We start from the raw sequence: 818,456 nt of genomic DNA, 5'->3' as shown, positions 1-818,456 counted from the left end.
AAGTCACCCATCTTGGATTCCCTAGGTCTCTAGTTTTCAGAAATGCACAGCTTGGTAGGTTTCCCTAGGTGCCGGCTGAGCTAGAGGCCAAAATCTACAGGTAGGTACTTTGCAAAAAACACCTCTGTTTTCTTTCAAACAATGGGATGTGTCCACGTTGCGCTTTGGGCATTTCCTGTCGCGGGCGCTAGGCCTACCCACACAAGTGAGGTATCATTTTTATCGGGAGACTTGGGGGAACGCTGGGTGGAAAGAAATTTGTGCCTCCTCTCAGATTCCAGAACTTTCTGCCACAGAAATGTGAGGAACATGTGTTTTTTTAGCCACATTTTGAGGTTTGCAAAGGATTCTGGGTAACAGAACCTGGTCAGAGCCCCACAAGTCACCCCATCTTGGATTCCCCTAGGTCTCTAGTTTTCAAAAATGCACAGGTTTGGTAGGTTTCCCTAGGTGCCCGGCTGAGCTAGAGGCCAAAATCTACAGGTAGGCACTTTGCAAAAAACAACTCTGTTTTCTTTCAAAAAAATGGGATGTGTCCACGTTGCGCTTTGGGGCATTCCTGTGCGGGCGCTAGGCCTACCCACACAAGTGAGGTATCATTTTTATCGGGAGACTTGGGGGAACGCTGGGTGGAAGGAAATTTGTGCCTCCTCTCAGATTCCAGAACTTTCTGCCACAGAAATGTGAGGAACATGTGTTTTTTTAGCCACATTTTGAGGTTTGCAAAGGATTCTGGGTAAAAGAACCTGGTCAGAGCCCCACAAGTCACCCCATCTGGATTCCCCTAGGTCTCTAGTTTTCAAAAATGTACAGGTTTGGTAGGTTTCCCTAGGTGCCGGCTGAGCTAGAGACCAAAATCTACAGATAGGCACTTTCCAAAAAAACAGCTCTGTTTTCTGTCAAAAAATGGGATGTGTCCACGTTGCGCTTTGGGGCGTTTCCTGTCGCGGGCCCTAGGCCTACCCACACAAGTGAGGTATCATTTTTATCTGGACACTTGGTGTGAACGCTGAGTGGAAGGATATTTTTGGCTCCTCTCAGATTCCAGAACTTTCTGTCACCATAATGTGAGGAAAATGTGTTTTTTAGCCAAATTTTTGAGGTTTGCAAAGGATTCTTGGTAACGGAACCTGGTCAGAGCCTCACAAGTCACCCCATCTTGGATTCCCCTAGGTCTCTAGTTTTCAGAAATGCACAGGCTTGGTAGGTTTCCCTAGGTGCCGGCTGAGCTAGAGGCCAAAATCTACAAGTAGGTTACTTTGCAAAAAAACACCTCTGTTTTCTTTCAAACAATGGGATGTGTCCACGTTGCGCTTTGGGCATTTCCTGTCGCGGGCGCTAGGCCTACCCACACAAGTGAGGTATCATTTTTATCGGGAGACTTGGGGGAACGCTGGGTGGAAAGAAATTTGTGCCTCCTCTCAGATTCCAGAACTTTCTGCCACAGAAATGTGAGGAACATGTGTTTTTTTAGCCACATTTTGAGGTTTGCAAAGGATTCTGGGTAACAGAACCTGGTCAGAGCCCCAACAAGTCACCCCATCTTGGATTCCCTAGGTCTCTAGTTTTAAAAAATGCACAGGTTTGGTAGGTTTCCCTAGGTGCCGGCTGAGCTAGAGGCCAAAATCTACAGGTAGGCACTTTGCAAAAAACAACTCTGTTTTCTTTCAAAAAATGGGATGTGTCCACGTTGCGCTTTGGGGCATTTCCTGTGCGGGCGCTAGGCCTACCCACACAAGTGAGGTATAATTTTTATCGGTAGACTTGGGGGAACACTGGGTGGAAGGAAATTTGTGGCTCCTCTCAGATTCTAGAACTTTCTGTCACCATAATGTGAGGAAAATTTGTTTTTTTAGCCAAATGTTGAGGTTTGCAAAGGATTCTGGGTAACAGAACCTGGTCAGAGCCCCACAAGTCACCCCATCATAGATTCCCCTAGGTCTCTAGTTTTCAGAAATGCACAGGTTGGTAGGTTTCCCTAGGTGCCGGCTGAGCTAGAGGCCAAAATCTACAGGTAGGCACTTTGCAAAAAACACCTCTGTTTTCTGTCAAAAAATGGGATGTGTCCACGTTGCGCTTTGGAGCATTTCCTGTCGCGGGCGCTAGGCCTACCCACACAAGTGAGGTATCATTTTTACCTGGACACTTGGGTGAACGCTGAGTGGAAGGATATTTGTGGCTCCTCTCAGATTCCAGAACTTTCTGTCACCATAATGTGAGGAAAATGTGTTTTTTTAGCCAAATCTTGAGGTTTGCAAAGGATTCTGGGTAACAGAACCTGGTCAGAACCCCACAAGTCACCCATCTTGGATTCCCTAGGTCTCTAGTTTAAAAAATGCACAGGTTTGATAGGTTTCCCTAGGTGCTGGCTGAGCTAGAGGCCAAAATCTACAGGTAGGCACTTTGCAAAAAACAGCTCTGTTTTCCTGCAAAAAATGGGATGTGTCCACGTTGCATTTTGGGGCGTTTCCTGTCGCGGGCGCTAGGCCTACCCACACAAGTGAGGTATAATTTTTATCGGGAGACTTGGGGGAACGCTGGGTGGAAGGAAATTTGTGCCTCCTCTCAGATTCCAGAACTTTCTGCCACAGAAATGTGAGGAACATGTGTTTTTTAGCCAAATTTTGAGGTTTGCAAAGGATTCTGGGTAACGGAACATGGTCAGAGCCTCACAAGTCACCCCATCTTGGATTCCCCTAGGTCTCTAGTTTTCAGAAATGCACAGGCTTGTAGGTTTTCCTAGGTGCCGGCTGAGCTAGAGGCCAAAATCTACAGGTAGGTTGCTGAGCTAGAGGCCAATATCTACAGGTAGGTACTTTGCAAAAAACACCTCTGTTTTCTTTCAAACAATGGGATGTGTCCACGTTGCGCTTTGGGGCATTTTCCTGTTGCGGGCGCTAGGCCTACCCACACAAGTGAGGTATCATTTTTATCGGGAGACTTGGGGGAACGCTGGGTGGAAGGAATTTGTGCCTCCTCTCAGATTCCAGAACTTTCTGCCACAGAAATGTGAGGAACATGTGTTTTTTTAGCCACATTTTGAGGTTTGCAAAGGATTCTGGGTAAAAGAACCTGGTCAGAGCCCCACAAGTCACCCCATCTTGGATTCCCCTAGGTCTCTAGTTTTCAAAAATGCACAGGTTTGGTAGGTTTCCCTAGGTGCCGGCTGAGCTAGTGGCCAAAATCTACAGATAGGCACTTTCCAAAAAAACAGCTCTGTTTTCTGTCAAAAAATGGGATGTGTCCACGTTGCGCTTTGGGGCATTTCCTGTGCGGGGCGCTAGGCCTACCCACACAAGTGAGGTATCATTTTTATCGGTAGACTTTGGGGAACGCTGGGTGGAAGGAAATTTGTGGCTCCTCTCAGATTCTAGAACTTTCTGTCACCATAATGTGAGGAAAATGTGTTTTTTTAGCCAAATGTTGAGGTTTGCAAAGGATTCTGGGTAACAGAACCTGGTCAGAGCCCCACAAGTCACCCCATCATAGATTCCCCTAGGTCTCTAGTTTTCAGAAATGCACAGGTTTGGTAGGTTTCCCTAGATGCCGGCTGAGCTAGAGGCCAAAATCTACAGGTAGGCACTTTGTAAAAAACACCTCTGTTTTCTGTCAAAAAATGGGATGTGTCCACGTTGCGCTTTGGGGCATTTCCTGTCGCGGGCGCTAGGCCTACCCACACAAGTGAGGGATCATTTTTATCTGGACACTTGGGTGAACGCTGAGTGAAGGATATTTTTGGCTCCTCTCAGATTCCAGAACTTTCTGTCACCATAATGTGAGGAAAATGTGTTTTTTTAGCCAAATCTTGAGGTTTGCAAAGGATTCTGGTTAACAGAACCTGGTCAGAGCCCCACAAGTCACCCCATCTTGGATTCCCCTAGGTCTCTAGTTTAAAAAATGCACAGGTTTGGTAGGTTTCCCTAGGTGCTGGCTGAGCTAGAGGCCAAAATCTACATGTAGGCACTTTGCAAAAAACAGCTCTTTTTTCTGTCAAAAAATGGGATGTGTCACGTTGCATTTTGGGGCGTTTCCTGTCGCGGGCGCTAGGCCTACCCACACAAGTGAGGTATCATTTTTATCGGAGACTTGGGGGAACGCTGGTGGAAGGAAATTTGTGCCTCCTCTCAGATTCTAGAACTTTCTGCCACAGAAATGTGAGGAACATGTGTTTTTTAGCCAAATTTTGAGGTTTGCAAAGGATTTCTGGGTAACGGAACCTGGTCAGAGCCTCACAAGTCACCCCATCTTGGATTCCCCTAGGTCTCTAGTTTTCAGAAATGCACAGGCTTGGTAGGTTTCCCTAGGTGCCGGCTGAGCTAGAGGCCAAAATCTACAGGTAGGTACTTTGCAAAAAACACCTCTGTTTTCTTTCAAACAATGGGATGTGTCCACGTTGCGCTTTGGGGCATTTCCTGTCGCGGGCGCTAGGCCTACCCACACAAGTGAGGTATCATTTTTATCGGTAGACTTGGGGGAACGCTGGTGGAAGGAAATTTGTGGCTCCTCTCAGATTCTAGAAACGTTCTGTCACCATAATGTGAGGAAAATGTGTTTTTTTAGCCAAATGTTGAGGTTTGCAAAGGATTCTGGGTAAAAGAACCTGGTCAGAGCCCCACAAGTCACCCCATCTTGGATTCCCCTAGGTCTCTAGTTTCAGAATGCACAGGTTTGGTAGGTTTCCCTAGGTGCCCGGCTGAGCTAGAGGCCAAAATCTACAGGTAGGGCACTTTGCAAAAAACACCTCTGTTTTCTGTCAAAAAATGGGATGTGTCCACGTTGCGCTTTGGGGCATTTCCTGTCGCGGGCGCTAGGTCTACCCACACAAGTGAGGTATCATTTTTATCTGGACACTTGGGTGAACGCTGAGTGGAAGGATATTTGTGCTCCTCTCAGATTCCAGAACTTTCTGTCACCATAATGTGAGAAAATGTGTTTTTTTAGCCAAATCTTGAGGTTTGCAAAGGATTCTGGGTAACAGAACCTGGTCAGAGCCCCACAAGTCACCCCTTCTTGGATTCCCCTAGGTCTCTAGTTTTAAAAAATGCACAAAATCTACAGGTAGGCACTTTGCACAAAACAGCTCTGTTTTCTGTCAAAAAATGGGATGTGTCCACGTTGCATTTTGGGGCGTTTCCTGTCGCAGGCGCTAGGCCTACCCACACAAGTGAGGTATCATTTTTATCGGGAGACTTGGGGAACGCTGGGTGGAAGGAAATTTGTGCCTCCTCTCAGATTCCAGAACTTTCTGTCACCATAATGTGAGGAAAATGTGTTTTTTTAGCCAAATGTTGAGGTTTGCAAAGGATTCTGGGTAACAGAACCTGGTCAGAGCCCCACAAGTCACCCCATCATAGATTCCCCTAGGTCTCTAGTTTTCAGAAATGCACAGGCTTGGTAGGTTTCCCTAGGTGCCGGCTGAGCTTGAGGCAAAATCTACAGGTAGGTACTTTGCAAAAAACACCTCTGTTTTCTTTCAAACAATGGGATGTGTCCACGTTGCGCTTTGGGGCATTTCCTGTCGCGGGCGCTAGGCCTACCCACACAAGTGAGGTATCATTTTTATCGGTAGACTTGGGGGAACGCTGGGTGGAAGGAAATTTGTGGCTCCTCTCAGATTCTAGAACGTTCTGTCACCATAATGTGAGGAAAATGTGTTTTTTTAGCCAAATGTTGAGGTTTGCAAAGGATTCTGGGTAAAAGAACCTGGTCAGAGCCCCACAAGTCACCCCATCTTGGATTCCCCTAGGTCTCTAGTTTTCAGAAATGCACAGGTTTGGTAGGTTTCCCTAGGTGCCGGCTGAGCTAGAGGCCAAAATCTACAGGTAGGCACTTTGCAAAAAACACCTCTGTTTTCTGTCAAAAAATGGGATGTGTCCACGTTGCGCTTTGGGGCATTTCCTGTCGCGGGCGCTAGGTCTACCCACACAAGTGAGGTATCATTTTTATCTGGACACTTGGGTGAACGCTGAGTGGAAGGATATTTGTGGCTCCTCTCAGATTCCAGAACTTTCTGTCACCATAATGTGAGGAAAATGTGTTTTTTTAGCCAAATCTTGAGGTTTGCAAAGGATTCTGGGTAACAGAACCTGGTCAGAGCCCCACAAGTCACCCCTTCTTGGATTCCCCTAGGTCTCTAGTTTTAAAAAATGCACAAAATCTACAGGTAGGCACTTTGCACAAAACAGCTCTGTTTTCTGTCAAAAAATGGGATGTGTCCACGTTGCATTTTGGGGCGTTTCCTGTCGCAGGCGCTAGGCCTACCCACACAAGTGAGGTATCATTTTTATCGGGAGACTTGGGGGAACGCTGGGTGGAAGGAAATTTGTGCCTCCTCTCAGATTCCAGAACTTTCTGTCACCATAATGTGAGGAAAATGTGTTTTTTTAGCCAAATGTTGAGGTTTGCAAAGGATTCTGGGTAACAGAACCTGGTCAGAGCCCCACAAGTCACCCCATCATAGATTCCCCTAGGTCTCTAGTTTTCAGAAATGCACAGGTTTGGTAGGTTTCCCTAGGTGCCGGCTGAGCTAGAGGCCAAAATCTACAGGTAGGCACTTTACAAAAAACACCTCTGTTTTCTGTCAAAAAATGGGATGTGTCCACGTTGCGCTTTGGGGCATTTCCTGTCGCGGGCGCTAGGCCCACCCACACAAGTGAGGTATCATTTTTATCTGGACACTTGGGTGAACGCTGAGTGGAAGGATATTTGTGGCTCCTCTCAGATTCCAGAACTTTCTGTCACCATAATGTGAGGAAAATGTGTTTTTTTAGCCAAATCTTGAGGTTTGCAAAGGATTTTGGGTAACAGAACCTGGTCAGAGCCCCACAAGTCACCCCATCTTGGATTCCCCTAGGTCTCTAGTTTTAAAAAATGCACAGGTTTGGTAGGTTTCCCTAGGTGCTGGCTGAGCTAGAGGCCAAAATCTACAGGTAGGCACTTTGCAAAAAACAGCTCTGTTTTCTGTCAAAAAATGGGATGTGTCCACGTTGCATTTTGGGGCGTTTCCTGTCGCGGGCGCTAGGCCTACCCACACAAGTGAGGTATCATTTTTATCTGGACACTTGGGTGAACGCTGAGTGGAAGGATATTTGTGGCTCCTCTCAGATTCCAGAACTTTCTGTCACCATAATGTGAGGAAAATGTGTTTTTTAGCCAAATTTTGAGGTTTGCAAAGGATTCTTGGTAACGGAACCTGGTCAGAGCCTCACAAGTCACCCCATCTTGGATTCCCCTAGGTCTCTAGTTTTCAGAAATGCACAGGCTTGGTAGGTTTCCCTAGGTGCCGGCTGAGCTAGAGGCCAAAATCTACAGGTAGGTACTTTGCAAAAAACACCTCTGTTTTCTTTCAAACAATGGGATGTGTCCACGTTGCGCTTTGGGCATTTCCTGTCGCGGGCGCTAGGCCTACCCACACAAGTGAGGTATCATTTTTATCGGGAGACTTGGGGGAACGCTGGGTGGAAAGAAATTTGTGCCTCCTCTCAGATTCCAGAACTTTCTGCCACAGAAATGTGAGGAACATGTGTTTTTTTAGCCACATTTTGAGGTTTGCAAAGGATTCTGGGTAACAGAACCTGGTCAGAGCCCCACAAGTCACCCCATCTTGGATTCCCCTAGGTCTCTAGTTTTCAAAAATGCACAGGTTTGGTAGGTTTCCCTAGGTGCCGGCTGAGCTAGAGGCCAAAATCTACAGGTAGGCACTTTGCAAAAAACAACTCTGTTTTCTTTCAAAAAATGGGATGTGTCCACGTTGCGCTTTGGGGCATTTCCTGTGCGGGCGCTAGGCCTACCCACACAAGTGAGGTATCATTTTTATCGGGAGACTTGGGGGAACGCTGGGTGGAAGGAAATTTGTGCCTCCTCTCAGATTCCAGAACTTTCTGCCACAGAAATGTGAGGAACATGTGTTTTTTTAGCCACATTTTGAGGTTTGCAAAGGATTCTGGGTAAAAGAACCTGGTCAGAGCCCCACAAGTCACCCCATCTTGGATTCCCCTAGGTCTCTAGTTTTCAAAAATGTACAGGTTTGGTAGGTTTCCCTAGGTGCCGGCTGAGCTAGAGGCCAAAATCTACAGATAGGCACTTTCCAAAAAAACAGCTCTGTTTTCTGTCAAAAAATGGGATGTGTCCACGTTGCGCTTTGGGGCGTTTCCTGTCGCGGGCGCTAGGCCTACCCACACAAGTGAGGTATCATTTTTATCTGGACACTTGGGTGAACGCTGAGTGGAAGGATATTTTTGGCTCCTCTCAGATTCCAGAACTTTCTGTCACCATAATGTGAGGAAAATGTGTTTTTTAGCCAAATTTTGAGGTTTGCAAAGGATTCTTGGTAACGGAACCTGGTCAGAGCCTCACAAGTCACCCCATCTTGGATTCCCCTAGGTCTCTAGTTTTCAGAAATGCACAGGCTTGGTAGGTTTCCCTAGGTGCCGGCTGAGCTAGAGGCCAAAATCTACAGGTAGGTACTTTGCAAAAAACACCTCTGTTTTCTTTCAAACAATGGGATGTGTCCACGTTGCGCTTTGGGCATTTCCTGTCGCGGGCGCTAGGCCTACCCACACAAGTGAGGTATCATTTTTATCGGGAGACTTGGGGGAACGCTGGGTGGAAAGAAATTTGTGCCTCCTCTCAGATTCCAGAACTTTCTGCCACAGAAATGTGAGGAACATGTGTTTTTTTAGCCACATTTTGAGGTTTGCAAAGGATTCTGGGTAACAGAACCTGGTCAGAGCCCCACAAGTCACCCCATCTTGGATTCCCCTAGGTCTCTAGTTTTCAAAAATGCACAGGTTTGGTAGGTTTCCCTAGGTGCCGGCTGAGCTAGAGGCCAAAATCTACAGGTAGGCACTTTGCAAAAAACAACTCTGTTTTCTTTCAAAAAATGGGATGTGTCCACGTTGCGCTTTGGGGCATTTCCTGTGCGGGCGCTAGGCCTACCCACACAAGTGAGGTATAATTTTTATCGGTAGACTTGGGGGAACACTGGGTGGAAGGAAATTTGTGGCTCCTCTCAGATTCTAGAACTTTCTGTCACCATAATGTGAGGAAAATTTGTTTTTTTAGCCAAATGTTGAGGTTTGCAAAGGATTCTGGGTAACAGAACCTGGTCAGAGCCCCACAAGTCACCCCATCATAGATTCCCCTAGGTCTCTAGTTTTCAGAAATGCACAGGTTTGGTAGGTTTCCCTAGGTGCCGGCTGAGCTAGAGGCCAAAATCTACAGGTAGGCACTTTGCAAAAAACACCTCTGTTTTCTGTCAAAAAATGGGATGTGTCCACGTTGCGCTTTGGAGCATTTCCTGTCGCGGGCGCTAGGCCTACCCACACAAGTGAGGTATCATTTTTACCTGGACACTTGGGTGAACGCTGAGTGGAAGGATATTTGTGGCTCCTCTCAGATTCCAGAACTTTCTGTCACCATAATGTGAGGAAAATGTGTTTTTTTAGCCAAATCTTGAGGTTTGCAAAGGATTCTGGGTAACAGAACCTGGTCAGAACCCCACAAGTCACCCCATCTTGGATTCCCCTAGGTCTCTAGTTTAAAAAAATGCACAGGTTTGATAGGTTTCCCTAGGTGCTGGCTGAGCTAGAGGCCAAAATCTACAGGTAGGCACTTTGCAAAAAACAGCTCTGTTTTCCTGCAAAAAATGGGATGTGTCCACGTTGCATTTTGGGGCGTTTCCTGTCGCGGGCGCTAGGCCTACCCACACAAGTGAGGTATAATTTTTATCGGGAGACTTGGGGGAACGCTGGGTGGAAGGAAATTTGTGCCTCCTCTCAGATTCCAGAACTTTCTGCCACAGAAATGTGAGGAACATGTGTTTTTTAGCCAAATTTTGAGGTTTGCAAAGGATTCTGGGTAACGGAACATGGTCAGAGCCTCACAAGTCACCCCATCTTGGATTCCCCTAGGTCTCTAGTTTTCAGAAATGCACAGGCTTGGTAGGTTTTCCTAGGTGCCGGCTGAGCTAGAGGCCAAAATCTACAGGTAGGTTGCTGAGCTAGAGGCCAATATCTACAGGTAGGTACTTTGCAAAAAACACCTCTGTTTTCTTTCAAACAATGGGATGTGTCCACGTTGCGCTTTGGGGCAATTCCTGTTGCGGGCGCTAGGCCTACCCACACAAGTGAGGTATCATTTTTATCGGGAGACTTGGGGGAACGCTGGGTGGAAGGAAATTTGTGCCTCCTCTCAGATTCCAGAACTTTCTGCCACAGAAATGTGAGGAACATGTGTTTTTTTAGCCACATTTTGAGGTTTGCAAAGGATTCTGGGTAAAAGAACCTGGTCAGAGCCCCACAAGTCACCCCATCTTGGATTCCCCTAGGTCTCTAGTTTTCAAAAATGCACAGGTTTGGTAGGTTTCCCTAGGTGCCGGCTGAGCTAGTGGCCAAAATCTACAGATAGGCACTTTCCAAAAAAACAGCTCTGTTTTCTGTCAAAAAATGGGATGTGTCCACGTTGCGCTTTGGGGCATTTCCTGTGCGGGCGCTAGGCCTACCCACACAAGTGAGGTATCATTTTTATCGGTAGACTTTGGGGAACGCTGGGTGGAAGGAAATTTGTGGCTCCTCTCAGATTCTAGAACTTTCTGTCACCATAATGTGAGGAAAATGTGTTTTTTTAGCCAAATGTTGAGGTTTGCAAAGGATTCTGGGTAACAGAACCTGGTCAGAGCCCCACAAGTCACCCCATCATAGATTCCCCTAGGTCTCTAGTTTTCAGAAATGCACAGGTTTGGTAGGTTTCCCTAGATGCCGGCTGAGCTAGAGGCCAAAATCTACAGGTAGGCACTTTGTAAAAAACACCTCTGTTTTCTGTCAAAAAATGGGATGTGTCCACGTTGCGCTTTGGGGCATTTCCTGTCGCGGGCGCTAGGCCTACCCACACAAGTGAGGGATCATTTTTATCTGGACACTTGGGTGAACGCTGAGTGGAAGGATATTTTTGGCTCCTCTCAGATTCCAGAACTTTCTGTCACCATAATGTGAGGAAAATGTGTTTTTTTAGCCAAATCTTGAGGTTTGCAAAGGATTCTGGTTAACAGAACCTGGTCAGAGCCCCACAAGTCACCCCATCTTGGATTCCCCTAGGTCTCTAGTTTTAAAAAATGCACAGGTTTGGTAGGTTTCCCTAGGTGCTGGCTGAGCTAGAGGCCAAAATCTATATGTAGGCACTTTGCAAAAAACAGCTCTTTTTTCTGTCAAAAAATGGGATGTGTCACGTTGCATTTTGGGGCGTTTCCTGTCGCGGGCGCTAGGCCTACCCACACAAGTGAGGTATCATTTTTATCGGGAGACTTGGGGGAACGCTGGGTGGAAGGAAATTTGTGCCTCCTCTCAGATTCTAGAACTTTCTGCCACAGAAATGTGAGGAACATGTGTTTTTTAGCCAAATTTTGAGGTTTGCAAAGGATTCTGGGTAACGGAACCTGGTCAGAGCCTCACAAGTCACCCCATCTTGGATTCCCCTAGGTCTCTAGTTTTCAGAAATGCACAGGCTTGGTAGGTTTCCCTAGGTGCCGGCTGAGCTAGAGGCCAAAATCTACAGGTAGGTACTTTGCAAAAAACACCTCTGTTTTCTTTCAAACAATGGGATGTGTCCACGTTGCGCTTTGGGGCATTTCCTGTCGCGGGCGCTAGGCCTACCCACACAAGTGAGGTATCATTTTTATCGGTAGACTTGGGGGAACGCTGGGTGGAAGGAAATTTGTGGCTCCTCTCAGATTCTAGAACGTTCTGTCACCATAATGTGAGGAAAATGTGTTTTTTTAGCCAAATGTTGAGGTTTGCAAAGGATTCTGGGTAACAGAACCTGGTCAGAGCCCCACAAGTCACCCCATCTTGGATTCCCCTAGGTCTCTAGTTTTCAGAAATGCACAGGTTTGGTAGGTTTCCCTAGGTGCCGGCTGAGCTAGAGGCCAAAATCTACAGGTAGGCACTTTGCAAAAAACACCTCTGTTTTCTGTCAAAAAATGGGATGTGTCCACGTTGCGCTTTGGGGCATTTCCTGTCGCGGGCTCTAGGTCTACCCACACAAGTGAGGTATCATTTTTATCTGGACACTTGGGTGAACGCTGAGTGGAAGGATATTTGTGGCTCCTCTCAGATTCCAGAACTTTCTGTCACCATAATGTGAGGAAAATGTGTTTTTTTAGCCAAATCTTGAGGTTTGCAAAGGATTCTGGGTAACAGAACCTGGTCAGAGCCCCACAAGTCACCCCTTCTTGGATTCCCCTAGGTCTCTAGTTTTAAAAAATGCACAAAATCTACAGGTAGGCACTTTGCACAAAACAGCTCTGTTTTCTGTCAAAAAATGGGATGTGTCCACGTTGCATTTTGGGGCGTTTCCTGTCGCAGGCGCTAGGCCTACCCACACAAGTGAGGTATCATTTTTATCGGGAGACTTGGGGGAACGCTGGGTGGAAGGAAATTTGTGCCTCCTCTCAGATTCCAGAACTTTCTGTCACCATAATGTGAGGAAAATGTGTTTTTTTAACCAAATGTTGAGGTTTGCAAAGGATTCTGGGTAACAGAACCTGGTCAGAGCCCCACAAGTCACCCCATCATAGATTCCCCTAGGTCTCTAGTTTTCAGAAATGCACAGGTTTGGTAGGTTTCCCTAGGTGCCGGCTGAGCTAGAGGCCAAAATCTACAGGTAGGCACTTTACAAAAAACACCTCTGTTTTCTGTCAAAAAATGGGATGTGTCCACGTTGCGCTTTGGGGCATTTCCTGTCGCGGGCGCTAGGCCCACCCACACAAGTGAGGTATCATTTTTATCTGGACACTTGGGTGAACGCTGAGTGGAAGGATATTTGTGGCTCCTCTCAGATTCCAGAACTTTCTGTCACCACAATGTGAGGAAAATGTGTTTTTTTAGCCAAATCTTGAGGTTTGCAAAGGATTTTGGGTAACAGAACCTGGTCAGAGCCCCACAAGTCACCCCATCTTGGATTCCCCTAGGTCTCTAGTTTTAAAAAATGCACAGGTTTGGTAGGTTTCCCTAGGTGCTGGCTGAGCTAGAGGCCAAAATCTACAGGTAGGCACTTTGCAAAAAACAGCTCTGTTTTCTGTCAAAAAATGGGATGTGTCCACGTTGCATTTTGGGGCGTTTCCTGTCGCGGGCGCTAGGCCTACCCACACAAGTGAGGTATCATTTTTATCTGGACACTTGGGTGAACGCTGAGTGGAAGGATATTTGTGGCTCCTCTCAGATTCCAGAACTTTCTGTCACCATAATGTGAGGAAAATGTGTTTTTTAGCCAAATTTTGAGGTTTGCAAAGGATTCTTGGTAACGGAACCTGGTCAGAGCCTCACAAGTCACCCCATCTTGGATTCCCCTAGGTCTTTAGTTTTCAGAAATGCACAGGCTTGGTAGGTTTCCCTAGGTGCCGGCTGAGCTAGAGGCCAAAATCTACAGGTAGGTACTTTGCAAAAAACACCTCTGTTTTCTTTCAAACAATGGGATGTGTCCACGTTGCGCTTTGGGCATTTCCTGTCGCGGGCGCTAGGCCTACCCACACAAGTGAGGTATCATTTTTATCGGGAGACTTGGGGGAACGCTGGGTGGAAAGAAATTTGTGCCTCCTCTCAGATTCCAGAACTTTCTGCCACAGAAATGTGAGGAACATGTGTTTTTTTAGCCACATTTTGAGGTTTGCAAAGGATTCTGGGTAACAGAACCTGGTCAGAGCCCCACAAGTCACCCCATCTTGGATTCCCCTAGGTCTCTAGTTTTCAAAAATGCACAGGTTTGGTAGGTTTCCCTAGGTGCCGGCTGAGCTAGAGGCCAAAATCTACAGGTAGGCACTTTGCAAAAAACAACTCTGTTTTCTTTCAAAAAATGGGATGTGTCCACGTTGCGCTTTGGGGCATTTCCTGTGCGGGCGCTAGGCCTACCCACACAAGTGAGGTATCATTTTTATCGGTAGACTTGGGGGAACACTGGGTGGAAGGATATTTGTGGCTCCTCTCAGATTCCAGAACTTTCTGTCAACATAATGTGAGGAAAATGTGTTTTTTTAGCCAAATGTTGAGGTTTGCAAAGGATTCTGGGTAACAGAACCTGGTCAGAGCCCCACAAATCACCCCATCATAGATTCCCCTAGGTCTCTAGTTTTCAGAAATGCACAGGTTTGGTAGGTTTCCCTAGGTGCCGGCTGAGCTAGAGGCCAAAATCTACAGGTAGGGACTTTGCAAAAAACACCTCTGTTTTCTGTCAAAAAATGGGATGTGTCCACGTTGCGCTTTGGGGCATTTCCTGTCGCGGGCGCTAGGCCTACCCACACAAGTGAGGTATCATTTTTACCTGGACACTTGGGTGAACGCTGAGTGGAAGGATATTTGTGGCTCCTCTCAGATTCCAGAACTTTCTGTCAACATAATGTGAGGAAAATGTGTTTTTTTAGCCAAATCTTGAGGTTTGCAAAGGATTCTGGGTAACAGAACCTGGTCAGAACCCCACAAGTCACCCCATCTTGGATTCCCCTAGGTCTCTAGTTTTAAAAAATGCACAGGTTTGATAGGTTTCCCTAGGTGCTGGCTGAGCTAGAGGCCAAAATGTACAGGTAGGCACTTTGCAAAAAACAGCTCTGTTTTCTGTCAAAAAATGGGATGTGTCCACGTTGCATTTTGGGGCGTTTCCTGTCGCGGGCGCTAGGCCTACCCACACAAGTGAGGTATAATTTTTATCGGGAGACTTGGGGGAACGCTGGGTGGAAGGAAATTTGTGCCTCCTCTCAGATTCCAGAACTTTCTGCCACAGAAATGTGAGGAACATGTGTTTTTTAGCCAAATTTTGAGGTTTGCAAAGGATTCTGGGTAACGGAACATGGTCAGAGCCTCACAAGTCACCCCATCTTGGATTCCCCTAGGTCTCTAGTTTTCAGAAATGCACAGGCTTGGTAGGTTTTCCTAGGTGCCGGCTGAGCTAGAGGCCAAAATCTACAGGTAGGTTGCTGAGCTAGAGGCCAAAATCTACAGGTAGGTACTTTGCAAAAAACACCTCTGTTTTCTTTCAAACAATGGGATGTGTCCACGTTGCGCTTTGGGGCATTTCCTGTTGCGGGCGCTAGGCCTACCCACACAAGTGAGGTATCATTTTTATCGGGAGACTTGGGGGAACGCTGGGTGGAAGGAAATATGTGCCTCCTCTCAGATTCCAGAACTTTCTGCCACAGAAATGTGAGGAACATGTGTTTTTTTCGCCACATTTTGAGGTTTGCAAAGGATTCTGGGTAAAAGAACCTGGTCAGAGCCCCACAAGTCACCCCATCTTGGATTCCCCTAGGTCTCTAGTTTTCAAAAATGCACAGGTTTGGTAGGTTTCCCTAGGTGCCGGCTGAGCTAGAGGCCAAAATCTACAGATAGGCACTTTCCAAAAAAACAGCTCTGTTTTCTGTCAAAAAATGAGATGTGTCCACGTTGCGCTTTGGGGCATTTCCTGTGCGGGCGCTAGGCCTACCCACACAAGTGAGGTATCATTTTTATCGGTAGACTTTGGGGAACGCTGGGTGGAAGGAAATTTGTGGCTCCTCTCAGATTCTAGAACTTTCTGTCACCATAATGTGAGGAAAATGTGTTTTTTTAGCCAAATGTTGAGGTTTGCAAAGGATTCTGGGTAACAGAACCTGGTCAGAGCCCCACAAGTCACCCCATCATAGATTCCCCTAGGTCTCTAGTTTTCAGAAATGCACAGGTTTGGTAGGTTTCCCTAGATGCCGGCTGAGCTAGAGGCCAAAATCTACAGGTAGGCACTTTGCAAAAAACACCTCTGTTTTCTGACAAAAAATGGGATGTGTCCACGTTGCGCTTTGGGGCATTTCCTGTCGCGGGCGCTAGGCCTACCCACACAAGTGAGGGATCATTTTTATCTGGACACTTGGGTGAACGCTGAGTGGAAGGATATTTTTGGCTCCTCTCAGATTCCAGAACTTTCTGTCACCATAATGTGAGGAAAATGTGTTTTTTTAGCCAAATCTTGAGGTTTGCAAAGGATTCTGGTTAACAGAACCTGGTCAGAGCCCCACAAGTCACCCCATCTTGGATTCCCCTAGGTCTCTAGTTTTAAAAAATGCACAGGTTTGGTAGGTTTCCCTAGGTGCTGGCTGAGCTAGAGGCCAAAATCTACATGTAGGCACTTTGCAAAAAACAGCTCTGTTTTCTGTCAAAAAATGGGATGTGTCACGTTGCATTTTGGGGCGTTTCCTGTCGCGGGCGCTAGGCCTACCCACACAAGTGAGGTATCATTTTTATCGGGAGACTTGGGGGAACGCTGGGTGGAAGGAAATTTGTGCCTCCTCTCAGATTCTAGAACTTTCTGCCACAGAAATGTGAGGAACATGTGTTTTTTAGCCAAATTTTGAGGTTTGCAAAGGATTCTGGGTAACGGAACCTGGTCAGAGCCTCACAAGTCACCCCATCTTGGATTCCCCTAGGTCTCTAGTTTTCAGAAATGCACAGGCTTGGTAGGTTTCCCTAGGTGCCGGCTGAGCTAGAGGCCAAAATCTACAGGTAGGTACTTTGCAAAAAACACCTCTGTTTTCTTTCAAACAATGGGATGTGTCCACGTTGCGCTTTGGGGCATTTCCTGTCGCGGGCGCTAGGCCTACCCACACAAGTGAGGTATCACTTTTATCGGGAGACTTGGGGGAACGCTGGGTGGAAGGAAATTTGTGGCTCCTCTCAGATTCTATAACTTTCTGTCACCATAATGTGAGGAAAATGTGTTTTTTTAGCCAAATGTTCAGGTTTCCAAAGGATTCTGGGTAACAGAACCTGGTCAGAGCCCCACAAGTCACCCCATCTTGGATTCCCCTAGGTCTTTAATTTTCAAAAATGCACAGGTTTGGTAGGTTTCCCTAGGTGCCGGCTGAGCTAGAGGCCAAAATCTACAGGTAGGCACTTTGCAAAAAACACCTGTGTTTTCTGTCAAAAAATGGGATGTGTCCACGTTGCGCTTTGGGGCATTTCCTGTGCGGGCGCTAGGCCTACCCACACAAGTGAGGTATCATTTTTATCGGTAGACTTGGGGGAACACTGGGTGGAAGGAAATTTGTGGCTCCTCTCAGATTCTAGAACTTTCTGTCACCATAATGTGAGGAAAATGTGTTTTTTTAGCCAAATGTTGAGGTTTGCAAAGGATTCTGGGTAACAGAACCTGGTCAGAGCCCCACAAGTCACCCCATCATAGATTCCCCTAGGACTCTAGTTTTCAGAAATGCACAGGTTTGGTAGGTTTCCCTAGGTGCCGGCTGAGCTAGAGGCCAAAATCTACAGGTAGGCACTTTGCAAAAAACACCTCTGTTTTCTGTCAAAAAATGGGATGTGTCCACGTTGCGCTTTGGGTCATTTCCTGTCGCGGGCGCTAGGCCTACCCACACAAGTGAGGTATCATTTTTACCTGGACACTTGGGTGAACGCTGAGTGGAAGGATATTTGTGGCTCCTCTCAGATTCCAGAACTTTCTGTCACCATAATGTGAGGAAAATGTGTTTTTTTAGCCAAATCTTTAGGTTTGCAAAGGATTCTGGGTAAAAGAACCTGGTCAGAACCCCACAAGTCACCCCATCTTGGATTCCCCTAGGTCTCTAGTTTTAAAAAATGCACAGGTTTGATAGGTTTCCCTAGGTGGTGGCTGAGCTAGAGGCCAAAATCTACAGGTAGGCACTTTGCAAAAAACACCTCTGTTTTCTTTCAAACAATGGGATGTGTCCACGTTGCGCTTTGGGGCATTTCCTGTCACGGGCGCTAGGCCTACCCACACAAGTGAGGTATCATTTTTATCGGGAGACTTGGGGGAACGCTGGGTGGAAGGAAATTTGTGCCTCCTCTCAGATTCCAGAACTTTCTGCCACAGAAATGTGAGGAACATGTGTTTTTTTCGCCACATTTTGAGGTTTGCAAAGGATTCTGGGTAAAAGAACCTGGTCAGAGCCCCACAAGTCACCCCATCTTGGATTCCCCTAGGTCTCTAGTTTTCAAAAATGCACAGGTTTGGTAGGTTTCCCTAGGTGCCGGCTGAGCTAGAGGCCAAAATCTACAGATAGGCACTTTCCAAAAAAACAGCTCTGTTTTCTGTCAAAAAATGGGATGTGTCCACGTTGCGCTTTGGGGCATTTCCTGTGCGGGCGCTAGGCCTACCCACACAAGTGAGGTATCATTTTTATTGGTAGACTTTGGGGAACGCTGGGTGGAAGGAAATTTGTGACTCCTCTCAGATTCTAGAACTTTCTGTCACCATAATGTGAGGAAAATTTGTCTTTTGAGCCAAATGTTGAGGTTTGCAAAGGATTCTGGGTAGCAGAACCTGGTCAGAGCCCCACAAGTCACCCCATCATAGATTCCCCTAGGTCTCTAGTTTTCAGAAATGCACAGGTTTGGTAGGTTTCCCTAGATGCCGGCTGAGCTAGAGGCCAAAATCTACAGGTAGGCACTTTGCAAAAAACACCTCTGTTTTCTGTCAAAAAGTGGGATGTGTCCACGTTGCGCTTTGGGGCATTTCCTGTCGCGGGCGCTAGGCCTACCCACACAAGTGAGGGATCATTTTTATCTGGACACTTGGGTGAACGCTGAGTGGAAGGATATTTTTGGCTCCTCTCAGATTCCAGAACTTTCTGTCACCATAATGTGAGGAAAATGTGTTTTTTTAGCCAAATCTTGAGGTTTGCAAAGGATTCTAGGTAACAGAACCTGGTCAGAGCCCCACAAGTCACCCCATCTTGGATTCCCCTAGGTCTCTAGTTTTAAAAAATGCACAGGTTTGGTAGGTTTCCCTAGGTGCTGGCTGAGCTAGAGGCCAAAATCTACATGTAGGCACTTTGCAAAAAACAGCTCTGTTTTCTATCAAAAAAAGGGATGTGTCCACATTGCATTTTGGGGCGTTTCCTGTCGCGGGCGCTAGGCCTACCCACACAAGTGAGGTATCATTTTTATCGGGAGACTTGGGGGAACGCTGGGTGGAAGGAAATTTGTGCCTCCTCTCAGATTCTAGAACTTTCTGCCACAGAAATGTGAGGAACATGTGTTTTTTAGCCAAATTTTGAGGTTTGCAAAGGATTCTGGGTAACGGAACCTGGTCAGAGCCTCACAAGTCACCCCATCTTGGATTCCCCTAGGTCTCTAGTTTTCAGAAATGCACAGGCTTGGTAGGTTTCCCTAGGCGCCGGCTGAGCTAGAGGCCAAAATCTACAGGTAGGTACTTTGCAAAAAACAACTCTGTTTTCTTTCAAACAATCGGATGTGTCCACGTTGCGCTTTGGGGCATTTCCTGTCGCGGGCGCTAGGCCTACCCACACAAGTGAGGTATCATTTTTATCGGGAGACTTGGGGGAACGCTGGGTGGAAGGAAATTTGTGCATCCTCTCAGATTCCAGAACTTTCTGACACAGAAATGTGAGGAACATGTGTTTTTTTAGCCACATTTTGAGGTTTGCAAAGGATTCTGGGTAACAGAACCAGGTCAGAGCCCCACAAGTCACCCCATCTTGGATTCCCCTAGGTCTCTAGTTTTCAAAAATGCACAGGTTTGGTAGGTTTCCCTAGGTGCCGGCTGAGCTAGAGGCCAAAATCTACAGGTAGGCACTTTGCAAAAAACAACTCTGTTTTCTTTCAAAACATGGGATGTGTCCACGTTGCGATTTGGGGCATTTCCTGTCGCGGGCGCTAGGCCTACCCACACAAGTGAGGTATCATTTTTATCGGGAGACTTGGGGGAACGCTGGGTGGAAGGAAATTTGTGGCTCCTCTCAGATTCCAGAACTTTCTGTCACCATAATGTGAGGAAAATGTATTTTTTTAGCCAAATCTTGAGGTTTGCAAAGGATTCTGGGTAGCAGAACCTGGTCAGAGTCCCACAAGTCACCCCATCTTGGATTCCCCTAGGTCTTTAGTTTTCAAAAATGCACAGGTTTGGTAGGTTTCCCTAGGTGCCGGCTGAGCTAGAGGACAAAATCTACAGTTAGGCACTTTGCAAAAAACAGCTCTGTTTTCTGTCAAAAAAATGGGATGTGTCCACGTTGCAATTTGGGGCGTTTCCTGTCGCGGGCGCTAGGCCTACCCACGCAAGTGAGGTATCATTTTTATCAGGAGACTTGGGGTAACGCTGGGTGGAAGGAAATTTGTGCCTCCTCTCAGATTCCACAACTTTCTGCCACAGAAATGTGAGGAACATGTGTTTATTGGCCAAATTGTGAGGTTTGCAAAGGATTCTGGGTAACAGAACATGGTCAGAGCCTCACAAGTCACCCCATCTTGGATTCCCCTAGGTCTCTAGTTTTCAAAAATGCACCGGTTTGGTAGGTTTCCCTAGGTGCCGGCTGAGCTAGAGGCCAAAATCTACAGGTAGGCACTTTGCAAAAAACACCTCTGTTTTCTGTCAAAAAATGGGATGTATCCACGTTGCGTTTTGGGGCGTTTCCTGTCACGGGCGCTAGGCCTACCCACACAAGTGAGGTATCATTTTTATCGGGAGACTTGGGGAAACGCTGGGTGGAAGGACATTTGTGGCTCCTCTCAGATTCCTCACCATAATGTGAGAAAAATGTGTTTTTTAGCCAAATTTTGAGATTTGGAAAGGATTCTGGGTAACAGAACCTGATCAGAGCCCCACAAGTCACCCCATCTTGGATTCCCCTAGGTATCTAGTTTGCAAAAATGCATAGGTTTGGTAGGTTTCCCTAGGTGCCGGCTGAGCTAGAGGCCAAAATCTACAGGTAGGCACTTTGCAAAAAACAACTTTGTTTTCTTTCAAAACATGGGATGTGTCCACGTTGCGCTTTGGGGCATTTCCTGTCGCGGGCGCTAGGCCTACCCACACAAGTGAGGTATCATTTTTATCGGGAGACTTGGGGGAACGCTGGGTGGAAGGAAATTTGTGGCTCCTCTCAGATTCCAGAACTTTCTGTCACCATAATGTGAGGAAAATGTGTTTTTTTAGCCAAATTTAGAGGTTTGCAAAGGATTCTGGGTAACAGAACCTGGTCAGAGCCCCACAAGTCACCCCATCTTGGATTCCCCTAGGTCTCTAGTTTTCAACAATCCACAGGTTTGGTAGGTTTCCCTAGGTGCCGGCTGAGCTACAGGCCAAAATCCATAGGTAGGCACTGTTTTCTATGAAAAAATGTGATGTGTCCATGTTGTGTTTTGGGCCATTTCCTGTTGCGGACGCTAGGGCTACCCACACAAGTGAGGTATCATTTTTATCGGGAGACTTGGGGGAATGCTGAGTGGAAGGAAATTTGTGCCTCCTCTCAGATTCCAGAACTTTCTGTCACAGAAATGTGAGGAACATGTGTTTTGTTAGCCAAATTTTGAGGTTTGCAAAGGATTCTGGGTAACAGAACCTGGTCAGAGCCCCACAAGTAACCCCATCTTGGATTCCCATAGGTCTCTAGTTTTTAAAAATGCACAGGATTGGTAGGTTTCCCTAGCTGCCGGCTGAGCTAGAGGCCAAAATCTACAGGTAGGCGCTTTGCAAAACACAGCTCTGTTTTCTGTCAAACAATGGGATGTGTCCACGTTGCACTTTGGGGCGTTTCCTGTCGCGGGCGCTAGGCCTACCCACACAAGTGAGGTATCATTTTTATCGGGAGACTTGGGGGAACGCTGGGTGGAAGGAAATTTGTGCCTCCTCTCTGATTCCAGAACTTTCTGCCACAGAAATGTGAGGAACATGTGTTTTTAGCCAAATTTTGAGGTTTGCAAAGGATTCTGGGTAACAGAACCTGGTCAGAGCCCCACAAGTCACCCCATCTTGAATTCCCCTAGGTCTCTAGTTTTAAAAAATGCACAGTTTTGGTAGGTTTCCCTAGGTGCCGGCTGAGCTAGAGGGCAAAATCTACAGGTAGGCACTTTGCAAAAACCACCTCTGTTTTCTTTTTAAAAAATGGGATGCGTCCACGTTGCGTTTTGGGACGTTTCCTTTCGCGGGCGTTAGGCCTACCCACACTAGTGAGGTATCATTTTTATCAGGATACTTGGGGGAACATAGATTAGCAAAACAAGTGTTATTGCCCCTTGTTTTTCTCTACATTTTTTCCTTCCAAATATAGGAGAGTGTGTAAAAAAGACATCTATTTGAGAAATGCCCTGTAATTCACATTCTAGTATGGTCACCCCGGAATTCAGAGATGTGCAAATAACCACTGCTCCTCAACACCTTATCTTGTGCCCTTTTTGGAAATACAAAGGTTTTCTTGATAGCTATTTTTTACTCTTTATATTTCAGCAAACGAATTGCTGTATACCCGGTATAGAATGAAAAGGCACTGCAGGGTGCAGCTCATTTATTGGCTCTGGGTACTTAGGGTTCTTGATGAACCTACAAGCCCTATATATCCCCACAACCAGAGGAGTCCAGCAGACGTAACGGTATATTGCTTTCGATAATCTGACATTGCAGGAAAAAGTTACAGAGTAAAACGTAGAGAAAAATTTATGTTTTTTTCACCTCAATTTCAATATTTTTCTTTTTCAGTTGTTATTTTCTGTAGGAAACCCTTGTAGGATCTACACAAATGACCCCTTTCTGAATTCAGAATTTTGTCTACTTTTCAGAAATGTTTAGGTTTCTGGTATCCAGCATTGGTTTCATGCCCATTTCTGTCACTGACTGGAAGGAGGCTGAAAGCACACAATTTTTTAAAAATGGGGTATGTCCCAGTAAAATGCTAAATTTGTGTTGAAAAATTGTGTTTTCTGATTCAAGTCTGCCTGTTCCTGAAAGCTGGGAAGCTGGTGAGTTTAGCACCGCAAACCCTTTGTTGATGCCATTTTCAGGGGAAAAACCACAAGCCTTCTTCTGCATCCACTTTTCCCCATTTTCTTGAACAAAACAACATTTTCACTGTATTTTGGCTAAGTTCTTGGCCTCCTTCAGGGGAACCCACAAAGTCTGGGTACTTCTAGAATCCCCAGGATGTTGGAAAAAAAGGACACACATTTGGCTTGGTTAGCTTATGTTGACAAAAAGTTATGAGGGCCTAAGCGCAAACTGCCCAAATAGGCAAAAAAGCCCTGGCACAGGAGGGGGAAAAGGCCTGGCAGCGAAGGGGTTACACCAATCTTTAAAACTCAAACTGCCTTTGTCATTTATATATGAGACCAACCTGTGTATGAGAGAACTGGTTGGGATCTGAGTGACCACGACTTCCCTGGGAAGCACAAAGATGTCATGCGCTCGGCTGCCCAATTGCCTCTTTCCTTTGGGAGAGATGAGGCACTGCTAGTTAGCCGGAGCTCAACCTAGATTTGGGGTGACAAGGGTCCTTCGCCGTGGGTTCGACTTAGTCCCCCACACTGTGAACAATCTTGCCGCCCAAAAATCCAGTAGTCTCATTAGGATAAGCCTCTCCTGAGGTGGCACCTGTACCAAGGGAACCATCAGCTGGCACAGCTGTACTCCCTGAGGTGGAAGTACCTCTCCGTGGGATAACTAATATTGGTGAGAAAAAGTCCACCACTGTAGTTAACATGGAGCATCCCTCCAACCCTCCCGGAGAAACTTTAGTGCAGCAACCCTGCACTGCCTTAAAACACTTAGGATAGCAGCCCTGCCCTAGTGTGGAGCTCATAGGACAGCATCCCTGCCCTGCTCCAACTCAAGAGAAAAAGCATCCCTGTTCTCTCTTACTGCCATATGGACAAGGTTTTTGCCCAGCTATGGCTTTACTGAGACAGCATCCATGTCTGGCATTCTCATCATTACTAGAAATAGGTCCAGTGGACAATTCCCAATGTTCTTAACTAAAACTTTCTGATAGGAACTCTGAGAATATATCTTCCCACTGTTGGTTAGCTAAAAAACTTCAAACAGGGTGATTTACATCACCACAGGGAAGTAACCATATAGTGGATGATAAAGGGAGTAACCAGTCTATTGCAGAGCTACTCTCCACTTATCACCACTTAGACAATAAAGACTCAACTGGCCAAGGTTAGCCTTATTGTCCTTTGTTTGGGGGGGGGGGGTTGTGTGAGAAAGTAGCCTCTTTCTAGCCTTGTTACCCCCACTTTTGGCCTGTTTGTGAGTATATGTCAGGGTGTTTTCACTGTATCACTGGGATCCTGCTAGCCAGGGCCCAGTGCTCATAGTGAGGATCTTATGTTGTCAGTATGTTTGTTATGTGTCACTGGGACCCTGCTAGCCAGGACCCCAGTGCTCATAAGTTTGTGGCTCTATATGTGTTCCCTGTGTGATGCCTAACTGTCTCACTGAGGCTCTGCTATCCAGAACCTCAGTGGTTATACTCTCTCTGCTTTCCAAATTTGTCACTAACAGGCTAGTGACTAAAGTTACCAATTCACATTGCATACTGGTACATCCATATAATTCCTTAGTATATGGTACTGAGGTACCCAGGGTATTGGGGTTCCAGGACATCCCTATGGGCTGTAGCATTTCTTTTGCCACCCATACGGAGCTCTGACAATTCTTACACAGGCCTGCCAGTGCAGCCTGTGTGAAATAACGTCCACGTTATTTCACAGCCATTTACCACTGCAGTTAAGTAACTTAGAAGTCACCTATATATCTAACCTTCACCTGGTGAAGGTTGAGTGCAAAGTTACATAGTGTGTGGGCACCCTGGCACTAGCCAAGGTGCCCCCACATCGTTCAGGGCAAATTCCCTGGACTTTGTGAGTGGGGGGACACCATTACACGTGTGCACTATACATTGGTCACTACCTATGTATAGCGTCACAATGGTAACTCCGAACATGGCCATGTAACATGTCTAAGATCATGGAATTGTCACCCCAAAACCATTTCCGGTATTGGGGGGACAATTCCATGATCCTTCCTGGGGTTTCACTGCAGCTGCTGCCAACCCCTCAGACAGGCATCTGCCCTCCTGGGGTCCAGCCAGGCCTGGCCCAGGATGGCAGAACAAAGGACTTCCTCTGAGAGAGGGTGTTACACCCTCTCCCTTTGGAAAATGGTGTGAAGGCAGGGGAGGAGTAGCCTCCCCCAGCCTCTGGAAATGCTTTCTTGGGCACAGATGTGCCCAATTCTGCATAAGCCAGTCTACACCGGTTCAGGGGACCCCTTAGCCCTGCTCTGGCGCGAAACTGGACAAAGGAAAGGGGAGTGACCACTCCCTGACCTGCACCTCCCCTGGGAGGTGTCCAGAGCTCCTCCCGTGTGCTCCAGACCTCTGCCATCTTGGAAACAGAGGTGCTGCTGGCACACTGGACTGCTCTGAGTGGCCAGTGCCACCAGGTGATGTCAGAGACTCCTTCTGATAGGCTCCTTCAGGTGTTAGTAGCCTATCCTCTCTCCTAAGTAGCTAAACCCTCTTTTCTGGCTATTTAGGGTCTCTGTATCTGGGGAAACTTTAGATAACGAATGCAAGAGCTCATCCGAGTTCCTCTGCATCTCTCTCTTCACCTTCTGCCAAGGAATCGACTGCTGACCGCGCTGGAAGCCTGCAAACCTGCAACATAGTAGCAAAGACGACTACTGCAACTCTGTAACGCAGATCCTGCCGCCTTCTCTACTGTTTTCCTGGTGGTGCATGCTGTGGGGGTAGTCTGCCTCCTCTCTGCACTAGAAGCTCCGAAGAAATCTCCTGTTGGTCGACGGAATCTTCCCCCTGCAACCGCAGGCACCAAAAAGCTGCATTACCGGTCCCTTGGGTCTCCTCTCAGCACGACGAGCGAGGTCCCTCGAATCCAGCAACTCTGTCCAAGTGACCCCAACAGTCCAGTGACTCTTCAGTCCAAGTTTGGTGGAGGTAAGTCCTTGCCTCACCTCGCTAGACTGCATTGCTGGGAACCGCGACTTTTGCAGTTACTCCGGCCCTTGTGCACTTCCAGCGGAAATCCTTTGTGCACAGCTAAGCCTGGGTCCACGGCACTCTAACCTGCATTGCACGACTTTCTAAGGTGGTCTCCGGCGACGTGGGACTCCTTTGTGTAACTTCAGGTGAGCAACGTTTCACGCATCCTTGTAGTGCCTGTTTCTGGCACTTCTCCGGGTGCTACCTGCTGCTGAGAGGGCTCCTTGTCTTGCTCGACGTCCCCTCTCTCTCCTGGTCAAATTTGCGACCTCCTGGTCCCTCCTGCGCCACAGCAGCGTCCAAAAACGCTAACCACACGATTTGCAACTAGCAAGGCTTGTTGGCATTCTTTCGGCGGGAAAATACTTCTGCACGACTCTACAAGGCGAGAGGGATCCGTCCTCCAAAGGGAAAGTCTCTAGCCCTTTGCGTTCCTGCAGAAACCGCAGCTTCTTCTGTCCAGTAGAAGCTTCTTTGCACCCGCAGCTGGCATTTCCTGGGCATCTGCCCATCTCCGACTTGCTTGTGACTTTTGGACTTGGTCTCCTTGTTCCACAGGTACCCCAGATTGGAAATCCAGCATTGTTGCATTGTTGGTTTGTGTCTTTCCTGCATTATTCCTCTAACACGACTTCTTTGTCCTTAGGGGAACTTCAGTGCACTTTGCACTCACTTTTCAGGGTCTTGGGGAGGGCTAATTTTCTAACTCTCACTATTTTCTAATAGTCCCAGCGACCCTCTACAAGGTCACATAGGTTTGGGGTCCATTTGTGGTTCGCATTCCACTTTTGGAGTATATGGTTTGTGTTGCCCCAATCCCTATGTTTCCCCATTGCATCCTATTGTAACTATACATTGTTTGCACTGTTTTCTAAGACTATACTGCATATTTTTGGTATTGTGTACATATATCTTGTTTATATTTCCTATCCTCTCACTGAGGGTACACTCTAAGATACTTTGGCATATTGTCATAAAAATAAAGTACCTTTATTTTTAGTATAACTGTGTATTGTGTTTTCTTATGATATTGTGCATATGACACTAGGTGGTACTGTAGTAGCTTCACACGTCTCCTAGTTCAGCCTAAGCTGCTCTGCTAAGCTACCATTATCTATCAGCCTAAGCTGCTAGACACCCTATACACTAATAAGGGATAACTGGGCCTGGTGCAAGGTGCAAGTACCCCTTGGTACTCACTACAAGCCAGTCCAGCCTCCTACAGGTTGTGTAGGAAAGTACCATCTTGCCTGGCATGTTACGCCCATTTTTCACTGTATATATGTTGTTTTAGTTGTATGTGTCACTGGTACCCTGCCAGCCAGGGCCCCAGTGCTCATAAGTGTGCCCTGTATGTGTTACCTGTGTTATGACTAACTGTCTCGCTGAGGCTCTGCTATTCAGAACCTCAGTGGTTATGCTCTCTCATTTCTTTCCAAATTGTCACTAACAGGCTAGTGACCAATTTCACCAATTCACATTGGCATACTGGAACACCCTTATAATTCCCTAGTATATGGTACTGAGTTACCCAGGGTATTGGGGTTCCAGGAGATCCCTATGGGCTGCAGCATTTCTTTTGCCACCCATAGGGAGCTCTGACAATTCTTACACAGGCCTGCCACTGCAGCCGGAGTGAAATAATGCACACATTATTTCACAGCCATTTTCACTGCACTTAAGTAACTTATAAGTCACCTATATGTCTCACCTTTACTTAGTAAAGGTTTGGTGCTAAGTTACTTAGTGTGTGGGCATCCTAGCACTAGCCAAGGTGCTCCCACATTGTTCAGGGCAAATTCCCCGGACTTTGTGAGTGCGGGGACACCATTACACGCGTGCACTATACATATGTCACTACCTATGTATAGCTTCACAATGGTAACTCCGAATATGGCTATGTAACATGTCTAAGATCATGGAATTGCCCCCTCTATGTCATCCTGGAATTGTTGGCACAATCCCATGATCCCACAGGTCTCTAGCACAGACCCGGGTACTGCCAAACTGCCTTTTCAGGGGTTTCACTGCAGCTGCTGCCAACCCCTCAGACAGGTTTCTGCCCTCCTGGGGTCCAGCCAGGCTTGGCCCAGGAAGGCAGAACAAAGGACTTCCTCAGAGAGAGGGTGTTGCACCCTCTCCCTTTGGAAAAAGGTGTTAAGGCAGGGGAGGAGTAGCCTCCCCAAGCCTCTGGAATTGTTTTCATGGGCACAGATGGTGCCCATTTCTGCATAAGCCAGTCTACACCGGTTCAGGGACCCCTCAGCCCTGCTCTGGCGCGAAACTGGACAAAGGAAAGGGGAGTGACCACTCCCCTAAACTGCACCTCCCCTGGGAGGTGCCCAGAGCTCCTCCAGTGTGCTCCAGACCTCTGCCATCTTGGAAACAGAGGTGCCGCTGGCACACTGGACTGCTCTGAGTGGCCAGTGCCAGCAGGTGACGTCAGAGACTCCTTCTGATAGGCTCCTTCAGGTGTTGCTAGCCTATCCTCTCTCCTAAGTAGCCAAATCCTCTTTTCTGGCTATTTAGGGTCTCTGCTTTGGGGAATTCCTTAGATAACGAATGCAAGAGCTCATCAGAGTTCCTCTGCATCTCTCTCTTCACCTTCTGCCAAGAAATCGACTGCTGACCGCGCTGGAAGCCTGCAAAACTGCAACAAAGTAGCAAAGACGACTACTGCGACACTGTAACGCTGATCCTGCCGCCTTCTCGACTGTTTTTCTGGTGGTGCATGCTGTGGGGGTAGTCTGCCTCCTCTCTGCACTAGAAGCTCTGAAGAAATCTCCAGTGGGTCGACGGAATCGTCCCCCTGCAACCACAGGCACCAAAGAACTGCATCACTGGTCCCCTGGGTCTCCTCTCAGCATGACGAGCGAGGTCCCTTGAATCCATCAGCTCTGTCCAAGTGACTCCCACAGTCCAATGACTCTTCAGTCCAAGTTTGGTGGAGGTAAGTCCTTGCCTCCCCACGCCAGACTGCATTGCTGGGAACCGCGTCTTTTGCAGCTACTCCGGCTCCTGTGCACTTTTCCAGGATTTCCTTTGTGCACAGCCAAGCCTGAATCCACGGCACTCTAACGTGCATTGCACGACCTCCTGAGTTGTCCTCCGGCGGCGTGGGACTCTCTTGTGCAACTTCGGGTGAGCACCGTTGCACTCCACTTCGTAGTGCCTGTTTTGGCACTTCTCCTGGTGCTGCTTGCTTCTGAAGGGGCTCCTTGTCTTGCTGGACGCACCCTCTGTCCCCTCACGCAATTGGCGACATCCTGGTCCCTCCTGGGCCACAGCAGCATCCAAAAACCCTAACCGCACAATTTGCAGCTAGCATGGCTTGTTTGCGGTCTTTATTCAGGAAAACACTTCTGCACGACTCTTCACGACGTGGGACATCCATCCTTCAAAGGGGAAGTTTCTAGCCCTTGTCGTTCTTGCACCCACAGCTGGCATTTCCTGGGCATCGGCTCACTCTCGACTTGATCGTGACTTTTGGACTTGGTCCCCTTGTTCTACAGCTACTCTAGTCTGGAAATCCATCGTTATTGCATTGCTGGTCTTGGTCTTTCCTGCAGAATTCCCCTATCACGACTTCTGTGCTCTTTGGGGAACTTTAGTGCACTTTGCACTCACTTTTCAGGGTCTTGGGGTGGGCTATTTTTCTAACCCTCACTGTTTTCTTACAGTCCCAGAGACCCTCTACAAGGTCACATAGGTTTGGGGTCCATTTGTGGTTCGCATTCCACTTTTGGAGTATATGGTTTGTGTTGCCCCTATCCCTATGTGCCCCCATTGCATCCTATTGTAACTATACATTGTTTGCACTGTTTTCTAATACTATCCTGCATATTTTTGGTATTGTGTACATATATCTTGTGCATATTTGCTATCCTCATACTGAGGGTACTCACTGAGATACTTTGGCATATTGTCATAAAAATAAAGTACCTTTATTTTTAGTATATCTGTGTATTGTGTTTTCTTATGATATTGTGCAAGTGACACTAGTGGTACTGTAGGAGCTTCACTCGTTTCCTAGTTCAGCCTAAGCTGCTCTGCTAAGCTACCATTATCTATCAGCCTAAGCTGCTAGACACCCTATGCACTAATAAGGGATACCTGGGCCTGGTGCAAGGTGTAAGTACCCCTTGGTACTCACTACAAGCATGTCCAGCCTCCTACACATAGGTTTGGGGTCCATTCGTGGTTCGCATTCCACTTTTGGAGTATATGGTTTGTGTTGCCCCTATACCTATGTGCTCCTATTGCAATCTACTGTAACTTAACATTGCTTGCATTACTTCCTTTTGCTATTACTGCATATTTTTGGTATTGTGCACATATATCTTGTGTATATTTGGCATCCTCATACGGAGGGTACTCACTGAGATACTTTTGGCATATTGTCATAAAAATAAAGTACCTTTATTTTTAGTATATCTGTGTATTGTGTTTTCTTATGATATTTTGCATATGACACCAATGGTATAGTAGGAGCTTCGCATGTCTCCTAGTTCAGCCTAAGCTGCTCTGCTATAGCTACCTTCTATCAGCCTATGCTGCTAGAAACACCTCTTCTACACTAATAAGTGATAACTGGACCTGGTACAGAGTGTAAGTACCCCTTGGTACCCACTACAAGCCAGGCCAGCCTCCTACAGTTACCCCCAATTTCCTCCTGTGTTCAGTATGTTTTGCCTGTCTCAATGAGCTCCTGCTAGCCAGGACCTCAGTGCTCATAGTTTGTGTAGGAGGCTGGCCTCGTTTGTAGTGGGTACCTTGGGTACTTACACCTTATTCCAGGTCCAGTTATCCCTTATTAGTGAAATGTAGTAGTGTTCTAGCAGCTTAGGCTGATAGAGGTAGCTATAGTAGAGCAGCTTAGGCTGAACTAGAAGACATCCAACACTCATGCAATACCACTTTTAGTAACACAGTACTTAGACACAAGCAAAGACAATGCTCAGTGTTACCAAAAATAAAGGTAGTTTATTTGGGTGACACAAGGCCAAAAATATCTTAGAGCCAATACTCCTTTCGGAGGTATTATACACAATATTTACATTAGACACTAAAATAAGGTAAGTAATTAGACATAGGATAGTGCAAACAATAGGAAATGCCATAGAATGCATGGGAGAAATTAGGTCCAGGGGCAACACAAACCATATACTCAGAAAGTGAAATGCGAATCATGAATTCCCCCCTAGACAAGTGTAGTGTGTAGAGAATTGCTGGTGGAGTAAGAATAAAGCAAAGGTAAGTAAAATACCCCATCCCAGAGCCCAGGAAAGTTGGAGTAAAGTACTGCAAGTTTCCTTAGGACACAAGTCGTGATTAGAGTTATTGCAAGAACCAAGCAAGATCGCAAACAACAAAAGGTGGATTCCTGGACCGGAAGACCTGCAAAGGAAGGTGACCAAGTCCAGAAGTCACAGAAGATTCCATGAAGAACAGGAGCCCCTGCCAACCTAGAAGATGGTGCGAAAGAGGATTCTCCGGTTGGAAGAAGTCTGCAGAAGAGCACCAGAGAAGATGGCTGCGGGTTCCTGCATGGTGCAAAGGATGTCCCACGTGGAGATGTTGGATGCAGGCGAGTTGCAGCGCTAGATTCTTCAAACAAGCCTTCTTCAAACAAGCATTGTTCTTCAAACAATGTCGCGGACTGAGTCAAAATAGCACTGCCTGGACCCAGGAGGGAACTCGGGCCTCAACTAGGGCTGAGGAGGCAGAGAGGGCTCCCAACACTGGAGGGCACCCACACATGACCAGGCAGCACCTACAGAGGTCCCAGGACACCGGGACAAAGAAGGTAAAAATTATGGTTGCTGCAGCACTACAAAAGAAGGTCCCACGCCGCCAGAGAACAACTCAGTGAGTTGAGTGTCGCAAGATAGAGTTCTGGGGACCTGGGACAGGCTGTGCACGAAGGATTCTTGCAAATAGTGCACAGACGCCTCAGGAGCTGAAGATGACGTGGTGCACAGGGGTACTGTCACAAACGGGGAAGGCAAGCTCTTACCTCCTCCATATTTGGACAGTTGGACCTTAGGACAGTTTGTGTCGAAGAGGTCCACCACTTGTGTCCCAGGGAGCACGCTCGTCACCAGGAGAGGAGTCCAAGAGAACAAGTTGTAGTCTTAGAAGGTAAAAAACAAAAACAGGTGATTATGCATAAGGTTCGCACTTCCTCTATGTACTCATAGTATGTCAAGAAAGATCAATATCAAATTTCACAGAAGTTGCTAGTGTTGGTGTCAAGCTGGCAGGCACCCAACCACCTAGGGTGCAGTTGTGTTGGTTAGGGAGAAAAACCAACACATGAAAATAAAAAATTCATATGCCAAGGCACTCAACAGTACTGTAGTGATAGAAAGTCCATTCTTCATAGTATTGAAGCAATCAAAGTCCTACTGCAAGTGAGTAGATATCCAAAAGGTTTTATTAATCCGATGCAAATCCAAAAGATGCAACAGCCAACACGTGTTTCGTCAACAAGACTTCCTCAAGGCTGTGAAGTAGACATACAATAGAGGAATACAGTCAAACACATTGTTGTACGAAAACAGGGAATTCAGTAGGCCAAAGTGACTTTACCACAAACCATATAAAAAAATGTATAGAATGGTGTATCCTGTGTTTATTACGCATCCTGATTGGTGTGTCATGTGTATATAATCACCGAACTACTGCGCTCCATGCAACAAACCGCACATGTAAGTAAATCGGATTCGTGACGTGCCAGGTTAATAAGCTCGTAACCTGCACCACGCTTGATAAAACCATAAAGTGAGGTAAAAAGGAAACAGAACCGTGCGGACGTGCAACCTGTCAATCCAACTATGTGAAGACTCTAGAAAGAAAAATTAAAGAAAAAAGAGGAAAAAAGTATCGCAGCAACCCACCAAAGGCATGTGTATATTAGAAATTCCAAAAGATGTCACGAAAAAAACAAATATGGTGAATCAACATAATTCTTAGGTTGTCATCCCAGATCATAAAAGAGAAATACACTTAGGGCCTGATTACAACTTTGGAGGACGGTGTTAAACCGTCCCAAAAGTGACGGATATACCACCTACCGTATTACGATTTCCATAGGATATAATGGACTCGTAATACGGTAGGTGGTATATCTGCCACTTTTGGGACGGTTTAACACCGTCTTCCAAAGTTGTAATCAGGCCCTTAATCAGTGTCCAGAACCTTGATAAGTCTAAAATGTAAATCAAGAAAAATATGGAATGGAATATCCTTCAAAGTGGTGTTATTGCCAGTAAGAGATATGACCTATAATGTCAAGAGCAGAAAATATGTAGAACTACAAATAGAAAACCATATTATAAACTGATAAACAGTCCAAAAAGCCTGACAGCATAATATCCAATATTAACGTCCTGCACAAATATAATGGACCAAATACCTATTACAGGGGATTAGCATAGAGGCAAAAGAGACCGCATTGTGTATTAAGAGGCGGAATTTGCCGTATGTAAAATTCATGAGCAACGGAATGTGGCAGGCTCTTATATATGAGGCCATACTTGTCCAACCGTTCCCTTGTCGACATAGAGACAAGTAATAACCAGATGAAAGTAAACGACTGCTTCCATTCTAAATTAGCGCAAAGGGACGTATAATATCACAACAAGGGAAGCAAACCATAGACCCATGGCATAGGAAAATCATGCCACGTCATCTCAAAGGAGTCCCTACGAGTTCAAGGGAGCTCTAAAATTCCCATTGCCTCACCGTGTAGTCTTCATTTCCCATATGAGGTGAGTTGGTTGATTGTTCCGGTCAGGCAAATGCAGTTACATGAAACTTATGTGCAAGAAAAGTGTAGAAATAGAAAGTGGACCACACTATCTAAATCAGATAAAAAACCTGTGAAAACTGGTGCCATATTGGCATTGTGGAGCCTGACAGAGTACCTACATGCACAAAATAAAAACGAATACCAAGTCACCCAGTTGGAAAGCATGAGAAAAAATAATCATTTGAAATCCATAGTGTACAGATCACTAACATATAAAAACAGGTATCCCATATATCAGGAAAACGTGATATAACACAAGGGCAAGGGTAACCAGCTACAGAAATCTGTTCATAATATGCTGTTCTTTTCAAATACAAGCAATGTACATGTGACAGAATGAATATATAAACAATCATTGTTTAGAAGCAAAGATTCCTTTACAGTCGAACCAAACAAGGTATCATAACTGTGCAAGGTCAGCAAAACAACAAGAAACAATATACCAGCTTACAAGAAAACATGTAGATCCTTTCCAATGTTAAGCCTCTCCTTCACCGCGATGAGTTTCAAGATCCATCTGCTCACCAGACGTCTTAACATGAGATTCTTATCACCACCCCATGGACACAAACCCAAAGTATCAATGCCATGAGCAGTGATCCCCAATACCTCTCTCTGCCCATGTACAGAGTTGTAATGGGTAGCCAATGGGTAATCAGTATTATTGTTTCTGATTGCCCTGATCTGCTCTTGGATTCTTTCTTTAAATGGCCTATTGTGCTACCCAAATAAATCCCTTTTCAAACACAAATTATACAGTACACAATATATATGGTGTTGCAGTTCATGAACGTGAAAATCTTATATGTTTTCGTATTGTACTGAAAAGCAACTGTTTTGTCTTTCACATAGCAACACATGTTGCTGTGTCCACATTTATGGAAACCTATGGGTGATTTAGGCAACCATGTTTCATTGATTGCAGGTGGCAAAAATCTATGGGCCAGATGTATCATCACGGCCCTTTGTGATTCGGAAATAGAGATTTTTAAGAAATCGCTATTTCCGACTCGCAGAGTGCCATGTATCACATTTGCGATTCGGTAATAGCGATTTCTTAAAAATCGCAAATGCTATTACTGAATCGCAAATTGCAATACCGGCCCCATTCGCAGCTATGGGCCTGTTGGCCCATATCTGTGAATTTTTTGCATTTCCAAAATTGTGATTTCTGAACCAGAAATAGCAATTTTGGAAATGCAAAACCCCAGGGTGCTGGGGGCCTAAGGCCCCCTCTGCTGCACCCCAAAAAATTTTGGGGGGACATGTAAGGTGCACACATGCCAAAAGGGCATGTGTGTTTCACATGTACAATTTAAAAATGCATTTTTAAATTTTGCACCTGGTTACCACCTGGTTTCTTTTAATGGTATTTTGCATGTGCAAAATGCCATTCTGCAATTTGCGATTTTTTGCTGCATATCCTTGCGATTTGGATTTTGTGAATCACAAATTCCGACTAACAAAACCAGGTCGCAACACAAAAAAAAAAAAAAATTGCGATTTCTTATTTTTGGTCTGCGAATGCCTTTCAGCATCGCAGGCCACTTTTTTGCACTCGCAAACGGCCGATTTTATCAGTGATCCCTTTTTTAATGGTGTTGTCCGCCGGTAAGTAGACCCAATTTTTTTTGAAGAATTTTGCAGATCTGAGGACTGAGAACACCATAAGGGATGATCGGAGACAAGTTGTTGTGTTTTTTGAGTATGGCTGTGGTGGGGGCAGTGAGAAGGGTTTGTCGATTCACTTTGGTGATTCTCCTATCAGTCTCTCTAAGAAGGTTTTTAGAGTATCCCCGTGGGCTGTGGCCTTGTTCCATTCCTAATAGCTCCAATTCAAATATTTTGGCCTCATTACGACCCCGGCGGATGGCGGTACACTGGCGGTACACTTGCGAGTACATGGTCAACAGGCTGGCGGTGTGCCGCCAGTATATTATGACCATGGTGTTTTAGCCACGGCCATACCGCCGGCCCCTGCAACTGACCGCCAGGCTACCGCCAGGCAGTCATAATCCCCAACCGCCAGCCTGTCCATGGCGGTAAACACCGCCATGGAAAGGCTGGCGGTAAGGGGAATTCAGGGTGCCCCTGGGGACACCTGGGGCCCCTGCACTGCCCATGCACTTGGCATGGGCAGTGCAGGGCCCCCCAGGCACAGCCTCATCGCACATTTCACTGCCCAAAATGCGCGACAGGTGCTGCGGTACACACTGCACATCAACATTGCCGCCGGCTCTATTATGAGCCGGCTGCAATATTGATGTAACGTTTCCACTGGGCCAGCGGAAAAGTCATAATAGGGAGCCACAAATACTACCAGCACTGGTGGTATAGTTGCGCCTGGAGCTTCGGTGGTCTTTCTGCAAGACCACCAAAGTTGTAACGAAGGCCTTTATCTTGACTACAGTTTTGTCTGATTCTGATAGCTTCCCCATATGGGATAGCCCTAATCTGTGATGTGGGATGAGAACTGGAAGCATGCAGTATCGAATTATAGGCTGTGGGTTTCCTGAATAGCTTGGAGCATATTTTGTCATCATCAATGAACAAGGTGACATCTAGAAAGTCCATGTTAGTATAACTGTGACAACTGGAGAATTTAATGTTAAAGATATTGGTGAGATGCTGAATGAACACTCCTAAGTAGTTGGTATCCCCAGACCAGAACATTATGACATCATCAATATATCTGCCCCAATATAATATATGTTGAGTTAGTCCTGGGGAACTGATCCACCATAGATTTTCCCTTTCAAAGAAGCCCATATATAGATTAGCAAAGGATGGAGAAAATTTGGCCCCCATGGCTACCCCTTGTATTTGGCAGTACCAAGAATCATTGTGCATAAACACATTATTATCTAGAACAGTTAGTATGAGATCCATCAACACATTGGAGTGCTCGAAAAACGTGGCATCCTGTTTGTCAAGAAAATGTTGGATGGCCATCATACCCATGTAGGAGGCTGGACTGGCTTGTAGTGAGTACCAAGGGGTACTTGCACCTTGCACCAGGCCCAGTTATCCCTTATTAGTGTATAGGGTGTCTAGCAGCTTAGGCTGATAGATAATGGTAGCTTAGCAGAGCAGCTTAGGCTGAACTAGGAGACGGGTGAAGCTACTACAGTACCACTTAGTGTCATATGCACAATATCATAAGAAAACACAATACACAGTTATACTAAAAATAAAGGTACTTTATTTTTATGACAATATGCCAAAGTATCTTAGAGTATACCCTCAGTGAGAGGATAGGAAATATACACAAGATATATATACACAATAGCAAAAATATGCAGTATAGTCTTAGAAAACAGTGCAAACAATGTATAGTTACAATAGGATGCAATGGGGAAACATAGGGATAGGGGCAACACAAACCATATACTCCAAAAGTGGAATGCGAACCACGAATGGACCCCAAACCTATGTGACCTTGTAGAGGGTCGCTGGGACTATTAGAAAATAGGGAGAGTTAGGAAAATAACCCTCCCCAAGACCCTGAAAAGTGAGTGCAAAGTGCACCAAAGTTCCCCTAAGGACAAAGAAGTCGTGTTAGAGGGATAATGCAGGAAAGACACAAACCAACAATGCAACAACGCTGGATTTCCAATCTGGGGTACCTGTGGAACAAGGGGACCAAGTCCAAAAGTCACAAGCAAGTCGGAGATGGGCAGATGCCCAGGAAATGCCAGCTGCGGGTGCAAAGAAGCTTCTACTGGACAGAAGAAGCTGCAGTTTGTGCAGGAACGCAAAGAGCTAGAGACATCCCCTTTGGAGGACGGATCCTTCTCGCCTTGTAGAGTTGTGCAGAAGTATTTTCCTGCCGAAAGAACGCCAACAAGCCTTGCTAGCTGCAAATCGTGCGGTTAGAGTTTTTGGACGCTGCTGTGGCCCAGGAGGGACCAGAAGGTCGCAAATTGGACCAGGAGGTAGAGGGGACGTCGAGCAAGACAAGGATCCCTCTTAGCAGCAGGTAGCACCCGGAGAAGTGCCAGAAACAGGCACTACAAGGATGCATGAAACAGTGCTCACCCGAAGTTACACAAAGGAGTCCCACGTCGCCGGAGACCAACTTAGAAAGTCGTGCAATGCAGGTTAGAGTGCCGTGGACCCAGGCTTGGCTGTGCACAAAGGATTTCCGCTGGAAGTGCACAGGGGCCGGAGTAGCTGCAAAAGTCGCAGTTCCCAGCAATGCAGTCTAGCGAGGTGAGGCAAGGACTTACCTCCACCAAACTTGGACTGAAGAGTCACTGGACTGTGCGGGTCACTTGGACAGAGTTGCTGGATTCGAGGGACCTCGCTCGTCGTGCTGAGAGGAGACCCAATGGACTGGTAATGCAGCTTTTTGGTGCCTGCGGTTGCAGGGGGAAGATTCCGTCGACCCACGGGAGATTTCTTCGGAGCTTCTAGTACAGAGAGGAGGCAGACTACCCCCACAGCATGCACCACCAGGAAAACAGTCGAGAAGGCGGCAGGATCAGCGTTACAGAGTTGCAGTAGTCGTCTTTGCTACTATGTTGCAGGTTTGCAGGCTTCCAGCGCGGTCAGCAGTCGATTCCTTGGCAGAAGGTGAAGAGAGAGATGCAGAGGAACTCGGATGAGCTCTTGCATTTGTTATCTAAAGTTTCCCCAGAGACAGAGACCCTAAATAGCCAGAAAAGAGGGTTTGGCTACCTAGGAGAGAGGATAGGCTAGCAACACCTGAAGGAGCCTATCAGGAGTCTCTGACGTCACCTGGTGGCACTGGCCACTCAGAGCAGTCCAGTGTGCCAGCAGCACCTCTGTTTCCAAGATGGCAGAGGTCTGGAGCACACTGGAGGAGCTCTTGACACCTCCCAGGGGAGGTGCAGGTCAGGGGAGTGGTCACTCCCCTTTCCTTTGTCCAGTTTCGCGCCAGAGCAGAGCTAAGGGGTCCCCTGAACCGGTGTAGACTGGCTTATGCAGATTTGGGCACATCTGTGCCCAAGAAAGCATTTCCAGAGGCTGGGGGAGGCTACTCCTCCCCTGCCTTCACACCATTTTCCAAAGGGAGAGGGTGTCACACCCTCTCTCAGAGGAAGTTCTTTGTTCTGCCATCCTGGGCCAGGCCTGGCTGGACCCCAGGAGGGCAGATGCCTGTCTGAGGGGTTGGCAGCAGCAGCAGCTGCAGTGAAACCCCAGGAAGGGCAGTTTGGCAGTACCAGGGTCTGTGCTACAGACCACTGGGATCATGGGATTGTGCCAACTATGCCAGGATGGCATAGAGGGGGCAATTCCATGATCATAGACATGTTACATGGCCATATTCGGAGTTACCATTGTGAAGCTACATATAGGTAGTGACCTATATGTAGTGCACGCGTGTAATGGTGTCCCCGCACTCTCAAAGTTCAGGGAATTGGCTCTGAACAATGTGGGGGCACCTTGGCTAGTGCCAGGGTGCCCTCACACTAAGTAACTTTGCACCTAACCTTTACCAGGTAAAGGTTAGACATATAGGTGACTTATAAGTTACTTAAGTGCAGTGTAAAATGGCTGTGAAATAACGTGGACGTTATTTCACTCAGGCTGCAGTGGCAGGCCTGTGTAAGAATTGTCAGAGCTCCCTATGGGTGGCAAAAGAAATGCTGCAGCCCATAGGGATCTCCTGGAACCCCAATACCCTGGGTACCTCAGTACCATATACTAGGGAATTATAAGGGTGTTCCAGTAAGCCAATGTAAATTGGTAAAATTGGTCACTAGCCTGTTAGTGACAATTTAGAAAGAAATGAGAGAGCATAACCACTGAGGTTCTGATTAGCAGAGCCTCAGTGAGACAGTTAGGCACTACACAGGGAACACACACATATAGGCCACAAACTTATGAGCACTGGGGTCCTGACTAGCAGGGTCCCAGTGACACATAACAAACATACTGAAAACATAGGGTTTTCACTATGAGCACTGGGCCCTGGCTGGCAGGATCCGAGTGAGACAGTGAAAACACCCTGACATACACTCACAAACAGGCCCAAAGTGGGGGTAACAAGGCTAGAAAGAGGCTACTTTCTCACACAACCCCCCCCCCCCAAACGAAGGACAATAAGGCTAACCTTGGCCAGTTGAGACTTTATTGTCTAAGTGGTGATAAGTAGAGAGTAGCTCTGCAATAGACTGGTTACTCCCTTTATCATCCACTATATGGTTACTTCCCTGTGGGGATGTAAACCACCCTGTTTGAAGTTTTTTAGCTAAGCAACAATGTGAAGATGTATTTTCAGAGTTTCTATCAGTAAGGTTTAGTTTAGAGCAGTGGGAATTGTCCACTGAACCTATTTGTAGGGATGGAAATGCCAGACAGGGATGCTGTCTAAGAAAAGCCATAGCTGGGCAAAAACTTTGTCCATATGGCTGGAAGAGAGAACAGGGATGCTGTTTCTCTTGAGTTGGAGCAGGGCAGGGATGCTGTCCTATGAGCTCCACACTAGGGCAGGGATGCTGTCCTAAGTGTTGTGAGGCAGTGCAGGGTTTCTGCACTAAAGTTTCTCTGGGAGGGTTGGAGGGATGCTCCATGTTAACTAAAATGGTGCTCTTTTTGTCACCAATGTTAGTTATCCCACAGAGAGGTACTTCTACCTCAGGGAGTACAGTTTTGCCAACTGATGATTCCCTTGGAACAGGTGCCACCCCAGGAGAGGTTTCTCCCACCACAGGAATGGTATCCTGAATGGTAGGGTGGTTAGGGGATACTGTGATACCCTTATTACCTGTTGATGGAGAGGGATCCTGAGTTTTCAGGCCTTCTCTCCTTTGCTTTTTCATTTCTGTAGAAATGAGAGGGAACAATTCCTCAGGGATGCCCAGCATGGCTGCATGGGCATAAAACTCTACATCAGCCCAACCTGAGGCCTCTAGGTCATTACCTAAGAGACAGTCTACAGGTAAGCTAGGTGATACCACCACCTGCTTAGGGCCAGTAACTCCACCCCAACTAAACTGAATTATAGCTAAGGGAAGAAACTTAGTGGAGTTATGGACATCAATAATCTTATACTGTTGTCCAATGATGTGTTGATCAGGGTGCACTAGGTTTTCAGTCACCAAAGTGATACTGGCACCTGTGTCCCTGTAGGCCAAGGCCTCAACACCATTTATTGAAACTGTCTGCCTGTACTTATCCATTGTAAGGGGACAAGCAGCCAGTGTGGCAAGGCCAATGCCACTAGGTGTGACAGAAACTGTCTTGGGACTGACTACCCCAGTTTCTACTATGGACCCATAAGTGAACCCAACTACACCCTTAACTTGACTGTTGCCAGCAGTCCCACCACTAGTACCACTACTGCTAGGGGCACTAGAGCTTGATGTATTAGTGGTGGTAGGTTCAGGGGGTTTACCTGGACAGGACTTATCCCCTGGCCTATGGCCTCTATTTTTACACACAAAGCACCAAGGCTTTTTAAATTGTGTAGGTTGAGAAGAAGAGGAAGAATTTGTTTTATCCCCACCCCCTGAAGAGTGTTTAAGATTTGAAGTGGGATCTTTGGATTTACCTTTATCCCCATGCTTATCTTGAGATTTTTCACCATCTTTCTTCTTAGTGTTCTCTTTGTCACACCCTGTATGAACTCTTCTGTTCACTCTTGTTCTGACCCATTTGTCTGCCTTCTTTCCCAATTCTTGGGGAGAGGTCAGATCAGAGTCCACCAAGTACTGGTGCAACAAATCAGACACACAATTATTAAGAATATGCTCTCTCAGGATCAAGTTATATAGGCTGTCATAATCAGTAACTTTACTGCCATGTAACCACCCCTCCAAGGCCTTCACTGAATTGTCAATGAAATCAACCCAGTCTTGTGAAGACTCCTTTTTGGTCTCTCTGAACTTTATCCTGTATTGTTCAGTGGTTAAGCCATAACCATCCAGGAGTGCATTCTTAAGTACTGTAAAATTATTGGCATCACTTTCTTTCATAGTAAGGAGCCTATCCCTACCTTTTCCACTAAATGATAGCCATAGGATAGCAGCCCACTGCCTTTGAGGGACATCCTGTACAACACAGGCCCTCTCAAGTGCAGCAAACCACTTGTTAATGTCATCCCCCTCCTTATAAGGGGGAACTATCTTGTGCAGATTCCTGGAATCATGCTCTTTTGCAGGATGACTATGGGGAATACTGCTGCTGCCACCATGGGTTTCAAAACCCAACTTCTGTCTTTCCTTCTCTAGTTCTAAAGACTGTCTATCCAAATCCAGCTGTTGCTTTTTAAGCTTCAGTCTGGTTTGTTCCACCCTCAACTTATTGAGTTCCCTTTCTAACAATCTGTCATCAGGGTTGGTGGGAGGGACATTTCTAGATACAGAGGTATGATGGGAATGAACAGAAGGAGACCTGTCCCTTACAGAGGGCACCCTAACAGCTTGGCTGACAGTGTAATGTGAGAGCACATCATCTGTATGATGTGACTCCACCTCAGTACCAACTATGCTAGACTGTCTTGTAATGGGAAGGCTAAGAAGTTTCTTTCCTGAACCTTTTCCTGGGGGAGTCCCTGGATCAGATTGAGAACCATTAGCTACTTTTTCAACAGATGGGGCACTTTTAGCCTTATCTTGTTCTCTAAGCATGTTAAGTAACAGTTCCAAGGAAGGATTCTTCCCTACACTCAAACCTCTCTCTATGCAGAGACTCCTTGCTCCTTTCCAGCTAAGGTGATCATATGCAATCTTAGACAGGTCAACATTTTGGCCTGTGCCAGACATTTTTAGAGAGAGTTAAAGTGATAGAAAAAGAGAAAAAAGTTTGTCAGAGCTTTTAGAAAGACAGAGAAAAAAACTTTTAAAACTTTTTAGAACTTTTTAGAAAGTTAGAAGTACTTTTCAGCACTTAGAAAAGAGTGAAAAGAGGAAATGCAAAACTTTTTGGCTATGTGTATATACACTGACCTTGTTTTGTATATTTTTCTCTTATGAAAAGTACAATGACAAGAGTGGTAAGTAGTCTCAAAGCACTTATCCCACCGCTGCCACCAATTTAGGAGGCTGGACTGGCTTGTAGTGAGTACCAAGGGGTACTTGCACCTTGCACCAGGCCCAGTTATCCCTTATTAGTGTATAGGGTGTCTAGCAGCTTAGGCTGATAGATAATGGTAGCTTAGCAGAGCAGCTTAGGCTGAACTAGGAGACGGGTGAAGCTACTACAGTACCACTTAGTGTCATATGCACAATATCATAAGAAAACACAATACACAGTTATACTAAAAATAAAGGTACTTTATTTTTATGACAATATGCCAAAGTATCTTAGAGTGTACCCTCAGTGAGAGGATAGGAAATATACACAAGATATATATACACAATAGCAAAAATATGCAGTATAGTCTTAGAAAACAGTGCAAACAATGTATAGTTACAATAGGATGCAATGGGGAAACATAGGGATAGGGGCAACACAAACCATATACTCCAAAAGTGGAATGCGAACCACGAATGGACCCCAAACCTATGTGACCTTGTAGAGGGTCGCTGGGACTATTAGAAAATAGTGAGAGTTAGAAAAATAACCCTCCCCAAGACCCTGAAAAGTGAGTGCAAAATGCACCAAAGTTCCCCTAAGGACAAAGAAGTTGTGTTAGAGGGATAATGCAGGAAAGACACAAACCAACAAAGCAACAACGCTGGATTTCCAATCTGGGGTACCTGTGGAACAAGGGGACCAAGTCCAAAAGTCACAAGCAAGTCGGAGATGGGCAGATGCCCAGGAAATGCCAGCTGCGGGTGCAAAGAAGCTTCTACTGGACAGAAGAAGCTGCGGTTTATGCAGGAACGCAAAGGACTAGAGACTTCCCCTATAGAGGACAGATCTTTCTCACCTTGTAGAGTCGTGCAGAAGTGTTTTCCCGCCGAAAGAACACCAACAAGCCTTGCTAGCTGCAAATCGTGCGGTAGCGTTTGTGGATGCTGCTGTGGCCCAGGAGGGACCAGGAGGTCACAATTTGGACCAGGAGGTAGAGGGGACATCGAGCAAGACAAACAGCCCTCTTAGCAGCAGGTAGCACCCGGAAAAGTGCCAGAAACAGGCACTACGAGGATGCGTGAAACGGTGCTCACCCGAAGTTACACAAAGGAGTCCCACGTCGCCGGAGACCAACTTAGAAAGTCGTGCAATGCAGGTTAGAGTACCGTGGACCCAGGCTTGGCTGTGCACAAAGGATTTCCACCGGAAGTGCACAGGGGCCGGAGTAGCTGCAAAAGTCGCGGTTCCCAGCAATGCAGTCTAGCGAGGTGAGGCAAGGACTTACCTCCACCAAACTTGGACTGAAGAGTCACTGGACTGTGGGGGTCACTTGGACAGAGTTGCTGGATTCGAGGGACTCGCTCGTCGTGCTGAGAGGAGACCCAAGGGACCGGTAATGCAGCTTTTTGGTGCCTGCGGTTGCAGGGGGAAGATTCCGTCGACCCACGGGAGATTTCTTCGGAGCTTCTAGTGCAGAGAGGAGGCAGACTACCCCCACGGCATGCACCACCAGGAAAACAGTCGAGAAGGCGGCAGGATCAGCGTTACAGAGTTGCAGTAGTCGTCTTTGCTACTATGTTGCAGGTTTGCAGGCTTCCAGCGCGGTCAGCAGTCGATTCCTTGGCAGAAGGTGAAGAGAGAGATGCAGAGGAACTCGGATGAGCTCTTGCATTCGTTATCTAAAGTTTCCCCAGAGACAGAGACCCTAAATAGCCAGAAAAGAGGGTTTGGCTACCTAGGAGAGAGGATAGGCTAGCAACACCTGAAGGAGCCTATCAGAAGGAGTCTCTGACGTCACCTGGTGGCACTGGCCACTCAGAGCAGTCCAGTGTGCCAGCAGCACCTCTGTTTCCAAGATGGCAGAGGTCTGGAGCACACTGGAGGAGCTCTGGACACCTCCCAGGGGAGGTGCAGGTCGGGGGAGTGGTCACTCCCATTTCCTTTGTTCAGTTTCGCGCCAGAGCAGGGCTAAGGGGTTCCCTGAACCGGTGTAGACTGGCTTATGCAGAATTGGGCACATCTGTGCCCAAGAAAGCATTTCCAGAGGCTGGGGGAGGCTACTCCTCCCCTGCCTTCACACCATTTTCCAAAGGGAGAGGGTGTCACACCCTCTCTCAGAGGAAGTTCTTTGTTCTGCCATCCTGGGCCAGGCCTGGCTGGACCCCAGGAGGGCAGATGCCTGTCTGAGGGGTTGGCAGCAGCAGCAGCTGCAGTGAAACCCCAGGAAGGGCAGTTTGGCAGTACCAGGGTCTGTGCTACAGACCACTGGGATCATGGGATTGTGCCAACTATGCCAGGATGGCATAGAGGGGGCAATTCCATGATCATAGACATGTTACATGGCCATATTCGGAGTTACCATTGTGAAGCTACATATAGGTAGTGACCTATATGTAGTGCACGTGTGTAATGGTGTCCCCGCACTCACAAAGTTCAGGGAATTGGCTCTGAACAATGTGGGGGCACCTTGGCTAGTGCCAGGGTGCCCTCACACTAAGTAACTTTGCACCTATTACTCCTGGGGTCTGGGCAGGCAGGCAGAACAAAGGATTTCCTCTGAGAGAGGGTGTTACACCCTCTCCCTTTGGAAATAGGTGTTAAGGGCCTGAGAGGACTATCCTCTCCTGGCCTCTGGGAATGCCTTGAAGAGCACAGATGGTGCTCTCCTTGCACAAACAAGTCTACACCGATCCAGGGATCCCCCAGCCCCTGCTCTGGCGTGAAACTGGACAAAGGAAAGGGGAGTGACCACTCCCCTACCCATCACCACCCCAGGGGTGGTGCCCAGAGCTCCTCCAGTGTGTCCCAGACCTCTGCCATCTTGAATGTAGAGGTGAGAGGGCACAATGGAGGCCTTTGAGTGGCCGGTGCCATCAGGTGACGTCAGAGACCCCTCCTGATAGGTGCTTACCTGGCTAGGTGGCCAGTCCTCCTCCGAGGACTATTTAGGGTTTCTCTTGTGGGTTTCTCATCAGATAATGAATGCAAGAGCTCACCAGAGTTCCTCTGCATCTCTCTCTTTGAGTTCTGCCAAGGATAGACTGCTGACTGCTCCAGGACACCTGCAAAACCGCAACAAAGTAGCAAGAAGACTACCAGCAACATTGTAGCGCCTAATTCTGCCGGCTTTCTCGACTGTTTCCTGGTGGTGCATGCTCTGAGGGCTTTCTGCCTTCACCCTGCACTGGAAGCCAAGAAGAAATCTCCTGTGGGTCGATGGAATCTTCCCCCTGCTAAAGCAGGCACCAAACTTCTGCTTCACCGGTCCTCTGGGTCCCCTCTCATCTTGACGAGCATGGTCCCTGGAACACAGGAGCTGAATCCAAGTGACCCCTACAGTCCAGTGGTCCATCTGTTGAAATTTGGTGGAGGTAAGTTCTTGCCTTCCCACGCCGGACATTAATCCTGTATACTGCGTGAACTGCAGCTGCTAGGGCTTCTGTGCACTTTTGTAAGGAATCCTTCATGCACAGCATAGCCCGGGTCCCCAGAACTCCATCCTGCATTGCTCAATGTGCTGAGTTGACCACCGGCTTCGTGGGACCCTCCTTTGTAGTATTGAGATGACCACTGTGTTCTCTTGAACCCATGTTCAAGTGCTTCTGAGGGTGCTGCCTGCTTCTGCGTGTGCTGTCTGTGCTGCTGAGCTCCCCTTCTGTCTCTTCCTCCAAAGGGCGACCTCCTGGTCCTTCCTGGGCCTGGGCAGCACCCATTTTCTTCATTCGCGACCTTTGCAGCTAGCAAGGCTTGTTTGCGATCTTTCTGTGTGGAAACAACACTGCATTCTCCAGCCCACCATGGGATATCTTCTGTGCAAAGGAGAAGTTCCTGGCATCTTCCGTTGTTGCAGAATCTTCAGCTTCTTAAACCCGGAGGCAGCCATTTTGCACCTTTATCCAGGGTTTAGTGGGCTCCTGCCCCCCTGGACACTTTCATGACTCTTGGACTTGGTCCCCTTCTTTTACAGGACCTCAGGTCCAGGAATCCATCTTCAGTGCTTTGCAGTCAGTTATTGCCTTTGCAGAATCTCCTATCACAACTTTAGTGTGGTTCTGGGAAGTAGGGTAACTTTACTCCTACATTTCAGGGTCTTGGGGTGGGGTATCTTGGACACCCTTAGTGTTTTCTTACACTCCCAGTGACCCTCTACACACTACGCTAGGCCTGGGGTCCCTAAGTGGTTCGCATTCCACTTTCTTAGTATATGGTTTGCGTTGTCCCTAGGCCTATTGCATCATACTGTATTATACAGTGTTTGCACTACTTTTTTAACTGTTTACTTACCTGATTCTGGTTTGTGTGTATATTTGATGTATTTTACTTACCTCCTAAGGGAGTATATCCTCTGATATTTTTGGTACATTATCACTAAAATAAAGTACCTTTATTTTTAGTAACTCCGAGTATTGTGAGTCTTATGATGTAGTGCTATATGCTATAAGTGGTATAGTAGGAGATTTGCATATCTCCTAGTTCAGCCTAAGCTGCTCTGCTATAGCTGCCTCTATCAGCCTAAGATGCTAGAATACTACTAATCTAAAAATAAGGGATAACTGGACCTGGCACAAGGTGTAAGTACCATCAGGTACCCCATATAAGCCAGGCCAGCCTCCTACAGTTGGTGATCCCATCCCCGAAATGATAGGTCTGCCTGGTGGAAACAGATCATTCTTATGTACTTTGGGGAGAATATAAATGCATGGAGATTTAGGTGTGGGATCATATATGTATCGCTATTCAATGTCTGTTAAAAGACATCTGTCCCTCGAATGACAAAGTTTCTCTTATATTGGATTGTTGACTTTCTTCATTGGGTTATGAGACAGTTTATAATAGGCTGCGGTATCAGACAACTGTCTATCGAGCTCATTAATATAATCCTCTTTGTTCATCAGGACTATATTTCCTCCCTTGTCTGCCTCCTTAATGACAATATTATTTGCCCTGGTAAGTGTACTTATAACTTCATTTTACTGTCTCGTAGTGTTGCCTGTAATATTCCTACATTTCATGAGATACTGATCCTTCAATCTGTATAGATCCGTAGTAACACGTTTGTGAAAAATGTCTATAGCATGATCCGATGGTAGGGAAGGAGTAAATTTGGAAGTGGGCCTGAGACCACTATCCAAAGCCCTCAAGGATCAACATCCAAGTCGGTCAAAATCTCTAGCATGGAGAAAGAAGAAGTCAGTTCTGTGTTGTCTTCTAAAGATAAGAGTATTTGTATATCTTTTGCGTCTTTAAAAGTCAAATCACCTGGTACATGAAAATTAGTTACTGGGTGTAGGAAAGTACCATCTTGCCTGGCATGTTACCCCCATTTTTCACTGTATATATGTTGTTTTAGTTGTATGTGTCACTGGGACCCTGGTAAACCAGGGCCCCAGTGCTCATAAGTGTGCCTGAATGTGTTACCTGTGTAGTGACTAACTGTCTCACTGAGGCTCTGCTAATCAGAACCTCAGTGGTTATGCTCTCTCATTTCTTTCCAAATTGTCACTGACAGGCTAGTGACCATTTTTACCAATTTACATTGGCTTACTGGAACACCCTTATAATTCCCTAGTATATGGTACTGAGGTACCCAGGGTATTGGGGTTCCAGGAGATCCCTATGGGCTGCAGCATTTCTTTTGCCACCCATAGGGAGCTCTGACAATTCTTACACAGGCCTGCCACTGCAGCCTGAGTGAAATAACGTCCACGTTATTTCACAGCCATTTTACACTGCACTTAAGTAACTTATAAGTCACCTATATGTCTAACCTTTACCTGGTAAAGGTTAGGTGCAAAGTTACTTAGTGTGAGGGCACCCTGGCACTAGCCAAGGTGCCCCCACATTGTTCAGAGCCAATTCACTGAACTTTGTGAGTGCGGGGACACCATTACACGCGTGCACTACATATAGGTCACTACCTATATGTAGCTTCACCATGGTAACTCCGAATATGGCCATGTAACATGTCTATGATCATGGAATTGCCCCCTCTATGCCATCCTGGCATTGTTGGTACAATTCCATGATCCCAGTGGTCTGTAGCACAGACCCTGGTACTGCCAGACTGCCCTTCCTGGGGTTTCACTGCAGCTGCTGCTGCTGCCAACCCCTCAGACAGGCAGCTGCCCTCCTGGGGTCCAGCCAGGCCTGGCCCAGGATGGCAGAACAAAGAACTTTGTGTGACACCCTCTCCCTTTGGAAAATGGTGTGAAGGCAGGGGAGGAGTAGCCTCCCCCAGCCTCTGGAAATGCTTTCTTGGGCACAGATGTGCCCAATTCTGCATAAGCCAGTCTACACCGGTTCAGGGACCCCTTAGCCCCTGCTCTGGCATGAAAATGGACAAAGGAAAGGGGAGTGACCACTCCCCTGACCTGCACCTCCCCTGGGAGGTGTCCAGAGCTCCTCCAGTGTGCTCCAGACCTCTGCCATCTTGGAAACAGAGGTGCTGCTGGCACACTGGACTGCTCTGAGTGGCCAGTGCCACCAGGTGACGTCAGAGACTCCTGCTGATAGGCTCCTTCAGGTGTTAGTAGCCTTTCCTCTCTCCTAGGTAGCCAAACCCTCTTTTCTGGCTATTTAGGGTCTCTGTCTCTGGGGAAACTTTAGATAACGAATGCATGAGCTCAGCCGAATTCCTCTGCATCTCTCTCTTCACCTTCTGATAAGGAAACGACCGCTGACCGCGCTGGAAGCCTGCAAACCTGCAACATAGTAGCAAAGACGACTACTGCAACTCTGTAACGCTGATCCTGCCGCCTTCTCGACTGTTTTCCTGCTTGTGCATGCTGTGGGGGTAGCCTGCCTCCTCTCTGCACCAGAAGCTCCGAAGAAATCTCCCGTGGGTCGACGGAATCTTCCCCCTGCAACCGCAGGCACCAAAAAGCTGCATTACCGGTCCCTTGGGTCTCCTCTCAGCACGACGAGCGAGGTCCCTCGAATCCAGCGACTCTGTCCAAGTGACCCCCACAGTCCAGTGACTCTTCAGCCCAAGTTTGGTGGAGGTAAGTCCTTGCCTCACCTCGGTGGGCTGCATTGCTGGGAGCCACGACTTTGCAGCTACTCCGGCCCCTGTGCACTTCCAGCGGAAATCCTTTGTGCACAGCCAAGCCTGGGTCCACGGCACTCTAACCTGCATTGCACGACTTTCTAAGTTGGTCTCCGGCGACGTGGGACTCCTTTGTGCAACTTCGGCGAGCACCGTTTCACGCATCCTCGTAGTGCCTGTTTCTGGCACTTCTCCGGGTGCTACCTGCTTCAGTGAGGGCTCTTTGTCTTGCGCGACGTCCCCTCTCTCTTCAGGTCCAATTTGCGACCTCCTGGTCCCTCCTGAGCCCCAGCAGCGTCCAAAAACGCCAAACGCACGATTTGCGCCTAGCAAGGCTTGTTGGCGTCCTTCCGGCGGGAAAGCACTTCTGCACGACTCTCCAAAGCGAGAGGGATCGGTCCACCAAAGGGGAAGTCTCTAGCCCTTTTCGTTCCTGCAGAAACCTCAGCTTCTTCTGTCCAGTCGAAGCTTCTTTGCACCCGCAGCTGGCATTTCCTGGGCATCTGCCCATCTCCGACTTGCTTGTGACTTTTGGACTTGGTCCCCTTGTTCCACAGGTACCCTAGATTGGAAATCCACAGTTGTTGCATTGCTGGTTTGTGTCTTTCCTGCATTATTCCTCTAACACGACTATTTTGTCCTTAGGGGAACTTTAGTGCACTTTGCACTCACTTTTCAGGGTCTTGGGGAGGGTTATTTTTCTAACTCTCACTATTTTCTAATAGTCCCAGCGACCCTCTACAAGGTCACATAGGTTTGGGGTCCATTCGTGGTTCGCATTCCACTTCTGGAGTATATGGTTTGTGTTGCCCCTATCCCTATGTTTCCCCATTGCATCCTATTGTAACTATACATTGTTTGCACTGTTTTCTAAGACTATACTGCATATTTTTGCTATTGTGTATATATATCTTGTGTATATTTCCTATCCTCTCACTGAGGGTACACTCTAAGATACTTTGGCATATTGTCATAAAAATAAAGTACCTTTATTTTTAGTATAACTGTGTATTGTGTTTTCTTATGATATTGTGCATATGACACTAAGTGGTACTGTAGTAGCTTCACACGTCTCCTAGTTCAGCCTAAGCTGCTCTGCTAAGCTACCATTATCTATCAGCCTAAGCTGCTAGACACCCTATACACTAATAAGGGATAACTGGGCCTGGTGCAAGGTGCAAGTACCCCTTGGTACTCACTACAAGCCAGTCCAGCCTCCTACATTGGTTGTGCAGTGGTGGGATAAGTGCTTGAGACTACTTACCACTCTTGTCATTGTACTTTTCATAAGAGAAAAATATACAAAACAAGGTCAGTGTATATACACATAGCCAAAAAGTTTTGCATTTCCTCTTTTCACTCTTTTCTAAGTGCTGAAAAGTACTCCTAAACTTTCAAAAAGTTCTTAAAAGTTTAAAAAGTTTTTTCTGTCTTTCCAAAAAGTTCTGAAAACTTTTTTCTCTTTTTCTATCACTTTAACTCTCTCTAAAAAATGTCTGGCACAGGCCAAAGTGTTGATCTGTCCAAACTTGCATATGACAACCTTAGCTGGAAAAGAGCAAGGAGTCTCTGTATAGAGAGAAGTTTGAGTGTAGGGAAGAATCCTGCCTTGGAACTGTTAATTAACATGCTTAGAGAACAGGATAAGGCCAGAGGTGGCCCATCTGTTGAAAAAGTACCTAATAGTTCCCAATCTGATTCAGGGACTCCCCCAGGAAAAGATTCAGGAAAGAAACTTCCTAGCCCACCCATTACTAGACAATCTAGCATAGATGGTAATGATGATGAGCCACACCAAAGAAATAGTGTTGTCTCACATCATAGCAAAAGCATTTATTCTCACCATACTGGTAGTAATGTTTCTGTAAACCAAGCTGTTAAGTTGGCTTCTGTAAGGGACAGGTCTCCTTCTGTTCATTCCCATCATAGCTCTGTTTCTAGAAATGTCCCTCCCACCAACCCTGATGACAGAATGTTAGAGAGGGAACTCAATAAGTTGAGGGTGGAACAAACCAGACTGAAGCTTAAAAAGCAACAGCTGGATTTGGATAGACAGTCTTTTGAATTAGAGAAGGAAAGACAGAAGTTGGGTTTAGATACCCATGGTGGCATCAGCAGTATTCCCCATAGTCATCCTGCAAAAGAGCATGATTCCAGGAATCTGCACAAGATAGTTCCCCCTTATAAGGAGGGGGATGACATTAACAAGTGGTTTGCTGCACTTGAGAGGGCCTGTGTTGTACAGGATGTCCCTCAAAGGCAGTGGGCTGCTATCCTATGGCTATCATTTAGTGGAAAAGGTAGGGATAGACTCCTTACTGTGAAAGAAAATGATGCCAATAATTTCCAAGTTCTTAAGAATGCACTCCTGGATGGTTATGGCTTAACCACTGAACAGTACAGGATAAAGTTCAGAGAGACCAAAAAGGAGTCTTCACAAGACTGGGTTGATTTCATTGACCAGGCAGTGAAGGCCTTGGAGGGGTGGTTACATGGCAGTAAAGTTACTGATTATGACAGCCTGTATAACTTGATCCTGAGAGAGCATATTCTTAATAATTGTGTGTCTGATTTGTTGCACCAGTACTTGGTGGACTCTGATCTGACCTCTCCCCAAGAATTGGGAAAGAAGGCAGACAAATGGGTCAGAACAAGAGTGAACAGAAAAGTTCATACAGGGGGTGACAAAGATGGCAACAAAAAGAAGGATGGTAAGTCTTCTGACAAGGGTGGGGACAAATCTAAAAATGAGTCTTCATCAGGCCCACAAAAACACTCTGGTGGGGGTGGTGGGTCCAAATCCTCCTTTAATCAGAACAAGGAAAAGAAACCATGGTGCTATTTATGTAAAATAAAAGGCCATTGGACAACAGATCCCAGTTGTCCAAAGAAAGGCACCACAGCTCCTACCACTACAACCCCTACTGCTACACCTAGTGTCCCTACTAATAGCAGTGGTGGTGGGAGCAAACCTACTAATAGCCAATCCAAGGGAGTAGCTGGGCTCACTTTTGGTAATTTAGTTGGGGTTGGTCTGATTAGGGAGACCACAGAGGCTACTTTAGTCTCTGAAGGGGCTATTGATTTAGCCACTTTGGTTGCTTGCCCCCATAACTTGGAGAAGTACAAGCAACTAACCCTAATAAATGGTGTTGAGGTCCAGGCCTACAGGGACACAGGTGCCAGTGTCACAATGGTGATTGAGAAACTGGTGCACCCTGAACAACACATACTTGGACACCAGTACCAAGTAACCGATGCTCACAACATAACACAAAGCCACCCCATGGCTGTTGTAAATCTCAACTGGGGGGGGGTAACTGGTCCAAAGAAAGTTGTGGTAGCTTCAGATTTACCTGTAGACTGTCTATTAGGGAATGATTTGGAGACATCAGCTTGGTCAGATGTGGAGTTGGAGGCCCATGCAGCAATGCTGGGCATCCCAGGGCATATTTTTGCTTTGACAAGGGCTCAGGCCAAAAAGCAAAAAGGACAGGGAAGCTTGGATCCTGGAACAATGGACCAAGTGCTCCCTAAAGCTAGGGCTAGTAGAAGCAAACCACTTCCTACTATCCCTCCCTCTACAGTGGATTCTACTTCTGAGGAAGAAGAATTCCCTCCCTGTGCAGAACCTACACCAGAGGAGCTGGAAGCAGACACTGCTGAGCTTTTGGGTGAAGGGGGGCCTGCCAGAGAGGAGCTGAGTGTGGCACAGCAAACCTGTCCCACATTAGAGGGTCTCAGACAGCAAGCTGTCAAACAGGCTAATGGGGATGTCAGTGACTCTCACAGAGTTTACTGGGAGGACAACCTCTTGTACACTGAGCATAGGGATCCTAAACCTGGAGCTGCCAGGAGATTAGTGATTCCTCAGGAGTACAGAAAGTTCCTCCTAACACTGGCACATGACATTCCCCTAGCTGGGCACCTGGGTCAAATGAAAACTTGGGACAGATTGGTTCCATTGTTTCATTGGCCTAGGATGTCTGAGGACACAAAGGAATTTTGTAAGTCCTGTGAAACCTGTCAAGCCAGTGGCAAGACAGGTGGCACCCCAAAGGCACCCATTATCCCACTGCCTGTGGTTGGGGTTCCCTTTGAAAGGGTAGGGGTTGACATAGTTGGCCCCCTTGACCCTCCTACTGCTTCAGGCAATAGGTTTATCTTAGTGGTAGTGGACCATGCCACAAGATATCCTGAAGCTATTCCTTTAAGGACCACTACAGCACCTGCAGTGGCAAAGGCCCTCCTGGGAATATTTTCCAGGGTGGGCTTCCCAAAGGAAGTAGTATCAGACAGAAGAAGCAATTTCATGTCTGCATACTTAAAGGCCATGTGGAAGGAGTGTGGTGTAACTTACAAGTTCACAACACCCTATCATCCACAAACAAATGGACTGGTGGAGAGATTTAATAAAACTCTCAAAGGCATGATTATGGGACTCCCTGAAAAACTCCGCAGGAGATGGGATATCCTTCTACCATGCCTCCTTTTTGCCTACAGGGAGGTACCCCAGAAAGGAGTGGGCTTCAGCCCCTTTGAACTTCTATTTGGACACCCTGTTAGGGGTCCACTCACACTTGTAAAGGAGGGTTGGGAACAACCTTTAAAAGCTCCTAAGCAGGATATTGTGGATTATGTACTTGGCCTCAGATCAAGGATGGCTGAGTACATGAAAAAGGCCAGTAAAAACCTTCAGGCCAGCCAAGAGCTCCAGAAGCAATGGCATGATCAGAAGGCTGTTTTGGTTCAGTACCAACCAGGGCAGAAAGTGTGGGTCTTGGAGCCTGTGGCCCCAAGAGCACTCCAAGATAAATGGAGTGGTCCCCACACAATTGTTGAAAAGAAGGGTGAAGTCACCTACTTGGTTGACTTAGGCACTGCCAGGAGTCCCCTTAGGGTGCTCCATGTCAACCGCCTGAAACCCGAATATGACAGGGCTGATCTCACCCTGCTCATGGCAACAGATGAGGGACAGGAAGAAGACAGTGATCCTCTACCTGATCTCTTCTCTTCCACAGAACAAGATGCTCTTGTGGAAGGTGTAGTTTTGGCTGATTGTCTTACTGCTGAGCAGAAAGATAATTGCATAAATCTCCTAGGACAATTTTCAGAACTCTTCTCTACTGTGCCAGGCACCACTTCTTGGTGTGAGCACACTATAGATACTGGAGACAGTTTACCTGTCAAAAGTAAGATCTATAGGCAGCCTGACCATGTCAGGGACTGCATAAAGCAAGAAGTTCAGAAAATGTTGGAACTAGGAGTGGTTGAGCACTCTGACAGTCCATGGGCTTCTCCTGTGGTACTGGTACCAAAACCCAATTCTAAAGATGGAAAGAAGGAAATGCGGTTTTGTGTAGATTATAGAGGTCTCAACTTGGTAACCAAAACTGATGCTCACCCTATACCCAGGGCAGATGAGCTCATAGATACACTGGCATCTGCCAAGTATCTAAGCACTTTTGATTTGACTGCAGGGTATTGGCAGATCAAATTGTCAGAAGATGCTAAACCTAAGACTGCATTTTCTACCATTGGAGGACATTACCAGTTTACTGTAATGCCTTTTGGTTTGAAAAATGCACCTGCCACTTTTCAGAGGTTGGTGAACACAGTCCTGCAAGGGCTGGAAGCTTTCAGTGCAGCATATTTGGACGATATAGCTGTCTTTAGCTCCAGCTGGGATGATCACCTGGTCCACCTATGGAAAGTTTTGGAGGCTCTGCAAAAGGCAGGCCTCACTATCAAGGCTTCAAAGTGCCAGATAGGGCAGGGTAAGGTGGTTTATCTGGGACACCTTGTTGGTGGGGAACAGATTGCACCACTTCAGGGGAAAATCCAAACTATTATTGATTGGGTTCCCCCTACCACTCAGACTCAGGTGAGAGCCTTCCTAGGCCTCACTGGGTATTACAGGAGGTTCATTAAGAACTATGGCTCCATTGCAGCCCCTCTTAATGACCTCACATCCAAGAACATGCCTAAAAAGGTATTATGGACAGCAAGCTGTCAGAAAGCTTTTGAGGAGCTGAAGCAGGCCATGTGCTCTGCACCTGTCCTGAAAAGCCCTTGTTACTCTAAAAAATTCTATGTCCAAACTGATGCATCTGAATTAGGAGTAGGGGCAGTCCTATCACAACTTAATTCTGAGGGCCAGGATCAACCTGTTACTTTTATTAGTAGGAGGTTGACCCCTAGAGAAAAGCGTTGGTCTGCCATTGAGAGGGAGGCCTTTGCTGTGGTCTGGGCTCTGAAGAAGTTGAGGCCATACCTGTTTGGCACTCACTTCATTGTTCAGACAGACCACAAACCTCTACTTTGGCTAAAACAAATGAAAGGTGAAAATCCTAAATTGTTGAGGTGGTCCATATCCCTACAGGGAATGGACTATACAGTGGAACATAGACCTGGGAGTAGCCACTCCAATGCAGATGGACTCTCCAGATATTTCCACTTAGACAATGAAGACTCATCAGGTAATGGCTAGTCTTATTGTCCTTCGTTTGAGGGGGGGGTTGTGTAGGAAAGTACCATCTTGCCTGGCATGTTACCCCCATTTTTCACTGTATATATGTTGTTTTAGTTGTATGTGTCACTGGGACCCTGGTAACCCAGGGCCCCAGTGCTCATAAGTGTGCCTGAATGTGTTACCTGTTTAGTGACTAACTGTCTCACTGAGGCTCTGCTAATCAGAACCTCAGTGGTTATGCTCTCTCATTTCTTTCCAAATTGTCACTGACAGGCTAGTGACCATTTTTACCAATTTACATTGGCTTACTGGAACACCCTTATAATTCCCTAGTATATGGTACTGAGGTACCCAGGGTATTGGGGTTCCAGGAGATCCCTATGGGCTGCAGCATTTCTTTTGCCACCCATAGGGAGCTCTGACAATTCTTACACAGGCCTGCCACTGCAGCCTGAGTGAAATAACGTCCACGTTATTTCACAGCCATTTTACACTGCACTTAAGTAACTTATAAGTCACCTATATGTCTAACCTTTACCTGGTAAAGGTTAGGTGCAAAGTTACTTAGTGTGAGGGCACCCTGGCACTAGCCAAGGTGCCCCCACATTGTTCAGAGCCAATTCACTGAACTTTGTGAGTGCGGGGACACCATTACACGCGTGCACTACATATAGGTCACTACCTATATGTAGCTTCACCATGGTAACTCCGAATATGGCCATGTAACATGTCTATGATCATGGAATTGCCCCCTCTATGCCATCCTGGCATTGTTGGTACAATTCCATGATCCCAGTGGTCTGTAGCACAGACCCTGGTACTGCCAGACTGCCCTTCCTGGGGTTTCACTGCAGCTGCTGCTGCTGCCAACCCCTCAGACAGGCAGCTGCCCTCCTGGGGTCCAGCCAGGCCTGGCCCAGGATGGCAGAACAAAGAACTTCCTCTGAGAGAGGGTGTGACACCCTCTCCCTTTGGAAAATGGTGTGAAGGCAGGGGAGGAGTAGCCTCCCCCAGCCTCTGGAAATGCTTTCTTGGGCACAGATGTGCCCAATTCTGCATAAGCCAGTCTACACCGGTTCAGGGACCCCTTAGCCCCTGCTCTGGCGCGAAACTGGACAAAGGAAAGGGGAGTGACCACTCCCCTGACCTGCACGTCCCCTGGGAGGTGTCCGGAGCTCCTCCAGTGTGCTCCAGACCTCTGCCATCTTGGAAACAGAGGTACTGCTGGCACACTGGACTGCTCTGAGTGGCCAGTGCCACCAGGTGACGTCAGAGACTCCTGCTGATAGGCTCCTTCAGGTGTTAGTAGCCTATCCTCTCTCCTAAGTAGCCAAACCCTCTTTTCTGGCTATTTAGGGTCTCTGTCTCTGGGGAAACTTTAGATAACGAATGCAAGAGCTCATCCGAGTTCCTCTGCATCTCTTTCTTCACCTTCTGATAAGGAACCGACTGCTGACCGCGCTGGAAGCCTGCAAACCTGCAACATAGTAGCAAAGACGACTACTGCAACTCTGTAACGCTGATCCTGCCGCCTTCTCGACTGTTTTCCTGCTTGTGCATGCTGTGGGGGTAGCCTGCCTCCTCTCTGCACCAGAAGCTCCGAAGAAATCTCCCGTGGGTCGACGGAATCTTCCCCCTGCAACCGCAGGCACCAAAAAGCTGCATTACCGGTCCCTTGGGTCTCCTCTCAGCACGACGAGCGAGGTTCCTCGAATCCAGCGACTCTGTCCAAGTGACCCCCACAGTCCAGTGACTCTTCAGCCCAAGTTTGGTGGAGGTAAGTCCTTGCCTCACCTCGCTGGGCTGCATTGCTGGGAACCGCGACTTTGCAGCTACTCCGGCCCCTGTGCACTTCCGGCGGAAATCCTTTGTGCACAGCCAAGCCTGGGTCCACGGCACTCTAACCTGCATTGCACGACTTTCTAAGTTGGTCTCCGGCGACGTGGGACTCCTTTGTGCAACTTCGGCGAGCACCGTTTCACGCATCCTCGTAGTGCCTGTTTCTGGCACTTCTCCGGGTGCTACCTGCTTCAGTGAGGGCTCTTTGTCTTGCTCGACGTCCCCTCTCTCTTCAGGTCCAATTTGCGACCTCCTGGTCCCTCCTGGGCCCCAGCAGCGTCCAAAAACGCCAAACGCACGATTTGCGCCTAGCAAGGCTTGTTGGCGTCCTTCCGGCGGGAAAACACTTCTGCACGACTCTCCAAAGCAAGCGGGATCCGTCCACCAAAGGGAAAGTCTCTAGCCCTTTTCTTTCCTGCAGAAACCTCAGCTTCTTCTGTCCAGTCGAAGCTTCTTTGCACCCGCAGCTGGCATTTCCTGGGCATCTGCCCATCTCCGACTTGCTTGTGACTTTTGGACTTGGTCCCCTTGTTCCACAGGTACCCTAGATTGGAAATCCACAGTTGTTGCATTGCTGGTTTGTGTCTTTCCTGCATTATTCCTCTAACACGACTATTTTGTCCTTAGGGGAACTTTAGTGCACTTTGCACTCACTTTTCAGGGTCTTGGGGAGGGTTATTTTTCTAACTCTCACTATTTTCTAATAGTCCCAGCAACCCTCTACAAGGTCACATAGGTTTGGGGTCCATTCGTGGTTCGCATTCCACTTCTGGAGTATATGGTTTGTGTTGCCCCTATCCCTATGTTTCCCCATTGCATCCTATTGTAACTATACATTGTTTGCACTGTTTTCTAAGACTATACTGCATATTTTTGCTATTGTGTATATATATCTTGTGTATATTTCCTATCCTCTCACTGAGGGTACACTCTAAGATACTTTGGCATATTGTCATAAAAATAAAGTACCTTTATTTTTAGTATAACTGTGTATTGTGTTTTCTTATGATATTGTGCATATGACACTAAGTGGTACTGTAGTAGCTTCACACGTCTCCTAGTTCAGCCTAAGCTGCTCTGCTAAGCTACCATTATCTATCAGCCTAAGCTGCTAGACACCCTATACACTAATAAGGGATAACTGGGCCTGGTGCAAGGTGCAAGTACCCCTTGGTACTCACTACAAGCCAGTCCAGCCTCCTACACTGGGGAAGCTGTCACATTTTTTTCTTGGAAGAATGTGTACAATTTGCATTTACGAACAAATTTATAGATGTTAATATGTAATACCGTGAAGTCAGGTAGGGAAGAAGGTACAAACTCTAGCCCTTGCTCAGAATCTTTATTTGCTGTTCATTGAGTATCATATTGGGCAGGTTAATAACAGTAATTGTATCCTGGGGTAACACCTGGTCACGTGGGCTAAGATTTAATTCCTCTGATTGCGGGATGCTGCTCTTGTGTCTATGGTTTGCTTCCCTTGTTGTGATATTATACGGCACTTCGCGCTAATTTAGACAGGAAACGATTCTTTATTTTGATCTGGTTATTACTTGTCTCTATGTCAACAAGGGAACGGTTGGACAAGTATGGCCTTATACATAGGAGCCTACCACATTCCATTGCTCATGAATTTTACATGCAGCAAATTCCACCTCTTCATACACGGTGCAGTCTCTTTTGCCTCTTTGCCAATCTTCTGTGATAGGTATTTGGTCCATTATATTTGCGCAGGACGGTAATATTGGATATTATGCAGTCTGGCTTTTTGGACTGTTTATAAGTTTATAACATATTTTTCTATTTGTACTTCTACGTATTTTCTGATCCTGACATCATAGGTCATATCTCTTCTTGGCAATAACACCACTTTGAAGGATACTCCATTCCATATTTTTCTTGATTTACATTTTAGACTTATCAAGGTTGTGGACACTGACAGAGTGTATTTCTCTTCTATGATCTAGAACAGTGGTTCCCAACCTTTTCATTTCTGTGGACCCCCACTTTAACATTAACGGAACCCAGGGACCCCCACTGAATCATCATTGGAATCCGGGGACCCCCGCCTGAGTCATTACTGGAAGCTGGGGACCTAATTTGTCAATATTTGTTAACATTTTTTAATTTTCTTAGCAGTCGCTAAGCTAAGTCGTAATAAACACAGGATGCCCACTCTATACGTTTTTGATATGGTTTGTGGTAAAGTCACTTTGTCCTACTGAATTCCCTGTTATCGTACAACAATGTGTTTGACTGTATTCCTCTTTGTATGTCTACTTCACAGCCTTGAGAAAGTCTTGTTGATGAAACACGTGTTGGCTGTTGCATCTTTTGGATGTGCATCAGATGAATAAAATGTTTTGAATATCTACTCACTTGCAGTAGGACTTTGATTGCTTCAATACTATGAGGAATGGACTTTCTATCACTACTGTTAAGAGCCTTGGCAGAATAAATGTTATCTTAGAAGTGCCTGTGGAGCAGGGAAGTGACTCTGTCACTCCACTGGAGATTTCTTCGGTCCTTCTGGTGCAAGGTGAAGGCAGGGAGTCCCCAGAGCGTGCACAGCATGGAAACTGTTGAAGTTGCTGGCTGGAGATGAAGCTGCAGAGCCAAAGTAGCCCTTCTGGATACTTTGCTGCAGTTACAGCGGTTCCTGGAGCAGTCTGCAGTTGAACAGAGGTGTGAGGATGAAGCAGTAGTTGCATAGGATTCCTGATGGAAACTTGCAAGCAGAATCTAAAGAGGAACCCACAGTAGAGGCCTTAAATAGCCTTGAGAGGGAGATTGGCTACCTAACTAGGTATGCACATATCAGGAGTGCTCTCTGACGTCACCTGCTGGCACTGGCCACCCAGAGACCTCCAGAGTGTCCTCACACCTTGGAAAACAAGATGACTGAAGTCTGGGACACACTGGAGGAGCTCTGGGCACCACCCCTGGAGTGGTGATGGACAGGGGAGTGGTCAATCCCCTTTCCTTTCTCAAGTTTCATGCCAGAGCAGGGACTGAGGGTCCCTAAACCGGTGTAGACTGGCTTATGCAAGGAGAGCACCATCTGTGCCCTTCAAAGCATTTCCAGAGGCTCTGGGAGGCTACCCCTTCCAAGCCTGTAATACCTATTACCAAAGGGAGAGGGTGTAACACCCTCCTCCTAAAGGAAATGCTTTGTTCTGCCTTCTGGGAACTGAGCTGCTCAGACCCCAGGAGGGCCGAACCCTGTCTGTGAGGTGGCAGCAGCTGTAGCTCAAGCCTCAGGGAGCTTGTTTGGCAGTACTGGGGGTCCATGGTGGAGCCACCAGGGTGCACGGAATTGGCTTCCCCAATACCAAATATGGAATGGGGGGACAATTCCATGATCTTAGACACCTTACATGGCTACATTCAGAGTTACCACTGTGTAGCTACATATAGGTATTGACCTATATGTAGTGCAAGCGTGTAATGGTGTCCCCGCACTCAAAAAGTCAGGGGAATTGGCCCTGGACTGCATGGGGGCACCTTTGCTAGTGCAAGGGTGCCTTTACACTACATAACTTTGCACCTAACCTTCAGTAAATGAAGGTAAGGCATGTAGGTGACTTATAAGTTACTTAAGTGCAGTGAAAATGGCTGTGAAATAGTGCGTGCAGTGGCAGTCATGTGAAAGGGTTTGTCTGAGCTCCTTATGGGTTGCAAAATAAATTTTTCAGCCCATACGGATCTCCTGGAACCCCAGTGCCCTGGGTACCTAGGTACCATGTACTAGGGACTTATAAGGGGGGTCCAGTGTGCCAATTGGAATTGTTAAATGAAGTCACTAAACTATAGTGACTAATTTTGAAGCAGAGAGAGCATAGGCACTGATGTTCTGGTTAGCAGAACTTCAGTGACACATTTAAGCACTACTGACAACACATACATAGGCCACAACCTATGAGCACTGGGGTCCTGGCTAGCAGGAGCCAAGTGAGACAGGCAAAACACACTGACAAATAGGGTTTTTCACTATGAACACTGGGCTCCTGGCTAGCAGGATCCCAGTGACACAGTAAAAACACATTGACACGCACTCACAAACAGACCAAAAGTGGGGATAACCATGCTAGAAAGAGGCTACTTTCTCACATTGGTTTAGAGGTTTAACAAAACTCTCAAAGGTATGATCATGGGACTCTCTGAAAAACTCAGAAGGAGATGGGATATCCTCTTTCCATGCCTCATTTTTGCCTACAGACAGGTACCACCGAAAGGAGTGGGCTACAGCCCCTTTGAACCCCTCTGTGGTCACCCTGTCAGGAGCCTCCTTGCTCTTGTGAAAGAGGGGTGGAAGCACCCATTGAAGCCCCCTAAACAAGACATTGTGGACTATGTACTTGGCCTAAGATCCAGAATGGCTGAGTACATGAAAAGGCCACTAAGAACCTTCAGGCCAGCCAAGAGCTTCAAAAGCAATGGCATGACCATAAGGTTGTCTTGACTGAGTACCACCCATGACAGAACGTATGGGTATTGTAGCCTGTGGCCCCAAGAGCACTCCAGGACAAATGGAGTGGACCCCATCTCGCTGTGGAGAAAAAAGGCAAAGTCACCTATCTGGTAGACCTTGGCACTGCCAGAAGTCTCCTTAGGGTACTTCATCTCAACTGCCTTAAACCTTACTATAATAGGGCAGATTTAACCCTACTCATGGCCACAGAGGAGGGGCAGGAGAATGAGAGTGCCCCTCTCCCTGACCTCTTCTACAACACTGAACCTGATGGCTTAGTGGATGGAGTGGTGCTTGCAGACTGCCTCACAGCAGAGCAGAGGGAGGGATGCAAAAACCTACTAGTCCAATTTTCTGACCTCTTTTCCCTGATACTTGGTACCACTGCTTGGTGTGAACATACTATTGATACTTGGGACAGTTTGCTTGTCAAAAGTAAGATTTATAGGCAGACTGACCATGTCAGAGACTGTATTAAATCTGAAGTGCAGAAAATGCTGGACCTAGGAGTTATTGAGCCCTCTGACAGCCCCCTGGGCCAGCGCAGTGGTGCTTGTCCCCAAACCTAATAGCAAAGAAGGAAAAAGAGAAATTAGGTTTTGTGTGGACTAGAGAGGAATTAATACTGTAACTAAAACAGATGCTCACCCTATACCCAGGGCAGATGAGCTCATAGATACACTGGCCTCCACCAAGTATCTCAGCACCTTTGATCTGACTGTAGGGTATTGGCAGATAAAGGGCCTGATTCTGACCCTGGCGGCCGGTGACCGCCAGGGTCACCGGCCACGGGAGCACCGCCGACAGACCGGCGGTGCTCCGAAGGGCATTCTGACCGCGGCGGTTCAGCCGCGGTCAGAAAGGGTAAACCGGCGGTCACCCGCCGGTTTACTGCTGCCCTTCTGAATCCTCCATGGCGGCGGAGCGCGCTCCGCCGCCATGGGGATTCAGACACCCCCTACCGCCATCCTGTTCATGGCAGGAAACCCGCCATGAACAGGATGGCGGTAGGGGGTGCCGCGGCGCCCCTGGGGGCCCCTGCAGTGCCCATGCCAATGGCATGGGCACTGCAGGGGCCCCCGTAAGAGGGCCCCGCAAAGTATTTCAGTGTCTGCTATGCAGACACTGAAATACGCGACGGGTGCCACTGCACCCGTCGCACCTTCCCACTACGCCGGCTCAATTCTGAGCCGGCGTCCTCGTGGGAAGGTTGATTTGCCCTGGGCTGGCGGGCGGCCTTTTGGCGGCCGCCCGCCAGCCCAGGGCAAATCTCAGAATCACTGCAGCGGTCTTTCGACCGCGGTGCGGTGTTCTGACGGGGTTACTTTGGTGGGCGGCCTCCGCCGCCCGCCAAAGTTAGAATGACCCCCAAAGTTATCAAAGGATGCTAAACCAAAGACTGCTTTTTCAACCATAGGAGGGCATTATCAGTTCACAGTTATGCCCTTTAGTTTGAAAAATGCACCTGACACTTTCCAAAGGCTGGTGAAAACAGGCCTCCAAAGTTTGGAAGCTTTAAGTGCAGCATACTTAGATGACATTTAGCTCCACCTGGGATGACCACCTGGTCCACCTGTGGAATGTTTTGGAGGCCCTGCAAAAGGCAGGCCTCTCTATCAAGGCTTCAAAATGCCAGATAGGCCAGGGGGAAGTGGTTTATCTGGACCACATGGTAGGTGCAGAACAGATTGAACCACTACAGGGCAAGATCCAGACAATTATGGACTGGGCTCCCCCTACTAATCAGACCCAGGTGAGAGCCTTTCTTGGTCTCACTGGGTATTACAGGAGGTTCATTAAGAACTATGGCAAAATTGCTGCCCCTCTTAATGACCTCAATTCCAAAAAGATGCCTAAAAAGGTATTGTGGACAGCCAGCTGTCAGAAATCTTTTGTGGAGGTTGAGCAGGCTATGTGTACTTCACCTGTCCTAAAAAGCCCAAATTACTCCTAAACATTCATTGTCCAGACAAATGCTTCTTAACTGGGGGTTGGGGCAGTGTCATCACAACTAAACTCAGAGGGCCAGGATCAACCTGTTGCTTTTATCAGTAGGAGGTTGACCCCTAGAGAAAAGTGTTGGTCTCCCATAGAGAGGGAGGCGTTTCCTGTGGTCTGGGCCCTGAAGAAGTTGAAACCATACTTATTTGGGACTCACTTCTTGTAGGAAAGTACCATCTTCCTTGACATGTTGCCCCCATTTTTACCTGTATGTCAGCATGTTTTTTCCTGTTTCACTGTGATCCTGCTGGTCAGGACCCCAGTGCTCATAGTTTATGGCCTAATGTGTGTGTCTGTATGGTGCTTGACTGTGTCACTGAGGCTCTGCTAATCAGAACCTCAGTGCTTATGCTCTCTCTGCTTTTAAATTTGTCGCTGTAGGCTAGTGACTTCATTTACCAATTTCAATTGGCACACTGGACCCCCTTATAAGTCCCTAGTATATGGTACTTAGGTACCCAGGGCATTGGGGTTCCAGGAGATCCATAGGGGCTGCAGCATTTCTTTTGCCACCCATAGGGAGCTCAGACAAACTCTTGTACCGACCTGCCATTGCAGCCTGGGTAAAATAACGCATGCATTATTTCACAGCCATTTTCACTGTCCATCAACACCCCAGGGGTGGTGCCCAGAGCTCCTCCAGTGTGTCCCAGACTTCAACCATCTTGCTTTGCAAGGTGTGGGAGCACTCTGGAGGACTCTGAGTGGCCAGTGCCAGCAAGTGACGTCAGAGACCCGTCCTGGTAGGTCCTTACCTGAGAAGGTAGCCAATCCCCCTCTCAGGGCTTTTTAGGGTCTCTCCCGTGGGTTATCTTCAGATTCTACTTGCAAGTTGCCAGCAGGAATCCTCTGCAACTACTACTTCATCCTCTGACCTCAGATCCACCGCAGCCTGCTCCAGGAACCGCTGTAACAGCAACAAAGTATCCTCAAGGGATACTTTTCTTCTGCAACTTCAGCTTCAGCTCCAGCCAGCAACTGCAACAGTTTCCACGGTGTGCACGCTCTGGGGACTCCCTGTCTTCACCCTGCACCAGAAGGACCAAAGAAAGTTCCTGTGGGTTAATGGAGTCACTCCCCTGCTCACGCAGGCACTTCCTAAGCCAATGACCAGCTCTCTTTGACTCTTTTCACAGCAACGAGCATGCTCCTTAAAAGACAGAGGGTGGACCCCATCGACACAAACTGTCCTGAGGTCCTGATGTCGCAATTTGGAGGAGGTAAGACCTTGCCTTCCCCCAGAACGACAGTACCCCTGTGCACAGTGTCTTCTTCACCTCCTGAGGCCTCTGTGCATTATTTGCAAAATTCCTTTCAGCACAGCCTGGCCCAGGTCCCCAGCATTCTATCCTGTGACACTCAACTCGCTGAATAGACCTCCAGCGGCGTGGGACCTTCCTGTGTAGTGCTGCACCAACTGCATTTTGCACCTTCTTTGTCACCATGTCCTGGGACTACCGTGGGTGCTATCTGGTGTTCTGAGGGCTCTCTGAAGTGCTGAGAGCCCCCACTTCCTTCTCACACAGAGTTGAGGCCCCCAGGTCCCTCCTGGGTCCAGATAGCGCCTTGTTAATGCAAAACACAACTTTGCCGGAACCAAGGCTTGTTGGAGGAGTCCAGTGCCAAAACTCGCCTGCATCCATCTTCACGACGTGGGACATCCTTTGCATCATGCAGGAACCCGCTGGCATCTTCCTAGGGTGCATTTCTGTAGTCTTCATCCAACCGGGGAGTCTTCTTTTGCACCCTCTTCTGGGTTGGCAGGGGCTCCTGTCCTTCCCGGAACTTCTTTCGACTTCTGGACTTGATCTCCTTCTTTTGCAGGTCTTTAGGTCCAGTAATCCACTGTTTGTTGTTTGCAGACTTGGTTGGTGTAGGAAAGTACCATCTTGCCTGGCATGTTACCCCCATTTTTCACTGTATATATGTTGTTTTAGTTGTATGTGTCACTGGGACCCTGTTCTCCAGGCCCCAGTGCTCATAAGTGTGCCTGAATGTGTTACCTGTGTAGTGACTAACTGTCTCACTGAGGCTCTGCTAATCAGAACCTCAGTGGTTATGCTCTCTCATTTCTTTCAAATTGTCACTGACAGGCTAGTGACCAATTTTACCAATTTACATTGGCTTACTGGAACACCCTTATAATTCCCTAGTATATGGTACTGAGGTACCCAGGGTATTGGGGTTCCAGGAGATCCCTATGGGCTGCAGCATTTCTTTTGCCACCCATAGGGAGCTCTGACAATTCTTACACAGGCCTTCCACTGCAGCCTGAGTGAAATAACGTCCACGTTATTTCACAGCCATTTTACACTGCACTTAGGTAACTTATAAGTCACCTATATGTCTAACCTTTACCTGGTAAAGGTTAGGTGCAAAGTTACTTAGTGTGAGGGCACCCTGGCACTAGCCAAGGTGCCCCCACATTGTTCAGGACCAATTCCCCGGACTTTGTGAGTGCTGGGACACCATTACACGCGTGCACTACATATAGGTCACTACCTATATGTAGCTTCACAATGGTAACTCCGAATATGGCCATGTAACATGTCTATGATCATGGAATTGCCCCCTCTATGCCATCCTGGCATAGATGGCACAATCCCATGATCCCAGTGGTCTGTAGCACAGACCCTGGTACTGCCAAACTGCCCTTCCTGGGGTTTCACTGCAGCTGCTGCTGCTGCCAACCCCTCAGACAGGCATCTGCCCTCCTGGGGTCCAGCCAGGCCTGGCCCAGGATGGCAGAACAAAGGACTTCCTCTGAGAGAGGGTGTTACACCCTCTCCCTTTGGAAAATGGTGTGAAGGCAGGGGAGGAGTAGCCTCCCCCAGCCGCTGGAAATGCTTTCTTGGGCACAGATGTGCCCAATTCTGCATAAGCCAGTCTACACCGGTTCAGGGGACCCTTTAGCCCTGCTCTGGAGCGAAACTGGACAAAGGAAAGGGGAGTGACCACTCCCCTGACCTGCACCTCCCCTGGGAGGTGTCCAGAGCTCCTCCAGTGTGCTCCAGACCTCTGCCATCTTGGAAACAGAGGTGCTGCTGGCACACTGGACTGCTCTGAGTGGCCAGTGCCACAAGGTGACGTCAGAGACTCCTTCTGATAGGCTCCTTCAGGTGTTAGTAGCCTATCCTCTCTCCTAGGTAGCCAAACCCTCTTTTCTGGCTATTTAGGGTCTCTGTCTCTGGGGAAACTTTAGATAACGAATGCAAGAGCTCATCCGAGTTCCTCTGCATCTCTCTCTTCACCTTCTGCCAAGGAATCGACTGCTGACTGCGCTGGAAGCCTGCAAAACTGCAACATAGTAGCAAAGACGACTACTGCAACTCTGTAACGCTGATCCTGCCACCTTCTCAACTGTTTTCCTGGTGGTGCATGCTGTGGGGGTAGTCTGCCTCCTCTCTGCACTAGAAGCTCCGAAGAAATCTCCCGTGGGTCGACGGAATCTTCCCCCTGCAACCGCAGGCACCAAAAAGCTGCATTACCGGTACCTTGGGTCTCCTCTCAGCACGACGAGCGAGGTCCCTTGAATCCAGCAACTCTGTCCAAGTGACTATCACAGTCCAGTGACTCTTCAGTCCAAGTTTGGTGGAGGTAAGTCCTTGCCTCACCTCGCTAGACTGCATTGCTGGGAACCGCGACTTTTGCAGCTACTCCGGCCCCTGTGCACTTCCGGCAGAAATCCTTTGTGCACAGCCAAGCCTGGGTCCACGGCACTCTAACCTGCATTGCACGACTTTCTAAGTTGGTCTCCGGCGACGTGGGACTCCTTTGTGCGACTTCGGGTGAGCACCGTTTCATGCATCCTTGTAGTGCCTGTTTCTGGCACTTCTCCGGGCGCTACCTGCTGCTAAGAGGACTCCTTGTCTTCTCGATGTCCCCTCTACTTCCTGGTCCAATTTGCGACCTCCTGGTCCCTCCTGGGCCACAGCAGCGTCCAAAAACGCTAACCGCACGATTTGCAGCTAGCAAGGCTTGTTGGCATTCTTTCGGCGGGAAAACACTTCTGCACGACTCTCCACAGCGAGAGGGATCCGTCCACCAAAGGGGAAGTCTCTAGCCCTTTTCGTTCCTGCAGAAACCTCAGCTTCTTCTGTCCAGTAGAAGATTCTTTGCACCCACAGCTCGCATTTCCTGGGCATCTGCCCATCTCCGACTTGCTTGTGACTTTTGGACTTGGTCCCCTTGTTCCACAGGTACCCAAGGTTGGAAATCCATCGTTGTTGCATTGTTGGTTTGTGTCTTTCCTGCATTATTCCTCTAACACGACTTCTTTGTCCTTAGGGGAACTTTAGTGCACTTTGCACTCACTTTTCAGGGTCTTGGGAGGGTTATTTTTCTAACTCTCACTATTTTCTAATAGTCCTAGCGACCCTCTACAAGGTCACATAGGTTTGGGGTCCATTCGTGGTTCGCATTCCACTTTTGGAGTATATGGTTTGTGTTGCCCCTATCCCTATGTTTCCCCATTGCATCCTATTGTAACTATACATTGTTTGCACTGTTTTCTAAGACTATATTGCATAGTTTTGGTATTGTGTACATAAATCTTGTGTATATTTCCTATCCTCTCACTGAGGGTACACTCTAAGATACTTTGGCATATTGTCATAAAAATAAAGTACCTTTATTTTTAGTATAACTGTGTATTGTGTTTTCTTATGATATTGTGCATATGACACTAAGTGGTACTGTAGTAGCTTCACACGTCTCCTAGTTCAGCCTAAGCTGCTCTGCTAAGCTACCATTATCTATCAGCCTAAGCTGCTAGACACCCTATACACTAATAAGGGATAACTGGGCCTGGTGCAAGGTGCAAGTACCCCTTGGTACTCACTGCAAGCCAGTCCAGCCTCCTACATTGGTTGTGCAGCGGTGGGATAAGTGCTTTGAGACTACTTACCACTCTTGTCATTGTACTTTTCATAAGAGAAAAATATACAAAACAAGGTCAGTGTGTGTACACATTGCTAAAAAGTTTAGCATTTCCTCTTTTCACTCTTTTCTAAAGTGCTGAAAAGTACTTCTAAACTCTCAAAAAGTTCTTAAAAGTTTAAAAGGTTTTTTCTGTCTTTCCAAAAAGCTCTGACAAACTTTTTTCTCTTTTTCTATCACTTTAACTCTCTCTAAAAATGTCTGGCACAGGCCAAAATGTTGATCTGTCCAAACTTGCATATGATCACCTTAGCTGGAAAGGAGCAAGGAGTCTCTGCATAGAGAGAGGTTTGAGTGTAGGGAAGAATCCTTCCTTGGAACTGTTACTTAACATGCTTAGAGAACAGGATAAGGCTAGAAGTGCCCCATCTGTAGAAAAAGTAGCTAATGGTTCCCAATCTGATCCAGGGACTCCCCCAGGAAAAGATTCAGGAAAGAAACTCCCTAGCCTGCCCATTACTAGACAGTCTAGCATAATTGGTAATGATGGAGAGCCATACCATACAAATAGTGTTGTCTCACATCATAGCAAAAGCATTTATTCTCACCACAGTGGTACTGATGTTTCTGTTAGCCAAGCTGTTAGGGTGCCCTCTGTAAGGGACAGGTCTCCTTCTGTCCATTCTCACCATACTTCTGTTTCAAGACATGTCCCTCCCACCCACCCTGATGACAGATTGTTAGAAAGGGAGCTCAATAGATTGAGAGTGGAACAAACCAGACTGAAGCTCAAGAAGCAACAGCTGGATTTGGATAGACAGACTTTAGAAGTAGAGAAGGAGAGACAGAAACTGGGTTTAGAAACCCATGGTGGCAGCAGCAGTATTCCCCATAGTCATCCTGCAAAAGAGCATGATTCCAGGAATCTGCACAAGATAGTTCCCCCTTATAAGGAGGGGGATGACATTAACAAGTGGTTTGCTGCACTTGAGAGGGCCTGTGTTGTACAGGATGTCCCTCAAAGGCAGTGGGCTGCTATCCTATGGCTATCATTTAGTGGAAAAGGTAGGGATAGGCTCCTTACTGTAAAAGAAAATGAAGCTAATGATTACAAAGTTCTTAAGAATGCACTCCTGGATGGTTATGGCTTAACCACTGAACAATACAGGATAAAGTTCAGAGAGACCAAAAAGGAGTCTTCACAAGACTGGGTTGATTTCATTGACCATTCAGTGAAGGCCTTGGAGGGGTGGTTACATGGCAGTAAAGTTACTGATTATGACAGCCTGTATAACTTGATCCTGAGAGAGCATATTCTTAATAATTGTGTGTCTGATTTGTTGCACCAGTACTTGGTGGACTCTGATCTGACCTCTCCCCAAGAATTGGGAAAGAAGGCAGACAAATGGGTCAGAACAAGGTGAACAGAAAAGTTCGTACAGGGGGTGCCAAAGATGGCAAGAAGAAGGATGGTAAGTCTTCTGACAAGGGTGGGGACAAATCTAAAAATGAGTCTTCATCAGGCCCACAAAAACACTCTGGTGGGGGTGGTGGGCCCAAATCCTCTTCTAATCAAAACAAGGAAAAGAAACCATGGTGCTATTTATGTAAAATAAAAGGCCATTGGACAACAGATCCCAGTTGTCCAAAGAAAAGCACCAAGCCTCCTACCACTACAACCCCTACTGCTACACCTAGTGTCCCTACTAATAGCAGTGGTGGTGGGAGCAAACCTACTAATAGCCAATCCAAGGGAGTAGCTGGCCTCACTATTGGTAACTTAGTTGGGGTTGGCCTTGTTAGGGAGGCCACAGAGGCTGTGTTAGTCTCTGAGGGGGCTATTGATTTAGCCACCTTAGTTGCTTGTCCCCTTAATATGGATAAGTACAAGCAGCTACCCCTAATAAATGGTGTTGAGGTTCAGGCCTACAGGGACACTGGAGCCAGTGTGACTATGGTCATAGAGAAACTGGTCCACCCTGAACAACACCTACTTGGTCACCAGTACCAAGTAACCGATGCTCACAACAAAACACTTAGCCACCCCATGGCTGTTGTTAATCTCAACTGGAGGGGGGTTACTGGTCCAAAGAAAGTTGTGGTAGCCACAGATTTACCTGTAGACTGTCTACTAGGAAATGATTTGGAGACATCAGCTTGGTCAGATGTGGAGTTGGAGGCCCATGCAGCAATGCTGGGCATCCCAGGGCATATTTTTGCTTTAACCAGGGCTCAGGCCAAAAAGCAAAAAGGACAGGGACGCTTGGATCCTGGAACAATGGACCAAGTGCTCCCTAAAGCTAGGGCTAGTAGAAGCAAACCACTTCCTACTATCCCTCCCTCTACAGTGGATTCAACTTCTGAGGAAGAAGAATTCCCTCCCTGTGCAGAACCTACACCAGAGGAGCTGGAAGCAGACACTGCTGAGCTTTTGGGTGAAGGGGGCCTGCCAGAGAGGAGCTGAGTGTGGCACAGCAAACCTGTCCCACATTAGAGGGTCTAAGACAGCAAGCTGTCAAACAGGCTAATGGGGATGTCAGTGACTCTCACAGAGTTTACTGGGAGGACAACCTCTTGTACACTGAGCATAGGGATCCTAAACCTGGAGCTGCCAGGAGATTAGTGATTCCTCAGGAGTACAGAAAGTTCCTCCTAACTCTAGCCCACGACATTCCCCTAGCTGGACACCTGGGACAAATGAAAACTTGGGACAGACTTGTCCCCTTGTTTCATTGGCCTAGGATGTCTGAGGACACAAAAGAGTTTTGTAAGTCCTGTGAAACCTGTCAAGCCAATGGCAAGACAGGTGGCACCCCAAAGGCACCCCTTATTCCACTGCCTGTGGTTGGGGTTCCCTTTGAGAGGGTAGGGATTGACATAGTTGGCCCCCTTGACCCTCCTACTGCTTCAGGCAATAGGTTTATCTTGGTGGTATTGGACCATGCCACAAGATATCCTGAAGCTATTCCTTTAAAGACCACTACAGCACCTGCAGTGGCAAAGGCCCTCCTGGGAATATTTTCCAGGGTGGGCTTCCCAAAGGAAGTAGTATCAGACAGGGGAAGCAATTTCATGTCTGCATACTTAAAGGCCATGTGGAAGGAGTGTGGTGTAACTTACAAGTTCACAACACCCTATCATCCACAAACAAATGGACTGGTGGAGAGATTTAATAAAACTCTCAAAGGCATGATTATGGGTCTCCCTGAAAAACTCCGCAGGAGATGGGATATCCTTCTACCATGCCTCCTTTTTGCCTACAGGGAGGTACCCCAGAAAGGAGTGGGCTTCAGCCCCTTTGAACTTCTTTTTGGACACCCTGTTAGGGGTCCACTCACACTTGTAAAGGAGGGTTGGGAACAACCTTTAAAAGCTCCTAAGCAGGATATTGTGGATTATGTACTTGGCCTCAGATCAAGGATGGCTGAGTACATGAAAAAAGCCAGCAAAAACCTTCAGGCCAGCCAAGAGCTCCAGAAGCAATGGCATGATCAGAAGGCTGTTTTGGTTCAGTACCAACCAGGGCAGAAAGTGTGGGTCTTGGAGCCTGTGGCCCCAAGAGCGCTCCAAGATAAATGGAGTGGTCCCCACACAATTGTTGAGAAAAAGGGTGAAGTCACCTATTTAGTTGACTTAGGCACTGCAAGGAGTCCCCTTAGGGTACTCCATGTAAACCGCCTGAAACCCTACTATGACAGGGCTGATCTCACCCTGCTCATGGCAACTGATGAGGGACAGGAAGAAGACAGTGATCCTCTACCTGATCTCTTCTCTTCCACAGAACAAGATGCTCTTGTGGAAGGTGTAGTTTTGGCTGATTGTCTTACTGCTGAGCAGAAAGACCATTGCATAAACCTCCTGGGTCAGTTTTCTGAACACTTCTCTACTGTGCCAGGTACCACTTCTTGGTGTGAGCACACTATAGATACTGGAGACAGTTTACCTGTCAAAAGTAAGATCTATAGGCAGCCTGACCATGTCAGGGACTGCATAAAGCAAGAGGTGCAGAAAATGCTAGAACTGGGAGTGGTTGAGCACTCTGAAAGTCCATGGGCTTCTCCTGTGGTACTTGTACCAAAACCCCATTCCAAAGATGGAAAGAAGGAAATGCGGTTTTGTGTAGACTATAGAGGTCTCAACCTGGTAACCAAAACTGATGCTCACCCTATACCCAGGGCAGATGAGCTCATAGATACACTGGCATCTGCCAAGTATCTAAGCACTTTTGATTTGACTGCAGGGTATTGGCAGATCAAATTATCAGAAGTGCTAAACCTAAAACAGCATTTTCAACCATTGGAGGACATTACCAGTTCACTGTAATGCCTTTTGGATTGAAAAATGCACCTGCCACTTTTCAGAGGTTGGTGAACACAGTCCTGCAAGGGCTGGAAGCTTTCAGTGCAGCATATTTGGACGATATAGCTGTCTTTAGCTCCAGCTGGGATGATCACCTGGTCCACCTATGGAAAGTTTTGGAGGCCCTGCAAAAGGCAGGCCTCACTATCAAGGCTTCAAAGTGCCAGATAGGGCAGGGAAAGGTGGTTTATCTGGGACACATTGTTGGTGGGTAACAGATTGCACCACTTCAGGGGAAAATCCAAACAATTATTGATTGGGTTCCCCCTACTACTCAGACTCAGGTGAGAGCCTTCCTAGGCCTCACTGGGTATTACAGGAGGTTCATTAAGAACTATGGCTCCATTGCAGCCCCTCTTAATGACCTCACATCTAAGAAAATGCCTAAAAAGGTATTATGGACAGCAAACTGTCAGAAAGCTTTTGAGGAGCTGAAGCAGGCCATGTGCTCTGCACCTGTCCTGAAAAGCCCTTGTTACTCTAAAACATTCTATGTCCAAACTGATGCATCTGAGTTAGGAGTAGGGGAAGTCCTATCACAACTTAATTCTGAGGGCCAGGATCAACCTGTTGCTTTTATTAGTAGGAGGTTGACCCCTAGAGAAAAGCGTTGGTCTGCCATTGAGAGGGAGGCCTTTGCTGTGGTCTGGGCACTGAAGAAGTTGAGGCCATACCTGCAACATAGTAGCAAAGACGACTACTGCAACTCTGTAACGCTGATCCTGCCGCCTTCTCGACTGTTTTCCTGCTTGTGCATGATGTGGGGGTAGTCTGCCTCCTCTCTGCACCAGAAGCTCCGAAGAAATCTCCCGTGGGTCGACGGAATCTTCCCCCTGCAACCGCAGGCACCAAAAAGCTGCATTACCGGTCCCTTGGGTCTCCTCTCAGCACGACGAGCGAGGTCCCTCGAATCCAGTGACTCTGTCCAAGTGATCCCCACAGTCCAGTGACTCTTCAGCCCAAGTTTGGTGGAGGTAAGTCCTTGCCTCACCTCGCTGGGCTGCATTGCTGGGAACCGCGACTTTGCAGCTACTCCGGCCCCTGTGCACTTTCGGCGGAAATCCTTTGTGCACAGCCAAGCCTGGATCCACGGCACTCTAACCTGCATTGCATGACTTTCTAAGTTGGTCTCCGGCGACGTGGGACTCCTTTGTGCAACTTCGGCGAGCACCGTTTCACGCATCCTCGTAGTGCCTGTTTCTGGCACTTCTCTGGGTGCTACTTGCTTTAGTGAGGGCTCTTTGTCTTGCTCGACGTCCCCTCTCTCTTCAGGTCCAATTCAGGTCCAATTTGCGACCTCCTGGTCCCTCCTGGGCCCCGGCAGCGTCCAAAAACGCCAAACGCACGATTTGCGACTAGCAAGGCTTGTTGGCGTCCTTTCGGCGGGAAAACACTTCTGCACGACTCTCCAAGGCAAGAGGGATCCGTCCACCAAAGGGGAAGTCTCTAGCCCTTTTCGTTCCTGCAGAAACCTCAGCTTCTTCTGTCCAGTAGAAGCTTCTTTGCACCCGCAGCTGGCATTTCCTGGGCATCTGCCCATCTCCGACTTGCTTGTGACTTTTGGACTTGGTCCCCTTTTTCCACAGGTACCCTAGATTGGAAATCCACCGTTGTTGCATTGTTGGTTTGTGTCTTTCCTGCATTATTCCTCTATCACGACTTCTTTGTCCTTTGGGGAACTTTAGTGCACTTTGCACTCACTTTTCAGGGTCTTGGGAGGGCTAATTTTCTAACTCTCACTATTTTCTAATAGTCCCAGCGACCCTCTACAAGGTCACATAGGTTTGGGGTCCATTCGTGGTTCGCATTCCACTTTTGGAGTATATGGTTTGTGTTGCCCCTATCCCTATGTGTCCCCATTGCATCCTATTGTAACTATACATTGTTTGCACTGTTTTCTAAGACTATACTGCATATTTTTGGTATTGTGTACATATATCTTGTGTATATTTCCTATCCTCTCACTGAGGGTACACTCTGAGATACTTTGGCATATTGTCATAAAACTAAAGTACCTTTATTTTTAGTATAACTGTGTATTGTGTTTTCTTATGATATTGTGCAAGTGACACTGGTGGTACTGTAGGAGCTTCAGTCGTCTCCTAGTTCAGCCTAAGCTGCTCTGTTAAGCTACCATTATCTATCAGCCTAAGCTGCTAGACACCCTATACACCAATAAGGTATAACTGGGCCTGGTGCAAGGTGCAAGTACCCCTTGGTACTCACTACAAACCAGTCCAGCCTCCTACACAGTTTGTTACCCAAACACGGTCCCATACCACCACAGAGCCTCCCCCCTCAGGAAACACCAGCACAGCACCAACGCAGCGCGCCCATCCCTCTGTCCCCAGGACACGTCAATCAGCAGTGTGTCCACCACTACAGGGACCCTGGGCAACCCCACAAACACAGGACAATCAGAGACCTGGGGTCAGGGGCAGTAGGGACATGGTTCAGGGGACAGAGACACAGGACAACAGGGAAGCTGGGAGGACTGCTGTGCAACAGGGGGAGGACAGGCCAAGAGAACCGACTCTCCACAAGGCACTTGCAGGGAACCTGGGAGCAAACCAACATTCCCAGGAGACCTTGGGCCAGATATTGTACAAGTTGCAGGAGACTCAGCGGATGCAGGAGAGATAGTACCTGGGGATCAGGGAGGACCTCAAACACATCCACACCATCCTGGTCACCATTGCAGGGGTGGTGGCTAACATGGCCAACACCTTGAGGGAGACAGTTGCACACCAACGGGCCCCTGACACTAGCCACACCAATGAACAGCCCTCCTCCTCCGCCAGCACTAGTGGACAGGAGGCCCCACCACAGGACAAACAGGCCACCAGCACCCCACCCCCTGTAGAAGGAGAACCACCCATAAACGGTCCCTGTGATCCAGGCAAAAGCCAGAGAACATTGCCAAGTCCCCTGGCAGGAAATAATACTGTCCTGATTGTCATCCTTCTGTCCCACTCTGTTACCATGTCCACCTTGAACTGCTATTGCTCCCCTTCCTATGCCCTATTGGACAATTCACCTGTGATACCAATACAATAGAATGGACTCTACCCTGGACTTTCCTCTATCATCAACCCAGCCCATTGCAATACCCCCTCCACTTATAAACACCCTTGGAACTAATACAAGTATGGAGTCTGTCAATTGATTAAAATATGTATTTGTTTAACAAGCTGTAAACATTGCAATGTAACTGTACAGCCATGTATACATAGGTATGACCTGGAGTGGGCAGCAGGGAACACACCAGGAGCCAGAGTGGGGCACATAGATCTGAAAATAGAGATGCCAAAGGGTACATTAAGTGGCAATACAATATGGAATATCAGGCTGCCATGTACAATGTCCAACACAAAACTGCAATGGAAAGTGAAGTTACAGTGTCTTACCTGTGTGTCACTGGAAGCACATGTTGTATAAGTGATCTTCTGTTGTCCACATCTTCTTCCTCTGCTTCCTCTTCCTCACTGACCACAGGCTCCACCACTGCCATCTCCAGGCTCATCTTCCTGCAGAAAAGGCACCTGGCGTCTCAAGGCCAGGTTTTGCAACATGTAACATGCTTGGGTGAGTAGTACAGGGATCCACCTGTCAGATGGAAGCACCAGAACATGGCCATCTGGAGGCCAAAGGTTCTTTCAATAATCCTGCTTGTTCGCCCATGTGCCTCATTGTAACGTTCCTCTGGCCTTGTCATGGCACCCCTCACTGGGGTCAGTAGCCATGAGAGGTTGGGTAACCAGAGTCACCTGCAAATATTCGAGGGATACCTGTGAGACAAACACTCACCCTTAGGGAGAACCCCACACCCATATACCAACATACTCTAGGTGGGGACCATGGGCTCACTTATTAGCCACACTCGGTGCCTCTGGAGTTGAGACATCACATATGGAATGCTGCTATTCCTCAAGATGAGGCATCATGCACAGAGCCAGGATACTTGGCATTGACATGGGAGATGTACTGGTCCACCAAACACACCATCTGCACATTCAGAAAGTGATAGCTTTTTCCATTCCTGAACACTTGTTCATTCCAGCTGGGGGGGTACAAATGCTACATGTGTATCATCAAAGGCACCAATGATGTTGGGGATATGTCTCAGTGCATATAAGTCAGCTTTCACTGTGGCCAAATCTGCCACCTGGTGTAATATGATGTATCTGCGCATGTGTTTCAGCAGGGCAGACAACACTCTGGTCAACAGGTTTGAGAACATAGGCTGTGAAATCCCTGATGCAATGGCCACTGTCGCTTGGAAGGAACCACTTCCCAGGAAATGAAGCACTGACAGAACCTGCACTAGAGGGGGTATGCCTGTGGGCTGGCGGATAGCTGAAATCAGGTCTGGCTCCAACTGGGTACACAGTTCTTGGATTGTGGCCCTATCAAGTCTGTAGGTTAGGGTAATGTGTCTGTCCTTCATTGTCGCCAGGTCCACCAGGGGTCTGTACACGGGAGAATGTCTCCATCTCATCTTCATCTTCGCCGGTTGAAGTCTAGGGAAAAAAACTGTGAGCAGAGGGTCATATTCACACATCTATTTAAATAATGATGCATCTCTTCCTTTACAGAAACAGTATGTGAATTCGAGAGTCAGTTGATGTGCCAATGTCTGCTGTGACGCAGTTATGTGCCATGCCCTGTGCCCCCTTGAAATGGCGGCTGCCTGACCGCTGTGGAGAGACCAGTGGAAATCCGGTAATTCCGCTGGCGTTGTGCACCGTAGCAGTTGGCGGTTGATGACTACTGTGCAACTTCACATCAGTTAACATTGGGCCCTATGGGTTCCAGGAGCCAATGACGATGTACGCCGGTGGTGATGGTGCACATCACAGTGGACGTGACCGCTATTTTCTTTCTGTTCACTCACTTGCTACCTGACCTTCAACAGGAGAGGATCTACACTGCAAGTGCTGCTGTGACCTGTGCCTGGAAGCAACAATGGCTCGAGTGTTGGGGGAAAGGGCCCATGCCTTCACTTCAGAGGAGATGGAGAAACTGGTGGATGGGGTCCTACCCCAGTACAATTTACTGTATGGTCCTCCAGACAAACAGGTGAGTACACTGTGAGCATGATGGGTGGGCCATGAATGTATGGAGTGCTGTGTGTGTTAGCCTCATGTAGGGGGGGCTGAGGTGTCCTGGACAGAGTGCTGCATGTATGGTGGTCAATGTATGTGCTTTAGTGTATGGGAGGGATATGGTGGGCCATGAGTGTGACTGTCCGGATGGTATTACTAATCCCTTATCTGCTGTCTTTTTTCCTGCAGGTCAGCACCCATTAGAAAAGGGGTATTTGGGGTGCCATCACCAAGGAGGTGTGGACCCTGGGGGTATTTAACAGGCAGAGCACCCACTGCCGCAAACGGTGGGAGGACCTGCGCCACTGGGCAAGGAAGACGGCGGAGGCCCAGCTGGGGCTGGCCTCCCAACGAGGAAGGGGTGCCCGTCATACCCTGACCCCCCTGATGTTCCGCATACTGGCGGTGGCCTATCTGGAGTTGGATGCGCGCTTGAGGGAATCACAGCAGCCACAAGGGGGTGAGTACAGATTCAGAATCATGGCTTTGCACGCATTAAGGTTTTACCTGGGGAAGGATGTGGACTGTGGGTGCCCCTAGGACAGGGCGAACATGGCAGGATAGGTCCCTTTTGGGCAGGCTCTGAAGCACTCCAAACCCAATGGTGTTAGTGGGCATCTAGTACTGGTCAGGGCCCTGTTTGTTTCAGGTGTGCAGCTGATGGTGTTATGCTATGTACCCCATGGGCTGGTGACTATCATTGTAACTGGTAGTGCATGGCCTAGTTCATAGGGCTGTTCCCTGTGTGTTGTGTACGCCAATGGTAGTGTTGTTGCTGGCATTGACCAAGTGTATCCTCTGTCTCTCCCCCACTTTTTGTTTTGTCACCCTGTTCTTTTGTGCATTAGCATAATCTGGTGGAGAAGAAGAGGCACAAGTGATGGAGGGAGCTGCATCCCACATGGGCCTGGAGGCCAAATCCACTGACAGTGAAGGCACCAGTGGGACGGAGGGCGAGGGGAGCACCACGACGGACACAGGAGGGAACACTACAGACAAAGACTCCTCCTCCGATGGAAGCTCCCTGGCTGTGGCGGAGTCCTCTGTGCCTACACCAACAACAGGTACAGCTGCCACCCCCCTACCAGCATTGTCCTCCCAGCGGCCCCTCAGCATGTTTCCCGTGCCCGCTCACCCAGAAGGGTGGGCATCTCCTTCGCCCCAGGCACCTCAGGCCCTGCCTCAGTCAGCCCTGCTGCCCTCAGTAAGGAGGCTATTGACCTCCTGAGATCCCTCACTGTTGGGCAATCAACCATTCTGAATGCCATCTAGGGTGTGAAGAGGCATTTGCAAAAAACAAATGCATACCTGGAGGGCATTCACTGTGGTGTGGCGGCCCAACAGAGAGCATTTCAGGCTCTGGCCTCCGCACTGATGGCAGCAATTGTCCCTGTCTCCAGCCTCCCCCTCCAACTTCCTCTCCCCAGTCCCAATCCCCTCAACCCCAGCCTACCCCAAGCCTACCTTCAGACCAGCATTCACCAAAATCAACACACAGAAGTGGCGCAGGCAAACACAATCACCACACTTCATCTCACAGGCACTCACACAAGCACCATCCCCATTCAGACACACCAACATCCACGGCTTCCACTATGTCACCCTCCCCCTCCTCGTCCACCTCCCTCCCAGTAGTGTCTCCACTCACACCTGCATGCACTACATCCTCATCCACTACCTCCATCACCAGCACGCCCATCACTACACGCCCCTCACTGGCAGTCACCACCCCCACATCCATGCACACGTCCCCTGTGTCCTCTCCCACTGTGTCTGTGACCCCTCCTCCCAAAGTACAAAAACACAAGAACACTCCCGCCCAACAGCCATCCACCTCACAAAAGATTCCAGCTCAAGCACCTGCACCCAAACACAGCAGACTTACACCTCCTATAAGCACTCCCTCTTCCTTCACTCCCAAACCTTCACCCTCTTCCTGTCCCTAAGAAATGTTTCCTAGCCAACATTGACCTCTTCCCTACCCCTACCCCCCGTCCTTCACCTCAGGCCAGGGTGCCCAGAACCCAGCCCAGCTTCTCAGCCACCAAGTCCACATACGCTGTGGTTTCCGCAGCTGTCGGAGGCTCTAAGGGGGCACCCGTCAGCCCAGCCAGTGTGCCACCAACCCCTACCAAGGACAAGAAGATTCTGCCACCTGGCAAGGTCAAGAAGGGGACAGCATCCAGCAAGGAGAAGGAGCCACAACCACCCAGCAAGGCCACGTCAAAGACTCCAGCGGCCAGACCGAAGGCGACACCTGCATCTGCCAAGGGTAGGAAGGGGCACAAAACACCAGCCAAGGCACTTCAGCCGTCCAAGCATGCAGATGAAGGCCTGGTGGCTACCAGCACAACCACCAGCAGCACTACCTGCACCGCGGCCAGCCCTGCGGCCAGCACCGCCATCTGCACTGCCGCAAGCACCACTACTGTTAGTAGCAGGAGCCCCAGTGGGCAGCCATCCGAGGCTGCAGGAGAAGGGTTGGCACATCCCCCCACCACTGGAAGCATAGGCACCTGCACCACGGCCAGCACCGCCACCTGCACTGCGCAAGCCCTGCCGCAAGCACCGCCACCTGCACCGCTGACAGTAGCACCACTGCCAGCAACAGCAGCCCCAGTGGGCAGCCGTCCAAGGCTGCAGGAGAAGGGCTGGAACCTCCCCCCACCACTGGCAGCACACCCACCAGCACTGGCACTATCACCACTGTGCAGCCGTAGCCGCCGGCGGGTGGACTGTAGCCCTGCCTCCATGGACTATCATGCATCCTGGCCACTGCAAATCTCGTGACTCTGATACTCAAGTCATGGACTGTGACCTGGGACACCCCAAGTGCTGCATCACTGGACACAAGGCCCCCTCCAGATCCATTGGAAGAAGGCATCCACTCACCCTGTCCTTGGCAGGATAAAACACACTGGGCACAAAGCCCCCTCCAGAACCAGTGAATTAAGGCATCCACTCACCCTATCCTTGGCAGGATGAAGCACACTGGGCACAGAGCCCCCTCTAGAACCAGTGGATTAAGGCATCCACTCACCCTATCCTTGGCAGGATGAAGCACACTGGGCACAAAGCCCCCTCCAGAACCAGTGGATTAAGGCACCCACTCACCCTATCCTTGGCAGGATGAAGCACACTGGGCACAAAGCCCCCTCCAGAACCAGTGTACGAGCCACCCACTTGAGAGACGGTAGATTTGCACTCCCCAGGACCAAGCAGTGGGCAAACCACCCACTTGAGAGACTGTGGCCTTGCACTCCCCAGGACCAGCAGTGGGCAAACCACCCACTTGAGAGACTGTGGCCATGCACTCCCCAGGACCAAGCAGTGGGCAAACCGCCCACTTGAGAGACTGTGGCTTTGCACTCCCCAGGACCAAGCAGTGGGCAAACCACCCACTTGAGAGACTATGGCCTTGCATTCCCCAAGACCAAGCAGTGGGCAAAGCACCCACTTGAGAGACTGTGGCTTTGCGCTCCCCAGGACCAAGCAGTGGGCATGTAGCCCCCTCCAGGAGCAGTGGCGTAGTACCATCTTCCAGCTCAGGTGCCCCCCTTCCCCTTTCCCCTGCGGTGCCTGTGTGTTTTTGACCTGATGCCCCTGCAGTGATCTCTCCGTTTTGAGACAGGAGTCAAGTGTGGGCTTGGCCTATGTATTATGGCCCAGTGGGCACAAACTATTTTTGTGTGGACATTGTCCGTCACTTTGTGTAGGAAAGTACCATCTTGCCTGGCATGTTACCCCCATTTTTCACTGTATATATGTTGTTTTAGTTGTATGGGTCACTGGGACCCTGGTAACCCAGGGCCCCAGTGCTCATAAGTGTGCCTGAATGTGTTACCTGTGTAGTGACTAACTGTCTCACTGAGGCTCTGCTAACCAGAACCTCAGTGGTTATGCTCTCTCATTTCTTTCCAAATTGTCACTGACAGGCTAGTGACCATTTTTACCAATTTACATTGGCTTACTGGAACACCCTTATAATTCCCTAGTATATGGTACTGAGGTACCCAGGGTATTGGGGTTCCAGGAGATCCCTATGGGCTGCAGCATTTCTTTTGCCACCCATAGGGAGCTCTGACAATTCTTACACAGGCCTGCCACTGCAGCCTGAGTGAAATAACGTCCACGTTATTTCACAGCCATTTTACACTGCACTTAAGTAACTTATAAGTCACCTATATGTCTAACCTTTACCTGGTAAAGGTTAGGTGCAAAGTTACTTAGTGTGAGGGCACCCTGGCACTAGCCAAGGTGCCCCCACATTGTTCAGAGCCAATTCCCTGAACTTTGTGAGTGCGGGGACACCATTACACGTGTGCACTACATATAGGTCACTACCTATATGTAGCTTCACAATGGTAACTCCGAATATGGCCATGTAACATGTCTATGATCATGGAATTGCCCCCTCTATGCCATTCTGGCATAGTTGGCACAATCCCATGATCCCAGTGGTCTCTAGCACAGACCCTGGTACTGCCAAACTGCCCTTTCTGGGGTTTCACTGCAGCTGCTGCTGCTGCCAACCCCTCAGACAGGCATCTGCCCTCCTGGGGTCCAGCCAGGCCTGGCCCAGGATGGCAGAACAAAGAACTTCCTCTGAGAGAGGGTGTGACACCCTCTCCCTTTGGAAAATGGTGTGAAGGCAGGGGAAGAGTAGCCTCCCCCAGCCTCTGGAAATGCTTTCTTGGGCACAGATGTGCCCAATTCTGCATAAGCCAGTCTACACCGGTTCAGGGACCCCTTAGCCCCTGCTCTGGCGCGAAACTGGACAAAGGAAAGGGGAGTGACCACTCCCCTGACCTCCCCTGGGAGGTGTCCAGAGCTCCTCCAGTGTGCTCCAGACCTCTGCCATCTTGGAAACAGAGGTACTGCTGGCACACTGGACTGCTGTGAGTGGCCAGTGCCACCAGGTGACGTCAGAGACTCCTGCTGATAGGCTCCTTCAGGTGTTAGTAGCCTATCCTCTCTCCTAAGTAGCCAAACCCTCTTTTCTGGCTATTTAGGGTCTCTGTCTCTGGGGAAACTTTAGATAACGAATGCAAGAGCTCATCCGAGTTCCTCTGCATCTCTTTCTTCACCTTCTGATAAGGAACCGACTGCTGACCGCGCTGGAAGCCTGCAAACCTGCAACATAGTAGCAAAGACGACTACTGCAACTCTGTAACGCTGATCCTGCCGCCTTCTCGACTGTTTTCCTGCTTGTGCATGCTGTGGGGGTAGTCTGCCTCCTCTCTGCACCAGAAGCTCCGAAGAAATCTCCCGTGGGTCGACGGAATCTTCCCCCTGCAACCGCAGGCACCAAAAAGCTGCATTACCGGTCCCTTGGGTCTCCTCTCAGCACGACGAGCGAGGTCCCTCGAATCCAGCGACTCTGTCCAAGTGACTCCCACAGTCCAGTGACTCTTCAGCCCAAGTTTGGTGGAGGTAAGTCCTTGCCTCACCTCGCTGGGCTGCATTGCTGGGAACCGCGACTTTGCAGCTACTCCGGCCCCTGTGCACTTCCGGCGGAAATCCTTTGTGCACAGCCAAGCCTGGGTCCACGGCACTCTAACCTGCATTGCATGACTTTCTAAGTTGGTCTCCGGCGACGTGGGACTCCTTTGTGCAACTTCGGCGAGCACCGTTTCACGCATCCTTGTAGTGCCTGTTTCTGGCACTTCTCTGGGTGCTACTTGCTTTAGTGAGGGCTCTTTGTCTTGCTCGACGTCCCCTCTCTCTTCAGGTCTAATTTGCGACCTCCTGGTCCCTCCTGGGCCCCGGCAGCGTCCAAAAACGCCAAACGCATGATTTGCGACTAGCAAGGCTTGTTGGCGTCCTTTCGGCGGGAAAACACTTCTGCACGACTCTCCAAGGCAAGTGAAATCCGTCCACCAAAGGGGAAGTCTCTAGCCCTTTTCGTTCCTGCAGAAACCTCAGCTTCTTCTGTCCAGTAGAAGCTTCTTTGCACCCGCAGCTGGCATTTCCTGGGCATCTGCCCATCTCCGACTTGCTTGTGACTTTTGGACTTGGTCCCCTTGTTCCACAGGTACCCTAGATTGGAAATCCACAGTTGTTGCATTGCTGGTTTGTGTCTTTCCTGCATTATTCCTCTAACACGACTACTTTGTCCTTAGGGGAACTTTAGTGCACTTTGCACTCACTTTTCAGGGTCTTGGGGAGGGTTATTTTTCTAACTCTCACTATTTTCTAATAGTCCCAGCGACCCTCTACAAGGTCACATAGGTTTGGGGTCCATTCGTGGTTCGCATTCCACTTTTGGAGTATATGGTTTGTGTTGCCCCTATCCCTATGTTTCCCCATTGCATCCTATTGTAACTATACATTGTTTGCACTGTTTTCTAAGACTATACTGCATATTTTTGCTATTGTGTATATATATCTTGTGTATATTTCCTATCCTCTCACTGAGGGTACACTCTAAGATACTTTGGCATATTGTAATAAAAATAAAGTACCTTTATTTTTAGTATAACTGTGTATTGTGTTTTCTTATGATATTGTGCATATGACACTAAGTGGTACTGTAGTAGCTTCACACGTCTCCTAGTTCAGCCTAAGCTGCTCTGCTAAGCTACCATTATCTATCAGCCTAAGCTGCTAGACACCCTATACACTAATAAGGTATAACTGGGCCTGGTGCAAGGTGCAAGTACCCCTTGGTACTCACTACAAGCCAGTCCAGCCTCCTACATTGGTTGTGCAGTGGTGGGATAAGTGCTTGAGACTACTTACCACTCTTGTCATTGTACTTTTCATAAGAGAAAAATTTACAAAACAAGGTCAGTGTATATACACATAGCCAAAAAGTATTGCATTTCCTCTTTTCACTCTTTTCTAAGTGCTGAAAAGTACCTCTAAACTTTCAAAAAGTTCTTAAAAGTTTAAAAAGTTTTTTTCTGTCTTTCCAAAAAAGTTCTGAAAACCTTTTTCTCTTTTTCTATCACTTTAACTCTCTCTAAAAAATGTCTGGCACAGGCCAAAGTGTTGATCTGTCCAAACTTGCATATGACAACCTTAGCTGGAAAAGAGCAAGGAGTCTCTGTATAGAGAGAGGTTTGAGTGTAGGGAAGAATCCTTCCTTGGAACTGTTACTTAACATGCTTAGAGAACAGGATAAGGCCATAGGTGCCTCATCTGTTGAAAAAGTACCTAATAGTTCTCAATCTGATTCAGGGACTCCCCCAGGAAAAGATTCAGGAAAGAAACTTCCTAGCCTGCCCATTACTAGACAATCTAGCATAGATGGTAATGATGATGAGCCACACCATATAAATAGTGTTGTCTCACACCATAGCAAAAGCATTTATTCTCACCATACTGGTAGTAATGTTTCTGTAAACCAAGCTGTTAGGGTGGCTTCTGTAAGGGACAGGTCTCCTTCTGTTCATTCCCATCATAGCTCTGTTTCTAGAAATGTCCCTCCCACCAACCCTGATGACAGAATGTTAGAGAGGGAACTCAATAAATTGAGGGTGGAACAAACCAGACTGAAGCTTAAAAAGCAACAGCTGGATTTGGATAGACAGTCTTTTGAATTAGAGAAGGAAAGACAGAAGTTGGGTTTAGATACCCATAGTGGCAGCAGCAGTATTCCCCATAGTCATCCTGCAAAAGAGCATGATTCCAGGAATCTGCACAAGATAGTTCCCCCTTATAAGGAGGGGGATGAGATTAACAAGTGGTTTGCTGCACTTGAGAGGGCCTGTGTTGTACAGGATGTCCCTCAAAGGCAGTGGGCTGCTATCCTATGGCTATCATTTAGTGGAAAAGGTAGGGATAGGCTCCTTACTGTGAAAGAAAATGATGCTAATAATTTCCAAGTTCTTAAGAATGCACTCCTGGATGGTTATGGCTTAACCACTGAACAGTACAGGATAAAGTTCAGAGAGACCAAAAAGGAGTCTTCACAAGACTGGGTTGATTTCATTGACCATTCAGTGAAGGCCTTGGAGGGGTGGTTACATGGCAGTAAAGTTACTGATTATGACAGCCTGTATAACTTGATCCTGAGAGAGCATATTCTTAATAATTGTGTGTCTGATTTGTTGCACCAGTACTTGGTGGACTCTGATCTGACCTCTCCCCAAGAATTGGGAAAGAAGGCAGACAAATGGGTCAGAACAAGAGTGAACAGAAAAGTTCATACAGGGGGTGACAAAGATGGCAACAAAAAGAAGGATGGTAAGTCTTCTGACAAGGGTGGGGACAAATCTAAAAATGAGTCTTCATCAGGCCCACAAAAACACTCTGGTGGGGGTGGTGGGTCCAAATCCTCCTTTAATGAGAACAAGGAAAATAAACCATGGTGCTATTTATGTAAAATAAAAGGCCATTGGACAACAGATCCCAGTTGTCCAAAGAAAGGCACCACAGCTCCTACCACTACAACCCCTACTGCTACACCTAGTGTCCCTACTAATAGCAGTGGTGGTGGGAGCAAACCTACTAATAGCCAATCCAAGGGAGTAGCTGGGCTCACTTTTGGTAATTTAGTTGGGGTTGGTCTGATTAGGGAGACCAGAGAGGCTACTTTAGTCTCTGAAGGGGCTATTTATTTAGCCACTTTGGTTGCTTGCCCCCATAACTTGGAGAAGTACAAGCAACTAACCCTAATAAATGGTGTTGAGGTCCAGGCCTACAGGGACACAGGTGCCAGTGTCACAATGGTGATTGAGAAACTGGTGCACCCTGAACAACACATACTTGGACACCAGTACCAAGTAACCGATGCTCACAACATAACACAAAGCCACCCCATGGCAGTTGTAAATCTCAACTGGGGGGGGTAACTGGTCCTAAGAAAGTTGTGGTAGCCTCAGATTTACCTGTAGACTGTCTATTAGGGAATGATTTGGAGACATCAGCTTGGTCAGATGTGGAGTTGGAGGCCCATGCAGCAATGCTGGGCATCCCAGGGCATATTTTTGCTTTGACAAGGGCTCAGGCCAAAAAGCAAAAAGGACAGGGAAGCTTGGATCCTGGAACAATGGACCAAGTGCTCCCTAAAGCTAGGGCTAGTAGAAGCAAACCACTTCCTACTATCCCTCCCTCTACAGTGGATTCTACTTCTGAGGAAGAAGAATTCCCTCCCTGTGCAGAACCTACACCAGAGGAGCTGGAAGCAGACACTGCTGAGCTTTTGGGTGAAGGGGGGCCTGCCAGAGAGGAGCTGAGTGTGGCACAGCAAACCTGTCCCACATTAGAGGGTCTCAGACAGCAAGCTGTCAAACAGGCTAATGGGGATGTCAGTGACTCTCACAGAGTTTACTGGGAGGACAACCTCTTGTACACTGAGCATAGGGATCCTAAACCTGGAGCTGCCAGGAGATTAGTGATTCCTCAGGAGTACAGAAAGTTCCTCCTAACACTGGCACATGACATTCCCTTAGCTGGGCATCTAGGACAAATGAAAACTTGGGACAGGCTTGTTCCCCTGTTTCATTGGCCTAGGATGTCTGAGGACACAAAAGAATTTTGCAAGTCCTGTGAAACCTGTCAAGCCAGTGGCAAGACAGGTGGCACCCCAAAGGCACCCCTTATCCCACTGCCTGTGGTTGGGGTTCCCTTTGAAAGGGTAGAGGTTGACATAGTTGGCCCCCTTGACCCTCCTACTGCTTCAGGCAATAGGTTTATCTTAGTGGTAGTGGACCATGCCACAAGATATCCTGAAGCTATTCCTTTAAGGACCACTACAGCACCTGCAGTGGCAAAGGCCCTCCTGGGAATATTTTCCAGGGTGGGCTTCCCAAAGGAAGTAGTATCAGACAGAGGAAGCAATTTCATGTCTGCATACTTAAAGGCCATGTGGAAGGAGTGTGGTGTAACGTACAAGTTCACAACACCCTATCATCCACAAACAAATGGACTGGTGGAGAGATTTAATAAAACTCTCAAAGGCATGATTATGGGTCTCCCTGAAAAACTCCGCAGGAGAAGGGATATCCTTCTACCATGCCTCCTTTTTGCCTACAGGGAGGTACCCCAGAAAGGAGTGGGCTTCAGCCCCTTTGAACTTCTTTTTGGACACCCTGTTAGGGGTCCACTCACACTTGTAAAGGAGGGTTGGGAACAACCTTTAAAAGCTCCTCAGCAGGATATTGTGGATTATGTACTTGGCATCAGATCAAGGATGGCTGAGTACATGAAAAAGGCCAGTAAAAACCTTCAGGCCAGCCAAGAGCTCCAGAAGCAATGGCATGATCAGAAGGCTGTTTTGGTTCAGTACCAACCAGGGCAGAAAGTGTGGGTCTTGGAGCCTGTGGCCCCAAGAGCACTCCAAGATAAATGGAGTGGTCCCCACACAATTGTTGAAAAGAAGGGAGAAGTCACCTATTTAGTTGACTTAGGCACTGCCAGGACTCCCCTTAGGGTGCTCCATGTCAACCGCCTGAAACCCTACTATGACAGGGCTGATCTCACCCTGCTCATGGCAACTGATGAGGGACAGGAAGAAGACAGTGATCCTCTACCTGATCTCTTCTCTTCCACAGAACAAGATGCTCTTGTGGAAGGTGTAGTTTTGGCTGATTGTCTTACTGCTGAGCAGAAAGATAATTGCATAAATCTCCTAGGACAATTTTCAGAACTCTTCTCTACTGTGCCAGGCACCACTTCTTGGTGTGAGCACACTATAGATACTGGAGACAGTTTACCTGTCAGAAGTAAGATCTATAGGCAGCCTGACCATGTCAGGGACTGCATAAAGCAAGAAGTTCAGAAAATGTTGGAACTAGGAGTGGTTGAGCACTCTGACAGTCCATGGGCTTCTCCTGTGGTACTGGTACCAAAACCCAATTCTAAAGATGGAAAGAAGGAAATGCGGTTTTGTGTAGACTATAGAGGTCTCAACTTGGTAACCAAAACTGATGCTCACCCTATACCCAGGGCAGATGAGCTCATAGATACACTGGCATCTGCCAAGTATCTAAGCACTTTTGATTTGACTGCAGGGTATTGGCAGATCAAATTGTCAGAAGATGCTAAACCTAAGACTGCATTTTCTACCATTGGAGGACATTACCAGTTTACTGTAATGCCTTTTGGTTTGAAAAATGCACCTGCCACTTTTCAGAGGTTGGTGAACACAGTCCTGCAAGGGCTGGAAGCTTTCAGTGCAGCATATTTGGACGATATAGCTGTCTTTAGCTCCAGCTGGGATGATCACCTGGTCCACCTATGGAAAGTTTTGGAGGCCCTGCAAAAGGCAGGCCTCACTATCAAGGCTTCAAAGTGCCAGATAGGGCAGGGTAAGGTGGTTTATCTGGGACACCTTGTTGGTGGGGAACAGATTGCACCACTTCAGGGGAAAATCCAAACAATTATTGATTGGGTTCCCCCTCCCACTCATACTCAGGTGAGAGCCTTCCTAGGCCTCACTGGGTATTACAGGAGGTTCATTAAGAACTATGGCTCCATTGCAGCCCCTCTTAATGACCTCACATCCAAGAAAATGCCTAAAAAGGTATTATGGACAGCAAGCTGTCAGAAAGCTTTTGAGGAGCTGAAGCAGGCCATGTGCTCTGCACCTGTCCTGAAAAGCCCTTGTTACTCTAAAAAATTCTATGTCCAAACTGATGCATCTGAATTAGGAGTAGGGGCAGTCCTATCACAACTTAATTCTGAGGGCCAGGATCAACCTGTTGCTTTTATTAGTAGAAGGTTGACCCCTAGTGAAAAGCGTTGGTCTGCCATTGAGAGGGAGGCTTTTGCTGTGGTCTGGGCTCTGAAGAAGTTGAGGCCATACCTGTTTGGGTCTCACATCATTGTTCAGACAGACCACAAACCTCTACTTTGGCTAAAACAAATGAAAGGTGAAAATCCTAAATTGTTGAGGTGGTCCATATCCCTACAGGGAATGGACTATACAGTGGAACATAGACCTGGGAGTAGCCACTCCAATGCAGATGGACTCTCCAGATATTTCCACTTAGACAATGAAGACTCATCAGGTCATGGCTAGTCTTATTGTCCTTCGTTTGGGGGGGGGTTGTGTAGGAAAGTACCATCTTGCCTGGCATTTTACCCCCATTTTTCACTGTATATATGTTGTTTTAGTTGTATGGGTCACTGGGACCCTGGTAACCCAGGGCCCCAGTGCTCATAAGTGTGCCTGAATGTGTTACCTGTGTAGTGACTAACTGTCTCACTGAGGCTCTGCTAACCAGAACCTCAGTGGTTATTGTGAGAAGGTAGCCTCTTTCTAGCCTTGTTACCCCCACTTTTGGCCTGTTTGTGAGTGTATGTCAGGGTGTTTGTCACTGTTTTCACTGTCTCACTGGGATCCTGATAGCCAGGCCTCAGTGCTCATAGTGAAAACACTATGTTTTCAGTATGGTTGTTATGTGTCACTGGGATCCTGCTGGTCAGGACCCCAGTGCTCATAGGTTTGTGGCCTATATGTATGTGTCACTGGGACCCTGTCAAACAGGGCCCCAGTGCTCATAGGTGTGCATGTATATGTTCCCTGTGTGGTGCCTAACTGTCTCACTGAGGCTCTGCTAACCAGAACCTCAGTGGTTATGCTCTCTCATTACTTTCAAATTGTCACTAACAGGCTAGTGACCATTTTTACCAATTTACATTGGCTTACTGGAACACCCTTATAATTCCCTAGTATATGGTACTAAGGTACCCAGGGTATTGGGGTTCCAGGAGATCCCTATGGGCTGCAGCATTTCTTTTGCCACCCATAGGGAGCTCTGACAATTCTTACACAGGCCTGCCACTGCAGCCTGAGTGAAATAACTTCCATGTTATTTCACAGCCATTTTACACTGCACTTAAGTAACTTATAAGTCACCTATATGTCTAACCTTTACCTGGTAAAGGTTAGGTGCAAAGTTACTTAGTGTGAGGGCACCCTGGCACTAGCCAAGGTGCCCCCACATTGTTCAGAGCCAATTCACTGAACTTTGTGAGTGCGGGGACACCATTACACGCGTGCACTACATATAGGTCACTACCTATATGTAGCTTCACCATGGTAACTCCGAATATGGCCATGTAACATGTCTATGATCATGGAATTGCCCCCTCTATGCCATCCTGGCATTGTTGGTACAATTCCATGATCCCAGTGGTCTGTAGCACAGACCCTGGTACTGCCAGACTGCCCTTCCTGGGGTTTCACTGCAGCTGCTGCTGCTGCCAACCCCTCAGACAGGCAGCTGCCCTCCTGGGGTCCAGCCAGGCCTGGCCCAGGATGGCAGAACAAAGAACTTCCTCTGAGAGAGGGTGTGACACCCTCTCCCTTTGGAAAATGGTGTGAAGGCAGGGGAGGAGTAGCCTCCCCCAGCCTCTGGAAATGCTTTGTTGGGCACAGAGGTGCCCAATTCTGCATAAGCCAGTCTACACCGGTTCAGGGACCCCTTAGCCCCTGCTCTGGCGCGAAACTGGACAAAGGAAAGGGGAGTGACCACTCCCCTGACCTGCACCTCCCCTGGGAGGTGTCCAGAGCTCCTCCAGTGTGCTCCAGACCTCTGCCATCTTGGAAACAGAGGTGCTGCTGGCACACTGGACTGCTCTGAGTGGCCAGTGCCACCAGGTGACGTCAGAGACTCCTGCTGATAGGCTCCTTCAGGTGTTAGTAGCCTTTCCTCTCTCCTAGGTAGCCAAACCCTCTTTTCTGGCTATTTAGGGTCTCTGTCTCTGGGGAAACTTTAGATAACGAATGCATGAGCTCAGCCGAGTTCCTCTGCATCTCCCTCTTCACCTTCTGATAAGGAATCGACCGCTGACCGCGCTGGAAGCCTGCAAACCTGCAACATAGTAGCAAAGACGACTACTGCAACTCTGTAACGCTGATCCTGCCGCCTTCTCGACTGTTTTCCTGCTTGTGCATGCTGTGGGGGTAGTCTGCCTCCTCTCTGCACCAGAAGCTCCGAAGAAATCTCCCGTGGGTCGACGGAATCTTCCCCCTGCAACCGCAGGCACCAAAAAGCTGCATTACCGGTCCCTTGGGTCTCCTCTCAGCACGACGAGCGAGGTCCCTCGAATCCAGAGACACCGTCCAAGTGACCCCCACAGTCCAGTGACTCTTCAGCCCAAGTTTGGTGGAGGTAAGTCCTTGCCTCACCTCGCTGGGCTGCATTGCTGGGAACCGCGACTTTGCAAGCTACTCCGGCCCCTGTGCACTTCCGGCGGAAATCCTTTGTGCACATCCAAGCCTGGGTCCACGGCACTCTAACCTGCATTGGACGACTTTCTAAGTTGGTCTCCGGCGACGTGGGACTCCTTTGTGCAACTTCGGCAAGCACCGTTTCACGCATCCTCGTAGTGCCTATTTCTGGCACTTCTCTGGGTGCTACCTGCTTCAGTGAGGGCTCTTTGTCTTGCTCGACGTCCCTTCTCTCTGCAGGTCCAATTTGCGACCTTCTGGTCCCTCCTGGGCCCCAGCAGCGTCCAAAAACGCCAAACGCCCGATTTGCGTGTAGCAAGGCTTGTTGGCGTCCATCCGGCAGGAAAACACTTCTGCACGACTCTCCAAGGCGTGGGGGATCCATCCTTCAAAGGGGAAGTCTCTAGCCCTTGTCGTTCCTGCAGTATTCACAGTTCTTCAGCCTAGTAAGAGCTTCTTTGCACCAACCGCTGGCATTTCTTGGGCATCTGCCCATCTCCGAGCTGCTTGTGACTTTTGGACTTGGTCCCCTTGTTCCACAGGTACCCTCAGTCAGGAATCCATCGTTGTTGCATTGCTGATTTGTGTTTTCCTTGCATTTTCCCTCTAACACGACTATTTTGTCCTTAGGGGAACTTTAGTGCACTTTGCACTCACTTTTCAGGGTCTTGGGGAGGGTTATTTTTCTAACTCTCACTATTTTCTAATAGTCCCAGCGACCCTCTACAAGGTCACATAGGTTTGGGGTCCATTCGTGGTTCGCATTCCACTTCTGGAGTATATGGTTTGTGTTGCCCCTATCCCTATGTTTCCCCCTTGCATCCTATTGTAACTATACATTGTTTGCACTGTTTTCTAAGACTATACTGCATATTTTTGCTATTGTGTATATATATCTTGTGTATATTTCCTATCCTCTCACTGAGGGTACACTCTAAGATACTTTGGCATATTGTCATAAAAATAAAGTACCTTTATTTTTAGTATAACTGTGTATTGTGTTTTCTTATGATATTGTGCATATGACACTAAGTGGTACTGTAGTAGCTTCACACGTCTCCTAGTTCAGCCTAAGCTGCTCTGCTAAGCTACCATTATCTATCAGCCTAAGCTGCTAGACACCCTATACACTAATAAGGGATAACTGGGCCTGGTGCAAGGTGCAAGTACCCCTTGGTACTCACTACAAGCCAGTCCAGCCTCCTACATTGGTTGTGCAGTGGTGGGATAAGTGCTTGAGACTACTTACCACTCTTGTCATTGTACTTTTCATAAGAGAAAAATATACAAAACAAGGTCAGTGTATATACACATAGCCAAAAAGTTTTGCATTTCCTCTTTCACTCTTTTCTAAAGTGCTGAAAAGTACTTCTAAACTTTCAAAAAGTTCTTAAAAGTTTAAAAAGTTTTTTTCTGTCTTTCCAAAAAGTTCTGAAAACTTTTTTTCTCTTTTTCTATCACTTTAACTCTCTCTAAAAATGTCTGGCACAGGCCAAAATGTTGAGCTGTCCAAACTTGCATATGATCACCTTAGCTGGAAAGGAGCAAGGAGTCTCTGCATAGAGAGAGGTTTGAGTGTAGGGAAGAATCCTTCCTTAGAACTGTTAATTAACATGCTTAGAGTACAGGATAAGGCCATAAGTGCCCAATCTGGTGACAAAGTAGCTAATGGTTCTCAATCTGATCCAGGGACTCCCCCAGGAAAAGATTCAGGAAAGAAACTTCTCAGCCTGCCCATTACTAGACAGTCTAGCATAGTTGGTACAGAGGTTGAATCACACCATACTGATGGTGTGCTCTCACATTATACTGTTAGCCAAGCTGTTAGGGTGCCCTCTGTAAGGGACAGGTCTCCTTCTGTTCATTCCCATCATACCTCTGTATCTAGAAATGTCCCTCCCACCCACCCTGATGACAGATTGTTAGAAAGGGAGCTCAATAGATTGAGAGTGGAACAAACCAGACTGAAGATCAAGAAGCAACAGCTGGATTTGGATAGACAGTCTTTAGAATTAGAGAAGGAAAGACAGAAGTTGGGTTTAGATATCCATGGTGGCAGCAGCAGTATTCCCCATAGTCATCCTGCAAAAGAGCATGATTCCAGGAATCTGCACAAGATAGTTCCCCCTTATAAGGAGGGGGATGACATTAACAAGTGGTTTGCTGCACTTGAGAGGGCCTGTGTTGTACAGGATGTCCCTCAAAGGCAGTGGGCTGCTATCCTATGGCTATCATTTAGTGGAAAGGGTAGGGATAGACTCCTTACTGTGAAAGAAAGTGATGCCAATAATTTTACAGTTCTTAAGAATGCACTCCTGGATGGTTATGGCTTAACCACTGAACAGTACAGGATAAAGTTCAGAGAGACCAAAAAGGAGTCTTCACAAGACTGGGTTGATTTCATTGACCATTCAGTGAAGGCCTTGGAGGGGTGGTTACATGCCAGTAAAGTTACGGATTATGAAAGCATGTATAACACCATCCTGAGAGAGCATATACTTAATAATTGTGTGTCTGATTTGTTGCACCAGTACCTGGTAGACTCTGATCTGACCTCTCCCCAAGAATTGGGAAAGAAGGCAGACAAATGGGTCAGAACAAGGGTGAACAGAAAAGTTCATACAGGGGGTGACAAAGATGGCAATAAGAAGAAAGATGGTGAAAAATCTCAAGATAAGCATGGGGATAAGGGTAAAACCAAAGATCCCACTTCAAATCTTAAACACTCTTCAGAGGGTGGGGATAAAACAAATTCTTCCTCTTCTTCCCAACCTGCACACATTAAAAAGCCTTGGTGCTTTGTGTGTAAAAATAGAGGCCATAGGCCAGGAGATAAGTCCTGTCCAGGTAAACCCCCTGAGCCTACCACCACTAATACATCAAGCTCTAGTGCCCCTAGCAGTAGTGGTACTAGTGGTGGGACTGCTGGCAACAGTCAAGCAAAGGGTGTAGTTGGGTTCACTTATGGGTCCATAGTGGAAACTGATGTAATCAGTCCCAAGACAGTTTCTGTCACACCTAGTGGCATTGGCCTTGCCACACTGGCTGCTTGTCCCCTTACAATGGATAAGTACAGGCAGACAGTTTCAATAAATGGTGTTGAGGCCTTGGCCTACAGGGACACAGGTGCCAGTTTCACTTTGGTGACTGACAACCTAGTGCACCCTGATCAACACATCATTGGACAACAGTATAAGATTATTGATGTCCATAACTCCACTAAGTTTCTTCCCTTAGCTATAATTCAGTTTAGTTGGGGTGGAGTTACTGGCCCTAAGCAGGTGGTGGTATCACCTAGCTTACCTGTAGACTGTCTCTTAGGTAATGACCTAGAGGCCTCAGGTTGGGCTGATGTAGAGTTTTATGCCCATGCAGCCATGCTGGGCATCCCTGAGGAATTGTTCCCTCTCATTTCAAGTGAAATGAAAAAGCAAAGGAGAGAAGGCCTGAAAACTCAGGATCCCTCTCCATCAACAGGTAAAAAGGGTATCACAGTATCCCCTAACCACCCTACCATTCAGGATACTATTCCTGTGGTGGGAGAAACCTCTCCTGGGGTGGCACCTGTTGCAAGGGAATCATCAGCTGGCAAAGCTGGACTCCCTGAGGTGGAAGCACCTCTCTGTGGGATAACTAACATTGGTGAGAAAAAGAGCACCATTTTAGTTAACATGGAGCATCCCTCCAACCCTCCCAGAGAAACTTTAGTGCAGAAACTCTGCACTGCCTCACAACAATTAGGACAGCATCCCTGCCCTAGTGTGGAGCTCATAGGACAGCATCCCTGCCCTGCTCCAACTCAAGAGAAACAGCATCCCTGTTCTCTCTTCCAGCCAGATGGACAAAGTTTTTGCCCAGCTATGGCTTTTCTGAGACAGCATCCCTGTCTGGCATTTCCATCACTACAAATAGGTTCAGTGGACAATTCCCACTGCTCTAAACTAAAACTTACTGATAGAAACTCTGAAAATACATCTTCACATTGTTGCTTAGCTAAAAAACTTCAAACAGGGTGGTTTACATCCCCACAGGGAAGTAACCATATAGTGGATGATAAAGGGAGTAACCAGTCTATTGCAGAGCTACTCTCTACTTATCACCACTTAGACAATAAAGTCTCAACTGGCCAAGGTTAGCCTTATTGTCCTTCGTTTGGGGGGGGGGTTGTGTGAGAAGGTAGCCTCTTTCTAGCCTTGTTACCCCCACTTTTGGCCTGTTTGTGAGTGTATGTCAGGGTGTTTGTCACTGTTTTCACTGTCTCACTGGGATCCTGATAGCCAGGCCTCAGTGCTCATAGTGAAAACACTATGTTTTCAGTATGGTTGTTATGTGTCACTGGGATCCTGCTGGTCAGGACCCCAGTGCTCATAGGTTTGTGGCCTATATGTATGTGTCACTGGGACCCTGTCAAACAGGGCCCCAGTGCTCATAGGTGTGCATGTATATGTTCCCTGTGTGGTGCCTAACTGTCTCACTGAGGCTCTGCTAACCAGAACCTCAGTGGTTATGCTCTCTCATTACTTTCAAATTGTCACTAACAGGCTAGTGACCATTTTTACCAATTTACATTGGCTTACTGGAACACCCTTATAATTCCCTAGTATATGGTACTAAGGTACCCAGGGTATTGGGGTTCCAGGAGATCCCTATGGGCTGCAGCATTTCTTTTGCCACCCATAGGGAGCTCTGACAATTCTTACACAGGCCTGCCACTGCAGCCTGAGTGAAATAACTTCCACGTTATTTCACAGCCATTTTACACTGCACTTAAGTAACTTATAAGTCACCTATATGTCTAACCTTTACCTGGTAAAGGTTAGGTGCAAAGTTACTTAGTGTGAGGGCACCCTGGCACTAGCCAAGGTGCCCCCACATTGTTCAGAGCCAATTCACTGAACTTTGTGAGTGCGGGGACACCATTACACGCGTGCACTACATATAGGTCACTACCTATATGTAGCTTCACCATGGTAACTCCGAATATGACCATGTAACATGTCTATGATCATGGAATTGCCCCCTCTATGCCATCCTGGCATTGTTGGTACAATTCCATGATCCCAGTGGTCTGTAGCACAGACCCTGGTACTGCCAGACTGCCCTTCCTGGGGTTTCACTGCAGCTGCTGCTGCTGCCAACCCCTCAGACAGGCAGCTGCCCTCCTGGGGTCCAGCCAGGCCTGGCCCAGGATGGCAGAACAAAGAACTTCCTCTGAGAGAGGGTGTGACACCCTCTCCCTTTGGAAAATGGTGTGAAGGCAGGGGAGGAGTAGCCTCCCCCAGCCTCTGGAAATGCTTTGTTGGGCACAGAGGTGCCCAATTCTGCATAAGCCAGTCTACACCGGTTCAGGGACCCCTTAGCCCCTGCTCTGGCGCGAAACTGGACAAAGGAAAGGGGAGTGACCACTCCCCTGACCTGCACCTCCCCTGGGAGGTGTCCAGAGCTCCTCCAGTGTGCTCCAGACCTCTGCCATCTTGGAAACAGAGGTGCTGCTGGCACACTGGACTGCTCTGAGTGGCCAGTGCCACCAGGTGACGTCAGAGACTCCTGCTGATAGGCTCCTTCAGGTGTTAGTAGCCTTTCCTCTCTCCTAGGTAGCCAAACCCTCTTTTCTGGCTATTTAGGGTCTCTGTCTCTGGGGAAACTTTAGATAACGAATGCATGAGCTCAGCCGAGTTCCTCTGCATCTCCCTCTTCACCTTCTGATAAGGAATCGACCGCTGACCGCGCTGGAAGCCTGCAAACCTGCAACATAGTAGCAAAGACGACTACTGCAACTCTGTAACGCTGATCCTGCCGCCTTCTCGACTGTTTTCCTGCTTGTGCATGCTGTGGGGGTAGTCTGCCTCCTCTCTGCACCAGAAGCTCCGAAGAAATCTCCCGTGGGTCGACGGAATCTTCCCCCTGCAACCGCAGGCACCAAAAAGCTGCATTACCGGTCCCTTGGGTCTCCTCTCAGCACGACGAGCGAGGTCCCTCGAATCCAGCGACACCGTCCAAGTGACCCCCACAGTCCAGTGACTCTTCAGCCAAAGTTTGGTGGAGGTAAGTCCTTGCCTCACCTCGCTGGGCTGCATTGCTGGGAACCGCGACTTTGCAAGCTACTCCGGCCCCTGTGCACTTCCGGCGGAAATCCTTCGTGCACAGCCAAGCCTGGGTCCACGGCACTCTAACCAGCATTGCACGACTTTCTAAGTTGGTCTCCGGCGACGTGGGACTCCTTTGTGCAACTTCGGCGAGCACCGTTTCACGCATCCTCCTAGTGCCTGTTTCTGGCACTTCTCCGGGAGCTACCTGCTTCAGTGAGGGCTCTTTGTCTTGCTCGACATCCCCTCTCTCTGCAGGTCCAATTTGCTACCTTCTGGTCCCTCCTGGGCCCCAGCAGCGTCCAAAAACGCCAAACGCCCGATTTGGGTGTAGCAAGGCTTGTTGGCGTCCATCTGGCGGGAAAACACTTCTGCACGACTCTCCAAGGCGTGGGGGATCCATCCTCCAAAGGGGAAGTCTCTAGCCCTTGTCGTTCCTGCAGTATTCACAGTTCTTCAGCCTAGTAAGAGCTTCTTTGCACCAACCGCTGGCATTTCTTGGGCATCTGCCCATCTCCGAGCTGCTTGTGACTTTTGGACTTGGTCCCCTTGTTCCACAGGTACCCTCAGTCAGGAATCCATCGTTGTTGCATTGCTGATTTGTGTTTTCCTTGCATTTTCCCTCTAACACGACTATTTTGTCCTTTGGGGAACTTTAGTGCACTTTGCACTCACTTTTCAGGGTCTTGGGGAGGGTTATTTTTCTAACTCTCACTATTTTCTAATAGTCCCAGCGACCCTCTACAAGGTCACATAGGTTTGGGGTCCATTCGTGGTTCGCATTCCACTTCTGGAGTATATGGTTTGTGTTGCCCCTATCCCTATGTTTCCCCCTTGCATCCTATTGTAACTATACATTGTTTGCACTGTTTTCTAAGACTATACTGCATATTTTTGCTATTGTGTATATATATCTTGTGTATATTTCCTATCCTCTCACTGAGGGTACACTCTAAGATACTTTGGCATATTGTCATAAAAATAAAGTACCTTTATTTTTAGTATAACTGTGTATTGTGTTTTCTTATGATATTGTGCATATGACACTAAGTGGTACTGTAGTAGCTTCACACGTCTCCTAGTTCAGCCTAAGCTGCTCTGCTAAGCTACCATTATCTATCAGCCTAAGCTGCTAGACACCCTATACACTAATAAGGGATAACTGGGCCTGGTGCAAGGTGCAAGTACCCCTTGGTACTCACTACAAGCCAGTCCAGCCTCCTACAGTTATGCTCTCTCATTTCTTTCCTAATTGTCACTGACAGGCTAGTGACCATTTTTACCAATTTACATTGGCTTACTGGAACACCCTTATAATTCCCTAGTATATGGTACTGAGGTACCCAGGGTATTGGGGTTCCAGGAGATCCCTATGGGCTGCAGCATTTCTTTTGCCACCCATAGGGAGCTCTGACAATTCTTACACAGGCCTGCCACTGCAGCCTGAGTGAAATAACGTCCACGTTATTTCACAGCCATTTTACACTGCACTTAAGTAACTTATAAGTCACCTATATGTCAAACCTTTACCTGGTAAAGGTTAGGTGCAAAGTTACTTAGTGTGAGGGCACCCTGGCACTAGCCAAGGTGCCCCCACATTGTTCAGAGCCAATTCCCTGAACTTTGTGAGTGCGGGGACACCATTACACGCGTGCACTACATATAGGTCACTACCTATATGTAGCTTCACAATGGTAACTCCGAATATGGCCATGTAACATGTCTATGATCATGGAATTGCCCCCTCTATGCCATCCTGGCATAGTTGGCACAATCCCATGATCCCAGTGGTCTGTAGCACAGACCCTGGTACTGCCAAACTGCCCTTCCTGGGGTTTCACTGCAGCTGCTGCTGCTGCCAACCCCTCAGACAGGCATCTGCCCTCCTGGGGTCCAGCCAGGCCTGGCCCAGGATGGCAGAACAAAGAACTTCCTCTGAGAGAGGGTGTGACACCCTCTCCATTTGGAAAATGGTGTGAAGGCAGGGGAGGAGTAGCCTCCCCCAGCCTCTGGAAATGCTTTCTTGGGCACAGATGTGCCCAATTCTGCATAAGCCAGTCTACACCGGTTCAGGGACCCCTTAGCCCCTGCTCTGGCGCGAAACTGGACAAAGGAAAGGGGAGTGACCACTCCCCTGACCTGCACCTCCCCTGGGAGGTGTCCAGAGCTCCTCCAGTGTGCTCCAGACCTCTGCCATCTTGGAAACAGAGGTGCTGCTGGCACACTGGACTGCTCTGAGTGGCCAGTGCCACCAGGTGATGTCAGAGACTCCTGCTGATAGGCTCCTTCAGGTGTTAGTAGCCTATCCTCTCTCCTAAGTAGCCAAACCCTCTTTTCTGGCTATTTAGGGTCTCTGTCTCTGGGGAAACTTTAGATAACGAATGCAAGAGCTCATCCGAGTTCCTCTGCATCTCTCTCTTCACCTTCTGATAAGGAACCGACTGCTGACCGCGCTGGAAGCCTGCAAACCTGCAACATAGTAGCAAAGACGACTACTGCAACTCTGTAACGCTGATCCTGCCGCCTTCTCGACTGTTTTCCTGCTTGTGCATGCTGTGGGGGTAGTCTGCCTCCTCTCTGCACCAGAAGCTCCGAAGAAATCTCCCGTGGGTCGACGGAATCTTCCCCCTGCAACCGCAGGCACCAAAAAGCTGCATTACCGGTCCCTTGGGTCTCCTCTCAGCACGACGAGCGAGGTCCCTCGAATCCAGCGACTCTGTCCAAATGACCCCCACAGTCCAGTGACTCTTCAGCCCAAGTTTGGTGGAGGTAAGTCCTTGCCTCACCTCGCTGGGCTGCATTGCTGGGAACCGCGACTTTGCAGCTACTCCGGCCCCTGTGCACTTCCGGTGGAAATCCTTTGTGCACAGCCAAGCCTGGGTCCACGGCACTCTAACCTGCATTGCACGACTTTCGAAGTTGGTCTCCGGCGACGTGGGACTCCTTTGTGCAACTTCGGCGAGCACCGTTTCACGCATCCTTGTAGTGCCTGTTTCTGGCACTTCTCCGGGTGCTACCTGCTTCATTGAGGGCTCTTTGTCTTGCTCGACGTCCCCTCTCTCTTCAGGTCCAATTTGCGACCTCCTGGTCCCTTCTGGGCCCCGGCAGCATCCAAAAACTTTAAACGCACGATTTGCGACTAGCAAAGCTTGTTGGCATCCGTTCGTCGGGAAAACACTTCTGCACGACTCTCCAAGGCAAAAGGAATCCGTCCACCAAAGGGGAAGTCTCTAGCCCTTTTCGTTCCTGCAGAAACCTCAGCTTCTTCTGTCCAGTAGAAGCTTCTTTGCACCCGCAGCTGGCATTTCCTGGGCATCTGCCCATCTCCGACTTGCTTGTGACTTTTGGACTTGGTCCCCTTGTTCCACAGGTACCCTAGATTGGAAATCCACAGTTGTTGCATTGCTGGTTTGTGTCTTTCCTGCATTATTCCTCTAACACGACTACTTTGTCCTTAGGGGAACTTTAGTGCACTTTGCATTCACTTTTCAGGGTCTTGGGGAGGGTTATTTTTCTAACTCTCACTATTTTCTAATAGTCCCAGCGACCCTCTACAAGGTCACATAGGTTTGGGGTCCATTCGTGGTTCGCATTCCACTTTTGGAGTATATGGTTTGTGTTGCCCCTATCCCTATCTTTCCCCATTGCATCCTATTGTAACTATACATTGTTTGCACTGTTTTCTAAGACTATACTGCATATTTTTGCTATTGTGTATATATATCTTGTGTATATTTCCTATCCTCTCACTGAGGGTACACTCTAAGATACTTTGGCATATTGTCATAAAAATAAAGTACCTTTATTTTTAGTATAACTGTGTATTGTGTTTTCTTATGATATTGTGCATATGACACTAAGTGGTACTGTAGTAGCTTCACACGTCTCCTAGTTCAGCCTAAGCTGCTCTGCTAAGCTACCATTATCTATCAGCCTAAGCTGCTAGACACCCTATACACTAATAAGGGATAACTGGGCCTGGTGCAAGGTGCAAGTACCCCTTGGTACTCACTACAAGCCAGTCCAGCCTCATACACTTTGTAATTATTGTATATATTGTACATACTGTTTATTTATTTATGAACGTATTTCTCTACATTTCTAATATTACACTGATTTGACTCTATTCCTTTTGTCCTTGCGTTATTCCAGAGCGTCACGGGGTGTATATGTGATGTTGTTGCATGTGTTTGTGTGTATGGTGTTGGGGGTGAGGGTGGGGGTGGGGTTGTTGTGTGTTGCGTCTTTGTGTCACTCTCTTTTTCCTCTACCCCTCCCCTATGTGCTAGGTGCAGTACTCACCGTGGTCATTGTCGCTGCCGTTGGTATTCCTGGTAAATGAGCAGATACACCAGCATGTTGAGGACCTGCAGCTCGGGCTCCATTGCGTCCTGGTTCTTCCTTGAGTGTCAAGAGGTGAGTGGTTTCCCTTCAAAGTACTGTTTCCACCATGCATTTGATGGTGTTGGTACTGCCCCGGAAAAGCTGGCGGATGGGCGGGCTGTAATAGGGTGGGCGGTACATTGTCTTCCGTCCGGCTGTTGGCGGTTACCGCCGCGGTGTTTGTTGCTGTCGCTGTGGGGGTCGGAGTGTTAAAGTGGCCTTATGTGTTGGTGGTTTCCTCTGTGGTCATGATTCCATATTTGTTACCACCGGCCCGTTGGCAGTATTACCGCCGCTTTAACACCAACCGTCAGGGTTGTAATGAGGGCCTGAGTATTGTCTTTACTTGTGTATAAGTACTGTGTAACTATAAGTGGTATTGCATGAGCTTTGTATGTCTCCTAGTTCAGCCTAAGCTGCTCTGCTATAGCTACCTCTATCAGCCTAAGCTGCTAGAACACTACTACATTTCACTAATAAGGGATAACTGTTCCTATATTGGTGGTGCAGTGGTGGGATACTTACTTGCAATTGCTTTACCACTTTGTTACTGGTGCTTTTCACAAGAAAAGCTTAATCCAATACTCAAAGCATATATAATATATACCTAGAAGTAATTTTCTAACTTTCTGAAATTTTCTTTAAACTTTGCAAACGTTTTTACAAAGTTCTGAAAAGTTTTCTTCTTTTCTCTAAAATGTAAGCTCTGTTATTCTACTACCTTTTTACTCACTTTCCTAAACTGTTTCTCTTTCAATATGTCTTCTGTAGAAGCTACCCCTAGAGTTGTCAAGACTATCTATGAGAATCTGAACTGTAACAGTTTGAGGGCCTCTGTATTGAAAGAAGTTTAGGGATTGGGAAGAACCCCAATAAGGAGTTCCTCTTAAATCTTCTCCTCCAAGATGACCAGGGACTCAGCACTGGTCCAGATCAGACAGGGGTAGAGGTAGAGGATGATTCCAACCAGGAAGGCTGAGAGGAGCACAATGACAATCCTGGGGAGGTTATTTCCACGGATGTATCTGTTAACAAGTCCCTTAGTACAACTGGGACTGGGAAGGGTTCACACAATAGTAGGGCTCCTTTCACCTCTAGAGGCCAGGTCACTAGGGTGGCCCCTGTTAGTGATAGATCTGCCTCTGCACATTCCAATGTTACCTCTGTTTCAGAGGCATCCCACACATCTAACCATGAGGACCAGTTACTAAATAAGGAACCTCAGAAAGCTGAGGTTAGAGGAGGCCAGACTGAGGCTAATGCAGCAACAGTTGGCCTTAGACAAGGAATCCCTGGCTGTGGAAAAGAAAAGGCAGGGTTTGGGGTTAGTTCCCCATGGTGGCAGCATCAGTTTCAGAAATTCAAATGTTAGGGAACCTTCATTTGACTCTAGGACTCTGCATAAAGTTGTCCCTTCTTACAAGGATGGCGATGACATCTACAGGTGGTTTGCTGCACTTAAGAGGGCCTGTAAAGTTCAGAGGGCCCCTCGTGTACAGTGGGCTGCTATAAGTACAGACTCCTTATTGTGAGAGAGAATGATGCAGATGATAACCAAATTCTTAAAAGTGCACTCTTGAATGGAGTCCACTACGGTTCCCACTGCGGTTGCAGGGGGAAGATTCCGTCGTCCCACGGGAGATTTCTTCAGAGCTCCTAGTGCAAGAAGGAGGCAGGCTACCCCCAGAGCATGCACCACCAGGAAGCAGGCGAGAAAGCGGCAGGATCAGTGATACAAGGTTGCAGTAGTCGTCTTTGCTACTTTGTTGCGGTTTTGCAGGCGTCCTGATTGGCAGAAGGTGAAGAGAGAGATGCAGAGGAACTCTGATGAACTCTTGCATTTGTTATCTAAAGAATTCCCCAAAGCAGAGACCCTAAATAGCCAGAAAAAGAGGTTTGGCTACCTAGGAAGGAGGATAGGCTAGCAACACAGGTAAGAGCCTATCAAAAGGAGTCTCTGACGTCACCTGCTGGCACTGGCCACTCAGAGCAGTCCAGTGTACCAGCAGCACCTCTGTTTCCAAGATGGCAGAGGTCTGGAGCACCCTGGAGGAGCTCTGGGCACCTCCCCTGGGAGGTGTAGGGCAGGGGAGTGGTCACTCCCCTTTCCTTTGTCCAGTTTCGCGCCAGAGCAGGGCTGGGGGGTCCCTGAACAGGTGTAGACTGGCTTATGCAGAGATGGGCACCATCTGTGCCCATCAAAGCATTTCCAGAGGCTGGGGGAGGCTACTCCTCCCCAGCCCTGACACCTTTTTCCAAAGGGAGAGGGTGTAACACCCTCTCTCTGAGGAAGTCCTTTGTTCTGCCTTCCTGGGCCAGGCCTGGCTGGACCCCAGGAGGGCAGAAACCTGTCTGAGGGGTTGGCAGCAGCAGCAGCTGCAGTGAAACCCCAGGGAAAGGCAGTTTGGCAGTACCCGGGTCTGTGCTAGAGACTCGGGGGATCATGGAATTTTCTCCCCAATGCCAGAATGACATTGGGGTGACAATTCCATGATCTTAGACATGTTACATGGCCATGTTCGGAGTTACCATTGTGACGCTGTACATAGGTAGTGACCTATGTACAGTGCACGCGTGTAATGGTGTCCCTGCACTCACAAAGTCCGGGGAATTTGCCCTGAACGATGTGGGGGCTCCTTGGCTAGTGCCAGTGTGCCCACACACTAAGTGACTTAGCACCCAACCGTTACCAGGTAAAGGTTAGACATATAGGTGACTTATAAGTTACTTAAGTGCAGTGGTAAATGGCTGTGAAATAACATGAGCGTTATTTCACTCAGGCTGCACTGGCAGGCCTGTGTAAGAATTGTCAGATCTCCCTATGGGTTGCACAAGAAATGCTTCAGCCCATAGGGGTCTCCTGAAACCCCAATACCCTGTGTACCTTAGTACCATATACTAGGGAATTATAAGGGTGTTCCAGTATGCCAATGTAAATTGGTGAAATTGGTCACTAGCCTGTTAGTGACAATTTGGAAAGAAATGAGAGAGCATAACCACTGAGGTTCTGGATAGCAGAGCCTCAGTGAGACAGTTAGTCATAACACAGGTAACACATACAGGGCACACTTATGAGCACTTGGGCCCTGGCTGGCAGGGTCCCAGTGACACATACAACTAAAACAACATATATACAGTGTAATATGGGGGTAACATGCCAGGCAAGATGGTACTTTCCTACACAACCCCCCCCCCACCCCAAACGAAGGACAATAAGACTAGCCATGACCTGATGAGTCTTCATTGTCTAAGTGGAAATATCTGGAGAGTCCATCTGCATTGGAGTGGGTACTCACAGGTCCATGTTCCACTGTATAGTCCATTCCCTGTAGGGATATGGACCACCTCAACAATTTAGGGTTTTCACCTTTCATTTGTTTTAGCCAAAGTAGAGGTTTGTGGTCTGTCTGAACAATGAAGTGAGTGCCAAACAGGTATGGCCTCAACTTCTTCAGTGCCCAGACCACAGCAAAGGCCTCCCTCTCTATGGCAGACCAACGCTTTTCTCTAGGGGTCAACCTCCTGCTGATAAAAGCAACAGGTTGATCCTGGCCCTCAGAATTAAGTTGTGATAAGACTGACCCTACCCCTAATTCAGATGCATCAGTTTGGACAATGAAGTTTTTGGAGTAACACTGGCTTTTCAGGACAGGTGCATAGCACATGGCCTGCTTCAGCTCCTCAAAAGCTTTCTGACAGTTTGCTGTCCATAATACCTTCTTAGGCATTTTCTTAGATGTGAGGTCATTAAGAGGGGCTGCAATGGAGCCATAGTTCTTTATGAACCTCCTATAGTACCCAGTTAGGCCTAAAAAGGCTCTCACCTGAGTCTGAGTTTTAGGGGGAACCCAGTCTATAATAGTTTGGATTTTCCCCTGAAGTGGTGCAATCTGTTCTCCACCTACCAGGTGTCCCAGATAAACCACTTTCCCCTGCCCTATCTGGCACTTTGAAGCCTTGATAGTGAGGCCTGCCTTTTGCAGGGCCTCCAAAACTTTCCATAGGTGGACCAGGTGATCATCCCAGCTGGAGCTAAAGACAGCTATATCATCTAGATATGCTGCACTAAAAGATTCCAGCCCTTGCAGGACTGTGTTCACCAACCTTTGAAAAGTGGCAGGTGCATTTTTCAATCCAAAGGGCATTACTGTGAATTGGTAATGGCCTCCAATGGTTGAAAATGCAGTTTTTGCTTTTGCATCTTATGATAACTTGATCTGCCAATACCCTGCAGTCAAATCAAAAGTGCTTAGATACTTGGCAGATGCCAGTGTATCTATTAGCTCATCTGCCCTGGGTATAAGGTGAGCATCAGTTTTGGTTACCTGGTTGAGACCTCAATAGTCAACACAAAATCTCATTTCCCTTTTACCATCTTTGGAATGAGGTTTTGGTACAAGTACCACAGGAGAGGCCCACGGACTTTCAGAGTGCTCAACCCCTCCCAGTTCAAGCATTTTCTGTACCTCTTGCTTTATGCAGTCTCTGACATGGTCAGGCTGCCTATAGATCTTACTTTTTACAGGCAAGCTGTCTCCAGTATCTATAGTGTGCTCACACCAAGAAGTGGTGCCTGGCACAGTAGAGAAGAGTTCAGAAAACTGACCCAGGAGATTTATGCAGTGGTCTTTCTGCTCAGCAGTAAGACAATCTGCCAACACTACTCCTTCCACTAGAGCATCTTGTTCTGTGGAAGAGAAGAGATCAGGGAGAGGGTCACTCTCCTCTTTCTGTCCCTCATCTGTTGCCATGAGCAGGGTGAGATCAGCCCTGTCATAGTAGGGTTTCAGGCGATTGACATGGAGCACCCTAAGGGGACTCCTGGCAGTGCCTAAGTCAACTAAATAGGTGACTTCACCCTTTTTCTCAACAATAATGTGGGGTCCACTCCATTTGTCTTGGAGTGGTCTTGGGGCCACAGGCTCCAAGACCCACACTTTCTGCCCTGGTTGGTACTGAACCAAAACAGCCTTCTGGTCATGCCATTGCTTTTGGAGCTCTTGGCTGGCCTGAAGGTTTTTGCTGGCCTTTTTCATGTACTCAGCCATCCTAGATCTTAGGCCAAGTACATAGTCCACTATGTCTTGCTTTGGAGCTTTTAAAGGTTGCTCCCAACCCTCCTTAACAAGTGTTAGAGGACCTCTTACAGGGTGTCCAAATAGGAGTTCAAAGGGGCTGAAGCCCACTCCTTTTTGGGGTACCTCCCTGTAAGCAAAAAGGAGGCAAGGAGACAGGATATCCCATCTCCTGCTGAGTTTTTCAGGGAGTCCCATTATCATTCCTTTGAGAGTTTTATTAAACCTCTCAACCAGTCCATTTGTTTGTGGATGATAGGGTGTGGTGAATTTGTATGTCACACCACATTCCTTCCACATGGCCTTTAAGTAAGCAGACATGAAATTGCTTCCCCTGTCTGATACCACCTCTTTTGGGAAGCCCACCCTGGAAAAGATTCCCAGGAGGGCCTTTGCCACTGCAGGAGCTGCAGTGGTTCTTAGAGGAATAGCTTCAGTATATCTGGTGGCATGGTCCACTACCACCAAGATAAACCTATTGCCTGAAGCAGTAGGAAGGTCAAGGGGGGCAACTATGTCAACCCCTACCCTTTCAAAGGGAACCCCAACCACAGGCAGTGGAATAAGGGGTGCCTCTGGGGTGCCACCTGTCTTGCCACTGGCTTGACAGGTTTCACAGGACTTACAAAATTCCTTTGTGTACTCTGACATTCTAGGCCAATGAAACAAGGGGACAAGCCTGTCCCAAGTTTTCATTTGCCCCAAATGTCCAGCTAAGGGAATGTCGTGGGCTAGAGTTAGGAGGAACTTTCTGTATCCCTGAGGAATCACCAATCTCCTGGCAGCTCCAGGTTTTGGATCCCTTGCTTCAGTACACAAAAGGTTATCCTCCCAGTAACCTCTGTGAGAGTCACTGACATCCTGTAGGAAAGTACCATCTTGCCTGACATGTTACCCCCATGTTTCACTGTATATATGTTGTTTTAGTTGTGTGTGTCACTGGGACCCTGCCAGCCAGGGCCCCAGTGCTCATAAGTGTGCCTGACTGTGTTACCTGTGTTATGACTAACTGTCTCACTGAGGGTCTGCTATCCAGAACCTCAGTGGTTATGCTCTCTCATTTCTTTCAAATTGTCACTAAAAGGCTAGTGACCAATTTTACCAATTTACATTGGCTTACTGGAACACCCTTATAATTCCCTAGTATATGGTACTGAGGTACCCAAGGTATTAGGGTTCCAGGAGATCCCTATGGGCTGCAGCATTTCTTGTGCCACCCATAGGGAGCTCTGACAATTCTTACACAGGCCTGCCTTTGCAGCCTGAGTGAAATAACGTCCACGTTATTTCACAGCCATTTACCACTGCACTTAAGTAACTTATAAGTCACCTATATGTCTAACCTTTACCTGGTAAAGGTTAGGTGCAAAGTTACTTAGTGTGAGGGCACCCTGGCACTAGCCAAGGTGCCCCCACATTGTTCAGGGCAAATTCCCCGGACTTTGTGAGTGCGGGGACACCATTACATGCGTGCACTACACATAGGTCACTACTTCACAATGGTAACTCCGAATATGGCCATGTAACATGTCTATGATCATGGAATTGCCCCCTCTATGCCATCCTGGCATAGTTGGCACAATCCCATGATCCCAGTGGTCTGTAGCACAGACCCTGGTACTGCCAAACTGCCTTTTCAGAGGTTTCACTGCAGCAGCTGCTGCTGCCAACACCTCAGACAGGTTTCTGCCCTCCTGGGGTCCAGCCAGGCTTGTCCCAGGATGGCAGAACAAAGGACTTCCTCTGAGAGAGGGTGTTACACCCTCTCCCTTTGGAAAATGGTGTGAAGGCAGGGGAGGAGTAGCCTCCCCCAGCCTCTGGAAATGCTTTCATGGGCACAGATGGTGCCCATTTCTGCATAAGCCAGTCTACACCAGTTCAGGGACCCCTTAGCCCTGCTCTGGCGCAAAACTGGACAAAGGAAAGGGGAGTGACCATTCCCAGACCTGCACCTCCCCTGGGAGGTGTCCAGAGCTCCTCCAGTGTGCTCCAGACCTCTGCCATCTTGGAAACAGAGGTGCTGCTGGCACACTGGACTGCTCTGAGTGGCCAGGGCCACCAGGTGACGTCAGAGACTCCTTCTGATAGGCTCCTTCAGGTGTTGCTAGCCTATCCTCTCTCCTAAATAGCCAAACCCTCTTTTCTGGCTATTTAGGGTCTCTGCTTTGGGGAATTCCTTAGATAACGAATGCAAGAGCTCATCAGAGTTCCTCTGCATCTCTCTCTTCACCTTCTGCCAAGGAATCGACTGCTGACCGCGCTGGAAGCCTGCAAAACTGCAACAAAGTAGCTAAGACGACTACTGCAACTCTGTAACGCTGATCCTGCCGCCTTCTCGAATGTTTTCCTGGTGGTGCATGCTGTGGGGGTAGTCTGCCTCCTCTCTGCACTAGAAGCTCCGAAGAAATCTCCTGTGGGTCGATGGAATCTTCCCCCTGCAACCGCAGGCACCAAAGAACTGCATTACCGGTACTCTGGGTCTCCTCTCAGCACGACGAGCGAGGTCCCTTGATTCCAGCAACTCTGTCCAAGTGACTGCCACGGGCCAGTGACTCTTCAGTCCAAGTTTGGTGGAGGTAAGTCCTTGCCTCCCCACGCCAGACTGCATTGCTGGGAACCGCGTCTTTTGCAGCTACTCCGGCCTCTGTGCACTTCCGGCGGAAATACTTTGTGCACAGCCAAGCCTTGCTCCACGGCACTCTAACCTGCATTGCACGACTTTCTAAGTTGGTCTCCGGCGACGTGGGACTCCTTTGTGCAACTTCGGGTGAGAACCGTTTCACTCTTCTTTGTAGTGCATGTTCCGGCACTTGTGCGGATACTGCCTGCTTCTGAGAGGGCTCCTTGTCTTGCTCAACACCCCCTCTGTCCACAGACGCAATTGGCGACATCCTGGGACCTCCTGGGCCACAGCAGCATCCAAAATCCCTTACTGCATGATTTGCAGCTAGCAAGGCTTGTTGGCGGTCTTTCGGCGGGAAAACACATTTACACAACTCTCCTCGGCATGGGGGATCCATCCTCTAAAGGGGAAGTCTCTAGCCCTTGTCGTTCCAGCAGAATCCTAAGTTTCTACTGTCCAGTAGCAACTTCTTTGCACCCACAGCTGGCATTTCCTGGGCATCTGCCCATCTCCGACTTGCTTGTGACTTTTGGACTTGGTCCTCTTGTTCCACAGGTACCCTCGACTGGAAATCCATTGTTGTTGCATTGCTGGTTTGTGTCTTTCCTGCAGAATTCCCCTATCACGACTTCTATGTCCTGTGGGGAACTTTAGTGCACTTTGCACTCACTTTTCAGGGTCTTGGGGTGGGCTATTTTTCTAACCCTAACTATTTTCTAATAGTCCCAGCGACCCTCTACAAGGTCACATAGGTTTGGGGTCCATTCGTGGTTCGCATTCCACTTTTGGAGTATATGGTTTGTGTTGCCCCTATCCCTATGTGTCCCCATTGCATCCTATTGTAACTATACATTGTTTGCACTGTTTTCTAAGACTATACTGCATATTTTTGGTATTGTGTATATATATCTTGTGTATATTTGCTATTCTCATACTGAGGGTACACTCTGAGATACTTTGGCATATTGTCATAAAAATAAAGTACCTTTATTTTTAGTATATCTGTGTATTGTGTTTTCTTATGATATTGTGCAAGTGACACTAGTGGTACTGTGGGAGCTTCACTCGTCTCCTAGTTCAGCCTAAGCTGCTCTGCTAAGCTACCATTATCTATCAGCCTAAGCTGCTAGACACCCTATACACTAATAAGGGATACCTGGGCCTGGTGCAAGGTGTAAGTACCCCTTGGTACTCACTACAAGCCAGTCCAGCCTCCTACACATCCCCATTTGCTTGTTTGACAGATTGCTGCCTTAGACCCTCTAGTGTGGGACAGGTCTGCTGTGCCACACTCAGCTCCTCCATGGCAGCCCCCCCTTCACCCAAAAGCTCAGCAGTGTCTGCTTTCAGCTCCTCTGGTGTAGGTTCTGCACAGGGTGGAAATTCTTCTTCCTCAGAAGTAGAATCCACTGTAGAGGGAGGGATAGTAGGTAGTGTTTTACCTCTACTAACCCTAGCTTTAGGGAGCACTTAGTCCATTCTTCCAGGATCCAAGTCACCCTGTCCTTTTTGCTTTTTGGCCTGAGCCCTGGTTAAAGCAAAAATTTGCCCTGGAATGCCCAGCATTGCTGCATGAGCCTCCAACTCCACTTCTGCCCAAGCTGATGTCTCTAAATCGTTCCCTAGTAGACAGTCTACAGGTAAATCTGAGGCAACCACAACTTTCTTTGGACCAGTAGCCCCCCCCCAGTTGAGATTCACAACAGCCATGGGGTGGCTAAGAGTGTTGTTAAGAGCATCAGTCACTTGGTACTGGTGACCAAGTAGGTGTTGTTCAGGGTGGACCAGTTTCTATATTACCATTGTAACACTGGCACCTGTGTCCCTGTAGGCCTGAACCTCAACACCATTTATTAGGGGTAGTTGCTTGTACTTATCCATGTTAAGGGGACAAGCTACCAAGGTGGCCAAATCAATGGCCCCCTCAGAGACTAACACAGCCTCTGTGGTCTCCCTAATCAGACCAACCCCAACTAAATTACCAAAAGTGAGCCCAGCTACTCCCTTGGATTGGCTATTAGTAGGTTTGCTCCCACCACCACTGCTATTACTAGGGGCACTAGGTGTAGCAGCAGGGGTTGTAGTGGTAGGAGGCTTGGTGCTTTTCTTTGGGCAACTGGGATCAGTTGTCCAATGGCCTTTTATTTTACATATATAGCACCATGATTTCTTTTCTTTGTTTTGATTTGAAGAGGATTTGGTCCCACCACCCCCACCAGAGTGTTTTTGTGGGCCTGATGAAGACTCATTCTTGGATTTGTCCCCACCCTTGTCAGAAGACTTACCATCCTTCTTCTTGCCATCCTTGTCACCCCCTGTATGAACCTTTCTGTTCACCCTTGTTCTGACCCATTTGTCTGCCTTCTTTCCCAATTCTTGGGGAGAGGTCAGATCAGAGTCTACCATGTACTGGTGTAACAAATCAGACACACAATTATTAAGAATATGCTCTCTCAGGATTAGGTTATACAGGCTTTCATAGTCAGAAACTTTACTGTCATGTAACCACCCCCCCAAGGCCTTCACTGAATGGTCAACAAATTCTACCCAGTCTTGTGAAGACTCCTTTTTGGTCTCTCTAAACTTCATCCTGAACTGTTCAGTGGTTAAGCCATAACCATCAAGGAGTGCATTCTTAAGAACTGTAAAATTATTGGCATCACTTTCTTTAACAGTAAGGAGCCTATCCCTGCCCTTTCCACTGAAAGATAGCCATAGGATAGCAGCCCACTGCCTTTGAGGGACCTCCTGTACAACGCAGGCCCTCTCAAGTGCAGCAAACCACTTGTTAATGTCATCCCCCTCCTTGTAAGGGGGAAGTATCTTGTGCAGATTCCTAGAATCATGATCTTTTGCAGGATGACTATTTGGAATACTGCTGCTACCACCATGGGGTCCTAACCCCAACCTCTGTCTTTCTTTTTCTAAATCAAAGGACTGCCTATCTAAATCCAACTGTTGCTTCTTAAGCTTCAGCCTGGATTCTTCCACTCTCAATCTATTGAGCTCCCTTTCTAACACTCTGTCATCAGGGTGAGTGGGTTGGGCATGCCTTGACACAGAAGAGTGGTGAGAATGAACAGAGGGAGACCTGGCCCTAACAGATGGCACTCTAACATTCTGGCCTACAGAAGTAACACTCCTACCTGGATGAGAAGTAACACTATTACTGTGATGTGAATTCACATCAGTACCAGCTATGCTAGGTGGCCTGCTAAGGGGCAGGTTGGAAAGATTCCCTCCCAAATCTTTCACTGGGGGTGCCCCAGAATCAGAGTGGGAACCATCAGCCAATTTCTCACCAGAAGTGCCAACTAAGGTCTTATCCTGTTCAATGAGCATATTAACTAACAGTTCTCTAGAGGGATTCTTCCCTACCCCTAAACCTCTATCAACACAGAGACTCCTTGCTGCCTTCCAGCTAAGGTGGTCATATGCAGTCTTGGACAGATCCAGAGTTTGATCTGTTCCAGACATAATAGAAATGGTTTAAGGGACAGAAAAAGTGAGAAAAAGTTTTCAGAACTTTTTAAAGGACAGAAAAAAACTTTGTAAACTTTTTCAGAACTTTTTGAAAGTTTAGAGGTACTTTTCAGCACTTAGCAAAGAAGTGAGAGAAGAAAAGAAAAACCTTTTGGTTAGGTGTACATACACTGAACATGTTTTGTATATTTTTCTCTTATGAAAAGTACAAAATGACAAAGTGGTAAGTAGTTGCAAAGTACTTATCCCACCGCTGCACAACCAATGTAGGAGGCTGGACTGGCTTGTAGTGAGTACCAAGGGGTACTTACACCTTGCACCAGGCCCAGGTATCCCTTATTAGTGTGGAGGGGTGTCTAGCAGCTTAGGCTGATAGAAAAGGTAGCTTAGCAGAGCAACTTAGGCTGAACTAGGAGACGAGTGAAGCTCCTACAGTACCACTAGTGTCACTTGCACAATATCATAAGAAAACACAATACACAGATATACTAAAAATAAAGGTACTTTATTCTTATGACAATATGCCAAAGTATCTCAGTGAGTAACCTCAGTATAAGGATAGCAAATATACACAAGATATATGTACACAATACCAAAAGATGCAGTAATAGCAATAGAAAACAGTGCAAACAATGTATAGTCACAATGGAATGCAATGGGGGCACATAGGGATAGGGGCAACACAAACCATATACTCTAGAAGTGGAATGCAAACCACGAATGGACCCCAAACCTATGTGACCTTGTAGAGGGTCGCTGGGACTTTAAGAAAACAGTGAGGGTTAGAAAAATAGCCCACCCCAAGACCCTGAAAAGTGGGTGCAAAGTGCACCTAAGTTCCCCAAAGAGCACAGAAGTAGTGATAGGGGAATTCTGCAAGGAAGACCAACACCAGCAATGGAACAATGATGGATTTCCTGACGAGAGTACCTGTGGAACAAGGGGACCAAGTCCAAAAGTCACGATCAAGTCGGGAGTGGGCAGATGCCCAGGAAATGCCAGCTGTGGGTGCAAAGAAGCTGCCACCGGATGGTAGAAGCTGTGGATTCTGCAAGAACGGCAAGGGCTAGAAACTTCCCCTTTGGAGGATGGATGTCCCACGTCAAGAAGAGTCATGCAGAAGTATTTCCGTGCAGAAAGACCATAAACAAGCCTTGCTAGCTGCAAGGGTCGCTGTTAGGATTTTTGGATACTGCTGTGGCCCAGGAGGGACCAGGATGTCGCCAATTGCGTGAGGAGACAGAGGGGGCGTCCAGCAAGACAATGAGCCCACTCAGAAGCAAGCAGCACCCGTAGAAGTGCCAGAACAGGCTCTACAAAGTGAAGTGAACTGGAGCTCACCCGAAGTTGCAAAAGAGGGTCTCACAAAGCCGGAGAACAACTCAGGAGGTCGTGCAATGCAGGTTAGAGTGCCGGGGACCCAGGATTGGCTGTGCACAAAGGAAATCCTGGAAGAGTGCACAGGAGCCGGAGTAGCTGCAAAACACGCGGTTCCCAGCAATGCAGTCTAGCGTGGGGAGGCAAGGACTTACCTCCACCAAACTTGGACTGAAGAGTCACTGGACTGTGGGAGTCACTTGGACAGAGTTGCTGAGTTCAAGGGACCTCGCTCGTTGTGCTGAGAGGAGACCCAGAGGACCGGTGATGCAGTTCTTTGGTGCCTGCGGTTGCAGGGGGAAGATTCCGTCAACCCACCGGAGATTTCTTCAGAGCTTCTAGTGCAGAGAGGAGGCAGACTACCCCCACAGCATGCACCACCAGAAAAACAGTCGAGAAGGCGGCAGGATCAGCGTTACAAGGTCGCAGTAGTTGTCTTTGCTACTTTGTTGCAGTTTTGCAGGCTTCCAGCGTGGTCAGCATTCGATTCCTTGGCAGAAGGTGAAGAGAGAGATGCAGAGGAACTCTGATGAGCTCTTGCATTCGTTATCTAAGGAATTCCCCAAAGCAGAAACCCTAAATAGCCAGAAAAGGAGGTTTGGCTACTTAGGAGAGAGGATAGGCTAGCAACACCTGAAGGAGCCTATCAGAAGGAGTCTCTGACGTCACCTGCTGGCACTGGCCACTCAGAGCAGTCCAGTGTGCCAGCAGCACCTCTGTTTCCAAGATGGCAGAGGTCTGGAGCACACTGGAGGAGCTCTGGGCACCTCCCAGGGGAGGTGCAGGTCAGGGGAGTGGTCACTCCCCTTTCTTTTGTCCAGTTTCGCGCCAGAGCAGGGCTGAGGCATCCCTGAACTGGTGCAGACTGGCTTATGCAGAGATGGGCACCATTTGTGCCCATCAAAGCATTTCCAGAGGCTGGGGGAGGCTACTCCTCCCCTGCCCTAACACCTTTTTCCAAAGGGAGAGGGTGTAACACCCTCTCTCTGAGGAAGTCCTTTGTTCTGCCTTCCTGGGACAAGCCTGGCTGGACCCCAGGAGGGCAGAAACCTGTCTGAGGGGTTGGCAGCGGCAGCAGCAGCAGCTGCAGTGAAACCCCGGGAAAGGCAGTTTGGCAGTACCCGGGTCTGAGCTAGAGACTCAGGGGATCATGGAATTGTCTCCCTAATGCCAGAATGGCATTGGGGTGACAATTCCATGATCTTAGACATGTTACATGGCCATGTTCGGAGTTACCATTGTGACGCTATACATATGTCGTGACATATGTATAGTGCACGCATGTAATGGTGTCCCCGCACTCACAAAGTCCGGGGAATTTGCCCTGAACAATGTGGGAGCACCTTGGCTAGTGCCAGGGTGCCCACACACTAAGTAACTTAGCACCCAACCTTTACCAGGTAAAGGTTAGACATATAGGTGACTTATAAGTTACTTAAGTGCAGTGGTAAATGGCTGTGAAATAACGTGGACGTTATTTCACTCAGGCTGCACTGGCAGTCCTGTGTAAGAATTGTCAGATCTCCCTATGGGTTGCACAAGAAATGCTGCAGCCCATAGGAGTCTCCTGGAACCCCAATACCCTGGGCCCCTTAGTACCATATACTAGGGAATTATAAGGGTGTTCCAGTATGCCAATGTAAATTGGTGAAATTGGTCACTAGCCTGTTAGTTACAATTTGGAAAGAAATGAGAGAGCATAACCACTGAGGTTCTGGATAGCAGAGCCTCAGTGAGACAGTTAGTCATAACACAGGTAACACATACAGGGCACACTTATGAGCACTGGGGCCCTGGCTGGCAGGGTCCCAGTGACACATACAACTAAAACAGCATATATACAGTGAAATATGGGGGTAACATGCCAGGCAAGATGATACTTTCCTACAAGGGGGGCCTGCCAGGAAAAGGCTGAGTGTGGCACAGCAAACCTGTCCCACATTTGAGGGTCTCAGACAGCAAGCTGTCATGCAGCAAAATGAGGATGTCAATGACAGCCACAGAGTTTACTGGGATAATAATCTCCTCTATACTGAAGCAAGGGACCCTAAACATGGTACCACCAGGAGACTGGTCATCCTCTTTCAGTACAGGGAATTCCTCCTAACTCTCGCTCATGACATTCCTTTGGCTGGGCATTTAGGCCAGAGTAAAACATGGGACAGACTTGTTCCACATTTTCACTGGCCCCATATGTCAGAAGACACAAAGGTGTTTTGTCACTCCTGTGTTACCTGCCAAGCCAGTGGCAAGACTGGTGGCACCACAAAGGCCCCCTTAATCCCACTGCCAGTGGTTGGGGTACCGTTTGAAAGGGTAGCGGTTGATATTGTTGGCCCCCTTGACCCTCCAACAGCTTCTGGCAATAGATTCATCCTTGTGGTGGTGGAAGATGCCACAAGGTATCCAGAAGCTATCCCCTTAAGGGCCACTACAGCACCTGCAGTGGCAAAAGCCCCCCTGTGAATCTTTTTCAGGGTGGGTTTCCCTAAGGAAGTGGTTTCAGACAGAGATAGTAACTTCATGTCTGCATACCTCAAAGCAATGTGGAAGGAGTATGGTGTTACCTACAAGTTCACCACCCATTATCATCTATAAACTAATGGATTGGTTGAGAGGTTTAATAAAACCCTCAAAGGCATGATCATGGGACTCTCTGTAAAACTCAGAAGTAGATGGGATGTCCTCTTGCCATGCCTCCTTTTCACCTACCGGGAGGTACCCAAAAAGGAGTGGGCCACAGCCGCTTTGAACTCCTATTAGGTCACCCTGTTAGGGGTCCAATTGCTCTTGTTAAGGAGTGTTGTGGACAACCTTTAAAACCTCCAAAGCATGGCATTGTGGACTATGTATTTGACCTTAGAAGTAGAATAGTTGAGCACACGAAAAGGACCACTGAAAACCTTCAGGGCAGCCAAGAGCTCCAAAAGCAATGGTATGACTAGATGGCTGTCCTGACAGAGTACCACCCAGGACAGAAGGTGTGGGTATTGGAGACTGTGGCCCCAAGAGCACTCCAGGACAAAATGGAGTGGATCCCATCTCATTGTAGAAAAGAAAGGTGAGATCACCTATCTGGAGGACCAGGGCTCTGCCAGAAACCCCCTTAGGATGTTTCATGTCAATCACCTAAAACCTTACTATGACAGGGCTGACTTAACCCTGCTCATGGCTACAGATGAGGGGCAGGAGGAAGAGAGTGACCCTCATACTGACCTGTTCTCCAACACTGAAGCTGATGGCTTAGTGGAAGGAGTGGTTCATGCAGACTGCCTTACTCCTGAGCAGGAGGAAGTCTGTAAAAATATCATTGGACAGTTCTCTGAACTCTTCTCACTCACACCTGGTACAACTAGTTGGTGTGAACATACAATTGACACCGGAGACAGTTTACCTGTCAAAAGTAAAATTTACAGGCAACCTAACCATGTCAGAGATTGCATTAAATCAGAAGTTCAGAAAATGTTGGACTTTGAGACATTGAGGCTTCTGATAACCCCTGGGCTAGCCCAGTGGTGCTTGTCCCCAAACCGCACAGCAAAGAAGGAAAGAAAAAATTGCGGTTTTGAGTGAACTATAGGGGTCTCAATACCATAACCAAAACTGATGCTTACCCTATACCCAGGGCAGATGAGCTTCTAAGCACCTTTGATTTGACTGCCGGGCATTGGCAGATAAAAATGACAGAGGATGCTAAAGCAAAGACTGAATTTTCTACCATAGGAGGGCATTATCAATTCCCCGTTATGCACTTTGGTTTGAAAAATGCACTTGCCACTTTTCAGAGGCTGGTGAATACAGTCCTCCAAGATTTGGAAGCTTTCATGTAGCATACGTAGATGATATTGCTGTATTTAGCTCCAGCTGGGATGACCACCTGGTCCACCTCTGGAAAGTTTTGGAGGCCCTGCAAAAGGCAGGCCTAACTATCAAGGCTTCAAAGTGCCAGATAGGGCAGAGGGATGTGGTTTATCTGGGCCAACTAGTAGGTGGGGAATGGATTGAACCACTACAGGGGGAAATTCAGATAACTATGAACTTGGCTTTCCGTACTACACAAAACAAGGTCAGAGCCTTCTTAGGTCTCACTGGGTATTACAGGAGGTTCATTAAGAACTATGGTCTATTGCAGCCCCTCTTAATGACCTCACCAGTAAGAAAATGCCTAAAAAGGTATTGTGGACAGCTACCTGTATGAAAGCTTTTGAGGAGCTTGAGCAGGCAATTTGATCTGCACCTGTCTTTAAGAGCCCAAACTACTCCAAAAAATTCATTGTCCAAACAGATGCTTCTGAATTAGGGGTAGGGGCTGTACTATCACAACTTAACTCAGAGGGCCAGGATCAACCTGTTGCTTTCGATATCAGGAAGTTGACTCCTAGAGAAAAGCGCTGGTCTGCCATAGAGAGGAAGGCCTTTGCCGTGGTCTGGGCACTGAAGAAGCTGAGACCCTACTTGTTTGGGACTCACTTCATTGTTCAGACAGACCACAAACCTCTATTATGGCTTAAACAAATGAAAGGTGAAAACCCTACATTGTTGAGGTGGTCCATTTCCCTACAGGGGATGGACTTTACAGTGGAACATAGACCTGGGATTACCCACTCCAATGCAGATGGACTCTCCAGATATTTCCAGGTAGACAATGAAGACTCATCTGGGCAAGGTTAGCTTTATTGTTCCTCGTTTGGGGGGCGGGTGGGGTTTATGTAGGAAAGTACCATCTTTCTTAGCATGTTACCCCCATTTTTACCTATATGTCAGTATACTTTTGCTTGTCTCACTGGGATCCTGCTGGTCAGGAACCCAGTGCTCATAGTTTATGGCCTAATGTGTGTGTCTGTATAGTGTTTGACTGTGTCACTGAGGCTCTGCTAATAAGAACCTCAGTGCTTTGCTCTCTCTGCTTTTAAATTTGTCACTATAGGCTAGTGACTTCAGTTACCAATTTCAATTGTCACACTGGACCCCCCCCCCTTATAAGTCCCTTGTATATGGTACCTAGGTACCCAGGGCATTGGGGTTCCAGGAAATCCTTATGGGCTGCAGCAATTGTTTTTGCCACCCATAAGGAGCTCAGACAAACCCTTTCACATGACTTCCACTGCAGCCTGCATGAAATAACACACACCTTATTTCACAGCCATTTTCACTGCACTTAAGTAACTTATAAGTCACCTATATGTCTAACCTTCACTTGCTGAAGGTTAGGAACAAAGCTACTAAGTGTGAAGGGCACCCTTGCACTAGCAAAAGTGCCCCCACATAGTTCAGGGCCATTTCCCGGGACTTTGTGAATGCGGGGATGCCATTACACATGTGCACTACATATAGGACAATACCTATATGTAGCTTCGCAATGGTAACTCCGAATATGGCTATGTAAGGTGTCTAAGATCAATGAATTGTCCCCACATTCCAAATCTGGTATTGGAGAGCCAATTCCATGCATCCTGGGTGCTCCACTATGGACCCCCAGTACTGCAAAACCAGCTATCTGAGGTTTGCACTGCAGCTACAGTGGCTGCCACCTCACAGACAGGGTTCTGCCCTCCTGGGGTCTGAGCAGCTCAGTCCCAGGATGGCAGAACAAAGCATTTCCTTTGGGAGCAGGGTGTTACACCCTCTCCCTTTGGAAATAGATGTTACAGGCTGGGGAGGAGTAGCCTCTCCCAGCCTCTGGAAATGCTTTGAAGGGCACAGATGGTGCCCTCTGTGCATAAGCCAGTCTACACCGGTTCAGGGACTCCTTGTCCCCTGCCCTGGCATGAAACTGGACAAAGGAAAGGGGAGTGACAACTCCCCTGCCCATCACCACCCCAGGGGTGGTGTCCAGAGCTCCTCCAGTGTATCCCAGACTTAAGCCATCTTGCTTTGCAAGGTATGGAAGCACTCTGGAGGACTCTGAGTGGCCAGTGCCAGCAGGTGATGTCAGAGACCCCTCCTGATAAGTCCTTACCTGATAAGATAGCCAATCCCCCTCTTAGGGCTATTTAGGGTCTCTCCTGTGGGTCTCTTCAGATTCTACTTGCAAGTTTCCTTCAGGAATCCTCTGCAACTAATACTTCAACCTCTGACCTCGGATTAACCCCAGCCTGCTCCAGGAACCGCTGTAACAGCAACCAAGTATCTATAAGGGATACTTTTCTTCTGCAACTTCAGCTCCAGCCAGCAACTGTAACAGTTTCCACGGTGTGCACGCTCTGAGGACTCCCTGTCTTTACCTTGCACCAGAAGGACCGAAGACATTTCCCGTGGGGTAAGGAGTCACTCGCCTGCTCACGCAGACACCTTCTAAGTCGACGACCAGTTCTCTTGCACTCCTCTCACAGCGACGAGCGTGCTCCTTGGAACACAGAGGGTGGACCCCATTGACACAGACTGTCCTGAGGTCCTGCTTTCGCAATTTGGAGGAGGTAATAACAGTACCCCTCTGCACCATGTCTTCTTCACCTCCTGAGGCCTCTGCGCACTATTTGCAAAATTCCTTTGTGCACAACCAGGCCCAGGTCCACAGCACTCTATCCTGCGACGCTCAACTCGCTGAGTTGATCTCCGGCGGCGTGGGACCTTCCTGTGTAGTGCTGCACCAACCGCATTTTGCACCTCCTTTGTCCCCATATCCTGGGACTCAAGTGGGTGCTATCTGGTGCTCCGAGGGCTCTCTGAAGTTCTGAGAGCCCCCTCTTCCTCCTCACTCAGAGTTGAGGCCCCCAGGTCCCTCCTGGGTCCAGATAGCGCCTAGTTGATGCAAAACGCAACTTTGCCGGAACCAAGGCTTGTTGATGGAATCCAGTGCCAGAACTCGCCTGCATCCAGCTTCATGACATGGGACATCCTTTGCATCATGCTGGAACCCACTGGCATCTTCCTAAGGTGCATTTCTGCAGTCTTCGTCCAACCGGGGACTCTTCTTTTTCACCCTCTTCTGGGTTGGCAGAGGCTCCTGTCCTTTCTGGAACTTCTTTCGACCTCTGGACTTGGTCCCCTTCTTTTGCAGGTCTTCAGGTCCAGGAATCCAGCAGTGGTTGGTTACTGCAATAATTCACATCACGAGGTGTAGTGTGTCCTAAGGAAACTTGCAGTACTTTACTCCTGCTCTTCTGGGCTCTGGGGTGGGGTAATTTACTTCCCTTTACTATATTCTTACTCTCCCAGCGATTCTACACACACTACACTTGTCTAGGGGGGAATTCGTGATTCGCATACCACTTTGTTAGTATATGGTTTGTGTTGCCCTTATACCTATTTTCTCCCATTGCATTCTATAGCATTTCCTATTGTTTGCACTATCCTATGTCTAATTACTTACCTTATTTTGGTGTCCAGAAGGAGTATTGCCTCTAAGATTTTTTTAGTACTGTGTCACCCAAATAAACTACCTTTATTTTTGTAAAACACTGAGTATTGTCTTTACTTGTGTAGAAGTACTGTGTAACTATAATTGATATTGCATGAGCTTTGCATGTCTCCTAGTTCAGCCTAAGCTGCTGTGCTATAGCTATCTCTATCAGCCTAATCTTCTAGAACACTACTACATTTCACTAATAAGGGATAACTGGGCCTGGTATAAGGTTTAAGTACCCAAGGTACCCACTACAAACCAGGCCAGCCTCCTCCACCAGGCTGTCTAGAGGCAGCTGTAGGCAGAGCAGTCAAGGCTGAACTAGGAGACATGCAAAGCTCTTTCAATACCACTGTAGTCACACAGTACTCACACACATGCAAGCCAATACTCAGTGTTAAGAAAAATAAAGGTACCTTATTTTAGTGACACAAAGCCAAAAAAAACTTTGGAGACTATATGCCTTTAGGAGTAAGTACATCACACAATATATACACTAGTAACCAAAACAGGTAAGTAAACAGTCAGAAAATAGTGCAAATAGTGAAAATCACAATACTTAGAAGTGGGCCTGGGGGAACAGAAACCATATACTAAAATAGTGGAATGCGAAAGTCGGTTTCCCACCAAGGCAAGTGCAGTGTGTAGAGGGGTGCTGAGAGTGTAAGAAAACACCAAAGGTAAGTAAAATACCCCACCTCAGAGCGCAGGAAAGCAGGAGTAAAAAACAGCAAGTTTGCTAACGTGGATGAAGGCGCAAAAGAAGAATCACTGGTAAAGGAGAACAGTCAGTACTGCAACCAAGAAGATGGATGTGGGTTCCTAGTTGCTGCGTATCATGTCCCACGCCGAAAGGATGACTGCAGTCTGGTTTGTGTCGCTGGATTCCAACAACAAGCCTTGGCACACGCAAAGCTCTTGGTTAGCGGAAATTGGTGCAGCCCGGGACCAGGAGGGACCTGGTGGCCTCTCCCTAGGAGAGGGAGACAGAGAGGGCCTTTTAGCAACTCAGAGAGCCCTCAGAAGACAAGGCAGCGTGGACAGGAGTCCCACAACACGGGGACAAAAGGAGGCCCATGCAGCACTACACGAAGGGATCCCATGCCGCCGGAAAACCACGCAGGAGGCTGTGCATTGCAGGAAGGAATACTGGGGGCCAGAGCTGCACGGTCATGAAGAACTTTGTGGAAGGATGCCAACAAGTCTTTGCAATTGCAAAACACATGATGCGTAGCGGTACTGTCTTGCGTGGTGAGGCAAGCTCTTACCTCCACCAAAGTTGGACAGCTGGACTTCAAAACCATTGGGACCACTTCAGTCCACCACCTGTGTTGCTGGATCCACGCCCTTTTTCAGGAGAGGGGACCCAAGTCACCAGTCATTGCTGTCAGATGTCTAGAGGGATAGCATAACTGATGGTCATGAAGTGGTATATTAGCCAAATTGTCTTGATCAACGCTGTCACTATTCAACTGCAAAGTAGGATCTGTTTAAATCCCATCTATTCATTTATGGGCTCCACATCAGGCAGGAGGTATGCATTGAAATCACACAACCAGAAATTATAGAATAGAGGAGACACATAAGAGATATATAGGATTCACAATACCTTTTTATTTACTTTCATTTAAGAATGTTCAATACCCCTTTTATTTAGAGCAGTTTATGTCACAGTTTGAAATAGTTACACCAATAGTTCATTATATCTCGAAAAAATAATACGTTGATCACAGTTTTCAATAATACTTTGCAGAATTATTTTATCTGTATCCTTCATAATTTGAGGGAAGTGAAAACTCGTAAATCTACATTAAGCGATAATTCTACACTTGGAGATGGTGAATTCCATTCATGGGGGTATTTACATGTATGTGTACGTGTCAATCTACATATGAGGAGATCCACATAAGCATACTTACTTATGTAAACAGGACCCTACAGTTTTAAGGCTAAAGTAACATTTTAATGAGAGGTCTGCAGTGGGTAGAAAAGCTGTCCGATGACAAATGCAAAGATGAACTGGTAACCCCTGCAGAGCATCAAGACAGTTGAGGCAATAAACATGCAATCGTCTGATGAAGAGAGATTGTCTCTCATAAAAAATGCCTTATGGTTCTTATGCAACTAGTCAATAAAAATAAGTTAAACATTATGGAAATACTTTATTATGATCATAACCTTGCTCGAACAACTCCCACCATGACACAATTGTTGTAATTCCTAACCAACATATCAGAGTGCCAGTATACCAACCAGCTTGTGTGTTTATTACAATATGTCAGCAATGCACTACTAAAGACCCAGAAGGATATGCTGCGACTTTTGCACTCTCCATTCTTTCTTTCAGTGATATGCTCTGATGGCATGGTGAATGCTGTTGTTGATTCTACCATGCAGTCTTGTAGTGCAGTACTGTGCCTAGGGACAATGTGTTCTAATACATGATAAAGTTTTACATAATTTTGACTAACACTATATAATTAAGGTTTTTACGAACCAAACAGTTAAAAAAAAAAAAATCAAGTTACTAGGGCCTAATAGTTTACATTTATGTAAATATTACAGTTTTACACCACTTTAAATTGTCATTCAAATTATGAAAAAATAGACTTGTTTTCCACAATATTTTGCCTGTAATTTTTCTAAACACAACATACAGTTTTTAAAAACACATATTTGAATTTTGACAGTTTAAAAGAGTATTGTTTGGTAGTCAGTTCTAACATTTTCTGACACGGTCAAGTATTTTAAAAATGAATCTTAAGACCTATTATTTATGAGCATTGGTAAAGCTGAAATTGTGCATGAAAAAGGGAAAATGTGCTTAAAAGCAAGTGTAATTTGTAATCAAAAGACCATAAGCTTTTAATAAGCAATTGAATTATTATAGATTTTAATTAGCTGTTTTTTTACAGGCACCCTATACTAGTTAGATAATCCATAATTGTGTTTTGGAAGTTGCATAACAAATATTGGATTGGTTTACAGAAGTATAACTTGGAACAACTATAAATTAGGACTATGTTGGTCCTAAAGTTACACATTACCCTGTAATTAACAAAACCAAGCAAGGCAATAATAAACAACTTAATAATGAATTCCGTTTGAAACATAGCTAGGTGGTATTCACAAAATGTGGCACTTCAATGACAAAGACATTTGAAGAACATCCTTACTTTTTCGTCCCTGTCTTAGAAATTAACCTGTGGCAAAAAGATGCAACAGTAATGCATATAACAGTTATAGAAGGCAAAATGGTTAACAAAACTTTTGTCACTTTTGTCAGGGCATGCAAGTCTCTGTTCGTGAGGGGATCAGGGTTACCTGTGATGGCATTTGATTTCCCTGGCTTACCTGTTGGTACACTCAGCACCGTCTTTACTGTCACTTGTCTAAGGAGCCATGAAGGTAACATCAGAAGGAGAAACCGCTTTCTTTTAGTAGCGTCCACTTTTTTAAATGAGTTAAGTGTGAAACAACGAGTCAACCCTAGCTTTTAATCATTGCTCAAAGTGGCTCTGGTGTTACCTTGACTCCTCTTGGCATTCAGTGAATCAATGTCCGTTGCTCACACCATAAAATCCTAACTTCTTTACCCATTCCCATTTGTTCAGCTCTTGCCTTAATGGTTTAGGAACTCATGATACTTCTCATACACACCAGGACTGATATTTTTGCAAGTGCAAGATTAACTCACTAGTGTACTTTTAATCTATGTTAATATATCCCTACTGAGTCTACAGACATTTCAAATTCTAAATTAGGTTTGTCCTTTTCTTAAAATCCCTAAATGAAATTAAATGTCCTAAATTAACAATATGGCAGTGGTTTATCTTAATCGTGGAACCAGGTGGAGTTGATACCAGCGAGGGAGATTCGAAAAACTACTAAACTCGGGGGTGAGGTCAATATCATCAGGATTTCCAGTTGCTTTCAAAGTGAAGTTCTGCAGTATGGTGGTAAAGAACAGAAAAAGCTCCATGCGGGCAAGTCCCTCCCCGAGGCACATGCGCTTCCCTGGAAAAAAAGACAAGATTTGATTAGAATATTCAGGAACACAGACTTGGGAGTGTGGCTTTGGGTGGAACTGCAGGAGGACAGGAGCATTAAGGCCCTCACTATGTATTTGTCAGAACAGGGTGGGGTATTTAACTAACGTGGTAAATACCTGATACACTGAATTGTTAAAATGGAAATTCTGTATGTTTTGTCTTTTTCCTATGCCCCCACTAAACTTCAGCAGGTCTAACCTGCCAGATTGTAGAAGGGGTAAACTGCAAGGGTGTGAAAATGATCACATAACTCCTTATTCTGATGAGAAGATAGCCCTTAACTCATAATCAAGGCTTAAGACTTCTCAGCATCTGCATATGGCAGGGTGATATCATGTGGGGTTCTGGCTACCAGCCCATTCAGCCTGGAAACTATTAGTTTAAAGTACTGTTACAGGAAAAGCCTGAGCACCAATAAAGTACAGATTAAACTCTCAATATAGTGCCCACTAGAGTAAAGTAACATTTATTGGAAATAGTTATAGATAAGTATGCTTTGATTACATAGGTCCTAGAGAAAGCCCTGTGATTTTAAAGAACAGAACTGGACAGAAACATGTGATGTTGAGGATAGATGAGGGAAGTATTGTAATTCATCGACTCCACATTATGAGTATTTTTAATTTTGCCCAAATAAAGCTACCCTTCTCCTTCCATTTATTCGACTTTAATCTAACGTGTCTCAAAACCACACAAATATTCTGCTGAAACATGGGACTGAAAAGATCCCACTTTATCAGTGAAGAAGCTTTGCTACGGTGAAGCATGGCACCTAGTGGGGATGAAGGGTTTCTTCTCTTGTATACAGACATTGAGGCAGGGATGTATAAGTTTGACTAATCCTTAAACCTTTCGCTGCTAGGCCTTTCACACTTCCCCACCCCCAAGTGCCAAGCCTTTCTTGGCTATTTGGGGTAGTTAGCGCTTATGTCCCAATAACTTTTTATCCGCATGAGATATCCATGACAATTTGTCATCCTTTTTTTCTTAACATCCTGGGAATTGTAAAGGTACCCAGGGTTTGTAGATTCCCCTGAACAGGACTGGGAAAGCAGCCAAACTACAGCTACATTTGTTTTTTGGGGGAAAAATTTGAAAAAAGTGCAGCAGAAGAAAGCATCTGTTTTTATCCCTGCAAATGGCACCAATGAAGGGTTTGTGTTGCTAAAATCACCATCCTCCCAGATTACAGGAATAGGCAGACTTGAATCAGGAAAGCACATTTTTCAACACAGTTTTGGCATTTTGCTGGGAGATAGCCATTTTTTTTTTTTTTTTGTGCTTTCAAACTCCGTCCAGTTAGTGCTAGAAATGGGTGTAAAATCTATAGTCGACCCTGGAAAGCTTTTCCTTTATGAAATGGAGGCAAAATTCTGAATTCAACATGTGGTCATTTGTGTAGATCCTTCAAGGTTTTTCTTATGGAAAGTAACAACTGATTTAAAAAAAATATTGGAAAAGAGTTGAAAAAACAGCCATTTGTGTCTACGTTTTCATCTGTGACTTCTCCTAACTATGGAAGATTTTCAAAAGCAATATACTGTTATACCAGTGTAGCAAAGTACCATCTTCACAGGCATGTTACCCCCATTTTCACTCTGTGTATGTTTGTTTTTGCCCTTGTGTCAATGGGATCCTGCTAGGCAGGACCCCAGTGCTCAACATATATGCCCTGTATGTGGTGCCTAACTGTATCACTGAGGCTCTGCTAACCAGAACCTCAGTGTTTATGCTCTCTCTAGTTTCTAAAATTGTCACTGCAGGCTAGTGACTAATTTTACCAATTCTCATTGGCACACTGGTACACCCATATGATTCCCTTGTATATGGTAATTAGGTACCCAGGGTATTGGGGTTCCAGGAGATCCCTATGGGCTGCAGCATTTCTTTTTCCACCCATAGGAAGCTCAGACAATTCTTACACAGCACTGCCACTGCAGCCTGAGTGAAATAACGTGCACGTTATTTCACAGCAATTTTTCACTGCACATAAGTAACTTATAAGTCACCTATATGTCTAACCCTCACTTGGTGAAGGTTGGGTGCCAAGTTACTTAGTGTGTGGGCACCCTGGCACTAGCCAAAGTGCCCCCACATCGTTCAGGGCAAATTCCCCAAACTTTGTGAGTGTGGGGACATCATTACAAGCGTGCCCTGCACATAGGTCACTACCTATGTGTAGCGTTACAATGGTAACTCCGAACATGGCCATGTAACATGTCTAAGATCATTGAATTGTCACCCCAATACCATTCTGGTATTGGGGGGACAATTCCATGATCCATGAACTCTAGCACAGAACCAGGGTACTTCCAAACTGCCTTTCCGGGGTTTCCACTGCAGCTGCTGCTGCTGCCAACCCCTCAGACAGGATTCTGCCCTCCTGGGGTCCATGAAGCCCTGGCCTGGGAAGGCAGAACAAAGGATTTCCTCTGAGAGAGGGTGTTACACTCTCTCCCCTTGGAAATAGGTGTGAAGGGCTGGGGAGGAGTAGCCTCCCCCAGCCTCTGGAAATGCTTTGATGGGCACAGATGGTGCCCATCTCTGCATAAGCCAGTCTACACCGGTTCAGGGATCCCCTAGCCCTGCTCTGGCGCGAAACTAGACAAAAGAAAGGGGAGTGACCACTCTCCTGACCAGTACCTCCCTAGGGGAGGTGCCCAGAGCTCCTCCAGTGTGTCCCGGACCTCTGCCATCTTGGATTCAGAGGCGCTGGGGGCACACTGGACTGCTCTGAGTGGCCAGTGCCAGCAGGTGACGTCAGAGACCCCTTCTGATAGGTTCTTACCTCTCTTGGTAGCCAAACCTCTTTTTCTGGCTATTTAGGGTCTCTCCTCTGGGGTATTCTTCAGATAACTAATGCAAGAGCTCACCAGAGTTCCTCTGCACTTCCCTCTTCGACTTCTGCCAAGGTTCACCCGCTGACTGCTCCAGGATGCCTGCAAAACCGCAACAAAGTAGCAAGACGACTACCAGCATCATTGTAGCGCCTCATCCTGCCGGCTTTCTCAACTGTTTCCTGGTGGTGCATGCTCTTAGGGCTGTCTGCCTTCACCCTGCACTGGAAGCCAAGAAGAAATCTCCCGTGGGTCGACGGAATCTTCCCCCTGCTAACGCAGCCACCAAAAGACTGCATCACCGGTCCTCTGGGTCCCCTCTCATCCTGACGAGCGTGGTCCCTGGAACACAGGAGCTGGATCCAAGTGACCCCCACAGTCCAGTGATCCTTCAGTCCAAGTTTGGTGGAGGTAAGTCCTTGCCTCCCTACACCAGACAGCAAACCTGTGTACTGTATGATTTGCAGCTGCTCCGGCTTCTGTGCACTTCTCCAAGGATTCCTTTGTGCACAGCCTAGCCTGGGTCCCCAGCACTCTGTCCTGCAGTCCTCAACCCGCTGAGTTGGACTCCGACGTCGTGGGACCCTCCTTTTGTGACCCTAGTTTCACAGATCTTCTAAGCGCCTGCTCTGGTACTTCTGCGGGTGCTGCCTGCTTTTGCGGGGGCTCTCTGAGTTGCTGAGCACCCCCTCTGTCTCCTCCTCCAAGGGGCGACATCCTGATCCTTCCTGGTCCCCAGCAGCACCCAAAAACCTCAACCGCAACCCTTGCAGCTAGCAAGGCTTGTTTGCAGTATTTCTGCATGGAAACAATTCTGCAACACCCAGCATGCCATGGGACATCTTCCATCCAACGAAGATGTTCCTAGCCTTTTTCATTGTTGCAGAATCTTTGGCTTCTTCCACCCGGAAGCAGCCCTTTTGCACCTTCATCAGGGGTTTCCTGGGCTCCTGCCCCCTCCGGACACTATCGTGACTCTTGGACTTAGTCCCCTTCCTTTTCAGGTCCTCAGGTCCAGGAATCCGTCTTCAGTGTTTTGCTGGTTCTTGTGGTTCTTGCAGAATCCCCCTATCATGACTATTGTGTCTTTCTGGGGTAGTAGGGTAATTTTACTCCTACTTTCTATGGTCTTGGGGTGGGGTATTTTGGACACCCTTACTGTTTTCTCACAGTCCCAGCGACCCTCTACAATCTCCCATAGGTCTGGGGTCCATTTGTGATTTGCATTCCACTTTTGAAGTATATGGTTTTTGTTGCCCCAAGACCTATGTTTGCCTATTGCATCCTATTGTGATTCTACATTGTTTGCACTACTTTTCTTACTGTTACTTACCTGTTTTGGGTTTGTGTACATATAATTTGTGTATATTACTTACCTCCTAAGTATTCTCTGTGATACTTTTGGCGTATTGTCACTAAAATAAAGTACCTTTATTTTGTAGTAACTCTGAGTATTGTGTTTTCTTATGATATTGTGCTATCTGATATAAGTGGTATAGTAGGAGCTTTGCATGTCTCATAGTTCAGCCTAAGCTGCTTTGCCATAGCTACCTTCTATCAGCCTAAGCTGCTAGAAACACCTCTATTCTACTAATAAGGGATAACTGGACCTGGCACAGGGTGTAAGTACCACAAGGTACCCACTATAAGCCAGGCTAGCCTCCTACAACCAGCATGTGAATCAGAGGGCATATCTCAAAATGACTTCTTTCTTACACACTGTCTTCATTTGGAAGGTACAGATGCAGAGAAAGACAATTGGTAATAACATTTGTTCTACTATTCTATGTACCCCTACGTCTCCCAAAATGAATGCTACCACACTTGCGTGGGTAAGCTTAGTGCCTGCAACAAGAAACAGACAAAAATGCAAAGTAAACACCGCACATTTTCCACGAAAAACTGACCCTTTTTTGCAATGTGCCTAGCTGTGGAGTTTGGGCCATAGATCAGCCGGCACCTAGAGAAATCCTAGCAAACCAGTAAATTTTTTAAAACTAGACAGCCAGGGCATTCAAGGACGGGGTGTCTTGTGTGACTCTCACAGGGTTCTGGTACCCAGAATCCTTTGCAAACCTCAAAATTTGTCCAAAAAAACAAAGTTTCAGCAGATTTCAGTGAAGGATAGTTCTGGAATCTAAGAAGAGCCACAAATCTCCTTTCCCTCGCATTCCCCCAAGTCTCCCAATAGAAATGATACCTCACTTGTGTGGGTAGGCCTAGTGCTTGCTTTAGGAAATGGTCACATTTTGACACTGTGCCTAGCTGTGGATTTTAGGCCCTAGCTCAGCCGGCACCTAGAGAAACCTAGCAAACCTGCACATTTTTAAAAACTAGACACCCAGGGAAATCCAGGATGGGGTAACTTGAGTGGCTTTAACTAGGTTCCATTACCCATAACCCCTTGCAAACCTCCATATGTGTCTAAAAACCCACATTTTTCTCTTATTTTATGATGGAAAGATTTGTAATCTGAGGGGAGCAACAAATGACCTACCATTCAATGTTCCCCCAGGTCTCTAAAAATGCTACTTCACTTGTGTGGGTGGGGCTAGTGCCCGCAGCAGGGAAGGGCCCACAGTGTATTGTGGAGACATCAAAATTAAGTATCACAATATGACCTGTTTTTGCATCTGCAGTTTTGGACTGGGCTCAGCAGCCATCTCAGGAAGCCTATCAAACCCAGACATTTCTGAAAATTAAACGCCCAAGGGAGTCCAGAGACTTGCTTGAATGGATCCCTCTTCGTTTTCTTACCTTTTTTCTGAGTGGGATCACTGCACCTGTACAAATTTCCTACCACCCAGCGTCCCCCTTAGTCTCATGATAAAAATGATACCTCACTTGTGTAGGTGGGCCAAATGCTTGTTCCATGGAAGGCCCAAAACATGTAGAAATTGAGGGGCGACTAAAGCAGGTCCCAAAGGGCAGTTTTTAATATGTTTTTAGTCAGATTCTGATTTGGACACCCGCACAAATGGGGCAGAATTCTAATTGGTACAGATGAGGCTAGATAGTAGATTCTGGTTAGCAGAGCCTCAGTGACACAGTTAGGCACCACACAGGGAACACATTCAGGCCACAAAAGATGAGCACTGGGGCCTTGGCTAGCAGGGTCCCAGTGAGACATACAGAACACACTGACAAATAGGGTCTTCACTATGAGCACTGGTGTCCTGACTAGCAAGACCCCAGTGAGACAGTAAAAACACCCTGACATATACAAACAAACAGGTGAAAAGTGGGGGTAACAAGGCTAGAAAGAGGCTACCTTCCTACACAACCCCCCACCCCCAAACGAAGGACAATAAAGCTAACCTTGGCCATTTGAGTCTTCATTGTCTAATTGGTGATAAGTGGAGAGTAGCTATGAAATAGATTGGTTACTCCATTTATCATCCACTGTATAGTTACTTCCCTGTGGGGATGTGAACCACCCTGTTTGGAGTTTTTTAGCTAGCTAACAATGTGCAGTTATATTCTCAGAGTTCCTATTAGTATGTTTTAGTTTAGAGCAGTGGGTTTGGTCCATTAGTCCTATATCTAGTGATGAGAATGCCAGACAGGGATGCTGTCTCAATAAAGCCATAGCTGGGCAAAAGGTTTGTCTATTTGGCTGTAAGAGAGAACAGGGTTGCTGTTTGTCTTGAGTTGGAGCAGGGCAGAGCTGCTGTCCTATAAGCTCCTCACTAGGGCACAGCTGCTGTCCTTTGTGTTGTGAGGCAGTGCAGGATTGCTGCACTAAAGTTTCTCTGGTAGGGTTGGATGGATGCTCCATGTTAACTAAAATGGTGCACTTTTTCTCAATAGTATTAGTTATCCCACAGAGAGGTACTTTTACCTCAGGGAGTACAGCTGTGGTAGGTGATGGTTCCCTTGGTACAGGTTCCACTCCAGGAGAGGTTTCTCCAACCACAGGAATGGTATCTTTAATGGCAGGGTGGGTAGGAGATACTTTGATGCCCTTTTTACCTGTTGTTGGAGAAGGATCCTGAGATTTCAGGCCTTTTCTCTCCTTTGCTTTTTCATTTCAGTTGAAATGAGAGGAAGCAATTCCTCAGGGATACCCAGCATGGAAGCATGGGTTCTAAACTCTATCTCAGCCCAACCTGAGGTCTCTAGGTCATTACCTAAGAGACAGTCTACAGGTAAGCTAGGTGATACTACCACCTGCTTAGGGCCAGTAACTCCACCCAACTAAACTGAACTATAGCTCAGGGGAGGAACTGAGTGGAGTTATGGACATCAATAATCTTGTATTGTTATCCAATGAGGTGTTGTGCAGGAGACACTAGGGCCCGTATTTATACTTTTTTTTGTGCCACATTTGTGCCGCTTTTTGACGCAAAAAACAGCACAAACTTACAAAATACAATTGTATTTTGCAAGTTTGTGCCGCTTTTGCATAAAAAAATGACACAAATGCAATACTAAAAAAGTATAAATATGGGCCTAGGTTTTCAGTCACCAAAGTGATACTAGCACCTGTGTCCCTGTAGGCCTGGGCCTCAACACCATTTATTAAAACTGACTGCCTGTACTTATCCATTGTAAGGAACCAAACAGCCAGAGTGGCAAGACCAGTGACACCAGGTGTGACAGAAAATGTTTTGGGACTAACTATCCCAGTTTCTATGATGGCCTCAAAAGTGAACCCAACTACACCCCTATTTTGACTGGTGCCAGGAGTCCTACCACTATTACCACGACTGATAGGGGCACTAGAGTTTGATGTATTAGTGGTGGTTGGCTATGGGGCTTTACCTGGGCAGGACTTATCCCATGGTCAATGGCCTTTATTTTTACACACATAGCACCAAGGCTTTTTAGTGTGTGTGGATTGTGAAGAAGAGTTAAAAGATGATTTATCCCCCGTAAAGAGTGTTTAGGATTTGAAGAAGGATCTTTGTTTTTACCTTTGTCCCCATGCTTATCCTGAGATTTCTCACCATCTTTCTTCTTGCCATCCTAGTCACCCCCTGTATGAGCTTTTCTGCTCACTATTGTTCTCATCCCATTGTCTGCCTTCTTTCCCAATTCATGGAGAGAGGTGAGATCTGAGTCTACCAAGTACTGGTGCAACAAGTCAGACACACAATTATTCAAAATATGCTCTCTCAGGATTAGATTGTACAGGCTTTCATAGTCAGTCACGTTACTGCCATGTAACCATCCCTCCAAGGCCTTCACTGAACAGTCTACAAAGTCTGTCCAGTCTTGAGAGGACTCTTTTCTGCTATCTCTGAACTTTATCCTGTATTGTTCAGTGGTTAAGCCAAATCCATCTAAAATTGCATCCTTCAAAACTTTGTAATTATTAGCATCACTTTCTCTGACAGTAAGGAGCCTATCCCTACCCTTACCAGTGAAAGATAGCCACAAGATAGCAGCCCACTGCCTTTGAGGGACCAACTGTACCATACAAGACCTCTCAAGTGCCACAAACCACTTGTTAATGTCATACCCCCTCCTTGTAAGGGGGGACTATCTTATGCAGGTTTCTAGAATCTTGTTCTCTTACAGGATTACTATCAAAAACACTGCTGCTGCCACCATGGGTAACTAACCTCAACCTCTGCATTTCCCTCTCTATATCCAGGGATTCCCTGTCTAAGGCCAGCTACTGCTGACTTAGCTTCAGCCTGGCCTCTTCCAACCTCAGCTTTCCGAGTTCCCTTTCCATGGTGTTTTCCTCAGGGAGGGAGGCTTGGGAATTCTGAGACACAGAGGAAATGTCGTAATTGGCAGAATTGGACCTGTCCATAACTGGCTGGTCCCTAGTAACCTGGCCTTTTGGAGTGAAAGGTGCCCTACTAGTGTGTGGCCTCCTCCCACTACTAGTGTTACTGGGTGGCCTGTTAGCTGGCAGGTCTTTGGATGAACCCTCCCCAGCATCCTCAGGGCCCTCCCCTGATTCTTGCTGAGTACCCCACTCCTCTACCTCCTGATCCTGGGATGGGCCAGACAGGTTCTGGTCACTTACTAGGAGAAGGCTAAGGAGAAGATCTTTAGTAAGGTTCTTACCAATGCTTAAACCTCTTTCTATGCAGAGACCCCTCAAACTTTTGAAGTTTAAACTACCATAGGTTGCCTGGACAACTGTGGGAGTAAGTTCTACTTCAGACATGATTGTTAGAAAGGGTTTAGGACAGAGAGAAAAAAGTATTAGAAACTTTTAGAGAAAAGAGAAAAACTTTTTCAAACTTTTCAAAACTTTTGGAAACTTTTCAGAAACTTTTTAGAAAGTTTGTAGAAAGAAAGTTAAACTGTTCAGGCTAACTGTATATATTTTTAAGTATTTGGTATATGTTTTCTTATGAAAAGCACCAATGACAAAGTGGTAAAGCAGTTACAAGTAATATTCCCACTGCTGCATCACCAATGTAGGAGGCTGGCCTGGCTTATGGTGGGTACCAGATGGTACTTCCACCTTGTGCCAGGTACAGTTATCCCTTATCAGTAGATTAATAGTGTTCTAGCAGCTTTGGCTGATAGAGGTAGCTTTAGCAGAGCAGCTTCGGCTGAACTAGGAGACATGTAAAGCTCCTACCATACCACTTATATCATATAGCACTATATCATAAGAATCACAATACTCAGAGTTACTAAAAATAAAGGTACTTTATTTTAGTGACAATGTGCCAAAAATATCTCAGAGGATATACTCCCTTAGGAGGTAAGTAAAATACACAAAATATACACACAAACCAAAATCAGATAAGTAAACAGTTTGAAAAGTAGTGCAACCACTGAAGAATACAATAGGATGCAATAGGCATAGGGGCAACACAAACCATATACTAAGAAAGTGAAATGCAAACCACTTACGGACCCCAGGCCTAGTGTAGTGTCTAGAGGGTCACTGGGAGTGTTAGAAAACACTAACGGTGTCCAAGATACCCCACCGCAGGACCCTGAAAAGTAGGAGTGAAGTGACCCTACTTCCCCAGAAACACACTAAAGTTGTGATAGGAGATTCTTTAAAGACCAGAACAGATTGCAAAGCACTGAAGACAGATTCCTGGACCTGAGGACCTGCAAAGGAAGGGCACCAATTCCAAGAGTCACAAAAGTGTTGGGGGCAGGAGCCCACTAAACCACAGATGAAGGTGCAAAATGGCTGCCTCTGGGTGGAAGAAGCTGAAGATTCTGCAACAACGGAAAATGACAATGACTTGTTTGCACAGAAGATGTCCCACGACGTGCTGGAGGATGCAGAGTTGTTTAAATGCAGAAAGACCACAAACAAGCCTTGCTATCTGCAAAGGTCGCTGTTGTAGAAAATGGGTGCTGCCTGACCAGGAGGTTGCCCCTTGGAAGAGGAGACAGAGGGGGTGCTCAGCAACACAGAGAGCCCATGCAGAAGCAGCCAGCACCCGCAGAAGCACTTAAACAGGGGTTCAAGAAAACTGAGCACTGCAGTCATCTCAACACTACAAAGGAGAGTCCCACAAAGCCGGTGGTCAACTCAGCGAGTTCAGCAATGCAGGACAGAATGCTGGGGACCTGGGCTGTGCTGTGTATGAAGAATTCCTGGCAAAAGTGCACAGAAGCCCTAGCAGCTGCAGTTCACACAGTACACAGGATTACTGTCTGGCGTGGGGAGGCAAGGACTTACCTCCACCAAATTTGGACAGATGGACCACTGGACTGTCGGGGTCACTTGGATCCAGCTCCTGTGTTCCAGGGACCACGCTCGTCAAGATGAGAGGGGACCCAGAGGACTGGTGAAGCAGAAGTTTGGTGCTTGCCGTAGCAGGGGGAAGATTCCGTCGACCCACGGGAGATTTCTTCTTGGCTTCCAGTGCATGGTGAAGGCAGACAGCCACCAGAGCATGCACCACCAGGAAATAGTTGAGAAAGCCGGCAGGATTAGGCGCTACAATGTTGCTGGTAGACTTCTTGCTACTTTGTTGGAATTTTGCAGGAATCCTGGTTGCAGTCAGCGGTCGATCCTTGTCAGAAGTCAAAGAAGGAGATGCAGAGGATCTCTGGCATGCTCTTGCATTCGTTTTCTGATGAGAAACCCACAAGAGAGACCCTAAATAGCCCTCAGAGGAGGATTGGCCACCTAGTCAGGTAAGCACCTATCAGGAGGGGTCTCTGACGTCACCTGCTGGTACTGGCCACTCAGAGGCCTCCATTGTGCCATTACACTTCTACATTCAAGATGGCAGAGGTCTGGGACACACTGGAGGAGCTCTGGGCACCACCCCTGGGGTAGTGATGGACAGGGGAGTGGTCACTCCACTTTCCTTTGTCCAGTTTAGCACCAGGGCAGGGGCTGGGGGATCCCAGAACCGGTATAGACTGGTTTATGCAAGGAGGGCACCATCTGTGCCCTTCAAAGCATTTCCAGAGGCCTGGAGAGGCTACTACTCTCAGGCCCTTAACATCTATTTCCCAAGGGAGAGGGTGTAACACCATTCTCAGAGGAAATCCTTTGTTCTGCCTTCCTGGGCTGCCCAGACCCCAGGAGGGTAGAAGCCTGTCTGTGGGTTGGCAGCAGCGGTAGGTGCAGTGAAAACCCCTGAGAGCTAGTTTGGCAGTACCCGGGGTCCATGCTGGAGCCCCGGGGATGCATGGGATTGGCACCCCAGTACCAGATTTGGCATGGGTGGACAATTCCATGAACTTAGACATGTTACATGGCCATATTCGGAGTTTCCATTGTAAAGCTATATATAGGTAATGCCCATATGTAGTGCCTGCGTGTAATGGTGTTCCCGCACTCACAAAGTCAGGGGAAATTGCCCTGAACTATGTGGGGGCACATTGGCTAGTGTCAGGGTGCCCTCTCACTTAGTAACTTTGCACCTAGCCTTCACTAAGTGAGGGTTAGACATATAGGTGACTTTTAAGTCACTTAAGTACAGTGTAAAATGGCTGTGAAATAAAGTGGATGTTATTTCACTCAGGCTGCAGTGGCAGTCCTGTGTAAGAATTGTCTGAGCTCCCTATGGGTGGCACAAGCAATGCTGCAGCCCAAAGGGATCTCCTGGAACCCCAATACCCTGGGTACCTAGGTACCATATACTAGGGAATAATAAGGGTGTTCCAGTGTGCCAATCAAAATTGGTAAAAATGGTCACCAGCCTGCAGTGACAATTTTAAAAGCAGAGAGAACATAAGCACTGAGGTTCCGGTTAGCAGAGCCTCAGTGATACAGTTAGGCACCACACAGGGAACACATTAAGGCCACAAAATCTGAGCACTTGGGCCCTGGCTAGCAGGGTCCCAGTGAGCCATATAGAACACACTGATAAATAGGGTCTTCACTATGAGCACTGGGGTCCTGGCTAGCAGATTCCCAGTGAGACAGTAAAAACACCCTGACATATACTCACAAACAGGCCAAAAGTGGGGGTAACAAGAGTAGAAAGAGGCTACCTTCCTACAAGAGGTCGGAGAACTGATCAATGAGATTTAAGCAGTTGTCCTTCTGCTCAGGAGTAAGGCAATCTGCCAATACAACTCCCTCCACTAAGCCATCAGTTTCAGTGGTGGAGAAGAGGTCAGGGAGAGGGTCACTCTCTTCCTCCTGCCTCTCATCTGTGGCCATGAGCAGGGTTAAGTCAGCCCTGTCATAGTAAGGTTTCAGGCCATTGACATGAAGCACCCTAAGGGGGCTTCTGACAGTGCCCAGGTCCACCAAGTAGGTGACCTCACCTTTCTTTTCCACAATGAGATGAGGTCCACACCATTTGTCTTGGAGTGCTCTTGGGGGCCCAGCTCCAATACCCACACATTTTGTCCTGAGTGGTACTAAGTCAGGACATCCTTCTTGTCAATGCATTGCTTTTGGAGCTCTTGGCTGGCCTGAAGGTTTTTACTGGCCTTTTTCATGTACTCAGCCATCCTTGATCTGAGGCCAAATACATAATCCACAATGTCTTGTTTGGGAGCTTTTAAAGATTGTTCCCAACCCTCCTTCACAAGAGCAACGGGACGTCTTCCAGGGTGTCCAAAGAGGAGTTCAAATGGGCTGAAGCCCACTTCTTTCTGGGGTACCTCCCTATAACCAAAAAGGAGGCATGGCAACAGGACATACCATCTCCTCCTGAGTTTTTCAGGGAGTCCCATAATCATGCCTTTGAGAGTTTTAGTAAACCTCTCAACCAGTCCATTTGTTTGTCGATGATAAGGGGTGGTGAACTTGTAGGTTACACCACACTCCTTCCACATTGCCTTGAGATATGCAGACATAAAGTTACTTACTCTGTCTGATAACACTTCCTTAGGGAAACCCACTCTGGAAAATATTCCCAGGTGGGCTTTTGCCACTGCAGGAGATGTAGTGGTCCTTAAGGGGATTGCTTCAGGATACCTAGTGGCATGGTTGACTACCATAAAGATAAATCTATTTCCTGAAGCTGTTGGAGGGTCAAGGGGGCCAACAATGTCAACCCTTACCCTTTTTCCAAGGGCACCCAACCATTGGGAGTGGAATTAAGAGGGCTTTAGGTGTGCCACCAGTGTTGCCACTGGCTTGGCAGGTCAAACAGGAGCGACAAAACTCCTTGGTGTACTCTGACATATAAGGCCAGTGAAACAATGGAACAAATATGTCCCAAGTCTAACTTTGGCCCAGATGCCCAGCCAAAGGAATATCATGAGCCAAAGTCAGAAGAAACTCCCTATTCTGCAAAGGGATGACCAGTCTCCTGGCAGCTCCAGGTTTAGGGTCCCTTGACTCAGTATAAAGCAGGTTGTCTTCCCAATAGAATGTATAGCCATCAGCGATATCCCAATTCTGCTGTTTGACAGGTTGCTGTCCTAAACCCTCTAGTGTGGGACAGGTCTGCTGTGCCACACTCAGTTCTTCCCTAGCAAGCCCCCCTGCACCCAAAAGCTCACCAGTGTCTACTACCAGCTCATCTGGTGTAGGTTCTGCACAGGGATATGATTCATCTTCCTCGAAAGGGGAATCTTCTGGAGAGGGAGGGATAGTGGGCAAGGATTTACCCTTTCTACCCCTAGCTTTTAGGAGCACTTGGTCCATTTTTCCAGGATCCCAATTTCCCTGTCCTCCTTGCTTCTGGGCCTGAGCCCTTGTGAGATCAAAGTTATGCCCTGGAATGCCCAGCATTGCTGCATGAGCCTCTAACTCCACTTTAGCCCAAGCTGATGTTTCCAAATCATTTCCTAGTATGCAGTCTACAGGTAAATCAGTGGCTACCACAACTTTCTTTGGGACAGTAGCCCCCCCCCAACCCCAGGTTGAGATTCACAACACCCATTGGGTGGCTAAGAGTGTTGTTATGAGCATCAGTCACTTGGTACTGCTGACCAAGTAGATGTTGTTCAGGGGCAGCAAGTTTCTCTATCACCATGGTGACACTAGCTCCTGTGTCCCTTTAGGCTTCAACTTCAATGCAATTTATTAGAGATAGTTGCTTACACTTACCCATATTAAGGGGACAAGCAACCAAGGTGGCAAAATCAATTCCACCATCAGAGACTAAAACAGCCTCTGTGGTCTCCCTAACAAAACCAACCCCAATTACATTACCAATGGTGAGCCCAGCTACACCCTTTGATTGGCTATTTGTAGTGTTCTTCCCACAACCACTAGTATTACTAGGGGCACTAGTGGGGGCAGTTGGGGTTGTGGTGGTGGGAGTCTTGGTGTTTTTCTTTTTACAAGTGGAACCACTTGCTGTAGGAAGGTATCCTCTTTCTAGAATTGTTAACCCCACTTTTGGCCTGTTTGTGAGGATATGTCAGGCTGTTTTTACATTCTCACTGGGATCCTGCTAGTCAGGACCCCAGTGCTCATAGTGAAAACCCTATTTGTCAGTATGTTTTATATGTCTCACTGGGACCCTGCTAGCCAGGACCCAAGTGATCATAGTTTGTGGCCTGTAGGTGTATCTCTGTGTAGTGCCTAACTGTGTCACTGAGGCTCTGCTAAGCAGAACCTCAGTGCTAATGCTCTCTCTCTCCCTTTAAAATTGTCACTATAGGCTAGTGACCATTTTCACCAAGTCTAATTGGCACACTGGAACACCCTTATAATTCCCTAGTATATGGTACCTAGGTACTGTAGGAAAGTACCATCTTGCCTGGCATGTTACACCCATATTTCACTGTATATATGTTGTTTTAGTCTATGTGTCACTGGGACCCTGCCAGGCAGGGCCCCAGTGCTCATAAGTATGTGCCCTGTATGTGTTCCCTGTGTGATGAGTAACTGTCTCACTGAGGCTCTGCTAACCAGAACCTCAGTGGTTATGCTCTCTCTGCTTTCCAAATTGTCACTAACAGGCTAGTGACCACTTTCACCAATTCACATTGGCATACTGGAACACCCATATAATTCCCTAGTATATGGTACTGAGGTACCCAGGGTATTGGGGTTCCAGGAGATCCCTATGTGCAGCAGCATTTATTTTGCCACCCATAGGGAGATCTGACAATTCTTACACAGGCCTGCCAGTGCAGCCTGAGTGAAATAACGTCAACGTTATTTCACAGCCGTTTACCACTGCACTTAAGTAACTTATAAGCCACCTATATGTCTAACCTTCACCTGGTGAAGGTTGGGTGCAAAGTTACTTAGTGTGTGGGCACCCTGGCACTAGCCAAGGGGCCCCCACATTGTTCAGGGCAAATTCCCCGGACTTTGTGAGTCCGGGGACATCATTACATGCGTGCACTATACATAGGTCACTACCTATGTATAGCGTCAGAATGCTAACTCCAAACAAGGCCATATAACATGTCTAAGATCATGGAATTGTCACCCCTATGCCATTCTGGCATTAGGGAGACAATTCCATGATCCCCCGGGTCTCTAGTACAGAACCCGGGTACTGCCAAACTGCCTTTCCGGGGTCTCCACTGCAGCTGCTGCAACTGCCAACCCCTCAGACAGGTTTCTGCCCTCCTGGGGTCCAGGCAGCCCTGGCCCAGGAAGGCAGAACAAAGGATTTCCTCTGAGAGAGGGTGTGACACCCTCTCCCTTTGGAAATAGGTGTGATGGCTGGGGAGGAGTAGCCTCCTCCAGCCTCTGGAAATGCTTTGATGGGCACAGATGCTGCCCATCTCTGCATAAGCCAGTCTACACCGGTTTAGGGATCCCCAGCCCTGCTCTGGCGCGAAACTGGACAAAGGAAAGGGGAGTGACCACTCCCCTGACCTGCACCTCCCAGGGAGGTGCCCAGAGCTCCTCCAGTGTGCCCCAGACCTCTGCCATCTTGGAAACAGAGGTGTTGCTGGCACACTGGACTGCTCTGAGAGGCCAGTACCAACAAGTGACGTCAGAGACTCCTTCTGATAGGCTCTTACCTCTCTTAGTAGCCCATCCTCCTTCCTAGGTAGCCAAACCTCCTTTTCTGGCTATTTAGGGTCTCTGCTTTGGGGAATTCTTCAGATACAGAATGCAAGAGCTCACCAGAGTTCCTCTGCATTTCCCTCTTCACCTTCTGCCAAAGGATCGACAGCTGACTGCTCAGGACGCCTGCAAAACCGCAACAAATTAGCCAGATGACTACTAGCAACCTTGTATTGCTTCATCCTGCCGGCTTTCTCGACTGTTTCCAGGTGGTGCATGCTCTGGGGGTAGCCTGCCTCCTTCTTGCACCAGGAGCTCTGAAGAAATCTCCCGTGGGTCGACGGAATCTTCCCCCTGCAACCGCAGGCAACAAAAGACTGCATCACCGGTCCTCTGGGTCCCCTCTCAGCACAACGAGCGTGGTCCCTGGAACTCAGCAACTCTGTCCGAGTGACTTCCACAGTCCAGTGACTCTTCAGTCCAAGTTTGGTGGAGGTAAGTCCTTGCTTCCCCACGCTAGACTGCATTGCTGGGTACTGCATGATTTGCAGCTGCTCCAGCTCCTGTGCACTCTTCCAGGATTTCCTTCGTGCACAGCCAAGCCTGGGTCCCCGACACTCTATCCTGCAGTGCACAACCTTCTGAGTTGTCCTCCGGCGTCGTGGGACTCCCTTTTCTGACTTTGGGTGGACTCCGGTTCACTCCTCTTCTAAGTGCCTGATCTGGTACTTCTGCAGGTGCCGCCTGCTTGTGTGAGGGCTCCCTGACTTCCTGGGTGCCCCCTCTGTCTCCTCATCCAAGTGACGACATCCTGGTCCCTCCTGGGCTACAGCAGCATCCATAAACCCTAACCGTGACCCTTGCAGCTAGTAAAGCTTGTTTGCGGTCTTTCTGCGTGGGAACACCTCTGCAAGCTTCTTCACGACGTGGGACATCCATCCTCCAAAGGGGAAGTTCCTAGTACTCTTCGTTAATGCAAAACACCAAGCTTCTTCCATCCGGTGGCAGCTTCCTTGCACCCTCAGCTGGCATTTCCTGGGATCCTGCACACTCTCAACACTGTCGCGACTCTTGGACTTGGTCCCCTTGTCTTACAGGTACTCAGGTCTGGAAATCCACTGTTGTTGCATTGCTGGTGTTGGTTTTCCTTGCAGAATCCCCCTATCATGACTTCTGTGCTCTCTGGGGGTTGTAGGTGCACTATACACCTACCTTTCAGGGTCTTGGGGTGGGCTATTTTTCTCACCCTCACTGTTTTCTTACAGTCCGAGCGACCCTCTACAAGCTCACATAGGTTTGGGGTCCATTCGTGGTTCGCATTACACTTTTGGAGTATATGGTTTGTGTTGCCCCTCTACCTATGTGCTCCTATTGCAATCTACTGTAATTCTACATTGCTTGCATTACTTCCTTTTGCTATTACTGCATATTTTTGGTATTGTGTACAAATATCTTGTGTATATTTGTCATCCTCATACTGAGGGTACTCACTGAGATACTTTTGGCATATTGTCATAAAAATAAAGTACCTTTATTTTTAGTATATCTGTGTATTGTGTTTTATTATGATATTGTGCATATGACACCAGTGGTATAGTAGGAGCTTTACATGTCTCCTAGTTCAGCCTAAGCTGCTTTGCCATAGCTACCTTTTATCAGCCTTAGCTGCTAGAAACACCTCTTCTACACTAATAAGGGATAACTGGACCTGGCACAAGGTGTAATTACCTCTGGTACCCACTGCAAGCCAGGCCAGCCTCCTACATTGGTTGTGCAGTGGTGGGATAAGTACTTGTAACTACTTACCACGTTGTCATTTTGTACTTTTCATAAGAGAAAAATATACAAAACAAGTTCAGTGTATGTACACCTAACCAAAAAATTTTGCTCTTCTCCTCTTACACTTTCTACTAAGTGCTAAAAAGTACTCCTAAAACTTCTAAAGGTTTCAAAAAGTTTGAATAAGTTTTTTCTCTGTTCTTTAAAAAGTCCTGAAACCTTTTCTCTCTTCTCACTGTCTCTAAACCTTCTTCTATCATGTCTGATGTAGGAACTTCTCTTAAAATGGTCAATACAACTTATGACAATTTAAACTTCAAGAGCCTAAGTAGTCTCTGCATTGATAGAGGTTTAGTTATAGGAAAGAATCCTTCAAGAAAATTTCCATTTAACCTGCTCATTGAGAATGATAAGTCCCTAGCTGGCACTTTAAATGAGAAGTTAGTAAATAGCTCACACTCTGGCTCAGGGGAACCCCTTGAGGGAGGTTTAAAGGGATCTCTTCCAAATCTGCCCCTTAGCAGACCACCTAGCAATGTTGGTAGTAATAGGAGCTCCCATCATAGTAGGGATGTTTTTATTCCTGGAGGCCAGGTTGTTAGAGCCCAAGCTGTTAGGGACAGATCTCCCTCTGTGGGTTCCAATATATCCTCAGTGTCCAAGCAATCCCAACCCACCCACCCTGAAGACAACATGCTAGAAAGGGAACTCAAAAAGTTGAGAGTGGAACAGACCAGGCTGAAGCTTAAAGAGCAACAGCTGGCTCTAGGCAGTGAATCCCTAGACCTGGAGAAGGAGAGACAGAGATTGGGGTTTGGACCCCATAGTAGCAGCAGCAGTATTCCTGATAGTAATCCTGTTAGAGAGCATGATTCCAGGAATCTGCAAGAGTTGGTTCCCCCTTACAAGGAGGGGGATGACATTAACAAGTGGTTTGCTGCACTTGAGAGGGCCTGTATGGTACAGGGGGTCCCTCAAAGGCGGTGGGCTGCTATACTATGGCTATCTTTCAATGGAAAGGGTAGGGATAGGCTCCTTACTTTTAGAGAAAGTGATGCCAATAATTTTGCAGTTTTGAAGGATGCACCCTTCGATGGATTTGGCTTAACCACTGAACAATACAGGATTAAGTTCAGAGACACCAGAAAAGAGTCCTCACAAGACTGGATAGACTTTGTTGACTGTTCAGTGAAGGCCTTGGAGGGGTGGTTACATGGCAGTAAAGTTTCCGACTATGAAAGCCTGTATAATCTTATTCTGAGAGAGCATATTCTGAATAATTGTGTGTCTCACTTGTTACACCAATATCTAGTGGACTCAGATTTGACCTCTCCCCAAGAATTGGGAAAGAAGGCAGACAAGTGGGTCAGAACAAGAGTGAACAGAAAAGTTCATACGGGGGTGACAAGGATGGCAAGAAGACGGAAGACAAGTAAAAAAGCCTTGGTGTTATTTATGTAAAGAAAAAGGCCATTGGACAACTGATGCCAGTTGTCCAAAGAAAAACACCAAACCTCCCACTACCACAACCCCTACTGCAACCTCTAGTGCCCCTAGTAATAGCAGTGGTGGTGGGAGCAAACCTACTAATAGCCAATCCAAGGGAATAGCTGGGCTCACTATTGGTAATTTAGTTGGGGTTGGTCTTGTTAGGGAGACCACAGAGGCTGTGTTAGTCTCTGAAGGTGCCATTGATTTGGCCACCTTGGTTGCTTGTCCCCTTAATATGGATAAGTACAAGCAACTTCCCCTAATCAATGGTGTTGAGGTTCAGGCCCACAGGGACACAGGTGCCAGTGTTACCATGGTGATAGAGAAACTGGTACACCCTGAACAACACCTACTTGGTCACCAGTACCAAGTGACAGACGCTCATAACAACACTCTGAGCCACCCCATGGCTGTTGTGAATCTCAACTGGGTGGGGTTACTGGTCCAAAGAAAGTTGTGGTTGCCTCAGATTTACCTGTAGACTGTCTACTAGGGAACGATTTAGAGACATCAGCTTGGGCAGAAGTGGGGTTGGAGGCTCATGCAGCAATGCTTGGCATTCCTGGGCATATTTTTGCTTTAACCAGGGCCCAGGCCAAAAAGAAAAAAGGACAGGGTGACTTGGATCCTGGAACAATGGACCAAGTGCTCCCTAAAGCTAGGGGTAGCAAGGGTAAATCCCTACCCACTATCCCTCCCTCTACAGATGATTCAACGGCTAAGGAAGAAGAATTTCCTCCCTGTGCAGAACCTTCACCAGAGGAGCTGGCAGCAGACACTACTGAGGTTTTGGGTGGAGGGGGGCCTGCCAGGGAAGAGCTGAGTGTGGCACAGCAATCCTGTCCCACATTAGAAGGTCTCAGACAGCAAGCTGTCAAGCAGCAAAATGGGGATGTCAGTGACTCACATAGCGTTTACTGGGAGGACAACCTCTTGTACACAGAGGCAAGGGACCCAAAACCTGGAGCAGCCAGGAGATTGGTCATTCTCCTGCAGTACAGGGAGTTCCTCCTAACTCTGGCACATGACATTCCCTTGGCTGGGCATTTGGGCCAGATCAAAACATGGGAAAGGTTTGTCCCCCTGTTTCACTGGCCTAGGATGTCAGAGGACACAAAAGATTTTTGTAAGTCTTGCGTGACCTGCCAAGCCAGTTGCAAGACTGATGGCACACCAAAGGCTCCCCTTATTCTACTACCTGTGGTTGGTGTCCCCTTTGAAAGGGTAGGGGTTGACATAGTTCGCCCCCTTGACCCTCCTACTGCTACAGGCAATAGGTTTATCTTGGGGGTAGTGGACCATGCCACAAGATATCCTGAAGCTATTCCCCTAAGGACCACTACAGCACCTACAGTGGCAAAAGCCTCCGGGAAATCTTTTCCAGCGTGGGTTTCCCAAAAGAGGTTGTATCAGACAGGGGTAGCAACTTTATGTCTGCATACTTGAAGGCTATGTGGAAGGAATGTGGTGTAACATACAAATTCACCACACCTCATCATCCACAAACAAATGGACTGGTAGAGAGGTTTAATAAAACTCTCAAAGGAATGATAATGGGACTCCCTGAAAAATTCAGGAGGAGATGGGATGTCCTGTTACCTTGCCTCCTTTTTGCTTACTGGGAGGTACCCCAGAAAGGAGTGGGCTTCAGCCCCTTTGAACTCCTATTTGGGCACCCTGTAAGAGGTCCACTAACATTTGTGAAGGAGGGTTGGGAACAACCTTTAAAAGCTCCTAAGCAGGATATAGTGGACTATGTATTTGGCCTAAGATCCAGAATGGCGGAGTACATGAAAAAGGCCAGTAAAAACCTTCAGGCCAGCCAAGAGCTCCAAAAGCAATGGCATGACCAGAAGGCTGTTCTGATTCAGTACCAACCAGGACAGAAGGTGTGGGTATTTGACGCCTGTGGACCCAAGAACACTCCAGGACAAATGGAGTGGACCCCATCTCATTGTTGAAAAGAAGGGCGAGGTCACCTACTTGGTTGACCTGGGCACTGCCAGGAGTCCCCTTAGGGTGATTCATGTCAACAGCCTAAAACCATACTATGACAGGGCTGATCTTACCCTGCTCATGGCAACAGATGAAGGACAGGAAGAAGAGAGTGACCCTCTGCCTGATCTCTTCTCTTCCACTGATGCTCTAGTGGAAGGAGTAGTTTTGGCAGACTGTCTTACTGCAGAACAGAAAGACAACTGCATAAATCTCCTTGGTCAGTTTTCTGAACTCTTTTCAACTGTACCAGGCACCACATCTTGGTGTGAACACATAATTGATACTGGAGACAGCATGCCTGTCAAAAGTAAAATCTATAGGCAGCCTGACCATGTCAGGGACTGCATAAAGCAAGAAGTTCAGAAAATGCTTGACTTAGGAGTGGTTGAACCTTCTGAAAGCCCATGGGCCTCTCCTGTGGTGCTTGTACCAAAGCCTCACTCAAAAGATGGAAAAAGGGAGATGAGGTTTTGTGTAGATTACAGAGGTTTCAACCAGGTAACAAAATTTGATGCTCACCCTATACCCAGGGCAGATGAGCTCATAGATACACTGGCATCTGCCAAGTATCTAAGCACCTTTGATTTGACTGCAGGGTATTGGCAGATCAAATTGGCAGAGGTTGCTAAAGCAAAAACTGAATTTTCCACTATAGGAGGGCACTTCCAATTCACAGTAATGCGCTTTGGTTTGCAAAATGCACCTGCCACTTTTCAGAGGTTGGTGAATACAGTCCTGCAAGGGTTGGAGGCTTTTAGTGCAGCATAACTAGAAGATATAGCTGTCTTTAGCTCCACCTGGGTTGATCACCTGGTCCACCTGTGGAAAGTTTTGGAGGCCCTGCAAAAGGCAGGCCTTAATATCAAGGCTTCAAAGTGCCAGATAGGGCAGGGAAAGGTGGTTTATTTGGGACACCTGGTAGGGTAGGTGGAGAACAGATTGCACCACTTCAGGGGAAAATCCAGACAATCATGGATTGGGTTCCCCCTACAACTCAGACCTAGGTGGGAGCCTTCCTAGGCCTCACTGGGTATTACAGGAGATTCATTAAAAACTATGGCTCCATTGCAGCCCCATTTAATGATCTCACTAGCAAGAAGATGCCTAAAAAGGTATTGTGGACAGATAGCTGTCAGAAAGCTTTTGAGGAGCTCAAACAGGCCATGTGCACTGCACCTGTCCTAAAAAGCCCATGTTACTCCAATAAATTCATTGTTCAAACTGATGCATCTGAATTAGGGGTAGGGGTAGTCTTATCACAACTCAATTCTGAGGGCCAGGATCAACCTGTTTTATCAGCAGGAGGTTGACCCCTAGAGAAAAGTGTTGGTCTGCCATAGAGAGGGAGGCCTTTGCTGTGGTCTGGGCACTGAAGAAGCAGAGGCCATACCTGTTTGGCACTCACTTCATTGTTCAGACAGAGCACAAACCTCTACTTTGGCTAAAACAAATCAAAGGTGAAAATCCTAAATTATTGAGGTGGTCCATATCTCTACAGGGAATGGACTATACAGTGGAACATAGACCTGGGAGTACCCACTCCAATGCAGATGGACTATCCAGATATTTCCACTTAGACAATGAAGACTCATCAGGTCATGGCTAGTCTTATTGTCCTTCGTTTGGGGGGGGGGTGTAAGAAAGTACCATCTTGCCTGGCATGTTACCCCCATATTTCACTGTATATGTGTTGTTTTAGTCTATGTGTCACAGGGCCCCAGTGCTCATAAGTATGTGCCCTGTATGTGTTCCCTGTGTGATGACTAACTGTCTCACTGAGGCTCTGCTAACCAGAATCTAAGTGGTTACGCTCTCTCTGCCTTCCAAATTGTCACTAAAGGGCTATTGACCAATTTCAACAATTCACATTGGCATACTGGAACACCCATATAATTCCCTGGTATATGGTACTGAGGTACCCAGGGTATTGGGGTTCCAGGAGATCCCTATGGGCTGCAGCATTTCTTTTGCCACCCATAGGGAGATATGACAATTCTTATACAGGCCTTCCAGTGCAGCCTGAGTGAAATATCGTCCATGTTATTTCATAGCCATTTACCACTGCACTTAAGTAACTTATAAGTCACCTATATAACTAACCTTCAACTGGTGAAGGTTGGGTGCAAAGTTACTTAGTGTATGGACACCCTGGCACTAGCCAAGGTGCACCCACATTGTTCAGGGCAAATTCTCCGGACTTTGTGAGTGCGGGGACACCATTACACGCGTGGACTACACATAGGTCACTACCTATGTATAGCGTCACAATGGTAACTCCGAACATGGCCATGTAACATATCTAAGATCATGGAATTGTCACCCCAATACCATTCTGTTATTGGGGAGACAATTCCATGATCCCCCGGGTCGCTAGCACAGGACCCGGGTACTGCCAAACTGCCTTTCCTGGGTCTCCACTGCAGCTGCTGCTGCTGCCAACCCATCAGACAGGTTTCTGCCCTCCTGGGGTCCAGGCAGCCCTTGCCCAGGAAGGCAGAACAAAGGATTTCCTCTGAGAGAGGGTGTGACACCCTCTCCCTTTGGAAATAAGTGTGATGGCTGGGGAGGAGTGGCCTCCCCCAGCCTCTGGAAATGCTTTGATGGGCACTGATGCTGCCCATCTCTGCATAAGCCAGTGTACACCGGTTTAGGGATCCCCCAGCCCTGCTTTGGTGCGAAACTGGACAAAGGAAAGGGGAGTGACCACTCCCCTGACCTGCACCTCCCCCCAGGGGAGGTGCCCAGAGCTCCTCCAGTGTGCCCCAGACCTCTGCCATCTTGGAAACAAAGGTGTTGCCGGCACACTGGACTGCTCTGAGTGGCCAGTAACAGCAGGTGACGTCAGAGACCCCTCCTGATAAGTGCTTACCTCCCTAGGTGGCCAATCCTCCTCTGAGGGCTATTTAGGGTCTCTCCTGTGGGCTTTTCCTCAGATAAGAAATGCAAGAGCGCACCAGAGTTCCTCTGCATCTCCCTCTTCGACTTCTGCCAATGATCGACCCCTGACTGCTCCAGGACGCCAGCAAAACTGCAACAAAGTAGCAAGATGACTACCAGCAACATCGTAGCGCCTAATCTTGCTGGCTTTCTTGACTGTTTCCTGGTGGTGCCTGCTCTGGGGCTGTCTGCCTGCACCCTGCCCTGGAAGACAAGAAGAAATCTCTTGTGGGTCGACTGAATCTTCCCCTGCTAACGCAGGCATCAAACTTCTGCTTCACCAGTCCTCTGGGTCCCCTCTCATCGTGACGAGCGTGGTCCCTGGAAAAAAGGTGCTGGTTCAAGTGACCCCGACAGTCCAGTGGTCCATTTGTCCAAATTTGGTGGAGATAAGTCCTTGCCTGCCCTCGCCACACGGTAATCCTGTGTACTGTGTGAACTGCAGCTGCTAGGGCTTCTGTGTACTTTTGCAAGGATTCCTTGGTGCACAGCACAGCCCATGTCCCCAGTACTCCATCCTGCATTGCTCAACTCGCTGAGTTAACCACCGGATTCATGGGACCCTCCTTTGTAGCGTTGAGACGACCTCTGTGCTAAGTTTCCTGGAACCCGTGTTCAAGTGCTTCTCTCTGTGTTGCTGAGGGCCCCCTCTTTCTTCTCTTCCAAGTGGTGACCTCCTGATTCGTCCTGGGCCCAGGCAGCACCCATTTTCTTCAACCGTGACCTGTGCATCTAGCAAGGCTTGTTTGCGGTCTTTCTGCAAAGAAACAACTCTGCATCCTACCGCATTCCGTGGGACATCTTCTTGGCAAAGGAGAAGTTCCTGGCATCTTCTGTTGTTTCAGAATCTTCAGCTTCTTCCACCCAGAGGCAGCCATTTTGCACCTTCATCAGGGGTTTAGTGGGCTCCTACCCCCCGACACTTCGTGACTCTTGGACTTGGTCCCCTCTCTTGACAGGTCCTCAGGTCCAGGAATCTGTCTTCAGTGCTTTGCAGTCAGTTGTGGTCTTTGCAGAATCTCCTATCACAAATTTAGTATGTTTCTGAGGAAGTAGGGTCACTTTACTCCTACTTTTCAGGGTCTTGGGGTGGTGTATCTTGGACACCCTTAGTGTTTTCTTAGACTCCCAGTGACCCTCTACACACTACACTAGGCCAGGGGTCCCTAAGTGGTTCGCATTCCACTTTCTTAGTATATGGTTTGTGTTGCCCCAGGCCTGTTGCATCCTATTGTATTCCACAGTGTTTGCACTACTTTCTAACTGTTTTACGTACCTGATTTTGGTTTGTGTGTATATTTTGTGTATTTTACTTACCTCCTAAGGGAGTACATCCTCTGAGATATTTTTGGCACATTGTCACTAAAATAAAGTACCTTTATTTTTAGTAACTCTGGATATTGTGATTCTTATGACACAGTGCTATATGATGTAAGTGGTATAGTAGGAGCTTTGCATGTCTCCTAGTTCAGCCTAAGATGCTCTACTATAGCTACCTCTATCAGCCAAAGCTGATAGAACACTACTAATCTACTAATAAGGGATAACTGGACCTGGCACAAGGTGTAAGTACCATCAGGTACCCACTATCAGCCAGACCAGCCTCCAACACTTGCCCAATGGCCTTTACTTTTACATAAATAACACCATGGCTTCTATTGATTGTGTGAAGAGGATTTGGACCCACCTCCCCCAGAGAGTTTTTGTGGGCCTGATAAAGACTTGTATGAGCTTTTCTGCTCACTCTTGTTCTGATCCATTTGTCTACCTTCTTACCCATTTCTTGGGGAGACGTCAGATCTAAGTCTACCAAATACTGATGCAACAAGTCAGACACACATTTATTCAAATTATGCTCTCTCAAAATAAGATTATATGGGCTTTCATAGTCAGTCACCTTACTGCCATGTAACTAACCCTCCAAGGCCTTCACTGAACAGTCTACAAAGTCTCTCTATTATTGAGAGGACTCTTTTCTGGTATCTCTTAACTTTATCCTGTATTGTTCAGTGGTTAAGCCAAATCCATCTAAGAGTGCATCTTTTAAAACTTTGTAGTTGTTGGCATCGCTCTCCCTGACAGCAAGGAGTCTGCCCGTACCTTTGCCGGTGAAAGATAGCCACTGCCTTTGAGGGACCAACTGTACCATACAGGCCCTCTCAAGTGCAGAAAACCACTTGTTTATGTAACCCCCTCCTCGTAAGGGGGAACAATCTTATGCAGGTTTCTTGAATATGTTTCTCTAACAGGATGACTATCAAGATTGCTGCTGCTTCCACCCTGGGGAACTAACCCCAACTTCTGTCTTTCCCTCTATACATCTAGGGATTCCCTGTCGAAGGCCAAGTGCTGCTGTCTTAGCTTCAGTCTGGCTTCTTCCAACCTCAGCTTTCTGAGTTCCCTGTCTAGGGTGTTATCCTCAGGGTGGGAGGTTTAGGAATTCCCTGACTCAGAGGTAATTTGAGAATTAGCAGAAGTGGACCTTTCTCTAACTGCCTGAACCCTAGTGACCTGGCCTTTTAGAGTGAATGGTGCCCTACTGATGTGTGACCCCCTCCCACTACCAGCTTCACTAGGTGGCCTGATAACTGAAAGGTCTTTGGAAGTACCCTCCTCAGAGTCCTCAGGGCCCTCACCTGATTTTACCTGGGTACCTCCCTCCTCTACCTACTGATCCTAGGTTTGGCCAGTCTGATTCTGGTCACTTTCAAGGAGAAGGCGAAGAAGAAGATCCTTAGTAGGGTTCTTACCAATCCCTAAACTCCTTTCTCTACAGAGACCCCTCAAACATTTAAAGTTTAGATTCTCATAAGTTGTCTTCACAACCTTGGGAGTGGCCTCTACCACAGACATAGTGGAAAGAAAGAGGTTAGGGAAGAGAGAAAAAGTTTAGAAAACATTTCAAGAAACCTTTTTCAAACTTTTCTGAAACTTTTTAGAAAGTTTTTAGAAAGAAAGTAAGACTGTTAAGGTAAGAATTTAGAATATGGTTTTTTTATGAAAAGCACCACTGACAAAGTGGTAAAGCAGTTAAAAGTACTTATCCCACCGCTGCACCACCAATGTACGAGTCTGGCCTGGCTTATAGTGGGTACCAATGGTACTTACACCTTGTGCTAGGTCCAGTTATCCCTTATTAGTAGAGTTATCCCCTATTAGTAGAGTAGTGGTGTTCTAGCAGCTTAGGCTGATAGAGGTAGCTATAGCAGAGCAGCCCAGGCTGCACTAGGAGACATGTAAAGCTCCTACTAGACCACTTATATCATATAGATACTATATCATAAGAAAGACAATACTCAGGGTTGCTAAAAATAAAGGTACTTTATTTTAGTGACAATGTGACAAAAATATCTCAGAAGATATACTCCCTTAGGAGGTAAGTAAAATACACAAAATATACACATAAATCAGAAATCAGGTAAGTAAAACAGTCAGAGGGTAGTGCAAACACTGTAGAATACAATAGGATGCAATAGGCCTAGGGGCAACACAAACCGTATACTAAGAAAGTGGAATGTAAACTACGAATGGAACCCTAGGCTAGTGTAGTGTGTAGAGCAGTGGTTCCCAACCTGTGGTCCGGGGACCCCTGGGGGTCCACGAAGCCTTCTCAGGGGGTCCGCGAGAGCCTAGAAAATTAAAAAATATTAACAAATATTGACAAATTAGTACCCCAGCTTCCAGTAATGACTCAGACGGGGGTCCCCGGATTCCCATGATGATTCCGTGGGGGTCCCTGAGTTCCATTAATGTTAAAGTGGGGGTCCACAGAAACCAAAAGGCTGGGAACCACTGGTGTAGAGGGTCTATGGGAGTGTAAGAAAACACTAAGGGTGTCCAAGATAGCCCACCCCAAGATCCTGGAAACTAGGAGTAAAGTACTACTATTTCCCCAGAAACACACTAAAGTCGTGATAAGCGATTTTGCAAAGACCACTACAGACTTCAAAGCACTGAAGACGGATTCTTGGACTTGAAGACCTGCAAAGGAAGGGAACCAAGTCCAAGAGTCGCAAATGTGTCCAGGGGGGCAGGAGCCCACTGAAAACCGGATGAAGGTGCAAAATGGCTGCCTCTGGATGGAAGAAGCTGAAGATTCTGCAACAACGAAAGATGCTAGGAACTTTTCCTTTGTGCAGAAGATGTTCTACGGAGTGCTGGAGGATGCAGAGTTGTTTCCTTGGCAAAATACCACAAACGAGCCTTGCTAGCTGCAACAGTCATAGTTAAAGAAAAAGGGTGCTGCTCGGGCCAAGGAAGGACCAGGATATTGCCACTAGGGATCGGAGACAGAGGAGACCCTCAGCAAAGTACAGAGCCCATGCACAAGCAGGAAGCATCCACAGAAGTTCTTGAACAAGGGTTCAAGAAGTTTGAATATAGCAGTCATCTCAATACTGCAAAAGGAGGTCCCACGACACCGGAGATCAACTCAGGGAGCTGAGCATCACAGACAGAGTGCTGGGGACATAGGCTCAGATGAGCATGCAGGATTTCTTGGAAATGTGCACAGAAGCCCTTGTAGCTGCAGTTCATGCAGTGCACAGGATTACTGTCTGGAGAGGGGAGGAAAGGAAGTACATCCTCCAAATTTGGACAGTTGGACCACTGCACAGTCTGGGTCACTTGGGTCCACCACCTGTGTTACAGGGGCCACACTCGTCAGGACGACAGGGGTCCCAGAGTACTGGTGAAGCTGAAGGTTGGTACCTGCTGAAGCAGGGTGAAGATTCTGTTGACCCACAGGAGATTTCTTTCTGGCTTCCAGTGCAGGGTGAAGGCAGGCAGCCCCCAGAGCATGCACCACCAGGAAACAGTTGAGAAAGCCGGCAGGATTAGGCGCTACAATGTCGCTGGGAGTCTTCTTGCTACTTTGTTGCAGTTTTGTAGGTGTCCTGGATCAGTCAGCGGCTGATCCTTGGCAGAATTCGAAGAGAGAAGTGCAGAGGAACTCTTATGAATTCTTGTAAGTCGTTATCTGAGGAAAAGTCCACTGGATAGACCCTATATAGCCCTCGGAGAAGGATTGGCCACCTAGTCAGGTAAGCACCTATCAGGAGGGGTCTCTGACGTCACCTGCTGGCACTGGCCACTCAGAGGCCTCCAGAGTGCCCTCACACCTCTGGGAACAAGATTGCAGAGGTCTGGGACACACTGGTGGAGCTCTGGGCACCACCCCTGGGGTGGTGATGGACAGGGGAATGGTCCCTCCCCTTTCCTTTGTCCAGTTACGTGCCAGAGCAGGGACTGGGGGTTCCCTAAGCCAGCGTAGACTGGTTTATGCAAGGAGGGCACCACCTGTGCCCTTCAAAGCATTTCCAGAGGCTGGGAGAGGCTACCCCTCCCCAGTCTGTAACACCCTCTCTCAGAGGAAATTCTCTGTTTTGCCTTCCTGGGACTGGACTGCCCCAGACTCCAGGAGGGCAGAACCCTGTTTGTGGAGTGGCAGCAGCGGTAGCTGCAGAGAAAACCCCAGAGAGCTGGTTTGGCAGTACCCAGGGGTCCATAGTGGAGCCCCAGGGATGCATGGAATTGGCTCCCCAATACCATATTTTGCATGGCGGGACAATTCCATGATCTTAGACATGTTACATGGCCATGTTCGGAGTTACCATTGTGAAACTACATATAGGTATTGACCTATATGTGGTGCACATGTGTAACGGTGTCTCCGCACTCACAAAGTCCGGGGAAATGGCCCTGAACTATGTGGGGGCACCTTTGTTAGTACAAGGGTGACCTCACACTTAGTAACTTTGCACCTCACCTTCAGCAAGTGAAGGTTAGGCATATAGGTGACTTATAAGTTATTTAAGGGCAGTGAAAACGGCTGTGAAATAACGTGTGCGTTATTTCACTCGGGCTGCAGTGGCAATCCTGTGTAAAGGTTTGTCTGAGCTCCTTATGGGTGGCAAAAGAAATGCTGCAGCCCATAGGAATCTCTTGGAACTCCAATCACCTGGGTACCTAGGTACCACATACTAGGGAATTATAGGGGTATTCCAGTGTGCCAATTAAAATTGGTAAAAGTGGTTAAAAGCCTATATTGACAAATTTAAAGGCAGAGAGAGCATAAGCACTGAGGTTCTGATTAGCAGAGCCTCAGTGACACAGTTAGTCACTACACAGGTATACACATTCAGGCCACAAACTATGATCACTGGGGTACTGGCTAGCAGGATCCAAGTTAGACAGGCAAAAACAAACTGACATACATGAAAAATGGGGGTAACATGCCAGGCAATATGGTACTTTCGTACACTACCCCTCTATTTATTTTAGTCCCCTGGCATCTAGTGGGCTGTCTGCCCCCCAAGTTGTGTATCATGGTAATTACCCCATCTGCCCCCTAGAAGGACAGAAATACTTTGTCCCCATTTGATCGGGGTGGGGGTGTGGCCATACCTCCACCCCTCATCTTTAAAAGAAATTCTTCACTGGTGTCTAGCTGGCTTTCTGCATGATTGGGGTAATAATTTCCATCTGCAGAAAGACTGTGGCCTTTTTTGAAGGTTGGGGGCATTCCCATGCCCATTCTGGGCAGCCCCACCCCTACAATAACAAATAAATGGTCCCTGGATTCTAGTGGGATTTCTGACCACCGAGAGGACAGATCAAGGGTGATAACCCCCATCTGTCTCAAACGGGGGCAGAAAAACTGTGCCCATTTGTGTTTGGGAGGACTGGGGGCACCGTCATGCATATCTTGGGCATCTCCCTTAGTCCTACATATTCAAAAATAAATCTCTGATGCATAGAGGGCTATCTACCCCCCCCAGGGGGGCAGATGGGTACTACTGCCCCGGTTTGCCCTGAGGGGTGCAGAACAACTTTGGCCCCCATTTATATGGGATGGGAGCATGGGCATGGGCATGGCCACACCTATGGTGGGTAGCCCGCACCCCTCTTTAATTAAAAAAAAATCCCTGGTGTCTAGTTGGCTTTCTGAACCATATACACCCGGGGGGGGACAAATACTGTACCTATTATTGTTTGGGGGGTAGGGCATTGTTGGGCCTATTATGGGCAGTCACTCCCCCTTTCCTAAACAAAAATAGAAAGATAAGACTGTATTGTGCCAAAACATATAGGGGGAGGAATAGCCCTAGCCAAACCAGTCAATCCCTGGTGTCTAGTGGAGTGGATCCCTGCTTGGGGATGCCCTCTGTAGGAGGCTGACCTGTTTTGTAGTGGGTATCAAAGGTATTTACACCTTATACAGGTCCAGTTATCCCTTATTAATGAAATGTTGTCAGTGTCTAGAAGCCCGGCTGTCTAGAAGTAGCTCTAGGCAGAGCAGCCAAGGCTGAAATAGGAGACATGCAAAGATTTTACAATACCACTGTAGTCATACAGTACTTACACACATGAATGACAATACCCAGTTGTAGGAGGCTGGACTGGCTTGTAGTGAGTACCTAGGGGTACTTGCACCTTGCACCAGGCCCAGTTATCCCTTATTAGTGTATAGGGTGTCTAGCAGCATAGGCTGATAGATAATGGTAGCTTAGCAGAGCAGCTTAGGCTGAACTAGGAGACGAGTGAAGCTCCTAAAGTACCACTTAGTGTCATATGCACAATATCATAAGAAAACACAATACACAGTTATACTAAAAATAAAGGTACTTTATTTTTATGACAATATGCCAAAGTATCTTAGAGTGTACCCTCAGTGAGAGGATAGAAAATATACACAAGATATATGTACACAATACCAAAAATTTGCAGTATATTCTTAGAAAACAGTGCAAACAATGTATAGTTACAATAGGATGCAATGGGGACACATAGGGATAGGGGCAACACAAACCATATACTCCAAAAGTGGAATGCGAACCACGAATGGACCCCAAACCTATGTGACCTTGTAGAGGGTCGCTGGGACTATTAGAAAATAGTGAGAGTTAGAAAAATAACCCTCCCCAAGACCCTGAAAAGTGAGTGCAAAGTGCACTAAAGTTCCCCTAAGGACAAAGAAGTCGTGTTAGAGGAATAATGCAGGAAAGACACAAACCAACAATGCAACAACGATGGATTTCCAATCTTGGGTACCTGTGGAACAAGGGGACCAAGTCCAAAAGTCACAAGCAAGTCGGAGATGGGCAGATGCCCAGGAAATGCCAGCTGTGGGTGCAAAGAAGCTTCTACTGGACAGAAGAAGCTGAGGTTTCTGCAGGAACAAAAAAGGCTAGAGACTTCCCCTTTGGTGGACGGATCCCACTCGCCGTGGAGAGTCGTGCAGAAGTGTTTTCCCGCCGAAAGAACGCCAACAAGCCTTGCTAGCTGCAAATCGTGCAGTTAGCGTTTTTGGACGCTGCTGTGGCCCAGGAGGGACCAGGAGGTCGCAAATTGGACCAGGAGGTAGAAGGGACGTCGAGCAAGACAAGGAGCCCTCTTAGCAGCAAGTAGCACCCGGAGAAGTGCCAGAAACAGGCACTACAAGGATGCGTGAAACAGTGCTCACCCGAAGTCGCACAAAGGAGTCCCACGTCGCCGGAGACCAACTTAGAAAGTCGTGCAATGCAGGTTAGAGTGCCGTGGACCCAGGCTTGGCTGTGCACAAAGGATTTCCGCCGGAAGTGCACAGGGCCGGAGTAGCTGCAAAAGTCACGGTTCCCAGCAATGCAGTCTAGCGAGGTGAGGCAAGGACTTACCTCCACCAAACTTGGACTGAAGAGTCACTGGACTGTGGGAGTCACTTGGACAGAGTTGCTGGATTCGAGGGACCTCGCTGGTCGTGCTGAGAGGAGACCCAAGGGACCGGTAATGCAGCTTTTTGGTGCCTGCGGTTGCAGGGGGAAGATTCCGTCGACCCACAGGAGATTTCTTCGGAGCTTCTAGTGCAGAGAGGAGGCAGACTACCCCCACAGCATGCACCACCAGGAAAACAGTCGAGAAGGCTGCAGGATCAGCGTTACAGAGTTGCAGTAGTCGTCTTTGCTACTATGTTGCAGGTTTGTAGGCTTCCAGCGCGGTCAGCAGTCGATTCCTTGGCAGAAGGTGAAGAGAGAGATGCAGAGGAACTCGGCTGAGCTCTTGCATTCGTTATCTAAAGTTTCCCCAGAGACAGAGACCCTAAATAGCCAGAAAAGAGGGTTTGGCTACCTAGGAGAGAGGATAGGCTAGCAACACCTGAAGGAGCCTATCAGAAGGAGTCTCTGACGTCACCTGGTGGCACTGGCCACTCAGAGCAGTCCAGTGTGCCAGCAGCACCTCTGTTTCCAAGATGGCAGAGGTCTGGAGCACACTGGAGGAGCTCTGGACACCTCCCAGGGGAGGTGCAGGTCAGGGGAGTGGTCACTCCCCTTTCCTTTGTCCAGTTTCGCACCAGAGCAGGGCTAAGGGGTCCCTGAACCGGTGTAGACTGGCTTATGCAGAAATGAGCACCAAATGTGCCCATGAAAGCATTTCCAGGGGCTGGGGGAGGCTACTCCTCCCCTGCCTTCACACCATTTTCCAAAGGGAGAGGGTGTAACACCCTCTCTCAGAGGAAGTCCTTTGTTCTGCCATCCTGGGACAAGCCTGGCTTGACCCCAGGGGGGCAGAAACCTGTCTGAGGGGTTGGCAGCAGCAGCAGCTGCAGTGAAACCCCTGAAAAGGCAGTTTGGCAGTACCAGGGTCTGTGCTACAGACCACTGGGATCATGGGATTGTGCCAACTATGCCAGGATGGCATAGAGGGGGCAATTCCATGATCATAGACATGTTACATGGCCATATTCGGAGTTACCATTGTGAAGCTACATACAGGTAGTGACCCATATGTAGTGCACGCCTGTAATGGTGTCCCCGCACTCACAAAGTCAGGGGAATTGGCCCTGAACAAACTGGGGGCACCTTGGCTAGTGCCAGGGTGCCCTCACACTAAGTAACTTTGCACCTAACCCTTACCAGGTAAAGGTTAGACATATAGGTGACTTATAAGTTACTTAAGTGCAGTGTAAAATGGCTGTGAAATAACGTGGACGTTATTTCACTCAGGCTGCAGTGGCAGGCCTGTGTAAGAATTGTCAGAGCTCCCTATGGGTGGCAAAAGAAATGCTGCAGCCCATAGGGATCTCCTGGAACCCCAATACCCTGGGTACCTCAGTACCATATACTAGGGAATTATAAGGGTGTTCCAGTAAGCCAATGTAAATTGGTAAAATTGGTCACTAGCCTGTTAGTGACAATTTGAAAGAAATGAGAGAGCATAACCACTGAGGTTCTGGTTAGCAGAGCCTCAGTGAGACAGTTAGGCACCACACAGGGAACACATACATATAGTCCACAAACTTATGAGCACTGGGGTCCTGACTAGCAGGATCCCAGTGAGACAGTGAAAACACCCTGACATACACTGACAAACAGGCCCAAAGTGGGGGTAACAAGGCTAGAAAGAGGCTACTTTCTCACACCAGTGTTACAAAAATAAAGGTGCTTTATTTTGGTCACACAATGGCAAAAATACTCTGTAGGCTATACCCCCTTACAAGATACGTAAATCACACTATATATACACTAGTAATCAGAAACCGTAGGAAAACAGTGCAAATAGTGAAAATCACCTTAGGTTGCAATGGGCCTAGGGGGAACACAAACAATATACTAAAATAGTGGAATGCGAAAGTCGGTTTCCCACATAGGCAAGTGAAGTGTGTAGAGAGGTGCTGGGACTGTAAGAAAACACCAAAGGTAAGTAATGTACCCCACCCCAGAGACCAGGAAAGCAGGAGTAAAACACAACAAGTTTCCTAAAACATACTAGAAGTTGTGACAGAAGATAAGGCAAAACCCAGAAGAGATTGAACACATAAAAAATGGATTCCTGGACATGAGGACCTGTGGAAGAAGGGGACAAGTCGAAGAAGCACTGAAGAGTCCAGGAAGAACAGGAGCCTCTACTAACCCAGATGAAGGTGCAAAAGTGGAACTACCAGTGAAAAGACAATGTCAGTATTGCACCAAAGAAGACAGATGCGGGTTCATGGTTGGTGCAGAAGATGTCCCACACTGGAAGGATGAATGCAGTCTGGTTTGCGTCCCTGGTTTCCTCCAACAAGCCTTGGCACACACAAAACTCAGGGCTAGCGGAAAATGGCACTGCCTGAGACCAGGATTGTCCTGGTGGCCTCTACCCAAGAGGGGGAGACAGAGGGAGCTCTCAGCTACTCAGAGAGCCCTCAGAAGAGCAGGCAGCGCACACAGGAGTCCCACAGCACGAGGACAATGGAGGTGCAAATGGAGGCCCATGCAGCATGACACAAAGGATTCCCAAGCCGCCAGAGAACCACTCAGGAAGCTGTGCATTGATGTCCAGCTTAGATTCGCAGGACGAAGTGCTGCAAATCTAAGCTGTGCTGTGCTCAAAGAACTTCTTGGAAGGTTGCATACAAGCCTTAGCAACTGCAGGTAACGCAGTGCATGGCGGTACTGTCTTGTGTGGGGAGGCAAGCTCTTACCTCCATCAAAGTTGGACAGCTGGACGATGGAACTGTCAGAGTCACTCTAGTCCACCACCCTTGTTGCTGGATCCATGCCTGTCATCTGGAGAGGGGGTCCAAAACACCGGTCGTCGCTTCAGAGAGGTGCCTGCTGTAGCAGGGAAGTGACTCCGTCACTCCACAGGAGAATCCTTCAGTTTTTCTGGTGCAGGCTGAAGGCAGGCAATCCTCAGAGGATGTACAACTTGGAAACTGTTGCAGTTGCTGGCAGGAGCTGAAGTTACACGGTTGCAGAAGTCATCTTAGCTTCTTTGTTGCAGTTTTGTAGAGTTTCTGGAGCAGTCAGCGATTGATCCATCGGTAGAAGATGAAGTAAAGGATGCAGAGGATTCCTGCTGGAGTCTTGCAATCCGAATCTGCAGAAACACCCAAAGGAGAGACCCTAAATATCCCTCAGAGGGGAACTGGTCACCTTACCAGGTAAGCACCTATTAGGAGTAGTCTCTGACGCCCCCTCCTGGCACTGGCCACTCAAATGCTCCCAAATTTCCTTGGCCATCCTGAAAACAAGATGACAGAACCCAGGGACACTCTGGAGGAGCTCTGGGCACCACCCCTGGGGTAGTGATGGACAGAGGAGTGGTCTCTCCCCTTTCCTTTGTCCAGTTTCACACAAGAGTAGGGACTGCGAGTCAGTGAACTGCTGTGGACTGGATTATGCAAGGAGGGCACCATCTGTGTCCTTCAAAGCATTTCCAGTGACTCTGTGAGGATACCCCTCCCATGCCTTTAACACCTATTTCCAAAGGGAGAGGGTATAACACCCCTCTCCTAAAGGAAATGCATTGTTCTGCCTTTCTGGGATTGAGCTGCTCAAGCCCCAGGAGGGTAGAAGTCTGTCTGTGAGGTGGCAGGAGCTGGGGCTGCAGTGAAATCCTCAGAAGGCTGGTATGGCAGTACTGGGGGACCATGGTGGAGCCCCTAGAGTGCATGGGGTTGTGCAACCAATACTGGAATCAGTATTGGGGTACAATTCCCAGTTGTTAGACACCATGGTCTAAGCTCTACCTGTGGCATTCTTTTGAGGTCCCTTAAAAAGTCTTACTGAGATGTACAAAAACAGTAGGGTACACATACTATGGGGGGTCAAAAAATAAGGAAACTGGCCAGTTCCCAGTTGGCAACAAACCTAAGAAAAGGGGCTTACTTGCAGCACTGCTATTACTCCATATGAGGAGACAGCCATGGTGCAGGCGATCTCCCCACTGGCCCCATTACGACTTTCCCACTGGACTGACCACTGGAATCCAAGGTCAGCCCCGTGGGAAAGTTGCAACAGCATTGTTCCCAGTACATAAAAGAGCTGGTGGCAAAGCTGCCACAAGCACAGCAGACAGTGTGCATTTCAATGGTGCTGAGCAGGGGGACCACTGCTCTTCCCATGCCATGGGCAGTGCAGGGGCCTCCCTCTGGCCCCCTGCACCTGGTCTCCACCAACCTTTTCATGGTGGTGGAACAGCCATGATAAGGATGACAGAGAACAAGGTTGTAATCAGCAGGGAGGTACTAAGTTCAGCACCACCCTGGCTGATTACAATCAGGACCACCGTCATCCCGTTGGGATCGCTGATCCTGGCAGAAAGGCGGTCTTTTGGTGGTCCAGCTGCCTAACTCTTAATTTGACAGTCGGACTGTCAAAGCCATGGTAGTCATGACCACCACCGTGAGTGTGGCAGTCTGTTGACCACCAGAATCGTAAAAAGGTCCTTACTGGTGAGCTTGTCAAAAGTCTTCTGCCATTTCTTTAGCTGGCTTCCCCATATTATTGTCAGACAATATTTTTTCACATAGACCTCATACCCATGGCCTTCAAAGGCAATATCTTTTCATGCTTCTATGCTTAGTATCACATAGTAAGGTTTAATATAATTAAAGATAAATGAGGACCTTTGCTGTATAAAGGAATTCCAGCTAAGCTTAATGACTTGCTATAATATTGAAATTCTCAACGTATCTTGATAGGTTGCTTTCTGGGTAATGTCTTTGTGCTCCGAACTCTCAATTGGCAGAAGCAAATTCAATTTGAAGGTCTTATTAAGGCATATACCTCAAAACCGCCCTTCTCCTGGGAACACCTCAACTTTCAACACTCAGAACTCTTGGAAGCCCCAATCACTCTGGTTGAGTTGCAACGAGCCCTCAAGGAGTTTCCAGTGGGCAAGACCCCGGGCCCAGATGGTCTCCTTGTGGTGTTTTACTGCAAATTCCTTCCTCAACTTCAAGACCACATGTTGACATTATTTAACACATTTACAGCAGATAAAGGCCTAACCCCCACTATGGCAGTAGTGGAAGTAGTGCTTATCTCTAAGCCTGGTAAGGATCCCTCCCTCTGTGCCACTTTCCACCCAATTGCTCTTTTAAATACAGATGCCAAGATCTATACAAACATTTAGGCAAATAGACTGGAGCCATACCTTCCGGGTCTAATTGACCTGGACCAAGTTGTCTTTATCCACTCGATAAACGGTTAAGATTTGTAACCAGTGCAAAAGGCATTGTCATGTTTCTGCATTGTACAGGCTACAATATTGTGGCACTGGATGCTCTATCACCCCCAATGCTAAGAGGGTGACATGGCAATTCAACCCCTTTGAAACACTAGTTAGGTCATTCAATGGGACAAGGGTATCGCACACACTTATCAGGTGCCCCAGCATTTGACCCCTGCTCGACCATACACAAAGCAATCCCAGTGGCAATCTGACATTACTGAGAGAATTTCCCAGAAACAATGGGAACAGTTGTGGCACAACATCCCCGAGTTGTATAGGGCCATACACCAGCATGAGACGGCATGTAAACTGATGATAAGGTGATATCATACCCAGACACTGCTACGTACTATTTACTCTTCTATTTCTCCTCTCTGCTGACGCTGCAAATCAGCAACCGTTGACTTCCTTCATATATGGTGGTCCTGCCCCCTCATAGCCTCATACTGCAAGACATTCCTGAGTCATATTAAAGAGTTTTGTGGGTTTCCTGATCCTGAACTTATTACAGAGTGATACTAGGCATCTGCTCTCTGGCACTGGAAGGAATGACAAATGCTAGGTGGAGTCAAACAACTTATTGCACCTCACTGGAAGAAATCGTCTGCCCCTCCGATCACCCAGTGGTTTACCCTGGGTTGGCATGTCATAACTTTGGAACTCTTATCCCATAGCGTAACCCATACTAATAGGCAGTTTACGCACATCTGGCAACCCCTGATAAACTATTTTACCCGATTGGAACATACCTGCTTTATACCACTCAGACTCAAGGTTCTTCACCTGTTCGACTAATCCTTTCAGTGGATGTGGTGTTTGCATCTACAAGGGGAGGGAACTCTATGCACATAACTCTGTCATCCACCCCCTTTTACTTACATCCTCTGACATTACCTTCTTGCCTATTCTTGACCATAATTCTCGCCGGACTGGCACTGCTTTCCACAGGCTCAATTACGACCTTTGTTACTGTACTGTTTACCATATCTCTATTATTATGTGTAGGTTTTCCTTTTTCTTTTGTTTTGTTGAACATGTTATTTGTGTCACATTATGCAGATTCTACACTTGAGGGGTTCCAATGCTGGGCCTCCATCCCAGTGTTGATTACTTGCACATTTGTCCCTGCTCCTAGTGGATTTATCTACTTAGATACAATATCAGATTGCAAATGATGGGTATCTGTATGTGCTTTCAAAGTCTCTGTTACTTGTTATCTTGCCGTGAAATATGTCAGTAAAAAGATTTCTAGTAAAAAAAAATATCACCCTTCTGTTATATTGTAGGCAATGTTTACACTTTGAATCTTTTGCAGGTATTTGGATAAGTTGAAGGAAATCTCTGGAAGGCATAACTTTAAGTACAACCTAACCTGGCCAATTGAAGCTGGAAGATTAGAACTGGATATGGTGGGGTGGCGCTTCCAAAAGTATTCCAAAATAATTTATTATTGGTATAATCTTGGTATAATCTTCAAATAGTTTCTCTAGAGGCTCTTATGAGTCTGATACAACAAGAGTTGTCCACTAATGCAGACAACATGCACATCTGTAGGAGGTTGTTCCATGATTCAATAATGAAACAAGAGACCTTAACAAAAAGCTCCACTTAACAAAAAGCTCCACTAAAAGTATGGTGAATGCACATTGTGAAGTTCAGAACCTTAGAATCAGATGTTGGTCATTGCAAAAAAATGAAATGTTTAATATAAATTGCTAAAGTGGATGTTAATTGAAATACACAACATTATTTCTGCAGCAATTTAGAACGGAACATTCATTGTTTTCATGTAAATTTTAATATAGGTAGTTTTCCTCTTGCTGATGTTGTATGTACCTGTATGATGTTTGGCAGCAGAGACTTAAACCACACTATTTGAAGGTTTCCAAATCAATATACTAAACGTATTGGTGTCTATCTTTAGCATGTATAAGAATTTGATTTTGAGGCTGATGTTTGCTGCACAAGTGTCAATTATTACATAAGCAACTAACTTACTGCAAACCCCTGTCCCACCTTTTTATACTTTTTAAATATATTTTTTAAGTTATAAGTATTTTTCTGGTGCTATGTTATGTCTATGGAATATTACTAGCAATAAGTAAACAATTTGTCCTCCCACAATTAACTATAAAATCCATAGCAGCAATTAGCTTGTAAAATTTGGTACTGTTTAGACATAGTACAGTAGCCTAATCGAAGGATCACTTGTACTGGCAATATACCAGTTACAAGCAATTCTGAAATATCTAATTGTGTAGACTAAAATGTGATCAAAAGGAATGGGTTTCTTTTGGTTCATTTTGAGGCATGGAATCACTTTGTATGTGAAATGGTCTCAGCAGCCTGCACTGTTATCAGTCACTAGTATAGCATATTTTTGCTATCTAATTTCTTACAGATTGTTTAGCTAGACATAATGGCATCTGATAGGAAATAATGCACCATGTCCTGACTCCCTTACTGTCATGAACATGTCATTTTTATTTTTCAGACCCCCCCCACACACACTTTATGAACTTACTTCTGAAAAACAAACTAAAAAGATGAACAGGCATCTATTGCGTAGCCTACGGCTAGCATTAGGTTTTGCTGGACCACTTAGCTGGGGGCCTTTTCCCAACCCTTATGGACACAAAGGGGCTCATTATGAATTTGATGGTCTGACCATCGGACTGCTAAACCCGCAGGATGAGGCTGCATCATACCGGCGGCCTCACTCCCTGCCATAATATGGTGTTTCCACCTGGCTGATTGAATAAAACATCATATTACAATGTTTCTACCAATCAGCGAAGTGGAAACAGTGCCACAGCATTGGCCTCGGCTCCCTTAAGGTAGCCAAGGCAAGTGCTGTTGCACACCAGCACCCTCAGAATGTGCACTGTCTGCAGAGCAGACAGTGCGCATTCTGACGGTGCTAGCAGATGGCCCCTACAATGCCCTTGCTGTGGGCATGGGCAGCGTAAGGGCTCCCCTGTGGCCCCAGCACTGGCTTTCCACCAGCCTTTCCACCGCTGTGGAGAGAGAAGTTGTGATCAGCAAGGCGGTGTTGCCATGGTCACCGCTGTGGCTCACCATGACTTCTACCACCGCCACCCTGTCGGGATCCATGATCCTGGCGGTGGTCATCTAGCACTCTGACCATCAGGGTTGTAATCTGGTGGTCAGACAGTCAGTAGTGTGGTGGTCCGGCCACCATCGAGAGTTTGGAGGTCTTAAGACCGCCAAACTCGTAATGAGGCCCAAACTATAACTTTAATAGGTAAGGCACCTTGAAGCTGACATAGACTGGCAAAGGCATGACCTCTATAGATCTTGCAGAAGGGATGACGATCTGCTATTTTATTAATAAAACCCAAAGATAAATAGATCCTGAATTATTGAAAAATGGTAACAGAAAACCCACCATTTACCCCACACCTCTCAAAGCATGTCTGCCTTAGTTAGTGTAAAATAAGTCTGAAGTAATCCTACCTTGATAAGTGCACTAACCCAATCATTCCCTTGGTCATGTTTAAACTTCCATTTCAAGAATGGCTGATATGCCCTGATTTGTGGTGGACTCATCTATGTAAAAACTTGCCACAGAATAATTGGTGAAAGTTAAACGTAGTCCTTAAGCTTGTTGGTGTGCACCTCACAACATGGTAGGTAAATTAGACTTTGAGAGTACATTTCCATGTGTCCATACATTTTGGTAGAAACTGAGAGGTGATTTGTGAAAAACTGGGTTTTCACAATGAGTGAGGTCCTTCCAATTGCAGATAAGTCTATTTCATTGCTAATCTGATGAATGTTTAAAATGTGGTAGAAGGAGGAAAATTTGCCACAGTGCTTGGCGGAATGCCCAGTAACTAATCTCTAAATCTTATACTTAAACATTTTATCACATAAATGTTGACTTTAGGATCCGAGATGCCTTATTTCAGGTGTTCTCTACGTAATGATTTTGTCTGAGATAAAGTGGCATACCTGCAGAAAATGGCATAAATGCATCATTTTTCCTAAAGTATCCATTGCCATCCAGGAAACGCTGGGGGTCAAAGCATTTTGGATTTCCAAACTTATTTTGGTCATGAAGCACGGAGGACAGTACTGGGATAACATCTGTGCCCTGTGTGAAAAAATGAGGAGTAGTAAAGTGAGGTACAATGTAGCAATATTTGCTAAGATCAGTGTGCAAACACGTATAGGGCATGCTACAACAAGAGTGGATAAAGACAGAAATCTTTAATTAAACACACGATTAAGGAGTTCATTTAGAGTTTAGTTTAGGTGTAATGCAATAAATCAATGGTGCTCTGTCCGCCCCTCAAGTCAGGGAAAACACTTGTTTAGGATGGTATGTCTAAGCTGTCTCTGTCATTAGAAACACTGGGGCATATTTATACTCCGTTTGCGCCGAATGTGCGTCGTTTTTTTCGACGCAAATTCGGCGCCAAACTAACGCCATATTTATACTTTGGCGTTAGACGCGTCTAGCGCCAAAGTATGGGCAAATAGCGTCATTTTTTTGCGTGAACGCCTTCCTTGCGTTAATGAGATGCAAGGAAGGCGTTCCCGTCTAAAAAAATGACGGCGACGCAAATGCGTCGTATTTATACTCCCGGGCAAAAATCACGCCCGGGAGTGGTCGGGTCAAAAAACCCCGCATTTGCGCCACTTTTTAACGCCTGGGTCAGGGTAGGCGTTAAGGGGCCTGTGGGCTCAAAATGAGCCCACAGGTGCCCTCCCCTGCCCCCAGGGACCCCCCCTGCCACCCTTGCCCACCCCAGGAGGACACCCAAGGATGGAGGGACCCATCCCAGGGACATTCAGGTAAGTTCAGGTAAGTATAAAAATTTTTTTTATTTTTTTTGGGGTGGCTTAGGGGGGCCTTATTTGTGCCCCCCTACATGCCACTATGCCCAATGACCATGCCCAGGGGACATAAGTCCCCTGGGCATGGCCATTGGACAAGGGGGCATGACTCCTGTCTTTACTAAGACAGGAGTCATGTAAATGGCGTCTGGGCGTCGTTAAAAATGGCGCAAATCGGGTGGAGGCGATTTTTTGCGTCAACCTGACTTGCACCATTTTTAAGACGCCCTAGCGCCACTTTTCCCAACGCCGGCGCTGCCTGGTGTACGTGGTTTTTTTCCACACACACCAGGCAGCGCCGGTCTGCTTGCGCCGGCTAACGCCATTCAATAAATACGGCGCCCGCATGGTGCTTCAGAATGACGTTAGCCGGCGCAAAATTTTTTGACGCTAAACTGCGTTAGCGCAGTTTAGCGTCAAAAAGTATAAATACGGGCCACTGTACCTTGTGACCCACCCACCCCTTGGATGCTAGGACACATGGAAGTCCGCTCCTATTTATATACGGGGCAACATTATTGTTTCCTGCCTGAATCCATCATGAGAGCGTGATGGAGTGGATAAGGGAAAACTACAATTAGCCCAGTATGCTGAGAGAAAGTCCATTTGCTTCAGGGAAATTGTATTTTGGATTTAGTGAAACAAACTCTGTCTTTGAGAATTTGTTTTACTAAAACATAAAGTATGCAAGGCAGGTCCATTATGCTGTGTTTTCTGTGCATCCAAAGGAAAAGCAGATGTACGAAAAGGCGATGAGATAACTGCCAGGCAAGGCATCTCAAAATATGGGGGACAGTCCTTAATCTGGGAGACAAAGCATGGCTGAGAGGCCACCTAACAATGTTCAGCTGGCCCTCCAAGTCCTTAAATCTGTGAGTCAATGTAAAATATTGGGGTGAGTACCCTTCTCAAATAATAATCATAATCGTTGTAAAGGTGAGCACTTAAAGTCACTAAATTAACCTGAGAACAAACCCATAGAAGCTATGGCACAAAGCAGGCAGGCTTAACTTAGAGGGAATGTGTAAAGTATTTATGCAGTGCACAAAAAGTAATAAAGTTGAAACACAAACCAATTATGGGTGCATTTTATTAAATAAAATGACACCAAAAATGGCCAAAATTCAATCACTAGAACTGGAGTTGCTAATTCTTAAAGTTTAAGGTTCAAAATAACACATAAAAACATTAGATGTCAACCGCGGTCAGGTGGTTGCGATAGCCTGGAACATGGGTAAGGTTTAAGGCCTTTGGTAACGGGGCGAAGATCGGAAACAGTGGTGAGGTTCGTCCCAGTGAAAAAATTATCTTCACATTTAAAAACTTTTAAGGACGAGAACGTTTTCAGAGGGGTAAGGCAGCAAGCTGTAGCCGAAGAAGAACTTATTGATGATGGTAAGATGAAGGACAAGATCTCCGTGAAGTCATTGATTGTGAGAAGGTAGCCTCTTTCTAGCCTTGTTACCCCCACTTTTGGCCTGTTTGTGAGTGTATGTCAGGGTGTTTGTCACTGTTTTCACTGTCTCACTGGGATCCTGATTGCCAGGCCTCAGTGCTCATAGTGAAAACACTATGTTTTCAGTATGTTTGTTATGTGTCACTGGGATCCTGCTCGTCAGGACCCCAGTGCTCATAGGTTTGTGGCCTATATGTATGTGTCACTGGGACCCTGTCACACAGGGCCCCAGTGCTCATAGGTGTGCATGTATATGTTCCCTGTGTGGTGCCTAACTGTCTCACTGAGGCTCTGCTAACCAGAACCTCAGTGGTTATGCTCTCTCATTACTGTCAAATTGTCACTAACAGGCTAGTGACCAATTTTACCAATTTACATTGGCTTACTGGAACACCCTTATAATTCCCTAGTATATGGTACTGAGGTACCCAGGGTATTGGGGTTCCAGGAGATCCCTATGGGCTGCAGCATTTCTTTTGCCACCCATAGGGAGCTCTGACAATTCTTACACAGGCCTGCCACTGCAGCCTGAGTGAAATAACGTCCACGTTATTTCACAGCCATTTTACACTGCACTTAAGTAACTTATAAGTCACCTATATGTCTAACCTTTACCTGGTAAAGGTTAGGTGCAAAGTTACTTAGTGTGAGGGCACCCTGGCACTAGCCAAGGTGCCCCCACATTGTTCAGAGCCAATTCACTGAACTTTGTGAGTGCGGGGACACCATTACACACGTGCACTACATATAGGTCACTACCTATATGTAGCTTCACCATGGTAACTCCGAATATGGCCATGTAACATGTCTATGATCATGGAATTGCCCCCTCTATGCCATCCTGGCATTGTTGGTACAATTCCATGATCCCAGTGGTCTGTAGCACAGACCCTGGTACTGCCAGACTGCCCTTCCTGGGGTTTCTCTGCAGCTGCTGCTGCTGCCAACCCCTCAGACAGGCAGCTGCCCTCCTGGGGTCCAGCCAGGCCTGGCCCAGGATGGCAGAACAAAGAACTTCCTCTGAGAGAGGGTGTGACACCCTCTCCCTTTGGAAAATGGTGTGAAGGCAGGGGAGGAGTAGCCTCCCCCAGCCTCTGGAAATGCTTTGTTGGGCACAGATGTGCCCAATTCTGCATAAGCCAGTCTACACCGGTTCAGGGACCCCTTAGCCCCTGCTCTGGCGCGAAACTGGACAAAGGAAAGGGGAGTGACCACTCCCCTGACCTGCACCTCCCCTGGGAGGTGTCCAGAGCTCCTCCAGTGTGCTCCAGACCTCTGCCATCTTGGAAACAGAGGTGCTGCTGGCACACTGGACTGCTCTGAGTGGCCAGTGCCACCAGGTGACGTCAGAGACTCCTGCCGATAGGCTCCTTCAGGTGTTAGTAGCCTTTCCTCTCTCCTAGGTAGCCAAACCCTCTTTTCTGGCTATTTAGGGTCTCTGTCTCTGGGGAAACTTCAGAGAACGAATGCATGAGCTCAGCCGAGTTCCTCTGCATCTCTCTCTTCACCTTCTGATAAGGAAACGACCGCTGACCGCGCTGGAAGCCTGCAAACCTGCAACATAGTAGCAAAGACGACTACTGCAACTCTGTAACGCTGATCCTGCCGCCTTCTCGACTGTTTTCCTGCTTGTGCATGCTGTGGGGGTAGTCTGCCTCCTCTCTGCACCAGAAGCTCCGAAGAAATCTCCCGTGGGTCGACGGAATCTTCCCCCTGCAACCGCAGGCACCAAAAAGCTGCATTACCGGTCCCTTGGGTCTCCTCTCAGCACGACGAGCGAGGTCCCTCGAATCCAGTGACGCTGTCCAAGTGACCCCCACAGTCCAGTGACTCTTCAGCCCAAGTTTGGTGGAGGTAAGTCCTTGCCTCACCTCGCTGGGCTGCATTGCTGGGAACCGCGACTTTGCAAGCTACTCCGGCCCCTGTGCACTTCCGGCAGAAATCCTTCGTGCACAGCCAAGCCTGGGTCCACGGCACTCTAACCTGCATTGCACGACTTTCTAAGTTGGTCTCCGGCGACGTGGGACTCCTTTGTGCAACTTCGGCGAGCACTGTTTCACGCATCCTCGTAGTGCCTGTTTCTGGCACTTCTCCGGGTGCTACCTGCTTCAGTGAGGGCTCTTTGTCTTGCTCGACGTCCCCTCTCTCTGCAGGTCCAATTTGCGACCTCCTGGTCCCTCCTGGGCCCCAGCAGCTTCCAAAAACGCCAAACGCACGATTTGCGTGTAGAAAGGCTTGTTGGCGTCTTTCCGGCGGGAAAATACTTCTGCACGACTCTCCAAGGCGAGAGGGATCCGTCCACCAAAGGGGAAGTCTCTAGCCCTTTTTGTTCCTGCAGAACCCTCAGCTTCTTCTGTCCAGTCGAAGCTTCTTTGCACCCGCAGCTGGCATTTCCTGGGCATCTGCCCATCTCCGACTTGCTTGTGACTTTTGGACTTGGTCCCCTTGTTCCACAGGTACCCTAGATTGGAAATCCACAGTTGTTGCATTGCTGGTTGGTGTCTTTCCTGCATTATTCCTCTAACACGACTATTTTGTCCTTAGGGGAACTTTAGTGCACTTTGCACTCACTTTTCAGGGTCTTGGGGAGGGTTATTTTTCTAACTCTCACTATTTTCTAATAGTCCCAGCGACCCTCTACAAGGTCACATAGGTTTGGGGTCCATTCGTGGTTCGCATTCCACTTCTGGAGTATATGGTTTGTGTTGCCCCTATCCCTATGTTTCCCCATTGCATCCTATTGTAACTATACATTGTTTGCACTGTTTTCTAAGACTATACTGCATATTTTTGCTATTGTGTATATATATCTTGTGTATATTTCCTATCCTCTCACTGAGGGTACACTCTAAGATACTTTGGCATATTGTCATAAAAATAAAGTACCTTTATTTTTAGTATAACTGTGTATTGTGTTTTCTTATGATATTGTGCATATGACACTAAGTGGTACTGTAGTAGCTTCACACGTCTCCTAGTTCAGCCTGAGCTGCTCTGCTAAGCTACCATTATCTATCAGCCTAAGCTGCTAGACACCCTATACACTAATAAGGGATAACTGGGCCTGGTGCAAGGCGCAAGTACCCCTTGGTACTCACTACAAGCCAGTCCAGCCTCCTACATTGGTTGTGCAGCGGTGGGATAAGTGCTTGAGACTACTTACCACTCTTGTCATTGTACTTTTCATAAGAGAAAAATATACAAAACAAGGTCAGTGTATATACACATAGCCAAAAAGTTTTGCATTTCCTCTTTGCACTCTTTTCTAAGTGCTGAAAAGTACTTCTAAAACTTTCAAAAAGTTCTTAAAAGTTTAAAAAGTTTTTTCTGTCTTCCCAAAAAGTTCTGAAAACTTTTTTCTTTTTTTTCTATCACTTTAACTCTCTCTAAAAATGTCTGGCACAGGCCAAAATGTTGAACTGTCCAAACTGGCATATGATCACCTTAGCTGGAAAGGAGCAAGGAGTCTCTGCATAGAGAGAGGTTTGAGTGTAGGGAAGAATCCTTCCTTAGAACTGTTAATTAACATGCTTAGAGTACAGGATAAGGCCATAAGTGCCCAATCTGGTGAAAAAGTAGCTAATGGTTCTCAATCTGATCCAGGGACTCCCCCAGGAAAAGATTCAGGAAAGAAACTTCTCAGCCTGCCCATTACTAGACAGTCTAGCATAGTTGGTACAGAGGTTGAATCACACCATACTGATGGTGTGCTCTCACATTATACTGGTAGCCAAGCTGTTAGGGTGCCCTCTGTAAGGGACAGGTCTCCTTCTGTTCATTCCCATCATACCTCTGTATCTAGAAATGTCCCTCCCACCCACCCTGATGACAGATTGTTAGAAAGGGAGCTCAATAGATTGAGAGTGGAACAAACCAGACTGAAGCTCAAGAAGCAACAGCTGGATTTGGATAGACAGTCTTTAGAATTAGAGAAGGAAAGACAGAAGTTGGGTTTAGATACCCATGGTGGCAGCAGCAGTATTCCCCATAGTCATCCTGCAAAAGAGCATGATTCCAGGAATCTGCACAAGATAGTTCCCCCTTATAAGGAGGGGGATGACATTAACAAGTGGTTTGCTGCACTTGAGAGGGCCTGTGCTGTACAGGATGTCCCTCAAAAGCAGTGGGCTGCTATCCTATGGCTATCATTTAGTGGAAAAGGTAGGGATAGGCTCCTTACTGTGAAAGAAAATGATGCCAATAATTTTACAGTTCTTAAGAATGCACTCCTGGATGGTTATGGCTTAACCACTGAACAGTACAGGATAAAGTTCAGAGAGACCAAAAAGGAGTCTTCACAAGACTGGGTTGATTTCATTGACCAGGCAGTGAAGGCCTTGGAGGGGTGGTTACATGGCAGTAAAGTTACTGATTATGAAAGCCTGTATAACACAATCCTGAGAGAGCATATACTTAATAATTGTGTGTCTGATTTGTTGCACCAGTACCTGGTAGACTCTGATCTGACCTCTCCCCAAGAATTGGGAAAGAAGGCAGACAAATGGGTCAGAACAAGGGTGAACAGAAAAGTTCATACAGGGGGTGACAAAGATGGCAATAAGAAGAAAGATGGTGAAAAATCTCAAGATAAGCATGGGGATAAGGGTAAAACCAAAGATCCCACTTCAAATCTTAAACACTCTTCAGAGGGTGGGGATAAAACAAATTCTTCCTCTTCTTCCCAACCTGCACACATTAAAAAGCCTTGGTGCTTTGTGTGTAAAAATAGAGGCCATAGGCCAGGGGATAAGTCCTGTCCAGGTAAACCCCCTGAGCCTACCACCACTAATACATCAAGCTCTAGTGCCCCTAGCAGTAGTGGTACTAGTGGTGGGACTGCTGGCAACAGTCAAGCAAAGGGTGTAGTTGGGTTCACTTATGGGTCCATAGTGGAAACTGATGTAATCAGTCCCAAGACAGTTTCTGTCACACCTAGTGGCATTGGCCTTGCCACACTGGCTGCTTGTCCCCTTACAATGGATAAGTACAGGCAGACAGTTTCAATAAATGGTGTTGAGGCCTTGGCCTACAGGGACACAGGTGCCAGTTTCACTTTGGTGACTGAAAACCTAGTGCCTCCTGAACAACACATCATTGGACAACAGTATAAGATTATTGATGTCCATAACTCCACTAAGTTTCTTCCCTTAGCTATAATTCAGTTTAGTTGGGGTGGAGTTACTGGCCCTAAGCAGGTGGTGGTATCACCTAGCTTACCTGTAGACTGTCTCTTAGGTAATGACCTAGAGGCCTCAGGTTGGGCTGATGTAGAGTTTTATGCCCATGCAGCCATGCTGGGCATCCCTGAGGAATTGTTCCCTCTCATTTCAAGTGAAATGAAAAAGCAAAGGAGAGAAGGCCTGAAAACTCAGGATCCCTTTCCATCAACAGGTAAAAAGGGTATCACAGTATCCCCTAACCACCCTACCATTCAGGATACTATTCCTGTGGTGGGAGAAACCTCTCCTGGGGTGGCACCTGTTCCAAGGGAATCATCAGCTGGCAAAGCTGGACTCCCTGAGGTGGAAGTACCTCTCTGTGGGACAACTAACATTGGTGAGAAAAAGAGCACCATTTTAGTTAACATGGAGCATCCCTCCAACCCTCCCAGAGAAACTTTAGTGCAGAAACTCTGCACTGCCTCACAACACTTAGGACAGCATCCCTGCCCTAGTGTGGACCTGATAGGACAGCATCCCTGCCCTGCTCCAACTCAAGAGAAACAGCATCCCTGTTCTCTCTTCCAGCCAGATGGACAAAGGTTTTGCCCAGCTATGGCTTTTCTGAGACAGCATCCCTGTCTGGCATTTCCATCACTACAAATAGGTTCAGTGGACAATGCCCACTGCACTAAACTAAAACTTACTGATAGAAACTCTGAAAATACATCTTCACATTGTTGCTTAGCTAAAAAACTTCAAACAGGGTGGTTTACATCCACACAGGGAAGTAACCATATAGTGGATGATAAAGGGAGTAACCAGTCTATTGCAGAGATACTCTCTACTTATCACCACTTAGACAATAAAGTCTCAACTGGCCAAGGTTAGCCTTATTGTCCTTCGTTTGGGGGGGGGTTGTGTGAGAAGGTAGCCTCTTTCTAGCCTTGTTACCCCCACTTTTGGCCTGTTTGTGAGTGTATGTCAGGGTGTTTGTCACTGTTTTCACTGTCTCACTGGGATCCTGATTGCCAGGCCTCAGTGCTCATAGTGAAAACACTATGTTTTCAGTATGTTTGTTATGTGTCACTGGGATCCTGCTCGTCAGGACCCCAGTGCTCATAGGTTTGTGGCCTATATGTATGTGTCACTGGGACCCTGTCACACAGGGCCCCAGTGCTCATAGGTGTGCATGTATATGTTCCCTGTGTGGTGCCTAACTGTCTCACTGAGGCTCTGCTAACCAGAACCTCAGTGGTTATGCTCTCTCATTACTGTCAAATTGTCACTAACAGGCTAGTGACCAATTTTACCAATTTACATTGGCTTACTGGAACACCCTTATAATTCCCTAGTATATGGTACTGAGGTACCCAGGGTATTGGGGTTCCAGGAGATCCCTATGGGCTGCAGCATTTCTTTTGCCACCCATAGGGAGCTCTGACAATTCTTACACAGGCCTGCCACTGCAGCCTGAGTGAAATAACGTCCACGTTATTTCACAGCCATTTTACACTGCACTTAAGTAACTTATAAGTCACCTATATGTCTAACCTTTACCTGGTAAAGGTTAGGTGCAAAGTTACTTAGTGTGAGGGCACCCTGGCACTAGCCAAGGTGCCCCCACATTGTTCAGAGCCAATTCACTGAACTTTGTGAGTGCGGGGACACCATTACACACGTGCACTACATATAGGTCACTACCTATATGTAGCTTCACCATGGTAACTCCGAATATGGCCATGTAACATGTCTATGATCATGGAATTGCCCCCTCTATGCCATCCTGGCATTGTTGGTACAATTCCATGATCCCAGTGGTCTGTAGCACAGACCCTGGTACTGCCAGACTGCCCTTCCTGGGGTTTCTCTGCAGCTGCTGCTGCTGCCAACCCCTCAGACAGGCAGCTGCCCTCCTGGGGTCCAGCCAGGCCTGGCCCAGGATGGCAGAACAAAGAACTTCCTCTGAGAGAGGGTGTGACACCCTCTCCCTTTGGAAAATGGTGTGAAGGCAGGGGAGGAGTAGCCTCCCCCAGCCTCTGGAAATGCTTTGTTGGGCACAGATGTGCCCAATTCTGCATAAGCCAGTCTACACCGGTTCAGGGACCCCTTAGCCCCTGCTCTGGCGCGAAACTGGACAAAGGAAAGGGGAGTGACCACTCCCCTGACCTGCACCTCCCCTGGGAGGTGTCCAGAGCTCCTCCAGTGTGCTCCAGACCTCTGCCATCTTGGAAACAGAGGTGCTGCTGGCACACTGGACTGCTCTGAGTGGCCAGTGCCACCAGGTGACGTCAGAGACTCCTGCTGATAGGCTCCTTCAGGTGTTAGTAGCCTTTCCTCTCTCCTAGGTAGCCAAACCCTCTTTTCTGGCTATTTAGGGTCTCTGTCTCTGGGGAAACTTCAGATAACGAATGCATGAGCTCAGCCAAGTTCCTCTGCATCTCCCTCTTCACCTTCTGATAAGGAAACGACCGCTGACCGCGCTGGAAGCCTGCAAACCTGCAACATAGTAGCAAAGACGACTACTGCAACTCTGTAACGCTGATCCTGCCGCCTTCTCGACTGTTTTCCTGCTTGTGCATGCTGTGGGGGTAGTCTGCCTCCTCTCTGCACCAGAAGCTCCGAAGAAATCTCCCGTGGGTCGACGGAATCTTCCCCCTGCAACCGCAGGCACCAAAAAGCTGCATTACCGGTCCCTTGGGTCTCCTCTCAGCACGACGAGCGAGGTCCCTCGAATCCAGCGACGCTGTCCAAGTGACCCCCACAGTCCAGTGACTCTTCAGCCCAAGTTTGGTGGAGGTAAGTCCTTGCCTCACCTCGCTGGGCTGCATTGCTGGGAACCGCGACTTTGCAAGCTACTCCGGCCCCTGTGCACTTCCGGTGGAAATCCTTCGTGCACAGCCAAGCCTGGGTCCACGGCACTCTAACCTGCATTGCACGACTTTCTAAGTTGGTCTCCGGCGACGTGGGACTCCTTTGTGCAACTTCGGCGAGCACCGTTTCACGCATCCTCGTAGTGCCTGTTTCTGGCACTTCTCCGGGTGCTCCCTGCTTCAGTGAGGGCTCTTTGTCTTGCTCGACGTCTCCTCTCTCTGCAGGTCCAATTTACGACCTCCTGGTCCCTCCTGGGCCCCAGCAGCGTCCAAAAACGCCAAACGCACGATTTGCGTGTAGCAAGGCTTGTTGGCGTCTTTCCGGCGGGAAAACACTTCTGCACGACTCTCCAAGGCGAGAGGGATCCGTCCACCAAAGGGGAAGTCTCTAGCCCTTTTCGTTCCTGCAGAACCCTCAGCTTCTTCTGTCCAGTCGAAGCTTCTTTGCACCCGCAGCTGGCATTTCCTGGGCATCTGCCCATCTCCGACTTGCTTGTGACTTTTGGACTTGGTCCCCTTGTTCCACAGGTACCCTAGATTGGAAATCCACAGTTGTTGCATTGCTGGTTGGTGTCTTTCCTGCATTATTCCTCTAACACGACTATTTTGTCCTTAGGGGAACTTTAGTGCACTTTGCACTCACTTTTCAGGGTCTTGGGGAGGGTTATTTTTCTAACTCTCACTATTTTCTAATAGTCCCAGCGACCCTCTACAAGGTCACATAGGTTTGGGGTCCATTCGTGGTTCGCATTCCACTTCTGGAGTATATGGTTTGTGTTGCCCCTATCCCTATGTTTCCCCATTGCATCCTATTGTAACTATACATTGTTTGCACTGTTTTCTAAGACTATACTGCATATTTTTGCTATTGTGTATATATATCTTGTGTATATTTCCTATCCTCTCACTGAGGGTACACTCTAAGATACTTTGGCATATTGTCATAAAAATAAAGTACCTTTATTTTTAGTATAACTGTGTATTGTGTTTTCTTATGATATTGTGCATATGACACTAAGTGGTACTGTAGTAGCTTCACACGTCTCCTAGTTCAGCCTGAGCTGCTCTGCTAAGCTACCATTATCTATCAGCCTAAGCTGCTAGACACCCTATACACTAATAAGGGATAACTGGGCCTGGTGCAAGGCGCAAGTACCCCTTGGTACTCACTACAAGCCAGTCCAGCCTCCTACATTGATGAAGTGGAAAAAGCACTGTACAGCAGAAGTTCATGTTTCACGGTCAAACGTTCCTCAACCTCGATCTGATACAGGTGTCAGCTTGGTCTGGTGAAGCTTTCTACATACAGACTTAGGAACCTTTTCAGGAAGTTGGATTTCTTCAGCAAGGTTAGGCAGTAGGCTGTAGCTGAAGAGAATTCAAAGTTCTTGGATGCCACTTGTTAGACCTGGCATTCTTGGTCTTGGTGTGGTTTCCCCTCAACGTTTTGCTTTCTGACCTCCTGTTTTGCTGACTTCATTTTTGCTGGCTATAGGATTCTGGGCACTTTACCACTGCTGACCAGTGCTAAAGTGTGTGTGCTCCTGCCCTAACTCATGGTAACGTTAAACTATCCACATATGGCACATTTAATTTACTTGTAAGTCCCTAGTAAAGTGCAATACATGTGCCCAGGGCCTGTAAATTAAATGCTACTGGGGGGCCTGCAGCGCTGATTGTTCCATCATTTTTAGTAGCTTATGAAGGACTCAGTATGTGTAGGAGGCTGGCCTGGCTTTTAGTGGTTACCTTGTGGTACTTACACCCTGTGCCAGGTCCAGTTATCCCTTATTAGTAGAATAGAGGTGTTTCTAGTAGCTTAGGCTGATAGAAGGTAGCTATGGCAAAGCATCTTAGGCAGAACTAGGAGACATGCAAAGCTCCTACTATACCACTTATATCATATAGCACAATTTCATAAGAAAACACAAAACTCAGAGTTACTAAAAATTAAGGTACTTTATTTTATGACAATATGCCAAAAGTATCTCAGTGAGTACCCTCAGTAAGAAGGTAAGTAATATACACAAGTTATATGTACACAAACCCAAAACAGATAAATAAGAGTAAGAAAAGTAATGCAAACAGTGTAGAGTTACAATAGGATGCAATAGGTGAACAGAGGTCTAGGGGCAACACAAACCATGTACTCCAAAATTGGAATGCAAATCACGAATGGACCCCAGACCTACGGGAGCCTGTAGAGGGTCGCTGGGACTGTAAGAAAACAGTCAGGGTGTCCGAGATACCCCACCCCAAGACCCTGAAAAGTAGGAGTAAAGCACCCCTACTACCCTAAAAGGACACAATAGTCGTGATAGGGGGATTCTGCAAGAACCACAAACACCAGTAAAGCACTGAAGACGGATTCCTGGACCTGAGGACCTGCAGGGAAAGAGGACCAAGTCCAAGGGTCGCGATAGTGTCCAGGAGGGGCAGGAGCCCAGAAACCCCGGATGAAGGTGCAAGGAAGCTGCCTCCGAATGGAAGAAGCTTAGGATTCTGCAACAACAAAGAGGACTAGGAACTTCTCCTTTGGAAGGAAGATGTCCCACGTTGTGCTGAAGTTTGCAGAAGTGTTCCCATGCAGAAATAACGCAAACAAGCTTTGCTAGCGGCAAGGGCCATTGTAGAGGTTTTTGGGTGCTGCTGGGGACCAGGAAGGACCAGGATGTCGCCACTTGGAGAAGGAGACAGAGGGGGTGCTCAGCAACTCAGAAATACCCCACAGAAGCAGGCAGCACCCGCAGAAGTACCGGAGCAGGCACTTAGAAGATTTGTGAAGCGGAGCTGGCTCAGAGTCACAAAGGAGAGTCCCACGACGTCGGAGGCCAACTCAGAGGGTTGAGCACTGCAGGACGGAGTGCTGAGGACCCAGGCTAGGCTGTGCATGAAGGAATCCCTGGAGGAGTGCACAGGAGCCGGCGCAGGTGCAAATCACACAGTACACAGGTTTGCAGTCTAGCGTTGGGAGACAAGGACTTACCTCCACCAAACTTGGACTGAAGGATCACTGGATTGTGGGAGTTACTTGGATAGAGTTCCTGTGTTCCAGGGACCACGCACGTCAGGATGAGAGGGGGCCCAGAGGACAGGTGATGCAGTCTTTTGGTGCCTGCGTTAGCAGGGGGAAGATTCCGTCGACCCACAGGAGATTTCTTCTTGGCTTCCAGTGCAGGGTGAAGGCAAATGACCCCCAGAGCATGCACCACCAGGAAACAGTCGAGAAAGCCTGCAGGATGAGGCGCTACAATGTTGCTGGTAGTCGTCTTGCTACTTTGTTGCGGTTTTGCAGGCGTCCTGGAGCAGTCAGCTGTCGATCCTTGGCAGAAGTCAAAGAGGGAGATGCAGAGGAACTCTGGTGAGCTCTTGCAAGTCAATATCTGAAGAATTCCCCAGAGGATAGACCCTAAATAGCCAGAAAAGGAGGTTTGGCTACCAAGAAAGGAGGATTGTCTACCAAGAGAGGTAAGAGCCTATCAGAGGGGGGTCACTGACGTCACCTGCTGGCACTAGCCACTCAGAGCAGTCCAGTGTGCCCCCAATACTTCTGTTTCCAAGATGGCAGAGGTCTGGGACACACTGGAGGAGCTCTGGGCTCCTCCCCTGGGAGGAACTGGTCAGGGGAGTGGTCACTCCCCTTTCCTTTGTCCAGTTTTGCGCCAGAGCAGGGCTGGGGGATCCCTGAACCGGTGTAGACTGGCTTATGCAGAGATGGGCACCATCTGTGCCCATCAAAGCATTTCCAGAGGGTGGGGGAGGCTACTCCTCCCCAGCCCTTCACACCTATTTCCAAAGGGAGAGGGTGTAACACCCTCTCCCAGAGGAAATCCTTTGTTCTGCCTTCCTGGGCAAGGACTGCCTGGACCCCAGGAGGGCAGAATCCTGTCTGAGGGGTTGGCAGCAGCTGCAGTGGAAACCCCGGAAAGGCAGTTTGGCAGCACCCGGGTTCTGTGCTAGAGACCCGGGGGATAATGGAATTGTCCTCCAATACTAGAATGGTATTGGGGTGACAATTCCATGATCTTAGACATGGTCATGTTCGGAGTTACCATTGTGACGGTATACATAGGTAGCGACCTATGTATAGTGCACACGTATAATGGTGTCCCCGCACTCACAAAGTCCGGGGAAATTGCCCTGAACGATGTGGGGGCACCTTGGTTAGTACAAGGGTGCCCACACACTAAGGGGGTCATTTCGACCTCGGCGGTCTTTTCACAAGACCGCAGAGGGACCGCTGTGCTGAAGACTGCTGGTGGCGGTTTTCCGCTCAGCGTATTATGACTGCTGGCAGCCCTCTGTCCTTTTCTGGATGGAGAGCTGCCAACAGCCATACTGGCGGGCGGCGGGGAAGTGGAGGTTGCTCCACCTCCACCGCCACGTCAACAGAACACCGCCCACCGAATCACATTCTGTGATTCGGTGTGGTGGTGTTCTGTTGACGGTGTGCTGGTGGCGGAGCAGCCCCCATTGATCCCGTCCCCTCCCGGAAGATCAACGGACAAGGTAAGTTGATCATCCGTTAGGGGAAGGGGGTGGGGGGGCGTTGTGGTATGTGTGGGTGAATGGGGGTCTGCTTGTGAGTATGTAGAGGGGGTGTGTGAGTGCGTGTATGCATGCGGGGGTGTAGTGTGAATGGAAATGTGTGCGTGTCTGTCTGTATGTATGTCTGTATGGATATGTGCGTGTATGTCTGAATGAGGGCGTGCGTGTATGACTGTGTGTGTGTTTGTTGGCATGTTTGTTCATGTGTGTGCGGGAATGTGTGTTGGTGGTGTCTGCATGCATGTCGGGTGGGTGTCTGTGTTGTGTTGTCGGGTGTATGGGTGGGGAGGGGGGTCCTGCCACCTTTGGGGGGTAGCAGGGGGTGGGGGTGTTGGGGACGGACTCGGGGGAGGGGGTGGGGGATGACAGAGACCCCTATCAGTGCCAGGAAAGGAATTTCCTGCCACTGATAGTGCTTACTGCCATAAATTTCATGGTAGTTCCAAACCCCATGAAATCCATGGCAGTAAGCCGGGTCATGATTCCGCCGGCGGTCTTGTGACGGCCGCCGGGCTGGAGACCCAAGTCTCCTGGCCAGCGGTCGTCTCCGCCATGGCGGTCTGATCGGAGAAGTGGCGGATGACCATGGCGGTAACCGCCATGGTCATAATTCAATTTTTTTTACCGCCAGCCTGTTGGCGGTAAAACCGCCACTTCTCTGTCAACCGCCAGGGTCGTAATGACCCCCTAAGTAACTTGGCACCCAACCTTCACCAAGTGAGGGTTAGACTTATAGGTGACTTATAAGTTACTTATGTGCAGTGAAAAATGGCCGTCAAATAACGTGGACGTTATTTCACTCAGGTTGCAGTGGCAGGCCTGTGTAAGAATTGTCTGAGCTCCCTATGGGTGGCAAAAGAAATGCTGCAGCCCATAAGGATCTCCTGGAACCCCAATACCCTGGGTACCTCAGTACCATATACAAGGGAATTATATGGATGTACCAGTGTGCCAATGAGAATTGATAAATTTAGTCACTAGCCTGCAGTGACAAATTTAGAAAGCAGAGAGAGCATAAACACTGAGCTTCTGGTTAGCAGAGCCTGAGTGATACAGCTAGGCACCACACAGGGAACACATGTAGGCCACAAACTTATGAGCACTGGGGTCCTGGCTAGCAGGATCCCAGTGACACATAACAAACACACTGACAACATAGGGTTTTCACTATGAGCACTGGGCCCTGGCTAGCAGAATCCCAGTGAGACAGTGAAAACGCCCTGACATATACTCACAAACAGGCCAAAGGTAGGGGTAACAAGGCTAGAAAGTGGCTACCTTCCTACAGTATGCTATTGTAGAGACTGTTTGGGCAGTTGTAAATTGCTGCAAGACCTATCTGTCCGAATGGTTAACATTGTGATTACCTCATTACATTTTATAAGTGTAATTTCAAATTGTGACAAGATAGATATTTTGGGTTTGGTTTCTCTCGACTCACAATTTAAAATCACAACCTATGGTCAAGTCGGATTTTAAGTTGTAAGTCTGAAAATGCCACTTTTAGAAAGTTGGCAGTTTCTTACTTTAAGCATTCTGGGGGTGATTCTAACTCTGGCGGGCGGCGGAGGCCGCCCGCCAGAGTTCCCCCTCCAGAATACCGCTCCGCGGTTGGAAGACCGCTGCAGTGATTCTGGGTTTTACACTGGGCTGGCGGGCGACCGCCAAAAGGCCGCCCGCCAGCCCAGTGTAAAACAACCTTCCCACGAGGACGCCGGCTCCGAATGGAGCCGGCGGATTGGGAAGGTGCGACGGGTGCAGTGGCACCCGTCGCGAATTTCACTGTCTGCAATGCAGACAGTGAAATTCTTTGTGGGGCCCTCTTACGGGCCCCTTTTATGGGGGCCCATGACACCCCATACCGCCATCCTATTCCTGGCGGGCGAACCGCCAGGAACAGGATGGCGGTATGGGGTGTGTGAATCCCCATGGCGGCGCAGCTATTCAAAAGGGCAGCGGAAAACCGGCGGGAGACCGCCGGTTTTCCACTTCTGACCGCGGCCGAACCGCCGCGGTCAGAATGCCCTGCGGGGCACCGCCAGCCTGTTGGCGGGGCCCCCGTCATTTTAGCCCTGGCGGTCGATGACCGCCAGGGTTAGAATGACCCCCTCTGTGTCTTCTGCCTGTCTCTGAATACACATCTGGCATAGATGACAGCTGGACTTTTTGCACTCCCTCTAGAGAGTCACACACAAGGGGAGCTGGGGTGTGCCATTCACATCCTGATGGCCCAACACCAGACTGATGGGTCTTCCTGTGCTAGATGGGAGGGAGGAACTGACACTTGCACCTGAATATGGATGTGTCTATCTCCATACCTGCATAACCCTCTGAACGTGTCTGGAGCCAGAGAAGGAAGGGCAGGAACTTTGTGCACTTCAACAGCCTCTCTTTGAAGTCTCCCCCACTTTAAAGGCACAACTTGGTATAAGCATTAGACCCAAACCCCACCAAATGAGTACTCTTCTTGACTTGAGGACACTCTGCCAGGAAGAAAAGCTGCTGTACTGCTGAAAGGACTGCCACTCTGCTGGACTTGTCGGACTGCCCAGCTGCCTGCTACCCTCCTTGCCTGGTAGTAAGAATGACTCAACCTACATCTCTATGGGGGTCATTCTGACCTCGGCGGTAAAAGCCGCTTACCGCCGGTCAGAAGGCCGCCACAATACCGCCGCGGCCGCGGTCAGCCGCCACGGACATTCTGACCCACAACTGCAAAACCTCCAAAAATCCGCCCTCCACTGCAGTCCGCCACATCAGCGGCCAGCGGTAAACTGGAGAAGACCAAACCTCCACCGCCACGCCAACAGAAATACGCCCATCCCATTATGACCCGCAAATCCACGCGGCGGTCATTCAACCGCGGTATTCCATTGGCGGTACACACCGCCGCGGTCAAAATACACACACCTTTACAAACCCCTACCACATTGGACAATTTGAAAGGCACACACCTGAAACACATACACACACCACTCCCACACATCCAATACCATATAAAACACACACCCACATCACCCACAAACCCCTACCAACAAAAACCAGAGACGAAGGAGAGAGAGACACATCAGAGAATAGAGAGCCAGACACACAGAGGCACACCACAACATCACACACACCACATAGAAGCACAAAGCACCACACACCAACACACACATCATCACATACACCACCCCACACCTCATACACACCACCCCATGGCACCACAAAGGCACCCACGCTTTTCGGACCAAGAACTCCGGGTCATGGTGGAGGAAATCATAAGAGTGGAACCCCAGCTCTTCGGCTCACAGGTTCAGCACACCACCATAGCAAGGAAGGCGGAGCTCTGGCAGCGGATCGTGGACAGGGTCAACGCGGTGGGACAGCATCCCAGAAATAGGGACGACATCCGCAAACGATGGAACGACCTACGGGGGAAGGTGCGATCGATGGTCTCGCGACACAACATCGCAGTGCAGAAGACTGGCGGGGGACCCCCACCCACTCCACCCGAATTTACAGCATGGGAGCAAGAGGTACTAAACATCCTGCATCCTGATGGCCTCGCTGGAGTACACGGAGGAATGGACTCTGGTAAGTACAAGGCCAACCACTTCACCCCCCCCCAGCATGCTAACCCCCACCCTCACCCCCAACCCCCCAGCACACATCCTCCCTGAGAATGTCTCTCCAGCACAACCCACTCAACACCAACCCCTGCATGCCATCCCCAAACTATGGACACCCATCACCTAAGCATGACCACTGCACATACCCATCCCCCCCCCCACAAAACACCCTCACAACACCTCCCCCAAGGGAATGCCAGCACTGGGGGACATGGGCACCCATAAAACGCAAGCTAATGCACACACAGAAACAATAACCATACCCTCTTACCCCATGCAGGTCCCGAACGACAACACACCGGTCAGGAGGGACCAGAAATGTCCATCCCACCCCCGGAACAGGCCCCTAGTGATGACAGCAGCTCTGTCGACCTGGACCCTGATGACCAGCCCGGACCATCGGGGACCTCTGGGCAGTCGGTTCCCCTCACCCAGACACAGGCCACTGCAGACCCAACCCCCTCTGGGAACAACAGCACAGCTCCCACCCAGCGGGCCCATGCCTCTGTCTCTAGGACAGGTCAAGCAGCGGTGTGTCTATCACTACAGGGCACCCAGGGTAACCCACCAACCCAACAACAACAGGGACCTGGGGGCAGTGGGAGTGGGCACACCATCCAGGGGACAGAGGCCCAGGGAAACAGGGCAACTCGGAGGGCTGCTGTGCGACAGGGGGGGGAGGAGAGACCCAGGGAACCCACTCTCCAAGAGGCCCTCACCACCATCATGGCAGCCTACCACCACTCACAAGAGACGATGGCGACGGTACTGGCCAGGTTCCAGGAGATCCAGGCACAGCAGGAGCAACGCTACATGGGGTTCAGCGACCAACTCACCAACATCTCAACCGCTATGGGGAGCATAGTCCAGGCCCTGAACCGTATAGAGGACACGTTTCGGGACCATGTGGCATCACACAGGGCCCCTGTCACTAGCCAGGAACAGGAACAGCCTACCACCTCCGCCGGCGCTAGTGGACAGGAGGCCCCACCACAACGACAGCCCACCAGAACCCCACCTCCTGCTGAACAACAACCACCCCGCAAAAGGAGCCTGAGATAAAAAAAAACGACAGAGTAGGATGTCAAGACCCCCGCCAGCATCACATACCCCCTGAAGTCCTCCCACTGTTCAACATTGCCACCCTGTCAAACCTTGAACTGCCCCTGCTCCATCCTGCCACAGGCATATGGACAATGCACCTGTGAGACTGAGAACTGGACTCTGCCATGCACATTACTCCACCCCCACCCATCACTGTTTCACTATCATGTACCAATATCTATGCACTAATAATAAATCACACATTGCACTGAAATCAATCAGGAGTCAGCCTGTCTTATTTACTAATGTATGACACATTACATATCAATTACGTATTTTTAACATTGTGAATTACACATACCGAGGTAACTTAGCATTAGTCCATGGGCCAACCAAGCCGAGGTCACGCAGTGGCTCATACAGCACAGAAAAGGGAAGGGAAAATCAAACATCATGTTTATAGTTCTGGGGGGAAATCGACAAAGTTGAGATGCAGGAGGCTTTCAGGAAATGTAAAATGGCATGGGTGATTATTACCTGTGTGCTACTGAAAATACTGTTCTATTACTCTGTCCCTGTTGTCTGTGTCTTCCTCTGAGTCTTCCTCCTCTTCACTCTCCACAGGCTCCACAGCTGCTTCAACACCACTATCTGCACCATCCTCCTGCAGGAAAGGAACCTGACGTCGCAATGCCAGATTGTGAAGCATACAGCAGGCCACGATGATATGGCACACCTTCTTTGGTGAGTACATCAGGGATCCCCCTGTCATATGCAGGCACCTAAACCTGGCCTTCAGGAGGCCAAAGGTCCTTTCGATGATCCTCCTAGTTCGCCCATGGGCCTCATTGTACCGTTCCTCTGCCCTGGTCCGGGGATTCCTCACTGGGGTCAGTAGCCAAGGCAGGTTGGGGTAACCAGAGTCACCAATTAGCCACACACGTTGTCTCTGTAGCTGCTCCATCACATAGGGGATGCTACTATTTCGCATAACATACGCGTCATGCACTGACCCTGGGAACTTGGCATTTACATGGGAGATGTACTGGTCAGCCAAACAGACCACCTGGACATTCATCGAATGATAACTTTTTCTGTTTCTGTACACCTGCTCATCGTCTTTTGGGGGTACCAAAGCCACATGGGTCCCATCAATGGCACCAATGATGTTGGGGATATGTCCAAGGGCATAGAAATCACCCTTCACTGTAGGCAAGTCACCCTCCTCTGGGAAAATGATGTAGCTCCGCATGAGTTTCATCAGGGCAGACAACACTCTGCTCAAAATCTTTGAAAACATAGGCTGAGAAATTCCAGATGACATGGCCACTGTTGTCTGGAATGACCCACTTGCCAAAAAATGGAGGACTGACAAAACCTGCACCAGACGGGGAATCCCTGTGGGTTGGCGGATGGGGGACATCAGGGCTGGCTCCAGCTGGGCACACAGTTCATGGATAGTGGCACGGTCAAGTCTGTATCAAAGTATTATATGGCGTTCTTCCATTGTCGACAGGTCCACCAGCGGTCGGTACACGCGAGGATTCGTCCTTCTCCTCGCAAGTCCCAGCGGACGGTTCCTAGGAAGGACACCATGGAGCACAGAGTCAGGCAAACCACAGGTACGTACAGACAGCTTGCACAGTTAAAGAATGGCAATGGGTTGAAAGGCGTGTATGTGTGGCAATGCAAGGCCTAGGCCTGTGTGTCGCAGTCAAAATTAAGCCATGTAGGCCCTTGAAATGGCGGCTGCCTGACCTGTGAAGTGGGACAATGGGATGTGAGGTCAATGCGCTGGCGGGGCACACCGTGGCGGTAGGCGGTCGAAGACCGCGGCGCAAAGCCGCATTGGTTAACATTGAACCCTATGGGTTTCAGGAGCCAATGACGATGTGCGCCGGCGGTCGCGGTACGCACCGCCGCGGTACGCACCGCCGCAGGCGTGACCGCCATTTCCTAGCTGATTGATCACTCGAGACCTGATCATCCACAGGAGAGGACCTATACTGCAAGTGCTGCTGTGACCTCGGTCTGGAAGTGACAATGGCTGCTGCGACTGGGGAAAGGGCCCCTGCCTTCACGTCTGAAGAGTTGGAGAAGCTCGTGGATGGGGTCCTCCCCCAGTATGCGCTACTCTACAGTCCTCCAGACCAACAAGTGAGTACACCGGGTGCACATGGAATGGGCTATGCCTGTGTGGATTGGGGTGGATGTAAGTTGGTGGGGTTGGGGGCGAATGAGGAGTGCAACGCACGACAGATGAGAGCATGTGCCATATGGCAAAGTTGGTGGGGGGGGGCCAATCACATCTAACATGCAGGTCATTGATGATTTCCTCCTTTCCACCCTGTACATGTCAAATAGGTCAGCGCCCATCAGAAGATCGAGATTTGGCGTGCCATCGCCAAGGAAGTCCGGAACTTGGGGGTCCACAACAGACGGGGCACCCACTGCCGCAAGAGGTGGGAGGACATCCGCCGCGGAACAAGGAAGACCACAGAAACACTGCTGGGGATGGCCTCCCAACCTAGGAGGGGTGCCAGTCGCACCATGACCCCCCTGATGTCCCGGATCCTGGCGGTGGCCTACCCTGAATTGGATGGGCGCTTTAAGACATCACAGCAGACACAAGGGGGTGAGTATCAGCACATTCTCATATCTTTCTGCGCAGTGGAGGCGTCTGGGTGGGGGAGGAGGGCTGTGGGTGACATTAGGCCAGGGCGCTTTCTGTAGTGTAGTCCTCTCCCTTAGGCATGGCCCTGTGCCCCCGGCCCCCACCTCTGTAGGGTGACAAGTACAGCCATTGATGGTCCAGCATCACCCATGTGCGCGTTTGACGTCTCTTGGCCTGTTGTCCTAGTCAGTAGTACTGAGTAGTGTACCCCGAATGCGCGGCTTAGTGCATGAGGCTCCTGTGTCTGTCCTCTCCGCCAACGGTGTTGACATTGCATGCACTCAACCTGGTCTTCTTTTTTCTCCCCCCACCCTTTCTCTTCATCTTCTTGTGCATGTGTGCATTAGCATCATCAGGCGGAGGAGATTTGGCATCGGAGCACGAGGGAGCTGCAGGACACAAGGCCCCGGTGGGCCCAGGAACAGACACCGAGGGCACCAGTGATCCGGAGGGCGAGGGGAGCACCACAACGGGGACCGGTGGTGAGACCAGCGACTCAGACACGTCCTCGGATGGGTGCTCCCTAGCGGTGGCGGCAACATCCGGGCCCCCCGCCTCTACAGGTACAGCCGCCACCCAGCGCACCAGCACCGCCCTCCCAGCAGCCCCTCAGCCTACGCTCCGTGCCCGCTCGCCCAGGAAGGCGCGCGTCTCCTTCGCCCCAGGCACCTCAGCCCCTGCCCCTGTTGCCCCTGCTGCCCTCAGTGCGGAGCTCATTGACCTGGTGAGGACGCTCATTGTTGGGCAGACTACCCTTTTGAATGCCATCCAGGGTGTGCAAAGGGAGGTGCAACAGAGCAATGCGTACCTGGAGGGCATTCATTCGGGTCAGGCTGCCCATCAACGAGCGTTCACTGCTCTGGCCTCAGCACTGACGGCAGCCATTGTCCCTGTTTCCAGCCTCCCTCTTCTGACGGCCTCCAGCCTGTCTCTGTCTCCTGTTCCTCAGCCTATCCCATCCACACCATCAGACCAGCCTGCACACACCTCAACACCCAAGAGCAGCTCATCCAGACACAAGCACCACAGATCCCACAAACACTCACCCAAGCAACACACAGATGCAGACATTCCAGCAGTCACAACCACCTCTGTGTCCCCCTCCTCCTCGTCTCCCTCCTCCCTCCCTGTGACGTCTACACTCACACCTGCATGCACCCCAACATCAGCCAGTGCTACCATCACCACCTCACCCTCCAGTACAGTCCACACTCGTGCAGTCACCACCCCCACTGACATTTACACGTCCCCTGTGTCCTCTCCCACTGTGTCTGTCACCCCCTCTTCCAAGACACACAAACGCAGGCAGCCACCCACCCAACAGCCATCCACCTCACGTCAGCCTACAGCACCAGCACCTTCACCCAATGACAGCACACCTGACTCTCCTACAACCACATCCTCTTCCTCCACTCCCATCACCACTTCTCCTACCCTTTACCTTGGACCTAAAAAGCTTTTCCTGGCTAATCTTAACCTCTTTCCCTCCGATGAGCTCCCCCCTCCATCTGCAAAGAGTCCCAAGAGCACCGCAGCCACCACCAGCCCAGCTTCGAGTGTCACTGTTGTGCATGGGTTCTGGAGTCCACCCTTTGCCAGCAGTGACACATCGATCAGCAGCAAGGACACGTCCAGCCCCCCCCCGGCAAGAGGACCCGCAAAAACAAGGGCCGCCGTGCGAGGACTGACAGGGCTGCCCCCAAGGAGCAATGTGCGGCCACTTCACCAGCCACACCATCTAGGGGAGGCAAGGGCCCGAGAGCCCCATCAAAGGAGCAGAAGGGCAGCAGGAGCACGGAGAAGGTGGACCCCACATGTCACATCCCAGCTGGGAAGGAGGACACTAAAGAGGCCAGGAGTCCGTCCCCGAAGGGTCCAGAAACGTCACGGTCCGAGGGCGACTGAGCAGGGAGTGCAGCACAGGTCTGGCTCCCTTGACCTGCTGGATGAGCACCGCTGAAGAGGGCCCGCGGTGCAGAAGAGCACCGCTGAACAGGGCCCGCCGTGCAGAAGAGCACCGCTGAACAGGGCCCGCCGTGCAGAAGAGCACCGCTGAACAGGGCCCGCCGTGCAGAAGAGCACCGCTGAACAGGGCCCGCCGTGCAGAAGAGCACCGCTGAACAGGGCCCCGCCGTGCAGAAGAGCACCGCTGAACAGGGCCCGCCGTGCAGAAGAGCACCGCTGAACAGGGCCCGCCGTGCAGAAGAGCACCGCTGAACAGGGCCCCACCGTGCAGAAGAGCACCGCTGAACAGGGCCCTCTGTGCAGAAGAGCACCGCTGAACAGGGCCCGCCGTGCAGAAGAGCACCGCTGAACAGGGCCCGCCGTGCAGAAGAGCACCGCTGAACAGGGCCCGCCGTGCAGAAGAGCACCGCTGAACAGGGCCCCGCCGTGCAGAAGAGCACCGCTGAACAGGGCCCGCCGTGCAGAAGAGCACCGCTGAACAGGGCCCGCCGTGCAGAAGAGCACCGCTGAACAGGGCCCCGCCGTGCAGAAGAGCACCGCTGAACAGGGCCCGCCGTGCAGAAGAGCACCGCTGAACAGGGCCCGCCGTGCAGAAGAGCACCGCTGAAGAGGGCCCCGCCGCGAAGATAGGCACCGCTGAAGAGGGCCCGCGGTGCAGAAGAGCACCGCTGAACAGGGCCCGCGGTGCAGAAGAGCACCGCTGAACAGGGCCCGCGGTGCAGAAGAGCACCGCTGAACAGGGCCCCGCCGTGCAGAAGAGCACCGCTGAACAGGGCCCGCCGTGCAGAAGAGCACCGCTGAACAGGGCCCGCCGTGCAGAAGAGCACTGCTGAAGAGGGCCCCGCCGTGAAGATAGGCACCGCTGAAGAGGGCCCCGCCATCTCAAGCACCGCTCCGCTGGGCCCTTCATCTCAAGCACCGCTCCGCTGGGCACCGCCATCTCAAGCACCGCTCCGCTGGGCCCTTCATCTCAAGCACCGCTCCGCTGGGCACCGCCATCTCAAGCACCGCTCCGCTGGGCCCTTCATCTCAAGCACCGCTCCGCTGGGCCCTTCTTCTCAAGCACCGCTCCGCTGGGCACCGCCATCTCAAGCACCGCTCCGCTGGGCCCTTCATCTCAAGCACCGCTCCGCTGGGCACCGCCATCTCAAGCACCGCTCCGCTGGGCCCTTCATCTCAAGCACCACTCCGCTGGGCCCTTCTTCTCAAGCACCGCTCCGCTGGGCACCGGCATCTCAAGTACCACTCCGCTGGGCCCTTCATCTCAAGCACCGCTCCGCTGGGCACCGCCATCTCAAGCACCGCTCCGCTGGGCCCTTCATCTCAAGCACCGCTCCGCTGGGCACCGCCATCTCAAGCACCGCTCCGCTGGGCCCTTCTTCTCAAGCACCGCTCCGCTGGGCACCGCCATCTCAAGCACCGCTCCGCTGGGCCCTTCTTCTCAAGCACCGCTCCGCTGGGCACCGCCGTCTCAAGCACTGTTTATGGTTCACTGTGCCCACCATGCCTCCTCCTTGACCAGTGGAGACAGTCATCCACCTGATGGACTGTGGTTTTGCACTCCCCAGGATGGTACAGTGGGCAGCCCACCCACTGTAGAGACATTGAGAGACTGTGGCTTTGCACTCCCCAGGATGGTACAGTGGGCAGCCCACCCACTGTAGAGACATTGAGAGACTGTGGCTTTGCACTCCCCAGGATGGTACAGTGGGCAGCCCACCCACTGTAGAGACACTGAGAGACTGTGGCTTTGCACTCCCCAGGATGGTACAGTGGGCATGGTGGCTCCTCGTGGATCTGGCGTCGTGGACTCATGTGGCTGTGGTGCCCCCGCCTTCCCTTCCCCCTGAGGTGCCTGTAGTTTTTACATGTGATGCCCCTGCAGTGTTCTCTCCAAAGGACTCAGGTCTCCTGTGTGGGCTTTGCCCTTGTTTCTCAAAACTTTGGCCCACGGACATGATGAATTCGTAGGATGTGCAGGACTTGTTACTTCAGTTATACACTGATGTGTATATCATTTGTTTTCTTGTAAATATCTTTCATGGTTGTACGATAATTTTCAGGAGCTTTTTTGTACATAAATATTTATTCCAACTTTGATTATGTCATAGCATTTTTCAGGGGTGTTTGGGTGGTGTCACTGTGACTTGTTGCTCTGCATTGGTGTGTACATAGTTGGGGGTGGGGGGGGTCGCATATGTGTGTGGCCGTAACCTTTCGTCCTCCCCCTCCCGTGTGTCGTAGGTGCAGTACTCACCGTTGTCGTCTGCGCCGGACTTCGTACTCGTGGTAGATGAGAAGGTAGACGAGAGCAGGTAGGATGTTTAATTCGGGTTCCATGCTGTCCTCCTTCCTCCTGGAGTGCGTAGTGGTGTGCGTTTTCCCATTCGTAGTCTGTTTCCGCCGTGTTTTTATCGGCGGTGCTCCCGCCCCGGAAAAGGTGGTGGATTGGTGAGTTGTGATAGTGTGGGCGGTACATTGTTTGCCGCCTGCCTGTTGGCGGTGACCGCCGCGCTGTTTGTTTGTACCGCCGTGGCGGTCGGAGTGTTAAAGTGGCTGTCTGTGTTGGCGGTTCCCGCCAGGGTCAGAATTCCATTTTTTTGACCGACAACCTGTTGGCGGGTTGGCCGCCGCTTTAACACCGACCGCCAGGGTTAGAATCACCCCCTATATCCCCTATTCAAGTGACTCCAAAGACTTGATGGCTTGCCTCCTGTTTTTCTGCAGTCTCAGGGACATCAAAGACTACCTGTAACACTCCAAAAGCAACTGGGCTCTGCGTTCTGTGAGTCCTGACCTGCCAAGTGGTGCCATTCTAGTCCTGGGCTCTTCGAAGTGGGTTCTGCAGCTGTGTTCTGAGAAAACTCACTCATCACCATCACTTCGCAACCAAAACTGCACCATCTATCTTCGATGCTGATGCACCACCACTGCCGATGAGGAAGAGGACTTTGCATTGCCAATTGCGTGGCTCAGGATCGAAGCATCAGCCCGGGTGCATCACCTTTGCATTGTTAGCTGGGCAGTTCCATGACGACACATCACCTTTATCGCAAAGGGGTCAGGACAAGGTTGGTCCCTGTAGCCAACCTGTACTCCTTCGCATTCATCCTGAACTATTTGATTTACCCCAGTCTAGCACAACTAGATAGCCCCGGTTAGCACTTTAAGCTTTTAGGCACTACATTTGCAGATATTCTTTCAAAATTCATATCTCGGCTTCTATTTATTGCATTTTGTTCTTGTTTTGTTCCTTAAATTAAGATCTATTTTCCTACCTTGGTGTTGTGTTTTCCCTATTTCTACTGTACTGAGTGTTCCACAAATACTTTCCTCATTGCCTCTTAAGTTGAGCCTGACTGCTCTGTACCAAGCTACCAGAGGGAGAGCACTGGTTAATTGAGGGTGTGTATCTCACATACCCTGACTAGAGTGGTGATCCCTACGTGGACAGGGTGCATACCTCTGCCAACTAGAGATCCCCTTACTAACACCAGTCAACGCAGTCCAGCTGAAATGGATTTGCTGCTGCAGAGAAGAATGAAGCATAACATACTGGGAACTTAATCCCAGTTGCAATGCACATGTGGTGGATTGAATGGGCAGATTGTCCCAGTCCCTCATCAGTTCTCAGAGCAAAAGGTTGGCAAAACGTTTTTAGTCTAATGTTTCAGGAAAACATAACTGGGGTACACTTTGACACAAGCCAAGGGTACAGTACTTTAGGGACACCACTTGGGGGTCGAGACTCACTACAGCTGAGGAGCACAGCAGGGTCCAGGGCAGGTCCAGATGACACTAGTCAGCTGGCTAAGCAGGAAAAAGGCACCTTGAAGCTTGTTGTGTCCCTGTAACTCAAACAACTTAGCTTTGTGACCATTGGAGTCCTCTTGTTTGTCCTCGGTACAAGAGGGGGAGCCCTTCAGGGCCCTTCCAAGGCTGCAGACAGGAGGCTCAGTCCTCTTCTGTTCTACTACAGGTCCAAAAGTGATCAGAGCAGGGTAATGGGGGTGCCACATTTAAGCCCTATTCTCTGTACACCTCTTGTGCCCCTTTCTGTCCAAACCCAACAAGATAGAACTTTCTTCCCCTGTGCAGAGCTCCTGTGCCACCCTAGAGGTGTGGCCAGGGAAATGAGCAACCCCTCCTCTGTGGTGACTCAAAACCCCTACTGGGGGTACCTCATCTCCCACTGAACATGGTACCTGTGTTAACTACACCTGTCTTTGAAAGGGAAGCCTCTTCTTTTTATTTCAGATCATTTTTATTGAGTTTTGTGTGCAGAAAGATAAAGGAGAAAATGCAAGATAAATGGCTGAAGGAAGACAATAAGGTGAGCTAACTGGAGTAGACATATTACTAATACAACATTACATTTTAGGTAGGCGACCATGCTGGTATGAGCGTAACAAACGTCCAATAAATATCAGTATAATAGTGGAGGAAAGAATGCACATTATGTGACAGTCGGGTGGCAATACAGATGACATCTAGGGTGCCATAACATTAACAAGATATAACCACGTAGGTAAAAGAACATTGGCACAACTAAATTGGCCAGAGGAAAAAAAGACAAACACTGGTATAGCAAATAGCAAAGATTATGGTGTTAGTGTAGCAGATAATAAAGTGGTCAAGTGTGTACTGTGTATAGACTTAACAAGGTACTGGGGAGTTCAAGTATCTTGTAAGAGAATAAAACTGAGTTAGGTGAAACAGAAGGAAGGAAACGAGGGATAAGTAGAATCAAAACAAAGTAAGTGTGTTATGCTACATTTGGACATTTCTGCTATTTGGTTGAGGTGAAAGCAATGATGGCGTTTAAGCGGCTCTACATTTTTGATGAATAATTCAGGTTGTCAATAAGATCCACATGTATTTTGAGTGTACTTTGCGTGTAGATAACCAATGCCTGCCAAGTGAGGAATGAAATGTTATTTGCCAGTTTCTTTTCTCACACAACAGGTTTTGTTGCAATCGTGAATAATTGATTAAGTGTCATTCATCTGAGTTCAGGGAAATAGGTAAAGGTCCTACTAGTACACCCCATATTACGGTTGCAAAGTCTAGTATAATTGTGAACTTGAATATGTTATTGAGACATACAGCACTTTGCTCCCAAAATGGTCTAATATGGCCGCAACTAAAAACAGGGGTTCAGTGTCCCCTAAATCGCTTTTGCAGATAATGTGTAGTTTATAATCAATTAACCTAAATTTAACTAATTTCTCGGGGTTCAGAATATCTTGAGAATCACGAATAATTTTACTTGAGTAAGGGAGGGGTATGAGTTTATATGTTATCACATCTTTGCATATGTTGTATCAGAGATCTGTGGAGGAGTATGCCTCAAGTCAGACACCCATTTCATTTGTTGGGGGGTTGGTGATTTTGTATCACAGGAGTTTATAATTTTGTGGATTTAAGATATCACATGGCCTGAGATGGTTTACCCCCCTTATTAAAGACAAAGGGCCTCCTTACGAGTCTGGCGGTCAGAACATGTGACCACCAGACTTGCGGTGAAGAGACCGCCACAGTGCTGACAGTCTCCCCAATCCCACCCATTCTGAGTTTTCCACTGGCACTGACTGCCAGAAACCAAGGTTTCCACAGGTCAGCCCAGTGAAAAACGTGCAGTGGCATTGAACATGGCTCTCCATGGTGCCAAGTCCAATGTCATTGCACAGGGGGGCTGACAAGCACCCTCAGAATGCTCACTGTCTGCTAAACAGGCAATGCGCATTCTGACAGTGCTGGGCAGGGGGGCTGCTGCACTGCTCATGACATGGCTGTGGGCAGTGCAGGCCCCTCTGTGGCCCCCAGCACTTCTTTTTAGCCAGCCTTTTAATGGCGGTCAAATTCCATGAAAAGGTTAGTGGAAAGAGGGCTTCTAATCAGCCAGGCAGTGCCAACTTTACCGCCTCCATGGCTGATTACAATCCAGACTGCCGTCACCCCATCGGGACGTTGGAACCTGGCAGAGACAGCAGTTGGTTGGCGGTTCCACCCGCCAACGTTGTCATGTGGTTTGTTTCTGTGAATTGCACCATTTTTGTGACCAAAAAATGCTTTATACATCTGGCCCCATGTTTAATTATTTTAGTTTTAAGATGGAGAAAGCCGTAGAAATCCAGGTTCGGAAGAGAAATGTATGTTTTGTGATAATGATTATCAGAACAGGTCTCAGTTTCTGTAAATTCATTTACTAGCCCACATGTGAAACAACTCAGGAGATGTAACTATGTGAGTTTCCCTGTTGTTCCAAAGTGATATTAACCTCAATAGGCCACTTACTGTCGAGCATAAGAATAAACCTGATTGTGTCTCATATGACCAATCAGCTTTAGTGTTAGCAATGCCGAAATGTGCTGTGGAAAACCAAGCTCTTATTCGATATGGAGCCAGTGCAGACTATAGGTGATAGTCTCTGAAAAACATTGTATTCCCTGACTATGAGGGTGTTTGGTAGTTAAACCAACTGTGAATATTGCAACCAACTTGGTGCCGATCTTAAAATTCCATAGGAAACTTACAGTTAGTTTGAAAATGGATGTAAAGAAGTTGCTCATAAACCTGATTAGTAGCATGCTAGTCATAAAGTTAATAATCATAATTTTTAGGGTTTCAATATACCCTATCAAGATAAAAATCTAGGTAGCCAAGCATCCAGAAGATCTTTAATTTTCATAGTTGGTTTCTGTTTGTTATTTATTGCTAATTCTAGTAGATCATCTGTGAACCGCATACCCAGGTATGACATATATTTTGATTGCCTCTGAAGGCAAGCGTGAAACATGCATTCCAGGAGACAAGGGGTGTTTTAGAGGAAGAACTGCATTGTGCCATAGTCATTTTGAAGAATTGTGTACCTAATTCAGGGACAGCTTCCTAGTAGGGCCAAGCTACTTTATTGAAAGACTTTTCTGCATCTAACTGGTGCTGGTGATTCTGAAAGGTGAGCTTTCTCAGCGATGTGATTGAAGGTGCGAGTGTTAACAGTGGCATTCTACCTTTGAGAAAACCTGCTTGTGATTTATGGAGCTCTGCAATTATTTTCTCCATGCGTCTGGCTAAGGCTTTTGTGCATATTTTTGGTATGTCTATATGCTGAAGTGCTTAATTTTAAAACTGGCTTTGTTTTAATCACCCTGCTTTCCAGCCCGTCATGGCACTGTTGAATGTGCGGCAAGACCTTGTATTTCACCCCCATTTCCTAGATGACAAACCTAAACTACCATTTTAGGTGGTTAGTGGCCTAGACACTCTTGCCCAGATTTACAAGAAATGAGGAACAACTGCGCGCGTCAAAGATTTTAATGACAACTTATGTCACTTCTTACCACCATGCTTGTGCTATATTTAAAAAATGGTGAAACAGGGTGGTAAGAAATGGTTAGTGTAAGAAAAAATAGCACTAACCCTTGTGACATGTTGAAAAAAAAATGACGTTACTGCCGTAAAAGTAACGCTAGCATGATTAGCAGCACTTTTTTTATGCTAATCGTGCTAGCGTCACTTTTTTCTTAAAAGCGTAAAAAAAAACACAAAAATGCCAAACAGAAGCCACGAGGTAGAAAAAAGAAGAAGACAGGAGAGACCCCAGAGAGACCCCAGACAGCCCAGGACAAGCTAGGATGGACAGACAGACTCACAGGAGAGGTGGAAGAGGAAGTGTCGCTTCAGTGAGGAGAACAGCATCTTGGTTAGAGAGGTGATGGAGCATCAACACCAGCTCTTTGTCAACTCTAAAGTAACAATAATTAGGAAGGAGGCCTTATGGCAGTCCATAGTCAATAAAGTCAACAGTGTGGCAGAGATGAAGAGGACTGTAACAGATTGTAAGATGCGCTAGCACGATTGTAAGCGCAGAACTAAAGAGAAACTAGTTAGCAACCAAAAGGCAGCACTGCAGACCGGAGGTGGAAGTCAGGCACCCCAGGAGAACCAGGATGAGTTGGAGGAGATGATGGCAGCGGTCATCCTGGAGGAAGTGGTGATGGAAGTCTCAGGGCAGGACACTGCTGCACATGATGAGCAACGACAAACACAGGGTAAGTTGCAGTGGGGGGAAAAGTGTTTGAAAACTAATAGCACAAGGGGAAGCACATAGGAGGCATTCTATGCATGCGAAAATGGTTGTATGGGGGAACAAAAATGATGAAACACCAAACACAGGTAATGTGCACTGATCTCCCAACATATGTACACACAACTTCACAACCATCACACAACTCCCTTCACCATATAAACCGAACCATCTGGTTGTGTTTAACGTTCATTGCTCATAATGTACCAGGCTTCTTGCGCAGGGTGGGCCAGCAAGGGCAGGGATATGCCTTTCTTCGCCACTGGGATAGACCACAAATGTAAAATTAACTCAACATACAGGGCATTTCTGTCATTACTGTTTGAGCTGGTGCAAGATTAGCTGCCATATGCCTACCCAGGCACACCTGAACCATGCTGAAAGGCTGCCTGTGAATTGTGGATGATTGCTATTCGGAATCAAGGAACACCTTCCTGCACAAAAACAATCAAGAGAGGGGTTTACCTCTTTCTGAGCGCTGCAGAATGCAGCACACATAGAAAGAGGAAAAATAATGGAGAAATAAAGATATTTATGCCCGTTGCATCGTCTCTACACCACCTTTGAGGTAGTATGGGAATCTTACGCATTCCCAGAGTTGTAAACCTGGGAATGCATCACATTCCTCAGCGGTCCACGGGTGTTGCTGTTGGAACACCCACAACAACACAAATGGAATGCCCCTTTCACACAGTTATATGCGTGACAGGGACCATATTTACAAGGACATGAAAAGCCACGCAAGCTGGCTTTGCGTGGCCTTATAAATATGGAATGACACACTGCGTCACCGAGGCGTAAGAAAAAAGATGCTCTGGTGGCACAATGTGCTGCTCTGGGCTTGTAAATATGCCCCTATGTGTGATGCACAATGCAGCACATAGAGTAACACTACTTTACTAGGACAAACAAAGGTTGCACTCATCCCCATAGCACTATTATGCATACCCTGAGATGGTGAATGAAACTGCAGCATTCCCAGATGTGATTATCTGGGAAGGCTACAGAAGTTGGGTGGGTTACATGTGTGTTTTGTGGGAGCAACCCCAGCACCAAGCATGGTATAACACCTACAGGCAGTGTGAGGTATGAAAAGGGCACATAATATGAGGCCATCAAAAGCCATACAAGGTGCTTTCCTTGGCCTAGGAAATATGGATTGGCACTCTGCCCCTCTGGAGTGTTACATAAAGAGTTTGCTCAGGTAAAGCAGTTTGCAGTCAGTTTCAGGGAAATGTGGGCCATTGTCACCCATATATGATGAAATGATGCAGTGCAGTACAGTAGACCACCCTGCTGTGCCGCATCATCTTGAATGTGTTGGAATGTGTAGTTGTCACTATAATTCAATGAATCAATTTACCAACCTTGGTCATGGGGTACTTACTGCTGCCTAACATCAACAGTGGCACACAATAAGCATGGTGTAGGGGTGCCTGTGATGCATGGTTTGATTGCACAGGTGCAGGAATGGACACATCCTGCTACATCAGCAATCAGGAATGGTGTATGCCACCTCCAATGCTTGTTGCTCATTTCAACACACATTTGAAAGATGGAATATAAGGGCTCACAACAATGTGAGTAATATGCAGCATCACTACAATCCCACCCCTGAGGCAGTGATGCAATCTGATGCATTCACACATTGAAATGTTTGGCAATGTGTCAACCCCTCATGGCAACCCATGTGTGTTGTTACAGTGTTGTAAGGGGAGACAACTGTCCACATTCATTCAACTTGTCACCTCTTATCATGTGTGCTGTATCCTGAACCACCCACAGTAAGATGCAACCACCTCTCATGAATGGGATTGTACAGGAAGGATGACCTTCCTGCATGACAACACTCATACCTACCACACAGGTGTAGGAGGCTGGTCTGGCTTATAGTGGATACCTAATGGTACTTACAACTTGTGCCAGGTCCAGTTATCCCTTACTAGTAGATTAGTAGTATTCTAGCAGCTTAGGCTGATAGAGGTAGCTATAGCAGAGCAGTTTAGGCTAAACTAGGAGACATGCAAAGCTCCTACCATACCACTTATATCATATAGCACTATATTTTAAGAATTACAATACTCAGAGTTACTAAAAATAAAGGTACTTTATTTTAGTGACTATGTGGCAAAAATATCTCAGAGGATATACTCCCTTAGGACGTAAGTAAAATACACAAAATATACACACAAACCAAAATCAGGTAAGTAAGCAGTTAGAAAAGTAGTGCAAACACTGTAGAATACAATAGGATGCAACAGGCCTGGGGCAACGCAAACCATATACTAAGAAAGTGGAATGCGAACCACTTAGGGACCCCAGATCTTGTGTAGTGTGTAGAGGGTCGCCGGGAGTGAAAGACAACACTAAGGGTGTCTAAGGTACCCCAACCCAAGACCCTGAAAAGTAGGAGTAAAGTGACCCTACTTACCCAGAAACACACTAAAGTGTGATAGGAGATTCTGCAAAGACCACAACTGACTGCAAAGCACTGAAGACGGATTCCTGGACCTGAGGATCTGCAAAGGAAGGGGACCAAGTCCAAGAGTCATGAAAGTATCCAGGGGTGCAGGGGCCAACTAAACCTCACAAGAAGGTGCAAAATGGCTGCCTCCGGGTGGAAGAAGCTGAAGATTCTGAAACAACAGAAGATGCCAGGAACTTCTCCTTTGCACAGAAGATGCCCAACGGCGTGCTGGAGGTTGCAGAGTTGTTTACATGCAGAAAGACTGCAAACAAGCCTTGCTAGATACAAAGATCGCAGTTGAAGAAAATGGGTGCTGCCCGGGCCCAGGAAGGACCAGGAGGTCGCCCCTTGGAGTAGGAGACAGAGGGGGCGCTCAGCAACACAGAGAGCCCATGCAGAAGCAGGCAGCACCCCAGATGTACTTGAACAGGGGTTCAAGAAAACTGAGCATGGCAGTCTTCTCAACACTACAAAGGAGGGTCCCATGAAGCCGGTGGTCAAACTCAGCGAGTTGAGCAATGCAGGATGGAGTGCTGGGGACCTGGGCTGTGCACGAAGGATTCCTTGCAAAAGTACACAGAAGCCCTAGCAGCTGCAGTTCACGCAGTACACAGGATTACTGTCTGAAGAGGAAAGGCAAGGACTTACCTCCTCCAAATATGGACAGTTGGACTACTTGTACGAAAGTACCATCTTGCCTGGCATGTTACCCCCATGTTTCACTGTATGTATGTTGTTCTAGCCTATGTGTCACTGGGCCCCAGTGCTCATAAGTGTGTGCCCTGTATGTGTTCCCTGTGTGATGCCTAACTGTCTCACTGAGGCTCTGCTAACCAGAACCTCAGTGGTTATGCTCTCTCTCAGCTTTCCAAATTTGTCACTAACAGGCTAGTGACTAAATTTACCAATTCACATTGGCATACTGGTACACCCATATAATCCCCTAGTATATGGTACTGAGGTACCCAGGGTATTGGGGTTCCAGGAGATCCCTATGGGCTGCAGCATTTCTTTTGCCACCCATAGGGAGCTCTGACAATTCTTACACAGGCCTGCCAGTGCAGCCTGAGTAAAATAACGTCCACGTTATTTCACAGCCATTTACCACTGCACTTAAGTAACTTATAAGTCACCTATATGTCTAACCTTCACCTGGTGAAGGTTGGGTGCAAAGTTACTTAGTGTGTGGGCACCCTGGCACTAGCCAAGGTGCCCCCACATCGCTCAGGGCAAATTCCCCGGACTTTGTGAGTTCGGGGACACCATTACACGCGTGCACTACACATAGGTCACTACCTATGTGTAGCGTCACAATCGTAACTCCGAACATGGCCATGTAACATGTCTAAGATCATAGAATTGTCACCCCAATACCATTCTGGTATTGGGGGGACAATTCCATGATCCCCCGGGTCTCTGGCACAGTACCCGGGTACTGCCAAACTGCCTTTCCAGGGTCTCTACTGCAGCTGCTGCCAACCCCTCAGACAGGTTTCTGCCCTCCTGGGGTCCAGGCAGGCCTGGCCCAGGAAGGCAGATCAAAGGACTTCCTCTGAGAGAGGGTGTTACACCCTCTCCCTTCGGAAATAGGTGTGAAGGGCTGGGGAGGAGAAGCCTCCCCCAGCCTCTGGAAATGCTTTGATGGGCACAGATGCTGCCCATCTCTGCATAAGCTAGTCTACAGCAGTTCAGGGATCCCCCAGCCCTGCTATGGCGCGAAACTGGACAAAGGAAAGGGGAGTGACCACCCCCCTGACCTGCACCTCCCAGGGGAGGTGCCCAGAGCTCTTCCAGTGTGTCCCAGACCTCTGCCATCTTGGAAACAGAGGTGTTGGTGGCACACTGGACTGCTCTGAGTGGCCAGTGCCAGCAGGTGACGTCAGAGGCTCCTTCTGATAGGCTCTTACCTCTCTTAGTAGCCAATCCTCCTTCCTTGGTAGCCAAACCTCCTTGTCTGGCTATTTAGGGTCTCTGCTTTGGGGAATTCTGCAGATAACGAATGCAAGAGCTCACCAGAGTTCCTCTGCATCTCCCTCTTCACCTTCTACCAAAGGATCGACCGCTGACTGCTCAGGACGCCTGAAAAACCTCAACAAAGTGGCCAGACAACTACCAGCAACATTGTAGCACCTAATCCTGCCAGCTTTCTCGACTGTTTCGAGGTGGTGCATGCTCTGGGGGTAGCCTGCCTTCACCCTGCACCAGGAGCTCTGAAGAAATCTCCCGTGGGTCGACGGAATCTTCCCCGTGCTAACACAGGCAACAAAACACTGCAACACTGGTCCTCTGGGTCCCCTCTCATCCTGACGAGCGTCAGCAAATCAGCAAATCTGTCCAAGTGACTCCCACAGTCCAGTGACTCTTCTGTCCAAGTTTGGTGGAGGTAAGTCCTTGCCTCCCCACGCTAGACTGCATTGCTGGGTACCGCTTGATTTGCAGCTGCTCCGGCTCCTGTGCACTCTTCCAGGATTTCCTTTGTGCACAGCCAAGCCTGGGTCCCTGGCATTCCTTCCTGCAGTGCACAACCCTTCTGAGTTGTCCTCCTGCGTCGTGTGACTCCATTTTGTGACTTTGCATGGACTCTGGTTCACTTTCATTCCAAGTCCCTGTTCAGGTACTTTTGTGGGTGCTGCCTGCTTCTGTGAGGGCTCCCTGTATTGCTGGGCACCCCCTCTGTCTCCGCCTCCGAGTGGCAATATCCTGGACCCTCCTGGGCCACAGCAGCACCCAAAAACCTCTACTGCAACCCTTGCAGCTAGCAAGGCTTGTTGGCAGTATTTCTGAGTGGGAATACCTCTGCAAGCTTCATCGCGACATGGGACATCCGTCCTCCAAAGGAGAAGTCCCTAGTCCTCTTCTTTCTTACAGAACTCCAAGCTTCTTCCAACAGGTGGCAGCTTTCTTGCACCCTCAGCTTGCATTTCCTGGGCTCCTGCCCACTCTCGACACTGTCGCGACTATTGGACTTGGTCCCCTTGTCTTACAGGTACTCAGGTCCGGAAATCCACTGTTGTTGCATTGCTGGTGTTTGTTCTTCCTGCAGAATCCCCCTATCATGACTTCTGTACTCTCTGGGGGTAGTAGGTGCACTTTACACCCACCTTTCAGGTTCTTGGGGTGGGCTATTTTACTAACCCTCACTGTGTTCTTACAATCCCAGCGACCCTCTACAAGCTCACATAGGTTTGGGGTCCATTTGTGGTTCGCATTCCACTTTTGGAGTTTATGGTTTGTGTTGCCCCTATACCAATGTGCTCCTATTGCGATCTATTGTAATTCTACACTGTTTGCATTACTTTTCTTGCTATTACTTACCTAATTTTGGTTTGTGTACATATATCTTGTGCATACAACTTATCCTCATACTGAGGGTACTCACTGAGACACTTTTGGCATATTGTCATAAAAATAAAGTACCTTTATTTTTAGTAACTCTGTGTATTGTGTTTTCTTATAATATTGTGCATATGACACCAGTGGTATAGTAGGAGCTTTACATGTCTCCTAGTTCAGCCTAAGCTGCTTTGCCATAGCTACTTTCTATCAGCCTACGCTGCTAGGAACATCTCTTCTACACTAATAAGGGATAACTGGACCTGACACAAGATGTAAGTACCTCTGGTACCCACTACAAGCCAGGCCAGCCTCCTACATTGGTTGTGCAGCGGTGGGATAAGTACTTGTAACTACTTACCACTTTGTCATTGTGTACTTTTCATAAGAGAATCATATACAAAACAGTTCAGTGTATGTACACTTAACCAAAAAGTTTTGCTTTTCTCCTCTCAAACTTTTTACAAAGTTCTGAAAAGTTTACTAAAACTTATAAAAGTTTTCTAAAAGTTAGAAAAAGTTTTTTCTCTGTTGTTTAAAAAGTTCTGAAGCTTTTTCTTCCTTCTCACTGTCTCTAAACCTCCTGTTATCATGTCTGTGGTAGATTCTACTCTTAAAATGGTCAATACAACTTATGACAATTTGAATTACAAGAGCCTAAGGAGTCTCTGCTTAGATAGAGGTTTAGTTCAGGAAAGAACCCTACAAAAGAGTTTCTATTTAACATGCTTATTGTAAATGATGAGTCCCAAGCAGGCACATCAAATGAGAGGTTAATAGAAGGTTCCCATTCTGACTCAGGGGATCTCCTTGAGGGAGGGGGGGAGGGTTCTGAACAGGATCTGCCCCCGAGCAGGACACCCAGTAATGTTGGTAGTAATGGAGGTTCCCATCATAGTAGGGAAGTCTTTATTCCTAGAGGCCAAGTTGCTACGGTCCAGTCAGTTAGGGATAGATACCCCTCTGTTGTTTCAAACTTGTCTTCTGTGTCCAAGCATTCCCAACCCACCCACCCTGAGGATAACTTGTTAGAAAGGAAACTCAAAATGTTGAGGGTTGAAGAGACCAGACTGAAGCTTAAACAGCAATAGCTGGCCTTAGATAGGGAATCCTTAGACATGGAGAAGGAAAGACAGAGATTGGGGTTAGGACCCATGGTGGCAGCTTAGTGTGTGGGCAGGCAGCAGCAGTATTCCTGATAGTAATCCTGTTAGAGAGCATGAATCCAGGAATCTGCACAAGATAGTCCCCCCTTACAAGGAGGGGGGTGACATCAACAAGTGGTTTGCTGCACTTGAGAGGACCTGTATGGTACAGGGGGTCCCTCAAAGCCAGTGAGCTGGTATATTGTGGCTATCTTTCACTGGAAAGGGTAGGGATAGGCTCCTTACTCTTAGAGAAAGTGATGCTAACAATTTTGCAGTTTTAAAGGATGCACTCTTGGATGGATTTGGCTTAACCACTGAACAATACAGGATGAAGTTCAGAGACACCAGAAAAGAGTCCTCACAAGACTGTACAGACTTTGTAGACTGTTCAGTGAAGGCCTTGGAGGGGTGGTTACATGGCAGTAGAGTATCTGACAATGAAAGCCTGTATAATCTTATTCTGAGAGAGCATATTCTGAATAACTGTGTGTCTGACTTGTTACACCAATATCTAGTGGACTCAGATCTGACCTCTCCCCAAGAATTGGGAAAGAAGGCAGAAAAATGGGTCAGAACAAGAGTGAACAGAAAAGTTAATACAGGGGATGACAAGTATGGCAAGAAGGAGGATGGAAAATCTTCTGACAAGGGTGGGGACAAAAGTAAAACTGAGTCTTCATCAGGCCCACAAAAATCCTCTGGTGGGGGTGGTGGGTCCAAATCCTCTTCCAATAATCAACCTAAAAAGCCTTGGTGTTATTTGTGTAAAGTCAACGGCCATTGGGCAACTGACTCCAGTTGTCCAAAGAAAAACACCAAACCTCCCACTACCACAACCCCTGCTGCAAATTCTAGTGCCCCTAGTATTAGCAGTGGTGGTGGGAGCAAACCTACAAATAGTCAATCCAAGGGTGTAGCTGGGCTCACTATTGGCAATGTAGTTGGGGTTGGTCTTGTTAGGGAGACCACAGAGGCTGTGTTAGTCTCTGAGGTGCCATTGATTTGGCTGCCTTGGTTGCTTGTCCCCTTAATATGGATAAGTACAAGCAACTTCCCCTAATGAATGGTGTTAAGGTTCAGGCCTACAGGGACACAGGTGCCAGTGTTACTATGATAATAGAGAAACTGTTCCACCCTGAACAACACCTACTTGGCCAGCAGTACCAAGTGACAGACACTCATAACAACACTCTTAGCCACCCCATGGCTGTTGTGAATCTCAACTGGGGGGGGGGAGGGGGTTACTGGCCCAAAGAAAGTTGTGGTTGCCTCAGATTTACCTGTAGACTGTCTACTAGGAAATGATTTAGAGACATCAGCTTGGGCAGAAGGGGAGATGGAGGCTCATGCAGCAATGCTGGGCATTCCTGGGCATATTTTTGCTTTGCAAGGGCTCAGGCCAAAAAGAAAAAAGGACAGGGTAACTTGGATCCTGGAACAATGGACCAAGTGTTCCCTAAAGCTAAGGGTAGCAAGGGTAAATCCCTACCCACTATCCCTTCCTCTACAGATGATTCTCCTTCTGAGGAAGAAGAATTTCCTCCCTGTGCCGAACCTTCACCAGATGAGCTGGCAGCAGACACTGCTGAGCTGTTGGGTAGAAGGGGGCCTGCCAGTGAAGAGCTGAGTGTGGCACAGCAAACCTGTCCCACATTAGAGGGTCTCAGACAGCAAGCTGTCAAACAGCAAAATGGGGATGTCAGTGACTCACATAGAGTTTACTGGGAGGACAACCTCTTGTACACTGAGGCAAGTGACCCAAAACCTGGAGCAGTCAGAAAATTGGTCATTCCCCTGCAGTACAGAGAGTTCCTCCTAACTCCTGCACATGACATTCCCTTGGCTGGGCATTTGGGCAAGAACAAAACATGGGAAAGGCTTGTCCCCTTGTTTCACTGGCCTAGAATGTCAGAGGACACTAAAGATTTGTGCAAGTCTTGTGTGACCTGCCAAGCCAGTTGCAAGACTGGTGGCACTCCAAAGGCTCCCCTTATTCCACTACCAGTGGTTGGGGTAGGGGTTGACATAGTTGGCCCCCTTGACCCTCCTACTGCTTCGGGCAATAGGTTTTGCTTGGTGGTTGTGGACCATGCCACAAGATATCCTGAAGCAATTCCTCTAAGGACCACTACAGCTCCTGCAGTGCCAAAGGCCGTCTTGGGAATCTTTTCCAGGGTGGGTTTTCCTAAAGAGGTTGTATCAGATAGGGGTAGCAACTTCATGTCTGCATACTTGAAAGCAATGTGGAAGGAATGTGGTGTAACCTACAAATTCACCACTCCTTATCATCCACAGACTTATGGACTGGTAGAGAGGTTTAATAAAACTCTCAAAGGTATGATAATGGGACTCACTGAAAAACTCAGAAGAAGATGGGATGTCCTGTTACCTTGCCTCATTTTTGCTTATAGGGAGGTACCCCACAAAGGAGTAGGCTTCAGCCCCTTTGAACTCCTCTTTGGACACCCTGTAAGAGGTACACTAACTCTTGTGAATGAGGGTTGGGAACAACCTTTAAAAACTCCCAAACAGGACATAGCGGACTATGTACTTGGCCTAAGATCCAGAATGGCCGAGTACATGAAAAAGGCCAGTAAAAACCTTCAGGCCAGCCAGGAGCTCCAGAAGCAATGGCATGACCAGAAGGCTGTTCTGATTCAGTACCAACCAGGACAGAAGGTGTGGGTATTGCAGCCTGTGGCCCCAAGAGCACTCCGGGACAAATGGAGTGGACCCCATCTCATAGTTGAAAAGAAGGGTGAGGTTACCTATCTGGTAGACCTGGTCACTGCCAGGAGTCTCCTTAGGGTGATTCATGTCAACCCGCCTAAAACTCTACTATGACAGGGCTGATCTCACCTTGCTCATGGCAACAGATGAGGGACAGGAAGTAGAGAGTGACCCTCTCCCTGATCTCTTTTCCACCACTGAATCTGATGCTTTAGTGGAAGGAGTAGTTTTGGCAGACTGTCTTACTGCAGAGCAGAAAGACAACTGCATAAATCTCCTTGGACAATTCTCTGACCTCTTTTCAATTGTGCCAGGTACCACATCCTGGTGTGAACACACAATTGATACTGGAGACAGCTTGCCTGTCAAAAGTAAAATCTATAGGCAGCCTGACCATGTCAGGGACGTCATAAAACAAGAGGTTCAGAAAATGCTTGATCTAGGAGTGATTGAACCTTCTGAAAGCCCATGGGCGAGTCCTGTGATGCTTGTACCAAAGCCTCACTCAAAAGATGGAAAAAGGGAGATGAGGTTTTGTGTAGACTATAGAGGTCTCAATCAGGTAACAAAAACTGATGCTCACCCTATACCCAGGGCAGATGAGCTCATTGATACACTGGCATCTGCCAAGTATCTTAGCACCTTTGATTTGACTGCAGGGTATTGGCAGATCAAATTGGCTAAGGATGCTAAACCTAAGACTTCATTTTCAACTATAGGAGGGCACTACTAATTCACAGTGATTCCCTTTGGTTTGGAAAATGCACCTGCCACTTTACAGAGGTTGGTGAACACAGTCCTGCAAGGGTTGGAGGCTTTTATTGCAACCTATCTAGATGATATTGCTGTCTTTAGCTCCACCTGGGATGAGCACCTGGTCCACCTTTGGAAAGTTGTGGAGGCCCTGCAAAAGGCAGGCCTCACTATCAAGGCCTCAAAGTGCCAGATAGGGCAGGGAAAGGTGGTTTATCTGGGACACCTGGTAGGTGGAGAACAGATTGCACCACTTCATGGGAAAATCCAGACAATCATGGATTGGGTTCCCCCTACAACTCAGACCCAGGTGAGAGCCTTCTTAGGCCTCACAGGGTATTACAGGAAATTCCTTAAAAACTATGGCTCCATAGCAGCCCCTCTTAATGATCTCAAAAATAAGAAGATGCCTAAAAAGGTATTATGGACAGCTAGCTGTCAGAAAGCTTTTGAGGAGCTCAAACAGGCCATGTGCTCTGCACCTGTCCTAAAAAGCCCATGTTACTCCAAGAAATTCACAGTTCAAACTGATGCATCTGAATTAGGGGTAGGGGCAGTCTTATCACAACTGAATTCTGAGGGCCAGGATCAACCAGTTGCTTTTATCAGCAGAAGGTTGACCCCTAGAGAAAAGCGTTGATCTGCCATAGAGAGGTAGGCCTTTGCTGTGGTCTGGGCACTGAAAAAGTTGAGGCCATACCTGTTTGGCACTCACTTTATTGTTCAGACAGACTACAAACCTCTACTTTGGCTAAAACAAATGAAAGGTGAAAATCCTAAATTGTTGAGGTGGTCCATATCTCTACAGAGAATGATCTATACAGTGGAACATAGACCTGGGAGTGCCCACTCCAATGCAGATGGACTCTCCAGATATTTCCACTTAGACAATGAAGACTCATCAGGTCATGGCTAGTCTTATTGTCCTTCGTTTGGTGGGGGGGTTGTGTAGGAAAGTACCATCTTGCCTGGCATGTTACCCCATATTTCACTGTATATGTGTTGTTCTAGTCTATGTGTCACTAGGACCCTGCCAGGCAGGGCCCCAGTGCTCATAAGTGTGTGACCTGTATGTGTTCCCTGTGTGATGCCTAACTGTCTCACTGAGGCTCTGCTAACCAGAACCTCCGTGGTTATGCTCTCTCTCAGCTTTCCAAATTTGTCACTAACAGGCTAGTGACTAAATTTACCAATTCACATTGGCATACTGGTACACCCATATAATCCCCTAGTATATGGTACCTAGGTACCCAGGGTATTGGGGTTCCAGGAGATCCCTATGGGCTGCAGCATTTCTTTTGCCACCCATAGGGAGCTCTGACAATTCTTACACAGGCCTGAAAGTGCAGCCTGAGTGAAATAACGTCCACGTTATTTCACAGCCATTTACCACTGCACTTAAGTAACTTATAAGTCACCTATATGTCTAACCTTCACCTGGTGAAGGTTGGGTGCAAAGTTACTTAGTGTGTGGGCACCCTGGCACTAGCCAAGGTGCCCCCACATCGTTCAGGGCAAATTCCCCAGACTTTGTGAGTGTGGGTACACCATTACACGCGTGCACTACACATAGGTCACTTCCTATGTGTAGCGTCACAATGGTAACTCCGAACATGGCCATGTAACATGTCTAAGATCATGGAGTTGTCACCCCAATACCATTCTGGTATTGGGGAGACAATTCCATGATCCCCTGGGTCTCTAGCACAGTACCCGAGTACTGCCAAACTGCCTTTCCGGGGTCTCCACTGCAGCTGCTGATGCTGCGAACCCCTCAGACAGGTTTCTGCCCTCCTGGGGTGCAGGCAGCCCTGGCCCAGGAAGGCAGAACAAAGGATTTCCTCTGAGAGAGGGTGTTACACCCTCTCCCTTTGGAAATAGGTGTGAAGGGCTGGGGAGGAGTAGCCTCCCCCAGCCTCTGGAAATGCTTTGATGGGCACAGTTGGTGCCCATCTCTGTATAAGCCAGTCTACACCAGTTCAGGGATCCCCCAGCCCTGCTCTGGCGTGAAACTGGACAAAGGAAAGGGGAGTGACCACCCCCCTGACCTGCACCTCCCATGGTAGGTGCCCAGAGCTCCTCCAGTGTGTCCCAGACCTCTGCCATCTTGGAAACAGAGGTGTTGGTGGCACACTGGACTACTCTGAGTGGCCAGTGCCAGCAGGTGGCGTCAGAGGGTCCTTCTGATAGGCTCATACCTCTCTTGGTAGCCAATCCCCCTTCCTTGGTAGCCAAACCTCCTTTTCTGGCTATTTAGGGTCTCTGCTTTGGGGAATTCTGCAGATAACGAATGCAAGAGCTCACCAGAGTTCCTCTGCATCTCCCTCTTCACCTTCTACCAAAGGATCGACCGCTGACAGCTCAGGACGCCTGCAAAACCGCAATAAAGTAGCCATACGACTACCAGCAACATTGTAGCGCCCAATCCTGCCGGCTTTCTCGACTTTTTCCAGGTCGTGTATGATCTAGGGGTAGCCTGCCTCCTTTCTGCACCAGGAGCTCTGAAGAAATCTCCCGTGGGTCGACGGAATCTTCCCTCTGCTAACGCAGGCACCAAAAGACAGCAACACTGGTCCTCTGGGTCCCCTCTCATCCTGACGAGCTTGGTCCCTGGAACTCAGCAACTCTGTCCAAGTGACTCCCACAGTCCAGTGACTCTTCAGTCCAAGATTGGTGGAGGTAAGTCCTTGCCTCCCCACGCTAGACTGCATTGCTGGGTACCGTGTGCAGCTGTTCTGGCTCCTGTGCACTCTTCCAGGATTTCCTTCGTGCACAGCCAAGTCTGGGTCCCCTGCACTCTTTCCTGCAGTGCACAACCTTCTGAGTTGCCCTCCGGCATCATGGGACTCCCTTTTGTGACTTTGTATGGACTCCTGTTCACTTTCCTTCCAAGTTCCTGTTCAGGTACTTTTGCGGGTGCTGCCTACTTCTGTGAGGGCTCTTTGAGTTGCTGGGCACCCCCTCTGTCTCCACATCCAAGTGGCAACATCCTGGTCCCTCCTGGGCCACAGCAGCACCCAAAAACCTCTACTGTGACCCTTGCAGCTAGCAAGGCCTGTTTGTGGTCTTTCTGCGTCAGAACACCTCTGCAAGCTTCATCGTGACGTGTGACATCAGTCTTCTAAAGGAAAAGTCCCTAGTCCTCTTCTTTCTTGCAAAACTCCAAGCTTCTTCCAACAGGTGGCAGCTTCCTTGCACCCTCAGCTGGCATTTCCTGGGCTCCTGCCCACTCTCGACACTGTTGCAACTATTGGACTTGGTCGCCTTGTCTTACAGGTACTCAGGTCCAGAAATCCACTGCTGTTGCATTGCTGGTGTTTGTTCTTCCTGCAGAATCCCCCTATCACGACTTCTGTGCTCTCTGGAGGTAGTAGGTGCACTTTACACCTACCTTTCAGGGTCTTGGGGTGGGCTATTTTTCTAACCCTCACTGTTTTTTTACAGTCCCAGCAACCCTCTACAAGCTCACATAGGTTTGGGGTCCATTCGTGGTTCGCATTCCACTTTTAGAGTATATGGTGTTTGTTGCCCCTATACCTATGTGCTGCTATTGCAATCTATTGTAATTCTACACTGTTTGCATTACTTTTCTTGCTATTACCTACCTAATTTTGGTTTGTGTACATATATCTTGTGTATACAACTTATCCTCATACTGAGGGTACTCACTGAGATACTTTTGGCATATTGTCATAAAAATAAAGTGCCTTTCTTTTTAGTAACTCTGTATATTGTTTTTTCTTATGATATTGTGCATATCACACCAGTGGTATAGTAGGAGCTTTACATGTCTCCTAGTTCAGCCTAAGCTGCTTTGCCATAGCTACCTTCTATCAGCCTAAGCTGCTAGAAACACCTCTTTTACAGTAATAAGGGATAACTGGACCTGGCACAAGGTGTAAGTACCTCTGGTACTCACTATAAGCCAGGCCAGCCTCCTACACCACTGGACAGTCCGGGTCACTTGGGTCCACCACCTGTGTTCCGGGGCCACGCTCAGTGGGATGAGAAGGGGTCCCAAAGTATCAATGACACTAAAGTTTGGTGCCTGCAGGAGCAGGGGGAAGATTCTGTCAACCCATGAGAGATTTCTTCTTGGCTTCCAGTGCAGGGTGAAGGCAGACAGCCCCCAGAGCCTGCACCACAAGGAAACAGTAAGAAAGCCGACAGGATTAGGCGCTACAATGTCGGTGGTAGTCTTATTGCTTCTCGAAGAGGGAGATGCAGAGAAACTCTGGTGAATTCTTGCAACTCGTTATCTGAGGAAAAGCCCACAGGAGAGACCCTAAATAGCCCTCAGAGAAGGATTGGCCACCTAGAGAGGTAAGCACCTATCAGGAGGGGTCTCTGACGTCACCTACTGTCATTGGCCTCTCAGAGGCCTCCATTGTGCCCTCACACCTCTGATTCAAGATAGCAGAGGTCTGGGACACACTGGTGAAGCTCTGGGCACCACCCCTTGGGTGGTGATGGACAGGGGAGTGGTCACACCCCTTCCCTTCGTCCAGTTTCGTGCCAGAGCAGGGGCTGGGGGTTCCCTGAACCGGTGTAGACTGGTTTATGCAAGGAGGGCACAATCTGTGCCCTTCAAAGCATTTCCAGAGGCCTGGAGAGGCTACTCCTCTCAGGCCCTTAACACCTATTTCCAAAGGGAGAGGGTGTGACACCCTCTCTCAGATGAAATCCTTTGTTCTGCCTTCCTAGGACTGGGCTGCCCAGACCACAGGAGGGCAGAAGCCTGTCTGTGGGTTGTCAGCAGTGGTAGCTGCAGAGAAAACCCCATAGATCTGGTTTGGCAGTACCCCAGGTCCATGCTGGAGCCCCTGGGTATGCATGGGATAGACACCCCAATACCAGATGTGGCATGGGGGGACAATTCCATGATCTTAGACATGTTACATGGCCATATTCGGAGTTACCATTGTGAAGCTACATATAGATATTGACCTACATGTCGTGCACACGTGTAATGGTGTCCCAGAACTCACAAAGTCCGGGGAAATTGCCCTGAACTATGTGGGGCCACCTTGGCTAGTGCCAAGGTGCCCTCACACTTAGTAACTTTGCACCTAACCTTCACCAAGTGAGGTTTAGACATATAGGTAACTTATAAGTTACTTAAGTGCAGTGTAAAATGGCTGTGAAATAACGTGGACGTTATTTCACTTAGGCTGCAGTGGCAGTCCTGTGTAAGAATTGTCTGAGCTCTCTATGGGTGGCAAAAGAAATGCTGCAGCCCATAGGGATCTCCTGGAACCCCAATACCCTGGGTACCTAGGTACCATATACTAGTGAATAAGGGTGTTCCAGTGTGCCAATCAGAATTGGTGAAAATGGTCACTAGCCGATAGTGACAACTTTAAAGACAGAGAGAGCATAAGCACTGAAGTTCTGATTAGCAGAGCCTCAGTGAGACATTCAGTCACTACACAGGGACACACATTCAGGCCACAAACTATGATCACTGGGGTCCTGGCTAGCAGGATCCCAGTGAGACAGGCAAAAACAAACTGACATACAAGTAAAAATGGGGGTAACATGCCAGGCAAGATGGTACTTTCCTACACAGCCCCCCCACCCAAACGAGGGACAATAAGGCTACCCTTGCCCAGATTAGTCTTCATTTTCTAAGTGAAAATATCTGAAGAGTCCATCTGCATTAGAGTGGGTACTCCCAGGTCTATGTTCCACTGTATAGTCCAATCCCTGTAGGGAGATGGACCATCTCAACAATTTAAGGTTTTCACCTTTCATTTGTTTAAGCCATAATAGAGGTTTGTGGTCTGTCTGAACAATAAAGTGAGTACCAAACAGGTATGGCCTCAACATTTTCAGTGCCCAGACCACAGCAAAGGCCTCCCTCTTTATGGCAGACCAACGCTTTTCTCTAGGGGTCAACCTCCTGCTCATAAAAGCAACAGGTTGATCCTGGCCCTCAGTGTTAAGCTGTGATAGAACTGCCCCTACCCCTAATTCAGAAGCATGAGTGTGGACTATGAATGTTTTGGAGCAGCAAGGGCTTTTTAGGACAGGTGCAGAGCACATGGCCTGTTCTAGCTCATCAAAAGCCTTTTGACAGCTAACTATCCACAATACCCTTTTAGGCATCTTTTTGCTGGTGAGGTCATTAAGAGGAGATGCAAAAGAGCCATAATTCTAGATGAACCTCTTATAGTACCCTGTGAGGCATAGAAAGGCTCTCACCTGGGTTTGAGTTGTAGGGGGGGGCATTCCATAATGGTCTGGATCTTCCCCAGTAATGGAGCAATCTGTTCCCCACCTACCAGGTAGCCCAGATAAACCACTTTCCCCTGCCCTATCTGGCACTTTGAAGCCTTGATAGTGAGGCCTGCCTTTTGCAGGGCCCCCAAACTTTTCCATAGGTGGACCAGGTGCTCACCTCAGGTGGAGCTAAAGACAGCTATATTATCTAGATATGCTGCACGATAAGCTTCCAAACCTTGCAGGACTGTTTTCACCAACCTCTGAAAAGTGGCAGGTGCATTTTTCAAACCAAAGGGCATAACAGTGAACTGATAGTGCCCTCCAATGGTGGAAACTGCAGTTTTGGGTTTAGCATCTTCTGACAACTTAATCTGCCAATACCCTGCAGTTAAGTCAAAAGTGCTTAGATGCTTGGCAGAAGCCAGTGCATCTATTAGCTCATCTGCCATGGGTATAGGGTGAGCATCAGTTTTAGTTACTTGATTGAGACCTGTATAGTCAACACAACACCTCATTTCCTTTTTACCATCTTTACTATGAGGTTTGGGGACAGGCACCACTGGGCTAGCCCATGGACTTTCAGAAGGCTCAATGACTCCCAGATCCAACATTTTCTGTACCTCTTGTTTTATGCAATCTCTGACATGGTCAGGCTGCCCATAAATCTTACTTTTGATAGGCAAGCTATCTCCAGTGTTGATTGTGTGCTCACACCAGGTAGTTGTACCTGGGATCAGTGAGAAGAGGTCAGAAAACTGATCTAAGAGATTTATACAGTTGTCCTTCTGCTCAGCAGTAAGGCAATCTGAACGCACCAGTCCTTCCAATAAGCCATCAGCTTCAGTGGTGGAGAAGAGGTCAGGGATATGGTCACTCTCTCCTTCCTGCCCCTCATCAGTTGCCATGAGCAGGGTTAAGTCATCCCTGTCATAATAAGGTTTCAGGTGATTGACATGGAGCACCCTAAGGGGACTCCTGCCTGGCAGTGCCTAGGTCTACCAAGTAGGTAGCCTCACCTTTCTTTTCAACAATGAGATGGGGTCAACTCCATTTGTCCTGGAGTGCTCTTGGGGCAACAGGCTCCAATACCCACACCTTCTGTCCTGGGTGGTACTGGGTCAGGACAGCCTTCTGGTCATGCCATTGCTTTTGGAGCTCTTGGCTAGCCTGAAGGTTTTTACTGGCCTTTTTCATGTACTCAGCCATTCTGGATCTTAGGACAAGTATATAGTCTACAATGTCTTGCTTTGGAGCTTTTAAAGGTTGTTCCCAACCCGCTTTCACAAGAGCAAGGGGACCTCTTACAGGGTGCCCAACGAGAAGTTCAAAGGGGCTAAAGCCCAGTCCTTTTTGGGGTACCTCCCTATAAGCAAAAAGGAGGCATGGCAACAGGACATCCCATCTCCTTCTGAGTTTTTCAGGGAGTCCCATAATCATACCTTTGAGAGTTGTATTAAACCTCTCAACCAGACCATGTGTCTGTGCAGGATAAGGAGTATTGAACTTATAAGTTACACCACACTCCTTCCACATAGCTTTCAGGTGTGCAGGCATGAAGTTACTACTGCTGTCTGACACCAGTTTCTTAGGGAAAACCACTCTGGAAAAGATTCCCAGGAGGGCTTTTGCCACTGCAGGAGCTGTAGTGGTCCTTAAGGGAATTGCTTCAGGATACCTAGTGGCAGGGGCCACTACCACACAGATGAATCTATTGCCTGAAGCTGTTGGAGGGTCAAGGGGGCCAACTATATCAACCCCTACCTTTTCAAAGGGCACCCCAACCACAAACAGGAAGTGGAATTAAGGGGGCCTTAGTTATCCCACCAGTCTTGCCACTGGCTTGGCAGGTCACATCGGAGTGACAAAACTCCTTAGTGTCCTCTGACAAGTGAGGCCAATGAAACAATGGAACAAGTCTGTCCCACGTTTTACTCTGGCCCAAATGCCCAGCCAAAGGAATATCATGTGCCAAGGTCAGAAGAAACTCCCTATACTGCAAAGGGATGACCAATCTCCTGGCATCTCCGGGTTTAGGGTCCCTTGACTCAGTGTAGATGAGGTTATCTTCCCAATGGACCTTATGGCTATCAGTGATAACCCCATTCTGCTGTTTGACAGCTTGCTGTCTTACACCCTCTAGTGTGGGACAGGTCTGCTGTGCCACACTCACCTCTTCCCTAGTAGGCCCCCCTGCACCCAAAAGCTAAGCAGTGTCTGCTGCCAGCTCATCTGGTGTAGGTTCTGCACAGGGAGAGGATTCCTCTTCCTCAAAAGGGGAATCTTCTGGAGAGGAAGGGATAGAGGGCAAGGATTTACCCTTTCTACCCCTAGCTTTTGGGAGCACTTGGTCCATTGTTCCAGGATCCAAGCTTCCTTGTCCTCTTTGACTCTGGGCCTGAGCCCTTGTGAGAGCAAAGATGTGCCTTGGAATGCCCAGCATTTCTGCATGAGCCTCCAACTCCACTTCAGCCAAAGCTGATGTCTCCAAATCATTGACTAGTAAGCAGTCTACAGGTAAATCAGTGCCTATCACAACTTTCTTTGGACCAGTAAACCCCCCCCAGTTGAGATTCACAACAACCATGGGGTGGCTAAGAGTGTTGTTATGAGCATCAGTCACTTGGTACTGCAGACAAAGTAGGTGTTGATCAGGGTCAACTAGTTTCTCAATCACCATAGTGAGACTGGTTCCTGCATCCCTGTAGGCCTCAATCTCAACACCATTTATTAGGGGAAGTTGCTTGTACTAACCCATATTAAGGGGACAAGCAACCAAGGTGGCAAAGTCAATACCACCATCAGAGACTAAAACAGCCTCTGTGGTCTCCCTAACAAGACCAACCCCAACTACATTACCAATGGTGAGCCCAGCTACACCCTTTGATTGGCTATTTGTAGTAGACTTCCCACCCCCACTGCTTTTACTAGGGGCACTAGAGGACGCAGTTGGGGTTGTGGTAGTGGGAGCCTTTGTGTTTTTCTTTGGACAAGTGGGATCACTTGCCCAATGGCCTTTACTCTTACATAAATAACACCATGGCTTCTTTTGATTGTTGGAAGAGGATTTGGACCCACCTCCCGCAGAGGATTTGTGTGGGCCTGATGAGGATTCAGAATGCTTTTTATCTTTCTCCCCACCTTTGTCAGAAGAATAACTATCCTTCTTCTCACCATCCTTGTCACCACCTGTATGAACTTTTCTGTTCAGTCTTGTTCTGACCCATTTGTCTGCCTTCTTTCCCAATTCTTGGGGAGAGGTCAGATTTGAGTCTACCAAGTACTGATGCAACAAGTCAGACACACAATTATTCAAAACATGCTCTCTCAGGATAAGATTATATAGGCTTTCACAGTCAGTCACCTTACTGCCATGTAACGATACCTCCAAGGCTTTTACTGAACAGTCTACAAAGTCTGTCCAGTCTTTGGAGGACTCTTTTCTGGTATCTCTGAACTTTATCCTGTATTGTTCAGTGGTTAAATCCATCTAAGAGTGCATCTTTCAGAACGTTATAGTTATTGGCATCACTTTCACTGACAGTAAGGAGCCTATCCCTACCCTTGCCAGTGAATGATAACCACAAGATAGCAGCCCACTGCCTTTGAGGGACCAACTGTACCATACAGGCCCTCTCAAGTGCAGCAAACCACTTGTTGATGTCATCCCCCTCCTTGTAAGGGGGGACTATCTTATGCAGGTTTCTAGAATCTTGTTCTCTTACAGGATTACTATCAAGAACACTGCTGCTCCCACCATAGGGAACTAACTTCAACTTCTGTTTTTTGCTCTCTACATCTAGAGACTCCCTGTCTAAGGCCAACTGCTGCTGTCTTAGCTTCAGTCTGGCCTCTTTCAACCTCAGCTTTCTGAGTTCCCTGTCTAGGGTGTTATCCTCAGGGTGGGAAGCTTGGGAATTCTGAGACACAGAGATAATGTGGGAATTGGCAGAAGTGGACCTGTCTCTAACTGGCTGGATTCTAGTTACCTGGCCTCTTGGAGTGAAAGGTACCCTACTGATGTGTGACCCCCTCTCACTACCAGCTTCTCTAGATGCCCTGTTAGCTGACAGGTCTTTGGAGGAACCCTTCCCAGAGTCCCCAGGGCCCTCACCTGATTCTTGCTGGGCACCCCCCTCCTCTACCTCCTGAACCTGGGATGGGCCAGACTGGTTCTGGTCACTTTCTAGGAGAAGGCTAAGGAGAAGATCTTTGGTAGGGTTCTTACCAATACTTAAACCTCTTTCTATGCAGGGACCCCTCAAACTTTTAAAGTTTAAAGTACCATAGGTTGCCTGGACAACTGTAGGAGTGAGTTCTACTGCAGACATAGTTGTAAGAAAGAGTTTAAGACAGAGAGAAAAAAGTTTTAAAAACTTTTACAGAAAAGAGAAAAACTTTTCAAAACGTTTGAACACGTTTTAGAAACTTTTTAGAAAGAGAATTAAACTGTTTAGGTTACCTGTGTATATTTTTAAGCATTTGGAATATGCTTTTCAGTTTAGGCTAAACTAGGAGACATGCAAAGCTCCTACTATACCACTTTTATCATATAGCACTATATCGTAAGAATCACAACACCCAAAGTTGCTAAAAATAAAGGTACTTTATTTTATTGACAATGTACCAAAAATATCTCAGAGGATATACTCCCTTAGGAGGTAAGTAAAATACACAAAATATACACACAAACCAAATTCAGGTAAGTAAACAGTTAGAAAAGTAGTGCAAACACTGTAGATTACAATAGGATGCAATAGGCCTGGGGCAACACAAACATATACTAAGAAAGTGCAATGCGAACCACGTAGCGACCCCTGGCCTATGTAGTGTGTAGAGGGTCATTGGGAGTATAAGAAAACACTAAGGATGTCCAAGATACCCCACCCCAAGACCCTGAAAAGTAGGAGTAAATTAACCCTACTTCCCCAGAAACACACTAAAGTCGTGATAGGAGATTCTGCAAAGACCACAACAGACTGCAAAGCACTGAAGACGGATTCCTGGACCTGAGTACCTGTAAAGGAAGGGGACCAAGTCCAAGAGTCACAAAAGTGTCCAGGGAGGGCAGGAGCCCACTAAAACCCGGAAGAAGGTGCAAAAGGGCTGCCTCCAGGTGGAAGAAGCTGAAGATTCTGCAACAACGGAAGATGACAGGAACTTCTCCTTTCCACAGTGCTGGAGGATGCAGCTTTGTTTCTTTGGATAAAGACCGCAAACAAGCCTTGCTAGCTGCAAAGGTCGCAGTTGAAGAAAAAGGATGCTGCCTGGGCCAAGGAAGGACCAGGAGGTCACCACTTGGAAGAGGAGACAGAGGGGCCCCTTAGCACTACAAAGAGCTCATGCAGAAGAATGCAGCACCCGCAGAAGTACTTGAACACGGGTTCCAGAAAACTGAGCACGGCGGTCGTCTCAACGCTACAAAGGAGGGTCCCACGAAGCCGGTGGTCAACTCAGCAAGTTGAGCAATGCAGGACAGAGTGCTGGGGACCTGGGCTGTGCTGTGCACAAAGGATTCCTTGCAAAAGTGCACAGAAGCCCTAGCTGATGCAGTTCACGCAGTACACAGGATTACTGTCTGGAGAGGGAAGGCAAGGATTTACCTCCTCCAAATTTGGTCAGTTGGACCACTGGAAAGTCTGGGTCACTTGGGTCCACCACCTGTGTTCCATGGGCCACGTTGATCAGGATGAAAGGTGTCCCAGAGTATCGGTGACGCTGAAGTTTGGTGGACGATTCCGTCAGGCCACAGGAGATTTCATCTTGGCTTCCAGCGCAGGGTGAAGGCAGACAGCCCCCAGAGCATGCACCACCAGGAAACAGTCGAGAAAGCCGGCAGGAATAGGTGCTACAATGTCGTTGGTAGTCTTCTTGCTACTTTGTTGCAGTTTTGTCCTGGAGCAGTCAGAGGTCGATCTGTGGCAGAAGTTGAAGAGGGAGATGCAGAGGAACTCTGGTGAATTATTGCAACTCGTTAACTGAGGAAAAGCCCAAAGGAGAGACTCTAAATAGCCCTCAGAGGAGGATTGGCCAACTAGAGAGGTAAGCACCTATCAGGAGGGGTCTCTGATGTCACCTGCTGGCACTGGCCACTCAGAGGCCTCAAGTGTGCCCTCATACCTCTGGATTCAAGATGGCAGAGGTCTGGGACACACTGGAGGAGCTCTGGGCACCACCCCTCGGGGGGTGATGGACAGGGGAGTGGTCACTTTTGACGACAATTAAATTCTTTGACGTTAGTTTCTTTCCTCTCTATTATTCTAGGTTCTGATCTCCCTATTATGGGATTCCTAATTGTCTAAAGGATTAGGTACGTGCTAAGGTCCTGACGAATCGCATAAGATCATTTATTGACTAAAAATCAGCGAGAAACATGTTGACCTATGATACAGAGTTACACAGGGGATCCTGTGTTTACTTTTCTCTTTACTATTCTCCATTGCGAGATTTAGTAGCTGTATTTAAAAATGTTCTTTCATATGGGGAGTGTAGACATTATTTTACCATATCCCTATTTATTGTTTTTAATCATTTCAGAGGTATCAGCATTAGATTAAATATATAACTATTTTTTACCTCTAGTCATTTTTAACTATTCTTATACCAATCCTTAATCATTTTTTGACCGGTTGTGCATTATCCTCAAAAGATCTCCGGCAAAGAGCCCCCGTGTGGGGCCCGTCAGGCATTGCAGCGCCGGCCTGACGAGGAGCATAGTCCTATGATGAAGCATGTCACCGGAGGGTGAGTAAGGGCTCTTGCTTTGAATACTCTTGTTTTCCATTGTATGCAGAACCACTAAGTTTGAAAGAAACCCTCTTTGTATTTTGGAACCGTGTGTACATTATTTGATTTATTGATTATCGGGAGCTTTACACACGGGACCAGGAGTCTTCCCTCCGAATCTCCCACGTATGCCCCTCCCCGTTGTTGTTTTTTGATGATTTAGTGTAGCCTTTGGGCTACAGGGCGTTTTCAAGTACACTCCGATAGATTATATCTGGTGGTGAACATGTCGGACCTACAAGGTCTTAGCTTTGACGACAGCATGGTGCAGGCTATCCTACAAACTCCATCCATCCTAGGGGATGAGAATAGTGGTCCCTCCAGTGGTACTAAAGAAGATTGGACGAAGTTGTCAGCTTTAAAGAAGGAACTCATCAAGACCGTTCTACACGGTACAATTATGACAGAATATCTTAGGGCCAACATTTCACCAAACGGTCTAATTGTCACTAATGTCCCAAGGATTTTCCTACAAGACTTACAATTTCGATTAGATTGGTCTCAGATTTCATGGAAGTGTACTCATGACTGGTTGATCTTGATCATAAATACCTCTAAACGGTTGGCGGACTCCATCACTATTCAGATCTCCATCACTGAAGCGGCCATGAAGACCACTGTCTCAGTTCAAGTCTCGCTTAGCTGAGATCAACTTGGAACTCAATGAGACTAAGGAATACCTTACACAACAGAAAATCAATAAATTGCAAAAGGACATCAAACGCTTTAGTAGAGAAAAATCTATCCCTATACAAAAGATGACTATCAATGTAAGACCTCAGATGACTCTGATACCCCGCAACGGAGGACCCACACACCACAGTACAGTTCTAGCTCGGATGATTGGAGCGGTGATGAGGGACAGAGGAAGAACCGGAATCGCTACATTCCACCTACTCATTTTAACTCTCCATTCCCATACCAGCAGATCCCACCGTGGCAATCTATGCCCATGCCTTTTTTTCAGCTGCAGCCACAATACAATTTTAATCCTTTTTTAGGAAGAGGCCGGGGCAGAGGAAAAAACAGAAGGAGAGGCAGAAGCGTCCACTGGGCACAGGAAGAACCACAGATGGTCACCAGAAGTCGCAGTGTGACGACACAAAATAAACCCTAGTTGAAAACCTTTACAGCTCCACCCTCACCCCTCCGGAGATGGCAGTCCTAGAGGAAGGCCTAGGGTTTGTACCCACCCCTAAGGAGGATCAATTCAGACTAAATTGCGAGATGGCAGCTTTGTTTCGCAAGATTAGATTAAATTTTTTCTTTAAGGATCGTCCATTGTTGGATTCAAGGGGTGATACCAATTTAAGAAATCCATCTACCTTTACGCCCCCCACTACCACGGTCCCGTTAGAGGTACTTACCTTTGAAAAAGCAGTTTGTCACCAGATTCAACTCCTAGAACCTCCTCGGGTTTTTCAGAACATTTCCAAATTGGAACGTGCAGCTATCCATTCCTTATCACATAATCCAGACATCACTTTAAAAACTGCAGACAAAGGATGCGCTATTGTGGTTATGGATACAACCTATTATAGACAGGAATGTCTTAGGCTACTCAGTGATGAATCTTACTACCACCATATTTCAACCGAACCGACCCCACGTCTACAGCGCATGATCCGTGGAATGATAATGGAAGCAGAGTCAGCCGGATGGGTTTCTCAGCAAGAAGCCGAGTTCCTGGATACGAAGAACCCCAGGACTCTGTACTTCTATTGTGTCCATAAAATCCACAAGGGTATGCCTCCTAAGGGCCGCCCGATAGTGTCCGGGATTGGCTCTCTTTTGGAACCCTTATAAAAATGTTGTGACTTTTTCCTGCAACCTATTGTCCAGAAAACATCCACTTTTCTAAAAGACACTAAAGACACTCTGGTTCTACTCGATGGTGTTAACGATGCAGGCACCACAGACTTGTTAATATGTTTAGACGTGGAGGTCTCATATACTAACATTCCACAAGAACCAACTCTTGCTGCCGTGGAGGACATACTTCTGGCCGATACTTGGTCTTACAACACTCCCGTGAGTTTTATTATGCAATGTGCAAGTGTGGCCCTCAAAGAAAATTTCTTTCAATTCGAAAAACTTCTCTTTCATCAGATACAGGGTACTTCCATGGGGAGTACTTTCGCGCCCAGTTTGGCCTGTTTATATATGTTTGCCTTTGAACAACGCCACATCCTTACTCCTGACCAACCATTTTTTTCCAACATTAGATTGTGGCGTCGTTATATAGACGACATTCTAGTGATTTGGAAGGGTAATATAGACCAAGCAATAGCCTTCACACAGTGGGTTAACACTTTAGATACCCATCTTCATTTCAATTCCACCATCTCTGACAGAGAGGTATCCTTCCTTGACTTACGAATCACACTTAGAGATGGATACCTCCATTCTTCTGTGTTCCATAAACCCACTGATAGGAACAGTCTTTTACTCTACAGCAGCCACCATCCTATGGCACTGCGAGATAACCTACCTTTTGGACAGTTCCTCAGGATACGATGTAACTGCTCAGATACTATTGACTTCCACACCCAAGCAAACACGTTGTGCCACAAACTTTGCGAACGCAACTATCCAGCAATCAATATCAGACGAGCAAAGAAGAGAGCCAGCAATATCCCCAGGGAAACATTGCTGACTAGCAACACTCGCATACAACAATCCAGACTTACTTGCGTGACCACATTCACCCCTTTGAGTAACCAGATTAAGGATATTGTCCGTAGGCTTTGGCCTATTCTCACTAGTGCAGGCCAAGCACTAGAATGCCCATTATTTGCCTTTAAGAGAACCCATAACATTAAAGACCTGGTAGTCCATACGAGACCTACAACTCATCAACACTTTGACAACACGGGTCCTAGTCAATGGCTGAAAGTTAAGGGACACTACCCTTCTGGATGGTTGTAATGTCTGCCCTATGACTAGCAGTACTCAAGAGTTGGACCTAGGTGAACCCAAGACATGGCAATTGAGATCCCATACCAATTGTCGCACAAAGGACTGTATTTACATGATCACATGTCCATGTGATCTGAAGTACATAGGTATGACAACCAGAATGGTGAAAATCCGAATCAATGAGCACTGCAGCACCATCAGATGCAAGAGGTCCTCCACTAAACTGACCAATCATTACATTGAGAAACAACACACTCCCAATGACATTAAATGGGTTGTTCTAGAAACCATTAGAGACAATAAAGACTGTACTACTAGACTTTTTGAGAAGGAACAACAGTGGGTTTTCAGGTTAAAGACCCATATATCTGGACTCAATGACGAAATTTAGTGGACTAGTTTTATCCACTGATAACCATGTCCATGTATATTTTTTCATTATCTTGCCCCCTTTTTTTACATTTTTGGTATTATCTCATAGTACAGGAAACTTACTCTGTTTTAACATGCAGATTTCTTAACGTGGATCCAACTTTATTCTAAAGATTATTGGGGGATCTTCCCCTTTTCTACTGTATGGTATTCTAGCATCTTTATGCAGACACTCTTTATAGATGGGCGACACAGTTTTGTTGTCCTTTCTTTGTTTTCAGTTTTTTCCTTGAGTCCTTTCTTTATTTCTGACCTCTTTCCCTTTTAATGGCCTCCCTTCTGATTGCTCCCCCTAAGTTATGGGGACCAACAGCGGGCGTAGGTGGTCCAGAGTTGTCGGATCCACAAGGAAGTAAGTGCCCTCTTGGGAGCCTTTGAGCTCTATCTCTCCTCTAACTGACGCGGGCTTTGGTATTTCCGCCCGCACTAATTATATAACGAGCCGCTTTTCCTCATGCGGCTCGTCTCTGTTCTTGCCCGCGTCTACACGTGGGTCCGGAGCAGGGACACCACAGTGTTCCTGGGATTGCCAGATGGATGAGTTGAGACCAGCTGGGAATCCCTCGCTCTCACCTGCATCGGACTTCTGTGTTCACCCCCCTGGCTTTCCTCAGCCAGTCACGGTATCAGTTTGCGCTAGCGTTTTAATGCGCATACCGTGTTCCAAGGCGTCTAGTCTTTATATCCTCGACAACATTTGCTTTTTTCACCATAAATCATACCAATGGTATTTTTGTCCAGTGTGTCGTATGCCTCATATATCCCACTTTAGTCTTGATATTTCTCTCTCCCCAGGAGCACTAAGAACATATCATATGTAGTATCCTTGATGAGTCCTTCCACATACTTGTACGTGTACAGTTTAAACTCTGCTGCTTTTTGACTATCTCTTTCTAACTTGATTATTGTGCCACTAGTACCCGCCAGCTCTCCTTATCTTTTATACTTAGCTTTATCTTGCTATGTTATGACAGAAGGTATTCATCATTGATAAGAGTTTTTATGTTGATAACTCACCTTGCCTGTTATGGTCTGCATATATTTTCCACACAGTTTAATAACCAATCTAACTAATGTGTGATTTGAGGTTTGTTCTCTGTGTATATGCTTAGACCACAGTGGATTTTTCAAGCCTTATGTTTTCCCCGATGAGGCCCTACCTTTAATATTTGGAGGGTAAGCATTGTGGAACCTGCGCCAAGTTGGTACTTTCTTATTTATCACTTTTGTACCTTTGTCACATGGCACCTTTGGGATTCCTCACGAGTGTATGGGGTATTATCTCAAGATATTGTGGACACATCACTTTTGACGACAATGAAATTCTTTGACGTTGGTTTCTTTCCTCTCTATTATTCTAGGTTCTGATCTCCCTATTGTGGGATTCCTAATTGTCTAAAGGATTAAGTACGTGCTAAGGTCCTGACGAATCGCATAAGATCATTTATTGACTAAAAATCAGCGAGAAACATGTTGACCTATGATACAGAGTAACACAGGGGATCCTGTGTTTACTTTTCTCTTTACTATTCTCCATTGAGAGATTTAGTAGCTGTATTTAAAAAATGTCTTTCATATGGGGAGTGAAGACATTGTTTTACCATATCCCTATTTATTGTTTTTAATCATGTCAGAGGTATCAGCATTAGATTAAATATATAACTATTTTTTACCTCTAGTCATTTTTAACAATTCTTATACCAATCCTTAATCATTTTTTGACGGGTTGTGCATTATCCTCAAAAGATCTCTGGCAAAGAGCCCCCGTGTCAGGCATTGCAGCGCCGGCCTGACGAGGAGCATAGCCCTATGATGAAGCATGTCACCGGAGGGTGAGTGAGGGCTCTAGCTTCGAATACTCTTGTTTTCCATTGTATGCAGAACCACTAAGTTTGAAATAAACCCTCTTAGTATTTTGGAACCGTGTGTACATTATTTGATTTATGTCCCAGATAAACCACCTTTCCCTCTCCTATCTGGCACTTTGTAGCCTTGATAGGGAGGCCTACCTTTTGCAGGGCCTCCAAAACTTTCCACAGGTGGACCAGGTGATCATCCCAGGTGGAGCTAAAGACAGCTGTATCGTCCAGATATGCTGCACTAAAAGCCTCTAACCCTTGCAGGACTGTATTCACCAACCTCTGAAAAGTGGCAGGTGCATTTTTCAAACCAAAGGGCATTACTGTGAATTGGTAGTGCCCTCCTATAGTAGAAAATTTAGTTTTTGCTTTAGCATCCTCTGCCAATTTGATCTGCCAATACCCTGCAGTCAAATCAAAGGTGCTTAGATACTTGGCAGATGCCAGTGTATCTATGAGCTCATCTGCCCTGGGTATAGGGTGAGCATCAGTTTTTGTTACCTGGTTGAGACCTCTGTAATCTACACAAAACCTCATCTCCCTTTTTCCATCTTTTGAGTGAGGCTTTGGTACAAGCACCACAGGAGAGGCCCATGGGCTTTCAGAAGGTTCAACCACTCCTAAGTCAAGCATTTTCTGAACTTCTAACTTGATGCAGTCCTTGACATGGTCAGGCTGCCTCTAGATTTTACTTTTCACAGGCATGCTGTCTCCAGTATCGATTGTGTGTTCACACCAAGATGTGGTGCCTGGCACAGTTGAAAAGAGTTCAGAAAACTGACCAAGGAGATTTATGCAGTTGTCTTTCTGTTCTTCTGTGGAGGAGAAAAGATCAGGGAGAGGGTCACTCTCTTCTTCCTGTCCCTCATCTGTTGCCATGAGCAGGGTGAGATCAGCCCTGTCATAGTAGGGTTTTAGGCGGTTGACATGAATCACCGTAAGGGGACTCCTGGCAGTGCCTAGGTCAACCAAGTAGATGACCTCGCCCTTCTTTTCAACAATTAGATGGGGTCCACTCCATTTGTCTTGGAGTGCTCTTGGGGCCACAGGCTCCAATACCCACACCTTCTGTCCTGGTTGGTACTGAATCAGAACAGCCTTCTGGTCATGCGATTGCTTTTGGAGCTCTTGGCTGGCCTGAAGGTTTTTACTGGCCTTTTTCATGTACTCCGCCATTCTGGATCTTAGGCCAAGTACATAGTCCACTATATCCTGCTTAGGAGCTTTTAAAGGTTGTTCCCAACCCTCCTTCACAAGTGTTAGTGGACCTCTTACAGGGTGTCCAAAGAGGAGTTCAAAGGGACTGAAGCCCACTACTTTCTGGGGTACCTCCCTGTAAGCAAAAAGGAGGCAAGGTAACAGGACATCCCATCTCTTCCTGAGTTTTTCAGGGAGTCCTATTATCATTCCTTTGAGAGTTTTATTAAACCTCTCTACCAGTCCATTTGTCTGTGGATGATAAGGTGTGGTGAATTTGTAGGTTACACCACATTCCTTCCACATAGCCTTCAAGTATGCAGCCATAAAGTTGCTACCTCTGTCTGATAGAACCTCTTTTGGAAAACCCACCCTGGAAAAGATACCCAGGAGGGCTTTTGCCACTGCAGGTGCTGTAGTGGTCCTTAGAGGAATAGCTTCAGGATATCTTGTGGCATGGTCCACAACCACCAAGATAAACCTATTGCCTGAAGCAGTAGGAGGGTCAAGGGGGCCAACTATGTCAACCCCTACCCTTTCAAAGGGGACCCCAACCACAGGTAGTGGAATAAGGGGAGCCTTTGGTGTGCCACCAGTCTTGCCACTGGCTTGGCAGGTCACGCAAGACTTACACAAATCTTTTGTGTCCACTGACATCCTAGGCCAGTGAAACAGGGGGACAAGCCTTTCCCATGTTTTAATCTGGCCCAAATGCCCAGCCAAGGGAATGTCATGTGCCAGAGTTAGGAGGAACTCTCTGTACTGCAGGGGAATGACCAATCTCCTGGCTGCTCCAGGTTTTGGGTCCCTTGCCTCTGTGTACAAGAGGTTGTCCTCCCAATAATCTCTATGTGAGTCACTGACATCCCCATTTTGTTGCTTGACAGCTTGCTGTCTGAGATCCTCTAATGTGGGACAGGATTGCCGTGCCACACTCAGCTCTTCCCTGGCAGGCCCCCCTCCACCCAAAAGCTCAGCAGTGTCTGCTGCCAGTTCCTCTGGTGAAGGTTCTGCACAGGGATGAAATTCTTCTTCCTCAGAAGGAGAATCATCTGTAGATGGAGGGATAGTGGGTAGGGATTTACCCTTGCTACCCCTAGCTTTAGGGAGCACTTGGTCCATTGTTCCAGGATCCAAGTCACCCTGTCCTTTTTGCTTTTTGGCCTGAGCCCTGGTTAAAGCAAAAATATGCCCAGGAATGCCCAGCATTGCTGCATGAGCCTCCAACTCCACTTCTGCCCAAGCTGATGTCTCTAAATAATTTCCTAGTAGACAGTCTACAGGTAAATCTGAGGCAACCACAACTTTCTTTGGACCAGTAACGCCCCCCCCAGTTGAGATTCACAACAGCCATGGGGTGGCTAAGAGTGTTGTTATGAGCGTATGTCACTTGGTACTGGTGACCAAGTAGGTGTTGTTCAGGGTGTACCAGTTTCTCTATCACCATGGTAACACTGGAACCTTTAGCTCTGTAGGCCTGAACCTCAACACCATTTATTAGGGGAAGTTGCTTGTACTTATCCATATTAAGGGGTCAAGCAACCAAGGTGGCCAAATCAATGCCACCTTCAGAGACTAACACAGCCTCTGTGGTCTCCCTAACAAGACCAACCCCAACTAAATTACCAAAAGTGAGCCCAGCTACTCCCTTGGATTGGCTATTAGTAGGTTTGCTCCCACCACCACTGCTATTACTAGGGGCACTAGAGGGTGCAGTAGGGGTTGTGGTAGTGGGAAGTTTGGTGTTTTTCTTTGGACAACTGGCATCAGTTGTCCAATGGCTTTTACTTTACATAAATAACACCAAGGCTTTTTTACTTGATTTAAAGAGGATTTGGACCCACCACCCCCACCAGAGTGTTTTTGTGGGCCTGATGAAGACTCATTTTTAGATTTGTCCCCACCCTTGTCAGAAGATTTACCATCCTTCTTCTTGCCATCCTTGTCATCCCCTGCATGAACTTTTCTGTTCACTCTTGTTCTGACCCATTTGTCTGCCTTCTTTCCCAATTCTTGGGGAGAGGTCAGATCTGAGTCCACTAGATATTGGTGTAACAAGTCAGACACACAGTTATTCAGAATATGCTCTCTCAGAATAAGATTATACAGGCTTTCATAGTCAGAAACTTTACTGCCATGTAACCATCCCTCCAAGGCCTTCACTGAACAGTCAACAAAGTCTATCCAGTCTTGTGAGGACTCTTTTCTGGTGTCTCTGAACTTAATCCTGTATTGTTCAGTGGTTAAGCCAAATCAATCAAAGAGTGCATCCTTCAAAACTGCAAAATTATTGGCATCACTTTCTCTAACAGTAAGGAGCCTATCCCTACCCTTTCCATTGAAAGATAGCCATAGAATAGCAGCCCATTGCCTTTGAGGGACCCCCTGTACCATACAGGCCCTCTCAAGTGCAGCAAACCACTTGTTAATGTCATCCCCCTCCTTGTAAGGGGGAACTATCCTGTGCAGATTCCTGGAATCATGCTCTCTCACAGGATTACTATCAGGAATACTGCTGCTGCCACCAAGGGGTCCAAACCCCAATCTCTGTCTCTCCTTCTCCAGGTCTAGGGATTCCTTGTCTAGAGCCAGCTGTTGCTGTTTAAGCTTCAGCCTGGTCTCTTCCACTCTCAACTTTTTGAGTTCCCTTTCTAACATGTTGTCTTCAGGGTGGGTGGGTTGGGAATGCTTGGACACTGAGGATATATTGGAACTAACAGAGGGAGATCTGTCCCTAACAGCTTGGACTCTAACAACCTGGCCCATCCCTACTATGATGGGAGCTCCTATTACTACCAACATTGCTAGGTGGTTTGCTAAGGGGCAGATTTGGAAGAGAACCCTCTACACCTCCCTCAAAGGGGTTCCACTGAGTCAGAGTGTGCACTATCTACTAACTTCTCAGTTGAAGTGCCAGCTAGGGACTTATCATTCTCAATGAGCAGGTTAAATAGAAATTCTCTTGAAGGGTTCTTTCCTATCACTAAACCACTATCAATGCAAAGACTCCTTAGGCTCTTGAAGTTTAAATTGTCCTAAGTTGTATTGACCATTTTAAGAGCAGTTCCTACATCAGACATGATAGAAGAAGGTTTAGAGACAGTGAGAAGAGAGAAAAAGTTTCAGGACTTTTTAAAGAACAGGAAAAAAAAACTTTTTCAAACTTTTTCAAACTTTTTAGAAGTTTAGAAGTACTTTTCAGCACTTAGGAGAAAGTGTAAGAGGAGAAAAGCAAAACTTTTTGGTTAGGTGTACATACACTGAACTTGTTTTGTATATTATTCTCTTATGAAAAGTACAAAATGACAAAGTGGTAAGTAGTTACAAGTACTTATCCCACCGCTGCACAACCAATGTAGGAGGCTGGCTGGCTTGTAGTGGGTACCAGAGGTACTTACACCTTGTGCCAGGTCCAGTTATCCCTTATTAGTGTAGAAGAGGTGTTTCTAGCAGCTAAGGCTGATAGAAGGTAGCTATGGCAAAGCACCTTGGGCGGAACTAGGAGACATGTAAAGCTCCTACTATACCACTGGTGTCATATGCACAATATCATAAGAAACCACAATACACAGATATACAAAAAATAAAGGTACTTTATTTTTATGACAATATGCCAAAAGTATCTCAGTGAGTACCCTCAGTATGAGGATGACAAATATACACAAGATATATGTACACAATACCAAAATTATGCAGTAGTAGCAAAAGGAAGTAATGCAAGCAGTGTAAAGTTACAATAGATTGCAATAGGAGCACATAGGTATAGGGGCAACACAAACCATATACTCCAAAAGTGGAATGCGAACCACGAATGGACCCCAAACCTATGTGACCTTGTAGAGGGTCGCTGGGACTGTAAGAAAACAGTGAGGGTTAGAAAAATAGGCCACCCCAAGACTCTGTAAGGTAGGTGTAAAGTGCACCTACAACCCCCAGAGAGCACAGAAGTCGTGATAGGGGGATTCTGCAAGGAAAACCAACACCAGCAATGCAACAACAGTGGATTTACGGACCTGAGTACCTGTAAGACAAGGGGACCAAGTCCAAGAGTCGCGACAGTGTCGAGAATGGGCAGGAGCCCAGGAAATGCCAGCTGAGGGTTCAAGAAGCTGCAACCGGATGGAAGATGCTTGGTGTTTTGCAAGAACGAAGAGGACTAGGAACTTCCCCTTTGGAGGATGGTTGTCCCATGTCGTGTAGAATCTTGCAGAGGTATTCCCACGCAGACAGACCGCAAACAAGCCTTGCTAGTTGCAAGGGTCGCGGTTAGGGTTTTTGGATGCTGCTGTGGCCCAGGAGGGGCCAGGATGTCGCCACTTGGATGAGGAGACAGAGGGGGCGCCCAGCAAGTCAAGGAGCCCTCACAGAAACAGGCAGCACCCACAGAAGTACCGGAACAGGCACTTAGAAGAGGAGTGAACCGGAGTCCACGCGAAGTCACAAAAGGGAGTCCCATGACGCCAGAGGACAACTCAGAAGGTTGTGCACTGCAGGTTAGAGTGTCGGGGACTCAGGCTTGGATGTGCACGAAGGAAATCCTGGAAGAGTGCACAGGACCCGGAGAAGCTGCAAATCACGCGGTACCCAGCAATGCAGTCTAGCGTGGGGAGGCAAGGACTTACCTCCAAACTTGGACTGAAGACTCACTGGACTGTGGGAGTCACTTGGACAGAGTTGCTGAGTTCCAGGGACCACGCTCGTTGTGCTGATAGGGGACCCAGAGGACCGGTGATGCAGTCTTTTGTTGCCTGCGGTTGTAGGGGGAAGATTCCGTCGACCCACGGGAGATTTCCTCAGAGCTCCTGGTGCAGAAAGGAAGCAGGCTACCCCCAGAGCATGCACCACCAGGAAACAGTCGAGAAAGCCGTCAGGATGAAGCGATACAAGGTTGCAGTAGTCGTCTTTGCTACTTTGTTGCGGTTTTGCAGGCGTCCTGAGCAGTCAGCGGTCGATCCTTTGGCAGAAGGTTAAGAGGGAGATGCAGAGGAACTCTGGTGAGCTCTTGCATTCGGTATATGAAGAATTCCCCAAAGCAGAGACCCTAAATAGCCAGAAAAGGAGGTTTGGCTACCTAGGAAGGAGGATTGGCTACTAAGAGAGGTAGGAGCCTATCAGAAGGAGTCTCTGACATCACCTGCTGGCACTGGCCACTCAGAGCAGTCCAGTGTGCCAGCAACACCTCTGTTTCCAAGATGGCAGATGTCTGGGGCACACTGGAGGAGCTCTGGGCACCTCCCCTGGGAGGTGCAGGTCAGGGGAGTGGTCACTCCCCTTTCCTTTGTCCAGTTTCGCGCCAGAGCAGGGCTGGGGGATCCCTAAACCAGTGCAGACTGGCTTATGCAGAGATGGGCAGTATCTGTGCCCATCAAAGCATTTCCAGAGGCTGGGGGAGGCTACTCCTCCCCAGTCATCACACCTATTTCCAAAGGGAGAGGGTGTCACACCCTCTCTCAGAGGTAATCCTTTGTTCTGCCTTCCTGGGCAAGGGCTGCCTGGACCCCAGGAGGGCAGAAACCTGTCTGAGTGGTTGGCAGCAGCAGCAGCTGCAGTGGAGACCCCAGAAAGGCAGTTTGGCAGTACCCGGGTTCTGTGCTAGAGACCCGGGGGATCATGGAATTGTCTCCCCAATGCCAGAATGCCCCTGCAATGGCACAGAGTCAGGTGCCAAGTTGCTACACGGGCACCATTGCACCATGGTGCACAGATGCATGTGTTGTGGCTGTGATTGATTATGTGCAGGGAGATGGTCCTTTCTGCACATGACCAAGCAATTATGGATATTTAGTCTTCCTATGTGTGCTGGAGAAAGCATTTGACAGAGGAACATGGTATTACTTAAGTGACATCTGTGTATTTATGGTGGTTGCACCATGGTAATGCCACCCATTGTGTCGAGTAAACATTTTAGATGCAGCATTGTGTTACCAGTTCTCCATAAATGTGGGGCTGTGCAAAAATATGATGTGGGTGTTGTGAATGGAAGACCCACAGCAACACCCATTGCACACACTTTCCACTCTAAGGGTCATATTCTTGGGACATTGTGCATTTCTCCCAAGGTGCCTGTTTGGATGCGTATCCCTTGCCCCTCCTAACAACCCCAGAGCTGTGCAGTATTCACCATCTAGCACTACAAGGATGTCATTACCAAAAAACAGAGTCAATTTGTTTGACGCAGTTATGATGCTTCAGCTGGACCTGTGTAAATTATTATTTATATGCTAGTGCATCTAAAGTCAGGGAGACTCATAGATTTTGGTTGGGGCTTTACTTTTACGCCTGCCCTGAGCAGGTATTTGTACTGAGGTTAAACAATACCTGTGAGAAGGTAGCCTCTTTCTAGCCTTGTTACCCCCACTTTTGGCCTGTTTGTGAGTGTATGTCAGGGTGTTTGTCACTGTTTTCACTGTCTCACTGGGATCCTGATAGCCAGGCCTCAGTGCTCATAGTGAAAACACCATGATTTCAGTATGGTTGTTATGTGTCACTGGGATCCTGCTAGTCAGGACCCCAGTGCTCATAGGTTTGTGGCCTATATGTATGTGTCACTGGGACCCTGTCACACAGGGCCCCAGTGCTCATAGGTGTGCATGTATATGTTCCCTGTGTGGTGCCTAACTGTCTCACTGAGGCTCTGCTAACCAGAACCTCAGTGGTTATGCTCTCTCATTACTTTTAAATTGTCACTAACAGGCTAGTGACCATTTTTACCAATTTACATTGGCTTACTGGAACACCCTTATAATTCCCTAGTATATGGTACTGAGGTACCCAGGGTATTGGGGTTCCAGGAGACCCCTATGGGCTGCAGCATTTCTTTTGCCACCCATAGGGAGCTCTGACAATTCTTACACAGGCCTGCCACTGCAGCCTGAGTGAAATAACGTCCACGGTATTTCACAGCCATTTTACACTGCACTTAAGTAACTTATAAGTCACCTATATGTCTAACCTTTACCTGGTAAAGGTTAGGTGCAAAGTTACTTAGTGTGAGGGCACCCTGGCACTAGCCAAGGTGCCCCCACATTGTTCAGAGCCAATTCCCTGAACTTTGTGAGTGCGGGGACACCATTACACGCGTGCACTACATATAGGTCACTACCTATATGTAGCTTCACCATGGTAACTCCGAATATGGCCATGTAACATGTCTATGATCATGGAATTGCCCCCTCTATACCATCCTGGCATAGTTGGCACAATCCCATGATCCCAGTGGTCTGTAGCACAGACCCTGGTACTGCCAAACTGCCCTTCCTGGGGTTTCACTGCAGCTGCTGCTGCTGCCAACCCCTCAGACAGGCAGCTGCCCTCCTGGGGTCCAGCCAGGCCTGGCCCAGGATGGCAGAACAAAGAACTTCCTCTGAGAGAGGGTGTGACACCCTCTCCCTTTGGAAAATGGTGTGAAGGCAGGGGAGGAGTAGCCTCCCCCAGCCTCTGGAAATGCTTTGTTGGGCACAGATGTGCCCAATTCTGCATAAGCCAGTCTACACCGGTTCAGGGACCCCTTAGCCCCTGCTCTGGCGCGAAACTGGACAAAGGAAAGGGGAGTGACCACTCCCCTGACCTGCACCTCCCCTGGGAGGTGTCCAGAGCTCCTCCAGTGTGCTCCAGACCTCTGCCATCTTGGAAACAGAGGTGCTGCTGGCACACTGGACTGCTCTGAGTGGCCAGTGCCACCAGGTGACGTCAGAGACTCCTGCTGATAGGCTCCTTCAGGTGTTAGTAGCCTTTCCTCTCTCCTAGGTAGCCAAACCCTCTTTTCTGGCTATTTAGGGTCTCTGTCTCTGGGGAAACTTTAGATAACGAATGCATGAGCTCAGCCGAGTTCCTCTGCATCTCCCTCTTCACCTTCTGATAAGGAATCGACCGCTGACCGCTTTGGAAGCCTGCAAACCTGCAACATAGTAGCAAAGACGACTACTGCAACTCTGTAACGCTGATCCTGCCGCCTTCTCGACTGTTTTCCTGCTTGTGCATGCTGTGGGGGTAGTCTGCCTCCTCTCTGCACCAGAAGCTCCGAAGAAATCTCCCGTGGGTCGACGGAATCTTCCCCCTGCAACCGCAGGCACCAAAAAGCTGCATTTCCGGTCCCTTGGGTCTCCTCTCAGCATGACAAGCGAGGTCCCTCGAATCCAGCGACACCGTCCAAGTGACCCCCACAGTCCAGTGACTCTTCAGCCCAAGTTTGGTGGAGGTAAGTCCTTGCCTCACCTCGCTGGGCTGCATTGCTGGGAACCGCAACTTTGCAAGCTTCTCCGGCCCCTGTGCACTTCCGGCGGAAATCCTTCGTGCACAGCCAAGCCTGGGTCCACGGCACTCTAACCTGCATTGCACGACTTTCTAAGTTGGTCTCCGGCGACGTGGGACTCCTTTGTGCAACTTCGGCGAGCACCGTTTCACGCATCCTCGTAGTGCCTGTTTCTGGCACTTCTCCGGGGGCTACCTGCTTCAGTGAGGGCTCTTTGTCTTGCTCGACATCCCCTCTCTCTGCAGGTCTAATTTGCGACCTCCTGGTCCCTCCTGGGCCCCAGCAGCGTCCAAAAATGCCAAACGCACGATTTGCGTGTAGCAAGGCTTGTTGGCGTCCATCCGGCGGGAAAACACTTCTGCACAATTCTCCAAGGCGTGGGGGATCCATCCTCCAAAGGGGAAGTCTCTAGCCCTTGTCGTTCCTGCAGTATTCACAGTTCTTCAGCCTAGTAAGAGCTTCTTTGCACCAACCGCTGGCATTTCTTGGGCATCTGCCCATCTCCGAGCTGCTTGTGACTTTTGGACTTGGTCCCCTTGTTCCACAGGTACCCTCAGTCAGGAATCCATCGTTGTTGCATTGCTGATTTGTGTTTTCCTTGCATTTTCCCTCTAACACGACTATTTTGTCCTTAGGGGAACTTTGGTGCACTTTGCACTCACTTTTCAGGGTCTTGGGGAGGGTTATTTTTCTAACTCTCACTATTTTCTGATAGTCCCAGCGACCCTCTACAAGGTCACATAGGTTTGGGGTCCATTCGTGGTTCACATTCCACTTTTGGAGTATATGGTTTGTGTTGCCCCTATCCCTATGTTTCCCCATTGCATCCTATTGTAACTATACTTTGTTTGCACTGTTTTCTAAGACTATACTGCATATTTTTGCTATTGTGTATATATATCTTGTGTATATTTCCTATCCTCTCACTGAGGGTACACTCTAAGATACTTTGGCATATTGTCATAAAAATAAAGTACCTTTATTTTTAGTATAACTGTGTATTGTGTTTTCTTATGATATTGTGCATATGACACTAGGTGGTACTGTAGTAGCTTCACACGTCTCCTAGTTCAGCCTGAGCTGCTTTGCTAAGCTACCATTATCTATCAGCCTAAGCTGCTAGACACCCTATACACTAATAAGGGATAACTGGGCCTGGTGCAAGGTGCAAGTACCCCTTGGTACTCACTACAAGCCAGTCCAGCCTCCTACATTGGTTGTGCAGCGGTGGGATAAGTGCTTTGAGACTACTTACCACTCTTGTCATTGTACTTTTCATAAGAGAAAAATATACAAAACAAGGTCAGTGTATATACACATAGCCAAAAAGTTTTGCATTTCCTCTTTTCACTCTTTTCTAAGTGCTGAAAAGTACTTCTAAACTTTCAAAAAGTTCTTAAAAGTTTTTTCTGTCTTTCCAAAAAGTTCTGAAAACTTTTTTCTCTTTGTCTATCACTTTAACTCTCTCTAAAAAATGTCTGGCACAGGCCAAAAAGTTGAACTGTCCAAACTTGCATATGATCACCTTAGCTGGAAAGGAGCAAGGAGTCTCTGCATAGAGAGAGGTTTGAGTGTAGGGAAGAATCCTTCCTTAGAACTGTTAATTAATATGCTTAGAGTACAGGATAAGGCCATAAGTGCCCAATCTGTAGAAAAAGTAGCTAATGGTTCTCAATCTGATCCAGGGACTCCCCCAGGAAAAGGTTCAGGAAAGAAACTTCTCAGCCTGCCCATTACTAGACAGTCTAGCATAGTTGGTACAGAGGTTGAATCACATCATACTGATGATGTGCTCTCACATTATACTGGTAGCCAAGCTGTTAGGGTGCCCTCTGTAAGGGACAGGTCTCCTTCTGTTCATTCCCATCATACCTCTGTATCTAGAAATGTCCCTCCCACCCACCCTGATGACAGATTGTTAGAAAGGGAGCTCAATAGATTGAGAGTGGAACAAACCAGACTGAAGCTCAAGAAGCAACAGCTGGATTTGGATAGACAGTCTTTAGAAATAGAGAGGGAAAGACAGAAGTTGGGTTTAGATACCCATGGTGGCAGCAGCAGTATTCCCCATAGTCATCCTGCAAAAGAGCATGATTCCAGGAATCTGCACAAGATAGTTCCCCCTTATAAGGAGGGGGATGACATTGACAAGTGGTTTGCTGCACTTGAGAGGGCCTGTGCTGTACAGGATGTCCCTCAAAAGCAGTGGGCTGCTATCCTATGGCTATCATTTAGTGGAAAGGGTAGGGATAGACTCCTTACTGTGAAAGAAAGTGATGCCAATAATTTTACAGTTCTTAAGAATGCACTCCTGGATGGTTATGGCTTAACCACTGAACAGTACAGGATAAAGTTCAGAGAGACCAAAAAGGAGTCTTCACAAGACTGGGTTGATTTCATTGACCATTCAGTGAAGGCCTTGTAGGGGTGGTTACATGGCAGTAAAGTTACTGATTATGAAAGCCTGTATAACACAATCCTGAGAGAGCATATACTTAATAATTGTGTGTCTGATTTGTTGCACCAGTACCTGGTAGACTCTGATCTGACCTCTCCCCAAGAATTGGGAAAGAAGGCAGACAAATGGGTCAGAACAAGGGTGAACAGAAAAGTTCATACAGGGGGTGACAAAGATGGCAATAAGAAGAAAGATGGTGAAAAATCTCAAGATAAGCATGGGGATAAGGGTAAAACCAAAGATCCCACTTCAAATCTTAAACACTCTTCAGAGGGTGGGGATAAAACAAATTCTTCCTCTTCTTCCCAACCTGCACACATTAAAAAGCCTTGGTGCTTTGTGTGTAAAAACAGAGGCCATAGGCCAGGGGATAAGTCCTGTCCAGGTAAACCTCCTGAGCCTACCACCACTAATACATCAAGCTCTAGTGCCCCTAGCAGTAGTGGTACTAGTGGTGGGACTGCTGGCAACAGTCAAGCAAAGGGTGTAGTTGGGTTCACTTATGGGTCCATAGTGGAAACTGATGTAATCAGTCCCAAGACAGTTTCTGTCACACCTAGTGGCATTGGCCTTGCCACACTGGCTGCTTGTCCCCTTACAATGGATAAGTACAGGCAGACAGTTTCAATAAATGGTGTTGAGGCCTTGGCCTACAGGGACACAGGTGCCAGTTTCGCTTTGGTGACTGAAAACCTAGTGCCTCCTGAACAACACATCATTGGACAACAGTATAATATTATTGATGTCCATAACTCCACTAAGTTTCTTCCCTTAGCTATCATTCAGTTTAGTTGGGGTGGAGTTACTGGCCCTAAGCAGGTGGTGGTATCACCTAGCTTACCTGTAGACTGTCTCTTAGGTAATGACCTAGAGGCCTCAGGTTGGGCTGATGTAGAGTTTTATGCCCATGCAGCCATGCTGGGCATCCCTGAGGAATTGTTCCCTCTCATTTCAAGTGAAATTAAAAAGCAAAGGAGAGAAGGCCTGAAAACTCAGGATCCCTCTCCATCAACAGGTAAAAAGGGTATCACAGTATCCCCTAACCACGCTACCATTCAGGATACTATTCCTGTGGTGGGAGAAACCTCTCCTGGGGTGGCACCTGTTCCAAGGGAATCATCAGCTGGCAAAGCTGGACTCCCTGAGGTGGAAGTACCTCTCTGTGGGATAACTAACATTGGTGAGAAAAAGAGCACCATTTTAGTTAACATGGAGCATCCCTCCAACCCTCCCAGAGAAACTTTAGTGCAGAAACTCTGCACTGCCTCACAACACTTAGGACAGCATCCCTGCCCTAGTGTGGAGCTGATAGGACAGCATCCCTGCCCTGCTCCAACCCAAGAGAAACAGCATCCCTGTTCTCTCTTCCAGCCATATGGACAAAGTTTTTGCCCAGCTATGGCTTTTCTGAGACAGCATCCCTGTCTGGCATTTCCATCACTACAAATAGGTTCAGTGGACAATTCCCACTGCTCTAAACTAAAACTTACTGATAGAAACTCTGAAAATACATCTTCACATTGTTGCTTAGCTAAAAAACTTCAAACAGGGGGGTTTACATCCCCACAGGGAAGTAACCATATAGTGGATGATAAAGGGAGTAACCAGTCTATTGCAGAGCTACTCTCTACTTATCACCACTTAGACAATAAAGTCTCAACTGGCCAAGGTTAGCCTTATTGTCCTTCGTTTGGGGGGGGGTTGTGTGAGAAGGTAGCCTCTTTCTAGCCTTGTTACCCCCACTTTTGGCCTGTTTGTGAGTGTATGTCAGGGTGTTTGTCACTGTTTTCACTGTCTCACTGGGATCCTGATAGCCAGGCCTCAGTGCTCATAGTGAAAACACCATGATTTCAGTATGGTTGTTATGTGTCACTGGGATCCTGCTAGTCAGGACCCCAGTGCTCATAGGTTTGTGGCCTATATGTATGTGTCACTGGGACCCTGTCACACAGGGCCCCAGTGCTCATAGGTGTGCATGTATATGTTCCCTGTGTGGTGCCTAACTGTCTCACTGAGGCTCTGCTAACCAGAACCTCAGTGGTTATGCTCTCTCATTACTTTTAAATTGTCACTAACAGGCTAGTGACCATTTTTACCAATTTACATTGGCTTACTGGAACACCCTTATAATTCCCTAGTATATGGTACTGAGGTACCCAGGGTATTGGGGTTCCAGGAGACCCCTATGGGCTGCAGCATTTCTTTTGCCACCCATAGGGAGCTCTGACAATTCTTACACAGGCCTGCCACTGCAGCCTGAGTGAAATAACGTCCACGGTATTTCACAGCCATTTTACACTGCACTTAAGTAACTTATAAGTCACCTATATGTCTAACCTTTACCTGGTAAAGGTTAGGTGCAAAGTTACTTAGTGTGAGGGCACCCTGGCACTAGCCAAGGTGCCCCCACATTGTTCAGAGCCAATTCCCTGAACTTTGTGAGTGCGGGGACACCATTACACGCGTGCACTACATATAGGTCACTACCTATATGTAGCTTCACCATGGTAACTCCGAATATGGCCATGTAACATGTCTATGATCATGGAATTGCCCCCTCTATACCATCCTGGCATAGTTGGCACAATCCCATGATCCCAGTGGTCTGTAGCACAGACCCTGGTACTGCCAAACTGCCCTTCCTGGGGTTTCACTGCAGCTGCTGCTGCTGCCAACCCCTCAGACAGGCAGCTGCCCTCCTGGGGTCCAGCCAGGCCTGGCCCAGGATGGCAGAACAAAGAACTTCCTCTGAGAGAGGGTGTGACACCCTCTCCCTTTGGAAAATGGTGTGAAGGCAGGGGAGGAGTAGCCTCCCCCAGCCTCTGGAAATGCTTTGTTGGGCACAGATGTGCCCAATTCTGCATAAGCCAGTCTACACCGGTTCAGGGACCCCTTAGCCCCTGCTCTGGCGCGAAACTGGACAAAGGAAAGGGGAGTGACCACTCCCCTGACCTGCACCTCCCCTGGGAGGTGTCCAGAGCTCCTCCAGTGAGCTCCAGACCTCTGCCATCTTGGAAACAGAGGTGCTGCTGGCACACTGGACTGCTCTGAGTGGCCAGTGCCACCAGGTGACGTCAGAGACTCCTGCTGATAGGCTCCTTCAGGTGTTAGTAGCCTTTCCTCTCTCCTAGGTAGCCAAACCCTCTTTTCTGGCTATTTAGGGTCTCTGTCTCTGGGGAAACTTTAGATAACGAATGCATGAGCTCAGCCGAGTTCCTCTGCATCTCCCTCTTCACCTTCTGATAAGGAATCGACCGCTGACCGCGCTGGAAGCCTGCAAACCTGCAACATAGTAGCAAAGACGACTACTGCAACTCTGTAACGCTGATCCTGCCGCCTTCTCGACTGTTTTCCTGCTTGTGCATGCTGTGGGGGTAGTCTGCCTCCTCTCTGCACCAGAAGCTCCGAAGAAATCTCCCGTGGGTCGACGGAATCTTCCCCCTGCAACCGCAGGCACCAAAAAGCTGCATTTCCGGTCCCTTGGGTCTCCTCTCAGCACGACGAGCGAGGTCCCTCGAATCCAGCGACACCGTCCAAGTGACCCCCACAGTCCAGTGACTCTTCAGCCCAAGTTTGGTGGAGGTAAGTCCTTGCCTCACCTCGCTGGGCTGCATTGCTGGGAACCGCGACTTTGCAAGCTTCTCCGGCCCCTGTGCACTTCCGGCGGAAATCCTTCGTGCACTGCCAAGCCTGGGTCCACGGCACTCTAACCTGCATTGCACGACTTTCTAAGTTGGTCTCCGGCGACGTGGGACTCCTTTGTGCAACTTCGGCGAGCACCATTTCACGCATCCTCGTAGTGCCTGTTTCTGGCACTTCTCCGGGGGCTACCTGCTTCAGTGAGGGCTCTTTGTCTTGCTCGACATCCCCTCTCTCTGCAGGTCCAATTTGCGACCTCCTGGTCCCTCCTGGGCCCCAGCAGCGTCCAAAAACGCCAAACGCACGATTTGCGTGTAGCAAGGCTTGTTGGCGTCCATCCGGCAGGAAAACACTTCTGCACGATTCTCCAAGGCGTGGGGGATCCATCCTCCAAAGGGGAAGTCTCTAGCCCTTGTCGTTCCTGCAGTATTCACAGTTCTTCAGCCTAGTAAGAGCTTCTTTGCACCAACCGCTGGCATTTCTTGGGCATCTGCCCATCTCCGAGCTGCTTGTGACTTTTGGACTTGGTCCCCTTGTTCCACAGGTACCCTCAGTCAGGAATCCATCATTGTTGCATTGCTGATTTGTGTTTTCCTTGCATTTTCCCTCTAACACGACTATTTTGTCCTTAGGGGAACTTTGGTGCACTTTGCACTCACTTTTCAGGGTCTTGGGGAGGGTTATTTTTCTAACTCTCACTATTTTCTGATAGTCCCAGCGACCCTCTACAAGGTCACATAGGTTTGGGGTCCATTCGTGGTTCACATTCTACTTTTGGAGTATATGGTTTGTGTTGCCCCTATCCCTATGTTTCCCCATTGCATCCTATTGTAACTATACTTTGTTTGCACTGTTTTCTAAGACTATACTGCATATTTTTGCTATTGTGTATATATATCTTGTGTATATTTCCTATCCTCTCACTGAGGGTACACTCTAAGATACTTTGGCATATTGTCATAAAAATAAAGTACCTTTATTTTTAGTATAACTGTGTATTGTGTTTTCTTATGATATTGTGCATATGACACTAGGTGGTACTGTAGTAGCTTCACACGTCTCCTAGTTCAGCCTGAGCTGCTTTGCTAAGCTATCATTATCTATCAGCCTAAGCTGCTAGACACCCTATACACTAATAAGGGATAACTGGGCCTGGTGCAAGGTGCAAGTACCCCTTGGTACTCACTACAAGCCAGTCCAGCCTCCTACAATACCACAGTGAGATCTATTGATTTTCCCTGTTCCAATTTGTTCCATCATCCCTGCATGGGATTGCCACCCTTGCATTCACTATGCCTGACGCAGCCATGATATGGCGCAATAGTTTGCTAAGTGGCACAATGCATGCATATTGCTACTTTGTTATGTGACACAGGTGTATGTGTACCTTATCATCACACTTTCATCATAGACATGACACTAAGTTGGAAGTAAGATAGCACCAGGGGCATTACAAAATGCCCCTAAGTGTTGTGTGTGAAGGTGTGGTATAGAAAAGACAGTGTTAAGCAACAAAAAATGGCTTTAAACCACCCTGTAAATGCGGACATTGCACCAATAGAGCATTAGTACAAGTGATGCTCTAGTGGTGCAAGGGTCTTGTACATATGGCCTTATGTGTGGGTGATGTGCATTGGATTTGTGGAATGATGAATGTTGCATATGTGTTGATGAGCAGTAATGCATGAGTGACAATCAATCTGTGTAGAATGTGTATTGTGCATTGTTTGCCATCTGTCTTATTATTGTGTGTGTTATGTTGTGTCTTCTGGCTTACCGACAAGCAGGCCATTTCTATATAGTCCATCCTGGAAATGTTGATTGATGATAGAGTGCCTGAAGATGAAGTCATCATGAACCCCTCCAGGATATTTTGCTAGGACATTCATTAAGAGGCCCCAATGGTCCACAATGGCCTGCACATTTATTGAATGTGTATGCTTCCTGTTGCAGTACAGGTGTTCCGTAGCAGCAGGAGGGACAAGTTGCACATGTGTGCAGTCCATAGCATCCAAATCATGAGGAAACCCAGCAATGGCAATTGCGTATAACCCTTCTTTAATCTCCTGCTGGAGTTATTGGGTGTTGGGGATGAGGATGTGGCAGGGAGTTAGGCTGATTCTGGCATCCAGTACAGTAGGCAGGAATTGTGAAAAGGAGGCATGGGATATTCCACCTGTAATTGCGGGTGCAATTCCTTGGAGCAGTCGAATGATTGACTCCTGCTTCAGACGGTAATATCTTATGATGTCTTCTTCTCGGACACCAATAATTGTTGCCCTTTGCTGATATATGCACTCTCTCCTCCTGCGCTGGCATTCTAGTTGATGTGGTGGCGATAGTGAGTGATGCAATGGTGCTGGTGGTGCCTGGCGTCATCAATGCCATTGTCTGCGGGTTATAAGTTAGAGCAGCAGCAAGTCCATGGTGTCCTGTGGGTTGCCAGAGTGTTTTGTAAGTGTTCTATTTATATACCTGTGTATGTGCGTCATTTTAAAGACTGGTCTGACCAAGCATTAAAATGTTGACGCTTATGCAGGCTAGCGTTTTTTTTCGTGAGGCTTGTAAATATGATGCTCAAACGCTAGCGTAATTTTTTGCAAGGGAACACCTGCCTTGCATATCATTGTTGCTAAACGACAAAAGGTGAGGGGACGCAAGCCGTGTAAATGTGGCGCTAGACATGTCTAGCGCTAGCGCCACTTTGTAAATATGGAACTAGGTTTGCGCCGCCATTGCACTGAAACAAACTGGTGCAAATGCAGTGCAAAGTCCTTGTAAATCTAGGCCTCTGCTCATAGTTGGGAGATGCCTATTTAGGTGCAATGAGAGTGAAAACGCACCCCTGGCGCACCGACAGTGCACCAAAGGCAAGCCCGTCTGTACAAAACTGCCCCCGACTGTTACCAGGCACCAGAATCCCTGCTTCTTTGCCCAGCGAGGTTAGTGCCACGGCGAGATTGCGATATTCCTTCATAAAACTTTACCAAATTATTTCAGGATCATTAGCCTTGGCAATCAGGCTGTCTGCTGTACAAGCCATCTCCCACCCTCACTAGAAGGAGCAACATCTTGAATTGCCTGCAGGTTTTCCTGTTTCACTATTTTTCTGATGTTTGTGGTAATGGAGCTGGTTGGTCCTCCACTTAGGGCCTATTTACAAGTTTGGCGGTCCATGGACTGCCAAACTCACTGTAGCGGTCAGACTACCGCAACCCTAACGGTCCAACCACCGGATAACGACCCTGGCAGTCAGACAGCCAGGAGACTGCCACCTCTGCCAGGATCAGGGATCCTGATGGGTTGATGGCGGTCAAAGTCATGATCAGCCATGGCAGTGCTGAGCTCAGCACCAATGTGCTGATCACAACTTAGCTTTCCGCCAACCTTTTCATAGTGGGGTCCCTGCCATGGAAAGGCTGGCGGAAAGGCAAGCTGGGGGCCAGAGGGCCCATGCACTGCCCATGACCACTGCAGGCATTCAGAAGGTGCTGTGAACGAGGGAATTGGCCAATGCCGACCCACTGTTTCCACCAGGCTGACTGGCGGAAACGTCGTAATATGACATTTCCGCCATTCAGCCGGGTGGAAATATCGTAATACAGAAATGGTGAGGCTGCCTCCTTGACGAGCCGCCGCACCACCACTGTATTGGAGTTGCGGCGGTTGGACCACCCAACTCCTAATCAGGCCCTTAGTCTTGTTTGTCTAACAGCAAACAGACATTGCTTGGCTTTCACAAATTCTCTGATATCCAAACTGGTCTAGACAGGATGCACAGGAAGGGAACTATGGGGGAGGACACTGTTTGGTCCTCAGACTTTCCCAAGAAGAGGTACTTGGAGGTAACTAAGTCACCTAACCAGTGCACAAACACGTCCCCTTCTTCTTCCATCTGTGTTCCCAGGGTAGCCCTTAGCATGCCTGTGGCTGGTTTTTTAACAACAATGGGGTTTCCATGCAGGGCTATCCACCTTGATGATATGAAGGGAACTAGGTCTCATAGGGGACGGTTAAATAACAGCATAGATTCTCCGTGTCAGGAGATCTGGGACACTAGGATTGCTAGGTACACATGAATAGAAGTGAGGGCGCAACCCCTAATTGTACGGAAACTCATGCTGCATTCCTTATGTTTCAGAGGCAAAGAAACCATTCCGCTGGGCACAAATGAAATCTGTAGCACAATACTGCACATTCCGGGCATGCAATGGGCCACCGCCACACTGATGGACACCTACTGGCAGTGAGCAAGTTTGCTCGCACCCAGCTCATCCCTGGATAGCATGGCCTCTGCTCCCTCTTCATCAAACACACTCCAAACCCTGATTATCCCCAGAGAAAATCTGTCTGAACTGTACCAGCACCCACTGAAGACAACAATGACACTGTTGCATGAGGCTTGAAGGAAACAAACTGCTGATTATCTTGGCCAGGCTCAGTACAAGGATATTCCCAAGGAGTTTAGACTGTTCACCAATGCCCAAGTATTGGCAGGACAAAAGAGAATGCCCATTGGTTGCGAATAACCCAATGGGAAATGCTTAAAATGATGAACAGCACTAACATCAGCATTAATGTAATCAAGGAAGGACTAAGAGCTATCTGCCTCATGGTGATGCAACATTGGTGTTTGCTAGACTTGATGACCGCAATGAAGGGTGGGGTGTGCATGAAGATCGATGCATCTTTCTGCAATTTTATTCCTGGCAATGACATGGACAACAAAACTCCGACACTTGCCATTCAAGCACTGCACTAACTACAGAAAGGCATGCATGAAGAGGGAGGTGCCCCTGAGAAGGTTTGGTTCAAGAACTGATTCTCATTGCTCCCCAGTGAATGACTAGTCTGTGCACGTCAGTATTACCCATTTTCATCATGTTACTGTTTTTGTGTGGCTTCCTGCAAGTGTGGGTTTCCTGCTGTAAAAACGCAGTTGCCAAACTGGGTAGAGTACAAGTAGCTAGAGAAGTGGGTCAACAAGCTTCTGATAATGTGACGGTCATGATGTGTAGGTTTGATGGTGTAGTTGAAAATTCAACTAGAGGGGGACGGTTAATATTGGATTAATCTATGTTGATGTGGACAGTGATAAATTCATATACATGCATCAGCATTACTAGATTCCCTTCACTATATTGAATCATATTTAAGACTCCATGACAACTGTTTACATTATTTACCTAGAAAATAATGTCTTTCATGGCTTTAAGGCACCCAAAGAAATGTATAAAAACCTGCTTCAACCAGATGTACATTGAGAGACAGTCCTCACACCCCAGTTCTATAACTCTTCTCCCGGCCGTAATGTTTAATTAAATGAACTGCTCCTGTTCAGCCAGGTGCCTCTTGTCTTTTGTTTTTTAAGGAAAATTCTCATTCGAGCAACAATATCCTCTCACTCTCCAGACTTGTGCTGTTTTCATGGAAACTTGGCTGAGTTCAGCTGCTCTTCCATCTATCACATTAGGCCTTCTAGAGAACTACCAACTGGTCAAGCTGGACAGAGAATCCAGACCCCAGGGGAACAATTCTTTACAGGATATAGTTATGGTAGTACTTGACACCTTCCTAACTGACTGGGTAGAACAGGGCAATCTTTAAAATTGAGCTCTCGGTTAAAGAACATTGGAAGAGCATGATAATTTACTGCCAGTCTGAAGTTAAGAAAGAGTTTAGCCATTTGTCAGCAGATCACATTGCGCCACATATATTAACATCAAACAACTTTTTGTTGCTGGGTGATTTCAATTTTCATGGTGAAGACTTCTCAAAATTTGATGTAGCCCAACTTCTGCCATCCATGGAAGTGATTGGTCTCCAACCAAAAGTTTGTGGCAGGTCACACTTTAGACCTAATTTTCACTAACTCCCTTGCCTTTGAGAGTCAATCTACAATGTCTCTCACTGGGTCTGACCATCACCTCATTAAGTTCTAGATCCTTAAGGCATATGAGACTGAGAAGACTAGAAGAGCTTGTAGCAGAGCCAGGAGACAATGGAAACTAGTCTCACCTGCCTCTTTCTCGAAGGCTTTCCTACACTTGGAGATTGTTCAGAGCAGTGACATGAACTCAGCTTTGGCTGACTATGATAGCTCTCTCTCCCTGGTGTTTGAGAAGATCGCCCCTCTTAAACAGCCATCAGCTATCCTTAGCATAAGGCACGCTCCTTGGTACTCTGCTGAATTAAGAACTGAGAAAGCCTTGTGCAAATGTCTTGAAAGAAAATAGCGTCAGACTAAAACCTCTTCTTACATGGAAGTATACAGATCAATGCTTAATAGCTACCACAAAAAAATCAAAGCACCACTTAAAAATCACATAACTAATAAGATTGAAGAAGCCGGTAACTCGGCTGAAGAACTCTCTAGAGCACTCAATAAATGTTTTAAACCGTTTCCTTGCATTTGTGCCATCCTGGCATCTAAAGACATATTTGATGCTCTTGCACAATTCTTTGAGTAGAAAATTAATACAATCTGTAAGAATGTCCCTATTATCCCCAGGCAGCTAAATAAGCTAGTCAAGTGCACCTTGCTGCCTCCTAAGGTCACCTCCTGCTTGGAGAGGTTTGAACCCTGAACTTTGGAGCAAGTTTAGGAGCTGTAAGAACAAGCCAAATCTGGCTCCCCATTTAACTTGTGCCCTCTCTGCATTATTGCTAGTCTATCCAATCTGACTGCACCTCCAATGATGTCCCTTATTAACTCCTCCTCAGGCTTGGTCAAAATTCCAGAGGCTTGGAAAGCTGCACAGATCTCTCCCATTCTAAAGAAACTGAAGGCCGATCAAGGAACTCTCTCTAACTACTGCCCCATATTGCTGTTTCCTCTTTTAGAAAAAATCCTGGAAAGTATTACAAATAATCAGCTAACCACATTTATGAAGGAACATGAGATCCTTCATCCTTCACAATCTGAATTCAGAGCATTTCACAGAACTGATACTGCACTGGTTGTATTTATGGATACCATCAGACGTGTCCCTTGATAATGCCATTTAAGCTATGCCGGTGCTGTTGGATTTGTCAGTAGCTTTCAACACCACCTCTTATGCTCTACTAATTTGCAGGCTTTATGATATAGGCATCTATGGTAAAGTGCCACAATGGTTTATTGATTTCCTAGAAAACTGGACACAGACGATCTTTTTGGACTATTAAGCTGTGTACAATGCATGTCAATAGAGGGGTTCCTCACTGCCCTTTCATGAGTTCCACTTTATTCAACATCTATGTGGCAGTCTTTGTGCAAATTGTCAAAGCATGCTGATGATACTCAATTAGTCATCTCTTTGGGACATATGATCTGGACAGGGGGAAATCTCGATTTATAGACTGTATAAGGAAAAATAGCTGTCTGGATGACAAATAACTGTCTACAATTGAATGGTGATAAAACAGAGATATTGTTGTTTGGAAAGGCACAGCAATTCTGGTCCCCTGATTGGTGGCCTCCTGAACTGGGTCTGGGCCTACTTTTAGGTCGACAGTTAAAACTCTTGGTATTAAATTAGACAGACCCTGACTATGAGAGACCATGTTTTAACTATTTGTGTTGCATGCTTTGCTACTATGCGCTTCTGCCATCCTCTAGGAAAACCTTAGTTCAAGCCTTAATTACGAGCTGCTTGGACTACGGAAAAGCCTTACTTGTAGCTGCCAATGATAAGCTGTTGTACAAGCCTCAGGTTGTCTAGAACACAGCTGCCCAACTGGTGTGCAACCTCCATCTAGGCTTTCCTTTGGCCCCCAGTCTAAGCGCCTTGCATTGGCAGAAAGTCAGAAAACATGCTGTTTTTAAGTTATGCTGTCTCAAGTCTCAAGTAGCTAGCTGGTAAATGCCCAATCTATCTGCACAGAAAGCTTAACCATCACTGCTTCATCAGACAGCTTAGATCTAAGTACAAGGTCTTAATATTGATTCCTCTAATTTGCACCCTGAGACTTGGTACATGACCTTTTTGTACCTTCCCCCTTTCGATTGGAACAAACTCCCCTTGCAGGTCCACTCTTGCACTGAGCTGGGCAAACTTGAAAGGCTCCTCAAGACGTGGCTGTTTTAGTAAACTGTTGGCCTTGAGTTAGTGAAATGGCAAGATACACCTTCGGGTGTGATTCGCAGGGCTATAACACGTGCTAGAAATAATAATAATAATAATAAGAATGTTCATTGATAATAATTGGTTGTTGATGCTTATTATTGTGGTTTTGTTTCTTTTGGATTTTAAATAAGCTGCAAGGGTTTTCAAAGCTCTATTAAGATGTTATCAATATTTCATGGCCTTTATTGCTGACTATCTTGTTGCATTCATGTTTCAGATTTGTTTAGCTTGGCTAGGTGTGTCCTGCCTTTGGAGTGCCAGTATCTCTGTTCTGTTTCTTTTATATCTTCGGGAAATTTATCTAAATGTGAATAGGTCTCACCATTCTTCTTTGCCCTGTGGCTTATCATTAGACCTCTTGTATAGCATTTTAGAGTGGCCCCGATTATTGTAGAGAAGAGGACCAACTTTATATTATTTTTACTGATAAACAATTCTGTTTTAGTTTTCATTTCCAAGATGATGGCCTTTTTATACACCAATTCTGGGTTTATACACCATTATCTCTTACCTGGATTGCTCAGTAAATGGACATGGTGAAACAATCTTTATCTGAGATTTTCATGGGTTCTATTGATGTCTCCTGTATGGAATTTAGTAGATTGGGGCCAACCAGAAGATAATCAATATGTAACTAACTGTGACGTAGTGCTGAAAAAAAGGTACATTTCATACCTGTAGGATTGTGAGGCCTCCAGGCATTGCTAAGTTTATGTGTAGAACAGATATTTTTTCTTTGTTTGAATTACCCGCAAGGTATGAGTTTGGAACTGGATTGTGTGTCAAGAGTGCTTCCCATTGGAAGGTTAAAGTCTCCACCTACAATGACAGCTGCGTTTTGAGGCAGTAGTGCCTTGTTTCTGTTAAGCGATTGCCAACATTGTGAGGAGTTGGCATTCACAACATAAATGTTTATTGCAAAATGATCTTTGGAACTATCTTTAAGTCTTGTAAGGACCATCTCTCAGAAACATTGAGTTGTTGGTTGACTGGAGTATGAGCCCTTGTCAAGCAGCAACCACAATCCTTGTCAAGGTGAGACACAAGCCAATTCTAAATTAACCTATGCTCAACCATATGGTAGCTTGTCACAGAGCAGTCGGCTTTACTTAGAGGCCATGTGTAAGGTATTTATGCAACAATTCAAACAGTAACACAGTAAAAACACCACACAAAAAGGAACCCACACCAAGTTAGAAAAATAGAACTTTCTTTAAACAATAAAACTGACCAAAACAACAAAAATCTAATCAGTAGCGCCGGAGATATGCAGTTTTGATGATTTTAGTGAAAATAGCACTAAATATCACAAAGCCTTAACTGTGGATATCTGGTTGTGCCTGACTGGGTAAAAGTCACAAGTTCTGACTGATCGAGATGGAGCATGGGATGGCTACAGGGACCTAGTTAGGCCCTCTGAGTACACTACAATAAACCCTTGGTTTCAGAGCAATGCTGGGATCCTTGTCGATGTGCATTGTGCAGCTAAAGTGATGTGTTGGTTCTGAGATACTGCAAGGCTGCGAGGCGAAGTCTCCATCATCGTCAGAGGTGCCGTCAGTGGGGCTTGTGGTGCGAAGTCCAGCATAAAGGATGTGATGAGCAGTCAGGGTGATGCATGTGGAGTCCGGCACCATCATGGAGGCTGGCGTCGATGAGGGATGATAAGGCCAGCGTCAAGGATGCGTCACACAATGATGACAGAGGTGATGCTGGCTGAGGCAGCGATGCAGGTCTTTTCAATTGGTCAAATCCATGCAGCAGCAGGGATGCCTCATTTCTGCTATCAGTTACACCACACAGCAGCAGTGAGATTTTATTAAAATGTCCTGTGCTTTCTAAAAATCTGCATTGTATCACCAAATGCTTATCAAGGTTTTTTACCTTAATAACACATTCCAGGCAAGAGGTTCATTGCTATAGGCCATTCCTAAGATAATGATTACTAATGTCATTGAAGGAGTATCTCACTCCTGACAACATCACTATGTTGTGTTTTTGTGACATTAACATTAAAGTCATGGTTAGATCATACTGCAGCTATTTTACTGCATGTTCACTTTTGGCTTTTAAAACTGGTTTTAAACCACACTTTCTTGAGGAAAGGGTCTCTCTTCCCCCATTTCTCATAATTTATTGGGTTCTCACCATAGCTCCACGTATATTATGAGGACTCTCATGTCTCCCGTGGAGAAGATGGGTGGGAATCCAGAATCAAAGGGTGAACTCTCTATAGGCTTTTACCTTCCTATTTTACTGTCCACACCGCCCTACACAATATCCTACCCAAGCTATACTTCCCCCTTATCTTAGATACAACTCAAGGCACACACTATTTCTGCACACCAGTGATTGTCCACCCCATTTCATTCTGCAGCATTGCAATGCAGCTGGTAGAAACTGCATTCTCCTATGGATTGGTAATTCTACTCGAGGATCACAATGGGTCAAAGATATGCTCCTTATGTCAAAGAGGCCAGTGTGACTCCTCAAAAAATGGTATTACATATTTTCTTCTCATATAAAAACACTCCAATCCTTATTGAGAAATGACAAATGTCATTTAACTTGTTTCCTTAACCCCCTTGTAAAAAATAAGATACTAGACTACTGCGCAGAATTCAATAGCCTTTCTCCAAGACTCCAAAATTGGAAATAGTGAGGTCTTGGCTTCAACGACAGACGAGGAAAAGTAACATAACTATCTAAGATGCTTTGAGTAAAAAAAATAGGGTGGTTAAATTACTTTCCATGCTTTCCCGGTTATCTATTGTCTATTCAGAGAATGATGAGGAAGGGAGATTGTTAGACCTGGCATCCTTGGTGTGTTTTCCCCCTACCTTTTTGCCTTCAGGCCTCCTGTTTGTGCTGACTTTTTTGCTGGCCTTAGGACTCCACACACATTACCATTGCTAATCAGTGCTAAAGTGCTTGTGCTCTCTCCTTAAAATATGTTAGATTGGCTTATACCAAACTGTCATGTTTAATTTACTTGCACTTCCCTAGTAAAGTGACTCTAACTGTGCCCAGGGGATGTAATTTAAATGCTACTAGTGGTCCTGCAGCACTGATTGTGCCACAAACTTAAGTAGCCCTTTAAACATGTCAAAATCCTGCCATTGCAGCCTATGCATTTGCAGTTTTAAACTGTCATTTTGATCTGGCAACATAAACCTTTTTTCCAGGCTCAAATCTTCCTTTTTAATGGTATTTAAGGTACCCCTACAGTTAGGCCATGGACAGCCCCAAAAGCAGGGTGCAGTGTATTTAGAAAGTTAGATATGTACTTTTAAGTTTTACATGTCCTGGTAGTGAAACACTCTTAAATTTGTATTTTACTACTACAAGGCCTACCTCTCCTATGGAAGGGTAGGTCTCTTTCAAGTTAATTAAGTTAATGGACACAGCTTAGTTGGTCAACCTGTCAAAAAAACATAAGACCTATCCACACCCCAGCCCTTTGTCTCAGCTTTGGGATCAAGTTCACACCCCATCAATGTGGCTACATGGCTCTTGGGTGACAGTTGGAAGCTTATGTAAATGGGCTCCTAGAAGCTTTAGACAGGTAACAGGCAACTTTTTACTTTTGTTCTAAAATATTCATTAGAAATTCGACTTTACCAAAACATTGAGTTTGTAATAAATATTTTTTTAAAGTCCAGAAATAAACTCTGCAGCAGTTTCCTAAGGGACACTAGGTAATATTACATTTAATATTGTATCTAGTGCTTTCCCATGGAACAGCTAACCCCGCTACAATGAAAACAGCCTTTTGGGCTTCTTCATTGTAAGGACATGTTTGACATTAAACCTTTACATCTCTTGTTCTTAAGTATCATGCACCCTGCCTTAATGGGCATAAAGGCCAACTTAAGGGTGACATTGCTATTTAAAACGAGGGTTTAGGCCTGTCAAAAGGGGTATTTTGACAGGTCGAATTTGCAGATAAAACCTGCTCCACTGTGCTACACATGGTAGGCCTACAGTCATGCTCACCTTGTCAATGCAGTGGGTAAAAGAACCAGTGCAGCAGCCTACTCGTGACATTTAACCTACAGGTTCTGGGTACTTTTTAGGTACTAAATTCTAGGGACTTATAGGCAAGTTAACTTTGCAAATTAAACATATGGAGATTTCATCATGCTGAAAAGGGGAGTACTGGCACTTTATCACTGGTTAGCAGGAATGAGGTGCGCAGCGTTGTAATGCCAGTAAAAGGCTCCAAGGCACTCTGGGGATATTTCCAGCAGTCAACATATAGGTCTAAAATATATTGTAAAAGTGTGTTTGCTGACATAGTGCATCACAATAGGTCTGATGTTCTTGCACTCAAATGTAGCAAACGTGAGAACACTAGGGACAGTTTTACTAGCTGGAAACTTTGGCCAGTAAAATTAAGCGTGGATCAGGCACTGGCTGCTGGCTCAAGCACAGCCTGGCCCCATCATTACTACCTCCTATTACACCGTAGGTGCTTGGAAGACTCTCTCCTGCCTGACACTAGCCTCCCCTGCCCTAGATACCCTCATAGATCCACCTTTCTGCCACCTAGTGTTCTCCTCCTCCCATTTGCTACCTGCCAGAAAAATGGCCATTGTTCAACACAGAATGGGGCACATATAGAAGGTACTCAGGAAAACTGGGTCAGCATGATATTCCATATTCCTACTAGAATAACCTCTAATTGGGTGGTATAAATTAGTGATTGACAGGACAGCCAGAACTAGTCATCCTAGCCAAGGTAACCATAGCCCTTCTGCACCACCAACCCATAATCATGCTGACTTCAGGTGCAGTTATCATGAATGACCTTTAGGAAGAATCTTGAAATTTCCTGATCACTGAGAATAAACTATGTTGTATTTCTCAATATAGTAATGTGATTATAGGAGTGCCTCTTTGTGTATTGTCACCCCTCACTTTTTTCCTGAAATGCTGATGGTTATGACACTATTAGCGCACTGGTCAGTGCATTGCTCTGCCTCCCGTGCATTGCCCTGCCTCCCGTGGCTCCACCTGGTAAGTAGAGCGGCCCTTCACCCCTCGCTCCTCTGAACTTCTGACTCCTGTCAGGAGTTCAAGGCCCTTCTCCACCCACAGGCTTCTGCCTTTGCCTCATCCCTGGTGTCTAGTGGCAGAGCTCTGCTTTCCCACTAGGCTGCCCTCTGCCTCTCTCCTCCTTTTTTCTGCTTGCCCTCTGTGCTGCTGCACTTCTGTGTCTGTCCCTGCTGTGCTCCGTTTGCCCTCTGCCTCTCTCCTCCTGTTTTCTGCTGCATCCAGTCTGCTTCAGTTCTGTGTCTGTCACTTGTTATGCTCTTTTTGGCCCTCTTCCTCTTTCCTCCCATTTTCTACATTGCCCTCCATTCTGCTTTCATCTCTGTCTGTCCCTTTTTGTGCTCCTTGTCTTCGTGCTCACTCTTTCCCATTTTTCTCTCTCTCTGCTCTCTCTCTCTCGCTCTCTCTCTCTCCCCCGCCACTGCTGCCCCTTTGGCCCGGCCCCTTTCTCTCTCTCTCTCGTGCGCTACACTCCCGCCGCTGCTGCCCTGCCCCTTTTTTCATGCTGTTTTCTCCCCACCTCCCAGCTATCCTCTCTCCCCCACCTCCCTACTTAATGGCTGCCGCCGCACAGCCGTGCTGCTGGCGCACCACAGGCAAGCCAATCTGCGCCTGGACCAGCCCAGCGCCAGAACCCCTGGCTCTCGTCCAACCCACCCCTGCCACGCACATCTTCACTACGCAACGCCACCCTCCGTGCCCTCAACGCCGGCCGATCTCCTGCCTGCCTTCAAGCCTCCCCACTGACCACCCGCGGACCCTGCTCCTGCCGGAACTGCACCTTCACCAACCTCCATGCCAATGACTCACCCACCAAGGCAGGATGCAACCATCTTAGATGTATCCTCCTCAACACCCGCTCCGTCCACAAGCACACAGTAGAGCTATTGAATCTACTCGACTCAGCCTCCCCAGACGTCGCCTTCCTGACCGAGACCTGGATGAACCCCTCATCAGCACCTGACATCGCCATAGCCATACTGGAAGGCTAAAGATCACCTGCAGGGACCACCCCAACAAACCAGGAGGAGGCATCGCCATCATCCACAAGAACACCCTCAGGATCACGACCAGCACCGAAGACAGCCTTAGCACCGCCTCTCGGGTGCGTTCAACACCGCCTACCACCACAACCTACGTTCACGCCTCAGCAATGCAGGAATCCGTGACAGAGCCCTGGGCTAGGTCACCTCCTTTCTCACCGGCAGAACCCAGAGAGACCACCTCCCCCAATTCTGCTCGGAGGCCACCAAAATGATCTGCAGCACACCCCAGGGTTCGTCCCTCAGCCCGACCCTCTTCAACGTCCACATGGCCCTGCTTGCTAACACCGCCCGATCATACAACCTCAACATAATCTCAAATGCCGACGACACCCAGCTGATCCTCTCCATCACCAAGGACTCCGCCAAGACCAACCACCACGAAGGAATGAAGGCCATCACTGAATGGATGAAAGACAGCTGCCTCAAACTCAATTCCGACAAGACAAAAGTACTCATCTTTGGCTACACTCCCTCCACATGGGATGACTCCTGGTGGCCTGCCTCTCTTGGAGCCACTCAGACTGCCACCGACCATGCACACAACCTAGGATTCAACTTGGAATCCTCATTATCCATGAGCAAGTCAACGCGATCTCCTCCTGCTTCAACACCATCCGCATGCTCCGAAAGATCTACAAATGGATCCCCATCAAAACCAGAAGAACAGTCCCCAAGGCCTCGTAAGCAGAAACTGAACTACGGCAGTGCCCTCTACGCAGGAACCATGGCCAAACTCCAAAAGAGGCTGCAATGCATCCAGAACGCCTCTGCACGCCTCATCCTGGACATCCCCCACCACTGCCACATCACAGGCCATCTGAGAGACCTGCACTAGCTTCCAGTCAACAAGAGAATCACCTTCAAACTCCTTACCCACGCTCACAAAGAACTGCACAACACCGGACCAGAATACTTCAACAGACGGCTCTCCTTCTACACCCCGACCCAGCATCTCCACTCTGCCGACCTCGCCCTCGTAGCACACGTCCATAGAACTACAACCGACAGCAGATCATTCTCGTACCTCGCCGCCATGACGTGGAACACTCTTCCCACCCACCTGCGTCCGACCATACACCTCCTTAACTTCAGGAAACTTCTCAAAGCCTGGCTGTTCGAGCAGTAGCAGCACCACCCCTACTAACCCCCCCTCCACCTCAATGCCTTGAGACCCTCACGGGTGAGTAGTGCGCTTTACAAATTTCTGATTGATGGACTAGAGGCTGCTGTCCAGGTCCTAGTGCTAGTTCTCTGTCCCAAAACCTATTTGTTTGACTTGGTAATTCTCAAATTGGTAAATACTTTACCCCCTTAAAAGTCCCTAGTATATGGTACCTGGAAACCCAGGGCATAGGTGGTAAATGGGTCCCCAGGGCTGTAGCACGAGTTTGTGCCAACCCTGAGCGACCCAACAGTGCAAACTACTTGAATTCAAGTGTGCCCTCACCATGTGTGGCACAGTCTAATGCGCTGCCTTTCGTATATGTCCGACACCCATAAGGACACCCCTAAGGAAAGCCTCTTAAAGCCAGCAGGCATGGTGCATTATATATTTAAGGTGTAGTAATGTATGCCAGAACTTATGTCTCTACAGTGTCTTTTCCATTAAAGTACACTATAAGTGATAGCCGGTCCATAGGATAACATTGGACTTGCACCCAGGAAGACCAGGGTCACTAGTTTCATTATGCTACTGCCTAGGCCTGATGAATTTGGTGTCAAACAACGTGCGTTCTCTCCTGTGACACAAATCTGGTGTTGAGAGACTTCTGGCATGTACCCAGGTGACACCTTTGGGGTTACCCATCTGGTTGCCCCAAATTCTTTGTGCTCTGATTGGTTAGCCTGTGCTTTCCTGCCCCTGCTGCCACTAAGACAGGAGTCTGACCGCCACCTTCCAGGTAGTGTGAACACTCCCAGGAATCAGAAACAAAGGCTGAGGCAGGAATGAAGTCACATCATCTGTCTCCCAGCCGGGCTAGTGAATGAACACTTCTGGGAGGTGAGCTTTAAAGGGTACAATGCCCCTGAAATGCATTTGTGCGTCCCCAGAGGAGGGCACAGCTCTCCCCCATCACAGGCATGTCTGCTTGTGGATAGATGAGGCAAAACGTTAAGCAAGGTAGTGCGCACCCCCACTAAGAAGGCTTACCACACCTCTAGAGTGAGCAGCCCTGTCTGTACAGTAAAGTTTGATTTCTGTCATGTTAGGAGTGGTCGAATTGAGGGTTATGGAAAGTAAAAGGTGATCCATTCCACTGGATGTGGTCACCTCAGGGGTGGATTAGCTGAAGTGCCTATGTGACTATTGGCCGTTAATCTCCACCCTCTAACTCCCCTAAATCTAGGACTTTACGGACCCCCCCTGACACCAGAACCTCAGATCTGAACAACTGACTTCAAGGAAGGAACAAGAAGAGGCCTGTGTCGCTGATAATAGGACTTTCCCCACTGCAACAAAGCCAAAGAGGGATATTCTCTTCCTGGGGCAACAGACCTGGAACTGTGTACCCACGTCCTTAACTCAAACTCAGCACTTCTGAACAGAGGGACCCCTGTGGATACCAGAAGCACCCTCAGTCTCCCCTGGACTAGTGGAAATAGTCCCCTGCAAACTGCAGGTAAAACCTCTTGCAGGATATGAAGATTCACTGGTCATCGTGCCCTCCATGAGATCACCCAAATCTAGGTGGTCCAGTGGCTTCTGAGAGTTTTAGAGCCATCTGCCACAAACATTCAGCCCACTACAACACTCCCCTGAATCCTGTGAAGTTCTCAGAGCTTTCCATTGTGCCAAGGCTTGTTGGTCACCAATACGGTAACCGACCCCCACACTTGGCACTGAATCTACAAGGCACACCCTGCAACTTGCATCCGACTGTGATACCTCAACCCCTGCTGTGTTTTTTCATCTACCTTCTTGCAGCATTGTGTAAGTGGTAAAATCAGCACCAGCGCAGCTCCCGTTCAGCACCACAGACAGCCAGGACAACTCAGCACACTGACTCCATAGGCTAGGTAAAATTGAACTGATTGTCATGGCCTGGTCCTAAGGCCCACACCACCTTATCCCTATAAGGGTTTAATGTAACTTGACCTCAAAGTGGCCAATTGTCACTAGTAGCTTTTCTTATTGACCGCAATGTTGTTCTCCATGTACATTTTCGCATTGATTTAATATTGCTTCTAAAATCTGTAATTGTGGTTGTACTGATGCTAATGCACTTGTTTTTGTGTCTAAATAAAGATACAAATCAGTTCTATTTTTATAAATTGGTGTTAGATTTTTCTAGTTGTGTCAATTACTTATCGTCTATGAGGATGCACTGAAATGCTTAGCACATCTTCCTCTAGTGAAGCCTGACAGCGCTTTTCCACAATATCAGGACTGAGCCAAGGATTTATTAGTGTGAATCTAAGTATAATCTTTAGAGTATTCTGAGAGTTTTACAAGGTGAGGACTAAACCCCACACCACATAATACTCCACTTTCCTTCAGTGATTAAAGATAGATATGTGAGAAATGTAAACCTTGCCTATATCGAATGTTCATTAACTGGCATTTCTCCCTGCATCATGTTTGCTAATAGGATTTACCGGAAACGGCAGACGTGGGTAGTCAAATATTTGGATTTTTTACAGATGTCCTATTACACCACACGTCTAAAAAATCCCTCAAGCCCCTTTCTTTAAAAGCGTTCCCCAAGTTGTGAATCAGGACACCAAGTGACATGTTTGATGCTCACTCAACATGTAGCTTTAATAGACAACGCTTAATACAGCAGATATCGGCCAACGACTATTAAATTAAGACAAGCAAATTTTTCACCCAGGTCAGGAGAAGGCAGAGCTTGCTCTGTGCTTTCATCAATTTATCTGATTTGACAAAAGAACAGCTTTCAAAATACAATCATAAGATACTGCTATGTTATATTTTACCTTTGGAATGGTGTAGCCCCTAAATGTTGTGTCACGTGTCACAGAATGTGGTAAATTCAATGGGATGATATCAATAAAGCGCTGGATCTCATGGATTACAGCTTCAGTGTAAGGCATTTTGTTTCGGTCCTCCATACAAGGTAGGCGACTTTCACCAATCACATGTTCAATTTCCTGGTGAACCGTTTCTGTTTGGGAAAAATATCAGTTGGTAAATGTCAAAATGTGTGTTTTGTTCAATTATTCTTACTCTAGAAGTGACAAATGGCGGACATCTTTTTACAGTAACAAGCCTATTGGGATGTTAATCAGAAACTGTGTCCAGATGGTGGCCCGTTTATATATGCATAAATACCGAATAACTAAGTACTGACCAATTCGCCAACAAGAGCTTTTTAACTAAATTAACAGCCTTTAATGTAAATCAAGTATTCGATGCATTGGGGCCAGATGTACAAAATCTTTTACTGGTCACAAACGGCCCACTGGGCTGTTTGTGACCAGTAAAATGCCTTTTGGTATGTACCATCCCCATTTTGCAAGTCGGTAACCTATTACCAACTCGCAAAATGGGTGTGAGACTCGCTGTTAGGAAGGGGTGTCCCTTCCTAACAGCAAATCGCAGGGGGATGTAAGAATCTTTTGCAACCAGGAATACAGTCGCAAAACAATTGCACTTACCACCAACTCAAGTGTTGGTGGTAACCCATTCGCAAACTGTAAGGGGTCCCCAAGGGACCCCTTCCCCTTTGCGAATCAGGATGCAAACATTTTTTAAGAGCAGGCAGTGGCCCAATTGGCCACTGCCTACTCCTAAAAGATGAAAATAAACTTTTCAGTTTTTCTTTTGCAATGCATCCCATTTTCCTTGAAGGAAAACGGGCTGCAGTACAAAAAAACATTGCTTTATTTAAAAAGCATTAACAGACATGGTGGCCTGCTGACCGCAGCCGGCCACCATTCCTGTGATTGTAGCCTTGCACAGTGGGTGGCAAATTGCCACCTGCCTGTCTGAATGTTGATGAGGCAGGTCCCATTGCGACCCACTGCGAATTGCTAACAGTGTTGAAGACACTGTTGTGCATTTGGTATTGCGACTCGCAAATTTACAAATCACAAAAATTCACAAATTGCAAGTCACAATTCAAATGGTCGTACATCTGGCCCAATGTCTATATAACTAATCTCCACCAAACTTGTGGGGAGGACACCACTGTCATATTAGTGGCATACCCCAAGCATATTATTATGTTTCTGCCATGCTGACCGGTGGGAACATTGTATTACATGTTTCATTCGGGCTGACCAGCGGGAACAGTGCTACGATATTGGTCTCAGCTCCCTTAAGAGAGCTGAGGCCAATACCGTAGCACACTGGCACCACAGTGCGCATTCTGATGGCGCTGTGCAGGGAGGCCACTGCACTGATCATGCCATGGGCATTGGTAGTGCAAGGGCCCACTCTGTGGCCCCCAGCACTGGCTTTCTGCCAGCCTTTCCATGACGAGGTGATTGCCATGGAAAGGCTGGCAGAAAGCTGAGTTGTGATCAGCTCAGACTACCGTCAGCCGGTCAGGAACGGTGTTCCTGGCAGTGAAGGCAGACCCCTGACAGGTCCACCCGCCGGGGCTGTAATGTGACGGTTGGACTGCCTGGAGTGCCTGGAGCACTTGGACCATCACCACCACACTTGTAATGAGGCCCTTAGTCTCAAGAACTCCAGTTTTTGCACTTATCTTTGTACATATTTATTACATCTGTGGGCCATGACAAACTAGACAATGAGAAGATTAAAGGCAGTGTGTTCCCTGTTTATTATCAATATACTACATTCACCATACTAACATCCAAATTAAATAAACTATCCACATAATTGTTAGTACCCTTGCATTGATGAGTCTCAATTGTCTGTAAAGTCGAATTATCATATGACTATAAGTGGTACCAGCTCATATATGAACCGATTAGATTGGCTGCATCCTTCTTTTTTTGCCACTTCAAGCTATTAAGGATAATGTGCTTGTGCATTATCCAGTTAAGAGCCCAAACAACTTGAAGGGTCTTTCCTATAAACCTGCGACTTTTCCAATACATTTTGTGACTGTGATTGGCTTGAATTATATAACAACATAGACATTTGCATTTTTCAACAAACCTTAGTTGTTTGATACATTTAAAAATTAGGCTGCATGTCTTATAGTATTGAGAATACCCAGCACCCTAAAGAAAGGCAAACAATATAGATTAAAACAGATTTTAACTGTAAGGCAAATGTATTGCGGGCTGCTTGCCCAAACATATAATACCCGACTCTCATGTTTTCTACAAGATTTTAAAATAAATTAACCAATTTCAAACTTATAGAAATAGAACCTCAACCAGGAAACAAACTCTTAGATGATGCACCCTCTATGCAGTGTTAATTTTTTTCCCAGGTGAAAACACCATCAGATGTGGATCAATGGCTATACTAGCAGAATATCTTAGTTGGCAATATGGACAACTGTCTGTTGTAGTCAATATTGTCTTGAACGAGTGCTTAGGAAGACTTGAAAAGTCGGGCTACGTGATCAGTTTTCTCTCCCTCATTCTAATACAATTATAATTGATCTGAATTTACAAGACATTCTGAGTGCCTGTAAAAGACGTGCCTCCTTCCCAATCAATAATTTGTTTGGTGTGGGGAAATGCCAACAGCAATATTCAGTTAAGTTTCACGTTGAGTCATGATAACTAACATGAAGATTGTTAAGGTACTAAAGATTATCACAGTTACTGAGTGTTGACCCACTCTAAGTAATTTAATCAATTACTACCATGGAGTCTTACTTTAATGGATCCTCCAATTGCGAACATCTAGTTCCCATTAATAAGATGATAACAGAAAATGCTACATGTCTTGAAACGAACTCGATTTAGCCAAATGAAATCTAAAAAACATTGTCCTAAATAATACATATTTAAATGAATAGTTGGCAAACAAGTTAAACCTAATTAAACCAAAGGCAAAGGAAATTATATTTCTGATGTTGAGTTTGTTTAGTTGCGCAGAAAGGCTTATAGAAATGCTATATAAGAGAAGAGAACAGAGTGGGAAATGAAAAAAGGTCCAACATCCTCTAATATGCTGTTTCTTTTGGGGAGGCTAGTGTACAGTTCCTCACGTAAACCTTTATGTAACCCTTTGGTTATGATGTCCATTTTGCAAGCTTGATTAGAAATCATCATTTTAGCCCTCATATATGATGGAACAACGCATGCTGGAACCACGCATGTCTGAACAACAAGTTAGGAATAACGACTGCGTGGTTACCACAAATGCCCTAACCACAAATGCCTTTACTACAATGTTTCGTTGTAAAGGCATGCCTGATAAAGACATGTGTGGCACGGCATGGGTGGTTCCAGCATGTGACCTCCCCGACCCTCCACCCGCCCCTAAACAAGACTACCCGACCCCCACCTCTGCCCCTAAAAACAAACCTACCCCATCCCACCACCCCACCCCTATACACTTAAACTACCTGACCCCTCACCCCGTCCCTAAAACTAAAACTACCTGGACCCCCCCACCCTGCCCCTAAAACTACCCCAACCCCACACCCCCACCCCTAAAAAATAAAACTACCCATACCCCCAACCCGCCCCTAAAAACTAAGCCTACCCTGACCCCCCACCCCAACCCTAAAACTACCCCATCACACCCCTAAAACTACTGCAACCCCTCTGCCCGACCCTAAAACTACCTGACCCCTCACCCCGTCCCTAAAACTAAAACTACCTGCACCCCCCCACCCTGCCCCTAAAACTACCCCAACCCCACACCCCACCCCTAAAAAATAAAACTACCCATACCCCCATCCCGCCCCTAAAAACTAAGCCTACCCTGACCCCCCCACCCCAACCATAAAACTACCCCATCACACCCCTAAAACAACCGCAACCCCTCTGCCCGACCCTAAAACTACTGCAACCCCCCACCCCGCCCCTAAAAACTAAAAATACCTGACCCTCCCACCTCACCCCTAAAACTACCGCGACCCCCCACCCCGCTCCTAAAAACTACCCTACCCCCCCACTCCTAAAAAAATTAAACTACCGCGACCCCCCACCCCACCCCTAAAAGTACCCCCACCCTCTGCCCCAGCCCCACTTACCTGACCGCGTCCTCTCCCGATCCTGGCTCCTTTTTTCTCTGCCTTTACCACCCATGTGTGTTGTTCAGCAAATGAGTGGTTAAGGCAATGAAAAAGAGAGTTGTTGTTCACGTAGGCGTTGTTCCACTTTCACAACACGCAGTTGTTGTTGCAGAGTCATGGTTCAGGCTGTTTCCCTTTTGGCCCTCTCTATCCCACCCTTAGGCTATGGAAAATGTCAGGCTTGAATATTTTTCAGTGTCCTATTCAGTGCTTTAAATGGGAAAAAGAAGTGCTGGTACTCACTAATTAGAATAAGTGGGTTTTGAGGGGCAGTTAGGGGCGTGATCAAGGACTTGGCTGTTAACCAGGCATTTAACAATATCAAAAAAATGTTGGCACCTATCAGAGGCTGGTTATCGTTGAACCATAAAAACATTGTATAGCACAACAAAAAGTTAAAGATGAAACATTGCTGAGAGGGTGTAGTCTCATGAATATTTGTAAATGGTGTAACCATGAGACCCACGTCCTAACGCCTATCCCCCCGCTTTTGTAATAGAGCCTGAAAGGGAATAAGTGCCAGCTTGTCTCTTCTAGCTCTGCCAATTGGTGTGGGCTTGTGACAGTGGGGATAAGCACATACATTCAAGAACACTGAAATCGGCACTTGAGGCAACCTTCTATTTTTATTTTATAAATGTGATTGTGGTCCCGTGTATGTATGCTGTCCTCAATGCACCACCTCCTTACTCAGCCAAGCTACTTAACACTCAGCTCCCAACAGGTACATTTGGATTTTGTGTGTGTTGTGACAAATGGTAGGCACATGATTTAGTTCTATATCATATGTGCAAAACCTACTTTTTGGCAGTTTGATATAGCACAAATTTGCCCCAAAGGCAAAACAGTGCTCTATAAGACACTCATACGTTTTACATTAAAGCATGCTTTTTTAAACACTGGTGGTTAAGTGAGTTGCCCAGAATCACAGGCTGACGGTGGGATTTGAACCTTGTTCCCCAGTTCCACTGTTAATAGTTCTGACCACATCCCCATTCTCGGCAGGCCAATTAAAGGGTAACACTGCAGTAACATCCAGGCATTGGCTAGTGCCTGCTGTTATGTTTGGGACTCCCTAAGATGCCCGGCGGGCAGGGGTGTCTTTTTGTACAGCATGTGCTGTAACAGGCTGCAAATATTGTGTCCCCCTGTTAACTGGGGGATGAGTGGTTTAGCCCCTGACGTAGGGGACGTTAATAAATGGGCTGGGTTGGCGAGGCGCCAACAGTTCGCAGCCGAGTGAATTAAACGTGTGTCGTGTGCATTTATTCCCGCGGTGACCCGAGCGTGAAGCGTGCTGTGCGACCGAAGCGATTTTACATTTAGCCGCCCTACCTATAACAAATTGGCGATGACGAGGGAGAGAAAACCCACGTGGTGCAAAGAATGGCGTTGCGGCCCCGGCACATCGGAGACGCACGCCGAGACCGAAACGCCCGGAGCACGCATATAAAAGACTCGCGTTTTGGAAGACGGGGGCGAGCAGTGACGCTCCGCGCGAGGAACACCACACAATACAGGCGATGCGCGCCCGGAAGGAACACCTCGCCCTGCCCCCACTAGCCCCGGGAGACTGGCCGGCAACCACGCACTGTGAAAAGGTGAGAAAGAGAGGAGCCTGTGTCCTGGGAGAGCGAGGCCTGAACATCTTTGTGCACGAGTAATCGGGCCCAACGCCCACACATAGCAACATCCAGAGAGGAGAAAGGGGCACAGAAAAAAAAAAAGAGAAAAAAAAAAAACTCAAATGAACATTACAAGAAGGACATAATCAAAAGCCAGAGCACAAGGGTATACTAAAACAGACACAGCTCATACAGAGGTCAAGTAAATAAAGAGGGGATAACAAAAAATTAAAAAAATGGCCACTTTTCCGGTCATAGAGCCTTTTGTCATGGAAGGGCCCCCATCAGCACAAGCCGCTAAATGGAAATCCTGGGTGGAACGTTTAGAGAACTATTTTGCAGCTGTCGCACTAGACCCGGATAGACAAAGACCGATGCTTCTTCACATGGGGGGAGTGATGCTGCACAGAATCAGCAAAACACTGGCCGAAGAAGGACCCCCATTCACGTACCGAACTCTAAAAAGGGCAATCACAGCATATTTTGAACCCATGGCAAATCCTGACTACGAACGTTTCCTCCTGCGACAAGCCAGACAGCACTCAGATGAGTCGGTAGACACATACTATGCACGACTAAAGGAACTAGCAAGCACATGCACATTACCTGACCCGGATGGTGAAATAAGAGCGCAATTTATCCAAGGATGCCACTCGACCAAATTAAGAGAACATATCCTCCAAATCCCAGGCATGACAATGGCTGACATGCTAACGATGGGCAGGTCAAAGGAGTTGTCCAGGGTAAGAGCAGCACACATGGAATCGGCGCTCGCACAGACCATCAAGACAGAACCGATAAATGGCATCGCCTCAAGCAGCGCGACAAAAAGGAAGGATAAGACAAGACCGGCCGGTGCACACCGATCATGTTACATGTGTGGAGGAACATTTCCACATCAAGGCAAATGCCCGGCATTGGGAAAGCACCAACTGCCAAAAACTAAATCATTTCGCAAAAGTCTGCCGCTCAAACACCAGAGCAAAAGGTGACAGACAAAAAACAAGTCAAGGAGCAAAAGCAGTACAACCACCAGATCTAATCCCCGACATGGATGACGATGATGAGCCAGAAGGAACGGTGTACATAATCCATGCAACTGAACCAGGCTGCCAAAGCCGAAAGAAAATTCCAAAATGTAAAGTCAAAGTGGCGGGACACAAAGTAACAGCCCTAATTGACACGGGGGCTTCAATTAACATACTGGCTCAATCCGCTCTTGACCAAATGCCGCATCATCCCCCTCTACAGCGCACCACAGTACAAGTATTTGCTTTCGGATCAACAAGACCCCTCCCAATGGCAGGAGTGTTTGTGACGGATATCAATCATGATGATGTAACTGTACAAACCAAGGTGTACGTCACCAAGATAGGAACGGGGATGCTGCTCAGCTGCCGCACTGCAGAAGAACTGAAACTGGTGGCTTTTGCGTTCAGCATACACGTGGGGAGCTAGAGAGTCTGCAGGAAGAGTACGCTGATCTGTTCCGAGGCATTGGATGCCTGAAGGATCGTCAAATAAAACTACATATTGACAAGTCCACAGAACCAGTCGCTTTAAAGCACAGACGCATAGCATTTCATCTCCGCCCACAGGTGGAGGCAGAACTACGGAAGCTGGAAGAAGCAGATATCATTGAGAAGGTAGAAGGACCAACCCCATGGGTGTCGCCCATTGTAGTCACCAGGAAACCCAAGCAACCAGGGGAGGTTCGCATATGTGTAGATATGCGCCTCCCAAACGTGGCTATCCGGAGAGAACGTCACCTCACCCCCACCGTGGATGACATAGTGGCGGAGGTCAGCGGATCCAAATGGTTCTCAAAAATGGATCTGAGAGCTGGATATCATCAGATCATGCTGGCTCCGGAGTCTCGAGCAATCACCACTTTCTCCACCCATGTGGGACTAAGAAGATACCGACGCCTGAGCTTCGGGATCGCCAGCGCGGCTGAAGTTTTCCAGGATACCATAACAGGCGTTTTGGCTGGCCTGGAGGGAGTCATCAATGTGAGTGATGATATTCTGGTACATGCGCCCACTGTTGAGGCACACCTACAGAGGCTACGAGCAGTATTCCAACGACTGCACACAAACGGACTGACTTTACATCGGGAGAAGTGTGAATTTCTGAGAAGGGACATTGCATTCTTCGGATACCATTTCTCAGAAAGAGGAGTCCGACCTGATCCAGAGAAAGTGGCGGATATAAAGTCGGCGCCCCCTCCTACCTCAGTCACAGGCGTTCGAAGTTTCCTGGGAATGGTAACATATTGCAGGAGATTCATTCCCAATCTGACCTCCCTCACTGCCCCACTACGGGAGCTAACAAAGGCTCACACTCCGTGGGAGTGGAATGGGACGCACAAAATTTCGTTTCAAGACACAAAGCAGGCACTATCCGCAGAGACAACTTTAGTATTCTGTGACCCAGCAAGAGAAACAGAGCTATCAGTGGATGCCAGCCCAATAGGTCTAGGAGCAGTGCTGTCTCAAAGAGAAAATGATGGCGAGTGGGTACCAGTGGCGCATGCCAGCCGAGCTTTGACGGCAACGGAACAAAGATATTCACACATAGAGAAAGAGGCGTTAGCAGTAAACTGGGCCTGTCGCCACTAACATCTGTATATCTATGGTCACCCATTTGTAGTATACACTGATCACAAGCCACTGATACCGTTGTTCAACAAAACAGCCTCCCAACCTCCCACGAGGATTGAAAAATGGATTCTTCAGCTACAGGGGTACCAATTCTCGGTGGTATACCGTCCAGGTGCCCAGAACCCAGCAGACTATTTGTCCTGTCACGCCAGGCCGTTCACCGTGCTCGAAGAAGAGGAAACTGAAAATACGGAGGAGTACGTGAGGCTGATAGTAGAGAGATCTCAGCCACTGCCAATGTCTCTGAAGGAAATATAGGACGCTACAAGAGAAGATGAGGTATTGCAGTTGGCAAAATCCTGCGTCAGTGACGGAAGATGGCACCTGCTGAAGCAAAATCTGGCTCTAAGAACTGAGGAGGCCAACAACACGCTACAAGCTTTATTCTGAGTCCGGCACGAGTTGGCGGTGTCGTCTGAAAACTGTCTGTTGCGAGGAAGTCGACTTGTCATCCCGGACAGTATGAGGCAAAGGACGGTGGATTTGGCCCATGCCACACACCAGGGCATGGTAAAAACCAAGGCCAGGCAAGAAGCAAAGTGTGGTTTCCAGACCTAGATGCCCGAGTGGAGAAGACCATACAAAGGTGTCACGTGTGTCAATTGGTGGGGCCGACGGATCCGCCACCCCCCATCATCACAGAATCCATCCCGTCAACACCCTGGCAGAGACCCAGTGCAGATTTGGGGAGCTTACCGGATGGAAGACACATGCTAGTAGTGATCGATGATTTCTCAAAGTATCCGGAGGTGGAGCTCTTAGAATCTACGGTCACGGAGAGAGTAATACCCTGCCTATAGAAAATAATGGCCATGCATGGGATCATACAAGAACTAAGAACCGACAATGGTCCCCCGTTTTCCAGCCATGACTTTGCAGCATATTTGGAATCACATGCAATCCAACACAGGAAAATTACTCCGCAATGGCCTCAAGCCAATGGAGAGGTTGAAAGATTTATGAGGACCCTAAACAAAGTACTGATGATTGCGGTAGTGAGAGAGAAGAATCTGGACTGTGCCATTTTTGAATTCTTGAGGGAATATCGCCTGACACCACATAGCACAACAGGTGTATCCCCGAGCCACATTTGAATGCAACGAGAAGTAAGGGACACCATTCCCCAAGTGGAAACCCTGACAGAGACACCGGGACAGGTGAGAACCAGGCAAAAACAAGTGGAGGCAAGACTACAACAAAGACGTGTCTACAATGAGTGGATGTCACGGAAGAGGAGAGCTCGCACAAGAAATCTGATCATAGGAGATGTGGTACTGATGAAGAATCGACATCCCGGGGGCAAATTCAAAACACCATTTGAGTCCGGTCTGTGGACAGTCACTCGAGTAAAAGGAACACTAGTGACCGTCACAAGAGGGAACGAGGAACATTTCATGCTTCAAGACATATCACGGAGACCAAGCGGATCGTCAAGGGAGCGAAAATGACAAGGGCCAGGACAGAGAAGATGAAGAATTCAGGAGACCAGGTCTCTCTGCTGAGGGCTGGCTGACGAGGAGTCCCTCGCAAACCCGGGAGGGACTGGAAGAAAGAAAAATTACACCACTGGGGTCCCCTGCCCAGATTGAGGAGGGCCAGCTGGCAGAAGTGCCAGCCAAGGATGGCAGACATGAGGTAATCCGAAGATGAGGGATGGGCAGGTATGATTTGCGATCCCGCACGTCACCCCCAGAGAGACTGAAGGACTATATATGTGAGTAGTTGGGACATTTGATGTTCTTTAACTGACATTTGATGTCCTTCAACCGCAGCTGGGGAAGGTGAGCGAAAATGTTTGGGTAATGGACATTGTTTTCAGGTAGTTCGAGAAGATGGCCCCCTGAACATCATTGAATTTTGTTTTGTGTTTAACTCTCACTGTTAGTTTAATTTATTTTATAGTTGAGGAGGAATGTTATGTTTGGGACTCCCTAAGATGCCCGGCGGGCAGGGGTGTCTTTTTGTACAGCATGTGCTGTAACAGGCTGCAAATATTGTGTCCCCCCTGTTAACTGGGGGACGAGTGGTTTAGCCCCTGACGTAGGGGACGTTAATAAATGGGCTGGGTTGGCGAGGCGCCAACAGTTCGCAGGCGAGTGAATTAAACGTGTGTCGTGTGCATTTATTCCCGCGGTGACCCGAGCGTGAAGCGCGCTGTGCGGCCGAAGCGATTTTACATTTTGCCGCCCTACATATAACACCTGCAAGAGCGGTTCATAGACACACCCAGGCCCTTATTTATACTTTTTTGTGCCGCATTTTCGTAATTTTTTTATGTACAAAGCGGTGCAAACTTACAAATGCGGCACAAAAAAATTTATAAATATGGGCCTCCGTCTGAAAAACTCAATTTTCAGCAGCTTTTGCGCTGCATGTACTTGTAGCTCAGAGATTGAGCCCTGCTGCTACTAGGAGTACTGGTACTCTTCTTGCTCAAGGAAAAGTTCTGATACTCAGAGGGAGAAAACTGAGAAGTGCTGATACTCAGTACCGGGCATAATCAGCCCATTTAAAGCATTGGTCCAAGGTCATCAAATGATTTTATCAAGTTTACGCTGCGGGAACTCAGTACAGCACCAAAATATTTAAACTGAGGCAACACCCAATGTAATCACATTGGACTTCTATTCTTAAAATCTTGTCAGATGAGGTCCTTACCTCCTCTTCTAACCTAATACCATTTTGTTTGGTTCAAATCCTCTTTTTTCTCGGATTGGTGGCAAGCTTGTCCTTAGCTATAAGAAAGGAGCTCTCATCGGTCTCCAGAAAACGTCCTGCTCCCAGCGTGATTGGGTAGTTTTCAGAAACTCCATGGAAAGCAAATTAGAAATCTTACAAAATAATGGATAGTCAACTGTGTATGTGTTAGCCTTTCACCATGCCATAGCAGCATAGGATCAACATCATTGACCTGGCATTCAGATGTAACATTCTGGCTGACAAATGTTTTAGATGAAAAAGAGTCTCTGTTTTTAGCATTCACCAATTCAAAGTCAGCTTTGGACAGAGTAAACCAAATAAAGTCCTGGGAGATTATGGAGAAAATGGTGATGCTACAATATCTGCTGTTGGACTTGAAGGTGCAGCATGAAAGAAGCATTAGGCAAGCTAGCTGGTGCCCAAATGGCAAAGTTATGGATGGGTTTTTGCTCACCATTGGTGAGCTTCAAATATGCACCTTGGTGCCAGTTCTATCTGCTTATGTATGAATATGCCGTTTAACTATCTGAGTATCCGAGTAATACAGTTAAGGATGTTCCATAATTGACCAGTAAACCAGTCAGAATTCTTATTTTAGAGGATGATGAAGCCCTCCTCTCAAAATCCCTAATGGATTTAAAGGATTTCCTGAGCCATTTGTCAGATTATTTTGCACTCACCATGGCATTATTATTATTATTAATACATTACAAACTACTAAGTTTACCATGCAAACAAATAATTTAATCAGCCAAATTGTTTTAATGGAAAACCTTTAGAGAAAGCCTCTTCCTTTGCTCACCTCTGCGTTTGTTTAATTGATACTTTCATTTTGGGACAGTACAGAGGAGCACCGCTTTCTGATCAATTGAAGTGATACAGTGCAAAGATCTACGAGGCTCCTGCTCTGGCAGATTTTAGATAAAGATTTATATGTTCTTTTTTTTACCTGTGTCTCATCAAATGGTCCCATGTTAACACTGGGTTAAATTTTTCGGTAATAAAATAATTACTGTAAAAGCCTGGATACATGTTTAGCATTTCAAATGTGATAACACCAAAAAAGCAAGCAAATCATAAAATTATCTTTAAAAATTATATAATTTCTTAAAATGAACTCTTAGAGAACGGCACCTGACAATGCTGACTCACGTCTTTGCACTGCCAAAACTGAGAACAAATATTTGTATTCTTCTTTGTGCTTCTTCCCATCTGTTAACACATCATCTTTCAACACTGATGTGACAACCACAACACGAACACTTGAATATCAGCGAGTCAATTTGAGTGTACAGGGCTATGCAGTAATGTCACATTTATTTGAACACAGCACCATGGACGAACCTAACCATAATTACTGCACAGGTCTTTGTAAGATGCATCTTCATAAACAACATAACATATTGCAGGCAACTCAACATCAAAGGCCATTGCTACTACACAGACTGTGGAGAAAGTCCTGGTTTGTCAGGACATCACTTAACCCACTATATATGTGGTAATTTCACATTGTAACTATTTATTGGCTGCATATGGCTATTATACAGAACTTCCTGACTGCATTGGGGATGCATTGGAAACCATTATTGGCACACATATTGCCCTACTTCAGCTAAACTACTAATCGGGCGAAATTCTACAATATAAACACATACCCACATGCAGTGGGTTTGCTATACAGAATAGCCAGCAACATTCATTGTGCCACTCATTAAAATAGCCTTTTAAAACATGACTCAGGGATGCCACTGCAGCCTGTAGTGCAGAGTATTTTAGGTGCTATTTTGTTAACTAAAACCTTAAGAATTGTAAATCTCTGGATAACAGAGGGTTTCCAGATCACCAACAGAATATCAAGGACAAATATATTGTGTGGTCTGAATATCATGTCAAAAATATCAAGGATCAATATATCAAGAATGTAAGTGCAAATAGGTAAGTATAGATTTACTTTTCTTAAATCCACACCTTAAAGATAGATCTATTGTAAAGTTACATATGTGTGGTGTTAATGGAGTAAAATATTGCTTTGGCATGGAAACGTAACTTCACAATACTCTTGACCTCAATATTCCTGACACAATATTTTGTCCACATGATATTTTGGACTCAATATTTTGTCCAAGCACCTCCAGGGTAAAAAAAACATGTTGTCTTAAAGCAACCTTGTAATCAAAAACCTTATAAAGGGTTCTGATGCACGCAAAGTCCCAGTTCCCCCAGTTTACACGCTGAATAAATAGCTACAAGGAAAACACCTTTAAGGTAAGGAACTCCTTACAAAGCATTCAAAATGATTGGTAAATCTCAAGAGGAAACTGTAGAATGTGCCACAGCTCTTCTCAAGTGAAAATGTTTAAGAAGTTGGACAGCCAAGGAGTGGCAAGCAAAAATAGCAGGACCATCTCTAATGGCTCTAATGGCTGCCACCCAACATGGATGGTAGAAATTGCCAGATGCAAGGGGAAACCATCTCTGACGAATTCTAAAATTGCACTCCTCTAACAAATGGAGAACCACAAATAACGGGAAATCAACCCCAACTAAAAGTGTCTATTGTAAATATTTAAGGTAGCCTGTCTCCTGGAATTTTGTAAGTAAAAAACATCAGCCTAGCAGCCGGATTAATCTCAGACATTCGACTCCCAGAGCCCTAGAGACAGACACTGACTGGCTTTTACTGACAGGAGAGGAAATACCAGGGGTATATTGATAGAACATTAACTTCCAAGAAGTCTGAAATGCTAAGCAATGAAGAATAGGGAAACCGGGCTGATGCTTCCACCAAAGAGCTATAAACAGAATTTCTGCCTGGTCAGTATTTATTTTGCAATGGCACTTGCTGAACAAGGAAAGTGAGGAAAGGGCGTATAGAAGACTCCTGGACCGTTTTAAGCGCATTGCATCCATCTTCCATACCCCTGGAGGTGGAAGGCTGGAAGAATGGAGTAAAAATGTTGGAAGGAGGGAATTTATGGGGCCAAAACACTTTAACCAGGGTTTCCTGAACTTCACTAGGATTGTCTCTAACAATAGCACAGAAAGATACATCATCACTGAGAAGGGGAATATTCTACGTAATCTGTCTTCTAGCTTATTTCTCTCTACAAGGTAGGTAGATTGCTGACAGAGAGAGGAGATTCTCCTCTCCCTGTTTCCATATGATCTTGGCTAGATGGGCAAAATGCAGAGCTCTGGAAACTCTCAAGTGATTGACAATGACCTTGGTGACCTGGAACAATAACAAAGTTTGCCTGCGTCTGGAGCTCCCGTCATGCTCCACGGCTGAGGGAAAACGAACGCGCAGTGGAGGAAGAAGCGTTTCACTACATTAGGTCCTCCCGCTGGGCTGCTAGTGCACATTGAGGAATCACAGAGGCGGTCTGTGGAGTCACAAGTGTGGCTTGTGGCCCTCAGGTGTCTCTGGCTACCCAGAAAGAGGTATCACAATACAATACCGACATATAACGGTCTCACCCTCTGTCAGTGATGAGACGCTCTCCCAGTGATCTACAGAACAAAGGCTGTCCATCATCAAAATCTTTAAAAGCAGCACGCAGTATTAAAAATAAGCAGCCTCTACCCCCGGATAAGATGGCTAATAATTAGCCTACCACAAGCATAATTGGACCTCAGTCTACAGTTAAAATTGATTTTTAATCCGCCATGGCCCTCAGCTCGATGGGCGTACACGAGCCAAACCTCTGCAATTGTGGCACTCGAACAAAAGCTAAATAGGTAAGCCCTGAACCAGGCAATCATTTAAAAAAACAACTTCAACCCCAACCACACTAGCAGAGAGAGGTAAATCTGATGAGGATGGCAGCACTGCGAGGCAGCTATATCCATTATTCGCCAGGGGTGGCACGAGCTCTAAGGAGACCTCTTTGGGACTATAATCCTCCAATCACACCCCAACACGACTGGAAGACACCCTCCCTCCCCAGTTCTAAACGGCTCAGATATAAACAAAACCGACTCAGGAATACTAAAAACCAAGTAGAATATCTGCTATGCCAGCAGGGCCAACAGGGTGAGTGGCAGATAACGCCGCTACAGGGCTTGAGGAGGCGCTACAGTCAAGTTCGCAACCTCAGGACTTCCTGCTCCTCCAAATATTAAACAAACTGAAGTCTTTAAAACTTTCACAAACGGAAGCAAATTATAAAATTGAAAAACAGTTAAACTCGATCAACATTAACATTCAGCAACTTAATTCGCATTTAGTGGAGGTAGAACAGCGAGTCTCAGATTTGGAGGACTGCAGTGCTCAGTTAGTGCCCATGGTCTCCAAATGTAAAGCTGATCTTCTGGAATGACAGATTCGCCTGGATGATGCGGAAAACCGCTCACGTAGAGCAAATTTAAGATTAACGGGGTTGCCAGAAGGGCGTGAGAATGGGCAGACTACTATAGAACTGATCATCCTATTAAATAAGATGTACTCCCGGACCTAGAAGATAATTAACAGGATTTTTCCATTATGCATGCCCACTGCGTCCCGGCCACACAATATCCAAACGCCAAATATCCTCGCACAATCCTGGTGAACTTTGGTGACTATCGTATTAAATAATGAATTTTATCTCAGGCAATTAAGTGTAGAGTACATCAGATTCCTGGCGATTATACTTTCAAAATTTTCTCTGATATGTCAGCCGCCGCTGCTGGAAGGAGAAGGGAATTGAGAGAAATGATTCTGGCATTTCAAAAAGCCGGTGCCCAGGCTGGTCTGTTCCAGCAATCAAAGCTGAAAGTTCTTTTCAAGAGACACTCAACTATAATCCATACAGTGATCGCAGTGAAAACTCTGCTACACTCAACAAATAATGGAAATGGGGCTGGCTAAACAGGATACTAATCGGAGGGCTATGTGTTTGAAGATTTTACAGGAATTACAGCACACTCTATCACTGTGTTATTTATCTATATCCTCCACTGCTTTCGGTGACTTAGTGCCATGTCAAGGCACCCAGTTGGATTGTAAGGGGGGGATGGGGAGTGGCCAAGGTTCACCCAGATGGGGGGAGGGGGGGCAAGTATAGCCCACCTTTGAGTAGGGGTTGGGTTTCACATAGGGCAGGGGGTAAGGTGGGATACGGGGAAGGAAAGGGAATGAGGTCCCCTAAGTTGAGTAAATTCAGGTTTTATCAAGAAGTAGCATATATTGGCTTTGGTTGGAAAAGGATGATTAACAAACTAACCAATAAGAATGGTCAAGCTTAAAGTCATTTCCTGCAATAAGAATGGCATCTTAAATAGGAAGAAATACAAGGCAATGTTGAAATGGTTAAGATCATTCAATCCTGATGTTCTTTACTTTCAAGAAACTCATCTAAAAAGTAATAGTCCCAAAATATCCATTCCTAAACAGTTCTCGACAGCTTTAGTTGTGTCATCTGGGTTGGTAGTTAGAGGTGTGGCAATATATCTCAGTAATAGACTAGACTGGGCAATAAAAGACATCATTAGAGACCCCAAGGGGAGGCAGATCTGGCTCAACATTTTACAATCATGAGTCCAAGTTAATCTGGTTAATTACTATGGTCCAGTTACGGATGAAGAAGAGACACTAATGCAACATTATAACATAGCAATTAGTGCCACAGGCCCTTTTATTATGGATGGCGATTTTAATTATACTTAATATATAACACTAGATACTTCCAACCAGGCGAAAAAGGAACTTAAACCTAAAAACCAAAAGACTTCCGAATGTAATGAAAAGTGATTTCCAGATTACAGACCCTTGGCGAGAAGTACTCCCTGTTGCCACTCAATATACTTGTTTTTTACATCTTTATAAGACTGCCTCCTGGATGGATTTCTTTTTAGTATCCCACTCGTTGAAGAAGTTAAACTCAGATATTTGGGTGAATGCTTTTTCTGATCATTCCGTAGTCACGGCGACGGTAGAATTGGACTTGCCTATCAAAGAGAAACCCACATGGCAGTTTGATACATCTTTGCTAACGAATCAGCAGTGGGTCTCAGAAAATTCAGACAGGAATTCTTCCAGTTGAATCAAAATTCTGCATCCCTGTTTAATGTATGGGAAGCATTTAAAGAAACAACTAGGGGGCAAATTATTTCTTTTAAAGCAGCACAGACACGACAAAGAGAATTACAAATAAAAAAACTACAGAAGGCAATAGACAAGGCGTCAGATGAATGTATCAGATCAGGGGGGCATGATGTGGCAAGGCGTAATCTTAACCAAAAGAGGGTTCAGCTTAAATATTTTTTTATTTTGGAAGACGTGGCTAGCTCAAGGGCTTATCAGCAACAGGTTTATGAAGAAAGTCAGCAGATAAGTAAACACTTAGCTTGGATCACTCACATAAAACATGAAAAGCAGACAATTCACCAAATCCAGGATCCTGAGACTAGTACAATTGTCAATGAAGACAAGGACATAGCTCAAGTGTTTATGTCACATTATTCTAGAATTTATGAGATAAACTATACAGTTTCACTCTCGCAGCTAAATCAGTATTATAGCCATATCATGCTAACTAAAACTTTGTTAGAGATTCGGAACGATGTAGTACAGAAGATTAAGCTGTCGGAGATCAAGGGACCTATTCAGAGAATACCAAGTGCTAAAGCAAGCGGAGGCGATGGCTTTCCAATAGAATTTTATAAAACTTTCCGTGAAGAGCTCACACCATTCTTGACAGAATTATGTAATGCAATACTGGAGGGAGTAGAAATACCTTTAATGTTTAAAGAAGCAATAATAGTTAGCTTTTTGAAGAAAGATAAAAATCCATTGAAACATGATGCATATCGCCCAATTAGTCTGCTAAATGCAGATTATAAAATCTTAACAAAGGTCTGGGCTATCAGGATCTCACCAGCTGCTCAGCAATTAATTCATAAAGATCAGAATGGTTTTGTAGCCAGCAGGTTGATGACATCCAATACAAACTTTTTACTACAGGCAAATGATTACTTTAAGGTCAACATAACTCCAGCAGTAGTAATTATGTTAGATGCAGAGAAAGCATTCAACTAAGTTAATTGGGATGCCTTGGTATACATCCTGATTAAATTTGGCTTCCCTCCGCAATTTACTTCAGTGATAAGACAGTTGTATAAGGGTGCTCAGGATAGAATTGTTATCAATTCAAAAGTTAGAGGAACGATTCAGATGAAAAGAGGTACTAGACAGAGATGTCCCCTTTTCCATATACTTTTTGCCTTTTTGATTGAGCCTCTTGCACAGCTAATACGCTGTACGAAGGAAATTATTGCACCAGTGCCAGGGATGCCTAAAATCAAACTCTTTGCCAACGACATCATTTTATATTTAAAACTAGAGATTGATAATGTACAAAGAGTTCTTGATAAGATTTAGGAGTTCACGCAAATAAGGAGATATAAGTTTAATGAAAACAAAACGGAGGTTCTCCTATTCAACGCAGGAACAGAGAATCTTCCCTATGTTTTGCAACAGAAAGCCAATTCATCTGCACCTGTTAAGTACTTGGGAATTTACGTCACAAAGAATTGTGGATGCTTGTTTAATCTTAATTATGCTAGGATGCTTACAAAAGTGCAAGCACTTCTCGATAGATGGATAGTTTTGCCATTTACTCTGATAGGGAGAATCTCTGTAATCAAAATGTCAATTCTCCCACTCTTTCTTGTTCTATTTAATAATGTACCGATAAGAATAAACAGCTCCTATTTTCATGAACTAGATACCATGATATGACGTTTCATATGGAGGAAAAAAAAAACAAAGATGAGACTTTCAGGTATTCATCTTAATATAAGCCAAGGAGGTTTGGCACTTCCTAATTTTCAAGTTTATTTTCAGGCCGCATTGCAGTATATATTGGCACTACAGTTAGCTATCGAAGCAACTATGGATGATTTCCTTTTCAATAGAATGATTGCAGAATCAGCGATAAGTCTCCCAGCATTTATAAAAATGACAAAGCTCCCAAAAAAACTTGATATAAATATATAAACGACTTGACATCTTGCGTAAAACATATCAAATACCACCAGGTTATATTTATCTACAAATACAGGAGTGTAAATTAACTACTTTCTGGTTGGGAATAGAGGAGGTAATGAATCACACCTTCACCCCCAGGATTGAGCTAGATTCAAATCTAGTACTGTTTGGAGTCTCTGAGAAAACACGTCAACTAGTAAAGCACCAACAATATTTTTTTGCAATTATCTTTGCAATAGCTTGATCAATAATTCTTCAGCTATGGCATACTCAGACGATTCCCACTGTGCAAAACTGGTGGAATAAAATAATAACAACTAAGAACTATGAGGAGGCATATTCAAAATGTGTAGGGGGTATGAAAAGGTTCTCAACTATATGGCAATATTTACAGGAGCAATAAGTTACGAATAGGAGAGGCGGGCAGATACATGCACCTAATGTTCGTGGATATAGTATATGCAATATATATAATAAAGAAATCTCGAAGTGACTATAATCGCTAAAGAGATTTACATTTGAATTGTTATTTCATTAAACGATGATTGATAGCAAGGCTGTCTGGATCTCGCCAGCCAAAGCAAATTGATTGTTAAGGATGGATGCTACTGAAGATTAATGTATGTTTTATTTTTCTCTATAAGTAAACCTGAAAAAGAAAAAAAAAAGACAATGACCTTGGTGACCTGTTTGAGTAATCAATTGCAACCAGGCCCACAGAGCTAAAGAAAGGGCAACTGCCATGTCTCCCCGAACAGTCATCAAGAGCCTTGCTAGGCTGATTGAAGTTGGAATAGAATTCTAAGCCAAGACATAAACTTTTGCTATTTTAGGAGAGTAAGAAAGACTGCCCCACATCCATCCTGAAAATGGCTCTGATGAATTGGAGCTTCTGCACTGGAGGGAGTCCCATACCTGATGAACTGCCACCAGGCCTTAACAAATATGAGAGGCACAGGTTAACCAGTCACCAAAGTATGGTAAACCAGGATGCCCAAATCATGACAACTGTCCACCAATGGAGCAACTGTCTTTGTGAATACTGTTGGAGCTGAAGACAGACCAAAGTGGAAGACCCAGAAGTGATAATGCTTGTCCATGAAAAGAAACTCTAGATATCTTTGGTAGTCAGGGTGGGTGTTAATATGAAGTTAGGCATCTAGCAAGTCTAAGGAGGCCAGGAACATTCCTGGAAGAACTAAGGGGATGATATTTTGAAGAGATACCATCTTCCACTTCTAAGATGGTCCTGTTTACCGTCTTAAAGTCCAAAATCCCCCCAAGGATTTTGCACCAAAATCATCAGGATGTAACAACCATGACTTCTTTGTTCTTCTGAAACTGGGGTGAGTACACCAATTAGCAGCAACTCCTGTACTGAGACTGCAGATCCTGGAGCAGAAGGGGCATCACACTGACCATCTGATATCAGATACAATTTTGACTTCCTTTTCCAACATGGATAGTTTCATCATTCAGTCGTTGCTCTGTTGTAGCCCCTCTGCTACAGCCTGAAATTAATGAAATAAAGACTGCATTATGTAGGTGGTATAAGTGCCGGCTCTTGAGGTAAAATTGGACATCATGTAAGCTTTTTAACGACCACTTTGATTGTTTTATCAGTAGTATCAGCCAGAGCCATGCCCTCTGAGATAATAGTTCCACAGAAAGACAGACTAACCTTGAAAGTGCCCATCTTGACTGCCGAAGGGAATTTCTCTGAGAAACCTTCTCAAGAATAACATCTGGAAAGGAATCCTTGTGTGAGAGAGAGTGGACAAAGGGTGCCAGTCACCTCGGGCCACGACCTCCCACTCTGAGAAACCACAGAGGTTACAGACCCATCAAAAGGCTGAGGCCTGGCTCTCAACACTTACAGCTGTCAGTGGTCGCTGTGGATTTCTGTCCTTGTGGACAGAGTGGCCCTTGAGTTAGAGACAGGAGTCACACCCAAGGGTGAAATGGCCCAGACCACTGCGTTGGCCATGGTGGTACTGTGTGCCTGCTGGGATACATCTGTGAGCGAAGTAAGATTAGGTGCAGCACAGATGGGGTCCGCAGGTGAGGAGAAGGATTTCCGATGGGTTAGCTTAGTGGGCCCTGCGATTATGGACAGAGGCATCCAACTGGGTTTAGAAGGGTGTAGAACTGGAACACGCATCTGCTGATGCGGATAATGGTCCATGTTTTTTCGCCCTAAGCAGGGAAGTTCAGCAAGGTATTGATTGGTCTACCCTGGCTTTGGGCTGGAAAGGGGTTGTGTTGGACCTGGTCCTTTTTGCAGGGTTATCCCCAAACTTTTTGCCTTCTTCCTTCTATTTTGTATGACCTGTTCTTGTTGGCTTTAGGACTTTGGGCACTTTGCCTCCGCTAACCAGTGCTAAAGTGCATATGCTCGCTGTCTAAAATGTATTAGTGACTAGTTTCTCCATGATTTACATATTTGATTTACTAGTAAGTCCCTGGTATAGTGCACAGCGTGTGCCCAAGGCCTGTAAATCAAATGCTACTAGTGGACCTCCAGCACTTATTGTGCCACGCACATGAGTAACCCCATAAATATGTCTTAGGCCTGCCACCGCAGTGCCTTTGTGTGCAGTTTTAAACTGCCAATTCAACCTGGAAAGTGAACCCACTTGCCAGGCCCAAACCTTCCCTTTTACTACATGTACGTCACCTTTACAGTAAGCTTAAGGCAGCCCCATGGGCAGGGTGCAGTGTATTTAAAAGATAGGACATGTAGGGTGTGTTTTACCTGCCCTGATAGTGAAATACTGATAAATTCGATTTTCACTATTACAAGGCCCATTTCTCCCATAGGGTAACATGAAGATTGCTTTTAAATATCTTTTAACCTCTTCTATGCCGAGGTCGTAGTGGTTACGTCCTTCGGCACAGTGCTGCTGTGCAGAGGACGTAACCATTACGTCCTCGGCACACAGCCCAGAGGGAGCACTCTCGCTCCCTCTGTGTGCTTCTCCCCACCCCCCCAAAGGCAGGGGTGAAGGGGAAGCCCTTCCCCTTCCACCCCCGACCTCCCCACCCCCCCTGTGACATCAGCGAGCACGCACTGTTTGTCACAGGGCCTCCCCCATCACGCTGGAAGCTCAGCTTCCAGCGCGATCGAAAGAGAAATGCTTTGCATTTCTCTTTCGATCACGTGGGGGAGGCCCGGAGAGGCTTCAAAGGGAAGGAAATTTATTTTAGGCCATTTCTGCCCCCCCTGGGGCCGGCTGAGCTAGAGGCCAAAATCCACAGGTAGGCACTGTTTTCTATGAAAAAATGTGATGTGTCCACGTTGTGTTTTGGGCCATTCCCTGTCGCGGGCGCTAGGCCTACCCACACAAGTGAGGTATCATTTTTATCGGGAGACTTGGGGGAACGCTGGGAGGAAGGAAATTTGTGGATCCTCTCTGATTCCAGAACTTTCTGTCACCAAAATGTGAGGAAAATGTGTTTTTTTAGCCAAATTTTGAGGTTTGCAAAGGATTCTGGGTTACAGAACCTGGTCAGAGCCCCACAAGTCACCCCATCTTGGATTCCCCTAGGTCTCTAGTTTTAAAAAATGCACAGGTTTGGTAGGTTTCCCTAGGTGCCGGCTAAACTAGAGGCCAAAATCTACAGGTAGGCACTTTGCAAAAAACACCTCTGTTTCCTTTAAAAAAATGTGGTGTCCACTTTGCGTTTTGGGGCGTTTCCTGTTGCGGGCGCTAGGCCTACCCACACAAGTGAGGTATCATTTTTATCGGGAGGCATGGGGGAACGCTGGGTGGAAGGAAATTTGTGGCTCCTCTCTGATTCCAGATCTTTCTGTCACGAAAATGTGAGGAAAACATGTTTTTTTAGCCAAATTTTGAGGTTTGCAAAGGATTCTGGGTAACAGAACCTGGTCAGAGCCCCACAAGTCACCCCATCTTGGATTCCCCTAGGTGTCTAGTTTTAAAAAATGCACAGGTTTGGTAGGTTTCCCTAGGTGCCGGCTGAGCTAGAGGCCAAAATCTACAGGTAGGCACTTTGCAAAAAACACCTCTGTTTTCTTTCAAAAATGTGATGTGCCCACGTTGTGTTTTGGGGCGTTTCCTGTCACGGGCGCTAGGCCTACCCACACAAGTGAGGTATCATTTTTATTGGGAGACTTGGGGGAACGGTGGGTGGAAGGAAATTTGTGGCTCCTCTCTGATTCCAGATCTTTCTGTCACGAAAATGTGAGGAAAACATGTTTTTTTAGCCAAATTTTGAGGTTTGCAAAGGATTCTGGGTAACAGAACCTGGTCAGAGCCCCACAAGTCACCCCATCTTGGATTCCCCTAGGTGTCTAGTTTTAAAAAATGCAGAGGTTTGGTAGGTTTCCCTAGGTGCCGGCTAAACTAGAGGCCAAAATCTACAGGTAGGCACTTTGCAAAAAACACCTCTGTTTTCTTTCAAAAAATGTGATGTGTCCACGTTGCGTTTTGGGGCATTTCCTGTCGCAGGCGCTAGACCTACCCACACAAGTGAGGTATCATTTTTATCGGGAGACTTGGGGGAACGCTGGGTGGAAGGAAATTTGTGGCTCCTCTCAGATTCCAGAACTTTCTGTCAACGAAATGTGAGGAAAATGTGTTTTTTTAGCCAAATTTTGAGGTTTGCAAAGGATTCTGATTAACAGAACCTGGTCAGAGCCCCACAAGTCACCCTATCTTTGATTCCCCTAGGTCTCTAGTTTTCAAAAATGCACAGGTTTGGTAGGTTTCCTTAGGTGCCGGCTGAGCTAGAGGCCAAAATCTACAGGTAGGCACTTTGCAAAAAACACCTCTGTTTTCTTTAAAAAAATTTGATGTGTCCACGTTGCGTTTTGGGGCGTTTCCTGTCGCGGGCGCTAGGCCTACCCACACAAGTGAGGTATCATTTTTATCGGGAGACTTGGGGGAACATAGGTTAGCAAAACAAGTGTTATTGCCCCTTGTCTTTCTCTACATTTTTTCCTTCCAATTATATGAGAGTGTGTAAAAAAAACATGTATTTGAGAAATGCCCTGTAATTCACATGCTAGTATGGTCACCCCAGAATTCAGAGATGTGCAAATAACCACTGCTCCTCAACACCTTATCTTGTGCCTTTTGTGGAAATACAAAGGTTTTCTTGATAGCTATTTTTCACACTTTATATTTCAGCAAATAAATTGCTGTATACCCGGTATAGAATGAAAACGCACTGCAGGGTGCAGCTCATTTATTGGCTCTGGGTACCTAGGGTTCTTGATGAACCTACAAGCCCTATATATCCCCGCAATCAGAGGAGTCCAGCAGACATAACGGCATATTGCTTTCGAAAATCTGACATTGCAGGAAAAAGTTACAGAGTAAAATGTAGAGAAAAATTTATGTTTTTTTCACCTCAATTTCAATATTTTTCTTTTTCAGTTGTTATTTTCTGTAGGAAACCCTTGTAGGATCTACACAAATGACGCCTTGCTGAATTTAGAATTTTGTCTTCTTTTCAGAAATGTTTAGGTTTCTGGGATCCAGCATTGGTTTTATGCCCATTTTTGTCACTGACTGGAAGGAGGCTGAAAGCACAAAAAATTGTAAAAATGGGGTATGTCCCAGTAAAACGCCAAATTTGTGTTAAAACATTGGGTTTTCTGATTCAAGTCTGCCTGAAAGCTGGGAAGCTGCTGATTTCAGCACTTCAAACCCTTTGTTGATGCCATTTTCAGGGAAAAAACCACAAGCCTTCTTCTGCAGCCACTTTTTCCAATTTTTTTGAAAAAAACAAAATTTTCACTGTATTTTGGCTAATTTCTTGGCCTCCTTCAAGGGAACCCACAAAGTCTGGGTACCTCTAGAATCCCTATGATGTTGGAAAAAAGGACGCAAATTTGGCTTGGCTAGCTTATGTGGACAAAAAGTTATCAGGGCCTAAGCGCAAACTGCCCCAAATAGCAAAAAAAAGGCTCGGCACAGGAGGGGGAAATGGCCTGGCAGCGAAGGGGTTAATAGTAATTTGTCATTGGGAGCAGATTGGGGGCCTCTAAACTCACAATTTAAAAATCCATCTTTAGGTGAAGTTGGTTTTTGAATTGTAAGTTTGAAAATGCCACTTTTAGAAAGCTGCAAAATATCTTGCTTAACCATTCTGTGGCTCTGCCTGTGTGATGAATACAGGTCTGGGTCAGGATAACAGTTTGGTCGTTTGTACATTCACTCTAAACAGTCATACAAAGGGATCTGATGTGTGTCCTGCATATTCTGATGGCCCATCACCAGGGTGATTGGTTTTCCTGAGCAAGGGTGGTGGGAGGAGCTGACACATGCACCTGAATAGGGCTGTGCCTGTCCTCACACAAAGCAGTCTCCAACTCCTAATGTGTATCTAGGGCCAGGGCAGGGAAATGAAGGGTTGTGTGCACTACACAGACTTCCCTTTGAAGTTTGCCCACTTCAAAGACAGAAATGGGTATGAACACTGGACTTCTGACACCACATAGTTAGAACACGTCTGGACTGAGGACATTCAACCAGGAAGAAGAGCTGGATGCTGTAAGATGGACTGCTACTCTGCCTGTTGCTTTGCTGGCCTGCTGCTTGCTGCATCTGTCTTGGAAGTGAAAGTACTTGACTTGGCTTTCTACATCCTGCTTTCCAAAGTTTTCCAAGGCCTTGAACTGAGCTTGCCTCCTGTTAAGAAATCTCAGGGCCATCACAGACTTCACCTACCAGTGCCTGGGCTCCCCTGTTGAGAGTCCTGACTTGCCAAGTCGTACCAAATCCAGTGTCTGTGCCCTTGGAAGTGAGCTCTGCTACAACCATGAAAAAAGTAAGCACATCGACTCCAGAGCAAATTAACTGGTGCCACTCTCCAATTCCGCATTGGAGACATGGTGCCTGCTGATTGCAACAATTGCGACCTGCAACACCGGGCCAACGCTGCTGCAGTGCCTCAGAAGTCCTGAGTGACATGTCACTGACATCTGTGACATCCAACTCCCCGCAGCACTTGTATCCCCATGGTATGATCGCAACACCTCTAAGTGGAATTCTTGCATCTTTACCTACTGGATTCAGCGACCCATCCTTGTCGTAAGGTACGGACGCCTCCCAACTGACTCCACTACACCTTCTCTGCAGCTGTAAGAAACCAATGCCTCACTTCACCTGCCTAGCAGTAAGAAACCGATGTCTCACCTCCCCAGTAGCAGTAAGGAACCAACAATGAACCGGCTCCAGCGGCGTCTCACCTCAATGACTCTCTGGGCAGCATCTTTGTTTCCTCATCATTTTCCAAAGAACTGTACCCGGAGTTCGTGCGACTCCAGGGCCTGCCTGCACTCCCTTGCGAGTGACGTCGAACTGTTGGGAACAACTCTGTTAAGACATCGTGGTAGCCCCAGTTGGAGCTATTATGTTTCCAAGCGCTATACTAGGATTTAATCTTTGAAAATTCATAGCTTTACTAGTGTATGTAGAATTTTTGTTGTTTTGGTCTTGTTTTACTCATATAAATATTAGCTATTTTTCCAAACTGGTGTGGAGTACATTTTCGGTATTTTCACTATGTTACTGTGTGTGTAAAAATATTTAACACATTTCCTCTGAGATAAGCCTAACTGCTTGAGGCAAACTACCAAGGGGTTGAGCAGGGGTTATCTTATTAGTGCCCCCTTACCCTGACTAGAGTGAGGGTCGCTACTTGGACATGGTGCTAACACATACCATATTTCAATATTATACAGTTAAGGAAAAAAAAAGTAGAAGATGATCTAAAATTGTGTACTAAACAAGTATGGCAAGAGCAACACATTATTGTGCTAGCTATAGAGGGCATAACACAATTTTGGAATGTAATTGAACAACCTCTCAAACATAGACCAAAGATGAAGATAGAGTTTAGAGAAGAAAGGATAAAGGTGAATCATTACTACATCCATCTTCTTGCTGTATGTGCAGAACATTAAATTCCAATTATTTACATATGTTTGCCACTGTAAGGAACTTCGGGAGATAACATATTCAACAAAATACATTTCATATGTAGTGTACTATGAATAGTGGACAATGCTTCTTAGCTTTGGGTGGGATCCGAAAGCATCTATAAAATCTGATCTTAAACCATTGATGGTTAGGACAACTGCACCTGGTCAATTAATTATTGCACCAGTCTGGAAGAGAAGGATTCTGCCCATTTAACCAATGGCAGCAGAAGCGTATCTCAAGTTTCTATTCTGAGCAAGCAATTGAAAAAAGTAATCACATTGAACCCTTGTTTGGATGTTAATGGGGCCTATTAATAAGGTTTCATGACTTATAAAAGTTAACATTCATTGAGTACATTTATAAAGGCTGTTTTGTAAGGCCATTTCCAGGATTTTTTATTTGTTACTAATACTTTGATTTGAAAGACATTTCCAGGATTTCTATTTGTTACCAATACTTTGATGCAAACATATTTGGTGTATTGATATATATTGAATGGTCATTTATTTGTTGGGTTTCTGTTTTTTAATATTGCTTTCTGATTTTCTTGAAAATGTATTTTCAATTTTTTCCCCTTTACAGGTAAACTCTGTCTAGGATCAGGAAGGATTGGTGCATTTGACTCTCCTTCAAATTCTGGAGACATCCAAGATGAAGGAGTAGAAACTAGGGATATCAACAAGTCTTGTCTCCCTCCCTTCTTCATGAACAATAATTCAGAAAAGCCACTAAGGTTCTGATGTGAACTTCTGATAAGCCTGCTGCCCCTGAGATACTTTTCACTGGAGAAGTTTCACCTCAGAGGAGGAACTGCCTTCTTTGTTTAGCAGAAAACATTCCCTGCATCAGAGATCAAAGACTGCATAAATACAATGAAATCATGAACCAGAGAAGAGTGACTTACCTTTACAAATTGCTATAAGTAGAGGAATGGTTCCTCCGGTGTATTGTGCAAGTCGGTCTTGGTCTATCCAACCTTCAGAGCTCCGGAAATTCCATAGGGCTGTAGCTCTCAGGCCCCACAGCAAGATGGCAATCAAACCTACTGACATATTAGGGAAGGAGCAATGTGTTGATATCACCCCTACTCCTCCCAAGGAGCTCTCCACATACCATCACCGGGCTTTGGGAAGGGCAATATTAACTGTCCCTGGGAAAAGGCTCTGCCCAGAATTGGACTTCATTTGGAACTAGCATGTTCTAACTCTGTCCCAAGCCATGGGGGGGGGTGAATATGATGGGTAGAAGATCCATGCCCCTGTAACAAGCAAAGATATGCCCACTATAAGGTAATAACTGAAGTCTCCATGCAGCAGAACAGAAATGGAGGAATTATAGAAACTAGCCCCATTTTTGGTACATTCTAAGGTGACGTGGGGGAGATGTTTAAAAAGTAACTATACAAGTGAACACTGGGCAGCAGGGCATTCTCATTTATAAGGTCTGAGAGGAGGAAAAGAGATGTATAGGTAATATGTATTTTCTTTTTTACTCATTTATACCCACTACAAAGGGTCCAAGACTAGATTGGCACCACTTGGCAGGACAAGACTTCCAGCAAGCAAAGTCCAGGTGCTGGAGATGGGGAAGAGAAGTCTTTGATGTCCCAGAGACTTCTGAAGAACAGCAAGCAAGCAGAGAGATTCACTTTGGTTCTGGGTTCAAATGTTATTGTCCAGTCCTTATCGCTCAAGCATCAGCTCAGCAAGAAAGCAGGTCTTCCAGATTAGCACTATAGCAGAGTAGCAGTCCTTATAGCAGCATAGCAATCCTGCTTCCTGGAAGAGTATCCACAGGTCCAGTAGTGTACTGAGTTGGTCGGGTCAGAAGTCCAGTTCTTATACCCAGTGTTGCCAAAGAAGGTGTTAAAGTGCACAGAGCTCCTCCCTTCCTATCTTGACTCCAGACTTACTACGGGGCTATGCAACCCTTTGTGATAAAGCAGGACACTGCCTATTCATGTGTAAATGTCTGCTCCTCAGGATGTTGATGGACCATCAGTCACACGTAAGTTCCCTTTGTGTGTGGCTGTCTGGAGGGTATGCACAAAGTCCAGCTGTCACGTGACCCAGAAGTGTATTGAAGAGAGGCTGCAGGCACACAGGACTAAGAGAAATAAAATGCCACCTTTCTCAAAATAGCATTTTCAAAATGTACTAATAAATCTGACATTACCATTGAAGAGGACTTGGTACTAAACATGACAGGTCAACTTCTTCTCAATCAGGAATTGCAACATGTTTGGGGCCCGATTATTACACTGGCGGTCTGAGGACCACCAATGAAATGTTGGCTGTCGGCAGCCGCTGTTGTGGCAGTCTCACCTCCACATTACGAGGTTGGGGGGCAGACCCGCCAACCTCCCGCCGTTCCCACCAGGATCTTAGATTCCAATAGGCTGACTGCGATGCAGGTTGCAATCAGCCAGTGTGGCGCTGAACAAGTGCTGGGGGCCACGGGGTGCCCTGCACTGCCCATGCCCATGACATGGGCAGTGCAGAGGTCCCCCTGCCCAGCACCAGCGAAATGTGCTTTGTCTGCTAACTAGACAGTGCACATTTCGAGGGTGTTGCTGTCCCATGTGTGTGGCAACATTGCCACCGGCTCTATTATGAGCTGACAATGCTGCTGCCACTTTCCCACTGGGCTGAGAGGCGGAACCCTTGGTTTCCGCTTGTCAGCCCAGCAGGAAAGTCTTAATGGGGCTGGCGGGGAGGTCGCCAGCATGGCAGCGACCACCCCGTCAGGAGTTTGGCGGATAGGTGTTCCCGTCCGCCAAACTCATACAAGGACCGTAAATGTGGGAAGGAATCCCCAATTTTTCCTAGGAGTGAGATAGGCCTCACAGTAATGAAAAACAAATATGAGAGTTTTTCAATATCAGGGCATGTAAAACATAAGAGTATATGTCCTGCCTTTTAATTACATAGCACACTTCCCTATGGGCTGCCTAGGGCCTATCTTAAGGGTGACGTATATGTAATAAAAGGGGAGTTTAAGGCTTGGCAAGAGGTTTAAGTGACAAATCGATATGGCAGTGTAAACTGCACATACAGGCTTTGCAGTGGCAGGCTTGAGACATGCTTAAGGGCTACTTGAGTGGGTTGCAAAAGCAGTGCTACAGTCCCACTAGTAGCGTTTAATTTACAGGCCCTAGGAACATGTAGTGCACTTTACTAGGGATCTATAGGTAAATTAAATATGGCAATTTAGTATAATCCAATCAGACCTAACACGTCAGCTATTCTTTTCTGGTTGAGTTTTTTGGGCAAAGGGACAACCCAGTCTCCACTGTTTTTTTTCAAAATAATTTCTAAACTATTCTAAATTGTTCATCATTAATAAACTTTAAGTTGCATTACTTACTTGCAGAAATACAGGAAACTGAACTGCTCATAAATGTGCTAGAATGATAGACATTTGCATTTCTGCAATATGTTTCCTCTTCTACCTAAAGGGGTTTATCTGAATCTGAAAATGGGTGTGGTGAAGGTCTTGTCAATTTCCTTCTTGATTGCGCAAGGACATTTTGATTCTTCCCAGCAGCCACACTGTCACCCTACACAGTATAACACATCTTAAAGTTATAGATAGAATGAATATGTCCTCTGGAAGGCAAAAAAACCTCCATAGCAATCTGATATTGATTGAAAGAAGAGGAAGATCTAAGTTATAATAGATAAAGCAATAAACAAAGCCTCTCCCCTATCAAGAAGAGGGAAGAGCTTTGCTAAAGAATTCAGGAGAATAACGAAAAAGGAATTTAGACCAGAATTACAGACAAGAGAAACAAGTGGGTGATGATTGCAATGGAAAACAGGGAACAAATGTGCTGTCACACATCTTCCTCTCAATTGGCTTCCCTATATATAAATTAAACAAGAAACTCATGAAGTGACTTTACAAGAAAGACTCATAGTTCATCTTGGATTGAGAATTTCTAATAGGTTTCTGTATAGAATCCACCATCCTGGAAAAATACAGATCATAGTATTTACAACATCTCTTCCTCGTGAATTACGGTTTCAGCAAAACACATGTTAGCGCGTCAGAGCCTTGATAAGTAAACTTACAAGGAGACACGCCTAGGTCGATGAACCTTTGGACCACGTTCGGGGACTTCCCGGTATGAGATGCCTTTTTGGTATCATAGATCAGCAAGTCAATAACCCAATCAATAATCACAGTGACTGATTAACAAGATAATCAATAACATTTAATAAGAATCAATAAGTTGAAAACACCATGACCTTTCAGGCATGAATAACACCACCAATTTAGTTAAGTGTTAGGATATTTATTTCCCTATTGGATACAATCTAATGTCATTTCTGTTAATCACGGTAGCAATCCATCTCATTAGAAACTCATCTATTTAGTGCTTAGAATGCAAATTAATCAATACATAGAGAATATTCATTCAGTATCTAGGCACATCATTAATATGAAGCAACTCAGCAAAGATTTGTTAATATATAATTCAATAAAGCAAGAACTCAGTCATTTGTCTATTTCCGTCAGATATTTGTGAACACCTTAACTAACCTCAAATTAGCATTGGCATGTTGGGCTTCATGCAAAACAATTTAGAAAACATGAATTTAGAAAACATCTAACTATGGCCTCTATCAAAAGAGCAGTTGGTACCTAAAAGGAGAAGGCAAACAGACAATTACAATTTGCATCAGATAGTTACTAGTCAAAAACAGATCAGCAAACAGCGTCAGTCTTCGTCCTCAGGACATCAGTCAGTTCACTATCAGCAAGGATAGGACGGGGCAAAGTCTCAATATAGCATAGCTAAGGAAAAAGACCTTCCCTCATATGGAGGAGAAGTAAGTATATGTAAAAAATGGGTAGAGGATGGTTTAAGGTAACAGGAAGAATAAACGGCAAAAGTCTTAAAAGAATGTCCCCCTTTCTCCTTGGGTCATGCGGTTAAATCAAAACTGTCAAATCTGCCCTTAATTCCTCATTGGGTAATAATTGGTGGATCATTATCTCTGTCCAATAATTCTTCACGCACTTCACCAGAATTTTCCACAAACCACAGTTCTCATGTCGCTGACTGGCCCATGTTATTGACGTCTTCATCGGTTGGAATGTCAGGTAAGAAAAGTTACACTTTACGTTCCAGTCAGTGGTTCCATTGTTTTCTCCTAGTCCAGGCAACCTTGCACCTGTTACGAATTACACTGTTGCATTCAGCAAGAATGTCTCCTTGAGGAAGTCGGGTCTCATGAGAAAGAATTTACTACGACTACACACACATAACTTCTGGAAAAGTACAGCTTCGTGTCCTTCAGGAAAACAGCACATTGCACGTTAAAAAATGCAGTTTAATATGAGACCAGGCAGCTAGGCCCAGACCCTCACTAAGCTAAGGCCTAATGATTAACAAGCACACTCCTAATACATGACTTTAATTACGATATGTTAATACAAATTCAAAACATTAGCACATAATTAATTCATGATTAATAAGTTTCATTAGTCTTCATATACATTGGTAGCCACTCCCCATGGGCACATTTCAAACGTGTGCATTATTTTCTATGTTAACACATTTTCTATGCAGCTTCATCACACAATATATTGCAAGTTTTTCATGTTAATATTAATTTTAAAATACACACTCCAACGCACATGAGAAAGAAGACCACGTTTGACATAATTTCCTGCTGCCAGATGTCACAAATTCACTGCTACCATAATGGCTAATGTCTCCTGCTGATTGCAGAACACCTCTTGAAGTGACCATGGCCTCAAAATCCCCAGGCCCCAAGGACACCCAGCTGTGCGCTAGATTCAGCAACCATCGATATGCTGTCTGAGAATGTGGGACATTAGCAGTCTTACTCTGACAGAGAACAGCCTCTGGTGAGTTTTGGGAACAGTTAGGCAAATCTGTTGGCTATAAATTCTGTTTTTGTATGGGGTCTGTCGAAAGAAAACCTGGTGTGTGCAAAAGTGTTTTTAAGTGGTTCATCACAGTAACTTGAACTTCCTGATTTTAACATCCATCCCTGTCTATTATGGCTAAGTTTTATAATATTCCCACTCCCCACATGATGATCCAGCTGCCTGATTTAGAATCGGACAGATCATAGGTTTGATGATGGTGGAGACTCCTCTGTATCTGCCGTAATCAAATCCCTCTGACGGCTCAATGAAATAAGGGCCATCAGTTTTTTGGCTATATGTCTGCTGACCTACTTTAGATGGCTGGACATACAGCTGATTTTCAATGCCTACCACTGCCAGGAAAAACATGGCAGTAAGGGGCCATAAGAAGTGTTCATTAGCCCCCTCACCATGGCAGAAAACTCCCATGGTGAGGGGGGCATTCTTTTTTTATTTTTAAATAGTAAATCCTGCTTTGGGATTTTCTTTTTGAAAATAAAAAAAAGTTGTAAGTTTAAGTACAGCTCTGTCTTGTTGATGTAGCCAGCCATCAAACTTACAATGTATTTCCAGGAACTGCAGTGATGGAGGTTCTGAAAATACAAGAGATGTTTGCAGGGGCAGAAGATATCTCTAAATATGGCAGGCGGAGCACCCTCACCTTTTCAGGAGTAAAGTACTCCACCTTGGCAAAGGTAATTACTCCATCAGCCAATATATATTTTGGCCCTTTATTCTTAACAATATATAAGAAACAGGTACTAATATATTTCTAAAGTTAAAATTGGACAAAAAGGAGAAAAAAGACATCTTAAATTCATAATTATTATAGATCATTCAATTGAACGTTGATACAGAATGTCTGCACTATTTCTCAACAAACATTTTAAATGCAGTTGATCATTAGTAATAAGCAAAAAATAACCAATAAATACATATTTGCAGGTAAGGTTTTCTATCAATATTGATAAAGGAGTACTAACTTGTCTGGAAGCCATCACGTCTACTTGAGAAACCTTTGTGGCAGTAGTAGACATCAGACCACATGTGCTTACTTTCTCTACTGCACAGGATCACAACATTTATGATAAGTCATATATCATGGCTAAATGTTTACAGGCCTCTTTTAAATCCCAAGTATCCATTATTGCAGCCTAGGGTTCCAAAAAGTATTAAATCAATCACTGAGAGTATCAAACCTGCACTAAAGTACAAAGACACACCTGTCAAGATCCAATACATATGGTCTGTCATTCATCTTTCATCTTGCCGGTCAGTGCCCTTAGGACTACCATTCCATTCAAGAGGCCATAATATGAAAATATGATCTGACTTATTGAAAATTGCTCTCAATTTTTAAAATTGATGGGACTGCTTATGTGTCCATTTATATTTTTAATATCAAGGATATGCTTTAATGTAAATCACAGACATACATTTGAATACTTCTGGTGACAGCCATCCGCAGTCATTAACACAATGTAAGAACACATTTATCATGTTGACCTTCTGAGGAAAAGGAAAATTATGTTGCATTTTAACAGCTTTCTTGCTTCTTTTTTGTTCCTCTTATGTGATGACAATATATCTTGAATACACTTCAGAAATATTGAAAACCTGTGTGACATTTACAATTCTGGGGAACTTTGTCTAACTAGGGACATCCCCATTTCATATAATATTTATCTGAACACAAAACGGGGCTGTTTAAAAATGACTTTACACCATTGTGAGAAATATCCAGAAAAATCTCACAAACACTAAGTACAACAGACAGGTTAAGCATATTTCATCAACAGTGGCACTACTTTTGAGAAAGGTATTGTAGGAAATTCATGTTCAAACTGTGCTCCTCTTCAGACAAAATGTGCCTGAAATCTAACTATTAATTAGCACAACAAGTGTTGCCGACTCCTTCTATATCAGTTAATGGGGCACCAACTCATATCAACTCAACATAAATTAAGTCTTATACTTACAAATTGTCCACATTCTTTTGAGCCAGCATTCTTGAGTTTTTTCCATTGAGCCACCCAGCTCAAACGCTTAATTACTTTGTTTCTCAGCTGGCAGATCAAAACTAATGTAAAGAGAATGGGGTGTGTGGTAGTTGTTTTAGGATACCTCCCTAACCCCTTGTTAAACAATCAACATGTTTCTGCATTTCCAAGCATGTAACTACATCACTGGACTTTCATCATGGTGTGGCCTCAGATTTTTGTCTGACCTGTTTTTGTTGGCCATAGAACTCTGTACACTTTATTCCTGCTTACCATTAAAGTGCTTATGCACGCCATTTAACATGTTGGACTTGGTATACACCTGATTGGCATATTTAAGTGACCTATTTTACAAAGTATATGATGCACAGTGTACCCAGACCCAGAGCACATCTGTCTCTAGATCTACCTTTGTATACTGCAGGTGCAATTTTAAACAGTCAGCACACTAGCCGCATGTTCTAGGGCCCACTCAACCCAAGTTGTGTGCTATTATGGACAGAGGCATGTTGTCGGAGAGGGGTTTCATATTGTGGTAAAACACACAACATCTATTCTGCCCGTTGGCAGTTGAAATGCCCAGAACTGTTATAAATGATATTGTTTACATGCTTCCAACATTGGATACGTTTCAGACACAAATGCTTATATCCTTATTTCTATAATACTATGGCCCTTATTATGACCCTGGAGGTCCATGGACCGCCAGGGCCGCGGTGGCGGTCTCACCGCCGTGACACCGGCGGTGAAGACCGACATATTACAACTGCAGTGGTTTGGCCACTGCCAAACTGCCACTTCCCCACCTGTCTTGTCACTTTACCATGGCCCACCAGGCTGTAGGTCTCTACCTCCAGCCTGGCGGGAGTCGAATAACCGCAGAGGTTATTTCGACTTTGGACACCGGCAGCATTCTCCTGGCGGTCTCAATGCCACAAAAGTTCTGGTGGAAAGGTATCTCGATGACAGGAACTTGCGTTCCTGTTACCGGGATACCCCCCATAGACCTTGGCACACAGGCATGCATGCATCCAAACACACAATCATACACAGACACCCCCACTCACACACACATTCACCCCATTAGACATGCATACATACCCATTCACACCACACACGCATGCATACACTCTCCATCCCCCACCACCTCCCTTCAACTATGTACGTGCATACACAACCCCTACCCCTCACTCATCTTTGCACAACCACACCCCCACTCCCAATTGTACCTCACCGCACACACACACACCATATACACATATACGCACCTGCATGCACGCACTCACACCCCCTTGCCCCTTACTCATTCACTCATGCACACACCCCACCCCTCATCCATATGCATACACACATGCATCACCATCACCACATTTACACACGCACGCACTCACAAACGCTGCCCCTCCCTCCCCCACATTCATGACGCGTATACACACACTCACACACACCCATTCACACAACTATCTCCCTCCCCTTGCGGACGACACTCATCTCATCCGATGATGTGCTCCTCTGTGAGGGAAAGGGACCTGGCGCTCCCACCGCCAGCAGGACCCCGCCACCAGAAGACCACCACACAGAATTACTGGTCGTAATTCTGTAGGCGGTCTTTTAACTGGCGTGGCGGTGCCAGCAATGGAACCGCCTAAGCACCGCCGTCACGAATGCCGCCGGATATTCCACTGCTGGCAGTGCGGATATCCAGTGGCAGTCATAATATGGCGGTCGGAAGACCGCTAGCACTGGTGGTCTACCGGTGCCCGCAGCTGCAGCAGTCTTTGGAAAAGACCACCACAGTCATAATGAGGGCCTTTGTGTTCTGTTGTTTTTGCAGGTTCCAATGCTTGTTTTGTGTTTGGAGTTACCAATGCTTGTTCCTTTGATAGGATGGCTTAGTAAATGATGTTTTCTTTTCAGAGCCTACATTTCACAGTTGCTTGAGCAGCCTCTTGGGTGTCGCTCGGGTATTTAAACAGCCCCACCCTTGGGGAGCTTCTCACTATTCTCTGCTCTTCATCTGGGCGTATTGGAAGATATCCTTATTACATAGCTCTGATTTTCCTGAGAGCAACTGGGTGGCCCCACACGATTTTCTTCTTTGCGCTCAGTGAGCGCTCAAGTTCCTGAAGCAGGGAGCGGCTCCTGGGCATCTCGCTTAAAACACTGTTCTTCAACGGAGCTCCTCTTGGTGAGTGGCTTCCGTTTTTGCTATTTGCTCTCTCCACGCTGGCTTTACCCGAACTTCTCGTGGAGTGTAGCAGCACTTCCAGAGTTGTTGAAGAGCGGCCATCCTTTCCTGATTACTGTGTTGCATTTCCCTCACAATTCAAGATATCAGCATTGTCTCTGGCTCGTAATAGAGCTGGCGGCAATGCTGTCGCCTGCAGGCTGCACCAGCACCCTTGCTATATTGCAAGGCAGACAGTGAACACTGCAATGTTGCTGGCCAAGGGTGCCCCCGCACTGCCCATGGGCAGAGCAGCGGCCCCCCTTTGTCCCCCTGCACCTATTCTCTGCCAGCCTTTTCATGGTGGTGTTACCGCCATGAAACTGCTGGTGGAGAACGAGGTCGTAATCCCCAAGGCAGCGCTGCTTGCAGCTTTACCCTGGCAGATTAGGACCTCCGCCACCTCCAGACCACCGGGATACAAAATCCTCAAGGAGCTGACGGTTCCCTGATGATTGTAAAGTGGCAGTCGGATCACCGCATTAGCACCGGACCAGACCGCCACAGCGAGTGTGGCAGTCTGTAGACCACCATAGTAGCAATGAGGCCCCTAGTGTTCCTTGTTGCACAAAACAAAAAGACCTCATCCTTATTTCAATATTGGACATCTAAATATCATCCAGAAGGGGATAATTGTATGTGTGATTAAACCAATTTGCATTTCTCATTGCAAGATGTAATTGCAAAGGTTATGAGAACTCTTTGGTATGCCTTACTTTTAACGTGAATTAACAAACATTGAATCACATGAGAAGAGATTATGTTTGATAGATGATTTATTACAAGAGGCATACCTTGATAGATGCAAATATTAATGTAAATATATGTGTGTGTGTGTATATGTATAAATATATATTTTTATTTATATATATATACACACACACATATACAGTATATATATATATATATATATATATATTTATATCTAATTATATATGCGTATAAAATATTTGTGCACAATGTCTGGTGAAGAGACTAGAAAGATATTACTCCAGCCTGGCGTATGTTTGAGTACTGTCACTATTCCTTAAAGCGATCAACCCAAAACTCTGCATTTTCAAATTACCTTAAATCTACATATTGCAAACCAAATCCATAAGGTTGGAGTACTTATAGACTCAGGTGCAACAGGACATTTTATTGCCGAACAATTAGCACAAAGTCTACAGATTCCTTGTTTCAAAAAGAAAAATTAAGAAGTTGTTCAAGCAGTTGATGGCATGGTTTTATTGGGGGTCCAGTTACCCTGCAAACAGTTGAAGTTCTGTTGAAGGTCCATGACTCAAACATTCATGAAAGTCATTTGGAACAGTCCAGCTTAAACATCATAAAAGCCCCCCAATGTGGTTTTATTGTGGTCCTCCAAATCTCTGGCAGCACCATCCCTCTTCTTTGCTTCCAAAGCCAATGAAGATTTAAGAACTTGCACTGACTATTGAGTTTTGAATGAAATCACAGTCAAAAACAAATACCCACTGCCGTTGACTCAACTATTACTGGACCAAGTGAAGTCAGCAGTCATCCAAACCAAGTTGGACTTATATGGATCGCATCACTTGGTTAGAATGAGAGACAGAGATGAATGGAAAACCGCCTTTGAAACACAATATGGCCTGTTTGAATGCACAGTGATGCCTCTTGGGCTTTGCAATGCACCAGTCACATTTCAGTACTTTCTTAACAACATCTTAATTCTCAAGATAATACCTGGATGTATTTGCTATTGTTTACATAGATGACATACTTATTTATTCCAACATGGAAAAATATTACAAAACACATGTCAAAAAGATATTTTTAGTCCTTTGTGAATATCTGTTTTGTAAACTGAGTAAATGTGAGTTTCACGTTACTACAGTAGAATTCTTTGGAATTATTTTGTCCACCTCAGGAATACAAATGGCTGATAGAAAAGTCAAGGCAGTAATAGAATGGCCCACACCAACTTCAGTCAGGGACATACAATGATTTCAGGGATTTGCAAAATTCTACTATTGCTTTATTAAAAACTTCATGAGGCCGAACAGAATTACGTTATTGCTGAAAAAGAACCATTGGCCATTCAAGATGTATTCAAGGAATGGCGACATTATCTCAAACGCGCCAAGCACCCTATTGCTGTCTACTCAGACTATCAGAACTTATAGTTCCTGAGTTCTGCCTATTTCCTTACACCAGGACAGTTACGCTGGATGCTCTTTTTTGCAGAATTCGCTTTAATAGTAATCTTTAGACCAGGACTTTCTAATCCTCAGAGCTATAACAGCGAGCTGAGTTAGAGCTGCCTGGAGGTGGGCCTTAAATCTTATGGTTCAGATCCTGAGGAAGACAGCGATTGTTGCATAAACTGCCCATTCGACCTGTCAAAATAAACCCTTTTAGATAGATCAAATCTTCCTTTTTAATTTTAAGAACACATCCCTAAGTAAGCCTTATTCTAGGATCATAGTATTTAAAAGTAGTTACTCCTCTACGTATACTTACAATGAAAAAGACCCAAAAGCTATTTTCAATGTAGCAAGGTTGGCTTTTGCATAAGAAAACACTGGGTTACATTATTACATCTAATAATGCCTATTTCGGTGTAGAAGCAGCTAAAATAAATCCAAAGGCTCTTTTTAATAATAATTCAAATTCCTATTTAATAGTGTGATCGAATCTTCTCTAACTGTTAAGAAAGGCTATTTTGGAAAATTAAAATTTCCCTGCCTGAAGTCACTGAAAGCCAATCTGGCACTTCTGCCAGCCATTAAGTTTTGGATGAGGAGTAAACTTGCTCCCTGGACAGGGACAAAAGGCCTAGGGTGTAGTGAGGTGTTGTGCCCTTCACAGGAGGGCCTGTGGCTGGGCCAAGGAACGTGATTAACTTCAATGAAGCGTACCTACCACAAGCAGATGAACGCCAACTGTTTTTTTGTCAAGCCAGCCAGACCTGCCCTAATCAGTGCGCCTCTTGTTGACATCACAGTATTAGATCCTACTTGATATGTCCTCTGTGGTTTGCATGTCACATGTGGGGCACACTTCAAAAGGTGAGAGCCCAATGACAAAACAATTCTTGTGTATCCATTGTCTGGTTTCTGATGGATGCTTCTTTGTTCTACCAGTGTCTGTCTCTGGGTAACTAAGGGGTATAGTGACTTCCTCAAACAACATTTTGAGGTTAGATGTGGGAGAACATAATAATTATCATAGTACACTCAGCCCTCAAAGCCCAAGTTTAGTGCAACTGAAGTTTTTTTTGAAAATGCCCAAAAAGGGTAGGGTTGTTCCTGGGTGCCTTCATCCCATTAATCCAGGTGTGCCCAATGATCATTCTAACCCACTAGATGGTGCCATGCAAACATGTTGCATCTCCTAGCACCCACTTCAGACACAGAACGCTCCTAGACATGAGGAAGATAAGAAGAGAGCCGAACCTGCTTTATGAGCTTTGAACAGCCTAGAAGAATGTACCCGCTCTCCATCTTTAACCGAGAACAAAGAAGTGGACTCCAAGGGTTATAAGGTGGACCTCCTGTTAAAGCTACTGAGACATAATAAGCTGCAAGAGGACTTTTTCTACAACTGACCAGCTGACCAGTGGCAATTCGACCTGGACCCTCCTGTGTGCCTCTGCCTGCTACCCTGTAAGTCTCAATGTGATCCCCCTGTAGTCCTGAGGGACTTTACAAATATAATCCTGTTGTGAATTAGGAGTAAAAGGACTAAAATCAGAAAGTAAAATCTTTTACCAGGATGAATCTGATTAGTGTTTCTAGCCCACACTCCTTTGTAGTCCGCATTAGTGCGCTGGTCTTGTCCCAACACAATCATTGACTAAAATTGACACATTATGCTTCTTGGCGCTATTTCGACTCAAAACTTCAAAAATTCTTATCTCTGGTTTCCCTTATTGAATGTTTGACATATTTTGTGTCATGTAATTTTGTTTATTCAATTTTATACTAATTTGTTTTGGTATTTTTATTGTTTTGCATTTTTACTTTATTACTGTTTTAAATAATACATACTTTACACTTTTTAAGCTAAGCCAGTCTGCTCTTGGCAACAACTACCAGGGGGTTGAGCTCAGGTTTATTTTGTGACTTTAATGGTCACCTTGATGAAGACTGTGGTTGTTACTTGAGGTGGGTACTTAACACCCTCAACTAATAACCCAATTTCTTACTGCTTTCCTCAGGTAAAGATAATGAAGTCATTATTTGTTACAATAATAGGCAGTCAGTTTTCATTAGCTACATTCACCTGCTGTGGGTGCCCCAGAACTGAGACCCATAGGCTCACCTTGGACACAGGTATACTACAAGTGGATGAGAGTTTACCTTGTGCTTGGGGGGTACAGGCATGGATAGTGGTTTGCCGTGGAATACCTTAGGGTAACGCTACCCAGAAGTGCCCAGGTGAGGGGGCCACAGAAAGTATTAGAAGATATCCTTATTACACAGCTAAGCAGAATTGCAAGGCGCTGTAGAATGAAATCATTAAGTCAAGGATCCTCATAGACACTTCTAGGGTCAGGAAGACACAGAAACAAGCCACTGCAGGCTGGAGCACAACAGAGGCAAAGAACAGAAAGCCTAATATAAATTGGTTCAAATGGGATAGAGATACGTAAGGAAATCCTAGCCACTGGTGTGCAGTTGGTTCAGGAGCAGAAAGCACCTGGCACAATAATGGGAGGTCCAAACTGGGTTCTGTTTCCCCCCCAAGAAGTCTGCAAGGGTTGGAGGCCCCAGGGATCAGGAGCGCAACTACATGATTTTTTAAGTAAAGCCCCTTAAAGGTGAGGAGAACCACTGCTATCCTCATCTTTACCAAGTAAGCCTCTGGACTTTAGCTCTGTGGCTCCACGAGGAGAGTGGTCCCAAGACAAAAAGGGCTACTAAACTGAATATCCTGCTCCAGAGAGTGGGTAAGTAGGCGGCAGTGTCTTCCCTGCTTGGCATCTTGTGCAGAGTTCTGTGCCATGATGAAGACTGAGAGAACTTGTGTAGGAAAGTAGCCTCTTTCTAGCATGGTTACCCCCACTTTTGGCCTGTTTGTGAGTGTATGTCAGTGTGTTTTTACTGTGTCACTGGGATCCTGCTAGCTAGGGCCCAGTGCTCATAGATAAAAACCTATATGTCAGTGTGTTTTTTCTGTCTCACTGGGATCCTGCTCGCCAGGACCCCAGTGCTCATAGTTTGTGGCCTAATGTGTATGCCTGTGTAGTGCCTAACTGTATCACTGAGGTTTGTGGCCTAATGTGTATGCCTGTGTAGTGCCTAACTGTATCACTGAGGTTCTGCTAACCAGACCCTCAGTGCTTATGCTCTCTCTTCTTTTAAATTTGTCACTGTAGGCCAGTGACTTCATTTACCAATTTCATTTGGCATACTGGACTCCCCTTATAAGTCACTAGTATATGGTACCTAGGTTCCCAGGGCATTGGGGTTCCTGGAGATCCATATGGGCTGCAGCATTTCTTTTGCCACCCATGGGGAGCTCAGACAAACCCTTCACAGGACTGCCATTGGAGCCTGCGTGAAATAGTGCACACACTATTTCACAGCCATTTTCACTGCACTTAAGTAACTTATAAGTCACCTATATGTCTAACCTTCACTTGCTGAAGGTTAGGTGTAAAGTTACTTAGTGTGGGCACCTTTGCTAGTGCACATAGTTCAGGGCCATTTCCCCGAACTTTGTGAGTGCGGGGACGCCATTACAAGTGTGCACTACATATAGGTAAATACCTATATGTAGCTTCACAATGGTAACGCCGAATATGGCCATATAGCATGTCTAAGATCATGGAATTGTCCCCCGTTCCAAATCTGGTATTGTGGAGCCAATTCCATGTATCCTGGGGGCTCCACCATGGACTTCCAGTACTGCCAATCCAACTCTCCCACGCTCTGGGGTGGGGTAATTTTCTTACATTTACTGTATTCTTACTCTCCCAGCGATTCTGCACACACTACACTTGTCGAGGGGGGAATTCGTGATTCACATTCCACTTTTTTAGTATATGGTTTGTGTTGCCCCTTGACCTATTTTCTCCCATTGCATTCTATAGGATTTCCTACTGTTTGCGTTGTTCTATGAATATTTACTTGTCTAATTTTGGTGTCTAGTTTATATATTGTGTATAATACTTACCTCCAGAAGGAGTATTGTCTCTAAGATATTTTTGGTACTGTGTCTCCCAAATAAATACCTTTATTTTTGGTAACACTGACTATTGTCTTTACTTGTGTATAAGTACTGTGTAACTATAAGTGGTATTGCATGAGCTTTGCATGTCTCCTAGTTCATCCTAAGCTGCTCTGCAATAGCTACCTCTATCAGCCTAAGCTGCTAGAACACTACTACTTCACTAATAAGAGATAACTGGACCTGGTATAAGGTGTAAGTACCCAATGTACCCACTACAAACCAGGCCAGCCTCCTACATCAACTTGTGACTATGGAACTTCTGTGCCTTCCTCAAAGAGGTGTGTGGTCATGAGCAGTGCAACTGGCAATAAAAAGAAAATGTTTGCTCAACATGCACATCATGGAAAAATGTAAAAAACATAAAAACAATGATTCACAGTTGTAGTGTAATCACATGAAAGGGCTCAATAAGATCATCTCAGGGTAAAGCAGTACCCCATAAGCTACTGAGGCTAACACACTGTAGGAAATAATTGTGGTATTGTGCTGCAGAAAGGCAAGGGTACTAAATAGTGTTTGAGGTAGGTCTAGCAGCCACAATGAGCCAAGGTGAGCCCCAGAAGTGCCTATATAACAGTGGGAGATGTTTCACCCTAGATCTCCGGGGAAGGGCAGTTAGTAATCTCAGGAAAATGCAAGATTGATTTTCCACATGCTTTATTGTCTGAGTTTGTGTGTTGCCCTGTGAGTGTTGGACCCTTTGTGTTGTAGGTTGTGACTGGCTGCTTGGTAAACTGGGGTAAAACAATGAATATGCATTTTTATGCAATTCAGATAGGAAACTGTGCAGTATATAAAGACATGCCTTCTTAATATACAATCATGATTTATGTTTCTTGCCATCTGTCTTTTATTTATTGCAAACCTAAAAAGGGTTTCATCTGAAATTTCACTCATATTCATTTATAGTGGGAAGAAATATTCTTTACTGTCCCATCTACACAACATTCCCTATTTTCTACCAAAGGCATGTTTGGCATATAGAACAGTTGTTTGGGGAAAACTCATTACCAACTCTCTTTCACGTTGGCCTACATTTATTCTTGTTGAATTACACTAAACGTACTCTTATTTGTCTTCTGATAATTGGTTTAGCTGATGTATTGTTACTTCTCTAGGTTACGAGAAGACTCTAAAAGCAGATCTTCAGGCTCCTGCTGTGAATAACCAGTTCTTTGTGGCATCCTTTGCTAGTATATAATCAGAATGCAAACCTTTTGATCATTGGAGGTATTCCAAGAAGTGCGTAAAAAATATTTTTCTCTACATGTCTGTGGTATGTAATTCTGCCATGATAGAGTCCCCATTACTACCTGGTTATACCGAGCCCTACCAGTGCATTCCCCTGGAAAGATATCCACTGGGGCACTAGCCCTAAATATGATATATCAGATGTTATAATATGAAATGCTCTGATACCGCTGGTTGAGTTCCTGCTTTAAAATTTCTGAAAAATAAATATATGCATTAAATCTTGGTCCCATGCCACTCTCATAATTGTTTATGATGCATCATTAATTTTTATGGTCTGGCTTGACAGCAAGGCTGTTGCCAGACAATTATGTGAACCTAACTAGACAGGGACTTTGGCGCTGCACACATTTTGGGAGCCAGGAGTACATGTTTTGATTGGATAGACGTTGTGTGGTTCCATGAAAAAGTGTTTGCCCTCTACACAGCTGTGATTTTTTTATTTATCCAGCTGTCAGAGTTTGAACTTTCAGTGGCACACAAAGGGCATTGTAATGTTGTAAAAGTGGCTTAGAAAACTAGATAATGTATGCTGTTTATATTTCACTGGCAGCAGCATAGATGGGAGGAGGGCAGCCATGAGTTTTGACAGATAATCGGTGGAGGGTGTTGGGATGTTGAGACAACCATCTTCACTGAGTATGAGTGACCTAAACCTTATTATAGTAGATGTAGGGTCTTGATTGAGTGGAATGATATACATCACATCTTAAACGTAGCAATTACATGTGCAAATGATCATTGACAAGTAGACTTTCCAGGGATCAGTAGAACTGTGTGCGTCTGAAGCTACATGTTCATTGCTCTGTGAGCTATTATAAAGCTAGGACTCGGCTAAAATACAATACATACGAGTTTTAGGCTTAAATGCATGTTGTGTCGACGACCGTAGCTTTATGGAATCTTACAACTCTGACAGAAGGAGAATTTGCAGCTGCAGTGCAATTGCGTGTATGATACTGGAATATTTTTGTAAATTGCCTTTTCTAATGTTTTTATGGAGTTAACCAAAAACATCACATTGAACAGTACCACGTAAACGTTTTGAGGTTACAAGTGATGGTTTCGCAAAAAAACATCCATTTTGTTGCTTGTAACATACCATACCACATGCCTAAATAGAAACATTGGACAAAAGTAATGATGTATCTCTATTGAGATGTCTTTAATGCTGACGAATAAGCGAGAGTGCATCTCTTCCAGTGCTACTGTTCTATATCTGTACTTCGCAGCTACGTCCCCATACATGAACATTACTATCAAGTAAAAATACTTGTGGAACATGTGTACTTTCCGAGACAGCCACATTGCACCTTTGCTGCATATTGGAAACAATTTCTTCTTCAAAATGAAAGTCTCAGTGAAGTGCTTGTCAATGAACACTATAGCAAACAGTATTCCGAAAGAGGCGATGTGCATACGTGTCCTAGAATCCAATTCAAGGTACTTCAGTTTGCAGAAAGCAGTTTTTCACATATTAATCCCTGCCTACTTGCAGAGTGTTGTAGTGACAACCCTGTATCTAATGCTTAATGTTTCCCAGAATATATCGAAATTGTGGTAAGAGAGTATGGTGTTTCATGTTTAAACTTTGTTTTCATTCTTAAAAAGAAAACACACAACATCCTGTATCCCACTATATTCCACGGAACAGTGGCTGACTATAGGAGGCTGGCCTGGTTTGTAGTGGGTACCTTGGATACGTACACCTCATACCATGTCCAGTTATCCCTTATTAGTGAAATGTAGTAGTGTTCTAGCAGCTTAGGCTGATAGAGGTAGCTGTAGCAGAGCAGCTTAGGCTGAACTAGGAGACATGCAAAGCTCCTGCAATACCACTATAGTTACACAGTACTCATACACAAGTAAAGACAATACTCAGTGTTACCAAAAATAAAGATAGTTTATTTTAGTGACACAAGGCCAAAAATATCTTAGAGGCAATCCTCCTACTGGAGGTAAGTATTATACACAATATATGCACTAGACACCAAAATATGGTAAGTAATTAGACATAGGATAGCGCAAACAACAGGAAATGCAATAGAATGCAATAGGAGAAAATAGGTCAAGGGCCAACAAAAACCATATACTAAGAAAGTGGAATGCGAATCACAAAATCCCCCCTAGGCAAGTGTAGTGTGTAGAGAATCACTGGGAGACTAAGAATGCCACAAAGATGAGTAAAATACCCCATCCCAGAGCCCAGGAAAGTAGGAGTAAAGTACTGCAAGTTTCCTTAGGACACACTACAAGTCATGATTACAGTTAATGCAAGAACCAAGCAAGACTGCAAGCAACAAATGGTGGATTCCTGGATCTGAAGACCTGTAAAGAGAGGAGACCAAGTCCAGAAGTTGCAGAAGATTCCTTGAAGGACAGGAGCCCCTGTCAACCTAGAAGAAGGTGCAAAAGAGGAGTCTCTGGTTGGAACAAGACTGCAGAAATGCACCAAGGGAAGATGGGTGCAGGTTCCTGCATGATGAAATGGATGTCCCATGTGGAGCTGTTGGACACAGGTGAGTTTCGCCGCTGGAATCGTCCAAGCAGCCTTGGTTCAATCAATGTTGCAGATTGCATCAAAGTGGTGCTGCCTGGACCCAGGAGGGACCTGGGGGCCTCAACTCAGGCTGAGGAGGCAGAGGGGGCTTCCTACAATCGAGGGAACCCACAGATGACCAGACAGCACCCACGGAGGTCCCAGGTCACGGGGACAAAGATGGTGCGAATTGCGGTTGTTACAGTATAGGAGGCTGGCCTGGCTTATAGTGGGTACCTTGTGGTACTTACACCTTGTGCCAGGTCCAGTTATCCCTTATTAGTAGATTAGTAGTGTTCTAGCAGCTTAGGCTGATAGAGGTAGCTATAGCAGAGCAGTTTAGGCTGAGCTAGGAGACATGCAAAGCTCCTACCATACCACTTATATCACTTAGCACTGTATCATAAGAAACACAATACTCAGTTACTAAAAATAAAGATATTTTATTTTAGTGACAACATGCCAAAAGTATCTCAGAGGATATACTCCCTTAGGAGGTAAGTAAAATTCCCAAAATATACACACAGACTAAAATCAGGTAAGTAAACAGTTAGCAAAGTAGTGCAAATACTGTAGAACACAATAGAATGCAATAGGAGACAACAGTCCTAGGGGCAACACAAACCATATACTCCAGTAGTGGAATGCAAACAACAAATGGACTCCAGGCCTAGTGTAGTGTGTAGGGGTCACTGGGAGTGTCACAAAACACTAAGGGTGTCCAAGATACCCCACCCCAAGACCCTGAAAAGTAGGAGTAAAGTTATCCAACTACAATAGAAAGACACTAAAGTCGAGATAGGGGATTCTGCAAAGACAACAACTGACTGCAAAACACTGAAGATGGAATCCTGGACCTGAGGACCTGCAAAGGAAGAGGATCAAGTCCAAGAGTCACGCAAGTGTCCAGGGGGGCAGGGGCCCACTAAACCCCGGATGAAGGTGCAAAAGGGCTGCCTCTGGGTGGAAGAAGCCAAAGATTCTGCAACAACGGAAGGTGCCAGGAACTTCTACTTTCATCAGAAGATTTCTCAAAGCGTGCTGGAGGACGCTAAGTTGTTTCCACGCAGAAAGGCCGCAAACAAGCCTTGCTAGCTGCAAGAGTCGCTGTTGAGGATTTTGGGTGCTGCCAGGGCTAAGGAAGAACCAGGAGGTTGTCCCTTGGAGGAGTAGACAGAAGGGGCGCTCAGCAATACAGAGAGCCCATGTAGAAGCAGGTTGCACCCGCAGAAGCACCTGAACAGGTGTTCAAAAGATCTGAGCCCGGTGGTCATCGCAGCACAACAAAAGGGAGTCCCACGAAGTCAAAGTCCAACTCAGCAAGTTGGGCAATGCAGAACGGAGTGCTGGGGACCTGGGATAGGCTGTGCACAAAGGAAGTCTTGTAAAAGTGCACAGAAGCCCTAGCAGCTGCAGTTCATGCAGTACAAAGGATTACTGTCTGGCGTGGGGAGGCAAGGACTTACCTCCACCAAGTTTGGATAGAAGGACCACTGGACTGGCAGGGTCACTTGGATCCAGCTCCTGTGTTCCAGGGACCATGCTCGTCAAGATGAGAGGGGACCCAGAGGACTGGTGATGCTGAAGTTTGGTGCCTGCGTTAGCAGGGGGAAGATTCCGTCGACCTACAGGATATTTCTTCTTGGCTTCCAGGGCAGGGTGCAGGCAGACAGCCCACAGAGCATGCACCACCAGGAAACAGTTGAGAAAGCCGGCAGGATTAGGCATTACAATGTTGCTGGTAGTGTTCCTGCTACTTTGTTGCGGTTTTGCAGGTGCCCTGGAGCAGTCAGCGGTCGATCCTTGGAAGAAGTAGAAGAGAGAAGTGCAGAGGAACTCTGGTGAGCTCTTGCATTCGTTATCTGAAAAGAAACCCACAGGAGAGACCCTAAATAGCCCTCAGAGGAGGATTTGCTACCTAACCAGGTAAGAGCCTATCAGGAGGGGTCTCTGACGTCACCTGCTAGCACTGGCCACTCAGAGGTCTCCATTGTGCCCTCACATATCTGCATTCAAGATGGCAGAGGTCTGGGACACACTGGAGGAGCTCTGGGCACCACCCTTGGGGTGGTGATGGACAGAGGAGTGGTCACTCCCCTTTCCTTTGTCCAGTTTCGCGCCAGAGCAGGGGCTGGAGGTTCCCTGAACCGTTGTAGGCTGGTATATGCAAGGAGGGCACCATTGTGCCCTTCAAAGCATTTCCAGAGGCCAGGAGAGGCTACTCCTCTCAGGCCCTTAAAACCTATTTCCAAAATGAGAGGGTGTAACACCCTCTCTCAGAGGAAATCCTTTGTTCTGCCTTCCTGGGACTGGGCTGCCCAGGCCTCTTGGGGGCAGGAACCTGTCTGAGGGTTGGCAGCAGCGGTAGCTGCAGAGAAAACCCCAGAGAGCTAGTTTTGGCAGTACCCGGGGTCCATGCTGGAGCCCCGGGGAAGCATGGGATTGGCAGCCCAGTACCAGATTTGGCTTGGGGGCACAATTCCATGATCTTAGAAATGTTACATGGCCATGTTCGGAGTTACCATTGTGAAGCTACACATAGGTATTGACCTATATGTAGTTCACGTGTGTAATGGTGTCCCCGCACTAACAAAGTCCGGGGAAATTGCCCTGAACAATGTGGGGGCACCTTGGCTAGTGCCAGGGTGCCCTCACACTTAGTAACTTTGCACCTAACCTTCACTAGGTGAGGGTTAGACATATAGGTGACTTATAAGTTACTTAAATGCAGTGTAAAATGGCTGTGAAATAACGTGGACGTTATTTCACTCAGGCTGCAGTGGCAGTCCTGTGTAAGAATTGTCTGAGCTCCCTATGGGTGGCAAAAGAGATGCTGCAGCCCATAGGCATCTCCTGGAACCCCAATACCTTGGGTACCTCAGTACCATATTCTAGGGAATTATAAGGGTGTTCCAGTGTGCCAATCAGAATTGGTGTAGATGGTCACTAGCCTGCAGTGACCATTTAAAAAGCAGAGAGAGCATAAACACTGAGGTTCTGGCTAGCAGAGCCTCAGTGACACAGTTAGGCACCACACAGGGAACACATAGAGGTCACAAACCTATGAGCACTGGGGTCCTGGCTAGCAGGATCCCAGTGACATATATCAAACACACTGACAACAAAGGGCTTCCACTATGAGCACTGGGGCCCTGGCTAGCAGGATCCCAGTGAGACAGTAAAAACACCCTGACATATACTCACAAACAGGCCAAAAGTGGGGATAACAAGGCTAGAAAGAGGCTACCTTCCTACAGGGTTACCTTTGTGAAGCTACATATAGGTATTGACCTATATGCAGTGCACACGTGTAATGGTGTCTCCCCACTCACAAAGTCTGGGGAATTGGCCCTGGACTGCGTGGGAGTACCTTTTCTAGTGCAAGGGTGCCCTCACACTTAGTAACTTTGCACCTAGCCTTCAGTAAATGAAGGTTAGACATACAGGTAAACTTATAATTTACTTAAGTGCATTGAAAATGTCTGTGAAATAGTGTGTGCACTATTTCACGCAGACCTCAGTGGCAGTCCTGTGAAAGGGTTTGTCTGAGCTCCTTATGGGTGGCAAAAGAAATGCTGCAGCCCATAAGTATCTCCTGGAACCCCAATGCCCTGGGTACTTAGGTACCATATACTAGGGACTTATAAGGGGGGGCCAGTGTGCCAACTGCAATTGGTGAATGTAAATGTAAAAGCAGAGAGAGCATAAGCACTGAGGTTCTGGTTAGCAGAGCCTCAGTGACCCGGTTAAGCACTACTGACAACACACACATTAGGCCACAAACTATGATTACTTGAGTCCTGACTAGAAGGATCCTAATGAGACAGGCAAAAACATACAGACATACAGGTAAAAATGGGGGTAACATGCCAAGAAAGATGGTACTTTCCTACACTGACATAAGCAGTTTCAGCAGATCAAGTAGAACTTTCCATCATTATGCTTGATTCAAAACATTGCTTCTTGGCTCCGGTGAAAGTCGTTAACAGCACATTTTGACATGTTAGAATTTTTCTTTTTTTAAATGTGCAAAAGTCCACATCCCCGCATAGGTATGTGACTGACACAATCAGGCAGACCTCATTTTGCATTCTGTTTGCAAGTGGGGCATGTTTATTCTTTGTAAACGCATAAGCTTTTTTCATCTATATTTGGCCTTGTGCTCTGTATATATCTTTATCATATCAGACACTTTCTTTCACTTCTCTTGTTTGAACAATTATTAAACTGGTAAGCTTTGCCGCAAGGCACAATATTCGTGATTGTCTTGTGTACAGGATATCATTCAAGCCAGAAATCCTCATTGCTCAGCTCACCAAGTCTTCAGAGAGTCTATCATCTGTTTTTGCGCATTACATTTACCCTACTTCTGCGACCTCCACCTCGTACCAACATGTATTTTAAACAATTGCTCAGCAGTGGTGCACTAGATCCCCTCCAATTAATTCCTTTATGTCATTTAGATATGGTTACGATGAGGGATGAACCACATTAATGGTCTGCCTTGATTTGGCAGCTGTCGCCAGACAATTATGTGTCCCGCATTAGAGAGCGGCTTTGGCTCCACCCAAGGATTGGGAGCCAGGAATATGTTTTGACTTAGCAGTTGTGTACGTCCACAAAAACAGTGCTTGCCCTGCACGGAGCTGTGATCAGTTTGTTTATGTATCCAACTGTCCGAGCTTGACCCTTCAAGGGCACACACAGCCATTGCAATGCTGTGGCAGTGTCTTAGATAACCAGATAACTTATGGAGTTTGTCTTTCTCTAGCAGCAGCACAGTTGGGAGGAGGACAGCCATGATTAATGTATTGTAGTCCAAGCACCCACCTCTTCCATTACCCCCTCAACTCCATCCTCCTCGCCCCAGTCCTAATGTAATGAGGTGATCCTGCCTCCAACAGGAAGTTCACCACTAGTGTAAAATATAGTGCTTTTCAATTCCAATGAATCCTTCTATAAATATTCCTCCGCCTCCACTCAGCCTGTATTTTTTCCTGTTGGCTCCAACGGACGAATGTAAGTATACCACTATATAGCTTGTATAATTCCTAGAGCATTTTACTTACTTTGCATTGCCATGTGTTTTCACTGTTGCTGGGCACGATTATATGTTTTGTTGCACCAGTCTTCTGCAATGTGTTCCCTGTAGCGTTGCAGACCAGTGACGTAACTGGAGCTCCCAACGCTACCATCTGAGTCTGACTTATGTGGGTCTTAGGGGAAGACCACCCTGCATTTGAGTGGCCCTGTGGGTTACTCCATGGCTCCATGGGTCACCTGACAATGTTAATACAGGTTTGGAGGAAAGGCACAGTAGGGGAGTAGGAGAAAGACCGGCCTCTTAACCACACGTAACCCAAGCAGCACAGTGTCCTATGTCCAGTTTATTTCTGCGCGCGCACCACGTAGTGCTAACGTGTCACGGGGGACACTACACCGGTGATGAGGGACCTCCGCTGTGCTTAACAGTCCGCTGGAGGTGCAGCTCAGAACACTGGCAGCTGCGCCTCTGCTGTCTCTGTCCACCTGCCACATTTGCACGCCTGCAGTGGCTCAGTGACGGCGGGCAGTGGGGCCTGCCAGCTCTACACATCGGATGGCCGATGCCCACCTCACACATCTGCAACTTGTCGGCCCCAGGGCTCAGAAACGCGTTGGAGGCCCGTCCTGCTTAACAGGAGCATAAGGGGCACAGAGCCTGTCGTCGGGAGGCCGGAAGGCCGTCGTGTGCAATTCAGGTTAGTGACCCAGAAAAGGCTCGACAATGGGTCAGTGAACTCAGGGAGGAAAACGGACCAAAATATGAAACTAAATATACATCACTAGTGAGAAACTGTACCAGGGAGCTGTGCAAAATACAACATATAGGCAGGTTTATACTTGTTTTGCGTCATTTTTGTAACGCACATTTGGTGCAAAACTAACTCCAAATTTATGGAGTTAACTTTTTGGATGTGGGAACCTACCAGGTGGTAATGAAATGCAAGGTAGGTGTTCCCATACAAAAAATGACACTATGGCCTTTGCACCATATTTATCCCCGTGCTAAAATCAGGCACGGAGGGAGGAGGGGTCAAATAATGGTGCAAAGCTTGCTTTGCACCATTATTTAATGCCTGGATCAGTGTAGGCCTCTCAAGTAGGCTCTCAAGTGGGTGACTTGCCCACTGGTCCTGGAGGAGGCAGCCCGCACAGCAGCCCCTGGAGGGTGGCCTACATGGCGTCTGCCGGCGGTGAGGGCTGCACTGTGGTGGTGGTTGGAGGAGCCTCCTGCAGCGCCTGCACTGTCCGATATCTACACTGTGGTAGTGGTTGGAGGAGCCTCCTGGGCAGCCCCTGCACTCACTAAGGGCCGCACTGCCACAGCTGGCAGTGGGGGCTCCGTGACAGCTGGTGGTGGTGGCGGTGTTAGCCTGACAGCTTCTGCTGGCGTAGAGTGCCTCGTCTCCTCCTGTCCATGGGTCGTGGATCCCTGACCCTTCCTGGCAGGGGTGTATGGGCTCTTCTCCTCTCTGTCTCGTGGTGCAGGCTCCTTCCCCTTCTTCACAGCGGGTGCAGGCTCCTTCCCCTTCTTCACACCTGGTGCAGGCCCCTTCCCCTTATTCACGGCTGATGCAGGCCCCTTCCCCATCTTCATAGCTGGTGCAGGACTCTTCACACTCTTCCCTGGTGGTTCAGGACTCTTCCCTTCCTTCCCTAGGGGTGCCGGCTCCTTCCCCTTCTGTGTTGTAGGTCTGGTATCCTTACCACCAGGAGTAGGCGGTGCTACCACTGTCCCGTGGACTGTTTTGCTGAGGTGCTAAGCTGTGTCATTGGTACCCTGCCCATACTTGCAGGACGTGGGTTGGGAAGAGGTCAAATTGGGAAAGGAAAAGCTTTTTAGGGACGGGGTGGGAGGAAGTAGGAGTAATGGGAGTGGAAGATGAGGGAGTGGTTGTTGAATGTGTATGTCTGCTGGATTTGGGTACAGGTGCATGGGCTGTATGCTGATGTGAGGTGGATCGCTGTTGGTAGTCTGAGTGCTTGTGTTTGTGTCCCTTAGGATGGAAGGGACAGACACGGTGGGAGAGGACACAGGGGATACGTGTAGCGTTGTTGTGGAGGTGTCTGCCAGTGAGGTGTGTGTTCTGCTTGGTGTGGTGATGCTGATAGTGGATGTTGATGTAGTGCATGCAGGTGTGAGTGTGGACGTGACTGAGAGGGAAGGGGAGGAGGAGGGGGAGACAATGGAGGCAGTGGATATTGTTGTATCTACAACTGTATGGTGTTTGTGTGAGTGCCTGTTGGATGAAGTGTGGTGCTTGTGTTTGACTGTGCTACTCTTGTGTGTTGCCTTGTGTGCATGCTCGTCTGTCTGTGTGCCTGGGATGGGTCGGGGTTGAGGGGAGTGGGACTGGGACTGGGAAATGATAGTTGGAGAGGGGGCGGTGGAAACAGGGACAATGGCTGCCATCAGAGAGGAGGCCAGAGCCTGAATCGATCTCTGTTGTGCCGCTTTCCACAGTGAATGCCCTCCAGGAATGCATTGCATTGCTGCATCTGGGATGCCAGCCCCTGGATGGCATTAACAATAGTTGACTGCCCTACAGAGATGGATCTCAGGAGATCAATAGCCTCCTCACTCAGGGCAGCAGGGCTCACTGGGGCAAGGCCTGAGGTGTCTGGGCAAAGGAGATGCCCACCCTCCTGGGTGAGCGGGCACAGTAAACTCGCTGATGGGCTACTGGGAGGGTGGTGCTGGTACAGGGGGTGGCAGCTGTACCTGCAGCTGGAGTGGTCACAGAGGTGTCCCCCACTACCAGGGAGCTCCCATCAGAGGAGGTATCAAAGTCTGTGTTGTCCCCTCTAGTCTCCGCTGTGGTGCTTCCTTTGCCCTCCATCCCACTGGTTCCCTGGGCGTTGGTGGACTCTGCCTCCAGGGTCAAGTGGGATGCAGCTCCCTCTGTCGCCGGTGGCCCTGCTCCTCCGTGAGATGATGCTAATGCACACAAGGACAGGTTGACAAAACAAGAATGGGGGGAGAAAGACAAAGGATACACTGGGTCAATGACTGCACCAACACCACCATTGGTGTACACAGCACCCTCACACACAGGGAACATGCCTATGCAATACGCATTGCACTACCAGTGATAAGGCTAGTAACCAAGGAATGATGAGGAGCACACACCCCGCCAACTGCAGTACACCTGGGACCCACAATGCCCTGCCTAAAATTGACTACTAACAAGCTAGGTTACTTGTATTTGCCATACAACCATTACCCTTCAGAGGACTGATGCTGCAATGTCTGGCCTGGCCTTCGGGCACCCACTAACACAAAACCACCACCCGGATACTACCCCACCAGCCAAAATTTGTAATGATACCAACGCCCATCCAGCTCAGGGTAGGCCACCGCCAGTATGCGGGCCATCAGGGGGGTAAGGTCCCAACAGACATCCCTTCCTCTTTGGGAGGCCATCCCCAGCTGAGCCTCCGTGGTCTTCCATGTCCAGCGTCTCAGGTCCTCCCTCCATTTCCGACAGTGGGGGCTCCGTCTGCCATAGACCCGCAGGGTCTGCACCACCATGAAACTAACAGTCCAGGCTGTCGCACACATGGCCCACCATACCCTTTTCCATCACCGTTGGCACACACATTTCCCAGCGCACAACATGTACACCACCAACAGATAATCCCTCCCTTACAAAATGCCTTCACACACATCTCCATGCATCCATGCCACATGCATCGGGCCCACAGTGTACTCACCTGTTGGTCTGGAGGCCCATACAGCAGTCCGTACTGGGGTAGGACCCCATCCACCAGTTGCTTCAACTCCTCCAAAGTGAAGGCTGGGGCCCTTTCCCCGGTCACACGGGCCATGGTAGGTTCCAGACACAGTTCACAGCAGCACATGCAGTGTAGGTCTTCTCCTGTTGAAGGTCAGGAAACAAGTGGGGAATTATTTAGAAAATGGCGGTCACATCCTCATTGGCCACTGTACTCCATAGTGCCCAATATTAGCTAATATAGAATTGCACTGCGGTTCACGACCGCCTACTACCACGACACCCAACGTCGGCGGAATTACCTCACTTACACCTGTCCCTCCACACAGGACAAGCAGTCGCCATTCCAGGGGGGGGGAACAGGCCTTTCAATAATTGCTGCGTCACAAGATAAATAGGCACATACTTTGAAATTTACACTGTCTCAATACATAATTGCATGATGTGGACTGCTGTTGTGGTTTAGTTGTTCCAATTGTGACAGCTTACTCACTCTTGTGTCCCTAAGTTACCTACCACTGCGAATGAATAGGAGATGGAGACATACCCCATTTACAGACCCCTGGTGAACTTAGATACACTGGAGGACAGACACATTATACTCACATATAGACTGGACAGGGGCACAATCACAGAGCTGTGTGCCCAGTTTGAGCCTGACCTGATCTCAGCTATCCGTCATCCCACTGTGATCCCCCTTCCTGTGCAAGTTCCATCAGTGTTCCATTTCCTGGCAACTGGTTCTTTCCAAGTGACAGTGGGCTTGGCAGCAGAAATGTCACAGACAATGGCCCTCATTACAACACCGCCCGCCAAGGCTGTATGGCCGAGCGGCCGCCAATGCGGCTGCACTGCCGCCGGCCCCATTTTGACACCCCCGTGGGGACAGCGGGCGGAAACAGAGTTTCCGCCCGCCGGCCCAGCGGGGATGTCGGCCGCAACATGGGAGTCAGCTCCGAATGCAGCCGGCGGTGTTGCGGCCGTGCGACGGGTGCAGCAGCACCCGTTGCGCTTTTCACTGTCTGCTGTGCAGACAGTGTAAAGCAGTGTGGGGCTGTGCCTGGGGGCCCCTGCATTGCTTATGCCAAGTGCATGAGCAGTGCAGGGGCCCCCAGGGACCCCACGACTCCCCTTCCCACCAGCCATTCCACGGCAGTCTCTACCGCCATGGACAGGCTGGCGGGAAGGGGACTCGTAATCCCCGGGGCAGCGCTGCCCTGAAGAATTAAAACCGCTGGGACAACCATGGCGGTAAACCGCCGGTCCCATCGGTGTGACCGCAGCGCTTCCGCCGCGGTCTTAAACCACAAGATTGTACAGCCAGCCTGTTGGCGGTACAATAGCCAAAACAGCCCTGGTGGTCTTTGACCGCCAGGTTTGTAATGAGGCCCAATATTCTCAATCGTGCTGGCAAGAGTCTTGTCTGCCCTGGTAAAACATATGTGCAGCTACATCGCTTTCCTCCAGGTGGAATATTTGACCACTGTGAAGGCCGGATTCTATGCAATGGACATATCACCAATATTATTGGTGCGATTGATGGAACACGTATTGCGTTTGCCCCCCACCCACCAGAATGAACAGGTGTACAGGAATCGTAAGAGTTTCCACTCCATGAATGTGCAGATTGTGTGCCTGGCTGACCAGTACATCTCCCACATCAATGCTAATATCCTGCGTCGGTGCATGATGCCTTTGTCCGGAGGAACAGCAGCACCCCCAAATGTGATGGCCCAACTACAGAGGCACAGGGTGTGACTTATGGGTGAGCCTTGATCCCCACCTGGTGTATGTTAGTGTATGCCTCTGATGTTAACCTAATAGGATAGTGTGTGGCCAAATGTTGTCCCTCAATACTTTCAGGTGACTCGGGGTAACCAAACCTATTGCGGCTGCTGACCCCTGTGAGGAATGCCAGGACAAGGGCTGAAGAACGTTATAATGAGGCACATGGGTGAACCAGAAGGATCATTGATAGGACCTTAAGCCTCCTGAAGGCCAGGTTCAGGTGCCTCCATTTGACAGGTGTATCCCTGTGCTATTTACCCGAAAAGGTCTGCCAGCTTGTAGTGGCATGCTGCATGTAGCACAGCCTGGCCCTCAGACGCCATGTACCTTTTCTGCAGGAGGAGGTGACTGGAGATGCCCCTGCGGCAGCAGTGGACCCTGAGGACAGTGAGGATGAGGAGGCAGAGGATGAGGATGTGGACGACAGAACATCAGTTATCCGTCAGTATTTCCAATGACACACAGGAGAGACAGTGCAACTTCACATTTCTATGACTATTGGTGTATTCTGTGTGGCAGTGGCATACTGGCTTTACCCACTTGTTACCTCTACTTACTGTCACCTATGAATTATCATTTTACAGAAGTAGGTGATATGACAACAATGTCCTAATGTGATCACTACAGCCAGCAACAGGTCACTCTTTCTGTGCTCACACTATGTACAGTTCATTTGCAATGGATGTAGCTGTTTCAATAAATACAAATGTTCAATACATGAAAATACTAGTAGTAAAAATTTTTCGAGGGTGTTTATTGTTGTGCTAAGAAATAGAGGGGAAAGTGCAATGGAAGGGGGTGATAATGGAGGAAAGTCCAGGGTATAGTTCCAGTCCGTTTGTAGCACAGGTGCAGTGTCCAAGGGGACATAGGAAGAGGAGCAATGGCAGTTCAAGGTGGACAAGGTGACTGAGTGGGACACAAGGGGGACAATTAGGAGAGTCTCATTTCCTGGCGGTGGTCTTGGCAAGTGTCTCTGGCTTCTGCCTGGGTGGCAGGGAACATTTGAGGGGTGGTTCACCTTCTGCAGGGGGAAGGATGCTGGTGGACTGTGGGTCCTGTGGTGGGACCTCCTGGCCTCTAGCAGCAGTGTAAGTGGAGGGCTGTTCAGTTGACTGGCTAGTGGTAGGGGCCCAGTGATGTGCTGTTGCCTCCCTCATGATGTTGGCCATGTCTGCCAGAACCCCTGCTATGGAGATCAGGGTGTTGTTGATGGCCTGCAAGTCCTCCCTGATCCCCTAATACTGTCCCTCCTGCAGCCGCCTGTTCTCCTGCACATTGTCCAGGATCTGGCCCATCCTATCCTGGGAATGTGTGAAGGCTCCCAGGATATCGGAGAGTGCCTCCTGGAGAGTCTATTCCCTGGTCCTGTCCTCTCCCGGCACACAGAAGTCCTCCCAGCTTCCACGTTGGCCTGTGCCCCTGTCCCCTGGACGGTGTGCCCACTGCCACTGACCCCAGGTCCCTGACTGTCTTGGGTATGAGGTGTGCTCTGCTGTACAGGTGGGAACACTGCTGATTGACTTGTCCTGGGGACAGAGATTTGGGTATGCTGGGTGGCTGCTGTGGTGTTGGTTCCTGCTGGGGGAGACTCTGTGGTTGTATGTGAGTAGGCTTGGGTGACCGGTTGTCCAGTGGTCCCTGGTGGGCCAGGTAGGTCCTCCAGATCCAGAAGTCCAGAGTTACTGTCATCACTGGTGGCCTCTTCTGTTGGGGGACTGGGTAGTGGTGGCACCTCCTCTCCACTGACATTAGCTGGGGTACCTGTGGGGATGTAAGTGATGTATTATGCTTCAAGTGTATGACATGTGTATGTTCCTTGCTTCCCCTCTATGGTTGGTTTTGCCCTGACAGCTTTTGCTTGTGTGTGGTGATGTATTGTGGAATTGTTAGTGTCCCTATAATGTGCATGCTTTAGTGATGGGTGTCCATGCAGAGCTGAGAGGGGTGTCCATGCATTGGTTTGGCATGCTGGGTTTGGCATTGGGGTTAGTGAGATGTGTGGGTGCAGTGTGTGGGATGGAGTGGAGTGATAGGAGTGAGGGTGTGGGTGTGAGATGGCATGCAGGTATTGGGGGTGGTTTATGGGTAGTAAATATTGACTTACCAGTGTTTATTCCTCTGGCTACTCCAGCAAGTCCCTCAGGATGCAGTATTGCCAGTACTTACTCCTCCCATGCTGTGAGCTGTGGGAGAGGAGGTGGAGGTACACTGCCAGTCCTATGTGTGGCGAGCTGGTATCTTGCTCCTATGGAACGTACATTCCCCCGTAGGTCGTTCCACCTCTTCCTGATGTCATCCCTTGTTCTTGGGTGCTGTCCCACAGAGTTGACCCTTTCCACGATTCTCTGCCATAGCTCCATCTTCCTTGCTATAGATATCTGCTGTACCTGTTCTCCCAAGAGCTGTGGCTCTACCCTGACAATTTGATCCACCATGACCCTTAACTCCTCCTCAGTGAAACGGGGGTACCTTTGTGGTGCCATGGGTGTTGTGTGATGTGTGTTGGTGAGAGTGTGTTAGGTAATGTGGTGTGGTGCGTGCTGTGGAGTGTGTGAGAGGTGTGTGTGTCTAGTTGTCTCTGTGCTCTTCCTCTCAGTCTCCTGGTGGCAATTAGTATTCGTACAGGGTTGTGGGTAATCTGGGTGTGTGTTTTATAGTGGGGTGGGTGTGTGGGTGTGGTGTGTGTATGGGTGTCAGGTGTGTGTATTTGGTATAGGCCAATGTTGAGTTGTTTTGTTTGTGGGTGTCCATTCTGAGAGCAACGGTATGTACAGCCAATGGTTTACCGCCATTGAATGTCTGCCGTGGTGATTCGTGGGTCATAATGTGATAGGTGTTGTTTTGTTGGTGTAACGGTATGGGTTTTGGGACTACCACTTTATCACTGACCTTTGGTCTGGCGGATTTGTGTATGTGGCTGTATTCTGTCGGATTGGTGAGTGTGTGTCATAATATGGTGAATGGATATCCGCCACTGCGGCGGTATGTTGGCGGCCATCAGCGTGGCGGTGAGCGAGATTTACGGCCAATCTCATAATGAGGGACTATGTCCTCTAGGTTTCTGAGACTCTTCTAACAGAGGTTGCTGATCCGCTGTCATCTTGAAGAAGAACTTTTATGTCCCATGTTGCTCGAATTTCATTAAGTTGAAGGAGGAATGTAGCGTCGCAGCACAGTGACGTAATTGGAGCTCCTGACACTACCATCTGAGACTGACTCATGTGAGCCTTAGGGGAAGACCTCCCTGCATTTGAGTGTACCTGTGGTTACTCCATGGGTCACCTGACAATGTAAATAAAGGTGTGGAAGAAAGGTGTGGTAAGGGAGTAGGAGAAAGACCAGCCTCTTGACCACACGTAATCCAAGCAGGAGAGTGTTTCCGTGTCCAGTTTATTTCTGCATGTGCACCACTTAGCACTAGCGTGTCACAGGTATTCACCGGGGACACTACATTCCCGACCCATGTGCAAGGCTGGGGCAGGGAACAGTTATGCATGGTAAACCGGACCGGTAAGACATGGCGGTATTCCGCTCTGATGTTCAGTGCGCATATGCTCACACAGATGCTTCAGAAAGGCTGCACTGTTCAGAGATCTCATTGCTCAGATACTATTTAAACCAGAAAAACACCTATTTTGTGTGTTTCTATCCTGACGGGCAGGCATAGAAGGCAGAAAGGCGAGTGTAAAACAGCACCATGATGAGCCAGATGATCTGGTGGAGTGGGAGATTCTGCACTTTTCTCGTGCAGATTTACAGTGTATCATAAGCAAGGCTGTTGACACTGTTCTGGCCGAACCTTCAGCTAAACGCTCAAGGATACAGAAGGATGATTCTGAGGAGGAGCAAAAAGGCAACTATATACATGAGACACATTTGTGTGAATAATTGATTTACATTAGATAAACGCTGGGTTTTGAGGCAAAAGCTCAACAGAAAGAGGGCTTTTATTCTCAATATATCCAATTGCACAGATGACTTGCCTCTTTATGATGTGATTAAGGACATCTTTACTAAAAAATTGAAAGATCCTTATAAGTCATCTGAACCCCGTTTTTTGAGCAAACACTATTTAATTCAGAATTTTGATCAGGACTATCCACCAATCCCTAAATTCAACACTATTTTAGTATCAAAGCTTCAACTTCTAATTTGGCATCAGAAGACTCTGGGGGTCATTCTGACCCAGGCGGCCGGTGGCCGCCAGGGCCACCGACCACGGGAGCACCGCCAACAGGCTGGCGGTGCTCCCGAGGGCATTCTGACCGCTGCGGTTCAGCCGCGGTCAGAAAGGGTAAACCGGCGGTCTCCCGCCTGTTTACCACTGGCCGTTGGAATCCTCCAAGGCGGCGCAGCTTGCTGCGCCGCCGAGGGGATTCTGACACCCCCTACCGCCATCCTGTTCCTGGCGGTTCGCCCGCCAGGAACAGGATGGCGGTAGGGGGTGTCGCGGGGCCCCTGGGGGCCCCTGCAGTGCCCATGCCAATGGCATGGGCACTGCAGGGGCCCCTGTAAGAGGGCCCCGCTTGTATTTCACTGTCTGCTTAGCAGACAGTGAAATATGCGACGGGTGCAGTAGCACCCGTCGCACCTTCCTACTCCGCCGGCTCGATTACGAGCTGGCTTCATCGTGGGAAGGACGTTTTCCCCTGGGCTGGCGGGCGGCCTTTTGGAGGCCGCCCGCCAGCCCAGGGGAAACCTCAAAATACCCACTGCGGTCTTCCGACCGCGGTACGGTATTTTGGCGGCTCCCGCCGGGCGCGCGGTGACCGCGCCCGGCGGGAGTCAGAATGACCCCCTCTGTCCTGTCGGATATGGTGGATAAGAAAGTGGAAGCATCACTTAAGTATTCTTATGCTGCTTCCAATTTCACACTGAGAGCATATACTTCCCCATCATATGCTAAGACCTGGTAAAAGACTTTCAGTCCTTATGATTGTATCCAAGATAACCAGGACCACCAATTGTATTCTGGTTAACATGGAGTTGGTTTCCAAATGCCTGCCTGATGTCTCATTTGATTGTGTATGGGTGGCAGCATCTGCAGCAGGGGCCACAGTGGCAGGTCACAGGTTACTTTGGATGAAGTTCTGGAAGTTGGAAGCTTCCCAATGTAGCCTTATTCAGAAACTGCTATTTCCTGGGTCAAAATTGTTTGGTGGCGAACTTGATGACATGGCGCACAAAGCTGCAGAATAGAAGAAGGTTCCTAAACCTTTTAAGATTGCTTCAAGAAGGAAATCTTTCTGTTTAAGAAATCCTCTCAGCCTCTTCCAGACAAACGTTCCTTTCCCTTTCGAGGCCGGATCTGTGGTCGGGAAGCTGCTTTTACCTTCATATCCCGATTACACGTCTCCAGTATGCTAGAGCAACCCCAAAAATGTCTATCCAGGGGTAGGAACAAGACTCAGACTCTTTTTTATCAGTAGGAAAGGTATGTGTCGGATCATTGAGTTCTCCACATTATAAGAAAAGGTCACAAAATTCCTTTTTCCCCCACTCCTCCACAAACACGGTTCAAATCTACTCCGTGACCAAAAGATGACTCAAAGGCCTGGGCAATGGCATTGGGGGGTGCAAGAGCTTTTGCCGAAGAATGCAGTTGTTCCAGTACCAGAAGGAATACAGCTTTTATACGATTCTGATTTTGGTCCCTAAGCACAACAGAAAATTATGCCCTGTTCTGCATCTAAGAGATCTATATCAACACTTGCCAGTAGAGGCTTTCAAAATGATTTCTCTGCCAAGCGATTCTTCCACTGTTGGCAAAGAACGACTTTCTGGTGACCTTGACTATCCAGGATGCATACTTCACCGATACATCATTCCAGTCAACAATTTCTCTTGATTTGCAGTCCAAGGTCAGCATTTCCAGTTTCAAGTCCTGCTGTTTGCATGGGCCAAGTCACCAAGGGTCTTCACCAAGGTACTTGCTCTAGTTGTTGTGCAGCTACATTTATCTGGTGTCACATTTTTCCTTATTTTGATGACTGGTTACTATCTACTTCTTCTTTTTCTAAAGCCCTGGAGAACCTGAAGATGGTGATCTCAGTACTCATCATCTGGGGTCATGATCAATTACCAGAAGTCTGGTCTTCGTCCATCACAGGAGAAGTTGTTTCTGAGAGCACTGTTAAACACTCATGGGGGAGGGTGTTCCTGCCAGCAGCAAGGATGGAGTCCATTCTTCAGAGCATTTGTAATCTACTGGCTCAGTATTCCACAACAGCACAGACTTGGTTGCAGGTTCAGGGTTTACTGGCAGCCACTACTGCTATTGTTCCTTCGGCTCAGTTTAATCTCAAACTACTGATAAATCATGTCCTGGCATGGAGGGCCCCAGCTTCAGGGGATTACGAGTCCATAATCCAGATAGGTTGGTGGCTGGTGAAGGGGAACTTGTCTGTGGGGGTTCCTTTTCAGTACCCGGTTCCTCTGGTTGTGATCACAGATGCAGGCCCTTGGGGCTGGGGTGCGGCTTTGGGGAAATTGGAATTCTGTGGTCCTTGGTCTCAGGAAAAGAGTGCCCAATCTTCCAATTGGAGGGAGCTCTCAGGTGCCTGGAGGGCTCTGCTTGCATTTGCCTCTCATCTGAAGGGACGCAATGTACTGATGAGAACAGACAATCTAGTCACAAGGTGTTATCTGAATCATCAGGGCAGCCTGAAGTGTCAGAGTCTGGATCAGGTGGTAGTTGATTTTCACGTGGGCAGAATCCCACCCCCTAGCTCCGGGGGCAGGGTACATTCAAGGTCAATTGAACTTTTAGGCAGACAGATTGAGTTGGAACCTTCTCTTATCAAGTGTCTTACCATATGACAGTTCTGGAGTTCAATCGCATATGTGCTCTCTTTGGGAACTCTTGAGAAGATCTATTTGCATCTCCTCACAATGCGATGCTGCCAAGGTTCTGCTCAGAGCTCTCATGTTCCCTAGCCTGGGCAGTGGATACTCTTTCTATTACCTGGCCGCAGAGTATGCATTCCCTCCCATTCCCCTCCTCCCAAATGTACTTCAGAAGATTCGGGAGGAGAGGTGCACTGTCATTGCGACTGCACCATTTTGGCCTTGAAGGCCCTGGTTTGCTCTTCCCTTAAACATGGCCAGTGGGAGATGTCTACAGTTGTTGACTCACCCAACTCCTTTTCAATCGCCTCTGCTTCCAGTGTTGCAAATCATGTGCCTGAGGTTTACGGCATGGCTCTTGAGTGGCTAGATCTGCGTGAGATAGGTTGTTCTGATGCAGTGGCCTTAGGCATCCAAGCTTCTAGGAAACTTTCTACATTACACTCCTATAAGAATCATTGGTCCTCTTTTCATAAATGGTGTTACTCTAAGAGGTTTGTTGCATCCTCTGTAGATCAGTTTAAGATTTGGGATTTTCTATATGAAGGGTTCATGAAAGGTCTTGCTCCTGCGACCTTAGCAGCTCAATGGGCTGCTATATTAGCTCTCAAAATAAGAGAAGATTGTTCTAAAGTTTCTCCACTGGTGGTCAGGGTTTTGAAGAGTTTTCGTTTATAACAACATGTTATTAAAAGTCCTGCACCAACTTGGAATCTATCCGTCTCCAACTCTCTCCTTTTGAACTTATGGAGCAGCCAGATTTGGCTTGTCTGTCTGCTAAAACTGAATTTTTGGTTGCAGTCACATCAACTAAAAGAGTAGGAGAACTAGGGGCTCTGGTAATTTATTTTTCTTATTTGCGATTATTTTCTGATCGGCTCTTTCTGAGGCTGGACCCTACATTTGTGCCTATGGTACAATCTCAAGAGATTGTACTTCCTGTCTTTTCTGATTCAGATTCGGATGTTCCATCATCTCTTGATGTCAAGCAAGCTTTGACGATATATCTGAACTGTCATAAGGATTTTTGTTTGTCATTCTCTCTTTTTCTCCCTTTTTGGTCTGCTAACAAAAGTAAAATGGCTACATCCGCAAACCATTAGCAGATAGATCAAGCATGCTATTTCTTAAGCTTATGAGCTGGCTGGGGAGATTGCACCTATTCAAATTCAAGGTCGCTCCAGTACAGAGGTTTCAACGTCTTGGGCGGGAATGCGTGGTACTTCGAGTCAAGAAATCTATTGTGCAGCAACTTGGACTTCACATTTGATGTTTGTGAATCATTACAGTCTTGATTTGTCTCCCGACTCTGATTTGAATTTTGGTTCTGTTGTCTTGCATTCAGCAGTGAAGTAATTGCTTATTGCTAATAAAGCTTTTGATTCATGCATTTGTAGGTTGCTTTTCTGTGCCTTAGCAAATCCTCCTTACATTAGGACTGAGACCAGGAGGACAGAGTTGAGGGGATAATGATTTCTTTACTTAACATTAATCTTCATTACCCCGATACGTCTTCCTCCTCGTCCCAGTCCATTCCCTCCCTCTTCCTCCCTGAGCACCTGAAATGAGTCTTTGGGAAATTGCAGGCCGAGTGGAGGGGGAGGAGTATTTATCGAGGGATCAATGGACATAGAAAATGAACTATGTTCTTGGAGCCTATGGCTTACAATAGTGGTGAACTACCTGTCGGAGGCGGGATCACCTCACTACGTTAGGACTAGGATGAGAAGGACTACGTATCTGGATGTTGAAGATTACTGGTAAGTAAAGAAATCATTATCAACTTTAGACTTCAGAGGACAGAATTCTGAAAGCAGTAAGGAATGCTCAGGGCTACACTAATCTACATGGAGTTTTAGGCCTGGCTTGACAGAGCAACTGTTACATGAACTTATGTGATCAACGAAAAATAACTTCCAGACTGCTACTGAAAGAAGGGATTAGGCGACATCCACATATTGTGTTCCCTTAGTACAGGATTTGATTGGGTCGCATTTCTATGTTTGTACTAAAAACAATGCTTGTACTGCCCTATTTGGCTTACTGTAAACCTTATTATACTCACTACAAGTCTCAGTTTATTGTGGTGGCAAGCTAATAGCCATGGATATAGACTGATCTGTTTATGAAATGTTTTGATAAAGGCATTTGGTCTGACATATTTATTGTAAAAAAAAATGCTAAAGTCAATAGACATTTAAGTGTAATTGTTGTTACTCTATTTTAATACTTACCAATAGGTTTTAGTTACATCTCATGGATTACCATAGGAGACAAAGATTTTTGGGGTCGATTACCCCATGTCACAAACCATGGATATAGAAGTTTTGCTCTGTGAGAATCCTTGCGAAGCCATCGTATGAGAGAAATGATTGTGCTTAGCCAACTGTAATTTTGTATAACCGTTGTCATTTTGTGTTCCTTTCTAATTTTATGACTGGGTGTCCGATGGTTGCCTTGTTGAAAAGCTTACGCTCAAGACTGAAGGCCTTACTTAGTTGGTTATGATGACAAGCTGTAGGCCTGATTAGTGCACTTGAAACGTTATGTCTGATACCATATGTTTGGCATGCAAAGGCCAGTTATCTAGCTTATTGCCAAACACATTTGTTAAAGCCTTTAAAAGTTGTCTGTTATCCCTTTGTGTGACATGCTATAGACACATATATTGTTACATGTAATCTTACAGATTATCAAAGTAGCCAAGGGTTTTGGGGTTGGGCTCCCACTCTGACTCTGTGTTTTTTTTACTGTGATGATTCTTGTTACTTCATGTTGAGAGAGGTTGTATATTGTTTTGCAAGCTGTATTGTTCAATTTTTATTTTACAGCTGTGTGCATGACAGTTACCAGTTTATGTGCACCTGAATAGGCTAGTTTTGAGTAAGATGAAAAGCCAAAGGTAAAGGTTAAAAGCTTCATTGGTTCATTGGGAAAGGTCATGCCAGACTTTATAGGTTTGATCTGTTTATTATAACACTTTAGAGCAAAGCCATTTGGCCTAACCTACCTACTGTAAAAAGCATGTGTTAAAAACAATAGGCTTTTAAGGATTACATTATACTAAATCCTGTAGGCAGGTGTTTTTTTATATTGAATTATCATAGCAGACCAGGGATTTTAATTTTGGTGATCCACCTGAACAACCCTTAGGGATAGAAGGTATGCACTATAATAGCTTCTCTAGGGAGAAATAGTATTTTGCTTTGCCAAGTTTAGTTTTGTATCAATTTTTACTTTTATGACTTTACGCCAGGTAGCTACTTTGTGGAAAGGTTATGCTCAATACTGTAGTCGTGAGTTGGTTATAATGACAAACTAATCATAAAGGCTATATGCCTGCCTGTTTATTATAAAAAGTTACCAAAACACATGTTAATGTTAGTAGGCACTTAAAGGTGGATTGTTATTACTCTGAACTAAAGAAGCCTACATGGAATCTTACAGATTACCTTAGTGACACGAGTTTTGATTTGGTACACCCTCTGACAAACCATGACTATATAAAATGTGCGCTGTGAGAATCATTGTTTGGCCATGCTATGAGAGAAAGTATTTTCCTTTGCCAATTTACTTTATTTATATTTGTAATTTGATGACTCTGTACTCTGTGGTTGCCTTGTGGGATCACTTATGCTCAGCATAGAGTAAGCCTGAGTAGGCTATGATGAAAGGCCAATGATAGCAGCAATCAGCTTAAATGACGTGCAGCGACATTTTATGCAAATGCAATATCTCTGGGCTATGCATTGTGAAATGTTATTACAAAAGCAGTAGGCCTGACTTATGCATTGTGAAAAGCATATGATAAATTCAATAGGACCCTAACAGTAGATTGTTGACACATTATGTTACAGCCCATAGAAACATTTTTGCTTTCATGTAATCCCACAGATTACCATAGCAAGCAAGGGCATTGGTGTTGACCACCCAGTCTGACAAACCCAGAGATCAGAATTTTACAGTGCTGATTCTTTTAAGCCCTCTAGAGATGAGTTTATATTGTTTTGCCTACTGTAACTTTGTACATATTTGTAATTTTATAACTGTATGCATGATGGCTGTCATTTAATGCACACTTCAATAGTCCTGTATTGTATATAGTATCAGGCCATTGGCTAGAGACCTTATTAGTTCACTGGGAAAAGTGTATGTCTGGTTCAAAAACTGTGATCTGTTTATAAGGAAAAGTTCTGATAAAGCAAGTAGGCCTTACTAAATGATTGTGAAAGCCATTTATTAAAGTCAAAAGGCTTTAAATGTGTTTTTTTTTTATTATACAGTGCTAAAGCCTGCAGGCATTTACTTTGTTACATGGAATCTCACAGATTACCTTATTCTGCAATGGTTTTTGTGTTAGTGACCCTTCCGAACAAAACCATGAAAATAGATGGTTTGAACAATGGTATTCCTTATTATGCACTATTAGTAGAAACTTTATATTGTTTTGACAGCTGCATTTTGTACATATTTGTAATTTTAATATGGTAAACCTGATGGCTACATTGTGGGAAGGTTTATGATCAACATAGTAGGTCTGAGTTGGCTATAGTTATAAGCCAATGAAAACAGCAAGGAAAAATATTTTGAATGCCGTAGATCTGATCTGTTAATTATGAAAAGTTATGATAAACAGAGTAGGCTGAGATATGGATTGTGAAATACATTAGTTAAGTCAATAGATATTGAAGGATGTATCCGCATAGGCACATATAGGGCCCCTGGCTCTGTTCTGCCATTGGTCTAAGAGTCATTTACACTATGCTTTTATTCATGTATAGCAGACTGCATGGGGTAATGGTTCAGTCCACATCCATTTTTGGCTCTCTTGCAATGTGATTCACAGCATTTTCTGATCACATATGGACATCCACCTGACAACAAGTGTGCTTCAGTGTAAGGGCTTGTTGGCCAGTACTTTAGTTTTTCATTTTCTCCTTTTCTTCTTCATTTCTTTAGTTCTCCTCTTTTTATTTTAATATGTATTAACACAATACTGCAACTGTCAAGGGAGTGCTCATGGATCACTTGCTTGCTGCTAATTTCATCTGCAGTGGGACCCACCCCACATGACCATATTCTCTAAGCCAGGAGGCCAAGATGGAATGCTTTTGTCTATAGTGTATTGTTCTTTTAATGCTCAAAGATGGCCAACACATTGATTCCAAAAATGGTGGCTATGATTGAACTTTAAAACAGTGACAGACTATTTACAATACGTTTGCAAGACGGACACCAATTGCCTTGTTTGGTTTCTTTATTACAAGAAGATGCCCATCATGTTTAAACAGCAGTAAGTTTTACCTTTTTCTACTTGCATTCTTTTAAATTATTTGAGCTTATATTGTTGACTTTGTGTGTGTTTGCAAGAAACTCAGTGGATGGATGATTGGATGTACGAGTGCAAAGATGAGTGACAACGTACATGTATGATTTCCATTTGAGTGCCTATATCAACCAGTGACACAAGAGGTACATTCATTCCAAACCCAGGCTTATTGGCATTGCCAATGCCTGTTAAAACTAGCAAGGAACCTGGTTGTTATTGAATGGATTTACCATTATTATACCAGGAAACATCAGTGACTATTTTTATCTGGTACTTTGTAACTTAATAAGAGCATCTGTAGTAACTGTTTCTAAAATAATTAGCAGATTGTAATCCTCTACATAATTGGTATCTTAGGTACTACTTTTAACAACTACTGTGGTTGAAAACAGCAAAGTAAAAAAGGAATTCAGCTTATTTCTGAAAACTCAGGTCCTTTTGCATGGTATGTGTTGGAAACGATCCTCTCTCTGCAGGTCTCCCCTCCCCCCCCCCCCAAAGTCTTGTCTTTTTCCCTCCACTTTTTGCTGAATTTGTTTTTGTTGGCCTTAGATCTCTATGCACTTAACTTCTGCTACTCAGTACTAAAGTGTTTCTGCTCTCTCTTTCACTCTCCAAAACATGGTTTGGTTGGCAAATTACCAATTGTCATATTTAATTTAGTAAAGTGCACTACATGTGCCCAGGGCCTGTAACTTAAATGCTACTAGCTGGCTTGCAGCACTGGTTGTGCCACCTACTTAAGTAGCCCTTTAAACACGTCTCAGGACTGCCACTGCAGAGTCTTTGCATGCAGTTTAAACTGACTTATACTGAATAGTTATACTGAAATGTACATCTTGATTGTGATGAAAAAATGTAACCATGCCTGTCAATTGTGTTTAGAAAGTCAAGCTCGGTGGCAAATTAATGCAGGGGAGAAAGACACACTTCCGTATATGAACAAATAGTTCACTCATGTTATGTTGATTATGTGGTACAAATCCACTATCGCATGTGACTACCAATACATTAACTCCATGACAAAAGTGAAACGTGCAACTCAAACAACCACTGTATCAAACAAAGCTATGAAAAGGTGCAACAATTAGACTGCTGCAGTGAATACAGAAGCGTTTGCATCGATAGCTCAAAAAAAGTGTTGAATTTGCCTCCATCAAACGAACTGACCGTAAACGGTTGGCCCATTTGTGAATTCTCCATGAATGACAGGTGTGCCGGTTGTCTTTTTGCCACTTGGTGAGGCTAATTTAAATTAAGACATGTGACCCAGAACTAGGCCAATGAAAAAATAGAAATGGACACAATACTGATATAAAGCTGTGCATTGCTTGCTTTAAAGTGAAATAAAGTAAACTCGCGTGCCTATAATTCGACAATAAACCAGAATCACACTCCAAATGGAAAACAATTTGTTGGACAACATTGCAACCATACACAGGCGTGGGTAATACAAAAATTCATGATAACATCTGTTATACAATGTTCAACTTACGTATTTACAATGCAGATAGTAGCTTAATGGTTAACAGGTTTAACATGTATAAATGAAAAGTCAAACTATAACTACTGAATGTTGAGGTGATTTGCCTCTACTGATATGCTGAATGACCTCAATATTTGGAATGATAAGTGAATCTCCACTGCTCTTCTCACGTATGTACTGAAGTGTCTGCTTCATTTTGAAAGATAGATATTGTTTTATTCAACACAATTGTAGGGTGTAAACAACCGGTGGGACAAAAATATTATTATTCATGATATGAATGACAGAATGCACGCTAATAGTCAACATGAAATCATCAATACACTTTTTCAGATGCACAAAGGTTAAGTGTTGATGTGCAACCCTGTGCGTGCTCTGCCCAAAACATGCATAACATTTAACACTATTTGGTGCACAGGAGGTGCACTAGCCCCAAGTTGCACAACTGGCAGGCGAATAGGCAAACTTCAATACTTTATTAAAAACATGGCAATCCCAATATTACACGTTCATGCAAAATGCCATTCCAAGACTTCTTTGAAGTCTCCCCCACTTCAAATACACTACTGGGTATAAGAAATGGACCTCAGACACTAACAATTCAGGACACTTCATGACCTGTTGATGCCATGCTAGGAAGAAGGACTGCTGTACTACTACAAGACTGCCACTCTACTGGACTGTTGCTCTGAAAGAACTGCGGCCAGGCTGTTCTGACCTGTTTCCTTCTGCCCTGCTTACCTGGGTGAGAAAGAACGTGCCTGTATGCCTCCAACCCAGAACCCAGAGTGACTCCAAGGGCCAGCTGACTGGTCTGAAGTCTCAGATACATAAAAGACTTCCAACCAACCCAACACTGCAACTACACTCTGCCAGCTGTGAGCCTGCCCTGCAAACGGTCCCAACCTAGTACTGGACCCCTGAAGGTATTGCTCCAGCAGAACTACTGCAGCTCTTCCATTGTGTGGACAGTCAGCACATCTCTGCCATTGCGTAAATAATATCAATGCATCACTTTCAGAACCAGAACTGCAGCGTTTCCTTCAGGGCAAGGTCCCTGAATACTCGTTGATGACAGCCTCAATGACAAAGATGACCTCTGTATCGCAGCCACACCGCTCATTGTAATCAGCGCACCGCTGCGTGGGGGACTTTGACACATCTCCTCGACTGCGTGGGAAAAATCGACACATTTCCTCAGTGACATGGCTCAGCGCAACACTACTGCACTAGGATTTGAGGTGCCTTAGTTTGGCAGGCCCAAGAGGGTCCCTGTAGCCGTTGCACGCTGAATCACGATCAGCTTGATCTGCTGACTTTATCCCAGCCCAGTGGCACCAGATAGCCCTGGTTGGCGCGTTTTGCTTCTAAGTGCTTTTCTACAGTTTAGTCTTTAAAAAATAATAATTCAAGTTCTACTAATTGGATTTTTGTTGTTTTGCTCTTGTTTTATTTATTAAATTACACTCTATTTTTCTAACCAGGTTTGGCATCTTTTTGTGTGGAGTTTTCAATGTTTTACAGTTTGAAGTGTTGCACAAATATGTTATTAATTGCCTCTTAAGTTACATCTGACTGCTCTGAGCCAAGCTACGAGAGGGTGAGCATAGGTTCATTTGGGGCGTGTTTGTGACTTACCTTGACTAGGATTTTGGTTCCTGCTTGATCAGGGTGCATACCTTTGTCAAACAGAAACCCAATTTCAAATGGTATTTTAAACCTTATTTTAAAAATATCACATCTTTGATTCATTGTATGTTTTAATTAGTCTTTATTGAGAACTCAAAGCTCAAGTTTTCACTTAAACAAAAATTGATAGTAGTGAAAGAGCTTTGCACACTATCATATATTAAGGGCAATGCCATTCTTAAAATACTGATTAAACACATCAGCAATGTATCACAAACTACCCCTAAGTTGTGGAAATGTATTTCTCTATCTCCCTCTCTTGCTCTTTGTCACTTTATATTTTCATTAAAGGCAGGAGATCTGGTGATAGTGTGATTAGCTATAAAATCTTTCCTATAAATTCGATTTTTTTAATAAACAAATATGTGCTTTGACCCTGGTAAATTGTTAATCATTGTCGAGCTAATTAAATAAATCTTTGTGTTTTTGGTTCTTTTTTTTTTAGCACTTGGTTTTAGAAAGTAAGGAACTTAAAGCTTGAGCAGTGAGGAGTCTAGTCTTACCTTCCACTTCTGGATACTTCAGCAATATCATGAGCCCATATCTGAGGGTAGTACTGACTGTTTCAGTTCCTGCAGCAAAAAGGTTCAGTGTTGTCATCACCAAGTTCTTCATGGAAAATTCACTGGCCCGGTTCTGTGTTTCCTAATAGAAAACAAGATTTTCACATTACTTTGAAGATTCTTTGATGGCCCCACATCAATTTGTGTCCATGTGATGTTTTTGTTGTGTGTAGTATGGCCAAAACCAGAGAAGAACTGGCTGCTGAGGCAGTTCCTGAACCTTATTGATTACTACTATTAAGGGAAATATATTAAGGATAATCAGGGAATGAAGGATTGTATATGATTACTTAGGAAACAATGGCAAGACAGATTGTTTGAAGTTAATGTTCACAGAAACATAATACAATCTGTGTATAGTTAGGCATGGGCGAGATTTCTGTTACGCTGGTGTAATTTTGCATAGTCACAGTAACTTGTAGGAAATTTACCAAATTATTCTATTATACATGTACTTGAGTGCTGTGCCCACAAACATTTAGTGCAAGAGCACGAGAACAATGTGAATTACCACAATGTGAAATGCTGCTGTTTTTTTCTCTTTTTCTTTCATATAAAATGCGTCCTCATGCCTAATATGGACAAATAGATGTATTTTAAGTTTAAATGGAGTGTCAAATACTGGTTTTGCACTTTGTGTAAATGCATGTAATGTTTTCAAAATTTAATGTAAATACGCAAAATCAAATTACACACGTTTTGTACTCTGTTTTGTACTGTACGTGTAATGTCCGAACTATATTTGCCTCTTTGATGTCTGGACTGTTGTACAGACAGGGCACACTGCAAAATCAGTTGACTGGCTAGATGTGAACCAATATGATTACCATTTATTTTTGGGTCTGGCATTAGCCTAGACATTTTGATTTTGATAAAAATATATATCCTATTCATACTTTCAGAAGATCGTTGCATTCGGAGTGGAGATCTCTACACTGAAAAGATAGGAGAGGTGGAGGCATAACCCTGTACAGGTACTTTCGTGAACAGCATTTTATAGTATGTGAGTAGTACTATTGTAGTACTACTAAATATGCTGTAGAATGCAGACCTGAAATGTCGTACTGACTCTGGCAATCTCTATTGTTCCTGTCTCTGCAAACCTCTGATGAAGACGCTCCATCAGTCTCTCAGTCTCCACCTCATATTAAAGCACTGCAGCTGGATCAGTAGAACCTCAGGCCTCAGTGGGTATGTCACGTGACTGCAAAAGATGAGAGTGGTTTGTCTTCGAGGCCAGCACAATCCTGTTTCTCTGCTGGTGCTAAAGTAGTAGTCCCCAACACCAGCCCAGGGATCAACAGGCCTGCAGCTTCTGGCTCTTAATTGTAGGCAGGAGAGTTCACAATACAGCACCTTCAACAAATCTCTACAATTTAAGTGCAAACCTCTTATATCTCCGGACCACTCACTGAATGACCAAGGATACTAAATGTTATGTGGGCTACAGACACAAGCATGAAGGCCACATCTATTGGCTGCGATGGCAAATGAGCTCTTTTCATATTAGAATCTTACCCCTAAATTGGCTCGATGTGAGAGTGAACTCTCAAGAATCAGATGTAGCAACACAAAAAGATGATGAACATTGTCAAATACTCACCCCAAGTCACAGATCTTGTTGTAATCCATTGTTTTTTTGCTCACCATGCCACCCCAGTTTGGATACAGCCATATCCAAATCAGTCTTGACCCTACTCTTCATGGGGCAGTCCAGCCTGAACTGACAGGCCAGGTCCTCCCTGGACCGGAAACAAGCATCCTGGGACCAGTTTTGGGGTATCACCCCTCATCAGCCAGGCTATCTTGGATCCAGTAGCACAGTGAGCATTGGACCCACGTCTGGGCATACCCTTCTCACCTAGGCCTATGAATGGAATGCTGAACATTGTCAAACACTCACCCCCAGATGTAGGCAGCATAAGAGACAGGCCAAAAACATTACTGAATGCAATATTCATAGGAGGTGGTTAGAAAATGTTTTAACTGACCTATATAGAATTGAGTTTTTCAAATAGTCTTAGATAGAGATAGTGGCTCAAGACAATTGTAGATAGGGATGATTTTTCTTTATATTTTTCTATATGGGTCAGCTTGTGTGTCCTATTCGGAATCAGATCACTTTATACCCTTACCGATAGACGTAGACTAAGTGTACTCTTTGTAGGTATACAGCACTAACAGTACTGAAAGATCACAGTTGGTTCTCTTTGAAGTCATCTTTGGTAACTCACCTGCTGCATTTTAATGAGGAAGCAGTCAATGAAGTCACGAGGGTTGCTGGGATCAAGAATCATTTGATGCTCTTTGACATATTCTTTCACAAGTCTTTTTACCACCTTAATATTTTTCAGCATCTTCCTGTGAGGACCGGGCAATGGTAGGATAATGCCTGGAAAGCGATTTAAGAGCTGCAAAAAGAGCAGAGTATTAACTTGTTCCATGACATAGCACTTACGTTTGGCTGTTACTTTATTTTTTTTGTGGTCTACAGGTGTATTATCATGTAAACAATTATAGCTTGATAGCTTTTGAACAACCTAAGTTAAAGTTGCTTTTCTCCCCCTAATTACTCAAGTCGTGGTTCAATGCTAAGTAAGTATTTCAATTTCTGGGTTTATATCTGCTAGCACCGTGCATTACAGCTAGAGGTCTGGTTAGCTGACCCCTCCATCACTTTGAAGAAATTGACCTTGATTCAATGATGTGACACTGATCGGTTTTAGAAGAAGATGCATCCTTATAGTCACCTTGCTGGTTTCGGTGAACTTGGCTTTGGTTCTGATGGTAAATGTGGTCCTCAAGCAGGTAGTGTGTGAATCTGGCGAAATTGCTTAATCTCTCTATGCCAAGACTGCCTCTTAATGATTTAGAGCATTCGCTCTGCTTTATGTATGATGTATGCATGCCAATAAATACTAGTACCTATATGATTGGTATATTTCACCAATCAATATTCATGAATAGCATGGTGTTGCTCTGCCATCATGCCATAAATACAGCATTGGTTACAGAAAAATGGCATGTGATGTGGGTTTATCCCAGTTTTTAGCTTAAGGGCACACTAGTCGCCCCCATGTATTCATTTGGTGCACTCATAGCATTGGTGCCTTGGTTTAAAAATAATACAAAAACTACAGGGCATGCATTACATATAGGGAGCACTGCCCTGAGGGCACCAGGTGCACACCAGGACAGAGTGCCTATTAAATGTGTTGTCCCTAGCACAAAGACAAATTTGTTCCATTCCTGGGGGCAGCATATCAGCAAAAAGTGGACTAGATGTTTGAAGCAAATGGTTCACCTCTCACTCTGCAGGCGGTAATGGTGTCTGAATTACTCAGGGGACAGATATCCTTCTTGGGGGGTGGGAGTGCAGTGAGTGCACTCCTCAGCAAGTTGATGTCTAGGGGGTTCATGGCACCCCATTTTCCTGCTTTGATGCAGTGCCCTCAGGGAATCACTGTGAGCCCCCTCATATTTGGCGCACAGTCAGTGCATCCCTGACTGCTTCTTTGCTTCTGTGGTATGATATACGGTGTGGATGCAGAGGAAAGCTGTTCTATTATTTACATAGAGCCGCACTACTTTCCTAATACGTGAACACCCTCTTTAGGATCGTGATGGTGCTACATGTGTGTTAATGTGCTCAGTATTACAGAAGGGGCTGCGTAAGCTTATGCAACACCTTCTGTAATACTAAAGTGCCAAAAGACATCAAAATCGGATTCATGTACGTTTTTTGTGGACCCGAGGACACTTATCATAGTATGACTCTTTTCTCTGTCTTTCTTTTCTGCACAAACGCATATTCTTTATTTAATTATATATTTATTTTTGTCAACATCCTTACACTCATCTTTACACCCGCTCAATGCCAATGAAACAAATAAGGAGAATGACCTCAAAATAGTCACCTTTAAAATATATTCTGTGACGCATTTGGGAAATTTATGTTGTTGCAGCAGAACTCGACATGGAGCTGGAAACCACGAGAAGCACTGGTGTGGTGCGCTTAATTCAGGTGTAAAATAAACCTGCCCTTACAGTATTAAATTCACTTTTTCAAACTACTGCGACATTTTCCAAAGAAATATCAAAGCAAATATTTTAGCAATGCTTTATAATAGCAAGATTAATCCAGAGGCAATCGGATCTCTAGCACTAGCTCTTCGTAGTATGATGAAAGCCTTGACTTCAGATTATTGTGGTTTTTCACATCTTGCTCAAAAAATGACATAAAGTTTCACCCACCACTCAGAATTCCAAAAAAGGATTACGCTAGTGAACATGAGCACCCAGAGAGGTGACACTACCAGTGTTGGAAATTTGCTAGAGTTATCCACTGCTAATCACTGTATTAATTGGATACTAGGTCAACTATTTGGCTTTTGTTTTACTGGACATTGTCAGCAAAGTACACTCAGTCTTTCGCCACTCAACATTTGGGCTTGCAGGTGTCTGGAGAGCCCCTTGCTGTCTAAGAGGTAGATGCTTACTTATCCTGTGATTTGCATCAAATCATTTCCCTCACTTTCCTTATAATTTAGAACTTCTGCAGAAATTAGGCCCTCAAACGTACAGCTCACTAACCCTCCCTAAACCCCTCTTACCTTTCCCTAACCCCATCCTCTTTTCCTTTTTAATACATGCCAATCACCCCTTGGTTAGGCCCTGGGCAGCCTAGAGGGCAGGGTGCAGTGTATTCAAAAAGTTTGACATGTACTTTTAGATTTTACATGTCTTTATAGTGAAAAACTCTTACATTTGTTTTTCACTATTACAAGGCATACCTCACCTATAGGATAACAGTGGAGTTATCATATTACATTTAATAAACTGTAACCTCGAAACTGGAACAGGAAATGAGTCCATGTTGGGTGTCTTTAGAAATATAATGAACAATCCTTATTTCTGGTGACATCAGATTTTAAATTACAATTTTGAAAATGTCACTTTTAGAAAATTTATATTTTCCTGCATTAGCCATTTCATGCCTGCAGCCTCTTTCTTGGTCACATGACTGGGTGTAGCTGACAGTTAGGCTTTGTGTATTCCTCCTAGACAGCCACACAAAATAAAGCACTTAGGTGTGCCCGGATGGGTCATCACTGGCAGGATGGGAGGGTGGAGGTGGACACTGCCATACTTACACTTTAATAGGTTGTGTCCTGCCTTCACACAAAGGGCTTTCTTTGAAGTTTGCCTACTTCAAAGGCAGAAAGGGGTATAAGTAGTGGACCCAAAAACCCAGACTTGAGATTTCTTCAAGAGCACTTCTGGATTCAGAAGGAACCTCTGCCAAGGAGAAAAGCTGAAGAGCTGAGAGGAAGGGCTGCCCCTGCCTATGGCTATGCTTTGTTCAGCTGTCCTGCAGTTGCTGCTTCTGACTGTGAAAGGGAACAAAGACTGAACTTTATTGTGCATTCCTGCTTGAAGAGAATATCCAAGGGCTTGAACTGAGCCTGTTTTGAAGTGTCAGGACCATCAAAGACTTCCTCTGCGAGCACCTGGACTCTCTGCTGAGACTCCTGCCCTGCCAAGTGGTGCCCTAGCCAGTCCCTGGGCCCTTGAAAATTGAAGTTGGCAGAGCAAGGGCTGAAATCCATGCACAGAACACCATGCAGGGAACGTTTTGACACACCATCTGCAACGCAGCTGATAAACGATGCGCCACCCGCTTCGTGGCTAAAATCGACACTCCACAACGCATCGCAGCTAGAGGAATGACGCAACACCCACTTGCGGCTGCTGATAATGACGCAAACTCAATGCAGCACGGTTTTCTAAAACTGTGAGACCGGATCGTTGCTGGGCGTCAAAGTCATCGTGAACCTGCCTGGAACCTAAGTACCCTGTCCAGAAATTGATGCATTGCTCTCTTGCGAGGAAGAAAAATTACGTATCGCCTACACAATCAGAGAAGCAATTACGCACGGCCTCACTTGCAAGGAATCGACAAATCTCTGACATTTACGTGGCATGCTCATCCGTGCAGCTTTATTTTTGTTGCAAGCCAGGTACTTTGTGTAAAATCTACATTTCCATTGTTTTCTATGGAGTAAGACTCTTTTGAAAATTCATATCTTGACTTGTGTCGATTTTGTCTTGTTTGATTTAGATCAATATTGTCTATTTTTCTAAACTGTTGTGGTGTCCATTTTGTAGTGTTTTCACTGTATTACTGTGTGTGTTGCTACAAATACTTTACACATTACTTCTGAGTTATGCCTTCCAATCGTGCCAAGCTACCACTGGGGATAAGTGAGGGTAAGCAGGTGTGTTTCTCCTTTTGCCCTGACTAAAGTGAGGGTCTATGCTTGGACAGGGGGTAACCTGACTGCCAACCAAAGACCCCATTTCTAACAGCGGGCCAAAGTGGTTCTCTGTAGCTGGCCCTCTCTCCATCATGGTTTGCATGAACTTGTGACACCTAGCCTGCTACTTGCCTGGAGCTTCTAGTTCCTGCTTTTCGAGACTGATCCCGTCTGCACCAATCTGTGCCAGGACTGCACCCAGCTCAACAATCCCTGGTCCTCCCATCCCCGGAATACACACCATCGCCAAGCTCTACACCATCAACCCCGGACGACGCAACAAACACTGCCAACGCATTGACTCAAGCTCCACATTAGGACCCTTTACCTGCACCCACTGCCATTTCAACTGCCAGCCCACAGCCCAGCCCCACCCCGAACACACCACAGACACCAGCCGAACAAAAATATCAACTCACATGAGCCCTTCTCAACACGCTCACTATGCAAGCATTCCACTTAATTATGGGACCTCATCGCCACCCTCGCATCCAACATCATCTGCCACATCGATCCCCAACAGATATAAAATCACTCACCAGGACCGCCACAACAAGCTGGGAGGAGGAACAGCTATCATCCACAAAGAGACCATACAGTGCACCACCACCACAGACAACACCACCACTCTCATAGAACATATCCACATCAAGCTCCACATGGATGACAACACAACCATTAGAGGCACACCTCGCATACCAATCCCCAGGCCCCCACTCCAGCTTCTGCAACACCATCACAGGCTTCATTGCGCCTCAATCCTTAGATTCCTCCATCTTCCTCAGCGACCTAAATTTCCACATTGATGACCATAACCACAGCAACATTGCACACCTCCTCCACAGTATGAGCAGCCTCAGATTGACCCAGAACATCCACGACCCTACACACACCACAGGACATACACTGGACCCCATTTTCACCTACAGCAACTGTGTCAAATACAGCAATGTTACAGAACTCACATGGACCGATCACTTCATCGTTCACTTCAGCATCTCAAGCCCCCTCAACCCCCAAGATGACGAGCACTCCCCACTGGAGGTGGAACAAAATCTCAGAGACAGTTGGGCAGATGCTCTCAATGCGTCCAACCCTGCTACCAACCTAGACCAGGGAGTGATAAACTTCAATGCCTGGATCACCATTTGCACAGACAGCATCGTCCCCCTGAAGAGCAACATCCAGAGAAAATTTGCCAAAAAGCTGGAGATGAGATGCGTGCCAGCAAGGACACCTCTGACAGATCAGCCTTCAAGACCTCCCTCAACCTGTACCACGGCCTGCTGAGGGCAAAAAAGGAGACAGCCTTTGCCACATGCATCGAAACCAGCACAAACAACACCAAGGACCTTTTAAACATCGTTAAGGAATTCTCCGACCCGGCTGCCAGCGAAAACAGCATCACACCCTCACAGGAGTTGTGGGACAACCTTGCCCACTTCTTCCATGACAAGATCGCAACCATATACAGACTTCAAACCCCAACCCACACCTATGGAGTTCCTCGATAGACACACCACCATCGCAATCGACACAAAGCACATACTGACCACCTAGAACAATCTCTCCACCCATGAAATCCATCTACTCGGGGACTCCCATAGACCCATGCCGGCGTTACATCTTCAACCTTAGAAAGCAAAGGATCATCCAGGAACTCACCACCCCGCTCAACACCTCTATCAACATTGCAATATTTCCCGAAGCCTGGAAACATGCCAAAGTCAGATCACTACTCAAAAAAACGTTTGCCAACCCCATCAAACCCCAAAACTGACGGCCAATCTCCCTGCTTCCATTCCCAGTGAAGGTACTGGAAAAGATCATCAGCAAGCAACGCAAAACATACCTGGAGCAGAACCAACTACTCAATGTCTCCTAATTTGGCTTCCGCTGCAATCACAGCACAGAAACTGCTGTTATCACAGCCACCAACGACATCCAAACCCTCCTCCACCAAGGACAAACAGCAGCTTTGATCCTCCTTGACCTCTCTGCAACCTTCTACACTGTATCTCATTACATGCGATTCGAAAAACTCCACCACATTGGCATCCAAGGAGACGCGCTCAGATGGATCCCTGTAGAAAGCTGGCCTGGTGTGTAGTGGGTACCTATGCTACTTACACCTTATACCAAGTCCAGTTATCCCTTATTAGTGTAGTGTAGGCAGTGTCTAGAAGCCAGGCTCTCTAGAGGTAGCTGTGGATGAGCAGCCAAGGCGTATCTAGGAGACATGCAAAGCTCATGCAATACCACTGTAGTCACACAGTACTCACACACATGAAAGAAAATACTCAGTGTTACAAAAATAAAGGTACTTTATTTTGGTGATACAAATACCAAAAATACCATAGAGAGCATAATACACAAATTATATACACTAGTATGCAGAAATAGGCATAAAAACAGTTAAGAAACTGAGCAATTAGTGAAAATCACAATAGTTAGAAATGGGCCTTGGGGGAGCACAAACTGTAAGTGAAATGCGAAAGTTCTTCCCCCACCTATTCAAGTGTAATGTCTCGAGGGGAGCTGGGAGTACTAGAAAATGCCAAAGGTAAGTACCAGAACCCACCCCAGTGACCAGGAAAGCAGAAGTAAACACAGTAACTTTCCCAGCACACACACAGAAACGAGAAGAAGAATTATGCAAAACCCAAAAGAGACTGCAAGACATCAACAGTGGGTTCCTGGACAAGAAGACCTGTGGAAGAAGGAGACCAAGTCCAAGAAGCACAGAAGAGTCCAGGAAGAGCAGGAGCCCAGGAAGATGAAGGTGCAAAAGGAGAACCACTGGTGAAGAAGAAAAGTCAAAAGGAGAACCACCGGTGAAGAAGAAAAGTCAGCACTGCACCCAAGAAGACGAAGTCAGGTTCCTGGAGTGTGCAAGTGATATCTCATGCCGGATGGAGGATTGCAGTCGGGTTTGTATCGTCGGTGTCCACAAACAAGCCTTGGCACATGCAAAGCTCGCGGTTAGAGGAAAATGGCGCTGCCCGGGACTAAGAAGGACTAGGTGGACTCTTCCCAGGCGGGGGAGTCAGAGAGGGCCCTCAGCAATTCAGAGAGCCTACAGATGACCAGACAGTGCACACAGGAGTCCCACAGTATGGGGACAAGGAAGTTGCAAAAGAGGCCCACGCAGAACTGCGACAAAAGCTCCCAGAACCACTCAGGAAACTCTGCATCACAGGATAGAGTGCTGGGGCCGAAGCTACAAGATACACGAAGGGCTTGGAGGAAGGATGCCAACAAGCCTTGGCAGCTGCAAAACATGTGGTGCACGGGGTTACTGTCTTGCATGGGCTGGCAACCTCTTACCTCAACCAAAGTTGGACAGTTGGAAGAGAGGATCGTCAGGACCACTTCAGACTGCCACCTGTAATGCGGGATCCACGCAGCTCAGCAGGATAGGGGATCCACTCAGCCTGTTGTCGTTGCAGTTAGTGCCTGCAGAAGCAGGGGAGTGACTCCTTCACCCCAAGGGATATTCCTTCACCCCTCTGATACTGGCTGAAGATGGGCTGTCTACAGAGGATGCATGACTGGGAAACAGTTGCAATTGCTGGCAGGAGCTGGAGATACAATGTGGCAGAAGGGGTCTTGCTGCTTTGTAGCAGCTTGTAGAGTTCCTGGATGGTCCAGATGAAGTTTCTTCAGTGAGAAGGTGAAGTGGAGGATGCAGAGGATTCCTGCTGGAGTCTTGCAATCCAAATCTGAGGAACCACCCAAAGGAGAGACCCTAAATAGCCCTGAAAGGGTGATTGTTCAGCTAACCAGGTAAGCACCTATAAGGGGAGGGCTCTGACATCACCTGCTGGCACTGGCCACTCAGATGCTCCCAGAGTTCCCTACCAAGCTTGAATCCAAGATGCCAAAACCCAGGGACCCTCTGGAGGAGCTCTAAGCACCATCCCTGGGGTGGTGATGGACAGGGGAGTGGTCACTCCCCTTTCCTTTGTCCAGTTTTGCACCAGAGCAGGAACTGCGGGTCCGTGAACTGGTGTAGACTGGTTTATGCAAGGATGGCACCAAATGTGCCCTTCAAAGCATTTCCAGTGGCTTGGGGAGGCTACCCCTCCCAAGCCTGTAACACCTATTTCCAATGGGAGAGGATGTAACACCCCTCTCCCAAAGAAAATCCTTTGTTCTACCTTCCTGGGCTTGAGCCTTTCAAGCAACAGGAGGGCAGAAATCTGCCTGTGAGGTGGCAGCAGCTAGGGATTCCTGGAAAACCTCAGAAGGCTGAAATGGTAATACGGGGTCCTCTAAGGGGCCCCCAGTGTATATTGAATCATACAACCAATGCTTGCAAAAGCTTTGGGGTATGATTCCAACATGTTTGATACCAAACTTGCCTATGTTTGGAGTTACCATTATGTAGCATGACATAGGCAGTGACCTATGTCCAGTACACGCGTAAAATGGCATCCCACACTCACAAAGTCTGGGAAAATGGTCCTGGAGGTCATGGGAGCACCTCTGCTAGTGCAGGGGTGCCCTCACACACAGGTACTTTGCATCCTGTCCTCAAGGCTGGATGGCCTGCTATGGGGTGACTTATAAGTTACCTGGTGCAGTGTAAATGGCAGTGAAAGGGTGCTTGCACCTTTTCATGCAGGCTTCAATGGCAGTCCTGCAGAAGCCTTTGCATGGGCTCCCTATGGTGGCAAAATATATATTGAAGCCCACAGGGATCCCCTGGAACCCCAATGCCCTGGATACCTAGGTACCCTATACTAGGGACGTATAAAGGGGCACCAGTATGCCTATTGTGAGTGAAATACAGAGTTTTGGGAGAGAGAGCATAATCACTGGGGTCCTGGTTAGCAGGATCCCACTGAACACAGTCAAGTACACTGACATCAGGCAGAAAATTGGGGTAACCATGCCAAGAAAGAGGGTACTTTCCTACAATCACCTCCTTCCTCATCTGAAGAACCGAGAAGATCTACCTCTCACCTTTCATCTCCAAACACAAGGAGAATGCCTGCAGTGTCCCCCCGGCCCATCCCTCAGCCCTATGCTCTTCAACACATATATGACCCCGCTGGCCAACATCGCCAGATCTCAAGGTCTCAACTTAATTTCCTATGCAGATGACACCCAAATCATCCTCTCACTCATCGACGACCCCTCCACCACCAGAACCAGCTTCCAGAGATGCATGAAAAGCATCGCTGATTGGATGAAGAACAAGTGCCTGCAGCTGAATGCAGACAAAATGGAAGTACTCATCTTTGGCAACAGCAGTAACACTTAGAACGACTCCTGATGGAGATCAGACCTAGGACCCACACCCACTCTCTCCGACCACACTAGAAACCTCTGAATCATCATTGACAACAAGCTCACCATGAAATCACAGATCAACGCCATCTCCTCTGCCTGCTTCCTCACTTTGCGTATGCTACGTAAGATCTTCTAGTGGCTACCTCTACACACGAGACTCATCATGATAGAGGCCCTCATCACCAGCCGACTGGACTACGGCAACACCCTCCTACAGAGACTTCAGACCATATAGAACGCTGCAGCTAGACTCATCCTCAACCTTTCCCAAGGAATCCACATCACACCCCACCTCAGACAACTCTACTCCCAATCAGAAGAGATGCCAATTTAAGCTGCTGACCCACACACACAAGGCTCTACACAACCAAGGACCTGCGAACATTATCCACTGGCTGAACTTCCATTAAACATCAAGAAGACTACACTTTGCCTTTCTTTCACTTGCCCATACTCCCGCATCTACTGAAGCAGAAGTGGAGGAGGCTACTTATCTCACATTGCAATAAAAACCTGGAACACCCTCGCCACAGACCTCCGGACCATCACCTCACTTCTGGAATTCTGAACAGCCCTCAAGACCTGGCTGTTCGAATAAGCCTCCGGGACCTGCAAGCAACTGGATACCTCATCGGGTGATTAGCCGCACTTTATAATTCCTGATTTATTGATTGACTTTGTCCTGGTTTAGAGCAACCAGATATCCACAGCTGTCACTTTGTGTTTTTTCACTGACATTTTTAAACCTGTATACCTCTGGTTCTACTGTCTGGATTTTTATCATTTGTGTTTATTAAAGATTAATCTACTTTTCTAAATCTGGTGTAGAATCTTTTTGTTGTGTGCTGTCACTGTGTCACTGTTCGAAGTTGCACAAATACTTTGCACATTGTCTCTAAGTTAAGCCTGACTGCTCTGTGCCAAGCTACCAGAGGGTTGAACACAGATTAATTTAAGGTTTGCTTGTGACTTCAAGCTGATAAGAATTGGGGTTCCTGCTTATATAGAGTTTCAACCCCCCAACCAGTAACGTAGGGGGTCATTTTGACCTCAGCGGTCTTTTTCCAAGACCGCTGAGGGACCGCCGTGCGGAAGACCGCCAGTGGTGGCGGTTTGCCGCTCGGCCTATTATGACCGTTGGCAGCTCACCATCCTTTTACAGATGGAGAGCTGCCAACAGCCATACTGGCGGGCGGCGGGAAAGTGGAGGTTGCTCCACCTCCACCGCCACGCCAACAGAACACCGCCCAGCGAATCATGTCCTGTGATTCGGCGTGGCGGTGTTCTGTTGGCAGTGTGGTGTCGGCGGAGCAGCCCCCATGGCTCCCGTCCCCTCTCGGAGGATCGTCGGACCAGGTAAGTCGATCATCCGTGAAGGGAGGGGGGTGGGGCGGTGTTGTGTGTTGTGTGCGTGCATGGGGTTGTGTGTGTGTGTATGTAGAGGGTGTGTGTGTGCGTGTATGCTTGCAGGGGTGTTGTGTGTATGGGAATGAGTGCTTGTATGTTTGTAGGTATGTCTGTATGGATGTGTGCGTGTATGTCTGAATGTGGGTGTGCATGTCTGAGTGTGTGTGTGGATGTTGGCATGTATGTCGGTGTGTGTGCGTGTATGAATGTTGGTGGTGCCTGCATGCTTGTCGTGTGTGTATGAGTGCTGTGATGTTGGGGGGCGGGGTGGGGAGGGGGGCCCTGCCACCTTTGGGGGGTAGGGGAGGGAGTCAGAGTGGGGGTGGGGGGTGGGGGAGACCCCTATCAGTGCCAGGGAAGGAATTCTGATAGTGCTTACCGCCATGGATTTCATGGCAGTTTCCAACCGCATGAAATCCATGGCGGACAGCCGGGTCCAAATACCGCCGGTGGTATAGTGACGGCCGCCGGTCTGGAGACCCTGGTCTCCAGCCCGGCGGTCGTCTCCGCCCTGGCGGGCAGAACAGAGAACCGGCGGATGACCATGGCGGTAACCGCCATGGTCATAATACACAAAGGAAAGACCGCCAGCCTGTTGGCGGTCTTACCGCCGCTTCTCCGCCTTCTGCCAGGGTCATAATGACCCCCTTAATTTCTTATAGTATAAATGTGCTGAGAAGTATAGGTAATGCAAAGGTATAAAACTCTGCATGTAGTTTGTGAATTGCAATTTGCAGTACCATTTGTAGTACTATACTAGACTTCCATGACTATATAACTGTGCCTTCAATACAATGCCAGTGCCCAGCATCTATATGTCCCCATTCCCAGCATGTATCAAAATATCATAGAAATATTTTGACAAATGTGCTTAATATTTTGTTGAATTTCTTAAAATATTGTTATAAATCCTGAGATGTTAACTAAGATAATATTGCTCTAAATGCCAGGAGTCTGGAAATACTAAATATAAGTGTATTTTTCTAAGAGACGTAGTCTGCCAATCAATATTGTAACATGAGGAAAGAAGACTGAATTGTGGCAGAGTCATGATTTATGGTGCACTGTTCATTCTATCATAGAAATGAAACTCAGAAATAAATGGAAAGCATGACATCTATATACATTTTTACACACTACGGTAACTAATGATGGAAATCAGACCTTCCTTACTGAGACTGACTGGCAGCTAGAATGTGTTGAAAATCATATTTGTCAGATTTTCAACATTTATTCACTAAAAGATGGACATTTTCTCCAGCCTTCATCACACAGAAAGTTAACACTACAAAGGCACTACCTTAACTGGGTTGATCTGTGTCCAATGCGTGAGGGGATATCAGGTATGCGTGGGGTTTCAATTGATTTGAGATGCACACAGGTGATATACTGGGTGCATGACATCTCAAAATGTTTTGTATGGATAGGGAAGCATTTTGAGAGGAAGGAGGAGTGTACCTCTAGCAGGACTAACCTTCCTTCCTCCTACCTCTCCAGTTCCTCCTAACCTCCCACATCTGAGTCCATGACAGTAGAAGATATGAAACAGGAAATAGGGATTGGAAAGACAGTAAGTAGGGAAAGTTCTAGTTTCTCCTTTTCCAGTACCTACTTTCTTTTTCATTTTATCCATTGATAGAGGGGAGAGATAATGAGAAGGCGGATGGTAGATGATGGGCTGCTCTCCCTGAACTCCAGCTCAACCTCCCTCTCCCCTCCTGCAAATAAAACTGGATTCAGCTGATGTGTGGGGCCAGGGAGAAGCTGAAGAGAGTGAAAGCTGATCTCTCCTCCTGTAGCACCCCCCTCCTCCCAGCCAGGTCCAAGAGAAGGACCGGAGATCGATTATGGAATACACCTGGTCCTTTCAAAATGCATGTGAGTTCACATGGGTTGTCACAAGTATATCAATGAGGTAGCAAAGAAGTGGCCAGAGGCCTCTTAATTTAGAAGTTTCATGGTGTCCAGAACAAATGGAACAACCACAAATTCTCTCATCAACCCTACCTCTAAAAAATAGATTGTCGATCATCAGTGGGAGAAAATGAAATATGAAATGGGCTATGGTCCAAGTGGGAAAAAGATATGACATACTTAAGCATCATAAGTGCATCATAGAGTCATCTTTTGTTGGGGGTGTGGCCAGATGGCGACTGAGCCGGACACAGATTGAAGAAGCTCCGTGAGGCGTGCCCATTTTACATAATGCTGACAGCTTTTGACCACATCTAAGAGACACTGATGAACACCACATACTCCACCAATGCAAGGGAGGTACAGAGGGAGCATACCTGCTATTGAGAGACTGTCCAGCACACCACAACCCACTCGAAATGAGGGCTGCAGCCTGCATGTCTCTCAAGACTTGGCCTTTTGTGGATTGCTCTGGCCCCCTGAGGGTGAGACCTGACGGTGCCAGTAGAGGGGGAATCATCACAGAGATTGACCCAGAGGGCTGATGGCCCGGACAGTGCTGATTGAGGCTTCCCCGGCAGAAGACAACCATTGTGGAACAAGTGCTGAGTTGAGGCATGAGCGGGATTGGGACACATTCCGGGCAGTGCTGCCATAGCCACCACAACAAGGTATGCCACCCTCCCATCACCCTCAGGGGATGCTACATGGATCAGAGGACCCAAATTATTGGAACAGACAAAGACAGCTGTTAACGCTGCTCCCCCATAGCATAATTGGTGAACACAAACTGATGCTCCATTCAACAGCATGCGCAAACATCCAGAAGGCACAGAGAACACTCAAAGGAGGCCTAGTGCTTCATGCCAGAGGGACTGGGAATGATCTTGAGCACTCGTACTGGGGCTAGGATTCCCATTTACGCTGACCTTTCCCCCTGTTGGCAACCAGTGAAACAGTCACCACTCTAGCATCGAGACTGGCTCAGAGATGCTGGCCTAGCTGGGAAAATTTGCCTTGGACTCCTTCGTCATACTGGTAAACAATGGAGGAGAGAAGTGCAGGGCATCAGAGGGGAGACTCCGTACGCCTACCTGGCAGTGGTGATTGTCAGAGCAGACTTGCCTTATTAATTGAAGGATGGTGAGCTTGGCTCTATCTGTCACCTGGAAGTGAACCTCTCTTGACCAACTCTGGCACAAAGATGGTAAAGCAGGAGCAATCCAAGGGGGACAAAGACAATGGTGGGGATCCTTGTTATCCATTTTCCCAACAAGAGGAATCATGGACCTCTGCCCAGAGAAGGTCACAAACCCAGGGAGATTGCTTTGACAAATGTTTGCGAGCAATCAAAGATCTGAAGGCCACACTTGAACCTAAACTGAATGCTCTGGCAATAGAGGTGGGGCTGATTCGAGTTAACCAAGTCAGTGCTAAAGATAGGGTGGAGTTGAACAAGTGTGCCTTAGCAGGAATGTGTCCTACAATGACAAAGATGCAGTCCAACATCAAGGCCCTGAAGGAGGAGGTTGCAAACCTGCAGAACAGGGCTGAGGATATGGAGAGCCGATCAAACCAGAACAATATAAGATTAGTGGGACTCCCACAAGGGGCAGAGAGGCCTAACATGGAATTCTTCTTAGAACAGTGGCTCCTTGACACAGTGCACTGTAGTAGAAGATTGACATTCTACTCAATAGAAAGGGTGATTAGGGTCCCATGCAGGGTCGCCCGGCTCCCCACCATGGCAAGTAATGGTCTGACTTTTCAATGACTGGGATTGCAACCACATCCTCAAATCCTAGAGTCATCCTTTCCTGATGTTGCTCCCCTCCCCATAAAATTAACATCTTCCCAGGGGTAGGCTCCCTGAGGCCTCTAATGGCTTGGGGAGGGAGGCACACATCCACCTCCTCATCAAAAAAATGTTGGGCCCCTTAGGTAGACTCTCCAGGGCTTATAATGAAAAAATTGTGACCTGGCTGCCATTTTTTTTGATCCTGCACAGTTTGACGGGATTGCAGCTTTGATTGCTATTTGTTTTTTTTTTGGGCCTCAGAGGGGTCCCTCTGGTCCCCCCATGGGACTTAGGGAGCCAGGGTATTCCCACCCTGCCACCATATATCTATTGTTGGAACAACTTCAGGACAAGGGACTAAGGCCCTCATAATGACATTGGTGGCAACTTACACACAAACACCAATCTGTCACTATTCAGCCACATGCATAATTCCGCCTGTCCAAAGGTCAGTGATAAAGTGGCGGTGTCAAAATACACACCGTTACGCCAACAGAACAACGCCCATCACATTATGACCCACGAATCACCACGGCGGACATTAATGGCGGTAAACCATTGGCGGTACATACTGCCGCGCTCAAAATACACACACTCAAACAAAACAATACCACATTGCACAATTCAAACACCTGATACCCATACACACCCTCACACCCACACCACTATAAATCACACATTACCCACAACCCTTTACCATTGCAAACCATTGGCACGAGACAGACACCACGACCACAAACAAAACCAGAGCCAAACACTACCTACACCTATATACCACCCACACACCCCACATCACACACCCCAACACATCACCCTACACTCCCTAACCTACACAACTCACACAACAACTATGGCACCACAGAGACACCCCCGATTCTCAGAGGAGTAGCTAAGGGTCATGCTGGAGGAAATCATCCGGGTAGAGCCACAGCTATTTGGAGCACAGGTGCAGCAGATCTCCATAGCTAGGAAGATGGAGCTATGGCGGAGAATCGTGGACAGGGTCAATGCCGTGGGACAGCACCCAAGAACCAGGGATGACATCAGGAAGAGGTGGAACAATCTACGGGGGGAGGGACATTCCATAGCAGCAAGACACCAGCTCACCATACAGAGGACAGGCGGTGGACCCCCCTCACAACTAAAAACATGGGAGGAGCAAGTCTTGGCAATCATGCATCCTGAGGGCCTGGCCAGAGTAGGAGGAGGACTGGACTAAGTAAGTCAACTCTATACTACTACTACCCCCCCACCTGCATGCCATCACATACCCCACCTTCTCCCTCACTCCCATCACATCACTACGTCCCCCACCCCCCACAATCACATCTCACTCATCCCAATGCCAAGTCCTGCATGCCATACCAATGCATGGACACCACTCACACCCCTGCATGGACACTTATCACTAAAGCATAAACACTAAAGAGAATCAGCTATCCCACCACATACCAATATACACAAGTGAAAACTGCCAGGGCAAATACAACCAAAGAGGGCAAGCCACGGATGCACAATATGTCAGTAACAGTAACACAGCATTTACATCCCCACAGGTACCCCCAGCCAATAGTCAGTAGAGAGGAGCTGGCAGCAATATCCAGTCCCCCCACAGAAGAGGCCCACAGTGATGACAGCAACTCTGGACTTAAGGATCTGGATGACCAACCTGGCCCATCAGGGACCTCTGGACAGCCGGTTTCCCAGGCCAAGTCACACACCACCACAGAGCATCCCCCATCAGGAAACACCACCACAGCACAAACCTAGTGTACCCAAACCTCTGTCTAAAGGTCACGTCAATCAGCAGTGTGTCCAGCTCTACAGGGACCCCAGGGCACATCTCATTCCCAAGACACTCAGGGACTTGGGGTCAATAGGCACACGGTTCAGGGGACAGAGGCACAGGACAACAGGGAAACTGGGAGGAGTGCTGTGCACCAGGGGGAAGACTGTCCCAGGGAACCAACTCTCCAGGAGGCACTCTCCGAGATCCTGGGAGCATAGCAACATTCCCAGGATACAATGGGCCAGATCCTGGACAATGTGCAGGAGAACAGGCAGCTGCTGGAGGGACAGTACCAGGGGATCAGGGGATCAGGGAGGACTTGCAGGCCATCAACACCACCCTGGTCTCCATAGCAGGGGTACTGGCAGACATGGCCAATATTAGGATGGCAGTCTCACAACAGCGGGCCCCTGCCACTAGCCAGACATCTGAACTGCCTTCCACCTCTGCTGCCACTAGTGGACAGGAGGCCCCACCACAGGACCCACAGGCCACCAGCACCCCTCCCCCAGCAGAAGGAGACCCACCCCACAAACGTTCCCTGTGATCCAGACTGAAGCCAGAGACACTTGCCAAGACCCCGCCAGGAAATAAGACTCTCCTGATTGTCACCCTTGTGTCCCACACAGTCACCCTGTCCACCTTGAACTGCCATTGCTCCCCTATCTATGTCCCCTTGAACAATGCATCTGTGCTACAAATAGACTGGAACAATACCCTGGACTTTCCTCCATCATCACCCCATCCCATTGCACTTGCCCCTCTTTTTCTTAGCACTTCAATAAACACCCTTGGAAAAAATAGACGTATGGAGTATGTAAAAAATTTCAAATATGTATTCATTTAACCATGTTCAAACAATGCAATTTAACTGTACAGTAAATGAGCAAATGTTAATGGCCTGTAGTTGGCTGCAGTGATCACACCAGGAACTATTGTGAGGCACCAACATCAGTAAAATGAGTTGCGAAAGGGTACAGTAAGTGGGCATAGAAGTGAGAAATAACAGCATGCCAGTGCCACAGAATTTAAAAATAATTACAATGAAATGTGAAGTAAAACTGTCTTACTTGTGTGTCATTGGAAGTACTGTATGATGACTTCTGTTCTGTTGTACTCATCCTCATCCTCTGCCTCCTCATCCTCACTGTCCACAGGGCCCACTGCTGCCACACGGGCACCTCCAATCTCCTCCTCCTGCAGAAAAGGCACATGGCGTCTCAGGGCAAGGTTGTGCAACATGAAGCATGCCACTATTATCTGGCAGACCTTCTTGGGTGAGTAGCACAGTCATCCACCTGTTAGATGGAGGCACCGGAACCTGGCCTTCAGGAGCCCAAAGGTCTGTTCTATAATCCTTCTGGTTTGCCCATATGCCTCATGGGAACGTTCTTCTGCCCCTGTCCTGGCATTCCTCACAGGGGTCAGCAACCAAGACAGGTTGGGGTAACCAGAGTCACCTGCAAATATTGAGGGACAACATTTAGCTACACACTATCCCATATGGCCCACAGCATACCCATACACCAACATATAATGGGTGGGGATCAGGGTACACCTATTAGCCACACCCTGTGCCTCTGTAGTTGGCCCATCACATTTGGAATGCTGCTATTCCTCAGGATAAAGATATCATGCACTGACCCAGGATACTTAGCATTGACATTGGAGATGTACTAGGCCGCCAAGCACACCATCTGTACATTCATAGATTGGAAACTCTTATGATTTCTGTACACCTGTTCATTGTGACAGGGGGAGACAAATGCAATATGTGTTCCATCAATCGCCCCTATTATGTTGGGGATATGTCCCATTGCATAGAACTCGGCCTTCACTGTGGCCAAATCTTCCACCTGGGGAAATGCAATGTAGCTACACATGTGTTTAATCAGGGCAGCACTATTGAGAACTTTGGCTGTGACATTTCTGCTGCTAAGCCCACTGCCATTTGGACATAACCAGTTGCCAGGAAATGGAGCACAGATAGAACTTGCACAAGAGTGGGATCCAAGTAGGGTGACGGATAGCAGGTATCAGGTCAGGCTCCAATTGGGCACACAGTTCTGTGAATGTGGCCCTGTCAAGTCTATAGGTGAGTATTATGTGCCTGTCCTCCATTGTTGCCAAGTCCACCAGGGGTCTGTCTCCATCTCCTATTCATCCGCAGCGGTAGCAATCTATGGGGCAAAAGTGCCGGTCACAAACTGATCAATTGGGCTACATTGCATGCTGTTAATTTGTAAATGGGCCAGTGTGAATCGTCCTGTGTGCCCATGTCCAAATTTAAACAGTGGCGCAGCAATTATTCAGGGCTTGCCCCCACCCCTAAAATGGCGTCCGCCTGTCCTGTGTGGAGGGACAGGTGGAAGTGAGGTAATTCCACTGACGTTGTGCGCAGTTGCGGGAGGCAGTCGGAACCGCCATGCAACTCCTCATTGGCTAACATTGGGCCCTATCGATTACATTGGCCAATGGTGATCTACGCCGGCAGTAACAGCATGCACCGCCGCGGACGTGACTGCCATTTTATATCAGATTCCACACTTGCTACCTGATCTTCAACAGGAGAGGACCTACACTGCATGTGCTGCTGTGACCTGTGTCTGGAATCTGCCATGGCCGTGTGACTGGGGTAAGGGCCCCTGCCTTCACTTCAACGGAGTTGGAGAGGCTGGTGGATGGGGTCCTACCCCAGTACAGACTGCTGTATGGTCCTCCAGACCAACAGGTAAGTACACTGTGGGCACGATGCATGTAGCAGGAATGCATGGAGTGGTGTGTGTGAAGGCCTTGTGTAAGGGGGGTGGGTGGATGTCCTCTGGGCGGGGTACTGGTTGTGTGCTGGGCCATGTGTGTGCAAATGGTGATGTGAAGGGGTATGGTGGGCCATAAGTGTAACAGGCAGGAACATCTGACTAATAATATTTTCCTGTGTGTATTTCCTCTGCAGGTCAGTGCCCATCAAAAGAAGGGTATATGACGTGCCATTGCCAAGGATGGGCGGACCCTGAGGGTTTTCGGCAGGCGGAGCACCCACTGTCAGAAATGGTGGGAGGACCTGAGACGCTGGGCACTGAAGACCGCGGAGGCCCAGCTGGGGATGGCCTCCCAATGAGGAAGGGGAGCCCGTCAAACCCTGACCCCACTGACTGCCTGCATACTGGCAGTGGCCTATCCAGAGCGAGATGGGCGCTTGAGAGCATCACAGCAGCCACAAGGGGGTGAGTACAGTGCCCATCATTAATACTAAGGCCTGGTGAGGTGGTATCCGGGTGGTGGATGTGTGTCACTGGGCCAGGCCTGACATTGCGGTGTAGGTCCCCTGGTGGCTAGGGTTTTGAAGGGATAGTCCTGCTACCTAGCTCGTGGGCATCCACTACTGGTCAGGGCTGCGTGGATCCCAGGTGTGCTGGATTTGTCGGTGTGTGCCCCTCCCCATGCCTTGATGGCTAGCAATATCACTGGTAGTGCAATGCATAGTGAGTAGGCCTGTTCCCTGTGTGTGAGGGTGCTGTGTACGCCAATGGTGGTGTTGTTGCGGTCACTGACCAAGTGCATCCTTTATCTCTTCCCCCCTTTCTTATTTTAGCACCCTGTCCTTATGTGCATTAGCATCACCTGGCGGAGGAGTAGAGTCACCGGCAACGGAGGGAGCTGCATCCCACAGGACCCAGGAGGTAGAGTCCAGCAATGCTGAGGGCACCAGTGGGACAGAGGGTGAGGTGAGGACCATGGCAGAGACTGGAGGAGACAGTTTTGACACAGATACCTCCTACAATGGAAGCTCCCTGGTGGTGGCGGTCACCTCTGTGACCACCCCAGCTGCAGGTACAGCCGCCACCCCTGTACCAGCACCCCCCTCCCAGCAGCCCCTCATCGAGTTGCCCATGTCCGTTCACCCAGGAGGGAGGGCATCTCCTTCATCCCGGGCACCTCAGGCCCTGCCCCAGTGAGCCCTGCTGCCCTGAGTGAGGAGGCTATTGACCTCCTACCATCCATCTCTGTAGGGCAGTCAACTATTGTGAATGCTATCCCGAGGCTGGCAGCTCAGATGAAACAGACTAATGCATTCCTGGAGGGCATTCACACTGGCTTGGGAGCCCAACAGAGATCAATCCAGGCTCTGGCCTCCTCTCTGATGGCAGCCATTGTCCCTGTTTCCCCCCTCCCCCTCCAACTTCCTCTTCCCAATCCCATTCTCCTCAACCCGAACCTATCCCAAGCACACAGGCAGACTAGCATGCACACAAGACAACACACAAGAGTGGTTCAGGCAAACACAAGCACCACCCTTCATCCCACATACCAACATCCACAATTTCCACTGTGTCCTCCTCCTCCTCCACCTCCCTCCCAGTTCCGTCTACACTCACACCTGCATGCACTACACCAGCATCCACTACCAGCATCACCACCACACCTAGCAGAACACACACCTCACTGGAAAACTCCTCCACAACAGCCATGCACACGTCCCCTGTGTCCTCTCCCACTGTGTCTGTCCCCTCTTCCAAGGTACACGAATGCAAGTACTCAGACACCCAACAGCTATCCACCTCACAACAGCATCCAGTCCATGCACCTGCACCCAAAATCAGCAGACAGATACCTCCTACAACCACTCCCTCTTCCTCCACTCCGAAACCTTCTCCCTCTTCCCACCCCAGTGTCCCTAAAAAACTTTTCCTATCCACCATTGACCTATTCCCTACCCCTCCCCCCGTCCTGCACGTCTGGCCAGGGTGGCAAAACCCCAGCCAAGCACCTCAGCCACCCAGTCCACAGGCCTAGTCGTCACCATACCCACTTGTGGTAGGAAAGGATCCAGGGCACATGTCCTGAAGGTGAAGGAGCCTGCACTAGGCAGCCTCAAGGGAAAGAAGCCTGCCACAGCTGCCAGAAGGAGCAAGGAGCCTGCCTCATCTGCTGCCAGGAAGACTAAGGAGCCTGCCCCAGCTGCTGCCAGGAAGACTAAGGAGCCTGCCCCAGCTGAGGGTAAGAAGTGAAAGGAGCCTGCCCCAGCTGCTGCCAAGAAGACTAAGGAGCCTGCCCCAGCTGCTACCAGGAAGACTAAGAAGCCTGCCCCAGTTGCTTCCAGGAAGAGCAAGGAGCCTGCACCGGCAGGCAGGAAGGGAAAGGGGCCTGGAGCTGGAACTGTGACAGAGCCCCACCACCAACTACCACTGAGCAGCCATCCTAGGCTGCAGGGGATGGGCAGGAGCCTCCCCCCACTAGCAGCAGCACCACCACCATTGAGCAGCCATCCGGGACTGCAGGGATGGGCAGGAGGCTCCCACCACCACCACCACTGAGCACCCATCTGAGGCTGCAGGGGATGGGCAGGAGCCTCCCCCCACCAGCAGCAGCAGCAGCACCACCACCACTGAGCAGCCGTCCGAGGCTACAGGGGATGGGCAGGAGCCTTCCCCCACCAGCAGCAGCACCACCACCACCACCACAACCACCATTGAGCAGCCGTCTGAGGCTGCAGGGGATGGGCAGGAACCTCCCCCCACCAGCAGCAGCAGCACCACCACCACCATTGAGCAGCCGTCCGAGGCTACAGGGGATGGGCAGGGGCCTCCCCCCAGCAGCAGCAGCACCACCACCACTGAGCAGCCGTCCGAGGCTGCAGGGGATGAGCAGGATCCTTCCCCCACCAGTAGCAGCGTCACCATTACCACCACTGAGCAGCCGTATGAGGCTGCAGGAGATGGGCAGGAGCCTCCCCCCTCCACCAGCAGCACCACCACCACCACTGAGCAGCCATCACCACCGACGGACGGTATGTAGTCCTGCCTCCATGGGCTACTCTGCGGCCTGCCCCCTGCAAATCCAGTGGGTATGACACCCACCTGAGAGAATGTGACCTTGCACTCCTCAGGATCAAGAGCACAGGGCACGATGCCCCCTCCAGAACCAGTGGGTAAGACACCCACCAGCCCCAGCCTCCCCAGGATCAAGAGCACAGGGCACGATGCCACCTCCAGAACCAGTGGGTAAGACACCCACCAACCCCAGCCACCCCAGGATCAAGAGCACAGGGCACGATGCCGCCTCCAGATCCAGTGGGTAAGACACATACCAACCCCAGCCTACCCAGGCTCAAGAGCACAAGGCATGTTTCTCCCTCCAGAGCATGTGGGCAAGTCACCCACTTGAGAGACTGTGGCCTTGCACTCCCCAGGACCAAGCACAGGGCATGTTGCCCCCTCCTGAGCCAGTGGTCTTGTTCCATCTGCTGGCTGAGGTGACCCCCTGTCTCCTGTCCTCCTGAGGTGCCTGCCTATTTCCAAACTGATGCTCCTGCGGTGTTCTCTCCATGTTGAGGAAAGCCATGTGTGGCCTTGGAATTTGGCCTGTGGCCATGTGGACAACATACATTGTGGACTGGCTGTGCCCCTTTTTATGTACACATGTATATATCTATTATCTTGTCTCACTTATTTATCTTGATGTGTTGCTCTCATTACAATCACTTTTTCTAAAATGTTTTGTGCGTTGCATTATTCATCCAAGTTACGGGGTAAAAATGTTTTAGTAATGCAGATGATTGTATGTATGGTGTTGGGGGGTGTGTATGTTATGCGTGTGTGTGTCACTGTCGTTTTCCTCCCCCCACCCTTGTGTGCTAAGCAGCTGTACTCACCGTCATCATCTTCGCCGTCGTTGGTCTTCGTGGTGAAGCAGCATGTAGAGAACCATGGGGAAGACATGCAGCACGGGCTCTATGGCGGCCTGGTTCTCCCCTGTGTCTCCAATGGTGAGTCCTTTCCCTTCTGAGCTCAGTTTCCGCCAGGCTTTTGATGTTGTTGGTACTGCCCCAGAAAAGGTGGCGGTTTCCTAGGTCATAATATGGTGGGAAGAACATTGACTTCCGCTTGGCTGTAGGCGGCTACCGCCATGGTTGCTGTTGTTTCCGCCCTGGCGGTCGGTGTGGCATATTGGCTGTCTATCAGAGACAACAGCGCCATGGTCATAATTTGGTGGTAATTACCGCTGGCCTGTTGGCGGTATTACCACCACTTTTATACCAACCGCCAGGGTCGTAATGAGGGCCTAAGTCCCTGAGTCCCATAATGGCTGCCATCAATACTTTTTTCTTGCTGCTGCATTCAATTAGAGCACTCGCTCTCACAGGAGGATCATTCCTGTAGGAGTGAGAAGACCCAACAGAAAATAAAACTTCTTGGGCCAATCAGAATGCTCTATTATTTAAATTGCCACTCCTGTGAGAGTCACGGTGACTGTTACAAGCACAACTTCCAAAATATACAATTATTATTTGCCCTCAATTCCTCAAAATCTACTGAATGGATTTACACCAAATCACAAAAATCTTTGGACCAATATCTAGCTTCCTGACCTATTTGATGTAATTCCATACAGCAGTTTTTGCTGTAGCCATGTCTATAGAAGTCTATGGAAAATGCATGGAGATTTAACTTTTTGGGACCCCTCATTTTTTCCCAGGTCACGCTAAATGGATCTCCTCAAAAATGTCCAGGAAGGAGCGGGGTGGATGAACTTTCATGGAAGGTTTTGTAAAGATTCATCAAACAGAGCCAAAGTTATTAGCAAACACAAATTTATTAGCAAACCCAAAAATGCTCTGTCTATGGAAAAAGCAGAGCTAACTATATTTACCTATAGTTAGGACCTGGCTTCCATAGAAAATGAATTTTTTATTTGTCAATTACTTTAGCGCCGTTTGAGGAATCTTCACAAAACTTTCAAACCTAGTGTGTCAGTCACTTCATCTGCTGTCTAGAAAGTTTTGGGATGATTCATCAAGCAAGGGACAAGAAAAAGGGGGGTCCCAAAATTAGTTTTTCCCATGCAATTTCCCTTAAAGAATTTAGAAATTACTACAGACTGACCCCCTAATCCAGAATTACACCAGATCTTGGTCTAGGAAGATCTCCTTTTGTAATTTGGTATAAATCTCTTCAGTAGTTTTGGAGTTATTAAAGTAAAAGGTTTTCTGTATATATCTATAGACGTGGATCAGCCACGGGCAGCCAACGATTCTCTGCTGATCTGGGTAGATTCATTAATCCACACACCAACAGCAATGCCCTGATTGGCTGGCAGCAACCCGAGAGGAAGTTTAGCTGCCATTTTGTTCATTGAGACTCAGTTACTACCGGGGAGACTAAAATTTAAAAGTGATAGAAAGGGTCAGGTTAGAGTACCCTGACCCATAGGACTGAGGGGTCTGTGAGGGACCCATCATGAGCAAGAAATTGTCCAAAAATATTTTTGGAGAGCCAGAGGATCCGCTGATCCACCTTGAGCCTCAAAGATGCTTATGGATTCGGGTGGATCTGTGGATCCAGACCCCAACTAAAAAACAAAACACACATACACCCTTTCACACACCCACACACCTATTCACACGCTCACTCACACACTCCACTCACACACCCACACAACCACTCGCTCTCACTTACACACCCATATATCCACTCACCCACCCACTCATAGCCACACAAAACCACTCACACACTCACACAGCACTCACATATCGACTCACACGCATTCACACAACCACTCACAGACCCACCCAAACACCCATACAGCCTCTCACACACCTACTCACATACCCACACAACTACTTGCACACTCAGGTTACAGGGAAGTAATAGTTAGGAAAGAACATTAAAAAAGAATGAGATTCACTTAAAAAAAAAAAGGTTACAGAGACGTTATAGTTAGGAGATAACATTTCAAAACCTTAGGAATTCACTGAAAAAAACACAGGTGACAGGGATGTTATAGTTAGGTTTCAGAATGTACCCTCAAAACCATAGAAATTAATTTGTTATAGTAACAATAACTCATGCCCTAAGGCAACTAGAACTTCTGTCATTGCCTTGACCTTCTAACTACCCCACATACTACACCACACATGACATCTGTGACATCATTGATAATATCACTGCAACATTTGCAATGAAATTATTGATGAGAAAACTGTGCATGGAAGGGGCACGAGTTATAGTTACCTTAGGGCATGAGTTATAGTTACTTGAGATAAATAATTGCTGAATCTCTATGGTTTTGTGAGTAAAATCTGAACCTAACTATTATGTTCCTGTAACTTTTGTTTTTCCATATATATATATATATATATATATATATATATATATATATATATATATATATATATATATATATATATGCTTATATATATATAGGCTTAAAGGATGAAGTTTCACCAAATGAAAAAGTTACTTACCTGTTAATACAGTTCTCCAGCACTAGTATCCTTCATGGATTCCCATGTTTTAAATAAACTCAAAAGTCAGCTTGGGAGCCTGGAAACCCTCTATAGTCAATATTTACATAGCCCTATACAAATGAGCAAATAACATTAAAACAGTCATAGGAAGCTTGACATACATCTATCTCATTATTAGATCCACACTTAGGCCAATAATGTTGCGGGCCTCAGGACTACAATCCTCCACGGCTACAGCTGCTAGATTGCCATAGCCCATCTACAGAAACTAATGATAGCCACATGAATTGGGAGGATGGTGGGCACATATGAATCTATGAAGATAACCATGCTGGAGGTCCCCGCGGCCATTGCATGTCCAGACAATTATATTTGGTGAAAGTATGGGTTGAGACCCAAGTACCTTCCTTGCATATGTCCAAAAGGGACACGCCATTGACAAATGCAGTTGTTGCAGCTCTGCCCTTAACTCAGGCCATACCTACGGTATGCTTGAGAGGTTGACAACTTGTGCATGGCAGAAATATATGGAAGCTGTGATCCATTTTGCTATGCCTTCATTAGACAAAGGAAAAGCCGTGTTGGGACTCAAATGGGTATTTCAAAAGTGCTCCCAATGCTGTGTTTCCTCCCAGTCTGAAAAACTATGAGCCAAAGTAGGAAAATGTGAAAGAGTCCCTTTATCAGTTCTTTAACTTCTCTAGCTGAGAGAATAGAGGTGAGCTTGATTTTCAAAGATATTTGGAGCTCACCATCAGATGTACTGCTGTGTTGAAATTCACTACCATGGCTTCCCAGCCGGACCTCAGTGAATAATTGAAGCACATCCATGAAAGATCCAGTGCTGGATAAGCTTTAGAAATATTAGAGGGGTAGCTATTAAACACAATATAAATGCTTGCCCAAGTATTCTGCTAGACAACTCTTAGTATTGAATGTATAAGTTGTTGAAGCATAACATTCTTGTTGAAAGTAATTTGTACACTGTAAAATAAAGGTGTGGCAATGGCTATAGCTTATTTGCAGATTGTGAAACACTATTAGAATATCAACTGTCTTCCTTTAAAATAATAGGTGATCAACTGTGGTTTTAGTGTTTCTCCTAAACACATAATAAAATGAGTAATTTCACAATTTGCAGTGATCTGACTTCCCTTAGACGGTTAAGCAAAAGAATGATGTATGAGCAAAGATGTCCCTTCTTTGTGGTGTAGGTGACCAGAGCAATCATGTTATTGAATTGTGTTTTTTGTCTGTGTTATTTTGTAATCCTTTTACTCAATGATGAACTTTGGATTTTGTCCAATATGTTTGTTTTTGTTTAATCCTATTAGTGAATTTGACATGATATTTATGTTTTTTCTATCTCTGTGGTATGTAGAATGTGAACATCTCATCCAGACAATAAGTGTAGGAAATTTCCCTGGTGCTTGCACCTGAGGCTTCCCTTTTTCCTTTTCTGGATCTCTCAATTTAGGCTGCTAGGGAAGACCTTCCCCAGCAGCCCAAGATTTTTTTTTTTTGTGAATGTCGATCAGCACACCATGCCATTTTGGATGAAAGTGCATGTAGAAAAAGCCTCTTTTTTCTGTCAGCTTTTATTCTGTTCGGTGCTCGGTGGCACACCTTAGCTCTCTAAGCAAACATTAAACTGGTGAGGTATCATTGGAAAGCGACAACTCTCCCTATTGACCATAGTACATCCCCATTCTGAATTCCTATTCAGGGACTGTTGTAGGAGGATAATCTCTTACATCCTTTCCACTGGACCACCAGGGAAAAGACCTATGGGCTGAGAGGCCTCTCAGCATGGACTAATGCTTCCCTAACACCCAGGACCAAGCCAACACAATCCTTCGGGACCCCGTGGTGGGCAGAATGGGGAGTTACTCCAATCTGCCTGCGACTAGGGGACAGAAATCCCACTTGATAGCAGAGAAAGGTAAAACAAGAGAAGAACAGAGTGGGAGTGGACCATGTGTTGTCAATCATACCCACACCTACTAACTGCTAGAAAATATCTCTGCACCCCTTGTGGGGCATATTGCAGCAATTGTCCCTATCTGCCCAACCGAGAGGGGTAAAAAAAAGTGTCATATTACTGGCAATGGCCAGTAGGTAGTTATAGTTAGGCCCTAGTTTCCATTGAAAAAGCGTTTCTTGACTTGCCTATATCTTTGGCACTTTGTTGTGCATGGGAAGTTTTGGGGTGATCCATCAAGCTGAGGCAGCGAAAAAGGGAGGGAGGTGGTAAAAAAGTGCACTTCCCATTTTAATTCTCATAAGGATTTTCGACATGACTACAGTCCGAATCGCTGGTCGGAATTACATCAAATTTGGCAGAAAGGTAGCTCTTCATCCAGAAAGAGGGCGTTATGTTATTTGGTGTAAATCTGTTCACTAGTTTTTGAATTATTAAAAGGAAACCAAATTTGTATATCTGCTGCGCAAAGGCTTCACAAATACTCCAAATCTTGTGCACTTTGTGGTTGAAGTTGGCAGTCATTTTGTGGCTCCAATTCAGCCGTGTCTCAAAATAAAATGAAAAAAAAGAAAAAGGGGCAGGGTACTGTTTTCCTATCCTCCTAAACTTGGTGCAGGGGTGTCCCAGGGACACCACAAGGTTTAAAAGTATTTTTTTGAAAAATCGCAGCGGATTCATGAATTTCAAAATAATTTAAAAAAATAGCAAATGCGGTCTCCCTCACTTCCTTTTCATTTTACCCCCAGGTAGGCCAAATAAAGGTGGGGGCAGTACTTATCAAAGCCCTACAGACCTGCACCTCCCTGGGACACTGAACATTATATATGCGGGCGGGCCTTCTCTGCTCACCCGCACCCTGGGGACGGCCACCTCCCCAGGGCAAAAGTTTTTAAAGGAATGCAGGGGACCCGCACGGCCCAACCTGCAGCCCTGGGGACCGCCACCTACACAGAGCAAAAGTACTTAAATAAATGTGGGGGAGGCTCGCAGGGCCCCCCCCCACAGCCCTGGGGACTTCCACCTCCCTGGGGCAAATGTGCTTTAATGTAAGCAGGAGGCCCCTGTGACCCCCCCACCCAGCTGCAGGGACTGACACCTTCTCGAGGGCACATGCCCCAAGGACCATCACCTCCCCCATGCTCCAATACCTTAATGTAAGGGGATTGTTGGGGTCCCCCAATCCCAGGGACAGCCGCCTCCCCTGGGCTAAATTCAAAGATGGAAGGGAGCCTCACAGCCCCTCCTTGTGGAGCCAAAGGTAACCCATGGGCTAGCTCCTGCTACCTCCTGAGGTGCTCACCCTCAGGAGTTAGCTGTTTGCTTTTGCTTGGTGGAGATGACAGCTCCCATCAAGCAAATTCAAACATAGCTCTGCTTTCAGCAAGCGGGAGCAAGCCTGTGCTTTGAAGTCATTCTATAAAGAGACCGTTGTAATAACAATATCAATGGTCTCTCCATAGAATAACTTCAAAGTGGCACACAAGGAAGATGCTTAGTTCAAATGCTATAGTTACCTTATGATGCACAGCAGAAAGGACTCACTTCTGGCCTACTGATAACGCTCTTGGACTGTCACTCATTTGATAGAAGGCTAAAATCCTGATATCTCATTGCGCTGTATCACTTTATTTACTAGTGTTTTGAATGGTAAACATTCCTTCTGATGAAATATGTAAGTATTTTTCCCAGCAAAATCTTTGGGTTGAATGTCATTGAAATATCTGGGGTAATTAGCAGCGCATAGCAAGGGCACGAGTTATTGTTACCTTAGGCTACGAGTTATAGTTACTTGAAATAAATTTAACTATAAATGCTGAATTACTATTGTTTTGTACGTTTGAAATGTGAGCCAAACTATAATGTCCCTGTAACCTTTGTTTTTTTAAATTAATTTCTATGTTTTTTTTTATTCTATTACTTAACTATAACGTACCTGTAACCTTTGCTTTTTTCAGTGAATTTCTATGATTTTTGTAACATTAAATAAAATTCCCTTCTCAATGCACGTTGGAGTGGGAGTTGGACAGGGGCCTGGCCTGGAATTGTGCTGCCCCCACTCAAGCTAGCTGCACCTGCCCCCCCTCCTTGTCATCCATTGTCCAAGTCCATGCCCCTGCTCCCTCTCTCCAGCCCTATATGGACATTGTTCTGCCACTGCCATTCCAGCCTGCTCTAAATGGTTAGATTTCTGCCCCGTCCACCTTCTCCCTACCCTATGTTGCCTGAGTACATGCATCAGCCTCCCACCCAGCATTGTCTGATGTGCTTCCACTACCCTCCATTTAGCTTGATGTCCTTGCCCACTCCTTCTGCGTTTGTTGCCCAATTCTATGCCTCATCATTACCCTTCTGCTTAGTCTCTGTATATAGCTTGCTACCCCTAACCTCCTTCCACTTGCCCTCCGCTATCTGTGTGCTTACCCCTGCAACCTCCTTTTAGCTTACCATGTTACATTGACCTGCCACTGCCGCTCCTATTTACTCTGAGTGTTCTGTTGAGCTGCCACTGCCCTTCCTCCTCCCACTTCCACTTCCACCCTGCCTGTCTGAGTTCCATGCCCCTATCTCCTTCCTCCTGTCCTCCATGGTCCAGTATGCTGCCACTTCTTTCTGCCCTCCATCCTCCTCCTGATTACCACATGTGGGGGCATATTTAAGACAAGTGGCACTGCACCCAGTGCAGCACCAATTTCTTTGTGTCTCTTAGGACCCCCTAACACCACCATGTGTGTGCCGTATTTAACATATGGCACACCATTTAGCTAGTTAGGGAACTAGCAACAACATTTTTGACTCAAGTTTGGCGCTTTCCCAGATTAGTGTAAAAATTGTTGCCCCTAATCCTGCAAAGCACTTAGAGGCCAACTGAAAACAATGGGAGCCTCATTTTAACACCTATCTGTGCAGGCGTTAAAAATGCCAAAACAAAAGCGCAAAGAAATCTCTGAGCTTTTTTTGCACCATTTTTTTAGGCCTCCCTAACAATGAAGCAACCCCTTGCATAAATTATACAGGCATAATGAGGCGCACTGCGTTAGAAAGTGGTGCAATGTATGCATTGTGCCACTTTGTAAATATGGCGCAACATTTTTGGCCATCCAACGCCCTGCTAGTGTAAAATAAAATGAAGCTAATTTGACATTAAATGGCGCTTAGTGGTCTGCTGTGATGCTCCTTCACTGCCTTATGTTGCCCGTGTCCAGCCTCTACCCATTCCTTCTGTCCTCTATGGTTCTTTGCACATGCCCACCCCTCCTTCTTGCCCACCATGGCCGTTGTGCGGCCGCTAACCCTCCGCTTACCATGCATGGCCTTCTGTGCTGCCACAGCACCTCCCACTTGCCCTGTGTCATCAGCTTGCTGCCTTTGACCTTTGCCACCTTCCCTCCGTTGTCTGTGTGTATGCAATTTAAGTCTCATTGTTACCCTCAATGGTGTGTTGTGCTTTTAGTGCCCATCCTGTCTGACCTCCATAGACAGCTTGCTGCTCCAGTCCTGCCCCTTTCCCCCTGCCCTCCTTTATCCATGGACAGGCCCCTATCTATCACATCCCTCCTGACTTGCCTTGTCCGTTGGTGTGCCCTTGCTCCCTCCCCCCTGCCATTCATGGCCTGTTATGCTGTAAATGTCCCTCCGTTTTGTCTAGTATGGTCAGCTTGCTGTTCTTGTCTCTTTCCCTTCTGCTCTCTGTTGTCCATGTGTATGGCCCTGTCCCCTCCCTATTTCTTTCCATGGTGCATTGTGCTGCACTGCCGTCCCACTTGCCTTGTGTGGTGTATTGCTCTGCTGCAACCCCTGACACCTGCCCTGTAAGGTCAGTTTGGTGCCCCTGTCCATCTACTTCCTGCCACCTGTTATACAAGTCCATGCCCCTACTTAATTCCTCCTGCCCTCAGTTATCCAATGTACCATATTTGTCAACATTTTGAACTTCGTAAGAGGGAGATTGTGAAATAAAAAAAACTGGGTAATTGATTTTCCCCATTGACATATTGAAAAAGAGTAGCTTTTATGCAGGACACAGATAAAATAAAGTGTTTTCGGGCTTAATAACATCTGGAGTCTCCTGCCTGAATTGAGTCGGTTGGAATGTATGGTTGTACTGCCACTGCCTCTTCCTTTTGCCCGCAGTGGTCTGTTCTAGTGCCATAGCCTCTCTTGCCTGTCCTGCATGGTTGGTATGTTGCCCCTGCCCCCCTTTCCTCTGCCCTCCATGGTCCCTTGAATGACACTGCCACTCCCGCCTGCCCAGCGTGGTCAACTTGTTGCCTCTGCATTCTCCTCCCTGCCCTCAAATATCCAAGTCCGTTCCCCTGACATCTGCCTCCCCACAGTATTCTAATAAACAACTAGATTGGTAACATTCTATATTGATTACAAAAGTGTGGAAGGCCTACCATCATCTTGATGTAATAAAAAATGTAATACCTGAAGCATTTCCTTAAGAAATTGTAACAATTAGAGGGTCTTATTCCCATAGAAATTATGGTTAGCGCTCTAAAAAACGAAAATGAGGACATATTTTCTGAGCTCTCAAATAGCGATAACGGGCTTTTAAATTATTTGCTTTCTTGATGTTTTTTACCCAGTTGATCATTTGATTTTATTTTAATTCGTTTTTATCTCAAACTGAAGATTACTGTGTATGATGTGTTTTTGTGGTATTTTTGCCAAAATAAAGCTTGAATGAATGAAGACCACTTGATTATATGTTGCTCATATCAATCAATCAATCAGTTATTTGCAGAGTGTGCCGCTGTCACCCCTGGGGTATCTGGGCACTGGAGTGCAATGTTTCTTTTGAAGAACCAGATCTTGAGTCTCTTCCTGAAGTCTGCCAGTGAAGTTGCAGTTCAGAAGGGGATGGATAGCTCATTCAAAGCCTTGGAGGTGATATAGGATAAAGAGCAGCCGCTGCTTTGACTGCGCTGGACTCTGGGTGTGTGTGTGAGGGCCAGAGAGGAAGAGAGCAGGGTTCTGGTGGGTTGGTGGAAGTGTAGACAGTGGTTGATGTAGTCTGGTCCTTGATCATGTAGGGCTTTGTAGGAATGCGTGAGGAGCTTAGAATGACATCTCTTCTGAATGGGGAGCCAGTGGAGATTGCTAAGGTGGGTGATGATGTAGGTGCACATGGAAAGGTCAAGGATGAGTCTGGCAGCGGTGTTCTGTATTGTCAGGAGTCTCTTTAGGAGTTGGGAGGATATGCCAGCACAGAGAGTGTTACTGTAGTCGAAGTGGCTGGTGAAGAGGGCCTGGGTAACGGTTGCCCTGGTGTTGACTGGGATCCATCTGAAGATTCTGTGGAGCATGCAGAAGGTGTGGAAGCAGGAGGAGGTGACTGCGTTGCCGCTTCATGGTCATCTTACTATTGAGGATGATGGCAAGGTTGCGAGCATGGTCTGCAGGTGTGGGAGTGGGTCAGAGTTGGGTTGGCCACCAGATATGGTCCCAAGTGGAGGTTTTTTTCCTGATGATCAGGTCTTCTGTCTTGTTGGAGTTGAGCTTCAGGCAGTTAGTTCTCATCCAGTTGGGTATGGTGGTCATGGTATTGTTGAAGTTGATTCTAGTGGTGGAGGGGACTTCAGTAAGTAAGAGGATCTGTGGAGTATCATCTGCGTAGACGATGCTGAGCCTGACCCGGGGTGTCATGTAGGTATTAAGCGGATAGGGGCTAAGGGCTAAAACTTGGAGGTTGCTGCAAATGATGCTGTTGGGTGCAGAGCTGAAAGGGCGTAGTCAGACACTCTGAGTGCATCCTGTCAGGAAGCAGGTGATCCATTTGAGGGTGTCATTTTGTATTCTGATGCTGTGAATTCTGCTGATGAGTGTGTTGTGGGAGGTGGTGTAGAACACGGCTGATAGGTCAAGGAGGATAAGGATGGTATTTTCTCCATGATCGAGGAGTGCTCTGATGTCATCAGTGGCTGCGATGAGTGTGGTTTTAGTGCTGTGATTAGAACAAAACTCTGATTGGGAGATGTCCAGTAGGTTGCTTTCTTCCAGGTAGCTGGTGAGCTTCTGATTAATGGCCTTCTTGAGTACTTTGGCTTGGTGGGGGAGTAGAGAGGTGGGTCAGTAATTCTTGAGTTTGTTGGGGTTGACAGAGGGTTTTGTCAGGAGGGGTTTGATTTCCACATGTTTCCATTTGTCTGGAAAAACTGCAGAGGTGATGTAGGTGTTGAGGATGATGGTGAGCTCTGTGTTGATGAGGTTGATTGCATGGTTGAACTGGTGATGGGGAGATGCGTTGGTGGGTTCCCCTGAGTGAATGGATTACATGAAGGCTTAGGTGGATTGAGTGGTGATCAGTGCCCATGTGGAGATTGCGCTGTTGGTTTGCACTGGGGAGTTGAAAGAGATGAGGTTGGAGATCATGGGTTAGGGGTCGAAGTTGTTGTATATGGTGGTGATTTTGCTGTGGAAGTAGTCTAAGAGGGTGTTGCAAAGTTCTTGAGAGGTTTGGATGGTGTTCTCTGTGGCTGCTGGGTTGAAGTATTCTGACTATTTTGAAAAGTTATTTTGTACGGTTGGATACTGAGTTGGTGCAGGTCGTGAAGGCTGCTCTCTAGGCCTCGTTAAGTTTTTGGTGGTAGTTGCTGAGGGCTGCTTTTAGGGCTGTTCTATCAGAGGGACTCCTGGTGGATCACCATTGTTTCTCGAGTTTGTAGCAGCTGTGCTTGGTGGCTCTGAGCTCCGCACTGTACCAGCTGGCATTGGTAGAGGTTTTGTTGGTTCTGACTGGTTTCAGCAGGGTGACGGAGTCGGGGGTGATCCAGGAGGGGAAGTTCAGAAAACCTGATCGAGGTCGGATGAAGCATTTGTTTTGGATGAGCTGAGGGCCTGCGTCCACTGTGATGCAGTTACTCTGCTCCAGTTGCGATAGACAACTCTGTGGTTCCTGGTGGTGGTATGTTGGATGTCGGCAATGGTGAAGTGGAAAATGCTTTGGCCAGACCAGGAGAGTTCTGTGACATGGCTGAATCTGACTCTGCCGCTAGAGATGATGAGGGGGCCAAAATTTTGCCAGTCATGTGTGTTGGCATGTTGACTAGTTGGGTGAGTCCTGTGTTGCTCAAGATCTCAAGGACGGTGGTGGAGTTGGCGTTATTGCGGTCATCAATGTGGAAATTGAGGTTGCTGAGTAGAATGTAGTATTTGGAGTCGACGGCTAGAGGTGCGATGGTGGTCGGGATAGCATATACAAGGTACCTCTTAGGATAGTTTTGTTGGTTGTAGTTGGAAATTGAGATGTTCCATGAGATGTGAGGTGTGGTTGTTAGTGGCGATGTATCAAATGGTGTTCTTGAATATGATGGCAGGGCCCCTGTCATGTTGGTTGGTGCGGTCTCGGTGTATGATCTTGTAGAAGTCGGGTGTTGCATTAAATATGACAGGCTTTGAGCACATGGGGGAGGGAAAGTGGAGTTAAAGCCTGAGATGCAGACTTTACAACCGGAGAACCAGGTTCCAGTTTAAGCGGCACCTCAAAATCCTTTGATTCTGGGCAAATCACTGAGGCCCTCATTGCAACATTGGGGGTAAATCCCGCTAACCGCCGTGCAGAAGACCGCCAACAAACCACCTGCAGCGGCGGAATTCCGCTACAGCTATTACGACTCACCGCTCGGAATCCGCCAAAGAACAGACACCCACACAAGTCCGCCACAACACAGGTCAGTGATGAACTGGCGATAACAAAACCTCCACCGTCACGCAAACAGGAATACGCCCACACTATCACGACCCACTAATCCACACGGTGGTCTTTCAACTGCGGTATTCCATTGGCGGTACACACCACCGCGCTCAAAATACACACACATATACAAAACACAACCACATTGGACAAATCAAAATACACACACCTGATACACATACACACACCGCTCCTACACACCCAATCCAATATAAAGCACACACCCACATCACCCACAAACCCTTACGCCTAGAATTGCGATAGAAGGCCAGAGAGAGACACCACCAGAAACAACACTAGCATCCACAGGCACAAAAAATCATCACTCACACAACATCTACTCACCTCAGACAAAACACACACAAACACATTCCCTCACACATCACAACCGACACCACCTCACACATCACCCACACCACATCATGGCACATCAACGACACCCCAGGTTCTCTGAGGAGGAGCTCAGGGTCATTGTGGAGGAAATCGTCCGGGTAGAGCCACAGCTATTTGGATCACAGGTGCAGCACACCTCCATTGCTAAGAAGATGGAGCTATGGCGCAGAATCGTCGACAGGGTCAATGCAGTGGGACAGCACTCCAGAACACGGGATGACATCAGGAAGAGGTGGAACGACCTATGGGGGAAGGTACGTTTCCGTGGTCTGCAGACACCAGATTGCAGTACAGAGGACTGGCGGTGGACCCCCACCTCCTCCCCCACAACTAACAACATAGGAGGAGCAAGTCTTGGCAATACTGCACCCTGATGGCCTCGCAGGAGTAGCAGGAGGAATGGACTCTGGTAAGGCAACTCTTAACTATTATATCCCCCACCCTACCTACATCCCAACACCAAGCCCTGCATGCAAAACCAAAGCATGGACACCCATCACCAAAGCATGTCCACAACAGATACCCACACAGACCACAAACCAAATATCACACAAGGACCTAAACAAGAATGCAAGCACTGGAGTACAGGGTCACTCACCCATTGCACATGATGGCACACACAGATGCAATAATCATGCCTTTACACCCCTGCAGGACCCCTACCCAACGTCCCCGGACAGGAGGTTCCAGACATGTCCAGTCCCCCCACAGAAGAGGCCCACAGTGATGACAGCAGATCTGCACAACTGGATCAAGATGACAAGCCCGGCCCATCTGGGACCTCGGGACAGTCGGTTTCACTGACACTGTCACAAGCCACCACAGAGCCTCCCCCTCAGGAAACACCACCACAGCACCCACCCAGCGGGTCCATCCCTCTGTCCCCAGGACACGTCAAGCATCAGTGTGTCCACCACTACAGGGAACCCAGGCAAACCCACCACCCCAAGAAAATCAGGGACCTGGGGGCAGTGGTAGTGGGCACATGGTTCAGAGGACAGAGGAACAGGAAAACAGGGGAACTGGGAGGACTGCTCTGCGACAGGGAGAGGACAGGCTCAGGGAACCCACTCTCCACGAGGCCCTCTGCAACATCATGGGAGCATACCATCATTCCCAGGAGATGAAGGCAACGGTACTGGCCAACTTTCAGGAGACCCAGCGGCTGCAGGCGGAACACTAGCTGGGGATCAGGGAGGAACTCAAGTACATCAACACCACCCTGGTCAACATTGTAGGGGTGCTGCAGGCCCTTGTCAACACCAGGAGGGACACTGTGGCACAATAAGGGGCCCCTGACACTAGCCTGAATGATGAACAGCCCAACACCTCCGCCGGCGCTGGTGGAGAGGAGGCACCGCCACAGGACCACGACGCCAGCACCCCACCCCCTGCAGATGGACAGCCACCCCACAAACAGTCCCTGAGATCCAGGAACAAGACAGCGAACATTGGCAAGACCCCCGCCAGGAAATGAGACCCCCATGAATGTCATCCTTCTGTCCCACTTTGTCACCTTGTCCATCCTTCAACTGCACTTGCTCCACCTCCTATGCCCCTTTGGACAATGCACCTGTGAAACAAATAGACTGGACTCTGCCATGGACATTCCTCCACCATCACCCCTGACCAATTGACGACCCCCTCCAATTATTTGCACAAAAATAAACACACATCAATCACAAAACAATCTGAAGTCAGTCTGTGCTTTCGCAAATGTGTAATTGCAATAACTAATGAATATAGCAATGTCAAATTAAATGTCAACATACCGAGGTAACATAGCTCTAGTCCATGAGGAAATATTGCAGAGGTCACAAAGTGGGACCCACATCTGTTAAATGGAAAGGCAAAGTGACAAGTCAGGGTCCATACACTGGGTGAAAATGACAGACTTATGATAGGTCAAACAATAGTATGAGATGTGGGAGGCAGTTATATCTTCTTACCTGTGTCTCACTGTAAGTATTGCTGGATAACGTTGTTTCTGTTGTCGATATCCTCTTCTTCTGCCTCCTCTTCTTCACTGTCCACAGGCTCCACAGCTGTCACAAGACCTCCAGCTGGCCCATCCTCCTGCAGAAAAGGCACTTGTCTTCGCAAAGCCAGGTTGTGCATCATACCGCAGGCCACGATGATCTGTTGCACCTTCTTTGATGAGTAGTAGAGAGAACCACCTGTCATATGGAGGCACCGGAACCTGGCCTTCAGGAGGCCGAAGGTTCTTTCAATAATCCTCCTAGTTCACCCATGTGCCTCATCGTAGTGTTCCTCTGCCCTTGTCCTGAGAGTTCTCACTGGGGTCAGTAGCCATGACAGGTTGAGGTAACCAGAGTCACCAGAAAATATTGAGGGACAACTGTTAGACACACACTAATCTGTAGGGACAACCCCAGACCCAGACAAGTATTCACAGGGTATAGGGTCCTTTTCCTCACCTATTAGCCACACACGGTGCCTCTGGAGTTGCAACATCACATAAGGGATGCTGCTATTCCTCAGAATGTAAGCGTCATGCACTGAGCCAGGAAACTTGGCATTCACATGGGAGATGTACTGGTCGGCCAAATACAACATCTGCACATTCATCGAATGGTAGCTCTTCCAGTTTCTGTACACCTGTTACCAAGGCCACATGTGTCCCATCAATGGCACCTATGATGTTGGGGATATGTCCCAGGCCATAGAAGTCACCTTTCACTGTAGGCAAATCCTCCACCTGAGGGAATATGATGTAGCTGCGCATGTGTTTCAGCAGGGCAGACAACACTCTGGACAACACGTTAGAGAACATTCGCTGGGACATCCTTGATGCAAAGGCCACTGATGTTTGAAAGGAACCACTTGCCAGGAAACGGAGTACTGATAGGACCAGCACTCTAGAGGGCATTCCTGTGAGATGGCGGATAGCTGACATCAGGTCTGGCTCCAACTGGGCACACAGTTCATGGATTGTTGCACGATCAAGTCTGTAGGTGACTATTACGTGTCTCTCTTCCATTGTCGACAGGTCCACCAGCGGTCTGTACACCGGAGGATGCCGCCATCTCCTCACCTGCCCCAGCGGATGTGCCCCCTGGACGAGAACAGTGAGCAGAGAGTCAGCCAACACTGAGGTATTACAAAATGTCATTAGCTCACATTTATTAATCTGCAATGTGCCTGTTACTGTCTGTATACAAGGGCTAGATAGGTGTGACGCAGTTATTATTAATGCCATGTGGCACCCTGACATGGCGGCTGCCTGACCTGTAAGGTGGGTCAAGGGGATATGGGGTAACTGCACTGGTGTTCAACACCTTCGTGGTAGGCGGTCGAAGACCGCAGCGCAATTCTGCATTGGTTAACATTGGACCCTATGGGTCCCAGGAGCCAATGGCGATGTACGCCAGCGGTGACGGTACGCACCGCCGCGGACGTGACCGCCATTTTCTGTCTGTTCACTCACTTGATACCTGACCTTCGACAGGAGAGGACCTACACTGCAAGTGCTGCTGTGACCTGGGTCTGGAAGCGACGATGGCTCATGTGTCTGGGGAAAGGGCCCCTGCCTTCACTTCAGAGGAGTTGGAGAAGTTAGTGGATGGGGTCCACCCCCAGTACACGCTACTCTACCGTCCTCCAGACAAACAGGTGAGTACACTGTGGGTATGCTGCATGGGCAATGCCTGTTAGGAGTTGTGTGGCTGGAAGATACATGGGGGGGGACTGAGGCCTGCATGAGCAGACGGTGAGTGTATGTGCGTCAGGGCAAGGGTGGGAATGTGGGCCAATGAGTATGATGGTCCGGACGGGTAAAGATTATCCTTTTCCCCTGTACTATTCCTCTAGGTGAGCGCCCACCAGAAGAAAGATATTTGGTGTCCCATCGCCAAGGACGTCCGGACCCTGGGGGTCCACCACAGACGGAGCACCCACTGCCAGAAAAGATGGGAGAACATTCGCCGCTGGAGCAAGAAGATGTCGGAGGCCCAGCTGGGGATGGCCTCCCAACGTGGAAGGGGTGCCCGTCGCACCATGACCCCCCTGATGTTCCGGATTCTGGAAGTGGCGTATCCAGAGTTGGATGGGCGCTTGAGGGCATCACAGCAGCCACAAGGGGGTGAGTACAGTCACAATCATCTAACTCTGCGTGCATTACGAGGTGTCTGGGTAGGGGAGATGGGCAGTGGGTTCCCCTAGGCCAGGGAGAGCTTGGTAGGCAAGGTCCCTTGCGAGGCAGGCTCAGTGGCATCCCAACCCCACTAGTGATTAGTGCCATCTACACCTAGTCAGGCTCCTGTGACTTCCATGTGTGCAGCAATCGGGCATAGGCCTTGTACCCCAAGGCCCTGTGAATAATTTAGGAACTATAAGTGCATGGCGTAGTGCAGAGATCTGCTGTGTCTGTAGTGTCCGCCAGCGGTAGCGGTGTTGCATGCACTGAACATCTTTCTTCTTTCTCCCCCCCTTTTGTGGTCTCCCTGTTCTTGTGTGCAATAGGATCATCAGGCGGAGGAGCAGTGGCACCGAAGCAGGAGGGAGCTGCATCCCACTTGGCCCTGGAGGGCGAAACAATGGAGTCTGAAGCCACCAGTGGGATGGAGGGAGAGGGGAGCTCCACAGCGGGGACAGGAGCAGAGACCAGTGACAGTGACTCCTCCTCTGATGGGAGCTCCCTTGCGGTGGCGGGCCCCTCTGTGCCCCCGGCATCAACAGGTACAGCCGCCACCCCCCCTACCAGCACCGCCCTCCCAGCAGCCCCTCAGCATGTGTCCTGTGCCCGCTCACCCAGGAGGATGGGCATCTCCTTCGCCCCAGGCACCTCAGGCCCTGCCCCAGTCAGCCCTGCTGCCCTCAGTGAGGAGACTATTGACCTCCTGAGATCCCTCACTGTTGGGCAGTCTACCATTCTGTGTGCCATCCAGGGTGTTGAGAGGCATTTGCAACAAACAAATGCATACCTAGAGGGCATTCATTCTGGCCAGGCAGCCCAACAGAGAGCATTTCAGGCTCTGGCCTCAGCACTGATGGCAGCCATTGTCCCTGTGTCCAGCCTCCTCCCTACAACTTCCTCCAACCAGACCCAATCCACTCTACCTCAGCCTATCCAAAGCACACCATCAGACCAGCATGCACATACATCATCACACAAGGGTGGCTCAGGCAAACATAAGCACCACCCATCCCACAGGCACTCACACAAGCATCATACTTATGCAGACATACCAACATCCACTACCTCTACTGTGTCCCCCTCCTCCACGTCTCCCTCCTCCCTCCCAGTCTTATCTCCACTCACACCTGCATGCACTACATCCTCATCCACTACCTCCATCACCAGCACGCCCATCACCACACACCGCTCACGTGCACTCACCACCTCCACTACCATTCACACATTCCCTGTGTCCTCTCCCAGTGTGTCTGTGAGCCCTCCTCCCAAACTACACAAACGCAGGCACACACCCACCCAATAGCCATCCAACTCACAACAGCCACCAGCCCATGCACCTTCACCCAAATTCAGCAGAAGGACACCTCCTACAACCACTACCTCTACCTCCACTCCCAAACTCCCTCCATCTACCCGTCCCAGTGTGTTTAAAAAACATTTCCTGGCTAATATTGACCTCTTACCTACACCTCCCCCCCGTCCGTCCGTTCCCTAGGGCCTGGCTTTCAAGGTCCCAACCCAGCACCTCAGCTACCACATCCCCAGGCACAGTGGTGCCAGTAACTGCGGGGTCATCGAGTGTGCCAACCATCAGGGCTGCCAGTGTGCCACAGAGCGAGGGCAAGGACATTCCGCCACCTGCAAAACTACAAAAGTTGCCCACATCCAGGAGGGATAAGCAGAAAACACCTGCCACCAAGGGCTCAGGGAAAACGAAAGGCGATAGTGGCAAGACAGCTGCGCCACTATCCAGGGTGGGGAAGGGCCAGAAACTGAAGGGCAGGTCAGGAGAGGGCATGGTGGCACCAACTGAGGGACCAGTGTCAAACCTTCTGTCCACGTCCACGCCAACCTGTATGGCGGAGAGGACCGCCACCTGCACCGCCACAGAGCCCGCCGCCAGCACCGCTGCCACAGAGCCCGCAGCCAGCACCGCTGCCACAGAGCCCGCCGCCAGCACCACTGTCATTGAGCCCGCCACCAGCACCGCCGCCACAGAGCCCGTCATCAGCACTGCTGCCACAGAGCCCGCAGCCAGCACACCTGCCACAGAGCCCGCAGCCAGCACTGCTGCCACAGAGCCCCGCCACCAGCACTGCCGCCACAGAGCCCACCGCCAGCACCGCTGCCACAGAGCCCGCCACTAGCACCGCCGCCACAGAGCCCGCAGCCAGCACCGCTGCCACAGAGCCCGCCACCAGCACCGCCGCCACAGAGCCCGCCGCCATCACCGCTGCCACAGAGCCCGCAGCCAGCACCGCCGTCACAGAGCCCGCCACCAGCACCGCCTTGACTGACACCGCCGCAAGCACCGCCAGCGGCCTCGCGACATCCCGAGCCAGTGGTACCACCGCAGACATGGCTGCCTTCCCCAGTGGTCATTCGTCCGATGAAGCACTGTGGGCACCAAGCCCCCTCCAGAACCAGTGGAGAAAGGCATCCACTACCTCTGTCCTTGGCAGGATGAAGCACTCTGGGCACAAAGCCCCCTCCAGAACCAGTGGAGTATCACATCCACTACCTCAGTCCTTGGCAGGATGAAGAACTGTGGGCACCAAGCCCCCTCCAGAACCAGTAGAGAAAGGCATCCACTACCTCTGTCCTTGGCAGGATGAAGCACTCTGGGCACAAAGCCCCCTCCAGAACCAGTGGAGTATCAGGTCCACTACCTCAGTCCTTGGCAGGATGAAGCACTGTGGGCACCAAACCCCCTCCAGAACCAGTGGAGAAAGGCATCCACTACCTCTGTCCTTGGCAGGATGAAGCACTCTGGGCACAAAGCGCCCTCCAGAACCAGTGGAGACTGTTATCCACGTGAGAGACTGTGGCTTTGCACTCCTCAGGATAAAGCAGTGGGCAAACCACCCACTGAAAAGACTTGAGAGACTGTGGCTTTGCACTCCCCCGGATAAAGCAGTGGCCAATCCACCCACTGAAAAGACTTGAGAGACTGTGGCTTTGCACTCCCCAGGATAAAGCAGTGGACAAACCGCCCACTTGAGAGATTTGAGAGACTGTGGCTTTGCACTCCCCAGGATAAACCAGTGGGCAAACCACCCACTGAAAAGACTTGAGAGACTGTGGCTTTGCACTCCCCAGGATAAAGCAGTGGGCAAACCACCCACTTGAGAGACTTGAGAGACTGTGGCTTTGCACTCCCCAGGATACATCAATGGGCATGGAGCCCCCTCATGGAGTAGTGGCGTCTGCTGAATTTGGGTGAAGGTGCATGGGCCGGAGGCTGTTGTGAGGTGGATAGCTGTTGGGTGGGTGCGTGCCTGCGTTTGTGTACTTTGGGAGGAAGGCTCACAGACACACTGGGAGAGGACACAGGGGATGTGTGAATGGAAGTGGGGGTGGTGATTGCACGTGAGCGGTGTGTGGTAATGGGCGTGCTGGTGATGGAGGTAGTGGATGCAGATGTAGTGCATGCAGGTGTGAGTGGAGACAAGACAGGGAGGGAAGAGGAGGACATGAAGGAGGGGGACAGAGTGGAGGCAGTGGATGTTGGTGTGTCTGCATGGGGATGATGCTTGTGTGAGTGCCTGTGGGATGTGTGGTGCTTATGTTTGCCATGTCCACTCTTGTGTGTTGATGAGTATGCATGCTGGTCTGATGGTGTGCTTGGGATAGGCTGAGGTACAGGGGATTGGGTCTGGGTAGAAGACGTTGGAGGGGGAGGATGGATACAGGGACAATGGCTGCCATCAGTGCTGAGGCCAGAGCCTGAAATGCTCTCTGTTGGGCTTGCTGGTGTCTGCTCCTGTCCCCGTCATGGAGCTCTCCTCGCCCTCCATCCCACTGGTGCCTTCAGACTCCGTTACTTCACCCTCCAGGGCCATGTGGGATGCAGCTCCCTCCTGCTCCGATGCCACTGCTCCTCCGCCAGATGATGCTAATGCACACAAGACAGAGTGACAAAACAAAAAGGGGGGGAAAGACACAAGAGACACATGGTCAATGCCTGCAACACCACTACCGTTGGCGGACACAACACACAGGGAGCATCCCTATGCACAAAGCCATGCACTGCCAGGGCAGGGGAAAAGCATATGTCCATGGGGGACTCTGTCGAGAACCATTTCATGCACAGCTGGAACCCATAGGAGCCTGACTAGGTGTAGAGGGCAAATGCCACCTTTGGGGTTGGACTGGGAATGAGGCTGCAAATCAATGGATCTACCTTTGAGCGTGTGCCCTGGCTAAGGGGAACCCAACGCCCACCTCCCCCACCCAGACACCTCGTCAAGCATGCAGAGTCAGCTGAATGAGAGTGTAATCACCCCCTTGTGGCTGCTGTGATGCCCTGTAGGAGGCTGGACTGGCTTGTAGTGAGTACCAAGGGGTACTTACACCTTGCACCAGACCCAGGTATCCCTTATTAGTGTATAGGGTGTATAGCAGCTTAGGCTGATAGATAATGGTAGCTTAGCAGAGCAGCTTAGGCTGAATTAGGAGACGAGTGAAGCTCCAACAGTACCACTAGTGTCACTTGCACAATATCATAAGAAAACACAATACACAGATATACTAAAAATAAAGGTACTTTATTTTTATGTCAATATGCCAAAGTATCTCAGAGTGTACCCTCAGTATGAGGATAGCAAATATACACAAGATATATGTACACAATACCAAAAATATGCATTATAGTCTTAGAAAACAGTGCAAACAATGTATAGTTACAATAGGATGCAATGGGGACACATAGGGATAGGGGCAACACAAACCATATACTCCAAAAGTGGAATGCGAACCACGAATGGACCCCAAACCTATGTGACCTTGTAGAGGGTCGCTGGGACTGTAAGAAAACAGTGAGGGTTAGAAAAATAGCCCACCCCAAGACCCTGAAAAGTGAGTGCAAAGTGCACTAAAGTTCCCCAAAGGACATAGAAGTCGTGATAGGGGAATTCTGCAGGAAAGACACAAACCAGCAATGCAACAACGATGGATTTCCAGTCGAGGGTACCTGTGGAACAAGGGGACCAAGTCCAAAAGTCACAAGCAAGTCGGAGGTGGGCAGATGCCCAGGAAATGCCAGCTGTGGGTGCAAAGAAGCTGCTACTGGACAGTAGAAGCTGAGGATTCTGCAGGAACGACAAGGGCTAGAGACTTCTCCTTTGGACGATAGATCCCCCACGCCGTGGAGAGTCGTACAAATGTGTTTTCCTGCCGAAAGACTGCCAACAAGCCTTGCTAGCTGCAAATCATGCAGTTAGGGTTTTTGGATGCTGCTGTGGCCCAGGAGGGACCAGGATGTCGCCAATTGCGTCAGAGGACAGAGGAGGCGTCGAGCAAGACAAGAAGCCCTCTCAGAAGCAGGCAGCACCCGCAGAAGTGCCAGAACAGGCACTACAAAGAGGAGTGAAACGGTGCTCACCCAAAGTTGCACAAAGGAGTCTCACGCCGCCGGAGGACAACTTAGAAAGTCGTGCAATGCAGGTTAGAGTGCCGTGGACCCAGGCTTGGCTGTGCACAAAGGATTTCCGCTGGAAGTGCACAGAGGCCGGAGTAGCTGCAAAAGACGCGGTTCCCAGCAATGCAGTCTGGCGTGGGGAGGCAAGGACTTACCTCCACCAAACTTGGACTGAAGAGTCACTGGACTGTGGGAGTCACTTGGACACAGTTGATGGATTCAAGGGACCTCGCTCGTCGTGCTGAGAGAAGACCCAGGGGACCGGTGATGCAGTTCTTTGGTGCCTGCGGTTGCAGGGGGAAGATTCCGTCGACCCACAGGAGATTTCTTCGAGGCTTCTAGTGCAGAGAGGAGGCAGACTACCCCCACAGCATGCACCACCAGGAAAACAGTCGAGAAGGCGGCAGGATCAGCGTTACAGAGTTGCAGTAGTCGTCTTTGCTAATTTGTTGCAGTTTTGCAGGCTTCCAGCGTGGTCAGCAGTCGATTCCTTGGCAGAAGGTGAAGAGAGAGATGCAGAGGAACTCTGATGAGCTCTTGCATTCGTTATCTAAGGAATTCCCCAAAGCAGAGACCTAAATAGCCAGAAAAGAGGGTTTGGCTACTTAGGAGAGAGGATAGGCTAGCAACACCTGAAGGAGCCTATCAGAAGGAGTCTCTGACATCACCTGCTGGCCCTGGCCACTCAGAGCAGTCCAGTGTGCCAGAAGCACCTCTGTTTCCAAGATGGCAGAGGTCTGGAGCACACTGGAGGAGCTCTGGGCACCTCCCAGGGGAGGTGCAGGTCAGGGGAGTGGTCACTCCCTTTTACTTTGTCCAGTTTCGCGCCAGAGCAGGGCTGAGGGGTCCCTGAACCGGTGTAGACTGGCTTATGCAGAAATGGGCACCACCTGTGCCCATGAAAGCATTTCCAGAGGCTGGGGGAGGCTACTCCTCCCCTGCCTTAACACCTTTTTCCAAAGGGAGAGGGTGTAACACCCTCTCTCTGAGGAAGTCCTTTGTTTTGCCATCCTGGGCCAAGCCTGGCTGGACACCAGGAGGGCAGAAACCTGTCTGAGGGGTTGGCAGCAGCAGCAGCTGCAGTGAAACCCCTGAAAAGGCAGTTTGGCAGTACCAGGGTCTGTGCTACAGACCAGTGGGATCATGGGATTGTGCCAACTATGCCAGGATGGCATAGAGGGGGCAATTCCATGATCATAGACATGTTACATGGCCATATTCGGAGTTACCATTGTGAAGCTACACATAGGTAGTGACCTATGTGTAGTGCACACGTGTAATGGTGTCCCCGCACTCACAAAGTCCGAGGAATTTGCCCTGAACTATGTGGGAGCACCTTGGCTAGTGTCAGGGTGCCCTCACACTAAGTAACTTTGCACCTAACCTTTACCAGGTAAAGGTTAGACATATAGGTGACATAAGTTACTTAAGTGCAGTGGTAATTGGCTGTGAAATAACGTGGACGTTATTTCACTCAGGCTGCAGTGGCAGGCCTGTGTAAGAATTGTCAGAGCTCCCAATGGGTGGCAAAAGAAATGCTGCAGCCCATAGGGATCTACTGGAACCCCAATACCCTGGGTAGCTCAGTACCATATACTAGGGAATTATAAGGGTGTTCCAGTATGCCAATGTGAATTGGTAAAATTGGTCACTAGCCTGTTAGTGACAATTTGGAAAGAAATGAGAGAGCATAACCACTGAGGTTCTGGATAGCAGAGCCTCAGTGTAACAGTTAGTCATAACACAGGTAACACATTCAGGCACACTTATGAGCACTGGGGCCCTGGCTGGCAGGGTCCCAGTGACACATACAAGTAAAACAACATATATACACTGAAAAAAGGGGGTAACATGCCAGGCAAGATGGTACTTTCGTACATGCCCTCAAGCGCCCATCCAACTCAGGATATGCCACCGCCAGGATCCGGTACATCAGGGGGGTCATGGTGCGACGGGCACCCCTTCCACGTTGGGAGGCCATCCCCAGCTGGGCCTCCGCCGTCTTCTGAGTCCAGCAGCACAGGTCCTCCCATCTTTTCCAACAGTGGGTGCTCCGTCTGTGGTAGACCCCCAGGGTCCTAACTTCCTTGGCGATGGCACGGCAAAAACCCTTCTTCTGGTGGGCGTTGATTTAGAGGAAAAATGAAGTAAGAATGGATGTTACTCCCCCGTACATTTCTACTCACACATTGGCCACAAACCTTCCACCCTGGCCCAGAAATACATACACACACCATCCTCACATGCTGGCCTGTCACCCCCGTCTCTTCCATCCACGACACTCCATACAATCATGTGCCATCCACCATGCACACAGTTTACTCACCTGTTTGTCTGAAGGACCGTACAGTTGCGTGTACTGGGGGAGGACCCCATCCACCAGTTTCTCCAACTCCTCTGCAGTGAAGGCAGGGGCCCTTTCCCCAGACACTGTAGCCATTGTCGCTTCCAGACGCAGGTCACAGCAGCACTTGCATTGTAGGTCCTCTCCTGTTGAAGGTCAGGTATCAAGTGAGGGAACTGATAGAAAATGGCAGTCACGTCCGCGGCGGTGCGTACCGTCAAAGCCGGCGTACATCGTCATTGGCTCCTGGAACCCATAGGGCACAATGATAACCAATGCTGAATTGCACAGCGGTCTTCGACCGCCTACCGCGACGCTGCACAACTCCAGCGCAGTTACCTCATTTCCCCTTGTCCCACCTTACAGGTCAGGCAGCTGCCATTTCAGGGGGCCACATGACAGGCCAATTAACTGCGTCACACTTTTTTAGGCCAGGAATACTGACAGTCAAAGGCACATAGAGAAAATGTAACGATTGTGCTAAACAGCCTTGTGAAACCTATGTGGTGTATGACCCTCTGCTCACCGTTCTCCTCCATAGGGCATGTCCGCTGGGGCAGGTGATGAGATGGCGGCATCCTCTGGTGTACAGACCCCTGGTGGACATGTCAACAATGGAAGACAGACACATCATTATCACTTACAGACTTGATCGTACAGCAATCCAGGAACTGTGTGCCCAGTTGGAGCCAGACCTGATGTCAGCTATCCGCCATCCCACAGGAATAGCCCCTCTAGTGCAGGTCCTGTCAGTACTCCATTTCCTGGCCAGTGGGTCTTTTTAAACAACAGTAGCCATGGCATCAGGGTTGTCACAGCCAATGTTCTCTAACGCGTTGTCCAGAGTGTTATCTGCCCTGCTGAAATACATGTACAGCTACATCGTTTTCCCTCAGGTGAAGGATCTGCCCACAGTGAAAGGTGACTTTTATGCCCTGGGACATATTCCTAACATCATTGGTGCCATTGATGGGACACATGTGGCATTTGTCCCCCCCGCAGGAATTAACAGGTGTACAGAAACCGGAAAAGCGACCATTCAATGAATGTGCAGATGGTGTGTTTGGCAGACCAGTACATCTCCCATGTGAATGTCAAGTATCCTGGCTCAGTGCATGACGTTTACAGTTTGAGGAATAGCAGCATCTCGTATGTGATGGGGCAACTCCAGAGGCACCTTGTGTGGCTAATAGGTGAGCCTAAAGTCCTCACACAGTTTAATTTGCTGTCTGGGTATGGGAGATTCTCTAATGTTTGGAGGATGTCTAACAGTTATCCCTCAATATTTGCAGGTGAGTCTAGTTACCTCAACCTGTCATGGCTACTGACCCCAGTGAGGAGTCGCAGGACAAGGGCAGAGGAACACTACAATGAGGCACATGGGCAAACTAGGAGGATATTAGAGCGCACCTTCGGGCTCCTGAAGGCCAGATTCCGGTGCCTCCATCTGACAGGTGGATCCCTATACTACTTACAGAAGAAGGTGTGCCAAATCATTGTGGCCTGCTGTATGTTTCACAACCCGGCTTTGCGACGCCAGGTGCCTTTTCTGCAGGAGGATGGGCCTGATGGTGGTCTTGTGGCAGTGGTGGAGCCTGTGGACAGTGAAGAAGAGGAGACAGAAGAAGAAGATCTTGACAACCATAACAACATCATCATGCAATACTTCCAGTGAGACACAGGTAAGAGGATGGAACTGCTTCCCACATCTCATACTATTGTAGGACGTAGCATAAATCTGCCTTTTTTACCTCTGTGTATGGACCCTGACTTGTCACTTTGCCTTTCCATTTCACAGATCTGGGTCCCACTTTGTACCCTCTGCTATGTTTACTGCTGGCCTACAACTGCGTAACATTGGTATGTGAACAGGTACATTGCCATTGAGGTTGCAATTACACATTTGTGAAAGCACAGACTGACTCCACATTGTTTTGTGATTCAAGGGTGTTTATTTCTCTGCTAATAAGTGGATGTGTGTGTGAAATGGGCTGGGGTGATGGTGGAGGAATGTCCATTGTAGAGTCCATTCTCTTGGTTTCACAGGTGCATTGTCCAATGGGGCATAGGAAGGGGAGCAATGGCAGTTTAAGGTGGACAGGGTGACAAAGTGGGACAGAAGGGTGACATTCAGGAGGGTCTTATTGCCTGGCGGGGGTCTTGGTAATGTTCTCTGTCTTGTTTCTGGATTTCAGGGACCGTTTGCGGGGTGGTTCTCCTTCTGCAGGGGGTGAGGTGCTGGTGGCCTGTTGGTCCTGTGGCGGTGCCTCCTGTCCACTAGCGCCGGCGGAGGTGGAGGGCTGTTCATCGTCCAGGCTAGTGTCAGGGGCCCGTTTGTGTGCCACAGTGTCCCTCAGGGTGTTGACAAGGTCTGCCAGCACCCCTGCAATGGTGACCAGGGTGTTGTGGATGGACTTCAAGTCCTCCCTGATCCCAAGGTAGTGTTCTTCCTGCAGCCGCTGAGTCTCCTGAAACTTGGCCAGTACCGTGCCCATGGACTGCTGGGAATGGTGGTCTGCTCCCATGATGTTGGAGAGTGTCTCGTGGAGTGTCGGTTCCCTGGGCCTGTCCTCCACCTGTCGCACAGCAGTCCTTCCAGCTTCCCTGTTATCCTGTGCCTCTGGCCCCTGAAGTGTGTGCCCACTGCCACTGACCCCAGGTCCCTGATTTTCTTGGGTTGGTGGGTTTGCCTGGGTTCCCTGTAGTGGTGGACACACTGCTGATTGACGTGTCCTGGGGACAGAGGGATGGGCCTGGTGGGTGGGTGCTCTGGTGGTGTTTCCTGAGGGGGTGGTGGCTTGTGATAGTGGCAGGGGAACCGACTGTCCAGAGGTCCCTGATGGGCCAGGCTGGTCATTTTGATCCGGCAGTGCAGAGCTGCTGTCATCACTGTGGGCCTCTTCTGTGGGGGGACTGGATATGTCTGGCACCTCCTGTCTGGTGACGTTGGGTATGGGTCCTGGTGGGGTGTAAATGCATAGTTTTTCTATCTGTGTGTGCCATCTTGTGCATTGGGTGAGGCACCCTCTACTCCTGTGCTTGCATCATTGTGTTTGCCCTTTTGTGATAGTTGGTTTGGGTCCTGTGTGGGTATCTGTACTGGACATGCTTTGGTGATGGGGGTCCATGCATAGGTGTTGCATGCAGGGCCTTGGTATTGGGATGTGTGGGTTGTGATAGTGGGACATGTGTGAGATGATGGAGTAATGGGAGTGAAGGTAAGGGTGGGGGTATGTAATGTCATGCAGGTGGGGTGGGGGATTTGGTAAATAAGATATGACTTACCAGAGTCCAGTCCTCCTGCTACTCCTGCGAGGCCCTCAGGATGCAGTATTGCCAAGACTTGCTCCTCCCATGTTGTTAGTTATGGGGGAGGAGGTGGGGGTCCACCGCCATTCCTCTGTACAGCAATCTGGTGTCTGGATACCACTGAATGCACCTTCCACCGTAGGTCGTTCCACCTCCTCCTGATGTCATCCCCTGTTCTTGGATGCTGTCCCACTGCGTTGACCCTGTCAACGATTCTGTGCTATAGCTCCATCTTCCTAGCAATGGAGGTGTGCTGCACCCGTAATCTGAAAAGCTGTGGCTCTACCCAGATGATTTCCTCCACCATGACCCTGAGCTCCTCCTCTGAAAACCTGGGGTGTCTTTGAGGTGCCATGGGGTTGTGTGGGTGATGTGTGAGGTGCTGTTTATTGTGCTGTGTGAAGTGTTATGTTGATGTGTGTTGTTTGAGGTGCGTGGATGTTGTATGAGTGATGGTGTTGAGTGCCTGTGGATGCTGGTGCTGTGTTTGCTATTCTATCTCTCTCTGCTTTTTGAAAAAATGTTGTTGTAAGGGGTTGTGGGTAATGTGGGTGTGTGTTTTATAGTGTTGTGACTGTGTGGGTGTGGTGTGTGCATGTGTGTCAGGTGTGTATATTTTGAATTGTCCAATGTGGTTGTGTTTTGTAAATATGTGTGTATTTTGAGCGCGGCGGTGTGTACCGCCAATGGATTACCGCGGTTGTAAGACTGCCGCGTTTATTCGTGGGTCGTGATAGTGTGGGCGTATTCTTGTTGGCGTGACGGTGTTGGTTTTGGTATTGCCAGTGTATCACTGACCTTTGGTGTGGCGGACTTGTGTGGGTGTCTGTATTGTGGCAGAATCCGAAATGTGGGTCTTAATACCTGTAGCGGAACTCCGCCGCCGCGACGGCACGTTGGCGGTCTTCAGCACGGTGGAAAGCGGGATTTACCGCCAGGGTTGTAATGAGGGCCTAAGTGTTTTGCACACTGCAGTCATTGGGCTATCCTTGGCCTACATTTGGGGATATTTATGCTACATTTGGGCTCTTTTTTTTCACTGGTGGCCATGTTGGGAGACTCCTTTGTTTTTGAAGCTCTCTAATCTCCTCATTTACTGTAGTATCTTCAGTAGAAAACTCATTCAGTTTTCCACTTTGATTCCATCAAGATGGCAGTCAAATGTGCCACACTTTTGTCATAAATGTAGAATGTGCTTTTTTAAGTCAACATGTCAGAATGCTTTAATGAAATTCAAGAGGAAGATATTTGAGAACTGACTCAAAATATGTCCTAATTTTTCTTTCTACAGCACTAACCATAATTTATATGACAAAATGAAACCCCTTATTTTGTTGCTTTCTAAATTATGTTTCAAGTTTTACCTGTTTGCTTCAATCAAGATGGCTTCAGTTGTGCCACACTTTTGTCATAAATAAGACTGTTTGTGCTCTGGTTGTTCTTTAGAACACTCTGGAAGGTTGCAGAAGAACACAAGGGAATCAACTGACAGGCTGATCCTGTTGGAAGTACAAGTTTTACTGAGAATGTCAGACTTCATTCTAACATGGCTGAGAAAGATAGTGTGAATTTACAGAAAATATGCCCTTATATTAGCTTCTGGAGCACCTTCCATGCTGTGAACAAAATCACGAGAAAACAGTTTTCTCTCAAACAAGATTTATGAAATCCCAGCAGATGGCTTTTTCACAGGATAAAATCACTGTAGCAACAAATGATTTAGATTGTAACTAAAATCTGTTATTACCTTTATAGGTTCTCCTTTTTGTGACCCTCAAAGCCTGCCATTCACCTCAATGCATTTCAATGGATGCTATGATGCGTATTGGTCCAAAGATGACTGCCATCACCTTCTGATGCTGACAGCCAATCAGATCTCACAATGAGATCTGTGCTTAGGCTCTGCCCAGATATACAAATTTGGATTTCCCTTAATATCTCAAAAACTACTGAAAGGATTCACACCAAATAAGAAAAAGGGTGATCTGTGGACCAAAAGCTACCTTTCTACTAAATTTGGTGTAATTAGTCTAGCATTTAAGGCTGCAGGTGTGTCTAAAGCGCCTATGGAAATTAACATGGGAAAAGCACTTTTTGTGACCCTCCCTGTTTCTCGGCCACGCTTGACAAATCGTCCCAAAAGTCTCCATGCACAACAAGAGCCAACTTGACACTTTTATGGGAAACTTTCATGAAGATTCATCAAACACAAGTTAAAAAACACATTTTCCATGGAATCCAGGGGCCGGATGAACGTAGCTTTAGGTTTGTTATTTCCTATTAGCGATTTTTTGCAAATCGATATTAAGAAATCGCAAAGTGCTATGTACTACTGTGTGTTTAACAAAGTTTGCGATTTCCAAATGGGTCGCAGGGACCTGCCTCATTAATATTCATGAGGCAGGTCACAATTTGCAACCTGTGGGAAATGGTGGGCACTCACAGGGTCAGACACCACCATCTTTGCAACTACTTTTTAAATAATACAGTTTTGTTTTTTGAAATGCACCTTGTTTTCCTTAAAGGAAAATGAAATGCATTTTTAAAAAAAGTAAAGGTTTTCTTTTCATTTTTTAGAGTGGGCAGTGGTCCATGGGACAACTGCCTGCTCTGAAAAAATGTTGGTGTCCTATTCTCAAAGAGAACGGGGTTCCTTAGGGATCCCTTCCCATTTGCTAATGGCTTACCATCAACGTGAAGTTGGTGGTAATCTACAAATGTTTTGTGAACACATTCCGGGTCACAAAACATTCCTAAATACCAGTGCGACTCGCTATTAGGAAGGGGATCCCTTAACACGCCCCTACATGCCAAAAAGCATTTTACAGGTCACAACACCCTAATGGGACATTTGTGACCGGTAAAAGGCTTTAACATCTGGCCCCAGGTTCCCAACTATAACTGCCTACTAGTGGCCTGACCGCCGGTGCACATATATATATCTATATATATATATATATTTAGATCTATTTGCATATGTGTGTTTGTGTGTGTGTTGGCCAGCCCTTCTTGGCCTCAGCCATCTCTTCTACCATTTATCTAGACAATATTTCTGCCCCTCTTGGGTGGGCAGTATGGGGGAAGTACTATAGGCACATGGATAAATATTTAAAAAAGGATTAGGCAGGGTGCCAGCCCATACTGGCATCACCCTGTGACAAAAGAGTTTTCTGCCCCACTGAAGCCCAGAGTTTGTATACTAGAGTCATTCCCTGATGGGAAGTGAGAGGAAATTTGGATTTCTATGGGCATAGTTTGGGCACATCAGCTGGTAGAAAGGATGTCAAACACCCAGTTTACCTCTATAGGGGGTATCACGATTATCTGGTGGACAGTGGTGAAGCCAAATGCCAAGATGGGCCAGCAGCCCCCTATATATTATTTTTTGGACACCAATCCTTGGTCTCTAATGGGTTTTCTGTTACCTACCTCAGACCAGGAAGAATGGAAGTGAACCCTTTATTCTGACCCCGGACAGGGATGAAATACTGATCTGGTGCTAAGGGATTAATGTTGCAGATCAATGCCATGACTCACATTCCAATCCCTTTTCCCAGATTTTTACCTGGTGGTCTGGTGGGTTTTCTTTCCCTGAGATGGCAGTTTGGGATGCTCGCCAACAGTCTGTCTACTCTAGGAAGAAGGTAGAAAGCCCAGCAGGGCAGACAGATTTGACATAGACATCCTAAACTGCACATCAAAGAGGAAGAAAGAACAAATAATAAAAAAAGGAATAGAGTGGGGACCTGAAATCCCCTTGGCATTAGACACGATTCCCACCGGGTCAGCAGGCCAAAATAATACAGAAATGAATAGTTTTGAGAGCCAGCACTTCTTAGTGTCAAGTCCCACTCCTGGGAACCAGACAGTCTTTCTGCACCCAAAAGAGGCACAAGTGGGATTTAGCCATTTACTGATAGCTCATATATCAACTACAGAAATCCCAATTTCCTCTCACTTTCCTTCGGGGGTGGCTACAGCATTCAGGCTATGAATCAGCCACCAACTAGAGAAAATAATCAACCCTAACCATTTCTCAAAACTAGAGATCCATGTGTATAATGGTCTTTTGGTGTATAACAAGATCGACCACAGCTGTGAAGGTCTGAGTCACGAAGGGTTAATCATTGTGTACACTGGGGCCTCGAGTGAAGGGATGTGCAACAAGTTCAAATTTGCCTGGCAAATTTGTAATATCTGCTAGCCTAAGATTATGAATTAGCAGCAAAATGGGGTGTATGTGCCTCTGTAGGGAAGAAGTGTTGTCTATACATCCACGAAAACCACGAATAGATAGTGGAAGACCTAGAAAAGATCCAAGAAATCAATTTGCGCCTCTTAGGCTAGACTCAGAATCTGGACATCTGGAATAATTAAAGAGATGGGAATGGAAGAAACTCATTAGGTGTATAATGATAATAAGGACATGCTTGTTGCTATGTCTCAAGCTTACCTATGCCAGACCTTTATTGCAGCAAAAGAATGTTGACTGCCTTTTTATCACAGAAACGTGGGCAAAAACAGACTCCAATCTTGATTTTATTGAAGCAACCCCCTTGGGGTTTGCTTTTCACAGATTGGATAGAATAACTGGTAGGGGAGACGGTTTAGCAGTCATTTGCAGAGTTGATCTTACGTGCCGATGGAATGAACCAAACCCCCATCTGAGACATGCGAGGCCAGGTATTTTAACATTTATCAAAATAATCTTTTACTTTTTGAAGGACTGTTAGTATATCGACCACCTGGTCCTACTTTGAATTTCCTACAGCACAGGTCAGGTTTGTTAGAACCGTTAATTATGTCTACTAAAGCTATTATTTTATGAGATTTTAATCTCCATTTTGATAATATTCAAAACTCTTATATGAAAGAGTTTATAAATTCGATGGCAGCTTTAGATTGGGAGCTGAAAGTTCAGTCTGCTACACACATAGCTGGCCATCTGCTTGACAAAATTTTTGCCTGGTCTGAGGACCAGTTGGCATTAACAAACACTCCACTCAGCTGGACAGACCATTTTCTTCTAACTTAAAATATTTTGCAGATTCATCAATTTCAGCCATCCAACTGTAAAAGAAAAATGAATAGACACTGGAATTATATTAAGAAGGAACAGCTAGTACCTGCATTGGAGGCAGGTTGGGAAAGGGCTAAGGACTTGTGTGGTTTCAATCAGGGAATTTATTTTGCCATTAACCACCTGGCCCCTCTTAGGACCGTAGATTCACAGAAATTGAAAAAGCCTATCCAGCCCTGGTTTACAAGGGATCTTAAGCTGCTTTAAAGAAAGTATCGCCAACAAGAGCGGCAATGGAAACTGAATTCTAATGTTATGGAGAAAGAGAAATTAAGAACGGCTCTCAAAAACTATAAAGAGGCAAGCTTTAAAGCTAAATCTGAATATTATACTCATAAAATCAAGGAGGCCTCCATTGCCCCTAGAGAACTGTTTAAGGTTGTTAGTGCGTTAACTTCCACCTTGCCTATCCAAGAGCCGGAGAATTCTCAAGATTTCTGTAATAAGGTAGCCAACACTTCGAAAATAAAATTTCAAACATTTATGCAAGTTTTAATCACTCGGATGAGAGGGATGGGCACTCTGATGTAGTTGCCATGGACTCAAATATTAAACACCCTCTATTAACTAATTTCCAATCCTTACCCCCTGAAAGAATAACAAATCTAATGTTAGAAATTAAATCTGGTTCTCCCTTGGATCCTTGTCCTCCTTCTATTCTTCAATTAGCCCCTGATACTGTTTTGACATCCTTAGCTCCAATGTTTAGTGAGGTCCTCACTTATGCAGTGTACCCTCCTTCTTGGAAGGAGGCTATAGTAATTCCTCTAAAAAAGAAACCAGAGGGAATTAGACAAGATTTGAACAACTTATGCCCTATCTCCTTACTGTCTTTCCAGGCCAATATTTTTGAGAAACATATTAATAAGGAACTAGCCAACTTTCTTAGTGCTACAGGAGAACTAGATACCTCTCAACATGGTTTTAGGAAGGCTCACAGTACGGAATCAGCCCTCATCACCACTTCTGATTCAATTTGGAGAATGGTGGATGAAGGACAAGGGGCTATATTAGTTTTACAGGCTCTATCTGCAGCATTTGACACTATTTCTCCTTAAATTATGATATCCCGCTTTTATCAAGCAGGGATTAGAGATGTAACCCTAAAAACATTAGAATCATTTTTGATGGATAGATGGACCACTGTAAGCTGTGGTGACTATAAGTCCTCTGCATACCATTTACCTTGTGGCGTCCCTCAGGGATCGTCTCTTAGCCCCACCTTATTTAATTTATATGTTGCACCGCTGGCCCGACTGATTAGCACCTTTGGCTTTAGGCCAACTTCGTATGCTGATGACACCCAATTGATCATCCCTGTCCAGAAGAACTGGGAGCAGTTAGCAGATCAATTTAATGAATGCATGCAAGAAGTAAACAGGTGGATGAATTTAAATTGGCTTAAATTAAATGGGGGCAAAACGGAAATGTTATGTTTTGGATCTGGAAAAGAACTGTGGAGCTCCCGTTGGTGGCCAACAGAGTGTGGAGCTCTTCTGGTTCCTATCACAGCCACAAAAAATTTGGGTGTCATGTTTGACGACCGTCTCTCCTTCAAATCACATGTTAATCTTATTGTCAAAACTAGTTTTTGGACACTGGAATTGCTTAAAAAGATTTTCCCTTTTCTTCAAAGAGAATGGAGAGTTACAGTGACTCTGGCATTGGTTATGTCCAGGCTAAACTACTTCAATGCTCTGATGCTCAATTTGGATAAGGTATCTCTGAAGAAACTTCCGCTGATTCAGAACACTGCTGCCTGGCCACCTTAAATCTGCCCCATTCATTCTCGGCCAGTAGCAGTTTAAAACAACTGCACTGGCTACCTGTGGCTAAACGTATAATTTTTAAGATTTTATGTTTGACTTATAAGGCAGTACACGGATATGGATCTAAATATCTGGCTTACTGTCTATGTTGGTATAATCCCAATCGGCAGCTCCATTCAAGGGGAGCTTTCAGCATTCAGGTTCCCCGGACCCATGAATTAAAATGGGGTGACAAAGCATTTACTGTGGCTGCGGCTAAATCCTAGAACTTGCTCCCTCTGTTTATCAGGAGGGAGCATAACTTCTTGGCCTTTAGGAGGTTAGTTAAAACCTGTTTTTCTCCGCGTTAAGTTGTTTTGATTCTCCGGCACCTCACTTTGCCTCTGAGCGCTTCGATGCCTAGGCCAGAATGCATTATATAAATACAAAATACAAATACAAATACATATACAGAATACTGTCAACAAAAAAGGCTGCCGCTGTGGTGACTAATCAACTTTCATATCCTTCATGATCTTTTGGTACATAACAAGAATGACTTAGGCTATGTAGACATGGGTGATCGAGTGAGGTGGTTGTCCAAGTCGAGGAAGATAAGGGCGATGTACAGTGGGGCTTCGAGTGAGGTAACATGCTCAAAGTGAAACACCTATGCTGTAAATGTAGCCAATGAGATTCCAATTAGACTCTGAACTATGATGGGTGTAGTATTAATTATCTTAGGGGGAAGACATGGCTTGTGATTGCAGCTGAACTGAGTGCCCTGGGTGGAGTCATGCAGATGAGGGCTCTCCTACCAGACACGGGGTGATGGCACTGAAAGCTTTGCTGTTGTTGTGTGAAAGCCTTCTGCATCCAAAGCAAACTCTCATTATAATCCATTCATTGTTTGTATAAGCTATTTAGTAACACATCTAAATACATTTTGTTTTATTATTAGATCTCATATAATCTGTGATCACTGGGTGGGAGTGGGCTGGAATTTACCTGAGAAAAAACATCATGGTAATCAAGTGTGGTATGAAAAGTGTTGATCCCAGAACATTTTCTTACAGAATATACCCTCCAAGTGGAAAGTTTGGGTCAAAACACACACATTTCCTGATGTTTGTGTAATATGAATCTTGGGCCCTACTAGCTAATTTTCCTTCCTCCATTTCCACGTGTCTCCAAACAGAAACAATATCCTAATTTGTTGGTGAGCCTTACGCACATGATACGAGCAGACCAAAACTGTAAGCATGTGAAGACCACATTGCCACTGACTTCAGAGGATTTAAGGTCTAAGCTGAATACTGCAGCTATTCCCATAGACTATGACAGGAATTCAGATTGGCAAAGCTGTGATGTTTGCAAGTTATTCTAATTCTATGTAAAGATAATGGGATCCAAACAATCAGCACCTTCATGGGTGCAACAAGTTCTCTATGCAGCACGTTCATGGACTCACCCAGTTGTCTAGCTTTCAGATATATATGGGGTTGGTAAGTTTTCCATGGTGCCAAGTTCAAATACTTCTGTCAGTTTTCATATTCCCAAAAAGACTGGATTTAAAAGAAAACGCTTGATGTTTCCACATTGCAGTTTGAGGACTTTCCTGTAGTAGGTGATAGAACTCACACAATGGGGTACCATTTTAATCAGGAGAAAAATGGGAGCTATGGTTGGTAGAACATTTAATTCCCAAAGATTCTGGACTTTTCTTCACAGAAATGTGAGAAATATCTGTGGTTTTATCTCTGTTTGAACTTGTACTGGGATATATGCAAAACACAACATCCCAGCCGTGTGTTTAATTTTCAGAAATGCCTGGGGCTGGTAGGCTTCTGTGGGTGCTGAATGACCCCAAAATGAAATACTGCAGTCACCCACAGTCACAGAATGACTGCATTTCAAAGGTAAAATCTTGATGTTTCCATGTTGCACTTTGGGGCCAACCCACACAATAGCATACCAAGGATGCCATGGGACCTAATGCAATCAAGGAAAATGGCTCCTATAATTGCAGTTGGAGCAGTACAATACAGCACTGTCAGAGTTCAATGGCTTACTCAGGGCTCTTGACCCCGGTGCCACTGCCCTTGCTGTACAAACTGTAGCTACAACACTACAACGGCAGCTACACCACTACACTCACATTAATCTGGTATAGGTTTTATTGGAAGAAATGTGGGAGTGGTAGGGGGATTACATTTGTTGATCCCCGCAGATTCTGGAATGTTCCCTCATAGAAATGTGAAGTGTCAGTGATTTTAGCTAAAGTGTGATCTTTGCAGGAGTTTCTGGATGAGCAAGCGTAGTTTGATCCCCGCAAGTCAAACTACTCCTGACTCAACCAGGTAATTCAGGTATCCAGTCTTCAGAAATATCAGCTACACATATCACCAGAATGATTAAATGTCAAAAGAACATTATGTTACAGTTGAAGCTTGTCCTGTTGCATGTGATAGGTACTATTTTTGTTGAGAGATATGTGGTAATGCAGAATAACAGGGCACTTGGTATTATCAATTAAATTACTCAAAAGAACTGTTTGGGGCACAAAAATCCCTCACATGGTTATGGGTGTGCACCTCTGCCCTGAGTGCCCCAATTGTAATTGGTGGCTGGATCCCTGATGCTGACTTTTGTTGTTAGAATCATGTATGTGTACCATGACTTAGGCCTGTCTCACAGTTTGTGGCACTAATGGACTGACAGGGGTGCCCCATTCGCTACCCTCATAGAAGTGAAAGGCTGCTGCTTTCACCAGGAGTCAAGCAGCATGAGAATGGTGGTGGTAGCATACAGTGTAGTGATCAGTAGAAGTGAACAGGCATTTTCATCTGTGTCACTATAGTGAGTCCTGCGACCTCATTCATTTAAAGCTCAGATGCTGTGTGCTTACCTCACCCTTGGCCTGCATCGGTTGGGTGTGTAATGATGCACAGTTAGTATTTGTTATGCATATGCGGGCTGTGTGTGTACCTGTGAATGGTACAATACAGTAATGATGCAGTTTGCAGATTGTATGTTTTATGCATGTGCTGGGTGTATGTGTGCCTCTAAATGGTACAATACATGAAGGATGTAGTGCTGTTCAGTGTGCGTATATTATATGCATGTGCAGGGTGTATGTGTGTCTGTAAATCGCACAAAACATGGAATATCCTGCATTCCATTTTGGGGGACCTTGGGCTACCTGGAGGCACATGAGGAGGTAGAGGAACCCCCAAGGCAGATTTGTGGATTGCTGCATTCCTGTGAGCTGGGTGGGACACACTGGAGGAAAGGAGAGCCAGGCTGTCCAGAACACTTCAAAGGGTGCTTTTTATTCAGAGACAGGCCTCTAGAAAGGGATGTGCACATCCCAGGAAGAAGATGAGACTAACAAGGGAATCACAAAGAATAGGTGTGAGGCTCTGAGGTAACCTTTTGATACATATATTACAGTGGCTGATGTCCAGGTGTGACCCTCCTGTGGCCTGTCTTGTGGAGGTATCTAATTTGGAGTAGCTCCTGCTGTGATAAACTGCTTTCAGGAGGAAGGGCAGGGTGGAGGAGAGGGCACTTCAAAAGAAAGAAGAACCACAACATAAACATCAAAGACTTAGACTCTCAATCACATTTGGTGTCAAGAAATGGATAAGAAAGGGAGTTCCAGGCCTCCAAAATTGTTAGCTGTCAACAGTCAGATTACGCGAGGAGGAGAAGCCTTGTAAGACTTCTGCCTTTAACCTGGACTGGGGGCCAAGGCCTGTCAGTCTCTCTGCTGGGTGAGGGGACATCAAAACCACTTGCCTCTGAAGTCTGGAGTACCAATGTCTCCCTGTGTGCAAAGTCCAGTGTGACCTGTGAGGGAGAGGAGAGTGCTGGAAGGAGCAAGTTCCAGTTGGAGATCCTGTTGATTGACTTACTGTAGAAATTTGTGAAGCGACAGCTGCTGCACTGATTGGATTGTGGGCCGTGTGCAGGGAAAAGTCAGCAACCCCTGAATGCCAGAGGAGGGTAACTATATAGTGAGCTATGAATGCTGATGCACTGATCATGTCATTATCTGTGTGCACGGAAAAGTCAGTGACCTGTATGTCAGGTGGGACCGCTGTGAAGATTGCTGCTGTGTTGATAGTGCCCTAACCCCTATATAGACAAAGGAAGGTGACTCCTCTATGTCAGAGGGGCCACCAAGACAAGGGAAGGAGTGTAGTCTGGTCAGGACTGACGTTGTGAAAAGGAGGTTGCCATAGTGACCCAAGCAGCCCAATTCCTGACTGAGGAAAAGCACCAGGAATGTTTCACCATCCCACAACCTATAGTTATGATCGCAAGAAATGTACCAAGCATCAGAGGAGCATCAAGAACCCACAGCTGCTGCCTCTGCAGGTCTGAATGTGAAGAACGTACCAGAAACAGCTGCTAAAGCTTCCACACCTGTGAAGGGAATGTGCTTCAAGAATCTAGCCGCTCAGATCCTGCTGGTGTGGGTAAGAATTATTTACTGGCCGGACGGCCCTCGTGGTACTTGCCTGCCATATAGCACTTTGGTGCTGGAACACTTTTGTCTTTACTAAAGAGTTGCAGTGGGGCTCCTGAGACTCAAATACTAGTGGGGCTTAACATGAATGTTGTCTAATGAATGGGGAATAATTACTACCACTAGCAAGAGGGGAGTGGAATTCAGAAACCCAATTATAAAATACAAGAGCACTGACCTCAGTGGGCTGGGTACATTGTTTGTGTATTTAGAATTTAACTCTGTGTTTGCATATAAATACTCCTTTTTTCACAACAGCAAGTATTTGATTGGACAATACTTTATTGCTGCTGCTAAACATATTTTGAGTTGGTAACCTGTGCTCACCCCCGTGTCTACCTCCCCCCCAAGAAGCATCGGACTGCTCAACTTGCCCTACCAGTGAAAGTCAGGTGTCGAAGGAGTACTTGGCCCTGTTGCTCAGCATCCACAGTAGGCCAGGCCCTGGGGCATCAGGAGTAAAATGCCTCAATCCCCACGGTTTGGCCCAGTAACTCCTACTTGCCGCTGACCCTCTGAGTAGGGTTCTAATAAAAATACATTTTGTAAAGTTTCCTCAGAATCACCTAATATTATGAGTAATTGTAATTTCAGAGTGGTATGAGTATTCCCCATTCTAAAACCCAAATTCATGGGCATATTTCAAAAATGCACGGCTATTGCTGGCCTCCACTTTTTAGCCATTTGTTTGCACCTGATAAATAAATGATTGGTCAAAACATAAAGAAAAATCATTGTAAGCAGATTGATGAATCTAGGTATCTCGTGCTTTTGGACAACTAATAAATTCTATGCAGTTCCAGACGAGTATGACAGACAAAAGGAGTGTGACAGTTGAAGGTGAGTTACTTTTGTAGATTTGCTTTGAGTGGAAAAAATGACATATTAAATTATGTGCACCTTTCATTTGTTCCTTCTTAACGATCATTATTTCTTTTAATTCAACTATTAATTTCTTCGGGTGCGTTGAAAGTGATCTACAAAAATGAACACTTGCTTGTAGAAAAGTACCATATTTCTTGGCATGGTACCCCCAATTTCTGCCTGTTAGTCAGGACCCCAGTGCTCGTAGTTTGTGGCCTATATGTCAGTATGTTTTACTGTGTTCTCAGTATGTTTGAATGTGTCGCTGGAGTTCTGCTAGCCAGAACTCCAGTGCTCATGCTCTCTCTGTCCCTAATGTGTCACTATAGTCTAGTGACTCCATATTCCACTCCAGATTGGCACACTGGACCCCCCTAATAAGTCCCTAGTATGTGGTACCTAGGTACCCAGGGCATTGGGGTTCCAGGAGATCCTTATAGGTTGCAGCATTTCTTTTGCCATCCATAAGGAGCTCATACAAACACTCTTTCAGGACTGCCATTGCAGCCTGAGCGAAATAGTGTAAGCACTATTTCACAGCCATTTTTCACTGCACCAGGTACCTTATAAGTCACCTATATGTCTAACCTTCAAATACTGAAGGCTAGGTGCGAAGGTATTGTGTGTGAGGGCACCCCTGCACTAGCAAAGGTGCCCCCACATTTTCCAGGGCCAATTTCCGGACTTCCTGAGTGCGGGAACACCATTCTAAGTGTGCACTATATATAGGTCAATACCTATACTGTATGTAGCTTCAGAATGGTAACCCCGAATATGGCAATGTAAGGTGTCTAAGATTGAGAAATTGTACCCCCAATCCTATTCTGGTATTGGGGACCAATTCCATACACCCTGGGGGCTCCACTATGGACCCACAGTACTGCCAAACCAGCTCTCTGAGGTTTCCAGTGCAGCCCCAGCTGCTGCCACCTCACAGACAGGTTTCTGCCCTCCTGGGGGTTGGGCAGCCGAATACCAGGAAGGCAGAACACAGTATTTCCTTTGGGACAGGGGTGTTACACCCTCTCCCTTTGGAAATAGGTGTTACAGGCACAGAAGAGGCATCCTCTCAGAGCCTCTGGAAGTGCTTTGAAGGGTAGAAACGGTGCCCTCATTGCATAATCCAGTCTACACCAGTTCAGGGACCCCCAGTCCCTGCTTTGGTGTGAAACTGGACAAAGGAAAGGGAACTGACGGCTCCCCTGTCCATCATCACCCCAGGGGCGGTACCCAGTGCTTCTCCAGAGTGTCCCTGGGTTCTGCAATCTTGTTTTCAGGATGCTCAGGGAACTCTGGTAGCATCTGAGTGGCCAGTGCCAGCAGGTGACGTCAGAGACCCCTCCTGATAGGTGCTTACCTGGTTAGGTGACCAATCCCCTCTCAGGGCTATTTAGGGTCTCTCCTCTGGGTGTTTTCTCAGATTCTGTTTTGCAAGATTCCAGCAGGACTCCTCACCTCTGCTTCACATTCTACCGTGGGATCAACTGCAGAACTGCTCCAGGTTCTCTACAACTGCAACAAAGTATCCAAAAACGCTACTGCAACTCTGTAACTTTAACTCCTGCCAGCAACTGCAACAGTTTCCAGGTTGTGCCTTCCCTGCTTCAGCAGGCACTTCTCTGCAGCGACAACCGGTACTCTGGGACTCCTCTCCTGTCAATGAGCGTGATCCCTGGAACACAGGTGGTGGACCAAAGTGATCCTGACTGTCCAAAGGTCCAGCTGTCAAAATTTGGTGGCGGTAAGGGCTTGTCTCCCCAAGCCAGACAGTACTCCTGTGCACCAAGGCCCTCATTACAACATTGGCGGTAAATCCTGCTTACCGCCATGCAGAAGACCGACAATACACCGCTGCGGTGTGGGAATTCCGCTACAGCTATTATGACCCACAGCTCGGAATCTGCCATAATCCCGACACCCACACAAGTCCGCCACACCAAAAGTCAGTGATAAACTGGCGATAACAAAAGCGACACCATCACGCCAACAGTAATACGCCCACACTATAACGGCCCACGAATCCACAAGGCGGTCTTTCAACTGCGGTATTCCATTGGCGGTACACACCACCGCTCTCAAAATACGCACAAATATACAAAACACAACCACATTGGACAATTCAAAATACACACACCTGATACACATAAACACAACACTCCCACACACCCAATCCAATATAAAGCACACACCCACATCACCCACAAACCCTTACTACCAAAATTTCGAAAGAAGGCCAGAGAGAGACACCACCAGAAACAACACTAGCATCCACAGACACACATCATCACTCACACAACATCCATGCACCTCAAACAACACACAACAACACAACCCCTCACACATCACCCACACCACATCATGGCACCTCAACAACACCCCAGGTTCTCCGAGGAGGAGCTCAGGGTCATGGTGGAGGAAATCCTCTGGGTAGAGCCACAACTATTCGTATCACAGGTGCAGTAGACCTCCATTGCTAGGAAGATGGAGCTATGGCGCAGAATCGTCAACAGGGTCAACGCAGTGGGACAGCATCCAAGAACTAGGGATGACATCTGGAAGAGGTGGAACGACCTACGGTGGAAGGTGCGTTCTGTGGTCTCCAGACACCATATTGCAGTACAGAGGACTAGTGGTGGACCCCCACCTCCTCCCCCACAACTAACAACATGGGAGGAGCAAGTCCTGGCAATACTGCATCCTGAGGGCCTCGCAGGAGTAGCAGGAGGAATGGCCTCTGGTAAGTCAACTCTTAACTATTATATCCCCCACCCTACCTGTATGCCATCACAGACCCCCACCCTGACCCTCACCCCAGTCCCACTATCACAACCCACCCATCCCAACACCAAGCCCTGTATGCAACACCAAAGCATGTCCACTACAGATACCCACACAGACCCCAAACCAAATATCACACAAGGACCTAGACAAGAATGCAAGGACTGGAGTACAGGGCCACTCACCCATTGCACACAATGGCACACACAGATGCAATAATCATGCCTTTACACCCCTGCAGGACCCCTACCCAATGTCACCGGACAGGAGGTTTCAGACATAGCCAGTCCCCCCACAGAAGAGGCCCACAGTGATGACAGCAGCTCTGCACAACTGGATCAAGGTGACCAGCCCGGCCCATCTGGGACCTCAGGACAGTCAGTTCCCCTGACACTGTCCCCAGGACACTTCATGCAGCAGTGTGTCCACCACTACAGGGAACCCAGGCAAACCCACCACCCCACAAAATTAGGGACCTGGGGGCAGTGGCAGTGGGCACACGGTTCAGGGGACAGAGGAACAGGAAAACAGTGGAGCTGGGAGGACTGCTGTGCGACAGGGGGAGGACAGGCCCAGGGAATCCACTCTCCACGAGGCCTTCTCCAACATCATTGGAGCGTACCATAATTCCCAGGAGACAATGGTAACGGTACTGGCCAACTTTCAGGAGACCCAGCGGCTGCAGGAGGAACACTATCTGGGGATCAGGGAGGAACTCAAATCCATTAACACCACCCTGGTCACCATTGCAGGGTTGCTGCAGGACCTTGTCAACACCAGGAGGGACACTGTGGCACAACAAGGGGCCCCTGACACTAGCCTGGATGATGAACAGCCCAACACCTCCGCCGGCGCTGGTGGAGAGGAGGCACCGCCACAGGACCACGACACCAGCACCCCAACCCCTGCAGATGGAGAGCCACCCCGCAAACAGTCCATGAGATCCAGGAACAAGACAGAGAACATTGCCAAGACCCCCGCCAGGAAATGAGAACCCCCTGAATGTCACCCTTCTGTCCCACTTTGTCAACCCTGTCCATCCTACAACTGCCCTTGCTCCACTTCCTAGGCCCCTTTGGACAATGCACCTGTGAAACAAATAGACTGGACTCTGCCATGGACATTCCTCCACCATCACCCCTGCCCATTTTACAACCCCCTCAACTTATTTGCACAGAAATAAACATGCATCAATCACAAAACAATCTGGAGTCAGTCTGTGCTTTCACAAATGTGTAATTGCAATAACTATGGAATATAGCAATGTCAATGTAATTGTCCACATACCGATGAAACACGGCTGGAGGAAATATAGCAGAGGCCACAAAGTGGGACCCACATCTATTAAATGGAAAGGCAAAGTGACAAGTCAGGGTCCATACACTGAGTGAAAATGACAGACTTATGCTAGCTCCAACAATAGTATGAGATGTGTGCGGCAGTAACATCTTCTTACCTGTGTCTCACTTGAAGTATTGCTGGATAATGTTGTTTCTGTTGTCGATATCCTCTTCTTCTGCCTTCTCTTCTTCACTGTCCACAGGCTCCACAGCTGCCACAAGACCTCCAGTTGGGCCATCCTCCTGCAGATTAGGCACCTGGTGTCGCAAAGCCAGGTTGTGCATCATACAGCAGGCCACAATGATCTGGCACACCTTCTTTGGTGAGTAGTAGAGAGAACCACCTGTCATATGGAGGCACCAGAACCTGGCCTTCAGGAGGCCAAAGGTCCATTCGATCACCCTCCTAGTTCGTCCATGTGCCTCATTGTGGTGTTTCTCTGCCCTTTCCCTGGGATTTCTCACTGGGGTCAGAAGCAATGACAGGTTGGGGTACCCAGAGTCACCTGCAAATTTCGAGGGACAATTGTAAGACACACACTAACCCGTAGGGACAACACCATACCCAGACAAGTATTCACACAGCATAGGGTCCTTGTCCGCACCTATTAGCCACACACGGTGCCACTGGAGTTGCCCCATCACATAAGGGATGCTGCTATTCCTCAGAATGTAAGCGTCATGCACTGAGCCAGGAAATTTGGCATTCACATGGGAGATGTACTGGTCGGCCAAACCCACCATCTGCACATTCATCGAATGGTATCTCTTCCGGTTTCTGTACATCTGTTCACCACTGCGTGGGTACCAAGGCCACATGTGTCCCATCAGTGGCACCTTTGATGTTGGGGATATGTCCCAGGGCATAGAAGTCACCTTTCACTGTGGGCAAATCCTCCACTTGAGGGAAAACGATGTAGCTGCGCATGTGTTTCAGCAGGGCAGACAACACTCTAGGCAGCACGTTAGAGACCCACTGGCCAGGAAATGGAGTACTGACAGGACCTGTGTAGGAAAGTACCATCTTTCCTGGCATGTTACCCCCATTTTTCACTGTATATATGTTGTTTTAGTTGTATGTGTCACTGGGACCCTGTTCACCAGGGCCCCAGTGCTCATAAGTGTGCCTGAATGTGTTACCTGTGTAGTGACTAACTGTCTCACTGAGGCTCTGCTAATCAGAACCTCAGTGGTTATGCCCTCTCATTTCTTTCCAAATTGTCACTAACAGGCTAGTGACTAATTTTACCAATTTATATTGGCTTACTGGAACACCCTTATAATTCCCTAGTATATGGTACTGAGGTACCCAGGGTATTGGGGTTCCAGGAGATCCCTATGGGCTGCAGCATTTCTTTTGCCACCCATAGGGAGCTCTGACAATTCTTACACAGGTCTGCCACTGCAGCCTGAGTGAAATAACATCCAAGTTATTTCACAGCCATTTTACACTGCACTTAAGTAACTTATAAGTCACCTATATGTCTAACCTTTACCTGGTAAAGGTTAGGTGCAAAGTTACTTAGTGTGAGGGCACCCTGGCACTAGCCAAGGTGCCCCCACATCGTTCAGGGCCAATTCCCCGGACTTTGTGAGTGCGGGGACACCATTACACGCGTGCACTACATATAGGTCACAACCCATATGTAGCTTCACAATGGTAACTCCGAATATGGCCATGTAACATGTCTATGATCATGGAATTGCCCCTCTATGTCATCCTGGCATAGTTGGCACAATCCCATGATCCCAGTGGTCTGTAGCACAGACCCTGGTACTGCCAAACTGCCCTTCCTGGGGTTTCACTGCAGCTGCTGCTGCTGCCAACCCCTCAGACAGGCATCTGCCCTCCTGGGGTCCAGCCAGGCCTGGCCCAGGATGGCAGAACAAAGGACTTCCTCTGAGAGAGGGTGTTACACCCTCTCCCTTTGGAAAATGGTGTGAAGGCAGGGGAGGAGTAGCCTCCCCCAGCCTCTGGAAATGCTTTGTTGGGCACAGATGTGCCCAATTCTGCATAACCCAGTCTACACCGGTTCAGGGGACCCCTTAGCCCTGCTCTGGCGCGAAACTGGACAAAGGAAAGGGGAGTGACCACTCCCCTGACCTGCACCTCCCCTGGGAGGTGTCCAGAGCTCCTCCAGTGTGCTCCAGACCTCTGCCATCTTGGAAACAGAGGTGCTGCTGGCACACTGGACTGCTCTGAGTGGCCAGTGCCACCAGGTGACGTCAGAGACTCCTTCTGATAGGCTCCTTCAGGTGTTAGTAGCCTATCCTCTCTCCTAAGTAGCCAAACCCTCTTTTCTGGCTATTTAGGGTCTCTGTCTCTGGGGAAACTTTAGATAACGAATGCAAGAGCTCATCCGAGTTCCTCTGCATCTCTCTCTTCACCTTCTGCCAAGGAATCGACTGCTGACCGTGCTGGAAGCCTGCAAACCTGCAACATAGTAGCAAAGACGACTACTGCAACTCTGTAACGCTGATCCTGCCGCCTTCTCGACTCTTTTCCTGGTGGTGCATGCTGTGGGGGTAGTCTGCCTCCTCTCTGCACTAGAAGCTCCGAAGAACTCTCCAGTGGGTCGACGGAATCTTCCCCCTGCAACCGCAGGCACCAAAAAGCTGCATTACCGGTCCCTTGGGTCTCCTCTCAGCACGATGAGCGAGGTCCCTCGAATCCAGCAACTCTGTCCAAGTGACCCCCACAGTCCAGTGACTCTTCAGTCCAAGTTTGGTGGAGGTAAGTCCTTGCCTCACCTCGCTAGACTGCATTGCTGGGAACCGCGACTTTTGCAGCTACTCCGGCCCCTGTGCACTTCCGGCGGAAATCCTTTGTGCACAGCCAAGCCTGGGTCCACGGCACTCTAACCTGCATTGCACGACTTTCTAAGTTGGTCTCCAGCGACGTGGGACTCCTTTGTGCGACTTCGGGTGAGCACCATTTCACACATCCTTGTAGTGCCAGTTTTTGGCACTTCTCTGGGTGCTACCTGTTGCTAAGAGGGCTCCTTGTCTTGCTCGACGTCCCCTCTACCTCCTGGTCTAATTTGCGACCTTCTGGTCCCTCCTGGGCCACAGCAGCATCCAAAAACGCTGACCACACGATTTGCAGCTAGCAAGGCTTGTTGGCATTCTTTCGGCGGGAAAATACTTCTGCACGACTCTACAAGGCGAGAGGCATCCGTTCTCTAAAGGGGAAGTCTCTAGCCCTTTGCGTTCCTGCAGAAACTGCAGCTTCTTCTGTCCAGTAGAAGCTTCTTTGCACCCGCAGCTGGCATTTCCTGGGCATCTGCCCATCTCTGACTTGCTTGTGACTTTTGGACTTGGTCCCCTTGTTCCACAGGTACCCCAGATTGGAAATCCAGTGTTGTTGCATTGTTGGTTTGTGTCTTTCCTGCATTATTCCTCTAACACGACTTCTTTGTCCTTAGGGGAACTTCAGTGCACTTTGCACTCACTTTTCAGGGTCTTGGGGAGGGCTAATTTTCTAACTCTCACTATTTTCTAATAGTCCCAGTGACCCTCTACAAGGTCACATAGGTTTGGGGTCCATTCGTGGTTCGCATTCCACTTTTGGAGTATATGGTTTGTGTTTCCCCTATCCCTATGTTTCCCCATTGCATCCTATTGTAACTATACATTGTTTGCACTGTTTTCTAAGACTATACTGCATATTTTTGGTATTGTGTACATATATCTTGTGTATATTTCCTATCCTCTCACTGAGGGTACACTCTAAGATACTTTGGCATATTGTCATAAAAATAAAGTACCTTTATTTTTAGTAAAACTGTGTATTGTGTTTTCTTATGATATTGTGCATATGACACTAGGTGGTACTGTAGTAGCTTCACACGTCTCCTAGTTCAGCCTAAGCTGCTCTGCTAAGCTACCATTATCTATCAGCCTAAGCTGCTAGACACCCTATACACTAATAAGGGATAACTGGGCCTGGTGCAAGGTGCAAGTACCCCTTGGTACTCACTACAAGCCAGTCCAGCCTCCTACATTGGTTGTGCAGCGGTGGGATAAGTGCTCTGAGACTACTTACCTCTCTTGTCATTGAACTTTTCATAAGAGAAAAATATACAAAACAAGTTCAGTGTGTGTACACAGTGCTAAAAAGTTTTGCATTTCCTCTTTTCACTCTTTTCTAAAGTGCTGAAAAGTACTTCTAAACTTTCAAAAAGTTCTTAAAAGTTGAAAAAGTTTTTTTTCTGTCTTTCTGAAAAGTTCTGAAAACTTTTATCTTTTTTTTTCTATCACTTTAACTCTCTCTAAAAATGTCTGGCACAGGCCAAAATGTTGATCTGTCCAAACTTGCATATGATCACCTTAGCTGGAAAGGAGCAAGGAGTCTCTGCATAGAGAGAGGTTTGAGTGTAGGGAAGAATCCTTCCTTGGAATTGTTAATTAACATGCTTAGAGAACAAGATAAGGCTATAAGTTCCCCATCTGTTGAAAAAGTACCTAATAGTTCCCAATCTGATTCAGGGACTCCCCCAGGAAAAGATTCAGGAAAGAAACTTCCTAGCCTGCCCATTACTAGACAGTCTAGCATAGTTGGTAATGATGATGAGCCACACCATACAAATAGTGTTGTCTCACATCATAGCAAAAGCATTTATTCTCACCATACTGGTGGTGATGTTTCTGTTAGCCAAGCTGTTAGGGTGGCTTCTGTAAGGGACAGGTCTCCTTCTGTTCATTCCCATCATACCTCTGTATCTAGGAATGTCCCTCCCACCAACCCTGATGACAGAATGTTAGAGAGGGAACTCAATAAGTTGAGGGTGGAACAAACCAGACTGAAGCTTAAAAAGCAACAGCTGGATTTGGATAGACAGTCTTTAGAACTAGAGAAGGAAAGACAGAAGTTGGGTTTAGATACCCATGGTGGCAGCAGCAGTATTCCCCATAGTCATCCTGTAAAAGAGCATGATTCCAGGAATCTGCACAAGATAGTTCCCCCTTATAAGGAGGGGGATGACATTAACAAGTGGTTTGCTGCACTTGAGAGGGCCTGTGTTGTACAGGATGTCCCTCAAAGGCAGTGGGCTGCTATCCTATGGCTATCATTTAGTGGAAAAGGTAGGGATAGGCTCCTTACTGTGAAAGAAAATGATGCCAATAATTTCCAAGTTCTTAAGAATGCACTCCTGGATGGTTATGGCTTAACCACTGAACAATACAGGATAAAGTTCAGAGAGACCAAAAAGGAGTCTTCACAAGACTGGGTTGATTTCATTGACCATTCAGTGAAGGCCTTGGAGGGGTGGTTACATGGCAGTAAAGTTACTGATTATGACAGCCTGTATAACTTAATCCTGAGAGAGCATATTCTTAATAATTGTGTGTCTGATTTGTTGCACCAGTACTTGGTGGACTCTGATCTGACCTCTCCCCAAGAATTGGGAAAGAAGGCAGACAAATGGGTCAGAACAAGGGTGAACAGAAAAGTTCATACAGGGGGTGACAAAGATGGCAACAAAAAGAAGGATGGTAAGTCTTCTGACAAGGGTGGGGACAAATCTAAAAATGAGTCTTCATCAGGCCCACAAAAACACTCTGGAGGGGGTAGTGGGCCCAAATCCTCTTTTAATCAGAACAAGGAAAAGAAACCATGGTGCTATTTATGTAAAATAAAAGGCCATTGGACAACAGATCCCAGTTGTCCAAAGAAAAGCACCAATGCTCCTACCACTACAACCCCTACTGCTACCCCTAGTGTCCCTACTAATAGCAGTGGTGGTGGGAGCAAACCTACTAATAGCCAATCCAAGGGAGTAGCTGGGCTCACTATTGGTAACTTAGTTGGGGTTGGCCTTGTTAGGGAGGCCACAGAGGCTGTGTTAGTCTCTGAGGGGGCTATTGATTTAGCCACCTTAGTTGCTTGTCTCCTTAATATGGATAAGTACAAGCAGCTACCCCTACTAAATGGTGTTGAGGTTCAGGCCTACAGGGACACTGGTGCCAGTGTGACTATGGTCATAGAGAAACTGGTCCACCCTGAACAACACCTACTTGGTCACCAGTACCAAGTAACCGATGCTCACAACAACACACTTAGCCACCCCATGGCTGTTGTTAATCTCAACTGGGGGGGGGGTTACTGGTCCAAAGAAAGTTGTGGTAGCCACAGATTTACCTGTAGACTGTCTACTAGGAAATGATTTGGAGACATCAGCTTGGTCAGATGTGGAGTTGGAGGCCCATGCAGCAATGCTAGGCATCCCAGGGCATATTTTTGCTTTGACAAGGGCTCAGGCCAAAAAGCAAAAAGGACAGGGAAGCTTGGATCCTGGAACAATGGACCAAGTGCTCCCTAAAGCTAGGGCTAGTAGAAGCAAACCACTTCCTACTATCCCTCCCTCTACAGTGGATTCAACTTCTGAGGAAGAAGAATTCCCTCCCTGTGCAGAACCTACACCAGAGGAGCTGGAAGCAGACACTGCTGAGCTTTTGGTTGAAGGGGGGCCTGCCAGAGAGGAGCTGAGTGTGGCACAGCAAACCTGTCCCACATTAGAGGGTCTAAGACAGCAAGCTGTCAAACAGGCTAATGGGGATGTCAGTGACTCTCACAGAGTTTACTGGGAGGACAACCTCTTGTACACTGAGCATAGGGATCCTAAACCTGGAGCTGCTAGGAGATTAGTGATTCCTCAGGAGTACAGAAAGTTCCTCCTAACTCTAGCCCACGACATTCCCCTAGCTGGGCATCTAGGACAAATGAAAACTTGGGACAGGCTTGTCCCCTTGTTTCATTGGCCTAGGATGTCTGAGGACACAAAAGAATTTTGTAAGTCCTGTGAAACCTGTCAAGCCAGTGGCAAGACAGGTGGCACCCCAAAGGCACCCCTTATTCCACTGCCTGTGGTTGGGGTTCCCTTTGAAAGGGTAGGGGTTGACATAGTTGGCCCCCTTGACCCTCCTACTGCTTCAGGCAATAGATTCATCTTGGTGTTAGTGGACCATGCCACAAGATATCCTGAAGCTATTCCTTTAAGGATCACTACAGCAGCTGCAGTGGCAAAGGCCCTCCTGGGAATATTTTCCAGGGTGGGCTTCCCAAAGGAAGTAGTATCAGACAGGGGAAGCAATTTCATGTCTGCATACTTAAAGGCCATGTGGAAGGAGTGTGGTGTAACTTACAAGTTCACAACACCCTATCATCCACAAACAAATGGACTGGTGGAGATATTTAATAAAACTCTCAAAGGCATGATTATGGGTCTCCCTGAAAAACTCCGCAGGAGATGGGATATCCTTCTACCATGCCTCCTTTTTGCCTACAGGGAGGTACCCCAGAAAGGAGTGGGCTTCAGCCCCTTTGAACTTCTTTTTGGAAACCCTGTTAGGGGTCCACTCACACTTGTAAAGGAGGGTTGGGAACAACCTTTAAAAGCTCCTAAGCAGGATATTGTGGATTATGTACTTGGCCTCAGATCAAGGATGGCTGAGTACATGAAAAAGGCCAGCTCCAGAAGCAATGGCATGATCAGAAGGCTGTTTTGGTTCAGTACCAACCAGGGCAGAAAGTGTGGGTCTTGCAGCCTGTGGCCCCAAGAGCACTCCAAGATAAATGGAGTGGGCCCACACAATTGTTGAGAAAAAGGGTGAAGTCACCTATGTAGTTGACTTAGGCACTGCAAGGAGTCCCCTTAGGGTACTCCATGTAAACCGCCTGAAACCCTACTATGACAGGGCTGATATCACCCTGCTCATGGCAACTGATGAGGGACAGGAAGAAGACAGTGATCCTCTACCTGATCTCTTCTCTTCCACAGAACAAGATGCTCTTGTGGAAGGTGTAGTTTTGGCTGATTGTCTTACTGCTGAGCAGAAAGACCATTGCATAAATCTCCTGGGTCAGTTTTCTGAACTCTTCTCTACTGTGCCAGGTACCACTTCTTGGTGTGAGCACACTATAGATACTGGAGACAGTTTACCTGTCAAAAGTAAGATCTATAGGCAGCCTGACCATGTCAGGGACTTCATAAAGCAAGAGGTCCAGAAAATGTTAGAACTAGGAGTGGTCGAGCACTCTGAAAGTCCATGGGCTTCTCCTGTGGTACTTGTACCAAAACCCCATTCCAAAGATGGAAAGAAGGAAATGCGGTTTTGTGTAGACTATAGAGGTCTCAACTTGGTAACCAAAACTGATGCTCACCCTATACCCAGGGCAGATGAGCTCATAGATACACTGGCATCTGCCAAGTATCTAAGCACTTTTGATTTGACTGCAGGGTATTGGCAGATCAAATTGTCAGAAGATGCTAAACCTAAAACTGCATTTTCAACCATTGGAGGACATTACCAGTTCACTGTAATGCCTTTTGGTTTGAAAAATGCACCTGCCACTTTTCAGAGGTTGGTGAATACAGTCCTGCAAGGGCTGGAAGCTTTCAGTGCAGCATATTTAGACGATATAGCTGTCTTTAGCTCCAGCTGGGATGATCACCTGGTCCACCTATGGAAAGTTTTGGAGGCCCTGCAAAAGGCAGGCCTCACTATCAAGGCTTCAAAGTGCCAGATACGGCAGGGTAAGGTGGTTTATCTGGGACACCTTGTTAGTGGGGAACAGATTGCACCACTTCAGGGGAAAATCCAAACAATTATTGATTGGGTTCCCCCTACTACTCAGACTCAGGTGAGAGCCTTCCTAGGCCTCACTGGGTATTACAGGAGGTTCATTAAGAACTATGGCTCCATTGCAGCCCCTCTTAATGACCTCACATCCAAGAAAATGCCTAAAAAGGTATTATGGACAGCAAACTGTCAGAAAGCTTTTGAGGAGCTGAAGCAGGCCATGTGCTCTGCACCTGTCCTGAAAAGCCCTTGTTACTCTAAAAAATTCTATGTCCAAACTGATGCATCTGAATTAGGAGTAGGGGCAGTCCTATCACAACTTAATTCTGAGGGCCAGGATCAACCTGTTGCTTTTATTAGTAGGAGGTTGACCCCCAGAGAAAAGCGTTGGTCTGCCATTGAGAGGGAGGCCTTTGCTGTGGTCTGGGCACTGAAGAAGTTGAGGCCATACCTGTTTGGCACTCACTTCATTGTTCAGACAGACCACAAACCTCTACTTTGGCTAAAACAAATGAAAGGTGAAAATCCTAAATTGTTGAGGTGGTCCATATCCCTACAGGGAATGGACTATACAGTGGAACATAGACCTGGGAGTAGCCACTCCAATGCAGATGGACTCTCCAGATATTTCCACTTAGACAATGAAGACTCATCAGGTCATGGCTAGTCTTATTGTCCTTCGTTTGGGGGGGGGGGGTTGTGTAGGAAAGTACCATCTTGCCTGGCTGTAGGAGGCTGGACTGGCTTGTAGTGAGTACCAAGGGGTACTTGCACCTTGCACCAGGCCCAGTTATCCCTTATTAGTGTATAGGGTGTCTAGCAGCTTAGGCTGATAGATAATGGTAGCTTAGCAGAGCAGCTTAGGCTGAACTAGGAGACGTGTGAAGCTACTACAGTACCACTTAGTGTCATATGCACAATATCATAAGAAAACACAATACACAGTTATACTAAAAATAAAGGTACTTTATTTTTATGACAATATGCCAAAGTATCTTAGAGTGTACCCTCAGTAAGAGGATAGGAAATATACACAAGATATATATACACAATAGCAAAAATATGCAGTATAGTCTTAGAAAACAGTGCAAACAATGTATAGTTACAATAGGATGCAATGGGGAAACATAGGGATAGGGGCAACACAAACCATATACTCCAAAAGTGGAATGCGAACCACGAATGGACCCCAAACCTATGTGACCTTGTAGAGGGTCGCTGGGACTATTAGACAATAGTGAGAGTTAGAAAAATAACCCTCCCCAAGACCCTGAAAAGTGAGTGCAAAGTGCACCAAAGTTCCCCTAAGGACAAAATAGTCGTGTTAGAGGGAGAATGCAAGGAAAACACAAATCAGCAATGCAACAACGATGGATTCCTGTCTGAAGGTACCTGTGGAACAAGGGGACCAAGTCCAAAAGTCACAAGCAGCTCGGAGATGGGCAGATGCCCAAGAAATGCCAGCGGTTGGTGCAAAGAAGCTCTTACTAGGCTGAAGAACTGTGAATACTGCAGGAACGACAAGGGCTAAAGACTTCCCCTTTGGAGGATGGATCCCCCACGCCTTGGAGAGTCGTGCAGAAGTGTTTTCCCGCCGGATGGACGCCAACAAGCCTTGCTACACGCAAATCGTGCGTTTGGCGTATTTGGACGCTGCTGGGGCCCAGGAGGGACCAGGAGGTCGCAAATTGGACCTGCAGAGAGAGGGGACGTCGAGCAAGACAAAGAGCCCTCACTGAAGCAGGTAGCACCCGGAGAAGTGCCAGAAACAGGCACTACGAGGATGCGTGAAACGGTGCTCGCCGAAGTTGCACAAAGGAGTCCCACGTCGCCGGAGACCAACTTAGAAAGTCGTGCAATGCAGGTTAGAGTGCCGTGGACCCAGGCTTGGCTGTGCACACAGGATTTCCGCCGGAAGTGCACAGGGGCCGGAGAAGCTTGCAAAGTCGCGGTTCCCAGCAATGCAGCTTTTTGGTGCCTGCGGTTGCAGGGGGAAGATTCCGTCGACCCACGGGAGATTTCTTCGGAGCTTCTGGTGCAGAGAGGAGGCAGACTACCCCCACAGCATGCACAAGCAGGAAAACAGTCGAGAAGGCGGCAGGATCAGCGTTACAGAGTTGCAGTAGTCGTCTTTGCTACTATGTTGCAGGTTTGCAGGCTTCCAGCGCGGTCAGCGGTCGATTCCTTATCAGAAGGTGAAGAGGGAGATGCAGAGGAACTCGGCTGAGCTCATGCATTCGTTATCTAAAGTTTCCCCAGAGACAGAGACCCTAAATAGCCAGAAAAGAGGGTTTGGCTACCTAGGAGAGAGGAAAGGCTACTAACACCTGAAGGAGCCTATCACAAGGAGTCTCTGACGTCACCTGGTGGCACTGGCCACTCAGAGCAGTCCAGTGTGCCAGCAGCACCTCTGTTTCCAAGATGGCAGAGGTCTGGAGCACACTGGAGGAGCTCTGGACACCTCCCAGGGGAGGTGCAGGTCAGGGGAGTGGTCACTCCCCTTTCCTTTGTCCAGTTTCGCGCCAGAGCAGGGGCTAAGGGGTCCCTGAACCGGTGTAGACTGGCTTATGCAGAATTGGGCACCTCTGTGCCCAACAAAGCATTTCCAGAGGCTGGGGGAGGCTACTCCTCCCCTGCCTTCACACCATTTTCCAAAGGGAGAGGGTGTCACACCCTCTCTCAGAGGAAGTTCTTTGTTCTGCCATCCTGGGCCAGGCCTGGCTGGACCCCAGGAGGGCAGATGCCTGTCTGAGGGGTTGGCAGCAGCAGCAGCTGCAGAGAAACCCCAGGAAGGGCAGTCTGGCAGTACCAGGGTCTGTGCTACAGACCACTGGGATCATGGAATTGTACCAACAATGCCAGGATGGCATAGAGGGGGCAATTCCATGATCATAGACATGTTACATGGCCATATTCGGAGTTACCATGGTGAAGCTACATATAGGTAGTGACCTATATGTAGTGCACGCGTGTAATGGTGTCCCCGCACTCACAAAGTTCAGTGAATTGGCTCTGAACAATGTGGGGGCACCTTGGCTAGTGTCAGGGTGCCCTCACACTAAGTAACTTTGCACCTAACCTTTACCAGGTAAAGGTTAGACATATAGGTGACTTATAAGTTACTTAAGTGCAGTGTAAAATGGCTGTGAAATAACGTGGACGTTATTTCACTCAGGCTGCAGTGGCAGGCCTGTGTAAGAATTGTCAGAGCTCCCTATGGGTGGCAAAAGAAATGCTGCAGCCCATAGGGATCTCCTGGAACCCCAATACCCTGGGTACCTCAGTACCATATACTAGGGGATTATAAGGGTGTTCCAGTAAGCCAATGTAAATTGGTAAAAATGGTCACTAGCCTGTCAGTGACAATTTGGAAAGAAATGAGAGAGCATAACCACTGAGGTTCTGATTAGCAGAGCCTCAGTGAGACAGTTAGTCACTACACAGGTAACACATACAGGCACACTTATGAGCACTGGGGCCCTGGGTTACCAGGGTCCCAGTGACACATACAACTAAAACAACATATATACAGTGAAAAATGGGGGTAACATGCCAGGCAAGATGGTACTTTCCTACACAACCCCCCCCCAAACGAAGGACAATAAGACTAGCCATTACCTGATGAGTCTTCATTGTCTAAGTGGAAATATCTGGAGAGTCCATCTGCATTGGAGTGGCTACTCCCAGGTCTATGTTCCACTGTATAGTCCATTCCCTGTAGGGATATGGACCACCTCAACAATTTAGGATTTTCACCTTTCATTTGTTTTAGCCAAAGTAGAGGTTTGTGGTCTGTCTGAACAATGAAGTGAGTGCCAAACAGGTATGGCCTCAACTTCTTCAGAGCCCAGACCACAGCAAAGGCCTCCCTCTCAATGGCAGACCAACGCTTTTCTCTAGGGGTCAACCTTCTACTAATAAAAGCAACAGGTTGATCCTGGCCCTCAGAATTAAGTTGTGATAGGACTGCCCCTACTCCTAATTCAGATGCATCAGTTTGGACATAGAATTTTTTAGAGTAACAAGGGCTTTTCAGGACAGGTGCAGAGCACATGGCCTGCTTCAGCTCCTCAAAAGCTTTCTGACAGTTTGCTGTCCATAATACCTTTTTAGGCATTTTCTTGGATGTGAGGTCATTAAGAGGGGCTGCAATGGAGCCATAGTTCTTAATGAACCTCCTGTAATACCCAGTGAGGCCTAGGAAGGCTCTCACCTGAGTCTGAGTGGTAGGGGGAATCCAATCAATAATAGTTTGGATTTTCCCCTGAAGTGGTGCAATCTGTTCCCCACCAACAAGGTGTCCCAGATAAACCACCTTACCCTGCCCTATCTGGCACTTTGAAGCCTTGATAGTGAGGCCTGCCTTTTGCAGGGCCTCCAAAACTTTCCAAAGGTGGACCAGGTGATCATCCCAGCTGGAGCTAAAGACAGCTATATCGTCCAAATATGCTGCACTGAAAGCTTCCAGCCCTTGCAGGACTGTGTTCACCAACCTCTGAAAAGTGGCAGGTGCATTTTTCAAACCAAAAGGCATTACAGTAAACTGGTAATGTCCTCCAATGGTAGAAAATGCAGTCTTAGGTTTAGCATCTTCTGACATTTTGATCTGCCAATACCCTGCAGTCAAATCAAAAGTGCTTAGATACTTGGCAGATGCCAGTGTATCTATTAGCTCATCTGCCCTGGGTATAGGGTGAGCATCTGTTTTGGTTACCAAGTTGAGACCTCTATAGTCTACACAAAACCTCATTTCCTTCTTTCCATCTTTAGAATTGGGTTTTGGTACCAGTACCACAGGAGAAGCCCATGGACTGTCAGAGTGCTCAACCACTCCTAGTTCCAACATCTTCTGAACTTCTTGCTTTATGCAGTCCCTGACATGGTCAGGTTGCCTATAGATTTTACTTTTGACAGGTAAACTGTCTCCAGTATCTATAGTGTGCTCACACCAAGAAGTGGTGCCTGGCACAATGGAGAAGAGTTCTGAAAATTGTCCTAGGAGATTTATGCAATTATCTTTCTGCTCAGCAGTAAGACAATCAGCCAAAACTACCCCTTCCACAAGAGCATCTTGTTCTGTGGAAGAGAAGAGATCAGGTAGAGGATCACTGTCTTCTTCCTGTCCGTCATCTGTTGCCATGAGCAGGGTGAGATCAGCCCTGTCATAGTAGGGTTTCAGGCGGTTGACATGGAGCACCCTAAGGGGACTCCTGGCAGTGCCTAAGTCAACCAAGTAGGTGACTTCACCCTTCTTTTCAACAATTGTGTGTGGACCACTCCATTTATCTTGGAGTGCTCTTGGGGCCACAGGCTCCAAGACCCACACTTTCTGCCCTGGTTGGTACTGAACCAAAACAGCCTTCTGATCATGCCATTGCTTCTGGAGCTCTTGGCTGGCCTGAAGGTTTTTACTGGCCTTTTTCATGTACTCAGCCATCCTTGATCGGAGGCCAAGTACATAATCCACAATATCCTGCTTAGGAGCTTTTAAAGGTTGTTCCCAACCCTCCTTCACAAGTGTGAGTGGACCCCTAACAGGGTGTCCAAAAAGAAGTTCAAAGGGGCTGAAGCCCACTCCTTTCTGGGGTACCTCCCTGTAGGCAAAAAGGAGGCATGGTAGAAGGATATCCCATCTCCTGCGGAGTTTTTCAGGGAGTCCCATAATCATGCCTTTGAGAGTTTTATTAAATCTCTCCACCAGTCCATTTGTTTGTGGATGATAGGGTGTTGTGAACTTGTAAGTTACACCACACTCCTTCCACATGGCCTTTAAGTATGCAGACATGAAATTGCTTCCTCTGTCTGATACTACTTCCTTTGGGAAGCCCACCCTGGAAAATATTCCCAGGAGGGCCTTTGCCACTGCAGGAGCTGTAGTGGTCCTTAAAGGAATAGCTTCAGGATATCTTGTGGCATGGTCCACTACCACCAAGATAAACCTATTGCCTGAAGCAGTAGGAGGGTCAAGGGGGCCAACTATGTCAACCCCTACCCTTTCAAAGGGAACCCCAACCACAGGCAGTGGGATAAGGGGTGCCTTTGGAGTGCCACCTGTCTTGCCACTGGCTTGACAGGTTTCACAGGACTTACAAAAATCTTTTGTGTCCTCAGACATCCTAGGCCAATGAAACAGTGGTACCAATCTGTCCCAAGTTTTCATTTGACCCAGGTGCCCAGCTAAGGGAATGTCATGTGCCAGTGTTAGGAGGAACTTTCTGTACTCCTGAGGAATCACTAATCTCCTGGCAGCTCCAGGTTTAGGATCCCTTTGCTCAGTGTACAAGAGGTTGTCCTCCCAGTAAACTCTGTGTGAGTCACTGACATCCCCATTAGCCTGTTTGACAGCTTGCTGTCTGAGACCCTCTAATGTGGGACAGGTTTGCTGTGCCACACTCAGCTCCTCTCTGGCAGGCCCCCCTTCACCCAAAAGCTCAGCAGTGTCTGCTTCCAGCTCCTCTGGTGTAGGTTCTGCACAGGGAGGGAATTCTTCGTCCTCAGAAGTAGAATCCACTGTAGAGGGAGGGATAGTAGGAAGTGGTTTGCTTCTACTAGCCCTAGCTTTAGGGAGCACTTGGTCCATTGTTCCAGGATCCAAGCTTCCCTGTCCTTTTTGCTTTTTGGCCTGAGCCCTTGTCAAAGCAAAAATATGCCCTGGGATGCCCAGCATTGCTGCATGGGCCTCCAACTCCACATCTGACCAAGCTGATGTCTCCAAATCGTTCCCTAATAGACAGTCTACAGGTAAATCTGAAGCTACCACAACTTTCTTTGGACCAGATACCCCCCCCCAGTTGAGATTTACAACAGCCATGGGGTGGCTTTGTGTTATGTTGTGAGCATCGGTTACTTGGTACTGGTGTCCAAGTATGTGTTGTTCAGGGTGCACCAGTTTCTCAATCACCATTGTGACACTGGCACCTGTGTCCCTGTAGGCCTGGACCTCAACACCATTTATTAGGGTTAGTTGCTTGTACTTCTCCAAGTTATGGGGGCAAGCAACCAAAGTGGCTAAGTCAATAGCCCCTTCAGAGACTAAAGTAGCCTCTGTGGTCTCCCTAATCAGACCAACCCCAACTAAATTACCAAAAGTGAGCCCAGCTACTCCCTTGGATTGGCTATTAGTAGGTTTGCTCCCACCACCACTGCTATTAGTAGGGACACTAGGTGTAGCAGTAGGGGTTGTAGTGGTAGGAGCTGTGGTGCCTTTCTTTGGACAACTGGGATCTGTTGTCCAATGGCCTTTTATCTTACATAAATAGCACCATGGTTTCTTTTCCTTGTTCTGATTAGAGGAAGGTTTGGGCCCACCACCCCCACCAGAGTGTTTTTGTGGGCCTGATGAAGACTCATTTTTAGATTTGTCCCCACCCTTGTCAGAAGACTTACCATCCTTCTTTTTGTTGCCATCTTTGTCACCCCCTGTATGAACTTTTCTGTTCACTCTTGTTCTGACCCATTTGTCTGCCTTCTTTCCCAATTCTTGGGGAGAGGTCAGATCAGAGTCCACCAAGTACTGGTGCAACAAATCAGACACACAATTATTAAGAATATGCTCTCTCAGGATTAAGTTATACAGGCTGTCATAATCAGTAACTTTACTGCCATGTAACCACCCCTCCAAGGCCTTCACTGCCTGGTCAATGAAATCAACCCAGTCTTGTGAAGACTCCTTTTTGGTATCTCTGAACTTGATCCTGTACTGTTCAGTGGTTAAGCCATAACCATCCAGGAGTGCATTCTTAAGAACTTGGAAATTGTTAGCATCATTTTCTTTTACAGTAAGGAGCCTATCCCTACCTTTTCCAGTAAATGATAGCCATAGGATAGCAGCCCACTGCCTTTGAGGGACATCCTGTACAGCACAGGCCCTCTCAAGTGCAGCAAACCACTTGTTAATGTCATCCCCCTCCTTGTAAGGGGGAACTATCTTATGCAGATTCCTGGAATCATGCTCTTTTGCAGGATGACTATGGGGAATACTGCTGCTGCCACCATGGGTATCTAAACCCATTTTCTGTCTTTCCCTCTCTATTTCTAAAGATTGTCTATCCAAATCCAGCTGTTGCTTCTTGAGCTTCAGTCTGGTTTGCTCCACTCTCAATCTATTGAGCTCCCTTTCCAACAATCTGTCATCAGGGTGGGTGGGAGGGACATTTCTAGATACAGAGGTGTGATGGGAATGAACAGAAGGAGACCTGTCCCTTACAGAGGGCACCCTAACAGCTTGGCTACCAGTATAATGTGAGAGCACATCATCAGTATGATGTGATTCAACCTCTGTACCAACTATGCTAGACTGTCTAGTAATGGGCAGGCTGAGAAGTTTCTTTCCTGAACCTTTTCCTGGGGGAGTCCCTGGATCAGATTGAGAACCATTAGCTACTTTTTCTACAGATTGGGCACTTATGGCCTTATCCTGTACTCTAAGCATATTAATTAACAGTTCTAAAGAAGGATTCTTCCCTACACTCAAACCTCTCTCTATGCAGAGACTCCTTGCTCCTTTCCAGCTAAGGTGATCATATGCAAGTTTGGACAGTTCAACTTTTTGGCCTGTGCCAGACATTTTTTAGAGAGAGTTAAAGTGATAGACAAAGAGAAAAAAGTTTTCAGAACTTTTTGGAAAGACAGAAAAAACTTTTTAAACTTTTTAAGAACTTTTTGAAAGTTTAGAAGTACTTTTCAGCACTTAGAAAAGAGTGAAAAGAGGAAATGCAAAACTTTTTGGCTATGTGTATATACACTGACCTTGTTTTGTATATTTTTCTCTTATGAAAAGTACAATGACAAGAGTGGTAAGTAGTCTCAAGCACTTATCCCACCACTGCACAACCAATGTAGGAGGCTGGACTGGCTTGTAGTGAGTACCAAGGGGTACTTGCACCTTGCACCAGGCCCAGTTATCCCTTATTAGTGTATAGGGTGTCTAGCAGCTTAGGCTGATAGATAATGGTAGCTTAGCAGAGCAGCTTAGGCTGAACTAGGAGACGTGTGAAGCTACTACAGTACCACTTAGTGTCATATGCACAATATCATAAGAAAACACAATACACAGTTATACTAAAAATAAAGGTACTTTATTTTTATGACAATATGCCAAAGTATCTTAGAGTGTACCCTCAGTAAGAGGATAGGAAATATACACAAGATATATATACACAATAGCAAAAATATGCAGTATAGTCTTAGAAAACAGTGCAAACAATGTATAGTTACAATAGGATGCAATGGGGAAACATAGGGATAGGGGCAACACAAACCATATACTCCAAAAGTGGAATGCGAACCACGAATGGACCCCAAACCTATGTGACCTTGTAGAGGGTCGCTGGGACTATTAGACAATAGTGAGAGTTAGAAAAATAACCCTCCCCAAGACCCTGAAAAGTGAGTGCAAAGTGCACCAAAGTTCCCCTAAGGACAAAATAGTCGTGTTAGAGGGAGAATGCAAGGAAAACACAAATCAGCAATGCAACAACGATGGATTCCTGTCTGAAGGTACCTGTGGAACAAGGGGACCAAGTCCAAAAGTCACAAGCAGCTCGGAGATGGGCAGATGCCCAAGAAATGCCAGCGGTTGGTGCAAAGAAGCTCTTACTAGGCTGAAGAACTGTGAATACTGCAGGAACGACAAGGGCTAGAGACTTCCCCTTTGGAGGATGGATCCCCCACGCCTTGGAGAGTCGTGCAGAAGTGTTTTCCCGCCGGATGGACGCCAACAAGCCTTGCTACACGCAAATCGTGCGTTTGGCGTATTTGGACGCTGCTGGGGCCCAGGAGGGACCAGGAGGTCGCAAATTGGACCTGCAGAGAGAGGGGACGTCGAGCAAGACAAAGAGCCCTCACTGAAGCAGGTAGCACCCGGAGAAGTGCCAGAAACAGGCACTACGAGGATGCGTGAAACGGTGCTCGCCGAAGTTGCACAAAGGAGTCCCACGTCGCCGGAGACCAACTTAGAAAGTCGTGCAATGCAGGTTAGAGTGCCGTGGACCCAGGCTTGGCTGTGCACACAGGATTTCCGCCGGAAGTGCACAGGGGCCGGAGAAGCTTGCAAAGTCGCGGTTCCCAGCAATGCAGCTTTTTGGTGCCTGCGGTTGCAGGGGGAAGATTCCGTCGACCCACAGGAGATTTCTTCGGAGCTTCTGGTGCAGAGAGGAGGCAGACTACCCCCACAGCATGCACAAGCAGGAAAACAGTCGAGAAGGCGGCAGGATCAGCGTTACAGAGTTGCAGTAGTCGTCTTTGCTACTATGTTGCAGGTTTGCAGGCTTCCAGCGCGGTCAGCGGTCGATTCCTTATCAGAAGGTGAAGAGGGAGATGCAGAGGAACTCGGCTGAGCTCATGCATTCGTTATCTAAAGTTTCCCCAGAGACAGAGACCCTAAATAGCCAGAAAAGAGGGTTTGGCTACCTAGGAGAGAGGAAAGGCTACTAACACCTGAAGGAGCCTATCACAAGGAGTCTCTGACGTCACCTGGTGGCACTGGCCACTCAGAGCAGTCCAGTGTGCCAGCAGCACCTCTGTTTCCAAGATGGCAGAGGTCTGGAGCACACTGGAGGAGCTCTGGACACCTCCCAGGGGAGGTGCAGGTCAGGGGAGTGGTCACTCCCCTTTCCTTTGTCCAGTTTCGCGCCAGAGCAGGGGCTAAGGGGTCCCTGAACCGGTGTAGACTGGCTTATGCAGAATTGGGCACCTCTGTGCCCAACAAAGCATTTCCAGAGGCTGGGGGAGGCTACTCCTCCCCTGCCTTCACACCATTTTCCAAAGGGAGAGGGTGTCACACCCTCTCTCAGAGGAAGTTCTTTGTTCTGCCATCCTGGGCCAGGCCTGGCTGGACCCCAGGAGGGCAGATGCCTGTCTGAGGGGTTGGCAGCAGCAGCAGCTGCAGAGAAACCCCAGGAAGGGCAGTCTGGCAGTACCAGGGTCTGTGCTACAGACCACTGGGATCATGGAATTGTACCAACAATGCCAGGATGGCATAGAGGGGGCAATTCCATGATCATAGACATGTTACATGGCCATATTCGGAGTTACCATGGTGAAGCTACATATAGGTAGTGACCTATATGTAGTGCACGCGTGTAATGGTGTCCCCGCACTCACAAAGTTCAGTGAATTGGCTCTGAACAATGTGGGGGCACCTTGGCTAGTGTCAGGGTGCCCTCACACTAAGTAACTTTGCACCTAACCTTTACCAGGTAAAGGTTAGACATATAGGTGACTTATAAGTTACTTAAGTGCAGTGTAAAATGGCTGTGAAATAACGTGGACGTTATTTCACTCAGGCTGCAGTGGCAGGCCTGTGTAAGAATTGTCAGAGCTCCCTATGGGTGGCAAAAGAAATGCTGCAGCCCATAGGGATCTCCTGGAACCCCAATACCCTGGGTACCTCAGTACCATATACTAGGGGATTATAAGGGTGTTCCAGTAAGCCAATGTAAATTGGTAAAAATGGTCACTAGCCTGTCAGTGACAATTTGGAAAGAAATGAGAGAGCATAACCACTGAGGTTCTGATTAGTAGAGCCTCAGTGAGACAGTTAGTCACTACACAGGTAACACATACAGGCACACTTATGAGCACTGGGGCCCTGGGTTACCAGGGTCCCAGTGACACATACAACTAAAACAACATATATACAGTGAAAAATGGGGGTAACATGCCAGGCAAGATGGTACTTTCCTACACTGGCATGTTACCCCCATTTTTCACTGTATATATGTTGTTTTAGTTGTATGTGTCACTGGGACCCTGTTCACCAGGGCCCCAGTGCTCATAAGTGTGCCTGAATGTTTTACCTGTGTAGTGACTAACTGTCTCACTGAGGCTCTGCTAATCAGAACCTCAGTGGTTATGCTCTCTCATTTCTTTCCAAATTGTCACTAACAGGCTAGTGACTAATTTTACCAATTTACATTGGCTTACTGGAACACCCTTATAATTCCCTAGTATATGGTACTGAGGTACCCAGGGTATTGGGGTTCCAGGAGATCCCTATGGGCTGCAGCATTTCTTTTGCCACCCATAGGGAGCTCTGACAATTCTTACACAGGTCTGCCACTGCAGCCTGAGTGAAATAACGTCCACGTTATTTCACAGCCATTTTACACTGCACTTAAGTAACTTATAAGTCACCTATATGTCTAACCTTTACCTGGTAAAGGTTAGGTGCAAAGTTACTTAGTGTGAGGGCACCCTGGCACTAGCCAAGGTGCCCCCACATTGTTCAGGGCCAATTCCCCGGACTTTGTGAGTGCGGGGACACCATTACACGCGTGCACTACATATAGGTCACTACCTATATGTAGCTTCACAATGGTAACTCCGAATATGGCCATGTAACATGTCTATGATCATGGAATTGCCCCCTCTATGTCATCCTGGCATAGTTGGCACAATCCCATGATCCCAGTGGTCTGTAGCACAGACCCTGGTACTGCGAAACTGCCCTTCATGGGGTTTCACTGCAGCTGCTGCTGCTGCCAACCCCTCAGACAGGCATCTGCCCTCCGGGGGTCCAGCCAGGCCTGGCCCAGGATGGCAGAACAAAGGACTTCCTCTGAGAGAGGGTGTTACACCCTCTCCCTTTGGAAAATGGTGTGAAGGCAGGGGAGGAGTAGCCTCCCCCAGCCTCTGGAAATGCTTTGTTGGGCACAGATGTGCCCAATTCTGCATAAGCCAGTCTACACCGGTTCAGGGGACCCCTTAGCCCTGCTCTGGCGCGAAACTGGACAAAGGAAAGGGGAGTGACCACTCCTCTGACCTGCACCTCCCCTGGGAGGTGTCCAGAGCTCCTCCAGTGTGCTCCAGACCTCTGCCATCTTGGAAACAGAGGTGCTGCTGGCACACTGGACTGCTCTGAGTGGCCAGTGCCACCGGGTGACGTCAGAGACTCCTTCTGATAGGCTCCTTCAGGTGTTAGTAGCCTATCCTCTCTCCTAAGTAGCCAAACCCTCTTTTCTGGCGATTTAGGGTCTCTGTCTCTGGGGAAACTTTAGATAACGAATGCAAGAGCTCATCCGAGTTCCTCTGCATCTCTCTCTTCACCTTCTGCCAAGGAATCGACTGCTGACCGCGCTGGAAGCCTGCAAACCTGCAACATAGTAGCAAAGACGACTACTGCAACTCTGTAACGCTGATCCTGCCGCCTTCTCGACTGTTTTCCTGGTGGTGCATGCTGTGGGGGTAGTCTGCCTCCTCTCTGCACTAGAAGCTCCGAAGAAATCTCCCGTGGGTCGACGGAATCTTCCCCCTGCAACCGCAGGCACCAAAAAGCTGCATTACCGGTCCCTTGGGTCTCCTCTCAGCACGACGAGCGAGGTCCCTCGAATCCAGCAACTCTGTCCAAGTGACTCCCACAGTCCAGTGACTCTTCAGTCCAAGTTTGGTGGAGGTAACTCCTTTCCTCACCTCGCTAGACTGCATTGCTGGGAACCGCGACTTTTGCAGCTACTCCGGCCCCTGGGCACTTCCGGCGGAAATCCTTTGTGCACAGCCAAGCCTGGGTCCACGGCACTCTAACCTGCATTGCACGACTTTCTAAGTTGGTCTCCAGCGACGTGGGACTCCTTTGTGCGACTTCGGGTGAGCACTGTTTCATGCATCCTTCTAGTGCCTATTTTCGGCACTTTTCCGGGTGCTACCTGCTGCTAAGAGGGCTCTTTGTTGTGCTCCACGTCCCCTCTACCTTTTGGTCCAATTTGCGACCTCCTGGTCCCTCTTGGGCCACAGCAGCATCCAAAAATGTTAACCACATGATTTGCAGCTAGCAAGGCTTGTTGGCGTTGTTTTGGCGGGAAAACACTTCTGCACGACTCTACCAGGCAAGAGGGATCCGTCCTCCAAAGGGGAAGTCTCTAGCCCTTTGCGTTCCTGCAGAAACCGCAGCTTCTTCTGTCCAGTAGAAGCTTCTTTGCACCCGCAGCTGGCATTTCCTGGGCATCTGCCCATCTCCGACTTGCTTGTGACTTTTGGACTTGGTCCCCTTGTTCCACAGGTACCCCAGATTGGAAATCCAGCGTTGTTGCATTGTTGGTTTGTGTCTTTCCTGCATTATTCCTCTAACACGACTTCTTTGTCCTTAGGGGAACTTCAGTGCACTTTGCACTCACTTTTCAGGGTCTTGGGGAGGGCTAATTTTCTAACTCTCACTATTTTCTAATAGTCCCAGCGACCCTCTACAAGGTCACATAGGTTTGGGGTCCATTCGTGGTTCGCATTCCACTTTTGGAGTATATGGTTTGTGTTGCCCCTATCCCTATGTTTCCCCATTGCATCCTATTGTAACTATACATTGTTTGCACTGTTTTCTAAGACTATACTGCATATTTTTGGTATTGTGTACATATATCTTGTGTATATTTCCTATCCTCTCACTGAGGGTACACTCTAAGATACTTTGGCATATTGTCATAAAAATAAAGTACCTTTATTTTTAGTATAACTGTGTATTGTGTTTTCTTATGATATTGTGCATATGACACTAGGTGGTACTGTAGTAGCTTCACACGTCTCCTAGTTCAGCCTAAGCTGCTCTGCTAAGCTATCATTATCTATCAGCCTAAGCTGCTAGATACCCTATACACTAATAAGGGATAACTGGGCCTGGTGCAAGGTGCAAGTACCCCTTGGTACTCACTACAAGCCAGTCCAGCCTTCTACAACCTGCACTAGAGGGGGCATCCCTGTGGGATGGCAGGTAGCTGACATCAGGTCTGGCTCCAACTGGGCACACAGTTCATGGATTGTTGCAAGATCAAGTCTGTAGGTGACTATTACATGTCTCTCTTCCATTGTCGACAGGTCCACCAGCGGTCTGTACACCAGAGGATGCCGCATTCTCATCACCTGCCACAGCGGATGTGCCCTATGGAGGAGAACAGTGAGCAGATAGTCAGCCAACACTGAGGTATCACAAAATGTCATTTGCACACATTTATTAATCCGCAATGTGGCTGTTACTTTGTGTATGGAAGGCCTATATAGGTGTGACACAGTAAGTAATAATGCCATGTGGCCCCCTGAAATGGCGGCTGCGTGACCTCTAAGGTGGGACAAGGGGATATGAGGTAACTGCGCTGGCGTTCTACACCGTCGCGGTAGGCAGTCGAAGACCGCGGCACAATCCTGCATTGGTTAACATTGGACCCTATGGGTTCCATGAGCCAATGACGATGTACGCCGGCGGTGGCGGTACGCACCGCCGCAGATGTGACTGCCATTTTCTGTCTGTTCACTCACTTGATACCTGATATTCAACAGGAGAGGACCTACACTGCAAGTGCTGCTGTGACCTCAGTCTGGAAGCAACAAAGACTCATGTGTATGGGGAAAGGGCCCCTGCCTTCACTTCGGAGGAGTTGGCGAAACTAGTGGATGGGGTCCTCCCCCAGTACACACAACTGTACGGTCCTCCAGACAAACAGGTGAGTACACTGTGAGAATGCTGCATGGGCAATGACTGTTTTGAGTGGTGTGGATTGAAGATACATGAAGGGGGACTGATGCCTGCATGTGCGGACGGTGAGTGTATGTGCGTCAGGGCAAGGGTGGGAACGTGGGCCAATGAGTATGATGGTCCGGACGGGTAAAGATTTTCCTTTTTCCCTGTACTATTGCTCTAGGTCAGCGCCCACCAGAAGAAGGATATTTGGCGTGCCATCGTCAAGGACGTCAGGACCCTGGGGGTCCACCACAGACGGAGCACCCACTGCCAGAAAAGATGGGAGGACCTTTGCCGCTGGAGCAAAAAGACATTGGAGGCCCAGCTGGGGATGGCCTCCCAACGTGGGAGGGGTGCCCGTCACACCATAACCCCCTTGATGTTCCGGATCCTAGCAGTGGCGTATCCGGAGTTGGATGGGCGCTGGAGGGCATCACAGCAGCCACAAGGGGGTGAGTACAGTCACATTCATCTGACTCTGTGCGCATTAGGAGGTGTCTGGGTGGGGGAGGTGGGCAGTGGGTTCCCCTAGGCCATGGCGAGCTTGGTAGGCAAGGTCCCTTGTGAGGCAGGTTCAGTGGAACCCCAACCCCACTAGTGGTTAGTGCCATCTACACCTAGTCAGACTCCTGTGACTTCCATGTGTGCAGCAATCGGGCTTAGGCCTTGTACCCCATGGGCATGTGATTAATCTAGGAACTATAAGTGCATGGCATAGTGCAGAGGGCTGCTGTGTCTGTAGTGTCCGCCAACAGTAGTGGTATTGCATGCACTGAACATGTCTTTCTTATGTCTTTCCCTCCTTTTTTTGGTCTCCCTGTTCTTGTGTGCAATAGCATCATCAGGCGGAGGAGCAGTGGCACCGGAGCAGGAGGGAGCTGCATCCCACTTGGCCCTGGAGGGTGAAACAACGGAGTCTGAGGCCACCAGTGGGACAGAGAGAGGGGAGCTCCACGGCGGGGACAGGAGGTAACAGCAGTGACAGCAACTCCTCCTCTGATGTGAGCTCCCTTGCGGTGGTGGGCCCCTCTGTGCCCCCGCATCAACAGGTATACCCGCCACCCCATCTACCAGCACCGCCCTCCCAGCAGCCCCTCAGCGTGTGTCCCGTGCCCGCTCACCCAGGATGGTGGGCATCTCCTTCGCCCCAGGCACCTCAGGCCCTGCCCCAGTCAGCCCTGCTGCCCTCAGTGAGGAGACTATTGACCTCCTGAGATCCCTCACTGTTGTGCAGTCTACCATTCTGAATGCCATCCAGGGTGCTGAGAGGCATTTACAACAAACAAATGCATACCTGGAGGGCATTCATTCTGGCCAGGCGGCCTAACAGAGAGAATTTCAGGCTCTGGCCTCAGGACTGATGGCAGCCATTGTCCCTTTGTCCAGCCTCCCCCTCCAACATCCTCCACCCAGACCCAATCCCCTGTACCTTAGCCTATCCCAAGCACACCATCAGACCAGCATGCACACACCTCAACACATAAAAGTGGCTCAGGCAAACATAAGCACCACACATCCCACAGGCACTCACACAAGCATCATACCCATGCAGACATACCAACATCCACTGCCTCCACTGTGTCCCTCCTCCCTCCCAGTCTCGTCTCCACTCACACCTGCATGCACTACATCTTCAGCCACTAACTCCATCACCAGCATGCCCATCAACACACACCGCTCACGTGCACTCACCACCCCACTACCATTCACAAATCCCCTGTGTCCTCTCCCAGTGTGTCAGTGAGTCCTCCTCCCAAAGTACACAAACGCAGGCACACACCCACCGAACATCCATCCACCTCACAACAGCCTTCGGCCCATGCACCTTCACCCAAATTCAGCAGACGTACACCTCCTACAACCACTACCTCTTCCTCCACTCCCAAACCCCCTCCATCTACCCGTCCCAGTGTGTCTAAAAAACTTTTCCTGGCTAATATTGACCTCTTCCCTACACCCCCCCATCTATCACCCTAGGGCCAGGCTTTCCAGGTCCCAACCCAGCACCTCAGCCACCACATCCCCAGCTACAGTGGTGCCAGAAATGCGGGCTATTGGAGTGTGCCAACCATCAGGGGTGCCAGTGCGCCACAGAGCGAGGGCAAGGACATTCTGCCACCTGCCAAGCTAAAAAGGTTGCCTACATCCCGGAGGGAGAAGCAGAAAACACCTGCCACCAAGGGGTCAGGGACAATGAAGGGGGATAGTGGCAAGACAGCTGTGCCACCATCCAAGGTGGGGAAGGTCCAGAAACTGAAGGGCAAGTCAGGAGAGCGCATGGTGGCACCGACTGAGGGACCAGTGTCACAACCTTTTGTCTATGTCGATGCCAACCTGTACGGCGGAGAAGACCGCCACCTGTACCGTCGCCTGCACCGCCACACACCCTGCCACCAGCACCGCTGTCATAGACCCCGCCACCAGCACCGCCGCCACAGTGCCCACCACCAGCACCGCTGCCACAGAGCCTGCCGCCAGCACCGCTGCCACAGAGCCCGCAACCAGCACCTCCGCCACAGAGCCCGCCGCCAGCACCGCTGCCACAGAGCTCGCCACCAGCACCGCTGCCACAGAGCCCGCAACCAGCACCGCCGCCACAGAGCCCGCAACCAGCACCGCCGCCACAGAGCCCACCGCCAGAACCACTGCCACAGAGCCCACCGCCAGCACCGCTGCCACAGAGCGCGCAACCAGCACCGCCGCAACAGAGCTCACCGCCAGCACCGCTGCCATAGAGCCCACGGCCAGCACCGCTGCCACAGAGCCCGCAACCAGCACCGCTGCGAGTGACACCACCACAAGCACCGCCACGACTGACACCGCCGCAAGCACCGCCAGCGGCCCCGCGACATCCTGAGCCAGTGGCACCACCACAGACATGGCTGCCATCCCCAGTGGTCAGTCGTCCGAGCCTGGTGGTGAGTTCCAGGAGCCTGGGCAGCTTCCATGAAGCATCACTTTCAGTGGAGAAAGGCATCCACTACCTCAGTCCTTGGCAGGATGAAGCACTCTGGGCACCAGGCCCCCTCCAGAACCAGTGGAGAGATACATCCACTACCTCAGTCCTTGGCAGGATGAAGCACTCTGGGCACCAGTCCCCCTCCAGAACTAGTGGAGAGATACATCCACTACCTCAGTCATTCGCAAGGATGAAGCACTCTGGGCACAAAGCCCCCTCCAGAACCAGTGGAGACTGTTATCCACTTGACAGACTGTGGCTTTGCACTCCCCAGGATAAAGCAGTGGGCAAACCACCCACTGAAAAGAATTGAGAGACTGTGGCTTTGCATTCCCCCGGATAAAGCAGTGGGCAATCCACCCACTGAAAAGTCTTGAGAGACTGTGGCTTTGCACTCCCCAGGATAAAGCAGTGGACAAACCGCCCACTGAAAAGACTTGAGAGACTGTGGGTTTGCACTGCCCAGGATAAAGCAGTGGGCAAACCACCGACTGAAAAGACTTGAGAGACTGTGGCTTTGCACTCCCCAGGATAAAGCAGTGGGCAAACCACCCACTGAAAAGACTTGAGAGACTGTGGCTTTGCACTCCCCAGGATAATGCAGTGGGCAAACCACCCACTGGAGAGACTTGAGAGACTGTGGCTTTGCACTCCCCAGGATACATCAATGGGCATGGAGCCCCCTCGTGGAGCAGTGGCGTCGTGCGTTCATCAGGCTGAGGTGCCTCCCTCCCCCTGAGGTGCCTGTATATTTTCGGTCTGATGCCCCAGCAGTGTTCTCTCCATTTCCAGTCAGGCATCTAGTGTGGGCTTCGCCCGTGCATTTTGGGCCCAGTGTTCCACGGACAATGATTGGTGCACTATCCCGACTTGTGTAGTTGGTGTACATAGTTGTATATACTCTATTTTGCGTTTTGACTACTGTTTTATTATTGATTACAATTGTTCAAATCAATTCCTTTTGTCCTTGCGTTATTCAAGGAGGGGTGGGGGGCGTATATGTAATGTTGAAGCATGTATTTGTGTGTATGGTGTTGTGGGTGAGGGTTGGAGTGGGAGCATTGCATGTTGCGTGTTGCGTGTGTGTGTCACTCTCTTTTCCCTCCCCACCTCACCTGTGTTGTAGGTGCAGTACTCACCGTGGTCGTCGCCACCGTCGTTGGAGCTCCTGATAGAGGAGCAGGAAGACCATCGCCGGCAAGATCAGAAGTTCTGGCTCCATGGCGTCCTGGTTCCTCGTGGGGTGTGGAGAGGTGAGTGATTTCCCCTTCTGTGTACTGTTTTCTCTGTGTTTTTGATGAGTTGGTTCCGCCCCAGAAAAGGTGGCGGTTTGGCATCTTGTGATAGGGTGGGCGGTACATTGTCTTCCGTCTTTCTGTTGGCGGTTACCGCTGCACTGATTGTTTGTACCGCCGTGGCGGTCGGAGTGTTAAAGTGGCTGGCTATGTTGGCGGTTTCCACCGTGGTCGTAATTCAAAAACAATTTCCGCCGACCTGTTGGCGGTATTACCGCCGCTTTAACACCGACTGCCAGGGTTGTAATGAGGGACCAAGTCTTCTGCAGCTCCTAGGGCTTCTGTGCGCTTCTTCCAGAAATCCTTCATGCACAGCGTAGTCCAGGTCCCCAGCACTCTATCCTGCGACGCTCAGCTCCCTGAGTTGTTCTCGGGTGGCGTGGGATCCCTTTGTGTAGTGCTGCAACAACCACGATTTGCAACACCTTTTGTCTCTATGTCCTGGGACTCCTGTGGGTGCTGCCTGGTCTTCTGAGAGTTCTTTAAAGTGCTGAGAGCCCCCTCTGTCTCCTCAGTCCAAGTTGAGACCTCCAATTCCCTCCTGGGCACAGGTAGCGCCTTTTCCCACCAACAGCGACATTTGCTTGAACCAAAGTTTGTTGGCGGAATCCAACAACGAAAACCAGCCTGCATCCAACGATTTGACGTGGACATCTCTTGTTCCAAGCAGGAACCCACAGCTGTATTCTTTGGTGCTTTTCAGACTTTTTCTTCCAACCGAAGAATCAACATTTGCACCTTTATCTGGGTTAGCAGGGGCTCCTGTTCTCCCTGGACTCTTCATCTGTTCTTGGACTTGGTCTCCTCTCTCCACAGGTCTTCAGGTCCAGAAATCCATGGTTGGTGTCTTGCAGTCTTGCTTGGTTTTTGCATAATCCTTTACCACAACTCCTAGTGTGTTCTGAGGAAACTTGCTGTACTTTACTCCTGTTTTCTGGCCTCTGGGGTGGGGTAATTTATTTACCTTTGGTGTTTTCTTACACTCCCAGCGCCCCTCTACACACTACTCTTGCCTAGGATGGAAACTGACTTTCTCATTCCACTATTTTACTATATGGTTTGTGTTGCCCCTAGGCCCATTCTAGCCTATGGTGGTTTTCACTGTTTGCACTATTTTATGACCGTTTACTTACCTGATTTTGATAACTATTGTATATTTTGTGTATAATACTTACCTCCTAAGGGACTATAGCCTCTAAGATATCTTTGGCCTTGTGTCGCTAAAGTAAAGTACTTTTATTTTCGGTAACACTGAGTATTGTCTTTCTTATATGTGAGTATTGTGTGACTACAGTGGTATTGCAAGAACTTTGAATGTCTCCTAGTTCAGCCTTGGCTGCTCTGCCTACAGCTACCTCTAGACAACCTGGCTTCTAGACACTGCCTACATTTCACTAAAAAGGGATAACTGGACCCGGTATAAGGTGTAAGTACCTCAGGTACCCACCTCAAACCAGGCCAGCTTCCTACATTGCTGAATTCAGAATTGTGGCTATTTTTCAGAAATGTTTCCGAGGTTCACTCATCGGTTTCATGACTCTTTTTCTCATGAACTGCAAATAGGGAGAAACCTCAAAAAAGAACTATTGACCACCACTGTCTTTTTACAATTCAACCTGTTCCTGACAGCCGGGAAGCTGTCAGTCTTAGCAGGGCAAACCTTTTCTTTATGCCATTTTTAACTAAAAACTATTTCCTGCCTAACACTTCCTGGACACCGTTATTTTTTTACGAGTCTATGGTCACTGTGTTTTCTACCCATGCCACTGTTGTCAGTTTTTCTCACTGTGTGCCTGGGCTCTATCAACAGATAGTGATCCACTATCCCACCAACCTCTCATGATTTTTCCCCTATTTGTGGTATGCAATTTCAAGGTGATCCTGTTGTTTTTATGTCTAAATTGGCTTCAATGTCCCATAGAGCATTAGGATGGCTTTAGTATTATACACAGCCGTAACAATGGTTAGTCGTCAGAATGGATGACACTTAAAATGAGATGCAGCAGGGATGAGTTCTGTGATATGTTTTCTTTGTAGGTGTGTGGAGGTATTGGGATATTTGAGGGGATATGCAACCTTGTTTGTCTGATGAACTGGAACTCGGATTGTTGATAGTTGAGTTCAAGGTTAATGTGAGTGATAGCCAAGAGGTTTGAGTCAATTTGATAGAAGAGGTCAATGAGGCAAGGGTAGTTTCAGTATAATAAGCGATATCCTGATCAAGAGCATTGTTTGTATATATATATATATATATATATATATATATATATATATATATCCCAAACACGAAAAGCCTGCAAGGGTCTGTGGCCCCTTACGGAGCAGGAGGTGACAATAATAGTTTTATGGAAGGGGCCCGACCCGCTCACCTTCATGCAAACAAGGCATTTATCCAAGAAATATAATGTGATGGAGGTAAGCAAGGGATAGGAGGGATACAGTGTGCCTCTCCTCTTACTTTTCATGTATTCCTTGTATTGCTGTTATCATGCTGGGCAGCAACTGTAAAAGCAAGTGGATTATCAAGTAATGGATACCTAATGCACATAAGAACACTTGTATGGTGAACTGAAGGGCCTGTGACGTTATTGCAGCTATATGAAAAATTAAGCGCTCCAGCTCAGGAAGTTATTTATATGGAACTGTGCATTATGGGATTTGGAGTTTGGTTATTGAAGTCGCATGACTGTGTATTTAAAAAGCACTGACTCACTCACACCTGCTCTTACGTACCTGTGAACAAGGCATGCTATTGCTGAAACGCGTCAGGATTTTTTGCATGGTTGCTCAGAAATGCTATTAAATGCTTGGATTTTAACATGGACTGGTACCTGGGCTTTTCGTGTTTGGGAGATATTTTCTGTGGGATGCTTCACATCAGTAACCCAGGCCACCCTGCAGGCTCTGTGGCCCCTTGCGGAGCAGGAGGTGACAATGATAGTTTTATGGAAGGTGCCCGACCCGCTCACCTTCATGCAAACAAGGCATTTATCCGAGAAATATACTGTGAAGGAGGTAAGCAAGGGATAGGAGGGAGACAGTGTGCCTCTCCTCTTACTTTTCATGTATTCCTTGTATTGCTGTTATCATGCTGGGCAGCAACTGTAAAAGCAAGTGGATTATCAAGTATATGGTACCGAGGTACCCAGGGCATTGGGGTTCCAGGAGATTCTTATGGGCTGCAGCATTTCTTTTGCCACCCATAAAGAGCTCAGACAAACCCGTTCACAGGACTACCACTGCAGCCTGCGTGAAATAGTGCTCACACTCTTTCACAGCCATTTTCACTGCACTTAAGTAAATTATAAGTCACCTATATGTCTAACCTTCATTTACTGAAGGCTAGGAGCACAGTTACTAAGTGTGAGGGCACCCTTGCAGTAGCAAAGGTGCCCCCATGCTGTCCAGGGCCAATTCCCCAGACTTTGTGAGTGCGGGGATACCATTACACACATGCACTACATATAGGTCAATACCTATATGTAGCTTCACAATGGGTACTCCAAATATGGCCATGTAAGGTGTCTAAGATCATGGAATTGTCCCCCCATTCCAAATATGATATTGAGGGGCCAATCCCATGCAACCTGGGGGCTCCACCATGGACCCCCAGTACTGCCAAACCAGCTTCCTGAGGCTTTTACTACAGCTAAAGCTGCTGTCACCTCACAGACAGGGTTCTGCCCTCCTGGGATCTGAGCAGCTCAGCCCCAGGAAGGCAGAACAAAGCATTTCCTTTGGGAGGAGGGTGTTACACCCTCTCCCTTTGGAAATAGTTGTTACAGGCTTGGGAGGGGTAGCCTCCCAGAGCCTGTGGAAATGCTTTGAAGGATACAGATGGTGCCCTCCTTCCATAAGCCAGTCTACACCAGATCAGGGACCCTCAGTCCCTGCTCTGGCATGAAACTGGACAAAGAAAAGGGGAGTGACCACTCCCCTGTCCATCACCACCCCGTGGTTCCTGGTATTAGCCATCTTGTTTTCCAAGGTATGGGGACACTCTGGAGATCTCTGAGTGGCCATTGCCAGCAGGTGATGTCAGAGACCCCTCCTGATAGGTGCATACCTGGTTAGGTATCCAATCTTCCTCTCAGGGCTATTTAGGGTATCCCCTGTGGGTTCCTCTTCAGATTCAGCTTGCAAGTTTCCACCAGGAACCATCTGCAACTTCAGCTTCAGCTTCTGACCGTCGGATCAACCGCAGACTTCTCCAGGAACTGCTGTAACTGCAACAAAGTATCCAGAAAGGCTACTGTGACCCTGCAACTTCAGCTCCAGCCAGCCACGACAACAGTTTCCAAAGTGTGCACGCTCTGAGGACTCCCTGCCTTCACCCTGCACCAGAAGAAGTGAAGGAATTTCCTGTGGAGTGATGGAGTCACTTCCCTGCTCCAGCAGGCAAATTCCATGACGACGACAGGTTCTCTGGGACTCCTCTCCTGGTGATGAGCGTGCTCCCTGGAACACAGGTGATGGACCCCTTCGACCCAGACTGTCCTAAGGTTCAGATGTCCAAATTTGGCAGAGGTAATAGCTTGCCTTCCCTGCTTGCAACGGTACCCCTGTGCACCGTGTCATCTCTAGCTCCTGAGGCCTTCGTGCACATCGTGGCAAAGGTCCCCAGCACTCCATCCTGCAACACACAACTTGCCGCGTTGCCCTCCGGTGGCGTGGGACCTTCTTTTGTAGTGCTGCAGCCGTTGCAAATTGCACCTTCTTTGTCCCCATGTGCTGGGACTCCCATGGGTGCTGCCTGGTCATCTGTGGATTCCCTCCAGTTTTAGGAGCTCCCTCTGCCTCCTCAGTCTGAGTTGAGGCCCCCAGGTCCCTCCGGGGTCCAGGAAGTGGCATTTTGACGCAAACCACGACCTTGCTTGAACCAAGGCTTGTTGGCAATTCCAGCGCTGCAACTTGCCTGCATCCAACATCTCGACGTGGGACATCTCTTGCATCACGCAGAAATCCGCAGCCATCTTCTTTGGTGCTCTTCTGCAGACTTCTTCTAACCAGAGAATCCTCTTTTGTACCATCTTCTAGGTTGGCAGGGTCTCCTGTCCTTCCTGGAATCTTGTGTGACTTCTGGATTTGGTCTTCTCTCTCCAGAGGTCTTCAGGTCCAGGAATCCACCATTTGTTGCTTGTAGTCTTGCTTGCTTCTTGTAATAACTCTAATCACGACTTGTAGTGTGTCCTGTGGAAACTTGCAGTAATTTACTCCTACTTGCCTTGGCTCTGAGGTGGGGTATTTTATTCACCTTTGTGGTTTTCTTACACTCCAGCACCCCTCTACACACTACACTTGCCTAGGGGGGAATTTGTGTTTCGCATTCCAATTTCTTAGTATATGGTTTGTGTTGCCCCTAGGCCTCTTGCTTCCTATTGCATTATATTGTATTTCCTACTGTTTGCACTATTCTATGACTATTTACTTACCTAATTTTGGTCTCTAGTGTATATATTGTGTATAATACTTACCCCCAGAAGGAGTATTGCCTCTAAGATATTTTTGGCCTTGTGTCACTAAAATAAAGTACCTTTAGTTTTGGTAACACTGAGTATTGTCTTTTAATGTGTATAAGTACTGAGTAACTATAGTGGTATTGGAGGAGCTTTGCATGTCTCCTAGTTCAGCCTAAGGTGCTCAGCTACAGCTACCTCAAGACAGCCTAAGCTGCTAGAACACTGACTACATTTCACTAATAAGGGATAACTGGACCTGGTGTATGGTGTAAGTACCTTTGGTACCCACTACAAACCAGGCCAGCCTCCTACACGTGTTATCTCATTTCTATAAAGAAGGTGATCGCAGTGCCTCCATACCAAAGAGTTTGAGACTACCAGGTTCACTCACAGAAATTCTAAAGCATAATACGTCTTGAAAGTTCCATGTGGCTTCACCTGAACAGGAGAGTGTTCTATATAGTGAATAATCACTAAGAAAGAAGTAGAGAATGATAATGCAGTGAAGACCACTGAACTTTTCTAAAGACACCTTGTCATATATGCATTCTACATCTTTAGTTTCTCGCCTCCACTGTACCTTTTTCTACATATTTTGTTCTTAATTTCCAAACAGATGGAGTTTTGTTCAACAGTACTTTTGATTTGGATTAATTTTTTTTGTCTTTTAGGTCTATACCATTTATGAATAATTTTCAGTTTAAATACCAACTTAAAGAATATATCTCAAATAATTATGTTACTTCCTTTATCTTGACATCTTCTTCTATTTATAAGGTGCGCCATTATGGCATTGGAGTTAACCCTCTGCAATTCCACTTATTTCACCATAGTAACTAATGACCCGATGTACTAAAAGATGGTTCACAAAAAGCAGTACCAAATTACTCACTGACTCTTTGGGAGCAGTCTTCTGTTGTGCAATGAAATTTATATACCAGTAGGTCACAAAATCACCAGTTACAGGAGGTGAAGGAGAGACCTACCTCATGAATGTTAACTAGGCAGGCCGTTATTGGCAGCCCCCAGTGATTTGCTACAAACACCGAAATGTTGGCCTACAAAGAACAAAGCCTATCGGCTTTGTATTTGCATTCCAATTTTTGTAAAACAGCCCATGTTCATTTAAAGAACTGGTATTGCTATTATAAAAGATGTTTGAGAAAACAATAGTGAAGCAAGAAGTGGACCACTGCCTTATCCTTCCAAGGTTGCGGGCGGAATTCATATGGGGCAATGTGTCTAAGTGTGACTCCTTTCCATATGCAAATCAGTTACCATCTCCTATGAGTGCTATTGTGTTAGCTAATGACTGATGCATACCATTGCGACTCACAACTAATATGGGTCTTTCCTTTTATGCCCCTTTATAATTGAGATTCAAAATGGATTGCAAAAATATGTTTTGCAAGTTTAGAAAGGCTTTTCAGACTTGAAAAATATGTTTGGACTGTAATCACACAATACTGCTGTACATTTGACCGCAAGCTTCTGCCATGCAAAGATGCACCTGCTAATTATTAGACATAGCTGTTACTATATGTCCCCATTCAGGAGGACCTGCTCATGTCCCGTTTGACATACTGCTTTATCCCTGAAACTAGGGGTCTTAAAGGTGATATTTTTAATTTGACATTGCTTTTTTTGCACTAATGTTTACTAATGTGCAATCAGCTATCTCTGCTAGCATGATTGCCTGACTTATCTTTCCACAATATCTACTTACGTTTGTGTCATTCTCTACCAATAAACCTTTTTTTTGCCCTCATTTCACCATACCTTTTGCAAACTCAGGCCGCTGAATTACTATCCGACCCTCAGCCTGCTGCAAATGCATCAGCCCCTTCGCTTCAACTAAGCCAAAAAGGACTTGTCACTCATATCGGTGCCTGGTGTAATCATGGGCCCATTATTCTACTGACTCCATTACCACTCCACCTAAGATAGTCGGTCCATATCCTGTTAGCACCAGGAGTCTCACACCCAATGTCCACGTAACAAGTCCAGCATACCACCTTGAGCCAGTCTATTGAAGAGGGAGAAGATGGATCAGTCCAATGCTTGCAGATTTCTCTCCTGGCAAAGAGTACAAGGTAAAATAGCAGATCTCTCTATGGTCTACTAAGTAGGCCACTTGAGACCACATCTACCCCGAACAAAACCACCTGAGGTTTAACTTGATGTTGACCCCCAGGTTGTCCTTTATAACAGTCTCAACATCCTCCCAAAAACCTCTAATACCAGAGCAGGAGTAGGAAAAAATGTTCATTGTTGGCTCTCAGGAGGCCACACTTTCGACACTTCAGGATTGGCACCTATATGAACTTTGCGATCTTCGAGGGGGTCCAGTATGGCTGGTTAATAGTGAAGAAATTATTTTGCTTGAGATTGGCTGGCTTAACTACTGAGTACAACTGTTTCAAAGTTGTTTGCCACAGGAAGTTTAAATCACTCCAAGAAACTTCCAATATCAGGCCACAACATCTTTACATTTAGTCGTACATCCTGCAACGATGACTCAAACTCTCAAGAATCTTCCAACTCCTAGGTGAAGTTGATAATTGCAAATAGTTAAACCTGGACAGAGATCCTCTAGTCTTAGCTTTCAATGCTTCCCATGGCAAAACCCCCAGACTCAGGACAGCTCCCCCAGGTAATAATACCTACCTCCCTTAATGGGAGGCTTAGCTTATCTCGCAAAAACTCTGGGGTTCCTGGGAAATCCCAAATAGCTACAAAGTCTGAATAAGTGCCAATACCTAGAAGCTTCCTAACTCAGAACAATAAGCTCAGTGCTGCCCATAAGACTTTAAGTCATACTTTAAAAAAAAAAATGTTTGGTCGCTAAACTTATATAGGAATCCTACACATCCCAAATCCCTAACCATCTCCACCAAAATCTCCCCCTAGGTTGAAGTGTCTGGTGTACCCAACAGCATCCTACAGTTTCTGAACTGAAAAGCCATACGATACAGGTTCAGGTCCAGCAGAGACATGCCCCCCTTCACAAGCTAACACCACAGTTTACCACATTTTAACACATCACCTCTGACTTGGAGATGTTTACGGAGTATCCCGATAGAGCCCCAAGTTCCTCCACCAGCCTTTCCACCCTCGGGATAGTCCAAGTGGGGCCCGATGTGTAGATGAACAAATCATCTACATATAGTGGTACCTTATTGCTATAGTGTGGTGCCCTAAAGAGGATAATCAGTGTGTCTCTTCAAAGCTACTGGGCAAATGGCTCATTATGAACATCAAAAAGGAGTGGGGTCAGGGAGCACCCCTGTCGCGTACCCCTACGGATTTTAAAATTCCTATTCTCATACATCCTAAGAAGAGTCAGAATGAAAGAAGAATTGAAACCCAGCTCTGCCAGCACATGCTGGAGATAGACCCAAACACTTGGTCAAATGTCTTAGTAGCATTGATTGTAGCCACTGCCAAGGGAATCCCCCAAGTGGTTACTAAATCGATAGAGCCTATCAACTGCTGAGTAAGCTCATGGATCTGCTGTTTTGGCATAAAACCCTTCTGGTCTGGATAGATTAACTGTGGGGCTAGCTTGGCGAGCCTTTCGGACAAAATACTTGCAAAAACCTTTTAGTCTGCATTTAGCAGGGATATTGGTCTATATCAGTCAGCCTTCCCGGGGTCCTTGGCGGGTTTTCATTTCAAGGTAATTGTGGCTTCATTCCACAAGTCAGGGACCTGAGCCTTACCCTGATATATTGAATTAAATAGGTTCTCCCACACTGTCAACACCTCCTCCTGTAAGAGCTTATAAAGCTATGAGGGGATGGTGTCAGGGCCTGTCGCCTATCCATTCTTAGTGCAGGCTAAATGCTCTCCAATTTCCTCCTGGGTGATCTCTGCCTCCTGGGTGATCTCTACCATCCTCAGTAAGGCCAGGGAGTTCCAGGCCCCTTAGACATTCCTTAAGTTTGTCTGAGTCCGGGATCAGTGTGGATAATAATGAAAACATAAACCCCTGCATATCCTTACCTTTACATGAGCATTAATAATCAACTCCTTGGTAGTGTTCCTGGACCTCTCAACCCTTGCTTTCCATGCCAAGAAGGCGTCCGCTCGCTCTCCATACTCAAACTGCTTAATGCAGCCAGTGTGCCACCTTTCCTTGCAGATAGTATCCAACTCAATTTCAAAGTATAGCTGTACCTCCTCCAGAAGCTTCAGGATCCTGTCTCTGTCTATAACTACATTTTGTGCCTGTAAAGCAGTCTCTAGATCTCCCAACTCTTGCTCTAATCTAGCCAAATCCACCCTATATGATTTATCTCTAAAATACGCCTGACTCCACAACACCCCGAGTACAGGCTTTAAAAGTAACCCAAATTATTTCAAGCAGAGAAGAGCCAGCATTTTTGAGAAAAAAATCAGCAGCAGCTTTTTTCAAGGTGATGCCACACCCTCATTAAGGAGGAGAGCGCACTTTAAAGTCCACCTTAGATTCTGCCTACGACTTGGGAAATAAAGCAGCATGGTAACCAGAGAGTGAACCGAGAGATGCCCAGGAAGATGTTTAATCGCCTTTACTGCAGTTGCCAAGCCTCTATTGATGAAAAAATAATCCAATCTAGAATAATGGCCATATTTTTTACTGTGAAAAGTATAACCTCTTGCTGGGCCCTTAAGATGTCTTCAAACATCAAGCAACCCTAGATCCTGAAGAATGCTTCTAAGGGCCTGCCTAGTCCTTGGGGTTTGGATACTGTCTCTCCGAGTTAATCTATATAAGGTGGCGTCCAATAAGGTGTTGAAATCCCTCCCATAGAACCACAGGGACAGTCACCTCAACCAAATTCCACTCCAGGTTGGTTTTGTAGAGAGGGTCATCTTTGATGGGCCCGTAAAACCCCACACACACAAACTCTAAACTGGAGCATCTCATGCCCATGAACGCCCACTGTGAGAAAGTAGCCTCTTTCTAGCCTTGTTACCCCCACTTTTGCCCTCTTTGTGAGTATATGTCAGGGTGTTTTCACTGTCTCACTGGGATCCTGCTAGCCAGGGCCCAGTGCTCATAGTGAAAACCCTCTGTTGTCAGTATGTTTGTTATGTGTCACTGGGACCCCGCTAGCCGGGACCCCAGTGCTCATAAGTTTGTGGCCTATATGTATGTGTTCCCTGTGTGATGCCTAACTGTCTCACTGAGGCTCTGCTAACCAGAACCTCAGTGGTTATGCTCTCTGCTTTCCAAATTTGTCACTAACAGGCTAGTGACTAAATTTACCAATTCACATTGGCATACTGGTACACCCATATAATTCCCTAGTATATGGTACTGAGGTACCCAGGGTATTGGGGTTCCAGGAGATCCTTATGGGCTGCAGCATTTCTTTTGCCATCCATAGGGAGCTCTGACAATTCTTACACAGGCCTGCCACTGCAGCCTGCGTGAAATAACATCCAGGTTATTTCACAGCCATTTACCACTGCAATTAAGTAACTTATAAGTCACCTATATGTCTAACCTCCACCTGGTGAAGGTTGGGTGCAAAGTTACTTAGTGTGTGGGCACCCTGGCACTAGCCAAGGTGCCCCCACATAGTTCAGGGCAAATTCCCCAGACTTTGTGAGTGCATGGACACCATTACACGCGTGCACTGTACATATGTACAGTGTCACAATGGTAACTCCGAACATGGCCATGTAACATGTCTAAGATCATGGAATTGTCACCCCAATGCCATTCTGGCATTGGGGAGACAATTCCATGATCCCCTGGGTCTCTAGCACAGAACCCGGGTACTGCCAAACTGCCTTTCCGGGGTCTCCACTGCAGCTGCTGCTGCTGCCAACCCCTCAGACAGGTTTCTGCCCTCCTGGGGTCCAGGCAGCCCTGGCCCAGGAAGGCAGAACAAAGGACTTCCTCTGAGAGAGGGGGTAACACCCTCTCCCTTTGGAAATAGGTGTGAAGGCCGGGGAGGAGTAGCCTCCCCCAGCCTCTGGAAATGCTTTGATGGGCACAGATGGTGCCCATCTCTGCATAAGCCAGTCTACACCGGTTCAGGGATCCCCAGCCATGCTCTGGCGTGAAACTGGACAAAGGAAAGGGGAGTGACCACTCCCATGACCTGCACCTCCCAGGGGAGGTGCCCAGAGCTCCTCCAGTGTGTCCCAGACCTCTGCCATCTTGGAAACAGAGGTGTTTGTGGCACACTGGACTGCTCTGAGTGGCCAGTGCCAGCAGGTGATGTCAGAGGCTCCTTCTGATAGGATCTTACCTCTCTTGGTAGCCAATCCTCCTTATGTGGCCAAACCTCCTTTTCTGGCTATTTAGGGTCTCTGCTTTGGGGATCTCACCAGATAACGAATGCAAGAGCTCACCAGAGTTCCTCTGCATCTCCCTTTTCACCTTCTGCCAAAGGATTGACCGCTGACTGCTCAGGACGCCTGCAAAACTGCAACAAAGTAGCAAGACGACTACTGCAACCTTGTATCGCTTCATACTGCCGGCCTTCTCGACTGTTTCCAGGTGGTGCATGTTCTGGGGGTAGCCTGCCTCCTTTCTGCACCAGGAGCTCTGAAGAAATCTCCCGTGGGTCGACGGAATCTTCCCCCTGCAACCGCAGGCAACAAAAGACTGCATCACCGGTCCTCTGGGTCCCCTCTCAGCACTACGAGCGTGGTCCCTGGAACTCAGCAACTCTGTCCAAGTGACTCCCACTGTCCAGTGACTCTTCAGTCCAAGTTTGGTGGAGGTAAGTCCTTGCCTCCCCACGCTAGACTGCATTGTTGGGTACTGCGTGATTTACAGCTGCTCCGGCTCCTGTGCACTCTTCCAGGATTTCCTTTGTGCACAGCCAAGCCTGGGTCACGACACTCTAACCTGCAGTGCACAACCTTCTGAGTTGCCCTCCGGCATCGTGGGACTCCCTTTTATGACTTCGGGTGGAATCCGGTTCACTTTTCTTCCAAGTGCCTGTTCAAGTACTTCTGTGGGTGCTGCCTGCTTCTGTGAGGGCTCCCTTACTTTCTGGGTGCCCCCTCTGTCTCCTCATCCAACTGGCAACATCCTGGTCCCTCCTGGGTCACAGCAGCATCCAAAAACCCTAACCGCGACCCTTGCAGATAGCAAGGCTTGTTTGCGGTCTTTCTGTGTGGGAACACCTCTGCAAGCTTCTTCACGACGTGGGACATCCATCCTCCAAAGAGGAAGTTCCTAGTCTTCTTCGTTCTTGCAGAACACCAAGCTTCTTCCAACAGGTGGCAGCTTTCTTGCACCCTCAGCTCGCATTTCTTGGGCTCCTGCCCACTCTTGACACTGTTGCGACTCTTGGACTTGGTCCCCTTATCTTACAGGTACTCAGGTCCTGAAATCCACTATTGTTGCATTACTGGTGTTTGTTCTTCCTGCAGAATCCCCCTATCACGACTTCTGTGCTCTCTGGGGGTTGTAGGTGCACTTTACACCTACCTTTCAGGGTTTTGGGGTGGGCTATTTTTCTAACCCTCACTGTTTTCTTACAGTCCCAGCGACCCTCTACAAGCTCACAGAGGTTTGGGGTCCATTCGTGGTTCGCATTCCACTTTTGGAGTATATGGTTTGTGTTGCCCCTATACCTATGTGCTCCTATTGCAATCTACTGTAACTTTACATTGCTTGCATTACTTCCTTTTGCTATTATCTGCATAATTTTGGTTTGTGTACATATATCTTGTGTATATAACTTATCCTCATACTGAGGGTACTCACTGAGATACTTTTGGCATATTGTCATAAAAATAAAGTACCTTTATTTTTAGAACTTCTGTGTATTGTGTTTTCTTATGATATTGTGCATATCACACCAGTGGTATAGTAGGAGCTTTCCATGTCTCCTAGTTCAGCCTAAGCTGCTTTGCCACAGCTACCTTCTATCAGCCTAAGCTGCTAGAAACACCTCTTCTACACTAATAAGGGATAACTGGACCTGGCACAAGGTGTAAGTACCTCTGGAACCCACTACAAGCCAGGCCAGCCTCCTACACCCACCTACCTGAGCTATCTGTTTTTGAAAACGTAACCTCAATCCTAGCTCCCTTCCTAAGATCGCAACCCCCTTACAGTGCTCTAGTTGATCAGAGACCACATATCCCTCCAATCACCTGACCCTCAAGAAAAGAGCCCTACTTTCATTCACAGTTAAAAGCATTTCCTGTAAAATAATAACATTTGCCAAACTTTCTTCAAGGTACCTTATCATCAGTCTCCTCTGTCCCAGACACCTTAAACCATTAGCGTTCCAGGTCAGGAGACATATCTCCTCACTCCCACCCATTATCTTCAATATAGTTCAGTCTTCTCCCTTGGTTGGTTGGTTAAAGTTTACTTGAGAAAACCCTATAGCTTATCAAAAGCGAGGACATTTTTATGTTTTTTATTTTTGTGTGCCCTACCCAGTGACTCCCCCTCCCTCCCCTGTGTCCCGCCCTGGGAAGCCCCCCAACTACTTGCAGGCATTCCAAATGCAATATCGCAATACCCACAAACAAAATATTAACCACAGCTTGCCCCTTTCACCACCCTCTCCTCCCTGCAACCCTGACATTAAAGAGACGCTCTAAAAAATAGGGTATCAAGTATTAGCTAGGGGTGGGTGAAGAATTCCTCTCTGCCAGCAGAGTTTGCGGAGTGTTCCCCACTCTGCGTGTAGTGCATATTTCTGAAAAACTTTAAGTTGGTGTGCGCAAACAAGAGAATTTTCTAAGTTGGCGAGCGTGAGCCAGATCTCTGAATCCAAGCAGTTGAGGTTGGCTGCAACCAGTCACGATGTGAAAGCTGCCAATCACGTTGAGGAAGCTGCCACTCAAGTAGAAAATCTACTCGAGAGGCAAAAAGAAGTTAGCACCCTCTGGTGCGCCACATGATGCAGTTCACACTGATTTTACAGCGTGGGAGAAACTTCCACGCTGAGAATCAGTGCTAAGAGTGAGGCTTACCCAGACTCAGCTGCTCGCGGAACTCCACATAGCGCAACAGAGTTTTTGTAGCACTTCCCGGAGTTCCACGTAGCAGGACTCCGTGAAATCTGCCCAGACCTAGGATTAACCCATTTTTTTATTGTAACAATCGATGCATCCAAATCCACCACATCACAATAATTAAACATCTTGTTGTTCCAAGTGATGCGGAGCATTGCAGGAAATTTTAACTTCATCTTTGCTCCTATTTTCTACTGCTGCTGGTCTGTTGTCTTACACACATCTGACCTGATGGTGAAGGAGAACACTATCGCATTAAAAGAGCCACTTCTTAGGACAATAGCTAATATTGCCTCTTTTGTTGGATATGAAAATAAATTCACTAAAATATTCCTTGATCTTCATCACAGAGGGGTCCTCTTAAAGGCGATCTCTATGTGCTCTTTGTATTTTTTGCTCCAAGTTAATATTGGGTCTGTCCTTTAAGACCACCTCCCTGAGTAAGGAAATTATAAAAGACTTCATGTCAGTACAATCCTCTTCCCTGGTAACATTCAGGAATCTAAAATTATTTCTTCTGGAGTGGTTTTCAATTCTCTCAAAATCCTCACGCAGCCTTTGATTTTGCTTTGTCAGCAATGTTATGCCAGCAGTGTTCTTCATGACATCCTGCTTAATTTGAACCACCTCATCCTCTAATGCTCTGGTGCGAGCACTCACCTCACCTAACTTGTGAGACAGAGCAGAGCAGGAGGCCTGAATACCCACCCGGTTGGCCTCAGACACCTCAAATCTAGTTCTGTTCTCTTCCTTTAGGCCCACAAGAGTGGCAGCAAGTAATTCCACTGGCAAGGCTGGCCTTATTTCAACACTGGCTTCCTCTCGCCATCCCCCTGCTGCTCCCCTTGTTCATGTTCACAGCCTGGACCCACCTGATCAGCCCAAGCCAGCTTCTCCAATCAAACAAGAGACTCAAACTTGTTACTGGTGGTGACCTGTGGTATGGTACAAGCACCTTCCCCTTCCAAAGGTCCTATGAAAGCAGTGAGGATGTCAGTGGCATCAGGAGTGTGCACAATAGGAGGAACTCCCAGGCTCTCCCTCCCCCCACACTCTTTTCAAGGTCTCCCACAATATCCCATAAGGCTGGGAAAGCCAAGGCTCTAAAGAAGGAGTTTAAGGAGGGAGTTATCTTGAGCTGTGGAGCTGGCACCTTCCTGCCCCTCCCGCTGGTGCTTTTACTAAGCGGTTTGATGGATTGCCCCAATTTCTGGGCTGAAACAACCACAACACCACCCAACATACACCTTTCAACCTTTGCAGTATCTTTAAAAGCGGTAGAGGGGAAATCAAGAGCACGACTTACCCTGGTAGGATAGCAGCATGGGAATGCACTGTATATCTTGGTCTTACTTCCTGTTTTCCCAGTAATTTGAACCACCTGCTCCATATATGCAGGGCAATGAGCCCTCTTACCACTGTCACCTGCTTCCCAGTTCCTCTGCTGCCCGGCACTTCCCTCAACCCAGGTGCTGCCTTGAGTTCCAATGCTTTTTTCTGTACAAGCCAGGGAGACTTCCCTTACTATTTCCTGGATTGTGCTGATGCTGCCTCCTCCTCCATGGGCCCATGCTTGGGCCACTCTGCCTTGCTGTAACCCGTCATTGGCTGTCTCTCAGCACACAGCTCCAGCGCTGATAGCCGCTTCTGGAGAAGGTGCCCCAGGGACCCTCATATGGGACATCCAGAAAGGAGAGAGAAATGAAGACTCACTGCAGATTTCAAAAGCCTTTTCCAGCAAGTAAGCACTGCCACAGGTGCGCTGGGTTTGGTGGCTAAAGCACACACCCTGCGGTTGTCACCATCTTACTTCCGGGGTAAGCCCGCCACTGCTCAGTGCAGAGCCTCAATGTTCTCCTCTGCTACTGCTGTCGTATTCTGCCCTCTCCCAATAAACCTTAGTAGGGCATTATCTTTACATATGGAATTCTGCATGTTTTGTTCTCAGATTGTGTTTGTGTTTCTTCTGTTTTTGCCCCCTCCCAATCATCTTACTGTATTTGGTGTTCCATGCTGCTAATGGTTTTAAAACTCAATTAGAAGTACTATATACGTCATTGTCTATTGAGGAATGTAATTTCTCTTTGAATCATTGGTCCTATGATACAGATAATTGAACTTCTTTTTCCTTTCAATCTGCTCAACACAAGTACCATACTTAAAATGTCAACAGTTCTCAAGGATAAATCTACAACTAACATTTCTAGTAAAAGCAGATCTGAAGTTTGCCTGAATCCTAACAGATACTACGGGCAAAAAACTGAACTGAGGATCAACTCAAGTATCAGTTCAAACATGTTTAAGTTGATGGCAAATATTCTTGTACAAATTTGAATCCATGCAATCATGGTCAATAAGCAAGGTGTCAATAACATTACCTGTCCCCAGGTGGTGCTCAGAAAGCGAAAGTTGTCATTTAGAAGCTGGAGCAGAGAAAGAAATTTCTTGTCTTCATAATCAAACCGACTTCCAAAGACCACTGAGCAGATGACATTTGATACTGCTTTGCTGAAGAAAAATGTTGGATCAAAAGCCCTTTCTGGTGTAGGAAAAATAAATAGAACAAGATTAAATTAGACATCAGAACACTTTGGAGTAGTATCTGCTTTGATCAGCTCCCCACAGTGAAGGAAATAAAATGGCATGTATGCTCTTATAGTGTCCCACTTCAAAACCTAAAGGCTGTTTTTTCCATGGAACTAAAGAAGAAGAGCATTTACTCAAGGATCCCATGGGAGAAATGTCGTCAAATTATACAGCTTTTCAAAATGGCAGCAACATTAATATAATTGTTTCTTATTGAAGCTCCACTGTGAGACCTGTAAATGGGGAATGACAAATTACCCAAGTATTTTTCTGTTTAAAGGTTTACAGATGGTATTAGATGTGTGAATGGAGGTTGATACAGATGTTCTTTTAGGTTAATAGGACAGAATCCTTGTAAAATACATAGATGTGTTTAACAATGCAGACATGTGTGGGCCAGACTCCACAACAGCTACCATATTTGTTTTATTTAGCCTCCCTGTGTGTTTGACATAGTACTCACTCTTCCTTATGCAATTGTTTGTCTGACTCAGGTATGAAGACTTCATCTTTTGAGTAATGTAAATCATTTCTGAGCTCTAGTTCCTTGGCCTCTCCAATTGATCATTGGAGGATAGATATTCAACTGTCCACATCTAATTGTAGGTTCAACACCACCTCTATTATTTTTACTGTATGCATCCCAATGATTTTTCCCAATAGGCCATTTATTATCTGTCAGAAGAACAAGGATATTGCTACTCCATTTTTTACATATCTAGATGTTGAAAAAATTATTCCTATACTCAGCATACATAAATTGTTTGCACAGTTGTGGTCCCCGTACTCTCCTGACCCAACAATGTCAATGAGGTGTACCAGTGATAACCTTAGCAGAAGATAGCATCTTGACAAAGGAATAAATCACATGAATTGTTTGATATAAAGTAATGGATCCCACAAAAATGTTTGTCCAGTTAGACAAAAATAATGAGTTTGTTTCTTTACATAAATGAGTCAATAACGAGCCCCTGTTAAGAAGAAAAAATGCTCAAATGGCCATAAAAAATCTACAGAGCTACAGTCCAAATGAAAGTTTTGATATTTTGACCCTTAAAGCCTTCAATACTTAGGATCATCACCAGGGCATGAAAAGTGAACCAAAGCCATTCCAGTAACACTCCTGAACCACGCATGACCCTGAAGGCAGTATGAAGCAGCAAGCCAAGTGAATAGGAATCAAGAGTCTCCTTGGAAAGTTGAATAAAGTAATGTCTTAGGGACCATGAAAATTGGCACAAATTGTTATGCTCATCATTTAGTAGCAGTCCGAAAAGTACCACTTCCAGAATACTTTCTTTCATTACTATTACGATGGCCTATTCTGCCTTCCTTTGCTTGTTTCACTGATCTATCCAAAATATTTAGATTTTACTGACACTCTACTTGCATGTGAAGTGCACTTTATTCAGGATAGAAAATGAATTAGTCACCTAAAATGTGATTATTCCCTCTCTAATACAAGAATTGATAAACAGAATTCACCAATGGCAGGTATAGAGAAGATAGTCACATGAAGAAGTGAATGAATGAGTGTTTAAGTGAGCTAGGGAGTAAGAAAATAAGTGGGTGACTGAGCAGAAGAATATTGGATTGTGATAAAGACTGAGACCATTTGTATAGCACAAAGTAAAGACTTTGGGCCTGATTTATAGTTTGATGAACAGGTTACTCCATCACAAACAAGAAGGATATCCTGTCTGTCTTATTACAAATATAACAGAATATATCTACTTGTAATAAGACAGACAGAATATCTGTCACTTTTGTTATAGGGTAACTCTGTGGGTAGTATGTGCAAAAGCATTTCACAGCCCAATTCACAGAGTCAGGCTGTTTCTTACCGCAAAAATACTTTTTCATATGTAGAAAAAATACATTGTGATTTGGTATCGTTACTGAATCACAATTTGTGTTTGGTGATTTTGTATCTGGAAGGGTTGTGTTTACTGAACTACAGTGCTATGTATAATTGTTTTGAGACCGACTATAGGTCACAAAGCATTAATTTGTTACTGACACCTCAAGGGTGGTGGTAACCATTCACACTTAAAGAAACAACTGTAACTCCTGCCCCAACCATGCATAGTTTTCTCCTCAATAATTATACTACAAATCTTACATTGATATTATTAATAATGTTATCAAAGATGTCATGAGTGATGTAATACGTGGTGTAATTAGCAGTGCATGGCAAGGGCATAAGTTATAGTTACATTAGGGCACGAGTTATAGGTACTTGAGGTAACCATAACTTTACCTGCTGAATTTCTATGGTTCTGCATGTGTAAATTCAGCACCTAACCTAACTATAACCTCCCTGTAACCTTTGTTTTTTTAAATTAATTTCTATGTTTTTTCAAATTCTAACCTTTGTTTTTTTTCAGTGAATTTCTAGGGTTTTTTAACATAACGTCATTGTAATGACTATGGGGGTCATTACAACCCTAGCGGACGGTGTTAAAGGTGCGGTAATACCGCAAACAGGCCGGCGGACAAAAAAAGGGAATTATGACCCTGGTGGAAACCGCCAACATAGACAGCCACTTTATCACTCCGACCGCCACGGCGGTACAGACAAGCAGCGCGGCGGTCACCGCCAACAGACAGGCGGAGGACAATGTACCGCCCATAGTATCACAACCCGCCAATCCGCCACCTTTTTTGGGGCGGATTCTCCGTGGATAAAAACACGGCGGAAACAGTTACTGCAATGGGAAAACGCTCACCTGAACACATCCCACAAGGAAGGAGGATAGCATGGAGCCGGAACTCCAAATCCTACCGGCCCTTGTATTCCTACTCATTTACGAAGACCAACGCCTGCGCCGGCAACGACAACGGTGAGTACTGCACCTATGACATAGGGGAGGCAAAAGTTAGGGGGGGACACACGCAACACCCCCACCCCCACCCCACCCTTGCATATTACAACACACACACCAATGCATTTCCAAACATCACAGTAACAACCCACAACCCCCCCGGAAGAATGCAAAGACAAAACAAAATCAGTCCAAACATTGTAATGTATCAATATACATGTCTCAAAAATATACAGATATATTAGAAAATCATACAAAAGTATATACATTCCGAGAAGTAGTTCAGATATGCACATAGAAATATCCGTGCACCACTAGTCCAAAAAGGCATGGGCGAGGCCCACAATAGATACCTGTCCACTCACGGAGAGAACACTGCCGGGGCATCAGATAGAAATACTACAGGCACCTCAGGGGGAAGGGAAGGGGGGAACCTCAGCCAGAGGAGTGCAAAGCCAGATCCACGACGGGGCTCCATGACCATTGATGTATCCTGGGGAGTACAAAGCCACAGTCTCTCAAGTCTCTACAGTGGGTGGGTTGCCCACTGTACCATCCTGGGGAGTGCAAAGCCACAGTCTCTCAAATCTCTACAGTGGTTGGGTTGTCAACTGTTCCATCCTGGGGAGTGCAAAGCCACAGTCTCTCAAGTCTCTACAGTGGGTGGGTTGCCCACTGTACCATCCTGGGGAGTGCAAAGCCACAGTCTCTCAAGTCTCTACAGTGGGTGGCTTGCCCACTGTACAATCCTGGGAAGTGCAAAGCCACAGTCTCTCAAGTCTCTACAGTGGGTGGTTTGCCCACGGTTCCATCCTGGGGAGTGTAAAGCCACAGTTTCCAAAGTAGATAACAGCCTCCACTGGTTCTGGAGGGGGACTGGTGCCCAGACTGGATTAGCCTCCCCGTGGAAGTTCCTGTCCCGTCACTGTCCCACCTGCACATGGGATAACAATGCTTGATGTGGGGGCCTTTTCATTCTTCCCCGGTGCATGCCCTGTTCAGCGGTGCTTTGCCATGGCGGTTCTGGACTGTTCAGCGGTGCTTTGCCATGGCAGTCTCTGGACTGTTCAGCGGTGCTTTGCCATGGCGGTTCTGGACTGTTCAGCGGTGCTTTGCCATGGCGGTCTCTGGACTGTTCAGCAGTGCTTTACCATGGCGGTTCTGGACTGTTCAGCTGTGCTTTGCCATGGCGGTCTCTGGACTGTTCAGCAGTGCTTTGCAATGGCGGTCTCTGGACTGTTCAGCGGTGCTTTGCCATGGCGGTCTCTGGACTGTTCAGCGGTGCTTTGCCATGGCAGTCTCTGGACTGTTCAGCGGTGCTTTGCCATGGCGGTCTCTGGACTGTTCAGCGGTGCTTTGCCATGGCGGTTCTGGACTGTTCAGCGGTGCTTTGCCATGGCGGTCTCTGGACTGTTCAGCGGTGTTTTGCCATGGCGGTTCTGGACAGTTCAGCGGTGCTTTTCCATGGCGGTTCTGGACTGTTCAGTGGTGCTTTGTCATGGTGGTTCTTGGCTGGGCATTGGTGTGTGGCATGACGTTCCCTCATTGCCCAGCGGGGCTGTGGCAGCCGGGGCCCTCCTGGGCACTGACTCCGGCGGTGGTCTCCTGACCAGTGACGATACTTGGGCCCTCCTGGGCACTGACTCCGGCGGTGGTCTCCTGATCAGTGACGATACCTGGGCCCTCCTGGGCACTGACTCCGGCGGTGGCGGTGGTCTCCTGACCAGTGACGATACTTGGGCCCTCCTGGGCACTGACTCCAGCGGTGGCGGTGGTCTCCTGACCAGTGACGATACTTGGGCCCTCCTGGGCACTGACTCCGGCGGTGGTCTCCTGACCAGTGACGATACCTGGGCCTTCCTGGGCAATGACTCTGGCGGTGGTCTCCTGACCAGTGACGACGGTGCTGGCGGTGGCGTCCCGACCGCCGCGAAGGATGCCGCCCTTCTCCGCCGTGCTGCTCACACTAGGCTGTGCAGACTTCCTCTGGCCCTTCCCCACCTTTGGAGGAGTCACAGCTGACTATGCAATCCCCCTGGAGCCCCTGTGAGTTGTTTTGCCCCCAGGAGTCTTCACAGGGTCCCGTCAGCCAGTTTCCAATTTCAGAGCCTTTACAGGAGGTGGGCTGCCAGTGCCTTGGCACCGGGTCACACTGCCTGCCCTGGTGGCCGGTGCACTCCACACACCTTGAACAGGCACCACTGGTATTTGAGGCTTTTTGGCTGAGGCGCTACGACGGGACTGATGAATTGGGGGGGGGGCAAAAAGGTCAACTTTACACAGGGACAGTTTCTGACGAACAATGGGGTGGGTAGTTGGAGGGGGTCTGGGAGTGGAGGAAGAGGAGGTGGTTGTAGGAGGTGTCACTTTAGGTGTTTTGGGTGCAGGTGCAGGTACTGGAGGCTGTCGTGAAGTGGATGGATGTTGGGTGTGTGGGTGCCCGCGTTTGTGTACTTTGGGAGGGGGCGTCACAGACACACTGGGAGAGGACACAGGGGAAGTGTAAATGGGAGTGGAGGTGGTGAGTGCAGGTGAGCGGGGTGTGGTGCTGGGTGTACTGCTGCGAGTCCTAGTGCCTGTAGATGTAGTGCATGCAGGTGAGAGTGTAGACGACACTGGGAGGGAGACGAAGAGGAGGGGGACACAGTGGAGGCAGTGGATTTTGCTGTGTCTGCACGTGGGTGATGCTTGCGTGTGTGCCTGTGGGTTGTGTGGTGCCTATGTTTGCCTGAGCTACTTTTGTGTGTTGAGGTGTGTGCATGCTAGTCTGTAGGTGTGCTTGGGATAGGCTGGGGTACAGGGGATTGGGTCTGGGTGGAGGAGGTTGGAGGGGGGAGGCTAGACACAGGGACAATGGCTGCCATCAGTGCTGAGGACAGAGATTGCAGGGTTTGCTGAAGGGCAGCCTGACCAGAATGAATGCCCTCCAGGAATGCATTACAGTGTTGCAACTCCCTTTCTACAACCTGGATGGCATTCACAATGGTAGACTGCCTAACAGTGAGTGACCTGAGGAGGTCAATGGCCTCCTCACTGAGGGCAGCAGGGGTGACTGGGGCATGGCCTGAGGTGCCTGGGGCGAAGGTGATGCCCACTCTCCTGGGTGAGCGGGCACGGGGCGAACGCTGAGGGGCTGCTGGGAGGGCGGTGCTGGTAGGGGAGGTGGCGGCTGTACCTGTAGAAGTGGGGCGCACAGATGGTGCCGCCACCACAAGGGAACTCCCATCGCCGGACGAGTCCGTGTCGCTGGTTGGTGATCCGGTGGCCGACGTGAAGCTCCCCTCGCCCTCCGTCCCACCGGTGCATTCTGAGTTCATGGTGTGGCCCTCCATGGCCATGTGGGATGCAGCTCCCTCGTGCTCCGGTGCCACCTTACCTCCGCCTGATGATGCTGATGAACAAAAGAACAGGGAGAGCACAAAAAGGGGGGAGGGAAGACAGAAGAAAGACAAGTTTAGTGCATGGCATACCGCGACCGTGCGCGGACAATACAGACACAGCAGCCCCCTGCACTACGCCGTGCTCCTGGCCTCTACAGATGCAATTCCTGGGATCTGGCCTACATGGCTATGGTGGACATCTGCACACATGGATGCCACAAGGGCTTCTATACCTGTACTTGGCACTCTACTGAGGTGGGGTAGGGTGCCACATGGCCTGCATTACGGAGGGGCCTAGTCTACCTATTTCTGCCTGGCCTAGGTACACCCACAGGTCTCCTCCCCCACCCAGACCCCTCCACTGCGCGCAAAGTCGGCAGAATGAGAGTGTACTCACCCCCTTGTGTCTGCTGTGATGCCCTCAAGCACCCATCCAACTCCGGGTAGGCCACCGCCAGGATCCTGAACATCAGGGGGGTCATGGGGCGACAGGCACCTCTCCCACATTGGGAGGCCATCCCCAGCTGAGCCTCCGCCGTCTTCTTGCTCCAGCGGCGAATGTCCTCCCATCGTTTACAGCAGTGGGTGCCGCATCTCTGGTAGATCCCCAGAGTCCGGACGTCCTTGGCGATGGCACGCCAAATGTCCTTCTTCTGGTGGGCGCTGACCTACATGACATGCACAAGGGAAGAAGAGAAGTCATTAACAACCGCACCGTCAATGTGCGTAGCCCCCCTCCCTACTCTAGCCAGATGGCACATACATTCACATGCATTAATGTTGCCTGAACTCTGCCCCCTTCCCTCTTCCAACCAGCCCTCTCCACCCAGGCCTAGCCCATACAACGTGCTCCCTGTGTACTAACCTGTTGGTCTGGAGGACCGTAGAGTAGCGTGTACTGGGGGAAGGACCCCGTCTACCAGTTTCTCCAACTCCTGAGCAGTGAAGGCAGGGGCCCTTTCCCCAGACGCAGCAGCCATCGTCGCTTCCAGACCGAGGTCACAGCAGCACTTGCAGTGTAGGCCCTCTCATGTCGAAGATCAGGTATCTAGTGATTGAAGAGATAGAAAATGGCGGTGATGTCCGCGGCGGTGATGTCCGCGGCGGTGCGTATCATCACCGCCGGCGCACTTCCTCATTGGCTCCTGGGACCCATAGGGTCCAATGTTAACCAATGCAGCATTGCGCCGCAGTCTACCACCGCCTACCGCGACGGTGTGCAACACCAACGCAGTTAACCCACAATCCCATTGTCCCAGTTCAGAGGTCTGGCAGCCGCCATTTCAGGGGCCCACATGGCTCCATTTACTTCTGCGTCACACATAGCTAGGCCTACACTCAACACACATACAGGAAGGGTTTTGCGTTTGGTGTCGTGTTCTGTGTAACTGTGGGTACACACCTGGAAATCAGTTGACTCGATCCTCGCTGTTGTCCTTCCTAGGCGCAGTCAGCTGGGACATTTGAGAAGATGGCGTAATCCTCCGGTGTACCGACCGCTGGTGGACCCGTTGACAATGGAAGAGCGACATTTAATCGTCACCTACAGGTTTGACCGTGCCACAATCCAGGAACTATGTACCTAGTTGGAGCCAGACCTGATGTGCAGGTGCTGTCAGTGCTCCATTTCCTTGCTAGTGGGCCTTTTCAGACAACAGTGGCCATGGCATCAGGGATGTCCCAGCCTATGCTATCCAGAGTGTTGTCTGCCCTGCTGAAACACGTAAGGAGATACATCATTTTCCCTGAAGTTGAAGATTTGGCTACAGTGAAAGGTGACTTCTATGCCCTTGGACATATCCCCAACGTAATAGGTGCTATTGATGGGACTCATGTAGCTCTGGTTCCCCCCCACAGGAGTGAACAGGTGTACAGGAACTGTAAGAGTTATCATTCCATGAATGTACAGATGGTCTGTTTGGCAGACCAGTACATCTCGCAGGTAAATGCTATGTTCCCTGGCTCAGTGCATGATGCCTACATCCTGTGGAATAGCAGCATCCCTGATATGATGGGTCAACTCCAGAGGCACCGTGTTTGGCTATTAGGGAACTCTGGTTACCCCAACCTGTCCTGGCTATTAACCCCAGTGAGGAATCCCAGGGCAGAGGAACGCTACAATGAGGCCCATGGGCGGACTAGGAGGGTGATCAAACGCACCTTCGGCCTCCTGAAGGCCAGGTTCAGGTGCCTCCATATGACAGGTGGTTCCCTATTGTACTCACCGAAGAAGGTGTGCCAGATCATCATCGCCTGCTCGATGCTTCACAATCTTGCTTTGCGACACCAGGTGCCTTTTCTGCAGGAGGATAGTCCAGATGACGGTGTTGTGGCAGCTGTGGAGCCTGTGGAGCCTGTGGACAGTGATGAGGAGGAAGCTGAGGAAGAAGACAATGACAACAGGGAGTCAGTCATACAGCAATATTTCCAGTGACACACAGGTGAGAACATTTTCATTTTTAACATTACATTCACTGTCACACATCTTAATCTATCCTGTGTGTAATTTACTAGGATTATTTGGTAACTGAGTTGTTCCTTTCAATTACGGTTTCACAGGTGTGGTTACCAACGTGTGTCATCTGCATGCATCCTTCAAGGACTTGTGATGTGTGACATTGGTATGTTGCCTTAACAACTAAAAAAGCATTTTGACACTGTCATTGATAATACATTTTACAAAATCATAGACTGACTCCAGAATGTTTTGTGGTTCAAGGGTGTTTATTTAAGTGCTCAAAAATGGAGGGGGGTTGTAAAATGGTGATGGGTGATGGTGGAGGAATGTCCATGGCAGAGTCCAGTCTATATGTCTCACAGGTGCACTGCCCATCTGGGCATAGGAAGTGGAGCTGGGGCAGTTAAAGTATGGACAGGGTAACAAAGTGGGACGGTGGGGGGACAATCAGGGTGGTCTAATTTCCTGGCGGGGGTCTTGCCATCTTGCACTGTCCTGTTCCTGGATCTCAGGGACCGCTTGCGTGGTGGTTGTCCGTGTGCAGGGGGTGGGGTGCTGGTGTGGTGGTCCTGTGGCAGGGCGTCCTGTCCACTAGCGCCGGCGGAGGTGGTGGGCAGTTCATCGTCCTGGCTAGTGTCAGGGGCCCCTTGGAGTGCCACGGTGTCCCTCAAGGTCTGCTGTATGTCCTTCAGCACCCCTACGATGGTGCCCAGGGCGGAGCTGATGGTCCTGAGCTCCTCCCTCAAGCCCAAATACTGTTCCTCCTGCAGGTGCTGGGTCTCCTGAAACTTGACCAGGATCGTCGCCATCGTCTCCTGGGAGTGGTGGTATGCTCCCATGATGGAGGAGAGGGCCTCGTCGAGAGTGGGTTCCCTTTGCCTGTCCACCCCCTGTCGCACAGCAGCCCTTCCACTTCCAGTTCCCCTGTGTTCCTGTGCCTCCGTCCCCTAGACCGTGTGCCCACTACCACTGCCCCCAGGTCCCTGTTGTTGTTGGGGTGGTGGGTTATCCTGGGTTCCCTGTAGTGGTGGACACACAGCTGATTGACCTGTCCTGGGTACGGAGGTTTGGGCCGGCTGGGTGGGTGCTGTGCTGGTGTTACCAGAGGGTGGAAGGTCAGTGTTGGGCTGTGCCTGTGCAAGGGGAACCGACTGTCCCGAGGCCCACGATGGTCCGGGCTGGTCATCAGGCTCCAGTAGGGCAGAGCTGCTATCGTCACTGTGGGCCTCTTCTGTGGGTGGAGTGGAGATATCTGGACCCTCCGGTGTGGTGACAGTCCTTCGTGATCCTGCAGGGGCATAAGAGCATGATTATTGCATGTGTGTGTGTCATGGTGTGCAATGGGTGGGTTTTGTGTACCCCAGTGCTAGTATTCCTGTGTGGGGGTTTGTGTGATGATGGTTAGGGGGTTGTTCTGGGTATGTGCAGTGAGCATGCTTTGGTGAGTGGTGACCATGCTAAGTTGTGTCATGCAGGGCTTGGTGTTGGGATGTGTGGTTTGTGTTCTTAGTACATTAGTGAGGAGTTTGAGTGATGGGTGAGGGGGTGAGGGTGGGGGTGTGTGATAGCATGCAGGTAGGGTGGGGGATCTGATAGTTAAGATTTGACTTACCAGTGTCCATTCCTCCGAGGCCCTCTGGATGCATGATGGTCAAGACTTGCTGCTCCCATGTTGTTAGTTGTGGGGGAGGAGGTGGGGGTCCGCCGCCAGTCCGCTGTACCGCGATGTTGTGCCTGGAGACCGCTGAACGCACCTTCCCCATAGGTCGTTCCACCTCTTCCTGATGTCCTCCCGATTTCTTGGGTGTTGTCCCACAGCATTGACCCTGTCGACTATTCTGCGCCATGGCTCCATCTTCCTGGCTATGGAGGTGTGCTGCACCTGTGAGCCAAATAGCTGTGGCTCTACCCGTACGATTTCCTCCACCATGACCCTGAGCTCCTCTTCGGAAAAGCGGGGGTGTCTTTGGCGTGCCATGGGGTGGTGTGTGTGATGTGTGAGGTGGTGTATGTGGTGATGAGTGTAGTGATGTGTAGTGGTGTGTGGTGTTTTGTGCGTGGATGGTGTGTGGGTGATGGTGTTGTGTGCCTCTGTGTGGTGGGATTGTCTAATCAGTGCTGTCTCTCTGGCCTTCTTTCAGAATTGTTGTCGTAGGGGTTTGTGGGTGTGTGTTTTATATTGTGTTGGGTGTGTGGGAGTGTTGTTTGTATGTGTATCAGGTGTGTGTATTTTGAATTGTCCAATGTGGCAGTGTTTTGGAGATGTGTGTGTATTTTGAGCGCAGCGGTGTGTACCGCCAATGGAATACCGCGTTTGAAAGACCGCCACGTGGATTCATGGGTCGTGATAGCATGGGCGTGTTTCTGTTGGCGTGGAGGTTTTGTTTTAGCCATTTTAACACTGACCTTTGGTGTGGCGGACTTGTGTGGGTGACTGAATTTCGGCGGATTCCGAAATGTGGGTCATAATAGCTGTGGCGGACTTCCGCGGGCGCGGCGGTGTATTGGCGGTCTTCTGCACGGCGGTAAGCGGCTTTTACCGCCAATGTTGTAATGACCCCCATATGTTAATCTAACCACCGACGCAAACGTCTTTCAGCCATGCATGGCGGAGGTTGGCCTGTGGCCAACCCTCTTCATCCACACCAACCCCATGTCGTACATGCCTTCGGCAGTGCGTGGTAGGAGTTGGCCATCGGACCTGACCTGCAGCCAGGCCCTGCAGTCAACCATCTTTAAGCTCCAAAGCCTGCGCCACTCATGGCCTTTAGTAGTGCACAGCACAGGTTTGCAGCAGGGCCTGGCCTGCCATGGGTCCTGCAGCCTACCCTCTATAAGCAACCAACCCTATGCCACAAATGGCCAAAGGCCATGCGTGATGTGGGGATTGGAAGTTAAAGGGGGCAACATTGTATATATAAATTTGGGGGTGCCGCATGGGCCTCAGCGCCCCTGGGACCACTATCTTCCTCGGGCTACATTTAATAAAATATATGGAGTGGCTACCCACATCCCCCCGGGATCAAGGGACCAACGCTTCCCCGGGCCTACATTTATTAAATATAAGTGGGGGGCTGCACCGACCCCCTTGGCCCCGGGAACCACCACCTCCCCAGGCCTACATTTAATAAATATAGGAGGGCTGGACAGACGCCCCAGGCTCTTAGGACAACAATCTCCCCGGGGCTACATTTATTAACTATAAGGTGGGCATGTGGACCCCCCCCAGAGCACAGGGACCACCACTTCCTCAGGGATACATTTATTAAATATAAGGGTGGGCACGTGGAACCCCCCAGGTCCCCGGGGGCCACCACCTCCGCAAGGCTACATGTACTAATTATAAGGGGTGTTCCCCTGGACTCCCCCTGAAGCACCACATCCCCAGGGTTAAATTTTTAAATATAAGAGGGACCTTGGTGACCCCCGGGACGGCCCCCAAGGGGGAAAATACTTAATTTAAAATGGGAGGGTGGCACACGGCCTCCCTCCTTAGGCTGTTTTTGGCCCGGGGATCTCATTCTCCAAGACCCAGCCAAGTCCTCCTGGGTGCACTTAGATGGTAACTCCCAGGGGAGACATAAGGCCCCGCAGTCCCAGCCAGCTCCACGCCTCCTGCAGGAGCGATCCTTGCTCCCGCAAGCAGGGAGCTGCTAAAAATGCAAATCCAGGGGGGTGGTGGCAGTCCCCAGGGCCATGTATGGCTCCAGGACGGAGGCCGCACAGTCCCCCTCCTTTCATCCTCATGAAATAGTCCTGGGGTGGTGGTAGTCCCCTGGCCCGGGACAGTCCACAAGCCCCCTGCTTATTTTTTTTACAGTTAGACCTGAGGAGGTGGTGGGCCCAAGGGGTCTGCAGGTCCCCCTATTCTATTTACTATATCTGGCCCCAGTGAGGTGGTGTTCCTCAGGACCCTGGGTGATCTGCATGCTGCTCCCCATTCCTTGTTTTTGCAGCCCAATGGAGGTAGTGATCTCCAAGGCCTGAGGGGGTCCACACAGCCCCTTCTGCATATTAACTACATTTTGCACTGAAGAGTGGGTGGTCCCTGGTGCTTTATTAAGCCCTAGGAGGGGGTCCTATGTGCGCCCCTTCTTTATACAATGGTAACTACGAACATGGCCATGTAACATGTCCAGGATCATGGAATTGTCACCACAATACCATTCTCATATTGGGGAGACAATTCCATGCATCCCCGGGGCTCCAGCATGGACCCCGGGTACTGCCAAACTAGCTCTCTGGGGTTTTCTCTGCAGCTACCGCTGCTGCCAACCCTCAGACAGGTTTCTGCCCTCCTGGGGCCTGGGCAGCCCAGTCCCAGGAAGGCAGAACAAAGGATTTCCTCTGAGAGAGGGTGTTTCACCCTCTCCCTTTGGAAATAGGTTTTAAGGGCCTGAGAGGAGTAGCCTCTCCTGGCCTCTGGAAATGCTTTGAAGGGCACAGATGGTGCCCTCCTTCCATAAACCAGTCTACACCGGTTCAGGGATCCCCCAGCCCCTGCTCTGGCACGAAACTGGACAAAGGAAAGGGGAGTGACCCAGAGCTCCTCCAGTGTGTCCCAGACCTCTGCCATCTTGAATGCAGAGGTGTGAGGGCACAATGGAGACCTCTGAGTGGCCAGTGCCAGCAGGTGATGTCAGAGACCCTTCCTGATAGGCTCTTTCCTGGTTAGGTAGCCAATCCTCCTATGAGGGCTATTTAGGGTCTTTCCTGTGGGTTTCTCACCAGATAACGAATGCAAGAGCTCACTAGAGTTCCTCTGCACCTCTCTCTTCAACTTCTGCCAAGGATCGCCCGCCTACTGCTCCAGGACACCTGCATAACCACAACAAAGTAGCAAGAAGACTACCAGCAACATTTTAGCACCTCATCCTGTCTGCTTTCTCGACTGTTTCCTGGTGGTGCAAGCTCTGAGGCCTGTTTGCCCTCCCCCTGCACTGGAAGCCAAGAAGAAATCTCCCAAGGGTCGATGGAATCTTCCCCCTGCTAACGCAGGCACCAAACTTCAGCATGGTTTGGCAGTACCGGGGTCCATGCTGGAGACCCAGGGATCCATGGGACTGGCACCCCAATACCAGATTTGGCATGGGGGGACAATTCCATGATCTTAGACATGTTACATGGCCATATTCAGAGTTACCATTGTGAAGCTACATATAGGTATTGACCTATATGTAGTGCATGGTTGTAATGCTGTCTCCGCACTCAGAAAGTCTGGGGAAATTGTCCTGAACAATGTGGGGGCACCTTGGCTAGTGCCAGGGTGCCCTCACACTTAGTAACTTTACACCTAACCTTCACCAAGTGAGGGTTAGACATATAGGTGACTTATATGTTACTTAAGTGCAGTGGTAATTGGCTGTGAAATAATGTGGACGTTATTTCACTCAGGCGGCACTGGCAGGCCTGTGTAAGAATTGTCAGAGCTCCCTATGGGTGGCAAAAGAAATGCTGCAGCCCATAGGGATCTCCTGGAACCCCAATACCCTGGGTACCTCAGTACCATATACTAGGGAATTATAAGGGTGTCCCAGTGTGCCGATAAGAATTGGTGAAAATGGTCACTAGCCTGCAGTGACAATTTTAAAAGCAGAGAGAGCATAAGCACTGAGGTTCTGGTTAGCAGAGACTCAGTGACACAGGTAGGCACCACACAGGGAACACATTTATGGCACATAGTATGAGCACTGGGGTCCTGGCTAGCAGGATCCCAGTGAGACAGGAAAAAACAAACTGACACACAAGTAAAAATGGGGGTAACATGGCAGGCAAGATGGTACTTTCCTACAGTTAGTCTCAGCATAATTGCTCCAAAAAAAGGGTGACTTTGAGATAAATACTGGAAAGAAAAGTCGTAGGATTCCATTAATCTTCCCACATGGAACATTGCAGGGGCCAAAACAATACTTCAAGAGGGGATGCTCCCCCAGAACTAGCAGACATATGATATTATTACATTACAAGAGACTTGGTTAACGGAACCACTCCCTTTGGCATGATATATTCATTATCATCATAAGACTGAAAAATGACAAAGATTCTGGCGACCTAAGTGAGGGCTCGCAGTTTATATTGCAACATCACTAAATTTTCGTACAAAACAGCTACCGCCTCCAACTTTGGCTTTCAAATGATTAAATGTAGTAAATGGAAGGAAATCGCAACCCATCTTGTTGTTTTATGCAATGTATATGCACATCCCAACCCAGAGGGGAAACAAATACTCTATTCAAAATTTATTTTAACAATAACAGAGAAAGGATTTGTAAACCCAACATGGGAGATAATCCTGTCAGGCGATTTTAATGCTAATCTATTCTAAAGCCCAGATGAAGATGATAAACTTACAACAGACAATGCATTTTGGAATATTCAATTTCAGAACTGTCCAGTATTAAAATGCTGTGACATCAAAGGTGAGCGGCTCGGCACCACCTTAGAGAATTTTGCCCTGAGGATAATAAACGGGAGGATGCAGGAAGACTCCCCTCCTAACTACATGAATTACAGTGCAAATGTATGTTCATTTTTAGATTATACTGCTCTACCTCTTACTCTAATACCATACTTAAAGAAATTTACAGTTAAAAACACCATATTAAGCAATCATGCATATCAGAAAATTATGTTAAACATAATTCCCCAAAGCATGCTCATGTCCCAGTTGACGTTGGCCTCCTTAACACTACTAATCTAAAAAAAACTAACGTGGACCAGCGATTTGTTACCCGGTTTGTCGAACTTGGCCAGAAGCCTGTCAGAAGCAAGCCACCTGTCAGCAGCTAGTCAAAAGGAATGTTGGAGGATCTTTGTCTCAAAGCTGTTATTCCAGGTATCTCCTCTAAAAATGGACCGGCAAGCTTGCAGGCGTCCAACTGACCTCTCGCTTAAATGTACAAGCTTAAAGAGTGAGCTAAAAAAGGCAATCATAATTCAAAGAAAGCAAAAGCACATCCAGCCTCATGGGAAACAATAAATAATTTGAGAAAGCAATATAAAAAACAGGTCTGGGAAGATTTGCCCCCGAATACCAAATTTGGATTTACCATTGTGAAGCTACATATTTGTATTGACATATTTATACAGTAGTGCACGCACATAATGGTGTCTACGAACTTACGAAGTCCGGGGAACTGGCCGTGGACCACGTGGGGACACCTTTCCTAATGGAAGGGTGACCTCCCTCACATTAACTTTGCAACTAGCCTTCAGTAAATGATGGTTAAACATATAGGTGACTTATAAGTTACTTGGTGCAGTGAAAAATGGCTGTGAAATAATGTGTGCACTATTTCACTCAGGCTGCAGTGGCAGTCCTAAAGAAAGGTTTGTATGAGATCCTTATGGGTGGCAAAAGAAATGCTGCAGCCCATAAGGATCTCCTGGAACCCCAACGCCTGGGTACTTAGGTAAGATATACTAGGGACTTATAAGGGGGGTCCAGTGTGCCATCAGAATTGGAATATGGAGTCACTAAACTATAGTGACAAATGTGGTACACAGAGAGAGCATAAGCACTGGAGTTCTGGTTAGCAGAAGTCCAGTGACACAGTCAAGCATACTGACAACACATATAGGCCACAAACTATGAGCATTGGGGTATTGGCAAGCAGGATCCTAGTGAGATAGTAAAAGCACACTGACAAACAGGCAGAAATTTGGGGTAACATGCCAAGAAAGATGGTACTTTCCTCCACAGGGGCTCCTGTTCTCCCTGGACTCTTCAGTGCTTCATGAACTAGGTCCCCTTCTTCCATAGGTCTTCAGGTCCAGGAATCCAACGTTGGTGTCTTACAGTCTCTTCTGGTTCTTGCATAATCTTCTATCATAACTTCTTGTGTGTTTCAGGAAACTTAGGGGGTCATTCTGACCCTGGCGGTCCGAGACCACCAGGGCAAGAATGACGGAAGCACCGCCAACAGGCTGGCGGTGCTTCCTTCTCTATTCCGACCGCGGCAGTAGAGCCGCGGTCGCACCGCTGGGGCCGGCGGTTTTCCGCCGTTTCTGCCCCGGCGGTGATAATCCGCCAGGGCAGCGCTGCAAGCAGCGCTGCCCTGGGGATTATGACCCCCTTACCGCCAGCCTGTTTCTGGCGGTTTTCACCGCCAGGAAGAGGCTGGCGATAAGGGTGTCCTGGGGCCCCTGGGGGCCCCTGCACTGCCCATGCCACTGGCATGGGCAGTGCAGGGGCCCCCTAACAGGGCCCCGGCCAGCTTTTCACTGTCTGCATAGCAGACAGTGAAAAGCGCGACGGGTGCAACTGCACCCGTCGCACGGCCACAACACCGCCGGCTCCATTCGGAATGGGCCGGCGGGAATGTCGGAATGGGGGCTGCGTGAGTGCGGCCGCATTGGCGGCCGCCTGGCGGGCGGCGGTAGCCGCCCGCCAAGGTCGGAATGACCCCCTTACTGTGATTTACTCCTGTTTTCCTGGGCTCTGGGGTGGGTTCTATTACTTAACTTTGGTGTTTTCTTAGACTCCCAGCGCCACAACACTTGCCTAGGTGGGAAACCGGCTTTCGCATTCCATTATTTTAGTATACGTTTGTGTTCCCCTGTTAGAAAATAGCCTCTTTCTAGCATGGTTACCCCAATTTTTGGCCTGTTTGTCAGTGTTTGTCAGTGTGTTTTAACTGTGTCACTGGGATCCCACTAGCCAGGACCACAGTGCTCATGGTTTGTGGCCTACTTGTCCATCTCTTTCACTGTTTTTGTCAGTGTGCTTAACTGTGGCACTGGAGTCCTACTAACCAGAACCCCAGTGCTTATGCTCTCTCTGGGTCCACATTTGGACTTACATGCTGGTAACCCAGTATTTCAATCCAAATTTGCATACTGGACCCCCGTTATAAGTCCCTAGTATATGGTAAATAGGTACCCAGGGCATTGGGTTTCCAGGGGATCCTTATGGACTGCAGCATTTCTTTTGCCACCAATAAGGAGACCATACAAAGGCTTCTTCAGGACTGCCACTGCAGCTTGTGTGAAATAGTGCATGCACTATTTCACAGCCATTTTCACTGCACCAGGTCACGTATAAGTCACCTATATATCAAACCTTCAGACCATGAAGGCTGGGCGCAAAGTGGATGTGTGTGAGGGCTCCCCTGCACTAGCAGAGGTGCCCTATGTTTTCCAGGCCCATTTTCCTGGACTTTGTGAGTGCGGGGATGTCATTTTAAGTGTGCACTGCACATAGGCGAATACCTATGTACAGCTTCACAATAGTAACTCCGAATATGGCCATGTAAGGTGTATAACAACTGGGAATTGTACCCAAAACTGATTCCAGTATTGGTTGCAGAATTGCATGCACCCTGGATCTCCACCAGGGACCCCCAGCACTGCCATACCAGCCTTCTGAGGTTTTCCAGGCAGCCTCAGCTGCTGCCACCTTACAGACAGGCTTCTGCCCTCCTGCGGGTTGAGCAGCTCAATTCTGGGAAGGCAGAACAATGCATTTCCTTTAGGTGAGTGGTGTTACACCCTCTCCCTTTGAAAATAGGTGTTGCAGGCATGAGAGGCGTAGCCTCCTAGAGCCTCTGGAAATGCTTTGAAGGGCACAGATGGTGCACTCCTTGCATAATTCAGTCTACACTGGTTCGGGGACCCCCAGTCCCTGCTGTGGCACAAAACTGGACAAAAGAAAAGGGAGTGGCCATTCCCCTGTCCATCACCACCCCAGAGGTGGTACCCAGAGCTCCTCCAGAGTGTCCCTGGGCTTTGCCATCTTGCATCCAAGTTGGTGGGGCACTCTGGGAGCATCTGAGTGGTCAGTGCCAGCAGGTGGAGTCAGAGGCCCCTCCTGATAGGTGCTTTCCTGGTTAGGTGACCAGCCACCCTCTTAGGGTTATTTAGGGTCTCTCCTCTTGGTGTTTCTTCAGATTTGGATCGCAAGAGTACAGCAGGAATCCTCTGCATCCTTTATTTCATCTTCTACCGACCGATCAACGGCTGACTGCTCCAAGAACTCTACAAAACTGAAACAAAGAAGCTAAGACGACTTCAACAACATTGTGACTGAGTCAGTTCCCTTCTTCAGGAGGCACCTCTCCGCAGCAACGACCGGTGACTTGGGTCCCCTCTCCAGACGACAGGCCTGGATCCAGCAACATGCGTGGTGGACTAAAGTGACTCCGGCAGTCCAGCTGTCCAACTTTGGTCGAGGTAAGGGCTTGACTTACAGTTGCTAAGGCTTGTGTCGACCTTCCAAGAAATTATTCATGAACAGCTTCAGCCCCCCCAGCACTCCATCCTGCGATGCACAGCTTCCTCAGTGGTTCTCCAGCGGCGTGGGAATCCTTTGTGTCGTGCTACATGGGCCTCCATTTGCACCTCCTTTGTCCCCATCCAATGGGACTCCAGCATAGTCTTCTGAGGACTCTCTGAGTTGCTGAGAGCCCCCTCTGCCTCCCACTTCTGGGTAGAGGCCACCAGGTCCCTCCAGGTCCTGGGCAGCGCCATTTTCCGCTAACCTCAAGCTTTGCGTGTGCCAAGGCTTGTTAGCAGAATCCAGCGATGCAAACCAGACTTCATTCATCCATCTGGCTTGGGACATCTTCTGCACCAAGCAGGAACCTGCATCTGTTGTCTTTGGAGCAATATTGACTTTGTGTTCTCACTGGTGGTTCCACTTTTGCACCTTCATCCGGGTCAGCAGGGGCTCCTATTCTCCCAGGATTCCTCAGTGCTTCTTGAAATTGGTCCCCTTCTTCCACAGGTCCTCAGGTTCAGGAATCTATTGTTGATGTCTTGCAGTCTCTTCAGGTTCTTGCATTATCTTCTATCACGACTTCTAGTGTTTTAGGAAACTTGTTGTGTTTTACTCCGGATTTCCTGGGCTCTGAGGTGGGCTATTTTACTTTATCTTGGTGTTTTCTTACACTCCCAGTACCCCTTTACACACTACACTTGCCTAGGTGGGAAAACAACTTTTACATTCCACTATTTTAGTATATGGTTTCTGTTCCCCTTAGGACCATTGCAACCTATTCTGATTTTCACTCTTTGCACTATTTTCAGACCATTTACTTACCTGTGTTTGGTTACTATACTTACCTCCTAAAGGAGTATAGTCCTGAAGGTATTTTTGACATTAGGTGACTAAAAAAAAGTACCTTTATTTTTGTAACAATGAGTATTGTCTTTCATGTGTGTAAGTACTGTGTGACTACAGTGGTATTGCAAGAGCTTTGCAAGTCTCCTAGTTCAGCCTTGGCTGATCTGCCTACAGCTACCTCTAGACACCCTGGTGTAGGAGGCTGGCCTGGCTTGTAGTGGGTACCAGAGGTACTTACACCTTGTGCCAGGTCCAGTTATCCATTATTAGTGTAGAAGAGGTGTTTCTAGCAGGTAAGACTGATAGAAGGTAGCTATGGCAAAGCAGCTTAGGCTGAACTAGGAGACATGTAAAGCTCCTTCTATACCACTGGTGTCATATGCACAATATCATAAGAAAATTCAATACGCAGAAGTACTAAAAATAAAGGTACTTTATTTTTATGACAATATGCCAAAAGTATCTCAGTGAGTACCCTCAGTATGAGGATAAGATATATACACAAGATATATGTACACAAACCAAAATTATGCAGGTAATAGCAAGAAAAGTAATGCAAGCAGTGTAAAATTACAGTAGATTGCAAAAGGAGCACATAGGTATGGGGCAACACAAACTATATACTCGAAAAGTGGAATGCGAACCACGAATGGACCCCAAACCTATGTGAGCTTGTAGAGGGTCACTGGGACTGTAAGAAAACAGTGAGGGTTAGAAAAATAGCCCACCCCAAGACCCTGAAAGGTAGGTGTAAAGTGCACCTACTACCCCCAGAGAGCACAGAAGTCGTGATGGGGGATTCTGCAGGAAGAACAAACACCAGCAATGCAACAACAGTGGATTTCTGGACCTGAGTACCTGTAAGACAAGGGGACCAAGTCCAATAGTTGCGACAGTGTCGAGAGTGGGCAGGAGCCCAGGAAAGGCCAGCTGAGGGTGCAAGGAAGCTGCCACCTGTTGGAAGAAGCTTGGAGTTCTGCAAGAAAGAAGAGGACTAGGAACTTCTACTTTGGAGGATGGATGTCCCACGTCGCGATGAAGCTTGCAGAGGTATTCCCATGCAGAAAGACCACAAACAAGCCTTGCTAGTTGCAAGGGTTGCAATAGAGGTTTTTGGGTGCTGCTGTGGCCCAGGAGGGACCAGGATGTCGCCACTTGGAGGAGGAGACAGAGGGGATGCCCAGCAAGTTAGGGAGCCCTCACAGAATCAGGCAGCACCCACAGAAGTGCCTGAACAGGCACTTGGAAGAAGAGAGAACCGGAGTCCATGCGAAGTCACAAAAGGGAGTCCCACGATGCCAGACGACAACTCAGAAGGTTGTACACTGCAGGTTAGATTGTCGGGGACCCAGGCTTGGCTGTGCACAAATGAAATCCTGGAAGAGTGCACAGGAGCCGGAGCAGCTGCAAATCATGTGGTACCCAGCAATGAAGTCTAGCGTGGGGAGGCAAGGACTTACCTCCAACAAACTTGGACTGAAGTGTCACTGGACTGTGGGAGTCACTTGGACAGAGTTGCTGAGTTCCGGGGAGCACGCTAGTCATGCTGAGAGGGGACCCAGAGGACCAGTGATGCAGTCTTTTGGTGCCTGCGGTTGCAGGGGGAAGATTTCCGTCGACCCACAAGAGATTTTTTCAGAGCTCCTGGTGCAGAGAGGAGGCAGGATACCCCCAGAGAGTGCACCACCTGGAAACAGTCAAGAAAGCCGGCAGGATGAAGTGATACAAGGTTGCTAGTAGTCGTCTTGCTACTTTGTTGCAGTTTTGCAGGCGTCCTGAGCAGTCAGCAGTCGATCCTTTGGTAGAAGGTGAAGAGGGAGATGCAGAGGAACTCTGATGAGCTCTTGCATTCGTTATCTGAAGAATTCCCCAAAGCAGAGACCTTAAATAGCCAGAAAAGGAGGTTTGGCTACCAAGGAAGGAGGATTGGCTGCCAAGAGAGGTAAGAGCCTATCAGAAGGAGCCTCTGACGTCACCTGCTGGCACCCACTCAGAGCAGTCCAGTGTGCAACACAAACACCTCTGTTTCCAAGATGGTAGAGGTCTGGGACACACTGGAGGAGCTCTGGGCACCTCCCCTGGAAGGTGCAGGTCAGGGGAGTGGTCACTCCCCTTTCCTTTGTCCAGTTTCGCGCCAGAGCAGGGCTGGGGGATCCCTAAACCAGTGTAGACTGGCTTATGCAGAGATGGGCACCATCTGTGCCCATCAAAGCATTTCCAGGGAGGGGGAGGCTACTCCTCCGCAGCCCTGACACCTATTTCCAAAGGGAGAGGGTGTTACACCCTCTCTCAGAGGAAATCCTTTGTTCTGCCTTCCTGGGCCAGGGCTGCCTGGACCCCAGGAGGGCAGAAACCTGTCTGAGGGGTTGGCAGCAGCAGCAGCTGCAGTGGAGACCCCGGAAAGGCAGTTTGGCAGTACCCGGATTCTGTGCTAGAGACCCGGGGGATCATGGAATTGTCCCCCCAATACCAGAAAGGCACTGGGGGGACAATTCCATGATCTTAGACATGTTGCATGGCCATGTTTGGAGTTACCATTGTGACGCTGTACATAGGTAGTGACCTATGTACAGTGCACACTTGTAATGGTGTCGCCGCACTCACCAAGTCTGGGGAATTTGCCCTGAACGATGTGCCAGGGTGCCCACACACTAAGTAACTTTGCACCCAACCTTCACCAGGTGGAGGTTAGACATATAGGTGACTTATAAGTTACTTAAGTGCAGTGGTAAATGGCTGTGAAATAACGTGGATGTTATTTTACTCAGGCTGCACTGGCAGGCCTGTGTAAGAATTGTCAGAGCTCCCTATGGGTGGCAAAATAAATGCTGCAGCCCATAGGGATCTCCTGGAACCCCAATACCCTGGGTACCTCAGTACCATATACTAGGGAATTATATGGGTGTGCCAGTATGCCAATGTGAATTGGTAAATTTAGTCACTAGCCTGTTAGTGGCAAATTTTAAAGTAAAGAGAGAGCATAACCACTGAGGTTCTGGTCAGCAGAGCCTCAGTGAGACAGTTAGGCATCACACAGGGAACACATATAGGCCACAAACTTATGAGCACTGGGGTCCTGGCTAGCAGGGTCCCAGTGACACATAACAAACATACTGACAACGTAGGGTGTTCACTATGAGCACTGGGCCCTGGCTAGCAGGATCTCAGTGAGACAGTGAAAACACCCTGACATATACTCACAAACAGGCCAAAAGTGGGGGTAACAAGGCTAGAAAGAGGCTACTTTCTCCCACCTGGTTTCTAGACACTGACTACCTCTCACTAATAAGGGATAACTGGAGCTGGTATTAGGTGTAAGTACATTTGGTACCCACTACAAACCAGGCCAGCCTCCTACATTGGTGGTGTAGCGGTGGGATCAGTACTTGCAATTGCCTTATCACTCTGTCACCGGTGCTTTTCACAGGAAAGTGTACTCTGTACTTGGGGCTATACAAAAGCATACCTAGTAGTTGCACTTGCATTCTAAAATTCTAAAAGTTAGATAAAGTAGGTATTTTCTTTCCTTTCACTTTACTCTAACATTTCTATCACTATGTCTTCCTCTGAGGCTATCCCTAGGGTTATCAAAACCACTTATGAGAACCTAAACTTTAAACGTTCGAGGGGGCTTTCCTTAGAGAGAAGCCTAGGGATTGGGAAGAACCCTAACAAAAATGCCCTTTTAAATCTCCTGCTCCAGCGTGACCAGGGGCAGTCCGGTAACCAGGTAGAGGAGAGAAAGGGGGATTCTAGTCCTTTAGCATCAGGAGATGAGGCTGATGATTCAGGAGAGGGTCTTTCACACAATCTTTCCACTAGCAAACCATGTAGTGTAGCTGTCAGTGGGAGGGGGTCACACAAGTAGAGCTCCCTTCACACCTAGAGGCCAGGTTACTAGGGTTACACAAGCCAGGGAAAGATCTGCCTCTGCTCATTACCATATCACCTCAGTCTCTGAAGGGTCTCACACATCCAATCCTGAGGATAACTCCCTAGATAGGGAAGTCAGAGAGCTGAGATTAGAAGAGGCTAAAATGAGGTTGAAACAGCAACAGTTGGCCCTAGACAGGGAAGCCTTAGCTATAGGAAGGGAAAGACAGGGGTTGGGGTTAGTTCCCCATGGTGGCAGCAACAACTGTAGTTTCAGAAGTTATGAGGTCAGGGAGGACACCATTAACTCAAGAATCGTAAACCAAATTGTTCCCCCATACAAGGTGGGGAATGATATCCAAAAGTAGTTTGCTGCGCTTGAGAGGGCCTGTAAAGTTCAAAGGGTCCTTCATTGGCAGTGGGCTGCTATTCTTTGGTTGTCCTTCTTTGATAAAGAGAGGTACAGACTCCTCACTGTTAGGGAGGAGGACTCTGACAATTACAACATTTTGAAAAATGCACTCATTGATGGTTTTGGGCTCACCACAGAGCAAAATAGAATCAAGTTCAGGGAAACCACGAATGAATCATCACAAGCTTGGGTTGACTTTGAGGACTGATCTGTCAAAGCTTTAGAAGGTTGGTTACATGGCAGCAAAGTGTCTGATTACCAGGGTCTATATAATCGGATTTTGAGAGAGCATATATTGAATAGTTGTGTGTCTGATTTTTAACACCAGTATGTAGTGGACTCAGATCTGACCTCTCCCGAAGAATTGGGTAAGAAGGCAGACAAATGGGTCAGAACAAGGGTGAGCAGAAAAGCTCATGCAGGGTGTGACAAAGAAAAGAAGAAATATGGTGAACAATCACAGGACAAGCATGGGGGAAACATAAACATAAAGATCCTTCTTCAGGTCCACAGCACTCTTCTGGGGGTGGGGATAAAACCTCTTCTTCTTCACACTCTACACACAATAAAAAAGTATTGGTGCTATGTGTGCAGTGTGTAGGAAAGTACCATCTTGCCTGGCATGTTCCCCCCATTTTTACTAGTATGTCAGTTTGTTTTTGCCAGTCTCACTGGGATCCTTCTAGCCAGGACCCCAGTGCTCATAGTTGTGGCCTGAATGTGTGTCCCTGTGTAGTGACTAACTATGTCACTGAGGCTTAACTAATCAGAACCTCAGTGCTTATGCTCTCTCTGCCTTTAAAATTGTCACTATAGGCTAGTGACCATTTTCACCAATTCTAATTGGCACACTGGAACACCCTTATAATTCCCTAGCATATTGCACCTAGGTACCCAGGGTATTGGGGTTCCAGGAGATCCCTATGGGCTGCAGCATTTCTTTTGCCACCCATAGGGAGCTCAGACAAATCTTACACAGGACTGCCACTGCAGCCTGAGTGAAATAAGACCACGTTATTTCACAACCATTTTACACTGCACTTCAGTAACTTATAAGTCACCTATATGTCTAACCCTCACTTAGTGAAGGTTAGGTGCAAAGTTACTAAGTGTGGGGGCACCCTGGCACTAGCCAAGGTGCCCCCACATAGTTTAGGGCAATTTCCCTGGACTTTGTGGCTGCGGGGACACCATTACACGCGTGCACTACATATATGTCAATAGCTTCACAATGGTAACTCCGAATATGGCCATGTAACATGTCTAAGATCATGGAATTGTCCCCCCATGCCAAATCTGGTATTGGGGTGCCAATCCCATGCATCCCCGGGGCTCCAGCATGGACCCCAGGTACTGCCAAACCAGCTCTCTGGGGTTTTCTCTGCAGCTACCACTGCTGCCAACCCACAGGCAGGCTTCTGCCCTCCTAGGGTCTGGGCAGCCCAGTCCCAGGAAGGCAGAACAAAGGATTTCCTCTGAGAAAGTGTGTTACACCCTCTCCCTTTGGAAATAGGTGTTAAGGGCTGGGGAGGAGTAGCCTCCCCCAGCCTCTGGAAATGCTTTGAAGGGCACAGATGGTGCCCTCCTTGCATAAGCCAGTCTACACCGGTTCAGGGAACCCCCAGTCCCTGCTCTGGCATGAAACTGGACAAAGAGAAGGAGAGTGACCACTCCCCTGTCAATGACCACCCCATGGGTGGTGCCCAGAGCTCCTCCAGTGTGTCCCAGACCTCTGCCATCTTGAATCCAGTGGTGTGAGGGCACAATGGAGGCCTCTGAGTGGCCAGTGCCAGCAGGTGACGTCAGAGACCCCTCCTGATAGGTGCTTACCTGACTAGTTGGCCATTCCTCCTCTGAGGGTTATCTAGAGTCTCTCCTGTGGGCTTTTCCTCAGATAACGACGTGCAAGTATTCACCAGAGTTCCTCTGCATCTCCCTCTTCAACTTCTGCCAAGAATCGACCGCTGACTGCTCCAGGACGCCTGCAAAACTGCAACAAAAAATCAAGAAAACTACCAGCGACATTGTAACGCCTTATCCTGCCGGCCTTCTCAACTGTTTCCTGGTGGTGCATGCTCTGGGGGCTATCTGCCTTCACCCTGCACTGGAAGCCAAGAAGAAATCTCCTGTGGGTTGACGGAATCTTCCCCATGCTCCAGCAGGCACCAAACTTCAGCGTCACCAGTACTCTGAGACCCCTCTCATCCAGACGAGTGTGGCCCTTGGAAAGACATTTGGTGGACCCAAGTGACCCACACTGTCCAATGGTCCAACTGTCCAAATTTGGAGGAGGTAAGTCCTTGCCTTCCCTCTCCAGACAGTAATCCTGTGTAATGCATGAACTGTTGCTGCTAGGGCTTCTGTGCACTTTTGCAAGGAATCCTTCGTACACAGCATAGCCCAGGTCCCCAGCACTCCGTCCTGCATTGCTCAACTTGCTCAGTTGACCACCGGCTTCATGGGACCCTCTTTTGTAGTGTTGAGACAACCACTGTGCTCAGTTTTCGTGAACCCATATTCAAGTACTTCTGCGGGTGCTGCCTTCTTGTGCTCACTCTGTTGCTGAGGGCATCCTCTGTCTCCTCTTCCAAGTGGAGACCTCCTGGTCCTTCCTGGGCCCGGGCAGCACCCTTTTTCGTGGACTTTCTCCAAAGAAACAACTCTGCATCCTCCAGCATACCATGGGACATCTTCTGACTCGGTCCCCTTCCTTTACAGGTCTTCAGGTCCAGGAATCCGTCTTCAGTGCTTTGCAGTCTGTTATAGTCTTTGAAGAATCTCCTATCACGACTTTAGTGTGTTTCTGGGGAAGTAGGGTCACTTTACTCCTATTTTTCGGGGTCTTGGGGGTGGTGTACCTTGAACACCCTAAGTGTTTTCTTACACTCCCAGTGACCCTCTACACACTACACTAGGCCTGGGGTCCCTAAGTGGTCCTCATTCCACTTTCTTAGTATATGGTTTGTGTTGCCCCTAGGCCTATTGCATCCTACTGTATTCTACAGTGTTTGCATTACTTTTCTAAGTGTTTACTTACCTGATTTTCGTTTGTGTGTATATTCTGTGTATTTTACTTACCTCCTAAGGGAGTATATCCTCTGAGATATTTTTGGCACGTTGTTACTAAAATAAAGTACCTTTATTATTAGTAACTCTGAGTATTGTGTTTCTTATGATAGAGTGCTCTATGATATAAGTGGTATAGTAGGAGCTTTGCATGTCTCCTAGTTCAGCCTAAGCTGCTCTGCTATAGCTACCTCTATCAGCCTAAGCTGCTATAACACTACTAATCTACTAATAAGACATAACTGGACCTGGCACAAGGTGTAATTACCATCAGGTACCCACTATAAACCAGGCCAGCCTCCTACATTGGTGGTGCAGCAGTGGGATAAGTAATTGTAACTGCTTTACCACTTTGTCATTGGTGCCTTTCATAAGAAAAACATATTCCAAATACTTAAAAATATACACAGTTAATCTAAACAGTTTAACTCTCTTTCTAAAAAAAGTTCTAAAAAGTTTCTAAAAAGTTTTGAAACGTTTTGAAAAGTTTGAAAAGTTTTTCTCTTTCCTTTAAAAGTTCTAAAAAACTTTTTTTATCTATCTTAAACTCTTTCTTATAACTATGTCTGCAGTAGTGCTCACTCCCACAGTTGTTCAGGCAACCTATGGTAGTTTAAACTTTAAACGTTAGAGGGGTCTCTGCATAGAAAGAAGTTTAAGCATTGGAAAGAACCCTAGAAAAGATCTTCTCCTTAGCCTTCTCATAGAAAGTGACCAGAACCAGTCTGGCCCATCCCAGGATCAGGAGGTAGAGGAGGAGGCTACCCAGCAAGAATCAGGGGAGGGCACTGAGGACTCTGGGGAGGGTTCCTCCAAGGACCTGCCAGCTGACAAACCACCTAGTGACACTGGTAGTGGGAGGGGGTCATACAATAATAGGGCACCTTTCACTCCAAAAGGCCAGGTAACTAGGGTTCAGGTAGTTAGAGACAGGTCCACTTCTGCACATTCACATATTTCCTCTGTGTTCCAGAATTCCCAACCCTCCCACCCTGAGGACAACATCATAGAGAGGGAACTCACAAAGCTGAGGTTGGAAGAGGCCAGACTAAAGCTGAGACAGCAGCAGTTGGCCTCAGACAGGGAGTCTCTAAGAGTAGAGAGGGAAAGACAGAAGTTGGGGTTAGTTTCCCATGGTGGCAGCAGCAGTATTCCTGATAGTAATCCTGTAAGGGAACAAGATTCAAGAAATCTGCCCAAAATTGTCCCCCCTTACAAGGAGGGGGATGCCATCAACAAGTGGTTTGCTGCACTTGAGAGGGCCTATATGGTACAGTTAGTCCCTCAAGGGCAGTGGGCTGCTATCTTGTGGTTATCGTTCACTGGTAAGGGTAGGGATAGGCTCCCTACTGTCAGAGAAAGTGACGCAAACAACTACAAAGTTTTGAAAGATGCACTCTTAGATGGATTTGGCTTACCACTGAACAACACAGGATAAAGTTCAGAGATATCAGAAAAGGGTCCTCTCTAGACTGGACAGACTTTGTAGACTGTTCAGTGAAGGCCTTGGAGGGATGGTTACATGGCAGTAAGGTGACTAACTACAAAAGCCTATATAATCTAATCCTGAGAGAGCATATTTTGAATAATTATGTGTCTGACTTGTTGCATCAGTACTTGGTGGACTCAGATATGACCTCTCCCCAAGAGAAGGCAGACAAATGGGTCAGAACAAGAGTGAACATAAAAGTTCATACAGGTGGTGACAAGGATGGCAAGAAGAAGGATGGTAAGTCTTCTGACAAGGGTGCGGACAAAGATAAAAAGCATTCTGAGTCTTCATCAGGCTCACAAAAATCCTCTGGGGGAGGTGGGTCCAAATCCTCTTCTAACAATCAAAAGAAGCCATGGTGTTATTTATGAAGATTAAAGGCCATTGCGCAAGTGATTCCACTTGTCCAAAGAAAAACACCAAGGCTTCCAGTACCACAACCCCAACTGCGTCCTCTAGTGCGCCTAGTAATAGCAGTGGTGGTGGGAAGTCTACTACAAATAGCCAATCAAAGGGTGTAGCTGGGCTCACCATTGGTAATGTAGTTGGGGTTGGTCTTTTTAGGGAGACCACAGAGGCTACTTTAGTTTCTGATGGTGGTACTGACTTTGCCGCCTTGGTTGCTTGTCCCTTTAATATGGGTAAGTACAAGCAACTTCCCCTAATAAATGGGGTTGAGGTTTAGGCCTACAGGGATACAGGAGCCAGTGTCACTATGGTGATTGAGAAACTGGTTCACCCTGATCAACACCTACTTGGTCAGCAGTACCAAGTGACTGATGTTCATAGCAACACTCTTAGCCACCCCATGGCTGTTGTGAATCTCAACTGGGGGGGGGGGGGGGGTTTACTGGTCCAAAGAAAGTTGTGGTGGCCACTTATTTACCTATAGACTGCTTACTAGGCAATGATTTGGAGACATCAGCTTAGGCTGAAGTGGAGTTGGAGGCTCATGCAGCAATGCTGGGCATTCCAGGGCATATCTTTGCTCTCACAAAGGCTCAGGCCCAGAAGCAAAGAGGACCGGGAAGCTTGGTTCCTGGAACAATGGACCAAATGCTCCCAAAAGCTAGGGGTAGAAAGGGTTAATCCTTGCCCACTATCCCTCCCTCTCCAGAAGATTCCCATTTTGAGGAAGAAGAATCCTTTCCCTGTGCAGAACCTACACCAGATGAGCTGGCTGCAGACAATGCTGAGCTTTTGGGTGCAGGGGGACCTGGTAGGGAAGAACTGAGTGTGGCACAGCAGACCTGTCCCACACTAGAGGGTTTAAGACAGCAAGCTGTCAAACAGCAGAATGGGGATATCACTGATAGCCATAAGGTCTATTGGGTAGATAACCTCCTTCATACTGAGTCAAGGGACCCTAACCCTGGAGCTGCCATGAGATTGGTTGTCTCTTTGCAAGATATGGAGTTTCTTTTAACCTTGGCACATGATATTCCTTTGGCTGGGCATTTGGGCCAGAGTAAAACTTAGGACAGGCTTGTCCCCTTGTTTCATTGGCCTAGAATGTCAGAGGACACTAATGAGTTTTGTCGCTCCTGTGTGACCTGTTAAGCCAGTGTCAAGACTGGTGGCACACCTAAGGCCCCCTTAATTCTACTCCCAGTGGTTGGGGTGCCCTTTGAAAGGGTAGGGGTTACCATAGTTGGCCCCCTTTACCCTCCAACAGCTTCAGGCAATAGGTTTATCGTTGTGTTAGTGGACCATGCCACTAGGTATCCTGAAGCCATAACCTTAAGGACCACTACAGCTCCTGCTGTGGCAGAGGCCCTCCTGGGAATCTTTTCCAGAGTGGGTTTCCCTAAGAAAGTGGTGTCAGACTGAGGTAGTAACTTCATGTCTGCATATCTTAAAGCTATGTGGAAGGAGTGTGGTGTGTCTTATAAGTTCACTGCTCCTTATCATCCACAGACAAATGGTCTGGTTGAGAGGTTTAATAAAACTCTCAAAGGTATTGTTATGGGACTCCCTGAAAAACATAGAAGGAGATGGGATGTTCTGTTGTCATGCCTCCTTTTTGCTTATAGAGAGGTAGCTCAAAAAGGAGTGGGCTTTAGCCCTTTGAACTGATCGTTGGGAACCCTGTGAGAGGTCCCTTGCTCTTGTGAAGGAGGGTTGTGAACAACCTTTAAAAGCTCCCAAGCAAGACATTGTGGACTATGTACTTGGCCTAAGATCCAGAATGGCTGAGTAAATGAAAAAGGCCAGTAAAAACCTTCACACCAGCCAAGAGCTCCAAAAGGAATGGCATGACCAGAAGGCTGTCCTGACCCAGTACCACCCAGGACAGAAGGTGTGGGTATTGGAGCCTGTGTCCCCAGGAGCACTCCAGGACAAATGGAGTGGACCTCATCTCATTGTTGAAAAGAAAGGTGAGGTCACCTACTTGGTAGACCTGGGAACTGCCAGGAGTCCCCTTAGGGTGCTCCATGTCAATCGCCTGAAACCTTACTATGATAGGGCTGACTTAACCCTGCTCATGGCAGCTGATGAGGGGTAGGAAGAAGAGAGTGACCCTCTCCCTGACCTCTTCTCCACCACTGAAGCTGATGGCTTAGTGGAGGGAGTGGTGCTTGCAGATTGCCTTACTGACGAACAGAAGGACAAGTATACAACTCTCCTAGGCCAATCCTCTGACCTCTTCTCACTAAGCCCAGGTACAACTACCTGGTGTGAGTACATAATCAACATTGGAGACACTTTACCTATCAAAAGTAGGATTTATATGCAGCGTGACCATATCAGAGATTGCATAAAACAAGAGGTATAGAAAATGTTGGATCTGGGAGTGATTGAGCCTTCTGAGAGCCCATGGGCTAGCCCAGTGGTGCTTGTTCCAAAACCTCACACTAAAGATAATAAAAAGGAAATTAGGTTTTGTGTTGTGTTAACTATAGTGGTCTCAATCAATCTGATGCTCACCATATACCCAGGGCAAATGAACTAATAGATACACTGGCTTCTGAAAAGTATCTAAGCACTTTTGACTTAACTGCAGGGTATTGGCAGATTAAGGGGGTCATTCCAACCCTGGCGGCGTGGATGACCACGGAAGCACCGCCAACAGGCTGGCGGTGCCTCCTTTGTTATTCCGACCGCAGCTGTAAAGCCGCGGTCGCCCAGCCAGGTCCGGCGGTTTACCGCCGGATTTCCCCCGGCTGGGAGAATCCTCCATGGCGGCGCTGCAAGCAGTGCCAGAAACAGGATGGCGGGAACGGGTGTTGTGGGGCCCCTGGGGGCCCCGGCACTGCCCATGCCACTGGCATGGGCAGTGCAGGGGCCCCCTAACAGGGCCCCAGCATGATTTTCACTGTCTGCATTGCAGACAGTGAAAATAGCGATGGGTTCAACTGCACCCGTCACACCCCTGCAACCACCGCCGGCTCCATTCGGAGCCGGCTTCAATGTTGCAGGGCCTTTCCCGCTGGGCCAGCGGGCACTCCTTTGGCGGTCGCCCGCCAGCCCAGCGGGAAAGTCAGAATGGCCTCCGCGGTCTTCTGACCACGGAGCGGCCATTTGGCGGTTCCCGCCAGGCGGGCGGCGTCCGCCGCCCGCCGTGGTCAGAATGACCCCCTAATTTGTCAGAAGATGCTAAACCTAAAACAGCATTTTCCATCATTGGAGGGCACTATCAGTTAACTGTTATGTCCTTTGGTTTGAAAAATGCACCTGCCACTTTTCAGAGGTTGGTGAACACAGTCCTGCAATGTTTGGAAGCTTATCGTGCAGCATATCTAGATAATACAGCTGTCTTTAGCTTCACCTGAGATGATCACCTGGTCCACCTATGGAAAACTTTGGGGGCCCTGCAAAAGGCAGGCCTCACTATCAAGGCTTCAAAGTGCAAGATAGGGCAGGGGAAAGTGGTTTATCTGGGCTACCTGGTAGGTGGGGAACAGACTGCACCACTGAAGGGGAAGATCCAGACCATTATGGAATGGGCTCCCCCTACAACTCAAACCCACTGAGAACCTCCCTAGGCCTCACAGGGTACTATAGGAGGTTCATTAAGAATTATGGCTCCATTGCAGCTCCTCCTAATGACCTCCGTGGAAGAAGATGCCTAAAAAGGTATTATGGACAGGTAGCTGTCAAAAGGCTTTTGATGAGCTAAAACAGGCCATGTGGTCTGCACCGGTCCTAAAAAGCCATTGTTACTCCAAGAAATTCATAGTCCAGAATGATGCTTCTGAATTAGGGTTAGGGGCAGTTCTATCACAGCTTAACACTGAGGGCCATGATCAACCTGTTGCTTTTAGAGAAAAGCATTGGTCTGCCATAGAGCGGGAGGCCTTTGCTGTGGTCTGGGCACTGAAAAAGTTGTTTGGTACTCACTTTATTGTTCAGACAGACCACAAACTTCTATTATGGCTTCAACAAATGAAAGGTAAAAACCCTAAATTGTTGAGATGGTACATCTCCCTTCAGGGAATGGACTATACAGTGGAACATAGACCTGGGAGTACCCACTCTAATGCAGATGGACTCTCCAGATATTTCCATTTAGACAATGAAGACTCATCTGGGCAAGGTTAGCCTTATTGTCCCTCGTTTGGTGGCGGGACTGTGTAGGAAAGTATCATCTCCCCTTCATGTTACCCCCCTTTTTACTTGTATGTCACTTTGTTTTTGCCTGTCTCACTGGGATCCTGCTAGCCAGGACCCCAGTGCTCATAGTTGTGGCCTGAATTTATGTCCCTGTGTAGAGACTAACTGCGTCACTGAGGCTCTACTAATCAGAACCTCAGTGCTTATGCTCTCTCTGCCTTTAAAATTGTCCCTATAGGCTAGTGGCCATTTTCACCAATTCTATTTGGCACACTGGAACACCCTTATAATTCCCTAGTATATGGTACCTAGGTAACCAGGGTAATGGGGTTCCAGGAGATCCCTATGGGCTGCAGCATTTCTTTTGGCACCCATAGGGAGCTCAGACAATTCTTATGCAGTACTGACACTGCAGCCTGAGTGAAATAATGTCCACGTTATTTCACAGCCATTTTACACTGCACTTAAGTAACTTACAAGTCACCTATATGTTTAACCCTCACTTAGTAAAGGTTAGGTGCAAAGTTACTAAGTGTGATGGCACCCTGGCACTAGCCAAGATGCCCCCACATAGTTCAGGGCAATTTCCCCGGACTTTGTGAGTTCGGGGACACCATTACACGTGTGCACTACATATAGGTCAATATCTATATGTAGCTTCATAATGGTAACTCCGAATATGGGCATGTAACATGTCTAAGATCATGGAATTGTCCCCCATGCCAAATTTGGTATTGGGGTGCCAATCCCATGCATCCCCGGGCCTCCACTGTGGACCCCGGATACTGCCAAACCAGCTCTCTGGGGTTTTCTCTGCAGCTACCGCTGCTGCCATCCCAGAGACAGGCTTCTGCCCTCCTGGGGTATGGACAGCCTTCTGAGAGAGGGTGTTACACGCTCTGCTTTTGGAAATAGGTGTTAAGGGCCTGAGAGGAGTAGCCTCCTCCAGCCTCTGAAAATGTTTGAAGGGCACAGATGGTGCCCTCCTTGCATAAGCCAGTCTATGCCGGTTAAGGAAACCCCCAGTCCCTGCTCTGGCGTGAAACTGGAAAAGAAAACGGGAGTGACACTCCCCTGTCCATCACCACCCCAGGGGTAGTGCCCAGAGCTCCTCCAGTGTATCCCAGACCTCTGCCATCTTGAATCCAGTGGTGTGAGGGCACAATGGGGGCCTCTGAGTGGCCAGTGCCAGCAGGTGACTTCAGAGACCCCTCCTGATAGGTGCTTACCTGACTAGGTGGCCAATCCTCCTCTGAGGGCTATTAAGGGTCTCTCCTGTGGGCTTTTCCTCATATAACGACATGCAAGAATTCACCAGAGTTCCTCTCCATCTCCCTTTTCGACTTCTGCCAAGGATCGACCGCTGACTGCTCCAGGACGCCTGCAAAACTGCAACAAAGTAGCAAGACGTCTACCAGCGACATTGTATCACCTAATCCTGCTGGCTTTCTCGACTGTTTCCTGGTGGTGCATGCTGTGGGGGTTGTCTGCTTTCACCCTGTACTGGAAGCCAAGAAGAAATCTCCTGTAGGTCGACAAAATCTTCCCCCTGCTCCAGCAGGCACCAAACGTCAGCGTCACCGGTACTCTGGGACACCTCTCATCCTGACGAGCGTGGCCCCTGGAACCCAGGTGGTGGACCCCAGTGACCCAGACTCTCCAGTGGTCCAACTGTCCAAATTTGGAGGAGGTAAATCCTTGCCTCCCCTCTCCAGACAGTAATCCTGTGTACTGCGTGAACTGCAGCTGCTAGGGCTTCTGTGCACTTTTGCAAGGAATCCTTCATGAACAGCCTAGCCCAGGTCCCCAGAACGCTGTCCTGCTTTGCTCAACTCGCTGAGTTGACCACCGGCTTTGTGGGACCCTCTTTTGTAGTGTTGAGACGACCACCATGCTCAGTTTTCTTGAACCCATGTTCAAGTACTTCTGCGGGTGCTGCCATCTTGTGTGTGGGCTCTCTGTGTTGCTGAGGGCCCCCTGTGTCTCCTCTTCCAAGTGACGACCTCCTGGTCCTTCCTGGGCCCGTGCAGCACCCTTTTTCTTCAACCACAACCTTTGCAGCTAGCAAGGCTTGTTTGCGGTCTTTCTCCAAAGAAACAACTCTGCATCTTCCAGCACGCCGTGGGACATCTGTGCAAAGGAGAAGTTCCTGGCACCTTCCGTTGTTGCAGAATCTTCAGCTTCTTCCACCCGGAGGTCGCCATTTTGCACATTCATCTGGGGTTTAGTGGGCTCCTGCCCCCCCGACACTTTCACGACTCTTGGACTTTGTCCCCTTCCTTTACAGGTCTTCAGGTCCAGGAATCCATCTTCAGTGCTTTGCAGTCTGTTGTGGTCTTTGCAGAATCTCCTATCACGAGTTTAGTGTGTTTCTGGGTAGGGTCACTTTACTCCTACTTTTTGGGGTCTTGGGGTGGGGTATCTTGGACAACCTTAGTGTTTTCTTAAACTCCCAGTGGCCCTCTACACACTACACTAGGCCAGGGGTCCCTAAGTGGTTTGCTTTCCACTTTCCTATTATATGGTTTGTGTTGCCCCTACGCCTATTGCATCCTATTGTATTCCACAGTGTCACTAAAATAAAGTACCTTTATTTTTAGTAACTATGAGTATTGTGATTCTTATGATATAGTGCTCTATGATATATGTGGTATATTAGGAGCTTTGCATGTCTCCTAGTTTAGCCTAGACTGCTCTGCTATAGCTACCTCTATCAGCCTCAGCTGCTAGAACACCACTAATCTACTAATAAGGGATAACTGGACCTGGCACATGGTGTAAGTACCATCAGGTACCCACTATAGACAGGCCAGCCTCCTACACATAGGCCAAGGGATAAGTCCTGTACAGGTAAAGCCCCTAAGCCTACCAACACTAATACATCCACTTCAACCTCTAATGCCCCTAGTAGTAGTAATAATGTTGGGACTACTGGCAATAATCAACCTAATGATGTAGTTGGATTCACTTTTGGGTCCATAATAGAAACGGGGGTAGGTGTAGAATCCCCCTAGAGAGTTTCTGTCATACCTGGTGGGATTGGCCTTGCCACATTGACTGCTTGTCCCCTTAACATGAACAAGTACAAGCAGTCAATTACAATAAATGGTGTTGAGACACAGGCCTGCAGGGACACAGTTGCCAGTATCACTTTGGTTTCTGAAAGCCTGGTGTCGCCTGCACAACACCTCCTTGGACAGAACCAGGTTACTGATGTCAACAACTCCTCAGTCTCTCCCCTTAGCTGTAGTGCAACTTAGTTGGGGTGGAGTTACTGGCCTAAAGCAGGTGGTGGTATCACTTAGCTTACCTGTAGACTGTCTCTTAGGTGATGGCCTAGAGGCCCCAGGTTGGGCTGAGGTAGAGTTTAGGACCCATGCATCCATGCTGGGTATCCCTCAGGAATTACAGTATACAGTGGAACATAGACAGCCATTTCAAGTGAAATGAAAAAGCAACGTAGAGAAGGAGCCCTGAAGCCTCAGGACCCTCCTCACCTTACAGGGAAAAGGGTATCAAAGAATATCTTCCCCGTCCTGCCACTAAGGATACCATTCCTGTGGTGGGAGAGGCCTCTCCTGGGTTGGAACCTTTACCAAGGATGCCTATAGCTGCCACAGCTAAGCTCCCAAAAGTGAAAATCCCTCTCTGTGGAACCACTAAAGTAGATAAGCAAAGTGCACTGTTTTAGTAAATTTGGAGTAACCCTCCAGCCCTCCAATAGAAACTTTAGTGCAGCAGCCCTGCACTACCTCTAAACACATAGGACCACAGCCATGTCTTTGTGTGGAGCCTATAGTACAGCAGCCCTGTCGTGCTCCAATCCAAGAGAAACAGCAACCCTGTTCTCTCTTACAGCCATATGGACAAACGTTTTGCCGAGCTCTGGGCTTGCTAAGACAGAATCCCTGTCTGGCATTCCAATCCTTAGGACAGCAGCACTGTCTTGACAGAGGATCAGAGGGACATTCACACTGCCCTACTTTAAACCTCTTAAATCTTACAAATAGAGAATCTCCAAGTACACACTGTTTTCTAGGTACAAATCTCTAAACAGGGCGGTTTACTTCCCCACAGGGAAGTAACCATACAGTGGATGATGAAGGGAGTAACCACTCTAGTGCAGATCTAATTTCCACTTATCACCACTTAGACAATAAAGTCTCACCTGGCCAAGGTTAGCCTTATTGTCTTTCGTTTGGGGGAGGGATATGTGAGAAAGTAGCCTCCTTAGAGCATGGTTACCCCATTTTGGCCTTTTGATCAGTGTTTGTCAGTGTGTTTTAACTGTGTCACTGGGATCCTGCTAGCCAGGACCCCAGTGCTCATGGTTTGTGGCCTACTTGTCAGTCTGTTTCACTGTTTTTGTCAGTGTGCTTAACTGTGTCACTGGAGTCCTGCTAACCAGAACTCCAGTGCTTATGCTATCTCTGGTTCCAAATTTGTACTTACATACTGGTAACCAAGTATTTCACTCCAAATTGGCATACTGGACACCCCTTATAAGTCCCTAGTATATGGTACCTAGGTACCCAGGGCACTGGGTTTCCAGGGGATCCTTATGGGCTGCAGAATTTCTTTTGCCACCCATAAGGAGACCATACAAAGTCTTCTTCAGGACTGCCATTGCAGCACTATTTCACAGCCATTGTCACTCCACCAGGTCACTTAGAAGTCACCTATATATCAAACCTTCAGACCCTGAAGGCTGGGTGCAAAGTATCTGTGAGTGAGGGCTCCCCTGCACTAGCAGAGGTACCCCCACATTGTCCAGGCCCATTTTCCTGGACTTCGTGAGTGAGGGAACACCATTTTAAGTGTGTACTGTACATTGGTCAATACCTATGTACATCTTCACAATGGTAACTCCGAATATGGCCATGTAAGGTGTCTAACAACTGGGAAATGTATCCCCATACTGATTCCAGTATTGGTTAACAATTCCATGCACCCTGGGGGCTCCATCATGGCCCCCAGTACTGCCATTTCAGTATTCTGAGGTTTTCCAGCAGGCCCAGCAGCTGCCACCTCAAAGACAGGCTTCTGCCCTCCAGGAGGTTGAGCAGCTCAATCCCGGGAAGGTAGAAAAATGCATTTCTTTTAGGAGAGGGATGTTACACCCTCTCCCTTTGGAAATTCATGTTACAGGCATGGAAGGAGTATTCCACCAGAGCCTCTGGATATGCTTTGAAGGGCACAAATGGTGCCCTCCTTGCATAATCCAGTCTCCACCAGTTTAGGGACCCCCAGTCTCTACTCTGGCATGAAACTGAACAAAAGAAAGGGGAGTGACCACTCCCCTGTCCATCACCACTCTAGGGGTGGTGACCAGAGCTCCTCCAAAGGGACTCTGGATTTTGCCATCTTGGATTCCAAGTGGGTGGGGCACTCTGGGATCATCGAAGTGATCAGTGCCAGCAGGTGACATCAGAGTTCCCTCCTGATAGGTGCTTACCTGGTTAGGTAACCAATCCCCCTCTCAGTGCTATTCAGGGTCTGTCCTCTGGGTGTTTCTTCAGATTCGGATTGCAAGATTCTAGCAGGAATCCTCTGAATCCTTTACTTCATCTTCTACCAACCGATCAACCGCTGACTTCTCCAGGAACTCTACAAAACTGCAACAAAGAAGCTAAGACAACTTCTGCAACATTGTGTTTGTGTTCCCCCTAGGCCCATTGCAACCTATTGTGATTTTCACTGTTTGCACTATTTTCTGACTATTTACTTACCTGTTTTTTGTTACAAGAGTATATATTGTGTAATTTACTTACCTCCTAAGGGGGTATAATCCCCAAAGTATTGTTGGCATTGTGTGACTAAAATAAAGTACCTTTATTTTTGGAACAATGAGTATTGTCTTTCAGGTGTGTAAGTACTGTGTGACTACAGTGGTATTGCAAGAGCTTTGTATGTCTCCTAGTACCGCCTTGGCTGCTCCTCTACAGCTACCTCTAGACAGCCTAGCTGCTAGACACTGACTACATTTCACTAATAAGGGATAACTGGACCTTGTATAAGGTGTAAGTACCTTTGGTTCCCACTACAAACCAGGCCAGCCTCCTACACGTATTACCTCCTTTCTATAGAGAAGGTGATCGCAGCGCCCCCGTACCAAAGAGTTTGAGAGGGTCAATATTACACCTAATTTTCAAAGGTAGGGACCAATCAGCCCCTGCCAGTTATAGGCTCATACCTCTAATAGATGCTGCGGCCACCTACTTCACATCTCTGGTTCTACAAGAACTAATGGAGTGGTCGAACACAAACAGCCTCGTGCCAGTTAATCAAACAGGCTTTAAAAGGGGCTTTGGCACAACCATGAACATTCTAGCACTAACCCTATTTGCAGATTGGTGTAAGCAACTAAGGAAAAAGTTGTACCTTTGTTTTATAGACTTTAAATCCACATTCGACCATGTTGATCAAAGGATACTGTGGCAAAAACTAAAGGAGATGAACTTCCCAATTAATATATCACAAGTCATTCAATAACTTTGCACAAATTCTTGAATGCAGGTCAAACTGGGTGACGGTTCAAGGCTCTCGAGAAACATCCCAACAGAAAAGACACTGAAGCAGGGGTGCGTGTTGGATCCCCATCTCTTTAATTTGTCCATACCTGGGCCCCCTAAATCTGTGACACCCTGTGAGAAGGTAGCCTCTTTCTAGCCTTGTTACCCCCACTTTTGGCCTGTTTGTAAGTGTATGGCAGGGTGTTTGTCACTGTTTTCACTGTCTCACTGGGATCCTGATAGCCAGGCCTCAGTGCTCATAGTGAAAACACCATGTTTTCAGTATGGTTGTTATGTGTCACTGGGATCCTGCTGGTCAGGACCCCAGTGCTCATAGGTTTGTGGCCTATATGTATGTGTCACTGGGACCCTGTCACACAGGGCCCCAGTGCTCATAGGTGTGCATGTATATGTTCCCTGTGTGGTGCCTAACTGTCTCACTGAGGCTCTGCTAACCAGAACCTCAGTGGTTATGCTCTCTCATTACTTTCAAATTGTCACTAACAGGCTAGTGACCATTTTTACCAATTTACATTGGCTTACTGGAACACCCTTATAATTCCCTAGTATATGGTACTGAGGTACCCAGGGTATTGGGGTTCCAGGAGATCCCTATGGGCTGCAGCATTCCTTTTGCCACCCATAGGGAGCTCTGACAATTCTTACACAGGCCTGCCACTGCAGCCTGAGTGAAATAACGTCCACGTTATTTCACAGCCATTTTACACTGCACTTAAGTAACTTATAAGTCACCTATATGTCTAACCTTTACCTGGTAAAGGTTAGGTGCAAAGTTACTTAGTGTGAGGGCACCCTGGCACTAGCCAAGGTGCCCCCACATTGTTCAGAGCCAATTCACTGAACTTTGTGAGTGCGGGGACACCATTACACGCGTGCACTACATATAGGTCACTACCTATATGTAGCTTCACCATGGTAACTCCGAATATGGCCATGTAACATGTCTATGATCATGGAATTGCCCCCTCTATGCCATCCTGGCATTGTTGGTACAATTCCATGATCCCAGTGGTCTGTAGCACAGACCCTGGTACTGCCAGACTGCCCTTCCTGGGGTTTCACTGCAGCTGCTGCTGCTGCCAACCCCTCAGACAGGCAGCTGCCCTCCTGGGGTCCAGCCAGGCCTGGCCCAGGATGGCAGAACAAAGAACTTCCTCTGAGGGAGGGTGTGACACCCTCTCACTTTGGAAAATGGTGTGAAGGCAGGGGAGGAGTAGCCTCCCCCAGCCTCTGGAAATGCTTTGTTGGGCACAGATGTGCCCAATTCTGCATAAGCCAGTCTACACCGGTTCAGGGACCCCTTAGCCCCTGCTCTGGCGCGAAACTGGACAAAGGAAAGGGGAGTGACCACTCCCCTGACCTGCACCTCCCCTGGGAGGTGTCCAGAGCTCCTCCAGTGTGCTCCAGACCTCTGCCATCTTGGAAACAGAGGTGCTGCTGGCACACTGGACTGCTCTGAGTGGCCAGTGCCACCAGGTGACGTCAGAGACTCCTGCTGATAGGCTCCTTCAGGTGTTAGTAGCCTTTCCTCTCTCCTAGGTAGCCAAACCCTCTTTTCTGGCTATTTAGGGTCTCTGTCTCTGGGGAAACTTTAGATAACGAATGCATGAGCTCAGCCGAGTTCCTCTGCATCTCCCTCTTCACCTTCTGATAAGGAATCGACCGCTGACCGCGCTGGAAGCCTGCAAACCTGCAACATAGTAGCAAAGACGACTACTGCAACTCTGTAACGCTGATCCTGCCGCCTTCTCGACTGTTTTCCTGCTTGTGCATGCTGTGGGGGTAGTCTGCCTCCTCTCTGCACCAGAAGCTCCGAAGAAATCTCCCGTGGGTCGACGGAATCTTCCCCCTGCAACCGCAGGCACCAAAAAGCTGCATTACCGGTCCCTTGGGTCTCCTCTCAGCACGACGAGCGAGGTCCCTCGAATCCAGCGACACCGTCCAAGTGACCCCCACAGTCCAGTGACTCTTCAGCCCAAGTTTGGTGGAGGTAAGTCCTTGCCTCACCTCGCTGGGCTGCATTGCTGGGAACCGCGACTTTGCAAGCTACTCCGGCCCCTGTGCACTTCCGGCGGAAATCCTTCGTGCACAGCCAAGCCTGGGTCCACGGCACTCTAACCTGCATTGCACGACTTTCTAAGTTGGTCTCCGGCGACGTGGGACTCCTTTGTGCAACTTCGGTGAGCACTGTTTCACGCATCCTCGTAGTGCCTGTTTCTGGCACTTTTCCGGGTGCTACCTGCTTCAGCGAGGGCTCTTTGTCTTGCTCGACGTCCCCTCTCTCTGCAGGTCCAATTTGCGACCTCCTGGTCCCTCCTGGGCCCCAGCAGCGTCCAAAAACGCCAAACGCACGATTTGCGTGTAGCAAGGCTTGTTGGCGTCCATCCGGCGGGAAAACACTTCTGCACGACTCTCCAAGGCGTGGGAGATCCATCCTCCAAAGGGGAAGTCTCTAGCCCTTGTCGTTCCTGCAGTATTCACAGTTCTTCAGCCTAGTAAGAGCTTCTTTGCACCAACCGTTGGCATTTCTTGGGCATCTGCCCATCTCCGACTTGCTTGTGACTTTTGGACTTGGTCCCCTTGTTCCACAGGTACCCTAGATTGGAAATCCACAGTTGTTGCATTGCTGGTTTGTGTCTTTCCTGCATTATTCCTCTAACACGACTATTTTGTCCTTAGGGGAACTTTAGTGCACTTTGCACTCACTTTTCAGGGTCTTGGGGAGGGTTATTTTTCTAACTCTCACTATTTTCTAATAGTCCCAGCGACCCTCTACAAGGTCACATAGGTTTGGGGTCCATTCGTGGTTCGCATTCCACTTTTGGAGTATATGGTTTGTGTTGCCCCTATCCCTATGTTTCCCCATTGCATCCTATTGTAACTATACATTGTTTGCACTGTTTTCTAAGACTATACTGCATATTTTTGCTATTGTGTATATATATCTTGTGTATATTTCCTATCCTCTCACTGAGGGTACACTCTGAGATACTTTGGCATATTGTCATAAAAATAAAGTACCTTTATTTTTAGTATAACTGTGTATTGTGTTTTCTTATGATATTGTGCATATGACACTAAGTGGTACTGTAGTAGCTTCACACGTCTCCTAGTTCAGCCTAAGCTGCTCTGCTAAGCTACCATTATCTATCAGCCTAAGCTGCTAGACACCCTATACACTAATAAGGGATAACTGGGCCTGGTGCAAGGTACAAGTACCCCTTGGTACTCACTACAAGCCAGTCCAGCCTCCTACACACCCCTCCTATGCAGACGATGTTGTGCTGCTAAGTTTATCAAAAATCAGTGTGCAAAGATCAATCTCTAAACTAAATAAGTATGCTAAAGTAAATACATTGGAAATAAACACCACCAAAACAAAAATAATAATGATCAGAAACTGAATTGATAAGGCAACCAAGATTCACTTGGATGACACATGATTCTAGAAGTCAACAGTTACAAATATGTGGGAGTGCACTTAGACAACAAGGTAAATTTCACGAAGCATAAACAATAACCAAGAAAGCAAAGGCACTTATCTATGCATGTTGTAACCTCGGCAAAAAGCTGGGCGGCCCTTCAGTTAAGCGATAATGGCTGCTAAATTGCTTCTAACAATAACATAAACAAGTGTTGCCTTGCATGGGAAAGATGCACTGTGCTGGATAAATTGCAAACTATAACCTACAAGCCAGTGTTCAGCATCCCATAAAATGCCTCCCAAGCGCAGGTTCGCTTGGAATTTGGTTTTACACACCAGCTATTGGGAAGAAAATATACCACAATAAAATCTTAGTATAAAATTACATCGACCCAAGGCAACCTTTTAAACAATGATTTATGGACTGCCTTGGTTAACGACCCTTCTTCCAGCCATCACGAATACCTTTATACATTGTTACAACTGACTAATACAGAGGGGCTCTGTAACAAGAATCTGCCCTTGTCGACCTTCAGGCAAGGGGTAAACAGAGCGGCAAAACTTCATTCTGTGATGGAAGATAAAGGCACCTTTAGTAATCGCTCACATGCCTGGATGGTTCTTAACAACTATGATAGGATGAAACCGGCCCCGTATTTAAACCTGACATTTTTTATACATATAAAGCAAAGACTGATAGAGACATGTTTTGGCCAGTCGCCAGCACTTGCAGACCAACCTTCCTGGAAATATAAACGGCCAACAACATGCAAACTATGCGGATCTGAAAATGAAAACCTTATACATTTCATTTGCATATGTACCACTCTAAGGCAAGCTCGTGTGACACTACTCCAAAAATGTTTCTTGGCCAGAGGCATACACACATGTAGGTCAGCAATAATAAGGAGCCTTGATCCAGATGACACTCAGATAAATTGCAAACTGATTAAATTCTTGCTGATACATGAACAGGCTGTGCAAAACATGTAGGAATGATGCAAACGGATATGTGAATTGTTCGAACGGTTCTACAGTTAATTTCAGACTGCTACAACACTGATTAAAGGATTCACCTGCAATGGACGATAAATGACAAGGCTAAGCAACTTACCTTGGAATGTTTTCATTTGATATATAAATGGTGTAATCTGTTTTATATGGTTGATTTTAGATCCTTATGGCATACAAACTTAAAGTTTTATTGAATATTACTGATTATTGATAATTATGTAACGTTATTGTTTTAATTAACTGAACACTAAACAATAAAGAAAGAATATATAGCCAGTCAAAGGCTTTGCCCAATCATGTCGCCATTTTCATTTAATTGCACCAAGCACTCTATGACTTAAAATACAAAAATATAAATTGGATTACAGATCTGGTGGTGCTGCTGTCTCATTCTTCAGGACCTGAAACAGAAACGGATCTATCTATCTATCTATCTATCTATCTATCTATCTATCTATCTATCTATCTATCTATCTATTTATATATATATATATGTGTGTGTATATATATATATATATATATATATATATTTATAGATACAAATGAATCTCCAAGGACTCCTGCCCCAGTACACAACCTTCACCTCCGGGCGAATCCAGAAAAATGGCACAATCTGGTACACAAACTTGCTTTTAAAAGGGTTTTCTTTATACCCTAATTATAAAGTGCAAAGTGCGAGGTGCCACATAAAGAGACCTGGCCTACGTATTTCGGCAAAAGCCTTCGACTGGGCCATCCCATGGTGCAGTGCAACAAAGCAATTCAAAGGAACATTCTCAATTTTTTTCTTTTTTTTACCTTTTCTTGTATACCCACACCATTAAATAACAGTGCACACACACAGAACGTATACCAGCAAATATTAACATCTTTGCTTTATACAATTTTTCTCACTTGGTCAATCTCTTCCAATCTCTTCCATATACAGGAGAAAAAGAAGTGTATTTCTTTTTTGATTTCAATAATTATCTAGTCCTCCTATTCACATTCCCACAGTAAAATGTACTTGATCATATAATAATGATGTAATTCATGCGAGAGAAGATGTGCAAAAAGTCTTTAAAGGATAATAGCTAATATGTTTCTTTCCACAGTTATCAGTCCAATCAGATCAACTGTCCTCCCCATTGAGACAGGCTGTCCTCACATAATATTAATATTAATAAATTATAATCAATAATACAATGACCCTTCGACCCAACAGGACATGGATCCCAAAAGTAATTCATCAACAATCTATCTTAGTGGAAATAAAAATAATTCTGCTATATCCCATGATTTTAGTCCGGTAAAGTACCAATTTACCCACGACTCCATTCCCCTTGCCCTCCACTCGATGAGCAGTTAGTCTCATAACAATATACAAATTCATGACCATGTGCAACCTTTATGAAGCGTATAAACTAGATGTTGCAGGGACCAAAATGTTCCAAACAGTATCAGTATGACTATGGTCAATCCCTGAGATCATAGGAGCACAGATGTTCCAAATGATATCAAAATAACAATAGTCAGTCACTGAGCAATAAATCCCTAGATCAAATAAAAGATTCCTTCTCCAGTTCTATCTCAGGTTCATAAAAGTACATACAGTTCGGCATCTGTGTTAAACCCCAAGGTGTTTCTGTTCCAACTGTCATAATCAACCTCGACTCCGCCCTCCTGAGGGTCAATTCACGATCTCCTCCTCTTACATTAATCCGTACATGATGGATCCCATAGTAGCAGAGATCCTTATATTCTCCATTGTGCTGTTCCAAAATATGCTTGGCAGTAACATAGGAAAAGTCTTTGTTGGCTATTGCTCTTAAATGTTGTGATATATGTAACCTCAACTTATTTACAGTGCTCCCTATGTATCTCTTGCCACAGCCACATTCCAGGGAGTAAACTACAAACGGGGTTTCACATGACATCCGTTTTATGATCTTCCTCATGGAACAATCAAAGCATTTAAACTCTGTCATATTTTTACCATATCAACATGCTTTACATTTGGTGCATTTAAATAAACCCTCTATCTGGAGCCAATTTCTTGTCCCACTCCTTTGCAGAGGTAGGTAGCTTTTAACCAACAAATCATTTAAAGATGATTTTTTTTTTTTGCACGTGATTCTAGGATGCTAAGCTACCCAGTCTTTCAGCTCTTCATCTTTCTTTATGGTTTTCCAATTCTTCCTCAGGGCTGTCTTAATTTCCTTGTCTGAGCAATTAAAATCCATGATATATCTGATGGTGTGATTTAGGTCACTTCCCTTTACCCTTTCATTCTTTGAGATTAACAGATCCCCCCTATCTTTTTCCAAAGCTTTTTTCATTGCATTATCCAATACGGATATCAGGTACCCTCTTTTTACAAACCTCTGAAACATCTCTCCACCTTGCATTTTGAAGCCACTCAATTCAGAGCACTTTCTCCTAGCTCTCAGAAATTCTCCATATGGCACACTCCACTTAAGTGCTTTAGGATGTGAGCTGTTGGCAAATAGAATACTATTCCAACTGGTGGGTTTACGATATAGCCTCGTGCTGGTTTTGTCACATTCAATGTACATTTTAATGTCCAAGAAAGTTATTTATTCTTTGCTTATCTCAGATGTAAATTATAATCCAAATGGATTATGTTTTAGTGAGTTTATGAACATCTCCATGATTCTGCACCTTTTCCTCTGGGAGCAATCGTCACTATGAATTTGAGAAAAATTGGGTTTTGTTCTCCAATTTTAAACACAACCAAAATTGCTTTAGCCAATTTTGATACATAGCAACAAAATTATGTGCTCTATAAACGTACCACTGTGGTATAACTCTTTGGTTAAGATGAATACACCTATATACTGTTCGTTTAAATGTGTTAATGCTTGCATATTTTACATATCTGATAACTGCAAAAGCAATATGTGTTCATATTTTCAGATATCCAATCTAAATGTAATACCCCCTCCTCTGAAAACCACAAGTATGTTAAATTATTCCCTCATCTCATGATGAATAAAACTGTTCTATTTCTCATCGTCAATGTTTGTACTTAGATCTTTTCTTCAATATTCACCGATTTCTCTGGTCACAGTGCTTCTAAAACATCTAAAACTTGATCTCTGCTAACTCTTCCAACCTACTGAATGTATGTTAATTTTTTAATCCTATTGTACATACTGATTATACACTACAACAGTGGAAGAAAAGTTTGCTCTTTAATGTTTCTATTTAATTACCATATTTTATTTGCAAACTAATTTGTTTATATTAAACAATTATTATTTGCCTCCTGTTAAATTGCATAATGCAAACATACTTGACAAACTGAATTGTTAGCACTGTAATATAGAACCTGGCACACTGAAACTTATGTTGCTATGAGTTGGCAATCTGTCAACCTTTTGACCATGCAAGTCCAGTGGGATTGGATTTTATGTATGAGAAATTAATTGAAATCTCTTTTAACAAAAATAAGCAGTCTTCTTTAATTAAATCTTTAACACGGAAAAGACGGATGATTATGTTTCTAATTGCTAAATGTATCCAAGTATTTAGAATACTATTTAGTTAAACTGCAGCAGTAGCCCTATAGATGTTCTTTAATTTATGTTTATTTTAGATTTTATACTGTTCTTATTTAGATTGCCTCCTATATTTGTATCCACTATGTATGTTTTTCTCACTAGACAACACTTTTTGCTGATATATTTAGTTTATTTGTTCTTGTACTTTACAAAATTCAAAAAAAAAAATTGCAGAACAAATAGCTCTGTGAGTTAATGTGTCTCCTGTGAAATTGTGTGTGTGTATGTTTATTTATTTAAAGAGTTTTATATAGCACCAGCAAGACCCAGGGGTATCACAATGCTTTACAGACATAGTCAAGGCAGTGTTAGAGCACACACTGATTACAAAATAAAACTTGTTGAAATTTGGATCAGAGCACTTCTTAGAGAGGAACAAGCATATAGTAAATAATTTGAGGAAGATATTCCAGTTGTGTGTTAGGTGTTAGAGTCCGAAAGATTGAGGTGCTGATTGAAGAGAATACCTTTTAATTGTCTTTTGAAGGTCGTGAAGGAGGGGTTCTTCTTTATATAAACAGGAAGGGAGTTCCATATTTTGGGGACTTTGCCCGAGAAGGAGCATGTAAGGGCTTTTTGATTATGTTTTTTGGGTGGGATGAGAAGCAGAGTGTTTGTGCTTATTAAATTTCTCATTTGGCCTGCCTTTGTGAATTTGGATGCAAGGTAGGCTGGTATTTTGGTGTGAAGGACTTTGTGAGTGAGACAGGCAGTTTTGAAGTATGAGCATATGTGCATGCGAGTTGGTATGCTATAAATAACAAATGTTATGACTCGTCATGCAAGGACTACGTTTTTCTCCCCACAGAGATGAAAGTGTGAGTTGGGCCTACTAGAATTTGTAACTGATATGCGCACATCTTTGTATCAAGAGTTTATCCCAGTGTAGTATTTTTCAAGGCAGAAACTGCATACATATATTTTTATTTATTTGATAGATTTTATTGATTTTGATTTCCTTTTGTAACTCTGAAGACTTTGCTGCTTTGAGTGACCAAGCCACATTGCACAACTGGTAGTGTACATCTTCAATGTGCCTTTCGCTGAGTGGAGAGTGGGCCATGGGGAATCAAGAGAAAAGGAGTAGCCAGCTCTTTTGTTATTGTAGGTCCATACTTATCATGAGAACAGTGAAACTGCAAGTCCCAGATAGAAAAGTGCTGCTTGTTAAGAAAATAAAAAATAGAACTAGTTGACGGGTGTCATGCTACTGATGCATAATGCATATTACTTCCACTTCTCTTTTCTTGTCCCAATGGTTATTCCATGAGTGAATTCACCCATTCACCATTCTCTTTCCACTGTTTCAAAGCTGTCTATACTTTCCATAAATGGGTAGAAACAACAACTCATAAAACCTCTCACCTCCCATTCAACTTTTGGTTCCTTTTTGTTCCCTATTCCTTCCTGATATGTTTTGGGCTTCTTTTCGTGGTTTGGTGGCAGCAACCTCTTTGCTTCCAGTTGCTGTGTTCCCCCCTTAAGGTTCATTTTACTTTGGTTAATGAATTTACAGTCTATCTTGCACAATCTTCTGATGCAGGCCTTTTCCCAATGGCAATCGGTGGAACATACATCTCTGATACTACAGAGTCTTCAGGACTGTGGGTTTTATTTAACCGGTCCAAATCCCTTCTCAAACCTTCACAGAGGCTGCAGTATATTGGAACAGTATTCGATAAAGCACAGGGACTTATCCTTCTCTCCAAAACCAGAAAGCTCAGGCTCCTTTTGCAGCGATCGCTGTTGAAGGAGAAATCATCTATGAGAGACTGGATGCAAATTTAAAGGAAGATGGTAAATGTTGCCATCTATTCAATACTAATTAGAAAACTAATTAGTATTGAAGAGTACAGTCATCATGCCTATTATCCTCTTTCCCCTCCCTCTTTTTAGGTGGCAATGCTTAGTTTAATACTATGGTTGAGGTTTCACTTCAGTCAGTTGATAACTCACATCCTGGACCACTGCCTTCTGCTACTGAAAGACTACTAAAAATGGATTCTAATCACTCCCTAGGTCTGAAAGAATATTCTTTGGTGGACCTTACCACACACCCTGAACAGAGGAACATCTTTTTCCTAACCCATACCATTAATCTGGACTATGGATGCCAGCAGCGTGTGTATGTTGGGTAGTGTTAGATGACCTAACTACTCAGGGGCTTTGCTAGACATCGGAACTGGAGAGGTCCTCCAACTGGAGGGAGCAAACAGTTGTTTGGAGGTGGATCCATTTTTTTCTCATTTCTTAAGGGAAAGAACCTTGGTTACTCAAACCAACAACAGAGTAGCCATGTTGTATTTCAGCTGGCGATTCGGCACAGATTCCAGGTCCCTGAACTTGAAAACACACCTCATCCTTACCTGGGCAGAATGCAACCTTATAAACTTTTCAGCCATCTATGTCAAAGGATCTCTGAACACTATGGTGGACTTTCATTGCAAGATTTTCACCTCTTATCAGGATTTTGTCCTGAGCCTTCTCATCTTGCTAGAGATTTTCAGGAGGTGGGGAGTTGCTGTACTGGATCTTTTTGTGATGGCTCACAACTCACAGATCCCCTCGTCCTTGTCCAGATATTGTGCCAAAGAATCAGCAGCCATAGATTCCTTGACCAATCCTTCTTTATGCATCCTCTCCTATCCCACTAATCCCAGAGTTTTGGCAAGAATTCAGAGGGAACCACTTAGTTCTGCCTTTCTGGACAAAAATACCTTATTTTTTCTAGTTGACACACCTGCAGATTGAACCAGAGTGGATTCTCCCACTAGCTCCTTCTCCCCTCCGATATTCTTTCGGATCTCCTGACACATTGGTTCAGCTAAGACTATTGGTCTGGTGGTTGAAACAGCAGAATACATGAAGAAGGAGTATTTCCGTTTCAGTTTCCACCTCTTTACAGGCGTCTAGGAAACTCTCCACCAGCAGAGTCTATAGTCACCATTGAGCTTCCTCCAACAACTGTCTAGAGACAAAAAATTCTCCTTTCACTACTGGTAGTCCCAATGTTCCCCAATTTCTACAGGATGGGTTTGACAAGGAATTATCAGTATCCAAACACAGATTGCAGTAGGCAGAAATTATAGCATTTGGATCTTCCTGGAATAAATGGGAGTTTGTGGAGCCTATGGTAGCTAAACTATTTAGGGGGTTGTAGGAGGCTGGACTGGCTTGTAGTGAGTACCAAGGGGTACTTGCACCTTGCACCAGGCCCAGTTATCCCTTATTAGTGTATAGGGTGTCTAGCAGCTTAGGCTGATAGATAATGGTAGCTTAGCAGAGCAGCTTAGGCTGAACTAGGAGACGTGTAAAGCTACTACAGTACCACTTAGTGTCATATGCACAATATCATAAGAAAACACAATACACAGTTATACTAAAAATAAAGGTACTTTATTTTTATGACAATATGCCAAAGTATCTTAGAGTGTACCCTCAGTGAGAGGATAGGAAATATACACAAGATATATATACACAATAGCAAAAATATGCAGTATAGTCTTAGAAAACAGTGCAAACAATGAATAGTTACAATAGGATGCAATGGGGAAACATAGGGATAGGGGCAACACAAACCATATACTCCAAAAGTAGAATGCGAACCACGAATGGACCCCAAACCTATGTGACCTTGTAGAGGGTCGCTGGGACTATTAGAAAATAGTGAGAGTTAGAAAAATAACCCTCCCCAAGACCCTGAAAAGTGAGTGCAAAGTGCACTAAAGTTCCACTAAGGACAAAGTAGTCGTGTTAGAGGAATAATGCAGGAAAGACACAAACCCGCAATGCAACAACTGTGGATTTCCAATCTAGGGTACCTGTGGAACAAGGGGACCAAGTCCAAAAGTCACAAGCAAGTCGGAGATGGGCAGATGCCCAGGAAATGCCAGCTGCGGGTGCAAAGAAGCTTCGACTGGACAGAAGAAGCTGAGGTTTCTGCAGGAACGAAAAGGGCTAGTGACTTCCCCTTTGGTGGACTAATCCCACTCGCCTTGGAGAGTCGTGCAGAAGTGTTTTCCCGCCGGAAGGACGCCAACAAGCCTTGCTAGACGCAAATCGTGTGTTTGGCGTTTTTGGACGCTGCTGGGGCCCAAGAGGGACCAGGAGGTCGCAAATTGGACCTGAAGAGGGAGGGGACGTCGAGCAAGACAAAGAGCCCTCACTAAAGCAGGTAGCACCTGGAGAAGTGCCAGAAACAGGCACTATGAGGATGCGTGAAACGGTGCTTGCCGAAGTTGCACAAAGGAGTCCCACGTCGCCGGAGACCAACTTAGAAAGTCGTGCAATGCAGGTTAGAGTGCCGTGGACCCAGGCTTGGCTGTGCCCAAAGGATTTCCGCCGGAAGTGCACAGGGGCCGGAGTAGCTGAAAAGTCGCGGTTCCCAGCAATGCAGCCCAGCGAGGTGAGGCAAGGACTTACCTCCACCAAACTTGGGCTGAAGAGTCACTGGACTGTGGGGGTCACTTGGACAGAGTCGCTGGATTCGAGGGACCTCGCTCGTCGTGCTGAGAGGAGACCCAAGGGACCGGTAATGCAGCTTTTTGGTGCCTGCGGTTGCGGGGGAAGATTCCGTCGACCCACAGGAGATTTCTTCGGAGCTTCTGGTGCAGAGAGGAGGCAGGCTACCCCCACAGCATGCACAAGCAGGAAAACAGTCGAGAAGGCGGCAGGATCAGCGTTACAGAGTTGCAGTAGTCATCTTTGCTACTATGTTGCAGGTTTGCAGGCTTCCAGCGCGGTCAGCGGTCGTTTCCTTATCAGAAGGTGAAGAGAGAGATGCAGAGGAACTCGGCTGAGCTCATGCATTCGTTATCTAAAGTTTCCCCAGAGACAGAGACCCTAAATAGCCAGAAAGGAGGGTTTGGCTACCTAGGAGAGAGGAAAGGCTACTAACACCTGAAGGAGCCTATCAGCAGGAGTCTCTGACGTCACCTGGTGGCACTGGCCACTCAGAGCAGTCCAGTGTGCCAGCAGCACCTCTGTTTCCAAGATGGCAGAGGTCTGGAGCACACTGGAGGAGCTCTGGACACCTCCCAGGGGAGGTGCAGGTCAGGGGAGTGGTCACTCCCCTTTCCTTTGTCCAGTTTCGCGCCAGAGCAGGGGCTAAGGGGTCCCTGAACCGGTGTAGACTGGCTTATGCAGAATTGGGCACATCTGTGCCCAACAAAGCATTTCCAGAGGCTGGGGGAGGCTACTCCTCCCCTGCCTTCACACCATTTTCCAAAGGGAGAGGGTGTCACACCCTCTCTCAGAGGAAGTTCTTTGTTCTGCCATCCTGGGAAAGGCCTGGCTGGACCCCAGGAGGGCAGCTGCCTGTCTGAGGGGTTGGCAGCAGCAGCAGCTGCAGTGAAACCCCAGGAAGGTCAGTCTGGCAGTACCAGGGTCTGTGCTACAGACCACTGGGATCATGGAATTGTACCAACAATGCCAGGATGGCATAGAGGGGGCAATTCCATGATCATAGACATGTTACATGGCCATATTCGGAGTTACCATGGTGAAGCTACATATAGGTAGTGACCTATATGTAGTGCACGCGTGTAATGGTGTCCCCGCACTCACAAAGTTCAGTGAATTGGCTCTGAACAATGTGGGGGCACCTTGGCTAGTGCCAGGGTGCCCTCACACTAAGTAACTTTGCACCTAACCTTTACCAGGTAAAGGTTAGACATATAGGTGACTTATAAGTTACTTAAGTGCAGTGTAAAATGGCTGTGAAATAACGTGGACGTTATTTCACTCAGGCTGCAGTGGCAGGCCTGTGTAAGAATTGTCAGAGCTCCCTATGGGTGGCAAAAGAAATGCTGCAGCCCATAGGGATCTCCTGGAACCCCAATACCCTGGGTACCTCAGTACCATATACTAGGGAATTATAAGGGTGTTCCAGTAAGCCAATGTAAATTGGTAAAAATGGTCACTAGCCTGTCAGTGACAATTTGGAAAGAAATGAGAGAGCATAACCACTGAGGTTCTGATTAGCAGAGCCTCAGTGAGACAGTTAGTCACTACACAGGTAACACATTCAGGCACACTTATGAGCACTGGGGCCCTGGGTTACCAGGGTCCCAGTGACACATACAACTAAAACAACATATATACAGTGAAAAATGGGGGTAACATGCCAGGCAAGATGGTACTTTCCTACAGGGGTTTGACCTACAAGACCTATAGTCTACAATTATTTTCTCCACTGAGTCCTTCCATCAGTAATTTATTTTCCTCAAGGTTCTCCCTTTGAACCTCTGGAGCAAGCATCTGAAAAATCCCTAACTCTTAGAGTATTTTTCTTGTGGCTATCACCACAGCTAGATGCCTGGAAGATGCCTGGAAGAGCTGGGTGCTGTTGTCTGTCACCACCCTTACCTGAGGGTATTTGATGACTGTATTGTTAATTCCCATAACCCCAAATGTTGCTGTAAGGCTAACCAGAATTTCAGAGACATCAAGGTGAAAATGATTCTGTCACTCATACACCTTTTAGATGTTGTAAGAGCAGTGAGATTTACTTGTAAAGATCTGCTGAATACAGAGTTTCTGATTTGCTTTTCGTTAACTTTGGGCTGATCAAGAAAGGTCAAAGCCTTCTTTGTCCTCCCTAGCTAGGTGGATTAGTATGGTCATGCCACTGGCCTTTCAAACGTCCGCTAAGGATATCCCACTCCAATAAAGGTATAGCAGCTTCCTTGATGGAATCCGCAGGGGTTCCCTTTAGCTACAGTCTGGACTTCTCTGTCTACATTCTTCTTAAATTACAGGCTAAATGTGGCCCGTGTTTCAAACATAATCATGTGTTGGTTTTCAAGAACAATATATTATTTTTTTTTGTTGGGCTACTGTTTTTCTTTTTGTTCTTCTGATGAGTGAGGCTCTTTGCTTGGGAAGACCTCTTGGAGTAAATAGTAGGACGAGGAAGGAGCAGAAGACGTAATGTTAGGATCACTTACCAGTTATCTTCATTACTCTGGTTCTCTCTTAATTGCCCCAATAATTACAAATCTCCCTCTCAGCTTATCTCCTCAGTCTTTTATCAGGAAGGCTAGATTGGGAACAAGAAGTACTGTTGAAGGGGACGGTTTTTAGGTAGTTCCTTGGACCCATCTATTGAAAGAGAAGACAGGTTTGAAACAGTGGAAGGCTAATGATGAATGGGTACAGGGAGAGTCAGAGTAATGAAGATTACTGTTAAGTAATCCTTGCATTTCCAAATACTGACCCAGCCATCTGTCCCATGTTTCCTCTGAACAGGTTGCATTCTGGAGTTTGAAGGAAGTACCCAAGTTGCAGCTATGTTGTTTAACAAGTATTCCCAAAGCCGATGGGTCTGGCTTTAATGTGCTGACGTATGTAAACAGCATACAGGCGAGCACATTAAAGCCAGACATATGGGTTTTCCCAATGCTTACTTTTTAAATCTTTTCATGCGAATAATGCAATGTGTTATAAACTGAGTCAGACCAGAAAAACACTGGCAATGAACCTAAAGCATCCCCTTGGTATTGAAACGCACAAGCAAACGAGTGGGCCCAGTTGGATGAAAAATAATAAGTATCGGTTTGCATTTGAATGTTTTGCTGAATGTGCTTGACTCCAGCATTAGAGAGAAGTAGCTTGTCTTACAGTTTATTGCAGAATTTCTTTTTTGTGCATTCTGCACCACCTCCACCGAACAGGAACTAAAGAATGGGTTCCCTGTTTTAAACTGAAGACTGCAATGTATTACTCAGCACACGTACTGGATTAGTATGCTTATGTGAGATGGTGGTGGGATTATGACTAATATTTCACACTCTGTTATATAAAGTACCTTTAGTTTTTCTAAGTTCTTCCACCAAAAACTGGGCCTCCTCCTGGATCCGCTCTTCAATGCTCCTCTTTCCCATCCCAAAATTCCTTAAGGTTATGAGGGAAAATCGCCGCAGTTGTTTCCAGCGCTCTCCATTGCTAATTACAACACCTAGAACAAAAACAAATGTGATTATCCTCAGAAGTAAAATATGTCTTTAAGAAGCTAAAACTATGACACAGAAGAGTAATGTTTACTGGGTAGTGTTGAAGCAGCATTACACTTCTGCCTGTCACATAGCACAGATTTTAGATTTCTTATCTGTACATTATTCCTGGTTAGCCGCACATGGAGCACAACCTGGACCAGAAAAAAGAACACTTGGGACTCAGAGTCATTCCATTTCATGAATATCATGTGAGAGATGCAGACACTGTGCTTGACATAGAAGCAGGTATAAACAGAGTAGGTCTAGACTATTCAAGATCTTAGTTAGACACGGCCACTGTTTATCAAAGCTGGACATTATTTCTTAATATGTAACATCTTTGACCAGCCATGTGTGGGCCTCTAGCCTGCCCACTACTGCAACTACTCCTTCTGGACAATGCGTCAATCCCTCAATGGATCCTTTTTACTTCAATCAACACCTGGCCAATGATGATACCCTTTTGTGGTACCAAACTCTGCTTAATAATGCAGATTTGGAGGGAACTCACACCCAACACTAAGGTCACATTTTTATACTCAGTCATCAGTCTGACTACCATCATGGCCCATAGTCCAAGATGTTTATTGCATACCAATAATGTCCAGCAGTACAGAAGAGGATCCATGATATTTGGGGGCCCATTGTGATAATGGAAGGTTTTGTAGAACCACAGAGTTTCTAGACTTCCTATCATTAAAGGATCAGAAATGAATAGGAAGACAAATATTATCAGAGCAAGGCACCGTACAATCCCCTCTTGCATCAGTCACTGAATAAAAATGGAAAAGGTCCAGATGAGATTTTTTTAAACTACTCCATCAAGAAACTAAGCTCCTGTTTTATGAATCAAAAAGCTGATTTTGTAATCTAAAGTTGTGAAAAGTAAACAATCTGCACTTTCGTGGTGTTACTAGTAAATAAATGCTCATACCCACCAGAAATGAAAGATGATCTGATGCTTTTATTCAACTGTAGTGCAAGATTAGCTGGATGATAATCAAAGTTCACATCGCCTGTGTGCTTGGAGAATTAGGAACAATCATATGAGATGCACATATACTCCTACACCATTTATAACTCTCTAACCGTGTCAGGGCAAGTCTCCCATTTTAAACAAGTTACAAACATCCTATATGATTCCAATCAGTCACACGTTGAGGAACGAGGATCTGTAGTTCTCAAAGTTGACACCATAAATCTTTTAAATTATCAGATTAGGGCCTGCAGACATGACTAAGAGCCTCACTGGAATGCGCTAGATGCAGAAATTGTGAAATTTAGTGTGGTTCTGTGTGCCCAGAGTTTCTCTCTGAAATGACTCTTCAGTGAAAAACCACACCACACCAACTGTTAACCATGTGCTTTCACTGACCTTTTCAAACTCTCGACTAGTCCATTAGCTTGTGGTGAATAAACTTCAGTTTTACAGTGTTTAACCCCCTGATCCCTAAAAAATTCCACCATCGTAGAAGGGACAAACTCTAAACCATTATCGGTGACTATACATTCAGGAAAACCTTCTTTTACAAACTCATCTCTAAAAAATTCAGTCACCATCTGGGTGTTGACTTCTTTGACACACACCACAGAAACCCACTTAGAAGGGAAGACCATCAATAATAAGACAGATTATTCTGCCTAGGAGTGTTAATTAAAGGGCCCCACAATATGCACAGCCACCTTACTCCATGGCTTCTCAGGCACTTTCATAGGTGACAGGGGAACCGTTCTCTGTGACTCGTCACAGTACGCACACTACACACTCTCCTTTACCAACTTCTTAACTATCTTATCCATTCGTGGCCACCAGTAGCCTTCTTTCATCTGAGCTTTGGTCCTCTTCCTGCCTATATGACCCTCACATTACAAGTTTACTTTCTTGTCCCGCAACCCTTCTGCCAGCACGAATCTCTCACCTCTACACAGAAAACCATCAACAATTGACAATTCATCACACACTATCCAATAACGTCCCACATTGGTCCCTAGGTACTTCTCTGGCCACCCTCTTCCCAAATATTCTTTCAAGGAAACCATAGCCTGGTCCACCTGTGCTGCCTTACTCTACTCTAGCTTAATCAAAGCTTGTTCTTGTAGCCACAACACACCGACTTCCCCACAATCCCCATTGTCCTCCACAACAGGTAATCTTGATAAGCTGCCTGTGGTCTTGTTACAAGACCCACACAAATATCCCATGAGGAAATTGTAATCCCTCATTCCTGCGATCCACCTACTGATGTAAGGTGTATCCTTTTTACTACCTTTGCAAGCGAACAACATAACCGGTGGTCTATTGTCTGACCTCACCACAAAAGGTAGGCCCTACAAATAGAATTTTAAATGCAAAATGCCCCACATACACACAAGTGCCTCCTTTTAACAATGGAATAGTTCTCTTCTGCACCCCTCAGAGCCCTAGAGGCAAAAGCAACCACCTTCTTTTCCCCTCCACAATCTGAGACTATACCACACCCAGGGCCAGATGTAGCAAGTCGGCAATTTGCGACTTGCAAATTGCGAGTCCCTGCGACTTGCAATTTGCAAGTCGCAAATTGCTATGCAGTACGGTGTCTCAGACACCGACTGTGACTCGCAATGGGGTCGCAATGACCCACCTCATGAATATTCATGAGGTGGGTCGCAAATTGCGGCCCCATTGCGAGTATAGGCACTCGCTAACATGGAGGCCTGCTGTCGTCAGCAGACCTCCATGTTTGCGACCTGCTTTTCAATAAAGCAGTTTTTTTTTTTTTTAAGTGTAGCCCGTTTTCCTAACAGGAAAACGAGCTGCACTTCAAAAAAAACGAAACCTTTTGTTTCGGTTTTTTTTCAGGGCAGGGAGTGGTCCCTTGGACCACTCCCTGCCCTGAAAAAATATTTTGGGGTCCAGTCACAAACTGGAAGGGGTCCCATGGGGACCCCTTCCAATTTGCGATTGGGTTACCATCCACTTGAAGTGGATGGTAACTGCGATGCCATTATATTGCATCCCAATGCGACTCGCAAATAGGAAGGGAACACCCCTTCCTATTTGCGAGTCTGAAATGCATTTTGCGAGTCGGTAACGACTCGCAAAATGCATTTCTGCATTGGGATACGCGTTTAGCGAGTCGCAAACGGCAAATTTTGCCGTTTGCGACTCGCTAAACGTTTGCTACATCTGGCCCCCAGTCCCTTTAGACTTGCGTCAGTGGTTAAAATTGTTTTCCTAAGGACAACAAACTATCCAAGTATGGGAAAACTTCCAGTCCTCTTCTTGACAAACTCAAAAGCACTTCTATAATCCTCTGTCCATACAAATCTCTTTCCCTTCTTCAGTAGAACCATATTGGTTGAACCACACTCACAAAATTCTAAATAATTTTATGGTAATATTCAGCTAGTCCTAGGAAGAAATGTATCTCATCTTTGCAGGTAGGTTTAGGAGCATCAACTAAAGACTTAGGGCCTGATTTAGAATTTGATGGAGGAGTTACTCTATCACAAATTTGACGGATATCCTATCCACTGTATTACAATTTCCATAAACTATTATGGAATTGTAATACAGCGGATGTGATATCCCATATATTTGTGACAGAGTAACCCCCTCCACCAAACCCTAAATAAAACCCTTAGCAAAATTAGGTTTGGGACTAATCCCATCACTGGAAATAGTATGTTCCAAGTAGGATACCAAAATCAATCTGAACCTACATTTCTCCTTCCTCACAGTTAAACTATAGTCTCCTAATCTACCAAGTACTTGAAACTGTTTCTTATCATGGTGTTCTTCATCTTTTTCATACACCAAGATTTCACCCTGAAAGATTTTAATCTCAGCAATCCCTTCTATCACTTTCATCATCACTCTCTGGAAACATGCCACCACCGATGCAAGTCCAAACAGCACATGGACGGACCGATAGGCTCCTAGAGACCTGACAAATGAAGTCAGATGGTGGGACTTCTCACTCAATGGTACTTGGTGGTAAACAGCTGAAAGGTTCATCACACTGAACAGACGTGCACACTTCAGTAGAGACAATTCTTGCCCAATATTTTGCAAAGGTTGCGTGTCAACCCAGAAGGTTTGTTCAGGTCCCTTAAATCAACAAACATTCTCAAACTTTTGCCAGTATTCTTCAGTGCCACCACTACCTAAGCCTGCCATTCTGAGGATTTAATCTCCTCAATGAAACCTAACTTCAGCAGCCTGTCAAGTTCTTCCTTCAAGAGATCTAGCATCAAATGTAGCTACTTCCTCCAGTGAGCCTGTTGATGATGGTGTGGGTACTCTTTTAGATGCTGTTTATGATAGTAGCTTAGTTGGGTCCCCTCTCTATCCCCCGTCTAATCAGGCATTGTATAATTTTTAGCCTCCCCTTGCATGTTTATATCACTTCTATATCTCCTAGAGTGTTGATGCATATTTGGATTTCACAGTTTAGGTGATTTGGTAAATGATTTGGGGGGATTAGAGGATAGAGTTAATTGTTTATTCGTTTGCAGAATATATCCTGTAATATTTATGACTTCACTGGGGCTGTACCGACTCTGCTTGATCACTGTTATTTCTATGTCAGTCATTGTTGTCAGCAAAGTCATGTCTTAACAAAATGCAATCATCTCTGTGCTAAAAAAATGTGGCACCGTCCTCACTTTGTGCACAACAGGTATTGCTCCCTCCTTCACCACAATACTGTGTTTAAATCTTTTAAACGTTCTTAACTTTTCTCCAAAAACATCAGGAAATTTCTATATACTGGTTCTCCTGTCCACAATCTACCAACATCACTTGCTTACGTGCATTGCAATTGAGAGTAATATCCAAATGTCTCTAGTGTCTCCACTCCAATAAGCCATTGATTCTTTTCACTAGATACACGTTTCCCCATGTCTTCCTTCCCTTGAAATTAATCAACTTGGGATCATACTCCATAACATGAATGGTTGCACCACCATAGCCAAAAGTCTTGATATACGGTTTGCTGAGTTCAGTTCCGTCACGTTTATACACCTCCTCCCAGATACGTTCAGTAGCCAATGTGTAGGGTGAACCAGAATCTGACAATACAGTCAATTGTTTTCCCCCTAATCATCACTTCACACCATCACTACCACACAACACATCCTTAGAAATCACCACATCCACATCCATGACTGCATCTGTGACAGCAAATACCAGCTATCTGACACCCTCATTCACTTTGTCAAATTGGTGCACTATTTTACTTACATTACCCAACTCAGAACCCTTCAATACTCTGGCAAAGTGCCCTTTCAATCCTGACATCTTGCAAATGGCATTTTTAGCAAAACAATTCAGGTTGTCCACTTCCACATCATTAACACTTGAGTTTGCTACTGTCATTCTTACTCTTAGCCTCTTCTACACTCTTATCATCCTTTATGGTAGCTATAACTCTGGAAACACCCCCTTCATCATGATGTTCCTCCACACTTTTTAACCCAACACAATGCATATTCAGTACCCTCAATAATGGTAATAGCTTCTTTTTAGCAAGGGTTTTTAGACAACAATTTCCCCTATACATTGATATTGTTTGTATAGTACAGCAATTGATCACAAATTAACAAATCAGTCAAGTCCACAAAATCACACGTCCTAGCCAAATTCCTCAAACATGCCACATAGTTACTAATGTCTAACATTTCTACTGACATCTCATATACATCTCTAGGGTTACCTTCTTCATCGCCGAACAGGAATCTCATCTAAACTTTCATATATGTTCCTATCCTCTAAACACTGATTTTGTAAAAAAACACCTTGGTTTCAAGATGTAGAAAATCTTTCTTCCCCAATAGCCACTAAATAAGAGTCAAAATACCATGGTAAAGTTTGCTCCCCCACCTCACATAAAAATTGTGGGGGTTACATCATCATCCCTGTTGCTGCCTTAACTTTATACTGCAGCACAGTAACCAAAAAAATAATCTAATACAATAAGCTAACAAAATAAACTAAAACAAAAACCTGTTCATTCAGGAGAACTGTCATCCAGTAGTGCCTTCTTTTTTCACCTCCATGAGCCAGTCAAATCAAGCTACTACATGTCACAGCTCACAAAGTGATGCCCAAGATGCCACAGGGTTCATGGAATTGCTACAAGCTGGAATCAGGACAGTTTCCCACTGGTGATGTGATGCATGAGGGATATAATTCTGGAGAATAATGACACGATTGCCAACCAAATTTCAGAATTTGCCAGAAACTCTAGTCAGGACTGCTCGCCACATGGTGTGATGCACACAGAAAGTGATATTACATTCGACATTTCACAGCAAGCCCATTCCCCTCAGGGCGATGTGCCCGATGTGAGAAACCACCTGATCCAAGATGGCGCCAAACATCACCAGTTGTGATGGCACTACTTCCTGACACTGCCCAACCCAGTACAAGCAGTTCCATACAGATGTGATCATGCAGACACCTAGCAGCAGAGAGTGATGCCAGTGCGCTCTGAAGGCTTGAAACACACTCACTTCACAGCAGCCTCACGAACTTCTCATGCGCCTCCCTGCCCTCTCTCACACTGTGGCCGTCAACTTCTTGTGTCTGGTGCACAACTTTGTACGATGAAAAAACAGTTTTTTTTTTTTTTTTACAAATCCTAGAACTGTGTCTCAGGAAAGCTTTTGCAGCTTTCAATCCTCAATCAACGTACAACTCTCCTCATGTAGATGGACTGGCTGAGAGATAACAACCTCACGTACACTGACCCTTCCACAGGTTCCACAGCTCGTCACCAGATTTCGGATGTTGTGTCGCACCAAGGGATTGATGAGACATGGAACCAAATAAGTGTATAGTGGATTCATTAGAACAATCTTGCAACAACACCAAACAGGTCCTGCCCACGCCTCAGCCACCTCCAACTGCCATACCACCCATCAACATTCTACATAGAACCAGATGAGCTAATGACACTCCATTACATAATAAGTGACCAGTCCTGGTAGTCAAAACACAACACACTGCATGGGAGTGCATATTTTTTCTTCGGAGAGCATCATACTCCATCCCTTGCTTATCCTCACACACCCAAACTCTTGCCTCTACCCTAATGCACAGTGCTTTTCCACAGCATGTCGGGTGCCAGCTTTCATGATACCCTAGATGTTGCCCTCCACCCTCATTCCTCCCATCTTGAAAGAGTAGAAAACATTTCTTTCTATGCTTTCCAAGTGGCTGCTGTGCTGCACGACGCAATGCAATGCCACAGTTCACAATGCATCACACAATGTGCCTGCAATCTTTAAAATGTAGAAAACACACTTTTCTATATTTTTTAAATGGCAGTAATCGCTATCTGCTTTTCCGATGCTAATGCTTTTTAAAACCTGTGATATTGACATTCAACAGAGTCACCTGCACAGCAATAGCACAGTGAGTGTAGGAGGCTGGACTGGCTTGTAGTGAGTACCAAGGGGTACTTACACCTTGCACCAGGCCCAGGTATCCCTTATTAGTGTAGAGGGGTGTCTAGCAGCTTAGGCTGATAGAAAAGGTAGCTTAGCAGAGCAGCTTAGGCTGAACTAGGAGACGAGTGAAGCTCCTACAGTACCACTAGTGTCACTTGCACAATATCATAAGAAAACACAATACACAGATATACTAAAAATAAAGGTACTTTATTTTTATGACAATATGCCAAAGTATCTCAGTGAGTACCCTCAGTATGAGGATAGCAAATATACACAAGATATATGTACACAATACCAAAATATGCAGTAATAGCAATAGAAAACAGTGCAAACAATGTATAGTCACAATAGAATGCAATGGGGGCACATAGGGATGAGGCAACACAAACCATATACTCTAGAAGTGGAATGCAAACCACAAATGGACCCCAAACCTATGTGACCTTGTAGAGGGTCGCTGGGACTGTAAGAAAACAGTGAGGGTTAGAAAAATAGCCCACCCCAAGACCCTGAAAAGTGGGTGCAAAGTGCACCTAAGTTCCCCAAAGAGCACAGAAGTCGTGATAAGGGAATTCTGCAAGGAAGACCAACACCAGCAATGCAACAACGATGGATTTCCTGACGAGAGTACCTGTGGAACAAGGGGACCAAGTCCAAGAGTCACGATCAAGTCGGGAGTGGGCAGATGCCCAGGAAATGCCAGCTGTGGGTGCAAAGAAGCTGCCAGCAGATGGTAGAAGCTGTGGATTCTGCAAGAACGACAAGGGCTAGAAACTTCCCCTTTGGAGGATGGATGTCCCACGTTGTGAAGAGTTGTGCAGACATGTTTCCGTGCAGAAAGACCACAAACAAGCCTTGCTAGCTGCAAGGGTCGTGGTTAGGGTTTTTGGATGCTGCTGTGGCCCAGGAGGGACCAGGATGTCACCAATTGTGTGAGGAGACAAAGGGGGCATCCAGCAAGACAAAGAGCCCACTCAGAAGCAAGCAGCATCCGCAGAAGTGCCAGAACAGGCACTACAAAGTGGAGTGAACTGGAGCTCACACAAAGCAGGGTCCCACGACGCCGGAGGACAACTCAGGAGGTTGTGCACTGCAGGTTAGAGTGCCGGGGACCCAGGCTTGGCTGTGCACAAAGGAAATCCTGGAAGAGTGCACAGGAGCTGGAGTAGCTGCAAAACACGCGGTTCCCAGCAATGCAGTCTAGCGTGGGGAGGCAAGGACTTACCTCCACCCAACTTGGACTGAAGAGTCACTGGACTATGGGAGTCACTTGGACAGAGTTGCTGAGTTCAAGGGACCTCACTCGTCGTGCTGAGAGGAGACCCAGAGGACCGGTGATGCAGTTCTTTGGTGCCTGCGGTTGCAGGGGGAAGATTCCGTCGACCCACAGGAGATTTCTTCGGAGCTTCTAGTGCAGGGAGGAGGCAGACTACCCCCACAGCATGTACCTACCAGGAAAACAGTTGAGAAGGCGGCAGGATCAGCGTTACAAGGTCGCAGTAGTCAGCTTTGCTACTTTGTTGCAGTTTTGCAGGCTTCCAGCGCGGTCAGCAGTCGATTCCTTGGCAGAAGGTGAAGAGAGAGATGCAGAGGAACTCTGATGAGCTCTTGCATTCGTTATCTAAGGAATTCCCCAAAGCAGAGACCCTAAATAGCCAGGAAAGGAGGTTTGGCTACTTAGGAGAGAGGATAGGCTAGCAACACCTGAAGGAGCCTATCAGAAGGAGTCTCTGACGTCACCTGCTGGCACTGGCCACTCAGAGCAGTCCAGTGTGCCAGCAGAACCTCTGTTTCCAAGATGGCAGAGGTCTGGAGCATACTGGAGGAGCTCTGGGCACCTCCCAGGGGAGGTGCAGGTCAGGGGAGTGGTCACTCCCCTTTCCTTTGTCCAGTTTCGATCCAGAGCTGGGCTGAGGGATCCCTGAACCGGTGTAGACTTGCTTATGCAGAGATGGGCACCATCTGTGCCCATCAAAGCATTTCCAGAGACTGGGGGAGGCTACTCCTCCCCAGCCCTGGCACCTTTTTCCAAAGGGAGAGGGTGTAACACCCTCTCTCTGAGGAAGTCCTTTGTTCTGCCTTCCTGGGCCAAGCCTGGCTGGACCCCAGGAGGGCAGAAACCTGTCTGAGGGGTTGGCAGCAGCAGCAGCTGCAGTGAAACCCCGGGAAAGGCAGTTTGGCAGTACCCGGGTCTGGGCTAGAGACTCGGGGTATCATGGAATTGTCTCCCCAATGCCAGAATGGCATTGGGGTGACAATTCCATGATCTTAGACATGTTACATGGCCATCTTCGGAGTTACCATTGTGACGCTATACATATGTTGTGACATATGTATAGTGCACGCGTGTAATGGTGTCCCCGCACTCACAAAGTTCGGGGAATTTGCCCTGAACAATGTGGGAGCACTTTGGCTAGTGCCAGGGTGCCCACACACTAAGTAACGTAGCACCCAAACTTTACCAGGTAAAGGTTAGACATATAGGTGACTTATAAGTTACTTATGTGCAGTGGTAAATGGCTGTGAAATAACGTGGACGTTATTTCACTCAGGCTGCACTGGCAGGCCTGTGTAAGAATTGTCAGATCTCCCTATGGGTGGCACAAGAAATGCTGCAGCCCATAGCGATCTCCTGGAACCCCAATACCCTGGGTACCTCAGTACCATATACTAGGGAATTATAAGGGTGTTCCAGTATGCCAATGTAAATTGGTGAAATTGGTCACTAGCCTGTTAGTGACAATTTGGAAAGAAATGAGAGAGCATAACCACTGAGGTTCTGGATAGCAGAGCCTCAGTGAGACAGTTAGTCATAAAACAGGTAACACATACAGGGCACACTTATGAGCACTGGAGCCCTGGCTGGCAGGGTCCTAGTGACACATACATCTAAAACAACAAATATGCAGTGAAATATGGGGGTAACATGCCAGGCAAGGTGGTACTTTCCTACACAACCCCCCCACCCCCCAAACGAAGGACAATAAGACTAGCCATGACCTGAAGAGTCTTCATTGTCTAAGTGGAAATATCTGGAGAGTCCATCTGCATTGGAGTGGGTACTCCCAGGTCTATGTTCCACTGTATAGTCCATTCGCTGTAGGGATATGGACCACCTCAACAATTTAGGGTTTTCACCTTTCATTTGTTTGAGCCAAAGTAGAGGTTTGTGGTCTGTCTGAACAATCTAGTGAGTGCCAAACAGGTATGGCCTCAACTTCTTCAGTGCCCAGACCACAGCAAAGGCCTCCCTCTCTATGGCAGACCAACGCTTTTCTCTAGGGGTCAACCTCCTGCTGATAAAAGCAACAGGTTGATCCTGGCCCTCAGAATTAAGTTGTGATAAGACTGTCCCTACCCCTAATTCAGATGCATCAGTTTGGACAATGAATTTTTTGGAGTAACAGGGGCTTTTCAGGACAGGTGCAGAGCACATGGCCTGCTTCAGCTCCTCAAAAGCTTTCTGACAGTTTGCTGTCCATAATACCTTTTTAGGCATTTTCTTAGATGTGAGGTCATTAAGAGGGGCTGCAATGGTGCCATAGTTCTTTATGAAACTCCTGTAATAGCCAGTGAGGCCTAAAAAGGCTCTCACCTGAGTCTGAGTTGTAGGGGGAACCTAATCTATAATACTTTGGACCTCTGTAGTCAACAAAAAATCTAATTTCCATTTTACCATCTTTGGAATGAGGTTTTGGTACAAGTACCACAGGAGAGGCCCATGGAATTTCAGAGTGCTCAACTACTCCCAGTTCAAGCATTTTCTGCACCTCTTGTTTTATGTAGTCTCTGACATGGTCAGGCTGCCTATAGATCTTACTTTTGACAGGCAAGCTGTCTCCAGTATCTATAGTGTGCTCACACCAAGAAGAGGTGCCTAGCACAGTAGAAAAGAGTTCAGAAAACTGACCCAGGAGATTTATGCAGTGGTCTTTCTGCTCAGCAGTAAGACAATCTGCCAAAACTACACCTTCCACTAGAGCATCTTGTTCTGTGGAAGAGAAGAGATCAGGGAGAGGATCACTCTCTTCTTCCTGTCCCTCATCTGTTGCCATGAGCAGGGTGAGATCAGCTCTGTCATAGTAGGGTTTCAGGCGATTGACATGGAGCACCCTAAGGGGACTCCTGGCAGTGCCTAAGTCAACTAAGTAGGTGACTTCACCCTTTTTCTCAACAATTATGTGGGGTCCACTCCATTTGTCTTGGAGTGCTCTTGGGGCCACAGGCTCCAAGACCCACACTTTCTGCCCTGGTTGGTACTGAACCAAAACGGCCTTCTGGTCATGCCATTGCTTTTGGAGCTCTTGGCTGGCCTGAAGGTTTTTACTGGCCTTTTTCATGTACTCAGCCATCCTAGATCTTAGGCCAAGTACATAGTCCACTATGTCTTGCTTTGGAGCTTTTAAAGGTTGTTCCCAACCCTCCTTCACAAGTGTTAGAGGACCTCTTACAGGGTGTCCAAATAGGAGTTCAAAGGGGCTGAAGCCCACTCCTTTTTGGGGTACCTCTCTGTAAGCAAAAAGGAGGCAAGGTAACAGGACATCCCATCTCCTGCGGAGTTTGTCAGGGAGCCCCATTATCATTCCTTAGAGAGTTTTATTAAACCTCTCAACCAGTCCATTTGTTTGTGGATTATAGGGTGTGGTGAACTTGTATGTAACACCACATTCCTTCCACATGGCCTTTAAGTAAGCAGACATGAAATTGCTTCCCCTGTCTGATACCACCTCTTTTGGGAAGCCTACCCTGGAAAAGATTCCCAGGAGGGCCTTTGCCACTGCAGGAGCTGTAGTGGTCCTTAGAGGAATTGCTTCAGGATATCTGGTGGCATGGTCAATTACCACCAAGATAAACCTATTGCCTGAAGCAGTAGGTGGGTCAAGGGGTCCGACTATGTCAACCCCTACCCTTTCAAAGGGAACCCCAACCACAGGCAGTGGAATATGGGGTGCCTTTGGGGTGCCACCTGTCTTGCCACTGGCTTGACAGGTTTCACAGGACTTACAAAATTCCTTTGTGTCCTCTGACATTGTAGGCCAATGAAACAAGGGGACAAGCCTGTCCCAAGTTTTCATTTGCCCCTAATGTCCAGCTAAGGGACTGTCGTGGGCTAGAGTTAGGAGGAACTTTCTGTATTCCTGAGGAATCACCAATCTCCTGGCAGCTCCAGGTTTTGGATCCCTTGCTTCAGTATACAAAAGGTTGTCCTCCCAGTAAACTCTATGAGAGTCACTTACTTCCCCATTTGCTTGTTTGACAGCTTGCTGCCTTAGACCCTCTAGTGTGGGACAGGTATGCTGTGCCACACTCAGCTCCTCCCTGGCAGGCCCCCCTTCACCCAAAAGCTCAGCAGTGTCTGCTTCCAGCTCCTCTGGTGTAGGTTCTGCACAGGGTGGAAATTCTTCTTCCTCAGAAGTTGAATCCACTGTAAAGGGAGGGATAGTAGGTAGTGTTTTATCTTTACTAACCCTAGCTTTAGGGAGCACTTGGTCCATTCTTCCAGGATCCAAGTCACCCTGTCCTTTTTGCTTTTTGGCCTGAGCCCTTGTCAAAGCAAAAATATGCCCTGGAATGCCCAGCATTGCTGCATGAGCCTCCAACTCCACTTCTGCCCAAGCTGATGTCTCTAAATCGTTCCCTAGTAGACAGTCTACAGGTAAATCTGAGGCAACCAAACTTTCTTTGGACCAGTAACCCCCCCCCCGTTGAGATTCACAACAGCCATGGGGTGGCTAAGAGTGTTGTTATGAGCATCAGTCACTTGGTACTGGTGACCAAGTAGGTGTTGTTCAGGGTGGACCAGTTTCTCTATTACCATGGTAACACTGGCACCTGTGTCCCTGTAGGCCTGAACCTCAACACCATTTATTAGGGGTACTTGCTTGTACTTATCCATATTAAGGGGACAAGCAATCTAGGTGGCCGAATCAATGGCCCCCTCAGAGACTAACACAGCCTTTGTGGTCTCCATAACAAGACCAACCCCAACTAAATTACCAAAAGTGAGCCCAGCTACTCCCTTGGATTGGCTATTAGTAGGTTTGCTCCCACCACTACTGCTATTACTAGGGGCACTAGGTGTAGCAGCAGGGGTTGTAGTGGTAGGAGGCTTGGTGCTTTTCTTTGGACAACTGGGATCTGTTGTCCAATGGCCTTTTATTTTATATAAATAGCACCATGGTTTCTTTTCTTTGTTTTGATTTGAAGAGGATTTGGGCCCACCACCCCCCCAGAGTGTTTTTGTGGGCCTGATGAAGACTCATTTTTAGATTTGTCCCCACCCTTGTCAGAAGACTTACCATCCTTCTTCTTGCCATCCTTGTCACCCCCTGTATGAACTTTTCTGTTCACCCTTGTTCTGACCCATTTGTCTGCCTTCTTTCCCAATTCTTGGGGAGAGGTCAGATCTGAGTCTACCAGGTACTGGTGTAACAAATCAGACAAACAATTATTAAGAATATGCTCTCCCAGGATTAAGTTATACAGGCTTTCATAGTCAGAAACTTTACTGCCATGTAACCACCCCTCCAGGGCCTTCACTGAATGGTCAACAAAGTCTACCCAGTCTTGTGAAGACTCCTTTTTGGTTTCTCTGAACTTCATCCTGTACTGTTCAGTGGTTAAGCCATAACCATCTAGGAGTGCATTCTTAAGAACTGCAAAATTATTGACATCACTTTCCTTCACAGTAAGGAGCCTATCCCTACCCTTTCCACTGAAAGATAGCCATAGGATAGCAGCCCACTGCCTTTGAGGGACCCCCTGTACAACACAGGCCCTCTCAAGTGCAGCAAACCACTTGTTAATGTCATCCCCCTCCTTGTAAGAGGGAACTATCTTGTGCAGATTCCTAGAATCATGCTCTTTTGCAGGATGACTATTTGGAATACTGCTGCAGCCACCATGGGGTCCTAACCCCAACCTCTGTCTTTCTTTTTCTAAATCAAAGGCTTGCCTATCTAAATCCAGCTGTTGCTTCTTAAGCTTCAGCCTGGATTCTTCCACTCTCAATCTATTGAGCTCCCTTTCTAACACTCTGTCATCAGGGTGGGTGGGTTGGGCATGCCTTGACACAGACGAATGGTGAGAATGAACAGAGGGAGAACTTTCCCTAACAGATGGCACTCTAACATTCTGGCTGTAGGAGGCTGGACTGGCTTGTAGTGAGTACCAAGGGGTACTTACACCTTGCACCAGGCCCAGTTATCCCTTATTAGTGTATAGGGTGTCTAGCAGCTTAGGCTGATAGATAATGGTAGCTTAGCAGAGCAGCTTAGGCTGAACTAGGAGACGAGTGAAGCTCCTACAGTACCACTAGTGTCACTTGCACTATATCATAAGAAAACACAATACACAGATATACTAAAAATAAAGGTACTTTATTTTTATGACAATATGCCAAAGTATCTCAGAGTGTACCCTCAGTATGAGGATAGCAAATATACACAAGATATATGTACACAACACCAAAAATATGCAGTATAGTCTTAGAAAACAGTGCAAATAATGTATAGTTACAATAGGATGCAATGGGGACACATAGGGATAGGGGCAACACAAACCATATACTCCAAAAGTGGAATGCGAACCACGAATGGACCCCAAACCTATGTGACCTTGTAGAGGGTCGCTGGGACTATTAGAAAATAGTGAGGGTTAGAAAAATAGCCCACCCAAAGATCCTGAAAAGTGAGTGAAAAGTGCACTAAAGTTCCCCAAAGGACATAGAAGTCGTGACAGGGGAATTCTGCAGGAAAGACACATACCAGCAATGCAACAACGATGGATTTCCAGTCGAGGGTACCTGTGGAACAAGGGGACCAAGTCCAAAAGTCACAAGCAAGTCGGAGATGGGCAGATGCCCAGGAAATGCCAGCTGTGGGTGCAAAGAAGCTGCTACTGGACAGCAGAAGCGGAGGATTCTGCAGGAATGAGAAGGGCTAGAGACTTCCCCTTTGGAGGATGGATCCCCCACGCCGTGGAGAGTCGTGCAGAAGTATTTTCCCGCCGAAAGACCGCCAACAAGCCTTGCTAGCTGCAAATCGTGCGGTTCGGGTTTTTGGATGCTGCTGTGATCCAGGAGGGACCAGGATGTCGCCAATTGCGTCTGGGGACAGAGAGGGCGGCGAGCAAGACAAAAAGCCCTCTCAGAAGCAGGCAGCACCTCCAGAAGTGCCATACACAGACACTACGAAGAGGAGTGAAACAGTGCTCACCCGAAGTTGCACAAAGGAGTCCCACGTCGCCGGAGGGCCACTTAGAAAGTCGTGCAATGCAGGCTAGAGTGCCGTGGATCCAGGCTTGACTGTGCATGAAAGATTTCCACCGGAAGTGCACAGAGGCCGGAGTAGCTGCAAAAGTCGTGGTTCCCAGCAATGCAGTCTGGCATGGGGAGGCAAGGAATTACCTCCACCAAACTTGGACTGAAGAGTCACTGGACTGTGGGAGTCACTTGGACACAGTTGCTGGATTCAAGGGACCTCGCTCGTCGTGCTGAGAGGAGACCCAGGGGACCGGTGATGCAGTTCTTTGGTGCCTGCGGTAGCAGGGGGAAGATTCCGTCGACCTACAGGAGATTTCTTTGGAGCTTCTAGTGTAGAGAGGAGGCAGACTACCCCCACAGCATGCACCACCAGGAAAACAGTCGAGAAGGCGGCAGGATCAGCGTTACAGAGTTGCAGTAGTCGTCTTCGCTACTTTGTTGCAGTTTTGCAGGCTTCCAGCGCGGTCAGCAGTCGATTTCTTGGCAGAAGGTGAAGAGAGAGATGCAGAGGAACTCTGATTAGCTCTTGCATTCGTTATCTAAGGAATTCCCCAAAGCAGAGACCCTAAATAGCCAGAAAAGAGGGTTTGGCTACTTAGGAGAGAGGATCGGCTACTAACACCTGAAGGAGCCTATCAGAAGGAGTCTCTGACGTCACCTGCTGGCCCTGGCCACTCAGAGCAGTCCAGTGTGCCATCAGCACCTCTGTTTCCAAGATGGCAGAGGTCTGGAGCACACTGGAGGAGCTCTGGGCACCTCCCAGGGGAGTGGTCACTTCCCTTTGTCCAGTTTCGCGCCAGAGCAGGGCTGAGGGTCCCTGAGCCGGTGTAGACTGGCTGATGCAGAAATGGGCACCATCTGTGCCCATGAAAGCATTTCCAGAGGCTTGGGGATGCCACTCCTCCCCTGCCTTAACAGCTTTTTCCAAAGGGAGAGGGTGTAACACCCTCTCTCTGAGGAAGTCCTTTGTTCTGCCATCCTGGGCCAAGCCTGGCTGGACCCCAGGAGGGCAGAAACCTGTCTGAGGGGTTGGCAGCAGCAGCAGCTGCAGTGAAACCCCTGAAAAGGCAGTTTGGCAGTACCAGGGTCTGAGCTACAGACCTGTGGGATCATGGGATTGTGCCAACAATGCCAGGAGGGCATAGAGGGGGCAATTCCATCTTCTTAGACATGTTACATGGCCATATTCGAAGTTACCATTGTGAAGCTACACATAGGTATTGACCTATGTGTAGTGCAAGCGTGTAATGGTGTCCCCGCACTCACAAAGTCCGGGGAATTTGCCCTGAACTATGTGGGAGCACCTTGGCTAGTGCCAGGGTGCCCACACACTAAGTAACTTTGCACCTAACCTTTACCAGGTAAAGGTTAGACATATAGGTGACTTATAAGTTACTTAAGTGCAGTGAAAATGGCTGTGAAATAATGTGTGCATTATTTCACTCAGGCTGCAGTGGCAGGCCTGTGTAGGATTTGTCAGAGCTCCCTATGGGTGGCAAAAGAAATGCTGCAGCCCATAGGGATCTCCTGGAACCCCAATACCCTGAGTACCTCAGTACCATATACTAGGGAATTATAAGGGTGTTCCAGTATGCCAATGTGAATTGGTGAAATTGGTCACTAGCCTGTTAGTGACAATTTGGAAAGAAATGAGAGAGCATAACCACTCAGGTTCTGGATAGCAGAGCCTCAGTGAGACAGTTAGGCATTACACAGGGAACACATACATATAGGTCACAAACTTATGAGCACTGGGGTCCTGGCTAGCAGGGTCCCAGTGACACATAACAAACATACTGAAAACATAGGGTTTTCACTATGAGCACTGGGCCCTGGCTAGCAGGATCCCAGTGAGACAGTGAAAACACCCTGACATACACTCACAAACAGGCCAAAAGTGGGGGTAACAAGGCTAGAAAGAGGCTACTTTCTCACATATTGTGTCATATTGAAGGATATAACCGATGCTTTGCATTGAAATTGTAGATCGTAACTTAGCTAATGTCTTGGCCTAGTCTTGCCGGGCCTCATGCAGAAGCTGTGTTCCTTAACGTTCGTGGAAAATGATGACAAGCTGTACTAACCGTCAACTGCTCATTGCTTAATCAAATTTGCTTAGCTGAAACCTTTGCGTGAACCAAAGGACAGGAGATGAGGGAACTAGAAATGTAGCGAATAGTATGTAAAGCGCACTGAGTGTACTTTCCCAGGACTTGAACAATGAAGATACTGACTGGAGAAGAAGATGCAACATTTTCGATACCCGACGAGCCGGATGATGAGGACATCATAAAGTGAACCAATCAACCATGTGTGAACTGTGAAATATTAGAATTTATAGATTTGGTTTACAGAATGTATTGATTAGGGGAGAATCGTCTGATTAATTGTCCAATTAGGAATTATGAGATAGTCTGGGTGACTTTGATATAACAATGTGACTAGGGGCGAGAACTCCAGAACTGATGGAGAGATGTTAGATGCAAGACCACATAGGTGATTCGAGATTCTGTCATTGGACTCATACTCTCTTGAGGAGAGTCTGATGTGATGTTGATCGATTGATGACATGGGGACGAAGAATGACTTTGTTGCTGATCCATACTGAGGATAGGTAGCTATGACAATGTGCCTGAATTATCTTTTGTGCCTTTTCTTTCTAGGTACAAACTGCGCTGTCTAAATAGTTTCTCTTAGCTAGATGTTTCCTAAATTCTTGTTCTAAATTGTTTTTGCTTGAAGTCCCACATGCTGATGCTTATCTAGGGTAGGTGAGTGTTCCTTCTCTATGATGTTTGACAAATCACAGAGACAAATGATTGACGGACTGACTTGCTGAACTCTGCTACATATGTTGACTTATTTGCCTTTGATTCAAATGATGACTTGTGCAAACGTTTTAGAATGTATACTTATGCAAGATTGATTAGGTTATGCTTTTGGCGTCTACTCATGAATTAATATTTTGGAAATAGATTGCATTGAATAAAGCTGAACTAATCTCATGACTTAGGCGGTCATTCTGACCGCGGCGGTCGCCGCCCGCCAAGCGGTTCCCGCCGAAAGACCGCTCCGTGGTCAAAAGACCGCGGCGGCCATTCCGGCTTTCCCGCTGAGCCGGCGGGCGACCGCCAGAAGACCGCCCGCCGGCCCAGCAGGAAAGCCCCTTCAACAATGAAGCCGGCTCCGAATGGAGCCGGCGGAGTTGAAGGGGTGCGACGGGTGCAGTGGCACCCGTCGCGATTTTCATTGTCTGCAAAGCAGACACTGAAAATCTTTATGGGGCCCTGTTAGGGGGCCCCTGCACTGCCCATGCCAGTGGCATGGGCAGTGCAGGGGCCTCCAGGGGCCCCACGACACCCGTTCCCGCCATCCTGTTCCTGGCGGTAATTACCGCCAGGAACAGGATGGCGGGAAGGGGGTCGGAATCCCCATGGCGGCGCTGCAAGCCGCGCCGCCATGGCGGATTCCCTGGGCCAGGGGAAAACCGGCGGGAAACCGCAGGTTCCCCTTTTCTGACCGCGGCTTTACCGCCGCGGTCAGAATCACCCAGGAAGCACCGCCAGCCTGTTGGCGGTGCTTCCGCTGCCCTCCGCCCTGGCGGTCATGGACCGCCAGGGTCAGAATGACCCCCTTAGTATTGTAACTAATAGGGAAATAAAATTGCTAAAAAGTATTACTGAGTTGTGGTTATTCATGACTGAAAGGTTGTAGTGTGATGTTTATTAATTGCTGATTAATGACTAGCCTAATGGTTGTTGAATTTGTGTATTGACTATTGAGAAACATTGATCACTTCATAGCTAGGATACTCAATGCGAATCAAAGGGTTCATCCTCCTATGCGCATCCCCTTGTAAGTTTACTTTTTAAGGACCAGGCACGCCAGCAGTTTTTGGTAGCAGCTTGATGGTTAGTTTCCTTGGAGAACTAGTTATTTGGTGACGTATAGTTATGGTGGTAGTTTGAGTAAGGTAGTTATTCAATATTTGTGATTTGGATTTTGTTTTCAAAATGGCAATTGTAGAAAAAAGAATGATGTTCCCTTAAGCCCAGAAGTGACTTTCCCAGATCCTGGATCCTGCTAGTAGGCTTGGGATGTTCTCGGCGTTCTAGTGATAGTGTGAAAGTGGTAGGCTGCGCTTGCAAAAACGTATGCAAATTGCAGGTGAATTGTGACGTATGTGAGGGAATTTAGGGGGTCTGCGTACTCCAGATAAAGTTTTAGTAGGAGTGTGCGTACTCCGCAGTAAGAGAGTAGGGAAGTCGTCAAACTTCACATGTGTGTGGCGCTTTGTGCTAAAAAATTGTCCACGTGGTTGTTGTTGATATACAGACCCTGCGTGGTCTAAGACTCCAGAGTATATTGACAAGTGGAGGAGACACTTGGTTATATGTTGAAACTGTCTGGTTTAAGTAGTTTGATTGGGCGTGGTCAACAAGTCGGTGTGTGAGTTAAGTGAGTAAGAGAATTTTTCGACTGAGATTTGGTGAGCCGTATGTGCACCAGGACAGACCCATTGATCAGGTGAGAGTTTAAAATACGGGTCAAATTTTGCTTGCGAATGTGGGAGACTGAGAAAGAGGAATAGCTGTATGAGTGAAAGGTTCATCAGTGAAAATCCGTAAGGTCTCTGAAGCGATTGTGTTACCTTCCTGTAGTAAATCAGCAGATTTGTTTTTTGGTTAAGTTTTTGGTTAGCGCTCGCAATATTTTGCATTAGTTTTGTGTGAATTGGAGTTGAGGAGGATGAGCCGCAAGACTTTGTCATCCGCTGTGTGTGTGAGTGTGACGTCATTGGATCCGTGCTGGGATAGGTTGGTTAGTGAGAAGGGTCGCTCGCGCACGGATTGGCAGCCATCCGTGAGAGGCAATTGGCTGAGAAAGCAGGTGAAGGGAATCTTGGGAGTAAAAGTAATTTCCTGATTTGATTAAAATATACAAAAGTAGAAAAGATTACGTTTTTCAAAGCGTTTAAGAGTGCTATGAAGGGAGATACATACGTTAAGGCGATTGTGGTGGAGCCTACCCCACCGGAAAATTCTCTGTCTTATATTGTGATGGAGGAGCGAGCTGTTGCGCCATGTCTTTGGTTAAAACAGTGGTGCAAATTGACAGAGAAACAGGGAGCTTCAGCTTTTCCTGAGAATGGAACATTAAATTTGAGAATTTTGGATCAGTTACGGATGACATTGTATGAAACAGGGCCACTTCTGAGACCAGCACAGTTTGAGGCTTTAGCGGTCTGGGAGCAGCAAAAGAAAATAAAGTTCCAAAGGAGTATAAGAAAGGCAGAGAAGTCTCTAGCAGAAGTGAGATGGGATTGGGAACAGAAAAAGTGGAAAACAGTGACCTTGCAAGATGTTAGGTTATTTCCTACTATCACAGAGGAAGATGAGGTAGAAGGGAAAGGGGAGACTAGCAAAAGTGACAAGAGTTCATCTGGAAATAAAAAGAAGAAAAAGACCTACATAGAAGAAGAAGACTCAGATGTTGAGGATCTTATTACACATGTGCTAAGGGACCGACTGCCACCATATGCGGTGCATGAAGGGGGTCTGAGTACTAGTTCTGCTCCAACTGCCCCAGCTGAAGTGTCAGGTCAGTAGGATCAGCACAAACAGATAATGAACAGGAACAAGGGCTAGTGGAGAGTACTCCTAATGCATTGACTACTTCAATGGTCCAAGCACAAATGCATCCACCACAAGTACAGAGAATTTATCCTGAGAAACCAATTCTTGAGACAACTTCAAACTTAGTGATGCCTATGGAGCAAGTGGTTCCGAGACCATTGTTGGTCCAGACCAAGCCGACTCTGATGTTAATGCCGGAGGCACAGCCACAGGGGTTGCCAAAGTTTACATCAATGACAGGCACACACTCATATTTGACTCCGGTGATGAATCAGAGTATGGGAGTAGCCCTTCCACAGAATGCAGGTGCCAGAGCAGCCACAGATGCAATAATGCTGCTGATTACTGTTGGTCCAGTGGTACCATTGTTTGGGCAGAAGAAGCCAATCACAGGAGAGCAGGGTGAGATGTCACAGAGCCTCGTGAGGAGGGGGGTGAGAGAACATGTGCAGGTAGTGTCTTCCGTGAGTCAGACTTTTGACGGATCAAGGTCATTAATGGATCTCAGTCCACTTGTCACACTTCCAGATGCCGCAAATGGCCTGAGTGTAAGTTAGAGCTTGAAGCTTTTGACACCGCAAACTCGGGGTGTGGTGGTAACACAGGTGCCGTTACCAAATGCAAGTAATATTACATTACAGGGATTGACAGTACAGCAGCTGAATATGTGGCTAGACAGTCTTAATATTCCACAGAATGTGTCCAAGGGGGAAGAGCAGATTGATCACGTGAGGCTGGCTACAGAAATAACTGAACTAGTCAAGGGATCAATGGGAGTGAATAGGTTAGAATCCTATACTGAAAAAGAGCGGAAGTACTCATGTCCGAGAATCACAAGAGAGGTGAGCAAGATACATCAGACGTTGGTAGACTTTGCAGAAAAACATTACATAGAAATTAAGAAAACAAAGCATTTGAAAAGAAGCTACAGATTAGATTTTGAGGCGAAGGATTTTGAAAACATGAGGTCAGCAGGGATGAAAGCGCATCTTAAAGAACTATTGCAGAGTGCTCAGATTTGGGGAGCATTAGAGAAGTGGGAAGGCCGATAGGCAAAGAAGAAGGATAAACGGAAACGTGATTCACAAGAAGGGTGTTCAGAAAGATAAGGATTCAGTAAAAATTCTACCAATGAGGGAAATTCTAGGAGGGCAGTTCGTTCATGTTCCCTGGCACAGGAGCGATATTCTGTCATTCACAAATGATTATCCAGAATTGAGGGAGAAACCGGTGAATGGTATCAGCAGATAGATTTGTGAAGCTTTCAAAATGTTTGTGGGAGGACCTGAATACTCTGTTGGAAATAGTGGTTTCAGCCGATTTGTGGGTTGAGTGCAAGAGGGCAGTCGATTGGCCACAAAGTAAACCAGAAATGGATAGAGTTACAGGTGCACCATCACCTGAAGCAATGAAACATTATTATAAGTTGATTGAGTTATAGAGTTACAGGTGCACCATCACCTGAAGCAATGAAACATTATTATAAGTTGATTGAGTTCCTGAAGACGAGAATTAAAATATTGACTGGCAGAGAATTGACAGGACAGTGCAGGAGTTAAAAGAGTCGATACATGTGTACTATGAGAGATTGTTGAAGGCGTTCAAGGAGTACAGTGGCAAGGAAGCTATTGAGCCAAAAGACATGTTGCATTTTGTGTTCAGGTTTGTGGAAGTACTGAGATCCGAATTAGGTCAGATGATTAAGAGTAATTTGATTTATTGGCAAGCGAAGCCGATTGATGAGGTGTTGCAGTATGCAAAATATTGTAGTGATGAGATTGAGTTAAAGCAGAAAAAGATGAAGGAGAAGGTGGTGGGGATGCAAATTAAGGCAGCTCAAACAGGAGTGCAAGGAGCTTTTGTGCAGCAGATTCCGCAGCAGCATGGAACTGTTACGTTCCAGCCTCAGGTTAGAGGTAGAGGTCGTGTGGTTAATATGAATCATGGACCAGATTTGAATACTGTATTGGTTTAGAATGATGTGCAAGAGATGGAGAAGATGTTACTGTGTCACATTTACTAAACGTGGGATACTGGAAGCTGGAATGTCCGTTGATGGTGCAGGATGGTGTTGTTCAGCAAAGTAATGACGTCAATACATTTAAAAATGTGAAAGTCCCAAGAATGAGGAATCTTAATCCTAATTTTTAGAATAACATGAATCAGATGCAGAATTTTCAACCAATGCAGCAGGTGCAAATGCCTTGTGCACAGATGACACAGATGCAACCAATGCAGCAGCAGGTTCCTATGGTACCTAGACAGCAAATTCAAATACCTCAAGCCCCGATGGAACAGCAACGAATTATGCTTACTCAGCAGGTCATGGGTCAAAGACAAGACGGAAGTAGTGACACAGTGCACCAATTCCCATTACATAGTGAGAATGAAATAAATGGTGAATGGATGAGTGATAGTTCGGATGAGGAGCCATGTATGCTTGCAGCATCATTAGTGGTAATTCAGAGAGGACCTTTCATGAGAGGGAAGGTGATGGGTCATAAGATCTCATTTTTAGTAGACACGGGAGCTACAGGCTCTACAGTAAGGAGTGCAGAAGTTCAGAACTTACCTCTTTCAGGAAGAACAATTCCGGTTGTGGGGGTAGCGAATAAGCATTTGACAAATCGGATCACAGATCCAGTGCAGTTTGAGATTGGCAACTTCCAGGGACTGCATAAGTTTGTAGTATGTGATTCTAGTCCAGTATCCCTACTGGGAAGGGACTTGTGTAAGACCAAATGTTCGATTACTTGTTCAACTGCTGGAAGAGAGATTCAGACAAATAGTGTTTTTCCCAATGTTTACAGTGAAAGAGCTTCATGCAGATTTGCAAGGAACAGTGCACGAAAATGTGTGGGACCTGACAGGTAAAGAAGTGGGTTTGATCAAGGAAGTGGAGCTGATTAAGATCACTTTGAAGCCAAATGTAGCATATCCGCAGCTTCCACAGTACAATATGGCACAAGATGTCCTGATGAAAGTGGCGCAAATAATTGGAGATTTTCTGAAACAAGGGGTTTTGAAAGAAGTGCTCAGTAGCCCATGTAATTCACCGATAATGGGTTTGAAAAAACCTTCTGGCAAAGTACGAATTGTACAGGATTTGCGAAAAGTGAAAGACATGGTTGTCAAGTGTTGTCCTGTAGTGCCAAATCCAGCAGTAATATTGTGTCAGACTCCATGCGATGCAGAGTGGTTCACAGTGGTTGATTTGTCACAAGCTTTCTTTTCTGTGCCTCTTCATGCGGATAGTCAGTTTCCCTTTAGTTTCAAATTCCCACACAGAGTCTACAGCTGGTGCAGGATTCCTCAAGGGTACACAGAGTCACCGTCTTTGTTCAATCAGATCATGAAAAAGAACTTGGAGTCACTGGAATTGCCATACCAATCAACTCCGGTGCAATACATTAATGATTTGTAATTGCATCCAAAACAAGGGACGAGTGTAAATATGACTTAATTGCTCTATTGAATCACTTGGGAAAGTTTGGTCAAAAAGTGTCACCTTTGAAGTTGCAGTACTGTCAAAATTCAGTGAAATATCTGGGACACCAAATTAAGAAAGGGTCAAGGAGGATTTCCAGGGAAAGGATTACAATGGTATTGCAGAGAAGTCCTCCGACTTCACAAAGAGATGTCAGAATGTTCCTGGGAATGGTAGGTTATTGTCGTCAATGGAGTCCGAATTTTGCTGAGATTTCAAAACCATTGCAGCAGTTGACACACAAGGATGTCACTGATCCCATAACCTTAGACCAGGAATGGATGAAGGCTTTCACTGAGTTGAGAGAGAGTTTGTGCAGCGCTCCAGCGTTGGGTATGTCTGATTACACAAAGCCATTCACGTTGTTTTGTCATGAACATTATGCTTGTTCTTTGTCTGTCTTGACACAGGTCCATGGAGGTGCTTATCGCCCATTAGCCTATTTTTCTACTACCTTTGACCCAGTTGCAGCAGCCTTACCGGGTTGTTTGCGTGCAGTTGCCTTTCACAATGTGAGGGAGTAGTGATGGGATACCCTCTGACGGTATTTGTACCTCACTCGGTTGAGATTTTACTGACAAGGATGAAAAACACCATATTTGACTGGTGCCAGATTGACAAGGTATGAGACGAGCATTTTAGGTGCTCTGAATGTAACGTTGAAATGATGTGCAATGCTGAACCCGGCAACATTACTTCCAAGTGATACTGTTGAAATTGAAAAAGAGGAAGACATTGAGCATGATTGTCTTGAAGTAACTGAGTTGGGCACAAAACCAAGACCAGATATCAGAGATACACGATTGGAAGAAAATGACCAAATTGTCTTTGTTGATGGTTCATGTCTCAGAGATTGTACAGGGACATTGAGAGCAGGCTATGCTGTGTGCACAATTACAGGCACTTTAGAAGCTTCTTGGCTTCTAGGTGTACACTGTGCACAACTAGCAGAATTGGTTGCTCTGACTAGAATGTACCATGTATCTGCTAGGCTGAGAGTTACCATCCATACAGATAGCCAATATGGATTTGGAATTGTTCATGATTTTGGTCAATTGTGGTCGCAAAGAGGTTTCCTGACCTCTACTGGTTCACCAGTAAGAAATGATCACAGAATAAAAGAGTTGCTGAATGGAATACAGTTACCTGAAAAAAATTGCTGTGGGGAAGTGCAGTGAACATTTGAAATCACAGGATATGTGCCATTGGGAAATGGATATGAGGATCAAGTCGCAAGGTTTTGCCTGTTGAACTGTATATCATTCAAGGACAAGTGGGAGTTGATGTCTGAAGAAGACACTACATGTACAGGGTTTGCATTAAGAGTGATTGACACAATGGAAGAATTGAAAACCTTACAAAGCAATGTTGACAAGGAAGAAGAGAAAATGTGGTTAAAAATGAAATGCGTCCAGGGCAGGATGAGCTATGGGTATCAGAAGAGGGTCAAATGGTTTTACCAAATAGTTTGCTGTCACAAATGGCATGATACTATCATGGTCAGGCACGCGATGGGAGGGATGCCATGGTTTGGTTGTTCAAAATTGATTGGTTTAACCCCAAGTTTAGGCAGGCAGCAGAAGCAGTATGCCATTGCTACATTATTTGTCAGTTATTAAATGCGGGGAAAGGGACTTTGGTAAATTTGAGCCACATTGGAAGAGCAGGAGATCAATTCAGCAGAATGCAATTAGATTTCAGTGAAAGGCCTGCGTGTGGAGGTTTGAAGTAGGTGTTGGTGATTGTGTGCATTTTCATTCACTGGATTGAAGCGTACCCCACGAGGAGAAATGATAGCCTCACAGTAGCAAAGTTGTTGCTTAGGGAGTTGATACCACATTTCAGTTTTCTGATCTCTTTAGAATTAGATAGGGGAACGCACTTCAATAACGAGGTGATCAAACTTTTGTTTGCAGCACTAAACATTGAGCAGAAGTTGCATTGTAGTTACCGCCCTGAAGCATCATGACTAGTGGAACAGATGAATGGTACTTTGAAATCAGGAATTGCCAAGATGTGTACAGCTACAAATCTGAAATGGCCAGATGCATTGCCTTTATTGTTGATTTCAATGAGAAATACACCTGACAGGAAGACAGACTGTCGCCCCACAAGATCCTTATGGGTAGAGCAATGAGATTGCCAGCAGTTTCAGCCAATGCACTTGTAAATATTACAGATGATGTGGTGTTGGACTACTGCAAGGGTCTGGCTGATTTGGTTCACTCTTTCTCTCAGCAGTTGGATGCCCCCGCACTGCCACCAATACACGATCCTGGGCACAACCTGAGAGCCAGCGACTGGGTTGTTGTCCAAAAACATGTTCGCAAAATGTGTTTGGAGTCACTTTGGAGAGGGCCTTACCAGGTGATTCTGACAACTATGACAGCTGTCAAGTGTACAGGACTCCCGAACTGATTCACGCAAGTCACACAAAGAAAGTGGCATGGTCACTGGATCATGAAGAAGCATTGTTGAGAACACCAACAACTGCAAAGCAAGTTGCAGCACCTGAACCAGAAAAGGAACAAAGAGAGCCTGAAATCAAACAAGAGCTTGTGGAAGGTGGTACTATCACCCCTGTAAGAGACGAAGGAGAAGAGTTACAGGAGGGTGTGGGAGAATCAATCTCAACGGATGCTGCAGGATAGTCTAGCACAGTAGAGGTTCTCCCAGAAGTAGACGCTACTGAGAAGCAAACGGAGCACGTACCAGACCAAGAAAGGGAGGGAGTCGAGGCAGATCAAAGTCAAAGTGATCAGACTCCTCCTGACCCTGTTGCAGGTCCATCAAGAGAAAACACCACAGTGAAAGAGAAAGGGACGTCCAGTCCTGAATAGAATATTGACGGAAGGATCAAGAAAAGGAGATAATTGACCTGAATTGCAAGTAGAGAAAAGGAAGGAACTGGTTATAAATGGAACAATAGAGGAAGAAGAGGTACTACGAGAAAGGAAGAATTGAGTGAAGGGGAATTGAGTGGTGATCGAAAATTGAAGAGGAAGAGAATAGCAAGTCGAAGATACGCAGGTCCTGAAAGGGGGTATGCAACTACTAATGAATAGCAGCACAAGTTTATGTCTTTTTGTTTTGATAGGGAAGTTCTGAGTCAGTATTTTGATGTAACCTGAAGGTGATCAAAGAACTGAACTGTTGAACCAACTGGAAAATATTAAGAAAAGTGACTGTTGCAAATAACCGAAAGAGACATTGATAACCCGATTTGACATTAAACCTGGATATGACAAGCTGCTACTCAATTTTTGACAAGGAAAAGGGGTTCCTGTATGTGAAATTGAACTGCTGAAAGAAGAATTGTCTATTTTTTATTTTTGCTGCACTTTTCTAAGTTACTTCTGCTTTCTGATTCTTTACAGATCATGGCTGAGTTAAACAATCAGGTTAGAGATGCTAGCGCTGTAAATATATGAGCATTGGATTGACAATTATGTGTGGGATTTTATTTATAGTATTGATTGTGGGTATGTCTGTTCTTGATGTGAGAGGAGCCAACCATACTTCTGCTTCTGAGACTACTACACTAACGGCTTTGGAGAAGTTTAAGTTAGATGAAAAATATTTGCATGATTATACTAATGCCCAAGGAGAACTTTCTTCTAATGTTTTCTATCACCTATTGAGTGAGTATGTTGAGACAATGGATGCAAGGGATTGTCTTGTGTGTACGCAGATTCCTTCGTCAGTTGAGGAAGGAGTTACGTACCATAGTCTTCCATTAACCTACGGGGTAAGTTGCAGTCTACCACTAACAAGGTTCTATGACCAAGAGTATATTCAATATTTTTACTCCAACCTCGACATAGTGTTTTCGTTTGTTCCTATTATTAGGTATTTGAGTAGAGTAGCTAAGGATCATGACATAGTATTAGTTAGAGGATTCTTCGAGCCTACACTAACATTTGGAACATCATATGCACATAGAAACAATCTTACATGCTTGCTTACACCTTTAGAGAAGAGCTTCTTAGGTCATAGTGGTGACAGGAGAAAGGTGCTTAAGGAGAAATTAGAGAAAGGCTTAGAGAAAAGGACTTACAAGAATGATTATGCTTATACTGCAATTAAGATGCAAGGGAAGTTAGCTTTTAAATGCATTGCACGTAGGGAAGCTTTGTATATATAGGCCAAAATCACGCTCTGACACTTTATTTGTGGGTACGATTGAATGTAGGCATGTGTTTTTGGTTCAGAGTTAATGGACTTTTATTTTGAATGGTCAGGACCCTGTAATTCCGGGAATCTACTACATTTGTGGACTTAATGCTTATTACCATCTTTCAAGAGGATGGTATGGGACTTGTTATTTGGGGATAGTATTCCCAAATATTTATCAGATAGTGGACTTGAAAAAGTTTCTGAAATTGACTGAATTACGTCATAAGGGAAAGAGGGGGGAATCCTCTTCTGCAGTAGTGGGAGATATATTTGGTGCAGTGATTCCTTCACTGGGAGTTATCCTGAATTCAATTAAGATACGAAAATTGTCTACTATTGTGGATAACATGCTGACAAATTTTACAGGGGCAATACTTCTGATAGATACTGTGAGAAAGTAGCCGCTTTGTAGCCTTGTTACCCCCACTTCTGGCCTGTTTGTGAGTGTATGTCAGGGTGTTTTCACTGTCTCACTGGGATCCTGCTAGCCAGGGCCCAGTGCTCATAGTGAAAACCCTATGTTTTCAGTATGTTTGTTATGTGTCACTGGGACCCTGCTAGTCAGGACCCCAGTGCTCATAAGTTTGTGGCCTATATGTATGTGTTCCCTGTGTGATGCCTAACTGTCTCACTGAGGCTCTGCTAACCAGAACCTCAGTGGTTATGCTCTCTCATTTCTTCCAAATTGTCACTAACTGGCTAGTGACCAATTTCACCAATTTACATTGGCTTACTGGAACACCCTTATAATTCCCTAGTATATGGTACTGAGGTACCCAGGGTATTGGGGTTCCAGGAGATCCCTATGGGCTGCAGCATTTCTTTTGCCACCCATAGGGAGCTCTGACAATTCTTACACAGGTCTGCCACTGCAGCCTGAGTGAAATAACGTCCACGTTATTTCACAGCCATTTTACACTGCACTTAAGTAACTTATAAGTCACCTATATGTCTAACCTTTACCTGGTAAAGGTTAGGTGCAAAGTTACTTAGTGTGAGGGCACCCTGGCACTAGCCAAGGTGCCCCCACATTGTTCAGGGCCAATTCCCCGGACTTTGTGAGTGCGGGGACACCATTACACGCGTGCACTACATATAGGTCACTACCTATATGTAGCTTCACAATGGTAACTCCGAATATGGCCATGTAACATGTCTATGATCATGGAATTGCCCCCTCTATGCCATCCTGGCATAGTTGGCACAATCCCATGATCCCAGTGGTCTGTAGCACAGACCCTGGTACTGCCAAACTGCCTTTCCTGGGGTTTCACTGCAGCTGCTGCTGCTGCCAACCCCTCAGACAGGTTTCTGCCCCCCTGGGGTCAAGCCAGGCTTGTCCCAGGATGGCAGAACAAAGGACTTCCTCTGAGAGAGGGTGTTACACCCTCTCCCTTTGGAAAATGGTGTGAAGGCAGGGGAGGAGTAGCCTCCCCCAGCCTCTGGAAATGCTTTCATGGGCACATTTGGTGCCCATTTCTGCATAAGCCAGTCTACACCGGTTCAGGGACCCCTTAGCCCTGCTCTGGCGCGAAACTGGACAAAGGAAAGGGGAGTGACCACTCCCCTGACCTGCACCTCCCCTGGGAGGTGTCCAGAGCTCCTCCAGTGTGCTCCAGACCTCTGCCATCTTGGAAACAGAGGTGCTGCTGGCCCACTGGACTGCTCTGAGTGGCCAGTGCCACCAGGTGACGTCAGAGACTCCTTCTGATAGGCTCCTTCAGGTGTTGCTAGCCTATCCTCTCTCCTAGGTAGCCAAACCCTCTTTTCTGGCTATTTAGGGTCTCTGTCTCTGGGGAAACTTTAGATAACGAATGCAAGAGCTCATCCGAGTTCCTCTGCATCTCTCTCTTCACCTTCTGCCAAGGAATTGACTGCTGACCGCGCTGGAAGCCTGCAAAACTGCAACATAGTAGCAAAGACGACTACTGCAACTCTGTAACGCTGATCCTGCCGCCTTCTCGACTGTTTTCCTGGTGGTGCATGCTGTGGGGGTAGTCTGCCTCCTCTCTGCACTAGAAGCTCCGAAGAAATCTCCCGTGGGTCGACGGAATCTTCCCCCTGCAACCGCAGGCACCAAAAAGCTGCATTACCAGTCCCATGGGTCTCCTCTCAGCACGACGAGCGAGGTCCCTCGAATCCAGCAACTCTGTCCAAGTGACTCCCACAGTCCAGTGACTCTTCAGTCCAAGTTTGGTGGAGGTAAGTCCTTGCCTCCCCACGCCAGACTGCATTGCTGGGAACCGTGACTTTTGCAGCTACTCCGGCCCCTGTGCACTTCCGGCGGAAATCCTTTGTGCACAGCCAAGCCTGGGTCCACGGCACTCTAACCTGCATTGCACGACTTTCTAAGTTGGTCTCCGGCGACGTGGGACTCCTTTGTGCGACTTCGGGTGAGCACCATTTCACGCATCCTTGTAGTGCCTGTTTCTAGCACTTCTCCGGGCGCTACCTGCTGCTAAGAGGGCTCCTTGTCTTGCTCGATGTCCCCTCTACCTCCTGGTCCAATTTGCGACCTCCTGATCCCTCCTGGGCCACAGCAGCATCCAAAAACGCTAACCACACGATTTGCAGCTAGCAAGGCTTGTTGGAGTTCTTTCGGCGGGAAAACACTTCTGCACGACTCTCCACGGCAAGAGGAATCGGTCCACCAAAGGAGAAGACTCTAGCCCTTTTTGTTCCTGCAGAAACCTCAGCTTCTTCTGTCCAGTAGAAGCTTCTTTGCCCCCACAGCTGGCATTTTCTGGGCATCTGCCCATCTCCGACTTGCTTGTGACTTTTGGACTTGGTCCCCTTGTTCCACAGGTACCCTCGACTGGAAATCCATTGTTGTTGCATTGTTGGTTTGTGTCTTTCCTGCATTATTCCTCTATCACGACTTCTATGTCCTTGGGGGAACTTTAGTGCACTTTGCACTCACTTTTCAGGGTCTTGGGGTGGGCTATTTTTCTAACCCTCACTATTTTCTAATAGTCCCAGCGACTCTCTACAAGGTCACATAGGTTTGGGGTCCATTCGTGGTTCGCATTCCACTTTTGGAGTATATGGTTTGTGTTGCCCCTATCCCTATGTGTCCCCATTGCATCCTATTGTAACTATACATTGTTTGCACTGTTTTCTAAGACTATACTGCATATTTTTGGTATTGTGTATATATATCTTGTGTATATTTCCTATCCTCTCACTGAGGGTACACTCTGAGATACTTTGGCATATTGTCATAAAAATAAAGTACCTTTATTTTTAGTATAACTGTGTATTGTGTTTTCTTATGATATTGTGCATATGACACTAAGTGGTACTGTAGTAGCTTCACACGTCTCCTAGTTCAGCCTAAGCTGCTCTGCTAAGCTACCATTATCTATCAGCCTAAGCTGCTAGACACCCTATACACTAATAAGGGATAACTGGGCCTGGTGCAAGGTGCAAGTACCCCTTGGTACTCACTACAAGCCAGTCCAGCCTCCTACATTGGTTGTGCAGCGGTGGGATAAGTGCTTTGAGACTACTTATCACTCTTGTCATTGTACTTTTCATAAGAGAAAAATATACAAAACAAGTTCAGTGTGTGTACACATAACTAAAAAGTTTTGCATTTCCTCTTTTCACTCTTTTCTAAGTGCTGAAAAGTACTTCTAAACTTTCTAAAAAGTTCTTAAAAGTTTAAAAAGTTTTTTTTCTGACTTTCTAAAAGTTCTGAAAACTTTTTTCACTTTTTCTATCACTTTAACTCTCTCTAAAAATGTCTGGCACAGGCCAAAATGTTGATCTGTCCAAACTTGCATATGATCACCTTAGCTGGAAAGGAGCAAGGAGTCTCTGCATAGAGAGAGGTTTGAGTGTAGGGAAGAATCCTTCCTTGGAATTGTTACTTAACATGCTTAGAGAACAAGATAGGGCCAGAAGGGCCCCATCTGTTGAAAAAGTAGCTAATGGTTCCCAATCTGATCCAGGGACTCCCCTAGAGAAAGATTCAGGAAGGAAACTTCCTAGCCTGCCCATTACTAGACAGTCTAGCATAGTTGGTACTGAGGTTGAGTCACATCATACAGATGGTGTGCTCTCACATTACACTGTTAGCCAAGCTGTTAGGGTGCCCTCTGTAAGGGACAGGTCTCCTTCTGTTCATTCTCATCATACTTCTGTGTCTAGGAATGTCCCTCCCACCCACCCTGATGACAGATTGTTAGAAAGGGAGCTCAATAGATTGAGAGTGGAACAAACCAGACTGAAGCTCAAGAAGCAACAGCTGGATTTGGATAGACAGACCTTAGAAGTAGAGAAGGAGAGACAGAAGTTGGGTTTAGAAACCCATGGTGGCAGCAGCAGTATTCCCCATAGTCATCCTGCAAAAGAGCATGATTCCAGGAATCTGCACAAGATAGTTCCCCCTTATAAGGAGGGGGATGACATTAACAAGTGGTTTGCTGCACTTGAGAGGGCCTGTGCTATACAGGATGTCCCTCAAAGGCAGTGGGCTGCTATCCTATGGCTATCATTTAGTGGAAAAGGTAGGGATGGGCTCCTTACTGTGAAAGAAAGTGAAGCCAATGATTACAAAGTTCTTAAGAATACACTCCTGGATGGTTATGGCTTAACCACTGAACAATACAGGATAAAGTTCAGAGACACCAAAAAGGAGTCTTCACAAGACTGGGTTGATTTCATTGAGCATTCAGTGAAGGCCTTGGAGGGGTGGTTACATGGCAGTAAAGTTACTGATTATGACAGCCTGTATAACTTGATCCTGAGAGAGCATATTCTTAATAATTGTGCGTCTGATTTGTTGCACCAATACTTGGTGGACTCTGATCTGACCTCTCCCCAAGAATTGGGAAAGAAGGCAGACAAATGGGTCAGAACAAGGGTGAACAGAAAAGTTCATACAGGTGGTGACAAAGAGAACAATAAGAAGAAAGATGGTGAAAAATCTCAAGATAAGCATGGGGATAAGGGTAAAACCAAACATCACACTTCAAATCTTAAATACTCTTCAGGGGGTGGGGATAAAACAAATTCTTCCTCTTCTTCTCAACCTACACAATTTAAAAATCCTTGGTGCTTTGTGTGTAAAAATAGAGGCCATAGGCCAGGGGATAAGTCCTGTCCAGGTAAACCCCCTGAGCCACCACCACTAATACATCAAGCTCTAGTGCCCCTAGCAGTAGTGGTACTAGTGGTGGGACTGCTGGCAACAGTCAAGTTAAGGGTGTAGTTGGGTTCACTTATGGGTCCATAGTAGAAACTGGGGTAGTCACTCCCAAGACAGTTTCTGTCACACCTAGTGGCATTGGCCTTGCCACACTGGCTGCTTGTCCCCTTACAATGGATAATTACAAGCAGACAGTTTCAATAAATGGTGTTGAGGCCTTGGCCTACAGGGACACAGGTGCCAGTATCACTTTGGTGACTGAAAACCTAGTGCACCCTGATCAACACATCATTGGACAACAATATAAGATTATTGATGTCCATAACTCCACCAAGTTTCTTCCCTTAGCTATAATTCAGTTTAGTTGGGGTGGAGTTACTGGCCCTAAGCAGGTGGTGGTATCACCTAGCTTACCTGTAGACTGTCTCTTAGGTAATGACCTAGAGGCCTCAGGTTGGGCTGATGTAGAGTTGTATGCCCATGCAGCCATGCTGGGCATCCCTGAGGAATTGTTCCCTCTCATTTCTACTGAAATGAAAAAGCAAAGGAGAGAAGGCCTGAAAACTCAGAATCCCTCTCCATCAAGAGGTAAAAAGGGTATCACAGTATCCCCTAACCACCCTACCATTCAGGATACCATTCCTGTGGTGGGAGAAACCTCTCCTGGGGTGGCACCTGTTCCAAGGGAATCATCAGCTGGCAAAGCTGGACTCCCTGAGGTAGAAGTACCTCTCTGTTGGATAACTAACATTGGTGAGAAAAAGAGCACCATTTTAGTTAACATGGAGCATCCCTCCAACCCTCCCAGAGAAACTTTAGTGCAGAAACCCTGCACTGCCTCACAACACTTAGGACAGCATCCCTGCCCTAGTGTGGAGCTCATAGGACAGCATCCCTGCCCTGCTCCAACTCAAGAGAAACAGCATCCCTGTTCTCTCTTCCAGCCATATGGACAAAGTTTTTGCCCAGCTATGGCTTTTCTGAGACAGCATCCCTGTCTGGCATTTCCATCACTACAAATAGGTTCAGTGGACAATTCCCACTGCTCTAAACTAAAACTTACTGATAGAAACTCTGAAAATACATCTTCACATTGTGGCTTAGCTAAAAAACTTCAAACAGGGTGGTTTACATCCCCACAGGGAAGTAACCATGTAGTGGATGATAAAGGGAGTAACCAGTCTATTGCAGAGCTACTCTCTACTTATCACCACTTAGACAATAAAGTCTCAACTGGCCAAGGTTAGCCTTATTGTCCTTCGTTTGGGGAGGGGTTGTGTGAGAAAGTAGCCTCTTTCTAGCCTTGTTACCCCCCCTTTTGGCCTGTTTGTGAGTGTATGTCAGGGTGTTTTCACTGTCTCACTGGGATCCTGCTAGCCAGGGCCCAGTGCTCATAGTGAAAACCCTATGTTTTCAGTATGTTTGTTATGTGTCACTGGGACCCTGCTAGTCAGGACCCCAGTGCTCATAAGTTTGTGGCCTATATGTATGTGTTCCCTGTGTGATGCCTAACTGTCTCACTGAGGCTCTGCTAACCAGAACCTCAGTGGTTATGCTCTCTCATGTCTTCCAAATTGTCACTAACTGGCTAGTGACCAATTTTACCAATTTACATTGGCTTACTGGAACACCCTTATAATTCCCTAGTATATGGTACTGAGGTACCCAGGGTATTGGGGTTCCAGGAGATCCCTATGGGCTGCAGCATTTCTTTTGCCACCCATAGGGAGCTCTGACAATTCTTACACAGGTCTGCCACTGCAGCCTGAGTGAAATAACGTCCACGTTATTTCACAGCCATTTTACACTGCACTTAAGTAACATAGAAGTCACCTATATGTCTAACCTTTACCTGGTAAAGGTTAGGTGCAAAGTTACTTAGTGTGAGGGCACCCTGGCACTAGCCAAGGTGCCCCCACATTGTTCAGGGCCAATTCCCCGGACTTTGTGAGTGCGGGGACACCATTACACGTGTGCACTACATTTAGTTCACTACCTATATGTAGCTTCACAATGGTAACTCCGAATATGGCCATGTAACATGTCTATGATCATGGAATTGCCCCGTCTATGCCATCCTGGCATAGTTGGCACAATCCCATGATCCCAGTGGTCTGTAGCACAGACCCTGGTACTGCCAAATTGCCTTTCCTGGGGTTTCACTGCAGCTGCGCCTGCTGCCAACCCCTCAGACAGGTTTCTGCCCCCCTGGGGTCAAGCCAGGCTTGTCCCAGGATGGCAGAACAAAGGACTTCCTCTGAGAGAGGGTGTTACACCCTCTCCCTTTGGAAAATGGTGTGAAGGCAGGGGAGGAGTAGCCTCCCCCAGCCTCTGGAAATGCTTTCATGGGCACATTTGGTGCCCATTTCTGCATAAGCCAGTCTACACCGGTTCAGGGACCCCTTAGCCCTGCTCTGGCACGAAACTGGACAAAGGAAAGGGGAGTGACCACTCCCCTGACCTGCACCTCCCCTGGGAGTTGTCCAGAGCTCCTCCAGTGTGCTCCAGACCTCTGCCATCTTGGAAACAGAGGTGCTGCTGGCACACTGGACTGCTCTGAGTGGCCAGTGCCACCAGGTGACGTCAGAGACTCCTTCTGATAGGCTCCTTCAGGTGTTGCTAGCCTATCCTCTCTCCTAGGTAGCCAAACCCTCTTTTCTGGCTATTTAGGGTCTCTGTCTCTGGGGAAACTTTAGATAACGAATGCAAGAGCTCATCCGAGTTCCTCTACATCTCTCTCTTCACCTTCTGCCAAGGAATCGACTGCTGACCGCGCTGGAAGCCTGCAAAACTGAAACATAGTAGCAAAGACGACTACTGCAACTCTGTAACGCTGATCCTGCCACCTTCTCGACTGTTTTCCTGGTGGTGCATGCTGTGGGGGTAGTCTGCCTCCTCTCTGCACTAGAAGCTCCGAAGAAATCTCCCGTGGGTCGACGGAATCTTCCCCCTGCAACCGCAGGCACCAAAAAGCTGCATTACCGGTCCCTTGGGTCTCCTCTCAGCACGACGAGCGAGGTCCCTCGAATCCAGCAACTCTGTCCAAGTGACTCCCACAGTCCAGTGACTCTTCAGTCCAAGTTTGGTGGAGGTAAGTCCTTGCCTCCCCATGCCAGACTGCATTGCTGGGAACCGCAACTTTTGCAGCTACTCCGGCCCCTGTGCACTTCCGGCGGAAATCCTTTGTGCACAGTCAAGCCTGGGTCCACGGCACTCTAACCTGCATTGCACGACTTTCTAAGTTGGTCTCCGGCGACGTGGGACTCCTTTGTGCAACTTCGGGTGAGCACCGTTTCACGCATCCTCGTAGTGCCTGTTTCTAGCACTTTTCCGGGTGCTACCTGCTGCTAAGAGGGCTCCTTGTCTTACTCGACATCCCCTCTACCTCCTGGTCCAATTTGCGACCTCCTGGTCCCTCCTGGGCCACAGCAGCATCCAAAAACACTAACCGCACGATTTGCAGCTATCAAGTCTTTTTGGCGTTTTTTCGGCGGGAAAACACTTCTGCACGACTCTCCACGGCAAGAGGGATCCGTCCACCAAAGAGGAAGTCTCTAGCCCTTTTTGTTCCTGCAGAAACCTCAGCTTCTTCTGTCCAGTAGAAGCTTCTTTGCACCCACAGCTGGCATTTCCTGGGCATCTGCCCATCTCCGACTTGCTTGTGACTTTTGGACTTGGTCCCCTTGTTCCACAGGTACCCTCAACTGGAAATCCATTGTTGTTGCATTGTTGGTTTGTGTCTTTCCTGCATTATTCCTCTATCACGACTTCTATGTCCTTGGGGGAACTTTAGTGCACTTTGCACTCACTTTTCAGGGTCTTGGGGTGGGCTATTTTTCTAACCCTCACTATTTTCTAATAGTCCCAGCGACCCTCTACAAGGTCACATAGGTTTGGGGTCCATTCGTGGTTCGCATTCCACTTTTGGAGTATATGGTTTGTGTTGCCCCTATCCCTATGTGTCCCCATTGCATCCTATTGTAACTATACATTGTTTGCACTGTTTTCTAAGACTATACTGCATATTTTTGGTATTGTGTATATATATCTTGTGTATATTTCCTATCCTCTCACTGAGGGTACACTCTGAGATACTTTGGCATATTGTCATAAAAATAAAGTACCTTTATTTTTAGTATAACTGTGTATTGTGTTTTCTTATGATATTGTGCATATGACACTAAGTGGTACTGTAGTAGCTTCACACGTCTCCTAGTTCAGCCTAAGCTGCTCTGCTAAGCTACCATTATCTATCAGCCTAAGCTGCTAGACACCCTATACACTTATAAGGGATAACTGGGCCTGGTGCAAGGTGCAAGTACCCCTTGGTACTCACTACAAGCCAGTCCAGCCTCCTACAGATACTGAATTGGCTGCGGATAGAGCTATGACTCTTCAAAATCGGCTTGCTTTAGACATCCTTCTAGCGAAGGACTGCGGAGTCTGTAAAATTACTAACTCTAGGCATTGCTGCTCATACATACCGAATAACAGTAAGGAGATAAGAGACTTAGGCCCATACTTATCCTTTTTTAGCACCACCTTTCCATCTTTTTTTGATGCAAAAGTGGTGCAAACTTTCAAAATCTACGTTTGCACGTTTGCGCCACTTTTGCATAACAAAAAATGACGAAAATGCGGTGCTAAAAATGTGTGAATATGGGCCTTACTCACAAACCTGACTAACTCAAGTAAGGATTTGAAAGAACTAAAGGAACCAGGTGTTTGGGAGAAAGTTGGAAAGGGATTTGCTTCAGTGGGAAGATGGCTTAGTAATATTTGAATGGGATATTATTAAATATCATACAGGGAATATTAATTGTAATTGCTTGTATATTAGGATTATGGGGCTCATGTAAATTGTGTCAAGAAGAACGAAACAGGAAAATAATCTATAGAGAGGATTTGAGAAGAAGACAAAATGCTGAAGAAATTGAGCTTTAAAATGGTTGATGGTAAAAGTAGTGTGATGACATATTTAGTCATCAGAGGAGGGATTGTTAACAAAAATGTCTTAATTAAAAATGTATTAATGAATGTTTATGTATTTTGAATAATGAAAATGTAGAAAATGATTAACGTAGAAAAATAATGTGCACGTTTTAAATTGTGACCTCGGAGAGCGACCACCAGAGCTTACAAGTTGTATTAAAAGAGTAATTAACATATATTAAATATTAAAAATGTAATAGATCAATGTAGTAATGTGTCATATTGAAGGATATAACATATGCTCTGCATTGAAATTGTAGATCGTAACTTAGATAATGTCTTGGCTTAGTCTTGCCAGGCCTGATGCAAAAGCTGTGTTTTTTAACATTAATGGAAAACGCTAACAAGCTGAACTAACCGTCAACTGCTCATTGTTTAATTAAATTTGCTTAGCTAAAACCTTTGCGTAAACCAACGGACAAGAGATGAGGGAGCTAGAAATTTAGCGAATAGTATGCAAAGCTCACTGAGTGTACTTTCCCAGGACTTGAACAATGAAGACACAGACTGGAGAAGAAGATGCAACATTTTCGATACCTGACAAGCTGGATGATGAGGACATCATAAAATGAACCAAACAACAACATGAGAACTGTGAAAATTAGAATTTATAGATTTGGTTTACAGACCTTATTGGTTAGGGGAGAATCGTATGATTAATTGACCAATTAGGAAATGGGGGATAGTCTGGGTGACTTTGATATAACAACGGGACTAGGGGAGAGAACTCCAAAACTGATGGAGAGATGTTAGATGCGAGACCGCAGAGGTGATTCGAAGTTCTGTCATTGGGCTCATAGTATCTCGAGGAGAGTCTGACGAAATATTGATCGATAGATGACCTGGGGACGAAGACTGACTTTGTTGCTGATCCATACTGAAGATAGGTAGCTATGACAATATGCCTGAATGATCTTTTGTGCCTTTTCCTTCTAGGTACCAACTGCGCTGTCTATACAGTTTCTCTAAGCTAGATGTTTCCTAAATTCTTGTTCTAAATTGTTTTCGTATGAAGTCCCACATGCTGATGCTAATCTAGGGTAGGTGAGGGTTCCTTCTCTATGACGTTTGACAAATCACAGAGACAAATTATTGACGGACTGAATTGCTGAACTCTGCTACATATGTTGACTTTTTTGCCTTTGATTGAAATGATGACTTGTGCAAATGTTTTAGAATGTATCCTTATGCAAGATTGATTAGGTTATGCTTTTGGCGTCTTCTCATTAATTAATATTTTGGAAATTGATTGAATTGAATAAAGCTGAACTAATCCCATGACTTAGTATTGTAACTAATAGGGAAAAATGTTATAAATGACTGAAAGGTCATGGTGTGATGTTTATTCATTGCTGATTAATGAGTAGCCTAATGGGTATTGAATTTGTGTATTGATTATTGAAAAACATTGACCACCTCATAGCTAGGATACTCCATGCGAATCAAAGGGTTTATCGACATATGCGCGTCCCCTTGTAAGTTTACTTATTAAGGACCAGGCGCGCCAGCATATGCAACGAATCATATTCCAACCCCAAGGAAAAAAAAAACACACCACCCCTTCATGTACATGTCCCATGTACTGGTCACCTTTGTGTTCGGAGACGCCGGGGTCAGTGTCCTTCATGGTCAAATGTCAGCAGTATTGGCAGGGGTCCTACAGTTGTGTTCCTATGGAAAAGGTAAAAAAACAGGGAGAAAGAGGGTTCTCACTACTTTCTCTCCCAATCTGCTAGCCTTGTGTTGAGGATATCCTGCCTCAGTCGGCCTGGTGAGAAGCCAGATTGGAATCTGCTCAGCAGGAACAGTGGCTGCAGTCCTGCCTCCAGCTTCTGTTTCCCATTACTCTGTTGAAGCAGGATGCCAAACCTGGCGGAGTTGACAGAACTCTGGGGGTCATTTGACAGCCCCCCCGGTTTAAATATGGCAAGGAGAACGTCAGGTCCATCACTGGTTATCAGGTAGAGGATTTCCTACAGCGGATCCAACTGAGTTTCTGCCAGTAAGAACTCATTAGTTGTACCATGCAGTCCTCAGACCTGCCATTCACAACATTTCACAGAGAGTTGCAGGCCGAGTTTTCCATCATTAATATCCAAAAGTGGGTGGATTGAGACATTTTATGGTGTGATGGCCATAAACATCTCTCAAAGTGCAAAGGGAGAGAACGGTTGCAGTCTGCCTCCATTGAACATCAATAACCCTATTATTCTATGTGAGAGTTTACACATTCAGAACAGAGATATAAAAGCTACAGTTATGCCATGGCTCAGGTGAGTGATTGGCTCGCTCTGAGCCTTGATGTGTGTTCAGGCCTGTCATGCAGATCCCATCTCCTTCTGTCATTGGCTGACACTTCCAGTGGTCAGTCAATGAGACAAGGAGACATAATCTGTGAGAGACAGTGTGCAAGACAATCATTGCTTCCTGTTTCTGCCCTCATGCAGGCGTTTTTTTAAGGTCTTTCTTCTACTTTAGCTTTGCTATTGGCTTGCCCTCTACTAGCCTTCCCATAGAGATGAATTTTTTTAATAAACACATTTTATTGAGTTTTGAGATAACAACCACACTTAGTAAAACCATATAGAACATCATAAAGATCGTGATGAGGTGGCCACAGAGACAAGAGGAGTACAGATGGCAGCATGCACATTGCAAGACACACACAGGTAAGCACACACATCATCCTACCACTTCCCCCACACTCAATCATGTTTCTTTGGACAACACACAGGTTTCTCTTGCTGGGGACACCAGTAGACCTCCCCCCGCCAAAGCCACAAGGTCGGCAAGAGAGGATTTTCCAATTGGCTGCAATGTTGCGCTTGGATAACAGATGTGTTGTTTCCATAAAGATTTATTAAGGCATAGTAAAGATAAAATTGCCCATGTCACTTAGTTCCAAAGGGCCCCTTGGTAAAATGATCTGGAAACTCAGAATACTTTTTCTCTCTTTCTCTCTCACTCTCTGTATCTCTCCTCTGGCTCTTTCTCTGTCTCAGCTTTCTCCTTCTCTCAGCCTAAGGTTTTTATACTTCTTTCTCTCTACCTCACCTATATATTGGTCTCTCAACTCTCTCTAACTCTCCCTTTATACCTAATTCCACACAATACCTTTCTCTCTACTTATAAGTCAGTCTATTGAACTCAAATTTATGCTCACCTTGCCACTCCCTCTATCTTTTTCCTCTCTTTCTACCTAACCTTTCACTACTTCATCTCTCTCTGTCCCTGTCTCTTTTTCTCTCTTGCGTTATATGTTATTTCTTGCAACTTCCCCAAGCAGCTATTCTCCTTTTGCCTTGATTACTTCACTATGTATTCATCTCTTTGACTACATCAATTTCATTTTCTTTGCCTCCATCTAACTCCGTATCTATACCCCCACTTTCTTGCTGTCTAATGTCTCTCCATACTTCATCTTACCTTTTCTACCACGCCCACCTCTTTACTTTTCCTTCACTCTAACTACATCAGCATCTCTGTGTACCTACCCCACATCTCTAGCACATCTCTCAGCACCCCATCTCTCTTAAAATGTTTTTCATGACCACAAACCCCCTTCTATTACTTTTCTATTTACTTCTGTATATCTACATTCCTACCCACTCTCTACACTTCTGCTCTCTCTACCTCACCACCTCTATGCACCTCACTGCTTAGTCCTCTCACCTCCATGTATCCCTCTTCCATCTGTTTCACTTCTCTCGAGCATATACCTCTTTGCCTCAGCTCTCTCTCTCTCTCCATCTGTTACCTTGCTCTACTTCTCTCTCTCACCCTCTCCATACCTCACAACTCTATACCTAACAATCTTCCTACCTTATTTTATTTTTAAATGCACATCTCTCTCACTACCACTTCATTTACTACTTAGCTGTCTCTCTGCCTTTCTACATAACTTCTTAATTTCTGTTTTGTAATTACATTATTTTTTCCTCTAAATCTTGTCTCTTTCTTCCTACCTATATTCTATATACTATGCATCTCACATCATCTCACTCCTTTCTCACTAGACATATTGCTGTACTGTTTTTTCTCAAATATTAATATCCTGCTCATTCTCCCTTGGTATACATTGTTCTCTATTTCATCTCATCCTGTATTCATCTCCTCTCTGTATCTATCTATAGACATGTCTCTACTGGCCCACTCTCTCTGTATCCTACCACTTTCACTCTTTACCTAACTTCCATCTTTTATTTTCACATAATTTCTACCTACACCTCATCCCCTTTTCCACCTTTTACCTCCTCTTTCTCTACCTTTCTTACCTTACTATTCTCTGCAACTCAAATAAAGTGCAAGCAATTTTCCAATTGCATCTGAAAGAGTAATCTGTCTATACTTATGGAGAATCATCTGAGAGCCCTTCATACGGATAGGAAAAATAGTTTGGTCTTCCTGGCTCTTGTACTTTATCCTCGCTATAGTAAGCAGCAAATACAAATTTTCACCATAGCTCTAGATTCTGCTTTAGTACCACAACGGGTAAGCAATTTAGGGGCATATTTATAAGCCCCTAGCACCACCTTGCGCCACATTAGCGTCATTTCTATTTACACGAATGTGGCCCAATGAGGCCAAAATCCTAGTCCATATTTACAAAGTGGCACAATGCATGCATTGCGCCACTTTGTAACCCGTTGCACTACATGTGCGAGGCATAATGTATGGAAAAGGGGCATTCCCCTGTTAGGGGGGGCAAACAAATGTTGCAAGGAGATGAAAGAGATTTCCTTGTGACATTATGTACAGCACTTTTAGCAGGCGTTAAAAGGGGGCTTCCATTATTTATAATGGGCCCCTATGTACTCTGCAGGAGTAGCGCCAATATTGTGGCGCTGTTGCTGCAGAATACATCAATAGTGTCATGAAAAATGTCACTATTGCCCCCTACCCTGCACCATGTTGCGCCGTATTTTAAATATGGCGCACATATGGTGGCGGTGGGGGGGCACTAAGGGGCACAGGGAAAGGGGCACTGCACTGACTGCAGGGCCACTTTCCATAAATCTGCCCCTTAGTATTTAGATTTTAGCTGCTCATGCAGCTTTAATATTCTTCACTAACAGAAGTAGAAAAAAATGCTGAGTAAATAAAGAAAGAAGTTCAGTCACTTCCATTTCTGTTAAAGACTGAACTTGACTGGAGGAGTAGAGAGTCAGAAGATAGTCCAGCATTCTTGTATGATAGAGGCTGCTGTCTTCTTAGCTTTTGACTAAGAATATTTTTGCAAACAATCTCCAAAACTGCACAGTGTTTTAAGTAAGAAAATGTCTCTTTACATGATTATCCCCACTCTTTGGAATGGTGTTTCCAAGTTTTTTGACACTTTACCCGGGGACTCTGCTAACTAGGCCCCAGTGCGTGTGCTGCGGCCCCTAGAACATGATGAAAATGGCTATGCTCCTAAGAGGTATGTTCAATTTACCTAGAAATCCTTAAAATAAGGTACAAAGTGTGCCCGGGCCTGTAAGTTAAATGTCATTAGTAGCCTGTAGCAGCCATTGTACCTCCCATTATATTGACAGAGTAAACACAGTGAAGACCTACCACTGTAGCCTGTCCGTGTGGTTTTAGAACTGCAAATTCAAACTGTCAAAATAACCACTTTTGACAGGTCTTAACACACTTTTAAATATTATTATCATAATTAAGTAGTCTTTATAACCCAAAAGGCAGGATGCAGGGTACTTAAAAGTAGGACATGTGAAAGTTTAATGTGAAACATTTCAATACAGTGAACAGACCACAACAGCTATTTTCACTGTAGCAGGATTAGCTGTTCCATAAGAAAGCATTGTGAGGCAATACTAAATTTAATAATAACATCATCAGCTAGCAAACGCCTACACAATTTATTTTAGGACTTTCTAAGGTATTCATTACAATCCCAATTCACTGGTGAAGTTGTATTTGTAATAACTATTTTAGAAAAGGTACTTTTAGAAAGTTATCTTTTCCCTGCCTAAAGCCTCCAGAAGCCCATCTACATGGGTGGCACCCAGACACATTTGCTCCCAAGGACTCCTACTTGCACATATCGCACACATACACATGACCCGATCAGGAAAATGGGAGTTCACTTAAATCCCCCCAAAAGAGAGGAACAACCTCACACTCCACCTCAGAGTCTTCTTCTCTCTTCTTGAATTCCACAGGATGCAGAAAATGTGGCTTTTACAATGAACTAACCTACAATAGGCAGGGTTTGGCACACTTGGTTCCAAAGACCATTGAGGACTTAGATACACCTACGGATGAAAATGCATTGCCGCTGGGCCAAAGATGAAGGTTTCTCCTTCTCAAAGCTTTTTCACGCCAGCCAATCACTTTCAGCAGGATATCGCAGAGAGGATATTCAGCCTTATGGAGCCGGTTCATTGTGGACAGGATATCCAGCCTCATGGAGCCGGTTCAGCTACAGCTTGCAGCATTGCCCTGCTGAAAGAATTTGAGCTCCCAAAAAGCAATTAAGGGGTGTGTTATAACTTGACAGTGTAGAAACTCATCTCAATGGTGATGGAGTATGTATATCACCAAGATAATGGTCTGCCCACCCAATGAAATGCAGATGGACTATAAATTTAAACACATCGGAGACTACTGTGTCTCTACTGTGCTTAAACCCCTCTGCTAGCCCTGCAGAGTAAGGGCTGTCAGTGACAGACCTGTAATTCCCCCCACCTGATTTCTATGGGTGGAATTAGAAGTCAGTTTTCACTACCCATCACTGCCAGGAAAACCGGGTGGTAAAGGGCAGTGAAAACTGCTTAACGTTCCTCAATGCTACCCTCATCATGGGAGACGATTTCTGTGGTGAGTGGAGCATTTTCTTTTTATTTTCAAAAATAAAATCCAGTTTCTGAATTTTCTTTCTGAAAACAGAAAACGTTTGATGCAGGCCTCTGTCATGCTGACAGAGCCCTGCTCCAAAACGGAAAAGGTATTGACAGAAGCAACCATACCGACGGTTTCTGCCAATGCTTTACAAATGACTGTCAGTCTAGTAGTCATTTATAAATTAGGCTGGCAGCATCTTCATCAGGGTGATGGAGCAATCTACTCCATCACCTTAATGGAGAAACAGGCCACCCGCCAAAATCTAAATTGGGTTGTAAGTCTGAACATAGAAATTTTCACTGGGTGAAGAAGTCAAAAGTATCTGGCAGACAAAGGACCTTCCTCGGCCCAAATTTTGCATTTCTCCCACTTTGAGCTTTCATTCTAAAAAAATCAATGGTTTCACTGGTAACTCGTCCAATGTCTATCTAGCCTTCTAGAGCCCTTGTCAGCCACATCCTGCTGCCTAGCCCCACTGAGGATTTTTTACTTCCATTTCAGTTACTAAGTCAGAAGGTAAAACCACCAACCGGGTCATACCTGGTTTCTGTATCTGACATGCACTCCATCCCAGTTAGACTTAAATTGTGCCTAGGTACATGTAAAGCACAGCCAAATGACTGCAGTTGGTGTTCAGCACTTTTGGTCAATATTTGTATTTTAAACTTTATAAATCTATATCTCCAAATACGCATATTGGATTTTTGTTGTTTTGATGTCACTTTGTTTATTGAATTATTCTGTATTTGTATAAATTGAATCGGAATTTTAATTTTGTTGTGTTTTCAACTTTCTACCTGTTTTGGTACTTCTAAATGTTTTACACATTTTCTTCAGTTAAATCTGTCTGCCCTGTGCCTTACCAACCAGTGGGTTGAGCTCAGGTTTAAGTTATGGAAACCTTTAATAGACCTAGCAAGAACAGTGACCTTATTACCTGAGGAGGACTTCCCTCCACCTCCAATTTATAATCCACTTTCTCAAAGGCTGCTAAAGGCATAGAATTCCAGGCAAGAGACTGTTTTTCCTACTAATTTGTTTAAACTCCTACAGCCTTTGTACAACAATATTTTTCCTCATTTGAGCTAAGTAAATGTTCTTTAAAGACCTGCATTCGACAGGGAGATTATCTCTTTGAGTTATGTTTTAGGAAATGCTTAATCATCTTATCATAATTAACAAACTTACCTCCTTTAAGAATAGAAGGAGTGTGTCCAATTTTATAATACATCCAGTATGTAATTTGAGAGTAGAGTGATGTGACCAATAACGTCTACATTTACTTTAGGCAATTAATATTTCTCCATTAACATATAATCATCTATGAGTGGATGAGTAACCTCAGGCAATGTAACACCAATCATTATAAATAACACTTAAATAAAAAAACATCAAACATATTTGAGTCAAAGCAAAATAGACAACATGATATAGATGTATACTCAATAACTTGGTAATTTTATTACATGTGAAAAAAAGGTCACCTTTACCATTCACAATTATGCATCCTAACTCAGTTATTTCAGCTAATAAATAATTTCCCCATTTGGTGACTCATATTTTGTGTAACTAAGATCTATGAAGTAATCATTTGGTTGAAATAGAACATAATTAATTAATGAATTGGCTACATAAATACATATTGAGGAATTTGAGAAATCAGTGTGGAGTTCAAATATTTTTTCACAGCTTTCTTGTGAGTTGTGGTACAATATCCTGTAGATTCTGTTTGAAGTGCAAAAAAGTGTAAATTATTTACCATATCCTTTAGTAATCAGGTAGAATGCTGGAAAGTGTCCACGTCCACTAAAGTCATCCGCTTGGTCTACCAGAGCTTCCTTCACCGTCTCATAACCACAAAGCACAAGCACGGGCCGAGAACCAATGTGGATCGTAAAGACTGTGCCGTACTTTTCACTGAGCTAAGGTGGAAAAAGAGATTGTATTAAGGCTAAATAAATAAGTAATGTCAAATACCAGAAACCATCATGATAGTCAAACGGCAAACATACCAGTCAAGCATAAAATTATTACCAGGTAACTTTATTTGATGTTTGGTAGTTGCTCTAGATATGTAAAATGTCTATAATATTACAAGGCAAACTTTTTGATGTTTATGATCATTTTAAAATGCAAAACAGAGGCTTGGTCTTTTTAAGAGGAACACATCAGTACCAATTTTGTGTAGCTTTCAGGTTTATAGTTATTTTACTTTTTAAAGTGAAGTATTTACTTAGTGAATTCTTCGGTACAACACAATGTGTTCCATAGTCTCATAGATCAGAAGGCAATTTACATTGCTGTGGAATTGCGAATTTGGAGTGAGGATGAGAAAGGAAGGGTTTCTTTCTGATGAAGAGTTTCTAGTAAACTTTTACACTTATAGATGGCCCCTTGTACTCCCTTCCATTATGTGAGCGAGAGTCATTGTTTTTTTTTTGTGCAAATCCATTTCTTCTATTGTTAGGAGATATGGCTTTGAATGAAAAATAAGTGATTGCATGGGAATGCCCATAAACCATTCAAGGAATGTCCCCTTGATGTAACATTCCTGTGGAAAACAAGTTTTGCACTGGAATGTAAATTACAAAAATACATACTGTGCCAGTTTGCATCACTTTTGTGAGGCAAGCTTAGTTCAAAATGTCAGTAAACCTATGTGTCTTGTTCTTTGGACGCACACTCCTACTATCATTCCACTGAACTGTGGTTTCTTTTTCAGTGTTCATATCATGTGTGTTGGAATCTTATAAGAATGCACCAGTGTGTAGCTGTCCAGGAAGCTGAAAATTGGCAGATTTCCTCAGCAAGATTACTGGTGCAGACGATGAGCAGGCCATGCAAAAGAAGACAAGGGTGATTCATTCACAATACTTTTTGATAGTGATTTAAATTGTGCAATTAAAGTAATCCACTTGGTCTACCAGAGCTTTCTCATAACCACAAAGCACAAGGACTGGTCGAGAACCAATGTGGATCTTAAAGACTGTGCCGTAGTTTTCACTGACGAATGGTGGAAAAAGAGATTGTATTAAGGCTAAATAAATAAGTAATGTCAAATACCAGAAACCATCATGATAGTCAAACCGCAAGCATACCAGTAAAGCATAAAATTATTATCAGGCAAATTTATTTGATGTTTGGTAGTTGCTCTAGAGATATACAATGTCTATAATATTACAAGGCAAACTTTTTGATGTTTATGATCATTTTAAAATGCAAAAAAGAAGCTCTGTCATTTTAAGAGGAACACATCAGTACCAATTTTGTGTAGCCTTCAGGTTTATAGTTATTTAATTTTTTAAAGTGAAGTATTTACTTAGTGAATTCTTCAGCATCACACAATGTGTTCCATAGTCTCATAGATCAGAAGACAATTTACATTGCTGTCGATTTGCGAATTTGGAGTGAGGATGAGAAAGGAAGGGTTTCTTTCTGATGAAGAGTTTCTAGTAAACTTTTACACTTATAGATGGCCCCTAGCACCCCTTCCATTATGTGGGCGAGACTCATTGGGGTTTGGTAAGAACTGGGTTGCTATTTAGTACTTAAGGTTAGCTGCTTCTAATACATCAAGCCACAGACAAGGTCCAGCCCTGTTGTGTAAGTAGATGGTAATCAGTTACATGGAATGATAACCCTGTTATCCAAAGCAAAGAAGGACTAATTCTATGATAGAATATAGGGCTAATGGGTGCGTTCTTAATGTAAAGTAACTTTCTCTCTTATATGCGAGAGAAGAGCCAGCCATCACTAATTAGTTGATCCAATGTTATTTTAAGCTCTGTCAAGGTCATTGGTGCCCCTGACTGTATAGGGTGGATTTACTAAAAGCTCACGTAGCACATCATAGCAATCACATGTGCTGTTCTGCAAAGCATGAGAGGGACAGATCAGGGCAGCACCATATCTTCTAAGGTATTGCGCGGTCTTGCTCTCTTCTTAGAGTTTGTGCACAATCAGGTTGACTTGCCTCTCACACACACTCCTCAGTACCATAGTGCATAGGTTTTACATGGGAGGGGTGTCCTTCCAGTACTAAATACTATGCTAAGACAAACGTTAACACTTTTTCCATGTTGAATGTGTGCTGTACAATGCAGTACAAATGCAAAGTCAGATAAATTGGAGCAATAATACCATTTCCCTTTTCAATGCCTGCCTGAAAGAGGTTTTTTGTGCAAATCCATTTCTTCTATTGTTAGGAGATATGGCTTTGCATGAAAAAATAAGTGATTGCATGTGAATGCCCGTAAACCATTCAAGGAATGCCCCCTTGGTGTAACATTCCTGTGTAAAACTAGTTTTGTACTGGAATGTAAATTACAAAAATACATATTGTGCCAGTTTACATCACTTTTGTGAGGCAAGCTCAGTTCAAAATGTCAGTAAACCTATGTGTCGTTCTTTGGACGCACACTCCTACTATCATTCCGCTTAACTGTGGTTTCTTTTTCAGTGTTCATATCATGTGTGTTGGAATCTTATAAGAATGCATCAGTGTGTAGCTATCAAGGAAGCTGAAAATTGGTAGGTTTCCTTAGCAAGATTACTGGTGCAGACGATGAGCAGGCCATGCAAAGGAAGACAAGGGTGATTCATTCACAATACTTTTTGATAGTGATTTAAATTGTGCAATTATGGATCAAATAGGAGCAATTTTGTGCAGATATTAAGTACTGAATAAAATAAATAAAATATACTGCTGTAAGCAGACATGTGCTGCTCGCTTACAAGTTGGTTGGAGAAACTGCAATCCATACATTGTCTTTTCAGTACAGTCAGACAACCTATTTTGTCAGACGTATCCCATTTACTGAGTCCCACAAAGTCCAGCCAAATAAGTGTTTTGGACTTTGTTTTTCCTACACGCATCCTCCTCCCAGGTGCATTCCAACATAAAATAATATCAATATTTTCACAGACACAGCAAAAGAGCAAAGCAGAGATTTGTCTAAAGTGTAATCACACTCCAAGCACATCCTACTAATATCACTTTAGTCACTGTAGGAGGCTGGCCTGGTTTGTAGTGGGTACCTAAGGTACTTACACCTTATACCAGGTCCAGTTATCCCTTTTTAGTGAAATGTAGGCAGCGTTCTAGAAGCTTAGGCTGTCTAGAGGTGGCTGTAGCAGAGTAACTTAGGCTGAACTAGGAGACATGCAAAGCTCCTGCAATACCACTATAGTTACACAGTACATATACACAATAAAAGACAATACTCAGTGTTACCAAAAATAAAGGAACTTTATTTTAGTGACAGAAGGCCAAAAATATCTTAGAAGCAATACTCCTTCTGGAGGTAAATATTATACATAATATATACACTAGTAACCAAAATCAGGTAATTAAACAGTCATAGTGTAAACAGTAGAAAATACAATAGAATGCAATGGACCAAGGGGCAACACAAACCATATACTAAGAAAGTGGAATGCGAATCCCAAATTCCCCCCAGGCAACTGTAGTGTGTAGAGGGGCACTGGAAGTGTAAGAAAACACCAAAGGCAAGTAATTAACCCCACCTCAGAGCCCAGGAAAGTAGGAGTAAAGTACTGCAAGTTTCCACAGGACACACTACAAGTCGTGATAAGAGATTTTGCAAGAACCAAGCAAGACTGCAATCAACAATCAGTGGATTCCTGGACCTGAAGACCTGTGAAGAGAGGAGACCAAGTCCAGAAGTCACAGAAGATTCCAGGAAGGACATGAGCCCCTGCCAACCTAGAAGATGGTGCAAAAGTGGATTCTACGGTAAGAAGAAGAGGACAGAAGAACACCAAAGAAGATGGCTGTGGGTTCCTGCATGGTGCAGGAGACGTCCCATGTCGAGTTCTTGGATGCAGGCTGTTTGCGTCGCTGGATTTCACCAACAAGCCTTGGTTCACGCAAGTTCGTGATTTGCATCAAAGTGGTGCTGCCTGGACCCATGAGAGAGCTGGGGGTCTCAACTCGGACAGAGGAGACAGTAGGGGCTCCCAGCACTGTAGAAAGCCCTCAGAAGACCACGCAGCACCCATGGAAGTCCAAGGACATGGTGACAAAGAAGATGCAAAGTGTGGTCATTGCAGCACAACAAAGGAAGATCCCATGCCGCCGGAGAACAACTCAGCGAGTTGTGCATCGCAGGATGGAGTGCTGGGGACCTGGGCTACACTCTGCATGAAGGATTCTTGGAAGAAGTTCACAAAAGCCCAAGGAGCTGGAGCTGACGCTGTGCATAGGGGCACTGTCGCAGCACGGGGAGGCAATCTCTTACCTCCACCAAATATGGACAGCTGGACCTTAGAACAGTCTGAGTCACGTCAGTCTCCCACCTGTGTTTCAGGGAGCATGCTCGTCGTCAGGAGGGGAGACCCAGAGTACCGGTCGTCATCGCAGAAGGGTGCCTGCAGAAGCAGGGAAGTGACTCTGTCACTCCACAACAGATTCCTTCGGTTCTTCTGGTGCAGGATGAAGACAGGCAGTCCTCAGAGCATGCACACCTTGGAAACTGTTGCAAATGCTGGCTGTGGCTGAAGTTACAGGACACAGGAGTCGTCCTGGATACTTTGTTGCAGTTACAGCGGTTCCTGGAAACAGTCTGCGGTTGATCCGACAGTCATAAGCTGAAGCAGAGGATGCAGAGGATCCTGGAGGAGTCTTGCAAGCTGAATCTGAGGAAAGACCAAGAGGAGAAACCCTGAATATCCCTGACAGGGGGATTGGCCACCTACCCAGGTATGCACCTTTCAGGACGGGTCGCTGACATCAGCTGCTGGCACTGGCCACTCAGAGGCCTCCAGAATGTCCCCACACATTGGAATCCAAAATGGCTAATGCCAGGGACACACTAGAGGAGCTCTGGGCACCAACCCTGGTGTGGTGATGGAAAGGGGAGTGGTCAATCCAATTTCCTTTGTCCAGTTTCTTGCCAGAGCCGGTACTGGGGATCCCTGAACTGATGTAGACTGGCTTATGCAAGGAGGGCACCATCTGTGCCCTTCAAATCATTTCCAGAGGCTCTGGGAGGCTATGCTTTCCATGCCTGTAACACCTATTTCCAAAGGGAGAGGGTGTAACACCCTCCCCCCAAAGGAAATGCATTGTTCTGCCTTCCTGGGATTGAGCTGCTCAGTCCCCACAAGGGCAGAGACCTGTCTGTGAGGTGGCAGCAGCTGGGCAGCAGTGGAAACCTCAGACAGCTGGTTTGGCAGTACTGGGGGTCCATGGTGGAGCCCCCAGGATGCATGGATTGCCCCCATACCAGATTTAGAATGGGGGGACAATTTCCATGATCTTAGACACCTCACATGGCCATATTCAGAGTTACCATTTTGAAGCTACATATATGTATTGACATATATGTAGTGCACACGTGTAATGGTATCCCCGCACTCACGATGTCCGGGGAATTGGCCCTGAACAACGTGGGGGCACCTTTGCTAGTGTAAGGGTGCCCTCACACTTAGTAACATTGCACCTAGACTTCAGTAAAGGAAAGGTTAGACATAAAGGTGACTTATAAGTTACTGAAGTGCAGTGAAAATGGCTCTGAGATAGTGTGGGCACTATTTCCCTCAGGCTGAAGTGGCAGTCCTGAAGAAAGGTTTGTCTGAGCTCCTTATGGGTGGCAAAAGAAATGCTGCAGCCCATAAAGATCTCCTGGAACCCCAATGCCCTGGTTACCTAGGTACCACATACTAGGGACTTATAAGGGGGGTGTGCCAATTGGAATTGGAATATGAATGCAATAAACTATAGTGACAAATTTGGTAAGTAGAGAGAGTATAAGCACTGGAGTTCTGGCTAGGAGAACTTCAGTGACAGTTAGGCATACTGACTACACACACATAGGACACAAACTTTGAGCACTGGGGTCCTGGCTAGCGGGATCCCAGTGAGACTGTAAAAACACACTGACAAACACTCACAAACAGGCCCAAAGTGGGGGTAACCATGTAGAAAGAGACTACTTTCTCACAGTCACTGATTTAGAATTCAGTATGGCCTTAAGTAATGGGAATGGAACATGAGTTGCTCTGAAAAATGTCTTGGTTGAAGTGGGTAGTTACATATATCAAAAGAATAAAGTTCCAGGTAGTGTTATTTTATTAGTTTTTTCTCAGTAATTTTGGCTGAGGCCAAACAGGCTTAGCAGTTCTCTTTGATTCAGTTGTAACTATAGCATTGTCTGAGAACATGGAGAAATTCAAAATGTTTGTCCCAAATTTCGTCCCATGGCCAACTGTTATGTCTCACTAGCGGGACCAGTGGTGTCTTTGTGACAGAGATAAGAAATTCACTTTGGTTAGAAAAAACACAATCTAACAGAAGAAAAGAAACCTCTTTGTAACAACATAGCTCAATGATCACGGTATGAATTTAGGAAAACCTTGTAAATTCCCTATTCCTCAGAGCAGAAATTTATTTGTAAATTTAAAGATCGTGTTTTACTGACAAGATCCCAAGTTCTGTGCTTGTACCCACTTGGTTCGACTAAATCTGCACATTCTGCTTCCTCATCTGCTCCATTACTGTCTCTTCTCAACTCTTTCGTCCATCTTCTTTTTCCTTGTCATTTTCTACTCACTTCACTCCGTCGCATGCCTCTCTCTGTAGGTTTCTATTTTAGTCTTAGCATATTTTTCAGTTTCTCCGTACTACCTCCAATGCTATCCATAGACTTCACCCACTAATCTAAATATTGTATTGTGCCAATGTAATTGCCTGGTAACATTCTATGGTTTTATAAACTCTTTCTCTCTCTCTAGACTCTTCTACTCCATTTCACTTTCACTCCATTTCAGCCATAGCAATCTACTACAGGAACTCACTTCCACCCTCTGTTTGACCACTCCAACTTCAAATTCCCATTCCCTTTGTATCACAAGCGCCCAAATTCCCATTCCCTTTGTATTACAAGCGCCCAAACTCCCGTTCCCTTTGTATTACAAGCGCTCCAAAATGTTCCAATCATTCGAAACCTGTCTCCTGTTTGTACAGGGGTCAGAATTATATGTTGTGCAGACTTTATCACACCTAGTAATTACTGGACGTTATAGAGTCTGTATTGCCTGTTCCATTGTAGATTAGCAGGGTATAAAGACCTGATTATTAGTGGGACATGATACATTTAGTATCGAAGAACCAACCTTTGCATGTTATTTCCCTTTAAAGCAAATTTAGCTTTGAACCAGATAAATTCTGAATCCTGATGTGTCAGATTTTATTGAGTGCGATAAATAACGACTGCTTCTCCGGGACACTCGCACTTAGGCTGTTAGGTTGAAGTGTTTTACGACTTCAATACAATCAGATGAAACATTGTCATAATACATAACACTGCAAACAGCACAGCACAGCACAGTACTCCATAAGCCAGCCTGACACACAAATACAGATGCACATCATAAAACTCCACATCCCACCCCATTACATCGTACCATCACACATCATCATACAACATCATGCTATTCTTCACTAGAGGAAATGATGTGGAGGATTCCGAAGGAAAAATAGAACTAGGTCATCTGCAGATTACAAGAGTTTAGAGTGGAGTTTCAACCATACAAAAAAAAACGTAAAACCAGAAGCACTATGGAGTGGATGCTAAAGTTAAGACTTTGTCAAATACCTGCTAAAAGGGCCTAATAACGTTATAACCTGTCCCTGTTGTACGACCGGTTTATTAACACTATTGCACCTGTTTCTCCTTTGTAAATTCTTTAGCTGGATAGGAAGAGACAGTCACAGTGTTTGCAGATGAACAGATACGAGTTAATAATTTATTGGCATTTGTAATGAGTGAAAATGTGATATTGTGCTTTAACCCTGGTGACATTGTAGACATGGTAATGGAAAGAACAGACGACTAACAAAAGACTATTAACTCTTGAAATAATTTTGGTTATATAACCTAGTGGGATGTTGGGGAACTGTTTGTCACTGGGAGCGTTACTTCCTCCTGAATAGCACTTTCTTAGCTCCTTTTGGATAAAGCCTTGGAACACTGTATGCACTTCATTGCATTCTTGCACATTTTTCTGATCTTTGGTGTCACTTTAAAATGGGTATTGCATAGTATTTCTGCATTACGTTTTACACTGAGATTTTTTTTAAAAGGCACTTTAAAAGTATCCTTTCCTCTGCTCTCTGAATTTTTATTTTGTATGGAAATGTGGCCTTCCTAGGTGGGACCTTTGTTTAGAAAGTGAAGTATTTTATAATTACATTGAACTAGGTGTACACTAGTAATATGGTATGACTATATTGGATAATAGAGAAAACATATAGGGCATATTTAAGAACAGTGGAGCTGCACACAGTGCAGCGCCACTTTTCTTGCCCCCCTTAGCGCCCCTTAATGCTACCATGTGTGTCCCGTATTTAAAATATGCACACCATGGCGGTAGTTAGGGGACTAGCATCAGAGTTTTTGATGCTAGTCTGGCGCTTTGCAGGATTAGCGCCAATTTTTTTTACGCAAATCCTGCAAAGCAGCTAGAGGCCCATGGTAACCAAAGGAAGCCTCCTTTTAACGCCTGCTCTGAGCAGGCATTAAAAGTGCCAAATAAATGATGCAAAGATCTCGCTTAGATTTGTTTGCGCCTATTCTTTGGCCTCCCTAATGGGTAACGCCCCCTTTGCATTCATTATGTCTGGTGCAGGCTTAATGTAGCGCAAAGGATTATAAAGTGGTGTAATGCATGAATTGCGCCACTTTGTAAATATGACACTGTTTTTTTGTCCTTCTAACGCCAAATTAGGGTCACAAAAATGATGCTAATGTGGCGTTAGAATGGCACTAGGGGCTGTTAAATATGCCCCATAGTTTTTATAATTTATATTGTTTTTCCTCTGTTACAGTTATTAAGGAAGAGGAATGTGTTATACCTCTTTTATTGGACTTTTTCAATGTTTGTTTTCCCCTGTATTGGCATATGATCAAATATAAGTAAATACACTTGAGACTATAGAAATGAACCAATATATAACTTTTTCTCCATTCCACCCTCAAGTCACACATAGTGCAATCCAACAACACAAAACACATTGTATCACATGACAATTCAACGCATCTCATCACACACCAGCACACCTTCCCTCCATCCAATACTACGTCATTCCACACTACACATCACCATCCACTGCAAACCTTCACAACATGACACCCTACATCACTGTTTGATTCTGTTATATAATTTGCTGAAACAATGATTTGAAAGATTCAGTGAATTCCAAAGGGAGATTTACCATAACATGGGATGACTCAATTCTAACCAGAGTGTTTGGAAAATTACTTGAAATCTTTGAACCTCTTCATGAGATATGAGAGTATGAAGAAGAATGTAGTAGTTAAAGGAAAGGACAACTATGCATTCCGTTTTAACAGTACGATTAGCTAAATTAGGTTACCATGACTTGAAAAATCTACCCTAGAAATTAGCTTAAGTGTATTAAGTATTGCGAAGTGTACTAATAAGGCATATTTTAATAAGGAATGAAGGGGAACAAAATAGTTTTCATAACAATTGACCTATAAAAGAAAAATGTACCAATATACTAATCAAATGTCTCTAATTTCTCAATCACTCTGCTTAAACACAGTTACACAAAAATACTTCAATGTGTCACGCTTTTAATGTATAGCATGTGTGTGGTCAATCAATTAAAACTACATTATCTCTACAGAGAAAATACCTACTTTTTGTGATTGGCCAGTCACTGATCTACCGTTTATTTTTTCATGTTATTAACTCACAAAACATATATTGTATGGTAAAAATAAGGCACGTGTCATTCCATACCTGCTTTACATTTAGCAGCTGTAATGGTTGTAAGACAGTGAAAGAAAGTAAATAAGAAATACAACACATGAACGAGAAAGGCACGACTGAATGAAAATGATTGCTCTCTCAGACAAATAAAGGCGAGGAACAATATTCTTGAATCCTATGTACAAGGGAGTAAACAGCAGTGCTTCGACCATACCGCACATTGTAAATATCTATATAAAAAATACGCCGATTGTCTGTAACAGCTGTAACAATCCTGGATTTCTGAGCATTACTAATTTGGTCTTGATATTTGTAGTTTCAATGGCCCTTTAGCAGTATGAGGTATTATTACCCAGGACAAATCCTCTAACCGATGTGGAGCAAGGGTCATAAAGAGGAACAGAGAAACAGCTGTTCAGAAGTTCTCATTAAAAAAAAGTGCAGCCATCAATTACACTTTAATCTTCTACACTCAATGGGAAATGATGACCCATTAAAGTAAAAAAAACAGGGATCCACTGTGGAGAACATTGAATTATAAGGGCCTCATTTACGAGGCCAGTGCACCACTGGAGTGTCACTTTTAGTGATGCTCCAGTGGCGCTGTGCCCTTTTCCATATTTACAAGGTGGCGCTAAGCCATTTTTTGAGGTTTAACGCAGTCTTGTAACTAAGGTCCCCTTACACGCATCACTTTGCCTGTAAGGGGTGTGCAATGGGTGTTGCTGTGGGCATACCACTGCAGCACCTATTGCATTTCAAACCTGCCCAGATTTACGAGAAATCGTAAACCTTAGGTATCACCAAAAACTAACGCCACCCCAGGGGTGCCATTAGAGTGGCGCAATGAGGAGAAATACTTTTATTTCTCCTCTTTATTGCTTTTTCAATGTATGCTGCATGCTGCAGCACACATAGAAAGAGCAAAAAGCCATTAAAGATTGTTTATGTGCAGGAAGGTATCCCTTCCTGCACATAAACAATCATTAAATAATGATGATTTGGAACTTCTATGTGTGCTGCATTCTGCAGCACACTTAGAAGTAACAAATCACTAATATTGATTGGGACACCTTCCTGCACATGAACAATCATTCCCTGCAACACAGACTCTTTTGCACTATGGTGCAAAGGTGCCTGCATTTGTGCTGGACAGCTAATTTTAGCGCCAGTGCTAGGGAAAACAGAGGTGCACCGTATTGAAGTAAATACGATGCATTTCTGCGTTTCTGAAATGACGCAGCATGGCTCTGCAAAATTTGCCTAAGCACCTCGCTGCGCCACTTCGTTGTAAATGAGGCCCTAGATGTATTGCCCATTAAAGCTTCACAAATAAAGGACATCAAATGGAAATTAGTGCAGATGATGCAGTGCTTGTATAGTGCAGGAAATATATACAATTGAAAATGTTACAAACAGAAGAACAATTGGTTGTATAAATTAAAACAAAATCATTTAAAATGATGGGGTTCAATTGATTGATCCGATCAAAGGCAACCCTAAATTTGTACCAAACAAAATGTGCTAGCGGAGCACAACTATTTTTTTCTTTCTTTCTTTTTTTTAAAGTATTGAAAATCAAAAAGTCAAAAAGTCAAATATGACTATATAATTAGTAAATTGTGATAGACTGTCCACAATCCATTTACATTCATATATTATTAACTTCAAACAATGTAGGTTCTCATAATTTTATATAATGAAAATATTTATTTCAAAAATTGGTGACAATGATAAATAACATACAACACTAAATCTCTACAGTAGAAAACCAACCAACATAAAAGACATAATGTAAATAGATGCAATACAAGTCCATAATCTAACACAGAAATGAACTGTGAGTCAAAAGACCGGATGATATTTTGTCGAACCCACATGTAACATCAGCCGACACGTGTTTCGTCCACACATTGGACTTCTTCAAGTCTGATAAATCATAATTCAAAAACATTACATTAATAATTTAAAAATTACAAAATCTAAAAAACAACTCCAAAGACTAAAGAAAGAGTCACAGTTAGCCAACCTGCAGCAAGAGTGTTGGAAATAGAAAATGTGCCATATAGAACCTACATCCCAAATTAGCCTTTGAGATTAAAAAAATGATATAGTAGGTATGAGTGATAGGGATTAAATTTGATATGAATGTGAAGGTGAGTCACTATTTTTAAGTATGAAAGAGAGACCTATGTAACCCCCAAAAAGAGTTTTGAAGGGAAAGTACCTTGATCTCTCCATTTACCACTTGTATCTCCAAATGATATTCAAATCTCTAAATAACAGAGAAACAGGGGAAGAGATCCAATCATCAACTGTCAAAATGTAGACCATATGTGTTACCTATATTCAAAATCTGGTACCCCACTAACCTTGTTATTGTCCGCACTAAGCTTGTTCATTGTACAAAAAAAACGCAACTGATTTTCATTTTTTTTGATAATATAATTTTAATTCATCAGCTTATAGTTGGTCCTACAAATAAATGAAAAGAACATGTATGCACATATTAGTAGCTGATACAGGCCATGTTATGGCCTTTATTTATCATATCCTTCTTATCAAAGGAACCGCAATCCAATCTAAGCAAAATACCTAAACCGTCACGATATCATGAAACCTGGTTCCCTACAAAGTGCAATTTAACTCCATATAGATACATCACGTCACAAATAAAACTAACCTCTATATGTTGTTCAAAGTGCTTGGCCATAACAATGTCAGGCCACAAATAGAAAGTCACATAAGAAAATGTATCGCCGATATTAAATCAGGTCGATGATATGAGAGAGAATATTCAAACCTGAATCAATATCAAATGGGTGAAATAAAGTCAGAAAACCATATCCAAAAGAATACGTCTTGTCCATGATAGTATAAATAGGAATGTCCCACATAACTCTGTAGCCAATGAGTAATAAAAATCAATGGGGCACCCCCAAGACAAGCTCGCCGTACCGCCTTCAAAACTAACCTGTGTCCTCGTAACGTCCGCATAGTAGCAATCCGCGTCCCGTGTTGCTTCGTTGCAATAACAACGAAGGTGTGTGCGTTGAAGAGAGCACGGATGTCTTCTTAAATCTGGTTGGTGTCAGCAATTTAGCCAATGCCGACCCTGAGTTTCAAACCCACAATTAGAATATTCTTATAGTAGAAAGAGAATAGGGCCCACTACAAACATCGCAAACATGGCGGCCATCTTAGAATAGTTTGTTTTCTTATTACTCAGATCTGTTGTCCTATTGTCAGAGAACCTAATTAATACATACTAATCATCAGGCAGAATATATATAAGCATATTGGGACAACGAGTGAATCTCTTATCAAATACTCTGATCTTTAGATTTAAAAAATAAACATAAATTGAAAACTCTTCTGTGTAGGTAATAAACCATCCTCAATGTATGGACAGAATGAGGTAACCAACAAGACTCAGAATGATAAGAAGGAGAAAGAAGGAACTGAAAGAAAGAACCTATACATATTAGTCCAATATGTGCACATTATCATAGAAAATTATATATGATAAACAGTGATTGGACAGACAGGAGATATCCAATATCGCTCAAAGAGAGGCATCCATCACCATGGTATGTGAGTATACATCAGTTAAACATATAGGCACATCAAACCACTGATCCCAATGTATTGTCAGCCTGTAAAGAGATGTATTGGTAATAAAAAGAAGACATATCTTATAATCCACAATCATATATACATTGTTGTAAAAAATGATATAGTTCATCATCAATGTTCATCCCCATTTCTATAGTTCTTAACCTGATAATCCATTTCGCCTCATTTTTTCTTAGCTCCAATGTTCTATTACCTCCTCTAGGGTTAACAGGGGTATGATAAATTCCAATGTATTTAATCGAAGTAATTTCTCTCCCTGGATGTTTGATGTTCATGTGTCGGACTACTGGTGAGATTGTGTCATTGTTTCTCAGGGCACGGATGTGTTCCTGAATGCGTTCTTTCAAGGGCCTGATAGTACTTCCCACGTATATCTGGCCACATTCGCATTCCAAAATATACACAGTGAATTTGGTGTTACAATTTATAAAGGTGGTAATTTTATGTGGTCCGCTTCCATTATACTGAAATTCCAGGGTTTTATGCATTGTGAAACCACACATATTACAATGACCACATTTGTAAAAACCATTGATTTTGCCTGGTAACCATGTCGGTGTTTCTTCCCTTAAAGGTGGCAAATAACTTTTACATATTACATTTCTAATTGTTTTGCCCCTTTTGTGAATCATTCTCGGTCTTTTAGGTAATATTTTTGCTAGTGTATTGTCCATTTGTAATATGTTCCAATGTTTTTGTAGAATATGATGTATATTGCGGCTATTCTGACTATACTCCGTACAGAAACTCACCATTGTGCCCTGGGACCTTTTCCGAGATGTGCTATGCCTATTCAGCAAGTTTGTCCTACATGTCCTATTGATTTTGTTTCTTGCTACATCAATAGTTTGTTTGGAATATCCCCTTTGTAGGAATCTTTTTTCCAAAATGTCTAATTCCATATTGCATGTATTTGGCTCACTACAGTTCCTCTTGAGTCTAGTCATTTCCCCAAGAGGAATAGCTGAGATCTGAGTTTTGGGATGAGCATGCAAAATTGTATTACAAGCTGTTGGTTTGCGGTAAATTTTGGTGTGGATCATGTTGTCTTTAATGAATATGTTCAAATCCAGGAAACATATATTTTCCTTACTATATTCATAAGTCATTTGTATATTGTACATATTCAAATTTAAATGATTACAAAATTCCACTAGTTGTTGTTCCGATCCAGTCCAAATCATGATAACATCATCAATATACCTTCCCCCAAAAAATATGTTTTCCGTCAGATGTGGGGGACCCTTCTTCCAAATATGGATTTCTTCAAACCAACCCATATACAAGTTTGCATACGATGGGGAAAATCTAGACCCCATTGCATCTCCTTGCGCTTGTTTGAACCAATGTCCTTCATGTATGAAGACATTATTGTCTAGTGTGAATTCTATTATATGTAATAGCATCTCTGTATGTTCATAGTATGATGCTGATCTTCCCGATAAAAAATAACGTACTGCTTGCAATCCCTTATCCTTAGGTATACAAGTATATAGTGAGGTAACATCTAGTGTAACCCAGATCATTCCTGTTGTCCACACTATGGGGGTTATTCTAACTTTGGAGGAGTGTTAATCCGTCCCAAAAGTGACGGTAAAGTGACGGATATACCACCAGCCGTATTACGAGTTCCATAGGATATAATGGACTCGTAATACGGCTGGTGGTAAATCCGTCACTTTTCCGTCACTTTTGGGACGGATTAACACCTCCTCCAAAGTTAGAATAACCCCCTATATCCTCTAATTTTGCAAGAACATCTTTTGTTTCTTGTAGATACGAGGGTATATTCTTAACAACAGGTTGCAAGTAACTATCGATAAATTCAGAAAGTCTTTCAGTAGGTGCCCCTATTCCTGATATGATGGGTCTACCGGGAGGTGACGTTCTACTTTTATGTAGTTTAGGTAAGATGTATATACATGGTGATGTAGGGTGTGGGTTAAATATGTATTTGAATTCCGAATCGGAAATCAAACCCTCTTCCTGCCACATTCGTAACCATCTTTCTAAATTTATTATGATCCTTTGTAAGGGATTGGTCTGTAGTTTGGTATATGCAACACTATCCATAAGCTGTCTGTCTATTTCCTTAACATAATCTGTCCTATTAAGGATGACAATATTGCCTCCTTTATCCGCCTCTTTGATAACTATGTTTTGATTATCGCTAAGTTATTTTAAAGCTGATTTTTGTTTAAGAGTCAGATTATGTGATTTGTGACATTGACCTTTCTTAATTTGATTTTCCAATCTGTATAGATCCTCTTTGACCATTTTGCCAAAGGTGTCTATCACGTTGTTACTTGGTAGACTGGGAATGAACAAAGACTTTGGTTTAAGGCCACTATTTAGTGTCAAATCTTGTGCAACTTTGAGATCTTCTAATAGTTTCTTTCTATTGAAACTATCTTGATTCATGTTGTCCAAAGTTAATAAAAGTTCAATATCCATAATATCTCTTATGGAATAGGAACTGACAGTAGTATGAGATGTATCTGTGGTCTGTATGTCAGTTCTGTCTGCAAAATATTGTTTGAGTTTAAGTTGTTGTAAAAATGTAAACAAATCTATGTGTATTTGTGTCATATTGCAAAAACTGGACACACAGAAACCTAATCCTTTACGTAATACTTTTATTTGTTCATCAGTCAATATACAGCCAGATAGATTCACAATAGAGATATCATTGCAATCATGATTGTCAATAACTGTCGACAATTCTGTTAGAGTCAGTTGTTTTTTATTTTGTCCCTGGCTGCCCTGGTTTGCACACCTGAGCCTGTTTGTCCCTTGTTGTCTCCCTCTCCTTTTTCCTCTACAGGCTCTTTTCTTTGATTGGGACGTGGCTGGTTGTGAAAATTCCTTTTGTTACCTAATCTATATCTTTTTGCCTCCCGTAAAAAACTAGTGGAAGCCACCTGATCTTCATTAGATACTCTACTTGAATTTTCACTTGATATACTCGTATCAGATTCCTCCGATGTAATAGAGAAATCTGAGCCATTAGTTGTTGTCACTGCCTGTCCCTGTATATTGGTGACATGTACTTTATTGGCAAAATCATCAAATCGTTTTGCAAAAGTATAGACTCTATCATTTTCATAGTCCCTGTCGCCCCTCTGTATTTTTGACAACTTTTTGTTTTTAATGTAAGGTTGATGTTTATCCAACATGTCTTTTAGAATGTTATAATTTTTTTCTTTCACCTCTGGTAGACTGAGGGCTAGGATCTCAGTTTCAAGCTCTTTAACTTCCCTCAATAAACTTTCCCTCTTTTCCTCTGCATGTTGTACTAGAATGGTCATAATTCCTTTGGATGCCTCAAAGAGTAATTGCTCCCAATCTAACATATGTTTCGGTGAGAGATCATCGAAGGAGGGAAATATGACTACTCTCAAACCTCGTGGTACTTTTTTATCTCAATGTATTTTCTCAAAACAGTTGCGTCCCACCACCAAGACAATTCTTGTTTTCTTAATTTTTCCAAACGTACATATTTCAATTTCATACCTTCTGGGCGATTAGCCCCTATATGGGATTTATTCCTATCACTTGAACTATGTGAAAACATTTCATGAAAATTTTTATCCCTATCATCTTCAAAAGTCGGCATTTTGAAAATTACAGTAACAATCAATGTGGAAAAGGGTGGAAAGTGCAAATGATTTGTTAGTTATAAGAGAAAAACAAATTTGGCAACACTAAGCAACAGTATCAATGCACATTTCCTGATTTACCCAAGTATAAATGCTGTTAGGTAGTGCTCATACACTAATGCACATCGTTGCCCTGATGTGCTTTCCGGTTTTTCAAAGAAAAGACCGTAACAATAGAACCAAACAAAATGTACTAGCGGAGCACAACAATTTTTTTCTTTCTTTCTTTTTTCTAAAGTATTGAAAATCAAAAAGTCAAAAAGTCAAATATGACTATATAATTAGTAAATTGAGATAGACTGTCCACAATCCATATACATTCATATATTATTAACCTCAAACAATGTAGGTTCTCATAATTCTCTATAATGAAAATATTTATTTCAAAAATTGGTGACAAAGATAAATAACATACAACACTAAACCCCAACAGTAGAAAACCAACCAACATAAAAGACATAGGCGGTCATTCCTACATTGGCGAGCGGCGGTCGCCGCCCGCCAAGCGGGAACCGCCGAATGACCGCACCGCGGTCAAAAGACCGCGGCGGCCATTCTGGCTTTCGCGCTGGGCCGGCGGGCGACCGCCAGAAGGCCGCCCGCCGGCCCAGCGGGAAACCCCCTTCTACGAGGATGCCGGCTCCGAATGGAGCCGGTGGAGTCGAAAGGGTGCGACCGCGATTTTCAGTGTCTGCTTTGCAGACACTGAAAATCTTAGTGGGGGCCTGTTAGGGGGCCCCTGCAGTGCCCATGCCAGTGGCATGGGCACTGCAGGGGCCCCCAGGGGCCCCACGACACCCGTTACCGCCATCCTGTTCCTGGCGGTGAAAACCGCCAGGAACAGGATGGCGGTAAGGGGGTCGGAATCCCCATGGCATCGCTGCAAGCAGCGCCGCTATGGAGGATTCCCTGGGCCAGGGGTAAACCGGCGTGAAACCGCCGGTTGCCCTTTTCTGACCGCGGCTTTACCGTCGCCGTCAGAATTGCCAAGGAAGCACCGCCAGCCTGTTGGCGGTGCTTCTGTCATTTTAGCCCTGGCGGTCGCCGACCGCCAGGGTTAGAATGACCCCCATAATGTAAATAGATGCAATACAAGTCCATAATCTAACACAGAAATGAACTATGAGTCAAAAGACCGGATGATATTTTGTTGAATCCACATGTAACATCAGCCGACACGTGTTTCGTTCACACATTGGACTTCTTCAAGGCTGATAAATCATAATTCTAAAACATTACATAATAATTTAAAAATTACAAAATCTAAAAAACAACTCCAAAGACTAAAGAAAGAGTCACAGTTAGTCAACCTGCACCAAGAGTGTGTTGGAAATAGAAAACATGCCATAGAGAACCTACATCCCAAATTAGCCTTTGAGATTAAAAAAATGATATAGTAAGTATGAGTGATAGGGATGAAATTTGATAGGAATGTGAAGGTGAGTCACTATTTTTAAGTATGAACGAGAGACCTATGTAACCCCCAAAAAGAGTTTTGAAGAGAAAGTACCTTGATCTCTCCATTTACCACTTGTATCTCCAAATGATATTCAAATCTCTAAATAACAGAGAAACAGGGGAAGAGATCCAATCATCAACTGTCAAAATGTAGACCATATGTGTTACCTATATTCAAAATCTGGTACCCCACTAACCTTGTTATTGTCCGCACTAAGCTTGTTCATTGTACAAAAAAAACCGCAACTGATTTTAATTTTTTTTGATAATATAATTTTAGTTCATCAGCTTATAGTTGGTCCTCCAAATAAGTGAAAAGAACATGTATGCACATATTAGTAGCTGATACAGGCCATGTTATGGCCTTTATTTATCATATCCTTCTTATCAAAGGAACCGTAATCCAATCTAAGCAAAATACCTAAACCGTCACGATAACATGAAACCTGGTTCCCTACAAAGTGCAATTTAACTCCATATAGATACATCATGTCACAAATAAAACTAACCTCTATATGTTGTTCAAAGTGCTTGGCCATAACAATGTCAGGCCACAAATAGAAAGTCACATAAGAAAATGTATTGCCGATATTAAATAAGGTCGATGATATGAGAGAGAATATTCAAACCTGAATCAATATCAAATAGGTGTAATAAAGTCAGAAAACCCTAAATTTGTAGCAGTGTGGCCATGAACATTTCAGCATGCAAAGTGAAGGTGTCTAGAAAAAAAATATTGGTTTTCGGTATCACAGATGATAGTCTAGCAGCACAGTTGGACTATCAGATCAGGTAGGCTATTCTTGATGGATTTTGTTATTGGTTATATTTATAATGCATTAAGGGCATAGCCGCCTCAAGTAAGTCCTGTGTGTTGAGGGAGATTTGAGCATTTTGCACCTGCGTACTTGAAGGGGCCCACTGAGGGTGATAGGAGTTCTTCACATAAATGCCCATCTTAACTTCCCACTGAATCACTACATACATCCCTCATTGGATTTAATTTGCCCACACTGAGATATCAGGACAGGCTACTTATTAGTGCCCATTTCATCTCATCTGTAAGATCCTCTAAACAATCCATACATGGACTTGTCTAAGGTATGACCCCCAAAAACCGCACCAGCAACCAAAAATGTTGGTTTCTGTACAACCCTCTGTGCTAATTTTTTTAATCCAACTAATCCAGGACACTCAACTTCTCGATTCGAGACATTTTACTGTTTTAAGATCTGACAGCCTTTGATGTAGTCCAAAAGTTTTTTGCCTTCTCACCTCCTATTTGATGAAACTTGTTTTATTGGCCTTAGGACTCTGTGCACTTTACCAGTGTTAACCAGTGTTAAAGTACTTGTGTTCACTCCTTTAAACATGGTAAATTTATCCTACACCTGTTAGACCTGGTATCCTTGGCGTGGTCTTCCCTGTCTTTTTTGCCTCTGCGTCCTATGTTTTGACTATGTGCTGTACTTTGTTTTTGCTGGCTTTGGTACTCTGGGCGCTTTACCATTGCTGACCAGTGCTAAAGTCCAAGTGCTCTCTGTGTACATTGTATGTGTAATTGGCTTTTCCATGATTGGCATATTTGATTTACCAGTAAGGGCCTAGTAAAGTGCACTAGAGGTGCCCAGGACCTGTAAATCAAATGTTACTAGTGCCCTGCAGCACTCACTGTGCCACTCACGTGAGTAGTCCTGTAAACATTGCTCAGACCTGCCACTGTAGTGTCTGTGTGCAGTTTTAAATTGCCAATTCAACCAGGCAAATGTACCCACTTGTAAGGCCCAAACCTTTACCTTTTGATATATAAAAGGCACCTCTAAGGTAGGCCCTAGGCAGCCCCATGGGCAGGTTGCAGTGTACGTTAAAGGTAAGCTATGTGCTGGATTGTTTTCATATGTCCTAACAGTGAAATACTACCAAATTCGTTTTTCACTGTTGCGAGGCCTATCTCTCTCATAGGTTAATATGGGACTGCCTTTAAATGACTTTTAAGTTCAGATTCCTTTTGGGAGTAGATAGAGATCTGGAGTTTGGTGTCTCTGAACTCACAGTTTAAAAATACAACATTTGTTTTTTAGATTGTCAGTTTGAAAATGCCACTTTTAGAAAGTGGGAATTTCCCTGTTTAAATTCTGTGACTCTGCCTACTTGTGTATTACCTGTCTGGGTGTGAATGACAGGTGGGCTGTTGGTGGATCTTCACTAGAGGAGCTGGGTTGTTGCCTGCATATCCTGATGGGCCATCTGGGCTAGACTGGAGGGAGGAGATAACACTTACACCTGAATGGGTTGTGCCTGCCCTCACACAATGCAATCTCCAACCCCCTGGTGTGTACCTGGGGCCAGGCCTGGGCAAGGCAGGATCTTGTCAACAACAGAGACTTTCCTTTGATGTTTGCTAACTTCAAAGGCAGAAAAGGGAATAAGTAGTGGACCCAAACCCCCAGAGTTTTAGAACACTTTTGATCAAGAGGAACCTCTGTCAAGGAGAAGAGCTGAAGAGCTGGAGGAGGAGTACTGCCCCTTTGTATGTGTGCTTTTCTGGGTTGGCCTGCAGTTGCTGCTTCTGCCTTAGAGAGGGCAAAGACTGGACTTTGCTGTGTATCCTGCTTGTGAAGTTTCTCCAAGGGCTCAGACTCAGCTTGTCTCCTGTTAAGGAGTCTAAGGGACAGCAAAGACTTCACCTACCAGCCTCCGGGTTCACATGCTGTGGACTCTAACTCACCAGGTGGTGCCTATTCCATTTTCACGGCCCTTGGAAATGAAAGCTGGTGAAAAACCAAGAAAAAACAAGAAAAACCAACTGCACTGGCTTCGGACGACACCTGGACTGCCGCCGCCGCCGGATTCCACGCCGCCGCCTGCAACTAAAGACATGGTCCCAGCTGGACTGCAACTACCCCATGGGCCCTGCAGGATGGATACCGCCACAGCCTTGCTGAAGACCACAACTCCTTGAGTTCGGAAGCACTGTGTCACCAGCATCCATGACACCTTACTCTGCCGCAGTGCCTGCAGCCTCGTTTCATGACTGCGACCCTGTGAGTTCGCCGTACCCCATCTTGACCGCCAGAGATCGACCCCACCGGGGCATAAGGAACCGAACATTCGCACCGACGCCAACTCACCTCCACAACAAGGACTCGGTGCCTCACACCCATGCCTCTGCTCCTTTGCTCTGCAGCACCTGAACCAGCGCTGTAGCAGATCCAGCGATGCCTCGATCCCCACCCCTCTGCGCACCGGCTTGTTTCCTCATTTTCGTAAGGTACTGTACGTGAGGGTCCGTGCGAGTCCATGACAGGCGCCACTGGCGTTGGTGTCACCGATTTGAACCATTTGTGTTTCTAAACACTGTATTGAAGTTTAATCTTTAAAAAATTCATACCTTTGCTTGTGTATGTGGGATTTCTGTTGTTTTGGTCTTATTTTACTCATATAAATATTGGCTATTTGTCTAACCTGTTGTTGAGTCCTTTTGCTGTATTTTCACTGTATTACTGTGTGTTTTGGTACAAATACTTCACACATTGTCTTTGAGATAAGCCTGTAGCTTGTGCCAAGCTACGAAGGGGTTGAGTAGGGGTTATCTTAAGTTAGTATATCTATTGCCCTGATTAGAGTGAGGGTCCCTGCTTGGACAGAGTGCAAACTGACTGCCAACCAGAGACTCCATTTCTAACAACACCTAATTGGCACATTTAATTTACTTGAAATTCCCTAGTAAGGTGGTGCTACATGTAACCAGGGCCTGTAAATTAAATAATACAAGTGAGTCTGCAATACTTAGAACCTCTTACTTAAGTAATCCTTTATAATATGTTTCTGGCCTGTCATTGCAGCCTATGTGCAATTTTAAAGTTTCAAAGCTTTTGCCATGCACACACCTCTCTTTTTATATATGTCTCACCCCTAGGGTAGGCCCTAAATAGACTATAGAGCAGTGTGCATTTTATTTAAAAAGTTGGACATATACTTTTATGTTTTACATGTTCTAGTAGTGAAACACTTATTTTGTTATTACTGTGAGGCCTATCTATCCCATAGGATAACATTGGGTTACCTTATTACATTTATTAAGTGTTAACCTTTGGTTGGGAACAGGCAGAAATGTCATGTGTGGTCTCAAAAGAATTGTAATTTAAAATCCTCTTTAAATTCACATTTTAGGCTACAAGTCTGAAAATTTCTTTTTTGAAAAGTCTGCATTTTCTTGTCCTGACAATTTGGTGCCTGCAACCTATGTCCTTGGTCACATGCATGCGTATAGTTAGCAATTGGCATTTGTTCCCAATTGGCATTTGCTCCCAGACAGCGAGACAAAGAGGTTTAAGGAAATGCCTCATTTTGCATTTTCTCAACCTCATTTTTTGACTGGTGCTGCTGGTTTTTCAATTCTGACAGTGCACTGAGGCTTGCTAGCCAGACCTCAGTGCCAGTGTTCAAACCCCATACAAATTGTATGTTTAATTGGATACACCCCAATTGGCAAAGCATGCTTACTCATAAGTCCCTAGTAAATTGTTCCCAGGGTACCCATGGCATGTAAGAGAGTGTCCACTCAGGGCTCCAGCACTGTTTTTGCCAGGCAGTGCCCGAGCAGCGAGGTGTCACCTCTTCTCCAGGATGGCCACTTGGGTGGTTAGTCCAGAGATATGGTTCAAAGGGGATACTGCCTTTTATGGGCGCCTTGCCCAACACCCCTGAGCAGGATCATTTTTGTTCCTGTTTACAGCTTGGAGACAGGGCCAGAGAGGGGAAACTTATCTCCAAACCATTTTACTGTGGGCATGTTGCCCTCAGGTAGCCACAACTCCAAGGTGGGCTGCCTTGCTCCTCACAACGAAGGAGATGGCACAACCATGTGGCATTCTGGATTAGCCAGATGCCACACATAACAGGAAATTCTTTACTAGGTAGGAGGGGACCCAGTAGTCCATTGGCTAATGACTGTGTGGTCTCCTCAGGGCACTTTTCTGGGATAAATATGGTACCCTGGCACGTTGACCCTGAGTACTTGCTTTACTTGGAAGAAGGACGAGAAGAAGACCAGTGTGCACCCGCCACAAGCACACAAAGATAGGCTCCAACTCCGGAACGACTGCATTTGCTGCACTTTGAGCTAGTGAAGTTTGGCTTCTGTTCTGTGTGCCTGGCTCAGGGAAAAGCTGATTCCTGGCCCCAGTCCAAAGCAGAGACTACAAAGGTCAGTTGAATTGCCCTCCAGAATGGCACAGCAAGCATCAAAGCTTAAGGAACCCAAGATGCACCTCTGGTAACCACGTTAGAGGTTTTTCCACTACGGGAACCCCAAACGACAATTTGCAGATAGCCAAAAGGTGAAGCTGTGTCTGCTGGACCCATGAATGCTGGTTGTGACTGGATACATTTCCCAGGAGGGACAGCAGCCTCTAGCAAAGATTTGCACCGTGACCACTGTGTTGCAAAAGCACAATGTCTGCATTGGCAGCCCTTGGGACCCTTCAAAGAGGACTTTGTGGGACCCCAAGGCCCATTGTCAGAGTTGTTCCCAGTTACCTATGGACTAAGCACTCGACCAGATTTCACCCCCTTTGACCGCACAGCCTCAGGAGCATCCTCGAGCATCTTGGAGCCTGCATCCTTCAGCATCAGGACCTCGCCATTGTCGTCTAGGGTGGTCACCCTGTAAAGTTTGGATCTTGCTCTAAAAACGCTCTGGTGGTTAGGTAACTGTCCAAAGTATCCTTTCTGGCCCATAAACCTCTGGCCTGCCAGACTTTGTCATTCAATGCAGGACAGAAATGGCAAACTTACTTTTACAAACTTTTCAAACGTTTCCAAACTGTTTGTTGGCCAATGCTTTTTGCGTTGATGCAAAAAAATGTATTCTATCTAAAATCTATACCTCGGGAACCCACCGGTAAATTTTTATGATTAGGATCTCTAAAATTTCATACAAATCCTCTCTATTTTTATAAATCGGTGTCTTGTTTCTTTCGTGTCATGTGCTTTTCTTATTCTGTTGTTTGGTGAAGTTAAATGCTTTACAAATTGTTCCTTTGCTAATCCTTACTGTTTGAAGCCACAACTACAGAGGTTTGAGATTAAGAATAAGGAAACGTACCTGACAGGACCCAAGACGGTATTTGTGAGTGTTCTGCACGTCAAGGCTTCCCAGCTACGCCAGATAATACACTCAAATCCTCACATTGGAGCCTAGCAGTGGGATCCAGAACTTGTTTTTAGCTTTAACAGACAACTAGTAAGTTAGTATCTGATTGAAATAATTTTTGCCAAATTGAGAAGTAAAAGTCTGGCCAAGTTCTGACATTTTAAAGGCACCTGCTGTTTTCTTTCAACTACAGAACGTCTTCAAGGAAGGAGGGCAACGGAATCGACTTGGCTACCTTGCCTACTTTGAAAATAAATGAGCTGAGGGATTTGTGCTATGAAAGAAAAATCCTTCAAGGAGTCTCAGCTAAGAAAGATGACATGTAGGAAGCCCTTATAGCCTGGGAAGAGGCAAGGAAAGACAGGCATGGCTGGGGGATGAGTTTACCCCTGAGAGTAGGGATGAGGATGACAATGTAGATCCATTCACCAGGAGAGTGTGAGCTCCACAAGGTGTTCAATCCCTCTCCGGGAGTGAAAGGAGCTTCACATCTGTGAGGAGGCCTAAGGACATAGAGGCCCAGCTTAGCATATTGGAGCAACAGGAGAGGAAGCTGGCCTTAGAAGAAAATAGACTGGCCCTGCAGGAGAGAAGGCCAAGCTGGGGATGAGACCCCAAGAGATTGGTAGCAGCAACAGAGTCACAGAGGTAACTGCTGATGGTGCCTTAGACCCAAGGTAGCCAAAGAGGGATTGTTACCAAGTATACTGAGGGGGATGGCATAGACAAATTGGTTGGCATCCTAAGAGAGAGCTTTTATGATGAGATGGCTGGGTGCACAACATTGGGAGTCCTTACTGTGGGAGCTCATTCCAAATGTAGGGAGAGATAGATTGCTGACACTAGAAGAGGAAGCGTCAGAATTTAACTCTCACATGAAAGGTGCACTCCTTGAGCTCTTTGGTCTAACCCTTAAAGAGTATAGACAACAGTTTAGCAACACACAAAAGGGAGCAACAAAATTTTGGGTTGATTTTGTAGATGCCTCTGTGAAGTCACTGGATGAGTGCATTAAAGGTAACAAGGTTGATACTATTAGACCGGACATCCTTAGGGTGGTCATCCCCCAAATTTTTGCCTGCCTCCCTTCACTTTTCGGATACTTTTTTGCTGGTTTTAGGACGCTGCGCACTTTACCACTGCTAACCAGAGGTAAAGTGAATATGGTCCCCCCCTTTAAACATGGTATAATTGGTTCATTCCCAATTGGCATATTTGATTTACTGATAAGTCCCTAATAAAGTCTACTGCATGTGCCCAGGGCCTGTAAATCAAATTCTACTATAAGGCCTGCAGCACTGATTGTGCAACCCACATAGGTAGCCCCTTGACCTTGTCTCAGGCTTGCCATGACAAGGCCTCTGTGTGCAGTTTCACTGCTACTTCGCTTTGCATTTAAAAGTACTTGCCAAGCCTTAAACTCCCCTTTTTCTACATATAATTAACCCCTAAGGTAGGCTGCCTAGGTAACCCATAGGGCAGAGTGCTATGTAGGTAAAAGGCAGGACATGTACATATGTGTATTTTAAGTCCTGCTAATGAAAAACGTATACATTCATTTTCCACTACTGTGAGGCCTGCTCTTTTCATTGACTAGCATTAGGACTTCCCTCATATACTTTTTGAGTGGTAGATTGGTAGATTCTGATCTGAAAGGGGTAACCGGGTCATATTTAGTATGACCAGAATGGTAATAGAAAATCCTGCTTATTAGTGAGGTTGGATTTAATATTACTATTTTAGAAATGACACTTTTAGAAAGTGAGCATTTCTCTGCACTTAAAACCATCTGTGCCTTACAGCCTGTCTCTAATCAATGTCTGGTCTGTGCTGGTTGACAGCTCCCTTGTGCATCTCACCCAGACAACCACGAACACAGGACACTCAGTCACATCTACATTCATCTGCATACTGAGTGGGTCTTCCTGGGCTGGAAGGGTGGAGGGCCTAACACTTACATTTCAAAGGCCAGTGGCCTGCCCTCACACAATGGACTAATAACCCCTGACTGGGACCCTGGCAGACAGGACTGGGCTGAAAGAGGAACTTGTGTACTTCAAAACCACTCTTTGAAGTTTCCCCCACTTCAAAGGCATTTTTGGGTATATAAAATGGGTCTCTGACCCCACCAACTCAGACACTTCTGGACCTGCATCTGAACTCTGTCAGAAGACATGCCTGGCTTCCCAAAGGATTCTCTAGACTGCTTTGCTGAGATGGACTGCTGCCCTGCTGTGCCCTGTTGGCCTCTGACTGTGCTGGAAGGGCTCTGCCTTCCCCCAAAAGTGTTCTCCAAGGGCCTGGATTGAGCTTGCCTCCTGTTAAGATGTCTCAAGGACTGCAAAGACTTCAACTACTAGCTTTTTGCTACTACCTGACTCCAGCAACTCCGGAACTGCCAGCGACACGGCAGCCTGCTCACGCTCCGTGGACCTTGGCCTGCAATGCAAGTCTACCTCCGCTGATGTCACTCAGGGTCATCACAACACTGCGAAGTCAACACATCACATCCTGATGGACCAGAGCCAGCGACCCCGCCAGGTCACAAGGAATTGACACATCTCGGACGCCGCTGCATCCTCTCCCCCTGCATCCAGACGGAACCGACACCTCACCTCCACCTGCTATGCAGCGCGGAACCAATGCCTCTTTCCTCAGAAGCCGTAAGGGACTGACGTCACACCGACTCCAGCAACACCTCTTTCCAACTCTGTACAACATCCTTGTTCTCAGTTTTCAAAAGGTGTAGTGGATCCTATTTGGTTTTATTGGAAATCAGGAGATAGCTTAGCCTTCTGACTTGCAGGCCTGTGCCCCCTTCACCTCGTGACTTTTAACCCACACAGCCTGCTCTGTTTTAGCACATTTATTTAACTATTTCTTCCAAAATGGCTGCTATGTTTATAGTTAGGAAGATGTTTTAATTTTACGTTATCAGTGCCACTTTGTGAAGGCGTCACTATCAGTGTCATAGACAGGTGATGTACATAGGTTTTCACATCATGTACTTTCCCACTTACATGTGGCAGTAACATAATGTACCTTTTCAGAGAATTGTTTATATAATTGCCACCCCAAGCATGCCTTCTTATCTATTGCTTGGGAACATATCTGCATCAGGGGTCCTACAAGATCTGTATAAATACAACTCATGCAGACAGGGTTATCAGATGGATTCCTACCAGATGCCATCAATGCTATCTATGATAAATGTTTCCTTGATGCAGACCCAGCCTTTTTGTCCCCATGGAGTCTGATCTAGACACCTCATTCCACAGTAACAAGGGTTGGAGGCTCTTCTCGTGGACATGGTACTGACAGATTAGGTTTAACACACCTAGCTCTTTTTAGGTTAAAGATCAAGTTCATCATGCTAGGGTATTAGGGCCTATTTCACATCTCATGTTGTTGCAAGATGGTAGGGGACTGTGCGTTCATGACTCTCCCTTTGACAATTCTGTTTCTTGCATTGTTCATCATCCTAATCATTACAGCCCATGCAATTTACAGTAGATTGCAGTCTTGTTAATAAAACCTATTGAAAACTTTACAGCATCTCCTTCATTACCTGTGTGTGACTGAAACTTGTTGCTCATGTGAGAAAAGGGTAATCTCCATGTAACCACAACACCCCTGAGATGTTGCACTCTTGAGTCCATGCATAAAGGTTTCTACAAATCACATTTTACTATTAGGATTTTTGGTTAGGTACTGTTTGTGAGCCGGGAGGGTTGGGCTGACAGTTGCGACTTGTTGTAGGATTGGCCTAGTCGCCTACAAACAAAAGTACTGTCATCCCTAAACCAGCAGTCTTGCCTAGAGCAAGAGTCCAACCACAACAAAGGTACTGTACTTGGGGGTCCATGTGACACTGTACCAGGCACTGATGGTGTTGGATTGTTGGGTATGTCCCCGTCAACGACGCCTTGATAGCCCCATTTGGAGCTACTGTGTTTGTAGGCACTTTAGTTTGATGTAATTGTTATAAATTCATGACTTTGCTTGTGTACATTGGATTTTCCTTGTTTCAACAGTATTTTATTCAGATAAATATTCTCTATTTTTAATAAACCTGTGTGGTGTCTTTTTGCGGTGTTTTCACTGTGTTATGGTATAAATTCTGCTCAAATACTTCATACATCACCTTCTAAGTGAAGCCTGACTGCTCAGTGCCAAGCTACCAGAGGGTGCGCACAGGATATTTTGGAGTGCTTTGTGACTTACCCTGACTAGAATTGTGGTCCTAACTTGGACCAGGCTGCCATCTGGAGACCGCATTTCTAACATTGGAGATCAGCAATGAGGATAGGACTTGTGTTTGTGCAGTGCCATACAATACAATGTACACTACCCTCCCACAGTCAAAGATAATTTTTGATTTGTTTCTTTTTGCTACAAATTTCCCTGCTTGACATTTTCTAATCTAATCTTATACAACATGTCCCTGGCTGGGTCACCAAGTGGAGCTGGAGAGTTTGACCTAACCAAGCTGAAGACATACACTGTCAACCAACTGAAGGGTTTCTGCAAATGGTTGGGGGTACCTACCAGTGGAGCCTCCAAGAAGGAGGAGTACCAAAAGGCGCTGAGAGCCTGGGCAGAAGCTCACTCACAAGAGCATGTCGAGTTGGAATAGCAAGTGAATGGCTCTCCAGAGGATTAATGAGCAGTAGTGGGGGATGACACCCCTGATTTTGTTTCTCCTGCGAAACCTGGGAGCAGTGTCTTCCATCATAGCCCAACCGCAGAGGAAAGGAAGAAAGGAGGGAGGAAAGAGAATTTCAACTACAGTTGGCAAGATTAAAAATAGAGGCAGAGGAGAAGGGAGCTGAGGCTGAGAATGCCTTGGCAGAAAATAAACTGATCTTGGCTCACAAACTGAGTCTGAAAGAGCTGGAGCTCAAGTCTAGGCAGTCAGAGTCTAGCAGTGATGGTGGCAGCATACATACAGGACCTGATGAAGACAAGAAGGTTTGTATACCCAAGGATGTGGTGCCAAGTTATGTGGTGGGACATGACATTGACAAGTGGTTTTCTGCTTATGAAGTTGCACAAAGGGCTCATGGGGTTCGTGAAGAGTAATCGAGGGGTGGGCTTGTGGAAACACGTGCCAACACTTGAGAGGGACACACTTCTCACATTAGAGGTTGGGGACCAAACCAAGTTTACCCCTTTGAAGGCCATTTTAATTGCCAAATTTGTACTGACCCCTGAAAAGTATTGCCAAGGATTCAGGGACACTAACAAGCTCCCCAACCAAACCTGGGTAGACATTACAGATTTTTCCAGTAAGGCACTGAATGGCTGGGTGCGGGGCAGTAAAGTCAAATGATTACATAGATTTGCACAATTTGATCCTGAGAGAGCATATGGACAGTATTTACTTTACAGAGTTCCGCCAGCACCTAGTTGACAGTAAGCTAATTTGCTGAGTAGGCGGACCTCTGGGCTAGCACCAAAGTGTCCAAAAAGGTATCTTGGGGGGACACCCACAATGGTGGTCAGGGTCCTCAACAGAAGAAAAAGGGGGGAGAAAAATTTAAAAATAAAGAGTCCTCGATAGGTACCAAAAATAATTCTCATGGGAATAGTGGTAACCAGTCTGATTCTAAAAGGAAAGGGTTCTTTGACAGGAAGGTTTGTACCCCAATGCATTAAGGGGGTCATTCCAACCCTGGCGGTCGGTGTTAAAGCTGCGGCCAAACCGCCAACAGGCTGGCGGTCCAAAAAATGGAATTCTGACCCTTGCGGGAACCGCCAACACAGCCCGCCAACTTAACACTCCGACCGCCACGGCGGGACAGACAAACAGGTTGGCGGTCACCGCCAACAGGCAGGCGGCAGACAATGTACCTCCCACCCTATCACAACTCACCAATCCGCCACCTTTTCCGGGGCGGGAGCCCCACCGATAAAAACACGGCGGAAACAGACTACGAACGGGAAAATGCTCACCTCTACACACTCCACGAGGACAGAGAACAGCATGGAACCCGAATTAAACATCCTACCAGCTATTGTCTACCTGCTCATCTACCACGAGTACGAACTCCAGCGCAGAAGACAACGGTGAGTACTGCACCTACGACACAGGGGAGGGGGGAGGAGGAAAGGTTACGGGCACACACATATGCGACCCCCCCCCCAAACTATCTACACACCAATGCAGAGCACCAAGTCACAGTGACACCACCCAAACCCACCGGAATAATGCAAAGACATAATTAAAGTGAGAAACAAAATTTATCTATAAAATAGGTTCTTTGAAGTCATGGTAAAATAGCAATATGAAATGTAAAAAAATCAAGTAAGAACATTCCGAAACCGATAAATATAGGCAATAAGTCCTGCACAGTCACTTAAATTTCCACTGTCCGTGGGCCAAAGTGTATCAACACACGGGCAAAGCCCACACAGGAGACCTGAGTCCGTTGGAGAGAACACTGCTGGGGCATCAGATGACAAAACTACAGGCACCTCAGGGGGAATGGAAAGGGGGTCACCTCAGCCACATGAGTCCACGACTCCAGATCCACGAAGGGTCCACCATGCCCACTGTGCCATCCTGGGGAGTGCAAAGCCACAGTCTCTCAAGTCTCTACAGTGGGTGGGCTGCCCACTGTGCCATCCTGGGGAGTACAAAGCCACAGTCTCTCAAGTCTCTACAGTGGGTGGGCTGCCCACTGTGCCATCCTGGGGACTGCAAAGCCACAGTCTCTCAAGTCTCTACAGTGGGTGGGCTGCCCACTGTGCCATCCTGGGGAGTGCAGAGACATAGGCCATCAGGTGGATTACAGACTCCACAGGTATTGGAGGAGGCATTGTGCCCAGAGTGCAGCGTGAACACTAGCTCAACACCGAACCAGCACTGTCAATGGGCCAGCGGTGCTTGACAGGAAGGGCCCAGCGGAGCGGTGCTTGACAGGAAGGGCCCAGCAGAGCGGTGCTTGACAGGAAGGGCCCAGCGGAGCGGTGCTTGACAGGAAGGGCCCAGCGGAGCGGTGCTTGACAGGAAGGGCCCAGCGGAGCGGTGCTTGAGACGGCGGGGCCCAGCGGAGCGGTGCTTGAGATGGCGGGGCCCAGCTGAGCGGTGCTTGACAGGAAGGGCCCAGCGGAGCGGTGCTTGAGACGGCGGGGCCCAGCGGAGCGGTGCTTGAGACGGCGGGGCCCAGCGGAGCGGTGCTTGAGACGGCGGAGCCCAGCGGAGCGGTGCTTGACAGGAAGGGCCCAGCGGAGCGGTGCTTGAGACGGCGGGGCCCTGTTCAGCGGTGCCTATCTTCACGGCGGGGCCCTGTTCAGCGGTGCCTATCTTCACGGCGGGGCCCTGTTCAGCGGTGCCTATCTTCACGGCGGGGCCCTGTTCAGCGGTGCCTATCTTCACGGCGGGGCCCTGTTCAGCGGTGCCTATCTTCACGGCGGGGCCCTCTTCAGCGGTGCCCTTCTGCACGGCGGGGCCCTGTTCAGCGGTGCCTATCTTCACGGCGGGGCCCTCTTCAGCGGTGCCTATCTTCACGGCGGGGCCCTCTTCAGCGGTGCCCTTCTGCACGGCGGGGCCATCTTCAGCGGTGCCTATCTTCACGGCGGGGCCCTGTTCAGCGGTGCCTATCTTCACGGCGGGGCCCTGTTCAGCGGTGCCTATCTTCACGGCGGGGCCCTGTTCAGCGGTGCCTATCTTCACGGCGGGGCCCTGTTCAGCGGTGCCCTTCTGCACGGCGGGGCCCTCTTCAGCGGTGCCTATCTTCACGGCGGGGCCCTGTTCAGCGGTGCCTATCTTCACGGCGGGGCCCTGTTCAGCGGTGCCTATCTTCACGGCGGGGCCCTGTTCAGCGGTGCCTATCTTCACGGCGGGGCCCTCTTCAGCGGTGCCTATCTTCACGGCGGGGCCCTGTTCAGCGGTGCCTATCTTCACGGCGGGGCCCTCTTCAGCGGTGCTTGTCGTGTCTTTCAAGGGAGCCAGACCTGGCCAGGACTCCCTGCTTACTCGCCCTCCGACGGTGCAGTTGCTGGACCCTTCTGTGACGGAGTCCTGGGCCCGTGGGTGTCCTCCGTCACACCCGGGATGGGGCTTGTTGGGCCCTCCTGGTCCGCGCCCCTGCTGGCTGACTTCTCCGCCCTGCTGCCCTTGCCCTCCTTAGATGAGGCTCTATGGCTCTTGCCTCCCCTGGATGTTGTGGCAGGTGACGGCCCAGGACTTTGCTCCTTGGGGGCAGCCGTGTCAGCCTTCTCGCGGCGGCCCTTGACTTTACGGGTCCTCTTACCAGGGGGGGGGCTGGCTGTCCCCTTGCTGCTGGCCGATGTGTCAGTGCTGGGAAAGGGTGGACTCCAAAACCCATGCACAATGTTGAGACTTGAAGCAGGGCTGGTGGTGGCTGAGGTGCTCTTGGGACTCTTCCCAGATGGAGGGGGTGGGTCAGGTGGGGCAAAGAGGTTAACTTTGGAGAGGTAAAGTTTTTTAGGACTAAGGGTAGGTGTAGTGGTTATGGGAGTGGAGGAAGAGGATGTGGTTGTAGGAGAGTCAGGTGTGCTGTCTTTGGGTGCAGGTGCTTGTGACGTAGGCTGTCATGAGGTGGTTGGCTGTTGGGTGGGTGGCTGCCTGCGTTTGTGTGTCTTGGAAGAGGGGGTGACAGACACAGTGGGAGAGGACACAGGGGACGTGTAAATGGCAGTGGGGGTGGTGACTGCACATGTGCGGACTGTACTGGAGGGTGTGCTGGTGGTGGAAGTACTGGCTGATGGTGGTGTGCATGCAGGTGTGAGTGGAGACGTCACAGGGAGGGAGGAGGGAGACGAGGAGGAGGGGGACACAGAGGTGGTAGTGACTGTTGCCATGTTTGCATCTGGGTGTTGCTTGGGTGAATGCTTGTGGGATCTGTGGTGCTTATGCCTGGATGAGCTGCCCTTGGGTGTTGAGGTGTGTTCAGGGTGGTCAGATGGTGTGGATGGGATAGGCTGAGGAACAGGAGACAGAGACAGGGTGGAGGCAGTTAGAAGAGGGAGGCTGGAAACGCGGACAATGGCTGCCGTCAGTGCTGAGGCCAGAGCATTGAACGATCGTTGATGGGCAGCCTGACCCGAATGAATGCCCTCCAGGTATGCATTGCTCTGATGCACCTCCCTCTCTACCCCCTGGATGGCATTCAAAAGGGTAGACTGCCCAACAGTGATGGTCTGTAGGAGGTCAATGACCTCCTCACTGAGGGCAGCAGGGGTAACAGGGGCAGGGCCCGAGGTGCCTGGGGCGAAGGAGATGCCCGCCTTCTTGGGCGAGCGGGCACGGAGCGAAGGCTGAGGGGCTGCTGGGAGGGCGGAGCTGGTGCGCTGGGTGGCGGCTGTACCTGTTGAGGCGGGGGGCCCGGATTTTGCTGCCACCGCTAGGGAGCTCCCATCCGAGGACGTGTCGGTGTCGCTGGTGTCACCACTGGTCCCCGTTGTGAAGCTCCCCTCGCCCTCTGTATCACTGGTGACCTCGGTGTCTGTACCATGGCCCACCGGGACCTTGTGAGTTGCAGCTCCCTCGTGCTCCGATGCCAATTCTCCTCCGCCTGATGATGCTAATGCACACATGCACAAGAAGATAAAGAAAAAGGGTGGGGGGAGACATAAAGACAGGTTGAGTGCATGCATTGTCAACACCGTTGGCGGAGAGGACAGATACAGTAGCCTCATGCACTACGCCGCGCAATCGGGGTACACTAATCAGTACTTGTGACTAGGCCAACAGGTCTATGGACAACAAATGCGCACATGGGTAATGCTGGACCATCGATTGCTGTACTTGGCACCCTACAGAGGTTGGGGGCGGGGGCACAGGGCCATGCCTAAAGGAGGGGACTACACTACAGAAAGCGCCCTGGCCTAATGTCACCCACAGCCCTCCTCCCCCACCCAGACGCCTCCACTGCGTGTAAAGATAGCAGAATGTACTGATACTCACCCCCTTGTGTCTGCTGTGATGTCCTCACGTGCCCATCCAAATCGGGGTAGGCCACCACCAGGATCCGGGACATCAAGGGGGTCAATTGTCGGCTGGCACCCCTCCTACGTTGGGAGGCCATCCCCAGCAGAGACTCGGCGGTCTTCCTGGTCCCGCGGCGGATGTCCTCCCACCTCTTTCGGCAGTGGGTGCCCCGTCTGTTGTGGACCCCCAGGGCCCGGACGTCCTTGGCGATGGCACGCCAAATGTCGACTTTCTGATGGGCGCTGACCTATTTGACATGTACAGGGTGGAAAAGTAAATATCATTAATTTTCTGCATGTTAGATGTGATTGCCCCCCCCCCAACCTTGCCATGTGGCACATGCTCTCATCTGTCGTGCCTTGCACTCCTCATTCTCTCCCCACCCCACCATCTTACATCCACCATACAAAACCCAGGCATAGCCCATTCAACGTGCACCCAGTGTACTTACCTGTTGGTCTGGAGGACCGTAGAGTAGCGCATACTGGGGCAGGACCCCATTCACAAGTTTCTCCAACTCTTCTGAAGTGAAGGCAGGGGCCCTTTCCCCAGTCGCAGCAGCCATTGTCTCTTCCAGACCGAGTTCACAGCAGCACTTGCAGTATAGGTCCTCTCCTGTGGATGATCAGGTCTCGAGTGATTAATCAGATAGAAAATGGCGGTCACGCCCGCGGCGGTGCGTACCGCCGCGGTGCGTACCGCGACCGCCGGCGCACCTCGTCATTGGCTCCTGAAACCCATAGGGTTCAATGTTAACAAATGCGGCTTCGGACTGCGGTCTTCGACCGCCTACCGCCACGGTGTGCCACGCCAGCGCATTGACCTCACATCCCACTGTCACACTTCTCAGGTCAGGCAGCCGCCATTTCAAGGGCCCACATGGCTTAATTTCTACTGCGTCACACAGGCCTGGGCCTTGCATTGCCACTCATACAAGCCATTCAATGCATAGCGATTCGTGTACTGTGCAAGCTGTGGTTACGTACCTGTGGGTTGCTTGACCCTGTACTCCATGTTGTCCTTCCTATGCACCGTCCGCTGGGACTTGCGAGGAGAAGGAGGAATCCTCCCGTGTACCGACCGCTGGTGGACCTGTCGACAATGGAGGAACGTCATATAATACTGCGATACCGACTTGACAGAGCCACTATACATGAACTGTGTGCCCAGCTGGAGCCAGCCCTGATGTCCCCCATCCGCCAACCCACTGGAATTCCCCCTCTGGTGCAGGTTCTGTCAGTCCTCCATTTTTTGGCAAGTGGGTCTTTTCAGACAACAGTGGCCATGTCATCAGGGATGTCTCAGCCTATGTTTTCAAAGATTTTGTCCAGAGTGTTGTCTGCCCTGATGAAATACATGCGGAGCTACATTGTTGTCCCTGAGGAGGGTGATTTGGCCACTGTGAAGGGTGATTTCTATGCCCTTGGACATATCCCCAACATCATTGGTGCCATTGATGGGACCCATGTGGCCTTAGTACCCCCAAAAGACGATGAGCAGGTGTACAGAAACAGAAAAAATTACCATTCTATGAATGTCCAGGTGGTCTGTTTGGCTGACCAGTACATCTCCCATGTAAATGCCAAGTTCCCTGGGCCAGTGCATGACGCGTATGTTATGCGAAATAGCAGCATCCCCTATGTGATGGAACAGCTACAGAGACAACGTGTGTGGCTAATAGGTGACTCTGGTTACCCCAACCTGCCTTGGCTATTGACACCAGTGAGATATCCCCGGACCAGGGCAGAGGAACGGTACAATGAGGCCCATGGGCGAACTAGGAGGATCATAGAAAGGACCTTCGGGGTCCTGAAGGCCAGGTTTAGGTGCCTGCATATGACAGGTGGATCCCTAATGTAGTCACCAAAGAAGGTGTGCCAGATCATCGTGGCCTGCTGTATGCTTCACAATCTTGCATTGCGACGCCAGGTGCCTTTCCTGCAGGAGGATGGTCCAGATGGTGGTGTTGTAGCAGCTGTGGAGCCTGTGGAGAGTGAAGAGGAGGAAGACGACGGGGACGACACGGACAACAGGGACACAGTTATACAACAGTATTTTATGTAGCACACAGGTAAGAATCCCCTACGCCATTTTACATTTACTTCAGGCCTCCTGCATCTCTACTTTCTGTGTTTCCCCCCAGTTCCTTTAAACATAATTGTGACTTTCCCTTCCCTTTTCAGAGCTGTATGACCCACTGCGTGACTTCTGCTTTGTTTGCCCATGGAGTAAAGCACATTGACATTGGTATGTTGTCATCACAATGTAACTGTACATTTTTGAACCGTTATGTGTAATACATTTGTTAAGAATACAAGCAGACTCCTGATTTTTTAAGTGCAATTAGTGATTTATTTTAAGTGCTACATATAGGTCCATGATAGTAACACAGTGAGGGGTGGGGGTGGAGTAATGTCCATGGCAGAGTCCAGTTCTCAGTCGCACAGGTGCATTGTCCATATGCCTGTGGAAGGATGGAGCAGGGGCAGTTCAAGGTTGGACAGGGTGACAATGTGGGACAGTGGAATGACATCAGGGGGTATCTTATGCTGGCGGGGGTCTTGGCATCCTACTCTGTCTTCTTTTGTGATCTCAGGTTCCTCTTGCGGGTGGTTGATCTTCAGCAGGAGGTGGGGTTCTGGTGGCCTGTCGTTGTGTGGGGGCCTCCTGTCCACTAGCGCCGGCGGAGGTGGTAGGCTGTTCCTGGTCCAGGCTGGTGACAGGGGCCCTTTGGGGTGCCACATGGTCCCGCAATGTGGTGACTATTTGGTTGAGGGCAAGGACGATGTTCCTGAGTTCGTCTCTGAACCCCATGTACCTTTCCTCCTGCTGTGCCTGGATCTCCTGGAACCTGGCCAGTACCGTCGCCATCGTCTCCTGGGAGTGGTGGTATGCTCCCATGATGGTGGTGAGGGCCTCTTGGAGAGTGGGTTCCCTGGGCCTGTCCTCCCCCCCCTGTCGCACTGCAGCCCTCCCAGTTCCCCTGTTTCCCCGGACCTCTGTCCCCTGGACGGTGTGCCCACTACCACTGCCCCCAGGTCCCTGTTGTTGTTGGGGTGTTGGGTCAGCCTGGGTGCCCTGTAGTGGCGGACACACCGCTGATTGACGCGTCCTGGAGACAGAGGCATGGGCCCGCTGGGTGGGAGCTGTGCTGATATTCCCAGAGGGGGTTAGGTCTGCTGTGGCCTGTGTCTGTGTGTGGGGAACCGACTGTCCAGAGGTCCCCGATGGTCTGGGCTGGTCATCAGGTTCTAGGTCGACAGAGCTGCTGTCCTCACTGGGGGCCTGTTCTGGGGGTGGGATGGACAAATCTGGACCCTCCTGGCCGGTGTGTTGGCGTTCGGGCCCTGCAGGGGTAAAAGAGTATGGTTATTGCTTCTGTGTGCTCCATGGCGTGCGATTTGTGGGTGCTCTTGTCCCCCAGTGCTGGCATTCCCTTGTGGGAGGAGTTGTGAGGGTGGTTTGTGGGGGGGGATGGGTATGTGCAGTGGTCATGCATAGGTGATGGGTGTCCATGGTTTGTGTTGGCATTCAGGGTTTGGTTTTGGGTTGGGTGGGTTGTGCTGGTGAGACATTGGCAGGGAGGATGTGTGCTGGGGGGTTGGGGGTGAGGGTGGGGGTGTGGGTTGGCATGCTGGTGGTTGGGGGGGGTGAAGTAGTTGAGATTAGACTTACCAGAGTCCATTCCTCCGCCTACTCCAGCGAGGCCCGCAGGATGCAGGATGTTCAAGACCTCTTGCTCCCATGCTGTGAATTCGGGTGGAGTGGGTGGGGGTCCGCCGCCAGTCTTCTGCACAGCGATGTTGTGTCTTGAGACCATCGACCGTACCTTCCCCCGTAGGTCGTTCCAGCGCTTTCGGATGTCTTCCCGATTTCTGGGATGCTGTCCCACAGCGTTGACCCTGTCGACGATCCTTTGCCATAGCTCCGCCTTCCTGGCTATTGTGGTGTGCTGCACCTGTGTGCCGAAGAGCTGGGGCTCTACCCTTATTATTTCCTCCACCATGACCCTGAGTTCTTGGTCCGAAAACCTGGGGTGTCTTTGGGGTGCCATGGGGTGGTGTGGATGAGGTGTGGGGTGGTGTTTGTGGTGATGTGAGTGGTGGTGTGTGGTGATGTGTGCGTAGATGTGGTGTGGTTGATGATGTTGGGTTCCTGTGTGTGTTGTGGTTTGCGTTCCCTGTGCTCTCTATCTGTGTATTGCGCCTTCTCTCAGAATTTCGATTTGTGGGGGTTTGTGGGTGATGTGGGTGTGTGTTTTATATTGTCTTGGGTGTATGGGAGTGTTGTTTGTATGTGTATCTAGTGTGTGTATTTTGAATTGTCCAATGTGGCTGTGTTTTGTAAAGGTGTGTGTATTTTGACCGCGGCGGTGTGTACCGCCAATGGAATACCGTGGTTGAAAGACCGCCGCGTGGATTCGTGGGTCGTAATGGCATGGGCGTGTTTGTGTTGGCGTGGCGGTGGAGGTTTGGTCATCTCCAGTTTTTCGCTGCCCGCTGATGAGGCGGCCTTCCGTGGATGTCGGGTTTTTGGCGGTTTGGCAGTTGGAGGTCAGAATGACCGTGGCGGTTTACCGCGGCCGCGGCGGTATGATGGCGGTCTTCTGACCGGCGGTAAGGGCCTTTTACCGCCGAGGTCAGAATGACCCCCTAAGTGTTCTAAGTATGGCACTCTAAGGGCAACTTCAGATGTCCAAAGAGGGCACAGCCCCCCACTGGAGACACCTGAGTTGGCTAGTGTAGCGTTCGGGGAGGAGGTAGTCCCAGTTGATTTTGAGAAACAGACAGAGGTAACCCCAGTGTCCCGGGGGATACAGAAATGGTGTCAAAAGCCCACATGCCTGCCAATACTTCCAAGTATAGGCAGTGGGTCACCATTAATGGGCAACGGGTGGAGACTCTGCATGAAACAAGAGCCAGCATGACTACTGTCAAGGATCAGCTGGTGTCAGCAGAGCAGGTCCTACCGAACACATTCCACCAAGTCATAGTCGCCGACAATCATGAGGACCACCCACTGGTAGCTCTGGTTCCCTTTGAGTGGGGGGGGTCTCTGGTACTCTAAAAGTAGCTGTGAGTCCTGCCATACCTGTAGATTGTCTGTTAGGCAATTACCTTGAGCACACTACTTGGAGGGAGGTAGAATTAAGGTCTCACTTGGAGATGTTGGGATTGCCTGAGTGGGTCTGCATGACCACAAGGTCCATGGCTGCCTGGGAGGGGAGTCAAGGGCATTTGGAGCCTAAAAGCATGGCCCAGACAGATGCCAAGGAGGGGGACAAGGGCTGCAGAAAAACGGGCCCAGAAGTTCCTATGGTGGTTGATGGGGTCCCTGAGGAGGAGGCCCCTGAGCCCACAGGGGTGGACATTCCTGCCCTGGGTGACCAACCTGAGCTTGCTGGCTGGCAAGTTGAGGGTGGGCAAACCAGGGAAGAATTCTGCAAGGCGCAGAAAGGGTGTCCAACTCTTGTGGGCTTGAGGCAACAGGCCTCAGCCCAAGCAGAAGGTGAAGCCTCTGAGGATCACTTTATCTATTGAGAGAATGATCTCCTTTACAGTGAGCCTAAGGTACCAGAGGCTGGGGCAGCACGTGTGCTGGTGGTCCCCCAATGTTACTGGGCCTTCCTACTGGGCCAGGCACACGACATTCCCCTGGCAGGACACTTGGGCAAGACAAGACCTTTGCCAGGTTTTTCACTGTAGGAGGCTGGCCTGGTTTGTAGCGGGTACCAAAGGTACTTAAACCTTACACCAGGTCCAGTTATCCCTTATTAGTGAAATGTAGTTAGTGTCTAGAAGCCAGGCTGTCTAGAGGTAGCTGTAGGCAGAGCAGCCAAGGCTGAACTAGTAGACACGCAAAGCTCTCGTAATACCTCTGTAGTCACACAGTACTCACACACATGAAAGACAATACTGAGTGTTACAAAAATAAAGGTACTTTATTTTAGTGACACAATGCCAAAAATACCTTAGAGACTATACTCCATTAGAAGGTAAGTAATATACACAATATATGCACTAGTAACTGTAGGAGGCTGGACTGGCTTGTAGTGAGTACCAAGGGGTACTTGCACCTTGCACCAGGCCCAGTTATCCCTTATTAGTGTATAGGGTGTCTAGCAGCATAGGCTGATAGATAATGGTAGCTTAGCAGAGCAGCTTAGGCTGAACTAGGAGACGAGTGAAGCTCCTACAGTACCAGTTAGTGTCATAGGCACAATATCATAAGAAAACACAATACACAGTTATACTAAAAATAAAGGTACTTTATTTTTATGACAATATGCCAAAGTATCTTAGAGTGTACCCTCAGTGAGAGGATAGGAAATATACACAAGATATATGTACACAATACCAAAAATATGCAGTATAGTCTTAGAAAACAGTGCAAACAATGTATAGTTACAATAGGATGCAATGGGGACACATAGGGATAGGGGCAACACAAACCATATACTCCAAAAGTGGAAAGCGAGCCACGAATGGACCCCAAACCTATATGACCTTGTAGAGGGTTGCTGGGACTATTAGAAAATAGTAAGGGTTAGAAAAATAGCCCACCCCAAGACCCTGAAAAGTGAGTGCAAAGTGCACTAAAGTTCCCCAAAGGACATAGAAGTCGTGATAGGGGAATTCTGCAGGAAAGACACAAACCAGCCATGCAACAACGATGGATTTCCAGTCGAGGGTACCTGTGGAACAAGGGGACCAAGTCCAAAAGTCACAAGCAAGTCGGAGATGGGCAGATGCCCAGGAAATGCCAGCTGTGGGTGCAAAGAAGCTGCTACTGGACAGTAGAAGATTAGGTTTCTGCAGGAAAGACAAGGGCTAGAGACTTCCCCTTTGGAGGACGGCTCCCTCACGCCGTGGAGAGTTGTGCAGAAGTGTTTTCCCGCCGAAATACTGCCAACAAGCCTTGCTAGCTGCAAATCGTGTAGTACGGGTTTTTGGATGCTGCTGTGGCCCAGGAGGGACCAGGATGTCGCAAATTGCGACAGGAGACAGAGGGGACATCGAGCAAGACAAGGAGTCCTCTCAGCAGCAGGTAGCACCCGGAGAAGTGCCAGAAACAGGCACAACAAGGATGCGTGAAACAGTGCTCACCCGAAGTTGCACAAAGGAGTCCCACGTCGCCGGAGAACAACTTAGGAGGTCGTGCAATGCAGGTTAGAGTGCCGTGGACCCAGGCTGGACTGTGCCCAAAGGATTTCCGCCGGAAGTGCACGGAGGCCGGAGTAGCTGCAAAAGTTGCGGTTCCAAGCAATGCAGTCTGGCGTGGGGAGGCAAGGACTTACCTCCACCAAACTTGGACTGAAGAGTCACTGGACTGTGGGAGTCACTTGGACAGAGTTGCTGGATTCAAGGGACCTCGCTCGTCATGCTGAGAGGAGACCCAAGGTACCGGTGATGCAGTTCTTTGGTGCCTGCGGTTGCAGGGGGACGATTCCGTCGACCCACAGGAGATTTCTTCGGAGCTTCTAGTGCAGAGAGGAGGCAGACTACCCCCACAGCATGCACCACAAGGAAAACAGTCGAGAAGGCAGCAGGATCAGCGTTACAGAGTTGCAGTAGTCGTCTTTGCTACTATGTTGCAGTTTTGCAGGCTTCCAGCGCGGTCAGCAGTCGATTCCTTGGCAGAAGGTGAAGAGAGAGATGCAGAGGAACTCGGATGAGCTCTTGCATTCGTTATCTAAAGTTTCCCCAGAGACAGAGACCCTAAATAGCCAGAAAAGAGGGTTTGGCTACCTAGGAGAGGGGATAGGCTAGCAGCACCTGAAGGAGTCTCTGACGTCACCTGGTGGCATTGGCCACTCAGAGCAGTCCAGTGTGCCAGCAGCACCTCTGTTTCCAAGATGGCAGAGGTCTGGAGCACACTGGAGGAGTTCTGGACACCTCCCAGGGGAGGTGCAGGTCAGGGGAGTGGTCACTCCCCTTTCCTTTGTCCAGTTTCGCGCCAGAGCAGGGCTAAGGGGTCCCTGAACCGGTGTAGACTGGCTTATGCAGAAATGGGCACCAAATGTGCCCATGAAAGCATTTCCAGAGGCTGGGGGAGGCTACTCCTCCCCTGCCTTCACACCATTTTCCAAAGGGAGAGGGTGTAACACCCTCTCTCAGAGGAAGTCCTTTGTTATGCCATCCTGGGCCAGGCCTGGCTGGACCCCAGGAGGGCAGAAGCCTGTCTGAGGGGTTGGCAGCAGCAGCAGCTGCAGTGAAACCCCTGAAAAGGCAGTTTGGCAGTACCAGGGTCTGTGCTACAGACCACTGGGATCATGGGATTGTGCCAACTATGATAGAGGGGGCAATTCCATGATCATAGACATGTTACATGGCCATATTTGGAGTTACCATTGCGAAGCTACATATAGGTAGTGACCTATATGTAGTGCACGCATGTAATGGTGTCCCCGCACTCACAAAGTCCGGGGAATTGGCCCTGAAGAATGTGGGGCACCTTGGCTAGTGCCAGGGTGCCCTCACACTAAGTAACTTTGCACCTAACCATTACCAGGTAAAGGTTACACATATAGGTGACTTATAAGTTACTAAAGTGCAGTGTAAAATGGCTGTGAAATAACGTGGACGTTATTTCACTCAGGCTGCAGTGGCAGGCCTGTGTAAGAATTGTCAGAGCTCCCTATGGGTGGCAAAAGAAATGCTGCAGCCCATAGGGATCTCCTGGAACCCCAATACCCTGGGTACCTCAGTACCATATACTAGGGAATTATAAGGGTGTTTCAGTAAGCCAATGTAAATTGGTAAAATTGGTCACTAGCCTGTTAGTGACAATTTGTACAGAGAGAGCATAACCACTGAGGTTCTGGTTAGCAGAGCCTCAGTGAGACAGTTAGGCACCACACAGGGAACACATACATATAGGCCACAAACTTATGAGCACTGGGGTCCTGACTAGCAGGGTCCCAGTGACACATAACAAACATTCTGAAAACATAGGGTTTTCACTATGAGCACTGGGCCCTGGCTAGCAGAATCCCAGTGAGACAGTGAAAACACCCTGACATACACTCACAGACAGGCCAAAAGTGGGGGTAACAAGGCTAGAAAGAGGCTACTTTCTCACAGTAACCTAAAACAGGTAAGCACACAGTCAGAAAACAGTGTAAATAGTGAAAATCACAATAGTTTGCAATGGGCCTTGGGGGAAAAGAAGGTGCAAAAGGAGGCCCATACAGCATGATAGAAAGGGTCCCCACGCCACTGGAGAACCACCCAGGAAGCAGTGTGTTGCAGGATGGAGTGCTGGGGGCGTAAGCTGTGCTGTGCACGAAGAACTTCTAGGAACGTCGCACACAAGCCTTGGCAACTGCAAGTCACGCGGTGCATTGGGGTACTGTCTTGCGTGGGGAGGCAAGTTCCTACCTTGGGACTATCGGGGTCACTTTAGTCCAACACCCATGTTGCTGGATCCACGTTCGTCATCTGGAGAGGGGACCCAATTCAAAGGTCGTCGCTGCATAGAGGTGCCTGCTGAAGCAGGGAAGTGACTCCGTCACTCCAGCGGAGATTCCTTCGGTTCTTCTGGTGCAGGCCGAAGACAGGTAGTCCTCGGAGGATGCACAACCTATAAACTGTTGCAGTTGCTGGCAGGAGCTGAAGTTACAATGTTGCAGAAGTCATATTTGCTTCTTTGTTGCAGTTTGTAGAGTTCCTGGAGGGTTCAGCTGCGGTTCCGTCGGTAGAAGATGAAGTAAAGGATGCAGAGGATTCCTGCTGGAGTCTTGCAATTCGAATCTGAAGAAACACCCAGAGGAGAGTCCTTAAATAGCCCTGGAAGGGGGATTGGTCACCTAACCAGGTAAGCACCTATCAGGGGAGGTCTCCAACGTCACCTGCTGGCACTGGCCACCCATATGCTCCCAGAGTGCCCCACACCTTGGAATCCACGATGGCAAAACACAGGGACACTCTGGAGGAGCTCTGAGCACCACCCCTGGGGTGGTGATGGACAAGGGAGTGGTAACTCCCTTTTCCTTTGTCCAGTTTCATGCAAGAGCAGGTACTGGGGGTCCCTGAACCGGTGTAGACTGGATTATGCAAGTAGGGCACCATGTGTGCCCTTCAAAGCATTTACAGAAGCTCTAGGAGGCGATGCCTTCCAAGCCTGTAACACCTATTTCCAAAGGGAGAGGGTATAACACCCATCTGCCAAAGGGAATCATTTGTTCTGCCTTCCTGGGTTTGAGCTGCTCAAGCAACAGGAGGGCAGACACCTGTCTGTGAGGTGGCAGCAACTGGGGCTGCCTGGAAAACCTCAGAAGGCTGCTATGGCAGTACTGGGGGCCACTGTGAAGCCCCTATAGTGCATGGGATTATGCAACCAATACTGGAATTAGTATTGGGGTAAAATTCCCTTACATGGCCATATTTGGAGTCACCTTTGTGCAGCTGGACATAGGTATTGACTTATGTCCAGTGCACGCGTAAAATGGCGTCCCCCAACTCACGAAGTCCGGGAAAATGGTCCTGGACGATTTAGGGTCACCTCTGCTAGTGCAGGGATGCCCTCACACACAGGTACTTTGCACCCAGCCTTCAGGGTTGGGAGGCCTGGCATTTAGGTGACTTATAAGTGACCTGGTGCAGTGTAAATGCATGCATCATTTCACACAGGCTGCAATGGCAGTCCTGCAGAAGCTTTTGCATGGGCTCCCTATGGGTGGCAAAAGTAATGCTACAGCCCATAGGGATTCCCTGGAACCCAAATGCCCTGGGTACCTAAGTACCATATGCTAGGGACTTATAAGGGGTGACCAGTATGCCAATTTGGGATGAAATACTGGGTTACCAGTATGTACTGACAAATTTGGCAACAGGAAGAGCATAAGCACTGGGGTCCTGGTTAGCAGGATCCCAGTGACACAGTCAAGCATACTGACAAAAACAGTAAAACATACTGACACGTAGGCCACAAACCATAAGCACTGGGGTCCTGAATAGCAGGATCCCAGTGACACAGTCAAAACATACTGACAAAGAGGCCAAAAATAGGGGTAACCATGCTAGAAAGAGGCTACTTTCTCACAGTCACCCACGTCAATTGGCCCCAAAAGCTGATGGCCTCAGATGCATTCTGTAGGTCCTGACCTACCCTCAGGCCAGTGGGAAGATAGTGAAAAGGCTCAAGGCCCCCCTGATCCCACTGCCTGTCGTTAGCACCCCATTTGAAAGGGTTGGCATTGAGATCATTGGTCCATTGGCCCCACAACTTCCCTAGGCAAGAGGTTTATCCTGGTTTTGGTGGACCATGCCACCCGCTACCCAGAGGCAATCCCTCTGAGGACAGTGACTGCACCGATGGTGACCAGAACTCTGATAGGGATCTTTTTCCATGTGGGATTCCCAAAGGAGATTGTGTCTAATAGAGGCACAAACTTCATGTCTGCTTACTTGAAGACCATGTGTGATGTGTGTGGGGTGACCTACATGTTCACCATACCCTATCATCCTCAATTCAGTGGTCTTGTGGAGAGATTCAACAAGACCTTGACCGACATGATCACAGGCCTCCCTGAGGCCTTGAGGCATGTGTGGGACATCCTCTTGTCAGACCTTCTCTTTGCTGATAAAGAGGTACTCCAGAAGAGGGTAGGGTTCAGTCCCTTTGAGCTTCTCTATGGGTACCCTGTCAAGGGACACCTAAGCATTTTGAAAGAGGTGTGGGAGAAATCTCCCAAGGCACCCCCTCAGGTGTGGTCAGCTACATGCTGGACCTCCTCAACCAGATGCACTGCTTCTGGAAGAAGGCCAAGAGAAACCTCAAGGCCAATCAAGAGGTTATGTAATGCTGGTGTAACCAGATGACCACCCTGATGGAGTTTCAGCCTGGAGACAAGGTATTGGTGATGGAGCCAGTAGATCCTAGAGCTCTTCAGGACCACCAGACTGGCCTAAGTGAGATAAAGGACCATAGAGGGGAGGCCTGTTACTTAGTGGACCTCCAGTCCCCTAGGAAGCCCCTAAGGGTGCTCCATGTGAATAGACTGAAGCCTCATTTTGAGAGGACTGAAGTCAACATGCTTCTGGTGACAGATGAGAGAGCGAAGGAGGAGAGTGAACCTCTCCCCAACCTCCTCTCTACCCAAGAAGTTGATGGGTCATTGGACGGTGTCAGTCTCTCTGACTCCCTGACCCTAGACCAGCGAAGGTACTGCTACCAGGTGCTGGAGCAGTACTCCTTCCTCTCACCCCTGGACTCACATTCTTGTGTGTCCATGATATTGACACGGGAGACAGACCCCCTGTAAAGAATAGGATTTGCAGGTTGTCAGACTCGGTGAAGGCCAGTATCAAGGATGAAGTTGCCAAGATGCTGACTCTCATGGTAATTGAGAAATCCAGCAGTCCCAGGTCCAGCCATGTGGTGCTGGTACCAAAGGCTGCCCCACCCGGTGCCAAACCACAATTTAGGTTCTGCATGGATTACCGGGGTCTTAATTCAGTTACTAAAACTGACGGCCACTACATCCCCAGATTTGATGAGCTCATAGACAGGCTAGGTGCTGCCAAATTCCTCAGTTCTTTTGATCTCACATCAGGGTACTGGCAGATCGCCTTGACTGAGGGGGCAAAAGGGAGATCTGCTTTTTCAAATCCTGAGGGGCATTATCAGTTTAGAGTCAATCAATCAATCAATCAATCACGAATTTATAAAGCGCGCTATGTACCCGACAGGGTTTCGAGGCGCTGGGGGGGGGGGGGTGTGCTGCTAGCGTTCGAAGAGCCATGTCTTGAGGAGTCTCCTGAATGTGAGGAGGTCCTGGGTCTGGCGTAGTGAGGTGGGGAGAGAGTTCCAGGTCTTGGCGGCGAGGAAGGAGAAGGATCTGCCGCCAGAGGTCTTGCGCTGGATTCGGGGGACGATGGCGAGGGCATCGGAGTTGACGTGTGGGGACGTAGAAGTTGAGTCTGGTGTTCAGGTAGGTGGGTCCGGTGTTGTGTAGTGCCTTGTGTGCGTGGATGAGGAGTTTGAAGGTGATCCTTTTTTCCACAGGGAGCCAGTGGAAGTCCTTCAGGTGGGTGGAGATGTGACATCGGCGGGGTATGTCGAGGATCAGGCGGGCGGATGCGTTCTGGATGCGTTGGAGTCGTTTGATGTCTTTCGTTGGGATGCCTGTTTAGAGTCCGTTGCCGTAGTCAAGTCTGCTACTGACGAGGGCTTGAGTCCTTTGAGTGATGTCCTTTGGTTTGAAAAATGCCCCCGAAACCTTCCAGTGGTTGGTTAATGGGGTCCTGGCTGGTAAGGATGCATTCTGAGCCACCTACCTAGACGACACTGCCGTCTACAGTTCCAGCTGGGAGGAATGCCTGCCCCACCTCCAAGAGGTTCTTCAGGCCCTGCAATAGGAAAGCCTGACAACCAAGGCCAGTAAGTGCCAGATTGGGCAGGGTTCTGTGGTGTACTTGGGACACTTAGTAGGTGATGGCAAGGTGCAGCCACTCCAGGCCAAGACTGAGACAATCACGGCCTGGCAACCACCTAGAACCCAAATAGAGGTGAGAACCTTACTAGGCCTCACTGGGTACTAACATAGGTTTGTTAAGGGTTATGGCACCCTGGTGGCCCCCATTAACAGAACTAACTTCAAAAAAGCAACCTAGGTTGGTGATTTGGAGAGATGCTTGTCAGAAAGCCTTTGACTCCCATGTACACGGCACCCATGCTCAGGGTCCCTGACTAAACCAAGCCATGGGCACTGCACCCATGCTCAGGGCCCCTGACTACTCCAAGGAGTTCATCATGCAGAAAGACCCTTCAGAGCATGGCACAGGGGCAGTTCTAGCACAGCTGAATGAGGAGGGCCTAAACCAACCAGTAGCCTTCATTAGCAGAGTGCTATTGAGAGAGAAGCATTTGCTGTCATCTGGGCACTGAAGAAGCTGAGGCCATACCTGTTTGGGGCTCACTTCAGGGTTCAGACAGACCACATGCCCCTCAAGTGGCTCATGCAGATGAGGAGTGAAAATCTTAAACTCTTGAGGTGGTCCATCTCCCTACAGGGAATGGACTTTATTGTGGACCATCACCTGGGGTCTAACCACGCCGATGGTCTCTCTAGACACTTCCGCCTTAGTGATGAGAGTTCCCAGGGGTTGGGTAGCTCTTCCCACCTTCAGATGGGGGACACATGTTAGACCTGCCAGCCTTAGGGTGGTCATCCCCCAACTTTTAGCCTGCCTTCCTCCACTTTTATGACTTGTTTTTTGCTGGTTTGAGGACTTTACCATTGCTTACCAGGGCTAAAGTGCATATGCTCTGTCCCTTAGACATGGTAACTTTCGTTCGTGCCCAATTGGCATATTTGATTTACTTATAAGTTCCTAGTAAAGTGCACTACATATGCCCAGGGCCTGTACATTAAATGCAACTAGTGGGCCTGCAGCACAATGGTGCCACCCGCATAAGTATCCCCGTAACCATGTCTCAGGCCTGCAATTTAAAAGTACTTGCCAAGCCTTAAACTCCCCTTTTTCTACATGTAAGTCACCCCTAAGGTAGACCCTAGGTAACCCATAGGGCAGGATGCTATGTAGGTAAAACGCAGGACATGTACATATGTGTTTTTGTATGTCCTGGTAGTGAAAAACTTCTAAATTTGTTTTCCACTACTGTGAGGCCTGCTCCTTTCATAGACTAGCATTCGGACTGCCCTCATACACCTTTTGAATCTGATCATAAAGGGGTAACCAGGTCATACCTTTTGGCCAGAATGGTAATAGAAAATCATGCTTATTAGTGAGGTTGGAATTAATATTACTATTTCAGAAATGCCACTTTTAGAAAGTGAGCATTTCTCTGCACTTAAAACCATCTGTGTCTTACAGCCTGTCTCCAATCAAAATCTGGTCTGTGCTGACAGCTCCCTTGTGCATCTCACCCAGACAACAACAAAGACACTCAGTCACATCTCCATTCATCGCCATACTGAGTGGGTCTTCCTGGGCTAGAAGGGTGGAGGGCCTGATACTTACATTTCAAAGGCCAGTGGCCTGCTTTCACACAATGGACTGATAACCCTCCACTGGGACCCTGGCAGACAGAACTGGGCTAAAAGGGGAACTTATGCACTTCAAAACCACTCTTTGAAGTCTTCCCCACTTCAAAGGCATTTTGGGGTATATCAACTGGGTCTCTGACCCCACCAACTCAGACCTTCTGGACCTGTATCTGAACTCTGTCAGAAGACCTCCCTGGCTGCAAAATGGACTCTCTTGACTGCTTTGCTGAGAAGGACTGCTGCCCCGCTGTTGCCCTGCTGCCCTGCTGGCCTCTGACTGTGCTGGAAGGGCTCTGCCTACCCCCAAAAGTGCTCTCCAAGGGCTTGGATTGACCTTGCCTCCTGTTCTGAAGTCTCAGGGACAGATTAGACTTCAACTACTAGCTTTTTGCTAGTACCCGACTCCAGCGACTTCGGAATGACTTCAGTGATGCCAGCGATGCCGCAGCCTGCTTCCACTCCATGGACCTCACTGCACCCAATGACCGTGGTCTGAAATGCAAGTCCGATGTTGGCGCGACTCCGCTGACGTCACTCATGGTCATCATGACACTGTGAAGTAGACACATCACGTCCTGACGGACCGGAACCAGTGACCCTGCCAGATCAAAAGGAATTGGTGCATGGAGGACGATGACATATCCTCTCCCACTTCACCGCATCCTCTTCCCCTTCACAGTGCAGAACTAACGCCTCTTTCCTCGGAAGCCATAAGGGAGTGATGCCGCACCAACTCCGGATACGCCTTCTTCTGACTCCTTGCGACGTCCTTGTTCTTTGTTTTCAAAAGGTACTGTACCTGGAGGTCTGTGTGACTCTGTGACCGGTGGTGTCGGATTGTTGGGAACGACTCCGTCAACGACACTGTGATAGCCCCAGTTGGTGTTTTTGTGTTTCTATGCACTTTATTTGGATTTAATCTTTAAAAATTAATAACTTTGCTTGTTTACATTGGATTTTTCTCGTTTCAACAATATGTTATTCAGACAAATATTCTCTATTATTTCTAAATCTGTGTGGTGTCTTTTTGTGGTTTTTTGACTGTTATGGTATAAATCCTGCACAAATACTCTACACATTGCCTTCTAAATTAAGCCTGACTGCTCAGTGCCAAGTTACCAAAGGTTGGGCAAAGGATAATGTGGATTATGTTGTGACTTACCCTGACTAGGATTGTGGTCCCTACTTGGACAAGGGTGTACACCTCTGCCAACTAGAGACCCCATTTCTAACAGATACCTACGAGGAATTGCACAATTTAGTAATTAAAGAACACATTTTGACAAATTGTTTGTCAAGGAAGTTACACCAGTATCTGGTAGACTCTAGGCTGCCTAGACCTAGTTAGCTGAGGACGATAGCGGATGAGTGGGTACTCACTAGGGTATCTAAGAAGCCTCAGGTAGTGAACACAAAAAGGGACAACAAGCCCCCCTTCAGGGGAAAGATGGGAGGAATTCTAAAATGTCTGAGAAACCCAAGGAGTCCCCAAAAGAAGCCCAAGGGGGGGAGCCCCCAAGATAAGGGGACAAGGTATCAGGGAAAGTATTTTGAACCTTGCCTGGTGTGTGCTTTGACTGTAGACAGCCAGAGCACAAGAGGGTTGATGTAGCATGCACCAAAAAGTCACCCACTGGTGACACTTTCAAGAGAATTGCCAATGTAGGGAATGGGGTGGAAGTTGTCCCTGGGGATTGCAAAGGGTACACAGAAGCCACATTAGTTTTCCTGGGTCGTGAGGAAATTTAACCTTTGGCTCACTGGCCTGTCAGTATAGTAAAGTACAGGTAGTGGCCAAAAATCTATGGGGTGCAAGTTCAAGCCTTGAGGGATACAGATGCCAGCATACCGGTGGTGATGGCCAAACTGGTTTCCCCAATACAGATTTTACCTGATGAGGTGCATGAGATAGTCAACTCTGACAATGTCACAAGGTCACGTCCTATAACTGTGGTAGACTTTGAGTGGGGAGGAGATACTGGCCCTCAGAAAGTAGCTGTGTGGGCAGAGGTGGAGAGAAGGACTCATGTGATAATGCTGAGTCTCCCTGAGTGGGTTTGTGCATCCACTGGAGCACAGAAGGCCTTAAGGGAAAGTTCAGGGACTGTGCATCCCGAAACAGTGGACGTAGTCCCTAGTGACAAGAGACAGGTCAGGAAGCCTAGGAAGGCTTCTGCAAAAAGTCCCCAGAACCAAAAGGAGCCTAAACCTCAGGATGAGGGCCTGGTATCTGAAGAGAAGGGTGCTGCCTTGAGACACGCCTGATTTGGCAGAATTTCAAGGAGCAGATGCCCCTCCAAAGAGGACTTGATCCTGGGACAGAAGACTTGTCTCACTTTTGAAGGCCTGAGATGGTTAGCTGTTGCTGTTGCTGCCCTTCGCCCTCTGAGCCTGCCTGGCTTGTTGTGTTCAGGGCCCTCCTCTACCCTAAGGCCCCTGTCTGTGCTTCATCCCTCGTGGCCTAGTGGTTGCCTTGTGTCTCTGCTGTCTTCTGCCTTTTCTGCCTTTTTTTTCTCTTTTGCCTTTTTTTCTGTCTTTTTCCTTTTTTATGCCTTTTTTATTTTCTGCCAATTCCCATGCCTCCACTGCTGCTGCTGCCCCTGCAGCCCTGCCACCCTCCCAGTGCTGTGTTTCCCACCCTCCCACCTCCCAGTTGAGCGACCCCTCCAACCTCCCTCCTCTTCGCAATGGCGGCAGTTGAAAGGTAAAAGGAGCAACTTCGCTCCCCCTGTGCGACTCCACCTGTTGCAGCTGTGGCCCTCAGCCCACTGAGCCTGCCTTGCTCATTGTGTTTGAGGCCCTCGTCCACCCACAGGCTCCAAACTGCGCCTTATCCCTAGTGGCTCAGTGGTAGCCTTCTGTCTCTCTCTCTTTCTGCGACCTTCTGCCTTTTCTGCATTTTTGCTCTTTTGCCTTTTTTTCTGTCTTTCCTTCGATTCCTGTGCCTCCCCTGCCGGTGCTGCTTTACGGTCCCATCCACCTCCCAGTGCTGTGTTTTCCACCCTCCTGCCTACCAGCTGAGCGACCATTCCCATCTTCCTCTCCTTAATGGCAGCCACACACAGCGGGTGTGCTGCTGATGCACCAAAGATGTGCCAAAGGAAAGCCTGTCTGAACCTGGCCCCCACCAAGCACCATGGACCCTGGTTCACACACCATGCACTGATAACGCCAGCACCCTGCACTACCTCAACCCTAGAGGCTCCACGGCCTGCCACTGCGCCCAAGGTCACTTCTCCTGCCGCCCCCTAAACCCCTGGACCTCCCGGACACCTCAGATGTATACTACTCAACACTCTCTCCCTCATCAAGCACGCAATGGGAGTTTGAGACCTCCTCACATCCATCGCCCCGACTTCACCTTCTTTACGGAGACCTGGATTACCACATCCTCAGCACCAGACATCGCCATTGCCATCCCCGATAGCTACAAGATCATACATCAAGACGGCGTCAACACACCAGGAAGAGGTGTTGCCATTGCTCACAAAAAATTCTCTCTGGCACACGACCAGTGTTGATGTCCAGACCCCATCGCTGAACACCTACACTTTCAGATACAGACTAATCCAAACATCACCCTCTGTGGAACCCTCATCTACATACCCCCCAGACCCAGCCCACCCTTAAGCAAAGCACTGGCTGACTTCATTGCTCCCCATGCCCTTACCTCAATGTACTACATACTCTTTGGCGACCTCAACTTTCACCTCGACAACCACAGTGACCTGAACACCTCTACCCTCAAGGAGAACCTTGCCATCCTCGGACTGGTCAACCTCGTGACGCACCTTTGACCCTGCCTTCTCCACTGGAAACCACATCTCCTTTTCATACACCTCTGAATTCCTCTGGACCGACCACCATTGCTTCCATTTCTCCTTCACCAAGACAGTTGAACAGTGCCACGCCCACCGCCCTCACCACCGCGCTCCGCCACTCCCCACCACCAGACATCGCAGATGTCAACGTCTCAGCCCACAACCTCCACCAATTGATCACCAACTGTGCCAACACCCTATCTTCCCTAAGGAAACCTGCCAGCAATCAACACCACAGGAGACCCAGCTGTTTCTCCCAGACCTCCAAGAATCCAAGAGTGCATGCAGATGACTTGAGAGAAAGTGGAGAAGCAGTAAGAGTTAAACAGACCACAAAACCTTCAAAAATACCGTCATATCACACCACTGGCTCATCAGATTGACTAGAAAATCAAACATTTAGGAGAGAATCAACAACAGCAAGGAACTTTTTACCATAGTCAAAGAATTCACAAAACCCGACATGGACACCACAAACATCCCACCCTCTCAAGACCTCCGTGACAGCCTTGTCACCTTCATCCACCAGAAAATTCAGGATATCAACAGACGATTTGCAAGCAAATGCCCACCCCCCTTCCCACCAGCACCACCACGAATGCCAATCACCAACTGATCATAGAGGACTGGACCCTCTTATCCCGGAAAACACCCTGAAGCTCATGAATACCACCCTCTCTGGGACACCCTTGCACCCATGCCCTCACCACATCTTTAATCAATACAGTGCCATCATCGCAGCTAAACTATGCCGTACCATCAACCGCCCCATTGAAACGGCCACCTTCTCAGATGCCTGAAAAACGCATGGAGATGAACCTCCTGCTGAAGAAACCTATGCCAGACCCAAAAGAGATTATAAACTACAGGCCAATGTCATTTCTCCATTTTCCATCCAAAGTATTCGAGAAAGGGATCAATGCACAGCTCAACGAGTTCATCAAAGCCAACCACATCCTTGGCCCCTCCCAATCTGGATTGAGGAGCAACACAGCACTAAAACTGCACTCCTAGCAGCCACAGATGATATCCGCACCCTAATGAACTGCAGCAAGACAGCTGCCCTCATCCTCCTCAACCTCTCCACTGCCTTTGTCACCATCTCCCACACCACCTTGTGCACCAGACTACACGATGGCTGTATCCATGTCACAGCCCTGGAGTGGATCTGCTTCTTCCTCACCAGCCAAACCCACAGAGCCAGGATCCAACCTTTTACCTCAAAGTCGAAGGAAACCAGATGCGGAGTTCCCCAGGACTCATCCCTGAGCACCACCTTCTTCAACATCTACATGAACCCACTGTAGGAAGCTGGCCTGGCTTGTAGTGGGTACCAGAGGTACTTACACCTTGTGCCAGGTCCAGTTGTCCCTTATTAGTGTAGAAGAGGTGTTTCTAGCAGCTTAGGCTGATAGAAGGTAGCTATGGCAAAGCAGCTTAAACTGAACTAGGAGACATACAAAGCTCCTACTATACCACTGGTGTCATATGCACAATATCATAAGAAAACACAATACACAGAAGTACTAAAAATAAAGGTACTTTATTTTTATGACAATATGCCAAAAGTATCTCAGTGTGTACCCTCAGTATGAGGATAAGTTATATACACAAGATATATGTACACAAACCAAACTTAGGTAAGTAATAGCAAGAAAAGTAATGTAAACAGTGTAAAACTACCATAGATTGCAATAGGAGCACATAGGTATAGGGGCAACACAAACCATATACTCCAAAAGTGGAATGCGAACCACGAATGGACCCCAAACCTATGTGAGCTTGTAGAGGGTCGCTGGGACTGTAAGAAAACAGTGAGGGTTAGTAAAATACCCCCAAGACCCTGAAAGGTAGGTGTAAAGTGCACCTACTACCCCCAGAGAGCACAGAAGTTGTGATAGGGGGGTTCTGCAGGAAGAACAAACACCAGCAATGCAACTACAGTGGATTTCCAGACCTGAATACCTGTAAGACAAAGGGACCAAGTCCAATAGTCACGATAGTGTCGAGAGTGGGCAGGAGCCCAGGAAATGCCAGCTGAGGGTGCAAGGAAGCTGCCACCAGTTGGGAGAAGCTTAGATTTCTGCAAGAAAGAAGAGAGCTAGGGACTTCTCCTTTGGAAGACAGATGCCCCACGTCGCAATGAGGCTTCCAGAGGTATTCTCACGAAGAAAGACCGCAAACAAGCCTTGCTAGCTGCAAGGGTTGCAGTAGAGGTTTGTGGGTGCTGTTGTGGCCCAGGAGGGACCAGGATGTCGCCACTTGGAGGAGGAGACAGAGGGGGCACCCAGCAACTCAGGGAGCCCTTACAGAAGCAGCCAGCACCCACAAAAGTAGCTGAACAGGCACTTGCAAGGAAAGTGAACCGGAGTCCACACGAAGTCACAATAGGGAGTCCCACGATACCAGAGGACAACTCAAAAGGTTGTGCACTGCAGGAAGGAGTGTCGGGGACCCAGGCTTGGCTGTTCATGAAGGAAATCTTGGAAGAGTGGACAGGAGCTGGAGCAGCTGCAAAACATGCAGTACTCAGCAATGCAGTCTAGCATGGGGAGGCAAGGACTTACCTCCACCAAACCTGGACTGAAGAGTCACTGGACTGTGGGAGTCACTGGGACAGAGTTGCTGAGTTCCAGGGACCACGCTCGTCAGGATGAGAGGGGACCCAGAGGACCAGTGTTGCAGTCTTTTGTTGCCTGCGTTAGCAGGGGGAAGATTCCGTCGACCCACAGGAGATTTCTTCTGAGCTCCTGGTGCAGGGTGAAGGCAGGCTACCCCCAGAGCATGCACCACCTGGAAACAGTCGAGAAAGCAGGCAGTATGAGGCGATAAAAGGTTGCTAGTAGTCGTCTTGCTACTTTGTTGCGGTTTTGCAGGCGTCCTGAGCAGTCAGCGGTCGATCCTTTGGTAGAAGGTGAAGAGGGAGATGCAGAGAAACTCTGGTGAGCTCTTGTATTCGTTATCTAAAGAATTCCCCAAAGCAGAGACCCTAAATAGCCAGAAAAGGAGGTTTGGCTACCAAGGAAGGAGGATTGGCTACCAAGAGAGGTAAGAGCCTATCAGAAGGAGCCTCTGACATCACCTGCTGGCACTGGCCGCTCGGAGCAGTCCAGTGTGCCCCCAACACCTCTGAATCCAAGATGGCAGAGGTCTGGGACACACTGGAGGAGCTCTGGGCACCTCCCCTGGGAGGTACTGGTCAGGGGAGTGGTCACTCCCCTTTCCTTTGTCCAGTTTCGCGCAAGAGCAGGGTTGGGGGATCCCTGAACCGGTGTAGACTGGCTTATGCAGAGATGGGCACCATCTGTGCCCATCAAAGCATTTCCAGAGGCTGGGGGAGGCTACTCCTCCCCAGCACTTCACACCTATTTCCAAAGGGAGAGGGTGTAACACCCGCTCTCAGAGGAAATCCTTTGTTTTTCCTTCCTGGGCCAGGGCTGCCTGGATCCCAGGAGGGTAGAACCCTGTCTGAGGGGTTGGCAGCAGCAGCAGCTGCAGTGGAGACCACGGAAAGGCAGTTTGGCAGTACCCGGGTACCGTGCTAGAGGCCCGGGGATCATGGAATTGTCCAACCAATACCAGAATGGTATTGGGGGGACAATTCCATGATCTTAGACATGTTACATGGCCATGTTCGGAGTTACCATAGTGACGCTACACATAGGTAGTGACCTATGTGTAGGGCACGCGTGTAATGGTGTCCCCGTACTCACAAAGTCCGGGCAATTTGAACTGAACGATGTGGGGGCACCTTGGCTAGTGCCAGGGTGCCCACACACTAAGTAACTTTGCACCCAACCTTCACCAGGTGAAGGTTAGAGATATAGGTGACTTATAAGTTACTTAAGTGCAGTGGTAAATGGCTGTGAAATAACGTGGACATGATTTCACGCAGGCTGCAGTGGCAGGCCTGTGTAAGAATTGTCAGAGCTCCCTATGGGTGGCAAAAGAAATGCTGCAGCCCATAGGGATCTCCTGGAACCTCAATACCCTGGGTACCTCAGTACCATATACTAGGGAATTATATGGGTGTACCAGTATGCCAATGTGAATTGGTAAATTTAGTCACTAGGCTATTAGTGACAAATTTGGAAAGCAGAGAGAGCATAACCACTGAGGTTCTGGTTAGCAGAGCCTCAGTGAGACAGTTAGGCATCACACAGGGAACACATACAGGGCACATACTTAAGAGCACTGGGGCCCTGTCCAGCAGGGTCCCAGTGACACATAGACTAAAACAACATATATAAAGTGAGTATGGGGGTAACCTGCCAGGCAAGATGGTACTTTCCTACACCCACTTCCTGAAATCATCAGACACCACAGGCTCAACATTATCTAATACGCCGACGACACACAGCTCATTCTCTCCCTCACCTACGAACCTTCTACAGCCAAAAAGAACTTTCACAATGGAATGACCTTCCAGACCTTCTAAGTGCGTGTTCAGCCACTTCTGTGGGTGCTGGCTGCTTTTCCAGGGACTCTCTGAGTTGCTGAGCACCCTTTCAGTCTCCTCCTCCAAGCAGCGACCTCCTGGTCCTTCCTGGGCCCCACCAGCTCCCAAAATCCTCAACCGCAACTCTTGCAGCTTGCAAGGCTTGTTTGCGGTCTTTCTGCGTGGAAACAACTCTGCATTCTTTAGCACGCCATTGGACATCTTCTGACCAAAGGAGAAGTTCCTGGCACTTCCGTTGTTGCAGAATCTTTGACTTCTTCCACCTGGAGGCAGCCCTTTTGCCCCTTCATCCGGGGTTTAGTGGGCTCCTGCCCCCCTGGACACTTGCATGACTCTTGGACTTGGTCCCCTTCCTTAACAGGTCCTTAGGTCCAGGAATCCTTCTTCAGTGTTTTGCAGTCAGTTGTTGTCCTTGCAGAATCCCCTATCTCGACCTTATTGTCTTTCTGGGGCAGTAGGGTAACTTTACTCCTACTTTTCAGGGTCTTGGGGTGTGGTATCTTGGACAACCCTCAGTGTTTTCTTACACTCCCAGCGACCCTCTACACACTACACCAGGCCTGGGGTTAATTTGTGGTTCTCATTCCACTTCTGGAGTATATAGTTTGTGTTGCCCCTAGGCCTATTTCTCCCTATTGCATTCTATTGCGATTCTAGATTGTTTGCACTACTTTTCTAACTGTTACTTACCTGATTTTGGTTTGTGTGCATATAATTTGTGTATTTTACTTACCTCCTAAGGTAGTATATCCTCTGAGATACTTCTGGCATATTGTCACTAAAATAAAGTACCTTTATTTTTAGTAACTATGAGTATTGTGATTTCTTATGATAGAGTGCTACATGATATAAGTGGTATAGTAGGAGCTTTGCATGTCTCCTAGTTCAGCCTAAGCTGCTCTGCTATAGCTACCTCTATCCGCCTAAGCTGCTAGAACACCTCTATTCTACTAATAAGTGATAACTGGACCTGGCACAAGGTGTAAGTACATCCAGCCATGGGTAGGAGGTGGTGGCCTCAGGTGTTCCAGCCCTTTCCAGCCCTTGCCACCATGCAGGAAAGGGACGTCATCAAGAAATTTTTACTAAATAGGCAAACTATCCTGGATTTGTGTTAGCAGTTGGAGCCTGATCTCCTGCCTCACAATATGAATCCAACAACCATAACGCCAATAGTGAAAGTCATAGCAGCACTACAATTTGTTGCCATGCACTATGGCAGTATCTGAGGGCGTGTCCTGGCCAACTTGGTAGTGGTGTACTACAGGAAGTCTTTGTTTCCTTCAAACACATCAACAGCTACATCCAATTCCCATGTCCACAGAATTTGGCCACCGTGAAGAAAGGAATTTATTCTTTGGGTGGACTACCACATGTGGTTGGAGCAATAGACGGCACTCATATTGCCTTGGTGACACCACACGCAAGGTAACAGGTCTACTGCAATCGGAAGAGCTTCCATTCCATCAATATGTAAGTTGTCTGCTTACCAGACTTGTACAACTCAAGTGTCTGTGCCCGCTTCCCTGGGTCAACACATGATTCATTTGTATTACGGAACAGCAAAACATACCCATGCAGATGTCAAAACGTGGACCGGAGAGGGCCTGGTTGTTGGTAAGTACAATATGCCTTGATGATTTTTTGCCTGAATCCTGGTTTAGGCAGGGACAATGGCTTGTTATGTGAGTAATGTGTTGATGTGTTTCTTCAGTGTAGGATACTCAGCGTACCCTAACCGACCATGGTTATCGGCACCACTGAGGAATCCAACAACGCCAGGGGAAGTCCGCTTCAATGAGGCCCAAGGAAGAACATGGAGACCAGTGGAGCAGGCTTTTGAGCTCCCGAAGGCCAGGTTTAGGTGCCTGGACAAGACCGGTGGAGCCTTCCTCTACTCACCCGATAAAGTGTACCAAATCACAGTTGCCTGCTGCATTCTTCAAAACATCGATCTTTGGAAGAACATCCTTGTAATTGTAGAGGAGTTAGACTTTGATGAGCCCCTAGGTGAGGATTTTGTGATGCCCATTGAAGAGGACAGTGACGAAGAAGAAGAAGTTGACACACCTTTACAAAGGTGTAACCTCCAATGTCAGAACAACTTGTGACATAGAGAACTTATCAGTCAGCTACGGTAATTTGTTAGGAATGGTCAGTGTAGGTAAGTACAAGGCAAAGATTTTAGTGGATCAGTGTTTCCCTACATTGAGTACTGTGGTCATTGACAGTGATTAAATGTGTTTGTGCTAAGTATGTGTGTCCTCATAACTTGACATTTGAGTGAGATTTAACATGTGATAAAATACATTTTCCTTTGTTATTCTGTTTTAGGATCCTTCATCATGCCATCTTCATTTGGACATTTCAAAGTTGTGACATTTACAGTGATATGTTGCTGTTTAAAAGTGCAGAGTGAACATGTGTTGATCCTGGGACAGACACCCACTTAGGATAAACACATCCTTTACAGGGCCAACTTGCATACATGATAGCATAGATATTCAGAAGATTGTATCAGACATGTTTTCTGTGTGATGCTGCCACCAAGGCAATATGTGCCACTTGACTTGCTCAAACCACAAGTGTATGTCAAGCCCTAGCCTACTGTTCTTCCTTCACATTGGCTAAATCTTCAATTTGTGGACAGTTAAGGTAGCTGTTGATGTGTCTCCTCATAGCTGAGAGAAGATTTTGTTAGCACACCCCTGAATGGTGAATGTGTCATTGCACCAGATACTGCCACAGTATCCTGTAATGGTCATGTGGCCTCAAATGTTGTTACTGCCATGATGTAGACTATTGGTGTTATTGATCTAGGATTCCTATTTTGAAGGCAGGATGTATGGCTCCCAATGAGGTCATGCATCAGTGATAGTTTGCCTATTTAATTTGATCCCATCACATATGCCCTTTCCTCCATGGTGTCAAGGTTGTGCAGAATATAACCCTGAGTGGCACAGACTATTTGGGTTAATCCTGGTTATCGAAACCCAGACTAAATTTTTTTAAGGACTTGTTGCCAACATTTGTACATTCCAAATGCATTCTGATTTGAGTTTATTTTCTTTGAGTAAATAAGATAATACTTTACCTCTTTGTCATTTCCATATTTTTTTGGAAAATTAATGTTCAAAAGATTTGATAATACGATAGTGGAAGATGTACATGACAAATGAAAGTTCACAAATAATCCAACTAGAGACTTGTAGTATGTATCCATAACATGTATTTGCTTGACAGAAAAGAACACAAAGGTGAATCAAAAAAAGATTAAATGAACTAATAAAGTCTGTCATGGTGGATGGAAACATGGTAGTAGAGCCAAACACAGTTTGGAATGCAATGTCTAATATACAACTGTTCTTAGAAAAGGTAAATGTGTCCATGAAATAGTCAACAGAGTGACTGGTAGACACACACTGGAGGAAATTAGGTTCTGCATCTCTTGGAGGAGGTGGTTTTGGTCTTGGCATCCTCTCCTGCTGGTCTGGATGGCCGTCCTCCCCCGGGAGGGAGGTGGGCATAGGTGCAGGGACTGGGATGTGAGGAGCAGGATACTCATGTGGCAGGGCCTCCCTTTCTTTGGGTGGCAGTGGTGAACTTGGCCCAGATGTGGGGGGACCACAGACAGGGACTGATGTAATGGGAAAAGCCCTGCCCATACGGTGATAGGTGTAAAAAAGCACCCCAGACACTGAGCTCATTCTTTCATTGTGATTCCATAGTTTGAAGATGTGCTCCCTCTGCACCTCCTTGATTGCCCAGAGCTCAATTACAACCTGGCCCATCACGTCTTGAGACTGTTGTACTGATCCCAAGAATTGGACAATGGTCGTCTGTTTGACAAAGACCCCAGTGGCCTCACTTGGCTGGCCCACAGATTCCCTCCCATGACCCCTACCTCCACCACCCTGTGTCCTTGAAGCAGTGTGCCCCATCCCACTGGGTCCTGGCATACCTGTGGATGGTGTTGCTGTCTCAACAGAAGCCAGGGCTGTGAGGCACAGGTTTGGTGTGTATCTCCTTGGCACATAGGGAGTGGAGGTGTCCTAATGCTGAGGTGTTGTTACAGCTGGGGTGGGAGGTATGGGCCAAGTGTGACTCACTGGGGCTGTATGGCCAGACAAACCAGATGGACCAGCTGACTCCTGATCATTTGGACTTACAGCAGTGCAGTCCTCACTGAAGGCTTGGTCCTGGGCTGGAGTGGAGGTGTCTCGGCTGCCAGATGGTGGTCCACTGGGCCAGATGTTGGAGCTGTGAAGGTTGCAGAGAATATGTAATTAATATATAGTTTGTGCATCTTATGTATCTGTGTCTACAAAAGGGGCAACCTAAAAACTAGATTGAGAGTGGTAGACTGATTAGGCCTTTGTGTGATTTTTATTATTTGACACATGCAGCCTGGTTTATACAGATGACAACTCCTGTGCTGACCTAGTAGAGATGTCCTAAAATGCAAATGTGTTATTTTAGCTTTGTAGGTTACATGTGACATAGTGGTGAGTAGATTGGAGTACTGGACCATTTCAAGGCCTAGCAGGCTGCACACCATTGGTTTCAAAGTGGTTTGGATTACAAATAAAACTGAAATTGGTCATCATATGGACAGTGCAAATTAACTTGTGTGCGGCTACTACTTCTATTCAGCATGCCACAACACATTTTTGGAAATCTTGGATACAAATGACATTGAATTATGTAAGCATTTTCACCAATTCAATGTAGCTATGAGCAGGTGTCAACATGGGTGAGATACACAAAAAGTGACATTTAACCCACAGCATGACATAGTGACTATCAAATGGACTACTTTTGTAAATGTGTGGACATATGGAAGTAAAGGACAATTTAACAACATTACATTGCACTATTGTTTTTTAGATAAAAAAAAAGAGAGCATCATGGTAGTTGTAGTCAACTGTTGACACCACACACAAAACCGGTTTGAAAAGTAAGTTACACATACCACTTTCAATGAGGATATTAGAGACAAACACACATTAGCAACATGTACACACATATGGGTACAATGCAAATAGGAGAACATACCACTTAGAAATATCATGCTTTCCTGTGAAAATGGGTGTAGTTTTGGACCTGTTTTTGGAAGAACAACAACATACATTGATAGAAAGCTAGGAGCAGAGCCAGTGCAATGGATGATCCTTGGAGAATTACATACAATCTGACTTTACAGATTGCACATTGATAAAAGGAGAGCTACAATCATGATGCTAGTAATTTGTATTACACAACATATTTTGTGGAATCAAGTTTAGATACATCTATTTTGGTATTCTAAACATCAAATTTAAGGGCAGGACTCAATTTGTGATTGTTGAGACACTGCTAAGTTTAACTTACCAGACTCCACTCCACCAGCGATTCCTGTCAGGCCTTTAGGATGTATGATCTGCAAGACCTTCTCCTCCCAGGGTAAGAGTTGTACTGGGGGACTGGGAGAACCATCGGGTGATGCTTAGAGGCCGGTGAACAACCTTTCCCGCCAGGTCGTTCCACCCCTTCCTAATCTTCACTTGTGTGTGCAGCTTGTTAGCTGCAGCATTCCCTCTTTCAACTGTTCTGGACCACATTTGCCTCTTCTGGGATATGGTGGTATTTTGGTCTTGTGTTCCAAACAGTAGTCGCTCTACTCTTATGATTTCATCCACCATGATAGACAACTCTCCCTCTGAAAAATTGAGATTTCTCCTCCCTAGCATAGTAAATTATTGTGAAAAACTAAACTAGTGCCCAAAAAGATGAAGGATAATCCACTAAATATGATTTACACAAAAAAATACAAAGGAAGAGAAACACAGAAAAAAACCTGTCTCCTGAGACAATTCCTGCATTCAAATGGCCTGCTGCAGTGTGATGGCAAAAGGTCATGGTTTGAAATGGAGTGCATTTTATAGTGTATTTTGCAGATGTTCACAATTGTCCAATATGCAACAGTTGTGGGCTGCTGGCATCCCATGAATGGCGATAGCCCTAGTATTATACTGAACAGGTTCTGCAACGGACTCCGCCGTCATGGGCCCACCGCTGACACAACACCACCACATCTGTTTGATTTAAATAGGCTTGGCTGGATGCCGTAGTCAAGATGGCGATAGAGGACCAACTCGTTGGCATTCAAGTCGACCGCATTGGCTGCAGGATGCACCTGGAACGATGGAGTACACTCCTTTGTGGTGGTCTTTGGCTTATCTGCAATACATCTAAGTACCGCGGTTGGAAGACCACCGACTTGACGGTCTCTTTGGGCCCGCAGCCGATGCGGCTTTGTGGTAATACCGCTAACATCTAAATCAGGCCCATAGAGTGGACATGCATGTTCACATCAAACAGTCTGCCAGTGCCTCTCTGCAGAGCACTCACGTCATTCGCTGCTGACTGCCCTCATCCACTAAAGCTTATGAAGCCGCTAGATAGATCACAAAATATTGCTATAGTAAAATGTTTGTTACTTTAAGGTTGAGTGTTTCACAGATGTTTGGTGAACTCTGTCGAACCCTGGTGGTTACAACCTCATTGGAGGAAATGCAAGGCTGGGATTTCCTTCAACTAAGTTTACAGCCCCGTGTTTATGGTCCCCTTGTTTATGTTCTGACAAATGATTTGCATCCTTAATAAAACAGTGGTTTGCTGACAGCTGGCCATTGAAATGTGAGTAATAAAAAAACATTTGTCAGGACATAAACATGGCCTAGCAACACATGATTCGCTGTGTTTGATGGGATGAATAGGTAGTATTGGTAATCATGATGGCAAGGCTAGGGCCTATAAATGGAAATGGCCTGCTGCCTTGTGTGTTTTATTTTTTATACTTTCTACTCTTCAGTGACGGTGTCCTAGCTGCAGGATTACATTAGCTACCAGAGATGGTCAGCTTGTCCCTTAAATAAGAGGACTGCTTCTGGCAGGCCATGATGGCTTTGCTTACTCATCCCACCATCAAAAGCAGGCCAGCAGCATCATTTACAGTGTTTGTAAATGATGAAGCTGGTTTTGATAATGTAGACCAAGAAGGGGAGCTAATAGAGTTTCAGTAGGATGGGGTGATGTGATCACGTTTCTTCATCCCCTAGATAAGAGGTCAAGCGGCTTGCAGGATGTCCTTAAAGGTTTATGTCTTTCTCTCTCATCATTGTGTCTAGAAAGACAAACCACACATAACTAGCCATTGGATGTTCTTGAAAGATTTGATTTGAAACAGTATTTAAATAAATAAATAAATCCTTGAGGTACTGTGAATTGTTATTTCAAGTCATTTATGATGTTTTCTGGTTACAGAGGGAAGCAGTTTCCTCATTATCATATTACAGGCCAGATTTACAAGGCCCTTGCGCCCTTAGTGCTACATTTGCAGCAACATTTTTGCAACAAACGTGATGCTAACGGGCCACTACCATAGTGCATTATTTACAAGGTGACACAAACTAGTTTGAGCCACTAGTAAACCCTTTGCGCCACATCATGCATAATATATGCATGATGTATGTAAAGGGGGCATTCCCTTGTTGGATGAGCGCTAAAAATTGCGTTTTCTAGCGTCACTTTTAAAGCCTGCTTAAAGCAGGCATTAAAATGAGGCTCCCGTTGATTTCAATGGGCCTCTTAACACTATACAGGATGAGCGTCATTTCTTTTTACGCTAATACATTACAGCATTACAATAGTGTCAAATAAATTACGCTATTGCCCCTAACATGCGCCCTGGTGTGCCGTATTGTAAATACAGTGCTACCAAGGTGGCATTTAGGGATGCAAGGGGGCCGCAAGAAAAGTAGTGTATCACTAGTGATGCACCACTTTCTTGTAAATATGGCCCTAAAAGTCTTTATTGATGTCATAAATAGACTGCAAGAAGAACATTTCAGACAGGTGCTTTTAAAGCTTGCTTTGTGGGACACTAAATAATGTTCCAATTTTTGATCAAAGCATAATTTACATTTGCATTTTAATTTTGAAATCCCCACACATGTTAGGAGATCATCAATATGGCATGAAGATCTGTCAGTTTTATCAACTAGATGCCGTGCAGAAAGAGCCAGATAAGATAATTAAACACCCTACTTGTTGCACTGTATAATTTGCACGCTACCATAACTGTTGAATATATTTAATGCAGTAATGTGGGGCACTTTGTCATGTATTTAATATTTCAAGACTATACATTCACAATTGCTTCAGAAATCTTCTTGTTCTTTCAAAGTTGCTTTAAAATGCTCATCTGCTTAACTATTTTTCAAACCGTTCACAGGGAAGAACCCCCAAACCTCTTTATGACAGTTGTGCTTGCTTGCTTTGCTTGTGACATAACACTTATCCCGAAATGTTATGCTCCATTACTTTGTAATGTCACAAGCTGTCACTGCTTCAAAGAAGGTGTTTGAAGTGCACAAAGGCCCTCCCTTCCTGCCCTGGCTACAGACTCACTAGAGGGGGTAAAGCAGTCCTTTGTGTGGGAACAGAACACAACCTATTAATGTGCAAGTGTGAGGTTGTGGTCAGCTCCTCGCTCTTATCCTGCCCTGGATGGCCCATCAGGATGTGGATGGCCCATCATTCCCACCTAAGATCCCTTGGTGTGTGGCTGTCTATTGGGAATGCACAAAGCCCAGCTGTCACCTCACCCCAGACGTGTATTGCAGACAGGCTGCAGGCGTACAGGGCTAAGAGCAGGAAAATGCCAACTTTCTAAAATTGTCACAATAAATCTGACTTTACCATTAGGGAGGATTTCTTATTACAATTCTATTGGTACTAAACATGAGTGGTGTATCCCTTCCTAATAAGGAATTACATCTTAATAAATTTAATAAGGAATCCCTGGTGTTATCCAATGAGAGGGGTAGGCCTCATAGCAGTGAAAAACAAATTTGAGAGATTTTCACTAACAGGAGACGTAAAGTTAAATGTACATGTCCTATCTTTTAACTATATAATAGCCTGCCCTATTGACTACATAGGGGCTACCTTAAGAGTGACATATGTATTAAAAGGGGCGTGCTAGACTTGCCAATGGGGTTTAAATGTCAAGTAGACATGGCAGTCTAACTCTGCACTCAGGCTGCAATGGCAGGCCTGGGACATATTTTAAAGTGCTACTTAGGTGGGTAGCACAAGCAGTGCGCATGCCCACTAGTAACATTTAATTTACAGGCCCTGGGCCCATGTAGTGCACTTTAATAGGGTTGCATTGATAAATTAAATTTGCTGATTAAGTAAATTAGATCATGTTCTAGGGAGAAAACACATGCACTTTAGCACTGGCTAGCAGTGGTTAATTGGACAAAGTCCTAAGGTCAACAACAATGAATTCAGAAAAAGGTGGAGGGGAAAATGACAAAAAGTTTATGTGTGGACCGAAAGAGAGGGCCATTTCCAACACATCCCATACATCCTGTAATGTGGAGAGGGAAATCATATCCCTCTGTCTGAAGCCCATTATTTCTGTTACAAGATGCAGCCTTGCTCCTACCCTAGGGGAGATCGGGAAGTGATCCTCTTTCCCTAGCCTATTTCGGTCAGTTTATGTCACATAGAGACCACCATTGCAGTGGCCGGCAGTGCATCCACTGGCTGTTTTCCCCCATAAGGCACACGTAGGTGCCTCTTTGGGCCAACTTTCTCTCAGTCCATCTGGAAGGCAGGGTCCCCCAATGAAACATATGCCCATTCATTCAATCTTGGAATCTGCACCACCTCATAATACTTACGTATATCAGAAAGCGCTATTCCACCCTAAAACATGGGTCTCTGCAGAATGGGAAGGGCTATTTGTGATGGACCGTTGTTTCACGGTAGGGATGGCAGCAGTCTATTTGCCGCCCAGCAGAATGTTCCCCAAAATTGCATAGGGGTTGTTTTGCAGGATGTAGGTAAATCTGAAAAGGGCAATCATTTTAAAAATGTTGCTCTGCTGTGGAGGGATAGCGGCAGAAGCCTCCAGCGTTGGATTTACTTTTCCAGTCTCCAAAGGAGTAGGGTTACGTGTGCTCCATAATGTGTTCGTTCTTTTTTTCACACCCACTGCCCTAAGTATTGGAAGTGATGTGTAGCCACAGGCAGGGGTATCAGGAAGGGTCCCTTCACTCTCCATGTCTCCAGCGGGTAGATCAATGATTTATCCCAATTGATCCCGGGCCTGAGGAATGCCCTTAAATCCTAAAGATATCACTAAGCCTATCTAGGGAGGAATCTGGTTCTGCAACATATAGCAGGATATCATCGGCATACAATGATATCTGATCTTCCCAGGAGTCATCCCGTCTCCAGCCCTTTACCTGGACATCCATCCAGATCCATTCCACCAGTACCACTATCGCCAAAGTGAAGAGCATTAGCAGTAGTGAGCATCCATGCTGTGTGCCTCTCCATATGGGGAACTTCCTGGCTAGGCCGTCATTGAGCTGTAGCCTGGCTCTATACTGGATGTAGAAGAGCTGGGTCCATTTCAGGAATCGGGGTCCAAATCCTATTTTACGCAGAATGACAAAGAGAAAGGGCCATTCAGTGAAGTTGAAGACTTTGTTTGCATCGAGTGATGCGATGGCCAGGGGTATTCCCATTGTATCTGCAGTCTAAATATTATTGTAGAGACCACGCAGGTTCAACTTAGTATATCAGTGGAGTATGAGTACATTCTGATCAAGAGGTACCAGATCAGCAATTACATTTTGCAATCTGTAAGCTAGATCTTTTGCTAACACTTTAATGTCTCCTTTAAGTAAGGTAATTTGCCTGTAGCAATCCCATCTTTCTGGGGTAGGAAGTTCTCCAGCTTAAAGATAAGTGTGATCATCACTGTGCAAAGATCTCTGGGGAGCTTGTACCTATGAAAGGCATCCATGTACAAGTTGAATGGTGGGATCACTGTCTTATTTTCCATTCTCTTAAATAAATTCTGCTGGTAGTAGAATTGGTCCCAGTGTTTTCCTGACTGAAGCTGCATAGTTCTTCTGTTTTTAGGGGTTCATCTAGTTTCAGGGTGTGAGTCCTGCGCAAGCTTCTGCACGGACAGTCTAGGATAAAGTTCAAGAGGACTGTCTCTGCAATGTCTCAAAGGGGTGTGTAAAAGTCCCACATATAGTCCACCATTACTGTGGCTATCTCCTCACTACCTGTGATAGTTGAGCTATCTGGGCCTGCAATTTCCCCAATATGGTGCCTGTCCCTGTCTCTGTTATGCAGCCAGACCAGGAGTTTCCCAGCTTTGTCCCTCACCTTGTACTGCCATTTTTCTTTTTGATCATGTGTGCTTGTCGGACTACATCTGTGGCTAGTAGTCTATAATCCCCTTCCTTGAGGTGAACCTGCCACATTGCAGCTTTGCAATGTGTCTGTATATAGTCCACCTCAAGGATTTCCTCTTCTAGCTCCCTACAACAGTAAGTTCTTTCTCTCCTTCCCCTATTTCACCCGCCATGATCACCCCTATATGGTGGTCTTATAAGCTTCCCAATGACTTATTGCGTCAGTAGCCTCAGTGGAATTTTCCCTGGAATATAGGGCCATTGCTTTATCGAGACCCTCCAGCACTTTTGCATTGGTGAGTTACCACGTGGCCATTCTCCAGTCTGCTCTCTCTCATAAAGTCTGTGTGGTTTTATTAATACACAGTGGTGAGAGGTCAGAGATACCTCTTGCTTTGAAGGCTGCCTCAGTAAATCTGAGTAGTGTTTCTAGTGGTGCAAGGAAGTAATCTATCCTGGAGTGGGAATTGTGTGCCCCTTAGTAAGAGGAACAGATTTTATCTCTCTTGTGCAGTGATCTTCATACATCTCCCAAACCCATAGCCATCACAATGGTCCCTAGTTTCCCCGTTTGGGGGGTATCTGGTTGGGTGATAATCATTCTATCCATGTGGGGGTCCATTACCACGTACCCAATAGTACTGTCGCAGGTGGGAGATCTAGTAGCAACTTGTTGAAATGTGCCAGCATCTCACTCTGTAATTCTATTGGGATATATACATTTACCAGAGCAACTATCTCCCACTTGCCCAGGACCATTGAATAACATCCTCTGTCATCAGATGGGGCCTGAGGTACTAGAAATGTGGCTGTCTTTTTTGTCTGGGTTGCGACTTCCCTAGATCCAGAAGTATACTGCGAGTGGCTGACCACCATGCTCGTTGAAGCCACAATTATTGCCTCTCAGATGTGTTTCCTGCAGAAACACCACATTTGCAGCCTAGCATGAGAGTGCTTGATTCACCAGTCTCGGCTTAATTTGGCTACTGAGTTTGTTCACGTTCCATGTTAGTATTTTGAGTGAGTGTATCTTACAGTTGCTGTGTAAATCATCACCCATTATAATGATCCCTCTGTTCTGTGAGATGTACCATCTCCCTGTGGTCTGGAAAGTCAGATAACATTTTAAATATTTGAAACAGATGAACATCCTCCCAACTCCCCACCCCCACCCTGCCTTACCATGCCACGGTCTTCAAACTAAGCAAAAAAAAAAAGAGATGATGGATGGTTAATCAAACATTAACACCCAGTCACACATCTGGGTTTAATCCATTGTTTTTTGGCCCCCAATACCATCCCAGTTTGGGTCCAGCCATATGCAAATCAGTATTGACCCTATTCCACATGGGAACAGTCCAGCCTGAACTGCTAGGCCTGTCCTCCCTGGACCGGAGTCAAGCATTCGGAGACCGGTTTTGGGGTATCACCTATCATCAGCCAGGCCTGCTTAAATCCAGAGGCACAGTAAGCACAGGACCCACGTCTGGGCATACCCTTCCCACCTAGGGCGACAAAAACAAAAAGAACAGGTGATGGACGGAATGCTGAACTAATCAATCGTTCACTCCAGTCATAGATCTGGGTTTAATCCATCGTTTTTTGGCCACCATGCCTCCCCAGTTTGTACCCAGCCAAATCCAAATAAATCTTGCCCCTGCTTCACATGGGAACAATCCAGCTCGAACTGCCAGGCCAGGTCCTCCCTGGACCGGAAACAAGCATCCTAGGACTGACTTCAGGGTATCAACCCTCATCAGCAGGCTTGCTTGAATCCAGTGTCATAGTGAGCACGGGACCTATGTCTGGGCATACCCTTCCCACTTAGGGCGACCAAAGGAAAATAGCAGATGATGGACAGAATGCTGAAGTAATCAAACATTCACCCCCAGTTACAGATCTTGGTTTATTCTACCATTTTTTACCCACGATGTCACTCCAGTTTGGACCCAGCTATATACAAATCAGTCTTGACTCTGCTCCACATGGGAACAATCCTACCCGAACAGCCAGGTCAGGTCCTCCCTGGACCAGAAACAAGCATCCTGAGACTGGTTTCATGGTATCACTCCTCATCAGCCAGGCTAGTTTACTCCAGTGGCATGGGGAGCACAGAATGTAATAGACAGAATGCTGAACAATGACAAACATTCACCCCAGTACAGATTTCTGGGCCTAAATCCGGCGTTCTCTCCACTAGGTTATCAGCTGGCCCTCTCAGACATCTTTCTTGCCAGTTCCTGCAGAGCGATGGGCCCTCGGTCCAAGACCATTGTGAGGTGGGGGTCCAAGGACTCTGAGGTCATGGTAATCAGTTCTACGGTGCAGCATCAAAGCTCATCAGTTAGGCAGCCGTCTCCATGCCGTGCCAAGCCACTTTCCCACTATGAGAATATATTTGAGACCACTCTTGTGACTGTACAAGGTCCACGTAGTCGCAACTGTAGTAGAATTCTGCTTCACTGGCAGCCACGTTAAATCTGCATCATTGTACGGTCTGCTGTTGAGACACAATATAGCCCAAGATGTCACCAAGAAATTAGCAATACTCTATTTCCTACATTTCAACCAGTATCCTTGTGTGAAATCTGCAAGAACCTTCTGACCTTCAATTGAAAAAGAAAAACACAAAACTCCAGCTCAGCTTATCATCTCCATGGATGATGGTTCAAACAGCCTCATACCAACCATCGTTTGAGAGTAATTCACTCCTTTGTCTGATAATAGCGTCCCCAAAATCATTGACAAATCCAAACCTATGGCTACCCCATCAAATAATTGTAATGTGAAAACTATTAAGCTTTTCCAATCTTTTTCAGCACCAATCATCACCAGGCTTGTAAATGCATCCCTGATCACTGGACTAGGTTCAAACAAATGTGAACATGCTCCTGTCACAGCTCTGTACACAAAATTCTGGGTGGACCCTCACATTAAAATCAGAATTAGAACACGGCAAAATAACATATAAAGACAATCATAAACATAAAACATGCTTGCCAACTGTAAACAAATCCCTGGCCTCCTGTCTATCATTGAAATTAATGAAGCAGTGGCCACCTCTCAACTCTTTGCTTACTTGAAGACAAACAGCTTTCCAAGTAGCTTTTGTCCTGGGTAGGAAACAAAACAGAAAATTGGGCATCAGAAAAGAACTCCTCTCTCCCAGAAACAAAGGTGAAAACAGTGCATTGGTTCTCCTGGTCCTGTCTGTGGACTTTCAATAGTCAACTGTAAGATGTCCCTCTCTAATCTGGAGTCTGCCTTTCAGACTAAGAGAAATTGTACTCATAGTTCAAACACTTCTGGCCAACTATACTCTTCAGGTGAACCCTGGCCACTGTGACTAAAAATCACATACTTCACCTGGGATTTTTCCCAAAGTCTACCACTCTCTGCCCCTATTTAACATAGGGAGGGAGCAGAGAGAGCCCTTCCCCCCATAAAAGCTGTAATATCCCACATTACATTTATGCCTATGGCAGACAAATATATGTTGTAAGAAACAGGGTTGTTGGTTAGCTGGGGTGTGAACTCTGGTCCAGCAACAGACACAATTTCTGACAGGGTGAACCACAAATAATCACTAAATTAACATGTGCTTAACCCTGTGTAACTTGGCACTAAAGGAAGTCACGCGTAAATGAGAGACAATGTGCAAAGTATGTATGCAGCATAAAATAGTAATAAAGTTCAAACACAACACAAGGAAACCTCCACACCAATTTGAAAAATAGAGTATATTTTTAGAGCACAAGCACTTTAACACTGGTTAGCAGCCTAAGATGAACAAAAATGAATTTCAATGAAATTAGAGGGAAACAGGCAAAATGTTTGGGAGAAGACCACTTTAGGCTGACAAGTCTATTATATGGAAAAATCCCAAAAGACCTTGACAATCACAATGAAGTTTGTGTCTACCTGCAACTGGAAAATAAATGGATGGTTATTGTTCGTACCTTCCCAACACTCAAACCAAGATCCTTCTCCTCAAACCTGAAAAATTAGACATTGTACCTACTATATGGCCCTAATCTTTGATCTTCCTTTGCAACCCCCTGTTAAAAGTCAGAAATTAAGATGACAACTTTGACCATGAACTTTCCTTTTGTACTCAGGTAAATTCTGCTGTCAAAATTAAATTATTTCACGTTTCTTATCTGTGAAGTACCCATATATCTACTACGAGCTCAGCATCAAATGTACTCTCTGTAGCTGTGCCCTCTCCTGCATTGATTATTTAAAAGTAGTCTTCATGAGCCTTCCAGTCAAAATCTTGGCCAAAGTACAAAGAGTGTCTCTCCTACCCCTCATCCCTGTTTTCAGTGTTATGTTGCTCCCCTAGTTGCATGAACGTTTTACAAATATGGTGAATGAATAAAGATATCCATGTTAAATGTTATGTTAAAAATTGCTTATTTCACCCATGACTCACCCCAAAGGGGATATCTCAGTACATTAGTTCAGTAGCTATAAGATGCAGAGTGCAGCAGTACCATTAGAACAATATAGTTTTGAGTGATTTCCTAAATTTAATGTGATCAGAACAGTGACAAAGAGATGTTTGGAGAGCATTCCAATATATAAGTGCTACATATGACAAGGATCTTCCTCCGGTCCTGCTCTTGTTAACCCTAGGAACAGTAAGCAGCTTTTTGTCGCAAGTTCGCAGAGTTCTGTTAGGACAGTAGGGAAGGAGCCTTGAAGATATATAGTGTGGTCCCTTACCAATGAGAGCCGTATGGGTAATACAACAGATTTTAAAAGTGATCCTTCTATGGGCTGGCAACGAGTGAAGGGAGCAAAGTAAAGGAGTGGCTGATGTCCTTGCAGGTGCGTTACATATAAGGCGTGCCTTCGTATTCTGTACCACCTGTAACTTGGCCAGCAAGGACTCATTTATGGAAGCAAACTGCACATTTTCACAATCCAGGTGACCCATAATTAGTACCTAAACCAGTGTTTTCTCTGGCAAAAAGAGGAAAAAGCTGTCTCAACAGGCAAAGCAGATGGAAACAAAAACACAGAGTTTTCTGAATATGATCACCCTTGGAGAGTGAACCCCAAGATTCTTTACAACAGTTGTGGGGTTGGGGGGGACTTCCAAGTTCCAATGGCCACCAACTGGGACTCCAGAGGCTGGCTGCCTTTCCAATAAAATGATCTCTGTTTTACTTACATTGAGCTGGAGACAATTCACTGTCATCCAATCAACAATTGTCCTGAGGCCCAAGCCAAAGAGTTAATTTACTTTAGATGACTCGCTATCAAGAGACAACAGTAATTGAATATCATCTACATATGAATATATTTCTAAACCTTACTGCCTGGCCAGCTTAGCCAGGGGTGCTACGTGAGTATTAAATAATGTACGGTTGAGACAAGAGCCCTTGGGAACTTCTTTATCCAAGTGTAGTATGATTTAAAAGGACCAATAGAAATCTTTTGTGTTCTATCAGTGAGGAAATCCTCTAGCCACTGTAGTGCTAGCCCACAAATACCACACTCCCTCGGCTTTAAAAGAAGTCAGGAGTGTGTCACAGTGTCAAAAGCCACAGACAAATCCAATAATACTAACATGATGGGGCTACTTGTGTCTAAGGAACGTCTGATATGGTCTGTCACAGTCACTAATGTGGTTTAGGTGCTATGGAAAGTGCGGAAACTAGACTGTGAAGGGTCCTGAAGCTGACTGGTTTCAAAATATTCCATAATCTGTTTATTTATTAGGCCTTCCAATAACTTGACCACAAGGGGAAGTAGTGAAATCGGACGATAGTTATTTAAGTCGTCAGGTGGCTGATTAGCTTTCTTCTGAATTGGAATCACTCGTCCTGCTTTCCAAGCTGCTAGGATTTTCCCCCTTTCAACAGATAAGTTAAAAAGAGAAACTACAGCAGGGGCTAATATGTTAGCTAAGGAAGTTGTTAACTTAGGTGGGCATATAATAAGTAAGGAAGATGATCTGTGCAAACAGTGAGTGTTCTATAAACGCATTTGCTGTTCTTTCTGCGGTTATATAAAACTAACTGAAAGGAAAGTAGCCTTTATCAGTGTAAAGACGTAGACACCGATAAACACCTGAAAACCACAAATTAAAATGTCATTCAAAGGAAAAAAGGGAGAGAGAATGTTGTATTTTTTGTTTCATCCTGAAGAGGCCAACACAATGTGACTTTGTATACATAGTAGCAACAAGAACGACTGGTCTAAGATCAGTCTTCTTGCATTTGTTGCTCAGGGATATCACTAAAATGTTGTTTTTTACAGTTTTATGTGTTTCAATTATAGATGCAAGACCTAGTGTATGTGTTCAGGTGTGATCTATTTATTTTATGGACTGTACTAAAGAGAATCTGGAAGCATTAAACTTACATTTGATCTTTTTACACTGTTTAGTTCTGTCACTAATTGCTGAAAGATTTGGCTCATGGAATCCGTGTACTATCAAATTTTCCCATAGTCATAGAAAGGGTCAAACTCCTTGCTACATATGATCCCTCTGCTCATAAGTCAGTAATTATAGCAGGTCGACTGCTAAATACCACTGGGATTAAACATTCAATGCAAGGTGTAGTGACAGGTACTTGAAAGTGTGCTGTTGTGGTATGGAAAAGTGGTAAAAGTATGACATAAGACTTGTGTTAGACATGTCAGCCTTGGGATGTCTTTCCCTCAAACTTTTTGCCTACTCCCCTCCTGTTTTCAGAAAATCATTTTTCTTGTCTTTGGGGACTCAGTGGTGTTTACCACTGATTAACAGTGTTAAAGTTCTCACACCTTAAACATGGTAAAATGGGCCTACACCTGATTGGCACTTTTTTTTACTTATAGTTCCTTCTAAAGTGGAACAACATATACCCAGGACCCGTAAGTTAAATGATACTAGTGGGCCAGCAGCATTTATTGTCCCATGGAGCCCTCATTGGCTACAGCCTGCAGCTTCATTCCGCTGGAGATTATTGACTTCTGAAAAAGTGACTAAGTCCGACCTTAAAAATCTTCACTGCAACTTTGTCCAGTGGCTTCCTGATGGCAACAATTCTTCCTCAGACACTGCCAGCAGCCTTGCCCGCTGAAGTTTACATTTTCAGAAATTTTTTCTTCAAAATCCTTCTAAGTATGCATAAGTAAGAGGAGACCAGGCTCAGCCCACCTTGGTTATCCAAACCATGCTCCATCCCGGATAGCCATAATTTTCAATTTTGTCACACTCTCACATGACTAGATGTCCACAGTTAGTGCTTTGATCTTTTGGACTCTAGCTTTCACCAAAAACACAAAAAAATCATACATCTGGTCCTACTAATTTGATTTTTCATTTTGATGTCAAATAATGTATTCAATTTTACTCCATCTATCTAAATTGTGTGGGATTTTTCTTGTTTTGTGTTTTCATTTTACTACTGTATAAGCAATGCATTAATGCTTTACACATTGCCGTTAAGTTATGTCTGACTGCCTTTGTGCTTTTTGTGATTTGTGATTTCTCCACACAAGTGAAAGAGACACATGCAGCAGTTAACAAATTTGTCCCCACCTTGAATGTCTTTGTGGATTTCTGGTTGGTGTAAATTAGGGGTCTCATCCTTTTCTGTAGTGAGAGCTACTCCTGATCAATGAAAATCATCATGAGCTACTAAAGGCCAAGCAACTTAGGCATTGTTACCAGACACGCCCACAACCAGCTTCATTGACTTTAAGTCTAATGTCATTAGAGTCAGATATTATGGTTTGAACAAAATGTTTAGACTAGGGGCACTATGGAAGGGCTGCCATGCAAGTCAATGAGAGCGTGGTATGTGGAGGCGTACCGATGTATGTCTGTGAGTATGAATGGGATATAGGTTTATGGGTGACTGAGAGTCCTTGTCATATGTAGTTGTTGCACCATTACAAACATACAACCATTTTTTTAAATGGGAGAAATTTAAAGTGTAGAAAAATGTTCCATAATATGGAGCATTCTATTGCACATTAAATTGCTCCCACCTAAAAATAGCTATATTTGTCAACTCCATGTTGTGTTTAGCAGCCACTGGGAGTAAGATACCTTCTGTTTGTAAATATGTCATATTGAAATGGGAGAAATTTAAAATGAAGAGATAACTCAGTCATTGTTACCGCTTCAATTTAATCTTCCCCATTTAAAAGCATTTAGAAACATTTGTTTTCAGGCTCCAATATTGACTTGGCAAAAACCTGTATTTAAGAATTAAATACAAGAGTCCTTCATTTCTTCACCCATGTGCCCCTCACATGGTCATAAAGCAGAGTGAGCACTGATCATCATCAGGCCCTGCTGTATGCAGCTGAAGAGGCCTTACTAAAATAAACACTAAGATAAACACAGGCTTTATAAACTGTAAAAGGATAATGCAGCGCTTATTGTCAAAAATAAATGACATCAAGGCTGCAAGCTACTGAAGGAGTCAGTGAGCTACCAATAGCGTATGATTGACAGGAAAAAGACATCTGGAGTAGATGGAGGTATTTTTCTCCGTGAACTCCTTTACTTAAGTTAACATGACTGTCAAGTGACCAATCAGATTGACTCCTGTATTTAAGCTATCATAGTTAGTTTGACTGAAATTCTCACAATATTCATAGCTTAGATTCGTGAAGTGAAATATTTGTTTGAGGAGCAGAGATATGAGTTTTTATATTGACTATTGAATATTTTTTGTATTTCCATAATGTATATGGGAGTTAACAATAATTATTATCTTGCTGTTATGTTAGTTTTAGATGATGGATTTCTTTGTATGTGATATATGTTTGAATGCGCTTTATATGCACAAATCATGAAAAGATATGCGGTTTTGTGCTTTGCATGTTATAATTGTATTTTGGAATATATTTTGGACTATTGCTCCTATTACTGAGGATCTTTAGAGATAAAGTAGTGTTTCTGTAGATCCACTGCTATGTGTCTTAAATAAATAAATACAAATAGAAATTGGAAAGCAAATAGCCATCAGGGAGCTGGTATTGTGTTGCACTCAACACCACTGTTCTTGCACGATTATAAGTGGCTAAATGACATGAGACATGCAAGGAAGTTATTTAAGAAATATTTCTCCTATCCTTTAAAGAAACATGTGTTCGACCTCCCCAAAGCGGCGGTGTTTAATTCTGCAGTGAAAACAGCCCAGTTGAGATAGTAAGACTGGGAAAGATAGAGTTGCACCTTTACTTAAGAAACAATTCTCACTGTACTTTAAAGAAACACATGTTCTATCCTACTAAAGTGGTTGCGTAAAGTGGTCACAGACCAAAATAATCAACAAAAGGTTTTCAAATCTGTCGTACGAGATAAAATGGCAATAAACATGTAAAGTGTTTGTGTGCGTCCTTAATCAGGCACTGGAGAAGTGCTATTCTCAACAGCCTGTATTGTAAAACACACTACTAAATGCAACGGTTGGAGTACATACAAATTAAACTTACATGTGGAGTATACATTTCACAGGAAGTTGCTATTTATCTGGTCAGCAAATAGTTCAATATCGCTGATTTTTAGTAGATGGCTAGCTAAATATCTGAAACCTCACTAATTATCTGGCAACAGGCTAAACCTGAGAGATCATGAACTATTTGACCAGCCACCGCCAGATAAATGAAGTGAAAGAGGTTTTTATTCAGCCTGACATGAACAAACTGGTGCTCCAATCAACGGCAGGGTGTGGCCATGTTGTAATGGGGTGCAGGAGAGTGAGTGAAACATTTGAAAGTAAACGCATAGCCAAAGGTACAGATGTATGTACAAACTGGAGTGCATAAACTAAGTTGTTGACTGATTAAAACATAGTAAAATACATTTATGCTGGTATAAAATTTTAATAGTAAAGAAATTAAACCTTAAGTACCTTCAGTTAATGGCACACAGATAATTTGTGCTGTGCTTCAGGATTGGAGTATTTGACTGTTTAGTTTGTATTTGACTATTGGAAGTCATGCCTGTGAAGGACAATGAGTAAGGGCCCAATGTATAATTTGGAGGTTGGGCCGTCCTCCTCTAGGGCAACAGAGTAATTTACTCTGTCTCCCTAGTGGAGGTACTGACTATCAAATTATGAAATGTCCATTGGGCCGGTGGACATTTCAAGCATTGGCTGCCCGTGTATTGTATCTTTGCGTATAGCTCCATCAAAGTTGGACAACAGTTACATTTTTAATTTAAAAAAACAAAACAGCAAAGGAGGATTTTATTTTTGAAAAAAAAAAAAAGATATACCCCACTCACCTTAGGAGTTATCTTACAGGACGGGGGGCACTTTGCAGTTTTCAGTTCCCCTTCCAGCCAAAGGTTTCCTGGCAGTGACAGACAGTAAAATGACCTACATGTTTGCCCACCTGAATTAGGCAGGTGGACATACAGGTCAACTTCTGACATCCCTTATTTCTTCAGGCCATAGGAGGGGTGTGATCACAGCAGAGATAGAGTAGTCCCTACCATTGTTACACCACAGGTCTGACAGCATTTAAATTGGGTGGGTGAGCAATTATGTTGATGGAAATGGCACACCCTTATCATTGTAATAGAGTACTCCTTCCATCAACATAGAAATCGGGCCCTAAGTTTGTAATACATATAAGTGAAATGTTTTTTTAAGTCAAAAGAATATGATTTTTAATGTGTATTAGTCTCCTTTTGGTGATTTTTGAGGACTGTACTCAATTTGGGCTCCTTCTGTAAAACCTTGTACTTTTCCTGTTTTTTAAAGGCAAGCTGTGCTTACTAAGAAGTTCAGTCCTAGCAAAACAGTAGCAGCAAATAAGGAATGCAAAGAGGCAGGTGTTATCTGGGTTACAGAGGTAGGTGCACTTACATCAGGCAATTGGTCTTAGAGGGCGCAGTACTTTGGGGCACCTGCAGGAGATAAGTTGGGAAGAGATGTAGGAAAGAGGCGTCTGGGGAAAGCAAGGGACTTGGTAAACAGAGCATTTGGGTATATCATGAGGTAAGGGTCGATTCACTCATCAGACAGCAGACCAATGCATATTTTCACACTCTTCTTCCAGGGGAGGGTGCTTCAGGCATTTATTCTTAAAGCTCCAAAGTCATGAGTGTTCTCTTTAGCACACTGGCATTTTAATTAACCACTCAATGTGTCTTAGGAATGGTACTTTCATTGTAAGTAGAGTTTTAAATTGGCTGGGTCCTGTTTCAACTGCACCATAATTTCTGCCCTTGACCCCTTTGCCTCAGCAAATAGAAATCTGGAAGTCAAAACATAAAATACAAACAAATCTGAAAAACAGGCCTAACGGCTGTACCCTCTTAAAGTTGTTATGGAGGGGACCTGGTGAAAAACAGGAGGAGGACCTGTAGGAAGAGGATGATGAGCAGTAGCATGTTAAAGACTAAAAGGTGTACCACCCGGAGGTATATGATGACCAGAGCTGTAATGACCAGGACAAGAAGGGCCAAGAACAGGGAGACCTTTTCAGGAAGGCCAGGGTGCCCTAGGTCAGAGGGACCAAGAACAAACAGACAAGGAGCAGGAGAAACTGGACAAAAGGTACAGGGACCAGGAGGAGCACTCAGCTCAGGAGGAATTCTGTTGGATCTGTCAGCACCAGGGCGGTCTTTCCCCAAATGCTTTGTGTTCACCCCTTCTATTTTTGCTGATCTTGTAGTTGCTGGCCTTAGGACTGTGTGCACCTTTCCCCTACTAACATGTGCTAAAGTGCTTGTGCTCTTCCCCTAAACATTGTAGAACTGGCTTATACCCAACTGGCAGATTTAATTCACTTGTAAGCTCCTAGTAAATTGGTACTACCTTTACTCAAAGGCCGTAAATTAAATGCTACTATTGAGTGTGCATAGCAACACAACGAAATGATGGACGGAGTGCTGAAACTTTTCAGACACTCACCCCCAGTCATGGATCTGAGTTTAATCCATTGTTCTTTTGCTCACCATGCCACCCCAATTTGGACCCAGCCGCATACAAATCAGTCTTGATCCTGCTTCCTATGGGAACAGACCAACCCAAACTGCCAGTCCAGGTCGATGATGGACAGAGTGCTGAAACTTTTCAAACTCCCTGAGCTGGAAACAAGCATCCAAGCACCGGGCAGTTCGGGCTGGACTGTTCCCATGGGGAACAGAGTCAAAACTGATTTCCATATTGCTGGTTCCAAACTGGGGTGGCATGGTGAGCACAAGAACGATGGATTAAACCCATATCTGTGATGGGGGAGTGTTTAAAAAGTTTCAGCACTCCGTCCATCATCCTTTTGTGTTGCTAAAGTCGCCCTAGGAGGGCAGGGTATGCCCAGTCGTGGGTCCCTTGCTGACTATGCCACTGGATTCAAGCTTGTCTTACTGATGAGGGGTGATACCCTGAAACTGGTCCCAGGATGTTTGTTCCCAGTCCAGGGAGAACCTGACCTGGTAGTTCTGGCTGGACTGTTCTCATGGGGAGCAGGTTCGAGACTGATTGCAAATGGCTGGGTCCAAACTGGGTGGCATGGTGAGCAAAAGAACAATGGATCAGACCCAGATCTGTGAGTGAGTGTTTGAAAAGTTTCAACACTCCATCCATTATTCTTTTGTGTTACTATTGAGAGTGCAGCACTCATTATACCTCCCACTTGTTTCAACATCTCAGACCTTCCATTGCAGCCTGTGTGCGCAGTTTTAAGCAGCCATTTCACCCTGACAAAATAAAGCTTTTGCTAGACCCAAACCTCCCTTTCTGATACATATATGTCACTCTTAGGGTAAGCCCTACACAGCCTAGAGGGCAGGGTGCATTCTATTTAAAATGTTTGGACATGTACTTTTAAGTTTTACATGTCCTGGTAGTGAGAAACTCTCAAATTAGTTTTTTACTACTGTGAGGCCTACCTAACATTGGGCTACCTTATAAAATGTAATTAGTGATACCTTTCAACTGGGAGCAGGTAGACAGTTGTGTTGGGTGTCCAAAGAATCATAACTAAAAGCCCTCTTTAATGGCAATGTTAGATTTTTTGTCACAAATCTGCAAATGGCACTTTAAGAAAGTGTCAACATCAGGGCAGTGCGTGCTCTACGGGCGACTATAATGCAAAAACCCAGCACACTCAAGATAACGTAATTCATGCATTGTGCTGATATGCTGTTGTTTAACCTTTTGCATTGCAGAGTTTAATCCTGAAGACTTATGTTCAAGGTGCATATAAATATTGTTCATTTGCAATGTATTGCTGCAGGCTTTCAGAGTGTGTCAGGGTGTGGTCCCTTTCCAGAGCCTTCTAGAAGCTTTCCCTGCAGCATGCCTGGGTGTGGTTGTGGGCTGGGCCAAGACTCTATATAAGGGAGCCAGCCCAGCTCCATGTGCTCACTATTCAGAGGTCCCGGTGCAGAGCAGCTGCAAGTTCCTGAGATCCTGTTCCGGAGGCCTACTTTGATCTTCAAGGCCTCGCCCTTTCACTTTGCTCTGTGATTCTTGATCAGGGCGGTAAGACGGAGGTCGGGCTGGGCCCCCGATTCTGTTCTCAAAGGATTTCGAGTTCTTGGGCCTAATTAGCATGATAAAACTATTTTGCTCTCGTGCGTGTGAATGTGCGCTTGATATTTAATGGTATTTTACATGCTGGCATTCGAATCGGCAAGACGCGCAATTCTTTCCTCGAGTACAAATCTTGATATTCATTGTGCGCTACCATTTTATGGCATTTACAAGGTAGCTTTCAAATCTGCAAGACGCGCGATTCATTTCTCGTGCTAAATTCATGTTATTCATTGTACGCTACCATTTCTTGGCATTCATTTGGTAGCATTCGAACCGGCAAGATGCGCAATTCATTTCTCGTGTTTAATTCATGTTATTCATTGTACGCTACCATTTCTTGGCATTCATTTGGTAGCATTCGAATCGGCAAGAAACGCGATTCATTTCTCGTGCTTAATTCATGTTATTCATTGTACGCTACCATTTCTTGGCATTCATATGGTTGTATTCGAATCGGCCAGACGCGCAGTTCATTTCTAGTGCTTAGTTCATGATATTCAGTGTGCGCTACCATTTCTTGGCATTCACATGGTGGCCTTCGAATCGGCAAGATGCGCGATTCATTTCTTGTGATTAATTCATGATATTCATTGTGTGTTACCATTTCATGGCATTTCCGTGGTGACATTCGAATCAGCAGAACGCGCGATTCATTTCTTGTGTTAAAATCACGAAGTTGATTGTTCCCTACCACTTCATGGCATTTACTTGGTGGTCTTTGAATCTGCAAGACGTCCAATTAATTTCTCGTGTCTAATTCATGTTATTCCTTGTGCACAATAATTTCATGACAGTTACAAACCTTTGTGGAAATCTGTAATGTGCGCAATTCATGTTCCTGCATTTTAAGAAAACAAAAGTGTTTCAAAATTCTAGATGTTATATTGTATGTGCATAACAAGTCTCTCAAGTGTTATTCATATGGTGTTATAAGAAATCATTCAGATTATTTTCTTGTCCTCATGCCAAAGTCTATGCTTGAATTTGAAAGCGTAAGTCTTGAAAAGGCTGATGTTTCTAATTCATGTGGAACATTTCATTGAGTGTTTCATTTAGAATGTTGTATTAATCTTTTTTGATTCCCTCACAGGTATTCAAATTATTTTTAGGCCTTGTTGTTTAAGTCCATGCTTAAGTTATTCATGTTTCCAGTATGACAATGCTTAGAGTCATAGCCTAGTAATGATTAGTATGATATAATCCTGATATTGTGTGTTCTAACCTTTTAGCTTCCTACAGGTTTCCTTCCCAGCTGTTCCCTACCTAATCCCCTTTTTCCGCACTTGGACTCTCTTAGACTCTGTGACATTCTAATCAGAGTATTGGAGCTGTCATGTGGTGGATGTGTTGGGAACGTGCACAGGCCCTGAGGATCTGGTGACTGACAGAAAGTTGGCATTTTTTGTCTGAACCAATTTGTGTTGGTTGCCTGTATACTGGGACACATGACTATGTATTGTTGGCAGTTGGTCTTTGTGTATTGCTTCTAGACAGTGACACAAAGAGAAGCTAGGTGTTGGCAGAAAGGCCCACCCTGAGTTAAGGAGGGTTAGTAGCTGTCACTTATCACACTTGCACATTACAAATACCCTGCTTGGGCCCTCTCATAAAGGGTTTCACACTAGTCTATTGTGATCCCAGATAATCTGGGGCCAGTGCAGAGAGGCAGGAAATTCCAAGCACCTCGGGTGGGGCTGGGAGGGGGGCTGGCCACCTCTAGAAGCTTCTCCTACTTAATAGTTAGCACCAGGTATAAACATTGGACCTCAGACCCAAACTCTTCAGTACACATCTGGACACATCTGGAACTGTGAAAGACTCAGAATAAGAACTTCTGTACTGCTCTACAAGAAGGACTGCAACTCTGCTGATCAGCTGCATGCTGCCATGCTGCTGAGTGAAGGTCAGGGCCTGCCTTTTGATCCCAAGACCACCAGAGTAACTCCATGGGCCAGCCTGCTGGCCTCCTGATCAGAGTCCTTAGGGACAGAACAGGTTTCCTCCATCTTGAACCCAGAACCAGCTCTTTGTCCTACCCTCCCAAATGGAGCCACCCCAGTCCTGGACCCTTGGAAGTGGGCCTTAAAGGTGTTCTGCCAAACCAACTGTGGTTCCTGCAGAAATGAATCAGCGCAATATATTGTCTTCAGTTTCTCTGCATCAGAGCCACTGCACAACGCATTGCCTCTGAACTCCACATTGGAACTGCTGTGTGACACTTCCATGACTCAGGACTTTGCATTGCCACCCGCAGCCTCATCAGAACTGCTGCAGTGGCCTGCTTCCTTGATGCAGGCCTTTGCATTGCACGTCTATTGTCTACGGCATCCTTGACGATGATGCAGGACTCTGTTTCGCCAGTCCCTCAGCTTCTTCAAAACCAGCTGGTGCACAATGCATCCTTGACGTACACCTTTGCATGACAAGCCTCTCATTGATAACCTCCCATCGATGATGCAGGACCTTCCAATACAGCCACGCAGCATCTCGGAACCAACGCTGCACAACGTATCTCCAAACCACAACCTTGCATTGCCTTAGCTACATAATGCATGCTTGACACAGGACCTCATCAGTCTTTGCAACCAGGATTTAAAGTATTCTAGGTCAGCGGACCTAACTGGGTCCCTTTGGTTCATCATGGTTGTCCTGAACTTGTGACTTTGTCCTAGTCTGATGCGACCAGATAAGCAGAGTTGGCATTTCTTGCTTTTAGACACTAATGTTGACTTACATTTTTTAAATTACATATCTCCGGTTCAACTGATTGGACTTTTGTCATTTTGGTCTTAAATTATTTATTTAATTTTACACTGTTTTTCTAAATTAATGTGAGATTTTCCTTGTCTTGTGTTTCACTTTATAACTGTTTGAAGTGATGCATATATACTTTACACATTGTCTCTAAACCTGACTGCTTTTCTGGCAAGCTACCAGGGTGTCGAGCATGACAGAGGGGACCAGGCTCGGAGGCACCAGAATAATGATGGGCAGTCTATCCAGGAGACCAGGCACACTAATCAGACTAGTAGGACTGGAAATGGACTGGAGAACCAAGGGAAACAGGAGGTCTTGTGAAACCAAGGTCACTGAGGCCAACACCAAAGTCTGGACCCTGGAGGAATAGACAAATGAGTATCAGAACTAAGAAGGGGGACAAAGAGCAGAAAGATTAGGAACAGGAAGATTGGGGGCACTAGGTAAACCAGGGAGTAGGACCAGGAAGTCCAGAAGTAGGGTTAGGAGTGTAGTGTAGCCATTTTTTAATATAGCTTCATGCGCGTTAGCTTAACATATTAGGCCTCTGTGCACTTTGCCCTAGATACATGTTATTCGACCTTGCACTGTTATTTTACAATAACCAGTTTTACGGTTTTGTTTTATTTCATTCTATCACACTGTTTAGCTTAATTCAACACTGTGTTCTCAAACAATGCATTCTTGCTCACTCTGTGCTTCAGTCAAGGCTACAGTCTGGTACATTGCCGGTAAACGTGGTAGAAGTTTAGTCTCGTAGAAAATACACATCCTTACGTAGGGACATTTTCTTAGAACATCTGCGTGTCAGTTATAAAAACACTTTCTAGTCCTAGTACATGTCAGAGGGAGATTCCGACCAGGAACCTACAACTAGATGCTGACTGCCCCGTTGCAGATGCTGATGCAGAATACAGGCCTTTGCTCAGGTATCAGGGATGATGTCCTCCCGGGGAAACCTGAAAGGCAGGCTTAGAGCTTTACATGCTGTGCTCAGACTCTAGTTGCACTATGATAGCCTTATTCTTGTGCTTCACTCTCATCGTTACTATTTTAATCCTACTGTGTTGCATAGTTCTGGTTATTGCAGCTAAAGCTTTGCTATCTAAAATGCAGTTCTTTTATTAAACCAATCTTTAAATCTTAAACTGCCTTTGTCATTTATATATGAGACCGCACTGTGTATGAGAGAACCGGTTGTGACCTGAGTGACCACGACTTCCCTGGGAAGTATTAAGATGTCATGCACTCGGCTGCCCAATTGTCTCTTCCCTTTGGGAGAGATGAGGCACTGCTAGTTAGCCGGAGCAAAACCCGTATTTAGAGTGACAAGGGTCCTTCACCGTGGGTCAGACTTAGTCCCCCACACTGTGAACGATCTTGCCGCTCGAAATCCAGTAGTCTCATTAGGATAATGAGAGTCTACACGACAGGAGGATGAAAAGACCAAAGGATCCAGGACCATCAGAACTAGGAAAGCCAAGGATAATCAACTGTGGCTAAGTGCAAGTTATTGCATAACCATGAAGGCAGGACCAGAGTAACAAACAGAACTAGGACCAGGAGAATCAGAACCGAATTGTGGAGGACTATGAAAATCACAACCAGAAGGACAATGGTCAGTAGTACCCGAAAACCAGGACAAGCAGGACAGGGATTAGAAACTCAAGATTGACCATAATCAAGGGCTCAGGAAGGACTGGGGCAAAGAAGACTAGGTAGACTAAGTGGATCAGGGTCAGGAGGATGTGGAACAGGGCTATGGAGGACATGAAGATCAGGATCTAGGAGACCATTGCCCGGAGTACCAAATGGAGCAGATCAGCCAGAATCTGGGCTAACTGGACTAGGGTAGCAATGTCAAACTGAGCCAATTTGAACAAGGGGTCTGGACAATGGTGGCCAGAAGGACCAGGTCCAGACTTACCAGACTCATGAGGACCTGAACAAAGAGACCTAAGAACATGAGGACCGGACCTGTGGGTGCAAGATGAGGAGAACCAAGTAGACAAGGAACTGAGCAGAGAGTACCAGGACAATTGAAGCAAGTAGGAAAAGCACTAGGAAACTTGGGATTACAGAAGACAACAGACAAGATAATCTAAGGGTGCCAACAGGGCCCAGCCCTGATGTATCAGGACTAGAGGCACAGGATTAGGGGGTTAAGGCCAAAGATTCCAGGGCAAAGAAGACCAGAATAGAACAGGGCCAAGAGGGGCCAAGACGTAAACCCAGAAGGGCTGGATGGCCAGACCCCAATGTTTATGGCTAGCATGACAGGGTAGTTACAAGAAGGACCGGGGGAAGAGGACTAATGATAAAAGAACTAGGATGACTAGGACCAGAAAAATCCAAACTATAAAAACCAGAAGTATTAGACCCAGGGGCACAAAATCACCAAAATGACAAGGATGATGAAAATCAGTAGGACCAGACAAAGAGGACCAGACCCAGGCAACCAGGGCCAGAAGAAAAAGCTCTATGACCAGGACACAGAAGACCAGTGGGCCAAAGACCAAGGTGAAGAGGAAGATCAGGGCAAATACAGCCAGGATCTGGTGCAATAGGACCAGGAGTACCTGGGACAAGAGGAAAGAAGGATCAGAGCACATAAGATCAGGACCAGAATGGCCACAGCTAGGAGAATCAAGTTGGAGGGTCAGATAGGATGACCAGGAGGAAAAGGAGGGGAATGGCAAGAAAGATCAGAACAAGGGGGACCATGAGCAGTTGGTGTAGACCCCTGAGGACATGGAGCAAGAACATAAGAACCAGAAAGATCAGTTCCAAATGACTTGGCTAAGGTGAGCCAAAATAAAGACAATCAGGACAATGGGGGGCAGGGCCTGCAGAACCAGGACCAGTAGGTACAGTACCAGAAAACCCAAGAAGACAAGGAACAGTTCCAGGAGGATACAACTGATCCAAACGAGGAGGGCAAGAACTAAGATGTTCAGGCTTCAGAGATCTAGGACACAGGAGCCTAGGTGGACCAACAGCCCCAGCAGGATAAGGAGCTGTGGTATAAGGAATCAAAATAATAGTTTGAGGAGGATCAGAAGTACTAGGTCAAGAGGATCAGGGTCAAGAGGACCAGGAAGGAACAAGACCAGCATGGCACAGGAGAAGTTGTACCTGAAAGGACCAGGATGGCCACGAAGTCCAGGATCAAGAGAACTAGGCATGCAAAGATGTGGACAAGGAAGACTAGGTGCAAGAAGATTAAGCTCAGAAGACACAAAATTAGGAGGACAGCAAGGGTGGCGAGTACCAGGAATTAGAAGGCCAAGGATGGGTAGACCATAACCCAAGTGAGGAGTCCTAGAATAAGAGGACATGGAGGATTAGGAGCAGGAGGCAAAAAAAGTCAAGGTCAGAAAGATCTTCCCCGGTTCATGAAGCTTTTACGAATCTTCAGCTAAAAATGAATTGGGAGAAATCTCAACTGTTCCCACTGACAGCCCTGTCTGAGACCCAAAAGGGAGTGCTCCCTGTTACCCCACATCCCTGGTCCTGTACTACCAAATACCTGGGGGGTTCAGGTGTACCACTTCATCAGGGATCTCATAGAAGGAAACAAAGGCAAATCCTTAACTAGGGCGAGATCATCGCTCCCAATTTGAACATCACTACCACTGTCCCCAGCAGGAAATGATGCCATTTCAAAGATGTTAACAGTTCCTAGCTTCCTGTAATTTACCACCTTACCGGTAAAACTACCTGCTAGATTCTTTATAGACTTACATGCCTTCCTCACTGCACTGATATGGGGCAAAGGCCACCAGCGTGTGACACTAACTAAACTCTGTGCCCTCATGGACCGCAGAGGACTGTGTGCCCCAAACTACCAATGCTGTTATGCAGCAGCCCAGCTCCAATCACCCATGTATTCAATCAATCAATCAATCAAAAAATGTATTAAGCACGCTACTCACCCGATAGGGTCTCAAGGCGCTGAGGGGGGGAGGGGATTGCCGTTTACTGCTCAAAAAGCCATGTCTTGAGGTGCTTACTGAAAGTCAGGAGGGCCTGGGTCTTGCGTAGGCTGGTGGGGAGGGAGTTCCAGGTCTTGGAGGCGAGGTAGGAGAAGGATCTGCCTCTGGAGGTGGTGCGTTGGATGCGGGGGACTGTGGTGATGGCGAGATCAGCAGAGCAGAGGAGTCGAGTGGGTGCGTGGAAGTTCACTCGTTCGTCGAGGTAGGCTGGTCCAGTGTTGTGGAGGGATTTGTGAGTGTGGATGAGGACTTTGAGGATGATCCTTTTGATGAGGGCAGCCAGTGAAGGGATCTGCGTTCTGGATTTCTGCTGAAGTATGGCTATGGTACCAGCGTAGAGGGCGTTTCCGTAGTCTAGTCTGCTGCTGATGAGTGCATGGGTGACGGTTTTTCGGGTTTCTATGGGAATCCATTTGAAGGTCTTCTGTAGCATGCGAAGGGTGCTGAAACAGGAGGATGATATGATGTTGATTTACTGGGCCATGGAGAGAGATGAGTCTAAGATGATGCCGAGATTGCGTGCATGGGTGGAGGGTGTTGGGGGTGGTCCGAGGGCGGTGGGCCACCAAGAGTCGTCCCATACTGTCTTGTTTGGGCGAAGATGATGATTTCTGTTTTGTTGGAGTTGAGTTTGAGGTGGCTTGCTGTCATCCATTTGGTGGTGTCAAGGAATCCGGCGTGGAGGTTTGTCTTGGCGGTGGAAGGGTTCCTGGTGAGGGAGATGACGAGCTGGGTGTCGTCTGCGTACGAGATGATGGTGATTCCGTGGGGGCGTAGGATGTTGGCGAGCGGGCCATGTAAATGTTGAAGAAGGTAAGGCTGAGGGAGGACCCTTGGGGGACCCTGCAGATGATCTTGGTTGCTGGGGACTGGAAGGGAGGGAGGCGGACTTTCTGGGTTCTTTCGGCGAGGAAGGAGGTGAGCCAGTCCAGAGCCTTGTGCCAGATTCCTGCGTCGAAAAGGCGTGCACGGAGGATTTGGTGGCATACAGTGTCGAAGGCTGCGGAGAGGTCCAGGAGGATGAGTGCGACGGTCTCGCCCTTGTTGACTCTGTTCTGATGTCGTCAGTGCAGGCGATGAGGGCGGTCTCAGTGCTGTGGTTCTTGCGAAATCCAGACTTGGAGGCGTTGAGGGTGTTGTTTTCCTCAAGGAAATGAGACAGTTGGGCGTTCACTATCTTCTCAGCGACCTTGGCGGGAAAGGGGAGAAGAGAGATGGGGCTGTGGTTGGTGAGGTCTTCAGGGTCTGCTTTGGGTTTTTTGAGGAGTGCAGTGACTTCGGCGTGCTTCCAGGTGTCTGGGAAGGTTGCAGCATCAAAGGAGCTGTTGATTACGTGGCGAGCTGGGGAGCGATGATTTGGCTGGCCTTGTTGAAGATGTGGTGGGGGCAGGGGTCTGTGGGGGAGCCTGAGTGGATGCAGTTCATGGTTTTTTTCAGTTTGTTCGTCATCGGTAGGTGTCCAGGTGTGAAGTTGGTTGGTGTGGGGAGGTGTTGTGTTGTTGGTCATGTCAGTGGTGTCACTGGTGGTGATGGTGGGTGCGGATGGTGTGAAACTGTTGTGTATGTCTAAGAATTTGAGGTGGAAGTAGTTGGAGAGTAGTTGGCTACCCGACCACAATACAACTGAATTAGGACGCTGTAGGAGGCTGGCCTGGCTTGTAGTGGGTACCAGAGGTACTTACGCCTTGTGCCAGGTCCAGTTATCCCTTATTAGTGTAGAAGAGGTGTTTCTAGCAGCTTAGGCTGATAGAAGGTAGTTATGGCAAAGCAGCTTAGGCTGAACTAGGAGACATGTAAAGCTCCTACTATACCACTGGTGTCATATGCACAATATCATAAGAAAACACAATATACAGAGTAACTAAAAATAAAGGTACTTTATTTTTATGACAATATGCCAAAAGTATCTCAGTGAGTACCCTCAGTATGAGGATGAGTTATATACACAAGATATATGTACACAAACCAAAATTACGTACGTAATAGCAAGAAAAGTAATGCAAACAGTGTAGAATTACAATAGATTGCAAAAGGAGCACATAGGTATAGGGGCAACACAAACCATATACTCCAAAAGTGGAATGCAAACCACGAATGGACTCCAAACCTATGTGAGCTTGTAGAGGGTCGCTGGGACTGTAAGAAAACAGTGAGGGTTAGAAAAATAGCCCACCCCAAGACCCTGAAAGGTAGGTGTAAAGTGCACCTACTACCCCAAGAGAGCACAGAAGTCGTGATAGGGGGATTCTGCAGGAAGAACAAACACCAGCAATGCAACAACAGTGGATTTCTGGACCTGAGTACCTGTAAGACAAGGCGACCAAGTGCAATAGTCGCAACAGTGTCGAGAGTGGGCAGGAGCCCAGGAAATGCCAGCTGAGGGTGCAAGGAAGCTGCCACCGTTTGGAAGAAGCTTGGAGTTCTGCAAGAAAGTGGACTATGGACTTCTCCTTTGGAAGACGGATGTCCCATGTCGCGATGAAGCTTGCAGAGGTGTTCCCACACAGAAAGACCGCACACAAGCCTTGCTAGCTGCAAGGGTCGCGGCAGAGGTTTTTGGGTGCTGTTGTGGCCCAGGAGGGACCAGGATGTCGCCACAGAAGCAGACAGCACCTGCAGAAGTACCCTAACAGGCACTTGGCAGAAGAGTGAACCGGAGTCCGTGCGAAGTCACAAAAGGGTGTCCCACGACGCCGGAGGACAACTCAGAAGGTTGTGCACTGCAGGATGGAGTGCCGGGGACCCAGGATTGGCTGTGCACGAAGGAAATCCTGGAAGAGTGCACAGGAGCTGGAGCATCTGCAAATCACGCGGTACCCAGCAATGCAATCTAGCGTGGGGAGGCAAGGACTTACCTCCACCAAACTTGGACTGAAGAGTCACTGGACTGTGGGAGTCTCTGGGACAGAGTTGCTAAGTTCCAGGGACCAAGCTCGTCAGGATGAGAGGGGACCCAGAGGACCAGTGTTGCAGTCTTTTGGTGCCTGCGTTAGCAGGGGGAAGATTCCGTCGACCCACAGGAGATTTTGTCGGAGCTTCTGGTGCAGGGTGAAGGCAGGCTACCCCCAGAGCATGGACCACCTGGAAACAGTCGAGAAAGCCGGCAGGATGAGGTGCTACAATGTTGCTAGTAGTAGTCTTGCTACTTTGTTGCGGTTTTGCAGGCGTCCTGAGCAGTCAGCTGTCGATCCTTTGGTAGAAGGTGAAGAGGGAGATGCAGAGGAACTCTGGTGAGCTCTTGAATTCGTTATCTGCAGAATTCCCCAAAGCAGAGACACTAAATAGCCAGAAAAGGAGGTTTGGCTATCAAGGAAGGAGGATTGGCTACCAAGAGAGGTAAGAGCCTATCAGAAGGAGCCTCTGACATCACCTGATGGCACTGGCCACTCAGAGCAGTCCAGTGTGCCCCCAACCCCTCTGTTTCCAAGATGGCAGAGGTCTGGGACACACTGGAGGAGCTCTGGGCACCTCCCCTGGGAGATGCAGGTCAGGGGAGTGGTCACTCCCCTTTCCTTTGTCCAGTTTCACACCAGAGCAGGGCTGGGGGATCCCTGAACCAGTGTAGACTGGCTTATGCAGAGATGGGTACCATCTGTGCCCATCAAAGCATTTCCAGAGGCTGGGGGAGGCTACTCCTCCACAGCCTTCACACCTATTTCCAAAGGGAGAGGGTGTAACACCCTCTCTCAGAGGAAATCCTTTGTTCTGCCTTCCTGGGCCAGGGCTGCCTGGACCCCAGGAGGGCAGAAACCTGTCTGAGGGGTTGACAGCAGCTGCAGTGGGGACCCCGGAAAGGCAGTTTGGCAGTACCCGGGTACTGTGCTAGAGACCCGGGGATCATGGAATTGTCCCCCCAATACCAGAATGGTATTGGAGTGACAATTCCATGATCTTAGACATGTTACATGGCCATGTTCGGAGTTGACATTGTGACACTATACATAGGTAGTGACCTATGTATAGTGCACGCGTGTAATTGTGTCCCCGCACTCACAAAGTCCGGGGAATTTGCCCTGAACGATGTGGGGGCACCTTGGCTAGTGCCAGGGTGCCCACACACTAAGTAACTTTGCACCCAACCTTCACCAGGTGAAGGTTAGACATATAGGTGACTTATAAATTACTTAAGTGCAGTGGTAAATGGCTGTGAAATAACGTGGACGTTATTTCAAGCAGGCTGCAGTGGCAGGCCTGTGTAAGAATTGTCAGAGATCCCTATAGGTGGCAAAAGAAATGCTGCAGCCCATGGGGATCTCCTGGAACCCCAATAAACTGGGTACCTCAGTACCATATACTAGGGAATTATGTGGGTGTACCAGTATGCCAATGTGAATTGGTAAATTTAGTCACTAGCCTGTTAGTGACAAATTTGGAAAGCAGAGAGAGCATAACCACTGAGGTTCTGGTTAGCAGAGCCTTAGTGAGACAGTTAGGCATCACACAGGGAACACATACAGGGCACATACTTATGAGCACTGGGGCCCAGGTCTATGTTCCACTGTATAGTCCATTCCCTGTAGAGATATGGACCACCTCAACAATTTAGGGTTTTCACCTTTCATTTGTTTTAGCCAAAGTAGAGGTTTGTGGTCTGTCTGAACAATAAAGTGAGTGCCAAACAGGTATGGCCTCAACTTTTTCAGTGCCCAGACCACAGCAAAGGCCTCCCTCTCAATGGCAGACCAACGCTTTTCTCTAGGGGTCAACCTTCTGCTGGTAAAGGCAACTGGTTGATCCTGGCCCTCAGAATTCAGTTGTGATAAGACTGCCCCTACTCCTAATTCAGATGCATCAGTTTGAACAATGAATTTGTTGGAGTAACATGGGCTTTTTAGGACAGGTGCAGAGCATATGACCTGTTTGAGCTCCTCAAAAGCTTTCTGACTGCTAGCTGTCCATAATACCTTTTTAGGCATCTTCTTACTAATGAGATCATTAAGAGGGGCTGCTATGGAGCCATAGTTTTTAATGAATCTCCTGTAATACCCTGTGAGGCCTAAGAAGGCTCTCACCTGGGTCTGAGTTGTAGGGGGAACCCAATCCATGATTGTCTGGATTTTCCCCTGAAGTGGTGCAATCTGTTCTCCACCTACCAGGTGTCCCAGATAAACCACCTCCCCCTGCCCTATCTGGCACTTTGAGCCCTTGATAGTGAGGCCTGCCTTTTGCAGGGCCTCCAAAACTTTCCGAAGGTGGACCAGGTGCTCATCCCAGGTGGAGCTAAAGACAGCAATATCATCTAGATATGCTGCACTAAAAGCCTCCAACCCTTGCAGGACTTTGTTCATCAACCTATGAAAAGTGGCAGGTGCATTTTTCAACCCAAAGGGCATCACTGTAAATTGGTAGTGCCCTCCTATAGTTGAAAATGCAGTTTTAGGTTTAGCAACCTCAGCCAATTTGATCTTCCAAAGGTGATAAGATACTTGGCAGATGCCAGTGTATCAATGAGCTCATCTGCCCTGGGTATAGGGTGGGCATCGGTTTTTGTTACCTGATTGAGACCTCTGTAGTCTACAGAAAACCTCATCTCCCTTTTTCCATCTTTTGAGTGAGGCTTTGGTACAAGCACCACAGGACTCGCCCATGGCCTTTCAGAAGGTTCAACCATTCCTAGATCAAGCATTTTCTGCACCTCTTGTTTTATGCAGTCCCTGACATGGTCAGGCTGCCTATAGATCTTACTTTTGACAGGCAAGCTGTCTCCAGTATCAATTGTGTGTTCACACCAGGATGTGGTAGCTGGCACAATTGAAAAGAGTTCAGAAAATTGTCCAAGAAGATTTATGCAGTTGTCTTTCTGTTCTGCAGTCAGACAATCTGCCAAAACTACTCCCTCCACTAAAGCATCATTTTCAGTGGTGGAAAAGAGATCAGGGAGAGGGTCACTTTCTTCCTCCTGTCCCTCATCAGTTGCCATGAGCAGGGTGAGATCAGCCCTGTCATAGTAGGGTTTTAGGCGGTTGACATGAATCACCCTTAGGGGACTCCTGGCAGTGCCCAGGTCTACCAGATAGGCAACCTCACCCTTTTTTTCAACAATGAGATGGGGTCCACTCCATTTGTCCTGGAGAGCTCTTGGGGCCACAGGCTCCAATACCCACACCTTCTGTCCTGGTTGGTACTGAATCAGAACATCCTTCTGGTCATGCCATTGCTTCTGGAGCTCCTGGCTGGCCTGAAGGATTTTACTGGCCTTTTTCATGTACTCGGCCATTCTGGAGCTTAGGCCAAGTACAAAGTCCACTATGTCCTGTTTGGCAGCTTTTAAAGGTTGTTCCCAACCCTCCTTAACAAGAGTGAGTGGACCTCTTACAGGGTGTCCAAAAAGGAGTTCAAAGGGGCTGAAGCCCACTCCTTTTTGGGGTACCTCCCTGTAAGCAAAAAGGAGGCAAGGTAACAGGACATCCCATCTCCTCCTGAATTTTTCAGGGAGTCCCATTATCATACCTTTGAGAGTTTTATTAAACCTCTCTACCAGTCCATTAGTCTGTGGATGATAAGGAGTGGTGAACTTGTAGGTAACACCGCACTCCTTCCACATTGCTTTCAAGTATGCAGACATGAAGTTGCTACCCCTGTCTGATACAACCTCTTTCGGGAAACCCACCCTGGAAAAGATTCCCAGGAGGGCCTTTGCCACTGCAGGAGCTGTAGTGGTCCTTAGAGGAATTGCTTCAGGATATCTTGTGGCATGGTCCACAACCACCAAGATAAACCTAGTGCCTGAAGCAATAGGAGGGTCAAGGGGGCCAACTATCTCAACCTTTCCCTTTCAAAGGGGACCCCAACCACAGGTAGTGGAATAAGGGGAGCCTTTGGAGTGCCACCAGTCTTGCACTGGCTTGGCAGGTCAAACAAGACTTGCAAAAATCTTTAGTGTCCTCTGACATCCTAGGCCAGTGAAACAGGGGGACAAGTCTCTCCCATGTTTTGATCTGGCCCAAATGCCCAGTCAAAGGAATGTCATGTGCAAGTGTAAGGAGGAACTCTCTGTACTGCAGGGGAATGACCAATGTCCTGGCTGCTCCAGGTTTTGGGTCCCTTGCCTCGGTGTACAAGAGGTTATTCTCCCAGTAAACTCTATTTGAGTCACTGACATCCCCATTTTGCTGCTTGACAGCTTGTTGTCTGAGACCCTCTAATGTGGGACAGGATTGCTGTGCTACACTCAGCTCTTCCCTGGCAGGCCCCCCTCCACCCAAAAGCTCAGCAGTGTCTGCTGCCAGCTCATCTGGTGAAGGTTCTGCACAGGGAGGAAATTCTTCTTCCTCAGAAGGAGAATCATCTGTAGAGGGAGGGATAGTGGGTAGGGATTTACCCTTGCTACCCCTAGCTTTAGGGAGCACTTGGTCCAATGTTCTAGGATCCAAGTTACCCTGTCCTTTTTGCTTTTTGGCCTGAGCCCTTGTCAAAGCAAAAATATGCCCAGGAATGCCCAGCATTGCTGCATGAGCCTCCAACTCCACTTCTGCCCAAGCTGATGTCTCTAAATCATTCCCTAGTAGACATTCTACAGGTAAATTTGAGGCAACCACAACTTTCTTTGGACCAGTAACCCCCCCCCCAGTTGAGATTTACAACAGCCATGGGGTGGCTAAGAGTGTTGTTATGAGCGTCTGTCACATGGTACAGCTGACCAAGTAGGTGTTTTTCAGGGTGGACAAATTTCTCTATCACCGTGGTAACACTGGCACCTGTGTCCCGTTAGGCCTGAACCTCGACACCATTTATTAGGGGAAGTTGCTTGTACTTATCCATATTAAGGGGACAAGCATCCAAGGTGTCCAAATCAATGCCACCTTCAGAGACTAACACAGCCTTGGTGGTCTCCCTAACAAGACCAACCCCCAACTACATTGCCAATAGTGAGCCCAGCTACACCCTTGGGTTGGCTATTTGTAGGTTTGCTCCCACCACCACTGCTATTACTAGGGGCACTAGAATTTGCAGCAGGGGTTGGGGTAGTGGGAGGTTTGGTGTTTTTCTTTGGACAACTGGCATCAGTTGTCCAATGGCCTTTGACTTTACACAAATAACACCAAGGCTTTTTAGGTTGATTATTGGAAGAGGATTTGGACCCACCACCCCCACCAGAGGATTTTTATGGGCCTGATGAAGACTCAGTTTTACTTTTGTCCCCACCCTTGTCAGAAGACTTACCATACTTCTTCTTGCCATTGTTGTCACCCCCTGTATGAACTTTTCTGTTCACTCTTGTTCTGACCCATCTGTCTGCCTTCTTTCCCAATTCTTGGGGAGAAGTCAGATCTGAGTCCACTAGATATTGGTGTAACAAGTCAGACACACAGTTATTCAGAATATACTCTCTCAGAATAAGGTTATACAGGCTTTCATAGTCAGATACTTTACTGCCATGTAACCACCCCTCCAAGGCCTTCACTGAACAGTCTACAAAGTCTGTCCAGTCTTGTGAGGACTCTTTTCTGGTGTCTCTGAACTTAATCCTGTATTGTTCAGTGGTTAAGCCAAATCCATCCAAGAGTGCATCCTTCAAAACTGTTAAATTGTTAGCTTCACTTTCTCTAACAGTAAGAAGCCTATCCCTACCCTTTCCAGTGAAAGATAGCCACAAAATAGCAGCCCACTGCCTTTGAGGGACCCCCTGTACCATACAGGCCCTCTCAAGTGCAGCAAACCACTTGTTGATGTCATCCCCCTCCTTGTAAGGGGGGACTATCTTGTGCAGATTCCTGGAATCATGCTCTCTAACAGGATTACTATCAGGAATACTGCTGCTGCCACCATGGGGTCCTAACCCCAACCTCTGTCTTTCCTTCTCCAGGTCTAGGGATTCCCTATCTAAGGCCAGCTGTTGCTGTTTAAGCTTCAGCCTGGTCTCTTCAACCCTCAACTTTTTGAGTTCCCTTTCCAACAAGTTATCCTCAGGGTGGGTGGGTTGGGAATGCTTGGACACAGAAGACAAATTGGAAACAACAGAGGGGGATCTGTCCCTAACTGACCAACATTGCTGGTGTTCTACTAGGGGGCAGATCCTGTTCAGAACCCTCCCCACCTTCCTCAAGGGGTTCTCCTGAGTCAGAATGGGAACCTTCTATTAACCTTCTATTAACATCTCATCTGATGTGCATGCTTAGGACTCATAATTTTCAATTAGCATGTTAAATAGAAACTCTTTTGTAGGGTTCTTTCCTATCACTAAACCTCTATCTAAGCAGAGACTCCTTAGGCTCTTGTAATTCAAATTGTCATAAGTTGTATTGACCATTTTAAGAGTAGAATCTACCACAGACATGATAGCAGGAGGTTGAGAGATAGTGAGAAGGAAGAAAAAGTTTCAGAACTTTTTAAAGAATAGAGAAAAAAAACTTTTTCTAACTTTTAGAAAACTTTTAGAAGTTTTAGAAAACTTTTCAGAACTTTGTAAAAAGTTTAAGAGAAGAAAAGCAAGAATTTTTGATTAGATGTACATACACTGAACTGTTTTGTATATTATTCTCTTATGAAAAGTACACAATGACAAAGTGGTAAGTAGTTACAAGTACTTATCCCACCGCTGCACAACCAATGTAGGAGGCTGGCCTGGCTTGTAGTGGGTACCAGAGGTACTTACACCTTGTACCAGGTCCAGTTATCCCTTATTAGTGTAGAAGAGGTGTTTCTAGAAGCTTAGACTGATAGAAGGTAGCTATGGCAAAGCAGCTTAGGCTGAACTAGGAGACATTTAAACCTCCTACCGTACCACTGGTGTCATATGCACAATATCATAAGAAAACACAATACACAGAGTAACTAAAAATAAAGGTACTTTATTTTTATGACAATATGCCAAAAGTATCTCAGTGAGTACCCTCAGTATGAGGATAAGTTATATACACAAGATATATGTACACAAACCAAAATTAGGTAAGTAATAGCAAGAAAAGTAATGCAAACAGTGTAGAATTACAATAGATTGCAATAAGAGCACATAGGTGTAGGGGCAACACAAACCATATACTCCAAAAGTGGAATGCAAACCACGAATGGACCCCAAACCTATGTGAGCTTGTAGAGGGTTGCTGGGACTGTAAGAAAACAGTGAGGGTTAGAAAAATAGCCCATCCTAAGACCCTGAAAGGTAGGTGTAAAGTGCACCTACTACCCCCAGAGAGCACAGAAGTCGTGATGGGGGATTCTGCAGGAAGAACAAACACCAGCAATGCAAAAACAGTGGATTTCTGGACCTGAGTACCTGTAAGACAAGGGGACCAAGTCCAATAGTCGCAAAAAGTGTAGAAAGTGGGCAGGAGCCCAGGAAATGCCAGCTGAGGGTGCAAGGAAGCTACCACCAGTTGGAAGAAGCTTGGAGTTCTGCAAGAAAGAAGAGGACTAGGGACTTCTCCTTTGGAAGACAGATGTCGCACATCGCGATGAAGCTTGCCAATGTGTTCCCACGCAGAAAGATTACAAACAAGCCTTGCTAGCTTCAAGGGTTGCTGTAGAGGTTTTTGGGTGCTGCTGTGGCCCAGGAGGGACCAGGATGTCGCCACTTGGAGGAGGAGACAGAGGGGGTGCCCAGCAACTCAGAGAGTTCTCACAGAAGGAGGCAGCACCCGCAAAAGTACCCTAACAGGCACTTGGAAGAAGAGTGAACCAGAGTCCACGTGAAGTCACAAAAGGGAGTACCACGACGCCGGAGGACAACTCAGATGATTGTGCACTGCAGGAAGGACAGCCGCGGACCCAGGCTTGGCGGTGCATGAAGGAAATCGTGGAAGAGTGCACAGGAGCCGGAGCAGCTGCAAATCATGCGGTACCCAGTAATGCAGTCTAGCGTGGAGAGGCAAGGACTTACCTCCACCAAACTTGGACTGAAGAGTCACTGGACTGTGGGAGTCACTTGGACAGAGTTGCTGAGTTCCAGGGATCACGCTCGTCAGGATGAGAGGGGACCCAGAGGACCAGTGTTGCAGTCTTTTGGTGCCTATGTTAGCAGGGGGAAGATTCCGTCGACCCACGGGAGATTTCTTCGGAGACTCTGGTGCAGGGTGAAGGCAGGCTACCCGCAGAGCATGCACCACCTGGAAACAGTCGAGAAAGCTGGCAGGATGAGGCACTACAATGTTGCTAGTAGTCGTCTTGCTACTTTGTTTCTGGTTTTGCAGGCATCCTGAGCAGTCAGCGGTCGATCCTTTAGTAGAAGGTGAAGAGGGAGATGCAGAGGAACTCTGGTGAACTCTTGCATTCGTTATCTGCAGAATTCCCCAAAGCAGAGACCCTAAATAGCCAGAAAAGGAGGATTGGCTACCAAGAGAGGTAAGAGCCTATCAGAAGGAGCCTCTGACGTCACCTGATGGCACTGGCCACTCAGAGCAGTCCAGTGTGCCACCAACACCTCTGTTTCCAAGATGGCAGAGGTCTGGGACACACTGGAGGAGCTCTGGGTACCTCCCCTGGGAGGTGCAGGTCAGGGGAGTGGTCACTCCCCTTTCCTTTGTCCAGTTTCACGCCAGAGCAGGGCTGGGGGATCCCTGAACTGGTGTAGACTGGCTTATGCAGAGATGGGCACCATCTGTGCCCATCAAGCATTTCCAGAGGCTGGCGGAGGCTACTCCTCCCCAGTCTTCACTCCTATTTCCAAAGGGAGAGGGTGTAACACCCTCTCTCGAAGGAAATCCTTTGTTCTGCCTTCGTGGGCCAGGGCTGCCTGGACCCCAGGAGGGCAGAAACCTGTCTGAGGGGTTGGCAGCAGCAGCAGCTGCAGTGGAGACCCCGGAAAGGCAGTTTGGCAGTACCCGGGTACTGTGCTGGAGATTCAGGGGATCATGGAATTGTCCCCCCAATACCAGAATGTTACATGGCCATGTTCGGAGTTGACATTGTGACACTATACATAGGTAGTGACCTATGTATAGTGCAAGCGTGTAATGGTGTCCCCGCACTCACAAAGTCAGGGGAATTTGCCCTGAACGATGTGGGGGCACCTTGGCTATGCCAGGGTGCCCACACACTAAGTAACTTTGCACCCAACCTTCACCAGGTGAAGGTTAGACATATAGGTGACTTATAAGTTACTTAAGTGCAGTGGTAAATGGCTGTGAAATAACGTGGACGTTATTTCACGCAGGCTGCAGTGGCAGGCCTGTGTAAGAATTGTCAGAGCTCCCTATGGGTGGCAAAAGAAATGGTGCAGCCCATAGGGATCTCCTGGAACCCCAATACCCTGGGTACCTCAGTACCATATACTAGGGAATTATATGGGTGTACCAGTATGCCAATGTGAATTGGTAAATTTAGTCACTAGCCTGTTAGTGACAAGTTTGGAAAGCAGAGAGAGCATAACCACTGAGGTTCTGGTTAGCAGAGCCTCAGTGAGACAGTTAGGCATCACACAGGGAACACATACAGGGCACATACTTATGAGCACTGGGGCCCTGCCTGGCAGGGTCCCAGTGACTCATAGACTAAAACAACATCTATACAGTGAACTATGGGGGTAACATGCCTGGCAAGATGGTACTTTCCTACAGACACTGGTTCAGAGAGTCAGCCTCACCACCAATATTGCAATGGCTAATGGGCTCAGAAACTGAAGTACCGGGGAGGGGAGGAAATGTTCTAATGAAAGTGGCTAAATTCTGTTGGTCTAAATCACAAGAATTCCACCTGTACACCCCAGAGCTCCCTTTCTGGGCGTTATTAGACTGTCATATATTGCTGATGCGACCAGGAGCAGCAGCCCAGACCGACGCTGGAATCACAGTCTGGGGGGACCTGTCCACTGACACAATCCTCAACACCTTTGATAATCTGGTAGATGATTACAGGATTCCACAAGGTTCCTTTCTTTTGTATGCCACCCTCACATGCCATTTCTACACCCTCTGGCACAAAACATATGACAAACCAGAGATATCCCAGCCCTTCCAAGTATTGTGGATGGAGGGTGCAAGGCTATTACACACCTTTATGGTGCCATACATGCAGACAGGAAGATCCCCCGACTCCTGTTGCGTGCCACCTGGGATGAGGCCCTGGCCATCTCACTGGCAGATACCAATGGGCATAATGCATAGAGGTACCAAAATTGATCTAAATAAACACTAGACTCAAATACAAGCAATTTAATTATCTACACCACACCTATCTCACACCAGAACGCTTGGCAAGAATGTATCCAGGAACCACCAATATCTGCCCCGATGCACTCTCAGGCCAGAACCTTCACACACATGGTCTGGGATTGCCCACAGCTGACAGGCTATTGGGAGGAGGTGACATGGTTTATCTTGGACGCAGAAGGCACCTCGGTCTACGGAGATAGCATACACTGTCTATTAGGTATTTCCTCCCATTCTGCTGCTCTCAAATTCGTCAACAAATTTATAGACCTTGCTATGGTATTGACAAAGCAGAGGGCTGTGCTGGAAATCAGCGATGCCTCCGCTCCTCAGTATGTGGCTCAGGGACCTGTGTGCTGGTATCCTGGCAGAACACCAAGCTCTGTGTATACCTGGCCCAGGTCTCATGATTTCCGATAACCCCCCAGACTGGCAAAACTACTTACAAAATGTGGAAGCCAAACTGGACGGGAGGCCCCCTTGAACAACAGGCGTGCATCTCTCTAAAGCAGGCATACGCAAACCTAGCAAGCACCTCCATACCCCAGGTGATCGTCCCACTGTACACATGGCCCATGTTAGTTTTTCTTCGAGTCTAGATGCTTAAAGGTAATGCCACCTATGAGCTTGGGAAGACCCTTCCCGTCTGGGCCAGAAGTCCCTTCCCCCTGCATCATCCCTTTTCCCCCTCCCACCCTGGAAGAGCCTCCTTCCAAATGGCACAATCGACTCACCTATGACATCATGGTGTGATGTCCTTCACCAATGGACTTGATATATTGCTGAGAGTATGTTTTATTGTTGCCTCTACAATACTAAAACACCAGAATTAGTTGAATCGCTGTGAAGGGTAACAAATGGCTATTCCAATTGCTATCATGTGGATAACAGACTCTATTTGCCTAGCACTTTGTATGTAATCATATATCATACTTTGATACACCCTGGGACAGGCTAACTGTATTATTACACATCATCTAATTGTTTCTTTCTTGGTGTTAAAACTAATAAAGATATATTTAGAGGACAACAGCAATGTGGACCAGCATGAGCTCAACTAGAGATACCAGGAAGATCAATAAAAAGAGGCCCATGAGGATCAAGACTTTGCATACAGGACAAAGAGATCTAGAGTTTGAACGAAAGAGGAGAACCAGGACAATGGGGATCAGAACCAGTGTAGTAGGTGCCAAGAGGGCCAAGCTGGATGACTAGGACCAGGAAGGCCAACAGGTGGAACAGGAAGGTCAAAACAAGGAGAAGAATGAAATCTGAGTAAACGAGTTAGTAAAGAACTGGGATGACAAGGAGAAAAAGGACTTGGAGGGCCGAGGCTAGGAGTATCATGATCAGATAGAGGAGAACCAGGAAAGCTGTGGAGATTAAAAAAAGGTGGACCAAGTTCATAAGGACCAGGGATCAAAGTGAGAAGGATTAGGTGAGTTAGAAGGATCAGGACAAGTGGGACCAGGATCATGGTTAGGATGGCTGGGGACATAACCAAAGGGATCAGGTCCCCAAAATCGGTCTAAGAAGGATGGCTAAAATGGTTTGAGAAACTCAGAGGGCTGTGTTCCACAAAACTGATCAATGTTTTTTAAAGGGCAATTGGCAACTGCTACCGGAACCTTAAGATCAGAAGAAGGCTCTGAAAAGCAGGAGAGGGTACTCAGAAAACTGCAGGTAGCGTGGCTCAGATGGCCTACATAGGGAAACTGAGTAACACAGGATTCTGATTGCCAGGAGAATTATCACTTAGAATCAAGGTCATCAGTGCTAGCTTCAGCACCGGAGAGTAGTCTGCCAAGCCATAAGGGTAAGACAAAGAGTGGTGGATGTGCTTATGTGGCAGAATTTTTTGAAGGCCAGCAAAGAGGTTCTGAATATCAATACTTCAGAGAAGGCATCAAAACTCCTAGCTGTGAAAAGAATTAGAATCTGGATGGTGGAGCTGCATAAAGGGTCAGAAAGACTTTGATGCCAGAAGAGATCTGGCTAAAGTGGTCTAGAATAGACAGATTGGCTCTTAGGGTCAATAGAAAAAATCAGAAAGATAACTAAGTACTCTAAAGATAAATGTGGGACTGAGAGAGCCAGTAATGGAGTTCTGAGATCATCAATGGGTAACAGATAGGTTCAGTGGTTCCTGAGGGCTGGTAAAGAGATGAACAAACTCCTGAGGAGCAGCAATGCTGGGGTGATGGGAGACAGTAGGGAGTGAAGCTGGCAAAAGCAAATACTGAAGGGCCTACAGGACAATGTGAAGGCTAACCTGGTGCCCCAGGGAGGTTTCACTATCAGGATCAGCACAGGGAATGTAGCCATGTGGCTTTGTGGATCAGCTAAGGATGTTCTAAAACAAGAGATTCAGTGAGTCATCTGAGAGGCTCAGAGGGCCAGAAGAGGTGATCCTGAAATGTAATGAGGGTAGGTGGTCTAAATGTTTATATTAAGGCTCTGAGTGGTAAAAAATAAGGGGCCTGAAAGTTTAAGGGCCATTTTGTGGTTCTGATGCTGACAGAGAGGTGTGGATGAGGTCTTATATCAACAGAAATGTAAACAACACTTGCAAACAGTAGCATGTGGATTAAGCTGATAGACCTGAACTGAGTACTTGCAGAAGGATATGGCAATCTCTGACAGCCAGCACAGGGTTGAACAACCTAGCAGCAAGAGAGAGCTGAAAGGGTCAGATGAGCTTTCAGAACAGGTAAAGGTAAATGACAGAAGAATTCTGACAGCCACTGTGGACTTGCACGTGGTCCTGATAGCCTGTGGCACTGGCTTAAGGGCTGTGGACCAGCAAGGAGATTTCAAGATCTAATGGGATATGCCTATAAGCACTGCAAGTTACTGGAAGTGTCAGATAGATGGTGGGGGAACTGAGTGCTGATAGTTTGCTGGGCATTGAGGGTCATCATAGAAGATTAACATTTCTTAGTGGCAGTGGGAGGGAGCAAAAACCATACAGGGTAATGAACTGAGGGCCAGTGGGAGGTATTCTGGGGGATGCCATCTGGTGTGGTTTGAGGGATTTCAGAACTGCCAGAGAAATTATGGTTAAGGCTTGTTGAGTTGGAGTGAAAGCTAATGGTTTTTGATGGGCACTAGAGGAAAAGGGTGGTGGGATCATGTCTGCAATTGATGTGTGGTTTCAGGAGCAGTTGATGGGAAGGGTTCTAACAGAAAGGAAAGGATAGGCTCTGAGTCTTGTTAGAGGAACTCAGTGGATTGACTCACGGTAGAAGTATTCATACCATTGATTGGCAAGCCTGAGTTCCAGAAGGGTAGATTGAAGAGCCGTAAGGCAGTGTTATGAGAGTCAGTTTACTTGACTGAGAGACTCCAAAGTCCTGTGACTAGGGAAGTTTGGGTGAGAGTTTGTAGAAGAAGGCATGCAAGAAGCTATGGAGTTTTAAAGTAAGTGCTGTGGGTGTGGGCTGGACTTTGCAGGGGCATTGATTTTATTCTTTCTTAAAGAAATTTAGGTAATGTTGGAACAGGAATGTCCCTGCACAGGGCCTGGTTACAGGTCAGGCAGCTTGAAATTAACATATGCATGCAAGCATTAATTTAGGTCTGCCTGATAATTAGTGATTAGGATTCTCCCCCCCCCTCCAAGATTTACCAGATGTAGTAGAATCTGACCCATGTTTTTCTGCTAGAAAACTTGGTTAGAAAAATCATGTGAGCCTTTGGCCATATCAGCAGCTCACGGTGCTCTAATTTTTAAGGTGAGCAACATGCTTCCATACCCCCTCGTCACCCACCACCCCACGCACAGGCCCTTTTATAGATTAACCACCTGCTCAGAACTGGCAGTAAATGTATATTGTAAATCTAGATGGAATAGAAGATTCCTTACTGTTTTATGTGGTTCCATACTGTAATTCTCCAATCCATGGTGTTTTACTTGTAATTTTATTGTACTGAGATAATTTTACAACTTGGAAACAGTAAAGTTACATAATTCTACCATGCATTACATTACTGTAGTACTGTGCAACTTTTAATTAGAGCCAAAAGATAGCGGTGTTTATCTCTGTCCTGATTTTCTGACTGCATTTTAATTAGGGGTAGGCAAAGAATTCCACGCTGGCGATGAAGTTTGCAGAGTTTTGCCCACTCCTCGCTCTGCGCAGAGTTCCAAAAACTCAGCAAAGCGGCACGGAGCAGCGTTTTTTCTTTTGAGCGGATCACCAATGTTAAGTTGATGAGCCAGAGTGAGAGAAATCGCAATCTTGGTGAGCACGAGCAAGATTTCTGAACGTGGGCTGTCGTGGCATGTCGCTACTGCTTATGTTGAGAAAGTTGCCGCTCACGTTGTGGAAGCTGCCGCTAAAGTAGGAAAAAAGTTAGTACCCTCTGGTGCTTAGTGTGATGCTGATTGTGCTGATTTTACAGCACAGGAGAAACTCCTGGCACTGAAAATCAGCGCGAACAGCGCAATTCACCTAAACTCCGCCTGTCGTGGAACTTCATATAGTGCAGCATAGTTTTTTTGGCACTTCAGCAAAACTCCACGAACTCCTCCCAGGCCTAATTTTAATCTGGAATGCTGATTTTTTTATTTGCCCTTCAACCGCACTAATCCAGCATGTGTGTAGAGACCTAAGTCTGTCTATAGAAATGCAAGCCATTAAAGCCAACATGGTACAGCTGTCCGTTAGCTAGTCTGATCGTCGAAGTGGTTTTGGTGGAGTTTTGTAGTTTGTGAAACATTAGTCTTGGCCAGACCTTTCTTCTGTGTCAAAGAGTGAGGACTACTGACATTACTTGCGTAAAGTTCCACTTTAGTGTAAGTCCCAGACTCTTGCCCTCACATTCCATATATATGTTGCATGCATTTGTGTATGGTTGATGTGTAACACATGTGTAATAGTAAGAATACTTATGTGAAGGGTGTCCTAGTGCTGAGACTAGTGGAATGCAGTTTGGATGGCCTCTAGATTTGCATTGCACAAGAAGGAGGGTGGATGGAGACATAGCTAGCTTTAGAAATTCAATGAGCTCCTGATTAACAAATGTTGCGCTGCTGTCTCACCCAATGCCAGTTCCTGAGGTGCTTTCAGGTGGCCAGGGTGCGAAGTGTGCTGGTGGCAGGAGAAGTGCAGGCACTTACCTAATGGTGGCTGGCCCACCAGGATAACCCCCTGTATCTTTGTGTGGTTTCCAGGGAAGCAGTTGTTAGGAGGATTCCCTGGTGCCTCCCTTACCACAAAAATCTTCTTCCCAGAATCCTCATGCTAGGGCTCATGAGATATACCCGTCCCAAACCAAGATGGCGGCTGCCTATAGACTTCCACTAAGCCTTTCCCTGTCTATCATGGAGCCATCCTTTCCTGATGTCATTTCCTGGTCTTTGAGACAAAGACTCAGAATGATTTCCCTTTGCATTGCAATCCTTTGTCAGTCCTACCAATAGCCACTTTCCTCTCAACAGTTTTCTAGTTGTTCCTGGCTCATGTGTGAATATTTTTACACTTACACTTTTCCTATGTATTCCTTCAGCTCGCTCATGGTCGTTCTGCCTGTTCTATGGATTCCCTCTGCTCGTTCCTGGGTTCCTCTGCCATCCTGGAGGTCTTTTGCCCATTGGGCTTTTTCCTCAGATGGGGGCTTCTTCTGGAAGGCACTATCTGCTTTGGCGCTACCCAGTGTCAGCAGCACCTTGGCTAGTAGAAGGGGTCACCTATATCTTTGGCATTCTAAGACCATCCGGACTTGGATGACCCATTGTAGCCGCCACCAAAGGTCTTCTGCTAGGAGTCAGTACCTGGATTGTGACAGCAAAGGGCTGCTGATTAGTTACTTTTGCCCTTTGGTGGAAGATAGGGGTGAGGAGTGGGTGAGTGGTTTCTCTTGATAAATGTGAAGAATTTCCCAAGCAAGACCTTACCTTTTTTCTGTCCCTGATTACTGCTTTATATAGGCTCATGTTAATCGGGGGAGAAATCTCATATTTCAGTGTGCCCTTGTTTTGGATACTCCTGCTTGGAACCAGCACCATTGATACTTGCTACAGAAGCCATCACTTTGTACAAAGCTGAGCCTAAGCTATAGCCACAAAAAGACATTTGGAATAGAACCACCTTCCCTTTCCAATTTAGTCTGATACCTTACACAATGTATCCATGTTCAATTTCTGTCAAATTAGTCTATAAGCGGGACTGTAAAATTACTGCTCAGTAATACACAGGAATGGCAGAAACAAATCTTTGTTAATTGAAAGTGTCATATTGACTAAAATATTTGTAATACAGTAAATTAATAAATTCACTCTCAATCGCTTATCTTCTGAACTTTTGATGCATGTATACATATATATTCACTAAAAACCCAAATGTTACAGGGACATTATGGTTAGAGTCTCTATTTACTCACACAGAACCATAGAAATTCTGCAGTTATAGTTACCAGCCCTAACTATGACTTACGCCCCCGCAATGCACTGCTTGTGACCTCACATATTACAATACTCATGACAAGCTCAGTGGCCTTACTGATGACATCTCAAATGACATGACTGATGACATCATCCACATTGTGACTTTTACACGCCACTCACATGCCCACACAAACCTCTCATACACCCACTCACACCCTCACACAACTACTCACATACCCATTCACACTTCCATACAACTACAAACAAAAACATGACTCATTGTGAAATGCACTCACACATCTATTCGCTTGCTCATACAGCCAGTCACACAACCACTCACTTTGCCATGCAATTACTCACATACCTACTTATACTTCCATAAAGCCATTCAGACAGCTACACAGCCATCTTCACAGCTAGCTACTGCACTAGCAGAGTCACCGTTGTGCTGGGTGGGTGTCTTGAAGGGTGTGGCTGTAACATCCTGTGATTATAAAGACAAGGATGCAGTTCTTGAGCTAAAACGAGTTGGTTTATTGCAGCAATAAAAGGTTATCTCGAAGAGAAAGCATCCCGACCTCCGCCTCCCTCTGCAACCGTCTCCTCTCTCTCTGGCCACACTCTCTATTCTCATGCACGCTCCACATTCTACATTTGCACCCTTGCGCTCACACATGACATTCGCATCCACGCGCTCAAACACTAACACTCGCGCTCACACACTCACGCTTTCAATCTGAGAATAGGATATAACACTTCTCCCTTCCTTAACACAAAACAACAGTAACAGCATATAAATGTTTTTTTTAAATACAAACTAATTATAATAAACTACAGGACTTTGGAAACAGGTACTTCACGACAAGTTATAGTCTTTAAGATGTGACGGAGGTTTGACAAATGTATTCGATGTCCTCACATCTGATCTGCATGGCAACTCTCCAGTGTTATCCTTCCAACTACTTGAGTCTGAGTTCTGTGTGGAGACTCCAACGGTCTTCTTATGAAATACATCTCTACACGAGGAATTGGAATCTCCTCTAAATTTAACAATTCTATTCAAATTCCAAACTCTATTATCCTCTGTTTTCACAGCATTGGTAAATAATTTCACAACCCTCATAGGACCAGAGAGTTTCTTTTTCATCAGAGGATTTCTGATTAGAACACAATCACCCACATTAACCACAGTTTTCTTCACAGCATGGGTCCTATCAAAATGTACTTTACTCTTCACCCTCTTTGCACACTCCCTAGACATCCACTCATCATTCACCATCACCCTACCTCTACCATCAAGTAAGTTATTAACCCAAGTGGGTTCCAAATCAGAATTACCACGCCTACCTCGAAACAGGGATAAAGGAGTCTCCCCTGTAGACGTGTGAGGGGTATGTCTATAAACATAGACCTTTTTTAACACTTCTTCCTTCCAGTTCAATTGGTTATCCTTAGCAATGGAGATGGTTTCTTTGAGAACCCGATTAAAACGTTCCAACATACCATTACACTCAGGATGGTACAAAGCACAGAGTTTGTGCTTGATACCACACCCATGCAAAAAATCATTAATTTCCCCTGAAACCAACCGTACACCATTATCTGTGAGAATGGTATTGGGTAAACCTTCTTGAATTATTAACTTCTTGATAAATTTAATTACCTTGTTAGTTTCGATACTTCCAGTAAAATTCACCTCAGGCCACCTTGAAAACATATCAATCACCACAATCATATATTCGCCCATGCCACCACTATGAATGGGTCCTAAGATATCTAGTGCAATATCTTGCCACGTACCTTTTGGTATCTCCTTAGTGATCATGGGTTGAACACGAGGTTTCAAAGCTTTTTCACTCACTGCACACTGTAGACAATCTCTGACAACCCTTTCAGCTGGAATGTCCATCCCTGGCCACCAATAGGAGGAACGCAACCTCTCTTTGGTTTTCGAGATGCCCATGTGACTATAATGAGCCTTATTTACTAATTGACTCCTCACACTACTAGGGGGAACCAACCTCGTACCTCTTAATAACAGTCCATCAACACAAACCAATTCATTTCTTACGTTCCAAAATTCTGCACTCCCCCCACTACCTTGTTTTTTACTCCTCCAATTATCTTGTAATAACTTAATGACTTCTTGTAGCACCACATCTCCCAAAGTTTCTTCACGCCATTTGGCCTCGAGGATTATTTCAAAACTGACTTCACACACTCGATCAAAACGTTCTGTATCATCACCCTCCAGACCATCGCTCTCATACTTCCGACTTTCTGTAGAAACTAATCTAGATAAAACATCAGCCGATAAGTTATGCGAACCAGGAACATATTCTACGACAAAATCGTACTCCTGTAATCCAACAATCCACTTAGTGATCCTGCTTGAGACAGAATCAATTCCCTTAGAATAGAAAACTTGACATAAAGGTTTGTGATCAGACCTCACGACAAAAGAACCTCCCCACAAGAACTTTTTTAACTTCTTAATCGCCCAAAAGACCGCCAGTGCCTCCCTCTCGATCACCTAATATTTGCTCTCAGCACCTCTAAGACTTCTAGAAATAAAGGCAATGGTGTTTTCTGGATCTAAACCACCTTGTTGTAAAACTGCTCCCAACCCCTTGTTACTGGCATCAGTCGTCAAAATAGAACACTCATTAGGATTAAAATTCTTGAGTGTGGGCGCTGTCGTAAGAGACTCCTTGAGATTACAAAATTCCTTCTCACATTCATCATTCCACTTGAAATCAGCACCCTTTTTTAACAAACTTCTCATGTTAAAACATGAACTGGCAAAATTCCTGACAAATTTACTGTAAAATTCAGTCATACCAAGGAATCGCACTAGTTCCTCTCTCGAAGTGGGGGAAGCCAAACACCGAATAGAGTCGACCAGTTCTTTCTTGGGTAAAACACCCCCACCAGAAATAGTGTGCCCTAAATAATCAATGGCCTCCACCCCAAACTTGCACTTCTCAGCCTTTATTGTTAGAGCACTCTCTGCTAACTTTTTAAGCACCTCTCTGAGTCTTGTCATATGTTCTTTGAAGTCCTTACCATATACTAGTATGTCATCTTGATATACACATACTCCACACAATCTTTTCAACACACGTTCCATCAACCTTTGAAATACGGAAGCGGCAGAAATCAGACCAAAAGGTAAACGTACAAATCTGAAGGTGCCATACGGAGTAATAAAGGCCGTGTAGTTTCTACATGATTCATCTAGTTCGACTTGGTGATAAGCCGACGTGAGATCGATTGTAGAAAATACCTTAGCCCCTGAGACTGTAGACAGCAATTCCGTAATGTTAGGGAGAGGATACCTATCTACAATAACACACTTGTTGAGCTTGCGGAGATCCACACAAAGTCTAATCTGGCCATTAGCTTTCCTTGCAATAACAATGGGGGCCAACCATTCTGTGCCCTCTACTTCTTCGATTATTCCTTGTTCCTTTAGTTTCATCAGTTCAGTTTGAAGATCATCCCTTATGGAAAAAGGTACACTCCGTACCTTGCTGCAAAAAGGAACAGATCCGGGAAACAATATGATCTTGTGTGAATAACCTCGCATGCACCCTATCTTATCGCTAAATACGTTTCTGAAGTCTTGACGAAGAGTAGAAATGAAATCTGGATTTACTTCAGTGTTATTTATTTCTCTCACACACTGCAGTTCCTTAAGGACAATGGAAGGAGACCTGTTGGGGTCAAGCATCACCCCCAAATCTCTTTGATGCCACCAACTAATTATGCTATCCCCTTTTTTTGAAACATACACCTTGCCCGTGGTCTGATGTCAGGCTTGGAAAGTTGAACCTTCCCTTCAAGATGTTCCTGATAAAATTGATTGGATATTATTGTTATTTTGGCGCCAGAGTCGAACAGCATTAATGTCCTTGCCCCTTCCACCAATACATAGTCTACAGGCCCCTTAGCTTTGCAGTCAGAGATTTGCAACACAATCTGACCACACTGAAAGTCACCAACCCTCTGAGTTTCATCAGGGTCATTAGCAATGGAGTTGACTGACTTCTTAAACTTTCATTGGTTGCATACCGCAAAGAAATGACCCTTCTTCTTGCAGTACGAGCAGAAAGCTTTAGAAGCAGGATATGATTTGTCATTAGCAAAATGTCCTTCTTTACCACATCTAAAACATCTTTTATTGTTGACGGACCCTTGAAAGGAGTTATTGGGTCTACTGTCTTTCCCCACTACAGACACCTCCTTGTATTCTTGTTTCCTCATGACCTCAACACACTTTACAGAGTGTTCAATTCTTTTTGCCAGCAGGATGACCTCATCTAGATGTGGATCATCTAACAACCAAAGTTCATCACGTACTTTATCCATTTTGCATCCAATGTAGAGCCAAACCTGCATGAGGAAGCTAAACGTCTCAGATCTGTTAAGTAATTCTCAACTGTTTCTCCTTCACGTTGAAGTCTCTTACTGAAATAGTACCTCTCCAAAATTGTGCTGACCTTCGGCAGATAATGCAAGTCTAATTTTTTAATACAAATTTCATACTCATTTAAAGCAATAGAATCAGTGTCAGGAATAACTGGGAGATGGTCGAAAACTTTTTGACCTTCCGTTCCTAGGCAGTCGAGTAACAAAGCAGTCTTCCTTTCAGTACTAAGTGAAGTACCACAAACTCTAGCATACCTTTCGAATACTTTCTTGCACTTGCTCCACTTGATTGGAGGATCTCCAGGAGTGGAGAGAAAAAAGGGAGAGGCAGCAACATTCTGCATTGTGCAGAGGAGAAGAAAAAAAAAATATATATATATATAAGTAGCTAGAGTAAAATATTTGAAAAGGACTTATTTTATCAATCTTGCGTGGAGCAATGGACGCTGAAGTTAGCTTGGCTTTTGAGCAATGGATGCTGAAATTAGCTTATCATATGTATTTTGCAACAGAATTGTCCTGAAAACAGGAGACACAGAACACAGAAGACTTTAAGTCTGAAAAGCGTGTGGGTTGCCTTGGAAACGGGCTAGGCCATTGTGCTTGAATCTGCGTGGAAATTGTCCTGACAACAGCAAGTGACTCGGTTGACGTGGAAACAGGGAGCTCGAGAGTGCAACCTGGGCTCAAGAAAAGACAGATGAACAGCGGAAGAAAAGGAATACAACTATGAAATTGTAGGCAGCTTACGGTTACAGTCCAACCGAGTTCATTCGAGCGTCCCTTTTCTTTTCTCTGGTAATATCTGGTAATATCTTTCAGTGTCAGGATGCTTTCTGAAGTTTGCGTGGGAAAGCCTCTCGTCGCCAGTGTATCATCCGGTGATTGTGAAGACAAGGATGCAGTTCTTGAGCTAAAACGAGTTGGTTTAATGCAGCAATAAAAGGTTATCTCGAAGAGAAAGCATCCCGACCTCCGCCTCCCTCTGCAACCGTCTCCTCTCTCTCTGGCAACACTCTCTATTCTCATGCACGCTCCACATTCTACATTTGAACCCTTGCGCTCACACATAACATTTGCATCCACGCGCTCACACACTAACACTCGCGCTCACACACTCACGCTTTCAATCTGAGAATAGGATATAACCGTGGCTAATCCAGTAGTAGAGCACTTGGTCCGTATCAAATGCAGTGCGCAAGTCTGGTGGGACGGCTGTCTTGTTCTGTCCAGCTCGAAATGCGCACTTGAAAACTCCTGAACTCACCCTGTATTAGGGAGCCGGAGGAACACAGACACAATCTTCCATTCACCATTGGAGCATTAGATTCACCTGCACGCTCCAATCCTGATGCTGCTGTCATGCCGTTTACCTTCATAAACAGTATGAGTGCATCACCTAGATTGGTTCTGCGGGTAAGAATACAAGGAAGCACAATCTGTTCATGCAGGTCCAGGTCCAGGTCACCTCACCTCTCTCACTCTTTATTCGGCTCTCCCTCAATTTTCTCCTCTCACTTTCTTTGCCTCGTCGTCATCCCTGGCTGCTCTGACCAGCCGTCATCGCAGCACTGCACAGCCCCATGCTCCTCTGTCACTCCCCAGTCTCTGGACCGTCATATTAAGGCCCAGGCCACAGATGCTCAGAAAGGCCCCCGGTGCTACACCGAAAGGAAACCCACCTCCTTTCCCACCCCCTCCTGCCTTCCATGGTTCGGAAAACAGGCAAAGAGATTATTTTAACAACAGACTGCACTAAAGGCACAGACTGCTACTCCTGAGAGCCACCGGTAGGGCTGGGGCAGGGAGAGCCTCACACCAGACTGGCCTGGGCTGAGGTGAGGAGGACTCCACAGTGCTGCTGCAGCCACATCTCTGGGGGCTCAAATACAGGCAAGCAAATGTACTTTACTATGCCCGAACAAGAGTGTTTTAATTAAATGCTTTTCATCAATTACAACATCTTTGTTAACGTTCGCTTTGTTAAGGGCGGAGCTAAGTCTGCTGCCATCATCTAAAGGCAAAGTTTCAGGTGGCAGGTGTAAGAGAGGTGAAGCTTTTAACATTTTAGCGTCAACAACAAAGCTACTTTCGGTTTATATCAAGATTCTTTAGCATTCTGTGCACCATCTATATTTCACTGTTTTCCTTAACATAAAAAAGCATAATCAACAGTTTGACCAGTCAGTGGCATGTGGGATATATATATTATGGCCCGTGTTTTATGGTCGTCAGAATCTAGGTTCTTTTAAGTGAATGAGTCTCACACATCTGCAGGTGGAGCGAGCTGTGTGACTCGTAATTGCCATGGCAGGAGCATTTATTTTAAAGGTTATTACATGCTTCTTTTTTGGAGCATTAAAACAACTTTATTACAGTCAAATATACACAGTTAAGCTAACACATGGAAATATTCTCCTAGTAATATAGTTTGTAATGAAGGGGTAGTAAGGGAAACATAAATAGGAACAAATGTGCCCAATAAGGACGATCTTTTGGTTCAAATGAAATGAAATCCTGGAGTGAAATTCCAGCATAACATGGAAAACATGGTATATATTCACTACAAAATGGGTGGATGGATGGGCGCTCGTCTGGGGATGGCTGGATGCTCTGGTTATTGACTCATGGTGAAAGGATACATTCATAGATGGACGGGTGGGCGTATGATATAACAGTGTGTCTAAAAGGATGTGTGAATGTGCACATGAACGAATGGATGAATGCTCCATGCGATGGACAAATAAATGGATTATGTTCCAGTGATTAGAGACATGGATGGATGAGTGAATGGGAGAGTCTCTAGATGGATAGATATATGTACGCATGAACAGATGAATGCAGTGGATGAAGAAACCATGGATGAATTAATGGGGGATGATATGGTGAATGATGCAAGGGCTGAACACCCTTATGTCAGCCAGACTTGCTTGCTACGTAAAAATCATCCCCAACTTTTATCCCCCAACATTTTGAAATGTCACCAACCACCACTGCTTACATACCCATACACCCACTCATACATCCACTTACTCAGCAATACAGTTACACAGATACTCAGTCATACAGAATATAGCCACCCAGACAATGAGTCACTCATCCATACAACTACTTGTACACTCACTCACCCATACAACAAATAACACAACCAGTCACTTACCCACACACTCACTCACTTTGTCATATAGATACTAACACTATACTCACTCTCCTACACAGTCACTGATACAAGTACACATTCACCAATACATTCACTGACACTCACTCATGCATACAGTCACTGACACACCCACTATCTTTCCCATACAGATACTGACACAGCCTCTACATCACTCAAAGAACCACTCACACAGCCACTCCCTCAGTCATGGAAGCACTCAGTCACTCACTTACCACTAAAGCTACTGAGAAAACCACTCACTCACACATAGAACTACTCACACCTCCACTTGTTTGCTCATACAGCTACACAGAAACCCACTCACTCAGTAAAACAGCTAGCGACACAGCCAGTCTCCCAACTGTACAGCCACTCACACAACCACTCACATACAAATGCAGACACACACATATCCGCTCAGATGGCATACATTACAAATACCATCATGGATCAGTAGCTCTGGAAGAGTACTAATTTAACTTATACAATGCCTTCATATGTATCTTTAACTTGCATAAATGTTTGTTACACAAATGCAGACTGGATGATGTCATCAGTGCCATAATCAGTGATGTCATTTGAGATGACATGAGTGATGTCATCAGTGATGTCACTGACCGTGGTAGGTCATAAGCAGTGCATTGCGGGGGCATAAGTTATAGTTAGGGCTGGTAATTATAATTGCTGAATTTCTATGGGGTTGTGCAAATAAGTACATAACCTAACTATAACATGCCTGTAACCTTTGTTTTTTTCAGTGAATTTCTATTTTTTTTTAATGCAGAGTGGAGGTTGATTGCTGGGCGTGGCCTGTGGCCAGGACCTGATGCAAACCCCTGCATGCATCCAACCCCCGTGCATGCACCCAGCCGCATGCCACACCGCACACACCTTTCGAGGGAAAAGCAAGGAGAAGGCACACAAGAAACTAGGGCAAAAGAAAGGGGAAAACATTGGGAACAAGGGAAAGTCAAGGATAAGTCATGCAAACAACGGGGGGAGCAAGGAGAACGCAGTGAAAAGGAGGGAAAGGCAGGTAGCAGGCATGCACAAAACAGGGCTGAGAGCAAGGAGAAACAAGTGAGAAGGCAGAAAAGGCAGACAGCAGACATGCACAAAATGGGGCTGAGAGCAACAAGAAAGAAGTGAGAAGGAGGAAAAGGCAGGCAGCAGACATGCACAAAATGAGGCTGAGAACAAGGAGAAAGCAGTGAGAATGGCCCTGGGGAGGTGGTGGTCCCAGGGGCCAAGAGACTTTGTGCGGCCCCTCTAACAACCTTTTAAATATTACCAGGGGAGGTGGTGGTCACGTGGGCCCGGGTTGGGTCCGCGTGTCCCACATATATTTCTTATTTGTAGTCCCGAGGAGGTGGTGGTCCCTGGGGCTTTTGAAAGCCCTAGAAGGGAGTACCCCCCGCACCCCCTTTTTTTAATTATATTAGTCATGCCCCCGGGACCTGGCCCACCCTGGGCAAACATTAATAAAAAGCACGGTAGACCACTCTCTTTCAAAAGTTTTTCACGAAAATCCACAGATCCACCAGCAGATTTTGCCAAAATTGTTTTAATAACATACTTTTTAGCCCTAACGGCATCCAGGGTCATAGCAGGACCAAGGCTAAGGGGTTAGGGTATTCCTACCCTGTCCTCTTTTTTTTGGCATTTCTTCTTAGGACTCTGCTTTCTAAATGGCTGCCAACACTTCCTGGTTGAAGTGTTGGCAGCCAATCATATATCAGCACGGGGACTGTTGGGTTCGGAGAGGATGCGCTTCCCTAGATATGTATATTTTTCCCTTCAATATCTCCTAAACTACTGAACAGATTTATACCAAATCACAAGAAGCACTATCTGCGCACCAATATCTAGCTTCCTGACAAATTTGCTGTCATTCCATTCAGAGAAGTCCCAAGAGGACTGTGGCAGCATTTTCAGCAACCACTGATGAAATTCGATTTCTGATCTCTGCTGATGAAGGATAAAATCCAGAAACACTAGAGAAGTACAGCACTATCTGCACCAACTCTGGTGAAAAACTATGGCTAGTATTCAAGTAAAGGCAAACATTGTACTGCATTTGCCACAATGCAAAGGGGCGAACTGTGCTGTGATGTGACGCAGCATGCTCCCATCCCTCTTCTGTTTCAAAAGGCTCCCTTGAGCCAACAAGCTGACGAGCTTTTGGAGATGCACCTGTGTGCCAGTGACAGGTACTGAGACCTGAGAGGACTGTGGCAGCATTCCCAGCAAGCCCTGATGAAATTTGATTTCGGATTTCTACTGATGAAGGATAAAATTCAGAAACACTTGTGTCCAGAGGTATACAGCACTGTCTGCACCAACTCTGGGTAAAAACGACAGCTAATATTCAAGTAAGCGCAAGCTTTGTACTACATTTACCACACTGTAAAGTGGTGAACTGTGCTGTGATGTGAGGAAGTGTGCCATTATCCTCCTTCTAATACTGTTCAGCAGTTCGGGCTGTAGGCATACCTAAATATCCTAAGGGAAAATGCATGGGGAAAACGCATTGCAGGACCCCTTTTTTTCTCCCCCCCAAAACTTTCAAGACAACAGCTGAGGTGATTGTCATATTAGTTTTGAAAAATTCTTGAAGGTTAGTAAAATCACGCCAAGGTTATTGGCAAAAAAAAAACGCTTGCCCTATTGAAACTAGGGCCCATATTTATTCTTTTTTTAGCGACGAATTTGCGTGATTTTTTTTACGCAAAAGCAGCGCAAACTTACAAAATACAATTGTATTTTGTACGTTTGTGCCGCTTTGGAATCAAAAAGTGGTGCAAATGTGATGCTGAAAAAGTATAAATATGGGCCTAGGTCTGTGCTATAACTACCAACTGGCAACCACCTGCAGGTAACACGTATATATATATATATATATATATATATATATATATATATATATCTATATATATATATATATATATATATATATATATATAGCTATAACTACATATCTCTATATTTTGCTATTTCTCTCTCTCTCTATATATATATATATATATGTATATATGTATGTATAGATATACTGTATATATATATACATATATATATGTATATATATATATATCTATATGTATATATATATCTTTCTGTAATTTACTGCAAATATATGCTGGTGGATTAGATGACACTACTAGAACCTTCACTCTTTAGCTTTCCTCATGAACATATTCACTGTTCTCAGAGAAAGAACAATCAGTGGTCAACTCTGATATGTAGCTTGAATGTTCTTCACTATCTCCTTTTAAGAATAACCTAATTTTATTCCCTTTACAATTCCTGCATGAGAGAAAGAAAAGGCAATGGTGATCTCTGACATGTAGCTTGAAAGTTCCCCAATTTGCCATCTTTTTCTCTGTTTTTTTATAAGGAAGAATTCAAAGAGGATTAAGGAGGACTGAAAGCTACTTGTAAGAAACTGGGATACTGGTTGACTGGGGAGTTAGCCCTGATCAATCAGCAACCACAATCCTTGTCAGGGTAAGGCACAAGCGAACCCCGACTCCTCTGGTAGCCTGGCGCAGAGCTTAACTTAGAGTCAATGTGTAAAGTACTTCAAATAGTAAAACAGTGGAAACTCCACACAAAAAGAAATCCCGCATCAGGTTAGAAAACTAGAGCTTAATTTAATAACTAAAACAAGGCAAAAACAACAAAAAAAACAATTATTAGAACCAGTGACATTGGATTTTAAAGATTTTTTTTAAAAAGCACCAAACTTTGTAAAGTGTCAACTCTGAATATCTAGTTGCCCTGGACTGGGACAACGTCAGTTTAGGCTGACCCTAATGGATCGTGGACCGACTACACAGTCCCAGTTAGGCTAGCTGAACAAGGTACCTTCAATCTAGGTTTGCGGAGTGTTGCATGGATCTGTGTTGAAGATATGTTGTTGTAGGAGGCTGGCCTGGCTTGTAGTGGGTACCAAGGGGTGCTTACACTCTGTACCAGGTCCAGTTATCCCTTATTAGTGTAAAAGAGGTGTTTCTAGCAGCTTAGGCTGATAGAAGGTAGCTATAGCAGAGCAGCTTAGGCTGAACTAGGAGACATGCAAAGCTCCTACTATACCACTGGTGTCATATGCATAATATCATAAGAAAACACAATACACAGATATACTAAAAATAAATGTACTTTATTTTTTATGACAATATGCCAAAAGTATCTCAGTGAGTAACCTCAGTATGAGGATTCCAAATATACACAAGATATATGTACACAATACCAAAAACATGCAGTAATAGCAAAAGGAAGTAATGCAAGCAATGTAAAGTTACAGTAGATTGCAATAGGCGCACATAGGTATAGGGGCAACACAAACCATATACTCCAAAAGTGGAATGCGAACCACGAATGGACCCCAAACCTATGTGAGCTTGTAGAGGGTCGCTGGGACTGTAAGAAAACAGTGAGGGTTAGAAAAATAGCCCACCCCAAGACCCTGAAAAGTAGGTGTAAAGTGCACCTATATTCCCCAGAGAGCACAGAAGTCGTGATAGTGGAATTCTGCAAGGAAGACCAACACCAGTAAAGCAGCCAAAGTGGATTTCCGGACTAGAGTACCTGTGGAACAAGGGGACCAAGTCCAAGAGTCGCGACAAAGTCGAGAGTGGGCAGATGCCCAGGAAATTGCAGCTGAGGGTGCAAAGAAGCTGCCACTGGATGGTAGAAGCTGTGGATTCTGCAAGAACGAAGAGGGCTAGAAACTTCCCCTTTGGAGGATGGATGTCCCACGTCGTGAAGAAGCTTGCAGAGGTGTCCCCATGCAGAAAGACTGCAAACAAGCCTTGCTAGCTGCAAGGGTCGCGGTTAGGGTTTTTGGATTCTGCTGTGGCCCAGGAGGGACCAGGATGTCGCCACTTGGATGAGGAGACAGAGGGGGAACGCAGCAAGTCAGGGAGCCCTCACAGAAGCAGGCAGCACCTGCAGAAGTACTGGAACAGGCACAACGAAGAGGAGTGAACTGGAGCTCACCCGAAGACACAAAAGGGAGTCCCACGACGCCGGAGGACAACTCAGAAGGTTGTGCACTGCAGGTTAGAGTGTCGGGGACCCAGGCTTGGCTGTACATGAAGGAAATCCTGGAAGAGTGCACAGGAGCCGGAGGAGCTGCAAATCACGCGGTACCCAGCAATGCAGTCTAGCTTGGGGAAGCAAGGACTTACCTCCACCAAACTTGGACTGAAGAGTCACTGGACTGTGGGAGTCACTTGGTCAGAGTTGCTGAGTTCCAGGGACCACGCTTGTCGTGCTGAGAGGGGACCCAGAGGACCGGTGATGCAGTCTTTTGTTGCCTGCGGTTGCAGGGGGAGGATTCCGTCGTCCCACAGGAGATTTCTTCAGAACTCCTGGTGCAGAAAGGAGGCAGGCTACCCCCAGAGCATGCACCACCAGGAAACAGGCGAGAAAGTGGCAGGATCAGAGATACAAGGTTGCAGTAGTCGTCTTTGCTACTTTGTTGCGGTTTTGCAGGCGCCCTGAGCAGTCAGCGGTCGATCCTTTGGCAGAAGGTGAAGAGAGAGATGCAGAGGAACTCGGATGAGCTCTTGCATTTGTTATCTAAAGAATTCCCCAAAGCAGAGAACCTAAATAGCCAGAAAAGGAGGTTTGGCTACCTAGGAAAGTGGATAGGGTAGTAACACAGGTAAGAGCCCATCAGAAAGAGTCTCTGACGTCACCTGTTGGCACTGGCCACTCAGAGCAGTCCAGTGTGCCAACAACACCTCTGTTTCCAAGATGGCAGAGGTCCGGAGCACACTGGAGGAGCTCTGGGCACCTCCACTGGGAGGTGCAGGTCAGGGGAGTCGTCACTCCCCTTTCCTTTGTCCAGTTTTGCGCCAGAGCAGGGCTGGGGGATCCCTGAACTGGTGTAGACTGGCTTATGCAGAGATGGGCACCATCTGTGCCCATCAAAGCATTTCCAGAGGCTGGGGGAGGCTACTCCTCCCCAGCCCGGACACCTTTTTCCAAAGGGAGAGGGTGTAACACCCTCTCTCTGAGGAAGTCCTTTGTTCTGCCTTCCTGGGCCAGGCATGGCTGGACCCCAGGAGGGCAGAAACCTGTCTGAGGGGTTGGCAGCAGCAGCAGCTGCAGTGAAACCCCGGGAAAGGCAGTTTGGCAGTACCCGGGTCTGTGCTAGAGACTTGGGGGATCATGGAATTGTCTCCCCAATGCCAGAATGGCATTGGGGTGACAATTCCATGATCTTAGACATGTTAATGGTCAAGTTCGGAGTTACCATTGTGACGCTATACATAGGTAGTGACCTATGTATAGTGCACACGTGTAATGGTGTCCCCGCACTCACAAAGTCCGGGGAATTTGCCCTGAACAATGTGGGGGCACCTTGGCTAGTGCCAGGGTGCCCACACACTAAGTAACTTAGCACCCAACCTTCACCAGGTGAAGGTTAGACATATAGGTGACTTATAAGTTACTTAAGTGCAGTGGTAAATGGCTGTGAAATAACGTGGACGTTATTTCACTCAGGCTGCAGTGGCAGGCCTGTGTAAGAATTGTCAGAGCTCCCTATGGGTGGCAAAAGAAATGCTGCAGCCCATAGGGATCTCCTGGAACCCCAATACCCTGGGTGCCTCAGTACCATATACTAGGGAATTATAAGGGTGTTCCAGTATGCCAATGTGAATTGGTGAAATTGGTCACTAGCCTGTTAGTGACAATTTAGAAAGCAGAGAGAGCAGAACCACTGAGGTTCTGGTTAGCAGAGCCTCAGTGAGACAGTTAGTCATCACACAGGGAACACATACAGGGCACACTTATGAGCACTGGGGCCCTGGCTGGCAGGGTCCCAGTGACACATACACTAAAACAACATATATACAGTGAAATGTGGGGGTAACATGCCAGGCAAGATGGTACTTTCCTACAGTTGTGCATCTGAAGCAATGTGCAGTTACAAGATGCAGTGATGTTGGGATAGGAGACCCTGCATCCTCATCGAGGAACCTGTCGATGGGGCTTGCGATACTAAGGATGGCGTCAAAAGTGCAGCGTGCAGTCTTGGTGATGTCGATTTCTGCGAGGCTGCATTGCAGAGTCTGGCGTTGTGGTTGAGGCTGCCGTTGACGAAGGTTGTTAGGAACTGCACCAAGGGTGCACTCCGCAGTGGCAGTCCAAAGGTGTGGCAGGTTGCACCAGTGATGCAGGTGTATGTGACAGGTCCAATCCATGCAGCAGAAGAGATTCAGCAGTTCTGCTCTGGGTTTTGCCACACAGCAGAAGAGATGTGTCCATTCTGCTTGTCCCACTGAGACTGGTAAAGCACTTTAAGCCCACTTCCCAGGGCTGGGGTGGCACTACTTGGCTGGGTAGACTCACAGATGGCAAAGTCCAGATGGAAGGTTGTTGGAAGCTTGGTATGTCCCTGAGATGTCAGGTCAGGAAACCAGACAAATAGCTCTTGGAGTCATTCTTGGTTCTGGTTTCAAGAGATGCAGGTCCAGTCTTTCTCACAGAGGCAAGAAGGCAACAGGCAGCAGGTCAGCACAATAAAGCAGGAGTCCAGAAGAGTGCAGTCCAGCAGAGTGACAATCCTTTAGCAGTACAGCAGTCCTTCTTCCTAGCAGAGTATCCATGGCTCCAGAAATGCACTGAAGTGATGGTGTCTGAGATCCAGTATTTATACTGATTTGGGCTTTTGAAGTGAGGGTGAAGCTTCTGGAGGTTTTCCATTGAAATCCCCAGGCATTCTGTCTTCCCTGACCTGGCTTCAGACTACCTACAGGGGGTATACAGCCTTTTGTGTGGAGGCAAGTGACAGCCTATTCAGGTGTAAGTGGGACTGTGCCCAGCTCCTCCTTCTGTTCCTGGCACACCCAAGCACCCTATTATGTGTGGCTGTCTAGGAGGAAAACACAAAGCCCTACTGTCAGCTACACCTCCGCATGTGACCAGGCTACAGACAGTAAATGGACAAGGCAGGAAAATGCCTACTTTCTAAAAAAATTATTTTCTGAATTACAATTTAAAATCCAACTTCACCATAAGCTAGGATTTTAAATTGTGATTTCAGAAATACCAAATATGAACTGGTCATTTCTACTAATTTGGAAATTATACCTATAACATGTAATAAGGCAACTCCAATGTTATCCTTGGGGAGAGATAGGCTTTGCAGTACTGAAAAAACAAATTTAAGAGTTTTTCACTACCAGTGCATGTAAAGTTGAAAAGTACGTATAACAATTTTTTAAATACGTTGCACCCTTCCCTCTGGGTTGTCCAGATCCTACCCTAGGGGGACGTATATGTATTAATAAGGAAGGTTTGAGCCTGGAAAATGGTTTATTTTGCCAGGTCAAAAAAGCTAGTTAAAACTGCTCACACAGGCTCTGCAATGGAAGGCCTGAGACGTTTAAGGGACTAATTAAGTGGGTGGTACAATCAGTACTGCCGGCTCACTAGTAGAATTTAATTTAAAGGCCCTGGGCACATGTAGTGCCACTTTAATAGGGACCTCTAAGTCAATCAATCAGTCAGTATTTGTATAGCACTGCTAACACCTGATAAGCTATCCAGGCACTTGAAGGCCCCAGAGAGGCTCATTCGAACAGCCAGGTCTTGAGGGTCCTTCAAAATTCCGGAAGTGAGGTGATGGTCTGGAGCTACATGTGAAGGTTCTTCCAGGTCTTTGCTGTGATGTAGGAGAAGGAGTGTTCTTCATGTCTGCTTGATGGATGCGAGGAGTATGGGCAAGTGAAAGGAAGATGGAGTGTAATCTACTCAACAGTTGGTGGAAGTTCAGGGAGTGGTCAATGTAGGCATGTCCTTGGTTGTGCAAAGGCTTGTGTGCGCGGGTCAGCAACTTGAATCAGCATCTCTTCTCCATGGCGACATGGGGAGCCAGTAGAGTTGCCTGAGGTGGGGAGTGATGTGGGTTCATTCAGGGAGGTTGAGTCTGGCTGCAGCATTCTGTATGGTTTGAAGTCTCTGTAGGAGGTGAGTGGTAATTCCTACATAGAAAGAATTGTCAGCCACCAGTGATGAGGGCCTGTGTCACGATACATCTCATGTGCAGTGGTAGCCACTTAAAAATCTTACATATCATGTGCTGAGTGAAAAAGCAGGTGGGGGACACAGTGCTGGTCTATGATTTCATGGGGAGCTTGTTATCAATGATGATTCTGAGGTTTCTGGTATGGTTCGTGGGTGCGGGTCCCAGGTCTGATGGCCACCAGGAGTCATTCCATGGTTGCTTCTGTTACAGAAGATCAGTACTTCTGCCTTGCATGTGTTCAGCCTCAGGCAGTTGTTCTTCATCCAGTCGGTGACACTTGCAGTGTATCTGTTATAGTTGGTCCTGGTGGTGATAGGGTCATCGGTGAGTAAGAGGATGAGTTGGATGTTGTTAGAAATGGGGTCTTTGGTTGGCAGTCAGGTTATCCCCATCCAAGTAAGGACCCTCACTCTAGTCAGGGTAAAAGAGAATCACCCACAGCTAACCCCTGCTTACCCACTTGGTAGCTTGGCACGAGCAGTAGGCTTAACTTCAGAGTGCTAGGTGTAAAGTATTTGTACCAACACACACAGTAAGTTAATGAAAACACTACAAAATGATACAACACAGGTTTAGAAAAATAGAGAATATTTATCTAAACAAAACAAGACCAAAACGACAAAAATTCACAATACACAAGTAAATGTATCAATTAAAAAGCAAAAAGGGTCTTCATGTAGTTTTAAACACACACAAACACTGTGAGCGTGAAAATGTATCTTGGGTGCGTCAAAAATAACCCCACACGGGCGAGTGTGCATCAAAAAGGGCTTGCGATGGTCGATGTAACTCACGAGCAAGACTTTGTGTCGTTTCTCATTTTGTTGGGTCGGGCGCGTCATTTCTTCTCTCCACAGGCGAGCATTGCATCGATCCAGTCAGCACTCTCAAGTCCAGGCAGGCCTTGTGTTTCTTTTAGATGCCGAGCAGTACTTGCGTTGGAAATCCAGCCGCACGATGATCTGAAAACCATGCAGCATGGGTTGCGATCTCACCAGCCTCCATCAGCGATGCTGAGCATCGTTTCTCCAGCTCCGTGCATTGATTCTTTGGTCACGTTTCAGGCGAGCGTCGATTTTCAGCCGCAAAGCCAGTGGTGCATCGTTTCCTCAGCCGCAGATCGGAGTTGTGTCAATCTTTTCCCCGCACAGCGCTTTATGTGTGGATTTCCTCCTCTTAGGCTGCCAGCTTTTCCTTTCAGGGTCCCAGGAACTGAATGGGCACCACTTGGCATAGTAGGAGTCTCTCCAGAGACTCCAGGTGCTGGCAGAGAGAAGTCTTTGCTGTTCCTGAGACTTCAAACAACAGGAGGCAAGATCTAAATCAAGCCCGTGGAGATCTTCACAAGAAGGAAGGCAACACAAAGTCCAGTCTTTGTCCTCTAGCACAGGCAGAAGCAGCAACTGCAGGATAGCGCCACAAAGCACAGTCACAGGCAGGGCAGCTCTTCTTCCTCAGCTCTCCAGCTCATCTCCAGGCAGAGGTTCCTCTTGGTTTCCAGAAGTGTTCTAAATTCTGTGGTTTTGGGTCCCCTTCTTATACTCAATTTCTCCTTTGGAGTAGGCCTACTTCATAATAAAGTCTCTTTTGAATGTGAAATCCTGCCTTGCACAGGCCAGGCCACAGACGCTCACCGGGGGTTGGAGACTGCATTGTGCGAGGGCAGGCACAGCTCTTTCAGGTGTGAGTGACCACTCCTCCCCTCCCTCCCAGCACAGATGGCTCACAGGAAATGCAGACTACACCCCAGCTCACTTTGTGTCATTGTCTAGTGTGAGGTGCAACCAGCTCAACTGTCAAACTGACCCAGACAGGGAATCCATGAAAAGTGGCATTTTCAAACACACAATCTCAAAATCAACTTTACTAAAGATGTATTTTTAAATTGTGAGCTCAGAGACCCCAAACTCCACATGTCCATCCACTCCCAAAGGGAATCTACACTTTAATCATATTTAAAGATAGCCCCCATATTAACCTATGAGAGGGACAGGCCTTGCAACAGTGAAAAACGAATTTAGCAATATTTCATTGTCACAACGTACAAAAAACATTACTATATGTCCTACCTTAACCATACACTGCAACCTGCCCTTGGGGCTACCTAGGGCCTATCTTAGGGGTGCCGTACATGTAGGAAAAGGGAAGGTTTAGGCCTGGCAAGTGGGTACACTTGCCAAGTCGAATTTACAGTTAAAAACTGCACACACAGACACTGCAGTGGCAGGTCTGAGACATGATTACAGAGCTACTTATGTGGGTGGTATAACCAGTGCTGCAGGCCCACTAGTAGCATTTGGTTTACAGGCCCTGGCACCTCTAGTGCACCTTACTAGGGACTTACTAGTAAATCAAATATGTCAATCATGGATAAACCAATCAACAATACAATTTACACAGAGAGCATATGCATGTTAGCATTGGTTAGCAGTGGTAAAGTGCTCAGATTTAAAAAACCAACAGCAAGAGGTCAGAAAAATAGGAGGCAGGAGGCAAAAAGATTGGGGATGACCCTGCATAAGCAAAAAAGTCCAAAAGATGTCATCTGCTTAGGACATCATGTTGAGACCGTGAGCTCTGATGATGTTGACCAGTGGTGTCATGTGTGCTTTGAATAGCATCGGGCTGAGGGACGAGCCCTAGGGGACACCACAGATGATATCTTTGGGTTTGAAGGTGAAAGATGGTAAGTGAACCCTCTGTGTTCTTCCGGTGAGGAAGGAGGTGATTCATCTGAGTGTGTCTCCTTGGATGCTGATGTGGTGGAGTGTTTCAATCAGCATGTGGTGGTCTACTGTGTTGAAAGCTGTCAAGAGGTCGAGAAGAATCAGAGCTGCTGGTTCTCCTCAGTCAAGAAAGGTTTGGATAATGATGGTGGCTGTGATCGGAGTGGTCTCAGTGCTGTGATTGCTGAGGAAGCCAGACTGGGAGGCGTTGAGTAGCTGGTTCTGCTCCAGGTGTGTTGTGATTTGTTTGTTGATACGCTTTTCCAGTACTATGGCTGGGAATTGAGGCAAGGCGATTAAGCGGAAGTGTTTTTAGTTTTCTGGGGTCGGCGGAGAGTTTTTTGAGTAGTAGACTGACTTCGGCATGTTTTCAGGTGTTGAGAAATGTTGCAATAGTGACTGAGATGTTGAACAGGGTAGTGCATTCCTGACTGATCCTATGGTTTCTGAGGTTGAAGATGTGGTGCAGGCAAGGGTCTGTGGGAGCTCCTGAATGGATGGATTTCATGATGGAGGTGGTGTCCTGGGTGGAGTGGTGGTTCCAGGTGGTCAGTCTGTGGTTCATGGCAGTTGTGGTGGGGGATTATCTGTTGAGGAAGTCCATGGGTGTAGGTTGTGGTTCCATGTTTCTGTATATGGTTGTCATTTTGTCATGGAAGAAGTTGGTGAGGTTGTTATACAGTTCTTGTGAGGGTATTATGTTGTTTTCACTGAAAAGTTAGAGAATTCCTTAATGATGTTAAAAAGTTCCTTGCTGTTGTTAGCGCTGGGTTTGATGCATGCGTGTGGGGCTATCTTCTTTTTTGCTCTCAGCAGGCAGTGGTAGGGGTTGAGAAAGGTCTTGAAGGCTGCCCTATCAGGGGTGTCTTTGCTGACATGCCATTTCCTCTCCAGCTTTTTGCTGCCACGTTTCGTTGTTCTGAGTTCTTAGGTGTACCAGCGGACCATTTTGGAGGATCATCTATAACTGTTGTCTTTGATGGGGCGATCCAGTCTGTGCAGTTGGTGATCCAGGTGTTGAAGTTCTTGATTCCATGTTCCAGGTTGATGGCAGCAGCTGGGTGGGAGGTGTTGAGGGTGTCTGTCCACCAGGTTTCTGAAATTTTGCTCCAGCTGTGGTAGGGGGTGCTGGCCATCATGGGGGTGGTGGGTTCAAAGGCTGGGGATGCTGAAGTGGATCATGGAGTAGTCGGTCAATATGAGTTCTGTGACATTGCTTTATTTGATGGAGGTGAAAATTGGGTCCAGCATGTGACGTGTGGTGTGGGGTCACAGATGATTTGGGTCAATTTGAGGTTGTCAAGGAGAGGGGGCAGTATTGTTGTTTGGGTCATCGATGTGGAAGATTAGGTCACCGTGAAAGATGCAGTCCTTGGAGTCCAGCGCTAGGGGTGCAATGAAGTCTGTGATAGTGCTGCAGAACTTGGAGTTCGGGCCCAGGGTTTATATGTGAGCATACGTCTGATGGTTATCTTGTCGTCTGTGTGGATCTTAAAAGTTGAAGTATTCCATGGGAGTCGTGGTATTGTCAGTGGTAGGGGTGTACTGTATCATCTCTTTCTAGATAATGGCTATTCCTCCTCCTGGCTTGTTGGTGCAGTCATGGTGATGTTATACCCGTCAGGGGTCGCTGTGGTGTTGTCAAGGGCAGATGCGGGGTTGAGCCAGGTCTCAGTAAGGAAGACAATGTATGTACAAGGGTGGCGGTGAGGTTGCATAACTCCGTGCAGTGGTTGCAAATAGAGCGCATGTTGAGGGCGCAGGCAGTGGAGTCGGTGGGTCACTTCTGGTGTGATGTGGCAAGAGGTTGGTGTGGTGCTTTGCGGCATGGCAGTGTTTGTGCTGGTGTGATGCCAAGAATCACTTGTAAGACTAATATGGACAAGTTAAGGTTTTTATGTTGATTCCAGGTAGGTTAGGCAGTCCCCTCTGTCTGTTCTCATTACATCAAAGACCAAAAGCACCATAAAAAACAGGGGATTAATGGATTTCACTGGTGTAGGAGGAACCTCAGGGGCAAATTTACAAGAAAGTGGCACATCGGTCCCGATAAACCACTTTTCTTGCACCCCTCTTGCCCCCCTAACGACACCATGGTTGCGCTGTATTTATAATACTATGCACCATGGCAGTCGTTACCACAACAGCTTAAAAATGTTTGAAGCTAGTGCAGCAAAGCACAGGGAGGCCCACAGACTATTATGGGTGTGTCACTTTAATGCCTGTCCCAGCATTAAAAATGACAGAAAAAATGGTGCAGTGAAATCTTGTAAATTTCACTGCGCCATTTTATCGGGCCTCCCTGCGTGGGAACACCCCCTTGCCTACATTATGCCTGGCGTAGGCATAATGTGGCGCAAAAGGTTGTAATGTGGCACAATGCATGCATTGAGCCACTCTGTAAACATGGCGCAGGGAAATAGGCCACCTTAATGCTGCTTTAGAGTCATAAAAATGATGCTACAGTGGTGTTAAGGTTGTGCTAGAGGCTTGTAAACCTGCCCTCAGTGTGTCAAAGGGAATGCATTGGAACATTTTCCTCATCCACCAACTACAACTGTTTTCTGGGAGGTGGGCTGAGGAAGCAGTGTGTGCAGGATCGTATGCCTGCCATCGTCTAAAACAGACTTCTGAATGAGGACCACAAACTTGTGCAGCATGCAAACATGCTTAAATGTAACCCACCTTCCACTCAGTGTTGGTAACCCACACTTACTAAGCATCCATATATGATGACCCCAGTCTGGGGCACTGGGAGGTTAATATCAAAAGTCTGGCTTGCTAGAACAGTAGTCAGTCTCACTCAGAATGGGTACAGTTTTGATGTCCACAGTCATCAGAGCTCTGTCAAAGTCAAATCAAATAGAAAAGCAAAAGAATGAAGCAGCTTCACCTGATCTTGTAAAGGACCTACTCAATTTCTGCATTAGATACCTTTTCAGATTAAGTTAAAGGAGGGAGAGCATTTGTGAACTAAGTGATAGCTCCTTACTGTACCAAAGTCACTGTGTCTTGGCACTTGGACCCATATTTATACTTGGTTTGCACTGAATTAGCGTCTTTTTTTTTTTTTACGCTAACTCATTACAAACCTAACTCCATATTTATACTTTGGCGCTAGACACGTCTAGCGCCAAGCTAATGATGTTTATGTCATTTTCTGGAGGGGAAAACCCACCTTGCGTCAATGGGATGCAAGGTAGGCATTCCCGTCCAGAAAAGGACGATATGGCCTTTGCACCATATTTATCCCCCTGTGCTAAAATCCAGAACAGGGGGATGGGGGCCTTAAATAATGTTGCTAAGCTTGCTTAGCATCATTATTTAAAACCTGGGTCTAGGGAGGCGTAAGGGGACCTGTAGGCAGATTTCCATAGTCGGAGATGATGGAAATTGCCCTCAGGTGCCCTTCCATGTACCCAGGGACACCCCCACCCACCCCTACCCACACCAGGATGTCACCTACGGATGAGGGACCAATCCAAGGTAAGTCCAGGTGAATATTGTGTTTTTTATTTTGCCAAACCCCGCTCAGGGCCCTGACTTTGGGCCCCCTGCACGGCGCCGGCCCCAATGGCCATGCCCAGGGGACATTTGTCGCCTGGCATGGCCATTGGGGTGGTGGGCATGGCTCTTGTCTTTACTAAGACAGGAGCCATGTCCATGTGGCTTGTGCGCCAGAAAATGTCGCTACATTGCTTGGGGGCAATTTTTTTTGCCTCTAAACAGTGTAGCGCCATAATTTGGCGCACAAGCCCCGGTTCCCCCATGCCTCCCCGGCCCTGTTAGTTTCCTTTCTAAGAAAGCTAACAGGGCCTTAGCGTCGGGTAGCATCATTCCATAAATATGGTGCCCAGCCGCTGGCACTGTACTTTTTTACTCAAATTTGCCTAACGCAGGTTTGCGTCAAAAAGTATAAATCTGCCCATTGGTATAAACAGCTACCACCATTTGGAAGCTGTAAATTTACCTGGGCTTCTTTAGGGAAAGATTTAACAAGCACCTAAACCACAGCTCCCCTGAAAATAACAGTCAAGATAAAGCCTCCATACCTTCATAATTGACTTGACCAGGTTTTTGCTATCCAATTGGAGCACATTCCCAAGAAATGGAAGAGAAATTGGACCAGGTGGCAGTTTGCTTCTCTGGCAGGTGGATTTCCAGACTGTGATGAAAACCAGGCAGGTCACAGTGAGAACCAATGAAAGGAAGATTCCACCACCGAGCTCCATAACTAAGAAAGAAGTGTCCATGATACCAGAGCAGTACTGTGTGCTCCAAAAACAAGGTCTGTGTCTTATGTTTTCAGTTTATGGAGAGATGCCTAAACGTTATCAGCGAGCTGTTTATCCAGTCTTGCAAATAAATTAATGTTTAACTTTAGTAGGACACAGGTCAGTGGGCACATCACACAGCACAAATAACGCTGACCTTTCTTGCCAGAGAAACGGCTTGCAAGAATAACACACAGTGCTTTGTCTTCCCGTGTTATACACTGTCAAAGTCAAAGTCAAAACAGCTTTATTCGGTTCTTTAAAACCATACAAGCAAGCACAACATTCAAAATGTTTAAAAATGTAAAATTATATGCACTGCTGAAAACATTCACTTCTAAAACATTCACATTTAAAATGCATTTACATCTAAAACTGTTTAGTTTACATACATGTATGTACCCCTTTCCCTTTAACAGAGTTACAATGAACCGTTGGCGCGGGCCTGATGGTGTTCACACAATAGCACAAAATATCGCACGAACGGGGCCTACCGCCTCGAGATTATAAATCCCCTGGGGACTTGCTACCAGCCAATGCAGAATATATAGAAGGGATTCCTAATTTCAAGTAGATAGGGCTCAATGGTGGGACTGCTTTTTAACATAATAAAGAACCTCACCCAAGGTTTAACTAATTTAGTAGTTTCTCGCTCCAAGTTAGCCACTAGCGAGAACTGCCTTTGCGCCCATTTCCAATCTCTTTTAGTGAGCGAACTAGGGGACTAAAACATCTTGGGACAGGCTTTTTATTTGCTGAAAATAGCCTATTCTGCTCCCTTTTTCCAGGGCCAGACAATTCTTAACGATCTTCAAATGTAAATCAAGAGCTGGGTTAGATTAAATCCTAATACAAAGAGCCAAAGGGACTAGGGTCACCTGGTCTGCTAAATATCCGATCCTCAGTTCTTCATGCACAATAAATGGTAGTACAGATTGGGGTAGCAGTAGAATCCTTTGGAAAAAAATGTTTTCCTCTGTTTGTAGTACCTTGCAGGCTTTATATCCCCAAACCTCATTTCCATAACTTGAAATGGACATGCATTTTGCCTTGTACACCTTTAACAGGGCCTGCAAAGGCCTTGCCTCCAGCTTTTTTGCAAAATTCAGAACTGCCCCTGTGGCTCTGAAAAGGCATGCCCTTTTGCTTTCCGCAGGGACACCCAAGAATCATTTACATCAAACAGTACCCCCAAATGTGAGAAGTTCAAGACTCCCTCGATCTCCTTAGTTCCCCTGCGGATTTTGTTCTTAATTCTCCTACACACTCCCAATACCATCGTATAGGATTTAACAAAATGTGTGCTCAGGTCCAGTGAATCCATAAACTCTATGTAACCCTTCAGTAACTGCTGCAGCCCGACTGCTGTCCTACCCAACAGGACAGCTTTGTCTGCATACAGAAGCACTGGAATAAACTGGGCCCTCACCTATTGGATATCCCTACTTATAGCACTAAGGGATGGGCTTAGACCATTAATATAAAGAGTAAATAAGAAGGGGGCTAACATACAGCCTAGCCTCACACCCCGCTACACACTGAAGAAAGGCACCCAGTAAGGTTGTATCTAACCACAGCAAGCAAATCCATGTGCAAATCGTGCAAAAAAATGACTACGCAGAGCTCCATTCCTACAGTGTTCAAAAGCAACCAAAGTTTCGATCTGTTGACTCTATTGAAGGTGGCTGTTAAACCCATGAAGGCTAAGTGTAATGTCTCACCCTTGCCCACTGTGTACATTTCTATTAAAAGATGTAAATTAAGACATTGTTCTATTGTCCCTTTTCCTGCCCTGAAGCCATATTGTAAATGGAAGATTATGTTGTGTTGCTCTGCCCATTCACTTAATCTGGCTAAAACTACTCTCCCAAATACTTTCTCAGTCGAGTCGATAAGGGAGATGGCCTATAGCACTTTGGATCATCCTTTGCCCCTTTCTTAAATATAGGAAAAATAATAGAATGTGATCAGGATGAGGGTGAACTCAGCTTTACAGACTGCATTAAACATGTGAGTTAAAATGTTTGCCCACAGCGGAGGGTTAGATTTGTACAGGCCCGCTGGGACCCCCATCAGGTCCTGGCACTTTTCTGCTAGACAGGCATAAAATGGCTAAAAGAACTTCATCTTTACTGAATGTTACATCTGCATAACCTTTCTTAAAAACCTTAGGATAAATAATATATGCCCCTTCTGGGGGATTGTACATGCTCTTGAAGTACGTAACCTAGGTCTCAGCAGGGAGAATACAACCAATGGGAGAGTTCAACACCCTTGAAAAATATGGGCAGTTAATGACTTCCCAGAATCTCATGTTATTATTTAGCACCTCCATGAGTTCCCTCCAGGTTTTATCTTTAATTTCCTTTTTACACTCCTCAAGGGTAAGATCATAAGTTTTCCTTCTCTGTGCTACCAAATTTTTATCCTGTGGTTCTTGTTTCAAAGTGTCTACCAACAACCTATGGGCAGTCGAAAATTTCCTGTCAAACAATCCTCCCCCTCCCAGTGCTGCTCTGCTGCCTAACTTTGTGAGGCTAGCGGCTACATGCTAGCAAACTGTAAAAAGAAGCACCCAAAACATCTGACTCAGGGGAAGCCCTCATCCACACAAATGGTTACCTCGGTATTACATGTCATAAAAAGCAGTTGATGCAGCACAATCGTAGCCTGTTGTAATCTACAGATTTGGGTTTGTGGGATTATATCTGAATCTAAAGGTCCTATGGCTGGATTAGCCTGTAGCCCCATACCCCCATAAGGGACAACTGTAAAAGGTTATGATTACTGTGAGGGTCCCATTTAGTCTCAACATGAAGGACATAGCCTCGCAAAGATGCTGAGATAAAAATATAATCATCGTAGTGTTTGCCCCTCTCCCCACAAAAGTTGGGATACCCCCTATGGGCATGTTCCACCCCATGAGTGTCAGATTGAATTTCGCCAACATTTCTTCTAACATTAACACCTGAGGCGGATGTTCGAAATGCCCACTACCCAGACTAGCCGAGCCAAATCATCGAACTCAATACACCCATTAGAGCCGAGGTGCACATTGAAGTCCCCCAATAGGACAATCCAATAGGGGGAATGTCGAGTTCCCTTGAATGTTTCTAAGTATGAATTGAGAAACTGCAAATGCTCCGTGAGGCTGTCTCTCTCAAATGAATTCAAAAAATTAAATATCAATATATTCGGGGCTTTGTTAAAAGACAACAGCACTGCTAGAAGATTAACTTACTCAGTAATCAGCGTTTAAGGAATACAGGGGAGTTTTAGGGAAATAAGAGTAAGCAAACCCCCTTTGGCCCTGCCGGCTACTGAGGGTTGAGCTGGGCTTCAGAGGTGATAAACCCTTTCACAAAAACGGTAGATTTCAATTGCCATGTCTCTTGTAGACCTATAATGTGCTGTTCCTGAAGCACACTGACCCAGCTGGGATGCTCCTGTTTCCCACCTACATCTGCAGTGTTCCAATTAAGCACTTTTAATGCACTTAGATTACTCGATAAAATAATATAATTGTTAGACAGGAGCTCCTGTGGTGAAGGTGTCTAACACTCAATGATTTGCCAAGGTTGAAACTTGATATGTGCAGAGCGTCAGTCAATCGTTTGATATCATGAGACTCAGGGACAAAAGTCTATTTGTCAGTTCTATAGTGGTAGCATTGGTGCTTCTATTCAGTGGTGGAAAACCTTTCCTGATGTTCCTGTACAAACCATTGGCCCAGTAACACTAATCGGTTTTGGGTGGATAAAAATAGCCCAGGGGATATACCCTAATATCACTTGCATGCCTGTATGCTGTGGATTTCAACAGGGATCCCTCAACTTCCATCAAAACAAAATTCAGTACTATGCAATCTCCTTCTACCCCTTTCTCTGTGGAGCCGTCTGAATCCACCCTCTTGGTCATAATGATGTGTGAAGAGACGAAGCTCCAATTGTGTTGGTAAACCAAAACCTAAACTTTCGCATTAGCTCTGCTGTGGTCTCATTCACCCGTGGGTTTATCTGAGGAACCTCCACCATTACCGTCACCAGCAGGATTACTTCAGGTTGAATACGTAGTCTATGTAAACCCCATTTATATCTGAACTGGGCTAGAACTGGGTCAGGTGTATCAGCCACCTTCCTTGCAACCTGTCCCTGCACCATCGGGTGGAGGGGGGCCATGTGGTTTTGCAACAGTGGATGGATCACCTCTGCTTCTTCCACCACCCCACCTCTGGAAGAAGAGGATACCTCTGAAACAAGACTATTGACACCAACAGAACTCCAATGGGAAGAAATAACTGGCACTACTACCGTGCCTAATGCTGACTCTAAACCTGTGACCATACCCTGTGCGCCCTCACTGGAATTATTACATATTTGACCTCTCCCCAAATACTGGCAACCCCTGCATACAGCAATTAATTCGGACAACAAAGATTTTATATTCCCTAAACTATCGTGTAGACCCTCTAACACTGTCTGAAGAGACATTGACACATTTTCTGTGAGGGATTTACACATATGTTCAATTACAGACTGCATCAAGGTGACCAAGGCAGGGGGTGAAACAAAGCAGGACTGTTTTTTGGCCCACACTAAGTCACCCTTGCTCTTTGCGCTACTGTCTTCGGTGTCCACAAAGGTAGGACACCCTCCCAGTGCTGCCTTTGCCTTTCAAGATTTTTTAGCCAGTTTTTTAACCCGGGGGATGCTCATGAGAAACAGAAAGATCCACTAACCAGAAATCATTTGGCACTGATATGCTGCAGGCCAAGGTATCCTGCCCCTTACTGACCCCTGAATCACTTGAGTCATGGTTCTGCAGAGCTTCTTGTACCGCCCCAGGGTCTTTCAACCTACCTAGCAACAGGTCTCTGTGACCCAACCCCAGTGACTCTTTAGCAATTTGGATCTCCTCAGAGAGCGCCAGCAGCTGAGGTCAGGTAAGTTAGTATAGACGTACACTTCGGCACTGCCTTAGCTGAATCAGGGGCTTCACTCGTGCCTTCAGCAGCCCTGCAGGTCTTGCATTTGCCCATGGACGCGCCAGAGCACTGGCAAAAGAGAGGTGGCCCAGCCCAGCCTCTGTCAGCTGCTGATAGGCACGAACAGAGCGTCCCAGACAGTCGGCCCTCTTTTTGGCAATAATCGCCTGCTGGTGCTTACTTTGGTGTCGAGCAGCTCCCGTCACTGCAGGGGCATGTAGGTGGCAGGCCCTCCCCCCAGCCAAGGCACAGTCTCCTGCGCATCCGGTCCCCTTTCTAGCAATAAGCGCCTCCTTGTGCTTGCTCAGGTGTGCGAACGGCTCCTGCCTTGGTCAATGCTGAAGCATGTAGGAGGCAGCCCCACTGGCCAAGACACAGGGGGTGATTCTGATTCTGGCGGGCGGCGGAGGCCGCCCGCCAGAATTCCGCCCCCATTATACCGCTCCGCGGTCAGAAGACCGCGGAGGGTATTATGAGTTTTTCCCTGGGCTGGCGGGCGGTCTTTTGGAGGGAAAAACTCCCTTCCCACGAGGATGCCGGCTCGTAATCGAGCCGGCGGAGTGGGAAGGTGCGACGGGTGCAGTGGCACCCGTCGCGTATTTCAGTGTCTGAAAGGCAGACACTGAAATACTTTGCGGGGCCCTCTTACGGGGGCCCCTGCCGTGCCCATGCCCTTGGCATGGGCACGGCAGGGGCCCCCAGGGGCCCCGCGACCCCCCCCTACCGCCATCCTGTTCATGGCGGCTTTCCCGCCATGAACAGGATGGCGGTAGGGGGGGTCAGAATCCTCATGGCTGCGGAGCGCGCTCCGCAGCCATGGAGGATTCAAACGAGCAGCGGAAAGTCAGTGGGAGACCGCTGACTTTCCGCTTCTGACCGCGGCTGAACCGCCGCGGTCAGAATGCTCGTTGGAGCACCGCCAGCCTGTTGGCGGTGCTCCCGTGGTCGGTAGCCCTGGCGGCCACCGGCCGCCAGGGTCAGAATGACCCCCACAGTCTCCTGCGCATCAGGCCCCCTTTTTGGTAATAAGTGCCAATTCCTGGTGCGTGCGCAGGTGTGCGAGCGGCTCCTGACGCGGTTCTGCTGGAGCATGTAGGCAGCCACTCCCCCCCCAGCAAGACACAGTTTCCTGCACAGCCGGTCCCATTCCCATAAATAAGTGCCTCCTGGCATATGCTCAGGTGTGCAAGCGTCTTCTGCCATGGTCACTGCTGGGCCATGTAGGCAGCAGCCTCACCCCGACCCACCGGCCAAGACACACTGAAAGAGAATTTAGGCCAAGATACTCTGAAAGAGAACACTAATTGTTAGATAAGATTTTTAATGATGTTTTAGGGCAAAAAGCACTAAGAAAAGGTAAAGCACCACTGTTAGATCTGACAGCCTTAGGAAGGTCTTCTCCCCAACTTTTTGCAAGCCTCCCTCCTTTTTCTGATTTCGTTTTTGCTGGTTTTAGGACTCTGTGTACTCTACCACTTCTAACCAGTGCCCTCTCCACTAAATCGTGGTACATTGGCCTAACCCCAATTGGCATATTTCATTTACTTTTAAGTCCCTAGAAAGTGCACTTCGTGGCTTGTAGATTAAATTATACTAGTTTACCTGAAGCACTCATTTTGCCACGCACTCCTGTAGTCCTCTAACCATGGCTCAGGTCTGCCATTATTGAGTCTGTGTGCAGCCACCTTGACTTGGCATTTAAAACCCTTTCCCAAGCCTTAAACTCCCCTTCTATTATACATAAGCCACCCCTAAGATAGGCCAGAGGAAGCCCGTGGGACAGGGTGCTGTGTAAGTTAATGTACCTTTACGTTTTGCATGTACTAGTAGTGAAAAACTCCCAAAAACTTTTTTCACTATTGTGAAGCCTACTCCTCTCCTAGGTTAACAGTGGGAATTCCTTATTATACTTGTAAACTGTGATTCCTGATTGAGAAGGAGTAGCTAGCTCATGTTTCATATCATTGGAATGTAAATGATAAATCCTCGTTCGTGGTAAAGTTGGATTTAACCTTGCTACTTTAGAAATGCCACCATTAGAAAGTGGACATCTCTCTGCTCTTACTGCCCTGTGTGCCTGCAGACTGTCTCCAGTACACATTTGGGGTGGGACAGCTGCACTTTGTGCATTCCCTCTAGACAGCCACAAACACAGGAAGGTGAGGAGTATCTGAGCATTCATCTGCATTCTGATGGCCCTTCTGGAAGGGAGGGGAGGGGTGATTCTTACACCTGAATCGGCAGTGCAGGTCTCCACACACAGGGCTGATTACTGCCTCCTGATAGTCTGGAGCCAGGGTTGGGAAGAAATGACTTCTGTGCACTTCAAAGGCCCTTCTTTGATGTCACTCTCACTTCAAAGACACAGTGGGGTATAAGTACTGGGTCTCTGACCCTACCACATTAGTACACTTTTGGACCTGTGAAGACTCTGCAGGAAGAAGGTCTGTTGTGTTGTTTAAAGGACTGCTACTCTTCTGGATCCCTGCCTTGCTGGACCCCTACCTGGTTGAGTTGCCCTGTTGCCTGCTGTTCTTCTGCCAAGATTAGAAGGACTGGGCCTGCATCATTTGAGGCCAGAGTGACTCCAAGGGCTTGCTGGCTTGCCTCCTGTTTGTTCAAAGTCTCAGGAACACAAAAGACTTCCAACAATCCTGCTACAGCCTATGGACTCTGCCAACTGTGATTCTTGTTCTGCCAAGTGGTGCCAACCCAGTCCTGGGCCCTCAGAAGTGTTTTGTTTTTTTCTGGCTGCTCCTGCAAAGAACTGCACATCAACCTCACTGCACCAATCGGAACTGACACATCGCCTTCACCGTCAAAGTTCACTACCACATTACAGATGCTGCAAGGTTCGAGGACACCACATCGCCGTCAATGACAGCATACCGCTGCAATGAAAATCAGAGCACCAAATTGTTGAGTGACACATTGTTCCCTCTGTGTGCCCTGGAATTGATGTATGACTATCATCCACCAGATTGACGCACACATTGCTTCGTTTCTTTCTTCTGTGTGGACCCAGAACTGATGCGTCAATTGGAACCAACGCATCTTAAGGACCAAAGTACTCCTGCTCCGTGGGCCCTACATGGGCCTTGTAGTCAGCCTCTGCTCCATCACAATCTGCCTAAACTGCTGCCTTAGGCCTGGTTTAGCATGACCAGATAGCCCAGGTTGACACTTTCTGCTTTTAAGCACTACAGTTTCATTTATTCTTTAAAAAGTTATATCCCGACTTCTACTTATTGGATTTTTGTAATTTTGGTCATGTTCTGGTCATTAAATTAAGCTTGTTTTTTTCTAGCCTGGCTTGGATTACTATTGTGTGGTGTTTTCACTGTTTTAATGTATTTAGTGTTGCACAAATACTTTATGCATTGCCTCTTAAGTTAAGCCTGACTGTTCTATGCCAAGCTACTGGAGGGTGAGTACAGGTGAATTTAGGGTACCCTAACTAGGATTGTGACCACAGGGTGCATATCCCTGTCAACTAGAGACCCAGGGACTTTTTTTTAGGCTCCTGTGGTGCACAGTGCAGACCCATATCTAAAGGGCCATGCAAAGCCACCCTGCGTGGCTTTACATAGCCTTGTAGACATGGTGTAAGGCAATACAGCGCAAGTTGCTTCATTTCCTCACACTGTGTGCCAAAAACGCACTCCTCCCCACAGCAAGCATAACAAGGAAAAATGTATGCATTTCTCCTCGTTTTTTTCCTCTTTCCATATTTGCTGCATTCTGCAGCACACATATAACTATGAAAAGACCTCTTGTGATTGCTGATTGCTGGTGCTCCTTCCTGCACAAAAAATAATCCTGCCAACAACACAGATGGTGCAAGGGAGCCCGCGTTGGTGCTCGGCTGCACTTTGTATGCCAGCTGAAAGGACAGGGATACTCTGTTTGCGCCGGAATTGCGTCGGTTTTTTGTACGCAATTCCGACGCAAAACTAACTCCATATTTATACTTTGGCGTTAGACGCGTCTAGCGCCAAAGTCCATGGAGTTTGCGTCATTTTTTAGCGTGGAAACCTACTTTGCGTTAATGATATGCAAGGTAGGCGTTCCCGTCTAAAAAAATTGACTCCGAGGCATGTGCGCCGTATTTACACTCCCGGGCAAAATTCACGCCCGTGAGTGGGCGGGTCGAAAAAAATGACGTCCAGCCGCTTTCGCGCCGTTTTTTAGCGCCTGGTCAGGGCAGGCGTTAAGGGACCTGTGGGCTCGGAAGCAGCCCAGAGGTGCCCTCCCATGCCCCCAGGGACACCCCGTGCCACCCTTGCCCACCCCAGGAGGACACCCAAGGCTGGAGGGACCCATCCCAGGGACATTAAGGTAAGTTCAGGTAAGTATTTTTTATTTATTTTTTTGTGGCATAGGGGGGCCTGATTTGTGCCCCCCTATATGCCACTATGCCCACTGACCATGCCCAGGGGACAGAAGTCCCCTGGGCATGGCCATTGGGCAAGGGGGCATGACTCCTGTCTTTGCTAAGACAGGAGTCATTTCAATGGGGGTTGGGAGTCGAAAAAAATGGTGCAAATCTGGTTGAGGCGAAAAATTTGCCTCAGCCTGACTTGCCCCATTTTTTGTCGCCCAAGCTCCATATCCCCCTACGCCGGCACTGCCTGGTGTACGTCATTTTTTTTCACGCACACCAGGCAGCGCCAGCGGCTAACGCCGGCTAACGTCTTGAATAAATACGGCGCCCGCATGGTGCTTCAGAATGGCGTTAGCCGGCGCTAATTGTTTTGACGCAAAACTGCGTTAGCGCAGTTTTGCGTCAAAAAGTATAAATATGGCCCACAGTGCATTCCTGATCCTTTCAAATTGGCATAGGGCAGCCCAGCAAAATTTGGTGCTTCCCCACGCAAATATTTTGTAGGCCCACAATATCTAACAACAACTTACAAGCCACTGTTTGTGGTTGACCCAGGACTTAGGCAGGAATTCAGGTCAACTGCAATAGAGTAGAGGTCGGGTAGACAAAGTGGGTCATCTTGGTCAAAGTTTTTATCCTTTGATTTATTATCTTTTTATGAAAGTCAAAATTCTTCAGTTGATGGCTATATCTGATGAGGTCCCACTGAAGGCATTCATTTTGGTAGAAAAACATCTGAGCAGGAATTTTCAAATTCTTTAAGAGATGACTGCCAGGTTAGCAGTCATTTCATAATTTGGTGTGCAGAGCTGCAGTCAAGGCAACAGATTAAATTACTCCATCATCCTGACAGTCAACCATTCGTCCCCCAAATTATATATTGGCCCTTTAGTGTAATTTTTGGAACTCAAAAAACAACAGTGGGGCATGTCTGAAGCCGAGCAGGTCTCACTGAAGATGAATACCTTAGCCATGAGGGTGTGCTGAAACCTTTTTTCAGGTGGTAAAACTCTCAGCAACAAAAACCTGATATTCTTGCCTGCCAAGGTTGCTCTTTGGTCAGATAGGCTTGGGTAGTTAGTCTTGATCCTCAGGAGTTTGAACATTTTATAAGTCCCAACTTTTTCTCCTTTTTGAAGAGACTCTACTTAGTAACTTCTAAGGTTCCCAGAGCATGGGTGAAAGAGAGGACAGTTCTAGCCATACAGGGTACCATAAAAGTCATAGAAAGGAGGCGTAGTTCTTTTCTGTTCATCCGCAAGTCCAGATGTGATCCGATGAGCTGAGGGAGATGTTCCACATCCGTATGAATCACTAGCATTGGGTGGGGGAAACTCTTTCACACTACTCAATCAAAGGGCACAAATTTCCTAGAAGTAACTCAACCCTCTTTTGCGGCACATCATGTTTGCCTTACTGCAAACTAACCCACAGTGCACTATTTTTACTGAAATCCTACATGACGAAAGCCTCTGCCCTTGGAGGAACCTACCCTCATATTTATACTTGCTTTGCGCCAAATTTGCGTCATTTTGTACGCAAATTTAGTGCAAACCTAACTCCAAATTTATACTTTGGCGTTAATGTCACTTTTTGCTTGAGGGAAACTACGGTGCGTCAATGAGATGCAAGGTAGGTGTTTCTGTGCAAAAAATGACGATATAGCCTTAGCGGCATATTTATCCCCCGTGCTACAATCACGCACGGGGGGAAGGGGGCCTTAAATAATGGTGCTAAGCCTGCTTAGCGCCATTACTTGACGCCTGGGTTGGGGCAGGCGTTAGTGGACCCGTGGGTCTATTTCCATGGTCAGAGACCATGGAATTGGCCAACAGCTGCCCTCCCCTAGCCCCAGGAAATCCCGCACCCACACCAGAGGGATGCTAGAGGATGGGGGACCCAATCCCAGGTAAGTAAGGTAAGTACAGGTAAATATTTATTTACTATTATTATTTTTTTTAAGTGCCATGGGGGGGCCTAACTTGGGCCACCCTAGATGGCACTGGGCCCAATGGCCATGCCCAGGGGACACATGTCCCCTGAGCATGGCCATTGGGGTAGTGGGCATGACTCCTGTCTTTACTAAGAAAGGAGTCATGTCCATGGAGATTGTACATAAAGAAATGATGCTAGTCTGCAAAGAGGCATGTTTTATGCATCTGCCCTTACTAGTGTCATCCTTTGACGCACAACCTACTCTTCAACCCTACACCTCCTCCACCTGGTTAGAATCCTTTTTGTTATCTTATGTCATTCCATAAATATGATGCCCGGCCGGCGTCTTGAAATGGTGCTAGCCGGCGGTATACTTTTTCACTCAAAACTGAGATAGTGCAGTTTTGCATGAAAAAGTATAAATATGCCCCCTAGTGTGTGCTAGGATCAAAAGGTCTCTCTTTCTCAGATCTCACTTTACACTGAATTATGATTATGCAGGCTTCACGCTGGTTTTCTTCAAATTAATGGAGTTTCTGAACCCTCCTCAGCTGCCTGAGCTTCACACCCACATCACCTAGAAAATACCCATACCATTATGTCTGCCCTGGGAGCAGTTTTCACACCTTATTAAGAGGATAGCACTGACAAGAGGCAGCAATAGTCAGGCTAATACTAATTAGCCCACTAAAGATTTAGGAAAGGAATGTAGGAAAGTACCATCTTGTCTGGCATGTTACCCCCATATTTCACTGTATATATGTTGTTTTAGTCTATGTGTCACTGGGACCCTGCCAGGCAGGACCCAGTGCTCATAAGTATGTGCCCTGTATGTGTTCCCTGTGTGATGCCTAACTGTCTCACTGAGGATCTGCTAACCAGAACCTCAGTGGTTATGCTCTCTCTGCTTTCCAAATTTGTCACTAACAGGCTAGTGACAAAATTTACCAATTCACATTGGCATACTGGTACACCCATATAATTCCCTAGTATATGGTGCTGAGGTACCCAGGGTATTGGGGTTCCAGGAGATCCCTATGGGCTGCAGCATTTCTTTTGCCACCAATAGGGAGCTCTGACAATTGTTACACAGGCCTGCCACTGCAGCCTGAGTGAAATAACGTCCACGTTATTTCACAGCCATTTACCACTGCACTTAAGTAACTTATAAGTCACCTATATGTCTAACCTTCACCTGGTGAAGGTTTGGTGCAAAGTTACTTTGTGTGTGGGCACCCTGGCACTAGCCAAGGTGCCCCCACATCGTAACATGTCTAAGATCATGGAATTCTCACCCCAATGCCATTCTGGCATTGGGGGGACAATTCCATGATCCCCCAGGTCTCTAGCACAGAACCCGGGTACTGCCAAACTGAATTCCCGGGGTCTCCACTGCAGCTGCTGCTGCTGCCAACCCCTCATACAGGTTTCTGCCCTCCTGTGGTCCAGGCAGCCCTGGCCCAGGAAGGCAGAGCAAAGGACTTCCTCTGAGAGAGGGTATAACACCCTCTCCCTTTGGAAATAGGTGTGAGGGCTGGGGAGGAGTAGCCTCCCCCAGCCTCTGGAAATGCTTTAATGGGCACAGATGGTGCCCATCTCTGCATAAGCCAGTCTACACCGGTTCAGGGATCCCCAGCCCTGCTCTGGCGCGAAACTGGACAAAGGAAAGGGGAGTGACCACTCCCCTGACCTGCACCTCCCAGGGAGGTGCCCAGAGCTCCTCCAGTGTGTCCCAGACCTCTGCCATCTTGGAAACAGAGGTGTTTGTGGCACACTGGACTGCTCTGAGTGGCCAGTGCCAGCAGGTGACTTCAGAGGCTCCTTCTGATAGGCTCGTACCTCTCTTGCTAGCCAATCCTCCTTCTTAGGTAGCCAAACCTCCTTTTCTGGCTATTTAGGGTCTCTGCTTTGGGGATCTCACCAGATAACGAATGCAAGAGCTCACCAGAGTTCCTCTGCATCTCCCTCTTCACATTCTGCCAAAGGATCGACCGCTGACTGCTCAGGACGCCTGCAAAACCACAACAAAGTAGCAAGACAACTGCCAGCAACCTTGTATCGCTTCATCCTGCTGGCTTTCTCGACTGTTTCCAGGTGGTGCATGCTCTGGGGGTAGCCTGCCTCCTCTCTGCACCAGGAGCTCTGAAGAAATCTCCCATGGGTCGATGGAATCTTCCCCCTGCAACCGCAGGCAACAAAAGACTGCATCACCGGTCCTCTGGGTCCCCTCTCAGCATGACGAGCGTGGTCCCTGTAACTCAGCAACTCTGTCCAAGTGACTCCCACAGTCCAGCGACTCTTCAGTCCAAGTTTGGTGGAGGTAAGTCCTTGCCTCCCCACGCTAGACTGCATTGCTGGGTACAGCGTGATTTGCAGCTGCTCCGGCTCCTGTGCACTCTTCCAGGATTTCCTTCATGCACAGTGAAGCCTGGGTCCCCGACACTCTAACCTGCAGTGCACAACCTTCTGAGTTGTCCTCCAGCGTCGTGGGACTCCCTTTTGTGACTTTGGGTGGACTCCGGTTCACTTTTCTTCTAAGTGCCTGTTCAGGTACTTCTGTGGGTGCTGCCTGCTTCTCTGAGGGCTCCCTGAGTTGCTGGGTACCCCCTCTGTCTCCTCATCTAAGTGGCGAAATCCTGGTCCTTCCTGGGCCACAGCAGCATCCAAAAACCCTTACCACAACCCTTGCAGCTAGCAAGGCTTGTTTATGGTATTTCAGTATGGGAACACCTCTGCAAGCTTCATCGCGACGTGGGACATCCTTCCTCCAAAGGAAAAGTCCCTAGCTCTCTTCTTTCTTGCAGAACTCCAAGCTTCTTCCATCTGGTGACAGCTTCCTTGCAACCTCAGCTGGCATTTCCTGGGCTCTTGCCCACTCAAGACACTGTCGCGACTATTGGACTTGGTCCCCTTGTCTTACAGGTACTCAGGTACGGAAATCCACTGTTGTTGCATTGCTGGTGTTTGTTCTTCCTGCAGAATCCCCCTATCACGACTTCTGTGCTCTCTGGGGGTAGTAGGTGCACTTTACACCTAGCTTTCAGCGTCTTGGGGTGGGCTATTTTTCTAACCCTTACTGTTTTCTTACAGTCCCAGCGACCCTCTACAAGCTCACATAGGTTTGGGGTCCATTCGTGGTTCACATTCCACTTTTTGCTTATATGGTTTGTGTTGCCCCTACACCTATGTGCTCCTATTGCAATCTATTGTAACTTTACACTACTGGCATTACTTCCTTTTGCTATTACTGCATAATTTTGGTATTGTGTACATATATCTTGTGTAGATTTGGCATCCTCATACTAAGGGGACCCACTGAGAAACTTTTGGCATATTGTCATAAAAATAAAGTACCTTTATTTTTAGTATATCTGTGTATTGTGTTTTCTTTATATTTGTTTATATTGCATATTAAAAACATGTATGAATAGTCTCTGTAGCTTATTGCAAAACAAAGTTACAGAATTATCAATTTACCTTTAACTTTTCCTTATGGTACGAGCCACAGCACTATACAGTGAGGGCCAGATTTATGATTCGATTGCGCCGTTCTTAACCCTCGCAACGTGGTACATGCCTTGCGGAAACCACCAAGTCACATTTTTCAAACCACACAGAGCCACTTTACAGGGCTTTTGAATGGCCTAAAAAATATGGAGTAAGGCAAGGCAGCACAAATTGCTGTGTTGCCTGAGTGTGCACCAGGGAGGCATTCCATGGAAGCTCCACGGTTTTAGACCTATTATCAGTTTTAACAGAACTTGTAAACCTGGGAAAGTGACAAAAAGACACGACCTCCCCAGGAGAGGCGTAACGAGGAGAAAAAGCTTTATTTCTCCTTTTTTTTCTCTTTTTATGTGTGCTGCATTCTGAAGCATACATACAAAGAGGAAAAAGCCTCTCAGGATTGTTCTGGTGCATGAAGGTGCCCCTTCCTGCACAAAACCAATCCTGCTTGCAACACAGGCACCATTGCACCATGATGCAAGGATGCCTGCATTGGCGCTGGGCCTCCAAAATGGTGCCAGCACAGTAAGGTGAGTTGCTGCACTGTGCTGCCCTGCACCACAAAGCTCATAAATACGGGGTCAAAAGTAGCGGTTGGTGGTTAGTGGCAATAAGAACGTGCCAATTTTAATTTCTTATATGTTCCACTTTTAAATGAAAGGCAGCCGACATTGTTTTCTATGAGGCCTACTTAGGGTTGATGTACTTCATATTTAAAAGTATTTTTCTTCATGTTGAAAGGGTTATTTGACAGGGTGGCCTGCAAATTTAAAAGTTCCAGCAGTTAGGCTGCTCATCTAGTCCTGAAGTCATATTTTTTCTTGTCAGGCTAGTGGATGGCACAATGTACTCTGCAGTCACCAGGTGACATTTATTTTGTATGCAATTTGTATTCTTCTTGCACAATATTACTAGACCTTACTGGAAAGTTTAATATGCCAATTAGGATTTAGCCAATTATGTTATGTTATGCTTTAGTGGTTAACACACACCACACACACTGGGGACTGGTCAGCAGTGCCTCCGTATGCAAAATTTAAATCCTGAAATACCAGCCCGCAGAAAATGTGAGTGACCAAATAAAAAAGGAGAATGTTTCTCATACTGCGCATAATAAATCCTATCACTGAACACCTAGCTGTCTTGATTTGTGGCTATGCTATGAGCATAATGTAACGGTGTGATTGGAGTAGACAAGATAATTTTGGCAACTCAAGTAGTGGTTGAGAATTGTGGGGGTGTTTCTCTATGTCTAGTCACATTGTGAACACTGTTGCGCCTGTTTAAAGTAATTTTTATATTCACAGAATTTGAAAATTAGTTGGCCTCATTGTAAATGTTGGATCTAATTTAATATTGTGTCATTAAAAAGAGGCAAATTAGTTATTTGGCTCATTTGAGATATTAATCCCAAAATGGAAATAATTTGGTTGAAGAGGTAGAGGGGCCTCTAAAAAGAGAAGAAATAGCAGTGTAAGAAAGCTGAAGAAACCTGGGTACTCATTTAGAAATAAATACAAATTAACATTTGGTTGAAAAACATGCCTTAAAATATTGTCATTTTCTCTCATTAACAATTTTGTAGTGCCTTGTTATTTGCTTGCCAACTTTGTAAAGGAAGTCCGCCACCCTCAATTATCCCTTATTTTCAGATTAAAATACTAAATTGAAGCTCACGCCCCACTACAAACCGCAGTTGTGTTTTTTTCCTCCAGTTTTGGCACTCAAAGCGAAATAAGGTCCTAAATGTTCAAATGAGTAAGCATAGAATTCGAAAGATAATAATAAAACTTTGATATACAAAATAATTAAAATTGTGAAAACTCGAAATAGGAATTGAAGTAATTGACCAAATGTGGGAAGGAAAGTGGGGTGGAAAGAACAAACAAACAAAGCCTTTGCACTTACACCAACAAAAATCACTCTTTAACCCCTTGCCAGCCACGAACATAATAGTTACGTCCATGGCTGCGCCTCTCAGGCACCACGGGGTAACCATTACATCCGATTACAGGCCCACAGGGGAAGTGCTAGCGCTCCCCCCAAGGGCCGCTCCCCCCACCCCGCCAAGTCAGGGCTGGATGTGGAATTTCTTCCCCTTGCACCCCCTACCCCCGACCCACCCAGTGACGTCTGATGACGTCCGCATACAATAGCATGCTGACCTCATCAGAGGTCACCTCCCATCACACTGGAAGCATGCTTCCAGCGCGATGTGGAAGAGAAATTCAAAAGCATTTCTCTTCCGCTCGGGAGGAGGGGGCCAGCTGAGGCATGAAAGGAAATGTCTCTGCAAGCATTTCTGCTGCCCAAACGCGATGCGATTGGGCAGCAGAAATGCCAACTAGACACCAGGGATTTATTTTTTGTGAAATGGACATGAGGGGAGCGGCCCCTTGGCCAAATAATTTTTAGGCCATTTCTGCCCTTCCTGGGGGCAGATTGGCCTAACATAAGTAGGCCGATCTGCCCCCAAGGGGGGCAGAAAACCCCTGGACACCAGGGATATTTTTTTTTTTTCATTTATGTGTGGGGAGCGACCCCCTAGGTAAGGGTCACTCCCTAGGGGGCCAAATTGTTTTTAGGCCATTTCTGCACCCCCTAGGGGCAGATCGGCCTAATATAATTAGGCCGATCTGCCCCCAGGGGGGGCAGACACCACTAGACACCAGGGAATTTTGTTTTTTATCACACTTACGCAGGAGGGGAGCGGCCCCTTGGGAAAGGGCTGCTCCCCAGGGGGCCAAATAATTTTGAGGCCATTTCTGCGCCCAAGGGGGGCAGAAAACCCCTAGACACCAAGGATAATTATTTTCATTTATGTGTGGGGAGCAACCCCTTAGGCAAAGGTTGCTCCTTGGGGGGCCAAATAGTTTTTAGGCCATTTATGGCCCCCCTGGGGGCAGATCGGCCTAATTATACTAGACACCAGAGATTTTTTTTTATATACTAACGCATAAGGGGAGCGGCCCCCTGGGGAAGGGCGGCTCCCTGGAGGATCAAAATATTTTTATGCCTTTTCTGTCCCCCCCTGGAGGCAGATCAGCCTAATATAATTAGGCCGATCTGCCTCCGGGAGGAAAGAAACCTCTAGACACCAGGGACATATGTATATTTTTATTTACTCTACATTTTTATGTATGGGGAGCGACCCCTTAGGCAAGGGTCGCTCCCCTGGGGGGCAAATTGTATTTAGGCCATTTCTGCCCCCCTTGGGGGAAGATCAGACTATTTTTGTTAGGCCAATCTGCCCCAAGGGGGGCAGAAACCACCAGACACCAGTGATTGGTTTGTGTTTATGTGTGTGTTTTGTTTCGGGGGATGCCCCTTGGGCAAGGGTCGCTCCCCATGGGGGCACATTACTGTTGACCATATCTGCCTCCCCTGAGGGCAGGTCAGCCTATTTTTGAAAGGCCCATCTGCCCCCCAGGGGTGCAGAAAGCCCACCAGAGACCAGGGAGGATTTTGTTCTCAAAATAAGAGGGTGGGGGTATGGCCATATCCCCACCCCAAATAAGTGGGGCCAAAGTTGTTCTGCCCACCAGTGGGCAGATGGGGCTATTACTCCCGATCCACACCCGGGGGGGCAGGAAGTCCACTAGATGGCATGGAATAAAAAAATATATATATATTGGGGTGGTGGCTACTAACCAGTATGGGCCTGGTTATGCGCCTACCCCAACTGAAGGGGGTAACAGACTTTCAGCTCTCCCCCGCACACTAAAACATCTTATCCCATGGCAAGCAAGAGGACATTTGATTATTTGGGGTTTTGGTTTTACATTGGGGCCATGAGAGCTTGGCAACTCTCAAAATCGTCCCACTTGGTATGGCGAGGGATGCACTTTTTTGACTTTGGGACGCTGCCATGTAGAAAAATCCACAAGACCCAGACACATCTGAAAACTAAACATCTGGTTGATTCCAGGGGGGTGTGCTTCACGTGCACCCCACATCATTTTCTTACCCACAATGTCCTGCAAACCTCCAACTTTGCTGGAAGTCACACATTTTTCCCACATTTTTGTGATGAAACCTTCCAGAATCTGCAGGAATCCACAAAATTCCTACCACCCAACATTGTCTCATCTATACCGATACAAATTCTGCTGCACTTGTAAGCCTAAAAATGTGTTTTTTCAAACTGCTCTTTTGGAACCGCTTTGGTTCCCCCTCAATTACGACATGTGTTTGGCTCTTCCCTGTCACAGCCACCTACACAATTGAGGTGTCATTTTTACCAGGAGACTGAGGGGAACGTTGTGTGGTAGGAAATTTGTCCCAGTGCAGTCATCCCACACAGAAATGTGGGGAAAATTCGATTTTTTTGCTAAATTTGACGTTTGCTAAGGATTCTGGGCAAGAAAACATTTGGGGATCCACGCAGGTCACACCTCCCTAGACTCCCTCGGGTGTCTAGTTTTCAGAAATGTCCGGATTTGGTAGGTTTCCCTAGTTGGCTGCCGACCAGGACCACAAACGCAGGTGCCCCCTCCAGAAACACAGGTAGTTATGTACTTGATAATTTTGATGTGTCCAGATAGTGTTTTGGGGCATTTCCTTTCGCGAGCACTAGGCCTAACCACACAAGTGAGGTACCATTTTTATCGGAAGACTTGGAGGAACGCTGGGTGGAAGGAAATTTGTGGCTCCACCCAGATTCCCAGAACTTTCTGTCACCGACATGAGAGGAAAAAGTGTTTTTTGGACAAATATTGAGGTTTGCAAAGGATTCTGGGTAACAGAACCTGATCAGAGCCCCACAAGTCACCCCATTTTGGATTCCCCTAGGTGTCTAGTGTTAAAAAATGTGTAGGTTTTGTAGGTTTCCCTAGGTGCCGGCTGAGCTAGAGGCGAAAATCTACAGCTAGGCACTTTGCAAAAACATGTCATATTTCAATGTAAAAATGTGATGTGTCCATGTCGTGAGCATTAGGCCTTCCTACACAAGTGAGGTACCATTTTTATCGGGAGGCTTGGGGGCACACAGAATAGCAAAACAAGTGTTATTGCCCCTTGTCTTTCTCTACATGTTTTCCTTCCAAATGTAGGACAGTGTGAAAAAAAGACGTATATTTGAGAAATGCACTGTAATTCACATGCTAGTATGGGTACCCCGGACTTCAGAGATGTGCAAATACCCACTGCTCCTCATCACCTTATCTTGTGCCTATTTTGGAAATACAAAGGATTTCTTGATACCTATTTTTCACTTTTTATATTTCAGCAAATGAATTGCTGTTAGGCTGGTATAGGATGAAAACCCATCGCAAGTTGCAGATCATTTATTGGCTCTGGGTACCTATGGTTCTTGATGAACCTACAAGCCCTATATATCCCCGCAACCAGAAGAGTCCAGCAGATGTAACGGTATATTGCTTTAAAAAAATCTGAGATCGCAGGAAAAAGTTACAGAGAAAAACGTGGAGATAAATGGCTGTTTTTTTACCTCAATCTTAATATTTTTTTTCAGCCGTTATTTTCTATAGGAAACAATTGTAGGATCTACACAAATTTCGCCTTGCTAAATTCAGAATTATGTCTACTTTTCAGAAATGTTTAGCTTTCTGGGATCCAGCAATGGTTTCACACCCATTTCTGTCACTAAGTGGAAGGAGGCTGAAAGCACAAAAAATAGTACAATTGGGGTATGTCCCAGGAAAATGCCAAAAAGTTTTGAAAAATTGGGTTTTCTGTTTCAAGTCTGCCTGTTCCTGAAAGCTGGGAAGATGGTGATTTTAGCACAGCAAACCCTTTGTTGATGCCTTTTCAGGGAAAAAAACACGAGCCTTCTTCTGCAGCCCTTTTTCCCATTTTGTTTTTAAAAACGAAATCTTCGCTGTATTTTGGCTAATTTCTTGGTCTCCTTCAGGGGGACCCACAAAGTCTGGGTACCTCTAAAATCCCTAGGATGTTGGAAAAAAGGAATTTGGCATGGGTAGCTTATGTGGACAAAAAGTTATGAGGGCCTAAGCGCTAACTGCCCCAAATAGCCAAAAAAAGGCTTGGCACTTGAGCGGGAAAAGGGCTGGCAGCAAAGGGGTTAATAGCGCATGAACAAAATATATCCAGATTAGGCACTGTAATGAACTCAAACTGCTAACTTGTGAATGGCTAGTTTTCATTGTTTAAATTATTGAAAATCATTCTTAATGCAAGACTACTGCAATGATGTTAAAGTTCTCAGGGGTTCTTCCTGCTGCTCCTCTCCCTATTCTCATTGGGTATTTGTAGAGGTTCGTGCTGCTGTAATTGATTAATTTTGGTTCAATAAAAGCTTGTTTTCATTGCAAATACTGAATCTTGTGTTGTTCAAAATGTTTTTCTGCCCCGAAAAAGCTTGCATCTGTTTGTTTTTATATTGCTAACACTATGCTGTTTAGTTACAGTTCTTTGTGGACAAATATATTTTTTGGCTGAGCAATTCATTGTTATTAAAAATACCTTTTTGATGTCTCGTGATTGGCTATCCTACTCCATCTCACGTGACATGCTTGTAGGTTTTCTCGACAATCCCAAGATCATCCCTCGGTTGAGGGAATACAGGTTAAAAGAAACAACTCTGTTCCTGAAATGTGTGCCCTTATGTTTCCAGCACTTAACTCTGCTAACTAATCATCTCCCATTATGTCAAACTTCTCCTCCTCACTCTAGTCCCAGGTCACCATAAATCTCAAGCGGACATTTCTCTCCTAAGCACTTGTAGCAATATTCTGTTCCTTGGTGAACCCTATACATTGTTTAGAATACAGTGGCCTACGTGTACTCATGAGTGGAATCTCCTTGGGTAAGATCTAAGCATTTCTAGGTGGAACCTCATATATGTTTTAAAGATAGGCATAATTGCTGAGATCTGTACCTCACAGAGAAGCACCTACCCACTCATTGGCCCCTTAGAAAATATTTATATGCCTGCAATTCTTCGAAGCAGCACCTCCCCGGAGAGCGTTCCTGTGTTCAGATGTTGACTCCCATTGACTATAATATACTGCCTGTCACCTTCTCCGGAACTCTGTTCCTGTGGATAGAGCCTTGGCTGCTTCTGGGAGGACCTCCTAAGCTGCTCAGATGTTTATTTGCATTTCATGAGACCAGCCTCTGCCTGGAATGCACTAATGCCATTCCTGAGTGAATTTCACTTTTCAAAAATATAATAAATGACTTGTTTTTGGGAGGTGCGCATTTGGACAACAGTCTCACCACAATAGAACCACTCAAAGGTGGCCCAATTATCCTGATGTCACTGATAAAGGGAGCCAACAGCCAGTTTGCGATTACAGTGTCATAGGAACAGTGTGGCTCCCAAATTTTCATTTGGACATTTCACCTCCTTAAATCAGACAAAATGTTGTGGTTACAAAATATCAGCAAATGTGAATAACATGCGTAAATCGGCGCAGAAACCATGATTGAATCATGTTATTCCATTTTTTTCAGAGGAGAAATATAATGTGGCAGTGTTCCCACAATCCAGAAATATGGATTCATTTGATATCAGTACTTCTCATTGCAGGAATACCTATATGGTATTCCAGAATTATAGACCCTTATGTGTGAACCCATAGTTTATCTGGGATAAATATTTTATTAATTTAGGAGTTCCCTCCCCACCTTTGCAGAACTGGAAACACATCAACCCTTTGTGAAACCAAGACACTAAAATCAAATAACCCTCCCCATGACACAGGTTCAGAATCACTGTAGTTAATATAAAAAGCAGTCTGATGTAAACCAACAGGCTGCAACATGGGAGCTGAGCCTCCTTGCAATACTTTAATGACTGATGCATGTAAATTAATGGAAAAGCGAAAATTCTGAAGCCATATTGGAGGAAATCAAATTATGGAAAACCCATTTTTAGGAAATACAATTTTAAAGAAATGGAAGTAAATCAAACATTAAAGTAAACATTTTGAAGCAAACATTATTTTAAGATAATACAATGAAAGATAACAGTGTATTTTTCTGTACTTGGAATTTAAAAGAACATTAAATCTGCACCTGAATATACATTAATAATGGGAAACAGTAGCATATCCCACATCAAATGACAGTTAGGGAATAAGGTTTTGACTCCAATTACAAAACATCTTGGTTAATCATTAACCGTTTTCTCATGAAATCATTATTCTATGAAAAATTATACAACGCTCTCTCTCCACATATATATATGTGTGTGTGTGTGTGTATACAAACAGACGTTGTCAAGACCTCACTGAGACAAATGTCCCACGATGACAAGCAATGAGCTGTGATCCCAAGCAAAAACGTGTTTTTGCTTGGGATCACGGCTCGTTGCTTGCCGTCGTGGGACATTTGTCTCTGTGAGGTCTTGACAACGTATGTTTGTAAATATGAGGGGACGCCGCCCTGCTGTGATCCACCACAAAGTAGGTGGCTGGGGTGAAGGCGAAGAGGTATTTTGTATATATATATATATATATATACACATTTACATAAAGAAAAAAATAAAGGTTAAAGCATTAGTTATAGTTAGGAAAGCGTTATTCTTTCTCCACAAACAAAACTCAAACTACACATAAATTAGAAATTCCGGAGGCGTGGCCAACCAAGCTGGCCGGCAGGACGTGTCTCTTGTGCGCTCCGCCGTCCCTATCGAATCTTACAGGGATCCTGGGTGCCTGACAGCAGTGCACCCCCCAAAAAAGCAAGAGGCAGTGCCCTGACGACGGCAGCGGGTTCCTGCCTGCTTTTTGCCACAGTTTAAGTCTCTGGTCAGCTGGAGTGCGGAGTCGGCCTAGGTCAGATGGGCGCGGCCAACGCTGGTGCGGTGGGCCTATTAGGGCTTCTCCTGCTGGTGCCGCTGGCGGCTGGTCCCAGATCATGCGGCTGGTGTTCGCAGTGGGGTTCTTTTGGGCTGTTCCCCCCCTCTGAGGTGAGCAAGGCGGACGACTGGAGCTGGGGCAGGTGTTTTCATCGGCCTGCCCTGCAACGCCATTACGAGGAGGGGGGCACGTTGGCCCCCTCTCTGGATTGCCTGCCAGCATATCACTTCCCTCATGTGCGGAGGATCAGACGTGCACGGCAACGATGAGGTGCAGGGACAGGAGTGGAGGTGGTACATGGCCCAGCCTGGGTTACTGAGGAGTGGCCTGGGGTGGTGCACCGCTCTGCAGAGCTCTCTGGTGGGAGATGACGGGGGTCCCCAATCTGGGACCCGATGGGTGGCTACGCTGTGATGGTGAGGTGTTTTTTTTGTGTGCTTTTGGAGTTTGTGCAGAGGTATAAAGGACTGGGAACTGTGATCCTGCACGTAGTGAGCACACCTGACCCACGCCAGGTTGGAGTGGCTGGCACGGCTGCGGGGGCATTGGGAGGCCCCTATTGTGGATATTTGGGCTCGACAGCGGATCTGCATTGCCCTTGTGGTGACACATCGTATTATCTCTTTGTGGAGGTAAGATGGGGCGGCATCGGCAGACCACACCGTTGTAGGGGAACACAATGGAACAATATACTAGATTTACACCGCTCCCGAGACAGATTCATTTGGGGCTGTCTGGAGGGGCATTGGCGGTGCTGGCCACAGTGGAGGAGCCCTCACGTGCTGAACTCTTAGCCGCCATTCATGGCACTAGAGTGGCCCTGGAGGGGAAAATAATAATGGTGGCTATGGAAGTGACCCTTCTGCAAGCTGATCTTCGCAAGGTATCTGATAAGGTCAAGGTGGCAGCGGGGTCTATTGTGGACAAGCAAACAGAGGTTGGCACCTTGCGCAGACAGATGGCTCAGGTCACTTCTACAGTCTGGACATTGGAAGCGAGGCTGGAGGATACAGAGGGCAGATCTCGACGGAACAACGTGTGCCTCCTTGGATTCCGGGAACCCGCAGAAGGCTCCATGGTGGAAAGTTTTGTTGAGCAAAGGATCAGAGAAGTATTGCAGCCGGATGGGGTCTGCAGGGTGTTTGTGGTGGAGCTCGCTCAGAGGGCTCTGAATGCTCTTCCTCAGCCAGGGGCGCCACTGAGGGCCGACATAGCGTGCCTCCTGAACTATAAAGACAGGGACTGTATCCTACGGACTGCCCGTGAGACCGACAGAGCTGTTTTTGAGAATCGCTAAATTTCCATCTACCCAGACTATACAAATAAGGTCTAGTCCTCCTGAGAGGTTTTTTTGGAGGTGAAAGCCAAGCTTTGTGCCATGAACATCAGATACATGTTATTGTATCCGGCACGGCTGAAGGTGATTTCCGGAGGCAAGTTGCAGTTTTTTTTTCATCCCGAGGAAGTCTGGAGATGGCTGGAGATGTGGGACAAGGTTGGCCCGGGTCCTTCTGGGCGGTCGTGGGTTGGCTCGGCTCGTACTTCTGGAGTGGACGGTACAGACTGGAGGAGGCATGGAGATGGCCCGTTGCAGGTCTCTGTGCAGCGTTGTGATAACTCTGTCAGCAGAATCGAAATCCAAAAGGATGGTACTATGGCAGTGATGGATCCTCAGCAGGCTGTTGAACTTGCTGACTCATCGGACGGGGGTTGGGGTGCTCTCTGTTGATTCTTGAATATGTTGGCCTTTGGTGGATACTGCTCTTGCACCCAGCCAGGAGTCTTGTGTTCAGCCCGTGGAACAGGCCTCACAAGATTGGGAGCAATGGAACTGTTACGGATGTTGGTTTGAAGGGGCTTCATATGTATTTGTATTTTGTGTTTGAGGGGGGAAATGCTTATCCTAGACGATGATTAGTTGGGGTGGAAGGCACTGTGTATACTGTTGCTGGGGCAGTGGGGTGATCACTTTCACTGTTGAGGCCGGAGTAGCTGCAAAAGTCGCGGTTCCCAGCAATGCAGTCTGGCGTGGGGAGGCAAGGACTTACCTCCACCAAACTTGGACTGAAGAGTCACTGGACTGTGGGAGTCACTTGGACAGAGTTGCTGGATTCAAGGCACCTCGCTCGTCGTGCTGAGAGGAGACCCAGGGTACCGGTGATGCAGTTCTTTGGTGCCTGCGGTTGCAGGGGGACGATTCCGTCGACCCACGGGAGATTTCTTCAGAGCTTCTAGTGCAGAGAGGAGGCAGACTACCCCCACAGCATGCACCACCAGGAAAGCAGTCGAGAAGGTGGCAGGATCAGCGTTACAGAGTTGCAGTAGTCGTCTTTGCTACTTTGTTGCAGTTTTGCAGGCTTCCAGCGCGGTCAGCAGTCGATTCCTTGGCAGAAGGTGAAGAGAGAGATGCAGAGGAACTCGGATGAGCTCTTGCATTCGTTATCTAAGGAATCCCAAGAGACAGAGACCCTAAATAGCCAGAAAAGAGGGTTTGGCTACCAGGAGAGAGGATAGGCTAGCAACACCTGAAGGAGCCTATCAGAAGGAGTCTCTGACGTCACCTGATGGCACTGGCCACTCAGAGCAGTCCAGTGTGCCAGCAGCACCTCTGTTTCCAAGATGGCAGAGGTCTGGAGCACACTGGAGGAGCTCTGGGCACCTCCCAGGGGAGGTAAAGGTCAGGGGAGTGGTCACTCCCCTTTCCTTTGTCCAGTTTCACGCCAGAGTAGGGCTAAGGGGTCCCTGAACCGGTGAAGACTGGCTTATGCAGAAATGGGCACCATGTGTGCCCATGAAAGCATTTCCAGAGGCTGGGGGAGGCTACTCCTCACCTGCCTTCACACCATTTTCCAAAGGGAGAGGGTGTAACACCCTCTCTCAGAGGAAGTCCTTTGTTCTGCCATCCTGGGCCAGGCCTGGCTGGACCCCAGCAGGGCAGAAGCCTGTCTGAGGGGTTGGCAGCAGCAGCAGCTGCAGTGAAACCCCGGGAAAGGCAGTTTGGCAGTACCAGGATGTGTGCTACAGACCACTGGGATCATGGGATTGTGCCAACTATGCCAGGATGGCATAGAGGGGGCAATTCCATGATCATAGACATGTTACATGGCCATATTCGGAGTTACCATTGTGAAGCTACATATAGGTAGTGACCTATATGTAGTGCACGCGTGTAATGGTGTCCCCGCACTCACAAAGTCCGGGGAATTAGCCCTGAACAATGTGGGGGCACCTTGGCTAGTGCCAGGGTGCCCACACACTAAGTAACTTCACACCCAACCTTTACCTGGTAAAGGTTAGACATATAGGTGACTTATAAGTTACTTAAGTGCAGTGTAAAATGGCTGTGAAATAACGTGGATGTTATTTCACTCAGGCTGCAGTGGGAGGCCTGTGTAAGAATTGTCAGAGCTCCCTATTGGTGGCAAAAGAAATGCTGCAGCCCATAGGGATCTCCTGGAACCCCAATACCCTGGGTACCTCAGTACCATATACTAGGGAATTATAAGGGTGTTCCAGTAAGCCAATGTAAATTGGTAAAATTGGTCACTAGCCTGTTAGTGACAATTTGAAAGAAATGAGAGAGCATAACCACTGAGGTTCTGGTTAGCAGAGCCTCAGTGAGACAGTTAGTCATAACACAGGTAACACATTCAGGCACACTTATGAGCACTGGGGCCCTGGCTGGCAGGGTCCCAGTGACACGTACAACTAAAACAACATATATACAGTGAAAAATGGGGGTAACATGCCAGGCAAGATGGTACTTTCCTACACAATCCCCCCCAAACGAAGGACAATAAGACTAGCCATGACCTGATGAGACTTCATTGTCTAAGTGGAAATATCTGGAGAGTCCATCTGCATTGGAGTGGCTACTCCCACGTCTATGTTCCACTGTATAGTCCATTCCCTGTAGGGATATGGACCACCTCAACAATTTAGGATTTTCACCTTTCATTTGTTTTAGCCAAAGTAGAGGTTTGTGGTCTGTCTGAACAATGAAGTGAGTGCCAAACAGGTATGGCCTCAACTTCTTCAGTGCCCAGACCACAACAAAGGCCTCCCTCTCAATGGCAGACCAACGCTTTTCTCTAGGGGTCAACCTTCTACTAATAAAAGCAACAGGTTGATCCTGGCCCTCAAAATTAAGTTGTGATAGGACTGCCCCTACTCCTAATTCAGATGCATCAGTTTGGACATAGAATTTTTTAGAGTAACAAGGGCTTTTCAGGACAGGTGCAGAGCACATGGCCTGCTTCAGCTCCTCAAAAGCTTTCTGACAGTTTGCTGTCCATAATACCTTTTTAGGCATTTTCTTGGATGTGAGGTCATTAAGAGGGGCTGCAATGGAGCCATAGTTCTTAATGAACCTCCTGTAATACCCAGTGAGGCCTAGGAAGGCTCTCACCTGAGTCTGAATAGTAGGGGGAATCCAATCTATAATAGTCTGGATTTTCCCCTGAAGTGGTGCAATCTGTTCCCCACCAACAAGGTGTCCCAGATAAACCACCTTCCACTGCCCTATCTGGCACTTTGAAGCCTTGATAGTGAGGCCTGCCTTTTGCAGGGCCTCTAAAACATTCCATAGGTGGACCAGGTGATCATCCCAACTGGAGCTAAAGACAGCTATATCATCTAGGTATGCTGCACTAAAAGTTCCAGCCCTTGCAGGACTGTGTTCACCAACCTCTGAAAAGTGGCAGGTGCATTTTTCAATCCAAAAGGCATTACTGTGAATTGGTAATGGCCTCCAATGGTTGAAAATGCAGTTTTAGGTTTAGCATCTTATGATAGTTTGATCTGCCAATACCCTGCAGTCAAATCAAAAGTGCTTAGATACTTGGCAGATGCCAGTGTATCTATGAGCTCATCTGCCCTGGGTATAGGGTGAGCATCAGTTTTGGTTACCTGGTTGAGACCTCTGTAGTCTACACAAAACCACATTTCTTTCTTTCCATCCTTGGAATGAGGTTTTGGTACAAGTACCACAGGAGAAGCCCATGGACTTTCAGAGTGCTCAACCACTCCTAGTTCTAACATTTTCTGCACCTCTTACTTTATGCAGTCCCTGACATGGTCAGGCTGCCTATAGATCTTACTTTTGACAGGCAAGCTGTCTCCAGTATCTATAGTGTGCTCACACCAAGAAGTAGTACCTGGCACAGTAGAGAAGAGTTCAGAAAACTGACCCAGGAGATTTATGCAATGGTCTTTCTGCTCAGCAGTAAGACAATCAGCCAAAACTACACCTTCCACTAGAGCATCTTGTTCTGTGGAAGAGAAGAGATCAGGTAGAGGATCACTGTCTTCTTCCTGTCACTCATCAGTTGCCATGAGCAGTGTGAGATCAGCCCTGTCATAGTAGGTTTTAAGGCGATTGACATGGAGCACCCTAAGGGGACTCCTGGCAGTGCCTAAGTCAACTAAGTAGGTGACTTCACCCTTTTTCTCAACAATTGTGTGTGGTCCACTCCATTTATCTTGGAGTGCTCTTGGGGCCACAGGCTCCAAGACCCACACTTTCTGCCCTGGTTTGTACTGAACCAAAACAGCCTTCTGGTCATGCCATTGCTTTTGGAGCTCTTGGCTGGCCTGAAGGTTTTTGCTGGCCTTTTTCATATACTCAGCTATCCTTGATCTGAGTCCAAGTACATAATCCACAATATCTTGCTTTGGAGCTTTTAAAGGTTGTTCCCAACCCTCCTTGACAAGTGTTAGTGGACCCCTATCAGGGTGTCCAAAGAGGAGTTCAAAGGGGCTGAAGCCCACTCCTTTCTGGGGTACCTCCCTGTAGGCAAAAAGTAGGCATGGTAAAAGGATATCCCATCTCCTGCGGAGTTTTTCAGGGAGTCCCATAATCATGCCTTTGAGAGTTTTGTTAAATCTCTCCACCAGTCCATTTGTTTGTGGATGATAGGGTGTAGTGAACTTGTAAGTCACACCACACTCCTTCCACATGGCCTTTAAGTAAGCAGACATGAAATTGCTTCCCCTGTCTGATACTACTTCCTTTGGGAAGCCCACCCTGGAAAATATTCCCAGGAGGGCCTTTGCCACTGCAGGTGCTGTAGTGGTCCTTAAAGGAATTGCTTCAGGATATCTTGTGGCATGGTCCACTACCACCAAGATAAACCTATTGCCTGAAGCAGTTGTAGGGTCAAGGGGGCCAACTATGTCATCCCCTACCCTTTCAAAGGGAACCCCAACCACAGGCAGTGGAATAAGGGGTGCCTTTGGAGTGCCACCTGTCTTGCCACTTGACAGGTTTCACAGGACTTACAAAACTCTTTTGTGTCCTCAGACATTCTAGGCCAATGAAACAAGGGAACAAGCCTGTCCCAAGTTTTCATTTGTCCCAGATGTCCAGCTAGGGGAATGTCGTGGGCTAGAGTTAGAAGGAACTTTCTGTACTCCTGAGGAATCACTAACCTCCTGGCAGTTCCAGGTTTAAGATCCCTTGCTTCAGTGTACAAGAGGTTGTCCTCCCAGTAAACTCTGTGAGAGTCACTGACATCCCCATTAGCTTGTTTGACAGCTTGCTGTCTTAGACCCTCTAGTGTGGGACAGGTTTGGTGTGCCACACTCAGCTCCTCCCTGGCAGGCCCCCCTTCACCCAAAAACTCAGCAGTGTCTGCTTCCAGCTCCTCTGGTGTAGGTTCTGCACAGGGTGGAAATTCTTCTTCCTCAGAAGTAGAATCCACTGTAGAGGGAGGGATAGTAGGAAGTGCTTTACTTCTACTAGCCCTAGCTTTAGGGAGCACTTGGTCCATTGTTCCAGGATCCAAGTCACCCTGTCCTTTTTGCTTTTTGGCCTGAGCCCTGGTTGAAGCAAAAATATGCCCTGGGATGCCCAGCATTGCTGCATGTGCCTCCAACTCCACATCTGACCAAGCTGATGTCTCCAAATCATTCCCTAATAGACAGTCTACAGGTAAATCTGAAGCTACCACAACTTTCTTTGGACCAGTAACCCCCCCACCCAGTTGAGATTTACAACAGCCATGGGGTGGCTAAGTGTGTTGTTGTGAGCATCGGTTACTTGGTACTGGTGACCAAGTAGGTGTTGTTCAGGGTGGACCAGTTTCTCTATTACCAAAGTAACACTGGCACCAGTGTCCCTGTAGGCTTGAACCTCAACACCATTTATTAGGGGTAGCTGCTTGTACTTATCCATATTAAGGGGACAAGCAACTAAGGTTGCTAAATCAATAGCCCCCTCAGAGACTAACACAGCCTCTGTGGTCTCCCTAACATGACCAACCCCAACTAAGTTACCAAAAGTGAGCCCAGCTACTCCCTTGGATTGGCTATTAGTAGGTTTGCTCCCACCACCACTGCTATTAGTAGGGACACTAGGTGTAGCAGTAGGGGTTGTAGTGGTAGGAGGCTTGGTGCTTTTCTTTGGCCTTTTATTTTACATAAATAGCACCATGGATTCTTTTCTTTGTTTTGATTAGAAGAGGATTTGGGCCCACCAGAGTGTTTTTGTGGGCCTGATGAAGACTCATTTTTAGATTTGTCCCCACCCTTGTCAGAAGACTTACCATCCTTCTTCTTGTTGCCATCTTTGTCACCCCCTGTATGAACTTTTCTGTTCACCCTTGTTCTGACCCATTTGTCTGCCTCCTTTCCCAATTCTTGGGGAGAGGTCAGATCAGAGTCCACCAAGTACTGGTGCAACAAATCAGACACACAATTATTAAGAATATGCTCTCTCAGGATCAAGTTATACAGTCTGTCATAATCAGTAACTTTACTGCCATGTAACCACCCCTCCAAGGACTTCACTGAATGGTCAATGAAATCAACCCAGTCTTGTGAAGACTCCTTTTTGGTCTCTCTGAACTTTATCCTGTACTGTTCAGTGGTTAAGCCATAACCATCCAGGAGTGCATTCTTAAGAACTTTGTAATCATTGGCTTCATTTTCTTTCACAGTAAGGAGCCTATCCCTACCTTTTCCACTAAATGATAGCCATAGGATAGCAGCCCACTGCCTTTGAGGGACATCCTGTACAGCACAGGCCCTCTCAAGTGCAGCAAACCACTTGTTAATGTCATCCCCCTCCTTATAAGGGGGAACTATCTTGTGCAGATTCCTGGAATCATGCTCTTTTGCAGGATGACTATGGGGAATACTGCTGCTGCCACCATGGGTTTCTAAACCCAGTTTCTGTCTCTCCTTCTCCACTTCTAAGGTCTGTCTATCCAAATCCAGCTGTTGCTTCTTGAGCTTCAGTCTGGTTTGTTCCACTCTCAATCTATTGAGCTCCCTTTCTAACAATCTGTCATCAGGGTGGGTGGGAGGGACATGTCTTGAAACAGAAGTATGATGAGAATGGACAGAAGGAGACCTGTCCCTTACAGAAGGCACCCTAACAGCTTGGTTAACAGAAACATCACTTCTACTGTGGTGAGAATGAATGCTCTTGCTATGATGTGAGACAACACTATCTGTATGGTGTGACTCAACCTCAGTACCAACTATGCAAGACTGTCTAGTAATGGGCAGGCTATGAAGTTTCTTTCCTGAATCTTTTCCTAGGGGTGTCCCTGGATCAGATTGGGAACCATTAGCTACTTTTTCAACAGATGGGGCCCTTTTGGCCTTATCTTGTTCTCTAAGCATGTTAAGCAATAATTCCAAGGAAGGATTCTTCCCTACACTCAAACCTCTTTCTACACAGAGACTCCTTGCTCCTTTCCAGCTAAGGTGGTCATATGCAAGTTTGGACAGATCAACATTTTGGCCTGTGCCAGACATTTTTAGAAAGAGTTTAAGTGATAGAAAAAGAGAAAAAACTTTTCAGAACTTTTAGAAAGACAGAAAAAAAACTTTTTAAACTTTAAAGAACTTTTTAGAAAGTTTAGAGGTACTTTTCAGCACTTTAGAAAAGAGGTGAGAAAAGAAATGCAAAACTTTTTGGTTAGGTGTACATACACTGAACTTGTTTTGTATATTTTTCTCTTATGAAAAGTACAATGACAAAAGTGGTAAGTAGTCTCAAAGCACTTATCCCACCACTGCACAACCAATGTAGGAGGCTGGACTGGCTTGTAGTGAGTACCAAGGGATACTTACACCTTGCACCAGGCCCAGTTATCCCTTATTAGTCTATAGGGTGTCTAGCAGCATAGGCTGATAGATAATGGTAGCTTAGCAGAGCAGCTTAGGCTGAACTAGGAGACGTGTGAAGCTCCTACAGTACCACTAGTGTCATATGCACAATATCATAAGAAAACACAATACACAGATATACTAAAAATAAAGGTACTTTATTTTTATGACAATATGCCAAAAGTATCTCAGTGAGTACCCTCAGTATGAGGATAGCAAACATACACAAGATATATGTACACAATACCAAAATATGCAGTAATAGTATTAGAAAACAGTGGAAACAATGTATAGTTACAATAGGATGCAATGGAGACACATAGGGATAGGGGCAACACAAACCATATACTCCAAAAGTGGAATGCGAACCACGAATGGACCCCAAACCTATGTGACCTTGTAGAGGGTCGCCGGGACTATTAGAAAATAGTAAGGGTTAGAAAAATAGCCCACCCCAAGACCCTGAAAAGTGAGTGCAAAGTGCACTAAAGTTCCCCAGAGGACATAGAAGTCGTGATAGGGGAATTCTGCAGGAAAGACACAAATCAGCAATGCAACAACTATGGATTTTCAGTCGAGGGTACCTGTGGAACAAGGGGACCAAGTCCAAAAGTCACAAGCAAGTCGGAGATGGGCAGATGCCCAGGAAATGCCAGCTGTGGGTGCAAAGAAGCTGCTACTGGACAGTAGAAGCTGGAGATTCTGCAGGAACGACATGGGCTAGGAACTTCCCCTTTGGAGGACGGATCCCTCACGCCGTGGAGAGTTGTGCAGAAGTGTTTTCCTGAAGAAAGACTGCCAACAAGCCTTGCTAGCTGCAAATCATGCGGTTCAAGTTTTTGGGTGCTGCTGTGGCCCAGGAGGGACCAGGATGTCGCCAGTTGCGTCTGGGGACAGAGGAGACGTTGAGCAAGACAAGGAGCCCTCTCAGCAGCAGGCAGCGCCTGCAGAAGTGCCAGAAACAGGCACTACAATGATGCGTGAAACGGTGCTCACCCAAAGTCGCACAAAGGAGTCCTACGTCGCCAGAGGACAACTTAGGAGGTCGTGCAATGCAGGTTAGAGTGCCGTGGACCCAAGCTGGACTGTGCGCAAAGGATTTCTGCCGGAAGTGCACGGAGGCCGGAGTAGCTGCAAAAGTCACGGTTCCCAGCAATGCAGTCTGGCGTGGGGAGGCAAGGACTTACCTCCACCAAACTTGGACTGAAGAGTCACTGGACTGTGGGAGTTACTTGGACAGAGTTGCTGGATTCAAGGGACCTTGCTCGTCGTGCTGAGAGGAGACCCAGGTTACCGGTGATGCAGTTCTTTGGTGCCTGCGGTTGCAGGGGGACGATTCTGTCGACCCACGGGAGATTTCTTCGAAGCTTCTAGTGCAGAGAGGAGGCAGACTACCCCCACAGCATGCCCCACCAGGAAAGCAGTCGAGAAGGCGGCAGGATCAGCGTTACAGAGTTGCAGTAGTCGTCTTTGCTACTTTGTTGCAGTTCTGCAGGCTTCCAGCGCAGTCAGCAGTCGATTCCTTGGCAGAAGGTGAAGAGAGAGATGCAGAGGAACTCGGATGAGCTCTTGCATTCGTTATCTAAGGAATCCCAAGAGACAGAGACCCTAAATAGCCAGAAAAGAGGGTTTGGCTACCTAGGAGAGAGGATAGGCTACCAACACCTGAGGGAGCCTATCAGAAGGAGTCTCTGACGTCACCTGATGGCACTGGCCACTCAGAGCAGTCCAGTGTGCCAGTAGCACCTCTGTTTCCAAGATGGCAGAGGTCTGGAGCACACTGGAGGAGCTCTGGGCACCTCCCAGGGGAGGTACAGGTCAGGGGAGTGGTCACTCCCCTTTCCTTTGTCCAGTTTCGCGCCAGAGCAGGGCTAAGGGGTCCCTGAACCGGTGTAGACTGGCTTATGCAGAAATGGGCACCATGTGTGCCCATGAAAGCATTTCCAGAGGCAGGGGGAGGCTACTCCTCCCCTGCCTTCACACCATTTTCCAAAGGGAGAGGGTGTAACACCCTCTCTCAGAGGAAGTCCTTTGTTCTGCCATCCTGGGCCAGGCCTGGCTGGACCCCAGGAGGGCAGAAGCCTGTCTGAGGGGTTGGCAGCAGCAGCAGCTGCAGTGAAACCCCGGGAAAGACAGTTTGGCAGTACCAGGGTCTGTGCTACAGACCACTGGGATCATGGGATTGTGCCAACTATGCTGAGATGGCATAGAGGGGGCAATTCTATGATCATAGACATGTTACATGGCCATATTCGGAGTTACCATTGTGAAGCTACATATAGGTAGTGACCTACATGTAGTGCACGCGTGTAATGGTGTCCCCGCACTCACAAAGTCCGGGGAATTGGCCCTGAACAATGTGGGGGCACCTTGACTAGTGCCAGGGTGCCCACACACTAAGTAACTTAGCACCCAACCTTTACCAGGTAAAGGTTAGACATATAGGTGACTTATAAGTTACTTAAGTGCAGTGTAAAATGGCTGTGAAATAACATGGACGTGATTTCACTCAGGCTGCAGTGGCAGGCCTGTGTAAGAATTGTCAGAGCTCCCTATGGGTGGCAAAAGAAATTCTGCAGCCCATAGGGATCTCCTGGAACCCCAATGCCCTGGGTACCTCAGTACCATATACTAGGGAATTATAAGGGTGTTCCAGTAAGCCAATGTAAATTGGTAAAATTGGTCACTAGCCTGTTAGTGACAATTTGAAAGAAATGAGAGAGCATAACCACTGAGGTTCTGGTTAGCAGAGCCTCAGTGAGACAGTTAGTCATTACACAGGTAACACATTCAGACACACTTATGAGCACTGGGGCCCTGGCTGGCAGGGTCCCAGTGACACATACAACTAAAACAACATATATACAGTGGGGGTAACATTCCAGGCAAGATGGTACTTTCCTACACCCGGGGTCTGGTACACGAAGATCAATGCGGATTCATTCCCAGTCGTGGTACGACTTACAACTTACACCGTTTGGCACACATTCTACATCAAACTTTGCAGCTGGTAGATGAATTGGTTTTAGTATCGCTGGATCTAGAGAAGACTTTTGATACTGTGGAATGGGAGTACGCACTGGCAGTCCTGCAGGGAATGGGATTTGGCCCTCATTTTGTGCTTGGGTTCGTTTGGTGCATACTGCTCCCACTGCACGTGTTCAGGTGAGCAGAGAGCTTTCAGATTCTTGGGTGATTGGTAGGGGGACCAGACAGGGATGCCCACTGTCAGCACTCCTCTTTGCTTTAGTGGTAGAACCTCTGGCGGCCTGGCTGCATGAGGAATTGGAGCCCTGGGGTGTGCAGGTGGGACAGGTCACTCATATTGTCTCCCTATATGCTGATGATGCGTTGATATACCTCCAATAGCCATGCGTTTCGGTCCCTTTGTTGTTACAGTTGTTGGAATAACTTGGGGCTGTATCTGGTCTATGGGTGAATAGGAAAAGTTCGCTACTGTTTCCTCTAGGATCACTACATGATGCCACACCAGAGGATTTACCAGAGGTGGGAACTTGAAAGTTTTTGATATTTGGGCATATGGGTCACACATACGACAACAGCACATCTGACGCACGATGTGGAACAGATGGTGAAGGGTCTGGAGCACTTTGTATTGTTCTGGAATAAGCTGCCTCTATCCATGATGAGAAGGGCGGCTGTGGCCAAGATGGTGTTCTTGGCTCGGTGTCTTTGCCATGTCCAGAATTCTCTGTTTCCGTTGACAGCTCAACTGTTTAGCACAGCAAACCCTTTGTTGATGCCTTTTCAGGGAAAAAAAACACAAGCCTTCTTCTGCAGCCCTTTTTCCCATTTTGTTTTTAAAAACGAAAGCTTCGCTATATTTTGCCTAATTTCTTGGTCTCCTTCAGGGGGACCCACAAAGTCTGGGTACCTCTAAAATCCCTAGGATGTTGGAAAAAAGGAATTTGGCGTGGGTAGCTTATGTGGACAAAAAGTGATGAGGGCCTAAGCGCTAACTGCCCCAAATAGCCAAAAAAAGGCTTGGCACTTGAGGGGGAAAAGGGCTGGCAGCAAAGGGGTTAATAGTGCATGAACAAAATATATCCAGATTAGGCACTGTAATGAACTCAAACTGCTAACTTGTGAATGGCTAGTTTTCATTGTTTAAATTATTGAAAATCATTCTTAATGCAAGACTACTGCAATGATGTGAAGGTTCTCAGGGGTTCTTCCTGCTGCTCCTCTCCCTACTCTCATTGGGTATTTGTAGAGGTTCGTGCTGCTGTAATTGATTAATTTTGGTTCAATAAAAGCTCGTTTTTCAGTGCAAATACTGAATCTTGTGTTGTTCAAAATGTTTTTCTGCCCCGAAAAAGCTTGCATCTGTTTGTTTTTATATTGCTAACACTATTCTGTTTAGTTACAGTTCTTTGTGGACAAATATATTTTTTGGCTGAGCAATTCATTGTTATTAAAAATGCCTTTTTGCTGTCTCGTGATTGGCTATCCTACTCCATCTCGCGTGACATGCTTGTAGGTTTTCTCGACAATCCCAAGATTATCCCTCAATTGAGGGAATACAGGTTAAAAGAAACAACTCTGTTCCTGAAATGTGTGCCCTCATGTTTCCAGCACTTAACTCTGCTAACTAATCATCTACCATTCTATCAAACTCCTCCTCCTCACTCTAGTCCCAGGTCACCATAAATCTCAAGCGGACATTTCTCTCCTAAGCACTTGTAGCAATATTCTGTTCCTTGGTGAACCCTATACATTGTTTAGAATACAGTGGCCTACGTGTACTCATGATTGGAATCTCCTTGGGTAAGATCTAAGCATTTCTAGGTGGAACGTCATATATGTTTTAAATATAGGCATAATTGCTGAAATCTGTACCTCACAGAGAAGAACCTACCCACTCATTGGCCCCTTAGAAAATATTTATATGCCTGCAATTCTTCGAGGCAGCACCTCCCCGGAGAGCGTTCCTGTGTTCAGAGGTTGACTCCCATTGACTATAATATACTACCTGTCACCTTCTCCGGAACTCTGTTCCTGTGGATAGAGCCTTGGCTGCTTCTGGGAGGACCTCCTAAGCTGTTCAGATGTTTATTTGCATTTCATGAGACCAGCATCTGCCTGGAATGCACTAATGCCACTCCTGAGTGAATTTCACTTTTAAAAAATATAATAAATGACTTGTTTTTGGGAGGTGCGCATTTGGACAACAGTCTCACCACAATAGAACCACTCAAAGGTGGCCCAATTATCCTGCTGTCACCGATAAAGGGAGCCAACAGCCAGTTTGCGATTACAGTGTCATAGGAACAGTGTGGCTCCCAAATTTTCATTTGGACATTTCACCTGCTTAAATCAGACAAAATGTCCAGGTTACAAAATATCAGCAAATGTGAATAACATGTGTTAATCGGCGCAGAAACCATGATTGAATCATGTTATTCCAGTTTTTTCAGAGGAGAAATATAATGTGGCAGTGTTCCCACAATCCAGAAATACGGATTCATTTGATATCAGTACTTCTCATTGCAGGAATACCTATATGGTATTCCAGAATTATAGACCCTTATGTGTGAACCCATAGTTTATCTGGGATAAATATTTTATTAATTTAGGAGTTCCCTCCCCACCTTTGCAGAACTGGAAACACATCAACCCTTTGTGAAACCAAGACACTAAAATCAAATAACCCTCCCCATGACACAGGTTCAGAATCACTGTAGTTAATATAAAAAGTAGTCTGATATAAACCAACAGGCTGCAACATGGGAGCTGAGCCTCCTTGCAATACTTTAATGACTGATGCATGTAAATTAATGAAAAAGCGAAAATTCTGAAGCCATATTGGAGGAAATCAAATTATGGAAAACCCATTTTTAGGAAATATAATTTTAAAGAAATGGAAGTAAATCAAACATTAAAGTAAACATTTTGAAGCAAACATTATTTTAAGATAATACAATGAAAGATAACAGTGTATTTTTCTGTACTTGGAATTTAAAAGAACATTAAATCTGCACATGACTATACATTAATAATGGGAAACAGTAGCATATCCCACATCAAATGACAGTTAGGGAATAAGGGTTTGACTCCAATTACAAAACATCTTGGTTCATCATTAACCGTTTTCTCATGAAATCATTATTCTATGAAAAATTATACAACGCTCTCCCTCCACATATATATATGTGTGTGTGTGTGTGTATATATACAAACAGACGTTGTCAAGACCTCACTGAGACAAATGTCCCACGACGACAAGCAACGAGCTTTGATCCCAAGCAAAAACGTGTTTTTGCTTGGGATCACGGCTCGTTGCTTGTCGTCATGGGACATTTGTCTCTGTGAGGTCTTGACAACGTCTGCTGGTATATATGAGGGGACGCCGCCCTGCTGTGATCCACCGCAAAGTAAGTGGCTGGGGTTAAGGCGAAGAGGTATTTTGGATATTTATATATATATAAATATATATATATATATATATATATATATATATATATATATATATATATATATATATATACACATTTACATAAAGAAAAAAATAAAGGTTAAAGCATTAGTTATAGTTAGGAAAGCGTTATTCTTTCTCCACAAACAAAACTCAAACTACACATTAATTAGAAATTCTGGAGGCGTGGCCAACCAAGCTGGCCGGCAGGACGTGTCTCTAGTGCGCTCCGCCGTCCCTATCGAATCTTACAGGGATCCTGGGTGCCTGACAGCAGTGCACCCCCCAAAAAAGCAAGAGGCAGTGCCCTGACGACGGCAGCGGGTTCCTGCCTGCTTTTTGCCGCAGTTGAAGTCTCCGGTCAGCTGGAGTGCGGAGTCGGCCTAGGTCGGACGGGCGCGGGCAACGCTGGTGCGGTGGGCCTATTAGGGCCTTCTCCTGCTGGTGCCGCTGGCGGCTGGTCCCAGATCATGCGGCTGGTGTTCGCAGTGGGGTTCTTTTGGGCTGTTCCCCCCCTCTGAGGTGAGCAAGGTGGACGACTGGAGCTGGGGCAGGCGTTTGCATCGGCCTGCCCTGCAACGCCATTACGAGGAGGGGGGGGCACGTTGGCCCCCTCTCTGGATTGCCTGCCAGCATATCACTTCCCTCATGTGCAGAGGATGAGACCTGCACGGCAACGATGAGGTGCAGGGACAGGAGTGGAGGTGGTACATGGCCCAGCCTGGGTTACTGAGGAGTGGCCTGGGGTGGTGCACCGCTCTGCAGAGCTCTCTGGTGGGAGATGACGAAAGTCCCTAACCTGGGACCCGATGGGTGGCTACGCTGTGATGGTGAGGTGTTTTTTTTTGTGTGCTTTTGGAGTTTGTGCAGAGGTGTAAAGGACTGGGAACTGTGATCCTGCGCGTAATGAGCACACCTGAACCACGCCAGGGTGGAGTGGCTGGCACGGCTGCAGGGGCATTGGGAGGCCCCTATTGTGGATATTTGGACTGGACAGCGGATCTGCATTGCCCTTGTGGTGACACATTCTGTTATCTCTTTGTGGGGGTAAGATGGGGAGGCATCAGCAAACCACGCCATTGTAGGGGAACACAATGGAACAATATACTAGATCTACACCGCTCCCGAGACAGATTCATTTGGGGCTGTCTGGAGGGGCATTGGCGGTGCTGGCCACAGTGGAGGAGCCCTCACGTGCTGAATTCTTAGCCGCCATTCATGGCACTAGAGTGGCCCTGGAGGGGAAAATAATAATGGTGGCTATGGAGGTGACCATTCTGCAAGCTGATCTTCGCAAGGTATCTGATAAGGTCAAGGTGGCAGAGGGGTCTATTGTGGACAAGCAAACAGAGGTTGGTACCTTGCGCAAACAGATGGCTCAGGTCACTTCTACTGTCTGGACATTGGAAACGAGGCTGGAGGATACAGAGGGCAGATCTCGACGGAACAACGTGTGCCTCCTTGGATTCCGGGAACCAGCTGAAGGCTCCACGGTGGAAAGTTTTGTTGAGCAATGGATCAGAGAAGTATTGCAGCCGGAGGGGTTGTCCAGGGTGTTTGTGGTGGAGCGCGCTCAGAGGGCTCTGAATGCTCTTCCTCAGCCAGGGGCGCCACTGAGGGCCGTCATAGCGTGCCTCCTGAACTATAAAGACAGGGACTGTATCCTACGGACCGCCTGTGAGACCGACAGAGTTGTTTTTGAGAATTGCAAAATTTCCATCTACCCAGACTATACGAATAACGTCTAGTCCTCCTGAGAGGGTTTTTTGGAGGTGAAAGCCAAGCTTTGTGCCATGAACATCAGATACATGTTATTGTATCCGGCACGGCTGAAGGTGATTTCCGGAGGCAAGTTGCAGTTTTTTTATCATCCCGAGGAAGTCTGGAGATGGCTGGAGATGTGGGACAAGGTTGGCCCGGGTCCTTCTGGGCGGTCTGGGGTTGGCTCGGCTCGTACTTCTGGAGTGGACGGTACAGACTGGAGGAGGCATGGAGATGGCCCGTTGCAGGTCTCTGTGCAGCGTTGTGATAACTCTGTCAGCAGAATCGAAATCCAACAGGATGGTACTATGGCAGTGATGGATCCTGAGCAGGTTGTTGAACTTGCTGACTCATCGGACGGGGGTTGGGGTGCTCTCTGTTGATTCTTGAATATGTTGGCCTTTGGTGGATACTGCTCTTGCGGCCCAGCCAGGAGTCTTGTGTTTGGCCCGTGGAACAGGCCTCGTAAGATTGGGAGCAATGGAACTGTTACGGATGTTGGTTTGAAGGGGCTTCATATCTATTTGTATTTTATGTTTGAGGGGGAAAATGCTTATCCTAGACGATGATTAGTTGGGGTGGAAGGTACTGTGTATACTGTTGCTGGGACAGGGGGGTTATCGCTTTCACTGTTGTGGTAGGGTTTTTGGGTGTTGGGGTGTGGGCTGTTGTCCTGGCAGCATACATATATATGGATCTACAGTATGTTTTGATATTTATGTTTTACTGTTCATCCGGGATGGGTATAGGGGATTGGGGGTGCACAGTTTGCGCAAGTTCTCAATGGTTTGATGTTTATAACAGCAGTGCATTGTTGAATGTGAGAAGGCCGGTTGGGACTTGTCTTGCTTTCTCCTTTTGGGTGTGGGGTTGGAGGAGGGACCCTTGCGGGAGGGGTGGATATGCAATCATAACATGGGTCGAAAAATTAATATACTGACATGGAATGTTAGGGGGCTGAAGAGCTACACTACGCATTATAGAGTATCCTCCTTCCTGAGGCGACATAAGGTTCATATAGCATGTCTCCAGGAAATTCATATGACAGAAGAGGAATCACATAAGTTGTCTAGAAAGTGGCGGGGTCAGATGTTCTCCTCATCCTTTTCCTCCTATGCAAGGAGAGTGTTGATATGGATCGCCCCCAGGGTCCCGTTTACACATATCTATAGTGAAGCAGACGTTGAAGGGCACTTAAGATGTAATGCCCCTTACTATTCTAAACACTTATGCACCTAACAAAGATGATCCCTCCTTTTATGACAATATACCTGAGATGGTGGGGGAGTGGATAGTATCCCCTCTAGTATGGGCTGGAGACTACAGTTGTACATTGGATGGTGGGATGGATCATTCTCCATCTAAGTTGGGCACCAAATCATCGATGACGAGATCCCTCACAGAGGTTATGCACAATCTAGGGCTCTGGGATGGATGGAGAGAACTACATCCGGAGACTAGGGAATACACCTGTCATTCTAAGATGCACAATACATACACTTGGTTCGACCGTTTCCTCTTGGGTGGACTGACTTGTTCATAGGTAATGGATGTCAAGCATTTGGGGAGGTTTTTTTGTGATCATGCACCAGTACTGATGCGCGTGCTGTGGGGATCTGATGCTAAAGTGTCCCGCAGTTGGTGTATGCTTGCGTCATTTTTGATGGATGCTGGCTGTCGTGAGAAAATGGAGATGGCCCTTAAGGACTATTTGGATTGTAATTGGAGTACAACTAACTCAAGGAGCACGGAATGGGAATCCATGAAGGCAGTATTAAAGGGAGTGTGTATCAGCACTGCATGTGGGGTGCACAAACAAATGGAACAGGAACTTACAGACTGAGAGAGTGCACTGGAAGTAGTACAACACCAGGCAATGGTAACTCAAATGGTTGAGTAAGAGCAGCTTTGGCTGTTTAAGAAGGTCAGCAACTGCTGGGACACGCTGGATAAGGTCACCCTTAAATCATGTAGACAGCAACTCCATAAGGAGGGAGGCAAGCCTGGTAAATTGTTGGCATGGCTTCTTAAGCGGGAGGTTGAATCTCCTACCATCCTGTGCATTAAGAAAACAGAGGGGGTACAGGTTACCAATCGCAGAGATATGTTTTGGGTATTAGTGGAGCATTTGCAGGTTGTGTCCAGGGCTGGTCCTCCCGTCCTGGATGTAATATTAGAAGAGTTTCTGAAGCAGATGAGGCTTCCGCAGCTGGAGCCGGACTGTATGGAAAGTCTAGAGGCTGAGATAACAGCTGAAGAAGTGGGTGAGGCTCAGGAGGTAATGTCGAAATCCAAATCGCCTGGTGGGAATGGCTTCCCAATCGAGTTGTACCAAACGTTTTCTTTCCTTCTGAGGGAGAGGTTATTGGCGGTGTTTGAGGAAGCCCGGGATCAGGGTATTCTTCCTGAGACCATGCAGCAGGGTGTTTTCTGTCTAATGCTTAAGCCTGGGCGAGATCCCGAGGACCCTTTCTCATATCGGCCGCTCACTATGCTCAATATGGATGTCATGATTCTGTGCAAAATTTTGGCTACTCGACTGGGTGGAGTGATCCGGGGTCTGGTACACGAGGATCAATGCAGAATCATTCCCAGTCGTGGTACGACTTACAACTTACACCGTTTGCACACATTCCACATGAAACTTCAGGGCTGGTAGATGAATTGGTTTTAGTATCGCTGGATCTAGAGAAGACTTTTGATACTGTGGAATGGGAGTACGCACTGGCAGTCCAGAAGGGAATGGGATTTGGCCCTCAGTTTGTGCTTGGGTTCGTTTGGTGCATACTGCTCCCACTGCACGTGTTCAGGTGAGCAGAGAGCTTTGATTCTTGGGTGATTGTAGGGGGACCAGACAGGGATGACCACTGTCACCATTCCTCTTTGCTTTAGTGGTAGAACCTCTGGCGGCCTGGCTGCCTGAGGAATTGGTGCCCTGGGGTGTGCAGGTGGGGCAGGTCACTCATATTGTCTCCCTATATGCTGATGATGTGTTGATATACCTCCAATAGCCATGCGTTTCGGTCCCTTTGTTGTTACAGTTGTTGGAATAACTTGGGGCTGTATCTGGTCTATGGGTGAATAGGAAAAAGTCACTACTGTTTCCTCTAGGATCACTACATGATGCCCCGCCAGAGGATTTACCAGAGGTGGGAACTTGAAAGTTTTTGATATTTGGGAATATGGGTCACACATACGACAACAGCACATCTGACGCACAATGTGGAACAGGTGATGAAGGGTCTGGAGCACTTTGTATTGTTCTGGAATAAGCTGCCTCTAACCATGATGAGAAGGGCAGCTGTGGCCAAGATGGTGTTCTTGGCTCAGTGTCTTTACCATGTCCAGAATTCTCTGTTTCCGTTGACAGCTCAGCTTTTCAATCGTCTGGATAGTTTGTTGATTTCCTTGGTTTGGGCTGGCCATTGTAGCAGGGTGGCGTCGTCCACGTTACAAAGGGATATGGAAGATGGAGGCTTGGTACTCCCTGATATTAGACTCTATTATTATGCAGCTCATTTACAACATGCTGCTAAGTGGATGACGCAGAAGGACAATTGGGAGAAGCGACTATTCGCTGGCATGTTAGGAGGTAAGGCACTGGTGCATGCATTAATGACGGGCGGTGGGTTGGTGACTCCTGTCCCCTATTTGGTTAATACTACAGCAGGGATCTGGGAACAGGTGGTTGAGAAAATACTCTGACGTGCCCCCTATGATAGGGAACTAAAAATCTGGAGTCTAGCCCCCTTTCGGGATATGGATACTTTAATGTCAATGGAGGCTTGAAGAATAGGTGGCTCCTTGGTGGCGGGTGATTTATACCCCAATAAGGAGTTTATCTCCTTTCAGGAGGTACGAGATACGTTCGGATTGAGCTCTGGATAGTTCTTGCAATATGCCAAGATTGAGAGTGTGGCTCGAGAGGTCTGGTCTGGATTCCCAGTGGCCCCCTCAGCATCAAAGGTGTGGAACGGGTTAGTAAATAGGGGAAAGGATTTCCATTTGGTTTCTCTGTTTTATAGAGCTTTGCATGGGGATTGTGCGGGGGTGGAGTGTGCAGCGCGTAGGGCCTGGGATCGAGAACTGGAGAACCCTTTAGAAGATGTGGACTGGAATATGGCACTGTCTCTGGTACGCACGATCACTTGTAACCACAGATTTAAGTTGTTGCACTTTAATTTTGTTCATCATGTATATATTACACCTGCTCAACTTAATAGGAGGGACCCGACAAGGGAGACTAGGAGGGTCATTCTGACCCTGGCGGCCGCCACCGACCACGGGAGCACCGCCAACAGGCTGGCGGTGCTCCAACGAGCATTCTGACCGCGGCGGTTCAGCCGCGGTCAGAAGCGGAAAGTCAGCGGCCTCCCGCCGACTTTCCGCTGCTCGTGTGAATCCTCCATGGCTGCGGAGCGCGCTCCGCAGCCATGAGGATTCCGACCCCCCCTACCGCCATCCTGTTCATGGCGGGAAAGCCGCCATGAACAGGATGGCGGTAGGGGGGGTCGCGGGGCCCCTTGGGGCCCCTGCCGTGCCCATGCCAATGGCATGGGCACGGCAGGGGCCCCCGTAAGAGGGCCCCGCAAAGTATTTCAGTGTCTGCCTTGCAGACACTGAAATATGCGACGGGTGCCACTGCACCCGTCGCACCTTCCCACTCCGCCGGCTCGATTACGAGCCGGCATCCTCGTGGGAAGGTCGTTTTCCCCTGGGCTGGCGGGCGGTTTTTCAGCAACCGCCCGCCAGCCCAGGGGAAAACTTGTAATACCCGCCGCGGTCTTTTGACCGTGGCGCGGTATTTCGGAGGGGGGAATTCTGGCGGGCGGCCTCCGCCGCCCGCCAACATTGGAATGACCCCCTAGGTGTCCTCGATGTGGGGATACAGATGCTTTCTTTCTCCAATTAGCCTGGTCCTGCAGGGAGGTGCAGCAATTTTGGTAGGTGGTGGTTCAGAAGTTAGACCGGGTCACCAGTTTGGGGCTCAAAACAATGCCATTGACTTGCCTCCTGGGTATATTACAGAGACCACGGGGTAGATGCATCCCATACAGATTTGCACAGCTCGCTCTGGTGCTGGCTAAGCACAGGGTGGCTATAGGCTGGATGAGTACATGAAGCCCATCCCTTTCTAGCTGGTTCTGAGATGTTTTGAAATGGGTGTTGCCGAAGAACAAAACATGAGACTGACACGTAGGGAGGAAGGAGCTCTGACTGACATAACGGCTTGGAGTACATTATTAGAATGCTTCAAAGGGGTTCAGGAGCCCAGCTCTGATTGGAGCACTGATGATGATTGTTGACTGTGGAATGTTATGCTATGCAAACAGGTAACAACCAACCATAGTAATATAGGAATGCTAGTAAATATGGTCTATGAATGACTTGGTCACATGTGAGCTCCTTGGGGAGGAGGGTGGGGGTAGCTAAAGTTGGTCTGATTGGATATGTTCTATGTTTTTGTCTGTAGGTGTCATCATCCTCCGCCCAGGAGAACAATGGACATTGTGGTATCTCATATGGAAAGGCACTGCTTGTTTTTGTCTCTGTTCTTAAGTTGTTTATTATAAACTCAATGAAACAGAGTTATAAAAAAAAATAGAAATTCCAGTTATAGTTGTACCCTAAATTAATAAATTACCCACCATGTTCAAATTAGTATAACTTAATTTATTCTTTCTAGAAAAACTAAACTCAAAGTACACAAACATTTGACATTTTAAAGTTATGGATAAAATATATAATTTATTCACCACCTTCAAATTACTACATCTTGTGCACCTCCATAAACAGTGTTGTCAACTCGCCAGCCACACTACATTAACTACATTAGCTATAACTTGCTACTCTTCTATGCACAGTGTTTTCAGAAATTATGTCATTTGGGATATCATAAGTATTGGTATGGATACTATGATTTCACATGCCAGAAGTGATGTAATATGAAAGGGTATAGGCAGGGCATCGTAAAGGCGCGATTTGAAGTTAATATATTATGGCTAGCAAGTTGACAATACTGTGTATGGAGTTATAGGAATTTAAAGATGGAGCGTAAATTACAAATTTTAGGCATATCTATAACTTTAAAATTGCGACCCTTGGAAGAGGGTCTTACAGATATTCTCAATTTACATAAGTCGAAGAATATTAAGTGGTGGGTCTATGTTAAAAAAATAATTGTATGACCTCGGTCTAGCTAAATTTTGGGAAGAGCCCTCCTCTTTCTCATCCACCATGGTTACTGCTGTTAAATCAAGATATTGGGAGAAAGTTGCTGCCCAGATTAACTTGCCTAATTCCAGAATCAGCAGCACAAGGCATTTTCCATTGCATAACACTGTGCCTACAGAAGAGGAATTCCAAAACTATATTTGACCGGAACATGCATGCTCACTCTTTCTGCAATTTAGGTGTGGGGGTCCCACAAAGTCAGGGTCTACCTTGAGCCAGTCATGCATGCTCCTTGATGAGACCGATTAACTTTTGCTATTCTTCTGTCCAATATACAGTAGGCTTACAGCTAGTTAGATTGAGCCCTTATGCTGTCTTCTAGGAATTACAAATCGTATATGTGCTCTCAGAATTTGTAAAAGCGATTCCACAAGCGTGATAGTGATTACAGTATCTAAATCTCTCTTTGCGGCTTGATTTATTAGACACAAATTGTCTGCTTGATTATTAAAGACCAGCCCTACTTTGGGATCGCTTATGTATTTGTATTGATAAAATGTCCCTACTGGCCACTTCGTGCAAATTGTCCCTCAACGAGTAAAAGCAGCATTTTTCTCTCTAGTTTTAGTAATTTTTTATTGATGTTCTTTAGTTTTGTGTACTTAGTTATTGCAATTGTTGTTTTTTACCTATTTTTCCATCTATTCCTGCACTAATTTTCTTTTATTATAATTTGTATATGCTTATCGCTAAGTCTTGACGATGAAATATTATGTTGGATCTGTCAATAAACTTGAGATTGACTTTTAGAATTTCTAATGTTTGTGTAGCTTAAGTTTTATTTGTGTAGAAAGAACACAGTTTTCCTAACTATGGCTAAGCTTTAACCTTTGTGTTTTTCATTGAAGTTATATAGTTTTTATCGAAATGTGTTTCAAATCGTGAGTGGAGTGTCATTGAGTGGAGTGTCCTTAAGTGGAGTGTTGTAGAGTACAGTGGAGGAGAGTGTCATAGAGTGTAGTGTCGTACAGTGGAGTGTTGTAGAGTGTTGTGGAATGGAGCAGAGTACTGTGGAGTGATGTAGCATAGAGTGGAAAGGCATGGTGTGAGCAGAATGGAGTGGAGTGTCATTGAGTGGAGTGATGTGTCATGCCATAGAGTGGAATGGCAGTTGCTACAGTACAGTGAAGTGGCGTAGAATGGAGTGATGTGTCATAGATTGCAGTGGAGTGGCATGTCATAGAGTAGCACGTCGTAGAGTGTCTTAGAGTGTAGTGGTGTAGAGTGGAATAGCATACAGTGTAGTTGCATGTCATAGAGGGGAGTGGTGTGTCATACATCGAAGTGGCATGGAGTGCCGTAGAGTGAAGTGTCATAGAGTGGAGTATCAGAGTATCATAGAGTGAAATGGTTTGTTAAACAGTGGATTGGTGTGTCATAGAGTGGACTGCTGTATCATAGAGTGGAGTGCTGTGTCATAAAGTGAAGTGGCATCCCGTACAGTGTCATAGAGTGGAGTACAGTGGAGTAGAGTGGGGTAGAGTGGAGAGGCATATGGGGGATTAGAGAGTTCTAGAGTAGCGCTCCATAGAATGGTCTGGTGTGTCATAGAATACAGTGGTGTGGCATAGAGTGGAATGAAGTATAATAGCAGGGATTGCCGACAGTGGATTGTTGTTGACTGGAGTCTCGTGGAGTGTCACGGAGTGGAGGGCCATTGAGTCCAGCCTCGCAAAGTGGCATAGAGTGGATTAAAGTGTTGTAGAGTGAGTGGCTTAGAGTGGAGTACAGCATTATAGAGTGGAGAGTTGTTGAATGGAGTGTCGTACAGTAGAGTGAAGCAGATGTCATACATTATAGTGTCACAGAGTGGAGTATCATAGAGTAGTGTGTCATGCAGTGCAGTAGAGTGTGGTAGAGTGAAGATGAGTGGAGAAGAGTAATTTACAGTAGAGGGGCATGCCGTTGAGAAGTGTCTTTTAGAGTGGAGTGGTATACAGTAAACTGGCATGTTGTGGAGTACACTGTAGTGTCATACAGTAGAGTGGAGTTGCATAGAATGAGTAGTTTGGTGTAGACTGCTGGGGCATACAGTGGAGTAATGTCTTCTAGAGTGGAGTGGCTTAGAGTGAAGTTGTGTGTCACAGAGTACAGTGGAGTGTCTCACAGAAGAGTGGAGTGCCATAGATTGGAGTAAAGTGTTGTAGAGGGGAGGGGCAGGCACTGGAGTAGGGTCTTTTGGAGTGGAGTGGTGTGGAGTGAAGTGGTGTGTACTAGAGTACAGTGGAGTGAAGTGTCATACAGTGGAGTGTCGCACAGTGAAGTGTCATTGAGTGAAGTGTTATCCAGTGCAGACTCGTTGAGTGGAGTTTAGACGAGTAGAGTGTTATACAGTGGTTTAACGTAGAGCAGACTACTGTAGAGTGGAGTGGCACATAGTGGTGTAGGGTGGAGTAGGGTGTCCTAGAATGGAGTGTCATAGAGTGGAGTGAGTGTCAAACAGTGGAGTGGTGTGTCATAGAGAAGAGTGGAGTAACATGTCGTAGAGTGTCATACACTGTAGTAAAGTGTTGTAGAGTGGATGGGCATAGATTAGAATAGGGATGTCATAGAGTACATTGTCGCAGAGTGTGGTAGAGTGGTGTGGCATAGAGTGGCATAGTGTGGCATAAAGTGCAGTATTGGGGTAGAATGGAGTAGAGTGGAGTAGTGTGTCATAAAGTAGAACGGAGTAATGTGGGGTGGAGTGAAAAAGAAGAAGTTGTGTAGAATGGTGCGGTGCAGAGTGGAGTAGAGTTTCATACAGTGTCATAGAGTGGAGTACAGTGTCGTACAGTGGCAGAGAGTGTAGTAGAGAATTATAGGAGTGGAGTGTAATGGCATAGTGAGGAGCAGAGCATTGAAAAATAGCAGAGCCTGTAATAGAGTGTTGTAGAGTGGAGTAGAGTGTTGTAGAGCAGATCAGAGTACAGAGGAGTGTTGTTCTGTGACGTAGAGTTGGGTAAAGTGTTATACAGTGGAGTAGAGTGCAGTGGCATAGCATAGAGTGTAGTGGCATGTCATAGAGTGGAATGGTGTGCCGTACAGTAGAGTAGAGTGAAGTGGCATAGCATAGAGTGGAGTAAGGGTATCATAAAGTGGAATTTTGTGGCATGTTTTAGTGTGTCAGAAAGTGCCATTGAGTGGAGCAGAATGGAGTGGCATAGTGCAGAGCAGAGTGTTGCAGACTACAGGTGGTATACTACTGTTTAAGAAATCGTGTAACACACAGGATCCAGCAAAACCAGACATGAAAAGCAGGGGTGGAAAACGAAAAAGACATATCTTTGATTATATCTTATTTGAAACCATTCAGATATTTTTTTATCTAGACCACATGGTGCTAACAGCTGACTGTGTGTGCCTCTTACATTTACCAAATGAAATCCTTTTAAAAATAAACATGTAGGTCTCAACTTGAAAAACTAAGGTTGATCGATTTCTCAGAGACTGTTGCCTCTCTGGCCTTTCTAACAAATATGGCTTCAACAGGTTGGCCCTTGTAGAGTATTATGTAATGTCTGCATTCCCTCTGAAAAGCTTGAGAACATAATTCATCTTTAGTTAACTGTAGCTCTCTTTTTGGGGGAACCAGGCAAAAACAAAACCACAATTTCAGTACTTCGGGCAATTTATGCCCAATCTAAGTTCCAAAAAAGCTGCACATTCACAGGCACTCTTATCATGATATTTAGGCTTAGGATCTGTGGTAGGTTCCCTGGGAAACAGAGGGGATGTTTTTTAAAATGAAGACATAAAGCGGGTTAACAACTCTTTTGAAATGTCTTTATTTTCTTAATTTCTTATTTTCTCTAGTAAAAAGGAGAAAACAAAAAAAAATTATGTCCTTCCTTCTTCCTTTCTGTTTTTCTTACAGTTTTTTTAATCTCCTTCTTTTCTCTTTCTCTTTTCCGTTTTCCTTTATTCTTCTCTGGTATTCTTATTGAGTCCGATTTTATCCTCTATTATCTTCTTCTGTCCATTATGTTCTCATAATTGTGCCTTCTCTTTACTATTACTTTCTTCCTTTCTTGTTTTAGGTATCCCGTCCTTGAGGTCTTGTTCCCAGATGATATGTTGGCACGTAGAGAGAGAAAGAAAAATCGTGAGAAAGAAAGGTAAGTCGTTTGTTTTACATTTGGGATCTTTTAGTTATACTATAGGGAAAAGGGAGGGGTGGTCTGAGGAGGGTATCAGAGGGGAATAGGAAGGTGTTGTGAGGTACTGGGTTTCTCAGAACCGGTACTGATCCAGTAACCCAGCGGTGCCAGGGTACACCCAAAGACCTCGGGTACTTTCCTGATTCACACTACAGAAACTCAGAGTCTTCTAGGTGAAGTCAAAGATCGAATTTATTGGCTGCAACCAATTGACAGGCGTCCTAGAAGTACAACAGCACGACTTGTATGTTCTCAGGAGACTGTGTGTCAATGCAAAATCAGGTTTCCTTATATACAGTTTTTTAAGCTTCAGGCAAACATTCTTGACATTTTGGTTGGTCATTCACATGTTTTCACTACAAAGGAAAAAACAGTGTCATGATGAAACCTCATATTTCATGTCATCCAACCCATAATAAATTACCCGGCAAGTCCTAGAATTTCACATCAGATAAGTGTGGACCCCCAATTAAACGGGCACCTCCCCCTCGTAAAGTAAGAAGAAGAAAAGAGCAGGTGCAGGTGTGAGCAAGTTAGGCAGGGTGTGTGAGCGATAATAAGGGTTTTATGGCCTGGTGTGCCTTGTTGCTATCTGATTCGGCCACTGGGAGAGGGACTGACCAAACAGGTTTGGCCTGAGGCAATGGTTCCAGCTTGCCCAGGTCAGAGAAAAGTCAATCAAGGTGTACGTGTCCTTGGAATCAAATCTGACTGTATTATAAGCCTATGTGAGGGCAACTTTTAAAATGGCTGTCGTGTATAAAATGGGAGCCACGAGTGCAGGACGAAAATGGCGATTTCGAGGTGAAAACGCTGCTGGAATTGAGCGAAAATGCCCATGCTTAGTGTACTAGTCATTATCGGTCTTTTGATACTAAAATCGTACTGCTGTGGCAAAGCAGATTACATGGGTCCAGAATTTTTAGAACCACAAACCCTCCTTTTGCCCTTACATAGGCAATAAACCTATTCTCATGCTAATCTGAGTCCAGGTCTATGTTTCTAAAGTCGTTGAGATGTTGCTGTAACATCATCCTAGTATTTAGCTCGTCTCTTGGGGCAGGTTTCCTTATGCATGATGTAACACAGAGGCCACATATCGCAGGAGCACACTGCACGCATAGACAGAACAGGAAAAGAATGGCCAAGATCATCCCAATGACCATCAGAATCTTCCATCCCCATGCTGATATCAGTTCCCAGAGCCATCCCATTAATGACCAATCTCCTTTATCTAAATGAATAGATTCGGAAATTCTATGCAGTTTGGAGATGGCCTGGTATACTGTTGGAGCGTTATCTGGGACAAAAACACAGCAACTCGACTGGATCAATGTACATACTCCACCCCGGTCTGCAAGTATGACATCTAATGCGACCCTGTTCTGAAGGGTCATAAGACGATCCGACTGGAGCTCAGCAGTCAAGTTACCAAGGGCACCAGCGGTTTCAGCCACAGTGGATTCAACCACTCTTATCAATTGCCTTATACTCCTGCTGTTACTTATTTGTCCCCAGAACGGCAGAAAACCCTTTACGAAGTCCCCAAATTCTTGTCCTGCAGTGTCTTCTTCACTGAATACGCCTCTAACTATCCTTGTCTTGTGGTAATCTGCCACTGCTGTGTAGGTAGGGGGCAACAGGAACGAAACGAAGCATGTGCCCGAAAAGTCAGGGGGCAACCATGTAAAGGCTCTATCATGGCAGACTAAATAGGTACCCTTAGCTGCCAAAAGCGGAGGGGAGGTCTGAGATGCGAAGACATATGTCTCAGTGCAGACGCTTTCCCCTAGCTGAGCTCTGGGATTCTTGCCAGTACCTTGCAGACACAGGTGACCCTGATGGGGTACAACCCAAATCAGGGAAGATATCTTAGCTTGCTGTTTCTCATTCATTGTGGCTTCATATCCGGTCATGTTCCATCCTATATATGCCATTGTCTCATCTCTGGGGATAGTCTCGTAGGAGATATTGTCCTTCATCATGTCTATGATTCCTTTAACCAAAGCATTTTTCTTAGGGTTGTCTTCCGCAAAACGTAGGGGGTAGTGTGCATAGATGAATATCGTTCTGAATGCCCACACGGAACCATTGTGGCTAAAAGGCAGGATCAGATAAGGGATACCTTTATCTGCTGTGTGAGGCATAAGGCCACACACCCAACAGTTAGTTGTATTTATCACTAGTTGGTGTTGGTGCAAAAGCTGGATGAAGGAGTTATTAATGAACTCTAGTCTCCTAGCAGATTCATGTTTAGGGAGGAGTTGAAAAGAATGTGGGGAAACAGTGGAAGGAGGAGGTGCAGACGAGGTAGTGGGTGCCAATATCACATTAAAACAGAATAAAATATATCCTGTAAAAAACATAACTATACTAAATAACATAAAAATGCACAGCAGCAAAAACCGTTTCCTGGTTATCGTTTCACATATTCTCTTCTTGAAACTCAGTCTTTCAACATGTTGTCCATTTTGGAAAGATTCCAACCTCTAACCGTTGCCGCTCGTGGCGGTTGGTTTACTTCACTTAGGAGTGTTCTGAATGTTCCAGGCCGCCCTAGAACAAACCAGACCTGTAGACCTTGTGTCCACAGGCTACCCCCCTAAGTCTTTTCAGCCACGATCCTACAGCTGAACCCGGATGGAGGTTCAAAAAATACAAAAAGCAAAAAGTCATTCAAAAACAATTTTCCATATTGGAGAACTTTGTTAAAGAGAAGAAAAGTAAACTGTTTTATTTGTCCTTTATTCTTGGTCGTAGATTATAACGGTTAGTCCCAGGTATCGTGTGGTCCTGAAAAAGGAGTTCAGGTTCTGTAGTGTCCAATCGGACGGACGGTGATACTGCTGATTGTAAAATGTCATCACTTTCTTTCTCAGTGAGTGTTCCTTTTATTCGTGCATCGCTGAAAGGCAAAAAACGTGGCACGGTTTCAGTCTCTGAGTCGGCGATACCTTCCTGGACCCACCGGTCACATGTCAGAGGTAGGGGTACCCTTTTGCAATGGGTCCCATGGATCCAGTGTTTCTTCCCTTCTACTCGAACAGCTGATCTTGTGGAGAGAAGAACGAGGTGCGGTCCGGTCCACCTGGGCTGCTCGTTTTTGGTTCGCTGAAAGTTCTTTATTAAAACCCAGGATCCAGGCTCAATGGGATGACCTGGAGATTCAGAGACCGGAGGCAAGGTGTCGTGGACCTGTTGATGTAAGACACGCAATTTAGCCGTCAATTCATACAGATAGTCAAGCAAGACAGGATGCTCTATCTCGCTGAATTTCTTGGGCCTAGGCACTCCCCATATATTGGCCGGGCGGCCAAAGACTATTTCGTAAGGACTAAGTTTCACTCGTGAATGCACAGTCATTCTGGTTGATAGGAGTGCTAAGGGTAGAGCGTCAGGCCATTTGAGACCAGAGCTCGCTTGTATCTTGGCCAATTTTAGCTTTAGAGTGCCGTTATAGCACTCCACTAATCCAGCTGATTGGGGGTGATTTGCAGCGTGAAACTTTTGGTTGATGCCTAGCCCTTCGCATACTTTCTTCATCACTTGACCCACAAATTCACTTCCATTGTCACTCCAGATCATTCTCGGCATTCCGAACCTAGGGAAGAACTCTTTCACAAGGGCTTTGGCTGTGGATAGCGCAGTATTGTCTTTTAGGGGATAGGCTTCCACCCATCTTGAAAAGGCACAAACAACAACGAGTACATATTTTAAGTTGTTGCACCTCTCCATGTGGATGAAATCTAGCTGCAAAACCTCAAACGGATACGTAGGAGGTGCAAAATGACCAGCTGGAGTTGGGGTTCCTCTACCAGGGTTGTGTTTCAGGCATACCATGCAATTTTTAACTACATTTTCTGCGCACTTGGGAATTCCTGCATTTTGCCATACTGGGGCCAACAACTTACAAATTCCTTTCACACTGATGTGAGCCATTCCATGAGCCATTGTAACTACTGCAAGCACATACGAATCGGGTAGCAACCATCTCTGATGTTCTGACAACTCGACCCAACAACCATTCGCATCCAATTTACCCGTACTTTCTCTCCACACACTCAATTCTCTCTCTGTGGCTTCAGCTTGAATCGATTTCACGCTTTCTATCTTGTCTTCACACATTCCAACATCACCAATCCATCTTGCAGGGCTCGCAACATACATTCGGCTCATCACATTCCTTGCCGTTTCTTTTGCGACCTCGTCAGCAAATGCATTCCCACGACCAACATCATCAGTCACCTTTTTATGTGCGCTACACTTCACAATCGCAACTTGCAACGGTAAAGTAAGTGAATCAAGGAGCTCATTTACCAACTGACCATGCTGTATTTTAGTTCCATGCGAGGTCAGGAACCCACGTTCCTTCCACAAACGCCCAAAACTATGGGCCACACCAAACGCATATTGGCTATCGGTATAGATAGTCACTTTCATTCCTTTTGATACTGTACATGCTCTTGTTAGGGCTATTAACTCAGCTGCTTGGGCTGAATTATGTGGGATACGTGCAGCTTCAACAATCGTACACAAAGTTGTCACAGCATACGCTGCAGTCGTGTCACCATTCGGGAGCTTAAAGCATGAACCATCCACCCACAAAGTACCATCACTCTTTGCAATGGGAGTGTCCAGAAGGTCTATTCTCCCTTTCGTTTCCTCTTCTGTTCTACGGAGACAATCATGTTGTTCAGAAGTATCTAACTCCATCACAATTGGCAATAACGTAGCTGGGTTAAGTGTAGTGCATCTTTTTATATGTACATGGCTTGCTAACAATGTCAACTCGTAACCTGACAATCGAGCACTAGTTAAATGCTGTGTCTTGGTTCTGTTTAACAACGTGTCCGCTGCATGTGGAACCATTACGACTAATGTGTTATTCATCACTAAACCAGCAGACTGTCGGATAGAAACAGCAGCTGCCGCTGCCGCTCTTAAGCAGCTCGGTAGTGCCTTAGCTACTGGGTCTAAGGTTGAAGAGAAATAGGCGCATGGACGCTCCCTGTCTCCAAACTGTTGTGTCAAAACTGCTAACGCACAACCTTCTTTCTCATGGACATACAATGTAAAAGGCTTGCTGTAGTTGGGGGTACCCAACACAGGAGCTGAACATAATGCATCACGTAATTCGACAAAACTTTTCTGACAATCTTCAGACCATGGGACGGGATTCGGTATATCTTTACAAGTTAATGCCACCAAGGGTTTGGCTATTAACGAAAAATTAGGTATCCATTGTCTGCAATATGATGTAATACCCAAGAAAGCACGCACTTCTCTTTGTGTTCTTGGCACACTCATTGCTGCAACAGCTCTGATTCTCTCTGGGGTCAGTTGCCTTCCCTCCTTCGAAAAGAGATGACCTAAATAGGTCACTTCTTTTTGACAATACTGTAACTTTGAAAGGGACACTTTGTGGTGTAAATCAGACAAATGACGCAATAATGACAATGTTGCTTCTTTGCAGATCTCCTTAGTATCTGCGGCAACTAGCAAATCATCGACATATTGAATGAGAGTGGCGCCATCAGGTAACATAAGAGTGTCAAGTTGTGCTTTCAAAGCCTGACTATAGATGGATGGACTTTCACAATAGCCTTGAGGCGCTCTCTTAAATCTGAAGCTTCGTCCTCCCAGATTGAAGCCAAAAATGTCCCTGCTCTCTTCTGCAATAGGGATGCTGAAGAAAGCATTCTTCAGGTCTATTACTGAGAACCAAGTGGCTGAAGCCGGAATCATTGTCAACAATGCAGTGATATCGGGGACGACTGGAAACTGTGGCACAACTATTTTGTTCACCTCTCTAAGATCAATTACAAACCTATAAACAGGTGGCTGAGTAGGGTCAGTGTGCTTCAAGACAGGCAAAACAGGACTATTGCAAACGTTGCCTCTTGTCTCTTCAATTACATCCTTCTCAATCAGATCACGAATAATTGCCATCAACGCTTTTTCCCCTTCACTAGAGATCTTGTATTGGGGAATACGTGGCATTTTAACATTGGCTTTTAATGTTATCACATATGGCTGAATTTCCAAAAGACCTACATCATTAGGTCCAGTAGCCCAAAGAGTATTAGGAAGAGACGAAAATTCTGGTGGAAATCTGTCGTTTGACAAATACATTGGTGAAACCACTTTCTTACCCAATGTGAGTTGCACTCCAGAAGGAGAGCAATACAATGTCGCATACAATCTTTTTAACAAATCTAATCCTAACAAGTTCTCGCCACAACCTGTCGTCAAAATAAGGGGTGTTTCAAATTTACAAGGTCCAACAGAAAGAGATATAGGGTTAGAAATCGGATTTCTAACTGGGGCGCCGGAAAAACCTACTGATACATTTGTTTCGCCAGACAAAGGTGCGCCAGGGAGTTTTGAGTGCATAATAGAACTCTTGGTAGCACCAGTATCCAACAGAAAAGGTTCTGACACACCTGATGCAATCACCTCAACATAAGGCCCACTCTGATCTACTGGAACTGAAACAACTCCCTCTCTTTGTCTATGGCTGTCCTAGCAATCATTACTGTCCAAATGCTCACCCTCTGTATAGTAATCATCAGTATAGTACTGAGCCGTCCTACCAGATGCATTAACCTGTTGATCAAATCTGTTCATTGAGTTTTGAGGGAGGAATGGGCGCGCGTTCTGGGGAACATATCCACGTCCTCTTCCTCTAGGTGCTTGTGGAACACCTCGACCTCTTAAACCGGAAGTACCATTTGCGTGCTGCAGCAAAGCAGGGCAACTATACTTGAAATGACCCTCTTCCTTGCAATATGAACACTGATTGGGACCTACTGGGATACGTGGTTGAGCATACTCGGCTCTTTGCGAGTTTCTCTGAAACGGTTGGGGCTGATAGTTATTCTGATAGTTGTTCTGTACACCACTATTCTGACCACCATGTGGCGGGTACGCTTGTTGTAACAGAACCTTCGTTTTCAAATCTTTTGTTTTCTTCTCTATTCTATCTCTCTCATCTTTATCTCTATTTTCGTAGTACTGTGCAGTAGCCAATATGTGCGCTGAAGAGGAAACTGCCCAAGAACTTTCTGAATCTTTTAACTTTTTACACAACTCAGGAAGCAGATTATGCACAAATTTATCGACGAACAAACGTTGACCACCTTCCGTGCTCATATCTTGACCACTGTGGTCCACAAACGTTTCTTCAAACCTGGTGAAGAAATCTGATACCGTTTCTTCTTTCTTTTGCTTACATGCAGACAATTTATCCCAGTTTACACGCATCGCAGGCATTATAGTTTTCATGTAATCAATAATTCTACCAGGAAGTTCTGTCACTAAAGGCTCAGGTTTAGCACCACCAATTTGTCGGGCATCTGCAGCAGCAATATTAGCCCATGTGTCACCTAATTCTTGAGCATGGTCTGCATGGAGAATCTTTCCCCATAAAGGCTGTGGAACAACATTCCCAAACAACATGTCTATGTCCGCTAAATTCATAATGCAAGACCCCGCAGTCTGTGACAATTCCTTGTAATACCCTGTAGGGTTCTTACGGGGATCAGGCAATGTCTGCTTAAGGGCTAACACTTCAGCTCGCTTCCATGGAACGTGTACCCATACACGCTGGAAGTGAGGCAGGACAGGTGGATTAGCATTTGGGTCCCCTTCCCTTCACTGTGGGGGAACTTCTCTCATGGGGTACTGTTTCCCTTTCTTTTTAGCAGAAGAATCATATTTAAACAATAACCTGGAAACACCTTCAGTCCTAAACGACAATAACGTCGCAACTGCTTTCTCGACATCTGAACCCACAATCAAACCTGTCGAAAAATCAAACCGTACACGACACAACTTAGGCGGATTGGGCTCCAAACCATTTTCCTCTAAATCCTCAGAAAGAAAAGTACACATTTTCTCAAAAACGTATCTCTGTTTCGGTTCTTCCCACTGATGGAAGACATCCATAACAGACTCTAGTTCATATCTCGCTGGTTCAGTGACCCATTTATGCGCCAAATAATTCAGTGTCTCTTTCTCCATACCATCAGGCAATTGGCTACGCAATTGCTTACGCTCTGTAACTGGGGTCGTAGCTAATGACCCAAAGATAGGGGATAAAAGACTAGTCACAGTGTTTGTCATTCTGTGACGGATAGAGGGAGAGGTTGACAAATGAACAGGAGGAAAAACAGAATGAGACAAGGCAGAGACAGAAGCAGTATCAGAAACAATACCAGGAGTGGTAGTCGCTATAGTAGTCAAATTTGTAGGAAGTAAAGGCAGAGCAGATGTCAAAGCCGGTGGCCCTTGAGAAGGCTGCACCGGAGGAATAGGAACCAACTGAAGAATAGCTGGTGGGTGCTGGGGAGGAGCAGGAGGCAATGCAACCACTGGTTGTGCAACTAGAGGTTGCGGAGGTGCCGTTGCATTCTGCGCATAGGGTGGTGGCGAACTTAGCAAATGCGACATTAGGGGATCTTTTTCAGAGTCTTTTGCTGCATCTTGCTGAAGAGGCGACAAAACTGGATAGCATTTATCTACTGTCATTTTATGTCGCCTATGCAACTGCTCATTCAACTGTTCTGCTTCGTTATCTTTAAACTGTATAGCAGCTTGCATAATCGAAATACCTTTTTCTCTCTTATTTTTCTTAGCTAATTTAATTTCCTTTTGCCTGGCTTCTTTACGCCATAAGCGGAATGAATCAAACATTGCCGGCCGGGCTTTCTTCTTAAAAAGTCTAACTTCGAGGTTATCTAAGATTTCTGTGTCAAAGCTACCATTTTGGGGCCATTTTAAAACACCATCTTTTCTGGTGTAACGGATCCATACTTCATTATATGTGATGGGGCCTACTCCGTGCTTCACATATAGTTCATAAGTTGGAGTTCCAATCGGAGGAACCGGACATGAGTCCTCCAACTGGGAGTCCCTTTTACAACCAAGACAAAACAAATTTCCAAGTATGCTAAGACCAGGCATCTTCGCTCACTAGTCTAGCTTCAAACTTCAAAGGATTATCGTTTACGATAGTCTCGTGAATAAACGAGTCCTACGGCTTTGGTACTTGCAAGTTCCAAATCAAAGTGATCCCGAAGGGATACCAAACCAAATGTCCAACTTAAGGACCAAACCAAGTGTCCAACTAAGGACCAAACCAAGTGTCCAACTAAGGACTGGGAGACGCTCCACTTATACTTAACTGAAAATATCAATGACGTCACCAGAAGACTCGTCGTATCGTTTCGCTCTACCAAAAATCAAGGGTCCAAATCAGGGCGATAGCCAGGGCAGCAGTCCTTCGTAGCCGTCTGGAAGCGGCGAACCTCGCAGCAAAGACTTTCGGACCACGTCGACATGCAGGGGTCGATGAAGTGGCGGCCTTCCTCCAGAATTTTCACACGAAGCTCCTCACGAACCTCAGGCTTGGACCGGTACCGCTGGTATCGCCCCACGTTTGGGCGCCAACTGAGGTACTGGGTTTTTCAGAACCGGTACTGATCCGGTAACCCAGCGGTGCCAGGGTACACCCAAAGACCTCGGGTACTTTCCTGATTCAGACTACAGAAACTCAGAGTCTTCTAGGTGAAGTCAAAGATCGAATTTATTGGCTGCAACCAATTGACAGGCGTCCTAGAAGTACAACAGCACGACTTGTATCAATGACTGGAGACTGTGTGTCAATGCAAAATCAGGTTTCCTTATATACAGTTTTTTAAGCTTCAGGCAAACATTCTTGACATTTTGGTTGGTCATTCACATGTTTTCACTACAAAGGAAAAAACAGTGTCATGATGAAACCTCATATTTCATGTCATCCAACCCATAATAAATTACCCGGCAAGGCCTAGAATTTCACATCAGATAAGTGTGGACCCCCAATAAAACGGGCACCTCCCCCTCGTAAAGTAAGAAGAAGAAAAGAGCAGGTGCAGGTGTGAGCAAGTTAGGCAGGGTGTGTGAGCGATAATAAGGGTTTTATGGCCTGGTGTGCCTTGATGCTATCTGATTCGGCCACTGGGAGAGGGACTGACCAAACAGGTTTGGCCTGAGGCAATGGTTCCAGCTTGCCCAGGTCAGAGAAAAGTCAATCAAGGTGTACGTGTCCTTGGAATCAAATCTGACTGTATTATAAGCCTATGTGAGGGCAACTTTTAAAATGGCTGTCGTGTATAAAATGGGAGCCACGAGTGCAGGACGAAAATGGCGATTTCGAGGTGAAAACGCTGCTGGAATTGAGCGAAAATGCTCATGCTTAGTGTACTAGTCATTATCGGTCTTTTGATACTAAAATCGTACTGCTGTGGCAAAGCAGATTACATGGGTCCAGAATTTGTAGAACCACAGTTGAAAAGAAAAGGTATGTCCCGCCTTAGTAGGGAGAAGACTGGATATACGATTGTTCCCGACACATCAGTGCAAACTGATCCTCTGTAGTGCACCTGCCCTCACACCCTTGTTTTCGATCTTCCCCTTTTTTCTTGCTACTTCCCCGTTGTCTCTTTTTGACCCCCTTCCTGTCGTCCCTCGTCCCTTCTCCTGCCTCCCCACTTACACCAGAGCCCCCGGGTGCTGGAATGCGCGCACACACCTGCATAAGCCACGTCCCTCTAGGGACGTGGCTGGGTTCTCCGGTTGGTCTTGGTCTTGGTCGGACGTGCGGCTCCAGATCTCTGTTCTCACAGACGTCTCGACAGGCCTGTGGTGGTACATCTCCTGCTTTGTTCCCTTTCATTGCAGTGTCAAACTCCTTCAAGGTTGTTGTGCACTAATTAAGAGGGTGAATAATGAGTGAAAAAGGCGCATCCGACTCTCCTTATTATAATGACATATAATATTGGATCCCACGGTGCAGATGACTGGGGTCAAACCCTCTAACTCCCCAATACAACAACAAAAGTTGTCCAAAAGCAAAATCAAAGCAAATGCACACGTGTTGAAATTACATCATGTATAAGAACCAATCATAGTCATGTATTAAAGTCTGATTAAGGACTGATGTATATTATTGGGGACTGAGAACCATACAAGAGTATATTTTGGTTGATTTTTAGATTAATTAAATTCTTTTGATGGGAGACTTTAATACATGACTATGATTGGTTCTTATACATGATGTAATTTCAACACGTGTGCATTTGCTTTGATTTTCCTTCAAGGTTGTTCTCTGTTCTTCTGTCTCTTCTTTCCTTGTGTCTTTCACAGCTGGTGTTTCTTCCTCATCCTCCTCATCCGTGTTGCGTCTTCCGGCTTGTTTTTGAGACACCGAAACCCGGATATCCGGGTTTTTGGGCTGGTCTATTACTCTCTCTATGGGACCCCGGGGTACGACAACAACGGCCCCGTCAAGTCCTTTGGAGACAGGGATACCGCAACCCTGTCACACACCCTCCCCCATGAGAAGGGCTGATTGAGACCTTGTACCACAGGGTGCCTGGAGAGATAGCCTGCTGTTGACATCTGGCTACCTGGGAGGTGTTGAACCTGGAACACAAATGGTTGGAGCTCCATAAACCATCTCAATATCCTAGGATTTGTGTTTTTGTGTCTGGCCAACCAAGTGAGAGGGGCATGATTGGTATGAAGGATAAATGGGTGTCCCAATAAGGAGTATTGGAGGCTCTCAATCGCCCACTTGATTGCCAGACACTCTCTTTCTATTATTGTGTAATTCTGCTCTCTGGTTAACTGTTTTCTGCTTATATACACGACTGGAAGAAGGGCATCTTGTTTGTTTTTTTGGGATAGGACTGCTCCAATATCAATTTCAGAAGCATCTGTTTGCAGGTAAAATGGTTGTGAAAAGTCAGGGCATTGTAAGACTGGTTCGGTTGTTAAAATACTTTTTAGTGTCTCAAAACTATGAAGTTGGTGAGGAGCTAATTCTTTGATCTTGGCGGGATTGCCCTTTTTCAGGAGATCTGTCAAGGGGGCAGCGAAAGTAGAGTATCGGGGTATGAACCGACGATAGTATCCCACCATTCCTAGGAAGGAACGTACCTCTCTTTTTGAGGTAGGGGGTGATATATTCAGGATTGCTTTTACTTTATCTAATTGGGGTCGTATTTGTCCTTTTTCGATGTGATACCCTAAAAAGGCAATGGAATCCTGGGCGAGGTTACATTTTTCAGGATTATCAGTTAACCCTGCCTCAAGTAATTTTTGGAATACGTTGCTTAGATGTTGTAAATGGTTGTCCCAAGTGTTGCTATAGACTACAATATTATCAAGATATGCCGCTGCATATCCTTTGTGTCCCCGTGAGAGTCTGTCCATTAACCTTTGAAAGGTGGCGGGGGGCCCATGTAGTCCAAAAGGAAGGACTGTAAATTGATCTAAGCCCGAAGGAGTAGAGAATGCTGTCTTTTCTTTGTCGGGGGCATGTAAAGGAATCTGCCACTAACCCTTGGTTAGATCTAACATCGACATGTACTGTGCTTTACCTAATTGTTCTAATAGTTCATCCACTCGGGTATAGGATATGTAGTGAACTGTGAAATACTATTTCATTGTCTAAAGTCTATACAAAAGCAGATAGAACCATTGGGGTTTGGGACTAGCACCACTGGTGAGCACCAAGGATTTATAGATGGTTCGATGATACCAGACTGTAACATACTCTGGACTTCCAGTTCTAGTACTTGTCTTTGTGCTTCTGGTATTCGATAATGTCTGAGACTGATAATTTTACCTTCTTGGGTTTTGATGGTTTGATGGATAAGGGATGTTTTTCCTGGTGTTAGGGAAAATAGGCTCTGATATTTAAGAAGGACAGTTCTTAATTGATCTTGTTTTTCTTGGGAGAGACTAGAAGTAAGTGTTGGAAGAACCTCAGGGCTTTTCCCTATCTGTGGACATGAATTAATTTCGAGAGGTTTCACACTGTTTACAAAGAATCCTGTCTGTATAATTCCTGATAAGTCATCTGCTTCCTCCCATTTCTTTAAGAGGTTAACATGATATATTTGAGTTTGTTTCGGGTTGCTGGATAGCTCTACCTCATAGGTAACAGGACTTACTATCCTTGTTATTTAGTAGGGACCTTACCATCTTGCTAATAGTTTATTCTCTGAACTGGGAAGCAATATCAACACCCTATCTCCGGATTGAAATGTTCGAAGAGACGTGCACCTATCATAATATTTTTTTTGTCTCGTTTGGGCCTCTTCGAGGTGTGTTCTCACATCCTCCCATACATTATGAATCTGATCTTTCAAATCTTGAGTATATTCTAAAATATCTTTATCCTCGTTTTCACTTTCCTCCCACTGCTCTGCAGCCATGTCTAGTAATGTCTGGGGCTATCTTCCAAAAACCAGCTCAAACAGACTATGGCCTGTGGACGATTGGACATGTGTCCTTACGGCATAAAGTACCAGGGGTAGTTTTTTATCCCAATCTTTACCTGAATCATCTATGGGTTTTTTTAAGAGAGTTTTTAGGGTGCGGTTATATCTCTCTACAAGGCCGCCTGTCTGGGGGTGATAGACTGAGGTGCGGATGTGGGTTACTCCCAGTATTTGACAGATCTCTGACATCAATCGGGACATAAATGGAGTTCCTTGATCCGTGAGTAGTTCACTGGGAAATCCAACCCTAGAGAAAAACCCAATCATAGCTTGTGCTACGTTTTTAGTGGTCATACTGGTCAGTGGGATGGCTTCAGGATATCTTGTAGCGTAGTCTACTAGAACTAGATTATACATGTTGCCTCTTGAAGATGGTGTTAGGGGTCCCACCAAATCCATGCCTAACCATGAGAAGGGAATATCTATGATATGCAGAGGAAAAAGAGGTGCTTTCCTGTTGGATCCAGGATTAACGAGCTGACATTTAGGGCATTGTTGACAAAACCAGCGAATGTCTGAAAAAACGTCTGGCCAATAAAACTGGCGTAACAGGTATTCCTCCGTCTTTTCCCTACCGAAATGTCCGCCTCCTACAAGGCTATGGGCCAAATGTAAAGTCCGGGTACAATAAGGTTGGGGTACTACTAACTGTGTTTTGTCTTTATCCTTATGTTGTGTAACTCTATACAACAGCTTGTTTTGGACGAGAAAATAGGGAACCACCTGTCCAGTCTTCTCCTTTACGGCTGTTTCCCATGCATGTGTAGGGTAGGGTCCTCCCTTTGGCTATTCTTGAAAGGAGGTAGTGTATCGCTAACACTAGTTTATTGTCTATGTGTGAGTTAATGAATAGTATCCCCTTTTGGTATTTTCTCTTCCCTTCCCTTCTCTTCTCTGTCTTTTGCTTTTTTTTAAGTGTTCTTTTTCCAGAGTGATGGAGATCAGGGAAAAAGGAGTTTCTGTCCACCATGCTTCTAATGTGTTTTTATTATGGAGACTATTCAATAACATAGGTAAATTGTCATAATCTGTACCTATAAACGCTTCCTCCACTAGATGTGGAAGGACCCCCATTATTAGACTCTCAGTTTGTCCTCCCCACTCAATTGTTGTCTTTATCAAAGGATACTGTTTCATATCTCCGTGGATACAACAGATAGAAACATATTCGTCGGTTGTATATGAAGTCTTAGGTACTAGGCTCGCTCGGATTACCGACTGACTACACCCGGAGTCGATAAGAGCCTTGGTAGAACCTCCATTTATCAGCATTTCTTTAGTGTAACGAAACACATCCTGGCCAGTATAAAGAACCCTACCTCTGGTTACCCCTATTTCCATGAGTTTAGTTTTGTCCATTTTGTGGGGACAATTCCAGGCTATGTGTCCCTGTTCTACACAGTGATAACATTGGGGTAACTGATTCGGATTTCTGTCTATGGGTTTTGATAAGGAAGGCTCTTCTGGACCTTTTGATGGTTTAACCTGGTATGAGGGACTAGGCAAACAGTTGCTTATTACTGGTCTTTTTCACGACTTAAATTCAGGAGCCCTGTGAAATGCACAGTCCAGTTCTATGGCCATAGTACTATCTACATTGGGATGTTGCTTTATCCAATTTCGTGTTTGTGGGGGTAGAGCCTCAAGGAACTGTTCAAGCAGTATAATTCAAATTACCTCGTCCCTATCTGTACTTATCGGGCCAGCCATTTGAGATCTAAGTCCTCATTTCGGTAATAGAGAGTCCGTGGATTTTCCATAGGATTCCATTTTGTTCTCGAAACTTGATACAATAATACTCTGTATCGTGTCCCACACGTTCTAAAATTCCTTTCTTTATTTCTGGATAGAGGGTATTACCACCTGGACTTATGGGCCTGATAAGCAGCTTGTAATCATCCCGTTAAGAGGAGGGCAATATACTGTCCCCACCTGTTCTCCGTCCAAGTGGCTGATGTAGCAACTTGTTCAAAGTTAGTAAAGAACGCGTCCGGGTCTTCCCCTTCTTGGAATTTCTGTAGGACTGAACTCGGAACATTCAGATGGATTTGACTGGAGGCAATGGTATCTGTGAGTTTTCGTAATGCCGTTTCATGAACCAACTGGTTATTGGCCATAATTGTTGCTTGACTTTTCAGAGCATTTTGGAGTGTTTCGCGGTCATTACGAGCCTCCCACTGCTGCTCCTCCCATACCAATTGCAGATGTCGTTGCCCTTCTGCCAATTGGTGAATCATATCTTCTAAACTAGGTTTGTCTTCCATTATTTCTATGGTTTATCCCCAAACGTCTCCCACTTCTGACACCACTGTGGTAGGTTCCCTGGGGAACAGAGGGGTTGTTTGTTTAAATGAAAGACATAGAGCGGGTTGACAACTCTTTTCAAATCTCTTTATTTTCTTAATTTCATATTTTCTCTAGTAAAAAGGAGAAAACAAAAAAAAAATGATGTCCTTCCTTCTTCCTTTCTGTTTTCCTTATAGTTTTTTTTATCTCCTTCTTTTCTCTTTCTCTTTTCTGTTTTCTTTTATTCTTCTCTGGTATTCTTATTGAGTCCGATTTTATTTTCTATTATCTTCTTCTGTCTGTTATGTTCTCATAATTGTGCCTTCTCTTTACTTGTACTTTCTTGTTTTAGGTATCCCGTCCTTGAGGTCTCGTTCCCAGATGATATGTTGTTGTGCAGAGAGAGAAAGAAAAATCCTGGGAAAGATAGGTAAGTGGTTTGTTTTACATTGGGGATCTTTTAGTTACACTATAGGGAGAAGGAAGGGGTGGTCAGAGCAGGGTATCAGAGGGGAATAGGAAAGTGTTGAAAAGAAAAGGTATGTCCCGTGTTAGTAGGGAGAAGACTGGATATACGATCGCTCACGACACCTCAGTGCAAACTGATCCTCTGTAGTGCACCCGTTCTTGCCCATGTGTTTTAGATCTTCACCTTTTTCCTCGCTACTTCCCTGTTGTCTCTTTTTGACTTCCTTCCTGTCATCCCTCGTCCCTTCTCCCACCTCCCCACTTCCACCTGAGCCCCCTAGTGCTGGGGATGCGCTCAAGCACCTGCATAAGCCACGTCCCTCCAGGGACATGGCTGGTTTCTCCGGTCGGTCCTGGTCGGACGTGCGGCTCCGGATCTCTGTTCTCACTGATGTCTCGACAGGCCTTTGGTGGTACATCTCCTGCTTTGTTCCCTTTCGGTGCAGTGTTGAACTCCTCCAAGGTTGTTCTCTGTTCTTCTGTCTCTTCTCTACTTGTGTCTTTCGCCGCTGGTGTCTCTTCCTCTTCCTCCTCGTCCGTGTTGCGTCTTACGGCTTGTTCTTGAGACGCCATAACCCGAATATCTGGATTTTTGAGCTGGTCTATTACTCTCTCTGTGGGACCCCCGGGGTACGACAACAATGGCCCAGTCATTTCCTTTGGAGACAGGGATACCGAGACCCTGTCACAGGATCCATTTGTAGTAACAAGCAAAGCCTGCACTAAAGATTTTAATTAGTGCATTTTTGTAAGACCATCTAAAACCCAGAGTTGTTCAGGGCTGGACCTACTCATAAGAGAATCAGGCAGTGCCTGAGGGGCTGGTCTAACAAATCTGTGTGTGGGCTTGTATTGGTGGTAGTTTGTGGGCCTGTTCTATGGTCTGTGGGATAGTCTTTACTGTTGATTTACCAATGTTACCACAAACATTGCCTCCAGCAAGTCAAATGTATGCAGTCACCCACACTTTGCAAATCACCTATACAAGGTGTCTTTACAAGTTCAAAATTGCCCTACTTGTAAATGTAGGCCACTTTTTTTTGCTATATGATTCACTAATTAGGACACTTTTATTTTGGTGCCTGGGCCTATTTTCTGTTCCAGTCCAATCCTGAGCATGTTCAGTCATGTTGCTAGGAACCATTGCCTGTGCACTAGTGTATTCATGCTTTATGCAGAAACATATAGCACTTTCCATCTTATGCATTACCATAAAACTGTGAACTTTAGGTATGAATAAGTGTCTAGATCAGGGGTCTCCAACCAGTTTTTGTAATAAGAGTTACTCATGTGTAATGTAAATCGTACCAAGCAACTAATATTATTAGTGTACTAATAGTGACCATGTCAGACAAGATTACAAGTGGCCACACATGCATGATTACCAGCAGTGATTGCATCAGTGCATTAGGCACAGCTGGCATCAGTAATGTGAAAATGACTTTATCAATTTGGAAAGCATCAGTATAGTACATTGCAGCCATAGCTGCAATGCCCCTAACATCAAGTTAATAGTTTTAGTGATGTCTCCCTAATACCTAATTATTTATCACTAAAATATCAGGCTTTAAAACATTTGGAAGCTCAGCAATTTGTCTTCAGTCATCAGCTAAGTGTATGAGTTTTGAAAATATACACATTTCAGTCTTGAATACACACATTTCAATTGTGGGATACATATATTAATTTAATTAAGCTAAAGCTTTAGTATGGTGGGCTGCACACAGGTAAGCTAATCTCAGATAGATGGAGAGCTTCCAGTAGCTCATGAGCTCCTCGCTAGAGACGACTGATCTAGATAAATTTATGGTGGTCGGGAATGTACTAGCCCCACAGTAGTCTTCAAAACCATGTTAAGCTGGGTTTACACACACACACACATACACTCACACACACACATGTGCGCCCCCTCACTCATTACTGTTGCAAAATAAAGGAAGTTACAAATTACATTCTGGAACATAAGACTCATGAAAAGTAATTGTTCAATACACAGAATGAATGCTAATCAACCCCTTTTAGCAGCAACATAAGATCCAATGAAGCACACCTTTAGTAAATCTGCCCCATCGTATTAATGCTGAAAAATGTGGAGATGGGTCCATCAAAGTTTGCATGGATGGGATGCACTCTGTAATAGTGATGAGACATGCAGACACACACACACACACACACACACATATATACAAGCACTCACACAAAACACATGCATGCACAAAAGTACATTATCTCCCAGTGATGCAAAATGATGTTACATCCTGCAACATAAGATACATGAAAAGTAATTGTGACAACAGTGGTTTATTACATGGAGTGGTTGTGAAACTTCACCATTTAATAAAAACACAATTCCATGTCCGGTCCAGTTGGATTTGCTTGTAAAACCGCAGCTCAGTCCTGGGATGCTATGGCTCAGAGCAGTCGGACTTCATCAAAGAAACAAGTGTTAAGCTTTATGAAGTACAAAAACTGCTGAATAAGAAGAAAGCACAAACAATAGTAATTTGACACCAATTTATAAAAATAGGTTGTATTTTTATCTTTAAATAGAGACCAGTTATACATAGCAGCCTTGGGGGGTAGTCTTACCCCAAATGCTTTGCTTTACTCCTCCATTTTTGCTGAACTTGTTGTTGATGGCCTTAGGGCTCTGTTGACTTTACAACTACTAACCAGTGCTGAGGTGTGGGTGCTCATTCCCTAAAACATGGATGGAATGTCTTGCAAACAATTAACAGATTTAATGTACTTCTAAGTGTCCAGTAAACTGGTACTACATGTAACCAGGGTCTTTAAATTACAAGCTACTAGGATGTGTGCAGCACCTATTTTGCCATTCACTTATGTAGCCCTTTAAACATGTCTCAGGTCTGGCATTGCAGTCTTTATGTGCAGTTTTAAACTTCCATTTAGACCTGGTACGATAAACCTCATGCCGGGCCCAAAACTCACTTTTTAATACATATAAGTTACCCATACGGCAGGTGGTGTATTTAAAATGTTAGATATGTACTTTTACATTTTAAGTGTCCTGGAAGGGAAAAACTCCTAAATTTGCTTTCACTACTGAGCGACCTACCTCTCCCATAGGATGACTTTGGGTTTCCTTATTACATTTAGTAAGTGGTAACTTTCAATTGGGAGCATATAGGAATGTTGAGTTTGGTGTTCATGGAGTTGTAACTTAAAACCCTATTTAATGGTAAAGTCATACTTTAGGCCAAAATTCTAAAAATACCACTTTTAGAAAATTAACACAATAAGGGGCAACCCAGTAATCCCCTGGGAACTGGGTTCAGACAATGTCTAACAAACTGGTACTCCTAGAGCAATCATTTAAATATGGTATGTGTAAAAAATATACTAGTAAAAAAGATCCAATCTTCTATTAATGGACAAAACACTTACGTACTGTTCAAATCCAATATACTACAAATCCATAGGACTTACAAAGTTCAGAATATACAACAGATACACCAAATGTGTGTCCCATCACAAACAACACTGTATACAAAGCCCCTAGATCACAATATTATATCCCAACAGTATGAAGCAAAAGATCCAGGAAGGGGGTCTAACCCTCCTCTTGACCAAGTCTTAAACAATAATTGCCTAGTTTACAGTCCCAATCCAAGGAATATAATGGTCGTCCAATGAGAAGGTAATGTTGACATTTCGGTTTGTAGTGGCAGTGAAAGATCTGTCAGAACATCATCAGGACTCAAGGTTGTGAGATAATTGTCCAACAAGGACCATACCTGTACATAATAAAAATTTACTGTAAAACAGTATGTGCAAACAACTCAGTCGCACCATGTGTACCGCTTGTTGAATCCAAGGAAACACCTCAACCACAGGTGTAGATACTGAAATAAACCACCACCTAAATGCCAAAAATCTCCCCATAAAGATAGTACAAATGCACCTCAAAACAAAAAGAACATGAAAAAGATGCATGCATAACTCAATGTGTAAGGCTACCAGCAAAAAATCTTTCCATCCCATTACTTACAACAGGTTGCAATTATTGACTCCGTAATAACACAAAAGGGGACTTAAGCCTACAAACTACAGTAAACACAGATATTATGATCACTAAACCGCCATATAATGTCCACTCCAGAAACCACACTGCCTCAAATCAGACAAATTGAGCTATGCATGTATGTTTTTCACATTCTTTTTGTTTTGAGGTGCATTTGTACTATGTTTATGGGAAGAGGGACTGGACTGCATCTTGAGCCCAGGACTACCAGCGTGACTCCAAGGGCTACTTGCTGGCCTTGTGATCAGAGCCTTAGGGAGAGAAAAGGTGCCAACCACCTTGAACCCAGCACCTGGACTCTGGCCACTGTGATAACTTCCCCTCAAGTGGTCACATGCCAGTGCTGGGGCCTTAGAAGTGGGTCTGAAAGAATTCTGCCAGTCCATCTGTGGTTCTATGAGCAGAAGCGAAGCAGCGCAACACATCTCCATGCAGCAGTATTGGAAGGTCCACTGCAAGATACATCCCCAAGGCAGAATCTCATATCACAGCCTGCAGCCTCCTCAAAACCAAGCGTGTGCAACACATCCTCAACCCGAGCCATGACATAACAAGTCCCTCATCGACAGCATCCTCTATGATGGTGCAGGACTTTGCATCACAGACACACAGCTCCCTCAGAATCAGTGCTGAAATCTAATGTAGCTTGTAATTTAGGGTTAGCTACAACAAGTAACTTGGAAACGGCTATAAGGGGTCCTTTGTGTGGACCAACTCTGAGAGGTAGTCAGTCACAGTTAAACAGTTTCCTCTCAGTTAAGGCATTCTCCAATGCAGTTCCAGGGTCTAGGACCGAACCATCACAATTTCAATGGAGTGATCCTGAGGCGAGGGAATGCAGGATGCCAGAGGTCCTCAAGGAAGATGTGGATTCTATGCCGGTGTCAGCAATCTTCCTGTGGCCAACCCTTGGTTCCACGAACATACTAAGGCAACTTTGGTCTCAGGTGAGTGGCACCCATACCACATTCTTCAGTGGGCCCCATCATTTTGTTTTTTACATCACTTGAGTTAGAGTCACTTCATGGTACTATTTGCTCTTCTTGTAAAGTTGTGCTTACCTTCAGTCTTAAAAGAAATGTCAAGAACAAACTGCCTAAGAAGGTAAAGTTCAGGAGGTAAAGGCAGCTGGCAGTGTCCGAGGAGGAGGTGTTGTCATAAGGGAGCCGCTGGACAAGGTTGCAGTAAAGATTCCTTCATTCAGACATAGGGCCCGATTTAGATATTGGAGGACGGGTTACTGATGGATATCCTGTCCGCCAAAATCTAAATCCCATTGAATATAATGGGATTTAGATTTTGGTGGATGGGATATCAGTCACTGTTGTGACGGAATAACCGATCCACTAATATCTAATTCAGGCCTCTAGTCACTTTTCGGAAGTCAAACATTTCCAGTGGGGTGAAGCTGCAGGGTGTAGTTGACAAGGGTTCCACAAGGCCAGATACTCCTTATGCAAGGAAACACTGTGCAGGATTTGCTGCTGTGGAGAAGAAAGTAGCGGGGGAGCTGCTGTAAAGTCAGGACACCTGGTGATGCATCTTGGGAAGATCAACAATTAGGTAAGTCCCGGTCTCCTCTTGGTTCTCAGACCACTTTTTGGCCAAAAATGTTCTAAGTCCCAAATTTTTGATTTGGGCCATCTGGGCACCTTTAGCACCACTTCCAACAGTCCAGGAATAGAGAAGCACCACTTAGAAGGTCAGATCTCACTCAGGCAAGGTCCAGATGCTCATTCAAGATGGTTGTATAATATTTTCTGTTCTTGAGGCTCTGATCAGGAGGCCAGCCAACTAGCCCTTGGAGTCACTCTGGAAGTCCTATGTTCAAGTCGAAGTACAGAGCTCAAGCAGCGGGGCAAACCTCTGGGGTGGAAAGCAGGCTTCAGGCAGCAGAGCAGTCCTTCTTGGTGCAGCAAAGCAGTCTTCTGAAGTACACAGCAGACCACAGCAGCAGACAGTCCTCTGAGAGTCCTTCCACAGTTCCAGAAAGTGAACTGAAGAGTGGGTCTGAGGGGTTTACTTTTATACCTGGTGCCTTCTTTGATGTGGGAGACATTTCTGGAAGTTCATCTTTAAAAAGTACTTGGAATGTTCTTGCCTTCCTGCCCTGGACATCTAGTCTGTTCCAGACACAAAAGGCTGGTTTGAATTTCTTTGTGTGAATTCTGGGCACACCCTATCGATTAGGGCTGTGCCCAGCTGCGCTCCCCTCATCCTACCTGAGAGGTACATCCAAGCCACCTAATCCCTCTATTGTGTGGCTGTCTGGGTGGAATTTACAAATGCCAACTATACCCAGTCATGTAACCCAGGGAGAGGATGTAGGCACCAAATAGTTAGGACAGGAAAATGCCAACTTTCTAAAAGTGGCAATTTCAAAATTGTCACTCGAAATCTGACTTTACCATTAAGGAGAACTTTAAATTACATTTTCTCAGATGCAAAACATGACTCTGCTAGCCTCTCCTGATCAAATGGCAAATGTTAGCATTTAATAAATGTAACCCAATGTTATTCTACGGGAGAGTTAGCCCTCACAGTAGTGAAAAATGAATTTAGACGTTTTTCATTACCAAGACATGCAAAAAAGTAAAGTACATGTTCCCTGGGGGCTTTGTGGGGCCTACCTTTGGGGTGACATATATTTATTAAAAAGCGTGTTTTAGGCTTGGCATTATTTTGCCAATTTGAATTGACAGTTGAAAACTGCATACACAGGCTGCAATGGCAGGCATCAAACATGTTTTAAAAAGGCTACTTAAGTGGGTGGCATTTCATTTACAGGCTCTGGGTATATGGTACGCCACTTTACTAAGGACTTATAAGTAAATTAGATATGCTAATAAGGTGTAAGCCAATTTTACCATGTTTTAGAGAGTGAGTACAAGCACTTTAGCCCTGGTTAGCAGTGGTAAAGTGCACACAGTCCTAAGGCCAACAAAAACAAATTCAACAAAATAGGAGGGGCAAAGGCAAAAAGTAGGGCAAGACCATCCTAAGGCTATCAGGTCTAGCACTTACCTTACCGGCTATAATGGACGTTTCTATCAAATAGGGTTATTTTGGCAGGTCATTTTGCAGGTTTAAAACCTGCAGCTTTCTGGCTGCACTGGTAGCCCAGGAGCCATTTTTTCTTTATCAGACTATTGGATGGCACAAAATGTGCTGTACTTCACAGGTAACATTTAACTTTCAATGCCACTGGTATTTTTTCCTGCACTACATAATATGGTGTTGTTAGAAAGTAAAATGGCCTAATCAGGGATTAGACAATTTTACCATGTTTCGGGGTTAGAGCACATACACCACGGCCTGGACAGCAGTGTCCCAATGTGAAGAGTTCAAAAACTATCAATACAGGTCAGTAAAAATGGGGATGATCAGGCTAAAAGATAATATTTCTCACACAAGCCATAAGCTATTAAAGGGTACTCTAAAACGACCCACATGAACTATTCCAGTACATGGTTTAGTTTGGGGGAGGGCACAACAGGGCTATAGGAACAGGCGCTTTGTCCTTAGTTTCAGTGGTTAAAAAAAGAAATTAAACCCTACATCTGCATTGTGTAGCAAAATAAACCAAAACTGAGTAAAACGCAGACTCTGGTTTAAGCACAGGAGATGGAAAGTAGGAGAGAGAGGGGAGGTTAGTGTGCAGTGGACGAGAAGGCGAGGAGGAAACAGGAGAGTGACTGACGCAAAGGAGTCAATCTTCGCGAGCAAAGTTTAAGAGTGACAAAGTGATTAAGGGAGCATGGGTGGTAATATAGCACATCATTGACATCCTTTAAAGTGAATGGTTTTCAATCATGAACTTTCCTAAACCGCAAAAGCCCAGAGGACATTACCAAGAGTGAATCAATAGATGTCCGTTCGTTACTCTATATACCCTGCCGAAGAGCAATGTTATTGTTTAATAATCCATACACGAATGAGGTTTTAATATAGTTCACAAATTGAACTGAATTAATTGAAGGTGTTCTCAAATTTGAAATACAATCAAAATGAAACGGAGGGAAAACATGTTATTTCAGGGGGTGTAGCTGTCAACAGTGCAACAGCAGGCTTGATTTCCTTGTTTGTACTAGGGCCCAGGGAAGCCTTGCTGCACGACAGCTTCTTTTGCATAGGATCACACAATTTTGTCAGAGGGAAAGTTGGGACTGGAAGGCAGGTTTCCTGGTTACATCTTGTCTATTTCTGCCACTGGATGAACATCACTGTCTCTCAGTTTGATATTGAAAGGACAATGCTTTGCATTCAATTGTTTCATTATCTAAATTAGAACACAGTGTTTAATAAAGTATTGTGCTAATTAAAACTGACAGGATACACCTATCGAATGTAAGTTTTGGTAAAAGTGTAAAATTAATAGTAAAAGAATCGGCAGACTATTTCCGGCTACTATAATCGCCTTACCGAATTAACAAACAGTAAAGAGGACAAGACTCTGCACCTGAGTGGCAGCAATTACATTGATTAACAAAACAAAGAGAACATTACTTTCACTGCCACTCTACTGGCCCTCAGTGCTGAAACCTGCCTAAAAGGCCTTTTACCTCCTAGGAGATTACTCACTTGGACACAGGGACCAGGTTCAATGTACGGCATCCCTCCTATGGGAATCCATTTCAAAATCCATTTTTGTTACTCCCTGTTCCGATTAAATCTCTGCATCTCAGCATCTGCTTCGCTTACGTTAATGGTCACAGGTGAGATCGCGGGAATGATGTGAATTGTGTGGACAGCTGCTCCTACTTTTTGTATATTTCACGCTTTTATTCCTAGTAGGTAGGGACGGGTATCTCTTGCAATGGGTAATCATTTATTCAAATGTAGTTTATACTCAGTTTACACCATACTTAAAAACCACCAAATCAATGCTTTTCCTCATCAACCTCTGTAATGGATACATTGAAGATTGACGTTAGTTTGTTTTCCTTATTATTTTTGTGCGTGATCTGTAAAGCGCATGGCTAACTAAAAAAGGTTTCCCAGCGCTAGGCTCAAATACAGAAAAATAGGTCAAGCCCGGAAGCCGACCACGGAAAGCCAGAGTTGAGAGGATTCCGAAAATGAAACAGCTACGTTTTTAAAGATTTGCAAAACAAAGAGAGTGACTGGCACTTCCTCAGTCTATGATGGAGATCATTCCAGAGTCTTGGTCCAAGGAAAAACGAATGCTGGAACTCCTTGGCGGGATTTCCTAATTTTAGAATTGCAGACAGCCTCATATAACTTGAGCACAAAAACATGCGGAGGCATACAGAGACACCAAGGCTCTGAGATAAGCTGATCAGGAATTTGAAAGGCATTCGTGCATATGGCACAATGCCTTCAAATGCACACATCACTCGATGGGATCCCAATGTAAGGTCCTAAGCATACTAGCTGTGGAGGTGAATTTAGGAGAGTGGAGCAAAAGCCGTGAAGCAGCATTTTCAATAATCTGGAGTTGTTTAAGTAAAGTTTTTCCTGCCCTCAGATACAGCACATTCCCATAGTCCAGTCTGCAAATAACCAAGGCCTGCACCAAGGTACTCTGGGCAGAGGTAGGGAGACAATAGAGAATCTTCCTATTCTCGATGCCGAAGCAAGTGGCGGCCATCTTACTAATTTGATGACTCATAGTAGGTTTGCCATCAAGCCACACTCCCAAGTTCTTCACAGCCAACACTGGGCTAGGGGGACTGCCCATGGTTGAAGGCCACAAGTGAGAGTCCCAAGGGATGGAGGGATTACCCACCAGCAGCACCTCAGACTTATCAGCATTTATATTCAGGGGTTGGTACACATCCATGATGAAACTTGTGTGAGGCAGGAGTTAACAGTCTTCACCTTGTAATTGGCCTTAGCTGACGGAGATACAACAATGTGTGTATCATCCACATATTGAAAAAGTGTAAGTCCAGGGTTCTTCATTATAACTGCCAGTGGTTTGACAGACATATTGAAAACCAATGGACTCCAAGTAGAGCCCTGGGGAACACATGAAACTAGCAGGTAATATTTTGTTCTATGTTGATTAGTGTGGACCTGGAAAGTAGGGTCACGCAAGAAAGATCTGAGCCAGGCAAAGGCAGAGTCCTGTATGCCCAGGCCCTTTATTTTTGGTAGACGTACACTGTGATATACTGTATCAAATGATGCATTGAGATCTAATAAAATCAGAGCAGCAGCTCCACCATTGTCTAGTTGATATCTCAGGAAATCAGTAACACCTAGAAGAGCTGATTTGGCGCTATGGCCCCACGAAAACCAGATTGTGAAGGGTGGAGTAAACTATTATGTTCTGTTAACTCTGTGAGTTGTTGGTTCACATGTTTCTCCAACACCTTAGCAAGGATGGGTAACAGAGATATAGGTCTATTATTGGACCAGATAAGGGGATCCAGATTGGTTTTTTTTTCAGTAAAGGAGTGATAAAGGCCATCTTCCAGGTTTTGGTAACTATATCCGCCACCAAACACAAGTTCAGTAAATGGGTAAGCTGCTTCAAGACAGCTTACTTAGGACTGCCCGGGGACAAGGGTCCAATTGGAACCCTGATTTGATGGAGGGAAAGGTGGTCTTAAATGAAAGCACATCTAGAAGTTGAAACCTCTCCCTCATGCTCTTTGCTTTGAAGGGGAAGTTTAACTGCTTGCTTCCCGGGTAAAAGGGAAAGTCACCTGAATATCTGACACTTTTTTAAAGAAAAAGTTTGCAATTTCCTCACATTGCAGTTGTGATAGAGGGGTGACCAGTACAATACTAACATGGTCAGAGAGGGTTTTGACTAAACGATAAAGTGTTTTAGGGCAGTTTTGTGTTGCTGCAATTATGCTCATGTAAAACAAGGACCTGGCCTCACAACACATTTTTTCGTAAAATTTCTAAGTGTTTTTATGTATTTCCTTGTCTTCCTCACTATACGTTTTGTGACACATCCTCTCAAGGTGTTTACATGGCTTTTTCATCTCATGCAAGGAATCATTGCACCATGGAGCCGGAGGAAGGATTCTATGGTGCTTTTTGTCAGAGATGGAGATTTCAGGATCCAATGCCAATCTTAGCCAAAGATCAATTGTAGGAGTATCAAACACCACTGAATTGCACAGTCAAGAGAATATCCTGTGTTGACCAGCGAATACTAGAGGAAAGTTGGTGATTTTTATCGATCTTTGGACTTATATCTGTTAAGAGCAAAAAAGGGACCGCAAAGTGGTTGGACCATGTCATAGGAAAGGGAGATTCTGAATACCAATTCCCGGTATTAGTAAAAACCCGATCCAGCAGACGTCCAGCTTTGTGAATGAGAGAGTTAATAATCAGCTGGATGATTCTCCTGCAATCTTTTCCTTGGTTGCTTGATAAATAACATTTTAGAAGTGCAAAATTAAATGGGATAGGAGACTGGCCAATATGAGAATAATCACAAATCCTCTTATTTTTATTTGATAGAATGCACAACTGGAGTTCATAGGTATTCCATGTGAAAGTTCTGTTTTCATATTCTAAGAGCATGTTGTTTCTATGTGATCATCCCTGACCAGTTAGAGTCCAGACAACTACAGTGCAAATCCCTAGAAGAAACAATAAAAAGTGTGCAACATAAAAAGGATTCACTTGTAGAAATGTAGATATATTGATACTGGACACAGAGGCATGGTGATACAAACAAATACAGCAGTCTTCTTACAGTCTGAACAATTTCAGAATTTGCTGCAGGGGGTAAAAGGAAATCCTGGTTTGCGGTACTTTCCCCCTCTGACCTCTAACTATAGACCAATCTCCAGTGCACTAGTCTTAGGTAAAGGCATTGAATGATCTGCTTTCAAAAGGTTCTTGCCTTTATCTATGGGAATTACTTACTTTCTAACTGTAAAACAGGATTCTCCTCTGGTTGCTGCACCAAACCGCTGGTCTAAATGGAGTTTCTGCCTACCTCTATTGGATCTTGCCTCTGCCCTTGCTTAGCTACAGTACATCACCCTACCTTCTTACAAAGACTGACCAAACTCAACATTCAAGTGGCTTCTCTGGACGGGATCTCATCAATTCTGTCTCAGCGATCTCAAATAATCTCCCTTTGTCTGTTATGTCCTGGCCTTTCTTCACCAATGCATGCACCTCACCAGCATAGTTTTGAGCTCCAATTTATTTGTAGAAGATGACTGCTCAGTCAGACTCACCGAGAGGAGAAAACCCCTAGTACAACCACACCATGTATACCATTTGTGACCAAAAGCCTCCAGGAAAGTTCAGGTGTAGCTGTGAGATTGTAATCTGGTGAACCTGGGACATCTGCTTGTTAGGTAGATTAGTGTGGCTACCCATCTATTCCCCAGACAAGTACATTATTGGCTTGTTCTTTGTAATGTGAAATGACTAGTCCTTTCCCACTTCCTAAATACAAGTTATCTACTGTGGTCACATTCATTCATCAACCCCCACTTTCATTAATGCAAGGCCTAGCCCTTTGTGCATTTACTACCTGTGGTGTTTAAAGCAATTTGAAATGGAAAATCTGTGCTGAGGGTGGTATAGTGGTGGCAAAAGATTGTGTTACAACACATTGAAATTTGGAGTGGGAAAGGATGACACTGGTAAGGAATTTAAAGCGGAAAAGGTGGAAAAAGGTGTGTATGGTTATGTAGATGTCTTTTGAAAAAAACATACAAATGCTGCTCTAAATGGTAAATTATTATGAGAGGAATGTTTCCCTTACCTCTAGAGGAACTTTCATTATTTTTATCTGGTGGTAAATATCTCCTTTTTATTTATGAATTTGTCCAGGTTATCACTGTATTGAAAATTGTAGTAATTCATAGTACTGACAGTAGTGGCAAAAACACCACACTACACTAGCACTGAAAAAATACAATTGTATATCAGGATGGTACATCAACTTTGAGCAGGCATTACAAAATTAGGAAACACACCCACTAGATCATTCACAGGAGCGCAGCTTTCAAGATGCTGATGGTAGTGTAGTGCTGTAAAATCCAAAGGACCTTGATCAGCACTCTCAGGGCCCAATTCACAGAGGCACTTACATGTACTTACTCTATGCAATGTGCCATGCTATGATTCTGCCCAAAGTGCGGAGATTCCACCCTGAGTACAGAGGCTCTGTCGCGACTCCAGTGCCTCCGCACTCGTAACTTTACTACACATAAGTTACCTTATGAATCAGGCCCTCAATGTTCAACAGCACAGGAGGACCTCTTCATTTACCATCCTGTGATCCAGGTATGAAACATCAGGAACAAGGCACACATTAAGAAGACTTAGTTAGCAAGAATTACAGGTAGGGAACATTATAAGTATGGTGTCCTGTTCCCAGTGTTTTTTAAACCATGTTCTCTGGGTATTATCAAACTAAGAAAATAAGTGGTTATCCGTGATTTTACATTTTGAAGACATAAAAGTTGGCTGAGGCAGTGTTTTATCACTGTTTACAAAAAAAAATGTATTTATTGAAATGACTTTTCCAGCCCCTCTCAGGGTACGGTGTCCTTCCCTCACCTTGTCCAGGTCTTTTAGAGGTATTTCTAGACTACTAAATACCAAAGTGTGTATACGAAGAAGTCACTCTGGGGTAATGAGTTCCAAGCACCGCTAGAAGGAGAGAAGCCCAGCTCATCAGCCAGGGCTAGCAGTTCGAAGACATTTAGAACACTCTGGCAGTATCTGTTAATCTTTTCTACTTACTCTTCACTGCATGTTTATCTACTACTTAGAAATAAGGAGCATAGTCATTATAAACGCCGTGAGTTATGACTAAGCAAGAAAATGGCTGACACAATCACCTCCACAACAGTTGTGGTGTCCCTGGAACCTGTTTAAATGAGCAAACTAACAGGAAGCAAGAAATATTATAACCCACTAAAGTCAGGTTTGCACATCACGAAAAAGTCACATTACAAAAGGGGTATGTAACTCTCTTATGTGATCTCTGTTAGTCTCCCTTCTGTATCTTTTTGGCCTCTCTGGGTGTGTCTCTTGATTTCTTGGTTGTTGTTTGTTGCCACCTGTCCTGTTTCAATGGGGACTCAGAGTCCCAGGATTCTCGGCGGCTGCTGGGAGCTGGACTAACCGCAGCCCTGTTTTTGTTTGTTGCCATCTGTCCTGTTTCAACGGGGACTCGGAGTCCCATGGATCTCGGGGGCTGGACTAACTCACAGGCACTTATAGCCCGCCGCATTGCCCCACAGCCCTGTTGTTGTTTGCTGCCACCTGTCCTGTTTCAACGGGGACTCGGAGTTCTAGGGATCGCGGAGGCTGCTGGGGGCTGGACTAACTTGCGGGCGCTTATAGCGCACCGCGTTGCCACGCAACCCTGTTGTTGTTTGCTGCCACCTTTCCTGTTTCAATGGGGAATCGGAGTCCCAGGATCTTGGCGGCTGCTGGGGGCTGGACTAACTTGTGGGCGCTTATAGCGCGCTGCGTTATCCCGCAGTGTGGGACGCGCGTCAGAGACCGTCAAGAGGCAGGGTTGGGCAGTCCCTCGTGGATTTGAGGTAGGAGTCATCCCTGAAATATATTGAAGTGCTGTGCAACAAAACCCATTGAGACTCGCCACATAGCTGTTCTTTTTGTAGTATCAAGTTGCTTAAATGGGGAAGCGTAAGGCAAGGAGTACCCCGCCGGGGGGCATTGCCCAGACTAACATTCCCAAATTGAATCAAGCTCCCCACATCTTATCTAGCTGCGTGACTGATGAAATTGATAATTTGATTGAGGAAGTGGAGACTTTGCTGACCAAAAAGAAAAAAGACCCCCAGAACCGACTGAAAAATGGGCTACTTACTCCTTTTTTGTCAATTAAGTCTTGCGACAAGGGAAATATTCCCGATAGTGGTGCCACTATGAGGCCATTGACAGCACAGGCTGAAGGAACAAACATAAGTGTCAGGGAATCATGCATATCCCAGGCAAGCACTGAGAATATTTTATTAGGTAGTGTGACTGTACACGATATCCCCTGTTCTAATCGCTTTTCACTATTAGAGCCCCAGGGTCAAGTAGAAGAACTGGGCTGCTCTAACTCGAGTGTACGACTCACAAGCCATCACCCTATTATATCCCACTATCAGGAGGATTTGATCACCCTCGTTATGGATTTAAAAGAAGAGGTGAAAGATCTGAAGACATCAATGGCAGAGGTCTTGTCCCTCCTCCGTTCCAAAAGTCATCAATGGGAAACTGCTATTGTGCATAAGCCTGAATTAAATGTTAATACTGTTTCAACCAAAGAACTCGTTCTTAGGAAGAAGACTTTATCCTGTGTAAACAGCACTTCTGATCAGGGCTTTAGAGACCCACAGATTAGTTTTATTAGTCCCTTGAGCGCAAAAACGTATCCTGGTGCTCCAATGTCTTCTCTACCATGTACTAAATTAGTACGGGAACCGCCTATTGTGCAAACCTTACACCAGTCCAAGGGCAGTGGATACCCAATCTTCATGTGCAGAGTTCCACCTTGAGCCCCTAACGCACATGAAGATAGGGCGTCTCTTATAAATAAGGTCACACATTGGATTCGGTATACTAGACAATGCGGTTCCATCATTCATTCAGATATAATATCTGCACAGTGCTATACAGAGATGGATGGCCATTTGGATATGATAAAGTTAGTTTTGTCTATGCCTGAGTTGGTAAGGGGCTTATTATCTTTGGAAATGCGGAACCCCGTGCAAAGTGGTTCAAATATTTGTTTTAAAAGTTGCTGGCCTGTAGACGATTCTTCGACAAGGTTGAATTTACCTGCCTCAAATCATAGCCCACAACCTGAAAGACAAAATCCCTTAGCCATCTCTGAGGAGACTTCTGTTCTAGCTAATAAGAAGGAGCGTGTTTGCCAGAACGTGACGACTACTTCAAGAAGGCTAGCACAAGCACCTGTTGGCTCATGTACTGATTGACTTTTTTTGCCTCGAATTGACTGGGATATCAGAGGACCCTTGGTATTGTGAATTCACAGGTAGAAGGGGGGCCAGATCTAGAGCTCTCTTCCTTTAGGATGAGGGGGTCTCCATCTGTTGTACTAGATATACCTATGGCCAAATCATCATCGAGGAAGATTAATGCTAGACCTTGTAGTTTGTCATCTTCGGGGAAGGTCTCTGTAACGCAGGAGAATCTAACCCCAAAGCTCCTGACATGGAACTTGGCTGGAATTTGCAATAAATTAGATGATCCAGATTGGGGGGAGTTTATTGATAAATTTGACATTTGCTTGTTCCAGGAAACTTGGTCAACTACCACCGTTTTCAGACAAGGGTTTAATTCATACTGCAAAGAAGCTAGACCATCTCTGGCGGGGAGAGCGGCAGGGGGGCTTGTTATATGGACAAGGAACTCAGATCTGGGCAAGATTAGAGAAATCTCAGTAGACTCAGAGGATATTCTGGCTTTATTCATTCAACAAAAGCGAGGCTTTTCCCTGTTGTGCGTTAATGTTTATAATAGACCAGGCCCTTCTATTCAACTATCCAAAACTATTCAGGTGTTGTAGGAAAGTACCATCTTGCCTGGCATGTTACCCCCATTTTTCACTGTATATATGTTGTTTTAGTTGTATGTGTCACTGGGACCCTGGTAACCCAGGGCCCCAGTGCTCATAAGTGTGCCTGAATGTGTTACCTGTGTAGTGACTAACTGTCTCACTGAGGCTCTGCTAATCAGAACCTCAGTGGTTATGCTCTCTCATTTCTTTCCAAATTGTCACTAACAGGCTAGTGACCATTTTTACCAATTTACATTGGCTTACTGGAACACCCTTATAATTCCCTAGTATATGCTACTGAGGTACCCAGGGTATTGGGGTTCCAGGAGATCCCTATGGGCTGCAGCATTTCTTTTGCCACCCATAGGGAGCTCTGACAATTCTTACACAGGCCTGCCACTGCAGCCTGAGTGAAATAACGTCCACGTTATTTCACAGCCATTTTACACTGCACTTAAGTAACTTATAAGTCACCTATATGTCTAACCTTTACCTGGTAAAGGTTAGGTGCAAAGTTACTTAGTGTGAGGGCATCCTGGCACTAGCCAAGGTGCCCCCACATTGTTCAGAGCCAATTCCCTGAACTTTGTGAGTGCGGGGACACCATTACACGCGTGCACTACATATAGGTCACTACCTATATGTAGCTTCACAATGGTAACTCCGAATATGGCCATGTAACATGTCTATGATCATGGAATTGCCCCCTCTATGCCATCCTGGCATTGTTGGTACAATTCCATGATCCCAGTGGTCTGTAGCACAGACCCTGGTACTGCCAAACTGCCCTTCCTGGGGTTTCACTGCAGCTGCTGCTGCTGCCAACCCCTCAGACAGGCATCTGCCCTCCTGGGGTCCAGCCAGGCCTGGCTCAGGATGGCAGAACAAAGAACTTCCTCTGAGAGAGGGTGTGACACCCTCTCCCTTTGGAAAATGGTGTGAAGGCAGGGGAGGAGTAGCCTCCCCCAGCCTCTGGAAATGCTTTGTTGGGCACAGAGGGGCCCAATTCTGCATAAGCCAGTCTACACCGGTTCAGGGACCCCTTAGCCCCTGCTCTGGCGCGAAACTGGACAAATGAAAGGGGAGTGACCACTCCCCTGACCTGCACCTCCCCTGGGAGGTGTCCAGAGCTCCTCCAGTGTACTCCAGACCTCTGCCATCTTGGAAACAGAGGTGCTGCTGGCACACTGGACTGCTCTGAGTGGCCAGTGCCACCAGGTGACGTCAGAGACTCCTGCTGATAGGCTCCTTCAGGTGTTAGTAGCCTATCCTCTCTCCTAGGTAGCCAAACCCTCTTTTCTGGCTATTTAGGGTCTCTGTCTCTGGGGAAACTTCAGATAACGAATGCAAGAGCTCATCCGAGTTCCTCTGCATCTCTCTCTTCACCTTCTGCCAAGGAATCGACTGCTGACCGCGCTGGAAGCCTGCAAACCTGCAACATAGTAGCAAAGACGACTACTGCAACTCTGTAACGCTGATCCTGCCGCCTTCTTGACTGTTTTCCTGCTTGTGCATGCTGTGGGGGTAGTCTGCCTCCTCTCTGCACCAGAAGCTCCGAAGAAATCTCCAGTGGGTCGACGGAATCTTCCCCCTGCAACCGCAGGCACCTAAAAGCTGCATTACCGGTCCCTTGGGTCTCCTCTCAGCACGACGAGCGAGGTCCCTCGAATCCAGCAACTCTGTCCAAGTGACCCCCACAGTCCAGTGACTCTTCAGTCCAAGTTTGGTGGAGGTAAGTCCTTGCCTCACCTCGCTGGGCTGCATTGCTGGGAACCGCGACTTTGCAGCTACTCCGGCCCCTGTGCACTTCCGGCAGAAATCCTTTGTGCACAGCCAAGCCTGGGTCCACGGCACTCTAACCTGCATTGCACAACTTTCTAAGTTGGTCTCCGACGACGTGGGACTCCTTTGTGCAACTTCGGCGAGCACCGTTTCACGCATCCTTGTAGTGCCTGTTTCTGGCACTTCTCCGGGTGCTACCGGCTTCAGAGAGGGCTCCTTGTCTTGCTCGACGTCCCCTCTCTCGGCTGGTCCAATTTGCGACCTCCTGGTCCCTCCTGCTAATGGATACTTATTTTCTCTGACAGTCCTAAGAAAGAGGTCATTCAAAGTGGAAAAGAGATTAATGTGCAAAGTTATGACCTCATTGGGGGAATATGAACAAAGATCCTCCACTAATTGGTGGGTTGATACTAAGTTAAGCATGGTCCCCCACAAATTTCTTGAATTTTTAAAACAATCCCATTTCAAAGCACGCTTATTTGAGGAAACTACTAAGGGTGGAATAATTTCATTAGTAATTTTCATGTCTGTTCTTTTGGCAATAAGCCCATCATATGTGACTAAAATTGGAGCATGATCACGGTTATATTGTTTTCCTACACAAATATCTTGAGTAATATGCCATATCCTCACATCAATGGCCACGTAATCTAGTGTACTACTATAAGACCTTCTAAAAAATGTGGGTTTAGCAGGAGAATCCAAAGGAAAACACCCATTTCCTGGGTCAAGACCATCTGTTATCATAAAGTCCATAGTCTGAAAAGCCCTACTACTTGATTTAGGCTGCTTCTTCAAAGAAGAAAAAGAGGGAATATTCCATGATGCATCTTCTAACTGCGTAATCTCAGAAAATGCAGGATTCGATTCAAGTCTCATATTTAAATCCCCTGCCACAAAAATAAAATGCAATGTTATATAGTCTGACACCAAAGCATTCAACACCTGTAGGAGGCTGGACTGGCTTGTAGTGAGTACCAAGGGGTACTTGCACCTTGCACCAGGCCCAGTTATCCCTTATTAGTGTATAGGGTGTCTAGCAGCTTAGGCTGATAGATAATGGTAGCTTAGCAGAGCAGCTTAGGCTGAACTAGGAGACGTGTGAAGCTACTACAGTACCACTTAGTGTCATATGCACAATATCATAAGAAAACACAATACACAGTTATACTAAAAATAAAGGTACTTTATTTTTATGACAATATGCCAAAGTATCTTAGAGTGTACCCTCAGTGAGAGGATAGGAAATATACACAAGATATATATACACAATAGCAAAAATATGCAGTATAGTCTTAGAAAACAGTGCAAACAATGTATAGTTACAATAGGATGCAATGGGGAAACATAGGGATAGGGGCAACACAAACCATGTACTCCAAAAGTGGAATGCGAACCACGAATGGACCCCTAACCTATGTGACCTTGTAGAGGGTCGCTGGGACTATTAGAAAATAGTGAGAGTTAGAAAAATAACCCTCCCCAAGACCCTGAAAAGTGAGTGCAAAGTGCACTAAAGTTCCCCTAAGGACAAAGAAGTCGTGTTAGAGGAATAATGCAGGAAAGACACAAACCAACAATGCAACAACTGTGGATTTCCAATCTAGGGTACCTGTGGAACAAGGGGACCAAGTCCAAAAGTCACAAGCAAGTCGGAGATGGGCAAATGCCCAGGAAATGCCAGCTGCGGGTGCAAAGAAGCTTCTACTGGACAGAAGAAGCTGAGGTTTCTGCAGGAACGAAAAGGGCTAGAGACTTCCCCTTTGGTGGACGGATGCCACTCGCCGTGGAGAGTCGTGCAGAAGTGTTTTCCCGCCGAAAGAACGCCAACAAGCCTTGCTAGCTGCAAATCGTGCGGTTAGCGTTTTTGGATGCTGCTGAGGCCCAGGAGGGACCAGGAGGTCGCAAATTGGACCAGCAGAGAGAGGGGACGTCGAGCAAGAAAAGGAGCCCTCTCTGAAGCAGGTAGCACCCGGAGAAGTGCCAGAAACAGGCACTACGAGGATGCGTGAAACGGTGCTCACCCGAAGTCGCACAAAGGAGTCCCACGTCGCCGGAGACCAACTTAGAAAGTCGTGCAATGCAGGTTAGAGTGCCATGGACCCAGGCTTGGCTGTGCACAAAGGATTTCCGCCGGAAGTGCACAGGGGCCGGAGTAGCTGCAAAAGTCGCGGTTCCCAGCAATGCAGCCCAGCGAGGTGAGGCAAGGACTTACCTCCACCAAACTTGGACTGAAGAGTCACTGGACTGTGGGGGTCACTTGGACAGAGTCGCTGGATTCGAGGGACCTCGCTCGTCTTGCTGAGAGGAGACCCAAGGGACCGGTAATGCAGCTTTTTGGTGCCTGCGGTTGCAGGGGGAAGATTCCGTCGACCCACGGGAGATTTCTTCGGAGCTTCTGGTGCAGAGAGGAGGCAGACTACCCCCACAGCATGCACAAGCAGGAAAACAGTCGAGAAGGCGGCAGGATCAGCGTTACAGAGTTGCAGTAGTCGTCTTTGCTACTATGTTGCAGGTTTGCAGGTTTGCAGGCTTCCAGCGCGGTCAGCAGTCGATTCCTTGGCAGAAGGTGAAGAGAGAGATGCAGAGGAACTCGGATGAGCTCTTGCATTCGTTATCTGAAGTTTCCCCAGAGACAGAGACCCTAAATAGCCAGAAAAGAGGGTTTGGCTACCTAGGAGAGAGGATAGGCTACTAACACCTGAAGGAGCCTATCAGCAGGAGTCTCTGACGTCACCTGGTGGCACTGGCCACTCAGAGCAGTCCAGTGTGCCAGCAGCACCTCTGTTTCCAAGATGGCAGAGGTCTGGAGCACACTGGAGGAGCTCTGGACACCTCCCAGGGGAGGTGCAGGTCAGGGGAGTGGTCACTCCCCTTTCCTTTGTCCAGTTTCGCGCCAGAGCAGGGCTAAGGGGTCCCCTGAACCGGTGTAGACTGGCTTATGCAGAATTGGGCACATCTGTGCCCAACAAAGCATCTCCAGAGGCTGGGGGAGGCTACTCCTCCCCTGCCTTCACACTATTTTCCAAAGGGAGAGGGTGTCACACCCTCTCTCAGAGGAAGTTCTTTGTTCTGCCATCCTGGGCCAGGCCTGGCTGGACCCCAGGAGGGCAGATGCCTGTCTGAGGGGTTGGCAGCAGCAGCAGCTGCAGTGAAACCCCAGGAAGGGCAGTTTGGCAGTACCAGGGTCTGTGCTACAGACCACTGGGATCATGGGATTGTGCCAACTATGCCAGGATGGTGTAGAGGGGGCAATTCCATGATCATAGACATGTTACATGGCCATATTCGGAGTTACCATTGTGAAGCTACATATAGGTAGTGACCTATATGTAGTGCACGCGTGTAATGGTGTCCCCGCACTCACAAAGTTCAGGGAATTGGCTCTGAACAATGTGGGGGCACCTTGGCTAGTGCCAGGGTGCCCTCACACTAAGTAACTTTGCACCTAACCTTTACCAGGTAAAGGTTAGACATATAGGTGACTTATAAGTTACTTAAGTGCAGTGTAAAATGGCTGTGAAATAACGTGGACGTTATTTCACTCAGGCTGCAGTGGCAGGCCTGTGTAAGAATTGTCAGAGCTCCCTATGGGTGGCAAAAGAAATGCTGCAGCCCATAGGGATCTCCTGGAACCCCAATACCCTGGGTACCTCAGTACCATATACTAGGGAATTATAAGGGTGTTCCAGTAAGCCAATGTAAATTGGTAAAAATGGTCACTAGCCTGTTAGTGACAATTTGGAAAGAAATGAGAGAGCATAACCACTGAGGTTCTGATTAGCAGAGCCTCAGTGAGACAGTTAGTCACTACACAGGTAACCCATTCAGGCACACTTATGAGCACTGGGGCCTTGGGTTACCAGGGTCCCAGTGACACATACAACTAAAACATCATATATACAGTGAAAAATGGGGGTAACATGCCAGGCAAGATGGTACTTTCCTACAAACACCCTCTCTCTGAGGAAGTCCTTTGTTCTGCCTTCCTGACCCAAGCCTGGCTGGACCCCAGGAGGGCAGAAACCTGTCTGAGGGGTTGGCAGCAGCAGCAGCTGCAGTGAAACCCCGGGAAAGGCAGTTTGGCAGTACCCAGGTCTGAGCTACAGACCTGTGGGATCATGGGATTGTGCCAACTATGTCAGGATGGCATAGAGGGGGCAATTCCATGATCCTAGACATGTTACATGGTCATATTCGGAGTTACCATTGTGAAGCTACATATAGGTAGTGACCTATATGTAGTGCACGCGTGTAATGGTGTCCCCGCACTCACAAAGTCCGGGGAATTGGCCCTGTAGGAGGCTGGACTGGCTTGTAGTGAGTACCAAGGGGTACTTGCACCTTGCACCAGGCCCAGTTATCCCTTATTAGTGTATAGGGTGTCTAGCAGCTTAGGCTGATAGATAATGGTAGCTTAGCAGAGCAGCTTAGGCTGAACTAGGAGACGTGTGAAGCTACTACAGTACCACTTAGTGTCATATGCACAATATCATAAGAAAACACAATACACAGTTATACTAAAAATAAAGGTACTTTATTTTTATGACAATATGCCAAAGTATCTTAGAGTGTACCCTCAGTGAGAGGATAGGAAATATACACAAGATATATATACACAATAGCAAAAATATGCAGTATAGTCTTAGAAAACAGTGCAAACAATGTATAGTTACAATAGGATGCAATGGGGAAACATAGGGATAGGGGCAACACAAACCATATACTCCAAAAGTGGAATGCGAACCACGAATGGACCCCAAACCTATGTGACCTTGTAGAGGGTCGCTGGGACTATTAGAAAATAGTGAGAGTTAGAAAAATAACCCTCCCCAAGACCCTGAAAAGTGAGTGCAAAGTGCACTAAAGTTCCCCTAAGGACAAAGTAGTCGTGTTAGAGGAATAATGCAGGAAAGACACAAACCAGCAATGCAACAACTGTGGATTTCCAATCTAGGGTACCTGTGGAACAAGGGGACCAAGTCCAAAAGTCACAAGCAAGTCGGAGATGGGCAGATGCCCAGGAAATGCCAGCTGCGGGTGCAAAGAAGCTTCGACTGGACAGAAGAAGCTGAGGTTTCTGCAGGAACGAAAAGGGCTAGAGACTTTCCCTTTGGTGGACGGATCCCTCTCGCCGTGGAGAGTCGTGCAGAAGTGTTTTCCCGCTGAAAGAACGCCAACAAGCCTTGCTAGCTGCAAATCGTGCGTTTGGCGTTTTTGGACGCTGCCGGGGCTCAGGAGGGACCAGGAGGTCGCAAATTGGACCTGAAGAGAGAGGGGACGTCGAGCAAGACAAAGAGCCCTCAATGAAGCAGGTAGCTCCCGGAGAAGTGCCAGAAACAGGCACTACGAGGATGCGTGAAATGGTGCTCGCCGAAGTTGCACAAAGGAGTCCCACGTCGCCGGAGACCAACTTAGAAAGTCGTGCAATGCAGGTTAGAGTGCCGTGGACCCAGGCTTGGCTGTGCACAAAGGATTTCCGCCGGAAGTGCACAGGGGCCGGAGTAGCTGCAAAGTCGCGGTTCCCAGCAATGCAGCCCAGCGAGGTGAGGCAAGGACTTACCTCCACCAAACTTGGGCTGAAGAGTCACTGGACTGAGGGGGTCACTTGGACAGAGTCGCTGGATTCGAGGGACCTCGCTCGTCGTGCTGAGAGGAGACCCAAGGGACTGGTAATGCAGCTTTTTGGTGCCTGCGGTTGCAGGGGGAAGATTCCGTCGACCCACGGGAGATTTCTTCGGAGCTTCTGGTGCAGAGAGGAGGCAGGCTACCCCCATAGCATGCACAAGCAGGAAAACAGTCGAGAAGGCGGCAGGATCAGCGTTACAGAGTTGCAGTAGTCGTCTTTGCTACTATGTTGCAGGTTTGCAGGCTTCCAGCGCGGTCAGCAGTCGTTTCCTTATCAGAAGGTGAAGAGAGAGATGCAGAGGAACTCGGATGAGCTCTTGCATTCGTTATCTAAAGTTTCCCCAGAGACAGAGACCCTAAATAGCCAGAAAAGAGGGTTTGGCTACTTAGGAGAGAGGATAGGCTACTAACACCTGAAGGAGCCTATCAGAAGGAGTCTCTGACGTCACCTGGTGGCACTGGCCACTCAGAGCAGTCCAGTGTGCCAGCAGCACCTCTGTTTCCAAGATGGCAGAGGTCTGGAGCACACTGGAGGAGCTCTGGACACCTCCCAGGGGAGGTGCAGGTCAGGGGAGTGGTCACTCCCCTTTCCTTTGTCCAGTTTCGCGCCAGAGCAGGGGCTAAGGGGTCCCTGAACCGGTGTAGACTGGCTTATGCAGAATTGGGCACATCTGTGCCCAAGAAAGCATTTCCAGAGGCTGGGGGAGGCTACTCCTCCCCTGCCTTCACACCATTTTCCAAAGGGAGAGGGTGTCACACCCTCTCTCAGAGGAAGTTCTTTGTTCTGCCATCCTGGGCCAGGCCTGGCTGGACCCCAGGAGGGCAGATGCCTGTCTGAGGGGTTGGCAGCAGCAGCAGCTGCAGTGAAACCCCAGGAAGGGCAGTTTGGCAGTACCAGGGTCTGTGCTACAGACCACTGGGATCATGGGATTGTGCCAACTATGCCAGGATGGCATAGAGGGGGCAATTCCATGATCATAGACATGTTACATGGCCATATTCGGAGTTACCATTGTGAAGCTACATATAGGTAGTGACCTATATGTAGTGCACACGTGTAATGGTGTCCCCGCACTCACAAAGTTCAGGGAATTGGCTCTGAACAATGTGGGGGCACCTTGGCTAGTGCCAGGGTGCCCTCACACTAAGTAACTTTGCACCTAACCTTTACCAGGTAAAGGTTAGACATATAGGTGACTTATAAGTTGCTTAAGTGCAGTGTAAAATGGCTGTGAAATAACGTGGACGTTATTTCACTCAGGCTGCAGTAGCATGCCTGTGTAAGAATTGTCAGAGCTCCCTATGGGTGGCAAAAGAAATGCTGCAGCCCATAGGGATCTCCTGGAACCCCAATACCCTGGGTACCTCAGTACCATATACTAGGGAATTATAAGGGTGTTCCAGTAAGCCAATGTAAATTGGTAAAAATGGTCACTAGCCTGTCAGTGACAATTTGGAAAGAAATGAGAGAGCATAACCACTGAGGTTCTGGTTAGCAGAGCCTCAGTGAGACAGTTAGTCACTACACAGGTAACACATTCAGGCACACTTATGAGCACTGGGGCCTTGGGTTACCAGGGTCCCAGTGACACATACAACTAAAACAACATATATACAGTGAAAAATGGGGGTAACATGCCAGGCAAGATGGTACTTTCCTACAGGCCCTGAGCAATGTGGGGGCACCTTGGCTAGTGCCAGGGTGCCCACACACTAAGTAACTTAGCATCCAACCTTTAGCAGGTAAAGGTTAGACATATAGGTGACTTATGAGTTACTTAAGTGCAGTGTAAAATGGCTGTGAAATAACGTGGACGTTATTTCACTCAGGCTGCAGTGGCAGGCCTGTGTAAGAATTGTCAGAGCTCCCTATGGGTGGCAAAAGAAATGCTGCAGCCCATAGGGATCTCCTGGAACCCCAATACCCTGGGTACCTCAGTACCATATACTAGGGAATTATAAGGGTGTTCCAGTATGCCAATGTAAATTGGTAAAATTGGTCACTAGCCTGTTAGTGACAATTTGTAAAGAGAGAGCATAACCACTGAGGTTCTGGTTAGCAGAGCCTCAGTGAGACAGTTTTGCATCACACAGGGAACACATACCTATAGATCACAAACTTATGAGCACTGGGGTCCTGACTAGCAGGGTCCCAGTGACACATAACAAACATACTGAAAACATAGGGTTTTCACTATGAGCACTGGGCCCTGGCTAGCAGGATCCCAGTGAGACAGTGAAAACACCCTGACATACACTCACAAACAGGCCAAAAGTGGGGGTAACAAGGCTAGAAAGAGGCTACTTTCTCACACAGATGATACTCTGTTATTATGCCAAACTGCCTCCGGCCTAGCCAACTTACTCACAAAGTTCACATCCTTTTGTAAGGACTATGGCCTTGAAGTTAATACCACGAAAACTAAATACATGATTTTTGGCGATATAAAACGAAAAATAAGGAAGACGATCCTATTGGATGGGGAAGTATTAGAGAGAGTCGCCGATTTTGATTATCTGGGAGTCAGGTTAGAGGACATGCATAAATAGCAGGCCCATTTATCTAAGGTACACATGAGATTGAAACAGAACTCAGGGGTGTTTTGAGATTTGCCAATAGATCCCCTAGATTTGCAATTTCCCCCGCAATGGAAATATATAAAATACAAGCAAGAGGGGGTGCTTTGTATGGAGCAGAGCTATGGGGGCATGGCAATTTGAGGGACCTAGAGCTTGCCGAAAACTCATTCGTAAAGGCTTTGTTAAAAATACCGACCAGTTCCCCTACGCTGCTCATCCGGATGGGCCTAAATTTAGACTCCATTGCTCATATAGCCGCCTTAAGACCAATATTGTATTGGATCAGGATTTGGTCCATGGATATCTTCGGCCCTTATATAACATATGGCTGAATGTCCTGCTCAGTACACATATAATAAGGAAAATCTCATGGTGCAATCATGTTGAAAATAGTCTGACAAATTTAGGGTTGGCCCACTTTTGGACAGACCCTTATGACCTTCCAAAAAATGTGGCGCAAATTGTTAAGGATGCATATTGGTTAAAATTAAAAATAGGTAAATTAGCTGAGGTGCCTTCGTTCAGTCTGACAGATAGGTTTATATTAATTAAATGTCACTATGAATTTGAAAACTACATGGACCTGATTCTATCCCCTCGAGGACGTGCACTTTATATCAGGTTTTTGCTGGGATCGTTACCATTACGCACTTTTACTTGTAGGTGGTCCCAACAGGATCTCCAACAAGACCTATGCCCAATGGGCTGTGGGTCATCAGAATGTATTGCTCATGTGTTATTTCATTGTCCCGCATATGCCAAACAGCGGATTCAATGGATTATACCTCTTTGCAGATCCATGGGCATTAACAATCGGTGTCTAGTGCTTAGGATCTGCAAAACGAATACTCATAGTATTGTGGTATGTGCGTTGGCTAGATTCTTAGATGCAATTTGGCACATAAGAGCAAAATGTCTAGAGGCACTTCCTAATGAATTACACTAAAATAAGTTCAAGCCTGCAGACAAAAACGTATATGCTACCCCTATAGGGAATATTTGATATTAATCTTAAGATTGTTATATTGTGTTTTTAATCTTTTCTTGTATTTTTAGTCTATTGGGTGAAGGTTTTTGTATTTTAGCTTTTTCATATTGATGGATTCTTATTATTCTGATTATGTCTTAGAATTCAGCATTTTGCATTTTTATTGTTTCTTCCAAATATTTATAGATAGAGTGTTTTATATTATGGTTCCTATTTATTCCTATATGTGTATTGTAAGATGAGCTTTTATGGTATGTTTATTACCGAAATAAAGCTAATGATGATGATGATGATTTCTCCTACCTTGCCTTTATTTCACCATTTTTTGTGCTGGAAGAGCAGGCTCACACAAATTGTTTATTCTCTTGGAGCTCTGGACAGTGGTTAATTATAGATGCTGATTGTGCTAGACATGGGCGGAGTAGTCCTAATGAAGCTGAGGGTGTGATGGCCTCTCAGATCTGTGTACAACTTGCTGCCGAGAGATAGATGAGCACCATAAGCTGTATAACTATGTGACATGTTTTAATTACAAAATGCATGATTAGTTTTACGTCCGATGTATAAGGATTGATGCAATTTATTCTAAAAAATATTTTATAAAGTACTAGGAAGAACTGTCACAAAGGACATAGCAACCACCACAAACCAACTTCCCCTCCCTTGCACTGCTGTACATATTTTACCCTTTTCCATTGCCTCAGTCTGTGAATTTGTAAAACAGCCTCTACCCAGTTCTGATTAGCTCTTTCTCTGTTCCTTTGATTCAACCCCAACACACCTCTACTGATGAATAGATGCCGGAGGTACTCAGAGAGCTTGTTGGTGTGATTGGTACTGCAGCTTTCATGCTGCCTTAACTGTCCTTCAGCATCTCCTAGCACAGCTGCTCTCTGCACCATAGCAACAATTTTAATTTTGTAGGGGCGAGCGCAAAGCGCTCCGTCCAGTGTTGTAATCTCTTTTTGGGCTTCTAACCACACCCATGTCATGCCAGTCAGTTTCATTGGTCCTTGGTGTGAGAAAGTAGCCTCTTTCTAGCCTTGTTACCCCCACTTTTGGCCTGTTTGTGAGTGTATGTCAGGGTGTTTTCACTGTCTCACTGGGATCCTGCCAGCCAGGACCCAGTGCTCATAGTGAAAACGCTATGTTTTCAGTATGTTTGTTATGTGTCACTGGGACCCTGCTAGTCAGGACCCCAGTGGTCATAAGTTTGTGACCTATATGTATGTGTTCCCTGTGTGATGCCTAACTGTCTCACTGAGGCTCTGCTAACCAGAACCTCAGTGGTTATGCTCTCTCTGTACAAATTGTCACTAACAGGCTAGTGACCAATTTCACCAATTTACATTGCCATACTGGAACACCCTTATAATTCCCTAGTATATGGTACTGAGGTACCCAGGGTATTGGAGTTCCAGGAGATCCCTATGGGCTGCAGCATTTCTTGTGCCACCCATAGGGAGATCTGACAATTCTTACACAGGCCTGCCAGTGCAGCCTGAGTGAAATAACGTCCACGTTATTTCACAGCCATTTACCACTGCACTTAAGTAACTTATAAGTCACCTATATGTCTAACCTTTACCTGGTAAATGTTGGGTGCTAAGTTACTTAGTGTGTGGGCACCCTGGTACTAGCCAAGGTGCCCCCACATTGTTCAGGGAAAATTCCCCGGACTCTGTGAGTGCGGGGACACCATTACACGTGTGCACTATACATATGTCACGACATATGTATAGCGTCACAATGGTAACTCCGAACATGGCCATGTAACATGTCTAAGATCATGGAATTGTCACCCCAATGCCATTCTGGCATTGGGGAGACAATTCCATGATCCCCCGAGTCTCTAGCACAGACCCGGGTACTGCCAAACTACCTTTCCCGGGGTTTCACTGCAGCTGCTGCTGCTGCCAACCCCTCAGATAGGTTTCTGCCCTCCCGGGGTCCAGCCAGACTTGGCCCAGGAAGGCAGAACAAAGAACTTCCTCAGAGAGAGGGTGTTACACCCTCTCCCTTTGGAAAAAGGTGTTAGTGCTGGGGAGGAGTAGCCTCCCCCAGCCTCTGGAAATGCTTTCATGGGCACAGATGGTGCCCATTTCTGCATAAGCCAGTCTACACCGGTTCAGGGATCCCCCAGCCCTGCGCTGGTGCGAAACTGGACAAAGGAAAGGGGAGTGACCACTCCCCTGACATGCACCTCCCCTGGGAGGTGCCTAGAGCTCCTCCAGTGTGCTCCAGACCTCTGCCATCTTGGAAACAGGGGTGCTGCTGGCACACTGGACTGCTCTTAGTGGCCAGTGCCAGCAGGTGACATCAGAGACTCCTTCTGATAGGCTCCTCCAGGTGTTGCTAGCCTATCCTCTCTCCCAAGTAGCCAAACCTCCTTTTCTAGCTATTTAGGGTCTCTGCTTTGGGGAATTCTTTAGATAACGAATGCAAGAGCTCATCAGAGTTCCTCTGCATCTCTCTCTTCACCTTCTGCCAAGGAATCGACTGCTGACCGCGCTGGAAGCCTGCAAAACTGCAACAAAGTAGCAAAGACGACTACTGCGACCTTGTAACGCTGATCCTGCCGCCTTCTCGACTGTTTTCCTGGTGGTGCATGCTGTGGGGGTAGTCTGCCTCCTCTCTGCACTAGAAGCTCCGAAGAAATCTCCTGTGGGTCGACAGAATCTTCCCCCTGCAACCGCAGGCACCAAAGAACTGCATCACCGGTCCTCTGGGTCTCCTCTCAGCATGACGAGCGAGGTCCCTTGAACTCAGCAACTCTGTCCAAGTGACTCCCACAGTCCTTCCCACGCTAGACTGCATTGCTGGGAACCGCATGTTTTGCAGCTGTTCCGGCTCCTGTGCACTCTTCCAGGATTTCCTTTGTGCACAGCCAAGCCTGTGTCCCCAGCACTCTAACCTGCAGTGCACGACCTCCTGAGTTGTCCTCCGGCGTCGTGGGACCTTCCTTTGTGACTTCGGGTGAGCTCCGGTTCACTCCACTTAGTAGTGCCTGTTCCGGCACTTCTGATGGTGCTGCTTGCTTCTGAATGGGCTCTTTGTCTTGCTGGACGCCCCCTCTGTCTCCTCACGCAATTGGCGACATCCTGGTCCCTCCTGTGCCACAGCAGCATCCACAAACCCTAACCGCGACCCTTGCAGCTAGCAAGGCTTGTTTGCGGTCTTTCCGCATGGAAACACCTCTGCACGGCTCTTCACGACGTGGGACATCCATCCTCCAAAGGGGAAGTTTCTAGCCCTCTTTGTTCTTTCAGAATCCACAGCTTCTACCATCCGGCGGCAGCTTCTTTGCACCCACAGCTGGCATTTCATGGGCATCTGCCCACTCCCGACTTGATCGTGACTTTTGGACATGGTCCCCTTGTTTCACAGGTACTCTTGTCAGGAAATCCATTGTTGTTGCATTGCTGGTGTTGGCCTTCCTTGCAGAATTCCCCTATCACGACTTCTGTGCTCTCTGGGGAACTTAGGTGCACTTTGCACCCACTTTTCAGGGTCTTGGGGTGGGCTATTTTTCTAACCCTCACTGTTTTCTTACAGTCCCAGCGACCCTCTACAAGGTCACATAGGTTTGGGGTCCATTCGTGGTTCGCATTCCACTTCTAGAGTATATGGATTGTTTTGCCCCTATCCCTATGTGCCCCCATTGCATTCTATTGTGACTATACATTGTTTGCACTGTTTTCTATTGCTATTACTGCATATTTTGGTATTGTGTACATATATCTTGTGTATATTTGCTTTCCTCATACTGAGGGTACTCACTGAGATACTTTGGCATATTGTCATAAAAATAAAGTACCTTTATTTTTAGTATATCTGTGTATTGTGTTTTCTTATGATATTGTGCATATGACACTAGTGGTACTGTAGGAGCTTCACTCGTCTCCTAGTTCAGCCTAAGCTGCTCTGCTATGCTACCTTTTCTATCAGCCTAAGCTGCTAGACACCTCTCTACACTAATAAGGGATACCTGGACCTGGTGCAAGGTGTAAGTACCCCTTGGTACTCACTACAAGCCAGGCCAGCCTCCTACACTTGGGCTTTCCTTTTAAAATCTGTTTGCTTTCATTAGTGGAAGGCATGCATACGTCATGCCTTTTCTGGTGTTTAGCCCTCTTGAGCGCACCGACCAACTACTGAAAACATACGAGGCTCGATGTTTTCCATCCGGTTTCTGGACTACTCTTTCTCTTTATTTAGCAGCGCAATCTCGCTGGGCAGTAGTTGAGCGATTTGCACAACATCGTTCCTGTTACATAGGTAATTGCACTTCTGCTAGTTACATAGACAATTGCACTTTTGCCGGATAAATTGATAATTGCGCTTTTGCCAATAGGTTTCAATGCGAGTGAACTTTTATTTCCCTTTGTGTGTCTGCTTTGCGCTGATGGTGGCCGATGGCTTGCTTATCTGAAACTTTTACATTTAAGTTTATATGGCAAGAAAAGTCTGGTAAGTTATGTGAAACTGTTTTACTTTTCATTTTCAATTTATGTGCAAGAAAAGTCTGGTTAAGAGTTTACAATGCTAATAGCTCTAACTCAAGCAAACGCGAGACCCATTGCATTGCAAATGCTTGTTGACAATAGCTGTCATGGCATGGCAGTGGAAAGCAAAGAAAAATGGTAGTCTGCCTTCAGGACTCAAAAATGGCAGGGGTCAAAAGAAACAACCAGCTGAACAGACATTAAACAATAAAAAACTAACTAAAATGAGCTCTGGCATCCCCCACTATCCCATGTTAATCACAGATTCTGAATCTAGGTTGAATGCCTATTCCTGTCCATGAAGATAGATGAAACAAGCGCTGACTCACAACCTCACTGCAGCTAGATAGCCACCATGTATCCTTGCATATTTTCCTGGCACTGTATTTTGGCTTGTAATGACTTCAAGACCAGCAGGTATTGTGAGGAAAGGAGGTGGAGGTGGATGCTGCGCAGTAAAAAATAAAGACTAGGTACTCACAAGCTCTGATATGCCCTCTACCCCACTCCCACCAATATTCCCGCTGTACACAATAGAAGCACAGGGGACGTTAATAGATGAGGTAATTCTTTATCAAACCGTTTTATTAGTTTTCAAATCAAGGTAAAAGCAGTCATGAAAACGCCCAGAATGTGGCCTGCAGCATAAGTGAAGCTCATGAGAAGAACAGTGTTATATTTGTAAAGAGGCCATTCAGGTATCCCACAGCAGCTAACACATTAATAAAGAGCTATATCCATGATTTTGCATCATCGTATTTTCCTATAGAGGCCATAAACACACCTATATAACACATTACAGCCAAAAAGGTTAACAGTACGAAGTTTGCATTATCAGGATACAACTGCAGAGCTCTCTATGTAGGGTGGATCGAGCTTGTCACAAGGGGATAACCCCATTCAGGTGCCGTGGTGAAAGAGATGAAGGGTCCTCGTGAGGGTGGGGCATGAAAACAGAGGAAGGCCCCTTGAGAGATACTGCACTCCGTATATATTGAGATTGATTCAGAAGCCTGACACTGCTTCATTATGACCAAGCTCAATTTGGAGGACTGGAAGGGAAACCAACAAGGTAATGATGGAAAGCAGGATGTCATCTGCAAATAGGGACAGTTCATGTTCCTCTGAGTCAAAAGGAATCTCTTGGAACAAAGGGGTAGCCCTTATCCTTGCTGCCAGGGGCTCAATGCTAAGAGCAAAGAGTAAATGGGAGAGGGGACTACCTTGGCGTGTACTCCAAGTGAGGAGGAAGAAATTGGAGGCTGCGCCATTCACTAGTACTCTAGATCGAGGATGGCTATAATTAGCTAGTATGATAGGTATGAAGCGCTCATGAAACCCAAACGGTGACAGTGTGTGGGATAAGAAAGCTCAGTCTACTCTATCAAAAGCCTTCTCGTTGTCCAGTGTTAGCAGAATCGCTGGGAGGGATTTCTCTGCAGCCTTTTCAATTAAATGTATAAATGTAGATTATCATGAGTTTGGCACCCTTTGATAAAGCCCGATTGATGTGGTTGGATCATCCAGCATCATCTCCTCTTCTCTATGAGGCAAAATCTTAGTATACAATTAAGCATCAAAATTAAGTTGAGCTATCAGGCGGTGTGACGCACATAAGTCTAATGGTGTCCCTGGCTTTGGGATAATCAAAATCAAGGCTTCTCCCATTGAGGGGGTGACTGTGCGGGTACCAGCTATATGGTTAAAGAGTTCTGTCAGATGTGGGATTAACTCAGAGCTGAAGGTCTTATAAAAGGATGCTTTGAAACCATCTGGGCCAGAAGCTTTATGTGGTTTAAGAGAATCAATAGCAAATTTTACTTCCTCTGGTGTAATGGGGCACTCAAGTTTCATTATGGGTCGGGGAGACCTGAGGCAGGGTAATACCTTCAAGATAAGCTAGTTGCTCCCCATCATTGATTGGGTCTGCGGTGTAGATAAGTTCATAAAAATCTCGGAGCGTTCGTGCCTTCCCCAGTTCCGAGTGTTGGAGCTGTCCTGCTTCGTCTCCAAGTTGCTTGATATAGGTCTGCTCCCGTTTGGCTCGTAGTTGCTTTGCCAAGTGGGAGCCTATCTTATTACCTTTCTCATATACACTTGTTTAAGCCGCAAGAGAGAGAGGTCTGGCCAATTAGCATATAGGGCTTTGACATTCCTCGAAGGGCTGTGATTTTCCTTTGTAGGCTAAATGTAGGGGTCAATTTATGAGCTTTCTCGACTTTGGTCAACCTTGAGTAATTCCCTCTCCTCTGTCTTTTGTCAAGTTAGTGTGGTTATCAGGGATAAGTATTTCCCACGAATAACAGCTTTAAAGACACCCTATAACATAGAGAGGTCTACCTGTTCATTCTTGTTAAGCTGAAAATGTTCCCTGATCGATATCATGAGTTCTTTGCGAAATGTAGGATCCTTTGATAGGACATTAAGGAAATATCATCTCCGAAAGGAGGGGTTCTGGGGATGCCAGTTGAGAGCTATCTCCGGGGGGCCTGATCTGAAATAGTTATGGGATGGATAGTAGAAGTTAAAATGGAGTGTTCTAGATGTGGCTCACAAATATGTGGTCAATCCTGGAGTAGGTTTTATGTGAGTGAGAGAAGAATGTGTAATCCCTCATAGCGGGGTTCCATATTCTCCATGCATCTATCAAGCCCAACAGGCTTATTGCCACTTCAGTGATTTTGGGGAAGATTTCTGTATGGGTTCTGTGTCAATGTGTGGTGTCCAAGCTAGAGTCCCATTTTAGGTTACAATCCCCCATCAATATAATATCTCCCTTGGCAAAACCACCAGCACAAAGAGGAAGGAGCGGAAGAAATCCGCTTGGCCAGTATTAGGAGCAAAATTGTTTCAATGGTGCATAAGTGACCATTTGAACGGCCCTTAACCATCATAAATTGCGCCTCTTTATCTGATTTGCTACTTAGAAAATTAGAATTTACCCTAGAGTGGCTAAGATCGGGTCCTTATTATATTTTGTGGTAGCTGAGGAGCTATAGATACAGGGATATGCTCTATGGCACAATCTGTCTATTTCCACCCATTGGAGGTGGATTTCCTGTAGATCCACAACATCAAACTGCCCATCTAGAAAATATTTTCTTACTTTTGAATGCTTATTGGGGGAATTAAGCCCCTTAACATTCCATGTCAAAGTGTTTAACACCATCTAAGTAACGTTAGACAAAGTATCCAACGACCATGATCCATCAAGAATTACTCCCCGACAGTCTTCCCATCTCCCCCCAAGCCCCCTCAGAACCATCCCCACTCCAAAAGTGAAGGCCTGTCATGCAAGCAACAATTAACAGACTAACCATATAGATGTAAAACCTGGGAGCAGGTGCTTATTCCATCCTGTCAACACGGTTGGCATTAAAAAATTAGGGGTATAGTGGACCTAAACCCTCCAAGCAACTCCACATATACAGAGAGATGCCATCTTAGGAGTACCATCCGAGCTTAGCGAATCAATCACTGCTGTTTGTTTCTTTCGTACGAGGCTATATCTTGGTTCCCAGAGTCCTTAGGTGAAGTTGCTTTGAGGCCCAACAGAGCAGCCACTTCATCTAGCTCTGTAAATTGATGCTGTTCATTATGGTATTCGAAGGCGATCCCGAAGGGGTAGGTCCAGCGATATTTTACCTTTTTGCAGCGAAGAGAACCTGTGATAGGTCTGAACTGTAAACGCCTCACCATCGTCGCCGGAGCAATGTCTTGGTACAACAAGCAGGTCGCCCCCTGGAAGGGGACAATGTCCCTTAATAGTGCTGCACAAAGGATCATCTCCTTTGTCTTGTAGGAACTTAGGGCCAGATGTATCAAGGAGGCCTTTTGCGAGTCGGAAATAGCGATTTTTAAGAAATCGCTATTTCTGATTCGCAAGATGCAATGTATCACATTTGCGAATCGGTAATAGCGATTTCTTAAAAATCGCAAATGCTATTACCTAATCGCAAATTGCGATACCGGCCCCATTCGCACCTATGGACCTGTAGGCCCATATCTACACATTTTTTGCATTTCCAAAATTGTGATTTCTTAACCAGAAATCGAAATTTTGGAAATGCAAAACCCCAGGGGGCTGGGGCGTACGTCCCCCTCTGCTGCACCCCAAAATTATTTTTTGCAACATGTGAGGTGCACACATGCCAAAAGGGCATGTGTGCTTTACATGTAAATTTTAAAAATGCATTTTAAATGCATTTTTAAAATTTGCACATGGTTACCACCAGGTTCAACCTGGTGGTAAATAGCGATTCCTAAATGCCCAAATCGCATTTGGGAATTGCTTCTTACATGTGCTTAGAAATTACAAATAAGGAATCCTTATTTACGATTTCTTATTTAGAGAGTCGCAATTTTAAGGAATCACTATTTTAGCGATTCCTTAAAATTGCGTTCAGAATGCCTTTCATACATTCTGAAATGACTTTTTTCATTCGCAAATGGGCATTCTCACTGTTTGCAAATGCAAAAAGCTTTCATACATCTGGCCCTTAAGTTTGCTAAAACGTCTCTGGGTTGTTTCTCTTCTGACCCCACCATTGGCCCAACCCTATGCACTCACTCCATCCTCACCTATGGGTGGTTCTCCCCTAGGAGCTCCGAGAATAGTCCCACTATGAAGGCCTCCAGGTACGGTCCTCCAACTCATTCCTCTGGGCCCTACACTCGGATGTTGCCACATCGGACTCTTGATGAGCGCTGTGTGGAGCTGAGAGCGGCGGTGCATCACATTGCAACCCAGTGGGTGCGTTTGTTGCTCTAGATCTTGCATTTTTTTTCTAAGTCCAGTGTGCGCACCCCCACTAAGTCCACATCCGCCTGGATCGCCATCAGCTGGGAGCTAACTTCTTTTTTAAAGGAAGCAGATAAGTCTGTCCTGAGTTCCTCCCAGAGCTCCATCTTGAATTCATGAAGGGAGGTTAGTAGATCTTCTTTTGTAAGGGCCACAGTACCGTCTGAGATCGTGTCAATAGACTGAGCCAGGGACGGAGTGAGGTAATTGGCCATCTGGTTAGGCTAGATCTTTTTGGGTGGCATAGGGGTTGTGCAGTTGCACAGCAAGTCACAACTAATGCAAAAAGTAGGTTCTCAATTGGGCTGGCCTCAAAGGGTGTTCCCCTATAGATGTTCAAGTCTGGGTTGATCGGTATCCTTCCTTGTCTCTTGAAGTATGTGTCCTGGGTTGATCGGTATTCTTCCTTGTCTCTTGAAGTATGTGTCCTTTTTTAATCCAAAATAAATGATCTTTATACTTTCAATTTGAAGAAAAAATCTCAAATTCACTATACATTCCCATTGGGAGATCTCTTTACCGGTGGCCTCACAAACTCCTTTGAGGGAGTAAAGAATCGTACATCTACATCTAGCCTTAAATCTACACATAGAAATGGTGAATTCTATCCATGAGGAAATTTATACCTAGGTGTATGTGTAAATCTATACGTGAGGAGAACTACACATGCCAGCTTAGATCTGTGAACAGTGTCCTACAATTTTAAGACTAAAGTAACATTTTCCTCAAGAGTATGCCCTGGGTGGAACAGCCATCAGATGACAAATGGCAAGATGGATTTGATGCACAGCACAGTACCAAGACAGCTGAAGCAAAAAAATGGTGAAGAGATGTTTCTCTTAGAAAAAAGTGCAGTATGGTTGTTGTGCAACTGGTCAATAAAACAAAATTAAATGTTATTTTTTCAAATTGAGCATGAATGTACTTTATTATGACCAAAACCTTGCTTTCACAACTCCTAACAAGGAAAATGGTGATGTCTCTGCTAATCAATATAGAAGTGTGTCTGCATACTAACCACTTGGTGCCTTTATTACAATATGTCAGCTGTACTCCATCAAGTATTCAGAAAGATATATTGAGTTATTTGCACTGTCTCTTCTATCCTGCAGGGATATGCTCTCATCAGATTGTGAGTACTGATGGTGACTCTACGACACAGCCTTCCAGTCTAGTTTTGTGTCCGAGACAAGTTGTTTTCCTTATGTCAATGGCAGTGCATAAAAAGCGGTGTGGCTTATACCATACATAAATATAGTAAAGGGCCCTCTTTCTTGGCATGGATACCAAAACTCAGTATTTCATCCACAATTGGCACACTGGTGCCCCATTATAAGTCCCCAGTATATAGTACTTAGGTACGCAGGGCACTGGGGCTCCAGGGGATCCCTTTAGGCTGCAGCATATATCTTGCCACCCAGAGGGAGCCCATGTAATGGCTGCTGCAGGACTGCCTTTGCAGCCTGCGTGAAAAGGTGCAAGCACCCTTTTACTGCCACTTTTCAATACACCAGGTCACTCATATGGTAGGCATTCGAGCCCAGAGGGCAGGGTGCAAGAAGGCGGCATGACGTTGCTAAGAGCGTGTAAACAGAACTGCATCATTGAAACATCCTGATGCAAACAATGAAAGGAAAGGGGAGGAATAGGAAAGGAGGAAGACCAAAGAGCAAGATGATGAAGAAGAAAAAGTGAGGGGACCCCATGCACTAGCAGAGGTGCCTCCATGAACTCCAGGCCCAGTTTCCTGGACTTCGTGAGTGCGGGGACACAATTTTTCAAGTGTACTGGACATAGGTCACTGCCTATGTCCAGCTACATAATGGTAACTACGAACATAGGCATCTTTAGTATCAAACATGTTGGAATCATACCCCAAGGCTTTTGAAAGCATTGGCTGTATGATTCCATGCACTCTGGGGGCTCCTTAGATGACCCCCAGTATTGCCATTTCAGCCTTCTGAGGGTTTCGAGGCAGCCCAAGATGCTGCCACCTCACAGACAGGTTTCTGCCTTTGGAAATGGGTGTAGCCTCCCCAAGCCACTGGAAATGCTTTGAAGGGCACATTTGGTGTCCTCCTTGCATAAATCAGTCTACACTGGTGCCCCTGCTCTGGTACAAAACTGGACAAAGGAAAGGGGAGGGACCACTCCCCTGTCCATCACCACCCCATGGGTGGTGCACAGAGCTCCTCCAGTGGGTCCCTTGGTTTTGCCATCTTGGGTTCAAGGGAGGCAGGGAACTCTGGGATCATCTGAGTGGCAAGTGCCAGCAGGTGATGTCAGAGTGCTCCCCTGATAGGTGCTTACCTGGTTAGGTGACCCATCCCCATTTTAGGGCTATTTATGGTCTTGTGTGTGGTTCCTCTGATTTGGATTGCAAGACTCCAGCAGGAATCCTCTGCATCCTCCACTTCAACTTCTGACCGAAGAAACTGCATCTGTTCTCTTCAGAATCCTAAAAGCTGCAAAAAAGAAGCAAGATGCCTCCTGCAACATTGTATCTCCGGCTCCTTCCAGCAAGTGCAACGTTTCCCCAGTCATGCATCCTCTGAGAACATCCCGTCTTCAGCCTGCATCAGAAGGAAGAAGGAATCTCCCTTGGAGTGAAGGAGTCACTCCAGTGCTTCTGAAGGCACCAACCGCAAAGACGACCAGCTCCGTGGATCCACTCTCCTGCTGAGCTGTGTGGATCCTGCATCACGGCTGGTGGACTGAAGTGGTCCTGAGTATCCTCTCTTCCAGCTGTCCAACTTTGGTGGAGGTAAGACCTTGCCTCCACACACAAGACAGTACCCCTGTGCACCACGTATTTTGCAGCTGCCAAGGCTTGTTGGCCTTGTTCCTCCAAGATCTTCATGCATCTTGAAGCTCCGGCCCCCAGCAGTCTATCCTGTGATGCCCACTTCCTGAGTGGTTCTCCAGTGGCGTGGGAGCCTTTGTCGTAGTGTTGTGTGGGCCACTTCTGCAACTTTCTTGTCTTGGACCTGTGGGACTCCGGTGTGCGCTGCCTGGTGTTCTGTGGGATCTCGGTGTCACTGAGGGCCCCTCTAACTTCTCCTGATGGATAGAGTCCACCTGGGCCTTCCTGGTCCCCGACAGTGCCATTTTCCGCTAACCGTGAGCTTCGCGTATACCAAGGCTTGTTGTAATCCTCCATCCGGCGTGGGACATCACTTGCACCCGCCAGGAACCCGACTTCATCTGCAATCCTCCATCCAGTGTGGGACGTCACCTGCACCCTCCAGGAACCCGACTTTGTCTTCTTGGGTGCAGTGCTGACTCTTCTTCCTCACCTGTGGTTCACTTCTTGTACCTTCATCCTGGGGGGTTGGGGCTCCTGTCCTTCCTGGACTATTCTGTGCTTCTTGGACGTGGTCCCCTCTTTCCACAGGTCCTCTCATCCAGGAATCCACTGTTGGTGTCTTGCAGTCTCTTCTGGGTTTTGCAATATTCTTCTGTTCTTCTCTGTGTGTATTCTAGGAAAGTTATTTTATTTATTTATTTATTTTTGCATTTATTGGTAACAAAACCCACACAGAACAAAGCTCTGAGACCAACAAATACAGATTTTAGTCAGAGTAGAGTACAAGGCGCAAGTGGAGTTGCATAAATCATCATAAGTATAAATCAAGGAGAAGGCGGCATGTCATCGTTAAGCGCGTGTAAACAGAACTGCATCATTGAAACATCCTGATGCAAACAATGAAAGGAAAGGGGAGGAATAGGAAAGGAGGAAGAACAAAGAGCAAGATGATAAAGAAGAAAAAGTGAAAAAAAGGGGGGGGACAAAGGAACACCACAGCCATTAAATCACCAACAGGAGTGCAAGCAGTAACTGAATGGCATGTAAGGGGAGCGTAGCTATTGCACAATCAGTGGGAATCATTGTGCAACCGTATGTTGTTCGGTGCTGGTGACTCCAAAAATTATTGCAAGGGGGGCCCATACATCCCTCGGACAGGAACCCTCAGGCATAAGTGTAGGAAAGTACAATTTTGCCTGGCATGTTACCCCCATATTAAACTGTATATATGTTGTTTTAGTTGTATGTGTCACTGGGACCCTGCCAGCCAGGGCCCCAGTGCTCATTAGTGTGCCCTGTATGTGTTACCTGTGTTATGACTAACTGTCTCACTGAGGCTCTGCTATCCAGAACCTCAGTGGTTATGCTCTCTCATTTCCTTCCAAATTGTCACTATCAGGCTAGTGACCAATTTCACCAATTTATATTGGCATACTGGAACACCCTTATAATTCCCTAGTATATGGTACTGAGGTACCCAGGGTATTGGGGTTCCAGGAGATCCATATGGGCTGCAGCATTTCTTGTGCCACCAATAGGGAGATCTGACAATTCTTACACAGGCCTGCCAGTGCAGCCTGAGTGAAATAACGTCCACGTTATTTCACAGCCATTTACCACTGCACTTAAGTAACTTATAAGTCACCTATATGTCTAACCTTTACCTGGTAAAGGTTGGGTGCTAAGTTACTTAGTGTGGGGGCACCCTGGCACTAGCCAAGGTGCTCCCACATTGTTCAGGGCAAATTCCCCGGACTTTGTGAGTGCGGGGACACCATTACGTGCGTGCACTATACATATGTCACGACCTATGTATAGCGTCACAATGGTAACTCCGAACATGGCCATGTAACATGTCTAGGATCATGGAATTGTCACCCCAATGCCATTCTGGCATTGGGGAGACAATTCCATGATCCCCCGAGTCTCTAGCTCAGACCCGGGTACTGCCAAACTACCTTTCCCGGGGTTTTACTGCAGCTGCTGCTGCTGCCAAACCCTCAGACAGGTTTCTGCCCTCCTGGGGTCCAGCCAGGCCTGGCCCAGGAAGGCAGAACAAAGGACTTCTTCAGAGAGAGGGTGTTACACCCTCTCCCTTTGGAAAAAGGTGTTAGGGCTTGGGAGGAGTAGCCTCCCCCAGCCTCTGGAAATGCTTTGATGGGCACAGATGGTGCCCATCTCTGCATAAGCCAGTCTGCACCAGTTCAGGGATCCCTCAGCCCTGCTCTGGCACGAAACTGGACAAAGGAAAGGGGAGTGACCACTCCCCTGACATGCACCTCCCCTGGGAGGTGCCCAGAGCTCCTCCAGTGTGCTCCAGACCTCTGCCATCTTGGAAACAGAGGTGCTGCTGGCACACTGGACTGCTCTGAGTGGCCAGTGCCAGCAGGTGACATCAGAGACTCCTTCTGATAGGCTCCTTCAGGTGTTGCTAGCCTATCCTCTCTCCTAGGTAGCCAAACCTCCTTTTCTGGCTATTTAGGGTCTCTGCTTTGGGGAATTTCTTAGATAACGAATGCAAGAGCTCATCAGAGTTCCTCTGCATCTCTCTCTTCACCTTCTGCCAAGGAACCGACTGCTGACCGCGCTGGAAGCCTGCAAAACTGCAACAAAGTAGCATATTTTGGTGTTGTGTACATATATCTTGTGTATGTTTGCTATCCTCATACTGAGGGTACTCACTGAGATACTTTGGCATATTGTCATAAAAATAAAGTACCTTTATTTTTAGTATATCTGTGTATTGTGTTTTCTTATGATATTGTGCATGTGACACTCGTGGTACTGTAGGAGCTTCACTTGTCTCCTAGTTCAGCCTAAGCTGCTCTGCTAAACTACCTTTTCTATCAGTCTAAGCTGCTAGACACCCCTCTACACTAATAAGGGATACCTGGGCAAGATAAGACCTTAGTTGGCACTTCTGGTGAGAAATTGGCTGATGGTTCCCACTCTGATTCTGGGGCACCCCCAGTGAAAGATTTGGGAGGGAATCTTTCCAACCTGCCCCTTAGCAGGCCACCTAGCATAGCTGGTACTGATGTGAATTCACATCAAAGTAATAGTGTTACTTCTCATCACAGTAGGAGTGTTACTTCTGTAGGCTAGAATGTTAGAGTGCCATCTGTTAAGGCCAGGTCTCCCTCTCTTCATTCTCACCATTCTTCTGTGTCAAGGCATGCCCAACCCACCCTCCCTGATGACAGAGTGTTAGAAAGGGAGCTCAATAGATTGAGAGTGGAAGAATCCAGGCTGAAGCTCAAGAAGCAACAGCTGGATTTAGATAGGCAAGCCTTTGATTTAGAAAAAGAAAGACAGAGGTTGGGGTTAGGACCCCATGGTGGCAGCAGCAGTATTCCAAATAGTCATCCTGCAAAAGAGCATGATTCTAGGAATCTGCATAAGATAGTTCCCCCTTTCAAGGAGGGGGATGACATTAACAAGTGGTTTGCTGCACTTGAGAGGGCCTGTGTTGTACAGGAGGTCCCTCAAAGGCAGTGGGCTGCTATCCTATGGCTATCTTTCAGTGGAAAGGGTAGGGATAGGCTCCTTATTGTTAAAGAAAGTGATGCCAATAATTTTACAGTTCTTAAGAATGCACTCCTAGGTGGTTATGGCTTAACCACTGAACAGTACAGGATGAAGTTCAGAGAATCCAAAAAGGAGTCTTCACAAGACTGGGTAGACTTTGTTGACCATTCAGTGAAGGCCTTGGAGGGTTGGTTACATGGCAGTAAAGTTTCTGACTATGAAAGCCTGTATAACTTAATCCTGAGAGAGCATATTCTTAATAATTGTGTGTCTGATTTGTTACACCAGTACCTGGTAGACTCTGATCTGACCTCTCCCCAAGAATTGGGAAATAAGGCAGACAAATGGGTCAGAACAAGGGTGAACAGAAAAGTTCATACAGGGGTGACAAGGATGGCAAGAAGAAGGATGGTAAGTCTTCTGACAAGGGTGGGGACAAATCCAAGAATGAGTCTTCATCAGGCCCACAAAAACACTCTGGTGGGGGTGGTTGGCCCAAATCCTCTTCAAATCAAAATAAAGAAAATTAAACATGGTGCTATTTATGTAAAATAAAAGGCCATTGGACAACAGATCCCAGTTGTCCAAAGAAAAGCACCAAGCCTCCTACCACTACAACAACTGCTGCTACACCTGGTGCCCCTAGTAATAGCAGTGGTGGTGGGAGCAAACCTACTAATAGCCAATCCAAGGGAGTAGCTGGGCTCACTTTTGGTAATTTAGTTGAGGTTGGTCTTGTTAGGGAGACCACAGAGGCTGTGTTAGTATCTGAGGGGGCTATTGATTTAGCCACCTTGGTTGCTTGTCCCCTTAATATCGAAAAGTACAAGCAACTGCCCCTAATAAATGGTGTTGAGGTTCAGGCCTACAGGGACACAGGTGCCAGTGTTACAATGGTAATAGAGAAACTGGTCCACCCTGAACAACACCTACTTGGTCACCAGTACCAAGTAACCGATGCTCATAACAATACTCTTAGCCACCCCATGGCTGTTGTGAATCTCAACCGGGGGGGTTACTGGTCCAAAGAAAGTTGTGGTTGCCTCAGATTTACCTGTAGACTGTCTACTAGGGAACGATTTAGAGACATCAGCTTGGGCAGAAGTGGAGTTGGAGGCTCATGCAGAAATGCTGGGCATTCCAGGGCACATTTTTGCTTTAACCAGGGCTCAGGCCAAAAAGCAAAAAGGACAGGTGACTTGGATCCTGGAAGAATGGACCAAGTGCTCCCTAAAGCTAGGGTTAGTAAAGGTAAAACACTACCTACTATCCCCCCCCTACAGTGGATTCAACTTTTGAGGAAGAAGAATTTCCACCCTGTGCAGAACCTACACCAGAGGAGCTGGAAGCAGACACTGCTGAGCTTTTAGGTGAAGGGGGTCCTGCCAGGGAGGAGCTAAGTGTGACACAGCATACCTGTCCCACACTAGATGGTCTAAGGCAGCAAGCTGTCAAACAAGCACATGGGGATGTCAATGACTCTCACAGAGTTTACTGGGAGGACAACCTTTTGTATACTGAAGCAAGGGATCCAAAACCTGGATCTGCCAGGAGATTGGTGATTCCTCAGGAATACAGAAAGTTCCTCCTAACTCTAGCCCACGACATTACCTTAGCTGGACATTTGGGGCAAATGAAAACTTGGGACAGGCTTGTTCCCTTGTTTCATTGGCCTAGAATGTCAGAGGACACAAAGGAATTTTGTAAGTCCTGTGAAACCTGTCAAGCCAGTGGCAAGACAGGTGGCACCCCAAAGGCACCCCTTATACCACTGCCTGTGGTTGGGGTTCCCTTTGAAAGGGTAGGGGTTGACATAGTTGGCCCCCTTGACCCTCCTACTGCTTCAGGCAATAGGTTTATCTTGGTGGTAGTGGACCATGCCACCAGATATCTTGAAGCAATTCCTCTAAGGACCACTACAGCTCCTGCAGTGGCAAAGGCCCTCCTGGGAATCTTTTCCAGGGTAGGCTTCCCAAAAGAGGTGGTATCAGACAGGGGAAGCAATTTCATGTCTGCTTACTTAAAGGCCATGTGGAAGGAATGTGGTGTGACATACAAGTTCACCACACCCTATCATCCACAAGCAAATGGACTGGTGGAGAGATTTAACAAAACTCTCAAAGGTATGATAATGGGACTCCCTGAAAAACTCCGCAGGAGATGGGATATCCTGTTACCTTGCCTCCTTTTTGCTTACATGGAGGCACCCCAAAAAGGAGTGGGCGTCAGCCCCTTTGAACTCCTATTTGGACACCCTATAAGAGGTCCCCTAACACTTGTGAAGGAGGGTTGGGAACAACCTTTAAAAGCTCCAAAGCAAGACATAGTGGACTATGTACTTGGCCTAAGATCTAGGATGGCTGAGTACATGAAAAAGGCCAGTAAAAACCTTCAGGCCAGCCAAGAGCTCCAAAAGCAATGGCATGACCAGAAGGCTGTTTTGGTTCAGTACCAACCAGGGCAGAAAGTGTGGGTCTTGGAGCCTGTGGCCCCAAGAGCACTCCAAGACAAATGGAGTGGACCCTACATTATTGTTGAAAAGAAGGGTGAAGTCACCTACTTAGTTGACTTAGGCACTGCCAGGAGTCCCCTTAGGGTGCTCCATGTCAATCGCCTGAAACCCTACTATGACAGGGCTGATCTCACCCTGCTCATGGCAACAGATGAGGGACAGGAAGAAGAGAGTGACCCTCTCCCTGATCTCTTCTCTTCCACAGAGCAAGATGCTCTAGTGGAAGGTGTAGTTTTGGCAGATTGGCTTACTGCTGAGCAGAAAGACCACTGCATAAATCTCCTGGGTCAGTTCTCTGAACTCTTCTCTACTGTGCCAGGCACCACTTCTTGGTGTGAGCACACTATAGATACTGGAGACAGCTTGCCTGTCAAAAGTAAGATCTATAGGCAGCCTGACCATGTCAGAGACTGCATAAAGCAAGAAGTGTAGAAAATGCTTGAACTGGGAGTGGTTGAGCACTCTGAAAGTCCATGGGCCTCTCCTGTGGTACTTGTACCAAAACCTCATTCCAAAGATGGTAAAATGGAAATTAGATTTTGTGTTGACTACAGAGGTCTCAACCAGGTAACCAAAACTGATGCTCACCCTATACCCAGGGCAGATGAGCTCATAGATACACTGGCATCTGCCAAGTATCTAAGCACCTTTGATTTGACTGCAGGGTATTGGCAGATCAAGTTATCAGAGGATGCAAAAGCAAAAACTGCATTTTCAACCATTGGAGGCCATTACCAATTCACAGTAATGCCTTTTGGATTGAAAAATGCACCTGCCACTTTTCAAAGGTTGGTGAATACAGTCCTGCAAGGGCTGGAAGCTTTTAGTGTAGCATATCTAGATGATATAGCTGTCTTTAGCTCCAGCTGGGATGATCACCTGGTCCACCCATAGAAAGTTTTAGAGGCCCTGCAAAAGGCAGGCCTCACTATCAAGGCTTCAAAGTACCAGACAGGGGAGGGTAGAGTGCTTTATCTGGGACGCCTTGTAGGTGGAGATCAGATTGCACCAGTTCAGGGGAAAATCCAAACTATTATAGATTGGGTTTCCCCTACAACTCAAACTCAGGTGAGAGCCTTTTTAGGCCTCACTGGGTACTACAGGAGGTTCATAAAGAACTATGGCTCCATTGCAGCCCCTCTTAATGACCTCACCTCTAAGAAAATGCCTAAAAAGGTATTATGGACAGCAAACTGTCAGAAAGCTTTTGAGGAGCTGAAGCAGGCCATGTGCTCTGCACCTGTCCTGAAAAGCCCCTGTTACTCCAAAAAAATCATTGTCCAAACTGATGCATCTGAATTAGGGGTAGGGGCAGTCTTATCACAACTTAATTCTGAGGGCCAGGATCAACCTGTTGCTTTTATCAGCAGGAGGTTGACCCCTAGAGAAAAGCGTTGGTCTGCCATAGAGATGGAGGCCTTTGCTGTGGTCTGGGCACTGAAGAAGTTGAGGCCATACCTGTTTGGCACTCACTTCATTGTTCAGACAGACCACAAGCCTCTACTTTGGCTAAAACAAATGAAAGGTGAAAACCCTAAATTGTTGAGGTGGTCCATATCCCTACAGGGAATGGACTATACAGTGGAACATAGACCTGGGAGTACCCACTCCAATGCAGATTAACTCTACAGATATTTCCACTTAGACAATGAAGACTCATCAGGTCATGGCTAGTCTTATTGTCCTTCGTTTGGGGGGGGGGGTTGTGTAGGAAAATACCATCTTGCCTGGCATGTTGCCCCCATATTTCACTGTATATATGTTGTTTTAGTTGTACGTGTCACTGGGACCCTGCCAGCCAGGGCCCCAGTGCTCATAAGTGTGCCCTGTATGTGTTACCTGTGTTATGACTAACTGTCTCACTGAGGCTCTGCTATCCAGAACCTCAGTGGTTATGCTCTCTCATTTCCTTCCAAATTGTCACTAACAGGCTAGTGACCAATTTCACCAATTTACATTGGCATACTCGAACACCCTTATAATTCCCTAGTATATGGTACTGAGATACCCAGGGTATTGGGGTTCCAGGAGATCCCTATGGGCTGCAGCATTTCTTGTGCCACCCATAGGGAGATCTGACAATTCTTACACAGGCCTGCCAGTGCAGCCTGAGTGAAATAACGTCCACGTTATTTCACAGACATTTACCACTGCACTTAAGTAACTTATAAGTCACCTATATGTCTAACCTTTACCTGGTAAAGGTTGGGTGCTAAGTTACTTAGTATGTGGGCACCCTGGCACTAGCCAAGGTGCTCCCACATTGTTCAGGGCAAATTCCCGGACTTTGTGAGTGCGGGGACACCATTACGCGTGTGCACTATACATATGTCACGACATATGTATAGCGTCACAATGGTAACTCCGAACATGGCCATGTAACATGTCAAGGAGACAATTCCATGATCCCCCGAGTCTCTAGCTCAGACCCGGGTACTGCCAAACTACCTTTCCCGGGGTTTCACTGCAGCTGCTGCTGCTGCCAACCCCTCAGACAGGTTTCTGCCCTCCTGGGGTCCAGCCAGGCCTGGCCCAGGAAGGCAGAACAAAGGACTTCCTCAGAGAGAGGGTGTTACACCCTCTCCCTTTGGAAAAAGGTGTTAGGGCTTGGGAGGAGTAGCCTCCCCCAGCCTCTGGAAATGCTTTGATGGGCACAGATGGTGCCCATCTCTGCATAAGCCAGTCTGCACCGGTTCAGGGATCCCTCAGCCCTGCTCTGGCGCGAAACTGGACAAAGGAAAGGGGAGTGACCACTCCCCTTACCTGCACGTCCCCTGGTAGGCGCCCAGAGCTCCTCCAGTGTGCTCCAGACCTCTGCCATCTTGGAAACAGAGGTGCTGCTGGCACACTGGACTGCTCTGAGTGGCTAGTGCCAGCAGGTGACGTCAGAGACTCCTTCTGATAGGCTCCTTCAGGTGTTGCTAGCCTATCCTCTCTCCTAGGTAGCCAAACCTCCTTTTCTGGCTATTTAGGGTCTCTGCTTTGGGGAATTCCTTAGATAACGAATGCAAGAGCTCATCAGAGTTCCTCTGCATCTCTCTCTTCACCTTCTGCCAAGGAATCGACTGCTGACCGCGCTGGAAGCCTGCAAAACTGCAACAAAGTAGCAAAGACAACTACTGCGACCTTGTAACGCTGATCCTGCCGCCTTCTCGACTGTTTTCCTGGTGGTGCATGCTGTGGGGGTAGTCTGCCTCCTCTCTGCACTAGAAGCTCCGAAGAAATCTCCTGTGGGTCGAGGGAATCTTCCCCCTGCAACCGCAGGCACCAAAGAACTGCATCACCGGTCCTCTGGGTCTCCTCTCAGCACGACAAGCGAGGTCCCTTGAACTCAGCAACTCTGTCCAAGTGACTCCCACAGTCCAGTGACTCTTCAGTCCAAGTTCGGTGGAGGTAAGTCCTTGCCTCCCCACGCTAGACTGCATTGCTGGGAACCACGTATTTTGCAGCTACTCCGGCTCCTGTGCACTCTTCCAGGATTTCCTCCGGCGTCGTGGGACCCTCTTTCGTGACTTCGGGTGAGCTCCGGTTCACTCCACTTCGTAGTGCCTGTTCCAGCACTTCTGCGGGTGCTGCCTGCTTCTGAGTGGCTCCTTGTCTTGATGGGCGTCCCCTCTGTCTCCTCACGCAATTAGCGACATCCTGGTCCATCCTGGGCCTCAGCAGCATCCAAAAACCCTAACCGCGATCCTTGCAGCTAGCAAGGCTTGTTTGAGGTCTTTCTGCACGGAAACACCTCTGCACGACTCTTCACGACGTGGGACATCCATCCTCCAAAGGGGAAGTTTCAAGCTCTTGTCGTTCTTGCTGAATCCACCGCTTCTACTATCCGGTGGCAGCTTCTTTGCACCCAAAGCTGGCATTTCCTGGGCATCTGCCCACTCCCGACTTGATCGTGACTTTTGGGCTTTATTCCCTTAGTTCCACAGGTACTCTCGTCAGGAAATCCATCGTTGTTGCATTGCTGGTGTTGCTCTTCCTTGCAGAATTCCCCTATCATGAATTCTGTGCTCTCTGGGGAACTTAGGTGCACTTTGCACCCACTTTTCAGGGTCTTGGGGTGGGCTATTTTTCTAACCCTCACTGTTTTCTTAAAGTCCCAGCGACCCTCTACAAGGTCACATAGGTTTGGGGTCCATTCGTGGTTCGCATTCCACTTCTAGAGTATATGGTTTGTGTTGCCCCTATCCTTATGTGCCCCCATTGCATTCTATTGTGACTATACATTGTTTGCACTGTTTTCTATTGCTATTACTGCATATTTTGGTATTGTGTACATATATCTTGTGTATGTTTGCTATCCTCATACTGAGGGTACTCACTGAGATACTTTGGCATATTGTCATAAAAATAAAGTACCTTTATGCTTAGTATATCTGTGTATTGTGTTTTCTTATGATATTGTGCATGTGACACTCGTGGTACTGTAGGAGCTTCACTCGTCTCCTAGTTCAGCCTAAGCTGCTCTGCTAAGCTACCTTTTCTATCAGCCTAAGCTGCTAGACACCTCTCTACACTAATAAGGGATACCTGGGCCTGGTGCAAGGTGTAAGTACCCCTTGGTACTCACTACAAGCCAGTCCAGCCTCCTACAATACGGTCCCAGTCTATCATTAGTTGCTCCTGACAGTACGAAGCGTCCTGCAACCAGTCACAGCAACAGGGAGCCCACTATCGCCCCCAGCACATTGCGATCCTGCGCTTAGCCAGCAACAGCAGCAGTCCCACCTTCCTCCTGTGAGCAGAGGGAATCCCCTCGACATATCCCAAAAGAGCAAGCTTAGGGGTGTGTGGCAATAAGTGTCCAGTCACCTGCAACCCCTCCGTCCAGTATTCTCACAGCACCATACAACTCCACGCAAGATGCAAGAAGTCCGCCTCAGGAGGCAGACACCTCTCGCAGTGAGCATCAGCCTGAATACCCATACTCTTCAATCTATGGGGCGTATAATACAGGCAATGTAAAAAATTGAAGGGAATAAGGCGCAGTCTATAGTTAAGGGACAGCTCCCTCATATGCGCAGCATCATCGCCACACGTCATCAAGAATGATTTTGCCTATGTCCGCCTCCCAGTGGGCTTTAGCTTTAATCTCAGTTTGAGGCACTGCGTTCTGCATGCAAACATATAGACGTGTGATAAGCCTACGCGTGGATCACGTTTGATATATAAGTTCCAATACTCGGCACACCGGGGCATTGCAGGAAAGCAGGGGTAACGTGCACGGAGCAGGGCACGAATTCTGAGAAAGAATAATTGGTGCAGTGCAGTGTCCTGCACATCACCAAGTGAAGCCTCTAAGGAGATAAACATCCCATCAGAAAACTAAGATCCCAAAGTAGTTAAGTTAGACTCTCGAATAAACTCACAGACTCGGTCATCCTCCGACAATGGTATGTCTGCAACATCTCGCACCGGCATCGAAGGCCCAAAGGGCTCTCGCACAACAGTGTGCCTCAACAGCGTAGTCCAGGCCCTCGCTGTACAAGCCACAGTATTGACCCCTCGCGGTCTGGGTCTGATTGGGCCACTAAGCACCCGCTGCAGCCTATCAGGCCACACTCCGTCACACTCAGGTTCCAAGTGTGGCAGATATTGTATAGGGTGCAGCCAAAAATGCGCAAAATGAGCCTGCGTGCAATGATAATAAAGTCCGAGATCCGTGGCTGCCATACCACCCAGTTCAAGCAGAAGTGTCAGTTTTTCCTTGAAATTCTGGGCTGCGGACCAGCCCAGGCCAGAGCCACAAGCTCAGACTTAAGCCACTTCAAAAGATCACTGTAAGGACAAGAAGTAGATTGATAAATAAATACAGAAAATTGGGCAGAATATCCATCTTCGCTATCGCTATGCGACCAGTCAGCGAGAGCGGCAATGAACGCCACACCTCCACCTTATCTTCCAACCATGCAATAGCTTTGCCGTAATTTGCTGACCAAAGTGTATTAATGTCCCTACTCAGCCAGATACCTAAATACTGCACCGGTCCATCAACCCAGCTGAGGGGTTATCTAGAGTGGACACTGTCGAAATGCCAATCCCCTATGGTTATCGGGCTGTCTCAAGTGTGCCGCAAGCGGTTCCATCACAACTGCAAAACGCAGCAGAGGGAGCGGGTATCACTGAAGAGTGCCCCTAGGAATCGAAAAGAGGTCAGAAATAGTCCCATTGACTCTCAGCCGGGAGGATGGCTGCGAATACGCAGGCAAATCAGTTGAATAAACCTAGGGCTCAACCCCACCGAGCTAACAAAGCGAACATGTACAACCACGCAAGAGAGTCAAAAGCCTTAGTGGCATCAAGGAACACTGCCACTGCACGGTCATCAGGATCAATCATACTAGATATTGCAAAGTAGGTGTGGAGATTATACAAAGTAGAGTGCCCTGGCACAAACCCGAACTGATCCGGCAGCACCAATGAAGGTGGCTGCAGTCGGGCCTCAATAAGTTTCGCCAGAATCTTATTATCTATATTTATTATTGAGAGGGGCTGATATGAATCGCAACAACACGGGTCCTTCCCGGGCTTCAAAATAGTCACAATGAGAGCCTCCCGCAATGAGGTCAGGAGAACACTGTTCTCAAGAGCCTCCGCATATACCTCCAGGAGGTGCGGAGCTAATATATCTGCATATTCCTTATAGAAAGACGGCATCAGGCCATCTAGATCAGGGGCCTTATCACCCGGCAAACTGCGTATAGCCTGGATCACATCGTCAACCGAAAAGGGAGACTCTAGATATTGCCTATGTGAATTCTCAAACCACAGAAGGCTGATGTCCTTAAAATAGTCAGTGGCAGCCGCGGATCTCAGCCCGAGTGCTCAGCATACAGGTCCGAATAGAAGTCAGTGAGGACTCGCCTAATCTCCTCAGTGCTGGTATGCCACACAACAGTCGAATCAGTCAGCTCTAAAATATAATTACTTGCCCACGGCTTACGAAGCATTGTTGCCAGCGTTCGGCCGGCCCTCTCACCCTTACCATACCTCCTTCCCGTAGCACATTTCCCTAGAAAACAAAACCCGCGAAGAGCGGCCTCCTCATACTGTGTCATCTTTCCTCTCAGTTCAGCCAGACGGTCACCAGACCAGTCAGAGACCAATCATTTTTCGAGATCAGCAAGCTGGGCCCCCAGACTTGCCAAGTCCCGCCTTAACGTCTTCAGCACTCCGTGCTGTTTAGAGAGGTAGAGCATGTGAATTGCTACCTTGAAAGCCTCCCACATGGTGCCAGCAGAGAACACAGAACCCTGATTCTCAATAAAATAGTGCACGATGGCATCACAAATCTCGTCCCTAAAAACCTGATCTCTAAGCGCACCATGGCGCAGCCTCCACAGAAAGGCACAACCAGGCCTTCCAGGAACAAGCAACTCCAGCATGACCGGCAAATGATCCGATAAGGTACGGGCCTTATGCTCAATTGACTGCGTCCGGAGCTCTACGTCCCTTGTGCCGAGCCATCTATCTATACGGGACCAACTGCCGTGTACATAATTGACACAGGTACCCTCCCAGTCAGTTCCATTTTTTGCCCTCCATAGGTCCACCAAAGCACCTTCAGCCATCACAAGAGACGAGGCCTTAGCAGCTGCCACATGCTGTGGTCTAGCCTGGCTTTCAAGATCCGCCACAAAGTCAAGCACCACGTTGACATCCACAAGCATTCCAAGTGAGGCAGCGTACAGGCATCACGCTTTTTTGAGCCATTCCAGCAATCTACCAAAACACACAACTCCCCATACCATCTCAATAGAGGCATCGGCTGCATGTAGGGGAAGGAACAGGAGAGAAAGAAAAAAAGCAAGGAGAGTAAAGCAAGTACAAAACATTACAGACCCCCACCCACGCTGACCCCAAAATGGGTCAGTACTACAATCCCACCCAAATACATATCCCACAACATGATAATAAACAGCTTAAGTGGACTCATCCAGGGGGCGTCAGCGTGGCCATCCGAAAACCATCCCAAGGGGATGGGTGGGCAAGGGGACTCGCAATGTAAGGAGGATAGCAAAACAGACCGCACCAACATTTAAATCAACAACAAATTTGCAGTCCACAAGGCACCGGACAGGGCCACTGGGACCCCAAACAGTAGAATGAATTCACTCATTGCCACTAAGAGTGTCACCCTCTCTGCCAGCACCCCGCAAGCCCTCCAACGGCGCCTTCTTAGGGACAGACTTAGCTATTTAGCAGCCAGTTTCGGGTCAGTGAAAAAGTGCAGCTTGCCCTTATGCTGCTCTCGTAGTTTAGCTGGATAAATGAGGGAGTATTTGGCATTGGTCTGGCTCTGAGTGCGTTTGACCGTCAAGAAGGCTGCCTGCACTCCAGGAGTGTAGTCAGGGAAGATACTCAGTTCAGTATTATTATAGATCACAGGTCGACGCTCTCTGGCCAGTCTAAGTATGGTTTCCCTGTCTCTGTAGTTCAGTAAGTGTACAATAATAGGGCGCGCCGGAGCCCCTGGCGGAGGCTGTGGTCCCGGAGATCTATTGGCTCTGTCTACCACCAACACCCGGGAGAGCTCGCCAGGGAATAACGCAGAAAGCATGGTCTCGACATAATCCTCCATGCGCCCCATGGCTGTCGACTCCGGGAGGCCCGAAATGCGGATTTTATTACGGTGGAAGCAGGCCTCAAGGTCCTCATTTATTATACGGATCACCTCCAGCACACGCTCTATGTGCAGCAACTGTTTTCCTTCTCCGCGGGGATTGTCTTCCAGATCCGAGGTGTGTGTTTCCAGATGCTCAAAGCAGGTGTCATGACCATCTACCCGTTCCTTTAAAGGATCCATTTGCTCATTAAAATGGTCGAGCTTAGCGTTAATGCTAACCAGGTTATGCTTGAGGTAAAAAAACAAAGCCTTCACAGAGGGTGCGGAGGCCTCCTCCTCAAGCGGCAGGTCATCCGCCAACTGGCCAGCCGGGCAGCTTTTCTTTTTCCCACCATCAAAAGTGAGCTTAGGCTGCCTCTGGTACGCCTTCCCCCCTCCTCTACGAAGCCAACTAGGCCAACAGCCGAAGAGAGGCCACCACTCCGCACCAGTAGAAGTCACCAGATGAGTAGGGCCACCAAAGGACAGAAGCTCCTCGCGGGCACTCACTCCCGCCCGTCGCTTATACCACGGGAAAGAAGGAGGGGGACACCAGGCACCAGAACCAGGACCACGTCTGCCACTGCACAGCCGGCAGCAGCCACAGAAGGTCATCACAGTGGCCCACAGCAGCAGCACTCCTAACCACGGGGCCACGTGGTTCGAACTCCGCCGCGGATCAGGCCCCGCAGTCACCAGTAGCAGGACCCCCGCCTAACCAAAGACGCCAGGCCCAGGATCACTGTCCGGCCACCTCCAGGAGAAGGGGACATAAGTCCACACCCCAGGAATCTCGAGGGGCGTCCCTCCATGGTCACAGGGCACCAGCAGCCCACTGAGTCCACCAAAACACAGGGGCAACAGGAGGCACCAGCCGACAGACCAGCCACAGGCTAACACTCCCACAGGAGCCCACGGCCCGACCAAGCCACCGACCAGGCCCCGTGGGAGCAGAACAACAGGGTGTCGGCAAATAGGTCGGAGGGGCCGCAGTATGGTCCCCCACCTCCGATCCGGGGGCGAGACAAGAAAGGGAAGAAGGGGCCGCTCCTCACGCCACTCACCAGCCTGGCCTCCGGCAGCCGAAGACATAGGCCCGCCCGCAGGGCCACACAGGCCAGCGCGGCCCCAGGCACCCAACAGGCACCTCGCTGAGGCCTGCAGCCTCTCCAAGCCTTCCCCAGCAGCACTTGGGAAGAATTAGGAGGCAGGTGGCTGATCCGCCAGGATACCAGCACCAATGAAGTCCCCTGCCAGGCAGAGCCTCACAGTGTGGCGGCCATCTTGCGGGTCGGCCAGGCCACGCCCTGTATTCTAGGAAATTTATTGTGATTTACTCCTGCTTTCCTTGTCGCTGGGGTGGGTTGTGGTACTTACCTTTTGGCTTTCTTAGTACTCCCAGCTCCCCTCTGCACACTACACTTGCCTAGGTGGGGGACCGACTTTCGCGTTCCACTTTCTTAGTATATGGTTTGTGCTTCCCCAGGCCTATTTCTCTCCATTGTGATTTACACTAACTGCACTGTTTTCTAACTGTTTTTATGCCTATTTCTGCATACTAGTGTACTTAATTAGCGTATTACTTACCTCCTAAGAGAGTATAGCCTCTAAGCTTTTTTTGGTATTTGTGGCACCAAAATAAAGTACCTCTATTTTTGTAACACTGAGTGTTTTCTTTCATATGTGTGAGTACTGTGTGACCACGGTGGTATTGCATGAGCTTTGCATGTCTCCTAGATAAGCCTTGACTGCTCATCCAATGCTACCTCTAGAGGGCCTGGCTTCTAGACACTGACTATACTACACTAATAAGGGATAACTAGACCTGGTAAAAGGTGTAAGTACCATAGGCACCCACCACACACCAGGCCAGCCTCCTACAATAAATTATGCCTGTGCTTAAAAAAAACAAGATATTTTTCTCAGACCCCAAAATACTTTTCTGCAACACACCTTCCATTCCACGCCCACATTGTGCAAATAAGATTGACTGCATTTACATTGCACTTGATCACACACACATACAGTAGCAATTTTCACTTTTAACTTAAGACTGGCTAAAGTGAGCAGCTATGTGTGTGTGTGTGGGGGTGGGTTGCAATGTTCAAATAACACTAACTAGCATCTCTTATCAAACAAGAATATTCCCACCAAGCACCTCGGATGCATAGTGGGTGTACGTTTGAAGACCTTTAACATCACATATCACTGCCACTGTAATACATCGTTTGTACTTGACAACATAGGGCAATATAATTTAGCTCTATATTGTATGCATGTGTAGAATACATTTGCTAACGTGTAGAGCATATTCTAGGCATTCATGCATATTTTATGTACCCATGCAAAAAATATGCATCCTTTTGTTGTAGGTGCCAGTGTCAGATGTATCATGCTGTGGCATACACATGCACGTATTTGTTAGGTAGGGAATTACTTTTTTATGCTTTCAAGAGAATGTGAACTTTTTTGTTTTGGGGCAGATGTGTATGCATAACTGCTTTTCTGTGTATTGATGCATAGGTATCAGATTTGATTAGCTTCTATTCTTGGAATGTCGATGTGGCTTGTTCATTGTGCTTGAGTGTGGTGCCAAATAGTGTCACTGACTGCAAAATGCCCATTGCCCAAGCCACATTTCATGCATGCTATTATTACACTCTGCTTTTCCTGGATACTTGGTAATTATTGTTTTTGTTTTTTTTTGTATTGTATTACCAATAGAGTACTGATGGAAACATGCTTACATACACATTCTTATAAAATCATTTTTGAGATGTTCCAGACTGAAGAAATTCGTGTCTACTTTTTTTATTTGTGAAATTTATTTTGACCATTCTGTCTATTAATGCAGAACAGAACATTTTAAAAGTTTTGAACGAAACAATCTAAATATCATTAAAACGTTTTTAAAGAGGGTTTTGTTAATTAATAAATTGTAATTTGACATTGAATTGTACTTTTTTCTATCTGGCTTAGGACCAACAACAGCAGTTTCATTATTTTTTGGAAACCTACAGCATTATTTGGTGGAGATGAACTATGAGGCAAAAGCCAGTCATTGGCTAACTCATCTACTCTCACCTGTAAATGTGACATCCTAAAACGTTTTTAAAAACGCCGAAACCCTAAATTTTAATTTAAGATAACAATATTCCTGTTAATGCTGATTGCAAAAAAATGCATTCTATACATATTGGACAGTTTTTTCCATCATCAAAGAACCTCTATTTTTGTGGTAGAGTGATGTGAATCTTCTTCTTTTGGAATGAGATCAAGTTGGCAATGGTTTGCAGCAAGTGTTGTCCATGGTACCAGCAGTGTAGGGGGCAGGTTTGTAAGTAGTATAGTAAAAGCAAGAGCCCACAATTCATGCTAAATCACAATCAACAATTCAGCTTTATGATTCTTTATCCTGATTGAACAGAACACGTTCCAGGCGCAGGCCTGCGGCTTGTTTATCTACACCTGGCCTCTTACATGGTGGTGTATGAATTAAACGAAAGTTAAGTTATAAGACAGACCCTAGGCTTGTTAAAAGGGTTTTACTACCATATGCAAAGTGACATCTGTTCCACACATCTCTTCTGACAATGGGCCACATAAACTGCTTGCAGGGGCTATAGGAGGCTGGCCTGGCTTATAGCGGGTACCAATGGTACCTACACCTTGTGCCAGGTCCAGTTATCCCTTATTAGTAGAGTAGTAGTGTTCTAGCAACTTAGACTGATAGAGGTAGCTATGGCAGAGCAGCTTAGGCTGAACTAGGAGACATGCAAGGCTCTTACTATACCACTTATATCATATAGGTACTATATCATAAGAAAGACAATACTCAGAGTTACTAAAAATAAAGGTACTTTATTTTAGCGACAATGTGCCAAGATTCTCCCCTCCTCTATCTCCTGATCCTGGGTTTGACCAGTCTGGTTCTGGTCTCTTTCAAGGAGAAGGCTAAGGAGAATATCTTTGGTAGGGTTCTTACCAATACCTAAACTACTTTCTATACAGAGTCCCCGCAAACTTTTAAAGTTTAAATTCTCATAAGTTGTCTGCACAACTTTGGGAGTGGCCTCTACTACAGACATAGTTGAAAGAAAGAGTTTAGAGGAGAAAGAAAAAGTTTAGAAACTTTTAAAGAAAAGAGAAAAACTTTTTCAAACGTTTCTGAAACTTTTTAGAAAGATTTTAGAAAGGAAGTAAGACTGTTTAGATTAACTGCTGTGTATATTTCTAAGTATGTAGAATATGGTTTTCTTATAAAAAACACCAATGACAAAGTGGTAAAGCAGTTACAAGTACTTATCCCACCACTGCACCACCAAGGTAGGAGGCTGGCCTGGCTTATAGTGGGTACCAATGGTACTTACACCTTGTGGCAGGTCCAGTTATCCTTTATTAGTAGATTAGTAGTGTTCTAGCAGCTTAGGCTGATAGAGGTAGCTATAGCAGAGCAGCTTAGGCTGAACTAGGAGGCATGCAAAGCTCCTACTATTCCACTTATATCATAGAGGTACTATATCATAAGAAAGACAATACTCAGAGTTACTAAAAATAAAGGTACTTTATTTTAGTGACAATGTGCCAAGAATAACTCAGAGGATATACTCTCTTAGGTAGTAAGTAAAATACGCAAAATATACACACAAACCAAAATCAGGTAAGTAAAACAGTCAGAAAGTAGTGCAAACACAATAGAATACAATGGGATGCAATAGGCCTAGGGGCAACACAAACCAAATACTAAGAAAGTGGAATGCAAACCACGAATGGACCTCTAGGCTTGTGTAGTGTTTAGGGGGTTGCTGGGAGTGTAAGAAAACACTAAGGGTGTCCAAGATACCCCACCCCAAGACCCTGGAAAGTAGGAGTAAAGTACTACTATTTCCCCAGAAACAAAAAGTCGTGATAGAGGATTTTGCAAAGACCACAACAGACTGCAAAGCACTGAAGATGGAATCCTGGACCTGAGGACCTGCAAAGGAAGGGGGCCAAGTCAAAGAGTTGTAAAAGTGTCTAGGGGGGCAGGTGCCCACTAAACCCCAGATGAAGGTGCAAAATGGCTGCCTCTGGATGGAAGAAGCTGAAGATTCTGCAACAACGAAAGATGCTAGGAACTTCTCCTTAATGCAGAAGATGTCCCTCGGAGTGCTGGAGGATGCAGAGTTATTTTCTTTGCAAAATACTGCAAAAAAGCCTTGCTAGCCGCAAGAACTGCAGTTGAATAAAAAGGGTGCTGCCTGGGCCCAGGAAGGACCAGGATGTCACCACATGGGAGAGGAGACAGAGGGTCCCTCAGCAACATAGAGAGCCCACGCACAAGAAGGTAGCACCTGCAGAAGTACTTGAACGTGGATTCAAGAAGTCTGAACACATCAGTCGTCTCAACACTGCAAAAGAGGGTCCCACGACACCAGAGATCAACTCAGGGAGCTGAGTATTGCAGGACAGAGTGCTGGGGACCTAGGCTTACCTGTGCATTAAGGATTTTGTGGAAATGTGCACAGAAGCCCTTGTTGCTGCAGTTCACGCAGTGCACAGGATTACTGTCTGGAGAGGGGAGGCAAGGACTTACCTCCTCCAAATTTGGAGAGTTGGACCACTGGACAGTCTGGGTCACTTGGGTCCCCCACCTGTGTTCCAGGGGCCACGCCCGTCAGTATGGGAGGGGTCCCAGAATACAGGTGACGCTGAAGTTCGGTGCCTACTTGAGCAGGAGGAAGATTCAGTTGACCGACGGGAGATTTATTTGTGGCTTCCAGTGCAGGATGAAGGCAGACAGCCCCCAAAGCATGCACCACCAGGAAACAGTCAAGAAAGCCGGCAGGATTAGGCGCTACAATGTCGCTGGTAGTCTTCTTGCTACTTTGTTGCAGTTTTGCAGGCGTCCTGGAGCAGTCAGCGGTCGATCCTTGGCAGAAGTCGAAGAGAGAGGAGCAGAGGAACTATGGTGAATTCTTGCAAGTCGTTATCCGATGAAAAGCCCACAGGACAGACCCTAAATAGCCCTCAGAGGAGGATTGGCCACCTAGTCAAGTAAGCACCTATCAGGAGGGATCTCTGACGTCACCTGCTGGCACTGGCCACTCAGAGCCCTCCAGAGTGCCCTCACACCTCTGGATTCAAGATGGCAGAGGTCTGAGACACACTGGAGGAGCTCTGGGCACCACCCCTGGGGTCGTGATGGACAGGGGAGTGGTCACTCCCCTTTCCTTTGTCCAGTTTCGCACCAGAGCAGGGGCTGGTGGAATCCCTGAACCGGTGTAGACTGGTTTATGCAAGGAGGGCACCATCTGTACCCTTCAAAGCATTTCCAGAGGTTGGGAGAGGCTCCCCCTCCCCAGCCTTTAACACCTATTTCAAAAGGGAGAGGGTGTAACACCCTCTCTCAGAGGAAATTCTTAGTTCTGCCTTCCTGGGACTGGGCTGCCCAGACCCCAGGAGGGCAGAACCCCTGTCTGTGGGGTGGCAGCAACGGTTGCTGCTGAGAAAACCCCAGAGAGCTGGTTTGGCAGTAACCAGGGTCCATAGTGGAGCCCTGGGGATGCATGGAATTGTGTCCCCAATACCAGATTTTGCTTGGGGGGACAATTCCATGATCTTAGATATGTTACATGGCCATGGTCGGAGTTACCATTGTGAAGCTACACATAGATATTGACCTACATGTAGTGAACGCTTGTAATGGTGTTCCCACACTCACAAAGTCCGGGGAATTGGCCCTGAACTATGTGGAGCACCTTTGCTAGTGCAAGGGTGCCCTCACACTTAGTAACTTTGCACCTAACCTTCAGCAAGTGAAGGTTAGACATATAGGCGACTTATAAGTTACTTAAGTGCAGTGAAAATGACTGTGAAATAACGTGTGCGTTATTTCACTCAGGCTGCAATGGCAGTCCTGTGTAAAGATTTTTCTGAGCTCCCTATGGGTGGCAAAAGAAATGCTGCAGCCCAAAGGGATCTCCTGGAAAACCAATACCCTGGGTACCCACGTACCATATACTAAGGAATTATAAGGGTGTTACAGTGTGCCAATTAAAATTGGTAAAAGTGGTCACTAGCCTATATTGACAAATTTAAAGGTAGGGAGAGCATGAGCACTGAGGTTCTGATTAGCAGAACCTCAGTGACACAGTTAGTCACTACACAGGTATACACATTCAGGCCGCAAACTATGAGCACTGGCGTCCTGGCTAAAAGGATCCCAGTGAGACAGGCAAAAACAAACTGACATACATGTAAAAATGGGGGTAACATGCTATGCAAGATGGTACTTTCCTACAGGGGCCATCTCCATCCTTGTCTCTGTTGGCTTCTTTCACACCTACCTTTCTTGACCTTATCTTAGAAACGAACTTGAAGCAAAATTATGCACTAGTAAGACTTGTAAGACAGATAGCCGGTATAAGGGAAAAATATTTTGTCAGTGCACGCAAGACTCAACTAATCAAAGGTTAATTAGTGGTTGCCTGGAAAGACATTTAGGGGCAAATTTACAAGCTCCTAGTGCCACCTTGCACCGCCAAAGGGTCATTTTATTGACATGAAGGCAATGCTAAGGTGGCTTTTCCCTCACGCCATATTTACAAAGTGGCACATTGCTTGCATTGCACCACTTTGCAATCCCTTGCACCACATTATGCCTCTGTCAGGCACAATGTATGCAAGGGGTGCATTCTGATGCAGGGAAGCCCAAAATATGGCGAAGTGAAATTTACAACACTTCACCATTTTATCTGTTGTTTTTAACACCTGCCCAGAGCAGGCGTTAAAATTATGCACCCATTTTAATCAATGGGCATCTTTGTGCTTTGCTGCACTAGGGTCAAACCTTTTACGCTAGTACAGCAAAGAGGCACAATAGCATAAAAAATGTTGATGCTATTGTCCTAATGTAAATACGGTGCAACAATGGTGTCGTTAGGTTTGGCAGGGGCAATGCAAGAAAAGTGGTGCAT

The 818,456-nt window shown here is 46.6% G+C and overlaps 1 protein-coding gene across 1 annotated transcript; it reads right to left on the bottom strand.

Moving 5' to 3' along the window:
• Nucleotides 1–124,852: 124,852 nt before the first annotated feature.
• Nucleotides 124,853–688,859, bottom strand: LOC138259478 (cytochrome P450 2C19-like). Its single transcript, XM_069207248.1, has 9 exons — nt 688,630–688,859; nt 556,056–556,218; nt 508,121–508,270; nt 452,450–452,610; nt 340,165–340,341; nt 337,871–338,012; nt 264,217–264,404; nt 169,568–169,709; nt 124,853–127,262 (listed from the first exon to the last, which is right to left on the bottom strand). Exons 1-9 carry the CDS (start codon nt 688,828–688,830, stop codon nt 127,075–127,077), a joined length of 1,512 nt encoding a protein of 503 aa, XP_069063349.1. The 5' UTR covers nt 688,831–688,859; the 3' UTR covers nt 124,853–127,074.
• Nucleotides 688,860–818,456: the final 129,597 nt, after the last annotated feature.

The sequence above is a fragment of the Pleurodeles waltl genome, chromosome 9 (genome assembly GCF_031143425.1).
Source record: "Pleurodeles waltl isolate 20211129_DDA chromosome 9, aPleWal1.hap1.20221129, whole genome shotgun sequence".
Lineage (NCBI taxonomy): Eukaryota > Metazoa > Chordata > Amphibia > Caudata > Salamandridae > Pleurodeles > Pleurodeles waltl.
Note: the sequence above shows the minus strand (reverse complement) of the source record. Positions and strands in the feature narration are given on the sequence as shown.

Excerpts from the sequence above, each read along its gene's own strand:
- LOC138259478 (XM_069207248.1), bottom strand. The coding sequence starts at position 688,830 with ATGGACACTTCTTTCTTAGTTATGGAGCTCGGTGGTGGAATCTTCCTT. Across the intron at positions 508,271-556,055 it reads CCTGATTACTAAAGGATATG|GTGTTGTAATTAGCAATGGA; the intron begins GTAAATAATTTA and ends TTTTTGTTCTAG. Across the intron at positions 264,405-337,870 it reads GAAGTATCCAGAAGTGGAAG|AAACGGTTCACCAGGAAATT; the intron begins GTAAGACTAGAC and ends TTTCCCAAACAG.